At 34.0% G+C, this 1,153,433-nt stretch overlaps 15 protein-coding genes, 6 long non-coding RNA genes, 2 other non-coding genes and 1 pseudogene across 49 annotated transcripts; 16 read left to right on the top strand and 8 right to left on the bottom strand.

Annotated features, from left to right (window-relative positions):
* Window positions 1–61,609: 61,609 nt before the first annotated feature.
* LOC140750392 (pyruvate kinase 2-like) lies at window positions 61,610–65,703 on the top strand. Of its 7 annotated transcripts, none has more exons than XM_073083888.1 (9): window positions 61,659–61,720; window positions 62,130–62,205; window positions 62,942–63,048; window positions 63,348–63,571; window positions 63,664–63,804; window positions 63,880–63,954; window positions 64,031–64,285; window positions 64,628–64,850; window positions 65,208–65,703. In XM_073083888.1, exons 3-9 carry the CDS (start codon window positions 62,982–62,984, stop codon window positions 65,405–65,407), a joined length of 1,185 nt encoding a protein of 394 aa, XP_072939989.1. In that variant the 5' UTR covers window positions 61,659–61,720; window positions 62,130–62,205; window positions 62,942–62,981; the 3' UTR covers window positions 65,408–65,703. The 7 variants fall into 7 exon arrangements, with proteins under 7 accessions (XP_072939986.1, XP_072939983.1, XP_072939989.1 ...); XM_073083883.1 differs by having other exon boundaries at window positions 61,661–61,720; window positions 62,827–63,032; XM_073083886.1 differs by having other exon boundaries at window positions 61,661–61,720; window positions 62,827–63,048.
* A 229,010-nt stretch (window positions 65,704–294,713) lies between these two features.
* Window positions 294,714–303,113, top strand: LOC140750493 (uncharacterized). Its single transcript, XM_073084066.1, has 3 exons — window positions 294,714–296,672; window positions 296,762–297,631; window positions 297,722–303,113. The coding sequence occupies exons 2-3, from the start codon at window positions 297,426–297,428 to the stop codon at window positions 301,401–301,403; spliced, it is 3,888 nt and encodes a 1,295-aa protein (XP_072940167.1). The 5' UTR covers window positions 294,714–296,672; window positions 296,762–297,425; the 3' UTR covers window positions 301,404–303,113.
* Window positions 303,114–332,758: 29,645 nt separating this feature from the next.
* LOC140750345 (uncharacterized) lies at window positions 332,759–510,219 on the bottom strand. Of its 8 annotated transcripts, none has more exons than XM_073083811.1 (13): window positions 509,729–510,219; window positions 372,673–372,924; window positions 370,397–370,557; window positions 353,877–353,923; window positions 351,580–351,722; window positions 344,096–344,254; window positions 342,010–342,066; window positions 340,020–340,086; window positions 337,538–338,061; window positions 337,227–337,419; window positions 336,758–336,930; window positions 336,311–336,680; window positions 332,759–336,215 (listed from the first exon to the last, which is right to left on the bottom strand). In XM_073083811.1, exons 1-13 carry the CDS (start codon window positions 510,176–510,178, stop codon window positions 335,755–335,757), a joined length of 3,057 nt encoding a protein of 1,018 aa, XP_072939912.1. In that variant the 5' UTR covers window positions 510,179–510,219; the 3' UTR covers window positions 332,759–335,754. The 8 variants fall into 8 exon arrangements, with proteins under 8 accessions (XP_072939912.1, XP_072939913.1, XP_072939914.1 ...); XM_073083812.1 differs by having other exon boundaries at window positions 336,758–336,879; XM_073083813.1 differs by having other exon boundaries at window positions 372,751–372,924.
* On the top strand, window positions 389,240–394,027 carry LOC140750268 (uncharacterized). 2 transcript variants are annotated; one of them, XR_012103187.1, is made up of 3 exons: window positions 389,240–389,390; window positions 390,813–391,075; window positions 393,895–394,027. It is a non-coding gene; the product is annotated as an uncharacterized LOC140750268 (long non-coding RNA). The 2 variants fall into 2 exon arrangements; XR_012103188.1 differs by having other exon boundaries at window positions 393,398–394,027.
* On the top strand, window positions 439,474–441,921 carry LOC140750096 (uncharacterized). The gene is made up of 3 exons (XR_012103162.1): window positions 439,474–439,621; window positions 439,737–439,849; window positions 441,178–441,921. It is a non-coding gene; the product is annotated as an uncharacterized LOC140750096 (long non-coding RNA).
* An 18,738-nt stretch (window positions 510,220–528,957) lies between the features above and the next one.
* On the top strand, window positions 528,958–529,581 carry LOC140750309 (uncharacterized). Its single transcript, XM_073083763.1, has one exon. The coding sequence runs from the start codon at window positions 528,958–528,960 to the stop codon at window positions 529,579–529,581; it is 624 nt and encodes a 207-aa protein (XP_072939864.1).
* A 9,542-nt stretch (window positions 529,582–539,123) lies between these two features.
* On the bottom strand, window positions 539,124–545,608 carry LOC140750325 (serine protease 27). Its single transcript, XM_073083783.1, has 7 exons — window positions 545,358–545,608; window positions 544,245–544,427; window positions 542,341–542,572; window positions 541,618–541,730; window positions 541,060–541,221; window positions 540,102–540,264; window positions 539,124–539,896 (listed from the first exon to the last, which is right to left on the bottom strand). The coding sequence occupies exons 1-7, from the start codon at window positions 545,589–545,591 to the stop codon at window positions 539,667–539,669; spliced, it is 1,317 nt and encodes a 438-aa protein (XP_072939884.1). The 5' UTR covers window positions 545,592–545,608; the 3' UTR covers window positions 539,124–539,666.
* A 56,117-nt stretch (window positions 545,609–601,725) lies between these two features.
* On the bottom strand, window positions 601,726–883,233 carry LOC140750246 (uncharacterized). 4 transcript variants are annotated; one of them, XM_073083681.1, is made up of 6 exons: window positions 883,086–883,233; window positions 729,561–729,614; window positions 715,492–715,521; window positions 619,690–619,783; window positions 604,289–604,451; window positions 601,726–603,287 (listed from the first exon to the last, which is right to left on the bottom strand). In XM_073083681.1, exons 1-6 carry the CDS (start codon window positions 883,180–883,182, stop codon window positions 603,123–603,125), a joined length of 603 nt encoding a protein of 200 aa, XP_072939782.1. In that variant the 5' UTR covers window positions 883,183–883,233; the 3' UTR covers window positions 601,726–603,122. The 4 variants fall into 4 exon arrangements, with proteins under 4 accessions (XP_072939782.1, XP_072939783.1, XP_072939784.1 ...); XM_073083682.1 differs by lacking the exon at window positions 883,086–883,233 and adding an exon at window positions 785,477–785,694; XM_073083683.1 differs by lacking the exon at window positions 883,086–883,233 and adding an exon at window positions 754,570–754,588.
* LOC140750240 (uncharacterized) lies at window positions 609,601–953,327 on the top strand. 2 transcript variants are annotated; one of them, XM_073083674.1, is made up of 5 exons: window positions 609,601–609,696; window positions 949,130–949,221; window positions 950,299–950,518; window positions 950,947–951,222; window positions 953,117–953,327. In XM_073083674.1, exons 1-5 carry the CDS (start codon window positions 609,646–609,648, stop codon window positions 953,294–953,296), a joined length of 819 nt encoding a protein of 272 aa, XP_072939775.1. In that variant the 5' UTR covers window positions 609,601–609,645; the 3' UTR covers window positions 953,297–953,327. The 2 variants fall into 2 exon arrangements, with proteins under 2 accessions (XP_072939775.1, XP_072939776.1); XM_073083675.1 differs by lacking the exon at window positions 609,601–609,696 and adding an exon at window positions 947,767–947,827.
* Window positions 632,816–722,049, top strand: LOC140750251 (uncharacterized). The gene is made up of 2 exons (XR_012103186.1): window positions 632,816–632,884; window positions 721,819–722,049. It is a non-coding gene; the product is annotated as an uncharacterized LOC140750251 (long non-coding RNA).
* Window positions 665,887–665,960, top strand: TRNAI-AAU (transfer RNA isoleucine (anticodon AAU)). The gene has a single exon. It is a non-coding gene; the product is annotated as a tRNA-Ile (tRNA).
* Window positions 675,914–678,005, bottom strand: LOC140750152 (uncharacterized). Its single transcript, XM_073083540.1, has 4 exons — window positions 677,871–678,005; window positions 677,629–677,761; window positions 676,829–676,922; window positions 675,914–676,501 (listed from the first exon to the last, which is right to left on the bottom strand). The coding sequence occupies exons 1-4, from the start codon at window positions 677,918–677,920 to the stop codon at window positions 676,047–676,049; spliced, it is 732 nt and encodes a 243-aa protein (XP_072939641.1). The 5' UTR covers window positions 677,921–678,005; the 3' UTR covers window positions 675,914–676,046.
* On the top strand, window positions 718,137–718,255 carry LOC140750501 (5S ribosomal RNA). The gene has a single exon (XR_012103217.1). It is a non-coding gene; the product is annotated as a 5S ribosomal RNA (ribosomal RNA).
* Window positions 883,154–884,262, top strand: LOC140750249 (uncharacterized; annotated as a pseudogene).
* Window positions 890,338–892,290, bottom strand: LOC140750322 (uncharacterized). Its single transcript, XR_012103192.1, has 2 exons — window positions 890,884–892,290; window positions 890,338–890,543 (listed from the first exon to the last, which is right to left on the bottom strand). It is a non-coding gene; the product is annotated as an uncharacterized LOC140750322 (long non-coding RNA).
* Window positions 915,340–916,031, top strand: LOC140750198 (uncharacterized). The gene is made up of 2 exons (XR_012103177.1): window positions 915,340–915,703; window positions 915,797–916,031. It is a non-coding gene; the product is annotated as an uncharacterized LOC140750198 (long non-coding RNA).
* Window positions 953,328–961,666: 8,339 nt separating the features above from the next.
* On the top strand, window positions 961,667–971,094 carry LOC140750239 (uncharacterized). The gene is made up of 8 exons (XM_073083673.1): window positions 961,667–961,821; window positions 966,264–966,465; window positions 966,706–966,824; window positions 968,007–968,206; window positions 968,703–968,839; window positions 969,595–969,769; window positions 969,999–970,274; window positions 970,836–971,094. Exons 1-8 carry the CDS (start codon window positions 961,761–961,763, stop codon window positions 970,971–970,973), a joined length of 1,308 nt encoding a protein of 435 aa, XP_072939774.1. The 5' UTR covers window positions 961,667–961,760; the 3' UTR covers window positions 970,974–971,094.
* A 2,235-nt stretch (window positions 971,095–973,329) lies between these two features.
* Window positions 973,330–976,596, top strand: LOC140750245 (uncharacterized). 4 transcript variants are annotated; one of them, XR_012103184.1, is made up of 5 exons: window positions 973,342–973,424; window positions 973,911–974,104; window positions 975,120–975,294; window positions 975,566–975,841; window positions 976,375–976,596. XR_012103184.1 is itself a non-coding variant. In XM_073083680.1 (4 exons), the coding sequence occupies exons 1-4, from the start codon at window positions 973,396–973,398 to the stop codon at window positions 976,519–976,521; spliced, it is 627 nt and encodes a 208-aa protein (XP_072939781.1). In that variant the 5' UTR covers window positions 973,330–973,395; the 3' UTR covers window positions 976,522–976,591. The 4 variants fall into 4 exon arrangements, 1 of the variants encoding a protein (XP_072939781.1); XM_073083680.1 differs by lacking the exon at window positions 973,911–974,104 and having other exon boundaries at window positions 973,330–973,424; window positions 976,375–976,591; XR_012103183.1 differs by lacking the exons at window positions 973,342–973,424; window positions 973,911–974,104 and adding an exon at window positions 974,172–974,992 and having other exon boundaries at window positions 976,375–976,590.
* A 1,867-nt stretch (window positions 976,597–978,463) lies between these two features.
* LOC140750238 (uncharacterized) lies at window positions 978,464–989,128 on the top strand. 2 transcript variants are annotated; one of them, XM_073083671.1, is made up of 8 exons: window positions 978,464–978,621; window positions 982,410–982,611; window positions 985,583–985,701; window positions 986,162–986,361; window positions 986,907–987,022; window positions 987,617–987,821; window positions 987,914–988,189; window positions 988,868–989,128. In XM_073083671.1, the coding sequence occupies exons 1-8, from the start codon at window positions 978,480–978,482 to the stop codon at window positions 989,030–989,032; spliced, it is 1,425 nt and encodes a 474-aa protein (XP_072939772.1). In that variant the 5' UTR covers window positions 978,464–978,479; the 3' UTR covers window positions 989,033–989,128. The 2 variants fall into 2 exon arrangements, with proteins under 2 accessions (XP_072939772.1, XP_072939773.1); XM_073083672.1 differs by lacking the exons at window positions 978,464–978,621; window positions 982,410–982,611 and adding an exon at window positions 983,319–983,467.
* LOC140750250 (uncharacterized) lies at window positions 980,524–981,691 on the top strand. Its single transcript, XR_012103185.1, has 2 exons — window positions 980,524–980,793; window positions 981,276–981,691. It is a non-coding gene; the product is annotated as an uncharacterized LOC140750250 (long non-coding RNA).
* A 2,641-nt stretch (window positions 989,129–991,769) lies between the features above and the next one.
* LOC140750242 (3-oxoacyl-[acyl-carrier-protein] reductase FabG) lies at window positions 991,770–993,615 on the bottom strand. The gene is made up of 2 exons (XM_073083677.1): window positions 993,432–993,615; window positions 991,770–992,607 (listed from the first exon to the last, which is right to left on the bottom strand). The coding sequence occupies exon 2, from the start codon at window positions 992,600–992,602 to the stop codon at window positions 991,829–991,831; it is 774 nt and encodes a 257-aa protein (XP_072939778.1). The 5' UTR covers window positions 992,603–992,607; window positions 993,432–993,615; the 3' UTR covers window positions 991,770–991,828.
* Window positions 993,616–994,698: 1,083 nt separating this feature from the next.
* On the top strand, window positions 994,699–1,003,954 carry DnaJ-21 (dnaJ homolog member 21). The gene is made up of 6 exons (XM_073083678.1): window positions 994,699–994,983; window positions 996,543–996,734; window positions 997,868–997,996; window positions 998,280–998,387; window positions 999,486–999,620; window positions 1,000,316–1,003,954. The coding sequence occupies exons 1-6, from the start codon at window positions 994,927–994,929 to the stop codon at window positions 1,000,433–1,000,435; spliced, it is 741 nt and encodes a 246-aa protein (XP_072939779.1). The 5' UTR covers window positions 994,699–994,926; the 3' UTR covers window positions 1,000,436–1,003,954.
* A 1,303-nt stretch (window positions 1,003,955–1,005,257) lies between these two features.
* Window positions 1,005,258–1,006,837, bottom strand: LOC140750248 (uncharacterized). The gene is made up of 3 exons (XM_073083685.1): window positions 1,006,624–1,006,837; window positions 1,005,669–1,005,780; window positions 1,005,258–1,005,411 (listed from the first exon to the last, which is right to left on the bottom strand). The coding sequence occupies exons 1-3, from the start codon at window positions 1,006,697–1,006,699 to the stop codon at window positions 1,005,291–1,005,293; spliced, it is 309 nt and encodes a 102-aa protein (XP_072939786.1). The 5' UTR covers window positions 1,006,700–1,006,837; the 3' UTR covers window positions 1,005,258–1,005,290.
* A 759-nt stretch (window positions 1,006,838–1,007,596) lies between these two features.
* Window positions 1,007,597–1,136,043, bottom strand: foxo (forkhead box, sub-group O). Of its 5 annotated transcripts, none has more exons than XM_073083668.1 (9): window positions 1,134,844–1,136,043; window positions 1,122,154–1,122,365; window positions 1,032,765–1,032,947; window positions 1,031,993–1,032,093; window positions 1,030,738–1,030,983; window positions 1,030,138–1,030,349; window positions 1,029,348–1,029,535; window positions 1,028,418–1,028,903; window positions 1,007,597–1,012,612 (listed from the first exon to the last, which is right to left on the bottom strand). In XM_073083668.1, the coding sequence occupies exons 1-8, from the start codon at window positions 1,135,070–1,135,072 to the stop codon at window positions 1,028,736–1,028,738; spliced, it is 1,539 nt and encodes a 512-aa protein (XP_072939769.1). In that variant the 5' UTR covers window positions 1,135,073–1,136,043; the 3' UTR covers window positions 1,007,597–1,012,612; window positions 1,028,418–1,028,735. The 5 variants fall into 5 exon arrangements, with proteins under 5 accessions (XP_072939769.1, XP_072939770.1, XP_072939766.1 ...); XM_073083669.1 differs by having other exon boundaries at window positions 1,028,418–1,028,912; window positions 1,032,777–1,032,947; window positions 1,134,844–1,136,041; XM_073083665.1 differs by having other exon boundaries at window positions 1,028,418–1,028,912; window positions 1,134,844–1,136,039.
* Window positions 1,136,044–1,153,433: the final 17,390 nt, after the last annotated feature.

Raw genomic sequence — 1,153,433 nt, 5'->3', positions numbered from 1 at the left:
GTTAAAAGTCTTTTAGATATGAAGTCAGACGGCCATTATTAAATAAAATTACCTAGATTGCTAAAATTGGTATAAGAGAGACTGGTGGCAATTGCTCTGATAGTAAACAAAGGAAAAGCAGAACAAGTAATATTTTGCATGCTAGATCGTCTCATCTGTCAAGTAAGCACGTGACCAAAATATTCCTCCCAGCTTCCACGTTTGTATAAAAAAGGCTACGAAATCCATTACCGAAATTGCTCGCAAAAATCTGATTCCCGTCCCGTCGAAGGTGATGTAAGCAAGATTCAGAACAACATGTTAAATCGAATAATATGTTATCTAAAGAATATGGGAGAGACGTGAAGATTTCGTCCGTCCCTTGCGGCGACCCAAATAAAATACGAGGGACGTAACTTAGGTGGTAAAGCGGCAAATGACCGCCTATAACTCGGCAAAGTTCCACAATAATATAAGTAGTTATATTCCCCACGTCACACAAAGTGAGAAGTTGCGTAATCCTGGCGAGAAAATTCGTTACGACTTCAGGACAACCATATTTCGTATTTTGCTAATGAAACACCCAATGTATGTGAACAGGGGAAGAAACTTTTGGCTGATTAATTGCAAAGCTGTGTTGGCAAAAAGCTGGTACTGTGACAGAACATTAGGCTCAAGTTTTGAAATTAAACACTGGTTCCATTTCGTGACGCAGATGGTTGCTATGAAGTGCTATATTTTATTACGGTTGTGATAAGTTTATTATTTGTGACAGAATAAAATGCTTGAAAATGTTTTTGTTTAAAGCTTTTTTTTATAATATAGGGATTACCAGACGAACATGCAGTCCACCTCATGGTAAGTGGCTTCTGCCACCCATGGACATCTGTAATCAATACCAGGTAGGATAATATATTCCACTTCACTTTGATATTTCTATTATTCATAATTCCTATTAAAACATTTGTTGGGAAACATAATTTTAAAAACCAGAAACATTTTGGATGATTTGATAATCTCTATTTTTGTATACACGTTTTGATTTTTCGAACTGTCTTTCTATAAAATATCAATAAAGTAAAATCACCGTTGATAAAAGCATATGATAAGTGAGCTCTAGTAAACTTATTTTGTATTTTTTTTTGTAGAAAACATGGTTGATACTATGTGGTATGGAAAAAACAGGTTGATTGTATGTTACGAGCTTCGAAGGCATATTCTGAATCTACTTTGATCATAATATCTCAGTGACTCAAAAATTGTTTGTAGCAAAGAAGAGAGAAGATAATATCAATGACACAACATTGTCGAAATTTGATACAGTAAATGCTTAATCTACTCTCCAATTAGTAAATAAATGGGAGGTCAATAAGCGAACTAAATAGACAGTTAAGAAATTTACTCGCGAACTAACACAATGAAGCGAGGTACTTATAACTAAGTTAGGGCACATAGATAAAATCAATTGGAGGATTACAAAAGTTTCAAGGTAAACTTTACCTTCTTTCCCAGAATGTAAGGAACTCTCACTATCGTCAGTTTTGAGAGGAATTGATATGGATGACTCATTACCGTTAGGTGCTTTTGTTAGCATCAGTTCTCATCTGTTTTTCTGTCTGTATGTCTGTCAATGACGTTTTACTGGCACATGAGTGATAAACGCTGCGGTGTTCCGATTTAAAGGCTGTGCTACGAGATATAAACATATATACTTATCCGAGGCGTTCCAACTTAGTACTCAAGGGTAGCAACACATTCGAGGCTGATCTCGGGTAGAACTCCAATCTTATCTGGAATTCATTTCAAATGGCCATGAGTAGCAGTAACCACTTACCATTAGGTGGACTATATGCTCGTTTATTACCATAAGTATCATCTTAACGAAGAGAAGCATCGTTTAACCAAAGGTGGTGAGACAAGTGAGTAAAGTTCACCTTCTTCCTGAGATTCTAAATCACTGGCAGTTTTACCGAAACTAAATTAAGTTGAATTGTTCGAGGGCCTGATTCTCGGTCCGTTAGCTTTGGGTGAACACACGTGGGTTGAGATTTTGTTAGATTTCTTGTTTTCAATTAAGCGTTGTTTAAGTAAAATATCCATTTGTTTTTTATACGGAAAAAGTGGGAAATGGTTTTAATCGATGATATATGTTTACTTAATAGAAGTGTACATATATGTAGTGTATCTTCTGGCTAGCGGTCAGTGGAAGATTTAAGTCGTTCGAACGTGTAGTCGATCTCAGATGCCATTACCACCAGATACCATTAAAGACTATGTTAGAACGCTTCGTGAAAACGTCATTACATTATCATATCATTAAAACCGAATGGTAGCAGCGCTCCATATCCCTTTTATAACAGAAAAAGTTGCAGAGGTGGTACTTTAGCGGTTGAATCACGACTTTACACGACGTATTTTAAGAAAGTAAGACAGAAATAGGTGAGAACGTTATCCTGTACAAAGAATTTTAAAGCTTTTTACATTTTTTTTATAATATAGGAGTAGCAGACGAGCATGCAGTCCACCTGATGGTAGGTGGCTACTGCCGCCCATGGACATCTGTAATAAACCCCAGATAGGATTAGATATTCCTACCTGAGGTCGGCCACAAATGCTTCGCTACCCCTGAGGACTAAGCTGGAACGCCTCGGAAAAGTCTGTCTCCCTTACCACACCCTTTAAAACGGAACACAGTTATTAGGTAGAAATAGGTGTGGTGGTGGTCCCGCCGGAGTCGAACCACAAAGGGTTCTACCACCTTTAAATCTGTAATGAATAACAAGTGTTCATTAGAAACCACTTCTCTCAGTTTAGTTTAAATTTCTCTATTAATGCGCATATCTGTAGCAGAGTTCAGAACCGGTTTCCTTGTCACAATGCTACGATGCAACAGCATGCCTTAACGGTTATGTTTACTAACTTGCTTTCCGTTCTGCTAATTCGCTGCTTGTTATAATGGTACCTAATTTATCTAATCTGTTTAATACTCATTTACTAAATGCGTATCTAGTAAGTATTAAACATAAGTGTAGCTTAAGATATCTACTTAAGATACCGTATTATTGGCATAGCTCTAACCCGTAATCGCAAGAGACTGCCGCATACTTTAACATGCTACTCTAACGTGGATTGACATAGACTCGTATATATCGGCGCTCCCCTGGGAGTGCCGGGGATTCCCGAGCTCTCATCCATCTTTCACACTTATGCAACTTACTTAAAACTTGATTATATATGGAATTAAAAATAATACAACCGTTCACCAGAATTACGTTTTAATAATGATCCATTACAATCCCTCCTTTTTATTACAATCATCATATCCTCTCAAAAAGGAAGTAGCGTTTTTAACCAAAATATGAATCAAGAGTGCTTTTATTAATTTAAAATACAGTAAGTTCAAATCCCATATGAAAGTAATTATTACAATAAAAATAATTAGCAATATATAAAACATTAAAACGTCATTAACTAATTTGTTTACATTTTTGCATAAATTAAGTTATAGGATTGATCATTTATAAACACTGTGAAAAATATGAACATTGGCGCCATAATATGATTAACAATCTTTTATGAACGTTTTTAAAGAAGAGTAACATATAAAATCAGTAAGCAATTGAATAAGATATAATATTAGCAAAATAAGTTTTTAACATAAAGAGGCTTTTGTAAGTTACTGATATATTAATTTAACTTATAAAAATGGATGCATTATTGATCAGCACCATCTATCAACGATAAACGGGCAAAATCAAAACAGTATTATTTAATATTTATTACAGAATTATTGCTAATGAATTATGTTCAAAATAAGTTATATAAAACCAGCAATACGTTTTAAATGAATTCTAGAATTATAAAACATTCAGAAACAATCCAAATTACATATAATAACATGTTTATTGAGTCTCATATAAATTGCATCCGTAAATTGCAACAAGGATATTTTATAGATGGCAAAGAAATTATAATTATTAAGTTTTAAGTTATAAAACGTTTAACATTGTTTTAAATATAAATAATTATATTATATTAAAATTTACTTTAATATAAACAATTATATTAAGTTATCATAATAATATTTGGAACCAAAATACATAGATTGATAAACTTGCAAACTTACAATTTATAAAACTTGCCACTAGATGGCGCTATTATACTCACGCGCCCATACGGCCAAACTGACTCAAGCGCGCTCTCGGCGCTTATAAAAATAATACATTTCTTTTGTGAACTTAAAAAAAAGAATCAATAACAATAAATCATTTTACATATAAAACAAAAATATAACATTTCTTTGAACATAAACAGAGAGAAAAAAATAAAAACATTTCAAACTAAAAACAAAAACAAAACATTTCTTTGAACATATACAGAAAGAAAACAAAATAATAAAAACACTTGAAACTAAAAATAACAATAAAACATTTCTTTGAACATAAATATTTGTAAACTTAAATTAGAGATAAGATAAACAGTATTGCAATATGGTACCAGTAGCCCCAGGATCCAAATCAAACCAACCATAACAACCATCACCCATATTGGGATCAAGCTGACAATAACCGGCATCACCCATCCCGGGATCTAGCCAAACGTAACAGGCATCACCCATCCTGGGCTCTAGCCAACCATAACAGGCATCACCCATCCTGGGATTTAGCCAACCAAGACCGGGAAAAGGATACACAAGGTGGCCAGCCTCGCGTTTAAGGATAGGATATTTGGATAGGGTAAAGGGGATATTAGTAAGGAACAACAAACAACATCATTATTTTATTTATCAACACAATCGTTGGTGCGGTTCAGTACTCACGGTATTACTCAAAACTACATGCAAATCTCATTGATCATCATTGGCCCATACGGCCGACCCTTCCGAAATATTTTCAAAAGCATCAAATTGAGCATGTAGAGCAGGTCTGAACAAATCATGTCCAGAAATCTTTTCAAAACTACGATGGTCATTAATATGTTTAATTTTGTAACGATAATTTGTTAGAACTTGTAAAACCTCTATAGGTCCTCAAATGTTGTGCCAAAATTAGTTTTATGTCGTCGTGACAGCATAGCAATACAAAGTCAACTACTAATAGTATCAAACTTTAACTTTTCCTTTATCAAAACGCATTTTGTCTTGAAGAGACCGCTCGTCCATCCTTTGTTTTTTTTTTTTGGACAATATGAACATTAAGAATCTAGATCGTCAATCATTGTGTCATCGTCAATTTGTATAAGCTTAATACCTGAAGGAGAACACTGCTTACCAAATAAAATTTCCATAGGACTTTTACCTTTACTTGAAATGGTGTAGAGTAGCGTTATTTTTACACCAAAATAATTATAATAATAAATTCGGCAGATAATATTTTCATGTTAGCTGTAATAAATCAGATTGGCGGATTAAAAATAGACACAAAGTTTCGGAGGCATTTGATTGCTGTCTGTGTAGTGCGATCATTACAATAAATCATATGGACATATTTAATAAAACCCAAACAAACACAAAGACCTATTCTGCTTGGTTATGTTTACCATTAACTCATTCAGTAATATCACTTATGAACAGTATGAAAATTAATAGCATTTTTTTTCTATTGGATGCAATGAAATGAGACAAGCCCCAGAATAACCCTTTACACAAATAAGGAAACCAGTATATTGTCGGCATAATTTCACTATTTTTTTTTAACTAAAATGTTGTAGAGCATTGTGATAATGGTCAATTAAGGTCCATCTAAATATTTGTTATCAATCTGCACTTTTCATTCTAACAATTTTACAGTATATTAAAATAAAATAAGTATTAATGCTATCACCTATCCCCCTTTGGTATTGCCCTTTATTTCTACAATTTTACTTAGTTAAAAATCACGCTTTTGCTCAATCATAAGGCAATCGTGGTCATGTGTAACTGCATTGATATTAATTTTAATGAATAACATGATTAAGCATTGACAGCATTAAGGTTATTACATAACAAAATTAAGTAGTTATTAATAGGGTTGTGGTTGAAATAGCCAGGACTTACAAACCTTTACAATTCAATAATAAAAACAAAATTTTGTAAATAGGCCCACCATCACTATATTCTCGGAGTTAATTCTCGTTTGTGACTAGATACTTTTAATAACTTAAAGCCTGTGACTACTTTAAAATTCCTGACATGTAGGAAGTAACAAAAATGCTTGATAACTTTTACAACTGCAAGTGTCTCTAATTGATACGAATGTTACTTACTTGCTGCTGATGCTTACTTACGCAGACAGTGGTCCGGATGCTAAAGTAGGCAATTACAAATTGATTTTTATTTTGCCTCTGGATAAGAACTGCACTATAACCAATTGCACGGGTAACCTGTATGTAACTTTGGGTCAAATATTGTTAATAAAGGTGAGGATGTTAATCGATCAATAATTTGTTGTCTAGCAACTTCATGACCTTTCGTCCTTTCCTAAGCAACATTAAGATTTAGTTAACTCACATAACGGGGCCAATATAGTAAAGATTAGAACAAGTTTCTAGAAATAACCAGCTAAACAGTTAAACTTCCTGTTAAAATTACTGTTAAAATTAACTTCCTTAGGATTCCTTGAAATTTTAGAATTAGCCAAAGCTTGGATTATTTTTATTTTTGCTAAGTTTGATATCACTATTCTCCAAAATGTTACCTAAACATTAAATAGCAGTTTTATGAAAGGAGCATTTGGCAATATTTAATGAACATCCAGCTTGAGTAAGCCTTTTTAGGACTAATTTGTAAATAATGTAAGTCCTCCTCCAGTTTCTGAAAAACTAAAATATCATCAACACAAACAAGAACAATGAGTTCCCTATAATTACCAAAATCTGTATTAATATTGCATTGTTAAACTGAAGGTGCATAGTAGAGATCAAATGGCATTCATAAATATTCATATTGATGATCGCTGTCACAAACACTAACTTTTCAATTGAGTTAGGAGCTATAGGCATACTGTGGAACCCAGCAGCCATATCTAAACATGTTTTCTTGACATGAGTAATACAACTACTAAAAGGAAAAGAACTGTCACAAATGATACCATTATTTTTTTAAACCTTGTATAATCTCTTTAACCTTATCATGTTCCACTGGTGATAGTCTGTATGTCCTTGTACAATAATATCGCAGTTTTTGTTTTTAATTTAATTGTTAATTGACCGGTAGTAACATCTGAAATGCCAGCTGTTAAATTGCTTTAAATTCATGTAATATTTTACACAATCTGTTAATAGATATATAGGACAATAGATAGGATTAGAAATATCAGAATTACTCATTAATTACACAACATATCAGATTAATTATTCATTCATTAATCATTAAGTAACAGATCACATTTACACAAAATCTTTATTAATAATTACTGTGAGCCCTGATACTGTTAAAATATCAAACTGCAAACTCTGTTTCTCTCATTCACAACATACCATTGTAAATAGATATTTTCTGTTTCCACTAATGATGTAAAACTATAATACTTTTGCTGGAAATTAACCAACTACAGAAAGAATCTATTTTTTTTTTTTTTTTGAGTGACTTTTATGCTTACCATAATTTTATTATTAGTGCCAATAGATAAATGAGTAACTGTGTCCTTATTTTAGGTATCAGTTTCAAAACAGGTTTTTGCATACAATCACAAGAGCCATGCCCAGGTTTGTTACAATTAAAACAAGTTAAATGAATTTTATTAAAATGATCAGTGTTCACGACACGAGGCTTCTTATTATCAAATCAATCGCTAGTTAACGTAATTTTAGATGCCTCTAAATAACATCGAAAGATAAGTTTTTTTTTAATCGTAACAAATTTAGGTAATAGTTTGTTGAATGTCCAAACACAAAAAATCCCGATAAACACCTGTTAAAATAGCGTCGACCGCTTCGGGATTCGAAGCTGGCCTGAGCCTCACATGTTTGAATAGAGCCCAAGCTATTGTAGCATATTCAGCATAACTAGCCACCGGCACCTTGTTTGAATTTGAAGTCAATCCCGCCATCTTTGAACATCGTTCGCCTGGCGAACTTCGCCAAACGAAACTTCCCGCCAAAAGTCGTCTGGATTAACTCATACTTGATTTGCCCCAAAGTTGTTGAATTGAGAGACCACATATCAGTCCAAGTCTTCGGTGTAGCCCTTAGTAGCAAAATAGCCTTCATTCGAGGTTTATGCGTAGGAAATGTAAACTTCAAAATAGTTTCGTCGTCATGATTACACCAATCTCTCATTTCATGTGATCTTTCATTGTAGTTAAAAGATGGTAAATAAAAATCCATTCGACTGTGTGGTTGTTTGGAGATAGGCTCATCAACAAGGCTCACACACAGTTCCATACCAAAAGTAGACTCCATAGGCCGGGGTTCCCGGTCACTGATTTGTGATCCCACCGCTGCTATCGGCGCTCCCCTGGGAGTGCCGGGGATTCCCGAGCTCTCATCCATCTTTCACACTTATGCAACTTACTTAAAACTTGATTATATATGGAATTAAAAATAATACAACCGTTCACCAGAATTACGTTTTAATAATGATCCATTACAATCCCTCCTTTTTATTACAATCATCATATCCTCTCAAAAAGGAAGTAGCGTTTTTAACCAAAATATGAATCAAGAGTGCTTTTATTAATTTAAAATACAGTAAGTTCAAATCCCATATGAAAGTAATTATTACAATAAAAATAATTAGCAATATATAAAACATTAAAACGTCATTAACTAATTTGTTTACATTTTTGCATAAATTAAGTTATAGGATTGATCATTTATAAACACTGTGAAAAATATGAACATTGGCGCCATAATATGATTAACAATCTTTTATGAACGTTTTTAAAGAAGAGTAACATATAAAATCAGTAAGCAATTGAATAAGATATAATATTAGCAAAATAAGTTTTTAACATAAAGAGGCTTTTGTAAGTTACTGATATATTAATTTAACTTATAAAAATGGATGCATTATTGATCAGCACCATCTATCAACGATAAACGGGCAAAATCAAAACAGTATTATTTAATATTTATTACAGAATTATTGCTAATGAATTATGTTCAAAATAAGTTATATAAAACCAGCAATACGTTTTAAATGAATTCTAGAATTATAAAACATTCAGAAACAATCCAAATTACATATAATAACATGTTTATTGAGTCTCATATAAATTGCATCCGTAAATTGCAACAAGGATATTTTATAGATGGCAAAGAAATTATAATTATTAAGTTTTAAGTTATAAAACGTTTAACATTGTTTTAAATATAAATAATTATATTATATTAAAATTTACTTTAATATAAACAATTATATTAAGTTATCATAATAATATTTGGAACCAAAATACATAGATTGATAAACTTGCAAACTTACAATTTATAAAACTTGCCACTAGATGGCGCTATTATACTCACGCGCCCATATATACTTAGGACTTAAAAGCGGTGCGAACCGTTTCTTATAATATCATATATCTTTAAATGAAAAAAACGTTTGTAAAATAATTCTATAAACTCTCACATATTCTATACAAGATTGTTTTCTTATGTTATTGGTATCAAAGCTGTATCAGTAGAACTTATTGAAAAATGCTTAGAAATTCTGGTTTCTTAAATATCGTTCCAAGTATGTTCTTTAGTGTTTAATGCTTTTCATAAAAGATAACTAAATACAGACAAGATCTTACAAGAATTTCTTCAAAGTAGTCCCTCGCAAAGGCCTATTTAGCTTAAAATTGCTCTTTAAGAGATTCATGCTAAGTATTGAAAACACACGGGGTGGGCGAAAATATAAATAAACGTTTCATTGTGTAATTATTTTCATTTTTAAATATAATTTGCTTATATTGTAATCATGTAAATAGGTTTATATGTATTATTATATAAACATGTTGATTATACAACATACTATGAACTTATTTTTAACACGCTTTTATTAGCTTGGGTTGTACGTTTGTATGTATGTATGTAACAGTAACGGAATCTTTGAGCCCGATTTTTATCCACTTTGAACGTTCAGTTTAATTCAAAATTTTAAAGAATTATCAAAAACCGATGACAATACACGATTTTAATAATTTTGTACCATTGTCCTTATCAACATCCTCAGGATTAACGATTTTTGAGGGGAGAGAAAGTGCCTTATGTTATATGGGTGCTTTTCGAAAATTAATAAGTGGAGCACTCCACGCTTTTTTCACAATTATACAATTTACTGTTCCTTAATTGATTCCTAGATTGAAAATTATTTTGTGCTTTTCGAAAATTAATAAGTGGAGCACTCCACGCTTTTTTCACAATTATACAATTTACTGTTCCTTAATTGATTCCTAGATTGAAAATTATTTTCTACTTTTTAGTTGATTTTATCATAAAAGCGTGTTTTTTAGTATTTTGAACTATATTTATTAACAATTATGAACCTTTATTATCCATTCACGAAGATTAAACAGTCTATTATGATCCTATAGTTCTATTTATCCTATAGTTCTATTTATGTAGGAACTGTCAGATCTGATTCATGCTTTTGGATAAATGAATGCTATCTGTTTATTCGAAACGACGTCATGTAAAAATGAAAAATATAAAAAATATTTCTAGCGTAAGTTAACGTAGCACATTTCTATGAAGTGTTGATTTAGATTAATTCAATGAATTTATGGCGTAGTTAAATTTAACATCATGACACAAAAATCGAATATCTCTTTGGTTTCCTATTTAATATTAAGAATATTTCTAAAATACTAAAAATATGTTCGATTATCATTCATTTCTTTAAAATATATCAACGTATATATAATTATTTTATGACAAACTAGCGGTGACGCTCGTTTTACTCTCCCGTGTATTTCAACGTTAATGGACGCATAATTGGGCGCCTCGCTAACTAATGGGCGATTATGCCGGCCTATGTAGGTTATGTAGGCTACGGGAATTAGGATAGGTGCTAACATTGCAGTATCCGCCGGGATATTGTTGTTGATACAACGGATACAACAAGTCCATCTAGGGTACTTTGTATAGGAATGTATCTAATGTGGTATGTAGATACGAGATAGGAGATAGATTGTGTAGATTGTGTAGATAGATACTACGTGAATCTGGTTAATAAGCACTGTTTTCGAAACATACATAGGTATTCTTTTTAAATAAGTGAACATGACCGAAGAATATGTATTTCTTTATTTTTGTTATATTTCACTGAAAAGCGTTTTATTGCATATATAAAAAGAATGTTCGGAAGCAGGCATGCAAATAGCATAAGGAAAGACATATTTTACACAAATAAAAAATATGCATTGCGTAATTTACTTAGTTGTCTATTGTAATATCGTAATTGACTAATAACACGTCTAGTCGGTAACGCCATTGAACTCACTTCACTTATCACAAAACAAGCCAAAACTGCAATTTGCGCAGATAATTTTGGAACTTGTGTAATATGTTGTCCAATTCATATAACGACACTTGGGGACCCGTTTGGATTCGCTGCAAGTGAATTTGAAATTAATTAATTTAGCGATAGTTCGCAACAACTGCTTTCACGCGGATGGCTAATTTGAGAATGGCTGGAAATTCTGCTTCTGGGTACAGTCTAGCTACAGTAATTAAGTATTACGAGTTGAAATAATCATATGTTACAGCTATTTTAAGTGTTATTTTACACAACTTAGGGAAATGTATGTTGAATAAGATATTAATGTAATTAAAAATAATTTGTAAATATGTTACCTAGTTTTAGGGCAATGCGCGCAATGCACATGCAACTGACAAGACCCGATATCGATACCTGCGTATCAATTAATCGACAATTAATCCGCATAGTACTTCTGATTGGACTGCAAAGATACTATTATATGTATACCAGCCTTATAAGTAGTATAAAGCTATGGGACGTTTTATTTTAGTGGAGGTTACAAATTTACCAAGGGCCAGAGTGACACTTAGGTGAGGCATTTTAATTTGTTCTTCGTAGTAGCATCAATCCATAATTACTTATTATAGATGTCTATTATAGCTGAGACCATTTATCATCAGTAGGACTGTATGCGTGTACTTCAATTTCATAAAATAAATCCTTAGATCATGAAGTTGATAGAAATATTTTCTTACAAATTCTGGTCTAACGAACTAATTGCATTTTTCAACTCCTGTATCGTTGATTATATGATATCTTTTAACAAGAGCGTATTGCTCTTGTCAGAGCAATTTCAGTTCCTTTATAATAGGTAGCTCACCAACCAAGAAGTAGACGTCTTTAGATTTAATCAAAACCCAGTCTTTGGGGAAAAGGATTTAATATTCATGCGGAGACGAGATTTCTGTTGAATATTTTTAGCTTAAGTACAAGAACAGTATCTTATTTTGTCGGGAATTTACGAAAAATATTTTTTCCTGTTATGGAGTACCGAAGGTTATTGCAGAGGTCAACTTCGGTCAAGGTTTAACCAAATCGCAATCCGATATTTTGATCGAAGGTCCGGTCTTCAAGATCATAGAGAATTGTAAATACCGAAAGCTTCCTCTGATCATCGTTTAGTCGCACATATGGGGGAAATTTAAAAGTGGTATTCGGCGAAAAAATGATCGGCTAATCTCTTAACCTATAAATACTAAGGAGGGGGCACGAGTTAATCTTTCGCCTTTACTAAAATGAGAGAGTGTTGGTAATTATCTCCTAAGCCTTTTTGTTATATTCGTCCTTGGTCCATCGTCGAAACAAATATATCACATCAGAAAATCCGATCCATACTTAAAATTGAAATCCGATTCTCCAAAGTGTAGACCAAAATCCATACCACTAAGTTAGCGCAAAGTCCAATATTGGGATCAAACGTAGTGCAAATCTCCGATCAACGCTAGGATCGTCAATATTAGCCACCTGCAAGCCCACTCGATGGTCCACAGGACGGACAAGGGCGGAAGAAGTCGAGTGCTGTGTCCACACTCGCCTCACCGATCATTGTCCTGTTTGCTTTTTACCATTTGTTTCTTGTTCCGTTCGTTTTTCCAAATCCTTCCGGTTTTCAGAAAGAATTCCCAAAGACTACAGCATGTTTTGGGCTTTGTTTTCGAACAGGGTGTTGGGTAAAATTGAGAAGTGATGCAATATTGAACTGAATAATTTCAAGGTGATTCTTAAATCTTTGGCTGGCAGTACAGCACTCCTTAAAAAGCAATTCACACGTTCTGATTTAACTTCAAAACTTACGACGATCGTACGAACGCAAAAACGCACGAACTTACTTCAAAACTGTTCGTAGATCAAGCTTCTGGTTACTTGTAATAACTGCAACGCTTCCATCGGCAAACCTGTTATGGGCTACAGTGATTAGTAACAAGATACAGGATTTAATAACTTGGCATAATTATCACATGGGCTATAACACATTCCCATTTCATATATGTACAAATTGTACATACATGTCGATCCATTATTGTCCCACTGCTGGGCACGGTCTCCTTGCAAAATCAGATGGATTTTAGATTGGTTATCAAAACCTATTTTTAAAAAGAACTAATGCATTATTGATTTCTGATACTTACACGTATAATCTGAAAAACCCGAGATTCAAATCTTGGACCTCGATCAAGAGGCCGAGGTTCTAACTGCCATCATTGCTTCCATTGTACATATTTCCGTCATTCCGACATACCGTTGAATATATCCGTCATTGCGGATCGTAAAGTTATAAAATTGTGTTTGGATTTAGTTACTCGATATCGAGGCGAGCGAGCTCTCAGCAAATTCGATTTCGAGCTGAAATGGTATCAAATGTTGTCGATTTATACATATAAGTAGGGGTTCATTTTATTCTTATTTACGTGAGGATATTATAGTTGGCTTAAAAACTACTACTGCGCTATAATCAGGGGTCCCAAGTTGGAAACCCTTACCTCTGATTTGTTTATGAAATTCCTAAATAAAATAATAAAAAGTAATGGTAATAGTAGAAATTAATTATCATTTGAATTAATACAAGCGTGAGAGAGATCTTTCACAAAAAGGTATCAAAGATATGTTGTGAAGTCTATCATTTCACATTTGGCTAGCGCGGAGATCCTATTCATTCTGAAAGGAGATCCGTATCCAGTGGTGGGATAATAATGGATGCATGATGGTATATTATTACTGTATCCTTTTATTGGTCTCAAACTTTGATAAGTAAAATAGTAAATACTTAATCGCCTTGAAATTTAATGAAGCCACAAAAGGATGATTTTATCATTTATTTTTTTAATTCTTGACAAATAATAAACATAATTTACGTTATAAATAACTAATACTACGTAATTTACGTAATAAATAAATAAGTATTTCAAACATTTTAGGGACATATTAGAACAGAGACGTGGCAAAACTTTATTTACGCAACAATTTCAATTCTCAAAACTAGTTACACTTTCTTGTTAGGAGTGACCAATATAGATGAGTAAATTACATAGAGTATTTTACTCATCTAAGGTCTCAAAGGATTCTTAATGCTCGATAATCAACGATGTTACAGATTTTGCTTCAAGGGCATGTTAATTGATTTATGCCTTATGCCTATGCTCTTTTTACGACAACGGACACGCTATTCGTCATATTATTTTCCCTTTTTGAATATAAAGGTCACTTGGGCCTATTTCGGCGTAAATAATCGATGCATAAGTGTATCGGAGCATATTTTTCGAATTTGGAGCAAACATTTGAAAGCGGGTCCATGCAATATTTTTTTAAAGAAAATAGGGCGTTCTCTCAAAAACTTGGAAAATTTTGGGGTTATAAATATAAACGTGAAGATTCTGGATTCTGAAGGTATGGCTAACCCAGGTATATACTAGAAATGACGTTATAGATTTATTTAAACGCATATTACGATTATATGTTTACTTTGATAATGGTTCTGCTTAAATTCCTTCAGAATTTTTTTCTGTATGGAAAATTTAATAATTGTCTTAATCGACACATTCTGGGAGGTTAGTCCCCAATATACTTATTTATGAAATATAACTTAATCTCTACGTTGTAACATGTACTATTGCATGTTCTTTACGTGTTTAGCATTAACTCTATAATGTAAGTTATATTTGAAGTTTATTAATTTTTACTAATAAACATTTTAACATTTAATTGCAGTCATAATTTTAAAGAGTTACGTAATTAATACTTACCAAGTAACATCGTACGCATGTTATCCAAACTGCGTATTGGAATCTTCCGGATATAAATAGCACGTGTTCTGTAATCGAGCAGGTAATAACATTAGGCAGTGATGTCCCGTTATTTTGCACACGTGCTCCAAACTTGCTCAAACGTGCTTATTACACAGCCCAGGAGTTTCTCCAAATGGCTCTTCTCTTGTTGTGATAGCGCACGTGGTTTGAGCGAAATTGGGAACGAATATATCACATCATGCTTCCATTGAATAAAGAGGACGGTTGGACCTTATGTGATGAAACGATTTAATGCATAAAAGTAGATTAGATTTTGTAAAGAGGTTTTTTTAGATACAACGGCGAAATAGAAACAGTGTGGTATAGCAGCGACACTTACATACGTGAGGTTTTACACCTTAGTCAACTTATGGATAGATTCCAATTTTATCTGGTAGATTTCAAGATGAGAAACCAGCTAGGTAACTAAAGATATTCGCGTCCGTCATCTCAATCATCATTTAAAAAGGAAATTATTGCGTCTACCTTTGTTTTTACCACGCAAACAAGCGGTGTTTACAATCGTGTCAGGAATGGTCTCACACTTATTCCAAAATTTACTGACTTATGCTGTATTCGTCTATTGCTGGCGTTCCTCATGCCTAAGGCTACCTCCATACCTTAAAGCGTATTAGAGCATATTTTTTGAATTTGGAGCAACCATTTCAATGGCCGTTCGTAGAATATTTCTGAAAAGAAAATGGGTCCTTTTTTCCAACTCCAGAAAATATCGGCAAAATTAAATACAACCGCCATGCTGCAAGTTATTGTATGTACCTACTGTATTTACAATATTGCTACATTTCTTGAGCCGACGAGTAAATCTTTAAACATTCGAAAAAGTATTTCACGTTAATTAAAGACAAAAGAATTTTCTTGTGAAACAAATAATTCCTATGCGAAGTTTTCAGCGAGAGCGCTTGAAAAATTTGCAGGAACTGCTCGGTTCGTTAGGGTTTTTTATAAATGTAAGTAGCTACTGGATAATGTTAAGAGTATTTTATATTTAGCAAGAATAGTTGAGAGCCGAGCTAAATACCAAACGGAATTTCTTACAAACTTTCTACGGGAGCATAGAATTAGTTGAAGTGGATTTGCAGTGCAGCTTCGTTTGTTGTTTTTGCTTCGCCACGCTGCGAGTGTGCTTCGTGCATTGTTCGCAAATTCTGCCGTAACTTCACAAATCTGGGTTTATTCTTCACTGTAACACGTACCCAATGTTCTCGCATTTTTAGTCCTTGTTTATGGACTAGGTACTTGATGTTCTTAAAAAGTCTCTTTAAGAAATCATAGCGACCTTTAGTATATAGTAAGGGAATTTTACCAAGCAAAATAAATAATAAACAATAAGTTTCAAAATTAAATATTATTGCATAAAATTTATCACTCAAATCGGTAACTCATATTTAGTGTATGTGCCGGTTTTGTTTGTTTCTGTTGTATAAGAAGTCAATTTTTTTTTGGTTTTAGTTATTTAAACATACAAATTGTATTTAAGTTTGTTTGGTGAAGTTAACAATATTAAATAAGAAAATCTTATTTTACAAAACAGGAAAAATAACTTCCTTCACGGAGCCCGATCTTAGACTCGTTACTTCGTCGAAATCAGGGCCCAATTCAGAACAGATAGGACTGAAGCGCTCAACAAATTTCACCGTGACCTAATTTCGCGTCCCAACACATCCCTTCACTTATTTCCCTCTAAAAGCGAAAAATACTTTATGCGTCCCTGTTGGTCGATACGGGATGCTTAGAAAGTGAATTATCCGTCGGGGAGAGAAAGTAAATAAAATCCACCCCCAAATAAATGGAGCTAACAACGTGCACGTAGGCAATCATTTCGTTAAGAAAGTACGAGTAGAGTTATTTCTCTGGGGCGCTGGTTGGAGTTGTAGGAAGTTGCGTCGCAAATCACTTTTACGTCAGAGTGGACGGCACTTGGCTCGGACGAGTACATCGTAGTTTTGTAACTTATCCGTAGCATTATTTACCACGTAGGTAAAAGGAAATAATTTCCAGTATATTCCTAAAAGAGGTATTTAAATGTCAATGTTTTCTGGGGTGTCGGGGAAGTTGATTGGTGAGCTGAAGGACGTTGCGTCGAAAATCACTTTTACGTCAGAGTGGACGGCACTTGGCTCGCACGAGTACATCATAATTTTGTAACTTAGCCGCAGGGTTTTTACCACCTAAATAAAATAAAACAATTTCTAGTATGTTTCTAAACGAATTCTTTACATGTTAATGTTGTCTGGGATGTTGTGGAAGTTTATTGGTGAGCTGAAGGAAGTTGCGTCGAAAATCACTTTTACGTCAGAGTGGACGGCACTTGGCTCGGACGAGTACATCGTAGTTTTGTAACTTAGCTGTCGCATTATTTACCACGTAAATAAAAAGAAATAATTTCTAGTATATTCCTAAAAGAGGTCTTTAAATGTTGATGTTGTCTGGGGTGACGGGGATGCTGATGGTGAGCTGAAAGAATGTGCGTCGAAAATCATTTTTACCTCAGAGTGGACGGCACTAGGCTTGGACGAGTCCATCTTTGCTTTGTTAGTTACCTGTAAGTATTATTTGCCCCCTAAATAAAATAAAATATTATATTTTTCATATTTGTAACATAGGCAAATTTTTATATAAATTTTCAAGCACATTAACGTTACATACTTAGTAGAATATTATGGACGTTAGATTGACGGTTAAAAAAAGTAAAGTCGCCAACGATTTTTACTTAAAAAGGGTTTTAAATAAGTAAATAACCTCAGGAAGTGTTGGAGTGGACAGACAATTTCAGAGGCAATGCCTCACGGGTAACTTTTACCAATCAACATTTTATTCTGTTGAAAACAAATTAGGTAAAATAATATCGAAAAGAGCTTATTTCAAATATAGTATTTAATAATTAATTTAAAAAATCAAAAACCCGACTGCACCAAAAAGGCTGCAGTAGAATTTCCAAAAGCAGTGAAATAGGCATTTCATTATTTTTATCCAGAAAGCCAAATACAAAGTTACATAGTAGGTGTCTGCTTCAAAAACAAAAGATGTTCAAACAATATTATCCTATTTTATCCGTAGTGTTCATTTACGCTATATAAAGAACCTATGTGTAAAATTCCAGCACGCTTAAGTTCAGCGGTTTCCCTTTGCGTTGATCTCTGGCACAGCAACTCTCTCATTTAGTCAGACAGTCATCTCGATGTGTATATACGAGTATATATGTACTAGCTAACCCGGCAAACGTTGTGTTGCCATATAAATAAAAAAAATGTTAAGGATGAACAACCCTTATCACTTAGGTGTAAAAAAATAGATTGTGGCCGATTCTCAGACCTACTGAATATGTATATAAAATTTGGTGAAAATCGGTTTAGCCGTTTCGGAGGAGTACGGTAACTAACACGAGAATTTTATATATAAGATATATTATATAATGTATGTGTAATCTCCTCTTAATTTCCTTTATTTTGACACCTTACTCGATAGGTTTGGTTAACTTTTTTAAAACGTGTTACTATTTCGCGAAAAAATTCACCATTTACGGTCTATAAAATATATAACTTCAGTAAATCAAAGTTTCGGTCATGATTTTACCTCGTTAGAGGTAGCATTTCATTATTTTTATCCAACAAGCCTGATACAAAATGTCATAGTGTTTACTTCAAAATTGACGATTGTTCAAATGAACTTTTAACCCTTATTTTACCCTCTACGGGGTTGATTTTTCAGAGGGTGATAAATAAGTGCGTCCTTGTTCCTATCCAGAAAGCCAAATACAAAATTTTATAGTAGTTGCTTCAAAATTAAAGGATTTCAAAAAATCAGTTTTCCCCTATTTTACCCTCTTAAGGGTAGAATTTCCAAAAAGCCATTCTTAATACTTATTCAAGCTATATAGGGAACCTGTGTGCAAAATTTCAGAACTCTAAGGACCTTGGTTTAGGCTGTACGTTGATTTCTGAAAAATGAAAAAGTCATTTAGTTAGTCAGTCAGTCAGTCACCTTACTGTTTTATATACATACAAATATGTTTTTATAATCTCCGTTTAATTTCCTTTAATTTGATACCCTACTCGATAGGTTCGGTTAACTTTTTTTTTTAAATGTGTTACTATTTCGCGCCAAAAATCCGCCATTTTGATTTTTTTTTACTAACACCTATCTAAGGACACTCGGGTCATTGAGACAAATATATTGACACTTTAACTGTTGAAATTCATCCAGCCGTTTGTTAGATCGGATCAAATAAAGAAAGACAAACATACAAGATACGCGCGAAAAACATAACCCTTCCTTGGCAGTCGGGTAAAAATAAGCCCTTAAATTAATTAGAAAAGCGGAGAGGGCTTGTTTACAAAATAAACCCCTTTCGCCAACCTAATCGCTTTAATTTTATTTAAGTAATTCGTTATTTTTCATTTTATGAATTATTTTGGTGTCATGCTCTTAGTTAGTAATGGATGTTGCTATAATCATGTGTATTTTTTTGCTTTAGTATCATAAAAAGCTATTTTTATCGTGTCTTATATTTATACTGAACAAAAGTGTACCTCTTATTATTTGTTGCTTGCACTTTATATCTTCTCTTTATAAATCCTATAATAAGACCGGGTTTCTTTAAGAAAAGGCTTCAAAATAAGTTTTTCAAAGTGAAGAATGTATTGTATAACCCTCCTTTGAGGCAGCCTGGCTATGAAGAACTCTTTGTAGATAGAAAAACATAATCGCCTTTATCTATTTCTGACTATTTCCATTTCTATTTGCGGTGGCCTTTGAAACCGTGATAGTGTTTTGGAATAATTATTAGCTGTTAAGTGACCGCAATTTTGTGTAGCCCTGAAAGTTAGAAAAGGTCTGGTAATATGATTTTATCAAGGCTAATTTATTTAGGTAGTTAATTACTAATGGAAAATTTAGGCTAAAATCTGCCTCTTTTAGAGTAAAAACAAATAAAATGGGTCGTTCTTAATAGGTTGCTATAATCAAATATTATTCGAAGTTGTACCTATTCATGTGGGCACAAAGTAGTGATAGTTTGATTGAAAGACGACATCTTAATCGGGGGGTCCAAGATACCGAAGCTCAGGCATGATCCTCTGATTTTAAATATTATATAATAAATTAATTATTACTTGCTATAGCGGCGAATGAAAACATCACGAGGACGCCTACACACTTGAAGGTTCTTAAAAACGACGACTTAAAGTATGATGAATTATGATTAGCGTTTTATATCTGATAAAACGAAAATTGTAATAATTAATTTGAGTTTTAATTTTCTATCTGGATGTTTCTAACTCTTAAGAAACATAGAAAGCGTTTAAATGAAATTTAAATCCTGTGTTATAATAGCAAAGTTTGAGATGATGAATTTGAGTATGACAGTTTAAACCGTGTGTAACATTGATAGGCACGATTCCGTAAAATATTATTTGGATCGTGGCAATGAAGAAACTGCGGTGGTAGGCAATACTTTGACAAGCACTACTGGTAAACTAATCTATTTACCTTACATGTAGGTCGTTACTCTTTTTTAGACACAATGTTTTAATAATATTGTTTCAAAAATCCGTCAAGCTCTAGTTTATTTTTAACCGACTTCAAAAAAGGAGGAGGATTCTCAATTCGACCGTATATATACATATATTTAAGATATGTCCAAGGTGATCCCATTATAAGGAAACCAGGGTCTGATGATGGCAAACCGGAGAAATCGACGGAAATTTTCAAAAATTATAGGAGCGGAGTGCGTTTGTAAGTTTTTTCATTAAGTATTTCTATTTATTGTATATTATATTAATATAAATGTCAGTATGTAATCACTAAAAAGGGTGAAAAAAAAATACAACTGACTTCTATGTCACTACAAAGTAAAAAAAAATTAAAGTAAATGTTGGTTTAGTACATATTTCTGAAGTCGGTGCTCATATTGGCCACGTTGTTTCAGTTCAGAAATATGTACTAAACCAACATTTATTTCAATTACTTTTTACTTTGTAGTGACATAGAAGTCAGTTGTATTTTTTTTACACAAAGGTAAAAATAAAACCAAACAAACCAAAACAAAAAAATACAATCGACTTCTATGTAGAAGTCGGTTGTATTTTTTTGTTAAAATTTTTTGATCATAACGTGTCTAGTAGTATGTTAATACAGTTGATATTGTTAATACATCAAGAAGTAAATCATAGGAATTCATGTAATGTACTGCCGCCCGGGATTGTATAAGCCAACCATAACTAATTACTCCCTTGACGCCGCTCCTATAATCACAACTCAAAGAATTATTTCTTATTGGATGCGGTAAATATACCAACATAATTATGAACAAATATTTCAAAAACCATAAATATAAGCCAAGCTTCATTTGACAGCTTTCAATAACAGAGAGGATTATTACCCATGCCTGCATTTTTTTTAAATTGAGGTAAATTAAATTATAAAAAAGTAATATTTTAAATTACTTTTAGTATGTCGCACACAGATATATCTAAAACCAAACTTATAAGGATAAGTAGCCGATGTAGGATCTCGAACTTAGTCCTATTTGTTTTATAAGACTAATCTAATATGCTTTGTATATAGTGCTGGCTTCCTAAGGACGAGGATCTATCAGCCAGTACCAATGAATAATGAATGGGAAAATCTTGCTGTGGTAGTAATAAAGTTATATATTCCTACCACACCGGTAGCTGGTCTAAGAAAGACGTGAGATAGATTAAGCGGGATAATAAGTTAAAACTGTAGGTAATTGTTTTTACACTACAGTTATGATGTTAAGTATTTCAAAACGTACAAATTATAAGTTCAAACTGTTGTTCACCACATCCAAGCATGAACTTCGTCATCGTTCCTTCCTCTCCGGTATCTTAAGTGACACAAATAGAGCGCCATCTCTGGCTGCATACAGGCAATATAAAACGTGCTTCCGACATACCAACTTGTCCTACTGGTAGCAGTTAAGCGACAGAGGAATATTATATATTTTTTTAAATTTTGAAAGTAAGTTTTGTTTTAACACTTCGAATTGGCTTTTGATTATACAGAAACCTATCTTAAATTAGAGGTAATGCTTTATAAAATTAAGTAAGTAATTTATACTTTGTACGTTCACGGTAAAAATGGTAAAGGTAGCCGACATATATAACACTAAATACTTATAGAATTGTGCTATATTATTTACTGTTTTTTATCTTTAAAAATCTAAAACTGCAATATTTTCACTGATAATGAAGATTCATTTTATCTTCTCTGCGTTTATTGCTGCAAAGCCTTCTCAGCATAGCAACAAAATCAATTTGCGTATAAACTTGCTATTTATGAAAGTCATCTGAATAGAATAATCTTATTCACCTGTGTCCTGTTAAACACTATGATGATGTCCACTTCCTCTGTAAAATTTCGCTCGTTAGTCGTTAGTTGGCGAAGATGCAACAAGTACCTTATCGCTGGCCCGATATTGCCGTATGGGAGTGGGTAACTAGGTAAAGGACATTATTTACTGCGGAAGATGCGGTTTGACGCGGGGAGTTGAGATTTTTTATTACAATGCATGTAACGGAACTGATTTATATCACACCAAAGATTTATGATATAATAACATTGCAGATATTTCAAATATTAAATAAAAGTATTTTTGTAACCTGAGGGTATAATACCTATCAGCTACCTATAAGCAGTCGGATTTTTGTTTTTATGATTATAATTTATGATAATAATTGTTCAGTTATTTTAATAAATAGGCTTACCATTGCATCATATTGAAGTTGGACTTCTTTTAGCCAATTTAGTAAAATAGCAGAAGTTGTGGACCTAATTACAACAGCATAACTTCCTATCTACGAGCGTGTAATAACACACGATTTTGTGCGATGTAACATAAATTATTTTAAGGTAAGAAACAACTATAAAATATATTCTCAGCTTTTATGCTCTGATGTATAAATTTAAAATAACTTACTCCATTGTTAAATGTTCATTGCTTAATTTACAGCTGTTGCAGTTCCACTGCGGTGCGCACATTGCTCGTTCCGCGCCAGTGAATACGCTGTGGCTTGTCCGGGCCATTCGCTGTTTGTTCTGTCTTAATCAGAAACTGTATATATTTGTAAATAATTCATTAAATAATTTGTGCTTCTTTCTAACAAATAACTACATAGGTATTTTTATGTAAATGCGGTAAAACACATATACTTCTCTGTGTGCAAATGCAGGTACATGTTTTTCTTTTTCAGCATTCATATTTCTATTGTTTTATAAATATTATAAATACAACTTGGACCTATATTTCTATCGACCTATATTCAGGTTTCATGTCCTAATATTTTCATTTATAATAACTTACTGCTTCATTGCTTAATTTACAGCTGTTGCAGTTCCCCTGCGGTGCGCATTGCTCGTTCCGCGCCAGTGAATACGCTGTGGCTTGTCCGTGCCATTCCCTGTTTGTTCTGCCTTAATCTGAAACTATAAAGATATTTGATAAATATATATTCTCCGAAACAATGTTTTTTTCTTTCTATAATGAACTTTTATCAGATGGACATTTGCTATCTGTAATACATATACCATAGTAATCTTTGCATAACCATTACAGTTACACATGTTAAACACTTGTCCCTACTTATATTTGTAAATAGGTACAATAAATATTCCTTGAAACTTTTGCAATTAAAACATAAAGTGGCTGTTTTAATATATAAAACATCTTATCCATATTGGAAACAAATTGGACACTGCAGCACATAAACGACAAATAGCATCCAATTCTTCACAAATACGTTTATAATCACAATTAAGTTGAAACATCGCCAACGTTCTCGTTTGAAACATGATACGATTTCATGTGAGCTCACCGAAACCGCACAATAGCCGTATCGAATAGCCGCAGTTTCACAAGATGTCTAGCGAGACATCGTGTCCGACGAGTTGGAAGCCACAAATTGCTCTAAGTTACCTCTCCGAAACTTACTTTACTTGTGTTGCATTTTTTGCCTCAAATCCACATAATTTCAAATAAACAGGAATGTTCGGAATTTTTCAAATGAAATGAAATTTCAAGATCATCGACGTAATTATTATAATTACATCCTTGAAAAGCTTTGAATTTTTTTTACTGTTTCGTGTGAGGGACGGAGTTGGAGCATCTCGATTTCATGTGAGCTCACCGAAACCGCACAATAGCCGTATCAAATAGCCGCAGTTTCACAAGATGTCTAGCGAGACAACGTGTCCGACGAGTTGGAAGCCACAAATTGCTCTAAGTTACCTCTCCGAAACTCACTTAGATTGTGCTGTATTTTTCGCATTAAGGCCACATTATATGAAATAAACTTACCTTTGTGCGGACTTTTCAATAGAACTGGAATATAATGATCATCGACGCTAACGATTATAGCTAAGTCCTTGACAAGGTTTGATGGTTTCTTAAAATTTCATGTAAGGGTATAAGTCCACACTGGTTCAAAATATGCTACTAAATACTTCATGGCAGCTATAGATAAGATACAATAGAAACTTAGGTCAATATGTATTCACCTAAGTTACATACGTATTTTTTACACGAGCCTTCTCATCTTAAAAGAGGTAATAGATGATTAACTATAACAAATTTATTTATTTATGTTGGCGTTGGATATTTTGTATTTATCTGCTTATAAAATTGACTCATTGAGTATCTGACAATTCTATTAAATTATCAGATACTCAACGAGTCAATAGGGAAAGAAATACCCTTAAGCGGGCTAGGTAGCAGATGAAAGTGTATATAAATAATTATTATTTATTCATCGCAACCTAAAACATTTCGTTATGTTTGTTAAATACATAATATATACATGTAAATGTAAATAGCCAGTTACGTACAGTTGCCAGCGAAAAGCGCTTCCTGCAAGTTGGAAGCCACAAATTGCTCGAAGTTACCTCACTGCCGTAACTGACACTAACTGGTGTTATATCATTAGAACAAGGTTTAATGAGTTTGTTATACCTCTCTTAATGCATTATGTGCAGTCAGTAATTAATGTAACTTATAATTTGTTTCAAATCATTGTCTAGAAGTATATTCTTGATATAATTTGGTCTAATTTAGCTTAAAAATGATATTAATAAATTTTTGTCATTATATTCCGTAAATATAATAGATTTTTAATTTATTTATAAGACGTGAAAATTCAATAACAAGAGAAATTAATTAAAAAAAATAAAACAAAGAGATAGCTAATAATGTAGAGTTCAATGAAGAAAACAGCTACAAAGAAAAAATAATAATATGATAATATTTAAATGTGGTAATTATTTATAAGTATAAAAACAATAAGATTACTATTATAATGATCATATTTGTCTTGTTGTGTGTTTGTAATGATGTATTTCATATTTGATTATATAATGTCCATATATTCTTATTATTAAAGTATTAACGATTTTTACCAAGCCAGAGAAGAAAATTGCTTGTATTTGTGTTTTTGTCTGTGATATCATAGTTCAAAGTAAAAAATTTGAACGCGATTATTTTTCCGATTCTGTTGGTCTAAATTAATTTTAATTACTTTTTAATTAGAAAAATAATAATGTCTACAAATTCTACCTTAATGATTGCATACTATTTTAATTGAATACTGAAAACAAGTAGGAATACAGTAATGATGTTCTGATGGCCTAAAAGTGTAGTTTAAAAGGAATCCGCTTGGTTTTCGGAACAAACTGAATAGACGCTTTTTAGAGTAATTTTAATTGCTAAGTTAAAAGCGGCGCCTTTCATTAAAATATTTAAAGGATTTAAAATTAAATCCTTTTAATTCCTTTAATGAGAATATGCAATTATAAGTTACCTACTATTTATTATTATTTAGAGTTTAATTTAAATAAAAGTTTTTGAAGTTCATTTAGCATAAGGCAGAAGAATAAAATCGTGTAAAAAAGGAGTTCTAAGAAGATATTACAAGAGCTGTTGTGGCCGCAACAGTAAAATGCAAATGAGTGTTATGTATGTACTTTCTTTCACCGTATTTTTCATTGCAATAATATGAAACGGTGCTCCGCAGAATCGTTTTTCGTAGTCGCAGAATTTGGTTAGAACGTATTTTGTTGTGTTAGAAATCTCATATTATCATACTTTTATAGAAGACTCCGAAAATCTATTTTTCATGTGATAGAAATAACAAACTAGTAAGTGGGAAGGTTATGGTAAGAGATCAGCAATTAAGCAATGGAGTAAAGGTCTTTCTAAGATTAGCTCTTGACGACTTAATTACGATACTTCCTGCAATTTTACCTCCATTATCACACTTCCATCGAAGGGCGTAGGACCCTTTATAGTTTGACTCCGGTGGCAACACCGCCACACTTATTTCTGCCTCATAACAGCAGCTTTGAGCGCTGGTGTGTTCTGGTTTCAAGGGTGTGGTAAGGGAGAAATACTTTTCCGAGGCGTTCCAGCTTAATCCTCAGAGGTTGCGTCGCACCTGTGGCCGAGTCCAGGTAGGAATATCTTATCCTATCTGGGGTTGATTACAGACGTCCATGGGCGGCACTAGCCACTTACCATCAGGTGGACTGCATGTCTATTACTTCCATATTATAAAAAAAAACCTTTTAAACTAGATCACAGCAGCGTTTGTATAGAGGGGCCTTTGAAGGCGAACGTCAAAAAGTTCCTTAAAATAATTTCAGAGACTTAGTACTAAGCGAAGAACATTTAACAAACGCCTTACCTACTTCAGTTTTGGGTATATGGGCGCATTGTCCTATCGTTTTGTTCCTCTGTTCGTTAACAAGCACGTAACTTTGCTCTCATTAGAATAGAAAACAAGTTCGCCCTTTGATTAAACTTCAAAAGGGTTTTCTGGACGTCTGCACATAGTTTGCACAGCTAATCAAATTTCGAGTACGTTTAACAAAGGCTTAATCTTTGCCTTGTTCCTTCATCTTATTTTAGTGAGAATGTTAAAAATTTACAATTTATAAATTTTTATTTACACTCAAAATTTGTATTGTGATATATGTGGCGGTGCGGTCTACATATTGGTTTGACACGTAGTGTGTTACGGGTTACATCCTCGATTGGACAAATATCTAAATGATGAATTTAGATGTCTGGATGGTCGTGTATACGTTAATGTGTGTGAATATTAGTGTCGAGTTATGACTGCAGAAAATGTTAGTATTCTCGTTTGTATATACGAGTATATGCGGGTGGTGTTCGTCAACATTATTGTTGCTCTGGCTGAAATTTACCCGAAAAGTTTTTTTTAATTTACCGTGGAATGTAACATACGACAGGACATAGAAAAGTATCACACTCTTCAATATTTAACACAATGATAATCACTACACGTTATCATCCCAAAATGAGAGCGATAAAGCAACCGTACCACCATGGTAATATTTTAAAGCTACAAAACATCGTTCAAAGTGCAAATATAATGAAGGCTTGCTCTGTAATCAAGGGGAGTAAATATCAAGCAAAGTTGACATGCGGGTAGCGATGTTAATTAATTACGAATATGTATGTTGTAATGTTGTATTTATTCGGATACGAGGAGTACATTAAGTGTAATGTGATTTTTGCCGTGGACTGTATTTCCGTGTATTTAAGTTTATGTTATTTTTCCTTGTTGATATTTAAGTATAGTTTAATTCGAAAAATGTGATGTATGTTTTAATTCTAAAAAAATACAGTACAATCTGAGTTAGGGAAGTTCAGTGGATGGTCTAGGACTCCCTACCTTGTGGGAGAATACTGTTCCCGGTAGTGGGACATTAAATTAAATATATTGGCTGACTCGTAGTTTTAACAATAAGATTGTTTTATTAGCTTACGCTGAAGCTACTATTAAATACACTAAAATAATTGTGTGTGACATTTGTAAATATATAAATTAATTTATTGTTACTGAGTAAATATTAAAGAAAGAAAGAAAATACATATCGTGAGCCACTGTAGCAGACATAAAAAGAAAAGCATAAACATCGATAACAAACATTGTACAATATTGATGACAATTCACAAAACTCGTTGAAAATAGATAGTAAAAAGATAGATAAAGATAGATAGACGCAGCTGCACTATCACGTAGCGATATCGAATACCTACTTACAAGGTTTATCCTGAAGTTTGCGCGTCAATCCCGTCCGCTGTACCAATTTCTGGAGTAATTCCCTCCCTAAGACGATGTTCTTCTTGACAAAGATGTATATCTTAACGGAAGTGAATTCTAACTTTTCTAACATGTCTAGATACAGTTTAAGTCGAACTAGCATATTTGTTGCAGGTAAAATTGTTTTGGGAAACAGTCGAAACCTAGTTTCTTTTACATTTCAGAACAGTGATATCACGTTACTTAAAATGACTACACAATGTAAAACCCCGTGGATATAGTAACATTGAGTAGTAGGTACATACACACATAAATACATCTCCGGCTGCGTTACAAAGGAAATCCCGGAGTCCTCTATGTGACACTGAGGATAGCCACCCTCGGTTCTGGTGGGTAAAAATCCCACACTACCCGATGATACTCCTACGAAAGTAGGTGCTTTTCGGAATTTTCCCCACGTAATTAAAAATGTCCTTAAAAATTGCGATTGTGGAAATTTGGTCACGGTCATGTGTGTGGTGGTAGCGATTTAAAAGTACGATGTCCCTTCCAGCATCCCTATCACAACCATTGTAACCAAGATAGGCTGATTTAATATGCATCCGAGGTGTCCAGGGGTTGAGCGTTTTAAATTGACTTTGGCTGTTGAATACTAAATTCTCTTTAATTACCTCGTCTTGGTGTTCCGGAGTACGGACTGAAAATACTAACGTAGAAATTACAGCTTCGTACCAAGATAAATCTTAGGATTTTATGATAAATTTTAATGGCTTTTTTAGTTAGTAGCTAAGTTGAAGTAGTAAACAAGTATCCAGCTGATGGGGTTCATTGACCCCCATGGATATCTAACAACTCCATATAGAACATAAATTTGAACTGAAGTGCACCACAGATGCGTGACCCCTCATAAAAGTATGTAAGTTGGCATCCACACTTCAAGGAATAAAAAAATCTTTTTATAGCCGTTTTAGTGGTACCCACACCTGAACCATACTCGTATTTGCTCTATAATCGTTTCAAATGTGTCCCACATCATTTGAAATAGTGGTCTGTCTTGAACATTCCGGATTCGAACTAGGGCTACGTTTGGCAAACTAACTTTAAAAATAAGGTTTCTGATACTTTTAAGCGAGATTTGTGATTAATCACCAGATACTCCTGTAAAATTCCTTTATACAGAAATCAACGAGTGATAAAGGTAGTTCCGCCACTCAAGCTATTTCGTATGATCCAACGTATTTCTTCAAGTCCCTCGCGGCTAGTTGCGAATATAAAGTTACCTGGCTTATTTCTCTCTATTTCTTATCTAGGTTGTCTGAAGTAGTTTTACTATTGTACGTACACCTATTGAAACGTATTTAATTATATTACATAATTAAATACGTTACACCTATTGAAACGTATTTAATTATATTACATAATTAAATACGTTTCAATAGGTAGGTTCAATTACACTTAGTGGCATTTATTTTCGCGGCCTATCTAGATAATTTTGCAGATTTTGATATCTGTAATTTTACGAAACATTAATAATTATGCGTACAAGAAAGCTGGAATGTGCAAAATAAAATAGGATTTTACACGATTACTTAAGAATCTCTTGTAATATTTTCCCTGCAACAATCGTAATAAAAAAAGTTATTTCTAAATTAAAAATCCACGGCATCAGCATGCAGTATTGAGAATATAAATAACTTAAGTATTAAAAACTTGAAATCTTTTAAAGTTTCTTAACTTAACCGGGCTATTTAATTCTATAATTAAAATTGAATTCTGAACGCAGCGTCGAAGCCATAAATCTAGGGCGCTCGCTGCTTCAAGTTGGGTAGTTTATTTATGATATTTACCATTTATACTGTTCTTTTGCAACTGTTTTCAAGAAACAGTTTTGTTTAGTCAGCTTTTACAAGACTACTGCTTGCTCCCTTCGGTAACTGTTACGGAAAGTGCATTCAAGTTATAACGCATTGCCAATAGATATTAAATATGAATTTTGAAAAATTTAAGAAGGATTTAAAAACTTGGCTTATTACGAAACCTTTTTACTCAGTGGATGAATTTCTAGGAAAATAGGTGTATGTTGTTTAAGAAAGGGTAAATTGACATTATGATTGCTGTAATAATATGTAATTTGTAAATTTTGACATTCATGATTGTAATAATTTCTATATTTTGTATAATAGATTAAAATTAGCGACTATAACATTGTAATTTTGCATGCCTTAAAGGTTAAATAAGTGGACGTCATATTCTTTAAGTATGCAAATAAAGATTTATTATTATTATTATAACCGAAATAAATGAATAAATTCATAGAAAAATGCTATTACTCGTACTTATATTGATCTTTACAGGAAATGAAGGCCAAAAAAACTCAAAAAGAGCCCAAAAATGAAGAAGGCCAACGCCTCATTGACCTTATAACGACATACTGACTATTGTCAAAAGTTTGCGTTTATTGTAGATGGCATGATATAATTTATGGGCTCAAATAGTTGGAACTGTCACTTGAACTTAATGTAGTCAAGAAAAGTCGTCCTTTAGTCTACAGCTCTCAGCCTTAAAGGACTCTTTTTAATTTTAAACAAAACAAATATTTAAAAACCAGCTCGCACTTTACTAGAACGGTGGACTATGGTCAATGTGCCAAACTACATATTACCGATATGTAGTTTAATCTTTTTAACACCGTTACGTCATCACGTCGTCATCGACCCATTATTGTCCCACTGCTGAGCACCGGTCTCTTCGCAGAATGAGAAGTATTAGGCCGTAGTCCACTGCGCTGGCCAAGTGCGTATTGGTAGACACACAATACCACGTTACGTACAATAATATAAACGAAGTTTGTTAAGTACATAGGTAATGTTATTAATTATAGTGGAAGAATAAACGGGATCTTAAAGTAATAAATCTAAGAGTAAACGTAGCAAGCTCCGCTCAGGTGCCCGGATTGTTTATGTTATTTACCATTTAACACTACTGCTATGCATTTTGTTTTCTACGCAAATGAAAGGTTAAATGTATGAGCTATCTATCTTGTACTGGAGATTTTAGCCTAATAGCTATGGGTATCAAGTTTATTTATTACCACGCTTTTATTAACTTGGGTTGTATCTATGGTATGTAACGGAATCTTTAAACTCGATTTGTACACACTTTGAACGGCCCGATTAATTTAAAATTTTGAACAGTTATCAAGAACCGATGGCAATACACGATTTTAATAATCTTATATTATATAATTTTATATATTTACGAAAATAGATATAATTGATTGAAATTTGTTTGTCTGCATGTTTGTTAGTCAAAATATAGGTAACCTATACACTTATTCTATTTAGATTCATTTCATACAATTTATAAGGATATTCATACAATTTATATTAATTGACAAAATGTTATTAATAAAAAGACTCCCTCCGGTCATCGTAGTGGCAATTTATTTTAAATATTCAGACACCTATAAGCTTGTCTTAAGTTATACAATAAATCACTAATTGCATAAGCGCTGACGAACCTTGACGGATAAGATTTAGCGCTTAGGTACGTATAAGCATCCACAAGAACTTCTATTTATTTAAGAGTTAATTACAAATTTGAATGGATGATACTTAACTTAACTTAACTTAACTACGCCATTTGCTACATCTGTTACAAAGAAATTAAATTATTATTTATTGCACAATAAATTAAGTTGATTATGATTAAAACATAATTTAAGACTATCATTACAACAATATTTTTTTGTTTATTTTTACTATTTATATATTTTGTCTAATTCTTTGGCGGTTCAACGGCTAGTTTGATTTTAACATGTAAGGTTTTATTGGAATCGTCACTATTATGGGAGTGACATAGACTAAATTACTGCTAGCTTCAAAACACTTACCATGAGTTTTCAAAACATTCCACAATTTTACGTTACGTTTACTCAACCCATTATTCTGTTCCGTTTGCTTAGTAGACTAAGTAAACGTAAAAATAAGTAAGTGTTCAAATCTTTTTTTCTACCTCAAATGTTCGCAAAAAAGAGAGACAAAACATAAAGCGCGATTTTGTCAATTTAGACATTAAATGTTACGTTACTGACACTTTGGTTCTGATACAATCCGCTAGGGGCGCTGATTGAAAATTGTATGGGCAAATACGTAAACAAATACCAAAACAGTCATATTTGACAAAATGTAAAAACTCGTGGTAAGAGTACAGTTATTTTTTTAGGCAGCCGGGTTTGTTTTGATTTAAAAAATATATATAGTGTGCACTTAACGATATAAAGACAACCTACTTATCACGACCACCATTTCACTTTGGTTTGCAATGGAAAATTACATTCATGTAGTGAATTCTTAAGGTTTATAAAACATTTAAATGTAACAAATTGCACCATGCTCAAGGTAGTTTGAATGCAGCGTGAGGCGATAAATCCAGCTGTTGTTTTACGTAAGTCGGCTGCTAGCGGTTGGCTGGCCAGCTTATTTACACTGTTTGCTGTTTCACTCTACACGTTATCTGGTTTCACAAACACCACGTACCAATTTTGATTCGTTCACATCCGAATTTGGTTTGTTTGTATAACTATTGGGTCGAATACAACGCGTTAATCATTATGCTAAGTAAAAACCTACCATCAAATAAAAAAGAAGTGATGTATCGTACTTTTAACTATACAAATATTTAATTTTCTACAACTTACAATTAAGTAAGGATAAGTGGCAATTGCTGTCCATGGACATCTAAATCCGTACTACAGTCCTGCCTGCATATCACGGATAAGTAAGTCTTCTTTACCACACCTGTCAAACCAGAACACAGTAGCGCTACACTGCATTTATTAGACAAATGTGGCGTAAGTTTCTTCAGCGTTGAACCACGAAGGGTTCTACGACTTTAAAATACAGCTTGAATTTGACCATTATCATAATAAATTAAATTCGTACTAAAATTAATTTTTCAAAAGATTTTCACGTATAAATAATTCAGTTTCTATTTACAACCCACAGTAAGTACAATTTTATATTCTTACTTAAAGAGAGCGCGTCATTGTAAAGTATTACACAAACAATAATTTATTTTTCTTGGAGAACTTATATAAACCTTTTATATTATTGTTGACCTACTTTCCATTAAAACTTATAAATAAAGGCCATATTTTATCCGCTACTTTGCGTTACGTTTGTTATTAGTGGAGTGCTTTCCTTTTCAAGAGGTTTTATCTCTCATATGTTAAAGGTTAGCCGCGCAAATTAATTATTCTAATGCAACTACTATTTTATTTAAATTCACGCATAAATAAGTAATTGATGCTGTTTGAAGGTTTCAGAAGTGTGGAATCGTATTATACTTAGAAAACCTTGCACATTTTGTGTTGAATTGATTTAAAATTGAGTATTTAAGATTGAGTTTTAAAGGTAGAATAATTTTGTGATTTAGGTTTAAAATTCCAGTGTAACAAGGTTTGTTTTGTTGCAAGCCAGATGAACACACGTTTTAACAGCAACGGGCGTAGTTTACGTCTTCAATGCCATTTGCGAATAATTAGTGATGTCCATGGGTGTATCATTAAGAATGCTCAAATTGAAATTTCTGTTTCCACAGTTAGAGGATTCTTAGAGCCCACTCTACCACAATACTCCAAAGCGAACGAAAGTTAATCAATTTTTAAGTACTATCAATTCAATCTAGGATTCCCTGAGTCATAGGTAAATGGAAATTGAGACATAAAGACAAAATCACAAACCTATACACTCAGTTTAGAAATCTAATATCATTATTGACCATGACTGGCTGGCATAGAATCGAACCCGAAAACTTTTGCCTTAGACTGGCATAGTAATCATTCCCAAACTACGATTATACTTAACTATATGGCAACAGTTAATCCGTATCTACTTTCTCAAACCAGCTGGTTTAGTTCGCCTTGAAATTTATGTTCGCGCGTAGCACTCGAGGCACAACAAGAAACTGCTACGTGACGCTATTATAGAAATAAGTAGAGTTATGTCCAAGAAAATATATGTGACTTAGTTACCTTTTATAGTGTAGCCGTGTATGTGGTCACCAACACGCATGCCAGGCGCGGTGACTATGGCAATAAACCCCCTATGAAAGGTGCAGAAAAGCCACGGCCCCCAGTCCCCGGCGGCCCCGCTATTCCGGGCTATGGTAGCGGCCAAGGTAACGGCGGGGCAGGGGGTGCTAAGAATCCCCGGAAGAGAGTCGGCTACCACACACGACGACTTCTGCACCTGGCAACATACAATACCAGGACACTGAGGACCGACGAGAAGATACAGGAGCTGGAAGAAGAGATAGACAAGTTAAACTGGAGTGTTTTAGGATTATCAGAAGTCCGAAGACAGGGGGAGGACACGGTAATCCTTAAATCCGGTAACTTGTTCTATCACCGGGAGGGCGAACACCTGTCTCAAGGAGGTGTCGGGTTCCTCGTCCACAAATCCCTCGTAAACAACTTGGTAACGGTCGACAGTGTGTCGGCAAGGGTAGCGTACCTTATACTCAGAATATCTAAACGGTATTCGCTGAAGGTCATACAGGTATATGCGCCGACGTCGACACACCCAGACGATGAGGTTGAGGTTATGTATGAGGACATAAGTAGAGCCATACATACCTCAAAAACTCATTATACCGTTGTTATGGGGGATTTTAACGCAAGACTGGGCGTGCGGAATGGTGACGAACTGAAGGTGGGGCCCTTTGGAGTTGGACAACGAAACCATCGAGGCCACTTACTTGCCAACTTCTTGGAGAGGGAAGACTTCTTTATGATGAACTCCTTCTACAAGAAGAAGGCACAGCGAAAGTGGACTTGGATAAGGCCCGATGGTACCGTTAAGAACGAGATAGACTTCATTTTGGCAGACAAACGGCACATATTTAATGATGTCTCTGTGATCAACAGGGTGAAAACCGGAAGTGATCACCGGATGGTAAGAGGCACATTAAATATCAACGTTAAGCTCGAACGGTCACGCCTGATGAAGTCTACGCTCCGCCCAACACCTGTCCAGATCCAGGGCTCCGAAGACTTTCAGATTGAGTTACGAAACCGTTTCGCGTGCCTCGATTCTTGCGTTTCCGTGGACGATATTAACACCCAGGTTGTAGCAACTGTCCACGAGGTAGGGTCTAAGTACTTCAAGGCCCCCTCCGGTGGTAAGTCTCGAGTTCTCTCAGAGCATACTCTCGGTCTTATGCGGGAGAGACGAGAACTATGTGTGCAGTCTCCAACCTCAATGTCGAAATACAGGCTGCTTAATAAACAGATCTCCCAAAGTAGGCGACGCGATTGGCGTTCTTATAACGCTAATCGCGTAAAAGACGCTATTGAGCGAAACCGCGGCTCGAAAGTGTTCGCAGGAGATCTGTGCATTGGGCAGAATCTGTTGACGAGGTTGAAGACCGAGTCGGGCACCATAGTTTCGTCTAAGCCCGAAGTTCTGAGAGAAATCGAGAATTACTACGGACAGCTGTATACTTCCGCACGAGTTCCAGCCCGTAAGATGGTGAACGACAAACGTGCCAAGCTGACCCGACACTACACCGAGGACCTCCCGGAAGTCAGCCTGTACGAGATTAGAGGGGCTCTCAAACAGCTTAAAAACAACAAGGCACCGGGAGATGACGGAATCACAACAGAGCTGCTAAAAGCTGGCGGGAAACCCGTACTAGTGGCGCTCCAAAAGTTGTTTGATTCCGTGATCAATAGCGGAACTACCCCGGAAGCGTGGAGCAGAAGCGTAGTGGTACTGTTCTTCAAAAAGGGCGATAAAACCCTACTGAAGAACTACAGGCCCATTGCGCTTCTGAGCCATGTTTATAAGCTCTTTTCGAGGGTCCTCACTAACCGTATTGCACGCAGGCTTGACGACTTTCAGCCTCCCGAACAAGCCGGATTCCGAAAAGGCTACAGCACCATGGACCACATACACACGCTCCGGCAGATTATACAGAAGACCGAGGAGTATAATCTGCCGCTATGTGTTGCCTATGTGGACTATGAGAAAGCCTTCGATTCTATCGAGACCTGGGCGGTGCTGGAGTCCCTTCAGCGATGCCAGATCGACTATAGGTACATCGAGGTGTTGAAGTGTGTATACAAAGCCGCCACCATGTCAGTCCGAGTACACGACCAGAGGACGAACCCTATCCAATTGCAGCGGGGAGTCAGACAAGGCGACGTCGTATCGCCGAAGCTGTTCACCGCTGCGTTGGAAGATGTGTTCAAGCTGATGGAGTGGAAAGGTCTTGGCGTTAACATCAATGGTGAACACCTCACACACCTTCGATTTGCCGATGATATAGTCATCTTGGCAGACTCGCTGAGGGACCTCAGTAAAATGCTAGGAGACCTCAACAGTGCCTCACAACGGGTGGGTCTTAAGATGAACATGGACAAGACGAAAATCATGTCCAATGTCCATGTCACACCCGTACCGGTAGTTGTTGATGGCACTCCTCTCGAAGTTGTCGACGAGTACAATTACCTGGGACAAACGATCCGGATGGGTAAGTCCAACTTTGAGAGGGAGGTCACTCGAAGAATCCAACTCGGCTGGGCTGCGTTCGGGAAATTACGGAGCATCTTCTCGTCCAAAATTCCTCAGTGCCTGAAGTCGAAACTATTCGAGCAATGTGTGTTGCCAGTGATGACCTACGGCGCCGAAACGTGGTCCTTTACCGTAGGCCTCGTTCGAAAGCTCAGAGTCGCTCAGCGTGCTATGGAGAGAGCTATGCTTGGTATTTCGCTACGAGACATGATTCGTAATGATGAAATCCGTAGACGAACTAAGCTTACCGACATAGCTCTCAAAATTAGCAGGCTGAAGTGGCAATGGGCCGGCCACATCGCTCGGAGGACCGATAACCGATGGGGAAGAAAGGTCCTCGAGTGGCGACCACGCGGAGGCAAAAGGAGTTCAGGCCGCCCCCCGACCAGGTGGACCGACGACCTGAAGAAGACGGCGGGAAACCGCTGGATTCAAAGGGCACGGGACCGGTTGGAGTGGCGCCAATTAGGGGAGGCCTATGTCCAGCAGTGGACCTCAAAAGGCTGATGGATGATAGTGTAGCCAATTTTTTGCCCGAATAATAATAATGATAGAAATACCAATATCAAATAGAACCAATCAGATATGTTGTACCAATCGTCATAGCACACATATTATGTACTTATCTTTAGAGAAACCTTGAACATGTGTGAACATTTTAATGTTGAACAGGGCTTAACCTGGAGTTGTTTACTGATGCGTTGCTATACTCGCTGTCGTTGTCGCGTGTGTTCTAGTTTGAGGGGTGTGTGATACTTTACCTAAGCATTCCAGCATAGTCCTTAGGGATAGCGGCGGATCTTTTATCAGGTAGGAATCTTATCTTATTTGAGGTTGATTACAAATGTCAATGGGTGGCAGTGGCCATTTACCATGAATGGATTGCATGCTCCTCCGCTACTCCTATCATATATAAAAAGATGTAATATATAAAAAGACGAGTATGTATGACACATACTCGTACATATACGTATCTTGACATTAGCAAAAGATTTTTTTCGATGTGCCCGAACAATAGATATTTTAAGAAAACATTAATTTAATAAACCAGTACCTGTTCTTCTCTTTAATTTATAAAAAATCGCCTTTATTTTTGCCGCTTCAGATAGGTATAGGAATAGAGTTCCATAGAGATCGAGGCCTGAGTGCTGTTCTGTGTTTTGCCTATATTGTGTAAGCGTCAAGTCATCCACGGCATTGTCATTTATAGGCTAGGTTGAGAAAACAAATATGTACTATATTTGTGGTCTAAATATCTTGGTGAAAATAACGCAGGGCTTATATGATTTTTTTATTGGTTTTATATTATACAAATAGAGGTTATCCATGTTTTTACAGACTTTTTTGAGATTCAATAACAACTTTTTGAAAAATATGAAGGTGGATATCAACCTAAAAGTTATTTTGGATATTTGTAATCGAAAAAAAATAACACATTGAATAAAACAATAATAAACTTAAAAAAATAACAATTTCTTTAAATAAAGTTATTTGTTTTAATTTATATAGATACAGTAGGATAGAGTTAAGCTTGATTTAATTAAAAAACGAAATTAATTAGGCCAAAAATCGAATCGAACTAATTTGCAAGGAGAAACAACTGTTACAAACTAAATTCAATTGAATAAATAGTTCCATTAGCTCCACAAACAAACTTAAAATGAGATTTTAAACCAAACTTTTTCTTTCGATCTTAACAGAAAAACAGGAAGCGACCTACATTCAGGCGAACTAAAGTAATAATTCAATAGATAAAATAGATGTCCCGTTTTCTAGAAGCTAGGAACAGGAAACAACGTTCTCATTTAAATGGTTCCGCGAATCGCCAGGGCTGCCACTAACCGGTAAATCCATGCACCGAAAATTATTATGAAGACATAATTATAAAGAAACATATATTTTCGGTAATAATAAAAAATGTTAGTTAATTAAAAAAAAAGTACGAGTAGTAACTTCTCTTTCTTTTGGGTATACTATATGCTAGTTGTATTTGCTAGTTGTGTATACTTATTATACACAACTAGCAAATACGATAATCTAAATACTTATAATTCCAAAAATGTAATTTTAATTATTTAATGTAATAAAATTTCTTATCCTAAAATAAATACCAAAAATCATATATTCATATATTAAACAAAAATCCTCAGTATCTTATTATTTATTGTAAGCCTAACAACACACAAAACATGGCATCCTAAAAGCACTCGATACGATTGATTATGCAATAATAGGAAGGATAAATAAAGAACAAACCCTTCCTTCGTAGCCTTTAAAAAGTTTTGATCAGTTAAAATTCTTTAGAAGCTTCAAGTATCCGAAGAAGATCCGAAAAGCAGACAGGTGCCAACCCTGCGGATCACGGATACGAGTCAATAAATCACGCGGCGATCTTGCCAGAGGTCAGACATTTAAAAAGTTAAGCCCGAGGTTTCGCTTCTCCTTTTGTTACAGACAACCAATTGAATAGACTCCTAACAAGACATTCACTTGCTGCTATTGCATCAGTAAAATAGATACAGATAAAAGATGCTAACGTCAGGCAAACATAAAATATTATTTAGACGAATGATGCGGTAAGTCAATCAGTGCGTGATTCCAACTAATCAGCGGCAGTTTTAGCCAATCAGAGTACAGTCTGAGTCAATTAGTTTAAAGTTCTAGCCAATCAATACGTATTCTTAATCTATAAGCGTAGAGTCCTAACAAATTATTCAAACAGAAAAACTTTTTCTGTAAAAAAAAATCTATTACGAGTCTATTTCTTTCCTACGTCTAAGCCCTTTATAAACTCCTGAGTATTATCTGCTTCTATTTGAATATTTTACTTTTAAAAGTATTGGTCTTTTAAATAAAATGTTCGGTACCACAGTACGTTTGGCGCGCGGCCATTTTCAAATTTCGAATGCATTCGCCATCTTTGTTTTTCTTGTGCGGTTGTCCGTATAAGTTGTGTAATCTCATTGGTATTAAGATAAGGAAAGTTCTCGATTAAGTTCGGTTAGAAAAAGTTCCTCTCTCGGCAAGGTAAAGGAAATTTCCAGTCGGTGGATTGTTTAGAAGAAATAACAATCCATGTTCCCTTATCTCTCTAAGTCAGGAATTTAATTTAGTAAACTGTAATAATTTATCTTTGTAGAATAAAGTTGTAAAAATATTGTACATATTTTTAGAATTAAAATAATAATTTATGATTATCAAAATCATGTTTTACTCTTTGAAATTGAAGTGACAACTGGCTGATTAACATAAAATATGAGTTTTTACGTTTTTACAAAAATTACTGTTTTTGTATCTGTTTACGTATTTGCCTATACATTTCCAATCAGCACCCCTAGCGGGCTGTATTAGAACTGTTTGGAAATGTATGGGAAACACGTAAAGAAAAAAGCAGTCATTTTTGTAAAAACGTAAAAATAGATACTAAGGGTACAGGAGTGACTAAACATCTGTTATCAGCTTCACGTAGATCCCCTGTTGTATGTGGAGTTGATTACAGCTGTATATTAAGGGCAGTGACTACTTAGCATCAGATGGACTGCATGGTCGTTGGCAGCTTCAAATTTAATCGAAAAATCAATTCTATGCTACTGCACTCATTAAATGTGCATGCAGTCCACCTGTCGGCAAATTATTTCTGTAGCAAAAAAGTCTGGGAGACATATTAGAAGTGACATAATTATTGCGATGTGTACACTGTACATACATATTTCGAGTCTTAAAAGAGCGATTTTAATAGAACCTTCCCCCATATATTTAGTTACTATAATTTGGAACCGTCAGGTAACTATAATTTATTTAAGACCTCTGAGGTAACTTCAGATACTAAAAGTAAAATATGTAAGAGAAAATTTTAAAAACTCGTAAATGTAGCTGAACAAATCACAATGATACATATATGATGTACGTAAATATTAAAAATCATGTCAAGAATTTCATCCTCTTGGTGTCTGTTAAAAACGTATTAAAAATAACATATTTTTAATTTTATATTCGAGTACTTTTACAATGAGAATTTCAACATTAAAACTTTTGCATTTTGTATAAAGTTACGCCATTTTACGCGTAAAGTTTTTACTGTCGTAACACGTTCCGACTACTAAAACTAAGTCACAAGCGATGTAGTAAAACGAGCTTTTGTCCGCGACTTCGTATGCGTCGACTACATTATTGTTATCTGCTGTAATTCCTGCGACTATGTTGATATTATTTTATATTGTATCTACTTTTATTTTTACCTGACAACGTAGGTGTTATTCAAGAGTATGTGTTTCGTTCTTTGGCACGCCCTGCAGCAAAAACGGCTTAAAACGAATTGTAACATACGAGGAATCCTCGGGAGATATATTCCTAACTTGTGGAAATGACATCGACTAGATGTAGGGAAGAAATTGAGAAGTGATGACTTCTTCGTTCAGTTATTTTTTATATAAAATAGAAGTAGCAGACAAGCATACAGTCCAGTGATGATACGTAGTTATTGCTGCCCATGAACATTTGTAAATGAACCCCAGATAAGATTAGATTCCTAGCTGAGGTCGGCCACAGATGCACCATTACTCCTGAGGATTAAGTTGGAACGCTTCGGAAAAGTATGTCTCCCTTACACTCACACTCTTCAAATCATAACACACCAGTGCTTAACACTGCAACAGCAGTGTTAAGCACTTCTACCTAATAACAATTAGGTAGAAATACTCGTAGGTGTGGTGATGGTACCACCGGGATCGAAACAGGATACTACCGCCTTTAACACCTTTGAACTTAATTATTTTTTATTAGAAGTCAGTTATTTTTTGTTTTTATAAAAAATATTACAAGCATAGAACTTGACAGATTTTGGGCAGGCAGTAGGCAAAAATTGGTTAAGATTGATTTTATTACTGAGAAGTTTGGCATTAACTTGCAGCCTTGTAAAATTCCATGATTCATTAAATTTTCCAATAAATTTGTCTAAAACTGCAAACATTTTTACTTCGCGAGTACCAGGCGAACATAGAATAAGACGTGCAATTGTTCAATATTTCTGCAACTATCTGTTCTTATTAGTTCCCCGATGCAATTAGGGAGCGCATTTCAGACGTTTCCCATTTACCAACAGCCATTCAAGTATCGCTTTTTCTTTATATTATAAAATTTTACTAACGGTGTGTTTGTGCATATATTTTTAGGAATTTGTAGGATAGTATTTTTTCTTAAGGCGAACATCGTAGTAATTTAAAGTAGTATGTATGTGTAGTATCGCGTGGACATTCATGCCTAATTAGAATATTTGGGAGAATCTACTAATCTTTAGCTGAGTATGTTGTGATACCGCAGCTTTGTTTTAACATATTATTATTATATGGAATATTGTAAATTAGACCTTTACCTCTAAAGGTAGAATTACATTTGTAATCAATTCTGTATGAAGGACGCTTTTCCTATTTAAGGATTTACAGCATGTGAAATGCACTTTTTCCTATTTATTTATGATATTAAAAATTATTTCACTTGCAACTACAGCCGCGGGCTTAAGTTAGTCGGACTTAAAACTATTTGCGCAATCGATTCCACACTTCGACTAGCGTTCAACGTTATTGAGTTGTTTTTTTCACGTTCTCTGTAATGGACCCTTTGCTAATAGTATTCTTAGTACCTTCTGTTGTCGATTGTGTTTCTGCACTTATTGATACTGGTCTGATTGCACTTGACGATATCGGTACTGTATAATGCTGTTTGATTGGATGGGTGCAGTTTGAAGAACTTCTTAGCTTTTGTGTTTTTCTAAAGGTATGTACTTAAGTTATTTTTAATATTATGTGTTACGGTGAGAGTAAGGGTAGAGCTCTTAGTGTTTCGACCCTGGAGGTACCACCGCTATACCTATTTCGGTCTTATAGCAATGTTTAGCGCTGCCGTGTTCTGTGTTGAAGGATGTGGCAAGGAAGACATACTTATTTTATCAGACAGGACTGGAACTACTTGTCAGCACAATTGCTTTAAACTTAAAAACGCATTTTAAACTTAAAATTTAAAAAGGTAATTTAACATTACGAAACAATGAATTATAAAGTAACCCTACTAGCATAACTTGGAAAGCATTTCATTTTCTGAACCATAGATGGTTATAGTGTAACTGAGCATCAAGAATGGCTTCTTTCAAACATAAAACGTCGTAACACACAACCCAATGTTCAGGCTAAAATTGTTTTAAACTGAAATCATGGTCATACACATAAGGATCATATTTGCTTGAAAATTCTAACAGAATGGACCCCGTAGGAATCTCAGAGCGCTTACGTTACAAAACTTATGCTTGGTACCGCGGTTATAAACATCGGAGTGTATGGTAGCTATTGAGTGGGCGTCGAACTGAACGAGGTATGTTTTGAGAAAATGGTCCGTACAAATAAGAATTTCTTAGAGTAAAAAGTCAATAAGAAGCTGGATAGCTTCCTATTGACTTTTGAACTCGTTTTCAGTTATTATATATTGTTATACTTTTATTGTTATTACATATTGTTTTGTGATATCTGTCGACCGATTACTAGCACGAATACTATGATCTTTGTATTTGATATTAACTAAAATTTATTAAAATAATATAATATTCAACTAAAATAATATTCAACAAACATATCTGAACCAATCATCATTTTTCTAAAGATTTAGTCTGTGATCTTGACGTGAGGATTAAACATTGTTTATTATTGATACCTTTATCAATTGAAACCAGAAATACTGCAATATGGATTATATTTTATGTATGGTTTAAATATATTATGCGCGGAATTAAATCTTAAAATGTTACTGTTGAAAATTCTGACTATAAAAAACTCAAATGTATACGCGAATGGCGTTAAAATTTAAAGCAAAAATATTTATAAATAAAAAGCGTCCACGCTTAACTAAATTGCATATTAAATTTCATCAAAACTTCGTTGCTTAATCAAATAAAGGATTTGAAAATTGAAAAACAAAAAAAGGAAAATAGATTTTGACGGCAAAATTTGGACGCAAACAAAAAGTTGTTTAATCAATTCGAAATTACGCTCTATAAAAGCGGCCAATCCCATTAAGTCGGTATCAGAAATCTTGTAACTTTTCGCCTTTAAACTCGAAGAAAAACGCACCGCCTTAAAATTTCGCCCGAAAATAAGTTCCGGCGGGCTCGTACCGATTTACATAAAACTTGTTTAAATGGTAATATTCGGAGACGTCACCCACCACGGAGTTCCCCTCAGGACTCTTAGCCAAATCTTTCCTAATAACATAGCTCACTGTACAAAAAACTTCCTCACAATGCCACAACCTACTATGATTTTCGTGTCACTTTCCAATAGAATTTTTTTAGTCTGTGGTCTTCAGTAAGCAATGACGTCAGGAATTATACACCCCGAGATTTTTCTATTTCAAGGTGCCTGGTTACGGGAGATTCGAGTTGGGTTCCTATGAAATTTTATAAATCGTTCTTGTAAACTTGGGAGACTTGTCGAATAGTTTATGACATTTCTTTATGGGTATCTTATTTCCATCTTTTTATTTGTGCTATGGAGCATAGCAATTATTGCTACATGATTAAAGAGCGTTGATTATTGATTGCTTAATATTTACCTTGATAGGTAATTATAATCTATCGATAATGATTCCTCAATGAAGAATTTAGATGTTGAGGTGTTTATGTACTTTTGTCACTGCCACACCTATTTCTACCTAATAACAGTAATGTTAAGCACTGCTGTGTTCTGGTTTGAAGGGCGTGGTAAGGGAGACAAACTTTTCTTAGGCATTCCAGCTTAGTCCTCAAAGATAGCGGCGCATCTGTGGCTGACTTGAGTTAGGAATCTAACGTTATCTGGGGAAGATTACAGATTTCCAAGAGCGGCAGTAGCCACTTATCATCAGGTGGACTGTGTGTTCGTCTGCTACTGTAAAATTATAAAAAAAAACTGGACTGTGTTACACTAATTCAAGTTTAGATAACATTTCATCACACAGGCCCAGTTAGCAAAAGCGTTAAATTGTGCAGAAATTAATTCGAAATGTAATTGAATCTGCTCTTAAATAATTTGATGGTGCAATACTTAATGCGGTTTAGTTATATCACTTTATATTGGTCAAACCTTAATTATGTTCGGCAAACTAAACGGAACATATTTGTTCGGCTACAAATAATTATAGGAATGCGAATCTAAATGAGATCTGTTTTGGGTGCGTTTATAGATGCAGGTACCATGTTGGTTCTCCTATTAAATTGAAGAACTTTTACTAAAACTCTTGTATTCTGTATGTCATTTTTAAAAATGATCTTAGTTTAAAAAATAATAATATAGAAAAGTATTTTTTTTTTAAATAGAAATCTTGTGTTCAAGTAAGTCACCTGTAGTAGTTATTATGTGAGGTTTTGATAAGACTTTATCAAATAATTTAATTACTTTTAATTCGGTAGAGTCGATTTATTTTGATGTTCGATTATTGATCTGTTCTCAATGGTAGATATATTAGTGATCTATTTTAGAGTTTGCATGTGAATTTTCGATATGAGATTTATCTGTTCTACTACTTACTGTGGATATCGTAAAAATATATTACGATATTTATCATAAAAGATCATACTTTTTAGTCGCGAACTTTAGTATGTTGTTGTTGTGTGAATATATAAAGCCAACTCTGTACATTTACTAGATTTTCCCAAACTGACACTTGATACTATTAAAATAAAAAAAGTCGACGAATTTCCGAATATCTATAAAACACCCTTAAAATACGTACAGCTATTAAAATTAGATTGTATTCAAACTACAAACCGTACGAAAATGACACTCGTTTCCATTATTATTCAAATGAGATTATCAAGCTGTTAATATGTCGGATGTATCAAATGAGTTTTGTCAATTCCCAATCAATACTCGTACAGATAATTATTATAATTAAACTGTTTCGGATTTTTAGCTATTGGAATTTGTCAGAATTTATAAGTATTGTATATAGACTGTAATGATAGACTTAGTACTTGATGATTTGAGTGGTCACCATATCGGTCTGACACGCCGAGGGCTCCGGGTTCGACCCCAGCCAGTCAGATATTTAAATGATGAATTTAGATATCTGTTCTGGGACTGGGACTGGGACTGAGTTGGGACCGGGGTTGGGACTGAGTGTAGAAAGCGTCTTTCATCTTGTGAGATCCGGTTTACAGGTGATCTTTTTTAGGGTTCCATACCCAAAGGGTACAAACCCTATGACTAAGACTTCGCTGTCTGTCCGTCTGTCACAGGGCTATATCTCCGGAACCGTAATAGATAGACACATGATTTTTTTACAGAGGATGCATAACGGTGGCCGCTATAACAACAAATAGGAAAAGTTGAATATTAAAGGGGGTCTCCATAAAACAACAATCGGAATTTTTCGGCATTTTTCGATCTAACTGTTAACCGATTTTTTTACAATCCGTTTACTACTATAACTGGTATTATAATAAATACAAATAAGACCCATAAAACATATTATAATATAGTTATTATAATTTTATTATACGTTGTTTATGTATCATTCATTGTCACCCCAACGCCATCTATTTTATGTGACATAACTAAGTATCGTTGAAAATAATAAAATTAATAAAAATAATAATGAACATTTGGTGGTACGGAAGCCTCAATGTGCGAGTTACCACCAGTTAGTCACCACTACAAAAAGGGACACAATAAATCACAAAAAATATGCAGATACCTTTAGCGGTAGCAACTTCATTAGATTACAGTGCATCACACCCAATAGAACAGTAATGAAGCCTATTGAAACTAAAACAGTTGAACAAAGCGTAACGAATAACAAAGGCCTTTTGAAAATGGCTAACAAGACACAAATTCGCACGATCGCTTGTCCAAACAAAACAATTGTTTAGTGACACTATTTCAATTCACACTGACATGTCCTGAACACCTTATAACAAGGATATAAGGACTAAAATCTTTTGGTTCCTGAGTCGTGCTGACATGAGCACGATTTTATCGAGAGCCGTCTTTGGCGTAGCAAGGCGCAAAGAAATTTAATTAGTGCTCATCGAGATAATTCACTCCCACAATAGGCCGCTGTAAAGACAACTTTCTCCAAGTGTTGACTACACACCACCTATGAAAATGACGATCAAAGTAAGTATGATGTAATGGAACAGTCACCTAAGGTGGCCTCAAAGCAAATGTTAAGTACATTTAGGTAAAAGAAGTGAACGTAGACAAACCACATTGATATTTGAGTTGTACCTTCACTTTTATTACTTCAATCTATGTTGGAATGCCTCAGGTTACTTTAAATATATTTCAGTATATATTGCAACTGTAGATGACGACCTAACTAACATAATAACCTTACTAGAACTTGAGACCAATTCTTTCCTTTGTATTTTGACTAAGGGATTAATCAGGAGAAGATAGGAGCTGTATCTTTTAATAAATAAGAATATTCTTTTTTTAATTTTAATGACTTCTCTGTAATTCCATCCATATGTATTTCGTAAAGTAAAATTTCTTCCCCAGAAATGTGGAAACGACTACAATATTGTAACAATTCTTGTGTTACAATATTCTAGAAATGAATCAAGTATGCATGTTTGCGGAACTAAATAGCCGTGTGTCACGATGTCCACGAACAAATCTTGATCCAATTATCGAATTGTTAGAACAGATAAGTAACAAGGCGGGGACGAATCGACGCAATGCCTGCCATTAATTATTCAGAGGATATTTATTTATTTATTCCGCGTTAATTCAAACTGGAGTGACGTCACGTACACGGCTTATTCGATTTCTATGACCTTTTTTTTTCCTGTACATCGGTTATTTGGTTTTAGAACAAAAATTACCGACTTTTCAGTTTAAAAAATAGTTATTATCATTTTAAGTAAACTTATGGATTATAGTTAATTATGATTATAATAACTTTTATATAGAGTATTATGCTGCTTTAATACACTTTAGTGGGTAGGTGTGTATTTTATTAAACTTATTAATCTAAGAAGATAAGAGGCTGGAAATAGGAAATAACAGTATTTCAAATTTATGGACACATTTTCATCTTAACTGAACTACTTTGTATGTTTAAGTTTGGCAAAGTAATAGGTATCGTTTCGATATAAAAATATAATTCCTAATTAATTACTTCTATAATTATTATGACCACCCGCTTGGTTCAGCCTTCATCATGTCATTCTACAACCGGACAGTTCTGGGTTTTCTCGCCGAGGCAGAAATTTAAATGATCGACTTAATCAGGGTCTGGATGCTCATATTTGAGTATCTATATGACTTTTATGACACAAAGATCTCTTCCGGGTCATAAGCCTAAAAAGCATTACTTGCGTAAACTCATTATTCCTGAAAGACTATTTTATATAATAAAAGATTCAATAACAACTCCATTCTAATTTATTTTCTCTGAAAATACATTTTATGACATCAAATCTCTCTAAACATAAGTATCCTTCTTTTTTATATAGTTCCCGCTAGATTGCTACTCACCAGCTATTAAACAGACTCTTATTAACATAAAATAATTAAAAAGTATTGTAATAAAAATATACACTTACACTTGACTAAATAAAGCAAATCAAACATCCAAAACCGCGTGTGAAAGCAAGGTTCATTATAAATTAATAAAAGCCGCACGCAATGGTATGAAATTGTAAGCTTATTATTTATTCACTTCTCAAGTACCAGGCGGGTATAAATCCTAGATGGTCGTTCAGGCGCCGCCAAAAACATCCACTGAATTCTAAGTGGGCGATGTAATTCAAGGCGCTTGTATTATCTGAAGCAAACTGAATTATTATTAATATTACAAACCTTAGATGGGAAATGGATGTTAAGAACTTAGGACTATTAAGTGAAGTAGAATGACAGGTGTATTGTGTATTTAAATTAAATAATCTACAGTAATTTATCATTAAGATAAATTTAACTGGAACTCTCCGTCCATGTTAGGATATACATAGATTAGTAGTTAGTTTATTAAGATATTTATAGTAATTGTGATTTGTAAAAAAAGACATTGTCATCTGATGTTTGCCTATAGGGAACTTGATAGGTAAAAAAATAATGTGATAGAATATTTTAGTTACATATATTTTTACTACGCTTTTATTAAAGTTTAAGTAATTATTTAAATTATATTTCAAAACGAATTATTAACACGGCTTTATTTGAGTCTATTCATTGGGATAGTTAGAGTAGTTTTTGATGTAGAGGTGCTTCGAGGACATAAATGGAAAAGTGCAGATGAGCTTCGCTGTTTAATTTTAAAAGTATTGTTAACAGGTATGGTGACTGTCACTGTATCTTAAACGTTTAAGGATGCAGGTTCAATCCCCGGGCATGCAATTTAATTGAGGCTCTAAATTTCTGATCTGGGTTTGAATGTTCGATTACTCTCTTCGAATGTAAAAAGCGCGATATAAAAATACTTGCAACATTGCAACTTACTCCAGTCGACGCTACGGATAACTTTATGTGGGGTAATGCAAAATGTTCGGTTATTACTGTTTAAGTTTGTTGTAAACAAACAGCGGCGGCGAGCGGTTGTTTCAACGTCTCGTGTACAAACTGCTAGGTGACAGTGCACAGGCTACAGCGGAGTAATTACTGTAGTGCAATACGTCGAATAATTTGAGTTTCGAATGAACTATTTTTTATATAAATAGTAATTATGCATTAAGTAAGTAAACATTATTATATACAAATCAGTGCCTAAGAATATATGTAATTAAAATAACTCGGTAAATAAACTACTTTAAAATGATTGCCATTTGACGCACGACGATTGTTTCCTTAGTAAAAAAAAAGGCAATTCTATGATATACAATATCTCCTCTTTTGAAATCGATAAAAAAATCTTTCTACACTTATGTAATTAATAGCACTAATATTTATGCTGTAGGGTCCCACAATCACACAATGAAAACAAGAAAGATCTAAGGTTTACACTAAGAGTTGTTTAGGGATCAAACCCTGTCATTATCTGCAATGCGGTGCTGTGAAAACGGTCCTACTACACCGATATTTATTTTAATAGAAATGGCTCCATGGTCTACTTTTTATCATTTTGTGATCTCCAAGAAACTACGATTCTACAGGCAGATTCTAAGTATCCTCCAAGGAAAATTTAGTGGACATTAAGGAAAATATCGCAAAGAGGCGGGTCCCAGTTATTTGCCACAGTCGTGTTCGCAGATTTATCGTATTGTTTTCCATCAAGACCAAGTTTCTTGAGGCGGAAGACAAACGCCTACTTATTATCTTTATAGCTGAACTCTGTTTATGTCCCATTGGTGGGCACGATTCTCTTCATACATGTGGGATAGGAAACCCTTTTATGTCCCACTGCTGGGAAATAGTTTCTTCTTAAGCCTGGGGAAAGTCTGAATTCTATTTTCTACCACGTTGCTCCAATGCGTATTGGTAGTGAATGTACATCCAACCTGCGTCTTCAAACCTCTCAAAAGGTTTTTAATGAAGGTTTTACGACTGGTATCCTATGACCTATGATCGCGCGCAACCTTGCTTAGTTTTTTAGATTGGTTGAAATTTCCGCAATTTATTTTTAACAGCATTAATAAATTAATATAAGATACTTAAACAAGTTTTGCGGGTAGAATTATCAAAAGACTACAAAAATATAATACTTAATAAATCCATAAGATGTGGTGCCAAATATTTGATTTTTCAAGTTGATTGCTTCAGGATTTACTCCGGGTGCAGCACGATTATATGTATACGACTATGCATCTGTTGCCGATCTTAGGTAGGATTCCGATTGTCCCTGTAGCTCCGGGACCAGAATAGGGCTACGGTATCCCCTGCCTGTCGTAAGAGGCGACTAATTGGGGGCTCCGGGGTTGCGGGCGGCGAGAGTGGGAGATCGAACCGTCTAGCAAGCGACCCGTGGAAGGACGGCGGTATGTGTGGTCGCATAGCGTCGTAAACCCCAGACGGTGTGGCGAGCTCTGAAGCTCATCCGGGCGGAGCCCGAAGGGGCAATGCGTTCAGAGGACTCCGGTTGCGTTCCGTAGGAGATCCCGGAGTCCTCTTTGTAACGCTGAGGACGGCCACCGGGGGGGTTTTAGTGCGGTAAGAATCCCACATAACCCTGTGCCGCTCCCACGGCACCGGGTACCTTTTGAAGGTTTCCCCCTCGTCAACAAAAAAAAAAAAAAAAAAGGTAGGATTCCGATACTGTTTGGTATTGATTAAAGAGGATCACGCGTGGTAATGACCACTTGTCATCAGGTGAACCTTAATTCTCGTTCCTATTAATGCTACTTCTATTTTACAAAAAATATATATTGATAAAAGGAATCGTTGCAATCCAAAGTGCATATATACTGTACGTTCACCACGTCTGACGAAGGCCTCTTGCCAAACTCGAGGGCCGTCTCGCTTTTGTCAAAGGCAGAACAAAGACCTGATTATGGCGCTGCATACATTCACATATCATAAATACTGAGCTCGTACAAGTTTGGGAACTGAGTGAAAATAAGGAAAAAGTCCTTGTAACACGGGGGCTGATTTTGAAGATGATGTCAATGACTTTTGTGCAGTAGTAATTATAGAGAATGAAGGTTAAGTGATTAAGATTTGTAATCATTTCCTAATGACGTGCTAGAATTTTTGCTTTGATTACTTTATTAGTTTTAAAATTGCGTGTTTTAAAGAACTGTTTAATCTGGTGCTTACGTGATCATTCTTTCTTGCGAAGATTTGTTATCATCTAGTCCATCTGCATTATATATGAAGTTCACTGTTTTATTTCAAATTCATAAATTGAGGTATTGCCGTTATTACCTTGATTTTATAGGAATTGATTTGTCAGCAAATACTGCCAGTCTTCTAGCTTCCCTTATGTATGTAGTTCTAGACTCCCTTAGAGAGAATAATTGTAGTAGTGACACGATTAATTATAGTACAATGGATTGACAGTGAACTATAGAGATTTACGGTTTCTGTTGAAAGTCTTGATACGTATCCAGTTGTAGAGTATAGTGACATGGAAGTAATGAGAATTTTATGCACATATTATTTATTCTTTCATCATTCGAGTTAGTAATAGTTTAATTTAACCCGTAGATCTCTTCAAAAATTTGATTGGATTTAAATTCAGACCGAAATATTTTTATTAAATTTATCAATGGGCACTGCGTCCAATTGTAAAAGAGTACCTGATAAATCGGATATTCCACGTAAAACCTCCATTTGAACGCACTGAGCTTAAAAAGCTATTCACTAGATCATTCCAATAGAATTTTCAAATAGACTTTTTTCGATAGTTTGGTACATCGTTAGTTAGTGAATATATTGGTATGAGAATAACTTATACCGATAAGCGCCATAAGGGTATCTGTTACATAGATTTTGTTTATCAGGAAAAAAAAAGTTATTTACTGCTGCATAAATTTAAAAATCTTATAACATTATTTTTATTATGCATGTGTGTTTGATCAGCTTATGCCTAAGTACCTTGATGGATTTTGAAGTACATGATACAAATTACTCTTTTGTGGAAAATCAATATTGTTCCCTGAATTAGACCATATAGTATTATTTTAGAGTTAGGAAAAGCTTTTATACAATAGTTGTGTCTATAAAAATGACATTGTCTTTGTTCACTAGTACATACGTACTAGTATAAACATTAACTTTATTTTATTATCCTTTCCATCACTCTAGAAACAAACATTATTACAATATACAGTCATCAATGTAATAAAAAAATAACATGTTTATCCAAAAGAGAGCCAATAATACTCCATTAAATTTTATTGTGAATAAGTTAAACAATTTACATAAATTTGAGACCGCGTTTTACCCAAACTTAGTTTAAGACTAAAGGCGCGAGTAACTCTTTAAGTACGGCGTTAATTACCTTCTTCAGTGTTTTAGTTTAGTCTAGTTTGTTGTATGAAACATTAAATGTGTATTAACTTTTGACAAACATTGTCATATTACTTAAGTAAAGAGTTAATTAATAATTGACACGTAAATATATTGTGTCTGTTTTTTTTAATAAATATCTGTCAGTATCTTTTGTAATAAAGGCAGTTTCGCTATAGTTTTCTAGAAATACGATATTCGCTGTAGCTGTTTTAACGTAGTGTTACGAAGTATATTATTATGTCATTAATTTCAGAACTCCTGCCATGTTTGGCACATAAGTCAAAAGTCATAAATCTTTGAGGGGCACATAAGTATAACTTAAACGATTTACTCCATACCTTCTAAGTTTTTCAGGTTTCAGGCATTTCAGGTTGTCAAAATAGAGGTCGTTAGCAGGCGCTTTTCATAAGATTTAGCCGATCTTACGCTTACACTGTAAGCATTAAATACTTGCATACAAACTCCATGCAACGAGATATCTCAGATCCTCATGAATGCTGGATTTTATTCAAAAATCCTTGCACGCTTGTTAAGGGCGATATAAATGTGAGCTAAAAAACGTTGAAGGCATGAAATGGGGAAAAATATCCTGAAGGCCTCTCGAGCTCTGCAAAGAGCCTGTTTTCTACGTTTGCATACGAATACTTCCAGGACGAGTATGTCCGCTTTAAAAATCTTAAGACGCTCGCCGGACGTTGACCTCGAGTTGTCATGTGAAAAAGTCACAATTTTTGTTGCAGCTTTTTTTGTATCCGTATGTGAGTACCACGTGTTAGGCATGACGTGTTTGAGAAAATAGTCTTGTATGATTCGGAAAATGTGTGTGATTATTGATTACACACTGCCTTACATTGGTGATTTTTGATTTATGAGGTGATCAAAATTTTAAGTATCAAATTGTGACCACCTAATATTGTAATGTATTTCAAACCGTTATTTATATTTGTTATTTTTTTCGCCCTTAAAATACTAATTGCATATTGTTACACGTATTCCAAACCTATGGATTATATTTACAAACAGACTTACATATCCACTTTACACTAAGCACTAGTACGTCTCGTACGACATTGCAATATTTATTGTACACATTTTACATACACACACAAATCTGTCGCTAATCTTTGACATAAGCACTTCGTGCGCGTGTATGCATAAGCTCGTCCACGTAGCACAACCTCCCGCCGGAAGCAGCCGAGATACGGCGTACTCGGGCGATATTATAAGAGGTTAAAGTTCTCTTTTTGGTGCGACGCCGCAGATTGTCATCCGAAAAACGTCGACTCAGTCACACGGCCCTCAAAAATTCAGCGCTACCCTGGCCCTATTCTGGGAGTTGACGATAGCCGTAAATATTTCGGAGAGTAAAATACTTACTTACTGACATCACGCGTAGATTTTTAAATAAGTTAAATTTATTTATAAGTAAATTTAAAATAAAATTTTATTTAGAATTGTCGTGTGGAATTGTGTTGTAAATTTTTGTTGAATACAGCGACAACACTGACATATATTTATGGGATAACCAAAGTCTAATTATTAAGTAGACTAAATTCTCACATTCGGTTTTTCAACCTTCATATTGAGATAACAATAATATTACTGGTTTTTATTCGAAAAGTTAAATAACAGGCTATTTTCATATTCAGTCTTGAAATCCTCAAATATAAGTTATCTGTGGTCGTAGGGAAGACTTCTTTTAAACAGTAATCTGTTCAGTAACATTTTATATAAAATGTTTATATAAAACATTTTATATAAAATGTTACACACTCGATGTAATTACTTGTACATGCACCTTAGTTAAGATGTAGTAAGGGAGACATGCTACTCGGACCCGCTCCAAATTAGTCCTCAGGGGTAACAACGAATCTGTGGCCGACCTTATGTAGAAATCTAATCATATCTGGTGTTGATTACAGATGTTCATGGGCGGCAGTGGCCACTTACACTCAGGTGGACTGTACGTCCGTTTGCTACTTCAACATAATAAAAAAACCTTTTCATCTCATAACATTTGCACGCCAAATATGGCAAATGTGAGAAACTTTACAATTCTGTACAACCTACTAACCATATTTATGCAAATAAATAATTATGAATTATGATTTATAAAATCACAATATATCCGTAATTATATAACGAAACGCGTGTCTGTCACAGAATAGCGGTCATGTTTCATGTTTCGGCAGCGTGGCAGTCTCAGACGGCGCCTGATGAATATTTTACTTCATTACAACGTCTGCCGCTTCCTTTGCAGTATTAAACGCTGACGCCACCTCTATGGGCAATGACAGCTTTGTTTTATAGTTTTTATATGTAGCTTTACATTTTGTTGAGATTACGCGTGGTTGGGTGTTAAAACTGTTTTATTAAAGCTTTTTCTTAGGCTATACATTCTTATTATTAGTAGTGTATTGTGTATTCAGCTAGTATACAAAATTTTAATTATCATTTGTTTTGAACTAAAATAAAAAGTATTTTTTGACGTGACAACGTCTTAAATTAGGTTGCGGCTGGGAGTCACTTATGAAAAAGTGTAACGCCCGGTAACGTTACGATGAGTCACCGAACGAGAGAGAGGCCCGCCGAATGCCTTGCGTCTCTCTCCCACTCAACTATGATCGGTCTGCCGCGCGCGCAGCACTAGAGAATTAGGCGCATTGAATCGGCGCATGCTTGTGTCTCTGTCTTTGTCTTTCTCGAACGTTCTTGGCGTTGGAAAAACAAGTAAGCGTCACAATACAAGTTCACACGTGTGGTTAAAGTATCGTCAGCTGTGTCTGTAGTGAAAATATGGAGTGCTAAGATTCGTCATTTATCATTTACAACAACTACAACAATAAAGGTAAATAATTGTACACTGATATTTCATTATCGTAAACTATGATTTTTTCATTCAATTCCTTGTTCCTATTGTGCAATTTAATTATATTCATATCAATAAATATTCTACCGAGAAAAAGACGTTGTCACGTAAAATCTTCGCCCGTAAAACCGACTTTACAGGCAACCATTATTTTTTTATAATAATGGTTACCTTTCACCACTACGTCTTCAGAAGTGTAATTAACATGTTCCAGAATTGCTCTAGTTAAAAGGAGTCTGTGTCCTACACAGGGATACCGAAAAGGATTGCGGCCAACTTATGTGACTGAAATGATTATATGCTAAAATATTTTAAATCAAGTGTTCATCATCAACTCACTACTGTCCCACTGCTGGGAACGGGTCTCCTCTCATAATGAGAAGGATTAGGCCATAGTCCACCGCGCTGGCCAAGTGCGTATTGGTAGACTTCATATAACTTTGAAAACATGTTTTCTCAGGAATGCAGGTTTTCTCACGATTTTACCTTCACCGTTTAAGCAAGTGATAATTAATTTCTGATACGCACATACATTTTAAATCAGAGGCCTGGGATTTGAACCTACGACCCCTCCATCTAGCGGCAGAGTTTCTTAACCACTAGGCTATCACTGCTATTAATCAAGTGTAACTAAATATAAAATTAATAAAAAGCAAACTAACTTTCGTTCTCAATAACGATAAAATATTAATAAAAATAATAATAGGCTAATTAAAAATTTTACAACTACCATCACGCACCCAATTAAAACTTAAACAAGGACGCGCAAAATTTGTCAACGAGCCGCCATTAGCGCGTTCGCATCGCGATGAAACACGTCTGCTTCATTATCTGCGGGCCGATTTCTTTCAGCCTCAGTCGTCGGTCTCCGCACACGTCGAGGCCTCTCAAAATTCATTGCCCGTCTGCTAGCTCTGAATGGGATCTTGTACGAAATATTGTTAGAACTGTAATTTGCTTAATAAATAGTAACATTCAATTAACATTGACTCTGTCATGGTTCGTGTAATGGGAAGAAGCATTTCCACTTGTTTAATACAGAAAAAATATGTAAGCAAAACGAAAGCGACGATTAAAACATATCAATATATAATACGCCTGTATAATTCTCAACCTAACTTTATAGAAGTACCAAAGTGTTAAAGTTTTCGTATTAAAATAATTAAGTTTCATTTTACATGTGAAACTTCCACAAAAACTGAAGCGTCATCCGTATATTTTCAAAAATAAATAACCGTAATAATAGGCTAATTAAAAATTTCGCAAGTACCATTACGCACTCAATTATAATTTAATCAAGGACGCACAAAATTTGTCAACGAGCCGCCATTAGCGCGTTCGCATCGCGATGAAACACGTCTGCTTCATTCTTCTTTCGATTTCTTTCAGCCTCGGTCGCCGGTCTCCGCACACGTCGAGGCCTCTCAAAAATTCATCGCCCGTCTGCTAGCTCTGAATTGGGTCTCGTACGAAATAATGTTAGAACTGTAATTTGCCTAATAAGTAATAAAGTTTATTTAATACCAACGCATTCGTGGTTAGTGTTTACGGGAATAGGTAATTTCACTATTTTAGTGTAGATCAGATATTAATTATAAGTAGTACAAACGCGACAGCTATGGCACATTAATAGATGACGCAGGCGTCTATTTGATAGCCTAATTTATTTACAAAATTCAAATTGCTTTAATTTTTGCATTTAAATAAATTAAGTTTCATATAACACATGACGCTTTCTCAAAATTTTGAAGCATCATAGATTAATTTTCATGAATTAAATTAAATAATAATAGGCTAATTAAAAATTACACGCACCCAAATAAAACTTAAACAAGGATGCGCAAAATTTGTCAACGAGCCCCCATTAGCGCGTTCGCATCGCGATGAAACACGTCTGCTTCATTATCTGCGGGCCGATTTCTTTCAGCCTCAGCCTCCGGTCTCCGCACACGTCGAGGCCTCTCAAAAATTCATCGCCCGTCTGCTAGCTCTGAATGGGGTCTCGTACGTACCGACTTCGGAGCCGTAATCCATTTAATAAGTAATTACATCTCTAACTTCATGTCTATAGCAATGGTTAATTCTACTCATTTCATTGTAAAACAGTGTATGTCTCTTTTATAAAATTCAACTAGCAAAGAAATATGCAGTACATCTGATTATAAGCGACTGCTGTCCATGAACATTTTTAATCAACTCGAAAATAGGATTAAGAGCATACCTGAAAATGACAAAAATGCATTGCTATCTCTGAGGACTAATATCTCTGACGATTCTTTACCACATCCTTCGAATTGAAACTCAACACATCCAGTTGAGCTAGATACCGTCGTTCTAAAGGGAGAGGAAATTTGAGTTAGAATGCGCTTGGTCCCCGATTTGTGCACAAATAAGTAAATCAACAAAATATACCATCTGCAATATTTTTATTATTCAATTTTACTCGAAATTTTAAATTTTAATGTATTAGTCGGTTGTTGGTTTATAATCGTTGGTTATTATTAAGTATTTCAGCAAACATTTCATCTAAGTTACATTTGTTAGAACTTATCCATAGACCCTGAATCTATCTGACATTTCTTAAATATCTTTGTTAGATTTGAATTAAAAATGAAGGATGCCCAAGCTTTACGCATCCTCATAATATATTCGTGGTCCCTCATACGGCGCTCATACTTATTCATATTCAGTTAATTACATCTTACCCGGTAATTAATTTCACATGGCTTTACGGATAAACATAAACACAAATTATAATGAGATGAGTCTCGTTCTGTTTGTGTTTCGTGTGCGTTAATTGGATGTGGGGATTGGATTGCTTCCGATGCTTAGGGTGTAAATAGCTGGGGGTTAATAAGGATATTAATTTGTTTTAATACTTTTTATGGGAGTTTTAAATAAAAATATTTAATTTTGTACGCGGGAGTTAAAGGGTAGCGAAGAAGATCATTCGTGACTTTCAGTAAAAACTTAATCAGGTGAACGTCGTCAATATATTGACATTGGACGATGATAGGTTGATATTATCGCACAGGTATCCAGTCGGAATGAGATGAATTAAGTGTTCTATATGGAGAATATTCTATATGGACTTCATACAGGTACCACTCATCATTACCAGCAGATGTATAGCTTACTTCTGAAGGTGGTAAAACCCTTTGTGGTTCGATTCCGGCCGCAACACCACCACACCTATTTCTGCCTAATAACAGCAGTGTTAGGCGCTGCTGTGTTCTGTTTTGAAGGGTGTGGTAAGGGAGACATACTTTTCGAGGCGTTCCAGCTAAGTCCTTAGGGGTAGCGGCGCATCTGTGGCCGACCTCAGGTAGGAATATTTAATCCTATCTGGGGTTCATTACAGATGGGCAGCAGTAGCCACTTACCATCAGGTAGACTGCATGCTCGTCTGCTACTCCTATATCATGAAAAAAGACTTACCCATAAAGACTTTAGTTAGGTTTAACAACTTAAACAACAATAACAGCTTAGCGTGCCCTCTGAAACATGGCATAATTTTACAAAAATTCTCTTTGGATATTAGAAAAAAAACCTTTGTATTTCATTCGTTTTCTCTTCAGACCTCTTGTATAACCCGTATATATTTGTGTAGCTACTAACCGACCCATTTATGCCGCCAAACACAAGCAAACACGCGTAAAAGGCAATGGAAGTAGAGTAATTAAATACCCGTGGGCTATTTAGTAGTGGGGTTAAATACAGAAAAGAGAATTTAATATGAAAAATCTGAATTGTGTCCATAAATCTAAAATATTCTTTAGTAGCTTTCACAGGTTTATCTTTTGGTCTTAGATTTGAATATAGGACACTTTTTACTCATTCTTTTAAGGGATGAAATCCATTTTATAAACATTTTAGTTAAAAGTATTCAACCATTAAAGGTCGTCCCTAATCAGGATTCTATATTATAATTTTATATTCTTTATATTATTAAACATTTACTGCCATAAAACAGAATTACATAATTGAATATAAGTAGTTAGGGAACAACTACTCTTGTTCCATGTAAGTAGTACTAGATATAAAGGACCGAAGAAACGAATGAAATTTTTAATACTTTTCATTATAAAACGTCATAAAAATGCTCCCCGAACCAAGTCTTTCACGTCACCGAGTGATCGAGTTGAGTGGACAGTCGATGATCCTACAGATCAAACGATTAACCCAAACCCATCTGTCATCGCACTAATAAATATACGCGAGAAAAAAGGAGGCTCTATTGCTGACAAATTACAACGTCAAAGCATGATGGGCTGAAGTGTTTTTATCGACAGAAATGAGGTCCTTTGTTGCTGTTTGTATATATAAAATATGTAATATGAAAAAAAAGTGAGATTTAAAACATTGAATGGATAACCACCAACGAGAGAGAATCGTAAATAAATAGGATTTTATGTTTTATTTCAAAATATACAAAAAAGTTTTCTTATTAAAATTACTGACATTCTGCTGATACTTCATCTTGAACATCAATAATAACCTACTAGTTCTAGTGGTTGCAGATTCATGAGTGTCATGGCATTTGGAGGTCACTGCTTCCTTGCCTTTAGCTTCCTTTCAGGTATATGAATTTTATAAAAAAACTACAAAGACTTGGTAAGTTCCAAGCATTTTTATACTTAAAGTAGATTTTTAAATATCTCATGAATCTATCCATTCTTAAGTGGCTTTTAAGTTAACGTCTTACTGGAAACGGATCTAGCGCTGCGTCTGGAGACAGTATTACCGTTTTTTGGCGAACTAAAGATTATTAATGTAATTGAGCGCAGTCAGCGTCTTGGCCACCCTTTTCTCTTACGTTTCGAGACTAAAAGCCTTCCTTTGTGGTTTAAATGAGACGCGGTAGCGGCGAATTTTTTATAGTGTATGTATGTAAATTAGTGGGTGTATGAATAAAAAAAATATGGCTTGATTTAGTTACTCTGATACTTGATTTAGTTGCTGTGCCATTGTGATCTTGAACTATGTATCTAGGAAAAAAAATACAAATACGTATGGAAATGGTTCTTTATTCAAACCACAAACTAATCTTTATTGTCTTCGAACGTAGAACTTTATGTATTTATTTGTTTGAAGATACCTTCTGAAATATAGTTTTGAGTTGTAGTTACTAAATGACACCGCTGTTAGTGTTGAAATCATGCCTACCTTAATGCTTTCCTTTCTTCATCGGATTAGCCAATATCTATGCGTATATTTATTAAAAAGAGATACACGATCATGAATAGTGTTGTGGGTGTCATGGACGCACACAAAGACATTAATTCATCATTCGGGACTCGGGAGTCCCGGGGTCGACTTCCCGGTCTGACACGGGTGTCAGACCGGGAAGTCGACCCCGCTCCGCTACAAGTCTTCATATTTTATCGTTATAACGCTTAGCGTTTCTTACTTGGACCAAAAACTCAAGGTACGTTCGAAAGGTGGAGGCGTACGTAAATTTCATTTACCGCTGGAAAGTGCCGAGCGGCGGGCTCCAACGCAAACTCCACTTAATTACGCACATAAATTGAAGTGCTCTTCCCTATACGATAGATGTGGCCGTGTTTTAACTCATAAAATGTTGCGGTTTTACCTGACCGAGTTTCGGTGGAAGTATGATGTCAAAATTTGTTGATATTGTAATGATGTAAAATTGTGGAAGTTCTACTTCTTCTTGGGTTGTTCTTTGGTGGGTGGGTGGTGGTACTCACGGGTTCGACATTTATGATTTAGGACCTTAAAATATTATTATACTTATTTTTTTAAAGATAAATGAGAAAAAGCCCGAAATGAAGAAGGGAAGAAACGTGTTCCATATGTTTGCTGTAGATGATGATTAAAAAGATAAGCTTAATTCTTGTCAAAGAAGTTATCTTCGACAAGAATTACAGACTAATTAGGCATAATATATATATTTTAAAATATTTTTAAATTCAATATGGCTATGGATTTCATATTCAAAACATTTCAATAGGGTATTTGAAATACACATTTAGTAACAATCTGTACGATATGGTTTGGTGGATTGATAACTTTGAGTCCAGTTATTGTAGACAGAAGGTGAGTGGTAATTAAATGTAGAATCATTTGTGGTTCGACTCCAAAATCCTCGCCTATATATCTGTGTAATAAAACAGAGTCATGTGTTGTTATTTTTGGAAGAGTCATGCATGAAGCTTTAAAATTTAGCCTTTAGGGATATTAACGTACTCTTGACTTGCCACTAATTGGATCTTCATACTCGTTTGATAATTTTAAAATTAATTTAAAAGGCTAGTAATTTTTGTATTAATAATAGTATTAGAAAGTATAATTAGCCATTCAGTAATGATTGGATAAAAACGGAGAAAATTCAATTTAAATTATTTTTAAGCAAATTTCACAATAAAATAGAAAAACTTGCAACCATCATTCTTATGATATTTAACGACATCCATTATCGATATAATATATTAATCACGTCTTCTAGTTTTGTTACTACGAGGAGTCAATGGATTCTTCAAAAGATAGAATATTTCAGACCACGAGTATTATGTACAATTTAGGTAAGTTCATCCTTACGAGTATATAAAGAGATTAAATTTTTATTAATTTTAGAGCAAATATAAAGCAGATGTTTTTTTAAAAAAACAGTTTTGGAAACGAAATCTTTGTAAGATGCCGTAATAGACAATGTATGCCAAGTAGACTATTAAACGAACGAAGAAGTAAATGTTTATATACATTTTGTATTTATTTATATACTTTTAGAAGTAGCCGTAGCTAGTTGACGTTCAAAAAGTTCTGTATCTATTAATAAGTAAATGTAAAGACACGTCATTTGAAATGATATTCGCCAATATAATATATAGGAAGTCTTAGGAGAGAATGAACTATTTTACGTTTATTTTATAGATTATAGACTAATTAGTTTCAATCTGACCGAAATAAAAATTGGTCAAGTTCCTAAAATGTATACTATTAGTAAGAACGAATCTCAATAATCAACAAACATAAGTAATGATTACAAAATTTTCATAAGAGCCTCAGATTTATTTCCATGGTCAATTTGGATAACAATGCCTTGGCCCAGTAATTTTTCGTTCAGTTTCATAAACAATGCTTTTATAGTAATTGAGTTTGGGTCTAGATGACAACAAAGTTGAAAACATCCAATTATTATCAAGTTTCAGAAATTTATCCCAAGTGAATCTAGCTCATCAATTATTTCTCATGCATTAAATTTCAATTCAAGTGCAGATATAATAGATGAGTTTAATGCCTCAATACATTATTCTCAAGCATGAGGCGTCCCGTTTCTCCCTAACGAAGAATAAAATTAATGACTCTAAGGAATTCCCGTCTGAAGCTTCATTGGATCTGCTTACTACCAGTATTTATAGCCAGTTGTAATTATTTACTTTGGGTTTTTCTTTAATTAAGAAAAGCTTACGTTGTTCATCACGGAACCTTAAATAAATTTAAGTAATACTTATAATTTATTCAGTTGTATTCACAAAAATAACCTGTTTTTAAATATGACTAAAGCAAGCAATGAAAATATTTGTGTGATTTTTGTAGGTCCATTTTCTTATGAATATTTATTCTGGTTAAAAGTTAAGATGTTACATTTTAGGCACAATAGCTAAATATATTAAATTCCTAATATTTTACGTTAAAATTAACTAAATTTAATATTTTACTTCAGACGATGGATGTTATGATGCTCACGATATTAAGATTCTTACAAAATCTGGAGTGAACATATTTAATGTGGATCGAATCATTTATGGAGAGGATGTTTTTCAAAAACACAAAGCAGCGATTATTGCATCAGAAAAATTACACGAAATGTATCCAGAAAGACACCATAGACCTATAGGTTTAGCTGTAATTATGACAATTACAGAACTTATTGATATTGATAATAGAGTAAGTAATATGTAACAAAACCTAAATATTTTAGTTGAACCACATGAGTTTTAAAAGTATATAAAAATAAAAACCTAAACTTGTGTTTTAAGGTTGACCTCATCATTTTAAAGGACGTGGAAAGTTTAGAAGGTTTATTAGAATTTAAAAAGCATTACAGGAATAAGAAAACAGCTCCAATTGTGCCATGGATTAAAACGAAGAATACGATAGAACTAAATCAGATAATCAAGGTAATTCGTCAAAAAATCTCAGTATTCTAATGCCATTACGGATTAAAAAAGAAGTTAGTAATTTCTAAATTACAGTTTTCAGATGGAATTGTAGTAGATGACAGCAACACTGTAGAAGAGAATTGCTGTAAAATTAATTTATGTAAACAGGTAAAGGTAAGAAATAGAGGACAAATCATTATCATTTATTTTTTTTATTGTATCCTAATATTGAGATTTTTTCCAGTATTTTAAACCAGTATTTTATATAATAGAAGGATTAATACAAGGTTATAGAGCATCACCAGCCGACGAAAGGAAGATTTTCGCTGTAGCTAACAAAATAGTTAAAAATGATCTAGATGGAGTGCTACTACTAGATAATTATAAAGAAGTGAGAGAAGATGTACAAACAGGAGTAGTAAAATCACTAGTTTTGGCGATAGATGTTGTAGAAAAGACTAGTAATAAAGATAAACATTCATACAAACTAACTTTACAGGTAAGTATTGACACGAATATTTGTACCACATTCCTTAAGTTGTTTAAATTCTGTTCGATATTTAATTTTAAAATTGAGGTCATTTTTATTTTTGAAGATGCATAAAAATAAATTATCACTTGCTTGTCATAAAGTCAAACATGGATAGGATACCCAAATGTATACGTTTGAGTTCTCAAATTTATTTTAAATAGTGTGGAAGTTGACACAGACAGCAGGGCTTAAACTGACCATATTCTATATAGTACATTTGTTGTAGTGGACTTAGTCAATGTTAGAATTGGAACATCAATAATTTGTGATGATGACGTGTAAAGTTACATTAATAAATTTGATTCGCAGTTAAAAATACCAATGCTACCGCCAAAATCTGTGGCTTTAGCAGCGTGTTTAGCAGCAAAGCAAAGTGGAGCAAGCGCTATTATTGTATTCACTTCAAGTGGCTCATCAGCTCGATTGGTCGCTAGTGGAGCACCTCCATGTCATATCTTAGCTATCACTACTAGGAAAGAAACAGCAAGACGTTTACATTTGTATCGCAAAGTCATACCTCTGTTCTATAACCGTTAGTAACATTCTCATTTTCATGTCATATTTTAATTTGGTAGAAAGCAAAAATGTTGTTGGGCCCTCTGTAATAGCGCTATTGGTCACTACCCTCATTAACGTCACAACTCCATAAAGACCAGGAGTTCTACCAATAATCCATCCAAATGTATTGCTACTTCTGAGGTCTGAGATAAAAGTTTTAAAAAGTCTAAAAAAGTAAATCTTTCTTGCCATATCGTTCGAACCATAATACAACAGCACTATACTACTCTTGAGGTGAGAATAAGTTTGATAGTCGTGCTATTGCAGGTAAGGGTCGAAAAGTCCTTCCGCGTTCTGAGTTAACCAGATTTTAAGATGTTATTATATAAAGTTTCAGAGAGTAATTCCCTGAACTGGCATCAAGAACGTTGGAAACGTATTCAATTCTGCACTACAGTTGCACTTCAGATAGGTATTTGTCACTACGAAGCTAACATTGTGATACTAGCTCCATCTAGCGAAGAAGTTGGATATTGCAATAGTTTACAAATCATCTCTATGCCTTTAAAATGTGAAGAGTTAACATTTTAATTTTTTGTATTATAATTTTGTACAGAGCTATAAAAAAATCGATTTCTGACTATTGTAACTGTTCATAACGAATTTAAAAATTGTTTGATCATTATTATAAAGGCTAGCCTATAATATAAAACATTCGTTGAAAATATATTTACGTGTCATTTACGTAACGTATGGATCGGGAGCATTCATATATGTACATTAAAAAAATCATTTAGCTCACGTAAGATGGATTTGTTTGTTTCAAGATAATAAATATATGTGTTATTCTATGAAGTATTAAAGTCTTAATGAAGTAATTACCTTAAGTACACGAGTTTAATTTCAAATAATAGTAGGTAACGAGTAAAGATCTCAATTAATTTATGATGAGAAAACAATAAGGATAATCAGTTGGAGACTGCTGACAAGAACTAAAGAAATGAATAATAATGCTTGAATATGAATATGTAAGTACGAGTAAATATTCCAATCGCAATCATTGGGTATATTGATTGATTTCAATCAGTAAATCAGTATTTAAATAGAAAACTGATTTGCCATATTATAATGTATTTATGTAGTACCGAATTTCGTATTGGTTCATTAATAGTGTTTTGTGAGAAAAAAAACATCTATTGTAAAGTAAACAAAAAAAGTTGCGACAACCTTATGTTTAAAACTCGACCTCTCAATCGGGGGCTTCGATGTCAAAAGTGTATTAAGTCTACCAATTCGCCCTTACCCAGCGCGATGGATTAGTTAAGATACTGAACTCGGTTGACGAAGACCAGAAACTTTTTTGAAGGGCTGACCCTTATCATCAAATATCGGGTTTTTGGACAGCGAGAACTCATAAAAACTAGTTTACATTTCTATGTATGGACGAATAAACGCAATAATTGTATAAACAGTCGATGTCGGCGTAACGTATAAACGCACCCGCAGCATTTGCCTGTTTGCGCTGAGACATTTGGAATTAAATAGTCTGTTCACGAAAACGCTGATTCGAAGACTTGCGGCGAAACAATAGGACAACAGTCCAAAATTTACATTTCTATTAATTCAAACCAAAACCAAATACCTACCTCCTAACTATTTGAATTGAATGCGAATTAGGTTCTTGTCTGACAGCGAGAATGTTAATTTCGGAATATTTAAGATTCAAGATCCCTGGCAGTTTGACTATGTCGCTTTATTTACATGATTCATATTAGGAACATTCTATGTGCTTTTAGTAAAAGGCTATCGTGGATTTTGTTAATATAAATTCGTTGATTAATTAGCAGCTCATTGAGTATAATAAAAAACTTGAAACCCAGATGTATAGATGGAAATAGCGATTTCCATTTATAAATCGATTACTGCTGCTTACAAAAGCATGTACACATTCTGAGACGAAGAAAAATAATAACCACACCCGACAATACACAAGCCGTTTTATTTTCAGTTAGCCCTAACGATATCCATTTCTTTACCTCTGGCTCACTGAGCAAAAACAAATTAAACGCTTACATTCAGAAGTAGTTGTTACATCCATAGTTCTCAACACGAACCTCGCTATCAGTTAGGTGTCAGACAATAGTACAAAGGGTTTGGTTTGTGTATCCAGCGTTACCTAAGTAACCAGATTAGTGTGTTTACAATATTAATAAACAGTTACTGTTAGTACTGAATCCATTATATGTTAAACTTTTGGACAAACATAAGAATTGACAGACGGTTTTAGTGTGTTGTTCTACTTAAAAGGGTTATTGTCTCTATTGTAATTAACAAATTAAAGGAATTATTATTCAATTTGATGATTAAAATTTTATTATGTTTGTGTTTCTTGTTAGGGGTAAAATTCATGGTTCGAAGGGCACATTAAGCCGTTAGTCTTCGCTGTTATTATTTGTCACTATCTTCGGTTTCAAAACTTTTTTTTTTAAATATAATATAAGAGTAGCAGACGAGCATGCAGCCCACCTGATGAGAAGTGGGTACTGCCGCCCATGGACATCCGTAATGAACTCCAGATAGGATTAGATATTCCTACATGAGGTCGACCACAGATACGCCGGTACCCCTGAAGACTGAGCTGGAATGCCTTGATAAGTATGTCTCCCTTACCACACTGATGGTGCCGCCGGAGTCGTACCACAAAGGGTTCTACCACATCAACATGGGTTAACCACTAATCTATGACTTTGTTCATGTCTCATTAAATTAGTGCGGTGACTTCACTCACTCGTATGGAGAGACTTGTGGCCAGTTGTAGGATATAAACGCATTATGTTTTCCTGTGTTCTCGTTCATAAGGCCGTTAGAACATCCGTATACATTTAAGTACATATGCAAATTTAAAATACACATATTATATTGAAGTTGGCAATACATAAATCAGTTTTAATGGTGTTTCAACAAAACAAATTCTATCAAGGTTGCCTGCAATGTTTTTAGCCAAAAAGAAGATAAACAAAACCAAGTATAAGATATAGAAATTGTAAAAGATAAAAAACCTACACCAAATGTCGTCGACTCTAAACTCATTAAATAAAAATCACAAAAAGTATAAAACAAAAAACGCGCCTCCTATACGAGTATGAAGACCCGAAACGTAGTTACAGGACAAAAGGACCCCCGAAACTAAGAACAAATAGTCTCCAAAGATGTGACGTTTCCAACGAATAAAAAGAATTTTCAGTGAAAACTCGTCATAATTTTCTGCAGTATAAAAAGATAGAGTAAAGCTCGCATTACAATTTCGTGCAGTGAGACTGCATTGTTTGATGGACGTACGTGTGTAAGATGCCGTGTACACTATCCTACATAATAATTAAATTAAGCTATGACATCTACCAATACGCATTGGGCCAGCGCGGTGGACTATGGCCTAATCCTTGTCATTCTGAGGGGAGACCCGTGCCCAGCAGTGGGACAGTAACGATTTGATTATGAATGACATTTACGAAATTATTTATATTATCAGTTTTGTTGTGTTATTATCAGTGTTTATTAATTACCAAATAAACGTATGAAATATGATTAAATAAATCTAATTAAGTTTTTTATTGTTGGTTGAGAGCATCCATTCGATTTACGTGTGTTTACGAAAAACGTAGTAATTGATTATGTTTGGGTAATAAATCAGAAAATAAAAGGCCTTTTATGCCGATTACGATTTTACATGCAAGTAAAAATAATTTTATTATTATTAAAAATTGAATAAAGTGACTAACCGAATTATGAAACTGTAACTGTGATTAAGAAATGTTAGATTAATTTAAGATTCTGTAGAAGGAACATATCATAACAGCCTGTGCTACTCCTTACAGCAGACTTGTTTGTTTGGTTCTTCAGACACTTCGGAGGGTGTGTACAAGTCTTAAGGTTGCAATGTATAATGTATCGCGTTACTAACTGACGACTCCTTACGAATATCGCTGTCATTATTCTGGAGTTTTATTTATGTTACTATTCGTTTTGGTAAAAATTAAAATTTTAACATTCAGTGTTGATACATACTCGTATATACATATATACGATTGCATACTATACACGAGTGCCCAATTAATTTAATCCTCGGGGAGTTAAAATAATTAGAAACGTTACTATACTATTGTAAATAGAAATAATATTTTATAATTTAAAAAAAAAGAAATAATAGTAAATGAAAATAAAAATTGATAATTAAATGGAGGACAAAATGAGACCTATTATTTATTTCTAGTATTTTAAGAAACGGCACTTGGGCAAAATGGGTAAAATGATTAAGTTTTAAAATTCCAAAATATATTATGTAATAAAACGTTTTATGCAAGAAAAAGGAAACCTATAATTTATTTCTAAGTTAATATAATATATCGTTGCTCTTTAAAATTGTTTCATAAGAATCCGACGAAATTTCAGAATAGTCCCTTCAGCTGAAGGGCCCGCTAATGTCACGTGAAATAAGACTAAAACAGGGATATTAAGATGAGAGGTGCCTTTGAATCCCGCCTTAGCCGAAAAGAGTGCACGATGACACTCGAATGTTGCAGACCTAGGGTTGCCAACCCTATTTATAATAATTATATTTATAACATTGTATTGGATTTCGCCTTTAAGTACTATAAATACATCTATGATTCTACTATGTATCTATTGTTATTATAGTATGTAAAAATATTATATTCATAAAATATTGCTCTATTTTTCTAAATTTTATAAATGAACTCCGTTAAACACTCAAACTCGAATTTAAAAAAAAAATGTGTTCTCAAATAACGAAAAGTATTTAAATTATTTTGTAATCGCAGAAAACAAGATTTTGTTAGTTTCTTTTTCGCAAATCCTTCATTAAAGCGATTATAACTATCTAAGAATCTTTATAGCCTTTATTTGCTATCGAGCTAGATTTATTCATTTAATTCTAATAATAACATTCATACAATGGTTTAATTGATGATTATAACATTATTATTGGACTGGTATGGACGGGGCATACGCTTAGACGGAGAATACATCTCGCACTTGCGATTTGCCGATGATATTGTCATTATGGCAGAGTCGCTACAGGAGCTGCAGGAAATGCTGAACAGCCTAAATGGTGCCTCCCGACGGGTGGGGCTGGGAATTAACTGTGACAAAACGAAAGTTATGTTCAATGAGCATGTTGTTCCTAGCCCTGTTACCGTTGAGGGCATGACTCTCGAAGTTGTTCAGGAATATGTTTACCTCGGACAGATCATGCAATTAGGTAAGAACAACTTTAAGAGGGAAGCCGATAGGAGGATCCAGTTGGGCTGGGCAGCATTCGGGAAGCTTCGTCACATCTTCTCGTCGCCTATACCGCAAAGCCTGAAGACCAAGGTTTTTGACCAGTGCGTCCTACCGGTGATGACCTACGGAGCCGAGACGTGGACACTTACAGAAGGGCTAGTCCATAAGTTGGAAGTCGCTCAACGCGCTATGGAGAGAGCTATGCTCGGTGTATCTTTGAGAGACAAGATCCATAACGATGAAATTCGCATGAGGACCAAAGTTACCGACATAGCTCTGAAGGCTTGCAAGTTGAAGTGGCAATGGGCTGGCCACATCTGTCGAAGAGCCGACAACCGCTGGAGTAGACGGCTCTTGGAGTGGAGACCGCGTCTAGGCAAACGTAGTGTGGGACGCCCTCCTGCAAGGTAGCGCGACGATCTGCGCCGGGCGGCGGGAACTACTTGGATGAGAAGAGCCGAAGACAGTGGCGTACCTTGGGAGAGGCCTATGTCCAGCAGTGGACTAACGTGGACTGAAGATGATGATGATGATGATGATAACATTAAAATGTCAATATGAAAAAAGTAAAGTAAAAAATACCTGTCATAAATTATAAAAGTAGTTAATCATATAATCCTTCGAAAAAAAATTGGCAACCCTAGACATCTCTATAGATTTATAGCATACTAAGACACATCACGTAACCTTTATGACATAACATGTGGGTTGAAATTTGATTAAACAACACGTCTTCCTGAGATGAAACAGTTTTACATTATTCTTTACTATATGTACTGTACTGTATTTCATCTCACGAAGACGCGTCGCATGGATCATATTTGTATTATACTAGGGTTCAGAGTTTCATATTGTAATCTGGTGGGTTGTATAAGATATGTATTGTTACTTTCTGTTACCCATCCCTTATATTTGAGTGCACTGGAGGTTGGCTGGTACGTTTTATTTGAATGGTTAAATCTAAATTTTTATTTTGATTTGCAGTCAGGTGGAGTATGTAGATTTTTTGAATCTCCATTTTTTAAGATGTCTGGCTAAGTTTGGGGAGTTGTCTGGGAGAATACATGTACCTACATGCCATTTACGAAAGTCTTTTATTCATTGTGTTTGATTTTGTACTTTAAATTGTTACTTAGAATCACTGCTAGTCTACTATTTATATAAATACATAATTATATAAAAACATCGTTCAAAATCGATTTACCGATTAGCGTGAAATTTATTTAAATGTTTTTAAGATTTTAACAACCAAAAATTAATCGAAATTCGAAACGAAGACGCGCTTACAACCTAGTAGTTGGTAGAAAAACAAAAACCTCTCGAAGTTTGTTTTTTTTGTTTAATACAAACAAAAACGTCTCGAATCAAGTTATAAGATATGTTCAACCCGAAATAAAGATTATCAAACGAACTCAAGGAATAAATAACAAAATAGCATAAATAAAACATTCTCAGTTCGGGATAGAAACAGGTACTTGTAAATTAAACATCAGGCAGACAGGCTAGCGCTACGTGCCGGAATGCAGCGGAGCCGGAAAATTCCCAGATGGGTTCTGTTAGTATTAGGGATGCTTTCGCTTGTTTTCTTGTGGACAATAGTTACACAAAATAGTATGAAATAAAAAGGCTTACCTCTGGGCATTTTCTTGAAATAGTAATGTACTTGTAAATTAAACATTAGGCAGGCAGGATAGCGCTACCTGCGGGACTGCAGCGGAGCCGGAAAATTCCCAGGTGAGTTCTGTTCGCATTAGGGATGCTTTCGCTTGTGTTCTCGTGGACAATGTTTACACAATAGTACTGAATAAAAATGCTCATGTCTAGGCAATTTCTTGAAGTAGCAAGGTACTTGTAAACTAAACATCAGACGGACAGGATAGAGCTACGTGCAGGAATGCAGCGGAGCCGAAAAATTCCCAGATGGGTTCTATTAGCATTAGAGATGCTTTCGCTTGTATTCTAGTGAACAATAGTTACACAAAATAGTACTAAATAAAATTCTCTGCTTAGGTCATTTTCTTGATGTTCCTGTAGTTCCGGGACTAGAATAGGGCTACGGTATCCCCTGCCTGTCGTAGGAGGCGACTAAAAGGGGGCTTCCGGGGTTGCGGGTGGCAAGAGTGGGAGCTCGAAACGTCCAGCAAGCGACCCCGGGAAGGACAGCGGTATGTGTGGTCGCATACCGTCGTAAACACTACATGGTGTGGGAGGAGATTTTCTTGAAGTTGATAACACTATTTGTTTGATGGTAATGGGTCACTGCCACCCATTATATAGACAAAACATACAGAATATAAATCGACCATAGGAATATGTATTGTTTTTATTGATAATTATTTACGTGATCGCTGTTGACTATAGTCACCTGGAACCAATTCGAAAAGTCGAATTACCTTAACTTACTTAAGGACAATCCAAGTTTGATTCTCTTAAGGACTAAGTTGGAAATATTCATAGTACATACTTTATTCATATGAAAACTACAATATAACGGCTTACATCACTGATAAGTTGAACATAGTAGCAGTGGTGCTACCACAGTCTAACTACAAAAAAAACCACCTTCAAATATTTGGATACTAACTTATGCGTCAATAGTATACTGGAATTGCGCGATTGATGCTTCTAGGCTTCCTTACGTGCCATTAACTGTTCGTATCGTATTGTATTTAAATAGAACAACAATATTATTTCGGTTTAGAACATCACTACAAGGCACCTATTGTTTCTTTAAACACTTCAATAAAAATGCAAATGCGTCACTACGCGTGTCCTGAAATTGACTCGGCAACTAGTTCTTTTCAAATAGATTTAAAACCAAATGTTTCTTTACGTTTAGCTTTGCAAATAAATTGTTGTTTACTTTTATAGGTTTGAAGTTGAAGCGAATGGATCTTTAATAAATTGTAAAGGTGGTAAGACCCTTTTGTTTGTAATAGTATAAAGCGTTACTGTACCCTTACCATGAGTTTTTACGTTTTGACAAATATGACTATTTTGGTATTTGTTTACGTATTTGCCCACACAATTTCCAATCAGCGCCCCTAGCCTTGTAGATATCCTAGCCTATATATAGCCTAGATTGTACCAGAACTATAGTGTCAGTAACGTAACATTAAATGTCTAAATTGACAAAATGGCACTTTGTTTTTTCTCTCTTTTTTGCGAACATGCGAGGGAGATAAAAAGACTTGAGGACTTACTTATTGGTACTTTTACTCATTCTACTAAGCAAAAGGAACAGAATAATGGATTGAGTTAACGTAACGTAAAATTGTGGGATGTTTTGAAAACTCATGGTAAGGGTACTGTGTTCTACTCGTAGTCTGATGGTGTAGATTCAGAGACAAATGTGACGTTTGAATAAGTCTCAGGAAAGCGATACATTGATCTCCGAATTTGAATCGGATCCCGATTCTGATAGAAGTATTACTGTTATCCATGGACTACGGTAATCGAAACGGTAAACGGTACTCTACGGTAAACGGTAAAGAAAAATAAATAATAATATTAGCTCCATAAACTCCTTCACTGAATAATAGCAAATATTGTAGTATTAAATCTATCATCATTTGGGAATGTCTACCTTATTTTACTTCAATAAAATATATATGGGAAACTGGGGACACTTGATCCCCCCTTTTGTTTTTTGACCACTATTTGGTAAATATTGATCCGATTTTAGATATATTGGTACTGAAATACGTGGAATTTCTAATAGCTAATAATATCGGTTTATAAATTTTGTAACCAGCTTACGAAAACTTCGTATAGGGAATGATATCATGTGTCCCATATATATGTCTGACTTGATCCCCCCCTCTGGAACACTTGATCCTAAGGGAAATAAGTCTCCTATATTTTCATATGATACCAAAATGAAAAAAAAATGGTTTAAATTGATTTATCATTGATTTATTTGCTTAGTAGGTAAAGTAGAAACAACCACAACAACATATCCACTGTTTTGATAAATCATATGTACGAGTATCTATGTTTTCAGCAAACATTACTTAATGTTCCTATTATCACAGAATCTTATGGTAGAAATTTATTTGTCTTGCACCTTCTATTGTTTTATATACTCTAGGCATATTGAATCCTAAAATTATTAAAAAATAAACATTAGTAGACGCTTGATCCGGTGGGATCATATCTCCCATAAGAAAGTGTACCATGTGTACCCTAGCTATACTGCGGTTATAAAAATATATTGTAAAGAAATCTACTACTATTAACACTATTCTATGAAACAGACGTTAAAAAACATAGATAATGAATAGTTTAAAAGTGATACTTACCCACAATAAGTTTACTAACCAATTATTTAATCAAAATGAAAACTTACGAAAAAGATTTTCTTGCGACATGAAACACAAAATCATCAGCCATCTGCTTGAATATCAAAATGGACAAGAGTACCGACTTTAGAAAGTTATAACGTATCATAAACAACCAATGTTGCCACACTAACCACATATAGTGTTCACAGAAGCTCTGTAAATCCAGTGTACCTAGTCTCCCGTAAGGATCAAGTGTCCCCAGTTTCCCCTATTATTCACAAAACACTGAGTAAATTGAATTCCTAAAAAATAGCCAATTCTGAATTTAAAAAAAAAAACAAATGGATTCCAAACACGATGAGGAGCCACGTGGGAAATTATGGAATACCTATCCGGATGGCTCGCTACCGAATTTGGTGTGACATTTTAGAACATATTGATGAAAATTGCTACATTTTACCGCCCCGCAATGTATTGGATGCCATTCACTGCTACGAACGTTTTTACGCTATTTAAAAATGCTTTCGAATTTACACCTGCACAAACATTTTCCTGCAAATTTTATTACGCTCTAAATTACTAGGTTTAAAAAACAATTGGTAATGGAGTTTGGTGAATCGCGGTGTTATGTTATGAAATACAACGAAATCAGATACAATGTGGCGAAATAAAATGGGATGAATTTAGTCGTATATAGGTATATAACGCAATTATTTGCGAATATAAAATAATTGTATTTTTGTTACAACCCTGTCGATATCGCAATATTTAAAAGTAAATAGGTATCAAGTTAGTATAGATATTTCTACGTCAACCACATTCTTTGAATATCATACACAGTTCCGGGACTTATTTAATAAAAGTTTAAACAGGTATTAACACAAATAATTCTTGAGGCGATAAGAAAGTAGGGTATTTTTATTTAAGCACGCAAGCAAAGCTTTGTTAGTTTATATAATCTTAATACAATAACTTTGAATTTTAAAAAGTTGTGCATTTTTATAACACACAGGCACTTTAATATAATTAATTTACATGGATATACGGGAAACACATCAGTGGAGTATCAAGTGGTCACTCCCACTTCCGCCCGTCTTCAGTTTAATTCGAGCCGGAAGGGGGCGCCCCAACCGCAACATGCTATGAGAGCTTCTTATAAACTCCTTTCAATCCTTCCACGCTTTGACTTTGTGATACGTGAGTATGGCGACGGCTTTTTATATTTATTTGTTTTTATATAGTTTAGTATGTTTTTCTCGGTAGTGCGTTGAGAAAAAAAGAGGATGGCATGCGAGAGCGGTATTTATAATTAAAAACTTGTGTTTAAGAGCTGCAGATTGAGATTGTGATCTTTTAAAACAAGTTCCAAGGGTGTGTTAAGTTTATTCGTAGTTGGCTAATATTATGGCCTAAACTTGTCATGATGTGACAGGAGACCCAGCAGTGGTGTGTGAACAAAGAGGCTAGTAAGAAATTTAGGTAATTTATTTTAGTCGTATGTAAAGCAAAAGTTTTGATGCTATGGTGCTCTGTTTAAAGTCTCGAGAATTGCTCTTGTCGGCTACAATAACAATATGAGGCTTTAAAACATCGAAAACGCGGTGACCATTATTCACTATAGTTTTCTCCACCCATTAGAAGTATGTTCCAAGTCTGTCCTGATTATTGAGAGAGAGACTAGTGCTCAACGCGATATAAAAAGGATTAAGTATACCATCCCAACTTTCCATACTTCATAGCACAGTTAAGACGAGTCGCTTAGCAGCAATCCAACATTAAATAAGATTTCAGTTTTACGTTGAATCAGCTGGTCTCGGAACTATTCCTGTAATCCAGTTACGATATATCGCATTGATAGACTATTCGCTTTTAAACGAATGTCTTTTCACCGGGACGCGGGGATTCTCTGTGATTGAATAGAAATTTTATATTACGTTCCTCGAGTAAATTGATTTCCTCTACTTGCATATTTTTTTAATATTCACATTGTGATGAGGTTTCATTGGGCATGAATTAATTTCTTACTTTATTACTTATTATACGTATAGAATTTATTGAATGAAGGTGTTCGTATATTCATCTTTTTGAAAGACAAAGTTTATTTTATTAAAATGTAACGAAAAAAATTACAGTTTTAATTTCATAAAGTCGTAGTTGTATTTGAAAAATATCACTAACTTTGTTAATATGGCTACATCATCACATAGTAATAATATCATTCCTTTCATTTGCCTACCTTTCATTTACGAGTATTAAGCAACTATAGAATTTTTATTTCCCTATAACAACATTACATCTTAAAAACTAAGACGTAAGTCAAAATACGCCTTCCAATTCAATTATTTAAAGGAAAATTGATGAGGCAAACAGAAAACATTTTGGCAAAGCAACTTTTAATTCGACACAGGCATTCGCTCGGTTAAGTGGGTGTTCTAGTAAAATTAAATATACCCGAAGGAAGCTAGGGTATTCTAATGAATATTAATGGCCAAAACTCTTGGAATCAGCCTTGACATGGGCTGGGGAACTCCGAGCCTTATATAAATCACGCTTAGAACAGCCTACGTACTCTGTTTGGCGCCGACTTTGGTTGAGATAAAAAACGTAAAAGATGCTGTTTTATACACGAGTATATTGTTTAATTTTGTATAACGACATCTGTTGGTGTACTATTAAATTAACGTAATGAGTAGTATGCATTGTGACACATTTTAAGTTGGTTACAAGAACCGGTTCCTATGTTAAAATAAATTTCTTTATAATTAGTTAGCCCAATTAGGGTTATGAAGTAGAGCAAATAAAGCGTCTATAAGGTGTAGTAAACCATTGCAAGTGGGAATATAATTTTATTTTTTTCTACCTAATGAAGTTAAAACGATTTTATAATTCACCAATTTTTAATACTGCGTAACATATATCTCTAATGGATGTATAGACTAGATGGAAGATTTCGGCGAATTACTACTCATCTCGTATTATTTTTCATATAACATATTAGTCAGCTAGAACAACTGGGGTAGACCCGGAAATATCTACCCCAGCGTACGAGTAGTTAAATGTTAGCAAGTTGCTATGTTAACGACCTAAAATTAAAAAAAAATGGTATCAAAATAGATTTTTGTCGAATTTTAAGAGACTTAACGTGACGAAACTTATATATTATATTTAGCATTTTCTATTCACAAAAGTCCTTAAAAATCTTTAACATACAAATTATACATTACAAATTCTCATTACCGCTGCGCTTGCGAAACTAAAACCGTCCGATACATCCACTTTACAACTAGCACATCGGTCCTTGATATATTTCCGTCGTTAGCAGTTAATGAATAATTTAACTAACGAGTGAGCTAAAATTCAAGGCTGTTATTGCCCGAATTATTTCTACCTTTTCTACGTTCAAATGGCATCTCTCGTTAATTGCTGTCTGACTGGAGCTCACTAATTGCTTAAGTTCTAGGATCTTTTGGCTCCACCGTCTAAGTGTCCGACTACTGTTAGGCGCCTCGTAGACGGTCGATAGTAATGCTTTAATTTATTTTATTTTGGTTACAAATGTTACATGACATATTTTTTCTTTATAGTTGATTAGTTAGGCAGCAATTACAATTTTTTTTTATAATATAGGAGTAGCAGACGAGCATGCAGTCGACCTGATGGTAAGTGGCTACTGCCGCCCATGGACATAGGTAATCAACCCCAGATAGGATTAGATATTCCTACCTGAGATCGACCACAGATGCGCCGCTACCCCTGAGAACTAAGCTGGAACGCCTCCGAAAAGTCTGTCTCCCTTACCACACCCTTCAGACCGGAACACAGCAGCGCCTAACACTGCTGTTATTAGGTAGAAATAGGTGTGGCGGTGGTGCCGCCGGAGTCGAACCGCAAAGGGTTCTACCACCTTTAAATTTGATGGCGGTGTGATAGAAAATAAATGAAGATTTGAATTTTGGTATAATTTGTAACTGGGAACTTTGACTGATTGGAAGCTGGACCTGTGGAAGTTTGAATATTTAAAGGACTAATTAATTAAAAGAGGCCTTACCAACAAATATCTGAACAGCAAATATGTAATTGTCACAAACGTTGATTTTTACTGTTTAATTAATATATATAGCTAAAATACAGTCGATCGAAATACACCGAAATACATAAATTATATTAAAAACAAAAATGTAATAATAAAGCATGTACAACATAAACTAAAAATAGTTTATGTTTTAAATAGCACCTGACTTTTCCTTCAAATTTATTGAACTGAACCTTTATATTACCATTCATATAAAGGTTCAGTACCTTTCTTTATATTACCATTCATTCGTGGGTACCGAGAGTATGAACGAATAGTAATAGTACCATGAACATAAAAGTAGCTCGTCTGCTGCGGGGTTTAAGTGAAATTTTCTCGAAACAGTTTCGAACTTCTGCCTCTTTATAATTTTTTCAGATATTGCAGCCCGAGTTTGGCGACGATGAAAAAATTGTGGCAAGTTTCGAGTGGAGATGAGATTTTTTTAATAGATTAAACTGCAACATGTGGAAGTTTCGCTTCCGCATGAAAACACACTTTGCGAACAAAAACAGCTATTTAAGGATAATATCCGTATTTTGTAAAAGTAAATTGCTGTTCTTTGGTTGGTATCGTTCTTTTACTCGTACTCTCAGATTGAAAGTCAGAATAAACAAAGCGCACATATATTGCATCGTAACCTACCTGGCTTTACAAAGTGAAATAACGTCGGCGTGGTCGGAGTTGGATAGGTGACCGTTAGTGGATAAGTTTCTTGCACTCTTGCGTGCTTTGGAGGGCACGTTAAGCCATCGGTTCCGGTCAATAAAATCGGATAGCAGTTACTGTCAGAGGGCTTGTGAGCAGTTTGAAAACATTCGACAAGGGATCCACTGACCTACGTACGTATCGAATTACAAATGGTGCTTCATAATAAGATGCGATCAAGCTGTAGAGACACAAACAATTTACCAAAAATTATGTTTTTACGACTATTTGACGAATATCGTTGTACTACGCCAAGAGTACGTAACATCCAAGAAGGCATTAAACGCAGCGCTTTAATGCGTGTGCAAGGATGTATAAAACACGAAGGGAAAACGCGCAGGAATACGACGTGTCCTAGAAGCGCGGTCCAGATGTTTAACATTTCACGCGCAACCTGGTTTGTTCGCGTTACAGCTCCCTTTATACGAGACGATGTTTAGTAGGTTTCTACGACAGCTGTGTTTAAACGCGACGACTTCAGTACGACTTTTAAATTTAGAAAGGATAATTTGACACGTTGAATTTTAATATATCATGTGTAGCTTCATTTGCTTACGTGACAGCTCTCTTTATGCGTTGTCTTCTGTGTGATTTTTATTTTAAGTGTAGGCATAATACTCATCATAAGAAGGAATGACGTGAAGGATTGAATATGCTGCGTTGAAAAAGGACTAAAAAGTTTTGTTATTATTTACGCATTTGACTTTCGGTTTTACGAGTTTTTTTGTAAGTAAAGGGCCACCTTTTGTCGAACATTTCTTGTCTTTGTGTTCTTGATATTCTTGAAAATCAAATTCGCATTTGTTGTATGCCGTTTCTAAAAACGTTATTAGAAAAGAGTTAAGAACATATTCATAATCGTATCGTCGACTCTGGCTCAGATCCGACTGACACAAATCGTGTCGCACGCTCTAAAAGCACCCGGCACCGACCCAGTGTCGTAAAGCGTTTTCATAAAAATGCAAATCGCCCACAACGTATTGCCGACCGACGCGCGACGTCTCAACTTCGCGGGCTCGCTGTTTCATCGAATTAAAATACTTTTAAGAAGACAACGTCATTTGCCCGAACTTATTACAAGTCTTTGACTTTAGATGGCTGTTGGGATGTTTGGGATTTCTAGAACGGGACGGGTTCTATAGAATTAATTTTGTAATGAAATGTTGTAACTCAGGGTTCCATACTTTTGTTTGTAGTAAACAGAGATAGTTACACTACCTAAATGTATATATGTGTAGTATGTATATTGTATAGTATTTATAGATATCTGCTAGGAAAAAGAAACTCGAAATTAAGTTTGAAGGCGGTGGAACCCTCTGTCGTTCGACTTCGGTGGTAACACTGCCACACCTACTTCTTCCTAATAACAGTAGTGTTAAGCACTATATTTATACGAGGCCTTCTAACTTAGTAGTTAATTAGTAGCAAGTTGTTAAGTAAATAACATTTGTAGTGTAATGTTTATGAGCGCAGTTATAAGACATGATGTATGGGTATATGCAATTAAGGCAACTTACTTACTCTTTCAGATATTAAGATAACTAAAGCAGCACCTAAGGTTGCAGATGCGTTTCTTTAATAACCACAATTCACATTACGTTAAGTGCACTACATCCATAACTACACTGGGTTATTCCGTAAAATATCCAGCGCTTTAATAAAGATAATCTGCTTATATAAAAGTTTTATAACACAATGAAAGCCTTAACGCCCGGGCGCTAACAACGTATAATCCGGTTCATTTCGGAGGTGTTTCGTTTGCAGTTAATTAACTTTATGGGATCGTATTCGCGAATTGGTGCAATAAAATCTAAGGACCGGGAGAATGACACAGCTAAGATATCAATGGAATCCTGAAGCGACTCACTGGTAGGGGTGATCCTTAAGATATTGTGTTTGTGATTGAATTTCTGTAGGTTCACTGGAGTAAATTTTAGTATTACGTTGGTGAGTCGTACTTCAAATTCTAGACACAATTCAGCATATTTGATTGCAAATCGAAAGACAAGTAAATATTATTTATTGGATTTCAAACTGACTATATGCTGTAGTTTATATATTTTGTTATGTAACTGGTACTTACGAGAAGTACATTTGATTTCTTTATTGGTGATATTTGAGCTAGTCACATAGATTGTGGTCCGGGTGAAATTGTGGTGGCAGAGAGTATTTCTTGACAACCACTGCAAAAAATAAATTTACGGCGATAAAGCAATAAAAACATATCAACCTATGTGACATAAAATAATATTTAATGCTAAATTACTAAATAATAATACTTCATGCATTTTTATAAGTTGTCCTTTTTAATATCCATATATTTAGCAAATATATGCATTAAATTGTATTTACTAGGTAAACTAATAAATTTCAAGACGTGCTTTGAATTCCAATTCCATATTGTTTAAGAATAGACAAATAATACGATCGCAACATATTTGCAAGGCGAAATTTAATTTTAATAAAATCCATGACATAGTACTACAAAGTAACCAAGAAAACTGCGATGGAAAGAGCTTACACCGCTGAAATATCCTCTTCCATCCAATATCCTATTTCAGAGGAATTTTCTGGTTAAAGTTACAGCTTAGTTTCGAAAATATACTCAATAAATCATGGACGAGTGATATCGGAAAATTGAGCAAGAATAACCAACGATGGATAAATGAGATTTTTAAAGAAGAGTAGCATAGCATAAGACATAATGATGAGTGGTTAAATATATTAATATAGAACTTCTATCTGAAATTGACCACATATTCCAAATGTTAAAATAGAATATCTTTATTAACTTGTATTATATTACATTGAGTTTTCACTTAAATATTTTTAATACTTTATTTGCACTTTAAATATATTTGTGAGAGAGATTACTTTAAATATTTTATGTGTACGTATAAATTACAGGTGAGCTGGCTTAATTAGTCGAATAACTGATTCGTTTTAATATAATACGGGTATTAACATCAAGCAAAGCAAAAACAATTAAAAACAAATAAGAAAGATAAAACACTTTATTGTTAATATTATTATCTATTTATGGGCGTATAAAACAGTATTGTCGCAATAAAGAAGCAAAGGAATAGTTCACAAATTATTTCGTAATTCCGGCACGCAACGAATAAAGCGTGTGATCGTAAAACTTGCATAACTGAGGCGTCCATGAAAGGAATTGAAAAGGCATATATTATTCACAGTACAATAGCAACCCTTGCGCCAAATTCATTCTCGAAAATAAAGTTCGTAGCAACACACGGCAATTTCGATGTAATATCAAAGCAATTGAGCCTACGGTCGCATACGATGTGTGTAGCACTCGTAGCCAGCCTACGCCGTAGCAGCTACGACAGGAACGTCGCAATTACAGCGATATCAACACTATACGGGCAGAAACGTCGCTTTTGTTCAAAATTCTAGACGCTCGCAATTTTACGTTCATTTTTATTTTTTCATGGAATACGAAATAGGAGAATCCCAGTTGAAAACGCCTGTAGGTACGAAAGCACATGAAATATTCAATTTCGGAATTCAACTGGCATAAAAAATGTGAATTATACCTCTTTTTACATTTCGTATTCATAGACAAATTAAATTATTTACTATTTCAAAACAAACTCCCACAAAATACACGACGAGATGAACTAGCAGATACAAAATAGAATCTTTAGATATACAGATATAAATATTTTGACTACAGCCTTGCTTACAGGAAGCTTTGGTAGTAATAGAACAGAAGCGAGAAACGTCAACCTGACAAGAGGAATATAAAATTGTATTGTATAAATAATAATATTTAATCTGTAAATTACACAGAAGCTTATAAATATATATCTTTGTGTAAGTGTATGTCACTGAACTCCTCCTAAACGACTTGACTGATTTTGATGAAATTTGTTGTGTGTGTTCAAGGGGACTTGAGAATGGTTTAGATTCACAATTTAGTCCGTGGGAAAAGGTTTTTTTAATTAATTTTTAATTCGTAAGTAGTTATAGAATAGGAAATTATGCATTTGATCAAGTGATGATCTTTAGCAAAGTTGTTGTCCAAGAGCCCACGAGGGTTTAGGAGTTGGTAAGACCAATTTTCGACAGATGGCACCACTGTCATTCCAATGCAGGTACAAATGTCATATTATTTCTTTAAAATGCGGGCGAAGCCGCGGGCACTACTAGTACATATATAAATATATTTTTCAAATATTATTATGAATGCGTATCGTCTTACTGGCTATCACGTACTCCTTTTACTATATGAATAGCATCAAAAATATTGTTATTTTTTATTTGTAACGTCTTCAATTGCTTCAATTTTTTACTAACAAGATAAAATGTCTTCTTAACCACGGCACGTCTAAACTAAGAATATCAAGACAATACTTCCTTACCACCTTATTGAAATTTACAATTTACCATCCATTTTTTATTATTAAACAGAATAAGACAATCCCACTTGAATAACGGCCGTACGGCGCGACGTGCTGTTATACCCGACATCGCCTTATTTATGTCCCCAATATTTTACAAACCATAAAACTTTCTTGGAAATAAGAAACGTTTTATCTTAATAGATTCCTTTAAAACCGAAAGCAGTGTGGGATGGGAGAATAATTGGCGCAGTTCCGAGAATTGTACATCTGGTTTTAAGAGCGAAGTTACAATGTTTTTTGTTTCGGTAATTTAGAGCTTGGTTTAGAATGAATGATATCAAAACTATGGACTTTGTGTGTCAAGGAAAGAAATTTCGTAGAAAATAAAAGTGACTTTTATTGTAAATATTTGATGTACGCTTTCCATCTGTTGGCCTTTTGAAGTAATATAAGTACGCGTATCTCATACTTAACAAATTAAAGTGAAAAATATGTTTTTCATTAACTGGAAATAGTTACTGTGCATTTATATCAATTTTACTTGTATCAATCACTCTCATTTTATTTCTAAATGTACTTGTTTGCTATTAAATTTATATTGTATGTCTGTTGCAAAAACTGTAAAAGTTGCGCACGCCTATAATTGGCATGCACACGTGTCTAATACAAATAGTGTAATACTTATAAAAAGAATTGTGTGTACTGCTGTTGTCGTGCAAATAAATAAATAAAAATAAAATAAAAATTTATAAGGTACCCTCTCTGAACTTGCTACTTACCTAGTTTTATTTATATCTTATTTTCATATAAATTGTGTCCACTTACCAAAAAAATTAATGCAGTTGAGAAATAATTACGAAAATATTCTTAAACCCTGCATTTAATTGCAATGACACAATTTCCTTACGAATATTGAAAACATGCTCAAAACCGACACTTTAGCGAAACTTTCAAAATAACGAGTCTTTTCATTTTCCGTTCCGTATAAAACCCGTTGGTTTTGTGAAAAGATACACGGTAATTAGATATCCCGTGAAAGCGGCGGTTCGTTTTCCTAATGAATATACACGAGTGGAAATTTCAGCAGTTATGTGTGAAATTTAAATCGAGCGTTTGAACATTTCTGTTACGTACTTTACTGCGGACGTCATGCTACGGAATACAATAAAAATCTAAGAAGTATTATCACGTAAGCCGAATACATGCAATATATACAAATGTCATGAATACACATTAAAATACACTTATTGTTCTCCACACGTCCCCATGTGACCCATATAATTTTGATATATAAAAAAAATATCAATTACCGTTTTATCCCGTTGCTTATAGAATTCCCCGAAGTAGTTATTTTAAACAAACCTTTTACCAAAATAAATAAAGTTTGACAAAAAAAAAATATAATATAGGAGTAACAGACGAGCATGCAGTCCACCTGATGGTAAGTGATAGGGTCAGATATTCCTACCTGAGGTCGGCCACAGATGCGCTGCTACCCCTGAGGACTAAGATGGAACGCCATGGAAAAGTATGTCTCCCTTACCACACCCTTCAAAACGGAACACAGCAGCGTTTAACACTGCTGTTATTAGGCAGAAATAAAAACATGGTCAATGGTTACTACATCTTTTAACATTTAAATCCAATCCAGAATGAGTATTCAGGGCTCTTCAAACATAGAAAACAAACAGTAGTACATATTGAAACTTCCAAAGTCACGGCTCGCAACTAGTATCAGTTGTTAGTCCGTATGTTTATTGCAAGACAAGTTTAACGTCTAGTTAATACCAATCAGGAAGTTTCCGCTGGCATCCGACCGCGAGTCACATGCAGTCTTGCTGGTCTCTGTAAGAACTTACATCTTGCCCCTAAATCTAAAATCGATACGGAGCGACAAGAAAGATAGGTTTAGTTTTGTGTTCCAAAAAGGGCATGCAGTTTAATCATTACAACACAACATACTTATGGTCTGATTCATAATTAGGTGTCCAAAATGTAAACAAAGGTGTTGACCTATCAAGAAAATACGTTTCAAGTAGTAATTTCTTATTTTTGGCGATATTAAAGTAATACAACAAAAATAAAATAATAATCTAAATAAATTAAGATAAATTCACATTTTCTAATATTTTTATTACCTCAATTTCGTTCCATATAGTAATAATAATAAAAAACAAGGTTCATGGTAGAAAATTAAAATGTGATAATGGTAACACAAACGGAATCCAAAACATTTCTTGTGCCGTCATTTTTAAGTTTCGTAGTTGATGTTATTTTCGTGACTGTGATCGAAGTTGAATGTTTTCTGGTCATCACAGCGCGTTTGTTAAATTGTGTATAGTTGTTAAAATTTTCGTTTTTTGTTGAGTTTCTTAAAGTTTTTGTTTTTTGTTAATTTTGGCAGTGACATTTATTTATTTACATTTTGGACACCTTATTGTGAATCAGGCTATAGCTATTAGACATATACGCCAATTAAGTTTCTTATATAGGATCAAAGTAGTAAACGAACGAGCTTGTTGTCCACCAGATAGTAAGTGGTCGCTGCCGCCCATAGCAGCTGTAACCAGCTCCATATAAAACAGGAGTTCTATCTGCGCCGATCACAAATATTTGCCACTCCTGGGGACTGAGATAATTACATCATAATTATAGAAGTTAGCCGAAATACAAGATCCAATTTATGCTGTACTCATCCGATCCGGACGATAAAACGACTGAAACCTAAACAGTCATAATACTGATATTTTTTTATCATAAGTGATTGGTTGATCATCTCAATTGCTCTAAAATTAAAAAAAAAACTTAAATTCGTTTTTACCTAAATGGGAGCCAAATTTTGGGAAGCAACAGCTGTTGCTTACACAATTCATTTCTATATTTTAGTACAAATACGTTTTACTATACTCAAGTGCCTTGCAAAACAATTTACATCGACACACGTTCATTGAAACTTAACAGCGAGATAGTACGGTTAATATCTGTCACAAAGTTTCGCTAGCGGAGTGTAATGTTACAACTTCCTCGGGAAAGGCTAGCCACTGTGTTGGCAACAGGATGCATGAAGTGCACACTAATACTGTTATTCAGGCTTATCTGTAGATATATGTACAATTTTACACATATATGTGCATTTTATGTACACATTATGTATGTATATACAGACTAGCTTTCAAAGAGCAGCTTTTATTATTGCAATTATTTGAATATTAAGAAGAATTACAACATTTTCAAGAATACTATTATGTGTTAGTGTCTATATACTATTTCTACAAAATGTATACATTTGTAGATAGGTCTATGTAATAGTATGAGTGTATAGTAATGATCATCAAATAAATGTAATCTCACTGCTGGACAATTACGAGGTTTCAACAATTATATTTTCAAATTTTAAGTTTCATAATTTGTAATAAATTATATATTTTTTAATAAAACCAACAAATACAGTCCCAAAGGCCCTAACAAATTATTTTACAGCTCTTAACTATCAAAATCACTCTTATACGTGCAATTGCACCCCTCTTACTACCCTTATATGTATTAATCTAAAGCTCTTACTCTAACCATACAGATACGAGAGCACTAGGCATTGCCCGGCGGCGCGCTACAATCTAGTTCTGTTACCCTAGTACTCGAATATCATCAAAATAGTAGTTATTTTATAAACTTAGTTGTATATGACAAGTGCTTTATTGTAAGTTGGTTTTGGATGTAACATATAACAGGTCATGGTCACCTGCAAAATGTAAAATTGCTAAAAGTGGTTAAAGGATAATAGGTTTAGCCTGTAGATTCAAAACCTTTTTTTTGTTTACGAGGAGGAAACCTTCAAAAGGTACCCGACGACGTGGGAGCGACGCCGGGTTATGTATAATTTTTACCGCACTAAACCCCCCCGGCGGCCGTCCTCAGTGCTTGGTGGAAAACTCCGGGATCTCCGATGGAACACAACCGGAGTACTCAGAGCGCGATGCCCCTATCGGGCTCTGCCCTGGGGAAAGTAGTTTACGCTTTTCCCACACACCTGGTGTTTACAACGGTATGCGGCCTCACACACCGCCGGCCTTTCCGGGGTTACTTACTGGACGGTTCGAGCTCCTACTCTTGTCGCCCGCAACCCCAGAAGCCCCCTTTCAATCGCCTCTTAGGACAGGCAGGGAATACCGTAGCCCTATTCTAGTTCCAAGACTACAGGGATAAGATGCAAAGCCTATAGATCTCTTTTGAGTCGCATAAGTCAAGGAAGGCTCGTGTCCAATAGTAAACTCCCAAAAGCCTCTCGGCAAAACTAAAAGACTCTTATCTTTAGTAACAGATTCGTGATTAATTTCCGGTATAATTTAGTTGGTCACAAATAGCTATTCACCACGAAGGAGTAGTAGAGACATACTCATCCAATTGTTAAAAATAACATAAGAGTTCTGTCTCAGTGTATTACTAGTCTACTACTCTTCACCTGCTCAAAACACATCAGAGAAACGATGACAAATAATCCCCACTTCATTACACAAATGTCGCTTTGTCCACATTAAGTGAAAGGTTGGAAATGGCAAAATGGCAAAACGGTGTGATGCTATTATGTCGAAAAATATAATGCGTGAATAATAGAGACTTCCATTGAATAAGGGTCGCGTCTTTGAGGGCGTGTGCCCGGAAAATAGATATCCACCCTTTAGGCAGATTAAATTATGGACAATATTTTTTCTGTCCCTTATGGGTAGGAAGAGTGCGTATGAATGGAAAACGATTTTAACGTTGAGAAACTATATTTTGCTATTTGACTTTGTTGTCGCTTAAGCTATAACGAGTGTAAATTAATAGAACAAAATAGAGCAGAAGAAATAGCCTGATTGAAACATCACAGATTTACTTTTAAAGAATAAGAGTAGCAATGCAGCATGCATTTCACTTGATGGCTGCTGCTGTTCATGGACATCTGTAATCAACCCCGGTTAAATCGGTCACAGATGCGCCACTTCCGCTAATAAAAAAAAACCCGCTTTCACTTTCGCTAAGAAAAAGGAATGAAAGACTCGGAAAAGTATGTCTCCCTTACCACACCTTTCAAACCGGAACACAGCAGTGCTTAATACTACTGTTTTATGAAATAGGTGCATCACCCCGAGGTTCCGCAAGAGTGGTACTAAATGTTTATGTAGTATGTCAGCGATGGCCTTATAAAAATGCGACTTCTATTATAGACAACCTATGCACGAAATAAGCGACCCTTGCTGTCTTTAACTTCAAATACAAATTTAATGGAAAAATATAAGGGAGAGACACACGTGATTTGTAATACCGCCATAGTTAAGCCACAAAATGAACAATATTGTTCTTACTCAATCTCATAATTCAATATTACAATCCATAAATTATTATCTCCAAAAATAGATGGGTTTACAGCTTTAGTTCTGTTAACACTCGGCTGTCAAGATCCTACCGAACCTTTTTAACAGATAAGAATGTGTCGAAGTGAAATCCGGGATGATTAAGGTGAAATTCTATTTCCTTTCAACAAAGAATGTTGTGGCAGAACATTTTTGTACTAGACGTGTGATAAAAATGTTTATAGCAGTTATAACAGTAACAGAGTAATAGTAACAAAGTTTTTGGGGAGATTTGTTAATTCAAAGAAGTATCATTTAAAAGTAAAAAAAGATATTTTTTACCGTTTTCCTTTTTGGTAAAACCAGAAAATTTAAGTAAGTTTACAATACGCATTCAACTATTATAATTAATAATTATATATTTATAATTATATTATGAATAATTATAATAGTTTATTGTAATAGTATAGCTGCATTTTTTCTCCCGGTCTCGTAATTCATAGATATCTCCCTTAAAAAACAAAGTTCTCAAGGGTGTGTGAAGTCTACCAATACGCAGTTGGCCAGCGCGGTGGACTATGGCCTGATCCTTCTCATTCTGAGAGGAGACCCGTGCCCAGCAGTGGGACAGTAATGGGTTGACGACAACTTATATAAACAAGAAGATGATTACGAGTAAATATACAATCATAATGAGATTCTTAAAAGATGTCCATCTAGATGAGAACAGAATATGAGTATGACATTTTTGCGTTGTAATACATTACTCTGCCCTTAGCAAAGTATACAAACGGATACATAACATAAATTTTATTCAATATCTAACCTTATCTTCAAAGAGATAAGCTCATAAAGTCATATTAGTTACTATAATGAAATGAAGACCTACGAGACTATGCGCTCAAAGAAAGATTAATAAAGAGAACAGATTACATAGAATATTGAAGGCATATTTATACAAGGTAGTATTAAAGTATGATAAGCTATATTATATTGTTATAAATACTTTTTTAATAGTATTGAATAATAAACGAACACGCAGTCCACCTGGTAAGTGGCTACTGCCTCCCAGGGATATCTGTAATCTGTAATCTGTAATCAACTATAGAAAAGATTAAGTCCTACCTGAGGTCAGCTACAATTGTGTTGCTATCACTGAGGACTAATTCCGAACGTCTCGGTTAATTATGCCTCCTTTACATACTTTTCTGTAGTGTGGGTGTCTCAGAAGAATCACAAAAGGTTTCTTCCACATTGGATTATTTAACTACATGCAGATTTACGTTATTAGTACAAGTTCGTTGGTTATATAATTTTCTTTACATAACATCCGCTGTATTTATAATACTTTACTAACAACAATACAAAATAATAGGAAGTAGTAATAACATAAAAATAGGAGGGTAAACAACGAGAGTATCGGAGTTTGAGATTAACATAAGGGAAATAAAAATGGAACTAAAAGTGTTTTCTTATAGCGCGAGTCGTTGCAGGGCGGAGGTACACTGGGCTCATAATGCAGTAATATACTAAATAATATAGCTTTTTAGTGTAATATAACAAAATCACTATGAGAATCGGGGTTCGTCCAGATAACTGAAGGTAAACTTGAAAATAGACTAGATAGATTTTTATTTTAAATTCCAATAAACCATTACTCCGCTAAAGGTAATTATAATGAATCAATATTAATCAAATACGTGTATAAATATACCTAAATGAATAATAATATTAAAAAGTCACGGTCAATATTTCATTTTTGAGAAGAATTTATTGATTATTTATCAATAGGACTTCTCTGAGAATATTCTCAAACATATATATAGTTTATTAAAAAATTAAAAAATGGACTGTCCAGTGAGCAGGAATTATTCGTGTATATGTGTTAAAAAGCATTTAATATACTTTTATAGGTTTCCGTAGTCAAACGGAAGTCAAAAAGCAAGTCCAACCTATACAACATATTTTGGTTTAAAATATTGTGATAGTTTTATTGTTCTCATTGTAACCACAACTTTATTACAGTACGATGTTGCCTCGCAAGCTACTGCGCTTCGTATCGAGAATTGCAACAACTTCTTCTAAATTAAGTATGTAAGAAAACTTTGCAGATTTGCTCTTAAACAGTTTTACTAGTACAGATGGTGCGCGTATAAAATGCTCCCATTATTATTGTTGTTTTAAACACGAAAAGCCTCGTAAGAAGTTTAATAGTTAAGGAGATTAAATTTATCCAGCTACAGAGCGGACGTTCATACAAAAAATCTTGGTTCATACTGATACTATCTCAGATTGTTTGACCAAGTAAATACTTATGACTGACACTTTTCCGTCCACTGTTCGGTCTAATTCTTCTACATACATGTCTTTGAATACAGTCGATTAAAAAGACATCTCAGCTTATGAAGCATGTGAACCATAACATGTCAATTAGTTTGTTATAATATACTTTTAGACTGTCTGTACTCATAGTCTTTTACTAGGATTCCCTGTATTGTAGGTGTCACGTACATAAAGGCGATGACGAAAATACCCAGATCCAAAAATTTTTTTAGAATTCATTCTCTCTGGCTGAGAAATTCATCTCTGGCTGGCCGAGATTGGAACCCTCTGCATCTCTGAACGGTACGGTGCGGTCGTTTTAAACTTTCAGATACAGTTATAGTCCTTAACCCATATAATCCAGACCTTCCGGAAAGTACTTACTATTTCTAGATAAAATGAACAGTTTTCAAAACGAGCTCAAAGCTCCGCCGCTTTAATTATTCAAGGAGACCTTTAACTTGTTTCTGAACTGTGACCTTCGGAACTAAGTGTTCAGCTTTCTATAAACTGTGACCTAGACTTTAAAGCTTTTAAATGAATCTGTAAATATGTTTTTGAAAATGAATTTACTTTGATATTTTAGCTCTGAGCTGGTTTGAAATTAATTACGGTATTCGCTAGTAGTTAGTACGAAATTATAACATTTACCTTACTACGTTTTGATTTTATATAAAAGGAGCTATGCCCCGCGGTTTTACATGCGTTTAAAATATAAATATTCAGATTTTTTGGGATTTGGAGATTTAATGGGTTTTAATTTTTTTGCGTGGAATCCTTTCGTGGACTTTTTCTAAAATAAAAGTACCCTACGTTACTCTTTATAATATCAGCTAACTGCCAGTGAAAGTCCCGTCAAAAGTGGTCCAGCGGTTTCGAAGATAAGCCAGAACAAACAGACAGACAGACAAAAAAAAATAATAATTGTTTTTTGTTATAAGTATCGCGTATATTTTTATAAGTATTTTATTGTTACAAACGGACAATTTAATTTAATTTATTTGTATAGATTATAATATGACGAGGCTTTGCAGATGTCTTTTAATATTAATTACTTTTTATGTTTTAACGATAAAAGTATTTAACTTTCAAAGCGGTTTTAAAATGATACTAACAATTTTTTTTGCGTCATTAAGTTTTAAATTTTATCAAATGACTTTAATGTTACAAAATATTAAATTTCAATTTATAATTTATTTTACATGACTTCATTGCTTTCGCTGTTTATTTACATTATTTATTAAGAATTTACTCCGTGAATACAATTATTATGAGTATAGATCATTAAATTTAAATTATAATAACACAAGTGCACTAATTCACATTTAAAAACGCAATCACCAAAAATACCTACTGAACAGCGAAATTAAAAATAATATCTTTTGATTACTATTTAGTAGTACAGAGTAACAATAAGTACAAAGTCGGTAACTCTTCTTTGCAGAATTGTCGCTACATAGGTAATCCATACTTCTTGGGTCCAAAAATGTAGACACGCAATTTATAAATTTAGATAAATAAGTGAATTTTGTATATACTTATGTACTTATAGAATGACTTTTATTCACTTATAGCTTCTTACTAATTACTGTAATGTGGATGCATACAAAAATAATACACAAACCTGCCACAAAGGATCTGTCTAGCCAAGACGAAGTCCAGAATCTTCTGAAACCAATATTAAGATGGCTTCGCTACATCTTCAATGTATGTATACTATTTATATTGTAATACTTCAAATTATTATCAAAGTTTCCAGCTTTATTCGACCCCAGACTTGAAAGTAATTACATGAGATTTGCACGTACAAATCTGTGTAGAGAGCAGCAGGCAGCACGTGAGGGATTAACATAATTGAATCAGGTGTTAATTTACCAAAATCCCCCTTTGCTCAAGTTACGGACTTTCCGGATACATTTTTCATGCGTTCAGTAATTGGTGTACGGTGTACGGATATGTGGGAGACTGGATATGTGTGCGTTTTGGCGTGGTTGATAGAGATATTTAAAGATGAATACTCTGAAATAATTTTAAAACTATAAATAGTGAAATTCCTTTGAGTATTCTTTTGTTTTGGATGTAATTTCATTAGGGAGATTATATTGATTCTTATGGATTTTTAGATGAATTTAATTACATGTTTCCTTCACTTTCCTTTATTAGCAACAACACATGAACTACTATGACGATGACGAACGACTATGTGCTAATACACAAGCGACAGTTCTCCACGGCGACTGGCTGATAGGCTGTCACTTGTATGTTAGTTGGCTAATGCTAATTTATAAGAATGAACTCAGTAAAGTTTATAATAATATAAATAATCTACATCTTCAATCATCCTCTCGGCAAAGTGCATTGTTAGACAGCTTTCCATCAAAAGGTCCTGGGATATCCAAGATCTCTTAGTTTACACCTATGAATTCTATGAGAAGAGAAGAACTAATATTTTAGGCCTACCACATATGAAATAACTTCTAATACCCACACGTGATTAGATTACGCGAACGAACGCGAAACTTATAAACATAAAACAATATCGTATATAAATTCTATTCTAGATTCCCTAGTACACCTTACACCCTACAATACCCCACTCGGCGAGGCACGTTCCAGTTTCGCAAATCTAATTTTTCTCGGCGGGAATTCCTTTCGAGAACTATCGGACGCCGATCGGCCGCTATTGCCAATTCTGTTGGATGTTCCTATCTGTTACAAGAGGTTTTTTATTTCAAGGCCTCATACTAAAGTTATACGCGTGTATTGCAAAGGTACGGAGTATAACTTGGTTACTAATTTGTAAAAATACGTATGTGTTATCTCTGTATGGTTTGTTGAGAAATGCTTTGGTATGTATGAGATTATTATTTTAGTCTGAATAGCTGATAGCGCGATCCTTAAGGCTTATACGAGTAAATAGCTGATGTACATAGGCCTCCACTAAAGTATTCCTCTAGTAATGTTTCTCGCCATAGTCACCGCGATTGACCGTGCGTATTGACGTGTATGTGATGAATAACTTTGTAGAGGACATTGCTGTGCTTTTCCTGGATTAATTTATAATAAGAATAACCAAATTATACCAACATCGCATGACAAAGAGTAGAAGATAGCGTTTTTTTTTCAATTTTTACAACACAAATGTAATTTGACTAATATAAACGAACTATTTCACCTTATGACGCACATTCTAACATTTCAGCGAAAAGAGTCAAAGCGTTAAGAACTCAATTTCGTCATTTTGTGACAAGGAAAACGTGCAAATCAAGTTAACGCACACTAGGGCGGATACCTCACGCCGAATGGGGATTCATCTCTCTATCTCGCATTTATTACACTTTCGTACAACTGAGGAAATATGGAACCTTTGTATTGGCTCTTTAAATTCAAATTTTCCCGGAATGATCTGGGCGTATAGAGTTTAAGAGGATACTAATAAATATACATGTGTAACGTATATTAATAAAAAGATAGTGAGAAAAATAAAGAGAATTTATGTAGATTCTTATAGTTTTATCGATCCAACTCGCACTTAGCTAATAATTACATTAGGAGGATCAATCAATCAGCTCGTGGATATCTATTACCAACTTAAAATAAGACAAGTCCTCCTAAAGTACCCCAAATATGGGGTGGTTAAATACAAACATTGAATGTGTAGTGTGGGTGACACTATGACAGCATTGTAATCATTTTCAAAATAGATATTTAATTTCTTCGATACATTTTTTAAAACTTAATATTAATTCCATACTTCGCTACTATAATGTCACTATTTAAAGATAAGCAAAATTGGCCACGATTTTCCACAAACAATCCCCGGTGTGTATCCTGCAGACTAGGAATGTTAACAAAGATATTACGTTTAGTTAGGCGAGCTCGGCATCTGAAGCCTAAGGTAAATCCAAAATCATGCAACAAGGTAACGTGAATTTCACTCCCCCGAACAAGTATAATGGAAATTTCAACCAACCACTTGGAAAAGCTTTTGATCTCGAGAATTTTACTAAAGCGCTCAGTGAGAGGATCTTAAGGCATCGGTCGACCGGTTAAAAGTTCGCAAGTGTTACTTAAGTTAGGCGTCTTAGTTTCTTGCTTTATTCAAAGAGAAAATTTGTTCTATAATTTGTAAGGAACGCTATAAGTTCTAATTTGAACGTTTCAGGAGTTAAACTTATAAGAAACTCGCTGAATTGGAATGAATTGTACTAACCACATCGTTTTTATCGCAACTAATATTAAATCAATCTTAAAGAAAGTGTGTACTAGAAAAAAAGAGATATTGTATCACTTAAAAAGTGTATAAAGAAATAAGATGAAAAAAATCGTTACATGGCCCTAAATATGATATTAAAAAACATGGTTCGCAATTTCCTTGACTGGATTTCTCACCAGATTTAATCTTGTTTTGGTACAATACTGTTAATGTTCCAGTGGAATCACTGGACTTTGCAATTCCAGTGTTTATCTGGAGTTGAACTGAATATCAGGAATGTTACTGAGTTAATTAAGTCGGCTATTAACAGAAGATTGACTTAGCATTCTGGAAGACTTCCATGGAGCTACAATTTTCCGCCATTGACCAGTACGTATATACGATACTTGATATATTTCCATATAAAAAGGGTTAAAGGACCAACAGCCTCACCGGCCCAAATTCGTCAGTAAGTACAACATTGTAAAGACACCTCTTGAAACCAGGTAGATTCACGTAACTGAATGAATGTAGCATTCAAAGGCTACACAGCAAAAAAATTACCAGGAGTCTGATTGTCAAAAAAAGTCCAGATTCCTTCAAAGGGAGTTGCATTTGTGAAGTGCAGAATGCGCGCTGCGGTCTGAATTCCAGCTCTGAATGGGTATTCACTAAATGCGAGCTCTTTCTTTACCTTTTATAACTTGGAAAGACGGAGCTCGCCTTCTAAGATTTGCTTTTTTTTCTTTCGCAATCATTAATTTTTTTTCGGCCATACTCTAGCCGTCTGAGATGGTTTTGTGAATACGCGCAGCCTTTTCTTCAGAGACTAAAGAAAGTCCAAGTTTTGTTGGCATTTTAGTTATATAAATAACGGATTGTTGTGCTAAGCTGGCGACAAAAGAAACAATGTGGAAAGTGGCGCTACTTTTGTTCATTAGAGAATTGCTTTGAATGATAAGAACTTATACTTATCTATAGTCGTTTATAATATAATTGAGGAATTATATAGTTACGTAAATTATGGCATGCTAAGTAGATCAACTTAATCTTTCAAGTATTTTTTTACAACGTCTTCTTTTATCACATCCAAGCAGTAAAAAATAAAAGTTAATCTAATGTTGGTAAAAATCATAGAAATGGTTTAAATTTACTCTACAGTATTATTAAACAGGAATTTGATAAACACATTTTAGAATACTTCATCTTAGAAACTGGGACTACTTTTAATTCGTTACATGTAACTTTAGTTAAAGCTTAAGTCTAACGTGTTATAAAATACAAAATTTTCACGCGTCATCCATAAATTATAAATTAAATAGACATATAAATCAAATTGTGCTTATACGTATGCCCACCGGTTTTTCCCACTAAAAATTTCAAGGCCAATTTAAAAAGTTACGGGCCGTCCGAGTCTGAGTAACAAAAAAGACATTGTTCTCATAACACCGTTAAATATGCCTTCACCCGTTGACAGAATACCGAAACATCAAATTTTTAGACACCTAACGTCAGCTGCAGATTTGCGAAAAAATTATCAGCCGACGCCAATCTAGAAGCAACGTTGGTTCAGAACTTTAAGGTGGAGTCTCGATTGCCGGAGTCGATTCAAACTTAGCTCCGGGTGTATTCAGCGTATACTCACGGCAGAAACTTTTCAGAGACTCACGACTCGCAATAATAATTTATATCGCCACCCCCAGCCAGCCTTTATGATGAGAGCGACAAATGGAAACGGAGCTGGGAAGGAGAGATAAAGAAATTATACCGTTGTGTATGTAGACATGTTTTATTGCCGCTCGTTACGACAGAAATGAGCTGATTACGACGTTTGTCATAATTATCGGTATCGGAATAGCGGGAAGCGCCTTGGAATCATTTATTTGAACTAAATCCTTTGACAAAGGACTGAAATTCAAGGAATGGGGTCGTAGTGTGCGTAAAGACATGGTTTATTACATGATTATTAATATTATACGATTTTCTATTAAGAAACCTTTTACTCGAATAGGAATTTTGTTTTAAAAAATGTGTCTGATTGGGGTTGATCCATACTGTGACGAAGCATTACCATTTTTTTGTGTTGCTAAAGGCCAATATAAGATTTAGGAGCCATCGTCCTGCAGACTGAAAGTAGCCCACCTCGACTAAGGATCCTCCGCGAAATTCAAGGTGGCAAAAATTTCCATTCTGGAAGATTTCTTCGGTTGACTTATTTTCTAGGCCGCAACTCGCATCCGGGCCGGCACGTGATAAGAGTCAGACAGAAACCTTTTTTCACAATCGAATTATCGAAATCGACGGTACTTCGTTAACTTTCCTAAGTTGGACCACAATTTTCAAAAAGTACGATACGATTTTCGTTTTATAGGCACTATTTCTATAACTAAAGTAGTGCATAGAATATTTTTATTACGTCGTAATTTTTAGCGAAGAACTTACGAATTTTAGTGTTCTTTTTAATTTAAGTAGCGAGAATTACAGCGTCGCGAAATAAAAAGTATACTAATTTGAAGGCACATTTTCGACATGAAATGGTACTTTCGTTGAATGCTGGAGTCGAATAAAAGTGAATGCAAGTATGAAATTCTCCAACATTATTGTCTAAGCGTAAGTTGGCTGGCAGTTCTGCTTAGCTAACTTAATTAGAATTTCTGAGCTGCACTCCGGCGGAATGTTCTTGCCTAAACTATTATGGTGGCTGAGAGCATTCGAAATAGTTAGACGACATAAAAATATTACTCTCGTAGTCACGGACTCCGAATAAAAGAGAAAGATTTAAATATTCATATGGAGTAAGGTAAGTACGATGCTTTTTATTTTACATTTATTTTTAATAAGAGGATTCTCCATTCTTAGATGCCCTGAACGTACAAAAGACTAGAAAAACATCCACACCATAAACACAACCTAAATTTATCTCTGATTTTTAAGAATTGAATATTGATATTAAAAATATGACATGCTTAAAAGGGCGAAGAAAAACATCGTGCGGAAATACGCCCCTTTCAGTTATTTAAAAATGTTCTAAAGAGTGTGTAAAGCTATCTAATTCGTACTTGGCCAGCACGGTAGAAATCTCTGAGAGAAAATCCTTGTCCTGCACTGGTACAATAAGGGATTGGCTAGAAATATTAATAAGAATGCATTATCGGTTTTTACTTCGATAACACAAGTTAATAAAGTTAGTACTTAAGTCCATTAACTTAAATTCCCTAATATTAAGCCGCATTAGTTTGTAAGACGACATGACAAAATAGTTATGGAGAAAACGCCGAAGATTAAAAATTCTTTGTACCATACCATGTAGGTGACAGGAGATGAATTTACAATAGATTTTCTCTTCGGCTACATCGACTACAAGGAATGTCTCGAGGAATACAGACACAATACCAAGATTAGTGACTATAAGAAGGAAATTTGTGTAAATATAAAGGCAAATAAAATACTGGAAACAAAGTAAAGGGTAAACGAAAAATACACTTGTTTGAAGTCGGCAAATCCAAAAAAGACCATATTGTAATTACATGGAAATCAATAGTGTTTTATGATTTTCACAATATTTTTAAACACTATAGTCATCATTGATGCGCTATTAATTAAGAAGCAAAACCTATTTTACTTCACTATTCACCTGCAATATTAAAGAAATACTAGAAGGAAGATTTTTGAACTCTCTATGGTTCGACTTCGAAGGCATCACCGCTACACCTATTTCTGCATAATAACAGCAATGTCAAGCCCTGCAGTGCTTCTCTTTATAATGAAGACATACTTATTCGTTCCAAATTTGCCCTTAGAGGCAGCAACGCATCTGCTGCTAACCTCAAATAGGAATCTAATCTTATTGGGGGTTGATACTAATACCTACGGGCGGCAGTATCCACTCACCATCAGGTGGACTGCTCGTTTGCTATAACAATATTATAAAAAAAATTCAAGATGTTCTTAATCGAATTAAGTTTAAATTACATTTAATAACATCTCAACGGGCAGTCAGAAACGATTCGTCCGGGCGGCACGATCGCACATTCCAATCGTACGCGTTATTTCCCCGTTCCGTTTTCGTCCCGTTTCCGTCCCGCGTCGACGCCTCTACGTCATTTCGGACCCTCTTCAATCCTCACCTCGCAAATTGAATTTGATCCGTTACAGCGTCGCACGCTCGTTTGTTTCTGCATTGATGAGTCCCTTTTGTTTTATTTTCGGCGACGAAAATGCGTGTATCGCCCCAAAAAAGTGACAAAACTTTGACTTGGCACCCGGTTGAAGAGTATTTGCGCGTAGCATGTTTTACGAGTGTTGTACGTGCGATTGATTCAAATAACGTATGTAGATACTTTTTGGTTGTTTCTCTGTTGCGAAACAAATTGTTGATTAGATGTGGAGATTGTGTCAGTCGTTATTGATTTATAGTTGTATTCAATAGCATACTCACAGGCCTCCTGATGGAATTATGGGCCTGTTTATGGGTGGATTTTATTATTTACCTAACCACTTAACACAAAAATTAATTATTATATTAATTGTTATATAACCTATTTGAAAAAGGAGAAGGTGGTTTATTACGTATATATCCTAGCATACATGTGTCTGTCTGTGTTTTCGGCTATTAGGTTACCAGGGACTCTGCGTTCTATGTCCGGGGTTACCGGTAAAAATAATAGCAATATAGCAACATGTCAAAAAATAATTGCACCCAAATAGATTTTGTTTTGTATTGGATCTAAGGTAAAGTCACCTATTTCCGCGGTATTTTCACCAAAACTAGAAAGAGCGTCAGATATTAAGCATTTGCTACGGCTTAATAAGGAATTAGATAATTTTATCAGAAGCTTTATTATCTGTACTCTTGAAATAGACTCGACATTTTACGATTAAATGTTGATTTAAATGTGTATTTTAAATAAATATGAACCAAGTCAGAAAACCCTAATTCCGATGTAAAAATCCTTATTCCGATGTATTTGGTTCCTAATTCCGAGTATACAAAATAAGGGAGTGAAAGAGATAGAACGACTGCTACATAGTGTATAAAAATAAATGTTATTTATTGAATTTAGTTTCAATTTCGATTTAATTTTTGTTTATTACTTAAAGAGTAGCTTTATCAAAAGTGTTCTTAGCTATGATTAAAGGGAAGCTGCCGTAATAAAACTTTTTTATAGTATAATTTATTGATTGGTTAATTTTACTAATGTATATCATGTATTTTTTTTAAAACTACAGTCATTTAGTGTATCTGCAATACAATTTTGGATATTCTTCTTCGTGTACTTTACTAAGGTTTATTATCGTACACCATAAATAATAAAAGTTTGGAAAATCCAAAAGTGCACGACTCATAATGCTCATTTAATTATGAAATATAAAAAAAAACCTAAGTCGTTCAAAATTAATTGCCGAAAAAACACCTGTACCCTTACCAGGAGTTTTTACGTTTCGACAAATATGACTGGTTTGGTATTTGTTTACGTATTTGCCCATACAAATTCCAATCAGCGCCCCTAGCGGATTGTGTCAGAACTTGGAATTTATATGGGCAAATACGTAAACAAATACCAAAACAGTCACATTTGTCGAAAGGTAAAAACTCCTGGTAAGGGTACTGTAGTAGGAAGAAGGTACTGCACAAGCGCCCCTGGTGGAATAAATGTACATAATATCTATAGAATACGGTCTTATTCATAAAAAGTTATAGCACACTTATAACGTTGCTATAGTACGATTGTCAAATAGTACATTACAATACGAGGACGAAAATTTTTTTTCTGACAAGTGTGAGTTTGCAGGCCGAGCCGCAGGCGAGGACTGCAATCACACGAGTCAGAAAAACATTTTTCGTCCGCGTGTTGTATAAAATTTTATATTACGGGGTCGGAAATGGGGGTTTTGCGCACGCGAAGCGTGCGTAAAACGTCCATTTACGCACGCCGTGATATAAAAGTGTTATTCATACACGCATTTTAGGCACTAAACCGTTCTATAAACCTTCTATAACTTATAGAGGCCAGAACCCTACTATAACAGTGCTATAAGGCAAAGATGGCCGACTCTCAACAGCTGATTCGTGATTACTAACCTAATTTGACAATACGTTTTTAATAAATTATGTCAATGTCCATTTTGTATACAAACTTGAAATAATTTATTTTAATATCCGATAAATAACATTATTATATCACTATTTTAAATTACAATGCATATTTTACAAAGCTTACATTATTAAAAATGTAGAAAACCGTCCACTTCGAAGAACATTGCACCAAAGAGTGATCTGTTTTCATTAGACTATAGGAAGCGTTATCGCTTTAATAAATCGACAGTAAATTTTATAATTGATCTCGTACGTAATGATCGTAAATTAGATCGCAGAGGTCCTGGTATTTTAACAAATGTTTAACAAATAAAATATTTTTAAATTCGCGGTATTTACAAATACAATGACACTGACATGTGATTTGGTTTTATCGACAGCCCATTGACAAGAATGTCAAGACAGAATATTTTTTAGTACGAAATAATGTCATTTAATGATGTTTATCTATGGATATTCGTCAATTTGTTCGCCGAACTTCACTATAATGGCAACATTTTTATTTATAGTTGACTTTAGCGACACATTAGTTATAGAAGGTTTATGGAACGTTTATGAATAAGCAATTTTATAGAACGTTTTATAAGCTTATTGAACACTTTAACTAATGAGTGCTTAAAACCTTCTATAAGCATTTTTTATGAATAAGACCGATACAGTCTTGTAGTTTTCGTTTTTTATTAATTGCAATTAAACGACACTGAATTAATTAATCATTCGCATTCAGTGACCTACAATTGTCGATTAGATTTTTTTAAAAAAAATTTTAACTCAAATGATGGATTTTTTCACAAGTTACAGTGTTTTCAGGTTTCACACATGACGGACAGGATTTTTTTTGACCTATTTTGGTGTTTTTTTCCAATTCTATTGCAGTAAATCAATTTTTAAAAAGTTTGGAATTAATCTCCATTAAATTATCTCGACAATAGTATGCAAAATATCTTGATTCCGTGAACTATCAAGGCTATAATAATAAAAATAGCCGCCAAAATGAAGCGAAAAAAATTTTTCGATCGTAAAGCACTCTCTGATGCTTCGCATCATGAGTCGTGCAATATTATGGAATACCGTCATGAGGTTTATGGAATTATTTCATTTTGAATAATTTAATCAAATGAAAACGTCGTAACATGTTCTAGTTCTTATTTGATATCGTATTATCATATCATATTATCATATCATATTATCATATCCATAAAAATCGTATAACAATGTTAATTCTTCATTAATTAGGTTTAGCGAATTACTGATGCAAACAATAGAAATGTTCATAAAAACCGATGAGAACTTTAAACACCCTGTATAGTATTTTGCGGTTATGCCGCGGATTAATGTGCCCATATAACCTAATTCCGACGTATATACATCGGAATAGCGTATCATAACTAAAAATCACGTTTCCAAATTCCGATTATTAAATAATAAAAGACTTTTACACAATTAAGAGGCAGAAAGATGCTTTATTAAAATATGTACATAATAATATACAATACTTGTTCAATATAACATCCATATCTGGATGAACTTCATTTTCTCTCCTTAATTGTCCCATAGAAGAGATTAGGAAAGTTCATAGATAGGTCATCTTTGATACTATATAATTAGGTAATGCAGTACAATGTAGTACCACGGAAAATGATTTCTATATTATTTGAGTATTAAACTTGTCAAAATCGAAGCAAGATGTGCTTATTCATAAAAACAACTACCAAAATTGAAATTAAAAACAAGTCTATGAAATTGCTATTCCGTGGTATACCTCGGTTTAAGGGACAGCCCAAAATATTTGGCACCTAATACCGCTGTATTTTTAAACTTATTTCTACTCTTGTCTGTTAAGAAATAAGCACTATATTTGAATGTTATCGATTCCATATATAATTAACATAATGTTTTCATCGAAACACTATCACACACATGCAAATTTATTGAAAAAATCACTATTGGAGAAATCGTGACATTCACGTGCAAAAGGCCCAAAATGTACGAGTATGAAGCATACGTTTGATGAAGGCACTAATGCAAAACTATGCGATTATTTAAAAAAACCATACACATAATACTATTACGATAGCCATATGATAAAAGAGTGATCAATTATCTATGAAATAACATACCTTTTATTTTGAAGGTGGTAGAACCCTTTGTGGTTCAACTCCGGCAGCACCACCGCCACACCTATTTCTACCTAATAACAGCAGTGTTAGTCGCTGCTTTATTCCGGTTTGAAGGGTGTGGTAAGGGAGACAGACTTTTCCGAGGCGTTCCAGCTTAGTCCTCAGGGGTAGCGGCGCATCTGTGGCCGACCTCGGGTAGGAATATCTAATCCTATCTGAGGTTGATTACGGATGTCCATGGGCGGCAGTAGCCACTTACCATCAGGTGGACTGCATGCTCGTCTGCTACTCTTATATTATAAATAAATAAATAAATACCTTTTATTAAAAATGAGTTGGTAAATAGTTTATAAAAGCCGTTTTTGTAAATACCGCGGAATATAGTGCCAATTTCAGAACCCCTCGTCATTAGGTGACTTTTACCTTAAATGTTTGTATCTGTATATGTATTCTGGTATATTTTTACGTAATATAATTTTTATCTTGTTATCCAAGCACTTGTCTAGGACAGTCAAAAGGGTGGACAGTACGCCCATAATAAGCCCTCCTAGCCGTCTATACCAGTATAGACCTTTATTTACACTATCATAGCCCCAAGCCTAACTATTCGTCCGGCAAACTATTAAAAACCTTTATGATTTTTATTTCACTGGCCTTTCACCCTTACCTCAATGCATCCCTCAGATGGGATCTAAATTACTGTGTAACAATAAACTTTTGAGATTAAAGGGTGTCTGGGGGCCCGAAGCATGCGAGAATGTGAACAAAAGTAGGCGATGTGATGAAAAACACGTTCGTGGTGTTACGGAAAAATTAAATTTTTTTCCTACTTTTATTATTATTTGCTTTTTTACCCGACTGCCAAGGAAGGGTTATGTTTTTCGCGCGTATCTTGTATGTTTGTCTTTCTTTATTTGATCCGATCTAACAAACGGCTGGATGAATTTCAACAGTTAAAGTGTCATTATATTTGTCTCAATGACCCGAGTGTCCTTAGATAGGTGTTAGTAAAAAAAAATCAAAATGGCGGATTTTTGGCGCGAAATAGTAACACATTTAAAAAAAAAAGTTAACCGAACCTATCGAGTAGGGTATCAAATGGAAGAAAATTAAACGGAGATTATAAAAACATATTTGTATATATATAAAACAGTAAGGTGACTGACTGACAGACTAACTAAATGACTTTTTCATTTTTTAGAAATCAACGTACAGCCTAGACCAAGGACCTTATAGTTCTGAAATTTTGCACACAGGTTCGCTATATAGCTTGAATAAGTACTAAGAAAGGCCTTTTGGAAATTCTACCCTTAAGAGGGTAAAATAGGGGAAAACAGTTTTTTTGAAATCCTTTAATTTTGAAGCAACTACTATAAAATTTTGTATTTGGCTTTCTGGATAGGAACAAGGACGCTCTTATTTATCCCCCTCCGAAAAATCAACCCCGTAGAGGGTAAAATAAGGGTTAAAAGTTCATTTGAACATTCGTCAATTTTGAAGCAAACACTATGACATTTTGTATCAGGCTTGTTGGATAAAAATAATGAAATGCTACCTCTAACGAGGTGAAATAATGACCGAAACTTTGATTTACTGAAGTTATATATTTTATAGACCGTAAATGGTGAATTTTTTCGCGAAATAGTAACACGTTTTAAAAAAAGTTAATCTATCGAGTAGGGTGTCAAAATAAAGGAAATTAAGAGGAGATTACACATACATTATATAATATATCTTATATATAAAATTTTCGTGTTAGTTACCGTACTCCTCCGAAACGGCTTCACCGATTTTCACCCAATTTTATATACATATTCAGTAGGTCTGAGAATCGGCCACTATCTATTTTTTTTACACCTAAGTGATAAGGGTTTTTCATCCTTCACTTTTTTTTGTTTATATGGCAACACAACGTTTGCCGGGTCAGCTAGTACATATATACTCGTATATACACATCGAGATGACTGTCTGACTAAATGAGTGAGTTGCTGTGCTAGAGATCAACGCAAAGGGAAACCGCTGAACTTAAGCGTGCTGGAATTTTACACATAGGTTCTTTATATAGCGTAAATTAACACTACGAGGATAAAATAGGATAGTATTGTTTGAACATGTTTTGTTTCTGAAGCAGACACCTACTATGAAACTTTATATTTGGCTTTCTGGATAAAAATAATGAAATGCCTATTTCACTGCTTTTGGAAATTCTACTTCAGCCTTTCCGGTGCAGTCGGGTTTTTGATTTTTTAAATTAATTACTTGTTACTTGAATGAGTTTTGACGTAAGGTTGTAATTTTGTTATGTATTTTAAATTAAGTCTTAACTTTATTTGATATTTAAAAGAAATGGTGTGGTTTTTTATTTAGATAATGCACATTTTTTTAAAAATATGGGCAGCACCCGAGTAGTTACTATAAAATGAAAATTATATGTTACATTGATATTTACAATAGGCTATGATTCTGTCATTATAATACGCTGAAGAAAAACTTTTTTACTCGCGGTAACTATAACAATTACAAGTACAATACATTAAAGGAATTTAACTTATATCGCGAGTAAAAATTACACTTTTCGTGTAGTGAATTACAAGCACTCTTACAAAACAGACAGCTTACTATAAAACTTCTTCACGATATAGATAAAGAAAAGTACTTACTTACATAGTTCTTTACGTTTCAGAAGTGTTTCAGATCGCTAGTGCGAAAGGGTGCAAGTCGGTAAGTTCCTTAGCAATTACGGAGTGCAACATACGGTCCAGTAAGTTTCTTTAAACTTCACTCACTTGTTCTTTATTACTTGCACGAGCTTCGAAGTATCTGCGTATATTGTAAAACTTGGTTTAATAGGGATTTTTCGGATTCAATCTAAGTTTGTGGAATTTCATTTAGCTTGAGACAATGGTTAGATTTTAGAAGGAGGTTTTAGATGTAGGCAGTCCACCTAAACTCTCTATATAAAGAGCATAATGTCCCCCTGTCACCTATAGGTATTTGTAATATTTAGAATGGAGGCATGTCTGAAGTCGACAATAGATGTATTGCTTCCTCTGAGATCTTAACTAAGATGTGTCAGTTTGTGGCTTCTGTACCATTTTCGTCGAATAAGAACACATTAACCTTGCTATTATAGTTCCTAAAAAACAAAAAACGCTTTCTAAATACATAGGCCCTACAAGATTTTTTCAGTGTCGTTGCTGTCATGGGCACATAAAGTTGTGTACACAAACGTCCAAACCCAGTATATAAACCTGAATTCACCATTAGATCTGTCTGGTCGGGAATCAGTGTCAAAACCCACTGGGTGTAAGATCGTCATGGTGATGTTGCCGTTGTCAAACCGTGGAGTTAATCAATGTAGGTATATATACATTTCTGATTTGGACCTATTAAATAATCGACGTGAGATCAAAAAACGTCGAAAAACGAAAAAAAACGCGACAAGCGCATTAAGCTCCATAACAGTAGTTTTAGATCACGTTCAAAATAAACAGAACACTTTTGGTTATAAACACGAAGTTTATACAATATTACAGACGTACTCAAGTGTGTTTGAATTTTATCCACGAAGTTGCTTTGAGAGATCGCAGTCAGAGTTGAAGGAGTTTGTAGCGCAACTTCGAGTATTGCTGTCACAAGTTTGGGGACTCTGCGGGGTTTAGACCAAATGGTAGTCAAAGCACGTTGTACACGATTTGACTTTATAATAACGGTTCATATCTACATATCTAGGTGTCAAATTAAAATCTGTCAGGAATAAAGATTTTTTACCTTTAATATGAAATTATTTTTCCAATGTTGCGATTGTAGTTGATACACAAAGACGAGTACAAAACACCCAGAGTCAGTATATAAATCTTAATTCACCATTAGATGGTTCTAGTAGATATCTCTCTGGCCGGGAATCGAAGTCGGAACCCACTGCTTGTAAGACAGATATAGTGATGTTTCCGTAGTCAGACCGTAAAATTACACCAATATTTATTAAATAATCGACATGTAATCGGACCTCGTAAACGTCGAAAAACGAAAAAAACGCGACAAATGCATTAAGCTCCGTAACAGTAGTGATAGAACACGTTTAAAATAGATATAAAAAACACTTTTGGTTATAAACAAGAAGTTTATACAATATTACAGACACACTTGAGTGGTATACTCAACTGTGTTTGAATTTTATTCACGAAGTTACTTTGAGAGATCGCAGTCAGAGTTGAAGGAGTTTGTAGCGCAACTTCGAGTATTGCTGTCACAAGTTTGGGGACTCTGCGGGGGTTAGACCAAATGGTAGTCAAAGCACGTTGTACACGATTTGACTTTATAATAACGGTTCATGTCTATATGTATAATATATAGATATTATCTAGGTGTCAAATTAAGATCTGTCAGGAATAAAGTTCTTCTTAAATACAATTTAAAATAATTTTCTAAAAGTGAATATCGACGACGAATTGGCAATAACTCCTAACTCAAAAAACGCTACATTACATAAGGAGAAACGCTACTTTAAAAAGACATACAACGTATTGCCACACTTTAATATTTTGCTCAATTTTTAACCTAAGAACCTGTGTTAAGGACGACCTGTGATACGTCATTTTAAGTCCAAATATGGAAAATCGCTTTTTCGTAAAAAAATGAGATACGATACGACTTCGTCGTCGATATGTTTTATCACGCTTTTATTTTAAGTAAAGACCTTTTATGTAAGACGATAACCCGTAAACTGCAAACATTTTCCTCAAATCGATTTTATGTAATTTCCTATAGCCAGATTTTATATTATCTTATTTCTGTATATCTATCTCTAATGTGTAGTTCTCAAAACAAAAAAACAAAATATTTCTTTGTTTGCAGACTGTCAGAATAATTCAAAATATAAAAACATTGACGTCCACAATCGGGAGAAATAGACCCAAGAGCGAAACTTAGAGTAAGGTAAAACAAAAATTTAAATGTATTTTAAGTAAACTTTTCGCAAAAAAAACATAGCGGAAATACATTCATTATTTCTAAAAATTCCTTCTACGATGAATTTATACTAAAATATGTGTATAGTATATATTTTAACACACACACATATTATAATCCAAATAAGCAGAGTTAGGAGCACAAGCGTCTATGATATCGTATCTAAATTCAACAGCAACTACACAAGTACGCAAGTCTCAAACTTGTATGTTTGACACCAATAACTTGGCCAACTTCGTGTCCCGTGGCACTTAAGGCAATCACAACTGCAACAAATAGAATTAAATCCAGAGTAGCTTGGCAACCAAACGTTGCAACGCCATTTTGTGAAATAGACAATAAAATGAAATCGTGTTAATTATGATTTACAATTAATTGTATTTAAGGTAAATGTTTAAAGATATGTATTGTAATGCATGCGATGTGTTGTTAATCCTATTACGTAGAATTATGTTTTCCGAGCGTATGTACTGGTATGTCTATGTTTAATTTGACACGTCCTACAACCCAAACGGTTTGACGGATTTTAACATATGAGGTGTTGAATTCGTCTAAATTATGAAACTTACACAAACTACCTTACCTCCCTTTTCAGTTAATTGTTTTTAAGCAGTCAGTTTTTTGTGATTTGATTGTGCTTGTAATTATTTAATTCCATACAGTCCACTTAACGACGCATAGTCACTTCGCCCAGAAATAAACAGCACAATCTGCGGCAAATCTGGTAATCCTACTTAAAATTAGCTACAGGTAATTGGCTCCATGGCTAAGTTGAAACGAGGTTTTTCGACGTGTCATATAATTTCCTTTTCAGAACACAGCACCAAATAATGCTGTATTAGAAATTAATTGTGATGTTAGTGCCGCTACAGGCAAATCATAAAAGGCTTTTGACACAATAACTAAAACCACATCGCAGACGCTAAATTACATAGACTTATTCCAAGAATCAAATAATTACGATCATAATTATTATTACATTAAATACACTGAAATAAATACTTAGAAAGGCAAACATCCAATATCCATTTTCGTTCATGTCATCAGCAGTTGTTCTCAAATCAAATAATAGTAAAGAAGATTGAATATAAAATAAATCGCCTGGGGCAAATTAGTTTCTATTAAGATCATTTTATAGTACGAGATTCTACATGATTGAAACGTCCATTTACTTTTAATAAACTTAACTTTTAAAATAACTAGATTATGCCCGAGACTTCCAAAATCGGACCCCTTAGTAAGTATCATTAATCAACCTTTGAAGATGGGAGAACCCTTTGTGGTTTGACTCCGGCAGCACCACTTTCACACTTATTTCTGCCTAATAACAGCAATGTTAAGTGCTGATGTGTTCTGGTTTGAAGGGTGTGGTAAGGCACACATACATTTCCGAGGGGTTCCAACTTAGTTCTTAGGTAACAGCGCATCTTTGACCGACCACATGTAAGACTCTTATCTTATCAGCGGTTGATTACAGATGTCCATCGATCGCAGTAGCGACTTATCATTAGATGGATTCCATGCTCGTTTTCTTCTTCTATATAATAAAAAAAAATATAAAAATTAATCACATTTATTTTGTTACATATTTCTGTTATAAACTCCGGATACTGATTTAAATGGCCGTATTAATATCAGAACGTTCAAAGATCAAACGTAGCTGTTCATAGGCGTATAAAGTTTCGTTTATCTTTAAAACGTTCGCTTACCCGCGCCTCCCGCAGGGTAGTTCATGTTATATTCATAAAGATCTATAGGTAGAGGTACTCTTACTTCCATTTCCTGGTAACTGAAACTAAGAGTCTAAACTCTTGAGTAAATACTAAAGAGACTTGAACTGTAAATAAGTTTTTTATGTATGTGGCTTGCAGACCAGGAGACCTGAACTGATCGCAGGAGCCGGTGGAGCTGCCAATGAACGTATGTTATCAATATCAAATAGGGTTGGAGTCTTACCTGATATCAGCTAAAAATCTATAGATTTACAAGTTACAACTTGTAGCGTCCTTTAAGCGTCCTATATATCCTACCACATCCTTCAAACCAGAACATCATTCACAGTAACGATGCCTAAAACTTACGCTGTACCACTAGAACTGATGTTCGATTTGGGGACCCCATTGTTACCCAATTACAGTGTTGGGCCGCGACAAACACTCCCCAAACCAATACGTACGGACAGTGTAAACGTGTCAAAACCCCTTCCGGCCCCGGAGCGCCGTACTCCACAAATATCCGTGTTATGTTTCCTTTGCATGTCAAAAAGCGACGATCAATTCATATAAATCGATCCTGTCACAAAATGATACAAAGCGCAAAGGCTGTATTGAATCCGCGATTGTTGCCCGTCTTTTGTTAGAAGGTTTTGTCGAAAACAAACATTTGAATTCCATGTTTACTTGCATTTTTATACGGACGTCGTGTGCTTTCAAAACGCTAAAGGCAAACATGGGGTGAAATTTTAAAGGGGCACATAGATACGTGATTCTGTTATAAAGGGTGGATTTTAACAATATTTATGTTGTTGATTCGGTCTATCAAAAGGGTATTTGTAGAGAAAATAAATGGGAATTTTTATAATTAAATTGTTTATTGATTGTTATAATAAAAAGTATCATTAAAACTTAAATAGATTATTACTTTATCGTTAAAAACCAGTGTTAAGTAGATATTCTGTATATTTTGAACATTTTAAGGCACCGAATAAAATTCGTCTAAATAAAATTATACAGATTGTATTTTTAGATTATATGTATTTTTTACGTTTATGTGGGTTACTTTGTACAGTTACTTTATATTGTATTTAAATTGTTAATTTATTTATGAATTATTTTAATTTTTAATAGTATAAGAAGTACTTAAAACAAATATATTAACTGCTGTAAGAATTCTACAATTTTAGTCATAAAACTCCAGTGTCTAAATTGAAAATGAAACACTTCTTCGAAATGCTCTACCTATCATTAATCATAGCACAAAACAAATATGTCTTACAATTTATCAAAAGTACTAACTAAGCAACTTGCTCTTTTGTTATTTTTTACGTAATTAGCAAACTTTCATGCAGTTTAACTGTTTTATATCATATAGCTCTTTTATACCTATGCGAAGGCACCGACGCGATATTTATTTATACTTCACAAAATACATGTAAAGCTGTGGTGTACTTTAAAGGGTGCGCTGTCGATTTTATTTTCGAACCCCGAGATCAAAAATAAAAATCCAAATTTTTATTAACTAGATGTCTGCCTAATAATGTTTCATTATTACCCACGTGGCGTAGTGATCACCGTACCGATGTGACACGCAGAGGGTCAGGTTCAATCCCCGGTCAAACACATATCTAAATGATGAATTTAGATTTCTATTCTGGGTCTGAGTCTTGGTGTATTCGTCTATGTTTGAGTACATGGCTGTGTGCCATAACATAAACATAGACAAATACACAAAACGAATACATTGACAAGGGGAATCTTACTGTGGCACTGTGAGTAGAAAGTATTTCTGGTCATTTAAAGAAAAGTCTTTACAATACCACCATGTGAACGAGGCATAACCCGATTAAAAGCTTAGATATAAAGTCTTAGACCAAGCTATTAGTTGGTAGTTAGGACATAACAACGTTAGCGCAGCTTTAAAACATTTTTATGCACGTAAACTATACGGAATAAAGTGCCAACTTTGTGGCGATATTGTCCTCTTAATGCGTAGTTACGGTAGAAATTTTACTTCATAACACACTGCAATGCGGTTTATTTCGCCATATAATTTAACTGTATGAAGCAGGTTAAGGCATTTGTAAGTGTAAATACCGATAGAGGCAAAACTTTTCTTTAGTGCAACTTTGGTGTATTTTTGGAAAAAAAAATAGCAAACGAGTATGCAGTTTACGTGTCTTACCTGATTTCAGTCATTGACAATGTTTGCTTCTCTTTGACTAATATGCCTTGGTTTTTGAAAGTAATTATGAGTTTAGGTAAAATTTTATATAGGCTGGCGCAAAATTAATCACCCTTTGTTTTTGAATAACTTTTGTTCTGAATAAAAAAGTGATTTTGAGTACTAGAGTACTTTACCAGGACCTCTAACTTTTTTTTGCCTGTTTGACAATATGATATATGTCAAGTGTCTTCCACCAGCGTTGATAAAAATTTGCGTAAAGTAAAGTAAAATTTTGTATAAAGATTTATAATTATAATATTAAAAAAATCTTTAAATAATACAAAAATCATATACTCTGTTACTTACTACTCTGTAGATATTTACTTTATGCTCTTGCCGCGGTCAAAAATATTTCTGAACCTATTCCAGATTGTGGTGACGAACAATGTTGTGTATTTAAGAACTTGTAAAGCATTTTTGTGCCAAAATTTCAAGTTGTCAAGCTGTTGTTGAGGTTTTAATTATTTGCACAGTTTTTCTAATAACTTAATATCACTTTATAATACAGAGTTTTCAGTTGTAGTGCTTCAATATTAGCTTTATAGGTATATTAATATTCAGATTTGATTTCGTTGTAGTGGGACTAACATAATATTGTTATTATATTTGCTTAGCCGTGAATCGAACCTAGTAAACTCTGTGAATCAGATTGATTTTGAAATAACTTAAATTACTCGAAAGGCGATTACATTATTAATAATCCATTATTAATAATCAATGTTTTTATAACTTAAGCATAGATTAGTAAAGTTTACTCACTCCTAACAAGAAAATATAACCAGTTTTGAGAATTGAAATTGTCACTATTATCTATTTTCGTGTTTGAAAAATATTAATAAAATGTTGTTTTTAGAGCATTTACGAATGAAACGATATTTTCCGCACTTTTTCTTCGTTTTGTGTTGCATTGTAACGCGTAAATTACACCATGACGCCATTTAATGGCTTAAATGGCTGACAGAATTGTCAGCCGTTTAAGCCATTTAATGGCTTCCTTCAATTACAAGGCGGTGAGATATCTATACTTATCTATAAACTAAAGATGGACATTTAACAGTTTTTAGTGTACAGAAATTGACAAATTTAGATATGTGGACAGATTAGTATTAATAATGGACAAGTTATATGTGAAGTGCAATGTGTTTACATAATTATGTCTACGGATAATACAAAAATAATAAACTTCTTCTTAAAATAAAAATGTTACGTAGACGAGTTTTATTTGCATTTAAGTTGAAATAAACTTTTTCCTTTTTGATACTAAACGTACCAAGCAATTTATTTTGACAGCCAAATAAAGAAAGAGATCGTGAAACCCGGCCGAGCGAAACGTAGGCTTAGCCGGACTTTAGTGGTCGATTTACGTGACCACCTTAATTAGCCGGCTAGCCCTTCTTGCACCTGTGTAAGACGGGTATTTATTACTGAAACCACAGAACTGATTTTTGTAGATATGATAATGTATTATTTAAATTGTTTTTAGTTATTTTTATATACAAATCGTTTATTTATTTGTAATAGACAAAGTAGTTATTTTTCGTTCATTATTATTTGTAAAATCTAAGGCACTTATTTCGAAATATTAGCAAATATGATTGGAATAAGTAAGAACTTCTCTTTTGAAGGAACCTCTCCTTTAGGTACATAGGTTGAGTACCACAGGCTTATGCCGCTATTGTAAGATAGCAGTGGGTGTGGAAGTATTGCCACCTTAGTTATTTATTTATCTATTTATTAGATACTATATTAACCTTACGTTATACTTTATGTTTCATTCTAAATTAGTTTAAAGATAGAACTTCTGCACCATTTGGTGCCTGGTGCTATGTTCATTGTTAGTAGATACTATATAAGAGCTACCATATGTCGTCACAAAATACAGTAATGTAAATTGTTTTTATGTTCTTAAGAGAGGTGCCATTTCTCATCGTTATGTATTCTGTGGCCAAGACCGACTGAAACCTAAGGTTATTTGAGAGCCTTCTGAAATTTGGGTTGAGGCCTTCAGGGATAGACGCGGTAAGTTGTAAGGTTAATTGCTAGGATTTTCTTTGAATACTACTGCAGACTTATTAGGTACCCGAGTGAACTACTTATTTAAATGTTACCTTAAATATATCCCCTGCAATATATTTATAATTAAATATATGGACGTTATTAATACAAAGTAAAAACCTACACTCCGATTTTTTTAATCCGTGTAATTATGAGTTTTAAAGTTAGTTTAAAACAAATCTTAAGTTCTCAATTATCACGAGTAATTAGTAGTAAGTTACATTCATTGGCTGGCTGCAGCCCTTATATTTTCCACTGCTGGGAACGGGACTCTTTTATAACCAAAAGAGTAGTGACTTCTTCACTATCCAATGCGGATTGATAGAAAAATCCCCTTCCTAATATTTCATCTTTCATTAGCAGCCAAGCTATGTCGAATGTTTTGAAACTATCATAATGTTTTAAACGTAAAAAGACCTCATCTATTGAGAAGCAATGTGTTAGAATTATAATCTACTTCATAACCCAGAAAACAAATTGTAGAGTGAAACGCAACGCGAATAAAGAAATACATTGCGAGTTGTAGTGGCCGCGACCGTCGCACAATGAGGGATTCATCAGGACGCTAGCCTGCAAATTGCTGGTGACGCGGCACTAAAATGTGGATTTAAAATAGATTAATCCACTTACAGGTCAAAAGTATAATTTCGTTTCTTGTTAAAGCAAGGTACTACTTACCTTAGAAGTGCTTTTTTAAATGGCGTCACAAGAGTCACTCGCAGCTTTTGATAGATAATGTCTGAGCGCACATTTGTATTTTCAAATATTTGTATGTGCTTATAAAACATACAAAAGACAAAAAATATTTTAAATGTTTGATAAAAAAATTAGATGTTAATGAGCAAAATGAAAATTCAGCGTGTTACTAATAGGTATTTAAGTGAAATAAATTACTATTATTAAAAAATAATCATTCCACAAACATAAACATGTCTGTATGCTTGGAGTTTTGCGAGTTGTCAGTATGTTAGATCTGTCTAGTTAGTGTAAGTGGCCTCGGCCGTTCTAATTAGATCAATAAAATAAATAAATAAATAAATAAAATCAGTGTCTTAAAAATATAACCTATGTGACTCTCACAATTGATTGATGATTGATGAATGCAAAGACGCCGCATATTTTAAATTCCGTCAAGCCGTTTAGAGTGCCGGATGTGCCAAAGAAGGAGACAGCGAATTATATACACAAATACTATCGAAAAGTATTATCCGCCGCATTCGGGTAAGTCAAAGTAACCATCTAGTACAGGTGAACACAAGTCTTCTCCTTATTGAACCGAGTGCAGTTGCACTTCAAGGCGATATCGCTGTTATGAGAGCAGCGCCGCCTAATGAGAATGAATTGCGCTTCCGCTCGCGGCCAACGTACTTTGGAATTAGCGAATTTTTCACTTGAGCTCTCAAGCGATTCATCTTAGTTTTAAAGCAGATTTATAGCGACTTAAACTGGACCTATTATTCTTCTAGCAGTTCACTTTGATTATTCTTTTTATGATTTGTCCATCATGAAAACATAACTTCTTTGAATAATTGCAGTAGGTTTGAGAAATTTATCTGAATATGGACATTGTTGCCCAAACAGGCCTGCGGCATGTCCCACGCCTGTAAAATGTGTGGTGCTGTCATTCGACGACCGACGTGGCGGAGCGGTTATCATACCGGTCTGATTCGCAAAGGTTCCCGGGTTCGATCCCCGGCTAGACGGACACGTGAATGATGAATTTGGATATATGTCCTGGGTCTGGGTGTTTGTGTATTCTTTATCTGTGTCCCTGGTACGCACGATAGAGGAAATCCTAGTGCAGGCCTATGAGTGCTCAAAGCGTCTTTAAAAATACTGACCCAACGCTGGGCACGCGTCTTCTCTCAGAGTCCGAGGAATTTAGAACATATTCTAACGTGCTGACTCAATGCGAGTTGGTTAATTTCACATTTCGAAAACTCAGCAATGCGTACTCGGGATTCAAACCTTGAACTCCTTAATTTAGATGCTGAGTTTCGAACCACTGCCGCAAACTAACTATGAATTATTTTATAATTCTTTTCATAGACTGACACGCTATGCAGATATCATAATTATATTAATAAAAACAATTATATTAATTAAGATTTAACTCCTATTATTCAACAGTATGCAGATTTTCGCAACATCTGCCAAGATAACCGTGTAACCCTAGAGTTTGGTAGCGCGAACATACTCGTAAGCGCAATCCTTATCATTATCATAAGCTATTCATTTGAGAATGCGTAGCGCAAGGCAAAAACATACGGCGCGGTTGCGAACTTTAGACAAAATACGGGGTTTTATTGCAGTATAAAACGTGTCTTTCATGACTACATGGCGAATTAATGCCTTTAATTTTAAGTTTTATATCATATTCTTATTAAAACAACACGTTACAAAAGATAGAACAGTTGTTTGAAAATAATCCAGTCCTCTTATAAAAATATATCCTTATCTGAGCTGTCAATACTTCATTTCAAATTTACTCATAAAGGATGGAAAAAATATTGTACGCACATAAATACGGTTATTACCATTTAATGTACGAACACTTGTCTGAGCAATATTTTTTTTGAAAAGAGTTAAAGAAAGATTTTTTATGAATTTTGATATAACTACATACGAGTATCATTAAATGCACAAAAGTATGCTTTATTAATTGAACTATTCGATGTTATCTTTAACATGACTATTTTGCAGCTACATAATAGAATAAACCCAAAGTGGATGAGACCCATGCCTAGCAACAGTCAGACTAAAAGCTTTGCAGCGAAGTATAAACGCTGATGTATTAACGCTGCGGCCCAGTACCAAATACTCACCCGTATTTTCCGTGCAACTGTTCCTCGCACATGTTTATCCAATTTGGCATAGTCTGGAAAGTTCCTAGCGCACAACACGTGTGACGTACAAATTAGAGATTCATATTAATTTAGGGCTGCAAGGATAGAACTTCGTAGTGTTAAAGATTTTACAAGTCTTTTAGTGGAAAATTGACAGACTTGTTAGTTCAGGTTGGTCGGAATTTTCTATTATTTTTAAAGTATCCATTCTAAGCCAAATCCAATCAAAAATTCCATTTGCGCAAATGGACTTACGTATAATTTGATTAAAAGTTGTAATATTTTGAAGAACCATAAATAATGGCCGTAAATTTAATAATGCCTTAAAATTATTACGCTTTCTGACGCTTTCTGGGTAGAAAGTAATGTTCATAGCCTCAGAAAATTAAGATTATTTGTATGGTGGTAGCCATGGATACAGACACAGATGAGTGCACAAACCCCTAGACCCAGAAAAGAAATTTAATTTCATTATTTGGATGTCTGCTTGCCCGGGAATTGAATATGGAACCCTCTGCGTGTACGACCGGTATGGCAACCAATGCGCCATATGGGTCTTTAATGTCATGAACTGTTATATTTAATGCATTCATCATAAGATACATTATCCGTATTTTAAGCTCACATTACAAATGGGATTTTCACTGTCAATATCCTTGGAATTTTAAAACTCATATTATAATAAAATGTCACCATTTAACTTTTAAATCATAAAACAAACACGAGTGAAATTGAAAGATTCGTGCCGTTCCAACTTTAGATATCGGAGAGAGGAATTATGCATCGCTAAAATCAGGGTGTGAATAAGAATTTTCTGTGCACTCAAGAAGCAAGAATACTTCAGTGACCTCAATTGAGCAGCGTGGTGGGGTTTGCTTTAGGCGTCTTTCAGTCACAGGAAAAGAAGAAGTGATGTCGCAGGAAAGGAAGACTTTTGTTTTTTTTTGTAATTTTGTAATATAAGTGGCTACTGCCGCCCATGGACATCTGTAATCAACCCCAACTAGGATTAGATATTTCTTCGTGAGATCGGCCACAGATGCGCCGCTACCCCTGAGGACTAAGCTGGAACGCCTCGGAAAAGTCTGTCTACCTTACCACACCCTTCAAAACGGAACACAGCAGCGCCTAACACTGCTGTTATTAGGTAGAAATACGTGTAGCGGTGGTGCCGCCGGAGTCGAACCACAAAGGGTTCTACCACCTTAAAAACACTGAAGACTGAAAGACTTAAGTAGCAAACCAATATTCCACCTGGTATGTGGTCACTGCAGCCTGTGGATTTCTGTAACCAACGCCATATGGAACGGCGGTTCTACCTGACGGCAATTATTGATAATATATTGTCTCCTGTACCCTTACCATGAGTTTATACGTTTTGACAAATATGACTGTTTTGGTATTTGTTTACGTATTTGCCCATACAATTTCCAATCAGCGCTCCTAGCGGATTGTATCAGAACTATAGTGTCAGTAACGTAAAATTAAATGTCTAAATTGACAAAATGGCGCTTTATGTTTCGTCTCCCTTTTTTGCGAACATGTGAGGCAAACAGAAAGACTTGAGCTTACTTATTGTTACGTTTACTCCGTCTACTGAAGCAAACGGAACAGAATATTGGATTGAGTAAAGGTAACGTAAAATTGTGGGATGTTTTGAAAACTCACGGTAAGGGTACTGTTGACTAAGACTGGTTAGTGGTCACGATATTTAAGTAAGTTGGCATTGACACCCTTCCACCAAATCGCAAGAACTGCTTCACGCTAGAAACGAATGTGGTGGAAAATTCCCGGTTTAACTGGTTCGACCTTTCGGAATTTGAATTTGTCTTGACATGCCTTAAGTAGCAATTATTACTTACTCTAGTTTTATTAATGTTTTCATTTTATAAATATCATTATTCATATTTCATATTTATAATATCTCTTTAAAATCTGACCTTTTCGCTTAAACTCATTTTCCTCGGTGTTAGTAACAAGATACTTTTATTTGTGTGACCTTTAAAGCCAAGTTTTACAATAAGTAAATAGCGCATAATTTATCGTTACATTTACCTATATAATGGCTAAAAATCAGACAGAGAATTTGGGAGTCAAGAAAAGTAAAAAAATCACTAAAAAATACTACTCTTCGGAGTATTCATATGCCATACTTCAAAACTTCAATAACGTGATTCAGAACTCGTGTAGCGCCATCTTTATTGATGAAAATAAATTAATCTAATAAAAGTAAATAAAATTTGTAGAATAATATAAAATACCTACAGATATAAGTATGAATTAAAATATATATTTTTTAAGTGAACAGGAAGAAACTTCTGCGATTGTAAAACCCAGGAATATTTCATCCTCAAGTTACATTTCTAACTTCTCCGGCGGGACTGATTATCTCTCTCATATACTCGTAATGCAGCACACAAAATGCTCTTTTGAAAACAGTAGAGCTATAAAAGTATAATTTTAGCCACAAGACGCCATTTGCGGCAACGACGATGTGAATTTTTTTAATGTCTTTCTTTCTTGTATTTTTTTCCGCTTACGAATGTTCTATATAATGTATGTCCCAATACATAAAAGTGAGTTTAAAAATAAAATGTAGTAAATGTGCATGTAGCACTCATCCCTACATAGGATAGGAGAAGGGAATCAATCTCATTATAATAGGATTTCCTGTAGAACCCTTTGTGGTTACACTCCGGCATCACCACCGCCACAGTAATTTCTGCTTCATAACAGCAGTGTTAAGCACTGCTGTGTTCCGTTTTAAAGGGTGTGGTAAGGGAGACATACTTTTTCGAGGCGTTCCTGCTTAGTCCTCAGGGGTAGCGGCGCATCTGTGGCCGACCTCAGGTAGGAATATCTAATCCTATCTGGGGTTGATTACAGATGTCCATGCGCGGCAGTAGCCACTTACCATCTGGTGGACTGCAAGGTCGTCTGCTACGATGTTATAAAAAATGTGTCGGCGCGATGGACACACATAAAGACGAGGATATAAGTAAACAACCCAACAAAAATTATATGCGTTGCTTGCATATCTACCGAGCCATCGATTAAACCTTCTTCTTAAACGTTCTGTGTTCATATCTAACGAAGCGGTATAAATCTTTAACTATCTACCAACATTTACAGTCTCCATACAGTTCTAATAAAATTGGTAGAGGTTTATTTGAATATTAGAATTTAATATTTAAACAAACTATGATGCTAAAACTTCAAGTCAGTATCATATGCTTTTAGTTACTGCGTTGAAAAACTATCTTTAATCTCAACGAATTAAAGGATTTGTTTTGCATAAACCAACCTTTTGTAAATGTGTTGTGTGATGTGTTCATTAATATAAAAACGAAATGAATAATATTGCGAAGCTTAGAAAAATAATTATGTCTGACATCCTTAATTACATCGAGCATAGAAGTATTTTATTTCAATTGAACTTTATGAAATTATTATACAATGTTAGTAACAGATTATATTAAAAGGTATGACACGCAGAATAATATTCAGAAAATAATACTAGTTTCTTTTTCATAATATTGAAGTAGAAAACAAAGAAGCAGTACTCATGATGCTGCCGCCCATTTATATTTATAATCACATGTTTGCCTTATCACACCTTCAAAGCGGAACTCAGCAGCACTTAATACTACTGTTATTAGGCAGCAACACGTAAGACGGTGTTGCATCCGGAATCGAACCACAGAGGTTTCTACCATCTTTAGCGTTTGCATAGCGGAATCGTCACATTACAGAGGCAGATAATTCGGAATTTAATTCCTGAATAGGTAAATACATTAATTATTAATTGAAATTTCTTAATCTAAAGTTCTGGGCGTGAGTGTTTGTTTGCATGTCTTTGCCTGTGCTCGCGTTCCACTAAAATACTTTTTTTTATAATATAGGAGTCGCAGACGAGCTTGCAGTCCACCTGATGGTAAGTGGCTACTGCCGCCCATGGACATCTGTAATCAACCCCCGATAGGATTAGATATTCCTACCAGAGGTCGGCCACAGATGCACCGCTATCCCTGGACTAAGCTGGACTAAGCTAGAATGCCTCGGAAAAGTATGTCTCCCTTACCACACCCTTCAAACCAGAACAGAGCAGTGCTTAACGTTGCTGTTATGAAGCAGAAATAGGTGTGGCGGTGGTGCCGCCGGAGTCGAACCACAAAGGGTTCTTCTAGTTAATATGTAGTACTATATAAACAAAAAGCCCCATTTCATTCCAAAAATATTTATCCGAAACTACTGAATAACATGAAAATGTAACCAAGCTATAAAATAAGTTTTCATACGGTGAAAACGGGACAGTATTTATCGATAGCATTGGAGCGATACCTGCTGAAATATTGATGACAATCTATCCGTATCGGAAGATAAACGCTGCGTTTTATCGCTATACGTTCTTCCTATTAAATAAAAATAAATCAGAAACATTGTCATTTTTAAGCTTATATTTTTAAGCTTAGGTATTAAGTAAGAAAATTGATATTTTTTGAAGCAAATAATGTTAATGCAAATTTCAACCTTTAAGGAAATAAACATTCAAGTGCTCTCATGATTTATCAATACATTAAAAGTAAAAAATTTTTAACAAAAAATAAAACCGACTTCTATGTCACTACAAAGTAAAAAATAATTGAAATATATGTTGGTTTAGTACATATTTCTGAAGTTGGCGCTCAATATATGTCGTTTGATAACGGCGTAAACAGCGTGTCCAATATGAGCGCCGACTTCAGAAATATGTACTAAACCAACATATATTTCAATTATTTTTTACTTTGTAGTGACATAGAAGTCGGTTTTATTTTTTGTTAAAAATTTTTTTTCACCCTTTTTAGTGATGGTATGCTAACGTTTGTATTAATATTATGTAAAATTGTATAAAGGTGATCATGAATAAAGGTAAGGTCTGAATTCATACGGATTGGACCCACCCGCTCGCGAGTGAGTCGGTCCAATTTACCTTAATTCAATAGTTAAGAAAAAGTAAAACATATTCTATGGTTTAGCTTGGAAGCACACCAGCATTATCAGAGTGAAAGAGTTTAAGGTCATTTTTTTACATTACATTACATTTATCTGCGTGATAGTTATATGTGTGAAAGCACTAAATGGCTTATTCATGTGGTTTAGGCTGGAGGTACCTCTGCATCATCAGATCTAAGGAGTTGAAGGTCAAATTTTTCATCATATATCTCTGTCTAGCTACTTCATTACAACAAATGTCTAATCTATATACTTTACATGGGAGGCACCTGTGCATCATCAGGATTGAAGAATTGAAGGTCATATCTTCCATCATATGTCTCTACTCAAAGACCTTATCATATATTCGTAAGCTCCAAATGCCTAAGTTGTATGGTTGATGCAGGAGGCACTTCTGCATTATCAGAGTTGAAGAGTAGAAGGTCAAATTTTCCATCACATATCTCTACCTATCAACCTTATTGAATATTCATAAGCATCAAATGCCTAACTTGTATGGTTGAGGCAGGAGGCACCTCTGCATTATCAGAGTTGAAGAGTAGAAGGTCAAATTTTCCATCATATATCTCAACTTATCGACTTTATTAAATATCCATAAGTTCCAAATGCGTAACTTGTATGGTTGAGGCAGGAGGCACTTCTGCATTACCAGGGTTGAAGAGTTGAAGGTCAAATTTTCCATCATATCATGATAACCTAGACACTTAATGTTCATTTTAAGTTTCATGAGAATTGAGTGGGCAGAAGGTAAGTTGTCATAAAATATGTAAAAAGCAGGGGTAGTGATGATGAGTTCCACCCCATAACTTAAATTGTAATCATCAGAGCGTACTAATGTTAAGGTAGGAAAGTACCGCAACGAAACTCTCTTTCATATGAAAAAAACAAAATTGAAATTGGTTAAGAAATACTCGACTTATTCAAGTTTATATGAAATCGGGTTTTTCCAATTTTCCGGGAAAACTGGCGGAAATTTTCAAATTTCCTCGAAATGGGACCCCCTGTGAAACTAGCCGCATACAATGGTATATGAATCATGTCGATCGGTCGCGGCATCGCGAAAAAATCGCCGAACAAACATAAAAAAAAAAAAAAAAAAAAAATATATATACGGTCGAATTGAGTAACCTCCTCCTTTTTCGAAGTCGGTTAAAAAAGAATTTAATGAAGGTTAAAGTTCACCATTTTCCAATTTCGAAATGATAGACTTATGAATATTTTTTTACAGATATGTTTTTCTTTGCTGTCAATGCAAAATAATGATAAATAGTTTCTAATTAATATTTAACTTACTTGAATGAATGACAATTTTACGTAATGAGATCATAATTATACATGAAATGGAATTTGAAGCTTTTTTTTTTTTTTTTTTTTTTATAATATAAGAGTAGCAGACGAGCATGCAGTCCACCTGATGGTAAGTGGCTACTGCCGCCCATGGACATCTGTAATGAACCCAGATAGGATTAGATATTCCTACCTGAGGTCGGCCACAGATGCGCCGCTACCCCTGAGGACTAAGCTGGAACGCCTCGGAAAAGTCTGTCTCCCTTACCACACCCTTCAAACCGGAACACAGCAGTGCCTAACACTGCTGTTATTAGGTAGAAATAGGTGTGGCGGTGGTGCCGCCGGAGTCGAACCACAAAGGGTTCTACCACCTTCAAACCACCACCACCTTCACCACCTTCAGCTCCATTGTGAGTGGCCGAAATTTGAAACCACATATTTACTCCTTAATGTCGTGTATTTCACTTTGAAGGTGGTAGAACCCTTTGTGATTTGACTCCGGCGCCACCACCGCCACACCTATTTCTGCCTAATAACAGCAGTGTTACACTCTGCAGTGTTCCATTTTGAAGGGTGTGTTAAGGGAGACATAGTTTTCCGAGGCGTTCCAGCTTAGTCCTCAGGAGTAGCGGTGCATCTGCCGACCTCAGGTAGAAATATCTAATCCTATCTGGGATTCCTTACAGATATCCATGGGCGGCAGAAGCCACTTACCATCAGGTGGACGAGTATGCTCGTCTGATACTCCTATATTATATAAAAAAAAAACCTTAAGTAGTAAATAAAAGTACGAGACGTATTCATTATATATACATCGTTTGTGTCTTCCCAAAGACACGTAGGTACTCATTAATTTCAGAAAGCAAAATAAAGCAGGCGAGATCGGGGGTCACTGTGTCCTGCGAGTCATTGCACTCCCATAAAGCGCTTTAAGCGAAACTTAGAGCACTTCCAACCCCTTTCGCTTCAAAGGTGTCGCTCGAAATGTATCAGCGTTTCCAAGTCTGAATACTCGTTAAGTGCTCTATACGACATATTTTTTCAGTTTTTTGAAACGCAAGGTACCTCAATGTTTTATTTTAATTATTTATTATCGTTCAATAAAAAAGCATAAAAAGTTACCAATCCACTTTAAATATGTAAAATATAATTGTTATAAAAACAAAAAACCTGACTGATTAAAAATATACTTTATGTCTTACTATCTAGATTAATCCAATGACACCGCGCATGTTAAAATCCAAATCGTTTGGACTGTAACCTTATAATAGTTGCACTGTACCACATTTTCTTGGCTTGAGGGTTTAATAAGACAAATTCACATTTTCGAAGTGTTTCTTAATTTACATGACCATCAAATCTGTGACCACACGATTAGTTCGTTAACTACCATGATTTCTTTGTATAACTGATCATAAGTATAGGCCTTAACTATGTATTTACAAATTCAATATAAAATATATATTTTTACTTCCAACTTATAACCAACTAGCTTTTGTCCGTGGCTTCGCCCGCGTTTAAAAGAAAATAATTTAACATACTAACATACATAAAACTGAAAATTCGTACCTTCAACTTTGCTAAAGATCATCACTTTGATCAAGTGCAAGTGCAAGTGATGCATAGTTTACGATTCAATCCTTACTAATATAGATTAAAATAATCGATGTTTTGGGTCCAAAAGATCGATTCTCCGATTAATCGATCTTAGATCGCCATCCCTAGTTCCCGTGGGATTTTCGGGATAAAAACTATCCTATTTCCTTTCTCGGGTCGCAGACTATTTTTGTACAAAATTTCATTAAAATCGGTTCAGTGGTGTGGGCGTGAAGAAGAGACAACCAGACAGACACAGACAGAAAGACAGACAGACAGAGTTACTTTCGGATTTATAATATTAAAGTAAGGATTTCACTTTGTAAAAAAGTATACAGGTACATTTCAATGAATTTTTAAAATCACGTTTTAAAATAAACAATGAAATGAACAATTGTTGTTATAACTGTTCTGCAACCGAAAGTTAAATAGCAAATGTACTGACCGTAATAAAATGTGAATACAAACTACGAATAAAAATATATTACTCTCATTTCTTCTGCTTCATAATATGCATCAGTATTTAAGATTTAAAATCATTCCTCGAGGCTTCCCCTTGCCTGCGGTGGCTTTAAAGGAATAAGGAAATTATTTATGTTATCCTCCCGTCGTGTTTAGATTGGGGAAATGATGTTGTATTACATTTCGTTTGTGTAATACGAAACATAAATTTGTAAAATATTCGACGTAGAATGCGCTTCGAGGGGTAGTTGAGGTTTGATTAAAAATAAACTTTCCTCGCGTACACTTGCACTAGGTTCCTTGTATTGAGGGGCACACAACGGGGGACGATGCACACAAAATCAAATTTACAAACGCTCAGGTTTAGAATCAAGAAGTAGTCCCTAAGATATCTATCTGGTGAAATGAATACGGTAAGTAAGTACCTATAAAATTGTATTCATAGTGTATAAGTAGTTTTTAATATATCTACGTCGTAGCAAAACACGTAACGAAAGTTTTCTACATATTGTGCTTATAACTATTCTAACTTTTAACATCAACTTAGTATATTTCCTACTCAAAATGAAACTGACGAATGCTTCTTTTTTATATATATTTTATACTACACAGACAGTGCACTGGAAACAAAACCTCAACTCGAAAGGACCAATTAGGCACGTGTAAAGTTTTTGTGCGTCCTCTGAGATATTTTAAGTAGAGCTTAATTAATAGCACGCCCTCCGTCGAGCACGGGGCAGAATTTTATTAAATGTAGCATGCGTTCTGTAGGCTGACAAAAATCGCGAGTCGCGTTTGGACACAGATGTAGAAAGATATGAAGAGCACATTTAAAATAGTTGGTTTATTCTATATCTGTCTAGAAAATTAATAAAATCACTATGAACTTTTAAGGCAATTAATAACATACTACAGGTAAAATCAATAAATTATTAGTAGTATATTAATGTTTTTTTTGGCTATTTGTGTTTCCTTATTTTAGCATAAAAATTTAAGAAGAACATATACGAATGTACATAGGTAATGTACATTCGTATATATCCACCAATACATTTGCCAATTTTGAAAAATGGGAATTGTACACATTAAGTGCCATATCCAGTCTCCCCATGGTGCCGATAGCACGGGAGAGTCTCAAGGGCCGTCTGCTGTAAAGTATCGCTTAATGACGTGTAACTGCGGCGCGTGGGGCCGACGATGCGATGCGGACGAACTGAAAGGACTGTATCGCTGTTGGGATCGCGCTTCGGGCAAGTTGCTCCTTTTTAATAATAGTGTATATGAAATGTATAAAAATTGGCTATTTTTAATGCTAAGGCAATGCGAAGGTAATAATTGGTTAAAAACTTATATAAGAATTTTACACAATTATTTATTTGTCTATGCGTGTTTCCTAATTTTAACATGAATTTAAGAAGGAACATTACTTATTTACACTGGTAAGATATACACCGATACATTTGAAAATGTTGAAAAATGAGAATTGTACACATTAAGTGCCATATCCAGTCTCCCCACGGTGCCGATAGCACGGGAGAGTCTCAAGGGCCGTCTGCTGTAAAGTATCGCTTAATGACGTGTAACTGCGGCGCGTGGGGCCGACGATGCGATGCGGACGAACTGAAAGGACTGTATCGCTGTCGGGATATCGCGCTTCGGGTATGTTGCTCCTTTTATTTCCTTTAAAAGTAGCTATTACAACTACCAAACGTATTGTTTTCGATATTAAAGTCATTTTTTTAATACGAGTCAAATACTCATACCGTCTACTTATCACATTGTTTTTATATAAAAAGCAAAAGAGTTTTTTTGAACATTTTGTGAAGAAATCGTATCAAGGGTATTTTTAATGTATTTTCACTGCGATAGGCTCACCAACAAGTAGTCACAAAAGAGGACTAAAAATCTATTCACGTGTCTGTATTTTTCGTAAAAGTATAAACCGTATTCTTCTATGCATAGAAACGACTTCATCTGCACTTCAAATATATCGCTCTGATCTCAAATACAGTACATCGCGTGTAAAAGTGGAAAGCGAATTTTATTCGGCTGAGAACTTCATGTTAAGTCTAATTTCGCGTATAGCCCATTAGCTTTCCATGTGTCCTCACCGATTGACTATTTGGACTCTTTAATTTAAATCTATCATAAATAATTAAACGAAATCTGGAGTAATTAATTAAGTTCTAATGATATTTGATTTTTGTTTTATTTATATTAGTCCTGACGATCCTGAGGAGAATGTGACGAAATTATTAAAATCGTGTATTGTCACTGATTCTTGATAAGTGTTCAAAATTTTAAATTATTCGGACGTTTTAAAGTGGGTAACAATCGTGTTCTAAGGTTCCGTTTCATACATACATACAGGTCAAACTAATAGTAAAAATAACAATTCTTTTGCGGTTGGAGAACTTTGGTCCATTTTATCGCACTAATTTAGGAAATTTTTCACCTTAATTTTATTAATTAGTAGATCAATGTCCAGCTTTACAATCCCCCTCCCCTAATATGCCACAAAACCTCAAATTTCCACCAAACGACTCAACTTCCTCGGAATATTTTTCCATCGCAATGATTTAATCACGGGTGTACGTGCTTCGCACAATCTCATTATCTCGTCCCGCTACAGAGACTTTTTCGTCAATTTGCATACGTAATTAATTAAACTTTTTTTAGCCACCGCTCCCAACGCTACCTGGTACTCTGTCGTGTCATTGACGGTGGTACGAGTACTTAGCTTTTTAAATTTTTGTCCCCTACTGTCAATATTTTGTTTAGTTTGTTAGTAAGAAAAAAGGAAATAAATGAAATGCAATATAGACACTACACATAAGGAAAGATTCTAAAACAAGGACGAAAACAGGAATAAATTACAGAAACTATATAAAATTACATAAGATAAAAATCTCGTTGGTAGGACCTGAACAGCGCAAAAAATCTGGTTACATTTGTCAATGTAATATCTTTATTTAATTTATTGGTGAGTTAGTCGTGTTTACGCAGCCTAAATATGAAGAATGCAACCATCTTTAAAATATTCAATTGGTTAGGTGTAGCACCAACACCACGTTAAAAATTAAGTAAAGCAAAATAATACTAAAACTCCTTCATTTACATTCCATAAGATTTCAGCGACAATAACGTATTACTTGATTAAATATTTACGCTCTATGGTCGGATGCTCTCAAACATTAAGGTTCTTAACGTATCAGAGTCTTACTCTGGGGGCGTTAATATTTAACAAATAGGTTCTGGAGGCATCTGACCACACACCCTTTCAGCGGAGGTTCTTGGTACTACAGCGCCGTACAAGTCGGGATCCTTCGGGACAAAGTCTTAGGGAGTTGTTGCGGTAATGTATATTGATTGGATACTTGGATTATTTATTGGTTGTGACACTTTTCATGTTCTTATCCTGGAAACACGTTTTTTCTACAAATAGTAGAAGTAAGAGTATACTAGTATTAGTAGTAGTAGTATGATATTATCAATGCGAAGTTACGCAAGTCAGGCGACCAGATGTCAAATGTTTTAAGTTTACTTATAAAGGGCTTTTACAAGGTGTAAGCATTGCTATCCAGTGTCAACAACAAAGACTGATTGGTCAACGTCTCTTACAATGCATGGAAGCACCCATAAAATTTGCCGGATTTGACTGGAGAATATTTCACCACCGATCCGATTTAGTGTAAATACCTAAAATAAGTAAATCTTTTTTATTTTGTCTACCGATTTAAACCGATTTTAATAAAAGTAAAGTAAAATTAAAGTTTAAATTATGTTTAACTTTACGTTTACTTTAATTTTACTTTACTCACATTAACGATATAACGTGAGTAGTTACTAAAAGAAAAATCGTGTATAAAATACTCTTACAGGATAATAACATTAGTAGTAGCGAATACGTTATCCTTTACGGCACTAACATCCGGGCATATAAGGCTACACTCAGCTGCGGTTTCTCCGCAAAATTACATCAAATCAACTGAATTATTAAAAACTTTAACCAGAGGGTCTAGAGTAACTTGCAGTTAGGAACTTCGAGTAAAAATATCGATATTGCTACCATTATCGGAGTACTAGGTTATGTCTTAGTGGCGAATAATTTATTTAACTTTCCCAAGTTTAGCTGTATGACTGTTTATAACGATATAAGGTTTGTTATTTTTCATTAAAATTTATAATGTTTTAACATCAGCTCTAAATTTCTCAATGCATGCGACAAAGTTTATTTTTAATATACAATAAAAAAGCGAATCAGTAACAAGTGTGTTACATGCCTAGCGACAAGGAGGATCGCTGACGTTGCCGTGTTCATCGATTCACGTGTAACCCAGATGCAGATTGATTCATCGTTCGTGTCAGCATTTCATCATCTCTTTAATTTATTAGATTCAATCTAGATTAGTTAATTTCAAGACATTATTATTTGACACACAGCATCGGTCAGACGATAATTAGGTTTAAGTTATATTGTAATTTTTTAATTAATTAAAGTTAGTTTAAATAGTCTTTGGTTTTTTTAAGTTCTCCGGTTGTCGCTAACGTAATTAGTGGATAAATAGCGCACTTATAAATATTTAGTTACTGTAGAGGGATGGCCCAGGCACAGGTCATATACTACAGGTAGACGTATAAAAATAAGGAAGAAATTTAACAAATATGCTTTGTAGTTTAAGCACCAAATTCCAGTATCGGTCAACACCGATACCAACTCAATAGTTGATCAATTCGATACCGATATAAATACATATTCATACAGTACGACTCAAAATTACCCACCAAGCGAAGGCTAAGTTGAAATTCCTGTTGTTAGTGCCACCACATCCTTCAAATCAGAACAACAATTTCCACTGCCCTTCCCGGAGTCGCATGCTGAACAGTTTGAGCTCCCACTCTTGCCGTCCGCAACTTCGAAGCCCCTTTACGAGCCTTTACGACAGGCAGGGGATACCGTAGTCCTGTTCTGGTCCCGGGACTACAGAGACAGAACCACAAAGGGTTCACCACAAATCCTACCATCAACTATTTACAACATAAAATGTAAGACCTAAACAGAACCTAAACCTACTTAGTTAATCTTGTTACCTACCTCGCTAAAGACAACGTGCATAAACAAACGTAAGAGGCCATAACTCTACGGTCACCTATCCAAGAGGCCATAAAATTCTTTCCTCCGCCACGAAGGCATCATAAATATGTATAGTGGAAATCAAGCATGCGTCTCGTATAAAACGCCGCCGAAAATGCGATCTCGTGGGAGACAGAGTCAGTTGCGACTGGAATAGAAGGTCTAGATACGGCTTTGCTGGGAGCTAATTATATCTTGGTTAATATTTTGTATTGTTTCTTTGTTTGGATGTATAGTAAATAAAGAATATTTTATAATTTTATTCTATGTGTAAATAAAAAAGAAAATTAACAAAAAAGTATGTCATGACAAAGTAAAAAATAATTCAAATTAATGTTGGTTTGGTACATACTATTTCTAAAGCTGGCGCCCAATTTATAACGGCGTAAACAGCGTGTACAATATGAGCGGCATATTTTTATCTAAATATTTATTAAAAGCACAACATGATTAAAGTGCTTTGTTGCTATTTTGTTATTGTCATTTGTAGTGAATCATTAAAAGGTATTCGATATTTTATATCAGGTATAACGAGTATACAGTTAATTCATCGCTTCGTCCTGCAACGTAAGCTTCACGTTCAAAGTAGGATTACAAATAATAACTTTTTGAACGAAATACTTTTCAAACTTTGCCATAGTTGTCGTTAAAAAGGAGTTACGGATGTTTTTTTTTATAATATAAGAGTAGCAACGAGCATGCAGTCCACCTGATGGTAAGTGGCTACTGCCGCCCATGGACATCTGTAATCAACCCCAGATAGTATTAGATATTCCTATCTGAGGTCGGCCACAGATGCGCCGCTACCCCTGAGGACTAAGCTGGAACGCCTCGGAAAAGTCTGTCTCCCTTACCATAGCCTTCAAACCGGAACACAGCAGCGCCTAATCCTGCTGTTATTAGGTAGAAATAGGTGTGGCGGTGGTGCCGCCAGAGTCGAACCACAACGGATTCTACCACCTTCAAAATTATATATTTAGTTTGTGTCATTTCTATATTTCGTTTAAAAAACATAGCATACGGTTTTATTAACCTAGCTCTTGCCACTTCTATATTTTGTATATCCTTAAACCGTCGTCTCGTACCCAGTTTATTTGCTCATATTTGCATAGAAACGTTTTTTGCCGGCGTCCTTGTTTGTATAGTGGATAGGTGGGGAAAGCTTTTGTGGATCTCGCTCGAAGTGTATCTTCCGACAGATTTGTTTCAATTGGATGTATTTTGTATTATACACAGATTTCCTTTATCGACTTTGGTTTTGTTTAGTTTAATGGGACTTATTCCCAATTCAGAAAGCAATGTTAATATATACTTTGTGGTTTGAGTCTTGGGTCTCCACCGCCACACCTATTTCTGCCTAATAACAGTAGTTTTAAGCTTTGCTGGATCGGGGGTACGTGTGGTAAAGGATCCTTATCCGTGGCATTCCAATTTAGTCCTCAAGAGTAGCATCACATTCTGACCTCAGATAGGACTTAAATCTTATCTGCAGCTGATTACACATGTACTGGGGCAATAGTAGTTATTTATTATCAGGTAAACTGCATGCTCGGTTGCGACTTAAATATGAAGAAAAGGTACCTCTTCGGGGCAGTCGGAATTATGGTGGGAAACTATGTATGTCGAATTGTTAAAAAATGTTTATTTTCTACATTATCCGTTTAGTTATAATAAATCGTATACCTGCAATACAAATTCTAGTTATATTCTTAAATATTAACCTTTACAAAAGTAAGAAATATTTCACCTGCCGTGTGCATTTAAATAAATAAAAAGAAACCCGGAAATACCTTAAGCATCGAATTGTATTATTTACACAGTTTAATTCAAGACCGTTGGGCGGCCCTTTCTTCATCCCCCGTGTTTGTACTGTAATCCCCTGAAAATTAATTACAGCTACGCCTTAGGTACGTATTACGTAAATTACTCGACCTTGCGAAGGCTTAAGACACAACTCCAGTATTGAAATTCAGTTTCGTAAGCATTCAACAAGCTTCACTAAGCTTTTACCACTTACCACTTGTACTAAGGACGTAAGCGTTTACCACTTTGTACCAAGAACTGTTTTCATAAATAAAGTATAGGAATTGTAAAATATTTCTTAATTATGCGAGTATAATTTCAATTTTTGGTTTAACACGCTTTTATTTATAAAAAAAATTGTGTCTGATATAAAAACGCATTTAGTACATCGGGTTTAAATTATTTTTAACTATTAAGTTATTTTTATTAATAAGTAATAAAAGCTTGTTTTTAAAGTCTCTTTTTTTCTTTTGATTAATTCTATTAGACTAACAAAATTAATATAACAAATCAAAGTAATTTAAATACAAGCTACGAAAACAAAAATGCACAAAACAAACTTGTCTTATTCGCTTACAATCAAATGTGAAACTTGGTATAGATTGTACAAACTTTAGATTATTCATCTTGCAGCCGTCTTACGAACGAGCGAATGTTTGATTTGCTTATTTGAATATCGAATGTAATCGATGTTACTTCGCATGCATTATACAATTATTCGGATTGGAAACGAAACTTGCGAAGTTTGTATGATCTTCGGAGATACTTGTGATTGAAGTTTGTATTAAGATTTTGTAAGAAAATGTTCTTTGCTAGTAAGTAAAGTAAACTTTGTGGAAGGTGGTAGAACCCTTTGTGGTTCGACTCCGGCGGCACCACCGCCACACCTATTTCTGTCTGATAACAGCAGTGTTAGGCGCTGCTGTGTTCAGTTTTGAAGGGTGTGGTAAGGGAGACATACTTTTCCGAGGCGTTCCAGCTTAGTCCTCATGGGTAGCGGCGCATCTGTGGCCGACCCCAGGTAGGAATATCTAATCCTATTTGGGGTTGATTACAGATGTCCATGGGCGGCAGTAGCCACTTGCCATCAGGTTGACTGCATGCTCGTCTGCTACTGCTTATATAAAAAAGTAGTAAAAATATTTGTATGAATAAATATATTTGCAGCGCGCTAGTAATAAGGGTCTGTCTGCTATTGCCGTGCAGGAAAGAAATAACTGATATTTGGAAAACATATTCCAAAATGCCTTACAATATTTAACTTTTTAAGAAAAGCTGGAAATACAACCAAAAATATTAATATTCTTTTATTTTAATTCAGGCAAAAATTGTCTTTCTTGGCAACATTTTGTAAGTTACTACGATTTCTCTAAGATTAGCAAGAACAGTATTCTGACCTATTAAAGCCCAATTAGACTACCCTCCAAGATATTCTAGATGGCATATTGAGGGACAGGCTTTGAACTAAGTTTAGAACTACTTAAAGCGTAACTTTGTACAAAAGTTCAAAGGTTATTTTGGAAGGAAAACTTGGTTAATGAGTACGTTATTGAAGTTTAAAATTATACTTTGAGTAACTAAATTAAACTATCTGCTCTATTATCTCGGAGTTATATAATAAAACATTGTTCTATTAATTTTATAAGGATATTTTTATAATCATTAATTCATAAAATAAAGTAACTTATAAAGTAAAGTATATACATTATTTTAGTTTGAGGAACGAAGTAAGACTTATTTATATGTAGCCTTCAAACGTATTGCTTTACAATTTACAATTATTTACGGGGTTACAATCAATAGGTACATTGTTTTTCGTTCAAAGATGGTAATTTGGTTCAACTTAACTGCAGGTACCACCAGTTCGCTACTACTAACAAGAATCACAACGGCAGGCGCTTCGCTTAGTCCATTTACATTCCTTTAAGCAAAGTAAGATCGTGGGAACGTGCGTATTGGAACAACAGACATTTGTCCAGTTAAGTGGAATGCCTGCATTCCCGTGTTTTTGCTTTGTCTGCAAGCGAATTACCGAAGCGTGTTTACGTTGCAATGGCCAAAAGTACGAATGTTTTGCTAGATTTTGTGGTTGAATGATGTATGGTATACAAGTAAGCAGAAGGATCTTACAACACATTTTATCTGTGAAAAATATAAACTGTACTTCATGAAATAAAATCCTACATTAAAAAACGCTTTTTTATAAGATCGTAGATCTTTTGATGGTTTGATGGATTTATTCTTTAAGGTTTGGACGAAGCAAGACCATCGCAACAATTATTTCTGTCTTATAACAGTGTTATATGACAGAAATACGCTATGCTACTGTGTTCCGATCAATTAATTACATTATTATGAGGTATCTAATTCAGTAATGGAATACTTTTAAAAATAATAATAAAATAATATAAAATACACTAGCTGACCCGGCAAACGTTATGTTGCCATATAAATAAAAAAAAATGGTAAGGGTGAACAACCCTTATCACTTAGAGATATGAACATAGATAGTAGCCGATTCTCAGACCTACTGAATATGCATACAAAATTTAATGAAAATCGGTAAAGCCGTTTCGGAGGAGTACGATAACTTACATTGTGACACGAGAATTTTATATATAAGATAATATTAACGGAACTCATAACCATTTAAAATAATGATGGTATATTATCTAAATGTCCGTAAAATTTCATCCACATGCGCTGCACTCCGTCTAATTTAAAGCAGTTCTCATGCCATTTCCCAGCAAATAAAAAATAGAAAAGGGCGCAATTTTACCGCCAAAATTTTAGCGAACCACCTTGAGGCCAAAGACACCCCGCACATTTATCCCTTGATTTCCCTCGCGATCTCATTTTCATCAGCATTTTGCGAGTCAAATTCATGTGCTGAATGTGTTAACATTTACGTATGCTTAAATCAGGATTGATTATGCTGAGTGGTTATTTCGTTTTGTGATACCTTTATCACAACTGTTTTTCAATTTTCAATTGACAAAACTTAATATCACTGTTAGCAGTACTTAAAGTTGCTGTAAAGTAAGCTGTTTTTTTTTGTATTTTCCATGTAAATATTATTTAAGCAGACATAAACGTACAGTATATTAATAATACGAGTATATTAATTTCTCAAAAATATTTTCTCTATTGAAATTCGAACCTCGGACCGCAGTATCTGCGATGCCTCTGTGCGCGAAATGCTCAAAAACTACGGAGTGCGTTACCAAATTTCGGCAATGCTCGCATACTGTATACACGATAAGTTTTAGCGTGATTATCCCTATATTACAACTTCGTTATAATGATTATATTAACGAAAGCCATAATCAATAACTTTCCTGTTCGATCCTATAGTACTTCAATGTAGATCTCTTTAGTGTGTTATTACACTTTTTAAGAAGTTTCTAATAATTCAATCTCTTGTCTTAGAAATGATAAACGCATACAATTTATTATGAACAGTAATATTGTCAAAGTATAGAATAACGTGGCATACAATATACCGGTCATAGTGTTCGTTTCGAACAGTTACGAAAGCAATCTATCGGTAAATTACCTGGGGGCACTCGGGGCCATCAATCTAGCGCCCCTGGGGCTAGTTTTCTTCAAGATTCAGTCTTAACACCAGAGTTTATTACACAGCTGTGCTGATATTCTGTTGTACCATTTAATAAAGCTGTAACTGATGGAAGCGCAGCTTAATCCGATGGACATAATAGTATAATTTTGCACGAGAGTAATTTAAATTATAACGTAGAAGAGGGCACTTAGTATATAAGAATTAAAAAACATTTTTTAATATATTTTAGGAGCTTTCGAGAAAAACGATGTCAGAAATTCCAACATATGCCATATGTGTCACACGAAACGACAGGTCGCGTGACCCTTTAAATATTCTTAAATGTTTAAGCCACCTAGAATAATTAACTTAAAAGTCTTGATTGTATTATAATTAAGACCTATAAATTAAATTTTAAGATAGTATCATAATGATATAAGGATTTATAAGGGACTGATATTTTTTTCAACACAGGAGTAGCAAATGAGCTTGCAATCCACTTCATGTAAATTATTGTCACTTTCTCCCATGGTCATCTGTAAACAACTCCATATACATAGAACAAACCCACTACCTGAAGTTGATCGCAGATGCATTACCTCATTATAATAATATTATTATTAGATTATATATTACAATTTAGCCGGTATCCACACCCTTTCACCGAAATTACTTCACACTAGAAATGGGTGGCATCTGTCTGTTCAAATATACTTCTAAAATCTTTCAATAACTTTATGACACTTGGCATTTTACCATATACATTTGAAATAACCCATATTTATATCGCTAAAAGTCTTGATTACATTTGGTAAGAGCCAAAGAGGTCTTTAAGTAAGAGGTTAGCCAATCAGATTACGTATCAAAGGTTATATGAAGCTCATTAGTACTGCGCCAAGAGTTTCTCCTTAAGTAGAAATGTAATTATTGTGTATAATATAACTATATAAGATTTTGGGTTAAATAATAATGTATAAAAACATTTTTATTTTGACTCTGGTGAACGTTATACTACATTAGTGTCTAGAGTTATGTTCATATTGACTATTCAGGGAAGTAAAAGATTATAAAATTGTAAGGAATCCTGCACGCCTAATCGCGCTTCATCATGTTTTAAATGTAGGTATATCTAGCCTTTATTGGAACCCTGGACTCCACACATGAGAGATCAAATTTCATACCCTAGTACTGGGTTGATAAAACCCCTAATAAATGTAGGTAAATAATATGAAATAACAAACAACTCCCGAACTATTGTTTCACCTAAAATTTTAATCCGAAAAGTAGTTTTCATTAAAAACAATTATGTTTCTCTGAAAATTGTCGGTTCACTTGAGCGTAAAAATCCCTGAAACTGATTTGAAAGTCACTGGAAGTTACCGAACAATCCTCTGATGAAAATATAAAAGTTAATAAATTAATTTTGGGCGAAACGATCTCTGACCTTTCGTTTGAGTGTCTATATTTATGAAATTCTGGAGATTATACGAAATATAAAAGTTGAATGTAAGATGGATTTACTTGTAACGTTTATTAATATACTAAGTGAAGACCGCGATTTCACTGGCCTAGTAATTTTAATAGACATTTGGTATTACAACTTTTGGACTTTAAATTAGTAATTTAAAAATTACTTGGAAGCGTTTTCCAGTGTCGTGAACCACTATATACTGAATCAAAAAGTCTGTCTTTTATAATTAAATAGCGTGTTCTAAAATTAATATCACTTATATTTGAAACTGAAATAATGTGGTCTCCCTTACACACATTTATTATTAATTATTTACCACAACATAGCAGCGTTTAACACTGCCATTATTAGGCAGAAATAAGTGTAGCGGTGGTGCCGCCGGAGTCGAACCACTGAGAGTTTCACTACCTTAAATTAATATACACACAAAAATCTCAACTGCTTAAAACTAATTCGCTATAACAGTAGAAATGTTGCTTATTACACTCCCACAATTCAGACCAAATCATCGACACCTCATATGTTAAAGTAATTCAAGCAATTTGGGTAAAGGGCGTATAAGTGTGACAAGACTAAGATATACAAACACACGCTCGAAAAACATTACCCACCGTAGTCAGTACCCTTACCATGAGTTTTTACGTTTTGACAAATATGACTGTTTTGGTATTTGTTTACGTATTGGCCCATACAATTTCCAAGTTCTGATATAATCCGCTAGGGGCGCTGTTTGGAAATTGTATGGGCAAATACGTAAACAAATACCAAAACAGTAATATTTGTCAAAACATAAAAACTCATGGTATGGGTACAGGTAAAACACAAAACAGAATGTTTATCACCGATTGCATACCGCTCGCACGTGTAAACGTATTTTTCTATGCGTAAACTTCCATTCGTTAAACATTGGTAACGAAACATTCGGCTTAGGACCAACTGTTTGATACCGAAACAGAATTTAAAATGGGTCGAATGTAGAAATACATTCAAAAATAACAGTCCACAGCGTTGTCAGGCGCAGTGACTAGTGCTGGCAATTTGATACGAAACGATACGAAAATAAATATTTGCGACTTCCCATTTTCATGTTTTACATTCTACTTTAACGCGTTGCGAGTGACGTGCCTGCGAAAAAATAATGGTTGGGTAGCATCGGACATCAGTGTCAACGCCACCCGCTGCGTTGTGGTCGTATTGACAGCGATTATGTTACTGGTTTATATTGTTCTATTGATGTTTAGTCGCTTATAAATCGTATTCATTTTGTTAATGAGTTAAAAATAGGGAACGAAAAATAGTGAAGACCTCAGAGATATCAGGTAGTAGATTAAGTATGCCGATATTTAGTGCATAAATGCTAATAATTGTTTTTCTTTATTACTTAAGCAATTAAAAAATATTCATATAATATGTAATTAGAATTTATAAAAAAAACATATCTTTAGATATTTTTTTTATAAATCTCTCAGGTATGTAGGTTTCCTCACGATGTTTTCCTTCACCGTTTAAGCAAGTGATAATTAATTTGTAATATGCACATAACTTTGAAAAATCAGAGGTGCGTGCCTGGGATTTGAACCTCGGACCCATCGATCGAGAGGTCGAGTTTCTTAACCATTAGGCTATCACTGCTAATATTTACTAACTAACACTAATAATATGTATTTATGTTAGGATAATATTTCGGTTCTATACTCCATTATCCTCTACAATTAGGTTAATTAGAGTTAACCACAAAATTAACATTACGCCTATTCCATAATACTAAGACAGGCTCAATTAAAACTGATTAGCCCGAATCAGTAATGTAGTTTCTAAAGAACTACGAAATACTTATATTCGAAAAATATTTTTGAATGGTGAATAATAAATAATTAAAACTGCATAATAGGTATATGTGTGTTGCAAAAAAAAGCTCATTATTACTATCTTGTTATCAACATTCAAAATAACCAAAATCAGAGATCCAAAGATATTTAAAACCCGTATGTAAAATAATATGGAGGTGTTGCTACGAGCGGAAAACTAGTGCACTACACACACTATGCCCATTGTTGCACCATACGTCACGAAATAACGACTGCCACTTGTTCTAAAGGACCCATCCCGAAAAATCTCCATTCGGCTACATTTTTGTCAGCTACAGTTCACTCAGGGCCTCGCGCACGCTAATTTGAAATGGTGCAATTTCATTTAAACGACATGCCATTGTAATTTGCATGAGCAAATAATTTGTTTTATTTGCACTTTTAGTTAAACAAACTGTATTTTTATTTGGATCGAAATGGACTAAACTTTTAAATCGTTTACTAAAGTTAATTGCAACTATAATTAACAAAGAATTTGAACAGAGTCAAAACGAGCATGCTGTCAACTTGATGGTCAGTGGGTAGTAAGTACTAAATTACCACCCGTAAACATCTGCATTAACTATCACTTGCTAAACAGTGAAGGAAAACATTGTGAGGAAACCTGCATACCTGAGAGATTTATAAAAAAAAATCTCAACGGTATGTGAAGTCTACCAATATGCACTTGGCCAGCGCGGTGGACTATGGCCTAATCCTTCTCATTCTGAGAGGAGACCCGTGCAGTGGGACAGTAATGGGTTGATGATGAAACATCTGTAACCAAATTAATCCTGCCTGGAGTTCATGAAAGGTCCGTTGCTACCCCTGAAGACCTACAACATGCACTGTATAAGTACTTTGCCTTCATAGTACTTCATCACATCATAGTAATAATTGACTTTTAATATTTTACTGCTTATAAAATAGTATTCAATGATATATCCTTGCAAATTAAACTATTAATAAAGTTTCATCTGTAATTTCAACGACACTTAGATTTTAATTGAAGGCGCCGTTTTCATTTGTAACAATTTAGACGTCTGTAAAAGCAATTACCGTCCCTGAAATCAGTGGAACAATAAATGGTAAATTAAACAATAATAATGATAATATGAACTGAGATCTGAGTTTAATTACAATTATTAGATCTGTTCTAAATTACAGAATCGTACCTAAGTGTTAACAAGGTTAATGTTTAGGGCTTTATTAAAAAGGGTAAGGGTTTAAACTTATTTAGTTTAGTATGTAATTAGTGAGAGGTACGTATATTACCCTTTCACGTAGGTTCAGGGTTCAAAAGTTACGCTTGAAAATCGGAATATTTTTCAAGTATGGACAATATTACAATTTTATTTATTTACAATTAATTATCACGTTATCACGAAGTCTACAACTTTAAATACTAAGAAAAGGTATTTTAAGTCAATCAATTCTTACTTGTCCAGTCCCGTATTATTATATGTATAGTGGACTAGAGCTTTTGAGAAGAGATCCGTGTTGGACAGTGGAACAATAATAAGTACATGTTATATGTGATGAAAAGGGATTATGTTTAAAAATCAGGAACTAAATCCATAATACATTGCAAACAATATTCATTATTTTACTGCTTTCAGGATACGTATATGACAACGAAATCTGGAACAATAAAGCGAGACATTTTAGCATAGTAACAGCTACAGTGAGAACAATAAAACGACCCTCGATGCACGTCGGAGCTCACATAAATCAACTGCGATCCTTCAAAGCAATATATAAACAATAGAGCGGAATAAATAAAAATTCCATCCCGACTTACCGACCTAAAACAATAAATGTTATAGCGTAACTCCGTTTACTATCCTATAGAGGTCCTGTACAATCTCTTCATACAATATTTATGCGGAGTTCGCCAAGGCACACTGTCCGGGCCAGGTTATTCTCTTTTTACCTACAGCTATTAAATTATTTATGGATTTTCAAAGGACAAAGTGGGATGAAACTTTAAAATGTCTTTACAGTTTAGTGGAACAGTTACAGTTTATTTGATAGTGCATATTGTATCGGAATTGTGTTGTCGTATTGCCGCATGATTGATTGCTTCTGATGTTGATTGCGCTGTGTTGCTTTGTTTGTTTCACGAAATCTAGTTTTTTGCTATTTCTGTTTTTACTAATATTAAACCTATATTCTAGTCATTTTCCAAACTATTTAAGCGTGGTCCCACTAATGGAGAAGATTAGTGGTACAACTTGAAATTGAAATACATAACACATGTTGTAAAACAATCAAAAACAATGTGCTCAAATAATATTTTGCTAACATTAAATTTCATGTTCACTGAAAAGTACATTATAGGAAAATGACTTTAGCTGAAGTATCGTTTACCGTGTATTGGCATTGTATTGTTATTGCTGGCTTTAAAATAAACTTTCTATAACCCATTTTCTGGTATCAGACGCTTTACCGTTTTCTTAACCGATCTACAAATAAACGAGCAAATATTTTCCGTCTTAATTGAGAATACTTCGAGAAAGCGTCCGTGTTGCGATTTATTTGTTTTATCTAACTGACTTGTCAGATTATTAACAGCTTTACGACTGACTACAAACGATTACATCGCTTAAAAACGAATAAATTTAAATTTTAGAAGTGATTCGTTTTATAGCATCCCTTCATCTTTAATTGCATTTTTTCTATATCTTTAAAGTTTAGCAACCTGTATGTATATTTTTTTACTTTACGTGCTACTCGTTTTCACATATAAATACTTGTATCTTTGTAACTAAATTATTAGGATACATACCTTGTTACTCTACACTGGTATAATACATGGTACGTCGGGAAATGTCTATATATAGCATCGGATCATTTTCAATAGATAACCTTTGGTAATATTTAAATGGTGAAAACGGACACGTTTGAGAATTCTGTTGTAAATTATATAAAATCACATATGACACGTTACTTCTTATTCAATACTTATTTACCTTTTTGGCATATATTTTTTTAAATTTTCGTTTTTTCTTTTATCCGTTACTTTCTTGTTTCGTTACTCGTTTCTTGTAGAACAATGCCCTAAAGCCCTTTGTTGTTTAACTGCAAATGACGATGAGGAAGTTACGATTTAACCAAATGGACTATAACCATTTTAGAATGGTTACTGCCATTAAATTTTCGAAGAAGGTAAAAAGGAACTCTTTATTCGGGCTACGTCTTAGGACTAAATGGTTGCAATTATTATTTTTCGCATTGTTTTAAATAATGGTCTACAGAATGAAGTGTCTGTAAAATGAGACACTTAGACGTAATTAAATCTAAAATATGAAGGACTTGTATTATTTGTATATTAACAAAAAACAAATATTGTCTTTTATTTTTTTTCAAATAATCATAGCATTAAGTCACATTTTGTTTAATGCTAATGAATATGCTCTACTAATGCCGTACCATCTTTATTTGTATAGTAACGTATTATATAGTAAATCAAAAATATACTTTAATTTATCTTAATTTAGAAGGAAGACATTTCTACTTATTAATAAAAGATACATTTTTAGGCAAAATATAGGTACTATGTAATGTTTTTATGCATATAGAAGACAGACACTTCAGTTTACGGTAAAAACGTATATAGAAACTGATGTCACTACTGTGGGCCATTAAGTGTGATTGTTTTGGGCTTAGACCAATGAAACCATTGACAAAAATAAGTGGAACTTTCCATCCAACTTGTTCCAGACAATTCCCAGAACAGCACATCAAATAGAATGAAGTTTCGCTTCACCACTTTCGAGAGGACGAAAGCTCATGCATGAAATAGTTATAGGAGGTTAACCCTTTATAAGAATGCAAATTATATCGCTCTGAATCGACAGTAATGCCCCAGAGTGCAGTTTGTGCCGTCAGGTAACGTTTCATAGTAAAACTATGATGAAAAGATAGAAGGCGAATAACTTTTGCCATCTTTTCATGCAGAAATAATTTGGTTTAACCCTTTTTATAACATTAAAGTTGCAAATGACTATCCCTCTGAAGGTAATTGATCCAATGTACATTTGTAAGTAACCAAGCCCAGATAAGGGTCCTAACTGAGATCAGCCACACATGTATTGGTACCCCTGAGGACTTAGTTGGATCACCTTGGATGAATAAGGATGGTTCTAAAAGTAAGGGGGGCATTATGCTTACCATTCCTATTATAAGACTATGTTAGTATAACGATCGCAATATTTGCCTCGTATTGACAACTTTCCACAAAAACTGTTAATGATTATCTGAAGTTCTTTCCAAACACTCTCAGTGCAAATCCGCCATTACGTCAGAAGAACATATGATAATATATCATACAAAGGCGACGACCGTTGCTAAAACTAATCTCTTAATGAACAGACTAAACTAAGTTATTTATAACAGTGTATCCCAGTACCGAATGTGTGAGTGCGATACATTAAGGCTGATCGCACATTGGGTACGCTTGAGCGGTAGTTGCTATAATAACAATGCTAGAACAACAATCTTGTCACCTTAGATACTGAACAATTACTCAACCTTCGCCGCCGGACGTCCAATTTTGTGGTAGAGCGGTGAGTTTTTTTTTTGGCTTACAGAGGGGAAGCCTTCAAAAGGTATCCGACGACATGGGAACGATGCCGGGTTATGTGGCATTTGTACCGCACTAAAATCGTGGTGACTGTCTTCAACGCTTGTTGCAGAACTCAGGGATCTCCGACGGAACACAACCGGAGTCCTCCAAGTGCGATACCCTGATCGGGCTCTGCCCTGGGGTAAATACCGCCACTGTAAATACCGCCGTCCTTCCCGGGGTCGCTTACTAGACGGTTCGAACTCCCACTCTTGCCGCCCGCAATCCCGGAAGCCCCCTTTTAGTCGCTTCTTACGACAGGCAGGGGATATCGTAGCCCTATTGCCCGGAACTACAAGGACAATCCAACGTTTTACCTAACAAAGATCCAAATTTCACACTTTCTGCGTCATAAAAAATGATTTGTAATAAATAACAGGCAGACGACAACAACGATAGCCAATGAGCGATCAGCCTTATTTATACCAGTGTATCAAAGTACCGAATGTGTAGGTGCGATACATTACAGGTCACGACGGAGCGTATTATAAAGGACATGTTTGCTTAGGCTCCGCTCCCGGTTAAATTATTCACACAGTGTTATACCAACATATTTATGGCTCGTCTCAGACCGTGGTTGTTCTGCGATGAAAGATTTATACTGTCGACTTAGGAAAGTAGGTTTCTTGATGTACCTTGACTATTCAAAATAAAGTTTTTTTTTTTATAATATAAGAGTAGCAGACGAGCATGCAGTCCACCTGATGGTAAGTGGCTACTGCCGCCCATGGACATCTGTAATTAACCCCAAATAGGATTAGATATTCCTACCTGAGGTCGGCCACAGATGCGCCGCTACCCCTGAGGACTAAGCTGGAACGCTGGAACGCCAAGCCAAACCGGAAAACAGCTGCGCCTAACACTATAGACTAGTATATAAACATGTGGTCTGCCACCCATAGACATCTGTAAACAAATATATAGAACAAATATTCTACCTATAGCCGATCACGGATGTCATGCCACTCCTGAGAACTAATATACTTATTTTATAAATAGATTAGCCAGTATCTAACAGTCCAACTAATTGCATGGCCTATGACCAATTGAGGTCCCATGGAAATTGTTAATCGCCACAAAAGGGTATTTTGAAAAAAGCTTAAACTAGCCATAAATACATTGCTACTCTTGAGAATTAAGCGAAGAACAATGCCTCGTATAAGTTTCCGTTAATGCCCTTATTCAAAAAACATCAGTGTTTAACTGTTATAACAAATAAGTGCCTTCATTTAAATATAAATTTAGTGTATCTTCAATTTCAAAATAAACACACAAACCTGTACTCCAAAACTGCTTGTGCTAGCGAATAAACAGGGGATATACGAAGCGGAAACTAGGAGCAATTGTTTAAAACAAAGCTGAGTTCACTCTACTGAATCTATTTTTATCTTCTTGGCTATGTGCAGTTTATTTGTACAAGTGTGCGAGTCGCGAAACGCTTTAATTTAACTATTCGTGAGCAAAATGTGGTAATTGTACGTTTGCAGAACGAAGTCAAAACTAAATGGCAAATGGGGTGATTAGGATCTTTGTAATGTTTAAATTCAACTAATTTCGTTTTTAATTTGGAAGTAAAACCATTAAAGGTTTGTTGGTGTCAGATTCTTTATTTGGTTTAAAAAGGGAAATAAGAAGTATAATTTTTTGTGGGCCTTCACGTTTCACTCATTTGAAGGTGGTAGGTGCAACTCACGAAACGCTTTAATTTAACTATTCGTGAGCAAAATGTGGTAATTATACGTTTGCAGAACGAAGTCAAAACTAAATGGCAAATGGGGTGATTAGGATCTTCGTAATGTTTAAATTCAACTAATTTCTTTCTTAATTTGGAAGCGGTATAATTATTTTCCTTATTTCTGACTTCTAGCAGTGGTGTCCGTTTCATTCTATTTTTGGTTTGAAAAGTGAAATATGGAAGATTTAAATATGAGGCTGTAATCTTTTATTTTATGCCTTATTCTTTCGCTCTGTTGAAAGTTAGAACCCTTTGTGGTTCGACTACGGAGGCACCACCGCCACACCGATGTATATCTACCTAACAACGGCAGTGTTAAGCGCTTTTGCGATCGGGTTTGAAAGGCGTGGTAAGGGAGGCATACATTTCCGAATCCTACTTACTTAGAGCTCAGGGACAGCGATGCACCTGTGGCCGATCTTAGGTAGGAATCTTATTTGGGGTGGATTACAGATGTCGATGAGCGGCAGTAGCCATTTACCATCAGATGGACTGCATGTTTATTTACTACATTGAAGATGTGTAACAAAAAAAATTGAGTGATCCGTAAATCAAAAAATATTACCAACTTGGCTCCCGAAATTTTCAGTGTGATATAGCGGGAATATCAATAAAAATTTAAAGAAGTATGAAGTAACTAAATAATGTGAACATTTAACATATAAAGTAGAAGTAGTTTTGAAATATCTATGCAATATTTTTCAATTCAAGTCTGTTAAGTTAATTAAAGAGTAAATTATAAATGTAGTATGACTCTAGCGCAAATTAAACTTATTAAGTTAAGAAACTTGACCATTTGCAAAGTGGCGTTTTCACGCTTAGTCACGGTCAAAGTTAAACGTGAGTTAGCAATGACGAGAAAGTTCTAGTTATTTTATAACTTTTGTGGCAATGAACTGACTAGACTACGTTTAAATTAAGTCAAATGAAAATACAGTTTACTGTTAAGTATTATGCGATGATATAAAGGTAAATGAACTTTGCAGCAAAGAAATTATCTATTTTTACCATTATATAAAAATATATATTTTTAATATAATTATCTAAGAGTATTCTGTATAGAATGTTTTAGTTAAGTGATTGTTGAACCCAATGTAGCAACATAGATGGTAATATGAGTTGTTCTCCCCAACTACACTAAAATTAGAAAAATATATATTTGTACAACTTTCCAAATTAATTCAGTTACTTTTACATTAAAGCAGATTTCAGATCAATATTCATTTTTTTAATTAAAAAGTTGTTACTGTCATGGGACGCGTTTTATATTAGTGTTGTTTATTTTAATCTAAATTGTTTACTTAATAACGCGTGTAAACTAATAGAGGAGATAAACAACAATTGCGGTATTTGTTGACAAATATTTAATTTATATGTTTTGATAGTAGGGATTGAATGACGATTATTTATGAAATTGTGATTTAAATTGTATGACAACTTCCAAGTAAGGATAATAATGCAGTTTCAAAATTTTCAAAAGACAACTTTTTACTAAATTATTTGCAAGTCTCTTTAAGAAGGTACTGTAAAAATGATTACAAAATTCCACACCAACAATACCAAAAGGCGGTTCAAAAAAATATTGGAAATTTTGGTAATAATTATCGATATGTCTCTATTACCAACCATTCAAAAATCAAGTATGAAATATTCAACTAAAATCAGTTCGTAAAGATTTCCATCAAGCACAACCTTATATAAAATTCCTATAGGGACCAATCTCCAACTAATTGCGTAGGGCGACGTAACCCTAAACTAAACTAGTTATTTACCTATAGTTGCGGATATGATTTATTAACCGTCCCGAAAGGCCTAAGTAGTGAATTAAGCGGCTAACTGAAGTACTTGTCAACCCTCGATGGCCCAGGAGGGCATGACAAAGCGTATAAACTCCACATATGCCGACATAATAAGAATATATGATTATGTTTCTTTTAACGACTTGTTGTAGAGGAAGCTAGAAAAGATAGGCGATATTGTATCTCATCTTCTCCTATTAATGTTCTCGTGCTAACCACGACTCTTTTCAAAATGAAACGTTTGAGTAATGTAGAGTTATAGACAAACATAAGTAGAGTTTTGACACGTGTCTTTGAAATACATCTTTGTAAGTGATAATTATTATTTAAGGCTTGAAGGGCTGTAGAACACTTACATGGGAAGTTAGTGACTGGAGTACAGGTATTATTGGGTGGCGATCGGAGATTAAAATCATTGAAATGTATGTTTTAATACTTAAATTTTATGTAATAAAACGTAGGTTCCCATAATTTTTTACAGCTTTACTGCCTTAATTATGTCACAGTTAATTAGGCCAAATTGATTATACTAGCGTACTCGATAAGGACAAGCTGTTATCCCGTATTAATTCCCGTATCGATATTGCTTATTTACGTAATTTATGTATATTATGAAGAAAATGTTAAACCTAGAGGAACAGTTTAAATGTGTTGTATGTCAGTTCGAGTCGCGTTCGTAGCCTTTTTTTTTATAAACGAGAGGGAAATCTTAGAAAGGTACCCGGTGCCGTGCGAGCTACACGAGGTTATATGGGATTCTTACCGCACTAAAAAGACCCCCGGAAACCGTCCTCGACACTGCGTAGAGGGCTCCGGGATCTCCAAAGGAACGCAACCGGAGTCCTCTAAGCTTGTCCCGTCGGGCTGTTCGTTCGTAGCCTGGTCACAGTGCAACAAGTCCCACATCAAGAGTGGCGTGCATTGAAGTAAATATGGGAGCTCGTTAAATTTGTTAAAATACCGTGAAATATCTCGCAACGTCGGACACCCTTGGGACGGATCCTAACGATGAGCTTTATCAGTCTCTTATATTTTTCTAATACTTTCCCAAAGGATTTTGCATCTTGGATGCCTCGGAACGGTTCAGCGGGTTTCTTGATGGAATATTAAACGGGTAAAGCCTTCAGATTATAACGAGGTTTCGTAAAGACCGCTGGGCACATTCGTTGTAATCTAATCGGTTTTATGTAACGTATGTTAATGAAATTCCTGGCGTGGTTAATTTTAATAAATTATGTTTTCTTTGTCATAAATATGAGGGTAATTAAAATATTTTAAGGATAAAAAATAATATTTCCTGTATTTTTTTTTGTATAAATCTCGTTAAGTTGAGCTATTTCCATAAACCGTACAAACGAACAGAAAAAAATAAATCTGTTTTATATCTAATCTTACACAGTACATATAAGTTTTACTTAAGCTTAACTTGATAGCTATCTTTTTCGTAGTTTTGATTTTTCATGATTCTTTAAGGAACGTTTTTATAAATATATATTTATATTATATAAGTACTTTATAAGTACTTAACACATTTACGTTATGTTCGAATACTTGCACAAAACTTGATACTTATTTTCACTTGCAAAGCCTTCAAATACGAAAAAATAAAAACATATTTTATATACATTAAGTACAGCCAGAAAACTTTCATAAAAGCGATACGTTTCAGTGCATTTGAGATGAACGTGTCCTTAGAAAATATTTTAAGGGATTCTCAAAAGTGAAAACTTCTTACAAGTTTCGCATATAATTTACATACGTTCATATGTGTCAGGCCCTTCGTTTGTACCTTAAAATAAGTTCCCTCAATACATCCCCGACGCTCCACTGGTTCTGAATGTAAACAGCGTAATAAAACAAACTCGAAGGTACAGAAGGTGATTTTAATCCGCGCCCAAAGGGACTTGTTCCACTGTTAACGTGTAAATAAAGCGATTTCCAGTTAAAATAAACGCCACACAAACCGAGTACACAAATTGATTTGCGTACTTTGCGTATTTTTCTAAAGCTTTCTGTATTCAGACGAAATGACGCAAATGTATTTATTATTTATTTTAACAAAACAATGACGTGAACAATGACGTGATGTAAAAGCTAGTTACGTATGTAAAGCGAAGGTAGTAGAACCCTTAGTGGCTTACACACTTATTTCTATCGAATAACAGCAGTGTTAGGCGCTGCTGTGTTCCGGTTTGAAGGGTGTGGTAAGGGAGACAGACTTTTCCTAGGCGTTCCAAGTTAGTCCTCAGGGGTAGCGGCGCATCTGTGGCCGACCTCAGGTAGGAATATCTAATCCTATCTGGGGTTGATTACAGATGTCCATGGGCGGCAGTAGCCACTTATCATCAGGTGGACTGCATGCTCGTCTGCTACTCATATATTATAAAAAAAATCGTACTTAATATTTACTTCTTTAATAATGATATCTATTGTAATGATATTAATCTGTTTGTTTACAAGGTGCTTTTATGATGAAGCTAGCTTTTATCCGCGACTTCGCTCCCGGTTAGAGGTCGGTGACGACTTGCGTGGCGACCATACCGGTCAGACACGCAATGGGTACCGGGTTCGAAGAATGGTAAGTCAGATTACGAAACAGGAAAAATCCAAGAGTGGGGCATTATAGACGGCTTGAACAATACGACATGCGTTGGAACTAATCAGTTTCCTTTATTCACCAAACCGTTGCGGGTGCGTGGTAAAGTACGTCACAAGCCTCCCATGGTTGTGGTTGTGATGCAGCCAATGCTATTATCGCTTAACTAAACTCGTTACTCGTCATTACTGGTTCAACTCCTTAAGAGCATGTCAGAAAAGTCCTTCAGTTGGATGAAAGAACCAAACAGAGTACCCACGTGTGCAGAATTCGCGTTAGCACGTTTTACAATTTGTTACATCGCTTAAATTGTAATAAAGCTGCAGAGTAACACATACTTTTGACAGTAATTTACAAGTAACCACCAATAGGAATTCACACAAAAATATTCCTTTACACAACTGCTTAAACACCAAATTCGACTGCATTTGTTCTGCAGTTACAACCCTTTTCGGTTTTTAAATTTCGAGTTTGGTTTATAGAAAAGGTGTACTGTGAATCCCAGATGGATACAGTACGTATTCTATTTACTTTAACAGATGACGTCATTATTCGGTAAGTACTCTATACGACAGTTCAGTGAACGAAACGAAATTGGCAAATGGTGGAAGCAACCAGACTGGGATATATCGGCCACTGATACTCGGATAGTTCCGTGTTGTGATTGACTTATAAATCTGTGGACTTTAAATCAGTTTTATTGAATTGTTTTTAGACGGTTGTCACTGATTTTGATAGGTAAATGTACTAGATGAATTGTTATCGAAACAAAAAACGTGACTGCTTAATAATATAGCCGATGGCACTTCCACATTTAAGACACTTTTGGACGAATCAAATGACATCTCATTTTTATGTTTAATCCGTTAAGCCATACGAGCTGTAAGGCGCGCCGAAAAATGAGGTATACATGCAAACAAAATTACACTAAAAATATTACCCTCAGAGTCTAGTAAAAAACTGTATAATTGACAATTGTATAATATGTACTAGCTGACCCGGCAAACGTTGTGTTGCCATATAAATAAAAAAAATGTTAAGGGTGAACAACCCTTTTCACTTAGGGGTATGAAAAATAGGTACTAGCCGATTCTCAGACCTGAATATGCATATAAAATTTGGTGAAAATTGGTAACTAACATTGTGACACGAGAATTTTATATATAAGATTTTATAAAGGTTATTAGGTCCTTAACAACAATACATATACATTATTAAACAACATACATACAACTACAATATTAGTAGGTATATGTTATCGGTTATATTAAACTTTAATTACAATATTTCATTTTAATTGCAAAACATTTCCTTAACTTGCAGAAATAGATAATCTTTTGTTAACTATAAAATATTATTTTAAGACACAACTTAAATATAATACAAATCCTGAAGAATCTATTAAGATCCTTACAAAATTAATGGCTATTTTATTACGTTGCACAGTGTCCATTAGCCAACAATGTTATTTCAAATACAATGATATCTCATCACTACTATTAAAATATTATAGTGTGGTCTGTCTGTATGTTGAAGACATTTTTGTAAAAAAACTAAACTGTGGTAATTATTTTTAAGAAAAACTATTTTGGATATCTCTATCACTTGTTGAACGAAATATTGATTTTCTTGAAATAATTATTTTTAAACAGAAGAATCAGGCAATCTATACAATTTTAGTAGTAGGAGAGTTGAATTGATTTATTTTCTTATATTTTATCTTCAATACTTCAAAGGGTATCTTACAAGTAGTAAGTAAGGTATTCCCTACCGCAGGTATGCAATATAACCAAAATGTATTAATTAAAAACACGATTCTAAAATTATCAAAAATAATGTCATATAATAAATAAATCCCGGAAGAATTCTTCAATAGATAGATTTACGCGTAGAACGAGACGTTTAGGCGGATAGATCCGCGTGCGGCAGCCAGTACACAAGCGATTCAGGCTAAACAATTAATTAAAGTGCTCAGGATCCGTAGGAAATAAACGTTTGCCGTAATGGCGTCTGTGCTTTATAGTCCGAGACCGGGCTGCGTCTAATTACTCGTATATCATTATAAACGCATGTTCGTCAACAACAGAAGAACTGCTGAGGCTTTTGTGTTATGATGTACGGCACAGTTGTATGAAGGAAAACAGCTAGACAATTAAAGAAGATTTGATTATAGATAATAGTAAATAAATAACGCTTAACGCTTTCTTCACTCACAGCCCCACAATAGGATTCCCTGTATCGTGGGTGCTATGGACACACACACACAAATATACAAACACCCAGACCCAGAAACAAAGACCTAAATTCATCAATTAGATATCTGTTTGGCCGGGGATCGAACCTGGGACCCTCTGCGCGTCAGGCCGGTATGGTGACCGCTCCGCCACGCGGGTGTTATAGTTCAAATAATGGAGTGAATAATAAGGATTGTATGAAACGTTTATATAATGACATCTATAATATTTTTATTGTATGTGCGATTACATAAGATATACGAGTAGTTGTCGTAGCAATATAATCGTACATAGTATTATAGGCATTTCACATTAAAATGTCTTAACTGAGTGATTTTGTACTTAACATGTTTGCCTCTTAGATCATCGTTATCGTAAGCTCTCCATTTATTTTCTTGTATAAAAATGACTTCTCAGAACATTCTCAGACAACGTTTTTAGCTAGATAATGAAATTTAAGCTGTTAAAATTTACTTATATTAATATTAGTACTTTTGTTACTGTCTATTTACAACAAAATTCTGCGACGCCTCTGAAACATTTTTATAAACCAAGCATAAAACCTTTTCCAATTGCTACTTCCAACAAACCCAAAAGTAAGTCATTAGTAAGAAAAAGCAATTCCAAAAGACAACATTACGAAAGTCTTATTTATCAAATTTGTCTCGAAAACCGACGGGACGGTATAACCCGGCCAAATAAACTAAGCGTAGCAATTTATCAGAATAACGAGCTTTTTCGAATCTCCTCTAGGTGACACCCGGTTCATTTATTCTTTTTTTCTTATCCATTTCAACTCGATCACATGTAGGGCATTACTCACGTCAGTCCTTTAAACCGTTATCGTTACTTGTCGGGAAAAGAACTATTTTTCAAATGGGGACCGAATATGCATTTCAAAACCGCCAGTCGGCGACGCTTTATGGGGAGATTTATTTGATTTTGGATGTAACTTCTCACTTCGTAGAAAAAAGTATGTTTTAGTGTAGGTTTGTTATGCTTATGTTAAATTTGATGTCTCAACGTTTGGTTATATTACAATGATAATATTTTGTATTTTCTATTTAAAGTAATTTTGAATGTAGTTCTTGTTGCATGATTTCTCGAATCAATAACATCATCACTACTTACAGTTACTACTATGTTACTTTTAAAATTCATCAACCGTGTTAGATGCTTCTTTAAAAAAAGAAACGGGTTCATTTAGGTGACAGACCTTCACGGTACCTAAATTCAGACACTGTATTTAAACAATTTATTTCAGGATATTATCGTTTAATTCCAGACTATTGTGTTAGTTCATCTATTATTTCGAAAAAGTGTAGATGCTATTGGCCCTAGGGATTTTACAAGTTCTATGAAGTCTGGGTAAATGATATCCGGACAAAAGGTTATGACGTGGAGAAAAAGGATGCTTTTGGTCGCTGGATTTACCGAGTTTCTAGATCATCAGACTTTTCTAGTAATAATAGTTAATGTAATCTAGGTTTTTTTGTATTTTTTAAACGAGGAATAGGGCTGATTAATAAGCACCTCCAAGTTAAGTAACTTTAAAATCTCACATGATTTTGAAGTTAGTAGCTATGAATCAGAAAACCAGCCGCACGGAAACTTGAAATTCATACCACGATGCCGTCATTATTATCATAATATTGTTAAAATTATTCAGTCGCTAAAAGCATAAATAAGAAGTTATTTGGCATTAAGCTATTTTGTTTTCAAACAGAATGGAAACCGCGACAAGAGACGAAGTTGCGAATAAAGTAAGAAGCGTTAAACCCAAATCGGACTTACCGAAAGATATTAACTAACTTCAGATCGTGCTTAAATATTTATTCGTGCAAGTCGTGAAACCGTAACTTTGGCTGAAAGGATTCGGACGAAATTATAATAATCTCTCAAAAGAAGCCGCGGATTGAAAGTATGGATCAGACGGCATTAGCATTTACATTCAGATTTCGAGGTAAAAGTTACTTATCATTGCTTACTTAGCATTCGCAGCGCTATTTCTTAACGATAAATAATTTGCGCCGATCTTATAAAAATTTAAAGACAATATTTGTTTGTAGTTAAGTTGTTTGATAGATACAGTTTACTTGGCGGCCATGACGTACTAATGGTGGTATAATTGACAATATTACAATTAACCTTGCTTTGGTTTTTAATAAGATTGATAGCTATGTGCACTGAACTTAATATTTTGAATTAGAACTATTATGTTGGCTAGCAGCCGAAATTCAACGCTTTGTACACCATTACTTTCTACACTAATGGTCCCACACTAGGATTCTCCCTATCGTAGTTGCATGCACGCAAACCTGAGTATATTATTAACATTCAAACGCAAAACTGAAATTTAAACTCCTCATTTATGCGCGTTTTGCATATCAGATGTATATTGTTGCCGCAGAGATACGCAGGTCATTGGAGTATATCACTAATCATATATATAAAATTCTCGTGTCACAATGTTAGTTAGCGTACTCCTCCGAAACGGCTTTACCGTTTTCCAGCAAATTTTATATGCATATTCATTAATCTGAGAATCGGCTACTATCTATTTTTCATACACCTAAGTGATAAGGGTTGTTCACCCTTAACATTTTTTTATTTGTATGGCAACACAACGTTTGCCGGGTCAGCTAGTATACATATATATTTAGTGAGAATATATCAAAATAGTGAGTAAATAGTAGTACAAAATCTACCTCTGAAGTTTTAAGCTGCTTTATAGTTTAAAGTAAACCTCACTTAAATGAAGCTTAATAATTAAGGTATAAAATGAATCTCTTAAGTTAATCTCTGTAAACTGAGATAAATTAAACAAAAACGAATCCTTGATGAAATATTACAAATTTTAAATAAACATCTCAACGCTTGTATTGCAAAATGGATTTCGTATCTTTAATAATAAAATATTATGTAATTAAAAATTAATTTGCTTAGGTCCGCCAACCTCGATAAAAATAATTAATTCAACCCTTTAAGAATGTTATGTTTGTTGGAGTTCTGTGTGATATGTATCTATGCTAATACTATTAAAAGCAGTAATCTGGGTCCATTATAATTAGAATTCTCATACTACTCGGTTAATTAAAGATCGCTATTTCTAGCGTGTCAACAATGCCTAAATAAAGTATATTATAATTTAACACATTAGGTGGTAGAACCCTTTGTGGTTCGACTCCGGAGGCTTCACACTGCATCACCTATGTCTGCCTTAATAATGTGTTAAGTGCTAACGTGTCCTGATTTGAAAAGAGTGATAAGGAAGATATATACATATGAGGCATTTCAACTTGGGCTAAGTTCAAGGATAGCTACGCAACTGCGGTCAGGTAAGAATCTAATCTTATCTCGGGTTGATTACAAGAATTATTAAAAATAAATAAAAAAACTGCTATCGATTCATTTCATTCATTTTATAAATTATTTTTCGTACTTACATCTCAGAGGGCCCGTCTCCACCAATTTCTGCGACAATTAAACGTAAGCATTAATTAAATTGACCCGCCCCCTTCGCTCCTTCTGCCTTATTTCCCTTTTGCTTATTCAGCGGGGTGATTTCAGTGATATATCGTGTACTAGAAGCGATAGTTTGAACTGGCTTCCCAAAGACAACCAAAGGAGGTTATTATAGTATACTTTAATATTTTATACGTAATGTACCTGAAAATACTTTGTTAATCTGACCTTTATTTAGATAACTACATCTCGGGAACTATGTACCTACATATAAAGGTAGCCGTTTGAAATTTTCACGATGTTTCAATATGTTGTAATGGCGTAGAACTTAATAAACAACAAAAAATACAAGGAATGTGTTTGCGTGTGCTTGAAACGTTTGTTTGGTGGAAGTAGTCACAGTTGCGTACGGACATTTGCAACACCAGAAAAGGCGCTAATGTATCGTGCGCTTTGAAGGAAGGCTCTTTTTGCACCTATTTAGAAGGCCCGTGTCATAGAGTACGTAAGTCTTAAATACGAGTCCGAATCGAGCATACCCCCGTTTTTCATGTACTTGTAATTGTTTTAGTATGAACTTAGATAATATGTCTTGCAACAGACAATGTTTGTTTAGGGGTCTTAGCGTAGAAACCGTTTATAGTTACCTCATCTAGTTTCTTTAGAAAAGGGAGATGTAGCGATTTTATTGTAGGCAATTTACGGTGCGATATACGGTCCCTTTAACGCCGACCCTCGTATAATTTGGATTGTGGGACTACTAAGAAAGAAACAATCCTAATGAAATAATACCTACTTTATTAATAAACTCTCGAACCAATGTTTATATTGTCAGTTCGATTTTATAGGTGTTACTTGTTTTTATGTCTAATGTGAAAATCTTAATATTTCATGTTTTACATTATTCAGTCTACAGGAAAATATATGCTAAAAACTTAGATAAATTCAAACGTGTTTTAACTATTCTTAAAATGTTTTACTGAACAGAATCTATTTTATCAATTCCAAGGAATGCAAAAATATTTTTCGTCCCAAAATCATTATCATAACTTGACACCAAATTTAAATCTAAATTTATAATTTAGATATTTGTCTGGCCGGGGAACGAAACTAGTATCCCCTGTGAGTCGTACCTTTACATTGACTACTCCGACACCTGAATCATCTTAGTTTACCTTGAAATAGTTAATACTAGTAATGAATAAACATCCCAAATGCCCATTCTATGTATAAATCTCACGGTGCCTCTAAATCAAGTTTCAGGGGCAGCTAATTCTAATTGTGTTATTATTTATAGCCCTTAAGGCTTAAGTCGTATTTACGGACCTTACCTAACTATACTTCGGGGAGCTTTTGACTGAGGAAAATAATCTACTCTATAAATAGTTTTTGATTTTTGTTGTTTTTTCGCAATCATCTATATTATATGGGCTTATAGTGTTCCTAAATAGTAACAGTCTAGTCTATCATGTTTTTTATCCTCAAAATCTGAAGGTCTGAGTCCTTATTTGTGAGCCCTTAGGGTCTGAGTGTCATGCACCTTTGATTTAAGAAGTTAGAAACTTATTTGAATATTACTATTACTCATTTTACGGTCGAAGAAGAGAGTTGGAGAATTGGAATGAGTAAGGAAAAGACATGCCTGAAATCTAATATATGTATAAATATGAGAAATCATCTTTGTATGCATTAATAAACAATACTGACTGAAAATAATGATTTATTCTTCTCCACAATACCGTTGGAATGTAATCAAAAAGTTAATAACCAAAATATTTCTTAGATACTCCCAAAGTTTCCGAAATAATGGTTTTCGGATTCCATCGGAATAAAATTGAACAACAAATTGAGTATTTAACCCTAATTGATTAGTCCTTGGGAGGGCGCGGCTGGGGCCTCATCAAGCGTGTTATTAATATTAAATTTAATAATGTAAGTATGAGCGAAATGCATACCCATCGTCTTTATTTAAACCGTTACTCCCGCGGTAATCTCCGAGAAATAAGCTGCCTTAAATAAGCAGCTTATTTCATGAAGTATTTTATGTAATCACTAGATTTTGATAGCGGTGGAGCTCAAAGTGTTGTGACGACAGATTTTGGCTTCCCACGCAAGAGCGACTGAAGTTCGTGTGAAAACGAACATATTTTTACAGACGAGAGTAGGAGATGTTAAAGGATCTCTGTCTTCTTTGGACATGTAACTAATTGCATATAGAAAATGAGTCCTCGCAGTCAGTACATACGCTCCTGCTTTAAGTACACTGTCGCCTCCTACTACATTTACGGTGAGAGAGGCAGTAGAACTACACGACACCTACATTTGCTTTTTTTATTATATAGGAGTAGCAGACGAGCATACAGTCCACCTGATGGTAAGTGGCTACTGCCGCCCATGGACATCTGTAATCAACCCCAGATAGGATTAGATATTCCTACCTGAGGATATTTATTTACTTCAGTTTAATGACTTGATAAACCTGAACTTTTTAATTCATACAGTGCGATTAGGTACGTTTTTAAAATTACTTGCAACAACATCAAACTATCAAAGTACCTCTCCATATTGGGGAACATTGTGATAGATCGACTTGTGTAACTCAATTGTAACTCCGGGAACTGTTGTAACTATTTTCTTGTGTGGCGGCGAACTTGCTCTATGCAAAAGTTCCTGCAATTCGTCGTGTGTTTTTTTGGTTTTCGCCTTGTCTTCTCAGCTGTTAGGCGGCACGGTAGGTATTTTACTTGCAGAACAGTGAATATTCAAATTTACGTAGTTTTTCTTTCACGCGCTTTACTTTATTTGCTTTTTAATTTAAGGTTGAAAATCGCTGGTAAAATTGTTTGAATTATTGTATGCTTTCTTAATTGCAATGTCTTTCGAACAGCAGTCTGGTATTTGTTTTTTACGATAATTACTAGTTCAAAACTTACTATTTAGTATTTCTGTTTTGTGACGCTGTAATTTTGAAATTTTACGTTTATTATGATAGTGCATTTTATTAAGTACTTGCCTATCTATATATATAAAAGAAAGTCGTGTTAGTTACTCCACTTATAACTCAAGAACGGCTGAACCGATTTGGCTGAAAATTGGTGGAGAGGTAGCTTAGAACCAGGAGACGGACATAGGATACTTTTTATCCCGTTCGACCGCGTTTCCTTGAAGTCATTTTATAACTCAAGAACGGTTGAACCGATTTAGCTGAAAATTGGTAAAGAGGTAGATTAGAACCAGGAAACGGACATAGGATACTTTTTATCCCGTTCGACCGCGTTTCCGTGAAGTCATTTTATAACTCAAGAACGGCTGAACCAATTTGACTGAAAATTAATCGAGAGGTAGCTTAGAAGCAGAAAAAGGACATAGGATACTTTTTATCCCGTTCAACCGCGTTTTCGTGAAGCATTTTATAACTCAACAACGGCTGAACCAATTTGACTGAAAATTGGTGGAGAGGTAGCTTAGAACCAGGAGACGGACATAGGATACTTTTTATCCTGTTCGACCGCGTTTCCGTGAATAAATAAGAGTTGAAAGTTTGTATTAAAGTCCCCCAGTTTTGATGCAAATCTATATGAAAATTGGTATTTGATAGGATTTCGATAGAAAGTAATTAAATATCTATTTTACGATATTTGCAAAATCAACCCTTAAGTTGGTTAAGTAGGGGTTGGAATTTTATATTAAAATCCGTTAATTTGGAAGCAAAAACTGTTAAAATTTGCATTTGGCTTTAGAAGACACTTCGTTTAGAAATCGGCAGATTTTGAAGCAAAGTCTATGAAAATTGGAATTTAGCTTTTTGATTTAACACATTTTTCACCGTTTTTGGAAAATCAACCTTTAGGGTCGTTTAATCGGGTATGGAACTTTAATTTAATATCCGTTAATTTGGAGCACTAAGAAAATTATCATAAGACATAATGAAGCATCTGAGTCACTGTTTGTTTTTTTAGATCAACCCTTAAGACTGTTATAAATCACCTTTCTATTTACACACCTGTTTCAGCATTTTTAGCTATTCAACAACCCGATTAGAGTACTATAAGTAAATAAACTTTCTTTAAAAAAAACCGTTATTGAAGTTATAGGTACTTCTTTTCGCGTGTTTGTAAAAAAAAATAACAAAAAATACAACCGACTTCTATGTCACTACAAAGTAAAAAATAATTCGAACGAAATATATTGAGCGCCGACTTCAGAAATATGTACTAAACCAACATTTATTTGAATTATTTTTTACTATGTAGTGACATAGAAGTCGGTTGTATTTTTTGTTAAATTTTTTTTTACCCTTTTTAGTGATGACATAATAACATTTATATTAATACAATATAAAATTGTATAAACGTGATCATGAATTAAGGTACGGTCAGAATTTACATTGATTGGAACCGCCCGCTCGCAGGGCGCTGCCGCGCCCTGCCCGCTTAGTTTTATATTGTCTTATGTGTTCCAACCTAACCTAACTAAATAGTCAATGATTTGCAATTTCATTAGAACCTCCTACACCAAATATCTTCAAACACGACTCAATTATTCCCATCGGTTGAGGAGTTACATATTTTGTCTCCGAGCCACATTATCAGACCCTTAAATAGTCAATGATGAACTGACTTTGCAATTTCGTTAGAACTTACACCAAATATCTTCAAACACAACTCAAATATCCCCATCGGTTGAGGAGTTACATATTTTGTCTCCGAGCCACATTATCAGACCCTTAAATAGTCAATGATGAACTGACTTTGTAATTTCATTAGAACCTACAATAAAAAATAACACAATAAAAAAATAATTATTAAAATCGGTTCACTAACGGCGGAGTAATTCGTGTACATACATAAAAAAAAGATACCGGCCGAATTGATAACCACCTCCTTTTTGAAGTCGGTAAAAAAATAACAGAGTGCAGAGAGGTAGAGTGAATTTTATTTAATTGTATTTTTTATTTTCCTGTTCTCCTGTGGCCATTTCCTAATATTTACCAGTAGTTTATGGACATAATACATAAATTACACGAGTGAAACCACGAGGTACAGATAGTCACTCATAATTAGGTGGTACGAAGTTCACCGGGTCATCTAGTATATATATATTTATTGAAGTTTATTAATATATTAATGTTAAATATTACAAAATCCTGTGAGCAAACTGCGTTTTTACCATACATTTCTAATGCAGCATTTAGTTAATGTAAAATTCGTGTCAATCCGTGTTCGGAAATCACAATGCAATACCACAAGCTTTTTGAGCCGATAATATTCAACGTTTTTATATGTTTCGAATATAGAATGCTGGCTTACTATGAACTGAGCATTGACGTAACCTTATATATTGCGCAATGTACATGGTAACTTTATTATTGTACGACAAATAGAGTATGTAGTTGGTTTCGTAGTACAGGCCTGGACTGGTAGTGGTTTAGATAAGGCTACTTTGTTCGACACGCTCCCCGGCACTCTTACACGAGTTTAACACGTTTGTATAATATTCCGACTCCTGTAATAGAACAGGAGATCTCTCGCATCGATAATTGAATGAGATAATAACGTTATCTGATGCGTTTGAAACGTGTTTTAGAAATTCTTCTTTAGGTATCTACAATAGTAAGTTGGCGGTATAATGCAATTATTGTTAGGTAATTGTGTTTTTATTTCAAATGTATGACATGGAATGAAATAAGTTCCCTTTAAATTACCGTTAAGCTAGTGATAGTGGTTAAGAAACTCGGCCTCTCGACCGAGGGGTCCGAGATTCAAATCCCAGGCACGCATCTCTGATTTTTTAAAGTTATGGGCGTATTCGAAATCACCTAATTATCACTGGTTAAGCGGTGACGGAAAACATGGTGAAGAAACCTGAGAGATTGAAAAAAAAAATCTCAAAGGTATGTGAAGTCTTGGTCTTGGTCAATACGCACTTGGCCAGCGCGGTGGTCTATGGCCTAATCCTTCTCATTATGAAAGGAGACCCGTGCCCAGCAGTGGGACGTTAATGGGTTGATGATAAAGTTACCGTTAAATCTAAGTTTTTAAAATATTTTGATGAGTATACGCATACTTGCTTAGTTTGTACTTGACTGCGGAGAGTAATGTTATTCGAGCGTACGTGTGTAGGCTTGTCAAATTTTTGAGCAAAGCCCATACTTCTAGCCAGATTGTAACATATTATGAGGTTTGGTTTGATTCGTCTAAATTGTGCAAGGGACATAGACTACTTTACTTTCATATGCAGTTAATTAGTTTTAATTTTATTTATTATATTTGGGGCTCGCTTAATATTAATACAATTACATACATTGTACATTAATTTTATTTAATAAAAGTACGTAATGCGAAATGCACGGATTAGTGAAAAATCAAATAGAAAGACGTTTTCGCTAAGGGGGTAGTTCCATTAACGGTAATTTAAGTGTTTTTACTATAACCTTATCCTTCCTAAGTATTAATTCTAAGTTAATTATAAAGTAGCAAAAACGTATAAAAACTAAAATGTTGCTCTTTCCTACATTTTGATGTTTACCTAAGCCGAGGCAAACAAGTTTTAACGGCAGCGCTGGCAACATTTTTAGAAATTTTTCGCGTAATCTTGAACAACGAAACCCAGACTGCTGAAACAAAAACACGCGTTACATACCTGTAAATATGTGTTACGGTACTTTTTTGTTCCCTAAGTACACTCCAGCTAATACTGAGGCCACGAAAAGTATACCTTACGGTGTAGTGTCAAAGTGTGTTTCGAAATGTAGCTTTGGTTTTTAAAATCTCTAAGGCCGGCCATGTTTCGTCGCAAATGCGTGCTTTCCTCAAGCCATGTAATAAATTTTCTCCCAGTCTGCTCCAAGTTGCTTGCACTATCCGATGCATCCTAGCTTATCTTATCATCATTCTACAATATCAAGAAGAAAATCGCGTTTATTTCGTTGTTATTTTGCAACAAAAAATATTATCGTAAATGTTAAAGGTACCTATTCAATTCGCTATTTTAAGAATAAGTGAGACTTCTTTATCAAAGATTTATCTTATAAATTATGATTTATATCCTCAGACACTCTTTGACCAATCTTTTGACCGTTGGTCGGTGTGTTTTCTGGGCAAAGGTTTTATTCCATCAACGTTTTTGTAACTCGGTCCTAGATGGTGCTAAAACATATCAAATTACCTTTACCAGATTTCAAGTTTAACTTTGAACGGATCGTTATAAATAAGAAGTTGCTATTGATTTTTTAGTAACGTACAGATAGTTATATACTCGTATATTTATATCTGTACGTATTTTAGAACTCAGTAGCTTTATATAAATGATAATTTATTATATAAATGTAAGAAACAACATCTGCCGGCTTCTAACAGTTAATTAAAAGCCTACATTTATACATAATATACCTACTGAGAATGTATTTCCGTGTGTCTTAATGTGTACATAGAATATATTGCATAAGTAAGTGATAAGAACTGAGAATATGTTAAGATACCAATTTCTATACTTTGTAGGAGCTTCTAAATATGTTGAAAGAATACTACTAAATTGAATTCAATGGATTTAACAAAAAATTCTTAGTCGATCTCTTGACATAATATTTCTTTTATATTTCATTCAACCGATCTACTCTATCAAAAGTTATTATAATTAAAAGACAGACATTTTTTCTAATATTGCATGACGTGTATGCAAAGCGGAATATTTTAGTTTACCAGGTGCTCTGCGAGCTTGACAGATGGCGTTGTATAATTAACGTTATTTTCTGAATCCATGAGATCGTTCGCAAATCTTAGAACATAAGTGTCAAGTACTCAATTCCGTCCATGTATGGTCAAGTGATTACAAAAACACAATTAAGTGCCCTTAATCTGCCAACTCCGAAACAGTTTATAGGCATGTATAGCCTGACGGGTTAGCTTACTACCTCACAATACCTTACTTGCTAGTTCTTGGCTGCCACTAAAAACGAACTCCAAACTAGGAGACCTTAAACTGTTTTTGTCTTTTAAGTTTCATTTACTTTCTCAGCACGATGTCTTAAAACTCCTTATAATACCTACACCCACATCTTTGTCACAGTCTCGGACAAATTCTCGGACTTCGTAGTCGCGGGCATAGCTTGCACATAGAAAATAATATATTATTACGAGCTTTTGCCCGCGGCTTCGCTCGCGTTACGAAGTAATATTTTCATCCCCTATTTTATCCCCTTGGGGGTAGAATTGATCAAAATCCTTTTTTAGCGGATGCCTACGTCATAACATCTAACTGCCTGCCAAATTTCAGCCCGATCCGTCCAGTGGTTTGGGCTGTACGTTGATAGATCACTATGTCAGTCAGTCACCTTTGAGTTATATATATTTAACATTATGGATTTCGTATTTATCCTTAGTAATACACCTTGTTAAATATTGTTAAACATTATTGTTGTGTGGGAATGTTCTAGTTATGCTCAGAGTTTGAAGCGCTATCAAAGTATAGTGAGGTAATCCGCCCAAAAGTTTATCTTAGCTTGGGTTATGCTATGAAAATCATAAATTATATACAGTTTCAACTGAATTTTAAATTCAGTAAAGATTTTTGTTGAAATTTGTTTTACAGAGAAAGAGAAGTCAGTTCTAACTTAATTTTAAATTAAGATCTTTTAAGAAAAGTCTTTACATAAACACAAGTATGAACAACACATTTTACGTATTTTAAATTCAGCTAATACTTTTTACAAGAAAAGTGCTTTCAAAGATTAAATATTAGTATAAATGTGGTTCTTGGGTAGATGTACTTTCGGGGGAGTTTAAAAACCTTTAAAACTAAAGTAACCTGTGCAATGATTAACTCTCTCATATTTTGTATAAACCGCAAAAATAATCATAATACTTAAATGCCATTAAAAATATATTTACTACAATATATTTTAAAGGACGTAAGTTTTATATTCTTACTTAATTATATCAAACGAAATCCGTGCCCAGCAGTGGGACAGAAGTGGACTTATATATATTCATATTGTACTATTCATTCTATACTCTAAGGTGGTAGAACCCTTTGTGGTTTGACACCGACGGCACCACCGCCACACCTATTTCTACCTAATAACAGCAGTGTTAGGCGCCGCTGGGTTCCGTTTTGAAGGGTGTGGTAAGGGAGACAGACTTTTCCGAGGCGTTCCAGCTTAGTCCTCAGGGGTAGCGGCGCATTTGTGGCCGACCTCAGGTAGGAATATCGAATCCTATTTGGGATTGATTACAGATGTCCACGGGTGGCAGTAGCCACTTACCATCAGGTGGACTGCATGCTCATCTGCTATTCCTATATTATAAAAAAATATATATATACAAACCCAAGTCATTAACGTTTTATTAATAGTCGGCTAACATATAAAACCTTTACGTGTTACGTGACTTCATCAAACTCAAGTATATTACCGTGAGCCCGGAGTCGTGAATTTTTCTTCGCGCGGAAGATTTTACGTTCAAACTTAAATTACGTATTCTAGGGGTGACAGTTTAGATAAAAATTTAAAATGACTTCTTTTCCGTTACTTTCCGCGGAATTGCGCTTCCTGTTCCGTAAATTCCCCAACCCTAATGATAAAGGGTGAATTTTGGAATTGTACTACTAATTTTGGGGCGTATTTATGCTGATTTTTATTGCGGTCCCGTGTACAAGTTTTATTGGGTTTTGTGACTTTATTTTTGCACTGCGTAGAAGTGGTGAAAATAAGGTTTCTTTATATTTCCGTTCCGTTTATAGTTCCGTCCGTCAGCCATAGTTATAATTAACAAGCTGATGAATATCTCATACTTCCCTTTTATTTATTATGAATTTACGCGTAATTAATAGATATTATGGCGCCTTCTACTTTGATAGTATAAAAACCGTAGTGGTGGTCACTAAATGAGTTCTTAACAATGCTTACTCTAAGTAAATTACAGGTCATACAAGAAACAGTTAATTATTTGTATTATTATTATTGCCTTTATTATTTTGAAGGTGGTAGTCGTTTCAGCTTAGTCCTCAGGGGTAGCGGCGCCTGTGACCGACCTCAGGAAATCTAATCCGGCAAAACGGGCGGCAGTAGGCACTTACCATCAGGTGGACTGCATGCTCGTCTGCTACTCCTATACTATAAAGAAAAAAATCATGATCAATGTAAGGAAATACATTCAAGCGCATTTCATTAATACATCGCTGCAGATATTTTGATATTTTAAACAGATATAAGTAAGATATTAGCATTTAGAATTATAATTTTATATTACAAAATACGTTTATTTAATTAAATTAACAATCAATAATGGAATCATTACCCTAATTCAATGCCTGAGCACTAATGCGCGTGGAGCCCATTCATCTTCAATTAACGCTTCAAATAGCGCTCGTTGAACGAAATTGGACATAATTAGACAGTGTAGCTACTTGCATTAGCGATCCATGTACACTGTACAGTGTGTACAATGCGTTGCATAGATTTTAATTAATTTGTATTGGAATATAAACTGAGTATAGTACTATGTATATAAGGATAATGAAGGTTCTTTTAGTATTTTATTAATAGTAATAACAGCTCTATCGTGGAAACCCGCTCCGCATATTGTCTCTAGAGAATATTTTTTTAAACAAAAAAATAGACTTCTTAAAAATATACCCGAACGAGCTTATGCCCGCGGTTTCAAATATGTGCTGTGCGTTGATAGATCACTATGTCAGTCAGTCAGTCACCTTTGAGTTATATATATTTAGATTACTCATAAGACGAATTCAACAATACTCATAAGGTAAAATCAGTCAAGCCGTTTGGTCTGTAGGGCGTGCCAAATAATTAGAGATAACATACATACATAAATACACACGACAATATACGGTTTATCAAAAGGTAACCGATAACTTAATTCTGTATTTTAGGATTTAACCATCCCTATGTGTAATACAGTAAATTGCACATGACTATAATTAAACCTTGATTGATGAGTTGGAGCGTGAAGTGCGTTGGTGGTTTGGAAGCGGTCACCGGGTAATGTGAGAGATGATATCCGGCGACGTTCACATCATTATGCAAGAGATCATTAAATGGACCTAATCGACGTTGCAATAATATAGAGCAATAACAAGCAAGCCCAAGGAAGGTTAAACAGATAAATAATAACCAAAGCATCAAAGATTGAGACGGACGTAGACCGTAGTCCACTACGATGGCCAACTGAGAATTGGTAGACTTCATACACCTTAGAAATCTTGTTTTAAAAAACCCTCTAGCGTGTTGATTTCCTCGATGTTTACTATTACCGTTAAAGGAAATGATTATTTTTTAATATGCAAATAACTTCCGAAAAATCACGGGTATATTCATATATTACTCTAAGAGTTACAAGCTATGTTAAAGAAAAACAACAACATAAAATTAATTCTCAGAACAATATTTGTTGACCTAACCCTACACAGTCTGATTAGGCGGGGCGTGAAGTGCGGCGGCGATGGATTACAAGCGGTCATCGGGTAATTTGAGAGACGATATCCGCCGGCGCCGATCGGATCATTATGCGGATATCCGGATCTACTTGTGTCGAGGACTTCGCAGACAATATGGAATATTGTACAACCGATATCTATGTATACATAAATAAGTGTTTGGGATATGATGTTATTATAACAAAAGATCAGATCTTTTGTTAAAATAACAAGGTTTTGGGCATTTACGTCTTAAAATAGAATGCTGTCGAAACGCAGGTTGATAGATTTGATATGAAAGTCGCATGTTCTTTAAAAAATTCCAATTAAAAAAAAATTATAATTACTATTTTCTTTCACCGTTAAGGCGAGTTATAAGTAAGATTAACAAAGGCAGCAATAAGTAAAAGCATTCCGATTAGTATTTTATAGTGATGTCCTACGAGTATACCAAAGTGTAGAGAAAAATATTGATTAATAAAAAATTACTTTGAGCTTCCGCCAAATAATTTTGTATTTAGGAATATAAATATGTTGTGTGGTAGTACTGTAGTAAGAAACAGGAGTGCAACGACGAAACACCAAAAATTGTAACTTTCAGTTTCAAGAATAAATAGAACTAATTGTAGTTAAAAAAATAATTAACTAAAATGTGAAGGATTTTTATTGGTTTGACTTTACATATTTCGTAATACGTAACAACTGAAATAATAATATTATAATCGTCTTAAATTAATAATTCATGACGCGTGACATCAATTGATTAATGGATTAACCAATTACGTAATGTATCCACTTAAGGATTAATCACAGGGCTAATACTATTACAGTGCTTTTACAATGGAAATCTGTAGTACCCAATTACATAAACTACCCATACCCATTAGGACTAAGCTGGAACGCCTCGGAAGAGTATGTCTCCCATACCATACCCTTCAAACTAGAACACAGCAGTTAACACTGCTGTTATTAAGTAATAATAGGTGTTGCGGTGGTGCCGCCGGAGTTGAACCACAAAAATTTCTACCACCAAACAAACAGATATGCAGTATGAGGTCATACTCTTCAAATTCTTGCTTCATGGAGCATGACGTGCACTGACAAACTTAACCATCAACCTGCTAATGTATCCACCAAAGGACCACCCGATTAATGTATCCTTAGTGCTGCGCTCTAAGTGTCCATGAATAATGGAATCGAGGCGATTACTATGATGCTTCCGGAGGTTAAGCTACAGTAGGTATATACGAATTCTTAATAGCATAATGCAAGACAGACTTAAGTCCAGTGTACATTTAAGCCTTTCCTGGGTAGATTTTACAGGCACCATCACTGGTAGTGTTAAATGTTACTGCTACTGATCTGATAAGTTGAGGGTCCAACCTATTTGTAGCCTAGATGTGGTGGTATGAATTTCTTGTCGATTTCAGGTAGGAGTTGAATCCTGATTATAGTTGATTTCAGTACCCTTACCATGAGTTTTTACGTTTTAACAAATATGACTGTTTTGGTATTTGTTTACGTATTTGCCTATACAAATTCCAATCAACGCCCCTAGCGGATTGTATCAGAATTATAATGTCAGTAACGTAACATTAAATGTCTAAATTGACAAAATGGCGCTTTATGTTTTGTCTCTCTTTTTTGAATACATATGAGGCAGACAAAAAGACTTGAGCACTTACTTATTGTAACGTTTACTCAGTCTAAGCAAACGGAACAGAATAATAGATTGAGTAAACGTAACGTAAAAATGTGGGATGTTGTGAAAATTCATGGTAAGGATACAGATGGCTATAGGCATCAATAATTTTATGAGATAGGTATACTTGTTTGTTACTTCATAAAAGAAACATCACAAACGTTAGAAGCTTCAAAAGATCAAAGTCACAGAATGTGATGAGTTAACGTATAAATTCTCCCTTCACAGACTCGAGATTTTCATAATTCCCTTAATTTAATTCCGCGTTCACACCGAGCTTGTAAGATTACAGGATATTCTATTTATAACGTGTATGAGCAGCTGAGTTATTAATTATTAATTTTGTAAGCGTTGAAGGTGTTATACGAATATCTGTGGATACTAGAGGAGACGCTTAGCCTTTATTAGTGACGTTAAATTTTCATTAGGATTAAAATTTAATTTTCGTTTCATTTCGTCGGAAAATTGCTCTTGAGGGAATTTCTCGGCCAGCACCTATTTGTAAACAGCGTCTTGGATTATTACAAGAGCTTGTTTTAACTTTCTTTCATTTGTTTTTAACAATTTAACCATAAATATAGTGTTATCTTTAAGTGTTCATTTATTTTGCCGTATTATTTTTATGCATTATCTTTATTGTGCTTAGCGACTATCTTAATTGGTTTTATGATTTTATGCAACAAACATTTCTGAAAATAGTTTAAAGTTACTTTTCGCTTGTGAATAAACTGTGAATTTAAAATTTATTTATGTTAGGTAAGATTCACTCTCAATTTTATTGACCTCCGTAGCACCTAAAATTTCATTTTACAGATTTTTTTTTATAATATAGGTGTAACAGACGAGTATGCACTCTACCAGATAGCGAGTGGCTACTGCCGCCCATAGACATCTGTAATCAATCCCAGATAGGATTAGATATTCCTACCTGAGGTCCGCCACAGATGTGCCGCTACCCCTGAGGACTAAGCTGGACCGCCTCGGAAAATTCTGTCTCCCTTACCACACCCTTCAAAACGGAACACAGTAGCGTCTAACACTGCTGTTATTAGGCAGAAATAGGTGTGGCGGTGGTGCCGCCGGAGTCGAACCAAAAGGGGTTCTACCACCTTCAAAAAATAAACTTGTATTTGTCCTCTCTTAATAAACTTTTAATTTCGGAATATTTTTCTCGCAATAAGCGGTACCTACATGGTACATGACGTCTTCTTTCAACAAGTATTATGTATTCTAAACAATAGAGAGATATATTTTTTCTCTTATATTTAGAACTATTTGTTATACCTATTGCAGGCTGAAACATCTAGTTTCGTTAAGTACATTTAACGTTGAACTTAAATCCGGTTAACGCGTTAACATTTATCCGGCAGGTGTTAACGTTAGTTTTTTTAAACCCAACTTGCTTAAGGATACACAGTTAGTTTTTACAATTTTATATAAAATGTCCTATTGTCATTGTTCTAAAATCAATATTACGCGTACTTACACGCACAACCCCACACTAGGTTTCCCTGTATCGTAGATGCCATGGACACACACAGAGACAAATACACAAACACCCAGACCCAGAAACAGAAATCTAAATTCATCATTTAAATTTCTGTCTGGCCTAGGGATCGAACCCCTCTGCGCGTCAGACCGGTATGGTGACCGCTCCGCCACGCGGGTCGTCGATAATATCGTCAAGAATATGAATGTCCTATTGTCATTGTTCTAATATTAATATGAATACGAGACGTAATTTAGCCTTGAAAGTCCAACGTCCAAGCGAAATCACAGTCCACATCGCAGACTGAGAAGTAGATTCGTTAACCAGCGAACCCGGTCCAACTTAAATCCGGTTAACGCGTTTGCAATTAGCCCGGCAGTACGGACGTGTGGTTCCACTCAGGATAACGTGATCTAGTCCATACAATCAGTTTTATAACTTACTAATTTTGTGTCTGGCTCTGTTTCATAATTATTAAGGTATTGGTTGTTTGTGAGTGGTCTAACAAAATTTTCCTCCGCTTGTCCTAATAGTGAATTCATTAAGCGTTGCCGAGACCAATTTTAATCCGGATAACGTGCTCAAAATCAAACGAACAAACTTTTTAGAACAACGTTATTGAGTTCACTCTAACAATTTTGTTAGATATAATCTACTTATTGAGTAATTGTTACAAATTGGTAGTAGATTTTAAGTTTGTTTTATACAACGTAGTCTCTGACAGTATTAAGTTGGTATTATATTCAAAGAAATGTTTGCCATTGACCTACAAAGAGCTGGATTCGTTTCGTATACATATGTATTAGGCCATATTAATTGACAAATCAGCATGTCTACATTTTCACCTTTATATAGTATTTCGAACAAGTCTCTGTGGGTTTTTAACTGTATTCTTTGAAAACCTTGCTCTAGCTAAAGGAGCTACTTTGTATGACAGGGATAGATAGTTAAATGAACCACATATACGGTGCGTCTTCTAAAGAAGCCTAGACTTAGCTTTTAATCTTAATATAGTTAAATTAAATTTTAACCCTGAGCAATGTCCCCATACACGTAGCAGACTAACTAACCAGGTCCAAACTTTAATCCGGTTAACGCTCTCGCAATTAGCTCAGGTGTGGACGTGTGGCAAGCGAACCTTAATTGTAAGAAGGCTTATCTTTTCATACATTGCATTGTTACCTCATATATTCTAAACAGCTTATAGATTTTTGCATATCAGAAGTTATCATCCATTTGTAATTAACTCTTATTAATACAAGACTTATAAGATAAGACCGCCTTTTGTATTGTTTGTTAAATTAGTTATTTAGCTTTACATGTATTTTCTTTTATTGGGTACAATAAAGAGTATTGATATTGACTTCTATGTGTAACTTGTACAACTTTACTTCGCAGTATTCTATGTGGCATTATTCAAGATCGTTCTCTAATACGTATTGGTGGACTAATTTAAAATAATGGGGTGCAGTTTTTTAGTAAGGAGACAGCAAAATAAGTCTTTTCCTGTTGTTTTAAGATGCAATCCGCGTATAAATCGTAATAGGCTCAGAAATATTTTAAGTACTTCTAAATTGACTTATGTACATTATTATGCATTGTCGACAAAACTAAAGTTTAATTAAAACTTGGTATCATACTAATTCATTAAGCTGACCTGGATAAGATAATCTGGAGTAAGGAAATAACGAAACATTATAGTTTGTAGAATTGTATGCTGCCTTTGTTATTTAAATTTGAGTCAAAATTAATACAATCTAAATTAGTGTAGGCATTAAGCTTCTGTAGGCATTAAGCTAGTATAATCATAGCTATCAAATAGTTACTGAAGCATGTTGACATCAGTCATTAACCCCAAATACCCCTGACGACTTATGTACTATCTACCTACCTTACTACATATATGTAAATGCTTAAAACAAAATAGCTGGTGCAATATTTACCCAAGGGTAAAAGACCGAGGTACGGAGGTCTAAGCTTTGAATCTCAGACTGTTTTTTTTCAAAGTCATGCGAAAATTGGATAATTATCAATGTTTTAACGATGGGAAAACATCGTGAGAAAACTATACATATCGGTCTGTTTTAAAAAGGTGTTCTCATCGTATGTGAAGTCTTTCAAATCCGCATTTGCTATCAGCCTAAAGCTTCTTGAAAGAAAACTGGCGCTCAACAATGGACCAGTAACGGGTTGACAACAAATCACAAGGAGTAACAATGGCACTATATTAGAACCATGAAAATTTACATCACATTATGTATTAACGCGAGCGCAAAGACAAAAGTGACTAAATAAATAACTGAAGAACTAAACAAAAAGATAAAGATGATCCTTTAGAAACAACAGTTTACTAGTTTACATAAGAAAGGTTTAACTAAACTCCGGTTAACACGGTTGCAATTAACCCGAGTCAGGTGGAACCTAACGAGATAAGGTTGCGTTGTAGTCTCTTGTTATTGTAGTTTATCTGACTTTGCAGCTTGTGCGCTTTATTTGCAGCTCCCGAAGCTTATTTTCGTGCATGTTTACTGAAATCTTTAATGCGGGCTCAGGAACAGCCTTGTTTTACGTATCTACTTAAAACTATGAATTTCAGTTTTTCTTAATACATAGTATAGTCCACTTGTGCATTGAAACAGGGTTCATTACCGGTATGGAAGCTTATAAACAACCCTAGATAGGTTTGAAGTGCTAACTGAGGTCGGCCACAACCGCAAAAATAATGTAATTTAAGTATATCAAAAAATACGTCTACGTTTGTCCAATGTTCGAGGGGAGGAGCCGAGCAGTAAGCATATCTCACCGCATTAAGCATATCTCTTTTCATACTGCTTTCAACTCTCTCGAGCTAAATGCACTTGGGTTCAAGTTATTTTATGACACTTGGTTTTATAATTAGAAAACACATAATAATTCTAGTCATAGATATCTATATATGTTGTTCTGTGAAATGGCTTTGACGCTCTGATATTTTTCTCTTTTTCTAATAGTTTTCTTTATAGGTTAAATAAGGAGAGAAAACTTTGTATGTATAATTATCTACTTATCTACATACACAAATTATCTACATAAAAAAATCATATTATAATGCAGAATATATTAATTTTCCTTACTTTTTATCTAGAATTACCACAAATGTCCCACAGCGTAAACACAACAGTATGCACTTAAAACGGACATTAACCCCGCTTTGAGTCTAGAATACCTGGGCCAACTGGAAAGTGGAAATTCTCTCCAAACAGGCCGACATTTATTTTCACGTATATGCGAAGTTTTCCCAAACTGCAGGGTAAATATTTACACGCCGCACTGCATAGTAGAATGGACTTTATGTGGATGATCCTTGTACTGAGCCCTTACTTGCATAATGCTATTTGCTGAGGCAGTATTTTGTCTTATAAGTTCTAAAGATATAAAGTTTTATCCTGTAAGCCTTATGTTTTAAAATAAACGTTTTAAAAAGAGTGAGGTTAGGTTAAGTTAGGTTTTTATGGGTATGCTATTTTTCCGAACTCTCAGACTTTGGAGTCATTATGTATTTTTTGTTTGAAATTGTATTTTAGTGAGAGTCACAAAAATATAGCCAAATGATTAAGTTAAGCTACATACTAGCGTACCCGTAGTCCCGTCAAAGGGCGTACAGAGGCCACTGTGGGGTTTTAGCCGGTAGGAGTCCGGCATATCTTCTCCGCCGCCCTCGCGGCTTAGAGGAACCCATGAAGAGTTTCCCCAAGAAAAAAAAAGAGCCAATAAATTGAACTTGAGAGAAATAATTCCTAACGAAATTCACTGCAAGCAGTGCGCTTATCTTATTGCAGCTTTTTTATGTAAAAAGCTTTAAAATATTAATTGTTAAAATTCCAATTGGAATTATATGTTATCTACTTGTAAAATACTTCAAATAATAAAATCTGCCTCATAACTTTCGAAATAGAACACAAAAGCACAAGACTGCTGTTATCAGAAAGACATATGTGAAGCAATGATGTAGCTTACCTTCTGTAATTAATTAGTATTCATCAATTGCTGCTTTATTTTGTTTTATGACACATGATGTATGAGCGTCCCAGCAAACTAATAAGATGGGAGAATCGAAAGAGTGCCATAAAGAATTAACATTTAATGAAGGAACCGAGCCGTTACGTTGCAGTTAATTTGCATTTTTATGAAAATTGCTACGACAACGTCCAGGCGTTTAAACAGAAAGTAAAATTTGCTACGTCGTATAAAAACAGCTGCATGATCTCTTACGACTAAACAGTACATGTTTTATTATAAAATGTTTAAAGTAGGTATTTATAAAATGTCATAGCTGAACACTTTATTAATTTCAGCTTTGATTTGATATTAAATCCCACCAGGGACTTCTTTTTCGATTTTTTATGTAAATCAAGTGAGCAAAAACAACATCAGAAAACAGTACCAGAGATCTTGGTAAAAATATTAATGGTGTAAAATTGTAAACAAAACCATTCACGTAATATCCGATTTTACTGTTTTTAATGTATTTAAAGAGTATTTTAACGCACCCAAAAAGTACAAAGCGTGAATTGTTGAGCGATTCTTGAACAAATAGGAAAGATAAAACAAACAATTGTGGCGTAACGATGCTGCCCTGAGGGATCCCAAACGGGATCGTGTCAATACGTCAGCTGGCTTTGATATTGGTACCTAATACCTGGAAATCCTGGAATATAGGTTTAAAGCATTTATTTCTCATAAGCGCATATTACTATATTCTTTAAAATTCTCAGTAAATAAAATAAACTAACCGTCATTAACGAAAATTTCCTCATATAAAGCATTTATTTTATGGTAATTTTATAATCATTAGTAATGCCTTCAATTTGCTTGAGTATTTGTGGTACTTTCATTTATACCTTTAGGCATTTTTCATTGTATAATTGTGTGTCTTCAAACTTTTCGATTGATTGTAAAAAGTCCTTTATAAAATAAATACAAAAGTAGTAAGGGACACTTGTTTGGAATAAATCATTGGTATGGGTATCGATTACCTAAATAAAATAAAAGGACTTCAAGTCTGCACTTCTATGACTTCGTATGTGACTAACCGAGGTACAAAAAAGGAAGTCACAGTCCTATAATTAGTTTCTTTTATTGTTCTGTGATGAAACCGTAGGAATGATAACAGTAAGCTTTGTCCATATGCCATTTAATGTCAGCTTAAGGTTTTGTTGTCAGCATTTTATATTCAAATTCTTGGAAAGTGACTGTACCTAATGGCGTCGACAAAGGAAATGGAATGTTTTTTAAGGAAATATACCAATTATTTATTATCAATCCAGTACCGGCCTACTAATAGACGTAACCTTTATTCCTAAGGGTATACGCAATACTGACCAGGAGAATACCGATCGAATAGACAGACATACTGATAAACCGAACGACTGATAGACTGATTGTTTGTCTTTGTCCGTATATCCACCTGTCATTGTACGACAGACTTAAAAAAACATTTTTGTAAAAAAATGTGACGGCAAACTTAATACAAAAACTGAAACACTGTTGGGCCGTGTTTTATCCCCGCAACAAAACGTCCGTCATTAAAATATTACAAGGCACAGATGTAATAAATTCCGTCGGGAGACTGTAATCTAACAAACTAAGAGAAAGTGCACGTAAAATGGGGGCATTTAAAATTTATGGTCGGAAAATATTACCACTTTCGACCAAGCCCGCTAACTCGCCGAACTAATGTTGCGGGACTTGGCTCTTTGTAAAAAGAAACGAGACCTCGTAATATTCTTGCGGGAGATATAATTTTGTCTGCGAATGTAATTATGTTTTTATTCTCCGCACCGCTTCATAATTTTAGGCCTTTGGCTCGTTGCGAGTCAGCTGCGGCTGGATTAGCATAAACGGTGAAGTGTTGAAAACTAAATAAATTCCGAAGTCGGAAGTATGTTTTTAAATTTGAATACGTATGTTACTACTACTGTGCCGTAAAGGAAGAATTAAAGAAGGAAGGCATATGTAGAATTGGATTTTGTCTGTAAATTCAAATGAAGTGCTAATTACTAAGCTAACAGGCTATTAGGGAGATACAAAAATATTAGCAACTTTCAAAAATACTTAAAATAAAGTATCAAGAAACTGTATAGACCGTCTGCTGGTAAATGGTCAGAGCCGTCCATGAACATATTATGTAAACAAATCTGTAACAAACCAAATACGACTTAAAACCTACATGTGTTCGGACTTCGGCCACAAATGTAAAGCTAACTCTAATTTGAGTTGGTGTCAATCCTACCAAGTCCATTAAATCTAAGCACTCAACACTCATATTTATTTGCCGTTTCGCTGTTATCCTAAGCGTCAGAAATAGAAATATTCATTTTTCACATTTCTAGTGTTCTGACAAGTAGTATCCCAGCGTCACGTTCTGTACGCACACTTGAGATTCGACTTCGTCACTAGAGCTAGATAACTGGATTAATGAGAGCATGTCATACGTGAGAGGAGTTCTTATTTTTAGTTACTTATCTCTTACTATCCCAGTATTGTCCCACAGCTGGGCAAATCTTCTTTTAGAGTGAGAGGGGTTTAGGCGTCAGTCAACCGCGTTGGCTAAGTACGAATTGGTAGACCTCATACAACTTTGGGATTTGTTTTAAACCATAGGTATGTTTCTTTCACTGTTTTAATAGCAAGCAAGCCTTATAGTATTTTTTATGCAAATATTTTTTTAAAAATCAACTGTGCCTCTGGGATCCTTGGATCTTCGACGAAGAGGAAGAGATCAAATCACTAGGCTATCAAGTATAGTCCCTGTAGTTCCGGGACTAGAATAGGACTACGGTACCCCCTGCCTGTCGTAGGAGGCGACTAAAAAGGGGCTTCCGGGGTTGCGGGCGGCAAGAGTGTGAGCTCGAACCGTCCAGCAAGCGACCCCGGGAAGGACGGCGGTATGTGTCGGTCGCATACCGTCGTAAACACTACATGGTGTGGGAGGAGCGAAAACTGCTCCTCCAGGGTAGAGCCCGATCGGGACATAGCGCTTGGAGGGCTCCGGTTGTGTTCCGTCGGAGATCCCGGAGTTCTCCAACAAGCGTTGAGGACGGCCACCGGGGGGGTTTTAGTGCGGTAAAAATCCCACATAACCCGGCGTCGCTCCCACGTCGTCGGGTACCTTTTCAAGGTATCCCCCACGAGAAGAAGTAAAAAAAAGGCTATCAAGTATAAATAGGTACTTACAGTTTAAAACAATTCATGAACATGACTTCGTTAACTTGGCTGTGCATTATGGTAATCGTGGTAGATAAACATAGAAGACGCTATCTAACTTGAATTAATCATTAAGGAGGTAGTTCTAAAATGATAATATACTACAACTGTTGGCGTTTTTAATAGATAACCTATTTCGTAAAATCCAATAGTTCAATTTAGGTGGCAGCACTTTTGTCAAAAACTCGCTACAGGTTAAATAGAAAAAGAAAAAAATAATATTACGAAAACTGTTTGACCAAGAATCGACCCTGGATCTGAACCCAGGGACGTAGTCATTGATTATCACTCCACAATTCGTTTATTTATCTCATAAGGTCTTCAATATGAATTTAATATTGTATTTCAATAGCTGTATGTCCAGGGGTCGAACCTGGAACACTGCGTCACGCGAATCTTCAATTTATTCCATAAGAAGGTTTTGCTCCGCTGTCACGTACTCCAGTCGGCACTCAAGCTTCAACTTTCCCGCCAGAGCCAGATAACTGAATTGGAGAGTACGTACATACTCGTACGTGAAATGTAATGTTTGCCCGCTAGGGACAAACGTTGGAGCAAAAATGATATTTTACTTCTAACGAATTAACCTTGGGTATGTCCTTGTATTAGGTATGACGATATATTATGAAGGTGGTAGAACCCTTTGTGGTTCGACTCCGGCGGCACCACCGCCACACCTATTTTTGTCTCATAACAGCAGTGTGAGGCGCTGCTGTGTTCCGTTTTGAAGGGTGTAGTAAGGGAGACAGACTTTTTCGAGGCATTCCAGCTTAATCCTCAGGTGTAGTGGCGCACCTGTGGCCGATCTCAGGTAGGAATATCTATTCCTATCTGGGGTTGATTACAGACGTCTATGGGCGGCAGTAGCCACTTACCATCAGGTGGACTGGATGTTCGTCTGCTACTCCTATATTATAAAAAAGGTATGTTTTATATTACTGTTTTGTTACTCAAACATGTTACGATAATATTTATGCTTGTTAACTCATAGAATTTCAGATATCTAAACCAAGAAGCAGAGACATCTAAACGCAGGAAGTGTACGGTTCGTTCTGACGCTAACTTAATTCGTGAAGTCAGTGCAAAATGTCACGTAGCACGACTCACTTCCACGTGACGCGGACTGTTTGCCCACTGGCGATTTCACCTTAACTTTTCAACAATATACCGTCTTATTTTCAAAAATACTTGGTATAAAGGTGTGTCCAAATTGAGTCACTTAGAGGTTCTGCATTATAGGATTTATAGAATGTGTAAAATATGAAAAAAAATGACTATGGCTTAATCCTTCTTCCGAGAGGAGATTCGTGCTCAGCAGTGGGGCAGTAATGGGTTGACGACATGTGATCATTTTTACTTGACTGTCAAGTAAGAGATATGTTTTTCGCGCGTATCTTGTATGTTTGTAAATTTCTTTATTAATTCGAATCTTTCAAACGGCTGGATGGATATCGACAGCTAAGGTTTCGTAATTCGTCTTAAATACCCATATGTCCTTAGATAGGTATTTGAAAAATAATCAAAGTGGCGGATATTTGGCGTGAAATAGTAATACGTATCAAAATAGAAATAACCAAATGTACCAAGTAGGGTATGAAAATAAAAAAATTAAAGGGAATTTGGTCTTAGTTATTATTAAGTACTTTTGCTGGGGTAATTACTTAACAAACAATATTACTCGTAACCTCTACAAGAAAACGAGCGTAGAATAATGAAGTTTGTAAGGTATCGGTAAGAGCAGCTACAACTTAGCTTGAATTGGACGCTGAAATTTATAACTCCGCTGCCTCCTTAGTAAGAGCACGTAGCCACTACACGGTAAATTTGTTACCGCGTAAAATATTTTGCTCTGACTAAATTGTCAGCAGTAAAATTGGCCTGTGCGATGTTTATATGGTACTAGTTGTCTTAATGTTATTCTATATAAGGTCTATTAAGACTGTATCAATCGCTCATGAGCGCCCAAGATCGGGTAGACTACATAACTATGATTTATTTATTTTTATTTTACGATGTAGAGAAAGCCAACGAGTGTACAATCCACCTAATAATAAGTGGCTACATGGATAACTGTAATCAACCCAATATAATATGAGATACCTACCTGACGTGGGCATTGTGGCCGCATCTGCGTTCTGCCCCTAAGAATGAAGATGGAACGCCTCGAATAAGTATGTATTTCATTCTCCACATTTCTGAGCACAGCAGCGATGAATACTGCAATTATTACGTATACAAAGATGTGACATCCAGAGTCGAACCGCCAAGAGTTCCACTTTCTTGGCACTCGATTTTCATAGAAGATATATACGTTTTTTTTTATAATATAAGAGTAGCAGACGAGCATGCAGTCCACCTGATGGTAAGTGGCTACTGCCGCCCATGGACATCTGTAATCTGTAATCAATAGATATTCCTACCTGAGGTCGGCCACAGTAGCGCCGCTACTCCTGAGGACTAAGCTGGAACGCCTCTGAAAAGTTTATCTCCCTTACCACACCCTTCAAACCGGAACACAGCAGCGCTTAACACTGCTGTTATTCGGTAGAAATAGGTGTGGCGGTGGTGCCGCCGGAGTCCTTCGTGACACAGCCTTTAAACCAGAACACAGAAATGATACACACTCGTAATTGAGAACATTTGTAAACACTCCTGTATTCGCATTCATAAGGGAATAAGAAGAGTTTTTAACGATGTAGGTATTATAGACTTGTCTAACATCGCAAGCTCAGATTCTACGTGTCTTTTATTACCGAGTTGATTCAAGTTCTAATTCACGAGTTCAAATGTCTTCAGCGAGGTAATGAACAAAGTTTCATGGGTTTATGTAGTTTGCTTAAGTCGCAGACTCTGTTAAATTCCATCATTGTGTTAGACGCTGCGGTTTCATTATGATCTCGTCGGGGATAAGAGGTATCATAACATACGCTTAGTTACTTGACATTTAGATACGGGTTCTCATATTATATTCGAATGACGATGTTTAACCGCAGGAATACTGTTTTAATGAATGTTAGTGAGAATTAATATTTTAATTTTAAAACGGGGTTTGTGTCTTTATTTATAATACTTTATATGAATTGAATATTCAACTTAGGCATTTTATGCTTATGACAGCGGGATCGTAGATGTTGCATAGTGGTGATAAACGGTGATCTTATAAAGCATAAAAGATCTGAAACGTGTTAGACTAATCCATAACACTCTCTTTAAATCAGTATTAAAGCTGTGTGGTGGATTATGTTGGCTGACTTGACTGAGGAAGGCGGTTTCTCAGTCCAGAAGACAATTCATACACAAAAGTCATATTAAAGTATAATAAGATTTTATAGTTCATTTTTTACTTAAGTTTATTTATTGAGTACTTATATTATATGTCTAAATTGAAAAATATAAGACAAATACAACTTATGAATACTCGAACGTGAGAGCATATAAATATATCCACGATTCCCAAAAGCACGTAGAATACAGCTCGAAAAGCAATGCCACAAAAACAATACAGACTAACTCCGAATGAAATCCCGAAAGAATTTCGAAGCAGGCGAATATTAAAGGTCGACATAAAATTGATTTGGTACGAAATAAAATCGGAATTTAAAATTTTATACCCACCTCCAACTTTACCGTTTACCTAACGACGAATCGTTTTCCGAAACCCGTTTACCGGCAATCCGAAATCGATTTAATCACGGGAATCATGCAAAGTTCTCTAAAGTTTGTTTTAACTTTGGAATTGGAACAAATTGGAGCAACGTGGCCCACGGCTAGATATTAATGACGGAATCATGACGCCAAATCTAAGTTATTATTTTTGGCAATAGTGATGCTGGAACTGATTCTTTGCTTTGGAACTGGTTCTTTGCCGTTTTATTTCGAAATCTTTTTTGTCAGAATTACAATGATAAGGGAAAATGTAAATTGTAAACCAAGAGAAGATTAGGATTTTAATTAATAAACTTTTTCATTGTCAAGTAATTTACTTATCTATTTCAATATGATTTCAAAAATGAAATAAATATGTGAAACAATATAGGTGATAATCATCATTTATCTTATATAAACTTACAAATTATAACGGTCTTTTCAAGTTACTTTTCATATTAGGCAGATTCAAGTGGGATTTTATAATCGATTACGATTAGATACTTATAAAACTATGCTTTCTATCACACTCAACTTTTAACTCAATTTAACTTTGGAGACACATTCATAAAGTTAATTGTATAACAATTTGGTGGTACTCGTATAATAATCGTAAGAAAACGCTTCAACGTTTAGTTTCACGAGGCATGTTTAAGTAGTGAGCAACTCGCATTTCCAGTACTGCTCTAAGTCTGCAGGTAATCCTTGGAGTTACGGTATTATCAACGCAGACACGGTGGCTGTTATAAGGATATTCGTAACACAAAGATATTATTGATAGAGATTGATAAAATTCTTATTTGCACTATTTTTTGTGAATGGAATAACCAATCATAATGTAAGTTTAATATAAGCGACAGTGCAAATCTGTTAATTGGTTCCTTATTTAATTATAAGCAGTGATTGTAGTTAAGTCAAAACGTTAAAGTTAAGATTCTCAAACATAGATATGTAAAATTTATCATTCTGGTATGGTACGGTCTAAACCCCTCAGTCTGAGTGGAGACCCATGCCCGGCAGTAAGTCCTGGTTGATGACGACGAAGACGTAGTTACTAAAAGCGAAAATAAAAGCGAACTAATGACGAAGATTATAAGGATTGGGATGAATTTGATAATAATACTGCACACATATTATGAGGTTGATAAGAGAAACTGACGAGTAATTCGGAATTTTAATAGATACATGGATGTATTTATAAGTATATTTGTAAAAAATAAGAAATGTAACCAGATATATAAATCTAACAACGTCAATTTCAAGAATACAAGATATATTCGCGGAATCAGAACAAGTTGATTATAATGCAGGAAACGTACGCGATACTACGTCGATAAGGAGTACGAGTGGAGCCTGTAAGTAAGATCCACTGGTTTGTTTGATCTAGCTATAAGATAGTCATTGAAAAAGTACACCAAGATAATATAATAGAGATATTTATTTTATAATCGACGTTTCTTCAAAATCTCTACATATATTTTTAAGAGCAGAAAGAATATCAGATTTTTAATATCTTATGTGTTTATTTGAATGGTATCAAAACATGATAAAAATGATTAACAAAGCTATTAAATATATCGAAACCCACTCGAAATTACATTAGTAGTTTTTGAGAGAATCGCAGCATACAAAATATACATTTATCCATAGCGGTCGAATGTACAACCTTCTTTTTCTAAGTCGGTTAAAACAATTGTGTTTTTTTACTAATTTGAGGTAAAGTGATTCTTATTTCATGAATTATTAATCAGCATTCACACACAAATAATCAAAAATACATAAAACTTAAACATTAACATTTCCCTGAAAACGCGTACTCGGAATCATAAAAATGCAAATAAACGCGTCACAAACGGATAACGTATAATGGCCATAATCGCATGAACCGTTCGTATTAACTCAGTAAACATGGTTTACTGGATTTGCTGTTGGTATTTATTTAAACATCGCCCTTAAAGCCTGACATACGTTTACGACTGCGAGGCGCGGTGACCGTAAATATTTGTTAAAACGTGAATGAACAAACAAGCCTGTTTTTTAAAGGATCAGAGTAGTCGTTGAAGCATCATTATTTTCATTTATGGGTTAATATGAATTGTGGAAACACCATCAGCGTAGTGGCATAAATTTCAGCTTCTGAAGGCGCTAGAACCCTCTGTGGTTCGATTCTGGCGGCACCTTCAGCCATACCTATTTCAGCTTAATAACAACAATGTGAAGCGCTGGCGAGTTCTGGTTTAGACATACATTTTTGAGGCATTCCACCTTAGTCCTTAGGGGTAACGGCGCATCTGTGGTCGAGCTCAGGTAGGATCTTATCTGTGGTTGATTTTAAGGTTTCTGTGAGCGGTTGTAGCAACTTACCATCGAATGGACTGCGTGGTCGTCTTCCTATATTATAAATTAATATCAGACGTTGAACGTCCAGACTTACTATTTAGGTTTACTGTGCGTATTAGGCATTAATTATCAAACGTTTAAACGGTGTGTGTCTGTAAAAAGTTTTTAAAGTTGTACCAAATCTATCAAAGCCTACATGACTAGCGTGTGACCTAAACTCATATCATTCTGACAAATCACTCGCTTCCAGTAGTGGAAATTTGTTTGATGACGAACTTTTTTAACTAAATGCCTAGTTTATACCGTAACAATCTGCACTTGGATCTAACGTGCGCACTCGCAAACGACGCATTTTTAAGTAGTGGGTAAAAGAAGGACATAGAACGTAACTTGCATTTTCTTTTGACATGCTTAATTACAATTCAGAACTAAGTTCCACTAATTTCTTTTATGAATATACATATATTAATACAAAATACAGTGTTGACGACACGCGAGGTGCTATAGTCTGATACGCGAATTGCCGGTTCGATTCCCGAACAGCCAAGCATTGAAATAATAAATTTAGATATTTGGTTTAAGTCTGGGTATTTGTATCTCTGACTACGACACATCTTTGTGTAGGGCTGTAAATGTAGAAGGCGTCTATTAAGCAGCTTAAGAGCTATGAATTTACATATCCTTGAATGAAAGTTCGTATTATTAAATACGAATATAATACAAAATAATATTCTATGTCAAATATAGAAAGCAATAATCTTGTATTAAACGGGAGATTATGAATATTACTCCAACTCCCTTCAATATTAATGTCGTCACGGATTCCGCGACATCATTTTCATGCGTTTTCGGAAAAGTCGTATCATGTGGGACAAAATCCTACGTAAACAAATGAAATAGTACCATCAGCATGTTAAATAAGAGTTGCAAAAACTAATTTGTAAAATGATAAGTATCTAAGAAAATTTAAATTTATCATGTAAAGAAAATCTGACGATTATTTTTTAATTTTTGAAACAATGAAGTAAAAATACTAAGTATTGAAATAAATAAATAATATCTATATCTTTAAGGAATGGTATAATTTTAAATTAAATGGATTCCGTTGATCGGTACTATGTTGAAAATTGCCAGCTGTTAAATAAAGAAAATCTTTCATTCCTTTTAAAAGGATTTTATTTTAGAAGGATTTGACTAAAACGAATCAAAGGGATACAATGAAAATATTTTGGAGAACAATTGTGTAAATCAAATATTAATTAAGTGTTTGTAAATAACTAACCGCGAATGATAATTTCATTGACTTGTGGACATATGAAAGCTATATATAAAATCAGTAAAATTATTCTTACTTTCATATGTATATTTAAGAATATATTTGTTGTATTGTATATGTCATGATTATATACATATAAAATACTACTTACATTTTTAGAGTTACTTAGAAGATAGGTTTTTGAGTTGACGGTACACGCTAATAAGACTCGGGCCTCAATTTATAATAAATCGAACGGGCTCTGTTATCTCACACAATGAAAAGGCGACTTATCTTTCGGGTGGGAGCTTCCGCCCATAACGCTGACTGATGACCACCGATTTGTTGGGGCTCCGGCCTGGGTCGTTACGGCCTTTTCAGTTTTTATTCCCCTTATGATGTTTCATTTTATGATTGTCGGCAATATTACGTTCGTACGTGACGCAATGAAATATGTTTTTGGTATTTTTCCCGCGATCCCAGCCGCTTCATTTCGCTTTGTTGGCTGACCACGTTTGTGTTTTTTTCTGCTTTGTTATGGGATTTATATGTGGAGAAAGGTAGGGCTTTGTGCTATCTTGCCGGTGTAAATGGAGTGACGTAAATAGAATAAATTTAACTTGTTTGCTGTCCATACGCCTAGGTATATGTCTATCTTAACATTGTTATTTTTGTGTAAAAGGATGTCAAATATCATGTTAACGATCTGAACGTAGTGAAAGTAGTCACTGTAACCAAAAAGTTTAATTACGTCTGCCTTAAGGTGTTAATTCCATTAGAAGTTAAACCCAGATGAATTGGTATACTCTAAATCTAAGCAAGAACGCTCCATATAAAATAGGAACCAGCCTCTTAAAACTAGTAGCTAATTGATGATATTTTTATCTTTATAAAGCCGACAAAAAAATGATGTTTGAAAAAATAACTTAATATATAGGCAACTTTCAAACTAAATCCTAAAAGATTTTTAAAAAACATTTTTTATACAAATAGGCACTCTTCAAACTACAGATACCTATTAGATATTCAATAGCTAGATCCGAAAGTACGTCGCGGATCCGAAAACGACGTCCCTTGTTTCATATCCGTTTTCCATTTGGTCCGTCTCGACCGGTTATCTCATAATAACGAAAGACCTAAATGTCCTGCCCTGAGATCTTGTTTCGTATATGAAATAACGAGATATGGACGGACATTCCCTAACTCATTCGAACATTTGATTCTCATTTTAGAAGATTTTAAACTCTTTTCAACTACTTTTGACAAAAGTTTTCGTGAAGAAAGTAGAAATATAACTCTTGGGAGATCATTTCATTTTCATTAAGATGAGTCTATTAAATATGTAGCTAATACGATAATAAGACGGTCATTGCTGCCCATAAACATCTGTAATCAATCGCAAATGAAATCGATGTCCTACAAACGTCTTCCGTAGACACTTTGCTTAAGACGAACACAGCTGTGTTGTGGGAGACCATTTCACCTTGAATCAGGCATCGCAATGGTGCTTTCGGAGCCGAACTACGAAGAGTTTTATTATCTTAAGTAATTATAGTTTAAAAACTAAAAACCACGCTAAAATCGCACAAGAAAAATCGTTAATCCTGATTCCTGACGATCCTGACAAGGAGAATGGGATAAAATGATTTAAATCGTGTATTATTATCGTTTCTTGATAATTGTTCAAAATTTTATATTAATACCGTTCAAAGTGGGTCAAAATCGAGTTCAAAGATTCCATTATATACATACCTACATACGCACATACATAGATACAACCCAAGCTAATAAAAGCGTGGTAAAAATCCAACCCCTTTAATAATTAAAATTGTCTTAAAATCTACAGGCCCTGTTAGCCCTTTCACCCTTCTAGTTAGTTTTAGAAAGGTGTCATTATTCAAAATCTTAACTGACAAAGCAGAATAATTTTTGATCACCTAAAAGGTAGGCAACCTAAAACATTTGTATGAATTACAGAATACTTAGAAACATAGTGTATTAATTTTTTTAAAGCTTAGCCTGTACCTTTCAACAATTTAATGTAGAGCCTATATTCTTAGACAACCTGAAATAAATTGATCACGCTTGCCTGAGCATAATTAGGTAAATCTTCACGAGTATTTTGCATAGTTAAGTTTATTCAGAGCTTAATAAAATATATAGTATTCATCCACTTTGTCTTAACATCTGTATATTCGTACGTTTGAAGTACGCAGGTCAACCCTAGGTACCGTCAAAGAGTATTATAACAATAGTTAAATCCAGGTAATATTTTCTATTATATTAAACTAAACGACCCACGACCACGATCACGACGATGACGTTTACTATCCACGACTGCTTCACTGTACTATGCTCACAATTTTTGCATGCCAAATTTCGATCGATTAGGAATATTGAAAGCTTGTTTTTAATAATATGCGTTGTTCATCTCGTATTAGATGAGTATACACTCATAAGGCCTTCGACACGATGTAACTGCTATTTAAAGATAGCAACTGCGATCTACCACCGACGGTCACCCATCCAGACTACCATTCATCAACTACCAACATTCGTTGCTTAACTTTGTAGATCAGTTACGATACCGACGCCGCGGGGCTATATTCCCGATCCATCTATACAATAGTTACCATCATCCATCTTCCCTAAGCAACAGATCGATGTACTCGACACACATTCAGCGGACTGCTTTGTCTGTTGCAGAATTGAGATAAATGACCAGCACACTCGATAAAATTTGCGTGGTTCAAATTGATTCGGAAAACTCGTGGAATTTCGAACAATTGATTGTCGGTTACGTGTTTTAATGGTACACTTGAATAATTTGCAAAATGGACTGTTTGTGTACGAGTCACTTAAAAATGATAAATTCTGGAGCTTTTTTATCACGTTACATCAGTGCAGCCTCGTAAAAATATAGGATACAGGTAAATTCATCCATCCGATATTTTTAAGACAAGCAAAGTAGTAAATGATCTTAAATTGCCTGTTTTTATGTCGCTTGAAAACAATGTTAAGCTAATTTTGATAAGCATTTAAAAATAAAAGTAACATATATGATAATTTTTAAATTAAAGAAATGTGCAATATAAATAGATAACAGAACTAATCATTAAATTTATATCTCGTAGAGGGTTACGAAATTGGCTACGAATGTGACTTAAGCAAAATAGACAAGGCTACAGCAATAACGTCGTACATTTTGCGAATCGATTGCGAAATTTATTATTATTTATAGTGCGTTAATACACATACATACATTGGACATACGTTCTACGTACCAATACATAAAAGCGTGTAGATGTCAAATAGTAAAATAAATTGTAGAAAGTTTACTCACTAGGAGCATTCAAAATAATACAGTCTATTTGTTAAGTCCCAAACTATTGCAGACGAATAGAGCCGGGGTTTTTATGTCCCCATAAAATATATTCAAGAAACGGTGACAGCTGTAAACATAACAAAGTTAAAGTTTCGAATGTATTCAATGCGTTTTGTTAAGGGTCCATTTGTCATTTTCGTGCGGGTCGTATGCAAACATTTCTATTCTCCCTACAGAAATGGACGGATAAAGTCCGCTCATATTATGTAGCAAGCCATGAGATTTATTTATTTAAGTTTTTCGGAAACTTTCCTTAAGATGCCTGTACCTCATCGCTTTTTTACAATATATAAGTAGCAAAGTGGCATGATGGTGAGGCATTGTCGCTCATGGTCATCTGTAATCAACCCCAAATTAAATAAGAGTCCTCAAGCATAAATAAATTCGTAACTCATTTTATTATTCTTACCCAGAATTTTTGTAGTAGGTAAGTAGAAACTACAAAAGAGTATTTACTTTTACTTTCAATAAGGCCTGAACACTTTTTTACAACAGTCAATTTTTAGTCACAAACTTCTTAAAACCAATTCCTTCTCCCATGTTATTATAGAAGATTTTCCTGTACTAAGCTATAAAAGTTTGCAATAACCGTGTACGTATGTGCGCAGGGAGACATTTCATAAAAAATACATGCTCTCAAGAGTACATTCAAATTGAATTTCCAGGGCCCCTGTTGACTCGCGTGCATTGTAATTTTTAGATCTGTCCATAAAATTTTGGGACCGGAATGTAATTTCCTTTGAGTATTCTAAAATAATACGCTTTATTAATATTATGTTATAAATATTCGGTTAACCACATCGAAGGTTTCTACCATTTACAGGTAGTAAGCCGCCCTTACGCTTAGTTTGAAGTGTGTGGTAAGGATACGGCAGACGTGCCAACTTAGTCCTTAGATAAGTAGGAACACATTTGTTTCCACTATAGGTAGGATACAAATTCTTATTTGGGATTGCTTACAGATATCAATACGCGATAGTAACCACTTTTTATATTAGATAAGCGAGCATGGTAAAATGGAAGTGTCTATTGGTGCCCATGGACATCTGTAATAAACCGCAGATAAGATTATATTCCTACATGAGGTCGGACACAGATGCCACGCTACCCCAGAGGACTAATCTGAAATGCCTCGGAAACGTCTCTTTACTACTCCCTTAAAACCAGAACACAGCGCTTAACACTGCTGTTATTAGGTAGAAATAGGTGTGGCCCTGATACGACAGAGGGTTCTACCACCTTCAAAAGTTCATTAGGTAAATACGTATTTATTATTTTAAATTCATTTAAAAACTGACTGTAGAAAAAATCTTTCGATTTTATATGCAGCAGCTAATTTTAGCTGTTACATATAAAATCGTAAATGGTATTTATCAATACAGATACAATATCACTTATACTACGCACTAGCAATAAGCACCTGTACTTCAATAAAAGCGTCGGTGACTGTAGATACGAGTACTAGTGCGAGAACAAAAATACAATTCAAGAGAAGTTATTAAAGGACTCAACTTGATAAACGGTGTCTCACGGTTGTAACAAGATGATTTATACTGCACAATTTCTTCTCGCGAAAAGGATTTGCGAGACCGTGAGAAATTTGAACACAACGTTGCTACGGAATTCATAACCTCACCTTTGGTACACGCTAAACACTATTTCTTGTGTATATGCACGTAAATGTGAACTTTAAATACATGCATACTTTTTATGTATACACATACATATACAGGGTTCATATATACATGTTTTTGTATTTGCGCTCTAATATTGTAATTTTAACATATTTATACACACATTTTGAAGATAGTATGCCTGATATAGTGTTTGCGACACAACGTCGGTATAGTAGTATCACTTAAACCCCATTTGGCTAGGCTGGCTGTGATATATAACACCTGCTTATTAAGTATTATCCTATTTTTTATTTTGTTTTCTATTAGAATTTGGTATTGTACCACGCTACTTAACAAGAAACTGGCTGTCGTTCTAGACAATAGCTGTAGCCCATATTTTCTTAGCTATAAACCACATTATTATATTTCCACAATGTTTAACTCCATTTACCCACTAAGATGAATATTTAAATATAGTTTCTTAATACTCAACAGGTACAAACGTTTCATTAAAAAACATTTAAATTATTTTATCCTTTTCGCCGCTAAGCCGTTTACGCTGTCCATCTTTCTTTTTTATTCTTTACCCAGTACATATAGGGATATTTTTGTTTTCAGTACCTAAATTGCCCTGGGGCCTACAATTCATTGTGTACACCTCCTAAGTTACCAAGTGTAAATAGAGAAGTGTTGGCGCACCAAACTATGTGTAATTAATAAAATTTGCACAATAATTTCTCAGCGCAGACAAAGTTGTCTGCACGTAGCTGAACAGTCTGATATGTGAATTCCATTTTGCATAACATCGGTTTTTGTGGTTAAAGTAAGTTTGAATAACACTACGTAATGTGGCTTTTTAAAAGGTTTGGTAAGACTTTTACAAATGATGCAGATGCTGTATGATGTCTTAGTGATTTCTCTGGTGTTAAAGTATAGTGGAAGGCAACTGTACCAATAAGAAAGTATTACAATGTAAATTATTATTTAAATATTAAAAATGCATGCTATTTGTTACCGCCAAAATTGAACCTTATATCAGTGGTAGTATCCTTTGTAGTTCGTTTCCGAGACATCAACGCCACACCTGTCGTTGCTTAGTAAAAGCAGTATTAAGCGCTGTTGTGTATGAAGGGTATGCTAAGGGATTTGTTTTATCCGAGGTGTCCCGACTTAGTTGTCAGGGGTAACAACAAATCTGTGACTAAATGCAGGTAGGAATCTAATCTTATCTGGTATTTATTATAGATAGCCGGCACGAACCTTACATTATTAGGTAAACTTGCATACTTATTAGCTACTTCAGTAAAACATAAATAAAAAACTTTATTTTTATGTCAAGGGTTAAATATCCTGATAAAAAATCGTATCATCTATCTCAGTTAACATAAACTGTAATTACCTCGTACCAACGTCCCGAAGAAGCGTTCTTACCAACAAAAAACGCAGAGGAAAGCTAAATAGATATTTTATCACTTTTATGGCCACTTACTCTGAGCTCCGTTTGAGTTATCTATTGTAGTGTCCTTTTAGATTCGTATATCTGTTTAGTTACTTTTGCTCGGTTGTTTTTCTACTCGATTAGGATTTCCAGCCAATTAGTTTCCCGATTCGCGACTGTTTGTGACTTTCGATAAAGTTTGTTTACTTTTTGTGGATGAATAGAAATAGTTACGGAATGAGATGCGTTTGAGGTTTTAGCTCTAAACCTTATTTATATTTTATCAGCTAAAAGATTTAAAGTTTCTGCATGAAAATTTAAACATTTTATCCTTTAAGAAATACGTAAACTACAGTCATTTAATAAACTAAAACTAAATCAAAAAGTGCCAAAGAAAGCAGTAAATTCTTAATATTTCGATTGTGGCACCAACGCCGTTTCCCCGTCAATTTCTTTTTAAAATAGTGGTTTAAGATTTTGAATTTAGGATAAAGACAGTGGTATCATCTTTGGCAAAGGGAGATCTCCCGCCGGGCTAGGTGATCGTGCCCGGGGAGCGGCCGTGCTCCGACAGTCTTAGTTTGGAGCTTGTATATATGCAAGATTCTTAGAAAACTTCGATAGCGTGATTCAGAATACTCGTGGCGCCATCTCTTGTCGAGTAGCGGGAGGTCGCCACATCACCCCCTGCTCAGACCGGAGGTCGATACATGTTGATTTCGATGTTCCGTACTTGTGAAATCTTCGCCTAAGCTTACAAGCACCCCGGAACGCCCTCTGCCTGCGGTGAGTCGAGATGTGAGGGAGAACCAAGGCCTTGAGGTTGGAGCGAAGTGAGGAGGGCGAGTAATGGCTACTCGAGCCGTCCGTGAAGTACCGGAGAGTAGCTGGATCAGGATCAGGAAGCGTGTCTTCGTGCGCTGCGATGAACCTGATGGACAGCTGGTGATTCAGAATACTCGTGGCGCCATCTCTTGTCGAGTAGCGGGAGGTCGCCACACATCTATTAAGGAACGATGGCGTATTTTTCGTTGGTGACGCTAAAGTAAATAAATTACTCAAGTTACAACGCATTTGTTATGATCTCAGGTAGGATTCTATCACTATTTGATGTCAATTACAGGTACCATTGAGTGACGTATATCAGGTACTTTCATTACAAAAAAGTGACTTTTGATTCTAACACTAAAAACGAAAAAGACCGGCAAGGTGTCGGATTTTCTTTTTGTACCCTTTCTTTGTCCTTACTTTGTATACGAAAACACGACAGGCTCTCAAAAATGGGAAACAAAACACGTACCTCAGCCTCATAAAGACGCTAGTCTCGCCAAAAAATGCCCAAGTGCGAGTTGAACTCGCATACGGAGGATTCCGTACTAGCGGATTGAGTTTTGTTTTTAATTTCTTATCATAACAGCCTTTGAAATATCTAATCGTATATTGTAAAAAATGAACTGTCTATCCGTTACGGTACAATATACAAAGCGAAAAACATTGAAATATAGCTGTTTCATGTATTGTAACCCCCATTTCTTTATTTTTAGTTTTATTATTATAGCAGCTACCGTTATACAGAATAAACAAGTGTCTGTCTATTATGGTTCAAGAGATAGAGCCCTGACAGACGGACGTACAGACACCGGACGCTTAGGGTTCCGTTTTCAGCATTCAGGTTCGGAACCCTAAAAAGGAGGTGAAACACTCCAGGTGTCTGCATATAAAATTGATATGCCCAAGTACTTTTGAGGAAAAAATCACACCCATCCCACACGGTAATTATGCGGGAACACGAATTCGTTGTACACGGCGCTGGTGATTCTTTGATGAGCACTTCAGGACATGCAAGGGTTGATTGACGTTACAACGTGCTTCCATTATTGTCCCACTGCTGCTGGGCACGGGTCTCCTCTCAAAATGAGAAGGATTATTCCATAGTCCACCGCGCTGGCCAAGTGCGTATTGGTAGACTCCACATACCTTTGAGATTATATTTTTAATACTCTCAGGTATGCAGGTTTCTTCACGACGTTTTCCTTCACCGTTTTAGCAAGTGATAATTAATTTATAATACGCACATAATTTCGAAAAATCAGAGGTGCGTGCCTGGGATTTGAACCTCGGACCCCTCGATCGAGAGGCCGAGTTTCTTAACCACTAGGCTATCACTGCTTTACAACGTGCTTAAAAATAAATATAGGACATAAATAGAATAATAAATAAATGGAAACAAAGGTAGATGATTAGGTATAGTCATTGTAACTCTCAATTTCCGAATATTTTGTCGAGAAATATACAGTTCACTCACTTTAACTTGTAAAGTTCTATTTAAATAAAATAATTAAATATAATAAATTCGTATTAGTAAGTTGTCAAATATGTTTTATGCTTAAATTATTTATTTTAATTTCAGAAACAATAAATTGTAAAATTCACTCAAACACTCATGTAGTCGTAATGATTTCATTCAAACGAAATTACGGCGCGGTGTAATGTGAATCTTCCCTTATAAGTTTTCAATTAAACAGCAGACTGAAGGGTCCTTGACTTTCCATTAAAATTGCTCTTTCATGAACACCTATGAAGCATATAATAATGTATTAGTGCGTTTACAAATAACGCAAACTGCGAGAATTATCTGACGACAGAAAATAATACGAAGAAGTAGATATCTTTTGGAAAGAAAAAATAAAAGAAGTGCTTTTATATTTTGGTGTATATAATGTAAATATTAGTAGTTCAAAATTATAATTCAATTTTCTTTACATCAAGGTCAGGACATCCATGCATATTTCTAGTGTGAAGGAGTTATTGCGTTTTGGTAAAAGTTTCGCTTTATGTATAGGTGCCGGCTATGTGGAGCTTATTCCTCAACGTATCTGTGATCAGCTTCAGCTAGATACCCTGTTCTATATAAGGCCAATATAAGTTTCGAAGGTGGTGAAACCCTTTGTGATTCGACTCCGGCGGCACCAACGCCACACCTATTTCTGCATAATAATAGGAGTGTTAGGCGCTGCTGTGTTCCGTTTTGAAGGGTGTTGTAAGGGCGACATAATTATCCCAGGCGTTCCAACTTAGTCCTCAGGGGTAGCGGCGCATTGGTGGTCGACCTCAGGTAGGAATATCTAATCCTATCTGGGGTTGATTACAGATGTCCATGGGTGGCAGTAACCACTTACCATCAGGTGGACTGCATGCTCGTCTGCTACAGCTATATTATAAAAGAAAGTTACTTTGGATGTATTAGTTACATCTATGAAAAGCAACGACCACTTCATCATCAAGTGAGTCGCAAGCTTAGCTACCTCGATCTTATAAAAAATACTTATAAAATATAGATTTTGTTAGCTGCTATTCCCAAACCACATAAAATCACACTATGTAGTTAATAAAATATTACGACTTCAATACCAACAATTCATTCCTCCGATCTTTCAATAACACTACCGTTATTGGGCATGGAACACGAAATGAAAGCATAAAACCCTCTCGTATTAGGTCAAAGGGAACGGCAGATCGTAACGTTGGGATATAATTTTTCAGAACATTGTTATGACCAGCTTTAGGAACCGAAGCTTTTACACAATGTTCCCGGAGAAAGCTCTGTTACAGTAATTGCTATTTGCGGACTATGAATAAAACATTGCGAGCTTCGCACTGTTCGATTGTAATAACGTTTTTCTTGTTTTAGTAAGGAAACTATGATATCAATTCATGACTACATATTATACTTATTTTTTCCTCTTGGTTAGATTATACTTATAATATGGAAGTAGCAATCAAGCACGCAGTTCACCTGATATCACCCAGATAGGATTAGATTCCTAACTGAGATCGACTACAGATGCGCTGCTGCCCCTGAGGACTAAGCTCGAACGCCTCGGATAAGTATGTCTCCCTAACCACATCCTTCCAACCAGAGTACAGCAGCGCTTAGCACTGTTACGACTAGGTAGAAATAGGTGTGGCTGTGGTGCCACCGGAGTCGAACCACAGATGATTCTTTACAACGTTAGGTGAACTACACACTAGACTGATTGAAACACATTCAAAAAAATTTTACGTTCTTTATCTTAATACTCTAACAAAGTATTAAAGTAAAATAAAGCCGAAATATAAATAATATTTTCATAAAGGGCACCTAAACAGGAATAACTTAAACATGTTACCTAGAACATTTTGCCAAATGATATATTTTTGGGGCCAAAGAGAATATTATTTGAATTTCGTGACAAATTTGAGCTCCATAATTTTGCGCGGATGTAGAGACAGCTGTCGGAACGGTGCGGATGCGAGTTTATTTTAAATATAATCAAATATGTAGACCTGGCTGGTGCTGTGTTTAAAATTAGAACATTATTAAAAAATAAAAACGAGTTTATTTTGTATGTTGGCAAATAACTCAGGTATGCCTGACTGGCGGACATGTGGTTGAAAGTAGAACGTTTATCAAAAATAAATATTTGAGTTTTTAAATTAACTTATGTGGTACTGGATGGTCCATGCTATTAAGATTAAAATTAGAACATAATTTAAAATAAACAAGCTTAAAGCTTAGAGCTGACTTGTAGCGCTCTACAATGATGTACAAATTAAGTAATTTCCATTTATTAATGAGATACCTGCATTTATTGTAGTATGAATAATAAATTAAAATAAGTAAATTGTTTTTCCTAATTAATCGTGTTGAATAATCCGCTCACATCTCTATCATTATTAATCGAGGCTACGCCCACACTGTACAACTCATCGTAGTTTTTCATTCAATGCAATTTTGAATACTATGAGACAATATTGTGTGTACTTGTATTTTCATATGTCATTACATTCACACCTCTATAATGAGTTACGAGCTAAGTTATTCCCCGGTCGTCGCACACGCGTTATGTTCAGTGCTACAGCGATACGCACTTCGCATTCATTACGACTCTTTTATGGTGGCGGTAATGAGTCTCTTGTACCGGTTCAGTTAGCACCTGATATTTTCATGATCAGTCAATTATGTGCTGTGATGTTATTCTGAGATGAATTATATGGATTTAACTCAATTATATGTCAAGTAAGTCGACATATTATTTTTAATTATATTTGAGCCTAAATACTTAACGGTAGCCAGCATCTCGACCAGGAGAGTACTACCGCCACTTTTATTTCTAGTTTGGAGCATTTCTGCGTTTGTATAGAATAATATGAATGCTGGCGGATTTAGATATGAGATGACCGCACATACCATACAAGGTAGAAGCTACACCAGTCTTATAATTATTAAAAATATTTGAGTACCTGACGAGCATGCAATCACCTGATGGTAAGTGGCTACTGCCGCCCATAAACATCTAGAATCAACCCCAGATAAGATTAGATTCCTACCCGAGTTCCACTACAGACGTTACCACCGGCTAAGCTGGAATACCTCGAAAAAGTATGTCTCTCTTACCACACTGTTCAAACCATAACACAGCAGCGTTTAACACTATTATTATTAGGCAGAAATAGATGCAGCGGTAGTGCCGCCGGAGTCGATCCACTGAGACTTCTACCACCTTTTAATATCATAGAGAATAAAGTTATTCCCTGAGTTATGTCACGGCGTCACACCCGTTCATTATTACGCTCTTTGTGACGCCGGTAATGAGCGTCCTGTTTCTGATTAGTGTTGTTTGATTTTCTGACACTTAGCTTTGCTATGTAGTACTATGTACTCTGTCATTAGCTCAGAAGTGTTAATTGGTGTATAAAGCTCCTTTATGTAGAGCTAATGAATACCATTTTTACATATATTGATAATCATTGTATGATTTATGTAATCAAACAACTATAAAAGTTAATTTTCGAAACTGCTTAACAGATTTCCATAAAACTATGTGTATGTATGGTTTGGTGTTTGCGGTTTCAGCTTGAAAGATTTGATTTTTCAATCTATACTAATATTATAAAGAGGAAAACTTTGTTTGTTTGTTTGATTGTAATGAATAGGCTCAAAAAGTACTGGACCGATTTTAATTTTTTTTTACCATTCGAAAGCTACATTATCCACGAGTAACATAGGCTATATTTTATATGGAATATATTTGATAAATAGATTTTGAGGCGGTACAATGTTTGCCGGGTCAGCTAGTCCAATATAATTCTATTCGATTTTATTCTAAAGGGCAGAAAATGTTCGGGCCTACAATGTTTAAAACGCATACCTTCCTTAGGAAAGGCGAGAGTTATATGTGGCGAGAGTTATATGTTGGTTAAAACCATAAATTAGCAGCATAGCAGCATAGCACCATAAATAAACAGCATAAGAACATTATAGGCGCTGAACACTCGGCAAGACTTATGTACCTACCTACTGAGTTTGAGGAATATTGCAAAATTTCCAAATAGTTCAATTTCTCATTAAAAGAGCAGTAGCAGTAATCTAAATATATATAACTGATCTAAATATATAACTCAAAGGTGACTAACTGACATAGTGATCTATCAACGCACAGCCCAAACCACTGGACGGATCGGGCTGAAATTTTGCATGCAGGTAGATGTTATGACGTAGGCATCCGCTAATAAAGGATTTTGATCAATTCTACCCCCAAGGGGATAAAATAGGGGATGAAAATATTACTTCATAGCGCGAGCCGAAGCCGCGGGCAAAAGCTCGTCAACTCATAAAATTAATTTAAACTCCAATTTCCAACTAAACGGGGAAAAAACCTAAACCTATAAATGTTCCACAAAAGCCGACATGTGGTTACAAAATTCATTACATCCTGAACAGACTTTTAACTTTCATATCAGTTAAGTTATTCAGCAATATCTTTAATAAATTCCCTCTGAACAACACGTCTCCGACATATTAGATTTAAATCTCCATCCTGTTGGAATCCTCGATGGAATGCCCAATAACAGTGCACTGCAGAAACTTATTCAATTTGACTGAGGAGACAACTGTTCTTGGCTTTGAAAGGCATTGTGTTTTTCCTCTTTCCGTGTTCGTTATTTTTTACGTACATTTCGTTGGCAAAAGTATTCGCCCGCACTTTTCAATTTTAAAATGTTTTGACAGTAAAATTCATAATAAAACAGGTCAGGTAAGAATTTTAATCCGGATTCATATTTAAAATTCAAATTTTATGTCATGTCTTTCACGTTACGGTGGCTATGTATAAGTACAAAATCTATTCTGCAATGCTTTCACTGAAAATTTTCTGACAATAATTAATAATAATTACATGCTTAGGTTTTGATATTATTTGAAAAATGCAGCTACAATTACACTCGAACAGTACAGGCAATAGAATTTTGCCTTGAGTATTTACTATGTAGAGTTGAACGCCTAGTCAACAGTCAAATAACAATTCACTATTATAATTATACTCAAAAATATAATGGACATGGTTTTAAGACGAAATAAATTTGTCATAAACAACAATGGTTAGATAACACTGCTATTATTGTAATGATTCTAAAAACATTATATTGGTGATAAACGATGTAATTTAACCTCGTTATCGGATCTTTATGTCAAATCTATAATAAGCATCAGTGGTTCGAACATAGAAAACCTTTGTCGTCCTATTCGCCTGGTCTTGTTGGAGCCTACTTTTTTCATTCTTTTTCAACAATACTTTCATTCAATCCTTCGAGATACGGGATGCAAGGCACGTTTTGTCGCGACTACTCCGAGACCAAGTTTTGTATTGGTTATACGAAATAGGCGGTAGCGGGTAGGATAGGATAAATTGAAAAATCAATATAAACATGTTTTGCTCCTGTGCTGTCTTTGACGTGGAAGTGCGAAGCATATCTCGGTAGTCTGAGTTGATTAACTAAGGACTATGCTTGTAATAATTAAACGAAGTCGGTTTATGTTTCTACGGATTGGTATTTACAATTTTAGCAAAGTACTGATAATTGACCCATTATAAGACAAATGCGTGTGGTGGTGACGTTACAACAAATTTATTGAACTAATAAGCTCTATCGCCTTTAAAAAATTTGAACTACTTTTATATACCTCTGTATAGTATTCGGTGTATTGTATAACATTTATGAGTGTATTCGTTTATGAGGTGTCCTATGTTCAATTTAGGACTTTGATAGTTGTCCACGGGCGGTAGTGAACAAAACAAAAGATAACGATTATGATCTTCTTATCTGACGGATTGCATGTGTGTTTGCAATTTCAATCATATATAAAGTACCTCATTATATATAAAAATACTGAAATTCCCTGTGACAAGGATACACAGAGATAATCCACTAGCATCCAGACCCGGAACAGAAACAATCAAATCATTTACTAACTGCTATGACCACTACGCTACTCACTACCCACGCGCTAGTCCCAAGCATTGCACCTCACCCCATCATTCCGCATGTGAGCAACGTGCAATTCTATGAGTACGTGCAAATGAACTCAAACCTCGTGTTTGTCTTCATACTTTGTCGCTTGAAACTCATACATTATTGATGGCCGACACCCGAAGCGCCGCCTACATCGTTTGATTATTTCATAGCGGCCAAGTTCCTCGAATTTAACGGACGTATGAATAGAACATCTTTATCTTGGGTTTGGAGTTATTAATAAAGTATTACGATCATATTTTATGAGGTGTAAGTAGCAAACGCAGTGCACTTAATGCAGTGGTATGTAATCACTGCCGATCATAAACATTTGCAATCAACTTTATATAGAAAAGTTCTACCGATGATACAGTTGCTACTCCTAAGGATGGTCACCTCACATGGAGGTCATCCACCATCCACACCCTTCCACAAGAATTGTTACGAATACGAAAGAAAAAGGTGTGGAGGTGAAATTTCTGCGGTTGAGGTGTATAGGTTCCAACATCTTTCATCTGACATATATAAAGGCAGAAAGAACTCTATGTGGCTAACATTTTTATTTGTCTTTATCACTGAAATTGAACATTTAATACGAGAAAAGCATAATTGGGCTTATTTCAAACTACTTAATTTTAACTATAATGTTTAATTAAAGGACACTAAAACATTCGACCTTGCTTTTAAACAAACTAGGTAAAGAAAGTTAACCCTTGATATCCGCAGCAAACCGTCTCCGAAAAATTCCATTATCAATGAATTTCAGTAAAATTAAACGAGAAAAATTCCAATATTAAATATCCATTAGCAAATTCCAACCGCGTCGTGGCCACAGATCAATTAATCAGTGTAGTGCAGTTAATTCTATTAACATTACGGTCGGTCATTTATCACTAGCGACCTCTAGTGGTGTAGTGGTCTTTCGTAAATGGTCATTTGCCAATTGGCAGGGTATACTAACAAAATTTGTACATTTATTCGATTGTTTATTAATGTCAAGTAGTAAGTAAGTATTTTTAAATTGTGCACGGTGATCTGATTACAAGATAATTTTATTTTTACTCGGCTACTGAGGATAATGTTTTTCGAGCATTCTTTGGTAATCCCTGTAGCCCGTATGGTCTAACGGATTTTAACATAATAATGAGGTGTCGTTGGATTCGTCCGAATTGTTGAAGAGACAAGCAATTTCTTTAAGTAGTCAGGTTTTTGTTTTAATAATTCTCTAGTTAATAGAATTTTTACGTTTATCTCCTCAAAACTAAAAGATGCTTCAATTTGTTCTTGAACAAATTTGTCAAGATCTATAAGATATTTACGTTTAACGTAATAACATGATACCACAACGGTCTCCTTAATGACGTTGCATTGTTACTGTCAAAGTAAGTAATTAAATTAACATAACTCTAATTATTATGTCACTACTGTGTAGATCTACTTCATTATTAGGTAGGTTCATAGATACATAGATTTACAAATGGAGTATGAGGAAACAAATTAATTAATATTTCTATTATATGACATTATTCCTATAATATGACATTATTTAAAACTGAATTATTCATAGTGGTAGAAGTAGTAGTGGAGGTAATACTAATATAATTTTTGGATGTCATTCTGTCGGTGGTAAAATTAGTTCGTCTGCGGTGCCAAGGGGAAAAGCTTCGTTTACATCTACAAACATAGAGCGTCCCAGATGCGTCCAGTGGCAGATAAATATAATACTCCTATACAATGCATATATTTATTATCTACCATATATCTACCATAGCATAGCCATACAGACACGGGCTAAATATTATTTAGAAACGATATTATTATGTACGCCGAAGTCCATGTCTGATTTGTTCCATGTCTGTATCTACAGATTCATACCTATAAACAGAGCCTAAGTACAGATTAATAAATAGTTTCTACGCGAGTAACATACAAACATATTTTCAAGTAAGTCCTCAAAAAGAGCAGTATTGTCGATTTCAGACCTCGATCGCTATGGAGTCTGGTCCATTCTCGGTGGTGACTGCTACATCAGGTAGATTGCAAGATCATTTCCCACTTCCATTGTATTAAATTATACTTAAATTAATTAGTTCCTGAGTGCTTGAGTGCTTTTATTTTATTCAGTAGCGAATTATCGCCTAGGACTTATCCGTGTTCCTTATTCCATTTATACTTAAGTAGACTTCAAGATCCTTTGTTTTAGATAATATCATTAATTATTTATTATTTCAGACATTACTACAGAAATCGTCTTTAAAGTCTGTAGAACATAATTGATAATGGAAATATCTGTTGTAAGAAGTATCTAATCTTGTTTTGAGCTCGTTACACCAAATCGTAGCCACAGAGCAAAATACATTAAATTTATTTTAGCCTAACGTTGTAAATCAATTTCTATGATCATCATCATCAACCCATTAATGGGCAACGGATTACCATGGTAAAATTTAACAAAATTAGTAACAACATGTATCTTATTTGAACTTTATGCTGTAGACTTCTAACATAAATGAGAACTAACGTTGCAGACGCATTCCACGCATGCATACACAAGAAACTGTCTAAAGTGAACTTTCCAAAGCATTTCCGAAATGAATGAAAAACTTCAAAACGCTTCCAACTCCATAAATTCGGGCATCCCTGCAGTATCAGTGTTTCGAAAACAAATAAGCGAATGGCTTTACGAATTGCAGCTGCGATTCCGGATTTCTTTCGCCATTTCGTCGTGAACGCGTCACAACACGATGATATATAAACGAGCCACGTGGCTTCCTGCCAGACCTGTCGACTTATGCTTGAGACACACGGACCTTACCTTCAGCGAACTGTCATACTTTTGGACAATGTATCTTCAACAATAATCAATCAAAATCGAAATTTGTTAAATAATAACATAAAATTAATCAATGATGAAATGAATCTGAAATGATCTATTGATAATTTTCAAATATGTTTTTTTTTTATTTTAAAGGTTCAGTGTTAGGTACATTTAGTTTGACAACTATGCCATCTATCCATATCCATCCATCAGGTCGTACGGGCTACAGAGCATGCCAAAGTATAAGACATACGTAGTCTCTCTGCAGTCGGGTAAAAACCTCAGCTTCACAACCTACATTCACCGGAATAAGATAGAAAAGTCGATAGTTATATATCAATAAACGCACATGTTTATTTTTAATCAGAATACTAGCTGACCCGGCAACTGTTGTGTTGCCATATAAATAAAAAAATATTAAGGGCGAACAACCCTTATCACTTAGGTGTATGAAAAATAAATAGTAGCCGATTCTCAGACCTACTGAATATCCATATAAAATTTGGTGAAAATCGGTAGAGCCGTTTCGGAGGAGTACGGTAACTAACATTATGACACGAGAATTTTATGTATAAGATTATGCATAAATTTATAATCCAACCATTTATTTGCTCTTCAACGTTCCTAACAGTAAGTTCAAAGTTATACATCCAAGCGTAAATCCGTTTGCCAAACGAGAGTAGTGTTGAACCGTAAATGGATACAGTTCAACACATCGCTTGTAAGTCAACGTGAAATATTGCCTATGATGGATAGGAGAAGATAAAATAGACAAATATACGCTTACGCATCACGAGAAAATGCTGGATACAGCTACTCGACGGATGTGATAGGATTTGACAGTGTTATCAATCATTCTTTAGTACATAATGTAGAAGTAGTAAACGAACATGCAGTCCACCGAAATAAGTGGCAACTCCCGCCCATGGCAATCTATACCCTTACCATGAGTTTTCAAAACATTCCACAATTTTACATTACGTTTACTCAATTCATTATTCTGTTCCGTTTGCTTAGTAGACTGAGTAAACGTAACAATAAGTAAGTGCTCAAGTCTTTTTGTCTACCTCACATGTTCGCAAAAAAGAGAGACAAAACATAAAGCGCCATTTTGTCAATTTAGACTTTTAATGTTACGTTACTGACACTATAGTTCTGATACAATCTGCTAGGGGCGCACGTAAACAAATACCAAAAAAGTAATATTTGTCGAAAAGTATAAACTCATGGTAAGGATACAGAGGTCGCCCACAAAAACGTTGCTACCCTGAGAATTAAGTTCGAACGCCTCGGATATATACGTCTCTCTTACTACATCCTTCAAACCATAACACAACAGCGCTTCTCCCTGCTGTCATAAGGTAGAAATAAGCGTAAAGGTGGTGTATCTGGTGTCGTACCACAAATGGCTCTACTGTCTTTATACCACGTCTACCATATATATTTAAGTATAGGATAAATTTAAGAATATTTCCTATTTTGGCAAATGAAAATTATGGCGGAAATTTAGCTAAGTAGGCGATGGAAGGAGAGGTGGTAAGATTAGTAGTTAGAATTTTTATAGGACACGCAAAAGGAATTGAAAGAAAAGTTATTTCAATAGCGGTCAAAGAGCCTGGAGTATTACATTTAAGTCAACAATTCGGTTGGAAGACAGGACCAGACGCGGCAGGGAATGTAATATACTGACATGCTCTGTTGTAATGTTACACCATTTGGCCATCTAATGCCATGCTATTTTGTCACGTACAGACTCAGAACAGTATATTGCCGAGGCAAAAGTACCGGGGCAAATCGTGTGGCACATATATATACTTAGTATTTTTTTCCGCATAACAAGACTATGCAAAAGAAACATTAAAATATTTTTTCTTAGTAGATTTTGATTATACATAATTTGAACATCACATGCTGATTTTGTATGTCATTTTAATATCTATTTATAAATCTCAGTATTCTCAAGGCAGTTTTTAACGGATTTATAACTAACGAGTTAGTACAATCTTAAACAACCCTGACTACAAAAGGTCAAAATTTTTAATTTCCCAATTCAAAATTATTAACATGATATGTTAAATGTGTAAGTTACATAGTAGACTTTTTCATCACAGATTATAATTATGAAAAACTTCATAAGCTTTAAGCGAATGAACCCTTAACCAATAAGCCGATCAAAAGTAACAAATCCTAAGTAATAAACTTTATACCATATCCAATAACACGTTCAGAAACTTTCCATCTGGTATTTAACGATATCATCTATTGACACGGTCGTCGTTAGGTCGTGACTGCGGAGCGGAGTAAAAGGCTTTAGTTCTACAGAGCTGTGTAAACATCGACTGGAATCAGCCGGATTCAACTTTTCATTTCTTCATCAGTTAAATGAATAAGGGATTGCTGACACTTGTCCAAAAAAAGCAGTGCTAGCCTGGTGGTTGAGACACTCAGCCTCTTTATTGAGGGGTTCGAGATTGAAGACCAGTCACGCATTTCTGATTTTTGAAAGTTATGTGCTTGTTCGAAATTAATTATCACTTGCTTTAACAGTGAAGGAAAACATGGTGAGGTAACCTAAAAAAAATTAAAAAAAGTTTTCAAAGGTTTGTGAACACTACCAATTTGCACATGGCCAGGGCGGTGGACTAAGGACTAATCCTTTTCATTATTGAGAGTATATCCTTGCACAGCAGTGGGCCAATAATGCGTCGATTATAATACTTATAGTAGATTGGCTAATGTGTTCTAGATTGAAGGTTATGGACAATCATAATGTCATTTTTTCCTATTTAATTAGTCTGCTTGCTCAGTTGCTCACTCACATTAGTATGTACTATAAATGGACTGTAAATAATCTAGTTTGAATAAATAATTTCAATTTTGACAACTTTTTCATAAGTTAGACTTATGACAAAGTCGTTTTTACATTGATAAAGATAGTGCCTCCCTCAAAGTCAACGTTAGGTTTGCGACTCCTTGAAATACCTCCGGCAATTTAAACTTTCAGCCGCTGAGTCACCGCTGCGGGGCGCTAACTTAAATCGATTCGTTTATCAATGGTTCACGAACGATTAACCTTGTATTGCCGTTTTATTGGGTCATTTAGGCCCCAGGTTATTCATTCACTTGTTACACTTCAAAACAATTCCAATTTTGATCCACACATATGAGAGCAGTTTTAGCATGCGTTCAAACTATTTTAATATCCCAGTGTCGGGCACGTGTTCTCCTCTTGAATCATATGTAGTTTACTACATAGATTCAAAAGAACTGGTGGATTGGTGGGGTTCATTGTCAGTACTATTATACATTACCGGTATCCTAGAAAATTAATATCTTTCACAGAGTATACTATCATTGATAGTGTTGCAGGATGTCAAACTTTCATTGGTATAATAGTTTCATAGGGGATACGGAAATTACTCTTTGTCTAAACTATTTTATTAACATGTTTTTTTTTCAATAAAACAAAACAGTGGCAACGACACTTTGTACATTAAAATCGGTCTTGGGCTGCAGGGCTTGCCAATGAGATACATACAAAAAACTTTACCCTTAGCTGACAGGTAAAAAACGTAAAATGTGAAAGTGTGTTCCACATTCACTTACACTCCAAAACTATTCAAATTTCGCTCCACACGTCAGTACGTGACTTACATTTCGGTACTGTTGGGGAAATTCAAACTGTTTTCAAGCGTGCGTAATGTTCGCGTAATTGTTTCCGTAATGCTTTGGGAATTTCAAAATTTTCACATAAATTACTTTGATGCTAATGGTAAAGTTTATTTAAGTAGTTAGTCTCTAGAGATAGGTACATATAATTTTTCGTAGGAATACTTTGATATTATTGTCAAGTTACTTTACTATTACTATTACTTTGATATTTTCCTTAGGATCTTAGGAATTTTAAGTTACCTACTTACTTGATTCGATATTTAAATTTTATCTGCTATTTTTTAATTAGTAACATCATCATAAATGGATTTTACACGCCTTATCCATCGAGTGCAACTTGTGTTTGAGAGCATCCTTTCTATTAAATATATGTTAAACGCCTCAGCAAGAAATTGCTAGATCGATGTTTCAGTAGTTTTACATTGAAATTTAATTTTTGTAGTTTAATTTACATTGTGGGTTTTAACTTATAAGTTTAGAAATATCGTTTTTGTTTACGTTTAAGTATTAAAAGTTGTTCTTACACTTCGTTCGTTCGTGTAATGACGTAAGTTTATTTCTTGAGTAAAGTTAATTGCTCAATTATATTTTTTTCTTTCAGAGTTTGGCTATTAGTTTAAATCAGCAAGGTGAACAGTTATAAATCTAAGCCAATAGTTGTTAAATTTTTCGAATTCTTTAACCCGACTAAGCTTTACACGGTGTTGTGCATTTGCTAGAATATATTCATCAGGCGTTATTTTTTGCGCAGAGGCATTTGTGGAATTAATCCATGAAGTCAAATCGACGTGTAAATTGAAACAAATAAATCAAAAATAATTTATTTATTTTATTGATGGCGTCGAAAACATGAAAATACTTTTGGAATACATCCATAATAGGATGAGGAGGAGATTTACGATAATTGTTGAGCGATTAGGTATATAAAACACAAAAATATTTAGGTCAGCCTTTGGAGGACAAAGCATCCTCAAATTAACACAAAAAAGATTTCTGTACTTTCTATATCTTATTAAGCGCTGTCTTGTCAGGAATTCTCTCCACCAACTTACAAGACTAAATACACAATACCAATGATAATAAACATTCATAGACTCTTTGTAGAACCTAATTCCTCGAACAAAGTCAACAACTGCATTTTCACTTAAAGGAGAAATTCCGAAGAGGCGCATTCGTCCGCATCTCATATTCCCGCTGAGGAATTTGTATGTGCATAATAATGGTGCGATTTCCGTAGAGCAGTAGGTGCTTGTGTAGGAAATATCGATGAGGTTCTGCAATCGCACTTTTTGTTGGATGAACCTATTTTATGTAAGACGATTGGGGTTTTCTTTTGTTTCGTGACGACGTGTGTTTGTAATTTTTCTAAATGTGTCGTTAGAAAAACTTAATGTCAATTAGCGTACATGCTTTCTAGTGTTTGTATTACTTATAATAACGGACATACAGACGTTCAGATCGTTGCATTGACCGATAAATATACAGGCAAACAAGTAGGACAGGATTTTATGAATTTAGAATAATTATCTTATGATATGCACGTTAAATAATAAAATATTATTATATTATAATTAGGTTTGAGTAGCAAAAGACTATGCCGTCTACCTTATGGTTAGTGGATAATGCCGTCCGGAAACTTCTATAAACCATTTCGTGTAGAACAGTGGCTTTACCTGAAGTCGATCACATATGGTTTGCTACTCTTACGTAATATAGTTGCCTTATATAGGTACAATTAAGCCGTCATCTAGATATAGAAAACAAGAACTGCTTCACGATGCAAATAAATGTGACGGTGGTACCACTCCGGTCGTACTTTCTACTTGTACCACCCCACAAATATTGAAATTATCAGAAATATATTAGAAATCTTAATATCCTGGTAGAATCTAAGGTATTTACGACGATGATGAGTTACAACAGTAAACGGAAAACATATCCCCAAAAGAAACCGGTCAATTCACTTTACAAAATTAATGAGATGGTTTTCAATTGCTTTTCCCATTTCGCAGACTAAGACAGATCGCCGTTTTCCTTGCAATGTTTTTCTCCGGCTTGTTTAGATTGTTAAATTGATAAACTAAGAAAAAGGCCGTCCAATTTACGTCTTTCAATTACAGAAGCACGACAAATGAACTCTTCTGTTTTCATTTTACTGTTAAATGCGAACTTGACATGTTGAATTTGACAGTTTTAATTAAATATTCGATTGTGTTTATGATGTTTGAATCTATAAACACTTGTAACATCATATACTTATTGTATAATTATTCGACTGGACCACATCGGCTGTATTCTATAGGTTTCTATATTTTCCTACCTATAAGTGCGTCATAATTCGAAGATTCGTCCGAAATTTCGGGTTTTTAACTACGTGTTTGATAGTTACTTAGTCACTTTATTAAATTGTTAAGTACGAGTATGGTCATTTAGTTGTAGTTTCATTATCTCTTATACTGTGTGATTCAAATGTATTTTAATCGTAAAACCACTTTTATCAACCTTTTTATAATTATGGTGTAATAGACGGATAGACAACATTTAATAATATGGTTCCATTTTTATCTTATGGTTATGGAACCCTAAGAAATATTATTCCCGAATGGCTATTCCGCTCTTTGAGGTCCAAAATATCTTTATGTTGTCTATGCCTTCTGTGCTAATAACAGCAATTTCCTTGTTAATAGCCAGGCAAGCTATTTCGTCTACAAACAAAGTACACCAGCCACACATGGTGCCAACGCCTCGGTCCCATCCCACCGGATGCAATATTCACCATGTTTCGCCAAGCTGTTTGTTGACGCAACGTTTACGTTCAGTGTTGCTAGCTTCCTCCGTAATTCAAGCTTCTTGCACTGACAGCAGCGGTGTATTTGTAACGGGCAGTTGGTTCAATTTGGTTCTAAGGAAATGGTTTTAGAATCTTACTGAACTTTTTACACTCTATTTTAAAACCATTATTATTCATGCAAAGTTTATTTAATTTTATATCTAAAACTTTAAATCTGACACTTTTCTACAGGATCAGAATTATTTAGTCTATTAACACACTTCTAACACATTTTTATAATAAAAGTGTAGCAAACGAACGTGCAGTCTACCTGATGGTAAAGAGCTACTGCCGCCTATGGACATTTATTATCAACCCCAGATAATACTAGACTCTTATTATATGTTGGAACGCACCGAATTAGTATGCTTTGCTTTGCGACATCTTTCAAAGTGTAACGCAACAGCACTTAACTATGATATTATTAGGCATAAATAGAATGTGACGGTGTTGTCTCCGGAATCGAGCCACAAAGGGTTCTATCACCTCCAAACCTACTTAATAGATCACTGGTCATTATGACCTGGTGGGTTTGACCCATACTCCCTATTATTAAATAACAACCCTCTATTGATCGTATTCAGATCGAGCAAACTAATAAGGGACTATAATTTACAATTTGTCGCCAAAATCTCATATCTTTACGAGTCCAGTGACGCAGCTGTTGATCGGACGTTAGGAAGTTAATTTCCTCATTTATCCAAAATGGTTCGGTAATTTATCTCTCTATGATTGTAACTTCATCAGAGTTGGAATCGAAAAATTATGTTCGGGTGAGGGAAAAAGTAATTGTATTTGATACATTGCTGTTTTCTTACTGTTACTTAATTTGCCTGCAAATCCTGCAGTACTAAGAAGTAGATGTAAGTAGTTTGTTGCCATCTGTTTATTTAATTTTTACTCGACTGCGGAGCGTAATGTTTTTAAAGATTTGTATTTATGAGTGTCTCATTAATTGGCACGCTCTGCAGCTCATATAGGTTAACAGATTTTAACATACATACGAGGTGTAGTCGTATTTCTCTAATTTGTAGAAATTACATAGGCTATGTTTCTAAGCAGTCGGTTTTTTTAATTCTCAAGTTTACAGTGAAATACTTTACAGTACGTTCTGTGTAATAGATTTTCCTTCAATTATTATATATTGCTATTTTTAGAGATTGAACAAGATTTAAAACTATTACTAAAAATCTGAAGTAAAGAGAGCAATGTATAACGCGCAACTTAGAAAATATGCAGGCAATTTGTATTTTTGATGGTTCTCAAATTATAAGCGTGCATCCCCACGCCCTAGTGGCTAGTGGCACGCGCGCTCAAAGATTATACAATTGTAGACCCGTCGTTCGTAACTAAAGGTGACCTTTTTGTAATTCGACGGCAACGGCAAACGCACCACAGCCCCACTTATTTCTGCTTGAAGAGTTCCTTTTGGTATACAAAGTGTAGTAATACCTCAGATATTTATTCGAGATATTCTAGATAATTTATTTCTCAAGGACCATAAAGCATATCTGACATAACAGAACAATGTGTAATTGCAGTGATCTCAGTTTAAAAAAAATAAACGTAATACTCTGTGATTTTTAATAAAAAAAAGAAATATATCTCAAATATTTCATTGCGTGATATGGAATCCGATACGATATTCTCTCGTTTTTATTAAATATCCATGAGCTTTATGAGGTCCTGAGTTCGTAGGCATAATTAATTGACACATGGCTTCAATGATATATGACGTCACGTTGATTTATTTGGTCACTCAGCATCGCACGCGCATTGTCAAATATTTTGTTCTCACCCGATCACCCTCCAATATCCATTCAATCGAAATTTATTGACCAACAATACTATTTAGGGCGTTTTCTCATAAGCCGACTTTTGCTTATGTGAAAAAGAATGATTGTGATTTTTTATATCCATTAGTATCCAAGGCATCCTTATCCAATTATGGGTATTTAACAAACCAATACATTAGTACCGTTATATCACTTCGCAACTTAAAGATTATGCAGACCATACTACAATGTAATATACCCTTGAACATACAATAGGTATTTATTAATTAAAACTAAAAGTTTTTTTTTACATAGGGCGTTCACACTTATATAGGGCGGACGTGCGAATGGGACATACGCGTTGACCATGACTATGGCCAACAGCTAATCTAACTAATCTATGTGATTAGTACATACATACAGTTTAAGTTAAAACATTATAACTACTAGTAAATTTATACCATCCAAAAGTGTCCGAAAGGTTACTGTAACTCACGCTTCACCTTTACAAAGTTATGTGATACATATCACCTTTAAAGTCACTCTATTATCCGTACGGTTTAGGTGGTGAACTCGTGGTAGAGTATTTATGGGCAGCATAATGGCGTGTCAACGCTGGACGGTTAATCCCCATTTATGGTCCGCCTCGACATAGTGGTGTGATCGCCTTTTGTGATTTTAGGTTTTGACAAATTACGAATTTTCATAGCGTTTTTACCGTTTGCGATAAAACATAACGTAGGTTTGAGCTTGAAAATATATGTAACGTTTTATAAGCTTGGTTTGATCAAAGATTTTTATCGGGCCGTTGTGTTGATGTCAAGAACACAATTTGTCTATATTCTGTATACGAATTACGCTATTTTTTCAGTGTGTCTTGCAGATCTTTTACTCAAAGCTACAATTACAAAACTATATATTTGTTTATTTAGCTAATTCTGGACTATAAAACACTAAAACATATTTTGCCATTTAAATGACGTCATCAAAATACTATCGAATTTATAAACGAAAGGTTCTTATTATAGAGAAAAGCGTCGTAAGAATTTCATAAACAATACGTAATTACTGTCAACAACATTAATATTTTAAGAATTTCTTGTCAATAAAAATATCCAGGTCCTTGACAAGTAACTTTCGGAGAATTAAATACTATTCTAAGCAATCTCATCTTGATGTAATTTTCGGCAATATAGTCGCCTAAAGTCATTTCACTTAATAAGAATAGACCACTGTAATTTTAACCTGTATCATTTATACCTTCAGTCATTAACTAGGATTAAGCGGAATATACTGGAATATTTATGTGTTACATGTGTTTCCTTGTGTGTTTGTTTTGTGTGATTAATGTTCTACGGTCGAGTAGATATTCTATTTATAGACGGAGTTGAGGTTGATAGAAATAGGTATTGCTGTGTTTCTCTATTATATAAATGTCTTATGATAACAGAAATAAATCTTTATTATTATAGAAATGAAAGTTAACCCTACGCAGTTCGAATGCCGTGGTATTATTGAAGAAACCAATTTCTTGTAAATTTGTATTCTTATTTTGAAATCATGCTTCATGCACGCATTTTTGCTGAAATTATAAACTGAATATGGTAGAGTCTTTTGTGGTTCGATTCTGAGGGCGCTATTGCAACGGTAGTGTTAAGTGGCGTTGTATGGGCGTTGTGCTTTGAATGGTGTGGGAAGGAAGACAAACTTACACGAGGAGTTTCAACATAGTCTTCAGGAGTGGCAAAGAAACCTCACATGGAAATTTAGTTTTACCTAGGTTTGACTACAGGTGCCGATGCACAGCAGTAGACACTTACCATCAGGTAGACTGCATGCTCGTACCCCATTTCAATATTATAAAGAAAATAAATAAATATTAGAAAAGGTAGATTGAAACTATCAATAATCTTCTCTGACTTCTTTTGATATACCTTTACAACTTTGAAATAGTTGAATTAGAAAGTAATATAAAAGGGAAGACGAACGATTGAAATTGAACACAGGGCTTAATTTCGCAGATCCCATTAAATCCTGTCAAAGCGGGGAGTCTGGAAATAATTATGCTGATACAATATTAATAACTGGATGAGGAAGGAATTCTGTCTCTTGCCAGACAAATGTTGTATTAATGAGTGAGTCGCGTCGGAGGATCGGATGTGCAGGGTAATGATCCGGCAGAGGGTGTTTAATGCAATCTTTTTAATTTAAAAAATGTTAGCTTACTTATTTATTTAGTACTGTTTTTTAAACTTAGGATTAGGTTGATATTATATGTTATACTAGCTGACCCGGCAAACGTTGTGTTGCCATATAAATAAAAAAATGTTAAGGGTGAACAGCCCTTATCACTCAGGGGTATGATTTCTATGATTCTTTTGTATGGAATAGTTAATACTGTTAAATTTTTAATTAGGGATGATTGAGAGTGTTACAAACGTTGGAGTAGACAAATATAATCAGAAAGCTTTGAACTGCTAAGCTATCGGGAGTTACACGTGTTATTGTGAGTCAACCATAAAAGATAGACATATGCTGCTGTGGGATAAGTTTTATATAATTTTAAGGAGAACATTTCCGTCATACATGATTTCCGTGTAGCTTTAACTATTTAGGTTGCACACTCGCCGGAAGCTTAAAAAATGGAGTAACTTCTCCCCTTTTCCCAACATTTCCCTTCACTGCTCTGCTCCTACTGATGGTAGCGTGGTTAAAAGTATACTATAACCAGCTCAGGAGTATGAAAAATAATTGTACCAAGTTTCGTTAAAATCGTCACCCCCTGATAGTTATTTTGGAAATATATTTCATGTACAGAATTGACCTCTCTACAGATTTATTATAAGTATAGATTATAGACTGTGACGTTATTTCAAGTGTCATGAAAATTTAAATCAACTTTAAGTAACATTTCATATTTAGGCTGTGCTGAAAAATATGTGAAACTTAGGAACAATGTATTGTTTCTTGTCGTGTTTCTCTATATCAAAACATTAAGTAACCAAACATGATAAAAAAGTAAAAATTGTGACATTTACAAAAAGTTTAAGAGAATTAAATTAATTTATTTGCCTCAATGTAATTCACAAAAAAATAAACAGATTCTTGTGTGCATAAAACTAGTATTTATATGGATATAGCAGAAAACATTTTCATGTTATTATAATATCTGAGACGCAGAAGAAGATATTGTGTTATGTTCTATAATGCACGGTTCTGCCAACATAATGTATATTTCCGTTACGTGATCCCGAATATTTAAGCATATTTTCAGTGTTTACTTTTATTCCTGGGTATGGATTTGATTTTAAAATATGATATTGGATCATACATATTGTAATCACTGTAGTTAAATATGAACAATTGATCATCTGCTTGTGATTTTGCGTGATTTTCTCTGTCCAAGTTCACAATTTAATAAAAAATCTAGAAACAGTAAAACGGGCATATTTATTTACGTCAATGACATTTGCAACTCTTTCTGAAATCTTTGTGAAAAAGTTCCGTTAAAATAAAGTTCAGTTCCAATATTGGCGTGTATGCAGATGAACATTTGGTATCGTACAAATAAAATTATGGAAAGTCTGAAAATTGCAGTCATTTTTAAACTTTTTTGTATAACAGGAAATTCATCGCTCTCAGATGTCACGGTTTAATAGAAGTTGTCTGTACTTTAGCAGTTTAATTTTAGGAAAGCTACCATCTAAAGATAGCGATAGTTTGGTATCTCTAATTGCTACGACGATAATTTAAGTTACTAATAAATGTAAGACAAATTTTACACAAATCGGTTTGCTATTGTTATAAGATAATATAATTGTCGTCTCTGTTGTTTAATTACTCTGTACATGCAGCGTCCAGCATGCACGCGTGTGACGTTTAATTTTGTTTGGTAATGATTGATGAGCCGCGGTTCATTTTCATACTTTTGTGTGATTCTCATTGTGGGCCTCGACCAGCCTGTCACACGCTTTTCACTCCGAGGCTTCATTAGGTAGATTGACCTCCTTAGTGTCTGTGGTGGTATGGTAAGTATATCGAAATGAGTGAAGCTACTATTTAAAGAATTGATTCGAGAAAAATTGAAGAATTTTTTTTACCAGTGAATTCTGATATGGTTTCTTATTTTTGTGTTGATTTGTATGTTTTTTATATCGACTGCGGAGGGTAATGTTTTTGAGCGTATGTATGTTTCATTTTTGGTTCGCACTGCAACCTAAATGGCTGATGGATCATGAGGTAGAGATGGATTCATTTAAATTAATAGTGTAATCGGCAATTTTTTAACAAGTGTTTTGGTTTTTATATTAACTCCTTAGTTTGTATATATTCATTAATGTGCTAAGATAATATCAAGTGTAGGCACATACTCTTATCCAAAGAAACATGTCATTTGAATGACTAATGAGACCGCAGCGCTAATACGCTTATCCAGCATATAATTATGTACCTGGCATGTATTACCATGTATATCCAATAATCCGGTAATACTATGTCAAACATTTCAAGCATACAGAGTACACACGTAACCTCAATTGGACTTACACTGAGGTGTTAATAGCGGCTTCATTACTGCGTGAGTGTGAACAAGATACTACGAGTATTGACCGCCGTGGGAATGCAAACATGGATTTAGAATAAATTGTTTCGTACACTGGCAATAACCAAGGGAATAAGTTTCTCGAACTGTGGACACCTGGCAACATTTCTCAGTAGTTTGAATTAGTGACCGACGGAACCGAAACCTAAAATGAACGTTCGGTTTCATGCCTAGTTTTGGCCGAAAATAAAACCCAAATCGTAACGTTTTAAACTTATGCAAGTTGCAATTACTTGGAATTTAGATATTTATACGTTCGTAGAAGCATTTCGACAAGTTATGGCCAATAATTTTTATTTTTTGATCCAATAGGGGCACATAAAAAAACTAACTAGTCAGATGCAGCTTGTAGGCGTCAAACGCCCGAGTACAGCTAAACGCAGCCTAAAGTTCACGAACTTGTTTGCGACTTGCAGTTGAACCGAAAGGTTCGGCCAGAGATTGGTCAAAAACTAAAACCGAAAATTCGGTCGGTCACTAGTATGAATTGGAATTCTTCTTGGAATTGTAAGAAATGAAGTCACTAGTAGTCAGCTACCGTACCCAATATTGCTTGACTTTGTGGATCGCGTTCCAACCCCACCCATGTAACTGAGACAAAGCAGCGCTACTACTGCATATAAAATATAAATAGTCATTTACCTTATTTAAATCGTTTACAAATGCCGCAAAAGAAACTCTTTCTGTTTCTGAAATGAAATTTCGTTAACTTACCCATCAACATTCTGTCACCCAATGTGTAATATATGTTATGATCGATCTGACATTTAGTAAATAAGATGCGGGCGACTAAACTATCTACAATCAATTGTAATGGACAACAGAATCAATACTGTTATAACAAGGGCAGATAAAGATACGGGTGTGTCTGTCGTGTGTCTTATTAAATGTGTCAAAAGGTCTCAACTGTTCTTGAAGTTGAAAATAAAATTGAAGCTAGAGTATTTCTCAGGATAGTTTCACACGGTGATATGCTAATGTTTGAACGTAAGGTAATTTAAAATATTCAAGTGAGTTAATTTGACTCTAATGGTCATGCGTTTAATGACTATATTTCCAAAAAAAAACGACTGCCATAATTTTTGATAAAAGTCTGGATATGGTTAAGAAACTCGACCTGTCGATCGAGGGGTCCGAGGTTCAAATCCCAGGCACGCACCTCTGATTTTTCAAAATTATGTGCGTATTAGAAATTAATTATCACTTGCTAAACGGTCTAAACACTCAGATCTCAAGAAAATAAATGCTGGCGTACCACAAGGCAGTGTATTGGGGCCGGTCCTGTACCTCTTATACACCTGTGACATTCCAGAAACAGAAAATAACATCTTCGCAACTTTTTCTGATGATACGGCAATCATAGCTGTAGGGAATGATCACGCTAAAGTAGCGGAGAAATGCCAAGCAGCTATCAACAAAGTAATCAATTGGACGAAGAAGTGGCGAATGAAACTCAATGAAAGCAAATCAGTGCACATTGATTTTACAAATAGGCATCCTAATTATCAACCTATATATATTAACAATACACCCATACCATACGCAAACACAGCCAAATATCTTGGCATGACCCTTGATGCGAAGCTGCGCTGGACAGCTCACGTCAAGAAAAAACGTGACGAGTTGGAGCTCAAATACAGAGCTATGCATTGGCTGCTTGGGCAACATACCTCGCTGTCTATATACAATAAAATATTATTATATAAACAAGTCCTAATGCCTGTATGGACATATGGTATTCAACTCTGGGTTGTACCAAAAAGAGTAATTTAGATATCATACAAACGTTCCAAAATAAAGTACTTAGGGGTATTGCAAATGCACCTTGGTATGTAAGAAACGAAGATCTACATCGGGACCTTCAAGTAGACCTTGTTAAAAAAGTGATTAGCTCTTATGCTGAAGGTCATCAAAAAAGACTTCACCATCACGTCAATATCGAGGCGATCCAGCTCCTCGATACGACGGACCTAGTGAGAAGACTCAAAAGGATTAAACCATTTGAGTTAGTGACATGACACAGTGTAGTGTTAGTGAAATAGTGATAAGTGAACATTATAGAACACAAGAACAATGTGTCTACTCCTTTATGTGATAAGACAAAGAAGTGCAGTGTCAGAGGACGCCGCCTTCATTATATGATTATTTAGCAGTTTAAGTTAGCGTAAAATTACTCATTAGTCTTATAGTAGGCTAGATTGTAATTAATATAAAGTACCTTATTACTCATTCGGTACTTTATACATGCAAAAAAAAAACTTGCTAAACGGTGAAGGAAAACATCGTGAGGAAACCTGGATACCTAAGAGATTTATAAAAAAAAAAAATGTGAGCCGTCACGGGACGCCTGGCAGATGTGAAACATCGACATTATTGTGTGAAAGTAATATGCAGAAAAGAACATATTGTGATAGGAACTAAATATGTCATAATGATAAAATAAAATATTACGATTTTTTTCCAGATAACGATGACTATTTATTGAATTCGATTGCGCATGGCGAGGCGTCGCCACACCGTACACACTACTGCATATAGACTGTATATATATACCATCGTATATACGCTATACGATGCGTCGCCACGGCATGCGTCGCCACGCCAGAAATCGGTTTTACGTGCAGCTATAGATGTTTCACATCAAAATCTATAGGGTATGTGAAGTCTACCAATACGCACTTGGCCAGCGCGGTGGACTATGGCCTAATCCTTTTTATTTTGAGAGGAGACCCGTGCCCAGCAGTGGGACAGTAATGGGTCGATGATGACATAAATAAGATGTAGGGGTTGAATGTGAAAGTACTTGTAAATCCCCCTAACCGTAAATATAATACGATAAACAAAGAAAACATAAAATAATTAAAATTAATAAAAAACATGAACATAATAATTTAATCTTCAATGCTTCTTGGAATGTCAACATCAAAGTAACGCGAGGCAAAGTTCATTTCGCAGAAACGTTCACAATCTAGAAGCCGAAAACAGATGCGCTTAACCTTTTCGCTTTATTGACAAATAAAAGCGTTTTAGTAGAAGAAACAAATGTGTCAGCGCTTCGAGTATTAAAAAAGGAACGAAAAGCATTCGGAACATTAAATGAAAATCTGTAGCAGTAAATTTGTCGCCGTTTAAACAGATTAAAAGAGAATGTAGCGTGAGATTGAATGGCAAATTCATTTGAGCCATCCCCGCCCGGGGTAATTTATTGCGACTTTGACGTTCTTACTCCGTGTGAGGGATTCCTGGAAGAAAAAGGGGGCCGAGATTACAAGATATTGAGCCATAATTTGATAAGTTACATAAAACAGGAATAAAAACTTTATACGGAAACGTTTAATGAAACTTTTGAATAAGAGAATGTTTGCCGACTTTGTTGTCGTCGTAACTTGTAAATGGCTGACGAATTATATTCATTTGGTTATGAAGTTAAATTTATTAAAAACTGAGTTTCTTAACCGACTTGGCTTCACTGTCTTTCTAAGTACACAATGGTCTATCGATGAGGTTCTTTAGCTATGCTTAAAAGATTCGCTATATTCTTCAGTCGTTAATATATACCTACCGGCAGATAAATTATATAAGAAAAAAAAATTACATGTTGTCAAACATTATAGCTAAGCTAGTTAAAATATTTATGAAATGTTACTCAATATAAATTGTGATCCTCTCCTATTAACATTTTCTTTAAACGGATCAGCCATCGTAGAAAATGATACATCTCAATGTCCTCTTGTACGGAAGTTCATTAAATTTTATAATCGGCTGTATAGCGAACGGGGAAAGGCGAACAGTTTACGTACAAATAATTTAACTCTGAAGTGAAAACATAAAATGCAATAAAATGTCAAATAAATTTAAGTATTAAAACGTATTTATTGCTTTTGTTCAGTTACATTATTGCCACCGGAATCGTTTTTGACTTTGTTCGATGCAAACTAAATTTATGCCCGTGCAATATTTGTCGCCACAAACTGCTTCCGAAAGATCGTAAACATTCCACAATCGGATGGACTACTGTTATCTTTGTGCAACATACTGTATTCAACTTTCGGTGTGGTCCAATTAACGGGATACAAGCGTGTAATTATTTTTTGGTAAAGCAGAAATCAGAATTACGGGTGATGTTCGTAAAACTTAAACTCGACAGTCTTATTCATTTACCTATCTTAACGTTTATGTACATAAATACTCATATAGGAAACTGATTATATTGTTAGTAATGATGGTAAGAGTAAGAAAATTTAATTTTCAAATGCGGGTATTAACTAAAAGTGGGCGTATAAAAGAGCACTACAGGTCGTGTATTGGGTAGGTATTTTCCGATTATTGTAAAGAACGTTACTCTGCCACTTTTCTTGTCGAATCTGTAAATTGTATGCTTGCTTGTTAACTTAGTAAAGTAAAATGTTCTCGGTTTATAAATGTTGTTTTTAAATAATTCCCTAACGATATTTCTAACAATATAATATATTTAAAGTACTTTTTTAATATAAATTACTATAGTAGGTGTTTCACACTTAACACTGATTATTTGTAGCCACGGATTTGGTAGTGTGCATTATAGTTGTTTTGGACATCCCTTTACCCGGAAGTAGTAACGTATAAAGTGAAAACGCTTTAGTACCTTTTTTAGTGTATTGACTGTATTAATTAGTTCTTCGCCAATCCGGAATGTCTTTTAACTTGTTTCTCGTTCCCACAGCTTTCGTTTTGGCAAGTGAAACAACTTTACGAGTTTGACACCTATGCACTAAAGTTTATTATTTCGTATTATAAATTGTCATGAATGAAATTGTTACTTGTTTTAAAGGATATGAACATTATGAGGACTTATTTATTAAAGTTGTTAAGACTTGAATTATGTACCTACCTATAAAATGTATAAATTAAGGAGAGATAATAAATACGTTTCGTATGCTTTACTTAGGTTTATGGAAATTATATTACGACTTTAACATTATTAGTGAATATTTTTACTTCTTTTCAAGGAATATAATGGACATTAAATTTTTTAAACCAATAAATAGTTTAAATTTACTTTTATTATTTTTGTTATATTACATCTATGATAATAAACATTGACTGGTAAGTGCATGTATGGACATTTTGTATTTGATATTAAACTCATAGACCAAATACTTGGAATCCAATTTTTTTTTATTACTGTTGTAATACCTAATTTAAGTATTTTTAAAGAATTACTTATATCCGTTCGATAGATTTTGATATCGTCAAACCAAAAAAATATTTCGCTTTCTTTTAAAAACTTATCACTAACATATTACTTAACTAACTTTATCTCTATTCTCCACCTCCACCTCCACCAATGAACTCAGTTCATTCATCACTACTTAGGCCGTGAAGAAACTATAAAACACCTCGTAAATCTTAATTGAAAACATTCAAATTAATTAAAATTCCTTCCTCTTCTTATTGGAGTTTAAACACCGCTGATTAATGGAAGGCACATAGTTCGATGGGAAGTTTCAATGCAATCTCTTTTTCGTCTCGACATCTTAAACTTTGTGAGCAAACTATTTGACTTGGGAGGAAACGGTAAAGCGAAGCAATTTTATAGGCACTTATAGTTTGTTGTTCATAAATACTTAGGTATACTTATAGATAATTTATATATTTTGGGTGTTGTAAGGCATTGATTACGTAAACAGAATGACGGCTACATACAAAATAATTAATCTACATGAATGTTTAATATGGTTATGATATTTTATTAGTATATAGATAAAAGGCAAAGTGTATACAATTTTCAGTAGACGATTACTTGTAATTAAGCCAGTTAATTATCACTTAAATGTGTTAAATAATACATAAATAGTCCAAAATAAACGATTGCATGCGACCTATTTGATGTCCAACGTGGGCACGGAGTCCCATTAGCGGGGAGGACTGGAGCATACTCCAGCATGCGGTACCAATGTTTTAATATAGATTCGTATAGATTAGTAACACATACGTGATGAATAATGTATATATCTGTTGAATAATAGTAATTGATATTAAAATAATAAACAATATAAAATCCCTTACACAAGATTATTTTTAAGACCCATCCATTAAGTACCGCCCTAAATCAATCGCACCCCAAAAGAATACATGCCCTGGCGTCAAGCGAACAACGTGACAACCGAACCGTGCGCTGTATCGAATTTGCCGTTAATGCCATCAATTTGCCGGCAGCCATTACACCAGCAGATGTCAACCGTAACCGTATTAACGCAATCACGGCATGATACATTGTGCACGTGATGCAACAATGCAACTTTTAACCATTCAAAAACTTCTATAGAGCATATGTTTAGTAGAAATGTCTCGTGCGTAATCAAAAGCAAATGCGGCAAAAGACTGAATTACTACTTGCATAATATGATGAGACGGGATACGCGTGGCTGAACCGGTTTGACGTTCAGTGAGTTCCATGTTCGATCCCCGGCCAGACAGATATCTAAATTATGAATTTAGATAATTTTTTTAGGTTTGGGTGTTTGTGCGGGTCTATGGCAACCACGACAGAAAAATAATAATTTAACATAAAATGCATCATTTTATAAATAATGCAGAAGACACATAAGGAGATATATTTTAACACATTAAAACTATCAATGAAATATTATTTATATCACGGCGTGCGTAAATTGACGTTTTACGCACGCTTCGCGTGCGCAAAACCCCCATTTCCGACCCCGTAATATAAAATTTTATACAACACGCGGACGAAAAATGTTTTTCTGACTCGTGTGATTGCAGTCCTCGCCTGCGGCTCGGCCTGCAAACTCACACTTGTCAGAAAAAAATTTTTCGTCCTCGTATTGTAATGTACTATTAGTATACGATGGAAATAAAAAAAAACCTTTTTATTAACACGATATTATTTTATTATGCTGTACTGAACGTAAACTACACGCGCACGTGTCACGTTTTGCCATTTCTAGCACACATATGTTCTATGCTCCGAACAATAGCAAGAAAGTTGGATTCGAACGCGTTAACTAAAGTATCCTAATACCGGGCGCCAGATGAGAAACACGTTCGGCCAACAGTGTACGTCGTACTTAATAGAAATTACAGAGGATGTAATTCTGCGCATTGTTGAAAGTGTGCGCGCGGGTTTATTGTTTGAGGTCTAATCTTTTGGTATACAAAAGGTTTGTTGGTTAAAATACCAACAAACCTTTGCATTTGCATGCGCATTCTATAAACAAAATATGTTGTTGGAACAATGCACCTATAATATATAATTTGTATGCATAAACGTTGTCTCTGTTAGTATCTTTGGCTAGTGCTGGCCATTAACATTGGTGATCAAGCTCGGGTTGGAGTTGTGCCTGAGGTCAACCGCAGATGTGCTACCCTTGAGGACTAAGCTGGAACACCTCGGAAAGGTATGTCTCTCTTACCACATTCAGCCAGAATACTGCAGCGCTTACCACTGCTATTATTAGGCAGAAATAGAAGTAGTGTTGGTGCCGCCAAAAGTCGAGCAACGAAGGGTCATACCACCTTCTAAGCATGATACATATTTGTCTTGGTATATCTTGGCATATTCTAAGGGACTCCTCGTGTATGGATACCATTGATTAAATAATATTAAATTAGCTCATAATATGGTCCAATTGAAACATGGCCATAGAAATCTTAAGCATATGGAATTATTGTTTTAACACACATAAACAAAGATTTATGATAATCAGTGGTTTCCAAACAAACGGTATTTTATGTCTAACGTAAATATCGTAAAAAGGGTTTACGATTCTATTTTTATAGAATCGTAAACGATTTTTCGTTGCATAAAATATTCTAATAGATAGTATTTATTTAAGACACTAATTTGAAGTCAACAATTAAGCTTTTTTAATGAAGTCAATTAACATTTTGTTAAGTTTTAAAACTGACACGGCGACTATAAAGGTACCTATTATATTCACGGTGGTCTTGTCTTGATTGATGGGAATATACAATCTAAAAGGTATAAATAAATATAAATATAACTAATTAACCCAAACTCACAAAGATGAGAACGTTAACACTCACATCCAGAATATATCTTCAGGTACACATTCAGATTTAATTATTACTAAAAATAGATACGGTCTTAAAATTTAATGGGAGTTTAGATAATATATTAGCCTGATAAATTAAGAGTATTTTTATTTGTCTTATTTGCTACAATTTCTCACTTTAAAAAATATTTTACGAAGCTGTTTTAATCTCTAAAATATGATAGAATAGTATCATCAACTTAAGTATATACTTAAATTTGTAAAATCATAAAAAAATACTTTCCTAACTTTTGATACCTTGTTCAGGAGTTACTGCGAGAAGCGAATATTTAATAGCTTTAAATAATTGGTTTTAGGATCGCAAAGAATTCATTAGAAATCGTTTTCCCCAACAAACCTTGAATCAATAAACAATACTTATTCAATTCAAAGATATTTCTCCAACCATTGACCGGCATTCTTCAAGTAATTGCTTCAAAGAATTCCTTACAATTTACGACCAGAAGTTAATAGAACCAATAATTTAATCGCTTTTATCAGGTTATTGTACTTGGCTGACTATTTACATGGAAACCAGCTAAACATATCAACAATTGTATGCAAACCTGACTTATAAAGTTGATTACATTGAGATAACAGTGTATCTATACCGGAATGTTCATTCTTAAGTAATGGGTCAATTATAACACAAATTATCTAACTAAACTTATCAATAGTCAATATAAGGCAAGTTGCAAACAAGTTGGAACTTTATGATCATTGGAACTCGGTCGCGGAATCAAATCGAGCGTAAAGAATGCCTGACCGGAGTACATTATCTCTTTAGTTTAGTCTCGTTCGACGCAAACTTTATAACTCGGCCCAAGATTTATTGTAATGAAATCGTATAGGATAGCATTTTGCTGTGCGTGAGTAATAGTTGCGGTACGAATCGTAAATAGTTCGGTTTGGCTTAATAAATACCTCGGTTTGGGCTGTAAACTCGGCGTACCTTGATGGCATGGTGGGCCGCAGGGTATTAATGTATTCTGTCAAATTTGCGCACGCAATTTCGGTCTTTCAGTGAGAGCAGTTGGTGGTGTATTGGCGTGAAGGTATTTCGTAATTGGACCAGTCGATACGGCGGAATTACGACCGAATTTTGAGTTCCCGTTATTTCTCTTAATGATCCTTTGCATGTTACAGTTTGGTGCATAATGATACATTGAGCTGTCGATTTCTTGTAGCTCGAACAACTTTGATCACGGATTTAATTTTTTTAACCTTAAATATGAGAAGTGTCGATGACCTTTAATTTCTGCATTTTTTATATAATAAAAGCGGCCGTCTACCTTTCAGACCACCACGATTGTAAGTGGTATCTACTCAAAGTTATCTGCAATTAACAACACAAATTGAAGCCCTACCTGAGTTATACGATAGATACATTGCAAGTTTCTCTTTATCTTATATATAAAATTCTCGTGTCACAATGTTAGTAACCGTACTTCTCCGAAACGGCTTTACTGATTTTCACCTAATTTTATATGCATATTCTGTAGGTCTGAGAATCGGCTACTATCTATTTTTCATACCCCTAAGAGATAAGGGTCGTTCACCCTTAACATTTTTTTATTTATATGGCAACACGACATTTGCCGGGTCAGCTAGTACTACGTATTTTCACTATGTATGTATTTTTTTCACTTTTACGTACAAGCAGTAAAAATTATGATCACTTTTTCTTTTTAACTACAGATACTCTCTGTATAAATATAGGTTACACAAATATTTACGACCTAAAAAGATTATAAAAATGATTATTTTAATAGAAATAGATAGTGTCCGTATAAGGTTATAACCGGCTAAATTACACTCGAATTTTCAATATTTAGCGAGTCCCTTGTATACTATAATACAATATTATAGATAAAGGGTCCATTTCCTGTCGATAATTGCTCGCAGTGTGAAAGGCTAACTTTCGTTATTAGAAATTAATTACGTTAATTAATTTTATCGAGTCGTGACTGTCTGCGCTTCGGAAACGGAGTCGTAACGAGATTACAAAGTTGTGTTTATCGATGTCAGGTATACCTTATTAATTTATATTATTTTGGTTGATTGTGGTTAACGAGACATTTTTGCGAGGCATTCCGACTTAGTCCTCAGAGCTATTTATAGATATGTGGTCTCCCTCTGGCAAGTGTTACGCTAAATAAAATTGTATATCTACCATGGATCTCATCAGCTAATATTAGTAGACTTGCTTCCCACTTAATATTATAAAGTGATCATGCAGACAATGTATGCAAGTATTGTACAAGTCGCCGATTATTGTCTCATTGCTGAGCACGGGTTTTCTCGCAAGGGGCCAAGTTCAAATTGGTGGATACTCATAGTAGGATATTATTAGATTGTGTATATTCACAGGTTCGAAAACACCACTAAGCTGTTATTTAGGAATACATAGCCAACAACATAGTGTTCTAGTAGTTCCATTGGCACCAAGACCTAGTTCTCTAACAAACTATCACCGAAACAAGATCGAATAGGCACAATCAATCAATGTTGTTCTGTTTAGAATACAATTATGAACTTAGGACGTGTCACTTGCGTGCACTAGCTAGCTATGCACTAGCTTCTAGTCTAGTGTGAGTGTATCACGCTTTTTAAATTAATAAGTACTTTTTAGGGTTCCGTACTAGACAGACTAGACTAGTAATAGACTAGACTTCGCTGTCTGTCCGTCTGTCCTTCTGTCACAGGGCTCTATCTCTGGTACCGTGATAGATAGACACTTGAAATTCTTACAGAGGATGCATAAAGGTGGCCGCTATAACAACAAATACTAAAAATTAAAAAAAGTTGAATATAAAAAGGGGTCTTCATACAACAAACTGTTATTCGATATTTTTCCAATTAACTTTTGAACCGTTATAGGTAGTTAGTTCAAATTTTTACAATGTGTGTAATTCAATGGCTGCTATAATAATAAAAAAAATTAAAATTGTGGTTGTAACGAACCCTCTGGGTGCGGGTTTGACTTGCACTTGGCCAATTTTTACCCGACTGCCAAGGAAGGGTTATGTTTTTCGCGCGTATCTTGTATGTTTGTCTTTCTTTATTTGATCCGATCTTACAAACGGCTGGATAAATTTCGACAGTTAATGTGTCATTACATTCGTCTCAATGACCCGAGTGTCCTTAGATAGGTGTTAGAAAAAAAAAATCAAAAGGGGTGAATTTTTGGCGCGAAATAGTAACAAATTAAAAAAAAAAGTTAACCGAACCTATCGAGTGGGATATGAAATGAAAGTAAATTAAATGTAGATTATAAAAATCTATTTGTATATATATAAAACTGCAAGATGGCTGACTGACTGACTAATTAAATGACTTTTTCATTTTTCAGAAATCAACGTACAGCCAAAATCGCTCAACTTAAAGTTCTGAAATTTTGCACATGAGTTTGCTATATAGCGTAAATAAATACTAAGAAAAGCTTTTTGGAAATTCCGTCCCTAAGAGGGTAAAATAGGGAAAAACAGTTTTTTTGAAATCCTTTAATTTTGAAGCAACTACTATAAAATTTAGTATTTGGCTCTCTGGATAGGAACAAGAACACACCTCCCCATCCCCTCCCGAAAAATCAACCCCGTAGAAGGTAAAATAAGGGTTAAAAGTTCATTTGAACAACCGTCAATTTTGAAGCAAACACTATAAAATGTTGTATCAGGCTTGTTCGATAAAAATAATGAAATTCTACCCCAACGAGGTAATATAACCACCGGATAGATCTTTTATAGATCGTAAATGGTGGATATTTTTTTGCGAAATAGTAACACGTTTTAAAAAAAAATCCAAACCTATCGAGTAGGGTATCAAAATAAAGGAACTTAAAAGATATTATACATACATTATATAATATATACATATATAAAACATATTGAGATGACTGTCTGACTAAATGAGTAGTGCTGCTGTGATAAAGATAAACGCAAAGGAAAACCGCTGTACTTTAGAGTGCTCGAAATTTACTCATAGGGTATTTATATAGCGTAAATGAGCTCTACGAGGATAAAATAGGATAATATTGTTTGAAGATCTTTTGATTTTTAAGCAGATACCTTCTATAAAACTATGTATTTGGCTTTCTGGATAAAAATAATAAAACGCCTATTTCAGTTTTTGGAAATTCGACTTTAGCTTTATAGTGCAGTCGGGTTTTTTGATTTTTTAATTAATTACTTTTAGATTATGTAAGAGGTGAGTTCTGAAGTTAACATAACTAATTTAGTGGAATGGAAACCAGCAATGCTTTTAGAATTTGTCTTGCGAGAGGCTTGTATTATTATAATTACTAAATCTGTTTTTTGGAATACTTCGATAAACTGACGATGAGGTGTTTTACCGCTTTTATTTTTTTACAAATTATTTTACAAAATTTATTCATAAAACAGTTTTAATTCGTCTTGTATCTAAAATGAATATCTTATTTTTTATGTTTTATTTCAAAAATATCAATTAAAATATAATGAAAGGACATTAGAATTAAATCTATTAACTGTATTGCGACAATGACTCAATAGTAATGTCCAAGATAGTGTTGCAGAGTAAAAGGAAAGCAGGTATTCACCTGAACAGAGGACTACAGCACTGAACATGATTAATAGATCAAATGTTATATGCAAAACACGGTTGCTTTTATAGTATTGCATAGTGTGAATGTACACTAGGAGCTCTAGCGGCGCAGGGCAATCAATCAAGCGCTTTCCCGGTCGGAATACAATTATGAACTTAGGGCTTGTCCGTGTACACTGTCAACTTCGTTAGGTATTTTAGAATATACAAAAATAATTTGTGTTTTAAGTACCTTTTTATATTTTGAAGGTGGTAGAACTCTATGTGTTTCGACTCCGGCGGCACTACTTCGATATTTCTAACAGCAGTATTAAGCGCTGCTGTGTTTTGGTTTGAAGGACGTGGTGAGGGAGACATACTTTTCTGAGGCGTTCCATCTTAGTCCTCAGGGGTAGCGGCTTATTTGTGGCCAACCTCAGGTAAGAAACAGGCAACGTCAGGTAACCCTATCTGGGGTTGATTACCGATGTCCATGGGCAGTAGCAAATTACCATTAGGTGGACTGCATGCTTGTTTGCTACTGCTATTTATAAAAAAAAACTTTTTAGATAACATTATGGTAGTAGAACAGTAGTATAGTCTGCGTAAAATTGCTAGTCCGCTCTGAATATAGAAATAAATCACGTCGCCATAGATAATTGTAAGACAACACCTGCTCGCAACTACAGAGCGGACTAGCAGTTTGGCTCGGACTATACCAATATAGTTCGTCGGTGGAATTATCACCGCTACATCTATTACTAACGTAGAGCAGTTTCGGTCCAATCTGACGGCTGTCTTATATATTAGGCATTAGGAGTCATAATACATCTGTTATTGGTTTCAGGTAGGACCCCTGTTTTAAAAAGAAGAAGCCTATTTTAGCTTATGACTCTTAATATGTCTGCCGTAACATAAGTAACATAAAAATAATATGAAATTAAGTTTAATGTACTTAAATCTGTTAAGTTTAAACTTTATTACAACTTTTAGCTGGGCTTGAATCATGAATTACTGATGATAAATTATTCAAAAAATTGAAATAATGACTGGTATTTATTTCTGATGTTCATTTATATTTTTAGTGGCTTTATAGTAACCGTTAAGAAGCTTGTTTACGAAAATATAGTTGCTTAATTACGCTGATTTTTTTTTTAAATTACCTCATAGATAACGATTAACTTTTCGAAAAAACTATTGTAATCGGAGTTATAATATTTTTCTCGCAAAGTCTAATTAATTTTTCTATTCTGATTTTAGAGAGAGAAAATAATCTATTAGTATAAAAACATTAAAATTATCCGAACACAATAAACAAAGCAACAGTTCACAAACTGTTGATCCGAGCTATTCCAACTCCGTGACATCGCCCGGACGGGGCGTTATTAAACGCCAGGAGAAAAACAACAACAACAGTCTCGTTAGTTGCTTTGTTGAACTCGATGATTGCAACAATAGCACTTGTCATTGAGCCGCGTAATGAGGACATTTGAGTAATGTTCTGCTGCTTGCTTATTCCAATTCACTTTTCAATATAATTTGTTGATTAACTTTGCTTAATGTGCACTGGAGTGTGCATTAAAATTATATCACGATATAACACGTCTAATGGCTGTAATTTGACCAAAATGTGGGTCATTTTTATTTAGCAATGACATATACATACCATTAATACTTAGAGATCTGTTGATTCGAGCTATTCCAACTCCGTGACATCACTCGGACGAAGCATTATTAAACGCCAGGAGAAAAACAACAACAAGAGTCTCGTTAGCTACTTTGTTGAATTCAGTGATTGTAACAAAACACTGTAATCTGAGTTATACATCGCTACTTGCTGAATGAATGCTGATATGTATCTTGTTTTCATCTAAACAATTTGTTGATTAATTTTCTTAGAGTTTATTAAAGTGTGAATTGAAAATTATATCAGGGGGTTTATTTTGATACGATTGATGTGTAGGAAATGTTTGATTTGAAAAGTTATAAACTACATTTGTTGTTTATTCTGAAAGTATGTATTTAGGTTCCCCTGGAATCGTCAAGTTTTTCGTCAAGATCTTTAAAAGTTAATCTTTAAAAGTTATATTTATTTATTTGTTACCATTTATATAAATGTATACCACAAGTTCAGTGAACAGGTGACTGATAGTGAGATGCTTTGGAGAATGTTATTCATTACTTCCCGTTGTCATAACAAGAAATTGGGCTTTGTCTAAAGCGAAGTTCACTATCTTCCAGCAATCAGTACCAACTCTCCAATTATTTATTCAAGTTTGGGCGTGTATGAAGCTTCAACTTGAGAAACTACGTCTAACGGAAACTAGCAAAATAAAAATTAACGAAACAATTAATAGTTGAATTATAACTGTATTTAAAGCATTTCTAGGTGAAACTAATAAAACAGAGAACTGGAGAACAATTAGTTCTTCTCAGTTGGACAGGTTTAATAAAACGCGACTGCATAACTAATTTGAGTAACAGGAGAGCGGGCACAAACAGCGCTTTGAGCCGTGACCCGTTCAGCTCAAACAGTGCTGCAGGTGAAACCAAACAAGAGAACAGCTTTAATGAACACACCGTGAATTAAGGAATTACTCGTATGAATTGAAACTTCATATGAATTGAGTTTTAGTTAAATATGAAGAAATATATGATAAATTGAAAATATAGGACAATTGGAATTGTTAAATAATACAACAGTTGAGCACTGTAGAGCGTATTGGAAAGAATTTTTTTATTATTTATAAATTCTGCTATAAATCAAACTAGGTTAGAAAATAATATAAACAAATAATAATAATAAATCAATACATAAGACAGACGTTTTTAGAATAAAAGATAGAGCACGTAAAAACTGTTCGACGAAAACGTTTTTCTATTTTAATATTTTTTCGTTCTTAATTTGGAATGATTCTTAATAGTACATTACAATACGAGGACGAAAAATTTTTTTCTGACAAGTGTGAGTTTGCAGGCCGAGCCGCAGGCGAGGACTGCAATCACACGAGTCAGAAAAACATTTTTCGTCCGCGTGTTGTATAAAATTTTATATTACGGGGTCGGAAATGGGGGTTTTTCGCACGCGAAGCGTGCGTAAAACGTCCATTTACGCACGCCGTGATATAAATATTATTTTAGAAGGTTATGTTTATTACCTTAATATTTTACTATTATTGCCGAAGTTCCAATGACGAAGGAAGGTTTTTTAAACGTCCCATCGCACAAAAATAATTTCATTGGCTTCTTTTCCGTATCCATCATCAAGGCTATAGCCGAATACAAAAATACTTATATAGGTATATTTTTTACAAAATTTATTCGTTCCATTTTTCCTTGATTTTCCTATAAGCATTATTATGTACACCATGTCAACAATATATACAAAAGTTGCACACAACGTGCCACATAGTACTTAAGAATACGTCAATAAGTCCCCAAACCGCAACGTTATACGGCATTCTGCGCGCGTGCCACTTTAGTCTAATGCTGGCTGCTTAATTCAATGAGGGCGGGTTTAGTGAGCTGTAGACAGGCGGATTTACTGGCGTGCTGTGTCAATACTGTGAATAATTTTCTTCCTTCAATGTGCTGACGTAGTACTCTATGTATTAAAATTTATAGATGTAGGATTATTTGTCTTCTTTATCTAAAAATGTTGTTTGCGTTACTATTTTTAGGTTGAAAAGTACGTACAACGGAATTTTTGATATTAAATTAGTGGTAAGCGAACACGAATCATCTTACGGTATATGACCACCGTCGTCCATGGACACTTGTAATACACCTGAGATAGGTTTAGAATAATATCTGATATCAACGAATAGATTATTATCTCTGAGGATTAAGTGTGAAAGCCTCGTATAAACATATCTTTCTTACCAAATCCGACAAAAGAACACTGCTGTTATAAGCTCTTAAGTCGAACAACGATGGGTTCAACCTTGCATTTTATATCAACTATAAAAATCTATTACGAATTTATATTCTATAGCATTCCTTTTATACTATAGCACACACCTAGTCACCTACACATACACACGGGAATGACACTTTTTATGTCACCACGAATCCCATTAATTTAATTTTATATTCGTATTTCTGTTTAAAATAAGGAATATGCTTCGTTCCAAATTCAATTTACAAATGATCGCATCGTTATAAAATTCCGTAATGCAAAATGTGATCGTTAAAACTCGTCTCGCGCATGTAAATCCCGACGATAAAACTTTTAGTTTTGACGATAAATTCAATTGGTCCGGCGATAAATTTTCGACGCGTATGTGCCCAGGTCATTCTTTCGTGTGACGTCGTAAAGTTTTTATTGTCGATTTTTTGTCGGAACACCAAAATATTTTGTCGATTTTACTTTTTATTTGTTTTACTAATTAGTACTCAGTAATGAGTAACTTTCAATTTCAACATTTTTTTTAATTGCAGTACATAGGTATAGTATTTTTTTAATAATTATAACGTAACGCTTCACATAGTTGCAGTTGTACTAGTTTCACACAAAATATTGTGAAACATCCCCATACAGGCAGTTATTCTAAACGATAATCTAAGATTTCTTGGCGTTTATATACATTTACTCACATATTCATGACACCTACACGTTTTTACTATTATTTCGTAGTTAATGGCAGCTACGAGCCTGAGAACTTTCATTACGCTGCATTCTATAATGTCGCAACCTGCTCTGAGAAATAAAATAACTAGAAGCCACCTTAACAGTCCCATACTCATCTCACACGTGATCCAATTAGACTGCGGGTTATATTCTCAGTCATAATTTGTCATCACTGACTCGTTGATTACCTACTGACGTCAGGCTCGACATATTACAACACAACTGTCACAGTCTAAAAAATAATACGGCAACACCATGAACGTACTGCGGTTACATTTTGGATAACATACGGGTTGGGCGTAGTCTGTGGTTACGTTCAAGTGACAGCGAATGAAGCGACACTTTTGTTTTTTCTTCGTTCAACATGTCACGAAACATGAGAAATGATGGCGGAACGTGACGACGAGATCGTCACACATTGCGTTGTTACTTGAAATATGACGCCTTATCTCTTCGATTTCGAAGAAATATGATACGAATCAATCGGCGAGCGCGTCGTTTTAGAATTTACGTGACGTTTATTACTTTTAGAGACTATTTCGAAAATTAACGGTTATTGAAACGAAGTTTCGGATTGCTTGTTAGGAAACAATATACTTAACTATTATTTTATGGTAGTGTGAATAAGTTATTTTTGGACGTAAATATATATTATAATTAGGACAATTTTTGTATACCATAAACGGTAAAACATTAATAAAAATCATGAAATAAATAATTACTTTGGAAGTTTTAATGTATTTTTATAGAGATAAATATTTTCCCTCATCCGTTCATCACTTCGAATGAAAAAGTCATGCAAAACTAGGCTGCTAAGTATATACTTTAGTAGGTTGATTGTAATGAAATAATCCTGTAAAGCGCACAGGAATAGCTAAAATTGGGGGATAATCAGAGCATATTAAGCCACGGTTTGGTGCAGATAGAGATAATAATGAATTCTCTCGCCCTAGTTGCAGAAGCGCTGAAGCGCGTAGCTTTGTGGTGGTGCGAATTGAAAGCGATTCGTTGACATAAGCAATACCAAACGCGACCAACGCGCGCTTGCTTGCTTTAATTGACCATTTTTCTTTTACTTAGACGAAGATTCCCATATTCGATAAACCGTATTTTTTACTAATAATTAAATAGTGCAGCGAAATTTGTTAGTGCCCTTTAATTTTACATACAGAAGACCTATCCTTAACTGAACCATTCAGGCTGCAACCATAAGGTACGACCCACTTACCCACAACTGACTTTATAAGTTCCATTGCTGGACGTTGGCCTACCTTTAGTGGTTAGGAAATAATCCTGTACGATCTACTTTTGACCACATATTACATTTGACAACATGTTACTTTCTTCTTCATCGCAAGTTAAAATTAAGTTCAATACGCAGATAACTCAACAAAATATAAACTACATAGCTAATCCCCAGGTGGGAATTAAATCCAGTTCTCCGGAGTAAAATGCTTTCGTACCTTAGTGCTACCACTGTTTCAAATATCTTAAGTGAAAAGTGCGTCACTCCACTCTCAGTCTACTGCAGTTCAGTACATCATAGACAAACACCCATAAATCATTTCTATCAACTAACCTGTCATTCATACACCGGCGACATGCCATAAGTTCATAATTGTATTTCGAGCGGACGGTGCTTGATTGATTAACCGGTGCGTTATGGTTTGTACCCTACGATTGATATGCGAATATATTACGAGATATGCAAATTCAACTGGTATTTTCATATTAAAAAGAAGATAGCGGTGGAAACTCTTGATTGGAATGACCAAGATCCAAATATCAGACACACTTTAATGGTGATATTTTATGAAGTCTACGCGCCTGAGAGTTTTAATCCTCAAGGTTTACTATGCATTAGTGGTAAATGCAAAGAAGTCTTGTGTCTTATTTAGAGTTAATTACAGTTATGTAACCTGTAACCGAACAGGATCACTTTCCAATGGGTGGACTACATGCTTATTTGGATTACCTTAACAATATCGTAGAAAGTCGCTTCTGAATATAATTCTACAACTGCATCTATTATATCTCTGAGAAGAAGCGATTGTCAGACCACCATAGAAATCACTATATCCACCCACAAACTTACAACTAAAACTGTACGGTAGTTGTAGATTATGGGTTTTCAAATAAAACTCCAACTTGAATCTTCAGTTCTTTTCTTCTTGTTTTTATTCCGAGGCGTACACTTTTCCATACAAAAAGGCGAGCTTAAGTACTTATTTTGGGTACCGCAACAGGCGCAGGCTCAGTCAGCAACCGCGTCCTATTGCCGTCCCTTTCTAACATAGCCTGTCTTACTCTTACAATTCTATGCTTACACTCTATTGCTATCCTACTCTTACATATCTATTCTTATTACGTAGGACTTATATCTATTGCAATAAAATGTCTTATTTACATAGTCTTAATTACATACACAAGTTACATTAATCAACATTTACATTTAAATTCTTAGGCCGTTGTCGTCCGTAATATTCTCCCCCCGGCGTAGATTCTTCGAAGCCTCCTCCATCTGAAGGACGGCAAGCTTCGTCGCTGGCCTCTGGAACACACCTCCCTTTGTGCGGACGTCTGCAGACCGGACGATGCCATCAGGTCCCGGGTGAACTCGCTCGACGACTCCTCTCGGCCAGGTATTGCGGGGTAAGGCGTAGTCGACCACAATTACGAGATCGCCTTCCCGCAGTTGTGACGCCTGTGCGTTGGACGGCCCCCGCGGAATGAGCGTAGGCAGGTACTCTCGCAGCCATCGCTGCCAGAACTGGTCCGCCAGTGCCTGCGCCCTTCTCCACGTGCTGCGGTCCGCCTCGGTGCATGGCCCCGTCCGCGGTAGCCCCGTCGATGAGCCGATGAGGAAGTGATTCGGCGTTAGTGCTTCCTCGTCCTCGGGGTCCACGGAGACGTGCGTGAGCGGTCGCGCGTTCACGCTGTACTCGGCCTCGGTGATTAACGTCTGCAGTACCTCTTCTTTTGGCGACTTTTCTTTGAGCGTGGTGCTTAGTGCGGTTTTTACTGAACGCACTAAGCGCTCCCAGGCTCCTCCCATGTGTGGCGCCCCCGGCGGTATGAAACGCCAGTCGGTGTTGTACTGCAGACCGTAGTCCCGTAGTGCTGCGATCCATGCTCCGTATGTATTTCTCAGTTCGACGTCGGCCCCTCTAAAGTTAGTGGCGTTGTCGGAGTATATGACGCGCGGCCAACCCCTTCTGGCGGCCATCCTTCGCAGCGCCATAACAGCTGAGTCCGTAGAGAGCGACTGGACGATCTCTAAATGAATGGCCCTTGTGGTGAGACAGGTAAATAGTGCACACCACCTCTTTTCGTGTCTTCGTCCGATAGTCACCGTTAGGGGCCCGAAATAGTCCACGCCACAATAGGTGAAGGCGCGGTGCCCCGAGTCCAACCTCACTTTAGGTAGGTCTCCTTTCGGTGGTGTCGTCGGAGTCGCCTTGTACACGCGACAGTATTGACACGCTCGTGCTACTTTCTTGACTGTAGGCCTCAAGCGCAGTATGATGAATCGTTGACGGAGCTCGTTGACGACTCGTTCGTTATTCGCGTGTCCCGCCCGGCGATGATAATGCTCGACAAGCAGGTGAGTAAAGGGATGCTGCCCGTCGAGTATTACCGGCTCATTAGAGTGCGTTGTAGAATAGAGCGCACCTATACGGCCTCTTGCGGTTATTAGCCCGTCGTTCAATACTGCGTCGAGCCTTTTAAATTTGCTGTGTCGTTGTAGCGGCTGGTTGTGACTTAACCGCGCTAAGTCTTCGCTGAAGGAGTCCCGCTGCGCGCGTTGAAACCACCGTCGTTCGGCCGCTTCTAAGTGTGACACTTCTAAGTGTAGAGTCTTGTCTCTAGATCGAAGCTTCTCGACGAATAGCTGAGTAAGTGCCGTCGCCCTTATAAGCTTCAGGTAACTGGAGAACCTTCTAATGTCGGGTAATGAGTCGTTGCGGTCCGAGTCCTCTTCTGAGACGGTGTAACACGTCTCCCCGGTCTCTTCACCTTCCCCGTTCTCCGTAGGCCAGTGCTCTTCTGTGGCTCGTAGGAATTGCGGTCCCGTGAACCACCGGTCCCGGCTGTCGATCCCGTCGGTTTGAAGCCTGGTCGCATCGTCGGCTACGTTGAGTGTTGTAGGCACCCATCGCCAATCCTCTGTATGTGTGAGCTCGGCGATCTCAGCTAGGCGATGTGAGACGAACGGCGTGTATTTTTTCGTCTCGTTTCTTATCCACTGAAGGACGGTGCGGGAGTCACTCCAGTATATGACTCGTTTGGGTTTCCAACAGCTGTGCTCCCTGACTATAGTGTTAGCCATTCGTGCCCCGATTAACGCAGCTTGGAGCTCCAGTCTCGGAATGGTTAGTAACTTCAGTGGAGCCACCTTCGCCTTGGCCATTACTTGTATTGTTTCTATGTGATCGCCGTGTGCGATCCTCCAGTAGGCCACCGTAGCGTAGGCTTGCTCGCTTGCGTCGACAAACACGTGTAACTCGATGTGAGTTTCCGGCGTTACGTTGTAGCTATAGCACCGCGGTATTGCTAGTGCTGAGACATCTGGGAGTCGCCTTATCCACTCGTCGAATAGGTTAGCGTCTTCAGATGGCAATTCCTGGTCCCAATCAACCTTCTTGAGCCACAAGCGTTGTAATATCAACTTGCCGACGATCGTATATTGACTGATAAGCCCCAGTGGGTCGTACACCGACATAACCGCGCTTAGGGTTTCGCGTTTAGTCGGTGCTCTCAACCGCAGTCTGACCTCATCGGGAACCCTCTTGATGTCAGTGTTGAAGGTGAGGGTGTCGGAGCTCGGGTCCCAGCGCAGCCCCAATGTCTTTTCCTTCTGGTGTGCTGCTAACTTTACATTCGCGCTTTCAGACTTCTTATCTTCGGGTATGCTAGCTAAAACTCTCTTGCTATTTGAGTTCCATCTTCTTAAGTTGAAGTCCGCTTGTTGATGGATGTAGGTAACTTCGTTCACCATTTTAATAGCCTCCTCTTCAGATGGGAAACTGTCTAGGTAATCGTCCATGTAGTGTCGCTCCTTGACCGCCGTGGCCGCCTCTGGGTATTTACTTTCATAGTCGACGGCGTTGCGGTTTCTTACGCTGTGAGCGAGGTATGGCGAACTGCTGGCTCCGAATATCATGGAGACCATTTTAAATCTTCTCGGAGGGTCCGTAGGCTTGTCCCTCCATAAAAACATCTGTGCCGGTTGGTCCTCGGGTCTGATTTTAACCCTAAGGAACATTTCTTCGATGTCCGCTGTGACGGCGATTCTCTTTTCTCTGAACCCGAACAATATTCTTGTGAGTGAAGCTAGTAGGTCGGGTCCTTCTAGTAGGAAGTCATTGAGACAGACTCCCTTCACCTTAGCCGCCGCGTCGAAGACCATTCTAACTTTTCCCGGCTTGTTGTGATTGGTGACGGCGAAGTGCGGCAGGAACCATTTTACGTTGCTATCCCTTTCGCTGCCGTCGCATTGCACCGCGTAACCCTTTTGTATAAGGTTAGCGATCTGAGCCGCGTATTCCTTTTTAAACGCCGGCTCCTTAGTCATCCTCTTCTCGAGCGTGTGTAGTCTCTTAAGGGCAGACTCGTAGCTATCTGGGAACGTGGGGTTATCTATCTTCCAGGGCAGACCCACTTCGAAGTGGCCGTCCTTTCTTGTGGCGGTCGCTTCGAAAATGTCGTTGGCTCTCTTCTCATGCTTATTAATTTTTTCTTTAGTCGATACGCCAAGCGAGTCCACGTCGAAATGTGACTCGACGAGCTTCTGTAGTTGGACGTCGCTCGCGCAGATGTGAAGTACGGCCGCCTGGTCTTGATAAATCGATTTCCTGGGTACCGACCCGTGCAGTACCCATCCCAACTTCGTTCTCGACGCGGCGGGTTCATTTCTCTTGCCGGCGCGCAGCTGTCGCGATATTATTAGATGCCAGTTGTCGGCACCTATCAATATGCGAGGTCGAGCTTCTCCCTTACTGATGCTATCTTGTACAACTCGCAGGTGCTTGTACCGTTCTAAGTTGTGCGGTACGCGTTGGTGATGTAGCTGTAGTCCTTTTACTGTGCGGGCTGTCACTAAGTAGGCTTCTTGTTCGTGTACCCCTTTGACACGAACCTTGACCGCTTCGCTGTCGATCCTTCTCTGATCGTTAATACCCCTTATGTTCAGAGGTCGATTCGGTCCGCCGTTAGTGAGTTGCTTCGCTAATTCTTCGTCTATTAGCGTCACAGTAGACCCTTCGTCTAGGAGGGCGTACGTATTTACCTCCCCCCGTGGACCGCTGAGTTTCACCTCGCAGGTTTTGAGCAGTACTGATGTAATAGGCGACCTCCTTGTCGTGACGCTCATTACTAGCGCGGCTGCTTCGTCTTCCCTGCCGTCGTCCGGAGTGCTCACTGTAGTCGTAGACTCCGTTACTTTTTCTTTATGTAGTAGCGCGTGATGTTGGTAGGTACATCCGTGGACTCCGCAGGCCTTGGCTTTGCATGTGAACCTGCTGTGCTTCCTTTTCATGCATTTGAAGCACATCTTGTTGTCCTTTGCCCACTTCCATCGCTCGTTGACGTCGAGTGCTTTGAGTTTATCGCACTCAGTAGTGTAGTGTCCCCCAGTTGGACACATGAAGCATTTTCTTTCTTCCGGTTGACTTTCCCCCGCAGTGTATACGCCCTTGGTAGCAACCCGCTTTGGTGCTACTTCTCTTCTGACGGGTACCGGAACGCTTCGCTTCGTTGTGTGGGTGTACCTTATCATAAGGTCCGCTTCGGCCATTAAAAACTCGGAGAGTACTATCATTTCATTATCTTCCATGATGCGTGCTTCGTCATTGGCTGCGTACTCCGCCCATTTGCTTATGAGATGAGGACTCAGTTTGTCCATTACGTCTCGAACGAGTAGCGGGTTTCGTAGGTAGCCTCTTCTATCTATACTTTTTATCGTATAGACAATATTTTGAATCTTCACCGCGAACTCATACAGATCGGTGCTCGCGCTCCCTAATTTCGGGATCTTTTTGAGCTCTTCCATGGCCCGATCTATTATGAATTCCGGTCTTCCATATTTCATCTCTAATGTGCGCATGATGATATCTGGGTTAGATGCGGTGAATAGCTGTGACAGCACGGTTTCTCTCGCTTCCCCTCGCAGGCTGTTTCGCAGTCGAAGGAGATTTTCCGTTGGAGAGAACTTAAAGAGTCTTGTAGAATCTTCCATGGCGGCCTTATACGGTAGCCACTCGGCGACGGCTCCCGTGAATATAGGTAGTTCCGCTGTTTGGCGAGGCAACGGTCTTGAGGCGACTAGTTTTTCTAAGGTGTCGGCTAGCCGTTGAATGCCTTGGAATTTCGCGTTCTCCCCCCGTTGCTTACTAACGGGAGGGCGAACCTCTTCCGGTTCTTCCCTGTATTTCGTCGCCGTTGGTTGTTCCATGCTTCTATCCACCCAGTCTTGTACCCTTTCGTTGCATGAGCTCGCCGCATATTCAGATTCGGCTTCGATTGCAGTCATTTCGGCGGCTAATCTCGATTTGATTAGCTTTTCTTTCATAAGTAGCCGCTTCTCTTCTATAGCCGCGAGTTCTTTCTCCGCTTCGTATTGTGCCATCTTCATACGTGCGTCGATGCTTCGCTTTGAAGTGTTACTGCGAGCGGTGTGTGCCGGCGACGTAGGTCTCCGCACCGGCGATGTAGGTCTCCGCCCCGGCGATGAAGTTTCACGCCTTGGTGGCGTGCTAGCTGGTCGTGCAGGTGGCCCCATGACGGACGTCCGCGTTGACGTCGCTGGTGCTGTCTCTCTCGCCCCTTCTGGCGGAGAGTGCTCCATCCTTTTTTCTTGGGAATTTCCTGCGACCGTCGACGGCGACTGCGGAGAATCTTCATAAATTCGGTGTAGCGATGGCCCTGGCGCACCCTTAGCGCCCGGGGCTGCTTCTGACTCGCTGTACCCCGATTCGGAGCGAACACGACCCCTTGTGTTCATTGCGATCGGCGTATTCATCTTGAGTCTTCTTTAAATCCGGCTCGAAGGACCAATGTAGATTATGGGTTTTCAAATAAAACTCCAACTTGAATCTTCAGTTCTTTTCTTCTTGTTTTTATTCCGAGGCGTACACTTTTCCATACAAAAAGGCGAGCTTAAGTACTTATTTTGGGTACCGCAACAGGCGCAGGCTCAGTCAGCAACCGCGTCCTATTGCCGTCCCTTTCTAACATAGCCTGTCTTACTCTTACAATTCTATGCTTACACTCTATTGCTATCCTACTCTTACATATCTATTCTTATTACGTAGGACTTATATCTATTGCAATAAAATGTCTTATTTACATAGTCTTAATTACATACACAAGTTACATTAATCAACATTTACATTTAAATTCTTAGGCCGTTGTCGTCCGTAATAGTAGTAACAATTAATCACTTGTATCATCTCTGTTGGTCATATACCGGTGACAGGCCTTAGTTAATAATGTTTCGAGCGGACGTCCCTTGATTGATTAACCAGTGCGTTGTTCCGGTTGGTATTGCCGTAGTTGATTTGTGAATTGGGTCGCTACCTGTGGGTTCTAGGTGCTTGCAAGTGATTTGACGGTTCAGTGCACATAGTAATGTTGAAATGATAATTTGCGTAATAGTCACTGCACCTTTCTTTACTTCTCCGAATCATTTTAGAATTTACGTAACATTTAATACTTTTCAAGACTATTTTGAAAAAGAAAAATTGTTTGAACGAAGTTTTAGATTGTTAGAAAATAATATACCGGTGACAGTCTTTCGTTAATAATGTTTCGAGTGGACTTCCCTTGATTGATTAACCGGTGCGTTGCTCCTGTTAGTATTGCTGTAGTTGGTTTGTGAATTGGGTCGCTCGTTGTGGGTTCCACGTACTTGCAAGTGAGTTGACGTTTAGTGTTCATTGTTATGTTCAAATGAATTTTGCTTTATAGTCACTGAAACTTAATTTCAACTATTTACTGCTCACTGAAATCGAAGTAACGAACTACCTTGTAGGCCGCCTGCCACAGAAGTACATTTGTAAATAACCCGCGAAGTCGATGATTATTAAATGGGATGTAAAAACCATTCCAGCAAAAATAATCCATGCTCATTATCTTATTATAGAGATAACTCATAATCTGTATGATAGATACGTTATAATGAGATCAGTTATTATCGAAGAAATGTATATCAAAAATCAGCTATTTTTAATAAACTGTAGTTAGGTAAACTTGTTAAACCTAAATACACTATGATAGGCTCCGGGGCTAACAACGCCAGTAGATGTTTAGTCAAATATAACTAATAATATAATATCAAGAAATTGCTTACTATTGCAGTTATCAATAAATTAATTAGGAGCCGCAACTTCGTAGAAGCCGAAAACATTCGATGCTATCTCAATATATAGAGATTGCTAGCAAATGCTGGTTTAGCAGCACTAACTTGATATTGGCTGGTCCAATATACAGGGCGTCGGATTATACCTATTCTCTGTGAAAATTCAGGATGCAACACGGAATTAGGGCGTATAGAATTGCCATGTAAAGATGTTGTACGTTTTGTTACAATTTTGTGGGTGTTGCAACTAATTTTTGACTGATTCCATTTAACTGATTAATTTAAAATTGAAATACTTTTATAGCCACAATTACAAGACAATAACAAGATGTTTTTAAGTTGATGATAGTAAGCGCAGATGCTAGCCATAGCAACGCCTCAAAAAATCAAGATAATAATACGTTAGTTATATTTACTCGTACGTTTGATTTGTCTCGACAATTTGTATTCCTTTAACACATTTTTTCTTATTGTTCCTTTTTTAAACTTAAATAACGTACCTAATCCAATTTCGTTTATTACAAATATTGAGAAATACACTCCGTCGTCAGAAGTCGTCAGTCTCCTGCGTCACTTGCGAAGGGTGCGGTGCACCTGCTCAGTAGGTCATATTATCTCAATCTGGTACTTCTAGTCGGAACTAAATCATGTCGCGTTACGAGGGTTTGCTGACTCGCCTGTATCGTGCTCGCCAGAAACAATATTTTAGCGGTTAAAAGTGTAAAGAGGAACGCCAACCGCGCACTGTTTGTGTAAAAGGAGCTTACTGTGGATTCTACTGTATTTATTCTTACAGACGTATCAAAAATATATAATACTTTGTGAAATCGAATTTTAGTTGTTATTCGAGATTGGTTTTAGATTATCTCTATTATGAAGTTGACTGATGGTTTAATTTAAATATACTTTTATACAACAATTTTGACTATGTTCTAACTTAGAATATGATCTTACCAGATATTTACTAACTTGTAAATTTGGAGCGTTTATTAAAATTATCAGAATTTTTATATACAATACTAACTTATCACAAAGGTACAAAAACTTTAATTATTTTTTTAAATATTAGGATAACCGAAAAATAATCAGAATTAGTTATTTATTACAGTTCTTAAATGGAAAACAAAATAATTCCCATCATATTCTAACATTGGCAAAGAGATTTATTTATTAAATAAATGTATTTGGCATTTAGGTTTTTGTAATATATATTTACGTACGTTCATATTTCCTTTACTTTACTTGGCTAATCCGTGGCGTATATTTTTATCTCCACCGTTTTCATACACCGTGCTTAGAGGGATTTTAATAAATGTTTATAACAAGTCGAGCTGCCCGTAAAAAGGAACAGCGGGGTGAATTAAATTGAAATTTCTAACATGGCCGCTCCCTTAGATGCTTTGAAATAGGGATGTTGATTCGGAGAAACGACTTTATTTCTAGAAATTGCTAAGATATTGTAATCTTACCTGTAAGTAATATCGAGGTATGCGTGGAATTAAATTCTGTGAATAAAATGTTAAATCTTACTTTATTGCAAGGTTTACAGGTAGTCTACCATATTTGGTATACTATGAAGCTTTTTTTTAAATATAGAAATGAATAATAAGTATAATTACAGGTTACCCACTGGTAAGTGACCTCAGCTCATTAACGTCTGCAATCAATCTCAGATAACATTACAGCCCTAGCTGAATTCGGTCATACATACGTTGCTGCCCCTTAGCAATAAGTTCGAAAGATTCGGATGTGTCTCCCTTGAATGTCTCTCTCTACAAAAACAAACTTCTGTTATTAGGCAGAATTTGGTGTGGCGATGGTGCCTCCGGAGTCGAAGCATGAATCACGTATCAAATTTGTAATTTGGAATTAACGTACATGATTTTGACATTTTAGGAAACTATTACTAATTATAATTAATAGTAATAATCCGATTATGATTGCCACACGAATAACATTCGCATTGAAAACTCTTAATATAAATTGTATACAATCAATACATAAGTAGTTAATATCCAATTAAGGCTTTCACCGCAGCCGTTCGACTGTCAACAGTGCTATTAAATTAATTCCGACTACAGATTAAATATACAAATAAATCAGTTTTAACTGTCCTTTACGTCAAAGGATATAGGTTTGACTATGTTTTATTGCTTACGAAACCACGGTAGCTTGTAGAGTATCGATAAATACTTATTTTGTAATTTGTAGGGATTTTAACGAAATTTGATTTGCAATCTGGATTCCTATTTATATATTTCGAGATTAAAAGGACTTGCAGTACGCATTGTGAAAATGTGTACTGGGTATATATTATAATGTACCACTAGGTACATTATAATCTTGTCCCTGTAGTCCGGGGGCTACAATAGGGTCTACGGTATCCCCTGCCTGTCGTAACAGGCGACTAAAAGGGGGCTTCCAGGGTTGCGGACGGCAACAAGTAACCCCGGAAAGGACGGCGGTGTGTGTGGCCGCATACCGTCGTGAACACCAGGTGTGCGGGAGGAGCGTAAACTGCTCTCCCCAGGGCAGAGCCCGATAGGGGCATCGCGCTCAGAGGACTCCGGTTGTGTTCCATCGGAGATCCCGGAGTTCTCCACCAAGCTCGATCCCAGTCAAGTAAAAATGTCAATGAAATTAGATTTCTGCGTGTTTGTCTATGTGTATGCGAAAGACACTTAACACAAAAAATATTTAAATCATTGTGACCATCCAAAGTTATTTATTCACTTGTTTATTTAAAGGTAATCTCATAAACTATTCAAAGTGATAAGTGGACCACCAAAATCACCTTTACACTCAAACGTTTAAACAAATATAAAGCAGATGGGCGTTGAAAATTGGAAAGCTCATTAAAAGGGCGCAACCGATAAATAAAGGCCCACGCGCCAGTTTATTTATTCTCTGAGCTAATTTAACGGTCGTGTTGACAGCCGCATCACGCTGCTGAGAGTTTTGTAACAGATAGCGCTATTATTACTGTTTTTTTTTTTATAATACAGGAGTAGCAGACGAGCATGCAGTCCGCCTGATGGTAAGTGGCTACTGCCGCCCATTGACATCTGTAATTAACACCAGATAGGATTAGATATTCCTACCTTCCTATATTCCTTCCTAAATAGATGTGGTTTCGGAACAGGTAGCGCTATTATTACGAAAATAGTACCAATTTTATGTTGCTCTCCTGGTTTGCCTCTTAATAAAAACAGGCGGTGGTTCGAAGGTGGTAGAAACCTCTGTGATTCAACTCCGTTGGCACCACCACACCTATGTGTCCATAATAATAGTCATAATCATGTATTTTTGTGATAATAGTAGTGTTAAACGCTGCTGTGTTCTGGTTTGAAGGGTGTTAAAGGGTATCGGCGCGGTAGGAATTTAATATTATATGAGGTTGCTTACAGATGTCCATGAGCAGCAGTTGCCACTTACATTCAGGTGGAGTGCATGCTCGTCTCCTACTCCTATATTGTAAAAAATCTTTAGTGTGTAACTAAGTATTATAAATTGACAATCAAACAACTTATATAAAACACGTTTAAACTTTATTTCAATCCCATACCTTCCATACTTTATTATTTCTATTAACGATACTTCAAAGCGTAGGTCAGTGAATGCTCAAGAGCATTAACATTTCTAATTACATTTAAAACCTCAAAGCTCTTTCTAATGAACCTCACCGCGCGGGAATGTTAAATGTTAACTACCCATTTTGTTAAGGGCTATCATAAGGTTAAAATAATCCGTAAAGCGTAACTATAAGTGCGTATAACTGATTTAATTCACAAACTTATGGGTAAAATTGGAGGTATATTTATTATTATTTATTTCAATATTTTGTGAAGTATTCACGGGTTTTGTTTCAATTATACTATATGCATATCATATTTATTAACAAACTTATATTATGATGTTGGTTTTTTAAATTATTAAAACTGATAGGAATAGTTATTATAGCTTAATTAATATACTGTTATTGAACTCAGGTAGGACTTCAGACCCTGGGACAGGCTATAAATAAATATCTATGGGTAGAAGTGACCACTAACGTCAATTAATGAGCTGTAGGTTTATTTTCTGCTTACATAAAAAATAATAAAATCAAAGAAGCATAAATAGGCTTTTTAGAGATATTAATTTTTATTACCTTGAAACATTACTATGGGGTGTCAAAATGACCCCACGTGCCCTAACTATGTTTTATAGGAGTCCATAATATTAATACATATAACTCAGTAATACAGCAGGAAGGTGTAGTGGTCAAATTGCCCTTATCTCATGGGACGGGGGTTCGAATATTGGCGAAATATCTCTCGGTGCCCTTCTGGTGTATAAACACTATTTACGACGTTGCAATTTTATTATTTCTGCCCTTCGGTACCTTTATGTCAAGATTACTGTGTGATAAATAAAAGTTGGGAGACAATAATTCTAAGAAAAACATTTTAGGTTGGCATACTGTAAGGCAAGGCTACTGTAAGGCAAGGCTAACACTTGATTAAAACATTATAGTGTGAAATGTGCAGAAAACAGTTAAGTAACATGTAGAGAACAGTAGGTACATTATTAATCCACTTCTAAAAGTAAAGAAAAGGTGTGATTGTATTATTGTACATTTTGAGGATCACTTAAATGCGAAGAGTTTTGCTATCCAATTCATATCACTTCCGATAGTTAATCAATTTGTCAGAATGGGGCCATGAATATAGTAAAACAGCGTTTAATAGTTTTGATTTTATTATTTCATGTCCATGTATTGAAGGTAGAATATACCAGCATAATAAAATGCCTTATAGAAGTCATTTTCTAGATAAAGCTTCTAATAGATAACTTCTACTTATTAATAACAATCAAAAAGCAAATGAGTACGTCGTCTACGTCGATTACTTTGAACATTTGTAATCATTTGTATAAAAAAAAACTTAATATGAACCTGATGCTAAGAACCTTGTTACTTAACTTTTGAGGACTGAGACGGACTGCCTCAAAAATTGAATTTACTATATAATTTATTCCCCAAACCGCAATATATATTGTGATTTTCATCATTCGCAGTTTTTAGGCAAGCCTTTTCCAAAAATGTGAAAAAATAATATTTAAATTATTATGTTTGTTTAATTTCCTTATGTTTTTTCTTATACTATTTCGATTTTATGAAAAAAAGATTTGGAACCATGAAACGTGTTTTCTGTTTCAACAAGATAATCGCAATCTCTTGGGCCCCATTATACCTCATAATCTTATTATGTTACTTTTAGTGTTGGTAATTTCTTTGAAATAGCTTTAGAAATAATAAGTTTTATATAAACAAAAAAAAAATACTATTGTTAAGCAATTGCTTAGAAATGGTCTTCCTCGAAATAGTTCTTTAAGAAATAGTGACGAAGAGTTATGCCAGCATCCACATCACTGGCAAAGAACAGAGGGATAGAATTCTTACAATTTTAAGAATGATTCTACAGAGATGTCAGGCATCGAGGCTTTCTCAAAAAATTTGCTATCACCGGTAATGCAAGTGGCAATTAATTTGTAATGCGCACATAACTTCGAAAAATCATAGTAACGAACCCAGGATTTGAACTCTTGAGAGATTCAAACTGACGAGACGCAGAGGGTCCCGGGTTCGATCCCCGGCCAGACAGATATCTGAATGATGAATTTAGATTTCTTTTTCTGTGCCTGTGTGTTTGTGTATTTATATCCGTGTGAGTCCATAGCACCCACGATACAGAAAATAGTGTGGGGATATGACTGTAGAAAGAGTGTAGAAAGCGTTTAAATCACTAAGCTATTACTGTTTAAATGCTTATATTATTTGAGCAACACAAATCGCTCTTTCTATGGCCCCACAGCAAAACCAACTCTGGGTTGAGGGACGTTATCACGTTTCGCTGTCCCAGAGGGGACGCCCGGTCGGAGGGCGACGCTCCAACTAATGATGCTAGGTTACAGCTATTTTTCTATTTGCCACCGTCACGGAATTCAGTGATGGTATTATTACTCATCGTTGTTCCGTTCTCTCGTGCTTTTTATGTCCAATTGAAAGTTTTCACAACACTTTTATGTTTTAACACTACACTATTTTTTTACTTGTGTGAACTAGTTAAGTAAATGTTAATTTTCTTTAATTTCAATACGACCACCAAGATAATGAGCCAATGAAGTTGTTATGAAAATAGTAGCATTTAAACTCTTTATGTTTATGTATAAAGTGTGATCAAGACACAATATAAAAAAGTCACTACGTTTTCAATAACATTTTTCATTAAATCGTAATGCCTAAAATTTGTTTTGGTAATTTATTGATTCCCCTTAATTAACAAATACATCATTTTGCCGTAATTGATTCCAAGTCATTAATTGATAAAAGCTTTGTTTTAAGTGACTTACTAAATGTACTGTAAACACAATTTCGAGATAAAACGTTGCAGGAAGAAACGGCAAATTTTGGTAACGAAGTAAACAAATCGAAGGCACTCGTTAAACCATTTATGTCCTTAGTAAAAATGACAAAAGGAAACTTGATTAGGAAGACGGCTGGAATTATTTTTATTCAGAGGGCGGAATACGTAATGAACTTGTTAATTAAAACTGAGTGATGAACGTCGAATATAAAAGCTGCTATAAAGATGCAAGTTATCAAGATCTGGAGCGAAATGCGATAAGGCTGGAAACAATTCTGGAGTAAAATTTAACTGATTTAGAGATATAAAATGAAGTTTTATGGTAGGCGACTTGAAGTTGCAACTTGCTGCTTTGGTTATAGCATCTGTAGCGGTTTTTACGTAAATAATAGTTATTTTAGAACGACTTTTAAAATATATATTTAAGAAGATATAGCATAGAACAATCATAAATTAACCAAACTCTTTGTTGACCCTACTTTGGCCATCGTTTTAGCTGAAGTGGCTTTCCAATTTTTCTGTTGGTGGTAGCAACACATCTATATTGAAACAACTTACATCATCTACTTTTTATACTGCATGTCAATTTTGTCTATTAACCGCATAGTATATAAACCAACTAATATATAATATACCCAATCAAATATAGCATCACGCAGAGAATTGTCAAACTACTGAAATATTATTTGGGATGGTTAAAATAATTGTCTTAATCTAATTAGATTCCTTCATGTAAAAAAAAGGTCCTCAATTCTATTGCTGTCCGTTACCCACAATTTATCGCAAGCCGCATCACTGAGAAAGCCCTAAGGCATGACCTACTGTCCATTACAACCCATAAAATAGAAATTATGAATTTTAGCACAAATTGTGAGTTTATTTTCTTCCCCTCTGGCGTCACTACCGATCTACTTGACACACTGCTTGAAAGCTTTGATCTTGCTGGTAATATTTTTTTGTATAATATAGACTCAGACTCCGCTTCTAATATACCCTCTAAATCCTGAAGGATAATGTTCAACATAATGAAGATTATAAGACGTATACATTGACTGCGACGAAGTTGACATTGTTTTTCATGAAATTTTACTTTTGCTCAGGATATCTATGTATAAAACATTTCACGGTACTCCTGTGTTAGATACTCCTTCAATCTTCAATTCTTATCCAATGGGAGAAACAACTAGTATTCTACAAGTAGCACTACTAGCAAACTTATACAAAAATACACCTACTCAAAAAACAATATTAGCATTAAACAGCAAGGATACCAAACACAGTACCAACTGACCAAGCGACCAAAGCACACGATACATTGTTAAACAAAGTTCAACATAACAGCAGTGAGTACTGAGGTACATAACTGTACTGCAATCAAAGCGATTGAATCTAAGTCAATGTTTGCCCGGAGATAACAAACGGTTGAAAATTTCACAGTTTACTGTTGACTGGTTAAACGCAGCCTCACTTTAAAATAACTAGCTTTGGAACCGCAAATAACTAATGTAATTTATATTTGTGCTGATTTTGTATCACATTTATGGAGATTGTCTGAAAAAGGAGTGTTGGTAGAACCATGGCTAGAATAGATGGTCGCATGGTAGACAGTTGTTTTGCAGCACGTATGGCATACGCCATAAATATGTATACGTATTCACTTAAATAACATGCTAAGTCATTCTTTTTTTGTGGAAGTCCTGATGATATAGTGTCAAATACCTTCAATTGCTACGTAGCATCAGATGAACTGTACGACTTGCAACCTTCATCACATATAAAATATAAGTCTCTCACCTGTGTAACGTTTAGAAGCATAGTTCAATGTGGTACTCCAGTGCCACCAATTTCAACTGCAGAAGCGGCGGTTTAGTAACATTGGATCTACGAACTTTTACCATCTACTCGTAATAGTTATATAGCTAGTGTATGTCTTTACAATAAAAGGTAAATACGAACAACATTTGAATATTTGAGGAGGATAACTATACGACTATTTCATTTAAATCCCAGAAAACATCTACATATTGCTAGTGATATCAAGATTCGACTTATCGGTTATATCGAAAGCTGTAATGAGGGGATAGATATCTCTGAAAGCGATACAAGTGATAAGCTTCATCCCTTCGTTCTATTAACATAATACTAACGGGTAAATCTCTATTCTGCTATTGAAATACATGGGTATTTTGTAATGTTGATTTATTTTTATATTCAATTTTCGAATTATATTCTACACATTAAATAAGGTACCTCTGGGCGAAATTACATAGATATGTATTTTGAATAAATCAAGTAAAATTATTTTTTATGTTTTGAATGAAATGAATAATGTAATATAAATAAATAACGTGATAATATTAATCCATAACATTATTAAGTAATTTTATCATGTCAGTCAAATTATTCAATAAAATAATTTCTAATAATAATATACCATTCGATAATATTTTCATCTCTACAAGTAAGTTCTCGGAAAACAATTGTATGTTTTGAGAGCATCCCATTTTATTAATAAACTCACCAGACCAAACCCAAGGTAATATATCACGAAAACAGAATAAACAAGTCAATTCGTCAGATTTCTCAGAATCTGGCAACTCCCAAGATTTACTATTTCTTGCGACAAACATTTTCGTGGATTTCGTATTGATCCTTGCAGACAGGTTAGCCAGTAATGACTTTTTCCGAATATCTCGGTTTGTCAGCCCATATCAAAGCCCGGGTAAGTAGGGTTCTCGAAAGAAAGACCTTCGTCAAGTAGGACCTCTCTCGACGTGCCTTTTCAATTTGATCTGCAGACGATGATCAGACCGATATTAAGTCTCTAGTGGCCGCTGATTTGCATGAAACTTATTAAAAATGTGGTTTTATGGGAACGGCCTCGGATGACGTAGTCGACCTCGATATGAAAATTGCATAAATTACTGAAATGCCGCACTGTGGACAGAAAACTATGTGTAGATTAAAGGTAACGTGAAGAATGTATCTCTTTCATTCGACTGCGGCGAAACCAGTACCCTTACTAGGAGTTTTTACGTTTCGACAAATATAACTGTTTTGGTATTTGTTTACGTATGGGCCAATACGATTTCCTAGTTCTGACACAATCCGCTAGGGGCGCTGATTGGAATTCGTATGGGCAAATGGTAAGGGTAAGGGTACAGTAGTGAAGCAGCAACAGGTTTGATAGAATCCTCTGTCTACCGCCACATCTTTATCTAGCTAATAGTAGCAGTGTTAGAGAGGGAGTTATAAAACTGAATATTATTATTAGAAGTAGCAACGAACCTACAGTGCACCTAATGCTCTTGCCGCCCATGAACATTTATAAGAAACCCCATATAATACAAAGCAAGAATCCTACCTGAGGTTAACTACAGACGCGTTGCTACCCCGGAGGATTAAGTAGGAACGTCTCGAATGAATATGTCTCTCTTACCCCACCCTTCAAACCGGGACACTGCAGCGCTGAACACTGCTGTTATAAGAATAGAAATAGGCGAAGAAGTGGTGTCGCCGGAGTTAAACAAACTACGAGTATTTTGCGACAATTAACACGTGCTAAACAAAACTCGTTACTCGCTCATAGTACAACAAGTACCACGCTGGAGTGGAAATATTAAAAACGGTTTAACAGACGCTACTCTTAATCCTTATCGCGGGCTATTAATCATGCAAAACTATTATGCTGCTGAATATAATGTAATTATGTGGTTGAATTTAATAATTTTGTCAACGAGCATTGAAAAAGCAATGACTTATTTATGAACGTGGATACAGATTTTCGGTAATTCGTAAATGACTGATTCTGTTTTTCACTACTTTTTGCCGCTGATTTTGTCCAACGTGGACAAATACTGCGGGATCTAGCTGAATGCGGAAAGCCGAAGATTGAACTCGGTGGTGTACTGACTAACAGTGGACTGATGCGGGCTGATGATTATGATATAAATACTAAAAGAATACAGAAACAATTAACAAGTGATGGAAATACTCGTATATGTAGTAATATACCTACGATATAGCCAAAAGTAGTAGTTAAATGTTATCTTTAGTTGAATGGTTCTACACTTAGAATACTTAAAATAAATACAAAAACTTTGGGTATGATGTCAATTTGGATTTCTTAAATAATCGATCTCTACTATAGTCACATTTATTTATATTGCGAGTGCAAATATATCTAAACTAACGATTATTTATTCGTCACTACAACCACATTTATTTAAAGGAACATTCAAACATGTTTAACTTAGTAAATATATTTAAACATAGCCACTTACTTTGACTCTGTCATTTTGGACTTTATACTTAGACATAATAATAACGTACAAGAGTTTAAGCATTGTAAGCCGTAAAACACCAGCTCATCATGGTGTTTGACATAGAGCTTCAAGAACTAGATACGTCTTTATGTTAGCTCATTATTATTTTAAAAGTATAACGATTTCATTTTAAGAAAAATATTACATTTTAAGAAATGATAACATTTTAAGAGATGATTTACATCGGTAATTATGTATAAGGGCATTTCAATTATTGCTAATTTAATGTCAAATAATGAATGGACTTTTTAAAGTATTGTGTACAATTATATAATGATTTACTAATACGTAATTTGTCTAGTTTTCTAGACATTGTCAAACTGCAAACTCTGACAGGCAAGAATCGATCGGGTTTGCTTATTGTTAAGGGGCGTTAATCTACTTCTGGATCGATGGACCTATCTCTACTTCATACGATTCTTTAAAAAATACAATAAATTAAAAATAAATAAAAACTACTTTGTTTTTACCAATGATAAACGATGAAAATAGATTTTGATGATATAATAATATGCAAAATTTCGTATTACCGAATCGTGGGTGAGCCGCATCCAGTTTTAAACGCTCGGGGTCGCACCGTAAATTTAAAAGCCTTCGTTACCCCAAGCCACCCCTCCATTATCATAAAATTACGTGGTTTCAGTTTCTTTTGATGTGTCGTAAAAAATGAAAATACATGCACACACTCGCTGGGATCGGGTCGTATGTATGTAAATAATTAAATTTTTATTCTGCACGTGACCCTTTTGCATATTGATTTGAGGTTGGTTTTGGTGGATTCATTAATGTTTTTGTAATGGATTGTGAATACGCTTTATATTACTGTCGGTATTTTTAAATACGAAAATAAAAAATATTGATAACCTAATAAACTTAATGTTAGGTAGTATGTTACAGCCTTTTTGGCCCTTTTGCGAACTTTAAACACATTTGACAGAATTATGAAGGACCCTCATATATGTAAGTTTCCTCATGTTTTCCTTCACAATTAAAGCAGGTGATAAATTATTTCTGAGAACCCTAATTTCGAGAGGACGAAATTCACAACACTATAGTGGTTTTGCGGTAAACTAAAGTCGGTAAAAACAGAATGAACCCTGTCCACTTTTAGTTTAGAAAACTTTTCTAAATATATTACAGACTTAGGTTCTCTTTATAGATCTGATAGCTGAGAACTTAATGAAACCTCGTGGTACGATTTAGACCTCTTCCTACCTTTTAAAACCACGATACAGCAAGCTTTATAGTACTTAACAAGAGTAAACCACGAGTAAAAAACGTAAGATATAGTGACGCTATTGCCGTCACCATTGAATACCACCACAAAAGAAATAAACCTTTAAACATAAAACGTTTTCAACAAAAACGGCACAATAGTTGTTATAAGTATAGGTTCAGTCCTAGCGGCTTATCAGCCTGTTTTCTCGGAATTAGAACACCTAATATTCGTATTTAATCTGTTATGTATGTATTTTGTTTGCTTTCCTTTTTTCCTTTTTAGACCGAAATATTTTCTTGTAATGTTTGGTATAAGCGACCGGAATGAAAATTATTTTGACGTGCTTGGAATTCCAGAAAATGTAACTTGTCATTTGACTTTTCCACAACGATATGTTTATGATATGTGGCTGTCAAAACCCTGAGATGGTTTCAACGATGGAGTTAATACAGTTTTTGTGATGATCGAATCTGTAACGCTTGGATGGACATCAGCAATTCAGTCAGCGACCGTCAACCACCGTCGACGGCGTTCAATATGAACTGCCGCTCGTACATATTAGCTCACTGTCGACCATGTGTTATCGCCTAACACAACTTACTTCATAAATAGTCTTCTTCTATAATATAGAAGCAGAAGACGAGCATGTAGTCCCCCTGGGGGTCAGTGGATACTGTCGCCAATGGACATATATAGAACCTAGATGGTCAAACCTAGATTAGATTCTAGAAAAATATGTCCCCTTACCCATTCTTCAAACCAAAATACAGAGAGCTGTTATTAGATAGAAATAGGTGTGGTGATGGTACCGCCATCGTCGAATCACATAGGCTTTTACCGAAAAGTCTGCTTAGATTTTTAGCAATATGTTATAGATATAACTGCGGGTCAATGTTAGTTGACTTATTATTACATTCATCACACATTTCAACGAAATGCACCACCTAAATTGCTACCCGGGAAACTTCACAGCTTGTTTGCCCCAAACTCGAACCGACAGTTCCGATGTTTACCTCGTAAATAATAAACCTGATTTTGTATACATTGGTCCACATTTCTGTAATTCTTTTTTGACAGAAAGTTCATTTACAGCAACGTTGAGCTAAAGTGACGAAAACAAATTTTATTCTGACTTGTTGTTTAAGATTCTTAATAAGTCATAGAGATTTCAATCTATAGTCAGATAATACGATGATAGATTAGAACCATTAACACATGAGTTGTCGTTGTAATCATCTAACTATTCAAACTCCTAACAGAATAGACTTTATTTTCGTGCATATTTCTCAGCTGCTGCAGAAAGCTGAATTTTTAAATACTAAAATCCGTTTTTACTTTATTTCTGTTAAATTTCAGTGTACAGAAACAAAACATTAAATTATTTAATTTAAAAAAGTTTTGAGTGCCGACATTTTTTTAATTAATCGTCGAGTATTTCGTGACCAAAAGTAAACATTCTCTACATTGCATAGTACCTAAAAGGGCTGACAAACGCGTCTGATATAGTGTGATAACACTCGGAGGGGAGCGTTTGACTTTATCGATTTATTCATTGCATTGACACAGTTTGGTTTGAGTAAATCGGCTTCGCGTCAGTCAGACAGAATATTTAAGTAAGCATGGTTATATTAAAAGGAAGATTCTGTCAGAAATATCCTTCTCCAGGTTTCTTTTTAAGTACAAATCTGCATATGATATTAGTGTATCTAATTGCAATTACTTAAATTAGATGTTTTAAGATTGTTTGTGGTCGAATTGTATTGGTCGAAAAAAAAATTAAGGCCGTTTTTAAAAATAAGCATAATTCATACAAAGAAACTGAGTATACAAAAAATCTAACCCTCAATAATAAGACTGCTGATGAATGATCTCATTTTATATTCACTTTTCTTCAAGATATCGAAAATTTTAAGAACGTTTAAGCCGATACTCGTTAAATATACAATAGAGTTCTTATTAGTGATCGAAGAATAGAGTACAATAAATAAATAGATAAATAAATAGAGTATGTGTGGTCGCATACCGTCATATGCACCAGACGGTGCGGTGAGAGACAAGCTCACCTGGGCGGAGCCCGACGGGGCAATGCGTTAAGAGGACTCCGGTTGCGTTCCTTTGGAGATCCCGGAGTCCTCTACACAGCGCTGAGGACGGCCACCGGGGGGGTTTTAGTGCGGTAAGAGTCCCACATAACCCTGTGTCGCTCCCAAGGCATCGGGTACTTTTTGAAGGTTTCCCCCTCGTCAACAAAAAAAAAAGAGTAAAATGTAAGAGAAAATAATTGAAGGCATAAGCATGAAGCTCAGAATTATCCACGGGAATACCAAAACTGTTTTAGTAGAAATTACTTTTGGGCCAAGAAAATATTTTCCTTAAATGTCTTTCCCACCGGTAAAAACGAACAAGACTGAATGAATCCTTTTCTCCGCTTCAATGAAAATATTAGAAGCTTACTCAGTGTCAACAGACTGGCAAACTGTGTTAAGAAATCATTAAGTCTGAAGGTGAACCGAGTACTGAGCAAAGAAAGAAGTAATCAGTTATTTTTTGAAGCACCGTTTATTAAATCACTTAATTTATTGTTGTTTCGTTTATTTCATAATTAAATTTTGCCTTTGAAAAAGGGTCTCAGTCTAAAAAGACTTGTATCTAAATATTTACACTGTGATAAGCAGGATAAATATTAAAGTGCAACAACCTGAGCAAATCTACATACCTAAATGTTTTTAAAATTGTGTAGAGCCACAACAAATTCACATTGGACGCCGTTTCGGATGATGAAATGTTGATTGACTTTTCCAAAATCTATGTCTAATAGTAATGGGTTAATAATTCCATTATAACATTAGACTATGAAAGAGTCCAGCTAGATACAGCTTGTCACAGTATAATGTAGTCTGTATAGGAAGCAAGATCCCTATCAAGCTACTAGTGTATTCATATTAAACTTATCGTGTGAACTGATCCGAGGAAGCTTTCTAAAGTGCTTAACAAGATCACATAAATACTGCGATTCGGATCAAATCTTTCCCAGGCCTCTCCGGCCGCAACACAGCCTTCGTCCTACGTGCCCTCGATAGCGATTAATAACAGATTACAACACCCACTGTGATACCCAGATACCAACATTAATTTACTAACAAATATACAATATGCGGTAAATTTTATCCAAACAATTATCATGAGGACCAATCTAACCATTATCAAAATGGATCGCGCAGAGTTAATAAGCTCATATCAGGCACCGACACTAGCAACATTAGTACGACACAGTCTCAAGTTAGTGGCCCGAACACACAATTAGAACCATTCCACATTCATATCCCAATTAGTGCAGTTAGTTAGATAAGGTTCCAATGTAACAGTGGACAAGGGTCAGTTAAACCGTTTGCGCAGTAAGTTTCAGTGATAGCTCATCGACACGCCTTGAAATAACTGCCCTCTGTTTGAAGATAGTTTGTTATCGAACAGATTGTTTTGTTTGATTAACGCATTCGTTACGTGACAATGGGATGGGTTACTTTGTGTATTAAAATCGAGGTTTTAAGCTTATAGAGATATTTATTTGAGTGTTTAAACTCCGGCGATAACATTTGTTTCTATTTGACAGATTAGTGACGTAAAATCAAATTGAAACTTATATATAATTATTTAGGCCATCCATCACACTGGTCTTATCTTGATTAAAAGATTTCACACAACTGGTATAATTTTGAGAACTATTTGTTTCGACAACTCTTAGGCTCCTCTAACTCTTAGGTTTCCTCACAAGATTTCACGCCATTTTAGTATGTGATAGTAATTCGAAAAACCAAAGGTATCTAGGATTGGAACACCGGACTATCACGTCAGAGAGTTTAGCGGTTATTGAGAAACAATTGAGCGTAGATGGGACCGCACTAACTATCTAAGGCTTTAGGACAAATTGGAGCGTGTTAATTGCCGCTTAACCGGTTACCGTAAACATTTGGAGTAATTATCCGTAAACCGAGGTGTGCTTCTTGATGGTTTTAACATACCTCGTAGCATATGATCTGTGCGTAAAGTGTGAACCCTAAAATCACGTAGGAAATGCTAGTGTTATTATATTATTAGTAGTAGAACAGTATAAGTATCTATACTTGTATTGTGGTAGTAGTGCATAAGTAATAACATGTGAGAAATTGACTTCTAAAAGAGGATAATTGTTTATAAAGTAGGTAATTCTAATCTAAATTTTTACCTTAATCGTTGAGTTTGGTTGGTTTGGTTTTGTTTGGTTTAGAGATTTAAATAGAATATAAGTAAAAAAAGATGTTTTATAATTAAATTTAGTACAATAAAGCATTGGAAATATTATCTTGAAATCAAAGACAATCAGGAAAATCACTCAACGGATTATAATGTTATTTATTTATAATGGTAGGTACTTTTATTTATTTGATATTTACTTTGAAAATATCATAACATTTAGGATTCTTATTATATGTCAGGATCAAGTATCTATCAACATACTTGAGAATAGCAATAAATTGTCACTACATGTAATTTAGACTGCATATTAGTTTATTTAACGTAATGAACGATTCCCCATCCCTAATACAGTAGCACCCCCACATAACATAGAGTAATATGAACCTCGAAGACGTAGGACTAAAATCAATCATAAAGAGTAGATACAAGAGTAGAAATTTATATTTATAGGGTTGCAATAATGTGTGTCATAGTTGAAGTATCTTCATCGGGGAACGTAATAAACCCTGACATTCGTAAAAGGGAAAGTGTCGCCGATCGTCCAATCGGCAGTAATGCACATTTCGAGCAGTGCAACGAAATAGGGTAACATTGTCAATGTTGCTAATATTGTAAGATTTTTCTGAAAGGTCAAAATTTAAGAAATCTTATAAAAAGGGTAATATTCCTCGAATTAGTATTTCCAAAAAAGTGTCTGAAGGTGATATTTGTCTTCCAAAAAGAGTTTTTAAAAGCATTGCAATTACCTTGCTTATCAATTTTACATTTACTTAAATTTTCACTGCGCAGTTACACAGATTATACAGTTACAAACATTTTACATTTGTATATTTTTATTATCTTTAACCTCTTCCAACGTTTTCATTTTCGTTCTTTATGAGGCTTAGGCTAATATCAGTAAGCCATAAGAAAGAGAGACATTTTAAGAGCCATCTCTGGGACCCTTCGCCGGGACCCTTTCGGAATATTAACCATAACTCCACAACTTTATAGACGAGGTTAAGGTGAATATCAAAACAACTTGCGCTAATTAAACTACCTAAATAAAGTTTATAGATAGGGATTTTATAATTACGAAATTTGCAAATAAGAAAATTAGACATCAGAAATCAGGAATTTCGTAATTCCTGATTTTTTACATTATAAGAACAGCAGGCGAGTATGCAGTCTACCTGATGTGTAAGTGGATGCTGCCGCTCATGGACATCTGTAATTAACCCCAGATAAGATAAGATTCCTACCTGAAGTCGCCCACAAATGCGCTGCTACCTCTGAGGGCTAAGCTGGAATATCTCGGAGAAGTACGTTTCCCTTACCACACCCTTCATACCAGGACACAGCAGCGTTTAATACTGCTATATTTAAGGGTATTTACCACACCCTTCAAACCAAGACACAGCAGAGTTTAACACTGCTATTGTTAGGTGGAAATAATTGTGGTGGTAATGCCGCCGGAACCGAACAACAGAGGGCTCTACCACCTTCTGTTTTTTTATGATCATTTACCACAGGGTGCGAAAATTCATATCCATGCAATGATTTTTCGTATCCATACGGGTGTTAAATATTAATTGTTATTATTTTAACTTAAGTAAAATATCATGAATCCAAACCAACCAACTAAATGACTATATATTTTTCAAGGTGAGTGAAGTCCACTTTTCCGTACATAATCAGAGTAGGGAAAATGTATTTTAATCTTTAGTTTACTCTATTTATGCCCTGAGTTGGGACAATAATAGATATATAGGTAATCTATTAGCAGCATTTCAAACTAATACACACACAATATAAGACGGAAATACTGTTACATTTTGATTTTGTTCATTTTGTTTTTATCTATTTCAAAGTATAATTGAGTCTGTGTTTATACACGACGTTTTACTACAATACAATTCGTTTAAAACAAATGTTAAATGTACTAAATTGAGCTGGAGCTATATTTTAAACTATTCTTTACAAAACTTCACCGGTTATAGAACAAAAAGCTGCCCTGTATTTATTCCTGTAGCGAATTTTGTTCAAAGTTTATAACAAGAGTTCTGTTCTAACTTCATGATTCGCTATGCAGTTCTATTTGTTATTTAAACTCCGCTGTTGAATATTATGAAAATGTTCTTCATAATTTTACCTTTAACAAATTGTCTCTTATTTTCTGGGTAATTTTATCGCCATTTATATTTTACTTTGTCTTGTTAAATATTTTTGGTATTAAGGAGAATTTAATCATTTTCATTCTACTGGATAAAAATATATAATTTAAAAAAATTTAGAGGTTATTTTTGTTGAGGGATTTTTAACATTTACTCTCCTATAATCTTTATTACTACCTAAATATTCGAAGTTGAAAATTTGATATCTCAATAATATTTTCAAGTGTGATATATTTTAGACCAAAACTTAGATAATAATGTTATCTTTTTTGTTTTTTCAATATTCTGGTAAATTTATTCAGATTTGTAAACACAATCTGTGGCAACCACGCTATCAGACGGCTAAAATAATTAAATGTGTAAACCAATTTATTAGATATACTGTAGAGCTTGACATTTTTAATAAATTATGGAGCGCCACGCTAGACTTAATTAAATATTTTTCTAAAATAAATATATACTAATCGTGTCTGACGTGTGCATATTCGGAGGAATATTTTATTAAAAATATTTTGAAGTGGATGTCAGGTTAGTAACCCGTTGGTAACCCGTACATCAGATAAACATTTTAAAATCTGAGTGTGCTAATGATTATGATAGTGAACACGATAAATTTTTAAAAATATTTAAGTAATTTCTGCATGAATAATGAAGAGTTACATGAATATCGCAATTTTAGCAATGTAGCATGCAATATTGTCAATACAGGCAATATTAATGACAATAAGAACAATATTTTTCATTGTTCTAGCTCTACTTTACAACTTAAGCGCAAGCACTTACAACAAAAAATAAATGGGGCTACAACTCAACAAACAAACCAATTTACAAATCGAAAATAAAAATATACGCGACTCGCTTTTAGGTAACTTTATCCCATATCCAACGAAACACGGGTCACTTCGGCCTTTTGCAAAATTAAAAACGGATTTTCGAAAGCGGATTTAAATTCGAGGGCGCGGATTTCGGCCGCAGATCAGCGTAAGCCGCTCCATAAATAACCGTTAGTGAAGTCGTCAAAGGGCGCAGGGTTGTGTCATGTGAACCTGCCATCAATCTTGGAGACCAAACACGCATAACGTTAGGGTTTGGCTTAGGTATGAGCGGATTAGTGACTTCACGAATAATATTTATATTTACATGTGGTTTTACAGTAGCTGTTTTTAACTGTTGTTTTTGGCACAAAAAACGTTGACGTATCTGTAATCGCTTTTTGCTTGCTTTCTTAATATTAACATTAACTGATAATTTCTGAAAGGTCCTAACAACAGTAATTACAACTTGTTTCAATAAGTAATGTCCCTAATAATTTCTCGTTTATTCCCTATAATGTTTGAAGCAGAACCATGAACCAAATGCGCCATTTTGTCTATGCTTCTCTCTAAAATATAACAGAAAATACGCAAGAAAAGAAAATAAATAGGTATAGTTTAATGTGTGAGCTGGTTGTGATTTCTAAAACTGTTTTGTCTTTAAAAAAAAAAATAACAAATGCCAAGCATTTATCAATAAGTAATGTTTAAGGTTACGTCGTAAAGACTACTGTGTGTGTTTGAATTATTTTTATTGTATTCCTAAATTCCGCTCCGCTTTATATCCCTGAACACACATAAGGGCTGGGAGCTTTGTCTCGCGTCTAGACTCGCAATCCATTATTACAGCCGTTTCAACCAGGAAGTGGGGAAGTTCATACCCCGACACTTAGCATATTTACGCTACTGATAAATGTGGGCCCTTTTTCTTCGTTATCGCCACGACGGGAATGAAACAGTTGCATTTTTCTTCAAGGAGATAGCAAACGACAAAAGGCGTGAAATTTAATAATGCCACCCTTTTAACTGCAAGGGTGCAAGCGCTTCCGCTGTTAAAAGCTTGCGTGTGTTTTTATTGGCTCGCGTGAGTTTACACAACTAATTGTGTGATGTACCAGGGATTTTAGTTTTAATTAATAAATTATTTTTAATAACACGTGTCTTTGTAGCGTCTTCTAAATTTTGGGCCCCATTAAGGCCTGTAGAGCGTTAGGGTATGTTTTACATATATATAAAAGTTACGATCTAAAAAAATGTTTTCCTTTAAATTCAGAGAAAAGGCTTTATCGTCGATGCGATGATGACACCTTGGATGTAATTTTACAATTATAAGTATTAATTACAACGAATATAGTCTTAACGATCTTAATGGTTTGGAATTTGTCGAAGAATTTAATTATTTATCGACGATGATTTACACAAACAAAAAAAAGAAAACATTACCATTAGTTTCTTGATGTCAACGTAGGGGGTCTTACGTATGAAAATTCTTACAACCTATGCTCCCTTGTGGAATAATAAGTGGGTCCAAATGTTCCCCAATTCCATAGAAAGTATTATGTACGTTTGTAGTGGGTGAACATAAACGTAGGGTAAGTTCTGACTAACGACTTTTGACGACTTATTGTTATATGGAACTCTTTTCAGTAACATTTTAAACTTGAGAGCCAGCCGATTTCCATAAATATCATTTTATGGGATTTTTTTTTATATTTTTTGCATTTTAGTGACAATTGTATTGTCCTTTTTCACATATTTCTGCATCCTTAAATCATATTTTTAATTTCTTTTTCCTAAGTCATCTATTATCTCATGGTAACAAATATGCCTATTTCGACTGTCGTGCGTCTGTAATCAGCCTTAAGTCTATATTAGCTAAGTACGTGAGTATCATCCATATTGTGAACATTAGTAAGACGTGTTACAAGTCATGACAAGTGAAAATAAATGGCCCCTGTTACATATCTTGCCAAGAAAAGTATCTTGCTGGTTACGTATTGTGCATTTGTAGTACCTAAATAGAACTAGATAACGTTTTTGTATTCATAACGTCTCTCCCGAAGCGAGTGTGTTTTTGATAAAAATTGCTTTATTACAAGTACTTATTGTATAAATTCTTCACATAAAATCATATTTTTTTTCAAAATTAATTAATAAAATATAAAAAAAATCTCTTAAGCATCGCCATTAAGAGCTTATGTAACTGTTATAAAATAGTACCATAACCACAGCTTGTATGGTAATATGTAAAGGTGGTAGAATTCTTTATGGTTGGACTCCGGAAGCACCATTGGATCATAACATCAGTGTTAAGCGCTGCTGCATTTCCCTTTGAAGTTTGTGGTAAAGGATATGACTTATCAGCGGCGTTCCAATTTTGTCCTCATGTGATGTATATTGGTGTGTAGCACCGCATCTGTAACCGAACTCTATAACCTGAAGTTTATTACAGATGACCACTTACGATCAGGTGAACTGCGTGCTCATTTACTACAGCTTTAATATAAAAAAATGGTCCTGCAACGTGTTATTCCGTTAAAAATCACAAAATTACCTAAACATTTTTATACGACAGTAATATATGAACTAAAGAGAGTTGTCCGTGAACAATATCCATTAGGGAAATTTATCAGCAAGCGCAATAAATTAGAACACCCCAAGTTGCCGGAAAGGCGTGTTTAAACAAACTACATTACACCGTAATGACTAGAGATGTGCCGAGTCAGGTCGACTCGAGTCAGTACTCGAGTACTTACATAAACTCGCATACTCGAGTACCAATAGTGATACTCGAGTACCAGTAATACTCGAATACTGACGATACTCGTACACAACAACTACTACTCGTACAAGTAAAAACTTGTTTAATTTTGTGTAGTGAGTGGCGTTTTTTTTTTTTTTTTTGCTCTTCCGTGCTATTGGACTGTATGTTGTGCAAAGTACTCGAGTACTTTGTGAATACTTTGGACTCGAGTACTGACTCGATTCTTTTTTATATGAGTACTAAAGTACTCGAATACCAAAAATGGCCGACTCGGCACATCATTAGTAATGACCAATTCAGTTCACAATAATACCAGTTATGTATGATAATTTGATCAGGTGCTGGCAACGTAGAGCGAACAATGAAATAGAGGAGACATGTTATTGTAGGAGAGTGACTAGTAGAACTTATCAAGTCGTCATGATTAAAAATTCTGATCAGAGTATTATATTTGTAGTCGACGGATTAATACAATACTTATTTGTTTGACAAAAATTGTAATACAAGAATAGTAGAAATGTAATATGGTTTAATATCATATTACATATATGCTTTAATAGGGTTTAATATTACATTGAGCATGCAGTCCACCCGATCGTAAATGATCGCAGCCATATTTTTAATTAACCTTGATTATAAAAGAAGTCCAAGCCGAAATCAATCACAAATGTGTTGCTGTCGCTGCAAAATAAGTCTTTACTACCCTTCAAACGAAAGTACGGTACCATTGTTAAAAAACAGGAGAAAAGTAAGTTAACATTTTATTAAAATCATACAGAGAAAATATATTTTAGGTGTAATTTTGATAGGAAAATCTTCTAAATCTAGATTTTTTTTTTTAATTTGTAAGTATTTTCTGTTATGATAAGTCAGTTCTATCCAAACTTTAAGCCTATGGTTGTTGCTCCCTCATCTAACGCCCCCTACTGGTTATTAGTCGAACTAATGGTGGCTTAAGCAAAACAACTCCCTGTATTATTGCCTCATAAAAAACCCCATCGAGAGCACCCCATACGTCCACCCCTTCGATCATTTTAAGTTTTCCATTGTAATTTTCATTACATGTCGAAAACAAAGCGAAATTGTATTGGATCCTTATCAATTGTTATGGGGAAGAAACTCTTTTGGGAACATAATGGATTCTTTGAAGAGGCAATAACCAAAAATGTAGGTAATGTTTGAAGATGAGCTATTCATTTTCTTTTTAATGGCATATAACTTGTAATTTCCAGTGTAATTTCAAAGCGCAACCCTCTTTATTGTCCATTGGGAGAACCCATTTTTTTAAACCTTACCTGTTATAAAATATTCTATTTTCAATATAGTAAGGATGAAAAATAAAGAACTTTGACTTTTCTTCAACTTGAAATGTGGCATTATTTTAAAGTGGTATGATTTAAAGGGTGTGAGGACCAAGGCTGGCCATATAGCCCTTAGCCCACAGGGCAGCAACCCTAGATAAGAGTTTTGTCCAGTTCGGTCAACTAAATAATGTTAATGGACAGTTGATTTGTTTTCTGCTCGAGAAGTAGTGATCTATGATACGACTAAGGACGACCTGCTTAGCATATAAAACTGTAAATTAGTAATCGTATCAGCGTGCTTTATGAATTAAAACAATTCTACTGAATAAGGATATTTAATTACTTGTTTATTGCATGTTCCTATAGTCGTTAACCCATTAGTAACTCATCGCTGGGCTTGGATCTCCTCTCAGAGTGAGAAGGATTTGGTCAACGCTGGTCAAGCTGGGCTTAGTAGGTTTTTTTAATGAAACTTAGGCGTGCGTTCCTCAAGGTGTTTTTCTTCATCCTTGTAGCAGGAAATAATTAATTTATGATAACTTGATAGCTATAAAAATCAAAGGTGCCCGCGTTTTAAACATCGAATTCCTGATAGGCTGAGTTTCAATCAGACTAGAATATTCTGCGTATTACTATGGTACACTCTACTACAGCAAATCTTAAAATTATGTTACTGGTTTAGAAAACGTTTTATTTTATAAACTAATTGTAAACCGTGTTTATTACATTCTGCCACGCAGTGTTTCAGGTTCAATTCCCGTCTTAATGTCTCTTTGTTTACTTGTCTTCGTGTAAATTCTTGATCATATCGGCCGTATTCTGACTTATCTGATATATGCGTCTTGGTTTGACTAACTCAGATACAAGTTGACTAATCCCGCACCCGAGTTAATCTAGGAAAATCGCTCTTACCGACTAGTTTAGTCCTAACACTGTAATCCTCGAAAGTTTCACCAAGTATCGCTAAGTAACTTGTTTACGTTGGTTTACTCAAACGTAGTCAAGTACTTAATAATAAAATTATTAACCGACTTAAAGGTGATTCTCAGATGATGCTCAGTCTTGTCACAACCTTCAAGCTTTACCAAATTAAAGTTAGAACAAAAATACTATGAGACAGAAGCATCAGATCAGATGTTGTTATAGGTGAGGTAAGGTGGCAGTGGTATAGCCCCAGTCAATTCCCGAAGAGTTCCCCCACATTCTAAACCAAATCTGGTAGAATCTATAGTTTTAAGTCCCACTGAGTTGTGTCCCTACAGAAGCCTAAAGCGTACTCTACCACACTGGTTTAAAATATATTACTGGATGGAGGTTACAAGTTGGTTACAAATATCCATGAGAGGCAGTGGACCATCAGGTGGACTTCATTTTCGTTTGACTTCAATCCTAGAAATGTTAAAGTTCAACAATGCATGGACCTTATATAACTACCCTACGGATCCCTATAGTACTCCTCGGATTTCAAAAGGGCGTAAAAAATTTACCACTAGCGGTCACTCATTCAACATTCGGCCAAACGAAGTTTTAAAGGTGGTAGAACCCTTTGTGGTTAGACTCCGGCACCACCACCGCCACACCTATTTCTGCCTAATAACAGCAGTGTTAGGCGCTGCTGTGTTCCGTCTTGAGGGGTGTGGTAAGGGAGACATTCTTTTCCAAGGCGTTCCAGCTTAGTCCTCAGGGGTAGCGGCGCAACTGTGGCTGACCTCAGGTAGGAAAATATAATCCTATCTGGGGTTGATTACGTATGGGCGGCAGTAGCCACTTACCATCAGGTGGACTGCATGCTCGTCTGCTACTCCAATATTATAAAAAAAAAGTTGCCTAACTCTGTAGATTTTACTATGTACACTTAATTTGGCCACATGGGTTCAAAAGTCATTTCTGCTTCTGATGTTTGTTTCATATAATCTAATTCTAAATTCTATGACGTGTAGCAATGAATTATGATGTTTTCTCAGTGGGCGGTAACCTGAATACATCATAAATTCGAAATTAACTATTCTTTACACGCATTACGCATAATGTACTTACGCTACGCTTATAAATATTTTCCATGATGTAAATATCATTGTTGTACAAGTTTAGTTAGATCATAAAAAATAATGTGCATTGAAGACGCGCGTAGCACCAAAGCGGTCTGAGATCTAGAGGATACCGAGTTTGGCCCCGTCGACACTAATATCTTTGTTACGAATCTAGATTTTTTTCTAAAAGTGTAGGAAAACTTTCAATGATTATTATAATGAAATATAAATTAAAACAATGGACTAAATGAACTAAATATAAATGAAAAACAATGGAGGCTCGGTAATTGCGGTCAGTTTCATTTGCAGGAATCGGATTCGAGTCGGTCAATCAGATATGATGACTTTAGATAGATACTTCTTTTGACTCTAACTCTACTGGTGTGTACTCGTATTAGTGTGTGTCTTTAATAACCTAAATCTAAAATTTGTACTGTAGTACTTTTAGTTTTTGTTTTGTCTTAGTTCCTGCTATATTAAGGCAGACGTATATAATATATTGCTAGCCTATATACAGCAACTTCACAAGAGTCCTTCAGCGCTCTTAGTAGTTAACTCTATAAAAATACACACATACACCTACATATTTCATAAGAAATTCCTTTCAAACCATTACCCATTATATGTGAACACTCACGAAGCGTTAATGAAGTACGCACGTCGGCTAAGAAATCCTCGAGTCTGAGCACGTCTCAGGTGAGGCTCCGTAATCCCTAAAAGGACGCTCAAGGTTACCAACATACATGGCAATAGTGTGGAGGCTTCAGATGTGGTATGTGAGAAACGCAAAATGATTGGTTTTAAGATGTGAAAACCAGAAAGCAACGCGAATAAAGGCAAAACACAAATATAATACAATAAATGTTATGGATATAAGTATAACGTCAACGGTCAAAAACGCAACATATTCGCCGAATAACAGATAGCAAATGACAGACCCCTTTTTTTTCTTAACGAGGGGGAAACCTTCAAAAGGTACCCGACGATGTGGGAGCGACGCCGGGTTATGTGGGATTCTTACCGCACCAAAACCCCCCCGGTGGCCGTCCTCAACGCTTGTTGGAGAACTCCGGGATCTCCGACGGAACACAACCGGAATCCTTCAAGCGCGATGCCCCGATCGGGCTCTGCCCTGGAGGAGCAGTTTTCGCTCCTCCCGCACCATTTGGTGTACACGACGCTATGCAACCACACATACCGTCGTTCTTCCCGGGATCGCTTACTGGACGGCTAGAGCTCCCACTCTTGCCGCCCGCAACCCCGGAAGCCCCCTTTTAGTCGCCTCTTACGACAGGCAGGAGTTACCGTAGCCCTATTCTAGTCCCGGAACTACAGGGACAAAAATGACAGACCCCTAGAATGCCATATTCATAATTCCGCTCACAGACATACGCTCGCCAAACCATTACAAAATTCAAGCGTGTGGATCAAGTATTTGGTTTGGTTTGTGTAACATGAGTTTTGAATAATTATAAGATTTGTGCAATAACAGATTTTGTAATGTATGCCATAAAAGTCACTCGCCTTTTAACTCCAAGAAACATTTTATTTCTGTACGACATAGTACAGATATCTCATCGCCTTGTAATTGAAGGAAGCCACTAATGGCAGACACATACGTAAAATGGCTGACTGTTTTCCTATTACGTTTCTGACTGTCATGGTGTAATTTACGCGGAACAATGCCGAAATGTACAGCTAAGCAGTGCAAAAACCACACGAAATAGAAGAAAAAAGTGCGGAGAAATATCGTTTCTTTCGTAAATGCTCTAAAAACTACATTGTTTTAATATTTTTCAGACACGAAAATAGATGACAGTGACAATTTCAATTGTCAAAACTAGTTACATTTTTTTGTTAGGAGTGAGTAATCTTTACGTAATTATTCACTCCTACAATATGAAAATCCTACATTAAATGCAAGCTGTTAATTTAAACATAAAAACTTAATACAAGAAAATCAACTTGAGTATTAACGCATTTATTTACGATCCCGTTCGATTTATAATTTCCTACTAAAATTTCATACAAAAAACTTTATTCATCAAAGCGTAGCAGCATTTTAATTAAATTCAAAGTTGTCTTATTTTACCTTAAGTGTATACACGTAAGCACCTTTCGTTTATCTGTTGCGAAGAACATTTTAGGCACCTGCGACCCTCGCAATTAACCATAAGCAATAACTGTTCCCGAATGCTCTGCGTCTTATTGCGTGCGCTAAACACTTTTCTCTTTGAACTAAAACAATGGAAATCAAGCAGAGAAACAAAACTGATTTTGAAGTTATTCTTTTGGGTGTTTATTTTTTTTCAGAATTAAATTTTGATAATAAGTTATGTTAATTAAATTATAGAAAACTTGTTAGAAACCAAGAGCGTTAACTAATTTATTTTAATAATAAAGTTAAACTTGAAATGATACAGGTACGTATTTTAAATTGCAATACTTTAAAAAAATCTAAATTTTATAATATAATAAACAGTTATCTCGTATTAAATTAGGAAATTAATGATCAATATTATTACATATTTACGATCGATTTCTGGTATATATGGACGACAGTAACCGCTTACCATCGCCTTTCTTGCATGTTCTCTAAGTACAACTGTAGCGCTCTGTAGACTATAAAACCTGATTAACTCCACGTTTAATTATTCAAAACTTAATCTTAGGCATGAACTAGACTATACGGAATCAACTCCAAGGTGAGACAGATTTACGGATTCAACAATTGTAATAATGAACCTCGCATACCCAACAGTAACCATCACATGATATTTATTTGTTCCGCAGAACATTTTAGGCACCTGCCACCCTCATGTACTGGCCGTAATAAGGTTCCCCCGTCATTGTCTTATTGGACGGGGATTGCACTTTTGAGGGTTATTTTCTTTTTCGATTACGGCAATAGTTTACAACAATAATTTCTTTTGTTGACGAGTTTTTACTACGACATTTTCGTTAAAAAGCATTGATTACAAAACTTTAAATAATGTTAACATTTCTTTAAAAAGACATTTAAGTCCTCTAATTTAATTAAGTACACTATTTACTTACGTCTTTGCAAGTAAGTAAATAAATATTAATTTTAAATGCGTCGAATACTTATTACGGATAGCATTATGTGGAACTTCTTACGTAACGGAAGAAACAAACACGCGTATATTTAATCTTATATTAAGTTATATTTTTTTCAATTCATTGATTCAAATCTAATATATTTGTATAATAGACTTTTATTTTATTTCATCTCGTCTCATTTCGACTCGTACCGTATCGTCTCATATCGTCTCTTCACATTAAATTTCATAATATCCAAAAAACAGTAAGAGCTTTGATATTATGCCGCGAGTTCTTAGAACTATACTCAAGAAGAAGTTAGAGTGAAATTCAAATGGTTTTTATTTCAGTACGATCGTAAAGTCGATTCGTTCATTCGCAAGTCGACTGTGCGCTGCGTCGGACGTGTACGTGAGATGAATGCGTCCAGTTTGTTAGAATTGGCGTGTTATGGACCGAACAGATTTCAGATTGCTCACGTAGACAAGACAACGTGTTTCTAGAAGATATCGGAAATGGATTATATTGTCGAATAATTGGGTGGATATAGTAGAGCATATAGTTTTTTTTATTATAATTCTTTTATTATGAGAGTTTTAATCTACACAAATTTCAAATTCAATATTGGTCATAAAATATTTAGTATACCGTTTTTAGATTACTTAGTATCTAGATACTAAGTAGGTAGTTATTAAATAAGTAAGTTATTAACAATAGTCATTAAATAAGTACCTACGGTGTGTATTCTGTTTAAAATTGCAAATATTTTAATGTAATAATTTTTATTAATATTTAAAATGTCAACAATTTACTGAAGTGGACGAATTAGGGCGCAAACAAACACCATTAAGTTCAATACCATAAATGCGTACGTAGAATTACCACATCGGTACCACATCACATAAATTCGTACGTACCGCTAAATTTGCAAACCGCACGCGAATTCAGCACCTATTACCATTTACGCAAACACCACAATGGTTTGGTGTTGATTGCGAGCGGCGTAATTTTTAGTTGGAATCGCGCCACCCTCAAAAAACCTCCTATTCATTACCAAACAGGAATAAACACGGCAAGAGTAATAACTCGGAACGCACTACTGAGTTCCATTCGCTAGTTTAAATTTAATTACGAGGTTTAAGCAAAAAAGTCTGGCGCGGCTCCTCATACTAAATTGTAATCACCTCAAATTATGTATAGATTCCGTCTACCTATGTTTTCTTATGTTACTGGTAATATATAATTTATGTACGTTTATTCGACATTTTTTGTACAAAACACTTTTTATGAATACTGGTAAGTGCCCCTACTAGTCATTTTATCGAGAAGAGTATTTGATTTTTTTTGGCGACTTTTTGAATGGACCCCGATCCATTAAAAATAACAAGTTTTCAGTATTGCTGATCTAAATGGGTAAAAGTTAATTTAGTTGTTTTTATAACCACTTTGGTTTTTACGAGAGAATATAGTGAAAGGTCTGCTGATTAATGTTTGGTATAAGTAGTAATAAGTTATTCGTAAAGGTACGAGGCGAAGTGATTCTCTAAAAATATCTTAGGGCATCCAGCGTTCAAAATATATAAATATTTCAGTAGCGAGCGTCAATATTAGGGTTTGACCAATATTTACGGCTTGAGATTGCACTAGATTAATAAATTATCCTTTAGCAACGCTTCAGATATTATTATTAAATTGGATACAAAAAGATGTAACGGAAAAGTCAGAAGTTTTACCACATCATTGGTATATTTTATACGTCTTCAGGAAAACACATAAGAATCTAAAGTACATGTATAATAGTCAAAGACATTCGAAATCAAATGTATGATCATAAAAATCAAACAGCCCATTTTGTCTACATTATTCCTTTTTATCCCAAAAATACGAAGGTTACGGTAAAAGCCTTTGCAAAAACAATAAAGTGATTTCAGACGTATTGGGGTTTCATAGCCGAGAATTTATGTGACTATCAAGATATATTTTCAGGTCTCGTCCGTGAGATACGGAACTTATAGCGTCTTAGCTATGTGTTCTATAACATGAGGGTATAGTTGCCGTGTCCTGATTTCATGAATAGGCCAATATGAAGCATTCCAACTTCGTCCTCAAGGACAGCAATGCTTCCAAGGTAGATCTCAGGGGTGACTCCTGGGGACTGGGGATCATTACAGTTATAAAAACAGTGATATTCTAGTCCGAGACACGCATTGATTTTTCAAGGTTAAGTGAGTAGGTATTATAGATAAATTATTGCTTGCTATAACGGCGGGAACGGAAAAGGAAAACTTCGTGAAGAATCCTACACGCATAGGAGCTCTTAAAGATCTCAAAGGCGAACCAATTTACACATGACTATGGCCTGAGCCTGTTACTTTGAAAAGTCTCCTCTGTGACCATCAGAAACTGTTATCCATTAATATCTATGCCTAGCAGTAGAACAGCAATGGGTTAATGCGACGACGGTGATTTCATTATACATCAGAAAATTTATAATTATCTAAAGGTACTAAACAAAATATAAATCAATTGGCTTTTATTACTACACATAAAATAAACATAGTGATTGAGTGTAAACCGTTCATTCATATTTCTCTAGAAACACTAATTCCAGCTAACAAATTTACAACTAAACAGTAACAATTTATCGAATCAAGCCCATACTTGAATTTGGTACGCCAGCGGAATCAAATGGCGTAATTAAGTGGAAATGGTCAAAAACATAAACGTTTGCGCATTTATTGGGTACCTTGAAATACCTGTTTTATGTCTGCTGTATAAATGTCTTATTGGGTACCAAAAAGATCCTTTAAAGGTGGATCTTTTTTGGTGGAAATCTTCCAAAAGTATTCGGTGCTGTGGAAGCTACTCCGGTTTATGTGAGACTTTTACCTAATGAAACCCATACGGCGACCCTTTCATGTTGAGGTCTCCAGGATCTCTGATGGAACTCCACCGGAATCCTCTGAGCGCAGCGCCTCTACTGGGCTCTCCTCGGAGAGAGCTTGCGCTCATTCTGCGTCTTCTGGTGTTCACGACGGCATGCGACTATAAAAACAGTCCTCCCGCTGGATTTTCTGACTGGGTCGGTCGAGTCCTCTTACGGTTTCCAACCCGGGATGACTCGTTTTAGTCCCCTTTTACGACAGGCAGGAGATGTCGTAACTCTGATTTACTCCCGAGACTACAGGGACAAGATATATGGACCGAATCAAAACTTTGTAAGTAGCACCGAATTACATCGTATTATATGTTACAGTATCGAGAGCATATTCAATAAAGATCTAAGAGGTACAACTACAGATACCGGTCTAGTGCCAAAGTGCTAATAAATAAAGCGAAATAGGCTCGGAGATTCATTATAAAATAAATTCCAGAAACGGTTAAACTTGAAGCTCCATAAAACCTGTACATTATGAGTTATAGTAACGGCTGTATTTATCTGTAACTATAGGAGAATCATTATACTAATCAATACGAAATTGGTTTGAGCTTAATACCTAAAGCTCCTAATTCTCTGTATTAGCGATACTAACGTAATACTGTTCCGGATTCAATTCCCGGTCACAGAGAGTAAGTGATGCATTTAGGGTTTTGTCTCAGATTACTTTAATTGTGCAGTAATTATAATGTGTAGTTATGACACATGGAATCCTATAACCTGGACTAATCTCGCAGGAGTAATTAATATTTAATATTAAAAATTAAATATTAACAAATATAACAAAAAGTTGAAGTTTAGGAAATAAATAATTACTTTGTTTGACTTTTAGCCGAGTCTTAGGAGTAAATTTAAGTTTTGAAGACAAATTAATCAAACAAATTCCCGTAATACAGTGCAAATGACAGCACGAAGCAAGATGGGTGCATCCAAATGAATTTATTTCGCATTCGTGAGACTCGAAACCGACTTCGCGTTTCTACACAATTAAATTTAATTAATTCGAATAGTTCGCGCGTCGTGCGGGCTAATGGGTTGAACCTGTCTGCTTCCACAAAGGGTTGTAAATATAGGTGGGCGTAATGTACCCTAGCCAGCGATGTTATTAGTTGTAATCAAAACACACGGATTTTATTGCGGTGTTTCCAAAGTTATTTGCGACGCTTCTTGTTATTAAGCCTACAGATTTCGTTCGTTCGTATAAAATCTTGTAGTTAATGTATGTATGTTGTAACTATCTACTAAATAATTAACTTCGGGCGTAGTCAGGAGTTGTTTGGATGACCTTACTGGCTAAATATCATTTGCTGATCTACAGCAGATATTGTGAAGATACGCAAAATCGTCAATCCTGGTTATTAATCTTATCTTATTGGACTATTTGACACATTCTTTTACTTGTCATAGACCAAGTATCAGGTAAAGTATTAAAGTGGGTATATAGGTATTACAAGTAGTCATTAATTCAAAAGTTTGCGGATCACTACTAGTGCCGCTACGAATCATCAGTGGTCTTCGGATTACTGGCTCCGCAACACTGGATAGCCATCTTTATAATCTTGTCGCAAGGCTTAAGGACGGTTTCAAAATATCCAAAAAAAGCACTATAATTCCCCATCAATCCTAATTGAAGTAACGTAGAAAAGTTTACACCAAATCTCCCGCAGATGTAGAAAAATATTCAAGGTTAGCAGTGGGAATTCAAAATTATTGCAGCCGTAAAGATATTACAAATATACATATATAATTCGTTATTTACAACGAGTAACCAAAGAAGATTTACTCAAATAAACGAATACTTACAAAAGAGTATTTACCAAGAAAGCCATTTCATCTGTTTAACTGAAACTTTCCGAGACCTAGATTGCTTTTAATAAATTCCTTTAGCTTCGCCGAGAGCGGTTTGAAAATTAATATTTTTAATCGACGTCTAAATGGTTTTTTATCCCTTCATCTAAGGATATCATAATCAATTTATTTCTGACCGCCTGCTGAAATTCTGCTGAGCAATTTTTCTAAGTCTGAGATAGGCCTCCACTAAAAGAAAAATATAGCGATAAGCATTTTTTAATACTCATGAACTCTGATTACTTGTTTCCTTTTAAAATGAGAAGGATTTCGACCGTAGCTCACTATGATAGCCATTACGCAGATTTAGGATCAGTCATTTCAATCATGTATAATGATGATGACATCTTTCTTCACCGTTAAAACAAAGACTAACGATTTGTAATATAGACACTATGCGCTATGACATGGGGCTCTTCAAAAAAGGTGCAAAAAGAGCTCTCCTTCAAAGCCGGCGATGCATTGGCGACTCCTCTGGTGTTGCAAATGTCCATAGGCGACGTTGACTACTTTCCATCAGGTAGCACGCCTGCTTTATCGTCAGGTTCAAATATAAAAAAAAAAAAAAAAATATACATTCGAAAACAAGAGATTCGTGTCTGAAATTCAAATCACGAGCCCTTAAAGTAACATGTTGAATATTGTGGTCTTTTAAAACTTTTTCGCAAACTTAAAACATACCAGTTGTGAAGAAAAAAACATCTAATATGACTTTAAGATCGCGTTCGAAAATTAGCATTTTGTAGGCGTTTAAGAAAACATTTTACGCATATTCAGTGGATGGTGCTCGGTTCTAATGACGTTAGTGCATAATGTATCTCACGTAGATCTCACGTGGAGACGCTAAACGGTCGTAAAGCGACGCATGTTTTGCGACACTCCATCTCGACTTAATGAAGGCCACAAGGCTCAGTGGCGTTTGTGGGTGGAATGATATCGCTTCAGATTTACTGATAGATTGTGAGTGTTTATTGAAAATGGATAGAGTGCCTAGTATAAGATGAAGGAGATAGGAGAGTAATTAGGAATATATGTAAGTATGTAGTCGTAATTTAGATGTAGTATTTTAAAAGTAAGTTACTATGATGGAAACACATGTAAAATTATTGTGGAAGTATCATAACTCATCACCCATTTCTACAGTATAAAATGTATATATGCGTAGGTGGAGACACTTTTATGAGAATTTCATTACTAATCCTTAGTAATACATCTGACCTCAGGTAAAACATTAGTCCCATTTGTATTTTCAGGTACATCATTGCATATGATGACTGAAACCCATTCACATTTAAGGCCCTTCTGAAATGAACTTCACAAAAAGTACATTAAAAGCCCAGAATTGTGGATAAGGTACATTAAAAACCACAGCTGAAACTAAGTTAACCCACAAAAGCAGATTACACGTGAAACTGACACAGTGATGTACATTGCGTTAGTTACGTGAAGCCGCTAAACTGTCGTAAAGTGAAGTGTTTTGCGACACTTCGTCTTGACTTAATGAAGAGTGACTTAGCGGTTTAGAGCTTCCTACACTAAAGCGTATGGAGGCTAAAGTATTACAAGTACTAGATACATGTTGGTCGTGTTGTTGCTATTAAAGGTAACTTTATGGTTCAAGAGCAGTGACACTTCTATTATATATTGCTGCTTTATAGTACTGCTTTGATGCATGTAGGGAGCGGAGTTAAGAATATAAGGTATTTCAATTAGGCCAGCCCATTAGCGATTCACTTCAGCATACCTATCCTATTGGAGGTCTGAACGGTGCAAAACGTTGGAAGGCTGATAACAATTGAGGAGGAACTTTCACTATTGATAATCAAGCGAAAAATTATGCAATATCAACACAAGTTATTTCCCGACCAGGAAAAAAGAAGATAACGGAAATTTATTAGATTCAAACGATATAGTGCAAGTGGAACTGGCAATAAGAAGTACGCTAACAATATGAAGTCCTGGTTTTCATTGATGGAATGGGCATTGCATACCAGAAAATGAATATCAATTAACAAAGTGTTGTTCAAGATTACTGTTGTAGAATTCCAAGAAGCTTGCGTCGAAAATAAAGGAGCATTTACTGAAAATTTCATACGATATCCATTTCGTTCGACCGCCACACACGTTGCCAGTAAAGGTGTATTTTTAATCTACTTCCCGTTCGTACCTGCCTTATATTTTCTTTACAGCTAAAAGATATTAAGTCTAAAATAAAAGTAACCTGCTGGTGTGCGTTTATTTTTATATTGCTTTCAAGTCTGGAGGATTTAAAGCGAAATATAGATATCTCCATACTTTTCTGTTTAGACTTTTAAAGAGCTCAGACTTCTTAAGTTTCACTGGATCTTAGATTGAGATACTTTGTTGAAAATCAGACAAAATCACTAAAACTATTCAATGTGACAGATATTTTAAGTTTTTATTAGATATTTTAAGTAAGTTTTTATTTTTATGATTACAATTATTTTATGAAATTGTCGCTTACGATTATGTAAACTATCTAATGCTAAGCGATACATAATACTCGAGAACTTCATAAGAAATACCTAAAAACTAAGTTGAAACACCTCACACACTTTTAAATATTTGCCTTAAAAACCCTCTGAACCAAACCACGGTAGTTCTTAACACTGAAGAATAGAATACAATACTATCTATTTGCACTACTGACAAACCACCAGATGTCCTATCTACCGTACCGTACCGTATCATAATGCCATACCGTAAATATAATGGTAAAGGTAAATTAGTCTGTAAAATAAACTGATGTTCAGTGATGTTACAATTCCAACCGGTCTGGATGCAGTCGGAAGATATTATCAGGGCAGTGGAAAGCGCCGGAAAATTGAACTGTGCATTATGTTTTATTCATGTTATCACAGAAAACCGAGCTCACGTGATGTAACGGACACCATACTTTTAATACGAGGTTAATAAAAGCAGTATTTTGACTTGCCGTACTCTAGTTTGAAGGTTTTGAAGGTGGTAGAACCCTTTGTGGTTCGACTCCGGCGGCACCACCGCCACACCTATTTTTACCTAATAACAGCAGTGTTAGGCGCTCCTGTGTTCCGGTTTGAAGGGTGTGGTAAGGGAAACAGACTTTTCCGAGGCGTTCCAGCTTAGTCCTCAGGGGTACCGGCGCATCTGTGGCCAACCTCAGGTAGGAATATCTAATCCTATCTGGTGTTGATTACAGATGTCCATGGGCGGCAGTAGCCACTTACCATCAGGTGGACTGCATGCTCGTCTGCTACTCTTATATTATAAAAAAAAGTTTGAAGGATATAGAAAGGAAGACATTTATCCGAGGCCTTCCGACTTAGTTCTCAAGGGTAGCGATGTATCTGTGGCCGACTTTACGGAGTACGTCACGGTTGAGGAAGATTCCAACGTCATCACTGCCATATCTTTTTCTATAGTGTATCATATAATGCAATGACATGAAACGGAATGAAATAGAAAGGATCAGAGTGGAAATAAATGGAACGAAATAAATAATACTTAAAACTCGTCCAAAGACTTAAAACAACAATTTCAATTCAAGATAACCGAATTAAGGTCTCACTGTTAAAATAATAATCTCTTCCAGATAAACTCTGCTTAGGTAAGAGGAAAATCAGGAGTGACACCACATGTTTTATAACACAGAGTTTCAAAAACCCACGACGCAGTCAGAAGACATCAACGGGGCAGAGCAACGCAGCGGAAAATTGAACTGCGTTTTCATATTTTATTCATGACATGCAGTGTTAGTGTTTTATCGAAATTTTGTTGACAACTTTTAAATTAATATATGATACTTAATAAGAATAAACACATAAAGATAGCTCAATTATCTATTATTAGTCACGCTCTAGAGGTTTGGGATCCCTTATCAGGTATACATTTCTACATTTCTAATATTAAAGGTAATGCAACCTTTATATGTACCCTTTTCGGTGGTACCAATGAGTGGTATTATTATTAATTATATTTATTATATAGCGTTGAAACAAATCAAACAGCAAAAACTGTGTGAATGGTTTCGTAAGAGAGATAGGTATATTTATCCGATTCATTCCAACATGATCATCAGGGGTAGCAAGGCATTTGCGGTTGACTTCAGCAGATACTCCAATACTATTTTTGATTGATCACAATAGTTTACTAATCATGCGGACTGCAAACTTTTGTAGTAGGTACTTCAATTTCATAAAAAATCAACTACATATTTGATTAACGAAAAATATTTCCCAAAATTGGTCACAATGCACGAACATAATGTTGTCAAAAGACATTAGTATGCGTTATGCTTTATTCATGACGTCACAGTGGAGTATTGCAATGTTACCAGTATTTTGTGTACCAATTGTAATTCCAACGAGAATAGATGTTTTGCATTCGCTATGAACTCGGTTTGAGGTTTTCGACTGTTTTAATTTAGTGCATATTCACTTGTTGCACTACGATCCGGAGAACTACTAATTCATACAACTAAAATTCTTCAAGTTATTACTACTATCTATCAATAGATTTTCAAAGACTAGTTAACTTTAACAGCTAATAATGAATGATTAATCCTTTAAAATAAAAATATTTGTGGACATAACATCCCTATATAAAATTAGGTACGTAGCATAATTTCTTTAAATTACATTGAGCGATATTTAAAAAACATACATATAATATAAGATTTCTTATTTAATATTGCACTCGCACATGGAGGCTTCCGTACCACCAAATGTTCATTATTTTTTACTAATTTTTATTCATTTTATTATTTTCAACAATAGTTAGTTATATGACACAAAAATAGATGGCGTTGGAGTGATGATGAATGATACGTTAACAACGTTTAATAAAATTAAAATAACTATATTAAAATATGTTTTATGGTTCTTATTTGTATTTATTATACCAGTTATAGTAAACGGCTTGTAAAAATTTCGACCGTCTCCTAGTACGGTTTAACAGTTACATCGTAAAATGAAAATACCGGATTGTTGTATAAGGACCCCTTTTAATATTCAACTTTATTTTATTTTTAGTATTTGTTGTTATAGCGGCCACCGTTATGCATCCTCTGTAAAAGAATCATGTGTCTATCTATTACGGTTCCGGAGATATAGACCTGTGACCGACGAACAGACAGCGAAGTCTTAGTAATAGGGTTCCGTTTTTACCCTTTGGGTGCGGAACCCTAAAAAAGAAAATAAATAAAAGAAAAGTTCACCCTATCACAAAATCAGTTCAGTCTTCTACATAAAGAGTTAATTTCTTTTAGTAGGACAAAAAGTAAGACTTCACCAATAAAGATACGTCTTAACTTATACAAGAACATATTTGTAATAAATATATCATACCTAGTTTAGTAAAAACCTCTCACTAGGCTAGGTTGTTATGCCCGGGGAGCGACCATGCTATGACAATCGGAGCTTGTATTCAACAAGATGTTGAGAAAACTTCTATAGCGTTATTCAGAAGAGCTATCTCTTCGTGAGTTGAGTGCTATCACTTCGTGAGAGTGAGAAGTGTCTGTAGTCTACGCTCTACGCTTGTATTTTATTCCGTGTCAGTAAAACCGCTACCTTAAACAAATGGTTGATATTGAGGTGCGAAATTTCAGCACTCCTCATTGGATTCACAAATGGTGTAAATTTGTATCAGCCAATGCATTATTGAACTATTTGCCTTGAATATGTTCGTGGGAAATTAAGGCATCGCAAACATTTCGGATTGTTCCAGTAATATGACTGCATGGATTTGATTATGTTTGGACGATCACAAATTTTGTATAAATTTGGCCATACTACAGCAATCACCATACTGACCTGTCACGTAAAGTAGCGGGCCCGATCGAAATGTTTTTTTCTGATTTTGGTTTGGGTGTTTGTGATTTCATTGATTGTTTGTGTTTCTTATTTCAAGACAGTAATATATTTAGAAAATTCATTTGAATTTTCTAAATATATGAAAATTCATTTAATTTATATTTATAAATGATAGCTTAAATAAAAGTGGCATGTTGTTATGTAATGACAGCTCATCAATACTGCCTTTACAATAACGACCTTATCTATCAAATAATTTATCCAATTTTTCGAAATCTATCAAAAAACGAAAAATATAATTATGAAGAAATTGTTAAATATCTGTCTTTAGTACGCAAAACATTAGACATATTGACTATTTATTAATAAAGGGCATATGTAAATATCAAAAAAAATGTAAACCATACGAGCACCTACGAAGCTTCTTGCATCCCGTCTTCTTTGTACACATAAACCTACCCACTCACATCACATCATGTCATTCAAATAGAACTTCGAAGTTTAAATAGTCATAAGTAGCCGATAAGTTGAAGTCGCCTTGTATTTTTATTGGCAGTTGTTGAATGTAACTGACTTTGAATGACCAATTGAGTATGTTAAAAATCAATAGAGTCGGAAGCAGTAGTAAATGTCAAATAAATGGAGGGTTTTTCATGTACAGTGGTTTAAGTAAAATCTTTTACGGAATATGCGTGATCATAAGCCACTAAAATATTTTTGTTACTTTAATAAAACTAGTCAAACTATGTATAGTATATACAATTCATAACGTTTATCGTAGTCAGAAGTAGTGTGAAGAAAACTAGAAATTAATGCTTGAATAGCCACAGATAATGTCACTTTGGTATATTTCACGTACGCTTAATTAATGGTTTTAGTCAGTAAACGGAGAAGATTAACAAATTAGCCGTATATTCTGTGTCCGTTCTTAATTGTTGTAGCACTAATAGAAGAATCAACTTTAGAGGCCTTTGAAAATTTACAAACGTCTAAATAATAAGATAATGATACGATTTAATGTAAATACAGCAATATTAATATTATACGTAAAGGTATCAAACGTTTCTAGAACTATAAATATAGAAACCTAAAATGTTACTTCAAAAATGTCAACGCGCGGCACCGGCTCTCATATATCACGTGGATTTATACCCACCTCTGCTCCTTCCTCGATTTCCACGTAACACCTTAATTTAATATTAAATTTTGCTCTTTCCCTCCCAAGAGCAGATGTCTTTACACTTTTGTTATTCATATTTCACTTCCACGCATTAACGCTCAGCGAGTGAACTTCCATACTCTTGGTTTGTGTCGAAATATTTACATTTGAGAGGAACAAATATAAACAGGTATCTGGAACTAAATGCTTGGATTTCATTCACTTTGACAAATATTTTACGTGTTCTCAAAGGGTGTCATATATTAAGTATCTATTTTATTCGTGTGCTGTTGTGTAAAGTTAATCGTCTGTTTCGCTAATTACTTCTTGTGTTTCATTAAAAACATAAATGGAAAATAATTATTTCCTATAATTTAGTTTGAATTTACCAATTCATTGAATTTAACTAATTTATGTTAACTAAACTACAATTAGGGTCAAGCGAACCACTTCATAAACGCTGCCATCGGCACTAAATTTGTGAATTCACTGGAATCAATTACCTAGTTTCTACTGCATTGAATCGCCTTGTTAAATTGAGCGTTCAATTTAATTGTTTAGAACAACTCCCTGTCTTATAATTTAGGTCATCCGGTCGTTACCGATACCATTGTTAAGTTTTATTGGTTTTGAAAATAAACATTTCACGGTCTGTAGCACTACCATGAGTTTACAAAAGTATTACTCGCTAGCGACTGCGTAAAATAAATGTATGAAAAATTGTACAGCGCCTCTGGTGGTTACTCGTAGAACTTAATTCCGTAGTGTGAGCCACTCGTAACGTAAAAAACCTATCGAAATCAAATCGCTAGCGAATGTCATTATGATCTATTGCCATACAAATTCGGTCCCATGAGTCATTAATTTGACAGACGTTGTCAAGAAATACCGTAACGATAGTAGTTATGTTATTCACTAGCAAAATGACAATAGTTTTCTATTTACAATTTCTATAGTGGCGTTTCTATGTCAACTCATGGTAGTGCTACTGGCGAGCTTTTGATACTTCAGCACGTCAAAGTCTATCGTTTTACCGACGTGTCTGTCGTAGAATTCGGTGATTTATCTAGTGTTATCGATTTTAAGGCAGAACTAGTCAAGCTTTTTTGAAAGCATTAAAGTTCCTTGCCTCATAGATATATTACCACTTGCGTCGAAATCAAATTTTATGCGTCTCACCAAAATTATGATAAAATAATTAAATAATTGGTACATAACAATATGTTTCCTTTACATAGCAGAATATGTTTTGATTTGCGCGTAGATAAAATTATAAATGGTAACTAAACGTGAAAGCAGAGTTGAAAGCAAAGCCTTGGATCACGATTGGTATCACATGATATTCTAATTTAGGATACTATTCAAATTAACTGTACATTTCAAAGATATCATGATGACGCTGCTGCGAATTATTCATTGCACAATTTATAGTCGCTTGGATCTATTTGATAAACATCAAATCATCTTGATGGCTCTGAATTATTCTGTCAAGGAAGACCGTTTTGTACGTCTCTAGAATTTAAGCTCTGGCGAATAATACATTTGTTAGTGTCTTTATTGAGGTTAAAGTTTTATATACGTATCGAATACATCGAGTTTTGAAGATGTTTAGTGTTACACAAATGTATTCCTTTTGCAGTTTTTTTATATTATAGGTGCATCAGAGTACTATGATGTCCATCTGATGGTAAATGGTTACTACTGCTGTAACTAAGTCCAAATAAGACTAGATTCCTACATAACGTCAGCCACAGATGTGCCGCCTATGATGACCAGTTTGAGGAGACTCGGAAAAATTAAGTCCCTTACCACACCTTTCAAACCGGAACACAACAGCGCTTAACACTGCTGTTATAAGGCAAAAATATATAGGCTGTTATAACTCTACCACCTTTATGCCATAGTCGGATAAACAGACTATTTGATAATAGTAAAGGTATTAAAGCACACACTTCGAGATGTAATTCCAGTAATAAATAAAGCGGAGAAATCGTAAACTTGTACACTAAATTCATTGTTATCACCGTTTAACCCATTCCATGGTGAAGTTACGGACCGGAGACGTAAAGTACTTTGAGTGATTTGGGTTAGGGTTACCTGTGGGACTCGCATACAGATTAAATATAATAATATATTTTGGCCGCCTAATGAGATTTGAACTTAACTTTAGTGACATAAGGGACAAAAGTACCATGTGGTACGGATTTCGATATATACGTTTTTGGTCCAGAGTTCAAGTCTACGATACAGTTTTCATACCTATGTTTTTTCGAATTTGTGTTGATATATAATCAACATAAATTCGTAATTAAAAAAGTTAATATAAAACATACAAGTATCTTTAAGTAGCATGTACTAAAATAGTTACTCATATCGCGTGAAAATATCATGACCACGTAAAATGAATATACGAATAAAATAATGGATTGAAATAGGTAGATACTTTAATTCTGTATTTAGGATCACAACTTAACATAACGTAATGTACTCTTTACTTTCATTTCACACAGATCATTCTATTGAAGTTCTAAATGCAGAAAACATAATTATTTTTAGTAGCTTTATTTCATCATACAACAATCTATCATTTGAAGGTGGTAGAACCCTTTGTGGTTCGACTCTGGCGGCACCACTGCCACACCTTTTTCTGCCTTATAACAGCAGCGTTAAGGGCTGCTGTGTTCTGGTTTGAAGGGTGTGGTAAGGGAGGCATACTTTTACGAGGCGTTCCAGCTTAGTCATCAGGGGTAGCAGCGCATCTGTGGCCGACCTCAAGTAGGAATATCTAATCCTATCTGGGGTTGATTACAGATGCCCGTGGGCGGCAGTAAACACTTACCATCAGGTGGACTGCATGCTCGTCTGCTACTCCTACTACTACTATATATTATTATTATTTATCAATCCTTCATTACAATAGAGAGCATAAGACACTTATTACTTAATCCTTTTTGCAATCATTTTTCAAAAATACAATAAATTTGCAAATTTTAATAGTATATATATTAACTATACAAATAACTCACAATATCCACATACAATTTCGACATTTATTAACGTAAAGCAAACACTTATAGCCGTATTTACGCAACTTAAGATTAATCTGTTCTCAACGTTCACAAATACCTTATTTATGGAGCGAGACTTAATGTACTGACTCCGTCGATTTGTATGAAAGAATCCATTTATTTACAGCATTAAAGGATTTTAAAACAGACTCAGCGTAAAATTCAATATTGAAAAAGGCAAGCGAGTTGCATTTTAATCAAAACGGCATTAGTATAATCGCATAGGAATGTGCGTGACGCAGCACTGACACACTGATTCTTTGTTTGACGAGCTTTAGAACTGTTATACCAGAAAAAATACCATCACAAGTTATTCCGTTTGTTACGCTTTCATGGCGAAGCTAATTAATGAATATTGATACAATTTTACAAGGTCATAGCTTAAGTCGTGATGAAGCGCATAGCCTACATCTTGACGGAATGAAAATGGTTGGAATATAGATGAAATTTAGTCAGTCAGTCAATGTCAGAGGTATAACTACTACATATGCTAATAATAATTTTGTTCAATGTGTTTTACCACATTTTAATATAATGTCGAAAAAATCCAAACAAGTCATTCATGTATAAAGAGTGAACACGAAAAAATATTAATATATTTTGCCTAATGCTTCAGTTGTCTGATACACTTAATAAGACACTACAAAATTATGATATGGCTAGTTTTTAATATTACGAATACAAAAATAAATATTTCATAAAACATTAAAGCTGTTCACAGGCAATTCCCGTGTGTATCAAAAGGATAGGGAGGCGCATTGTTGATTATAACTTCTATCGCCCTAAATAGGGGAACTGTACATTCCGAAATTGAAAACTATGTTTGTACGTGTGTAATACTCATCTTTCATTAATGCGCCAGTCTGTTCCTAAAATACGCCTCACAAAGCTACCAAAACACGCGTTTTTCCATTGACGGAGATTTCCAAAATGACTGATGATTGAAGTGTTTCAATCCGTACCTGCGTATTGCAGTCTGAATAGATCCATTACATACGTAGTACAATACCTATACCAGTTATAAAGTCATGATTGAATTTTGGAATATGATTGAATATTTTGGTTATATTTTATATGATAGGTTAGTGCTGGTGCACATTCTAAATATCTTATATTTAACTTTAAATTGTAATGTATGACGTCACTACACTAGTATCTCACACATTTTGGAGTTCCATGTTCGAAATCAAGACATGTGTTAATCCCCTCGTTCGCCTGCGGATACCACGTCGCCATACCTTTTCGCTCTCACAACATACTTTTGTATCATAACAATATTACTTTACTACACCCTTCAAACCAGAACTCAGCAACATTATATAGATGCTAAGGGAAAAACTAGTATAGCGCCTATATAGTAGAAGTTAGGCCTTTAAAATCGAAATCAAAATACGCCGTACGTAAAAGATATCTCGTCCCACTCATTTAATTTAAAAATACAACCTCCATAACTTTCGACGCTTGTTCGTTTTGTTTCGCTTAAATCAAATTCAAAAATCGTTATTAACTGATACGCCATTTTCATGCAAATTAATCCGAAAAGCGTCAACGTATTGGACGTACGTATGTTTATTAAAAATCCAACGCGCTTTTCACAAATCGCCATATCAAAGGGGGTTTAATCAGAGTTACAAATTCAATTTACGAAGCTGGTACGATTGGGGGACGGTATCGGAATAATTTGCATAGTTATTATAAACATGGGTCAGTCCTGCATAAACTGTGGCCGATGACAGCTCCCGTCTCCCAAATGCAAATAGTACATTCAACTAAAGAAAATAGAAAGGGCTTGGACGGACTTGTTTTCGTTGAGTGTGATTCTTGGGAATTGCGATAGAAAAGATTGGGTTTGAGAGTTTAAGTAGATTTTTGTTACTGATGAGGATTTTAAATTAATACTTAAAAGTAAATTACAGTACCATAAATTGTGATTTTGTTATAGCCTTATACCTTTCCAATGTGGTTACATTTTGCTTTGTATTTTATATGGTAATTAAATATCCAACAGAGAAAATCAAATGTTTAAACCTTGTATTTTGTTCGGCTACTAAACGTAAATGAAATTAATAAATAGGTACTTAAAGTTAAGTACTTAATAAAAAAAATCTATCAGCTGTATAAAATAAAAATGTTAGCGCCACCAAAGACTTAAAACATAAGCATGTTCGATGAACTATATATTTAGTCAGTTTAAATAAATCGTACATACAAACAGCTAAGCAAATATTATTTCCTAAGCTAAATATCCTTTCCAGTCGCTTTAACTCCACGCGCGAAATATGGTTTACAAGCATTTCAGGTAAACAAGACCAATTCAAGCAGAGCCGCGATTATCCTTTCAATCACCCCTTTATCTATTATTATCTGATATATACGAGGGGGGAGGGAGGTCTAATACTGGTTATCAAAGCGAGTACAGTCTGAGAGCCCGGCTTTGTGCCGTATAATCGGATGCGGAAGACGGTGGTGATTGACATTCTATTTCACACGACAAATGTTTATTTTAAGCTTAAATAACTGGAAATATTTTCCATGCATTTCCCGTGCTATTGAATTCGAAACTCTGATATTGTCATGTAAATGTATGTATGTAAAGGAATTTCAATGTTAATACAACTGTTATTACTTGATTCGCTTTGTTAATAAGTTATTATTGCAATTATATAATTGGTTGCAGTTGAAAAACATATATTTGACGAATATTTGATTCGCAGAAAATGTCAGATCATAAGATAAAGTTTTATCTTCCAATATTTCGAATTCACATATTTATATAATAAAACTCTCTTTAACCGATACATAACGTACACATTAATCCAGTAGGTCTAGAAAAAGTTTTCCTTATATAACGTTTACTAAGAAAGTTATCCCTTACGAGCACTATATAGGGATCGAAATGTCGAAACGATAAATTAATTAAAAATGATAGCGCATGGCATAAATACGTGAAATCGATAAGGATTAGTCGAATGCGCCATGGAATTCATATAGGTGGCGATTGACAAATGACCCCTCGTGCATCTCTAAATCTGTGACGTACAGGAGAAAACTGTAGTTAATTATCCTAACGAGTACTATATATGCGAATGTGAATTCGTTTGTTTAGCCATGACCCGATGTCATAGCATATATCTAAGTTGTATATATTATGAATATATGTATATATATATTATGTATATATAGAAGTTATGTTCAAGTTCCCTTGTAATTAGAGCACTGTCCAAATTAAAATTTTCCGTTGACTAACATCACTGACAAGCTAACAAGGATGCTAATAAGCAAACATGCCTATATGCAACAATTATTAAGCATATTTTTTCAATTGATAAATAATTACTCAACTCAATTAAAGAGGAACAATATTTAAGTACAATAGCCATTTTAATTCGCATACTTCTCAATTTGGTGGTGCAATAAAACAGAGTAATTTACATGGAGAGAGTACACGAGTAAAATATTGACGATCCCCATCCATCTCCCACTGATTTATTGCACATGCAAATCCACAATTTACACTACAACGTGCAATCAATGTCTTTCATCCCAATTGTACCGTATTGTTAATACACTGTTGCAAATATTATAAAGTATAAATATATCTATATCGTACACTGTTGATTGTAATGAAAAATGTAATAGCTCATACGTGAATAATAATAACTAACTAGAACTAAGACTAAGTAAAATTGATTTCTTATCAATTTATGTTGTTATTATTAGCTACTTAGCCCAATACAAACCCGTTATTAATTTAGCTCTAAGATTTTTTTTCTTTTTTAAACCGTATCTGTATAGTGAGTGGGTATTTGCAAAAGATGCAAATACGAGTGCACATCTATAAATCTATACTACATTTTAGGATAGAAAACTGAAATCATAATTTATATCATCATTCTTGGCCGGAAATCGAAACCGGACACTGCGTGTCAGACCAGTACAAGTGATCGCTGCGCCACGCTGGTAATCAATTAATTCTCAGTTAATTCATTTAAATATATAAATATTTAAGTTAATCATATTAATTAATCCGAAATGTATACAGGAACGAAATCAAATTCACAACATTAATTTATTTAAATTATACAATTAATTATTTTGTTAATAATAAATGTTATGCAACAGACAGTGGGCAACTACTGCGCAGTGAACGCAATACCAAAATTAAACTATGGGAGAATATACCATGGGAGGGAAAGTAAATGTGACAATGACAGAGATCGCCCTCAGGAAACGTATAGCTGGATTACGAATCCCTCATTGATTTACGGCTCGTGCGAATCCACAGTTTACACGTGCGGGGTGGGATGAGATCTAATCGGTTATTAGGATGTCCCTTTGTATTTCATACGAATATTACCTAAGATCTTAAAAAAGTTTTAAAGGTCCGCAAAAAAAAAATATGTCACTGTATAGGATTTCAGGATTCAAATGAGATGATGCTATTTTCTTAATGACAAATTACTTTGTTAATTCAGCGAGGTACTGCTGCTTAACCGACTGTTAATAAATTTTAGTGTATAAATGGACGTATACATTTAGTATTTGCTAGTATTGTATTTAAACATGTATTTTTATGTCACTCAATAAAAAGTGCTGCTTTATATTTGTCAGGATATTTTTTCATATGATTTTATGTCTTAATTCTAGAAAACCGACCAACCACAATAATGTATAGCATATACCACAATTATGGATACCTTACTAAAATATTACAGAATTCCTTATATAAACAATTCAGTTTGCCTACAAACGATTTCTCAAATCTTGTTTATATTTCTTTCGAAACAAATACGTATTATAGAGAGATTAGAAGCACGTGACATCAGAAACCCACTTTTCGGAAACCAGGAGGCGTGACAGAAGTCGCCCGAGGCGGTAACGTATTGCCTCGCTCGACCCGACGCTAATTTATTGCGATAACGTGGACTGATTGTCACGGGAGTTATACCATGTTATGGACCAGTGACGTCACAATCACGGTGTTTTAGTGTCACTGTGTCAGTACATCGTTATTTATTCCAAGGTTAACAACAAAAAACAACACTTATAAGTTGCATATCACTAATATCCATTTTTGTACTATAGAGAAATAGTAAACAAGCATGCAGTCCATCTAATGGTTAAGTTAAGTTGAGCGATTAGGTTGGAATGTGGAGCTCATCGAAACCAAAGTATGTCTATTGTCTAATTTGAGGACCATTACTCATTATATTATCGTTATTAAATTGACGAGTGATGAATGCATTCGAATGATTTATATATGTAACTGAATGTCCAACTGTCTGCAATTAACAGTAGCTGCTGATAATTGTAAGAACTACACACACATATAATTAATTTAAAAACCTTAAGGCAATATTCACTGTTAAATTAAAGAAATATATTAATCAATAAATCAAACAATGAATTATATTTTATCATTAACTAAATATTCTATACAACCAAAAATATTAGCATACAACAAAACAGAACATGTGCAAATTGACAGTTACTCTCCCCTCCTGATATACGATGAGTGCAAATCCACAATTTGGATAATGCGAGATCTTATCATCATTATCGATGATAAGCAAAGGGTCTGTGAACGGAGAATTGAGGAAGGATAAATTAAGCATAATTAGTAAGCAGAGATAAGCTTCCTCACACCGCTACAAGCTTTACCTACTTACATTTATTGCTGATAGTGTTCTTGATAACCAGTTTGTCGAATTGGCCATACAAAGTATGATCTCTGGCCAGGCTAGATGATCAAGCCTTAGCTTATTATACGTAATTGTATATAATGTAAAATACCCCTACGATTTGTACAGATAAAATAAAAATAAATAATATGACAACAAAATTCAGTAAAAACCTGGTACAAAGTTAAAATAGTGTTCGATAGTTACTAAATATCATACCCATTTTTTATGTTTCGACAAGTTTATAGGCTATGAATGCTATGATGATGACAACATTGGACAGCAATCGCTTAACCTTAGTGGAGAACTTGTAAATAAGTTTCAAACATAGAAAATGGATTTTTAGGAGGAAACGCATGATTGGCATTAACCACTTCGTCCTAAAAAGCGAGGAAACAGTACTTATTGTAGTATAAACCAGAAATAAGTTTAAGATGACACCTGCGCAAACGAAATACCGGAAGGTTTAATACTTTTAAGTTCAGAATGGTAGAAACCTCAATATTATTTAAGTCAGTGAGATGCACTAATAAGTTATCATTAACAAATAAAATACTACTAGAATAATACTATAAATAAACCAAATCATATTTATATAAACAACGTGACCTTCCTCACCGCATTGTTTATTTAGCCTTAATCCTGCGGCTAAGCCGTATCGACCTGTCTTTGTAGCGGATAGAGGACGGACTATAAATAACTGTAAATTCTAATATAAGTGTTGTATTTAATTTCGTTTCTCGGTGTATCTTTCTTAATTTCTATCTATGTACAATGTACATTGTACATGTTGTATAAATATTTTTGTAGCGTTAAAATTATACAAGTAAACGTTAAAAATATCATTCATATTACTATTACATACATATGATCACATGTGAATCATTTATTTAAATCTAAATAGTAAATACCATAGACCGGGGGCAAGAAACTGTCATATGTGATCGCTGGCATAATGTAGTAGGAACAAGAAATTGCACTCCGACGCTCATTAGAGTTTGAAAGCTTGTTGTTTGCCTGTTTATACAATAAGGTATCGGTTTCACTGTAAAGAGGACGCTATTCACTATATTTATCAATTAATAGCTCTAATTTAGAACGTATTTAAGTTATTTTAGGTAAAAATAAATATTTGTAATATTTTTCGTATAAAAAGTAATAATTTCAAATCTTGCCATACTAAAAGAAACTGACACTATTTCACCGCACCTACACTGTAAAGTGATATTGAATATCAAATACAGTTATTATACAATTACCAATTTTGTTATCGATTCGGATACTAATGGCAGCTACCTATCTATGTATGCTACCTACTATACATACGTACTGAGCAAATCTGCAAACATATTTGTCCTAAATATTCCTAATAGTTGCAACCAGTACGAGAATAAAATAATTATGAATATATTGTTAATATTAAAAAAATATATATAAATAAGATAAATAAAATGATTGCAAAAAATAAGAAGCATTTTTCTAAATACAATAATATAGTCCGCGTAAAACGGCTAGTCCGCTCTGAATATTGAAATGAATCCCGTCGCCATAGCAAATTGTGTAACTACACCTGCTTGCAACAACTTCAGAGGGGACTAGCAGTTTGGCGCGGACTATATTACTCCAATAGTAAAGCTTAAAATAGCATGAAATCAAACCCCAGCCTTTCCAAGTTTCCTCCGTAAATTAAACTTGCACTAAAGAAATAATGCATTAAAATTCTTTTAACTTGCCCGCCTGCAACATATTTTTCTAACAAGTCAAACTTTCGAGACTTGTTTTTGCTCACAATAATGTTTATAAGTCTTGCGAAATAATGCTAAATTAAAATACTTTGCTTTGGTAAGACCTAAAGTTATTTAATTAAATAACAAATTTTGGATGTTGACTTCGTTGATATTTATCGTTGAATATTCGTTTCATTTGGTTGTGTTATTGATATTTTCGAGCTTTCTTACGCATTCGAGATCTTCAAAGATCGCTAGGTTAATAGATATTAAGAGTTATAAATTACACATATTATTGATAATAAGTAGCTGTCAAATTAATAGTAGCGATAATCAGCTTATGCAATACGATATTATTTCGACACTTAATGTGTTATACTGCCGAGGCATCATACTTCATAACGACGTGCACTACGAGACTACATACCCAACTTACAACAAGTAGAAAATAGAATAATGAAAAGTCAAAGTTACAAAAATATAAATTGTCAAAATTAATCAGCAACATACCCTAGGACTGTCTGGAATAACAAACTTTGCTGTAAAAGAATAATACAAATATTTTTAGTAATTCGCCAGACTCCCAACTTTGACGTACAAATCCTTTGCAACTTCTATTACAAAACTGTAATGTGCCTTTTTGTTTGAGCATCACGCAAACACATTTTGTTTAAAAACTTATGATTGCACAATAAAAACGGGTGTAAACCTATATTTTTATCTTTTTTATATATCCGTTATACCACCTTTTATGGTTCTTATATGTGAGGAAAATATTATAATATTAAAAACATCGCGAGACTATCTGAATGATATTAAAGGCAGTACGAAAATGGTCTGTATATCTTAACAATCAAAAGCATTGTATACCGTTAAAAATGACCCAATAAAATATTAGTATGATAATTAAATCTTACCAATAATATTGTTACACATAAACAAATACTCAATAAACGAATATATCTAGTCATTTCCATTTGAAAGCTAATGTAGTCCCGGAATTTAAATGAGTTACAACAAACTAAATAAAAAACGTGTTCCCCGCTCTAAATTCAATATTTTCGATATGGAAGTCTCGTTGATCGGCTATAAATAATGCATCCGACGCATTTAATGGTAATTACCTCATAATGAGCGGAATAATAATTATTTCGTGTGCGGTGTGCATCGCCCGCTCGTGTTGTGCGTGAGCCGTGACTATATTTTAAAACTGTGACACACTGCTACGCAAGTTGTCGAATAGAAATGGTGGTTTACAAAGTTACGTAAAACACTAGCCAGGGCACCCCATAGATATTTGAAAACGACTCTAAATAAGTTCTGTTCTATGTGGAGTTGCAGACTACACTTCTTGCAAACTAAATAGGAACGTCTTATATAAGCAAGCAATGCAAGCATGCTTTAGTATAGGCAAAGCTATCCTTCGTTAGAGTTCTAATTTGGATTAGATTAAGAACTACAGGCCACTACCCTTTTAATGTCTTATTGTTGGAGATTCTGTCTTAAAATTTGGGGAGATCTAAATGGTAAAAGTAGATAGAGATTAGGGGTCAGACCTTCTCGGAGGTTCTTGAATGACCCATGAGGCCCACAATAAGATTAAAATTCTATTACCCCGCTGGATATTGGTTTATTAGTTAATACCGGGAAAGGTGAATGAAATTGTTCCTTCTACGGGACAAAAGCTGACAATCTTTTTTATGTTTTTTAAAGAAACTGACAGTGTGTCCCCGATATTGAGAGTGACGTAAACTTGCGTGACGGATATCTTTCTGTGGAGTGCGTAGTCTTGATAAGTAGTAGGGATTCACCGGTTCTGGGGCACCGATTTTCCCCCTCCCCTCTCTATTCACCGGTTGTGGGGCACCGACTTTCCCCCCTCGCTTCCCCGTCCCCCCGCTGCCCTGTTTGCCACGATCGAGGGGCGAGCCCGGCTAAAAAAAAAAAAAAAAAAAAAAAAGTTTGGTGTCAAAATGGGGGTTTCCGACCACGCCCGATCGATTGCACGCATTTATTTTACGCTATCTCCTTTGCTTACGAAGTTAGCTTTTATGAATAACGACCTCTAATTCATTATCTAATCACCTCCTTATCTCATTAAGCTCGCTATGTCCATATAACAATACGGACCTTACTTATCTAATCACCACTCGCTGTCCTCACAACATAATAGGGTCATTATCACTGTGTCGTTAATGATGGGGGTATGCGCATGGTAATGCAATAAAAAAAACTTCGTATTGACATTGTTTATTATTTCCAAAACAACCTTTTGAACAATTGCGATACTACAATATCGTTTATCAATTTATCCTCACAAAACAGGCTTAAAAAATCTCTGAGTGTATTTCCATAATACATGTAATGCAAGTATGTAAGACTATATTCTCCACAAACTGAAGACCAATCAAGTTGTATTCTATATCTATTAAAATCCCAATGCTTTGCGTTCCTTCTGAAAAAGGCTTTGTGATGGCCTGTTGGTGGTCGGCCATATGAATCAAAATACCCACCGATGCCATTTCTGTCTATGTACATGCCTACCCAGTGAGAGCCTGGTTCACTGTCAGGGTCCAAATTACTTATCAAGTACATTGGAGTCTTAACGTATAGCGGTAATCGGTTTGCTGCATAGACATTGTTTTTCAAGCTACAATGAATTTTACTTAAATGCTTCTGAATCTCGATTGTATCCATTGTGCATGCCTACTTATCGATACCTCTGATAGGTACAATACACTATTTACAAATGCAGAGCAAAATTATCCAAACCTTATATTTAAAGGGACGCAATATGGTTTAACTCGAATGAAAGACTTCAAATAGGTATAATATATTACATTTATTAGGCTTTTACTTACATCTAAGTATATAAATTTATCTTAACTACTGTAGTCGACGGTTACATTTCGGTTCTTATCAATTTCAATAACGTTATCAAACTCTGCATACACTATACAATTAATAGTTTCGGTTAGAGTTGATTCAAACCGAACTTCTACCCTTACACTGCCATGCTTTATAAGATTCCAATGAGTCATGGAATTTGATGACAAATCAGGAGTTAGGTCAAACGCTAATAGGCAGTAACCTTTTGCATATTGCTCCCTAGATATTCCATTACCTTCATTTAGAAAATGTATACCAGTCCCCGAAAATAAAGTGTGATAGGCTGCAGTAAAAATATCATTCTCGAATGATGGTTGCAATGCTTTTGAAGGTATTTGTTGGCCATCAATATATAAACAAAATGTGTTCATAGCATAGTTTTCAAAATTGAATGGATTTTTAGTAAGACTTCCATTGAATGCTGTGTTGTTTACAAATCCAACTATACATCTTTTAGGTACTTGCCCCAGAAAAATGTTGTCAAGAGTCTTTCCCTGAACCCCTGATGGTATAGTTAAAACTTTGACTTCAGCTCGAGTAATAGGATATTTTGCTGTAGTAGAGGCTAAGACTTTTTGATGTGCGAGGAGTACAGTTGGATTTATTCGTGCTCTACGAACAATAAGAGTTGCATCCGTAATGCATACTTTACATTTTATATCACTTCGTAAGTTGGATTTATTCGTGCTCTACGAACAATAAGAGTTGCATCCGTAATGCATAATTCACATTTTAAATAACTCCGGGCACTGATAAGGTACTTATCATAATGAAAGGAAACTTGTTCGTACTTGTTTGTTGGCCCATTAGGATATGGTGAATCAATAGCATTGGAACTTTGACCGATGATAAGGTAATAGGATGTAGTTATCTCGGGTGGTTACAATAACCAAATATATTTAGACGCTGATAAGTGAGTGCTTATAAGCAGGAAGGGAGGAGTATGCTCTCATAGTTCGTTTGGTGAAGTAACAGTGAACAGTTTGGTTTGTGAAGTGTAGTGCATCCAAGTGTCAACAATGGAGGTAAGTAAGTCTTGATAATATTGAATTGATTTGTGTCACTTTCCAATATCATTTCATTTGACACTAACTTTGCCTTTGTGTTGTTTTAGAATATATATGAAGCAAATACATTTAAACAATATTATTGCACGCTATCTGACGAGGAAGACATATCTCAAGAAACAAAGAAATCAAAAATTTTAAAAAGAAATAATTCGAATGATAACTTGGACTCAATATTCGAATTGCCAAAGACAAAAATTAGAAAACTTTCATCAACCGTATCTAGAGCTCAACGAGATGGTGGAACAGTGTATATAACTACTAACAGAGATGATGAAGCACATTCGTCACATTTAATAAAAATAGATATTTATGATTTAAATAAATTATCCAACGTGCCACAGTCTCAACATTGGAAACATGCATCCCTAAGAATCAAATATTACACAGACGAAAACAGTTCAACATATAAAGAAATGAATAATGTTATATACAAAATGTGCACAGATATTTCGAAAACAGAGAGTAGTAAGAAATACTCATTTAACAATAAATAATTAGTTAATGACCTAATCATACTTTTAAAATATTTATTTATGGTATAATAACTATTAAGTGAGGGTTGATTGTCATGCTAATTATTTTGTTTTGATGTATAATTACTTGCTAAGTATATAAGAAGAAAGTGCCATTTTCATATCATTACCAGTTGGTTTACAACTTCATACACGTATAAACGACCTCCTCTGTAACCCTGTTCTACACATCATAATGGATAGTTTCCAAAAAATTTATACAACTGTTTTCGTCGATGAAAGTCAAATTGAAGAAGAACTTGCAAAAGTTTGTGAAGAAATAGAAATTAACAATGAACTCATCGATATATGCAGACAAGTCGAAAGTGCAATCATAAATCAAAGTAGTCAACACGATAAAGAATCGCTTCAGACTTCCTGCTTGCTTGAAAATCCTACTAAGTATGTATATTTTTTTTTTTCTACATGCATTTCTTTCTATATTACATTATTTAAATCTTGAAATATAAATACATTTTTTTTTTTTCATAGTCAACACCAACAAGTCGGAGGTGCAATGAAGAGAAGCAGCTATGACATCGACAGTCCGAAGGCCAAGAGGATAAAAGTTAATGAAGGTGCTTCAACGTCATCTGATATCAACCTCACAGACAATGGAAAGGTTATGTGTGATGTTTGTCAACGACTTGTAAGTAAAAGATATTTTGCCAACCACATAAAAAGTAACATTCACAAAAATAATATTTTTAAATCTCATAGTACTCAAGCTAATGTTTCAGTAATCGAATCAGCTTTCGGTCAGCGAATAATTTCATACAGAATCAAAAGTAAATTAAATGAATCAGTAGATACACTTAAAACGCCCGAATTATTTTTTAATTCAATAAAAGATAATATTTGTTCATTGATCGAAGAGTCCATTAAAATGCACATTTTGTTTAAGATCAATTTTATACTACATGCAAATTTTACACAGCAAACCAAAGATCTTACAAACACATTCGATTTTCAAACATGTAATTATACTGTTTCTCAAGGTGATGACTTAAATATTTTTTTTTCATCATTAATTGAGACGTTATCAAATAAAATCAGTTCATTCGAGAAAAAAGATAGCGGTTGGAGTTTAACGCAAATCAAACATTTAGAAATGAATATAAATAAATTCAACCCACTACGTGGCACTTCGTATATAGACCTACCTCATGACATTAAAGTAAGAAAAGCCGTTATTAATGTGCAAAACGCTGACAATATGTGTTTTAAATGGGCATTGCTTTCCGCCTTATATCCTACTACTAGTAAAAGTAATAGAGTTTCATCGTACAGCATGCATTCAAACAAACTAAACTTCAATGGCATCTCCTTTCCAGTAAAGCTTTCGGATGTACCAAAAATTGAAAAATTGAATAATATAAGTATTAACATATTTGGATTAGAATATAATCGGGAGAAAAAAATTCATGATGTAATTGGACCATTAATAATGACTAAATTTCGTAAAAGTGTACATATTAATTTGTTATACCTTAAGAAAGGTTTAAACGCTCATTTTTGTTATATCAAAAATATGTCGCGATTGGTGAGTAAACAAATTTCTAACCAAGAGCATGCAATTTTCTTATGTGATGGATGTTTATTACATTTTCCAACTCAACAGCGATTAGATGATCATCAGGAAAATGATTGCGCTCATATTAAAACCAATATACCAGATGGTACTAAAACATTGAAAGACTGGTTCGGAAAACCAGCGGCAAATAATAAAATAAAATTTGAGAATTTTAACAACAAACTAAAATTACCCTTTGTTATATATGCTGACTTTGAAGCATTTTTAAAACCAATAAATGTATGTTCTAATGATCCGTCTAGGTCTTACACAGAAAATATTCAAAAGCATGATGTGTATAGTTTCGGTTATTATATAAAATGTTCGTATGATGATACTTTATCAAAATTCGAAACATATAGTGGGCCAGATTGCGCAACAGAGTTTATGAAACGTTTATATGAAGATTTAAAATTAATATGTACAAAAAATATTTTTCAAATGAGGCCTAAGCCTTTATCTAGTGATGATGAAAATAATTTATTATCGGAATCTAAAATTTGTCATGTATGTGAAACGAATTTGAACGAAGATAAACATTTCGATTTTGACTTTCATACTGGCACTATTAGAGGTGTAGTTCATGAAATCTGTTTAAAAAAATTTAAGACTCCGCGTTATATTCCAGTATTCCTACATAATCTGAGTCATTATGATGCACATTTTATTGTTCATGCCCTAAATTTTGTCGATGGAGAAGTAAAAATAATTCCGCAAAATAAAGAGAGGTACATTTCTTTTTCAAAAACATTAACAGTAAATAATAATCAGATAAGTCTAAGATTTGTAGATTCATATAAATTTTTATCTTGCAGTCTAGATCAATTAGCTAAAAATCTTAGTGATGAACAATTTCATGATTTAAAAAGAAACTTCCCTTGCAATGACGACTTTACCAAATTAAGGAGAAAAGGAATTTATCCCTACGAATTCATGACTTCTTATGATTCATTAAAACTCAAGTCACTTCCAACTCAAAGTGAGTTCTATAGCTCGTTAACAGATTCAAATGTCTCCGATGATGATTATAATCGTGCAAATGAAATTTGGAAACATTTTCGTTGTCAAAATATGTTAGATTACTCAAACTTATATCTTAAAACTGATGTATTGCTCTTGACTGACGTTTTTGAAAACTTCAGAGAGCTTTGTATTAAGACTTATGGGTTAGATCCCGCTCACTACTACACTGCTCCAGGGTTAAGTTGGGATGCAATGTTGAAGTATACAAAAATTGAATTAGATCTATTGATGGATTACGAACAAATAGCATTTTTTAAGGCCGGTATCAGAGGTGGTGTATCTCAATGCAGCAATCGTTATGCAAAAGCAAACAATCAATTCATGGAAGATTACGATAAAAATGAACCTCAATCATATTTAATATACTTGGATGCTAATAATTTGTATGGTTGGGCTATGTCTCAATATCTACCCACTGGAGACTTTGAATGGGTAAACCCTGAAACAAACTTTAATGTATCCGATACATCAAATATTGGTTACGTTTTGGAAGTTGATTTAAAATATCCTGATGATCTCCACGACTTGCATTCTGACTTACCACTATGTCCTGAAAATATATGCATTGGTAATTCAAAAGATATAAAATTAATTTCAAATCTAAACGATAAAATTAAATATAAAATACATTACAAAAACCTTAAACAATGTCTTAGTATGGGAATGAAGGTAACTAAAATACACAGGATACTAAAGTTTAAACAAAGTCCTTGGTTAGAGAAATATATAGATTTAAACACAAACATGCGAACATTAGCAAAGTCTGTTTTTGAAAAAGATTTCTATAAATTAATGAATAATTCAGTATTTGGAAAAACTATGGAGAATATAGAAAAAAGAGTAAATGTTAAGTTGTTAACACATTGGGAAAATAGAGGTAAAATTTTAGGTGTCAACGACTACATTGCAAGGCCAGATTTTAAAAATTTAAGTATATTCACATCAGACCTAGTGGCAGTACAAATGCTAAAGTGTAAACTTAATTATAATAAACCAATATATTTAGGATTTTGTATTTTAGATATTTCAAAGACCCTTATGTATGAATTCCATTACAACTACATGATTCCTAAGTTTCAAAACAAAAATAAATTATTGTATACGGATACAGACAGTTTAATTTACCAAATATTTACAAACAACTTTTATGAAGATATAAAACCTGACCTTAAGATGCATTTCGATTCTTCTGATTATCCATCTGACAATATTTATGGGTATCCACAAGTTAACAAAAAGAAAATAGGTTTTTTCAAAGACGAAAATAATGGAAAAATATTTAGAGAATTTGTGGGTCTAAGATCTAAAATGTATGCAATAGATGTTGAAAACAAATTTGTTGCAAAGGCTAAAGGCGTTAATAAAAGTGTTACAAAAAATATGCAAATGCATAACTATAAGGCATGTCTTTTCGAGAAAAATATTCAATTCGGAGCAATGTTAAGATTTAAATCAATCAAACATAAAATTTATACACAAAAAATAAATAAAAAATGTTTATCATACAGCGACACTAAGAGGCATATTTTGCCTAATGGTATTGACACATTAGCTTGGGGTCATTACAAACTTAGATAACAACGGTGAAATATTGGTTTACTTGCAAATATGTTTAATGTAATTCTTTGAACTATATATTATCTTAATTGTGTTTATAAATGTGTATGTCTAGTTTATAATTGTTAGTTTGGTAATGTATTTCAATGTTTGTTCCTGTAAACCATTTCATGTATGTGTTCTAGTTTTAAGACAAATTATACTTGATTATTATAAATGTATATTGTTCATTAAATTATCTTCATTGTTAAATAAAACGTTGTGCAGTCAACTTGTTTTAAAAATGTTTCATTTCATTCATCCCTTTACTGCAATAGTTGCTGGTCCAAGTGGATGTGGAAAGTCACAATTCGTTACAAACTTCTTGAAATATGTAAAAGATATTTGTAGTACAAGTTTCGATCAAGTTACATGGTGTTTTGATGAAATGCAACCTTTATACAACTTGAAACTTGTTAATTACCATCAAGGTATGCCAGATCTTAGTATGTTTGATGGGAAAGGTCCCCAGCTTGTTATCATCGATGATCTTATGAGAGAATCGGATGGCCGCATCGTTGACATTTTTACAAAAGGAAGTCATCATAGAAATTTGAGTGTGTTTTATATAACTCAAAATTTGTTTCATCAAGGTAGAGGTCAGAGGGACATTTCCTTAAACTCGAGTTATATAATATATTTTAAAAATCCACGTGATAAAACACAGATTCGACACTTAGCGAGACAAGTATCACCTGAAAATACTAAATTCATGGAAGATTCTTATAAAGATGCAACGACAGAACCTCATGGATATTTAATGATAGATTTAAAACAAAATACTAGTGATATATGTAGATTAAAAACAAAAATATTCCCTTCTGACTGTTACTGTACTGTATACTTACCTACAAAGGGGTTTAAATATGCAAAGCAACAAGAAATTTCCGTCATTTATTAATAATGTCTCGAACCTTGAAGACACATAAAAAGTTTTTAGAAGCTCTTCATATTCTTAAACCAAAATACCAAAAAGCACTCTTAAAATCCTGCAACGAACAAGAGATAAATTGTATTTGTGAATGTATCTATAACGTTTTACAAGGTAAAGTACAACTCCCAGAAAATGAGAAGAATAAATTAAAGAAATACAAACACTTACTTCGACAACTGGTGCGTAAAACTACAAACAAAGTCCGTAAAAATATTATAATTCAAAAAGGGGGATCATTTTTACCAATAATATTAGGTTCAGTTCTGAGTGCACTAGTAAATACCCTAACATGAACATGGAACACGCTAAGAAAATGTTACTTATAGATCCAGGTATAATAGAAAAAATTAATCAACAAACAATGTTAGACAGTCCCATGTCTAGACTGGATGCCGAAATGCAAAATATATTAAAAAGTAATATTGAAGATAGAGAAAAGTGTATTCTCTATTTACAAATTTTACAAAGGTACCTACACCATACTCAAGAAGACCGAAAACCTTATGAGTTACCTATTGTTACTAATTTTTCTGATGTTAATACTGGTGATACAGATAATATCAAAATGAAAATTGATAATAATAAACTGGAATTAGATACGAATAATAAATTTAATTTAAAGAAAGATTTTAGTGATATAAAACTACAGGAAGAAGCTAAGACTAATATAGTTGCTGAACAGACTCCAAAGCGAACAACAGTTGATATAAATGAACACGAAAAGGTTAACTCACCAATGTATACACCGAAACAAATATTGAGAGTGATACCTAAAACATATTTAAAGAAAGGTGAGCTGTTGCTAGGTTTCTTGTCTGATCACAAGGATAAAATTAATTGGGATGGCGAGGGTACTGTATTCATAGACAAAGTTAAAATTCCTGGAAGTAACATCATAGACTTGGTGAGTGATTTTATTAGACCAAGTAGAAAAATTGATCCAGTAGGATGGCAACAATTTGCAACTTTATTGAAAGATATTAATACACCAGTTACCTACCTCGGTAATACTAAAAGAACTGGCTTTATAACTCAGCTATTATTAGATGAGCATAAGAACTTTACACCACAAAAAGATCCGAATTCAACACCAACTAGTACTGAAAGAGAAAAAGTAAAACCCAAGAAAAAATTAGTCTGGGAGAAATGGAGCCCTTATTAGAAATAAATAGTATTTATTATAACCCTTCTCATCCTGCTGCATTCGGTAGTATTAATAAATTAGCAAAAGCTATGAAAGGTAAAATGAAAAGAGAAGATGTAAAAGATTGGCTACGCTCACAAGAAACATACACATTACATAAACCTGTGACAAGAAGGTTTTCCCGCAACAAATACATACTGTCAAATTTCAATATTCTTTGGCAAGCGGATTTAAGTGATTTGAGAACATATTCTAAGTACAATGATGGATTTAACTTTATTCTTTGTGTAATTGATGTATTTAGCAAATATGCATTTGTAAGAGCTATGAAAAATAAAAATTCATTTAATATTAAAGAATGTTTTGAAAGTATTTTCATTGAAGCTAATGCAACACCCATACATATTCAGTCTGATAAGGGTACAGAATTTATTTCCAAAGATGTGCAAAGTTATTTAAAAAGTAAAAATATAAATTACTATACTACTAATAATCCCGATATTAAAGCAAGTATTGTTGAAAGATTTCAAAGAACCCTGAAAATGAAGATGTGGCGTTATTTTACACACAATAATACTTATAAATATATTGATGTTTTACAAGACTTGGTATATGCATATAATCATAGTTATCATTCAAGTATTAAAATGTGCCCCTGTGATGTTAACTCACGTAATATTATGACTGTATGGAATAATTTATATGATAGAGATAAGAAACAAACAGAAGCAACAACACAATTACCTAACTTCCACATCGGTGACTATGTAAGAATAACCAAGTATAAGCATATATTTCAAAAAGGATATGAATCTAATTGGAGTGATGAAATATTTATTATATCCTCAATTATAGATCGGTCTCCATGGGTTGTATACACTTTGAAAGACTTACAAAATGAAACAATAAGTGGGACTTTCTATGAAAAGGAGTTACAAAAGGTATCTTATAATCCTACCTCAAGTTATAAAATAGATAAAATAATCAGTACGCGATATTCTGGTGTCAGAAAGCAAGTGTTGGTGAAGTGGAAAGGTTATCCAGATAAATTTAATAGTTGGGTGTTGGCCTCTGAATTAGAAAAAATATGATGAAAGAAAGTTTCTATTTAACATTGCTAAGTAACAGTTCTATGGAGTACTTTCCTGATAACAAAACAACGAAGTTTTCAACAAAATTACCAAAATCCTTAACGCTAGATGGGGAATGGTCAGTTGGAGTTGCCGAATTTCAATATCCATGTACCATGTTTACTGTACAAGAACATGAAAATATTATATATATTACAAAATCCATGACCATGCCAGGCGATCAAATACCATCCTTAGTATATTACAAGACTCATATTCCAGCGACGAATTATGACAACATAGATCATATTTTGGTAGCTTTAAATAATACAAAGGAAAATATAAAATTTCGTTATGATGAAGTATCAAAATTAGTTTGTGTTTCTGTTACCGATAAATCAATAAGATCAGTGAAGCTATCTCCTAAGCTGTCGTTTCAACTTGGGTTTGAACCTGACAGGAATCTCATTGAAAGAAACACAGGAAAGTGTCCTGCAAATTTACATTTAGGTCTACCATCACAATTATTTGTATATTGCGATATAGTTGAACCACAGATAGTAGGTGACGTCATGACTCCTTTACTAAGAATTATACCATTAGATCCAATGAAATATATTTATGGGGCGAATAAAATGCATGTTTTTTCACCTCCTCACTATTTACCAATCATGCGACGAGAATTTGACACTATTGAAATAGATATAAGGTCAACCACTGGTCAAAAGATACCATTTCAATTTGGAACTGTGTGTATCAAACTTCACTTTAAAAAACACAACAATGTTTTCTCATAATAATAATAATAATAATATGACTTGCCCCTACGAACATTATTATTCCCATCAAGCTGGTTCTGGTATTGGAGTAATATATAAAGGAGCCGCGTTTCAACGTGGTCATGGCATTGGCAGTTTTTTAGGAGGCTTGTTTAGATCAGTTTTACCTTTGCTTTCAAGGGGTGCTAGAGTTATAGGAAAAGAAGCACTAGGCGCTGGAGTTGGTATTTTGTCGGACTTAGTGAATGCACGACCCATGGAGGATTCAATAAAATCTCGCCTCAAGGACGCTAGTTCCAATTTAAAACGAAAAGTTGATGAAAAAATTGATAGAATAAACATGTCTGGATCGGGGTATATAACGAAGAGAAAGCGTCTTTCCTCACTCAGTGCACGCTCAGCTGCTAAAGTGAAAGCTATTAAAAAATTGGCAGTTTCTCGTGCCAACATAAAAGATATTTTTTCATAACTAATAAATTTAAGGAATTATGTCTTTCTTACATAGTCATTCTTGTGAATGTATAAAGTCTGAACTAGATTTATTTGCATTGCCATCAACACAAACAAGTATTGAAAATGGTATTTGGATTCATTACAAACCAATTTCGTCTCTTGCTGATGATGGACCAATAGAATTTCAAGTACCAGGATCTGGTGACGATTACCTAGATTTATCGCATACGTTAATACATATTAAAGCAAAGATAGTTAACCTAGATTCATCAAAAGTGAGCACACCCACAGTAATAGCACCAATAAATAACTGGTTACACTCACTATTCAGCCAGTTAGATGTATATTTAAATCAAAAACTTGTGTCACCACCTAATAATACATATGCTTACCGTGCTTATTTGGAAACTCTGCTGAACTACTCTCCTGCCGCAAAGAAATCTCATTTGACTTGTGGTCTTTGGTATGAAGATGCAGCTGGACAAATGAACTCAACAGACAACACAAATCCTGGATTTCTGAAACGACAAAAACTAGCATCTGAAAGTAAAGAAATAGAAATGATTGGACATCTACATGGTGATATATTTAACCAAGAAAAGTTTTTAATTAATGGGGTTCAAATGAGTGTCAAATTAATTCGCTCAAGAGAATCGTTTAATCTGATGGGTTCTTCTACTGATATAAAATGTAAAGTATGCATTACGGATGCAACTCTTATTGTTCGTAGAGCACGAATAAATCCAACTGTACTCCTCGCACATCAAAAAGTCTTAGCCTCTACTACAGCAAAATATCCTATTACTCGAGCTGAAGTCAAAGTTTTAACTATACCATCAGGGGTTCAGGGAAAGACTCTTGACAACATTTTTCTGGGGCAAGTACCTAAAAGATGTATAGTTGGATTTGTAAACAACACAGCATTCAATGGAAGTCTTACTAAAAATCCATTCAATTTTGAAAACTATGCTATGAACACATTTTGTTTATATATTGATGGCCAACAAATACCTTCAAAAGCATTGCAACCATCATTCGAGAATGATATTTTTACTGCAGCCTATCACACTTTATTTTCGGGGACTGGTATACATTTTCTAAATGAAGGTAATGGAATATCTAGGGAGCAATATGCAAAAGGTTACTGCCTATTAGCGTTTGACCTAACTCCTGATTTGTCATCAAATTCCATGACTCATTGGAATCTTATAAAGCATGGCAGTGTAAGGGTAGAAGTTCGGTTTGAATCAACTCTAACCGAAACTATTAATTGTATAGTGTATGCAGAGTTTGATAACGTTATTGAAATTGATAAGAACCGAAATGTAACCGTCGACTACAGTAGTTAAGATAAATTTATATACTTAGATGTAAGTAAAAGCCTAATAAATGTAATATATTATACCTATTTGAAGTCTTTCATTCGAGTTAAACCATATTGCGTCCCTTTAAATATAAGGTTTGGATAATTTTGCTCTGCATTTGTAAATAGTGTATTGTACCTATCAGAGGTATCGATAAGTAGGCATGCACAATGGATACAATCGAGATTCAGAAGCATTTAAGTAAAATTCATTGTAGCTTGAAAAACAATGTCTATGCAGCAAACCGATTACCGCTATACGTTAAGACTCCAATGTACTTGATAAGTAATTTGGACCCTGACAGTGAACCAGGCTCTCACTGGGTAGGCATGTACATAGACAGAAATGGCATCGGTGGGTATTTTGATTCATATGGCCGACCACCAACAGGCCATCACAAAGCCTTTTTCAGAAGGAACGCAAAGCATTGGGATTTTAATAGATATAGAATACAACTTGATTGGTCTTCAGTTTGTGGAGAATATAGTCTTACATACTTGCATTACATGTATTATGGAAATACACTCAGAGATTTTTTAAGCCTGTTTTGTGAGGATAAATTGATAAACGATATTGTAGTATCGCAATTGTTCAAAAGGTTGTTTTGGAAATAATAAACAATGTCAATACGAAGTTTTTTTTATTGCATTACCATGCGCATACCCCCATCATTAACGACACAGTGATAATGACCCTATTATGTTGTGAGGACAGCGAGTGGTGATTAGATAAGTAAGGTCCGTATTGTTATATGGACATAGCGAGCTTAATGAGATAAGGAGGTGATTAGATAATGAATTAGAGGTCGTTATTCATAAAAGCTAACTTCGTAAGCAAAGGAGATAGCGTAAAATAAATGCGTGCAATCGATCGGGCGTGGTCGGAAACCCCCATTTTGACACCAAACTTTTTTTTTTTTTTTTTTTTTTTTTTTAGCCGGGCTCGCCCCTCGATCGTGGCAAACAGGGCAGCGGGGGGACGGGGAAGCGAGGGGGGAAAGTCGGTGCCCCACAACCGGTGAATAGAGAGGGGAGGGGGAAAATCGGTGCCCCAGAACCGGTGAATCCCTACTACTTTGATACGAGCTCAAATGTGAACCCCTTTCGCCTCCAAATTTATTACACTGTCAATCTTCTGTTTTATTATTTTTACAGACAGTCTTTTATGTCGATAAAGCAGGTATAAACAGGTAGGTATTCAAAGAATCGGTTAAACGAAAGCTCATTATTAATGATTACAAAGTTTTTGGTGATTTTAACCATTGACTAATAGAAAATGCTAATCTGCCGTATACTGCTGGTCATGATTGTCGGTCACCAATGCTGGTGTCATGAACCACCACTACCTCCCCTGTCTACCACCCCTTGTATTAAAATATTTTAAAGAACTCGTAAATACTAGTATGTCGGTCTCCTTACAATGCTTTCATAATCACAATCCCAAAATTTATATTATCATTCTTTTCGAGATCGCCCCACCCTAATCCTTACTACATTATTTGTACTTATCCATATCGAGCTAATCTTCCCATAAAGTGTCTCCCTTTCGTTCCTATCCAGCTGTAGTTTTAATTATTGCTGCTAAGCTTAAAATAATAAAATCAAGATAACGTTCCCACTTCGTTACACTACCTGCGATTGACTTCAATCTATTCCAGGAGCACCTAATTTTCACGGGTAATTAGCCACGGAGCCACGGATAGCTAATTAAACTAATCAAAATGTGAATCCTAAAATAAATGGTGATGTAGAGATTTGACCGGGAATTGCGCATCAAAATAATAGCCGTTACGACAGCCTACAAGAGGATTTGTTAAATGTAAGGGTTGGACTGGAATAATGTTGGCTATAAAGTTATACTTATAATTTAACAAATGTTCAAATAAACCTAAATATATTATAAGAGGAAGGCGAAATTTACAAAATTGTTACAAAATTATCAAATAACTCAAAATTATCAACAAACAAATACTGATATTTGTTCGAAAATTAATTGGCAACATAAATTCTGATTACAACACAAATCATATGACGGATAACGATGGAATGTAAGGTCGATGCACCCAATTTGTAGTGAAAAGTACAAACAAAGAAATCAATATCCTTGGAAGGAAAAATTGCTTACCACTGATATACGATTGCTAATCGACGATTGAATTTTGTCTCTTTCAGACGCCATAGAATATGAAAAGGATGTATAATTATGAAATGAGGGAAGCTTTCTGGATAAACGTTTTGTAATGTTTTAGAAGTAGTAAAGTATAAATTACATACTCTACGTATAAATTTACATTTTGCATACATTTTGAATGCATTAAATGTTCGTTATGACCGTTAAAATAGGCAAGAATCATAAAAACATACTTAAAATACAGCGTAAATAACTATGGCCTAGATTCTTCTTATTTAAAAATAAAATGATCTATAAGGGCCCAGGGGTATCCATAAAGGCTTGAAAATTACTTAAACAATTGGTGTAGTGACAGTTTTTTTTTGGTTTACTTATAAATTTAAATTAGGCAAAGCCTTCGTTGACCTCCTGAGGATCTGATGTCACGTTCACTGGTTATTCAGTATTTTATATAAAACATCCCCTCGATTTGTCATTCTCACAACCAAATCCTTAAATTCCAGGACCGAGATATTGATCAATAAAATAAAAACAAGTTCAAAACTGCGACCAACACGCTACTTGATTACGGTTACAGCATTTTATGAGGTTATACAATTATAAAGATACGACTGATTGGCAATGGCGCCACGGCCGCCGCTTCTCAGAATTCCAAAATAATAATTTAAATCTTTATGCAAATGAGCAGTTCAATTTACGTTCGTGTTTATTCTTGCAACATGTTGGAGATTAAGATCATAAGGTGTACGAATCTTGACCGATTTTCCTTACTAAAGTTTTAAGGCTTGCTTTTATACTATATGTATATACTTTATCATCAAGTCTTCAGTTAATGGGAATGACACATTGATGAAAAGAAAGGAGCAAGGAGTCATCTAGTACATCTATTTGGTAACTGGTTACTGCTACCTGATCATTTATAATCAATCTCAAAATAATTGAAATCCTAGCTAAGATCGGTAACGGATGCCTTGTTATATTTTAGAATTAAATTAGACTTCCTCGTCTGTCATCTCTTATGTCACTCACCCCATTCTTTAAATTTGATGTGATGAATAACATATAAGAGGAGGTCTAACTCTTTAAATCGATTCGTGAGAGAAAGACACACACTAACATAGTACTCTTCAAACCAAAACACAGATACGTTCAATTTCAAAAAATAATTCCTTTATTACTTTAGATACAAATGATGATAGCTATTTATTTAATTCCAGCCATTGTGACCATTCGCAACAATTACAATTATGACCATTCCCTAATTAATATCGTGGAAGTGCGTTTGATGACAAAGTTACTTTTAAAGCAAATTAATGTTCAGAACTGCCACACAATTTATTAAATACATCCATAGAGACTGGGAAAGTTAATTCCATTTCAGTTAAACAGAAAGTAAGCGGCGAAGTGAATTCGGCAGTCAATTTGTTAACTGAAAATCTTGAGTACAATTATGAAGCTTTTACTTGTAAAATATCGCATGAAGCTTAATACATTGGTAACTTACTACTTACAGAGTTTTTAAAATGTCAGCTTTTAAACATATTAAAAAAACATTATAATTTAAATTAATCTTTACGACTAATTACACGTGACTGTCTAAATGAATATTCTTTATTTGGAGTCAGAAAGTGTTAGATATCAATTAGGATTTCCTTTACTATGAATATAATATATAGCGAGGAAGTATATAAGGAAGTATGGCAGAGAATTTTCCTTTTTTGATGTGAAGTCTGTCAAATCTTTCTTGATAGCGTGGTGGACAGTATTATAAACTTTTATAGGATAGACAGTAACGGATTAACTATTATCCAAATACTAGGTTAAGTGACATCATCTCAACTCATGTAGAGAAAGTTATAATATGGAAAATTACATTACCAAGTTTAACTGTATTAATTAACGTCGGTACGTATGCTACAGTTGTATCAAAACTTTATCTGTGTGTACAGAAGTGTACAGAAGTGCGAAGTGTATATGTGTGTGTGTGTGTGTGTTATTTTTTATTCGAGTTTTTGTATCGTTGGTAAAATTTACACACACATAAAGACATGCACACAAACCCCTATTAAAACATAAGTGTTTTATCTGGTAGAGTAGAACCGAACTTAGTATTGCTTGATGAACATTGTGTCTTGGCTTCAACACTTATTATTTCCCACAGCTGTACCCTTACCATGAGTTTTTACGTTTTGACAAATATGTCTGTTTTGGTTCTTGTTTACGTATTGGCCCATACTATTTCCAAGTTCTGACACAATCCGCTAGGGGCGCTGATTGGTAATTGTATGGGCAAATACGCAAACAAATACCAAAACAGTAATATTTGTCAAAACGTAAAAACTCCTGGTAAGGGTACTGAGCACGGATCTTTCCCTCAACTTGGGGCGACCTGTACTCTTCCGCGCTGCTCTAATGCATAATGGTGAAGTGGGTACGAGTTAGTGGATTTTAGTGTTTTTCTACTAATCGTAAGGTCTCTGTCGAGTTCAAATAAAATATGTTAAGAATTATAACTTTCGATCTAAGTACAATATACTTTACAAATTATCAAAACAACAAGTTAAAACTGTTATTTAATCCTAATTTGCGTTGAGTAGCAGTACATTATTAGTTTACTTGGCTCATAACCAGTTTTGTTCCAGAATATCCCAACGCTTCGCAGATGAAGTTATCAATTCGGCTATGAAGTGCAAGTGAAACTCGGTTATCCAATTCCGTCTAATTCGCTTAGTGCAAGTGCACTTTGTGACTTGTTACGTGTTAAATGAGTTATGTTTCGGATTTATGTAACCTAGTGGCATGAGTCGTGTTTAAGGGTAAGTGTTACTTATTAATGCAGATTGTACGTTATTGGTTTATTTACCCTACTTTCTTATATTATTAAACTAGCAAAAGAGCATGCTGTCTATCTTACATTAAGCAGTTACTGCCTCCCATGGACATCTGTAATCAACCCAGATAAAATTAGAGTCCTACCTGAGAAGTCGGCTGCTTATGCGTTGCTACCACTGAGGATGGAATGCCAGGGATAAGTATATCTCCCTTACCACACTCTTCAAACCAGTGCCTAGAAGCGAGTAACACTGCTGTAGTTTGCAAAAATAGGTGTGGCGGTGATGCTTCCATGGTCATACCACGGAGAGTAACATTTTCATACCCCTACAGGGTAAATTTGAGGCTTTGTTTTGATATCTGATGAAAAATGTATTTTTTGCCACTAATAATACTTTTTGCGCTTTATAATGTCGAAAACAGTTGGCGATATCGGTCATTGCCATAGTAACAGTAGTATGTTACATGTAAAATACGGACGGTGCGTTATTTGCTCGATTACCCTACTGGGTGATTTATAGACATCTGTTTTGTTAACACTAATGAATTAAACGACATATTTCCAGTAAGATAAATTCCCACATGTGATTTAATATTAACTTCGATAAGGGATACGTGTGTATAATGCAACAAATACAGGAACACTTCCTGTTTTAGCTCCATGTCATTGGATACCTGTTTTATTTTTTTAGTGGATGGAATTACCTGTTGCTACTAACACTGATGTATTTTTCGCTTGAACTTAATATTGTCAAAGGTTGGAAATGTTTATAATTATAAACATGTAAATTTGCCCACCAGATTAATTTTACAGCATGTATTGTTACTACTCATATTGCCTTAGTTCCTGACTTGATGTGGACAACAAATATTAATATCGATAAGCTCAGAACACTTCCTTACAAATGATCAACTATGTTTAAATAGTTATAACAGTAAACCGCCTGACCGATGCACGTGTACTTACCCTACAGAATGTTACAACATGTTTTGTTTTCGCTACAATTGCCAATCACTCGTGACTTAATACCGACAATGAATTTTAATACCAATAATTTCGGAACACTTCCTTGCATATTATAAATTATAATCTACTACTTATAACAGTTAAAACAGTTCAATACACGTACGCTTACCCTACAGAATGTTATAGCATGTTTAGTTTTTAATATTGTCAATCACCCGTGGCTTAATACCGACATCGAATGTTAATACCCATAATTTCGGAACACTTCCTTACACATGGTCAATTATGCACTACTAGTTGTAATGATAGATAGTCTAATATACGTCCAATATACGCTTACCATACATAATGTTACAGCATGTTTTGTTTTCGCTAAAATTGCCCATCGCTCGTGACTGCAGCCTCGCATCGATTAGCAGGATCGGTGATCTCAGTGCTATTGCGCAACGCATGGACCACCCACTGGGATGCATAATGAGGATCCAACTGTTTGTAGCACCATGTGTTTGTATGCAAGATAATCGTGTTCTTATTTGTGTCTAAGTATAGGTCATTCCAGTCGGTGTCATTTTGTTAGATGTGAGTGAACTTTGTGTTTATTACAAAACATTACAATTACACAAGTGACAAACTCGTGTTTATAAAAGGGCTTCATATAAAAATAACTTTAGTAAAAGAACTAAATATCCCAAATGGAAACGTGTTCAATTTTCATTTTAAGAAAGGTTTTTCTAGGTTCGTGTTAAACGAAGTCGAATATCATTGCGACGTTTTTTGTTTTTTTTTTTATAATATAGGAGTAGTAGACGAGTATGCAGTCCGCTTAATGGTAAGTGGCCGCTGTGGCCTACTGCCGCCCATGGACATCTGTAATCAACCCAGTTAGGATTAGATATTCCTACCTGATTTCGGCCACAGATGCGCCGCTACCCCTAAGGAGTAAGCTGGAAAGCCTCGGAAAAGTATGTCTCCCTTACCACACTCTTCAAAACAGAACACAGCAGCGCTTAACACTGCTGTTATTAGACAGAATTAGAGGTGTCGGTGGTGCCGCCAGAGTCGAACCACAAAGGGTTCTACCACCTTGAATTACGCACGAACCTTAAATCCTTTAGTGTTAATAATAAAGAAACTATTTCTTTTCACGATTAACCTCATCACATCTTAATAACGATTTCTTAATATTATTGTTTCGTAAAGATAAGTATAAAAAAACAAGATTTGAAAAAAAACCAATACATTTTATTTTTCATACGTTTATATTTTGGTTCTATCCACCGATTTTCATAACTCCATCCTCCGTAGTGACCCATACAAAAGTTCAGCGAGAATCGGTCGGGAAGCCCTTTTCCATTTAATTTTATAGGTGGGGCGGCGCGAAATGTGTCTCGTATCCTATACTCTTTTATTGTTTGTATTTTTTCTTATTTCCACAACTTGGCGTTGAGCTGGTAGAAATAAAGGAGTTTTCATTGTTAGCCCGCACGCCGTGCTTCCCATCTAGTTAACCGAACATTCTGAACGGAACGACTGAAATTTTCTGTCGTTCCACCTTTCAGTTTTTAACGGTTTGCATTCTAGTGATCTTTTGTTTTTTATTCGACTTTACGCGTGAGTGATTTGGGGGCTAGCCATGTTACAAACTTTGCATTCTATTCGTTTACTATACTATTCGTTAGCTAATGTCATTCTACATATATGATAAGTCTATGGTTAGCTATCACATTTACATCAATTAGGCGTCAAATACAATATCGTCTGGTTTCTACACCAGCCAAAATAGCTACATGATAATGATTAATTATTTAATAGTAATATTACAATATATCATCATAATATAATTAAAAAAATATACCATATTTTATAGCACATGTATTTTATTATTTAAAATTATTTGCAAAAACTAAACTTAATAATGTGTTTATGGACGGTAACTATGGTGATTAGTGATTGTTTACAAAGAGTATACAAATTGTTCATAGCGATATTACTAATGACAGTAACAGCGATTGCATGTATTTTGTATAAAATTACCTACTTCAACTTAGGATACGTATAACCAAAAGAAAATATCTGGACGTCCAACTTGTTAAGATTTACTGGCTCATGGCACGAAAGTCTCTCAGCAACAAACTTGTCCACTACAAATCCATATTAAAACCGATATGGTCATATGGATCCGAACTTCAGGGAACCGCATCCAACTCAAACTTGGACATCATACAGCGCTTCCAATCGAAAATGCTTCGCATGATAGCTGATGCCACAGAGACAACAGTGAGAGAGAAAGTGACAAATAAACTAAAATCATATACTCGTACATATAAAGACACTTCAATGAACTTGCTAGTAAACTTATGAAATCCACCCGCACTTTAAAGCTCATCAAAAGGTGAGCTACTCAGGATCTTCTTCCATCGTAGGAGCGGATTCCAAGGACGCAATTATTATAAATGAAAATGCCACTGGGTGTATACCATACATGCCATGCCAACAAATGAAACCTCATAATCACCAGATTTATGCCTAGACAGGGAGATTGCTGGGAAACAGGAGGTAATAATGAAAAAAAGGATACAGATATTAATATTATATTTTCTTTTAAGGTGTAAATAAATGGTTTACTTACAAGTAAAGCTAATATGAGAAACATTAATAATGATGCAATAAAACAGTTAAAACTGATACAATATTTTTATTTAAACACTGGAATAACTCTAAGTTCTATCGTATCTATCTATTATATTTCTTATATGCTCCTATTAATTTAAAATAGAAAAACGACTGTGTAATTATTTATTAATTTCTATAATATTTTAGGGTACCCTAGTTATAGAGAGCCATATTCAAATTTCAACACATTTAAAGTGTACATTTTCAAATGATCAAAAGTAATTAAAGTCTATAATGCAGTGATAGCGCGTAGTGAAGTGACGAACAGTTGATACCATAGACTTAGAATTTTTTCACTACGCTAAAGACCAACAAAGCATGAGACAGACATATGACAACTCATATAGACAATCTACTAGAGAGAAAGAGATGCCAATAAAAGTGACAGTGTGTCAATTTCTCTTCGAATAAGCGGCCTTAAGCTCCCCGGCTACGAGACGTTTTAATGTTTTAGTGAAAATCAAACTACTATTTATGTATTTCTGATTTTTGGTTACAATGGTGTCTTGCTGTATTGTTAAGTGTATTGTTACAAGGAAAAATAATCCACAAAAGTATACGTTTCACAGGTAAATACGATTTTTCCATCCCAGGGTTTTAAGCAATATTTCGTCAAATTTCATATTACTTGGTTTTATGCATAGTTTATACAATTTCATATTAATTTATCTTGCTATAAATACATATATTTCATAGCTAGAAGTAAAGTTACCAAAATATATACGAGAACTAAATTATAAATCCACGCTAGGGATTGACAATATGGTGACGTCATATTGTATCGATAATGTGTCGATAATATATTGTAAAAATAAATATCATTCCTTTATATCCTTTATATCGTTTGTTTCCTATATAAACAGAACATAAACTTGGTTGACGGATAGTATTGAAATTTACATATTCTGATTTTTCATGTCAAATACCCTGTTATTATAACTCGAATAATTTTTGTATCACCTATATCTTTTTAAGGATACCGAGTCGATCAAGCGAGGTTCGTGACAAATGGATAAAAATAATAAATCGGCCAGACTGGACTCCAAATAAATCGTCAGTTATATGTAGCAAATATTTCGAAGAAGACATTTCTATGAGTTATGTATCGTTTAATTTAATTTTTTATATTTCGTAATACTTGTTTTATGTTTGATAATATTGATAAATAATCATCTATAAAAATATAGTAGGTATTTCATTATTTTTTGTAATAATTTGAACACAAAAGCTACTTTGCCAACTTAATACTGGATGTTAATCGATAATAAATATGAAGGTAACAACACTATTACGCACACATACACATATAAGTTTTGGTAACGCGTTTAATCTGACATTGTGTATCTTTGACATCCTATATCTATGGTTGATACAGAATCCGCCATTTTATTAGCGTTTACGTTTTCTACAGGGTCGGCGCGATCGCTCACTATGACATTTATCTTAGAATACGCTTCGCTACCAAATTTGACAAAAAATTCAAAAGGTTGTCAAAAGGTTGTCAAAGGTTGTCATTTGTATGGAAAAAAGCAATGACATGAGCATTGTAGAATCGCTAGCATTCTATTCTATCGTGTAACTTGGCTACGACTTTTCTACTTCGCTATTTTGATCACGTGATCATTGATAATTTCATACATTTTAGCGTTTCTATAGCGTTTCTACAGCGCAAGCGACTGTAGAATGTCAACTTGGCTAGCCCCCAAGATAATGTTTTGTTTTCATCAAAGACCGATTATGTAGTACTAATTTATTAAGTTAAAAGTTTTCAAGGATTTACAAATAGATACTAGGCCAGCGGAATTGACTGTGGCCTAAACAGTTTTCATTCGGAACCCATACGAAAAATGGGTCGATGATGATACAACAATGTTTATGTAAAGATGTAAAAATATGAGACCCAGAGATAATGCCATATTTTTTTATGTCGGCTAGTGTTAGAAACAAAGAGCAAAGAGCACTCGACAAAGGATTCAATCAGGTGTGTGGCAGCTAGCCAGCCGGCGCCACGCGGCGAGTTAGTCGCGTCGTCGAGCGGAAACTTGCACAGAAATCCCTCGCTACGTCAATTCGTTCATTCATTCAGCGCATTCTTGTAGGGTTATCGAATTTATCTTTTACCTGAGTTATCTGTTTGTATAATGAGGTTTAAGAGAATTCATCAAAAGATTTAGTCAAGTGTGGGGTAGCAGGCTGGTCAGTTCGGCACTACGTGTTGTTCTCAACTACACTTGAGCGGAAATTGCACTGAAGTTCCTCGCTATGTCAGTTAGGTCAGTCATTCATTCAGCTCATTCTTACAAGGTTCTCAGTACTATCTAATATTCAAACTATTTTTGAATATTAAAATCTTTTTTATTTAAAGACTAGTTTTTGCCCGCGGCTTCGCCCGCGTTTAAAAGAAAATAATATGACATACTAACATACATAAAACTGAAAATTCGTACCTTCATTGGAATGACAGTGGCGCCATCTGGCGAAAATTGGTCGTACCAACTCTGAAACCTTCGTGGGCTCATAGACAACAACTTTGCTAAAGATCACCACTTGATCAAATGCATAGTTTACGATTCAATCCTTACTAATATCGATTAAAATATCGAAATATCGAATTTTTTGGTCCAAAAGATCGATTCTCTGATTAATCGATCTTAGAACGCCATCCCTAGTTTGGGGGATTTCCAGGATAAAAACTATCTATCCTATGTCCTTTCTCGAGTCTCAGACTATCTTTGTACAAAATTTCATTAAAATCGGTTCAGTGGTTTAGGCGTGAAGAAGAGACAACCAGACAGACAGAGTTACTTTCGGATTTATAATATTAGTAAGGAAGTAAGTATTAAGAAGCTTTAGATAAAATATTCAATCAAGTATGAAATATTTTACTCCACACGGTAAGTTACTTGCGTCTGCGAGCTGATTCTTTGTAGATTTCCTTCTGCATTACTTTGTTCAATCATTCTTTGAGAAAATGCTCGTACGAGTAAGATTACTGATAATATTTAGAACAAAAATAATTTTACTTAGTTTCGAAGTTGAAAATAGGCATATTAATTTTTGAACAAAATAAATTCAATTTGGGGTCCACTAAGCACTGAAGGAATTGTAAAATCTATTAAAAAAAAATGCGTCACTTAAATTATAAATACCTATTATGTTACTTAATATCACATATTTTTTACCTTCTTCAAATATTCCTAACCCAAATTGTAAGATACAGTCAGTGCTAACCCTAATAATGAGTAGCGGGATTCCCGCAGTGCAAACGTAATGATCACAGCAGATTCTAATTAAGTCAGGTACGCATTGTGTCAAGTCTTTATTGCATTATCTCGTACCTCGTAGGTTCTGAGCACTCCTTATTATGCGGTCCCGGTATGTGGTCCATGTGTGTCCATTACAGAGCATCTAATGCAATTGTGCTAACAGTTGGCAATGTTAGAAATTAATGTTTGAAGATCAGTAGTTTTTAGCTAACTTCACAAAGTACTTCACAAATCCTTCACAAATCCTAAATTACGCAAAGTTGCTGAAGATTTTCTAAAGATTTTAGACCTAATCATCGCATAGACCGCATCAGGTAATTCGAAAAAGATCTTTGGAAGATTATTATGAACTGTAAAAGAAAAATAAAGTACAGTACACAATAAACAGAATAAGATCTGACATTAATATAATAATACACGAGAAAATTTCGTGTCAGACATTAATATAAATAAAAAGGTCCTCCCAAACGATGCCCACTTTCCTGGGTCACTACAGAAGATGAAGTTAAGAAAAATTTTTCAAGTTAAATCCAAGATAACTCGTTACTTATTACCTTTTTTGCAACTTGTAGGTAAAATCTTACTCAGTTGGAATTAATGCCGTAAGATTTCAACTTGAGTAATTTCAAAAGTTGTTCTTCATAAATCTGAGGTCCACAGAATTGCTGGTTAAAATTCAGGACAGTTTTTTAGATTTTATTAGGAACAATAATGTACATTGTGATATTTTTACAAAAGTTCTCAAAATTGGTGAACGGGCACTTCATTTTTTGAACTTACGTGATGTATAAAAATGCAGTTTTGTGCTATAAAGACACATAAAATATGTTAAATAGCTGAAAATAGTTTAATCCGAAATTAAAAGTTAAAATTACTTTTATGTAACACTCGATTTTTTACATCAGTAAATTCCAGTTATTGCATGGAATTTCTACTTACAAAATTTACAATTTTAAATAGAGAATCATTTACAGCCTAGAGGATAAAATTATAATAGGACCTTTGTAACGAGTTAATTGCTTTCAACGTAGCATTTGTTCAAATAAAATATTTATTAAGCGTATTTTGATTGTGAACACTACAACTGATTATAAAACATCTTAAACAATATCAGCGTGAATCCTATCAAATTGATACAAAAAATATTTTACCACAAATTTCATATTGCGGAGCAGTAACTTTGTTTTAATTAAGCTATTGCCAGAGCGTCATATGAACGGTATCATATCAACGCAGAAATCAATTTGCACTACAAGTCACGGATGACTCAGTCAGGATCATTGTGACAGCAGCGATATTGACCACTCGACGGCTAATTGTTCCCGGCTCGATTATTGACGTGACAAACCAGCTGATGCTGTCATGTCTGAAACGAACGACTACTTGATTTTAGCAGGTATAGTGACTATCGGTTTAAATTTATATTAGTACGAGTATGCAGGTATATGTTGTAATTTATATATGTCAATAAAGGAGATTCTGTATTCGACCGCTATGTATGTATTTATGTCCGTGATTTTCTCAATAACTACTCATCGAAAATGGATTGGGTTTGGTACTTATACGATTCGGTAAAAAAATTGACATATTTAGATTTTTTGTAAGCAAAACTTTGGTTAGATTGGTAATTAATAAAAGAGCTTAGTAATAATCCGATTCAGAGACAAAACATAAATTCGTATCGAAACATTTGATAGATAGATATGGCAAAAGTTATTCAATATTTTTGAAATTTTGTGTAATCTAATTTGGCTACAGCTGTCATTTGATGAGCTGTACCCACAAGCTGTATGAGCAGCTGACACAAACTATTTATTTTTAATTTCAATTCATGTCATTACTAAATTGGGTTTATTATAAAAGGTCTATTAGTAGAAGGTGATTATAAATGTCTTCACTTTTCTAAATCTGAATAACATGAATTCTTAACTCAAATTGATTTATATCTTTAATTCTAGTCGTATTCCGATCGAAGAAACGAAATTGTGTTTCAATTTCAATTGCGTTATTGTTATAGATATGGATTTCAGAAATAAATTCGCACTCAACACTCAATCGAGCACTGAAGATCGATCGCACAGGGTGACAGTGATATTGACCACTAGATAGTTCTCGGTTGGTAATCGGAAAGCTGTCAATTCAGGTAATTGGAATGGTTTCATGTCGGATTTTTGTAAATCCAATTAATTTGTGTGTGACAAGTTCTTTGTTAATTGAGTTATCACAAGTATGGTTACTCAATCTTAATTTCAGAGAACTTAGTATGTCTTTTACAATTTTATTATGAGTTTAAGAAATTAATTTTACTTTTTGAAATGTTTGGCGGTTAAATTTCCCAAGAATATAATGTCATGAAATTGTATTTGAAAATTATTGTACCTAATTTGTCTTTATTCCATACATAGTTCTAAAGTTAATTATGCGAGACTTTACTCAGACTTTGGAAAACAAGCTCTCAGGCATTTTTTAACAATGACATCGTTAATGACAGTAACGTTTTTAATATATGAAGGGTACAAACGACACGTGGTTTTATTTCGTTATTGTCCATATTTCGATCCAGTTGCATGGATCGTGGTCACGGTGAAACTGCCGTGGCGGCGAGACTCCGTTGATCAGTATCAGCGGTAGATTAATCTAGTATCTACCCTATTTCTAGTTATTTCTCTTTATATTCCAGATCATTATACACTACACCTGTATGTCTACGCACCGAACTTTGTCCTATTTGTAATTTGTATAAACTAACCACAAGATTCCAATTTTGATCTAACTTAAGACCATCTTCTCTGTTGAAGCTATTAAGGTGTTTTTGTCTCTATTAAATAGAAAGTAATAACAGTGACTTTCTGATATATTATAGCACGATTTTATATAAAATGGCTTAAACTCTGAAAATAGATTGATTCGATGGAAATGGCTTAGCGCCGATTCGATTAACAATCCAGTTGAACTATTGTTGCATCCGCCCTTTGTGCAACTACGTTTTGTGACAGTCAAATTGATTCTTTCCATCTGAAATTTTATTCAATTACAACAGTTTTTGTGCGCAAAAATATGCCAATAAAATAATATCTGTTAAATATATTTAGTCAGTCTGAAAAAAGTCGATACAAAGATTTCGAAAAAGGAGGTACCCACATTTTTTGTGATGTTCACCGATTACTCGCGTTGCCTCTTTGGTACAATAATACTGGCTTTCAAAGTATCGAAAATTATAGATTTTAACAAAAAAATTTAAGCCTATAAAGTACCTATATTTTATAGCAAAAATAGCATTCATAAAGACAGTAACAATGAAAAAAAAACGTAAATTCAAAGCTTTTCGTAACCAAGAGTATGAACTAAGTTGGAATGCAACCATATCTGTCTAACCTCGTTATTTATACCAGCCGCACCACCACCACTGATCCAGAAATAGGTGTGAAACAAAATAAAAAGCATCAACATTAATTTAATTCAAATCCAACTGAACGTTCTTACATTGTAGTGCCTATTTGTGATAGGCAGAACTATAATCTTAGCAGTCAGGTCACGCCAGACATCGATCAGTCGGGAACTGCTCAGCCAAGTAATCGCCGGGACTCCTGATAGCCTTTGTGCCTATCGGTATTAAATCTAGAACTGTAATTGATTTAACAACAGAACTTTGCAACAATGTAATATTGAGAACGAATGGGAAAAAAAATTAAATTGAAAATATGTATACCTACCATGTTCAAACTATTACAAGTTACTAGAAAATTATATTGGCACCAACAGTATAATTTTCAATAAAAAAAAATATTATTTGTATAATTGATTTACGGAATGAGAAGAAGTACTGCAAAGTTATGCATATTTTTAGACAAACCTTGATTAATAGGAAAATGTCCAGAAAAGTATAAGATTCACGAAGATAAAATCTTAAATAACAAAATAATATTAATGTTGTTTCTATGCAACTTTACTTAAAATAGTCATGACATCCTCTAATTGCTAAACATATTTCACAACTCATCTTAAAATTCACACAAATGAGTTATTCACCAATCCTCGTTTCCTTGCAGCTTTGATGAATTGGCCTCTTAATCTTCCTCAGAAAATTATAATAATTTCGTGATTTATGCTTCAATATTAGTTACCTTCTCGACATTGACTTGCTTCTTATAGCGTCTGACGTCTTCTTCTAAATCGATTTCTTAAGTAAAGGTCTGTACCCTATAGGTAAACTTAAGTGGGGCACAACTCTCAGATAGAAAACTCAGGTCGAAGCCAATATATATTCCCAATATGTCTTGTGGGATTTTGTTTAGTATAAATATTCCATTTTTAAAACAAGCCAAAAAGTAGTCTGATGTTATAGCATTAGATATAGTATAGTGCGTTAACAATGGGTTTGAAGCGTAAATAAATTAATCCTGATTCATTGCAACGCATATATGATGATCCTCAAGTAGATCCTCTTGAAAATTTGGTGAAAGATTGATTGGATGCAACACTTGGATAAACATTATATCCACAACATGAACGTTTAAAACTCAAAAAGGACCACCATAACAAAGTTCCCGTTTTATCCACCAAAAAGTGCAGCTCGAGCAGAAATTATAGCATTTGCAGATCCACATTCCACGAGACCACCTGCGAAGGAACGGTTGGAATACGCAATTACCCTGTTCGCTAAGGACTTGAGAATCTGACTCACGAACGCCAAGAATGATGAGTATCTTCATACGCTTATTGAAGAATGGTGTAATTATGAGTACTTTTCTTTAAACCTTTATAATTTTATGATATTATTTCGGATGCCAAGAATACTTTCATGTCGAAATGAGTTGACTATAACTCTTTTAATCTGATCTTCAAATTTGTGTGTTGTTAATACATTTGGTTATATAAAAAAGATTAACTATATTAAGCAACTTTGCTTAATATAGTTAATCTTTTTTATATAACTGTATTTACTAGTAAAGTCTAAAATTTATTGAAAAAGTTTTAGAAGCTGGTGTTAGAACAATTTACTAAGTTTTATCCTACGGGTTGTGTATTGTTATTCAGGTGATATCAGTATCACATGAATAACAATACACAATAAAGTACACTGCGTTATCGCTCGTAAAGGTAATCTGCCTGACAATTATTTTAAGAAAAAATATTTAAATTAAATATTGATATATTGGCCTGTTTTTTATTTCTGAAAATCCTTATATGAAATAACTGTCGGCCTCCAACCGCTCCCATGCCCTCACATATACTCGTACATACACAGTAATTAACTTAATGAAATATTTCTTGCCGATGTCAATTTTTCTTATCAGCAACATCGAATACCATACAATTATTGTAGCTAGTTGATGATACTTCTTAGCGGTATGTCTCACTAATATATTTATAGATGAATGATTTACCATGTACCTTATTTTTAACGGCGATCGCGATTATACTCATTATGCAGATGGAAGAATCTAGCTGACATCGTCATAAATTTATTGAGACTAATAATACAGTAGTCAGCGTAAGAATCTTGTTCAGAGTGGCTGATAAAGTAACGTGACAAAAATATTTAGAATTGCATGCTTAGTCAAATTGATTTCGTAGTAGACTTTTTTCTCTCTAGATGAAGTATTCTCGTGTCGTGTATTAATAGAAGTATTGTTGTGAAAAGTATTATTAAGAATATATATTTTGGGGCTCTTTAACCAAATTCTTTATGTGCGTATTAGTGAAATGTTATTCATACGAGTATGAGGTGTCAGGGGGTTGCAGGGCCATGCAGAGTCTGTTTATAATTTTGGTACACTCATCATCAGTTTACGACGTCCTTTATAAGGCTATTCAAAATTGTATCATTATATTTTATTAATTTTCATTTAAAGTCCAACTATTATAAAATTCTACTTTTCATCCATCTTTGTTTTAATGTTAATAAAAACTGCTTTAAACCGTTTTACCATTCTAGAACCAAACGCTCCATTATCTACAGCTCATAAAACGTGTAACCTCTAGCCATTTCCAGCGGACACTTAGTGGAACGATTATGTCGTCTTTAAAACTGCACTCAACGTTAAAGACTCTTCCAGTTGAACGAAGATATAAAATAAGAAATTTACACTTCCTGATTTCAGAATTCTATCCATAATTTAGATAACGCTTAAACGCTTCGGTAGTTCTATTCAGACACTGCATTAGATGGCATAACTGTGTATTTTTTGTTTAAACCAGTTTTCTGAAGATTTTTTCTGTTTTTAAGGTGGTAGAACCCTCTGTGGTTCGACTGTAGCGACCCCAGCGCCACACCTATTTCTGTCTAATAACAGCAGTCTGAAGCTCTGCTGTATTCTGGTTTGAAGGCCGTCATACGTAAGTAACGTAATGCAAGGGAGACATACTTTTCAGAGTCATTCCAGCTTAGGAGTAGTGCATCTGTGGCCGACCTTAAGTAGCACTTTAATCTTACTTATGATTGGTTTCAAGTTTCCATGGGCAGAACTTTTGATTTACCATCAGATGTACTGCATGCAAGTTTGTTACTATTTATATAAAAATCTAATATATTAAATTCTCCTGTCACAATGTTAGTTACCGTACTCCTCCGAAACGGCTTTACCGATTTTCACAAAATTTTATATGCAAATTCAGTAGGTCTGAGAATCGGCTACTATCTATTTTTCATACCCTTAAGTGAAAAGGGTTGTTCACCCTTAACATTTTTTTATTTATGTGGCAATACAACGTTTGCCGGGTCAGCTAGTATATATATAAAAAATCAACATGTCCGTACCTACGCATACGAGTATGTTAAAAGGCAACTTTAATATGTAAACCGCTATTTATTGACGGCGAAACCTGGCAGTTAATTAAGTTGATATATTCGGTTCGGTAAAATCGAAGTGTATATTGTTATATCGGTCTGTTTGTAGTTTAAAGGACTTACGGTCGAGCGCTCAGATGTAATTAAGGCTGTAAATTTGTTGCTATGTTTTAAAATACTGTATCTCGCGATTAAAACTGTATTGAAATATAATGTTATGTATATGTATTGTTACTCTGTACGCTATCCATTTTTGGCCCACTGCTAGGCGCATGTCGCCCTCTCGGAGTGACATGTTGGGGATATAGTCCACCTCGATGTTCAAGTGCAGATACACTACATGGGGAATCCTGCGTACAGGTTTTCTCCCTTTATTTCTTTTCACTGTTAAAATAAGTAATATTTATTTTAATTACTTATACTCAAATGATTTTAAAATCAGTTGGATTCAAACCCAGGGCCTGCTGGTATACCGAATTTAGTTTTTAGGATAGTAGGACAGTTGAGTTGTTGAGTCTTTGAGAGAGAATTCTGATGAATTTATTAATCAATCATCAATTGGATTGGAACATAGATGCTACTTTGCCTCCAAGATTGGAGAAGAAGAATTGGATTGCTACCAAGGGAAGTCTTATGATATTTAGTTATTACCTTTCATATACATTTTTACATTCACAATAAGCTTGACTTCAACAAAACAATTCTACCGTGGATTACTAAAAATATAGACCAAGCATAGTATCCCCGGTGCGAAGCGCTCGCGTCCGGTATGGAAATAAAAACTTAATTACTACGACCAGGTAAACAGTCGGGACACCCACGCTCACAGTGAGGTGCGTGTTGAAACATTTAATTAGTAGTAAAATGTATGATCGGATTGAGTGAATCCGATCACCGATGGTTTTTTATTTTGAACAAGTAGCAAAGGATGTAGTTTACTGATGGTAAGTGGTAACTGACATGGATATCTATTATCAATTTCAGAAGGATTTAATAGACTTTAGGATTCTGAAGTTGCAATCGATAGAACAGGAAGGAGCATTAAGTTGGAATTCCTTTGAAACCAGAATACAACAACAGTGTAGCACAAGATAATAAGAAACCATACGGAACTGTTAAGTCAATCAAAAAATTAACCCCGCAAATTCGATACGCGAGTAGATGATAATGAATGGTAATTAACACTTTATCATCATCATGAAAAATTGCATTGATCTTTGACATAGTTGCAACCATTTATATATTCTTAGTATTCCTGGTTACTGGTTAATTAATTTAGTCATAATCAGACCACTAAAATAATTAAACTCGATCAGATTAAAATAAAATCGTGGCGCTCATCAGTCACTATTCGTTTTGGAGGAAATGATATATAAAAATGTTAGTTTAAAGTATTCCTTGTATCAAATATGTTTGTATACTAAGGATAAATATTTATAAATATTATTTTGGATATTTTACTAAAGTCACTGCTCAAGACTAACCAATTCCTCAATATTAAAAAATATATGATAAATTTAAATGTTTAATTTGATATGATCATATCAAATTAAACTTTACATAGATGAATTCACGTAGACAATTTACTACGTTTATGATATAATAAGATTCTAATCTCAAAGGCACCAAGCAATGAACAAGTTATATGTAAGTGAATTGAAAAATGAAGTGAATACAGCGCATCACTAAGCTACTCTCTCATAAGTGTGTTTTCGCTATAGTAACCCTTTTTCCTTGAGGCAGAATGTTCATTGTGGCGTGAAATTGTAATCACGACGTTGTCTTTTGTTCTCGACCTAAGAGCAACGTAAGGAGATATAATTCATAGACTGGTACAATTATGAACTCATACGTTATGGAGATTACCAAGGGCTTTAAAATGTTTTTACATAAGAAGATTCATAAGAAAATCATAGGTTTGTCTAGAAATTTTATTCACAAAGAACAATTTATGTTAATTTTTTTTATTAACTTGGTACAAATATTATAGTTTAAGTTGAAATGAGTCTGTTATTTTCTTCACAATATGTATATTGTATATGTAAAGTTTATTTTAAAAGCTGACGTAAGCAATCTAACAACTTACTTTTTTAGTGTCGCAGAACTTCAATATTTACGCTGATTTTCAATATGTAAAATTCTACGAATTAATTTATTTAAAAAAATAATATTTCAGGCGTGAAATATCTAATTTAAAATTAAGAATTTAAAAAATCTTTATTGTTAAAACGTTCTTAGTAATATACTGTAACATTTTCCACATATTATCTGAGACTCTATAGAATGACCTCAATATTTTATATTTTCATATATCACTGTAAATATGCACATTTTTCATATTTTAGCTACAAACAAAACTAGCTTTTTAACTAAGGTTTACATAAGTACCAGTATCTATAACTTGCATAATTAAGGTTCAAATGTAACCCCACCTGTAAGCCCCACATTAAGCTCCATTGCATCTTGGGGGATCGCAACTGGCCTCCCGCCAGAACATCCAGTGAGCTCATTACGCTCATTGCAGAAGTAATTAGCATTAAACGAATATTACACTTCTGCGACACCTTGTAACGTTAATGTTTTTGAAAAGTTGGGAACGTTTTAATCGGTTTATACGTTTTATATTTTCTAAAACTGGCACAAAAAATGGGTAACATCTTCGTAGTTACGCTACGGTATCATCGCCACACCAATTTAAGGATAATATCACAGGTACTAGGTGTAACGCAGCGCCGAGGACGGTCACTGGGGGGTTTTAGTGCGGTAAACGTCCCACATAACCCGTCGTCGCTCCCACGGAATCGGGTACCTTTTAAAGGTTTCCCCCTCGTCAAAAAAAGGTGTAATGACGTAATTTTTCAGATTCAGAAAATCAAAACGTATCTGTAATACTTAACTTAGGTGGAATTTATTTTATATCCAAGATTTTTTCAAACCGTTAGGCATATATTTCCATTATTACATTCTATAGAAATTTAAAATCTCATGGACTGCTCGTAAATTGAACTCGTAATTAGGTATTACGAGTTCAATTACATAAAAGAAACTGATTCTTAGAAACAATTTACGTCCTTCTTTTTTGAAATGAACTTCATTATTCGTCCAAATATAAGCGCATGCGCAATAAGCTTGTCAAAGCCAATTTCGCAGTACGTTCAGAAATAACAATAACCTACACATTAACGTCTGCGGAGCTGTATCTTCCAGTGGCAGTATTTAAGTCATTCATTATTGTCCAACGAATTAAACGGGCCGTGGCATCGGACGATCTCGTCGTTTATCTCGCTGAACATAGAGCGCATAGTGTGTAGAAAGTCCTTTAACTATTATCTGTTATTTCAAAATAAAGAGCTTTTAATGTTTTTTTGTAAAGACGTGGTTAGAATCTCCTGTAAAAACTTAAATATATAAAATTATTTGTTATTTAACCGACACGCTCATTATATTTTTAATTTTATAGATTAGAGTAGATAGCTTAGTAGACTTTGATCTATTTAAAATAGATTAATTTCATGTAATAAGACAATAAATGATCGAATTCAATGTCAAAATATGTTGTTGGATGTCCTCACTTAACTATAGATTATTATCTATCGTTTACTCACCTAAGGTTATTATTTTTTTTCTATTAAATTCAATGTTGATGTCTTGTTACATTAAGTGTTTATAACAAACTTGTATAATATATGCGTTATTACGTGTCATTCTTATGAACATTGTCGTGTGACTGTTTCTAGGGTTCGGCTCGATAGCCAGACAAAATTGTACGTTTGCGGGCACGGCCACGCGTTCCTAACAAGATATAGTGGAATGTAAGGTATATGATTGTAAGAGGTATGACCCAATCCTCGTCCCAGCAGATGAGTAAATAAAACCAAAAACCTTGACTTCCAAGTCGATCTGCGGGCTCGAATCGTGTCAAGAGTGATGAGCACGGCACTGCCACGGGGCTCAAGGAAGCAAGCACCGCCTGATCTTCCAGAGGAATAGTCTTTTCGCGCTTCACAATGCATACGCAGTAGCACGACTTGTCCGCGTGGAAAACAGGCGCGAGAGGGCACGTACAGAACAACATTATGTTCTCGCCGAGCGCAAGACGACGACTGGTCTCACGAAGTAACATTGACAAAACAACTCTGGTGGAATATTTACATCTACCCACCTAAAGTTGACAAGGATCGAACACTGTTACATTGTTTTCGGATGTGACATTTCTACATGTTACTTATTCTATGGATCTAAACATAGAACGTCGCACCAACCATCAGGACGGTGGGTCCCGTTTATTTCTGATATTGTATCTTTGTTTAATAGCAGTGTGTAAATCACAAACGGTTAATGTTATGGAACCGTCTACCGATTTGCGACTTGGCGTCTATTTTATTAGTTCCTACTTTAGCAAATGCAGTGGTATGAATTTTAAAATATGTAATGCATTTCTTGGAAAAACATTAAACCCTACTCGCCTGATAGTTTTTCATAAAATTCTGATTTTATTGATTCAGATTCTGGGGGGCTAGCCAAGTTGACATTCTGCAATCGCTTGCGCTGTAGAAACGCTATAGAAACGCTAAAATGTATGAACATATCGATGACCATGTGGTCAAAATAGCGAAGCAGAATTTTGTGAATTTTGTAAACATCAACCTGAGACCCTCGTCTTTTTAGTTTATATTTCCGTAAGGTTGTTTCATGATATCATTTATCTACCTATTACTCTAATATTTTTTGAAACAATAAATTTATTCTTTAATTAAGCAGTTCTTTAAATATCCAACATTATACTAACTAAGGATACTGACTGAACACAAACCTACAATCATTTTCATAACGAAAGTTAAAGTAGTCATAAAAATTCTCATAATTACGCATTTATTTTAGTGCCAATTATTGCTGACTACTAATTTTAACTTGTATGCCCAGATATGCAAGTAGGCACTCATTATTTTAATAACTGCAAAAAATACGAGTTAAAGTTGGAATAACCAACTACCTTTAAAAGTAATAACTATCCTACGTTTAATGAGTTTTCAAAATGGTTGTACTTAATAGTTTTGTTTAAAAGCACTTCCAGTTCTATTCCACATCCTATTTGTAATGGTTCCTATAATGGTTTATGTTCTTATACATAATTATCAGCATGATCATCGCAAAATGTCTCAGAATGCGAGAGATTTATACCATATTTCAGCAAATCATATCAATAAATATCAATGTTATTAGCATCAACCTAATATCGTCCCGTTTCAGGATGAAAACATCAAGTTTGAATTGATAAATTTCTCGCAGGTTTGGGAGAGAGGTATTGGAGTCTGATTCTGAAGTATCTTCGAAAATTGGTTGTGTCTGATTTGACGAATGTGGTACAGAAGAAACATAGTGTGTAGTAAAATTTGTGGCCTTATATTCCTAAGACTCTAATCCTACCTAGGGTTGTAGGCTACTTACCATTAGGTAGACTGCAGCTCGTTTACAAAATTTCTATTTGAAAAAAATCTTGGTTAGTATCTTGGTATCTTGGCGTAGTAAGAAATGGACCTATCTGCCTGGCTCTGCCTGTAAAATAGAGCAGTATACTTGCAAACATCAAACTTCTTCCATTCTGGAAACCGCGTTTGCAGATACCAGTAATGCAGAAAGCCAATGCATCCGAATTCAATAGCACCTAATGCCTGTCTTACCGGGATGAGCATAAATCCATCAAACTCCAGATTATCTACGTAATCCACACATTAACTGGATAATCACGTTAAACATGTAATGGTATTTTGCGCTTACCATTAAAATCTTTTGCAGCAATTGCATGAAAGGCCTATCAGGTATAAAATACTTACATTACCGCTCTTTATTCAAACATAAAATTAAATCAATTCTTACATCATTATTTTTGTTACCGTGATCTCTATAATTATATTATTATCATAATACGTCTGGTACATGGCGATTTTAATGAGGGTGAGATTACGGAAGAAATAATTATCAATAGTCCGCGAGGTCTAAGATGAACTTTGCATTAGTATGAGTGAACACAAAAGTAGAGTCAGATAAAAAACTTTCAAAAATAAATTCAACATATTTTTTGATATTTTAAACTATTCGCTACATTCCGTTTATTTATATTGGATGCCATTTTACTAAAAAATCGAACACAAAAACATTTTTTTTTTATGATATAGGAGTAGCAGACGAGCATGTAGTCCACCTGATGGTAAGTAGCTACTGCCGCCCATGGACATTTGTAATCAACCCCAGATAAGATTAGATATTCCTACCTGAGGTCGGCCACAGATGCGCCGCTACCCCTGAGGACTAAGCTGGAACGCCTCAGAAAAGTCTGTCTCCCTTACCACACCCTTCAAACCGGAACACAGCAGGGCCTAACACTGCTGTTATTAGGTAGAAATATTAAAAACTAAACAATTCGCTATCAGTACAAGATGTGAGGAAGTTGCACGATTGCCAAAAAGCAGTATAAACCGGTTAAAATCAATTAAAATACGTAATCTGACTTCACACCTACACTATCCACGTGCGTTCACACAAATCCAAAGCTGAGCTTAGACCTCGCGAGCTATACCTACGGGTAATATAAATAGAGTAACCCAATTAAATTACCTATAATCAAATGAATTGGTAAAAGTTAATACTTGATACATTACAGTGGGCTTTTGTGTTGTGATAAGTTGATTTAATTATAGACTGTAGCAATGTTCTCACAAAAGTGACAACAATTGGATATCTTGAAATTAATTTTCTTAACCAAAACTTTATAGAACAATGTACATATTGTGAAAAAAAGATAACAAGAATCCACCTTTAAAGTTTACATAATTTAATTACCCACAAACCAAATGTAGGTGACGTTTATTTATTTTTCTTCCACACTATAACCGTTAAATACTAAACCGAGACTGAAATAAAACCACGCCCACACATTAATTTTTGGATTTATTTATTTAGAATTCATGTTTGTAGAGTTGTAAACTTATATATAACGTCCGTTTTAAAAAAATATAAATATGGCTACAAAACAGTACAGTACTGCAGAGGGACTAACGCAAGACAAATTAAAAGTACTAATTAAGTATCGTAATCACATCTTACATAACGTTATCCAAATAATAAAAGACCTACCTGAGCGTTTGAAACATAATTAAATTTCCTCATAAATAATTAATTGCTTTAACATTAATTTTCAATAAAGATTAATTATTGAATATACAATAAACGTCAAAAGAAATATCTTCTATCTACAATATAATATACAAGTAACAAATATTATCTATATACATTTAGATTCGGACTAGTTCTCGATCGTAGTCAAAAAGTGTGTTACTGAATCGTTTTTTACAAAATTTACAAAAGTGAACACCGGATGCAAGTGTTCATAATTTTAACAAACCTGAGACAGATATAATTCAACCTTTGTAAGGATGCGTACACATTATATAGGTGTTAACGAAAATCTCTAAAATATTGAATATGACATAACGAATGTGCTATTTAAATTGTTAATCATCGAATCTCTGACTCGGACTGGACTCAAATTTAGAGAAGTTTAGCCTTCACTCTAACACCATGGTCAAGTTAGAATGAAAACTTTGTGAAAAAGTCTAGGGCACGCAATATTCTTTAATTTTCATATAACGTTAAAAAAATAATCCAACATTATATAATTTATCTTTAAAAAATGCAATAAAAGTAGCAACAATGACATGTTAAATAATGAAGGTATAATAATATCTGTAATTAATATTTGGTTGAAAAGTTTTCTTTTCAAATGTGTACACACCCTTAGTATTGCTAAGAAATTATTGCTATTGTAAAGTATATTTACCAACTATTTATTGGCAGTTTCTGTTAATATTTGGCAGTTTTGTAAACAAGACAATAATAATAGGTCTATCGTCAAAATAGTTGTTTGCTAAAATTATATCGATTTTGCTATTTAAATTTTGTAAATGCGAAAACAGTCTTATTTCTTTTTGAATAAATACTAATAAACTATGCGTGGTGCATTAGGTATTTTCAATTTCAATAGCATTTATTGACAATGGATTTCATGTATTAACTTCTGTACTACTATTTTTTTTTATTTCTTGATCAATCACAAGCATTAAAAGTCTAAAGATCGTTTTGTTTTAGACTTAAATTTTCGACTTATAAATTTTAGTTTTTTTTTCACAAATATGATAATATACATTTTCCGATATTTTTTTTATTTTATTAACGTTAATGACGTCGAATAAATATTGAAATTGAATGTCAAATTTTATACGACAGGGAAGAAAGTTGTGAAATTTTAAATTTCACCCCCATTGCTGCCTACACTATCCATATATACATGCGGAATTACCGCATAAAGCTCTCTTAAAAAATTACAAAAAGTCTCAACGCATAATAATTAACCTATCTATGTAGTTATTTACAATTATTGCTATCGAAAGTTGCGCTTTAAACGCCCCAGTTATCAGAAACTAACTGGCTTATTGCCTTCACTACAAATTAAATACGCTGCTAAAATGCTATTATATTCTCTGTTTAATAACACAGCAAGTAAAAACCTTCATAGATTGAGAAACAGAAAAATAAAGATTGTAAAAAATAACGCTCTATATCTGTTATAGCGCGCTATTCATATTGCTAACGCAAACGGTATATTTTCGCAATAAAACTAATATATTCACTAAACGGGTGGCATTAATATACTAATTAATAATTAGATTGAAATAAACAGATTTATTTTCAATAATAAATAATAATCAACTGCGTATTTAGCACTCGCCATTTAAAAATTAAACAGAGAATAAATATGTCAAAGCAACTAAAACTATATTAATTGGCGCCAAACATGATATGCCTTAATAATTTATAACGGAATGTTACTACAAAGCTATTTCAAATTTACACCAATATGAAAATGTAACAAGCAACATAATTTATTAACCTAAATTTAGAGTCACAGCAAGTCGTTTCCAGTAATAATTTTATTTATATAACAGAGTGTCGGTATATTTTATTTAATCTAATAACATTCAAATTTGTTTAGCTACATGTTGATAAATACTTCAAATTTCTTAAATGTCACAGATGTTGAAAACTTTATAACACTGACCACCAATATTACATTTCTATATTTCTGTATACACTAATACGCTAAGTTACTTCTAGAATGATCTTGTGATAGATCTCAAAAGGCGTATCTGACACATATTATTATCAGAGAAAAAGTTGCTCTATACTTGTACATCTTATCGACAACATTGAAAGAACCAGAACGCAAATTTAATTCACGTTATAATAATCCATGAACGCACCCACACCGAAACTCAACTTAAGCCCCCTCGTAGGCCTGATTTTCAGTATTTTGCTAAAAAATACTTAAAGCTGATCAGACGTAATCCTCAGTCTTATTTCTAATCTACAAACGCGCTTATTACCATTTGAGTTACACAACTGTCTTTAAAACTGCACTTTGTTACACTGTTATAAAAAAACACTGATAAATAGGTACGTGTAAAACCGGATAAATTAAAAACAATAGGAATAATATCTTCTTGTATAAAAGAAGAGTGGAACAATTGATTTGTACGTGGTAAATTATCACTTAGGAATTGTTTTATGTGAAAAGATATATGTTATTTTGTCTAGATATATGCACTAATTTTCTGTATCTGTATGTGCGTTCGTCGTTTGGCACTGAGTATACCAATACACCGGATTTTCAACTGTAATATGTTTTTCTTCATTCGATGTCCATCTAGACGTAAATAACATCTTTGATATCGTGGAAACACAATGGAAAGTAGCCCGTAACAGTTTATTCTGGCAGCGCAGGGGGTCCGGTGTCGGTGAGGGGTGCGGGCGTCAGCGCGGCCTGCGCTCGCGCCCGCGCCAGCGCCTAGGCCAGCGCGGGCGCGGCAGGCCTCGCTCAGGGACGATGAGGGTGCGCTGAACTCAAAGACGAACTGCTCACTCCTGAATCACTGCTCTTCTCCGATGCGCAGGGCTCACCGCCCGCAACGAATTTCACCACATTCAACTTATGATCTGACTCACAGGTATCATCCCTGGCGCCCCCAGGGAGACCCACGCTCCGGGGGACCGTTCTCTCTCCAACTGTACCAGGATAACGCTCGATCCTGTCGCATTCAGCGTCATCAGGCTGCCGTCGGCGCACTGAACGTTTGGCCTGAGGCGCCGGTTCTGGAGGCCTGTGTGAAGGTTCATCTGTTCTGTGAACCAAGGGCGAAGTGCGTACTCGAACTCCTCCTACACCAACGCCTCCTTCGTAGCAACCAGAATCACGGGGAAACTGACGCCGACCAAATGGGGAATCTCCGCCCTCTGAACTGGAACCACCTCCTTCGCCCTCGCCATCACCTTCGCCACCTGGTCCACCAAACAATAATAAGATAAATAGGAATAAGTAACAAGTAAGCAATCCATTCCAGTCAGAAATTTTACAAAAGCTTATTTTAACTTACATTCAAGCTGGTGCAGCAGTTGTACAGCAGCAAGAATACGAGTGCGATGCTCGGGTGTCATGATACCCAAGTAATCTAAATCAGAGGGTTCAATTTCTTTGAATAATTCGATGTCCTCGTATCCATTCCTTGCAAATGCGACTGCGTATTCAGGCAAATCTATCCTTCTCAACAATTCTTCGACTGTTCGAGGCCGAGTTTCCCAAAGTCGTTCACGGCTTTTGCACCATTTAGATGTCCTCGATCTTGTAGTGTCTCTTTCAGATAGCACTTCGACGTTTGCAAACTTGAAATTGCCCACTTTATTGTTAAGAACACCCCTCCAAATCCCGGAAGCATTCATGTTGATCACTTCGATGATATCTCCCTTCTGTTGACAAAATACATGGAATTAGTACTTTCTAGCTTACCTGATTACAAGTACCGTGTAGAATTAAGATATCTTACCTTATATCTCAAGGCATCTTTCTCGTAAATATTGGGGACGTAATCGACGAGTGCTCGAGCCCGACACAGCATTTGCGGAACGAGTAAACTCCGCCCGGCCGGACTTAATTCTATGTTTTCTTCTGCCGAGAGAGAGGAGTGATTACTACCGGCGCGAACCAATGCTTGTGTGCCTGTACATAAATATTTGTAAACTTAGAGGTCTAGATTATACGCTAAGCCTATTCTTGTCACAAAAAAAAAAATACCTGTGTATCTTTGTATGATTCTTGGACTGATGTTATTTCAAAGTACCGTCTCAAATAGATATTAGTAGGGATGGGCTAATGAAGTGGAATTGATAGTATGTACAAGAACGATCCTAACTGTAAGTGGTGTGTTGGGCGTTATGGTGCAGAGAAAGGAAAGACATTATTATTTACAAACATTTATAATATTATAACACAGACAAATCAATAAATCCACTCACTACTGCCTGATCCGCTGGGAAGACTTTCAAAAGAACTATTAGAACATGGGAACGCTTGATCGCCACTCGTTCTCCTATCTGAGCCCTCGGGGCCTCTCTCTTGTCTTAGCCTTGAGATCTTTCTTTGAACATCTTGCCTTAGACCGCGCACTTTGCCGGCTAAATTGGATACCCCTTCGCATTCTTCAGCTGACTGAAACGAAGGATAAAAGACGTTAATCGGGATGAGAAAAATCAAAAGCAATATTTACTGGCAGCAAGGTTTATTTCCACTTCTAGTTAAAAAAATCATGTTACCGCAATAATTTTACCTTATGCACAGTGGCTATGTGTTGTGAATCCGTTTCGCTCTCTTGATCTTCGTAATCCGAAGAAGCGGGCGATAAGGGATCTATTCCTATCCGATAGCCTGACATTTGCCTGTAACCTCTCCGTGAATCCCGTTCCGAGCGACTGGATTCCAGCGAAATGCCAGACAACCTCGAACCTATAGATTGGATGTCAGATGCGGCGTAATCCCCGCTCTCCCGATCTCTCGACGTTCGCAAGGGGATCACAGTGGTTGGGTAGGGGCCGCTCTGTGGAATTATTAATCCTCTTCGCGGGGCTCTCGCTAAGCTTATATCTCCAGCGCTTCGCAACGATATCACGCCTTCACCCCTAGGTTCGTTTCGAAGGTTTAGGGTGAAACAAACTCGACCATTTTGAAACGACGCTGCCGGTGCGCCTCCGCCCATGAGAAAGTCCTCAGGATCACTCTCGTACGGCGGCTCGTCATACCAGTGGCCTCTTCCGGATAGGCCTCTCGCTTCATCGTCGTACATATACGTGTCGTCTGTAAACGAGTCTCCGATTAGCCTTTTGTTGCATAGCATTGAATAGTGCAAATAAAAATGTACGTGCCAACAAAATGCAAAAAAATTTACCGTAACGACCTCCCACATAGTGGCGGTTTCACTGACAACACTGCAGCAAGCTGTGTACGAACATCGGAAAGCCGTGCGTGGTTGATGCAAAACATTGTATATAACATGCATTCAGCACTTTGTCGCAAATTAAACATCTTGATGAATGGAGATGGGTTCACTGTATTATTTTGTTATTGAATCTTTGCTTTTAATTAAAACTTCATTTCGTATTATTGATTTATTATTTGTTATTGGTAATCTCATGCCGTGATCTCGCATGATCGTGGGTCTTACTTTCGTAAGACATTCAAACCCCATTTGCATAAAGAAATTATAAAATGATTGATGAAAGATGCACATCGAAAGCAAACCGTACACGGATAATATGATACCGAACGATAAATCAATGGCATTATCAAAAATAAGCATTCCGCAAAGTTGACCAATAAATTAGGTGTCAAAACATCGTGCAAGCAACATGCTCAAAATTTATGGTCCAATGTAAATCATATTTTAACTCTAGACGCTTAGATATTTTGACTTTGACGAATAACTTCACAACATTTATCTCAAATACAAAAGCGCAGTAGAAATATAACTAGATGATAACTAATTATGTTTTGTATTTAATAAAAGTAATGCTTGCGAGTGTCTTTAGACTAATGCAGCTTTCTTATCTATTCAGCTGTCCACGATTAACGGTGAAAACGGGCGTAAGTAACGTTGACATTCAGAAAAAGACACGTTCTGTCGATAGTCGAACAATACTTACGCATGAATTTCATCGTGCATCATGCTTGCATGAACAATATTGAGAATTCATGGCCAGAGCTTAAACTATTTCCTAACAGATAAAGCAAAAATAACACTAACAATTTTGAAGCGAAATAATAGTCAAAATACCATAAGCAACTAGACATTGAACAGCCAATATATTTCAAACAATGATCAGGACTTTTTTATTATATTATTAAATTTAATAACTTATTGGTCTTCCTTTTTGATTCTTTGAAGAATTTATAGTAAGTTATTGGTCTTAAAATCATTAATCATTGTTTCAACGTAATCAATAACACTGACACATAAATAAGCAGATATCGAGACACTGATCCGTTATTATTACTTATATTTATTTTCACATAGAAACGTCTCAACAAAATTGATACTGCCCTAAGTAAAATAATACTTCTAAGGCCGGCTAACGGTATCTTCCCCAGCCCATAACCAACGGAAGCCTTTCAATAGGCTATGATCGCTATCAACAACAAAGTATAAGTTGTTAACTACCGTTTTTTACTATAATATTTTTAACGGGAATACAGTTTTACTAATTTACGAACCTAAAAAATCATAATTCGGTGTCAAGATCTATGATGTATCAGTTAAGTGCAAATAAAACATTAATAATAATTACTATGACGTAAATATTGGTCAGTAATAATAAGTCGCTAATATTTGTAGGTGTTTTGTTTTAAATATGCAATATACGAGTAGATTGTGCTTGGCTAGCCTACACATATGCTATGAGACTTTCCTATTCAGAGAAGGCAATCTTTATGTGCAAAAACTTATGCCTTAATAAGAACATCAGAAAGGTATGTCCTGTGCATAAATACGTACTTGATAATCAATGCTTCCTATATAATAGGAATTCATACAGTAAAGACTATAATTGCTAATAGTTGGATATTAAACTTATGATTTTATTTGAAGAGTAGCGCAGAACTTACTCAAACGCCTACTTATTTACAGTGATAAGCCTAATAACACAAGTAACTTATATTTCGTTAAAAAGGGACATATCAATTTAGTTGAGACATCATCCAACAATTATAATACGACAGTTGCAACATCGAGATACACCATTAAGAATTAAAAGACATACCTCCAAACGGTCCCCGGACTCCATCTCGTCCCATATTCATGAGGCCGTGTCTGATATCTCTCAATATCTGTAACAAAAGTAATAATCTTGAACAAGACGACTAAAAATATAACGATAAAAATAATATTCGTGAAGAACCTTCGCTGAGAAAAGTAAATGATGTTAAAAAGATAAGTTATTTTTCTGTGCCAAATTGTTATTCTTGTGACACATAAAAAGAAATCAAGTGTTATAGTGAGAAAAAACGAGTTTACAGCCACCATGATCATTGCGTGGGCACAATCCTATTTACGATCCCCTTAAGTGATAAACAGCCGAAGAGAACTTTGCGTATTTTTTATAAAGCTTACTTTTTAGAATTCGCAAGCAAGACAATAAATATCCGGGGGTGCAATAAAACGACCACTTCCACGTAAGTAGAAAAGTATTGAACATTAACTTAATTTATGCACGTTTTGTTTCCAGGCGACGCGCGATGTGCCGAGTACATGGGTAGGGTCGCCAAGAAAAAAATAAAAAGTCGTAACTAAAAATAAATACTGAGATAATACCAACAGTGGAAGAATTGAAAGGCATGTTCTACGTAAATAAATTATGAAGTAAGTAAGTTTTATTACCTGTTTGTGAATTACAAAAATGAAAAGATTTTAATAAACTAAAAAACAAAATAATTATTGTCATCATTTCCACATTTTCTTTTATTTCATTATTCGATATAAAAATATAAGTAGATTTAGACTAATAAAATTAATGTTTGTCCTTGTATTTATTTACTACCAATATCTTCTTCAGTACCGGTTTATTTAAAACTTTCTAAGCGGTTGAAACAATTGTCGCAAATAAATCATCTGTTCAAGTGAGGTTTATGAGACTAAGAAAATTAAATTTCATGTTGTTGAACACTGAGAACTGAATAGCTTCTTGGCAGTGACGGTCAATAGCCTATAGAGAAACTTTTGAATAGTTGTTGGATCGTTAGGCTGTAAACGAATAGACTAAGTCGTAAAAGTATTCGAAAGCAAGTTTTAACTGTTATGTTATTTTATGCTAATTGCTACACGCCAGAGAAAATTATTTTATAAGTCGCAGGTTGATAGTAAAATATTTTGATAATTTATAATGTATGATTATTTTATTATAGCTATGATATTAGATGAAATTTTACATCTTTACAATATACTCGTGTAAAAATTCATTAATTTTCATAGTCATAACTTTCGCAGTGAAGTTTAACCATAATTTGAGGTCACCGTAATTTGTATACCTTAAATCTTTACAACCGCTGTAAAATTTCAATGTTCGAAAGTAAGGTTCGACGTTGAAGCTAATGAACAAAGTCGTAACTACTGTGTCTTGTTATAAAGGAACGAATCTAGAAACGTTGGAAATAAGTTTATTTTAAATCGAAGCGCCTTGTTTTACAACTTTTGGTGCGGAGTTGGCATAGTTCGAGTAAACGAAATGCGCGGTGAAGGGCTTCCAAAGTTTTGCAGGGAAGCGATACAACTGCCTAATAGGCTTAGCTTGAGATTAGGGTGCGATTAGCCAGAGGCTCGCTTCGCAACGCGGGTCGCAAGATTATAGCTTCTGTGACTCGCATCAGATTAGTTTTTAACGTGTATATGTATGTTGCCATGTAAGTGTGTGTGTAGCCGAAACAGGGGGACCCTTTGTGTAGGACTAAGCAACTTTTGCGACAGATCCATTAGTTCTCTATTCCATGGGACTACACATGTGTAATGAAATGTTATAAGAACTTATAATATTTTTGTGAGTTTTAGTAGCATTAAGTTTCGTTTGATAACATCTTTAATCCAAAACATTTCAGTTATGAACATATGTTATTTTTAGAAAATAATCAATGTAAAATATTTTTCGTACAATAACTTGCGGTAGATGGTAAATTCACCTAGAGGTTTTTCAATCTTTACTGTTGAATATTCAAAGAATTTGACAGTTCACAAGTTACATTATTTGAAAAAAAAATTACCTCTTCTTGTTCTCTGGCTAATTTGTCTTTCTTCTTCATAGCTTCCTGAACTTTTAACTGTAACAAAAATAATTGTTAGTCCAATTTTATGTGAACATTTTAGTTGAAAAGTATAATAACGTTTTAAAATATTTTTGTTTAATAAAAAATAAGCGAAAATCTAACATTGATAACACACGAACACAAACTAAATGAACGATGGATGAAATATTGAAACAAAAACTACAAGCTCATTTTTTATTTTAAATTTAAAACTACTAGATTATGACTCGGTAAAGTATTTATTAAGAATGTCGTATATACTTTAATACTAAATGATACTTTTCTTAATAGTAATAAATATTTGACCGTACAATAATTGAAAACGTAATCGTTAATAAATATACCTGTACAAATCTTCTTGGCCGCCTTGAAATTGAATGAAGCCACAAAAGACTGATTTGTCAGCTATTTTTTTTAATTCTTGACAAATAAAAAACATTTTTAAAGAAAATTTAGGAATAAATAGCTAATACTGCGTAATTTAAATAATAAATAAATAAGTATTTCAAATATTTTAGGGTCGTTTTAGCACGGAGACGTGGCAAAACTTTTTTACGCAACTATTTCAATTCTCAAAACTGGTTACATTTTCTTGTTAGGTATGAATAATCTTTACTAATCTATGGTACAAATATATTGATTTATTCAGTCAATATATTATATTTGAAGCATTATCTATTTTTTAATTTAAATATGTTTGGTCTACTTTCTTAACCAATATCGCATAGTATCATTAGGAAACAAATGTAAGCGCAATAAATGTAAATTAACTGTTTCCTACTTCAACAACTACGAAATACCTGAAGTCAAACACGCCAATGAAAGCTCTAAATGAGCCTTAAATTGGCTCGTTACTTTCTAAAACTTCCTTTCGAAAACAAAGGAAATTTGATAAAAGGTAAGCAGCATTCGGCGTTGATTTTTATGGAATGTGGGGAAACATAAGTAGAGCCATACATATTTCCTTTATTTTAAATATAGTTAATGATTGAATTAAACTGAAATATGTTTTAAACATAAAAAAAACTGTAAGCAGTACAATTCTTGCGCTAAATAAACACACAGTAAACATAAGTAAATAAAACAATGAATTTAAAAAAATACAATTAAAAAAACAATCAAAATTAATATTTCGACGTAAACAGTGGGAACAACATGCGAACATGCATTATTATACATATTTATATGACCAATTTATTATTTGCTCGTGCAATACGTGCAGAAAACTACTGACTTGTGCAAAATACAGCGTGCTATTAAAACAGCATTCTAACAAACATATACATGAAAATGAGTGATTCAAAAAAGATTTTTCCGAATAAAATGTATTCAGCCAAAAATGAAAGATCCACCTCCTATTCTTTGAACATTCCAAAAGTGTACCAAAAATATGGCGAAAAATTTAGAATTTTGATTTTTCCTGTTACGGCTCTGTTGGCAAATTGAAGAAATTATATTTTTGCATAACAAAATAAATAATCCGAAATGAATTCAAAATTTAATTTATAATTTGATTATTCTCAAAGTAAAGCACCTTTAAAGGCAACGTTAAGAAACTGTAAGACAGAGACATTACAAAAAGCTTATAGCATTAATATAGTATAGTCATTTGTATACATAAATGACAATATAACCCTTACTAAATTTATAAGCTTTGCCATCCAGAGCATAACAGAAAGTTTTCCTGCTGATAATTTGAATAGTTGTATGTTTGTGTTGCAGAATTTAAATTTAATTTTGATAACTTTTTGTTACGAATTTAAGTGTTAAGGTTATAATAATAAAATTACATCACAGAACTTAAAAATAAATTTGATTTTTTTTATGATCAAAACAAAAAGATTAGGTATTTTTCAATCCTTTTCAAAAACTGGTATTAACTACGTTAAAAATTAAGATTAAAGGTTAAAGATTAAATTTTGTTAAAAGATTAAATATTGTATAATGTATGTTTTATATATCGTATTTATTTTTGAAACTGCTATATTGTTTAGATACAACACAAACATTTGACCAATTAACAGCAGGAAAACGAGCAGCTCACCCTATGTATCGTCTCTTCGAAGGTGTTTGGTTGGGCGGCACTCATTTGAAAGAAGCGGAGGCGATCATAGTCTCTGGGGTCAACCATAGACCTCAAGGCCGTATCTGGGCCGGGGCCTAGACCAAGGCCACTTTGAAGCACGCTGTCCGGAGTGTCGACCTGAGAAAAGTTAATATTAGCTACTATAGGTCGCGCAAATGAAGAAAGGCTATCGAAATGACGGCCGATCACAAATACCTCATGGCCCGAAAACTTTCCATATAAAATGCGGTCGATTTCAAATATGAGCTAACTTATAAGTTTCAAATATGAGCTAACTTATAAGTCCCACGCAGGAATATGAGGCTAATATTAATATCAAAGCAATACGTGTACGCTTGTTTTTTTTTTTTTTTTTTAATCTAAGGAATGTGACATCCTTGCTGATGTATTTAATCTAGGATCGGTAGCCATTTTGATGATCATTCTTGATTAGCACGAGATACATCTATTTACATTATCGACGATGCGGTGCAACTTTTCGTACATGCATATTTAGCACAGTTTTAGTATGCTGATTGTTCCGATTTTCTCTTCAATAGGTTACATCAGCTTTACCTTGTACATTAACTTTACCAATACAATTGTAGTATTCTTGCACAATAATCCAATTTGAAGGATACAACGTACAAAGATTAGAAATGCACATACCCGTAGGTACATATTATAACAATTTTATGAGTAAATGTATCGTTAGCGTAATGAAATAGCGTTAAATTTCTGCATACTTATATTCGTTTAACATAACTTAAATCTAAGGTAACACGGATCTACAAACAAGATAAAGTAAAAAGTTATGTTATAAAAATCATCAAACTTGCACCAAGTTGGACAAAAATTTTGGTCATTTATCAAGCGTCGACTAGTCATTTTTCTTATAAATATAAACCGCAAATAGAGTGCTAACTTTCTTGATACTCCTCAAACTTTCTCACAAATCACGTTTGCAAGTTGTCTGATAAATTAACAGTGATGTAAGCAAAACTTGACTCAAACCATCTTTTTTAACTTAAAATTGCAAAAATCATTGATTTATCAAATAATTTGTAACTGAATCAATCATTGTAATAGAAATAAAAAAAATAGAACAGACAATTTTAAATGAAAGTAATAATTAAACGGAACTTATAACGTTGGATCCATAAAATAAACTTAAAAAAACATAAAATGAGCATTTTAAAACTTGCTAAAATGAAATTTAGTCATAATTTAATCTAAATCATTTTACAATACGAAAAGGACAAAGGAAATGAAAAGTCACTAAAGGGGAATACGGAAACACGTCGATGTGACAATGTATGTGAGTTTGATATCGGGACTATAAATTTAAGAGACACTTTCAGTTCCGGGTTTTGTCGCATTATAGAAACGCCTATTGTCGGCTATTCGCATTATGCCCTTATCAAGTCCGAAGTTAATGGGCGAGCTTTGTACCTCCTATGATTAATTGATTCGTTCCTACATCGCCTTCATTGTGATGCAAATATCCTCGGCGTTTTTCGCTAAGTGATGATGATAAATGAAAACGGTTTGTATGCGATTCGCTTCTGTATGTCAGTAGTGCTTTGTGTCCTGTTTGTTATTGATAATTTGTTTGCAGTGCGAATGTTACGGACAAATTTAGAACAAATTAAAAAGAAAAGTATAGTAAAGTACAAAGATGTCTAATAAAGACATGTAAGGCATTAATCAAAGATTTTTCATTTAGTACCTATAATAACAAGAAATAAATCAAACGGGTTAATTATGTTAATAGATTGTGGACACCAACAGTTTATAAATGCAAATACTTTAATTTATCACTATCAATTTAAATATCAAGACAGCAGCGATCTCAATTTCGTATTCATTGAGGTCGTTTCTGAAACAATATTATTACCGTAATTAAGTCTGTCTGTGTTGTCATCAATTAAGGGTAATCACAACTTTCGATAATTATTGCTCTCAAATTATTTATCCAAATTGCCTTTAAATACAGAAAATCATTGTAATTAAATGGATCATTGGTTTTTAATGAATAAATTATTTAAAAAAATATGCACAAAGAAGCCAAAATTAATGCTGAAAATCTAAAAAAGGTCCCTCCTTTTTTGTTTAATTGTTACGTTAAAATAAAAATTGTTTTAGAATATAATGATTTTTAAAATTGACTTTTCTTCACTAATATTTAACAATTCGTGTTTTAAACATTAACATTTTGATTTTTTAATGATTTTGAACTACATTATTAATTTATAACTACGTAATACTAGACGGTCTCTCAGAGCTATTTGTAATTACAGGTGCCAATAACAGCTCTTGATAATTGCCGTTCTGAAATGTTTGTCAGTATCAAATTATATCTGTCTACGACAGGAGCCTTTCTCATTACACTGAATATTGTTACGGTATTTTATTAGATGCCAAATAATTGACAGAAATTATAGCTACTAATATTTTTGAATTAATAATAGTTTTGGTTACAGTTGATTTCGACTTCCAAGTATCGCAATTAGTATTCAATAACACTGCATTTGATATTTTGTTGCTAGAAAAAGATATGTTTATTTCATTTAGAAAAATATATATGAAGTATGAGAACTATTCTGAGACAAATCTAAAATTTTCTGTTGACTAGCTATAGCTACATATATCGATAATATTTTCAAAATATTGACCCTTACTAGGTTTTTTAATTGTAAGTGAAGGCACAATCGGAGTGAATAATATTTTAATACAAGAAGTATCTAAGTATTATATTTAAATGACATCTTTAATGTTTATTAAAATGCATATTTTTATATATTATGTCTAACGTTTCTTCCTAAAACTACAAGGTATATGTATAGATATAGCACATACGTGACCCATACAACTTCCACCCCAACTTGCATAATACTGGTTATTTTAATACAAATGCAAAACACGGCTGAACTAAATAAACTCTCACGTCGCGAATACACAAAGAAAGTAATCTCTGTCAAAAGCACAGCTCTGAAAATATTACCACTGTAAACATGATAAATGTACCAGAACAACTTTAGTTGCAAACTTTAATATGAAATAGGGATGGGCGCCTACAAATCGATTTTTTGCAATGATAACCCGTTTTCCCCTTACCGTCGCTAAGACTGTGATAAATGCAAAATTTAATGTCCGCTGGTTTTAAAATCTGATCTCAAGCGACACTAGCATGGTATTGACTTGAAGTTCAAATGAGATTGATTTGAGAGGATGTCGTGTTAATATTTCTGGAGACTACATTGCGACCTCAATTGTGACCTATCTACCACATTCTTCACAAAATAATAGGTATAGCAGCGTTATAGCAGTCGCGAATTCTGAAATTTCTTCATTTTTTTTTTCTTGAGCAAATGACATAATATTATTTATGTTAGCTATACATTTTCTTTGTTTAATAAAAATATATGTAGAGTAAGCGATATAATAGAAGAAAACGAAAAAATCCTCGTAATATTTTAGTTCAGTGTCAATTTCTCATATCGATAATATCCATCCCTAATGTCAAATTCGTTGGACTAGATCCGCTCTTCCTTTTTCTGTTAAAACTTTTACTTGTATTGAAACATTTGTTAAAAAGCTTACAGATCTTAACGGTTCATCGAACTATACATTTCATTCGTTCTTGGATACAAATGTATTGTAGTAACAGGAATAGTATTATGTCCATGCATCATCTTTTATTTAACCGGAAAATGATCATCAATCCACTATATGTTTAGTGGTCACTGACTGACTGATTAATTTGGTATGCCTCTAATGAATAGGCAAGTTCGCCATTATGTTACTTAATTTAATACACTAAGTTCACAGTTTCTACCACTATTCACGAAAGATAATGTTTTTATATCTACTGTTTTATACCTACTACGACAGCCTTAGCAATTTTGACGTGGCCTTGTAAAAAGACCCAACACTATTTTACATAGCTACATGAACATTGTCGTAATAATAATATCAACTACCACTACTGCTCTAATCATTACGGTCTATACACACTGTAATAACTACCTATAAAATCGTAACCAAAATTTATTATTATACTATACATACTTTATACTTTATAGTATATTTTAAATCCAATCAGCGTATCCAGAACATCAATTTCCTATGCATCACGTTTCATATCCCATCGAGCACTAGTCCATCTACGTATGAGTCGGAACCTTTGTGATATTATCGATCCAGTAATCGGACTTTTCACCCCGAGGCCACAATCCTCTTAAGGCTTAACTCACAACACGGTACTAAACTCATTGTGGCGAACGGTAAAGTCCTGTATTTCGTGTTAAAAAGTTTTCGTTGCTCGAATTTAAAAGGCAAAGACTGTGTATATTCTGTTGAAACACGTCGTGTTATTTTACCAGTTAAACAACAGTAAATAAATGCGATTAAAAAGTTTTAAGGAAATGTTTATATTCGAACATTAATAAATGTTCACGATATGTTTCCCATATTAAAATTATCTATAGTGTGAGTAAAACAAATATGTAATTTATCATTTATTTTAAGATGACATGAAACGTATTAGTATGCGTTACTGTTATATTTAAACACATAACTACAAAACCAAGCTACGTATGAAGACGTTCAACGTAAATTTCGAATATCCTATTAAAGAAAAAATATAGGACAATGTTATCCTAATAAAACAAAATATGCTCCCATAAGAAAGCGCAGTTCAATCCTGTCGAAACAAGACGTTACGTATTTACGGTCTTCAGAATGTTAGCGAGGGCACCGCTGTGTACCAATATAAAGTTTTATTACCGATATCGGGGATCTACAAAGCCATAATGCCTGAATAGTAGCAACAATATCCCGCAAGAAGACGTTAATGCTGGTAGGGCAAGGTGCCAATGCGGAGTTTTAGGAAATATACGCGACTGCTACTGTTTCACGATCAAACTTTAGATCATAACCTCATAATGTTTATAGTCTTGCGTGAGTAATTGCGTCCTATATTTGACACAAAATTATTCCCACAAAAGTAGGTCGGTGCTCCAAATACACGGTTTTATGCTTTACACAAGGTAAATATCTAAAAGGTTTAGAAATAAAGTAATACAAAATTATAGCCACCCCCGGTACTCTTACATAAAACATTCTCTTAATCCGCTAATCACAACCGGACACGGCTCGGGCAACAGTCGAAAAAAGCAACTTCTGACAGGGCTAATCCTAAGTGCAAGTTGCCCGATAAGGATTATACCGCGCCCTAATGGTCTTTATCCGTTCTCCACACAAACGGTCATAACTCAAGCGCCCGAGCGCCGTCGCCTTGGCTCAACCGACTTAACTTTGGCAGCCGTCATTTCTCAAAAGGCATGCGGTGACGTACCCCCCTTCCCACTCTGAAGATTAATAAATATAGGTGGACGTGGAAAAATGTAGCACTTAATTCCGCCGAGATGAGTTGCGTATCTAACGAGAGCGGGCTTCGGAATTGTTCTTCTTGATATTAATAGACCTCCTTCCATTATATGCGTATGTAATCACTCCGCTCCTTATGATACAAAGAATATTTATGAGCTCTCTCGAGCTACTTTTGTTCTGATCTAGGTCGAAGTGAGAGCTACTTGAAATACCGAGGATGTATTATTCGTTCTTTCTGATGAACGAATAGAATTGTTCGTAATTAAAACTTAATATAACGTACTCAATAAGTCATATTTAGCGAGCATAAAAGCTGCTTTACTTGTAACGCGATCACAGTTAATTCAAAAATTTAAACCGCAGACATAATCATTAAATTTCAAAACGACCCCATAGCGATGTAACCCACCGTATAAAATTGGCATATTTACAAAAGCGACACGGTATGCATCATTACGAAAATAGAGATCATCAACATGATGAGAATTTCGAATGAGTTGTCGGTTGGTGCGGACCAACAGCCACTAATAATGGTTTCACAGCAATATTCGGCAAAATATACGAGACAGAGGTTGGCAGGGTAGTTAGTAGTCTAGAGCCGGGGTGTGCATTAACAACTGTATGAAGCGACAATGGCCGCTGTAATTTTCATTATACGCATATGCAAGCACGCATAACGGTATGCATAAACTCGCACGGGTTGCGAGACGCGTCATACTAATTGCTCCGAGTACATGTCAAAGAAGGACCGGCGTCGCGCCGGATCTACATAATGGCGGATGGGGGTAAAGGGAATGTATGAAAAAAAGGAATGCAGACGCCCCGAGCGGGCGCCTACGTACTAGTACTTGCACTAAGATTCGGTTACACACCGTTGTTGTGTGTAGCGAGAAATCGCGTTTCGTCTGTAGCTACATCCCTTTCCGTCGCATTCACGTCTATCTCCTCCCCGAGAACGCTTTCTACAGACTCACTTGATTTCACGATGAAACCACTTCTCTTCCCCGCTCTTATATTTGTATTTTATGCGAATGTATCTTTTCCGCTATTGCAGTAAACTATTCGATGTGTGTAGATGTGGGATGTTTAACCATATGTTTTTCTTTATGTTCTTTTTCTTTATTGGATTATTTATTTTCTACTATAGATCTAATATTATCCATCTTATTGCTAGTTTATACAAGTCAATACTAACTATAAAATGTTATTTTATTACTTAGGAAATTGACAGCACTAGATTTGAAACATCTTAGTATTCATTACTCTCTGTGTTAGTATGGCATGGGTATGGGGGCTACTTTTGTTTCTATAAGATTAGTAACTTATATTATTCTAAAACAAACATTAGAAGGCAACACACTCATTAAAAAAAAATAACGTTGATTTTAAACACACACGCTAAGTCAACTTCTATTGCTAGAATCCTAGAACTTACATTTGCATCAATAAAGTTATCTTACTAAGTGATAACTCTACTGTCGTGTAACATGCATCAATCGGGTGCAAACATTTTGTCACTCTGTTCGACCTTATGTTATTCTAACATAATTAATTCTACCAATGATTTATCGTTTATTCTACCTAAACCGTTATCTAAAAATAACTCTTTATTACTATCTTTAAAATGTATGACATTAACTTCATACCTTAAACTGGACATTAGATCGAAATACTTGGTCATGATTAAAATTACATTAAAATTTTGCTACTATGTCATAATATGTACGTACTCGTACCTTAATTATATTTATTTCATACTGAAGAAGCCACTAAGAATAGAGACATAGATTACAAAAAATATCTAGCAAAAATTAAACAAACTGATGTATTAACGCAATAGTCTTTTTAAAATAGTTTATTAGCTACCAGTAACTTACTCCTAGTAATAGTTCTGTTCATTATCTTCCTATTAATGATCTTCAACCAAATGTGACAGAAAATACAAAGTAAACAATGATTCTGAATCTCAACTTTCAAGATGTATGACAATAAACAGATCAAATGATGATCGCAACGATACAGTAACATCGATATAACTTATCGTGTGTCAAGTAAAATGTGTAACTTACTCGTTGAGGCGGCACTACTTGTCGAGGACTATGCGAATGTTTCGGAGAACAGGAGCCGTGTTTCTCTTTCCTGTGGGACTTCAGTCCGCGCAGCAGTCTTGAGAACGTCGTCACCTTCTTCTTGGCAGTTCCGAGGCAGTTATCTGTAAGATAGTGACATTTAGTGACTAGTTGTGTTAAAGTAGAAATCATATTGATCTCATCGCTTGTCTTTATGTGGATCATTATTTTCATTAGGGCGTGTACATAATATACATAGAACTTTACTTCCTACTTAGTTTATTTTGAAGGGAAGACCCTGTACTGTAACATTTATTCCGCATTTTCATAGGGTTATTATAATGACATCTTTACAACAATATACAACGATAATGATTAATGAAATTGTTTTACTATTTCGGTTTAAAAGATTTTACATCAATCATTTCTTAAATTTATAATTAATTTAAATTTGAATTTACCGTAAAATTCCACGAATTATATTAATTAATTTTGCGCCGTGCTTGAGTATAAACCTAGTATTCATACAAAGATAATTTGGTTAGGGTAGGGCGGGGCTAGTTGAGCAGAGAGGCAAGTTGGGCAATTAAAATATCTCGCAAACTATTCACCGTACGCATAGACATCTAATGGCGAAAAGAAGGAGTAGTAGGAGAGGTAATCATCACGCGATCGCTAGAGCCGGCTGGACGAGCCAGTAAAGCTCACGTGCGTTTTGTTTATTTTGTGACCAAAAAGTAAAAACATCATTTATCGCAAGTTTTCGTCTGTATTAGTCAATAGATATTTGTTTTCAATAAGCTAAGTGTTAATCTTTCAGAGAATTATTGTATTTTTGATATGTGACGTTGATCTGGGTATATTTATTATGATTTTTTTATAACCTCACTTTTGTTTTAATATTCCGGGTTGGGGTTAGTTGAGCAATAGTTGCTCAACTTACCCCACGACTCAAACAACTAAAGTAATTGATGTTTTACTATTAATTATTATTATAAAGTAATTAATGCTTTACTAAAACTAATAGAAGAAAGAGGAAAGCTGCAATATTAACAGACACTCCCGAAAAAAACGCTTTAGAAGAACAGCAAAATAAAACCACAAAAAAGTTAAGAAGCCAAAGAAGAAAATGGATAAGAAAAAGAAGAAGGGTGTCTGTAAAAAATACTCCAGTCAAGTGAGGAACGTGATGATGATGATTATTTCTGTCTGATTTGTTGCGAAAGCTATGCTGAAAGTTTACCAGGAGACAATTGGATCCAATGTCAAGCTTGCAGGGAATGGGCACATAAAAAATGTGTGGCAGGTGCTGGTCTTACGTTCGTTTGTGTCAATTGCAACAGTGACATCGACGATTAAGTTAAGAACTTATTAATATATATTTTTTAAGATATTCAAGTCTGATTTGAAACAAATAGACTAATTTTAATCCTGAGTTTCTCTTAAGATACGTTAATGTTTTGTTGATTCTAATTTTAGTTAATTGTTCTAAGAAAATAACTTTAAGTGTTGTTGTTCTGTAACTAAAAGAGGATAAATAAAGAGCTGATTGTTAAACACATATTTTAGTTGATCCCTAGTCAACATTGAACATGATATTCTTAACGTAATTCGTGCTCAACTTGCCCCATACCCTTGCTCAACTTACCCCACCAATGGGGTACATTGAGCATAATTGCCTTCCTGCATGTAAATAGCTGCAGCACTTAAATTCGCCTTCTTACGAAAAAATACTATGGACACTTTTGCTGAGGGATAAATTACGAATCCATCAAGCCGCTTAACAACTCATTGAGACTTATCATTGAGGAGCTATATCCGTTCAAGTAAAAAATTGCTCAACTAGCCCCGCCCTACCCTACGTTAATGACCGCTATCGGTCACAGGTAATTAAGAATAAACTGGATCTCTCTGGATATGTATCACAGTCGACAACCGAGACAACCAGCTCGCCCAATTAACCTGCTTGCAAGGGTTCATTTGCCAAATTTAATTTTGGTTCGTATTCTCTTACGATTACTGATAATTGCACTTACATCTTCGCTTTATTATTATACCGAGAAAAATAAAAATTATTATTTAATAGATACCTACTATTTTTTTTAGTTTTTTTATGTAAGCACTGATACTTTTACAAATAATTTAATATATTGATTAAAACCCAGTTACGAAAACAGAAAACGTATTTTTTTCCAAAAATGAATATATGAAAATGTAGTACGGCTGTTATTTTTAGGTAAGAAAACACTAAATAATATTTATTAGATATAATAAAAATAATAGCGCCATAAACTCACCACTAGGAGGAAATTCGTAGAAATAGGCCGAGCGAGGACTGAGGCAACTGTAACAAACAAACAAAATTCAGTGAAAATTAGTATAGAACCAATGGTATAAACTTGTTTGATTATAATATAGTGTTATCATTTAATAATATCACTAAACAAAGTATTTCTGATAGTTCTGAAATAGGCCAAAAGTGCCTTTGTAAAACATAATTTCACATACAGTGCAATGTTCGTAAAATTATCTTCATATTTATATTACTAAGACTTTAAAACCTATAAGTAACCTATAAGTAAATAAAACATGGATATGGATCCAAGGAATCAGATTGATTTAACATTGGTAAAAACTTATAATTGAATGATAAACTTATTACAACTGTTTTGTAATTTTGCCTTTCAATTGCCTGAATGCCTTTAGGTATATAGTCTAGTCTGAGCTACAATTTCCGTAAGATTAGGGTCCTACGGGAACCTAAAGCCGATTATCTAGATGCAATTAAAATCGATCCGACAAGCGAAGCATAATATACTAATAGAGCCTTTACAGGTTTGCCAAAGTTAAAGACATTCATAATCTCGAGATTATGAAATGTTCTGTGTATTAGATACAGATTTAAAAAAGTCGATATCTATTTGTAAGAAACTGAACTGTTTAAATATTATTGATTATATTTTTATAAAATTCTTGAAATTTAATTAAGTGTAGCCAACGATCAAACTAATAAACCTGAAGATATAAATATAACACATAAATATAAATTGTAATCAATAAAGATAACAATAATTAATATGTGAACATAGGAATGAATAACACTATGAAAACATACGCTTAAAATATTATTCACAAAGCAATTAACATGGACATTATTGAACAAATATAGATTTGGAATCGCTCATAAATATTTCAGTTCGCGATCAACGCATAATGAGATAAGATAAAATCTTCGAACACACGGAATTTATTTGGCAATGGGAAATTAATAGCCATCGACTTCAACAATACCTTCACTAATGATCATTGCGGGAATGAGTAATTTAATGATAATTATCATTTTGGAGCGATGGGCGCCATTTAATGATATTGTTAATTTGTTAAGGGTTGAATTGGCATTAATTGACATTGAACACGAATTAAATTGTTATTTTTGATTTAAATTGCAAAAGATTAAAGCTACTATACACTTTGCTGACTTCGTTCAAATAGTTCATTTTAATGATAAGCAAATTATTCGAATAAACAGTTGAGTGGATTTTAACAGGGAGTATATAAAAAAATTAGAAAAAACACTTCTTAATCACAATTACCAATAACTTACTATAAATATATGAATCATCACTTCACGCTCTAAACTTTGAAGGGTAATAAATTGTTTACTAACGTAATATAGTCAAACAGAAAACCTTTATTTAACGTAGATGTTATACTTCAGAGTAATAAAATATTAATGCTTATCATATATTAAGTATACTCGTCAGTAAAAACAGAATGAAAGCGTACGAAGACATAAAATAATAGACGAATCCTACAAACATTGGTTCCGTAATGAGAAATTAATAGCCATTGGCGTAACAATACCTCCGTTAATGATCGTTGTTGAGGAGTGCTATTTAATGAGAACGTAAATTCGTAAATGGCTCTTTAATATTTCAGAGATCGTCAGTTAAGGTACTTGTTCCATCGCCGTCGTGTACCGATAAACTATATTACAAGAGGATGTGTTTATCTAGCTACATTCGTTTATTTGTATAACGATGATGAATATTATGCTTGTTTTAAACATTTTGGGAGGAAATTAGTAAAATTCACTGTTATTTTAAATTTAAGGTTTAAGTCTCTATGAGAAAGTAATAAAAGCTATATAAATTTGGACGACAGATCTCTGAAAACCTGAAAACGCCCATATACATATTATAACCTTAGTAACATTTGCTCGAAAACGTTCAATGTTTACGAATTCGCTCATGCAGCGCTCCCGTGGACAACATCGGAACTAAAATTTCGCATTTTGAGTTTTCAAAAACTGAATAGTCAATTGTAACGACACTGAATTTTACAAATATAAGTAGAATGCATTTGTTTTACATTTTAAATTTAGTTTTGATAGCGTTATAGTTCCATTTTATTATGAGTCTGTCACCCTTAACGCGAATGGGCACTGCGGCTAAAATATTATCGAAAAATAAATGAAAAATTGCTTTAGACGAAAGTGCATATGACGGGATATACAAGAGTAAATACAAACTCTAAAGAGCCAACAATAAAAATATGCCTTTCGTTTACCCTTTCGCAATAGGACAAGTAATTTACCGAATTGATATTTCAGCGATCGTCGCTTAATAAAGAGGCGTAATTTTCGCTTTCAACGCTGATTTAACTGAAAACGTTTACATTTGTGGAATTCAATGGCTTGTTATTGGTTTCGAAATGTTGAATTGATTGAAACATTCACTTAGAGGTAACAAGTTACACAATTAACCGCTTTGAAGTGTAATAATGATTAGTTTGTATCTGATGAAGTTTGTCTTATGTTTTATCTCTTAAATGCTTATAACTACGAAATGTATTTTATGAGTGTAATATTACTTTAGTTGGAGATTCTTGTGATGTCTTGTGTAATCATGAAGGTTAATGTAATATTATTGTATCTTTATTGTAAGATGTGGGTTATTTTTATACGATATGAATGTCAAAGATAGAAAAAATACTCTCAAAGGTCAACTTAGAAAGGATTTTTTCGGGACTTAGAGAATGCCTGTTATATATTATGTACTATAATAAGTTAATATGAGTTGTATATTAATATTTAATAAACAATTATAATCAGTACCATAATTCCGATGAATAATCAGATTTTGAAGTTGCGTGCACTTGAAAAAAATGTTATAATTACGTTCATCTGTAAGGCACGAATTCGCCTCTTAATTGTCTAACATTTTGAAAATATATGAAGATAAATAAACTGATCGTGCCCTTAAATTACGAAACACTATAAAATGTACATAGCCATTACCATTTAAGCAATTAACTCATAATAACAATAATTTACACAATTAACACACGTAGAATGTTAATTGCGATGTTATTTCAGAGTTAAAGCTTAAAAAGCATATTTTATTAAACAATTTTGTTGTACAATTTTAACAATTTGTCTGAATTGGCCTTAATATAATATAATAACTCTACATTAATTAAATTAGTACTGTACTAAATACAAAATATGTAGTGGCATTTAATTTATATGTTTCGAGTAGTACATGTAAGGCTGCGTCACACGGTACGTTTGTACGGTGTGTTTCTTACGTTTATGTCGTATTTGATTTAAAACACACCATGACAGCAACCGAATCATTGACACAGCGACGTTAAAAACAGCATAGTTTCAAAAATATAAAATTAAAATTCAGTTGTCATTTTATATTGATATTGAAGATTACTATTTGATAAAAAATCGGATAAAAGTACGGTGAACAAACGGTACGGTGTACCAAAAATGGTCCTGCAGAAAAACTTAGTGTAATATTATTTCAGGTTTGATCCCAGATATACACATAATTTTGATTTTCGTTTAGGGCCTGGGTGTTTATGTATACCCATTTTGAGTACGTCAATGGTCACAATATAAATTATGATAGTTACAATTATATCGTAATTTAATACCTTGTCAGTATAGCTATAGAGCGCCTTAGTACTTATCCTTATTAGAAACGGGGAAAGTAACTCCATATCATACCTATAGATATCTTATATCGGAATATTAACCACATTCAGTTTTCAGTGTCGATATATTCTCAAAGGGCGATAAATCAAACAGACCGGTATCATATCGGTCATGCAACGGTGCACGCAATGAATATTGATTTTAGGACCAATTTAGTTCGATATGAACGAAATTGGATAATGGATTGAAAAAGGATGATGTTTTTACATGAAAAAGCATACTGATATTAAAAGAAAGTATTTAATCTAAAGATGCTCAATACCAACTAAACCCAATTTAGTTTGATCGAATGTTTAAAAATAAATCGACTGCTACCTTTAATAACTATAAATTTATTGAATTTTAAAAGTAGCGTTAAATCTTAGATAATAAGAGTAAGGAGATAATCTTTTGCCACCCGAGATTATTCGCGGGTGGCAAAAGATTACCTTTAATCCAATTTCGGATTGATTTCAAATAAATGTCTTAAAAATAAAAACCTGATTAGTACAAATACAAAGAAAATATACGAAACCAAATTAAACCGTTACGAAGAAATTGATAATATCAATACATGGCAATATTCATGTGAGAATTAAACTTTGTATTAAAGATAAGTGATATTAATTCACCACAACGTGACAAATTACACATGGACGGTATCATATCGGCAATGCATCGGTGTGGACGCAATAAATATTGATTTTCAGAGCAATTTGGTTCGACCGATATTATGTAAATGGAAACATGTGACACTTATGTTTGATATTACTTCATCAAAGTTAAAATTCAGCCGTTAAAATATTGTGCACAAGTATTTGAAATTCTAACTGTATTGAGTTTCTCAAAATATGTAGGTACAGTAAATAAATATTGATATTGATCCAACTGGCTTTAAATTACTTTTTAAGGTATGCGGTGACTTTGAAGATTTTAGTCTCAAATGAATTGAGGTTTATAAAGAGGGCCTAGTGCAGTATTTCAAGTGATACTTTTAAAGAGAAATGCTTGAATTTAAAAGTGAAATTTCCGAACGAAGACCAAAAAAACAGCGACTCAAAAACTTCACGTGAATGCCGAAATCGCTTGCATTGCACCAACGAATTTTCGGCTTTTCTCAACTCGATACATCCATAGATATGTTGCTATAAAACTTGGTATTTATATTAATTATTATAAGTATCGTTCCAAGATTGGACAAAGTCATTAGTAACACAAAGTAATTCCTAAGTTTATCCGATATAAGTGTTCTAAAACAGTTGATACAGTCTATTACCGAGGGACAACGCTATCTAGTACAGTGACATACATTAAATCGGCATGTCTTGGAGTCAATTACTGCGCCACGACGGAGCGTGAAATACTGAAATGTTGATCAAATAAACCTTAATTGATCAATAGAACAACTTGGAGGAGTCAATGATTATTCCGAAACAGATAGAGATAATGCTTGCAATTGGAATAGAAAATACAATTAAAAAGAAATGGAACACGGAAAAAAGTTAGGTATACAGTATTAAGTATACAGTAGTAAAAGTTGAGGTAAACGCCATGCTTATAGAGGAAGACAAAAATATACGTCTTATAAGTAATATTTCTTCATATAGATAAGTCTGCGAGCTTGCCAGGAGGTAGAAACAGAAAATTGCAAGTTGATTGGCTCAAAAGTCACAGGATCTACGGTTATTGGCTAACAAAGGCCTGTAAGTGGTGATACATCCACTTAACTTATGTATCAGAGAAGATCTTACATTAGTACTATTTATTTCTTTGTCCACAATACGGAAAGACGGTCTAATAACATTGTGAAGTTGCGTTCTAGAGTGATGTAGTTTATCAGGAAGGAATATCGCAAGTTATTCAATTAACACTGGTGCGACAGTCGGCTAACAAGCTGGCAACGACGCGGCGAGATACGGGACCGGGATGCGCTCGCGAAAATGGTAATGCCGCGATTGCTGCAAGCAAGATTAACGGTGCAAGTTTGTTTACAGCTTATGTAAGGTGAATGAAATTTAAACTGTATGTTACACATATTTAACACACAGGTTACTCTTAACTTAACTCACAGAAGACTCTTAGAAGTTAACCTCTGATTGTAAATTGAAAATATTTTTGTTTTTCATTCGTGAAAGGTCATTATGTAAACGGCTGAACTAATTATTTTGCGACTTTTACGAAAACGGTATATAGATTTTGATAGAAAACATAGAGTGCTTTCGCAGCGAACAAATTATTGCTTCCTACGCTCGAAATAGCAAATAAAAGCCCACGATAAACTAGTATGGCTATTCTATTTTTTTTCAAGTTTTGCCTTTGTATGATACTAAATATTCCTTTAGAATTTGGTTAGTCTGTCTATGTATTGCCGTGATTGTCCCGTTAGCTCGAATAAATCTAAAGTCCAGATTGTCCCAAATACATTAAAGTTTTTGTTTAAAGAAATATGACAAATTCTGGGTGAACTTGTGGACGGACCACAAGTGCAGCCCACAAGCAAAGGGTCTCGCATAAATCGTGATCAAATTATCCCAGAAAAGTCAAAGCAAAGATGTTACATCGCAATGGCGAACCATATTCATTTGTCTTGCAGACTTGTATGTGGAATCACATGTCAAATGGGCCATTCGGGCGGCCATTGCTATAGTATGGACGCGCCACAACTCTCCGGGATTTATCTAAGTGCCTGCATAAATGCGCAGTACTTCGTTATGTTGGTGCTATCTTGTTCTGCTTAGTGGTTCGGTTTAAATTGGTACCGGTTTAAAACAACCGTGGTATTGGTATAGCTTGTTTTCAAAGCAATTACCCCACAGCGGCATTGGTACACAATGATAGTGTGGTGATTTGAAATTCGGCCTCTCACTCTTAAGGTCTTGGGTCGAATTATAGGCACCCTAGGCACATTGAACTTATAAGTGTCTTAGAAAACTTGTTGACTTGTTTTAATAATGAAGATTTTTGAGAATTATATAAAAAAGTGTGTGTGTGTCAGCTACGACGCACGATTGGAGTTTACTCCTTACGAACGATAATTATGATATATATCGAATAGAAAAAACCAATTAACCGCATCCATGTGTTTTTTGGATTCTTCTTCATTATCATCTTAATCAATTTCTTGTATATTTTCAAATATTTTTTCAACTTTAATCACTTGATGATATGTTTAATAGTACATAAAAATACACGTATCAATGCATAGAAGTACAAGAAAACTTTAAAATCAAAACATGAAAACTTGATGGCTAGGTTGCTGTTTATGTACGTTGTATATAGATGTATATATGGGCGCATGGGTATAATAGCGCCATCTAGTGGCAAGTTTTATAAATTGTAAGTTTGCAAGTTTATCAATCTATGTATTTTGGTTCCAAATATTATAATGGTAACTTAATATAATTGTTTATATTAAAGTAAATTTTAATATAATATAATTATTTATATTTAAAACAATGTTAAACGTTTTATAACTTAAAACTTAATAATTAAAATTTCTTTGCCATCTATAAAATATCCTTGTTGCAATTTACGGATGCAATTTATATGAGACTCAATAAACATGTTTTTATATGTAATTTGGATTGTTTCTGAATGTTTTATAATTCTAGAATTCATTTTAAACGTATTGCTAATTTTATATAACTTATTTTGAACATAATTCATTAGCAATAATTCTGTAATAAATATTAAATAATACTGTTTTGATTTTGCCCGTTTATCGTTGATAGATGGTGCTGATCAATAATGCATCCATTTTTATAAGTTAAATTAATATATCAGTAACTTACAAAAGCCTCTTTATGTTAAAAACTTATTTTGCTAATATTATATCTTATTCAATTGCTTACTGATTTTATATGTTACTCTTCTTTAAAAACGTTCTTAAAAGATTGTTAATCATATTATGGCGCCAATGTTCATATTTTGCACAGTGTTTATAAATGATCAAACCTATAACTTAATTTATGCAAAAATGTAAACAAATTAGTTAATGACGTTTTAATGTTTTATATATTGCTAATTATTTTTATTGTAATAATTACTTTCATATGGGATTTGAACTTACTGTATTTTAAATTAATAAAAGCACTCTTGATTCATATTTTGATTAAAAACGCTACTTCCTTTTTGAGAGGATATGATGATTTTAATAAAAAGGAGGGATTGTAATGGATCATTATTATATTCGTATTTGGCTTATTTTAAATTATCTATGTTTTATTTGTGGCTAAAAATACTTTTAATATGTAGTCTGTGAACCTATTTTACCGATACAACGCATTCCTTCACGTCACTAGTACAAAAAAATAAAATTATAACATTTCTATTCAGTGACTTCACTGGTGTTGCGCGTAAAGTGTGTGTTCCATATTCAAATTTGTGTTCAATATTCAAATAATTTGTATATGATAGTTCCGTAATATTAAACTAGATGGCGCTGCTAAAACAGCCGTTGAATCACGCTGTTGAGAACCTTTCGTAGATACTATAAGAGGCCCCTTGTAAATTTATTAATATATATTCAGTGGAACATATAAGTGTGTTTTTTATTCAAGTGTGGTTAGTAACAACCCCTCAGCCCCCTCACCTCTCTCCGAATTCGAACAGTGTGGATATATATGTTTGTCTCTTTCTACGTTACGCCTCAACTTTTCGTGTTACACTTGATTTTACTCCTCATAAAATTTCCGTACCGGGCCTTATAACTCAAATCGTTTCTTAAGGAGTAAACTCCAAAAAGTATGAATCTGCAAATGCAGATTACGCCAAATGGGTAACGTTGTGAACTAAAACCTAAGTAATTTAAATCCTTCTCACTTTGTAAAGGGATCTGTGTCCAGCACTGAAACAGAATTGCATTGACAGTGATGGCATTGTTAATAAATTTGGCTTATTCTCAGTAGTTCATAAAAGAAATTACGAAAATATTTTTGAACGTGATATAACCGACTACTTTGTAGCCGGTCACGATTGTTGCAGCTTATGATGATTAAAAAGTAATTTATCGTGCCCATAACGACCCAAATTTATTGTTCATTTACTTCGTAAGCCCACGCACGATTCGTTTTTGTTTTTGAGCGTACTTTTGTACCCTTGTTAATATTAAGGTCATATTTACAGCTTACATGTGATATAACTGATAATTGAAAGATTTATAAGACTGCATCGTAAACTATCTTAGGGTTTTATTATAAGATGGAACTAGCAAACGAGCATTCAGTACACTTGATAATCAGTGATAACTACCACCCAAGGACATCTGTATCCAACTCCATATAAAATAGGGGTTCTACCTCCAGCTGATCGCAGAAGCGTTCCAACTGCTGGGGACTATGAAGGTGGTAGAACCCTTTCGACTGGTTCGACTCCGGCGGCACCACCACCACACCTATTTCTGCCTAATAACAGCAGTGTTAAACATTGTTGTGTTCCGTTTTGAAGGGTGTGGTAAGGGGGACATACTTTTCCGAGGCATTCCAGCTTAGTCCTCAAGGGTAGCAGCGTATCTGACGCCGACCTCAGGTAGGAATATCTAATTCTATCTGGGGTTGATTACAGATGTCCATGGGCGGCAGTAGTCACTTACTATCAAGTGGGCTGCATGCTCGTGTGTTAATTACTCCTTTTACATAAAAAAAAAACTAAACTAAACCTCATCTTTAAATCAACCTGCACCAAAACTGCTACCATAACGCACATTTCACGTTTGAAATGGTTCTGGCAGTGGTTCTACTGTGGTTGGATCTACCAGAGATCTAATAGATGATGTAAAGAGATTTTCTATTGGCGAAGAACTTCTAAGCATCGGCGAATCCTTTGTGCGTCCGACTTGCCCATTTGTTTTTGTTTATCGCTAAGTATCATTATTTAAAAAATGCGTCCATAGTTTCATCTAACTCTATATAGATACTTGTGTATCCAGTTAGTAATCATGTGAAAGCAACCAAGTATATCTGATATGTCTGACATCTAAACACTAACTACTAGAGCACGTGTTAACCAAGATTCGATCTATACATTCGTCATACGTCAATACTGTCCTATTAAGTCAATGAAATACAATTTGTGAAAATTCTATTTGAATTTACATATGTGTAGGTTCGTTAGAGGTACAATTTTGACTTATCAAATATTCCGCCGTAGAAGAGGGTCTTATTTTGACTTAGTGTGATGAACTCCTTAAATTCTTTCATATTCTTGCTGGCTTTATGAAATTCTGAAAATTCTTAAGTCTTAGCACGTAATGTGTAATAATGTTTGCATATGAAGTTTATAACGCTTGAATTTAATAAAAAGGTAATATGAAAGCCGAAAAGGATTACTTACTACATTTTTCTTTTCTTTCCATTTAATATAAATTTCACTTCGTTGCGTTTATTTTAAAGATAAGAGAAAATATTTTTAGGCAAAAAATGTGAGATGTTAATGCAAGAATTTTGATTTAGTGTTTCACATTTTTTATGGTAATACGTAGCATAAAATATCGTTCTAATATCTAGCAATTTTTTAACGTATTTTTATACAACTACATTCAAGATGATATTAGACTCAGTCAAAGAAGGAATGTATGACCAATTTCAGTTTTATCTCTTTTATAAATTTCAATTTTAAGTAGCTAATAAGTTTGCGATCCACATGATGGAAAGTGAACTCCTACCTGAAGTCAGACACATGCGTCGCTTTACCTAAGGACTAAGTTATGTAGAGAGCCAATTTCTCCTCCTTACCACAAGCTTCAAACCAGAGCACATCAGAGCTATTATTAGGCAGAAACCAAATAAGAACCACAAACAATTTTTTTATCGTTTTAATTCATTTATTAAATAAAAACATTATTAACAATATAACAATATACATATTCTAATCAAAGCTTATCACACAAACAAATCTACAGGTGGCATCTCGCGAATAAATCGACAACCACGTGCATTCGTGGGCAGCAACCAGTCGAATGGTACAAGAGACTGCGACATGCGATCGGGTGGGTTTTTACGAGGTAATTCATTAGGCTAACCAGCTTGTACGAAGATCTAATTAGCATCCGACGACACGGGAGCGTAGGCGACTTCGCTGTTAACGCTGCCGATTTTATGAATGAAGCTGGTGTTTGTGATTTATCAGATTGTCAATGGTTTGTTGCGATCGAGATTGCGAGCATTAAAGTTGATGTACTTGATGTCTTAGTATAGTATTGTTATTCGATTTCAGAAGGTAATGTTTTGTATGTTTGTATGTCTCATTCTCTGGCTCACATTGCGGCTCAAACAACATGAAGGATTTTAAGATATGAAGTGTCGTTGGATTCGTCTAAATTGCTGAAGTAACATATGCAGTATTACTTTTTCAGTTATTTATAAGCAGTCGAGTATTTTTTTCTTTTATATTATAGGTGATAGAACTTTTTATGCATGTTTATAGAGTTGCTTATTCTACTATGTTCTACTAGAAGGATGTGGTAAGGTAGACATTTAATGTTACGTTACTAACACTATAGTTTTGATACAATCCGCTAGGGTCGCTGGCTGTAAATCGTATGGGCAAATACGTAAACAAATACTAAAACAGTCATATTTGTCGAAATGTAAAAACTCATGGTAAGGGTACTGGCAGCAAAAAATAGAAATTGAATTTCTGTTTTCCAACGAATGCTGCCCGCTCTATTTCTTTCTAATCCCATGTTGAAAGATAATTTTGATTTATGTGCCGCGATGACCACATTCATTTGATTGTATACCCACCTGCCAGTTTTTTAATGCGGCATGAAGTTTAGAGGTCATTATTAAAATGAAGTTGGTATAACCATCTGCCTTAAACGTTTTTAAAGGCAACTTATTTTATTTCATACAAACTACTTATTTTACTATGAGCAGGTAATTCATAGATTCATAGAACATAACATTATTCTAAAATATTTTTATATGCACGCTTATTCATACGCCTTAATAGAACGATTTACAAACAAAAGAGTTAATACTGAAGTATAGTAAAACATAAATGTAAAGTTACAATCACATCATCTTTAAATTGAGTACCCGCATTTCTTCAAATGTCTGAATAGTATTGAGAAGATTCGTTGATAAATGCGACTGCAGCCAAATTACTTTAAAGTTAAAAAGGATGTTAAAAGCGATTCAATGGTTTGTCTTTACGAACATTTGTTATTGTAGGATTTTTCAAAAATAACAACCTAATTAATATTTAAATTTATGCACAAAAGGTAAAATGAATTAATCCATGATTTGCTTTCAGAACTATGAAATTATCTGCTTGTAAATAAAATCAGTGCTATTTTATAAAATATATAGCGTGATATTCTCTTATACCTTAATTATACAAAAATACACTATTATCTCTAAATCTATATCTAACTCAAAGGTGACTGACTGACATAGTGATCTATCAACGCACAGCCCAAACCACTGGACGGATCGGGCTGAAATTTGGCATGCAGGTAGACGTTATGACGTAGGCATCCGCTAAGAAAGGATTTTAATCAATTCTACCTCCAAGGGGATAAAATATGGGATGAAAATATTACTTCGTAACGCGAGCGACGCCGCGGGCAAAAGCTCGTACTCCATATTCTCCTCCATATTCTCCTTCATCTCAAAACAAAACCAACGGCACTAGATCCATATACTGATCACATTAACTTGTCGCAAATTCTCACAGCTTAAATAAAATCATTAGCTACGATCGCCGACTGATTCAATCGCGTTTCCTTTCTCGATACGCGAACTGGATATCTTAACTGATTTATTTGATGCTTTACGATAAGCCGGGGATAGTATATTTCAACTGATAGTAACAATGCCTCACCAATAGCTATGTTTATCGACACTGACTACGCTAATTAAAATTTATTTATCCGTCTTCTAATGTATTGGTTTTACTTGTAAATATTGAGCAGTTCGTGACTCGTATTTATCGAATAGCAGTGATAGCCTAGTGGTTAAGAAACTCTGCGGGGTCCGAGGTTCAAATCCCAGGCCTCTGATTTTTCAAAGTTATGTGCGCATTAGAAATAAATCATCACTTGCTTAAACAGTGAAGGAAAACATCGTGAGGAATAGATTTATAAATAAAAAGTCTCAATGGTATATGAAGTCTTGGCCAGCGCGGTGGACTATGGCCTAATCCTTCTCATTCTGAGAGGAGACCCGTGCCCAGCAGTGGGACAGTAATGGATTGATGATTCATCGAAACCTACGCGACCGATTTTGATGTGTTTTTGACCAAATAGAAATGCAATCTACTTGATGGTAACTGACAACTAACATAATATTTAACTAAACAACTGAGTAAATGCGAAAACAAAAGGTATTTCTCCCAAATTTTGAACTCAGAACTTCCAGCTTGAATACTAAAACTTTACACCACCATGCTAACGTTTTATTTATACCAGTATCACATACAAGTTTATAATGATAAACCATATTGTCTTAAACGTAATTTACAGCTTAGTGTACAATTGACTATTCAACGAATGATCTACTTTGGTTCGTTTGTAACCGCAGTCATAACACGGTTTTAAATCTGTCAAGAAGATTTATCTCTATGAATATGAATGTACTACATAAATGTTGCAAGGTTCTAAATTTGCTAGCATACCAACCTGACATGAATATGATGTATTATTTTATGGGATTGAAGCAGTAAATGTAATGCAGCCAACTTTATGTTAAATGATCACTGCCCATGGACATCTGTAACCAAATCCTTATAGAACTGGTCTGTTTGTAGTCGAGCACAGTTGCATTTAGCACTCCTTATGATTAAGTTGGAATGTTGTGTGGCAATGGCTTTGAAACACATGTAGCCGCTAAGACCCTGACAACCCATTATCATCCCACTGCTGGGCAAGGGTGTCCTCGCAGGGCAAAAAGGGGTTTAGGCCAAAGTTCACCGCAATGGTCCATACGACGCACACCCTTTCTTAGAACTTGTTTTAAAGAACTCTCTAGCATATAGGCTTACTCACGATATTTTTCTTCGCCAGTAAAGTGAGTGAAAAATTGTAATACCAATGTAGCTTTGTGTTAAATTGTAGGTGCGTGCCTCTAAGAGAGCAAGGAAGTTAGGGCTTGCTTGTTGTTGTGTGTTGGCTTGTTGTTGTTGTTGGCTACTTATTAAAACATTGCTGCGTGAATTATTCTTTACTACAAGTTAACACATCTACTATATGTGTAACGGTTCAACTACGAAGTTCTACCTTTCATATGAGACTTAAGGGACTTCTTTTACACCACACCAATCAATCAGGTCATCAAGCGAACTCAAGTTTTACGGAAGTGCGGTAAAAGGCGTTTTCCTACCATACGCAACCTGTCGCCCATCGAATGTCCGATTTCAATTTAGATTAGCCCTAAAACGTGCTGCGTAAACCTTATCTCGAGTACACCTGTAGACGAAATAATTTACGACCGCACCCACCTTGTAATCACGAATAATTCGATGTCGAGGTAGAACAGAGTAGGGCGGTTTTGTTTTAAATGTGTGTTTTATACGCTACTTTCTACATAGCTAAATTACATACATACATTACTTACTATTACTTACTACATTGCTAAAGTAGCGTACGAGACTGCAAATACATATTTTTTTGTATTTAGATTACTCAGTTATATAAGAATCCCATATTTTTTGTTAAAGGGGTAGCAAACGAGCATGCAGTCCATGTTTTCTTTTATAATATAGAAGTAGCAGACGGCTACTGCCGCCCATGGACATCTGTAATCAACCCCAGATAGGAATAGAAATTCCTACCTGAGGTCGGCCACAAATGCGCTGCTACCCCTGAGGACTAAGCTGGAACGCCTCGAAAAAGTATGTCTCCCTTACCACACCCTTCAAAACGGAACACAGCAGCGCCTAACACTGCTATTATTAGGCAGAAATAGGTGTGGCGGTGGTGCCATGTGGTGGTAAGGCCGTCCATGACCATATGTATATATCCCCAGATAGAATAATACTCCTACTTGAGGTCGGCTACAGGTGCGTTGCTACTCCTGAAGAGTTAGTTTGAATGCCACGTGATACCTTGAAATTGGTAAAAATGTTTAGTTCGAAGTGAATATATTAGTGGAATATAGGATTCATAAACATAAGGTTTCCTTAAGCACAGAGGCGAACTGCACAGAGATGACTAGTGCTCGTGTGACAGCTACTTATGCCTAAATAAAGAAAATAATAATCTTCCCGTCTCGCAAAATACGGACGTAGTTACACTTACAACTAGTTAATTCGTTATAGTTACCCTCAGTTATGACGTTGACTTAGCTACTGTATACTCAACATTGTGAAACGTTAACGATACCCAAACAAGACTTATAACCGTTCAGCTTCAATATGTGTACAATTAATATGCGTAGGAGTAAACACATTACTTTGATTTGTGGTTATTATAGAGAGGAACCGACGTTCTCGCCTCCGATAGATTCCGTCTTCCGATACGAAACTCCTTACGAAGTATCGTCAATATGTTTATGTGGCATAACGCCTACTGCTCGTTTACACAATTGAAATTTATCTGTCTTAGGATGACGTGTAAGGGCGTGTGCACATAACATCTATTGGTGAAACTGCAATAGCAGTGACATCTATGTTTGCCTTGTAAGAGTAGGGTTACAAGCTACATATATGGCTAGGCTATATTCTGATTCGAACGGTGTTATGGAATTTCTTTCTCCGCTTCTTCTCCTAAACACCTTGCGAAATTTGGTAAACTAATGACGTTAAAAATAATTTAAGATCTAGTTTGAAAAAAATATTTGATTGAATTTTGATTTTATTTGACAAGAGATACTTATAAATGATCTCAGTCTTCACGGACAGCAACCCATTTCGCTGACTTTGAATAAGTTTCCAGTGCTATTTGGAGTATAAATTTTTATTTGTACAAAGAGCAAGTTATATACATGAAATTTAAAGTAAGAAACGTAATAAATTTAACTATAAACTATATTTTATTTGGAGTTAATTTATTAATGAATATGGGCTGCAATAATATCATACATATCATCATGAAACTTAATCATTATTATAAAGCTTCATGAAAACCGAATACACGAAAAAATAAAGAAAGCATAACTTAAGAAATATAATAAATCAGAAATTACATAACACTTATTCACGCATAATCGACGAAAATAAGTACACCCGTTAAAATCGGGTGTTTGCGTGGTAGGACATTCTTAATGTGTTGTGTACACGCCTTTATATAATAGATGTCACTGCGATATTTTATTCGTATCTGATTTGCTTTATGCGAAATCAATAAAGTGTGGATGAAATATGTTTATTTAGATAACGACAGATATAAATAAAATCGAAGCCTGTTTGTGATTTTATAAGGTTGTTTTATTTACTTGACTAAGTACTCGTACTTCTTTGGCTATACGAGTATACCGTACGTATACGAGTACTCTCTACGTAGTAGAAGTAAACGACTGAATAGTTTTTGATAAAACTTTCGTGAAATGGTAGACTTAGCAGAATAACGGCGATCTTTTATCTCAAAACTTTTTTAGATTACTACACAAATTTCTCAATAGTTACAATTAAAAGTTTGTATAGTAATTATTCTACTGGTTCAGTTCACACCAGTACTCGTATCTATGTTTAGTGTCTAATTATGAGGGTACTTACTAATACACTACAATCATAGCATACATAGAGAAAATGGCTAAAAGAAATGGAGTCTCATACGTAATATTCTATCTTTCGTGGATAAACCATGTGTTTCACAAAGCTAAACACAAAAAATATATTTCTTAGACAAAATGTGTGTTTCGAAGTGTTTTCACAAAGTGCTTTAAGAGTACTGACCTTTGATAGTTGTGCTGCTGGTTGTGCATCAATGGCTGCGTCGGCTGTGCGAGCAACAACTGCTTCTGCTGCTGTTGCCGCTGCAGCATCTGCTTGCCGAAGACACCGTACCCGAAGCCGTAGATCTCGTCCTCTTCCTTGTCGGTTAGGCAGCTTGATGGCTGTGGAAATACAAATATTATTAAACTTATGATATCTTCAATGGATTTAACGGTCATGCAATTTACTTGGTAAGGTCTGAGGCCCATGTGCATTTGACATCAACTCTAAATAAGATTTAATAACCAGAAATTGACCACAGATGTGTTGCTAAATAGGAATAAGTTCGAACGTTTTATGTAAATTTTTCGCCCTAACCACACTTCAAACCAGAACACATCATCACCATACTGAAGGTAGAGAGCGGAAATAGATTTGCTACTACTCTGTTTTACGAAATTTTAATGATAATAAATTCAGTGCAAACTTGTATTACTAGTGTACATGCATTATCCCGAAGACAAGTGGCCACTGCTGACCATCCTACTGACCATCATATTTGGAAGATCCCCTGATATGATAGAAATTAACAATCAAGTCAATAAAGGCACCACTCTAACATATGTATTTGGCTCGCTATCTTGATCAATAACTACCTATTCTGTATGAATATACCAATGATTAATAACTTTATCTCAATTATTAATTACAAATGTCGATTATGCATATTAAATACGTCGATAATTTGAATTAACACTTAATTTGCATTAATGTATAAAATTATTGCCAATCATGATTTCAAAACGTTTGACGTGAACATAAGTCATTATCCTGTATACATTTATTTCTACAAAAACTACTTAGATACTTAGTTTCGTAGTTAAATGTACTACTGTGTAATATAGTTACTGAGAATTTTAATACGAATTGCAATTGCGATTGTGAATTGCAAGAGACATTCCAACACTTGAGATCGGCACTGTTGCTATTTAATTAACTACTTGGTACAGTCGAATAATGGCAACATTCTATTCCAGAACCAAAGGAATTGACTCATTATAATCACTTTGACCGATAAATGGTTTAGAATATTCCGCAATCAATAGCCTTAATCTAACATTTTCTGAGAAATTCAATTCTGAGACAATGTTCTCAAGGGTAAAATGACACTTTGTACTCTTAGCTTCTAACCAGGATTATATTAGGGGTCCTTTAGATATCCGTAAAGATAAACAAACAAACATCTAAACACAGGACAGAGATCTCAATTCATATTGTACCTAGTAGTATGGTGACCTGTATACCAAAGAGAAGGTCACCATCAAATATATTTTTGAACCGTCTGTAGTCGTGGTCTAGTCTATAACGCTAGTCCAACAAGGTTTGGTGATTTCCGAAATTTAAAAATATAAATCGAAATTATGAACGTTTCCTCACAACTACCAGTAGTATTAATATTGTCTACTGATCAATCACTATGTGTTATGACTGTCTTTAAAGAAGTTATATTTAGCAAAATATTTATATTCTCTGCACTGCGAATTCCTTAAGATCTTATTCTTATTTCAATATATATTGCTTTCATCTGCCCGAGGGTAATGAGGGATATCAAATGGTAGGCTTTGTTTTATGAAGATCGATCCACGGTTCTCAAATTACAAAGATAAAACAAATGCGATGCGGGTAAAGACATACTTAGGACATGCGATTATCCAAAATTTTGGATTTTCGCTTTAGGGCTATCAAATTTGCATACATTTTTGTTGCGCCCAAGGTCGATATGATGGATTTGTAATAAAAGTTGTTGTCTTTTTTCTTTACAGAAATACCATATTTTACTTTTAATAATTTAACCATCCCGATAATTACTATTTCAGACTCAAAATGTGTGGGAAACGTTGTTATAAGACGGTATAATGTGAAACGAAGGATGACCAAGTAATCAATTAATGATAAAATATACTTTATCATAGATAACAATAATATTTAACATTGTCATGAGACAAACATCGTAAATATTATTTCTGTATTAAATTATAGGACCCAATGTATCATGAATGATGCGTTCCGATTTGATGAGCATAACAATATAATCATGGGGAATATCAATCTTCAATCTTAATTCTATAAAGCGGTACACAACCTCTGTTCGACGGGGAACTATCGCCCCAGTATCTGCGATAAAACAACCGCTTCAGCTGCTGTTTTCCAATTTACATAGTTGTTAGTTGGAAATTCTTGTTCAACATAGGTTACGCTAGTTTGGGATGATACTGGGGTACCTATAAACCACTTACCGAATACTTTCCAGGCACGTAGATCGGCTGAGAATGCGATGTGGTCAAATTGTTCAGAGCTAAGGAACCAGGACTTGCCGATGGAGGTGTCTGGGGTGTTCCGGGGCCGCCAAGGACCCTCATTCTTGGTGACATTTCATCCCACTCGTGCCTCCTCAACTCCTCGAGGTGGTCGAGGACATCGCCGTAGTGGGTGGAGAAGAGGTCCGCGTAACGTGATGCGAGACCTTCCAGGTAACCTCGGTCGCCATCCTGTTGAAAGAAATTTTGGATTTAGTCACAGTTTCTTGTTAACGGATAGGTAATAAAGGAAATGGAACTTCCGTACAGGAGTATCCAAGTATTTCTATATGAATGTATTGTTTTTCAGTTATTGACGAATTTATTGTATTAAAATATTTAATTCCTACGTTACTAGACGGCAGAGGTTCTTGAACACCGTATTTGAATTGTAGATTAATACATTTTGTTGGTAAGATTAGTTTAATAAAATCATTTTCTTGTAAGTTAAAAACACAAAAATAGTAGGAAGCAGGGAATTCATAAAGTAAATAAAAAAAAGCGAACTAAAAAAGAAGAGATAAACAACCCCTGCAGCGGAACAGTCAGTCTGAGCAAGACAATTCATGCAACCACCATAATAATGTAACAAGTGAGAATTAAATCAGTAATTGTTTGGTACGTGCAAACCCATTCCCTCAAGCTCCCTTCCTTCCACGCAATTTCCGTTGAAAACGTGAAGGAAAAAATGGAAAAGGAGGTAATTAAAATCACCAGGCCTGGATCAGTACCGTGCTATATTGGTAGAGAATAAACGATAACGATATAAAAGAAAATTTGCCTTCAAACAGAAATGTTCAATAAAACCCGATAGATGAAAAATAAGCGAATAAGGTGAATGGTAAATTTCATTTGGGCTGTTAAAAATAATCGTTTACTAACCAAATATGGTGTACTTCCATTATATCTTTCTTCTTTATTTTTAATTGGATACGTAGAACAGATAACATGGAATACTAATTAGTCTATAAACAGATTTTATTTTATTTTCTAGCGATTTGGCTCATTTATTTTATTTATAAATAATATTGTGTTAATCTTATTAGTTTTAGTTTAAATATTGTTTCTTTTTTAAAAATGTATTTTAACGTTTTTAATCTTTAAGTTAAGGTTATTTAATAAAAATAATGTCTGTAAACAAAAAAATAAATAAAAAATGTCCGCTATAGAATGGAAACGGCTAGAATCACAGGTATCTATACCTATGACTTGATGTTAAAACCTTAGTATCTACTCTTGTCTCTTCCTTTGTATATTGAATGAATATCATATTTTTTCACTCGCTTCTATTTTTTCGAAAGTATGGAAACAAATTCCTTAAACTAGGGAAAAATTCGGGGTTGTTTGACTATGCGCAATTAAAGTGTTGCAGGATTTTTCTAATTGGGCAATTTCGGGGCAGTTAAGGCTTAATGTCTCATCATTAATTGTTACGTCAAAAGTCTTCCTTATTTTAAAACAACTTTTAAAAAATTATGCACGTAGTAAAATATTACTACCGAAGTTATTTAGACAATTTCAATAATGTAATCATGTATTCTTAAGTAATATTTTCAATTGTTCTTATAAGAAAGTAACCGGAATACATTGATAATGCTTACTTTAAAAAAATCTTTTAAATAATCCATAATAAAAACACGACGCACTTTATTGTATACTGGTTGTGTATAACGGTTATAGTTACACTTAACCGTGTCGCCGCGCATTGTACACTCCCCTAGACACCAATTTGCAAACTACAGTGGAAAACCATTGTATATGTAGGCAGTACCTAGCTACAGGTTTACACTACTTCATATGCCACATAATTGTAGGGTAAACAAAACAAAGGGACTTGAACAGAAGATTATTTTTTGTTAATTGGCAAGGTGCGCTAAAATATTGTGTATGTAAATGACAAGATTGGGTGGTACATATCTTTCTAATATCAACGTCACAACGGCGTTGTCATAACGGCGAATGTTCTAAATATAAAATATTAACATTTGGCTAAATCGTTATGACATTTTTTCAGGTAAGGTTTCCACGAATTTAGAATACGAACAGGTAAATCCAAAATTCTGGACGAAACTTTACAAGTTTAGTCCAACAAACATAACGAATTAAAAAGTAAATTACAATACAACACGGCACTTACACTTTAAACAAGTCCCAGGGACACTGTGAAAGCGCTTAAGTAAAATGTTTGCGATGGTGCACAGAAAATCAAAGTTAATAACACCGAGGGAGCAAGTTAAGTCGACCGCCACGGAAAGCCAGAGAGTAACAAAATAAACAAAAGTGAAATAATCTCGGCCGTAAACGAACTCTTTCATTAAGACTTGGAAACCAAAGACATGGTCCGCGGGCGAATAATTCCCTGTTTCCCCTAGATAAACACGGTATCACCGCAAAACCATTTCGGCACGAGTTCAGACCTATCCCGCTTCAAATTACCACTTGTAAATAACGTTTCATTTGGTTTTTATTGAAACAAATATTTTTATAATTGCTCAACGTTTGATGGATGAAGAGGAATTTTAGTATCACAGTTATCGTGCATGTACAGTGATTTGATATTTTAATCTCTGAAATTGTTTTTAGAGTATACAAACTGATATTTGTTTAAAGTACATTTTCAATAAAAAATGATTTATGAAAGTGTAACGAAACATCACATAAAAAATAATTTCACTACAAAAATATTTAAACTTCCATAGTTTAGTTTGAATTAAGAATGTCTAGGACAGGACGAAAGAGTTGAACATTCTTAAGCTTTTAAAGCAACTTAATGAAGTTACACTGTCCATGGAGCTAAGAAGACTTAGCGAAGATACTGTTCTTTCGTACGGACAGGATACGGTCCGTCAAATTGAAAAGAATCGGCAACTAGCCAGTGGAGAAGCGCACTTAGAATTCACACAGCGGTCTCGCGTCGAGTCAAAGATGGCCGGGGGTTTATTTCCATTTTTAAATGAGAGCGGCTGAGAGCTTTGTCGGCTCCGAGTTTGTGCTCTGCGTTTTAAGTGGATTAAATCGCTCTACGCTCGTAAAACCGACAAGTGCTTCAGCTAAGAATTCAAGTAACCGTTCGACTTTTGCATGAGAAAGTGCTCGCGGTACCTCTCTTCGCACTCACTCCGCGCAATTTGATGCGGCTGTGGTTTGTTTATTTTTTCCGTTGAAATCGTGGCCGATTCACATCTAAGCGGGATGCCGTGGCCTTTGTGAATACTCAATGAAAGAAATTCATTAACGTTATCTCTCAAAGAGGAGCTTTTAGAGATTACCTTATTGTCCGCTGTAAAGGATTTGATTTCTATATCGATATCCAAAGATACATCTAATATAACTTTCGTTTATGTGAAGTTTATAAAGACTTCTGATTAATTTTGTATTTAGAGTAAAGTAAAGTTAAGTTTCGGGATCAAAAGGAATTTCAATATTGATCAGCCAATTAATGTCATTTGTTTGACAAGACACATCCCTGTCGTTACTCTAAACCACTACCATCAGTTTTATAAGTAATCATGTTAAGGAACTGAATTTAAAAGCTCAATAACATCTAAGTCTCATTATAATATGCCACAACATGCCGTTTAAAAAGTGGACGTATTTCCAATTTGTTTTAATTTGTGCTTCCAACGATGCAGTATACAAAATAAAGCTGTCATCCGGACAATTTAAAGTATGTGGCAAGAAACAGTCAAGGAATCGCCATAAAGGAGAACAATAAATAGGCTATGACGGTCGGAAAAAGAGATGGTAACTGCTGTTGAATTTAAATGGTATATTTAGGACAGAGATACTCGTTTGGAGCATAGAAACGAGTCCATTGCATGGCTTGCCAACGACAGATGCTGCGTTTAAGAAAAACAAAACAATACAAAGTTGGGTAATCAACATAAAATTTCAGGGAGAGTATATCTTTTGCAATACTTTTGTTAGACAGTAACATAAATTCTTTATTTATGCGTGGAATATCTATGTATGACAGTAAATATTGATGACTGAGATTTAATAAATGTTTGGGTTTTTGTTATATTATACGTTATCTGAGTACATTTTAGATACATGTAGTCTATTATTTTATACAAAAATAACTATGTTAATGATTAAAATAAATTAAATAAGACTTATACTGCCATAAATCTTTTATAAATCACGAAACTTACGAATTATTTGCGTTTCCACCCCATTTATTCGCTTATTTTCGTTTCAGAACCAGTTAATTGAATGCTGTGGTCTAATTTCAACAGTACTAATTAAATTACTGGAATACGATTTATTTCATATAAACATTTCTCATTCTAATCTTAAAAGTCTTCAACCCCAGATAGGATTAAATATTCCTACCTGAGGTCGGCCACAGAGGCGCCGCTACCCCTGAAGACTAAGCAAGAACGCCTAGGAAAAGTCTGTCTCCCTTACCACACCCTTCAAAATGGACACAGCAGCGCCTAACACTGCTGTTATTAGGTAGAAATGAGTGTGGCGGTGGTGCCGCCGGAGTCGAACCACAAAAGGGTTCTACCACCTTCAGGTATATAAACTTTATCGTGAATCATTGGGTATTATATTCTTTATATCAAATATACGTACATGAACGTTAAATGAAAGGTGTATTTGGCGTTGCATGCTAAGAATATGAAATAACATTAATTTGAATAATTTGAAGATAGACTAATTCAAAGTTATTATTACCAAAAACAAATGAACGAATGACAAATTGAATTTCAATAATAAGCTCATACATAAAGTAAAAGTTACGAGTTGTAACAAGTTTAATTGAAGACCACGTCCGGTACATAAATTTAAACTTTTGGCATGCATTTTAATCTGCTTACAGTAGTTGCTTCAGTAATGGGTAGTAAATGAGTTTCCTAGTTCGACTAAACGGTTAAGTCGTTAATGCACTGCGGGGCGCTTGTATCTATATTTTACTATGCACTCCATTTAATGTCTAACTAATTTTATAAATGCAACAGTTTCTGTCTAAAATTTGTTCTTGAGTGTGAAATGGCAAATGAATAAAAAATATTTACTCAAAAATACGCTTTTTTTCTTTTTATCTCATTCATAAAATGTTTCTTTGGCTTAGTTGCTTTTGTAAGAACCAATATTGTTTGACCGGGGTGGTACCCCGCGGTGGTAGTGGTACAACACATTTATTTCTAACGTGATAACATGAAGAAAAAATATGAAAATCCATCGCAGTTGTCTTATTAGAAATCGGATCTAGAACCTTCTAACCTACATCTAGAATCTAGAACCTTCTGTAAAAATACCAAATTTGTGATGATTGTGCCAAACGGGTAATTCTTCAAAAGAAATAAATACATATACGAAATGAGGAGCATATAAAAGCCCATGTAAGAAAAGTACCAACCTTTTATAGAAAATGGCCAAAATACAAGAATTTAACAAGCTTCCGAGATAGTTGACAGGATTAAATTTATAGTTCGAATACCAATATTTCAAAATCGGGACAAAATTTAATTTTACTGATTTACGAGCGAGCGGGGCATATTCGCTCATGCCCACTAGGCTGCCTTTAAGGCAACGACAGTTACCAAACCACATGAGCCACTGTTGGAAATATCTGTAATGTTTAAAAATATTCAATCAGATTCAATTCATATGGTCTTTTTATATATCTTGATTTTATTGCTACTCTCAATAGACGTATTGTGGAGGTGAATAAGAAAATGGAATAAGAAGTGGAAGCAAATTGCTCTTAACAGCACAATATATAATTCAACCGTAAAAATACTTTTTTTTACACAACATATTTTTAACATAAACACTTCATGGGAGTACATTCAGTATACGTATGCGGTGGGAGTAGATAATAAAATTCCGCTACCTACAACATTAGCACATACCAAGAATTTACACCTGAACACAGCTTATATCGCAACAATCTAAATGTAAATGTGTCCTTGGGCACGAGAATGCGTACAAAAAGCAATAAGGGTGAAATTAAATGTCGTATTCCTACTATGATTAAGGTAGAGAATGAATATCATAAGCAATAAAGCTTTATCGGTAATTTATGATCATCAATGATACGACGTTAATGGTAAGTGCCATAAAACTTAGGAGCACTGATATAGCCTATAGGTTTGAAGATTGAAATTCAGTCTCTCTAGCTAGGATGGTGTTCGAATCCCATAGAAGCGCGTCAGATTTTTAAATCTGTGTATTGGAAATTAATAATCACTTGGTTTGACGGTGAAGGAATAATTCGTAAGAAAACCTACATGTCTAAAAGCACTGTCAAAAACTCAAAAATGTTTGAAGTCCACAAATCCACCCTTGGCCACTGTGAGAACTATGGCCTCAACCTTCACTTTAAAAGAGAATTATTACCAGCAGTGAGCAGCAAATAAGTTTAAAATGACTATAAAACATGTCTCGTACTCAACGCGACTAGATGGCGTTCTCATGTTAAGATACTTTGCATTAATCTGATTCGAGAATAAATGCGCGGTGATAGCTTTGGTACGTACAATTTATGCGCGTTCTATGAAAGCACTATTTACCGAACAGTAGGGTGATAATTGCGTGCACACGACGCTTGGCGTTTCTAAAGCCATGATTGGAGAGGAGCGTAGCGATTTATTTCGTTTAATTCTTGGTAAATAACATATTCAAATATTTTATGCCGAAGAATCAATTACGATCTGTATCGCGCTACTAATTCATTATGTATTCTCAAATAACACATTATTAAAGTGATTGTACCTATGTACAATAAGTAGGTATATGTTATGTCATTGTAAATAAATAATATAGAAATAACTTGTAGTCCTTTCTAAAGAAAATATTGTATGTATTTCGAGCGCTTTCTGTCACCGTGTCTACATCATTATGATATTGTTTAAAGTGTTCTGAAAATAATGCAATCTTATGGGATAGTATTCAACTTAAAAGTCAATGAGCTATGCGCTTTATGTAGTCTAAGTTTTTGCAGTTAAATAATTAATTATATTAAATAATAGTAATAATAATATTAATAATTAAATTAATAGTTGTCCCAAGATAGTACAGTAGTAAAAAGTAACTTACTTGTGAAAGTATTTTACTATGTATTTCAAAGAAAAACAATTTACCTAATAAAGCAACGCCATGCTTCTAACGCTCCGCGCTTCTATAAACAAAGTCTAACTATGAGTCATGGCAAACCTATTCTTGAAGTATAGTCCAGAGTAACTGAACCTTAATTTACTTTTCAACCTGTTCTAGTTTTCCCTCTGTATCTATATGGCAGTAAGGTTCATAATTCGCGAAGACTGGCGTACTCACTGGAAGCAAATACCAAACACACGAACTGGTCAATTAATAAATTCTTACTGTTAGTTTTACAGGCACTTGAATGGAACGATTATTCAGACGTGTATGTGCGTGACTCGTTTCCTTAGTATTTTTAGAAAGCTATTTAATTATAAAATATTAACCTTATCTTATTTCTTGTAAAGTATGTTATGATATTCTTAAATCAAAATTTATATTTTGTAAATTTTTATTATTTATTAATCGTTGTTACGCAATTCCAATTAATAACATAAGAAATGTATTAATTGCAAAAAACTATTTATATCCATTCATTGAATCTTTAAAGCATGTCTCTTTTCAACTACATACCACAAGGTAGCTTGAAGTATGGCGAGTTGACAGGCCAGTCCTTGACGATCCCCATTCTTCCCATTGTATTCAGACGAGTTCAACGTTCCCGAGGTATTTATGGGCGTAGTAATTCAATCAACAGCAAAAAGCTAGGTACATTGTCACATCAATGAATAGTGGAAACAAGAAAGCAAGTCTTGGCAGATAAATTGAATCCGCTAATATTAATGCGCTCCATAAAGAGAACATTCTAATATCAGTTAAATACGGCGTTGAAATAGTCGTCTGCTTTAGTTTAGTGTTTGCTACCTTAAGTCAAGAAGATATAAATGTTAATTAAATTATTGAAATATTAGTGTAATTTTGTCTACTAATTTGTACTTGCGCAGCACGATGGACTATGGCACAAAACCGCTCTCTGAGAGAAGATCCGTACCCAGCTGAACGTCAATATTGGGTTGACAACGACTAATTTCCTAATTACAGTGGATTACTTAAAATAAATATCAATAAAAGTATGGAACGATAATATACTAACACACTTCTAATAAATATCAAATTAATTGTTCAAAAATATCGTATAATAAGAAAGTTCTATTAGAACGAGTAGAAAAGGATAAATGAAACGAACAATGTTTTAACTGTCGTCCTTTCCAAACAAAGATTTGTGAGGCAAGTTTATTCAGTAGCTAGTATCGGAATTGCGAGTACTATTAAGAGATCACGAATCTAAAATAGCAATGCACGCTGCGAGGCATGAACAAAACAGGAACGCTAAGGATACAATGGATAATACCGCGTTATTTAACTTTCATTGGATTCTAAGATCGAGTTAACTCGAATCCGAATAAAATATTCGACTTCTAATTTTTTTTTAATGAAAATACCTTCCTGATTTTAATATCATACCCGACCGTTCCAATGTACGGAGGTTGTTTATTTTCTGTGTTCCATTCACATGAAATTGCTTGTTAAAACGAAACAAAGTAACTTTGTTCGCAAATATATTATTTGCTTACTCATTTTCATTTTAGTTCGGAACTATTGTAATTTATTTCGCAAAACAACAAGGTACATTGTTGTTCAAATATTTCAGAATTTTCGGATACAAATAATGGAATAACATTTATAGATGAAGTGGTTATGGGTACAGACAACGCAAATGTTGAATTAGAGGTTGATATACTTCGGTCTGAAAGTGAACATTGAACATTGGTTGAAATAGTTTTATAGGTAGATAGAAGATCTAAAATAACGCAGCCAGCCATTAGGAACAAAACAAATGCTACCACAATAAGACGAGGTTCCGCGTGCCACGCCGCAGAGACGATGCGACAGTCCAAAGAGGATTTATGTACGACAGTATCACCTGCCCCCCTTATTTTGCTAAATCCGTTACAGTGCCGTTCATTCATGCATTTATCTATCCTTAGTTGCGTATACCCTTTCACACATTGCATTATTTTTAATGAGCTTTACTTGGCCATATTTTATTATTAATTGACATTCCAGTATTAGGACCAACTGTCTAATATGATATTAATTTATGTTTATTCATGAAAAGTTATTTAAAATATTATTAAAATAAGACTTAATTAATATATGTATTGATGATGATAGGATTAACATACCGAAATGTTAATTGAGAGTCAGAGTAATATTTTATATATTTTGAATCATTGCATAGAAAATTCTTCGACGATTAAATAATGTACTTAGTACTAACTGTTCGTCAATATACTAAGTATCAACTACAAATTCCATACGAAATTTTAAATGAACACCAAATACCCCAGTCGTGTCTGAAAGGACCACTAAGCGGGTTGTATCATCCATCTTCCTCAATAACTCCGGCACTTTCGGCCACTGGGACAATTTAGTGCGCTTCTGTACAAATAGAATTTATGGGCGACAGAGTCTCCCGGAAGGACGATTCTTCATTCTGCGAGACGGTCATGCCATATGTGGCAAATTGGTGTGGTAACTTCTTTTAATACTTTTAAAAATATTGCAACCGTAACCTTACTTAAACTATCCATCAAAATTGTTGTGACCATATACGTGCCCATTATAGCCATAACAGTAAATATTTGAAGTATCTTTGTACAAAAAAGATGGCAGTTATCAATATAAAGGCAACGAGAGAATACGAGATATTTTATTGCTTATTTCAGTCTATTCTAAAGAGATTTGAGTAATAATGAAACTAAAATAATCATAAAATTATATGAATATATGGGAAAATACAACTATAACCCTGTTGATGAGGTAATAAATTCTATGTTATTGTTATTTGCTATGCAATAAATATCATAAGAACTTAAAAGCATACAGACTTCCAATTATTTAAGTTTAAGTGCGAATTCCAAGACGTATTTCTCTTTAATCTATATCAAATCACGCACGTTAAGGTATTAACTTGAATTTATGTGGCTATTACAGGCTTTACTAGTGGTAAGCAACTAACCGATAAACCATAAATAATTATATTTCTGAAAGCCTCCCTGATATCTGTAGCTATTAGTGACATAATAAAATTTATTTCCTAGTCTCAAAATAGGCGATAAACCACACGATATCCCAGGTTCTCTTCGTTCTTTCTAGAAAATCATTACTTTTGTCTTAATTAAGTATAAAGTTGCAGGCGACATTAATTTTACATACTATTTCTGTCACTTTTAATAATATTTCGATTATAATTCTATCTGAAATGGTTAATTACTTTAACTCTAGGTTCTTGTCAAACAAGACTATTGCCAACGGATGACTCAAACAAAAAAAAATACTAGACTGCCACGCAGTCGTAAACTTTAAAGCCACGACAAATTTAATATTGGAAAGTCGCTTTAAGTGGTATATTTCAAAATATTATCCCGAACAAATAGCTTGGCGCAGCACTTAATGCTGGAAGAAATGTGAAATCTATAACAAATGTATCGGACGGATATTGAGTTTTGATGTCATAGATGATGCGTGTCTGCAGTCTCACGATAATAAAATGTTCCGTCCCATCTCGTAAATGTTCCGTATAATATGCGAACAACAATAGATAATTTTCTTAGATGTATTTTGGAATAGGTTAACGTATTATCTTAAGATTACATGTCATACGGCGAATCGTTTATATTCTTTTATTGTCCAGCTATGGGTGGTAATAGTTCCAAATGTTCTAAACATTTTCTGAGTATTTCAACTCTTCACTCGATTTAATCTTTTAAGTCTTTAAGACCATTGTCGACTAGTTCCGTAATCGTAAACGTATCTAAGCTTCTTAAAAAGTAGGCTGAATTTTCTTGCCATCAATTGCCTTAACTTTTTCAAATTCAAGTGTCAATCATCTATTTAATTGAGCAAGCGAACGGATTGACAATGACGAATTACGTTCTCAAAGTCGCTCGGTAGGAGAACCATATATTATACGTTTTAATATAAACCGGGGCCCTTGATATAATCGTCTGGGTAGATGTTATAATGCTTATGGAAAAAGCGGCGTACCATGAGTCATACTCGTAGTTCAGACATTGATAGACGATAGTGTTTTCAACCCAAGGATTTATATTAGCAGCAAAATGTTGCATATCAATAATCTTACGTAGCGTGACAATTCAGTATATGCTTAATATACTTTGATTTTTATTCATATTTCTTTGAATTTCTATCTTCGTTTCTATCTCATTAATTTTCGAATTGTTATTGAAGTCTACTACTTTTCGAGCTTTGCTAACAAACAGAAGCTGATTTTTTTACGAAAGAAACTTTACATTACCATTGATAGCAACTTTATGTTAGTGTTGACGATTGTGATCCAGCCAGCCTTTCTCTTCATCGATGTATACATCGAAGTGTTCGGCAATCGCATTGTCCCGCAACGCCGAATCATTTGTTTGTCCATGTTTATGATAACCGTCACTATTAGATTTGTTATCTACATTGTAAGAGAACGAGTTATTGTATTGCTATGCACTTCTTGCTACACTGCCTCGGGCATTCTCTGTTCACCATAAACCACGGGTCGCCCGGACAAAAGCATTTGAATATCGCGCGTGGGCGACGACTGACAACTCGCGTGGAGATGGATATTTATGTGTTACGACACGACAAATGAACGCGATAACAAACTCAACGATCGAAAACGAAACGGACGCGCTAAAATGGGTTCTGTTAAAAATCAGCACTTTGGGCTTGACTCGAGTTTCACGTTTCGTTTTGACTCCGCAGGTTTTCGTTTTGACGATTAAGATGGTATTGCCTAAATAATCGTAAATCTGAAAAGCTTAAACTCATAAATGTAAGAAATTCTTTCGGATTATACATTTTTTTAGTCTGGAGATTCACATAACATATTGCTATCACCATTAGCACCACTGGTTTAAATTAAGTTTGCTATTACTTCACATTTTACAGGTCACGTTACTTATAAACGAAAAATAAATAAATTAATCTTATTAACCACATTCGTTATAGATCAAATTACCCTGAAGAAGCATGCACTTTGTTTGCCACAAGATTTTGCCAATAATGTCGGGTCGTGCTTTGTAAAATTGTATCGTAACGCGTGCTACACATTCGAGCGGGACCACGAACATGATCGTAAATATTCCGATCTATATCTCGGAGCCAGGCTCTGTCATTGGTGAACTGCGCTCGAAAAATTGGATTTTTATTCGATTTCCGAATATTGTCAGTCGGTTATTGGTTTTTTTTTCGATTGTTCATCACTTTTCGGTTAGCGGCTAACGCGTTACTTGTTTTGTGACTGTTTTTGAGTGTTTACGGTTTGATGGATAGCCACAAATAAAAAATATAAAACACTTGTACATTAATACAAACGGATCATTATTTTTATATCACTTGTTAAAACTACATTCAATCGTATTGTAATATTGATTTGGTTTCAACATTTAAGTACATATTCACTTTCTTCTGTTTATACTCATTTAAAACATTAATTTCCATTATAGAGTTCCGTATGTAAAAATGCAAAAATGAACTCTCGTACGCAGCCAATTTACTCCAAATCTACTACATTAATCTGTGACACAAACACAGACGTGAAACGTAAATAGATTATTTTTTTTTTGAATTGAAAGATGGCTTTCACGTTTTCCCTTGAACATCTGTAACAAACTCTATAGTGAAAGTACAAGAAGTACGTAGGTATTTGCTTTATAAGTTTTCTTTACGCACGAAACCCTTCATTTGCGAGTTAAACTCGAGCTTAACCGGTCTTTCCTATATATCTTCGTAAAGCCTATTTATTATTCTTTCAAACTTGTTAAAAAGTTGACCTCATTAGATCCACAAAATTAACACGCGGCCGTAATTAAAAAAGATCGTTTCAACTTGCCTCATTTGTACACTCATGAATAAAACTTGAGAATGAGTTCGACAGTCGATATTTCATTCCGAAATCCAAATAAAACACGGCTCTAAATTTAAAACGTCCAATCTGTCAACGGTCGAGCGCGTGTGTTGTGCGACGAAGGATGGTTGCAAACGATACCTACATCTGTTGTCTATTTCGAGATTTGTCACCGTTGAGACTGTCTGCGCCGGAACTCGAAGGGAACTCGAACCCTTTTTTCATTCGCATTCCTTTGACGAAAACCAATATCAAAATTGACACACAAAGCCCGAATATGGAACACGGGAACGAGGTTTGATGTCTGGAATCCTTCATTGGTATGTTACTTTTGCTCCATTGAAAAGGAAATAAAATGAATGGAATTTATGAAGTTGCAATCTATTTAGTGATGTGATACATACTAAAATAACAGCACGGCATGCATCCGTTTAAAACGACAGTATTGAAATACCAGCAACAAATGATAATTCCTATGTTCTTATATACTCTTACGTAAGACCTGAAAAATCCTACCGTTCTACGATATATTTTATGAAACGGCGTACCATCTATTATTTACTTCGAAATAATTGTCATATTTTAATTCTGTCTTTCAAATTATTTGAAGTTAAAGTAACATATGTTAGTCCGTGTATAACCGTCTTACTCTGTAAAAATAATCGTTCTAAATAGGATTAGCAGTTTTCTAGCTAAGGTGTCTTAGGAGATAACTACTTTTTTATTGTGCAATATAATACAAAACTGTGCAAAATGCCATGCTACTAACTAATCGGTTTAAGTTGTGCATGCTGATATTCGGAGTTTAATTAAGTAGCATAATTTGTTCATATTCACGTAGCACAAAATCCCAGATAGGTGTTTGCATCGAAGATCACGTAATTCAGTTAGCATTGTTAATTACTTAATCAAGGTACGAAGGCTTCGCACCTCAGCTAAGCTCTGTTTGCTATCACAATGTTGAGTAAATTTATTCGCGTTACATACGTGACACTGTATGATTTTCGTTGCTTTGTCAAGTAAACAGAACATGATCTAGATTCTAATGAGATTAGGCACAAATTTAGCGAGTTTGGTATGGTTTGATTTGAGAAGTTAGGAATAAACTTAAATGAAGCGGCTTGTGTAGAGTTTGAGATTATAAAGTTAAGCAAGATCAAGCGTTTGTTAGTTGGATAGGTGACCGACATTGGCTAAATATCATAGTCTCAGAGAAAATTTAAGTCTGTTTTTCTGGTTTTTATCATTGAATAGGAATCGTTATAAAATACGGAGATCTTATGGTTGGTTTCAAAATAGCGGACTTGCAATGTTCACTATCTGAAGATACCTTCCTCCGATCATCTATATAGGGACCACGAGGTGGAGCGTACTCTAGGCCACTTCCAGTTTACTCGAGAGTCCTAAGCAGTTGGACACAAAAATATATTCACAATAATAATAATACGCATTAGCGTCGTATCACAATTAAACTTAAAGGGCATTAAAAGTTTAGGTTAACTGACGGAAGCTCAGACCTTGAACTTTGAAGCGTTAAAACTTCTAAACGGAAGGTTCGGAATTTGATTGCACTCCAAAGCGAACGAGCTTTCCGAAGCTTATCGGGTCGCTTTGTCCTGAACGCATTAAGCTAATTTGAATAGAGGCCTCAAAAGCTCTTGTTCGGTTTCGTCCCTTTTCCGAGCTTTCGCCGCCCGATTGTGGGAGCCGACTGTATGCATTCTTCTCGTCCAAAGACAGATGCATTCGTTTTTTTACCGTAAATTATTGTCGTATAAATCAACCTCTTTATTAGCCACTTCCCACAAACATTTCGCCGATAACCGGACGAATGTGTTACGAAATATTTATTCGTAATTGCGATTTTATCAACAACTTGTCGCTCGCGTAATTAAAACGTTACTAAAATATAATTTAAGGGCCGTCTCGAAATACAAATCGGCGACAGATTATAAGACGTGATAAAGTTAGTTTTAGACGGACTTAAAAATAAGCCTCTCCGGAATATGAAATCAGATAAGCCGCCGATCTCGACTGTCATCACATTAACTAATGGATTCTATTTACTGCATTTGACATCTTGAGGCGTTGGTATTTAGAACCATATTGCAGCCTGGCTCATCTCACGGTGTGACGAATGTCCAAGATGTGGCGCCGTGGGCGAAACGGTGACAAACGACAGTCTGTCACAGCAGTGATAAATAACTGATTATGTTACAGCATTTTGCCTTCATAATTAATTGACAACGGTTATCTACTCGGCATTACAGCCCCCACTGACTTATTATTAACCGACCCATTAAGTCCATGCTGGCCGGTCCATCCAATATAAAGTATCCAGACAATTATCTTCGCTAACGAATGAAACGGAAATTGTAATCCGAAGCTTTCCACGCTGCGAGCATGCACCCTGCGGACTCGGGTTTTATTTTTTATTGCTTTATTATTTTATTGGGATTGCAAGCGCAAAGTGCCTCAGGTTTTTACAGTTTACTTTCCGACCGGTTTCAGGGTTATAAATTCCGCGAGGTTTAAACGAGCGCCGAGCCAACCGGCTACCACATTTATATAGGTACTGATCATTTGTTATCACGGAATTGAATGTTTCTTAAGTTTTAATGAGAAACAGTGAGTTATGGTTCACGCTGTACCTAAGACCTTTAAACAAATTTCTTTTGATGTCGACTGGCGTTGTAATAATTCGGGATTATTTGTCGTTGTTGGGTCCACGACAAAAAGTCGTAAACAACCGAAAATAACGAGCGAAATGATCGTTCACCGAAATAGTGCCGGTATTCCGGTGATCCCGCTCTACAGTTAATTGCCGCATTTTTTCCGCGCTCGCCTGCCACGGATTCCGTAATTTGTCTTCTCAGAAATGAGTCGCGTCGTCGAATGCAAGCGACATGTAGATGCGGCCGTTTTTTGTGAGACACCCCTCGGTTTTCGTGCGGCGTAAATTACGTTTTAGTGAAATACCCCGGGGAAACGTTAGACGGGTAATTACTGTTTTAACTGTTGGGACAGAAATGTCAAACGCAACCTATTTTTGTGTTGGATTTCCGTTTGTATTCTGTGTCGTGTTGAAGGCGAAACGGCCGGGAATTCGGACGCTCCGATTGATTAAAAATACATTTCATCAGTATTGGCTGAATAATTGAAATCGGATTCGGAGCGCCTCTGCGGTCACATTTCGGTCAGTATAATGCAATCAATACTTTGACGTATAACGCGGCGGTACTTTACGACTGGCGGGAAGATTTACGCTTACCTCGTACACTATTTACGCAGCTTGTGATATTTTACGATTATGCCCTAGTTGTCTCGTCCTCGATGATCATAGAATACTGACTGTTAGTTAGCTCCCTAGCACTTACTAACGCCACATAAGTTTAAATAATCTTTCTGAAAATAAAAATTCTGCATAATCTGTACCTCGTTGTCTGTCACGCGCTGTCATTACGTCGAGCTGTCATTCGTTTTCTATGTCGCTTAACGACGCCACATGTTTGTCACCGCAATAATATATAAAATATGTTATTTTATGTATAATGTGTATAGTGTTATGTTAAAAAATGACGATTGGAGACCAAACAAGAAGAATTTTCAATGGATATACGGACGGAGCGGATATACGGGCAATGTTTGTGCGAGTTCGACAACGACAAGTTCGTTCCGGAATGTATTGGTAAGTTTATTTTCTTTATTATGTTCCCGCCAATTCTGTGTTTTGTTATGGACACTCAGGCCCATCTGCGGGATGAGGCGGTGTTGAAACATCTCAAAACTCAAAGACGGTCCTTCAAAATCATCAGATGGACGTTAAGGCAACGTCAAAAGATTTCATAAAAAGGGTTTGAAACATATCTGATGGATACTTAGGCTCACCTTCATTGTGTGACCGTGTGACCGTGTCGGTACATCTCGGAGCTCAGAGACGTACCAAGTCCCAGATAATGGACACTTATGCCCAGCAGATGGGTAAGGCGGCATTGAAATATTTCAAAACAAATGAATGGGCTTAATATACCATTTGATAGACACTCAGGCCCACCTGTGGGGTGAGGCGGTGTCAAAACATTTGAAAACTCAAAAGCCGACCTATCTGATCTTTGTTTTTTCTCTGATCATTTCTTAAGCTGCCATATATTCAGAAGGAATATCATGGTCAAACTTGCTTAAGCTGCCATGGATATTCGCAAGGAATATCATGGTCATACATTTATTGCAACTATTGTGATATTGTTTAGTTCTAAAGAGCAATGTAATAAATGACAGTTAATAACTGTTCATTGTAAACAGTGGTTAATATTCCATATAGGACCACTATGTGTCTTTCCAAGATCCAGCTGGTATGAGCACTTGAAGCATGTTTCTATAAGAATTGCAGGGGAGATTAATCTTACCAACAATAAATGAAGAACGGTTACTGATTAGGCTAATGAAAAGCCCTGATAACTTACTTATAACATTAATTTCAAGTGAACAATTTATAATGATAAAGTATTAACATTATCATAACAAATATTTATTTATACCTGAAATACTTGGAAACGACATGAAATTTATAGCCCGTCTAAAATTAAACTTATTCATGAAGCAATTTAATTATTGACAAAAATATTGCTAACCAGATTGTGAATAAGGCACATAGGATTTATTTTATCATGGACTATGCAAGAACCCTCTCAGTCTGAGGAGAGACCTGTACCCAGTAGTGGGATAGAAATTGGGATAGAAGATTTGTGAAGAAGAATTGTGACCGAATGTTTGGTGAATAACTTAGAGTATTTGGGGAAACACTCCCATTTGAAAAAAAAAAAAAAAAAAAAAAAAAAGAAAATAGATATAGTTTCCAAAGCTCAATTCTGTGATGATGGTGGGTTATTGAATCCATAATGAAATGAGACTTATTCATTATTGATTAACAAACAAGTGGGTATTAACCCGGGGTGTAATCCATTGCAGTTGTTCACAACGGTAACAAAATCTTACATTATATCATCACAGATATAATGTTGCTGCAAAGTACTTATACTGTGTCTGTGTGGGTAACCATGACCACAAATAAAATATGGTTTCATATATCTCTAAAAAATTTATGTTTCAGAGGTGTTTTTCTCCTATTAGAGAAGCAGACGACTTTTTAATATTATGATGACTTACATCAAACATGAAGACTTAATAATTGTACAGCAAATACCAAAAACTAAAATTAACCCAGTTCTTTAAACTAGTGGGGACCTCTCTATACAAGTGTCCAGACGATGGCAAGAAAGAGATTGAACCAACCTGCAACTCAACACAGGAAGGAAGACAGGCATCCATTCCGGAGTTACTCAATGCTTAACCGTACTCAACTGTACAAGACTGGTATGTATAAATATCAAATTTGATTCATACCATTGATGGCATGATTACCATCTTAATTATGCTGACCTATGAATGAATATATTTTCCCTCTAAAATGAGAAATGGAAATAATAGATAACATTCATTCGGTAACAATGTACAAGTAACAATATTTAAGGAAAAAACACAAGTCAACCATTCTATTCCTTTACAATTTGTTTCCTTAGCTTAACAGCAACATGGTAATACAATGCATACGCATATTAAATTTAAGAAAGAAACTAATTTTATTTCAATATTTGAACATAACAAATTTTAACATAGGCCACCTGCTCAATAAATAATTTTAATTAGCATAGACTTACATAATATTGTACTATGTGATAATATATTTTGTATACAAAACTGTTACCTAAGGCTATTTTTGCCAAGTAATAAACCTAGCTATGTGTTATTGAAGGAGTGACATGTTGCCTAGTAAGTAAGTAATAAGAACATCATTTGATATAAATTTTGTTTGTTGATATAAAAATTTGTTCAGTTTTTTATAAGAGTTTATTGCTTATTTATTATTATTGGCTGACTTATAGCATATATACACTTGTTATGTACCTTTATGAATATAAATATCATAGCCTGGTATTTCATACTTGACAATTATGTGTCAACAAAAATAAATAAAATTATTCATTTAAAGGAAACGTAAGTTCCTTGAAATTCAGTCCATATAATTGCTATCTTTAAATATATATTGTATTATATATATATCAATAAATTAAATAAATTTACTTTCTTTTTGAAATCCTTTGTTAAGATGACTTTAATAATATGCCACAGCAATTAGTGGATAAAATGCTTTATTAGTATACAGCACCTACACTTGCATAATCTTAAGGATTATATTAAGTAAATTTGGTGAAAAAAGCAAGGCATTTTTGAATTATATAAATTCATTCATAAATTTTATATCAAGGAACTACTTAGGTCATACAGAATGGGAATGAAATAAAATATTTAGTTTCAAAAGTATACACAATAATATTTACAACATTGAAATATTATCTTCTATGTCTCCATATTTTTATAGGACAAAATCAAAAGAATAAAGAAACTGGAATTCAGGGTAACCTATCAGATATCCAACCTTTGTTTACCTTGATTAAAATATTATTGGAGTCTTAACCAATTATATCCCTCAAAATAATTACATATTTATTCATACAGCTGAGCATAAGATGAGTTCACAGTGATTTTTTCGTGATATATATTATTATGTATATCACTTAATTAATATATACAATGTTTATATTAATTTGACAGTTACAAATTATATTTAATTATAATTACAATTTATGCAAATATATGTACATAAATATATACATACATATTATATATATAGAGGTAGTACATAATAAATAAATATATAAATTTATATTTGTAAAACGCCATGGGTAATTGTGCTGAATCCCACAGTGTCAAATCGCTAAAGGATCCAGCGCACCGATATCCCGCGTGCGTTCAAATAACTCCGTCTTGAGAACAAATGAGAAATTCACATACGTGTGATACAAGTATATATATGTGGAACATTACATTAATATAAAAAAAAAAAAAAAAAAAGAAAAATGGTATCAGGGAGCATTCCTGATAGACGTTTTTGTATTCAAAATTGGGAACAAATGTTAACAAGTGATACTTTACAGTATTATTATTATTATTTTAATAGTACCTATATGTAGATAGCCTTCTTACTGCAGCAATAAACATTTGAAATGCAGAGAAAATATAAATGATTACTATATTTATTTTAGTTCGAGACAAAATATTACATACTTTAGCTTCCACTATTACCAATCAAGTTAATATAAATGATAACTATACATAAAATTATGAAACTTGAGAAGTTTGGACTCTGTAAAAAAAAAAAAAAAAAAAACAAATTCATATAATAATATTTTAAATATTTTATTTATGTTTCATTAGGAACCACATTTGGTCCATTTGAACCGTTTTGGTGGTATCATTTAGTACACTGTGCTATAGATTGCCTCATCTATGCAATCAAAAGTTATGCAATAAGTGTTGTTACATATTATCATTTATTATATATACTTATGTAATAGATAAGACTTCTGGGGCCACGGCAGTGCCACCGCCAAGTCGAAAAATATATTTATTTTATAAGTACTGTGCTTTTTTTTGTATTGAATGTATAAGATGCTGAATTATGCTACATTCTCTTATTATAATTGGTTCTTTTTTAAGTAAAGAAGTCATAAACACACACAGGGAAGAATTAATGGAAGCGCGGAGTTGAAACAGAATTTATTATTTGATTTTCAGGATGTTTCCTAATTGAACACTGCGTTTCCGACCGGTACAGCGACCGTTCCACCACACAGGTCAGCACCTGCGTGGCGTATTTATTTCATAGCTGTGTGATGTTTGTCCGTATTGATTCTACAACAGGTCTTTGAACATCTAACAGTCAGTATTCTATGATCATCGAGGACGAGACAACTAGGGCATAATTGTACAATCAAACAAACTTACCAAGTGTAGTTCGATTGAAATTATGCTCCTAGTTGTCTCGTCCGAAGATGATCAGTCCCACCCTCCCCTGCAGGTATTACACCTGCTCCCGAAAGTTGTAGAATCAATTAAGTGTAGTAACAGATGTCCATGGGCGGCAGTAGCCACTTGACATCCGGTGGACGGCATACTTGTATGCTACTCCTATACTAAAATATATTTACAACTTTAAACTGAATGACAGCTCGACGTAATGACAGCGCGTGACAGACAACGAGGTACAGATTATGCAGAATTTTTATTTTCAGAAAGATTATTTAAACTTATGTGGCGTTAGTAAGTGCTAGGGAGCTAACTAACAGTCAGTATTCTATGATCATCTTCGGACGAGACAACTAGGAGCATAATTTCAATCGAACTACACTTGGTAAGTTTGTTTGATTGTACAATTACGCTCACGCACGTTACCGACGTTCCACTGCGAGCGAGTTAGCGATAAGTATACACGAAACATTACATTGTAAAGTTCCATTTGCGCTATCTGATTACTCCATGTTTCATTTTGCAAAAAAGGTCCAGATACATTTTAAAAATAGATTGATAACCATTCACCTGAGGATAATACTTGCCATATTCTCGTGTGTGACTAATTCAGAGCAACTAGAAAACAAAATTTCGGGCAAATTTAGCAAATTAAACTTTACCAGTTATGAGTTTAATTGGATATTAAATAGTTAGAACTGCCCAAATACTTATATTCAGTTTATCCTTAATTACAATTTAAAAGGAAACCTGCGTTATCACACTCTTAACTCCACGTGTATTGTAGTGTATACAGCGCAACATACTCAATATTTCTTTAGTATCTACTCGTTGCTCATTTATAGTGAAACTTGTACCTAATATCCACTTATTACGTTAGCCGTGACATGGCGACATTGCGAGAATTACCTATAACTTCTGAATAGAGCTTTTAAAATCCAATCTATACAGATAGGTAAAATGCTTATCAAAATTATGTTTAAGTAATACTAAAATGTACGAAAACGTTGAGCAATAATATTTATAATTACATTTTATATGAAGTCGAACTTTTGCGCGTAAAACTCAATATTATTTATTGCTGTAAATATCTTTATCTTTGCCTAAAGCCCCATAAAAACATTTCAATAAAAATAACAAAATATTTTTATACATTTTGGTATCATAAAATCATATAAGCGTGGCTTTGAAAATGATGATTTATTATACAATTACTTCCATCAATTTTAACGGTATTAAAGATTTTGTTAGTTATATTATTTTAAACACAGGTATATTTTTTACATAGTACCTCTGACTCTTAAGTTAAAATGCCTAGGAAACTGTCGTCTCTCCCTTACAGCTTTAATAATATTCAAATCTGAATATAGCTGTAGTAAATAACACTGCTGTAAAAGGCAGACATAGGTGATGGTTCTAGTAGGAGTCTTACCACCAAGAATTCTACTCGAAGAAAGGGATGATCTGATATTATCGACAACTGCAGCTTTTCAAAACGATTGCATTAATTATTATGTAAGCTTGCAATTAAAACATTTATGTATGTTTGGTGTATGGAGATGATGGATTGTTAGTTCAAGTGTTCTGTTTGGATTTTCTTATCTCGAGGCCCATTTAGTTCGAATAAAAAGCTATTAGCTTCTAAAGATGGCACGCTCGAGCTGAAGTGGCTCGTTTTTTCTATTGCCTCAGCTCATCTATTAATATATTCTAAGATCTCGTTCCATCATCTAAAAAGTTTGACTCGTTTTCTTTATTTGTTTGTTTAAATTAATAAAATATTATTTATCCTCCTTCCCATCCTTTATGAAGAAAAATACATACGCCCATTTACATAATATAGTATAAGTGAAATACATGAAAATTTTCAAATCATTGAATTTTTATTCTAAGATATCTAAAAAAACAATAAAGAAAGCAAGATGTACAAGTTTGCCATCTTTATCACGGTTTCGGTTTCGGGTTCGATCCCTAAGGATGACAGAAGTTTGAATAATAAGTTTTTGAGTGTACGTTTTCCTGTACATATATGTCATTTTACCCACGACACCGAACTCTCTTATTAGAGCTAGACGTAAAGCGTCATACTTCAGTAGACATTAACCGTAAATCAATATCCGTACTGACATTCGAAAACCAATACTTTTAGCTTAATAAACCTGGCTATTCCTAACGAGACACAATTCAACAAACTGTCAGTAAAACACGTCTATTACATTAACAAAGGCTGTAGTAGGCTTGAAACTACGCAACAACGGTGTAATACTGTCAGGAGCACAAATTACAGTGTTCATGACCGATAGTTGTACGGTTTGTATCGCTACTCGTAATAATCCGGCACTGTGACAGGTTCGAACTGTTTCATATTACCTTGATGACAGGTAATAGCTAGCTAGTGATGACAGATAGCTGTGGAATAGTAAGTAGTAAAATAAAATGATAAACAATAAGTGCTCATACGCCTGTTATAAATTATCAATGTATCCAATTTTTGCCTACAAAAGTTAAAAAAATGTATGTACTCGTATATTTTTAGATGTCAATTTTTGGTAGATAAACACTGGACAGATCAAATGGTAAATAGACATATGGTCGGGACGAGGTGTGACGGTCCCACGGAGGAATAAATTACCACCCAAATTTCGATATTTATTTAGACTTTTGAATATTATAAAAAGGAACATTCGAAATTTTGCCGAAATGTTACCGTAGTCACCGCGGTTAGTGATGCGCGTTGATGAACGAGATGAATAACTTAGTTGGACGTTGCTGCTACTGTATGCATTACAATATACATATAGGTAATATTTTTAGTAAATTATACATACATACTCGGATATACATACTCAGACGGGTAACGGCTAGTACCTAGCAAATTTTCATAAATGTTCCTACTTTAGGCTGTTTCAATATTTCTTAGTGGATACAATTTAAACAGATATGAAAATAGCGATTAAACTGACTAGCGGATGTTTTATCTTCCCGGCAGCCTCCAATAAAAAACCATAGAATCTAAACGATCTCCTTTATTGCAAAACTCGGCAAACTGAATAAAGCAAAACATTTGAAGTGGCACAAATAGTGCAGTGCCTGTAAACGTCTCTATTTGTCAATCCCGTATTTAATATGATTCCGTTTTAAGCCGACAACCATTAACCGAGCAACGTTACTGCAAATAATTTGACATCAAATATATTAAATTAAGATGGACATAATTTGTACGGCGTCTAATACTAATTTATGGTGTACTCCAAGCTATATTTATTTCGCTTTTAATCGACATTGTCATATCGAATGTAGTTAAACTCGTTATTAATTAGAGCAACGAATGATTAATTGACCAGATCGCAGGCTATATTTAACCGCCCCTGTATTTGCTAGACTGATAGCAATAAATTTACTATTTATTACTTGTTACTAATAAAGGTTCCGTTTTATGTTACATTTTTCATTAATGACTTGAATGCGTACCACCTGCTGTAACTTGTTCGGTGTAAATGTAATAAAGTTTTAGTAAATGTAATGCGCGGGCGCAAGTGGTAAAGCTCTTTTTCTATTTGTTTTGCGTGTTACATATAATGATGTTTACGAGTTACTTACATTTCTGTATTTATTCATTGTAGGCACTAAAGGAACCAAGCATCAATTTGTCCGTTCTGTTACCGAGTAAACATCAAGTTTTCTATGATTTTGCGGGAATCGATTGACTACTTTTCGAGATTTGCGGGAACAAATATACAGATTTGATTTTATATAAAACTAGCTGACCCGGCAAACGCTGTATTGCCATATACATAAACAAAATGTTAAGGGTGAACAACCCTTATCACTTAGGGGTATTAAAAATAGATAGTAGCCGATTCTCAGACCTACTGAATATGCATATAAATTTGGTGAAAATCGGTAAAGCCGTTTCGGAGGAGTACGGTAACTAACATTGTGACACGAGAATTTTATTATATAAAATTACTTCATAAATATTGAAACTACACGAGCTACAAAAATATCCCTATATTTATTTTTACATACCATCTAACACAAATAACATTTAAATATTTTACTGGTTCGTTTAGTACTTTCGCGTTTTATTTTTAAAACAATCAACAAGTTATACCAATAACGTCGGCGTCGATAGAATTCGTTCGGAAAATAAATATATGCTTTTTCGTACAAATACCAATTTGAATGAGACGCAAAATACTAAGCAATAACAGTAGTTTTAAAACGTTGCATATTTGGCATTTTGGGTATAACAATTTAAAGATCAATAATATAAACTGTTATTGGAATTGGCGTTTCCGGAAATATAAAGTGAACGGAATATTGAATATTAAATATTAAATGATTACTAGAATTTCAAACACAACAGCAGTTGTTTTGCAGGGTTTGTACACATTATAACGTCCCTTTGCTACTTCGACCGTGCAAGCGATGCGCATATCACATGTCCGTCGGATGTGGTGTTACCCGAATTCATGGAACTATGTATACCAAATTCCTCAATAGGTTAAATTGCGAACATTCTAAACTATGTACAGTATCATGAACTTTAACTGTGCATTATTATTTAATAGATTTATATAAAGCTTTTTATACATATTAACATAAATATATAACCAGTAAAATTGTCTAACACTGCGAGAAAGTCTTTAGAAATAGGTGAAGCTATTTCCAAGATTAGCTCGTATAGATAGGCATTTTAAATATTCTAAGGTTCAATAACGACAGCAAACATCAAAATATACCTATATCAATCATCAAAATAATATTATCTTGTATGCACCTTTATATTCTGCATTTCAGTGACACTAAATAAAATTTGTCTCCATTTAGTTACTCAGAAATATGTATAGTACTTTATATTTCGGGACGGTACAGTATAAAGCAAAGTATCTAACAATTCACATAACCGAGAACTTACAGTACAATATCCAGGTTAAAGTTCTCGTTTTATCCGCTCCCAGAGCAGACTTAACCGAAATAGTTTACGAATGCCTGGCTCCGAACTCACTCAAGAATGCGCTTACGAGTATGCTAAGCACTTCACACGAGCATAAGCATGGGACAATACATCAAAGTCAGCGTGCACCGTAATGGTGGTGTGCTTATATTGCAACACTGCCTTACCTAGCCTATAAATAGCTGTTGCAAAGCATTAGTGGGTACGAAGCTATATTGAAACAATGTAAAATTTGGTAGGTAGGAACTCGCCTGGCTCGACTATGGTAGTACCACTGTCTACTGGAACGCCAATTGTTTCGGGAGGTAGAAGCTTGTCGGGCTCAATTTACGCCCTATAAATACAGTGTGACGCGAATACCTATGTTCTGATTTGAAAGACTACGGTACTTTTTTATAATATAGGAGTAGCAGACGAGCATACAATCCATCTGATGGTAAGTGGCTACTGCCACCCATCTGTAATCAACCCCAGATAGGATTAGATATTCCTACCTGAGGTCGGTCACAGATGCGCCGCTACCCCTGAGGACTAAGCTGGAACGCCTCGAAAAAGTCTGTCTCCCTTACCACACCATTCAAACCGGAACACAGCAGCGATTAACGCTGCTGTTATTAGGTAGAAATAGGTGTGGCGGTGGTACCGCCGGAGTCGAACCACAAAGGGTTCTACCACCTTCAAGGTTTACCTTTTACTTACGGAAGATACACTTATAAAAAACATTTTAACTTTGTCTTGAAAGAAGCAGTGTCTGTTAGCGACTGAAATGGTCTCGTGTGCTTTCAGTACTTCAACTTTCCTTAAGTATAAACATCCTGTAAGTAGTTGTTTGATACTATTTAATAGTGTTTCAAATAGTATAGACGACTTACGACTAGTCACTATAAGATTTTAGACTAAAAAAAATAATCACTAAAAAAAATAGTCACTATAAGTCTGATATACAAAGGGTAAACAAAGGAGTTTGATCTCCCGCCAGGCAGACATCTAAATGATGAATGTAGATTTCTTTCTGCGTCCAAGTCTCTTATCTTTGTATGTCCATTGTATTCAGGACATAGGTTATTACACTGTGAGATTATGTACAAGACCTAGATACTAGAAATATAGGAATGGTAATAAGATATACATCTTTGATTGACACGGTAGCAATAACCAGTTAATATCAGATTGGCTGCATGCTTACTTGCAATTTACGTTTAGAAGCTTAAATAAATTTAATATAAATAGGCAAAATTTGTATTGTTTCCTAAATTTTATATATTTTGCTATTTTTAACCGACCTCAAAAAAGGAGGAGGTTTCTCAATTCGACCGTATTTAATATTGATAAACAAAGTATACATGGTTTCCTAAATCTTATATCTTTTGCTATTTTTAGCCGACTTCAAAAAATGAGGAGGTTTCTCAATTCGACCGTATTTAACTACAAATTTGTTAAGCAAAAGTTAGGTCAGTTCTATTTGATATGGTATTTAATATTTAATAAGCAATCGTAAGTGAAGATACATTATATACTCGTACAAGGAAGCAGCGACAATCCAATAGTTCGAAATAGACTTAATATGAATCCATAGACTTCACTTAAAAGCCAAGCTAAGCCCATTATTATGAAAGTTCTATCCAGTCTTGACTACAATTACTCGAAACTTTGTAATAGTTGGCAACCCAAATCTAAACTAAGTTAAAACATTTGGCACGAGCTGATGTAGGTACCCTAATTCGGAACAGATATTTATGAATTTTATTTTTAAATGTGTGCATAATTTTATAGGGTTAATGTAGAAAATGAGCATAGAGTGCACCAGTTTCCCAGTAAGTGGTCTCTGCCGACCATTGTGATCTGTAACCAAATTCAAATATAACAGGGGTTCTACCAGAAAACCAGATCCTACGAATAGGGCATCGACATTGTTTCCCCGAAGCGCAAAAAATATTTTGCGCTGGAAATGACTATGGCGATGGCAGTGATCGAATCATGCTGATACTGTCACGTTTAAGTCTAAGTGTAGTTAAAACGCATGCCCTCAGTGAAACGACGAAGAACTTTGCCCTCTAAAAACGTCAAAAAAGTCTTTAAAATTATAAAAATGAAAACGAAGGAAAATGACTCTTTGTACACTAATCGCTTTACATTAGAAACTTGTCCTTGGATTTTGGACATACATAAAAAGAAAAACATAGAAACACCCAGACCCAGAACAAAAAATTACGTGATTAAATGGATTTTTGCTGAAGGAAGGTAGAGTCGAACCAAAAACCCTCTATAAAATTTACGTAAATTATATTCATGTCAATTATACAAGTAACATAGACCGGATATACTCTCAACCTCAACATTTGTTACAACTATTAGTAGTCTATAATTTGTATAGCAATGATTGGCACAACCATTCATTATTCAATTACCTACAAGTCTAGTTTACCGCTTTACGTCTTTATTTAACAAATGCGGTGTAATTATGGTCTATAAAACATCAATCTCGGGCAACTGAGAGCTAGAATTAAATGCCCGTTACTTGTACTAAACTAGGCTTAGAACTTATGCCCACGTGTCTATAAACGAGTATACGAGTATTACGTACATAATTGTTATTTAGTCCCTATTCACCAGTGTTCTCGTAACTACCGATTTTTCGGTATTTGCACCGATTTTTGCACCTACCGAAATACCGAAATGCATTGATTTTCCCACGAGCATTGATTTTCCCACGATTTTTGAGGATGCAAATTATATCGATTTTTTACCGATTTTTGATACAAAGTGGCGAGTGGAGATTGTATTATTGTTGTGTCATATACCGATTTTGGGTACGAATATACCGATTTTAGTGGGCAACTCTACCGATTTCCTTTATTTTCGTTCGAGAACACTGCTATGCACGTGAACTTTATCAAACGGCAGTGACAAAATGTCAGCAAGCAGTGGTTACGTTGTAGTTGTGTTGTGGTTGCGTTGTCGACGCATTAAAGTTGTGTTACGTTTCTGTTGTATATTATTCTGAAAATTACTTTAATGTGTACTCCTCTTGTTTCCTTAGGCAACTTAATGATCTTCTTCCTTATACTTAACTTCAAAGGTACATACGATTAAAATTTCATCGTATGGTACTACCGTTGTGAATTGTCTGTTAGTAAATCATTGTTAGCGTTTTATGAAGAAAATAATATAAGTATATATATGTTTACGTCATAATATCATATAATTAAATAAGGTTGGATTCTTTATTAATCAAAATATAATTAATTTGCGCATCAAACCTAAAGTTTCTGATCTTTTGGTTGGTTGGTTTGGTTCTATTTCAGTAGTATTTATACGTATTACTATATACTTATTCTCAAACCATACGACATTCGAACCGAGTGACTAAATTCGTGTCAATACACTTAGAAAGCAACTTAAAGACTTGGCAACGCCCGCGCTGAGGTCGGTTTGGCCTAAGTAGAGTGCATTGAGGCTGCCAAGTATTTGGGCATTACGAACTCCTATATAATTAAGCTTTACTGTACTGTCTTGTTTCTGTTCAATTATCTTATTCGATACAAGTTTCAAAGCAATGGCCTGATTTCTGTAATTGTGTACTAAACGGTGAAAATCGGTCAATTCCCGTATTTGTGATTTTTTTCGTATAAATCTATGCCATTTAAAAAAAACGTATTACATATACAGTTCCAATATTTTTAATTATTTGCTAACATAGATGAAATCGTATCTATAATTTAATATATTAACGGGGGCATGCAATCGTACGTATACACTTTTTCGCGTTCATCCGATTAATTTCATATATACTTACCAGAAATACTTCAAATTACATTTGTATATTATACTCTAACGGTATGTGTTATAATATACTAGGCATACCATTACTACATAGGCATAGGAAGAAATAAATATTTTACTCGAATGTTACACGTATTGAATTTACTCACTGGCGGTCATTGTTTACACAACTATTAAATCTATCTCCTAGCTAACCCATGTTATGGTTATAGTAATTATATCTGAATCATTTAACGCAAATATTCCTGTTGGAGCAATATTTTCACGAGAACAGCCGTCTTATTGCCGCAACGGAACAGCGCTTCTTGCCAAATTGCCAACGCGCTCCACGCCTCATTTAGCCTAGGTAGCTACGGGTTTAGATTTATTATTGTAAGTGAAAGAAAAATATTTATTTTAATACGTGATTTCAACGTTAAAGTCACTTTGATAGGTATTAATGTTATATCAAACCAGTTTATAACCGCAACTTCGTCTGCGTCGGAAATAATGTATCATTTTTACGTAATTCTTATTATCAACGTCTGTTGTTATGATATTATTATTAGTATATTCATTATCCTTTATTTACCCGCGGCTTCGCTCGCTTTTTGTTCAATCATAATAAAATATAGGCTATAGCGCTCCTGAATGGTGTAACTTTCTGATTGTGTAAGAATATGAAGATTAGCCCTTACAAGCAAACAAAGTTACAAACAACAACAAAGTGTAGAAGTAATGATAAGTCAAGTAAATCAAAATAACTCACTAATACATACGAAACGTGTAATAAGGTTTGTTTTAATAAGGCTTATTTGATTGTAGTGAAATAAGTTGTGTAAATAGTCTTGAATTGTTCATAAAATTTCGAATACAATAAAGAAACAATAAATATAGGTACACAGAAAACATAAAAATTAAATAAATAAATTCAAATAACACTTGTTCTTAAAGTCCATATACACCAATTTGCACGTCAATAAACACATAAAACCTAACTATTATACGTTCATTTCCGATACATTAAATGAAAATTTATAATTTTAAAATATTACACAATATAAAATTCGAAGAAACAGCAAATAATACATAACGGTTTCCGTCATTGGTAAATAGCAACTTCGTAAATAAGCAGGATTTTGTTGAATTTATTTTATTAAAGTCCCGATCGCCACAACGATTGTGGTCTGGATACGGCTGAAAATGAACGGATTAAATAAAATACGTACAGAAATTTACCTGTTTAAATAGTTTTATGTGGGTATCTTTATTATTTACTCGTATTTATTTACTCATATCGGCATAAGAGTATTTATACTGTCATGCAAAATTTACATGTAAATATTGACAAGTGCCTATAATGTTATTAACAATTTGTGATAATTCTTCCTATTGAATTTCAGTATTTTACTGAGTGTATTATGAACCTATACTGGTCCATTTCAGTTCAATATAACTTCATATTATATCTTAGTAATTATTTTTTATGGCTATGTAAAAAATAAAAAATAAATGATAAAGATCATTCATACACATAACAAATTCTGACATTTATAATTTTAATTAGGTATATTATGTACATAGTAAAGTTAACATCTTTTACAAACTAAACTGCATAATTTCCATGGGATTATTTCCTTTGGCCTCATTAACACACCTGCATCCGACAATACACTAAGAACATCTTAATACGTTTCAATAAAAATGTCTACTTGTATATGTTTTCACACGAGTCTTATCTACTTAATTACGCAGAAACAAAGACGGGACTAATTGTTTTTAGTGTCACGTAATTGGTAGGAACGTCTCAGGACTTTACCATAGGCGGCGGATGTACGCACCATCGCCGTTTCCTTTGAAATTTTTACCTTTCTAATTACCTCTCACTTATCACCCGTAAAACAGAGCGGGACAAATATATCCCTTTGTCTACGAACAGGTGGTTAATTAAATTTAAAGGTTTGACACGAATTGGAATAAAGCGAATCGATTTACAGCGGACGAGAGATTCGATTGTATTTTTTCTTGCACTGAATTCAATTAAAAATCGAGTTGGTACTATAAGTGAACGAGTTGTAATAAACGTACTTGATGCGACTCAGTATATTGAGGAATAAAACGAATTCAAATTAATAGTTAAAATGATGTTCGCCTTTATAGTTCATTGCGTGTGAGGACTAATTTTTGATAGGCTACAAAATAATGAAGGCTGAAGATGTAAGGTGGTAAAGCCTATGTGGTTCGACTCCTGAGGCACCACCGCCACCATTTTTGTGCCTAATGACAATAGTTTTAAGCGTCACTTTGTTCCGTTAAGAAGGATGTGGTAAGGAAGACTTACTAATCGGAGGCATACCAATGCAGTCCTCAGGGGTAGCATCGAATTTATGGCCGACCTCAGGTAGAACTTATTTGAGGTTGATTACAGATGTCCATAGAGGGTAGTAGCCACTTATCAGCAGGAGTTCAGCTGAAAAAAGTTCAGAATAAAAAAGAGCTACTAAAACTAACGTTTTCGTAGAAGACGCATATACATACAGAAAACAAAGATGTAAGTATATATCTATAGTAGGTATTATAAAGTTACACTAAACGTGCCAATTTGTGCCACAATGTGGCAATGAGGGCACGTCCGGACCCTCCACGGAGACCTCAGATCAACACTTGTCAAAGCTTCCTGCGACACTTGCTCGTCATGTAACTGTCAATCTATATTAACATGTGTGCGATGCGCATGAAGACTAAAAAGTATTTAATTTTAAGTGACATGACTACGAGGTTGTAAAATTATGATGGACATTAAAATACACAAGTTCTTAAATGTGTGACTGATAAATAAATTAATAACACTTTCTAGACTCCTAGTTCGTTGGTAATCTCTTTACATAGTAAATATGTAGGGGAAACCTAAAACTAAAATCTAAAATCAGATTAGCACTAGTAAGCTGGTTCGTGGCTCTCATGGTGACAGAGAACAAGGCAGATCCAAAATAAAAATGTTATCATCGTTTAGATGTCTGTAAATCGAATTTCGACTTGTTGTCGATATTTTATCATTTATAAAATAACTGACAAAATAAATACATTTCTACCACAAATCCTTTTATAAGTCTCGTATGAAAGATGGCTCTATGTATTGAACATAGTGTTTTAATGAAGCTATCCTAAAAGCGACAAGCAATTGGGAAAGTCCAAACATCGGACAGGTCATTAGGGGGTCCAAATCGCGCGGTCAACAAAAGATGCAGGAAACGATGACACTAACAAGTGTCTGTCTACGACCCTCTGCGAGGGTTCCCAAATACTGAATTGGCGTGTTCGCGAATTGTTGAGATATCAGGGGTGCGTTTGCTATCGTAATATTGGTCTCCAAGATTGGAAATACGTAGTACAATCAATGTTAGCATCTGTTTTTATGAATTGTTACAGCTGTGTATACTTCAGTTTTTTTTTTACTTTTGTGTATGTAATAGAAGAAGCGAATAAGCAATTTTATCACCTCGCTTATCACACATATCCAAACCCAACATTATATCTTATACCGTTACTAAGAGACAGAAATAAAAATGATCCTATGTTACATGAGTCTTAAAAATTCAGACATGTTTAAAATTAGTCCTAATAGTTATTTTTTGTAATTATCCCCATAAGCATGTATCAGTATTAATCTTACGCTTAGTAAACAACCTGCCAATAATTGACCTGATACTTACGAAAGTATCCAAGTTGAAGAACTTTGCGATACTTTGAAACAGCGACTTTGTACCAATATCACAAACGAGAAAGTTATGAGAGCAACTAAACAACAGGAAGAGCCTCGTATTTTATAGGACAGCTTGCGCTGTTGAAGTTCCATTGAAGTTTACGTACAACGCTAGTCAGCTTAGTTCCCAGGAGATGATAACATTTGGTATTTATATTAATGATATTACTTATATTAGAAATATAAAACTAAAATTAATATTCATTTCTATTTCATTACGAACATGACATACTATAACCTTTACCTACATCATATAATTGGTATATTTATATTTCGCTACGTCCACGAGAACTGGACATATGTAATACAAAAAAAGTTTATAATGAATTTAATGTGGTGATACACGCGATAAGAGCAGAAACAAATAAACATTATTATTTAAAGCTTTAGAATACGAAGAATAGAACTTCAAATTTAAAATATTTTTTGTAGTTAAGTTAAAAGGAATTAATTTAACATTTGTACGCAAAGTGTCAGATATTGATCACGCAGTATGTGGTAAGCATAAACCGATTACTAAAAAGCGCAAAAAACAAAATCGAATAAACAGTGCGGATTACACATCCACTGGATTATTACCGCTCATTGAACTAATACATTAAGCTAATTAATAGTCAGCAAGTTCTGATTTGTGTTCATGCTTGACGTGTGTGTAAGCATCGCAATTACTTGTCTCAAACTCATCTACCAAAATAATGTGCTTTGATCTTGTACGACGCAACAAAAGGGATTGATCTACGTGCTCATAAGTATGGGTGTCGATTACGGCGCAAGTTGGAAGCGGATGCGTTATCGATGCTTTTAAGTCATTAAGCTACTCTTTTAAAACCTGAAGTAGTCTCAAATATACATTTATTTTAATGTTTCGAAACATAGAAAAATCCCCTCCACAGCTTCGAAGCTGAATCCTTTAAATTTCATGAGACAAATAATTTTATTTGTACTCGGTATTGATATTCCCTTATTATTTTATTTCAATTGATAAAGTGATAACTTGGTAGTTTAGACACTTACCTTAATAAGTAACGTGCTAACAATAATTATAATATTCATTTTGGATTTAGGCTTAAGTTCATACAAGATATAGAAATTACTTCAAAAACGCTCATTTAGTTTGCAATATTTTTTACGGTTTATCCGCATAAAAATACATGATATGTCGCTACTCGCTATCGTTTTCCACTTGGACCGCTCGTGTAATGTTCTCGTACGTGCCCGTACCGGGATCAATGGAGCATCAAAGTAAATGACAATGAATAGCCGGCAGGGCACGTCCATACGCAGTTAGTTTTGCCGTCACATAACGATGTTCTTACTGAAGTTACATGGTGACATCTGTATGGTATAAAGACTAACTGCACACGCGTAATGTACACTATTGACACGCCAGGGCCCAGGTTCAATCCTAGGACAGATTTACAACGTTGAATTAAGGTTTTTTGTTTCGGGACAGTTTGTGTCACTTTTAGCGTAGATGGCGTCAATAATTAATGTAGATGATTTTTATGTTTACTTCTAATCTAATCAAATTAATTATTCTTTATAGCCAAATATTTATAAATAATAAAAATTATTAACAAAAAGTAGTTAATAATTTATTTATCCAATAAAAGTCAAATAACAATATTATCTACTTGTTTACTTACTTAAATTTTCATTTCCGTCATTGTTTACAAAGCTCATGAAAATTGAATTGATAGGTCACATAAAAATATCGTTCAGAGCAATATGCAGAACTTATAGTAGTATTCCGAACTTATTCTTCGTTTTTCTTTACAATTTAATCCAAAACCAACGTTGAACAAAGAAAAATTATTAACGAACACACAAAGATAATGATAAAATATATAGATAAAGATAAAATATTGAAGTGTTATCTTTAACAAAACTTCCAACTCACGAATTTTATTTCAATTAATTTAACTGCCTCATTATGATACGATCTGATTTCATTAAATCATTAAACGATTTCCGAGCAAGACACTTTCGGGGAACAAAGGTGTCCGATATTAAAAGCTCATTAGTCAAATAACACAAAATTACCATCAATTGGACTGCTCCTAAAGTCCGAATTTTTGAAAATTACTCACATCCGGATGGATTGGTCATTAGCGATGAACAATAAACGTAATGACAAAGATCGTGTGTCTAGATAGAATATCTACAGAAGATTATTTTTTGACACGCGTGGCGAAACGGTGATCATAACGGTCTATACGTAGGGTTGCAGGTTCGATCCCCGGGCAGAAAAATATCTAAATTATGATTTCAGATGGGTTCCTGGTGTTTGTTTTATTCGGCGTTGTATAGGTTTATTGCAACCACGACACGGGTGGGGCTTTGAGTGTAGGAAGCGAAAGGGTCTTATTGCTGTGTATTCACTAAGATTAATTCATTATTGTGCCACTGTTGGACACGAATCGCCATGGACCAAATCCGACTTAATAGATTTTACACACCTTTAAAAACTTTTTATGAACATGTGACTCAAATTATTAATGTTAAAGTTTTATGAACGAAATATACTTTTTTTGCCTTGATATCGCATGCGGTTTTAAAAGTTACATTTTAAATGTAATGCATTATCTTACTTTACGTAAACTAACAATAATACAAGACCTCCATTTATTAAAAAAACTGAAAACGAATCTGAACTAAGAGGTATTTTGAATGGGAATTCAGAAATTCTTTAACGTAGAGTGCGGATTTCTTCGCAAAGAATTTATATTAAAATTGAAGTTTTCGCTGTAAACACGCTCTGTTGATCCGAATATCGTATTGTGAATGCAAACTATTATTATAAATGCGATGTTTGAAAGTATAGATGCACGTATTGTATGTATATAAAATATACATGCAGTATATCATTTTATAAAATTGAAATTAAAGTATGTATGCAGTCAACCTGATATCAGTACCAGTATGAGCTTCTACGTTTTTACAAAAAAAAAATTACAAAAGTTTTGGTATTTGTTAACATATTTGCCCATAGATTTCTAATTAGCGCCCCTGCGGATTGTATCAGAACTAATCGGTTAAATGGGTAAAACGTATAAAAAATAAACAGACAAATAACATAAAAAAAATCCTATGCCTGGCTCGAGGATTGAACCTGGAAACTTCTGCGGATCTGACCAGTTTATTTTTTAATATGAGGTGGTCAAGTTACATTTTAAATAGGCACACCAATACCATTAATTGGCCCTTAAGCCATAAAATATATCAAAACTATATAATCAATCTTGGAACAATACCCATGTGATCATATTTCTTAAACAATAGAGCTTTCCATTTAAGCTTCTCTTTTATACTTCTTTTAAATTCGAGCGCAATTGCAATAGTTATTTTATATTTTGCAACGAAATATGCCAGCGATTTTATACACAGACCATAATATTATGTAGCTCTTTGTTCAAAGTTGTATTTAACCGTGTATTTTGTACCTAGCACGTATATATACATTTCTGTATTGGAAAGGCATAATATTTACCTCACTACTCATATCATTAAACTTCAAAGATTTCGTTCAAATATCATGCCACTTGACCTAAGCTTATTTCATTGTACTGATGGCAATTCTTTTCTAATACAAGGCGTCCTAACTAACCGATCTGCTAAACGATGTACATGTAATGATTTCATATACAACTCTAATTCTATTCAGAGTTAAATACAGTTTATGTGCTGCAGTTGCCACTTTGTATTAGATGGCAAGATCCTTTGCTTCGTAGATTGTATTAAAAAAACCTATATCGCGATTTAACGCCCTATTCTGGTATTATAATGTTATATGCAACTTTTTAAGTCATAAAACTCTCTGTGGCACCTATTTCTGCCTAATAATAGCAGTATTCAGCGCTGCTGTTCGAGGCATTCCAGCTCAGTCCTCAAGGGTAGCGGCGCATCTGAGGTCAACCTCAGGTAGGAATCTATATTTATCTGGGGTACATTACAAATGTCCGTGGGCAGCAGTAGCCACTTACCATTAGATGTACTGCAGTTCTAAAATATACTACAAAGTGCAAAAACCCAGAAAATTCAAAAGCACTACAAAGATGTTTGTAGCCACGTACAAGGGCAACATAATAGGGTCTTTACTATTATGGTATATTAGATAAGCGCAAACGGGCCGAAACTTATCTTATCGAATGTTGTGCCACTAATGACCTGACCCGCCATTACTACTGACAGGCCGACAACTACATTTTGGAGATGTTTTTTTGTTGTTTCTAGTCTAGTAATATATTGTTGAAACTGGTTATAACACCGATACAAGTTTACAATTTATAATTATCTTATATTATTTTGAATGGATTTTGCACAGTTAAAGAAACAATAATTTTTGTTCTTTTGATTATTTCAATTCAAATTTTAGTTCTTTTAGTTTCTAGTGATAATACACGGTAAACAAATATTTATTGCACGTGACTATGTATATAACTTGTAATTTAACAGTCGATGTAAAAGTTTTTTTCTGAACTTAAGAGAATTTCAGCACTCTGTTATCATTACAAAATTTAAACATTTATCATGTCGGCTTACATCAATAATTCATTTTTTAACCAACGAAAATTGGCTGGTTTAATTTTTTATTGTAATATCGCTCAACAATCAAATAATTATAATATCACTGATAATAATCTAGTAATGGGTTTAGAGATTTATTATATTCATGCTAAAAGCCCATTTAAATTCTCGAAAAACGAAAACTACATTTCACACAGCACCCTAACTGAAAACATTTCACACTTGAGACACAAAATTGAGTTGTCAAAAAGGGTTAAATTCTAATTGGTCCTATTTCTACCCAAATAATCCTTCGACCAATTTACGATAGTGTTGAGGAGCAGGAATGAAACCACAGAGCCCATAACCCTTAACTAATTAAAGCGACGCGATGATTCTAAAAACGTACGCGGATCAGCCTGACGTAGGGATTAGCGCAGCTATAAATGGATTTCTTTAGGGTTACGTTTGGTTTAAGTCATAAGCGATTAATTAATTCTATAAATTAAACAAGCTTTGACTTTTTTTTTTAAATTGGGGTAGCACACTAGTTTCAGAACACCTAACAGTAAGTTGCTACTGCCGCCCATGGACATTTGATAAGATTGGACTCCTCCCTGAGGCCGACCACAGAGCCCCCAGGGAAGGCTTTAAATGGCCTTGATAAATAAATAGTGGTAATAATAGTTCACAATCATAGAGGCACAGTTCTATGTTTTAATATGGTTTTTACTAACTTGCTTCTGTGGCATACTTGTTTTAAAGGCGTAAAAAAATAATCGATGATCCTGTACAGTGTAGATTCTGATAATACGAAGATGCTAAAGATGTAATAATCTCCGTATTTTGCACAGGGAAATATGACTAGACATATTATATGTTATATTATAAAAATAATTTCAATGATATAAAGTTATAACCTAACATATTTAAGCTTTTAACTTAGACCATGCGTGGCCGACGTAAAGTAAGCTTGTGAAAACCTATGAGATTTAAGGACGGCATTAATTTAGATAGGATCGGTTTTAATTATAATAAATAAATAATCATCATAAAAGCAACTCATAATGGTTTAGTGCATACTTCGAATTACAAATATGTCTTAACAATGGTTATCTTTCATCATGTTTTGATATGAATTTATCAAGCTTTTGATGAATTCAATGATATACGAAATGAATAAATCTCTTAAGATGAGTTAATCTTTAAAGCAAAAAGATTTAGGGGACCTCGGACCTTAAAACCAATTTTATTGATCATGAAGTCTTAAAGCAGAAGTACTTTAAATACGTTACTTTTTTGACTCCTTATTTTATTGGCGAAGCTTAAAAGGTGAAATTTATATTCGTCTTCAACGTCCGCACAAATTTTCTCTGAGAGCGACGGTGAAGGGTTTTTCTTCGCTTAAATATTATAATATTTTTTGAAGAATTCTTAAGCGTGTAATTTACGATACAGCGATATTTTCAATATTAAAGTAATAAACTAATTTGATTTGAGTTTTAATTGAGTTGTTTTCCAATACCAACATAATCCGTATACCACATATCCCGATACGTATCTGAATTTGAACGTGGAATCCTATGGGGTTTATTATGAGGCCGAATTTTAAACCAAAATCATATCGTGAAGTAATACTACTCATTACTTTGAAAATACACATAAATTGTAGATCTAAACGACTTCAATATATGAGGCGTAATTTTATACCACGAACCTCTTACTGCCCTAATGATAAATGTAAACACCATCATCAATTCAAATTCATCAATTTTGTACACGAAAAAACATCATAAATTCATAGTTAGAACAAACATCGCGTGAAAAACCACAGGTCAAATGTCTTACAAAATTAATGACTTTATCATTACCGGCTAGTTTCACCGTGTATAGGTACGCGATATAATGACAAAAGATAACCGCTTGGAATCGAGTTACGGTTTTCCATCGAGGAATCTCTATATCTATAAATTATGAATTTATTTTTTTGTTGTGTGAATGTGTGCACATACTTTTTATAATATAGGATTAGCAGACGAGCCTGCAGTCCACCTGATGGTAAGTGGCTACTGCCGCGCATGGACATCGGTAATCAACCCCAGATAGGATTAGCTATTCTAGCCTACCTAAGGTCGGCTACAGATGCGCCGCTACCCCTGAGGACTAAGTTGGAACGCCTCGGAAAAGTCTGTCTCCCTTGTGTTTATTAGTCCACAATATAGGGAATTCTACTATGCAGCTATAATTTTAAAAGCGTTTTAATTAAACATTACCAACATTCTTTACAAGGTTTTTATAAATATCTTTTCATATTACATTATTTTTAATGAAAATATTTTCAATGATTTTTATGTAATATTCAACTCATTACTCATTGAAAAAAGTACAAGTACCTACATCAACAAGGTCTTAAATTATGTTGTAAATTATTAGCATAATTGTGCAATAAATTTCACGTCAAGTCATTTTACACGCTACTAGTAACTCGTTCACAGTGAAACAAATACGTTATTAGAATTAAACCGTGCCATGATGTGCGTGTTTAAGCTAAAATCGGTCCAATTCGGTATCAAAATGCGGTATGACAGCGAGACCACTGCCTTCTGTGAAAACGTATCTGAGAGAATTTGTCCATTAAAACAAATGATTTTGTAATCACGTGGTAACCATTAAGGTTGATTTTATTTGGTGGAAAAAAAAAACTAGAAATCATTGAAAAACAAAAATCTGATGGCCTAGAAATATAGCCAATGATCACCCCTACAATTTAAACTACGAGTAATTTAACGATATCACATATTATGTTAAAATCTGTTCGGGTTGGGTGGTATATCAAAGAAGAACCTACATACGTTCGAAAATCAGAACCTCGCCAATCGGGTAAAAAAAATTCGAGTATATTAAATCAATACTTTTATCCATGAACGAAGTCTTAGCCAAAATTCTTGATCGGCTTTCATTATGGATAAGTCTAGATTTATTGGCTCATGTTGCCTGCGGAGTGGCCTTGGATAAATGTTGTATGTAATGAAGAACAATATTATTTAACGAAGACATAGTTTCAAATACTTATCTTCTATTCTGAAAGATTCTTTTTTAGTAAAGTGTAGATATTGTATTGATAATTTTTACTTTAAGTGGTATTAAATCACGAAAACTATAATTTTCAAAAGGAAATTATAATTAACAAGTTTAAAATTTTTGTCCTTAAAAGTTACAACCAAGGTTTCTTTGAAATAACAATAGTTTCACTATTTACATTAAAAATTATTTGTAACTTAAGTATTTTCAAGTAGGTACCTACGTAATAGAAATGTATGTGAAAAATATTTAGGAAATTAGAACCACTTCAACAATACCAAACCATTTACAAAACTAAAACTAACGAAATAAATAACTATTGAACTTTCAAGTGCCAAGTGTCGCTCAATACGACAATATACATTGGCGCTCAAAATTTCTCATGGGACTCGGGACCCGAGTGATGAATAAATCGATACTCGAGAGTCTTATTGTAAACTCGAGTGGCTTTTATCGGTTTCTCGATCTCATTCCGTTTTAACAATGTTTACGATGTTTTATTGCCTTCCACATATTTAAGCATCATTAAGCCTGAGACGGCTTTCAGGGAGCTCACCATTTTTCCTTTTTGTTGGCTAATTCCTTTACCGAACGTTCATGTGGATTTAAGTAGTTGTTTTCGGCAAAATTCGGTTCCTGAAATTGGTTGATCGAACTCTATTTTACATGCAATTTACTACCCATATCGGTTCCATAGGTAATGAATTTTAACGAACTAATCCAAGTAGGAAACTCCAAGTAGGTACCTCTTAAAAAATCCCATCCTATTTTCATTATGAAATTGTATGGATTTTGTTTTATTAAAGCTTATATTTTTAAGTAAGCCAATTTTATGATACAGAAAAACAATAATTATTAATAAAATATCCTCTCCTCCTTTTTTTTTTTGTTTACGAGGGGGAAACCTTCAAAAGGTACCCGACGACGTGGGAGCGACGCCGGGATATGTGGGATTTTCACCGCACTAAAACCCCCCCGGTGGCCGTCCTCGGCGCTTGGGGGAGAACTCCGAGATCTCCGATGGAACACAACCGGAGTCCTCCGAGCGCGATGCCCCAATCGGGCTCTTCCCTGGGGGAGCAGTTTACGCTCCTCCCACACACCTAGTGTTTACAACGGTATGCGGCCACACACACCGTCGTCCTTCCCGGGGTTATTTGCTGGACGGTTCGAGCTCCCACTCTTGCCGCCCGCAACCTTAGAAGCCCCCTTTTAGTCGCCTCATATGACAGGCAGGGGATACCGTAGCCCTATTCTAATCCCGAGACTACAGGGACAATCCTCTCCTCCTAGTAATGTTTACAAAATAACAAATTGTTTAAGCTCTTCAGTTTATTTGAGCAATAGCATTTCTGTGTTTGTTACTTCAAAATGGTTACCTTTCACTTAATTATAGCACCGATATAATCGAATATTCGATATAATCGAAAACGATTCAGTCGACTAAGATAAGACTTTTTAGCAAAGTAGAAATTAACTAGGTAAATCTTACTAAAAGAACTTAATGATGTCTGTTAACTACGTTAAATATTTTAGACACAATTCGAAAATGAACTTTAAAACCACAATTCCACGTGAGAACAAGCTCAAATCATCTCAGAAGCCAACAATAGCGGGTTACATTACAATTTCGTCGCTCGAACAATCGACGAAGGATTTGATTTACGTAGGCAAGGCTTATCTCAGATGAAATCCCGACTGCTCAAAGATAAAAGGAATAAATCACACGTCAGAGGACTGTCTTACGCCGCACGAATCGTGAATCCGTTCAGGAAAATAAGCTCACAGTTATATATTACCTGCGCTTTGTTCGATTTATATGATTTATGCATCTAATTGAGTAATTTCAAGCGTTTTCGGCGGCTTGAAGTAATCCACAAAGTTAAGTAATGGCAAGCACTACTGGGAAATGGATGGGTAACCGTTGGTGGCAAAATCCTATGCGCACTTTTGTGATTTGGAAAGAGAATTAAAGCGGTGGTTCTGTTTGTTATTAAAAAACGATCGTGAAAAATCTTTGTCCTCTCATGCCATTCAGACTAGAACATGCAGTTCTTAACACTGCTGTATGTATTAAGTTAAATAGGTGTACTCTTCTCGAACAAACTATAAACAATTGCACCATAATACAACATACATACCTACACCTATATACGAATATAGAAAGTAAAATAAACCCATAAAAGACTTACACTAATTAAATTAATTAATCAAATCTTCCAATTTAATTCTTATAAATCTTTAATAACTGTATCGAAAGCAACAATACTGAACGTAGGGAAGTAATAAACCGGCAATCAAGTGTTAAGAACACCAATAAATCTCTTAATCTCTCCGTTATCACAAACGCGCCGAAAAACTTTACTAACGAATTAATTTATAGTCAATTAAGACATTCTTCACACGGATCGATTATGTTCAGTGTTTTCGGTTCCTTTCATCGATTTTCGTTTACTACGATTAGAATGTTGCATAATGTTTTGTATATAAATGTGACGTTTTAAGGAAAATACAGGTGATTATTTAAATGGAATACAAAGTATTTACAAATTGAATTTGTACTTACGTAAGGGATTAATGTTCTAAAATATGACTTTATCATCCTTTGCAATTGTAGTGCAATAAGTCAGCTTATATCTAATATTCATTTACATAAAAATATTCATTTTGTGTTAATTTAAAGAAAACTCATTTTAAATTTAACGATTTGAATGGATCTTGCTATCAGTATGAATTTTTGACTTATAATACCATTCTTTCCACTATGAAGACTAAGTTGGGAAGGTATAATGTATGTTGGTTTGTCGTTTTTCAAATCAGGACAGTAGTTAGAACACTGCTGCTATAAAGCAGAGATATTTTAAGGCATTCTACCATCTTTCGTATATTAAGCCGGTGACAGCAAAACATAATCCATAACTTGATCCATCGTTCTAAAACGAGCTCCAATAAATATCTCGACATTATTAATTGCGTAATACGATAAACAAAATTAATTAGGAACGGTCTATCGCACCCCTCGCTATGAGACACATTTGTCAAGCGGCAAACGAAAACAAAAACGTCATCATAACGCCCGGGTTCTGCTACATTCAAATTTATTTATTTGGAAAATTAGGTAAATGTCGCATTGATAGTTGAAAGCGATAACGACCTCTGATATCGGTACTGACACAGCTAACCCAATTGAAGCTACTTTATTCAGATGCCTATATTTGCTGTCAAAATTTATAAATTCGCAAAGAAATAAGGTTTTTTTTTAATAATATAGGAGTAGCTGACGAGCATGCAGTCCACCTGATGGTAAGTGGCTACTGCCGCCCATGGACATCTGTAATGAACCCCAGATAGGATTAGATATTCCTACCTGAAATCGGCCACAGATGCGCCACTACTCCTGAGGACTAAGCTGGAACTTCTCAGAAAAGTATGTCTCGCTTACCACACCCTTCAAACCAGGACACAGCAGCATTTAATAATGCTGTTATGAAGCAGAAATAGGTGTAGCTGTGGTGCCGTCGGAGTCGAACCATAAAGGGTTCTACCACCTTCATAACTTATGTTATAAGTAATTTTTATGGAAGAACTTATCGTGGTTTATTTACTAAAACTACTTTGCATGGCCGTATATAAAGTAGGTTCCTATTAGTCATCCCAAATATACCAAATGCTTTATAACGTCATTAGTACACAAAAAATGCTACCCGTGGAACGCGATCATCGCGATATACCACAGATATAATATAAACTGATAAGGAAAACACGTATTACAAAATCACACGCTCACAATACGACACATGCCTAAAGCAACTAATTCACGACTGCATTAAAACCAAACGGTACGTTGACAACTATATACGCATCAGTTTTTACGAGTTCTACGTACGTTATTTATTACATTTGTCACTGCTAAAGAAGGAAGCAGTAAAGATTGACGTGTTTTACTACACAGATATTCAGTAAGGCGCTAACGATCATTTACTCACTGAATATGTTGAAACAAAACGTTTACGTAAGTTATAGGTATTGTGTTAAAGAAAATAAAGTTTAATAATGTCGACATTTACCCGATACGATACTGCTAGTATTGAATGATATATATCTACTTAGACTGAAGCAATGTACATAATATGAGTGTGGATGTTAGAGGGAAAGGGCATTTATTCTCTTGTTTAATATAAGGGTACATTTAAGTGTATTTTTTTAGTAAAACCAATAATAGAATAATCTAATTACAGACGCCATCTAAAATAATTACGCAAATATTCGTCTTACTCGTGATTTAAAACTCTTACTTGGTCTGTTAATGTGTAAGATATGCTTAAATGCGTCGAAATTACGCCGTACGTAATATCTTTATAGGTTTATATACCTTTAAAAATAAAACACAGCAAGAATCCTATTCATTTATGTCTTAGGACCAACAATGTAACACGTCATACGTTAGTGAACCAACAATATCAGGTCAAACAATACCTGCCGCATGCAACAAGCCTGGATACTGGGCAGTAATGCCCGGATTACACGAAGCCTTGCTAGGTTCCGTAGCATAACTTGATATAATTCTAGTAGTTGCTTTACAAGCGCTAGCCTTGCACAATCATACTGTGATGGTTTACAATACTGAGTTTATATGATCAAGATATAGTAGATATTGCTCAGAGTATAAAAGAAAAGAATTAAAAGTTACATTATTTATATACAACATTAGACACTAACCTAAGCTAACCTAAACCTCTCTTCAGTTTCACTTTTAAACTATCGATGTACAGTCATGTTCCAATTCATTACAACAATCAACATTGTACGGCACTTGACAATCACATCAATAAATCAAATCCGACCAAACATCTCAAGATATTTCGTATTCATAAATAAATAATGCCTTTGTCAGCGCACGCCAAAAGATGAAAAAAGAATTTGTCAATACAAATACTTTGAGGAAAGGTCTGGTAAGTGATATCGTGTTGACTCGAATCGGATCGCCCCGCAACCTGTTTGCTCTCGCCACAATCTGAGATTGGTAATAAGATGCGACACATGTATTATCCCGATTAAATCCCCTCGGAAAAGGGGCTTAAATATAGTGATGTCTTTATGTGACGAGTCTCCCGAGGGTCGACATTGACTGCGAGTCGATCGAAACAAAATATGTTTCATAAAATTGAATGGGAATGCATTTGTTTTTTGTGTGTTTATTTTAAACCCGTAAACGATGTTGGGGTATTTCAGTTGACAGATATTGGAATTGTATCCCCATTCGCATTTTAGTGTTGAATAGAAATGTCTAAAAATTGTAAAAAACGTTTCCTTAATTTAAAATACTTCACATTTATATTTACGTTACTCATTGAAAGATTAATTTATTTATTTTAGAAACAATGATCTATTTACATACCTGCTTTTAAAATACAGTCTACCAGATCTTTGAAACAAAAAAAAACGAATAACACTTAGCTAAATAATTTATAAATATATTGTTTGACAGTTTGACACATATTATAATGAGACAAATTGGCAGTCGACAATATGCTCGTATCTTTTAAAATGATCGATCACCTCGCTTACAAAGTGAATAATAATTACCAAGAAGAAAATGTAATAAAACTCGTTTAGAGGTACCTATTATAAAATTGTATGGCATGGTGATGTGAAAATGAAACCTTTTTATTATCAGTTGCTTTAATAATCTCTTATATAACTAGTAATAAAAAACCCCGAATACTAAAACAAATTAAACTGAAAAGGTTAAGTTATGAAATCTTTAAAAAGGAACATAAACATTAGGCCTGCATATTATATTTCCTAGGTAATAGAATTTAAAGGGTCATTGTAATTTATAAAACAAAATAATAAATAGTTAAAGAAATAATTTTTTTGTCCCAAGATTTTATCTACAAAGATGGATAAACGTTAAAATTTGTATGAAGAACAGAACACCCAAGGGTATAGCCATAGTGAAAAGCCAGCAGATAAATAAACGAGAACAATAAATATGCTGATCGCGCCTCTACGAGATGATTGATTGTCTAGCTTATAACTATAAGCTGCTAAGCTATTCACAATGCTTATCAGGTAACAAAAACCTGTCAATAGACAATGTTTAAACATGCGAAGGATCGAAGCTAGTATTAACATTTTTTTTAGTCCACCTGATGGTAAGTGCCTACTGCCGCCCATGGGCATCTGTAATCAACCCCAGATAGGATTAGATACTCATACCTGAGGTCAGGCACAGATGCGCCGCTACCCCTGAGGACTAAGCTGGAACGCCTCAGAAAAGTCTGTCTCCCTTACCACACCCTTCAAAACGGAACAGCTGCGCCTAACACTGCTGTTATTAGGTAGAAATAGGTGTGGCGGTGGTGCCGCCGGAGTCGACCACAAAGGGTTCTACCACCTTCAAACATGAAATGTTCAAAGCACTTTTTATCCAACTGTGGAGGGTAATGTTTTATCTCACTCTTAAGCCTGCAATCCAAACGGATTAAGGATTTAACGTCTAAGGTATCGTTGGATACGCGTAAATTTTGGAAGTGACATAGGTTATATTTTAAACAATCGATATTTTTGGTTTGTCTTTAAAACTTATAAAAGATTATTTTGATATTTAAACATAATATAAAAAGGGAGGAGAGCTACTTTTATATAATTAGTTCTCTATTTTTTTACTGCGCAAGCTATAAAATGCAATTTTTCACTTTTATTGAAAAAACCCAAAATGATATTTTTTCTTAAAAATATACACACAGCAAATAAGTGTTTATGTTTCGGTCTTCTCTCTGAAAGTATGTAAAATGATACACTGATTGATCACTCACTTAAAGAGCTTGTCGCGAGAAAGCATAACATTGTTACTTGTTTGGCTTGTAATCGAGGCTGAGTGAAATCATCTTACCGGAACTTTCGATGGTACATAAAGGAGATTATAATGTTAAAAAAGTTCATTTTGCACCTTTTGACTGTAATTTTATTTAGTTATCGTGTTTGTGATAGATCTATTGCTGCAACCTGGAGGCTTAGAGCAGTATCCACCACGATCCTTCGATAAGCTGGACGAACATAGGTATATTATGTTTCAATGGCCATCCTTTTGAATCGCTAACATGAATCGTTGAATCGAATATTTAATTAGATTTAGTTTATTAATCGATACTTAATATCTATGTGTATATTATGCATATGTATTGGTATTTTTTGGATTTTATTCTAAATATTTTATTTACAGTCCCTTTAGATTTCGTTCTGATCTGAATTTGGTGCCACATAGGTACACGCTCCAGTACAATCAATTAAATTCAAGTTCTAAACCTCAGTGTAACTACGAAACAAACTTAACACCGTATGCATTAGCATAGCGAAAAATATTAAACGCCCGGTGTTACACCAATAAAAATAATTGATCTCCTCGTCTCGAGAGCTTGTCACGAGAAAGAATAACATTGTTATGGCTCTTGTAATCGCGGCTGAGCGGAATCCTCTTACCGGCGCTTACGATTGCTGCTCGGTACGGAAATAGCGTCGAAATCGCGTAAAAGTTTAAACGAGCGTCTCCAGTGAGCGATAGGGATTGAAGGGAAATTGAAAACCTATCAGTAGGTTTATTATGATAACGTCGTTTGAATATTTCCATGATATTGAATGAACTGATAAGCTTATATCTACATATATATACACTATTTTAACCCTTTGTGTTTCCACTCAGGAGGCACCACCGCCATAACTATTTCTTTGAAGGTGATAAGGGAGACATACTTATCAGAGATATATTGTCTATGGTTGATTATAAATTTCCATGGGTAGTACTCATTTACTCCCATATGGATTGCATACTTGTTTTCCAAAATTTTACCCATAGAGCAATGTAGGATCCTAATACAAATGCATTTTTTCACAATTGCGAGTGAAAAAAATGAAAAATGAAAAGATAAAACTCCTACGCAAGCAAGCGTTGGTAGCTACAATCTCAAAACATTGTCAAATCTCAATTGACGCCAATTAGCTGTGTCGAGTATATGAAATAACACATCCTACATATACTAAAGCACAACAATGCTCCGTCAAATTGAATAAAACCTTTGTTTTTTAAGTTAAAGCGGTTCAAGGGGTGCAGTGGAAACATAAAACTAGGTGAACTTATTCGGTTAGCGGGAAATTTTATTTCATAACTCCATTCTCGAAACTGGCTTCTATATGTTGTACTGAGGAATCTAAGGATCCTGTGTATATTTATAGCTTTAATAGAGTGAAATTTGATTTTCAATAGGTTACACCCACAGAAACATATACCTTACTTACAAATAATTACTAAAAGTAGTCTTGTCTGTAATTTTGATTCAGCCGTAATTATATATTTACTTTTCAGATTCTTGTATATTTTAAAATAATATAATATAAAATGTTATCGCAATTTTAGTATAAAGTAATTTCAACATTTCGACATCATTTTCAAAATAAATAATTTATAAAATAATAATAAATAAATATTTTTTAACGAAACATAAAAGGCGACTACTTAAAATAATTAACTTATATAGCACTCTTTAAAATGTATAAGAATCCAACGACATCTCATACTTCAAAACTCGACAAGCCTTTTAAGCCCTAGGGCGTGCCAAAGAATAAAACATACCTACATATTATGTACACTCGAAAAACAAACCTGCACGTCGGGTAAAAATACCATTAAAATGCTCCGCAATACTTGTCTTCACTCTAAAACGTATTCACAAATCAGCTTATTAGCGTAATGTCAACTCAATAGAACACCAGCGGAAGTCACATGCTCTGTAAAATAAAACCAACTTAGACCACCGGGCAAGGCGGCGGACATCAAAGGTGAGTTTACCCTACACGCGTTTATACTGCCTATAGCCGCCTATAGCCCACTTGTTACGAGTAAACAGCCTGTCAGAGGATGACTCAAACTTTAATGAGCATTCCGATGCAGATTTTGCGGTACTTTAGACTGCGAACGAGTTTGACAATCGGAATGTGGATGTGGTCGATTAATCGTAAACTATAAATTACCGATGTTTAAAGTATTACGCGATAGATTAAATGTTTAAAAAAATATTACTAGCCAGTTAATTGCCTATGTTTTTGGTTAAACGGTCTTAGTTTATTCATCCATTTCTACGTGTTTGGATCATACCGGATAGTATTGGAATAGTCGTCGGCTATGCTTAGATTTCACTACTTATAGATTTTTACGAACAGTACAATAGTCTTAAAATATTTTTGGGTACAATAGAAGGAAAACAAAAGGAATTGTTGCTTATAAACTTATATTATACATTTTTACATAAATATCGTGTCTAGATGAAGTTATCCATTTATAAGGTAGTTCCTATTTTGCGAACACGTTTGAGCATTGGGAATGTTGAATCGCAATTACCCGCATAATCGTATTCGCCTAATCGTAACCAAAATTATCAAATGATATTTTTACTTTTAAAGAAAATCCATAACAGATAAAAGTAGCTCAAATAGACTCGACAAATAATTAGTTGTTTCCAAAATATTCCGTGCAGAAAAACAGTGATATAAAAACAAAACAATATTTTTAAAGTGTTTTCTGCCGCCATGTAGAGCAATGCAATCACTGTAAGTGTAAACAAGGAAGAAAAACTAGAAGGGTTAACATTAGGGTGGCGAAACCATTACTCAAAGGCATATCATACTTTCGTTGCCCTTTGAATAAGGAGAAGGCGCGCGCCAATCGATTTACATATAATTAAATTGCCTCTTAAAAATATATCGCTAATTTGGTAAAAGTCAAAGTTGATTTAGCTTTATGGACTAAATATATTTTACTTAAGTAATTACTAAAATATTTTAGTAACTATTTGTCTTTTCTTTAAACTATTTTAGGAACGTTTTACATAATTATAATTAATTTACAGTACCAGTATAATGTCTACATTTAAGTAATTAACTTCAATTTAAATGAAATGAGATAATAAAAGTTTTACTAATAGACGCAAAATAGACTACGTTACATTTTTTAGGGGTACATACATCCGATCCGAAACGAACCTTTATGCAATTGCCCTTCTATCAGTCTATCTGTCTGTCTCTGTTGGTGACAAATTCGTTATTTCGAATCTAAATAAATATAATATAGATGTTAAAGAGAAACAAGATAAAGCTTCTGCTCAATAGTTTAAAAATAAATATCTGAAATGTTATATAAATAACTATTTACTCATTGATCATAAAAAGATAGTTTAGATAAACTATATTTTAATAGAAACGAAATATGTAGTACAAAAACCTGTCCAAGTGAGACAGATTCCCACATAACGTTATTTCATAATAATAAAAACATTGCGCTCGCTAAGCCAAGTAGCATGGGAAAATATGAACATTTATAAGTAGCACATATAAATTGTCATAAAACCATAACCATAATAAAGAAATTAAAGTTTCCACTACTTTAAGTTCATTCTCCTTACTTTACCACCCCTCATAACATCATACCCGTTTTAAGACCATTCAGTTTTACGATCGCTCCAGTAAATGCACATGCGATGATCATGCAATTGATGCAACGTGGCATTTCCGACTCCATTGCATTTATTACTAAACGGTACTTTTCGTCTCAAAACTTAATGATGCCTTCAAAGCGCGTCCTTTTGTGGGATCATGACATTTACCTAGGAAGAGCTCTGTCCCCGCTTTGACGAACCGCTTCTTACCTGAAAAGAGGAAATTTTAAATTACTTTAAGCTCTTAGCAATGACAGTTTTAAATAATTATATCGTCCACGTTTAAATTTTTACGTTTAATTCTACATTTCAAACATTTGTACTTCTGCGCAAAGGCTTGCCTAGTTCCGAGAGAATCTACTGCTCTACAATTACAGCGTGCAAAATTAAAATTTTAGTTCTACATTCTCGTTTTTACAGCGTCCTCTCTCCATTGTCTTTGCGAACAAAGACAAAAGCTCCTACAAGGAAGTCACTTGACTACGCTCGTGTCCTTAGTATACATAGAACATACGGATTTTCAAGATTATGACGGCAGAGACGTCGTGAAAGATGATCTGGTTGCATGGGCGTATTTTGACACGGTTCAAAATGTGGAACATTATAAAGCAGAATCAGATTTCGTCAATAAATACGATGCCACACGCAATAACGTTGAACTATCTGGAGATACAGTATCATCTGACGATAAAACGTATTGAGTAGTAACGATCGAGCTTGGGCGTTTTATGTTGTCTGAAGCGAGTGACAAACGTGGCGCAGTGAACGAAATGTCCATAACGCTTCAACTATCTCAACTACTAAACCATAAAACCCACTCATAGGTAGCTCCTAAACTTGAAACGACTGGACAATTTCCAACTTTATAATCCACGTCCAATATTGGATTCGATTACATTCCATTCGAGCCGCGACTCCCCACAAAGATTTTTATGTGCTGTGTCGTTCATACTGTCAGGTAATATTTGTAATGGGGCTTATCTCAGAACGCGGTATTGAATTGTCAGTGCGGTATCAAGATGTTGCCAGGTATGGCCACGAATCGCTTCTAAGCTAGATTTCAAACGAGTCCGCCGCCGCAACCTTTTAAAGCGGCAATATTCGAATCTCCCGAGATATTATTAAAATTTGTTTTAGTAGAAAGGTGCTTCTATTTAAATATCGTTATCTGAAATGGCTTTTATCTCTATTGTTTCACTCAGTAAAGCTGTTTCTGGCTACGTATTACAAATATTAGGGGTCACAGCTTAGTAATGTATTTCAATGCATTTTAATGAGTCAACAGCGAGTGTCGCGTTGTGGACTATCTCTGTTTACTATTTTATTTTCTTCTGCTTCTGTATTTTCAGTATGTGTCGTGAAGTACTTATTTATACATATACCATACCTTGTTCACGAATATTAAGTTACATTTAGTTGTGTATTTGTATTTTGTGAATGTCTATTTTTTAAATAATATTTACGTAACAAATTTATTAACGGTGTACTACGGGTGTTTTATATTATTAATACCGTTCAAGTAATGAAAACTAATTGAAACAAGAATATAACATTATCCCCAAATTTATTTTTACGAAATATTCCGAACGAGCGGTTTGGAGCCAAGCTTCAGTGGATTCATGCCTAAAACATTAAATAATGAAATAAAAATTTTACAGCACCTTATTTGGAATAATTCGGGTCGACGGAGGTAGTTACAGGTTCGTGTCGTGCATGCAAATTACCAGCCCGTTCAATGCCTTCTCCAACCTTAATTTTGTTATTGGACCTTTCGAATACCGTTACGTTAGATTTTGGATCGATGCGGCTTGCGGCTGCGGCCTGCTTTGCAAGAAACAAGTTTAGATGCTCTATTATTTATCTATAAGGCGAATGAAATTGATTATAAATAGGTATTATGGTTATTTCATTTATTTATTTATGCTTATTTTACAAAAGTAAGTACATTAAAAGTACTCTTTAAGTATCGTCTATGTGTACTTTTTGTATATCATTACATAATGTTTTCACGAAAATGTCATTTACAGGTGGTATAAAACTTAAATTGCTAAGATAAAATCCATTATACCTATTTTTTTAAAAGAACCCGTTTTCTGCTGCATCAAAAGAAAAGCAATTAACTTAATCAGCATTAATAATCTAGAAAAAATCGCTTGTTTTAAAATATTTCATGAATTTAATTAATATGCGTCGTGGTGCTGACATATTCTGCAAAATTATCGACTTCCCCTTGTAGAGTAATGGAAAGGCTTTATTCTGACAAGTTAATTAAACATGTCGATCCTAGCATTATTTTCAGTTATTCCACTACCATATTATTTTGACATTTCACTTAATTTAAGCTCATGCCAAGCACTAGAATATCTCTGAAATGGATATTGAAGGCACGTTTAAGTACACGTCATTTCCAAAGATAGTCATCTTAATATCATTTATACTGGCATTTGATCTTAATCTCGACTGAAAAAAGCGAATGATTTTACCATAGTCGTATTAAATTATTGTTTTACCAACGATTAAAAACATAATTGGAGATCGTCTTAAGAAGTGGATTGATTTAAATATATGTCTCATAGATACTAATGCCTGTTAAAGCGATTTTAAAGGAAACACAAATTACAAAAGGGTTTGTTTTAGATAATAGTTCTTAACCCATACTTCTGAGGCTTGGTTGTATACCGTTCATTAAACCCACTGTTCAAGCGAACCTCAGCCGTTTCTATTCTATTGTTATAAAAGTTATTGTTCTATTATGCTCTAATACTTTCAAACATAAACGACTTGTATTTAAAAGTAAGTACTGTTAGCGTAGCAGTTTTTATTTCACAACAAGCTTTCAGTTGTTGTGCGTTATTACTTTTCCTGCGGCATATTGATGGTAAGTGAGCTTTAGAATAATTGCAGAAGCGGGCATAGCTCCGTGGTTTGTGTAGGTCACAGCCGCTCTACAAAGTAAAGCAATGTTTAGCGCGATCAAAATTCGAATAGGTCTGTTTTTATCAAAATTTCTACTTGACTTATTGACTTCCCATTGCTATCATCGTCGTCATACCTCGTCAAAGGTCTTATAGCGTTTTGAAAACATTCGCAACGGATCTGCCACTAACACGTTCAAGTAAGCTCCAGATCTTCCCCAGTTATGGGAGAGCAATGAGACATCAAAATGGATAGCAGGAATTCTATTAAGCTCAGTAAATAATTGTTTAAATGAACTTAAACTATAAACAATAATGCAAGTAACAAGAGGCGATAATCCGAAGAGTTGCATTCAAAGTAGCGGGAGCGACAAACTAAATAAAACAGTCGCAGAATCTATTATAGAACCTGATATTCCTCGCCTTTCACTGCAGCTACGTTTGGGAATTAAATAAGAAAAGGATTTACTCCCTCTTTTCCAAATCTGTTGTTTGATTATAACATTATTTGTAGTTTCGTAAATGTAATAGAAAAATCTGACGAGTTAATCATGTTTTCTTTCATCTATTGTAAGATTTGTAAGTATCTAACAGCTGAAATGTTTTAAAGGGTTATTAAAGAAATCTTTCTGACACGGTTCTTTCAAAAAATATCCAACTAAACAAAACAAGCAAAACTTGATTTGTTATTCTTAATCAAACTAACTTGCGGTAGTACACTCACTAATTATATATATTCCTAATGATTATTATCGGTAGAAGTGATTATATGCATGAAAGTCCGCTAGTTAGCAAAAATAGTTATATATTCCGAGATTGACTGTCACTCACTCACTGAACGTAATCTATTGAAGCGTCTATTGAACTAAATATCCGCGAAGATCAAAGCCTTCAATTCACTACCGCATCCGCTGACTGATTCAATTCCACACCGTGTGAAATAACACGTCACTCAAACACAAGCTATAATAAATTCAATTTTCCTCCCCCGCCGTCGAAATGACGACTGGACAGGATTAAACGTTCTATTCGCTTGTTCACAATTCCTACCTTTTTAGGGTTCCGTGTTCGAAAAACGAAACCCTATTACGAAGCCTCTGTCTGTCTGTTTCTCACAGAGATCTATCTTGAACCGTAATAGATATACTCTTGAAATTTTTAGAGTGTGTATAACAGTGGCCGCTATAACAACAAATACTATAAACAAAAAATCTTGAAAATACAAGTCGCCATGCAAGACACCGCTATTTTTCAGAATCCCTATCACTTTACCGGTGGTGGTGGCTTTATCCCTTGAACTATAACAGGTATACAGCTTAAATTTTCACAATGGATTTACTTCTGTAGCTGTTATGATAACATATACAACAAATCAAAACAATATTTTTTTGTATGTGGAACCCTTAATGTGCGAGTTAGACTCGCACTTAGGCATTTTTTGTATTTTTTGTTAGCTCGTCGGCTATCAGTAAATACTGGATGTAAAATAAGCTTTCAAATGAAAGAAACGGAACGTTTTTGGCTGAATCATTTCAGGTTAAATGTATGCTTTTTAGCTCAAACGTTCCACTCGGAATAGTTCCGATGCAAAGTAACAAAGAGGTACATTCGCTATTACTCATTCATATTTCAGTTCTAGTACACTACTGAGAAGCGGACATCGGAATTTGGTCTGACATTTACAAATAAAGAAATGGACAAATAAAGGAAGTAGACGTTATTTGCTGATATTGCAAAAAATTACATATTGGTAATATTAACATTGTTCGAAAAAATTGAGTGAAGTGATTTACGAAATAATTTGTTCTACTTACTTTGGATTACTACATAAATAAGGCTTACGTTAGGAATACATCACACATTAACATTACAATGTTATAAATAAATTTTATAGTTAAAAAAAAATGTGTTAAAAGAAATATACTCAAGCCTTTCTGTCCCTTACACGTTATCCCGAGTTTTTCACCAAAATATTGCAAAACACAGAAATACTCCATACATAGTACCACACGAAGAATGTATATAATCAATGTGTAGACAATAAAGATAAAGTTTTTTCGATAAAATTAACACCGAATAACTTAGTAATGTATTCCTAACGATACCGCATATTAGTAATGTATTCCTACCGATACTCGTGGCTACTGCGCTTGTAAAAAGCAAAAAAGAGTAGCGAGAGCAAACACCTATGCAAAATCTCATGAATATAAAGGCAGGTCCACACTACGTGCGTTATCTAGTAAGTCTATGTGCTCAATGCTGTCGTCTCAATGAATACGCGGTGTGGACCTCTATCGTATCTTCTATATTTCGGAACAATTACTAAAGGTAGTGTCATGGAAATGATGGTACGTGATGTGGACATGTGTATGTCTGTAAATGTACCGAGTTTGATAGATGTGTTACTTAATAATATGTTACGTGTCTATTGATATTGATTTATTTTGAAAATTAAAGTTCTATAGCGGGTATTTCGATCGGGGTTAAATTATGTTCGTAAATACATTTCGCCTTTTATTATTATGTCCGTATTATTTCATTTTTCGTTAGTACAAAATTGTAAAATTTATTTTATTTTTGTAATTAAAACACAACGAAAATCCAGTTCGCGCTGAACGTTAATTGTAGAGTTCGTACAAATTTTACAGTGCCACTCAACTTTCTCTTATTTTTGACGTTACAATTCCGAATATCAACTATTAATAGCATTTAAAAATAATAAAATCGGAAATAAATGTGAAATTTTACGGAAAACATTTTACGGATTAATCAATTCACCGATATTCGCGAACAGGTAAGCGAGGATACGATTTAAATGTCGAAAAAATTTGCGAGCAAAAAAATTGTATACAACGAAATACGAAATATGATTTCGAGTTTCCATATTTAAAACGGCATGAATAAAAATCATTACCACGGAAAACTGGACGCAATCATTTCCCGCGAATTAACGAATACATTTTGAAATTCGAATCCGAAGCGAAGCGTTCTGGTTTTTCACTAAAGCAGCATACGAGTCCACGGTCCACGGCGATGTTAGGTTAGTGACGGCTTGTTACGTATTGACTTTTGAAAAAACTTTTTATATTAGACTCAAACAAAACAACGTTCCAATAATTGTGTAGTGTTAGTATTAGGAATACTGTGTTCACGCGCTAGGGTCCGGGATACGAAATCGAGGTCTCTTAAGTATTAAGGTTGCAAGCTAATCAGAAATTATTTATTAATCACTTTGATAACAATGGCAAAGAAAAAAATACTTAAGAAAACTACATTTCTACATAATGTATTGAAGGCTGAATTTCATCTATCTATACCTTAGTTATCCTGATGGACTATGGCATAAACCTTTTAACTCAGTTTTCTTAGTCTTTCACATTATTTCCGATCAATTAAGTCAAACGCTTCTCATATTCCTCCCATTAAATACACATTAGTATTACCAAATAAATAAAGGTTTTTACATAATTATGTAATATCGATAAGAGGGGGTGCAACTCTATTCCGTAAAAACAATGGATTGTTCTCAATAACTTCAAAAGTGGGACATATATATAGGCGGGGTTAGTACAAAAGGGTTGAGCTTACAAGTTAATTGGCTGGATGTAAAGCTTTGGTTTAACAATACCACGACGGTTGAAAGACGCCATTTTGTTTAGTTACGAGGGAAGCCTGTTTAGCGTAGACAGAAGGGCAGACGAAGCTGATTCAAAATGCCTACATGTATATATGCATGCATATGCAAGTGTATAGTGCATATGCAGTGTATCTTTTAAATGTTGGGGTAATTTACATGTCACAGAAGTCGAAGGACGTACAATGCACCGATGCTTAAGTAGTCATATCGAAATCTGAAGTAGTCAGATAAGATTGTAGTCCTACTTGGAACTAGTCTGAGAAATAAGTTAAAAGAAAGAAAGAAATATTTATTTATAATATCCTATCTGCCACGCAGAGAACCAAATATCAATATTGGCAATATGTTGAATGCCTCGAATGTACCTAAATTAGCCAACAAATAAAATAGCAAAAGTTATAACCTCGGTACTCAATCGGGGGGACTCGAGGTTCGATTCCCAGGCGCGCACCTCTGACTTTTCAAATTAACTTGCATTAGAATTTAATTGTCACTTGCTTGGTAGTACCAACATAGTCTCTACAAATTTATTTACTACACCTTTAACTTTTTAAATAAAATCATTACCATTTTCATTAAAGTCCTAAACTAATTCTAATATATAATATAATTACTAAACATAATTAGAAAAACTCACAAAACACAAAAACTTATGAATAAAATCCGATTTTTGAAATTCGCTTGCATTTTAAAAGTCCCATCTACAAGACTTAGTTTCGAGGATTTACATAAAACTAGTCTAAATGTTAATTCGGATTATGACGTCTCAGAGGGGTGGTGACCTTTCAATCTTGATGGAGTACGTTTTTCATCTCATGAGCAGTTCATGAGATAACGTAAGGTTTTCTGATGAGATTGGTTACATCGCATGATACGAGACATATCGAATGAAATATTCATAGTTTAATTAACTATATATCTAGTCTATCTGAAAAAACATGCCGACGACTGGTTAAAAGTTATGTGTAATTAGCGCATAAGAAATGAAAGGCCATCTCGAGTTTTTCGTGGGTATTATGAGGACTAATAAGAATTTGTCCATGGAATGGTAATACGGCTATATTCTGTGAATTTTCTGATGAGAGAGATGATGAGATTAATAGAGCAATTTAAGTAACGCATTTGTTGTACCATAAATACTTACAAATATGAAGACATAAACCAGAACCCAGACAGAAATCTAGTTATCATTACATTTATCAACGGTTCAAAACTGGAACCTGCCTGATCAGTATTGTCTTCGCCACGGGGTCGTCAAGATGTGTGGAGTTCACAAACCTTCAAGCTGCATACATAGATACATGTATGCTTAAGTGGAGTTTAATAATTCACGTCCCTACATGATGCTAGGGTGTCTCGCACCCCGACAGGGGCTTCTAATCCTCGAAGCCCGATTGATTTCAAGTGCTTAAGTCCGAAATTCCGAGTTGAATGTTTTGATAAAGTTAGGCAATTTCGATTTAACCGGCTCGAGATACCGAAGTAAATAATAGATAGGCGGTTTTGCAACTGATATTAAACTTCTGGATTTTAAAATAAAATTCCTAAAGCAATGTAATTGTTTTCAAGTAATTCAACGGTGTTTTGTGTAAAGTCATTGGGTATTCAGTTCCTTCAATATGAAGTGTTATTAGTATTTTACGTAACAAACGCCAAACAAAACAGGTGCTCCTTCTGGAGTCTTTTATGGGTATAATATGTCTCTCTGCAAAATTGCGTCTACAGTAGATATCAATTTGGACACAAAACGAATCCAAAATATCCTTTTCTAAGAGTATCTTAAGAGTTAAGAGTTTTGAAGGTGGTAGAACTCTTTGTGGTTCGACTCCGGCGGCACCACCGCCACACCTATCTCTACCTAATAACCGCAGTGTTAGGCGCTGCTGTGTTCCGGTTTAAAGGGTGCGGTAAGGGAAACAGACTTTTCCGAGGCGTTCCAACTTAGTCCGGCTTAGGGGTAGTGACGCATCTGTGGCCGACCTCAGGTAGGAATATCTAAACCTATCTGGGGTTAATTACAGATGTCCATGGGCGGCAGTAGCCACTTACCATCAGGTGGACTGCATGCTCGTCTGCTACTCCTATATTATAAAAAAACAAAGTTAATAAACCTCCATAAGTTGATAGATACATGGGTCTTAGGGGACGTTTAGCTCCGAACTATTAATAGACAAACTCAAATATTTAATACGAAAGGAAGAAGCTGTCTTCACTGATGGGTCAAATGACATGTGAATGTCAAGAATATAATTGCTAAGGAAATAAAAAAGGCGTGGGAAATAAGCTGAATTATTCACAATTGACGCAGATGTCAATTGTACTTCTGTCGACGAAAAACTATAAATATGTCATCGCCTCATAAAGCCACAGACAGACGTACCACATGCATTAATTGTTATATTAATATTAATACGGGAGCGCTCCAAAGAACACAGTAATTATTCATTTACGTTTTACTCGGGATAATAAAGGATGGATTTAAAAGAGTTTGGAATTGTTCTTTCATTCTTATGGTAGGTTGTAGGTACTACATACTTTTTTAAAATGTCGTTTGATGCTTCCAGCAATCGAACTTTTACATCATTGACATTGGCAGATAAAACATAAAATATATCATGTTAGTATATAGCTAAAGCTAGAACAATACTAGCATAAAGGTACTTCTAAATGTATTCGAATGTATGTGAATGAAACAAAATGAAAACAAACAAAGAAATATCTTACGGATCTTTTTTAACGCACAGAAATGTATTTGAAATACATTATCATCATGTTCTTCTAAAAATTTATAATTTAATATTAGAATTAGGAAGGTTGTGTTGGTTAGGAAATTAATACTAGAATTAGGAACGTTCAAATCTTTGTTTCGATTGCGGCACCACCGTCTTATTTTTCTTCTCAACAGCAATATTTATTTTAAGCTACTGCATAAAGGTTTGAATAGAAAGCCTTATACGCGACATTTGAACTTTCTCAGTTTGCTTTTTCTACATCAAATAATATTTCCAGAACAATAAAACATGTTCATTGCATAAGCATAATATAGAAAATCGTAAGTATTCATTCAGACATGAGTAAATCATGTACAAATGTAGTGTAGTCGTTAGTGTGGGCGACATATTAAAGATTATTATAGCAGTGAAAGAATATTTTATATTTCAATGAAAAATAAAGGTTTAAAGACTTTTTATTGTGCCTGTAATTCTTCAATAACCGAACAATAATTCAACAATTTCGGCTTCCACGGAAGCGAAGCCAGTGACCTCAAGATCTATATTATTACGAATACGAAATTACAATGATCTCAGACAAATTACAGGAGAACACCGCGTTGCCATGTAATTGGGCATGGACGCTTTTGTGCTGGTTCAAGACATAAGAAAAAAGCCTAATAAGAAAAGGATGGTTTTGTTAAGTAAGGATCGAGGAATGTAACATATATTGAAATATACCTTTTTCTTGTGGCTTTGCTCGCGGTTAAAGGTCCATGAACATAGTTGATTTATCTATACCTTGGGATAGTACATTTTTTAGAATAAAATATACCCTATGCCCTTTTCTGCACCCTTGAAGACGTGTATACAAATGAAATCGTAACAAACAAACTCAAAAAAAAATAAAAAAAAAAACAAATTTAACATAAACCAAATTATATGTTGTATGTAGTAAGGCAGACTACTGTCATAAGGGGCAACAACGCATCTACAATTAACACACTGACAAACGTTGGATGCCTAATTTGGACTTTGGACAATCATGACGAGTTACAACAGGTGGGTCTGTAAAGCTGTAATTAAAAACTAAAGCTAATATCATATGTGTAAAGATTTTCATTGTATCAGAAACTACATCAAAATATGTGTTTAAAAACGATCCATAAAAAGTTAAACGCTAATCTCTCCTCTCACTACTTACAATCTCCTTCATCACGAAGATATGAACACGCTTATTTCATACCATACGTACACAGCGACTAACAAATAAGTAATGGCTCTGGATGTGGCTGATTATATTCGCGTGATGGATGACCTGATGGCACCCTCTTCCTGTCGTTTGATGACGTCATGGGACCGTCGGCAAATAAACCGAGCCTATACATTAATGATTCATCTTGAAGTAATAGTGTTAGGTACAATCAGGAATAACGTTGACATTTAAGTAGTCCAAATTAAAATACCACTTCTTAGTTGAATAACATCTTAACTATGCATTATTGTCACGATGGATAAGGCTCATCTTCTATTTTGGACAAACCCTAACTACGATTAAACTTGTCATGTTTAACTCGAGAGCAACAAAGAATAGGATAAATTACCTGTTACGCGTAAAGAACTTACAAGTGCGTTCATATGATCCTTAGTTAGATCTATAAATGTACTGGGTACAGCCTAATTGTTTAGATGAAATTATTTCTGTTAATTTTAGAAAGACGTTTTCCGCGGAACAAACTATGTTCTCTTAAGGACCAAAGCGAAACACAAAACGTTACGTTTGCTTCCTTACGATTTTGCCGCTATTATCAAGAATTAGAAATAAATCTGAATCTGGATACAAGTGATTACGGGATGAATGTTCCATTTACCTTCTTCCTGTAATTAGAAGATGCAAAAACAAAAGCAAATAATGACGAAGCCAACACGATAAAAGGGGAAGCAGTGCAGGAAACAAAAGCCATTATTGTAAGCCAAGAAATGTTTCATTTGTACGCAAGGAACTTTCATAGAGAATTGATTTATATTGCAGAGGTAGCGTGATAGACTATTGACTAAGCTCTAAATAATGGTATCTTCTAAGAGGGAAGTCCAGTATGCAGAAAAAGTAAATAAAAAGGTTGATGAGGAATTAGAAGTTATGTCTGATCAAAATATGACTGGTGTAAAAGTTCTTCAATATTTTGAAAATTATAAAAATACAAGCGACCAAAATAAGAGATTTAAATTACGTAATTTTCATTTATTTACAAATTTTTCTTTACTTTTATTTCTAGCTTTTTCATCCTTCTAAAAAATACCAAATGCAATTTATATTATTGTAATGCATAGTTTAATGTTACTGCCAGTAAAAACCACAGTTTTAGAAAGGCTGCAAGAAAAAATAAAGGACTCAGACCTCCGCATCCCTGGGAACCGTTACAATGAAAGGAAAAAGGGAAGAAGTTACTCAACAACAAACATTAATATTAAAGTAGATGGCACAGAATAAATAATACATACTTCGATAGTAGAGGGCCCTTTTCAAACAACATTCGTTCATGTATGTTTTAATATTCAATATCAAATACATTCTTTATTGATTCAGTCGATAACTCAAACGGAATGTAGAGGTGCTTGCAAGAGAAAGAACAATTTGAAACTTTCCATTCAAACTTGACCTGATGACCTCAGGTAACCATCGACGGAGGTGGGCGACTTTATTCATATATAAATAATGACTATAGGCCGTATAGAAGTACTTTAAATCTTTAATATAATCCCACTATTGCCCATTTCAAAAATTCAGTTTACTGACAAAAATAAGTCACTGTTATCAGCAAAAAATATATACATATACATAATAAATGATCGATAAACGAAATTTGGTATATCAACTGCTGAGTCAAATTTTACAAATTTTAAACAAATAATAAACAATAGGACTTATCTCCGTAGCTATAAACGCTTCGAAACTTTTGTTCGCTCCAATACAAAGGGATTCACTTAATGTTTATGTTTTAAACAGTTACAAAGCAGCAATAATTAGGGCTTTCGCTGAAACGCTTATTACTTCAAAGGTTAAATGCCGACGGAACAGTAGACAAAGGATACACTTAGCAACTAACAATACGCGACTGGCGATGTTTCAAAAACTTGTGACAAATTGTGACACTTTGTGTGAAATAGAAGTAACAATTGGGCACAGAGACTGCGGTTAGGAAGCTGTGGATGAAGATTTACATATTATGTACAAGCGTGAATAGGGCAAGAGTTTTAGTTAATGGAAAAATATCAGCTTGCAGTAATTTGACTGATTTCGAAAGCAGACTTCTGTCTTTAAGCTTTCTTATATTATTTAAACCAATACAAACGAGAAAAAAATAAACTAAACATAAATTTTCTAGTTTTCAATAGTCTTTGGGAGGTCCATCTGGTATAATACTTCCATTTTCGAAATTGTCTGTAATGAAGAAAATAACGAGGAGTTTATTATGTTTAACCGTCTAAATCCATCTCTGCCCTTTCGTGTATTAAATTCTACACAATTGTTAACAGAAATTTATTAGTCCCCACAGACTAATCATAACACTCCAACAAGTCAGAACATCCGACGGGGACGGAATATCTAATAACACTTCATAAGATAGTTACCTTCTGACCACAAACGATAAATTGGATTGGAAAGCAGAAAGCATCAGTAAATCAATCAACTCAACGTGAAATATGATAGCTAGTATATCAATATTATGTTTCGAATCGGTTTGTTGATTAGTATAGATGGCTCGAACAACAGCGTGAAGCCAAGAGCTGGCGCGGCGCAATACCGGTCGATGCAGTGAATTTTCGGTTCGATCCCTGCTCAGACAGATTTCGAACAAAATTGGATTTATGTTCTGGATTCTGGGTATGAGTGTATTATTTGTATGTCCAAAACCCGAGATACACGAATACCTAGTATAAAGCTCTGAATGTACGAATCCTTTCTTTATTTGACGACCTTCAGGTGTATGAAGCTAAATTAGGTAAAGCAATATCGGCATTTTCCTATTAGTTTCATTATATTCTGATCGTGAAATTTATAGTTCAGTTCATTGAAATATGCCATTTACATTCAATTACGATTCCAATTTCCATAAATTTATTTTAATCCCAGGTAAAGGCTCATAGAGACCAATAAAATTTTATTGGATACAAATTGTATCGACTCTGAATTATTACATTTCACATGTTTTGGTAGAAAAATGGTAATATTCATATTTTTATCTTAATTATGTTTCAATTGCGGTATCAATATTTTGGCGATAAAATACGAAGCAGCGTAATAAAGGTGGTATATTAAAATGTATATTAGTTCAAGGTATGTGATGGACATGGACGGCACGTTTGTTGTATACTTTCGAAATAACGGAAAAATGCTTTATGGTTAGTGTGTGTTGTGATTTTATCGTAAGACATAATTATATAACCATTGATACTCTTCAGTAAACAATTTGTTTCCTATCATTCACAAATTTAATTTGGAATTTTATGACCAAATCATTAAGTGACAATTAGATATTAGTAATTTAGAAACGACTAAACAGTATTTTTTTAGTTTGATGTAAAAATAAAAAAAAAACAATACAATTCGCGACATGCGTGGACAAAGATATTACAAAACGTTAAAGAGTCCGGCGTAAAATCACACAATCCACTGAGAAGTTTAACAGAACCTTTAGTATAAACCTTTTACCACAAAACCGTAACAGTTACGTATTAATAACCCTACCGTGGTCATTTGTCAGAGCAAAGTTATTTCGTCCTTATAATGAACACCTTACCTTATCTGGCAGTAGTTCTGACGCCGGAGTTATGATTTATTTACTTTGTATTCTGAGTTGGGTTAGGTAAGGTACGCGCATTGCGGTAACGTAAAGGGTAGTTTGTACTACTGTAGGAAAATGTAGCGAACATAAGAATAAATTTTCGCAGGTACCTCGCAATATTGTGTTACCTTTATACACAATTGCTCTTTATATCTATATATGGTTCTTTATATCATGGCAAAGTTTAAAAGTGACTCGATTTTTAAAATCATATCTATTGGCTCAATACCGATTCAGTAAATAGCCCCATTTACTGAATCAATAAAGATTCAGTAAATGGGGCTAAAATAAACAAATGAACAAATTTCATATTCATGGATCATAGTAGGTATAATTATGCTTGTTTAGTGCAATAAAAGAAAATTATAAAATTCAAACGTAATACGCAATGCGTCGTCGTCTAATTGGTCGTCGACTAATTTATTAAATCCAACAAGAAGAAATCAGCTACTATTTTTAACAAAAAATTGTACCTTCCCTAAAATACCGACTATATTGACGTCCAATAAAAAGATACCTAATAAAGTAGCTCCGTTTATAATCTTCATAATCCAGTTAACACAAATATACCAACGTAATATATTTAGCACATTAAAATTTCCATTCACAACAAGTTCGTGACTTTGTTAAGGTAGGTACTGACCACGAGTATTCGAGTGTAATATATCAGTTCCGAAACGAGCGTTGCTTCACTAACCACACGAACGTATTACCACGACGCGTCAAGTTCATATAATATGCCTAAAACCGTTCGTTACAAAAACGAATGTTCCTGCAGTCAGTACCTTGACCTATCGTCTGGCGTAATAAGATACACGTACTCGTAATTCAATTCCGGATTATTGTATTACATAAAAATGCCCCCGGTCTGTACTCTTCTTAAGAGACACTTTAGATTGGGTACACCGACACCAATTTGTACTATTGACATGTGAGATTGACAATTATTTGAACAAATAATATTAGATGACATAAGGGTCTTCAACCTCTAGGGACGAACGACAAACATTGGGTCCAACTCGCAAGTCACATGAAAAACGTAAAGCTTCCGAACTTTTCCACAGTACAATTAGTTACAGAAAGTTTTGGCAACGAGGGAGCCAACCCTAGAGCCACAAAAACGATACCCCGTTACCATGACGACGCAGAAATCAAGATGGCTGACCACACACGTTGTACAAGTAGCCGTTATTCAAATATTATGGACTACTAAAAATAAACGTTTATCGTATAATAAAAGCAATCAGGCTTTGCGGGTTAAAGAACTCCAATTATGGCCTGATAATTATATTTACTACGGTCCCTGCTAATGAAGAAACGGGTGCGTAAATACATATCGCTTCGTTATATATTAATGCTGTTAATTTTATGGTCTGTTATTAAATTTTACTACCGAAGATATTATACAGAAATAATAAAATAAATGCACCTTTTAGGTCACGGCACAGATAAAAATAACAGTTGAAAGCGCTGAATACTCTAGATATTATTTTTCTGCAAAAACGGATGCGATTTCTGAGAGAGCCATAGTGCATCTTGGAATGCTGCTGTAAGGAATCGAATGCAATTATTTATACAGGGTGAATCTCCATAAAGTGCACATATTGAAACAGGTAAAATTAAACCGCATTTTGTCGACAAAAAAAAATATAAAAAAAATTAAAAACATTTTTTTTTGGGTTTTACGACCTTTTGAATTTTTTTTTGGGAATTGTGCACCTGAAGTAAATAAATCGCTATAACTTTTAAACTAAGAGGGTTATCAGGTTCAAACAAAAATAACAATGATTGCCAATGATAGGCCGTACTGATCCATGAAAAAAAAAACCAAAAAAAAATCATCTTCCCAGGAAAAAAATGTCAGAGTAGTGCAAAAAAGCACTTTTTTTAGGTAAAATTTTCAGTAATCATCAATTTCCTCAAAATAATCTAGGCATTTTATTTCTTTATTATTATTTAATGCAATTCTACGTCGTATTAGCTTTCAAAGACTAAAAAAACCACGCCTCTAACTCAAGTATAAAGTTTGCTAGGAACGTTTCAAAAAAGACGCGACGCACGTGCGCCCTAATAAAACTGGTATAGTCCGACCCATAATTAGATGTCCAAAATATAAACAAAGGAAACTATCAAAAATATGTTTCAATGGTAAATTCATGGTAGTTTCTTATTTTTGACGATATTAAAGTGATAAAACAGTAATAAAATAAATCTTTAATAATTAAAAAAAAAACACTAGTTTGTATTAAAAATGTTATTTATTACCAACACCCTTAAGAACTGCCTTTGTTTAAGCGCTCGTAGGATACTTTATACTTAAGTTAGAGGTATGCTTTTTTTAGTGTTTGAAAGCTAATACGACGTAGAATTACATTAAATAATAAAAATAAAATAAAAAGCCTAGATTATTTTGAGGAAATTCACGATTACTGAAATTTAACCTAAAAAAATTGCTTTCTTCACACTAATCTGACTATTTTTTTCTGGGAAGATAAACTTTTTTGTTTTTTTTTTTCATGGATCAGTGCGGCCTATAATTGGCATTAATTGTAATTTTTGTTTGAACATGATAACTCTTTTAGTTCAAAAGTTATAGCGATTTATTTACTTTAGGTGCACAATTCCAAAAAAAAAACTTCAAAAGATTGTAAAACTTTTTTTTATTATTTTTTTATTATTTTTTTTATTTTTTTTTGTCGACAAAATGCGGTTTAATTTTACCTGTTTCAATATGTGCACTTTATGGAGATTCACCCTGTATTATATCGCGTTATTTATACTATTAGAATTGTGCTAACACATAAACTGACAAACATAGAGATAGGCAATCTAATAGTTTGCAAAACCGAGATTGTTTTTATTATTTATCGCTTACAGAAACAACTTTATCAAGGGATGCTGTGGATTTTTTCTTAGAATGGAAATAATTAAACCATAGACAGTAACACTAGTTAAATCCTGGCTGGTAACTCTAAATTTATTTTTTAAGTTTGCAACGGTTTGTCACGTCTACCCTTTTCCTGATTATAGACAATGGCCATAGAAAAAAGGACACGTAGCACTAAATTCAGGATAATGTAATTGTGGAATAAAAACATTAACTTTCGCAAAATCATAAAATAACATTTGCTTTCCTTAAAATGTAATCAAAGTACAATCATTGTTTCCGCTAGAGTACATCTACGATCAACGAACAATAAAATTGTAATCACAAAAGCAGAAAAAACATTTGTAACAACGACAAACAATCTATTCTGGAGAAAAACATCCGAAACACGAAACAAAAGGTGGTTGTCGAAACGACGCAATCGGACCACAGCTTTTCCTTAATCCTACTATTTTCCGGAAAAAATCGGACTCCGTACAATGACAGATTAAAATACTATGAAAGTTAAAATCGCGGCGGAAAAGAAAAGTTTGAATGAAATAAAAATCCAACAATTGAAAGGGGTTTTACTTAATGAAGTTTTGTCGATATTAAAGTGTGTTTTTCCGTTCGTTCTATTTATATTTCCATTCCGTTAAAATGGAGTGGATTTGACGGTATTACATATTTTGCACTACAAGCTTTCTGTTTTTAAACCTTTATATAATAGGGTCTTGTACTCAAGTTCCATAACAGTCTAAGTTCTTGTACTTCATTAAAAATTGTATCCCATTATATTTAGTTTTATATCTGGTGTAGTCTTGAATGTATGTTGCATATGTATAGGTATTATTATACATTATCGTTTGTAAACATCTACTAAAATATTATTTTATTTAACTTTAATATAAAATTTGTAAACCAAATATAGTTAATAGTTATACTTAAGTATATATTGTATTTTTATGGGCACAGTTAAACACACGCTTTGTTAAAACTGTAAAGATTATTTTTTTGGTAAAATAAATACCTAAATAAGACAGAAGTTTCGTAGTGTTTCCAGTCGACATACCGGTAACTACAAGCTAGTCTGTTCTACAAGCCATGCATGTATCAAACCAATTCCGTACATACGTTTGAATTCAAGAGGACATTTAAATCAATCGGGCCACTTGGAATGCGACTAGACAGGTTCAGGTATTATTGCTAACGACGATCAAACACGAAGACTATTCGATTTACCAAATACGGTGAGTTGAACGTCGCGGCTAACCGAACCCCTATACACCCTTGAACACCAATTGTATTACCAGTAGGGAATAGAGTTGAGTTTCGCAGCACAGTACGTGCCTCGCAAATCAAGTGTATTGAAGAGCGGATGGAAACGCGACGTCTATGAAAAATCGAGGGTGACGGGAAGAGGAAGATGGGGGTAGTGTACCAGTGCTTTAATCGGAAATACGTGTCGTGACGTGTCGTGTTTGTAATGAGGTAAACGCTTATCAGTTTTTTTATAATATAGATGTACCAAAGGAGCATACAGTACATCTGATAGTAAGTAGCTACTGTCTGCCTACTGATAAAGTTGGAACGCCTATTATTCTCTATAGCGATACATTTTCATGCCCGCTTATTCAAGAACCACTGAGAGATATATTTCTAAGTGTATACTACAATATCAATGTAGGAAACACAGAACAATAGCGTTACTGAGTTAAATTTTTCATGCCTTTAATATTATATTTGCAAGATATAGGAATCAGCGAACAAAATACACTTTAGTTTTTGAGCAACAACGAAAACTCTTCTTTCTTACTCATTCTTATAAGCGTGAGTGGGAGAGAAAATCGCATTTAGCGCACCGATACATTCTTCATTGGCTAACGAGCATTATTTACTACTGAAGTGACTGGTAATGCTCCAGCCAAGCACCTCAGCATTTTAAACTCGATTAAAAATCGTCATTACATACAGAACCACGATAATGTGCTCGGGATATTTTTCTTTCGAAAATACAAATACAATTTATGATACCCGTGATTCTTTAATGCTAATTATGAACTTTAGCTAATATCTTTGTTGCATGATACCAAAATGTATTTGTACGTTACATTTTTTTGAGATTGACTGGTAAGTGATCAATGTCATACCTATATACATATAACTTCCAAACAGGAATCTACTTGATTTCGGTCACAGATCCACCGTTACCCCTGAGGATACTTGGAAACTTGCAATTCCTCGTGTGTTTTCATTGCATCCCTTAAAGTGAATATATGAGTAGCATATAGTAGCGTAGTACATGTGTAGCCCTCACAACTGTTATTAGATGGTTTTATTAACATGTGACGATGGTGCCCTGGTATTTAAACTAGGACTAACTTAAGCTTTAAATTCTGCATTGAATTGTCCAGGTAATCTTGGTGCAAATTTTCTATTGAAAATGTACACTACAATTTTAGGAGTTTACGTAATATTTCGAGCAATAAACGTTCCTCTCTTAACTGCTAACTGCGAAGAGGACAGGAAATTGCATTTAGCGCACCAATACATTAAAGTCTTCATTGGCTAACGAGCGCCATTAACTACCCAGTGACTGGTTAATGCGCCGTCCGGGTGCATCTTGGATAGTACATTTTTAGCACAAATGAAAATCTAGTTGAGCCATCCCTAAGTTTACCTAAAATAAAGTGCAGTCCATCTGATGGTAAGTAGCCCACGTTCATGGATATTTGTGATCACCAGATAAAATTCCTACCTGAGGTAGGTACTAATGCTGCTAGCTCTGAAGACTAAGTTTGAATATCGTGGATAGGTATGTCACCTTTCATAACTTTCAAACCAGAACGTTTTAGCGAATAGCACTGCAGAAGTCATTAGGCATGTGATTCGACTTCGGTGGCACCACTGCCACACCTATTTCTGCCTTATAACAGCAATGTTAAGCGCTGTTGTGTTCTGGGTTGAAGGGTGTGGTAAGGGACATTCTTTTCTGAGGCGTTCCAGCTTAGTCCTTTTGGGTAGCGGCGTATCTGTGGCAAATATGAATATCTAATACTATCTGGGGTTGATTACAGATGTCCATGGGCGGCAGTAGCCACTTACCATCAGGTGGACTGCATGCTCATCTGCTACTCCCATATTATAAAAAAAAACAGAATTCTACCATTACTATAAATAGTTGTAGCGTTTTATTTCTTAACGTTTACATCATACCTGTTTAGGTAACCTAAATTCAATTTAATTACAACTAGCTGACCCGGAAAACTTTGTACCGCCTCAAAATCTATTTATCAAATATATTTCATATAAAATATAGCCTATGTTACTCATGGATAATGTAGCTTTCGAATGGTGAAAGATTTTTAAAATAGGTCCAGTAGTTTTTGAGCCTATTCATTACAATCAAACAAACAAAGAAAGTTTTCCTCTTTATAATATTAGTATAGATAATCAAAAATCAAAGCTTACAAGCTCATGGATATAAACCCATCCAATTAGAACTGAACATAAGTCATGTTAATCAAGAAGATTCACAAATCATATATGAATAAAAGATGTTTATTATAACTCCTACAAATTCGGATGTAATCCAAGCAGCCCACAGACCTCCTACACGAACACCCACAAGACCACACAACTAACTTCCTTTGGATATTCGCCCTAAGGAAAGGAAGCTGTTTTATTTTAATCAAGTAAGTTTTGTATTTACTACTCGTACCATGTCCCGATCCAGTAAAATAAAATGAAAGACTATTTTACTACGTAATTAAAAATGAATGCCAATTAACTACGTTTTAAGTGATTATTTTTTATTCTTTATTTTTTTTACACAATATTTAATGTTACCAAATGAAATTATTTTATTTTCTGAATCACATTTATCGTTTTTTATTTCATTTTATTCAATTTATTTTTATGGACACTTATATACGATAACGTTGACTTTACTAAGTTAAATAAATTAAATAGCACTAACTAATTAATGCTTAGAATACTTAAGTGAAGTAATATCTTAAAAGGCGCTTTCCAATTTTGCTTTTTGAATAGCAAAATTTGAAACACGTTTCTGAATGATACTTGTATGTTTTGCATAATGCACTTTGCTTCTTGATTTCGAATATAAATCTTATAACCTTAGTATTAGAGTTCAACATATGGTAACAACTGTACCTACTTAAAGGAGGTGTTACCCCACTGTATTGGCTAATGAATTAGCCTGTCAATAAAATCAAAGCGGACGCCAGCTGTCAATTTCAAAGTGATTCGGATTTAAAGGTCCCCCTTGAATTCGATATAAAAGTTTATATCAAAACACACCCTACTTTAGTAAGCCACGGTACAATTCTGAATGGCAAATTTGCTCAAATTACATGTCACGACGCATTTTTGATTGATTGCGACTTTTAATGTGTCAATTGCGTGCGTACAATGACAAATGATTGCAATTTCGTTAGAAAATAATGTAATGAGATGGAATTTTGGTGTAATTTCCGTGCTTTCGGATAGCGGTGGAAATTAACACCTTTCTACCATCAAACAACTAGGTTCCGGTGAGAAACTTGAAACAAAGCTCGTGAATAGCGTGATAGAAACTATGCACTACCATAATACATCGTACCACATTGTTTGATAAATTGAAATTTCATAGCGGTGTACACTTTGTAATTAAAATTTATTATAAGCTTAGAAACGTTAAGAAAATAATACAAAAAGACCATTTTACATGCTTTATTAACAACTATATCAGATTTTATCACAAAATTATAGTATGAATTATGAAACACTATAAGTCGACAATTTTAGTCTTCTTTAGCGGTAATAGAAACAAAATTATAATGAATATGAATAATTTATTTAGACCATAAGTAACTTATAATATACCAATTAATTCATTTGCAATCATTAGAATTAATTTCAACCATTCACAAGTCCAGATGGATTCTGTTATTAAGTGAAAGGAAAATCTACGCTTCTTAGTAATCGTTTACAGCAATTCAGATGTAAATCAAAATAAATACAGATATACCCCACGTGTTGCTACACATGAAAACAATGTTAGTTGCAATTAATTACCTTACTAGATGATACCTTAATGACATTGCTATTGTTGTAATGCCTTCAATGGCAATAAACAAACTGTACTTCAAAATAATAGTGTTAAACTATTCGTATGTAAATTCAAAATGTATACATACAGATATTCCCCCGAGTATACCAGTTTGCCCCACGTGTCGCGGGTCCGTATCATTTGCATGTCAAAGCGATGCTACTTGTAATCACGATGGATGCCTCCTTAATGGCATTGGGCAATAATGCGTTCAAATCGCAATAAATACGCTATATTTCTTAGCAACAGTTTGTAGCAATTCACATGTAAATTCTTAATGAATACGGATATTCTCCTATAAACCGGTATTCCCCACGTGTTACTAGCTAGAGTTTTTTGCATGTGAAAGCAATGTTAGTTACAATTACGTAGATAGATAACACCTCTATACATTTAAATGCCTTTAAATGACAATAAAGGATCTGTATTTCTTAATAACAGTTTGTAGCGATTCACATGTAAATTCAACATGTATACGGATATTCCCCTGTATACTGATATACCCCACGTGTTGCTGGCTAGTGTTATTTGCATGTCAAAGCTATGTTGGTTGCAATTAGTGCGGTGGATGACACCTTAGTACAGCTTTGCGCAAGCTTGGAGTATATTCTAATCATTCAGGGTAGGTCTCTTCCTGGTCAAATTTGACATATTCTCTACAATATATTTAAAAGATTATATTATAATAAAAAAGAACAAGTAAAAATACGTAGAAAATGATTATTTTGTTAGTAAAAGAAATATTCAAAGTTTCGACTTTACATTCAAGTATATCTTATCTAAGTTGAATATGAATAAAATATGAAACATCGTAGAATTATGGTTCGGAACGCTTTGGTTGATACTTAGACAAGAACAAGCTCATTATAAAATAACATACTATGTATTCCTCTGCCGTCTTGAGAATAAACAGATATAGAATCCAGTAATATGGGATTTTGTTGTATATGAACATATAATAGCGTCTAATATTTTCGTTGTCAATGTAGCCCACGGCATTACACAATTCCTATTACTGTGAACACACTATTTGAGGTCTTTGGCATTGCTTTTTGACTATTTCATAATATGTAGCATGATTATTAAGAAACTTTATATTACAAGCTCTCGGGGCGATATTATGTTATGATCAGTTCAGTGTGTGACAATATTCTATTATACTTTCTTATTCATACAGATATATGTATGTTAGCATCCTTTCTTATATAGTGTTAAAGCTACGTCATAAATGTAATATATTCATTTGAATACGCAGCACTAGAATCGCTTAGTTGGCAAAGTGCCGATTGAATTATCCGATATGTTGCGGCAAAACGCTAAATGAACTGCTTAACATAAGTAAAATAAGACTACGTAGCGTTCATGCTAAATCCTTGCTAGTAAAGATCACGTAATTTCATATTGTGGACTGAAACTACCACTTATGGTAATACAAATCAACATAATATCTTGTACACAACCATCTGAGGCGGTGATGTTTCCGCTTGTAGATAAATTATGTACTGTTCGTAAAATATTATCTGATATGTTGGAGCGACGTGCAAATAAGCCATTGAATAGTAGGTATAGTTACTAAGTAAATATCGATGAGTGTATGAATTTGAAATTTCATTTATAATGATGTTGTAATTTTATATTTTAGTAATTGGGATAAGGCTATGTCGTAAGACTATGAATTATAATTGCTAAGACGCAAGAACCACTCAGTTGGCAATGTGCCAGCGTAATTATCCGATATGTTGGAGCGCTCAATGAGCCATTGCGTAGCAGTTACGAGTACATAAATCTAAAAGGTAAAGTAAAAAATATTATTGCAATGTATACATGTAATAAATTAATAGGTAATGTAAACATTGATCGAATAAAGTTATTGAAGCTTAATTTAAAATTGTATGGTCACATTGGATAAACATTGGTAAACAATACCCAATATAATACAGATTTTAAATCAGACCTAAGAGTACATGAATCACTTATCTAATCAGACTTAAGAGAACATGGCTAAAATTATCTTATAATATGTTGAAGCAGGACAGTCAATGAGCCACAATATAATCGTTATACCTTTATATATTTTTGTATGTACTTACACAGGATGATAAATCAATTATGCACAATTTGAAAACGTGCAGCAGATAAAGTGAAAAGTATTCAGTTACATCCGGTAAGAAAAACCGTATATAAATATATATAAATTAAAAAAAATACCGGTATATGAATCGTCCCTGTAGCACCAGGACCAGAATAGGGCTACGGTATCCTCTGCCTGTCGTAAGAGGCGACTAAAGGGGGCTTCCGGGGTTGCGGGCGGCAAGAGTGGGAGCTCAAACCGTCTAGCAAGCGACCCCGGGAAGGACAGCGGTTTGTGTGGTAGCATATCGCTGTAATCACCAGGGGATGTGAAAGGAGTGTAAATTGCTCCCCCCAGGGCAGAGCCCGATAGAAGGGCATCGCATTAGGAGGACTCCGGTTGTGTGCCGCTGGAGATCCCGGAGTTCTCCACCAAACGCTGAGGACGGCCACCGAGGGGGTTTTAGTGCGGTAAAAATCCCACATAACCCGGCGTCACTCCCATGGCGTCGGGTACCTTTTGAAGGTTTCCCCCTCGTCAACAAAAAAAAAGTTAAATGAACCAAACGATTATTGGATATCGGCGACCGTCGCGATCTATATGCCACAAATGCCACAACACAACATAGTAGCCTATAACTTCTTATCACTTCCAACGCTACTAATTGACCAGGGACATACGCGAAACTTTGGAATGTTTGGAAACAGAACAAAGTTTGTTACATTACGTAGACAATAAATCAGAACTGCAAGGACGCGAACTGCTTAGTTGGCAATGTGCCGGTCGAATTATCTAATATGTTGTTGCGATCAACTAAATGAGCCGCTGCTTAACAGATATAGTAGTTTGGTATGTAATTGGCTAGAATTATAGAGCAGTGATTATAAAGTAAAAGCCTAGTGGTATCAATCGATCTCACCGTCTATGTTTTATTTTTATTACTTACAAATTATTTAATGAATATCACTTGCTTCAACGGAAATAAATCGTTATGAAAAATACCTGTATGAGAGTTTTCTGAAAAGTTTTTCAATTATATGATCTTCCATACCGGGTTTAGGCAGCGTGCAGGACTACTTTAATCATTCTTATTCAGAAAGGAATCCCAAACGCAACCGCGGAACATAATAATATGTAAATGGCTTAATGACAATAATTATGATGATAATGATAGTGATTATAAAACATAAAAGGGTTAAAAGTATTTAAGCTTTAGATCACTTATCAAACTAAGTATAAATATTGTACAAATTACCTAAATGGAATAGAAGTTCTCATAGTTCGAAATAGAAGCTAATAGAGGGAAGCTTATTAAGCACAATTGTACCAATAGATTCGTCACATCGCGAAGTTAAACTTCTGCCAAGTAATTTGAAAGGCAAACGTGTTAATGACGTGCTTAATGTTGAAATTACACCGCAAATTTACATTGAATCGCTGTACAAAGACTCGTAAATATTCCCCAATGGCTAGATAACTTTACTGATTAGGTTGAGGGGAAATAAAAACGAGGAAGCAATCTTATGTTGTGTTTGTTGGACTAAATCGTACGTTTGTGTTGTTTACACGAGTATTATTTGTGTTATCAACCTCGTAGAAATAAACACAAAGTAGCATAGGCATTTTTACAATTTTACCTAATTACAGCTGTGTTAATAGCTGTTGTGTTATAGTTTGAAGGGTGTAAGGGAGGAAATATTTTCCGAGGCATTCCTGCCTTAGTCCTCAGGAATCCCAACGCACCCCAATCCGACTTGAGGTAAAAATCTCAACTTATCTGAGGTTTATTATGAGTAAGAGAGACAATAATCACTTAACATGCAATCCACCATGCTCGTTTGCTACTGCTGTGTTATAAAAAATAGAAATGAAATCCTATCTATCGACGGCTAAGATACGTAACAGAAGAACTAAGAAGTAAGATGTGGAATGAGATTTCTCCTGAGGCATTCCCGGAGCGCTATGACATGGGACCCTTAAAAAAGGTGCAAAAAGAGCTCTTATACAAAGCTGGCGATGCACTGGCGATTCCTCTGGTGTGGCCAATGTCCATAGGCGAAGTTGACTACTTTCCACCAGGTAACACGTTTGCCTAATCGTTAGGTTAAACAATAATAAAAAAAACTAAGTTAAAATAAGTATAACATCAAACCAGAGAAGCACTTGACTCTGATTTTAAGCAGAAATATTTGCAGCATTGCAGTTAAACCACGGTGGCTACTGTAGTTATCCAGAAATCAGGTAGAATCTACGCTTCCCACTCACATAAGAAACTCATCGCTACTTTGTATATAAAAAGCAGTCTATTCCAATATCCCATTAAAGGTACATTAAGAAGCTCACTCGTACATACATACACAGTTTTTATTTCTATTATTATTCGCGTTGTTACAAAAACGAGTTTCGCGTGGGAAGGCGAGCTACTGGCTTATAATTAGGGTTGCCAACATTTCTCCAGAATCATCTACAAAATATAAAGTATATTGCAAAATTTACTATTTTACGGGAGCACGCAAAATAATTACTTCTATGAAAAGTATTTTTTGCAGTTCTTGCATCATAAAACATATTTTCTGCGTTTTGCTTTATTAAAATCGAATTGAAAAAATATAAAAAAAAAATTGCGTCGTGAACTAAAATGTAGTACTTTAGCCTACTCTTAGTGTACTTGTTTTAACAGTATCTAAGTAGCGCATCAATCTGAAATATAATACAATACTAGATATCATATGGTGGGCAACCCTACGTATAATGGACTGGCAATGATGGATCAGCTTCACTGGATTATAAATATCCTGTACCTGATCTTGGAATGTCAGGTAAAAAGCAGTTATTCTTGTACCTTTTAATAAGTTGTCAATTTTTAAGTGATATAGCGATCCTCTTTGTACGTCTGTGTCAATTAGCGGGCCTAATGAATTCATTTTGACGAACGACAATGGTAAAAAATTAAGAATAACAGTGATAGTGTAATGGTTTCAAGTTCTACGTTCCACACGAGTCCAAGGTACCAATCTGAGTACACAACTTTTTCTAATTAAGGGCTCTTTTAGCTCTACAGACATAGAGCGTATCAGGCTCGTGTCATGACAGACAAAGGTAGTCTAATAAAATATGTAATAACGTATTTATATTTACCGTAACACAGCCGCGCTGAACATAGCTGGTCGTCAAAATATTTTATATACTTTGTCAACACGGTCCGTGTCTGATACGCTCAATGTCTGTAGATAAAAACCAGGTGTGTATTAGAAATAACTGATCACATGATTTTACGGTGAGGGAGAATATTAGAATATAGGAAGAAAATTACTTCCATATAAAAAATCCTCAAAGGTGTGTGAAGTCTATCAATCTGAATTAGGCACTATAGCGTATAGCTTATGACTTGTACGAGAGGAGATCTGCGCACAGCAGTGAGACAAAAATAGGTTTATAACTATGAAGAGTAATCTGCAAAAGTGTAACAAACTTTAAAACAATATTTTAATCACTTCTTAATCAGATTACTTTGTTGTTTTGTTTCTTTAGTAATGCTTAGAACTGTTTACTGTTGAGTCTTAGCTCAAGTTTCAGTAGAAACTTTGCAAACTTTGGTTTGTTGTTATTTTGCATCGTTCAAATCTTTTATATGAGACTTTAGGCGTATTGAGACGTGTAAATATTGTGTAACCAACTTCAAATCTAAAGGACTAGACTAAGACCATACTTACCGTCTTTATTTGACTCTTTCATAACACACCTTTCAGATTAGAGCAAGTTGGTTTTACATAGAGATGGCTCGGCTGGAATAAGTGCGAGTTATTTTTAGTCTAAAACCTTGCTCTTAATTTAAAACTGTCCCATGATTAGATACGGTTCTCTCCTCAAAGTGAGAGTCTTATAGGCAAAATAGTCTATCGCGCATTAATTGTAATGTAAGCGCACATAACCTTAGAACATCAGAGGTGTACTATACCTTAGTTTAGACTTAGGCTATCATTGCTTATATATCTTGTGATTTAAATAATATCATTGAAACTTTTAATATATAATAGCTTTAATTAAATATAAAACATTTTAAAGTTATTACAGAGCGCCAGCTTGCCATCATTTGTCGCGATCGCCGAACCCTTCATACGTCCCGTTACCGAACTTTCGCGTGCAAAAACGGTATAATGTAACAAAAACCAGTTGAAAGGAAACCCTAGCAGTTCGACTGGCGAAAGTAATTAATCGCGAGTCGACTGTCGCCGTGTCGGAGCGTATCAAGCCTTCGTGACGCGCTCTGGCGGAAAATTGAGCGCCTCGACCGAGAAATACGCTGGGCCCATTCACTCATACGACAACCTATACAGCTATTATGAATGTGCATTCAGTCCACACTTCGGTATTCTGTAATATTAATACTATTAAGGATGCGGTCCGTTAAGATGCTTTAACTGAGAAATTAACTTAATTTGACGTACAAAAATTGTGCGCCTCGACCCAGAAACGTGCTGGGCCCCTTCTATCATACCACAACCTATACAGTTATCTTTACATGCATTTATTCCACACGTCAGTATTCTACCATATTAATCCTAATTGAAACTCTATTAATAAGAGGAAATTTCAATAAATCGAGACTGGATCCTGGACTGGATGGAAAATCCCTTAACTGAGTAGTTCATTGTTAATATGACAGACGTAAATTGAGCGCCTCGATCGAGAAACACGGTAAGCCCATTTATTCACATGAAGACCTGTAGTCATTGTTGATGTGTACTGACTCCTTCATATATCGGTATCCTGTGCAGTTAATCCTATAAAAGCTCTCCTCTAAATAATAGCTAACGGTGTCATTCAATACTTTCAAGTGGATTATATTATCAAAGAACGTTTCTATTTATAAAGATCTATAAGGCTTTTCTAGATTATAAAACACCTCAACCAAAAAAAAATCATTATAAATCCTTTGATTATATCATTCATTTTTAAAATTCATTTTTTAATTTCTAAAGGCTGTGCTCAAGCAAAAAATAAATGATACGGTTGCAAAGTATCGTTATTCATTAATTATACTCGAGATATTGTATCAGTTATTAAATAAATACAAAGTAGAACTTATTTATTTTAATTATTCACGAATTATTTTTCGCTATGTTGGATCGTATCAAGACGTAGCGATGCGCTCTCGTGGAAAATTGAGTGCCTCGTCCGAATTATGGTGAGCGCATTCACTCATTCGACTAACTATGTTATTAATTTCATTTTCTCTTGCAATTTTTGCAGTTCATAATATATATGGGGAGAATATATGTACATCGATATTTCTGAAACATCATACGAGCGTGTAGTCTGCTTGATGCTAAGTAGGCACTGCTGCCCATACATATGTGTAATCAATAGGATAAGACAAGATTGCAGTCGACCACGACCACGGAAGATGTCACCCCTATGGACTCAATAGAAATGCTTCGCGTGTAAACCTTCTGTCTTACAACACTCTTCAAACCATTACACAGCATCTGCTGTTATAAAACGACTGTTGCGCCATACCAGGTATCGAACTATGAAAGGGTCTACTACGTTCAAATATAATTTATTTTCTATAAATTCTTATTACAATGAAGGCTGCAAGTATTAAAATACTGCCGCAAAAACAATTTCTGATAAATAAAGTTATAATAAAAATAATTTCAGGTCAAGTATTGTTTGTCCTTACAATAAAATATAATGTAGCCGATAAAAATACGCTATTATGATAACAATGGACCGACTTCTCAGTTATTTTTATATAGGTCGATTAAGTATAAAAATAGCTGTGAGTACGAAACGTAATCGCCTGGAAGATATTAAAGAAGCTCATTATTTCCGTACGGAGATATAATCGGAGGTCAGAAACGGTAAAACGAAAAGATTATTTAGTAAACCTTATTTAGTGAATTGGAATTTGCGGTTCAATATTCCATCGGTCCTTAGATCACCCTTTCTTGTTCATCTGTGGTGGGATCCTCACATTTATATTTTGAACTTTAACAGTGAAGCGCTTCTGTGTGGAGATATGAAGGGTGCGCTAAGGCGTGGACTCATACAAGGCGTTTCAATATAATCCTCATAGATACATTTGTCTCACGACCAATTATTACAAGCTTTTTTATCACATGGATCTTCGATGGACCAGTATTGCCTATATACTTTTATAATACCGATTGGTACATATTGTAGGTAAGTAGAGTAATAACTGATGACAGAGAAACGCCCACCGTTCGATGGTATTTATTTAATCAGGATATGAATTGAGGAAAAATAACTTTAAGAGGCTGAGTTCATATTTCGGAAAAATATCTGTACAATCAGATACAGGAGATCTCTTCCATGAGCACGAAAGTTTCGTCAATTACTTTCGGACGGACGCGAAACTTCGGTGACGAATATTGAATAGGCCTCCCGAATAAACGCTCTAGACATCGTAATATAAATAGCCCGGATAATTTATATACCATTGTTGGTCACGACACAAGTAATAAGAATTAAATAAGAATATATCTCTGTCGTTTTGTTATTCATATAACATTACCGTATCTTCCCTTTCCAGTCGTTTAGCGTTGATTATTCAGCAGTATCGTTTCGTACCATCTGCTTGAGTTATTTATGGGATTACGGCTATTGTGCTCGTAAGAATAAGGTAGGGTTTCATCTGACCGCAAAAGCACTGATTTAGGGCTGCTAACTGTGTCTATTGGAGGACTTCCTGTATTTAAATCAAGATAACATAAACTTACTAAATAAAAATATTAAAATTTTAATGAGATCAAAAACGATTAAATGAAAAAAATAGGCATTAAGAATTAGTACAAGTCCTATAATCTTTTTGGGTATGGAACCTAAAAAAATTATAAAATGATCTTTACTTGTAATTTTAAAACAATTTTATTGATAAACGAACAGCATGTAATATTTTATTTACCTTTGTTAAAATAAACCTCCTCGATCACTTGTAGGTATACCGTTCTGAATGTAGAACCATAAGAAATAGTTTCGTTCAAAATGATAAATATTTTTGTAGTCTTTATTCACTAGTTGCCAACCCTATCTATAGACATTATTTTGTCACAATGGTAAGCACCGCCCACAGAGGCAGAAGCGAAAACTGGTGATGCACTGCTTTGGGAACGAATAAATTTAAGGCCACACCACATTGCATACAATCTCTGTATCTTAGACTATACTATAGCTTTATTTAACACACCCAGAGGAATAATGTACGTCCAGACGAGAAAATAGCTGATATTGTGTGCAAAATGTGGCTTGCGAGAGTAAGCGTAATAGCGCTATAACCATTTTGGGGCACATTATGTCTTTGGTTTGTTAGGTAGCGGAGATAAACTATTTATTAAACCTTTTTGTTAAGGAATATAAAGCAACTTGTGCATACATCACGTCGGCTTCATGACTTCTAAGTATTTTATAGGCAATTTACAGGGATTATTTGTAAGACAATATTTCAAAAGTTGGGTCATGCGTTTATTTATTTTTTATAAATTAATTTTTGACGATTTTAACGTTAATCTTGTCCCACGATACACTCAATGCAATATAGTATTGTTTCTGATTTTTACGATTTCCATCACACTTAATATACACGTCAGGTTTACTCGGGTATTTCATGTTCAAAAAAGATAATTGTAATTGTTCAGGTGGTTAATAAAAATTAAATAATAAATTAATGAACTACACAAGGGTTGTTTCTTAATTTGAAAGCTTTGAAACATTTAAAGAACTGAATTTACGTTGCTTTTTCCCAATAATAAGATTTTCAAGAAATACAAGAAACAAAAGCTATTTAATGAGTTACGAGCTTAAAAAACTAACTTTCCAATAATAAGATATATAGTTGTACAAACTTCGTAGGTAAGGTGCATTAAGAAACTACTTTAATAATAACAACACGTTCGCAAAAAGAGTGCAAAAGAAAACATACAAACGATCGAGTAACAGTACGCGGAATTAGGATTAGACGTGGAACTAGAAACGGCACGTACCGTGAGAAGGCGGCGACCACAACTCGTGGCGTCTCCGCAAACCGCAAACTCTGTGTAATCTTATACGAAAAGCTCATCGACACTGGCTTTCATGGTCGCCAATATCGTATTACAATAACACTACCACATGTCACTTGGAAAACTAAAACCCATACAATTTTGACACTTTAAGCCATAGTGTTAAGAACGGTGGCGGTGTCTGTCCACTGATTTTGTGGTTGGGGACCGATTCATAGATTACTTTTTTGTTCAAGCTTGGTCGAATAAATGAGAAATAAAAAGCATGTTCGTTCAACGTAGGTGGCTATCGTGTATCGGGTACTATACGAGTAATGCTGTGAACTTCGCGAGAACCGAGTTTATTCTTGCCTTCGAGCTAATCTGATCGGGCAGGTAGATTCGGTTTCAATAAGTGAATTAATTCTTGAAAGTCTAGATCATTTCTTTTGTCGCGTTAAACAAATTGAATTTGTGTTTTATTATCTATCGATATCGATGCTGTAGCAATTTCAGGGAATATTGTTTTTTACAAAGAGAATTATAATGGCAACTTTGCCCAATAATAATAGTAATATAATCGAAGGAAAAAACTTTTTTCGAAGTCCCTCTGTCTCGTGAAAATATGTTTATATTTTTTTGTGAATATTTTGGGTTACTGCGTGATAAATGAAAGAACATGCACAATAGGCTCGTTTAAAAAAATATAACATATTGGAATCTACATTAGTAATAGGTACTAAGAGAAAATTACCTAGCTCCCAGGTTCCACATAGACATAGCTTCCCCAAAGTAGACAGTCTTAAACTAACCAAGTTGCAACTATTGATCACAGGTGCAAGTAGAAAGTTCGACGTGTTCCTCAAATTAATGGCCACTAGACTTCGCCTTTCCCAATCTTCTAGAATCTAGATACCTTACATTATAATGAATCAGTAAACTTTGAAATTGTATACATAGATAACGATAATAAAATAACTCTCGACGGTACAGCGAATAAAAATATTCATTCTTTGTATATTTAATGTAATAGGTACATATGTCACTACCATAGTCTTCTAATCTCAATGGGAACAGTTTGATAGAAAATATTATGAATCGAATATACTTTAGATCCCCATGATGAAAAAAGTTGTGATCCAATTTTAAAAACTCTATATATATCACAAAATTTGTAGGTATAAATGGTCCTTCGAGCCGGATACAAGAACCAAATAATTTTACGTACTAATTCAGGATATATGTGGGTATCATTGAACAGGTGGAAAGTTCGACGTGGCACTCCGATGAATGCTCTCGTCTTTTCGAATTCTCGTAAATTCGTAAGAAGCACGTTCTAGCGCGCATCGTCCTCTATCTGACACGTCGGTCTTTCGAGGAGCGGTGAAGCTGCTATTGATGATACAAGTGGGATAATTAGTACCTTTAATTGAATTTGGAGACAGTACTTTAAATTTTGTGTGGTAAATATGACGTCGATATTTGTATATTTACATTATATAATGGGATAAAGAATACATTTAAGATAATTACATAGAATATGCGGGAGGTAATATTTTATGACTGTATGTTTGTGTTAGGTGGAGATTATCTTAAAATCTTGTTTTAAAAATGATTTATAATAATACTTGTCATATTGTCTAATCACCTTAGGAACGGCTTTTTAAATAGCCACTACAGCCCATTATCACCCGCATACCATCAAACTCTACACCTCTATTTCATACTACGTTAACCTCTTAACATCACACAAGCGTAACAAAACAATACACTCGGCAAAGTCAATTTAATAATAGAACATATCAAATATTAGCCACAATTCCTAAAGGCATTGCGAAGCATACGACCGCCTTAGCATTTCCAACGTAGGCATTCCGCAACTACATAACGCCATTTACATAATTAAGTTCTCCCCAGGAGTGGCTTCAGATGTTCTGTTAATAACTCCTCGTTACATGCATGAATATTCGATTACCACTTGATTTATCAGTTATCGGTTTTATTCCAATAGCGTGTTGCAAATTAAATAGCATGATGGGATATTTTTAACGGGACTATTTAAATGTTATAAGCTGGACGTTTTCAGAAGTTTATCATTGCTACTGGATTTTTTAAAATATAGGAGTAGCAGACGAGCATGCTGTCCACATTATGGTAAGTGGCTACTGCCGCCCATGGATATCTGTAATAAACCCCAGATAGGATTAGATATTCCTGAGGTCGGCCACAGATGCGCCGCTACCCCTGAGGAGTAAGCTGGAACGCCTCGGAAAAGTCTGTCTCCCTTACCACACCCTTCAAAACAGAACACAGCAGCGCCTAACACTGCTTGTTATTAGGTAGATAATTATAGGTGTGGCGATGGTGCCACCGGAGTCGAAACCACAAAGGTCGAAACCACCTACCACCTTCAAATTAATTGTAATGCTATTTTTACCCGATTGTGGAGGGATTGTGGAGGGTTTTCGGGCGTATGCACATTGCACATATGTCTCAGTTGACATACCCCAAACGGCTTGATTAATTTTATTTTTTACATATGATGTGTCATTCTGCTAGTGTAAATTATGCGAGTTAACATAGGATATTATTTATTCAGTCGGGTTTTAGTTTTAATAATAACTGCTAATAACATGTTTCTTTACTTTTTTAAGCGTTAACTCATAATCTGTGAAATAAATATATACAATAATAACGATGTTGTAAACGAGCGATTGTAAAGTGCACTGGTGCACAGAGAAAGCTATCACAAAGGGTATTTTACCCCTACTTGGTGAGAAAACTAGTTTTGTATAATAAGTTTTAATAAAAATCATGATAATAGCGTGTTATGTAACTAGTATTTTTGTAGTAAAATTAACATTGATATTTGACTCCAGGTGACATGCCCAAGTTAAGTATTCATTAATAACACTTCAATTTAAAATGCTTAAATTAGTATTAAAATATTTAAAAGCAAAAACGAACACAACACCAAAATGCAAAACGCTGCGAAAAATTGGGTACTTTAGTACACTTTTATAAGAAGCACCGCTACAATAAAACGCAAGAGGCAAAAAAATTAGGCAACATTCTTCAACCCTCGAACTGCTTACGGAGGAAAACTTGAACCGTATAAGGAGGGGGTAAGAACGTCCCGTTTAATATGCACCTCACAATGGCGACCCAAGTTTGAAGTAAGCCCTTGTAAGGGCACTTTATCTCCCCACAGCTCCTTTATCGGAAGACAATACGATTAGACGTCTTAATCTTTGAGTGGTCACCTGGGTTTTTGTATTCTTAACCCGTTTCAAATATTGTAGAACTAATTTTAATCTATAGAAATAATATCTGTTCAACAATTGACATTTGTCTATCTGGAAATTTCTTTAAAAAATGTTAAAGCAATGTTCTTGGTCCTTGGGCGGCAGTGACCACTTATCATGAGGTGGACGGCATGTCCGATTGCTTCTTCAAACTTAAGATTGAAGGTGGTAGAACCATTTGTGGTTCAACTCCGGCGGCACCACAGTCACGTCTATTTCTGCCTAATAACAGTATTGTTAAGCGGTGCTGTGTTCTAGTTTGAAAGGTGTGGTAACGGAGACACACTGTTCCGAGGCGTTCCAGCTTAGTCCTCATGGGTAGCGGGCATGTGAGGCCTGGGGATGAGGAATTTTATTTGGGGTTGATTACAAATGTCCATTAGCGGCAGTACCTACCTACCATCAGGTGGACTGCATGCTCGTCTGGTGCTTCAAACTAAAAACCATAAAGAAAATGTGATTCAAAATATTACTACACTCGATACCTACACGAATTGACGCTTAATGTAAATCGGTTACTAATTGAAAGCTCTGAATTATAAGCTCTGTTTCGATCCTTCCAAACGGTACTAAGCCCTGTGATTAAATCGTAATTACAATACTTAGGTAAGAAAATCGTAGTACCTGCTAAAACTCGAACCTTTAAAGTAAAAGTCGAGTAAGAAGATAAAAGATAACTAGAATCAAATATAAACAACTTATTGAAAATTTTCTACGATAAGAGAAATATTACATTAAATGGGTCAAAATATAAAGCGGCTTACAGAAATCGTAGACAAATCATAGTGAAAATAATACAGATATTTTAATTTAATATAAGTATGTACGGAAGGAATTATTAAAATATATTTTTAAATTAACGAACCCATTTCAAAATATTTAACTACGAAAACTCAGGAATAAAGCAACAAAATTTGTAGATCATTTACGGTAAATGAACATACTCGTAAATAACTTCGAAATACGACAAACAGTAAAAGTAGGATCCGGTGATGTAGACGTCAGAATAAAATACCTCACCCATCCAAACAAATTTGGGGTCTGGACACGAGAACAATATAAGATCAAAGGGATGTTTTCACAACTTGCCAGCACCGAGGGTGGTTTGTACAGGGTTAGGCGTATTACACACTAGCAACTTAGTTTTTAAATATTATTAAAATATAGTATCCACGTGCATTTCGCATTACATTGTCAAATGTGTACAAAATAAATTAATTTCGTATTTGGACTAAAATATTTGGTAAATAATATGTTCCACATTACCAATTCTTTTCATCGAAAATCAGGTTTGTAAATTAAATCTCTCATTGACAAATTTATGTATTTCGTATGTCCTATTGATAATATTTTTAATCGTCTCAATCCGTTATTATTTTCGAATTATATCTTTACACACATATACAAATTATTTATTTACAAACATGTCCTTTCAAAAATTAGCTTAATAAGAAATAGTCATCGCCATTAAATAACAATACTACAAACCCCTTAAGGTAGTTTCCTCTCAAAATAAGGTATAGTATAGGTTTATAGTGTTGACTAAATTTTAGCTAAAAAGCTATTTAAATAAACGCAAGACTAATCCGCAAGTGTAAATTGTCCCTACATGGTAATGCGACGTGATGTTAGCAGGTAAGCTTTTAAATTATACACGGCCGTGTTAGCCCACCGTATTCTAATGTTCGGAGTGGGTCCCTCATTTAACTAATTTAACGCTAGATATATTCCCTGGTTATTTACTAGATGTGTCTAACGTGGAGGGCTAAAAGAGCATGATAAATGATATCTAGACAAGATGAGTTCATTTTTTTATAAGATTAGAGTAGAAAACAAGGATGAGTTCCACCTAGTGACAAGTTGTCACTGCGTCAAATTAACATATGTAACTACAATATACTCATATGTAGTTTTTTTTATATTTATACCTAAATGATAAGGCAGACGGGCCACCTGATGGAAAGCAGTCACCGTCGCCTATGGAAATTTGCAACACCAGAGGAGTCGCCAGTACGTCGCCGACTTTGGAGGAGAGCTCTTTCTCGAAGAGCCCCATGTCATAGCGCTTGCGGAATACCTCAGAAGGAAGTTCATTCCACATGTTGCATCTCAGTTCTACCTGAGAACCAATATAGCTAAACTGGCGAAATACCTCCACGCTTAATCCTAGCATGAAGCACTTCAGCGTCTCGATGCCGGCTCACTTTCATGATAATGTTGCGATTTTTGGTGCCCCAAAGGAGTGGCAAAGAACTAGTAATTGGCTTCAGATAGAATCCCTGTATATATAGAGTTGGTTATAAATGACTGCCGTACTACGTGCTCGTTTTCTACTTCAATCTTATAAAAATATCTCCTCATCCTTACTTACTTAATGTCAATCAGTAAACGTAACAAATAATTGCGCAGAATAAACAACTGAAGCCTTAATTTTCGAATTCGAACCAATATTTCTAACACCTTGAAAATGTAGGATTTATCGTGAACTTTAAGTGATATATATACCTGCTTCAATATTCACGACTGAGAAAATTAAGTTCCAGCATCTATCATAAAATTTTAATCCCGTTTTACCCATTAGTCTTTCAGGCAAACCCAGTCTCAAATATTTAATTACAAGTAAATCTCAAACTGACACGGAAGTCTACTATCTGAGTTATTTACTGGCATCTAAGTCGGGAACCGATTTTAATGAAGCTTGTTTCGCAAGTCTCCGCTATTGTTCTGACAACAATAAATAGCCCTATCAACCGAGCCTGGAATTAGGGTTGTCAAAAATAATCTCAAATAAACCTAAAATATTTTGAGGAATTTCACTTTATAAAAGTTCCAGATGCAACTTAAGCATATTTATAAGACTTAAGTACAGGACAAATAATAATAAAAGTTTCTAATAACTCACACCTATTTCTAACAGTTCTTGCCATTCAGTGCAAGGGTGTCGACCTTAGGTAAAAATGAGGCGACTATAATATTAGACCTAAAGAGTGGCAGCGTTTCTACGATTGGCTTCAGGTAGAACCCCTTTTCTGTATAGAATTATCTGTCCATAGGCGGCAGTGCCTACTTACCCTCAGGTGGCCAGCTACTCGTTTGTAAATGAATTATTAACCCTATACTTGACTGTGTGCACTGAAATGCACATTCAAATCAGATTTTTTTTTTTCGAAAATGCAACATATAATCTTATTAATAATAACTCAAAGCGACTTAGCAAACGTTTCTTTACGTCAGAAAATGAAATCTATATCTGTCTCGTTCACACATTGTCAGTGGTAAACACAATAGTGAGCCGTCGGTCAGCGCCTGCACAACGCCTTCCAAGTATCTTATGTTATCTGAATGAAATTAAGTTATATGTACGAAATTTATATAATCTTACTTTCTGCAAGCTTTATGCAATGTTTTGGTGATATTTTTTTGAGATATAATGTTTTGAATATATAGTAATTCATGACTTTTGTTATCTGTGCATTAAAATGCACACTGCCAACGACATACAATATTACTGTTTGTCAATATTGTGTCTTTAAATGCACACTGCCAACTTTGCTAATATATGCTAAGGTTCTGCACACAAGGTAGGGGTAGGGTGAACAAAGTTCAGACAGAGTTTTTTTTTTTATAATTCATGACTGAAATTAATATTTCCCCGTTTCCACTAAATTCACAGTCCTTAGCTTGCAATATTTTTTTCAGATAACTGGAGGCCGAAAAATTCTAGCTTTGGTGTCTAAATTGCGTAATTAAATCTGATGTAGAATCCAGCAAATCTTAGAAAGATGAATTCCAGATGTCTAGGTCTCATCAAGACGTCCCTGAACTCAAGTCCTGTCCAATCAATAGCGTCTTCTGTCAAAAATGTAAACATGTCCAATAATGATGATTCCAGAACATCTGCAATATCAATTCCAGATAAGACCAAATTCCCACTTGAGGTCGGCCATAGATGCGCCACTAGCCCTGAAGACTAAGCTGGAATGCCTCAGAAAAGTATATCTTCTCACCACATCCTTCAAACAAGTGGAATAAAGTCTAATCATATGCTCAAATTTAATACAATATTCTAACGGAAACATGGATGAAGGTCTAAACAGACAAGTCGCTTTATAGAGTACAACTGTGATAGACCATCGTTAGTATTGTCTTCACAGATCCTGGACATCTTCGTTTGCAATTCCTGGTTGCTGTTTCGTCATGGGAATAGCGGTAAACAAAAAATATTGCCACTCAAAAAGTTTCGAGTCGCTTTATGTGGGAACTGCCTTTTTTTGGGAGGAGGTCTTCTAATCTCTCAACTCAACTGAAATATCTCATAACTTGTTGACATGTCATAACTTCCGAGACTTTTATCTTTAGTATTTTCAAAATGTATGATATTTTTTATATTTTTTAATTATTTCTTAGTTTAGTGAGTACTTGGCGGTGTGCATTTAAAGACACATATTTTTTTCTTGTGAACCTGGCAGTGTGCACTTAAAGACACATCCTATATTCTGAAAACTGAAATTCAGAGATTTTTTATTTTATTTTTCCTAATATCCTTGTAACCCAATTAACGCAGGGAAGTAGCAAAAATAAATTTTTTTTAGGATAAAATTCTCTGCCAACTATAGGGTTAAAAAAAATACTTGTATGCCAGTAATAATGTCACGAAAATAAATAAAAGTATAAAGGAAAAAAGTTGTTGAAATACTCAAATATTCACACGTATTACGTACGTACAATGTATTTTAACCAAAGTTTATAGAAGGCCTGAGGCATCTGAACAGTATTCCGACGACACTTAAGAGTACTTAACTAAATTTCTGGTAACTGTCATTAGACATATTTAGATGTTCTTCATTTAAGTAACTTCCAAACAACTTCCAATTGAAATTAATTCAAAATAATATTAAATTTTAGCGATATAGAAAACACAGTCAAATTCATTTTTTATTTTTCAATAGATACCTCTGTAACAACCCTAGGTTAGCCTACAATAATGATAGTAAAACCAATTTTGAGTTGCATTAACCTGCTCCGTACAACTATCGCAAATCTAAGATCGTTGTGTCTGGGAAAGACGGATTTGGAGCGAATTCCTAATCAGATCTTGCAAGCCACTTCCGAACTTAAATGATTAAGAATGCACAGAATACCAAACGACTCGAAGGTTTTACCGGTGGATAAGTTTAATTGATGAAACTAAAACGATCTTTGATAATTATTTGTATAATAATAATAATCATTTATTGCAGACAATATAAACAAATATATCAAAGTATAATTGAATAAAGAGGTCCATATCATATATAAGAGTACCTTACAGACTAACATACATACATACATACATATATGTTCTTATAACTAATGTCGGTAAAATAAATAGTAGGAGAAATATAGTGTACAGTGTATGAAACGATACAAACTTAAGTAAAATACAAACTCAGAAGATAGATCTGAGTTCATAATTTCTATGTCTGGCCAGTCATGAATCAAATATGATTTCCACGAAAACCATGACACGAGTGACAAGATTGCGTTATTTCAAAATTTACAACGAAAGCGTCGAAAAATGTAGAAATTGGCAAAATTAAACCGCATCCATCCGACACTTCAACGAAAAAGCGGAAACTCAATTATAATATTTACAATAAGCCGTGTTCGTCCCGTTCGAGCGCAATATTGAAATGGCCCAATTTGCATAGTTATTATAAACATGAGTGGTTCAGGGGTAAGAGGGAGCGAAACGGTAGACATCGATAATAGAAACGACAGAGATGGAAGATTAGACGATCATTTGCAACATGTTTAACCGATGAACTCAGACCAGTTTACATGACAAAAAGATTTAGACCACAAAATTCAAGAGATAATAATCAAATATACCGACACCGCCTTTCTTCACTTTGAGCCTTCGAGCGTGAACGATTTTGGAGATAATTATATTAATTGGCGATTAATTATAGTCTGAGGTCATTGGAAATCATAATTTGAATTTCAAATTAGATTAATATTACGTTACATTAAATTGATCACGCGTGGGATTAATTGTGTGGCCAATGCTTTGATAATGTTATGAATAATTGTGATTAAAGAGATATAACATCAATCAATTTTAATTCATTTTACTACTTAATGCACTAATTGGAAGGTATATCTGCTAATGATGTGAAATTTTCTATTGAGCGTCTTCTTCTATATCGGGTCTCCACTGAACAAATACAAATTATTTTAAACAAAAGCAAAATTATTTCAGAATGTATTAATTGTAGAGAAAAGAATATTTAAAACTCATTAGTGGCGGTGATTACTTTACATAAGGTAAATACGTGTTACATAAAAATATTTGAAACTATATTAACATAACCAAGCTTCTTCGAATAATATTTTGCTACACACAAAAGAAATCATCATACGTACGCTCGCGGTCTACAATTGCATTAACGATTTATTCTGCTCGAATTTTTATTCTGCAATATATTTACGATTTCTAAAATCGATCGCTTAGAGAACGAATAAAAGTACTCTTATGCAAAGTCGAAGTCGCCCGAATTCAAAGGCATTTCATTTCGCCTCATTTCATTCGCGCGATCCGATCAAATGCTTGATATAAGTCGAGAAGTATTTATTGCTTCCACTCTTTCGCTTTTACAGATTTTCGCTGAAATAACATTAAAGAAATGACTTAGCAACGATTTTATACATTTACATTTGAGTAACCTTTGAGCATTGTTATATTTTATATTGTTATGAATGTGTATCTGATTACAACTTATTTATAGTCGTTTCTTTTTGTATGAAAGTCTGGTAATTTTACGGATTAGGCTAAAAATGGTATTTTTTTATTCTTGACTACTATGATCGATTCGCATATTGGAATTCGTCTTTTCGGTGTCGTTGTCTGAATTTTAGCGTTTAATTTACTAAATTTATAAATGTATGAAGAGACTGTTTTTAAAAGTGGTAGAATCCTTCGTGATCCAGAAGCAGATGTGATGGTTGAACAAAGCTATTTTAGTATGTTACTGGTGTCGTAAAGCAAATGCGGCTGATCTAAGGTATCTATATATTGTGGGCTTATTATATATAATGAACAGCGGAGGCCTCTACCCATCAGGTAGACTGGATTAAACTACTAGCATTATCAATAAGTACGTAGTCCACGCGCGGACAACCGCGTGTACAGCTAGACTATTAAACAAGTAATTAATTTAAAAAATCAAAAACCCGACTGCATCAAAAAGGTTGAAGTAGAATTCCCAAAAGCAGTGAAATAGGCATTTCATTATTTTTATCCAGAGAACCAAATACAAAGTTTCATAGTAGGTGTCTGCTTCAAAAACAAAAGATGTTCAAAAAATATTATCCTATTTTATCCTCGTAGTGCTCATTTACGCTACATAAAGAACCTATGTGTAAAATTCCAGCACGCTTAAGTTCAGCGGTTTTTCTTTGCGTTGATCTCTGGCACAGGAACTCACTCATTTAGTTAGACAGTCATCTCGATGTGTATATACGAGTATATATGTACTAGCTGACCCGGCAAACGTTGTGTTGCCATAAAAATAAAACAATGTTAAGGGTGAACAACCCTTATCACTTAGGGGTAAAAAAAAATAGATAGTGGCCGATTCTCAGACCTACTGAATATGTATATAAAATTAGGTGAAAATCGGTGAAGTCGTTTCGGAGGAGTACGGTAACCAACACGAGAATTTTATATATAACATATATAATGTATGTGTAATCTCCTCTTAATTTCCGTTATTTTGACACCCTACTCGATAGGTTTGATTAACTTTTTTTAAAACGTGTTACTATTTCGCGAAAAAATCCATTTACGGTCTATAAAATACGAGTATATAACTTCATTAAATCAAAGTTTCCGTCATTGTTTGACCTCGTTAGAGGTAGAATTTCATTATTTTTATCTAACAAGCCTGATACATAATTTCAGTGTTTGCTTCAAAATTGACGATTGTTCAAATGAACTTTTAAGCCTTATTTTACCCTCTACGGGGTTGATTTTTCGGAGAGGGATAAATTAGTGCGTCCTTGTTCCTATATAGAAAGCCAAATATAAAATTTTATAGTAGTTGCTTCAAAATTAAAGAATTTCAAAAAAACTGTTTTACCCTATTTTACCCTCTTAAGGGTAGAATTTCCAAAAGGCCTTTCTTATTACTTATTCACGCTGTATAGAGAACCTATGTGCAAAATTTCAGAACTGTAAGATCCTTGGTTTAGGCTGTACGTTGATTTCTGAAAAATGAAAAAGTCATTTAGTTAGTCAGTCAGTCAGTCACCTTGCTGTTTTATATATATACAAATATGTTTTTATAATCTCCGTTATTTTTTCTCCGTTATTTCCTTTCATTTGATACCCTACTCGATAGGTTCGGTTAACTTTTTTTTTTAAATGTGTTCCTATTTCGCGCCTAAAATCCGCCATTTTGATTTTTTTTTACTAACACCTATCTAAGGACACTCGGGTCATTGAAACAAATATAATGACACCTTAACTGTTGAAATTCATCCACCCGTTTGTTAGATCGGATCAAATAAAGAAAGACAAACATACAAGATACGCGCGAAAAACATAACCCTTCCTTGGCAGTCGGGTAATAAAAATAAACCGGAATACATAGAACGGCAGAGAACCGACTGAATAAACAATGTGACCAGTCCGCTTCACCCTTTTAACGAATCCCTCTGCGCTGTATAGGTACATGTATAACTCAGTTCAATAAAAATTGCTATCCAAAATAGTATGTTTTATATGTCGCAAATACACGTTAGAGAAAGAGTGAAAGGTAGTTAGAAATTATATTTTTGGGGTTAGAATTTAAATCTAGAAAAGTTATACTTGACAATTCGACGATTAAACAATTTGGCCCAGTGAAAATAAATGATAACTGTTTACAAATAAATTTAAATTTATATCTGCCTGCAGTTTGAATATAATATAATGTACCAACTTGTATTTATGAATTACTTGGACTAGTCTTCCTGGAGTATATTTTATTTTGTTGTGTTGTATATTTATTCTGGATATAGTAATAATTATCAAAATATTTTGTAGTAAAGAACCATATAAAAACAGTCGGGTAATAATATACTATGTGACAATGTTACTTACACGATATCATGTCGTGTGAAGCGTGTTCGGTTGTAATAAAGGGGTATGCACAGTGAGTCTGCAGTCGTAGAGTGACGTTTGACGAGTGACAGCAGAAAAGTCCGATGTTTTCCGTATTACGCAGAAACATAACAAAATAGACACCTAACAATAACATACAATTTTTATAATACAGATGTAGCAAACGAGCATGCAGTCCTCGTCCATCTAATGGTAAGTGCCCACTACCGTACATATCTGTAATCAGTCTCAGATAAGTTTATAGTCCTACCCGAAGTCGACCGAAGTTGAGGATTAAGTTGGAGCGCGTCAGCTAAGTATGGTATGGTATGTCTCCTTTACCACATCCTTCAAACCCAAAACACAGCAAAGCTTAACACTGACTACTAACTTGTCATTAGGCAGAAATAGGTGGTGGTGCCTCCGGAGTGGAATCACATAAAGTTACGCAGTGGAATCACAATGAGTACAAGTATAGAACACTTTAAAGTACCATATCAGTTAATCCGATCTTGTATAGAACCACGCGTATAAAACTCACTGTACTCACTTTTTAAGTGTTTAGTGTGTCCCAAATAGTATGGGAAGAATTGGGACTCTATTCAAATCATTCCTCTATGGTTTCACCGGTTTTTACCTTTGCTCCCTTTCGTTGTATGACATGAGCATGTTATGCTTGAATAGATACTATAGAACACTAGGGTAAAAACCGGGTTAAAATGTGACGAGTTATTACTAGGTGTTAACTGCAGGTCTTTGTTAGGAATGTATCTATTAGAACGACATTAATGATCTTTTTGAAATATAGGTAGAAGTATTTTATAAAAAATGCTTCTTAATATTACCATAGTGACTAGTAAGTATCGTTAAGAAAATAGACAAGGATATAGATTTGAATAAACGGTTGTAAATAATTAATATCATTAATTTAATAATCTTCGGATTTCATACGTTCCAAATTTCCACCACATCTTTGTAAAATGATAGAATGTATAACACTTTCTTTTAAGTAATCTCAGCAATTAACCCACACTTTATTAAAATGTTTATGTCAATTTAACATAGAGTATAAGACGTAGAAAAAATATAAATCTATTTATATATCACATCGAGATGATTCCATTATTTATTGAAATTATCATTTGAAATCTACCAATTACTATCACACAATAATTAAAAGAAATATTCATATATTACTAACAAAAAACGGAACTTGTACACATGTTTTCTTTCTTTATTCCAATATGGATCATCCCTAACACGCAAAGAAAAAAGGTAAATAAAGAAATAAAATACCGAAGCTCGTTATAAAGACTGAGACGTTTCATCGTGTGAATTCACCTTAGGGCATATAGTATTGTTTATTTCCTTTACTGTTTGTACACTTGAGGGCAGTGAAAAGGGTCTTTTGATATTGTAAGAATTATTTACTACCAAAATATGGTTGAATACACAAACTGAAATCGCAAGTTCATGTTACAAGAATTACATACAATTGTTATAAATTAAGAATATTAAATTACGTAAAAAAATTTACCCTGTTTTTGGAAAAAATATTCTTTATTACGAAAGATCGAACTTACTATGGTTTGTATGGAGAAATTGAGAAATGTCGATCCACGGTAAGTAAAACATCAGATAGATTGATTGATAATAATGGGCGTTAATATGGGCATTCGAGAAACTAAAAATTAAGTAAACAGATATTAAGATCGGTAACATGACAGATTAGGTCTAGTCAGGTAATTAATATTAATGTAGGCATTTAAAAATTTATTTTCAGTGGTTTTCAAAAACATCGAATAAGAGTGCTAGTTACAAAGAGCAGTGATTTCTTAGAACACGATATAAAATTATATTACTTATCTATATCTACATTTAAATAAAACTGGAGTGTCTGTTTTTAATATTGAAATAACCGCTTTTTACTACATGCATATGAATATACATATATTTGGCGTATGTACCGTATATGTATATATACGGTACATACGCCAAAATAAGATTTTTAAAATTTTTGCCTGTCTGTCTATTTGTTCTAGCTAATCTCTGAAATGGCTGGACCGATTTTGACGGGAATTTCATTAGCAGGTAACTGCTAGGCTACTAATATTTTAGAACTAACTTTTTTGTTTATGATATTGTTAGATTTCTTTTGAACGCGGGTGAAACCGCTCTGCTCTGCCTATAAAAATCTCGCTGAACTGTCCCTTTTGTTTGCACTCAAGTGTAATCATTTCCCTCCTATCCGTATTTGTTCTGCGTATTTATTCCCATCGGGATTTTCTCTACATTGTTAACAGGAGCAGTTGCTTTGATTTAATTTGTTCTTGCCCGTTACGGGTGTGGTGATAAGTCTTCTAAAACACCCTTAGTCAGGTAAGGGCTGGATTTAGGGTACGTGGTGAATATTCATGTAATTGGTTTGGATATACATAAACATGTTTTTAACGCAGATAACAGAAATAACGGATTTTAAATGATGATGTTTTGTAAATAACTAAAGTATTTAAGTTAAAAGGTTTAATCTTACAATAATAACTGGGCTCTTAAAGCACATGTGTTTTAACCATGCCGAGAAGTTGACCAAATCGAAATGATTCATACCTATATAATTTAATACTTTTCAAAAATATTACCAGAATTCGTGCCATGTGATGTAAAATGTTACCGGTGCTTACCTGAAATTAAAAAGAAATATAGATTAATATAGGTACATTGTATGGCAATCATATTGTCCGAATATAATTAATATTATCAGAATATGGACAGAAAATCCAAGTACAAAACATTATTCATAGGAAAACGAAATCAATAGTAGCAACGAATATATAATCCACTTATTATCAAAGAATCGGAAACCATATAAACGCACCCAGGTCATTACGTCGTTGCCGAAAAGGCAATCTTCGTCTTTCGAGTGACTCAATATCAGAATCCCTTCCCATACAACAGCCCAAAGATGTAGGAATAGGAGCATTAACTTCATCTTTTGAACCGATCATCTCGCACGGGTGTACATTATCGTCGACTGTGGATATATAATGATAATTTGCTACTAGAAACGCCTTACTTTTTCACGGTAATTTGAATTTAGATTAATTTTATATAAAGCCGGAATTAACTGGATTTAATCATTAAATCGACACAGAATTCTTTTTAAACGCTTATAAATACATTGCATTTTTTTTTCAAAACATTAATAGAAAATGCGAATGTAGGTACCTACCTGTACTCGGTATTATTTTAATGGATTTGATGAAATTGAAGAAAATTAAGTGACCACAAAGCATATTAAGTAATTATATTGTTGTCTTTATTATGTATTAATCCATCTCACACTTGACCATTTTTTTTAAGTCTTACATATTAAAAATAAATACCTTGTTTAATAAAAAGCTGCCAAATTACTCGAAAGCAATATTTTCATTTGAATACAGAAACTAAACATTAGCATAACTCGACATTTCTCGCTGTAAATCGACGCGTCGCTTTTTACAGCGTTTATAGCGCTTCTTGCTACATTTTGCAATTCAAAGGTCGGGTAAGCTCTCCTGAATAGTTTGTCAAGAATACTAATGCGGTTTGTTATGTATGTTATCGCGCAGTTTGCTTGTAATCTCAATGGAAGCGCTGAATAAACATGAGTGCTTATTCAATCGTCTAAAATTATAAAAGAGGCAGGAATGTATTTAAATTAAGAACAATAATTCATTTGAATACACAATCAAAATGTTAATCAGTAAATAGTAATATTTACTCGCTGTATATTAATAAACGATTCATCTCTTTTACAGCGTAGGTACATTTTGTATTTTAAAAATCTGGCAGGCTCGCCTGAATAGTTCTGTAAGATTAGTCGGCAAATTAAATTTTAATTTGGTTTTAAGTATTTCTACGTGTGTAATTAAAGTTTTTGTGTAGTTCTAACGCAACCGGTGAATTAAAAATAGAAACGTTACATAAGTGGCTTCAATAAACATTATTTAATTAAATTATGTAAATAAAGAAGAAACATCATATCTGTTACTCTATTGCTTTAATTAGAAATAATTACACATAGTTTTAATAGTTTAATGTTTTCTCCGAATCAAAGGAAATATTAGCTTTCAAATACATTTCTTTTCAATGTGAGATGTTTACGTGTTGATTAATTAATTTTAGAAAATAACATGGTATTCCATATTGAACATAATCAGTGAAAACTTTTAGGTAATACAAAATGAACACTAAACCTAAGGCTAGATTAATATTATTTCCCATTTGTCACGTGTTTAAAATAGTGGTTTATTCAGCAAGATATGAAAGGCATACAATTTAATGGATTAGGTTTATAACGCGGTGTCAGAATGGCACCAACGGTCGGCTCAATAGAATTAAACGGAATTCAATCTCTATACTGTTACCAAAACATTTTTTTGCAACAGCCCTTTTGAATATCCCTGTTAATTAAAAATTCAATTGTATTTTATATCTAAACGTAGGTTTTAGTGTTTATCAAAGGGTTTTACGTTCTAGTAAACTAGGATCAAATGAAATTTATGAACAAACATTTTGAAGGTGAGAAGGAAAGTTGTTTCGAAATAGCAGACAGAAACTGATAAAAATGAAATGTATGTGCTAAAAAATGATAATAAACTTTTCACACAACAATAACAAGTCCAAAGACCTTTGATCGCGAATATTACATATCACTCATTATTTTAATATTAACCTTAAGGTCTCATCTTAACTTCGTATGTTTTAATTATAATTTATTTTAAACATAAATATACGCACTAACTTTTATACGTCACATCATAGATAAGTATAGATATCTCACCGCCTTGTAATTGAAGGTGGCCATTAAATGGCTTAAACGGCTGACAAATGTGTCAGCCATTTAATGGCTGTCATGGTGTAATTTACGCGGTACAATCACGACATGCGCAATTAAGTGGTGCAAAAACACGAAATGGATGGAAAAGTGCGGAGAAATATAGTTTCATTCGTAAAAGCTCTAAAAACCATTTTTTTATATTTTTCATACACGACAATAGATGACAGTGACAATGTCAAATCTGGTTACATTTTCTTGTTAGGAGTGAGTAATCTTTACTAATCTATGCGTTACACATAGATCTATAATTTTGATAGATTACGATATTCATTAAGTTCCCTTTTCCGACATTTCGTACAAAACTTTACCCTGTAAATACAAGGTTATACCAAAACAAGTCCTTCCAATCTGCGTTGAAAGTCAATCGCGGGCATGCATATTCCAGTTGGCATCGATTCTCGATAAAATAATCAAAGTAGGGTGGCTGTGGGTCAGTCCATCGTTTCAATTACTTAATGGAACCCTTTTTTCGTTGTTTTAACCTTTGCATTTTTATCGGACCCATACTGCATCGATCAGCATAAAATGATTGGCTAAGTTTTCTTCAGGGATTTTGTTGAAGTTTGTAAGGTTGAAATGTTAGTAACAATATTTTCTTTTGTAAACAAGTTACTTAATACGATTTAGATGATGTCCAAGCACTACTACCTACCATATCATATTTAGTTCCTTTTGCAATATATTTAATTATTGTACCTAGTATGTATTTGTATTTCAGTTAATTATTATTAAGAAAGCAATCAGGCAATTTGTTTGTAAAATAATTTGTTTAAATATAAGAACCCACACATCACTTCTATAAAAGACTTTGTGAATTTTGCATTGCCAAATTCAAGAAAGGTTGTCCAAAAAGGCGTTCAAAAGTATTAGGTGTAGCCATATGGTAGACTTCACATACTTTTGGGATATTTTTTTAAAAATGTCTCAGGTATGCTGATTTCCTCACAATGTTTTCCTTCACCGTTTAAGCCAGTGATAATTAATTTCAAATACCCACATAATTTTGGAAAATCAAAGGTGCGTGCCAGGGATATGAACCTCGTACCCATCGATCGAAAGGCCGAGTTTCTTAACCACTAGGCTATCACTCCTTGTAACAATACAATATGCATGTTTATAATACAAGTATAACAAACACGATATTTTATCGTTAGCATACTTTAAACCGTAATAGTCGCAAGTTCAGGGCTGCGTCCAAAGTTTGACCGTAAACACAATATACGCGTGCGTCTATTAAGAAATATGGAGTTCTGAGACTCCTACATTTGGGGGCTGTTTATATTCGTATCGCGTGAGCCCTGTAGGAAGTATCCTACGTATCGTGATGAAAATACGAAAATAAATGTACGCATTCTTATAAATGTGGGCTCAAAACGTAAGAATAACTCAAAAAGTTTATAAGAATTTGGCCTTGTTACAAAATTTGTAGTAAGAGCAAATATAGTAACTATTAAGGCTATGAAATATTGACTGATACTTTTTTCTAATAGAATAAAGTAATACATACTTTTTTTAAATAGTTAAACCTTACGATAAGGCAGGCTGGCTACTTAATGGAAAGCAGTAGCTTTGAATAAGACCTCTTTTTGCAGCTATTTTGGAATTGCGCTCTGGGATAGCGCTTTGGGAACATTTCCCAGGAAGTTTATTCCAAATCTTGCACGTTCGGTGCAGAAATGGACAGGTATATGTACAAAGTAGACATATATGAATAATAGTATTTCAGATTTTACATTCACTTATACTATGAAATTATTCTGAAGTTTCTAAAACAATATGACTGTAAATAACGCGGGCTTATTCGTGAAATATTAAATTGTATTTGTAGTTAAATATTTAGAAGGTGGACTCTGGCAGCACCACCGCCACACCTATTTCTACGTAATAGCGGCAGTGTTGGACGCTGCTGTGTTCCGTTTTGATGTGTGTGGTAAGGGAGGCGGTTCTTTCCGAGGCGTTCCAGCTTAGTCCTCAGGGGTAGCGGCGCATCTGTGGCCGAGCTCAGTTAGGAATATCTAATCCTATCTGGGATTGACTACAGATGTCCATGGGCGGCAGTAGCCACTTATCAGGTGGACTGCATGCTCGTCTGCTACTCATATATTATTAATAAAAAAATGTGTAGACAATCTTATATTTACGCATAGGAAAAAGTTTACGTATCATGTTTTTGGCCTTCATAATTTCGACTTATTCCACCCGCTCTTCAAAGGAGTCATGATATAAAATATATTAGGTACAACACAACTTTTCTTTATTCTATTTTAGGGCAAAAAATCCTAAAACTAATTCAAACAATGCGTAGGTGCTTTAATTGACGTTGGATTGACATACTACTATTGATACAGACTGGGATTCGCAGCTGGGACGTTTTGAAGCCCACTAATCTAATATTTGTTCGCACTGTCAAGTTGTCAGTCTATTTTGAAACGCGTTTGTGGTCACGTGATCGTAGAATTTATTGAAATGCTTATTCCGACATACATTATCATCATCAAACCATTTCTTTCCCACTGCTGGGCACGGGTTGAGACCCTCATCTCAGTATGAGAAAGATTAGGCCATAGTCCACCACGCTGGCCAAGGGTGTATTGGTAGACTTCACATATTTTCGAGATTTTTTTTAAATCTCTCAGGTATGCAGGTTTCATCACGATATTTTCCTTCACCGTTTAGCAAGTGATAATTAATTTCTAATACGCACATAATTTTAAAAAATCAGAGGTGCGTGACAAATGACTACGGATTTTTACCTATGACATAATGACACCTTCGTTGAATTCATCTAAATTGTGATGGTTACAAATATCAGCTATATATCAAGCAGCCAGGGTATTTTTTCTTATGGTTTTACATACCTACATACTAATGTAATAGTTTGTATTAAGGTTTAAGCTTATGTATTAAAAACAAATACGTAATTATATTTTAGTTTACTAATCAGACATCAAATAAGATCAAATTTTGTACCTACTGATTAGCAGCAGTCACCTCTTCATTTATTGCACTAAACGCAAAAATAAAACTACAAACGTCTAAATCTACACTCGTTCAACGAACTTAATATCCATTAAAACGTTTGACTTTTAATAAAACTACAACTTTTATTCAGCAAATGAATGTATGAGAAATGTATAAAAACTATTAAACAGGGGCCAACTGCCAATCAATCGTAACCTACTTTGAGCGTGACTTTAGCTTTATACTCACGAAGCTGAGTAACATCGAGACAAAAGGTTTATTTCTAAGTTTCATGTTATAAATTATATAATATAATTACGTTTTTATAATATGGAGGAAGAAAAGGAGCATGCAGCCCACCGGATGATAAGTGGCTACTCCACGGACACTGTAATCAACTCTAGATAAGACACAACCTCTCTGAGAGAGGAGAGAGAGAGAGAGAACCTCTAAGAGATTATCAAAAATAATTCGTAGAAGACCTGTATTTTGCACCAATAAAAACAACCTATATATTTTAAAATAACCTAACTGCGAATATTGGTTAAACTTGTTTAAGTGATATGTCGGGAAATATATTATAAAGAACAATTCGCGCAAGAAATATATTTCACACCAAAACTTGGTTAAAACAAACCAATTGTGAATGTCGAGAACACGGCCCGCGGTTATACGCGCCAAGCGATTAAAAACGGCCCCAATCCGTGACTGACAATTGAAAAACAAAATCCGCTACCAGCAAAGTCTCACCTACTAAACTAAATTTGATTGCTAAAATATTACCAAGCTTCATTTAAATATAGGAGTAAGAGATGAGAGTGCGGTCCATATTATAATAAGTGGCTACTACCGCCCATGGACATCTCAAATCAGCCCCAGACAAGATTAGATTCTTACCTAAGATCCGCCAAATATGCGCCGTTACCCCCTGAGGACTAAGCTGCAATGCGTCGGATAATTATGTCGCCTAACCACATCTTTCAAACCCAGAATACAGCAATACTTAACACTGCTGTTATAAGCCAAAAATAGGTGTGGCGATGAGCCTCAGCAGTCGATCCATAAAGAGTGCTACCACTTTCAAAGTTAGTTGTTGAGGAGTTCCTTACCTCTGCAAGGAGATTTAGAAAATCAATTCATAGTTTGGCGCAAAAAAACTTGGTAAAAACAAATCAATTGTGAATATCGAGAACACGGCCCGCGGTTATACGCGCCAAGCGATTATAAACGGCCTCAATCCGTGACTGACAATTGAAAACAAAATCCGCTACTAGCAAACTCTCGCCTATAATACTATGATTGCTAAAATATAACAAAGCGTTAAATTTTTGTTTCAAGTAAAATTAGAAAAAATCTTATTTTATAAAAGTAAATTTTCGCTGGTAATTTAAGCTCCTAATCAAGCTTTTTCAATTTAAAAATTAATAACACTATTATTAGATTTCCACCCTCCTCAATTGTGGCTAAAAATATACAATGATTATATTTTTTTTGACGAAGAAAAATTTGATATCGAAACATTTTTAATATCAGTTTCAGTATTTGCAAATTGTAATTATACCATTTACATTAAGGTTTGTTCATAAAGTAACTATAAAATATTACTTGCAGTATTCAACCACAAACGCAACATGTGTAGAAGTGTAACATCCTTTAAGTTGCAGTAGTACAAATCATTACCATACTTCAAAAACGCGTCCAATAACTTATATTAGCCAGATATCATATACTCGTAATTTTAAAACCTCTCAATCTAAAGTCTAGAGCCATTATATAAAACAATTGCAAATCGCATTCGCGAATCAGAAACAAACTAATTGCGAATGTCGAGAACAGCCCGCGGTTACGTGCGGAAACGATTAAAAACTGCCGCAATCCGTGATGGACAATTGAAAAACAAAACTTCGGAACGAACCGAAAAAGTTGCATTGCAAAGTTGCGTGGCAAGGCAGTATTTTTGAATATGGAATATTTATTTCTGTTGCAACAGTGCGGATTTTTGCCTAAATTGTGTGACAGTTCAGATTTTTGCATTCACTTACACGGAACGTTTAAACGTTCTCAGTGTTTGCAAGGCATTTGTGATCTTAGGTAAGAGTTTAATTATATTTAGGGATTATTAAAGATATCAATAAGTTGCAGAAACTCCATTATGAACTAGAAGCATCTAGCACTTAGATATCACCCATACACCTCCCGACCCCGAAATTGCTTAACTTTTTACATCGGTTATAAATTATGATATTATGTGAAAAACCTGAGTTCATGTCCACGTACTATTACATAGTGGCGAACATTGCACTTATATAGAATTGTACGAGTAAACAAAACTGTATCAGTGCTTAAGCGATAACGGCTCATAACATTTCATACGTAATTGGGATTATCCAGCTTTCACGTCGCAAACAAACATTACATTTGTTTTTATTGCGATTAAAAGTAAAATAACGATCCATTAATATTAATTTATACGCTGCGGAGTCAGTAAACTTATTTTAAAATGACCACATACATTTTCTGTTAATGAGGGCACTTAATGATATTTTTTCGCGTTTTATAGTCTGGAATGATACATTTTATAGCAAATGAAAAGTTATTGAGATTGATTTCATTACGTTAGCAACTCATTATTGTCCCACTGCTGGGTACGGGTCTCCTCACAAAATGAGAAGGATTAGGCCATAGTCCACCGCGCTGGCCAAGCGCGTATTGGTAGACTTCACATACCTTTAAGATTTTTTTATATAAAACTCTTAGGTATGCAGGTTTCCTCACGGTGTTTCCCTTCATTGTTTTAAGCAAGTGATAATTAATTTCTAATACGCACATAACCTTGAAAAATCAGAGGTGGCATGCCTAGCATTTGAACCTCGGACACCTCGTTCGAGAGGCCGAGTTTCTAAACCATTAGGTTTGCATTTGGTTATCACTGATTTCATTACGCGTCATGTAAACTCTGTAAAGCATTTAATAATTGTTTTTAAGTATAATCACTCCGTACGTAAGCCCTTGTTGTTAATAGACAGTCAAGTGAATATTTAAAAAGAATAAAATCTTGAACAATTTACTAAACTTACATTATTTCGAAATTTTAGCCGGTCGCTTTTAGTGCTAAAGTTTTGCTCAACTCAATTTAAATTTTAGAGCAGTTTTACTTCAGTTTAAAAATATTCTCCTAATGACTATGCTTTTAAATGTTTTAAATGATTACTAGAGCATTAAGGAAAAAATATTTTTACTGCAGAGTATCATTTTGTAAAAGTAGGCATCTTGCAAGTTTAAAATTCTAAATCTTTTTTTCTATTGTAAAAGTTTTCATCAATTTTGAAATCGCCCTACAAATCATTATAAAAGACGCATACATTGTGGATAGAATTACTAGACGAATTGGTTGTACCACAGACAGGTTGTACCACATTCATAAATACCTACTTTCGATCAAAAAACATTGCTCTCCGCAGTCGGGTAAAATATTAGCAAATGAATAAAATATACGACACTTTGTGGATTCACGTCGCATTGGCCTCAAATGTTGCGAGGTGTCAATCGGGCGTAAATACGATTTATAACGCCTTCGAATGAGCGTGACTGATTTACTATCAACTGTTCGATATATTTAGAGATAGAAATGTGTAAACGATAATAGATATATATTTTCCATGTTAGAGTATAGGTTTATTCTGTCGCAGTCGTTTATAGGAGTAGCAGACGAGCATGGAGTCCACCTGATGGTAAATGGCTACTGCCAACATGGACATCTGTAATCAACCCCAGATAGGATTAGATATTTCTACCTATCTGCCACAGATGTGCCGCTACCCTTAAGGACAAGCTGGAGCTTTAGAAAAGTATGTCTTCCTTACCACACGCTTCAAACCAGAATACAGCAGCGCTTAACACTGCTGCTGTGGCGGTAGTCCCGCCGAAGTCGAATATAAAAGTGACATTTTCAAAATGGGGTTTGATTTTGTATTATTTATGTGTTGTCTACTAACAATCGACAATTGATAATTTGTTCTAAGACATTGTCAAGAAATTTCGTTAAATGGGATAGTCAAATAAAAAACAGGCGTTACTATATCAAATATCTATCCTTGGTAAACAAACATTGGATCGACTATTTATAAACAACGGGCTTTAGTCAGTAAGAACAATTTATAATCCATATCGATCGATATTTATATCGATTCGTCTGTCACTAAGCTTCACAATACACAATTCATATGACAGTTACATCCTAGAAGTGACTAAGCGTCTGGTCTCGCAATCGACTGTTGCGTTGACAATCGAGACGTAATACGATTTATAACACCTTCCAACGAGCGTGACTGGAGTTGTGTCAGTAACAAGAAGTATTTGTGGTCTTTAAGATTAGATTTGTTGATGGATATATTTCCTGACGAAAAGCGAAAATATAATCAAGTTCCGTACGAGTTTGCAATACACTTAAAGATGTAAATTTAAAAAAATCTGCTAATATCTGAATAAGAATAGTAAATGACTCGTCTTCACACATGTAGGAAAACTTCATGAACTTAACGATATAGGGTTGACGATGTTTTCGATTTCGATGACGACGATATTATTAGAAAAATCAAAACATGACTGGGATTTGACGACCCGCGTGGCGGAGCGGTCACCATGCTGACGCGCAAAGGGTCCCGGGTTCGATCCCCGGCCAGACAGATATCTAAATGATGAATTTAGATTTCTGTTTCTGGGTCTGGGTGTTTGTGTATTTGTCTATGTGTGTGTTCATGGCACCCACGACACAGGGAATCCTAGTGTGGGGCTGTGAGTGTAGAAAGCGTTTATTTATTTATTTCAACCCCAAATTTCACGACTAAATGGGCGCAAAATGAACCTCCGCTCTACAATTTATTAATGGACTATGACTTTTAATAACACAAATCATAGTAATAACATAATTCACTCAACGTAACCAATGTAACTCAACGAATCCGCAACGCGTTATAATTACAATTATAAATACGCATTATCGCGTTCTATTACAATCACAAATATAAATACGTATTACTCACGCGTATTACCTGTAATACGTAGTACTAGTACGAGTACGAGTGAGGTCAACGCTCGCGGCCAAGTTCAAAGCATCGCTAAAAGATATTCAGCTATTCCATTCGTGTTTTTTAATCTGTGCACAGGGGCTGCCAAAACTGTGAACTATTTCTGGGTACGTTGAAATACCTACCGGTTTTGGGGTGAAATGTAACCTACGTTCGTTGGTAAAAAGTGAAAAATCTACATCAATGCAGTGGTAGCTTTTTGTGATTCTGCAAGGCACCTCTGTATCTCTTTGCCTTACGGCACTTGAATTTGATGGACGTGGACGCCACTGAAAATGGTAGTCATACTTGTATTTGCATTGACTATGACGACATTTATCATTATGTAATAAATTAATTGCTTTGTCAATTATATTAATTAAAAACAAAATATCAAAATACATTTTCTAAATGTGTGTCTGTCATAAATAATGGAGGTTTAAGAAATATATCATGAGACCTTCTAGCATCAGTTTCCAATATAAAAATAAATTCTCACTCATAAAAAATAACATTCTGTCATTTGTGGTAGAACCCTTTGCGGTTCGACTCCGTCGGCGCCACCGCCACACCTATTTCTACCTAATAACAGCAGTGTTAGGCGCTGCTGTGTTCCGGTTTGAAGGGTGTGGTAAGGGAGACAGACTTTTCGGAGGCGTTCCAGCTTAGTCCTCAGGGGTAGCGGCGCATCTGTGGCCGACCCCAGGTAGGAATATCTAATCCTATCTGGGGTTAATTACAAATGTCCATCATCAAAAAATCTGATAAAGTAATGTAGGTATATCAGTATGCACAGGCCAGTCATGAAAACTACAATACCCATTTAAAACGCAACAACAACAACGCTACGTACAGGGCTCTGGGATCTAAAAAGGAACGCAACCGGAGCCCTCTTAGCGCGTAGCCCGTCGGGCTCCGCCCAGGTAAGCTTGGCGCTCGCCACACCGTCTGGTGTTACATCTACAAACAATCTTACGAGACCGATTAAACCTATCTCGAACCTTTCCAATTATGCGATCTCAAACTGGAAGAGCCATTACAAATCGAACTTGAAACGTCTAATCATTGATTGGTCATTACAACTTCGTCAAAGAACCCGATGTCGCGAACCTAAGATAAGAAAACATTCCTCTCTGAGCACCCGAATTATCTCACTGTTGACACAGTTGTGTGGCGCGTGGTGTGAGGCACGAGCGACTAGCGGAGTGTCATTTACGTAACATTTAATATTACCTTCGCATGATTCTTGTTCTTATACCTTATCTTATCTTATAAGTATTATCTATACTAATATTATAAAGAGGAAAACTTTTTTTGTTTGTTTGATTGTAATGAATAGGCTCAAAAACTACTGGACCGATTTTAACCTTTCACCATTCGAAAGCTACATTATCCACGAGTAACATAGGCTATATTTATATGAAATATATTTGATAAATAGATTTTGAGGCGGTACAAAGTTTGCCGGGTCAGCTAGTTATTTATAAGATGGATTGATAATTTAAGATAACTCACATCAAAATATGGATTATAAAAGATAGATGACATTATAAGTAAATTATTATCATTACAAATATTAAAGTATTATAAGTAAAAATGAGAATCGAACATTATGTTTCAACAATTATTTAAATAATAATGATATGAAAATGAGTTATTAACTCAATGACAATTTTAATGAAAGGTAAATAAAAGAAAACTTATATTAAAACGACACAAATATATTAAATTTCAGTAACTTATTAAATCTAATAAAGATTAATTTTACTTAAACTAGTAACTAATACATTAGAAGCTTATATCATAAAAATGGCTTAGACTGTAAAATGCAACTGAAGTATTATTTCGCTGATTTCTACCCAAAAAGCTTTGAACAGGGGTGGGTGCCGATAACCTTCGACCGTAACGTCATTTGTTTCTTAACTAATTACTATAACAACACTGATATGCGAAGGCGGTCGATAACCTTTACACACTTTATAAATTCTCTTTCTACAAATAATATTTGCTTACTTTATATTTTAGGATACAAGTAAATACAACATATGAGTTTTGCATATGAGTACAATGTATCTCAAATTGTTTTTTTAATTCTAGGTACTTCAGATTATACGCAATATTATTAAAGGTAAAAATTATTCTAAAAAAGGAAGCTACAAATAACTCATCACTTCTTCACGACCTAAAATAATTTTAATTTTCAGTTACAACAAAATTTAAACCCAAAAAAATATTGAGATGAACGCTGAATGAGCGTTATCAGTTTAGCAGAAGAGCGCACGCAAATCGTGTTATTACAAGAGATGGAATCCCAAAAAACAATAACAGAAATCCTGAACGGTACCGTTATCTACCCTCGCTCGTTTTCCTATGAAAACAATTCGTCAAGACTAAAGGCCCCACTTTTGCAAAGGAAAAATGGCGGCCAAACAAGCGAACAACGAGTTAGGCCGTAACAAAAATCCAACAAAGGGATGATTAACGATTTTCCACCCCCGAACTCATTCAAGCCGCGTCGATATTGAATCCGGACGGCGTAAAAATGAAAGTTTTCTTTTTCTTACAACTGACACACGGGTGTTTGGTTTGCCATCAAGAAAAAACTATTTTGCTACCATCCTAATTAATTTTATTAAGATTATATTATATCACTGTGGATTTGATGTTACTGAAAGATTTTAATAAAATATAAATTTCCTTACTCTCATTCCTGTCTCCCGGTGTATTAAAGCTGTATTGAATGACATGAAAACTTGAACTTAAACCTAAACATTTTAGATATACATACTTATGTGGAAAGAAAGTTTACAACAAGGTCTTTTACATACAATGAATAAGGTTTTTATATGTAACTGTTAAGATAATTATTATTAACGTATTTCGATCACTGTAAATCAATTTTAAATGTACGAATTCTTTTACGTTCATGAATTATGTTAAGCGTATCATAAGTAGTGGTAACTTAGTAAATATAAATTGCATATCAAACAAGTCTACGCAATAGATATTTTTTAAGCACGAGTTCTTTAGAACCGTGTGTATCACACCGAAAGTTTAACTTGGAATCGTGACGTAGCTAGTAGCACTTTCCTCAGTTAATCTTAGACTTGTCAAAAATAAATGACTGCCATTTGAACGGAGTGACAAAAGACGTCTAGTTAATGTTGTTAGATTTTTTATTTGCGAAAAAGAAAACTTCGAACGATACACTTTGAGGAAGTTTTACGAAACAAAAATAATGGGCACGAAAGGGATATGCTCTGAATGAACGAAAGTGAAAGAATGAAGGTGAATTTGTATGATTATCAATTCGTGATCGATCGTTTGCTAGGTTTAGCGACAAAGAGTTTTTTTCACATTCTACCCTTTAACTCAATAGACCGTGGGCCGATTGGCTCATCTGTCGTCCGCGGTCTCGGGTTGCAAAATTTTAATAAAAAAGAATTCAGAATTAGCCTTGTATTAAGTTTCGCGACGTGAAGCAGGTGTTTCTTCACCTGGACAGCATATGTTCGGAACAAGTTGCGTTAATTATTTTTATAAATAGCTGGCGATGCAAAAGTTCATGATCACAAGAATGTTGTTTATGTTCGTGGCTGCAAAATTGACTTCTTCAAATTAACGACTGTTACCTGTACCCTTAATATGAGTTTGTACGTTTTTGCAAAAATATCGGTTTTTGTTTTTGTTTATGTATTTCCCATACTATTCCAATCAGTTCTGATACAATTCTAGGGGCGCTGATTGGTAATGTATGGGCAATACGTAAACAAATACCAAAACAGTCATTTTTGTAAAAACCTAAAAACTCATACGAAGGGTACTGATAAGAATCACTTATAGCCGTCTGAGAAGTATGGAAATATTGTTTCTGAACTTTACGATATAAATTATCTAGAAGTGGTTACTAACGAACTGACCGCGCTCGGTAGTTAGGTTCCGTCAGCGTAATGAGCCTTCTTTAATATGTACTTCATATTTTCTTCTTAAATTAAAATTATTAATAACCTAAGCTTAACTAACAAACCTAACCTTACCCTGCAAAAACCATTTCTGGTAAATAATAAAAATTATGTATTGTATTTATGGACTAAAAATCATAGGAACAACACCACACACTGTTTTTAAAGCACAAGCACAAAATTAAGTATTTTATTCATCTTTACTATATTCAGTACCTATAGCAGCTGATCGTGTTGTACGCATATAATTTTGAGTTTTATCATACGCCTAGATAACGGAATTGTCTCAGTTTCTCTAATTAATTTATTCAGTTGGTTTGTTGGTTAGGTGCCAGTAAATACTTCGAGGAGTCACAGTGACAACGGAATCTGGCAAAGATTCCTCGCCGTAACGAATGTAGGCATGTGTTCCAACTTCGAAATCCGGAATACCTCGCGTTTCGAGACAACATACGATATAGTTACTGTCTGTATTACATAATGTTCTACAAGAAATACGAAACCTAGATAGCGAAATCTATGGGTACTTTACTTATATCGAGCGATAGACGCTCAAGACAGACGCTAATAGCCAACACTACTCGTTTTATTCTATTGAAGTAGAGGGCTAACAGTACTGCGGGCTTATTCATAATTACATAGGTATAAACACACCTTCATTATTTTCCAAGATTATCAATTTCATACTTTTCTATTTTATAGTCCGCGTAAAAGTGTTAGTCCGCTTTGAATACAGAAATGAATCGCGTCGCCATAGCAAATTGTATAACTACACCTGCTGGTAACAACTTCAGAGCGGCCTAGCAATTTGGCGTGGACTATACCACTTTGTAACTGCTAAATCTGATAGCAATAGTTCATATATGAGGCATTTTATAGAGCAAAAGGTGTATGTAGACAGAGACTACAATTTTGAAATGTGTTCAGGTTTTGAAAACTACACTATTCAGAAATACCATAAGCTTTATTCAACAAGTATCATATAAATAAACTAAATCATTACATCAAGAAATGTCATTTAATAAAGAGTTCAACATTATTCATTCTGTAAGATTGATCGCAATAAATCGGTACAAAAGATTAGTCGATTTAAGCCGATTACAAGTTATAAGAGATGTCGTGAGGTGATCAACCGATAATTTATTCAGTATTTAAATCATTTAATCGGTTGTTTATCAAGCATTTAAAGCAGTTACGAAAATATTTATATTACTTTCCGATTGAGTTGAAGGATTAAAATATTCCCCGACCAATAAAATCTTTCCTATTAAATTTGCTGCTGTTCCGAATATAAAATTGGTTGAAATCATTTCGCATCCTATCGACTTTTTATTCGATTATCTCGGTTTAACTGAATTGATTGATTTTTTAAGTCGATTCCAATCAGACGAAACTCGTTTTCATCGCTTTCACCGTTCTTTTAATATTCCAAGTTATTTTATGGTTATTCGCTTTACTTCGTAAAAGCTACATAGTAATTTGAGGGTTAATAACAGTATCGACGCATATTGAAGAGATGGGTTTTTTAATTTGTACAATTTGACTTCTTTACACAACGATATATTGGTAGATATAAATAAGTGTGATATAAATAACATACAAAACGTTTTGTTACGTGGCTTTAGACAAGGTGTTCATTATCATACAAAATTAGCTCATTAACATTTAAATTATAAAGACTACAGTGAAAACGGGTTATTCAAAGCGTACCATATCTCAAAGCGTATACGTATACAACACAAAATCCTTCTACGAATATAAGTAGCTCATTTATTCTGAACATAAGTTCTCCCTAAACATCGTTGCCGGCACAAACATATTAAGTTGTTGAAACGCGTCATTTTCCCCACCTCACGGCACATATTACATAAGTTTCTTCGGGCATAAGCCTCAGAACCCTATAAATTATGGCGAAGCGTGCCCTTAAAGCGATAAAACTAGTTAATCAGTTTGTTGCACGCGCGGGCCAGTTTAATGACATAATTAAAAATCCCCAAGCCAAGGAAACTTTCAAGGTATTGCGGCCTGCTGAATCCTGTAGGAAGATAACACACTAACACACATTTTGGTAATAAACTAAGAATATTTATACAAAACTTTATAATATATCAGTTTCCGCTCGCTACTTCGTTCATGTAGACTTTACGGTATTAGTTAAATTAGTGACCGAAATATGCCCATTTAAAATTAAAGGGGTTGCTTAAAAAACATTTACATTTACTTCTCTATGACAAAACATTTACATTTACTTAACATACTTTTTATATGTGCATTGGAAAAGAATGTTAACGGGCTTATAATAATGAGTGGGGTGCGTTATTATATTTTACCGACACTGAAGGGGAGATTTCAAATCGTAATTTAATTGTATTCTTTGGCGGCATTTATGTGGCGTTCTTTGAAATATAGTTCAGTAAGCAACTGAGTACCTAATTCCTAATAGGAGTATTACTTACACTCCGAAAGAAGTTTAATATATTTTTAATGAATGAACCATATTCAATATGATTTTATTCAATTTATATATACAAAAATCATTAGCCAAGGGCTGTTTGTTTTTTGTGAAATTGAAATAATAAAAGAACACGCAGTCTCATTGATGGTAAATATCTCATATATGTCTGTTAGCAGATGCATCGACATCCCTGTGTAACACCTATGTTTGATTTCCTGAATTCCTCATGCATCTGTCTTAATGGCAATTACCGGGTAAGAAATTCACATTCTTCAGGGAAAAATACCTGCTTAAAACGTAATTTCTCGTTTTTTATCGACTACGTTTGTAGTCTAACCTAACCTAACATCATTATCATCAGTTCTTTTTTCATAGCAGACGATGTCAATAAGCAACACTGATGACCACCCGCGTGGCGGAGCGGCCATCATTCCGATCTGACACGCAAAGGGTCCCGGGTTCGATCCCCGGCCAGACAGATATCTAAATGATACATTTAGATTTCTGTTTCTGAGTCTGAGTGTTTATGTATTTGTCTATGTGTGTGTCCATGGCACCCACGACACAGGGAATCCTAGTGTGGAGCTGTGAGTGTAGAAAGCGTTTATTTTACTGATTATCTAACATCAGGCTACCTCTACTGTAGTTTGCTATTTCTTTCGTATCAAAAACCAGTAGTCACACAAAAAGCGTGTACACCGCCTTATCGCAAGCTCGCTAATCTCCTAAGCCAAGCTTGGTTGGTGCAAGTAATAAACTCAAGGATGAATGAGATAACACCGTTCCGCAGTAAAACTTCTTTAAGACTGGAGCAACGTCACTTTTATTTAGTTCGGTATTTTAGTTCGAATTAGATAAGGTTTTGGCAAAATGCACACATACACACACATATATTAGGAGATAGAAGAAATTTCTACATAACAAAAACCGATCTTAAAAGTCAGAAGTAAGTCAAAGTATTGTTTTTCTTAGAAATAAAAGCGAGTTTTGTCGTTATGATTATATGACAGTTATTCGACTTTACATATTTATAACGGGAATTAATTTTTTTACATTGGTAAAACTTCATTAAAATTAAATTTCATTGTAAAGTACATTTCTAAAGTAAACGGTTAATCAATAACACAAATTAAATCATATCTGGAACCCGCTTATATAGAATACACAGAGTCAACTTTATGAATGATCATAATCTTGTCATTTAAAACAAGAATACGGGCAATAACTTACTTGACACTACAACATTTAAGCCTCGAAAAACCACAAGTTATGATACTCAAGTATTAAATATCATGTATAATGGAAATTAAACTTAATATGTATTTCCTTTTCATTTTTGAATGTTGTATCATGTTTCATAATTACAAAGATGTCAAACTGTCGCAATTAAAATTATGAGAAGGAAAAGGGTTGTCAGATTTATTTCACTGAATTTAGTTATATTTATTTTTATTGTATCGTAAATTGAATTTAAATGCAAAAATGTGTTACTAAAGTTAAAAAGAATGGTTATGAAAAAACCAAAGTGTAGATGCATGTATGTTTATAGATTTTGTATAAGTGCATATAAACTAAACTAATGAAATAAAAGGGCGCAAATAATAATGTGAGTGCGTGTTACCTAAACACTATTAAATGCATATTTAACTTAGGAACTATTAAAGGACTTGTTCTGTAACACCTCGTCTGTGATTTAGAAATATCACGCATGCAGAAGTGAAGTCAAAAGAACTACACAATGTAGGCAGTTGGTCTTTCAATACTATGTTGCTAAGAAATATCATTGGGTAGATAAGCGTTGAAATCTGGTGGTAAATCTGGTGGTGGTCTGGCGTTAAAGCGTAAAAATCAAAGAAGTCAGTTTCTTTGATTTTTAAAGACAGCTTCTTTCAAAGCCATTTGTACCCTTATAATTTCTGTCTGATTTACATATTTTTTATTTGAGTTAGTATGGGTGTGTAGTATCTAGTCAGGTTTATTTTTGATTACAATAGGTAAGAATAAAAAGCTTACTTCACATGGAAATAAGAATCGCAGCGAGCTGCAGATGTGCGTCGAGGTGGTAATGTTCATGACTTTTTGGATGCCAGCTAGATGAGACAAAAAAAGAGAAGTAAATTTTCGAAAAAATATGAATGAATCTATGCGAATAGAGCCACATTACAGCGAGTACTCAATACGAGACCTAATACAAGAGATCGACACGAATGATGTACCGTTGTAATCCCGATAAAATCGTGTCGGCAAACAATTAGGTGGCTCAGGACAGATTGGCCGGTCCCCAGGCGATCGTACTGAGAGCGGAATATTAATAGAACCTTTTGAGGGTCGTAAGGGTTTGTAAGGGTTTCGGGTAAAAGAAAACGATGACATCCAGTCAGAAATTAAATTTATTCACGAGTACAGACAAAGGGAACGACACGAATGCTTGGTAACATAAGTTGATTCCAGACATTATTTGTTTAAACCATTTGAAGTTATTAAGTTATTAATGCATCAACACTTTAAGACGTACAAGAAATTAAAACTAAATTTAGTTCTTCTTTGGTTGGAACGTATCATCATTAGTATCTTAAATTGTAATTTTTTTAAGCCAGATTAATTCAGAACAGAATATGTGACCCTTAATTATACTATGGAAATACTGTACCACATTAGAACGACAACAAATTTAGGCATGTTAAAATATCTACTAACATTACAAAAATCGGACTTACATTACCTGGATTTTTACGTAAATTTATTCAAATCTTACATAACATACAGTTTGCTTTATCATCCTTTCCACCCTAATTCTTTTTACAAGTTGCTTCGGGGCGTAAAGCAAATAAATCATTATAAAAATTCCCAGTCGTTTTCACGCGACGATAATGTAATCCTACAATGCGATTAATACGAGTAACATGCAATAGTTACCGTTGAACCGCATTTGTCAGTGTTTGTGGTTTAAACATCTAAATATTGTATAATAATGGTTATGGCCTTATAACCATATAATTGAAACGAATAATGAGCCTGCAACCACCTATGACCACCAAATGGTCAATATCATCGATATATGTTACAAATGTTCTTTCAGTTTAGGAGTGTCGCCTGAAGCCAAGCACAAATTGAAATAATTTTTCCGATAAAGTGTATATCTGCCTTACTCTTCAACCTTTAGCAACGCAGCATCACACTGCTTAAAAAGCTCTAATACCTTTTTTGCTATGGCAAAAAGACATGCGCTGATCAATGTTATAGTACTTGGTCACAATGGTGTCCCTACTTCCGTACGCTGTTTAAATGTATTATTTTCAAAGTAACACATCCTCTAAACCAGAACATTACAACATTACTACTTTGAGGCAGAAATAATCGGAGGCGTTTCTCCGAAACACTATTAGTTTACCATCTTCAAAGAAACTAAGTAAGTGAACGTACAGTTCCACTAATCTAAAGTACATTAAAGTGTGTTTAAAATAACAGTAGCGAGAATTTAATACTCGTACATAACTTGTTTGCAAATGGTACATTACCCAGAGAGATCAAATATAATCTTTTAGATAACAGGTATGAACTATATTGTTTCTTACTCAGACGAAAGTCTAAAGAGTGTTCCAGATAGCAAATAGCAAAGGTTAACCCGAATCGCCATTATAATTAAACGGTATACACAGAATTCAGTGAAATGTACAGACAAAAGAAAATGGATACAATCCACATGCCGGGAACGTGGGACCAAATACGAAAAGAATACAAATACTTCCGAATAAAGTGCTCGGTAAGTTGAAAATGCAATTCTTAAACAACTCACGGCAACTTTTTGCTTTTAAAAATCGAAAATAAGTCCCGTTTAAAATCGCAAAATGCCCACTCCGAAAACAAACGCGCGGGGATAAAAGCGCAAGAGTAAAACAAAAATCAGCTTCCCTGTTTAATTTAGCGGGTTGTCGACAAAAAAGCTCTGTTGAGGCTTTTTGTTGACCAAACGTAACAGCGGAATGCATTGTTCCCAGGGTAGCGGTAAAAAGACAATATTTCCACGCTCCTGACTCACTCAGTTTATAGCTGGACGCGTCACTTAGGGACTGAATTTAGTGGTGATTCACGAGATAAGGTTCTATTGAATAGTTGAAAGTCTTAGAGCAGACTTTTATAACTGTTTCCGAGAAAATAGCAGAGGTGCTTCTTCTTCGTCTTACGCTTTTGAACCGCTATCGCATTTCATATCCTTTTAAAAGCTAATTTAATCTCATAAGGTATCGTCATTTACCTAGGCTAACAGATATCCAGTAGCATATTTTAATAACAATGACATTGCTGCAGACAAACAACTTAACTGGTTATTTTTTTTTATTTGACTCTCCTTTCAAGTAAAACTCAGCAAAACAAACACCAATCAATTAGAAGGATCAGGATGTATTCTCTATTTAAGAACGTTCCTAAAATGAGACTAAGAAAATTTTCCAACAACTGAATTCCAAAAGATTTCGTAAATTTTCTTCAATTTAATGGTCTATTAAAATTCAATTTGAAGCGCTTATTAATTAAATCATATCGTTATATCATATACGAAGTTCAAGAAAGAAATATTCACAAACATAAACATTACGCGTATTAAAAACATTTACAAAAAAATAATGTGAATGTGAAGATTTCCCATCTTCCTTTCCCATTAATAATAACGAGGTCGATTAATTATATCTAATGATTAATTATTTATTGATGTCAGAGTAAATTAAAGAAGTATTCACTAATTTAATCGAAATAATTAAAGGGTTCAATTTTAGCAGCGAGCTAAGTATGAACGAATAAATGCTTGGAAATAGAATTGCAATACGATTGGGTAAGGCTTATCTTTAGATTTCATTTCTATTCCTTTTGAATTCACATTTGGTATACCGTGATAGTAGAAGTAGTTTTAGTAACAGTCTTATTCCCATTGCTACCATTTATTATGAAACACCCTTTAGTTCTCGACTTTTATTTAAGTACTTATGTAAGTAGGTATAGAACACACTCAACCAAATCACTTGTCTAGAGGAGGTCTAGTAAGAGACTTCTAGGTTTGTGTACTTATTTTTGTATGTATGTTTATTAGTGTATAAAATTTTATTGTCTTGTATTATTAATTTATTACTTCGGGAGAACACGGTCACTACGCCAAGATGAAAAAATCCGAGGATTTTACATGTACATTCATAAAGGGTCCTGATTAAATAATTCTACAGCCGGCTGCCCCAAATATGAACGGAAATCCTACTTCGTCTCGCCTTAATCAATTTCAGATGAAGAAAAGTTTCAATTTTGACGTCATTACAAATTCTGTGATCGGTCTCGCAATTTAGCTATTTTTTGAGCATTTATTTTCGGGATATCGCGAAGAAATGGTTCCTTTCAATGAATGGTGCTCGGATATTTACGAGTATACGGATTATAAATGTATTGATCAGGAATATACAAAATGTAAACTTTTGTATCATCACTTTTAACTGATTTTTTTTTTAATTTTGATACTAATGAAGCCTTGACATATTAGAATTATATTTAGGATACGTTTTAAATAAGTAACGATAGCATTTGCATTATAAATGGTTAGTTTAAAATATCCAACTTTTGTTACACCAACAAATTTCACACGTCCAAATCTATTGGTTATTTTAAAGCTTTTATAACAAAATTGGCAAACTAGGAACTCTCATACATCCATCGTTACGGTTTGGTGCCGTTATAACAGGTGTCATTCCTATAAAAATATAGAGCTTTGTGCAACTTTCCACTGAAACTGCGATAAAATGGATGGTTTCACCACAGATGCGAGTTGTGAAATGTTTATTTAGAATTGCGAATCTGCAATCCCTTTTAGTGGATGTGTTACTATTTTTTTCATTCGGATATCGTAGCGCCGCTTTGCCGTACAACGTATATATGTGAGAGTGGATATACCGGGTGTGAATATGATAAATTGTATGAAAGTAACTGACTATCTAGGTACATATCACGACGCGATAATTTGATTGTAATCCGTCCTAAGTATTTGTATTATTAGTATTGTATTTATATCGAATAAAAAGTCATTATTACCAATAAAACTTTTTTTTTGTAAGGTTAAAAAAAATAAGAGTCTCCTTGCAGACGACCCTTAACAGACGAGCTACTTTTAGTACCTACTTGAGTAAACCTACGAAGCATTTTAGCACATTCGTTTTTAAAGATGTGTCAAGTTGTTAAGATTAAATTTCATACCCGATTAATCAAGAAGCAAAATGTTATATTATGTAAATTACCGAAACGGCTTCTCCTATTCTTTATCCATTTTGATTTTATTCTCGATTATTACGTTTCGTTTTCTAATCTGACCGTTTGTATCTAGGAAGATAAATCTATTTGCGCGATCGCTGTCTTTGTCACTCGTATCAGATTCAGAGGTATGAGAAAGGGATAAAATTAGAGAAAAATAAGTTCATCGCGCATCGGGTAATATAATACTATCTGAACTCCGGTACCTTCAAAGGTTAAACTGTTCAAGTCTCGTGTTACTGGTATGAATGGGACGATAAAGCCTCAAAGTTAATAGGTGGCGTGGGCAGGCTACGCACGTACAGACAGGTTTTTTATGTTTATATCCGTCAAACAAGGCGCCTCTGGCCGATGCGTCGCAGCGGGTACCAGGGCCGCATAGGTCCACGGTTCATTTAATTTATTACGTACCTGTAAATTGTCTCCCTCCTTTTTTGCTCTGTTACTTTCCAATTTGTTTGTCGAGGCTTGAATTGATAACGCTGTGTCCAATTAAGTTGGTGGTTCTTTCTCTATACGGCAACCGTTTAACTCTGACGTTTTTATGTTAACAGTGATGCCATAAACAGCATTATAGGCTTACAAATGATCTACTTTACTACACTTAAAATCGTGTTTAGGAAATAATACGATTATGCGGTGACAACGATGTTAATAAACGAACTATTTTGAATAGTACGTACAAAAGTTTCAGTTCAAACAGCCCTTTCAAGGTAGGACAGATGGAAGGAAGTGTCACCATAGTACAAAAATTACTTTCTGTACTTTGTTTCAAAAGTGTCAATATATATTTTAAAAGACAAGGTGCACATAAATTTTAATATTCGCAAAATAGTTATACTTTTTGCATTACAAAGTAGGATGCGGCGCTAAATAATAACAATACTACGAATAAAGATCCATAATATGAACCCGCAAAGACAATAGGCATTTTGTTCGCACGAGTGTGCATAAATGTAAATAGGCAGCTTATGTAACTAAGTACTAGGAATTAGTAACACCTTTAATTTGATATCGAAAGAATTACAAACAAAATATAACATTGTATTACGCTTCAGTCATAACCACGCTATAAGGTTTCTTTGTAATAGAGGTATGTCGTGTATATGTTATATCGAATAGCATGTTATTTTGATGTAAATTTAACACCTGCTACGGACTTTGAACATTTACCCAGAATTATCGGTAGAAAATGCCACAACGTATTGTTTCATTCTTTTATCACGCTTTACTATATTATTTTTTACCTTTACTTTACAGTTATTTTATTTTCATATACTTACCATCTCAATATAGATAAGAATAAAATGAGAAAGACTACCAGGCCCCGTTTAAATAATGCATTTTTTTAAATTCTGTGAATTAAGCTTGAGACTTTTGCTAGGACGTTCATGAGATTCTTGTTATCTATAGTACATAAAATTACTATTTTAATACAATACATTTATTTCCTTCGTTTGTATATATTATTTCTTGCTGAAGTAACATCGAATAAAAATCCTTACTAAGTATCGCGTTCTTTCCGTAAATTGGGACGGCCTGAAGCACACTTCAACCTGGTACCCAATTACGAAATCATAAATCATAAATATTTATATTTTACTTAATTATTTGTCTTGTCATATAAAATTGAGTCTTAATTAATATCCAGGTAAAAATAATACAAGTATTTTCATTTTTTATAATAGAAGAGCAAACGTGCATTCAGCCCACCCGACGGTAAGTGGATACTGCTGCCCAGGGTCATCATATCAACCTCAGATAAGATTGAACTCCTATCTGAGTTCAACCATAAATGCATTGCTAACTCCGAGGACTAAGTTAGAATATCTCGCTTGTATAGCTCTTACATATAAAAGAACACTGCTGTTATAAGAGAAAAATGAGTGAATATAGGTAGGTGTTGTAGCGGTGACACCGGAGTTAAACAACGAAGCGTTCTACCACATTATAAAATATTTCACGTTATAAAAATAAATAATGAACGGAGATAAAAGTTTTAAGCTAAAGACAAAATCTTTTCACTTTTTACTGTCCACATGATGGTCAATGTTTGTCTGGCACTAAAATGGAAGCTAGCGCATAGTGTGAAACGGTGTGCAAATGAAAAATTTTCACCCGTTTATTAATTTCGCTATTGTTGCCAATTTGTGCCGCTCCCCTGGACACGGAGCCAGTTATTCACTTTTGTGCAAAGGTTTTTCGTGTTATGAATAGGATTTTAGTAGATATCTAATGTTAAAGAAATTCGTGTTGAATAAATATATTAAGTTGCTTCAATGAACAAAGATGACTTTTTGGTTCGACCCGAGTGGCAATATTGTCACACATCTCTGCCAAATAGTAGCAGTATCTACTCTTGGGTCGTAGTGATCAGTTAGATTAGGTGGACTGCTTGCTCAAAACTATACACAAAATAATTATTATTCCATACAGAATGACGTATAATTTGTGAAATAAGTACTATGCCATCTAACATTGATCGTGGTTCCATACAAATCTCTCAAATATGTCACCCCATTAACCTATTTAATACTAAATAACTGCCCAACACTATAATTTCACCACAAAACACAACCAATAATACAATCCAAGATACAACAAAGCTTAACAAAATTAACTATCTAACATTGACTTGGAGTTTATATTGTTTGTATTGTACAAACCAACAAGCCAACGTAAATACATCGAAAGCCACCTAAGAAGCCAAAACAAAAACCCTACAGTTTATTTTGAAGCGGGTTCTCAGAAGGTCCCGACTCGTGTTTGATTGAGAATTCTTATAAATAAATCTTCGATACGCTAGACTCGGCGTAAATCTTTGAACATAAGTTCTTTGAATGATTGAGGTCGAGTGGCGAATGGTTTCCTATTATATTTATAAGTCAGCAAAAACTATAAAAGATTATCTTAAACTGTTTTAAGTAGGTCGCACTTTTAAGCACCTATTGCACATTTCAAATTCATCAATTGTCATAAAGTAAAATTCGCGATTTAAAAAAATATGCATTATACCAAAAAGTACTGTTCCTATTTACGTTTTTTTGGGTTTCATCAAAATGAAACAACAGTCAGACAAAAAACTGTTTCTTAGGAAAACTTTCCCGTGGATTCTTCAAAATTAAATAAGAAATTTAATGTACTGGTTTTAATGTCTGTCAGATTTTTATTCACTCATACAAAAGCAAAGAACCATAAGGACACTGAAAAACTTGTAGAACAAAATAAATGTCAAAAAGAACTCAATTTTAAGCCCAAAATTAGTCCATTTGACATGAAGCTAAACCAGGAATTTAAGAAAAACGGCAGCTGTGTAATGGGCAATAAAAATGAAAGTTGAAATCACTAAAGTTGGAAAGATGAAACTCGGGTTTACATTTACACCACTTTGACTAAATAAATTACCTCAAGAAAATAAAAATGAATTGAAGTTATGTTACGTCATTGCATTGAGGGACCAATTTAATAGTTTTGAAGTATTTTTTTGTGAAGGTTTGTCATCGAAAAAAATTGAATTGAATATATTGAACTGCCAGTGACTAAAATCATACGTAAGGAGGTGTTATTATTCAGCAGTAGTTAAACTTTGTCACAGGCTTTATAGGTAGCTTGAGAGCATCCGACACTCGTACAAACACCCATTTGGAGCGACGTAGCAGCGTATGCTCCATTTCAGTTTTTGAAAAAAGGTTGCATCCATATACAAAATACTAGTGATGTTTCATCGGCACATGAGCGCCGTTCCTCTGGTTTTGGCGTAGCAAAAAACTATCTAGATATCGGACAACTATCCAGATTAAAATTCTCCAGTTAACCGCGCTGGTGTAGTATATTTCGTATTTGAAATTACTCGTAACTCCAATGAGATGAAAAACATGTTTAGAGAAACGATCATAACAGGAGCGAAAAAATGAAACAACTACAATTAGTCTTTCGTTGTGTAGTATACGGCTTATTGCAAATAAAACTCTAACTCTAGTAATGTTCTCATACCCATTATTGTCTTTCTCAATAGCACTTGAGTGTTATGCTTACCCTAGAAGGAATTAAGTAGTGAACTTCGAATCTAACCTCCTGAGAATCTATTTTCTAAAGCAAATGCATGGATAACTCACTTTACCTCAATAAGTTGTTCGAGCAGTAATAGTATGTTTAGTTCAACTAGTTAGTAGAATAAATATACCTATATAAAAATATCAAGAAGATTTAAATCGATATTATTGTTCATCGTATCGATAATAATAATGACGTCATAGTAATCAAATTCAGATAAAATAAATCTTTGAAGAAATAAAAATGTCGGAACTTGTTTAGTGAATATTATAAACAAAACAGAAGTAACGTTGTATTCAAACATAGGTAACGTTATGGTTGAAGAGCCTCCGTTCCGCGGTATCGAAAGCTAATCAAACAAATGGACATCTGACAAGGGACAGTCTTGACTACCTACGCTATCGCTTCGACTAATAAAAATAAAGACAAACCAAGCACTTGAGGCTTTGCCACTTATATAACCAATGGCAATTTAAGTACCTATTTAAATTCTCACTGGACGGCACGATTACATTCCCAGAAAGAAAATAAAAGTCTCTTAGGCGGGTCATTTACAATCAGACTGGTTGGCCAGGTTATTTTTTTCAAGACCTTGCTAGTTACGTTAAGTTTAGCTGATTTAAAAGGCAATTAACAGTAATTTCAAAACACTTTTCGAAATTTTAATTTCAAAATCCTAATATGTATTTGTAAACTTTATCCGTTATAAATGGCATTTGTTCATTACGTCATCTTAAAAACTCATTAAAAAATCATAAAGGCTTTAAACACGATAAAAATATGTATGGTTTTATTGTATCGAACATTTTGTTTACTTCCATAAAAATCTACATTTCCTTCCATGTGACCATGAGAGCAGCTATTTAAATTCTTTTTTACTCGCAGAATACCTTATAACCTTCCCACCGAACGTAATGGGAAATAGAAAACATAAGTAACAAGATTACTTGTACTCGTATACAGGTACAAAAAATAACTTAGGATCGTGACTACCTACGTGTAAGTTAGTGTGCGTTGCAAAGCTTACGGATTAGCGCAATTTGATGAGACGTGTTTGAAGCCGTTCCTTCGTTGAAATAGTTTATTCGTACTTAACTTGAACAACTTTATATATTGCTTCCCTTAGACAGAACGGAAGAATCAGGTAATTATAGCGTCTAGCTCATAAGCAATAAAAAAACTTACAAAGAGCATTATTCTATGAAACAAATCCTACTGTTTAAATAGCCTATGTCAATCCCATAATCAAGACGAGTCCAATGACACCGCATATGATAAAATTTGGGCTGTCGGGCGTATCAAGGAAAGATATACAAACATACTTACGCTCGAAAAACATTAACCTGCGCTATTGAATAAAAATTAGGCAACCAGATGTTAGGGACAATACCAGGAATAGTTTTAACTGACTACATTATTTATCATTGGAGGGAACTAAATAAACCAATACCGTTTTCCAGTCATTACTTAAGGTACATTTGAAAATCTAAAGTACACTCGTAATAAGCATAACTGATGCCTTTCCAATTAAATTGCTCGAAGCCCCAATCCTCTTTGACCTTCTACCACCGATGTTAATCTTCCCAAGGGGCTTGAGTGCGAATCCACTCGAGTTTGCTGACTTTAGGTTGGCGGTGTGTGCTTCGGACAAACATTCGAACACAACGGCAAACTTCGTGCACCTGGCGAACTTTGATCCGCGCTAACCAATATTGTACGAGGAAATTCTGGTCCCGATTCCAATAATATAAAAGATATGCATGGGTGCATTCACTGGCAGGTGAGGTATTTCAACTTAATATTCGGGACGATAATACTCTGTGACAGATTTCAAATATGATTTGAAATCAATTCGATTTTTATAGTTATCTATGGATTGCTAAAGAACATTGTTTAATTTTTTCCCTACATTGACCATCCTCCCAATAATATAAAGGTTAAAAATGACCGCAACGATGTATAATTCGGTACCTCATCTGTACAACTTCTCTCATTATTATCATATAACATCAGTATGTACAATTGTACATTTCGTTTAATTTTATTAAAGCATTTATTTAACTAATTGACTTTGTTGCAAAATCTTGATAACATTTCCAAAGACCTATTTCCTTTCTTAAACCTGTTAAATGTTAAGATCTTTTAACTTATCAACAACGACAATCTTAGATACATTGATGTCGGTAAGTTTATATAATGATAAAACTTTGTCGAGTTTAGTAATCTTATCAAGATAATTATTATGGCAACTACTCTGGGAAGAAATTTGCTTAATAAGATCATTACCCTTCGCAATCTAATCTATAAAAAATCGATAAGAGAGACCGCCGTCCGGTGGTAATATATATAGACATTGATGAATTAGATACTGGACTAGACATTTATGGGATATTCACAAGCGTGTATTTGTCGGAACTAGCTGATAACAATCTCTCATAGTTTTGAGATCAATATTTGCTTCATCGTCAACCTGTTTCTGTCTCTTATACTACATATGGTTTCCGACAATAACTATATTACCAATAACTATATTAACAATAACTATATAGGTCCATTCCATAACTTCATACCTCTATGACATAATGCTAGTCGGATTCCTTGCAATATCTTATTTAAGTAAAAAAGAAAATATGTCCTAATATATTTCGTTTACTACCAATCCAGACCTTAATAGTGGAATGTCAAATTGATCCGAGCTAATTTCGTGTATATAAAGGTGTTAAATAAATAAATAAATACATATCTTACATCTAAGACCATAAACGCCGCAGTCGCTTATTTAAATGTAGTTAAAGTTACATGACAGCTCATTAGTGAGACGGAGTGTAAAATTTGAGGTACACTCAGGAGTTAGGTGAGAAATTTTATGGATGTCGTAAAATTTTCAAGTGTCATCTTATAGCTTCGTAATATCTGTATTTGTAGATCTTCATCATTATTTCAATTCTAGTTTAAGTAACTTTAGTTTTCATAGGCAATCAGTAAAATAAATACATCTGCGTTGTATATGTACAAGTCATGTATAAGTACATATCGGAGAAGAGGTACTAGAGAATCATAAAATGCAAGACATCGAACGAATGCCAAGGAGCGCGACCGCTATGCGTGACTTCGCACACATTCACTGTAACAGGCGACGAAACAGGTAGAAAAGCCCGACCGAGCTAATATTAGACCCTGCAGGTAAACACGAGTTTGAGCACAATTTTAATTAAAGCAAATATTGGTTATATTATTATGTACCGTATTGTACAAATACAAATGTATTTGGAAGCACACGTTCCACCGAATACAAATTAGACAGCGTTTCGAAAGAGTCATGATAAATGACGGGACTGTGAGATGTTGAAACAGAAAGATGTTTTGTCGAACTTGTAAACGACGAACAAAAAATAAATCGTAGGCACGTAGAAACATAATAAAGGTAATAAATTGTTTGTAGGTTTATGTTTTTTTTTTTTTGCCTACTAGATTATATTTTATAAGTTTGTTTTAAAAGTCAGTTAAAATAAGCCGACTCATTTGAACGAGGTCTACTGAACAGTTATTAACTTTTAAACACTTCGTTTCGAAACAATTATTATCGAATTAAGTTCGCGTGGAAAGTTCAACAGTATAAATGCAAATAAAATGTCGAGCGAGAATTTTAAAATCGTAGAACGTCCAATCTACAGTCCAACTAACTTTTTGTTCAGTAAAGTGTTGTATGCACGGTCCTTCTGGATCGTAAATCGTATATGGACAGAAAACGGCAAGACTGGTATACTTACATCTTAACACCAACCGATCTTTAATTTCTTTATCGTATTTGCATATCTGTGACACGTTTTGGGATAAATTTCTACTTAAGTGGTCAAGTTGCTTTATTAAGCCCTGATTCCGGCTTACTTTTATTTCGAATAACTCAGTCATACTCATAATTAATTCTACCGACACCTTGTTAAGCGTGTCGTTTATGACATAATTATATGTCTGCTTCGTTTCTTTCGTCGATTTTTTTAGTCGTTGTTTTCCAAAAAATACACTTACTGCCAAAGATATTTTAATCATTTATATCCAGTTCTGATATGAAATTGGAGAATCGTTTGGGTTTTTGGACTTTTCAAAAATAAAGGAAAGGTGTAACATATTTCACTCCTTGGCGAATCGGCAATAGTGATGCAACGATGATCACAACGGAAGAATGGCTTTGTAGATATTTAAAATTATTTGGCGTTTCCCGAAAAATACACGTCGTTTCATGTTTGAAAGTAATTACTTAAAGATGGTAACAAAATTTTCATGATAAAATTAAAGTAATCCATGTAATATTCTAAGAAATATTGGGAAGAACGGATAGTAGAACGATTGGTAAATTGGGACAGATTGAAACGGAGCCAGATCCATTAGGAGCGTTAATGTGGATATAATCCGCTACATCCGCGACCCTTCTGTTGCGGAATTAGACGGAAGCGATGGATCATAATGGAATGCGATCCACTCCGGAAACAGAATCTAGGACAAATTAGTGATTGATAATATTAGATGTTTCAGTATTGTTGGTCAATCTTCGTGAAATGGAAAAGAGTCGGAGTCGTGGGCAAACATCTTCATGACTTAATTCAGTTTCTGATTTTGGTCAACATATTTGTATAAGTATATGAACCATAGAATCCGCGATACAAGAAATTCTAGAATATTTGAGGGTTATGAATGTGGAAAAAAACTAAAAAATTGAAATCAATGGATTAATTCATTAATTATAAAGTAATATATAGTATATTATAGTTAATATAAACTTCATTCATTAAGTTTAGTTTTACTTTCATAAAAGGTATGATTTTCTTTTAAATATAAAAATATAGAACACATGGAAACTAAATAAAACGTGTAAAATGTAAAGTATGTACATTGAATTGCAAATTCTAAGAGGCACTATTTGCGACTATTTCAGAGTTCCATTGTATAAATAAAATTTCCAATGAATGTTAAACCAATTGGGAGAATTCACAAATAAATTTATTGGTTGGTCGCAATTAATTGAATATGCTATTTGTACGTATGTCGGAGTAATTACTAGCAAATGAGATTTGTTCGTTAATGTTAGTAAAACAGAAAATGAGTCTGAGCAATCAAGATATTCCAATCTTAATAATGCCATTGATCAATATGTACGAGAAATTATTAAAATAATAACCTCAAAGGCTAATTAAACAAATAAAGAATATCACGTAGCGTGCAATATCATTAAGACGTGGTGGAACTCTCTGGTTCTACTAGACCAACATCATCCGCACATTTATTCCTGACTATTTTTTGATGTTCGGTATGGATAAAAGGGAGTTGGTATAAAATGGGTAAGAGTTCCATAATGGGAAAAATCACATCATTTATTTTCCATTAATCTTCAGTCTTATTAAAAGAAACAAGACCTTCAAATGTTAACAACTTTGGAAAGAAGATATCTCAATACGTACTAAATTTGCGATCTAAAGTCCATACATATATAACTCTCTCAAGATGGCTTAGTAAATAGTAAAGCTATCCAGTGCTTTCGTAAGCGTCTACACGAAAGCAGTGAAAGTCCGTATTTTCTTAATGTAAGGTCGGCTCCCTAGGGCCGGACTGCCAATTTCGTATTCTGAACCACGCTAGTAGCAACCTTACAAGCAGGAGTGTACATTTTTCCAAAAACTACTATTGCTAGCAAAATTCGAGGTGACTGTATTTATTTACTGCTCATTTTTAAAGTAACGAAAGAATATACAAGATAATAAATATCAATAATGTCATCAGTAAGAAATTGTGAACTATGAAGATAATTACTGGATGTGAAATTAGAATGAAGGTTCTTCAAACAGTGGTAATAAAGTATATGTAGCTTGTATTAAATTAATGATTAACCTTCAACTTTATAAGTATAAATGTTTCTTACATTGGAGAAACGTTTACAATTTCCAGTGTCTCAGATCTACGATCGCTTCGGGGATGATGTAGCCGAATTAAATGTTAAAAACTTTATTTGAAGGTTATTTAATAAATTTTGCTCCTAAGCTATAACGATTGTTTTAATTTATAATTATGCGTATATAATAGAAGATACTAAGTTACCACAACACAGGTACTTTATTACTTGTACATGTCAATAATTCAATTTAGTAGCGAATCTAAAAACTTATGCATTAGCGAATTCGATCACACCTATTAATTGTAGCGTAAATAACGGATACATCCCTAACAATAATAAATTATTTAACAGCGGATGTAACACAATAGACGTTAACATGTCATAAATACCGGCTAATAGTCGGAAATTGATACTGATACCGCGACGAAATTTGTAACCAGTTCCGGTAATGTTAAATCCACGATCCACGATACAAAAAAAATATTTCACTATGACTTAGTCATTGATCTTTGTTAGAAAGGCGTAAAGTTGATAGTTGTGTGAATTCTGCGTTTTCGTGAGATAATTGTGGCAAAAAATGTAGCTAACGGCATTATTGGGATGAAAGGGAAGTCCAGGTAGCTATGGGGTAGGACACTGATCATGCTTTGATCCATTGTTGGTATAGAATAATGTTTAGTGAATAGTGATACGAGCTTTCGCATGGAGGTGTGAATGAGTGTAACGTTAATTGCGAATGTGAAACCATATTAGAGAGATGATGAATGAAGATAAAACTTTCACTCTCAGCGGTATCGGTTACGAAAAGTTAATTTAGAATGTTTGTATAAATATACAGTCAAGAACAATAATATAAGTCTAGCTTATTTTAATAATTGCTACAACCACTATTTTTTACAATTTGTTGTCAATTAAAACATTTTTGTTTAGTATTATAATGTCGCTCGGCGCGAGTATTCTTTTACACTGAGAGAGGAGTTTAGACCATAATCCACCACGCTGGTGGTGATTGGTAATCTTCACACATTTTTGTTTTTTTTTTTAAGAATTACCCAGACCTATAGCTTTCTTGAATATGCTTTTCTTTACTGATAGATCAAGTACCGTTTGAACCGCAGATCCCTGTCACGGTCACTGTTGTAGCTAGAATTACAAAGCTATTATTAGATTTAATTTCAAACATTCATAAAGCATTGATAAATCTTGGCCATATCGAAATCAACATTTATAGCAACATATTATATTTAGACATTTGACAGAAAAACGATAAGCTCCAAGATTACGATAACGTCACTTCATGTCATAGAAATAAAAGTACCTACGTTTATTGGAGTGAAATAGAAAAAGTAGTGATGGATAGTAAATATTTAGGTTAGGCGTGTTATTCAAGGATGCTCGAGTTGCAACGAGTTTGTGAAGGCAGCGGTCTTGGACGTTTTTTTACCGCCGATCCGCGTCTGTTGAATGTGGCCTTAAGCCGATTATAGACGGAGCTGTTTTAGAGGGAAAGGCTTTGGGAAAATAAAGTCAATTTCAGTGGCTTTAAAAGCACTTTTACTTAGGTACAATTTCCTTTAAATACTAAAAATATTTAAAAAAATATGGGGATTTTTTATTATGTTGTAGCGATGGACAATGGTGATGATAAAGTCATAATTATATAGTTACCTAATTTTAATTTATTTACAAAGAGTTTGAAAAAGTATTCAATATGTAATTATAAACCTTTTAAATTGTGTAGGACATTTTCATTTCAAGATAGCAAATCGTACCAGGTGTGGTAAGCCTAACCATATTTAGTTCAAACAGGTTCCGACAAGAAGCTCGAAACCGGTAAAAATCATCAGGTAATTACTGTAGGCTCATCGCCTCTCAATTCGATTTGGATGGAGGATGTTCATAATTGAAATCAAATTCATTCATAAAGGCACATCCTGTCGGTCGATGGGTGTATTGTTAAAGGCACTGCCGATGTTGCTTAGTACTTGATCGAATTATAACTAGAGAATTATTATAAAAACAAATACCCGACTGCGTAAAAATATGACAATCGTGTCATTTTCACAATTTGGACGAATCCAACGACACCTCATAATGTGTTAAAATCCTTACAGTTATTTGGGCTTGGCATTAATTAAAGAATAATATATACATACATCGTCAAAATTTACCCTTGGCAGTCAGGTAAAAAATGGTAATAGCAAAAGACAACGATCAATTATAACAAAGAAAATCCAAGTTTCACTCGCTTCTTTATTCATTAGTTGTAAAAAGAGAATTGATTGATTGAGAGATTGATCGTTTCTGTTATTTACTTGACGTCGCTAAGTCAATCAGTCTAGTTATTTTCTTTGAACGGTATGCCTTGAGCCTTAATGAGCGACAAAGGTCATTGGAACCATAACGCAAGAAAGCATTTCTTCTAACTCAGTAACATTTCCATTTCCGTGCGCACGCTAATGTCCATACCGCATATTCCTTACAAAACCATATAAGTTACGAACGCTTTAAAATTCCGAAGTTGTCATTAATGATTCATGTTTAAAATTGAAATGCCTGTAACTATGCAAAATAGTTCAGAGTTACCTTTAAGTTATTAACCTTCACGTTTCACCGGTCCCTTAGGTGCGACAAAACATGCATGAAACACAAATTTATTACATAAAATATATGTAAAATCAAAACCGGTGTTGAAATATTTACATGGATTTAAATCTTATAGGCTCTAGACTCGTTGATCTTGTGGACTGCTTGTACTTAGTTCTTTATTTGCTCGCTTACTCGCAACTTCGCGTTTTTTACGGTAAACTCAGAGGGCTTAGACTTTAGAAGAAAGGTCTCTAAAACCGCAAAGTAAGGAAACTTTACTGATGCAGGAAACATTCCACCTAAGTCAGTAATCGTTTTCCATTCCTGCCCGGACGTAAGCCTTTCCACAAGTTTGTTTCAAAACAATTCACCTATGCCGTAAAACGAGTATACGTATGAGTTCTAGTTCGAAGTACTCACTAAACAAATTATACAAAACGACTCATTGTTAAAAAATAAATAATTTTATGAAATAAGCAAAAATCACAAAACTACCGAACCGTATTTTAAGAACATGTCCACATTTTTCAATATCATGCGACAGATAGATAATTATAATATGTAGAAAGATCAGATAGATATAAATAATTTTAAAAAGTTACTTGCAAAAGACAAACAGTTCTATGAAGCTACAGAATGTCTCATGAATTACAATTCTGAGTAGGCATGAAAGCTTATAATGCCCTTAGCTTAACGCGAAAGGTCACGGAAACTACGATGCATGAAAATATTTCGTCCTAACATTTTCCGTTTCCTTCACGGTCACAGTCCACCATAAATATTATACCTTTGAATTCATTCTTTATCTATCTAAAATATAAATTATTTTATCGTTCGAAGATTAATTTAATTACAATTTTATCAATTCTAAGTTTCAAAATTCTTAGCAACTACTGAAAAAGCTTTATTACATACAAATTATTAATTTATTTTCTTCTAAAAAAATATTATGGGTATATGTGAACAGTATTGCTTATAAAATAACTGATGTATAAAATATATTTTCTTCAGTAATTAACGTTACTTTTAAAATTTAAAAACGACAAATCAAAAGTTGTCTCAACTTCTGAAGTATTTTTTTTTATTTCTACATCAATGTGTAGAGTAGACCTAGACTACTCGGTTCGAAGACCTCGTTTCAAGCGAAATTACTAGAAACAACGCATTGTTCCTTATTCCTGTGGAAACAAAGAAGTTTCGCTAGTAAAAAGTAAGGAGTAGAATCTGGTTGAACGTGCATTCAGCAAGTTGTAATGACCACAGGATAACTATACGTTGCCCGGAACGGCTTTGTTGGCTTACCTGAAAATATTTTCGGTTTATGGAGCTGTCCTAATTGGTTCGGTAGCCCAGTCATTACTGTGTATACTAAGGGCGTTATTATTGTACTGTTATGGGAAATTAAAACTTATTTTTGTAAGACTACGATGTTCATAAAATTAGATTGTATTACAATGAATACCTAGATAGAACCTAAGATGCACGATTTTTGTTCTGTTTTGTGCAGGGTTAGCAATTTTTCTCAAATTCAAAAACTTTTATGTTTTGTACGCAATACCAAGATACCGTCTAAAAATGTGAGTAATTCGTCATATAATTTAATAACGAGGTACTAGTAATCAAATTACAGAAGAGATCATTCTTCAGTAAAATAAAACTATAAAAATTAAGAAATGAACATAATTTGTAAAAAGTGTACTTTTAAACAAAGTTTCACCATAAACCGGTGTTCTAACCAAAACTTTGGCTGCTATAAATCAAACAGCATAATTCATTATTTCAGATCCGACCGCTATCAATACGTCGGTAAAGGATCGTGAAGCGATAAGTTCGCGGCAAGGCATTTCAAAACAGACAAATTTTGGGCTGAACTCAAAGGGTGTGCCTTACAAGCAATATTCCGCCCTCTTAATCACTACCCGGTGAATAATTAATAACACCTCAATTAAAACATCAGCTAAGCATTGCCGCCCATTTGATGAAGACGTCTTAAACCGCACTGATTATTTTCTTGTTTTGTGAATGTAAATTCGAATGATAAAAACTTGTTCTACTTCAGCTGTAATGTTTCAGTTATAGATAAAGTTAAGAATTCGTGAGCACAACAAAAATATTTTTACAGAAAAGAAAGTGTTTCTGTGGTGATATCATAAAATGACGTTAAATAAATAAAGCACCTTCCTTGTGATAAGCATCAATTTCTTCGAAATCTATGAGCAACGTCAGTTATGTATTGATAACGCTTTGCCGACTCATTTCAAATTCTTATATCTACTCTGTTTAGGCATTTCAACATATTACTGTGATTTAAATAATTTTATGCCGTACTGTTTTATTACCTATTAACCCTCTTTTTAATTGCAAAACAACATTATTTTCCTCCAGATTGAGATATTTGTTTCGTGTCTGAACAAGTAGTATTACTAATTAACGCCTCAGGGAGCTAAAACAGGCTGTGCGATTTATCGTAAAACCCAATTTAGAGCCGGGAGGCACGCGATTACAATCTTCTCACGACAGGGAAGGCGCGCAAACTCCTCATCTCGAGGGAAATCACGCACGCAACAAACTTTATAGCAACACGTCCGAGAGCCGATCCGCCCGAAGCGGCCGAGACCGCCGCCACACACAGACTCGCTCTAAAGAAATAACAAGACGCGGGCAGTGCCTCTACGGATGCCTCGCGTGATATTCAAAACTTTTTGTATCACGTCGCACTTACACAGGTATCGGACATCGAATCATTTTTCAATGCTTGTCACTTTCACAAACTAGCACCCGTGAGAAGCAATGCCCGCACCTCAATGACACTGACCGTGGTAGAATATGGCTGCAGAGCCAACCGGATCCCGTCTTGAGCCAGGCGCTCGCGCAACAGCCGCTTGAGTTGAATTCGCGGGATCTTCACCAACTCCGCTTTTCCCTCTTCGTACTCGTCGGCATATTTCGCAGGCTCCACTGCGACGGTCGTCTGCTCCTTCCGAGCTTCTTCCTCACATCGGCACGGATCACGAGCGGCAGCTGCCTCCTCCAACGTGAAGTAAACAGCCGCTGCACCTTCCTCTCTCAAACTTCTTACAGAGTGCAGCAACCGCTGCCGATGGGCAGGGTTGAGGACGCCGATCGCGTCCAGATCGGGTTCTCCGACTTGTTTGCATATTTCTAAGTCGTCGTAACCGTTGTCGATAAAACTCTCCGCGTATTGGCCCAAGTGGAGCGATCGCAACCACTCGACGACGATGTTGCCGCTCGCAGACGAGGCCATCGCGTCAAAGCGCGGGGTGCATCACAAGGCGTGCTCGCGGCGCGGCGGTCGGCGAGAAACTGTCGGCTTCGCTCCCCTTCGCCCCCCTCGTCCCCCACAAGCCGCGGTCGCCGCCCCTAGACCTACGTGCTTTTGCTTTTTGACATTTTGTAGCATAATCGTTTCATTTCATAGAGGTGCGCGCCACAACACGTGATAGGTGCTTTGAGTGGTGTTTACATTATTTCCGCGCCCGGACACAATAGGATTTGTTATTGATTCCATTCGATAGATTTGGGCTTTATTCAAATATCGAGAGGCGATATTTGATTTTTATTATGCAGTAAGTTGGTGTGACAAAAAAGTAACAAATACCAACTAACAAAGTGAAATATACGCATACCAGCGGGTGGTGGACAGCGTCGATGATTTGTGGAGTATTTTTTACCTTGATCAAATCTTGTAGCGCCTTCTAACTCATTTGTCCGTATTGTTAAGTAGGTTTTTATATAAAAATCAGCTATTTATAACATTTTTATTTTATTGTTAATATTTTGGTGTTTACGCGTTTGCTTTAGTATTCTATAGATAAGTATTGTAAGTGGGGAAACTGCTTATGAGACAACTTTGGGAATTTCCTCCCCAGTACTATATGACATGTCCATGTAGGCATCACACTATATAGGTTTCTCATAACTATAGCTAATTTCTGCTTTGAGTACTATAAAAAACTTTATAGAAAACCCTAACATATACTTATATTAGTTAGTTCTTATTCATAACTACTGGCCCTTATTATTATCGTACCAATACGCACCTAGTTACTATTTTTTTAGTAAGTACCTAATTGAAATTTTGTTACAGTCTTGATTCTTGATGTATTATATTTCTATCTATCATTCTATCCGATCACATCTAAGGTTTATTCGTTGCTACTTCTCCCTTGCATCATCACTAATATACTGATTTCCATAGTATAACATTGTCACCTGACAAGACCATAGCAATAATATTATTGTGATCTAAGCATTTCTCTATCTAAGAAAACACCTGTGCTCAATAAATATTAGCTCTTTCTACACTTAGCTTAGATTCCATATGAGTGTTAATACAAAAATATAACTCCAACAACACTCGAGACAAAAACATAAATGTTAATAAACTTTTGAAGTACTTATCCGAGAATCAAACCCAGAACCCTCTGCATCTCTCCAATACGATGACCGCAACATCAAGGGAGTTATCACCAAACAATGACATTATTGATAATGCAAGGTATATAAAAATAAGCAAAAAATATTTATCAACTATAATAATTAATCAAAATCTTTTTTTTAATTGAATAAAAATAAATATGACAAAGAAATTCTGATCACATACACGTCACGTCTTTCGATCCTCATGTTAGGTAATTGTAAGTGATACTCCAGCACAAAATTGTTATACTAATGGAAATTACTAAGTTTTAAAGGTTTATATAAGCACGAGACCTATTCGTTCGAAATTCTCACGTCTCCATCGAATACGAAGTAGCAAGTACCGTAGTTAACGAAACTGGAATTGCAATTAAAATAATATTAAACTTTATGGTATAATTCGATACGATTCCATAATGATATCGCTAACCATCATGACACTAATGATGATTTTAATAACGGAATGTCCAAGTCCTCCATATAGGTACGTGCACAAAAACATATCCTACCGTTGATTCTATACGGTGCTCGTAATGTTTTGATTGAGCGATAGTGTATTCCGATTGAAAGGTGTGATAGCCTTTATCTTAAATGTGATTTCACTGTATTCAAGATCGCTTAACGATCTGTTTGATTTAAAACATAGATATAATGATGAGTATTGCAACAATAGCATACTTTATTCACTATTTATATTCTCTTTTACAGATTGGGTTATGATGATCTGATTGGAATATCGGTAAAATACAGGTCTGTGGTCAAACATCAAATAGCGACAATTCGATAGAACCCTTATGATGTCTATAGGATTGTAAAAATAGTAAATTAATTTAATTAATAATAAAAGGTGCTAGTAAACGCTAAACGCTTTCTACACTCACAGCCCCACACTAGGATTCTGTATCGTGGGTGCTATGGACACACACAGAGACAAATACACAAACACCCAGACCCAGAAACAGAAATCTAAATTCATCATTTAGAAATCTGTCTGGCCGGGGATCGAATACGGGACCCTCTGCGCGTCAGACCGGCATGGTGACCGCTCCGCCACGCGGGTCGTCAAATAAATTCCTGTCATGTAATTTTGTTTATATATTTTTAAATTTTATTTTTTTGTGATAATTTGGTATTTTACATGCAAATTGCTTCATATACTTCATTCCATAATTACTTCAATTCATGGAACCCTACAGTCGTACAACTACGAAGCATACGGAATAATTAAAACGCCTGGTTGTATTAGTCGTAGGTACTGTAAGAAGTCCCTGTAGTTCCTGGACCAGAATAGGGCTACGGTATCCTCTGCCTATCGTAAGAGGCGACTAAATGGGGCTTCCGTGGTTGCGGGCGGCAAGATTGGGAGCTCGTCAGTCATCACGCCATTGTTAAACTATTAACAATTTATCGTCTTTAATATATATCGTTGTACGTTCTACACATAGATATCTCACCACCTTGTAATTGAAGGAAGCCAATAAATGGCTTAAATGGCTGACAATTCCGTCAGCCATTTAATGGCTGTCAAGGTGTAATTTACGATGAACAATGCCGACATGCGCAGTGGTGCAAAAACACGAAATCCAAGATAAACTACGGAGAAATACCATTTTATTTGTAAATGATCTAAAAACTACATTTTTTAATATTTTTCAAACACGAAAATAGATGACAATAGCAATTTCAATTGTTATAACTGGTTACATTTTCTTGTTAGGAGTGAGTTATCTTTACTATTCTATGGTTCTACATTAAACTTTTGTTAAAAGGTAAAATATATAGTTTAAAGTTATTCAGAGCTAAGTTGGCAATATTAAGCCAATAGACTACATTATTCCGGCCTAGTTTCCGCTCGGCAAGCGTACAAGGAAATAGAACTAATTGAAGTGGCAAATCGGAAACCCCACCGCGCTATCTTTTTAATATTGCTTGATATAAAGGGAAATGATAAAAGAATAATAAAGTTAACACTTTGTTTATTACAGCCCACACGTCTACCACAGTATATGATAGATATTTGTACTGTGCTTCTACTTAGGTCGAAGGTACCATGGACTTACAACTCATGAGTGCATTTAAGATAAGCGACTGGATTGCGAAGAGGACTAAATTCACAATTTAGATGATGTTCTCGTCAAGTAGGAAACCCAGAACCCTTTTTGTGTTTGATCAAAAATCTAAATCGATCACTCAGAAGTAATAACTGTAGCAAACGAACATACAATTATAATACTAAGTAATCCAATTTTGTCGACCAATTATTATTAACCTGACGGAAAGCGGACGGACTCGGTACATAGTTTTTTTTAATAAGGGACAGTTTATTTTAAATAAAAGTTCTACTTTTATTTACGTTTATTGTAAAAAGGAAAAAAATATGCAATGACCCTTACCATAGATCTCCATTGTAGCGAAATATTAAAAATGGTACTGTTACAACCATTTTTATTTGACCTAGATTCATATTAAAAATAGTCACATCTTTTCAAAATTCTATTAAGTGTTCAGTGCACGAGATCAGAATTCCTTTTAGTCAAATTGAATGACATCGCCTATAGCGGTTATCGTCTTTCGCTATCTCAAATCTGATAGAAATATGCTGGCCTAGTTTCCGTAACATGGTAAGACTTAACTAGAGAGGTTGTAACGATATATATGATAGCTATTTCTGAGTTAAGATCTTGTAATAAAACTAGTTCGTAGAATTTATTAATAACGTTATACATCTCGAATAATTGAGATTGATAGTAGCAGAAATTATTACTTGTGATATTCCTTTGTATAACATTAAATAAGCAAACGAATATAAAATCTATCAGATCTACGGTAAGTGGTCATTGAAGCCTATGGTCATTGGTCATATGTTAAAAACTCCAGAAAACAAAACGCGCCACCACTTTTTAGAACTAAGTTGATCGCCTCCGTAAGTTTCGAATTCCAAAATTACTTAATATATTTTGTCTATTAATAAATTCATAGCTTAGTCATTAAAAAAAATATAACGATCAAATTTTTAACAGCGGCGGAAAACATAGCTAAGCCTTTTTGTTAACGAGGAGGAAACCTTCAAAAAGTACACGACGACGTGGGTGCGACGTCGAGTTATGTGGGATTTTACCGCACTAAAACCCCCCGGTGGCCGTCCTCATAGCTTGTTGGAGAACTCCGGGATCTCCGACGGAACACAACCGGAGTCCTCCAAGCGCGATGCCCCGATCGGGCTCTGCCCTGGGAGATCAGTTTTCGCTCCTCCGAAACCATCTGGTGTTCACGACGGTTTGCGGGGTCGCTTACTGGACGGTTCGAGCTCCCACTCTTGCCGTCCGCAACCCCGGAAGCCCCCTTTTAGTCGCCTCTTACGACAGGCAGGGGATACCGTAGCCCTATTCTAGTCCCGGAACTACAGGAAAAGGCATAGCAAAGCCTGCCTGATCGATTTACTTAGCATTTTAAGATTACTCGTATTTAAGTGTTACCATAGGTGCGGCGGTTGAGCCCTAGGAATCGAATACCAAAGAGTTTTACACCTGCAAAAAGATTAATTTAGATTTGTAAAATAATATAAAACCAAGGCCATCAGGCACTTCTAGGTATATTTAACAAGTTATTATTCAACATTCCACTAATGCGAAGTGGCCCGTGAAATTATGTTAGAATCTGCCCACTACAGCGCGGCTTCATAAAATGTAGTTTCATTGCATCTGTTGGAATTTATTGAATTGATTTCAGGAATCGAGCGATGCAAAACATTATTAACTGAACAATCACCTGAATTTTCGGTTTTCCGCCTGATTTGTTCACTGCAATATCCAGATTTATTTATTACGAGCTGTGCCCCTCGGTGTTACCCGTGTTTAAAAGAGATGTAACTCGGGAGTTGAGGTTTTGTTTTTTGTAATACTCGGGAGATTTCTTGGTTTTATTTTTTGCACGGAACCCTAATTCTATTTCTGGTATAAAAGTAGCCTATGTTACTTCTTATAACATCACCTAACCGTCAGTTAACGTTCTGTTAAAATCGGCGAAGTCCTTGCAGAAATTAGCCGAAACAAACAGACACACAGACAGACGGACAAACATACATTTTGTCATGTGTTATAAGAACCTAATAAACATACATTTTGTCATGTGTTATAAGAACCTAATAAACATACATTTTGTCATTTGTTATAAGAATATACTTCATTTGTTATAAGAAGATACTTCAATTTATTTATTTGTATGTAGATTTCATGTAATATTTTAAAATGCATTAACCGAGTTAATTCCCCCATTCACCTATAATGAACTATTTCGGTCTATCATAATTGCACCGCAGCGCGGTTTTACTTCACATTACAGTTTGTTCACTTTAATATCATGAGAGAATGAGTTTTAAATACGTAATTACGTTTATGTTAATGTTTGACGCATATTTTTCGGGGATGCAGTACGTAAAACACAACAACAATCGTGTGCCAATTGCCAATTTTTGATAAAAAAATAAAAAAGACACATTATTGTACCTACAAAAGATGAATAAGAAAACAATAATTAGTGATAGCAGTGTTAAACGCTGCTGTGTTCTGGTCTGAAGAGTGTGGTGTGTGTAAGAGAGGCGAGAGTTCGAGGCATTTCAGTTTAGTCCTTAGAGATAGCGGCGCATCGGTGACCGGCCTGAGGTAGGAATCAAATCTTTTTGGGGATTGATTACAGATCCATAGGTATCAGGTATCGGCTGTAACCTTTTACCATTAGATGGACTGCGTGCTGGTCTGCTACTCCTTTATTATACATATATGAAAAGGCGTCCTTATCGCTAAACAGCGATTTCTTCCAGACAATCTTACGATGCGCACTTGCAGAGTTTAAGTAGTAACAATTTTGTAAACGAGATTTTTAAAACAATGGACGTACTTCATGTTGTATTTAAAAGTTCTATCTTATTTGTCAAACTACAAACAAGATTCTTAGAAGTTGTAAGTTTTTAATTGGCAATATAAAGTATTCTGAACTGTCACAAACCTTTATTTTTATAAAGGTAAGGTTTAAAAAATCCAATACAGCTACAGATTAAACAGATTAGAAACTTCATGAACCAAATTAGAAATTGTATGATGATAAATGAAAAACAACTATAGTAACAAGATTGTATCATGATGTTACTCAAATAAGATCAACTTGTACCTACGTATATATTCAGATATGGAAATCTCTCTATATTTAGTAATTTTACTAAGTTCCTTACCTAAGTAATTTTAGAACTTTCTTAGCGCATTCAGTTGATAAAAGTATACGATATTTCCTCATCTAAAACCGTTCATATGGCATTATTCCTTCAAGACAGAGCCCACTAATACACTTTCGAGGCCCTTCGCCGCTTTCTTATCGGAAAACCTCTTTGTTATCTCTCCGCCCGTTTAAGAAAATAGATGATTCTTCCTCGTTTGAAAACATTGAGAGCGTGAAATGTCTTTTTGTGTTTGAGTTTCATTTTGGGAACCCGGCCTATGGTAAAATAACTTCGGCTTTATGAGACCTTATGAAAGGTATGGAAAGAATACCGATTTTTCTTTCAAGTTAATTTCTAATTCAATTTTCAGTTATCGCTACATTTGAATATAATTGGCCAGTTTTACCCTTTTTATTTCCAACTTTTTTTAAGAATATAAATTATTAAAATGTTTAAAAGAATAAAACAGAAAGACAAGGATTTTTGTTTCATTTTTCTTCTACGCCTAATCCAGTAATAAGTTCATAAATAATTTGTATTTACATAAACGGGTTGGAAAACAGATTTAATACTGTTTCTATTATTATTATTATATCTCGAGATTTTCTAATGTTCACAGGAATTTACTGACAAAAGCAGGTAGTTCGCGTGAAACATTAATAGTCATTTCAATAAAATCCTGGAATGGAAACTTCTCAGAGTACATTTGAGTACAGGCAGTACAAGTGCATTTATTTAAATACATACATAAATATCGCTTTCTACAATTTTAGCCTCTCTGTGATGTTTTTGCTGTAGATGCACTGAACACACACAAAGACAAATACACAAATAAACATAGAACAGAAATAATTATTCATCATTTAGATTTCAGGGTAGCCATGAATTTTGAAGTTTGGTCTTTGGTTTGGCTCCAGCGGCACCACCGCCACACATATTTCTGCCCAATAACATCAGTAACGCTGCTGTGTTCAGGTTTGCTACGTGTGGTAAGGGAGATATACTTTTTCAAGGCATTCTAGCTTAGTCCTCAAGGGTAGCGGCGCATCTTTGTCCGACTTTATTTAGAAATCTAATCTTACTAGGGCTTGATTACAGATGTCCATGGGCAGCAGCCAATTACCATCACGTTGACTGCATGCTCGTCTGCTACACTTATATTATATAGAATAAAAATAATTGAACCTGAAACTCTATGTATCAATTCAGTACGATGACCGGTGTGCCACGTGGGTATATAACAAATACTGAATACATTCTTAGTAGAAATTATTGACAAAATATAAATATTCTAAAAGCCATGACCACTTCCGAGAAGGAACTGTTTGCTTTGGAACAATATTTCGGTTCGTTCAATTTCCATATGCGATGACCGTGGAGGGATAATGGAGCATAAGATTGAAAGGGCCGGAAGATTTTTAAAGTTTCGATTCGCCCGTCCTTTATCTAGGCTAAATTCTTTTCCGGTGAATGAAAATTCTTTATTCGAAGTGATTTCAAGATAAGATTTTTTGTGTGAATGGTAAGAATAATGCAGTTTCACAAAAATTGAATAGTTTATTTTTTCATTTCAATTTCGATCCACCATTTCGAAATATACTAAGGTTAAATTTATTTCAGCAGTTACATTATCAGAATAAATCACTTACAGTGTAAACAAGTAATTATTATGAAAACAAAAAACTCGCCTTCTTAAAAATAATTAAGTTGAAAAAGTAGCCTATGTCTCTCCTTCAATTTTGACGAATCCGACAACGCCTCATATGTTAAAGTCCGGCAAGAAGTCCGGGCGTGCCAAAGAATAACACGTAGATACATACATACGTACATAGCTTGAAAGACATTACCCTCCGCAGTTATTTGAAGGTGGTAGAACCCTTTGTGGTTCGATTCCGGCGGCACCACCGCCACACCTATTCCTGCCTCATAACAGCAGTGTTAGGCGCCGCTCTGTTCCGTTTTGAAGGGTGTTGTAAAGGAGACATACTTTTCCGATGTGTTCCAGCTTAGTCCTCAAGGGTAGCAGCGCATCTGTGGCCGACCTCAGGTAGGAATATCTAATTCTATGTGGGTTTGATTACAGATGTCCAGGGGCGGTCTGCTACTCCTATATTGTAACAAAAAGTCAGATACAAATAAAGGATATTTTCATTGGTAAAAAAATACCGGGTATAAAAATTACAACTGGCATTTTTAATCAGGCGGGCTAAATCTTTGTAAGTTACGTCAGATGATACGATAAAATTAACGAAACCAGTACATTTGAATACATAAAATATAACATAATACGTTTAAACGCTTATAAGGAAGCCAAGAAAGAGAAACTGTTCTAGAGCACAATAATTCTCTTCAGGCCCAATTTCCATACGCGCTGAGCGTAAAGGGATAATGGTGCACAAAATTGTATGGGCTCGGCTAGGTTTAAAAATTTAATAAAATACGTTATGTAGTTATATTCTTACTGTGATATTATTTGTGACGAGCTGCTTCCTATGGTTTTGGCTCACGTTTAAAAGTATAAATACTGTGGAGATATAATGGTTTTTTTTTAAGTCCGGCGGAACTCAAAGTCGGTCCAGCCCCTTGATCTATCTGTTTCTTTGTTGCTACTAACCAACAATCAGATACGGACAATTTATTTTAACCTTTTTAATCAAAAGATTAGCTATCGCTGGCTTCAATGGTTAAACAGACACTTTAAGTGGAATACTCTGAATGTAGTAGTAAGTATGTTGTAAAGGTAAAAATAAACTTTCTTTTTCATTATCATAAACAACTTCCTTCTTAACCTTCATAAGTCCTTAAAGAACAAAAAATAACCAAAGCAATTAAAAACGCTAAAAAGTAAATTTAAATTAAATGATCACAGGTGCAACTCAATCGGCGAGATGAACACATCCAAACTTTCCCATCGACCCTCCCCATCCCACTATTACTCGGACACGATGCGGAAACTTATCACGCCACCAACTCCGGCTAAAATAATCCGTCTCCGTTGATTCCTCGAAAAAGCCCATTCCCATTCTAATATATTCCTCCCGAAATCAGTGGTGCCCTAAGGATGTAGATAAATGCCCGTCGTCTCCCATCGTGACACTTTTGCCGGGTTACACGGCGAATAATGACCTCATACGGGCCTTTCAACTATTTGTGTGTCCATTTGGGTCGATTGGACCTAGAGGGCTTTGTGCAAGCGCCTAACATACGCGTGAAAGCGTTTTTGTCGGTTCTAAGCGTCTTATTGTTTTGTAAACAAGAAACGCTATAAACGCAGTAACATTTCTCGGTGATATCTTATGTTGTTTACATTACTAATTAAATATCACGTTAAATAACTCGTAGGTAATCTATCAATGATATTATTTAATTCGATGTGCCTGTGCATTGGGAGTTGCATCAATCAAACCCACCTCTGTCGGTTGCATTTGGGAGTTATAGGGGCATTAGTTTGAGGTATATGGGTCAAGCTATTTCAATTTTTAATATCATTCGTGTCAACAATTCGCCTTTTGTTTGTTGACCCTAAATATAGGTTAAACTGGTTTAACACTATTTGGGAGATATTAAATTTCCACGTTATCTATATAAATAAAAATGAATTTCCGTTCGTTAGTCTCGCTAAAACTCGAGAACGGCTGAACCGATTTGACAAATTTTAGTCTTGAAATATTTGTGGAAGTCCTGGGAAGGTATAAACGATGAGAAAATATAACAAAATTGCAAGGAAAATACTAAAAACGACAATTTGATTTTCCCATACAAACTGTTCTTACCTGTCAAACAGTTCAGTTGACGATCAATTTTATATAAATATAAATGATCGTGTAAGGTTAATATACGATCAATTTTATTGCGCAATATCACGTATTGTACAATATAAATGATCGTGTAAGGTTAATATTGAAGATTGCGAAAGGATTCAAGAAAAGTTTGAATGAGAAACTCATAATAATATAAATATTATTATGAGTTTTTATATTGCATCGTGTAGGGGTCAGTATTACGCAATATTTTTCAATCTGTGGTTCGTATTGACTGAACGTGAAAAATAAGGGTTGTAAGTTTGTACGAAAGTCCCCCAGTTTAGATGTTATCTCTATGAAAATCGATATTTGGCTTTTGAGTAGAAAATAATTAAACACCTATTTCATTGTTTTTGGAAAATCATCCCTTAAGGTCGTTAAATGGGGATTGGAATTTTATTTCAAACTCCGTTAATATGGAAGCAATGGCTGTAAAAACTTGCATTTAGCTTTCTGGTTCGAAATAATAGAACTTTTTTATCAACATTTATGGAAAATCTTCCCTTAAGAAGGTAAAGTAGGGGTTGAAAGTTTGTTTGGAAGTTCGCCGATTTTGAAGCAGTCTATGAAAAATAGTATTTAGCTTTTTGATTGAAAATAATAGAACACATGTTACACCGTTTTTTGAAAATCAACCCTTAAGGTCGTTTAATTGGGGATGGAACTTTATTTTAAAATCCGTTCAATTCGGAGCAAGGACTGTAAAAATTTGCATTTAGCTTTCTGGTTCGAAATAGTAGAGCTACTTTTACACCATTTATGGAAAATCTATCTCTATGTGGTTAATATAGGGGTTGAAAGTTTGTTTAGAAGGAAGCCGATTATGAAGCAAAGTCTATGAAAATTAATGTTTGACTTTCTGGTTGTAAACAATATCATACTTATTTCCCCGTTTTTGCAAAATTAACCCTTAAGGTCATTAAATAAGGGTAGGAACTTTGTTTATAATCCGTTAATTTGGAAGGAAGCACTATGAATATTTTAATTAGATATAATGAAGCATCTGAGTCACTGTTTTTTTTAGATATACCCTTCAGACGGCTATAAAAGGTATGCAGTATGCCTTTCTGAGGTTCTGGTGTCTGAAGTTCAAATCCCAGGCACGCACCTCTGATTTTCAAATTTATGTGCGTATTAGAAATTAATTATCACTTGCTTAAACGGTGAAGGAAAACATCGTGAGGAAACCTGCATACCTGAGAGATTTAATAAAAAAAAAATATCTTAAAGGTATGTGAAGTCTTCCAATACGCACTTGGCCAGCGCGGTGGACTATGGCCTAATCTTTCTTATTCCGAGAGGAGACCCGTGCCCAGTGGGACAGTAATGGGTTGATGATGATGATGATGATGCCTTTCTGTTTAGACACCTGTTTCAGCATTTTTAGCTTTTTTTTGTTTACGAGGGGGAACCTGCAAAAGGTACCCGGTACCGTCAAAGAGACACAGGGTTATGTGGGATTCTTGCCGCACTAAAACCCCCCCGGTGGCCGTCCTCGGCGCTGCGTAGAGGACTCCGGGATCTCCAACGGAACGCAACCGGAGTCCTCTTAGCACGGTGCCCCGTCGGGCTTCGCCCAGGTGAGCTTGACGCTCGCCACACCGTTTGGTGTGCACAACGGTATGCGACCACACATACCGCCGTCCATCCCGGGGTCGCTGGCCGGGCGGTTCGAGCTCCCACTCTTGCCGTCCGCAACCCCGGAAACCCACTTTTAGTCGCCTCTTACGACAGGCAGGGGATACCGTAGCCCTATTCTGCTGCCGGAACTACCGGGACATCTGCATTTTAGCTACTCAACATTCAACCCCATTAGGATACTATAACGAATGTTTTTTTAAAAACCGTTGTAGGGTTGCCGACCGCTGGCATTGAACATTAGCTTTTAGAAAATTTCTGATGAAATATTTATTGATACATATGTACAAAGGAATGTTTTTGAAATTCCACTGAAAAGGTAAATTAAGTGTTATAAGTATTATACGGGAATCTTTTAGGTTCAAAGATAGAAATGTCAAATTTCAGATAGCGGCTATTCACACGTAAGCAACAACTACATTACAACGTCGACGGGTGCAAGTTTCATATACGATATACGATAATGCGTAATTTTATTCACATGGACCACATTCACTACATCGCAACCACCTTGGATGCACTGCTTGCCGACATTTTGTCTTTGCCGTGGGGTACAGCTGTGTTTTTTTTTTTTATAATATTGGAGTAGCAGACGAGCATGCAGTCCACCTGATGGTATGTGGCTACTGCCGCTCATGGACATCTGTAATCAACCCCAGATAGAATTAGATATTCCTACCTGAGGTCGGCTACAGATGCGTCGCTACCCCTGAGGACTAAGCTGAAACGCCTCGCAAAAGTTTGTCTCCCTTACCACACCCTTCAAACCAGAACACAGCAGCGCCTAACACTGCTGTTATTAGGTAGAAATAGGTGTGGCGGTGGTGCCACCGGAGGCGAACCACAAAGGGTTCTACCACCTTCAAATGGTTATACGTGGATGGTCATGTGGTAGACACATATCCCTTGGATAAAAATTTTGGGCTAGAACAGGGCTACAGTATCCCCTGCCTGACGTAAGAGACTAAAGGGGGACTTCTGGGGTTGCGAGCGGGAAGAATGGGAGCTCTAACCGCCCAGTTAGCGATCCTGGAAAGAACCACTGTATGTGAGGCCGCATACCTTAAGCTAAACACCAAAAGTTGTGAGAGGGGGTTTTAGTGCGTTAATAATTTGGTTCACATATACGTTTGTGTTTTATTTTTCACATACCATGGGACTGTTATGATTTTTACATAGTGATTAGGTATTTTATAGGTAAGAGGATAACATGGACGGTTCCTATGGAATAGTGTAAATAATAATCATTGTATTTTACATGAACTTATATTTTAAAGAAGTTTCATTACAGTCCACTAATTAGAGTTTAGTGTGTTTCTGAAGAAAGCTTGACCAAATTTTCGTTGAAAGTATTAAAGGTACAAATTTACAATTACAGTTATTTTTATCTCATATCATATTTTTACGCGGGCGAAGTCGCGGGTTCTGAAAATCGGCTACTATGTATTTTTCATACCCCTACGTGATAAGGGTTGTTCACTCTTAACATTTTTTCATTTATATGGCAACACAACGTTTGCCGGGTCAGCTAGTCTTATATAAAATACATTTTATGAATTATTTTTAATACATTTTAATCCAGTTGTACGCTGTCGGTGTGGTTATCATATATCAGTCTGTAGTCAAAAAAAGTTTGGGTAGATAACCAAAGTACTTTTTTTTATAAATCTAAAATATATTCCACGACCATTAAGTATAATATACAAAGGTCATAGAACATTTATTATATTTTAATCCAGTATGATCCTGATAGTTTGACTCGTACCATATAAGTCCGAGGTCAAAAAAACGTGCGTACCCCTGTTCTAGATAAACAAAATCCTTTTTGGTAAATAGAAACAGACTGTGGTAAGTCCGGAGGTGGCGCGGGATCAGCTGGGATCCCGGTTATAACGGGAGGCTCAAAGCTGTACATTTAATTTAATGGGCGTTTATGAGGAAAATCTCAAGAAAATCCTTTCGTAAAAGAAACCCGCTTATAAAAAAATTGACGTTCAAGTTAGTGTTCTAAGAAAATGTTTAGAAGAGAATAAATGTGATACCTAAAATTTAAATATTACCTACCTAATATTGAGTATTAATGTCCTTTATATTTCCAAAATCGGCTTTAGGTATGTATCTTAAAAAATACTTTTTAGGCTATTTAAACGAGCAAAACACTATCCAACCAAAACATTAAGCCGAATGTTTCTACTACAGGAAAACGTAACAAAAATGGCAAAAGAATTGTTACGTAAACATAAAAACGAAACCTCACTTATTACTAATCCACGTTCTTTTGCTCAACGCACTTATGTCAAATTAGGCCATTGTACAGATGTGGCACTTTTTCTAGATTCCAGAAGTTTTTACTCAATGACCCTCGGTTACTAAGCGCTAGCGATTTAGAAACATGTGACGTTGGCCTTTCCTACCTAGTTTTTATCCAAAAAATAAAAAGAGATGACGTAGATTTTAAAGGTAGGTGTAGAAATTACCAGCCAGAGTATTCTATAAGATCGTTTTGATTTATCAAAAATTGAATCTGTGGCTAGTTGTCAAATTAAAGGTTAAGTTTGTAAGTCCCGGTAGCACCACACGTTGGAATGTTAAGATTAGATGAACAATAGTTCACATAAGTTCAAACATTAGTGTAGTGTGCGTAATCTGTTATTTTATGTAGTGTTGTCATGATCTCGAATGTTGTTTGATTATTTATAATCCAAATCCACGTGTATCAGTTACACAGAACAAGCGAGATGTGTTAACTGGTTGCAATCAGTAGCCTTACCATGAGTTTTTACGTTTTGACAAATATTAGTCATATTTGTTTCCGTATTGCCCATACACTTAGCGCCCCTAGTGGATTGTATCAGAACTATAGTGTCCGTAACGTAACATTAAATGTCTAAATTGGCAAAATGACGCTTTATGTTTTGTCTCTCATTTTTGCAAACATGTGAGGCAGACAAAAATACTTGAGCACTTTCTTATTGTTACGTTTACTCAGTCTACTAAAGCAAACGGAACAGAATGATGAATTGAGTAAACGTAACGTGAAATTGTGGGATGTTTTGAAAATTCATGGTAAGGGTACAGACCAATTATTTCAGAACAGTAAAGTTTAAACCTCTTAGTGATGTTGACAATATTGCAATACCAAAATAGATACATATAAGATAAGCCCGGAAGCCTCCGACAAAGTTTGACGATCGTTATGTCATATTACAACAATTGGGACGGACTACTTAACACACCCTTCGAAGTACGGAAACGCTAACGAAAATTATTGGTAAGCGGTCACCCATCCAAGAACCAATTACTGTACTAGCTGGTCCTAAACTTGTCTGATTACTTGGCGAATTTCAAATTCACTAGTCAAAATACAAAATACTAATAAATTTGCATTGAGCGTTCAAATTATTCAAAGTTATCCACCTAACACATTCTATATCATCCTTTGGACTCTCAATATGGGTTAGTAAAATTTAATTAATGATTGTATGCTACTTTAGAAGATCTTTAGATTAACCAAATGTTCATAAGCATGAGGGCATCTGATCGGTTGCTTCATGATCCGAATATCCGCGCTCTGGGGCACGGAACCAGATAAATTAGTGATGTTGTGTATGTTTTATATGATATATCGATAAAATTGTCTAGCAATTATTTATTTCACGTGTATGTAAATAGTATTAAAACTTTCATTAAACAAATACTAGATTTTTTTATATTAAATTGTCTTTGTGATACGTTAACTTTATTAGTGAAATTTCTTTAGCACATTGATGATGATTAAACTTCTCCAAATATGTTTATGTAACCGTATACATGATTTTAAAAATAACAATTCTTATCGGCCATGATCACCCGATGCATTCATCATGGGTATCTTAACAACAATTCCGTGCTTAATTAGAAAAGAAACTTCAACCTAAATCGAATAATCGATTTTGCGAGGCTAAAAATTTATATAAAAATCGATATGTACGTAGAATGTACATCACTAGCGTACGGCAATGCGGACAATCCGGACGTGGACAAATGCGTCCGGCGAGTAACTCTGACGCGTTCATTGAGCTTTCATTTGGGCAATTTTCGACTAACTCCCAGGCAATCGGACGCATCTAACTGCTTCCATTCGCCAGAATAAATACTTGACTTTGAGCCGACTAGAATGGCTTCGAGTGCAAATGTCGTTTGATGAGCTCCGTAACGGTTAATTATATTGCTGGTCGAAAGAGATGGTCCGTGATTATATTATATCGATTTTGCTTTGTTAAGTATATCGATAGTACAGTAATTACGTATTATAATTCATTTAATTAATATATCAATATGTTTATTATTTATCAAAGATATAAATCAAAACGTATTTTGTACAAAAAGTAAATAATTATGCAATATAGCAACATCCTTGTCTACTGCAAATAAAGAAACATATTAATAAATAGTGAACTCGCTACTTGTACTGATTTTAACTTATCCTTTAATACTAATTTGAACCAATTCAAAACATCGTACACTCCGCATATTACCATTACTCAAGTAAAGAAAAACTCGTAATATACTTTATATGTCAAAAAAAGTAATTTTAATTAACCAATTAACCTGGCAATGCCGTAATCGCATGTACTGGGGTCGTTTTGTACCCAACGCCTGTAAAAATAGCCGTTGAAGTGTTACCCCTACGTAAAGCTTTTTATAAATACAAAGCTTGTCATGGTTCTTATTAACAAGGTCGTAAGTTCCAGAATCCATAAGTCAAAATGGATGAGGGTGGAATATTTAGATCGGTCAAACATTTATGTTTCCTCTTTCCTGTTCAGTTGGGTACTCACTTGTTTTAGTTTATTTTTTTATGAAATTCAAGTAGCAATGTGTGATGTTAAGTGCCCACAAGATAATGGTCCCTAAATAGGATTGGTTTAAGTGTTAGTTGGTTGGCCTCGTATAAGTGTATCTTAAAACTTTAAGACACATCTTTTAAATTATAACGTAGTAGCTCTTAATTTTATTATTTTCATTACTTTTCATTTTATATACGCATTTAAAGCAGGAAAACACCACAATATACTAATAGATAAAAAATCTATATATTTTTATAATAAAAATAACAGTACGACTACTAAGTGAGTGTTATAAAACACACACAGCTAAACGTAAAACAGATTAACGATCTAAATACATAACATTCAGACACATTCCGTAAATCTATCTCTATTCAGGGCAATTTTAGTGTTCGATCTTAAGTTACCCTGTCAAGTCGAACACAAGGCGAACATTCAATTACATGTTCGAACAGCTCACAAGTCTGTCCTTGCTCTAAACAGACATCAACCATGTTTTCCATGTAAAAGCATTCCACACCTGGGATCTTTCGTGATACTACGCAATAAAGGATTCTAGTTGCAACAATCTGACTTGTTCCCTCAACCCTTGTTAAGGGGGTATAGAGTTGGAGTTCGTACGATGCAGGTAAAAGAAACAAATAAGGTCAGTAGAGCAAGAGGCTGAATATGGATGTGGAAATAAAATTTGGTCGCACGCAAATGCGTGTCACCGGAAAATAGTGCGACCGCCGGCTTTATGCTGGAAAATCCTTTCGGTACGTCAATTTTTATTTATAAATCGCGTTTTGCTTTTTTATGGTACAGGCTTAGTGGTATGCATGCATGTGATACAAAACGAGGATTTTAAAAATTCGAGTGCGCTTCCAATTGACTTTTATTCTTCGTTTTTATTTACGGCTGAATTCTAAATAAAAACAATTTTGTGACGCCGTTTATTGGTGATACAATCACAAAGCTTAGATTCCTGTAAATCTGTAAATAAAAAAATACCAAAAATAAAATTTAAACATGTTCAGGCCAGAATGTTTTTTTTTACCTGACGGCGGAGAGTAATGTTTTTCGAGCGTACGTATGTCGCATTCTTAGGCACGCTGTATAACCCAAACGGCTTTACGAATTTTAACATAATTATGAAGTATCGTCAGAGACATCTAAATTGCTGGAATAACCATGGGATTGATTTTCAAGCAGTTCTATTTTCTTTTTTTATAATAATTCCTTATTTATAAATAATTATAGAATAAGCTTTCTACCCTATTTACCTCCTTGGGAGATAAATTTTAAAAGGGTATTTTTATTTTATACTCTCATATTTTTGTTGTAATGATATGCATTGTATGTTAGTCAGTAATGTTAGTTATTACTATAAGGTGGATGACATGATCGCTTGCGACTTCTATTTCATATAAAATACAAGATAATGCAAATTAGTCTCTCGTACAAAGAAGTCATTCACTTGTTATCGATAACGAAAGCATTTTTACATCAATATCAAAGTCGTCTCTTTGATGTACCCAATTCTCATGAGTTCATATTCGTGGCACGTATCGTTATAATCTTGTTCTTATCCAGCGCTCGCTAAACCGTAACTCATATAAAATATTATACTTTTTAGTCAAAGAAATAACTAACATTTTTATGGAATTGGTTACAGATGTCCATGGGTGGTAGTGACTACTTAAAAAGACTGGTTGCGCGACAGATAATTCAATTTGAAAAAAAAAACATATAAAATAACGGTTTTTAAAGCTTAAAAGTATAAAAATGTTTTTATATGGAAGGTAAGAATTAGGTATTATAATACATTCCAAGAATAAAGAACCTGTGAAGTAGAATGAAGCATGTGTCTAAAGTTTATGAAGTTTAGTATGTAGACTTTATAAAGAACTTCTAAATAGTATTAACGTGGTTGGCAACCCAGTTGCAGAAAGTTTCAATTTTGGCGCACAAAATGGTGCTTATATTACCATTTAATCTTTCTTGACTAGTATATTGTGCTAACATACTATGCTAACTCATCTATGTACCATAGGTAGTACTTAACCATTTAATCAATTTGTAGCATCTAAACGCCAACTGGTCTTAAACAAAAGAATTTAAATAATTAGTTGTAAGTAAAATGCTGTCGGTCTGTGAGAAGTACGCGGTGACACATGGACTAAGGTATAACACTAAGAAGAGTGAGGTGCTTATCTTCAAAGCAGGTAGCAAAACCTATTCCTCGGTACCACCGTTATATCTTGGTGGTACCCTATTAAATAGAGTAACTAAATTTAAATACCTTGTTCACTGGGTCACCGAGAATGGCTTGGACGACACGGACATAGAGAGGGAACGCAGGGCGTTGGCTGTCAGATGCAATATGCTGGCCCGAAGGTTTGCGCGATGCGATAAAAGTGTTAAAGTCACACTTTTTCAAGCCTACTGCCAATCGTTTTACACCTGCAACCTCTGGACCAAATATTCGCGTAAGGCATACAACGCTCTGCGTGTTCAGTACAATGACGCTTTTAGGGTGCTGATGGGGCTGCCACGTTACTGCAGTGCATCAGGAATGTTTACTGAAGCGCGTGTAGATGATTTCTATGCGATCATACGCAAGCGGACCGCATCCCTGATGCGACGTGTGACTGGCCTCATCAACAGCCTCGTAAGCGTCATTAGTAATAAGATCAACAGCCCAATAATGAGCCACTGGAATATGGTGCACGTGATCTCCGCGGGAATGTCGCATAGAAAATAATTTTAGTTGTATATTTGTTATTTATTATTATTACTTATTGTTTCTTATTTTTAATTATAATAAATTTTACTAACATAGGTTTTTAAGTACAATGAAAATACTAACAAAATATGGACTATGTCTGAATTAAATGGAAATAAATAATAAATAAAATAAAAATCCAACTTTTTTATTTATTATTGTAGAAGGCAGCTGGGGTGGAGTGAAGCGTATGGAACTAATAGCAATGGTATTATACCCTTACCTTGATTTTACAAATACACATTACGCAATACTATTTAATACCAACTTTAAAGGTGGTAAAGACTTTTGTGCTTTGACTCCGGTGGAACCATTATCACATCTACTCCTGCCTAATCATAACAGTGTTAAGCGCTGTTGAGTTTATTTTTTATAGTACAGAAGTAGCAGTCGAGCATGCAGTCCACCTGATGGTAAGTGGCTACTGCCGCCCATAGACATCTGTAATCAACCCCAGATAGGATTATATATTCCTACCCGAGGCCGGCCACAGATGTGCCGCTACCCCTGAGGACTAAGCTGGAACGCCTTGGAAAAGTCTGTCTCCCTTACCACACCCTTCAAACCGAAACACAGCAGCGCCTAACGTTGCTGTTATTAGGTAGAAATAGGTGTGGTGGTAGTGCCGCCGGAGTCGAACCGCAAAGGATTCTACCACATTCAAAGTTCTGGTTTGAAGAGTGTCTTAAGGGGTAGCAACGCATCATTATCGCCATCTTAACTACCGATGGCAATGGGCAGCAGTATACCATCAGGTGGACTCTAAGCTCGTCTCTTCAACTTCTATATTATAAAAAAACTTTTGCTTTAATTTAACAAATACATTCCGTAAACCATGATTTAATATCAACTTCACTGAGTCGAGTTGTTGAGTCGATGTCGATGTGTAATCGTTAAAATGTACTATGACCTATAATTTGCCAGTTTTATATTGATTCCCCGTACTATCGGGCTTAGCAATGATAAATTACTTAGGGAATTATCTAGCATGTCATCGGCATTTTGCCCCGTCGAAAGCTTCCGGAGCGGTCATAGACTATAACAATAATGTAGTAGTGACAGTCGATACATCAACCGCTAATAGCCCTTATTAATAGCTGTGACGGCTAACGGGCCTAAATATGACTGTAATAGATGACACGTTTGAAACAAGCTTAATTATGGTCAAAGAAAAAATATGTAGGTTTTACGTGCCACGATTATGATAGATACAGTCTGTTAAAGTTGTGAGTGCAGAGCGTGAGTGTCGTGATGTAGTCTGAATAATGTATTGGATGTAGAACTTATTCAATTTTTTTTTGTTTTACTTCAATTATTTTTATTATGTATATTTGATAATTCATTTGTAATATTACGAAGAAACATCAACTATACAATTTAATATTTTTCGCATTTACCGTTTAAATGCATTTAGAAAAAAATGGAATAATGTAAATGTGAACAATTTAAGTTAATGCAAAACCTAACCTTACCATATATCATGACATTTCTTATAATTTGTAAGCAATTATTTCAATTTAATATTTATGATAAAACAACAATAAAATAAAAATGTTACTAAAAATAAGAACGTCTCATCTTATATTGGCAGAAATAAAATGTTTACACGTAACATCCACTACATTCAGATACTAAATATTAATGGAATCGCTTGAAATCGTTAAATTCACATTCCATCGTGCCGATTGCGAGGCAAAGATGCAATTTAACTCCCAGTAAAGTCTGGAAACCACACTTGAATCAAGCTAATAAAATACATGCATAAGTTAGTATCCCAATATATCTGACGTGGTACCCATGCTAACAAGTGTCAAAAATTTTCGAACCCACATAAAATTATACAATGTATCTTAATGAACTTGTGTTTTAAAATCAATTATGTTTAAGCGGTATCAAACTTGTATTACTAATAACTACTCTTTTTAGTTTTTAGCTTTTCCAGAGCGTTTTATTTTCCGAGTGTATGTGACCATATGAATTCTTTGGTGTTGTTGGATTCTTTTAACTTGTAGGATTGACATAGGATACATAACTTAACTTAAATACGCCCATTTAATTAAGTAGGCTGCTTTTTGTTTTTTTATTAACTACTATTTAGACCCCCAATATTTACTAAAAATACGAAAATTATTTAGTTGTTACTACCCATGTGTAACCCATTTTATTTAGATCGGATTGGAACATTTTTTATTTAATGGATTTCAGTTTAATTAAAAAATAAAGGAGTAATAATTTCAAACTGAAATTTACGACTGATTAACTATTTATTTTGCACTTCTGCATAATTCCTAGAAACTCTATGACCGGCAGGTGTTAGGTATTCAAGCATGAAGTCACGTTAACATTTTAAAATGTCACGGCGTCTGTTTTACTGCCTTTTTATAATCACTGGAGCGGAGGAAAGCTTCTGTGTAGCCGTAAAGCTCGCAGTAAATAAATAAACAATTAGTTGTTTAGTATTCCGTTGGTCAGAATACTAAAACAGTTCGGTCGTAAAAGTTTAGAGGTACTCTACCACTCTATCTATTTTAGTCATATAGTAGCAGTGTTAAGTTACTATGCTGTGATTTGGGTGTTGTACGGTAGAGACACAAGCGTTCCTTTAGCGATAAGTATAGATATCTCACCGCCTTGTAATTGGATGAAGCCATTAAATGACTTAAACAGCTGACAATTCTGTCAGTCTTTTAATGGCTGTTATGATGTAATTTACGCGGAATAATTCCGACGATCGAATACCGTTTCATTCGTAAATGATCTAAAAACTAAATTTTTAAATATTTTTCAAACACGAAAATAATTGTCAGTGACAATTGTCAATAGGTTACATGTTCTTGTTAGAGCCGAGTAATCTTTACTAATCTATGTTAAGGGTAATAACGCATTTGTAGCTTCAATTAGGCTTCTATCTTATCTAGGATTAACTAGGTGTAGGTTATTTGACGTAAGTTATTCTTTCTTATAAACTTTATTTTTTAAATTATCATGATACTAAACTTAATAGCTACTTGTCTACAAATAATCAGGCAGAATGTAAACCAAATAAAAAAAACTGAGCTGAAATATATTTTTCTAAATTTACATTGATCACTTAAGCACTAAAGCTCATAAACAGCTAAAGCACATAAAAAAGAAAAAAACATTTATAAATAAAATACTGTTTGTTTGAGCATTGTTTTGTCTTTGTATAAAAAACATGAATTGCTTTTTTCCAATTTATTCCTTGTATCCAATTAAAATAAGACAACTTTTTTGTTTTAGATAGTTCAACATGATGTTAACGATTGCAGAAAAAAATCCATATTATTGCGTATTCACTAGTGTTACTATAAACTCGTGTTTAACTAACTAACGACTAATTTAATGCGAGGCCACGCGCCGATGAATGAACCACAGAACTTCGTTAGTTCAAACCGTACGAATCGTAATATGAGGCTTTGTGGATATTGCTCTATGTGTTTTCGAGAATTTGAACAATGATTGTGTTTTTCCTTATTTGTTTATTTTTTTACTTCGTTTTTGTTCAAATTTGCGATAAATGAACACATTGTTCATTTATATTGACATTAGAATATAGGTACATGATGTATATTGAATTTATAAATATTTATACCAAAAATATTAATGGCATGTAAAATTAATAATAGACTTTTACAAAAATCGGTAGATATATGATTTGATCCATCCATCCATCATATTTGAGCAAAGGGTCCGTTAAAACCTGTTTCGCTTTTTCTAAAACCAAGTTGCTAATTATAACTAACAACAAAAGGTTTCATTTCGTATAAATAGTAGTGAAGAAAATATATTGCATAGCGCACTTGTGAAAGACATTGTCATATATTTAATTAATTCTGAAACATAAGTTTAAATAGGTATACTCTTTACTGTACCATTACAGTTTAACAGCGTAATTTACTAACAATAACCAAATACAGCAAGAAACGTTCTTTAACCTCATTTCTACAACTTTGTATTAACAGTCATAGCGTCTTAAAATAACATGTTGCTTACAATTTGAAAATTATTTGCTATAAACATATTCCAAGAACAACGTACATAACTAATTTTACGAACAGGTACCCGTCAGTTGGAATATAAATGACTTTGTCGCAAAATTCTTTTACGATCGCTGTAAAGCGGTTTTGCTGTGATCGCACTAAACGTAAATATAAAATTAGTATATGCAAGATGAAATTTGAAGTAATAACCCATGTTACATACGTCGCGCGCTTGTAATCAATAATTTGATCAGGGTAGTGCTCGGGAGCATTACATTATTAGTGCATGAACCCGTAGGAATATTCGCCGTTGTAACTAAGCTTCGATCATCTTATATGCGCTTTTATGATATATAAATTTAAGCATCGGGCGCGGTCGAAAGTTGTATGGGTGACTCCTAGTAGTTATATTTCATGCTCTTTCTGTGCTTCGAAAGTTACCTTAAGCCGTCAGTCTGGTTATTGTCATTGGATTTTCTTATTATTATAAGAAAATATCTTCTATATTTAGAAGTAGTTAATGAGCAAGGAATGCACCTGGTAATAGTATGATGGTAAGTTACTGTCGCCAATGGGAATCTGTAATCAACCGCAGATAGGACTACAGTTCGTTAGATAGATACGTTGCTGCCCCTAAAAATAAGTTGGAACGCCGAATAAGTATGTCTCCGTAAGAAATCGCTTCAAACCGGAATACATCAACGCTAAACATTGCTGTTATTACACAGAAACGGGGATAGAGTTGCGAGGTCCCTCAAAAATTGAACCGCAAAGGGTTTTTCTATCCTCAAATGAAGAATTGCAGGCAACTTCTATACATAAATATTGTGTATGTTTATTTATTCGGGGGTATTATTATTGTTCAGTATTTAAGACCGGCTGAAATACTGATTAATAAAAAGTAAGTTCAAAATTTGAAAGGTTGACGTTTCTGTCATAACACACATTGTACGGACAGTCGGCATTCGGAATTCGTCACGGGACGTATATTATATTATATATTTATAGCGGGGGTCCTTAGGACCTATTCGGGAGTCGCGAGTGTGTGTGCATCAAGGACGATCGGTCGCCGAAGGGAGCAGCGCACAACTCACCGGTATTTATATTGTTTTCACTTACACTTATCGTCAGTAGCGCACAAGGATCTAATATTTCGGATCAAACCAGCGACCTAAAACTGATACAATTGTTATTATAGTTGTTTTAATTAAACTTAACTTAACTTGGATTTACTTAACAACGAGCATATGTACATTTACATACAGAGACAGACCGCGGTATTTCAAAATTCTGCAGTCTTTTAAATTAAAGAGAGAATATTAAAAATAAGTTGAGTGTTTGGATAGTTGGAATATTTTACCTTGCGTTGGAGAATGCGGGTATATCGCGTATTTTCAGTGAACGAGTGCGGTGAACTTTAGTAACATCCATTTAATTAGAAAAGCAACCTTACTGTCTGCGTCTTGTGTTTATATGAAGAAAATTGTGGTTTCTGATGTTTCATAGAAATAGTGGTTTTGTAAATAGAATATTTGTTGACATGTCTGTGCTGATTTTTGAAGGAATTTTATTTTGTCTGCTGAAGTATGCAGAATTGTATTCGTTATAAAAGTAATTGATATTCCACTTTATTTTTTTAGTAGTACAGTAATAATCATTGCGGTTTAAGACACAAAGGCTCCAGGTTCCGAATCCGAATATACAGAAGAAATATAAATTTATGAAAAACAGAAAATCTACAGTTTAGAGCGTTGTAATGATTTGTTTTTTAAACGTCACAATTAACACTTTTTGCAAATCACTTCGAGTAGATGCCTCCTTAAAAGTTTTAATCAGAAAAATTTTTGGTTTGGACTTTAAGGCGGAAAGGGATGAAAACAACCGTCTCATTAAACAAGAACTTTTAATTAAAAGTAGGCCCAACTCAATAATCTTCAGAGAAATGGACACAAAAGTTATTATTGTTTTTAGTTTCGTTTCGGTCACTTTTAGTTTGTCTATAAAGCTTTTGTATAGAATACACATATTTAATTTTTATTTTTAAATGCAACCCTTATATCCCAATCTAAAGGAGTGGCATCAACCTTTTACTGGGTCTTTGCTGTGCACAGATCTTCACTTAAAGTGTGAGGTCGTACCTACACAAGTGGGCTCGATTTGTACTTAATAATAATTATTAGAGACATGTAGTGAGATATAAGAGACGAAGGGATTAATCTAGGATATGGCTACCATCATCTTGTAAAGTCATTAGGAAAATATCAGTTTTTAGCAATGCTATGCAAAAATGGTAGTATCCAAGAATACACACTTTATATGAAACAGTTTCAGACTAAAAATCTTCAAATAATAGTTTAGTTCAGTTGAAACGAAGTCTCTTAACCGGGCATCCAAAGATCAAGCCCCAGACACGTACCTGTAATAGGTAGGTACGTATTTGTCCCTGTAGTACCGGGACTAGAATAGGGCTACGGTATCTCCTGCCTGTCGTAAGAGGCGACTAAAAGGGGGCTTCCGGGGTTGGGGGACCTTGACCGTCCGGCAAGGACGACGGCATGTGTGGTCCCCCGAGGGCAGAGCCCGACCGGAGCATCGCGCTTGGAGGACTCCGGTTGTGTTCCATCGGAGATTCCGGAGTTCTCCACCAAGTGCTGAGGACGGCCACCGGGGGGGTTTTAGTGCGGTAAAAATCCCACATAACCCGGCGTCGCTCCCACGTCGTCCGGTACCTTTTGAAGGTATCCCCCTCGAAAACAAAAATAAAAGGCAGGTACGTATTAGAAATTAATTATCACTTGCTAAAACAGTTCCAACAGTATATCGGTAATTGTTTGGCGACGAGCTTAGTTTTCTATGACATTCACGGGACTAAATGGAATAGGTCAGATCGTAGCACTAAACATACAACACTGGGTCCAAAATTCGCTAGCGTGGAACGTTACAGAAAATTGTTCCCGCTCTAGTGAACAAGCATTGCATGCAGCAAGATTGTGAGGAAATGATGCGAATAATATGTCAAATCGCACAATATAAATATGCAGAATGTTTTGCAAGTGCCATATTATACGATTAAAGTTACCGAATCCTAGCATTAAATTGCACGGTAGTAAATTTTTAAAGTTGCAAACGTATGCAGTTCGTTCGACGATAAGTGACCACTGCTAATGATATCTATTATAAACCTTCCATATACGAACTCTGAACAAAATTGAATCCTTTTTTTTAACGAGGAGAATAACCTTTATAAGTTACCCGGTGTAGGTGGGCGCAACACCAGGTTATGTGTGATTTTTATAGGTACCCTTGATGACTATTGGATCCTAGCCAAAGTCCGCTCAAGTCATACACTATCTCTAAAGACTAAAATCGACCGCCTAGTACAATTATATATCGAAAGCATCGCTGTTTTATCTAAAGTATTGTTAACATAAAGTTAAATTTTATTATATTCTACTCTTAATTAAGTGGCCATTAAATCTTGTATTACAAACATTGTACTAAACTAATTTTATTTCAGCAATGAACAATTTGTTTTAAAATTCAATCGTAGTTGTATTTCAGTGCAGACAGCGACGCGTTGCGCTTCGGAAACTCAATTACACGCTTCTTGTGCGAGTGGTTCTTGGTTGTAGCGAGTTAGAATTACTCGCAGCACAATGGCAGCTGTGAGAGGCTATATGATCAAGCGATCGAAACTTGATGATACGTAATAAGAAATTTAGACAATTGTGACAAAAAATGTTGTTACAAAAACCTTACATGTAAAAATTGCAGACATTTGTCGTTACTGAAAATACTTCCAAAAATCTTACAATAAATTATTTATATATTTATTGTAACACTAACACACAGTTAAAGTAAAGAAAGAAGTAAAGCTAGACTTAATGCCTGATGGCATTCTTAATTCTAAATAATCTCCTTTATATTTTTTGTAAATAAGTATATTGTTTTTATTGGCGCCATTTACATGGCGTTCATTTCAAAGAAGAGTACCGATTTCATAGAAATGGAATAAAAACAAATAACGTATTATATTTCCAAAATTTAAGTTCGAGTCATATTACAATTTGTTTTATTTTCTGCGTTTAAAACTGGTTCTGAATAAATTACTTTTAAAACCTTTTAAATTTTGCGATTTGTTTGTAAAGCCAAAAGTAATTTTAAGTATTTATTAAAAATAGTTCCTATAACACGTAATAAATGAAAGGCATCTAAAGACTACACGAACACATTCTCAGCTAAAATAAGTTTCATTGATTCATTGATGTGATACAATGTGAACTAAAGTGTCGTGCTGTAAGAGCAATTTTATATAAAAGCCAGTATTAAGCCACGCTGCGCTTCGGAAATTCAATTACACGCCTCTAGCCTGCGAGTAGGTCCTATAATAGCATCTTGTACTCTTTTCAGAACATATTTTGAAGCGTTCCTAAGATTTATACATCAATAGATACTTTTTTGATTTTATCATTTTTTACGCATTCTTACTATCTGAGGTCGGTTACAAATGCGTTGCTACGACGCTCTGCTACGAGGACCAAGTTGGTACGCCTCGGAAAAGTATGTGTACCTTACCACACCATTCACACCTGTGCACAGCAGAGCTTTACACTCCTATTGTCAGGTAGAAATAGGAAGAATAAAACCTATTTTTATGTCACAAAACAAGAACTTCTATATGACAGCTTACCAGATATTAAGTGACAGCTATAACTGCGAGTAATATTACCATTTTTAATCAACCCAAAAAAGGGGTCGAAGTCCTACCTAAGATTGGTTACAAATGAGTGTTTTTGTGTGTGACCCTCGAAGATGCAGCTGAACTAAACTGTAATTATAAGGCAGTAGTCTAATAATAATCACACAACACCAAGCCAAATGAAACAACTACGAATTCTACCACCAAAGTTAAAAGTTTACGCGTATATTTCTTTCACGCATTTAACATATACAAATCGAGTCAAATACGCAATATCCACCCATATTTGATTGTAACCCTGTGTGTATTATTAAAAAGTATACTGTCTCCAAGCGTGGCTGAATATTTAATAAGCGGGAGCATAATAATATTTCTTCAGAATACAAAAGAGAAAAAATAGCACGTTATCTCGAAAATGCTACGTCACTCCGAAGACAGTGCTCCGCATAATTTATTAAAATCTTATTAAAAGTGTCACCGAAGATAAAGCCTTTGTATTAAAAAGTCTCTATTACGTCCTCCACTTTTTATTAACTTTTTAATCTTTGTACTAATAAGGAACTAAGTTAGAACAGATGTCGCTTGTTTATTAAAATGGATGATCTGATACATACTTTATTAATATTTTTGGCGGGGTGAAGTTTTCTTCAATAAAACGAAAGTGATCGTATTATATTTTTAATAAGATGTCTTACAAATAATAAATACAGTCTTGAAAATGTTTGTTACAACTTATGATAATCTATTTCTTAAAGAAGATTGGATAGTATAAAATTGATTCTTAAATAACTTGTAAGATAAATATTGAGTTTATTATCTTATGGTACTAATTACGAAAATGATTACTCATCTACGTTGCTATTTTATAAGCTGTTATATAATAGCCTTTTTCTTTTATTAAATTGTCTATTTACATTTTATATGTACCTACACTACTATTGCTAACCTAAATTTGTCTAAAATAAATCGCTGCTTAAAAATAAGTCCACTTCTTTGTACATAATTCTTGTTTCAATGAATTGATTATTATATACTTTTGCAGACTGTAAAGAGTATTATTGTAATTATTTTCGTTTTCGGCAAGTACTAAACCTAAATATCGTATCTTTTATTGAGCGTCACATTAATATATTTTCTATAGTTTCCTATTAAATTGTATATACATAATATTAGGACCTTAAATATGTTTTAAGCCAGTTCAATTTTTTTTTCAAAATCTAAAAAATTATTTGTACGTTCAAATCGAAAGACAAGAATTGTAAATGTGTTTTTAACGCCAGTTTGTAACGTTAGTGGCAGTAACTTTGAAATGTCATAACTATTTTATTTATCTCTTTTTCTCATTATATCTTTCTCTTTCCTTCCTAAGACACAATATTACTTCTATAAAACAGCCCAGAGTTGTGGTAAATCCAGCTGTAATGTGGTCCGACGTCTGTATACACCACATAGTAGTTTGGGTCGCATGGAGTGTTGGGTCGGTTCACACCGCACTTGGAGAGCACGCCGCGTAGGAACCAGCTGATCTTGAAATCGGTTTGCATTGTCGGTACCACTAAGCCGCCGCCGCTGTCGCCGTTGCGAGGGTTGATGCCTATAACATTTCGGTGATAGAGCAGAAGCACACGAGAAAATAGTGCACATGCAGTGCACATAAATAATTTTGTCTTCTTACCTATAGTAACATATTATGTCGCAGAATAAATAGTAAGGGCTCAGGGTTTTTTTTTCAACCTTGAAGACAAACCACCTAAATATATCATTGTCTTCTTTAATATATAACCTTATTTTTAACTCACCTGCATTTGGGCCGTATCCAGCACAGAAAGTAAATTCATTTAACAAAGGTTTATAAAGGTGCTGTGCAAATGCAAGACAAGTTGCGTCGTTTTGCACCATGATATTCGTAGTTCTTAGAGTATCAGAGAGCCTATCCTGCTCTGTGGTTCCGAATCCAACAACCTAGAAAAAGAACAAATTATAGTATTAATTCTTAGAGAAAGGACCCGCGTGGCTGAGCGGTCACCATGTCGGACTGACATGCAAAAGGTTCCGGGTACGATCCCCGGCCAGACAGGCATCTGAATGATGGATTTAGATACCTGTTCTGGGTCTGGGTGTTTGTGTATCCGTCTTTGTGTGTGTCCATCGTCCCCACGACACAGGGAATTCTAGCGTGGAAAGCGTCTATTAAATTCATAGATTAGTAAAGATTACTCACTCCTAATAAGAAAATGTACCCAGTTTTGTTAATTGAAATAGTTGCGTAAAAAAGTTTTGCCACGTCTCCGTGCTAAAATGTTCCTAAAATATTTGAAATAATTATTTATTTATTAGGTAAATTACGTAAATATTACGTAAATTAGTTATTTATTCGTACATTTTCTCTAAAAATGTTTTTATTTGTCAAGGATTCAAAAAAAGAACTTACTAAAATAAACCGTTTGTGGCTTCATTCAATTTCAAGGCGGCGAATTATCTTTACTAATCTATGATTAAATTCTATTAATTCAATGAAAAAATAAAATAAACATAAAATAAAATTGCATTAAAACACGAATTACGTTTGTGTCAGTGACTGGGCGGTTTAGTAGTGTGAATGTTGCCAATCTGATTTTATTTGTGAATAAGAATTACCGGGCGTTAGTAAAGATCAAAATTAAAGAGTGTCTACTGTCTAAACATGGATAGATTAAATATTAATAATGGACGAAAGTCTATAATTAAAGTCGAAGTATTTTTAGGATAAATTCTTACCACCGCTTCTTTTCCAAATAATGCCGTTTTGTCGTAAACAGGACCCCATATGCATATAGGTTGTACGTATTCGGTAAAGGTGATTTGATTAACTATAATAATAGCGAGGTCTGAAGTAGCCGCCGAATGGTTGTAAGCAGGATGTAAGATGGTTTTCTTAGGCTGTAAAATATAAAACACAAGAGTTTAAATATAAACAGCTGTAGCGGATATTTCTTGCATTCATTTAAGCCATTAATAATAATTATTAATTATTTTCGTTTTAATGTCTGTTTATGTAAGTGATATATTACTCGATAATGGGAGAAGACGCTGGTTCCTGAAACACAGTTACGACTAACTCAGGAACCAGAGGCTACAAACTTCTGAAATGTACTTACAATTTTTGTGTCAATAAAGTTATTATTATTATTATTATTAATAATGAAAGTATCCGATGTTTTGCCTACCGAAGCTTCAAATTTGACAATTGTTGCATAATAGATTTTGTCAAATATCCAATCTTTGGCAGGTAAACATTGATTAATAATATTTAAGATATTGATAATGAATGCTCACGGTAAAAGTCTGCCTTCCAGCTTGAGTAAGGTCCTTAAGGTATGTAACACCAGCGTGGACTGTTATCTTATTAGCCGGTATCGCGATACCATTTGAGAAGAGGCAGTGTCCAGCTGAAAATAATTAAATAGTCTTTTGTATATTTGTGTATATTTCATTGTATTGTGTAATGTTTGAATGTAATAATCATCATCATCAACCCTTTGCTGTCCCACTGCTGGGCACGGGTCTCCTCTCAGAGTCAGAAGGATTAGACCATAGTCAACCGCGCTGGCCAAATGCGTATTGGTAGACTTCACATATGTACCTTTGAAAACATTTTTTTAAGATTTCTCAGATACGCAGGTTCACCGTTTAAGCAAGTGATAATTAATTTCTAATATGCACATGACTTTGATAAATCAGAGATGCGTACCTGGGATTTGAACCTAGGACCCTTCGATCATGAGGCTGAGTCTCTCAACCACTAGGCTATCACTGCCTCTAAATTAAATGTAATACATAAATAAATATGCTTCTAATTCTTTAAATAATATATTTTTTCAATAAAAAGTATGACCTGCCCTTCAAAGGATGACGGCATGCATGAAATTTTAACTCCTTCCCTAAGATAAATGAATTTTAGTTATCTAACTTCTGACCGTGCTTGATGACACTTTATTGCGTACGAATTACACATTACAATACATCACATTACATACTTGAGTTGTATAAAAATCCAACCTGTTAAAATAGCCGTCTTGGATATAATGTTCCCTCCGCACTGGTATCGTATGTTTTTGGTTACGGGATCCTCGATCATAATGGCCACATGCCACGGCCAGTCTCCAGTCTTGGAATCAGTCCTTAGAGAAGTGAGCTCGGCGTGGTCTAGAGAACGCCGTCCACAAATATGGCTGTACGTTTTGCTTTCATTCTCTTTGGTTACGTTCAAAGAAGCTATGGTTTGTGACAACTGAAATAAAAAATATTAATTTCAATATTAATAACAGCACATGCATAGAAGTACTGGACTACTGATGTGCCTTTATTCCTCTTAAATTACTTTCAACTTTTCTCTGAATTATATCACGCTTAACGTTATCTTGTTTCTTTTATTCTGTGAAAGTCCAGGATTTAAACCAGATTAAAGCGTTCGTTACATTCAGAATTCACATCTTGAGAATTTCCTATCGCTCTAATTCCAAAGGTGTGATATTTTCAATTAAATTTGAAATAATGTGAGCAGAATATTTATGTATGGTGCGGGAATTTTGCGAAAACTCAGTGCAAAGTCGGTTCATAAATTGCAAGCGTGGGGTTGTTATACACCCTCAAAGAGATATTCTCGCGATAATCAAAGGGATTCCTCTTGTCAATGTCTACTCGTTATGTGGATGCAAGGAAATTGGACTTATAAACTTTAAAGCAACGGTTTAGAAACAAGCGAAGTATATTGCGTAAAATGCTTTGTACATTTTGAAATATTTTGAAGAAAGAATTCTCTTAACCCATACCTACATATTGACGAAGTCAAAGTGGGCAAAAACGGTTTTTGATTTGATATCAATGATATACTTATATTTAAGTATGTGTAATCAAAGATGTTCAAGTATATAGTAGAAATAGACCGGACATGGGAAGAAAAATTCACCACTTGGTAACAATTAGTTATGAAATGTATTTCAAACGTCAAGGAATCCGAGATGGTGTCGGTGTAAACCGTTACGGAGATTTTTAAACGAAGATCTTAACAATGTCTGATCCTAGCATACACAGTAAAAGATAGGCGAGAAAATGATTGTCAAAGTCACACGATGTAGGGATAGCACTAGTCTACTCCGATGTCAAAGGAAGAAACTAATGTAAGGGATTAAATCTAGTTAATGAACAACAGTTTCGTACGAAGTCAGTCATCTCATGAGGTTTCCAACACGCATTAGAGGATTATGACAACAGTTCAAGAAGTGATAGATAGTTGAATGGATAGACAAATGCATTAATGAATACACGGATTGACGAACGGATGGATGGACGAATTGAGAGATGGATGAATGGATGATATAAACATGAAGGGATCTTTTTTTTTTATAATATAGGAGTAGCAGACGAGCATGCAGTCCACCTGATGGTAAGTGGCTACTGCCGCCCATGGACATCTGTAATCAACCCCAGATAGGATTAGATATTCCTACCTGAGGTCGGCCACAGATGCGCCGCTACCCCTGAGGACTAAGCTGGAACGCCTCGGAAAAGTATGTCTCCCTTACCACACCCTTCAAACCGGAACACAGCAGCGCCTAACACTGCTGTTATTAGGTAGAAATAGGTGTGGCGGTGGTGCCGCCGGAGTCGAACCACTAAGGGTTCTACCACCTTCAAAATCTGTCTGTGATCTGTGTGTAGAATGACAGTTAGATAGGAGATCAGTACACTTAGTACGAGTTTTACAAAATGTCTGTTTTTGTATTTGTTTACGTATTTGGCCATACATTTCCAATCAGCGTCCCTAGCGGACTCTTTCAGAACTAATCGGAAATGTATGGGAAATACGTAAACAAATACAAAAACAGTCACTTTTGTAAAAATGTAAAAACTCATACCATGGGTACAGACGTATGTACAGATTCTTTATATCAAAACTTTACCTTTATGGTCTCGTCACATAATGTAACATTATTTAACTTGAGTTTTGTGACAGTTGGTATATTTTCCGGGTTATTTTCATTAATGAGAATATAAAAATTGTATATTTTTGGCAACTCTCCCTTGGGCTTAATAGTAAAATCATGCCATTGGTTTTGCGCGGAGATTGTACTGTTGACAGACGCCTGAAAAGAAAAGAGAAAATGTTTTATGGAAACAATACAATTAATTAATTTTCTTTAAAATTTAATACAACGGTTACATAAATGTTGCTTGGTTAGGACTACTAAGAAATATAATATTGCTGTGTAGTGTCTACGTACTATAATGTCTTAATTATATTAAATTAGTTATATTATATTAAATTAAATTATTAACATATTAAATTAGTGTACCTCTGAAATTTTACTTTTTGTATTTCTCCTTCTTGTATATTACAAAAAGAACTGTTCTTTATATTAAAATTAGGACAGACCTAATTGGATAAAAATAATTAAGTTACTAGATAAATTATATTAAAATGTATGTAGAAGTGTTTCATGGCCAAGGTCTTAAGTTTAAACGCAGATGATAACCTTTTATTTTATTCATCAAACTACACGTAATTTTGCAAGATAAATAACGTGTATTTACTACACTAAGTTTTATATTATTTATTTATTAATAATAAATGTCCCAAGGAAAAGCTGTGTACATCTGATGTATATAGGTATTTTTTTATGTTTGTGTGCTTGTGTACGTAATTCTAACACTAGGCCGATATTATTTTTTTTTATAGTTACAAGATAGATATATAGATAGACGATAGCTAAGAAACTGGACGGCTTTAGCTACAAATCGCAACCAAAAATTAAACCGAGAATAAGATAAAGAATATGGTCTTCGAGCAGACGATTGTGTTATTATGTAATAGTAAAATAGGTGTAGGTACGATGACCCGCATGGTTTGGCGGTCCTCATACTCGTGTTATACGTAGAGTACCGGGTCGACTCCCGGCCAGGTAGGTATAAAATTAATTACTTTTTAAAATTAAAATATCAATGAATCGAAATTTAAATGTAGGGTATAGGGCCCTACGTGTAAAAAACTTTATAATTATGTATATTTTACTTACGCCATAAATAATCGTCTGCCGTTTGAAAGCTACTTCAATTTCGACATGTTGCACGTTGTGGTACATACCAATGTTCACGACACCTTGCCAAACTTTGTCCGTTATTTTATCAAAATACAACACTCCGATAGCACACGGATCGTATCTAGTCAAAACGGGCCCTTTTATAGACATAGAATTTGACCTAAGACTTAAAACTAGTAGAAAAAATATTGTGAAGCTAAATTTGATCATCTTGTAAAATATTTTTTATTCTAAGAATATTTCTTAGTTTACTGTGACGACCACTGTAGTAACGACAAGTAAATCACTGGAAAAATACTAAACTGTTATATAAAAATAAAAAATAAATGTCTATAAGTCTTTATCTAAAATTATTGTATACAGGATGTTGCGTCGATAACGCGCTTCGCACAAATTAATTTTGGTCACTTGCCACTTTCCTTATAAGTGAAAGTGCGGAATGAGTTATTGTTTGCTTATTAACTGTAAATTATGGTTGTAATATTAATCGGGTTATTATCCAATTAGTCATTTGTGTAACAAAGAAATTAATCACAATGGAAAAGAAAGGATCTGTGTTACCAGTTGTGACAGTAAACCTACTGCCCCAGAATATTGGTGCATATTTGTAAACTAGACTACTGAGCCATAGATTAGTAAAGATACTTCGCCGCCTTGAAATTGAATGAAGCCACAAACGGCTTATTAGTAAGTTCTTTTTTTTAATTCTTGACAAATAAAAAACATTTTTAGAGAAAATTTACGAATAAATAACTAATACTGCGTAATTAACACAATAAATAAATAATTATTTCAAATATTTTAGGGACATTTTAGTACGGAGACGTGGCAAAACTTTTTTACGCAACTATTTCAATTCTCAAAACTGGGTACATTTTCTTGTTAGGAGTGAGTAATCGTCGGCGGGTAAAGTTTTTCGTGCGTATGTCTCATTCTTTGGCGCGTTACTCGACCCTCTTGACGGATTTAACATATTTTCAAGGTGGTAGAACCCTTTGTGGTTCTACTCCGGTGGCACCACCACCACACTTATTTCTGCCTAATAACAGCAGTGTTAGGTGCTGCTGTGTTCCGTTTTGGTGCGAGGTGGGTGTGGTAAAGGAGACACACTTTTCCGAGGCGTTCCTGCTTAGTCCTCAGGGGTAGCGTCGCATCTGTGGCCGAGCTCAGGTAGGAATATCTAATTCTATCTCGGGTTGATTACAGCGGCAGTAGCCACTCACCATCAGGTGGACTGCATGCTCTTCTGCGTCGTTGCATCGTCTAAATTGTGGGCTCTTATTTTAAGCAGTCGGTATATTTTATCATATTAATAACCAGTAAGTTCCCATTTGAAAAATAAACGAGGGTATGGAAAATGTAATTAAGTGATGATCTTAGTTTGAAATTATGTTACACACTAAGGAGGTTCAAGTTCCATTTTCAATAGTTCAAATAGTATTATTTACAGGTCACAATTTTGATACCACTTGATTGAACAATGATGAATCAAAAATTCCAAAAAGAAACACTCTGTATTGTTAGTTTAATCATTGTTACCAATAATCACCAATGTTAGGTCGTGCCCCTGTGTTCTCTGAATATACCTTATCTACAACGGCACTAAACGTAAATATACCTATTAGTTTATTTATTAAATTAGCTCGTCAAGATGTTTCGAAACTTTTTTTCATAATATATGAATAGCAGACGAGCATGCAGTCCATAATGGTGAGTGGCTACTGCCGCCCGTAGACATCTGTAATCAATCCCAAATTGGATTAGATATTCTTATCAAAAGTCAGCCAAAGATGCGCCGCTAATCCTGAGGACTAAGCTGGAACGCTTCCGGAAAGTATGTCTCCTTTAAAATACCCTTCAAACCAGAACACAGCAGCTGACGCTACTGTTATGAGGCAGAGATAGGTGTGGCTGTGGTGCCGCCGGAGTCGAACCTCAAACATACCTATACATACGATTCTAAAATAATGATTAACGAATGCTTCGTACATATGCTCTGTCACACATTCCGCTAAAGTTGGCCCTCAAACTATTCCAAAGTCCTTCGGTTTTAATAATGAATCGAATATTCGAGCGTGGTATTAAAAATGTACGAGTGTACAAAGGTCTCAAAGCATACCGCGCGGGCCAGCTGAGGGCGAAATTAACGCAACATTTACAGGGATTGCAAATATGCTCAACTTTCACTTTCATGCTCATACTGATGCTCATGTCAACTTTTGTTTAAATAGGGTATAAATAAAATTGTTATCTTATGAAGCGATGGTTTCCCTTATAATTTTTTAAAATTTCACACTCAGGCACATATAGCATATTTATGAGTTTGATATATTTATAATGTGTTTCGAAATGATGCATATAAATGTAATTTTATATTTATACCCAATGGTCACAATAGTAGAAATTACTGGACCAGATCTAATACCTAATACTGTTATTATCATTGAAACGAATTTATTAACTAAATTATTTAAATATTTCATATCGCATACAGGTATGTACGAATTGCGTATGTTCGACCGATATATGGATTTTAAGGCTTCCAGTTCTCACAACTAAGTAGTCAAATATGTATTTTTATATATATTGACGCACCCGTATCCATTTGGCTCATTTAAACTCTTTGAAGCAAAACAAGGTAAAGTTTTCAGCTCCGCCGCCTGAAAAATATCGCCCAACTTAAGTTTAATGTCTTCAATGAAAAGAAAACATTTGTAAGTAGCAACTTCTTAAACAACTTTTGAAATAAGCCGGGTTATGGGAGCTTAATACAATGTCGTTATAACTTTAATGAAATAGGTATTTGTTCTTTTTAATTTTTCTTTGAATTATTTTATACTAAACATTTTGTAAGGATGCTGTTAAATTTTTATTTTATTCCCTGTATCGCAGGTGCCGTGGACACACACAAAGACGAATACACAAACATCCAGACCCTTTTTTTTAGTAGCCCTATTCTGGTCCCGGAACTACAGGGACACCCTAGTCCATACCTATCCATCCTATGGTAACATCCAGTCCCAGAACAGATATCTAAACTCGTCATTCAGCTGATATTTGGCTGTCCGAGGATCGAACCCGAAACCCTTTGCGCGTCAGACTTGTATGGTGACCGCTCCGCCACGGGGGTCGTCAAGAAAAGGTGATTGGATAAACAATCCCTAAAGAAATGGTTGTGGCCCCTTTACTTAGGTCACGTGTTGATTTATAATATTGAAATTATATATCTACATATTTTTCTTTCTCCGCCTCTTTCATTTAGACCTGAATACATACAAAGTGAAACTTTAATAAAATATTGTTAATTTTATGATTCCAACATGCAAAGTTACAACTAGACAAGTATTTGTGACTTAAAGAATATTTTAAACCCAATTTTTTTTTCCCATTAGCCCGTGAAGAAAAAATAAAGTATTTTATCAAGAAAGGAAAATATAAAGTCACTAGCTGACCCGGAAAACGTGTGTTGCCATATAAATAAAAAAATGTTAAGGGGTTCCCTTATCACTTAGGGATATAGATAGTAACCGATTCTCAAACCTACTGAATATGCATATAAAATTTGGTTAAAATCGATAAAGCCGTTTCTGAGGAGTACGGTTACTAACATTGTGACACGAGAATTTTATATATAAGAATAATCGTAACGAAATACTATACAGATAATGTTTTACTACGGTTATGTGAACATATAAATTGGTAATATCAGCTCGAGTTTGTCCGAACAAATAATTATGAATCCTACGGAAGTATTCGAAATATGAACGAAAACTGGATGACTTTACACCAAAACGAATAATGTGACACTTATGTCGAATTATTAATGAACTTTTATATAATTCTGCAAGCTACTTCATTGAAAGGATTAAACAAATTAAAAGGGTGATTGATAAGTTCAAGAATTCTTAAGCTTGATTTTTAAATGGTTATTACATGAAATATAAATATTTCATTGAACAACGTAGATTACAACCATTATTTTTTTTCTGTTAGGCCTGCATAAAAATGAATAAATCTCTATTCTAGCTTTATTTTACCATACCATACCCTGCTGTTATTAAGCAGAGATAGGTGTGCCGGTGGTGCCACCGATTTCGAACCACTTTCTACCCCCAATTCGTTCTATCACCTTCAAAAAAGCTCGTATTAACATTGTTGCTACAGATCAGTGTAAAAGCGTTCCGTTTTTAATAAGTTTATTACCGGACCGCCACTAACGAACGGTCGCAGGGACGCAAATTGACAATAAATAACAAATGGCCGACGGAGGCTACCCCTTTGTCTATAAATCTGTTTGGTGTGCTTATTATAATTATACAGCTTGTGATTTATCACGACGGAGTCCGCTTGTGGACGGGAGTTTTACTTTAAAGCTGATTTAAGGGACTTTAAAACAGACACTTTATATTATATACGAGTCTATGTAGTAAATGGGTGAGGTCAATGTACAAGAGAAGACTAAATAAGGGTTAGATAGTGAGTAAAAAAAGGTAGGCTTCATTAGTTCAGGCAAGGACTCTAAATTTGAAGTAGAAAATATATTCTATCTTTGTGTGAAAGTTTTATCCACGTCACTTCAGCAATTTTCTAAATATGACTTTTATCCTACACAGAAGACTCTCGTAGAGAGTGACAGTGATATATTTTTTTAAACTATTTATTTTTAAACTGTCTTCCTATATATCGAAAATAGATAAATTTTAACCCGTGTCTAAATTATCTAACAGAAGTGCGTGATTTTCTGTTAGATTTGACTTAATCTTAAAGTCACTTAAAATCGAAAAATAGAAATTTAATCAACGTCTAATTCGTGACCTTATTAATGAATCGTATAATTAAAAATATTTGTAAACCATATTTTACTAACAACGACAATAATAAGAATAAACGACATAATCGAATCATGCGCCACTGAGCACACACAGCTGAATAAATGACAAGATTTTGTGCCACAGTGGAAACAAAACACTTGTGCTGCAAACAATACGCTGGGACATAATTGTGAATAAGTATACAGTTTCAGCGTAAAGAGTCGTTTATAAAGAAGCTTAGTTGTTGGTGAAATTAACCACAATAACTGAAATCTGTTTCACAATAAGTCTCACTTTTCATCGAATGATGGATTTATTATAATTGACAAGAATAATGCTAGTCTAATTCTTCTAAGTTTATTAAGATGAAGTAATAAGACCTTTAAATAAAAATATATTTTTACTTTTGTTTTGGGGAACTAGCGCTACGAAAGCTACGCTATATTGTAGCGGGAAGATTTGATTTCACATTGTTTAACGATTTTATCGAATGATGAAACGGGATAGATAGCTTAACATCCTTTCCAAATGACTGAAATGCACTTCATGTGACGTAACTTTCAGCTACTAATGGTCACCCATCCAATTCCTAACCACGTCTGTCGCCCCTTCACTTTGTTGACTACTACGATGTTTACAAGCCGCGTCAAATATTTCGACTAAAAGTACCCCCCATAAAAACCAGTAAGCACTATAAACGCACCCAACGCGTGACATACAAACAGTTCGTGTTATCAACAACACCAATTAAGAGCTATTAAACGAATAGCGCTTGTTTGTCGGCTGTTGTCCAGTATTAGAACACATAAAGCATCTATTAAGGACATCCTCAGCCTCAAGTTAATTGAACTCTGCTCAGAGATATAGGCAGGCTAGATGGGGCAAAGGATACAAAAATAATATTGGAAACTTTGCTTTGTGTGAAATTTTGCTTTTAACGATTTACGTGGCGAAGTCCTAGATTCATTTCTTGGCCGTCCGACATGTAAATGATGAATTTAACTGTTCTGAATCTAGGTGGTTGTGATATACTCCACTTTCGTTCCTTTGGAGATCCCGGAGCGCAGCGTTGAGGACCGCCACCGGGTGGGTTTTAGTGCGGTAAAAATCCCACATAACCCCGTGTCGCTCCCACGGCACCGGGTACCTTTTGCAGGATTCCCCCTCGAGAAAAAAAAAAAAAAGGTGTTTGTGATATGATGAAACCCATGACAAAGACACCCTGGTGGCTATAAGTACTATATGGATACTAGCATTAAGTACATAGTTATTACCTACCCGTCTAATATTATGTGAACTATGGGTTCTAATATTACATGAATAGATGTGACGTTAAAATAAAGTTTAATAAGTTCTGATTTATTGCCACAGAATTGCCAAGTCCTTGTTCTACATTATTATGCTTGCCACATAACATTAGCAGCTATATTGACTTTTACGTAATGCTTAAAGTTTTCGCTTTGTAAACTTCAGCTTAGTCGATTTGATAAATATAAAGAGACCACACAATACATATTATGATAATAGTTAAGTTGATTGAACGCACCTAGTCTTTGTTATTTTTCCCGAAATATTTGCCACGTCCAGTATTACTATAGAAGTGTCCTGACGGTTGTATTTATTGAGACTTATGTCGCCTTGCAAAGGGTTCCCTACGATCGATTAGCGGATTATTATTTTATTGCACTGAACTACTCTAATTTGTTGCTCACTTACTGTTGATTGGAGTGGAATGAGTTAGAGACGTCCATTATTGTTAGTGGACATATTAAGGACTACTATTATGCATAGTTATGTATATTTAATAAGAGTAGAGTGGTAGTTTGAAAAGTGGTGTGGAGTATCACCATATCAATTCCAAGTGTGAAGCATATCTACGTTTCTTCTGTAGTCTTCAGGAATGGCAACCCATCAATGATCAGTTTTAAGTAAAACCTCTTCTACTCGTTTATCATGGAATTGTTTGAAGGGCTGTTTTTAAATTGGAATGTGTGAATGGGACTCTAAGCTTTACTTTCTGCTACAATATAATAAAGTAGCAATGCCCGCGGCTTCGCCTACGTTGAAAAAAATAACATGACATATACGAGTATATGATTGAAAATCTGTACCTTCGTTGGAATGACAGTGTCGCCATCTGTCGAAAATTAGTCGTACCAACTCAAAAAACTTCGTGGGCTCATGCACAACATCTTTGCTAAAAAATCACATGATCAAATGAATAGTTTACGATTCTACTAGTATAAAGGACATACAGATAAACATTCATTTTTATACATATAGAAGAGCCATAAAAATAAAACAGTAGTCCTTATCTTTAGTCTATTGGTTTCCTTATAAAACAGTAAACAGTGTTGAATAATTCTTTAACACAATCTCTCAAAGCGAGCACACTGGACCATGAAATCTTCTTTGCGAAGAAACGCCGTTTGACTGTTTGTGAATACTTTTTATTTTGATTTTCGCACTTAATTATTTTGTAACTATTTTATATCCTTTAGAAGCTTTGATGAGAAATGCGCCCGCATAATTAACTTTATTTATTTATATTACTAGTGTGTATTTAGAATTGAGGTTCGAATCCCTGGCATGATCTAAGGACTTCTAATGTTCAAAAAGTCTGCCCATCTAGTCTTACTATTTCATTTATAACCAAACCCGAAGAGTAAGATAAAAAAAAAATACGGAAATGCAAATTTCTATAACAAATTTCAACGGGAAATACGAGTAAAATAATAACAATATGTCCTTAACCAGACTCACCAGGGCAATTTTTCAAAATGGACATAATTTGCTTGTTTTTACCAAAAAGTGAAAAACAAAAATACCAAAACAGAGAAAGGTCAAAAGTGTTAATAAATCAGCTGAACCACAGCAATATATTTGGAGGGCCTAAATCGAACACGACAAAGTACCGCGGGTATTACAATCCGAAGTACTAATTGGGATAAAGTAAATATATGTAGGTCCTAAAAACACTTTATCGGTTTAGGAAAATGTAAGGACACATCTCTTAGAGAGAAAAGTATTAGTTATTAAAAAAGCCGATTATTTTATATAAGGAATATTTTTTGAATGTGATGGTAAATTGCGAATAACATTTGTCCAACACACTGCCGTGCGTATATAATACTAGCTGACCCGGCAAACTTTGTGTTGCCATATAAATAAAAAGAATGTTTAGGGTGAACAACCTTCATCAATTAGGGGTACGAAAAGGGGGGGTGAAGATCGGTAAAGCCGTTTCGGAGGAATACGGTAACTAACATTGTGACACGAGAATTTTATATATAAGATATGATTTTCTTTTTTCGGATTTTTGAAAATTACCTGTGTATTAGACATTAATCATAACTTAATGTAACGATGTAGGAAATCATCGTGAGGAAAATCTAGACCATTCTTTAAAAAGTTTTTATGATATTTTGTGCGTTAAAGACCATAATATTACCTACAAACCACTTGCCAGGGATACGCCTGCGTTCAAAATAAATACTGGTACCGTACTAATTAATACCAAAGTACTCAAACTTAATCGTTAAATTTATGAATACGAAAGCATTCCAGATCCATTACGAGTTAATCCGCTTTCCAGTTCCTGCTTTGATATTCGCACAAATATTTATTGCGAGACGCAAAGACGACTTAGCCCTCAGAAGACAAACGATCCTGTTCCTTCACTTTCTTACATGACAAAGACAAAACTTTCCGAGGCGGCATCTTGGAAATATTTCTCTTGTGTAACTTTAATCTCAAGACAGCTTCCGACTCGGTACGTTCTAATCTGCGTTCTGATTACGCTTTGTTTCTAATATTATTAGCGATAATGTAAGTTAAATTCTTGTACACTTACGCCCGTTATTAATAATCAATCTGTCACACGTTTTCTCTGCTAAAGATCGACACGTGTCAATTTTTATTCTTTATAATATACCTAATAGTAGCAGACGAGCATGCAGTCCACCTGATGGTAAGTAGTTACTGCCGCCCATGGACATTCGTGATCAACTCCGCCGCAAACATCCGCAAAGATGCGCAGCTACCCCTGAGGACTAAGCTGGAACACCTCGGATAAGTATGTCTCCCCTTACCACACCCTTAAAATCAGAACACAGTAGCGCTTAATACTGCTGTTATGAAGTAGAAATAGGTATGGCGGACGTGCCGCTGGAGTCAACCCACAAAGGGTTATACCACCTTCAATTTTTTCATACTTAACAGAAGATTCGATAATTAGTCAATAGTAGTTTGATTATTAATAACATATACAAGGAGCAAAAGTTAAGTCCCTGCCGCTCATGGACAGGTGTAATTGGACCCGAAACAGTCAAAGTTCTACATTTATACGGCCACCGATGTTTGAGAACTAAGTTAGAACGCTTGTTTAAGTGCACCGCATTATACAACACTGCTTTATAGTGATTTTATAATGATATATAATATAAGTGTAATAGTGTAAGTGATGGCTTTAGCGTCGGTAGTTTCATTAAAATAGGAAGGTGGTAGAACCCTTTGTGGTTCGAATCCAGCGGCACCACCGCCACACTTATTTCTGCCTAATAACAACATTGTTAGGCACTGCTGTGTTCCGTTTTGAAGGGTGTGGTAAGGGAGACATACTTTTCTGAGGCGTTCCAGCTTAGTCCTCAAGGGTCGCGGCGCATCGGTTGCCGACCTCTGGTAGGAATATCTAATCCTATCTGGGGTTGATTACAGATGTCCATGGGCGGCAGTAGCCACCTACCACCATGGACTGCATGCTCATCTGCTACTTCTATATTATAAAAAATATTGTATAGTTATATCAAAGGCGTTAAAGCTTCAGCTACAAACAATTATGAAGCATATTATGACTAAACTGAAGGATATGTTAATATTTCTTTCTTTTTATCCGGTTACGGAGGGTAATGTTGTCAGACAAATTGTATGTATGTCTCATTTTTTGACATTCCCTCCAGCGTAAAAGGATTGACGGGTTACACCAAGTGGTGTTGTCGGATTAGTCTAAATTGTGGGGGTGACACACAATCCCTTGTAGTTTTTTATTTTTATAATATCTTTAGTAGTTAGTAATAAAACACGATTAATATATTTACGATAGTACCAACAATGCACTACATACAATGCCAAGCACTATTACTTCAAGTGGATCATTCGTAGCACTCAAAACCTCTTCAAACTAGGATAATTATCAGCTAATACATTCAAGTTATGGCTAAATACATTGATATGCATGGTGATCGTGAGGTGATCAATGCATAAATAATTTTGGATTTGAAAATTATGTGCGCCTTAAAAATATTTCCTAATATATTATGTACAAAGAAAAACTTGCCTTAGAACTCTCCATAATATTCTCGAAATTTCGTTAGGGAAGATATTAAAATTTCCAAAACATAATCATCAATACAGATCATTTATAAATTCATGAATATGATTGATTGTTAATCATCATCAACTCAATCCTCAGCATAGTCTTAATCAATCATCTCTATCCAAAATCCCTATGCAAGAATAACGGGAAATACAGAACACATCTCCGATGTCAATTAAGAGTTAGTGCCAGTCAGTTACACTCGAAGTATCATAATTTGCAAGCTCACATTTTGCACTGACTCCGTCTGTTCGCCTGTCCATCTCTTCATATCCATCGAGAAACTATGGAACGGTTGGGCTTAAGGTGCACTTTCGTGTTACGCGATTGAAGCTTGCGACATTACCTGAATCTATAAAATAGTATGAGATTCGACAGCTTAGTTTCTATGTCTATCTTATATTATTAAACAACATTTTTTGTATAACTTATTATGTCGGGGCCGGAGTTAGGCCATTCAATTGCAATGTATGTGTGGTACGATCACATATATTTATTTTTGATAACAGAAGTACATGGATACCACTAACAACATGTATGCATCACACAGACTGCATTTGTGTTTGCTATATTAATTTTGAAATGAATACAGATTGCTAGTAATAAAACGTAGTCGACTTTTTATTTCTTATAGTACTGAACCTGAGCCATCTGAGTTATAACTAGTCGTAAATAATAACCACTGTCCAACTTAATCCCATACACCCAATTACTGCAATGGTTCGCTAAACTGACATTCTGTTCTTCAAACGGACATTTTCAGTTTCCATCAAGATGAGATATGGCTATGTGGGTGCATCAATACTAAGTATTACGTAATTAAATAATGTTTCCAATCCTCAATAATTGTTTTTTTTTATAATTTTGTTGCTTAGAACATGAGTTCTAAGCATGTGCTTAGAATCGAAATCTAAATTTATTATTTAAACATCTTCTGACATAAGTCGACATAACTGTTACATTAAAAATAAGCAACATAAAAGTATTTTTTTAAGTAACTTAGACAATACGAACATTTACAACTAATAACAACTAATTAATAATATTCTTTTCTAACATAAACGTTTTCCTATGTAATACATAAAACATGTATATTTTACTTATAGAATACACGTCGGAATAATTCCTTCAAAGTCAAGAAAGAGAATAGTAGCAATTAATCAAGGGTATTGTACATAAAAAAGTCGACCAAGTTAAGGGCATCGTAATCTTAATCGCTAGTAGCACTCCTAATTACTTTCAGAGGCATCCCTAATTGAAGGAACTCATGCAAAGACGAGACGGCGACAACTTAAAAATACATTTGCTTTAAAAGTTAGTCACGGCTCGGTGCCTCAAGACATTGCAAGTATTTTTTCCTTCCCTACATTTTGTTTCATTACATTAGCGTTCGCTTGCGGTGACTCGCAGAAAACTACATTGCAATATAAATAATAATGCTTTAGAAGCAAGAATATTCGATAATAAGCAATTTTTAAAATACAAAGGTAAATGCTGTGCTGAAGAACTTTTAGGCTTTTGTTCAAGGGGTAAATTGAAGAATATATAATTTTTATAATATAAGAATATATTATAAAAATGCTTTACCCCTGTTTTATTCAATGAGCTACAAATTTGATCTACCTAAGAAAACTACTAAGTTGAAATAGCGTAGTATTGGCCTTTGATTTTGACAGACCATCAATTCTAAAGCTCGATCTAAGAATACAATTCTGATTGTAATTACTGTGCCTATTAAAAAAAACTTTTAATTTTCCATAATATTTCAGAACGGTGTGTGAAGTCTACTAACTTTGTGTAGCGCCTACTACTACTACTACTACTACTACTATGGCCTGTTTCTTTGTAATTCTAAAGAGATTATTTAAACGAATATAAAAAGATGAGGTACCAATAAATGCGTCATAAGCGATAGAGTAGTTGCCATAAGCATTCAATTTTTCTTCGCTAAGTAAAGGAGACTCAGAAAATTAATTAGTCTCATAGCAGTTCGCCGTGACTCATTTTATTGTGACTTTGCGGAGCTACGGCTTACTGTTGCAGAACTATTGTAAGGTATAAGAGCATTAATACAAGTATGGTTTCTGGATCGTGAGCATTATATTGTCATTTGCTGTGAATTTAGGCGGTTTACGGTGGGAGGCCGAGGTTTTAGTCTGATTTTCCAGAGTTATATGAGTATAAAAAATTCGTTATCATTTGCTTTGATGGCAAATATAAAACATAAAGAGGAAAACCTACATATCTGTGAGTTCTATAGACAAAGCTTCAAGGGTGCACGAAGTCCATCGACTTGGCTAGCGTAGTGGACTACGACCTTTATGTTATCAACGCATTACTGTCCAAGTGTTCACTGGGCACGGTTCTTACAGTGGTATGCGAATTGGTAAACTGTACCTTTTTTGAAAACTTCTCTTCTCTTTGAAAATTCAAGAACTCTCAGTCGTGGATGATCCTAAACGTTTAAGCCAGTGATAATTAATTGCACACAAAACTTTTTGAAAAATAAGAGCTGCGTGTCTGGGTTTAAAGTTTGCACCTCCCAATTGAGAGATGAAGCTGCTAACCATTGGGTTATTACTTGAGCATATGTTTACATCTAACTATAATGTGTAGCAGGGTTAATGTTTAGACCGTACTGTAGTATATGGTATGTACGCTTAGTACCTAGAACCACCGAGGCGTGTAAAACGGAAACTTGTAGGGTCGTGTTTACCTCCACCCGTTATTAGGCAAGGAAATCAGATGACAAACAATTGTACCATATACTATGCGAGGATGTTAATTAAGTTGGAAGCAAATACAGACAGGCAATAAGCAAACAGATTTAATTAATAGAGCAAGACCGTGTCTTGGAATTAACGGATCTTGTCAACGGCAAATAGAGATATTAGTCTTGTATTGTGGTGAGTCGCGTGTAGTGCATTCTTGTGAATTCTAGTCTTACTACTGAAAATTAAATTTCTTGAAGAATGTCCTCTATAAGTATTGAAGCTTTCATTCCCTTCGGATTAATTTAAAAAAATATTTTCTGTACTCGTTTAAATGAAATGATTAATTTTTATGAGAATTTTAGAAATCAGAATTTATTGTCAGATTCGCAATAATTGTAGTGTAGAAATATACTTTAAAAGCATATTATTATAAAACTAAATTAACCAGTAATTTTATCTTCTTCAATTTGTACGACGAAATAAATTGTCGAACGAAATATACAAAATTAATACATAATTAATATATCTCGTTTTAAAGTAAAAAGTTGAGCTTTTACATCATTATTCCGCCGAGGTGGGATTTATATGTATGGAGAGAATCCATAGATTCCAGGTAGCCAGTAGGCAGGTATCACGTCACGTTGCCGGCAGCGCGCCAACAAATCACGCGGCTGCGGCGTGCGGTACGTGGCGCCATTGATTCATGGCCAGCTTCGACCAGCGAAGAGATTTTAAGAGGAAATTCAACCAAAACAGCAACTTTTTATGTCGTTGTACTAGAAAATAAGGTTTTGGACGCCACTGGAACAGGTCGTCGATCTTTGTCGAGTCAGGATATAACTAAACAACACTATACCCTTTCAATGTTCAAAACACAGAAATAACACTAGAATCAGTAATTACAGACAAGGAGTAAGTAATGTAAGTTACAGATTTATTTTTAATATTTAATTCAGAAATAGGGGAGGCGGTGCTGCCTCCGAGTCGAGCCAAAATACATTACATCATTAATTCGTCGTCGTAATTATCAAAACTAACTAGTATTTTAAATTATTTAGGCACCACAAAATTAAGAGGACCCTTAATACCTACTCGGATATCAAAATGTTTCCACCCCCATTTTATTTTGAAAATTTTCACCCCAACATGCACTTCACATTATAGAATTCGGGCGGCGATGCGAAGCGTCTGAAGAGCAAACAGTCAAACACGTTAATTTGCTGGGACTCGAACAATGTACGATAGTTGCTCAATTTTGAAAAGGATCAGTATATGTATATTCAATACTATTTTAAACTATACCCTTAGTATGAGTTTTTACGTTTTGACAAAAATGACTGTTTTGGTATTTGTCTACGTATTTACCCATACATTTCCAATCAGCGCCCCTAGCAGACTGTATCAGAACTGATTGGAAATGTATAGGAAATACGTAAACAAATCCAAGAACAATATTTTTTGTTAAAACGTAAAAACTCATATTAAGTTAAAAATAGTATTGAATATACATATACCTCCGTCATTAATATTCAATCTATCCAAGTTTTGCCTACCTTCGATTGAAATTTGGCAATTTCTAGTATGAAGTAAGTGTCAAATTACGATGTTTTGGTAGAAAATTTGGTAGGATATTCAATGGATTGATTATCAATAACAGGCTTCAAGTTTACATGATTAGCAAGAAGAAATTTGACATCTGAATTGCTTAAGTTTGTTAAGCAATTTATGGGCAAATTTTAAGTAAATTTTTAGGCTTATGCGTCATTCCCAGTTTGGGATACGATAAAGCTCGGTAAAATGCCTACTATAAAACTACCGACTACATTAGTATAAGCAACTATTGCTCTCTAGCTTCCCCCAAGCTCAGTTTTTAGTAATAAATCCTCCCTGACAAAAAACACCCCGCTCAGGAAATATTGAAATGGGCGGAAATCGTGCGTCTGCGATGTCCACTGCCCATTTTCGGGTCCGTTTGTCATACAATTGTTATTGTTTTGGAACTTTTATGTCGAAAAATATCTATTGTGTTTTTAGTCAAATACTGACAATATTCCAGCGTTTACAGCGACTGGCTTGAATGTAAACACTATGAAGTTTTTTTTTGGATTCAGACTCTTATTTTTGAAACGTTTTGTTGATGTAACTTGTTTAAAAAATAATGACAAAAGCGGTGTTTCTGTTTACTTTACGTTTAAATGTAAATACCTCAGTAAAAGAGTACACGTACATTGAATTCTTTTTTTGAATTAGATGATTTATTTTGTACATTATAATTGACAATTCGACTTCATCGCATAAATGATAATTTAAAAAATATTCAAATTAATTTCAATACAATGAAGCACAGTTTTATTCATTTTTTTTGTGGAGAACTAGAATGGAACTAGATTCTAATGAAGTACATAACTGTCATTATTCAGATTCCCATAATAATCTAAAGCTAGTATTTTTAGTGAAATAAATAGAATATTTCAATTTCATAAGAACACATGACGTCAGCACACAAATTATCCCCCGGTGATTACATTATGCGGTAACGGGAATGAACATTGTGGGGGAGAAAAATTAAACTTAGCTCGAACAACATTTTCGCGCAGTTCACAACTCCCTTGTTTAAGTTTGTACTAAGTTCCCGTCTATGTGCAAAATGAGTTATCTTCAACGCAGGCAAACGTTGAAATATGTGTGGTAATATATTAAGTAATATCAGCCCGCTGAATTACTTTTATACTTCACCAAACAAAACTTTTAAGCGCTACATGTATCGTGAGTTATTTTTAGGGAATATACTTTTAGTATAAATCATTTTCATATTTGGACATAGCATGGCGTTTTCTTTAAATAAATATACCAACTATGGACTTGGACTATGAAGAATTAAGTCAAAAAGCTGATTAAATCGGTCTATTTTGTAAGAAGCTTTTATCCATGACTTAGCTGTTTTGAGACATAAATATTTGTTTTTTTTACTTTTTTAAAATATAATAAAATTATACACCCTGATAACAATGATGTAACATAAAAAATATAGAAAACCTTACAGTGATCCAAAACCATCTTGTAAAAAACTGTAAATGAATTGTAAATTCTATACAAAATCATAAGATGATATCAGCGAGGCGCTAAAAAGTATTGCAATCTAACGATATACTAGCAGTCGGGAACAATACGTGTAAATTCAAGTCGTGAAAATAACACCTATCGAAATTACATTGTTCGAGCTCACAATGCGTTATGATACCGGATCGAACCGGAAAATATTCGAATCGCAATAAAAACGTTCTATATGCAGCGAGGGTGCAGCGATGCGAAAAATATTGGAATCCATCCAATAAGTCGGAGTAATGAAAACAAGTTTACAGTAGAAGCACCTAAGACGCTTTCCGGGCGGAATTTCCGCACGTCGCGAGACAATGGATGTTTGTTGGCAACTGGCAGAAGCGATCCGGACAACTCATTTTACGCTTCACATCGTCAACCCGATCCGGCCAGTGTTCGGAATCAATGGAGGCGAAACTAAACTCGATACATCCGAGATGCTCACACGAATTTATGAGGTACTTTGTAACTGAGTAGCAACGTTTATAACTGAAATCATTTCGTTTTTCTAATTAAAGTTTCGCTTACATTGACGTATTTTTAATAATCAATCCAAAAAAAAAGGTTTTAATTACACTAAAAATACATGTCTTTTTAAGACATATTTTTGTGATTAATTTATTATTATGATTACTAAAATACATAATTGAAAAAAAAATATATATTTTTTTTTAACAGATAATGAAGTAGCCATATTGAACAAGAAAAGCTAAATGACATTAAATTAGTCTAATTAAGAAAAGCGATAGAAGCACCTAAGGAACTATCCGGGCGAAATCTCCGCACGTCCCGAGATACTGGATGTTTGTTGGCAACTGGCAGAAGCGATCCGGACAACTCATTTTACGCTTCACATCGCCATTCCGATCGAGTTTCATTCGGAATCAATGGACTCGAAACTTACTCGATGTATCCGGTGTGAGATGTTACTGTGTTATAAGTTGCGAATTTATTAGCACAATGTTCACACATCGATTTTTGATTCAACTCCGGAAGAACTGTTGTAAATAAGTAAATATTATAATCTTTATATCCAAAAAGTATTGTTATAGGTTACTAAACTCTTTGGTAATGTTTTCTGAGTTATTCCTTCTTGTCAAATATTTAGAAAAAAAAAGATGTGTCTGAAATGAAAATGAAAATAAGATTTTATTATTTAAAGTATTAACGATCCTATATTTTAACATGGTAGCAGAGCGTGGTTAATAAAAATAATTAGAATTTCTAGAAAAACGCAGTGTGATAAAAGTAAATTTATTTAAATGCTTGGAAAACATTACTGTCATAAAAATGGCTAAAAAAGCGAAGATTGAAGATATTGTGATACCTATTTTTGATGGCGCAAACTATTCAAGCTGGAAATTTAGATTATTAACTTTGTTAGAGTATAAAGAATGCAACGAGGCCGCCATTGTGGAAATGGAAAAAGCCGGCGCAGAATGGAAAAAGAAGGATCTTAAAGCAAGAACGATAATTATGAGTACAATCTCAGACAAGCAATTGGAATACATCACCGATTGCAAAACAGCGTATGAAATGCTAAGTAAGTTCGATAAAATATACCTTACTCAGTCTACAGCCATGCAAATTATTTGCAGAGCGAAAATAGAAGAGATTAAACTAAACAATTATGATACTATGGAAGAATTTTTGTGGAGTTCGAGAAAACAATAAATGAGTTTAAAACGGCTGGAGGAAAAATAAATGAACCTGAGAAGTTAAGATACCTCTTAAGAGCGCTTCCGCCAAGCTATAGTTATATTGGAGACTTTCTCGATGTAATTCCCAAAGAACAAAGAACAGTTGATTATGTTTGCTCTAAAATAAAAGAGAAAAATATGTCTACTAGTGACTCAGATAAGAAAAGTAATATGAGTACATTTGCAACCAAAACTATAGCTCAATGCTTTGTATGTGGAAAGACTGGTCATCTCAAGAAGGACTGTTGGTATGCGCAGAGATATAATCAAGGACAACAAACTGTTACAGGTCAGCGAGGATCACAGAGAGGTTACAACAGCGGTGGATATTATAGAGGTCATATCCGAGGCAAAGGTCAAAAACATTTTAAGGGTCAAGGTCAGTCCAGTGGTAAATCTTCAAACAACTTTGCAGGGGAGTCATGGACAGCTCAAGTATGTAATTCGGAGATAAATCAGGTAACACAAGAATATGATAATGATGGTGAAATTAATTGGCTTTTAGATAGCGGGTGTACCGACCATATAATAAAAAATGATACATATTTTTATGATTTTATAGATCTGAAAAGTCCTGTTTATGTAAAACTGCCAGATGGTAATATGTTAAAAGCCTCTAAAGTAGGCACTGTCAAAATTTATTTTAAAAACTATTACAATCTAAAGTATATAGATTTAAAAAATGTTTATTTTGTTGAAGGCATTAAACAAAATTTGTTAAGCTTTTCAAAAATAACTAAAAGTTGCACTATAGTAGCAAAAAATGAAAATGCAAAAATTTATAATGGTCTTAGAGAGTTATTAGCTGTCGCTAATAAAGTAAACAATTTGTATTGTATAAAAAGTTTTTTATGCAAAAGAGAAATGTATGCACATTCAATAACTTTAACTCAGAAAGAAAAATGGCATAGGGCACTTGGTCATGTCAATTTTCAGTATTTGAATAAATTGATAAATAATAAATTATTAGATGGTTTGCCTGATAGAATTGAAAGCACAGAAATGAAATGTTCAAATTGTATACAAAGTAAAATGAGTAATGTGCCTTTTGAAAATAATAGAACAAAGACAACTAAAATTTTAGAATTAATTCATACTGATTTAAATGGTCCACATAATACAACTGGTTATGGTGGGGAGAAATATTTTCTTACATTTATCGATGATTATAGTAAATGCACAAGGATATTTTGTATTAAAAGTAAAGCTGAAGTTGCGAGTTGTTTCATAGAATTTGTTAATTTATTAGAAAATAAATTCAACCAAAGAATTAAGAAAATTCAGTGTGACAATGGTAGAGAATATCTAAATAAAGAAATTTACAATTTTATAAGGTATAAGGGTATAGAGTTATTACCATGTCCACCCTACGTTCATGAATTAAATGGAGTAGCGGAAAGATATAACAGATCTGCTATGGACATAGCTAAGTGTTTAATGAGAGAAGCTAAAATTCACAGAAGGTATTGGCCTGAATTTATAAAAACAGCAGCATATTTAAAAAATCGTACAATTGCAAATACGGTAGAAAATAAAACACCTTATGAGATATTTTTTAAAATAAAACCAAATGTCGAACATTTAAAAATATATGGAAGTAGAGTGTATGTTAGGGTTCCAGAAGTTTTAAGAAAAAGTAAATGGGATGATAAAGCACAAAAAGGTATTTTAGTAGGTTATAATGAAAATAGTTATCGAGTTCTATTAAATAACAAAATAATTAATGCTAGGCATGTACAGGTAATCGAAGAAAATACTGAACTAATTTGCTTAGAAAAACTAGATGATCCAAAAGATAAAGATTTAGAATTAGACCAAACTTTAAAAGAAATAGTAAATGAGGAAAGTGATGAAAAATATGAAGATGCGGAGGAGACTAGTTCTAATAATACCTTGAAGGATGTAGTTGATGATAGTTTAAATGATAATGGAGATAAGAATTTAGTAGAAAAGAGAAAGAGAACTCCAGTTTCTAGATATGGTAATCCAGTTTCACATTTTATATATGTTAACTATATTGATGCCAATGTACCTAATACTTTTGAGGAGGCGATGGACTCCAATGATTATAAACAATGGAAAATAGCAATGGACTCAGAAATAAATAGCATAAATAAAAATAATACTTGGCAAATTGTTGAAAAACCAAAAGATAAAAAGGTTATAGATGTTAAGTGGGTTTTCAGAAAGAAAAGCAATAATATTTATAAAGCTAGATTAGTTGTGAGAGGATTTCAGCAAAATGATTACATTGATAATGCTTACTCACCGGTAGGAAAAATGCAAACTTTGAAAATTTTATTGTCATACAGTTGTAAGAATAATTTATTTATTGAACAGATGGATGTAGAAACAGCTTTTTTAAATGCTTATGTAAAATCAGAAGTTTATGTAAATCAACCGAAAGGTTATGAAATTGGCGACAATAAAGTTTACAAATTGAAAAAAGCACTCTATGGTCTTAAAGAAAGCCCTAAAGTATGGTACGAATGTTTTGATACATTTATTAAAACGTTGACTTTTGTTAGAAGTAACTATGATAACTGTTTATATGTTAATAGAGCAAGCAAAGATCCAATATATATATTAATATATGTTGATGATTTTTTAATTTGTTGTAAAAATAAAACTAAAATAGACGAGGTAAAAACTAGTTTAATGAAAAGATTTGTTATGAAAGACTTGGGTAAAGTTAAAAGCTATGTTGGAATAGATATTGATTATAGTAAAGATAAAGGTATAATGACTCTAAACCAAACAAAATATATTGAATCTTTGGCTGCAAAATATGATCTGAAAAATACTAAGTTATATGATACTCCAATGGAAACAAATTTAAAACTAGAACAAGCTAGAGAAATAGATGAAACTATTAAGTACAGAAATATAATAGGTGAATTGTTATATATTAGTACAGGCACAAGGCCAGATGTAGCGTACAGTGTTAATTATTTGAGTAGATACCAAAGTTGCTCTAACGAAACACACTACAAATATGCAATGAGAATATTAAAATATCTTTATAATACTAAGGATCTAAGTTTAACTTATAATGATAATGTGGATACTGAAATATTAGATTGTATGGTAGATTCTGATTTTGCTGGAGATAATGTTGATAGAAAATCTACAACTGGTTTTATTATTAGATTGTATGGAAACTTAATTTATTGGAAATCACGTAAACAAAATACAGTAACTAAATGTTCAACTTTTGCAGAATATACTGCTATGTCAGAGGCAGTAACAGAAATACTTTTTATTAGAAATTTACTAAGTGAGTCATTTGATTTAAAATTTTGTGATCCAATAAAACTGTATGTAGATAACTCAGGTGCAGTTGCAATAGCTAAATACGGCAACTTTACAAAGAATTCGAAGCACATCGAAGTGCAGTATCATTATGTAAATGAGAACTATGAAAAGAAAATAATTGATATTGTAAAAATTAATACTAAATTTAATTTGGCAGACATATTAACTAAAAGTTTAAATAAGGCAAGATTTTTGAAGAACAGGTTAAAGTTAAGATTGATTTAGATATGTTACTAGTATGTAATAGTTATGTTATGAGATTATAAATTTAAGGAGGCGTGTTGTAAATAAGTAAATATTATAATCTTTATATCCAAAAAGTATTGTTATAGGTTACTAAACTCTTTGGTAATGTTTTCTGAGTTATTCCTTCTTGTCAAATATTTAGAAAAAAAAAGATGTGTCTGAAATGAAAATGAAAATAAGATTTTATTATTTAAAGTATTAACGATCCTATATTTTAACAAGAACCACTGATGCAGCTGTTTCTACCTAACGATAGCGGTGATAAGTGCTGCTCTATACTGCCTTAAAGAGCGTTGTAAAGAAGACAAACTAGAGATATCAGAGGTGTTCCAACTTAGTCCTGATAGGTACCAACTCATCGGCGGCCGAAATCACGTGGGTCTCTGATCTTATCTGAGGTCGATTACAGATGTCCATGCTCGCCAGTAACCATTTATCATGATTTACCAGGTGGACTGGTTTTTTGTTTATTTTATATTTGATTTTATTTATTTATTTTATATTTGAAGGTGGTAGAACCCTCTGTGGTTCGACTCCGGCAGCCCCACCGCCACACCTATTTCTACCTAATAACAGCAGTGTTAGGCGCTGCTGTGTTCCGTTTTGAAGGGTGTGGGAAGGGAGGCAGACTTTTCCGAGGCGTTCCAGTTTAGTCCTCAGGGGTACCGGCGCATCTGTAGCCAACCTCAGGTAGGAATATCTAATTGTATCTGGGGTTGATTACAAATGTCCATGGGTGGCAGTAGCCACTTACCATCAGGTGGACTGCATGCTCGTCTGCTGCTCCTATATTATATAAAAAAATATATAAAAAATATATCTACAGGATTATTCATAATTTGTATTCACTTGTATGTTACAATTCCAAAATACCACATAAGCACACCTATAACTCCATACTTACGTCTATTTCACAAAAACACTGACAGTTTGCGGCAGTGATTTCTGAATATGAACCCGGTCCTATTCGTTCTTCCCTTATCCTTATTAAGGCTTGCTTTTGTGCTCGGTCCCTTCATTTTTTGTCATCCCACACCATCTTTTTCAGAGCCACTATATACGACCTCTTAAATCTCTCTATTAGATGAATCAAGAGATATAAGGTAGGAGATTACATTGTTATATGACTTTTGTACAATGTATTGTGGCAGAATGTATTTTTAATCTGTGGTGCGGTGAGGCGCGGTGCGGCGTGGCGGGAGAAATTGAGTTTTTAGCGGGAAGCTAATTGTCATAATCGTCATTATTATAAAATATTTATGAAAATATATCATTTCCTCCAAATGTTTCTTTTATAGTGATACACTCAAGAAATATAGCTTTATAGTATATTATGTGTCGAGCGTTATACATTTTATATTTGAAAGGAATTTGTAACGTGAAAGTGTAATAATAAAATGTTTATTTCTTTATATGAGGTACAAATACATCTAGCTTTATGTATGTAGATTTATATTGCGTTCATTACTAGTTTGATCGTTTTAGATTCATGTTTTAGTCCATATTATGTAGTAATTTGTTACTTTTTTACTACTGCTACGGAAACTGGTTGAGGCTTAGAACCTTCACCACCTTCACCACCACCAGTAATCTAGATTAGTTAAATTTAATAGCAAACCTGTGTTGAGAAACCGTTAATGAAGGCATCGAAAATGTTAAACGACTGTAATCCATGAATATCAGTTGAAACTAAGGTTTAAATACGTAATCATATCAAAGGACCCAAAGCACGCATTTAGCTACTAGTGGTCACCTATCCAACTCCTGACCCCGCCAGAACTTGCTGAACGTTACAGACTGGTTATAATGTACTCAAAGCGACGAGCTAGGCTTGTATCAATTTATTATTGTAATAACACAAATAATTCCCCAGAGACATCAACGACATTCAAGAAATACAATTGTACTTCACTGCATAGTCTCTTCAATGATAATGTTGACATGTAGTACACCGCCAGTCGTCAGCCTTGTGTCACGTATATTCAGAGCTAAAAACCTCGAATTCAAATAATTTAAAACAATATCCAACCTACTTATAGCGCCCCCTACCGGTAAATGTCATTATCGTTTTTCGTGCAGCCTGTGTACATTTATGTTTTTTCAGAATAAGAAATAAAATAAGTAATTTATAGTAAAAATTGTTAATTTATAACAAATATTTCAATTAATAATTTATAAAAGACGTAGGTGTGATATATTGTGCAGAAAAGTTACAATGGAAAATAAAGAATTTTGACGAATTTATTCTGAAGACTTGTACTAGGCGGCCATTACGAATGCCGTCGCAAATTGAAAATGTATTATTTTCATTTATTAAAGATAAGATGATAATCTTATATATTAATGAGGAATGACAAGGTAAATTTTTACATATATATTTTTCCAAGCAAGGGATTTTTAGATTACCATATTGTTCTGTAGCAAGGAATTTGACGTCTTACGGTCTTATGTTCATTAACTAAGCTTGTCACCTATTTAGGTGATCTCGCTTATTTAAATCCTTATATAAATCTCGCTTATATAAAGCTATGAACATAGAAATAGGGTGCTATTTAGCCCCGTGCATGGGTACTAACCCGTTTATACTGAGTATTTACTCACATAAAAGAATCTACTATTGAGTAGAATATACCTAATGGGTATTCACCCGTTCAAATAAGGTTATGACCCTTACATATTGGATATTTACCTACATTACAAGAAATAGGGTGCTATTTAGCCCCGTTCATGGGTACTAACCTGTTTATATTGAGTATTTACTCACATAAAATAGTCTACTATTGAGTAGAATATACCTAATGGATATTCATCCGTTCAAATAAGGGACCCTTACATATTGGATATTTACCTATATAACAGCTATAACAAGATACTACTATTAAGTAGACGGATACAACGGATATTCACCCATTCTAATAGGGTATTATGTCCTTCACATTGGGTAAATAACCTATATAACAAAATACTAATAATCAGTAAATAGACACAACTATTACCATCGAGTAGGTGTAATGATTTCAATGAATGAACATTTTATTGAAGAATCATTCAGATTAATAATGTACATGATACAGGATATAGAGATGACAATTTATATCCTTTTGTAATACTCTAGAAGAACCTAAATTTGGTTTAACCATTCATAAGAATTTGGTATCTAGGTAGATCAGCATATTAAAGAGTAATTTACTAAAGGAACTATCTATCTATCTAGATGGTGATAGATAAACTAAAGGAAAAAATAGTTTAAAGGAAGAACACTAGCCTCTAGGAAACTGTGGGACGGATAACACATGATTAGACTTTAAAAGTTGCACAAGTCGCAGTTACTATTGTAGCTGTAAAGAGTCAAAAGCCATGCCACATCAGGCGAATGCTTACTGCTCTCGAGCATTTGCCATGATTGTTTCTTAATAATTTTAAAATTATTTGCCTTTATAAAGATAATTTGCTATCAATTATCTTATTACTGGTGCTGGTCATTTATTATGTATAATAAATAATAAGAAGAAATTTCATAGTACAAGTACTGGAACAAATGATCGGCAAAATGGTTTAAGAAACAATGATTGTTCAATTCATATATATATAGTACAATATTTTATAATAACAAATATAACGAAGATATTTACACTTCATCCTATGATAAACTTCATCCAAAAGTTTGAGATACTCTTACCAAATAGGGTCATTATCTGACTTACAACAAGCCTCATGCACAAATACCTGTGTCACAGAAAGGCTTGATCGAAGTTTCCTTTGGAATAAATCTTCAATCACAACAGATTTTTAGGTGAGTGGTTAATAATGTGGTCGATTATAATTATAATTTTAAAGACCAGTTGTAACAAATAACTATTGAACCAAGCTTTGCAAGTGGTTAGCTTTAAAGTCTAATTGTATAAACACTTAAACTCATTATTCTCAAGGAATGAAGATTTTTTCAAAATATACTCGGTATGTGTGTAGAAAGACTTCTCACATCAGTGGTAACATATTGTTTACTCTTAACCAATTTTTTACAATATTTTTACTTTACCAACACCTGATGATGGTGATGTTGGTTTATATTGAATATCTTGGTCTTAATCTTGAGCTTTAAATAAAGCCTGGCATTCCACTCACTACTTACTATTGTTTTCAAGAATGCATATTTGGATACTAATTCATGATTACCTTAAACAGTGTTTACATGTCTATGGTTAAATGGAAATTCTATGCATTTCAATTTCTTTCCTTTGGTTTGAGCAGAACACTATATTTATGTTTTTACTAACCTTTTAAAAGATACAAGACCATACATAACTGATTAAGATCTAGGGACATTGTGTCAGTTATATATTTATATAACATAGTTCCTATTTGAAATGTCATAATAATGGACAAGGAACAATAACGACACTTAGTAATTTAGGATCATAGACATAATAAGCTATATCATTCTTTAGGATTTATTGGTTACTTAAAAGATAGTCTGATAATTGGAAATAATACAACTGTTAAGGTTGTTCATTGTATTATACAAGGAATAAATAAATAAAAAATCAAATTGCTTTACCATTAGATAAAAGATTAGAAATCAACACAAGGGTGAAATAAAAAGAAAAAAATATATATATAATAATAATATTAAAAAATAAAAATTATAATAAATGCAAAGATATGTATATATATATAACAATTTTAATAATGTTTATCAAAATACTATCCCTCTTACAGATAGATATAATTACAGGTGGTAGTTGTCATATTATTTTTATTATCGGGACACAATCAGTTATGTAACATATGGTCATTATTCTCGGTATTTTTGTTATTTGATTTAAATAACAAATCCGATCAACTATTTAAAGTTAAATGCAGCGTTACTTGTGCTTAAAGATATTTTTTCAATAATCATCTTCAACACGGTGAAACCCTAATACGTGTAGGCAACTCCACAGTTATTTCATATAGAAACAGCATGGTGTTTAATACCCACATTTAACCGTAATATCAAGGCACATATTGGATTTATTGAATACCCAAAAAATGTTTTTATTTCCCTAATACATTCAATAATTTCAGAATGAATTTGCTATCACTAAATCAAGATTATACATTGCGAATTAACACTTTGAAGGTTTTTAAATAGATTTATTTACTAGGAAACCTACAAGAAGTATGACTTACATGTCATGACTAAGGTTATACTATTTAAATGGAAATATTCATTTTATTTCTAATAAAATAATTGTTGTTAAAGATTATCTCTGAACGGTTGGGGAGTTTGTGGTAGTATCAGACTGGTCCAGACAGTCCTAAAAAATAGTATTAAAAAAAAAAAAAAAAAAAAAAAAAAATTAATAAATAAATAAACCTTTCATTTTGGAAGGGTTGCATTTTGGGTCTCATATGAATTTAAAAAAAAAAAAAAAAAAGATCTAAATTCATTTGTTTTTCGTCAACGCTTTACCCTGTATGTTACTCGCTTCCTCGAGGAGCGTTTCGTTTCTATACACGAATCTCAAGATTTTGTTGCTCTACAAGCAATGTTACACGCAATAATGAAAACGTGATGCTGGTGCTTATAATATTTTGGCCTAAACAGTGTAAATAACTAGATCTATCTGTAGACTGGTTACAATATTCTTTTCATTTTGATATATATATATCTAGAATTATTTTTGTTCTTAAAATGCATATTTAGGCTTTCTATCCTCCATATCCCAAGTATGCTATTACTTGGGATAGTTACATCTGATGTATAAATATTTTTAGCGAGTTAAGTATAAAATATTTTATATTATTTAATGGAGATGAAGAAAAAATACTATTTACTTTTTTTGGTTACTGTAATTACTCATATAGTAAAAAGAAAAAAAAAAACAATAATAATATATAAGTAATATATATATATAAGTAATATATAAAAACAATAGATATCGTATATTTTATGACGTTCACTTGGTGTAAGCCCGTGAATGCCATTATTACTACCGATTCGCCTACATCTGAGTCGAGACTTCTAAAAAGTATACATAAACATAATAATAACATTATTGTATATTAACCAAATTGCTTGGCGGAAGATATTGTATATTAAATTGCCACATGAATTTAAACCTTACTATAACCAGTGTTCAAACAATCTAGTATTACCATTATTTCATAGTAATCATAGTATTTGTCCACCACATCCTTAATAAAATTACCTAGATAGGCCTAGTAACACTTGAGAGTTACAAGAATAAGTTTATTTCTTTTATGTAATCTTATAATACAGTGACCTCCCAGACGACAGTTTCTAGATTTTATCAACCACGGAGGATGATGGCATTGATATATCATTTTTTACAATACATACCATTAGAGAGCACGCATTACCACGCTGCTACGCTGACGTCTAAACATATGAGTGTCAGTTAAGACCCTCTTAGAAGGATAGCTAAATGGATCAGATCTAAGTTCAATTTTGTAGTAGAGACGTTACATCAAACGTATACTTGATAACTGTAATTAATCTTTAAATAGATATATTAAATTAGGAATTTTAAAAATAATAGGATTTAAATGTTTTTGTATTTTGTTTAATAGGCTCGTTATTTTACAAATCTCTAAACATCTACATGTCAACATTATCATTGAAGAGACTATGCAGTGAAGTACAATTAGAAATTAAACGAACTTACCTAAGTGAAGTTCCAATTTCAATTGTACGAACTGCATAGTCTCGAAATGATATTATAACCCACCCACCCATACTTATATACGATAAGTATTACCCATAATATCATCTATGTTGTAAAATAATCGAGCTAATGAACTTACATCTTGACCCCAGGATCTCTAAACTTAATGACATTTACCGGTAGGGGGCGCTATAAGTAGGTTGGATATTGTTTTAAATTATTTGAATTCGAGGTTTTTAGCTCTGAATATACGTGACACAAGGCTGACGACTGGCGGTGTACTACATGTCAACATTATCATTTCGAGACTATGCAGTTCGTACAATTGAAATTGGAACTTCACTTAGGTAAGTTCGTTTAATTTCTAAGTATGACACAAACAAAAAGAAGAAATAAATAAAATGCTTTTGCGTGAAACAAAGTTGTAAATAAAGACACTTCTAGAATCTGAGTGGTACTCTACGGGGAATCCCGAAGTTTTCATATTGTTTTCACTGCGCTGGCGTTTTTATATTTATTGGGACGTAAAATAAGACAGACAGCGGAATTTTTTGACATTGAACTAATTTTATAACCAGTTGGCTTAAACTTATTATAAATACACATTAAAAGTGTTACAAAAGCAACAGGTTTATTATTATTAATAATCGGTACTGTTTTATAAAAATATACGATAAGAAATATATTTTTGAATAAACCTACGAAAGATATTTAGAAAAAAAGGAATAGTTATTTACTATACATTTTTCAAAATACCTCCTCCTCCTTTTTTCCATACGAAAAGTTGACAACCCTATCTTTGCTTGAAATCGATTACAGAAGATTGTCAACCCTGCACAAGAATTCAGACCACTTACAATAGATAAGCCTGATTTACAGTATCCTTCAAAGCAGAATACAATAGCACATATGCAACAGAAACAGAAATAGACGTAAGAAATAAAAACAGCCGTGATTACAATTTTAAAAAATATAGACGAAGAAATTATCGTATTCGAATGAAACAAAATGGTAAATTCAAATACTAGGAACAAAAAAAAGAAATGGATGATGATTTGTTAGAAATACAAATAGACGGAAAAACAAATTTCAAGTTTAGAATGGAACAAAACGGAAAATTCCTTGCAATATTACAAGAAGGAAATTGCGTTGCCGTGTCGCTCTAAAAATGAATTGTTGCTGCTATAAAATGAATTACTGGCTGTCGGAATAATGCATAACAGGTGCATTCAACGTTATCTATGCAAATACACTTTGTTGAGCCGCTGAACATTCTTGAATCACTCCTGATTCTAACAACAAAACAACTTTTAGTATTAGTTTCTTTATAATAAATATCTTTAGATAAGAAAGCAGCATTTATATTTAAATTTTATTAGTGCTCATGTTATTACTTTAAGATTACTATTTCTTTTGTAAAGTATTTATCTTATATATAAAATTCTCGTGTCACAATGTTAGTTACCGTACTCCTCCGAAACGGCTTCACCGATTTTCACCAAATTTTATATACATATTCAGTAGGTCTGCGAAACGGCTACTATTTATTTTTCATACCCCTGAATGATAAGGGTTGTTCACCCTTAACATATTTTTTATTTATATGGCAACACAACGTTCCGGATCAGCTAGTAAACATATATTTTGATTAACCGCGAATAGATCGAGATATTTTCCTGAGGTCGATGACAAATGCATATGGGAGTGACCATTAACCATACATATCGACATTGACGGCTTGAGCAAATTACGTATCACCACACTTATCGTATAAAATCGATCGGCCATCGACACCGCCACTCTTTCATTTGTATCGCATACTAAGAAATTGTCATTAAATACCACATTAAAACGCTTTATGTAAGTGTATAAGTTAAAACTAGAACACAATAACGTTATATATACTCTTATAAGGAAGGTAATGGTTTGCCGTAAGTGTTACCGTTGAACGAACCACAGTTCGACCGCCTTTGATTCAATAAAAATAATTATATTGATATAATTTATTTGTGCACTCACAACCAAGTTTACATTATAACTTACAGAATAAACTAACACTTTATAGTTTCATTTTACATTCCAAAGAAAAATTTATATAATATTGAACAAAAGCCACTTATTATTTATTTATTATTCATTTAAAAACAAAAAAAATATGTGTTCATACATTTAAAGCGGTGCTATTTTACTCATATTTAAAACACACCCCATTTCACTTCATAATCTACTCGACATGCAGATAAGATTTGAAATTAAGCTCTGAGCCAACACATTAAAATCCTCAAGTTATCCTCAAGCAATGAATACTTAATAATCAAGATGAAGATGAAAGTACCCTACCGTTTACATTTACGAAACATCAAAAGACAGTGATAACAACACGTATTTTCATATATGCAGGCTTGAAACTTTAGTATGAACAAAGGCGCTTTCGCAAGAAGCTTTAGAAGACGGATACGTCTATAGAAAGCCTAGAGATGCCGGCAAAATCTGATACGATTCATTAATGTAACGACCTTTTAATTTTTGATGTGGCCTTTGATTGGGAGTGGTGGAGGTGTCGTACACCCTGAGGGGTTCGTCTTTAGAGGTGACAGGTACATCGTTTCAACACCTTTCTAGTTAGAATTTTTCGAAGAAACGAGGTGTTTCGACAGCTTTTGGTTGCAATGTTTCTTCAGAATTTCGACGTTTAGCTTTTATTGGAGTGAAGATTGAAATACAGGTTCTTAATGACACTTTTTAAGCATTTTTTTTAAGTTTTATGTGTACCATAGTGGCTACTCTAAATACTTTTGCGCATTTTCAACACTTGTCTTTACTGTTAAGGTGATGTACGTGATAAATAATGTCAAATACGCAAACAACTTTGATAAATCAGTGCAACTGGGATTTTACCCTAGATCTCTGATTCATACTAGAGATCGCCATATATACCAGAAGTAGTTTGAGTTTTAGTTTTTGAAGAAGTAAAGAAGCATGCAGCGCAACTAGTGGTAAGTGGCAACTGTCGTCATCATCATCATGGGCATCATCCCAGATAAGATTAGAATCATACCTGATATAGACCACATATGCGTTGATACACATGACTAGCTGGAATATTTATAAATGTATGTCACTTATCTCACCGTTTCAACTACGACACCGCAGCGCTAACACTTGTTATAAGAAAAAGGTGTGGCGATTGAGCCTCCGATGTTAAATCACAAGTATTCTTTCAATTTACAAGTATAAATTAAGTGTCACTTATAACGAGTTCACAATTTTATAAAGCTGGTTAACATTTTCCAATTACCTCATAACGTAGCTCAAGAAATACCGAGTGAAATCACGCCACCGTTCACAGAAATTAAGTAAACAAAATTATACGGTGCATAATAGTTGCAATATGCCACTTTGTAGACTGCTTACTTTGACTTAATAGGTTTCCTTAAGGTCGATATACTATTGTAGTATAGTGAATATAACTTAATCCAATGAAGTTTGTAATCTAAAATGGCGGCATTTCTATTTGAGTCTTGCTTGTTATCTATTATGCGTGAGCGGGACAAATATACAAAAACCATTTCGCGTTACATTCTTAAGTGAATCAAGTTATCAATTTAATGACATTTTTACACCCGACCACATAATTATGTACAACGTAAGTAAGTGAAACAGTTTAATAAATTCTAAACAACCAGGAAAAAAATATATAATGCAATTTATCTAGGTTACGTAATTGTAATAATGTTTCATAGGTTAAAAATGGATCGCCAAACCCAATTCGAAGTAGGAAAAGATCAGAAACGTAATAAAAAATATTTCAACAAATAAATTCTACAGAGATATTTTCAAAACTAAAATAACGCCCTTACCGTACTTACATTTAATTATTCAACAACAGCAATAAAACATAAGTTTAAAAATAAAAGTTAGGATTAGGTATTACGTAGAGATTAATAAAAACATTGGTAACATAAAAAATAATTTCATATCCACCCCCTCGTTGGAGTTGAAAGGGTTCAAACCTCAAGGGAGGTGTCGAATCATTCAAACGAACTTACTAACACTCTCCCCAGAGTTTTATGCACTCTATGGTGTGGTCCAAGTGAGGGTTACGTTACTAAATGATTCAGAGTTTATATTTTGTGGTATGTTTTAAATATAGAAATAGATTTATATGAGGTATCAAATAAAACAATTTCGTAATTAAAGTAATTAATCCCATTCACGAAAAATAATTTATTTAATCAGGTGTTTATTCCTTCAATCAGTGCAGGCATGGGCAAAAATGGAAAAAAAATATCCTACTGTGTATGCGACAATCTTTGAGTCATACTGAAAAATCATACCGGAATTGTAAATCTTAGGATTAATTGAATAACAAACTAGCGATAAATATGAAATATGATTATATCATTTATATTAATTAAATAATAAACTGGCACCTAATTCTTTCGATTTGAAGGGAAACATACTTATTCGACGTAGTCCAATTTAGTCCTCAAGAGTTGCTAAACTTTCCCATAGGCGGCACTCCCATAGGTAGACTGCGTGCTCGTTTGCTACTTCAATATAATAAAAAATATATATAACAAATATATAAAATATAAACATAAAATACTGATGATCATAAAGGGAAATAAGATAAAAGGTTTATATTTTAATTTATAAAATATTTTAATTTGTCACAATAATCGCTATCACCTCATAACTTAGAACTACTACATTAATCCCGGTGCGCTCGTGAATATTACAAAACTGCAATTTCCGTATCAACGGCTTATAAATACATAATGAAACGCCGCATTCTGTATTCACACGTCATACGGATGCCATTCATTGTTAGATACTTCTGCATATTTTAAACTGGCTAATAGTACCACTGTGTAATGTTTTGGGTGTACACTCTACACAAATTATCATGAAAACTAATAGTTGTCGGGTATTTGCCCTAACAAGTCTAAAAATAAAGTATATTTGTGTGACGACATTATTAAAAAAATACACAAAATTAAAGAATGACACCTATAATTTTAACATATTATACTGTTCCAAATTAAGTTTATTTTAATGGAGTTTAAATATTTTTTTATTTGATATGAGATATTTTTATCGTATTATAATGTCAATTACTAATAAATTGTGAATTTTTACATGCGATTTTTGGTTTGCATCTATTGCATAAAAATATTGTAAAAACGATATGAATAATAAAACATTTAAAATCTCAAAAATGCGGACATGATCGAACGCATATCAATTTTTCTATTTTAACGTCGTACGTATCCCCTCTGTATGTAAAACGCGAAAATCGCATAGACACTGCTAGATAATAGAGAATTTTCAATAAAAGCTCAGCTAAAATACATAATTTAGGATCTAGTCAGCTTTAACGCATAGCGTTTTCCTATTCAAATGGTGTACGGGCATAGTATCGGTGGAAGCATAATTTCCTGTAGTGAAATATTTATACTAGCTTCGTAGCAGTGCTACGGAGCTACGCCGTAGTGAAATCTATGATGTTAAGACTAGCTACGTGAGTTATGGAAATGGCGTTGGCAAACAGTGAACGTCGATTGTATGATATTTCAGCGCCATTAATAGCTACTGCTTAATAAGATAACAATGCAATTTATGCGCTTTTGAGAATAATTTAGCAATTGCCTTAGTACACAAATCGCACGTTTAGAATGAAAATGCCGTATATTCAAAATTTTGAGTTAGTTTAGTTACATTGTAAATGCGAAAAATTACAAATATCTTTGAATTTGTATTTTATTCCCAATATATACTTTCCTATGAAATTTACATTAAATTACATTTAACAAGTTTTACCTGATTATAATGCGTTTGAAGATGCACTTTCAAGGTTTGGGTTTCTCATGTAATACATGTAAAAATCAGAAGTATACAACTTTACTAAATTTTATACAAAGCGGATAATATGCTAATGAATGAAGGTAATGAAATATTTAATAATAGAACCCGATCCGCTAATAGAACCCCGACTGGGTTCTATTAGCGGACTGGCCGATATCAAAATAATAAATTTATATGTTTAAATCGAAAAACAAAAGCTATGTGTGAAGACCTATATTATCTCTAGTAAAATATATGTCCATTGCTGTACATAGTAATATCTGTTCACTTCTCAGCATAACCGCTAAAATATGTTTAAAAGCCTTTATCATTCAATTTCCAAAGTTCCGTACGACGTACCACGTATCATCGCCGAAAACCGTCAGTCACTTTCAACTCAACCTGAAACTCCGCAGAAATCAATACCATACGAAATTCGGTATTTGCATAAAACCGTCAATATTACTGCCTTATAAAACACAGCTTGTCAATGTTTTACCGCGTTTTTATATAATGAAGCATGTCATAACATTTTTATAGCAAACATAAGCTATAAAACGGTTTTAGAGCGACATCGGTGCAAAGCCTTCCTTTGCGAATGTATCGAAAATGTGTTACAGTTATCGCTTTTATCGTGAAGTGGTAAGGGTCGTATTTGTGTAACACATAGTCCATGTCCGGAGAATTTGTTTAAGTCGCTATCTTAATGCCTTTTGCTAGTATTTGTTGGCCTGGAAACGCATTCGCTTGGTTATGGATTTGAGAACAATATAGTTCTGTATGTTACGAAGTCTGCTAGGGATAATAAAATCTATGTCTAATAGCGGCGTATTGCTGTGTTCTAGTATGAGAAGTGTGTAGGCATATTCCAAGTATTCACATTTTCGAGGCGTTTTATTTTAGTCTACCATGGATAAAAGTTTTGTAAATTATATGTAAATTCTGCTTAGGATATTAAAGTATTACGCATTCAAGTATTGTCATGTTTTGCTTTAAAGGGTGTGGGAAGAGAGATTAGTTTTCTCGAGGCACCTCATCTTAGCCGTCCTAGCACAGCCTTTGATCACGACCTTAGTACGACTATGTTAGTAATTGAAATTATTATTTACAAAAATAATTTTCTTAAAAGAAAATATCCACATAATGACTTCTACTTCTTGAAATTCTTCATTTAATTGCGTTTTATGAAGAACCTAATAATAATCATATTAGCCACAGTCATTCAGTATTAATTTATTCAATGAATCGACCATGGCGTCGCCGACAACTCCGACAGGAAATCGACGTTGACTGCATTTCCAGCTATTCACCATAATTCATTTCGATTGAAGAAAAGAAACGTCATTTTATTTATAACTAGACGGAGTTTTCGCTATTGCGAAAATGTGTTTGTTTGTACCTTGTTGGCTCTTGGGGTAAAATATGACGGACACCAAAAATTAGATAGAGTATGATTAGCACAAAAAATATTATGAAGATATCTTTTGACGAAGTTGATATTACAACGTTTTAAATTGGCACTAGTACGATAAATTACGTTTGATTCAATTGTAGTCGATGTGTGCTTATGTATACGCTGAAAAACTATCACGGCTTGACGACTTATTTGAAGCTATTTATTCGACGATTCGCAACATCACGATGTCAAATATTTGTAGTTTAGATCGCATTTTCTACTAAATCATATTCATTCAAGTGTCTGACGACTTATTTGAAACTATTTATTCCATCAGCGATTCGCAACATCGCGATGTCTCGCTGTACATCGCAATTAGAGGTCAATATTTATATAGAAAATCACATTTAAGATCCATATATAAAACAAAAACTTGTTAAACTTATTGTTCCATAGCCATAGGAGACTAGATTAAGTGGTCACATTTTAATGCTCTAATAAATATTTATAGCTTAGATCGCACTTCCATCTAAACAATATGGTTACTTTGATAATTAAAATACTAAGATACTTCACCACCTTGAAATTGAATGAAGCCAAAAAAGGATGATTCTATCATTTATTTTTTGAATTATTAATAAAAAACATTTTTAGAGAAAATTTACGTATAAATAACTAATACTACGTAATAAATAATTCAACGTAAAGTAAAGTAATCATAAACAAAATAAAGTATTCAAACATTTTAGGGACATTTCATAACGGAGACGTGGCAAAGCTTTATTTACGCAACCATTTCAATTCTCAAACCTATTTACATTTTCTTGTCAATCTATGTATTTTAGCAATCTCAGTATAGGTGTAACAGTCATCCGCGCAACTTCAAGTATCTGATAACTTATTTGATGCTATTTATTCATTCAGCGATTCGCTACATCGCGATGTCTCGCTGTGCATCGCAATTAACGCCGGCAGCTAAGTGTTGAGCGCCGGGTAATTGGCGCCTGTTCTGAATCGGTGGCAATTCATTACAATATTGCAAATAAAGGAAACGTTTGCCCAATTATTTTCCGAGTTGAAGTTGATCGTTCATGCTGAATGCAAATTTTGAGTCGATTTGTATATATTTGTAAAGCTAGCTCGAGACTTGGTTACGAAAGCCTGAAACAAATTTGAATTGGGTGATTCTTACGTAAATAAAACGCAAGTCTGTCTTCATTCCAATATTAACGGGAAAAATGATACCTTAACGTGAGAAATTGTAAATAAGTGTTATATATAACAAAATAACCTATACTCCTATGACTCACTCTTCTATGTCCGTTGGTTTGCAAGTATTATGTATTATCAGTCGAGTCAAGGTCAATAGAATTAATTGTAAAGCACTTCCAACGTTTTGTAAACGTGCTTTCAGAGGGTTAAAAATGTACCAATCTGTGGTTTAACTCATAGGCGTCCAATTCTATCATCATTTGTTAGTTATTCATGAGCGGCAGTGTCCACGTAACATGGTGCAAATTTAATATTAAAAAAATATATACTATTTAAAATGAAAATAAACGGAATTAAATTTATTTTCACGGACAAATCGTTCCGCCGACATTTCGTTACTCCCCTAAAAATACCTTCAGAAACACAATGCCCTTATTATTGCTGGCAATTGTCGAAGTGTTGCCTCAAGTATTCGGTTAAGAAAATAGGAAAATCAGTGCCCCTTTGAAGGCATCCTTGAATGCACGCCCTGCGATAATTCTCCCTTTGATCCGGTCCATTCAATCGAGAAGTCGAGCCCTTGGTTAAACATCACGAATGAAAAGCCATGGGGAATGTTTTAAGTAATTGAAGAATCGAAAGTCTTCAACAAAGGGCCGGCAAGTGGTATTACAGTTTCATTTCAAAATTCGAATTAACTGACAAGCGATATTTTGACTTTAATTGTGGTATCGTTTCGGATTCAAAGTAATTTATTGGGTCAAGATGATAAATCAGTTAACAAATTTAAATTAGTATGAAGTCGATATCAATTTCACTTGAAACCAAAATGTTTAGCGTTTCTGTTATTTAAAGTAATAACTTAGTCCATAACTATTAACACATTGTTTTTACTGTACCACTGACTTAATTTAATCATAGACGACCCGCAATTGCATACCAACTGTTATCTCGGTTTCGATTTCAAGCTAAGGTCTAAACAAAAAAATAAACCATCCGTCTTGGTTTTGGTAGTTTATAAATTTGCGCTTTATATGTATATGTATATGTATCAAGAGCACTATGGTACGACAAGGATAAGACAACGAATCTAGAACGCGTTTTTATATTATTTTTTACTTACCAAAATTAGTATGGTATAATACATCTACATTAGAATATAATCATATGTAGACACTCCCTATATGTACGCATTTCGCAGCATTCGCTAAATCAAAAAAGAAATCCCGTAGGAGGAAACCAATCGGACCAAAATCACTTTCCTAGTATATATTATATAGATACCCTTCACATACATCATTTTTTCACATTGTTATATAATGTACAATAATCTACATTCGCATTAAATTTTGAGTGCATTTCAAGCGCCCCTCGTACCGTTAATGTGTTCTTTGATATTGCCTAGTCAATCGGAATGATATCCTTTTGTTAAACATCGGAGATTAGGGCCTTTGTGTACCGGATGCGATTAGCTAAAAACGGTAAACGAGAAATTGTTATACGTAAGTACTTTTATATATACGTTATAATTATGGTTTCCTCTAAGTTTAACCGTACCTCAAAATTCAGTACCCATTTACAATGTTGATTATGAATGCCTTTACCTATATTATTGAATCATTTTGTCTATATTATTAGTTAAATACTTGAATTGAGAAAAAAAATAATTATCTTTCTAAAATGTTATAATGAACTTTACTTAAATTCGTAAAACTATAAAAATACTAAAATACTATAGGCGTGTTTAAAAGTATATGTGCCTGTTACGACGTACGAAAGTTCCCTTATTATTTTTACTAGCAACAACATCTTTCATCGCTACTAGCTGTCCGTGAGACAAGTGAATTCCTGTGATAGAATATTATTTTTCGCGCTTCGTTTGCTAAGAAGATTGCGGGCACATCTGTGTACACTGTTTTTGTAAATATACCCTTAAATAATGTTGAAAATATCTAGGGGATAATATAGGTATCAATACTTTACGGTGCAGAATATGATGGGATAGTTACTAGCGAAACTATTTAAAAAAAGTAAGAGATTTCTCGATTATTTCATGGCTGCATGAGGATTTCGTTAAATTTTGCAAAAAAAAGCATAAAAAAATAAACAGTAACTTTCGGTAATGTTCCTAATATATGTATAATTACGCATTATAAATCATGCAAAGTTGACTAGCAAGCAATTGGTATCCTTCTAGTACTTCTTCATATTATTATTTCTTACTCGAGGCTTTCCGAATTAATTTTATGTAGCAAAACATCTGTAGAATTTTTATAAAAAATAAAACTTTACACACAAATTTTAATGTAAGAACAATATTATTGCTTCTTAATTAAAGTGCAGGATTGTATATAAGTACCTAAATGAACTGATAAATCATTGGAAATTACTCCCAAGATCGGAAAAGATTTCTTAGAATTTGAAATGGGAAACAACTCCATCATTTTAAGCTTCTTCCAAGTACAATTTTCTATAGATACAAAAGATTTTCAATTAGTCGTAAAAACGTAAGAATGATTGTTAGAAATGGAAGCGGGACTCGGGCGTACTCCTTTATAATATCGAATACCTGGTACAGATTACTGAAGCCAATTTCCGGAGAACATTCGCATACTTCAAGCCATTGTATACTTACGTAGCTATATAAAGCGACAGTAAAACGTTATGACGAGATACGTAGAGAATTTGTACTGACAAAATATTCGGCATTCAGCCGCGTAGTCGGCCCCACGAAAGTCAACCTTATTGTGATGCTATCAAAAAGTTTTGCAACCAAATTTAACTAGATCAAAACGCACATTTAAGTTGGTTTCAACACACACATGTTACATTCGAGGGGCTAAACTTTTTACAGCCTGAACACTGTAAGAAAGTCGATAAGACCCCTATAATCGCATTGAGATTGTGAGTTTCCGAAGTAATCTAGATTCCCAAGTTTTCATATGTACGATGTCACGGATACTTGCGAAACTTTCTTTGTAACATTATCGTAACGTGTGGATTTTTATAAAAAGGTATTCATACGTTGTAGTAGGGATATATCATAGATGTCATTACATATGACATCGTTATTTACTATTTGGTATGAGTTACCCACATTCACAATATCAAAGACCTTTTTTTTTTTTTTTTTTTGGTTACGAGGGGGAAACCTTCAAAAGGTACCCTATGCCGTGGGAGCGGCACGGGGTTATGTGGGATTCTTACCGCACTAAAACCCCCCCGGTGGCCGTCCTCGGCGCTGCGTAGAGAACTCCGGGATCTCCAAAGGAACGCAACCGGAGTCCTCTTAGCGCGTTGCCCCATCGGGCTCTGCTCAGGTGAGCTTGACGCTCGCCACACCGTCTGGTGGGCACGACGGTATGCGACCACACATACCGCCGTCCTTCCCGGGGTCACTAGCCGGGCAGTTCGAGCTCCCACTCTTGCCGCCCGCAACCCCGGAAGCCCCTTTTAGTCGCCTCTTACGACAGGCAGGGGATACCGTAGCCCTATTCTGGTCCCGGAACTACAGGGACAAATATCAAAGACCTAGGTTACACTATTATACTGGCTACTGAATGGAATCTTAGAAAAAATAGAATAAAATTAAAGAAAATAGGATTACAATATAGGAAAATAGGTTAACAATGATATTTTCCTTCACCTTTAGAGATTTTTCGTATACCTACCTCGCACTTATCTACGTAAAGTAAATTTCAGAAACGAGTACGACATTATTTTGTATGCGAAGCACATTAAAGTTTCATAAATTATATTTATTACGATAATTTATCCTTCAGACGTCTTCTGTTGCTAAATACATAACGGAGAAAAGTTGAAAAGAGAGAAACTTTCTTAACATAGCTATCATTAATATTTTACTTAATAAAAAATAATACATGACACATTTATTTTTAATAACATTGAAAACCTTCTTCTTAATTAATTTTATTATAGAAAATTTTAATTATTGAACAAGGGATGGATTCTAAATAATGTTACCTACTGTTCCTCAAGTGGTCGAAATTCCATCAAAACGAACATAAAATTAACTGTAATAAGCATTGTTTTGAAGGGTTATATTAACCACAATCACTATCAGTAAAATCATGGGTGTCAGAGAATAATGAATAACAAACAACTTGATAACCACTCGCAAACAACATAACATGCCATTTCATAGACACATTAACTTTTATCTACGCCGATAACAGAGCTGAGAAAGAAAACAATACGAAACAGAAGGAGCGTTTCGGCAGTAAACTTTACTGCTATACTGGATATCCCTGAGGGACGCCATCGAACCATGTAGCACAAATAAAATGTATATTTTCAGTACGAATAAAATTGGCACATTAATACGTGGGATATCTTGTTGTGTTTTAAGTCAATGTGATATTTGACGAAGAGACATAGTCAATTTTAGAATACTGTAATATCTATAGAAATGACATGCTAATTAAATTAAAGGAAACGGAATCGCAAAGAATGGAATGGAACGGAACGGAACATAACGGAACAAAATGAAACGTATTCAAATGAAATTAGGTGTAATTTTTAGATTTGTAATAGTGCTTGATTGTATTGATAATAAGATAAAGGCATAACGAAAAAGATGTAAAGGTTTATTTTAGGCAGGAATTGGTATTGGCAGTGCTAAATATCGTTTATGTAATGCATGTTCAGGCGCCCAATTTGATTAGCTTCAAAACAAGTCTACCTACAAATACAACTAGATGTGAGGATTGGGCCGTAAAGTTTAGTGCGGATGTCTCTGGAGGGATAATAAACGAACAACCGGAGTACAGGTTGTATTGGACGCTTTGAATAAAAACTAGTTTTTATCCCTCAGAATAAATTATTTTTAGGGTTCCGTACCCAAAGGATAAAAACGGTATTACTAAGACTTCGCTGTCTGTCCGTCTGTCCGTCTGTAACAGTGCTCTATCTCTGGAACCGTAATAGATAAATACTTAAAATTTTGACATAGGATGTATAACGGTGGCCGTTATAACAACATATACAAAAATGTTGAAAATAAATAGGGGTCGCCATACAGAAACCGCTACTTCTCGACCTTTTTGCTTTATCTATTGAACTGTAATAGGTAGACAGTTCTAATTTTCACAATGTATTTATTCCAGTGGCTGTTATAATAACAAATACTAAAAAAATGAAAATGCTGGTGGTACGAAACCCTCCGTATGTGAGTTCGACTTGCACTTGGCCAATTATTATTTCTACTGTAATGAGACGTGTAAATGGTATTTTTTTGATTTCTCAATCTAAAGTCTAGAGCAAAGGTTCTTTGCAGTATTTTTATTTCCATGTTGTACAAATTAGAGCTGAGTACGACTCTGTTTCTTTCTTTCATTCTGTTAACTCTGTGGTTATTTTTACCAACGTCGTTCTCGAAGAAGTGAAGTTTACATTATTTTTAACCCGTTTGTTTCTTTATAAAAATCTTACCGCTACTGTCATTCCATGTACCTAGTGGTGCACACCCATGTGACGATGTGAATGTATAAAGTAACGTTAGAGACCCCAAACAAACAGTCGACCCATCACCATACACCCATCCAATTAGGAGTATCCAATACGAGTACTTGTAATTACAGCTTTAGAAAACGTATTAAGAAAAAATCCAATCATTTACCACTTTTTCTACGAGTTTTACTTTCAATTGATGCAAAATTTTCCCTCGAAGCAAGCATTTTCAAAATGTCAGTATCGTTACAAAATTTTCAAGCTAATGTCAACATTTTATTTGAAAACACAGCCGGCAATCATCCATAAAATTTCGCGCTACAGACGACTTCCCTAGGGAGTAGTGTGGTGTTGAACAAAGCTGCCGCTTACTGGGAACACTTCGATATTGAAATATAAATACGGATATAAATATAAAAACACCATGAAAAGTTGTAGTAATGATTGCCCACAGTGAGAGGATTACTATATTTCCCAAAGGTATGCATTTTGGCAACTAACATTTACTATCATTGTTTGTTGCGTCATATTTCTTTAAAGCTTATTCTTAATACTTAGTATCAGAATTGACATTGCCTCGCAGATAGCACCGATAGATAGACCGATTTCCAAAATTAAGATACCTCTGGTGTGGTTGTAGTTGGATGGGTAGCCATGGTATGGCCATTAAATTTCAGGTACAGCATGTTGATGGCGCTAAGCCTTCGGTCTCGATTAACGTAATTTAAAAATTGTCATAAAATATTTTTGGGATTTTACGCGCGGTTTAAAAACATTTGGTAAAAGTTGATCGCTAGATAGCGATGTAGATACACATGCCCAATAGTAGTACAATAATAGGGAAAATAATTTCTCAAAAAAAATTTTGATTTTGGATTTTTTTTATTTTTTATTTTTTTACCACTAAACATTTTAGATTTTTTATCCATCCTTCGAGTAATATATAAAATAAAAACATGTGCAAGCTTCTAATATTTAAAAATATAAAGGAAGTAAAGCACAAAACAACAGCAAATGGTCCATAAAATTTAGTACTGCACTGCGTCCCTCAGGGATAGGAAGTGTAGTGAACGGAAGTGTTCAACAAAGCCTCCGACATAATGGATGTCTGTCGATAGTACGACCAGTTCTCATTTTAGATTTCAGTAAAATTGCCTTGAACGTATCCTCAGAGAAGAGAAACAATTAAGAGGTTTTCAAATTTAGAAATCAATATATATATACCTTTTTTATCAATATTTTTTAAACAAAATACCTTATTGTTATCTCTAAGATTATTACTAGTGTAGTTTTTGGTTTTCACGTATATGTCGACGATATCCCAATACCGCACTTTATTAATAAACTGAACGAAACGACTTTAATATGAGAATCACTTTTATTCACTTTTATTTACAATTCGAGCAGAATAACGGCTTACACGACTGATTAAATGCGAATGTACCACGCTCTACCAGCGCGTGGACTTAAATACTACTCGAGTGACAAACAGCATAAGAACTACCTCACATCACTTGTTTTGTTATAACAAGTGACGTGATTCACAATAAATTTAACTGTTAATAAAATAACATTATATTGAAAATATTGTTTTAAAAAATACGAGAATAAGTATTTTAATATTATTATAATTTACATAATTTATTTGGTATGACTAACAAAGTGTTTTGAAGTACTACCGGAAATCGTCCATATTTTAATCTAAATATTAATTCCACATTGACAATCAAAATTGACATAATAAAAATTAATAATGAATTTTATGTTACTCCAAATAATTTATCTTACACAAATTATATTTGTTTTAATAAACAAGCGCGTTACAACACGCAAACATTCCTTACAAGTTTTCATAAATCGCCAAAAGAGGGCGCTACTAGTAGGAAGCAAATTAAACTAAGTTTTGTTTATAAAACAATAAAATTGGAGTCATAATAATCTAATTGATGTTTACTTTGAAGGTTTGCAACAATATGAATTATTAAAAATAAATTACAAAATCAATGTTTTAAAATCAGTCGAAAGAGTCAGTGCAATGTCTAAGAGACATTGAGGTTAGATCAATAACAGTATTGTAATTACGAATAATTATTTTAAACATTAAATATTATAATATAAACGTAAGATACAGATTTACACCCATAAATAATTATTTTAAACATTAAATGTTATAATATAAACATAAGATACTGATTTGCGCCCATATATACTTATTACGAATTATTATAAATTTAATTAAGCCTTCAAAAGCAACATAGACTAACATTCACTAATAAATATAAAAATAAACAGTGTAATAGAATTTTGTAGAATATAAATTATATTCAGAGTGGGAATGTTTAGCTAATTAAAATAATTAATATAAATCTAATTAAAAAGTCTTCAAACACAAGACTATTTAATTATGAGCCTAATTATAACATAAGTTTATGAATTTTTAGCTTTATCAGACATTGTTTGTACAAAATGTACATTTTGTACCGAAGCGTTTCGTTTTTATAACACTAACGCCACTGAGCTACGCGCGTCAAAACGTCCATAACTCAGTTTACGTCTAGTCGTGTTCCGTTCGCTGTTATAACAAAATCCCAGATCATATTACTGATTTTACCAGGAATTTCTAGCGATTTTCCTTCACACTTTTCTTTTCTCGAATCTTCTCGGAATAGTTTCAGACAATATTTTATGACAGGATTGCTGAAAGCTATCTTGTGTGGTTTTAAATTTTACAAGCTCTCATAGAACAAACTGAAACATTGCGGACATGTTTCAGCGAAAATAACTATGAATAGTGTTGAATTTTATTGAACACGTGTCTAGTAAATACACACGTAAATGGGGTGCAAGCATATCAAAACCTAATTACCATAAAATTCCAAGTTAAAGAAGCAATAAACTGCAATGGTAGTAATTACTGTTATTGCTTCATTCTTAGAGGATCTGCGGTTTGACTTAAAATGATCTGAAACAAATAACGATCTCCTTAAAGTAGATTACAGTTACGTTATTATGGTGACTAAGTTGAAACAATTCAAAACTACAGTGTGCACTTTTAGAGACAAATGAGAGGGATGATTACTGTCAACAATTGCAGCAAAACATCTGTACCCTTACCATGAGTTTTTACGTTTTTGACAAATATGAGTGTTATCGTATTTATTTACGTATTTGCATCTGGTATTTATTAATCAACCAATCTTAGCGGATTGTATCAGAACTATAGTGTCAGTAACGTAACATTAAATGTCTAATTGACAAAATGGCGCTTTATGTTTTGTCTCTCTGTTTTGCGAATATGTGAGGTAAACAAAAATACTTGAGCACTTAATTATTGTTACGTTTACTCAGTCTACTAAGCAAACGGAATAGAATAATGGATTTAGTAAACGTAACGTAAAATTATGGGATGTTTTGAAAAGGCATGGTAAGGGTACTGTTAGCTGATAACTTACGTCTAAACATGTAAAATATCTACGGGGAATCGACCACCAATGACCCTCTAACGCTAAGTTATAACACACATACTTGAGTCATCTTCTCGCAATGGTTCCGAATATTTGATAATAATATGTAACACTAGTATTTTTCCTCCAAATCTAATATGATATCACACTTCACTTAACTACGATACGAGAGATACGGACCTATACATTGGGTAAGAATAAAGAATTCCTCCGTACAATATTCAAGAAGTAAGAGGGTTTCCTCGAAACTGGAGTGGTCTCAGTCACGTACATTCGCAGCGTCCTTACTAAACCTATTTAATTTGAACTAAAGAGCCCGCTGAAGCCCCCTTGTTCATTTAAACGGCGATTGTTGGCCACGCATACTTCTACGTAGATACAATATTACTAGAAGTGGTTTAGTATTGATTTAAATTACTATATTTACGGAAAAGACATGAGAAAAATAAAATGTTACAGGTAATTATCACATGCTACCTTTCATACAATTATTAATTTTTAAAGTAAATAAACCAAATATCAAGCAATATATTTTTTTATAGTATGTTATATTAATAAATAAAGAATTCAACAAAAAATAAGTTAAAAGACTTGCTTACTACATCAATTATTATTGAATGGCAATATTTTAAACTTCACACCCCGATAGTGCCAACCTCAGGACACAGTAATTATTGTACCACTTTATCTTGGAATCGTTTAATGGGCTACAGATATTTTTGTCTTATAACAGTACTTACGCTTTAAGCATTACTGCTTTGTAGTTTGAGATAGTATGGTACTAGGGTGTTATCCGAGGCAATCCGACTTAATCCTTAAGTAGACTGACCACAGGTAGAACTCCAATCCTACTTAAATATGATTACAGATGTTCATGACTTATTATCCAGTAAATCTCATAGTCATTTGCTTAAGAATAATTATATGTCTCTTCCAGAATCCTACTGATGTTATATACTACTATAGTGTAGACGTCGGCTGTAAACCTGCCTTTATTTTAGCCTAGAGAATTGCCCCAATTACAATCATGTAGATAATAACAATTCTCAATTCTAAAGGGACACTGCCCCCACTAAGTTAAGCAATTGTTCCTTACAATTGTGGTAAATGACCGAAGGAATTTGTAAAGGCGACCCCACGGTGCGGTAAAATGAGCAATGTTATTACAAACTTATATTTGTTAAATTATATCTGATTATAGTAACTATTTATGATGACACTTAATGTAACCGACTATCAACTTAGTATTGTTAAACGTTACTGTAAATACGTATGAGAAAAGAAATATTTATGTTTGATATTATTTCTAGGTAACAGAAAATGTATCACATTTAAGAGCAACATAATTATACCTATAGTATAACTATAGGCATGATCCTTTTTTTTGTTTACGAAGGGGAAACCTTCAAAAGGTGGCCGTCCTCGGCGCTGCGTAGAGGACTCCGGGATCTCCAAAGGAACGTAACCGGAGTCCTCTTAACACCTTCCCCCGTCGAGTTCCGCCCAGATGAGCTTGACGCTTGCCACTCCGCCTGGTGTGCACGACGTTATGCGACCAAATAAAGAATTTGAATTTGAATTTGACCAATATGCCGCCGTCCCTCCCGGGGTCGCTGGCTGGGCGGTTCGAGCTTCCACTCTTGTCACTCGCAACCCCGGAAGTCCCTTTTAGTCTCCTCTTACGACAGGCAGGGGATACCGTAGACCTATTCTGGTCCCGGAGACCAGAATAAGGCTACCGTATCCCCTGGAACAGGGGCAATCTATAGGCATTACCTATCACCTTATTTTTAAAGTAAATTATAACTTTATAGTAATATTTGAACAAATTAAACACACTAAGATAAACAGATCAATACATAGACAGATATTAAAATTACATCAATTTTAATTTCCATTTAGTTACGAAAGTCTATAAAATGTAGAATAGTAGAAAATGTAGATCTAAATCAGCAATAATCATAAAACAATTAAAAAATAAATTGTATCCTATTTTATTCGGAGTCGTTTGTCTACTGAGCTATACTCGTAACATCAATGGTTCTGAATTGAAATTATAAAATATATATTTTTTTTTCGAATGCTCTATGCTATTTAATACCGCATTTTTTCGCAAATACGATCACTTCCAGTAATTAAACTTTGTTCATTGTTCATGTTAACCCTTTCCCGTTCTGTGGTTAAGAGTACCCAAGTAATGGGTTAGTGACCCGAGCTGTCCATGAATTAGAAATAAGTACCGTAATTATACGCTGCACTTAACGCTAATGCAGATTTATGCATTTAATTTCGACACCTGTATTGCTATTTTACTGACCTGTCTCATCGCTAACGATGTTTAGCGTCGAACGACTGAAAAGAAAAAGTATTAAATGAAAGATTTTCAAAGATTTTTTTAAAGGGTTTTTTTTTATTTCTATGTGTGTTTCTAGTTACGTATTCTATTTCTACGTATATTAAGTTTAATTTGCGTTTGAATTGATTTTAATTGTAACATGATATTAATGCAAATCGAAAAATACATCAAACTTTTGCAAACTCCTTTCATTACGCAGAACAGTAATTTTGGCAGCAACTTTGAGCATACACAACATAATAAAACATTTTATTAGCTACATAAACTTTTCCATAAAAAAAACATTAATTGGACTGAAAATTACCCTTCAATATTAAAAATAATAAAAGTATCATTTATTTCATAAATAACATTCACCTTTAATTTCTTAGCTTCTGTTGACAGGTGCTTTTCAAAGAATTGAAGCCTTAAGCAGGTACGCAGGTGCTGCTAATTTGATATTAAAACATTGAACTCGAAGAAACCGCCAACATAACATTACAGCTACATTTATATTGCACATATATTGTCTTGTTAGTCATACATTATGTCGGGTACATATATAATTATAATTATGTTTTCTAAGCTGTGAAGTAAAGGAGAAGTTAACCACTTCATTAAAAATACCAATATGTATATGCATTTTTGAATAATTTTTAACAACGTCTAAAGAGTACTTTTTTCTAAAAAATAAAGATAAAATAATAAGAATATTACCTATTCATATAATATTTTTATCTCTCGAGAAAATGTATTCGTACACATTATGAGCATTTGTTTTTTTTTATCGCTGTTTAGCTTAATCTTTAATCCTCAGTAATATAACAAGTCATTTACACGAAATGCAAAACACAATTCAGATTACACGCATATTGCGTCCATACCAAAATGAAATTAACATTTAATGGGCTGAACTATAAATGGGATGCACTGTTTTCCTGGCTAGTTTATATTCATATTTCGTTTTCAACTGTTATAATTCATATTATTTTGCTATTAATAAAATTTTGTTTTCATTACCGAAACATTACTGTCGTTTTGTAGCGCGTATAGCTTCGTGACTCATGTGGACCAAAAGTGATCTACAAAGTTTAGCGTCGAGCACGGTTGGATGAGGAATGGGTGAATGCTAGTAGTTCATGTGCACTCCCATGTTTAAGAGGGCATGTGGAATTGTCGGTCCTAGAAGTTATCATTCTATAGCTGTCATCAAAGATGTCGAAGGTTCTATCGTTAACCAATTACTGGCCCACTACAGGGCGCGGGTCTCCTCCCAAAGTCGGAGTTAAGGCACAGACCTGTATTTATTTTTTAGATACAGGTCTATGGGTTTAGGCCATAGTCCGCCATACTGGCCAAGTGTGATATGGTATGGTATGATATGGGCCTTCGAGATTTTTTACAGAACACTAGAACTATAGGCTTCCTTACGATGTTTTCCTTTATCATTACATCAAGTGACAATTAATTTATAATAAGCACATAACTTAGGAAAATCACACGTGCGTGTTTGAGTTTTGAACCTTAGACTCCCGATCGATTCAACCTCTAGCCTACTACCTAGAGCTATTTCTGCATTATGTGTTAATAGCTCAAAGGTACACCTAATTGTTGGGAGCTTATGCCCAGCAGTACAAAATTAAAGAATTACTAGTACAGCCACTAAATGTCGACGCTGCTTGTACCTCAAATTATACTCAACTACTTCAATTATGTCAATAGGCAAAAGTGTAGGGATCATTAATAGATGATAGTCAATAGGCATCAGTATAAAGAAAATAGCTATTACTTGAAACACTTAGTCTGTTATGTAAATAGGTACGCGTGTATTTCGCAGAATTGCCTATCATTGCCAAATAGACGTAAATTGAACACGAACAAACACTACAGCAAAGGAGAGTCAATACTCTTGTTTACACAAATGCCATGAAAATGACAAGCCGAGGAGTAAATCTTAGGCTGAAGGTATAGTACTATTGCCAACTTATGTCATAAAGGCCCTAGAACTGTGCCTTACTGTAGTCTTTATATTTGTGTGAAATGATATAAAATATATATTTATTTTTGTATAGACCTACGGAGGCACTTACAAATTGTGAGTAATTATATTTTTTTCATATACTACTATTGGATCGGAACGTGACCTCAACTGGGAAAATCTTTTCGTATAATAGCCGTTATGTCGGAAATATAAAATACCGCCATTTTAATTTTTAAGAACAACGATCAACATTTCGTCTTATTTTGTCTTAAATGGAATCCCCGGGGCAAAACAAATATTCTGATCGACAAACGATGTAAAAAAATCAAGAAATAATTTTAATATTACTTTCATTTTGACGCAGGAAAAATATCAGTACCAAAAATGCATTCTCCTTTAGTAACCCGTACCTTATTATATTAAATATCAGTATACATGGACAGGAAAAGTGTCATCCACTTATAGGAATTATTTATTACCAGTATAATAAGTTGTTTTCACTTCAATCAATCTGAGGTCAGGTGTCAGAGTACAGCGGGGTGGAAAGAATTTCTAGACCACTTTAGTGACACTCTACTAGGCAAGACGTCATAATAGTAATAAAAACGTAGAATAAACTTTCACTATCCTATGGATAAGAGGCAACGATATCGTATTTTAATTCAGGCAAAGTTCTAAATCTATGGCGGTGTTGAAACTTTCCATTCAGGGCAAGTTTGCCAAAATACTTCAGCACAAACCATCTTAATAAATATAGCAGCATCGAAGTAAATTTGATCGAACAATGATATTAACTTATCACGAGCATAATAGCAAGTCTTAAAACTTTAGTACTAACGAAACCATCCAATTTGCTCGCTCGAGGAACGGTCGGAAGCCTGCTAAGTGCAACTGTTACTACATATAAACATCGTAAAGGGGTGAGTAAATGTACACCTACCATTATTTTTGTAAGAAAATTCAGGATGACTTAAGAAAACTTGTTTGAATCTCGAAGCTTTATTAAGGCTAACTTTGTATATATTTTTGAAGTTATTATAATATTAATACTTTAATTTGCAGGTAGAGGTTTGTGTGGTTTGACTCCGGCGACACCACCGGCATACCGATTTCTGCCTAATAACAGCAGTGTTAAGCGATGCTTTTGGTTTAATTTGAATGTAGTAAGGAAAACATTCTTAGTCGAGGCGATCACACTTAGTTCTCAAGGATACCGGCACATCTATGGTCAAACTCAGGTCGGAATTTAATATTAACTAGAGTTTATTAGACAGAAACCCCTTGAGCGACAGTAGCCACTTCCTATCAGAAGGACTGCATGTTCGTTAGCAAATTCTATATTAAAAAAAAAATTGTTACTTATTCTCAGCTCTCCTACTATTTTGCAAATATATTCTATTAGCATATCCACACATCACAAGATTTGTGGAGTCCCCACAAACAAGGTAGTTGGCACAAGGGCGCTGTTCCCTCCTGTCTAGCGGCGCCCTCGTGTAGTGTCTGTCGCAAGGGTTTGGCGTGACGGACAGAAACTAAGGGATCATATGTTGATAGAATGCTCAAGTTTAGATGTTTGTATTGAAGAATCCTTAAGTAAAGTAAAAATTAAATTAATATATTCAATTTTATTCACCTTAATTTACTTTTCGTACGGGCTTGACAAACATGTTTCTGACAATCTTTTTCTTTTCGATCGTTTGTTTGACAAACATGTTTGTGACGAACACTATATTCGTGACAAACTAGGTGCGGGGTGAACATATTTGTGACGAACATCGTATTCGACAAAAATCTTTGTGATGCACTGCATGTATGGTGAACTATGTTTGTGACGAACATATTTGTCACGAACATCGTATTCGATAATTTTTTTTGTGATGCACTGCATGTATGGTGAACTATGTTCGTGACGAACTGCATATTTGACAAATATATTTAACGACCTACGTGTTTGACAACATGCTTGTGCCACAAAACGTGTTTAACAAACATGTTTATGACTTTCATCATGTTTGGCAAAGTTTGTTGGTAAGTAAGTATATGTTTGATCATGTTTGGCAAAGTTTCTTTGTAAGTAAGTAAATGTTTGACATATATGTGTGTGACTAATTGAGTCTTTGACAACATGTTTGTGACAAAAATCGTATTGGATACACACGTTTCTCATGTTCTGCATATTTGGCAAACTATGTGTGTGACAAACTGCGTGTATAACAAGCATATTTGTGTTGAACTAGGCAGATAAAAAGATCATTCAGATATTGTGAATGATGTAAGTCTAGGTCATTGAACCGTCTGAACTTTTGAACGAGTCAGCAATAGTATAAACAATCCAACATGTCGTATTTTCTAAGGCTGTATTTAGAGCTGGCGCAGATGAGGGCAAACCACACAATAGCTTCCGCTAACGAGGACCGTGTTGTTCCTGGGAATGCAAGACGATATCAGGATTTAGGCCAGGATTTAGGCATTGTAATTGACTCCTTTAAGTTATAACAAACCTCCTGAAGGTAATTTTACGAAAGCCTTGTCTTGTAGTAATGAAAAAGTTATTAAGTTGTACATAACTTATAAAATTAAAAACAGGTTAGAATTAGATTGTTATCCTGATTTAAGGTTATCTATAGATACATAGCTATATCTGAAGACTTAGTTGGAATGCCTCGACTGTCTCCTTCTTACCACAGCCTAACAATCAGTACTTAGACACTCCTGTTTAAAATAGCGTGGCGACGGAGTTATTTTGATCGAACTCCATCATACTTTAAATTACTCTACTGTAATTAATTAAAATTCCCTTATTCAAATTTAAGATTGTAGTACCATTTGTTCCAAATTTTCATGGCTTCCTACACACGTGTGTATCAGTAAAATATAGGACTTGTCCTAAATTCCTCCACAAATTGATGTAATCCATTTACAAGACCAACAAATTAGGACAATGGGTGACGACAATCAGGGAATGTAAAAAAACATCAACGAAATAACACGCCGCCTGTCGTTAAAATGATTACTTTGTGGCAATTTACAAGGACGATATAATTTGGTTACCATTTACCTAACGGTGTGGTCAAATTGAATTGACCTGTTATGACTTATCTTCAATTTTTATCGTCATTCCTTTCACAAATTACTTATTTAGTTACAGATAGATATGAACCACTTACTATCTAATTCTCATCAATTGAACCATATATATTGAAATCAATACATATAGAGCTACTGGCTGACCCGGCAAACGTTGTTGTCATATAAATAAAAAAAATGTTAAGGGTAAACAACCCGTATCACTTAGGGGTATGAAAAAAAGATAGTAGCCGATTCTCAGACCTACTGAATATGCATATAAAATTTGGTGAAAATCGGTAAAGCCGTTACGGAGGAGTACGGTAACTAACATTATGACACGAGAATTTTATATATAAGATTAAAGCTGCCATTGTTAAGTTTTTTTTATGTAAAAACTCTCATTCCGCGTCCTCGATTGATTGGTAATCCAATGTTTGCTTATTAAAAATTGAAATTTGGCCATGTCTAATATCGCCGGTTAATTTATCCAATAGTGTGTATAGCAAAACATCGACATTTGACAATTTATTTATCCTAAACATAGTAAAATTTTGATCTTTGGTAGGTAAAAATTGAATAGATTGATTATTAATTACCGGCGAAAAGTTATAAAATTACCCAGAACGTACCTACTTTGCTGTTGCAAGCTTATGAGTGCAAAAACATTTGAAGCATAAATAAAACGTTGGTTAAAATATGGAGTTAAATCCACGAATTACTTTTCGAATTTAGCACACACAAAAATTTGGAAGCACAATGTTTATATACAAAAGCTGTGCTACTCGTTATTATGCAGGTCTTCAAGGGGCGGTCTCGAAGGGTTGCGGTTGTGGTGTCGCGACATGCGGGCTGAACTAGCAGGATAATGGCCGCTTTGTGTTATTCACTTGTCTAATGAGTTGTTCGTCAACCGTCTTAATTAAATACCCGCATTCTTCTACAGATTGCATTGGTGGTTTTCACCTGATGTAAATGTCAAAGCAGTCAAAGTCGATCAATAACCCAATTTTCGGCAATGCACGCATTACTGTATAATGTATATTACACGAAAAGTTTCAGCGTGCTTTTCCTCCTATCATAACTTCATTATTGTTGCACTTAATGGGAGGGTAAGGAAACCTTTAACCGCCCTCCGCTTCCACCTTCCTACATTCCAAAATACATAAACGCAGGCAATTGCCACCAGTGAAGTGCATAGTAGCTAAATTCAAATTGGAATTGGTAGTCTGGTAGTATTGTTTTTTTATTTATTTTCTCTCATAAGGTACATTCATACATATATTATTAATCTGCCAAACTGTGTAACAGTTTGTCAGCAGTGTTCCCGTGGATAGGGATAGTTGTACACCTTAAAAGACACACAACATACAAATATATATATACCACAAACCACTACTTGTTAACGCATTAAAAATGATACAATACATGAAATATGCATGAAATATTGATAGTGATAGTAGAATTTGCAGCCCTTTACTCACGGTAGAATTTCCTAAAGTATCATCCGACTATCGCTTCCGACTATTTGTGTAGTAAGAGGGAGACAGACTTTTCCGAGGCGTTCCAGCATAGTCCTCAGGGGTAGCGGCGCATCTGTGGCCGACCTCAGGTAGGAATATCTAATCTAATAAAAATGTATTCTTCGAAATTCATACGACCATTACACAAGTAATAGGTAGAAAGTAGCAAACCACGATATCCTTAATGGATTCTTATTTTCCGCAAAATAAACAGTAGCAAATGCCCGGAAAATAACGCTCCACGGACCTTAGTCTCGTGATTGACAAGTGTACATAAAGAGGCTGTAATGAGACCCGGACCCAATGAGACGGAGATATTAAACGCGAATACAACAAAATACTTGAGTAAGCGAGTAATCCTTAATGTGGTACACCTTAGTGTGGTAGAAGCCTCTGTGAACTCCGGCGGCATTGCCGCCACACCTTTTGCCTAGTGCTAAGCGCTGATGTATTTTGGTTAAAAAGGTGTGGTAAGGGAGACATCATTTTCCGAGGCATTCCAGCTTAGTCCTCAGGTGTAGTATCATCTGTAGCCGATCTTCAGTACGAATCTAATTTTATCTGGAGTTGATTGTAGATGTCCATTGGTGGCAGTATCTACTGATTCTCGTCTACTAATTCTGATACATAATTATATAAAAAAAATAGCAGCCGCATTTAGTAGCTTTTTACTAGCTACCGGTGTTTTTACTTCTAAACAGTGTTAAGGACTAATATGTTCTGTTTGTAAGATGTGGCGAAACATACGGGTGCTGCTAGGTGTTCCAATAGTCCTCAAAGGTATATCAGTGGCCCATAGATCAGTGACCAGACAAGTTGGATTTCAATCCTATGCGGGTTTGATATGCATAGACGGCAGTGGCCATTGTCCATCGCCCATCGAATGGATTGTATGTTCGGTACTACGACTTGATAAAACAAAATTTTGTTAATGTTTCAAGAATGAGAAATTCCTTTTGTTAGAGGAAATATTGTTTCGTAACCGGCCACGGTCACTTGTATCATGTAATGAATCTGCGCCACCTTGCTTCTCTAAATTTTATTCTAAAATACATTTAGTTATAATTTATTAATTGAAAACGTACACATAAGCACATAAGCAGTGTGCGAAAGTTTCAGCAATGTATCTCATTTGTGAAATAAAATATTTACAAAAGTATTACAATTAGGAGGCTTAAATAAAACACAAATATGAACAATATAATTTATAATTTTGTGCATACAATTCTTTCACGTAGATACTAACACGCAGATACTAAAGTAGATAATAACAATTAAATATCTATAACAAAAATTTTAAGTAAAAGCAAAATAATGTAAAATACTGACATCTTGTAACCTAACTAATAACTACGTTCATTTATACTTTTAGTATACGCTTACACAAATTAGTTCAAAAATGTTTTGGTAGATGGCACTCAACACATATTAATATGTACGCTACTCACTAGATGGCTCTGTTATGACTCCTTAGTAACTGGATTATTTAATTTTAGTTACATAAAGTAGATGGCACTACATGTTTGTTTATAGTAATCAACATAGATGGCGTTGTATCCATCACTTATTATAAATATAATTTCGAGTCGCGAAACAGATGGCGTTAAATTAGATTAGGTCGCAAACCAATACAGATTTTCAACGATAGTAGTAATCATTTTAGATACAGTATCAGAACTAGCGTAATTGTTACATAATTTTATGTCAATATTATTTAATTATTTTAACTCCAAAACAAAACAAAAAGTTCAATGACCTCTGTTATTCCGCCACTTACAGCTCTTCATGTTACAAGTTTTTGTATGGATGCGTATAGGTATTTCTTCATATTTCATCGAAGAAAGCCAATTTACTACTGCTATCGATATTTTGTTGTGATTGTGTATTTTAACTTACATATTTCATAACTTATGCGAGAGTAATCGGCAATTTACTTCATTTCTTTAGGTTTTAAGATAGGTGGATCGGTGTTTTCTAGGCAGTGTTTTAGAAAATAATTATGTATTTTACTTCAATTTTGTATTTTTAACTTGATTTATTCTAGATTTTGTATAAATCAGATTTATCTAATCATGTTGAAGTGATAGGGTTGATTACAATAAAAATAAGAAAACAAATGAATAACATTATCACGATGGAATTTATTTTTCAATGTCAATGACAGATTACAGTTTTAAATAAAAAAGTAACTTTGCACGCTGTTAAAAATATCGTCATAACATAGTATGGTAGTCGTGTATACAGTAAGACTTCACGAAAAAATATAATAATGGCTGAGTTTATTGTACCTATTAGCTACAAACTTAAATCATCAAAATATCAAGCTCAATATGAGCTATCGAAATTCTCGACCGTCGGTCTTCCCTGAGTAATTGACCAGGATGTATACAAAAACAGCATATCATTGAAAACTTTTTATTCCATTCTCTTATATTTTCATAAATATCACAGCAGGTAAAGACCGGGCGAAAATCTGAAAATTACACTACTATAGCATGCAATGCAATTAACGCAACGTCTATTATATTCTCTATAATACATTTTGACTTGACTGTGAAACGCACTTGACATTTGAAAAATACGGATACAATTAAAACGTCCATTTTGCTGTCCGTCATTTGTCTAAATTTGAAAGTGCTACATCTATCGATATGGACATCGAACGAAATGCAAAATCGTGTGCTTACGGACAACAAATGGACGGTAAATCTAAGATGAGTCTAATTTTACCCGAAATGGCGGTGACCTAAACATTTAAAACGCCAGAAATCCGATATAGTTTGGAAATTGAATCATGTTAAACAATATCAGAAAATATTTAAATTTGGTAGTATGTATACGTTACGTTAAAATTGTACCATATTTCAGTCTCACTCACAACACAAAACGAATGATATAAAATACTGCATCAAACAAAGGTGTTCTTTAATATCCACACAGTACACGTGTATAATATAGGCTCACGAAACTATTTGATCGAAGTTCGTCTAAGAATACGATCATGTCTAGAATAAGTTAATGAACTACAAATGCCCTATAGTCAATATTACAGTTATCAAGGCATCATCGTTTCTCTATCATTATTATTGGATTTTCGTCACTAGTATGCGCGACCGCATCTTCCTAAGTTCATTCATAACTTTAAATTAAAATTAAACTAAATTCATTTGACTATCACTCATGCTTACAACATTCAGATATCGGCAACGAAACAACACTCAAACATCAGTGTTCTAATACTTAATAATACATATCTAGGCTTTACATCACAATGAAGTGCTGAATGAATGAAGATTTACATAAGAATATTGGTCATAAGATTACTTAATTGGTCGAAACGATATGTCAAGAAAGAGGGCGAGATGCCCGTGAAGACATTTTAACTTTTAAAAATTTTGATATTCGAGTAAAGATATGATTATGATTACAACCATGGAGTTGTTGGTTGAGGTCTATGCCTGATCAGCGCTGAAGTGTCCTGCTTCTTAGCTGCTTGAATACGTATGTTGTAAAGGCGGCTAATACACGTAAATTTGCTTAAGCTGCGGCTTGAGCTCGGGCGGGATCGTGTACACCTCCTGTTCAGGCTTCTTCTTCACCAGTCGTTTCCAACGACCACCAATGTTCTTGCGTAGACTGCGAAAACTCGCACGCTCGTTACCGATCGGCTGCATCAAGTTGTCCTAGAAATAAAAGAAAAGAGACGTTATGACCGGTTCTTTGATCCAAAACGTCTGGAATAGGTTTGTTGACCCCGATGATTCGTGCCCGATTTAGTGGTTCCGTTACCGTCCCCGATGGATGCATTAGGTGCATTTGCGCCGATGTAGAAACGATTTCCAGTTACACAATACTCCCCACATGCTATATTTAGACGCGGTTGCCAGCCAAACAAACGTTGAAAGAAGGTCGTCTCGTCGAACGTTTAATGTTATTACTTTGACGCGAGAACTTTTTGTAAACGTTCCTCGTATTGTGAATCTTAGTTATGATTGAGACTGGTTTAAGCAGTTTTTTTTTCATTTGTGCTATCTAGGAAACGCGAAATAAACGTTGAGGCCGTGCGCGTATGAAGCAAGCCTTGAATACACTATTCAAAGGCACATTAGCATTCTCTACTTCCTGGTACAGACCCGATATGGCTATTCGTGTATTGCAAACATAAACATGAACGATGCAACGGTAAGTAGGCCTCGGGAAGTGGTAACCGGACCGTGTTAATGAGGGTAAATTATTTTGAGAGGCTGCACTTTTCAGTACAGTTTGTTTGCATTTACGGTCTTTTGTTCCAAGCTAGACTGCCACAAAGAAAGAAGGTCGAACGGTTACAACATGCTCGCCTTGTGCAGCTTTCTACTCCGCAAGCGTGTCCCGACATTTAAATTATTATTTCGCACTTAGATATCGTGGCCGAGCCGTTTAACCAACTCTCTCTCGCGTGGCGGGGACGTGGGTCGCACCAATCACGATTTCTTTTGAATCTTAATGTTAACGTTCCTAACTTTCCATATTGTTTGGCTCGAATTGCAGGAGGTACAAAACTTAACTAGAAAATGTTCACATCTGGCGTGTGGCATTAATAGCATTTGGGTCAAGTATAAATGCTGCAACTGGTTCCATTCTCGAAATAGGATGTTAATGAGTGTTGATGTCGTAATGTGATCGTAATATTTTGATAACTAACCTGATCGTGAGGATAGACGTAAGGCGGAGGCAGCGGCGGTGGGAACTGCCACAAGGGCTGCTGACGGAAGGCAACAGGCTCAGGCGGTGGTTGCGGCGCAGCCTGGAGCACAGCTTCGGCCGGGTGCACCGAAGCCGAGTGCTCCTCGCGCTTGCGCAGCTTACTGTGGACGATGCGAATCGCCATCATAGTACCGTTGTTTCCGACCATCGTGGCGAAGGATCCTTCAACGCAAGAATAACTGAACACACTGGGCTGGATCACAGGTAACAAGTTCCAGTCGGGCAGTCACAACATTTCAATTTCACAATTTTCACTCACAGCCGTATCACGGTCTAAACGACGCGCGTAACTAATAACTAATTTAAATAAATTATCACAATTATTTATATTTTGTAAGTAGAGCTATTGCACATATCACTGCTCGTAGGAACGCGCGGTAGACCGCGTTACGCGAGCTTCAGCTGCGCGGTGACTAGAATGTTATCGTAAAGTGGCCGGCAGGTGCCTAGCAAAGCGCTCGCTCGTGCCAAACGACCTCTACGGAGTACTCCATGCGTCTGAGTTGGAGTGGAGGGGCGCGCATGGCTTTTATATGCTCGCGTCTGACGCGGCGCCAGCGCGGGTGGAAGGGAGAGGGGGGAGAGGATTTGACGATGTGGCCGTTTTCCGCGAAAAACTACGACTGGTGGCGATTTCTTCGGTCGCTCTCATATCGTAATGGTAACGATAATGACGCATCCGACCGTTGGTTAGTCCCGCTTGCCCAAGCCATAAAATTAATTCACACACGTTTAACTTTTTATAACGTGGTCTAATCGATTCGGGTTTTACTATGACGGCTGTGAGTGCAAATCTGACATTTAAAACCAGCTGTGTCGTGAATTCTTGCGTTAAAGATGATCCGTCGTATACATAATAGAAGACTTAATCATACATACAGATAAAGCTATCAGTACACATCAATCAAATGCAACAAGTAGATAAGGGGTTGCCGGAATCGCTAAGTTTATATCAGTTGCCGGCGTTAATCATGAGACCGTAAGTAAACAGAGACCACGCTTCCATTTCGGCAGTTAAACTTATCTAGAACGTCGAGATAGTAAGAAAAATTAATGAGCCCATATTGATTTTGTGGATGATAACAAATGCGAGGGAGACGTCCTGCATTTCACCATTAACCGAGTTCAAAGTCCAGAGAATATAAATGTATAGCAAACTATAGCGAGTTTACGCACATCTGTGTCTATGGACGGAACGGGCGAAACGTTGGGTGACATTGCATCTCTTTCGGTCAAACACATGCACGCGTATATCGTGAAGGAGGTGCGTATTCAGCGCTTTCGACTCGTAAAGGCAAAGTAGGGCTGCAGGGCAAGGGAGAGCGGGAAGGTGCAACGCCCTTAGTTCGCTCTAACTTAGCCGAGCCTTCGGGCCTTTGACTCGAATGTGGGATAAAAAACACAGGTAGTGAACCATTATAAGTTGTTACCCTTGAGAACCGTCTGGAGGATATCGATGATAAACGAGATTTCTACCGAACAATACAAACGCCAACGAATTCTAACGAAAACCTAAAAATAAAATTCTAGTTATTTTTAGCTGAGCAAAATAACAAAACGTAAGTCACGTAGTAACATTACCCTGATCGAACGAATATTATCTTACGTCAATAAACATACAATTTTAAGATCATTCCGTGTACGTACATTATTATCTTTATCTACAAAGTCACGCTCAAATGTCTTTATCTTTAACATTAAAAACGTATAGCACAAGTCAATTAATTTATATGCGTGCCAGTCTCAACACAGCTATTGGCTGATAAAGAAACCTTGGCGGAATATCGAGTTCATCTAAAATATCAACAATCAACCGTGTGATCGTTACCAAGGAGACTATTATACATACTCGTAGCATCTGTATGTATCTATGGCGTATACTATTTGTGTATTCACGAATATTTTCCTGTGACTTTATTTGCCTATCGTTTTATTAATTTATCTCTTAACTGAGACTGGTCTAACGTAATGCTAGATTAACTACGGAAAAAAAGTTACTAAGTAGTTCAAGCGCAAAAAAAAATATTATAGTACTAAAATGACTTAACCTACTGATTTAAACATAAACTTTTTAAAAATAGGTTTCAATGTATCGCGTGATGTTTTTAGTGTGCACAACAAGATAATTTTTGGAGTATGGTGCTAGCAACAGACTGTTTTGACCTCATGCTTGCGTCAATAGAGTTTATCAGGTTGACTTCGATCATTGTAAAAAAATCCGAACAAATAAAGTCTGTTTACCAGTGGATATAGTATTGTTGATAATGATAGTGTCAATGATGTTATTAACGTCATTATTCCAGATGAACGATCTAGAAGGCCGTATAAGAAATTCAATAAGCAGTCTATAAAAGAGTGCAATTGATGAAATGATTATTAGTGGCGCCGAAGTTCGATTGTAACATTGACGTCATTATTGATGAGAGCCAATACATTTTTAATATGGACATCGCTGTATATATAAAATAGATATATGATCATCCTAGAAAACTTAATTGCAACACATGTCTTTTAGTAGTTCTAATTAACTCGACAGACTCATACTATAGTACCTAACCTTTTTGGATTAAGAATATGTGTGATTTTCATATTCTTTACTTTCAACTTATTGGTTCATAACTTTATTTTCGAATGTGAATTATAAATATTAAATAATTCTTTTTGTAGGGAATTTAGGGGCGATCGTTATTACAATTTGATTATTATTGTAGACAATTATAAAATGCAGGATAAGACAATACAAACATAATATCGTGGCATAGACTCATAATTAATGTTACATCGGTTCGATTATTTTATTACAAATAAACCATAAAAGCAGCGACGGCGAACATAATTAGACTTATTTTCCTTTTATCACAATTGCAAATATAAATTTAGTAGATTATTAAACAAAACGGGATTTTAATTAGCCATCAATGTATCATAACGAGCAATGGGGTAAATACAACTATTATATGCATTAGGCGAAATAAACCTTATTTAAAAAGTAAAAAGTTTGTCTCGGAATTACCTAAAATTTAAAATTGCAAATAATATAAGTGTTATTAATATAATATGTCTTCAATTCAGCCATCATAATTGTATTGACATTAAACTAAATAAGATATTGAATTACGATACATTTTTGAAGTTATTTCGTACATTCGTTTTCAAAGAACAATCTGCTTATAAACACAATAGACATACTTATTTCCTTTGTCATACAGGATTTATTTGCTTGGACGAGAACAATTCATACCTTGATGCATTCTCTCGGGTTCTCAGACGACCTGAGATCAATAGGGTTTCGTTTGTAATCTCTTATGTTTACGAAAACATCGTCTGGGGCTGTTATATAAACGTTGAAAAGTGGTCACACAAACAATGCTTACGTTCATTACGTTTAATGTACCTATGTATTCGTACCTTTGATTTACAATTGAGAAAGTATTATGTCATCGTCATCTTCATGATGATTGACCTATCACTATCTCATCAAATACACAACATTTATAAGTTTATTATATTTGCAATCAGAAGATAAGATAAATTATTGAAATAAAAGTTCAATAAGGTTCATTGACTCCTTGTATTTTGTTTAACCCCCACAGTTAATACTTTCTCAACGTAAATCTTGAGGTATAATAAAATACATTCGAGCAATATCACGTTAAGTGTGATTTTCCGTATTTTTTGCTTATTAATTTTATTGCGACAATAATGAGGCAAATGTGGAGGTCATGCCAATAAACGTTGCTATCAACCACGCGAACATTTAGATTCATATATTCCTACATAAAATTATTTTTATATTTCAAGTATTATAGCAATTTTACATATTTCAAAGCATACCTACTCGATTTCTAAGGATAGACTTAGAAATCGAAATATGTAACATCCGCATTACATAAATACCATGTCACAATTATCGAATACCGTTTTGGCGTCTTCGGTTCTAAGATTATTCTTATTGAATCATACATTATTATGTCTTCTCAGCAACAGGTTTAAGCCGTTTAACAGCCACGAGATTCATACAAGAGAAGGGTTCAGGTACCTTCTACACATTTTATATATTACAATCACCTGTCTTATAAACGATCAGATTAATTAGGCATTACTTCATAACTAATCTATAAGTGGAGCGTAAATAATAACAATAATATTTTATATTTGGTATTAACTACATAACCTTCATAACAAACAATTCAAAGATCAGATACGAGACCTCAATTACATGACTGTCCAAGTGTCCATACTTGAATAAAACAAGCATTAAATTGTCCAGTCCTTATTAGTTTGGAAGCCATTGTACGACCGACCGCGACCTTGCCAGTTACGGTCGACGATCAGTTCCTGCTATATTCCTCCAGCTACACGTTTTTGCCCGTCTCTTCGATTATCTGACTCACTCTATAGAATTGTCAGGTTTTAAATAGAACCGCATGTCGGATAAAGTAACCAATCACTAACGACTAAAGCCACATCGCGCGAAATTAAACGTCAAGTACTTCCATTACTTTAAGCTTTAAAACATCGAATGCAATCGAGCAGACACATCGAGAGTGGTATATGGGCAATCACAAGGAATTTTCCTTGACCAGACAGAAGATAACCTTGTTGCACGACCGAATGATAGCAAACGAGTTTCTCGGTGCATTTCACGCGACATAATTAAGACAAAAATAAAATGCTACGCCCAATTTATTACCGTAACTGTAATCTATGTATTTCTGCCCACGGGTACAATGTTATGATCCAGAAATACGTCACCATTCGTGCCGCTATCATAGACAGTTGTCATAGGGCTACCAAAATTCATGTGTGATATAGTGCCGTTTCACAAGATGGTACCTAAGGAGTAAGCAGTAACCGACTAGTCGACTAGCGGGCCAATAGGTTAAGTTACCCGCGCTCGAAGGGGTTGTTCTTGTCTCGTCCGCAGAGGCAGACGATGGTCTTGTTGACAGACAGCACGATCAGGGAGTTGTGTTCCAGCACCACGCCAACTTCGCAATTTTCCTCTTTACACTTCATCGCCTCGACGGCGATCGGAGCGAAGAGCATCGAAAGGCGTGCACAGACACTTGACACAGAGAGTTTGGTGTGAGCGAGGGCGGCGAGGCGCCAACGTGGGGCGCTCGGCGCGTTTTGGCGCAGACTGCCGGTCAACCGCCGTGAGTTTTCATACCGCCGACACCGCGGTGACTATTTGACTGGCTCGTGGCATCGACACCACGCCTCGCGCAACGCGCCGGTGGGTGGCGACTGAACAGTGAACACGCACCTCTCCCGTTACCTTATTGCTATGTTATGGGGACTCGACCTCGCACCGAAAGCCCTCTGCAATCGACATGCGTTACGGTATTTTAAGCACGTTCATTATAACCCTTCTTTGCCTATCCGCCGACCTGATCACGCAACATGGCACCGGCAATTTTTCACAAAAATCACACAAAAGTACGTACATAAATTTAATTTGGCACGATCACATTAAATACCGTCACTAATTAGTCTCTTGTCTTGGCAGATGTAAAGTTATTCAATTTCAATATGCTTGGAGCTGCTCGGCTTTGTTATTCGCTCTTTGTGGTTCGACTGAAAACAGTTGCACGTCAACGGATGTCGGTCCCAGTGTGCTGTATTCATACATAACAAGTGCTGCGGCACTAAGCCGGGAGACAATTCAGCTAATTATTTATGTATCACGACAGAATATTTAAGACTATTCGTACTGTTATTGGTCGTGTTGTACATGAATGCTCATATGGAGCTCGAGAGTTGGAGAAATCCTTCTTAATGAGGTCTTCTTCAGCGAGAAAGTTTGTTGCAAAACATAAACAAAGACCGCTTAGTAAGTTCCCGACCGAAAGATAGCCAAGCTGGTAGTACTAGGTATTATGGCGTTTGTTAACAATGAAGTGATAGAACATATTAGCGATTATGGATTCCATTAAGAGATGACGTCAAAACTTTCATGGATATAAGCAAATGTATTGAGCCCTATCGTTATCGGGTGATAAGATACATCGAGTGGGCATCAAGGGGCGTTTGCTAAATCCGTTTGTACATTTTCATAAAGCTACTTTTAAGCTGACATGTGGAATGGTTCCAGCAAAGTTCCAGCAAAGCGATAACAGTTTTATGGCGGCAGAACTTTCGTTAGTTCGAATCTTGTGATTATAAATAAGTATTTTTACTAATGTTCTCATAAAAAGTTCGTGGTAAGGTAAATTAACTTACATAAGACACTGTAACATCGTCTTAAAAGGCACTACATTTTATCTGTTTAAATAAAACTTTATAAATTTTAATACCCTCCGTAATGAAATTCTAATTTTTAACATTTCGTAAAGAATGTAATTGAGTAAAAACAACAGACTTTATCTTCCATACTGTTGCCGAATAAATGACATTTGATGTGTGCAAGTATTGCAACACTTTCAACGAAGATCATTCATCTTCTTCAAGTAACGGATATGCGCTTCATTCACGAGAAAAATATATAAATAATTATGCTGTAAGACAAATTGGAGTGGTCTTAAATTTATCATGATTTAACGCCAGCTGTCAGGTGAAACTGGACCACACAAAGACTTGATGACTTCCTGCCATTAAAGATCCGATTGACGAAAACACCTGAATACGACATCTGGCAAACTAGTAATTTTTTTGAAAATTAAATTCACAACTTGATATTGTTATTTGGGAACAAATGTTCAACTGCTGATGTATTTTCGTTTACACATTCGCACATGAATGTGTATCACGTGGATTGGAACAGTATTTATAAATACGCTAGCAGTTCATGTGATCAATTTCGTTGAACTAACTCTAACTGACAATGATATTTAGTAACAGATTTTAAAGTATAGGTTAAACTTGGGCGTAAATGATAAAAAATGAATAGCAGCTCTCTAATCCTGAAATAATAAGCCTTACGTGGTCTTGATACAATTGACAGTCGATGATTATTTAATAGTCCATTCTATGAACCACATTTACCTTCCTATATTGTTAGGTCTGTCTCCAAAAGTATAGGGAACGATTGGTTCATTTCAAATTTCACAAGTGCAGATTGATAGATATAATTAAAGCAAGCTTATACAAACAGTTAATGGATATGTGATCGTTGCTATCAACAAGTTTCTGACGGGACATCCATAAACGGAATGCGTCAACTTCAATTGAATTGTGTTGTTGAATCCGAATTAAAATGGTTGCCACAAAATTGTAAGGTCAATTCCATTCAATGGGATGTAACTAAATTCATATTACGTCAGCATGGACGTCCTTTGCTGTTTATTGCAATTGTGTAAATTTATCTCAAACATGACCATGCAAAATTTCTCGAAAATGTAACAAAATGTTCAACTATTGAGGATAATATTTATGTTAGAATTATCCACTCGCAATCCACTATCAATCCTCGCTAAAAACTGTGCTTATAAGATCAAAACTAATCATCTATGAGTTCGATCCTTTGATAATAGTATATAAAAAACCTATGCGTATTAAACTTTTCAGTAAAGGTAAATTTATCATTCTTCCAGAGAAAACGTTTTTTGGACAGTTCCAGTGCATGGAATTTTTAACCTAGATTCGTGTCCAAAATTAAATTTTACCAAAAAAAATCAATTTTGAAAAGTAAGCCTAGCTTCGTTTACATTCCAATTATGTTCTATGGCTTGTTTGGTTTAAATCTGAAAATCGGTCACGTCTGAAACACACCGAACCGAAATGAACAAATAGAACAATAGTGGAACATTGTTTAATCTGATTACAAAACCAAAATCTATGTTGTTTGCGGCTGTCAAATTCGTACATTTCACGTGTAACGTTTCTGTAATATTTCCTTAGATTTGATTCGATTGATTCACATAGTTTTGTGTTGATTTGTTATTTAGTATCATTTTGAAGTTACATTGTATAAAAATAGGACTTGACTCAACCGTATAAAAGTATTTAATATATTTCATATCTATGTCGAAAACAATAATAATAATTCAAGGCAATTATGTACAAGTTACAACGCTAAACATTATACTTAGTACTATTTTTATTGTAACTTATAAATTTTCAAAAACAGTAAGCAACTTTAACTTCTGTAGGATGTTAAAAATTTACGATGCACATTTCAACGCAGAAAATACGGGTAGCTTTCACTTTTACAAGGATGCATAGAACAATGGCGCCGGAGAACATTAGAAATTTAAGTAGGTTAATGTTTCGTTTCAGAGAATACGAATACGACGACAACTGTTAAAATATATGTCTAAATATATAACATACTAGCTGACCCGGCAAACTTTGTACCGCCGCAAAATCTATTTATCAAATATATTCATATAAAATATAGCCTATATTACTCGTGGATAATGTAGCTTTCGAATGGTGAAAGAATTTTTTAAATCGGTCCAGTAGTTTTTGAGCCTATTCATTACAGATAAACAAACAAAGTTTTCCTCTTTATGATATTAGTATAAACTACCAAATAAGAAATGGAATATGTAACATTTTGACTAAAGGTCAACAAAGACACATTATGTGAAAGGGAGATAACTTTTTACATTTTGTTCTCGTGGATGAACCGCATAAAATCTGTTTAAATCAACTCCGACTCAAATATCCACGGTAAAACACACACCTAATCGTCATTTAAATTTCTGAATACTTGGAATCCGACTTTTTGTATATTAAGTCAGAAGGTTGATTGTTATGGCAAATGTGTGGTTATTATTACCTAATGACAAATGAAGGCAAACATTTAACTCGAAGCAAATAAGTGTTTCTATTTCGAAAATTAACTTACCATCAATGATTAATTGGTCTCGATGTTAACGCCAATCCGTTCTTATCACAAACGCTATGAGTCATGTGCCTATCATGGCGCCTATGGGTTATGAACACTTAATATGTTTAGTTTCGTGGATATTGTTAGGAACGGCAAAACTTTTACGTACTTTTACTGAACAGATGTTGACGTTACAATTGGCATGGATCCAGCATCAGCGGACCTTGGTTGATTTGTATATCCGTATTAATTATGTGTCAGTGTTTAACTAGACATTAGCTAAAACTCTTTAACAGCTAAATAATAATGAAACTTTCTACATCTAGAACAAATTCACGATTTATAATAATTTTAAAAAGAGAAACTATTCTTTAGTCTTCATTAACTTAGTTCTAAGCGTTATCAGTAGGTATTGACTGAACTGACATTAAAATATTTTGTTCAAAACAATAAGACATACAGCAAGTGCAGTATTTCTTACCACGCCAATACAACAAAGCTTCTGGACGTCACTGTTAGCAGACTTAAAAGCACATACTTCCGAGCAGCCATGCTCCATCGCATGCCAAAACGTATAACTTCATCCGTTGCGTGAGATGCATTACCTAGCTATTCGTGTAATGATACTTAAAAGTGGGAGCCATTTATGTTAATAAAGCGATGACTAAATGCGAACACCAGCTGTTGCTATTTTGGTAACAATTACGATAAATGGGAATTTCAAGCAAAAATTTTTTGCCAACGATCACACTATAGAAGACATTTAAATAATTTGTATTTCAATTGTGAAAATCAATTCTTGAATGTATGTTGATCTTATTAGCTTAAACTGTGCCTAATTCGTTCGAGTGATATAATAGGTAGCGAATTTATTTTTCATCATGAGATAGTTTTAAATATTTATTTGTCTAATGTAATACCAGGAAGTGAATATTTTGCAGCAGGATTCTTTTGGTTAAAATTTACTAAGCCTGAAGCGAATAATTCTAAACATTAAAAAAAAACATAACATTTGAATAAAAGGTAAGCATCTGAGTCCATGATCCCATGTTAATAGGGTTGCTGACATTTGAAATTCAATTTTGTGACGTGACTTCAGAAATAAACTTCCTTGGTTCAACCAACTTAGCTGCGGAAAAAATCGTAAACCAGTGATCATCAAACACAAGGATAAGATGTCAAAGAGACTAAATATATGCAGAACGCTATTGTTACAGAAATTCAATTTTCTGATGCAGAAGAGCTGGCGTCCGTCCAAACATGATGCGGACCTTGGTGGTTCATTGTTGTGGACTGGTTGCTTTAATTAACCATCTATTAGCTCCTTCTATGAGAACTTTTACTCTTTAACCCACAAACTCAACAACGTGTGAAGTATCATCTCTTACCGAATAGTTGACTTGTATGAGTTCCTACCAAAAATATCTGCGATTTTATCAATCATTAGACTTTTACTGTTGGGTATTTAGGGGCAAGCGCTCGGCTAAGCGCGATGATGATCACAGTTATTTAAGTTTTCAGAAATAAACTGTTGCTCATTTCCTGAATTCAACTTTCTGCTATTAACATTATGATAGCATAGCATTCAAAGTGGTGATTTAAGTCAGCTAATCGACAGCGTAGTAACTCAAGAATTGAAATAGTTACAAATTACTTTTAGACAGACAAAAATTTAGAAACGCACTACAGTGTTGTCAATGTCATATGAACAAAAATAATCGAGTCACATAGATAACTATTCGTACAGAGGTTGTGAATGGTCTGAGGTCGAAGCAATAACATTGATTTTCGATCTTTTTTCGTTCGTTCGAGTTTATTTTTGTATTACATGGGTTCTTTTTTAATCCGTCCCGTTTTTGGATTCACGTGACACGTCGATCTACCGCATTGAAGTCTGGATGACATTGATACGATTTAGTATTTCTATCTCGGGTTACTATTTGACAAATTGCTATTTTATGCGTGTGTCTACAATATACACAGATAAATATAGTAAGTATTTTAAATTGTCATAAAAACAGATATTTCATTATTAAAAAACTTTAGTTTATTTTGATCTGGTTTTTATTTAAAATATTAAAAATCCATTGGTACTTCTAAGATATTTTAAAGTAAATGAACACAACCAAAAGGATTTTTGAAAATTCCTATCTTCTAATTAACACTGTAGGCGTTTAAAAAAACTAGACTTGTTTGCGTTACTAAACTGAAAGTAAGTAGTAAATAAAATAATGGTTATATCCTACAGTGGAAGTACTCAATTACTGAGAGGACGTAGTAATTATGTTAAAAATGGATTGTACTGGCTAAAACAAGACCATCTAGTTACCATTATGCCAATTGGTGTTATCTTGAAAATACATTTTACACACAACTAAACTTCATACACATTTGAAGATATAATGGAAGACACTAAGGAATAAGTGTATTTAGGTTTTTTTACGATTTTTTAGTTTTCTTGATCTAATTTACAACTGTTATTATTCCCGCATTAAATAAAAGTCTCGCGCCAAGCGCGTTCTTTTTCTTTTTTTATGCTAATGCACACAATCGTATGACCCATACAGCCAGTAACTATATAAATGAGCACTTATTATTTTAAAAATAACACATCATGAAAATAATACTATACGTAATTAAATAATTTGAATATATTGCTAACACTATAGAATAACGAAAGTTTATGTATTTATAAATTCAAACCCCAGACCCACATCGTAAAGGAACGAAATCCTAAATCTGTGTCATATATTATCACGGATATAAATATGATCTTGCAGGGAGTCGAATACAGGACCTTCTGAGCGGAAAAGCGACAATCATGGTGACTAAATTCAGCGTATCATAATAAATGGTAACGAGGTCTAGATAATTATATTTCATGCACAATATAACATTGACATTGCATTTCATAAATTGCTTACCAATCTAATACATATATTATTTCCTCGAACAAAAAGTCTAGTCTAGAATCTAATAATTGGTTTTCATCAGATACGGCTATAACTACTCAACTTTATTTACTGTCAAGGCATAAAAACATTATATTGATTAATTTCCATTTCAGTTTTTAAGCAATAATAAATACTTTGAACTGTTAATAACATGGACATGAACTTATATATATACTTAATATGTTGTGTCCGCCTTAGAAATTGAATGTATGGGGGATGGGGTCTCCGTGTATGGGGGATGCACATTAGCTTGCGTTACATAAGGAACAAACTTTACGTTTGCACAAAGTATTATCCTGTCAAAATAATCAAATATTTACTTACATTTTCCTCAAAACTTTTCTAAAAGATCGTTTAATGATCCCGAAAATCAACATCATAGTCGAAATATTTCACCACACACGACAGACAGCGGTAAACGTTTATATTAATGTAACTACGTTTTCTGGTAAACAGCTTCGGCTAAATCTATCAGTATCACTGTAAAATTTTATAGCATCTGCGTCGATTACGAATGTAAATTCGGGAAATCTGACTGTTTAAACACACGATATTTTAAATAGCAAACTGCAAAGACAGCGCTTGATTTCCGAACTGTCATTATTATGGGTGTCTACCCTCATATTCAAAACATTGCCATATTATCAGGATCTTGTACCTATGTTGTGTATATTGGAGTTAATTACAAAATCTAGGTTCACCACGTCGGCTTACATTTACCAAGTTTTATTTTTTTAATTTTCCAAAAAAATATTCACAAAGTGATACATTACCTACAGTGAATGAGAATATAATCATAGTTATTTTAAGATAATGATTTCATTTGCTTCTGAATCAGTTCAAGTTTTTATGCAAAAATAAACGGAAGAAAAAACCAACGCATGTCCGTCATACCCTATTTGTTTCCCTTTAAGAAATAATACTTTTTCTTATACAACCATATCTAAGTAATGTTAAAATTTTCATTCCATTGACACGTACAATTATAACCTTATATCAAACATTTTAAAAGTGATATTACCTTGAAACGCCGTAGTTTAAAACGATAATTATGGGAAACTTTGAAGTACCACAGCTAATAAGATATATCAATATAAATCACCTTGTTCGAATTTACTTATTTTACTACTTTACCGGACTTACCCAAAATAGGGAAATATAGTTGTTACAGATACAATTTGCCGGCTATTAGCATGTCCAAAAAACCGCCTACCAAATTTACTTCATATTTCAATTAGCGATAATAACCCACATGAATTCCACAGTCATCCACAGAATCCGGGTTCATTTTACATCTTGGATAAATATGTAAAACGGTAAAATAATATAAATCATACTAACATACGAGTAATAACCAATTGTTGTTTTAAAACTATAATCAAAGTCGCGTTTACAACTAACATTAAAATGTAAATACAAATATAGGTAACAGAATGAACGTAAGCGTTGAAACAAATCCTTGGAGTTGCCGGCACTTAGGTGACTCGCCCGTTCTATTGCCTTGAGCTAATGATCAGTCTCCAATTGTATGATACGAAGCAGTTTCGTCTACACCAATTACATCATCGGACAGATGTTGTAAGTCTATATTACAATGAAAGAAGTTACTATCAATCAAATTATATTTTGGTTTTATGTCTATAGCATAACTTTCAGATTGAATATATATTTTATATGCACTATGATATATAAATATTATTCGCCACAGTTGTAGTTTTGTGGGTGCTCCACCTTTATTCGTTTGTACACATCTAGTTCTTATATCGAATCAGATTGTAAATTCATTATTTATATATTATCTCCTTTATTTAGGGCTTCCTTCATGGCGAGCAAGTATGCTTACCTTAAACCTAGTATCAACACAATAAATATATCATCCAGGAAAGATATGCAATACAAGTAAATGTCTTTAACCTTTTTGAAAGAACTGGTAATTAGGTATGTATTGATAAATAAAGTTCAATGAAATGTGAATGGTTTGGTAGGATTGTACTTATACATTTAAGAAAATACAACATTTTGCAAGAACCAGATTATCCTGTTAAAACAAATCTTAATTGACAAGACGATATTGGTGGTATGGAATAGTAAGGATTGGTAGGTAGGAACAGCGGAGCATGAATGGATATGTATGTACGCTTATTGAAAATAAACATGTTAGGTAGACGGGAGGAAATGACAATATCGACTGGGAATGCAAGGAATTGTAAAGAACTTTGTCAAATTGCCAAAAGTAAATTCGAATGCAAACTATAAGCAAATATGTATGTAAGCATCTATGACAAAATGGTGGTGCCAATGATTACAAAAGTGTTAATAAGCTTAATGATTTTTTTAAATTAGTAAAGATGTATAAAGTATGAAGTTATTATGTTATATAAACATTATATTTTTATGAAGTGAAAACAATGTGGGCATAAGTAAGTACAAGTCACCGAGAATCCATGTAAGCAGGATATAAACAGTAGCTAATTGAATGAATTAATCATTATACCAAATTTATTTCCTTCAGGTGGGTATTTTATGTTAAATGTAAGAATAATAATATTTAATGTTATAATAACAGGAAGTATATAATCTTATATCAACCATTCTTTGAAACACAAATCCAATGTCTGTTCATGAATGCGAATATATGAATGAAGGTGAATAAATGAAAAGCGAATAAAACTTACATGTAACTGATGTGAAATATGGGAAATATACAAACAATTTATTCTCTGGCTTTAGTTGTGTTACATAGAATGTGATTGTTTATAAAACAAGCAAGTGGAAAAATATCTCATTAACATTGATTACGAAACGTGTACATTTTTCTTTATAACGCATACTCGTAGATATTAATTGACACGTTATAGATTGTTTCCAATCATACGGTGTTTTAATTGTTATTGCCATCAATTTTTATTGTACTCGTATTTGTATATTATAGTTGTATGTTGTAGAGAAAAGTGTATATAAGGTTTATACACAATTTTGTCCTCGGGTCTTATATACAATTCTAAAAGATTCATTAAAAAATCTATTATTCTGTGTATAAAATTGAAATCTATTTAATTAAAGTCTAATTCTACCACAACTATTATGATTTAGATTTGCCCTACAGTCTAGTTTATCTACCGAACTATCGGGAAATATTAAAGACGTAATTTGGCACAGTATCAATCTCTTCCCTTGATTTATCCCGTCAATTCATCACTCCAGTCTCATTCGATCAAAATATAATTATTTTCAAAACGATCTCTGTTTGCTTTACGTTACCCATTTGATTATTCGGGAAGTCATAAACTTCAAGTGCTTATACACGTACGATTTTTATTATTTCTTTACGACGACTTTGGCTCTCATCATAAGTACTATCTTCGAGTTACGATCGTTTTACAAATACCTATCGAGATCGCTTACTGTATTTTATTATTTGTTTATTCACAATTTATATAACAATACAGAAAAATATAAGAATGTCTTATAGTGGGAACTGTACAATATAAAAATCTGTTATTCACCGATCTCGCAATAGATATTCGTATACAATAACATTTGAGTAAGGCTAGTCACATAATTACAGTAAGGAGGTTTGATTATATCTAGGCTTTTGTTTTTACTTACTTGATTGTGAGAGCCAGCAGCACTATAATAAGGCCAACTAGGGCCATGGCAATCACGACTCCACCAATCATGTAATTCGCATCATTCGGGGCATCTGAAACAAAGGATAATAAAATTACTTCTACATACATTTGCAACTCACACTGCATACTAATACAAAGATCAATTATGATTAGACACGGAAATTATATAGTCGACGTCGTGCAAAAATCGAAGACGCAATACGTTGTTGATACGTTACGTATGGAAGAAAACTAGTTTTATTGAGTAACAACAGTGTAGTGACATGTGGTACACCCGGCAATGATCATGCGACGATTTGCTATTAAACACACACTACTATAGATCGTATTCAACCAACAGATGGACTAGATTTGCGTAAACCCGTACAGTTTGAACGAAAAAACTTCGAAGACCACGACCATAAGGAGAGGCCGCAATATTTTTAGGACAAGGTTGTTGCATATCAAACTGCGTATATTACACGAAAGGGTCAAATTCATGGACGCATAAAGTTCAAATTTCTACGTAAATTTTATTTCATTATTATTTTTAACAATTATTAGGTAGTCGACCATCAAATTACGATTTGAGAAGGGACGAGCTAAAGGTTCTTAAAATAACCGTAAAACCAAGGTAGAACAAGATATTATAAGATGTGCTTCTTATAGAAAAACAGTGGTTTACTTGCCAAAACTAAAACTGGTCAACTCGGGATTGCTTCAAATAAACTAGTGAGGTTGTCCGAGGATAAATTATGAGAAATAAATGCAATTCATTAATGACGATCTTATGACGGTTTCAATGACTAGTATTTCAAACAATAGTAGGCAATTCCAGTTTTCTTCCCTTTTTAATCTACTCATTAGTCAATCGGATATTTAAATGATGACTTCGAATATTTTTTTTCGTTGGTGGTTGCTTAAATGCCCTATAGTATCTATGGTAAACAAAACGTAGGTCGTCTAATTTTTGCATATGTCATACAATACTAAATTTCATGATGATGTAAAAATACTGTAGATAATTTACTTTCTTCGGGCGTTTTAAGGCGACTAACATTGTTAATATAGTTTGTAAGAAATAATAAAGTATAGTTTAATACGTAAACCAGAGTAGAATATTCCCAAAACTTCGACCGAGATTATGGATTACGTGGATATAGAGTAGATCTCTTGTGACTTTTAAATTTGACAGTAAGTTTTAATATTTAAATTAAAAGTTATAAGACTTAAAATGAAGTGAATTATAAGACGATCTTTCATTATTTTCATTCCAGAATCCATTGGTTTTAATGAGTTATTATAATACCGTCATCATATAACTTTCAAGAAAGTGAGTATTAATCAGAAAACGCAAGTGTTACTTATGTAACATAAGAAAATTATTTCATGTAATACTAACATCTGTGTAATTTTATATTCCACTTGTAGGTTTATCGTGTGGCAAATACTGGTTTGAACCAATTTTTTTACATAACGTGTCTAGTTATTAACAGATAACCACAAAGCTATTTAATCTTCGGTTGGAAAATACTTTATTCAGCTTCACGTATCTGCTATGACATAAGTAATTTTTATTAAATAAAATTAATATAATAAACTAAGATAATTAAAAAAAATGAGTTTTATGTCCAATACTTGACACACACTCAAATAATACACTTCACTATAAAATAAAGATTAATAACAAAATAGTAAGGCTAGATAGGATTTTCAAGAAAGTTCGATAAAAAGTAATAAATTCTCTTAGAAACAATCGGTTTTCGTGTGCCAATCATCTCGATTTTATTTATGTAACCGTCAACCGTCATTAATTAAACCCCCCAAATACCCTATAAAGATTTAAATATTTAAACAAAATTATTTGTTTTAAGAAAATTTAGTTATGGCAGAGTAATTTTATTTATCTGAGATACGACCTTGACAATTTAAGTTATCTATATTATTGTAGTTATTAATCAAACAGTTAACATAACCATAAAACCACAAAATGATATGAACAAGAGGAAAATGTTTGGTCTTAATACTCTTACGAATACCTACTTCATAAATCCGACAAACCGTCCTAAATCGAATAATATTTCTTACATCGAAGAGAATATAATATAAAAAATAAATGTTTTGTTTTCCTTCCTTAAAGTGTATTTTTTCAATTTATAATTTGTCAAAAAAACCACTTTCAAATTTAATCTGTGTTCGTTAAATTTTATATAACAACCATGATAATGCACAAAACATGGTAGCTGGTTTTTACGTGTTGCATATATTATGTGCATATTATTATATACCTAATAAGGTAAATGCAAAATAATTTATTATGAATTACTTCATTATTTTGCAGACAAAATATAATAATGTCACGTAAGTAGGTAACTACGATCAATATTGGCCAAGGCGTTACTTTTGACGCCACATCCAACACCAAGGTACTCGTAAGTCGTATGCTATGCTTTCGTATGCTCGTATATACTCGTATGCTTTGGAGGATCAAAAGTTCGACTTCTATCACCCGCATTTTACTTGTGTGCCTGTTAGTAACAATATTCGTGTTGTTATGTTTTGAAAAAGGACGACAATCGTCAGTTGTATCCGTGACAGTAATTAATATGAGAAGAGGACTATGATGATGATAATATGCGACTGGACTAAGTGCTCATTTCTAACATAATTACGTTTGCCAAAAGTGATATTTGGTCATAAATATGTATATGATACATACAACATCATTCTATTTTATTACGGCTGCTTTATTTTAAGAACGAGCATTTAACACTATTTTAGATTGTAAAAGAATATACCTTCTCTGCAAAATGTTCTAGCGTTAAATTTCGTGCATTTAGTGATATTGTGAGTAAGGACGCCAGATGAAGTATTTCATACTTAGGTAAAATAATCATTTAAATCTGAGCTGAAACGAATTACGAACCACGTTCTATAATTATAAACACACAAGTAACAGTGTGGCATTGTAGTCATAAAATGCTGGGGAGAAGTTCGATAAGTTTGATAATCGTAAAGGTAAAAACACAATGAAACGTCAATTCCTTCAAATCGTAGTTTAGGGCCATCGATCGCTCGTTTAAGCCCTAGAAAACAACATATCGATCGCGTATTTCCCCGTAGTATACAGTAAAGTATTGATTGTCGCAAATAACGTTATGGTTGAGAGCGCAGTATTGTTGCAAAGTAGCGCCACATTTAGTTCGCTAAGCGTGAAGTGGTTTCGCTTCACGAAGTCATTGGGTACAAGCGGTTTTGAGCCTTATATTTCAGACATGTAGACTGCACTCCGCGCCATTATGACATGATAGCTTTACGACTTGTGCAGGATATACTTGTACTGTAATGGGTCTCTGCACTACATTCAAACAATGGTGACTTTCTTTAACAGTGCTACATGTTATGTATGAGTGTAGTAGTATTTTGTTTGAATTAATTGTTCTGTAAGAGGGGAACACAAATATAATTACTACCAATGTAATATGATACATACCTTTGTGGAATATGAACATCTGTGCAAAGCATTTGAATTAAACTTCAGTTATGGATCCTATTCAATTTTAAATTGCACTTGTAAGAGCAAGAAAAGTCAAACAACCGCAGGTAAAAGTCTGTGGAACAATCTACCTAAAGGTGAGCTAAAAACCATATTCGAAAAATTGTAGAGATTAGAAACAGTTAAAATGTTAGGAGAAATAAAATGTTTCTTTCGAAATACTAACATGCAAAATTCAGTTTAGTCTATTCGTTCGGCCTAATCTTTAAAATAACTAAAATGATTTTAAGGCAACTAATAATAGGGACCTAATAGTAAAGCAGCATGAGTTTCTTACTCCTAAAAGTCTTGAAGGGAATTTTGTGGCAGTTAAATTCAAAAACCATGCATCCTGGCGGTAGCTTTTTGAACAAATTCCTAATCCAATTCACATAAACGATAGTATCGATAGGCGATTCAGTTGGACGCATTGCGCGAGGGAGATAGCATCAAATAATAATGGGGTCATGTTCCGAATAGGGAGCCGTTTTGTGCATGTATCAAAACCCAACGGTCGTGGGAAACCGAGTTTTTGTAACGAGGTCGTGTGTCAGTAATGCTAAACGCTTACTAATATTACGAACAAATAATTTAGATGGCAAAATATTAACGGAATACTCCAAGTATTTAAGATTTTACTGTGAGTGCAAAAATAGAAAATTTGGCAGTTCAGAAGTCTTCTCTGTACTGAAATCCGTAGTTTGGGGTGAAGGTTCAAGCATCTGCTACTATTGAACTACTACTACTAGCTTCTCCTAGACTGAACGGTTATTAATAATCCCATTGCTCCAGAATTGAAATTTGACATTTGTTGCAAACTAATTCATCCAAAAAATTGTGTACATTGTACAAACTAAACTCTTGATTCACATACTAGACGTGTTCAAATTTTCAAATAATTTGCACATCAGAATCACAGTACATGATTATCATTCACGTTTACCGGGAAAAATATCGTGACATTCAAAAAAAATTTCGTAACATTCTCAAATGGGTCCTTATTTATTCTTATTTAATAAATAAAAAAATAAGATTATTTTATTGACAGTTGCAAGGTTACGTTTCACATGATGCACAGGGAAGGAAAAATTATTGCCAACTCATATACAGTCAGTTTAAACGTTTATTTTATTGCTCATCCACTAATATTTGTACCACTAATATGTGTTTCTATACAAACACATGCATATTACATAAACCTTATAGCACCACTAGTAGTACTTGCAAACGCATCTAAAGGTGCGTTTAAGCTCAGATCACAATTAATCTTGCGGTTTCGAAAATTGATCGAGTGATATTAGGATATGGTTTCAATGTAACCATATTTTAAATTTAATATTTTGCTTAGCTCACCACAAGGTGAACTTACAATAAAAATAATAAGTAGTATACATCACGACGTAAATAATCATTGAATGTAGGCACCTGTCACTAACCCAGGCACGATATACCAGTCTCACACACCCTGAAATGAGAATGATGCGTATATAATTATCATTATTTCATTGATTTACCTGAGTGTCCTTCAAAAGCCATTAGTTCTTGGGATTTACTCTATTTTATGAAAAAGAAGTGGGAAATGAGCATGAAGTCCATCTGCACCAGATGATGCATGGCTACTGCCGCGCATTGGGTTTTGTAATCATCCCTAGGTGGAATTAGAGTCCTTATTAGGTTGGCGTTATACCACCCGAGCTCTAAGCAGACTACTTCATTTATGAGTGTCCCTCTTATGTTCCCTGATATTAGGCAAAAATAGGTGTGGCTGTGATGCCACCGACGTTATTTCAGGATGGGTTCTTCTAAATTTAGTCTCAATGCCCTTAGCCCTTTCACCCGCTTCATTTTATTAGCATTAGGTACTGTATATTTTATTTTATATCTGACACACGTCCAGTAAATCGAAAAGGTTGTCAACGTTAACTATACTCATTAGTAAGCCCTTCCAGTGACTGTTCGACCTGGTCTGATAAGACCGAAGGTTGACCTACTACGGCTAAAACCAGATTCTTAACATGGTTAGGTGGTGACCAAAGCTGACCCGGATTTACTCTAATACAATAACCTATATTCAAGTTGTTTGTTGCAATTTTGACAGGCGTGACAAATTGATAGTTTATTCTCGTCTTACTTTATCATACCATAAAGAGTGGCAGAAGTAGGTAATAGAATTCATAATTCCATTACACCAGTCAAGCCATATATTGTTGTATGAGCTAATACTACTTGACGATCTGTATGGCGGAGCTATCCTCATACCGGTTTGAAACGGGTTTCAGGTTCAATTCCCGGTCAGCCAGACATCAAAATGATGGTTTTAGATTTTTGTTTTAGGTCTTTGTATTTGGCATGGGTCTTTGTGTCGGGAGTGTATTAAACACATATTTTAATACACTCACGACCTAAGCGATCCATGTGTGGACCAGTGAGTTTAATAAACGTCTATGGAGCCTCAAACTCTTAATATTAAATTGGAAATAAAATTACTTTTCATTTTTGAGAAAATTATATACAGTGATAATATAGGTAAGAATCTTTAGTTTATTACAATGATAAATAAATGCAGTAATTACAAATTTATAATTAAATATCATAAATTAACAACAACACAAGAGCTAATATTACATGATTTCCAAAATTACCAGCGGAAAATAAACCACGTGGCCAAAAAAAACGTTCAAGTTATTACTTACGTAATTAATTACAAATTAGAACTTATCGCGTGTCCCCATTATTTGTATGAGGAAATAATATGTTTAGTATATTGTGTAGTTTCCAAACAGTAACTTAAGCCAATGCACGTACGAGTAGAAGGAACGTAGTAAACGGAGATATTGACTTCCGGTGAATACGCACGAATGGGGTTTGCCTTTTCTGTCATTACTTAGTAAGAACATAATATTATTAAGTATATTTTAATGGGAAAATCCTAAGGAAGCAAGCAGTTTCCTGAGGAACTACCGCCACACCTGTTTTTGATGATAATATTTCTGCTAGAGCCTAATAATAGCAGGGTGATATGGGGCTCGCCTACTTTATCATTAGGCTCAAATATATAAAAAGTGTTTATAGCTTTGTGTTCCAGATAAAATGTGGTGGTAAGGGAGACACAACTACTCGTACTATTTCAAACCGTCCATAAGTCTGTAAGACTTTAAAAATGGTACTACTTAGATATATTACTATACATATATATGTTACTTTTTTTTATAATATAAGAGTAGCAGACGAGCATGCAGTCCACCTGATGGTAAGTGGCTACTGCCGCCCATGGACATCTGTAATAAACCCCAGATAGGATTAGATATTCCTACCTGAGGTCGGCCACAGATGCGCCGCTACCCCTGAGGACTAAGCTGGAATGCCTCGGAAAAGTCTTTCTCCCTTACCACACCCTTCAAACCGGAACACAGCAGCACCTAACACTGCAGTTATTAGGTAGAAATACCTACACCATTACATTGTATTACATTACAAACTTATTAAAGTGTAAACATTGTACTAATAGACAATACACCTTACAATCTCACAAGTTTTATTAAGCAACTGTTTTCGTACAACATGAAAAGCCCTATCTGCACCTTTTCCGTCTAAGCACACCATAATTAATGTACATCCGACACCAAGGTACAAGATCCAGTTACATGTTGATGACTTCCCAACTATCAAGTCAGGTGTACCAAGTGCATCGGCCTTATCCACTCGCCTCACTGTCTACTAGAAAACAAGCATACAAAGATCTGATCCTTACATTAGTATGTATTTACTGAGAACTATACTTGAAAAGTACAAAGAAAGAATGAGTAGGTAGGTAGCTTGTGTATTAGCAAACTGTGTCATGATTGTCAAACAATCAAATAAATGCATGGCATGCAAATATTACCTAAATGAAAAGTTTTATTTAAATCAAATCATTTTTATTTACACTCGTGTCAAGAGATGAGGGGACTTAGCTGAACGACAACGTTTTTATTTTAGTCCTTTTCAAATTATTGTACATCTTAGAAATTGAGTAGTTAGGTCCCAATATATTATAGTGTGTCTAATTTGTTCAGATTTATAAATTACAATTAGCGGATTATCAAACAATTTTCGAACCCTCTATAACCTCCCTCAGGGGTGGAATATAAAAAAATCGTCCTATAATGGGTGCCTACGTCATGAAAGAAACGTATTGTCCAAATATCACATTTTTGTAATAGTTTAGGCTCTGCGATGATGAATCACTCAGTTAAGACTAGCTTTTCATAAGTATAGAAGATTTTAGTTATCTCGCTTAACACGTTTTTCGTCGACGATAAGACACTTCCTTGAGATGCCGGTTATTGATCCTCGGGACACATCGCTCTGAGGGCGATGTTACGGTAGAAATGCTATATTTTTTGTTTATCACTTTAAGCATATTTTTGGCTTAATATTTTGCATGAAAGTTATTTAAAGAATGTCGTTATATCGTGCAATTACCCTTTTCTCTTTCAATTTAATCGGATGTAGAAATTGTTTACTACATAAGTATTGCTTTTTGGCTGAACTAGATTAATTCAAATATGACTAATAAAAATGTATACACACGTTATGACACTTGGTGATGTAAGATCAATGAATAGTTGCATCAAAGGCTAACGACAATAAAATTGCTTATTCGTAATAAAATACTATAGTAATCGAATATAATATAACCAATCTTATGAATATACAATCTGTATGTTTCAAATTGAATTAAGTAACTTTCTATGATTTCAAAATCAGTTATATGCGATACTGAAATACATTTTTGTTATAGTTAATTCGCTTTCAAATTTTGTGTTTGTTGATTTGTCCGAAGTAATAATGTAATAGGTTTAAGTAATTATGATAATTTCGGGTAAAGATAGACAATCTAAATACAAATGAGATCGAATATTGGCCACTGTAAAAATATTGTTCAAAAGATTATTTAAAAAATGTTTGGATGCGAAAGAAGGCATGAGTGGTGATTTGTAATATTACAATACATTACCTCATTGCAAGCAATATACTGACACCTGTATCGATTACGATTACGTCGTAATCGATAATTTATCTCGTAATCACTTCTCAAATTCGTGTCTGCTAAAACAGTTTTAATACAGTTGCAAAATATTTCAATTTGCTAAACATATTTTTATGTATGTAGGTAGCAACGACATTTTAAATATAAAACAAAGCAAAGACTCTTACAGGTCGTTAAGTTAGCATGATCTCGAAGGACAGGTAGACAAAATCAAAGAAAAAGTTTAATTGGAAATAATAGTGTATCTACTTTGTGAACTTTAGATTCCATTGAGCGAGTGGGAACAGATTTTTTCAAATGGCATTTTAAATAAACTAAAAGAAAATATTTAATAGCTTTAAAATCTGGATGACCTTATTAGAGGTAATCATAGGAGACATTGTTAGCCCAGGCCATTATTTAGCGCATAAATTTTCATGAGCATATTGAATCAAGTCTGCCATTGTGAAACCGTGAGTGATTATTTCCTGTTATTATTAGTAACAGGCGAATATGTCATCCATCCGATGGTAAATGTTGGCATGGAACTTGATATCAAACACAAAAAGGATAGGAGCCCTAGTTGAAGTCAGCCAGATATGTGTTGCTGACCATAGAACGAATTTATAACGCTCTGTGCTAAGTATCAGCATTTCACTATGTCCTGTAAACCAAAAAACTGGTGCTGTTATATTTGCTGAGGAGGTGCCTGCCATCACACCTATTCAGAGCGTGAGTCAATTATTGCGTTTCGATAGGTTGTGTGACCAGCTGACTTATATATGAGGCGACCGCTGTAGTCCTCAGAAGTGGTGACGCATGTGTCATGGACCTTAGGTAGCACTCTAGTTCTATATGGAGTTGGCTTCAGATGTTATGGGTGATACTTCAATCGTACAATAAAAAACGTTTAATACGATTGAAATAGTGCAATTCAAGCAATCCTAACAAAGCCAATCTAGCTTAGCAACAACATTAGCGCCACCGCCATAATGCAGCGTCAACACCGTCTCCACGTGTAACCTTCTTCCAATAAGGCTCTATTCACGCATGCTAAGAATACTGACTCTACGATTTTAGTATTGAAGGGTTACCAATAACTTATAATGTAAAATTGGGACACAAAAAGTAATTGTAAGTTCTGGACCTTCAGTGCTATTCTGTGCATTACACCAATTGTAATCTCAACACATTACTCTTGACTGCTCTAAAACAACTGAAGTTAAGGCAAGTTACAAGTTTCGAAAATAAAACTCGTCATTTGGAACGCTGGTATTATAAACTACATAATGTCGTGCATAGAATCATTTTGATATTTCAATGTGGATTCTGCTTTCTATTCTGATTACAAAAATATCCTATAGAAAGTTGTATTGTGTAAGAAAAGATTTTCTTGCTTAAATATTTAATTTATTATAAGTACCATTATGTTACTGATACATGTATACACTGCTCTTTATAAACGATGTACTTATTTCCGATGTAGTTATGTTCCACAATACAAACTGAATATGCAATTATTGATGATGGTTGATAAACAGATATTCTTTATAAGTATCTACTTATGACTATCGCTCACTTATCAGTTTTACTAACATATTCCTCTTATTAAACATACTTTATAATTATGTATAATAGGAAAAGTATCATACAGTTAATCTCTTTAAAGTCCGGCAACAATCCAAGTACCTTATATAACTCAAAAGTATCATAATTACGTGATCAGTGAGCGAGTACTTCCATTGTAAGACAAATATATCAAAATTACTTCTCCAGTTTTTGTATTTTAGGAATATGCCGCAGCGAAAAAAATGGTTGTAACATTAAAGAGGGGAGTATAATTTTTAAAATAATTGGTCGAAAATTATACAGTTGTAGTATGGAAATGTACCATTCATAAAAAACAAAAAAAAATCAAATTCCTTAAAAAAAATTCATCAGAACTATTTTTATAAAATTTAAAACGGAATATCCATTCGATCTTTGGTCGCATGGTGAGCCTACGAACACACCGCTGTCTCGTGTTACACATTAATCAATACAACCTGTTCTAGGCCCTGTATTGCAGTTTGCTTATAAAACTAAAACATCCGCATTTTTATATCGTTTTTTATCTCTCGCGTGCTTGCAAACACAATAAATATATAATTGGATTTGCTCAGTTCAACAATGATTCCACACGTAGACATTTTTACATCATTCGAAATAATAAACAAACTATCGTATTTAGCTGATTGTGACTCTTATAATTACAATATTATACTTGTACATAAAGTGTCACATTTTTAGAACATAATATTCCATAAAAGTGGTGTATTATTTAATCCAAAAATTAGTTTTTAAATGTAATTGAGTCACAAAAGAGGATGCAAAGCTTTTTTAAGTGTCTCTATCTTACTATACTTTTCCAGCGCTTACTATCCCTGAACTGTACGAAATAGCAAACACGAAATTGATATAAAGAAATAAATAGTTCTACACAATAATATAATAGATAGATATACAACATAAATGTATAGCTTTAGTTGTGCTTACCGCAGTCAAGCCACGAAGAATTCTGTTATCATTATTGATAATATTTATCTAAAATTCGATCCATAGTTTGAAACACTACCTATGACATAGAGCATGATACGATACGATCATAGAAATATGCGCAAATATCAAATTATGTAATAACATAGGTCGAAAGAAAGGCATGAAATTGAATCATACAATTTTTAAACCCATTTATATTTTGTTTCTCAAATAGGGTGGTTATTTGCAAGTAGGTACTTCAGTCACGAGGGTGGTAACCAACCATCAACGTAGAGTTCAATCACCCTAGTTCTCCCTTACAAATGGGGTTAGAATTTTTTGCAATCGAGGGAATTCATTAAACGAAATTACTTCTGTCTGCCTATTTTTTAATTCTTTTGCAGAACGATTCACGTAACGGGTATTCAAAATGTACTTTGTTGTTGTCGTTGCTATACTAACAGTGCCTACACGATTACATATACTTACAAGAAGTTAAACATCACAAGCTTTCATGAAGTCATAAGTCATTTATTACTCTTTTATCTTTACCAGTTATTTACATGTAAAAATTTAAATATTGTATTTGTTATTATCATTATTCAATACTTGAGATATTATCAAAGAATCAAAGAAAAGCCTTGTTAACTTATCTGTATTGCAGGCAGTATAATTTCTAGAATTCTTTAGTTAAGTAATTCGTATTAACCGGTTCTAGTGATTACCCCTATCACCGCTAGGCCATATCTCACCAAGACAGCTTTGAGCGAGGCGACAAGCTTAAACAAAGAACAATATAAATGTATAAAGCATATTGCGCGGTCGAGCGACAGGTCACAGTGATGCGCGTTCCGCAACAAATAAACGACGGCCAAAAATCGCGTCACTTGACGCGTTGCTTGTCGCTTAGCTCAAGTCTCGGGCCGAACGCTGACGCTTGTCGCGGCGAGACCGAAGCGCTTGGAGTGCTTAATCAAGCTTAATGCTTATACACGAGCAACAGTCTACACACCGGCGATCGTCGCGTACTATCGCGCCCAACGCCAGCGAGTCTCGCCGGCGATCGTTGTAATCTCTTGCCGATGTCGCTTGTATGCGTTATGTTTTATTATATTATAACTAGAAGATGCAAAGTGACAATTTTCAGTCACTATCACAACAAAATCTCTATTAGCTAGATTAATCTTCAAAGTCATCTAATAAGCAGAAATCGTTTTACAATTCCAGACAATAATGTATTTTACATCAATTTGCCTTATTGCCTTAAATAACTCTATTAAAGCAGTTAACTCATGCAACTGCAATTTCATATAACGATGATTTCTAACAGTTTGGTAAATATTTACGTAAGTGAAATGTAACTTTCGTATACAATCCTCATTTGTCACACGATAATTTCTCAGTAGATAGAGATTAAACGACAAATACAATAATTAAAGTCACGCACGATTATTATGAACTGGTTACTAAGACATTACAAAATGATAGCACTAGAAAGGCACTTAATGCACGTGACTCGACAAATAATGATAAATGCCTATCACGTGTGCCCAATCACTGAAACTGTTCATTTTAAACACGTGATGTTTCTTAATATGTTTGCGAATCACACTTAATATCGTATATAAAAGCACGTAGACATAAGACAATAATAAAACCGAGTTAATGAACAAATTGCTTAATGAATTTTTACATTGATGATAATACATGATGATATCCGTCCAATTAGATATAATGTGTAAACTGTAGCAAACTTCCTCAATATATTAACAGCTATGAAAAGAAATAGTTAATAGACAGTCTCAGTGAGGTAAATTATGTTTGCCTTTGATGTGGGCTCAAAAGTTCACCATAGTTTCATCAGTTTCCTATCACCTATTGTCATAAATGCTCTTAAAATATAAAACTCTCAGCCCCTGTTGCCACCTGCTTTTTGAGGTCATTAGTCTAATGGGCTGAAGGGCACCCCGAACTACACTTACCAATCCGGTTTCAACTAAAGAACACGCCACACAAGAAATTGATTCTACGAAGAGTGTAATAATTTGCGGTTAGTTCAGACAGTGGGTATATAAAAGGTTAGACAGGTTAAACTGAAGCAGACAGATCTCAGCACTGAGCAAATGTTAGGTTAGAATAGATAGAAATAGATTTATCGATATTATTATAGCTAAGTACAGTTTTAATTAATCGGAACGATATTCCTTATTAATTGAAAGAGATCATTTAATAGACGGGTGTGCAAAAGCATGTATTACATCATGTAATTTACATGTTATATTTAAATTTAATTATAGTACTATCACAATATTGATAGCATAGAACACAATCATAATATTAATTGCTTTCGATTATTTCATCACTTTTAATGAATGCTTTAAAAGTCCAAAGACATTGGGATTTTAAGTTGATTAGTTCATCGGCAGGAAAAATTCTACAGCTCAATAACATACAGTTACTATTAAAGATGTTTTTCACGGTGATGAAAGGTTTACAACTAGTAATTTCTATAGTTTATTGAGATAATAAGACATTTTATTAAACTAATATAGAGTTTGCTGTCAACATTGTTTTCATATGCCGTCATCACTATCAGTCTTCGCCATAACCGCTTAATTACCTAATATAATATTAATAAGCATAATTGAGGTAAATATTGTAAATTTCGGAGTTTTCAACGTAGCAGTGAATGCGTAGTACGAAAATTGTTATTTACAAGCTTTTTTACTAACTGACGCAGATGTTACGTCTGGAGGATCGTTACATAAAATAAATTGAGAACGTCACATTGATTATCTTAACTGATTATGTTATTGGTTCTACCCAAGATACGACGTTATATACTTCGATGGTTGTTACGTAAATGTTTAGGTATTAGCTTTAACCTTATTGTTGACGCAAGATTCATTTAACTTAGGCCTCGAATATCTCTTGGTCTTCTTGGAAAAATCTAATGAAAGCGGGTAAAATTAAAAGTATTGTCAAAATTATATGATTATAGGTACTTAAATTAACACTTAATTGGTTCCATGTTTAGACGTTATTATCTATCCGACAGAATTGTCTTTCATTGATGACAGATTTCCTATTATTTCTCATGTACCTACTAGCATGATGTATAGATTTGATATAAAAGTATGATTAAATACACTTTAACCCAGCGCTTTTAATACAAGTCATTAATCTTAAATATTAACTGTAAGAGGATAGATAACATCTCATATACCAACTGTTATCTTGCAGTCGGAGAAGGTTACGTTACCAAAGGCACAGTAAGTGTCATAGTGACATGAATTATAATATTCATATATTATTCCTGGCCAGCATAACTAGGACTCCGTATAAGTGAAAGTGACTTCCTTTCGACCTTTCAAATGATAAATTGATGTCATTCGAACGGGACGTCGATCTTTATTGTCATAGGGTTGTCAAGTCATTGTTTTTGGATTTGCAAGTATTCTAGATTCCAAAATCCTCAAGTTTAAACAGCTTGTACGATTTTCGATTTAATTTTTCTTAATTCTTCAATATCAATTGTATTTCATTTGGTAGTGGAAGAATTATCAGCTGTATATTGACCCTACTTATATTTAATTCATGTTTCGTAAGTACGAGTATTGTAAACATACATTACAACACTAAATTTCATAAATTCTTTCCAACCATCTCTATATAAGGGTCCCTTATATAGAATCCCTTAATTCTCTATATAAGGGTCCTAATTTCAGTCAATTGTGATTCATTAGTCTCTCTACGATGCATTACTTTGTAACAAATAATAATTACACAAGACAGCCCTCATCGAATAAATCATATCACATCACACATATCAACGTACTTAACATTGACAGTATGAATTAAGCACAGTTAACTGTGATAACGTTTCGTCCGGTTTTGTAATGATTGGGCAACGTTCTTGAAATTTACTTTCACTGAAACTTTACGTTTGGTTACGACTTGAGGATGTAACTTGGACGTGATCGGAAGTGACAGTATTTTATTAATGTATTATTACACTTACATTTCTTTCTACATCTTAATTTATGGTACGGGTGTCAATTCCTATTCCTGCCTTGCAGCAATAAGTGCTGTCGCTGGTCTGGTTTCTTGTAAGTCAGTTGAGACATCTACGTCATATGGACTGCAAACCATATCTATTACATAAATAACTAAGCTTCTTTATAAATAAATCACTTTCTTCATTGTCTTCTGAATCAAGCGATAATACTATTATTGTTCTTGTTTCTATATAAATTTATGTATGTACAATGTACTTAGTACTCTATCCCTATGTAAGTATTTTATGATCAATATTTATTGTATGTTTATGTTAATTTGCCTTCTAATAATATTGTCGTGCAATAATTTGTTCTATTACTCATTAAGCATTTTAAATTCATAGTGTAAGAATGGGATGCTCAGTATTCAACGTGACCCTAAAAATAAAATCATCATTTACATGTCTGCCAGGTCAAACATAAAACCCGGAATTAACCCATTATGACTTACTAAGTTATAAAAATATAGGTATTGATTTAACCAAAAGCTTAACTTAGTTTTTGTATTGATGGTATTATCCCTGGATATTATAGGATCCCTTTATACCAAACATAAAGGATTTTAATTACTAAGTGAAAATGTACAGTAAGCTAATACAACAAGAGATTTCAACTTTATCAAAGCGTGTACGTTAAAGAGGGCTGATATCGTTCAACAAAGTAGTGTTTGCCGAAAGAAACAGTTTCATTACAATTTAACCTTTATTTCTAGGCGTTGTAAGAAGTAAAATTGCTTGATGCGTGTATTAAATTTATATTCGCGTGATACCTACGTTTCGTTAGTTTTTTGTAACTTTTTACATCGGCAAAGGGGATTGGCCCCATAATAGAATTTTGATCCCAAAACTGAACGGGGCACTGAAGGGCAGACGATTCGGTTTTAATTTCTTTAGTAAAACCGGTTTTGTTGTAGAACAAATAAAATGACGAAAATAACATGGGTGGTTTTCTATGGAATATTTTGTTAGGAATACTACAGTCAAGTTTATTTAGGTCTACTTTAGTACTTTTATTATTGTGATAATGACGGATGGAGATGTATGTACGTTAATGGATGCTTTCTACACTTAGCTGCCGTGTGGTGGATGCCACGTACCTAAATACAAAATGGTTGCCTGTAAAGTCGGTTTTACGGGCGAAGATTTTACGTGACAACGTCTTTTTCTCGGTAGAATATTTATTGATATGAATATAATTAAATTGCACAATAGGAACAAGGAATTGAATGAAAATAAGAATTGCACAAATTTTAACTATAGAAATATATTTTGTTTAGTCTCTAGTGCTGCGCGCGCGGCAGACCGATCATAGTTGAGTGGGAGAGAGACGCAAGGCATTCGGCGGGCCTCTCTCTCGTTCGGTGACTCATCGTAACGTTACCGGGCGTTACACTTTTTCATAAGTGACTCCCAGCCGCAACCTAATTTAAGACGTTGTCACGTCAAAAAGTGAAATTCCTGTTAAAATGAAATCATGTTTTCTGCAATAAACTAAGGATACCAGGTTCCCTACTACTATTGGTACCGCTGCTGTTATTGCTGCCACTACCGCTACCGCTACCGCTACTACTACTGTTACTGCTACCGCTACTGCTTCGGCTATTGTTACTGCTAATTCTGCAACTGCTTTACTAGTTAGGTATAGACTAGTGATTAATGGAGGCAATATTTTAGTATACCTAAACTTGCCTTAGAATAATTCTTCAAACTTTGTAGGTAAAAACGAAGAGCAAATAAACATTAATCATATTGCTCAATTTCATTCAGCATTATTCATCTTGTTTGCGTATTATACATGCCTTCATAAATCAATTAGTCCATAATTTAACTACGGTATTAAACAATTTATAGGTGTTGAAAGTGAAGCATGGTTCGCCATTACTTTACTATGATAGAAGTTATGATGCAGGGGTAGATATTAGAAGCTTTTTTCCAACTGCGGAGGGATTTTTTTGCCTTGTATTGCATGTATGAATGTAGGTATGTGCGTATGTGTCTCATTATTTGGCACGCCTTGTAGACCAAACGGTTTAACAAATTTTAATATTGTTATGATGTGTCATTGGATACTTCTCAATTGTGGGAGACAGACATGTGTATAAGCAGGCGTGTTTTTTTATTTTTATAATAATTGTCTAGTTTCTAAATCAAATCAACAATTTGTTATTAGACGCTGGTTAAGATTATAAGAGGTAATACGCATAATAATATTAAGCAACCATTATACTCAGCCAATAGATGTCATAGTCATACAAATATTTATACGTATAAGGGCTTCATACAATAAATTCTTAACACGCAATCACGTAATGTCAATCGTTAAATTGATCATTATTACTATGAATTATTTATTATTAAACAACCCGCGTGGTAGAGTGGTCACTACACTGGTCTAACATGCAAAGGCTTCCGGGTTCGCTCCCCGGTCGAGCAAGCATATAAATAATAAATGTAGATTTCTTTTGAGGATCTGCGTCTCAGAGTACACGTCCTTGTACCTATGTTATTTGTAATAATCAAAAACTGTGTAAATCAATTATGTTAATTTGATTTCTTGATCAAAATTCACTCTTGGACCAAATACCTACCGATTGTAAGTAAATACCTCGAATAAATTAGTTTCTTACATAACAACTACCAAACATAATGGAATATATTTATTCTGAATAAATTCTACAGGCAGTTGTTGCTAGTAGGTAGGTTACCCAATTTAAACCGGTCTCTGAGTAATCATTCGCAAATTGATAAATATTCAAACATTAACATCGGTTACCGTATCAGAACGAATACATTGGTTATACTATACAATATAGGTAATAAAGTTTACCGCGCGGTTCTGCCCGTATGACCCTAATGTGTGGTAATGAATAATCTGACTACTTTTTCAAATCAATTCATTTTTTTTTTAATCTTGTACTTAAAATTTTCATTAAAAATACTGCTCATGTATCCTTCCTAATATTGAAGGTGGGGCAACCTTAGTAAAATTATATAGCCTCAGTAACATCGTTAAAAAAATTTAGTTGTATGTCCTGCGTAGGGGAGCAGTGTTCGTGGTTTTGAAGAATTTCAGATTCGATTTCTGAACGAGTGGATATCTTAACGATGAGATTAGTTTATTATTGTACTGGGTGTATATATACTTACTACGGTCTTTTTGTCTGTGTGTCCATGACATTAATGTCACAGAAAATCCAACTGTGTGAGTATGAATAGTATGAAACTTAGTAATATGAAAACATTTAAGCTCATAAGGTAGAAGCTTTATAAAACTGAAACATGAAACTCCAATGATAAAACAATTAGTAACTTGTACAAAAAGCAAAGCAAACCTGACTCACCCTACCCTGGTGAAGCTAAAGAAAGATCAGAATAAAAGCAAGTAGGGAGCGACCGAGCGTCGGGGAATGTGAACCCCTGATCGAAATAGACCAGCCTGCGACTTAGCAACTGCAGGGATATCTAAATCTTGAACAAACACGCTATGTTAAAGGCAATATCACTAAATCAGTGAAAGTTTAGTGGTTTGTAATTCGGCTTTTGTGATGGTTGGTCCTGAGTTTGAAACTTAGGACTTTACCATTATGAAAGATGTTTAGGTCTGCATCTCTGAACTTTTCATCTTTCTTTCTCTCATGCATGAGAGCTCTGCGTAAAACATTTAATATTACTATTTTTACACGATTCATTAAATACAAAGCATTAGATTCTATATTAAGAAAATACAAAGTTAAAATAATTTACTGAACTATTTCAATATTTAGCTATGTGTAAGTAAAACTAGCAAAGCAAAAACTCGGTAGGTATGATAAGGAAAACAAGCCAACCATTATAAATATGTTTCCCGGTAAAATTAATGGAAAAACTAATGCATATTAACATTTTAATTAATTGCTGTGAAAGACGTCACTGTTGAAAACCCCAAAATTCCGGTTAAATCTTTGTGTTTATATTTTTGTTTATGGTACAAACGTGTATTAAGATCGATCCTGAAGTAATTCGTGAATATAAGCATGGTTTGCTGTATTATACAAATCTTGAGAATATCAAATTTCATTTTGTTTTCAAACTACTCGTACTGTATTAATGTTCGTTATTAACTTTTAATTTACTTTATGCAAAGCAAATTAACTTATTCACATTTTATAAATATGACTATGCCATAAAAAAGAGCAAAATTGCCTTTTTTCTATATATCAAAATCTGTGCACATGTTTTTTTTCAGTTTAACTTTTGCGTTTATACTCTGCACATTGACATCGAGTAGGTGTAGCCTACAAAATAACGGCGATATAAGATATCAAAGAGATATATATTTACTCTGAGTAGGTACAAGTAGGTACTTGTTACTGTCATCTGAAGGAGGAATTGGTTATATCAAGTCATTAACCACAAAAGAGATACGTTTGTATAAGTATAATTCGCGTATTTATATTCTACGCCCTCTATACGAGGTTAATGATATAATTATGGTAATTAGAGAGTATTATTAAAACGAAAACGTAAATACATAAACATACGTGAAGATAAGATCTATATTCTATATATATATAGAAAGCGTTCAACTGAAAAATATCAGTTTGGAATATATACCACTCTTTAGTCACATTTAGGGATGTGAAGAGAACAATACCGACTAACAAGAATTAACTGGTAAATTAATTGTGTCTAGGATTGTTACCCGTAAATTCGTACAACTATTTAATACTATCAATTACAACAACAGGTTTTTATTATATAACACATGAGTTTGATGGGTATGTTTTATCGTTACAAGGACACAGATCAGAATCCCGGACAAGGAGAAGGATTTAGGGAACTATGAAAACTGGCAAGAGGTGGTAGTTATGTTACTACCCATTACAGACTCATAGATTGAGATACAGTTACAAACGTGTCCCTTTTGGAAATATCACTTAATATTTATCCGTAAATTCTTAGAACCAAAGAATTGGGCATAGATCTTCATAATAAGACGGCTTATAGATTTTATACGCTGTACGCAATATTGATTGCAGTAGATGAATTCAATAGAAAACGTTACTACTCATCCTCTAATAAATCCCATAGTCGCTTCCTATGACGAAACGAGGGAGTGGTGGTATTCACGACGTAGACTATATAGCAAAGTACATTACATCAGATTATAAATGTGTGTCTGCAACACATATTGAGAATTCATGTACGAGTATTGATTCATCCAATGGTATAGTGCACTTGTGTTAGTCATCCGAACCAATTTTAGTCAGGCAATCGATTTCCCATACATTACGGTACCATTTACAACTTACAGTACTTGGAAGTTGTGACGTTACAAATATGACGTCCTTCGTTTTCATCCATCAATTACATCTATTGCTGGACGTAATTCAATAAATCGTGAAAGCGAAATAACTATTTCTACCTCACTGCCATATTTATCGAATTGCTGTGCTTTCGTTATCACAAGACTTAAATTGATAAGCAGGAAGGCATTGTTGCCTATGTATTATGGATTTTCTTCCACTTCGCTCAACTGCTATGGCTCTTAATACTCCGATCGCTTCCTAAGACATCCAATAGAAGAAAGATACAATACAATCCAATACAAAACTCTTTATTGTACACCAAATTAAAAGTAAAAAATACAAAATTTTAAAAATAAACTAATTTACAATTCGCGGCCTTTTCACTAAAATAGCGTTCTCTTCCAGGCAACCAAAAGATAGGAAAGATATTAGTAATGATCTGAGCTTAAGGCATTTTGTAATATTTTTACGCGCCTAAACATTTTATTTTGGATTCATCGATGAATTGAATATTGTGCGCCTGTCCACGATCTTCGTGACTAACACACACATTTCTGTGTACTGATACAAATTGGTAGTCAAACTAGGTACTTTATAAGTACCTATATTGTACCATTTCAGTTAACGCTCTATTGCATAATAGTACAGCAAGACTTCTGTTATGTTTTATTATGACGATAAATGTACTGGAGTGAGTCACCTTTACCAGACTGTCTACCTTTTAACATGGTTTGTTTGTACAACAAAATTGGTTACTAGTAAAATATAATTTATGAAGTGCAAAATTAATACCTTATTGTTTTAGTAGCTGTTGATACCATACCCATAAAAAATATAGAAGTTTTTGTTAGATACTGCTGATAAAAAATATATTTGCCATGTTCAGAAAGTCGAAAGATAAGACGCGATGAGATTTTGTATTAGCTACTATTACTAAACATTTATCGTGGTAAAACTGACACTTGTACCAAGCCTTATTTTAGAATTAAAAATACAATTGGTCACGTAAAAATGGTATTAAAATTTCACTTTGCAATAAATTTTCATGAGTGAAGAAAATCTGGCAACTAGGATAAGTATGTTAAAGATTCTGTACAACGTCGTTTTAGACCAAATCATAAAACATTATAAAACTAAGATTAATCATCTTTGTAGATAATGAGCAACCGTGGGCTAATTAGCTAACATAGTCATGATGAGGTTAATCACTTTAAATTTTGAAGTGCACGTGAATACTTGGTTACAGTCACCTCAGTTTACAGTTACATAAAATAAATCCACACTACGTACGAACTACGTTTTACTCATGGTTAACATAATCGCTATAGCATCCTGATTCACCGTTTCGGGATACAACAAGGTTAGTCACTAGGTCCGCTAGATATAAGCAGTTAGTAACAGTTTCTTTGCCTGAATAAGCGTGTATCAGCGATCTATTTTTTCCAAGTAGGTTTTTATTATTCATGTCTTGTTCTTTAGACGGATGTAACTGTAACATTTGACATTTTCAGTTAAATTAATGTAGCGATATAATAAGAAGCTATAGTTCGTACACCTATTTCTTTCCAATAGTACTAGTAATCTGCTGCCGTAATCTAGTTTTGTAAGGAGGTTAACTTTGGTCCTTAGAAGCAGTATATGATCAATGTATTCGTAATAACCCTAAATCAGTTGGTTGCATGCTTATCTTCTACTATAAAAAGTAATGGTTGACTAGTTATGACCTTAATGATAGATTAAATCTGTGTAGATACTATACCAAATACACGAATTTACATTCATTAGTAAGATAACCCATCAATTACAGCTATGATTGTTATTTAATGATAGTCTTTGATTCTGTGGTTTACTGATTTTTTGTTTTGAAGGGACTTTTGCAACTAATAACACAATGGCGTGTACAAATCGATTAGTGTGGGTCGGGGATTATTGCGTCATGACGAAAGACAGCTGATTGTCTATGACAAATAAAGTTCAAGGTTATTAATTAGGAGTGTGACACCTTCCCCTGCTTTATTGTTTTTGCTTGAACTTATAGAAACGGTAACGTCGCGACAATGTGTAACTTATGTCTCGTCTCGTCTTTTTAATGAAATAAATACTAGTTTGTATTAACTATGTAAAATCGTAACGACAATTTTGCAAACACTACAGAGCAAAATATTGGTTAGCAACAAAATCCCAGTCAATAAAAAGGAACGTAGGTATGAAAGTTAGGGTCCATATTTTTAAAAAAACTTGTTGCGAACTTACGTTAAAAATCTGGTTTCGTTTTTTAAGATGTTCTACATTTAAAACGTATGGACGGTTACCTGCGTACTTTGAATGATGCGACCGTTTCTGGTTATGACAAAGCAATTGTAACCTGTCCTTGTAAAACTCCTGCCCGTTCTCAGGGACGATAAAGAATGCATCTTAACAATTTATTTAACGAGCAAAGGAGCTCAATCACTTTGTTCTTATAAAATATCATAATATTCTTATTTTGCACCCACATTGAAAACAAAAGTGAAACTTGTTGATGAACCCACCAGCAAGTTTACATGTTTTAAATGAATAAATGAGCCATCGTTTGAAAGGTCTTGACTCAGTTTTGCTTTCGGGGTCACTACTTCCGTTTCGAAAGTTGAAACGTTATATACGACATACAACGAAGGTAATGCAAATGCATTACTTAGAATATCACGTTAAACCGAAATAACTTTAAACTTGCATTAAAAGGTATATAGCGCCATCTATTGCTTCAATAAAGAAACACGTTTTTGAAAACTCATTTGTTCTTCAACCTTTTTCAGTACTGTTTCATCCCAGAATACAATAAGATAGACAATTAATTGATTACTTTACAATAAATCGATGGACAAGAAGTTGTTTTAATAATACAAGTGAAAGGACACGTATACCAAGTGGATTACACGGTAATCAAAAATAAATTGACATTTTAAACTTATAAAGTATTATTTTACTTTCATGATGTCATGATTAATACGGCTTAACAAAGTTTTTGTTGTTCAAATCCGGTTGCAAAATATCTCAAAAAACTTCGTTATATTTTGCGTGTAATGGCTATTTTTAATTGTTTTAATGTTACACATAATACGAAGTTTCTTGTCTTGATTTTACTTTTAATTAAAGTAATAGTAACCCTTGAAGTGGATACAAAGTAGTTGCATGTAAGTTATTAAGATCGAATAGATTAATAGTATTAAAGTTTTTGAGCTGGTGCCTATATCATTTCCAACTTGTGTATAGCAGAAATTCTTAACTTTGTCGTCTTCATTTTACTTGTGGTGAAATATGTTGAATGAGCTTCTGAGGCTCTTTTACCGAAACGCATAAAGTTTGGTTTCTGCTTTTGATGTTCTTCATGGTAACAAATGAAATAAAGTACTGACATTGAAGATTTTTGATATGTGAGATCTTTTACCAAAGATTAGGGTGGGAATTTTGCGAGAAAACCTATAGTCAACCTTGGGAAAACCAGAAATGACAAAGAAGCCAAGACGCGTCGGCGATGACGTACAAACTTCACTATCGAAGGACTTGGGTTAATAAGAAGCAATCATAAATAACATACGACAGGTATTATGTTCTCGGCTCTTACTTTCTTGTAGATAAGTGCATGATTCATGATTGTATTCTCTCGTAAGTAATCTCGTACCTACACTTCAAGTGAAGGATTTTGGTTCGAGTCGTAAAGGATTGACGCACGTTCTTGTTATTATGTAAAGCTGATGGAGTATTTTTCCCATATTTTTTTGTCATTCACAATTATTTTAATTGGCATGAGTAAGCTGGCAATGATTTTGAGTTCAATGACAAAAACTGCAATATGATTGTTATTATATTTTGTGTGAATATTTATTAAAGATTTTTGATTATTTTAAATAAATACTGCCCGCTTCTGTCGCATTTGAATTCAAAATCAATTCTTGATGCGCACTCACAACTATCATAAATATACCAACTATTATTCTTCCCGAATTAGATTGTATGACGTTAGAATTCAACAGCAGACGGATGTAAAATATAGTTTCCACATATATATGTTACATACATTCATTGGCAACATATTTCGCCAAATAAACCAGTCAATTCTGCTGTCTAAAATGGAGTTAGGTGATTCATTTTGTCGACGAGCCAAAGTTTCGACAACGTAAAACAGATACAACTATAATAGAGATAAATACCGTATGCGAGTGTTTTACTGAAGTTATCTTTATGTTGGCTTCGTAAACATTTAAGTTATGTACAAGCTGTTGACTCAATGATATTATTATATAATTCACCAAACTTACGAGTATCTATGACTTAATACGTTACTACAATCATCTCATTCTTAACCGACTACCCAAAGGAAAGTTATCTATAAAATGCATATTTTTTTTCAAAAATATTGTTCAATATTTTATATTTCAATACAATATCAAACATTTTTATAGTCAATAGGGATATTCAGGAGGGAAGAAAACAATGAGATGCTTACGAATAGGTCAAGTTATAGTGTACGATCGTGTTAAGGACGATAAATTATTATTACATAGGGTATGGCAGTAACGGTTCATTAAAACGATGTGATTAATATATATTGAAGTAAAATCATATTTAAAAACGAACTACGACTCCTTTACGGTAAATTAATAAAATTTAAGTTCTTTTTTTTTCATGTTTCTTTTTTCTTCTACCTGTATATATTTTTTCATGTTTCTTTTTTCTTCTACCTGTATATATTTTTTCATGTTTCTTTTTTCTTCTATTTATTACAGCTCCAAAGATTTATACCCATATGCATTATAGACACAGTCATGTAAAGGTTATTTCGTTCCACAGCTAAAACAGTGTTCATCCACGCGTAGGTACTTGCAATAATCGATTGCAGACATCTGGCGGAAGGAATACTACTCGTTTGTGTCGTCTTTCCGTTCCCAATACGCTTTGGTGATTGTTATTAATAATGTCGTCTACATGTGTTTAACTTTAGTAACTTCCAGTTTGTACCTGTACATTAGGGGCATTATGAAAAATTGGATGAATATTAGCTATAGCTATATAACCTTAAATACTTTTTATACGATACGATACAATTTGATACGAATAGTAGACAAATATGCACAACACGTTTTAAAATTGAAGGTTGAAATTGAAGGTGGTAGAACCCTCTGTGGTTCGACTCCGGCGGCACCACCGCCACACCTATTTCTACCTAATAACAGCAGTGTTAGGCGCTGCTGTGTTCCGGTTTGAAGGGTGTGGTAAGGGAGAAAGACTTTTCCGAGGCGTTCCAGCTTAGTCCTCAGGGGTAGCGGCGCATCTGTGGCCGACCTCAGGTAGGAATATCTAATCCTATCTGGGGTTTATTACAGATGTCCATGGGCGGCAGTAGCCACTTATCATCAGGTGGACTGCATGCTCGTCTGCTACTCTAATATTATAAATAAAAAAAAAAAAAAAAAAAAAAAAAAAAAAAAAAAAAAAAAAAAAAAAAAAAAAAAAAAAAAAATATTACAAACTATATAACTTGTATTATTATTTTAGTGTATTCTACATATGTATCTATATTTAGGAGAAAAATAATAATCTGTCTACTATTATCTGTTCGGTTACAATGATTAGGGAGTACATGAAACAATTCTTTATTATATACCTAATTGTAATTAGTGTTAGGGAAGGCACATACTAGGGTTATTAAGTTAATACAAGAACCGAAAGTGAGTATATATAAAGTGTGCTAAAAGTTCATAATGTAGGTAATGTAATTATTATAAATTGATTAATATTTAATCCGGAAAATAAACATGTTCACTCATTATAATAAACCGATTTAACGTACTTTGTGGTTTAACGAATAGTATTCGTTTCCTTATAAATATACAATGTTATGAAATATATATACACATATTCGTTTTTATTATGTTTATATATATATGGGAAGAATTATATCCAAGAAGCTTAAAATTTTAAAAATACAGATATTTTAAACCTTTAAAATTAGTGATATCATTTTAAAGGTTAAAAACGGACATCGAGACATCAATTTTATATTTTCCTTATCGTTTATAAGAATTGACAGTCGTTAAATTAAAATGCTACGACGAATTTGAAAAACAATTTCGATAAAATGGATAATATACAACAGCTTACGTAAATTTATTTTAAAAATTAAAGTAAACAATGATTCAAATGTCAAGCTACTAAAAAATCGATAGAAGTTAGAAAATAATAAGCTTTCTACATCTTTTTAAAATGGTTTTTATTTGTCTTTGGAAATCTTATTCAATGCTTCGTAATTGAGTGAAAATATATTTTTATTTTTCTTTTATAATCAATAAATTTTATGTTATGTTATGGTAGATATTAATAATGTGTGAACATGTTCTTGCATTATTTGCTTAGAAATTCATTTTAATAGATTTAGCCAGTCTGTTGAACTTTAAAGTCTGATCTATTAAAGGGAACCGAACCAATTTAAGAATGATTCACCAATGTACCTAATAGCAAACTTGTTGAAAATCGCTCATAATGGTCATGTTCTATATTATAAATAAAACGGCACGTTTTTTCAACGAATTGAAGCGAACTAATTTATTTGAATTTAAATAGAACATAAATCACGTCAGTTGACATAGATGGCGTTACTAGTCTACATACATAGTGAAACTATAATATTTGATAATACTAACACCCCCACTATCACAATATTATACTGTTTCAATACCTAACATATACATAAATTTGTTATGTTTAGCAGAATTTAAACTTTTTGTCAGCATATCAGCTGGCATTTCAGCTGTAGGCAAATACTGAATTTTTACAATGTTATTTGAAATTACTTCCCGACAGTAATGATACCTAACATCAACATGTTTTGTACGATTATGAAATACAGGGTTGACAGACAGCTTTTGTGCACTTTGATTATCATTACTTATATTGATAGTATACATTCTTTCCGTAATCTCATATTGCAAATTGCTAAGATATACAGCCTCTTTACAAGCTTCTGAAATTGCAATATATTCTGCTTCAGTACTAGACAATGCTATAGATTTTTGTTTTTTACATCCCCAAGATATAACTGACCCTGATAACACAAAACAATAGCCTGTATATGATTTCCTATCATGATCATTTGCCCAGTCTGCATCAACATAACCTTTAATATCAAGATTTCCAGAATTACTAAATTTCAAACCTACATTTTTTGTCTTTTTTAAGTATTTTAATATTCTTTTAGCATATGACCAATGTATATTACTATGACAATTATTGAACTGACTAAGATATCCCACTGCATAAGCTATATCTGGCCTAGTGAGAATCGCTAGATACATTAAACTGCCTATGAGCTGTTGGTATGGATTTTTAGACATTTCTTGACATTTCTCAACATTTAACTTAATCTCCATTGGAGTATCAACAATTTTACATTCAGCCATATTAAATTTAGACAATAACTTCTCTATATAATTCTCTTGAGACAAAGTAACAACCTTTTTCTCATTATCAATATTAACAGACATTCCAAGACATTGTTTTATTTTACCTAAATCTTTAATTTTGAACTGATTACTTAGAATATCTTTTAACTGTTTCATTTCAACTTTATCATTTGAAAATATGAAAAAATCATCGACATACAAAGTAACAATTGTCTTAAGACCATTAACAATTTTTGTATATAAACAAGGCTCTAATTTTGACTTCTTATAACCATTATTTAACAAGCAAGTATCAACTTTCTTATGCCAAGCTCTAGAGGACTGTTTGAGACCATATATAGCCTTTTTCAGTTTGAGAACTTTATTCTTATCATTTTCAGAGCAAACAAAACAATCTGGCTTTTGCATATATATGTTCTCTTCCAGTTCTCCATTTAAAAAAGCTGTTTTGACATCCAAATGTGCTGTGTCAAAATTAAGTTGGTAATTAATGCAAATAATAATCTTAATGTAGTATGCCTCACCACTGGAGAAAACGTCTCGCTGTAGTCAATACCACATTTTTGATTATAACCTTTTGCCACTAGTCTCGCACGATACCTAATTTTTCCATCACTGTCATACTTCTTTTTCAATACCCACTTGGACTTAACAATTGTTCCACCATTTGGAGCATCGACGAGCTCCCAAGCCTTGTTGTCTTCAAAGCATTGTAATTCATCCTTTACAGCTTGTAACCAATGCTCTCTTTCAGAACCATTCAATGCTTCCTCCAATGACATATCGTTTATATTCATGCTGTTACTCTCCAAACACATATTTGAATAACCATATCTTTCTGGTTTTCTTCTTTGTCTAGACAGCGTACGTGTACATACTACACTTTCAACACTTCCAGAATCATCTGTGTTTTCATTTTCATTTGGACTATATGTGCTGTCATTTGGATCTAAATATGTTGCAGAAGTGTATGAGTCTTCCGATAGACACTCTTCCCCCACTGAATCCGAGCATATGACTTCACTGTCTTCAGTTGTTTGCTCAGTCTCTGTAACAATTATCACATCACATGGTTTACATTCTTTTTCTATGATAATAACATCTCGACTGACAAAGATTGTCTGCGTCTTGGGATTGAACAACCGATATCCTTTTGTTACATCAGAATAACCCATTAAAATACACTTCTCTGATTTCTTATCCCACTTCAGTCTCTTCTCTTTTGGCACATGGACCATTACAGTACTTCCAAAAATTCTAAGATGACTAATATCAGGCTTGGTATTGGTCCACAATTCATATGGGGTTTTGTCAGACAGTCCAGGTGTTACAGTTCTATTCTGTAAATAAACAGCAGTATTAGCCGCCTCCGCCCAGAACTTCTTATCTAAACCGGCTTCAAATAAGAGACATCTAGCTTTTTCAACAATAGTTCTATTCATACGTTCGGATACACCATTCTGTTCTGGTGTGTAAGAATTAGTTTTCTGGTGAATAATACCAATATCCTTAAGATAATTGTCAAATTCATTATTACAAAATTCTCGACCATTATCGCTACGCAGAATTTTTATTTTTCTATCAAGCAAGTTCTCTACTTTCGCTTTAAAACCTTTGAAACATTGAAAAGCTTCACTCTTATTTTTCATGAAGTAAATATGAGTCATTCTACTGCAATCATCTATAAAAATTATGAAATACCTTGAACCACCGAGCGAGGTATTTTCCATTGGTCCACACACATCTGTATGTATTACTTGCAATAGCTCAGAACTTTTGGTACCAGCACTGGGGAACGGCAATCGACACTGCTTTCCCTCGCAGCAAGTAGTACAGGAACTCTTACTTATTTCTGCCTTTTTATCAAGTGAAAACCCTTCCACGGCGTCTGCCATTTTATTCAAGTAGTTACTGTTCACATGTCCTAGTCTTCGATGCCAAGTCTCACTAGTCACTGCTGCAGCTGCTGTAAATGGAACTTGTTGCGTGTTTAATTTGTATACTCCATTTACCAATAGCGCTGTAGCCACCAAGTGACCTGCTCTGTTGTATATGTCACAACCATCATTTCTAAAGGACACTGAATTACCCTTGCTAATCAATTGACTCACTGACAAAAGATTCGTCGAAAGACTCGGTACACACAATACTCCTTCGACTGTGACGTCAAAATTGGAATCTTTCGTGCACGTAACTATTTGCACATCACCGCAGCATATAACAGGCACCATGTTGTCATTTGCAACAATTATCTCCTTCGGAAAAAATTCATGCGATCGATTTGAGATCCAACTTTCGTTCGTTGTCAAATGCACGCTCGCTCCCGAGTCAATATACCAGTCAGTTTTGCAGTAGCTACCATTTAAAAATACAGCACTAAATGCATTTGTTTCTTTTGATGTATTTTCGTTGGGTTTTATTTTGTTTTTAATGTTATTCGGACACTGGTTTCGATAATGCCCAAACTGTTTACAACCATAACATTTAACTTGTTTACCACCATTACTGACATTTGACTTTGACGTTTGCCATTTCCTGCCATCTTGATTATTCTCTCTAGCCATAAACTTATTAATATTTTTCTTATTTGGTTGACATCTCTGGAATGCTGCAAATGCGCCCTCTACATCTTCCGTTTCCGGTTCCATGTCTAACAATTTTGTTTTAATGGCGTCTGTTGTGATTGACATACCAGAATGTTCGATGGCCATAATCATTGGTGAAAATTTCTCAGTCAATCCAGCAAGCAACAATGAGCCTATCCACTCATCACTAATTTGAAACCCAGTTCCTGCCAATTTTTGACCAGTTTCTACGATTTGCGTGACATACGTACTCATTGTAGCGCAATTTTCGAGTCTAATAGAAATTAAATGTCTCAACAATTTAATTTTTCTTGTAAAGCCTGAATCGTCGTACAATGACCTTAGTTTATCCCATAGCTCTTTTGTAGTTGCTACATTCTTGATATGTACGTAAATACACGGATCTATCATTAATATTAACTTCGCTTTGGTTCTTGCATCATCCGTAGCTCCTAATTTTTCTTCAGACTCCGACTTAATACACTTAAGCATGCCTTCTAGAATTAGGAAATTCTCTACAGCAAAGCACCATTCTGCATAATTTTCACGTCCTTTCAGTTTAGGAACATTAGCCATAAAATTTGAGTTCGCCGCCATTTTACCGTCCAACACGCACAATTTAAAACCAGCACGCACAACTTATGTCCTCAATCTGCAATCGTTGCTAACTATTTAACTATCCACAGTTTTACGGGAAAACGGATTACAACACAATTAGCACTTATCGCGAGGAGATATATGGGTCTGGGCCCATAACCTATAAATAAAACGGCACGTTTTTTCAACGAATTGAAGCGAACTAATTTATTTGAATTTAAATAGAACATAAATCACGTCAGTTGACATAGATGGCGTTACTAGTCTACATACATAGTGAAACTATAATATTTGATAATACTAACATATATTCGGCTAAAGAAGAAAATTTAAAATGATGGTGGTTTACAAAGAAGGCTAAAAATATTTTTACTATGGTCTCCACCGATAGGAAATCTTCAATAGGATTTCCGGTAATCTGGAATTCTAAATTTTAAACCATATGATCATATTTTTTTGTATATCTCTAGTCCATGCTAGGGATACAGTAGGACTTTATTTTTTAACGTATTTATTTAAGTACAAGTATTGCTGCATTATGAAATATTATATACTGTATAGTAGTCATTTGGAATTTTGTATGTGTACCACATTCTAAAGAATCATACGAACACAATATAAGTGTTAGATACAAACCCCCTACATTTGTTTCTCAATAATATTTATCCTCGCATCTCGTTTATCTCCAGAACTAGAACAGATTAACAGCAACGACCTCGATAATAATGTAAACCCGTAACTCCTTTAAGAAAAAGATCGTCTATAAATACACGATTTATTACGCCAGACATCTTAATCCGATGTACAGAGTAGAAATGTATTTCCCCTCGAGATTAAATTAGTTTATCGGTGTAAAAATCTTTATTGATAACTATTTTATTAAAATGCAACCTGTCGGTTCGTTATCATTTGGTTTGTGATTACGGCTGTAAATATTATTTTCTGAACTAAGTGTTACCCACGGTTTTGGACTGTTTAATCAATTGTAAAATAATATATGGCTGCACCTCTTTTATGCCTACTAGTAGTCCTAATAGTCCTACAGCCGGGAGAGGGCTGGAATTTACTCCACTACGTTGCCGGCATGCGGTTTGATGCTTGCGTCGGATTTAGGGGTCCACCAATGTCGAATATTTTCAAACCACCAGATCATAGCAACCAGGACCTATAGATTAATATAATGAAAGAAGTTAATGCGCATGCAATCACCTATAATCACTAGCGCTTACACATCCGACTAGCGGCTGGGCGCGATTTTACTTAACTTTTGGGAGATGATTTGGAATCTATGCGCGCTGTCATTCCCTATTTTTACTATTTGCTTGTTTTATATTATCACTTAACATGTTGAATAATATTATTATAAATAAAATTCATAAAGTTTATGGTAATGCAAATGGGATTATGAATGATAGGTAAATAACTATCAGTCGGGATTTCCCTAGTAATGGTAATGGTATATAAATAGCTACATGAAGAAGTAAGACGTAGGTACCACAAGTCAGTGGGTAATTAAAGTATTCGTATAAATATACCTGGGATTTTTATTTTTATTATGGTTGCTGTTTTTAATAGGTACTATTAAGTAGTATATTTATACATATTATGTTTTATTCTTAGGCATGTACTACAGCTTAGGTACTACACCTTATATATTATGTTTAAATCAGTCTAAAATGAGATATGCCATAGGCTATATTACATCCCTTTTCAGTAAATTTAGACAGTCGGGTGTTTGTACGTTAATGCAACTTGCAACTCAGTGGGTATTGCAGCCCATTGACAACTGTCACCAAATACGAATCCTACTGAGGTTCTACTGAAGGTTTATGGCAGATATTTGTCAGTTAGAATATTATTACACGCCTTCAATGACATCTTTAACAAGGGAACAGCAGTGCTACTGCAGACAGATCTAAGCGAGGTAATGATTCTCCGAGAGTGTAAAACTAATTACATTATATTACCTAAAGAGTGAATCATATTTTCCAACGTAACGCATGAGTAAGCACCTCAATCTAAACATTTTTACACCATGACTTAAATAATGTAAACTGCCAAAGAGTCCTCGCGATCTGTATTAACCAGAAAAAATGTTTGGAATTCCATAAAATAAATATTTAGATATTATTTTCGTTTCTACAATAGTGAGTAATATTGGTCTGGTTCTAAAAATATCGTCCTCCAAATAACCATTAGGCTATTTATAAGTTATTATGTTTATGGTTTAATCCTTTATGGTCCGATTAGACTGGCAAATCGATTTTACGACCAACTGAATGCGATGTAGTGTAAAATAACGCATACCGAATAATACTCATTGAAACAATTGTAGTATTTGTTCGGAAAGGTGTTCATTTTATAATATGGGAGTAGCAGACGAGCATGCAGTCCACCTGATGGTAAGTGGCTACTGCCGCCCATGGACATCTGTAATCAACCCCAGATAGGATTAGATATTCCTACCTGAGGTCGGCCACAGATGTTTCGCTACCCCTGAGGACTAAGCTGGAACGCCTCGGAAAAGTATGTTTCCCTTACCACACCCTTCAAAACGGAACACAGCAGCGCCTAACGCTGCTGTTATTAGGCAGAAATAGGTGTGGCGGTGGTGCCGCCGGAGTCGAACCACAAAGTGTTCTACCACCTTAAAAAAAATACAATAAGGTTCGACATCGAAAATGTACAGTGGAAAGTTTACAGTTTTTCCTTGTACAGTGGAAAGTTGTCGATGCCGGTATACGCCGATACATACAAGGCGATAATTTTAGTTCTCAGAAATGGAAAATGAATCAGCTGTTGGTATTTTGAGTTTTTGGATACCTATATTCAAGCTGGAGAAACCCGTTTGCAGATTTACTGACGATATAAGAAGGTAATTTATTTTATCACTACAATTGTTCACTGTCATCTTAACACATGAATATTTTATTGAAAATGACACTGAACAATTAAGAGTGCTTACGAGACTAAAGACTAATGACCGTAACGTCTTTCCGACGACCTACGTTGCCAATAACTATGTATAAATCGGACTCAATCCTCTGAGACTAGCCACTTAGAATTACAATGCATATTGTTCTAAATGTCGTCGTTTCCAAAGAATCAGTGCATGACTTATCCTTCTAAACTAAGATGACCATACATTCTGTTTTCCACAGACTTTCCTAAGTGATCATTTCTACTTCGATATAATAACTGGTTACTGAAACACTGGATTAAAGGGTGTTCCAAAATCACAAGAGGAATTGCAGCTTAGATTTCAGTAGAATGCATTTGTAATCAATCTAATTTGGTTTCTAGGGTTAATTACACATTTCCAGGAGGTAGTAACCAATAACCACCAGATCGATCGTTTAATTATATTTAGAAAAGCGGTTATCGGCTTAATCTTGGAGACCGAAAGTAAGTCTTCTCCTCGTCGTCGTCGTCTTCAACTCACTATTGTCCAACTGCTAACCATGAGACTCTAAGGTTAAGTGGGAGTTTAGGCCATAGTTTACCGTGCTGGCCAATTGCGAATTAACTGACTTCACACAATTGGTTTCTAATACGAACATGTATGTACCTTGGAGCCCCGATTGAGAGGTTGAGTTTCAGTCTACTACTGCCTATATTTGCCGCTATTTATTCCCATTTTCATGCCAAACTAATGGTCACCTTCCTGAACAAGAATAATGCAACGTTGCGCTATCGCCGCTTGCGACAGTTCACGTCTCGGTTTCGTAACACCGTTGTTCAGAAAACGCACGGACGAGGAAACTTCTTATATAAGCACGTAGAAATTCTCTCAGAATCACAACTTTCTATAGTCATAGTACTTTGTTCTCTATGCATATTGCTGGCTTTGTCACGAGCTTGCTGAGATAATCGTGACAAATCCCTCCCATTGAAAATGTATTACTACATGGCTATGTTATTGTTCAAGTGTTAGGCGATATGATCTATATGCAAGACTACATCCTTTTTGTTTCACTGCTGCACACAGAACTCTTTCCACCACACTGATTCAATGCGGATTATTAGTAGGATACCTCGTGGTAAAAGCATGGAAGCCCTATCACCATACCTATTGAGGTTTTTAACAGTATTAATGTAGCTTAATGATGCGATAGTGCCGGTGCTTATAAATGTTTATGGCACCGGAACATAACTAAATATTTTAATAGAGCCTAAATGGATCATTACAGACATCCAGATTAAATCTCTGCATCTTATAAACCTCCTTACCAATTTTTCAATCACAACAAAGCAGTGCATACATTTTTTCGGAAACCTCTGAGCGCGTGCCTCGTCAGGCTCCGCATCGGAAAGTATGAAGCTCGCCACTATATGTGGAGTGTAAGGTGGCCCATATGCCGACGCTTTTCCCGGGTTGCCGAGTTCCCGTTCCTGGGGTCTCTAGCCCGGCAACTGGGGCTTCCACTCTTTGACCCCCAACCTCAATAGCACTGTTTTAGTCCCCTCTTACGACAAGGTTACCGTAGCCCTATTCTAGTCCCGGATCACTGACCAAGCAGTTCGTACCTACGAGTACATAGCTGATCGTACCATATAGCCTTTAATTTAAGAGTTCACCATCTCCGTAGGTTCATATTAAATCGATTAAATACAATAAAAAACAATTGATATTGAGCTGTAAAATACCAGCTAATTTGAAATTCAATAACATAGTCATTAGAGATCAATTAATTAAGATACCGTTCTGAATTTCTGATGACATAATTCGATGCAACACACTAACCTATTAACATACTGCCTTAGTTTCGAACACTGCAATGTTATAAGAGAACCTTTCGAATGACCTGATTCAGGTAATCTGCATTTGAACGTGTGCGAGCGTTTTAAGATAAGGGTACACAATAACAAAGGATATCGTGCCTTATGGAAATTTTCTCGTGTTGCACAACACTTTCGTTTATAAGGATTTCCTTAAAAGATTGTAATGGATGACGTTCTTAGCCGATTTCCACGGAACGAAATTGAATTATAAGGTATAATTTACCCTTTATCTGTCATAAAATGTTAATGATAATTCAGGATAATAAATAAATATAAGTAATTACATAAGCACCCAGACCCAAAACAGAAGTGTGAAGAAGTTTAAAATAACTTCGAATATGCAAATGTAGGTTTTGAAATTGTATTGCAAACTTTTGGCCGCCACACAGATTACTTCTTGCGTACAATATACCTACACTGTATGCTATAATACAATATTAATAATATTTTTTAACATTACAATACATAACATAGTTAATACCCCTTACAAGCTGCAATAAAATGTATTTATAACGATTACTCTTCCAGTCATTATATTCACAACATTTTAATACAAGAGAGTACATACTGCGTAGTAAGGTAACCGCAACCATTATCGGCATGAACATGAAATAAAGTATTCAATTTAGATACAGGGCTGTTTTACCTCACTCGCACTTCTATAGCCTGGTTAATTTCTCACAGTAATCTTCGGTTTGTCTCTATTCACATTGTACTTGACTGAAAAATATATTAAAGTTGATTATGATTGAAACCACAGCCCTCTAGGGTTCATAGGAGTTACTTTTGGAATTCAAGATTGGTAATAATAAAAATTAATAATATCATCGCCATACTTGAACATTACTATATCACATTTAATATTAATGGCACTCTAAATTTGTTTTATTCATTACAAATACTCTTCCAATCATCATATTCACAGGAAGACAGTGCAGCATACTGCGTAGTAAGGTAACCGCAACCATTATCGACATGAACGTGAAATAACGAATCCAATTTAGATACAGGGCTGGTTTAGCTCACTCGCACTTCGACGGCCCGTTTAATTTATCACAGTAATCGTCGGTTTGTTTCTATTTAGCTTGTTAGTGAAATTGAAGGTCAAACTAGAATTACTTCCGTGCACGAAATATAATAATGGTCGTCATGGATACTCCCACTTTATGAAGTGGGTGGGTACTCATGTTTTGTTGTACATACGTTCTGCGGTTCATTTTACTAACTTCATATATATTGTGTATGTCAGCGGCTACAGTTTATAACAGCTACTTGGAGATTTGTTTATGTCCTTCTAGACAGCTCAGGTGCGTACTTCTGTTGGAAGACCTGCAGCATATTCCATTATGTTGCTAAAATATTGCGAATTTATTGTTACAATTCTAAATTAAGTTATATATCCAAAATAGATTACTTGTGTTGCTAACTTATCATCCCTGATTACACTGATACGCCCCTTCCCTCTACCCTTTATTACACATCCTTCAAACCTTACAACACAAGAACGTTATTAGATGTGGCTTCAGGATGAAAAACTTCTAACAACTATCCATGTTTTCGTCGTAATATGATAATGAACTAGCTTTTTCCTATGGCTCTATCCGCGTGGGGCTCGTTCGCCGCGGAAAAGATTATTCTATAACGGTGAAATCAGGTCTTACAATATTATCTGTGTGCTAAATATCTAAATACCAATTGAAAACGGGAAAAAAAAAATATTTTAACTAAAAATAAGCAATTAAAAATAATAAATAATTATTAAACACGATATGCCGCCATAAACGAAAGACATTTTATGATTCCTTATCTAAAATATCAATATAATTTAATAAGTATATCTTTTATAGTGTCTCATATTTATAGGCACTTTCTTGCCCACTAATTGTATTAAAATAAAATATAATGCATTTCAAGATAAGATTGTATTTTAAAGCGAATATCTGCCAGACCGACTACTAAACTTGTATATAAAGAGTCATGTGCTACTGCCCTACGTACATCTTGTATAACCTATTTGAATATAATGGACAGTGAGTCATAGATCTTCTTACCCTACGATGGACCTTATATCGTCATTTAATATGTATCAAAGACCGTCCTTTGTTCTTTGTGATTGATTTGTATACATAATAAGTAGAGACGTCGCTTTAATAAACTAAATTAATTTCAATTATTTGAGCTCATATAGGACAAAATACTCGTTTAGAATTTGTTGTCTTTACCCATATAATATTAATAATAAAAACAGTTGGATTATTTATGAAAAAATATGCGCGGCTACGTGCATAATTTTACATCTTTTATGGAAATGGATTTCTTTACGTTTTCCGTATATACTTTTAATTGTACAGGAAAATACGCAGACTAAAATAGATCAGGAAAATATATTATATTTTAATGAAGAGGTACATCTGTTAGGAGGTTTTTCCAACAACATGAAATCTCACGGGGGTCATAGAAAAGTTCGATAAATTTTAAACCTTTAATATTTACCATATTATTATGTACCTATAAAAACTATTGTTTTTATAGGTACATAATAATATGTTTCATTTCATTCATGTTATAAAAACGAATGTGACTATTTTGGGTCAAGATCTCCCCTTCAACATTGTTATTGACCAGTAAATGTGCGCATATCTCTGCAATGTATATTAGATTTTTTTAGGCCATACAGAAATCAAATCGGGACAGTCTATTAGACCGGAAAAAGTCGGCTCTATGCCATAAGTTTGGTCTTTTCTGTGATACATTTAGTTTACACATTGAAATCATAATTTTTACTCATCACACATGTTTTTTAAAAATATAGGAGTAGCAGTCGAGCATGCAGTCCACCCGATGACAAGTGGCTACTGCCATCCACGGACATCTGTAATATACCCAGATCCATAGAGATTAGATATTCCTACTGAGGTCGGCCACAGACGCCGCTACCCCTGAGGACTAAGCTGGAACGCCTCGGAAAAGTATGTCTCCCCTACCCTTAAAACCAGAACACAGCAGCGCTTAACACTGCTGTTATGAGGCAGAAATAGGTGTGGCGGTGGTACAGCCGGAGTCGAGTCACAAGGGTTCTACGACCTTCAAAATGTCCTTCCAAGTCCTTCCTGCTAGCACACAGGTGCTTCGATCAATATCATTGCTATTGTTCCTGCATTACATATTCCAACGCCATCACGGCCCTGTTATAATGATCGGCTGGAAGCAACAGATGTGAAATTGCCTACGAACTGTGCCAAGGCGACTGCGTCACTCAGCTACTTGCTACCAAACATTTAAATTAATATAGATGACCATTGCTGTACTGTGCTGAATAGGTCTATTAGCACCATTTACTATTCTCAGGTGACTGTTAGTTGCTCTAGTAACGCAAAGTAATTCGTTTTAACTCCAGCAAATTCTCGATTTCTGGACGTTAACGCTGTCAACTCACCTAGACAATAATATCTAGAACAATTCTTAACGTCTGTATTTAGTTACTAGCTGACCCGGCAAACTTTGTACCGCCCTGAAAATCTATTTATCAAATGTATTTCATCCTTACTAATATTATAAATCCGAAAGTAACTCTGTCTGTCTGTCTGTCTGTCTGTCTGGTTGTCTTTTCTTCACGCTTAAACCACTGAACCAATTGTAATGAAATTTTGTACAAAGATAGTCTGAGACCCGAGAACGGACATAGGATAGTTTTTATCCCGGAAATCCCACGGGAACTAGAGATGGCGATCTAAGATCGATTAATCGGAGAATCGATCTTTTGGACCAAAAAGTCGATTATTTTAATCGATATCCTTACTTAATATTATAAATGCGAAAGTAAGTCTGTCTGTCTGTATGTCTCTTCTTCACGCCTAAACCACTGAATCGATTTTAATGAAATTCTGTACAAAGATAGCCTGAGACCCTAGAATGGACATAGGATAGTTTTTATCCCAGATAGCGATCTTAGATCTATTAATCAGAGAATCGATCTTTTTGACGAAAAAAACTCTATTTTTTAATCGGTCTCCAGTAATGGATCCTACCTACGTTTGTGGGTCTTTTGGCATACTCTAAATAACCATGAGTTTAAAAATATCAATTCTTGCAATCGGAGACGGTTGCAACTTTATTTGTTTATATAGATTTATTGGGATTATATTAGGGGTGGCGATTCTTTCCGAAAAAGATCGTTTTTTGAATCGATTTGACAACAAAAAAATCGCAGTCCTAAGAATCGATTCTATCTTCGATCTTTTTTCGAGGATAGCGAAAAAAAAAGGTTATCAGGATCAAACAAATTATGTATCCGTCAGCAAATCCTTACTTCCTTACTAATCCTTACTAATATTATAAATGTGGAAGTATCTCTGTCTGTCTGTCTCTTCTTCACGGCTAAACCACTGAACACTGAACCGATTTGAATGGAATTTTGTACAAAGATAGTCTGAGACCCAAGAAAGAACATAGGATAGTTTTTATCCCGGAAATCCCACGGGAACTACAGATGGGATGGCGATCTGAGATCGATTAATCGGAGAATCGATCTTTTGAACCAAAAAATCGATTATTTTAATCGATCTCCAGTGATGGATCGATTCAGTGAGTCGATCTTTCAACCCAGAAGATCGAAATTCGATTTTTTCATAATTTACCTACAGTTACTTTACTTATCCATGTTAGTCGATCATCTATCTATTTATATAAAAATGAATATTTGTCTATATACAATTAATAAAATCGGAAACTATGCATTTGATCAAGTGATGATCTTTTGCAAAGTTGTTGTCCAAGAGCCCACGAAGGTTTGGGAGTTGGTAAGGCCGACAGATGGCACCACTGTCATTCCAATGAAGGTACGAATTTTCTGTTTTATGTATGTCATATTATATCTTTAAAATGCGGGCGAAGCCGCGGGCACCACTAGTATAAAATATAGCCTATGTTACTCGTGGATAATGTAGCTTTCGAATGGTGAAAAAGTTTTAAAAATCGTTCCAGTAGTTTTTGAGCGTATTCATAACAATCAAACAAACAAGCAAAGTTTTCCTCTTTATAATATTAGTATAGATTAGCTAACGACTAATAACTAATATCGTCTTTTATTTAAACATTAATACTATATTATTAATGCTAATACTATATTATTAAATAGTGCTATTTTCAAATAGGCAATCACCCAATACAGAAAAGGGTGGTCATAATGTCTAATAACGTCTACGCAGTTACATACATGATTTTAATACACACACTACGTTGAAAAAGTCATGTGTACACGTGAAGACGGTGGAACTTTGGGTTCTTAATGACAAAATAAGTGCACATGCAAAAATGAACCTAAATACAATTACTCAATAATCTGTTTCCAACGTAATAAATATCTGCTCTCCTCTCCAAGCGGGTCTGTGTGAACAGACCCTTATACTACATTAGTTATTACTCGAATTAAAACTCAAAACATTTAATTATTTACGGAAAATTGGATTCACGCGCGTCATTCTACGAACGTTACGATTATTTCCTGTCAATCCTCTTATAAATAATTAATAATGAAATAACTATTTGTGGAACGCTTGTGTATACGTTTCATGGAATTAATTACAAGTACTTAAGGCTTAATTAATATAAACCAGAGGCAAATTCCATGTGTTGCTCTTATTTTAAAGTTATCTTTTTAGTAATAAGCCTACCAAAATGTATTTTCTGACCTTTTATGTATATTTAAACCAGATGCATGTATGAATAAAGAAAAGTGCTTGCCAGTGATTCAAAACAGGAACTCCCTGAGAGACCATTTACAACCATTAATCTACCACTGTTTTTTTCGGACACCGTCTGGCATCGACACGTAAAAGTAACATGATTATTTTAATTAGCTACTAAAAATTAGTATTACCTATATTACAGTCCGATCAGTCGATTATTTACACAACCAGAAGTCAAACGACGATACTCCGACTTTACTACAATAGGGTTATTGCAGTATGTTTAAATAACAAAGCTAATTATAATGTATGTTCGTTTGACGTACACATTTCTCGACCATAAACTCCTTTATTACCATACCACGTATGTAAGAGTTACCTATTACTGTTGGTCATCAAAATGCTATAAAGTTTGTAAATGTTCCCTACAAAGTTGGAGCTAAAAATGCAGTGACATAAACTTCGAGTACACTTATGTGGTTTTAGTATAATGACATTTTGTTTTATAGTCTTCTGTTTAAAAAATAGAAATGAAAAATGCGTCAGTCTGCTTTTGAAATTATTGTGAGGTTCATGACCCGTGAGATGCAGTAGTTAGTTTTTTCTTTGTTCCCAAGGGCTTCAGTATCGATTCCTGGCTAGCCAGATATTTAAACGATTACTTTAGATTTGTATTCTAGGTGTAATCAAAATTTGTCTTTTAGAGTGTTAATACATTAGAGTCTTCATCGGATTCAACTAGAAAATAAATAAAGGAGAATAAGCATTCACTAGAGAATTACTATCAACATAAAACTGCTTAAAAATATGCCACCCCTGCCAAAATACACCAAAATACACCCCTGTATTTGTGTATAAGTCCTATTTTTAATACTATGAACGCAAAAATGTATACCGCATCTGAGCCGGTACAAAACATTCCCCAGGGCCACAGCAGCATATTACCATTACACTAATCTTAACTCCGACTGCCCTAATTATACAACTGTACTCTACTATTAACGTCCAAACCAGCTTTAGGTGCAGCAATTAAAGTTTTATGGTAACACGTGTATTTTCTACGAAGTTAATTAATCAGTTTGACGTTGACAACTTGCTCGAAATAAACACAGCAATGCAACAAAAGTAACAACGATTAATAATAATCATTGAGTATCTACACATTACGAGTTAAAGTATTAGGAAGTATGTAGATTGTTGAGGCATCGTCTACAAAATTAAATTAGTTTTATGATCAAATAATATCCATTACATTGGATTATATAAAAATATGTAGGAAAAAAGGTTCTTCTGTAGCAAAATAAATTTGATCAAAGATATAAGGGTTTACATATGTATATAACTTTCTCATTAACAAACCCTAGATAATGAACTATTATTTTAAATTATTCAGTTACTATCATTAGCATACGGTGTTGAACAATTTCATTACAAGACTGTGATGAAGAATATGAAGGAAAATCCTTCACTACTTTATAATACTTACTTTATATCACTAATCTGAACAATCTGCGCGGATGTTATTATACAATTATCTCTCAAGGTAGCGTGGTACCAGTTACTTAATTTGCACAAAAATCTCAGTCAAAGGGCTACATGAAACCTACTAGATGGGTGTCAAGTTCAGTCTTATTACGTTTCTACTTACGCACAAGACTGTGTACACATTGCGCTCTAATTTGACATAGTTTTAACGCAACGTTTTAATGCGATTTTCATGCGAATAGTGATGGACTCAGTACCCTTACCATGTGTTTTTACGTTTTGACAAATATGACTGTTTTGGTATTTGTTTACGTATTGGCCCATACAATTTACAAGTTCTGATACAATCCGCTAGGGGCGCTAATTGGATATTGTATGGGCAAATACGTAAACAAATACCAAAACAGTCACATTTGTCAAAACGTAAAAACTCATGGTAAGGGTACAGATAAAGCAATTCACAAATAAGTTAATACTGAATACTGTCGATCCTTGATTGAGTAACCGTCAATGTAATGATATTCTCATTTGTTGCTTGTTTTGCTGGTTTGCTGTTTGTTTGTTTGTTTGTTTGCTTGGTTTGCTGAAGTCATACCCAATTACAACATCGTGTAACAGTTGTTTGACTTTGTCATAGACCTTGTCATTAACATTTCTGTTCAATGTATACACTGATTCATAACTACTATATTGTATTACAATATACGTGCATCAAATTGAGCAAAGTGACTTAAATGAAGGTGGTAGAACCCTTTGTGGTTCGACTCTGGCGGCACCACCGCCACACGTATTTCTACCTAATAACAGCAGTGTTAGGCCCTGCTGTGTTCCGGTTTGAAGGGTGTGGTAAGGGAGACAGACTTTTTTCGAGGCGTTCCAGCTTAGTCCTCAGGGGTAGCGACGCATCTGTGGCCGACATCAGGTAGGAATATCTAATTCTATCTGGGGTTGATTACAGATGTCCATGGGCGGCAGTAACAACTTACCATCAGGTGGACTGCATGCTCGTCTACTACTCTTATATTATAAAAAAAAATCGCAAAGATAAAGTCGCATAAACGCGAGTTATTTTATAACTATGAACGCAGTCTTACAATTGCGGCAACCACGCAAATTAGTCATGAGTTCACGACGTGACTGGTGGTTTTGAAAGGCCCCGATGTACTTGACTCGTGATGAATGTATGGATTTCTACAGAGTAGAAGTATGCGACCAAATGATGTAAAGAAAAATACTTCATGTAATGGGTGGAAGCATAAATAACAGCACTTCTAAGTTACGTTAAGTGCTAAGACGGTAGGTGTCGGTTTAAAAGGAAAATTAAATGCAATTTAGTTACGGACGAGGTAATGAAAATTGTAGGTATCCTAATGAAAAGGTGTTACTTTGCAACTTTGTCACTTACTACTTATTAGTAAACCATTTGAGTGGCAAAAACTCGAAAGTGGCTTTAAAATAATTACCTATTTAAATCTTTAAAATTATATGAGACAAACAGATTACGTTTATTACATTTTTAAATTACAATACCTTTCTTTTTTGAAACTAAATTTCTCTTAAATCACAGATTTTGTTCGATTGAGAAAAATGTGCCAGGAAAGTATTTTTCTTATTTTTGTAAAGGTACCAATGTTATGACTAGACTATATACTATTTTTTTTTAGTCTTAAAAGCCAAAGGCGACAGTGTAACAGGTAAAAGTGGACAAAATCTAGGGAAATTGCCTAAAAAATAATTATCAAAATATTTCATTTTCTGTAAGTCTGTATGTATCCTACATATTACTTATGTAGGTACATTGCGCGATGATCACTTAACAATCAGTTTATTAATATTCCTAATCTCCAAAAATCCTTTTTATGTATTATTAAAGATAACATTCCCCGACGATTAGGAAAGCAATTGCGCATATTATATGATATTAAAAACTTTTGCGTCGTACATATTTTATTAGACTACTATAAGTACATTATACCTATATGTATACCATGTACCTATATCATAACGCAGATTAAGAAATAATATAAAATAATAATAAAAGATTGATGTCATGTGGTTACCGCAACTAAATGGTATAACATGAAATTAATTAGTTAATTTATAGCAATTAGCCCTAAAATTTATTTTATTTACTGAAACATTTCGCTTTATTGTACTTATATACCTTTTATGATTTTTATTCCTGTCTAATAACAGCTGTGTTTTACTTTAGTCGTCCCTTGTGTATTAGCTGCCTAACAAGTTATATCTGCAACCTGTGTCTATAATTTTCGAAAACCAGTAACATAATACTATCTCCTCTACTTAGCTAACGTAGCTTTCTACCACAGCAATTAATAAACCGGTTTGATAAACAATGAAATTTCTACGAATTATCTCAAGCTGATTCTAAACACAAATGAAAGTCTTATCTAGTAAAGAATAATGTCGTCCGGTTGTGATAAGCTGACATCTTGATATAGTCGGAATCATTTTCTAAGCACGTGCATGTTCAATACAATATTTTATTACATAGGAATAGCAGACGAGCATGCAGTCCACCTGATGGAAAGTGGCTACTGCCGCCCTTGGACATCTGTAATCAACATAGATAGGATTAGATATTCCCACCTGAGGTCGGCCACAGATCCACCGCCACCCTTGAGGACTAAGCTGGAACGCCTCGGAAAAGTATGTCTCCCTTACCATACTCTTCAAATCAGAACACAGCAGCATTGCCGTTATGAGGTAGAAATAGATGTGGCGGACGTTCCACCGAAGTCGAGCTACAAAGGTTTTTATCACCTTCATAAATTACAAAATTTCGACTTAACCCGTATTGAGTTGTAAACATAAGACATTAACAATAAAGTTGAGATTAAGTTATGGTTAAAGTCGTAAGTTAACTTCATTGATTTAGTTTGAAAGGTCTGGTAAGACAGATATAATAACCGTAGAGATTCGTAACCGACCTCAGGACGAGAATTAAAATAATTGTTAAAAATCTTGATACTGGTTTTTGTATGCAATCAGCATACAAATATTTGTATAATGCAATGCTTTAATTTATATTAGAAAGCAAAAAAAAAACAAAAAAAAAATATTGTTAACGCGTCTTTATCATCTCGGAAAAATATATCCCTTATTCCGCCATTACATATACATAACATACATTGTATAACAATATGCCTATCTTGCAAAATGAGACACTTTATTTCGTCCGTAGGACCATCGGCCCATTAGCTCAGTTGGTTAGAGCGTCGTGCTAATAACGCGAAGGTCGCGGGTTCGATCCCCTCATAGGCCATATGAAATCGTTCCGACCATATTTTTTTATAAATTTTTATTTTATTTAACTAAAATCATTCATAAACGTAAGTAAATTTGTTATAATTTATTCACACACCCATACATAGTGGATGGCACATCTAAATCACATATGAAAAATAATGATACAAAAATCCTCAGAAAGGCTTTCAATCTCATTTACTGATGTTTGATGACCTCTACTAAGATTTTTTTTATCATTATGTATATAGAGCATTATCTAATGCTTATCCATTTTTAAACAGTAAGCTATTGTTGTTACTCCAATAAAACAGATCACGCATGCCGTATGTGATTTGGTCTTTTTTTTTTTGTTGACGAGGGGAAACAGCTACTAGCTTTATAGCTAGTAGCTGTTTCCCCGCATAGGACTACCTTATGGTAGTCCTATGCCGCGGCGTGACTTAGCCGCGGGGCGCAGGGATTCCGGGCCTCGAGGAATCCCTCCTTACCCGGGCAATCTCCTCAGTGTTATAGACTGCCATGAGGCAGCGATGCAGTATTCGGTCCTCTAAGTGACCTGTGATTTGGTCGTGAACTAATCTTTTCACGCCTAGACACTGAAAGAGCATCGCTGACGTAAGCCGACATTTCACGTTTTCTCGTGGAGAAACACAGAACCATTTGGGTTTTTCTTATTAGAGTTATAGAAACATTTACCTGTTACTTAGATTAGCATAAGTTATGGTTTGTTACGTTATCTTGTGAGATAGAAGTTTCTTATTTTAATGTACGTGTTAAGGTTTTTACGCTTGATAGAGTTGATTGAATTTCTCTTAATATTTATTGGTTCAACGGTTTACCTACCGGTTTATCCACCGTTAGTAACTGGGTATTTTAATATTAAATGACTAGCTATTACACGCGACCTTGCTAACTTATACGCATACTTATATTAAAAATACAAAGAAAATAAATAAATTGAATTTTTGGATTATCCGATTCTACGTAATAATTCATAGCATAGATTTAAGGTCCAATTTGTTGATCACAACGTTAACCACCACTACAAACTTGCCTTTTTTTTTGTTTACGAGGGAGGAATCTTCAAAAGGTACCCGATGCCGTGGAGCGACACAGGGTTATGTGGGACTCTTACCGCACTAAAACCCCACGGTGGCCGTCCTCAGCGCTGCGTAGGGGACTCCGGGATCTCCAAAGGAACGCAACCGGAGTCCTATTAGTCTTACAAACTTGCCTAGAACAGTAATACCTAGCTGTTTTAATACTATGAATTTAATATTATCTCCATTTAAGGGTGCTTAAACATTAATCGATTAATGTCAATCGTCAGTGGTTGGATTGGTGAGTGGACAGCCTAACAGGTTGATTTCCTCCATTAGCTACTATTATTACATAAAAACTGATCTCCTTCCTTATTGAAGCCAGGTTCCTACCGATTGGAATCAGAAAGTAATTAAAACTGGTTGCATGACCGGTAATTTCCTATTGTTTGAGATTTCTGTACCTCTGTTCCATAAGTGAATTATATAAGAAATTCTCGACCAGTTCCGCGCATTGTTAGGGAAAGAGACATTTTTATTGAATAATAACAGACAGAATGGTTCTTTTGCTTCTGATATAATTATGACGAGCAAAATGAAAGTTAACAGGCCTTGCACTTTGAGCTGAGGGATAAAATATATGGAAATACCTGTTATTATTACTTTATTGTAGGATTCTTCGAGCTGTTATTTTTGTAGTTCGATAAGACTTACAACGAGGCGTTCCAGCTTAGTATTCAAATATAGCTAAGTATCTATATGTAGTTATTATAGAGACTTGGTGATTCCTGTAGTGATTTTATCATAATTTTATTAATTTTATTATTAGCTGATTTTAACATAATTTAACTACTGTTTTGCTAGCCTATTACAGAATATGGTGTAGTAGTCTAAGGCTTCAAATACAGGTATCCTCGGCATCTTTGTGTGAAGTTATTTACGATTAAAGTCGCCAATACTCACAACTATAATGTGATTATAACAAATTATCTTTTATAGAAGGGTCTTAGACTTGACTTCTAAGATATTTTGAATAGAACATAGTTGGACCTATTCTCAAAATATGTATCACAAAATAAACGATTCCATCATAACAATATAAGGTTTTCAAGAAACAATGTCTGTACTTCTCAGGAACTTTTAATAGGACTTAGGTACTCGAGAAATTCTAGGAACAATTATCATCATTAGCTAGTCTATTTATAAACCGCAACAAACTATTATTAATCTTAAGTACGGTTTATCTGCTAGATACATGCAGTATTTAAGTTTCAATTGAAGATATGAAGATACGAACAATTATTGTTTGTTTTCTTGTAATAAGATACGAATTTGTGGAATGTTATTAGTGTCATTTGTTTATATACTATATAATATTTTTTCTCATATTTTTCCATGACTTATTAACAGCTAACCAATTCATCGAATTGCGGAAATACCGACGATTAACATATTTTCCTATTTTTATAACTAATTAACACAACAACAAAACAAAATAAAATTTGTAAATCTGTAACATAATATTGCGCAAAAAATGGAAAACACCATGTTACATAAGCACATGACCATAATTTAGTCAAAATGTTATTAATAAATTTATTAATTTATTTATTACATATCCTTTAACAGGTATATTACCTATTATAATCTAAAAACTGATGACCTAACTTTGTCAAGAACTACCCAAAGTCATAAAACATATTTATTAACATAGAAATAGGTAAAACCATAATAAAACTAATGAATTCACATACCTATACACGTAATTGGAATCACGCCATGTTACAAGAAGGTTTTTACAATATGCTAACCTACTCAAAGTTGTCGGTAATAAAAACTTTTTAGAAGTCAAAATAGGACAGGAAAATGCACAGTTTAAAAATCAAAGTAACGCTGACGAAGCAAAACGATGTCACAGGAAGTGCTTCCAATATAATGGTTGTTCCTATTACATACTGCTTGGTAATGGCCTGCGTCATACATGCTGGTACATCGGGAGACTGTATTCAGATTGAATATATATAAGATAATATCTGACTGTATGACTCACATATTGTTAAAAAGAGTCGTTTGCGTAGTTTTGGTTATATTAAATTTAGCTATATGTTGTTGGAGACTTTATAAATAGATATTTGTTACCAAACTAATCCCACAAATATGACTTGCTGCGTCTCTTTCTTATACCCGAATGCTGGGTATAGAAGCATAAAAAACTTCACAACAGGAAAGGGGCTTGGATTTAAAAATTGATTGAAGAAATACACAAACGGAGTGACCCACTAGACATTTACAAACCACCCGTAAGGTGTCCTTCACGGTTTAACAACGTAACTTCCCCTTCGAAGCAAGGAACCGCGCATGATATTTAATAATTAGCGGTCCATCCCCCTAGGAGTTGAATGGGTGGGTCCTTCCCAACTCCTGACGAACCGACATTACTTAATTGTGCAGACTGTTAACGATTGAGCTATAAAAAACAATATTCGCGTTTACACATATCTTACATTTCAAGTTTCTCCTGATGATATTTTCTAGACTACGTATAAACAGCTTAGCAATGTTATTCTTCGTGTGTTCGCAAACTTTGTTGTTCCACCACTTTCTGATGTAAGTCAATGAATAGTGTGAACACTGAATGAATGTTATCGTGACCAGACTATGTTAGTGGGTGAGTAACGGGTAAGTTCAGCAAAAACTCCAACACTGCATAATGCAGTGTCATCGTAAGAAACTACTTAGGAACGCGTGAAGAGAATTTACATTGTTAGTTCTGGAAATGAGTATTCATTCAGCTTCTATAGTAGGTTCACTTAAAATAATGATTGAATTACAATGGATCGAAAAAAAGTGGATAAAATTTAACAATAAGTAATGAAAGCAGTGTCTTTCTGATTTTGTAAATTGGAATCTCTCACTGAAAGATCTAGGGTTATTAAGAGCCTTAGTAAGCAAGTTTCATTTATTAAACCAAAAAATACTTGTAAAAGTCAATAATAAGTAGCTTAAGTCAAATGATCGATCGAATTTGTTCATTGATGTTTAAGCCAGCATAAATCTTTCTAATTTTCCCTTATCAGACATCAATACATTAATACATTGACAATAATTAATAGACACCAAACCTATCAATTATACTTAAAATATAAAGGTATTATTGAAATTATTTATCTCATTACGTCAATGAGTTCAAACAAAACACCTGAGAGATAACTTACGTAGCAATTGCTCAATTGTAACTCAGAAACGTGCAAAGGCAATACCCAAGGAGGGTTGACGTCAGACCCATCGTAAATACAATATGAATATGAATCGTATGGTAGCAATCACAAATAAATTTAAACCAGGACGGGAAAATGATGAGATTCAAACGCATCTGTAGTTGTAAATCAGGGATCTTCAAAGGCACTTCTCAATTTTACGTCATAATATACTGATCGTCAATATATAACTTTAGTATTCCGGCACAAGTTTCTATGCAAGATATGCAGATTGGTTGATGACATACGTTCCCTTCTTAAGAGAAGGGAACTATGTTCGACTTTATCACAAGAGATAATTTCTGATATAATAGATTATGAAATAATTTAAACCCCATGTTCCTACAATTGATATCATTGGATTATTTCTGTCACATTAAAATACAACCAACACATATTATGCTAATTTCAACAAATATAAATCAAGATAGGAAAAAATCTGACCCGATATGCCTTTATCGAAACAATGTTTAACGAATTTTCCATCCTTAACATAGAGTTAGAATATTTAAAAATAGATTTCCATACTTAGTAATTTGAGCCACGATTTCATTATTCAACTAGTACCAGTTTTGGTCGTTCTTTATTTAAAAAGCAGTATTTAAAAAGTCAAAATTTAGTTGTTACTATGCGATTATACTAAGGGGCTTAAGTCTAACGGTTGTTCTCGCACGCGCTTCTTGTGTGATCGTGACACGTGATACCGTCACAGATTATGTAATGTCGCAATGGGTATCTTGTGTATATTATAAAATTTTAGATAAATCCGGCCACCCACCGCGGTTGAATACTTTCATGGTAAATCTTAGGTATGCGATATTTCCTTTCCCGTTGTCATAGAAAATTCAGGATAAAAGTATATAGTGTTTAGTAGAGTGTAATTTCCAAATCATGGAAGCTACGTTTATGTGTAATGATTTGTATCTCACATAGTAATAGACGATATTATTATGGTAAAGAAAAATAACGTGATATTAATTTAAATGTAAACTTAAATATAAAACGACAAACTTGCATATTCTTTCAAGTTCGTTTTAATTAAAAATTAATTAAACCAATTATAATAAACAAACAATTATATAAATTACGTACGTACGTAAAACTTGCTTCATTAAAAATTGTAATCGCAAATGGAGGCATTTCCATACATCTCTCCTTTGCCTTTTATAGAGTGTAAGCGAAAAACATAAAAGCTATTTACGATACACGGTTTTAAATTGCATAAAATATTAGAAAGATATAATTATAAAAAAGTTTATTACAACCCTACAACATTATACTATTTGTTGCTATGTTACGATGGAGGGTCCGAGGTTCAAATCCCAGGCACGCACCTCTGATTTTTCAAAATTATGTGCGTATTAGAAATTAATTATCACTTGCTTAAACGGTGAAGGAAAACATCGTGAGGAAACCTGCATACCTGAGAGATTTATAAAAAAAATCTCAAAGGTATGCGAAGTCTACCAATACGCACTTGGCCAGCGCGGTGGACTATGGCCTAATCCTTCTCATTCTGAGAGGAGACCCGTGCCCAGCAGTGGGACGTTAATGGGTTGATGATGATTACGATGGTTATTCAAGATTACGGGTAAAATCCATAAAACAATTATTACGTATTTGCACGGTACTTTGCTTACTTCATTTTCCACCACATGACTTGAACAATAATTTCTATAAAAGCCCATTGGCATGGATGAAGAGGAGTCATTTACATCACAAATGATAGTTGACGTAAAACGAGCGTATGTAATAACAATTATATTGTTTAAGTATATAGTTGAAGTATATAAAGTTATTGTATAATTGTTCAAACATATTATATTATTTTTTCAATTTCAAAAAGAAAGGTCTTTCATAAAATATTACATACAGTTACCATGAGTTTTTACGTTTTGGTATTTGTTTACGTATTTGCCCATACAATTTCCAATCAGCGCCCCTAGCAGATTGTGTCAGAACTAGGAAATTGTAACAGATACAGGTAGGTCAATCGACTCATTCATTTTGAATATTTTAATTCAAAATTTACGTTCGCTATTTCGAGTAGTCTATCTTGACATGGTTAATCTATGGTAACATACGTTGGTGGTCACTCACACATAATACCGTTCTCTATAAGGTTATTGCACATGTGTGGTAGTCTCGTGTACATTTCAACTGAAACTAAAGCCTTTCCGCATTCGTCAAGCCGTCACGGAGATCTCATTAGATTCGGTTGTCTGCTTAATATCTACATGATTTAATTATTTATCTTTCGTTGTTCCTTTTATCGCAATAATATAATGTATTCTATGTCTGAATAATTTGAGTGCTTAATAAATTCTACTTGTATTGTTTTAAGAGAAAAAATATAAGATTCATTTTGATTTTATGTGGTTGTCGTCGTCTTCAATTCATTATTTTCCCACTGCTGGGCACGAGTCTTCTCTCTGAGTGAGAGAGGTGTAGTCGTAGTCCATCACGCTGGGCAAGTTCAAATTGCTATACTTCAGACACTGGAGAATTTTTTGAAAAAATCGGAGGTGCGTGCTTGGGGTTTGAACTTCGGACTTCCTGATTGAGAGGCTGAAAATCAATGGTTGATTGGTTCAAGCAGTAAGCACCACATTATCCCTACTGTAAATGTATGTGAAACTATGTGAATATATTGGTGGATGTATGACCCCAGATAAGAGTTTCAAAGTAAAAGGAATGTTACAAAGAAATTTAAAAAGTCTATAAATAAACGGTTTTAGTGCAATGATAGATATGTCTTATATCAATGACATGTAAGCCGGATAATAGTCGATCATTTATTTCCTATCACACAAATCTTTGGCATATGCCAGTAAGAACATAATGAAGTGCGAATCACAGTGGAATTCGCATATCTACGGTATTTTAGATTATGTCAAAGACCTGATAAAAAATTCCATGATATATTTGGAAGGTTTATATTATTTGTTGGGTTTTTCCACTTGAACACAGCGCAGTGATTACAATAAGATCTACATGTATTGTGCAATTTTATGTCACCATAACAACAGTTAAGTGCCTTGCACTGAACTATGTAGAACTCATGTCTTCGGATTTATTTATTTACTGTGGTCATAGCAACGAATAACATTGCATAGAAGGGGCTTATTTCGGGTGGGATGGTGTTTTATCCCGGTCTGATGAATGTATCAATTAGTGTTTGTAGGTTTATAAAGTCATACAACTTTAGATTTGTACCCTACAAATCTAAAGTTGACTTTATAAACCTTTTTTAAGGATTTATATCCTTCCATAGTTATTGAGAAAGAGGTATGTTCAAACGAGTTTTAAAAAACAAGGAATATTACGATACTGTCTCGATATCTGATATATTTAGAACCAGTTGAACTCCATAACAAGTTTAGAAGACGGAAGATCTAAAAGGAAGTAAAACGTAACGGAGAAATTAGAGTAACCAGTGGGCCGAGTGTGAGTTTTATCAGGCATTTACTTTACTATCGCGTTTACGTCTAAAAACTCAAATTGTATGAAATCTTAGTCAGCGCCTCTAGCGGAAAGTTACGAAAACAATAAGTGCGAGTGCGAGTTTTATTTTGCATTTCGGTTAACGCAACTAATTTCGTCGTGACGTGATTTAACTATTGATGTTAAGTATTTTGACGTTTGAGCAGTCATGCGCGAGTGTGAGTTGTGTTTTGACAGTTTGTGTACGTAAACTCAACTATTTGTGTTAAGTATTTCATTCACTTGCATTTCATATAGTGAAACCAAGAGTTACGTATTTTAAGTTAAATTTGTTTTTTGTTTATTTGTTTAAAATGAGTTTTTTCGTGTCGGATTTGTTGTTAAGGGGTAGAGCAAGCCGTAGTTTTTTAGCCTGGAGGATGATATCGGTTGCTCAAGCGCAAGATCAACGAAATTATATGCGTAGGCAAAGAGCGTCTTTGCGAGCGTCTGTTAACGTCCTAGAAGATCTTAGTGATATAGAATTTAGAAATAGATATAGGTTGACGAAGGAAGCTTTCTTATCTTTATGCGAAGACCTACAAAATTTGACAAACTTGAAGTCTACACAACGTGTCAGTGTAGAGACAAAGGTAAATGTTTTTTTGCAGTAGATATATTTAAAAAACAATGGTTTCAAATACTACTAGATTTCTCACTTATAATATATAATATGACTTATTATTACAGGTTCTTGTTGCGTTATTTTTTTTTGCCACTGGCTCTTATCAGAGACCGGTAGGGGTGGCCAAGGGTTTGTCGCAGAAAATGTGCAGTGTGTACATACACCAAGTGACTCAAGCACTCATACACCCAGCAATGTTACGGAAACATATAAATTTCCCTACCACCCCAGCTGCAAGACGAGTAGTTATTGATAAGTAAGTAGAAGTAAATATTTCCTACAAAAAAATCTTCATAATTTCTACTATTTTTGTTTTTAGGTTGATTATATTATTTGTTTCAGATTCTATGCCAAGTTTGGTTTACCTGGCATTGTTGGTTGTATTGATGGCAGTCACTTTAGAATATTTTCACCACCAACAGAAGAAGAGCAACTTTATTATTGCAGGAAACATTATCATTCGATCAATGTACAAATGGTAGGTATATGTATTTCTGGTAATAAAATTATATTAAACTTATTATCCCACAGGGTCAGTGAATCATATAAAACTCATTTATTTTCCAGATTTGTGATAGTGATTGCCGTATTACAAATGTTAACGCGAAGTTTGGAGGTGCCAACCATGACTCATTTGTATGGGAAAATAGCAGTTTAAATAAATACATGCAATCGCTGCATCAAGGTGGTGAAATATGTTGGCTTTTAGGTAATTATTTTCATTTTTTTTTATTGTACATTACTCTCTTATTTGCTTTAAACTGTTAGTGAATTGGATGCATTTCAATTAAAAAAACTATGGTAAAATGTTAAGCCAATAATGTATTGACATAATGCAATTTTTAAATATTACAGGAGATTCTGGCTATCCACTTCGCCCATGGCTGATGACCCCATTTTTAAATGTACAGCCTAATACACCCCAGGCACTCTATAATCAAAAACATGGCACAGCCCGAGTGTGTATTGAAAATACATTTGGAAGGCTAAAAAATCTTTGGAGGTGCTTGTGCAAAGACAGAGTTTTGCACTATAAGCCTAAAAAATGTGCCCAAATCATTGAAGCGTGCTGTGTGCTCCATAATATGGCAATCGATTTTAATGTACCTGAACCGGATAATATTGGTAAATTTATTTATATTATAATAAACCCCTATTTTCTTATTATCCTTAGAATTGAAAAGATTTTGAAATTTATTCCCGAATGTGTAAATTACATGTAAAAAGTAGTAAGTAATACAATTCTGACATTACTTTATAAATATTTTATTTTATAGATAACACTGCCGAAGATGAACCAGTTGAAGTTATAGAAGATACAGGTGGAAGGTATGCAACGGATTTATTAAGAGGAAGAGCCTACAGAGATCGATTAGTATTAAGTTTTATACAGCATAGTGATTAAAAATATATTTTTTAAAATAACCTCCATATTTTAATTTTATTCCTTCATAAATATACTTTAAATAAACTAAGAACACATATCAAATAATCAAATCTTCTACTAAATTAACATAACAAAATAGAAATAATTAATAAAAATAATGATAACTGAAACTTATCTCAAATAAACTGTGAATTTTATGTTTATACAATTGAATCAAAATATGACTGTAATTAAGGATTCAGTTGACTGAATAAGAATTGCATACATAACAAAAATGTTATGAGCCAGGATCGATTTACATAAATAAGTATCAGTCTTTGCAGAGTTTTGAATTACTTATTTTATGTAAAACATCCACAGCACTTGAGGCAATCTCTTGCCATTTTTGCTGTGTCTGCAACTCCAATTCCCGAATTCTTAATCGTTCCTTTTCTAATTTAATCTCCTCTGCATGTTTATGGATAAGCAACTCTCTCCATTCATCATCAGTATGGAGAAAGTTTTGTGCTACCCTATCCATAAGAGTTTGGGTCCTCCGGTGCCGTGGAGAACCAATGACCCTTCGGGATGTCTTTCTTCTCCGACCACGTGGGGTCTGACCCTGCTGTGCTGGGACTCTTGATGGTCCTGGTGGTGGGGTGTCACATACTGCCTCCACTACACGTGCTGCATCCATTACATTTTCCTCTTCCACTTGTGTGGGGGGCACTGAGGCAACTGTCATCTCTTGGGATGGTCCCGGCACATTCCAAGGCTCAAATGGATCTGTAAAAATAATGTTACATTATTGTACTGCTAAATAGCTAAGTATGAACTAAAGAGTGTGAATGTAACTGTACTTAATTGGAGCCTCTACTCTACTATTAGTACTATGAGTATTGATAGAAATATATGTTAGTTGCCAACCTGCTGCCAAATGTTTTCAAATCGCCTATAATTCCTGATGATAATAGTAAATGCAAACAAGATCACCGAAGAGACAGCTGTTGATTGTGGTCAATAATATATTTATTCAATCCTATCGTATAGGTAGGTAATAGTTTTATTGACAAAGCTTTTTTTTGTTAAATATCCAACATTAAAGAACTTTACCTATGTTAATAATTGGGCTTTCCTCAGCTGGCTCAACAGCAGTATGTGGAGTTGGTGTTAACGTCAGAGTGCGGTCTGGGTCTTCATCTTGTGCCTGTTGTTATAAAAATATTATTTATTACATAATTGCAATAATATCATTATTTTTAGCTGATAAAAATATTAACTACCATTCCCTTTTATTGTACATATTTTTACACACAGAAGCAAAATAAACATAAACAAAATGGTGTAAACAAAGACTTCCTGAGATGACCATTTATTAAGTAATATATATAAGTCAGAGAACCACACCTGTACATATAAGCCAGCTTCAACCACATCTGTAAACCCAGTAGCTGCTTGGACACCAATTATTTGCAAAACCCGGAGCTCCAGGTTGCTTAGCTTTGCCTGTAGCGCAGGCCCACCACCAGTACCAGAAGCTGCTCTATTTATCTTAGCAGACTTCTTTTTGGTGTTATTTTTTAAATCACTCCATACCTTAAACCCATGCATAAATCAATAAATTATAAATGTACTTTTATTTTTTTATAATATAGGAGTACCAAGCAAGCATGCAGTCCACCCAATGGCATGTGGCTACTACTGCCTATGAACAGCAGTAATCAACCCTAGATAGGCTTAGATATTACTACTTGAGGTCGGCCACAGACGCGCTGCCACCCCTGAGGACTAAGCTGGACCGCCTCGAAAAAATATGTACCTAATCCCAGAATGCATAATATTAAGTATGAATTAAAAAAATAAAGTAGAAGTCAAGCCAATCATGTGTAATCAAATTAATAAATTATGCTCACCTTTTTCCACTTCTCAGTCCCTTTACTTCCTCCTGTGGGATCACCGTTTAAAAGATGGGTGAGCTCTTCCCATTTTCTTATATTTGTTATCCTTCCTTGTGGGGTTTTTTGTGGTTTGTTTAAATCACCGTGTCTTAAACAAAATATAGTTTAAATTAATTGCTTGTGCATACGATGACGCTCCGCATGAATATTATTATGGATTCGAAAACAATGCAAATAAAGAATTACTTCATACTCACTCTGCCATATAGTTCACCAACATTTCGAATTGAGTCGCACTTGTTTTCATTGTTATATATATTACAATCAAAACTTCAAAAGAATGCAACAGGTTGTTCCTATGCACGCCAAATCACTTGCAAAAAACAAGCTTGTTGGTGACGCACGACGCTGCTTTGTTTATGTTTTATTCCCGTTTCTTTTACTCGTAGGGTTAAAAGTGAAATAGTGCTATTCTGACGTTGAACATAAAGCATACAATTTTAAGTGACGCTTATCTTCCTCGTAGAACATGTGTTAAGATTGACTTTTTGGTTTGGTTACTTATTCCGAAAATAATACGAACAAATGAAGAAATACATGAGTTACATGCTTTTCAAATGTAACGGAAGAACTATTTAATTTGTTTGGGTTACTGTCGGCGAAAAAACTGGCGCTTCGCCGACACTCAAGTTTGACAACATAACAAAAAGATGCGTACTAATTTCGAAGTGAGCATACCAAATTTTTTTTCGACAACATTTTGATAACTCGCACTCGCTATTGACATGCTTACTGTCAACGTTAAGTTGACTCATTAACGTGATGGTGAAGTTAATTGATTTTATTTGTCAAACTCACACTCGGCCTACAGTTCCCATAACAACCGGTATGAAATTTATTGCTTTAATCGATTTGTTCACAAGGCACAAACAGGTATCAATAGAAATACGGGTGGTAATGCTCCCAATTTCTCTACGACCAGACCTCTTAGTTGGGGAGCCGAAGGGGGGATTTCGAAAGTATCTCGAGCGCGTCAGACTGAGATATGGGAGATAGCTTACACCCTGTAGATTATCCTTAACCATAAATGAACTTTATATGCGCGAGAATATATAGGAAATAATGCTAGAAAACGGGAAACATCATAATCTGCCGATTAACACACGTCGAAGTAGTGAAAAAATAGTCATTATGAAAAAAAAACACCCTGTATTATTATGCTATCTAATAGTGTCACTTATTAGCATGAATCCCTGGGAAATAATGATGTATTACGAACTAAATGAAAAGGCTAATTTTTAGGAAAATACATTATTCTTCATACATTCTCATACAATTTTTTTTTCAAATCGTCAGAATAAGAAAACACCCCGCTAAATCGAAAAATATCATATAACCTTTTCTTCATTCTAATGTCTAATCTACACAATCGTATAGGTGCCAATGACGCTCGAGTTACTACATATTTAGCATCATGGGCTCCCCTACCATCTGTTACGCGTAAAATCATGGATGTCATGTCATGGATATCATAGGTGCATAAAGACGAGATACACTTACATATATTACGCACAGACAAAAATATTTTTTTTATAAATTTGTATCGTATTTCAATCTCACGCTCAAATTATTGTCTTCGGATTAAGTGATATTATTAAAACAATCGTGGGTATTTCCCTTAATTTAATCTAGATAAATGAACTAGTAACAAAATAATTTAATCAGTAAAATCAAAGTAATCATAGGAGATTATAGACATATCGATAAAGATAAGTTATTAACATAAGAATGGAAATTTACGTTAGTAAATAGATATAGGTAGAGAAGACTTAGTACCTACTTTCTATACAGAAATAGTGACTGTTGTATACCCCATATACGACCAATGTTTGACAGGTAATTTCATCATCATCATCAATCGTAGCCATCATTAGAACTGGAGATTTTTCCATAATTTGCCATAGCAGACGAGTAATTTGGCGAATTTTACTTTTTAGACGTATTCCTTTAGTCACTTCCAAAAAAATCACAGGAATCGTTTGCCTATGTTATTGAATCTGTAGTTCAAACCCACAAGTTAATCTATGGGAAGAGAAAGTAAATTCCACAGATATAAAACACCACACGACAAAGAAGACTATATGCATACGTTTATTCACTTTAATACATTGATAAAGCTAAGAGCGGTTGACTACGGAATAAAACCAGCGCACTTCAGAACAAAGGCACCGACTGTGATTTTCCTTCACGCCGCATCCGATTGTCGGCACTTTCTTCTTATCGCCTCAATCTGTGTGAAGCCCCTTCCTGTCGAGTTTTTATCGGAATCACCCGGAAAAATACCCGATTACATTTATTTTATCACGAGGATCACTGTATGTGGACTGAGTGGAATTAATTTAAATATTTCTTGAAGAAGTAGACTTAGAAGGTACCCTTTATGGTTTGACTCCGGGGGAACGACCAACACACCTACCAATTTCTGACCAATAGTGTTAATGACTCTTGTTTGAAGGTTGTGGCAAGAAATACATGCATATTTAGAACGCTTGTACATCATCTTTAGTATAGCTACGCATAAAATTGTTACTACAATTTTTACTTCATTATACACAATTCTGCATAATAATATTCTTTAGAAACTTATTCTATAGCAGTCACATTATGCGCAAAGTAATAAAGCAGAAGTATTTGCGGTGAAACCAGCACAGTGAAACAGCAAGTTCTATGACCTTTAGTACTATCGAAGTTTATGTATATGTTAATTTCACTTTATGTCATATTTCTAGACCATATTTTTCTATTTTTGTAATTTTCAATGGCAATGAAAAGTCGTGACACCTGAATGTCAAGTCGTGAAACAGACATAAAGAAACGAAGTAATATTGCAAACTAGAACTATTCGTTAATAACAAAGACAAGGCGAGCTTATATCTAAAATCCTTAATAATGATATGAAACCTTGTGGTGTGAATTTCGAAGAAAATGGTTTAATCACGTTTAGTATATCACATACTATTATTATAAACATTACACAAAAACGAGTGACCAATTGGTAAGTACATACTGTATAGAAATTTTCACACTTGTGTATATTGAAATTGTATTGACGTGTTAATATTTTCAGTCATGTATGTTACTGCCTTGGCAACGTTTGTTACACGTGGAATATTTACTTTGACTTGGTCTGAAATACAATATAAGTTAAACAGAAGCTTCCGCTTGCTTTGTTTGATTACCATACTTGAACTAGAGATTAATAATATAAAGAACTTAAATTTAATAATATAAAGATGACAAAAACCGGCTTAAAAATTTATACTCTCATTCACACAATTTAAACGAATCCAACGACACGTCACATATGAAATCCGTCATGTTTTGGGCTGCAAGGCCTCCTGAAGAATGAGACTGAATAAATTTTGAAGGTGGTAGAACCCTTTGTGGTTCGACTCCGGCGGCACCAGCGCCACACATATTTCTACCTAATAACAGCAGTGTTAGGCGCTGCTGTATTCCGGTTTGAAGGGTGTGGTAAGAGAGACAGACTTTTCCGAGGAGTTCCAGCTTAGTCCTCAGGTGTAGCGGCGCATCTGTGCCGTCCTCAGGTAGGAATATCTGATCCTATCTGGGGCTGATTACAGATGACCATGGGCGGCAGTAGCCACTTACCATCAGGTGGACTGGAAAAGAGACACGTGCGGAAAACTTTACCCTCCACAGTAAAAGGGCGAGGCAACACCAACAAAAAGTGTTTCAAGATGGTTTAGTAATATATTAATGACTGACCTCTAACTTTGAATCCTTTAAATCCTTTTTTGGGTTGATTGAAAAACAAATTTCCACCTGCGCCAGTAACAGCAGTTTTATAGAAAATATATTTGAAATCTATAAATTTAATAAAGTGCTGTTCTGTCTATCCAAATAAATCAATCTTAAAATTATTATATTAATAATATACAGGAATTTCACGTAAAAAAATACGATAGTTAATAAGTTAGTATAATCTACCTTGAACATAAAAATACAGCCTAAGTATTTAAAAAATCCTAGATAAATAACTTTTAATGCAGAGTGATTAAGATCGTTTGGGTAGCATTAATACTAATGATACTAAGATTACAGAGATGGAAAATTACGCAGTCGTTTACTATTAAAAATTACCATCCATGGTGATTAATGTTTATAATATGTTTACTTATGTCATTAATGTGGAAGATTTTTGTAATATTTCTTTACTATCATGATTATAATTATAATTATGGTAATTTTCTAGGTCCTTTTTTACAGTTGTTGTAGAGTTTTAGGTCGCTGGTTTCTAATCCGAAATATAATTTGGAACCCTTGTGCGCTAGAAACAATAATGTAGGTGAATATATGTATAAATACCGGAGTGGTGCGGTGCTCCCTTCGGCGACCGATCGACCGTGATGCACACACACTCGCGACTCTCAAATAGGTCCCCAGGACCCCCGTAATAAATATAAATTATATTATACGTCCCGTGACGAAATCCGAATACCGACTGTCTGTATAATGTGTGTTATGACAGAAACGTCAACCTTTTAAATTTTGAATTTACTCCTTTTATTTATCATCAGTATTTCGACCAGTTCTTAATACTGAACAGTTGTAAATAGTACTAATTTGTTGATGTTATTCAATTTAATTTTAACCACATGTTATATTAACAGACAAGAACCTTTATAAGGTGTTAATTAAATTTAATATCTGGTTCATCTGTTTAGCATTCACTGACTAGCAGGCTTCGTCTAAGAAGACTGGTGTACGTATTTTCATCCTATACCTACTAGAACTGCTAACGGTAACGTTCGAAAAATACTTATATTAAGAGCATAAATCTTTGATCCTCAAAGTATTTGCTACATTGTAATTGTGCATACATAGCACAATGTGTCTCCTTCAACTATTACGATTAGATCGCTATTGAGAATTCACGTGAACTGGATTATGATTTTTGAAAATAAAGGAATGAAAGCTTATGATAAAAGCTACCTTGAAATGTAGTAGTTCACTCAGCCAGCGCGTTGATATCATAGCCTAAACTCTCTCACTATCAAAGAACCCGTACCCAGCAGGGAGACAATAATGGGTTAACGACAGAGTAAAAAATTTACATCTATTATTTATAAATGTCGGTCAATAATTACAAGTTCCAAATATTTCAAACATTTTAAATTGGCAATTAACATGTCATGGTGCATGGTACATAATCTGTGTCGAACTTTGCATTTCTATTTTTTGTGACTTATCGATAGGATTATAATAACATTTATTTATTTAATTTGTTGTTTATAAATGTACATAACTAAATAATTAATGGTTGTATTCGTGTCATGGCGTAACAACTTGTCCAATACTTGTCTCTTTATTGGACTTTGCCTTATCTAAGATATCCGGTTTATTATGTTATTATGCACTTCCAGTTTATTATTATTCCTATACAATTAGGTTTATAGGATTATAGGTTTGTAGTTCATTGTCCATATGTTTCTATTCTACATATGGCTCTAGTGTTCGTGACGCTCTGTTCCGGTGAGGAAAATAAATACATTCGTCGTTATAAGCTAATTCTCTCGATCAAAATCGGGAAGCATTTGAAGGTGGTAAAAGCCTTTGTTGTTCGACTCCGGCGGTACCACCATCACACCTATTTCTACCTAATAATAGCAGTGTTCCGCGCTGCTGTGTTCCGGTTTGAAGGGTGTGGTAAGGGAGACAGACTTTTCCGAGGCATTCCAGCTTAGTCCTCAGCTGTAGCGGCGCATCTGTGGCCGACCTCAGGTAGAAATATCTAATCCAATCGGGGGTTGATTACAGATGTCCATGGGCGGCAGTAGCCACTTAGCATCAGGTGGACTGCATGCTCGTCTGCTATTCCTATATTATAAAAAAAACATAAGTATGTTTTTTGAGGTTTTTCTATAACATTGAAATAGGAAATAAGCAAACAGTCTACCAACTTCTACCCACCTCACTAGTTAATAGTACTAGTTCCACTCATGATCCATCCATGTATACTTCCATGGACCTTTAAAAGTCCACTGTTGGACGTAGGCCTCCCCTTATCTACACCACTCCGACCGGTCTTGAGCTGTCTGAATCCAGTGGTTTCTCGCCGTTCTTTTCCGGTCATCAGTCTAGCTGGTCGGTCGGTCCTCTACTCCTTTTACCCAGACATGGTAAATCTTCCTATCCCATCGGTTATCTGTATGAAGTATACGTCATATACAATCTTACATAACATACACATATCATGAAGTGGTCGTGATAAGTACACGGCAAGATCACTATTCTGACACTATTCAAAGCTACCCAGTAAGTGCAAACCGCACAAATCGCCCGTAGGAATTTAATACTGAGACCGCATCCGGTCGCTAGACCGTTGGTTTTATAAAAACTTCAAGGGCAAGAGTCGGGGACCCACAGACTCTTGACCTCTTTGACGATAGCGTTTTTACAATAGCCTTTTATATCTTATCTTTTTGAATCTCATTACACGTTGGTTAGGGTATTAACTTATCCATATTAAACGTGACTCGTTTTTTATAAGCGAAGTGGCAGACGACCTGCCATGTGATGGTAGTTCCCATCGTTTACGTATTGTGTATAGATATTTTCGTAACATCGTAAAGAAACCTATACACCTGAGAGTTCTTAAAAAAAGAATAAAGTTCTAAATTGTGTACGATGGCTTCCGATATACACTAATAGCCACCATTGTGGAGTAGGGCCTAAAACTTGTTTGAGAGGAGATTACAATCCAGCAGTGGGACAGTACTGGGTTGACAAGAATAAATACTTTCAAATTTCAGCAAAGTCAGATTTGGTCGGGAGTTGGGTCAGTGACCGCTAGTGGCTAAACATGCGAGCTTACGTGTTTTGAAGGGCGCTTTATCAATTTACAGAAACCGTTAAGCTTTGTCTCTGAGCGGTTAGAAAACGTTCGACACGAGTTGGGTATTACCCATACTTTCGTCCACTAATCCGCTTTTTACCGGTGAGAAATAAGGCTCCGGGCTTTCCTCAGTAGTTGAGAGAAACGCCTTGCAATAAGGTATAACAAGATTTTCTTACGATGAAGCTTTAGAGAAGAATACATGAAGATCGAAAACCTATATAGAATGATCTCACTTTCCTCATAAACTCTATATATATATATATATTTTTCGCTTTAACATTTACTCTGTTTCACCTGATTACTTGACATTTGACAGTTAAATAGTGATTAGTAAAAATTATTTGATTATTTAACCTATTCTTCTCTCTCATATAAATAAAACATATTATGACTATGTACATACTATGACTTGAATTGATAAAAAATGTGCAAGGAAACAAAAGCAAATTAAACTGTTAATGATACTTGTAGGTACTATAATAGCAACGACCGTTGCAAAGATAAAAATAGCTGAACTGAGAGCAGTAAGATCATTATCCTCTGCATAATTGATCGTTGCACTCGTGGATTTTTTCTAAAACTTATCTTTTAATCTCGAAAAAATCTTTCTAATCAACAATATAGTGAAAAGGAAACCCTGTTAAAAGCTTTTACTAGATAATAAGTCGTGTTATTCCATGTGCAGATATAATTTAATATGTTATTTAAGATATACGTTTGCTTCTTCTATATATTGTCAAAAAAATATTCAATGTAAATTAGTATAACATGTAAATGACGAACACATAATTTAAGTGAAAATAGTTGACAGTATTTGAATACTATAGCACATAGAATACATAAGTTTTATGTTGCCATATAAGACAACGCAAGTGGACAGTATGACGAAACTTAAACAACTTTATTTTCGACATAGTTTATGTAAACAAAATATTTTAAAATACTAAAATTTCAGTCTGAAATGACATTAACCAAAACACAAATATTTCAAGCATATTTAAAACGTAATTTGCGGCAAACATAAACAATTTAAACAAATTTCATTATTCATAATGTTTACGAATGTCCGAGACAAAATCATGTTTACTATTTGGCTCCGATATTAGGGGATACGATTGAACCGACGCCAAATGCATATTTTGCAAAACGGTGTAATAATAACCCAGACATTGCTATATGTATACTTTTGAATACATATATCGCATGTCTGGGAATGAAATGAAGCAATACGACAAATGGAACGACCTTATTAGTACTGGATACAGGTGGAAGTCTCTTAGCAAAGTATTTTGGGAACAGTCCGCTGCCCATAGCGAAAATTCTGGAGATAGATATTAAGCTATTGATATGAACAAATATGGGCGCCGGTCAAATAAAACATGACCTCATACCCAAATTTTGCATAATATATTAATGAAAATTAAACTTTCAAGTTTAGCGTATGATTGTAATCACAGTTTTGCAATGGGATAGATGAGTTAATTTGTAAAATGACGATCCCCCTGGCGGAGAGGTCACCATACCAGTCTGAAGCGCAGTGGGTTCCGGCTGCAACCCCTGGCCAAACAGATAATTGAATGATGGATTTAGATTTGTGTTCTAGGTCTAGGTGTTTGTGTATTCGTCTTTGTGTGTCCATGGCGCTCACGACACGGAATTATGTGGGGCTGTGAGTGTAGAATGCGTTTCACATTTCTAACATCTTTATCACATTCAACATTTCAATTATTATCGCTCTAGAGGCATCAAATGCTACATCGATCACTCCCTCAATCGAAACACATTCATCTCTCGCAGCTCGTAGCGGTTATTATTTTTATTGCGCAATATTACCACCGTTATAGGCCAATGTAACAGCGGTATCTTGATACCGCATTGACGTCATAGCGTTAGGAAACCTCAAAAGAAATGGGTCAGCTTTCCACTTTCGTTCAACTTGCGTCAAACGTTATAGAATAATCTCACCACCAATGGATAAACGACCCACCATCAATTTAAAAAGAAACTATATCAATAATTTTGAAGGTGGCAGAACACTTTGTGTTTCAACTCCAGAGACATGACTGATACACTTGTTTCTGTCTAATAACTGCTGAGTTCAGCGCTGCTATGTTCCGATTTGAAGGGGATATGCTAATCCTAGGCGTTCTAAACTAGTCCTCAGGGGGTAGCAACGCATCTGTCCGACCTCAAGTAGCACTCTAACCTGATTTGGGGTTGATTATACTTGCCTTCAGATGGAACGTATGTTTGTTTGCTATTTCAATGCTATAAAAACTTATAGATTCTTGACTATAGAATTAGAAAAATGTGCATTTTTCTGAACATAACAAAGAAAAAACGAGGAAATAATTTTAATTCTCTGCTAACAATGTATTCAAAGTATTTACTCGGTTCACTCTTTACTTGGTAGGAGTAAAGCAAGTCCTTTAATTTCTAATATTATCTAACCATTTTTTCTTTGCGGTTCTCCTAATGATATTTGAATGATCATTCAGTCTTATTTACTCGAATCGCTCTCCAATTCCTCTTCTATTTAGTGTTTGACTGATCGTTTTTGTGTCTTGAAATGTTTTGCAAAATCAAAATTGGGCGGAATTAATGAGACCGTTCCAAAAACCGAGTTTGCGAATGCATAACGAATGCTTTGTAGGTCGGCCCGTCTGTTACAGGGTTATTATTAAAGGTAACTGGATACGGCGGACGTGTTCTGGATTTGCGGTTCTTAGAAAATGCGAATTTTATTTTATTTTCATGTTGCCTTTATCATTTTGTCGGTGGTCGAGATTTTGTCGATTTCTGCGAATTATTATTGTGTTTCATAAAAGTGGGCTGCTATTTGTAAATTACAAATTTACTGAAGCTTGTGAAGATATTTTTAAGTGTTTGAGTATATTATTTTTAACAACAACGTTACCTTTGCAAATGTAAATATATTCAATCTACTTTGATTAAGGAACTGCGATAAAGCTTGTCACTCATATTTAGCGATAAAATATGACCCAAAAACGTCTTATCACGATCGCCTAAATATAAACGGTATAAAAATAACTTTTTGTTTTGAGCTGCATACTTCCTTCAGTATTTTTGAATTAATGACATATTTTTCTTAGATATTAATGACTTCCATCTTTACCCTCAATCAGTTTCAGAAATGTTTCTTTAAATCCACACGTGATCTTATTTTCTTTTACACGTTGACCTTTTTATTCACATTATCTCTTTCGTGCTTATTTATTTTAATTATCTTATTGCTATGTATATCCTGTATCTCTTTATTTATAATTAATTGGATTCATTACGTAAATGAAGATAAATATATACTATTTTTAGAGTCTTTATCGTCATTATTTTTAAACGCGTCAATAATGACAAATTTTACACTACGTTTCGCATATGCTGTTTTCAGCCCTAAACCTTATAAATCCCTTAATAAAAGGTGTTTTACCTACACTACCAATACGAATTGTGCTTAATATATTTTGGAACTAGAGGTAACTTCCTATTTAACTACCTTATGGTACATTTTCATTTTTGTTTATCATCATCCGCTTCATCAACTCATTGATTATTACTGCTTTGCTTATAGGTACATATTTTGTTGCTGGAATGGTGGATTAAGTAATATTATTTTTATAATCGAATATATTTAAATCGTTACTAAAAAAATATTCGGCATTCAAACTGGTCGTGGTCTTTTATTAGAATTTTTCCTTCACATATTTATAAAAGCTAAATTCCTTTGAAATACCTACCAATGTAGATTGTAGATTACATTTGTTGCTTTTTATTTTGTGTACATTTGTTAGTTTGTGGTTTAAAAACGAGCATGAATCTCCTTGACAACAATGTGTAGTTTCGTTAATTATTTTTGTCTGTTAAATTGATTGGACAGATGTTTTAAAATGACTGGAAGGCCACGCGTAATGTCTTGTATAATGGACGTAATTGTATATTTAGCACCCACAAAAATGCAATTACATCATTCGTATTTGTAATGTAATGTAGATATGACAATAGCGGAAATTTAGTTTCAATATACACACAGGTAGTCATAAAAATAATGAAAATTGTAAAAATTAAAAGCATAATTGTAATTGTAACAACTTTTTTCACGTAGTATTGGATAAAAATCCCTGTGTAATGCGTATTGCGAACATGTCTTGTGACAAGGTAAAAGATTGGATAAGAAACCTCCTAAATGAGCTAAGTGAAAGAATATGAAGTAATGAATATAGAAAGTGTATCTTTTTAATTCCAGATTGTACATTGAAACAATTTTATTTTTAATGCTCATAAAAAACTTTATGTGCTAATCACGATACAACCTTGTTATACTTTCACGAGGATTATTAAAACACCATAAACTGTCAATAATTACTGAATCGACACGTGGCGAATTGTTCGTGTAATGTATTATTATGTAGAAAACGAAATGAAATTAAGGTGCATACACATTGAAGTCGGTTCGTGAAAAGTCGTCTGACCGAAATTTCTAAAGAAGTTTCAGAAAAATATTGTTTTTTTACAGTTTCAGTCTCGCGGCAAAGTACGAATACGGGCATGGATTACCTAATCTTCGATCAAAATTAATTTTAAAATGGAACACGTCACACAAATCTTAAGCAAATATTAATTGATTATATAGACAGAAGTATATTAAATATAGAAAAACATGAGTAAGAACCACGTATGAACTATACTGCGGATCCAGACCGCGGGCCGTTGGATGTCGAACCCTTGTCTAGTATATCCTTACCTTTACACAATAGCAAGTAGTTAGAATGCAGTTATAGTCGGTGGAAATACAAGTGGTAATAATTGACCAATTAACATGAGAGTGAAGAATAATTAAGTTCTACACGGTATGTCAATTATGTACACGTGTAAAGAAATTATCGGATTGGTGAGAATGAAAGAATTAAATAAGTATTGAAAGTAATTTCGTTTTTAAGGAGTATGTGAGATCAATCATCAATCAATCTAATATTATATAAATAATTGTTTGTCTGTATGTCCTTTATGGAATCGTAAACTATGCATGTGACGAAAGCCCACGAAGGTAAAGCCCACGAAGGTTTCTGAGTTGGTACGACTAATTGTCGACAAATGGCGCCACTGTAATTCCAATGAACGTATAAATATTTAATTATGTTATATGTCATGTTATTTTTTTTAAAACACTGACGAAGCCGCGGTCACTACTAGTTTAACTATATTTTTTATACTTTTAATTAATACCATTTAAATTATATATAATTTCGATTAATTAAAACTATTATTCCCTTGTTTCTAATTTTAATTTTTCCTTGACAAGTCATGAGAGTAAGTTAGTCATTATTTTTTTACAGACTGGCGCCAGATCTGCAACGGTACTCTTACTTTCTCGTGCTGGAATGAGATTTGCTTTCTAGGAAATAATTATGATCATAAGGAAAATAGTTCTAATTAAAACTTTCCATGAAATAAAAAAACTTATCTATGAATATCTGCGAAATAAAAGTTTTTTAATTAATTTGTTAACAAGTGTTACAATATTAACCAAATAAGTACAGCGACAAATTCAAACTTGCATATCGACAAGTAGAGACCACTTTAGTATTTCGTTTTTCTTTAAATTCTGACATTGTTAATCCAATTGTTCTACTGAAATATCAAATTTACAAAAAAAAAACATATTATCCTATTAATATAAGGTATATATAATGTTGAAAGTTTATACGTGTTGACGTTTGTAATGTGATCGTACAAAAATGCTGAACGGATTAAGACGTAGGATTATTTAGATAGTTAATTGTGATATGACTGATGAAATTTTTATCCCATCATTTTTGAGTGACCCGCCTAATTCCTAATGCCTAGGCAGAGGAAATTACGGGAATTTTGTAGTAAAATGTAAAAATGTAAAGTACAAATGAAAGGGGCACGCAAATGATAATTATCTACGAAAGCAATCCATCAACAATTGAATAGTACAGTTGTAAGCCATATTCCTGCGCACTCCGTCGTTATGAAGTACTCTTCAAATGAAAACTGTAATAATACTCGTCTCAGCCATTAATATCTTAGATAAAATGTATTATTTTAATAACTTTGTAACGGTCAGTCAACGTTACTCCCACATATCAGAACAAAATAAGACGACATACGTAACATCGAACGTTCTAGAATATCGTTTTATTTTGAATCAAAGATGAGACTAATCCCGTCTCCATTTATTATTTACAAATGAAAGAGACAGAAGGACGTATAATATAGCTGTTTATTTAACCGAATCATGTGAAAATTGATCGATGGTTGTGACGTCAATCCACGAATACTTTATTTTATTCAACAGACTGTCTGGCGGACGATTCTTGTGAGGTCCTTTACGTTAAGGCATAAAAATGCTTGTCAAATAAAATATAATGCAGTAAAAATAATCTGAATTACTTGTATAAGTGTTACACCTACAAATATGTGTTGATACTATTTAGGTTTATATGCGTATGTATTTACAGTCTATATTCCTATGCACTGTTCTGTAAACACTGATTTTCCCCGCTTTTCTAAGAAGCGCCTCCGTTAAAATGACATACTCGAACATAAAAATGTATGTCACTTCACTTCTTTCTTTCATCTCACACATGTACCAATACGTTTATTCCTGAAGTAATAATTTATCTGCGCAACTGCTTCTGGTATTAAAAATAGATTATTTGTATAACACTTGCGTGTACCAACTCCTTTGTTCTACACTTAAATTAAATTGTCTGCAAAATAAACTTATCAAAGGGACTAAATACATATCCAAGGCAATAGCAATAGCAACACAACCATAGCAATCTCAATAACATTGCTTACGTCAACGAACTTTATTATTTATACATTAAGTTCTCAATCAGAATATAATAACAATGACTATTTAAGTTGGCTTAGCAATAAACAAGTGTTATGTACGATTATCTTTTCTAAATATAATCTCTTTATATGTTTACGGAAGCTTTCGATAAGGAAGACGAAGCGTATGCGTACTGCGGTTTATTGAATTAACGTCTATCAATACCATGCACTTAGCTATTAGCCATAGTTTATGTTTATGGTTTTATTTCCCAAATTAAATTTATGTTTTATTTATCTATGTTCCACGAACGTTCATTTAAGAAACCATATGTAACTTTCTTGATAAAATAGTTTTTATTTTATTATAGAGTATGGTACTGGGGTGACCATCGGTCTGTGACGTAAAGAGTCCTGGATTCGAAACCTACGTAGACATAAGAATAATTAATTTATATTCTTACACTATGTCTGAGTGTTTATTTACCTATCTGTATGTGTCCATAGCTCCTACGATAGAGGGAATCCTAAGATATAAGCATAATTAGGTATTAGCTGCGAACTTTATAAAAATCAAAAAACCGTTAATTTTACCTTTAAATTGAGTGAGTCACCTCATCAATCCCACTTCTTTAAGAGAATAAGCATAAATTAGCAAAAAAATAAACAATTGCAAACTTACATAGGTATCTATTCGTATTCAAGCGTTCAAAGGTAAGGATTCTGTCTATCGTTCGAAGCTTTTCTAATTCTAAACATTGATTGATGTGAAATTGAAATCTTGCATGCCTTGCAAGATCTTGGGTAACTGGCCATGATTTCTGCTAAGACAGACGTAGTGCTAACATATTGTAAATATTGTAAAACACCAAGTTTTCCACTTAAGCGGCAAAATGTATCGTGATAAGAGGTGACATATTTACTTTAAACCTTAACATTGGAGTAATTAATATAACCTTTAAGATATATATTTTGTTTGTAAACGTTTACTGGCTCTTGTTTTATGTATCCTGGTTGGAAATTAATTAAAGAAATGGATATACATATAGTGTACAAGAGTAAATTCAAATATTTAAATTTTAAACTTTTGTCCAAAGTTTTACTGAAATACATCCAATGTAGAAGAATACAGATGTGACAATAACCAGGTAAGAAAACCCAAAAACAATATATTGGCATCATACAAATGAATAATTGAATGAAGTTCGTTAAATTACAACTATTTTATTACCTTCACACTATTTCGCATAAGCTCAATGGATTATTCAAGGAAGCCGGTCTAAACTATGTCTTTTGTTCTCCTTTCTATCATAAAAAAACAGTGTGTACGTACTAATAAATAGAAATTAGTTTTCTTTACACGACTTGAACGTTAAGTCCTTTTGAATCTAAGCCCACAATAAAATAAATGTCCACGGTCTACCAGTACCTACTGATTCTGAACAAGGAAACAAGCTTTTCTTGGAATATGATAAGCTTCTGTTTGCAACTTTGTCCATCTCTACAAATGTATTTCCAGAATTTGAAATATCATTTTGAGATATAAGGCAATTAATTTTTATTTATATTTCTTTTGAGTGTTTTATTTTTAGTTTTTATTTATTTTAGTTTTAATTATTTACTTATGTTTTTTTAATTATATTTTGTTACTTTTAATAGGTAATTTACTAGATCGTTAACTATAATTTGTTATTGTACAATATTTACACATTTTATTATTATTTATCACTAAATATTGCAAATAGATACAATACATTTTTTTATTGTATCTACTACTACTATACGGTATTTTTCAATAAACATTCAAAGATAAGTTTAAATTTGTAACAAACCCGTACTGTTTATACTGTAATTACAGACGGACACTAAAATTTTATTTACATAGGCAGATCAGAGAGGTTACATTTATAAAACTCTTCAGACTGCGCGTCTGCACCGAGTTTATTTACATCATACATGTTTACACCGAACATTTGATTTATTACTTTATAGCTACACTTCAGAACTTCAGGATTTGGGTGACCGATAGTACTAATTCATCATGAACATGTCAATACGACAACATGTCATTTCCGGCGGTCGTTAACATTTGCTACTACTACAAGTAATTACGCCTTGTCAAACAGTTTAAATCATAGATTATTAAAGATTACTCACTCCTAACTAGAAAATGTGCCCAGTTTTGAGAATTGAAATAGTTGCGTAAAAAAGTTTTGCCACGTCTCCGTGCTAAAATGTCCCTAAAATATTTGAAATAATTATTTATTTATTATGTTAATTACGCAGTATTAGTTATTTATTCGTAAATTTACTCTAAAAATGTTTTTATTTGTCAAGAATTCAAAAAAAGAACTTACTAAAATAAGTCGTTTGTGGCTTCATTCAATTTCAAGGCGGCGAAGTATCTTTACTAATCTATGGTTTAAATGACAAACATTTCTTATAATTTCTTGTGGTTTATCATTCAATTGAATCGTTGGAATCTGGCTCAATTTCTGGGCTTCGCTTAAGCACACTTTTAAAAAAATGTTTCCAAAAGAAAAAGGCCTGGTTAATGTTATTCCACCGTTTCGGCTATTGAAATCATATTGTTGACTTATTTGGTGTGTTCATTTTCGAAAAGGGCCAGCTGTATTTCGACTTATTGTAAAATTTAAAGGCTGTAACTCTGTGCATGTATTGCATGATAACTAAAGATATAAACCAGAAATATAAACATTGTATCAAAGATTTACTACAGTATATAATAAAAGACGTGTTTCGCCAATCGAAGTCCAGTCGGAAGCAAATCGTTACATGTGATATATCGTTTAAAATTATAAGGATGGTACAAAAAAAAACGTGTCTCCCTTTGTTTGCAAACGCCTCATGAATATTTAGTTATGTTAGCGGTTATCTTTATTTACATTTGTCATCCTCAAGTACATAAACAAAAGGTTGTTACACGTGATTGGTATATTCACCGACGGGTTATGCAGTTTCGATCTTAAAGGTTTTCAACTCATACTTACTTTAATTTGGTTCAGTAAACATAAATATTTGGTTCAAAGCTTCAAAGAAATTAATTTCTCTTTTAATTGATTGACTGCACATTTATGTCATATTTACTGCTTAAGAAGCTTATACTTTTCAATTAACAGTAGATTAAAAGTAAGTATCAATGTATTTTAAATTATAATTACATATATTATATTTGAAAATAAGATCAATTTTGCTTTAATGTCGGAAATTAAACATAAGCCTACAAATTTATGAACGAGAATGAAGTAGTGATCAAAACGCATTTGCAGCTAGCTAAGTGCATGAGTCGATCATTTTGCACGAGGATCATTTTGCATGTTCCATCACACTTCAGTTATTAGTAAACAAGTGGATTGAATCAATCGTTCCCAATCCTGCCGATTCGGTTTCAAAAGCTTTCGGGTTTGTTCACCTGAATGGATACGTGTTTGTATGTTTCCTGTGTGTTTGTGCTCGTGCAACCGGTCGTTGAACCACAATAAAACCGTTCTCGTTAATTCTGTCCAGCACTGACACATTCAGAGCAATCTCGTTTTAGTCTTACACTGATGCGTCTTCAAGTTTTGTTTCGTTAGTTTAATTGTGGCTGAATAAATTGTGCGATGTTTATACGAAAGTCACTGTGTATCTGCATTTTGCCAAATACCTAAACTTTCTCACAATATTAGTTTAGCTTTGGATACGTTCCTGAAACATCAAGGTCTGCGTTTAAATGGAAACCTTAACACGTAAATACTTAAGAAATGCAATGTAGCGTTAAAATGTTTGTAATTCATACCACAACATTGCATAACAGCCAAGAGAAACTTCCATTATTCATTACGATGGGTAATTTTTCTTCCCGTAACGTTTATATCATAAATCCGTAAAGCCACTGCTTTACGGATTGCGTGGCATCATATAATAATTAGTTCTAGTAATAACTCACGCAGACCATTAGGCTAGAAACGATTGCCACACCGCCCAAGGCCCAAATGTCAGTATTGACGTCATAAGGGGCGGCGGTGCTAAATATAATATCCACTGTGAAATGCTAAGGGCATACAATGCGGTTGTACCATACGATGTGACCTTTCATTGATTGTTGACTTTTCTAAATTACACGTACAATGCCAACATTAGTAAATAGAGACGGGAAATGTCTTTTCGTTTCATAATAAACATTTGTGGGTTGAACGCCAAGTGGTATGCGCTAGTAGATTCATGACGTAGATGCGCATTGCAGAACTATTAAAATAGTTGGGTTAATCCTATAAAGTCTAAACGTTTCTCCGTAATCGCAAGCACCAACTGCGTTCCCATTTATTATTATTTTCGTTTGATTACAGTCCATGTGTGTTCTACTTCTGATAGTATAATGCTGTGCCAACATTCTATATCTTCAAGGTATTATCATTATCTAATGCGTAGCGTTTAACACTATTAAAATCCGTAATCATTGTGTAACAGTTACGCATTGATGAAACCGTAAAAATATTTCTGACGGTATTCTCACAAGTATATGATATATTTATGTCGTAACACGCATCAAAATTAGACTGCATCGTGATGCGTTCTATAAAAATCGTTCTAAATTAATCATTGGCATTAGTTTGTAGGGCGCCGTTGACGTCATAGGCAACCCAGTCTTGAAATGCACCAGCCCTTTACCACGTGTGACCTACTTGACTTTATTATCCAACACCGCAGACTGATTGAAGCCAGTATTTACTTCACATGGTTTGTATTGAACACATAAGTATTGTTCAACAGATGGGGGCTGTCGCTATTATGAAGAAAAATGCTATTGTAAAGATATCAACATCATATTATGAAATTTACTGCTACAATTTACACATAAGTAAAACATTACACATGACATTGGGTCTAATTGATATACTAATCTATTCTAAATCTGATTTGTTTATATCTTGATTTCTAAATTTTTACGATAATACTTTACCTTGTATTAACTGTTGTGTATTTTATCGATAAGTATTAACATATTATGTCTTACTCCTCTTTCCTTTCTTTCTAATGAGGATTGATATTTCCTTCGTGAACATTAAACTTTTACATTTTTAAATAACGTCCTCTTCCTATTCATATGGTTCCGTCTTTACATTGTTTTACCTACTTTGCCAGTACTAAAATTAGGACTACTCAATTCTTAAATTCCTGGGCGAAAAGACATCCGTGTCTATTCTTATCATCTTTATATTTAATTCGTTGGCACGTGGGAGTAGGCGTTTATGGAAAGCAATAAGCTTGGCATCAAAGGTGCTACCATTATTTAGAGATATATTTTTTAAATTTACGCAATACATCCATCATTTTATTGGTAGCGAAATGTTCACGTTCACATGGTTCGTGGGTGTGCTAGCTAAAGTTTCAGTGTGATGTACGCAAGACCGTTGTATTTTAAGTAGGCCTAAATGCGGTTTTTGTTTGTTTACGCCATTAAAATTTATGTGAATGCCCATGGGGAGGTTAGCTCACGTAGCTCACACACGCAAGAAGAGATATTTTCGGAAGATAAATAGATAGTACTCGTATTATAATTATGCTAAATTTGAAATGAAGAATAACGAAAAATTTAATTACAACAATATTTAATTTTTAACTTGACTTCCTACATAAAAGTCCGTTATTAGACTAATAATTATGGATTTTTCTTATATTTCTTAAACTCTCATTATTCTCAAATAATTGTTATATGTATAAACTGTCACTAAAATTGGGACTAAAATATGTAAAAGTGAAGCAAATAGTTACTTATGTGAATACATTATTTCGTTCCATTTATAATGAGAAATTACCTTCATATACACATTGAATTAATAAAGAACATTAGATTCCTCAGACAATAGACAACCCAGATGTATCATAAAACTTTTTTATATTATAGCTCGCGTATTTTGGATGCTGCGTAGCGTACGCTACTCACTGTTTACATCTAAGAAATCGAGTTCCCACCAATTTACACTCTGTTTCCCTACATTCTGTTTCAAATTTGCTTACATGTCCGATAGTGGTTGTTTTTAACGGTATTTGAGAATAATTTCGTACCTGAGATCACAAATCAGACATAGTTTCGTAGAATCGCCCATGTCTGGTTATTGTCTGTGCCGAAACACAGCAATAACTATGGCAAAACTTATTGGTTTTGCGAAACACACTGATTTTAATTATTCAAGTGTAACACATCGCTACGTAGCGTAATAACTAAAAATACTTTTTTCAAGTATCCGAAGCGAAATATTAGCATGCAGCCCGGGACTTGAAGTGGTCGTGTTGCCCATAGACTGTTGTGTGATCCTTAAAAGAACATAATTCCTAGCTGATGTCTATCATAGCTAATAATCTGTCATAGACATTTTGCTGCTTCTAAAAGTAATTAAGTTCAAACGTCAAATGTTATTGTGTGTTTCAAAGCAGCACCTTTGGTTCTCCTTTAATGGAACATCTTTCTGATCGGCATCGGCTTGGTCTTGGAAATCATTTGAAACTTTTATATAACATTCGGTTACAGTTTCGGATTTACGAGGACTTTTATTTCGGATATCCGATAATTTCGGTTATGTTTACAAAGCTCCATAAAATACTTGATTGAACTTATCACGTTTGTCAGGCCATATTACGTATAACATATCAGTGGAAAAGCGAACACCCTTCATCGTATTCGTTGTTTTGCTATGTAACTGCGCATTTTGGTTTCCCAATTTCCTGCTATCGATAAAAAACTTTGTCTGATACGCGGTACGTCCATAAAATTACCGTTAAACACCTAATTACAAAAACACTGATTGGAATTTTTTATAGTTGTAATAACAAACATGTTTTTGTAGGTGCATTGTTTTTCATTTATCGTACAATTTGATTATCTTTCCTGATAATGGAAAGACCCGTTGTTTTGAATATGATGTGTAAACCTTTAATGAATCAAAGTGACATTTGTTTTCTGTGAGTGTAAACAACAAATACACCAATAAATCATGTGAAATAGGTAAGATCCGATCATAAATAATTTATATTTGATGAATCAATAGTTATAGAATACCATGCTTGGATCTAATTCCAGAAACTATTACAATATGGATAAAGGTAGAAAAACGACGACGACTACCCGATGTTATCTTTGCGCATGAAAATACATAGTTTCTTTCATTCCTTTGGTAATACTTTACATTTTATTAATTATTCTACCAACATAAAATTGACATGCTCCCTTCATACATGTTATTAAAATTGAAAAATGACGAGTACCTTCAAATTCCGAAATCCATGCATCAGCCTTTACCAAACACGGCTTTACAAAATAACATCTTACATGACAATGTGACCATGAATGACGTCACTGGACATCTGTTGCCGGTTCGAGCAAGATAGAATATTATTAACCTGTCAATCTTCATTGCCCTAGATTTTGGTTATAGTGTGAGACAAGACGAATAATTATTTTTGGCACGAAAAACATATCGTTGATGATATCTTCGTAAATTCTTTTAGTCGACTTGATTCATGATTACAATACGATTTATTGATTTATCCAGGTGAAGGTAAGATAATGATAAGCTCTTACGCAACTGTGATGCGTAATAATTATGATGTTATGTGAATAGAAACACAAGTATTTTTGACGCAACCTCTGTAAATATGAGTATTATGTTTAATTGTTTTCTATATTAATGTATTCCGAGATTTTGCTTCTTTTTTTTCCATTATTAATTGAAGTGTCTTGGAATTTTTATTTAATTCGAATATGATACAATTATTATGAAATATACTTAAACTAAATTTAAAACAAATAGAAATAAAAATATTTACAGTAATCAAAAAAATAAAAAAATAATTTTGCTTCTAAGTTTGAGCTTCTTTCCGAAAATGATAGAGATATAAGGCGTAGTCCACCAGGAATTACTAAACCAAAGTTAAATGCATATTATAAACTGGTATTTTCTCAGACATCAACTTCATTTTGTGCCAAATTAAAACGCTTAACACTGTAGGTACGTAGGAATTGTTTTTCTACTTATTATATTTGTCCTTTTTTTGTTACGATATTTTAACTACGACTTGCTTTAAAACACTTGAAGTAATTTTACCATTTATTTAGTATTACATAACTGTGTTAAATAATCCTTATTCAACCAGTAAGTAAAAGTTTAAGAATCCAGAAATCCAGAAGTTCTAGAATCTGCATTATGACATTCAATATACTGTTAAACATTAGCATTTAGTGGTACAGATACAATAATCGCAATATTAGTTTTCTCAAAGCCTGTTACATTGTATTTATAGCTTATAAAATCTTTAATGTTTATTGTGTGCTTACTCTATTTTCCCAATTTCCTGTTTCGCTCGTTTAACACGATTAACACATGAAACAGTTTCAACAACAACATGTCTAAACGTATTTATTTCACCATTAATTTGATTAAATTGGGTTTACATTGCAGTAATTTAAGTGGGTTTTATTTTTAAATCGTCTTACTTACCTAAAGTTTTAATGTTTCAAAAGACCAATCTGAAACGTGACTATTAAGAAACGAGAATGTGAATTTAACTACGAATAACTAAAATATTGATACCAATAACGACATGAATAATGATTACACCACTTATACTTACTTTTCCTTAGCCATACCATGGTCAAAGCAAGGTTCTCACCTTGAAACGAATGTCAATACTGTCCATGAACTTACCAAGGCCAATACGAATATTAAGTTAAGCGAAGCCTATTTACTCTACTATACTACAAACAGCCTCAAACTAGAATGAATTATCGGTTATATTGACGGCATAATAAATTGGCTTAAAGACCACCTTGTACCGTAAATACGCTGCAGATGCTCGTAAATGAACAAACACTGTCGTACTAACATCGTAAGTCTCGTAACCAGGCTGGGAAGTGTCAAGGTTGCCAAGACTGCCTTTGGTGACGTAAAACCACGTCACAGTCATCGATCGTCTAGAAAACGTCTGATGTTATGGCGATATGAATTTATTATGACGCAGGCGACCTCTCGTTTCGACCTTTAAGCTCAATGCTTTACAACTAGGAACTGCCAGGTGTTCCGGGATTTAATGGACCTTATCTTTAAAAAAAGAGAAACTGCTGTACGTCTTCTTGTGTCATTTGTAACTTAACAAGTAATTTGTAATGACCAACAGAAAACCAACAGAGATTTAACTGTTGTTTAAGTAAAATCATCTCAATATTTATAAATAAATGTTTTCAGTGTTACACCGACACAAAAAATATATATTAAAAACATTTCAACATTCCTTCAACGAGAATTTAGAAAAAATATATGATGCAACGAGTGGCCCCGACGAATTTACGTCCAACAAAACTGAAGCCACGAAATCAGACAAACAACGTCACGATCCCTGTTTGTCTCTTTGAATTATGCCACATTCCGTTTCGGCATGACGATGCGAATTGCGCAGCGGAATTGCGCCAAGTACTGCAAACCGCTATTCTACTCAATGAGATTAGAAGCCACTTTGGCGTAGTGATAAGAGGAAGGCGCGTCTAAATGCAACACGTGACACTGTGACATTGTTGGGACAGCCGCCCACGCCAGCGTCGCCGGCGGCCGATACGTCACAAAATTTAAAACTTTTATATCGGCAACAGCTATTTTGATACCATTTAACTGTTTCAAAAATGTTATTTGATCGTATGATTTTATTTTTGCCATGCATACCTATAGTTTTTAGAATATTGATAGATATTCTTTCAACGTTTTTGACTTAAAATTGTACCTTTCAAGCTACTAAAATTGCGGATATTCTTTCTTAAATTTACAGATAAAATGTTTTGTAAAATCTACCCTAATAAAATTTAAATTATCTGGGAACTATAAAAATATACTGATGAACATTCATGAAATTGTTATAATTAGCTTGTGTTTACTTAAAATGTTAAAAAGTTCCATCAAGCGCGTGATCTAGTTACATGACCGTCAAATATTGCTATCAAGGAAAAGGCCTTGACCTGATCTTCCAAACTTAAGAAAACCTCGCAAAATATCAGCTGCAAGAACATTTTTTGATGATATTGATTGACATTATAAATCTTTACATCCGACGACATTGACCTATATATTTTAAATTAAACTTGGATAATTATAGTAGTTGTGACGTCAATGAAATAATCGGACAATTTACGTACTTACTCGTAATATGATATAAATCAAAATATTATGACGATTTCTTACATTGACTAACAACTTTTCCAGAAAGAATAAGAGCTTCACAATTAACAATTTGGAATTTCTATTTAATAATTTAGAAACACTGTAAGAACGAAATAAACATTTAGATATATAATACACATTGCATCTACGTCACAATAATTGGCCAGCGTCGCTAAAAGCAGTCGTATATCACTAGTTCATGGGCAGCTATTTATTTTAAGACTTATTTCGTCTCATGCAATTAAAACATTGTTTTGGTTACATATAACATGTGTACAGTGCGTTTTACTCGCAAACAAATAATATCAAGTTATTCGTGATAATTTAAACTTAAATTGGCTTAATAATTATGATTTTTTTTCAACTTTCCTTGATTTATTCATTGAATAATTACGTATACGGTTACTTTCATTTATGGGCATAAAGTTATATCTAATATACAGCATACGCGTAATAAATATGGGTTATAACTTAACTATTATTTTTTCATTATTCAAGGCGTATCTGACGTATTATTACGTGTAGGAGCGTTGTCATATACGACTAGAACATTGGCATTAAAATTGCGTTGTTCTTATCGCACATGCAAATACGCAATAAATCTAGTCTTAACATTTAAAATTCAAGAAATAGAAAGACTCTCAATCATAATTGTGCTTCGTCTTTTCGTTACGAATTATTACGACAGGCGCGTTATTTTTAACTGCCATATCAGCTGCCAAGATATTTGCTAGCCTAGCAGTATCTAACAATTTAACTGTATCATTTTTTTTTAGATTATTGACAAATTTTACCAGTAATGGATTCTTAGTAAATGCGATTTTTAATAAGGACGTAGATCAATAATTATTTGGGGCTTTGATAAAATTGATAGGATTTAATCGAATTTCTGAGAACCGAACGCAATGCTATTGTGCAATTATATTCTATGTAAGCACTATCTAGTTTAAGATTGTTACAATAACAAAAAAATATAAGCGCACTTTACTTCATCTTCAAATTATAATTTGATAAAATTGATATTTATTTCAATAAATGAAACCTTTTATTTTGACACGCTTTAATAATTAAACAATTTCGACATAACTATTGTGACGCAGTACAACTAAGTCAGTCTGCAGTGTAAGGTTTAATTAGGATTAAGTTACCAAACTAACTTTTAGAGTATTAATTAAATCTACTGTCGTCTAAATGCGTCTACTGTACATCATATACTAAATAGATTTACGATAATAGTAAATATAAGGAAATTCTAGAAATGAGTAATATTTCAATTTCTAAGCCATAACAAATCACAAATTATAGGTAAACAATGGTTCAAATTTCAGACTAAAGCATTAGGTAGTAAGCAATTGACGTCAAAATAGAAAAATTAGAGTTCTTTGATGTGCCATTAGCAATGGTCTTGACCGTCCGCATTTAACTACTTTACATAAATTACTCGTACAAATGCAATCGGTTCCAGCATACTAAAGATTTATGTCGCCAGTTCTTTGGCAGTGGATAATCGTTTTCCATGCATGATAAAATCTGTTATAAATCGATTTCCTGAGTGGACACCATCAATTATGTTTATTAGCAATTGAAACAAAGAACATAAATGTTGTTAGAGGAATAACACTGCCTTGGAAACAGGCAACGTCTAGGTTTGTTTTTAAGACAATGTTCTATTACAATTTTTATGTTTTAATTAATTTAAAAAATGTTATTTTAAGGGTGGAAAAGAGTAATTGCACTCCTAAAAAGCAATTGTGTAATTATTGGTTGATGGCGGCGAATTATATTTCATAAATATACCCCTATGTCTTTCTTAATTAGTTTATTTTCAGTAACAGTGCATATTTATTAATTCGATTTGAATAAATTAAATTTAAAACAACTGACTTGACGACTCATTCGCGGTAACCAATTTGCATAAGAATAAATGTAAATAATTGTTTTTAAAGCTCGAAGATAAACTGCTCTACGAGTTTGATCTTAATCTTCCTAAGATATATAATGTAGTTTCTAATGTAGCGTCGTGTTCCGTTGTAGTCTATTTTCGTTCAGTAAATTGACAGCAGTTTCTATTATTAGATGGCCAATGAATAAAAATTATTACTAATTTAGCACATTGAAAGTTTTTATTAGTTTAATGAACATCACCTTGTAACTGACAAATCGTCCTTCATATCATCACTCATTGTAATGGTAATATTCGCCACCATATTTTATATAATGTTTAAAATGGAAATAAACAATTCAACATCTTATACAGATGTTGAATCAGTTGAAATAATAATCATCAACCCATTATTGTCCCACTGCTGGGCACGGGTCTCCTCTCAGAATGAGAAGGATTAGGCCATAGTCCACCGCGCTGGCCAAGTGCGTATTGGTAGACTTCACATACCTTTAAGATTTTTTATAAATCTCTCAGGTATGCAGGTTTCCTCACGATGTTTTCCTTCACCGTTTAAGCAAGTGATAATTAATTTCTAATACGCACATAAATTTGAAAATCAGAGGTGCGTGCCTGGGATTTGAACCTCGGACCCCTCGATCGAGAGGCTGCGTTTCTTAACCACTAGGCTATCACTGCTAATAATATGTTATAAGTTGAAATAATATGTCAGTAAAAATAAACATCATCCTTTCTCAGAATATGTTTAACTATTCGAGGCACTCTATTGCCACAGTACACTTGTGTACGTATAAAACTTTCGCTACTGTTCGTGCTATTTCATTCAAACTTTCTGCTATACAATATGCTTTGTTCATAATGATATTCATATTGATCAATAAACATCTTCATTTGAGAAAGCGACACCATAATAGTGATACTTTAAATTTACTTTTGGACGTATGCCTCAAGAGAAATGTTATTAAGTTCACTTTCACTGTGATACTTTACTCTACCAGTTTACTTTCGCTTTCAAGAGATGTCAATCTAATAATATCTTTACGATTTTATACATCCTTATTAAGACGAGTTTTTTCAGTTTTATTTTTGAAGAGACAGTAAAGTATTTTTTAAATATTTTTCCACAATATTTTGCCTTACTTGTTTTTGTCTGATATTATTAGCAGGCTAAAATCGTATGCACCTTTCTCCTCAAAGGTAACAACGATCCTATGATTTATTTTATAGCTCTACTAGTTTTTGCCCGCGGCTTCGCCCGCGTTTAAAAGAAAAGAATATGACATACTAACATACATAAAACTGAACTTTCGTACCTTCATTGGAATGATAGTGGCGCCATCTGGCGAAAATTGGTCGTACCAACTCTGAAACCTTCGTGGGCTCATGGACAAAAACTTTGCTAAAGATCATCACATGATCAAATGCATAGTTTACGATTTAATCCTTACTAATATCGATTGAAATAATCGACTTTTTGGTCCAAAAGATCGATTCTCCGATTAATCCCTAGTTCCCGTGATGAATAGATCGCCATCCCTAGTTCCCGTGGGATTTCCGGGATAAAAACTATCCTATGTCCTCGGGTTTCAGGCTATCTTTGTACAAAATTTTATTAAAATCGGTTCAGTGGTTTAGGCGTGAAGAAGAGACAACCAGACAGACAGACAGACTGAGTTACTTTCGGATTTATGATATTATAGTAAGGATTTACATAGGAATTAACGTAGATGTAAACGTAGGTGTAAATGTCATTGGGTAGTATAGGGACTACCAATAGCAATATTGTTCATAATATGTATATTTACTTAATCTACAATACTCATATATCATTGCTTAGCTTTTTTACATCCATCAATAAATTTCTCATTTCCATATGTGCCTAAATACATATTGCTTTTATCAAAACATTTAGCATACGCCTCTAAGAGGATTATATTCCACAAGGCTGGTAACAACTGCACTGGTATTACGCAATACTATGACCTAAGTCATTGAATTTATTTTATAACAAATACTGTAAAGTCTATTACGTTTACGGCATAATACATTTTTTGCGTCGACGCGTAATATTGCGTCATAAGTTTTTATTGCGCAAAATACTGCATCTGCGCAAAAAGTTTTGCAGAGACATCTAAAAATATGTCGCTCGTCGGTTTTTCTTCCTGGCCAGCTGATTGCTTGGCCTTGTTTGATACAAGAATATTGAAGAATTTTTCAATTGAATAGCAGATTTGAGCCTTGATTGAAGGAGAAATTGAAAGAGTGTTTTATCTAAAATACCTCATTTTAAGCTTAGTATTTTCATTGCCTTTATGATGAAGGCCATTGCTTTTTCTTATATTATTATTGTATTTTGATAATTTTCGTAATGCATTATAACTGAACAGAAAGGAAACGTAACGATGTTATGCAGAATACCTTTCGGCTCAAGATTTTGTGTTTGTGTGTTAATGAATGTTTCTCAGCTTTTATACGCGCAGATGCAAAGCGGATAAAGTTTTTAGATTGTATCTACAACGGAAGTCTAAAACCGATTGCGCAAAAAGCTTTCACTGTTCTAAACTGTTATACAAGTAATTTATTACCATCAACAGATATTTGAAAATTGCTTCAACAATTTGTTAAAATTAAGAAATTTATTTCGAGAAGGAACTGGTCGAATCACCCCTATATGTTTGTGCATCTGGCATAAGTACTGTTAACAGGAAAAGTATCTTTAGCAGAATGGGAGGTGAAAGTATGTCAATATTACCTAACTGTAAAAATATACCCGCACGTTCAATATGCTTTGTAATTCTCTGCTAACACGAAACATTATATCCAGGTTTCAGATATAAGAATATCTTCGGAACATAACTGCGAAGCCAATTGCTACCTTATAAGTTCAAGAGGATTCTAGTTTAAATAAAATACGTCAGTCAATCGTACAAGTAGCGTTCTTTGTTGGTATCGATGGAAGTAATACACCTATCAATGTTTTCGGACCTACTTGGAATCAGATGACCTAAAACATCAATTGGACCTCGTAGTGTATGCTTCTTTCATTATGAAATGAAGCAAGTCAGCATGTCAGTCATATGATCGTAAATAGTCGTCGTCATAAAAGGTTCCTTGCAATAAGTTCCGAAAGGGATTTGAGTCCAGGTTATGACACCGGCTTATTAAAATACCTCTTTTTGCATTTTCAAGTCAGAGCAAGGTATTATACAGAAATATATATGTGTATCGCCTTTAAAGTCATTCTGACTTGTCCTTCTATTACCTACAGTAAGTTACTCGATCAAATATGTATTAAGACTATAATTATAGCAGAATTGAGACATTTTACACAGTAAAATGTCTCAATTCTGCTATAATTATAGTCTTAATACTCTTTCATCAACTGTTCGTATCATCTGTATGCGGATGATTTACAACTGTATGCTCAAGCCGATATTGACAATCTCCACAGTGCAATAGGTAAAATAAACACTAATTTGAGTGCTCTCCGAAGTTGGTCTATGCGCTATGGGGTATCAGTCAACCCTGCCAAATGTCAAGCTATCATCATAGGAAGCTCTAGACTGTTGGCTAGGGTTGACCGGAATTCTTTACCAGCAATAATTTATGACGGCACGCAAATTCCAATTTCGGAGTCGGTGAAGAATCTTGGACTCTACATTGACAGCTCTTTAGGATGGAGTACTCAAATTACAGAAGTGTCTCGTAAGGTCAATGTTACCTTGCGATCGTTATATCGCCTAAAGCACTTCCTTCCCGTGAAGACCAAAGTAATGCTTGTGAACACCCTTATTTTGCCTATCATCGATTATGCAGATGTGTGCTACCCAGATCTGACCGAAGCCCTTCTCAATAAACTAGAACGCCTTCTCAACAATTCTATCAGGTTCATATTTGGCCTTCGTAAATATGACCACATTTCGGAGTTTCGCAGCCAACTCAAGTGGCTTTCTATTCGTCAGAGGCGTAATTCTAGGATTCTCTTTATGTTTTACTCTATCTTGAATGATACAAATACTCCTCCTTATCTGAAGGATCACTTCCAGTATAGGTTTTTAACGCATGATAAAACGCTTCGGTCGTCTAATAATTTAAGAGCCGATGTTCCTCTGCATTCTAGCGGTTTTTTTCATTTCTCATTTTCTGTTCAGGCAGTACTGCTTTGGAACGCCTTGCCCGTGCATATCCGTAAAGCCCCCAGTAAAGCTGTGTTCAAAAAGCTTGTCCGAGAGCACTATTTAAATTCCTCTTCGAACTCGTAATCTCCTGTCGTTACTATTTATGTGTATTTATTTAATTATATATATAATAAATTTGGTTTATATAATTTAGTTTATTTATATGTATTTATATATAGATATATATACATATATATATTTTATAATATATACTTATTAAATCATTTTAATATGTATTTTTTCTTACTTCTAATACATATTTATAATATCTGCTGTTTTCACTATTGTTTGTCGTTTTTTTTTTTATTTTTTTCTTGCTTTGTAACACCTGCTGCAAATTCTCTACATCCACCCAGGGTTGACTGGTAGAGAATGCCATCAGGCATTATGTTGGCCCTTTTGCACATTTTTTAGAGGTGATGCAATAAATTTTAAATAAATAAATAAATAAAATACTCGATCATAGTTTAACGGGTCACTTGTAAGCGCCGGATTATTTAACGGTGCTAACGAATTTATGAAGTATCTACTTACACGATTTAGGTTAGTGGGGCGAATGCGAGGACGACATGATGCACGCATAGACAATTAAATTGCCCTCAAATTTTTTATTGCCATTGTTTTCTACATAATATAGGGATAATTGCAACTGAATATACAAAAAAGAAATTTTCCTTGATTTTTTGATCTGTCTGTGTGTACCAATTTTGGAAACGGCTGTATCTACTAGAGTAATGTTACTCTTAGTGTATAATAAGTAATTAGCAAGGCCTTCCAAGAATATTCGTTATAAGTAACGTGAAAAAACGTATTTTCAGAGAATTTTCCTATTTAGGCTCAGGTTTGCTTTTCGACATTTAATATAAATTATCAGGGTCATTAGCGCTTCTGTGATTGACTTAAAAACTGGACTACTGCCCTATTTTGGATCGATGGCAGTTCTCTTAACGACAATGATCATTTTAGGTCAGCTGGCTATAGCGTCGGTTGCAATCGATTGGCGCCACCATTTAATATCAGATTGGGTGTACTCTCGTTTCCTGTTTCCATTACCTAAATAGAAATATGGGTATATTTATCGTTTAATAACCTAAACAAACTTTGAGTAGTTTATTTTTACAAATAATCATAAGACTTACTCACGTTTGGCCCCCATTTTACCGCGACCCAGTTTACATTGCGCAATCAATAATGTTTCAGATATCACGAACATTCACGTAATTACCCATTAAAGCTAAGATTTCAGGAACGATTTATACTTTATTAAATGATAAAATCACTTTATTACTTTTGCGATATGAATAATTAATAACCGCAAAATATATATATGACGTAAACTATACCTAAACCTACTAAAATGGGTCGTGAGTCTTGTGAAGAAAAGATTCACCACGTTTCGTTTTTTTCTTAATTTATGAAGGATATAACCACCGTGTCAATACACTTTGCTCTAACAGTGAGGTCCATTCCCTCAGTTCTCCGAACTTACTAATAGATCAAAGTTTATATAACGCCAGACATTTGTCAGACATTATTATTCACAATTGCTCGCATTTCTAAGATTGTCATTCTCAAATAATCCCAAATAGAGCCGGAAAATGTGTCGTTAGGCAGTATTATGTGATCAGGCAATCGCAACCTTCAAACCTGAAATGGAAATCTCCATACACAAATCTAATCTTAGCCCTGATGTATAAATAACTTCACAAAATGTGGTTCCTACAGATTAGATGGCCATGAAGTCTAAAAAGGTATCTAAACACATAGTACCGGTTTTGATAGAAAATGTAAACGAACTTGTCCTTTAGATAAAAACAGAGTGATACCGCTTGACGTGCAAGGTTTACAAATTTTAAAACGATAGAATTTTTCTAATCCTTTGTTGAATCTATTAGTTACTTCCTTGTCTTTGAAGTGTACAACTATATTACTTCTATATTTATACATATTTCTAGAGGCACGTTCCTACATTTTTTGTATGTTAGGTACACACATATTTCTTTGAAAGCACCTGTTGGTAATCGCTGTCACCCATTTGTGTTTGTCATCAAGTCATCAGCCAACGATATTCCACACCTATTTCTGCAATATAACAGCAGTGTTAAGCGCTGCTGTGTTCTGGTTTGAAGGGTGTGGTAAGGGAGACATCTGTGGCCGACCTTAGATAGGAATATCTAATCCTATCTGGGGTTGATTGCAGATGTCCATGGGCGGCAGTAGCCACTTACAGTCAGGTGGACTGTAGACTCGTCTGCTACTCCTATATTATAAAAAAAAAACAAAATGTATATTCTATCATCAATCTAAAAACATATCGAACTACCAAATACCGAATATCGATGCATTGAGCTCTAAGATGATAAAGTTGTAGTAAATCAAAAAGTTCTATCACGTGTCTACCTTCCAGCTATTTCCTCAAAGGGTATTACCCGATACTGTTTGGTTTGTTTATTATGATTTCAGAGACCTTCGTGTTATCAATGTTATTGATTTTATCATACTGATGCGCTAAATTCTACAAAAGCATTACGCCAAATTTATTTATTTTGTTCCAGCTATTCTCTTATCAGGCAGACAAAATCATTTATCGTTATCGTTGATGGAAGCCCCGAAATAACAAATCGCATAATATAAATGTATTCTTCACTGACTCTACATTTTGGAAATACAGAATAGATTCTGATTTACTTGCCACTATAAAGGAAAAATATTTCTTGAACTATCAAGAATTCATTGCCATATTTTCTATGTGACACACTAAGAAATATTCAAAAACTCCGAAAACCTTTCCTAAATTGTTAAAATTTTTCGACAAGCTGGTGATCTAACTAAACACATTCTGCAGGGCAGTATAAAATTTTGTCCATTTTCACAATAGAAACTCATCTTTACAATAATGATGAATATACCGATAAACTTGAATGAAACTTGGGACGTGCTTCATAACAAACAAACATGGTCATTTCCTAGAGGCATATAAAGACGACTTGGCACTCAAACAACTAGTGACTAATTTATATCACAAAATATCTTTGTATTGTTGAAAAATATTTTTCCCAAATCACGTACGCCTCACGAACGGTACCTACTGCGCACATCTCGTCAGTTCTTTTTTCGTCTTGCACAAACAATCAAGCGAATTTAATTGTTCGCAGTTACAGTGTTGTTGAAAACAGTACGACGAAATATATCGGGAAAACAAATACAAGTATTGTGTTTCAAATTTACGAGATGTTTTTTGTTGTTTGTTGACAAAGTATAGAGTACAACGCAGTTAATGAATTAACAGAATTACATAAAAAGTCGTATATTAAAAATGAGATTTTTTTTATGATTTAACATGTAGGTACCTACCGCTACTTAAAAATACAATTCATCAATAACTGTGTGATTTTTTTTTTTGTTTTTGTTAAATTACTCGTGCCAATATTGTATCAAATTTTATTTTCTAAATCCTTCATCTACCCGTTAATATTTTAAAATGTACTTTATTATATTAGGTAAATATACATAAATATTGCTAGTTAATTTAGAAAATATCTTCTAGATATATTTCGACTATATATAAGATAACCGACGAAAATGTAGATTAAAGAAAAAATAATAATGGGCTATTAAAGTCTAGACCAATATTAATGTCAAAATCAATCAACTGTTTTTTCGTAAATGGGTAAAAAACAGTTAAACTTTCCGAAGATAAAGTATTTAATTTGTTTCTCTGATGCCTATATGGGTAATGTTTCTTCAAAGTACAACATAGGGCTGATAAAACAACGGCTGACCGCATTAAATAGTGCCGGAAGCTATTATGGATCGTGCGACCTTCTTTTTAAATTTAGTTTAGACGCCCCCGAATTTACCTGCGAGCGAAAATGTTTCGACATTCATTTAAGATTGTTTAAAAGTGTGTTGGTCTACGGGTAATCAATTAGCTACACGGCACAGTACCCTTACCAGGAGTTTTTATGTTTTGACAAATATGACTGTTTTGGTATTTGTTTACGTATTTGCCCATACAATTTCCAATCAGCGCCCCTAGCGGATTGTGTTAGAACTTGGAAATAGCTTGCCTTATCACAACTTTAAAATGGCGATAGAACTGAAGCAGACATTTTTTTTCTATTGGGAATGTAACATAAAGTTTAAAATAAATAAATACTACTTATTAAAAATACTATGTTTCGATTAAAATATATAACCAAAGATTCAATTTATTATGTCCTTCCAGATAAGGTACTCGTACTACTAGCCACCTTAATAAAAGTTTTCGACAACAAACGATCCATCAATTACTTTTATATAGTAAATATAAATATAAAGACAACGAGCGAAAACATTTGTAATCTTAAGATACATAATAATGTACATAATAAATTGCTTCAGTTTTCCTATTTTATATTTCCTCACTTTACATTTCCCGATGAGAAGAATGTATTATTATTATTACACAAATGAATAAATTACGCAAGTTATGTGAATAAATACAATGGAAATTTCATAGACTATCATTAACTTCTATGACAAATTAAAAGTAATAATTTACATCCCTATCAATGTTGTCATAAATTATATTGCCGTTGTTTGTCACTATTACACAAATTCTATTACGTAGCAAAGAACACATGTTCCGCATTGGAGATACAGAAAAATCAACAAAAACTAATTTCAAAAATTACAAATAGGTACCGTACCAACCTACCTATCATTGATGTTTTTCGGTTGCAATATAGAAGAAGTGGTATGCACTTTAACCTTTAAAATTACCACAAGAAAATCCACAAAAGTCTATGATTATTTAAACATTAATCATAATTACACTTTGCTATCTACAAAGTGTAAAAACAAACAAGTTACATAAGTGATCATGTGACCAATTAATTTCGCTAATTGCAATGAATTACGGAAGCGCCATTGCGAAACTACACACTATTTTCTATTTTTGTTCAACACATACGAGTATGACTAATGAAATGTAGATAGACATAGGAACGCATAAATATCTAGATATGACCATTGTTAAAACTATTTAAAATACGTGATAATTGTAATATGTAACAAACGTTGATGTAAATAATATTTAAACAATATTGTTTACAATTTAAAACAATTTAAATTTAAATTAAATTAATAATTTAAAATAATGATATGCATGATTTGTTTTAATGTTTTGTATTATATAATTTTGTATAGAGAAATTATTCGATATTTTGAGTAAATTTAAACTTAAATGGAATTATTCTAGATATTTGTACATTAATCTATATCTATATTAATCTTTATATAATTTGTATTGTGTAATCTTTTGACGTCTATTTATAACGTATGCCGTGCTCACCTATAATTGTAGGGACACGACCTTTTATTTTCTACTTGATCTTTGTGAATTGTTATTGTGTTTTCTGCGTTGGTGAGCCTTAAATAAATAAATAAATTATAGCTTCGTAAAACTACTACTAATACTACTTGTAGCTAATATTAAGAAAAATATAATAAATTTCAATTTAATAACAGAGGAGATAGAAAATAATAGGTAATAATACCTAACAATCGAAGTATACTAGGAAAAACTTAGTAACATAGTCTTATTACAATGTTTATCTATTGAGTAACATAAAACTGTAATACATAATTAAGAGGAAGATATTTATTGAATGTAAAGCATTTGTGATTTAAGGGAATCTTTACTATGAGACAAAGACACTTTACATATATGTATATGGAATATTATTTACCTACTTTTAGTTAAAGAAAACAAAAAACAAATAAATATTAAGTTACATAAAAAATATTAAGTCTTATTATCTGGGATACTTGCAATGTTAAAACTTATGCTCTTTTAATGCCCTTTAGTATTAATCATTTTTAACCAAGATTCGAAATTCGTAGACAAAAAATGGGCATCCAGTATCCTAATAACATAAAACATGAAGTACTATCCAGTCCCATACTTATTATACTTACATACTACCTAATGTATCCTTCTCAAGTAAGTATAAATGTAGACTTGCTAATTTAATTCGAAATACAATTGGCCATCGAAAGACCTTAGCCCTGAACTTCTTCGTTCGATGCACCCAACGAACTGAAGTTATTCTTAAAACATATGTTGCTTTTCACCATATTGTGTTGTTTATTTTGGTTTGTCTTTGTTGTTCAGCACGCAATCACAATTACGCACCTAATTGTTTTCTTTGTTAAGCTTATGGATAAGGAGTATCACGTTATGTTGGGAAGCTGCCAAGTGAATTAACCTTTTAAGTTTCCAGCCGTTTATCGGACTGTCCATCATCGTTTGAAGGGCACAGCTGGAGTTACTTAAACCCTATTTGGTGCGACTGTTGCCAAACCTACGTTTGTATTATTATTATTTTTAAGTACTCAGAAAAATCTTAGAGTATACGTAAAAATACTTTAAAGCATCCTAACCGTAATAAGAATAAAAGGAAATTTTAAATTCTTTACTTTAATTTTATACTTTTTTCATAACATCAATGTAATATGAACGAATACATGATGACGAATACATCGATGTAATATTTAACGAATTTAAGTCCTCTGGCTAACCTAACCTAACCTCACCTTAATAAAATTCAAATAAATTTACTTCCCTCTATTATTTATATCCTCGCTTTATTATAAATTGGCCTCGCAATGAAACGTTATTTTTTCAGTCATTGGTAGAACTGTCACATTGCCGGTTACCACACCAATTACCCTTATGGACCTTAATTGAAACGCATGCTCGTTGTAATAAGGCCGGTGTAACATAACAATTTATATGTTTTAGTCGAATGATCAATGGTTCGAACATCTGCGGTGCAATTGATATGATATTTTGAGATGTTACATTACACTGACGATAATTGTGAGTACATAGTGTACATAGTGTATTTTGTGCATATTAAATAATATATTAACAGTCTTAGAAATATTACGTAATATATCGTGCCGTGTATTTAAAAATTACACACTCAGATAAATAAAATTATCATGGATGCTATGAATACACATAGGTAACAACAATTTCATAAATATTCAGATAAAAAAATACTTAAATTTAAATTCCCATAAACGTGACTAAACTCTGTACCTACCTGGTAACGTACATTATAATAGAGTAACGACGCAATAAGAGTACAGACACAATAAACGTTTTTGTACTAGGAAGTCAAGTCTAAACATAGCGAAAATGATTGACGAGAATCAAGAGAGGTCAGAGAAGACGCGCATCAAGCACTCGGTGGAAATGTTTGTCTATCTGTCAATACTTCGAATTGTTTAAACGCATATAAAAATCTAACATTGAATTTTAGTGCTCATTCTCTTTTTGTTTGAGGTCGCTCTATTTTTATTTCATTTCTGGTTTTTTCGCGATTGTGCACTGAAACTATTGGCGTTTAGACATTTTTAATCTTTCTAATGTACAAAATTGTTGCTGTATCATTATTATTCTGATAACACGCATTTCTACTTTTTCTAATCAATATCCGAGAAAGATAATATTATTTTATCTATGTAATATAATTCCGTAATGATATACAAGTATATTATCAAAACAACAAAACAAATGGTCATGAAATCATCATTGCAAAGATGACTTCATCGCAGATTTCACCATTTCGCGTAAAACATTTTAGATAAAAACACACTAAATATCGGATATCATATCATGGCTACTTGCTCACTGATCATTGATATGTGTTTGTATGATTCATACTTGTGAATAATAAGATTTATTAAATATTTAAGAGCGGAACAATACACCATAAAATATATTCAACCAATCACCTGTGGAAAAAGCAAACAAACAAAATATGCAAAATATGAATGCAAACAAAAATGGTAACTTACCGACGTGCGATAAGCCGGTGAGATCTGATTCTGAAATAAAAAGAAACACGCATGAAAATGTGGAACATAATAAAAAGCACAAAATAACACAATTAAAAGCACATTATATGACCGACACCATGAATGAAGTAAAAAATACAAATAAGGTAAAAACAATAAATATTAATAGCTATGCTTTAAAAACATACATAAAAATTTCATAAACATTAAAAAACCAACGCTATAAATATAACTCAAAAAATAACCACTTTTGAAAATAAAAATGTCATTTTACATTGTAGTTTACATTTAAATCAATTTTATATCTAGTAAAGCAAATCTTATGATGACGATCGAATGATAATTATGTATGTTGTTAATTATAATTATTATATTACTAATTGTGTGTAGAACGTTCCAGATATTGAGGGTCAACTAATTACACAATACAATAAGTGTCCGAAGTGATTGTTTCAAACTCTTATTGCTATTAATAATTTTATATGAACGGAAGTCAATTCTCTCAATTTTAAAATCGTGGACGGAAATCGCAATAAAATAATAACAAAGGTAATAAGGAAATACAAGATGTAGACAGGAAGCCAAAAAAGATTTACCAAAAAATATTCCACGTGTCTTGTTCTCGCTTCCTAATTCGTGATTTAGATCATGTTGCTGATTTAGGTGATTTTGATAATTCAAGTTTTTATTGCCTAATGGACATGGGTGGCTTTAATTACGAGTTTCCATTCTTTTTTAAGACAAAATTAAGGCCGTTCGTATTTTTATATTACTCGCTTAAAATATTGTATCACCATTGCGAAAGAAAACATGATATTATATATTCTATTAATTTATCGATATTTGATTCGCTAAAATATGATTTTAGAACAAGAGCATATATAGATATAAACAATAAAATACATTTTGAAATACTTAATAGGTATGTCATACAACTTTTAAAAATTTTCATCAGACATATTTATTAAACTCGAAGTGATAAAGATAAAATTGATTGTTTTGTAACTTGTATTTGTTGCAGAAAGGCCAGTAATGACGTACGAGATGTTTAAATAACAAAACATATAGACAACATGGGTCGAACAAATCATTCAACTTATCGTAAAAAATGTCGTACGATGTCCATTTGAACAAAACAAGTTGCTGTTCTTGTATCAACTCATTGATTAGAGCTCAATTCAATTAATTTTTATACGTTAACGGAAAACGCATTCGTATTTACAATTTTGCTTTGAAATTCTAAATAATTCTAAGTTCGTCGGCAGCCCGAGACGGATATATGGAATAATAAGGTAATAAGGCCCGGGATGTAAAATTAAATGGGGGCCCAGAGTCTAATAATGGAGAACCCTGTAATACATCCCATTAGTCCTCTAGTGATTTGAATTTACACAGTGCATATTGAAGGAGTACTATAAATTAGTTTGCTTTTACAATCTGTAGTAGCTCAGAGGTCAAATACTTCAACTTTAGTCCTCAGTAACAGCTATGTGAATTGGTCTCTGATGTCCTTGAGGGCCAATGAACTATTAACATGAGTGGAATACTTGCCTCATTGTTGCCAGGTACTATTATAAAGAAATAAAAAACATATGTGACCCCTTAATCTAGAGCCAGTGATAAAAATAACTTAAAGACGGTCAAGTGCGCTCGGGGCGAACACAATAAAGGGTTTAAAAGAAGAGATGAAATACCTACATACATCGTATCAGCAGCAAAAAAGTTTTGATTAAATTATAACCACACAGGTAAGGCATTTTGTGGCGATTTTAATTATAGTCCAAACAAATTGAATTATTGAAAATGTTTTTGAAATTAATCGTCCCATTCTTTATTATAGTTAATGAAAGAAGGACCATTTTGCGACTTATTTAATAACATTTATCCTATTTATGTCAATCGTTGATGATAAGCTAATAATAATCAACGATATTAATAAAAAAAAAAGAATTGAAAGCACTACATTATATTTGTAGATCTACTCACGCTACATCGTACGTTCATGTGGATTTCTTTTTTTTACAATTTCTCAAATGTACATTTTTATGAAGGTATTGTATGCTAATAAGTGCAACGTAAAATGGCTATAAGATGTGGGCAAAATGCCGATAGACAACCATCGGTAGAGCAAAATTCTAACGGTCCCATTTCTCGTCATTTATCCACAGAACCCTAATAAAACATTATTGCGATCCACAGGGGTCCTGATAAGCTAATAATAACCACGACCTCGGCTGATCCCTCACTATCGCGACAGTGGAATTCTTCCGAGAGTTATCTTAACTCGAAAACATCTCATGTGAATCTGTGGGAGGATTGCGTTATGCTGTTTATGGTGATAAGACTTATCAATACGAAATAAAATTTCCTTTACTTTTGTGTACATTTATTTACGTAATACAAATTTGATTCTAACATTGACAGATAACGCTAAAACTGGTGTCTTTAGTACCCATGGATGCCGTAAAGTAAACCCTGACTAAAACCTGACAAAACAAACTTTTTAGTGGTTCCTCTGTGGTTCGCAACATTGCCACACGGTGTTATAGTTTTAAGAGTGTGGTAAGAAAGACCTACGTTCTCTTCTAGTTGGAGTCGGTTTAAAAGATTAGCATATAGTTATCGTAATTTTCGTATCTGCTTTCGTCAACGTCCATACCACGCTGAATACACCGGTTCTCGTCCGATCACCGAAGTTAAGCAACGTCGGGCGCGGTCAGTACTTGAATGGGTGACCGCCTGGGAACACCGCGTGACGTTGACTTTTTGTTAATGTTAATACAGACCTGTATTTCATGTAAAAAAATCTTCATATTATGGTTGCTTTTCAAACTAACTTGGGTTTATACTTTTGAATTAAATAAATTAGTTCATATTTGAAAATATTTCATGGTACTCGTACCCAAGTATTACTAGTATTGAAGAGTAGGGGTAGAGTGACCTACCGTCTTACTCAGATACTCACCGGACATGGCTGTTTCGGTGAGTATCTGAATAGGATACAAAGAGAGGAGACGGCCCATTGCCATCACTGCGGACACGACGAGGACTCCGCACAGCACACGCTGCAGTACTGCCCAGCGTGGGAGTCGCAGCGGCGGATCCTCGTCGAAAAAGTGGGACCGGATCTGTCTCCGTCGGCCATCGTCGGAGCGATGGTTCAGCGCAGCGAGGCCTGGAACGGCATGATCACCTTCTGCGACGTGGTCATGTCTGCGAAGGAAGACGCCGAACGAGCCAGGGAGCGCGCTGAACCCGCTCGGAGGAGGAGCCGCCGCGGCCGTAGGTAAGGGCCCCCGGTGCGGTGTCCCTGTAGTTCCGGGACTAGAATAGGGCTACGGTATCTCCTGCCTGTCGTAAGAGGCGACTAAAAGGGGGCTTCCGGGGTTGCGGGCGGCAAGAGTGGGAGCTCGAACCGCCCGGCCAGCGGCCCCGGGAAGGACGACGGTATGTGTGGTCGCATACCGTCGTATACACCAGATGGTGTGGCGAGCGGCAAGCTCACCTGGGCGGAGCCCGACGGGGCAACGCGCTTAGAGGACTCCGGTTGCGTTCCTTTGGAGATCCCGAAGCCCTCAACGCAGCGCAGAGGACGGCCACCGGGGGGGTTTTAGTGCGGTAAAAATCCCACATAACTCGGCGTCGCTCCCACGTTGTCGGGTACCTTTTGAAGGTTTCCCCCTCGACAAAAAAAAAAAAAAAAAAAAAGTATTACTAGTATTACCTACGCGGTGATTTTCTAATATTTTAAAAAGATTGAGGAATTCTAGTTTATAATAGGAAGTAGATAACATTTCGAGAATACGAAATATGGCTACATAACTTCCTTGATTTTACACATGTCCGAATATTTCTAGAAATAACGGATAAACAATTTAATTCACCACGTTGAACCCATTCAAGTTATTTATAGATTCGTCAATTGTGTCCATTTCCTGGTCTTTATGTGGACAGAATAGGTTTTAGACACGTATGAAGTTCGTGTCTTGTGGATTTTTTAGCACTTATGTTTTTGTTTGTCCTACGAAGTTTATAGTTAGTACGAGTTGTTCGTAGTTGTTATAGTTACATGTTACATGTACTAGTCGTACTAAAAGTGCTACAAGAAAGGCTGTTATTTTGTAACAAGTTTTTTGAACTGTTATTTTATTGTAACAGGAACAGGTGTAACAGGTATTACATTTTACCTAGTAAAGCTCACCCCTACTTAGTACTGGTATTGGTATAGTAGTGGATATTATTCTACGAAGATATCAGAGGCTAACAGAGGGACAACAATGGTTTAGCTCATGATTACGTACAAAAAATATTGATCTTTAATATAAACTATAGGTACAAATGTAGTATGTTGTTTACTTTAGTAGTATAAAATCATCATTATATTTGCAAAAAGGTGTATTTCTAGAGAGACGGGTATTATTAACAATAGGCATTTGAAAAATATTTTTATTCATAATCACTTCATAAAGCAAAAAATGTATGAAGAAAATATTTATTAAACTTGGTTGAATTAGGTTTTTTCTATTTAGGCGAAAGAGTATTTTCCTCCTCATAGAAAGTGTATCGTAAATTTCATTTGGCTTATTACAGTAATTGGTTATTTTAATGATGTGAGTGGGTGTGACTCTGACCCTCGATAAAAGATGATAACATTAAAGTTTTCCTTAAGTTTATTTCTATAGGTTTTCACTTATATGTACCTACCTACTCACGTTTTATGTATCGTGAACAATTATAATTATTTCCCTGTCATCTTTGACAAGAACATTAGTGTAACGTCAGTGTTTCATTCATATTTCGCTATTAACTTTAAGAATACTAAATATTTATGATGTTAGTTATTCCTTAACAGTTCAATTATGATACCGATCTTAGGTTTTTACTTATTCATCATTAAGCAATTATTTTCCCAAGGATGAATGGCCTCTTAGAAGGAGAAGGATTTAGATGACGGTCCATCACACCGTCTCAATACTATTACTAATTTTATCTTAGGATTCTTTATATAAAAAGTTTTTAGTATCGTATAAATTAGCCCTAACACTATATTCAAATAATTTTACTTCTTGAAAAATCAAAACAAAATTCTTGCATGATGCGGTTTGGTCATTACTGGCACCTTCTACATCATTTGTGTGTTCTAAGGTTAAATGTGAAGTAAGACAGTAATGAATATGAAGTAATCGTAGACAGTAATGTCAATGGCTGCCTGGCGCCGTTATACGATTACCGGTCGACCACAAACGGTGTCGGTGGCGGAACCGGAGCGTGCCACCGGGTACAACACTACGCGGTACAACACTAGATAATATGCCACCCGGTTATTCAATCTGGACAAAATGGAAATAACCGAAGGAAATTCATTTACCAAATGGATGATAGTAAGATGGATCAAACATTCAGTATTTCGATTACTATAATCTACCTTAAGCATAGATACGTATAGTTTTTAGACTTGAATATCTTAATATGTATTTTCGAGTGACGTTTCATTGGATTTACTAGTATTTTGCTTTTCAGCTCTTCAAAACTTATGAATTCGACTCTTATTTCCATTGAAGAAAACCCAAGTAAAATAAAACCTAAATACTGAATAATATCTGATTAAACCGCCACCCATATTTAATTTTTGAATGCATGTGCTTTATTAAATTCTTAAGGGTTGATGGTTATTTGGGTAAAGTTTGTATTCATGCTTAATCAAGTACAAAAAATTGGATAATACTGAAATGTTTTTAAAATAACCTTGTACAATAATTTCCAACGTAGTTTTCCACGTCTCAATCAATCACCTTAGTCACCTTGTCACTTGAATTGCCATTTCATTGCATGTAATTGATTGGACCAAAACTATGTATATACGTTATATAAACAATCAGTAAATATATTGATATACAACGTATGTATTTACAGTTTAACCCGGGCGATAGTTATTTGCTTTCTGCTTTGAAGGTCGTGGTAGAGAACGACACAATGTATTCTCACTCAGTCCTCAAGGGTAGCAATTCGTATATCTGTGACCGACCTGAGATAAGATTTCAATTTTACTTGCGAGTGATCACAGATGCCTATGATGTGCAGTGACTACACACCATCTACATATACTACTTCAACATTATTTGCTATATCTTTTAGTTAGGATTCAATATTACAATCCACTTCTCCTACTTGGAAATAGTTGGGAGGCTCCAAAAGGTTACTCTTCAACCAGACACATTATTAGACATTAGTAGACAGCATAATCTTTAGCTACCTTACTAATACTACCCGTTCAATCTACAACTTCGTGACGTGAAATATTACATCATCTTTGTTTCCACTTTCCAGATTTTTCACGGCTTCGTCACCCCTCGTCACCTCAATTGGCCTGATATTACGTCGTAATGGCAGTCCATTGGTCTCGTTATGCAACTGACGGGGAAGACGTCAGTAATATAGTCACTGCAGTGGTCGTTTGACACCTACACTTATGAAACCTGGAGTATTTTTCCTTTCGTCAAGATTGTTTTCATTTCGTTCTTATTTCTCATTAGTTAAAAATACAATCTACTTAGTAGACTTAAGCAGTGCTATTAAGTTATGTTAACTTTGTATTTTAGTACCCTGATTAACTCAAATATGGTAAATATTGTAACTTTAATTAAAATTTAACGAATTCATGATTGAAGTCTTTTCATCCGATTTTTTTATTTTTTATATGCTTGGCTTTAAAATTCTTCAGGTAGACAAAAATAAATTCAATTGCTTCAAAATGTTATATGTTTTCTTTGAAAATTAAGTAAATACTATTTTTTATTTTATTTTTATTTTTATAAAAATTACTGAAGTATAGAAAATAATTATTCATTAAGAAATGTAGAAGTCTTAAAGAACGTAAATGGTAAAGGTACCTGAAAAGATGATTCAATAAAGGAAGTGTCTAATATAAGACACGTAGCAAGTCGTTTATCAAGCAATATGAAATATCTAGCAAGAGATATTGAACGTCTGAGGTTATCTTTATCAGAACAGTTCAGATAGTGTCTTCTTCATAATATCATAGTTATAATATATGCTATATCGTTGAAAGTCAATCAACTCAAGACAGACATCTATCCAGCTGATAGGCCGGGGACTTTGATTAAATCATTAATCGCAGTTACGATATCTTATGATACCTTGACCTCTAAACTTTAATCCAAGTACTTTGGCATTCATTAGCTTTACTTTGGTGCATATTGTTATGACTGTGCTCTTCATTAATTTCTTCGTATATTACTTTAATATAATGAACGTAATGTATATTGTCTCTGAAACCATATGTCACATATAAAATTTACTTAGTGTTTTTTTTTATTTTTTGAATATCGCTACAATGTGTCTTTTTTATAATACGGAAGTAGTAGACGAGCATGCAGTCCACCTGATGGTGAGTGGCTACTGCCGCCCATGGACATGTGTGAACAACCCAGATAGGATCAAATATTCCTACCTGGAGCCTGCCACAGGTGCGCCGCCACCCCTGAGGACTAAGATGGAATGCCTCGGAAAAGTATGTCTCCTTTACCACACCCTTCAAATCAGAATACAGCAGTGCTCAACACTGCTATTAAGGCAGAAATAGGTGTGGCGGTGGTGTTGCCGGAGTCGAACCACAAAGGGTTCTACCGTCTTCTTTAAAACATACCCAATGTGTTTTTATTATTTTTTCTGTTCCGAGAAAATATTGATTACAAGATCTATTTATTTTTAACCTTATTTTATTATATTATTCTACTCATTATAAATGCTTAATCATTTTGTGGTTAAAACATTTCATTCTGCAATAAAAGTGTCTTATTTCGATTCCTCATCAAATAGCATCATAGATTATTTTGCCTTACCGTTAGATGTTAGAGTAACAATAATAATGGGAAACTGGTAACTGTTTCTAAAACATCACCCCACGTTACACGTGTTTCATGGCAATACAAAACAACGTACCTACTCGAAATGCCCGCACGAGTTACGATAAGCGAACCGTGGTAGTATAGTGAGTCTTGACTATTATTGTTTATTGTGTATGCACGGCATTATGCAATAGTTACAGAATACTAGAAAAATATTTGACTTATTACTATGGGCTTCTTTCCTCTTATTCTGATGAGAACACGAGAGTATTTTAAGCCTATGCGACATGAATCCGCTGCAACCCTTAAGGACTAAATTGGATCATGGAAGTATCCACCTAATTTTATATTATTGTGCAAATAAGTACAGAGGAGCGAGCGTTGCTCAACAAAAACTTAAGAAATCTTTATGCCACAGTATAAGGATAAATATCGTAGAGTCGCCTTAGCCGAAGAAATGTTGTTGAGATCACGTATTAGGTACCAATTTACATAGCAATGTTTTTGCAAAGCACCATAGAGTATTATTTGATACTATTGAGATTAATACTGAATACGCAAAATATTTTCTTAACACGTTTTTGTTCTTTCATGGCGTATACATATTTTGGCTTCCACGGTTAATTTCGCTTTGTTGCTAACCTAGTAGATACTAGGTTACAATCTACTACGCCATTACCCCTGAGACTGGAATCTTTGCACGTATGCTTTCTACCTTCCTCCATATCACTTCAATAAGAATACAATGATTAGTTCTATTGCAGGTAAAAAGTTATGTAAATAAGTATTTTATTCATAAAGCGTAACAGTGCTAACAAAAAGTAAGTATCGATTTCTTATGTAACGTAATGGCAAATTTCAGTTTCTGAGTACCTACTCTATTGATAACGATATTACAAAGCAAATTTGCAATCTACTCAAATCCCCGCTATCGCCCGATAAAGAAATCGCAAATAAAATATACAGAAATCAGTTGTCGGAAACACAATAATGCGATAATCCTGTCAATAGTGATAAGATCTGTTATCTAGCTGTGATGTAAGAATTCGTAAATTTCCATTTGTACAAAACTACATAAATGGTTGGTTGTCGCGTTAAGCATGATTTGAAAAATATTTTTATTGAAAACTAAATCGATTTTAAAGACAGAAACTCGGAAATAACTTGATCTGGAACAACTTAAGTATTTGTCTAAACTGAAGCTGATTTATGCCTTAGATGCTGATAAAACCTAAATAATAACATGTTGCATAATAATAAATAATAACATGTTAATATTTACAGAATATAAGAGCAACAATATGTATCTATGTAATAGATAAATACTACGTGATTTTTCGTACCTACTCGTAGTGTAGCAAAAAAAATGTCAGTCTAAGATTTATTGTGACAGAACCATTTATGGGCCCATATTCCTTTTGTTATGACCTAGGCAGTGACTCCCCTGCAAACCATTTGCACTAGTCACGGGACCCAAATAGAGACAGACTTATCTAAATTCCATCACAATGCAACTTGCAAACCCCATACTTATTATACAAATACTAGCTGACCCGGCAAACGTTGTGTTGCCATATAAATAAAAAAAATACTAAGGATGAACAACCCTTATCACTTAGGGCTCGAACACAAAACTGCGATGCGACGCGATGCGAATTCGCAACGCAGAAAATTGCGATGCGAATTGCTGCGATGCGATATCGTGCGGCGTAGCGTCTCTCAGGGTGACCAACAACAACAACCACTGTGCGATGCGAATCAATTCGCAAGTTCTTGCGATGCGTCGAGGGAGCTCGCAGATTTTTGCGATGCGACGTCGCATCGTAGTTTTGTGTACGAACCCTTAGGGGTATGAAAAATAGATAGTAGCCGGTTCTCAAACCTACTGAATAAACATATAAAATTTGGTGAAAATTGGTAAATCTGTTTCGGAGGAGTACGGTAACTAACATTGTGACACGAGAATTTTATATATAAGGTAGAAGTAAACTATGAAGGCTTTTTCTTTAGGAGTCGCTAGTTTCAAATATCTCAGGTTAATTATCATATGTATCTAATTTTATTTCGTGTTAACCTTAAACTAAGGGTTACAAGGCAAACTTAATACCTAATGGCAAAGTATACCAGTCAGCCCTGATGATGGTACAAGGTAGTTCTTAGGAATAAGGTAAATATAGGCAAAATATGTACATAATGTAAATATCGTAAATTATTTATTATTTACATTTGGTTTACCTATACCTAGTGATAAATCAAGTAACTAACCACGAACTTGTTTTATTTTCTCGTATAAAAGTTAAAACCGAGAACTTAAAAAAGTAACAATTAATGTTATAATTATAGTTCCTATCTTTAATCTGTTGAATCTCACAGAAGAAAACTTTAAACGTTTCGTTAAACAAATGCTATGTAAAAAAGCGTACTATACATTAAATGATTATTTAAGTGATAAAACGGTGTGGTCTAAAGTAGCTCCAGCTCCAGCTCCACATGTACCATTAGGTTAAGTTTGCCATTGCAAAAAACATTTTTTTTTAAATGTGTTATGGAGTACTTTAGCCGCTTCTTCTCCATAACGAAACACCTTGTGAAACTGATTTGATTTGATTTACAAAATAATAAAAGTTTCAAAATTTAATTAAAGTTGTAGTTCTTCATATTTTTAAATACGAAGAACTACAATTTAATAGGTTTAAAGTTTACGTCCTCGAGAAAAATAACAGACACGATTTATTCTGTTGCCAGTCACATCTAATAAGAACCCGCTAAGGAAATAAGGAAGGTACAATTGTGGAAAATGTCTTACATATTGATGAGATTGCCACGACTCCGACCATGTGATGTTTATGTTTATGAATAATCACTTATACTGTCGACTTGCTAGAAACATTTGCATAGGTTTATCGCGTTAATATCCTAGAAATACGTATTACGTATCCGTTTTCTATTATCACCAGTTTACATTAGGTAGGCCCGACAGTTTTATGTTCGCCGACTGACAAATGTTTTCCAAATGACGAGCATGCAGTCCATCTAATAGTAAGTAGCTATTGCTAACTATGGAAATTTGTAATCAATCCCAAATAAGATGAGATTCCTACCAGAGGTCGACAACAGATGCGCCCTGAGGACTATGCTGGAATCATAGATCTATCACCGAGTTTTCTCTCAAGTTAGTGGGCGTGTAACCTGTCTATAGTATAAAATGTCATTGGCTGGAATGCCTAAGGTTGGTAGCTGTATCATTATTACTACTTTATAGCATCCTAATCTAGAACACAACAGTACCTCACACTTCTCATACCTACCTCTAAGGCAAATGTATCGTTAAAGAATACGGCTTTTTTGCATGCAAGACTTATACTGAGTCATTGGAAAATATCAGGGAAAAATGTGTTAAGATATACGCTATATTGTAGTAAGTACCTACCTATTGTTTAGTTTTCAATGGTTGACAGGTACTTATCGCGTAAAAATACTATTTGACGGTAACTAATTGAGTTACTCACTTCTAGAGTCAAATAGTTTGTATTGTTATTGATCACACACCTACATACATAATATAATACTACTTTTGAAACGCTTGGATGGAAATTTTCATGGAAATGTTGAATTTTAAGTGACGTGGATATGACTAAGGTTCCATCGAATGCTGAAGTTAAACTTAAAACGTCATCGGTTCACTTTAAGCTAGATGAGTAATATGGGCCATATGTAAATTATAAATAGGTCAAGTGCGTGTAGGGCTAATTTATGAAGGTTCTGTACATAAAATAAAAAATAAAACAGAATAAGCCCTAAGATTTTCGTAGGGATTTTCTAAATGTAAATTTTTCTTTCAGAAATTCTTACACAACTCTTTTTAATATATTTTAGAATTTGCACGAACTATGCTCTGTTTTGAAAATTGAATGTCGTATATTTTACGAGAAAATTGTGGTATATTAAATGAACAGGCATATTTATTCTTATTTATATTAGACTTACAGAAGTTTAACTCTAATTACAAACCAGATGGTGGTAACGATATTTCTAGAAACTTATAAGACAAAAATTAATTTTCCAGAATTACCCATCAGTCTTAATGTTCTTTACTATCAAATAGATACTTTCAGTACTGAGAAAACTTGTCAAAAAAACCTGACGTGTACTCAATGATATCATCCGTTTACGTTACAACGTAATTAACTTGCTACGTTCCATATACGTATGAATGGGTGTTTAAACAAACGTAATACGTATTAAGTGTCGATCAATATACGGTATTGTTCGTACTGCGTCTGTTTTGATGTAATAGTCATATTTCGTCACAAGATAGTTAAATATTAAATCGTAAGACCGTAGCTCAACATTCATAATCAATAACAAGCGTAGTTATAGGGGTAGTTTAGTCTAATTATAAATGAAGCCGCAGTTGTACTGTAGCGCCCTCTGTTGGTAATTAATGGACTGACGAGAAGGATAAGCTTTAAATTTTAAACGTGGCGTCCAAAACCACCTTCGTCAAAAGAACGGATAGCCCAGAGGTTCCGGATAGTATGAGAATCGGAGATATCTTCCAGACCTCATGCTCTTTTGTTTGTTAATGATGGGGAAACCTTCAAATGGTACCCGGTGCCGTGGTAGCGACACAGAGTTATGTGGGACTCTTACCGCACTAAAACCCCCCGGTGGCCGTCCTCGGCGCTGCGAATCGACGATAGGCGAATACACATACCGCCGTCCATCCCGGGGTTGCTGTCCGGGCAGTTCGTGCTCCCACTTCCACCGTCTGCAACCCCGGAAGCCCCTTTTTAGTCGCCTCTTACGACAGGCAGGGGATACCGTAACCCTATTCTGGTCGCGAAGCTACAGAGACAGACCTCTTGCCCTAGCTGAAGGCTATCCAGAGTCATCAAACTGCTACAAAGGAAAATACACAAACCCCCAGACCCAGAACAGATATTCAAATTCAATACGGATGTCTGTCTGGTCGAAATCGAACCCGGAACCCTTTACATGTCAGACCGGTATGGTGACTGCTCCGCCACGCCAGTTGTCAACACGTTTACTTCTATTTCATGAAAAATATCAAAAAGTAAATTATAGTCGCTTCAGCTTTCTAATACCCTAGATATGGCATTATTAGTAACTTTTAATAATATACTTATTGTATATATTTAAATATTTTCCAGAGCAATAAGATCAAGTCATGGTTTAATGTTATGCGGTAATCTGATTAGGATTCAATTACATATTGACGTCACGTGACACCAGGAGTCCGCACTGTTATGTAATTATTACACACGATGTTTTATAGGTTTCTTCACTCTATTCAGAAATATACTGCAACACGTCATAAATCTTAAAAAAAATTTCAAAGGTATGTGAAGTCTACCCATACGCACTTGGCCAGCGCGTGGACAATAGCCTAATCCTCATTCTGGGAGGAGGCCCGTGCCCAGCAGTGGGACAGTAATGGGTTGATGATATTGATGATGATGACTCTATTCATCCAGCATCAAAATATAAACGTTATTCTTAAATGTTTATAATTTTGTCGTTTTAAATCAGTAGGCAAATTTCATATCAAATATAAAATTAATTGGCTTGGTATATTAACAAAATTAAACAGGTAAATATAATATTACATTATTATGTGTATTTTTCCGCACGGACAAAAACGTTTCAAATTAAGTCCAATGTTTTTCGAATACGATTATATTCCATAATTATGGATATTATAAATAAGAATTCACCATTGTTAAATAATTCCCAATACCAATTTTTTATATATTTTCAAGAACTTATGGTTAATTGTTATTTATATGTAAACAACTTATTGTTTCGTAAAAAGGACATACAAGCGCCATCTGTTGAAAGTTTTGTCCAAATGTAGTTACTAGCGACATCTGTTGCAACGTACAGAAAGTTTTAAGAACGTTACCTCGATATAAGTCGAACCTATCGCCATCTATCGGCACATGTAAAAGATAATACCGTAGAGCGCCATCTATTAACACCATTGAGAACTACATCAAGTGTTAGTACTCTAACACGTTCACGGGTAATAAATTCTCACAATACAAAATAGATGGCGCTGTATACGTTTTTATTATTAACAGGATAGAAAGAAATGTTTTTTTTGTTAAAAGTAATGTTTAGTATAGAGATAATAATTATAAAAACTAGAATAAAGTATAGAAAGGTGATTAAACTTACCAGTATCGTTGAGCAACCCATGTATATCTGTCGTCGACCCATCGGCCGACATCGCTGAAACAAAATAAAATTAATACATCAGAATGTTTTACTTAAAATATCGATAATTTGTAGAACATAGTTGTACAAACTATTCAAACGGCAAAATTTTTGTGTATTTATATTTTGTTGCAGAAAGTTGAATCAAACCAAAATATTACAGACATTTTTCTTTTTGAATTTTCTCTCTTTTGGCTGGACTTTTCTGCTAACAAATTTCGATATTTTCAATGTTAGGATTATACCAGATGTATACTCCGCGCCAAACTGCTTGTCCACTCTGAAGTTGTTGCAAGCAGGTGTACCTAGTCATATAATTTGCTATAGTGACGCGATTCATTTCTATATTCAGAGCGGACTAGCAGTTTTACGCGGACAATACCTTATGTTTTCGTAAAAAACTTCATGTTAACTTAAAAAATAGTATAATTTAAAAATATCTGAATATACTTACTACGAGTTCTTATATTTATTATATATAAAACTTATATTTATTATCAGAAGACATATTAACCCCATGGCCAAGTTATAGCAATTCATTGCTAGTAACGTTGATAACATGAAAATATGACTGCTTACTATCAACTACGCCATAAAACATGTCTGCTGACCAATTGGTATAGCAGTTGGTCACGGTCAATAACTGCGGCTAATGCCGTTTTTATCGTATCTTTAAACGTGAAGATTAATACCTATCTACAATATAATACTATAATACCTTACTATAATACCTATCTTTATAGATATTGTATTTAAGATTTATTATTTCACAAAAATGTATGTCATATCCGTGATGTTTATTTATTTTGTTACTAGCTGACCCAGCAAACGTTTTTATTTATATGGCAACACAATTGCCATATAAATAAAAATATGTTAAGGGTAAACCCTTATCACTTAGTGGTACGAAAAATAGATAGTAGCCGATTCTCAGACCTACTGAATCTGGATATAAGCGTTTGGTGAAAATTGGTTCAGCCGTTTCGGAAGAGTACGGTAACTAACATTATGACACGAGAATTTTATATATAAGATAATATTGAAATAATAAACAAGAAATACACCTGATAGACTGCCACCCATGTATGTACATACCTATGTATCAACCTCAGATAGGACTGGATTCTTACCTGAAAGATTGACCACAGAAACGTGGGATAGCATCCCTGCGCACTACATTGGAACAACTCGGATAAGTCCCCATTATCCCTAAACACAGCGGTTATTAGTCAAAGAAGGTATGACGGCAGTGCCTGCAATCGAACCACAAAGGATTCTACCACCCTCATGCATGTTGGTATGAATCTAAATATAGGGACTAACCCCGAAAGATAAACTCTTTTAAGTATTAAATCTGTATTGCGAAAGATGATTACTACAAAAAAGTTATTTTAACTTTTTATTCTGTTTACATAGGTGTTTGTATTGTGTAGATGTTATATAAAACTGTAATTGTGGTGATAATAGAGTGACAACTTTATTTATGCTTCAGGAAATTATTTAACAACAGCGGATCTACGTCTTAGCTCTGTCTCATTAGCAGATCAGTGTGAGATTGTAGGGTCATTTTTTGCGCCGCTAACCATTAGGTTTCTGTTAATAGCTAGATATTGCAATAGGGTTGTCACATACAAGTATTAAACAAGACATTATATTAAGTAATCACTTTAAAATTGAACTTCACCTTGTACGCCTATTATACAACTAAATGCAGTTCGCGAAAATGTATAATTAAAAAAAATCACTTTCTGATAATGATTTCATCATCCTCTATGCTGCTCCAATTTACGGCGGAATACATATTTGTTTTGGGAAGTGGTAGAGCCAAAGAACTAATTAGTTGGTATGTTTAACTTAAAATTGAATCAACCCCACCTATTAAGTCGAATTGTTTAGCAATTTACCCCTGAAATATTATTTTTTTCTCATTTTGCTCAGTTTTAGAGTGGAACACGTATTTATGTATTGGGGAGGGGTAGAGAAGTATTTCTACTATAATAGTATTTTTTTTATTTCAAAATTATATGTGTCGTTACCCATTACCATATTTCAGGACACGGGTGTCCTCCCAGTGGGAGAGGCCAAGCGTTTAGGAAAGTCCACCACGCTCGTCAAGTGAGAATTTGTAAACTCGAAGTTTCGAACTGTAAGTTCGAAGGTGGTAGAACCCTTTGTGGTTCGACTCCGGCGGCACCACCGCCACACCTATTTTTACCTAATAACAGCAGTGTTAGGCGCTGCTGTGTTCCGGTTTGAAGGGTGTGGTGAGGGAGACAGACTTTTTCGAGGCGTTCCAGCTTAGTCCTCAGGGGTAGCGGCGCATCTGTGGCCGATGTGGCCTCAGGTAGGAATATCTAATCCTATTTGGAGTTGATTACAGATGTCCATGGGCGGCAGTAGCCACTTACCATTAGGTGGACTGCATGCTAGTCTGCTACTCCTATATTAAGTACATAAAAAAAAAAACTAAAAGTCATAACTACCATACAATATTGGTCACGGCTTATCACAAACAAGTTATATCTTAACTATTCATATTTCGTTGTTATATCTACACGCTACCAGCGACCAGCATCACGCTTAACTGGGCACGGCCTTCTGCATTCGTTGACGTCGGAATCCACTACTAACCGGACCATAAACAAACCACGCTTTAACTATAACGACATAATTATAATGCGTATATTAGTGAGATACTTCTCTTATTCATAGCGCGTAGTGAGTACGACTAGTTTTATTGAAGGTTTTGAAGGTGGTAGAACCCTTTGTAATTTGACGGCAGCACCACCGTCCCATCTATTTCTGCCTCATAACAGCAGCGTTAAACGCAGCTGTGTTCTGGTTTGAAGCGTAAGACGTCTCGAAGCTGGAACGCCTCGTAAAAGGGAAGACAAAAGTAAGGTTAAGGGCTGCTCTGTTGTAGCCTCTAAGATAGAGCTCACAGACCTGTACCTCCTGTGTAATTTCCAATCAGCGCCCCTAGCGGATTGTGTCAGAACTTAAAACTTATGGTAAGGGTACTGACAGGTCTGATAGAGTCCCTTACACAAAACAAATCAAAATTAGTACACATCTCATTCATTCTCAGGTCTGAAACCCTAATTTTGAATGATAACGTAAATTAATCGCTACAATGCGTAAACGCATATGTCTTCTTATTACCACACTGAACTAAAATGGCAGCACTTAACACTGCTGTTATAATGAAAAGGTGCCACAGTGTTCACGAAGGATTCTACCGCTTTTAAACTTTATGCACAGGCCTAGCAATATACTCTTTGACGGCATAGTGTGCAATCTCTAAAGCCATAAACATAAAGCTTTATGAACAACTTTCAAGGGAAAATCTCGGCGTGATCTTTCACCGCTTCGATAGAAAGGTGAGATGGGACCGCTGACAATAAAACGCTGTGTTTTATCTATTTTCTATAGCAATTATCTATTCTCTAATATTAAAATTAATGTTTTTGTTTTACCAGCAATAGGTAATATTTTTTGCAGATATATGAGGAAATCCTATTTGCTAGAAACTGTATGCTTAAATAGTTTTTCAGAATATAAAAAAACCGTTGGAACTTTTAAAAAAGGAACCATCATATTTTTGAAGGGCATAATAATAATTTATACAAGTACCTATATGAAATTGACTTGTAAGTCATTTGATTATTCCTAATTTAAAAATGTTTTCATTTACCTAAAGAGTTCTCACGTAACTATCAATTACCTAACCATTAAATTACTCAAAAAAATGTTTAAGACAGATAAAAAAGTGCTTTCAATTTTACACAAGCCTAAAATTAGAGGTAAAAACAGTGAAAACAATATTTATTTACCTTGATTAATATACTTTCTTTTATTATACACAAGATAAATTATTCCACATGTCGTTTTAAACGTGAAAATTACATAAATGTATGATTGTGGTTAATTTGTGGTTTCTTAACAGACCATGAATAGATATTGTTGGTTTTATTGAAACATTAGTGTGTTTAATAGGTGTCACATTTACATAAAATTAATAGTTTTAGTAAAGTATTTTATATTAATGAGTTGTATTTGGTTGGCGACCCACTGAAATTTGAATATTTTTCATCTTTATAATGGTCCTTCATTTGTGGAGAACCCGAGGTAGTACCCCTCTTGCCCTCCCCCAAATCCAGCTCAAACTACATCTATGGATTCCATTTCACTATGCCAACACTTCTTTACCCTATCTGCTATTAATTCGGCAGCATATGCATCACACCCAGTGACATCCACTAATATTATCAACAGGATTAGTTTGTTATCAGATCTCCATATTGGGATTCTCAGGTTATTTTTACTTTTTCCAATAAAAGTAATCTCTGTTCATCATCGTTCATATCATAATGCGGCTTAGTTATGCAATTCTGGCTTTACAGGTACTCCCATATCAGGGTGTATGCACAGATGCAAAATAAATTTCGTCATTGAATATATTTCGGAATATTTTAATACTATCGTAGTTTGCAAAAGATTTGTACTACTCACTTGAGCCGTAATATACAATCAGTTATTACCAATAATAAGGGGAAAAACCAACGGTGCATCGGCCTTAAGTATTGCGTAACTATCAGCATAAATTATCGTTAGGTTTTTTTATAATATTGAAGTTGCAAATGAGCATGCAGACGTATATGGACATTTGTAACGAACCCCAGATTAGATTAGAGTCGTTCCTACCGTCGGCCACAGATGCATTTCGACCCCTAAGGACTAACAACTAATTTGGTATGTTTTGTGTCTCTCTCTTACACGACGCTTAAAATCAGAACACAGCAATACTCAACGCTGTCGTTCTAAATCATAGTCTTCTTGTCCCAGTTGAGCCTTAGGCTCGCCTCCAAAACCCGGTGAAGCTGTTCAGGTCGCTAGGATCAACAGTAACTACATCGAAAAAAAAAGAGATGTCTCCGAATTCTATTTACTTGCCCTTTTACTTGAAAATGCTCTTTCATGTTTTAAATTTCTATTACACAATCATATTGCGCTCGATTCCTGAGTCAATACATTTGCATGATAACCACGTTAAATAAACAAAGATTCTCATCTTTGTACCTATCAATCACCGTTAATAAGAATCCATCATGAGTAACCTACGCATTACGTGGACCTTGAACCTCAGATCGTAAAAACTAGCCGCCCACATTTCTATGTGACTACATTATTTGCAAACAATGTTTATAGGTGTCATCTATATAAATATAAAATTGAAGTGTTTGTCTGTCATGTCAATATTATTGCCGTTGAGTAAAATTATATCCATATGATTCTGTATATACCTACGACAAATGGGTGCAACTCACATTTGTCGTAGGTATATACAGAATCGGTATAAACAATGCTTATAAGTGTCATCTATACAAATATAAAATTGAAGTGTTTGTCTGTCATTTCAATATTATTGCCGTTGAGTAAAATTATATCCATATGATTCTGTATGAGGTTGCTCCAATGCAAGTAGGTATATCTGCGATATTTGAGGTCCCTCTTTTGTGTATTCTGTTGGTCATGGACCCTACTCAACCAAACTACTTCAATGTAAATTGGTATAAGAAGATATGGGTTACTAAAAGATGTAACTACGCGATAGCTAATCGTAGACATGCAAATCAGAATGATAATATAGTCGGCCTTATTCTATTGTTCTTTACTTTTACTCCTCATATAAATATGGAGTATCCATGGAGTAGACAGGCAAACACCTAGTAGAAAAGCAAAAGAGAGTTATTCTGTTGATATAATACTATGCAATACGATATTGCAGAAATGGAATATTTATAGCAATACTGGTCAATTATACAATATGATTGAAATGAATGGATTGAAAGAGACACGTAAAACTCGATTATATTGAACTCTAATCATAAATCATTCATCATCAAAATAAGAGGGGAAAGAACAGATGCTGAATCATAATCCGATCGGAAGTAGGATCCTCGATGCAAAGGTCAATAATATCGATTTGTATTCGACTCACTACGTGAACGATGAGTTGCCAAATATAGAGTGTTAGTGACAATGATACGAATAATGCCTCTGAGGTCAGGTGCCATTGTTGGGTAGCTAAACATGATTTAGTATCATATTATAGATAAGTCATAGAACTCATTGATTTGAGTGCGACGCAATGATTCTACTGCGATGTTTTAGATAAGGCATAAAAGATGTGTAATACGGTTTTCTTTCGCTGCTTTTTTCTTTTAAGCGAAACGCATTGCGAAATGGTGAAGTTATTTGAAAAAGATTTTTAAAGTATCTACTTTGAATAGATATTTTGATGAGCGCACAGAACTGTACGATTTGCTTCTATCGACGAGGTATTATAAAGATTAAATGCTCTAGATTAATGTTTAATAATTAGTTTATCAAAGACTTTTGATCAACAGTTAGAGTAACGTATGTTTAACAATTATTTTGTAAAATATTTTATTTTGAAGTTTGAAATTTATAAGCTTTGTTTTTTAACACTAATGGCATTATTATTTTCTGCTAATCAACCCTTTTTTGTCAAAAGTAAATTTGACATTTTGATGCACGTAAGCTCTACCTTATACGTTATATATAGTATACTTTTCATCATAATTTATCAATACGAAATCAAAGTTCTGTTTGATCACTAAAATACATGTGTAAAGAATATAATTCAAAGATATGTGCAGAAATCTTTCTAGATATCGGCGGAATGAGGAACGAGGCGATCGGCAGCTAATGCCGTTACACTAATAGCACTCTCGTAACCATCGGATAATGTGCCCATGCGTAACTAGTAGAGTAATTAAGTATAAGATCTCCTCTACTTGCAATCACTGATATACGAGATGGGTATTATGTGGTAAGGCGGTAATCAGGTATCTAGTGTAAATAGTAGTAAGTGTAATTCTTATGAGTTATAGACTGATACTATTTAACCGATCACCGTGAAAGGTTTTTCATGAAGAGGTTTTATATGATATCTTCTTCATTGTTTCTAATATACGAAGTGTGTTGACATGCATGATGATTTATAAAGTTCGTTACCGTTTGACCAATCACCATGATAGCATGTACAGTACGAGGCATATTTGTCTTTTTATACATTTTTTAAAGGATTGAAATAGCAAATGAGCATGCGTTCCTTGCATGCCCAATGGTCAGTTGTCCATAACTGCAGTTTTTACCGATCTCATGCGCCTCATGGATAAGGCTTTTATTTTATTTACTTCGTCTAATACGGCAGAATACTTCTAAACCGTTTAACGAATCATCACTAATATTGGCTTAGATAAGCTTTTGATTAAGGAGGATCCAGAATTTGATCCGCTGCCAGACTGTCATCTAAAGCATATTGTGTATTGTTTACTGATCGACTTAGTTTTCCTCAGTATATAAAGAACAAATTACATAATTTCCCCTTATTTGACTTCAGCAACACAATTACAATAAACGACTCTACGCAGTTCTCATCGCAATGACAGCCGTAATAAAACTGTCACACATCGACTACAATAAAAACTGAATACGTACCACGCCCAAAATTATAGTTATTCGTACGAAGGATGATGAGAAAAATACTGACTTACGTCATTTTTGCAACGATCGTGTAGACCTATCAATGTAAATAATATTACTCTTTATTCGTGCCCCAAATTATTTTAACAGCTTTTGATTTCTCAGAATTTAATCAGGTAGTCTCAAAGTCAAAAGGATGGGTATTATGATGTCATCATGATATTATATAATAATAAACAGTTCATTAAAAGTTATATGTAAATGAATCATTATGTTTCTATAAATTATGCTATACTAAACAAGTTTGGAAGAAGAGTATACTAGAATTTTGCCTTCTAGTCGCTTACGAGTAGTTGCTTAAAAATATTGCAATTATTATAGTAAGTGATGTTCAAAATATTCGGATGATGGAACCATATTAATAGTGCTGAGGATGGTTGTAATCCTACTTTGATGATTTGATGATAAATATGTTAGTTTAGTCTCATTTTATTTTAGTTTCAATACAATATTGTAAGTAAATACATATTTTTATGAATAAAATTATACTAGGTTTACACTTCATGATAGAAGCATTCCTTACCCCTTAAGCTTATAAAATAGTACATTACAATACGAGGACGAAAAATTTTTTTCTGACAAGTGTGAGTTTGCAGGCCGAGCCGCAGGCGAGGACTGCAATCACACGAGTCAGAAAAACATTTTTCGTCCGCGTGTTGTATAAAATTTTATATTACGGGGTCGGAAATGGGGGTTTTGCGCACGCGAAGCGTGCGTAAAACGTGAATTTACGCACGCCGTGATATAAAAATAGTTTTACGCATATTGAGACGAATTTTTTGTGTCGAAATATAAGTAAAATAATTATTTTACTACCTACATGCGTCGACTCTTACTCAGATATTACTATTATAAAAGTGTAAAATTTAAACCATAAATAATAGGAAGTTAAATGGCAATATGTATTACACCTAGCCTATATAATTTTATTATTATATGTCTCTACATTCAATTTAATGATGTAATTTTACGTAAAGTAGAACGGCCCATAAAGTGATTTACAGACAGAAATGAATGATTACAGAACATAGCTAAGCTAAAATAAGGTAGGTATCTAAGATTTTGCGGTTATTGAACATACCTACTTATAGACTGGTTTGAGTTTAAATGCAATTCCTAGAAGTAATTAGATAAACTCGGTGCCGCAAGGATTGACGTATCAATAACGTTGCGTAAGTAATAAGTATCAAGATTACTGTTGATTAAATAAACTGTACTCAAGTTTCAAAGGAAACTGTATTTTCATAAACATTGTACTAGAATTGGAAAATGTGTTGTATCGATGGGCGTTGTTAGAGCTATATTGAGAGGAGGAAGATGGGTTCAAAAGTAACGAAATAGTAGAGATGCTGTAAAAAAATGGTTCTGAAAAAAATCCCGCCTTAGTGCCGTAGCGCCCTTACCATTAGTTTTCAAAACATCGAACAATTTTACGTTACGTTTTCTCAATCCATTATTCTGTTCCGTTTGCTTCAGTAGACTGAGTAAACGTAACAATAAGTAAGTGCTCAAGTCTTTTTGTCTGCCTCACATGTTCGCAAAAAAGAGAGACAAAACATAAAGCGCCATTTTGTCAATTAAGACATTGAATGTTACGTTACTGACACTATAGTTCTAATACAATCCGCTAGGGGCGCTGATTGGATTTTGTATGGGCAAATACGTAAACAAATACCAAAACAGTCATATTTGTCGAAACGTAAAAACTCATGGTAAGGTTACTGAGGTTTCATACCCCTAAGTGATAAGGGTGGTTCACCCTTAACATTTTTTATTTATATGGCGACACAACGCTTGCCAGGTCAGCTAGAATATTATAAAAGACATATGCATCAAAATAATAACTTCCTTATTTTAAAATCGCTTGTAATGTAATCGTCTAAATGTTGCATAATAAGGAAATCGGTACAACCAAGAACTAGTACAACCAGCTATCTAATCTAATGTGGAAAACCTCATGACACACTTTCTTCGTATCGAAAACCAATGCAATTCTGATCGATGGAAATTGTCACTTATGTTTATCAATTGTGTCCATTGACCAGTTATCGTAGTCTTTGCTGTGATAACTCTTTTCTTTTGTGTTTTACCGTTCAAAAGACTTTGATGATAACAACTGGATTTGTTTGTTGAAGTGCCCTTGAAAAGACTTTGTGAGACTTTGTCGTTAGCGGTTACTATTTATAGGTGCATCATATTTTCCGACTTCCGGGAGATAGACTTTTCCGAGGCGTTCCAGTTTAGTCCTCAGGGGTAGCGGCGCTTCTGTGGCCGACCTCAGGTAGGAATACCTAATCCTATCTGGGGTTGATTTCAGTAGTCCATGGGCGGCAGTAGCCATTTACCATCAGGTGGACTGCATGCTCGTCTGCTACTCTTATATTATAAAAAAAAATATATTTTCAGTTGAGCTCGTGTTATGATCCGTTAGTATAGAAAATATATATAATTGACACTTTGCAAGTGCCTCCGTGAGTTGATACAAATTAAATACTTTTGACTTCATTTCATAGATCATACGGAAGCGACGTGAGGCACGGACGGGTAGATGCGTTTCATCGCATTTATCGAAGCCCGATTTCTTTTACGCTATGTACGAATTTGTGATGCGCGCTGAGAAATTGGACCTTCTTAAGTGTCCCTGTAGTTCGCCAGGACCAAAATAGTGCTACAGAATCTCCTGTTTGTCGTAATAGGAAACTAAAAAGGGGCTTCCGGGGTTGCGGGTGGCAAGAGTAAAAGCTCAAAGCGGGGCCCGCGACCCGGGCGAAGTCGGGTCCTTCGGGCGTTCCTATGATCTTTTTTTCGAAGGATTGATGCTTACCAGAGACGCTGACAACTTGTGATCAAATAGCTTATAACCCTCCTAATAAGGTGTAATTCTGAAAGACATGTTGAATACATAAAAGTACTTCCATTTTAAACAACCAATACATTAAATTGATCGCATTAAAAGGTATATGTAAGATTCAAAACACTATTTTTCCCGCTGATTTGACACGAATGACGCCATCGCGACGCCATGACCCACGATAATAATCACGGCGTGATCTTAGTCATATACTCTTTAAAATATTCTTAAGTGTTCCAACCACAATTAGTTTATGTGTTGCATAATGCAATAAGATGTTTAGTAAAACTGAATATGGCAAAACACTACCACAAGTGATATTACTAAAGAAATATTATAAAAGAAACAAATCGACTGTTTAAAAATATAGCCCATGTTATGCTATCACAATTTAAGACGAATCCAACGACACCTCGTATACGCTAAAATCCATCAAGCACCATTTCGTAGTTGTGTAAAAATCCTACTAACATTTGATCACCAATTATTGTCTCTAAAGCCTACGTTAGTATGTACGAGACAGTAGGGCAATCGCCGTAGCACTATGAAACAAAGGTTCTAGTTTCAATCCCCAGGTTAAATTACCAACGACATCTAGACGTTTTACTTTCTATTTATTAATGGGATCCCGAAACGGAATCCTAGCTAGAGGTTATGAGCGTAAAAAATGTCATCTGAGTATGACTTGCTTTGCTCTTTAAATAATAACACATTAGCGTTTCATTCCTTATAATAAACAAAAAGATTTGATGACGGGTTTCCAGACCATACAGTCTACAAATTCATATGCATGATACGGGTACAACGTGATTTCATTTTCCTCTTTCCTTAGTCTAAAGCTTAGTATTGACTAATACATTAAATCTACAGTATTTATGAGGTTCTACGAACGACATCATACGTCACTACAACAAAGTTTAAGTCATGCGTTACTTGCAGGAAGTAAATGTGTTATCAGGGAAAACCGCAGATTTTAAGATATTTAAACATTAAAACGTTCAATAAATATTCAGATGTTTAATATTCATGTTGAACGTTTAACGCGTGCCTCGATTCCAAAATAATGTGGGGATTATTACTGTTTACATTGATTTATTTGTATGACGTATATCCATTTGAGGTAGAGACTTCAGGTCTTCCCCAGTTTTAAAAAAACCGCTCAGTTTTCGTTTTCAGTTGTCGTAATAGTTGGTTATTGGAGATACCGCTGGTTTGAGCTTTTAACAAAATTTTTAATGCCATAAGACTAATCCCCTACGTTCTAACGGTTAAACAGAAAGTTAAAAAAATAAAAACCCAACCACCTAGAAAGTCAACAAAAATGTAATTTGGTGACTGAACAACATTTTAATTTAAAAGTGTTAAACGTAAATATTTGCTTGTCGTGTACGCGAATATATTGGCTTTTCGGGCAGGCCCGCTGTTCCTTTAGGATGAAGTAGAAACAGACGATTATCTTTTATGAGAAAGGGGACAGATGGGTTAACGTAACGTAATGAGCCTTCCGAACCGCGGAAACACGCATGATTTAGCCTCTAGCGGTCACCCAATAAACTCTTGACCGCACTTGACGCTTTACTATACCCCTTTCAACCTTCCTTTACACGTTACTTAATATACTCTACAATGGATTTAAATAGTAAAATCCAAATAATCCAAACACAGTGCAAAAGACTACCAAATTGACTTCCAACTTCATTATCTTTCTTACTTTAATTTACGTAATAATTTAGTAATAATAGTTTTTAAAACATATCTCAGAGAACCTATAATTTTCACAAGCATAAAATTAATTGTTTAAAAAATACTTATTATAGGTATTACTTGTAATTATAATTGACATTGAGTATCTCGAAATAATTAAAAAAAATCAAGAAACGTTGTTGCTTGTAACAGAAATTATTGACGATCTGAATTTCCCAAGCTCAATAGTAAAATTATTTCCTTTTATTGAACTCAATTGATATGCTAACCTTGTCCGCAAAGGCCCAGTTGTTTATAAATATCTTATCATCCTTAAAGAAACAATAATACTGCAATTAATACCTTGTCTCACTACCAATGTGTCAACGCATGCGATAAACCACAGACCTGTATTTTCTGTGCGATAAACGATAAACGCTAAAGATGTATATACTATACTATACCAGATTTCTTTGCAGGTTTATGCCCATATTATAAATTGATTCATCATTAGGTATAGGCATTAATGGTGAAGGACATCCAGATGATATCTATGATATTGTACCTACGAGAGGGACATTGATGGTATGTGTATCAATGTTATGGCAGACATTTCATAATACCGACTAAAAATAAATATTTTCCTATCCTAACGAATATACCAAGATTTATTTTGTTATTTTTTTAGAAACAGCGATATTTTCTTATTCTACGAGAATGGTAACACTAAGCAAAGGTAATCGTGAGTTTTACGTCTTAATACGTCTTTACAATGCATTTATGTATATCGCTTCACGTTATCTACCGTTAGTGAAACTTGTCCTTAATTGTTGTTAAGGAAAACCGTACTTTGTAATTTTACTCCGTGCCTATACCAATTTGACGATTGTACTACGGCGCCAAAGACAAAAAAGTATTTATAAAAATAAACCTAAAAAACCTAAAAATGTTTCCTGTTAAGTTATTAAAAACACATTATTCAAACCAGTAATTTGCGAGAAACCGCAAGTAAAATTTTGTTTTTGTTATTTAATAAACGATTTACTTTTATATATTAGTCCTTAAGAGTTGTTGTGAGTTGTGACTGATGGAAAGCAGTCAACGCGCCTGTGGACATTTGCAACACCAGAGGAGTTACCAATGCATCGCCGGCTTTGGCCGCGATTTTTTTGCACCTTTTTTGAGAGCCCCATGTCATATGGAATTAGTTCTAGATTTTAATAAGAACCAGTAACCACTAACTATCCGGTAGACTGTATGCACATGTGATACATCAATGTCATAATGTATGTAAATATAAAATGCTAAATTTATGCTGAGTGATAAATAAAATAATAAGTATTTAACGTAAATAAGCATGAGCTTTGTACTGCGGTAGAAATTTGATTTTAAAAGTAAAATCTTAGACTAATATAAAATATGAATTCGATAAACATAAACTTCAGTTAAGAATATTATATTTATTTTATCTTTCAGAAATATATTCATTTCTGTGAGATAAAATAAAATAGAAATAAAAATAATGAGTAATTTTAAATAAATAAACATTTTCCATGGAAAATACACCAACGTGATATAATACAGGGTAACAGCTTCAAAGTCCTACGTTTCCCCTTTCATAGTGACTGGGACAAAGGAAGCCTCATTAAAATCTTCAGAATGGCAAATTTTCTGTAATTTTGCTTTTTAACTTTTGTGGGAATGCCATAATGAATAGCAAGATAATATATATAAGGCTATACAATTATACATGCATAAAGGTTTTTTTTTACAAATACTTAATGTCTTTGAAGGTGGTAGAACCCTTTGTGGTTCGACTCCGGCGGCACCACCGCCACACCTATTTCTACCTAATAACAGCAGTGTTAGGCGCTGCTGTGTTCCGGTTTGAAGGGTGTGGTAAGGGAGACATACTTTTCCGAAGCGTTCCAGCTTAGTCCTCAGAGGTAGCGGCACATCTATGCCCTACCTCAGGTAGGAATATCTAATCCTATCTGGGGTTGATTGCAGATGTCCATCGGCGGCACTTACCATCAGGTAGACTGCATGGTCGTCTGCTACTCCTATATTATAAAAAAAAAACAAATGGTTTATTTTTTGCAATCTATTGAATGCTGGTGGCTCATTGTCAATATTTCGAAATTACCTACAGCTAATGGATTCTAAGAAAACTTTCACCATAACACTTATATTGAAAGACAAATACATTACTATACGTAATTCGAAAAGATTAAATAAATTACAACGTTAAGCATTTTTGTAATGAAGTTTGAATGTTCGCCATCAGAATCAAATCGCAAAAAATAACATAATGTTATTATTTTGAAGATTTATTGTACAATCTTGCTTTAGGTATGTGCTACCAAAATACTTTATGAACTCACAAAAACCTTTTTAAAAATTATGATGGTGAAGTTGCAGTAACAAATTTAACTAATATTTTGCGAAATCATTTGAGGTAGCAAAGAAATGCAACGAAAATAAGTAACGAAATAATTATGAAAGCGTCTGGAAAGGGTAGAAATAAAATTTTCAATAGTAACGTAATTAAAATTTAACATAATTATATTACCTTATCTTAAACAGTTATAAAGAAAAATAAAAATATACTGTTTTGAACTCGAGTTTATGAATGTTTAATTAATTGTTTTATCTACTACTTATTGCTAATATTTAAAAATATACAATGAAATAGGTAAACAGTGTCTGTTGGTAATGTTAAAATATCAGCTTTTTACTAAATCCATATGAAAGTCTCGTATATACGTACTTATAACAAAATGACAGTCATTGAAAATTGTCTGCCTATCTTTTTGTTTTGGTTAATTACGGAAACGGCTATCGATTTTGACGGGATTTTAACGCATATCGATTTGTATCAGAATATCGGCAACCAATACAATAAATATTTGAGTAATGGCGTGGTAAGACGCCTGTGAAGTGCGATATTGCATTTCATGTTAAGCCGTGGTATTAAGGGGCATAATCCTAGCACTTATTTTAAACAAATAAGGTATTAAGCTGAGATAGCTGTCGTCTTATCAATGATACATGTTCGAGGTATAAGTATTTACTGCGTATGATGTTTAAACTGTAAATATTGTCTTAGTGTTTTAATACGATAGAAATAAATCATTTATTTCTATTAAATGCGATAAGATTGTGGTTAACCACACCCAACGTTAAATGCTTTCTGTCAATATTTAAACATAAAATATAAGAAGTTTTATTAAAAAATAGCGAAAATTCTCGCTACTATTTGCGAGAAACATGAAATTTTATATTTGTTTAGAACATTGTATATTTCCGTAACTACATTTCAAGATTATCTGCAGGACTTGGCATCCATTTAGATCTTAATTCTTTTGTTAATGAATTCGACAACCACACATAATCACACAATTTAACTTGGCTTCTTTTTAAATTTTACTTTTTAATGGGAGAGAATTGAATTACAATTAAATTTATCAGTAAACTTTATTATTGTGTGTGTCTAGGCATCAATAGTATCATACAGAGTCATGCCTCCCCTTTCATGAAAAACCCATGATATGCTTAGTCATTATGAGTAAGCGGCAAAAGCTGTTCTAGCTTTTATTGAAATAATCTTCAATATATATTGAATGACGTTATTTTAATAGTTAATTGAGTATGAGAATAATTAAATCTTAACGTTAATCTTATTAACAATGTTTAAAAATAAGTAGTTGCATAACCTCTAAAAAAGCCGGAAGATTTATTTTAGCTGTGTTAATTATTCAAAGCTTGCATTAATGAAGACAATAGCTTAAAGCGAAACTGATTAAACTGCAGATGAATGCAACGTTCGAGCTTTTAGGGATTATTTTCAAGCTTTTGTAATCCTCGAGACTGAAAGAATTATTAGTTAATTTATGTTACGATATTTTTCTGTCAGTCGATATAAAACGATAATAAGTACAATGAGTCTTCTGACTATAACCTATTATTTTTTCTTTTTCTACCCGACTGTGAAGAATAATGTTTTTTTTTTTAGTATAATGTTATTATTATAATATAGGAGAAGCAGAGGAGCATGCAGTTCACCTGAAGTGGCTACTGCCGCCCAAGAACTTCTGTAATCGATCACAGATAAGATCAGATTCTTACCTATGGTCGACCGCAGATGCACCGTTACCCCTATGACTAAGCTGAAACGCTTCGGTAAAATATCCTTAGCAAACGCTTTAAACCAGAACAGCAGCGCCTAACACTGCTGTTATTAGGCAGACAACACTACTATACTATACATACTATACATTCTAGAATATTCTTGAAAGTTAAGATAGCGATTTTCTATATTAACAATGTTTTTATCAGCGTTTATTTTTAATCCTGTGTCCTTAAGTGCAATTAAACTCATAGCACTTAGGCTAGCTTAAGATAATATAGGAATACTGATTTAATCTGGATTGTTTATTACGCATGAAAGCGAATAATCAGAGATAAACAAGTTAATAATAGTAGTAATAGATAGTAATCTTGCTGTATTATTGGATACTTTGTAACCTTTACGTTCAAAACAAGTTTTAGTTTTACTTTGAAACGAATATAAGCGTATACATAATATTAAATGTGGTAAACTGGTTAACGTGATTTTTCCAAAGGAAAGAAGTTATCTATTCTAACCGGTCATAGCACATAGCGCATAGTGTACAGATATATCTAAACCGATCCACAAAGTTAACTAAACTCAGGTGCGATGAGGAGTAAAATGGGTGACCGCTAGTGACTTTCACTCGGGCTTACATACTCATTAAGCTGTCGATCCGTTGTCATCATTGGGGTATAAAGGGTTACAGCTAGCCTATAAACCAGCAAAACACTATCCCGAACTAAGATAAAGTGTTATAAATTGCTGCAATAAATATTGTAACACAAATTATCAGAATTTCTCTTTACCTCTCACTCTTTAGCCATAACTTGCGATCGGGTAATAAAAAGGTGGTGGAATCCTTTATGGTTCGACTCCGGCAGAACTACCGCCACATCTATTTCTGCCTAATAATAGCAGTGTTAAGGGCTGTTGTATTCTGATTAGAAGGGTGTAGAAAGGGACACATACTTTTCTGAGCTATTCCAGCTTAGTTTTCAGAGGGCAGCGGTGCATTTGTGGCCTATCTCAAGTAGGATTCTAACCTTATCTGGGGTAGATCACAGATGTCCATGGGCGGCAGTACCCACTTACCATTACGTGGACTGCACGCTCGTCTGTAATTTATATTATGAATAAATACAAATGTTGCCATTTAAGATTACAGTATTTATTTAAACGAGTCATTATTCTATACTCGCGTATGTTATAGTTGACCTTAACCATAAACTTAAGTTCAATCACACAATAAAAATGAGATTTTGTATTTTGTTACAAAATAAATCACGATAACACGAAAGCTATTAATCATGCAACGATTAGTATAACCATAAAATATATACTGTAGCATTAAATTTCACGATACTGTATTTCAGTTGTTGACCGGTCAAAGACACAAGCTTATGCGGATTTTCTACAAGGTCAGTTGGTTTTTACCTTAATGCGACAGGAGGGTTGTTTTTCACGGAGCTTAATAGATTTAGAAATATTAGGTGACACTTTAGGGTTCCGTGATTATTTTCTTTGTCTATTAAACCGTAATAGGTAGACAGTTCAAATTTTCGCGTTGCGTTTACTTCTAAGGCTGTTGAACATTGAATAGTACGAAACTCTCAGTATGTTAGGTTGACATACACTTGGCCTATTTTTTTCACTTGGTAAAACTAGTCGAATAAAACTGCGTGTCTCTCAAAGTTCTAAAAATCAAAATGGCGACTTTAATTTGTGTCATTTCTTCTTGTATTTTTAAAATGATTTTTTTTGACAAATTCCTTAGTACTTTACTTTTAAAAAAAGAAGATTTATTCCCGTTTCATAGCTAACATTAATTATCACGAGTCTTCTAAATTACAATATAAATTTTCTAAATTATCTATAACAATATTTTATACTTAAACCATAATCTTAAACGTAAAAATTTACTTTTTGTGACTAATCCATTACATTGGCACAAATTGGAAATCTCAGGGTTAACCTCTCAACAAGTGACATTTCTCAAGTACCAACCGGCTTAAGAATGGGATCAGCATTCAACTTGATAAAGCAATTATATCTTAATGATGGCAAAGTAATGTAACTGTAAAAAATCAACAAAGGCTCAAGTAAACAGTCAGTTTAATTGTATGCGAGTTGTATTAAAGAAAATAAGTTTTTAATATTAAAGTCAGCCGCTATATTTGCGACTCACGGTGTCGCCTCGTATGCTTTTATTTCGAAGAACTTAAAAGTCAAAATTGCGTGTATAAAAGTTATCCATTACAGGAAATGTATACCTATTGTTATAGCAGGTTCACAAAGGATTACATGTAATTTACATATACGTGTTGATAATAAAACGCGACAAAAACATATGTAATTAAGACGATGTACGTTGTAATATTATTGCTTATTTTAAACAGAGTTCAAGTAGAGGAAGTTATTTTGAGTCAATGTGCAGGCAATGTGCATCTTTAAATTAATGTTAACAAAGTTAAAATTGTGAAAAAATAAATAAAATAATAAATTTAATTTACTAATTTATTATTTTATTAAATTTTAACAATGTTGATTTAATACTTCAATCGCGATAGTAATAATTAAATTTGACAATTTATTATTTTATTAAATTTTAACAAAGTTGATTTAATACCTTCAAGCGCGATAGGGAAATATGTTTTGCTACCAAGAATTAATTTTAATAGCGCAGGCACCCATATAAAAATCTATACCATGTTATAGTTTTCTATATCGTTAACCCTTTTAGGATCTTGTATATATTTTTAAAGACATAATTAAGGGCACGTACGCAACACTACAAAAGTATACGTACCTAATTTGTTTCCAATAGAAAACAGAAAAGAAGCATCAATTTAACACGAATACACAAATCAAGTGTTTTATGCAAAATGTCGTATTCAATACGATATTAAATTACCATAGTAACTTGACCGCTTGAATAAATCTTAGATCAGCCGACAGGCAATAACGGCTAAAACACACAAAAAACTAACCATGTACGAAACATTTCGTCTTTTTGTTACGAATTAAATTACAGCCGTTCTAATTCAGTCTGGCCACGTACGGGTGCAAAAAGCTAGCGCCGATAGATCAGTGGTTCTCAACCTGAGAGATAAACTAAGGTTTGAAAATATTAGTCCATATAAATCATCTATCTAAGATCCTATTTAAATTACTACTATATACAGACCTCTCCCCGGTAGGGAGATTTGTCTATTTCAATCATTATTAATTTGAATTAAAAAATAAGGCATTTTTAATAAAAATAAGTTCTTTATAAATACAACAGTACAAAAAATAAAAAATATCTTAAATCCAGGTTAAGATAGAAAATTTCGTATCACTAACTTTAATTACTATATTAAAGCTAAAGCTATGATACAATACTTAAGATGCAAATATACGAACATAATTAAAAGTTAACAGTTTGAGAACCTCTTTACATACGACAATTTAAACACAGCACCAGACTCCATGCTGCGTCGGATTTTAACAATTCTCGCAATGCCCTTTCAAATATATTTCTGTCGTTTAAAATTCTGACAGTCATATTTTTTACTTGACAACTTAAGAACTAATGATAGAATACTAATCATTATGAAGATTACCTACAATGCACCTTTTCTGTACCCTTTACCTATACATTTCCATTCATTGCCCCTAACGGACTGTATCAAAACTGATTGGAAAGGTATGGGAAATGCGTAAACAAATACAAAAACAGTCATTTTTGTAAAAACGTAAAAACTCATACTAAGAGTACTGGCTCGTAGCCGTAAAAAGTATCAGAGAAATGCAGTGTTAAAGAGAGCTGAATGACAGTTTCCAGGACCAATCATCGTTTGCCCATTATTGCCTATTGGACCCGAATATTTTTTCAGCATGATCGTGGCATAGGTCACAGTATGAAAGACTAGACTCTACAGTCTTTACATGCCTATGACAACTTTTGTTTTTGTTGGTTGAAGTGAGCTTTCATAAGTATGTATTAAGTGACAGTGTACCTACTTCTAAGTATGTCTTATGGGAAAAAAAATATCTTAAGAGCCATACTTTCCTTCACCTTTAGTGCAAATGAAAAGTCATCTGTACTATACACATGATATTATATATATGTTTTTAATATTAGCAAATATTTATCACTAGAAATAACAGTAAAAATAACAAAAAATACAGCTAGAAAACCTATTTATCTAAGAGTTCCTTAACAAAGTTTTTAATGGTATAGGATGTCTACTAAATTTCACTTGGCCAACGCGGTGGTCAACGGCGTTAACCCCTTAGGGGACAGTGGTCCAGTAATCGCCTGAGACCACTACAGATATAATTTTGCAATATAAGATGTTTCTTGCATCGACCTACAGCTTATCTTAGCTAATAAATTAGCAAGAATTAACTTTTATAAAACAGTACCTGTTATGATATGCACTAAACAAGGATGCAGTAAACCTTGCAAGCTGATATACGAGTATGTATCCACAACAAGTCTCAAGCCTTTTACGAGATTAAAGGCGCGGCGTTTAGGAATTCATGGAAAAATCTGTTTACTGGTAGGGAGCGAGGAAATATTAGTTTTACTTAGTAATCACTTGCTCCAACCTTGTGATAGTATATTTTCTTAGTAGTATGATATATTTGCTACATTTTTGCAACTATGTTGTGTTGCGTTTGTTAGCACAACGGTCACACTGAGTGTTGGGTTCAATCCAGGTTTAAACAAACATCTAATTAATTTATTTTGATCTGTTTCTGGACTGGTCTATAGCACGATACAGAGAATCCCTAAAGTGCCTACAGATACTAGAAGCCTACAAATTTAGAAATCATAATTATAATATGTTTACAACTGTCTACCGTTACAATTGCTAATAAGTGATTTGTCTTGCTTTTATTTTGATAAATTACTTTCATACTTACAACATTATTCGAGAAATAAATTATGCAATAGTGAAAGTTTAATCAAGATCTGTTCAATAGCGTAATTAGTTCTTTCAGACAGACAGGCAGATAAATATTCTAGTACTCTGTCACACGAATATGACGTATCGGCGATATGCCTATTTAAGTCATAGATAAATATCTAACTGTCATACTAATGCTGTGCTCAGTAAATAGATAGTATAAATTGTCATTGGCTCAGTATGACAGTTTAAACATTATATAGGTGCACTAGCCTTTGAATAGAATGCTGCAATTGGATAGGAATAAAAGGGTCTATACCTACTCATCTCCCTCCTGCATTGTTTGAGATGCATTGTAATCACATTGTGATTTACTAAGGTATTGCAAGTATGCTGAGCGATACTAGATCTCTTTGAACTTCGATCGACACGGTGTCACTACCTGAGCATGGTGGTTGCTGCCACTCATAGATATCAGTCACCATTTCCGTTTAGAACTAGGGTTTTGCTTGAAACCGCTACGTTTGAGTAAGATCTTCGCCTAAACCGGTATCCCCGTATCCATCCACCACCTTCAACCAAAACTACTTTACGTTAGAATTATGTGTGACTGTGGTACCTCCCCGGTCGATCCAATTAGCTACCTTCTTTTTTCTTCTTCCAAACTTGTCAGTTTAACAATATTTATTGATCCTTTACTGTATATAAGTAGGATTTTTTTTCATTCTTCATTTTGTTGACACCTTCAGTGTCATCAACCCAGCGGTCGCTCCCTATGGAGCACCGCTAGCACCTCTCGTTTCCAGGATGAGAGGCCGCTATCCGATGTCGGCTGTACGGTCCCCTAGGACGAAAGCTTGAAGGAGGAGTTTAGTGGGTTGGGTTGTCCTTTCAGGAGCCCCAAACTCCCCAGGTACCGTCTTCGCAGCCTGGGCGTGCTAGGATGCATTCTCCCACCTCCCTCCGCAAAGGGTAGCCCATTTTTCCACCTATTCATCTGGGCGCCAAAAAAATCATTATTCATCAGACTTAACTTACTAGACACCGAACTTAACAAAACAAATTCTCTTAAAAAGATATACGTGTACCTATTCGTTTATTTTTATCTTTAATAAAATACTAAGTAGTATCACTTAAGTGCTTCGTGGTCCCCATGTCATGAACTTTGACCTTACAGAGCTTTCAGGGTATTAGCCATTTGTTTGCCAAATGGTGACCACGCCTATGGTGGGCCGTGAAATATGGAACTATTTTTATTTTGATGGAGGCTTTTATTACCTCTTAGCGTAAGTGGGTTGGTATTTCAAAGTTAAGGATCATTATTCACAATTAACTCGTACATAAATATAAAATAATACGTAGACCACTATTTCACCACCAAAAAAAAATACTTTGGTAAAATTGTATAGTCATCGCCAAACTGTTAGTCCGCTCTGAAGTCGTTGCAAGCAGGTGTAGTCATATAATTTGCTATGGCGACGCGACTCATTTCTATGTTCAGAGCGGACTATACTATACTGATTAATATGTATTACAACTTAAGAAACTAAAACATCGATTTAAGTATATACCTTATACCTATACTACTTGTAATTTTGATTATTTCTTGTTCTTAAAGCAGTTACCTATTACATAAAAAATATGAATGAAATAAACCCTGTAATTACTAACTTACCCACATGGCACTGCGATATCGGTATGACACAACGAGGATTGAGAACGGATGATTCAGATTTTCGTTTAAGATGTGATCGTGGATATTTACTTATCATCTCGGTATATTCCTATGAATTGGGTTGTACCCACACCACAAGGAATCCTAGTGTGAAACTATGAGTGTAGAAAGCATTATGTATTGATAATTGATACGAAACTTCTACCGTATTAAAATATACGGTATATGTGTATGATAAAGATTGCGTGTAAACGGCTAAACTAAAAGCGACGTGGGTAAAGATCATTGATAGTGCGTGAGGTGTGTACTGTCAGGAAATGTCAGACAAGCTAACAGGCGCAGAACATAGGGACTATGATACGTGGTAATTAAAGGTATATATAGATGCTATTTATACCAGACTGACGAGGATAATATGGAAGTAGCAGTCGAGCAGTTCTCCTGATGGTAAGTGGCTACTTTCGCCCGTGGATATCTGTAATCAACTCCAGATAGGATTAGATATTCCTATCTTAGGTCCGCCACAGATGCGCCACTACCCCTGAGTATAAGCTGGAATGCCTCGGAAAAGTATGTCTCCCTTATCACACACGTCATACCAGAACACAGCAGCGTTTAACACTGTTGTTATGTGACAGAAATAGGTGTGGCGGAGATGCCGCTGGAGTTGAACTACAAAGGGTTCTACCACCATCAATGTATCTAGGTCTCGTTCTTTAGCACGCCCTACAGCTTAATTGGCTTGACAAAAGTTAACATAATATTATGAGATGTTAGGCTACGTTGCTAGGCAGTGATAGCCTAGTGATTAAGAAACTCGGCCTCTCGATCGAGGGGTCCGGGGTTCAAATCCCAGGCATGCACCTCTAATCTTTCAAAGTTATGTGCGTATTAGAAATTAATTATCACTTGCCTAAACGGCCAAGGAAAACATCGTGCCTGCATACCTAAGAAATCTTACAAAAATTGGTTTCATGGGTATGTGAAGTCTACCAATTCGCACTTTGCCAGCGCGGTGGACTATGGCCTAATCCTTCTCATTCTGAGAAACCCGTGCCCAGCAGTACGACAATGATGGGCTGATGATGAGGCTACATAATTTCCCTTCTCAGTTAATTATTTTACTAGTGTAATATTGTACCTATGTAGTAGATAGGGAACAATGTATTTTCTGTTTTATAAATAAGTTTAAAATAAGGTATTCGTTCATATAATTCTTTAGTATCATAATTTTGTATAAGTTATATCAACATAGTGCGTAGGTAATTTATCGATTGATATTATAAACAAATTAGAAAACAAATTAAACGGCTAATTGCCTTCAAATGATTAAATTCTCAAACGATTCCAACAAAAACAGGTTTACTAGTACATTTTCTAGAGGATATGCAAATATCCGCAATTGCACTTCTATTACAAAGACAGCAGCCATTTACTATTCAGTTTACTTACACTGCAACCTTAGTGGTTGCCCAATAGTGGGATTTTAATATTACTAGATTAATATGTTCTAATATCAAGAAATCGGGTCCTTTTTGTACAATGGGCATAAAGTAGTTAAAAATTTAAAAAATATGGGATTAAATTCTAGAAATCATGTATAACTTGTTTCAGTAATGATCGTAATCCAAAATGTCAGGATTTTAATTCGCCTTTCGTTCCGTCTCTACAATGTTTGGTGCAATGAAAATGCCGTCATTCTAGATTACATTATCTATTGAGACAAGTAATATTTATTTAATAAGTTATTTTTATTTGCAACATCAGTATATAACATTTAATATGAACTTAAATATAGGTCGTTAAGTAAACTATACGCATTTTGAAAAAAAAAGTCAATGAAACTTGCAAATTTTCTATTTTCAAATTTCAATACAATACACAACCACAAAGTAGGTACTAATAATAAATATGCGATGGACGATAAACATAATATTATATAACACGATACCACAATTTTCCTTCATACTCCGCTATTTATAAGACAGATTCCTATTTATCTTACGTATATCTCACTTATCGAGAATAGTCAACGCACGATAATATTGTTCTGATAAAATATTATTCCGACTACTCACTCATAAAACATTCTGTCAGTGGTGTATACAAATGATATTAGCTTAGCAATACCATTTCCTATTAGTTATTTACATATTTAAACACTTCACTATTTAACTCACGTGGGGAGGCGGCATGTCAATTGGCTTGTTTTGCTTACCTGAAAGAAGATTGGAGGAAAATTAATTATTTATTCATCATAAAAGATATTATAAAGATTTTCACATCACGCTCCTGTGTTAAATGAGTTATAACTGAACATTTTTATATATTTATTTATTGTTTACCTGGGTATAGAATATAGATATTGTCATTACATCCTAGCTTTAAAGGTGGTAAAACCCTTTGTGGTTCAACTCCGAAGGCACCACCAACACAACTATTTTTGCCTCATAACCGCAGTGTTAAACGCTGCCGTGTTCTGGTTTGAAGGGTGTGGTAAGGGAGACATATTTTTCCGAGGCGTTCCAGCTTAGTCCTCAGGAATAGCGGTGCATCTTTGTCCGACCTTAGGAATACCTCATCCTATCTGGGGTTGATTACACATGGCCATGTTAGCAGTAGCCACTTACCATCAGGTGGACTGCATGCTCGTCTGCTACTCCTATATTTATATATAAAACGAAAATAAATCATAAGCAAAATGTTTGAAACTTGTGTTAAGCGCATCATACTAGTAGTAAATATTTATTAGATCGACAGATGTAGACAAATAATATGCATAATTATGTACCTATAGCACAATAGAAATAATACAGTCTGATACAAATATAAGTAGTTAACGGCACGTTAAACTCTACTTATCGACGCGCTAGTATTAGTAGTAGTAATTTTCTTGCGAAAGTAGTTTTAACAATTCTTTTAAAACATAATTGTCACTTTTTATCAGTCCTATAACTAGTGAGTCATCGTAAGCGAAATTGTCACGCAATATACCTATATTACGACTGCAAAACACCCATTTCAAAGTCATCAAAAGACTTTGGTCCGTAATCACAGGGAACATGCGATGTCTTCGTGAGATAGATGGAACAATAGTTCAATATAATTTTATATTGAGTACCTACAGAAACGAATTAGGTTAATTTATGGCTGTGGTGAGGGTGTCGTTAACTTAAATTCATATTTGACGAAAAAAAAGATGCAAGGATCTCTCTTGTAGTAATAGTAGTAATATTGTTTCGGTTATTGTGTTACTAGTACATGAAAGTAATTGAAAGCTTATTGTAGTATTTATATCAACACATTTTTTGCTATAACTTCAGGGGCAGGAGGTGAGGTCTGTTCAGGTTTGAGGGGTACAATGTACACTTATTTTATAGAGACATCCCACCTATGTAGGTCTTAAAAAGTCATCCAATCCATTTTAGGTAAATCACCTTTATGATAATTTAATATGTTCAGGCATAGATTAGTAAAGATTACTCACTCCTAACATGAAAATGTAACCAGTTTTGACAAATGAAATTGTCACCGTAAAATAATGTACCTAGTTTACGAATCAAACGATTCATCTTTCTTCGATTTCATGTTGTTTTTGCACCACTTTACTGCAAATGTCGGCATTGTTACGCATAAATTACACCATGACAGTCGGCGACGTAATGGGAAAATGGCTGACTGTTTGTCAGCCATTTTGCCATTTGTGGCTTCCTTCAATTACAAGGCGGTGATATATCTATACTAATCTATGTGTTCAGGTTATACATGTCCAAAGGTAGCAGTCACTACATTAAGTTACATTTTAGGCTGCATTTCATTACTTACAGATCGTTATACATTTTCATGGATAACATTGACCACATACCATACGATATTCCTATAATCCTTACTAATCCTTACTAATATTATAAATCCGAAAGTAACTCTGTCTGTCTGTCTGTCTGTCTGGTTGTCTCTTCTTCACGCCTAAACCACTGAACAGATTTTAATGAAATTTCGTACAAAGATAGTCTGAGACCCGAGAAAGGACATAGGATAGTTTTTATCCCGGAAATCCCACGGGAACTAGGGATGGCGATCTAAAATCGATTAATCGGAGAATCGGTCTTTTGGACTCAAAACATCGATTATTTTAATCGATATTAGTAAGGATTGAATCGTAAACTATGCATTTGATCGAGTGATGATCTTTAGCAAAGTTGAAGGTACGAATTTTCAGTTCTATGTATGTTAGTATGTTATATTATTTTCTTTTAAACGCAGGCGAAGCCGCGGGCAAAAACTAGTATTGACATAAAACATGTTTGTCCAGTCAACCAAAGATACATGTGATGTATGTCACTAGCATGTTACATAAGAAATTTTCGGCACAGTACCAACTTGCGACACGGGTCTAAAATGTTAACATAACATTTAAATATAACATTTATGTTAATGTGAACTTCGTGAATCACATTTAAGGAATCAACTTGAGTTATATTTTTTAAAGATTTACATATATGTAACCTGTCAACATTTAAAAATTAATAACATTGCCTCGGGCTTATTTTATTATCATCGAACGTAAATAAATAATGTAATATTGCGACCTGGATGCGTTAGTTGAGTATGAAAACTTTTTTTAATGAAAATTATTAAACTTGGAATATCCAGACGTTGTTCAAATACATAATTTTATTCAAATTACATTAAATTTTATTAAAACGTTTAGATTTGATTTCAAATTGTCTTGACATAATTATAAATCAAGTATGTATATAATACAAGTATTTATCTATATATCACATGTACACGAGAGACGCGAGAACCCCCGCCATTTTTGACTAAGGTCTTTATTAAACTATTTTATAAATATTAAAAAAAATATTAATCACATTTCTAAGATACTCGTATGTCCAATATTATTCAATGACGATAGCACACACACATACTTACATAACATAGCACGTCGCGTACTACGTAGCATGTGGATAATGTACAGAAAATTGTTTTCTATCAAAATACGAGTACAATGAAATGAACGACGTACACGCCGTAGCACTATCCTATCATTGCGACGTAGTACGTAGCTTACGTAGTACGCTTCGTACTTCGTAGCATACGTAGATTATATGGATAAGTATTTTTTCTATAATTTATATCGTGTAATGAGATACGTACATTTCTAAGATTGCGATGTAATCTGCTTGCATAATACGGTTCATGCGGTATGTAAAATACGTATAAAAATGTTTGCTATATGATCCTCATTACATGTCCTCAATGTAGGTTTTAAATATTATTTAGGTTTAAGCAATAGGAAAAATATAAGTAATATTTCGTGTTGCTAACTTATGGTAGTACTAAGTCGAAGCGCCTTCTAACATAGTACTTGCTAATTAAGCTATTAATTATACATCTCAGAATGTTATGTACATACGGGTTTTTGAACTGAGCATGGATGACAAATTCCGAAGAACATTAGGTTTCAATAAAATAAAAGAGCACAGTTTGAAAAAAACACATCCTGTATTATTACGACATCGCTTAGTTCCATTTAACAAGATCCAAACATTGAAAAATCATCCTGTAAGTAAAGATAATATGATGGCACAAATTTTGCAGTTGCTATATTTATACTCGTACCTACGTAGCATTTTTGCCATAGTGAAAACCTTCACCATTTTCTTTGAAAGTTCACATGTAAAATGAAGTATTTAAATTAAATTTGTAACTCAACAGTAGCAGTTTCCGTGAAAACTGTCTTGAGTTCAATGTCCGTTGCTGCATGACCGGTTTAACATGATTTTCGTAAACTACATCCACATTATTTTGAAATGATTGGTCGTTTCCTGCGATTTGTTGTTTTGTACCTACAATAGCCATTAGTAATTTTACAGATTATACATAGGTGTGTACACTGTACAGTGTACAGTACAGATAAGTAAAATGCTACAATTTTTAACAGAGTTTAAAAGAGGAGCTTCTGTATTCGACCACTATGTATGTAAGTATGTATGTACGTACCTATGTATATTTGTATGTCCCCGATTTCCTCAAAAACTACTCATTCAATTTGATATTATATTAACCTTGCAATCCGTACACACCCGTTGTAAAACATTTTATTATTAAATACCGCTTTTGGTAAGAAAAGAGGCTTTCTACACTCATAGCCTTATTCCAGGATTTTGTGACTCGTAGCTCCAGGAACACATACACAGACGAAATACACAAAAATCCAATCAACCATAAACATAAATCTAAATTCATCATTGAGATACCTGTCTGGCCGGGGATCGAATCCGGAATCTTCTACGCGTCAGACCCGTATGACCATACCGCTCCGCCACACAGGTCTTCGAATCAAAGATTTTATCGAATTCCCAAATATAGTCTATCTATTTATCTACCACTATAAAACTCCCGCTTCTAAAGTATTAATGCAAATATTTAACTTACTAATGAATTTTATCGCTTTAATCAAACTAATAAAAAATTAATAATAGAACAATCTTATACGATTGATGGAGTTGTAAGGTCACCTAAGGTTCGGTCACTAAAGGTCAATGTTAACGGCTTTGCGTATAAGTTTGCGTAACAATTATTATACAGGTGAGCTTGGCTAAATTTTAAACGGTGATAAGCCTACCCATAAATATACATACGTTTCTGCCATTTATATACTGAGTGCGTACTTTCTTTATAATTTACAATAAAAATATTTGATTTTATAGATATTTTAAGTTATAATGGAATTGTAATATGTACTGAGTGTGTGTGTGTTTTATGTGATTTTTTAATGAAATTATTACATTTCTAGGCCACGTTAGTAGTAGTTGAAACTTGGTCCCTCAATCGGAAAGTACAAGGTTCTAATCCCAAGCAATCGCCTTTGATTTTTCAAAGTTATGTGCTTATTACAAATTAATTACCAAAGGTAAAGGAAACCTTCAAGAGGACCTACGAGAAGAGAACCTACATAAATGAGAATACTTTAAAAAATCTCCATGGTGAGTGAAGTCTACCAATTCGCACTTGGCCAGCGTGGCAAGCTATGGCCTAAACCCTCGCCATCTAAGAAGAGACTCATTTCCACTTGTCCAGCGGTGGGACAGTAATGATTTGACGACATCCGGTGTGACTGTTTGCCAAACCAATAAAAAAGATACGTAAGTAACTTATCATAATAACTATGAATGTTTTTGGCAAATAAAGATTTAGATTACAAATGAGTAAGGCTTCGTCTAATGACTATTTCATCTTAAGCGCATTATGGCCTATGAGAGTACAAAAAATAAAGTGTCGTCAGTTCCGTTATAAAAATTATTTTCACAAACAACAGTGACTCAAAAGTACCGGCTTATCTAATCAGGAAAGGCATTATGATCTTCCTTCTGAAGTTTTTCTAGAGCGATGCGACGTGGGTCTTGAAAATTAAAAAAAAAAAACACGAGTAATCAACTTAAATAATGTCAGTCGCGGTCGCAATGGCCGTTATTACATAATTTTAGGTAGCCTTTATACTTTGGAGGATATTTCGAACTATCTCGGAGGTATTTGGTTTTTGTTACTGTATAGCAGTTGTTAAACCTTTCTGTGGGCTTATGAAAAAATATGATTAACAGGTTTATTACTGGAATCATCAACTCTAGGGTTCTCAAAGATATGAGGAAAATCCATTCCCAGAAGGACCAAAAGACTTATGCATATACTTAGGCATATATACTTAGGCAATATGCATCTTACATGGTAGTACCTGCCAAAGACTGATTTATTTTGAAAATTCGTTTCCAGAAGAATAAAGTCACTTACATGGTGGTATCTTAAAAAGTATTATCGCAGCATCCGCCGTTGAAAGTACCACGTTAGAAGGATGTTGATGCCAGTTGGCATAATGAGACAACTATACAAAACATAGTGCAATTTTGTTAATTTAGACATTTAATGATACCTTACTAACACTATAGTTCTGATACAATCCGCTAGGGGCGCTGATTGAAATTTGTATGGGCAAATACGTAAAAAAATGCCAAAACAGTCATATTTGTAAAAACGTAAAAACTCATGCTAAGGATACTGGTAAAACTCCTGTCATATTATACATGTGATTACAGATTTCCTTGGGCAGCAATGACCAACTTACCAGAACTGCATGCCCGTTTGCTCCTTCGAAATTATAATAAAATGTCCTTCAACAAAGTAGACAATTAAACCGCTTCCTAGAATAACACCTGACATTTGAGTAGCTATAAAGTTCATTTTTATGAAGATTAAAGGGACTATAAAAGAACATCAAGTGGCTACGCCCTCATCAAGTACAATTCGTTTTACGGCTTGGTATAACGATGTGCGAAATTATCACAAAGTACCCGAGATGCTGGGGGTAATTGGCTAGAGCCTGATATAGGTGTCTTCAATACAAAATTGTGTATTAATTGAAAATGGAATCCAATATTCAAAGTCCCCCAATTCTTATGTACTACAACGATCGTAAATATGTTTTTATAACCAAAGAAGTTCATAGTTATCTTGCTTTCTCTTTGTAATTAATACACTTCAAACGCATTTTGTAAAGAAGAGTTGAATCTTCAAAAACCTCCTTTAAATGGGTAATTTCTTATTTTTGACTTTATGAAATAAGTCAAAAAGTGTGAATTGTTAACATTTCTCGCATTTTGCCTTCCGTTATGTTTCGAAGCTTGTAAGTAAAAACGTATCAGCGATAAAAACGTTTAAAATTATCACTTGGTAACTAAACAAAAATTTCTTAATCCTTTTACTTAACATTTTAATAACTTTCACTGCGAATTTTATTTATGCTGTGGTAAAACTCAACCACATCTCGACTCGAGTTTCGTAAGCTTGCGAGCCGTCAAGTCGCCAACAAGCTTTATCAAAAAAGCTCTACGAGTAAGTTCCGATCGATACGGCCGTCTCGGGTTGCAATAAGCGCAATGTAAGAAAACTGCACAGAGTCTATAAACAAACACCATATATGTAGGTGTTTTAATTTTTTCTATGATATTTTTATTACCATTTTTTATAAGCAGTTAAAAATAAGTGTAATTAATATCATCCATTATAAAACCTATGATCTTATTTATACAAAATGCCCCCTCTCACGTTTATTTGCTTAAGTTCTCTTAGAAAAATATCGTTGTATAGTTATACTTTTTACTATTTTTAAGATAAATCATAAGTGTTAGCGAGAATATGCAGGAAAAGTAGCGAGAGTTTATTTTATTTTTGTCTTCAATCAAAAGTAAAGCTAGTAGATAGATTGGTCTATCTAGATTGTCTGTAAAATTGTGAGGCCGATATCGACAATCTATCAGTTTTAAGAGTTACTATTTCGGAGAGCTCTGGTTTTGTGCTTATTGCAAAGTCAAATGACACGTAATCAATATAATCAATTAATAATTTACTCAAAAACCGGACTTCTATACATATGGTGGCAATATATAAAGTATCTACAATCTACATACAGAATATCGAAGGGAGCATACATGTAAATGCGAGATAATCGCACATTAACTTGAAAAGTTATATTACAAGCGAAAATATCAAGCGTCATTTTTATGATAGCGATACAAGAATGTAGTTAACTTAAGCTCGCGAAGTTAATTAAAATGCATACAAATTTCGCCATTTAGTAAAATATAGGGATATTAAACCTATAACTTAATAGCATAGATGATAGCATATAATTTGCTAAGACTCTTTTACATACATACATAAGTTATATGATTTTGTCATTTTTCATTTATGGCATTTATGTTACTAAGGTCAAAATCTAGAAAATAAATCAAAAGTAGTTATTTCATTACATTTCAATAAACCATACCTATGTATAAAATTCAAATCGAAGTAGGTATGTCGTATCAACATCAATATCATAATGTTCCTATACATCTTAACATGGAAGAAAACGTTTATTTTCGTTACTATAATTCTGGTAAGAAATATCTAAATCTCGTAGACAATAAATATAGAGTCATGATTACTATTAATAAACATGTAATTTAACTATGATCAAAGTCCACTAATAACAGAAATATAAAGTCATTCTTAAATAGCATATAAAATTATATTAATTTACCTACGATCAAAGTACGTCAAGAATAGAAATACAGAATCATTCTTCAATTTAATATAGATATACGAGTACGTATCTCACTAAGATCAAAGTACGCAGATGGCGGGTATTGTTAACCAATCGGCTACCGTGTCAACATTAGCATGTATTGTGTTTTTGTCGCAAGGAAGATGTCCGTGGTCGAATGTTGAGTTTTTTGCTCGCAAAAATGCGGTTTGGCGACGACCCAGCCGGTTCTGATAGTCGGTACGAATTAAACGATTCTCAACACGAGACCTTTGAGTATGGGCGCTCATTAGTTTGGCAATTATACCAAATTATGTAATAGTTTAAGTGAGGTGAATGAACCTTATATCTAGACTATTTTCAATTTTGTAGACACATAATTCCTGGTATTTAGTAAAAACAAAGTTTTTTTATTATAAGTATTTTACAGACTTGGTCATACTGATCATTACTTATATCTTTTTTGTATCATTGCCATAAAACTATTTTGTATTTTTATAATGTATTTCAAAATATTATTATTATTCAAATGGGTATTTCTATTATTCTGAGGTTAAAAGGCATTAATAATTATGAAAGCATACGAAATAGGTAGATTATACTGAGAACCAAGTGTAGTAATAAAACTCTATTTTGTTGAAACAAAATGAAACAGATAAATTTAATGAACGTTAAAGTCATATACCAAAGGTAGTTAAGTGAAAGCGATGAAAAGATGAACGGCATGCTGTATTAAGATGTTTATCTGACACACTTGAAATTTGCGAAAGATAATAAATCGGCATGTCGGCATTTTAATTATCATCGCCTATACAATAATTTACAGTTAATTTTTCGATAAGAGAAAGTTATTAAGGCGTTTAGTGTTATTTTTTAACAATCAAATTTTTAATACTTTTTACAACACATATCTATGTCTGATAGTCTGATTCATAATTAGGTGTCCAAAATGTAAACAAAGAAATGTCACTGTCAAAATTAGCAAGAAACACAAACTTTAACAAACTCAACAAAAAACGAAAATTTAACAAATATACACAATTTAACAAACGCATTATGTAAACGAGAAAACATTAGAGTTTGATCACAATCATGAAAATAAATAATATCAGTTACGAAACTTAAAAATGACAGCACAAGAAATGTCTTGGATTCCGATTGTGTTACCATTATCACATTTTAATTTTCTACCATAAACTTTGTTTTTTATAGTTACTACTGTATGGAATGAAATTGAGGTGATATAAATATTAAAAAATGTGAATTAACCTTAATTTATTTAGATTATTATTTTATTATTGTTGTATTACTTAAATATCGACAAAAATAAAAACTACCATTTCTAACGTATTTTCTTGATAGGTCAACACCTTTGTTTACATTTTGGACACCTAATTATGAATCAGAGTATAAAGTACCATACCATGTACTAAAAGTATAAAATACATTTTTACAAATTTTCAAAGCATGATTTTTAAAGAAGCAATTTCGATTATTCTTATTCTTCTGATTATAATTAGAATTGTTTTAGTCTTTCTATTATATTTATTAACACGCCTTTATTAGCTTAGGTTGTAGTATGTATGTACGTAACGGAATCTTTGAGCATAATTTTCACCAATTTCCACAACTTTGATTAATTTTTAACTTTGCACACGTATCAAGGACCGATGACAATGCATTAATTTGATAACCAGTTCCCATTATCCTTATTAGATTAATTAATTCCCCAATTAAAGAGTTTGTCACAGACCAAAAAAATTAAATAAATAATTGTTTTAAAATAAAAATAAATAATATTTTTAATGACAAAGAGTTTTTGTACTTAATTTGACAAATAAGATAAAAAAATCGTATCAGCATACGATTTTTATATTAAATTAAATTACAGCTAATTTAGGCTTGATCTCAGTCTTAAGTTTGAGGAATTAAATTAGTTAATTTTATTTTACATTTATATTACGAAATTACTAAGTTGTTCATATAATGTTAATAGAAATATAACAATTACGTACACACAATTTCACACACACAGTATTGCAAAAAAATTGCCAAGTTTTGTTATTTTAAATTATATATTTATTCTATAAATTTATTTTAATGAATATACATATTCATTAAATACTGGCTACAGAGGTGTGATAGTATCTTAACAAAGTCAATAATCATTATTCATGAGTGTTTTATTACGCCTAAATTAACTTTATTACTTAAGGATCATATTAATAAACTAAAACAGGATTATAAATAGTAACGGCTTCTAAAACTAAAATACGTTCTATTAGCAGAATAATAAATAAATAATCATAGTAGAATCTTTTTTTTATTTTAACACAAATGTTCAATTCTCGCGTTTTACCGATTTAGATGTTACAAAAAATAAAAATGTATTGTTGACGGAAGAACCTTCGTGACCCGAAATTGAATTTCAAAAGTAAGGTTACGCTTCCAAAGGTAAATAAAGTTACTTGAGATGTCACATTCAATGGAAGTTATGTTATGCGCATGCGCATTTCACAGTCTTATAAGCTAGCACTTATTTTTAAGGCCCTAAGGTATAATACCTGTTTCAGAGATGAAACAATAACTACAAATGTAATTATGTATTTTTCGAAATAACTTCAGCCTTAACCCTGTCTTGCTTCTATATTACGTGATTGTAGAAAATAAATGAGCTTTTTAAATATTTAGATATTAAAAACGTAAAATTTATAAACAACTGTATATATTCGATAGCGTGACGTCATATACAACACGTGTATAAGTGGAAGAATGGCCTTAACGTCAGAACGTGTAATGTGTATATGTCTTTTCTAATTGGCGTCATTTTTCTCCTCATAAAACTCATCCAACTTCATTCAACTATCCTCACGATGCTAAGTGAAGTGTGTAGTTAGAGGGAATCACGTGTTCTTTTGTCTTTTTATTTTCTAACTGTATAGCTTACCATTACCATCGTCGCCCGTCAACTAATAGATAAATATTTATGATATCAGTTATCCTTTTTCTACCTTATAAGATCAGTATAATGCTGTTCTACTTAGTTTGAAAGATCTAGCAAGCAAAAGAAACTTACACGAGGTACTCCAATTTTGGTCTCAGGGATTCATCTCTGACCGATCTCGGGTAGGACTTTAATGTTATTTGTGAAGACGCAAGTAAAACAACATAAATAACAGCTGTTCAAGGGCGGCAGTTACTTACCATCAGATTATACTTGAATTTTATTTAATTAAAAATTGTACTATGCAAATTTGAAGAGGAATTTTACATATACAGATAAACGTAAACTCCACAGATTAATATCTCCAGATGGAGCGATTCGCTAAAAAATATTATGTAAAAAAGGCCAATACGCGGGTGGATTTGGCCTTCCTTAGTCTTACTAGTACATTCTAAATCTAGAAATAAACTGGAGAAATGTACTTAACTACATACAGATCTTATCTCTGCGGTGACAACGCGCAACTTTTGATTGATTACGACAGATTACAACTGATATAATATTTACGTACTCAAGGTACATAAATGTCTAATAATAATACGGTTGTTATAGATTGGCCTATTATATAACTAATTTATAATATTTGTAGTGCATTGAATGATTTGTGGTTTAAACGCAAAATACCCTCATGGTATTGGTAATCAGCGCCAGATAGGATTGAAGAATTTTCTGAATTAAGTCGCAGTTGCATTGTTAACTCTGAGGACTAAGTAGAAACACTCTCATAAAAAATGTATACCTTAGGTATAAAGTTTAAACAAAAAATTACACACAGTAGCTTTTATTAGTCCCCGATAAGACAGAGAGGGTGGCATTTGTGCTTCGAAGTCGAACCATGGAGGGTTTTACCACCTACAGACATTACATACAAATGTAGATAGTTATTATGTTATTATTAGATGGTGGTAATTTTCTTCTACATTCTACATCGAAGGGCATCGTACAATCGAACCCCCTTCATATGTATATTCATATCAACGGCAACAGTTAAGAAATTTATGAAACTAATCTAAAGACAAGATAAGACGAAAGTGGTACTGTTAATGCAAATAGTTATTTTCTATACAGTATACACGTGCCCGTATTAAAATACATAACTAATTGTGACTTAAGTATTCACGTCTTAGCAACGCGTAATATCGATACTAAAGGCACGTTAGTTACAAGGACAGAATGTAAATCTTTGGGACTTTCCTGGTAAAACAATGTGATATAAAATGTTTTACCTATTGTGGTATTTTATAGCAGAATTACATGTTTGACGAATGATGACTGAAAAATTCTTCATGCGATTATGACATAGAAAATATATCGACCAAAAAATAAGGTTAAGGTTAAGGTAAGTTATTATATTTATTATTCGCTAATTTTGTGAAATTTCATCATTAAAATTGAGGATACCCTTTTTCCAAAACATATGTAGCGAACGAAGTTACAATCCACATCATCAAGTAAGTGATTATTGCCACCCTTATAACTACCTAAGACGATCACAGATGCATTGCTTCTCCTGGAGACTAAGGTTGTTTTCACAAAGAAGTCAGCAGGCACTGAATCTTCGAACGAAATGCAAGAAGCGCTTCGCGATAAAAAATGGTCGGTGAAACTGCTGCGTAGAAAACGTGGATCCCATTAAATTAAATAAATTTGTGCTAAGGACCGGTTTAAGTAATCACTTATACGACGAAATATAAATATAGTTTAGGATTCAATGGTGGAAACGGCCATCAATACTGTAACACATACAAGATTTAACACAAACGTGGTTGGAATAATGGTGAATACCATACCAGTGAGAACACTCATTAAAATAGTAAAACGTAAGGTCAATGGCTTGGCTAATTAGCTAAGTCTCCAACTGCTTTGTGTGCAGTTATTTTACGAACAAAAAATCAAGTGTTCACACATTTTGAAAACAAGACAAAAATTGGACTGATTTAAAGAGTGATGTGTTTTAAATGTGAAAACTAAAACCATATTTAATTATTAGTAAAAATTACTATGTAATTAAGGAAAAAAGGGGTAGAAAAAAACCTCAATTTAAATCCTTTCTCGAGATTAGTCGGACAACATTGTTTGAAATCAATTATTTTTAATCATTGAATATGTTTATTTTTGGCATGTTTATGCATTACATAAAACATATATATATGTACTCGTATTAGTATAATGTATCATACTGATCTCGTTATTATTCATAATATAAATATTATTCACGTTTAAATCTATATTCATATATCTTTTAAGCCTTTGTTTATACTGTCGTGCCAGGACAGACAAATCAACAAGCATTCTAAATACTATTTTTTCATTGATTAATAATAAAAAAATATAAATTACAAACGATAAATAAACTTGCGTTTGTGATAAGTTACTGTGACATGATAAACCTAATTTTGCAAATGTTTATTTGAATCAACGACCTCCATTAAGAACGATATGTTTCAAACCGGTCCTTATCGAACTTGGCACCGAAACATATTTTGGTTTTTGACAATAAAATTCCGTTTTTATTATATGTTCATTATATTAATTGGTCATTGGTTCATGGGTTTGTAACCTTAGTATGAGTTTTCAATCGATGACTCGGTCAATCAAATCGAGAGCTCGAGAGTTCGATTGTTCAAACATCTACATACAACGACTCTGGTGAATCGTTTCGCTGTGTCCAGCTCTTCCATTAATTCCATTCCATTGATTGAATCCTCGATTGAAAACTTATACAAAGAGTACCTACTGTAACCAATACTCGGCAATTGAAAGGCCCATCGAAAATGCGATGATGTAAAGCTGTTTAAACAGCTTCGTATACTGAAGGCATCGAAGCTTATTTGACAGAAAATGACTTATTTGACAACTGTATGTACAAAAAAGCAAATTATATACTGGAAGCTGGAAGAAATGGCAGAAAGCAGAAGTTGGACAGACAAAAATATTAAAATCCTGTAGGTATTGTCATCGGTTCGTAATAATTGCTCAAAATTTTGAATTAAACTAACCGTTCAAATTACATACATACCTACATACATACAGGTCAAGTTAATAAACGTGTAGTAAAAAATCGAAGGCACACTTGATACTCTGTCTAGACTTTATCAGCAAAAATGTCAAAGATAATAAGCGATGCCTGTAGTTTTCGTAAATGTCGCGAATATTAAAGTAGATGCGGCAGTGATATAGCAAAATATCATAATTATTTTGTATATAAATTTAGATATAGGCTCGCTTATATTAATCAATCTAATTTTTTTACTACCAAAGACGGAAATTTAACAACGTTTAGTCTATAGAACCTGTTAAATGTCGATCTTTGTCAAAACATTCGATAGATTGATTATTAGTAACGGTCCATAATAAAATCACAGTTTCTATCTAAGATTTGAATTTTTTGCTATGTTCAAAAATAAAGCATATTGTGATGCATATTTAAAGAAAGTTGTTGCGAAAAATAAATATTTTATAGGAATATTCGAAGCAAAATTTATTAATATTATTAAAAGTAAACATATTACTTTGTTCGGAGTAAAAATCATAAAAATTGAATTCTCGTGTCATATGAAAGTATACTGATACTGACACTTGGTACTTAATATTATTATTAGAATCAAAAAATAAAGCGCCAGCATAACTTTGACGTTAAAATATAACATAAAGGAACATTATCCCAAAAAATATGAACTTAGCTAATTAAAAACCTGATAATTACAAAAATATAAACAATATCTTATATTTTAATAGCAGTATTGTAAAATGTTACGTTTTAAAACCGCACATAAAAATGTAAGGTAATATGTTATTTTAAAATGTCAATAAAACACGAAATTGTGTTAATAAACAATGCTTTTACGTCACAACTCCCTACGTACATTAAGAAATAATCATGCTAATTGCACCATACAAGAAGTTATTTTAACGGCTAACGCAAATACGAATTAGTATGCAATTTGCGGGTATAGCTGCAATAAATATTGTTTTTGTCGCTTGTATAATGTGGTTTATTTGGCGCAAATCTACAACGAATCTTCGCTGTCATGCCGTGTCATGTTAAGTGTTTGCGTATATCTACATTATTATTAGTAAATTATATTCCATAAAGTAAATTTGAAGATATAATTAAATTGAAAATATTATTCCGTCATACTTCATTATTACGTAATACATGATTATACTCATAAAATATTTTGTTTCGTATGGAATAGTTATTATGACAAATTCAGTAAACTACCAGTATACTTTCCACTAACATAAAAGCGATTTTCGTAATATTACGTTACAGTGATAAACCACAAAAATAATATATTGTTTTAAACCTTTATAAACACATTATTACAAGCTAAGAAAGAAACAGAACTCTATCTTTCATGGCCTCAAAGTACACCGAGCCTTTCACATTTCTTTAATAAAGGATGAGTAGGAAATACACATATTATTTATTAAAACTTCAGTAAAATATTACGAGAATCACATGTCAATTTATTATGAAAAGAAAAGGAGAGTCTTCACTTACGATAAATTGATCATGTGCAGAGCCGCTTCCTTGCTCTACCAGGAAGTAGAGTCAAAAACATTTTCAATTTTACAGCGATAAGAACTCATTGTAAGTTATAACAATATTTTTCAGATTTATGGCCTTTGTTCACTAAAGCTTTAAGAAACAATGAGGAAACTATTTTAAAAAACAACTTCTTTTTGAGAATATTTTAGTGATTTAAAAATTCAGTTATTTATACTAAAACTGACAATATAATATTACTTGTATGAGACAATATATTATTATGAGTACCTGTTAATTTTTGAGAGTAGTTTCCTGAGATTGCAACCCCAAACGCTCAGTTCTGATTTTTCGAAGTTTATTCTTATATATAAAAAAAGTGTGTGTGTGTCAGCTACGACGCACGATTGGAGTTTACTCCTTACGAACGATAATTATGATATATATCGAATAGAAAATACCAATTAACCGCATCCATGTGTTTTTTGGATTCTTCTTCATTATCATCTAAATCAATTTCTTGCATATTTTCAAATATTTTTTCAACTTTAATCACTTGATGATTTGTTTAATAGTACATAAAAATACACGTATCAATGCATAGAAGTACAAGAAAACTTTAAAATCAAAACACTAAAACTTGATGGTTAGGTTGCTGTTTATGTACGTTGTATATAGATGTATATATGGGCACATGGGTATAATAGCGCCATCTAGTGGCAAGTTTTATAAATTGTAAGTTTGCAAGTTTATCAATCTATATATTTTGGTTCCAAATATTATAATGGTAACTTAATATAATTGTTTATATAAAAGTAAATTTTAATATATTATAATTATTTATATTTAAAACAATGTTAAACGTTTTATAACTTAAAACTTAATAATTATAATTTCTTTGCCATCTATAAAATATCCTTGTTGCAATTTACGGATGCAATTTATATGAGACTCAATAAACATGTTATTATATGTAATTTGGATTGTTTCTGAATGTTTTATAATTCTAGAATTCATTTAAAACGTATTGCTAATTTTATATAACTTATTTTGAACATAATTATTTTTATTGTAATAATTACTTTCATATGGGATTTGAACTTACTGTATTTTAAATTAATAAAAGCACTCTTGATTCATATTTTGGTTAAAAACGCTACTTCCTTTTTGAGAGGATATGATGATTGTAATAAAAAGGAGGGATTGTAATGGATCATTAATATATTCGTATTTGGCTTATTTTAAATTATCTATGTTTTATTTGTGGCTAAAAATACTTTTAATATGTAGTCTGTGAACCTATTTTACCGATACAACGCATTCCTTCACGTCACTAGTACAAAAAAATAAAATTATGACATTTCTATTCAGTGACTTCACTGGTGTTGCGCTCGTTGTTGTGTTCGTTGGTGTGTTCAATATTCAAATAATTTGTATATGATATTTCCGTAATATTAAACTAGATGGCGCTGCTAAAGCAGCCGTTGAATCACGCTGTTGAGAACCTTTCGTAGATACTATAAGAGGCCCCTTGTAAATTTATTAATATATATTCAGTGGAACATATAAGTGTGTTTTTTATTCAAGTGTGGTTAGTAACAACCCCTCAGCTCCCTCACCTCTCTCCGAATTAGAACAGTGTGGATATATATGTTTGTCTCTTTCTACGTTACGCCTCAACTTTTCGTGTTACACTTGATTTTACTCCTCATAAAATTTCCGTACCGGGCCTTATAACTCAAATCGTTTCTTAAGGAGTAAACTCCAAAATTCTCGTTTCACAATGTTAGTTACCGTACTCCTTCGAAACGGCTTTACCGATTTTCACCAAATTTTATATGCATATTCAGTAGGTCTGAGAATCAGCTACTATTTTTTTTCATAGCCCTAAGTTATAAGGGTTGTTCACCCTTAACATTTTTTTATTTATGTGGTAACAACGTTTGCCGGTTCAGCGAGTACGCTATAAGATTCTTTATTTTATGGAATTGAACCTTAAAATTAGGCACACTTGGCAAAAATGGCAGACTACAACCTGAATTTTTATTCTGATCCTCCGGTAGTAACATTGAAACGGTAATATGTTAGTTACATTTACAGACCTAATGATTAGGTATAGATAGGTGTTTAAAATTCAAGTCTCATTTACTTTATATTTTATAATAATTCACGCTCCTAAACCATTTATCTTTTGAAGCCTTTTAAAATTTTAAGACAGAATACTAGATGGGTTAGAGTACGTTACGCGAATAATAAATAGATTTTAATAAATAATTCCAAAAGTCCTGTTTAATCGCCAGCGAGAAGCGAGAAACGATGGTAAGTAATTAATTTTAAGGCTTTTATTGTAAATGTGGTTATTTGTGTAATTGTGTAATAGTTATAACGTAGTCCTTGTAAATATATGATTCATAATTATATGATAATTAAGTGATATGCTTATTAATAGCCATTATGCAATAAACTTATTAAAATAAATACATAGACAATTTGTAGACTTTTATTTTTCTTTGCAAATAAATGTTTAATTACATAATTAAACAAACTATTTATGTATGTCTTCCATTTTGATTATTTATTAGTACAAATAATAAATGTCAATTCGTATATTATTTTTAGTCGTTTATCTTTAAACGCTTGGGATGAGGTCAATGCGTAAATGTTCAATATTATAATTTAAGGAGTTCTATTGACTATTATGTTAAGCAAAGATTTATTATGTATTTATATTGTATGTATGTATTTTAATTTATTAAGATTCTTTAATGTTAATCGTCATTTCCTTAATTAATAACATGTCTAACTAATTATTTCGCTCAAAATATTCATTTTAATTGTAACATACTTAGTATATTCATATATAAATTAAAATTTAGAGATTTTATTTTGATAAATATATAAAATTTAAAACAATTAAATTTTGAGTGGTACAAAATTTTAATTGCATATGGATTCCATTACAGTATTTTTTTATTATTTTAAGTAACACAGCAAAAAACAGGAATGTTAAAAAGGCTCAAAGTTAAAAAAAATAACTGTGGCTAAAAAGTGCGTATAGAACCAGTAAACTACAACCAGAAAATTGTAATAATAATACCCACACACAAATTAATAATAGATTTAACACTTCTAAATTTATAACTTAGGTGTGTATCTGTTAGAGTTTCATTATTAAACCTTTAACATTAAATTAATTTGTGAAGCGATAAAAATCTGCATGTTCACGCTTTCTGCGCTCATCCTACAATATAATTGAGATGTATCGTGAATTTAACACGACACAATTAGCTACGCAATTTTATACTTATTTTTGTATGTGCTTTTGAATATGGACACACAAATATGTATAATTGTATACGCAAATAGACCAGATTGGGCATTATTTAAATATTTACCTAACTAGGGAGTAAACCTGGGACCTTTGGCGTTATATAAGCATGGCTACGCCACGCAAATCTAAACTCATTTACCTAAACTTATGAATATACTAATAGTGTCATAAAAATATGCCACCTAATTCATAATAATTCAGTACTGATATGTGAATTGTTTCGAAACAGTCACGAGACATCGTTAATAATCCTGTAACTTGATATAACCACATTAAATTTTGACCTCTGACAGTGTCCACGGTTTCAGCAGATGAAGGACATGTTCAATAGGACTCTTCCTGTTTGTCCTTACGTGGAAAACGGGACAAAATCACTAACCATGCGATACAAAATACACTCAAACAACATTGTTATGACCACTGACATAGCGTTCAAAATAGTATTATGAACAAACTTGACATCATTATATGGGACCTTGTCATACGCTTCTCATTCGAGTCACGTATCGAATTATAGCAATCATAACGAATTATTCGCTTCCATACGTATTAAATAATGGATTAACACGCTTCCTCCAATAATAATAATGATTTCATCCTTTCATTATGACTTTGATCGTTTCAAACCAGAATCGCGAGCCGCTACATATCAAATGGACTTTGTGATACAAAGAGTTAATCACCAAGTTAATCGTAATATAAATCTTGTGTTACCATGCTCGTACACTTACTCCGAAACTGGTGAACCGATTTCGATGTTTCGTGTAATATAAATATTTCGTTACAACTTGAAAGATTTCCCAAAGGAAATAAATTATCTATTCGTCGCATACGTAATTATATTTTTATTGTTTTTTATGTATGTTCAGCGATTATTTCACGATGCTACGACCGATCAGCATGATTCAAACCATTGTATGCGGCTCGTTTCACAGGGGTCCCACATTTTTAATGTTCGTAGGTATATAAAGTAAAACAAATTAAAGTAATTAATTATAAAGAAAAAACATTAATTTACTGTACTACATAATTTATTTTGTGAACTAAGATAAAAAAGATTAGTCCAGTTGGTAGTTCATATTATAATAATTACAAATATAAATAATATGGCTGCAAACGTTATTGTTAGTTATCATAAAAAATAAATTAGCATTTAAATGGTTACACTGCAAAATACTAAATAGTTATTTAAGTTGTTATTATATTAATTATAACTTAGTTCGTCTATAAATTTTGAATAACAAGATTCCTTATAATATGTTATTCACTATAGGGCCCCATTATGAAGATTTAATATGCTATTATTATATTCATATTCATACTCGTAACATCCCTAATATAGGTTAATTTCTAGTGTTTTGACGGATTAATAAGCTTTTTGTCTTCATTATAGCAGCAATGTAGCACTTCTGATTTTAGTCGAAAGGATGCAGTAGAAGAAAATTATTCGAATGAGTTGTTACATCACCTAGGGTATAATACAAAATATAGATAAATACTTTGTAATCACACAATTGTAATTAGTGTGACAGTGATGGGTTTTGCTTGATCTTTATCTCCAAAAGAAAATAACATGCGGAAAATATGAACCACCATAGAAAATACATCTGTCGTACGATTGATTATTCCGTGGAAATATCATATAATGTGTTCAGTTTTTATACGTACTCGTAAACAATTTTCCTCTTGCAATATGCGAACATACGTGTATTTTATCCGTAGGGAGCCGTGAAACGCATTGAGATGATTGTACTAATGGATTATATGAACGTACGTCACGTTGCCGATTATTACATATATCATACATGTAAATTGTGAACGTAAATATTTAATCTGTACCTACAATGTTTTTAAATTAGTTAAAATATATATTTATTATTTTAGGTGTTGCATAGAGGTTACTTATAGTACGAATTAGTTTGTATATACTAGTTCACGTAACTGTAATATATTATTTTCTTGTTTCCGCGGGACTTACATTTTCGGGGATAAAAGTTTACTATATTATTTTTCTTGATCTTAATTAGCTTTATACTTTTCCTTTGAAACCAGTCAGTCTTTTTAACGTTATTGAATGACACATGAGCACTTTTATACACACTTTAACTTGTGTAATAATATTATGCTATTAAAATCACATAGACGAACTACGCTTTGTGTGAGTGAGTATTTTATGGATATCGTAAAAACAGAAGATTATGTTTCGTATCATTTTTGTAAGATAATTTTACACAAATTTCGTCCTTTTACGGCAAAATATGAGACTCTTTCGAACAAATTTCAAGGCCTCAAAAATATTGAATTTCATACAATTCAATCGGTGGTGACGCAGGTCGTATTCAGAAGTCAACCATTCCACCACTGAGTGACTAATCACTCCGTGCCTCTTTTGAGCATGTTTATTTTTAAAACAACAGATAATGGACACTGAAGCGCTCTGTAAATTTCCTACTCACCTGTCATAGGAAGAGTACAAACATCACAAAATAATCCATCATGCATGGTTGACTGCGCAAATTTTGGCTCTATTTTGTTCGTAAACATAGATTGTCCAAAATGCTCTCTTCGTGGAATTTGCCTTACGTAGTACATAAATTTATAATTATAGTAGGTACCTTAGTAAGAAACGTTAAATAAAGATAATGTATGTTAAAGGGCAGATTTTAATGGATTGCATTTAAATAGATACCTACTACATGTTTAGTGTTTTTTATAAGATTGAAGCAGTAAACGAGCATGCACTCTGCCTGATGGTAAGTGGTCACTACCGCCCATGGATATCTGCAACCAACTCCATGTGGTCGGCTTCAAGTAGTGCAGGGGAACCTGAAGCCAGCCACGGATGCGTTGCCACTTCTGAGTGCTAAGATAATCGCTATCAACATCCTTATAATTTTGAAAATTAGAAATTCGTATCTGGGATTTGAATCGAATATCAAAAAAGTGGCCCGTATTTCATTTGTTTTATATTTAAAATAAGTAGTGTTGTCTATCTTAAATAATTTTATACAAAAAGGTTGCATATAAATAAGACTAACTGCGTTCCTAAATCGTCCGCATTGTTTATGAGAACATAATCATTTTTATGACATGAAACTGAATGGATAAGTGAGATTTGAATCGTCGTTTCAACCTGTCGTGTTTACAATAACGGAAACAGACCATTGTTAGCTAACCTTGATGTTTTTGCGTTATTTACATAAGCGTAGATTAATATTATGCAGATTCATTACTTATACTGAATATAAGTTTTTGTGTATATGCGTAAATCGACAATATGGTAAAGTGGTTCGGTTCGCAATACCGGTTTGGCTTGTAAAGAGTTCCGGGTTCGATTCGGGTTCATTTTTATGTACAGTCAATGGCATCTATAAATAGTATAGGTAGCATTTTTTATTGATAAAATAACTTTTTGTCAACAATCAACATTTGAATAAATTCATTTTCAGTATTGCAAAAAATATGCAAATTTTATTTAAAATATGCATTTCACAGTTTTTCGCTAAGCAAAGTAAGTGATTAGAATTGACAACAATATTCAATTTATTTCTAGTTTTAATTGAATGCCACCCATAATTTACAATCACATCAAAATTCTGAGTATAACCCAAATTCCGAAATTATTCAACCTACCTTGAAAGCAGATTGACGTCCCAAATAAACACCCTAAAATTAAGCTTTTAACAACCCCACCTAGATACAACCGACCTTGATTCGTCACGCCAGTGTTCTGTTATAGAATACAAAAACGTATAGAATCTGCTCTATTATATAATGACTTGTAGCCAGCACCCTTAGTATGAGTTTTTACGTTTTGACAGAAATGTCTGTTTTTTTTTTGTTTACGTATTTGCCTATACATTTCCAATTAGGGCCCCTAGCGGATTGTATCAGAACTGATTGGAATAGTCTGGGAAATACGTAAACAAAAACAGTTATTTTTGTCAGAACGTAAAAACTCATACTAAGGGTACTCTTATACATAGAATACAAAAACGTATAGAATCCGCCCTATTATATTAATATAATAACATGTAGCCAGTTTTGCACTTGACTACGATTGACTCTAACTACACGACTAGTAAATAGTTTACAGGAAAATGTAGCTGTTTTTTTTCGGTATTTGCGACTTCCATGGAACGAGCGAGTGATAGTAAGAAAGATAGTAGTAATTTTTTTGGAGGTGCCAAATATTTATATTTAATATAAACGTGGTACAAAATAAAATCTTAATTATAAGCTATTGCCCGTCAAAAAATTTGATTGTGGTCTGCTAATTAGATACACGTGACGAAACACATTGAATGTGGGTACCTACGTTATTATAAGCAGTGATAGCCTAGTGGTTAAGATACTTGGCGTCTCATTCGGGGGGTTCGAGCTTCAAATCCAATGCACGCACTTCTCAGTTTTCAAAGTTATATGATTATTAGAAATTAATTATAACTTGCTTAAACAGGGAAGGAAAAACTCGCAAGGAAACGTGCATGCCTGAGAGTTAGGGAAAAAAGAAAATTATCAAGAATGTGTGAAGTCTACCAGTGCGGTGGATGTACTAAAATCCTCATTCTGAGAGGAGACCCATACATAGTGGGACAGTAATTACAGTTGACGACGACCTAAAGTTAAGATTTAATTCAGAAATAAGTACCTATAATTTTCTTAGCAACAGAAATAATACCTTTCAACGTTGCATGTCGTAACTGTTTAATGAAATCAGCATGCATAAAGAATTTCTTGAGGAGCCAAGCAATTCCATTTATGTAAGGATCGCGGGTCAATTATTACAAATTGCATCAAGATTTACTTCCATGTTACTTGAATGATTTCCTACATTCTGTATGTAAATAAACTTGATGTATCTACATTAAGAGATGTTACTTTATAATGTACCATGTTGACGTTTGTGAATTTTGAAAATTAAAAAAAAAAATCGGAATATTTTAAGAATAATGAGCCAACTTTCCTATTTATCCAGAACAAAATATTCTATATCCCTGTCGAGACCCTCAACATAAAAAAAAAAGAATTTAGTCTCCGAAAATGGCTTTAAAATCGGGGAAAAACACCAACATTATTTATTACTTTAACTAAATGTTTATAAACTTTTTAATACTACTATTTAATACATGTTACAATTTTTACTTATGAAGTTATATCTCAGTTAAGTTATAACTTAACTATGACTTACTTATGGCCGTTAAATTTGAATGCATTGAAAGCGTAAAATCAAGTTTCTTGATTTTACGCATTCTTACATTTATATACCATGCATCCATTTATACCTCCATTACATATAGATAAAATAAATGGTAGTTCGTTAAAATGACAGCCCGTGTGTAGCTAAAGGCCACGTGGCTTAGATCCAGTAACATTTAAGTTGTAAATGAAACAGCCGGATGGAGGTCGCCCTCTTTCTCGCTCATTTAAATAACATCCAATGATTCGTGAATGAACTCTTGGCTGTATAATCGTCAGCGAAATTACTTATATATGTCTACAAAGTATGCCTACAATTGACTTATAGTGACTTATAATAACGTATTAATTTTACAATATACATATACAAACTTTAATAACAAAAATACTTTAATAACGTTTTCCACTTCTAAGTTATCCCTCAGGGGAAAGTGAGAAAAGCTTATCTCTACCTATGTTAACTTCATAAAAACTGTTCAGTGATTTATCCATAGATGTGTAAGAGTTTTTTCGCATTTCCAATATTATCGTAATATAATTAGTATTGTAATGAACCGTTGATTAAAATTATTACTTAATTGCATAGGAAAGTTCAGGTCGAAAGGCATTTTTATTTCACGCAAACATTTTCAATCTTACAATCTGTAAAGGTCTTTATAAACCAAACCCGTACATCCATTTATAACGGATATAAATGTCAAATAAAATATTTCTTATCCAACAGGTGTACCATAAATTGACACGAATATTGCGTACTGCATAAGACATACATTCTCGTTAAAGTTAAAGTTAAGCGTTCGAATAAATCACGCAGAGGAAAACATAGTTATTACGCCTCGGAAGCGGATGCTGTAAGTGATCAGATGATCCGCAATTAATACGGTAAGTGATAAATTATTTTATTATATCATTATGTCTTATGTATGAAATTATTTCTGAATGAAAAATGCTTTGTCATGTCTTATTGTAGGTTTGTATGCCAGAAATTATCTCACTGTTAGAAAGCTATATTATTTTTAATATGCTAAGTAATATTAGCGGCTATTAGGAGTCGGATGTTAAAAGCTACTCATAAGGTGTAACAAGATTTAACGGCTGCTATGCATCGATGATAACTGGAACTTGATAAAAGAGTGTTTAGTCGCCAAGTGGCAAGAAGCGCTTTCTAATAATGCGAAGAACAATTATTTTGCAATAAATCATGAAAATACAATTTACGTGAAGTGTAAACGTCGACCAAAGGGCGCTGAAAGAAATTCTCGGTCTTCCTTGATCCAGGGCTAGGGCCAACCCGGATATTCTTTGTGGCATTTTAGTATGATTTATTTAATATACGTGTTACGATAAATAATATCTATTTTATATAGTAACAAACTAGACTAAGATTAATCTGTTCGTTTGATTTGTATGACAGTATAACAGCACCTTTCGCCAAAACGCTTAACTACTTCACACTAGAAATATCTGTAGCAATAGTACCTTTGCCGTCTAGCCATAGGTATAGACTCTACCTCGACCTACAATCTATATGTTAATATTGCATTTGAGTAATACAACATATTATATTTTACAATACTTTCGGTAGGTCTGAGTAAGTAATTACTAGTTAAATTTATGTTCATTTCGTAGCCAAACATGTATTTTGTCTATAGTAGTTAAGCTTTATAAACTCATGCAATAAAGTAGTCTTAAAAATAGGCCCAAATTGTTCAAATTAACTCGTTCTCATAGCCGACTTTTCAGTACAAGGTGTATGTACTGACATTTAACCTTGTTTTAGACACCCTAATCGTAAGTCTAATTTAGGCTATCTATAAATCTGAAATATACGAATTATTAACAATAATATGTAAAGAACTTTCTAAATTAAAGTAGAGAGAACTGGATTGGGATTTTTGTATGAGCTTGATCATGTAGTATAATTAACATTGAATCCACTTTTACATATACACGTTTATACTTGCCTAATAAATAAAATATGTTTATCAGTTCCAATCAACGCAAACATCAAACTTAATAATATTATTTTATCATAAACTTCATAATGTTTATGGAGAATTTATGCGCAGAAATTGATGGTTTTATTAGTTTTGCAATTAATGGGATATGCTAAGTCGTAACATTGTGGTATAGAATCAACTAAAGTTACTTTATTCTTTTCTTACTTTCGCTTAGTTATTGGCTTATTATTATTTGTATCGAATTTATCTTTGTTTTGTTATTAGTTATATATCCTGTACTCCATTTTTTGTTTCCCAATATTCCTTATATCTTTAAGACGTACGTACCTTGACAGGAGGAAATCATGATATGATAGTTTGTAAAATAAAAGGAAAGTGCACAAACAGGTAGTGCGAACTATAAGACTTTTAAAATAAATGAAAAATACCTTTAGCTGGTTATAATAAACGATCATAAGTTACTCTCATGTTCAGAAAAATGTAAGTAATATTATATTATTGGTATAATCTATGTTTATCATTAAAACTTTCTTATTAACTTAACATTTGTCACAGTGTCATATGTCAGTCATAAAGAAATAAAATAATTATTTTAATCCGTAAAATCGTACACCATCTAGATGTGTATTTCGTCACATAAAATTGTCATAGAGGAGCGGATGTATATAATAAAACAGGCATACAGGTGTCGCGCGCGTCATTGATAGCGCAAGGTCAGGCGTAGGTCCAGTTCCATCTCATTGCGACCCATAGCTTTTTTATTTTTTATATGTGATGTAGCAAAAAGTCAGTGATAGCCTAGTGGTTGAAACTCGGCTTCTCGATCTAGGGGTCCAAGGTTCAAATCCCAGGCACCAGAGACTTTTCAAAGTTATGTTAGTTAGTAGATTAGAAATTAATTATAATTCGCTTTAACGGTGAAAGAAAACATCGTGAGGAAACATACACATTGCACAACTGAAAGATTAAAAAAAAACATCTCGAAGGTACCAATATGAAGTCCTTCTCATTCTGAGAGGGAGACCCGTGCCCAGCAGCGGGACAATAGTCGGTTGACGACGACGACGAAGTATCTCAATAATTACTTAAATTACTAAAAAACTAACAGTTTATTTTTAGTGGCAATCAATCTGATAAGGATTATTCGCAAATACGACAGGAGATTAACCTACGGTTGATCATTGGATACGTTGCTATCCTTAAGACTATCACAATGCCTAAAACCTCTTTAAACTAGAAATATGAAGTTTAAATTTCCATTCAGGTAGAAGTTGTAAATAGTATCAGCAAAAGGCATTGTAAATACTTGTACATTACATACAAGGTTAAAGAAACTGAAGTTGTATAGATATCTATATTCCCTTAGGTATAAAAACCTTATTATCGAGAAGTCATAAATAAAGTTAATACATAATTTGCACAGTATTGGTTAAATTATGCATTAAAATTGTTTAATGTTGTTAGGTATGTTCGCAGCTTTATTATACACATCTAATCTTTACCTTTGCAATATCCTATCAAAACAATAATTGGGAAAGTGTGAATCGTATTCCGTACTCGGAGGGTTCCGTACCACCAAGATTTAATTTATTTTTATGTTTATAGTCATGGAAGCAAATTTATTGTTAATATTTAGGTTGTCTATTACGGTTCAATAAATAAACTGATAATGCTCTCTGCATTGTCGGTTTATAATAGCAGTTTTTTGTATTTCGACTTGTACTTGTTCTTGTATTTTCTACATTTTATATGTTAAGTATTTGTTGTTAGAGCGACCACAGTAATACATATTAAGGTTCAGAGCCCTATTAGGTACAATTAGACAGACAGCGAAGTCTTAGTAATGGGTTTCCGTTTACCCTTTAGTTACGGAACCCTAAAAAGGGTCATGTCATGCAATCTTTTCATAAACACCTTTAGTTATTGGGCATCAAAATACAGATGTAATCGGAGACTGCGATAAAGGCTGCTATGCGGAATGATAACGTCCCCTCCTCATATAATTTCATCCGGCTTTATCACACCCGACAAGGCCACGTCGCTCGATTGCACTCGTAAACATTTCGCGAGGTTACCCGTTATGTGTATTGCTTGTCACCGATCTAGATTTGCAGATCTCTAGCTTGAAAATTGTATATACTTCCCAATATAAAGGGTGATTTTTTGATAAACTATCTGCGTATACGAATTTTAGTGCTTAAAGAAAAATAATATATTTTTAACCGGTACTCTACGTGATATTTAAAATTGACAACATTCAGTATAATATAAATTATATAAAAGGGCCTCTCCAGACAATCTCAGATAAATAAAATCGCCACAAAGTACAAAAAATATATAATTTTTTGAAATTTTCTTGTACCTTATTCCAAAATATTATATTAATTATTTTAATAGGTATATAACTAGGTTTTCTAGATGTCCGCGAGAAAATCAGTAAGCAGTAGAATAATTAGTCGTAGTTTTAGTTTTACCCGATTGTCATATACAACCTAATCATATACAACCATATACAACCTAATTTTATTTAATTGAATAATTTTTGTCTGGTTTTAAATTCATCAATTTAATTATGTATTTTTTTTAATTAATGAATTATATTTTTAATATTATTGAATTATGACATGCAATTGTAATTAATTATAATATATTTTACTTACGCTGTTTGGCAAGATGTCGTCACTCATAATTGTACTGTCACTTAGCATTTATAAATTATTCAATATTTTATGTAATGTATGAAAAAGTGAACAGTATGTTAGTGACAATATTTTTTAAAATAAAAATAAATAATCTCACGCTTAACCATTGTTCATTATCATATTATTTCTAATTACTCGTAACACCGAAATAATTAAAGTACTTTAACAAGCATGATGATTACATAATCGACAAGTAAAACCAAAACAATTGTAGCGAATGATTAAATAATTAAAAACAGTAAAGATATCAAGCTGCATTGCGTGTGACTAATTATAAATCACGTTACTAAATACTAGTCATAAATGGCTCAGAATTGCTTATTCGTGTATTATTAAACGTCTGTTTTGTTCGAGAGTTTCCAAGTAGACTCATACTTAATCAGTGTATCATAGAATATGTAAAAAATAGAATCCAATTACAAAAATAACACTTCCTAGTGATTTAAATGTATTTAAACGTGTAAAATATATTTTAATTCGAATTCATAATTATATTATCTTTGATTATTGTTATAACGTTAACAGTATTTCCTGTTATCCTTTAATCCGTACATAAAATTTTAAAGTAGGATAATAATAAAACTCCAAATTAATTTAATCTTCTAATTCAAACAACTCAATTGGCAAATAGGCCAATAAAACCTGACACTATACTGGTACATTATAATTACAAGCCATCCAAATATTACTATAAGTAGTCAATGCTTATATAATTCACGCATTCCAGTAATGATTACTAATAATATGATAATCCTTGTAATTTCTGTTTATCTCAATGAAGCTAATAAGTACATGAATTAATTTTATAACTTAGATTTTATGGCTATCCATAATTTATAACATCAAAATTATGTCATGAGCCATAAAAAACATAAAACTAATTTTATAAGGTTTACCTTCGTAATTAGTCACTAATTATAGAGTTATTTAACTACCAAAGATCACATAAACTTAATCTAGGTTAGTATAATCTCAAAATAATTGCCCGTTTTAAAATTATCAACACGAGAATCTTAAATAATTCCATAGAACCATTCAATTATGTTATAAACATGGTATTATTCGTCTCTTCTTAATAATATTGCGTAATAAAGAAGTAATAAGAATTTTATTAAATTCATATTATTATATCATTATTTCATACTACGCAGATAGTTATGCCATATAATATAATGTGTTCCCGTACATGAGTCTCGATTGAACTACGTACTAATTTTAATTTTTAAAATTTTTACCTATTTATTATTATTTATAATATAGGAGAAGCAAAGATACAGTCTACCTTTTTATAGGTGATTACTGTCACCCATAGACATCTGTAATCAACCTCAAATAAGATTAGGGTCCTAATCCGGATATGCAACGTTACCGAAAATGTTAACGAAAACTTAGCTAATAAGTAATATATAGCTAGTAGCTAATAAAGCTAGCTAGTACCTGATATACTTGCGTATTAAACGAATAATATTGTAGGATCAAGTAGAAAGGACTACTAGGTTTAAAATTGTATACTTTTAAACAGGCAGACAGAGAAAAAAACAGTTTTATTGTGCCTATTTTTAAGGTGCGGTTGAACTTTAAACATCATGGCGAGGCATTAGGTACAAAGTCCTCGTTTTGTTTTTATTCACTATAACGTCAAGTGACAATGTTTATTCTATATGAGTACGATTTCCAGGAATTAAGGACTTAGGCCTTGAATTCGAACTCTGAACTGCTAAGATCGGAACAACGTTAGGTGACATAATATAATGTATGTTGCTTAACATATTAACTTAACTTAACTAACCTAACCTTAAGGACTAAGGCCTACTTGCGGTGAAACCTTTGCCTTTATACTCCTTAACAATGTGACCACATAATTATGCAGTCACTTTCAATGTTTTCCTACGTTCGTCCTTCAGGATTTCCTTTCAGTGCAGCTCTGAGAGGAAAATTTATACTTCCGCGATTTACGTACAAGGGACACGTCCTACCACTAACGAGTAACGAGTGTATGTACTAAGCGTTTGAACTCTTATTTGCCTACGCTATTCCCCTAATTTCGATAAATATGTAATAAATAACTCAATACTAATCGAACTATTCTGTATAATATACAAACCATAAAAATTTATTGAACGAGCGTGCATATGTTTTAATCTTACTAAATTATAATTTTATCTTAAAATAAATTACGTATGTGTTTAAAGAAATGACAATTATATTGTTTAAGTAACTTACGAAATACTTCGAAAATATTAGAAGAAGATTTAGGCGAGAATCGCTTACAACTTACCACCGCTCGGTGGGAGAAGGTATTAACTTGACTCACCAACTTCAATCGGGATGACATCTGTTGTCAGCTGGACGACAACTGACACGTCATACGTGTCGACCTCCAGTTTTCCTTCCGAAGTGAATCGTCAAACACTTTTCATCACTCGCGTCACTTCATCACTTCACTGCACTTATCACTCGAAGTGGTCACTTTGCACTGCAAATTTTTCCTTAAATTCCTTCCACGTGTTTGAATTACTTATATTCTACTATCAGTAAATTTAAAAATATTTCTGACGGAAATTCTGTGATTGATTATATTATTCGACCTTAAGTTTGCTTGACATCTCAAATATTTTCCAATATCACGTGTAGCTTACAACAGCGAGGTTAAAAAAGTCAGATAGATATTTTATTTTAGGATGATGCTTTTTTATACTTAAATTAATTTTATTATTAATTTAAATTCATATCTTACATGTCTTGGAAAATATAAATATATTAATTTTTTTACGAAAATGTAAATTACTGACAAATCACTCTATGTAGAAAAACAAAAACAAACTGAATAATTAAATAGAATAATAAAACCACAGGAATGATATTGTCACTAAAAAAAATAATTATCTTTCTAGTAGATAATAACACTTGATCTTTGTTATTACACTGATAAGTATTTAAAGGAAAATCTACTCTTTTATCATAGCAATTCATCACAGTGTAGTCATAACAAGATACGTAAACATACAGTTAAAAAGATTTAACTGCCTTGAAACTATTATCCTGGAAATCTTTTATTTTTACCGTAAAATACATGAATAAAGCACTTTGTAAACATTATAACAATGTCATTAGGCTGTTTAATTGTACGTAATATTTGAAGGACATTGCCGCAATGTAACAAACAACATAAAAAGAATACTCTTTATCTTTTTAATTGTAAAAAGAAGTAAAAAGTTAAAAGTTGAGAATAATGTTCAATGAATTAATTGTACGACAAAAAGTTGTATGAATCTTTATTTACTTACCGAACTATGAGAGAAAAGGGATTTGAGTGAAAACTAAACGACAACTATTGAAACGTGAAATGAGGATGCAGTTTGACTGATGTCACAGTTTTAACTAAATTCTAATAGAACAAGAATCCTACCTGAATTAGAGGAGCCGTGTTGTATTTTCTGAGGACTAATACGTAATCCTTACCACACAATTCAGACCAGAACACTGTTAATACTGTTATTATAAGGCAGAAATGTGTGGCTCTACCGCCATCGCAGTGGAACTACACTTATTGAATACCTTAAAATCATGACATGCAAAGCATCCGCGTGACTCGTCACATGATGAGTTAAACTTCAGGCGAGATGATTTAAACTCTATCATTATTTTAAAAAAATAATGAAAATATCTAAGATAACTTTCCTTAATGAGTTATTTAAGGCAGTGCCTTAAATAATGAGATGAATGAGTATTTTCTTGCAATATGTAAAAGGAGAAAAACTACAAATAATATCACGCGTTAGTCAGTAATTCATAATTTTTTGTTCCAATATCATTGATTGACAACTTTGTAACTAGTAAATTGAACGGTTATTTTATCTGTACACGTATTTAACCACAGTGACCTCTCACAACTAGCTACGATGAGAAATAAATAAAAAAAAACGTTAATGAACTTGAAGCAGTCACGTCAAATTGTTCTCTTGAAAAACGTGTCGCAAAAACACATATATTTAATCTTATCTATTGTAAATGTGGAGCGAGCAATAATAACGTTGTTTTATTAAGCGCATTCCCCGTAAATTACTGAATTGTTCGCTTTTGTTTTTCTTTTATTTTATGGCGTATTATGTTCAAGTTCGTATGATCAATAACTAATGCATCGAGCCGTGGAGTCATCGGGCACGTGACGTGGAAAATACGACGAATCTCCTTGAAAGCAGATGAAAAAACATCGAACCTATGAACTGGAACAATACAACTGTCTTACGACTACACTTTGATGGAAGTGAAGCAGCGAATGAATTTGATTCAGTCAAATCATGGAAATACGGAACTAGTTCTAGGGCAGTGTGTGGTTTTCTTCGTCGTATGATAATGACTTTTACATACTTCATTAGATGGATCTTATAGATCTGCTTCTCAATGCGATATAAATATCAATCAACGACTTCGACTTAATTATCAGTTGCTTACACAAGTGCTTCGACGTTAGCAAGTCAACTCTTAACGGTTATGATCCTGCTTTATATCCTTAGATGCACTAACACTGCAATCCTACACTGTAATGAACATCACACTCAATATTAACATAATTAAAAACCCTGTATGTATTTACGTTAACGCACACCCGCATTACATTAGTTCCACATTCCTGCCAAGAAAAATACGTTACACGACAGGCTAATTGAAATGTTATTTCCGCTAATCTGTACTCGTTTTGTGTTGTTTGCGCTAAAATGCTTCACATCTCCAATCACCATAACAATGATCCCAGAACAATAACTGCAGATAACGCGTTAAATACAAAGGTATGAATATTCATGTTAAAGCATAACGAATGGTCGGAGCCGCTACTGAAATCTAAGTTAAATCGGACGTCAAGCAAACTCACAGGTTGATTCGCGCGCGATTTGCACGTCGCAATGTCAAGATCACGATTGATAAGGGTGTGCGGTTAGCACCCTTCGAAACGTCGTCGGTCTCTTTCTGGTCGAGGAAAGGGAAAAAAGACAAAAGTTTAGAACACACGATAAGGCACAAAACGTATACAATCGGCGATTAGTACCTGCGAGGTACGCGCGTGCGGTTCGCCCGGAGTGCGTCGCTCGAATGCCGTCGTCTCGTCCATTGTTTACAACGATAATTACATTTTCGTTTCGATCGAGTTTGCGGGTCGAAGGCTTCGTCGCGGAAAATCTGGCCGGTGTCCACTCGTCACGAACGTCACTGAGCTGATAGCGAAGCGTGCAACAACTGCAGTTATCTTGCATTTAAGCGTACAGATGCAATTTTGATCATTTGGCTCGTTCAGTGCAAAGTTACACTTGTTTTAAGTTGCAATAAAATCTAACTAGCTAATAACTACTTTTTAAGCATTTTAGTATCATACTTAAATGTTTCCTTCGTAATGACTACCTACATTTTGAAAGTTGGAATTAAAATTCAATATGAAAGACAAAAAATGTTTGATTAATAGCCTCTAAAAACATAAAGTGTTCATTATTGAAATGAGGGTGAATGTACCGCTTTTGTAAAGATACTATTTTTACAAAAATATATTTTTCCCGACGAACAGAATTAATTTTGTGTTTTAAGGTTTAAACAGGTTTAAGTGTTTCGTTTGCAGAAGGAAACTCGCAAAAAAAAATTATAACCCACGCGTTCGTCAGAAAAATGTGTAATTTGCAAATTAATCACTTAAATTAATGGAGTAAACGGATTTGTTTCATATTGTGGTAATAATAGAAGTTGTTGGATTTAATTTATTGAAGTTACACTTCTTTTAACATATTAAGTAGGAAAAACTAATTGGAGAGGATATTCAGCAAATAACGGAAATGTTACCAATTACCGAAGTTTCAGGATGGAGAGTATTGTAATTAGATTTTAATGAAAACACAAATATAAAAACAAAAATTAAAATCTCAGTAGGTTCCTACATTTTACTGAAGACGTATGTCAACTAAGAGCCACGTAAAAATATGCCAAAATAAATTGAGCTAATATCCGCGCCATAAAATTGCCACATGCTTATAATAAGCATAAAATTTGTTACTTAAACTATTGTGTGTATAACCTAAGGTACATACGTCCGTACATACAACTTTTGTATATCCATGTATCATGCGAAGTGCAAACACGGTTTAGAGACTGATAAGCATAAGGACATCCGTTTGTGCTTTGGTAACAATGAGTTCGTTCCGCGATGCGCGCATATAATTGACCCGTGAATTAACAGGTGTCAATTGGCGATTTTCCAGCTCTTTGTATAGAATGGCGTAGTTCTGTTTAGGCTCACCACGTTCAAATGTTTGCCCAAACCGGTATGTGGTATTGTATAAAGGAGAATGAACGGTCAAGTGGTGCAGGTATACAGCTAGTGGGCTTTGAATTCAAGTCCCAGGAAATTCGATTCCCAGATAAATACACATGGTAGACTAAATTTGTCTATCATTTGGAATGATAGGAATATACCTATTAACAAGATGAAAAAAGATGATAGAGACTAAGTTTACACACAAAAAGTTATTTACAAAGCTTTAGACTAAAAAAAAGTGTTTATTGTTACTCAAATACTTAAAGATGGGTACATTGATCTCGTATATTTTTCTAAGGCTTCAATTATAAAATCGTTGGTGGAACTTAAGTGCATATTATTTTAATAAGTCGTTTCATACATTGTGACTCATATAAAAATCATAAGCATATAAAAATGTCGTAAGCACTTGTCTGGAGTCAATTAAGCAAGAAAGAGTTTTATCATCTTTGAACAAACTTAAAGTAAGAAAGGTAAATTAAAGTAAATGTTTAAAATGAGGGACATTATAGGGTCAGTGACTTAGTATAAAAATAAATTATACAGTTAAACAAAGCTTTGAAAAACGTATGTAATGTTCAGACTAATAACATTTGTATACAGCACGCTACCCCAAATGACTGTGACAGTCCGATAAATATTCAGTATTCACTAATATATTTCTATCACACGGAATGCTCGAAATATCAGATAGAATAATTGTCATTAACATTAATTAATGACAAATTTAAACCGAATAAAAAATAAGAGAGGGACATAAAAAATAGGTAGTTTTAATACCAAAGTGAAAATGTATGTGCCATCATGAAATTCATTCATTTTCATGAAAATGACAAGGTCAAAGGTCATAAGCTCTCGACGATCTCTTATTATTAGTTTAAGATTTGGGATTAATATTTTGTGGACACATTTTTATTTGTAAAAATTAATCAAATTTAAAATAGTAAATAGTCAACATTTTAACAACGTGCATGGCAAAATCGTCGCGGTACAAATTACATTAATTTTATATTCACAACATTTGAGGAGGTAGTTCATGTCTTTCTTTTTACTTCTTTCCTTTTATACAGTTTAAATTATATAAATAGTTTCATGGTCCTAATCGTAAACAGCCTATACAATATCTACACTAATATTATAAAGAGGAAAACTTTGTTTGTTTGTTTGATTGTAATGAATAGGCTCAAAAACTACTGGACCGATTTTAAAAATTCTTTCACTATTCGAAAGCTACTTTATCCACGAGTAACATAGCCTATATTTTATATGAAATATATTTGATAAATAGATTTTGAGGCGGTACAAAGTTTGCCGGGTCAGAGAAGAAAGCACTTCAGATACACTTGGGTAAAAACCGAAGCTAAGCTAAGCACTGCACTCACAATAGGCACAAAGTTGCATGATGAAATTTAATTCTCAGTTCAAGCACTTGCGTAAGGTATACGAGGATAATAGACTAAGTGAAGATGCAACACCACCAATACAATTATGTATCCTTATGAAAGAAGTGTGGTAAGGTGTATCTTGTCTTAAATATTATGTATGTACACTGTTCAGAACAGGTACTCATTGACTTACACTTAGTCCTTAGGATTAGCGGTAGACAAGTGCAACCCAACTTTTTTATGATATTCGATGTAGTAAACGAGTATGAGGTCTAAGACCTAATTGGTCTAATGATGTCGTTTATGGACATATATAATACTTAATCTTTATCTAGAAGAAATTGGTCACAAATGCGTTATTACTCCTGAGGACTAAGTACCCTACCTTCTCAAAGTCTCATATCGTTAACTCCATCCCAAAGGTTTTCTGGAAGAAATGGCTTCTTAGCCACAATACTGTCTTTTGTATGCTGTCTCTTATGTCATTTTATGTGTTTCTTATGTTTGGTGGACAAATAAAGAGTTCTTGTTGTTGTTGTAGTTCTGCTTTGTTTTCGTGAATTATAATCAAGTATGCTCACGCTGCAGAATTCCTGATATCTAAACTACATGCATTTTTATCATGCACAGAATATGCTCTAAAAATAACGATAACACAATGAAATCCGATGCACAGTTGAACTGTACATATGGGCACGGTTCATAAGCGACATTCGTCTAAGAACTTGTCTTGGGAGATGCAAATAACAGATAAATATTCAAACACCTGAATTCTAACCTTCGTGAAACAAAGATCAAGTGGCATTCACGCCCTGTGGCTTTGATAACGAAGGTGAGGGCAATTGAATCCTGCTTGTAAGTCGAGATGCCTACAATAGAGACTAGTATAAGCATGCGGGGATGCGCGAACTTTCTGACCTTTCTTCAAATTTCGCCTATTTGGCTTATAAGGATTAGCTTAATTTCCTTGTGTTATTTTATTGTTTTTTCATGTTTTTTTTAAAATAAATAAGACTTTTTAAACTTATGACGTTCGTTAAGATTGCTTGCATTGTAAATATCGTGACACGCGTGCACTTTGAGACAAGTAAACAAATAACTAAAAACAGAGAATAAATTGAAATTAGTTATTGATTACTATTTCGACGTAAAGGAACCTAGAACCATTTGCTTTTCAGTCCGGTATGGTAACTGCACCAAAGGTACGAGTTATTTAATCCAATAAGGGAAAATAATTTTCAGTCAAATCTAGCTTCCTTTTAGCTTAAATTAATTTTAGCAATCCTTGAAGGCGTATCTGGAAGTGTATATAATTTTTGTATCTATTTTATACATTCGCAGAATTTGAGTAGAAACCCAAAGATTAATGTTTTTACTAGTCGCTTATATTCTTTCCAAAGAGACATATTTATAACTATGAACATTTACAGTCCCAAAAGCTTAATTGAGTTTAGCTACTGCAGAAAAAACAAAGAAATGAAATGATCCTAAAATAAGGGATTGCTCACATCGTATGAATCACAATGGTAATAAATGAGTCGTCACGTTTGTTTCAGCTAGGTACAATTAAGTTAATGTAATTTTATTATTGCAGTAGGTACATTGTAGTACTATCTACTATCTACTATCCATATTCAGATTTTTTTTTAAATATTTCAAAAGTGCAATAACCTAAATTAAATTTTAATTTAGTTACGCAAAGGTATGTGAGGAAAGAAAAATACAGATCTGTATGGATGTATGGAGCGTTTTTATGTAGTCCTAAGGGTCCACAACGTATCTGTGATGGACCTCATCTAGGACTCTTGTTCAATTTGCCCCTAACCAACAATAACCCCTTTAAACCAGATGAAATACTGAGCTGCTGTTGTAGAGAGCTGTTGCCATTGCATACATTAATTTTTGAAGGTGGTAGAACCCTTTGTGATTCGACTCCAGCGGCACCACCACCACACTTATTTCTGCCTCACAACAGCAGTGCTAAGCGCCACTGTGTTCTGGTTTGAACGTTGTGGTAAAAGAGACATACATTTTCTAGGCGTTCCAGCTTAGTCCTCAGTTTTAGCTACGCATCTGTGGCCGATCTCAGGTAGGAATATCTAATCGTATCTGGGGTTGATTACAGATGTCCATGGGCGGCAGTAGCCTCTTACAATCACGTGGACTGCATGCTCGTCTGCTACAATAATGCTAAACAGCATAAAAATAGTCAAAATAAGTATAACAAACGGACAAATCATCTAAAAATACATGATATTTCATACTACGTAGAAGTTGTAGTGATTTTATCTACGTGTGGATAACCTCAGAAGTCAATAGGACTCGTGACGAAGGAATGAGTTGAGCAAACTAAGCCGTTTTATCATTTTAACACCTCTTTATCATCTAAGCCTGTAAATACGTATTAGTACATGTATATTAAATGATCGGTATGTGAGCCCTTGGTGACATTAGAAGAGATCAATGTTTATTTTATTCTCCAATCGTAGTATTTTTTGTTATTATAATTAAAAATAATTATATAAATAAAAAAATGTATGTTTAAATATTTCCCATGTCACTCTCATAATTTAAAATAATCCAGAGACACCTCATTTTATGTTATTTTTTTTCCTTTGGTATGGTCTACAGAACAAACGGGTCTTCATACATACGAGTACACAATGAAATACGTACATACGCTACAAAAACAGAATTCTCTGGGAATAAAAGGGAGTCAATATACTCTTTTAATATATAACTCAAGAGAAGCTCAAAGCTCTACATAGATGTTTTTCAGTTCTCAGCAACTCTGGTTATGTCCACAAATTGGTGGTACCTTGAATGAGTTGGTTAATTTACCTTATTTAGTTACATAGAAACCTCTCTAGCTATTCCTTATATCTGTTGTAAAATTTGAATACTGATTTGATTAACATTAAAAAAGGATTTCTGAAAATTATTCGCCTATGAGCGCAGTCTTGATTCATGATTACTGAATCAAAATTCTAAGTCATTCGCCTGACTAACAATTAAGTGATCTCATAATTCGTCTAAATAATAAAAAAAAAACATACTGGAAATACCATTGTTTAAACACGTTTGTAGGTGTGTACATACACATACTTAATCGTCATGTTAGTTTAGTTTTATTAACAACGTAAGTTTGCGGTAGCGGTAAGGGTGATACACACAAAGGGTGATAAACACACGAGAGACAGTTCGTGTCGGTGACTCTTGCCGACGTGGGCGGTTATTGGCGACAGGTGACGGCAGTTTCTGGCAACGGGCCTGTCGAAGACCGTAGGCGACGATCGTCAACTGTCAAACGGCGACTTATCGGTGGTCTTTCGTAGGCAGTCGGCGACGGTTATCTAATTACCTCCCTTAGCTCACTCTGGTAGCAATGCATCTTTCACCGACCTGTTATAGAACTTCGAACTTATTCGCTATAATAAGTATCTATGAATGACAGCGACTACCCTAAAGTGATCTGCATTTTCGTTTCCTGCTATAATACCATAAATAAAACTATTTGCATAAACATAAGGAGCTATGAGTCAATCCCGTGACAGATTACAGTAATACCCACTGACTCAAGATACATCGGTTAAAACGAGCGGCACCGTCAGGATAAAAGGAAGATTTGTGCAAAAAGAAGTATTAATGCATTAGGGATGTGGTTAGATGGAAATACCGTGAATGAAAAAGTTGTAAGTCAATAGGGTTGTGTTTTCATCAGTAGGCATTAGACTGTTCTTAAAAAATGAGAATTGAGGACCTAATTTTTATTCCTTAATTAGCAACTTAGAAAAAGAAGGTACTATGTTCGGTTGTGTATTTTTCATGATAGAGACCAATATAAAAAAAAGTATAATGTTTTTTTTTAAAATGTTTAAAATTACTTAGACTTTATTGGAAAATTACTTAATTATCGTAAGTACATGTTTGTGACACAATTAAATATATGTAATTAAAAAGTAATTAAATAACACATGCCAGCCCTAGGTTGTCTATATTTACATTAAGTTTGCATCACACATTAGACTGAGTCAGATGAACTGAAACATTGCGGAGAAACAAAATTATCTTGCTCATCGTGACTGCACAATATGTTCTTGTTCACTTTATTTCTTCGGTCAAATAGAAGCGACGTCAGACGCGGTTTTCAGTGCAAATTTAAATTAGGATCGATATTATACAACGAAAACGCGTTTGTTTCATACATTACATTGAAATGATTATGAACATTTACAACGAAATACGTAAAGTAGACCTCCATTACAAACACACATATCTTGTAATATAATTTATATTTAAATTAAAAATACTCACTAATAATAGTAAATATAAAATAACGCGTTCTCAATCATAGCCTCACACTAGGTTTTTTCTATGTCGTGGAGGATATGTGCACATGCAAAGATGAATACACAAGCACCCACATGCAAAACTAATATCTAAATTCATCATTCAGTACCCTTACCACGAGTTTTCAAAACATCCCACAATTTTACGTTACGTTTACTCAATCCATTTTTCTGTTCCGTTTGCGTAGTAGACTGAGTAACAATAAGTAAGTGCTCAAGTCTTTTTGTCTGCCTTATATGTTCGCAAAAAAAGACAAACACAATGCGCCATTTGTCAATTTAGACATTTAATGTTACGTTACTGTCACTATAGTTTGCTGATATAATCCGCTAGGCACGCTGATTGGAAATTGTATGGACAAATACGTAAACAAATACCAAAACAGTCATATTTTTCAAAACGTAAAAACTCATGGTAAGGGTACAGATATATTTCCGGCCGGGATTCGAACCCAGAACCCACTGCATGTCAGACCGATTTGATGACTTCGCCACACGAGTCGTCATTTACCTATCATTGTGAAGGTGGTAATGATAATATACCGTAATTAATATTAATTGCTTAGTAATTATATAATGCTTTTCTTTTTCTTTCATAAACCGCCGGTGATAAGAATTAACTTGCATAACTTTATTTCTTAAGAAACAATTATGTTTGTGACTGTGACGTGACTTGCAGACATTTAATGAATAAAGTGTATATAATAATATAAATAACTACGAATATAACTTATTGTAAGTAAGATTGAAAGATGGTAGAGCTATTATGTTTATAGGTGAAGTACCTCCACATCATTCATTTGTATTGTGAAGAAAGAAAGAAACGTTTATTCCAAAATAACTACCATAATAATATAACTAGTAAATATGAAAACTATAGTAGTGTAGTATTTCTGAGTTTCGATGGAAAAATATGGATTTTTTATAATATAGGAGTAGCAGACGAGCATGCAGTCCACCTGATGGTAAGTGGCTACTGCTGCCCATGGATATTTGTAGTCAACCCCAGATAGGATTAGATATATAGATCTGAGGTCGGCCATAGATGCACCGCTACCCTTGAGGACTAAGCTGGAACGCCTCGGAAAAGTATGACTCCCTTACCATACCCTTCAAAACGGAACACAGCAGCGCCTAACACTGCTGTTATAAGGCAGATATGGGTGTGGCGGTGGTGCCGCCGGAGTCGAACCACAAAGGGTTCTACCACCTTCAAAACCGTCAGACTTGCAACTGAAGCTACCATCTTAATCATCAAGTGTGGCTACTGTGATTGACCTCAGGTAGATTGTGATGTAAATGAAGTTGGTCAGAGAAGGCCACCTATAGGTGGCAGTGACTAAACATTACAGACAGCAAGTTCATCGCTACTCCAATTTAATAGATATAAATAGTTAATCCTCCCGATAGTAAATTATAACCTAAAAATATTTTTGCTTACCACCGATATCTAAGCAGAAACTGTAGGGATATAGGAACTGGGCCTTAGTCAATTTGTTTCGAAACTTCGTTTATTATGCCTAAACATCGTTCAACAAACAGATGACTCATTAGCCGAACTCATTTACCAAATTAAACAATAGTTTTCCGCGTATGCACAATACAAAGCAGAAGTATCAATGGATGACATGGTAATACAATGTTCATAGAATTCAAGGATTTCAATTTGAAATAAAGTTGTTTTGTAAAAATGGTTTTCCTTATGTAAAAGAGATTCTTTTAATACTGTACCACATTGCGCAGTAGTTATTGTAAGTGCAAAGAGTTTCAGGTTCAATTTCCATTGCAAATTACTTAGTGTTTTGTTTTTGGATTTGCTTTTATGTGATCTATCTTACCTCTACCAATTCGCACTTGGCCAGTGCGGTGGACCATGGCCTAATTGGCCCTTCTTATTAAGAGAGTAGACTCGTGCCCAGCAGTGGGTCAGTAACGGGTTGATGATGATGAGGATCTATCTTAAAATGTATCAATTATAAGTTACTTTATATTTGAATTCCAAGAACTGGAATTTCTTTGAAATAGTGTTAGTCCTTCAAACTCTATAATTGTAGCGCTCGATGTTTATAGCGACAGTTACTCGATAATATATTACAATATAAGATGTAGTTAAATGGCTATAAATAGGTACTCTATAATTTCTGACGGTTTTTATAAACGGAATATTCTTTTTGTAATATTTTCTACTCAATTAGTATGTAATACGTAATTGCAGTATGCAATTATTTGTAAAATCTTTTCAATATTGGTCAATAATTATTTTTATTACCTAAATAAATAGCTAATAACAATAGTGTTAAGCGCTGCTGTTTTCAGCGTTGAAGGATGTGGTAAGATCCGAGGCGTTTCAACTCAGGAAGGCTATGTTGCAACGCCTGGTAGTAACAATGCATCTGTAGCCAACCCCAATTAGTACTCTAACTTAATCTCTCTGACTACTAAACTAAACTAAACTAAACTAAACTCTGTCTAGGGACATAATAGTAGCCATTTACGGGACTGCATGGTCATTTGCATACTTATAAAAAAGTTGAAAAAAGTGTGACGGTGGTGCCTCCGCACTGGAATATTCTACAACTATTTAACATAGCAAATTATTGTCAAAGGCAATATAAACTCATTCTATAGGACTGACGCTAGCAAATCATAATAGCAAATCAAATTAACTTGACGTTGTACGTCATAGATAATAACATTGTTAGAACCATTGTTTTGCTTACAATAAGATAAATCCACAATAGGCGTAGCTATCACTCATAGTGATTTGACACGTGTGTTTATGTATGAATTGACATTAAGTTACTGGCTGCTCATTAAATACATGTCTGAAAAAGAAATTAAGTCTTCGGGTCTCTTCGTGTGTCTTCGTGGGTAATTATGTTCCCTTTAATTTTGAATAAATACCCTAAGACAAAATTCACTCACTCATAAACCATTAAATTTAGACCATGACGTAGGTACCCACTCAGGGAAGGCTTTTGAATATTCCACCCTTAAGGGGTTGAGAAATTGTATGAAAACCTGCTGGTTTTGCGTCAAGCATCACTTCAATGATTGTTTCAGTATTTGGTTATGTGGTAGGCGTAATAATGTATGTTTTAATATTATTGAAAATTCAACCCTTAAGGGGCTAAAGTGAAAAATGTATAGCGTACGGCGCGTACAAAGTTGCGTGTAAAAGTTGGTAATAAATAAAAATACCGCTAACTATCCATATCGGTTAGTAATATCTAATAACTTTTATAAATTGCTTCTTATTCATGTTTTTAATAACAAAGATCTTAATCAAAATTGCATCCGGTTTTGAAATAATAAGCATAGAATTATCTAAATAATATTCCAATATTTACGTAATTGGACGTTAATTTTTATTTTTTCTATTAAGTTACAATTGGTATTACGCAATTTATTATAATGTTATTTATGTTTAATAATATGGTACAGATGCGTATAATTGCATAACAATACCTTTATAATGGTTTTATTAGAAAAGAACGAGACCGATTTTTTATTTCACTCAATCCGAGCTCTCAGAATGAGAGAATCCCAGGCCACGTCGTCATCAAACTATGACTGTCCCATTGCTGGGCACGGGTTTTCTCTCAGAATGAGAAGGATTATTCGTTTTATTTAGGTACATACGTATTATAGATCATATATTATTTCATATCACAGTGAAGGAAACCATCGTGAGAAAACCGGAAAGTTAATTTAAAGGAGTGTGAAGTCTACCAAAACAAATTTGAGTATCATTGCGGACTATGACTGAACTATTCTAACACTGACAGGAGATTCGTGAACAGCAGTGGGGTCTTAATTGTTTGACGAAATTAGGTACTTAAGCCTTATTTTAAAATATGATACAATTTTCCACAATATATATGTAATAATATTCTCACGATTTCAAACACTAAGTGATGCTAAATTTTGTTTAACGATGTTTACACTTGAGATTGAAATGGTTTAAGTGATTTGTTAATTGGTTGTGTATATGTTGGTAGCACGTAACGTAACTTTGTATGCAAATAACTTCTTAGGATATATCTCAGTCGTATTCTCGTCTAAATATAAATAGTTCAATTATTTTTCATAACAAAGATAGGTTTAAACTAGTATCTGACCGAATGGGAAATGACATTTAATCATTCTTTTTCACGTTTCAAAGGACAATTTTGATTCTTGTTGATATAGTATTTTAGAATAAACCAGATTACCTTTACCAAGTAGATACGTTTGAGATTGCTTTTATGTAGAATGGATATGATCGGTCCATGTATGCATGCATGTTGATCGATGAAAAGATATCAGCGTATTGATCATCATAATGATCAAATATCAGAAGGATGAGGATATATAAATGCATATCAGTTGAATTTATCATTTACTAGGATCCGGCCGAGCTTCGACGGGTAACTGTGTGTACTTGCGTTTCGATGAGCTGTTTCGATGAGATGAGATGTTTAAATTTACTTAAACATTTTTTGTGTTGTACTGATATTTAATATATGTTACGCAGACTTTTTTATTTATTACCAATCAGCGTCATACTTCTGGCAATTTACACAAAACTAATACAGCTAATCGTTACCCATAAGCCTGCCAGCGCGGTAAACTAAAAAAAATACTGACCGGATTATGCGGTTTACCTTATCTGTAAATGGTATGGTGTGTGATTTATCGCGTTCCAATAGACATATGCGGCAAAAAACATTATTTTATAATTTATAATTTATGACATTATTTTAGCCCTATCCATGCTAAAACACTAGTCTATTATTTGCCCCATGAAATGATTCCTGCTACATATGAGACCTGTTACTGATGCATTACGCAGATCGTGGAAAATTAAAAATATAAGTTAAAACTAGCAGAACCCGCGGCTTCGCCCGCGTAAAACAATATTATATGACATACAAATAATCGTAAATTTGTACCTAACAATTTTAACGATAAAGAAGCATTAATATTTAATTAATGTAAGCTTTTTTTTCGTCACTGTGAACCTAAATTGGTCAAGCTTTCTTCAGAAACATACACAAAAACTCTAATTAGTGGACTGTAATGAAACCTTTTTTAAATATAAGTTTCATGTAGGATACAATAATTATTATTTACACTATTAAATAGGAACCGTCCATGTTATATGGGGCCTTACATACAGCGGTTCTTTCCAGGGTCTCTGGCTGGGCGGTTAGAGCTCCTATTCTTGCCGCCCGCAACTCCAGAAGTCCCCCTTTAGTCTCGTACGACAGGCACGGTATACTGTAGCCCTGTTCTAACCCAAAATTTTAATCCAAGGTCTATGTATCTACCACATCACCATCACTAATCCACGCATACCCACCACAACCATGCCCCACGGTAGGACAAAATGTTGGCACGCAGTGTGTCCAAAGTAGTTGCGATGTACCTAATCAGTATACCAAAATGTAGGCTAAATTGAATAAACATACGCATTATCATATATGAAATTTGCACCCCTTCAACGTTGTCGTGTATTTGTCTGAATAGACGTTATCTGAAATTTCACTTTTCTAACTTCGAACCTAAAAGATTCCCGTATACATACATATAACACTTCTTTTACCTCCTTAGTAGAGTTTCAAAAACATTCCTATATACATATGCATCAATAGATATTTTATCAGCAAATTTCTGAAAGATAATATTCAACACCAACGGTCGGCAACCCAACACCCACGGGTGGTGTATGGCCCGCGACTTTCCCTTGTGGCCCGCGGGTCTGCACATTACTAATAATTGGCCAAGTGCAAGTCAAACCCGCACCTGGAGCCCCCGTACAACCAAAATTTTATTTTTTTTTAAATTCTAGTATTTAATATTGCAGCAGCCATTAAAGTACACACATTGTGAAAATTTGAACTGTCTACCTTTAACAAAGGTTCAAAAGTTAGTTGGAAAAATATCGAATAACAGTTTGTGTTGTATGGGGACCTCTTTTTGTTTTCAACTTTTTTTTTATTATTATTTGTTGTTATAGCGGCCACAGTTATGCATCCTCTGTAAGAATTTCAAATCTATCTATTACAGTTCCAGAGATAGAGCGCTGTGACACACGGACAGACGGACAGACAGCGAAGTCTTAGTAATAGGGTTCCGTTTTTATCCTTTAGGTACGGAACCTTAAAAAACCGCTGTTCTGCACTTCAGCACGCGCAATACATTCCCATGTTAAAAAAATATGTTACGTCGGCCCGTGGAATTTCGCCCTACACTAAACTTCTCTGCTTTTTTCTTCTATGTTATTTTTCAGACACGCCAAAGGAAGTAACTTCAATAACGGTTTTTAAAGAAACTTTCTTTACTAATAGTACCCTAATGGGGTTGATTGTTGAGTTGCTAAAAATGCTGAAACAGATGTGTAAACAGAAAGGCATAATGCATACACCCTTTTATAGCCGTTTTAAGGGTTGCTCTAAAAAAACAGTGACTCAGATGCTTTATTGAGTCTAATGATAATTTTTCATAGTGGTTGCTTCCGAATTAACGGATTATAAAATAAAGTTCCAACCCCTATTAACCAACCTTAAGGGTTGATTTTCAAAAAATGGACAAATAAGTGATATATTATTTACAACCAGAAAGCAAAATACCAAATTTTAACGACTTCGCTTCAAAATCTGCGGACTTCTAAACGAAGTTTCTACCCTCTTAAGGGTAGATTTTCCATAAATGGTGTTAATAAAGTTTTATCATTCCCAACCAGAAAGCCAATTACCATTTTTTACAGTCCTTGCTTCCAAATTAACGGTTTTTAAAATAAAGTTCCATCCCCTATTAAATGTCCTTAAGGGTTAATTTTTCAAAAACGGTGTAATAGGTGTTCTATTATTTTCAATCAGAAAGCAGAATACTAATTTACATAGAATTTGCTCTAAAATCTGCGAAATCCTAAACGGAGTTTCTACCCCTATTTTATCCTCTTAAGGGTAGATTTTCCATAAACGTTGTTAAAGAAGATCTATTATTCCGTACCAGAAAGCTAAATCCTATTTTTACAGTCCTTGTTTCCAAATAAACTGATTTTAAAATAAATTTTCATCCCCTTTTAAACAACCTTAAGTGTTGATTTTCCAAAAACTGTGAAATACGTGTCCTAGTATTTTGAATCATAAAGCCAAATAACAATTTTCATAGACTTTGCTTAAAAAGCCGCGGACTTCTAAACGAAGTTTCCACCCCTATTTTACCTTCTTAAGGGTAGATTTTCCATAAACGGTGTTGAAGAAGCTCTATTATTTTGAACCACAAAGCTAAATGCTATTTTTAAAATCCTTGTTTCCAAATTAACGGATTTTAAAATAAATGTATATTCCCTATTAATCGAACTTAAGGGTTGTTTTTCCAAAAATGGTGAAATATGTATTTAATAATTTTCTATCGAAAACCCAAATACCGATTTTCATACAGTTTACATCAAAACTGGGGGACTTTCATACAAACTAACAACCCTTATTTAACCCATATAAGGGTTGATTTTCCAAAATCGGTAGAATTAAAGTTCCATTATATCTAATCAGTAAGGCAATGACTAACTTTCGTAGTGCTGGCTTTCAAATTGGCAAATTCTAAAATAAGCTGTCAACCCCTATTTATCAACTTAAGGGTTGATTTTCCAAAAACGATTAAATATATGTTTAATTATTTTCTACCAAAATGCTAAATACAGATTTTCATAGAGATTAGATCAAAACTGGGGGATTTTCATACAAAATTACAACCCTTCTTTAACCCACATAAGGGTTGATTTTCCATAAACAGTAGAATTAAAGTTCCGCTATATCTAACCAGTAAAGCAATGGCTAACTTTCATAGTGCTGGCTTTCAAAATGGCAAATTTTAAAATAAGCTGTCAACCCTTATTTTACCAACTTAAGGGTTGATTTTCCAAAATTGGTGAAATAGGTATTTAATTATTTTTAATCGAAACCCCAAATACCGATTTTCATAGAGTTTACATTAAAACTGGGGGAATTCCATACAAACTTACAACCCTTATTTGACCCACATAGGGGTTGATTTTCCAAAAACGGTAGAACTAAAGTTCTATTATATCTAACCAGTAAAGCAATGGCTAACTTTCATAGTGCTGGCTTTCAAAATCGCAAAATTTAAAATAAGCTATCAACCCCTATTTAACCACCTTTAGGGTTGATTTTGAAAAAACCCTTAGATTAGATTTTTATTACTTTAAATTAGAAAGCTAAATACCAATTTTCATCCAGTTTGCTTTAAAACTGACGGACTTTCATACTAACTTTCAACCCCCATTTAACCCCCTTAATGGTGGAATATCAAAAAATCCGTTCTTAGTGCGCATCTTCTACATTATAAAATGAAGCTATATTCCAAATTTCATGATTGTAGCTTCAGTAGTTTAGTCAAAACCTTGATTAATACGTTTTGAACGTGAGTATCTTTTCGCTTTTATATATATAGATTATAATAACTTAGTTTCTAAATTACTTACGATGCCCATCGTATATTTAAGTACAACTCCGTAGCATGTACCTGTAACACACATTTTTTGTTATCATTATTTGGCATATGTATTCAATTGCACATGAACACATAGGTATAGGTGAAGTGACTTTAGTAACAACTTAAAATTTTTGTAGTGGGTCAAACTAAAGTCACTTTGTAAGTCACATTCAATATAGTACGATACACACTCGAATATTAAATAAAAAATCTTAAAGTTCTGTACATCATAACACTACTTTAGCTTAAAATAACGTCTGTGAATCTGCAATTCGATTTAGTCCTCTATTTTTTTCATACATAAGAATCACATTAATTTAGACCAGAGTCAGTGATTCATTTGAAAAAGGATCTGTATTTAATAAATACAGAACAAATACAATTTATATTTGATTATCGCTTACGCATAAAGCTAGATCCTTATCCTTATGTTAATGTATGTCGTTTATCCTAGACCGAGGATAAATTAAACATGTTACATATAAAATAGATACAGATCGAATAATAATTATAATTCGATATTAATTATCAGAAGACAATGGTCGTAAGCTAATACGCGGTTCTCTAATTGCCGAAATCTTGTCTATCTCTAAAAGTATCATAAATATGACAATTGAAAACAGCACTTTATTATACTGCCGTGTTACCGAAAAAAGGCACAACTTACATTTTTTGGTAAATTTAGTTATATATATATATTCGGAAATAGGAAAAAAAGGTCTATCTGCCTGTTTTTTTGTGGATTTTTTATCTAAATTTTTAACAGAGATAGCATAAGTTTAAAGGGGACATCTGCACCATTTTTTAAGTTTTCTATACTAATATTATAAAGAGGAAAACTTTGTTTGTTTGTTTGATTGTAATGAATAGGCTCAAAAACTACTGGACCGATTTTAAAAATTCTTTCACCATTCGAAAGCTACATTATCCACGAGTAACATAGGCTATATTTTGTATGAAATATATTTGATAAATAGATTTTGAGGCTGTACAAAGTTTGCCGGGTCAGCTAGTATTACAGTAAAAGGGCATATTGTGAGATATTACTGTTATTTCACCTTTTCATTTTTATTATATTTCATAGAACAGGCATAACTGACGTACGTTAAATATAAAAGGCTTATGTGGCAATTATGCTTATTTTTTAGTAAAAGTGCCTTTTCATGGTAACATTTTAAATGTTTACCCAATTTTTTACAATTAATAGGCATATTTGGTTATATGTGCCTTTTATACGTAATATTGGTATTTTAATGTTAATTTTTATTTTAAGTTAAAAATAAATATGCTCATTAAGTATATCCATTAAAATTAAAAATATTATATAACTTTCGTAGTATGCATACTTAATAAATGCAACTTTTAACTTTTACACAATTCAGAAAAAAACACTTTAAACGTGTTATATTAACAAAATTAAAAAAATATGTTAATCTCGATTTTCTCAACATTTGCAAAATGTTAGTTGTGCCTTTTGTAATTGCGACGGTAGTATTTATTTATTTATTTATAAAATAAATACACAGTTTAACAAGATACACAAAAATACAGTTCAAGTAGGTATACAGTCTTACTAAAATTATTCACAATCATATTATGCCAGAGGAAATGATAGTATGGTATACGTATATATGTATCTCAGCAGGTTATCAGATATAATTCTGTTTTTTTACCTACGTAACTTTATCGCTAAGTGTTAAAAAAATGGAATTTATTTTTAAACAATAGTGAGAATATATACTACAACAATGATTTCGCAAACAAATGTACGTTTCGGTCAGCAATACAACAATATTTGTCATAGCTTATTGACATATATATAGGTTATTTCATATGTAGAATAACAAAAATCACACACCTCAAAACACTTACATGATAAAATCACTAGAACTATTTAAAGAGCAAACAATTTTAAACGCACAAAACTCAGTTACACAGTGTAAATAATGTGTTGATATGTACCTATTTCTATTGATAATTCCTGCTGCAATAATTAAATGATACAATCACGGTACTATAGGTAAGTAAGAATAATTGAGAAAAATCCTCAAGCAAATTAATTCCATCGCAGAAAATAATTGTGAATGAAGGTAGTTCTAAAATTTCTGTGCGACCTGTACTTGCTACTACTTAAACTATAGACTTAAACCATCAACCAACATTATTTATTTTGTACATAGAAATAATTTGTTAATATTTTTTTTTTTTTTTTATTTCTAAAATGATAGTATTCCTTATTATCTAAACTAGGCCGTGCCTGTATCTTAGACAATAAATCCTTCCATACATTTCGAACAATAAATTTTAATATTATGCTGACTGGGATCTTTATTTGCGTTTGCCACGTTAAACAAATGGTCTCATATGTAAACTGCGTATGACGGGAATATCTCTCTTAAGGAGATCTCCAAAAGAGTCCTACATGGCGTACTTTAATATTTATTGTACGCTCCACAATAATTATTTTATAGGAGAAAAAACTTTATATTTAAATGAGTTTGATATACACAATGACATACCCTTATCAAAGACTTAAAAATAAATTAATAATAATAGTTTAAGGCATTTAATGTATAATGTACGTACATTAAATGGCTGTATAGCGTAGAAGTTAGAATGAGTATAACATTAACACGATATATGCTGTACTACCGATGCGAAAAGGCGGGCGGGCTCCAGTTATCTATAAATACTTGTATTATCCTTCTTATATTTTTGTAATTAGTATATTTGCATTTCTTATTTTACGATGTCAAATAATTTTTCGATTTTATCATAACTCTGATTGTGAAGCCAATTACATAATTTTATTTTGCAGTTGATGTGGTTAAGGCTATAAATAGATAGTATTTTATTCAGTTTATTATATAAAAAAGGCCCAATAAAATGCTGAAATCTTTTTGCAAATGCAGAGTTAACTATTTGTAGCTCACATACTTTATTAATTCTACGTAATGAAATTGCATTAGCTGGGTCATATGGAATCTTACTATGTTGGTTTAATACAATATGTTTCACGAAAAGTTTCCTGATTGATAAGACACCGCAAGTCTCGTATAAAGTGTTAGTGGCAAAGGTAAAGGGTTTATTAATCATGACCTTGAGTAAGGCTCTCTGTGCTCTCTCTAGTTTTAATAAATACATCTTACCGGCGCCACCCCATATATACCCCATAGTATATAAAGCAACTATAGACCAAATAGTCTCCACTAGCTTATACGTAAATTGCAAAAAGCGTCATCAAATTCATTATAACTAGTAACATAATAGATATTCCCTGCTTGTCGAATTATAGTATCCGGTAGTATAAAAACTATGGTAGCACTTTGAATATCACCTGTAAATTATTAGCGAATAAATTTCGTGAGGAGCTACAAATATGGCAATCAGGATTCAGTTTCATATTGGTCAAAATATTTGTTCAACAAATTGGCGTGAACGTGAATTGTGAATCACGGACATCTTTTATACTTAAGTGCTAAGATATAAATCAATGGATGTGCCTGTTCACAGATATGATAACTGGGAACTGTGTCATTGAATAAGCGAGATCACTTAATACAAAACTTAGAAGAAAAATAAATTTATGTTGTGAATGATAAAAACAAATTATTTAATTAAAATAAAGTTACTTAATCGAAGATTTCGGTTTTTAAATATATTGCGTATTGCACATAGAAGCGACATGTGTAGGCGACGTGTGAATGCGGCGTCCGTTTAATATTTTCGTTCAAATTTAATTAGAGCGGCGCGCCTGCGTCACGTCGCCTCATTTATGATACATATACATATATATATATACATATACATATATATACATATATATATATATATATATGTATAAAGATAAATTAAATTTCAAATTTGGATTTAGAATAGTATAGTTTAAAGACAATGTAACGTTTTACGTATTATAATGGTAATGAAAAATCTTGTGCACTCCTTCGAGAGGGTTAGACATAATTAACATAAGGCGCGAGCGGAATGAAAATGCATCTCTTTTCATTAATTTTCATCAACATCATCATCATTTCTAAATATGTATATATATATATATATATGTATATATATGTATATGTATATATATATATATATATATATGTATATATATATGTATATATATATATATATATATATATATATATATATATATATATATATGTATAAAGATAAATTAAATTTCAAATTTGGATTTAGAATAGTATAGTTTAAAGACAATGTAACGTTTTACGTATTATAATGGTAATGAAAAATCTTGTGCACTCCTTCGAGAGGGTTACACATAATTAACATAAGGCGCGAGCGGAATGAAAATGCATCTCTTTTCATTAATTTTCATCAACATCATCATCATTTCTAAATATGATATCATAAATGAGGCGACGTGACGCAGGCGCGCCGCTCTAATTAAATTTGAACGAAAATATTAAACGGACGCCGCATTCACACGTCGCCTACACATGTCGCTTCTATGTGCAATACGCAATATATTTAAAAACCGAAATCTTCGATTAAGTAACTTTATTTTAATTAAATAATTTGTTTTTATCATTCACAACATAAATTTATTTTTCTTCTAAGTTTTGTATTAAGTGATCTCGCTTATTCAATGACACAGTTCCCAGTTATCATATCTGTGAACAGGCACATCCATTGATTTATATCTTAGCACTTAAGTATAAAAGATGTCCGTGATTCACAATTCACGTTCACGCCAATTTGTTGAACAAATATTTTGACCAATATGAAACTGAATCCTGATTGCCATATTTGTAGCTCCTCACGAAATTTATTCGCTAATAATTTACAGGTGATATTCAAAGTGCTACCATAGTTTTTATACTACCGGATACTATAATTCGACAAGCAGGGAATATCTATTATGTTACTAGTTATAATGAATGTGATGACGCTTTTTGCAATTTACGTATAAGCTAGTGGGGACTATTTGGTCTGTAGTTGCTTTATATACTGCCGTCGCAATTACAAAAGGCACAACTAACATTTTGCAAATGTTGAGAAAATCGAGATTAACATATTTTTTTAATTTTGTTAAAAAAACACGTTTAAAGTGTTTTTTCTGAATTGTGTAAAAGTTAAAAGTTGCGTTTATTAAGTATGCATACTACGAAAGTTATATAATATTTTTAATTTTAATGGATATACTTAATGAGCATATTTATTTTTAACTTAAAATAAAAATTAACATTAAAATACCAATATTACGTATAAAAGGCACATATAACCAAATATGCCTATATATTGTAAAAATTTGGGTAAACATTTAAAATGTTACGATGAAAAGGCACTTTTACTAAAAAATAAGCATAATTGCCACATAAGCCTTTTATATTTAACGTACGTCAGTTATGCCTGTTCTATGAAATATAATAAAAATGAAAAGGTGAAATAACAGTAATATCTCACAATATGCCTTTTTACTGTAATACTAGCTGACCCGGCAAACTTTGTACAGCCTCAAAATCTATTTATCAAATATATTTCATACAAAATATAGCCTATGTTACTCGTGGATAATGTAGCTTTCGAATGGTGAAAGAATTTTAAAATCGGTCCAGTAGTTTTTGAGCCTATTCATTACAATCAAACAAACAAACAAAGTTTTCCTCTTTATAATATTAGTATAGAAAACTTAAAAAATGGTGCAGTTGTCCCCTTTAAACTTATGCTATCTCTGTTAATTTTGTAGCTAAAAATCCACAAAAAAATCAGGCAGATAGACCTTTTTTTCCTGATTCCGAATATATATATATATAACTAAATTTACCAAAAAATGTAAGTTGTGCCTTTTTTCGGTAACACGGCAGTATAATAAAGTGCTGTTTTCAATTGTCATATTTATGATACTTTTAGAGATAGACAAGATTTCGGCAATTAGAGAACCGCGTATTAGCTTACGACCATTGTCTTCTGATAATTAATATCGAATTATAATTATTATTCGATCTGTATCTATTTTATATGTAACATTTTTAATTTATCCTCGGTCTAGGATAAACGATATTCATTAACATAAGGATAAGGATCTAGCTTTATGCGTAAGCGATAATCAAATATAAATTGTATTTGTTCTGTATTTATTAAATACAGATCCTTTTTCAAATGAATCACTGACTCTGGTCTAAATTAATGTGATTCTTATGTATGAAGAAAAATAGAGGACTAAATCGAATTGCAGATTCACAGACGTTATTTTATGCTAAAGTAGTGTTATGATGTACAGAACTTTAAGATTATTTATTTAATATTCGAGTGTGTATCGTACTATATTGAATGTGACTTACAAAGTAACTTTAGTTTGACCCACTACAAAATTTTTAAGTTGTTACTAAAGTCACTTCACCTATACCTATGTGTTCATGTGCAATAGAATACATATGCCAAATAATGATAACAAAAAATGTGTGTTACAGGTACATGCTACGGAGTTGTACTTAAATATACGATGGGCATCGTAAGTAATTTAGAAACTAAGTTATTATAATTTTAACTTATATTTTTAATTTTCCACGATCTGCGTAATGCATCAGTAACAGGTCTCATATGTAGCAGGAATCATTTCATGGGGCAAATAATAGACTAGTGTTTTAGCATGGATAGGGCTAAAATAAGTCATAAATGATAAATTATAAAATAATGTTTTTTGCCGCATATGTCTATTGGAACGCGATAAATCACACACCATACCATTTACAGATTAGGTAAACCGCATAATCCGATCAGTATTTTTTTTAGTTTACCGCGCTGGCAGGCTTATGGGTAACGATTAGCTGTATTCTTCATTAAAGTTTTGTGTAAATTGCCAGAAGTATGACGCTGATTGGTAATAAATAAAAAAGTCTGCGTAACATATATTAAATATCAGTACAACACAAAAAATGTTTAAGTAAATTTAAACATCTCATCTCATCGAAACAGCTCATCAAACCGCAAGTACACACAGTTACCCGTCGAAGCTCGGCCGGATCCTAGTAAATGATAAATTCAACTGATATGCATTTATATATCCTCATCCTTCTGATATTTGATCATTATGATGATCAATACGCTGATATCTTTTCATCGATCAACATGCATGCATACATCGACCGATCATATCCATTCTACATTATAAAAGCAATCTCAAACGTATCTACTTGGTAAAGGTAATCTGGTTTATTCTAAAATACTATATCAACAAGAATCAAAATTGTCCTTTGAAACGTGAAAAAGAATGATTAAATGTCATTTCCCATTCGGTCAGATACTAGTATAAACCTATCTTTGTTATGAAGAATAATTGAACTATTTATATTTAGACGAGAATACGACTGAGATATATTCTAAGAAGTTATTTTCATACAAAGTTACGTTACGTGCTACCAACATATACACAACCAATTAACAAATCACTTAAACCATTTCAATCTCAAGTGTAAACATCGTTAAACAAAATTTAGCATCACTTAGTGTTTGAAATCGTGAGAATATTATTACATATATATTGTGGAAAATTGTATCATATTTTAAAATAAGGCTTAAGTACCTAATTTCGTCAAACCATTAAGACCCCACTGCTGTTCACGAATCTCCTGTCAGTGTTAGAATAGTTCAGTCATAGTCTGCAATTATACTCAAATTTGTTTTGGTAGACTTCACACTCCTTTAGAGACCTTTAAATTAACTTTCCAGTTTAACTAGAGACGACTTTCCAATTTAATTAGAGCGGCGCGCCTGCGTCACGTCGCCTCATTTATGATATCATATTTAGAAATGATGATGATGTTGATGAAAATTAATGAAAAGAGATGCATTTTCATTCCGCTCGCGCCTTATGTTAATTATGTCTAACCCTCTCGAAGGAGTGCACAAGATTTTTCATTACCATTATAATACGTAAAACGTTACATTGTCTTTAAACTATACTATTCTAAATCCAAATTTGAAATTTAATTTATCTTTATACATATATATATATATATATATATATATATATATATATATATATTTATTTCTTATGTGCGTGTGTATATCACTGAACTCCTCCAAAACGACTGGACTGATTTTGATGAAATTTGTTGTGTGTGTTCAAGGGGACTTAAGAATGGTTTAGATTCACAATTTAGTCCGTGGGAAAAGGTTTTTTTAATTAATTTTTAATTCGTAAGTAGTTGTAGAATCGGAAACTATGCATTTGATCAAGTGATGTTCTTTAGCAAATGTGTTGTCTAAGAGCCCACGAGGGTTTGGGAGTTGGTAAGACCAATTTTCGACAGATGGCACCACTGTCATTCCAATGCAGGTACAAATTTTCCGTTTTATGTATGTCATATTATTTCTCTAAAATGCGGGCGAAGCCGCGGGTAGCACTAGTAATAATATAAAAATATAGAATGGTCTTAGTATGGTAACGCATAATATCTGAAGCTCTGAGATTGATTATTACAAAGGCTTTAGTATTACATAAAATATTATACTATGTAGCACTTTAAAACTATAACATCAACAATATTTACTCCAATTTTTTACTAGCAACTATCAAACCGGCTTTTATCATACGGTCACGTGTTTAACATTTTGATGAACAAAAAAGAGTTCAAACGCAGGATCTAAAACCACCGTTAAGCGAGAATCATTACCATAGGAGGATCATGACCACTCGCATATGAGTAAGAATTATTATTATCATTGAAAACAAGTTTAGTCTGAGCATGTCTTATTGTGAATAAAACGTGTTAAATTTCTCGGATATCAGGCGCTGAGGATGTAAGAGTGGGACGCGACATGTGCGGACAAAAAAGGAATAAGAATAAGTAAGGAACTGTAAAGTAAAGTAAATGTAAGTACCTATATATTGTTGCAGGACAAACTGGAAGTTGGAATTGCAGATAACATGCCCATGGGTATTTAACTTTCTTTCTAAATGAATAAATAAAATTCTCACAATTTTATTCCTTATACAGGAGCATGCATATCCGAAAACAAGAGCACATTAGTCATTATACGAACGCAGACACATCCTTTTAGAGAGATTTAACCGTTATATAGGATCCCAGCGATCACTTTGGGACGGCCTGGTGGAATATACTCCAGTTTCCCCCAGGCGTGAGGAACCACCCAAGTGTAATAGTGGGACATAAAATTTTTTTTAACAAAAAATACAACCGAATTCTATGTCACTACAAAGTAAAAAATAATTGAAATAAATGTTGGTATAATACATATTTCTGAAGTCGGCGCTCTATATATTTCGTTGGATAACGATGTAAACACCGTGTCTAATATGAGCGCCGACTTCAGAAATATGTACTAAACCAACATTGATTGGAACCGCCCTGCTCGCTTAGTTTTATATTGTCTTATATGTCCCAACCTAACCTAACTAAATAGTCAATGATGAACTGGCTTGGCAATTTCATATGAACCGACACCAAATATCTTCAAACACAACTCAATTATTCCTATTGGTTGAGGAGTTACATATTTTGACTCCGAGCCATATTATCAGACCCTTAAATAGTCAATGATAAACTGGTTTTGCAATTTCATTAGAACCTACACTAAATATCTTCAAACAAAACTCAATTATACCCATCGGTTGAGGAGTTACATATTTTGTCTCCAGAACCCACTCTGATCCTCATCATATTTAAATGGGACCAACTTGTAGCAATTGTCCACACACGAAAGTAAAGGCGTTAAAATAGGTTCATAAACGGCGAAGTTATGGCTGTTATATTTACATGGTTGGAGGAGTTCTCCTTATTTTCTCCAGAACCCATCGATAGATCCTAACAATATTTAAATGAGACCAACTTCCAGCTCGTCTCTACACAATAAAAAAAGAATTATTAGAATCGGTCCACTAACGGCGGAGTAATTCGTGTACATACATAAAAAAAAGATACCGGCCGAATTGAAAACCACCTTTTTGAAGTCGGTTAAAAAGAATCGCATTAAGAAAAGCAAGGTATTAACTAAGGTGAAATGGTTCATATTAGTATCTCTGCTTCAATAAACTTTAAAACTTGAACACGACTATTATTAGCAATAACACGTTTTGTGGTGGATCCGTCTAAGTGGAATATACTATTCGTGATGTCTATTAAAATTATTTCAAACATTTACTCGAATTCATTTACTCTAAATCACGTGGACTTCTAATTAATAATGAAAAAACTCGCGGATGGTAAAAACGCCATAAAAAATATGGAAACAGCTAATTTACATAAAGTGGAAGGTAACTTGATCCGTTGAATCCCACTGCCATTTATAATCATGACCCGTATCACGGATAACCTTACAAATACATGATATAAATAAAAAATAACAGTGCATTAAGTTTATTCGCGAAAAATGTACAGCGAGTTACATGTGTGCGATTACCCTAATTTTATTGCGTCGATTTTATTCCTAACACTGATCTTAAGAGAATATTACTGTGAACCCTTTAAGACCAATGTACAGAGTTTAAAGTAAACATAGAGGTCTAAAGAGAGATACTCTCATCTAATACTACATCCTGTATCGTCTAATAATAACTTTACAAACATTTAACTGTTTTCAATATTTAAATATTTCTTTGATTTCATAGTCTTCCCTAAATATTTATAAGTACTTATAAATCATCTACTTATACCGAAACATCAATGAAAGCAGCATGTTAATAACTCGTTGTTATAAATACATATCTGATATCACTCATCATTTACATAAAAATCGCAACATTTGATAATTTACTGAATTAAATCCAAACCAACAACTTCAAAATCAAATAATTATCGTCTATCTTTTTACCCTGTATTCTAGTCGATAACATCAAAGTGTGGCCACGAAGTCAAAATAAACAAAACGCTATAACATTTTCACATGCGATAACAATAATACATAAATGTTTCACCATTTCACCTTAAGATAAACATTTATTCCAATCGTATTTATTGGAAAGGGCTATACTCGTACTAATAAATCAAACTAATGTTGATCTGCGTACAACCGTAACTACTCGGTCAAACCAAACCACCTTGTATGCGACCGCATGTCCAATACTTATGACACGGCACGGTTTCCGGTAGAAATGGTCTACCTTTAGAATAATATATTTAAATGCGACTGAACACATGGTTATTAATCACGACTTATCAAATTGTTTGTAATTAAATGATAAAGACTCAGCATGTTACGGAAAACCGCCTTGAATCGTGGACTCGAAACACGACTGCGTCCGGTATAAATTCTCTAGTATTAATAATACATACGAGATTACTCTTGCAGCAGTTTAAATTTTTTGACTCTTATATTCTCTAATATTAAGTTGAAATTTTGTACAATTATATGAAAAAAAAAAATTCGGAGTGAAAGTAAAGGAAATTAAGCTTCTAGTATATTAATTTAGTTCACATCAGACTTTTAGAGCATAGATTGTTCGAATAATAATCGATGTGAGTAATTCCCAATGTATATTTTTCAATATGATTTTTTTTCTATTTCTGCCCAATTCCCAATTCTTTTTGTTTACTATCTCCACTTTCATGGCCACGCACTTTTACCTGGGATTCAACATTTCCGGTAGAAATTCTCCTCTATTAATTACGGCGGTGGTATTCTGTAGACATACAGACAGCATAGCGGATATTCATTAGTGTTGATGGTTACAGTGATAGCATGCTAAAGGTTCGTGCAATTGCGAGCGATAAGCATTTCTGAATAAAGTATACAGTACTGTATAAGAAGTGATTCGCATTATATATTGCACTTTTGTAATTTATTGGCTTTTTTATGTTTATTTATTTGAATATAAATTATATTATAAATGTTTGTTTATGCACTATTAACATAACAAATATTTTAACAGATGGTGTAATTATTTGCTCTAAAACAAATTAGCTTTGAAATGATAACTTCAAATTCTATGTCAAATTTATTTAGCTATAATTTATAAAATAGGAGGAAAAAGTAAAAGGAGAGTCATAATGAGTTTATTACCTAATAGGTAATAGTAATACTGAATATTTATCAAGGTTCTTTTATTGAATATAATGTAAAACATTATTCAAAGTTTCAGGGTCTTCAGAGAAAGATTCTTATGAATAGGAAAACGTCAGTAAAAATAAATATTTTTTTCCATCTCATAATTAATTCATGAAGGCAGTTTTTCTAGCATTTGAATAAATAGGTAAATACTTCAGCGTGAAGTAGTTTCTGCCCTATTTATTAGTTATTTTATCGTTTTATTCAATCAGATGTCAGTAATTAACTAGTAAATTATATTTATTAACAATATAATTTTATTGCAAGTCTTAGTAGTTATATTTTATGTTAATGTTATAATAATATATTTATTTATATTGTAATAACTGTCAATAGGCTAAGCGCACATATCCTTGCGTGCATCGATCTCAAACAACATATCATGTTAAGTAACGTCGAGTAAAATCAGAAGTTGAATGGGTAGCCAGTTGTCACGGTGACATATGGTTCCGATTTTTGTCACTGGAATATAATGGAAAAACTTTGTCGCAGATTTTGTAAACTGAAAAAATACGATTTCAGTACCCTTAGTATGAGATTTACGTTTTTACAAAAATACCTGTTTTGTATTTGTTTACGTATTTGCCCATACATTTCCAATCAGCGCCCCTAGCGGACTGTATCAGAACTGATTAAAAATGTATGGGAAATACGTAAACAAATACAAAAACAGTTATTTTTGTAAAAACGTAAAAACTTATACTAAGGGTACAGTTGACGACTTTACCGTTTTATCCTCCAACAATTTACATTCAAATATCATGTGATCTGCTTCAGGCATCCCAGGTGAAGATTTAGACCCATAAGCAGCAGTATGACATAACGTTGGTTGCAGCCAAAGAAATTAAAGAACACAGAGATATAAGAGTGGATACTGTTAAGATTTTGATACTATACTCATACTCCCCGCTTCACACTGACACCATTTATTATTTTTTTATTAAACTTCTTACTTAAAAAGCAATACAAAGGGTTAAATGCATTTTCTATCTTAGATCTCGTAATATTTGACGTTTGATATATATTTCAGAATAACTTATTACCAGTTAGTAATGAATAGTGGATGACATTTCTACCCTGTCTCATCTATGACTACTAAATATATGTAAAATAGCTACCCGCTTCTCATCCTCAATCGCTATTACTTAGACATACGTGCAAATAAAGGCGGCTTATGCAACATGTTATTAAAAGTTGAATAACACACGTGTAAATATTGTAGTAATAACACATACCTAATGTAGTCGTGACTTACCCGTCCATTTTTAATGATGGCTGCAAGAAATGATCGTAATATCAGTGTCATGGATGTTCAAGGAAATTATGATAATAAACATTATAATTGTGTATATAAGTTAGTCACTTTGTATCTTAAGTATAAGTATTAAGATTGTTGCTTATGTAAATCTAATTGCTGTTTAAATAGTCTCACATAATCCTTATTGATCTGATTTTAATATTATTACGATATTTTCTAATTGACAGCCGGAGCTGGATAATATCCGTAAACTGCAGGATGTAAGGTCAAACTAACAAACGCCGTTTATTAATCGCGTATCTGTGGCCGACTTCAGGTAGTTGAAGGTGTTAGAACCCTTTGTGGTTCGATTCCGGCGCCACTCCTTTTTCTGCCTCATAACAGCAGTGTTGAACGCTGTTGAACGGTGTGATAAGGGAGACATACTTTTTCGAGGCGTTCCAGCTTAGTCCTCAGAAGTAGCGGCACATCTGTGGCCGACCTCAGGTAGGAATGTCTAATCCTATCTGGGGTTGAATACCGGGCAGCAGTAGCCACATACTATCAGGTGGACTGCATGCTTGACTGCTACTCCTATACGATCAAAAAACTCAATCTCAGGGAACTGTTGAGAGGAAGCATTGAGAACAGTAACATCTTCTCTGTAAGATGTATCTATAAATATTAATAAACATAAATGAGTCTTAATTAATATATAGTAAATAAATTATTAGCAATATGTTATGGTTATAAGTACTAAAGACGTGCTGACTTAATATTTAAATAGCTTTAATACATTAACGCAGTATATTAAACTGACCGCAATGAGTTATAATATATTAAGATACATTTCCTGATCGGAGTATATCTTACAGACTAAATATAATAAGCGTGGAGTAACCTCATGGTTGCGGTCAAGGAACGAAACAGCTGTAATGTTGTTTGTTTGTCTTGCTCTATCACATACGTGTAGGAAGAAAGCAAGGAAGTATGTTGTGCAATCGGGAAATACAATAACATGCATTCATCCGATATTAAGTAGTCTCTGACGATCGTGGAAATAATAACCGACCCCAAATTCGAAAGGATTCTTATCCGACTTCAATAATTTAGTAGACGCCTTGCAGTAAATTTGAATGCACTTAATTTTTATGAATTAGAAGTAAATTAATACGCAATCAATCTAGTGGTACGTAGCCACTTTTGCCTGTAGTTCCGGGATTAGAACAGGGCTACGGTATCCCCAGCCTGTCGTAAGATGCAAGTTGAACGGGGCTTCCAGGTTTGCAGGCGGCAAGAGTGGGAGCTCAAGCAAGCGACCCCGGGGAGGACGGCGGTATATGTGGTCAAGGCATACCGTAGTAAACACCTGATGCTACGGGAGGAGCGAAAGATGCTTCCTCTAGGGCAGAGCCTGATCGGGGCATCGCGATTGTAGAACTTCAGTTGTGTTCCATCGGAGATCCCGGAGTTTTCCACCAAGCGTTGAGGACGGCCACCTTCGGGGTTTAGTGCGGTAAGCAAAAAAGGTAGCTACTATCGACATAGGTATATGTAATCAACCCCAGATAAGATTGGAGGCCTTGCTAAAATCGGTAACATGCCTGCTAATAACATTGTGCGCCCATAACTAACGTATCCCAAGTAGGACACAAACCCTTTAAATTAAGGACACAACCGCTTTACACTACTGGTATGTGACAGTACTTAAGTTCCCTTGAAGCAAGTTAATATTATAGCGCATATATTCTTATCAAGTTTATTCATCTACAATATTAAAAAACATGCCGCTGACTATGACTTGCAAATATAATAATAGATTTATGATCTGAAGCCAACGTTTAACAAGATTTATATATTATCTATTAGTTTACAGATTTAACCTCAGTAATTAACGATATTATGACTAACTTCTCGCAATACAATAGTTCCGTGTTATGTGTAATAGTAATTTTATTAAATAGGTCTATAAGTCCCCGTACGTAAGTGCGAATTACTCGTAGTGTGAGTTATGCAATCTCAATACTTCGGAATACAATGCGCATATCTTGTAGTAAATAATTTGTAATGTTTTTCGCAGTTTGTACCAGCATTCTGTGTTTTACAAATTGTTATACTTAGAATTTGTCATCGTCGTAGATAAATGGTATTGTTATTGATGAATGAAAATAACTTTTGCTTCGTTCAACGTAATAGGATTACTGCTTTAGGCCATAATTAGTTTGATAGCGATCGTAACGTAGTAAATTGCATAGATTATGGGTAATAATATACTGCACAGTGTTCAGCATCATCGTCATCATCATCATCATCAACCCATTACTGTCTCACTGCTGGACACGGGTCTCCTCTCACAATGAGAAGGATTAGGACATAATCCACCGCGCTGGACAAGTGCGAATTGGTAGACTTCACATACCTTTGAAGTGCTTTTTTTAAGAATCCCAGGTATGCAGGTTGCCCCACGATGTTATCCTTCACTGTTTAAGCATTTTATAATTAATTTCTAATACGCAAATAACTTTGAAAAATCAGAGGTGCTCGGGCCCCTCGATCAAGAGGCCGAATTTCTGGTTCAGTGTTCAGTATATTCGTACTTATTCAATTTACTACATAATAATTAGTGAACCTAATAACATTATTCTTAAAATATATTCACTGATAAATTTACTCTCTTATTGCGTTTAAACGCAGTGCAAAGATAGCATAACATCACGTAAATTGTTACGTATGAAAACAAAAAAGTTACTATTACTTTATTGTTATAGATACGTCTATTATGATTACTTAATTGATGTAAGATGTTACGTATGTCTTTAATGGCTTTTTTGCTTACTTCATAATAGATATGATGAGAAATTACACGCATGGAATAACCTTTGTTAATTTGCAGTAAATCAAAGAAAGAGAAGCCTGTAATATTGATTTTAGGTGATTTTATTTCCTATCAGGAGGTTTAAGAAATATTACAATTAAGCCACAAAAAATACGTTTTTCTTGGTCTGATGGCTATGAAGGTTGGGTACCTGTCGAAAACCTCAAATATGGATGAATATGGACTCCATCCCGAGGTTGGCTACATATATACGTTGCCACATGAATATTAAGTTAAAACCGCATTGATAGCATCTATCTTACCACGCCCTTTAAACTAGTTAACACTACGGTTTTAAGTTAAAGAAAGGTGTAGCGATGGTGTCACGCCCTTCGGTACCCTGAAATTGACACACATGAATATAAGTAATATCAGTTTTTAACTAAAAAATAACGACAATTACATATCATTCATCTTATAATATTACCTCCAACCGAAAAAAATATATTTTCAAGGATTTCACATACTTGTATCCACATAATTTATTTTTAAATTCTCTACCTAAGTCGTGAATCATGCATATATTTTCGAGACTGGCAAATAATACAATTTATCTCGAAAGATATGTATGCTAATTAGATTTTCACGCCTGCTAAATGTTACTTACGTCTGTATTTGTTTGTATTTATTTTTAAAATACATATGCAAGTACTTTATACGTGAAAAGAACGATTAGCATAGTCGTCATGTCACTGACTCTCAAACTGTTGAACTTACTGGTTTTTTGAAACAAGTAATTCTGTTTTGGATTGTGTTTAAAGAAAGTACAAACATATTTTATGTATTACATTTAGAGTAGAATCTCTTGAATATATTTACAAAAAAAGTTTGTATGTACTTATGTACGCGCGTAAGTAGTTTTAATTCTTTGGCATACTAACTGACAACAAATAATATTTTGCAAACGACCAATAGAGATACTACATAATATAATATTATGATAAAGTTATGTGTTACATCGGCGCACGCAACTTCATCCCACACTAAAAGATCACTCATATATTTTAGCAAACGCACCAAAAGAAGTATAAGTAATTCTAAATTTTTATTTTATGTAAATAAAACGCTACTATAAATACTTAAAACACATTACATACAACAACATTAATAAAGACAGGAGATAGTGATACAATAATACGACCTTAACCAGTCAAAAGCTAGATCTGAACCAGTACTAACGCTACACTTTTCCGTGTTTAAAGCAACACGCTCTTAACGAGATTGACCTAGGATAGCTGTTAGGAAGTGGACGATTGTGTCATTTTCCTCTTGACTCGTAGAAGGTGCAAACCAAGGAAATAGAACAACTGGATGTGGCAATCCGAAGTGCGCACGGTACGCCGCGCGACCGAGCGTACTTCAGCTTTGTCACGTCAAATAAATCGGTTAATGTTGTATTATCAAACGCCATCATTATATATTTTAAATAAAACCGAGTGTGTTCTATGTCAGAGTACATTATCATAAACTTTCAATACAAATAACTGAAATCGAATTATAATTTCATATTTCAAATTAGATTACTTAACTTTAAATCCAATTAGAAATTTGCTCAACTTTTACTTAATTTCATTATTTAAATAGTTTATTTTAAAACTTTACCACGGGCGTGTCTTGTGTAAGTAAACCATTATTGCAATGAACAAATTATAATTACACTGCACCTAAACTCATTAAGCTCCATAAGTACTTACCCTAAATATATTTCGATAACATTATCATTCTCAAGGTAATGACCTTAAATGTTACATTAACCCAGAAAAAACAAGGTCAGTTTAATAGTAAATAGGTTCTGTAAATAGTTATTGCTAATAGAAATCCGTAAATTATGAATACATACAAGTTTCTCGATTATACGTTGTACTTTATATTTAATCTCTAGAAGATCCAAAAGGTATTTTTAGATGCACAAAAAGTTTGCATGTTATGACAGTTTTAAATTCTTTATAGCTAATTAATTTCTACAAGTTTACAACATTTTCAACGAAACACATAAAGATATTTTCGTTTTGTTTGCTTTTTCTAACATTTCCATTTCAATGCCAAAAGTTTGATTAAGCTGTAGCTATATAAAAAGCAGTATTGGCATTGAATACAGTTACCAGCGTATATAAATTAACATTACATAATTACTATCAATTTACATGAATTGTCATTTTAAATATTATAGTTGATGGGTCTTTTGTTATTGATTATGGAAAGTATCAGTTTTATATAGCATTTTTTTACTGTCGGTGCAACAATTATGTCCATAATATCATCGTATCATTATATTAATAGACGTCACTTTATTTTATGTAGAGTTAATTGCGATGCTTAGTTTATTTTACAATCATTTTTTTTGTAAAACATTATTTTACTTATTTTATGTATCGGATAGCAGGCATTAGCGAACTTATACTGTAATGGAAGAGTACAAAAACCTTTTTATTCAATTCGTAACCTCCATGTAAGTTGTAAGTGAGCAATTATTTTCTTAGACTGATTTATTCACACTGTTAGCATTCGTTCTTAAATAGTAAATAATTAATATTGTTTATAATTCCAATAGCCGACTAAGCATTCTGTCCACTAACCTGGTACATTGACTGACTGGCATTGACACTTGACACTTCTAACATCTTTATATCCTTGACCCTCTCGAATGTTCGGTCGTTATCGGCCGCGCCCAAGGCGAGTTGGGGACCGCTAACGAATATGAATGGTATCGTTTGTTTGTGGTGAAATTTGTTAAGGGCTTAAGACTGTGGCCCTTTATCGTTCAAAGGATTTTAAGTGTTTATGTGTATTTTGTACGAAGTTTCTTTTTCTTATGTAACGGAAGTGCCAAAGTATGCAAATGCACATAATGTGCGATTATTACAGTTTAATAAAAATATGAACAACAATTTAACATTAATGGCAATACTAAGGTATAGAGTATGTTCCATAAATAATTTTCTGTTAAAATAATTTCAAAGAACGTGTTCTTAAAATGTTATAATTTATAGATAATTAATGAAGTGAGAAATGTGGTTTTTACCTATATATTTTAAATTCGTAACTTTTATACCGATATTTTTATATCTATACTAGTTGGTCCGGACCAGCGTTCTTCTACCACAAAAGAATATATTTTGAAAGCGCCATCTACCGAATCTAAAAGAAACTTTTCTTTTAAACTGGATACAAACATCACTGAAACCGATTTAATGATTTCTGATATTATTATCATATCGTATATGGACATATGATTTATACGTATATTTTAAGATATTCACTTACTCGTATTTCCAATACAATTTAAGATAATTATAATTGCTATCATTTAAACGAGTAAATAGTAGTTATTATAATTTTGTAGTTAATGAGTATTATGCATGCTAATAGACGTAACCTCAATTAATATTTCAATTTGCGTTTGCTGGATTTGTCCAAGGAAATACATTTAACTTTAGGTTCTTGGCTGGAATCTTTGTCTCACTATCCAAGTCATGCTGGGAGGGAATGCTAGAGGCCTGGAGTATACTCTACTATGCTATGCTAATGTGAAATACAGCATCATAGTAGTATACAATGGGTATAATTCTTAAACTTTAATATAAAGTGTGTGTGAAATTAAGTAATGTACTTAGAGACATAAGCAAGTACCTAATATGTATACCGTATAAACAAAAAGTCGGTAAACAAAGATATAAATCTATGCACATATGAACTAGGTAATAGGTATATAATTTCGAAATAAATGCCATTTTGTAAGCTCGTATCCTTATACTCAATACCAAAATACAGGTAACTTGTTACTTCTGTCTGTCTGTGTCTGCTAATTTGAAAAACTAATTAAGCTATTTGGACTTTTACACAACGAAATAACGCGTTGTAAGGAGTTACGAAAAGCAATTTTATCTTCAAATAGCTAAGGTTGCTGTTTAATATATAATAATACTTTTAAGTGCATACGAGCGGAACCACGCGAAGAAATAATCTAGACCCATAATTGGCTAGTTAGACGAATTTAAATTCAATCGATAACATGCGACAGTTTTTGAGGCAATTAAATACTTGTTCCACTAGTATAGTAAGCAAGTTATCGGCATAAATTTTCATTCGTGAAGTTTTGCAACATGGCAACATTTCAAGTTTTGCCCATAAAAGAAGCAATCAAAACAGTATCACAGAAACTCACCGTTAATCCGCTTGCGATTCGAGTTATGCGCCTGCGCACAACATAGTGCCTACCATGTTGACACCAAAACCCGGGCAATAAACGCTACTAATGTACTTAGGTACAGTCGAAAGAAAGTCGATCTAAAATTTGCCGCATATTTTTTATTTTATCGCATTTATTAAAATAAAAAAATATATTTCTACTAATAATTATTACGTATTACTATACTATTAGAATGTTAATATATCCGATGATATCTTAGTTTTATGTACATATCAAAATAACTAATATTTATTGGACTACGCCTGTAGATGGAACTCCTAGCTATCATTCCTATTTTGCATTCGAAATAGAATAGCTGCATATACTGCGAAGTGCTTACACGTCCGCATCGTGTGGATACTGCCAGCGCTGTCATTTATACAACGGTTTCTAGAAACCGTAGTAGGGGACAGTACCATCATTCAGCCTTATATTAGCAATGGAAATGAGAGAGCGTGCGTAGTATGCGTTGAGCAATGGGGTAGGTCAGACATGAGCGTTGATTTAATGCTATTAAATTCTTTCGCTAAGCAACGAACACTTAGAATTCACCTAGCGTTTCTACTATCCCTATCCCGTATAAATTATTCAGGAATTGCGTGATGTGTGGCTAAAATACATGTGTTATGGTCATAGATTTGCGCTTATGTATAGCTAAAGCTAACTGTAAAAACGGGAGTAGATTTTTATTAGTATTATTTAATCGCCAACCCATAAAACAATTACTGCCCCACTGCTCAGCTAAGGTCTTCCATCAGAATGGTCTTCATAATCTGCGCCAAGCTAATTAGATATTATTACACTTCACTAGTTTGAAAATATTATGGACAATTTTGAGACTTTTGCACTGCTTCTCTATTATAATGATAAGCCAATATACATACATACTTATAACTAAGAAAGTTACAAAACCAGAGAAAAGCCAACAATCACTAATTAATTAAAATGGAAGCAGCTAATTTTATTAATTTAAACGTGAAACAAGTGTTAATGGTATTTAACTCAACACGTTATTTAAATTTAGTTACAGCACTCGACGTAGTTTGACTGCGATAGCCGACCGCCTACTCCTTCATTATAGCAGCACTGCACTGTAGCTTTGCTGCATTTACATGTGATAAATCATACTGATATGAGACATTCCAAGTTAGACCTTAACAGGTAGAGACCCTTAGGTAGGGACATATTTTATGACTTTTGGTAGGATTTATCCTGATTGGTAGTACGGCAGTATCACTTAACACGTCCAATCGTTTGAACCTACTAATCATGTTTATTATTTTTGTTACTTTATCTATACTTTATTTCTATTTAGGTCATAGTTCTATAATAGCTAAGTAAACTTTGCATATTGATTTTTTTTTAATTATTTTAATTCTAAGGCCTAAGACAGACAGGAAACCTTAATAATTAATCCCTTACTCTGTTGCCTACTAAATTAAGATAACCTAAGTATTTTAATTTTTTTCTATTTAAATTACTGAATAAATACACGAATTATAGAATACTCCAAGTATAAGTCTAAGAAGTAGGTACAACGTGAATAATCTACTCGAAGTAGGTTTATTAAGGAGATATCGGCTATAAAGCCTGTTGTCTTAGCTTGGAGAGGCCTTTGACCCGCTATAAATGACTCGACCGTTAGATAGCTCTCGAAATATCTCAATACGTATAATGAGTATCAATGCATCCATCAGATAATGATGATTAATGCGAATATTTGAATTTATAATACAAGCTAACTCTTAGTTTTTGTATCATAATTGCCTACAGTACATACATTTGGGCTAAAATGCCTAGAGACTACTACAAAGAGAGGAGTTTTGCTAGTATACTAACCGAGAGATAAAACCGTGTTTAGTAGAAAGAATCGGTAGTCAAAACCTAAGGATTATTTTCAAATAAAGTTTATTGATCTCCCAAAAATAATCTCCATTATGGATGTTGATAGCTGGTCCATCCATGTTAGAGGCTACACTCTAGACTTAATTTATGGTTAGGATTTTTAAATTTTCGAAAAAAGAAAATAGTATTACAATATTGAGATAAAATAGTCATATCGTCCTTTATTATTAAACGTTTTGGAGCGAAACACGTGTTGGTGGTGGTATGTATGGTGGTGTATATTTTTAATATTTTGCATCTGCACGTATCATTTGAGGGAGGGAGGGTGGTACATACTGCATGGTTTAAAATGTATACCATCATACATATTTATAGCGGATTGTTGCGAAGTATTTTTAATCTTAACTTAATGTTGAACATTGCTTAAAGGTTTTTTGACAAAAAAAAACATTTAGGGGGACAGGTAATACTGCTAGAATCCGTGGTCAATATCATCCCAAATGCAGCCAATTATTCAGTTCCTCCATAAATTGATGGTTACGTAATTAGTTCCTATCCACATATTAGTTTGACGTACTAAAGCTATCATTATAATTATTATATAGTAGTACATATATCAGTCTGATTATAATATCTAGAATTTGTTCTTCAAACTTAACTACGAGTACAACTACTTTTTCTTAACTTCAACCGGATAATATGAATGTTATTTTGCTATTAACGGTTTAGTGCACATTTAATATTAGAATTTATAATTATAAAGCTCTGCATATGTTATTATGATTTTATTCCATTCTATGATACTTACGAATGTCATAACAGCTACCACTAATTACCGTTATTGCAGTTACTTCTAAATAAATATGTATATGCAATGTGCATATAATAAAATAACGTAATAAACTTATTTTAAGTTGCATATTTATGTAATGTTATTATATAACATCGAATTTTAATACAAAACATAATGGTGGCTCAATTCCAACGACTGTTCGGAATATATTTGAGAAAATGAACTTAACTTTGAAAACTAAATAACGATTCGAAACACGACCTAGAAAATGGCGTTCTTCCAATGAAGTTTTCCGTCAGTGCATACGTATATACGAGTATTTGCATAAATATTTATTGTCACCTTATCAACTAAGCGCTATATTGACATACATTTTTAACATAGTAGATACATCACTTCAATGATAACAACGCGCGAAGTTTAATAACTATACACCCATCCAACTCTGCATCATGCCCGTTACTATTTTTTTTTGTAATATAGGTGTAGCATGCAGTCCACCTGATGGTAAGTGGCTACTACCGCCCATGGACATCGGTAATCAACCCCAGATAGGATTAGATATTCCTACTGAGGTCGGCCACAGATGCGCCGCTACCCCTGAGGACTAAGTTGGAATGCATGGGACAAGTATGTCTCCGTTACCACACCCTTCAAAACAGAACACAGCAACGCTTAACACTGCTGTTATAAGACATAAGTAGGTGTGGCGGTCGTGCCGCCGGAGTCGAACCGCAAAGGGTTCCACCACCTTAGTACTTACTTTATAGATAACTTTGTAGATCGATTTCAAATAACACAAACAACGACAAAAGGAACAATTCGCTTCGCATAAACCTGCCCTACCACAATGCTTCTACGTTTAATTCCGTTAAACAATTATGGTCCTGTTGTTATGTATTCGAAATTAATACTTACAAAAACAATCAGTGGACTAATTTGCCGAAATCTCGATAGGAATAACCGTTAGCAAATAGTTTTTAGTGCAAGTCATTGTATAAACTAGATCAAGTTCTTATATTAGCAATTAGTCTTCAATATAATAAAAGTAAGTCAGTCATCCAACCTTGTTTGTGCTAGAAATTGTATTTTTTTTTTTTTTTTTATAATATAAGAGTAGCAGACGAGCATGCAGTCCACCTGATGGTAAGTGGCTACTGCCGCCCATAGACATCTGTAATCAACCCAAGATAGGATTAGATATTCCTACCTGAGGTCGGCCACAGATGCGCCGTTACCCCTGAGGACTAAGCTGGAACGCCTCGGAAAAGTCTGTCTCCCTTACCACACCCTTCAAACCGGAACACAGTAGCGCCTAACACTGCTATTATTAGGCAGACTAGGTGTGGCGGTGGTGCCGCCGGAGTCGAACCACAAAGGGTTCTACCACCTTCACAATACTGTATGTATATTTACATACCTATTATAAGTCATACATATACTTACTATAAGTCAGTGTTTAAGTTTCTTTGCATATTATAATGATTGGTACTATTACTAGACTAATAAAATGTGATAGAAGATTAATTACTGCAGTCAAAATGTTGTCCATTTATACATATACATATACTAGCTGACCCGGCAAACGTTGTGTTTCTATATAAATAAAAAAAAGCTAAGGGTGAACAACCATTATCACTTGGGGGTATGAAATATAGATAGTAGCCGATTCTCAGCTGAATATGCATATAAAATTTGGTGAAAGTCGGTAAAGCCGTTTCGGAGGAGTACGGTAACTAACACTGTGACACGAGAATTTTATATATACACATAATACAGTGGGATACAGTGGATGATTTTTTTAAGAAAAGAGACATGTTAAAATTCGTAAGACGTGGTCATAAATTATTTTATAATACAGCAAAGTACAGTTGCTTACTGTATCTGAAGTAAAATACGCGGACATCAGTTTTATTGTGATAAATTAACAAAATTTTATCGCCGAGTAAAAACCACTTGTGAACTTGAAGAGTATAAAATTAAGGGGTCGATTACATTGTGCAAGTCGACGATCGATCAGTATTTCCGAATTCTTTTCGAGTGATTCGATAATTACCCTCCGGCTATGTAATTTGTCATTCATGTTTTTGCCTGTCTGTCGTAAAGGAAAATAACAGTGATGTGTGAACATTTTGTTTCGTTTTGGTTCTGTAGTAATTTGCCACTTATATGAAAGCATTTTATTTACTTCCATTAACTACATATTACCCCATTATTTTCTGTTGGTACATTGAAGTATCTAATTGTTTCTAATATGTTTATTTCTTCGTCAGCGTACCGTAACTGGTCAAGTGCGAGTTGAATATACTCTTTAAAGGTTCCGTACCGTCACATAATGTTGGGTACATTTATCTTTCGATATATTTACACAAAATACATGTGTTATTTCTTAATAAACTTTCTTAGCAAACTCATAAATTTGTCCATTTTTAATATTGTTATTTTCGAATTTTTGCTATATATTCAGTTATTCACAAAGCTTCAAAATAAATCGAGCTTTATTTGATAAACCCATGCATCCACAATCAAGTCACTGACCAATAAAGAGGAATCAAAACTCAGGCCTTTATTCAGAATCTGCAGTACCCTGAAATTGCCGTTACATAAGATATTAACATAAGACTACATAACAGCGGATAGGCGACTGTCCCAAATGTAAGATTTATTATTTGTAATGCTACTCATAAATATATATGTATATTACGTAGCGAAGCATCCGTATCATAATTATAATGACGTAATAATAAACGCTTATTAAATGGCAAAATGTCCTATATTGAATATAAACAATTTATTTAAATACTTTATAGATACTAGCATATTAATAGTTAATACATAAATATAACGTATGACTTTAACCTATAGATCGTAATGCGTTGCATCTGAGCTTGTAATCACCGCAAACAAACACACACAAATAGCACTAGATAAATTCTTATAATACCATACATCAATATTTTAAAATATCTATACCTATTACCGAACATGAACAATAATTAAAAGCAATATTTACAAATGAAAATATGGTGTGTATTTAAAAAAAAAAGATAAAAATACTTCAAAAACTATAAAGAATCAACATACATAGATTGTACATCAATTAAATTCCTTAATTTATCAGTGCTAAAATATTTTGTATAAAACTTTCACCCTTATTTTAAATTTTTTACAAGTCTTGCAAGATACTATCACGGCTCTTTAAACGTAATGTGTTAAGAAATTATTTTATCACCGTTAAATTCATAAAATTTTATTGCGAATTTGCTATCGTGCAATCAGTAGGAACATTTAATTGACTCAAACGACCTAAACCTAAGGACTTAATGCTAATTTTACACCTTAAATTAAATGCTAATGGAACCATCTTACACAGAAAAGGCATTAAATGATACGTTATTTGCTTAAAGTTCGGTAAAGAACAAATTAAGACCAATTTAGGTAAAATACCTTACGGTTGAAATCAACTCGATAAAAGTGTACAGCGTAGCAGGTATATATAGTTTGTTATTATTTTATATATTTTCCTTTCATTATTTAACTTTCACTTCATAGAATCTTACTTACCTACACATTTAAAATCGATTTTACTTGCTGGTGTAATTTAACTTATGATTATAGGTATTCGATTTTATTTCTTGTTAATTTTTCTTACTTGAAGCATATATTGTTGACTCTGTCTTGCCATATTCAACCAATAGGACAGATTATTTAGCAATAGTGTCGCAGAAAAAAATCACAATATATTTTTATATTTTCAGAATTTGTATTCGTTCCCGTAGGCACAAAATTCATTTCATTTTATTCTATTACACGACGCTTTATTTCATTTCGTTTCAATTACGTAAATCTTCAATTCAGAATTCAATTCCATTCAACATATATTTACAAACAGTCCGTTGTTTTCAAGATATCGAGTATCTAGTACAGTTATCTCCGATGTGGTCTAGACCTCATGCGGTTTCATAGATTTACTCGGAGAACAGCTACTAGTCTTACGCGTTTCACTACCAGTAGATGTACTGTTTTATGTATTAGAAGTAAACAAATAGAAATACATCTTCTTATAAATAAATAAATTAAAGTTATTGTAGAATGCAGACTACGGACTTTTGTAATCGAAGTTAAATACGATAAGAGTTCTACTAGTAGTAAATAACTTATGCGAATACATTGCTATGTTAAATGACTAATTTGGATAATCTCATATTAGGATCTATCTTCCTCCATATAAATTCACCGCTGAACTCTACGCTATTCGGCGATAAAACAAGTCCATTATAATGCGGGTCTGCCCGGCTGGTTGTGTGAATCGATCAGGCTTCTTTTTCAATTATTTATGCTCGGAATTAACTCTTAAAGTGTTGACATCCTTGTAGCATCACTACGCTGCTTTATTAATTTATTGCATCTCTATAAAAACAATAGGGCAAACTTTATGCCTGATGGCATTCTCTGCCAGTCAACCCTGGGTGGATAGAGAAAATGACGGCAGGTGTTAATTATACATACATAATATTAATTATGTTATTTATTATAAATACATATATAAGTACGCATATATACATATATACCTCAGTCATATATCAAAATATATACACAAATACATACATATTATATAAAATAAACAATATAGATGATTAAGATATTGAAGAGGTGTTAAGAAAATGCTCTCGGACAAGTTTTTTTAAACTGTTTTACTGGTTACTTTCCAGATATGAACGGGCAGAGCGTTCCAAAGCAGTACTGGCTGAACAGTAAATGAAAAATAAAAAAGCGCTCGTATGCAGTGGTATATCTGCCCTTAAGATATAAGACGACCGAAGCATTTTGTCATAGTTTAAGAATCAGCACTGGAAGTAATTCTTAAGTAAAGAAGAGTATTAGTATCATTAAAGATAGAGTAAAACTGAAAAAGGACCCTAGAGTTACTTTAGCCTTTGACGAATTGTAAGGCATTTGAGTTGGCTACGAAACTGATGTATTGTATTGTTATGTAAATAATGTTACTTAACTAAAATTTTAATTATATGTATATTAGCATACTAGATCTCTACCTATAGCTGCATAATAATTAGAATTACATATAATAACAAATATAAACTATTACAAAAAACTAATAAACGTCTTTGTGTTGCGTACTTTTGAAATGCATCAGTAATAAGATACTTAAAATGGCAATAACAATCTTGTTTTATCTAAATGAAGGCATTTCTGCATCTAAGGACATAATTAAATACATTAAAATTCCTGACAAGATTAAATTAACCGAGCTTTGTATTATTTCTTATTCATACTTGAGATAAATTGAACAATTTTAGTTTATTTAGGCACTCACGCAAAATAAACAAGTCACAAAAAGGTTTATGCAAACAATTCGTTATTTTCATCCATAACAATTATTCTTAGTTCAAAACGCACTAAAAGTTAAGATCTAAATAAACATTAAATTACTTAATTTTATCTCATTACAGAAGAAATAGATAAAATAAAATATAAAATGTGTAAAAGATAACGGTAAGCAGTGAAAATACTACATGCTTGAGATTTCTCTAAATATGATCTTCACAAGTGCGTGAATTCTATTAATTCACACATGGCGTCTAAATGTGAGTAGATCAGTAAGCAATAAGTAGGATGATGTCTTTTCCATAAGATTGAAGTAGAAAACGAGTATGAAGTCTACCTGATGGTAAGTGATTATCGCTGTCTCCTGTTACCAGCTCTACATAGAACAGGGATTCTGACTGAACCCGATCACAGATACGTTGTATCTTCTGAGGTAACATGGTCGCATCACACCTAAGTCAGCCGATATTATGATGACTTATTAAAATACAGCAACGCAGCCGCAGATGAACCATACATAAATCACAACAACGGTCACAGCACGCATCTGTATGTACCGCAACCTCGTCCCACCATATAAGATCCGTCTCCAGCCAAAGAAAATCTCGCTACCGTGACCGACATCCAAAGCTCTAATTTAAACAAGTTTGTGAGAATGCAATTATGAATTCGCGATGCTGTCGTAGTGAAAGTATTGACGTAACGTATCTAGTAATTTGTTAGATGGTTAAAATAAAAAATCACGTCACGTTTGAAGTGTCCTAAACGGAGGCCTTAGTAGGGCTGCCAAATTGTATAAATAGATACTAAAATCGTATGTTGTTAGTAGGGCTGCCAAATTGTATAAATAGATACTAAAATCGTATGTTGTTATTTGTATCCTTCCTGTTTAATGGACCTTGTGCAATTGTTTACAAACAATAGTTTTTAAAAACTTGGCAAAATGCAAATGTGTTAGCCGGGTTCTTTGCAATGATGACATCACATAAAATCCTCACGTTTACTACTAACATTTAAATATAAAAATATTGATCAATATTAATTACGATAATATGCAATACGATTGGAACTAGATTTCCGCTAGATGTCGCCTGGTAATAAATTATTTTAAGAACAATAAAATTTATTTTCTTTCGTTAATAATCCCGTAAAAATTCAATTTTGCGGATATTTACAGGTGTCCATGGTCTCCAGGTCCATTTAAAAACAATACACAGGTGGACTACTTCCGTCATCATTAAAATTTCATCAAACAATCATTATATATGACGGACACAAAATCTACAATGGCAAGAATTCATCCATAAGTTTTCTTTCTACTGACAGCCCTAGGTCTCAGCAGCCTTCGTGGGAAATAATAACAGGGAAATGAGTGCGTCAGACAATAATGTCTGTATTCATAAGATTACCCTCATTATGCAAAGGCCAAGTGACATATTATGTGTGGCAGGATAAGTGTGGCTTATTACATGTATGAAGTACGCAGGATAAACACGTATTATCCTTCGACCCTTTTAGGAAGTGTCTTACGAAATGTGACACTATTATTAATAATCAAAATGCACGGCAATGCGTCCGACAAAAATTCGTTTATATTTACCGAAATGCATGGCAATGCGTCCAGCAAATTTCGGTTATATTTCGTTTATACCGGATGTAAAATTAAATGCACGAAGCGCCTGGCTAATTCGAAACGCGTCGTATTTGTATATTGCCTTATCGTATCACTTAAGTCTAAACGATTCAAAGTTTTTCTTGATTAACTTTTATTCACTAGTAATAATTTTGCTATAAATTTTCTTTACATACTTTTACAAGCAAGCCCTGTCTTACCTACTTTTTCTCTTTACATCATTATAGTAACGCATCTGTAATTAACTTTAAATAGAACGCCTGTTATCTATCGTGTTTGATGTCCATAGGCAGAAGGACCTTTCGATAATAGGTAGGACAATCTTTAATCTTACAAAAAAATAAGCGAACCAAGCATTAAAAAAAAATAACAAATGTTGAAATAAAGATGTTATCAATTCTAAGCCTAGGTGAACGCAGGGTTATATAAGAAGAGTGGGAAGCGCACTAAAATGCAGAGGGCTCTGCAACCGACCTACTCGTATAATACAAAGGTACCTACTAACAGTACTAACACCTAAAAGTAAAAGTAAAGCAAAGTCTTGTCTCTAATAAATAGTAATTTGCAGCCTTGTATCACTAAAAGCTGTTATAAGTCAGGCTTTTTATATTACAAATTGGTCGGATTCCGAACGAAAAATAATACCTACCATACTATACCAGTATCATATGAAGGTGGTAGAACCCTTTGTGGTCCGACTCCGGTGGCACCACCGCCACACCTATTTCTACCTACTTATTTCTACCTACTAACAGCAATGTTAAGCGCTGCTGTGTTCCGGTTTGAAGGGTTTGGTAAGGGAGACAGACTTTTTCGAGGCGTTCCAGCTTAGACCTCAGGTAGGAATATCTAATCCTATCTGGGGTTCATTACAGATGTCCATGGGCGGCAGTAGCCACTTACCACCAGGTGGACTGCTTGCTCGTCTGCTACTCCTATACTATGGAAAAAAAAAATCATTTTTGTCCTACTGCTGGGGATGGGTGTTTTTTCAACATAAGATTTGAGCTATAGTTCATCACGCTGGCTAAGTACGATTTGATAGAGTTCGTCACATCTATGAGACCCTTTTTGAACTTTGTATATTCCCATACTATATCTGGGTATGTGTATATCCAGATATAGTTAGTGTAGATAATCCTAGATTATCTTCCCTTTAAGTTATTAAAGGCTCTCCTCAAGCGTCACAGGGCATATTTCAAACTATTAGGCTATCATCGCTAGTACATGAATAAGCAATATATCCTAATTGAATAATCTAATCACGTCTACCTTTTCAAAGCCATTTCCTATGAGCTATGACACAATCGTGCGGACATGTTCTCATATCTAGTTTTATCAACTACAAGAAATACGTAAGAAATCAACACCACTCTATCAAGATTGGGCAACGCCTACTTTGCATATCTTTAACCTGTAACTTGTACTGATAAGATGGTAAATTTCACATCTGTGCAAGGTTTAGACGTGTTACACATGAGAAATTATAAATAAATATATTTACACTTTTCGTTGCACTTTATGTCGGTATTTTTTTATTCATACTCCCTTTTTGAGGCGGTGTACACATGCATAATAATTGTTGAGAAGTTTTCAATCAATCAATCAATTATTTCTAAAACTTTTTTGTTTAGATTATCATATACATTACATACAGTACACTTCCTATCACAAAAAATATTAATAGATAATTATTTAGCTATTCATTTTACGAGTTATAAAAAAAATCTTAAGTCCGAAAAGTTGTAAAGTAAAAATTATGTAATTTTTAAACAATAATCTTTATTATGCACAACTAATATAACAATATGTTCCTATGTATATTAGAATTTTAAGTACATAAATATATTAATTAGTAATTAAGCGTTAATTATCGTATGACATTGGCAGGCTAACTACAGGAACATTTTTGAAAAAAATATTTTGTGCTCACGAGGTCAACTCGCTGCTATTGCCAAATTCTAATTACCTTTAATGTGGTTTGGCTTAGCGAAAACAAACTAGTATTTTACGTAAATGACTCTCAAATAATCTATATTACAGTTTTTTTACCCGACTGCCAAGGAAGGGTTATTTGTTGTGTTGTTGTGCTTTGACTCCGAAGGTAGTACCACCGCTACACTTATTTCTGCCTAATAACAACAGTATTAAACGCTGCTGTGTTCTAGTTTGAAGGGTGAGGTAAGGGAGACATACTTATCTAAGCCGTTACAACTTGGTCCTCAGAAGTATAACGCATCTGTGACCGATCTTAGGTAGGACTCTCTTGGATTGATTATAGATGTTCATGGGCAACAGTAGCCACACTTACCATCAGGTGGAATGCATGCTCTTTTCTATGTTACAAGATATAAACCAAGGTACCCGTAAGACTAATTTGAACCCTTTGTACTCAACGCTTCTTTGATATTGACGAGTAGCGGGAGGTCGCCACAATATATTTCCAGTGAAACTGTTTAATTGTTGGTGATTCCAGATGCCCATGCCATGGGGGCAATGGCCACACAAGATCAGGTCTGCCTCAAGGTCATTTGTTACAATTAGGTACCAAAGCAGTCCATCATCAGCCCATAAACTAACCGCTGCATAACAAATTACTCACGTCGTATTGTCAATATTATAAATAACCCAAATCAGCTTCACTTATCCAAACAATAAAACCACATTTTTCTTAGTATTATGATTTATAAACACGCGACGGGATTATACTTAGAATATAAGAATAACAAAATATGCATGGCAAAGTATTATTACATGTTAAGTTTCGATTTTAATATTTTCAATGTAAATTATTTATGTCTGTTATTTAATAGATTAATAGAATCGTCGGCACTTTAACGATTCGCGTTCAAATGATGTTTTAAGATAACTGTTCTGAGTCTGGGTGTTTGTGTATTTACGTTGCCAAGTATGGGGATGTTACTGTATTACGCGTCTTCTATTTCCTTATAAAGCGTCATGCACGAAATTCCTATCGTATTTCATACAAAAATGTACAAGACGCCTACGAATGAGGCGTCTTCTACATTTTTGCATATTCTAAGGGACAATATTAGATGGTCCAAAATCTAAATATTTAAACACGTCGTAAAACACTTTGTCAAACAATGGCGGGGATGTACCTATTCAGAGTTTAAATTTAAAAATATTTTGAAGACGATAGCACTCTACAAAGTAGTTAGCGCGGCGGTTAACTACCAAACTTATTTCTGCTTTATAGAAGTAGCAATAACGTGTTTCTTTCTTATTTTAAAGGAGCAAACGATCATTTAGGTTATTTTATCATCATCATCATCATCAACCCATCACTGCCCCACTGCTGGGCACGGGTCTTCCCTCAGAACGAGAAGGATTAGGCCATAGTCCACCGCGCTTGCCAAGTGCTTATTGGTAGACTTCACATACCTTTGAGATTTTTTTTATAAATCTCTCAGGTATGCAGGTTTCCTCACGATGTTTTCATTCACCGTTTAAGCAAGTGATAATTAATATCTAATACGCACATAAAATTGAAAATCAGAGGTGCGTGCCTGGGATTTGAACCTCGGACCCCTCGATCGAGAGGCCGCGTTTCTTAACCACTAGGCTTACGAACGTCTGTAACCTATCACAAACAGGATTGGAGTCCCAAATCCAAAATATTTGTATATTCATAACCTGGGTGTACTTCTGAGGTCCGTGGGGATTCAAAATGAAACTTAGATTTATCATTCACATGTCTGTCCGGACGCCAAACCTGGAACCGTTTGCGTAGCAGATTGCGCCAAGTGTACATAATATAATTATGTCGACTCGAAATTCCTGTCATAAGGGCTTTATTAATTAACACATAAATATGTTTTTTCAAATGCAAAAGTATTTAATAAACTTATTATACGAGTAAGATGAGGTCTATATTATGCGACGGTTTTAATAGTCATTCATGTAAATGTACCTACCTACTGTTTGTACCTAGTTAGAATCGCCATTCAACTGTGCAATGATGTAATCATAATAGCCAGTAATTATTTACGGAACAATTGTAAAAAGCAATTATTTTCTTTGTTCTGGCATACTGGTCGTATTAACCAATTGCATATAGTTAAACATTCGTGATTTTAAGCCTGAATAATTTTACACGTTATTAGTAAATAATTAGCTCGTAATATGATGTAAGTAATTTTATTTATCCAATCTAACACGCTTATTTCTTTAGCAATTTACGCTGTAGCGACTTAGCAACAGCGTCATTAAAATGCAATATTATGTATTTATATAACCTTAGGTTACATTACAATACTATTTTAAGAAAAAAATAATAATTTGATATAGATTTAGATTTATCTTTGTAATGCACTTCGTAACTTACTAGTGGAGACTTGATGACTTAATATAATAAGATATGTAATACAATTTTAATTTAATGTTATTTTGTTTGTGTCCGAAATAATCTTATCCACGGCAAGTGCGAGACAAATTCCAGTAAATTATACACTAAAATGTAAAAATACGCTTTTTACAATCATATTATTATTTTAATACATAATATAAGTACGTGGGTGGCAATGGTCACTTACCATCAAGTGGATGTTCGTTTGCTATTTCTATTTAAAGAAACGTACAAGTTAAACGTCTAAGTTACCTAATAAAAGAAAAGAATATTGACACCAACTTTAATTACAAAATAATGCACGAAACGGACAAACCACAAAGCTTTTTAGTTACGCAAAAAAATTCGTGAACGAGATGCAAAAATTGCGTAAAACCGCCATCTTCTAACAACCGGACATCACTAATGGCGGGACTCGATTTGACCTAATGACATTTCATTATGTCATCACAGTGATTAGTGAAATCACTATTTTTTATCGGACACTGAGTTGTCCAATTAAGTATCGAATACGATAATCGACATTTGTCAACGTGTAAATGGTGTGTTTGAGCGAATTTTATTAGTAAATACGATAGAGTAACAGACAATTATAGATACACTCTTAGCTATTTTCTAAATAAAATGTTAAATATGTTTCATATATCAAATACTACTGGGTTTATTCGCTCGATACATACTTACATGGACTTTTTATTTAAATATTATCACATTTAATTTTATACATTTTGTATTTCCGATATGCCTAATTCGGTATCGATTAATACTTAAAAATAAAATTAACTAAATATTAATAAAGTTATTTTGTATCCCCTTAAATATCTTATAAATAAGATTAACATCATGTCAAGAAGTCACTGCAGCTCTACCTTTTATAATTACCTCTCAAATAAATAATTAAAGCGTTTGATAAAAAAAATCTGTACATGAAAATTATATTACAGACGGATACAAATAACAATGGACTTCGCAGTTGATTAGATATAAGAAACAAATAGGATTTCCCAAAATTTCAGTCTCAAGGAAGGAATAACACGATTAATCATGAACAATAAAGTAATTATTTCGAAGGTGTGGTAACATAGGTTACAATAGGCGCTATTACGTGTACATACAAAAACACTACTTTTTGTAATATTGTTGTAGTCTAACAAGCGGCTTCGTTTGCGTGTGAAGTTAATTAGACTTTCAAATCTCTTTACAACTGATAAAGATTTACCTTTAAATGGCCTATGTCTTCGAGCCTCATGCTAAGACAATTTTTGACACTATTAATTGCAATAAAAATAAAAACAAACTATTGAACTTTTGCAACAATTGCATCTTTAGGGTGCCGTTGTAACATTCAAATACTCGTATGACTTTACATTGAAGTATTATAATACTATGTCTACTAGTATTATAATGAAGATAAACTTGTACACTTGTTTTTATTTAAATATATATAAAAAAACTAGCAGAACCCGCGGCTTCGCCCGCGTAAAAAAATATGATATGACATAGAAATAACTGTAATCGTAAGTAGCATTAATGTTTAATTAATAAAAGCTTTTTTTTCGTCACTGTGTACCTAAATTGGTCAAGCTTTCTTAAGAAATATACACTAAAACTCTAATTAGTGGACTGTAATGAAACTTTCTTTAAAATATAAGTTTCATGTAGGATACAATAATTATTATTTACACTATTCCATAGGAACCGTCCATGTTATATGCGGCCTTACATACAGTGGTTCTTTACAGGGTCGCTAGCTGGGCGGTTAGAGCTCCCATTCTTGCCGCCCGCAACTCCAGAAGTCCCACTTTAGTCTCGTACGACAGGCAGGGGATACTGTAGCCCAGTTCTAGCCCAAAATCTTAATCCAAGGTTTATGTGTCTACCACATAACCATCACTAATCCACGCATAACCACAACCATACCCCACGGCCGGACAAAATGTTGGCACGCAGTGTGTCCAAAGTAGTTGCAATGTACCTAATCAGTATACCAAAATGTAGGCCAATTTGAATAAAATTACGCATTATCATATATGAAATTTGCACTCGTCCACGTTGTCGTGTATTTGTCTGAATAGACGTTATCTGAAATTTCGAACCTAAAAGATTCCCGTATACATACATATAACACTTCTTTTACTTCCTTAGTATAATTACAAAAACATTCCTATGTACATATGCATCAATAAATACTTTATCAGCAAATTTCTGAAAGCTAATATTCAACACCAGCGGTCGGCAACCCGACACCGACGGGTGGTGTGTGGCCCGTGACTTTACCTTCTAGCCCGCGGGTCTGCGCGTTACTAATAATTGGCTAAGTGCAAGTCAAACCCGCACCTGGAGGGTTCCGTACAACCAAAATTTTCATTTTTTTTAATTTCTAGTATTTAATATTGCAGCAGCTATTAAAGTACACACATTGTGAAAATTTGAACAGTCTACTTCTAACGGTTCAAAAGTTAGTTGGAAAAATATCGAATAGCAGTTTGTTGTATGGGGACCCCTTTTTGTTTTCAACTTTTTTTATTTTTAGTATTTTATGTTATAGCGGCCACCGTTATGCATCCTCTGTAAGAATTTCAAATGTCTATCTATTACGGTTAAAGAGATAGAGCCCTGTGACACACGGACAGACGGACAGACAGAGAAGTCTTAGTAATAGGGTTCCGTTTTTATCCTTTAGGTACGGAACCCTAAAAAACCGCTGTTCTGAACTTCAGCACGCGCGATATATTCCCATGTTAAAAATATATGTTACGATAGCCCGTGGAATTTCGCCCTACACTAAACCTCTCTGCACTCTGTTCTTTTTCCAGACACGCCAAAGGAAGTAACTTCAATAACGGTTTTTAAAGAAAGTTCCTTTACTTATAGTACCCTAATGGAGTTGATTGTTGAGTTGCTAAAATTGCTGAAACAGATGTGTAGACAGAAAGATATGATGCATACACCCTTTTATAGCCGTCTTAAAGGTATATCTAGAAAAAACAGTGACTCAGATGCTTTATTGAGTCTAATGATAAGTTTTCATAGTGGTTGCTTCCAAATTAACGGATTATAAAGTAAAGTTCCAACCCCTATTTAACGACCTTAAGGGTAGATTTTCAAGAAAAGGAAAAATAAGTGATATATTATTTACAACCAGAAAGCAAAATACCAATTTTCATAGACTTTGCTTCATAATCGGCTTACTTCTAAACAAACTTTCAACCCCTATATTACCCACTTAGGGGTAGATTTTCCATAAATGGTGTTAAAAAAGTTCTATCTTTCCCAACCAGAAAGCCAATTGACAATTTTTACAGTCCTTGCTTCCAAATTAACGGTTTTTAAAATAAAGTTCCATCCCCTATTAAACGTCCTTAAGGGTTCATTTAAAAAAACGGTGCAGTAGGTGTTCTATTATTTTCAATCAGAAAGCAGTATACTAAATTACGTAGACTTTTTTATCCTCCAAAGGGTAGATTTTCCATAAACGTTGTTAAAGAAGATCTATTATTTCGTACCAGAAAGCTAAATCCTATTTTTACAGCCCTTGTTTCCAAATAAACGAATTTTAAAATAAAATTCCATCAATTATTAAAAAACCTTAAGGGTTGATTTTCCAAAAACTGTGAAATAGGTGTCCTATTATTTTCAATCAGAAAGCCAAATAACAATTTTCATAGACTTTGCTTAAAAAGCTGCAGACTTCTAAACGAAGTTTCCACCCCTATTTTACCTTCTTAAGGGTAGTTTTTCATAAACGGTGTCAAAGAAGCTCTACTATTTTGAACCAGAAAGCTAAATGCTATTTTTACAATCCTTTTTTCCAAATGAACGGATTTTAATATAAAGTTCTATCCCCTATAAATCGAACTTAAGGGTTGATTTTCCAAAAACGGTAAAATAGGTGTTCTATTATTTTCAATCAGAAAGCTGAATATCAATTTTCATAGACTTTGTTTCAAAATCGGCGGTTTTCCCAACAAACTTTCAACCCCTATTTTACCCTGTTAAGGATAGATTTTCCATAAGTGGTTTAAAAAAAGTTCTATTATTTCCAACAGGAAAGCCAAATGCAAGTTTTTATAGTCCTTGCTTTCGAATTAACGGAGTTTGAAATAAAATTCCAACCCCCAGTTAAAAACCTTAAGGGATGATTTTCCAAAAACAATTAAATAGGTGTTTAATTATTTTCTATCGAAAACCCAAATAACGATTTTCGTACAGTTTACATTAAAACTGGGGGACTTTCATACAAACTTAGAACCCTTATTTATCCCTCATAAGGGTTGCTTTTCCAAAAACAGTAGAATTGAAGTTCCACTATATCTAACCAGTAAAGCAATGGCTAACTTTCATAGTGCTGGCTTTCAAATTGGCAAATTTTAAAATAAGCTGTCAACTCCTATTTTACCAACTTAAGGGTTGATTTTTTAAAAATGGTGAAATAGGTGTTTAATTATTTTCTATCGAAAACCCAAATACCGATTTTCATTCAGTTTACAACAAAACTGGAGGACTTTCATACAAACTTACAACCCTTATTTAACCCACATAAGGGTTGATTTTCCAAAAACGGTAGAATTAAAGTTCCACTATATCTAATCAGTAAGGCAATGACTAACTTTCGTAGTGCTGGCTTTCAAATTGGCAAATTTTAAATTAAGCTGTCAACCCTTATTTTACCAACTTAAGGGTTGATTTTCCAAAAATGATGAAATAGGTGTTTAATTATTTCCTATCGAAAACCCAAATACTGATTTCATACAGTTTACATCAAAACTGGGGGACTTTCATACATACTTACAACCCTTATTTAACTCATATAAGGGTTGATTTTCCAAAAACGGTAGAATTAAAGTTCCACTATATCTAATCAGTAAGGCAATGACTAACTTTCGTAGTGCTGGCTTTCAAATTGGCAAATAAAAAAAAAAGCTACAACCCTTATTTTACCAACTTAAGGGTTGATTTTCCAAAAACGGTAGAATTAAAGTTCCACTATATCAAATCAGTAAGGCAATGACTAACTTTCGTAGTGCTGGCTTTCAAATTGGCAAATTTTAAAATAAGCTGTCATCCCTTATTTTACCAACTTAAGGGTTGATTTTCCAAAAATGATGAAATAGGTGTTTAATTATTTTCTATCGAAAACCCAAATACCGATTTTCATATAGTTTACATCAAAACTGGGGGACTTTCATACAAACTTTCAACCCTTATTTAACCTACATAGGGGTTGATTTTCCAAAAACGGTAGAACTAAAGTTCTATTATATCTAACCAGTAAAGCAATGGCTAACTTTCATAGTGCTGGCTTTCAAAATGGCAAAATTTAAAATAAGCTATCAACCCCTATTTAACCACCTTTAGGGTTGATTTTGAAAAAACCCTTAGATTAGATTTTTATTACTTTAAATTAGTAAGCTAAATAGCAATTTTCATCCAGTTTGCTTTAAAAATGACGGACTTTCATATTAACTTTCAACCCCCATTTAACCCCCTTAATGGTGGAATATGAAAAAATCCGTTCTTAGTGCGCATCTACATTATAAAATGAAGCTATATTCCAAATTTCATGATTGTAGCTTCAGTAGTTTCGGCAAAACCTTGATTAATACGTTTCGAACGTGAGTATCTTTTCGCTTTTATATATATAGATAAACGTGGCAAAAAGTGTTGAGAATTAATTAATCAATCAGATGAAACAACATTAATTTTGAAACACTTAGCGGTAGACAGCGAAGTAATCCTGATTTTAAATTTAATGAAACGGAACTAATGGATTTCCTTAAATATTTCATTAATGTTTTACGCACCCTGTTGTTCCGGTTGCATTTCTGGCACCGGACTAAATGATTATATTGCGAGAAGATGAAATAATTTACAAATTGAAAATTGGGAAAAACATATAAGTTTAGATTGTACTAAGTGTTATAGTTAATTAAAAGACAATTTCTTTGGTATTTTCAAAGTAACTGAAGGTAGTTATTATTATTTTTTGGATTTCTACTCGTAATGCTAATATAATCCGAATAAAAGTGCATACGGATTTATGAACAAATAAGTAAAAAAAAAAATAAGCAGTGATAGCCTAGTGGTTAAGAAACGCGGCCTCTCGATCGAGGGGTCCGAGGTTCGAATCCCAGGCACGCACCTCTTATTTTCTAATTTATGTGCGTATTAGAAATTAATTATCACTTGCTTAAACGGTGAAGGAAAACATCGTGAGGAAACCTGCATACCTGAGAGATTTATAAAAAAAAAACTTAAAGGTATGTGAAGTCTACCAATACGCACTTGGCCAGCGCGGTGGACTATGGCCTAATCCTTCTCATTCTGAGAGGAGACCCGTGCCCAGCAGTGGGACAGTAATGGGTTGATGATGAAGTAAAAAATGCTAATTACTTATATACTTATATATGTATATATTTTGTTACATTTCCTTTTGGAACCTTACAAATAATCGTAGAAGATTTAACACATAAACAGGGTTAATAAAGTTTGCCGATTAATCAAATTTATTACTAAACAGTGTTATAATTTGTTAAGACAAAACAATCATATAACACACGACTAAAAACTATAATTAACAAAGCATATGGAATTAAAATGTGATCTTAATGTACGATTTATGTAGCTTCACTACGTCAGTCAGTGCCAACGATTATTTTATAAAGATTCATATGACCACAAGTTAACATTTAAGTCAAATGTTAAATCTGTCCCCACTGTTTCTATGGGTACGATTTCAGCGTGACATTTTGACAGTTAAATGAGATTGACTGGTTGTATTACTTTTAATTATTTCCATTTATTAAGTCGAGATTAACATGCTCCTATGAAAGTTGATCTTGCGGTTATGTTAACTTTCTCATGTCTCAATGTTAATCCCTTGTCTCTAATGAACTTAGATATGGATGTTACATTTAAACATTCATATTTTAACGATATCACTGTATTAGAAATGAAAGTTGTATGAACATTTCCGTGTGTCAGTGTTATCAATACGTAAGACAAGAAGCCTTTTAAATGAAAAGTTAACTGATCAAATTGTTTTTATTTAGTAGAGGTAAGAATCCACCCAATTTGACAATAAATGGTTATTTCCGCTTCCACATACAGCAGAAGACCTACCCAAAAGATATGCAAATTGTATGGCAATACAGGAATAATATAAGAGTAGCAGAGGAGCATGTAGTCCACCAGAAGGTAAATGGCTACTGATGCCCATGGACATATGTAATCAAACAGACAAGATTAGATTCCTACCTGAAGTCACGCACAGACACGCCGCTATCCCTGAGGACTAAGATGGAACGCCTCTAAAAAATGACTTGTCAGAAACTTTAAAAAAGTTACAACATGGTTACAACGATACTTCCCGGTAACTAAAAGGCAAATGTAGGTGGAACAAATCCTATAATAAAAATGTAAACGAAAGCAATAATAGAGTCTAGCAGTGAGAATTTACGAAGCTGCTACAGTTAAAATTAAACGAATAATAAACTTTGTTCACTGTTCTGATTTTATTTTCACACGATTTTCTACATTCTATTAGGTACATTCTTTGTGAATTACATAATCTTTGGCGCCTGTGTTACACGCAAGTTATTTCTCATGTCTTTCAAATCCACAAAATATATATCTCACTATAACTACAAAAAATAATGCTTTTCCTGGGTCGGTGATAAATAACGAACTACTAAACCCCGACGCCTATTTTTTTAATAAATGTTTACATACATTCTTCATAGAGGAAAATAAGCATAATCCTCAAATTAACTAAAGTATTCGTTTGTAGAATAGCGACAATTAATTATAATATAGGTCATTTAAGGGCCATTTTCTTATCACGGGGATTTCTGCCGTCCGCATGACACACTTCTTATCATTGCATACTCACACGGGTCGCGAAGACACAGCAGTAAGTTCATTAATGGACGCGGTCAGGACGCACGTTTAGCCGTAAACACGCGCGTGCGTAAACAGGAACAACGCGCCAATAATTTTAACACACACAAGAAAACTACATGCCCGAGATTTTTTTTAAAAGTGCTTGACTGTGTGAATTCTACCAGTCTACAATTTTTCATCATAGTTTACGGTGGCCTTCCTTCCTAATATGTGAGCAGATTGAATCCCAGTAGAGAAATACTTACTTGAGTCATAATATAGACTTACTATTTTTAGTAACGCTATAAATCCATAAGATCAAACAAAATAGATTAACAATATACAAACAAGGTGTTAATATTATGAATTCTCAAATGACTCGGTTACCTTATATCGGAGCAAATACCACCAAAACAAGTCTAATATAAATATTGACCTGTTTTTAGTCACACGCCAATATATCACTAAATGGTAAGGACGAAATGACTAAAATGGCATATCAGACGTGTGAATAAAAATATATCGATTGGAAGTGAGTGCAGTAAAATCTGTAAACCGGTTTCGACACCAATCCGATTTCCGACTTAACAAAACAAAATTAGTTGTTCCTTTACAAAATTCAAAGGAAATTACATGATATTATGTTTCTTTGGAAGTGGGCTGTCTTATATCTCATACTGTTACTTAAGAATAAATAACAGTACGAGATCTGCCCGCGTGATTGCTACGTCCGTCTGTTATTAATAATAATATTATTTCATGAAGAGTATGATTATGCTGGGTCTTAGTTACCGTACTCCTCCGAAACGGCTTTACTGATTTTCACCAAATTTTATATGCATATTCAGTAGGTCTGAGAATCGGCAACTATCTATTTTTCATACCCCTAAGTGATAAGGCTTGTTCACCCTTAACATTTTTTTTATTTATATGGCAACACAACGTTTGCCGTATCAGCTAGTTTTATTAATATTAATATGTGAAATTAGGAACTAAGCCCTTTTTTATCGTCAGAACAATATACCTAGATACGTAGCAGGCCAGATATCCGTATCTAGATTGATATCATGTTCATTGGTTATTTAATTGCGTAGAAATAATTCAGTATAATTAAGACAAATAAAAACTACAGATAATGCTATAATATAGCAGAAAATAATCCTGAAGCATAATTAACCTATTCACAAGATTAGGTTATGACTGCAAGATGTAATTAAATAACTCAACTCTGACCTCAGATGTGTCTACGCACTCACCCACTCACTTCGTTGCATTTACAAAGTAATTGAAAATTAAATCATGTTTCATTTTGCATCCCAGAATATTTATTTTTAGCTGATTACATTGTAGAAAGCTAATCAAATTTCAATACCAGTATATTGATACGATAATGGTGGTATCTTTATAATTATAGAGTGGCAAAAATATTTTAAAATAATCAGTAAATAAACTTGCCTACTAACAATATAAACCTATGGTAAAGGGTAATAAGATGTTTAACTTAATGAAACCTATAAACAACTTCATAAAGGTCCATTACAACATTTACGTTCAGTTACAGATGTTCGTAAGCGGTGGTCATAACTAAATATCAAGTGAACTGCAAACCCATTTTCATAACTTAAATAAATATATAAAAAGCAGTTTTAAAATTTAAATACATAATAACTCAACTTTGACCTTACACTCGTCTACACTTACACCGCTCACTTCAATGCACTGACAAAAGCATTGAGAATTTCTTAAATAATAATGTTTAACTTTTGTCTCTGACAAAAACATTTTACACTAAGTAATACAGGACAACGTATAATAAACATGGTACCCAATGACATTTTTCGTCTTTATTAGTAGTATATCGATGATGGTACCTCTTTTTATTGTATTTATACAAAAATGAAATAACGGTTTTTGAAATAACCTTGTTACATTTGTGAACTACAAGAAGCGCTTTTTCCTGTCGCGCGGGTTCGCACCCGCACGTGCGTTTTATCTACACTAGAAATAGGGCTAGTATTCTATGCACATAGCGTACTTGTGCGTGTGCTTTTGTATTTTCACAAATACATGGGTCACGAGCATAAACTTAGAATTTTTCGCTACGCTAGTCACGAGGAACTTATATACCCATGCCGGACGCGCGTGCGAGCGGAAACACGCGCGACAGGAAATATGCCCTAATTAGGAATATTTAAACATGTATACTATTTACAACTAACGATTTGTTATAAGATGCTATTTAAGTACAAAACATAGTCTTATAGGTATATTTTTAACATAAAAATATATTATTAGTAAAAGTTGCTCTTTACGTTGTGTACTTCTGGATAAGGATAAATTCTTTGATAAATCCTATACAGCTAACTTCCCTTCCAAGACCTGCGTAGTAATGCGACAGTGCATCATAAGCGTGTTTATAATGTTGATATAACGGAAGAAACGTATGCCCACACAAAAACTGTAATTTGCGAAACGAGCCGTCTACCGCGTAGAAACCGGTTGGGTTTCACTGGCCAAGGTACTTATTCACAGGTGTTTTAATTATTGTGTATAACATTACATTATATAAAAATATAAAGTGTAAAGTGCGTGTAAACCTATGATATTGCTTTTAATTATTTTTATTAATAAATGTAAGATATAAAATATATTTGCCATGCTATTAAACTTAACGAAACTAAATATACATATTTTGATGCCATGAAATCCGAAATAATGAATACACCAAATTATAGCACTTGACAGAAGTAATTTAAAAATATAATTACGAAATTAATTTAAAATTCACCAATGACCTGATACTGTTATAAGTCAATCATGTTGACGTTCCTACAAACCTAGATACCGAACACGGCTAGCTAGGCGGTGCTAGAAATGTGAAAACTTGTATGACTAGTTCTAATAAAGAATCTAATGCAAATAGTCGTTTTATACGTCTCTCACTCACATATAATAAAGAAAGAATGTGAAGTAAATAGAGATGACGTCGTTTTGGATTACAATGTTTATTGAAACAAGTTATACGTACATCATTTACCATAATTATTTCTGAATACACAAACGAGTATGTTGCGGTGGTTTAGTTGTTAATATAGGTTACTAAATTAAACAGTTATAAAATAATAAACATGAAAGATTCAACCGAGAAATTACCGCCACACCTTTTTCTTACGTGAAGCAATTCTTGCGTTCCGTTGACAGTATATGGATAACGGCTGAATAACATATTAGGCGACCATTTAAGTCCTCATGACTGATAACGCATAAAGTATGATACACTTTAGGTAAGACCCAAGTTCTGTATAGAATTTGAGATCTTGACGTAAGTTCTGATGGAGGTAGCACCCTTGTGGTTCGACTCCAGCTGCACCACTTATTTCTACCTAATTATTGCTGTTATTAGTTAGAAATAAGTGGTGCAGCCTGCGTAAAGCGCTGCTATGTTCTGATTTGAAGAGTGTAATAAGGGAGACATAGACGTATATAGGGGAGATTTATCTGTGGCTGTCCTCAAGTAGGAATATATTTCTATCTGGTGTTGATTACAGTTGTTAATGGGCGACAGCAGCCACCATCAAGTGGATTGCATGCTCCTATATTATAAAAAATGTTCACTTTTATATCTACTCATGATACTTAAGGTATGGGTTTCTCGACTATGCTGTCTCGTCATCACTTATGTTTAAAACACATCGTAAACATAAAACTGTAACTCACAGCCCATTTGTAAAATAGACACACATTTTTGTCACGAAACGCATAAGGAGAAAGGGATAAAAGGCAAGGACAACAACCGATCAAGTTTTTAAGCTCGGGCAATAAATCTGAACCAAGACAAACAATAAGTGTTGCAATTTCAACTGAGATCGAATATCATACGGAGCTGTAACTACCCTTCACATTTAGGCTGTTCACGCACTCGGCGGTTTAATAACCGCTTCACTGGTTATAATTTCCAGATTAAATGTTTTTTTATCATATTTAAATAGCATAGGTATGCAGCCCAATTGATAGTTACTTACTTTTGCCAATAGACATCTGTAATCAACCTCAAATAGGATTAAACTCCTATCTAAGATCGGCCACAGATGCGTTGCCTACTGAGGTTGCATGACTACTCCACAAAAAAGTGAATCAATTTGCACTTAAACAGAGAAACTATTATGTAACTAGTAAAAGTGCAGCTAATAACGTTATTAACCAATTGCCGTGAGAAATTAACCGTTCGAGCGAGCATAACCAATTGATTGAAGCGTCTTTAGCAATTAACCCCACCAAAAACAACAGTTTGTACAGAGCCTTAATTTAGTAGAATTTAGAAACAGTTCGCATCATATTATGATATTATATATTGACTAGGCAGAGAATTAAAATATTACTTTATATTTTGTTCTGGGTCTGGGTATTTATATACTTGTTTCTGTATTTAGCCACGGCAAACTCAAAATCTTAGTATGGGAGTATAAATGATAAATGATAAAAAAATATATAATAATTTCCTGGCATTGGCAATGCAATGCGGCAAATGCAATCTCAGTATAATAAACGTTATTATTATGATATTCATTAACAGTTATAATAAAAGTAACTAACCACTAGACTAAATAACTATGTAGGTATTAGTACGTACCATGCGTAATGATCCGTAACATAATTTCCACGTGTAGTAGAAAGTCGTTAAATACATGACAAACAAATGCTATAAAAGTAAGAATGCTTTTAAAATTTATCAGTGACAAAAATATTTTGAAAAGGTACAATGGTTTGGTTGTTATGAATACTTCGCATTAGTCATAACTCGTACTTCGTGTTTCGTGTGTAAAGAACTTAAATAATATCTCTGTTAATCCTTTAAAAAATACGATACGTGATTTTAAAAGTGGGATCATCGGTAGCAACTCACCTGCGCCCGACCTCAGGTAGGATTCTAATTCTATCTGGGTTGATTACAGATATCCATGAGCGGCAGTGGCCATTAACCAACACGTGGACTATGTGCTCGTTTTCTTCCCACGCATCTCCACAATCGCACACAAGGACTCTGGAAATTGATAGAACCCTTTGTGATTCGACTCCGGCGGCACCACCGGCACACGTTTTTCTGCCTAACAACAGCAATGTTAAGCGCTCCTGTGTTATGGTTTAAAGGGTTTGGTAAGGGAGACATACTTTTCCGAGGCATTCCAGGTCCTCAGGGGTAGCGGCGCATCTGTAGCCGACCTCAGGTATGAATATCTAATCCTATCTAGGGTTGATTACAGATGTCCATGGACGGCACTAGCCACTTATAATCAGGTGGACTGCATGCTCGTCTGCTACTCCTATGTTATAAAAAAAAAAACAATGACAAGGTTAGACAAATATCAGTTGATGAGGTTTACATAACCTTAAGAATATTGTGCAAAATATTCAAGATGACCCTCGTAACGTTTCAATCTCCCACTCTTAGTGGTGTTATAAGTTCGACAACTATATTTGGGGGATCGTAGCTCCACAACAGGTGGACCAATATAAATGTTTTTTAAGCAAGTATAAATACTTCATATCATTTTTAAATATTGTTCTTTGGTAAATAATAAGTAATCTTATATATTATAAATTAAATTGGTAATATTTCCTACTAAGGCCTCTCATACGATGAATTCTATTTATAATTACAACGAATAATTACCGTTTTCATGGATATTCTAGGCAATAAAAATAACGTTAATAAAAAAGATTTTTATTTCGTTATTATCCTTCACTATAACAACAACTTGTAATAGACACATCAATCTATACCACTGGGTTATCTGTTGGCCTTTTATATAATTATACGGAATTTCAATAGTCGGCCATGCTACAGTGATTTCGCAGATAATTGAGATATTCGCGTCTGCATAACAAATCTCATAAAAATTATTATGTCAGACTCTCACTTGACCATTTTCAATGGACCGGTAATATTTGACGTAACGTGTCAAGTAAATAGTCAAGCACAATGCAACGGCTGGTTATTTAGTTGTTTACAATCATTTTGGTCTCATTATAGCGGTCTGTGTAAAATTCGCTTCACTCAAAAATGTATTATTTATTTATTTATTTATTTAATTATTACAAAATCCACAGCTCTTAAAATCATACAAATACATTTCTTATATAGTATTTCTTACAGCCAATTACGGATTTACAATTTTTTAAACATAACAGCACGAATAAGGGTTTTATAAATAGGTATTAATATATATAAATACAGGTATAAATAATATAAATATATAATTAATTTTAAAGATAAACACACACATATGAATAATAATCTATATACTAAAGATGTTAATTATAATTTATATACCTACTAATAATATTTAAATTGTACGTTTACTTAGTCGTTAATATGCAGATTATTAAGGACTTTATTTACCTCTTTTTTAAAACTATTTTTACTTGTATTGAAAATGTCTATTGTCTTAAATCTTTTATTATAATTTTTTTGTAATCTAATGACGAGTGAATTTTGTGCATAATTACTTCTGGTCTGAGCGACAGCGAATAAAGATTTTCCCGCGTGCCTTGTACGAATAGCAGTAGAATAGCAGTCCTATGAATTTTTAACTTCACTTCTCCGAAAAAGGTGTACCCCGCAGTGGGCAAAAAAATGAGGATGATAATTAAAAATGTAACTATCGAATACAACAGTTCTTCGCTGATTTAAATTTTTATCATATTTCTATGTGTTAGAAATGTATGTATAATCTTTCACGGTTCGATTTTACCATCAGCCTACCAAAATCTAGTTGACCAAATTAGCATCAGTAATATTTTGTATCTCAATCCATTAAGTTTTGAGAAAAAATAAATCTACTGCTTAAACTGAACCTTGTGGTTGAACTCAAATTGCTACATTGTTTTTTCTCCTTTTCTCATTTTCAGGTTTTTTTACTCGTGTTAAAATATTATTTTTTGTACCTCAATCAAGTCAAAGAATCACTCCATCATAACATAGAAAATATCTTAAACGTACTACATAATTTATAGACTATTAAATCCTGCTTATTCTTCGCCACGTTCGTCAAAGCGATCAGAAACAATCGGTTCATTACAATATACCGTCACGCATTGTCTCGGACATGTTTATAGAGTGCTTTCGAGAACGAGATTGTGCCTTGACCTAACCACTAGATGATTAGTACCAAACAATCTGTTATAATGGTAGATAATAATATCTTTGTTACTCCGCTTCTGTTACGGCTGTTTGCTTCACTATTTGCGAATTTTGAACGTGATACTCATAAAGCATCGCGGATCAACTCCGGTGGCACCACCATCAAACCTGGCTTATAACAGTAGTGTTAGGCGCTGCTGTGTTCTGATTTGAAGCGTATGGTATGGGGGGCATTGGCGTGGCGTTCATTTGTTTAAAGTAACAGTTTTATTATTGTTGTATGTTTGTGTAGAAACATGTTGCAGACGCAGTTTAATAACAAACATGTCGATTTACTGTTACTGTTATAGCATATTTTTTTTTATTCTATAGTTTAATTATAATTATATACTATTGTCATAATTATATATTACAACAAACGATATTGTACGTAGTATAAAGTGTACTATAAAAAAATATTTAACTTAATAACGGCGCACAAATTCAAGCAAAGAGTACTCAGCTGCAATTACAAACAGCAAATAAATTAATTTATTATATTGTTCAGGGACGAATTTTCAGCTACCCTTTCATAAAATTCATCTGCACTGTATCGAAGAGGTAAGCCATTGCATGGTGTTTCAGATCAATCAGTTAAATCAAGACATCGTTAATTACTTAGTGAACATTCAAAAACTTCAATAGAATAATGAAATAACAGTACAGAATACTCAAAATAAACAATCCTTGTATATATTTCGTTTTCTAAAATTAATTCAAGTATATCGTACATATAAAATCACATATTTACATCTTACATCTGACTACATTTATAATTATTGTATCGATTCAAATAACGACGGGGTATGATGTCTGAAAATAAATTAAAATTTAGCGGAAGCAATAAGTTTTTGCTTAGATTTTTTAAGTATCTAGAACCAATACAATACGAAATAAATGAAGAGTTTCTGTCAAGGACACATGCCACACGAATCTATTGTTATCCAACCTTTAAATAAGACCAGGTGTTCATTAAATAGTGCATAAATAACTTATGATAATGATTCATCGGTTAATTATTTAATAAGATCTGTCTGAACATAATATCGGCTTCAAGTCAATTTACAATAAATTTAGTTTATATTTATAAGTCCGTGCAGATCGAAATTTTAATCTATGAATTTAAATTATAATATATTGTATTAGAAATAATATACATTAGGAAATTCGGTTAAAAATGTATCAAGTACACCATTATTATATTTCGTACTCAATAATTTGAGGTGAATACTCGTACATCAATAAAGTACCTAAATTAAGGAGTTGGGCATACTTTTATATTTCGGAAAAGTATATTTATTTATTAATTTTATGTCAACTTATTAGCTTCAGAAGATTGCGAGCAAATTGCCGTGATAAAAAGCCAGATAGATAAGCGAGTGATATGGAATCTGCCTTCTGATGTGATATATTGAATCCTAAAATCTAAATAAATAAATAGTAACGTACATTCACAATTAGTTACACTTTATCGTTTCATCGTACCGGACAAAACAAAAAGTCGCTAAACTAGCCCAGCACGTGGTTCGACAATCGATTAGGATCGTTACGCAAGGCGCTGTCGACCGGCACGACGCGGACGTCGACAGTCACGACACGACGCGACGCACAGACTAACTTACAAGTTGACGGAGGTTTTTAATTATAGAATAATTAGTTTAAGTTATACTAATAGATTATCAAACCTACCTCTACGAATTCTCACTTGGCTAGCGCGATGGCCATGGCCTATTCCATCTCATTCTGAGACTACATCCGTGCCCAGCAATGATACAGTACTGACTACTGAGTTACTGATGATGATGAGAAATCGATTAACCAATTTGACTATTTATGAAGACAAAAATTGTTAATTTAAAACTTTTACAGGCAAAAATTATATACACTGTATTTACGAGTATTTCTAATAGGAATTAGTCGCCTAAGTTTTTCTAATTTGCAAAATGCCTGTTGAAAAGCTTGTACAAATTGAATATTTAACATAACTTAAAAAGTCGTTCAATTTATTTTTGCTCTACTAAAAAATATGGAACTGGAATGTCTTAAAATTCTTACACTGAGTATCATATTGTGGGCATGAATCTATTTTTAAAATTATTTATTTACTTTTACAATTTATTTATTTACTCATAAACGAACTCACCCACTATGATAATCTGGCCTGGTACATCATCATTTAGAAACAGAAATAATCACAACTTAGCCTACCATTTGGAGGCAGAAATAAGCCTATCGTTCCTCGATCACAAACTACATGGAGTCTTAGTATATAATTAAACCGAACGTTTTAATTTGATATAGCATCTAAACCATTGTTTAACCTATGTCGATTTTTTGTTACAAACAATTATGATGTTGTAATGTATTCCATATAAAAAATAACTTGACTAAGTTTTTATTGATGGCGGTGATTTCGATCTAATGATAAAAAATATTCAGTAAAGCAATTCAATGTAAACAATAATAATTAAATTACATAAGTTGGGCACACAGATTCGTTAGCAATATGAATTGAAAAATATTGGGGTAAGTATTATAAATGACACTCACCCTAAAATCATTTATTTTTGATTGAATGACCCATGTAATAAATTTAAAGAAATAAAAATAATATAAATCGGTTCTAATAGGCAGACCGTAAAAACAGAGAAAATATATTTGAAACAGTTATTATAAAAATAACTTCTCTTTTTTAGTTTATATGCCATCAATATCAATCCATTACTATCCAATATATAGGCACTGGTGTCGTCTTTTTGCAGCTTTTTACTGGTCTCTTATACATGTATAATTCCTACATATGTTTTCCTTCGCCGTTAATGTATAAATAACAAATTCTTATTAAGCTCATCACTTTAAAAAAATAGAACCTAAGTGGACACAGTTCATACTCTTAGATTTTTACTGGTATTTACAAACGACTTAACAAATTACTTTATAAGTACTGACAAACACTTCAATTTAATTTATTTATAGACTTCACTACAACGTACTAGGTTCTGACCTTGGCATTTTAGGAGTAAAAAATATACATTTAAGGAGACATTGATAGATGATTAAAATCGATTTAACGGAAAATGTGATTGTCACGGATATACTGTAACTTAAGTTGTATAATATAATTAATGTGAGTAGATACTTATATTAATAACAATTTTTATTTAGGTTTATTAATGTCTCCCTTACTGTCTTCCTTTGCGTATTCTTCAAAAAAGAACTGAGTAGCGCTGGAAGCTAGCGTTATAGAGCATATATATAACATAGCAGTACAGACAATGTCGCCTATATTTGCCAAGTACAGATTAGTAGACTTCATACTTCGCACATCAGACCAAAAAATTAGAATTGCACAAAGTCTTATCCCCTTGCCCCTAGTAGGTATGAGAGGCGGATTCAAATAGAGACTATCGCTGCTTTTCGAAGAATTCTATTAACTTTTACTTTCTTTACTACAACAGAACGTAATTTAAAACACCATTGACCTTCAAACAAATTCCATAAGCGCTCCAATTACCTACAAAGCTGTAATTGTTATGTAAATCCCGGTCTGATATAACTTGTACGTGAGTCTGACCCGACTTGCACTTTCTAATATACTTTCACAGCTATTGTGATTGCGTAAGACCCGAACGCCGCCTACCGCCTTTCATGGATCATCTGCTTTTTCATTACGATACCCAAACCACAAAAAGATAGACTTTAGTTCTGTAGATTTAAACAAATTGTGATATTATAAATTTTGTCGATTCCCTAAAATTAATTGACCGAACAAAAATTTGGTAGACCAAGAATTCACAAGAAATAAGTACAAGATTTTCTATGTGAGAAATCAAAAAGTAAGTATTTTAAAAAGAAACGGAAATTTTAAAAAAATCCTTATCCCTAAAAGGTCATAGGGATACTAGTCAAAATCTCTTTAAAATCACCGCAATTACCTGGTACTATCAGGGAGAAGAACTTACTTAGTAACTATTTATTAATCTGTGGAAGAACTAACGTGTGCACTATAACAAAATTTACGTAGTTGTAATATATACATATATATCCGATTTTTAATCGACTCCAAAAAATTAGGGTACTGTATTCGACCTTATTATGTATGTTTGTATGAATTACACGAATTACTTTTAGAAAAGTACAATTTATTAACTCATTTTAGTAATTTTAGTGTGCATTGGTACACCAAATTCCTACTGAAAACCGTTCAAAGATCGCTTAAGGAGCTCTAAGGCTGAAATTAAAGGTCGTGTGAGTGTTTTGATAAATGTCGGTAATCTGCCTTACCGTACTTCATTAGAGTTATTAAGCTTAATTAAGCGAATTCATCCTTTAACGAGGTATCGTGTATCCGAAATCCAACCATAGACATTCTGTCATTGACCCCAATTAGAACACCGGAACTCTTAATTGCATTGTTAATGGGATTACGCACGTCACACTTAATCAGTATAACTATTCTTTGCAAATCTCAATACATTATTCATCAATCATCTCTTTGCCCACTACAAATATATTATACAAAAACATTTTTACATTTTAATTTCATTATTTCATTTATATTATTGCAAAGTCCGCGAAAATATTTCTTTCCTTATCATTTTTCCTTAAGACTCTGTATGGCTTAATCTTTGACACAACTGTGCTAGTTTGAACGAAACTTTTTTGTACTTAGTAAGCTAAGAAAATCTAAGAGAAATGTTGATCATATATAATATTTGTAAATAATAAAATTAATCTGAGATACTAAATCAAGCAGGCTCCGACTCGGACACATAGAAAGAATAGGAGAAGATGGTGCTCCGAAGCTCGAAGTTTCTAACCAGCAAAGACATATCGGACGGCCTAAATACCACTGGAGAAATAAAGCAGTCCTAGAGATGAGGAAGCTAGGACAGCATAACTGGTAAGCAAATTGCAAAGGACCGGAAGAGATGGCGACTTGGTGAATCTTGGCCTTCGATACGAAAAGTCGCCATAGCGGTTCAATGAGCTAACGAAGTAAGTAATTTTAGAAACATCCACTTGTCGCTCTCTATTGTCCTAATACTTACGTAACTTACAAAGTTTTAACTTTGCAACTTAGTAAAAGTCTAAAAGGGAAGTCATATGACGCAAAAACGAACCTCATTAATGGTTTACACTTTACAAATTTGCAACAAGTAAGTTTGAACACGTAACCTGTTGGCACCAGTGACATCAGTACAATTGCGATGGCTATTTTTAGAACCTCCTTTTACCTGCCACTTTGAATGACTAACGCCACAAAAGATTCTAGAATCATGTACCTTTGATGGCAAGAACTTTATTTTATAATAATCCTTTTCTGCTACTCTAGATAAGGGTTGCACTTAAGTATGAAGTGGGTAAAGACTACAGTGCTGACAGCTTGCGAATGTGAATTGCTAGAACCACAAAGGGTTCAACTTCAAACCTTTCATGACCTTTAATGATTAGAGCAACTTATATATTTTTTAATAGATACGTAGATCCAATTTGTATAAAAGTTAAAGGAATAACGAGTATTTAGATCTGGTGGTAACTGGTGACTGATTCCCGTAAACATCTTCAACCAAATAGAATCGAAGCCCTGCCTGCGGTGCAGCGATATATTGTTATCCAAGATGTCTATTTTAGTATGCCTTGTAAATATCTCTGCCACACTCTTCAAGCTGAATAGCTAACACCGTAACAATGCTGCCATAAAGCAGAAATGGGTAATACGGAACCATAAAATTGTACCCATAAAATCAAAGATGTAATCTCATCGAATCGAGTTTACGTCGCTATGAATACAGGTGTAAGTACTATCTGAGGATTTCCCACGCTCGAACGTAAACAATGGGAAGTATTACATACAACAATTAGCGTTCAACCAGGGCGGTTTTAATTATGGTCTCCGTCGTATAATCACGACGTTAGATGTTAGGTTTACTGTGTAAAGTATTATTATTTAGGTGTTGTTTTACGATAGCTACTGTTGTTATTTTAAATGAAAGTGTGAAAGTGCATTGCGAGAAATGCAAAAATTATGCATCACTACCTCTCTTCATATCTATACAGAATTCACCTACCTATTTTGGATTTATGAATATCTGCTATTGAAAGTGATATAAAAATAAATTCATATTCATTCATTCATAAACCAATTACCACATTTTGGGTACAGGAACACGCAATTATTTTCATCTGAACCGATGATTGCAGAAGACCAGATAGAGTAGGCAACAATAAGGCAAGACTCCTCTCAGCAGTGGACCTTATCTGGTTTTTAGATGGATGGATAGTTGTTTGGTATTTGGTATAAGCTTGCTCAAGGTAAAGGATTTAAAATAGATTGTTGATTCATGGATAAATTAATAAACGAGCTATCTCAAATCGTTTAAGTACATTGGCGTTCAAAATTAATTCTATACGAATCAATTTAAATAAATGCCATTTGATCTGAAACAGGCAATATTTAGTCAAGTTTAACTTTAAATTAATAAACGTAATGTTTAATGTTTACTAGTAAACAGATAAACCGATTTCAAGAATTATAATTATACATTGTAAATTTCCGAGGCATTATTTGTGCAATGACTCAAGTACGTTTATTTCCACAGATAAGAATATAAAAACGCGTAAAACGGTCATCAATCCGATTGCTATTATTTATTGCAATAGTAAACAATTGTACAATATTTTAACAACCTATATAAACGCTTTAAACGATTTCTACACTTAAACACACACACACACACGCACACACATAGACAAATACACACACCCAGACCCAGAAACAGAAAGCTAAATTCATCAATTAGATATCTGTCTGACCGGGGATCGAACCCGGGACCCTTTTGCGCTTCAGACCGGTATGGTGACCGCTCCGCCATACGGGTCGTCAAATATATTGTCTGATTTTGATAAAAAGGCCCTAAAATATGTTTTTGTTTTATTATATTATTTAGTAGTATGCTGTAATAAAAATAACGTAAGTCAGCATTATAAACAAAAGAAAAAAATTCACGTCTTCCGAATAAACGAGTTCAGGGCACAGTAATTACACCAAATTATGATTGGTAAAATTTCAAACTGTAAATGTAACTATAATACGAATCTCAGGCAATTAGCCGTAAATAAAGATAAAGCAATGTACGAGTATAATTACCGAAAAGTCAATTCAGTAGTATGCAAAAAAAAAAAAAAAAATGCAGGATCGCTGCGTAAAAGTTGATAAACCGCGCAGGGTGCACGAGTCTTTTTGTGGGCTAAGTAGAACACAATTACTTGCTTTGAGTAGAAATCTAGGACGTACAAGTAACACACGATGGTATGAAATATTTATAACCTAGGACACGTTTAAAGAAAAATAAACCTGGGTTTATAAGTCGGACACCACACTGTTTGTCAAGTGAAACATGTTTTTGCTTTTTGCACTGCTTTGTTATTTGTTAAACCTCTTTCACACCATCCTTATACTATTATTAAGACGTATACGTTAAAATGTAACTAATTAATGTATAATATCGTATCGTAAACTTTATGCTTAGTAAATTGCAATTTTTAATTTAAAAAATATTAAAAAATCAAAAAGACACCTTACAATTATGCTAAAGCCGTTTGGGTTGCAGGGCATACATCGTTACATACATACACCTGAAAACCATTAGTTTCCGTAATTGGGTAAAAATGTATTTTATCCTCAGTTTTAAACAATAGATTCATGCTTAAAGTTAAAAGATTTGTGCACACTATGTTTGCCTATCATATAAATTTTCCGACCATAGGGGCTGCTGGTAGTCCTCTGTAATTTATTTCTTTGTAATGCTCTTTTTTATTCAGTGTCTGTATACACAAAATTTATAAATAAATAAAATAAATAAGATAGAGTCGTAGTACATTATCCAAATGTTATGCTTCTGACTATGTCTTTGAGATCATTAGCAAGTAAATTTAATTTTGAACAATTTACTTCTTATGGCATATAGAGAAAAAAAAATGTGAGCCGTTACGGGACGCCTGGCAGATGTGAAACATCGACATTATTTTGTAAAAGTAATATGCAGAAAAGAACATATTGTGATAGGAACTAAATATGTCATAATGATAAAATAAAATATTACGATTTTTGCGCATGGCGACGCGTCGCCACACCGTACACACTACTGCATATAGACTGTATATATATACCATCGTATAGCGTGGCGACACGCGGCATGCGTCGCCACGCCAGAAATCGGTTTTACGTGCGGCTATAGATGTTTCACATCAAAATAAGCGCGGTGGAATTACTTACGTAGTTAAAGTATGCAATACAGTTAAAATGTCATCATGACTGATGAAAAAATGATTTGAAACCAATGTACAAAAAATTATATGACGTATAGTGTAACAATGGATTTATTTATAATCTGTGTCAAAGGAGTCGAGTGAAACTTGTTATGTCACTGCATTATATTAAAATCTACATATGACTAGTGACATAGAACACCAAACGTGCATAATAAAGTTAAATTTATATGTAAAGCGTAGAACAATGTACCTATTACATAAGATGTATAAAATTCTCGTGTCACAATATTAGTTACCGTACTCCTCTGAAACGGTTTTACCGATTTTCACCAAATTTTATATGCTTATACAGTAGGTCTGAGAATCGGCTACTATCTATTTTTCATACCCCTAAGTGATAAGGGTTGTTCACCCTTAACATTTTTTATTTATATAGCAACACAACGTTTGCCGGGTCAGCTAGTATGGTCAGCTATATAATTCAGATAGCATCAAACATCAACAAGATGATGCAAACTAGCAAGAATACCAAAATTGGTAAGTGGCAACTGCTGCCCGTGGAGTATTTGGGGTTGATAATTGATGTTTACTTGTGTTATCAAGCATATACTAATTAAAGGCCTACCTTAAGTAACCGCAAATACGAGGAGGAATTCGGACTAAGTTGGAACGCGAACACAGAGCAGCGCTTAACACTTATTAGGCAGAATTAAGTGTAGCGGCGGTGCCTCCAAAGGGTTCTTTAAACGTTTTATTAGACAAATTAATTTAACGGTGGTGCATTCGGACTCGAACTACGAAGAGGACTGCAACCTTTAAATTACATGTAAGACGATATTCGGATGTATATTGCAAATATTTTACCTGTTATAATGGTCGTAAAAAACTAGTTTGAGGTGTTTTTGCTAAGATTTACTTCCTGAATCTAACGCTATTTCAAACAAGTATTTATAAATATTGATGATGATGAAATGACTAGTCTATTTTGTACTTGAAACTTGAAATTAATGCCCTTATGTAAATTCACTTAATATAGATTACATACGAGTATGTAGAAACATGTGTAAATTTATAAATAGATCCCTTTCAAACATGTATAATTCGAACGTTTTTTCTTTGGTATTAATAACATGTGTAAAAAACGTACCTTTAACTTTAGATGGTTCTGATTGGCTGTTTACCTATATATATGAACATTACATATGGAAGAACTCTTCATTATTCATAAAGTTTAATGAGCGAATTTTAAACATCACACACTGCTTAGCTGCTATCCTTTGAAAATATCTGCCAGATTAGCATTAGAGTAGCATGGTCTAGTGCGGTCTCATCCTTCTCCAGTTGTAGAGAGCCGTAGCCAGTAATGCATAATGAACGTAGAAGCCAGCAGTATAGTGCTGATATTATGTCCTTGTGCAAAGAGTGCAAGGCAAAGATCGCGACATAAAGAATCTCCAATCCTCAAGAGAAGTGACGCATCTTTAATCGAAGAAATTCACGGACAGCAGTCACCACCTGACGTAGAGTTACTTTTCATTATGTAAAAAATAAATACCTATAGTTCTTAATGCAATCGCATTATCCTTACTTCTTACTTCATAAACAAGCGCGCTTAATGGATGCATAATAAGCGAGAAGGCATATTTTTTGCACTTAAAATCAATTTGCAGTGTCAACAAGCCTTTTTTATCAGATAACTAGTTAATGGCTGAGTATAGGTGAATTATACGCTTGTTTTTTTTGTTAAGATGTCGATTAGATTGACATGCCTAAAAAATATTAACACAAACCTTAAAATGTTAGGTATTTTTGAAAGCTCCAACTGGCAAAGTTAAAGTAACAAATTATGTATTTAATACACTTGACAGCCTCATAAAGGTTAGTCGAGTTAGGGTTTTCAGTGTGAACTAAACGTATCAGATTTTTTTGTTGTGTCTATTCAGCATTTTTATAACATTTAAATAGCACGTAATGTTGATCGTCGTTCACCACTTCGAAATAAATTATTTTATTAATGATATGTAATAATTTTTTATCCTATTAAGACGCCTACGGCTTTAAAATTATATCAGGCCTTAAAATAGACATTTTTAAGTTGACAATGTCCGCTTTAATATTACTTAGTGTGGTATATCTTTGCGTTTGTCTGGCAACCCTAATCATGGCATTTGGCAATAATTTAGATAAAACAAATAGCAGACAGCACGCATGCATGCCAGTTCGATAGCAACAAGTGCAAAACTACAATCTGAACAAGTTTTTAATGGATAAAATGAAAAAATAAGACACTTCAAAGTAAGTTATCTGGTGTAACTGAACCAGACCGCCGCTTACTTTTATCGCGTCGATAGATCAAGTCAAGGTTCCGTAGATCGGCATTAATTGCAAGAGACATTATTTGAGACATTTAAAAATGTGTATCGTATGCCGTAGCATGTTGTCTTTGTGTTGGTAATTATTTGTGATCTCGCAAGCGAAACATTATAAAGTTTAGGTTTTTACCAAGCAAAGTACCTTTTAAATCCAATCATGATTGTATTAATAGAAAACGTATTTTTTTAAAAACGTTTTTTTTGTTGAACCCATACTTAATATACCTACACAATATTTTGAATATTAAAACTTAATTCCAAAAATAGACTAGTATAAGAACCTGCATGCTATATCAATCATTTTAATCTTGAAACAAGTTTAGCACGAGAAATGCCATACATTACGCTTAATAAAAATTTAATCATAAATATACTTAGTTTTAATTAAAAGACAAATTCATTAGAAAACCAGAATCTGAAGGTTGAATGGATTATTGAGAAACTAACGTTTGCTAATGAAATATGAGTATATTATGCAAATTATTAAGATTACGCGTTACAAATACTTACAGAATTAAACTTGAAATGCAATACGAGACTATGTTGGAAATAAATTTAAAAATATTTAAGATGTAGCCAAAATAATTATAATTTATTCTACTTTTTATACCTTTAGAGACTTTACAAACTTAAAATCGTGAAGAAAGAGTCCATAGACACTTATAACATAACTACATTTTTAATTTAATAGATTTCTTAAAGAAATTAAAAAATATCTACGGTACCTTTTTTATTTGTACCTACAGGTTGCGGGGAAATTTGTTTTTAGATGACAATTAAAAATAATTTTAATTTAAAATAATACTTCTTATTCTTACTATCAAAATCTTATTTACAAGATAATAATAATACAAGCTCTATAATGGCATTGGCGAATTATTTCTGCAATGTATCATTAAACTTTGTTTACACTATAATCAAGCAAGACAAACACATCATTAAATCTGACAATGACTTTTAGGAAGGAATTACCGATTATTTTTAAATAAAAATTGTAAACGGGTGTTATCGACCGTTTTGATTCCTTTCGGTCGATCTCATAGGTACAATCGAACTCATGTTTAATAGGTAGTGTAGCCCTAGGACTATAAATTTACTTTGATATAACAAACAGATCTATATAAAATCGATCGCTTGAAGATGTATTAAAAAAAACACCTCATTTAAGGAAGGGGATAATCTTGAAATCTGGACAATACCTGCCTACCCACTTATCTATGTACAAATTCGTGATTGGAAACTACCTTATATAAATACCTTAACATGTAAATAACACGCCATCGAAATTAAAACAAGAGATTAATTCCGCTGCTATGAAAACTCATTTAAATATTTCAATCATCAACTAAATGAACATAAATAAAACATCTGGTTTTTTCACTTACGCAACAACAATCGCAAATATTTGGCAAACAAACTGTTTTGGGAAATTTCGTAAACAACTGCTTATGGTACAAATGTCACACGAATTATAAGGTTAACTGTGTCAAAACTTGTTTCCGTAATTGTATTGTATTTATCAATTTAATGGCCTATAATATTTTAAGGTCTAATTTGGCAATAGATGCGTATTTGGATAATTTGGATTGAGTCAAACATCTCTTGTAAGGAGATAACAAACCTAATTTAAACATTAAATGGATTTTTTTTATATAATTAGCAAATAAGCATCTATAATTACCTTAAATATTTTTAAATTTATTTCTAATGGCAAATGGCAGTGACATTTATAATCAATCCCAGATAGGTTTCACTATCTGAAGTCGACCACAAATATTTTGCTACTCATAAGGATTAGGTTGAAACTACTTTTAGCATATCTTCCTTATCATGCCCTTTCGACCAAAACGCAGCAGCATTGAAAACAGTTGTTCTTAGATATAAATACGAGTAAGTGTAGTGGCGGTGCCTTTGGAGTCGAACCACGAAAGATACTACCACTTAAAAAATATTATCGGTTGATTTTAGATCTCTTTGTGGCCGTTAAAAAATACCGTTTGATGTTACAACTATTTGTAGTTTCGAGTAAATCCTTCGACTTCAAACAGGTATATGATACGACTGTTAATCGACGGCATAAGCCAACTATATCGATGGTACCATGAAAACTTCTCTCACACAAGATATCATAAGTAATTTCAAGATATCATAAGTAATCTTTTGTCGAACAAAGAACTTAAAAATTGACATCACGTGATAAACTGTAAATGTCATTGGCCTTTACAAATTAAAGGGTAATTAAAGTCACCTCATTATGGAGTCAATGGATCACGTGTGATCGACTCCCATGACCTACATACTAACGTTGAACAAACAATCTATTAGTGACCTTCAGTTTTGATGACCACAAGTTACTAGTCACAAGCAAACACAGTTTAGTTAATAGTTAATCTGTGAAGGTTCTGTATAGGTATCCGAATTATGGAACCCAAAACGAAATTACGGGTTTTTTTCATACCGTATTTACTATAAATCTCCTAAAAAAATACAAATTCTGAAGGGACCTTCATAAAAAACCTAACTACATCTTGTGACATATCAAACGAAAATATAAATTAAATAATCCGAATGATTAAAAATAATCAATTGGAAAGGAGAGTAATCTATGCCACTCCCACAATATAGAAGAATCAGTATCGAAGACTTATGAGGTAGTGTTACCTCATACGTTAAAATTCAAACCGTTTGGGCTCGCTCAAAAAGCTTATCCACGCTCTCAAGAAAATTATATCGTGCAAGTCTATTGAAAGACTTTTTAGTCACTTTCAATCATCAACCTTCTAGCATACTTCAACCGTCATTATTGTTACGGTTTCATTAACAGAAGGACAAATAGAACTGTATAATTGAACCAACAACGGTAACTACTGACTACTCACACCTACCTTTTGGGCTCACTAAAAAATATTTGTTAGCTAATAGTTTGAATTTTCGCAAACATTTTAAGAAGCTGGAAAGGTCACTGACTCCTTAGTGCATACTCAAAACACGAACTCTAGAACCGTAATGCTAATACATAAGTTAACGATACTAATTATAATAACAGTTCGAATGACGTACATAACTGGTCTTTGTTGGCATGCGACATGCGATTTTTAGCGCGACACGACAACTTTAGTAAAAACAATTTTGAAGTATAAATTCATCTATTAGGGGACTGAATGACAACAGAATGCGAATTTCTTAATTTGTCTAATCTACTGTATTCTTAGTTTACCTACTACTACTTAATAGTTACTACTAAGGTACCTTACGTAGTAACTATTAACGAGCATACAGTCCACCTGATAGTATAACTACTACCGCCCATGGACATCTATAATCAACGCAATATAGGATAAGATTCCTACCTGGTTGGTGACAGATGCGCCGCTACCCCTGTGGACGAAAATAATGCGGTAAAAGTAATAATAACGCGCTGCGCCATTGCTTTGTATTACTATTAAGTATTAATTCTAAAATTGTCCACGAAAACTTGAATAAACGATAAATTGTGTCGTGTCGTGCCTTGTGCTGGTGCCCAAAGCAAAGCAAAGGTGTCGTAGCCGTAGACATCTGCTAATACATTAACGGCATTATGAACCTATTCGTCTAAGTTTGTGTACTTGGCACATTTGCACCCTCCAATGACTGTTGAACTTGCATTTACATGGCCATATAGCTGGCAAATATAAATCAATAATATTTTGCGGTTATTTCACAAGAATCAAAGGACTTCCTCAGTCCTAGCTAAGTAAAACAAATAAGTTAAGGTTACTTAAGAATGTTTTTTTTACTTCAAAGTAAAGCACCTTACTTTAAGGTTTAATTTATTTTTGTTACCCTCTATTAATAATATTTTCTGTATAATATATTTTACGTCCAGTGGAACGTTTTTTATAACCTTAGAGTAGTGGACGAGCAGCAGTCCACCTCGTATTAAGTGGCTTCTGCCGCCCATGGACTTCGCTCGCAGAAATAAGTGTGGCGGTGGTGCCGCCGGATTCTACCACTGAAAGTTCTACCACCTTTAAAACGGAAACTCGTGTCACAGAATCAATTTGCAGGTGCCCTAAGATCTGCACAAGCTACGGAGCTATACGCGCATATTTCCCTACTAATCAACGAAGTAACTTAACTAGTTGGGTAACTTACTAATTACTAATTTACCAGCTGTAGCGAGATAAGACGCTTAATTAAAGTTATTTATCTTTCATCATAGATCTAAATGTTTGTTGGTATAGCAAGGTAGGTATATGTCAAGTTGTCAGGATCTCGTTTTTATACGTGTAAACTATACAAAATTAAATATATGGAATGGAAGCGTCTGTCTGTAATTTAAAAATTTGTAATACTGTTATTGTTATTAAGTTGTTGATACTGTTTATGTAAATACCAAAATATAAAAACCGTGGGCAAATTCTGTTCGTGTTTGTGCGAATCTTATAAAAAGCTAAACCGATTACGATGAGACTTTCAACTCAAAGATAAAAACCAAATAATGATACCAATAATAGTTTTTATGCCGAAAACGTTATACAAATATCTATGACGCTTTCTACACTCTATTCACAGCATTCATTCCTTTGTAATAGAATAATATATCAAATCTAAATTTTATTATCAGATGCCCAGTCGGGGATCGAACATGGAAACCTCTGTGACTCAAACAGGTGTGATAAACGATCCGCCAAGCATGACTTCCTACTACATTTAGTACGAATACTATAAAAATAATACTACTATTATAAAATAGAGTAAAAAACGCGACAGAGTCGCGATCGGCATTTAGTTTTAATATAGTTTACGAAACGAGTTCGCGGAATTGATTCCGCTTATATCCTGATTTTTTCTACTTTCAATCCAATAATATATAAGAGTCAATCTTGTGCAAACTGCATGTAACACGGAAGGTGTATCAACTTCAAAGCGGTTTCAATTAAAAGGATACAGGTACTACGGGAGATAGCTGAGCGTAATTGAGATGAAATAAACCCTTTTAATGTTATACATAGAGTAGGTACCTATATATATATATTTATAAGTGTGTTTATAAGTGACAGCTTAGTGGTTAAGAAACTTCGCCACTCATTAACGTTTCACAGTTACGTGCGTATTGGAAATTAATTATCACTTGCTTAAACAGTGAAGAAAACATCGTGATGTAACCTGCTTGCCTGAGAATTAAAAAAATCGCAAATATGTGTAAAGTAGACCAATTTGAACTTGACCAATGGGGTGGGCTATGACCTATACCTCACTCTGAGCGGAGACCCGTGCCCAGCAGTGAGACAGGTGATTGAAGGATTCATGTGTTTTTACTTAGATAATAAATTATTTATGTATGTTAATACTAAATTATGTATGTTGGGGTCTAAAAAATGGTAGTCAAATTTTAATCACGAAGTATAGAAGATTCTCATTTAATATTATAACCATAAATGATATATCTTTTTAGAATACGATTTGAATATAAGCTGTGTTGCGACTTTACTCGCGTGGGTTCAGGTTCAGACTATAACGTCAATCATACAACACCATCTGTCAAGCTCTTGAAGCGCTGGTAAACTGAATTTCTTCGCTCCGCATACACGATATGTAATATTAAAGAATAAGAGTTCGAAATTTAAACCACTAGACTACGACTGGAAAAATACTGATAAGGGTTTATCCCAGGTTGTTTACCACAGTAAACAGCCTGCATTACCACAAATTATTCGCTATTATAAAACATTCCACATTTTTATCCAGCAAAAGGTTTGCAAATAAAACTGTAAATGTCATGCGCCACTCTACAAGCAGAATCTCGCTCTATCAACATAGAGTGCTCATACATTTCCAATCAGCGCCCCTAGCGGACTGTATCAGAACTGAATAAAAATATATGGGAAATACGTAAACAAAAACAAAAACAGTCATTTTTTGTAAAAACATGAGAACTTATACTACGGGTAGTGGTAAGCTGAAATTCTCCGCTCTGCATACACAATATGTAATATTAAAGAATATAAGAGTTCAAAATTTAATCCACTAGACTACGACTGGAAAAATACTGACAAGGGTTTATCCCAGGTTGTTTACCACAGTAAACAGCCTGGGATAAACCCAGTTGGTTGGTTACCATAGTAAGGCAAATTATTCGTTATTATAAAACATTCCACATTTTTATCCAGCAAAAGGTTTGCAAATAAAACTGTAAATGTCAAGCACCACTCTACAAGCACAATCTGGCTCTATCAACATAGAGTTTAATATATTCACTGATTTAGTGGCGAACCTGTTCCGAGAGCGACGTTGGGCAACATTTTAGGGTATCGTAACCTAATGGCAAGAAACGGAACCCTAATTACGTGTTCTTAACGTCTACCTGTTTGTACGTTATACGGAATATATTGGCAAATTGAAATTTGTAGTGGAATTAGAATATAATAGACATGTATATATAATAATAATAATGTAGTGAAATTCCAAAAACAGCACTGAGGGCGTTACATATTAGATATATTTTCCTATAGGATGAGGGATTAAACTAACTTTTAAAAGTAAGTTTTAAGTATATAAATAAAAGTAGAATAATGCTGAGATAAGTAAAGGTATTCTTAAGTTTATTTAACTAATTTGCAACAAAAAATGGTTTCAATAATCCGTGTAATTTTATAGAAATTTGGTAAAATATATTTTTTTCAACTGCATTGTTAATCATTAATATCTATGAGAACAATGTTATTTTTGATACATATAAAATAAAGGTTCAACCCAACTACGGGACCCCAGACTACGTAGTCCAATACTTACTGCTTTTTTATTCTTGTCTTATACAACCTACCGAGCCCGTTTAAAATAACTAGTGTCTACGTAATTGATTATTTTCTCATATATTCAACCCTCCATTTATTCAATTAATGAAGTAAATGTATCAATTTGAACGCGTAAACAGATTAAAATGTGAAAGTTTGAGTATCAATATTTTTATATGTACCGAGTATGAGGTTTTAATTTCATTATTACCGATATTTTAAAACCTTAAGTCTAAAATTAAGTAGGTATATTTCGATTACAATACTTGTCATTGCGTCAATTTAAGACATTTGTTACATTCATTATTTTTCTAATTCAGAATAATCCAGTCTTAATCTCTAAGAATTCAATCTATATATTACACATACAAATATATAAAGGTGGTAGAACCCTTAGTGGTTCAACTCCGCCGACACCACCGCCACCTAATAACAGCAGTGTTAAGCGCTGCTGGATTTAAAGGGTGTGGTAAGGGAGAAACACTTTTCCGAGGTACCCAGCTTAGTCCTCGCGTGTAGCGGCGCATCTGTGGCCGACCTCATATAGGAATCTAATCTTAATGAAGAGGGGCTGATTACAGATAGGATTAGATTACAGTAGATGAGCGGCAGAAGGACCATCAGGTGGACTGCATGCTCGTCTGCTACTCCTATATTTTAAACAAATATAACACAAGGAGTCTATTCGTCTACTTCGTGTTTGTGCTGAATTACGTCCAATGAAGGCACAAACGACTATCATTTGATAATACCTCGGCTCCACCTACGTTCGTCTGACTACGACTTAGGCAGGGTCAAGTGCGCGTGAACTGTAATGTAATTTGAAGGCAATCACTCTTAATGGGTCCAGGAACCAACGCTGGGTCGCTCTTAAACGGCTTCAATCTGGATTTGTCCGGATTACAGAAGCAGATTTCGTTATACTCTGAACTATTTTTGTTTCTACTGTGGCTTTACTGCAATGACAGCAGTATACAGTGCTGAGTTGTAACCGTTCCAATTCATTCTTGAAAGCAAACATCCCTAGCTGAGGATGGCCACAGTCGCATGTGGCCATCCTAAGCTAGGGATGTTTGCTTTTCGGCCTGTTAAAGAAACGTCGATTGCATTTGTATGAAAACCTCAAAGCAATATTGTCGTTTAACGATTTCAATATGTATGTGCACATCTCTATACTATACTATCTTATATACATCTTTTTTCTTTTATGTGCATTCATTTATGTAAATAGGAATTTAATATCAAACTATTTTACTCATTAATGTCACAAATAAAACCTATAACATTAGAGGTATGATAAAAGTAAGAAACCATCTTAGTTTTTACATAGACATTGCAATCTGCATTTGCATTTCGCAAATGCAATTGACGATGTAATTTGCAAATCTCCTGTCTAGGATACATACATTACATACCAATCAGGAACGTGTTTTGCTAATCTGTGCTTATGAATAAAGGGTTATTCCCTATGGTACGATTTACAAGTAACATAGCATAGCTTAAAGTTTGTCGTTTATTTGATTTCAAAAATATATATTTACTTATGAATGGTGTCACTGAAATAATGAGTTGTAAAGAATGTTGCGTTGATTTATTTTACTTTAAAAGACGTAAGTAATATTAAACTTTTCAAAATATTAATATAACGCTTGGGAAAACCATGTCCTGCTACAAATAGATCTCGAATACAGCGCCGTCTATCGTATCCAAAAAGCATTTTTAGTTTTATATTAGATTCTACCATAAACACTCACAAAAAATGGATCCGTTAACTAAACTAGTAGTGTAGGCACCATTTTTTTTTCGTCGTGCTATTGGACTTTATGTTACAAAATACTCGAGTACTTCGTAACAAACTCGAGTACATTGTGAATACTCTGGACTCGAGTACTGACTCGATTCTTTTTTATATGAGCACTAAAGTACTCGAATACCAAAAAGGCCGACTCGACACATCATTACTATAAACACGTGATACCTACATAGAAAGATACCTCACACACTGCAAATACACATAAACATTTCAAGATTAATTCAATTAAACACTAATCTGCAAATTGCATAAAACAGTAGAAAGTATTACCTGCAATTTGTACATCCAACAAGCCGTTAATTAAGCACCAACAAATGGCCGTATCAAAACATTAACGTATTCCAGTTAAGTGTTTTTATAATTACAGTAAAAGTTGACTCCACGCTATGAAAATATTAATACTATTACTTATATTACTGAAATAGAAAGGCATAGGATAAACACACGAGGCATGCTATAAGGCATTTATCGAATCGATAGATCTTTGACAATTTTTTATCATCATCATCATCAACCCATTACTGTTCCACTGCTGGGCACGGGTCTCCTCTCATAATGGATTGACCATAGTTCACCGCGCTGGCCAAGTGCGTATTGGTAGACTTCACATACCTTTAGGATTTTGTTTTATAAATCTCTCAGGTATGTAGGTTTCCTCACGATGTTTTCCTTCACCGTTTAGCAAGTGATAATTAATTTCTAATACGCTCATACCTTTGAAAAATCAGCCTAGGATTTGAATCTCGGACCCCTCGATCGAGAGGCCGAGTTTCTTGCCCACTAGGCTATCACTGCCTTTTCTTAACCACTAGGCTTTCATTGCCTATACTGACAATTTTTGCTTTCTTAGAATTATCAAATCGATCTCTGGTGGGCAAAAATCGCTTAATTCGCTTAATCGAATAATTATTGATAACCGGTGTTAGTTGGTAGGCGTAGCAACGTATCTGTAGATAACTTCAATATTTTTTGAGTTTAATTACAGACGTGTATTGACTGCAGTGACCACTTACCATCAGATAGGTAGCTGGTAGCAGACTTACTACTTCATGTCATAAAAACTGAATTCACTACATATTACTATTTTCAAACCAAGTAGATAATACAATAGTTAGTTAATATTTTCACTTTCTACGGTCAGTCGATTTATTTGTCATTGTCCTATACCATGTAAGCAAGTCCACGAGAACCCACTGTATGTAATATGACGTTGACAATAGCATTTCGCACGCCAACAGCTGTGCGATAAGGTACGGGAAGTTACGCAGACGAGCAAAGTTCAAAACAATAAATAATACTTTTTAACAACGCTTTTTATTGCACCGAAGTAGGAAAGGAGCACGTAGTCAACCTGATGATAAGTGGCCACTGCTGTCAAAAGAAATCAGTAATCAAACCCAGATAAGATTAGAGCCCTACCTGATGTCGGCCACAGATGCATTGCTACCCTTGAGAGCTAGGTTGATACTGCCGTCCTTGGAAATCTGTAGTCAACCCCAGATAACATCAGATCTCCACCTGATGCCGGCCACAGAGGCGTTGGTTCCCCTTTTAGTTCTAGGTTGGAACGCCTCGGATAAGAATTTCTGCCTTATATCCTTAAAACTGAACACAGCAACGCTTAACACTGTTGTCATAGAAATAGATGCAAATATGGTACAGCATAACAACATTAAGAACGCGAAATGTTTACATTTATGAAATAATGTATCCTTTACTAATTCTTTGAAAATTAAATTAGGACATCCGCAAATTCATAAGCTCTATTAACAGAAATACTTCCTCTAATTTGCGTTTAGTTCCCCTTCGTAAATTAACATCGTAAATGTAGAAGCGATGGCTTCCACGCGTTTATGCAAACATGGATAGTCTCAGTTAGATCATTTCAATATTTATTTAAATACGTGGAAGCTAATTATATTATTAGAGATGCAATTTAAATTTATTCAGGTAAATTAATATCCATCTTAGTCAGTAACTTATTATTTATTAAGTATGCTTAGGTTGTTTTTTATTTAAGTTATCGACCGCCCATGGCTTGTGGTATTTCTTCGTGTTTCCTTATTACTTATACTTATGAAATAGCTTTATATGTGATATTTGTATTGTACATTAATAAAGAAGATGTCTATATTTGTTTAACGCATTGCTATAATAAATTTACTAAATATAACTACACCAAAACGAAGCCGGTTATCCCATTGTGGCAACTTGCTAGACATAGGCAAGAGATGGGGTTACACGATACTGGATCACGCTATCGAAATTTTCTAAAAACATATCTCATAGAAATAGTCAGCAAAAAAAATAACAAATACTTAACTTTTTAAATCTCTTTTAAGACAAATCTTCATTTGGGAATAGTCCATCGTAGCGCAATAGGCATGGTAAGCATACCATTACAGCCAATCACGGTGTATACAAGGTACAATGCTTATGTAAGCTATACATTTCCTCTTACGCATCAAACCTATAAATCTAGATAACCCATCGTTTGTTATGTAGTTAAGCACTTTCTGAGTAGTAATTCTGTAGTCTCTGTAGCATCGTACATCGTAACCAATTTACCAAGTTAAGCGGCGTCAGGTGAGGTATAAAGTTGGTTAGTGGTGCTATTGGCTAAACTTCAAACGTGCTTCCATACATCGGAAGGCATATAGAGTAAGGACTTTATATGCCTTCCGATGTATGCATGTATGTATGTATAATAACAGCCAGAACTAAGGAGTTCTGGCTGTTATTATAGAATACCAATCATTACATGATGTGGGAGGTAGAGAGGCCTTATGGACCATTCGAAAACATCCGACAAAATTGGCACAAATCCTGGAGGGTTACTACCATCTCTTAAAACAATATTATTTTAATCATACTCTTACGTTTTTGTTGGTAATTTAATTTTTTAAGCAAAATATGACAATTTCAGTTGGTTTTGTGAAATGGATAAGCGAAAAATCAATAAGGATTTAAGTTTGTTCAACTGTTTATGACGGAATATTTGACTGTTTTAAGGATTAAATAAAACTTTACTGAACTATGATGGTTTTTAAAAGATGGTGGTACGCCCCCTGACCCTCGTTCACCACTTATCCACTTAGAAATTTATCTTCTAACAGCGATAAAACCTACCTAAATAACCTACCTATATCTATTACTGCATGTAAGTCTATAAAAATATGTACGCATTTTAAAATTACATTGATCTTAAGTAAGGCCCACTTAATATGAACTTAATATTTTTAATTCAGACCAAGACATGTTGAAGGCTCAATTACGAAGCCTGATTTAATTTTTAAAGTGCCACACATTCCTTGGGAATTAGCGTAATGGATAATTAAATTAACTAATCTAATATACATGGAAATAATCTAATTAACCAACTAAAATCCAATTAACCAACAAGTAAGATTGAAGAATTTCAATTTCCAATTAAACAACCATTTTATTTAAACGACTCCGGTAAAGTGCCCTTTCGTACTTTCTTTAACTCCTAATTTCATTATAACGAAATCGATCAGTTTTGAGCTCTATCTCGTTAATCATAAAGACTATATGACGTGCCTTGATGATATGCAACGACTGTAGAGAAACCAATAATATATAGAGTCGAAGTAAAGACGACTCTACGTAAAAATTGTAGAGTCTACATTCGTTAACGGATACTTTAATTCGTTAAACTGTGTTAAATCTGCTCGTTCTACATCTGAGGCATATTTACAGCCCGTAATCGAACTCCAAACATACCGAGTGATTGTAAACGATTTCCTTAGTTATACAAATGTGTCCGACTGGTGACCCGCGTGCCGGGGTCGAATGAACGGTCACCAGGGTCAGACTCTCTTGGAGTTCCGGATTCAATCCCCGGCCAGGCCTGGGTTTCTGTTTCCAGAAAGCATATATATTTAAGTTGATCAGAACGCTTAGATAATTAAAATATAAAACAATTATAATTGAGTCAGTGGTATGAGTTTCAACCTTGCTGGAGGCCAATAATATAATACACCAACGAAATTAGTGTTTGGGATTTTGGAATATTTGGAATATTTACTTATTTTCCCTAATATATTTCTACCTAATAATTACCTGTAACTGTCAAATTCAGATCTTCTATATTATATGTGTATTTACCCATATTATATCATGATCCATTTTTATGTTATGATTTCAAATTAGAACCAATCATGTCAAGTATCGAACTACAATTTTCATGTGCGACTATAACTTATCATCAGATGGACTTTAGTTTGTTCTTTCAATTTTATAAACACATCTACCCTTCTCATTGTAGCGGAGATCCGTCCAACCGAGGGGCACTAATGAGTTGATGATGTTCTATTTTTAAGCGCAATTGCAAACGCGGTCCTACGACGGAACTGACAAGACAGTGACTAATGATAAATTGCGGAGGACTACCGACTCCTGTTGGTACTGAATTACTATGGAACCAATCTATGTCTTCTTACAATGGGGCTAGCTCTCAAACTCGTGAAAACTATTGTCCCACTGGGCACGGATCGCCGCTCGGAGTGAAAGGCTTAGACCATAATCCAAGATGTCCAAGTGTTAATTTGTCGACTTCATGGCCTGAAATATATTTTTTTTTAATTAGGATAAATAACTTAACTAGTTGGAAGAAATGATTTGATAAAAATCTGTTAAAATCGTTTTAGAGATATTTGAGATAAACTCATTAACATAGAGCCAAAAAAAAAGAAAAAAATAAAAATATGTTTTTGTTTACAAATAAGTAATAAAATTTGCTATTAATTTTGAATACAAGGCACAATATAAAATTAAATATTTTTAACTATAATAATAAAAACATTTAATTATTAACTTCTTCATTCTAAAAGTGTTTAACTGTAATTTTGCACATCTACGGCATCTTATCAATCTCTTTGGTCACGTTTAGATAAGATAATTTGACACTATTTGTTTTGTAATATTTGTATATGTAAGTAAGATAGCTCACATAGCATTCATAAGAGGAATTTAGATAAAAATGTGTGCACATAAAATAAAGATTCCGCTCCTATATAAGTATAATGAAATACTTAAAATAATTACAGGTTGCCTGACAATCGAACCCAGACCTCCCGCGTAAGAGGTCAAATTTAACAGCACTTTTTACTACGATTGCTTAAATTGTTTCATCTTAAACTAAGACACATAAAAGTAATCCTCCGAAATTTACGTAAAAATTACACTTTTGCGTCCCTTGTGAAATATCGTTACAATATCGGTGGAAAACGTTTAAAATAACTGAGCAATTTAGATCATTTGCAATTTCAATGCAATATGTTTTGAAGTGGTTTATGGTAAAGACTGAGCAATCGACCTGAGAGTAACTGACTGTATATAAATGAATGTTTTATTATGAAACAGACAGACAGACAATGGCACTGTAATATACATTACAGGCTAAGCTTGTCACCTTGCTGACGTAAGCAGTTTCAAAATATCTCGGGTTAAAATATTGAGCACAAATGAAACCTTACATAATTTGCCTTCTATGGTTTTTTCATGTTTATGTTAATGTTTACGTGGGGGGTTTTCGTGCGTTAAAGTATAAATTATGAGGTACTCCGAATAATATACGTGCCTATTGTTAGTTTCAAGTAGTATTGCTTATTTAAAGATGGTAGAATCCTTCACAGCTTGAATTAGGTCGTATGTCCACCATACCCATTTGTGCTTCATAACAGTGTCGTAAAAACAGATATGAAACATTCTTACGACGTGCCTATCTAGTTTGTACCTTCGAGCTTAACTCATCTGTCTTTATATACGTAGCAATAGGACAAACAGGCTACCTAAGAAAGTAGTCAGTGTCCCTTATGAACATTTACAACATCAGAGGAGTCACCAATGCATTGCTGACTCACAAAGAGAGTTCCTTGTTTACCTTTTATGATGACCGCACTATTGCTACTTTCCTATGAAAGATAGACAGGAATAATAATATATCTGTGATTGATTTATGAACGCTTGGTTATGAAGGTTCATTTTTGGAAATTACGACTTATAATCAGGAATAATCCGTTGAACTGTAATATTACGTAAAAACCACTTAATAACAACTGTAATATAATTTTCTTTACAGGATAAACCAAAGAGAAACTTGAACACTTACAATTTGTAACTAGAGTCAAAAGTAATTACTTGGCGTCACACGCATTTCCTAGTCAGAACCAGTTTGTGCAGGACGCAAAGATTCGCAGATTGTTGGACGCGGAAAAAATTCATGTACCTATGTATTATGTTAAGGTAAGTTTTACGAAAGGTTGAGGTTTTTCGAAAATACAAGGATAACTGAATTGTCGTATCATCATCATCATCAATCTATTACTGTCTCACAGCTGGGCACAGTTCCCTTAGTATGAGTTTTTACGTTTTGATAAAAAAAATACTGTTTTTTTATTGTTTACGTTGTTTACTGGTATCCTCTCAGAATACAGGGTTCCTCACGATATTTTCTTTCACTGTTTAAGCTAGTGATAAGTAATGTAGGTTTTTCTAAATTAGATTTTTTACTATATGCTGTCGCTATTAATGTATTAAAATAAAGTTGCTAATGAAACTTATTATTATAAATTAAATATATTTTTTTTCCAAACGGAGACAAACAGGAATTTCTATTTTAATGTAGAGCATTAATTTCATTATTTGCTAGTCCCTTTACTTTTATCACTACTTGCTAGTCCATTTTCAGTTAAATATTGTAAGGCATTAAGGTTTTTTGCTTTATATATTTTTTCGTGATTATATTATTTTATTGGACAATGTCTCTTTCCATATCTGCTCCATCACGCTACCTAAATGCAGATTAGTGATTAATGCCGGTTTCTGGTCAATACATGTTCACACCTCCCATGAGGCCTCCAACCAGTTTTAATGGCTGTCCACAGATTAGCAGGAACTACAACTAAACATTCCCTCCAAAGCATTCTGTGCTTCGTGCATGTGTAGAACTTAACCACCAGAGGTCACCCATCCAACTACCGACCACGCCCTGCGTGGCTTAACTTTGCAGCTCAATTACGATCTATTCAAGTCGCGGGCTAAGCGCGCGCTTCTTACAATAGTGACTATACACAAAATATTCTATTTGTTCTGATAAACTTGTTCTGTACTAAGACACTGTTATCAGCTGACATGTGATAGGTGTAAATCTGTGAGTCATAAATAAAACAAATATAGTATCAACTATGACAAAATAAACAAACCCATTTACTAGTATGATTGCTTTTGTTAATATGAAATTACCTACTAACATAAAAAAATCAATTGAGTAAAAAAATACGAACTTCATTAAATTTTATTCATGTTGATTTACAAAGAGTGTGATTATATGTAAATTGTACAATAATTAGATACTATTACTATCTTTTTAATCACATAAATATTTCACAAAGTATAATTAGCTACTTCTCTCATTAAAGTTTTTATGTCATTATCTCAACGTATATTTAAATGACTCTATATTCGTACCGTATCCGTCGTTAGCAAACAATGTACGTAACAGAAACAACAAAGTGAGTTGATTTTGCGTACATATACGTAATAATAAGTTGCTACACACAAAATATTTTTTTAAAGACATCATATAGCTATTTGGTTAATTTATTCCAAAAAATCTGATCAAAACTGATCAATAAGCATTTGCTTAATATTTCATACACAACAATAGGTAAATACGTCGTTTTTTACTGGCTTTGAAAAAAGTAGAGTTAATAGGTGTATTCGGCTGCAAGTATACTTTATTTAAAAAAAAAAAATACACGAGTATTTAACAAACGTTGATTAATTCACATGGAGTAATCGCAATATGCAATTCGCTTTAGAAATACTGTAAATGTGTTGATACTAAATTATATATCGACGCTTGAAAAGCAATCCTTAAACGACATTGAGTAGTGACATCGGGGAGTGACATAAATTGAAAAAAAAAAAACAAAAATCACCTATTTGTTGGTTGGTTGGTTCATTATAAGACGTAAATATTCCAACTTTAAATAATTCTCCTTTAAAGTTATTATATATAATACTTAATATATAATACTTTAGCATGAAATGTTTTATAGTTTACCTCGAAGTAGAAGTGTCAACATCAATTAAACAAAGCGTCAGTATAATCTGTGAGATAATCGTGAGCTTTATTGTCGTTATTTTTAACATCAGGGATATAATTTACAACAGATTATGATCAAAAACCTAATTATGATATAAGAGAAGCGATATGAGCAATTATAATGTGATTTGTCATTTACTTATTGACTGTTATTTATTTTTAAAACCGCTCCAATATTGGGCTCAAACGTTAGACAACCTACTTCGCGGATAATATAGGAGTAGCAAACGAGCATGCAATCATCCTGATGGTAAGTGGCTTCTGGATATCTGTAATCAACCCCAGATAGCATTAGAAATTCCTACCTGAAGTCTGCCACAGATGCTCCACCACCCCTGAGGACTTAGCTGGAACGCCTCGAAAAAGTATGTCTACTTTACCACACTCTTCAAACCAGAAAATAGCAGATTTTAACACTGCTGTTATTAGACAGAAATAGGTGTGGCGGTGGTGCTGCCGGAATCGAACGATAAAGTGTTCTACCACCTTCACCTACGTCTGTTATTAATGATTAACTTATTCAATATTTTGATAATTTCCAGCCACAACTTGTGTTGTATCAATCTTGTAGCGCTTTTTATACGTTTTTATATTATTGACATGTTGTCCGCCTGATGGTAAGTAGCAACGTGCCGTACCCAGGCTTGCACTTGAAATACCTCAGATTAATACGCCTCCCTTAACACATGACACCACACTTCTTAGCATTCTGTTTCTTTTAATTTTTTCCTTAACGAGTTCTCCTTTTAGAGCCTTTTAAATTTTCTTTAAAAATATAGGACTTTCAATATCGCTATAACTTGCATTTAGGTACATCCTACATCTTATAATCATTAATTTATTTAGGAATCTACCAATATCCCTGGGTAACCAATAGTAACTTTTTCATAGTCTTGGTAAGACTTACAATTTACCAACTTAGTCCCTAAGGAGCCAGAATATCATACGGGATCTATGTCTACTTAATAATTCATATAAATAATAACAATCAAATCTATACGGAGTTTTATACTGCGTTTGTTTAATTTGCGCATACTTGAAACAATGCTAACCTGCATTGATCATTGTTCCATTCCATCGGCTATAATAAGTGATTCAGTTAAAAACATCGCCCGAGACGAACACGATTGTCAATTATAAAATTATCGAATACATTCGGAGAAAACGAAATGAGATCTAATGAAAATGCGTAAACAAACAGTAAAATGAATTTATTGGTGATAAGTATATTTATAAGTTATGTCGTAGTCAAACAATACTCCTTACCACAATGAGTGTTAAAAGTAAATATAAAAAAGTTACATATACATAATATTGTGTAAACTCCATAAGAAATAGGAATAAAATCAAAGTGCGTTTAAACTTTTGATAATTTATGTCAACAAATAGATGAGTCCTACTTGAGATTTGGTCTCAGATACTTTGCTATCCCATAACTTATTTGGTATACCTCATAAAAAAGAATATAACAGAACTATGCTGATGTTGTAAAACTTAAAGAAAATACCGTCAAGATAGTTTTTCTATCGCAGGAAAACCATATAGAGTTCTATAATGTAAAACATATTTTTTGATAAACAATTTAATAACAGGACAGTTTAAAACCGGTTTAATTCTAACAAGTGCTTAATATTATTATCCAGTCTACTAAAATTTTGCAATTATATATCTAATGGATCATTTGAGAAATTATACACGATTATTATTTTATTAAATGAAGTAATTAAATCGATGATAATAAAATGATTATTTACTCATAACTCATAAGTCATAACACATCTTTTGTACTTATGATCTTATTAAAAGTAAGAACATTGAAATTGAAATTACTTGACTTTAAAAATGAGATATTCGGATCATACAATTACGCGTATTTAGAAATGTCTACTCGCCAAAACTAAATACGATATATTAAGACATAATAATAAGGTACGATGTTTTCGAAAGTGACGCGTCCAAACGTTTGCACAGGTGCAAATAAGTCATTGTAGTATATTAATGCTTCATTAAAATTTACGTTAAAAATTACAAATTGTAATTCCTTTGTATAAACACCTAAATTTTAATAAAAAATATTGATCGCCATTATATTAAACTGTAAAATTCAATTAGAAAAGCAAATTTTAGAATCGTAATTCATGAGCGAAAAGTCGAATTCCTTAATGGCCAACACAAGCAAAAGAGAAAACAAGCAGTATTAAAATTCGCTTGAACAAATATTACATCCAATATGTATCGTCAAGCCAGTCGGTCGGACGCCGGAGATTCGAGAGAAAACGCCGCTGCAAGCCGCGCGCATTGCGTGATATCTGCGCCTAACACCTGTTCGCGAACGTCGAATTTGAGACCATTAGTGTTTGTAACACAACACAAATCTGCGTTTTCATTGTTCATAAAGGTCAAGGCTATCGTAAACGTTAAGTATTCATCGTAAGAAATAACTCTCTTCATTCGTCACTGCTTCAAGTCTAATGTTTATTCTAGCCGAATCAAGTACCGTGTATTTGAACTGTTATCATTAACACTCTTTATTTGATGTTTGATATATAGTTTCATTGAAGCTACATTTGTTTTCGAATTGTTCTATCATCAATTGTTACTAGTCCTTGTTTACGTTTATACAATAACTGTTAGTAGTATCTTACCTGATTCCTGCGCCTTTTGCAGGTGGTGAATGTGGTGTAGGTGCGCATAGTAGTGGTGGTGGTGCAGAATGCATTCCAGATCTGTGCAGTTCAACATTGTGACGGTGCGCCGGCCGCGCCGGCTGCCGTCTACTCACTCACGCTCGCTGCACACTTTCACAAAACTATTCCACTTGCACTCCGATACGTATCGTTGTCACATCACGTTATCTTGGACACTACGGAACTCACATGGATGAGGTCCATCGGCGGCGCCACTCGGTCTACGATCACTATTGCCGTCACTCACTAACTATGGACGCATCACGTGCACTTGTTTATACTTTCCAATCGAACAAACATTCACGTGTTTGCGCGAGACGTATCATCACCGTTCGGAATTCCGCGCGGTGATCGGGCGCAAGGTGTATCGATAAGGCGATCAATTCGATAGGTGCGCAACGGCTCGGCTGCAGCGAGCGGTGCGTGCGCGCAACACTTGAGGCGCGCGATTGTACACTGAGTGTGGCATGCGAGCGGCTGCCACCTCTCCCGAGCTCCCGGCCTCGACCGCACTCGCCGGAGCCCTGGCTATCATATCGCGCCACCTATTGCCCTCCGGAGGATAATGCAGCGTTCAATGCCCGCCACTCATTATCATCTCCACATGGAAATGTATCGCTGACGTTCACGTCTTAATCAGGATGACCTAGAATCCTATAACAGCGATCGATTGTCCAAACCTTAAATGAATGACACAAGGCGTTATCACTCGTGGTAGAGGAGGTCATTATCTAGCGGTGATAAAGAATAATGCATAAACGGTTGAGGACGTAGAAACATAAGCATAAACAGACATAAAGGGCATTGTTATTTATGTTTTCAAAACAAGATCCGCTCAGAGTTAAATAGTAAATTGTCGGTTTGCGGAAAAAGGGTAAAAAATGAACAAATGAAATATCCGCAGTACAGGTTCCAAGGTCGAGAGACCTGCTCGCCGTGAGTGCTGCCTGTGGACGAACTTTCGAGCGCGGCGCGTGTGTGAACAGTTATATTGGATTATTTATGTACTCAGTAGATGCGTAAGCAAGCGCATTGTCATGCAAGTCGACTTCGTATTTGTAACTCGCAATGGGACCCGCTTGCGTTCAAAATGAAGTAAATATTTATGGGACGATCCTCTTCATTTTGGTTGTAAAACAACGAACAATGTTTACTAAATTACCTTTTTCGATGTTAAATAAATTTTATTCATCATGTTATTGGATTTTAATCTTTAATCTTTAACATTCTTCTTTCTTCTCGATATAGATAAATACAAGAAACTTGTAGTATCAACTGCTGCAAATTTTCTGCATTCGCCAGTTCAAAAGTTTGCCCTTTTGTACACTAACTTTATGTTAGAGGTGATACAATAAACCAGATCCAGATATACACCTATTACCGGTAAATATATATAATATAAGTCAATAATTACTCAAAAGACATTTCTTCCTCATATCACCAATTTAAGAAACCAGTGCTTAACTCTTTAAAAGCCAAATTGGGATTTACAATATTTATTTTAACGGTTTATGTCATTTGTTTACTCTTCAATGACTCTAGGCTTTGGAATTTTGTACTTTTTGTCCCCTTTTGCTAATTGTCATTTGTTTGCTCAGACAAAAGGACCAAACTCTGTCCATTATTTCTAACAAACAACTATAATACTACAGGAAACCTAATGAACGTTTCGAAACCCTGCCTTCCCACCTAAAATAAACCTTTGAATAAACTACTCATATTTGGAAGAAAATCAACAGAAAATTAACTACTTAATCAAATAAATACTCAAAGAGTTTCATCATTTCCTACTTCATACACTGAAATCAGGATGCTATAAACCGTTATAATAAATCATTAATTTCCTAACTACAGCCACTTACGCAAGTATTCTTGTATAATCATTATTAATACACCTTAATGCAATTTATCTACACAATCGACAACTTGTAATACCTATTAATCTACTTCAGAAATTGTACAGGTTTTATAAAAAATACAATATAATGCGATTCCATACTTGAAAGTGATTTAAATATATTAGTATTCTTGAAAAAGCTCGAACTTTTATAGAATTTGGTGAACGCACAGCCTCGCGTCTAGATTCCTAGTGTTTTTTTAATATTATTACTAGGGTTTAATTAATATTATTTACAGGTAAAAAATTACGTAAACAAGATGGAGTTCCGCAAGGGATCGTTCTAGCACCACAGTTTTATATAATTATTCATGGTCAATAAGTTGCATAGTAGGCGGTGATCGTTATTCTGCTTAACCATTACATAGTTTCATTGGAGATCATTATAACAATATTTATAGCTTAGTGATATCACAGAATTTATGTACTCTTAACAGTATACGATTATACTTTTAACTTATATTATACTTATGTAACATGTACAAATGAACAACCAAATAATTAAGTTTTTTTTTTATTTTTTATTTAAATAGCCCTTTTAATTTAAATTTATTTTAATATTAATTAATAGGACCTGAGGTCGGTCACAGTTGCGTGATTAAGATAGTGTCATTGTAGTAAGTTTAAGAGTCTCTATTTTATCGCACCCTTTAAACTACTAGAAAATTTTGAAAAAACCCGATTGTATAAAAATGGTGTATTTTTATACAATCGGGTTTTTTCAAAATTTTCTAAAACTTTAAAGGGTGCAAAAATTTTCTATTGTGACAATTTCAACGAAATACAATACATACGTGCATGACATGCATACATATGTAAGTACGTAAATACATACATCTCGATAAATATTACTCTCCACATTCGGGTAAAACCCCAGCAGCACTACACTGCCGTTTTCAGACACAAATAGATATGGCGGTAGTGCGACACAGTTGAACCACGAAGGGTTTACCACCTTTAGAATGCTACGAACAAAGATAATAAGCGGTTCGCAACACTTTTTATAAATGTTAAAGCGAACCGCTTCCTTGTGCAATATAGGAAGACTGCATATGGCTGTGATTGCCTACTGATTGATTATTATTAAAGCTGCCTTTTCAGACCAAAACCGGATACGCGATATACGATACAACTGACGTTGAAAACAAACCAATGCTATTTGATGTAAAAGTTCATGTTTATTACTTTCAAATGCGTCACTTTATAAACATATTCCGCGACACAAATTTTACACGTTTTGAAAATTAAAATGTGTTGAAAGATTTTTTGCGAAATAAAATCGTGTCTTCATATGCATGTTAATATTTTAAATACATTTCGATAGTTTTGATAACATTAGTAGAGCGAACAAACTTTTTATTTTATTTTATTACTTATATTTTATTCGCTTTATTTACATTAAAATTGACATTAAATATAATGTGCGTGAAATATCTCAGCTCGCTTGCAGAATCTCGTTAACAGTTGATTGCATACCTAATATTCAGAGAAATAACGCTATGCAGTTTATCATAGAGTTGATAGTCCATTGAAATATTAATTGGTGTCGATAACGATAATTATTCATAATAAAAAGCTATTCTAAGAGTTTATAACTTATGTTTGATCAATAACCTATATAAAAACGAGTTCATTATGTTTACATAGAAATATGTGTATACTTAAAGATACATTTCTGTACCAAATTAAACTATAGAACAATTTGTTTATAAAAACCATAGATTAGTAAAGATTACTCACTCCTAACAAAATGTAACCAGTTTCGACAATTGAAATTGTAACTGTCATCTATTTTCGTGTTTGAAAAATATTTAAAAAATGTAGTTTTAGATCATTTACGAATGAATCGATATTTCTCCGCTGTTTTCCTTCGATTCCGTGTCTTAACTGCGCATGTTGGCACTGTTCCTCGTAAATTGCACCATGATAGCCATTAAATGTCTGACAAAATTGTTAGCCGTTTAATCCTTTTAATGACCTCCTTTAATTACAAGGCGGTGAGATATCAATACTTATTTAAGATAAAAACTTTAATAATTAAAGTAAATTGTTGAGTATGGTTTATGTATGATTTGAATAATAAAAAAACAACGAGTCCTGATTCGATAATAACTGAGAAGTGGTAACAATAATATGTAAATTTTCATTATTTTACACTTCAACATAAATTGTGAAATGGTTTGGTAAATCTTACGTTATCCGATTATACCTACCTACTCGCCTTTGATGTTTGTGACAATAGAAACCTATATAGATCTATATGGATGGGTATAGTAATAGCTACAAATTTATAGAAATAATATAGATAGAGAGAGTGTTGTTTGCACCTTAATGAAAAACTCATATATCTTAGCACTCCGAGAGTGTTTCAGAATATATTGCCAGTGTCTTGCATAGGAGTCTGTTTATTGACTTGGTCTATGTTTATCGCGTGCAGTTTATGAGCAAAACTTCATTTGTGCGCATGCGTACTTAATATACGACATGTCCCTTAATAAATGAACCACAGCTTCGATGAAAAGTTAGGACAATTAAAATGTATAAATGCTTTCAAAAGTTTGGTCTATATTTACTTTTGACAAATTTAGTTTCTTTTTATTTTCATTAACTTACTTCACTGAATAATATCGGTTTTATATCTGATTTATCATAAATTAATGTAATTTATAATAATGTTAAATCGCAATTTATAATTTTACAAAATTAAGTGTCCTTGCAAGTTTTTAATGGGATTTGTTGTATGAAAAATATCTGTCTATATTTGGTAGGTACGATATTTTTGACGTTTCACTATCTCAACGTAAAGATAAAAAATGAAAGTTACTTAAAATAAGTAATATGAATCCACTTTTCACGTTGACGTTATGGTTATTGTTAATATTTGTAATTGGTAATACAAAGCTATCTTTCTTATTATTGGTTCTAGGATTGGTATAGGATAGACATTGATCAAATGAAATGATAAGGAAATTAAGAGTATGTTTGTATATATTCATTGATTTCACTTCTATTGTACGCTGGTTACTGTTTTCTTTTAAAAGTCTAACACATGTTTTCGCCATCACCCGGTAAAGCGGAGAATGCCATCACGCGCCACACTAAGTGTGTTTATGGTGTTTGAAGAAAATTAAATAAATAAATAAAACGACTTGTAATCAAGACTGTCCAAAGAAAACACAAAATAATGGCTTCCAGTATATATATCGAGGTAAATGTTGCTTTTTGCGGCGCACAAAACGATCCATGTTACAAAATGTATGCGTTGGCATCGTAAACAAGAATTGCTCACTCGACTCTACACCAGTATGAGATATAGCGCAACTGCATCGTTTTTTAACCGTAACATAATTCATACTCTACATGTGGTAGAGCTGGTAGAGTTTGACGATGATTCACGTAGTAGTCAATGTAGAGAAACTTGTGGATGTCATTATAGTTTCCAAAGCCATCTTAAGGCAGTATTTTGGTATGATTTTTTTAATTAATATTTTTTAAGACTTAAGATAATCTTCAGCAGTTGGGTAAAAACTATACAGGTGCAACGGCACTACTTTCAGAGCTATTGTCTTATTACAAACGTTTTAAACGCTGTTTTTGAAGGGAGAACGTCCTAAATTTTTTATGCGATTTTTTATGGCGTTGTACTATAGAAAACAAGCACAAATTCGATCTAATTGTAGGTAATAATTGCCATCCATGGTGATCATGTTCATTACAATCAGGATTGTAGTTCTAGCTGAATTCGCCAAAAGCTTTACACTGTTATTCCTGAGTACTACACCAGAACGCGTATAACTTTGTTTTAAACCCATCAAATCAATTACAATATTATTAGGTACTTTAGTAATGTAGGTAATGAGTATCGAAGATATGAGCCGATTGACACAAAAGTTAAATGTTAATACTACAAGCAAATATAAATCTACACATTTAATGCCATCCTTGGATACTTAGCATTGTAATTCCCTTTTATGAAATAGACATGTAATTATTTTCTTAAGAATCAATAAATAAACACTATAACCTAAGCCAAATTGGAAGAAGAATGTTTACCAACAATCGTTGCTTAGCAACCGATAAGGGGCATATAACAAAAACCTTTTTTCGTCAGTGCAATTTATTTAGAAATAATATTGTAAAATTTAAATTGTTTTCTATCAATATTGCTTGTTCTATTCGGCACAAAATGTCTGCTTTGAATTCAATGTTGTGAATAATTCATACTTCTTGTACTTATAATGAATTGTAAAATTCTATTTTTATAATATTATTGAATATCTCACCTTACAACGAACTGTGAATTGGTAGATACTCATATCCATCCAACAAAGCACTCTGCTGCGTTGTGGATTGGTGAAAATTATAATAAATTGATTGAAATTGTATTTAAAAACATCAAATCAAAATGAAACCAAATGTTCTTACAACCTGGCATTTCTATGACATGGGCTATTTCTAGGGTTATCACTAATTAACTTATCTGGATATTTTATTTTGCTTTGTCTAAACGCAATAATATTAAAGTTGTGAAAGTGCATCGCATGTAATGAGATATAGAAATGCCATCAAAAACAATGCTTGTAAAAAAATCCAAGTCTCGCCATTCAATTCTTCTACCGTAAAAAGTCTTGAGATCTATGTAATACCAAGCCGGTAATGTATGCAGTCCCTACTTAAGAGACCTTCTGTCTTAAGGTATTATCTCACTATCTAACCTAACAACATCTCATGGGACCATACCAATTTTAAAAATATTTTATGTTCTAAATAAATTAACGTGGCAATCGTACTGCAAGTCACATTGTGTTTTCATCTTATCATATCGCATCACACAAGTACGATTGCCACGTCAATTTATTTAGAACATAAAATATTTTTAAAATTGGTATGGTCCCATAAGATGTTGTTAGGTTAGATAGTGAGATAATACCTTAAGACAGAAGGTCTCTTAAGTAGGGACTGCATACATTACCGGCTTGGTATTACATAGATCTCAAGACTTTTTACGGTAGAAGAATTGAATGGCGAGACTTGGATTTTTTTACAAGCATTGTTTTTGATGGCATCTCATTCCTTTTTGTAGATATTTCTACTCTTTTCCTTTCCGGTACCTTCCACTAGTTGAATCTCAACAACAGATTTTTTAAAGGCAATTAAATTGTTTAGGTAGTCTTTGTAGTTATGTAAATAATCTTGCCATTCATCATCACTTTCATTCGAACATGACAATAAATTAAATCTAAAAAAGTTACTATTTTGACAACTGAAATTATGCCCGTTATCCTCAGGAAAAACATTCTAAAACATCTCTACTGATTGTGATTTATTTATTTATTTATTTATTGGGATTTAACGTGTCTTCGTATTAAATAATCGACATCCCTTACTTTCTTCTGAATATCCGACAAAAATCATTGGTAATCTTTCACTGACTTCGTCGGACTCCGGTTTTTGATATAAACCACAGTATTTACTGCTCTTGCTCAAATTAGTTTCAATTTATAATAGACTTCTGACTTCTGAAATGAAATGAAATATTTATTTAATAATGATAACATCAGTTTTAGACTTGTCGCATATACAATAATAGTTCTGTTAGCTGTTTCAACCACAACAATTTGTTTAGGGGTATACAGTATCGCCTTCTAATGTAGAATTCCATTTGTTGATAAGAAAATATTGAAAGCTCTATTACAAAATGTCGTCCCACCATCTGATCTCATACATTTGTTCGACTTGCTAGTTCCTTTTTCAACACTTTATATTTTTTAAATTTCTTAAAGACTCACTCTTATGTTTTAGAAAATAAACATTCATCGTGTCATTCGAGAATAATAGTCGATAAATAATAACATGTACCTTGAACCGTTGAGTGAACTAGCTTCCATGGGACTACATAAATCTGTATGTACGATCTCCAGTATATCGTTCGTTCGCGTTCAGAGGTTTGGAAATGGTTTCTTACTAGTCGTCATATCCGTCGGTAATGTTCACATTATCAAGACCAGTCATAATATTCTTTAAAATTCGCATATATTCCGGATTAATATGGGCTAGTCTTCTATGCCAATATTTATTTGACATTGTCAAATTACATATCGGTGATTTGACAAATTGTTTAAATTTATATATACCATTTACGTTGTGGCCAGTTGCGATGATAATATCCATAGAGTTACTAATAGTGCAACCGTTTTTCAAAATTAACAGTAAATCCTTTTTCAGTAAGTTTACTCACCGCTAACAAATTCATACTTAAAATTATTTATATTAAAAAGGTTTCTTATAATAATTTCCACGTATTTTCCGGGTAGGTACTAACACAAAATAAAAACTAACAGAAGTAAATCTTCATACAAAGTGGGCTGAAGTAACGCACACGTAGACACCACTTACCGACTCGTTATCTCGGGGGGACTCGAGCGCATACGTGCGCGACTGTCAGTTCATTTCTGACACGCGTTTGTAACTGTTTTGTACAAGCAATGGAGCAAAATAAAATACCCTAATTGTGCAATGGACGGTTGTTTAAATTCAACGTTAAACTGTGGATTTTCGTTTTTTTATAGCTATCAATTATCAAGCCACTAGGAGCTGATATTTTTGGTGATCATGGCAAGAATATGTTATAAAGTGGATATCTAAGCTCGATTTATATAACAGTTTCCTATTTCGAATCATTTGAAACGAACTTAACTAAATTTTTGTAATATTGCGTTGAAATGTTACGTACCTAATATTACGTAAGTTGAAAACATGATTTTTTGTTCGTATATATATTGGTTTGTCTTTAATGCCATTTGGTAGGTTTATGTCTAAAACGGATAGGGCAAAAGGAATTGTGTAATTAGGGTAATCCGTTTAGAAGTTATTAGGGATTTTCTATTGTGAACATTATAATTTTTTATGTGCTTACATATAAAAAATATTTTCATAGACATTTATTTATGCTCAATAAGGCCGAAAGGAGATGTTTCAAAATGTATGGGCTCCCGGCCACCTTTTGTAGACTATATTAAAAATTAAGAAAACTTGCAAAGAAGGGGGTTAATTTTCTTCAAATCATGTTCGTTTAATTGTTAAAAAACAATGATTTACACTTAAACTTGCAACACAACAGTGGAAAAACATCATGGCGGTAGTGATTACCGTAATAATGTCATCTGTCATTCTATTTTAACTTACTATATACATTATATACTTTTTAATATATTTTTTTACGCGAATGGGCGTAGATATATAAACATTGTATTGTGTGAATTGAGAAACAAGGCATATATTTGATAAACATTAATTATATTTACTTTCATAAATCTTGACTTAAAACAAACATACCAAAATATGTACTTCTATACCAATTTATTTTAGTTAAAACATTTAAGTGTGTAAAAAAACAACTTTAAGTACACATTTGATCATATTTTACTTACTCTTCACTTAAATACATTATTTATTCATTTTAAATATCTTCCCTTATCAATATTTTCATCCTGTGACGAGCTCAGCCCAAACATCAAACAATGGGCATAATGTGAGCGCAACTACCTACGAGTACGGTTCGTTGCCCAGCGATGCAGTTGCAATAATAACTGATTATTTTGTCATCCCAAGAATGTCCATGTCTTGCTAATGTAATTATCTAAAAAAGAGAAATGTAAAAAGATTAGCTTCTGTAGTTTAAAATTATTTACGATTATTTCACGATTAATACAACAACTGATGTATATTTTACCTGATGATATTGAATCCTTGTCAACACAATCCACAGCGATCGCACGAAAATCACAAGAGTCCATAAAACATAAGCTGGGTAAACAAGTAAGGTAGAATCACAATAATCGTAAGCAGCACAGAGCAGAAACATATTCAGGATTAAAATGGAATCTTCTCATCAGTACCTACATATTTATTCAACGTTTACATTGGAGTCCACTATTATAATATGTATATATCCACTTTTACGCATATCAAATTGACAACTTCTTCTTTTTTAATTTGACATGTCACTTACATCTATAAAACCAGATACTATTTAAAAGGTGGTTTTGTTATTATTATTATAAATAATTAATTAAGTTCAGAAATAATGAGGGGATACCCAAAACAAAAGCCAGGTTGTAAAGTACTAAGGTAACAATAACTTTACGACAAAAACAGCGAAATACAGAATTACCGACATCCAAAGAGTATAGTAACCTATGTGTGGGGTACACATAGGTTCCCGACATCGACAGTTTTGAAAACTTGACATTGACAGTATTCCGCCATATTTAATATTTCAATGAGGATTGCTTATTTTAAATATTTTTAAACACGAATACTTTAGGTTATCAAAATATATGTGTATTTTTCTTCAATTATGCAAATTATTCGTGTTTTTTAGTTATAATGTACATAAGATGGCCGAAAATGAAACATCTCCTTTGCCTAAACACTTGTTTCCTTGGAAACAAACTTATTATTATTTTATAATGCGGTGACAGTTGCTAAACCTCACGACAGTTATTGTATATTGTGTATGTTACCGTTAGATTGTAGAATACGTTAGCATACACATTAACTAGACTTAAGATTAGCTAGAAAATATGCAGATTAACTATGTAGTTAAAATTCGAAACATCTTTTCAGACTTGTTCTTAGGGCTAAAACACATGCCTTTTTACGACACGACGACGTATCGTGACACATAGCGACATCGTGCCGCAAAGCGATATTGTTTCGTGAAAATATACAATGTTTGTCGTAAATTCATGACACGACGACGCATCATGGCATGCACGGGTCGACGTCAAGGGGTGAAAATTGATACAATCTCGTTTTGTACTTTAGGTAATGGACAAGCTAATCTGCGTTTTAACTGATTTAGGCACATTAGCCGTAACATCTAGTTTTTTTCTCATGACATTTGTCAGAAATTCGGAATGTTTTTGATATTATATAACTTTTTAGGGTTCCATACCTAAAGTTTAAAACGGAACCCTATTTCTAAGCTGTCCGTTCGTTTGTCTGACATAGAGCTCTATTTCTGGAACCTTAATACATAGAAATTTATTTTTTTTACGGAATATGTATAATGGTGGCCGCTTTAACAATATGTACTAAAAGTAAAAAGAAAAACTTTCAAATAAAGGAGAGTTGCCATACAAGGACCTTCTTTTTCTTTATAAGGAGGAAATCTTGAAAAGGTACTCGACGACGTGGGAGTGACGCCGGGTTATGTGGGACTTTAGCCGCACTAAAATCCTCCGGTGGCCGTCCTCAACGTTTGTTGGAGAACTCCGGGATCTCCGACTGAACGTAACAGAAGTCCTTTAAGCGCGATGCCTCGATCGAGCTCTGCCCTGGGAGAACAGTTTTCGCTCCTCCTAAACTATCCGGTGTTCACGACGGTATGCGACTACACATACCGCCGTCCTTCCCGGGGACACTTATTGGACGGTTCGAGCTCCCTGTTGCCACTCCCAACTTCGGAAGCCCCCTTGTAGTCGCTTCTTACGACAGGCACGGGATATCGTAACCCTTTTTTAGTCCAGGAACTACAGAGACAAACATATAAGGACCTGCTATTTTTTAGCGTTTTTCATTTGAAATGTTCACAATGCATTATATGGCTGCTATAACATCAATTAGTAAAAATAAAAATAAAATAAACAAATATTTTTGTGGTACGGAACCCTCAGTGTACGTACGAGTTCGATTCGCACTTCACCCATTATTTGAATTGAATTTAAATTGAAGTTGGAATTGAAAACGTCTTTTATCTCGAGAATAAAAACAATTGACGTCGCCTATAATAGTAGGGGAGCCCAAGACGGGATTTCGAGAGTGACTCGAACGCGGCAGATTAAGATATGGGAGATACCTTACATCCTATAGAGTATCTTAAACTATCCATTTGGGGGGTTCAACCAGGGAAGTCCATCAGACTATTAATAAAAAATCGTATTATCTATAGTAGCTTAATTACATGCTGAAAACAATAAATTTATAATCTGATGGTTTGAGGGCGGCGTTAGGGAGTAATAAGGTTGCAAAAAATCTATACCTGGACATACTCGAGTGCGGTATTTTTTTTAATACAAAGGAAATAATGCTAGAAAATATGCACTATCTGATAGCGCCATTTATTAGCATGGATCCCTGGAAAGTAATGGTGTACAACAAACTAAAGGAAAAGGCAAATTTTATGGAAAATACATTATTCTTTATATATTCTCATTCTGTTTTTTTTTTTCAAATCGTCAATATAAAAAACCCCTCCACTAAATCGTCAGCTGCAACATAAAACATCAGCTGGAATTTCCTGTATAATAATCTTACGCCCTCGAGTGTGTCAAGATAACGTTTTTTTTTGCATTTTCGAAGAGTCACTGACAGTCTTTCGAATCGAATCGTCAGTCTTTCGAATGGGGGACTCATCTGGGGTAACTTCATATCCCCTTTGAAAATCTAATGTGCTGGTTACTTTTTTTCCATTTTTACCTCTCGTATGGCTGTCCCCCTATGCAAACCAGCAGATAAACATATTTCCGGCATCAGAGATATATACTCTATCACTAACCTTCCGCGCCTTGAGTATGTCTGACTCTGCTTTTTACATTTTTCGAATCATCTAGAAGCTATTTCCACGGTGAATCGAAAAATATCACACAACCTTCTCTTCACTCTAACGTGTAATCTACACAATCGTATACGTCCTATTGACGCTCGAGTTTCTACCCATTTAACATCATGGGCTCCCCTACTACTCGTACATTTCGCGGACAGAAACACAGATTCATTAACTGCAAATGTAACTTTGTAATCCTATATAACTTATATAGGATACAAAGTTATTTAATGTAGTTGGTGTATCTAGATAACTGGACAGAAATTGCAAAATATTTTAGTTTTTCCATGAGTTATATACTAAACACTAATTGTACCCTCAATTTCAACGTTCTATGTCTGCTGGAAGTGCCTTAAACTTTTGATGATCGGTCAGTCAGTCAGTGAGTGAGTGACAAAATTACGAACTTTAACTACTTGTAATTCTTAAACTACTGGTTCAAATTGCATGAAATTTGAAATGTACCGTGTCTATACAATGCTTGCTTGGCTCCTGAAAATTCAGGCTTCTAGCTTCATATGCAACGAAGTTACAGGGGGTCAAAAATGGGCCGAATTGCTTCGGGAAAAGTATGGTACGGCCGTGCCGCTTCTTTTGGCTCGACTTGGCGGAGGCACTGCCGTGCCTCCAGATAATGGATATAATTTAATTGTGAGGTTATCTGTAGAATTAAACACGAAAACACGGAAATTTGTAATTTTTAAAGTGCCAGATTTTTGATGACCCTAAAATCGGTTTGTTTACATGAATTCTCTTCGCATCGTGGCGGAGATATAGTAGATTTTTTTAAAATATAATCCAACTGATGGCATGTGGCATGGCTACTGCCGCCCATGGGCATATGCAATCAACCCCAGGTAGGATTAGATATTACTACTACCCCTGAGAATTAGGCTGGAACGCCTCGAAAAAGTATATCTCCCTTACCACGCCCTTCAAACCACACAGCTGTTATTAGGCAAAAATACGTGTGGCGGTGGCGCCGGAGTCGAACCACAAATAGTTCAATATAAAATGGAACTTACTTAACAACCGGTTAAATATTAGTCGTTAATGAACAAAGGTATAATTTCCAATTATTATCCAAACCAATACGTATACCGTGAGAAGATTAAAGGAATTCTAATATTCCTTCGTATAATACTCATTATAACATAAATATCTAATACTATACCGTCTCACCCACTCATCTTAAATACAAACATTGACATTTCAAACACCTCTTTCAAGTAATGTGTGGGAAAATAAGGCACTGTTATTTTATACAACGATTAGGTAATCTGCACATCTGGGTTTAGAATAATTGTTAGCAATACTTGTATATAGAAATACGCGCGTCTAAGAAGGTCACGTTTAATTCAAAAACTAAAATCGCAACGTGAAGTACAAAGTATGCGATGATTCATCCACTTATAGGGATAAAATCATATCTTCGAAACGATGTAGGTAAATGATATTGCCAATTTTGCACGAGCAAAAAGGTTTTTAAAGGCGGTAGAACCCTTTCTGTTCGACTCCGGCGGCACCACTGCCAAACCTATTTCTGACTTATAACAGCTTTGTTAAACGCTGCTGTGTTCTGGTTTGAAGTAAGGGTGACATACTTTGCCGAGGCGTTCCAGCTTAGTCCTTAAGGGTAGCGGAGCATCTGTGGCCGACCTCGGGTATAATCTAATCTTATCTGGAGTTGATAACAGATGTCCATGGGTGTCAGTAGCCACTCACCAACATGTGGACTACATGCTCGTTTGCTAAAAGTAATGCAAGAAAAGAATTCAAGGTTTATACAGTACACACTGTTTTTTTTACAGTAACAACAAAGCTTACAGTTAGGTTCGCTAATGAGCGCGCGACTTAATAAATTCAAAATCAATCCATGAAAATCAATAAAATATAGTTTCAATAAATTTTATAAGTAACTTAAATTTTAAAATTATATAACTCTCACATTGTCTATAATATTATGTCAGCAAAAAACAAAAAAGTCGTCATTTTGCTTTCCACTTTTTAGTGGAACCAATTATACAATTCCAAACTTGACATGACACAATTGACAAACACTATGACCGTACGAGATGTGGACGCTGATGTAACGCGTAATGACGTCATGCATATGCTTTTGATGCGTTATGCGTTATGTTGGACTTTACTCGTGTTTCCAACTATGGCTTACGCGTGAGAATGTTTGTATGAGAAAAGCGTGTGAAAGTCTAGGAAGAATATTGTGGATAAATAAAATCTATGTGATCTGCGGTTAAAATCGACAGACTTCCGGGTTCCATCCCAGACGAAGATATTTATATAATTCATGATGGATATAGATCGCTGTTAAGTATCCGTATTTGGTTTTTTTTTTCGTATATTTATGAGATATTTTGTATATTATTCTGTCGATGCTAGTGCACTATGCACGTAGAATAATCTAAAATCATATTCTATGTTTAATTAGAAAGTAAATTCTGAAAATCAAAACTACCTAACTGAGACTCAAAACCATCGACACTTTGAGAAAAAAGGAATACCACGGATGCATGTTTATGTTCCTGAAAGTAAAAAGCCTACAATACATATTATCACTAGACTAGGCAATCACTGCTTCCTATAACCTGATTTAAAAAAAAACCTTCAATAGTGAGGCAATAAAATAAGCTTTCTCAAAAAAGCTTGATCAGTGACTTGATGCAATAAAATAAGGTATGGCAAGATGCAATTTACAAATGGTCGTAAATTCGACATCAAAGTTTCGAACGCCTTGTAACTATTCTCTTTCACCGATATTACTACAAGATTAATGTCATCGAATTACGCAGTACTGGAAATGCGTACGCGCATCCCACTCTCTTTTGCCTTTTGTGAATATGTATCTGTACAGAAGTCCTATAACATCTACGTTGACGTAAGTACCTTCATCTTCAAGACCGTACATTGAATTAACTATGGAGGAAACATTATCACGTCAGAAATGTTTATTGTTATATGAAGCAGTTACAATACGATTTCGCCTGGGATACAATACCATTTGGCATTTTAGAAAATATTTTTATGAAGATGCAATATTTTCATACATAACTAATTGAAACTAGTCACTTTTTCATTTTCTTAAAGCTCTGTATACTTAAAAATAAACGGATACGATAAGGATAACTTTAAGGATAAGATAAACGTAAGCTTAAGGATACGTAAATGCAGAATTTTAAATGACGTTCATTTATTGTTCCATAAATAACTTACTTTATATTGTGTCTTTGCAAATTTAAAGGTGTGATTGGTTTATTGTTTATTTATCTATCTATTCGGATGTATTAGTATTCACATAGATAGATAATATTTATCGACTAAAAACATTTCTCCAAATTGCATTGGAACTGCATGGTGATTCCCTACCAAGGCATTACTTACTTTACATTACGTACTTTCTTTTAGTAAGCATCCCTTACCACGTAAAATATGTGCGTTGTTATTGCATCTTTCGGACTGAATCCCTAAGCTACCTTCTATTACATCCATAAATTGTTGCTATTCTTGTCACAAGAGTCGCTAACGATGCATAATTCTATAGTTTCTATGACGGCTCTGTAGATCGCGTGCTCTTAGCTCAACGCAGGTGCAGGCCCGTTTATGGCGTTTCAATTAAATCGCTTTTGACCGACGTAGCCGGTCGTTAAACCCTAACATGGCCGTACGCCAACCTAGAAGAGACCGCAAATGTCAGTGTGGGCCAATTAATGGCATTATCGTGAGTTTCCTTCGTTCTTTCACTAGCTTGTGTAATGACAGAATATTAATGTAAATAGGTCAATTTATTGCAATGCTTTTATTTCTAATCAACGTTCATATTTATCGCATATTTATGCGTCTATCAATTATTTTGAAACTTTGTTTATATTTGTAAAGTAGATTGTGTTTTAATTGGTACTGTGAAATTCTAAAATATTATCGCTCAATCTTGTACACAATTATTCAAATTTTGAATAGACATGTCATACTTTTAGATCGAAATAAACTTAGGTAACCTTCGAAAAGGAGGGATTTTTCACAGGAAGGTAGAGGCATTGCACTGCGAAGAGACATAGACTGGTTTGGTATGCGAATATGGCAATACACGTAGGTAGATTATTTAAAAAGGTAGGAAATTATATGACATAACGTTAACAACGCCGGTTTTCTGTAAACCCAAACAAATATTTAAGGTAATTTTATTGCGTTCCTCTCACTTGATTAATGTTACAACCCAAACTATGTCATAAAATAACGACTTCAGGACTTTAGTCTTTAATCCATATGTTTAGTGAAACACAGTTTAAATTTTAAATAGCAAGCAATAATTTGTGTTACGCATTTGTACCGTATGTGACGTCAGTAAGTATCTTACGGTATCCTAAATAAAGCTTAATATTTAACGTTAATATTGACGTCAGCCGTTCCTGACGTTTCAATAAAATCTACTTCAAACAGCGATGACGCGTGTTGGTCGAAATTATGAAGCTTGATCGACGTTAAGATTTAGGGTTTGGTCATAATAATTAAGGCCATTCCACAGTGTGTAATAGTTTTTTCGATTTTTTAAGTTAAAATGTGTCATTTCTAAGTCACTACGGGGCGATTTCAAAAGTAATGTCGGTAGATAGGTATCCCAAAGTAGAAACTCCCAAAAGAAGAATGAAGAAGATTAAACAGGAGACGACGGAGAAATTGTCGAAAAACAAAAAATATATTATCAATTCCTAGATCAGTAAATTAATTTTAGAGTCAATAAATAATAATATTCACTTACCGATAATATTCCAATCTGCTTCCACTGCAATATCTAAAAAAGAAAGGTATTCACATCTGCGTTTCATGTGTATATTATGCCATATTTTTAAAATTAACTTACGTTAATAAATTAAGTTGCTTCGGATCTATCAATCTAAAATCTGTAGTGTAGCTTTTAAATTTATGAATATACGGGGCTTGTTATGCAAATGTTTCTTTATAAGTAACACAAATACAGCCATTTTGAAGGTAGTAGGTTATAATCGATTCCGGCGGCACCACCGCCACACTTGTTTCTGGCTAATAACAGCCGTGTTAAACGCTACGGTGCTCTGGTTAGAAGGGTAAGGGAAACGTAATTTTTCGAGGCATTCCAGCTTAATCCTCAGGGGCAACGACGCGTCAGTGGCCGACCTCAGGGAGGAATGTAATCTTATCTATGTGTACATGAGCAGCATTAACCATTTACCATGAGGTGAACTGCATCCTTAACTGGTACTCCAATACTATTAAAATACGTTGCATTGTGTATTGAAATTACTCTACATATTAATACCTTTTACTAGTATGTCATTAATAGTACTTGTTCTACAGGCTCTCTACTAGATGTGTGGATGGCACAAGTCTTATTAGAGCGTGACCGAAGCGTGAACGGACGGGATTGGGTGTCAGTGTGAACTGACCCTTACAAAGTTAAGTTGTGGTTAGTTGCCAATCATCACGTTAGCGATATTGTATCAAGATACCGCCAAATATAGGGTTACCGTAAAGGGTGAGCTGGGTAATTTTGCATAATTTATGGCTCATCAATTTACGAGTAATTTAAGAAAAAGTTTTGAATACGTAAGTTGATACGATTTTCAACTTTAATGTCTCGGACAGTTTAATTTTAAGTTCGATTTATTAAAAAAAAAACAGTTCAGAGACTATAATTTTATAAGCTTCCGTAGTATGTATTGTTAATTGATATAACATTCATACATTTCAGGTTAAATTTTAGTATATGAAAATATATGCGATACGAATAAGTACGTTGTAATAAACGATAAAAAATGTTGTTTAGAATAAATGAAATACGGCATCATATCATTCGTAGATTAATGATAACTCTACACATATTTCACTAGCTATATGTCAAGGGATTAAAAAACAATATTTTATAATAACTGTAAACTTAACTTAATTTCTTGTGCTTCAAAAACTTCATATACCTATAAACGATAAAATGTTCCTTTAAAGTATTCGGTAAAATTTTTCAAAAAGCAAAACAAATATCCTATATCTCCAATCCATTAAAATACTCTATTATTATTTTAAGATAAACCCAGCGAAAATAATCTTATTTCCTAAGTTTGCAAATTACGTAACTATTTATAATTCTGACATAATCATTTCTATACATATGAATTTAAAACACACAATATTATTTAGACATTAATGTAAAAAATATGCAAAATGCGTCTTGAATAATAGATTTAAAGTGGCACTTTATTCTAATTTTGAGAGCTATGTCGGTTAAAAATAATGGTTATAATTAATAATGATTGCATTAGTAATGGTCATTTAATTTAAGTGTCAAAGTACAGTTACGAAGGTGGTAGAACCCCTTGTGGTTTGACTCCGGCGGCACCACCGCCACACCTATTTCTGCTTTATAACAGCAGTGTTAGGTGCTGCTGTGTTCCGTTTTGAAGGGTGTGGTAAGGAAGACATAGTTTTCCGAAGCGTTCCAGCTTAGTCCTCAGGGGTAGCGGCGCATCTGTGGCCGACCTCAGGTAGAAGTATCTAATCGTATCTGGGGTTGATTACTGATGTCCATGGGCGGCAGTAGCCACTTACCATCAGGTGGACTGCATGCTCGTCTGCTACTCCTATATTATAAAAAAAGAAACAAAAGTAAAGTATTTCTTTAATGCGATAAAGAATATATTTAAACGTGCAATATGTTGCACTAATTACTTGTAATTCCACGTTTGTAAATACCCTTAATAGGTGCTATAAGTATAGAATTATAAGCAACATTAAACACATCACTCCTACTGCAGAAACAAGTCACCTAAGACACATATGAACTTTCAAGTTTTTCCTCTCAGGCCCTTTGTAGGAGCCGCCTTAACTACTCCTGTCAGCGAGTAACTATTAAGCGATGACTTACAAAATGTGAATAAAATAAATATTAAAGATCAAATTAGCGATTTTAATTTTTGTTTTGTCATTTCATAGACATTTTTTTAATATCAAAATACATATTATTTTCTTGAAATGTAGGTGTAATATTGTACTCACGTTTTTTAAGTCTTCTGTAGTCTCGGCAACTTCGAGATTAAATTCAAAAGACTGGAAGCAACGTCTTTCAGCAAACTCATCTACTATCTTTACTGCAGTTGCCATCACCATATCCACAGCCAGATGCGATATCTTAAACAAAACCATTTTTAAAGCAATTATGAAAAAGTGCATGTCGCACATTTTAAATGTAGATGGAATTCAACACTAGTATCATGGCTACTTCTGCCTCACAACATCAGCTGATGTTACGCCTTTCTATATAGTAGCAAGGGGTAGAGTCGTAGGACATACATAATGAATAGTATATTTCTGTTTCATATAAGATACTATATTTACTCGCAAACAGTACGCCAAGAACCTATTCAAGCCAATCTCAAAATTTCTCGACTAACGATCGCCGCCATAATGTTTAGAGCCCGTTGGAAGAACCATTCAAAGAATTGTAGTTTTTACGATTATTATGAGATTCCTGAGGATAATTATTTTCGATTTAATGCGTGGAAACACAAAGTCAGCTCATGGTATTAAACCATTTTATTTTAATTAAACGATTAACTGGTATAATCGGATTGCTTTATACAGCGTTCTAAATATCTTAGGGACAGAGCGCACTGCGTTTAAAATAGGCCTTTTTTAATAAACTCACTATCACAGCATCACACAGACAATACTATCAGTGTCTTTTTAGACGATGAAAATTATTATTTCAAATATTTTTAAAATTTTAATCATTACTTAATAAAAATAAACTACTACTTATATTTTCATTTTTAACACTAGCTGAAAAATAATACTGGCACTCGTAAAGAGAAAATAGAACAACAGTAAAAAGTCTAAGATCTGATGTTCTTTGTTTTGTCGAAACTTTTACTACGTAATAGTCAGTGTTTTATTATAAAACATCATGACATTGGTGAATATTTTTACAAACTTTATTGACTAGTTTTTATCACGCGATTGTATTACCTCAGCATGTAAGTAGTATGAGACATCGTTACGCTAAAAAAGAACTAAGAAAAGTTTTCTAATCTTTCAATTTAAAACTTCACAGACCTTGGCGAAGCTTTTATTTAAAACTTCCAGACTTGGAGCTTTTACCATGATGTCTTTCTGCACCATTTAAGCAAGTTATAATTAATTCCTTTAAAAAGTCTGAAATATTCCTTTCATTAATCGGACGCTTGTTCCTGGGACTGGCACCTCAGATCCACGAGTTTATACCTGCTAGGCATAGATGTAGTATAAAATGTCATTGTTGCTAGGCTTATTTTTTTTTGCATATTTTGCACTAAAGCACTGTCACTTAATATTACTAACGTCTATCAATGCAACGAGATGCGGCTTCTGAAGAGAAAGGTTTTATCTAATCTTTATAAACAATGTCTGAAGTTGATTTTATGTTAAGGAAAAAACATTCTTATATCAATATTATAAGAGCTGGTTTATTCCATGTTCCATTTACATACAATTCTAGTCTAGACGGGAAATTGCTGAAAATGTAGCCGTGTAAATAATTAATATTTACAACCACAGAGAACGACTAAATAAAAATCAATTTCTTACTTTTATACAGTTTTAAAAGCATAACACTGTTCGGGGCAATTTAAAACGTAAATGTTTAACACTAAGTTATAAAATGATTAGAAAGTGTAAAAATACTTGTTGTTTCTTAAGGATTTGATAAATCAAGTACGTTTGAACCGTAGTCCAAAGAGATAACGCAGTTTCTTTAACCATAAGACTACGTTATTAGTCTTACCAAGTTATTACAAACATTTTTTTATATTGTAGGAATAAACGGGTATATTGGCTATTATTACTACTTTGTTATCAATTTGTTCAAACTTAAACGTTTGTCGTTATCGTGTCGTGATGAACGAAAGCGCACTAAATCTTGCGATGATTTCTCGTTTGCGGTTTCTCTAAAATCGCGCTAAATAGTGACATGTGTAGAGGCAACGGAAGCAAATAGAAAGCGAATTTAGATGTGCAAATATTTAACGAAAGCCAATACGAAAAATATTGTCGAGTACTTATAAAAAACAACAAATTTGACGCTAAATTAGATGCAAATTTATACGGAGATCATTAATCGTCGCTTAACTTTTACTTATTTGTGTGCCATAAAATATATTATGGCGTTTATGCAAATGTGTAAATCTGAATAACGATTTTAATCCTTGTTGTTTTATTTTGTTTCAATGATAATGAATAAAGTTGAGTGTTAAAAGGAGGAAACTATTAACGTAAATAGTATTATGCCATCAAAAACAATGCTTGTAAAAAGATCCAAGTCTCGCCATTCAATTCTTCTACCGTAAAAAGTCTTGAGATCTATGTAATACCAAGCCGGTAATGTATGCAGTCCCTACTTAAGGGACCTTCTGTCTTAAGGTATTATCTCACTATCTAACCTAACAACATCTCATGGGACCATACCAATTTTAAAAATCTTTTATGTTCTAAATAAATTAACGTGGCAATCGTACTGCAAGTCACATTGTGCTTTCATCTTATCATATCGCATCACACAAGTACGATTGCCACGTCAATTTATTTAGAACATAAAATATTTTTAAAATTGGTATGGTCCCATGAGATGTTGTTAGGTTAGATAGTGAGATAATACCTTAAGACAGAAGGTCCCTTAAGTAGGGACTGCATACATTACCGGCTTGGTATTACATAGATCTCAAGACTTTTTACGGTAGAAGAATTGAATGGCGAGACTTGGATCTTTTTACAAGCATTGTTTTTGATGGCATCTCATTCCTTTTTGTAGATATTTCTACTCTTTTCCTTTCCGGTACCTTCCACTAGTTGAATCTCAACAACAGATTCTTTAAAGGCAATTAAATTGTTTAGGTAGTCTTTGTAGTTATGTAAATAATCTTGCCATTCATCATCACTTTCATTCGAACATGACAATAAATTAAATCTAAAAAAGTTACTATTTTGAGAACTGAAATTATGCCCGTTATCCTCAGGAAAAACATCTTCTAAAAACATCTCTACTGATTGTGATTTATTTATTTATTTATTGGGATTTAACGTGTCTTCGTATTAAATAATCGACATCCCTTACTTTCTTCTGAATATCCGACAAAAATCATTGGTAATCTTTCACTGACTTCGTCGGACTCCGGTTTTTGATATAAACCACAGTATTTACTGCTCTTGCTCAAATTCGTTTCAATTTATAATAGACTTCTGACTTCTGAAATGAAATGAAATATTTATTTAATAATGATAACATTCGTTTTAGACTTCTCGCATATACAATAATAGTTCTGTTAGCTGTTTCAACCACAACAATTTGTTTAGGGGTATACAGTATCGCCTTCTAATGTAGAATTCCATTTGTTGATAAGAAAATATTGAAAGCTCTATTACAAAATATCGTCCCACCATCTGATCTCATACATTTGTTCGACTTGCTAGTTCCTTTTTCAACACTTTATATTTTGGAAATTTCTTAAAGACTCACTCTTATGTTTTAGAAAATAAACATTCATCGTGTCATTCGAGAATAATAGTCGATAAATAATAACATGTACCTTGAACCGTTGAGTGAACTAGCTTCCATGGGACTACATAAATCTGTATGTACGATCTCCAGTATATCGTTCGTTCGCGTTCAGAGGTTTGGAAATGGTTTCTTACTAGTCGTCATATCCGTCGGTAATGTTCACATTATCAAGACCAGTCATAATATTCTTTAAAATTCGCATATATTCCGGATTAATATGGGCTAGTCTTCTATGCCAATATTTATTTGACATTGTCAAATTACATATCGGTGATTTGACAAATTGTATATATACCATTTACGTTGTGGCCAGTTGCGATAATAATATCCATAGAGTTACTAATAGTGCAACCGTTTTTCAAGAAATTAACAGTAAATCCTTTTTCAGTAAGTTTACTCACCGCTAACAAATTCATACTTAAAATTATTTATATTAGAAAGGTTTCTTATAATAATTTCCACGTTTTTTCCGGGTAGGTACTAACACAAAATAAAAACTAACAGAAGTTAATCTTCATACAAAGTGGGCTGGAGTAACGCACACGTAGACACCACTTACCGACTCGTTATCTCGGGGGGACTCGAGCGCATACGTGCGCGACTGTCAGTTCATTTCTGACACGCGTTTGTAACTGTTTTGTACAAGCAATGGAGCAAAAAAAAAATACCCTAATTGTGCAATGGACGGTTGTTTAAATTCAACGTTAAACTGTGGATTTTCGTTTTTTTATAGCTATCAATTATCAAGCCACTAGGAGCTGATATTTTTGGTGATAATGGCAAGAATATGTTATAAAGTGGATATCTAAGCTCGATTTATATAACAGTTTCCTATTTCGAATCATTTGAAACGAACTTAACTAAATTTTTGTAATATTGCGTTGAAATGTTACGTACCTAATATTACGTAAGTTGAAAACATGATTTTCTGTTCGTATATATATTGGTTTGTCTTTAATGCCATTTGGTAGGTTTATGTCTAAAACGGATAGGGCAAAAGGAATTGTGTAAATTAGGGTAATCCGTTTAGAACTTATTAGGGATTTACTATTGTGAACATTGTAATTTTTTATGTGCTTACATATAAAAAATATTTTCATAGACATTTATTTATGCTCAATAAGGCCGAAAGGAGATGTTTCAAAATGTATGGGCTCCCGGCCACCTTTTGTACACTATATTAAAAATTAAGAAAACTTGCAAAGAAGGGGGTTAATTTTCTTCAAATCATGTTCGTTTAATTGTTAAAAAACAATAATTTACACGTAAACTTGCAACACAACAGTGGAAAAACATCATGGCGGTAGTGATTACCGTAATAATGTCATCTGTCATTCTATTTTAACTTACTATATACATTATATACTTTTTAATATATTTTTTACGCGAATGGGCGTAGATATATAAACATTATATTGTGTGTATTGAGAAACAAGGCCTATATTTGATAAACATTAATTATATTTACTTTCATAAATCTTGACTTAAAACAAACATACCAAAATATGTACTTTTATACCAATTTATTTTAGTTAAAACATTTAAGTGTGTAAATAAAACAACTTTAAGTACACATTTGATCATATTTTACTTACTCTTCACTTAGATACATTATTTATTCATTTTAAATATCTTCCCTTATCAATATTTTCATCCTGTGACGAGCTCAGCCCAAACATCAAACAATGGGCATAATGTGAGCGCAACTACCTACGAGTACGGTTCGTTGCCCAGCGATGCAGTTGCAATAATAACTGATTATTTTGTCATCCCAAGAATGTCCTTGTCTTGCTAATGTAATTATCTAATAAAGAGAAATTTAAAAAGATTAGCTTCTCTAGTTTAAAATTATTTACGATTATTTCACGATTAATACAACAACTGATGTATATTTTACCTGATGATATTGAATCCTTGTCAACACAATCCACAGCGATCGCACGAAAATCACAAGAATCCATAAAACATAATCTGGGTAAACAAGTAAGGTAGAATCACTCCATAATCGTAAGCAGCACAGAGCAGAAACATATTCAGGATTAAAATGGAATCTTCTCATCAGTACCTACATATTTATTCAACGTTTACATTGGAGTCCACTATTATAATATGTATATATCCACTTTTACGCATATCAAATTGACAACTTCTTCTTTTTTAATTTGACATGTCATTTACATCTATAAAACCAGATACTATTTAAAAGGTGGTTTTGTTATTATTATTATAAATAATTAATTAAATTTAGAAATAATGATGGGATACCCAAAACAAAAGCCAGGTTGTAAAGTACTAAGGTAACAATAACTTTACGACAAAAACAGCGAAATACAGAATTACCGACATCCAAAGAGTATAGTAACCTATGTGTGGGGTACACATAGGTTCCCGACATCGACAGTTTTGAAAACTTTACATTGACAGTATTCCGCCATATTTAATATTTCAATGAGGATTGCTTATTTTAAATATTTTTAAACACGAATACTTTAGGTTATCAAAATATATGTGTATTTTTCTTCAATTATACAAATTATTCGTGTTTTTTAGTTATAATGTACATGAGATGGCCGAAAATGAAACATCTCCTTTGCCTAAACACTTGTTTCCTTGGAAACAAACTTATTATTATTTTATAATGCGGTGACAGTTGCTAAACCTCACGACACTTATTGTATTTTGTGTATGTTACCGTTAGATTGTAGAATACGTTAGCATACACATTAACTAGGCTTAAGATTAGCTAGAAAATATGCAGATTAACTATGTAGTTAAAATTCGAAACATCTTTTCAGACTTGTTCTTAAAACACATGCCTTTTTACGACACGACGACGTATCGTGACACATAGCGACATCGTGCCGCAAAGCGATATTGTTTCGTGAAAATATACAATGTTTGTCGTAAATTCATGACACGACGATGCATCATGGCATGCACGGGTCGACGTCAAGGGGTGAAAATTGATACAATCTTCGTTTTGTACTTTAGGTAGTGGGCAAGCTATCTGCTTTTTAACTGATTTAGGCACATTAGCCGTAACATCTAGTTTTTTTCTCATGACATTTGTCAGAAATTCGGAATGTTTTTGATATTATATAACTTTTTAGGGTTCCATACCCAAAGGGTAAAAACGGAACCCTATTTCTAAGCTGTCCGTTTGTCTGTCTGACATAGAGCTCTATTTCTGGAACCTTAATAGATAGAAATTTAAATTTTTTACGGATTATGTATAATGGTGGCCGCTTTAACAATAAGTACTAAAAGTAAAAAGAAAAACTTTCAAAAAAGTGTGTGTGTGTCAGCTACGACGCACGATTGGAGTTTACTCCTTACGAACGATAATTATGATTATCGAATAGAAAAAAGGGTAAATGAACGCATCTGCTAAAATGATAAGAGAAACAAACATATATCTGTAATTATTCGGATTATTTATATTACTTCAATAATGCGTATTACATAAAGTATGTTACAAAATAATATAAATAATAATAATATATAGATGTCTACAATAGATGCTACTATATGCATTTATTATACAGCATGCATACCCTGTACTCGGCAGCAGTATACAAGTTGTGGCAGAACTTCGTAATACGCAGGCGCGCAACACACACGTACAAACATACGCACACATTCAACTCTCAGACTGGAGGTAGTGAACTATACAGTGAGACTACGAAGTATCGCGCAAAGAGGAGACCCCGAGAATGAGATACGCCGTGTAATGTATTCCATCTCATTCTTTTACACGTTCAATCCTACAGGTATACATATATGTTTGTCTCTTTCTACGTAACGCCTCAACTTTTCGTGTTACACTTGATTTTACTCCTCATAAAATTTCCGTACCGGGCCTTATAACTCAAATCGTTTCTTAAGGAGTAAACTCCAAAAAACTTTCAAATAAAGGAGAGTTGCCATACAAGGAGGAAATCTTTAAAAGGTACTCGACGACGTGAGAGTGACGCCGGGTTATGTGGGACTTTAGCCGCACTAAAATCCTCCGGTGGCCGTCCTCAACGTTTGTTGGAGAACTCCGGGATCTCCGACTGAACGTAACAGAAGTCCTTTAAGCGCGATGCCCCGATCGAGCTCTGCCCTGGGAGAACAGTTTTCGCTCCTCCTAAACTATCCGGTGTTCACGACGGTATGCGACTACACATACCGCCGTCCTTCCCGGGGACACTTATTGGACGTTTCCAGCTCTCTCTTGCCACTCCCAACTCCGGAAGCCCCCTTGTAGTCGCTTCTTACGACAGGCACGGGATATCGTATCTAACCCTTTTTTAGTCCAGGAACTACAGAGACAAACATATAAGGACCTGCTATTTTTTAGCGTTTTTCATTTGAAATGTTCACAATGCATTATATGGCTGCTATAACATCAATTAGTAAAAATAAAAATAAAATAAACAAATATTTTTGTGGTACGGAACCCTCAGTGTACGAGTTCGATTCGCACTTCACCCATTATTTGAATTGAATTTAAATTGAAGTTGGAATTGAAAACGTCTTTTGTCTCGAGAATAAAAACAATTGACGTCGCCTGTAATAGTAGGGGAGCCCAAGACGGGATTTCGAGAGTGACTCGAACGCGGCAGATTAAAATATGGGAGATACCTTACATCCTATAGAGTATCTTAAACTATCCATTTGGGGGATTCAACCAGGGAAGTCCATCAGACTATTAATAAAAAATCTGGAGGCACGGCAGTGCCTCCGCCAAGTCGAGCCAAAAGAAGCGGCACGGCCGTACCATACTTTTCCCGAAGCAATTCGGCCCATTTTTGACCCCCTGTAACTTCGTTGCATATGAAGCTAGAAGCCTGAATTTTCAGGAGCCAAGCAAGCATTGTATAGACACGGTACATTTCAAATTTCATTCAATTTGAACCAGTAGTTTAAGAATTACAAGTAGTTAAAGTTCGTAATTTTGTCACTCACTCACTGACTGACTGACCGATCATCAAAAGTTTAAGGCACTTCCAGCAGACATAGAAGGTTGAAATTGAGAATACAATTAGTGTTTAGTATATAACTCATGGAAAAACTAAAATATTTTGCAATTTCTGTCCAGTTATCTAGATACACCAACTACATTAAATAACTTTGTATCCTATATAAGTTATATAGGATTACAAAGTTACATTTGCAGTTAATGAATCTGTGTTTCTGTCCGCGAAATGTACGAGTAGTAGGGGAGCCCATGATGTTAAATGGGTAGAAACTCGAGTGTCAATAGGACGTATATATGGGCGCAAATCAGTATCTTATGTTTATATTATAACATTTAATGTTTAAAATAATTATTTATGGGTGTAAATCTGTATCTTACGTTTATATTATAATATTTAATGTTTAAAATAATTATTCGTAATTACAATACTGTTATTGATCTAACCTCAATGTTTATTGTTTTATAAACAAAACTTAGTTTAATTTGCATCCTACTAGTAGCGCCCTCTTTTGGCGATTTATGAAAACTTGTAATGAATGTTTGCGTGTTGTAACGCGCTTGTTTATTAAAACAAATATAATTTGTGTAAGATAAATTATTTGGAGTAACATAAAATTCATTATAATATTAATTTTTATTATGTCAATTTTGATTGTCAATGTGGAATTAATATTTAGATTAAAATATGGACAATTTCCGGTAGTACTTCAAAACACTTTGTTAGTCATACCAAATAAATTATGTAAATTATAATAATATTAAAATACTTATTCTCGTATTTTTAAAACAATATTTTCAATATAATGTTATTTTATTAACAGTTAAATTTATTGTGAATCACGTCACTTGTTATAACAAAACAAGTGATGTGAGGTAGTTCTTATGCTGTTTGTCACTCGAGTAGTATTTAAGTCCACGCGCTGGTAGAGCGTGGTACATTCGCATTTAATCAGTCTTGTAAGCCGTTACTCTGCTCGAATTGTAAATAAAAGTGAATAAAAGTGATTCTTATATTAAAGTCGTTTCGTTCAGTTTATTAATAAAGTGCGGTATTTGGGTTATCGCCGATATATACGATTGTGTAGATTACACAGTGAAGAAAAGGTTGTGTGATATTTTTCGATTCACCGTGGGAATAGTTTCTAGATGATTCGAAAAATGTAAAAAGCAGAGTCAGACATACTCAAGGCGCGGCAGGTTAGTGATAGAGTATATATCTCTGATGCCGGAAATATGTTTATCTGCTGGTTTGCATAGGGGGACAGCCATACGAGAGGTAAAAATGGAAAAAAAAGTAACCAGCACATTAGATTTGATCTTGACACACTCGAGGGCGTAAGATTATTATACAGGAAATTCCAGCTGATGTTTTACTTATCATAACCCTTCATCTGACGATTTAGTGGAGGGGTTTTTTATACTGACGATTTGAAAAAAAAAATAGAATGAGAATATATAAAGAATAATGTATTTTCCATAAAATTTGCCTTTTCCTTTAGTTTGTTGTACACCATTACTTTCCAGGGATCCATGCTAATAAATGGCGCTATCAGTAAGTGCATATTTTCTAGCATAATATCCTTTGTATTAAAAAAATTACCGCGTATCTCCAGTATGTCCAGGTACAGATTTTTTGCAACCTTATTACTCCCTAACGCCGCCCTCAAACCATCAGATTATAAATTTATTGTTTTCAGCATGTAATTAAGCTAATATAGATAATACGATTTTTTATTAATAGTCTGATGGACTTCCCTGGTTGAATCCCCCAAATGGATAGTTTAAGATACTCTATAGGATGTAAGGTATCTCCCATATTTTAATCTGCCGCGTTCGAGTCACTCTCGAAATCCCGTCTTGGGCTCCCCTACTATTACAGGCGACGTCAATTGTTTTTATTCTCGAGACAAAAGACGTTTTCAATTCCAACTTCAATTTAAATTCAATTCAAATAATGGGTGAAGTGCGAATCGAACTCGTACACTGAGGGTTCCGTACCACAAAAATATTTGTTTATTTTATTTTTATTTTTACTAATTGATGTTATAGCAGCCATATAATGCATTGTGAACATTTCAAATGAAAAACGCTAAAAAATAGCAGGTCCTTATATGTTTGTCTCTGTAGTTCCTGGACTAAAAAAGGGTTAGATACGATATCCCGTGCCTGTCGTAAGAAGCGACTACAAGGGGGCTTCCGGAGTTGGGAGTGGCAAGAGAGAGCTGGAAACGTCCAATAAGTGTCCCCGGGAAGGACGGCGGTATGTGTAGTCGCATACCGTCGTGAACACCGGATAGTTTAGGAGGAGCGAAAACTGTTCTCCCAGGGCAGAGCTCGATCGGGGCATCGCGCTTAAAGGACTTCTGTTACGTTCAGTCGGAGATCCCGGAGTTCTCCAACAAACGTTGAGGACGGCCACCGGAGGATTTTAGTGCGGCTAAAGTCCCACATAACCCGGCGTCACTCTCACGTCGTCGAGTACCTTTTAAAGATTTCCTCCTTGTATGGCAACTCTCCTTTATTTGAAAGTTTTTTGGAGTTTACTCCTTAAGAAACGATTTGAGTTATAAGGCCCGGTACGGAAATTTTATGAGGAGTAAAATCAAGTGTAACACGAAAAGTTGAGGCGTTACGTAGAAAGAGACAAACATATATGTATACCTGTAGGATTGAACGTGTAAAAGAATGAGATGGAATACATTACACGGCGTATCTCATTCTCGGGGTCTCCTCTTTGCGCGATACTTCGTAGTCTCACTGTATAGTTCACTACCTCCAGTCTGAGAGTTGAATGTGTGCGTATGTTTGTACGTGTGTGTTGCGCGCCTGCGTATTACGAAGTTCTGCCACAACTTGTATACTGCTGCCGAGTACAGGGTATGCATGCTGTATAATAAATGCATATAGTAGCATCTATTGTAGACATCTAGTTATTATTATTATTTATATTATTTTGTAACATACTTTATGTAATACGCATTATTGAAGTAATATAAATAATCCGAATAATTACAGATATATGTTTGTTTCTCTTATCATTTTAGCAGATGCGTTCATTTACCCTTTTTTCTATTCGATAATCATAATTATCGTTCGTAAGGAGTAAACTCCAATCGTGCGTCGTAGCTGACACACACACACTTTTTTGAAAGTTTTTCTTTTTACTTTTAGTACTTATTGTTAAAGCGGCCACCATTATACATAATCCGTAAAAAATTTAAATTTCTATCTATTAAGGTTCCAGAAATAGAGCTCTATGTCAGACAGACAAACGGACAGCTTAGAAATAGGGTTCCGTTTTTACCCTTTGGGTATGGAACCCTAAAAAGTTATATAATATCAAAAACATTCCGAATTTCTGACAAATGTCATGAGAAAAAAACTAGATGTTACGGCTAATGTGCCTAAATCAGTTAAAAAGCAGATAGCTTGCCCACTACCTAAAGTACAAAACGAAGATTGTATCAATTTTCACCCCTTGACGTCGACCCGTGCATGCCATGATGCATCGTCGTGTCATGAATTTACGACAAACATTGTATATTTTCACGAAACAATATCGCTTTGCGGCACGATGTCGCTATGTGTCACGATACGTCGTCGTGTCGTAAAAAGGCATGTGTTTTAAGAACAAGTCTGAAAAGATGTTTCGAATTTTAACTACATAGTTAATCTGCATATTTTCTAGCTAATCTTAAGCCTAGTTAATGTGTATGCTAACGTATTCTACAATCTAACGGTAACATACACAAAATACAATAAGTGTCGTGAGGTTTAGCAACTGTCACCGCATTATAAAATAATAATAAGTTTGTTTCCAAGGAAACAAGTGTTTAGGCAAAGGAGATGTTTCATTTTCGGCCATCTCATGTACATTATAACTAAAAAACACGAATAATTTGTATAATTGAAGAAAAATACACATATATTTTGATAACCTAAAGTATTCGTGTTTAAAAATATTTAAAATAAGCAATCCTCATTGAAATATTAAATATGGCGGAATACTGTCAATGTAAAGTTTTCAAAACTGTCGATGTCGGGAACCTATGTGTACCCCACACATAGGTTACTATACTCTTTGGATGTCGGTAATTCTGTATTTCGCTGTTTTTGTCGTAAAGTTATTGTTACCTTAGTACTTTACAACCTGGCTTTTGTTTTGGGTATCCCATCATTATTTCTAAATTTAATTAATTATTTATAATAATAATAACAAAACCACCTTTTAAATAGTATCTGGTTTTATAGATGTAAATGACATGTCAAATTAAAAAAGAAGAAGTTGTCAATTTGATATGCGTAAAAGTGGATATATACATATTATAATAGTGGACTCCAATGTAAACGTTGAATAAATATGTAGGTACTGATGAGAAGATTCCATTTTAATCCTGAATATGTTTCTGCTCTGTGCTGCTTACGATTATGGAGTGATTCTACCTTACTTGTTTACCCAGATTATGTTTTATGGATTCTTGTGATTTTCGTGCGATCGCTGTGGATTGTGTTGACAAGGATTCAATATCATCAGGTAAAATATACATCAGTTGTTGTATTAATCGTGAAATAATCGTAAATAATTTTAAACTAGAGAAGCTAATCTTTTTAAATTTCTCTTTATTAGATAATTACATTAGCAAGACAAGGACATTCTTGGGATGACAAAATAATCAGTTATTATTGCAACTGCATCGCTGGGCAACGAACCGTACTCGTAGGTAGTTGCGCTCACATTATGCCCATTGTTTGATGTTTGGGCTGAGCTCGTCACAGGATGAAAATATTGATAAGGGAAGATATTTAAAATGAATAAATAATGTATCTAAGTGAAGAGTAAGTAAAATATGATCAAATGTGTACTTAAAGTTGTTTTATTTACACACTTAAATGTTTTAACTAAAATAAATTGGTATAAAAGTACATATTTTGGTATGTTTGTTTTAAGTCAAGATTTATGAAAGTAAATATAATTAATGTTTATCAAATATAGGCCTTGTTTCTCAATACACACAATATAATGTTTATATATCTACGCCCATTCGCGTAAAAAATATATTAAAAAGTATATAATGTATATAGTAAGTTAAAATAGAATGACAGATGACATTATTACGGTAATCACTACCGCCATGATGTTTTTCCACTGTTGTGTTGCAAGTTTACGTGTAAATTATTGTTTTTTAACAATTAAACGAACATGATTTGAAGAAAATTAACCCCCTTCTTTGCAAGTTTTCTTAATTTTTAATATAGTGTACAAAAGGTGGCCGGGAGCCCATACATTTTGAAACATCTCCTTTCGGCCTTATTGAGCATAAATAAATGTCTATGAAAATATTTTTTATATGTAAGCACATAAAAAATTACAATGTTCACAATAGAAAATCCCTAATAAGTTCTAAACGGATTACCCTAATTTACACAATTCCTTTTGCCCTATCCGTTTTAGACATAAACCTACCAAATGGCATTAAAGACAAACCAATATATATACGAACAGAAAATCATGTTTTCAACTTACGTAATATTAGGTACGTAACATTTCAACGCAATATTACAAAAATTTAGTTAAGTTCGTTTCAAATGATTCGAAATAGGAAACTGTTATATAAATCGAGCTTAGATATCCACTTTATAACATATTCTTGCCATTATCACCAAAAATATCAGCTCCTAGTGGCTTGATAATTGATAGCTATAAAAAAACGAAAATCCACAGTTTAACGTTGAATTTAAACAACCGTCCATTGCACAATTAGGGTATTTTTTTTTTGCTCCATTGCTTGTACAAAACAGTTACAAACGCGTGTCAGAAATGAACTGACAGTCGCGCACGTATGCGCTCGAGTCCCCCCGAGATAACGAGTCGGTAAGTGGTGTCTACGTGTGCGTTACTCCAGCCCACTTTGTATGAAGATTAACTTCTGTTAGTTTTTATTTTGTGTTAGTACCTACCCGGAAAAAACGTGGAAATTATTATAAGAAACCTTTCTAATATAAATAATTTTAAGTATGAATTTGTTAGCGGTGAGTAAACTTACTGAAAAAGGATTTACTGTTAATTTCTTGAAAAACGGTTGCACTATTAGTAACTCTATGGATATTATTATCGCAACTGGCCACAACGTAAATGGTATATATACAATTTGTCAAATCACCGATATGTAATTTGACAATGTCAAATAAATATTGGCATAGAAGACTAGCCCATATTAATCCGGAATATATGCGAATTTTAAAGAATATTATGACTGGTCTTGATAATGTGAACATTACCGACGGATATGACGACTAGTAAGAAACCATTTCCAAACCTCTGAACGCGAACGAACGATATACTGGAGATCGTACATACAGATTTATGTAGTCCCATGGAAGCTAGTTCACTCAACGGTTCAAGGTACATGTTATTATTTATCGACTATTATTCTCGAATGACACGATGAATGTTTATTTTCTAAAACATAAGAGTGAGTCTTTAAGAAATTTCCAAAATATAAAGTGTTGAAAAAGGAACTAGCAAGTCGAACAAATGTATGAGATCAGATGGTGGGACGATATTTTGTAATAGAGCTTTCAATATTTTCTTATCAACAAATGGAATTCTACATTAGAAGGCGATACTGTATACCCCTAAACAAATTGTTGTGGTTGAAACAGCTAACAGAACTATTATTGTATATGCGAGAAGTCTAAAACGAATGTTATCATTATTAAATAAATATTTCATTTCATTTCAGAAGTCAGAAGTCTATTATAAATTGAAACGAATTTGAGCAAGAGCAGTAAATACTGTGGTTTATATCAAAAACCGGAGTCCGACGAAGTCAGTGAAAGATTACCAATGATTTTTGTCGGATATTCAGAAGAAAGTAAGGGATGTCGATTATTTAATACGAAGACACGTTAAATCCCAATAAATAAATAAATAAATCACAATCAGTAGAGATGTTTTTAGAAGATGTTTTTCCTGAGGATAACGGGCATAATTTCAGTTCTCAAAATAGTAACTTTTTTAGATTTAATTTATTGTCATGTTCGAATGAAAGTGATGATGAATGGCAAGATTATTTACATAACTACAAAGACTACCTAAACAATTTAATTGCCTTTAAAGAATCTGTTGTTGAGATTCAACTAGTGGAAGGTACCGGAAAGGAAAAGAGTAGAAATATCTACAAAAAGGAATGAGATGCCATCAAAAACAATGCTTGTAAAAAGATCCAAGTCTCGCCATTCAATTCTTCTACCGTAAAAAGTCTTGAGATCTATGTAATACCAAGCCGGTAATGTATGCAGTCCCTACTTAAGGGACCTTCTGTCTTAAGGTATTATCTCACTATCTAACCTAACAACATCTCATGGGACCATACCAATTTTAAAAATATTTTATGTTCTAAATAAATTGACGTGGCAATCGTACTTGTGTGATGCGATATGATAAGATGAAAGCACAATGTGACTTGCAGTACGATTGCCACGTTAATTTATTTAGAACATAAAAGATTTTTAAAATTGGTATGGTCCCATGAGATGTTGTTAGGTTAGATAGTGAGATAATACCTTAAGACAGAAGGTCCCTTAAGTAGGGACTGCATACATTACCGGCTTGGTATTACATAGATCTCAAGACTTTTTACGGTAGAAGAATTGAATGGCGAGACTTGGATCTTTTTACAAGCATTGTTTTTGATGGCATCGTATTATCTATATTAGCTTAATTACATGCTGAAAACAATAAATTTATAATCTGATGGTTTGAGGGCGGCGTTAGGGAGTAATAAGGTTGCAAAAAATCTGTACCTGGACATACTGGAGATACGCGGTAATTTTTTTAATACAAAGGATATTATGCTAGAAAATATGCACTTACTGATAGCGCCATTTATTAGCATGGATCCCTGGAAAGTAATGGTGTACAACAAACTAAAGGAAAAGGCAAATTTTATGGAAAATACATTATTCTTTATATATTCTCATTCTATTTTTTTTTTCAAATCGTCAGTATAAAAAACCCCTCCACTAAATCGTCAGATGAAGGGTTATGATAAGTAAAACATCAGCTGGAATTTCCTGTATAATAATCTTACGCCCTCGAGTGTGTCAAGATCAAATCTAATGTGCTGGTTACTTTTTTTTCCATTTTTACCTCTCGTATGGCTGTCCCCCTATGCAAACCAGCAGATAAACATATTTCCGGCATCAGAGATATATACTCTATCACTAACCTGCCGCGCCTTGAGTATGTCTGACTCTGCTTTTTACATTTTTCGAATCATCTAGAAACTATTCCCACGGTGAATCGAAAAATATCACACAACCTTTTCTTCACTGTGTAATCTACACAATCGTATATATCGGCGATAACCCAAATACCGCACTTTATTAATAAACTGAACGAAACGACTTTAATATAAGAATCACTTTTATTCACTTTTATTTACAATTCGAGCAGAGTAACGGCTTACAAGACTGATTAAATGCGAATGTACCACGCTCTACCAGCGCGTGGACTTAAATACTACTCGAGTGACAAACAGCATAAGAACTACCTCACATCACTTGTTTTGTTATAACAAGTGACGTGATTCACAATAAATTTAACTGTTAATAAAATAACATTATATTGAAAATATTGTTTTAAAAATACGAGAATAAGTATTTTAATATTATTATAATTTACATAATTTATTTGGTATGACTAACAAAGTGTTTTGAAGTACTACCGGAAATTGTCCATATTTTAATCTAAATATTAATTCCACATTGACAATCAAAATTGACATAATAAAAATTAATATTATAATGAATTTTATGTTACTCCAAATAATTTATCTTACACAAATTATATTTGTTTTAATAAACAAGCGCGTTACAACACGCAAACATTCATTACAAGTTTTCATAAATCGCCAAAAGAGGGCGCTACTAGTAGGATGCAAATTAAACTAAGTTTTGTTTATAAAACAATAAACATTGAGGTTAGATCAATAACAGTATTGTAATTACGAATAATTATTTTAAACATTAAATATTATAATATAAACGTAAGATACAGATTTACACCCATAAATAATTATTTTAAACATTAAATGTTATAATATAAACATAAGATACTGATTTGCGCCCATATATACGTCCTATTGACACTCGAGTTTCTACCCATTTAACATCATGGGCTCCCCTACTACTCGTACATTTCGCGGACAGAAACACAGATTCATTAACTGCAAATGTAACTTTGTAATCCTATATAACTTATATAGGATACAAAGTTATTTAATGTAGTTGGTGTATCTAGATAACTGGACAGAAATTGCAAAATATTTTAGTTTTTCCATGAGTTATATACTAAACACTAATTGTATTCTCAATTTCAACCTTCTATGTCTGCTGGAAGTGCCTTAAACTTTTGATGATCGGTCAGTCAGTCAGTGAGTGAGTGACAAAATTACGAACTTTAACTACTTGTAATTCTTAAACTACTGGTTCAAATTGAATGAAATTTGAAATGTACCGTGTCTATACAATGCTTGCTTGGCTCCTGAAAATTCAGGCTTCTAGCTTCATATGCAACGAAGTTACAGGGGGTCAAAAATGGGCCGAATTGCTTCGGGAAAAGTATGGTACGGCCGTGCCGCTTCTTTTGGCTCGACTTGGCGGAGGCACTGCCGTGCCTCCAGATTTAAACGGGTCTCTACTATTTAACTGAGAACTCTTTATTATTTGTCTCTGGCGACGCCACGGATATTATTCATTCAGGCTTATTTATATCATGTCGCCAGGTGAATTCACTTGCTGAAGAATTTTGCCAATTCCGTATGCACCATGCCTACGTATTTGGCAGACAGTTCGGGAAACTGCCCGGTATAAATGTGTCCTGAGATTACAATCCGGATCCACAAAAGAATATTATAATTTTCGTAACAATACCTTATGGATCGTAACTGATCTACAAAGCAGCAGTCGAGAATAGAATGCAGCGTGATCGCGACTAGTGGTAATGATTGTTTCTGTCTTACCAGACTCTCCAAACCCAACCAAGCAGTCTTAGCGCTGGTGTTATAAGGCAGAAGTAGGTGTGTTGGCGATACCACCGCAATCTAACAAAGAGTTTTAGCTTTCATATTGCGTGTAGAAGTGAAGCAATGTCTAATTGCTTAACGAGTTTAGTTTTATGATCCTCGCTCAAAATATATGTCTATGAGTTATGACTTGTGTGGGACGTCTTGTCGTGGTGTCAATGTGTTATTAACAATCTCAGTTTTAAAATGTAACTGTTTATTTATTGTAGCAAATAAGTTTTATTAACTATTTTGACATTAATTTATTAGCAAACATTTTTAATTTCCATGGCTTTTTAAAGTAAATAATAATTTTCTTAATGGTTTTGTTTTAATTTTATGCACAAATGAAATATTTATTGCCTACGTAATCCATATAATGACGTGTAAACTATTAGAATTGTAATTAATTATTTTAGAAGTATTAATTTTATTAAACAAATTATTTATTTTAATTAATATCTTATAATCTTTATAAGTTATAATGCCTAAATTAAAAATAATAGTTAAAAAATGTATATAAAATGTTACTACAAAATGATTGGTAAAACTACATCGTTTCTATTAGAGCCGCTAATTGGTTTCGGAACGGCACTAATTAAAATAACAATTACTGTGTCTCACTGTCCGGACGGCTCGTCGAAAGTCGACTGTGGCGAGTGACCACACCGCCATCCTACCACTTGCTTAACTAGTAGCTATCACGCAAAATGTCTAGAACAGTTCTCCCATATTGTGCCGTATAAAGTTTTTTTTTATAATATAGGAGTAACAGACGAGCATGCAGTTCACCTCATGGTAAGTGGCTACTGCCGCCCATGGACACCTGTAATCAATCCCAGATAGGATTAGGTATTTCTACCTGAGGTCGGCCACAGATGCGCCGCTACCCCTGAGGACTAAGCTGGAACGCCTCGGAAAAGTCTGTCTTCCTTATCACCCTTTAAACCGGAACACTGCAGCGCCTAACACTGCTGTTATTAGGTAGAAATATGTGTGGCGGTGGTGCCACCGGGATCGAACCGCAAAGGGTTCTACCACCTTCAAATAAATGCAAGTAGGTACATAACACCCTTTTTTTTGTTCACGAGACCTTCAAAAGGTAAACGATCCGAGATCTCCGACGGAACACAACCGGAGTCCTCCAAGCACGTTGCCCTATCGAGCTCCACCCTAGGAGGAGCAATTTACGCTCCTTCTGCACACCTGGTGTTAACGACGAAATGCAACCACACATATCGTCGTCTTTCCCATGGCCGCTTGCTGGACGGTTCGCTGCTACTAGGATACTGTAGCCAACAAAACGAAACTGTAATCTGAAATAATTGGCAACGAAAGGGTTTACGACTCTTCTCAATCCCTAACCCCATCATTTAGAATCATAGACGTAAATGCATTCGTAACTTAATGAGGTGGCAAAAATTCAGAAGACTGAGTCGAGGTCCCCCTTAATAGAAATCTTGAACCCGTTTATCATAGCACGCTTTGCTACTCCTCAGATCTAAGTCGGAATAAGTTATTTTTTTTTATCTGTCTTATCGTCGCTATTTTACATGTAGCCTACAAGAGCAGACATTAAATATCGCCAAAAACGAGAAAAAGCTAAGTAAACAATAAATTTGAAGTAGGTACTTACAACGTATAAAAGAATTTATAGCAAAGTAGGCCCATTTAAAGTTTAATATGCCTCGTGACTTGAACACTCATATGGGGAGAACAAAGTTAGTTTTATCTTTGAAAAAAATATTCTCAAAGGATTTTAGCTCTTAACTCTTCAAGGCAGGTATGTGTATTGAATTTTCGAGTGTCAAAAAAACATGGTTATAGTTTTCTATGTAAGTTTATTAACCTTGTTCTACATACAGACTTATTAGCAATCATAGTTCAACATAGTTATTTAAGCTCGCTCACCGCATTAAGCTTCGAATGTCCTTGACACAATGATATTGGACATAAGTCAACATAAAATTTTAATTATGCATAAAATTCGTATAATGTGCATAATTTCTTGTTTATATTGAGCCCATTCCCTATTTTTTATTTTATGGATATAACATACTTCATTTTTTGGAGTTCGTTAAAATTCTTAACCTTAATGAGGTATGCGACGATAAAGCGGACATACCTACGTAAAAAATATAGAACCATTTTTTTAAATAACACAGAAGTAGCAGGTAGGCGTTCAGTCCACCTAATGGCAAGTGGCTTCTGCCGACCAGATACGATTAGATTCCTACCTGACGTCCTGAACGTTTAGCTCTGCCGGCATTAGACAGAAAGAGGTGATGCGGTGGTACCGCCGGAGATTAACCGCACAGAGTTCTTCTTCCTTCACCACCACCTTCTATACATACATGATCACCACCTTCTATACATACATGATTAGTGCGATTATCATTTGTTAGGATACCCACTCCAAATACTCATAATATATTGCCGTCCACTTATCTATATTCAATCTTTACTTATACTTAGCCAGCTTATCCAAAAAGTCTAAAATGAAATATGACATTTTTGTATTATAGAAATACGTTGGGTTATCAAATCTTTTTTGTTTTATTTACAATTTATTCTGCAAATTTTATTTATTATAATGAACGACATTATAACGATAACGTAATTAAATTTTAAGGTTTCAAAATTCTTTTCAAGATAAAATAAGTAATAATCATTTTTCCGTTCTATTTCCATCTGTGTCCAAATAAGTTTTATTTCTATTTTCTTAAGTATATAAAATTGTTAAAAAAACTTTAATACGCAATCCAGATTGATGACTGTATTCGTTTTAATAGTTATCTATAAAAATAATCTGTTTAAAAACAAACGAAGAAATCAATCAGTCTAATTTCATACTATAAGTATACATACTATAATGGTCGTCGTATTAATAATACTTGCAAAATTGGGTCTCTCATAGAGAAATCGCGAAGGACAGGCCATTACTTATGAATAACATATTAAGTCGCAGTTGGCAGAATGAAAACTGTGTCGCAGGTCAGAGAGAAATCTCCCTTTATCGGTAGAATTCTATTAGACCTATACAGGTACAGATGCAAATAAATTCTGCCGGAGATAAAGTCACGGTCTGAGCGTAATTTAATATCTTTTGTATAGTGTTCCGTGTAACACAATCTGAACTCGAGCACCCAAAACGGACTTTCTACTCGAAACGAAAGTGCAAGTCTCCGAGGTATGAACAAAACAATGCAGTTTCTTTTCACTGCCACTTATTCCATTGACAGTTTTTATTACTAAACTGGCTACTGTTGTGGTGAAAACGAGAATTGGATGCCTAACAATGTAGTGAATTGTAAATGAGATGCATGACGGGATTTAAAGAATTTATATTGCAAGTAAATGCGTATTTTCCACAGAGTAAGTAAAATAAAATTGTCTGTGTATTTTTATGACAATGTTGTACGTATGAATCTTGTATATTAAGAAATAGAAAGTGAAGTGGCATAAAGAAATGCGAAATATAGTTTCCTCTTTATTAGAAATTAGTTATCTACTGATATTAGGTACTCATATCAACTAGTGGAGGTGACGGAGCAGCCTAATGAAATACGCTCCAAACCATGCCAGAGACACGCTCCTGTGATTAGGAAATCAAAAGGGTTGCAGCTAATATTATAAACATCTCAGGGGATAAGAAAAAATAGCATAAACTTATCTTGTAGAGTGTTCAGTCGAGTGTACCTAATTAAGCCGTGTCTATTCGATATAATATTCTATGGCATTTTCATTACCTTACGCTGCGCCGTGTAAAATCGCGGTTTATTATGTGAATAACGTGCATATAATTATTATGATCTGTTGAAAAAACTTATTAAAGTTTGTATAAGCACGGAACTCATTCCGAATTGCGAATGATTGATTGTGATTTGTTTGACGAATGGTCGATGACCGTAGAGTACTCAGATTAATAATTCGGCAGTTTTTATTTGCAGCGAATAAAGAGTGATTGAATGTATATAATAAATTATTTTCATTTTGTAGTTTTGAGTTTTAAAAATAATAATGATACGTAATGACGTAATAAATATTATATGAACGTCGTAGGTGAAGATGGTAGAATCTCATGTGACTCGACTTCGACACCGCCGCACATAGAATTGGCATGATGACAGTATTAAAAAATCAAAGAATAAATGATTTAATAAAACACAATATATTGAAAGGATTCTCAAAAATGACTTTAAAAAACTTTAAGATGTATTATATTTTCAATTAAATAAAAGTATAAAATACTGCAGTCGGCCATCTTGTCTGAAACGCTAATCGGGCGCGAATGACGTCATTTTTGGGTATGTCACTGAATTGCTTGAAATTTTGTATGGGATTTTCTAACGTGACGTCATCAACGGACGCCATGACACACGCGAGCGTTTTCGCGCTTAATTCAAAAGTCCTACAAGCAAATGCTATTATTTTCGTTAACACTGAATTGATTACTGAAATAATACGATTTTTGGAATCGGTAGACATGTACCTACGTTATAGAAGGGATTTTCAAAATTTCATCATGCCTATTAAGCCTAATATTAGTAAGCCTTCTGTCTAGTATTAGGTAGACATAGGTGTAGTGATGGCGCCACCTGTTGTTAATTGAAGATTGTATTAAACGCAGAATAAAAATAAGGAAGACATACTTTTCGCTATACATTCCAGCTTAGTCCTCAGGGGCAGCGGCGCATCTGTGGCCGACCTCAGGTAGGCATCTAATCTTATCTGATGATAATCACATATGTCCGTGGGCGAACGTAGCCACTTACCATCAGGTGGACCGCATGCTTGTCTGCTACTTCTATATTATAAAACATACCTTCATGTTTACACATATTCCTACACACTCACCTTAATAAAAATTATAAGATTTTGTATAATATGCCTACAACCTTCTAACCAACAATAAAACTCAATAACGATCAGCAGTTGTATGAAAAGAATTTAAATTTTTTCCTCAATCAGATAGACAAATGTACTTGATATTCACTTGCTCACGTGTTTCAAAACTACTAGTAAGAAGAGTAACGTAAAAAGTTCTTACGCAAGCAGGTCGGTAACCTTTCCTATTGTAAATAATACTTGCGTTGGTCGGATTAGAATTCGGTGTGTGGTCCTTACAAAAACATCATAATGCTTATAGCCTTTAGTATCAGTATGTCGAAAACTGATTATAGATATATACGTTTTTCCTTCATATATGAGGCCATAAAGTGCCAAAAGGCCTCCCCTAAAAAATCTTTTTGCCGCAGTCAACGTCCAAAACGACTTTTTTATTACACTGCAAGGAAGGGTTATATTCTTTGCACGTATCTTATAAGTACGCAATATTACTACGCTATTGTTAGCTTGATTTGCCTGTATGTTTTTATGTATGTTTGTACGTAACGAAATCTTTGAACTCCATTTTTACACACTTTGAACTGTCAGTTTAATTTGAAAATTTTGAACAATTATCAAGAACTAATGACAATATACGATTTTAATAATTTAGTCCCATTATCCTTAACTGGTTCAGCACGATTAAAGAATTTCAATTTCGAGCACCTTAGAGAAAGTTCATTGCAAAGTTACTAGTACATCACAAAAATAATTACTTTTTAGTTTATTAGCTATAATAGCGTGGTTTTTATTATTTTTTAAATCATAATATAATTTTAATTGCCTAGAAATACTCAAGTAACTGAATAAGAAATCCTATATCCAGTTACTTTTTAAGTAAACATAATGTAAAAAAGCATTGTAGCGATTACAATTCAATTCATTTACGCTAAGTGAAGTGAAACCACAGAAGTTCCCACTAATCCAGTGAGAATAAAGACAAAATAACGAACAAGCAAGTAATTCGCAACCCACACATGGGCACAAAGCATTGACATTAACATTTCCGCATTATTGCATGAACACGGACTTTTTGTTCACGGGAATTACTCACTTGTTGTACTACACGCGAATAAACGAGATACGATGCGGTAGTTTTGTTATAGTAAACGTTAATATAATTTCGGCTACAACGAAATAGTTATTGAAAATGAAATTTTTAACAAAAAAATACAACCGACTTCTATGTCACTACAAAGTAAAGAATAATTCAAATAAATGTTGGTTTAGTACATATTTCTGAAGTCATGTTATACGGCTGTTATATTTACATGGGTGGAGGAGTTCCCCTCATTTTCTTCAGAACCCGTCGATGGATCCTAACCATATTTAAATGGGACCAACTTCCAGCTTGTCTTTACACAATAAAAAAAGAATTATTAAAATCGGCTAACTAACGGCGGAGTAATTCGTGTACATACATAAAAAAAAAGATACCGGCCGAATTGATAACCACCTCCTTTTTGAAGTCGGTTAATAATCAGTTAATAAGTTTAGTAGCCCAAAATTATAAGAGAATTGTAAATGACTTCTATACTTTTTAATTATTTTTCTTTCAAAAATATATTCGATTGCCTATTTATCCCAAATTCTATAATATTATGTAATCTAACAATAAGCAATATGAAATTAATGACCATATAAATAATTTTATATACCAGGATTTTTAAAGACATTCGATAATCTAATTAACTTATAATATGAACAAAAGTAACATCTGTCATTCTGTTAACTACATGAAAATAAAATGACGTTGAATTACACGGGGCCTTTGTGAATATATGGTACCTCCTACAAATTAATCAAAAACCGCACTTCAGTACCCTTACCCTACATTTCCAATCTGATACAATCCGCTACGGGCGCTGATTGGAAATGTATGGGCAAATACGTAAAGAAATACAGACATTTTTGTATATACGTAAAAACTTATACTAAGGGTACATGCTACTTATACTCCAACCACTAAAAGTCCTCTCACTGACAGCCATTCAAAAGCAATCGCTCAAGTCTCCCTGTGGCTGTAGAACACATCTCTTAATGCCAGAAAAAGCTTTAATGTGATAACAATTGCACAATTCTGAGTTTTTAGCTGCGATCACACGACCTGCCTAGGTCAGGACTGGATTACCTCGAACACTAAGCAATAAGCATATACATATGTGATCTGACACACTCTAGTTATTCCGAGCTAGGCTTATGGCTTGTTTAAGAGCAATTTTCTTATGAAATCCTCTGGACCGTACAATGTTACATCATCGACGGATTCTGTTATTGGATATGCGGTTCGTTTGAGATGTCATTAAATTAATCAAAGGTGGTAATGAGAATTAAACCATGTTTAATAGCGATTACGTAACTTGTACTACATGGACGTACAATAGACCCGACATTTATACACTGAGATTTCTTTAAAAAGCAATTAATTTATATGGAATGTATCAATCCACACTTGTCCAGCGTGGTGGACTGTAGCCTAAAATACCTCTCACTCACTCTCACTCTTAGAGGAAACCCATACCCTCAGAACGTTGACGTCATCAACACATTACCATTCCAGTGCTGGGCACGGATCTCCTCTCAAAGTTTCGGCTATAGTCAACGGCAATGATCAAGTACGAATTGACAGACTTCGTATATTTCATTGCTATCAACCACCTGTGATTTTTCAAAGTTTCTAATTTATCACTTTCTTTTACGGTGAAGGAAAACATCAACATGGCAACTGCATACCTGAGGGATCTTTGATAAAGTTTTCGCAGCTACGTAAAATCTACCGATATTTACTTGACCAGCGCAATGGACTGTGGCCTAATCCTTCTCATTCTAAGACCCGTAATATAATGAATAAAATATTTATCTGAGACCCGTACCCAGCAGAGGGACAGTATAGGATCAACGACGATGTACCTTTGGTAACTTTTTAATAGTGTCAGGCGTGAGAGTTTCCTTGCGATGTTTTCCTTCAACGTTGTAGCTAGTGAAAATTCAAAGGGTCTAGGGGAGTCCCCTGATTAAAAGGCTGTGTTTCAACTATTAGTCTATCAGCTATTTATTTAATAACACTCTCTATACTTATAAGCCACACAATAGCAATCAAGTCGTGGGTACACTAATACACAAACAGGCCCAGGAAGGAAATCGAAATTAATTACTCAAATATTACTAGACCTAGGAATGAACCCGGAAAATTACACAGAGTATGATTACAATTGCACCACAGGGATTGTCATTATACTGCTGAAATACATTATAATAACGCATATATTATGAACCTAGTTATTACTTCCGCAGCTAAACCCGAATTGCACTTAACTTTTAAAACATTACCAATTTATTCATTATGTTTTATCTTATCTTAGATATGCTTTAGTTCGTGTGATCAGAATGAACTCAACACTACGGTGATTCAACTTTCACTATTATTATGTCAATCCGCCTTTGTTAGTAAGTAGTTAGATTTATAGGTACCTACTTGATAAGCGTCAAAGAGATTTAATATTTGGAATACTGAATATCTTCATAAGCTAATTGTTTTTAAGAAAAAAAATTAAATATATTGGATCTCTTTGTCCTTCAGATATTGTTCATAAATAATTTAGCAAATGTCAAAGTATTATGACTTATACTTCTTCAATATTTCTTCCTACTTCGTTTAAATTTTAAAAGGTTATCAATCATCACGGCGGTATGTTGATACAAGAGCTAACAAAAAACAAAACGAAATTAAAAACTTACCATGATGCTGTTCATCATCTTCAACAAGTTTTCTAATTTAAAATCCAAGTCAAAGATAAATTCACATTATTTTTATTACTACCCTCATCTATTGTACAATTGTCTGTGAGAAGCACTAACAATATAATGTATTTGCATGCCGTCGCCATCTTGTGAATAACAGACAATTTATTATCTGTGATTCACAGTTTGGTTTTCACCGTCAGATGGCAGAAGTTAAAACTAAATTGAAATGACAAAGCAAGATAAGTAGTTCATATGTTTTCATCGTAAGGTCGTCGATCCGAATACATAATTTGCCCTTCAATTCAGTATATAATTCCGGTATTTTTTTTTAATCAAGGAGTAGCAGACGAGCAATCAGTTCCTCTGATGGAAAAATATGTCATCCTTACAAAACCCTTCCAATCAGAACACAGCAATGCTTGAGCGTTAGTAAAGGCGCCGTTTAATAATGAGACTAGGCTATTAGGAGAATGTCTAAGTAAGTTACTTGGCTGCAACACACACAATCATTAACTTTAAGGCCTCCGAATCTTTCGTCCTTAAAAGTTATTTAATGATTTCTTAAAACAAGTACTTTACAAACAAGGTGAGTCCCCTAAGATTGGTTTGATAAGGAAAACTCACTGTCACTGAGTTATTATAAAGTAAATAGACATGGCGTAAGGGATTTTACTGAACACTTTGAATGTACGTCACTGTACTTATTATAATGTACTTATTATTATATTATAATACTTAAGTAGAAATTGTTTAGGTCAATAGCCTCAAGGTTTTTACCTAAGTAATAATACGAAATATTTCTACTACATCTGATTTTGAAATAGATTAGTCGAAACATTTTTCTGTGTGTTCTTCTAATTTGAAAGTCACATATTATTTATTGAAATTTCCAAAACCGTTATAAAAATAACATAATTCTATATAAAGAAGATTTTCCAAAGGTGGTTAAATCGTTCTTGTTTTAGAGGGGAGGCATCATCGTTCATTTATGTCTGCCTTATAAGTGTTTCATGTTCTACTTAGAATGATATAGTTTGGAAAAACTCTTCCATAATGGTTCCGACCAGGTGCGGTCCCAGGGGGATCACAGGAGTCATGCCCGCTATAAAATCGTCGAGTCCGACTCGCACTTGGTTTGGTGGCTTTTTTTGCAAAACCCTGCATGAATATTCCGGACTTTACATACGTGTAAAACGCGTTAGAAACAAGTGGTCTAATTTAAACAAATTGCCCTATGACAGCCTCCCATCCCCCCCAATCTTATACTGCGATCGCGCCTGGTTCCAACCTGGTTTTCCTTATTTTTTGAAGTAGGTTAAAAACATAGATGAGGCGTCACTTGGTATTCTCAACAATAGACTCAAACGATGACATTTCAAATAAAAAAGTGCTTGAGCATTTAGTTCTAGATCCAGCATCGATTTGTAGGTCAATATAATTATGTATTCCGATAATTGGCTTATCATCCTTCCTACCTGTACAATCGCCTTGTATGTGCTCATATAGTCTTTATCTTACACAAAATATCTGATATGGTCATCTAGATTGTCATCTTGTAATTATAACTGTTTCTGAAGTACGGGCACTGATGTATCGACTACATATGATTGATTATGCCCTTCACTCGCGATAATTTTATATTTATACAGGATTTGTATCGAGATTGCATTTTGTTGATAAGGAAATTATGACACGGTCATGGAATTACTGACCTCGTTAATAGGTCTTTTCAAACTCATTAAAATACTGATCTGTGTATCCTATATCTATGTGTTTAACAATTTCTTGTTTGAGTGTGTGTCAAAGTAATAGGCACTTACAGAAGCGGAAAATACAAGTGAAGTTAGCCATTTTGCACTATGATGTTCAGCTACTTTTTAGTGTTTATCTAATTTTGACACTTTACGGGGTTAATCTAATTATGTTGCTAGGTATGTTTCACTCTGTCCCTGTAGTTCCGGGACTAGAATAGGGCTACGGTATCCCCTGCTTGTCGTAAGAGGCGACTAAAAGGGGGCTTCCGGGGTTGCGGGCGGCAAGAGTGGGAGCTCGAACCGTCCGGCCAGCGGCCCCGGGAAGGACGACGGTATGTGTGGTCGCATACCGTCGTACACACCAGATGGTGTGGCGAGCGTCAAGCTCACCTGGGCGGAGCCCCACGGGGCAACGCGCTAAGAGGACTCCGGTTGCGTTCCTTTGGAGATCCCGGAGCCCTCTACGCAGTGCAGAGGATGGCCACCGGGGGGGTTTTAGTGCGGTAAAAATCCCACATAACCCGGCGTCGCTCCCACGTTGTCGGGTACCTTTTGAAGGTTTCCCCCTCGATAACAAAAAAAAAAAAAAAGGTATGTTTCACTTGTCCCTGTAGTTCCGGGACCAGAATAGGGCTACGGAATCCCCTGCCTTTTTACGGACTTCGGTTGCATTCCCTGGGGATCCTGAAGTCCTCAAGTGTGGTATGAATCCCACATAACCCCGCGTCGCTCCCAACGCATAGGGATACGCATTAAGAAGGTTTCCCCTTCGTAAACAAACAAAAAGGGGTGTTTAGCTCCTTATGAACGTTTAGGTGATTACGTGTTTTTGGAATTGGATTCTCTCATCTACCAATGAAACTGAAGTATATGCCCACTTATAAAAATAGTAACTTAACTTATTACTTAAGGAGCAATTTTGCCAGGCAGTCGATTACAAGCGTAGGATAAATTTAACTAATTGTACCGAACTCAGAATTGTATAAAGATAACAGATATCGCAGATCGAGGTCAAGACACATCAATGTACTTAGGTCTTCCCCATCTCTAAACAGATAAAACGGGAAAGTTTTAAGCACTTGTATGATATGAAGTCAAATTATTTTGGTCCCTATTGAACAAGGCAATTAATATCCTTAGTAAATTGAATACCCGTAGAACGACTTCAATACATTTTTGTCATTACAACATGTGACATGAAATGAAAATTAGCCAGTAATTTTTAACCTTTATTCAGTAAATAGGTGATTTAACCTTAAGGGAGCCCCCTTAGACGAACTGCGAGAAACTATTAGTGTAGATAGCGTCTTTATCGGATATTTTATAACACTTAGATCAAAGAAGAGTTAATAAACCCAAATTCGCAATCGAGAGGTAAAAAAAATATAATAAGATACCAAACACGGATTCATTAAGACGAGATATTTAAACATTTGCGAATTTGCATATAGTCGTCGCCTATTATTATCTTGGCACTTAGATTTATACTTGAAGTTCTTTGATATATAATATTAGTACTCTAGCCGTAGCGTACTGTATCATGACGACTCAAAAAATAAACAAAATAACAAACAAATAAGGTCTCAATAACAATCGTGAAATATCAGAACACTCTGAAGAGCCGCTGCGAACGGCAGAGCTAATAACTTAAAGATTCGCAATTGGATGATTTCTCAGCGGTGCAATTTAGCAATAAGCGTTCATCCTGACGCCGCGATAAAAGGGGTTGGGACAATCAGCGGTCACGCGGAGTTCTGGTCACATGACTATCATCAATTGGTAACAACTCGGAGTGTTGGTGTTTTTGCATAAATTTATCATCACATGGAATAAATAAACTAGTGGCTCTCAATTTGGTCTCATTTGGCTCAAATTCTCAAGTACCTTCAAATTTCAAATTCACATTCAATTTTTTTTTATTCAAAACAGGTTCTTCACAGAGCACTTTTTGAATGTCATTACATCTACCACCACTTCACAAGGTGTTTCGTTATTGAGAATAAGGGGCGAAAGAAACTCCATAACATATATCTTTTTGGCTATTTCAGACCACAAATAATCACTCAGCCTATAGTACGTTTTTTTACATAGCGTTTGTTTAACGACAACTTTAAACTTTTTTCTGTGAGATTCAAGATGCGGTCGGGTATTTTATTGTAAACCTTTATTTTTAATGATGTTAATGAATTTGATTATTTACTACCAAGCTTATCAGTGATATTATATAGACGAAAATTCTGCATGCAGGAATCTGTTAAATGTAGTGTTCCAATATGTGTTAAGTCTTCTAATTCGAACTTGGCTAGCGTGATGCTAATACTAATACTAGATAATACTAATACTAGATCCATGTCATTTTAAATATACATCCCATAAATCTTTTAAAACTTCATGGAAAATACTACATTTATGTCCAACGATAATACATTTCTGATATTCATATGATGGAACTTGAGAAAATAATTTGTTTTTCGTAGTCACGAAACGTGAAATTTATTTCTAGATCTGCGGAATAGGACGCAGAATTTTATATTACTATCTACGTTTAGCCAACTAAAGTAATTGTAAACAAATTACCTAGCAAGGCCCACCCAATGTAAGTCTTGGACAATCCTATGAGGCAACGGTAACGTACTCACATAACATTCTAGTCACGCGTACAGCTTTACAAAATAAGTGTATTGGGAAAGATTGGGTTTCATAAAAACGCAAATTTTACTCACTAAGGTATTGTGTCAATTTCATAGTCGTTATGTAAGTCAAGTGGCATATTTTAACTTAATACAGTGATTTTTGTGATGTATTGAAGTTGTTAGTGGCTGCTATTCATAGATAAGTAATGATCGTCAAACAGAATTGGGTGTCATACCTAATAACGTTTAACTCTTTCTACGTAGAGGCCAACAGTAAGACGTTTCCTGTATTTTAGATACACAAAAAGCACACATACAAAGATAGATTAGCATAAACACCCACACCCAGAACACAATATAAATTCAGAAGGTATCTAAATTCATTATTTAGATACCTGACTGGCCGGGGATCGAACCCGGAACCGGCCGGTATAGTGCCCTCTACGTCACTCAGGCACAGTAGAAGTCCATATTTGTACTCGGGTCTACAAATATCGCTACCCTTGAGAACAAAAGTTTTCTATATCACATCGGTACAGTGCGTGTGTGCTTCAAAGGAACAATTGTTCAATAAAGTATTGTGTTAATGAAAATGGTTATGGTTCTTTTCATCTCCAAGCGTTAAACTGTTTAAGCGTAAAGTATTTAACTTAAACACTTCGATTTAAATATCAAAGGAGTTGAAAATGGTTCGTACGAAATGTTAAATTGTGAAACAAAAATAATGTGTTTTTTCACGAATCTTCGATGACACTCTACCTTAAAAGACAACTGTTGCCAATGTTTAAAATGGTGTACTTAAATAAACATGTAGGTAGGAAATTCCCGATTTTATTGTGGGTTTTCTCTACACTTGTTTGTGCATTTGCAGTACAAAGATAACTTGCACAGAAGATACCTATTTCAAGAAATTTCCTAGATTTAATCTCTAGTACCTACGCCAGCTGCTAAAAGAAAGGAAATGACGCGCACTTTAGCGCGGTAAAAGTCCTCAATCACTCCGAGATTTCTTCCTTTAAAAAATAGCTAATACAAAAACTATACTATTTGCATTTCTTTATTATCTCGATGACAATTCTTTGTAGTGTTGTGTTGGTCACAAGCAATGATATCGATCAATGATATATTTATTGTATGTATTTTGAACAAAGACAAATACAACAAAGATTACGCCGTAAGAAAAATCAGACAATTTACTGACTAAAACCTACTTATTTTACAAAAGTTTCGAGAATTTTAAAGAAGTAGGAATTATAAATAAAAAATGTATGGTGTAAAATCTTGTAACTGAAATATAATATTATAAGTATATGTAATATAATATTATAGTTAATAATTTTGTACAAAAGTATCCGACAGTAGTTTAGTTTCTTACATTTTGTAAAAAAAAAACGGGTCTGTTATCGTGTTACGTTTATCGTTATAGCTCCTATAGTAACCATTATGTGTACATCACTACCTGTTCATGAAGTACAGTATTATCTGTGTGACATTTTAACGTAAACAACACAAAATTACATGGGCGTCGATCAGTCACCGAGAAAATAAAGAAATGGAAATAGTATAATAGAAAGATGCCCGAATATAGACACGGAGTCTTCAATAACAAAATATAATTTAAATGAAATACGACGCATTTTAATAACATTGTAGTGGCAATGTATCGAAATTAAACAAGTGTTCAATGAGACCAGCCTTATCGGATACCCGACGAGTAATACAATTGTTTTTTCGTTACAAAGGAAGCTATAACTGTCAAAGTTCAATCATATTTGGTTTTTACCTCTTTACCTTGCAGCGTAGTCAATGCCGTGACAAATCTCATTGATGAATTGATGTTTGTTTATAACCATTATTATTGACTATTCCAATACTAAAGTTTCTTAAGTAATTCTTGAATTACTTTGAATGTTAATAAAATCAATGTAAGTTAGGGTTGCATTCTTTTTATTGAACGGAAGCAGAAAGTGACCATGGTCACTGTTCCATGGAATCGGTGAAGGTTCCATGGAACCTACCTCATTTAAATTGATCTCTACTTTTTTAGAGAAAGACTATGTCTACCAGGTCAATGGCAGACATAGCCCTAATCTAATCTGCGACGCTACGCCTGAGCCGTCTAAATGCAGCAGTTACCGTCTTCTTCGAATCCATCTATTTAAATTCCATTCACAAAAATGTAGACATAAAAAGCACTAATAGCCTAATTAGAAACTCACTCTCTCAATCAGAAGGTTCAAGGTTCAAATCGCGCGATTGTTTTTTGGAAACTATGTGCGTTTTAGGAATAAATTATGACTTGCTTGCAAACTGAACGAAAAATGTGAGGATACTTGCACGCGTGTGAGTTCTTTAAAAAAGTATCCAGGGTGTGTGAACCAGCGCGGTGGACTATGGCCCCCTTACTCTGAGTATAAACCCATGCCCAGCAATGGGATAGTAACCGATTGTCGACAAAATGATGAAGACATAATATACGCAATGCACCGTAAAAGTAAAATGACCCACCGTAATATTTGCGACGCGTTACGTATTAAGGAAACCAATGTATCGGCTCTATCGGGCTCGATATCGTGAAGGGTGACCATGAGTTTGGACGAAAATGGGAAACAATATTATAACACGTTCCATTATAGTTCACTATCTTTGCTGGATAATTTTTGATGGTCTCCTTTGGTGTGAATGTTGTCTCGTAACTTCAATTTGTGTTTTATTTTTGTAATACACAATCCACCTGAAGGTAAGTGGCTATTGCCGCCCCTAGACATCTGCAATCAACTCCAGACAACACTAGATGGGTACGCGAGGTCGATCACAGATGCGCTGCTACCTATGAGGACTAAACTGGCAAATACAGCAGCGTTTAACATTGTTGTTATTAGGCAGAAAGAGTTGTGGCGGTGGTGCATCTGGAGTTGTACAATTTGTACCTTCAACCAGTAAAAGACTTCCCGACAGACATTATGCTTAAGTTCATATCTGTCCTAAACTATAACAAATACCTTGTAGTTTAGTTAATTACCTTTGGGTTTTAAAATGCGTTACTATTGTCATTTGCATTATCTTTAGGATGCTCATAAGTACCTAGCACGCTTAAACTTGAAAGCGTATTTGTCCGCAAATCACACTAACGTATAGTAACCCTTTTGGTCGGTGTAACACATACTTACATGCTGGTAATTAGCTAACTAAGTTACGTCTGCGAACGTAACTGCTCATTTAAATAGTGTCAATAATTACAGGGACCAAAAATGGTGCGATGTTTGAATAAATGAATAAAATGATGAAATTCAAATAGAGAACAAGCTTGTACTGATGTTGGCAGGTACTATCACCCAAGCAATGTATTAAGCAAAATAAAAGCTTCCTATAAAGAAAACTATCAGTTTAGATGGTTAGTAAAAAATAGTCGTCCTATTTTTGAATAAAACAAGTTCTAAAAGGTAAAGTCCATGATTTTAGATTATGAGAGGTTTGAGTGCCTTAGCCCCCTTTATAGACGGTTAAAACCGAATTGTATTCCAATCAGAGTTTACACACATTATTTCTAAAGATAAAGAAGTTAGAATAGCTCTAGTACGCGTTACAAAAACTATCATAGCAACCTTCGATACATCTAAAGTTGAACTATGGATCATGTCATCCATCGACACATAAAAGTTCTCTTGTGCAAAAAGGCTTGCTCTAGATAAGAGATTCTTAATTCCAAGTTTGGCGGTGCAGCAGCATAATCCAAAATTATCCATATATTTGTAGGGGCAAAAAAAATTTTGGCAAAATGGACTTTGACTTATTTCGTAGACTGTGTATTTCAGTTCTTCCAGCAAGAAAGCAAAACATATTTTTTATCGCAAACCTATTTCTATTGAAGCAACAATCCAAACGAAACAATTATCCTGGATCCACCACTAATAATATTCCACGCCACGCCTATATATTGTCTATAGCAAACTTTATTTATTGTGACTTCATTGTTGGTAAATTGTAAGGCACTTTTCCGCAATTAATATACTTAGTAACCACAGACCTGTAGCACTACCATGAGTTCACAAAAGTATTACTCGCTAGCGACTGCGTAAAATAAATGTATGAAAAATTGTACAGCGCCTCTGGTGGTTACTCGTAGAACTATAATTCCGTAGTGTGAGCCACTCGTAACGTAAAAATCCTATCGAAATCAAATCGCTAGCGAATGTCATTATGATCTATTGCCATACAAATTCGGTCCCATGAGTCATTAATTTGACAGACGTTGTCAAGAAATACCGTAACGATAGTAGTTATGTTATTCACTAGCAAAATGACAATAGTTTTCTATTTACAATTTCTATAGTGGCGTTTCTATGCCAACTCATGGTAGTGCTACTGTACTGTGATAGTAACATTCATCATGAAGTTAAATAAAAAAAAAATATATTAAATAAATAACATTATAATGTATTTACAAACTTTAATATATAAATGTATCTATCTACACACCTGGAGCTACATTTCGTGTATTATAGTGTGTTGTGTTAATATTTTTTTTGCAATTGCAACCAATACTAATAAGTAAATAAATACCTTACTGAACTAAAATTGCCAACACACAATTATTTCTAGTACACCTATGTATAATTAACTACATAATAATTGATGATTTGGATAATATTGAATAATGAGTCTGCGGAACAATTTAACCTGGAACTATCATGATAGCAAATAAACACTTTGTCGTTTAAATTTGTTTGTACATTATGATGCTACATTCTTTTGTGTAGGCGCTAAACATAGACCCAACCAAAATGAATAGTTCAATAAATCGATAATACTGCATTACTTTAAACATGATTTATTTTATATAGATATGAATAAACAAACAGTAATACGAATGAGTAAGAACGCGTGTCACAATATACATAATTTATATATCGGTCATAATTTAGTAGCATATTTTAATAATTGAAAGCTTGCTATTTTTCTATTACAGGTAAATAACAGCACATCACAAGATCACATCTAGTGCGTGGAAGATGCTTGGGTTCTTAAAAAGAGTACGTAAGAATATAAATAACCCAATAATGGCTATATCTCACACTTTATAAATCTCTTATTCGCAGCGGCCTTGAATACGGATCTTCTGATATGAAACTCCTCGTATAAAGTCCGTAGCGAAAGAGTAGAACGCGTCCAACGGGATTTTGCTAGGTATTTAGCATACAAAGATTGAAATAGTGCCTATTGCGCCGATTATAATACAAAACTTTCTTATTTTAAATTAGAATCCCTTAAAAAGAGACGAAAAATTAATGATCTCAAAACACTTCATAAACTGATTCATGGTCTACTAATATCTCCAGATTTACTAAGCCTCAGTATAAGCCTCAATAATATAAAAGTGCCCTGGTCCATACCTTTTTTTTCTCGTGGGGGAAACTTTCAAAAGGTACCCGGTGCCCTGGGAGCGACACGGGGTTATGTGGAACTTTTACCGCTCTAAAACCCCCCCGATGGCCGTCCTCGACGCTGCGTAGAGGACTCCGGGATCTCCAAAGGAACGCGACCAGAGTCCTCTCAGCGCACTGCCCCGTCGGGCTCCGCCCAGGTGAGTTTATATCACCACACCATCTGGTGTATACGACGGAATGCGACCACACATACCGCCGTCCTTCCCGGGGTCGCTAGCCGGGCGGTTCGAGCTCCCACTCTTGCAACCCCGAAAGCCCCTTTTAGTCGCCTCTTACGACAGGCAGGGGATACCGTAGCCCTATTCTGGTCCCGAAACTACAGGGACACCCTGGTCCATACCTAGGTACCCACTCAACAATGTTTTTTCCTTAAGCGACTGTAGAACGACTTTAGGGTCGCATGCCCCTTTAAACAGATTAACGCAATCTTACAATAACATCAGTTTCAATAGCGATGTTGACATTTTTCACACTGATAACATAGATAAATTTATAAATTATTTTTGCATGCATTTACAATAAGTTCTTTTGTTTTTTAACTCCAACTTTGATGTGAAATTACTAATTTGATATTCTATTTTTTATTTTTTTTATTCTATGTTATATTCACCTACACATCGTTGTAAAGTTATAATACGGTGAGTGTTGTATATACGTGTAATGGCGAATCACACTGAACCAAACAAATTGTAATATTAATATTAAGGAATGTCTATTGATAAATCGATGTTGTATCTAAATAAATAGAAAAAATATATAAGCATTTATAATTTCTCATAATGTATGGCATGAAATCAGGGGCGTAGCTACCACTGAGTCAGCCGTATCAATGATACGGGACCCGCAAGCGACAGGGGCCCTATGTGTAGGTATTAATATGTTAAATTCTTATCCACAAATTTCACAACAAGTATAGTTCACTTAAAAATAAGACAAAAATATTATCATTTCTTGGAGGCCCCCAGGAATTGTTGTTACAGGGCCCATTTCAGGTACGCCACGTCACTGCATCCAGTAGTACTTAATTATAAATTGAATTTCTTTCCTTAGAAATAGAGTTATGATTACACTTTCTAGGTAGGTATGTTTCACCAAAATGTCACTACATTTGTGGTGAAACATAGTACATATACATAAATAGTCTAAGGACTCTAGCAAATGAGAATAGGGGCCTCGTATATGTTTGTTTAATAAGATAGAGACAGCAAACGAGCATGCAGATCATCTATATATCTATATATTTCTACCTAATAACAGCAGTGTTAGGCGTTGCTGTGTTCCGGTTTGAAGGGTATGGTAAGGGAGACAGACTTTTCCGAGGCGTTCCAGCTTAGTCCTCAGGGGTAGCGGCGCATCTGTGGCCGACCTCAGGTAGGAATATCTAATCCTATCTGGGGTTGATTACAGATGTCCATGGGCGGCAGTAGCCACTTACCATAAGGTGGACTGCATGCTCGTCTGCTACTCTTATATTATAAAAAAAAATCTGATGGTACAATTCCATATAGAACAGCCTACCTAAAGTCAACACTCTTCCATCGAAAAGAACTCCTTCACGATAGAGGTGGACGGTGGTACCGCACCGTTCGAACTATACCTACTAATTCTACAAGCTCTCAATTATAAAACAAATAACACAGTTTAAATTTAAGTTAGAAGTTGTGCACTTAACACAGCCTTGAAATACATGTTTCAGGAATACTTTACCATGTGGGTATTTGGCGTAGTATTAAAAACAACAGTTAATTAAAATTCAGGGGTGATAGTTGCGTACCATTTGAATCCTAGTCCTCTGACGTGAACTGTCAAATATAATATCACTAGACTATCACTGCTATACATAATAGTCATATCAATTAAGCGGATTAGCAGGAAAATATTGTGAATTCATTGAATCGCTACAAACATCGCTTGTAGTATAATCCGATTAGGTACCATCGATTTCTATAGAAGATGAATAAGCTACGTTAGTATTATGCGGATTAATTATTCTACATGATTACGCAAATATAACCAGCATCTGGCGTGGCCTCGTCTGCTTTTAATTAATCGTAGTTGTGGTGGTATATTGTTGCATTACGTCACATATATTTTCATATAATGAGACCAACAAAAGAACAATATGAACATACAGCTCGTAGAATACTACCTATCGCAGTAATCGAAATACGTTTCGTTATTAAACCTAAAAGGAGAAGATCGAACAATCAATCATAATGAATCGCCTCAGAATAAAATTATAATAAAATTTAAGTTATTAATAGAACAATCGATGGTGAGGTGCATTTTACTGTGGTTCATAACTATCCTCTTATAGACAGTTGCCAATAGAATGATTGTAATATTTAAAATATCAAGCACCCCATCTATATTTTTGATGAGGTTTATTTCTGCCTCATAACAGCAGCGTCAAGCGTTGCTGTGTTCTGGTTTGAAGGGTGTGGTAAGGCAGAAATACTTTTCCGAGGTGTTCCAGCTTAGTTCTCATTGGTAGCGGCGCATCTGTGACCGACCTCAGATTGGAATATCTAATCGTATCTGGGGTTGATTACAGATGTCCATGGGCGGCAGTAGCCACTTACCATCAGGTGAACTGCATGCTCGTCTGCTACTCCTATATTATATAAAAAAGGTACATAGCTGGAAAAAATATTTCAACGTTGTGTTCTGATTTGAAGAATGAGGTAAAGGGGTTCCAATGTTGTCCTGAGGTATAATTCCGCCGACCTTGAGAGACGAACTTAGGTAGGACTTTTTTCCCGTGTCTAATTCTATCCGGGGTTGATTAGGTACTAATGAATGCCAATAAAATAATATAAAACAATAATAATTACATCATTTTACAGATAGGCTGATGATAACTATTAAGTATTTCCCGACTGCAACACTTTGTTATGTATTTCTTGTCGAGCTTTGTGTGTTTACGATTATTATCCAAATTGTACATTCATTGGTTTGTTTAGTTGACGTCCGAAACTGAAGAGGTTATCTGTTATTTACGAAGGTAGGTATATAAAGTAACTTGTGCATATATACAGATGTTAGTTTCACCACTATAGCTTATATCCAATTTATAGTTATAGCAAAAACCAAACCTCAGATAGGAATCTCATCTTATCGGGATTGATTACAGATGTCCGTGGCTGGCAGTGACTTACCAATGGTAGGCTTCATTCTCGCTTGGTACTTCAGTCCTCTACGTACAAGAAAAACGCATTTGCAATCCAATGTTAGTGAAAACATTCATAATATTGATTACAGGTATCCACTTAGGTATGCATATAATTATGTAGGTAATAAATATTCATAAAGTAGCACGACAAAGAAGAAGACAGGTTCTATTAAAGTTGTTTTAATTATAGTCTTTTTTAAATAGATTGAAAATTCACACTGCATTACGTCACCATCGAAATTTGAACTAGGTAAGCTTATTCTATACAAGTACTTACAAGGAGTGATAGCCTAGTGGTTAAAACTCGGCCTTTCATCGGGAACCGAGTGTCGAAACCCAGTCATGCACCGCTGATTTTCAAACATATGTGCGTATTATAAATTAATTAATAGCTTAATGTGAAAGAGAACGTCTCGAGGAAACCTACATGCACTTGACGGTGGACTATGGCCTAAGTTCTCATCTTATATATAAAATTCTCGTGTCACAATGTTAGTTATCGTACTCCTCCGAAACGGCTTAACCGATTTTCACCAAATTTTATATGAATATTCATTAGGTCTGAGAATCGGCTATCTATTTTTCTTACCCCTAGGTGATAAGGGTTGTTCACCCTTAACATTTTTTTATTCATATGGCAACACAACGTTTGCCGGGTCAGCTAGTTATATATAAGAATAAACATATGCCAGAAGTAGGACAATAACGGCTTGACGACGAATACGTACATACTATGGTGACTGCAAGCTCGTTTACTATATCAATAAAAATATAAATCAGAGCTCACAGATGCGTTGCCACTGATGATTATGATGGTTACCTCTTATCTGGTATATATCGGCATCTACATCGCTTTATAGAAACGCCAAACTAATTAAATAAAAAGTAAACAATGTAAAAAAATTAAAAAGGCGTAATGCCCTGTTTGTTGTCCGCGTAAAACTGCTAGTCCGATTTGAATATAGAAATGAATCGCGCCATAGCAAATTGTATGACTACACCTGCTCTCAACTTCACAGCGGACTAGCAGTTTGACGTTGACTATACCACATAAGACTAATAGTAATAAAACCCATTGTGCTTCGACTCCGAAGGCACCACCACAATCCCATATAACCTTTATGCAAGCGCTAATGGCACTGCACTTGTAGACGATTTCAGGTAAGAATTTAACCCTATTTGAGTTTGATTATAAATGACCATGGGTGGCACTTCATGTGGCTATCAGGGATTGCATGTTTATTTGTTACAGGTTGCATGTTGTTGTTCTATAATAAAAAAGAAGGTGTACCTTATCATTCAAACTTTGTGTACATACATTGATAATAGTACCTTGATATGTAAACCTACTTCATTATACTTATTTTCTTAGATGGCAACATTTAAATAAACAAGGAAAGTTATTCACCAAAAATGCAGACGATGTACTAAAAAATGCATTCATTGACATTTCAAAATGTTATAACAATATGTTACGTCACACCAGACTCATATACAAGCCACATAATTTCCTTGTTATGAATAATTTATGTAACTTATTAAATATTTTTCCTATTTTTATATCTTTGGAATATTCAGTCTTGCTTTATTTATGAATTGTCAACTAATTTTTGCAGTCTTTTATAATGGAGATGTAATAAATTTAGTGGATAAATATGTATTATTGGAAATGGTGATGATTATGGAAGAATATACCTTATATTGTATATCTGAAATCCCTTCTGATATCCCCCTTTTCATAAACAAAATTAAAATTTTCGTTGTGTAATTATTATTTTTTCATCATCGATAACTTTGGTTATTTAATTTTGACTTGATTTTTTATCTGAATCACCTTCTAAAATACGTACAACAGCTTTCCAAAAAATAAATATCCTTAAATGTTAATGAGTATTGAACCAAAATATATAGATTAAAATATATATGATAAATGTTAATCGAAATTCAACCAACAATTTGATGCAATTTTTATGTACCGCACCTGTATAATTTTTTGATAAATGTGTATTAATTAACATAATTTACCTAAAATGAATTCTACTATAAAATAGGTAAGGAATAATCTCAAATAGCCAATATGAACTATGAGCAATGGTAGCCTAGTGGTTAAAACTCGGCCTTTCAATCGGGGAGTCCGAGATTTAAACCTTTGATAAGGAAAATAGAAAGATACTTCACCACCTTAAAGTAGAATGAAGCCACAGAAGGATGATTTTATCTGTTTTTATCTTTTCTCAAAAATGAGTACACTTTTTGTTAGCAGTAATCAATCTATGTATTTTACTCATCTAAGTCAGGCACGTACCTCTTATTGACAGATCTTAAAAAAATATTCTCAAAAGTGTGTGAAGTCTGCCAATTCGCCACGGCTAAGAGGAGATCCGTGCCCAGCAGTGGGACATTAATGGGTTTGGACTTATAAGTTAACATACCTAGTTACCTACATCTTTGAAAACAATTTTGTGTGCTCATTATATTCGTCTAAATTGTGGGAATGACGTAGTTATATTTCTAAGCACTCAGGTTTTTGATCTAGTTAAAAGTATGAAGTCTACCAAAACGCAATTCTGACAGGAGACCTCTAACTAACAGGTTTCAGGCTAAGATGTCCATGGGCGGCAGTAGCCACTTACCACCAAGTGGACGGCGTGCTCGTCTTCCACTCCTATATTATAAAAAAGACAGAAGGTAGATAAGATTGAAAGTAATAGGCATGGTTGCGTTGGTTGTTACTATCTTAAAATATAATTATTGGATTTTCCTGTTGTCACGTATAATCAACGCTTTAAGACTTAATGTATTCAATTAATTAAATATACGAAAATATAAGTATTTCTTTTAATTTTCCTTGTTAAATACTATAGAAATTACATGGAATTCGAATTTGCCTTTCCTAAGAAAATTGCTTGAATCTATAATTTAATAAAAGAGGTTTTCAATTTACCTTGGACAACCTGTGGTATTCTTAGTAAAAGTTATATTTATTTTGATGTAACTTCCAATAGCGTAGGTAGGTACAGGTTGTTGTAGGTAGGAAAATCAAGCTGTTTATAGCACTTAAAAATTTTAACTGCCAACTGGTCATAATTATAAACGATCATACAAATAAATATTCGTTAACGTAAGATATATCGTCTTATATATAAAGTATAATACAGAAAGTCGAATAAATTTCGTGAAAAAATTAGGCTTGTCAAAAAAGTTTGTAAACTGTTTTTTTACGTCATTTTATTTTTCATATTCTTCTCAGAAATCCTTATCATTTGATGCTCATAACGTGGGAGGGCACAAAGGGGATAAGAGGGAATGACGTCATTCATCTAATCATAAATAAATATCCAAATGTGCACAAAATTTCAGCTCAATCGGTGGAGATTAACTGGTTAAAAATTTAGTTGCGATATAGATCCATACATATGTACCTACGTACATGTATGGATTAAGACAAAATAATAAAAGTTTGTAATCTAAATATATATAACTCAACTGACATAGTGATCTATCAACACACAGCCCAAACCACTGGACGGATCGGGCTGAAAGGACAATGCCCATGAAAGTATGGACCGCCGTCCAGAATTGCATCAAATTGAAACTTGTTGTGGACGATGTAATAATTAACCAAATACCAATAATTATTTTTTAGATCAGCACCCGGGTTCTGAAGTTACTTACCGAAATGTTACATAACCTCAAATTGGAAAATATCCAACGATAGATTGATGGTCGGCTTTAACTGATAGTAGGTACCTATAATGTAGTTTGTACTGGTTCGGTTAGTACAAATATAATGCAAATCGATCCACTACCGTCCTACCCGCACGGCGTCCACACTAAGAGTGACGTACTAGATCAACTGACAGTTACTCGATGTCGCCAGATGCGTACCAATACCGCACGCCATACCAGTACTCGTACTAGTACTCGTATCTATGTTTAGTGTCTAATTATGAGCGTACTTACTAATACACTACATAGTTCTATTAACATATTCCATTTACTTTTAAAGGTAGTAGGTAAGAAAACCTAAAATAATCCTAAAAACCTAAAATAATGAACTCCGAGAATAAAATACCGCCATTTTAATTTTTAAGAACAACAATCAACATTTTGTCTTATTTTATCTTAAATGGAATCCCCTGTCCAAAGAAACTATTCTGATCGACAAATTATGTAAAAATATCAAAAAATAATTTTAATATTACTTTCATTTTGACGCATGAGAAAAATCAGTACCAAGAATGGGCATTCTCCTTTGGCATGCAGGTAGATGTTATGACGTACGCATCCGCTAAGAAAGGATTTTGATCAATTCTACCCCCAAGGGGATAAAATAGGGGATGAAAATATAACTTTGTAACGCGAGCGAAGCCGCGGGCAAAAGCTCGTCTTATATATAAAATTCTCGTGTCTACTCTCAATGTTAGTTACCGTACTTCTCCGAAACGGCTTTACCGATTTTTACCAAATTTTATATGCATATTTAGTAGGTCTGTGAATCGACTACTATCTATTTTTCATACCCCTAAGTGATAAGGGTTGTTCACCCTTAACATTTTTTTATTTATATAGCAACACAACGTTTGCCGTGTCAGCTAGTAAAATATAAATTAAACTGTTCTAGAACATAAAATCCGTTCTAGATTCTAAAACTCTTTTCTTTACACTGAAAGCAATAAAAAAGATAATTATTAACGCAATTAGTTAATTATTGCGCAAATTGAACGACGCAATCCCAAGCTAAGACTATGGTGTTTGTCCCAACATTGTTTACCCAGAATCCTATGCATGTGATAAGATAAATCTGTTTGTTCTGAATGATTGCATTTTGTAACAATGTACTATAAAAACCATAGATTCTACCCAAATATCATAGTCTTCACACTGTGCATTACCGTTTTTTGTGAAAAAAATCTTAAAAATGAAGTTCGTTGCTTTACTGTTATTGGGTCTGGTAAGTCGAATATTTTTTAAATACACATTTAAATCTTATATATAAAATTCTCGTGTCACAATGTTAGTAACCGTATTCCTCTGAAACGGCTTTACCGATTTTCACCAAATTTTATATGCATGTTCAGTAGGTTTGAGAATCGGCTACTATCTCTTTTTCATACCCCAAAGTGATAAGGATTGTTCACCCTTAACATTTAAAAACGGGTCAGCTAGTATCTTCATAAAAGTGGCATTAAACTGGAGCTTTTTTTTAAACAATATCATTGACATTAAAATCGGTATAAATAAAAAAAATGTTTTATAATTAATTTTCAAACCGAGAGGAATTTTGACAAAAACTCCAACGTTATGTCAATGTTTATATTATCGTGTATATCGTTCATTATACATATTATTTTACCGTTTTTACACGCGTTTCATCTGATGGTAAATGGTAGCTGCCATCCATATGGTAGACGTCTATAATACCTGAACGCACATAGGGAATCCTAATTGAGGCTACGACGGCATATGCTTTGCTACTCCAAAGGACTAAGTAGAGACGCTGCATATACGGTCTGGACTCTGAGTTCTAACACCTTTATTTTTTAAGAGGAATTATGGAACGATCGAATAAAAACAAAACAGCGTCTGATAATGACATACTCTTTTAATAATTTGAGCACTATGAATGAGTAAGCGAAAAATTAACTAAACTAACGACGAATATTGATCAATAATAAAATCCAGAACGAGCTTACAAAAAGTGGAATTAATCCATTTCAGATATTAAAATTCTATCCGTGTGACTACATTACTAAGTGAGCGACTGGAAATACAGAGAGTTAGAGCAACTTAAATATTAAGATAGATTCGATTTTTCCAATTGAATTGGTTAGGTTAGGACAATATAAAACCACAAAACAAAGCGAGCAGGGTGCGCTAGCGCCCTGCGAGCGGGTGGGTACACTCCGTAGGAATTCAGACCTAACCTTTATTCATGATCACGTTTATACAATTTTATATTATATTAATATAAATGTTACTATGTTTTATTATATAATTTTTAAAGTGGTTTTTGTATTCGAAACACTTCATTTAAAATAAAATGCACTTAAACAAATATTAGGTCGCTCAAATATTGTCCCTGTAGTTCCGAGACCAGAATAGGGCTACGATATCCCCTGTCTGTCGTAAGAGGCGACTAAAAGGGGTTTTCGTTAATTAATTATTTTTGTCATTTAAAACTTTTATTTGCAGTCTCTCGTTTTAATATTACCTTTTTTATACCTTTATTTTTACCACTTTATTTTTTTTCTAGGTATGCATCTCTTTGGGAAGCCCTTCCAACCTGGACCAGCATGCTGTGGCATTGCGTCAGAAACGCGAAGTTGATATCTTGGGAAATACCAGGTTGGACAATGTTGCTATTTTTAAACTGCATCGTATAGTTTATTACACAAAAACCTTGCGGAACTGCTATAAATAATAAGTTTTACAATAACAATTTCAATCTTCGTTAATGGCTTATTTATGTTAAATATTAGTAATTGTTTCTCAGTTTTTAAAAGATTAAAATGGTTAGGTACCTATAAATAGGTATGGAAAAAACCCAAATGTACCAGGAAAAAATACTAATTTAGATCCGAACTTTTCTGGGATGATATGATAAATATTTCAATAACATGGACGTATTATGATATGCCGTTACAAGTCAAAAGTCATCTGATACACTTTAAACAAGCTAAACGGCACATGGAAAACCACAACTCATATTATTGTTTTGTGGTTACGTTTCAACTTGGTCCAGATAGTAACAATGCTGCAAATATTTGAATTTATGATAAATCCTTGAACGAATCTTAATAAATCTATTAATAATTGTGAAGTAATCTTTTAAATAGAAGTAGTTTTATTATCAGCTAAACGCGAAACATGCGTTGAATACCTCTTTCTGAATCTGATGTTGGTATTCTGATTGTTTTTTAGTCTGTTTGTTGCAAGGTTGTTTTTTTTTTTCATATAAACATCTTCCAAAACGATGATATGTTGAGATTGAATCATAAATGTCCATAAATACTTTTAAGGACATTTATGAATATTTTTGGTTTCACCTCATATTTATAAGTTGCCTCATTATATTCCTTAAATATACCAAAATAATGCGAAAGGGACCTATTCTGAAGGGACCACCACATCTTTTTACTGCCTAATATACTAACAGGGGTATTTTGCGCTGCTGTATTCTGGTTCGAAACAACATTCAAACCAGATAGAGATAACTGATACGCGTATTATGTATATACGCGTTTCCACTTAGTCCTCATGAGGAGCAATGCATCTGTGGTCCAGCTCAAGTTGGACTAAGTGCTATTAAGGATTAATTACTGATGCCCATACGCGACGACTTATCATCAGGTGCATTGCAAGCTTGTCTCCCGTTTTATATTATAAATAGGAAATCAGTGTAAAACCGTAATTTCCTTGCAGAAGACTCGTAGAAGAGTTACTTCAGAACCTCCAAGCGTCCGCGCAGCAGGCAATGACCGCTATCAGCACATTTACTGATGGTCTCCAGAACCAAGCCAAACTGTATGCGGAGAAAATCGCAAAAGACATGCAGAGCCTGAGAGACCGTGTCACCGATGCAGTTACCAAAGTCACCGATAAGTTTACCGGTGCAGGAGCAGCGGTCAGAGTATGCATTGATGTATGTGATCGTATTGTAAATTATTTGAGCTATGCTAAATTTTTTGCCATCTCAACGAAACTAGTCTGTGGCGACATGTGAGGAAAACAACGATTTTGCTATCTTATATGTTTTTAAATAAAAAATAGTTGTACAAAAGTAGATTTTGCTATGTTATTGGCTTCTAACAACAAAAATAGTATAATAGTAATAAGTAAGCAGGAGCAAAATCGCGTTTTAAAAAGGAATCATTGTAATCTTCGATACTAGTTAAATTTGTCGTCTGTGAAACGTGCATTAAACATATATTCAAAAAAGTATTAACTGCTACTAGGACGTTGATTACTATTACAAGTACATGCCTCAAAAAAATCTAAAAATCAACAACAAATTAAGTAGTTGGCACACGAGCTTTTCATTTCTAAAAGAAAATTTCATTTATATTTTAGTCACGCAGAAAAGAAGCCGACGCTCTTTTCAGTGATGCCTCCGCGAAAGCTAAGACCTGTGCTGACCAGCGCATCAAAGATGTACGTGACATGGTAGAAAACCTTCGGGTACTTTCCAATGAGGCGATGAGCTTTTCCAACGGCGCTATGGATGAAATGAAGAAGTGTACTGAAGTGAACAACGGAAACATCCTTGCAGCCGGCACCTGCCTTGGAACAGTGGCTATACAAAGTGAAATGAAGGGAGCGGTCTTCTTATCACAAAGTGGACTGTCGGTAAGTAAACGTATCTTACACTACCTTTGTCATATGCCTTTCTTATTATTTAATTTAATTTTATTGAATCTATTCTCTGATCCATACTAACGTGTGAATAATTAGACTCAGATGTAGAAGAAGAAGAAAAGGGGTTAACGGTCATCATTTAATCTATATTATATCTTAATTTAGTCGTCCTGTAATTTTGAAACTCCCAACAATACTAGGAGTTGCACAAAAAGAAATTTCACTGTTGTTTTTTGTCAATATTTTATTATATCACTAGTTTTTGCCCTAGGCTTCGCCCGCGTTAATAAATATAACATACTAACATACATAAAACTGAAAATTCGTACCTTCAACTTTGCATCATCATCATCATCACTTGATCAAGTGCATAGTTTACGATTCAATCCTTACTAATATCGATTAAAATAATCGATGTTTTGGGTCCAAAAGATCGATTCTCCGATTAATCGATCTTAGATCGCCATCCCTAGTTCCCGTGGGATTTCCGGGAGAAAATCAATCCTATGTCCTTTTTCGGGTCTCAGAATATCTTTCTACAAAATTTCATTAAAATCGGTTCAGTGGTTTAGGCGTGAAGAAGAGACAACCAGACAGACAGACAGACAGAGTTACTTTCGGATTTATAATATTAGTAAGCATATCGATTAAAATAATCGATGTTTTGGGTCCAAAAGATCGATTCTCCGATTAATCGATCTTAGATCGCCATCCCTATTTCCCGTGGGATTTCCGGAATAAAAACTATCCTATGTCCTTTCTCGGGTCTCAGACTATCTTTCTACAAAATTTCATTGAAATCGGTTCAGTGGTTTATGCGTAAAGAAGAGACAACCAGACAGACAGACATACAGACAGACAGACAGATAGAGTTACTTTCGAATTTATAATATTAGTAAGGATAAGGATATACCTATATACTATCTTCATGCTGGCAGCGAATAGGACTATTAATCGTACATTCTATTTATAAATTTTAATCTTAGTAGGTAATATACTTCAAATCAGGACACACCAGCGTGAATTATAATAATAATCATTTATTTCAGACAATATAAACAAAGATACAAATGTATAATTGAATACAGAGGTCCATATCATATATACCTTACAGACTAACATAAATATTAATACATACTTATAACTAAATCACGTATTTGCGGCGACATGAGACGCGGGTCTGGTGACTGCCGGGGGTCCTCTCCGTCCACGGAATTTCCGGAACACAACTCCCTTCGGCCACAGCTCCTCCTTCAGGAAGGTCGACAATTTTTCGGTTGGGACGCGTACAACAAATGAACTAAAGTTCACTGCGTTACGCGCCTCCAACTTCTCGACCACCAGTCGGGTATTGGTGTTGATCGCCAAGTACTCCACTACGTCAGACGGCTTCGTGTTGTAGTGAAGCCGCGAGACATACACGAGCGTTACGAGAACAGCAGGACGCAGTACATGATCCGCTCCTGTCGGTGCTGTGCCACATTGGTTACGACAAGGAGGCTTTTCTTCTTCCCCTCCACTTTAATAAAGCCATCCTTGTCCGCCACACGGTTGGACACCACACTGCGAGGGGGTTCGATGCGGGGGTTCCCGCTTTCCCTCTCTGGCCTCGTTGTCTTCCGCTTCCCGGGCAGCTGGCGGGAGGCAGCTGCAGCGTAGTTGAGGCGTGGACATGACGACGCACGGCGACACCTCAGCGGGGAACGTTTTTGCCATAATGCATTATGGCAAAAACGTTCTACGAGAAAACGAAATATTTTCCTCAATAGATAATATACTACGTATGCCTGAGCATACTGCATTAATCATCGCCATATCTTTCCCTATTTAAAGTAATTTACGACAATGTTTCGACAATATATAATTGCGTATTTTCCTCCATCAGATTGCGCGAATCAATCTGGCTATCGCTACGCTCCCGGCGGCGCTGGATGTATGCGCCGGCACGCAGCTGGTCAGCGCCGGTGTTGGCACCGCCAGAATCGTTATGGAGATCGGCAGCTGCTCAGCTTCTTCCATCTTCTCTTCATTCACTTCATTCACTGGAAATTCCGTGGAAGCTTAAGTTGATTTGATTTACTTGGTACACCAATAAAGTTACGATACACTAAAGTATTTATCTTTTTTTTTTATATAACACCTTTCACCATACTTTTGAAAAGTAGGTAACTATTTTGTCTCTTATAATAACAATCTAATAACAAGGGCAGTGATAGCCTAGTGGCTAAATAACTCGGCCTCTCGATCGAGGGGTCCGATGTTCAAATCCCAGGCACGCACGCTCTGATTTTTCAAAGTTATGTGCGTATTATAAATTAATTATCACTTGCTGAACGGTGAAGGAAAACATCGTGAGGGAACATGTATACCTGAGAGATTTATAAAAAAAAACCAAAGGTATGTGAAGTCTACCAGTACGCACTTGGCCAGCGTGGTGGACTATGGCCTAATCCTTCTCATTATGAGAGGAGACCCGTGCCCAGCAGTGGGACAGCAATGGGTTGCTGATGATGATGATGATGATGATGAATAACATAATATATACATTTACAAAAGTACATAACAACTTTAAGTGCTATGTAATTAATATTATTGCAATTTTATTGGTCTCATCTCGGACAATATAAACAAGATAAATTACTTACGTATCTGTAATATTTGAAATATTTTATAAATAGTCTGTTCGATTTAATTATCGTTACTATTGTTTATATTTAAGTAACTCAATGAAATGCCGTTTATTTTATAGGTTTAATGAGACCAATAAAATGCATTAGGGAAGTAAGTGATATCATTTATATTAGCATATATGACGTAATTTATTTAATGATAGCTTTTAATTATTAAGATAATAGCTGAAGTTAATTCGTATAAATTCTCGTTCTACGTGTCAGGATACGTGACCAATACTCTCTGCACCTCTCCATTGAAATGATAAAAGATTTACGTCATGATGCATATTGATAGACCTCGCTTTATGTGCGTAAAACTCTCAGACAAGTATGTTTACCTAACGATTTATTATTTATTGGTAACCTAAGCAATAATATTATTTTAATACAAACAATAATCATTGATAAGTAACTTCTTGGGAGGAAGGTTGGTACAAAATGACAAGTAGACATTTGGAAATAACAATCTAGAACCACAATTTCAAAGGCCATCAAACTACACCGCTAGTTCAAGTCTTTTTAGTATGATAACATAGAAATTACAAATTAACAAATAGACCTCTTAATAGTAAGTAGCCACTGTCACACTCGGACATTTGTTATCAACCAGATAGGATTGAAGTCCTACCTTAGGTCGGTCACCGAACTCACAGATGCGTCCTATTCCTAAGCACGTCTGACTTAGTTGGAATCTCTCGTTATGTCTCTGACTTTTTTAGGGTTCCGTACCCAAAGGGTAAAACGGAACCTTATTACTAAGACTCCCCTGTCTGTTCGTCTGACCGTCTGTCCGTCTGTCCGTATGTCCGTATGTCCGTATGTCCGTCCGTCCGTCCGTCCGTCTGTCCGTCTGTTACAGGACTCTATTTCTGGAACCGCAATAGATAGACACTTCAAATTTACGCAATGTATGTATTTCAATGCCTGCTATAATAACAAATACTAGAAAATAAAAAAAAAAGTTTTTTTTTGTGGTACGGATCCCTCGGGGTTGGCCAATTATTAAATTAGTAGAAGGTTCTACAGTCTTCAAAAAATTAACTTAAGTTACGAACCCCGCACACTACAATAATTCTTTGAATATTATTTTCCTGATGTCGCCGCACTATAATATCGTATACAATACAATGGCATGACAAGACGGGACAAACATCTTCAGTTAATCGGAGTTATTAATTTAAACATTGTTAAGGACACAGCAATGTGAATAAATATTAATTACCTTTATAATACTTGGAACAAACCGGTCCAACCTGAAATCTGCAACATAATAAATTACATGTGCAATTTAACAAAAATCTTAATATATCGTTTATAAACATGTATGCAAACCATTCATCGTTGTAACGTCGCTATCATATACTGCATGATTGTTTTAAATTTAAAATAATAAAATGTGTAACTCGCCTTCTAGAGAAGCGATTATTATACCACTGCTGGGCAATTAGTCTCCGCTGACCAAGTGTGGCTTGGTATTTTAACACACTTGAGAATTGTTTAAATCCTCTCATTCACGACATTTTTCTTCACTGATTAAGCAAATGATAATTTTTCAATACGCTCGTAATGTTGAAAAATCGCAGAGGCTTCGAACCTCAAGCCCCGATTCAGAGAATAAGTTCTAACCACTACGCTTTTACTGCTTGTTATATAAGTAATAATAAAAGTCACGATGACACCCTAGGTCCGTACATAAATGAATATGCTATGATTGCCTACTTGTAATTATATCCTAGGATTTTAGTGCATTTTAACTATGAAGCACTTGACAACACACTGAACCTGCGATAAGTAAATATTGACATATAATCAAAATCACTTGATTAACACTTAATACTTTATAGAAAGGCACACAAAGATAGTAAGCTAGCAAAGTTATTTATTTATGATATTTCAAGTGGATCTGATTAGTTTAAGTATTTAACACAGAATCGATAAAATGATTCGCATCATAAATGAAACCGAAATAAACGTGGTAGGTCGCTTTTTACAAAAACACTTTGTTTTATGAAGGCAAGATGCGTGCGATATATCTTGTCATATTTCTAATTTGGTCTCAGGTAAAGTAATTTTCCCTTACACACTATTACAGCATATAAAATATGTTGTCCATGATCACATAAAAAGTAAACTTTTTTTAAGGAACATCAAGCTAAAGAAATATCTGATATATCGAGTGCACTAAGATATGAACTGGCAAGTATTAAATACGATCATCAAAGGCTTAGCCTTGGTGATATCTGGAACAATATTAAGAACACGGCTAACCATGCGTGGGAATCCATTAAAAATGTAGCAAGTAATACCAAAAAGAAACTAGCAGTTTGGGTGCAAAAAGTCAAGACTAAAGCCCAAGAAGTTGAAACAGCTTTCGAGGAACGTATGAACAAAATAAAAGATCGTGTGAATGAAATAATAAAAGACGTGATGGTAACCGGCGAGATAGTGAAAAAATGTCTGCAGGTAAGCTTTTAAACTCTTTGTGTGTGCTTGTTATTTATTTACATGCGAATAAAACTTACAAACAGATAATTTCGGCGTGCAATTTCTTACTTTATACACGGGAAACTGGTACAGTAATAATACCACCGGTTGCAAAAAAAAAAAGCTGACGAGCTTATATGGATTAAGAAGCAACCGGAATTTTATTAATTAAACAGATGTTCTTACTAACTGTAATTATCATAATTTGCTTAAGTTAAATTTAAGTAAATATGCCCAGTTTACAAGTGATTAACGAATATATTATTATATCGAATGCTTAAAATGATGTTTAAAATCTTGTTAAACCCGTTTGGTGTATTAACGCGAGTCTAACATAATATGAAATTAATTAAGAATCTAAAGTCTAAGACTACAATAAAATAATATTGCTGTCCCGTTTTAAATAACTTGAAATACTTCGCCTTATAACTGCAGTGTATTTTGGTTTGCTGTGACAAGTCAAAGACCACGAGGCATTTCAACTTAGTATTAAGATATAGCGACCTGATTGACTTCATAAAGGACTGTCATTATATTTGAAGTTCATTAAAGATGTCCATGGGCGAGGATGGCCGTGACCATTTACCATAAGAGGGACAGCATTATTGGGTTGCTACTTATAATTTTGTAAAAAAAACATAAACGTCGCTCAATGAAGCACTTAATTTAATCACAAAAATATTTTAGGAACGAAAACAGGAAATAGACGAGATAATTAAGAATATTCTATTAGATGTCACTAATTGTATATCCAACAACTTAAATTCTTTGAGCAGTTTAGAGGCTCAAGAATACGAACCTGTTCCGAATAAAACTGATTTTTTGAAGAAAATACAAGATAAACTAAATCATTGTTTGGAAAAAGACAATACTAATGACGATGTCGAAGAATGTGTCTACAATGTCAGAAAAAATATTTTTGAGGAAATGGATACAACAGAAGAAGGTATTCTGCAAAACGTAAGTTTGTTTGACTTCTCAATTCATTAGAATTAATCTTGGGTAATGGCGTATGTTTGGAACAACAATGATCTAATGTTATGAGATTTGAATCTGAAAATATGATTAAGTATATATATCTCCATTATTTTTCCCAAAACTTTGCAATTCTATCAACCGAAACTTGGTGCTAGAAAATAACTAACGATCTTCAACTAACTGGACACATTTTTTTTACAACGAATAAAATTGAAGGGTGCCTCTCTAGTGCCATGAAAATTACAGCTACAGTACTACACCTACATTAGAGTTGGAGCTGCAGCCGAAAGGCTTTGTATTTCTTATTATAAAAGAGTACCTGGATGACCAGCCTAGCTGGATCGATTTATCGTCCCCGAAACCCCCAGCATGCTAAATTTCATCAAAATCGTTTTTAAGATTCAGATTACATACGTACCTATATAAGAATTGCTCGTTTAAAGGTATTCGATTGCGAATTTGTAACACTTACAACTGCGATACTGAATCCTTGGTCGGCTAATATGAAACTTAAACTTGATGACATGTACCACAGGCTTATTTTTGCATATACTGACCAGAGGGCTGTCAGCTATTCCGCCAAAAAACGCTGTACGGCGCCAGCGTTCTGGACAATATGCTACAAGGATTTTAATTTTCTATTCTGTTGTATTTTAGAGTGCTTAGTATTGAAGTAAATTGTATATTATTTAAAACGCCACATAAAAAAATAAAAACAAGAAAATAACGCAGAAATTGGTACCCACTCCTACAGACGTTAAGCTTATAATACCCCTCTTTTTCAGCACCAGTAAAAAATGTAAAAAGTCGACGGCTTTTAATTTTAAGTATTTTTAATTGCACTGTATACAATTTTTAATTGGATTTAAAAAATATATTTTTTTGTAGCACATGGAATTAAGAAGCTCATCAAATGATCTGCTCAGTACAATCATAGCCTGCGCAACTGATGGTGTAATAAAAGGATCGTCTACCATCACTAATGAAACTGTTCATATTATTCAATGCGTCTCACAAGGATAACAAAATTAATAATTAAACAAGTACTATAAATATCTACCTATATATTTTAGTAACATGAAAATATATTTAATCTATATTTGTGTGACCTTCGTTTCTCTATGCATATTAAGTATATTAGATGTTATATATTTATTATGTACTACTCAGATGGTTCCAGCTTGAATAGGTAATTCATTGTTACCACAGTATAAGTATCTATAAAGAATCTATAAGAAAGTCAGCCGTAATTAAAAAACTGTAGACGCGCAGCCCTAGCGCGAATTCTCGCCCAGCGCCCCTGTAGGTATATAATTCAAGGACAGGTCCGAGTTTAAATACTGTGTTGTTACTATCATAACTACTATTATAATGCGAATGTGACTTTGCTTATTTGTTTTCTACATATTCTTTTCTTAACTACATAACCAATTGTCACGAAATTTTGGACACACGTTGTCAAGGATTCAGAAAGGGACGTAGGATTCTTTTTATCCCGAAAAAAAGTACAGTTTCGGGGGATAGATAGAAACTCCTGAACGTGTATGAACGCGTAATAGCTAGTATCTTATAAATAAAATTCACGTGTCACAATGTTAGTTACCGTACTCCTCCGAAACCGCTTTACCGATTTTCACCAAATTTTATATGCATATTCAGTAAGTCTGACAATCGGCTACTATCTATTTTTCATACCCCTAAGTGATAAGGGTAACATATTTTTATTTATATGGCAACACAACGTTTGCCACGTCAGCTAGTAATATGCAGGTTTAACTGCATGTAGGTACGACGTAAGTATTTATAGATGGATTCTTTTAATGTAATTTTGAGCAATATAAAACGTGATCTCAGTACTTAGCCAGGAATCTATTTCCTACTTAATGAAACTGTGTAGAAGCTAGTTATAAGCCTCTCTAGTTTGGACTCATCCAATTCGTTTTGACGACTTCAATAGCTTGGCTTGGAAGCAACGGTCTGACGATTGAGTCAAGAGATAAAAAATGGAACTCTCGGTGGCTTCTACTAAATATACTTTTCGAATAAAGCAATGCACTCTATGTTTATTAACGCATAAATATTTTTTGAATGGTTTTGTATCACTATTCTGCATTTGAACATATTTAAAGTCAATGACTTTTTAGTGAAATTAATTTTATTAAAGCGTAATTTCATAGTTTTCTACACAAAACTTTTCTTATAGCAGGACTAGGTCTGCTTGGACCATAATATTTTACCCGACTGCCAAGGAAGGGTTATGTTTTTCTCGCGTATCTTGTATGTTTGACTTTCTTTATTCCACCTGATCTAACAAACGGCTGGATGAATTTCGACAGTTAAGGTGTTAAGTTAAGGTTAAGGTTAAGGTAATATTTGTCTCAATGACCCGAGTGTCCTTAAATAGGTGTTAGAAAAAAAATCAAAATGGCACATTTAAAAAAAATAGTCAACTGAACCTATCGAGTAGGATATCAAATGAAAGGAAATTAAACACACCTATTTATCCCCTTCCAAAAAACCAACTCCGTAAAGCGTAAAATAGGGGTTGAAAGTTATTTTGAACAACCGTCAATTTTGAAGCAAACATTATGAAATTCCGTATCTCGCTTGCTGGATAAAAATAATTAAATTTTACACCTAACGAGGTAAGATAATGGCTGAAACTTGGAATTGATGAACTTATATATTTTATAGAGCAGAAATGGAGGATATTTTTTTCGCTACATAGTAACACATTTAAAGAAAATAACCAATCCTATCGAGTAGGGTATCAAAATAAAGGAAATCAAAAGGAGCTTACAACACAACATTATATGTATATACATATACATATTATATGATTCATCGAGATGACTGTCTGACTAAATGAGTAGTGTTGCTGTGCCAGAGATCAAGGCAAAGAGACACCGCTTATCTTAAGAGTGCTGGAATTTTACTCATAGGTTCTTTTTATAGCCTTAATGAGCACTACGAGGATAAAATATAATAATAATATTTTTTGAACATCTTTTGATTTTGAAGCAGATACCTACTATGAAACTTTGTATTTGGCTCTCTGGATAAAAATAATGAAATGCCTATTTCACCGTTTTTGGAAATTCTACTTCAGCTTTTTAAGTGCAGTCGGGATTCTGATTTTTAATTAAACTGTACATACTAGGCAGGTACATACTGGTAGGTCAAGTGGTTATTGTAGTCAATTAATCTTTGAGTCTGAAAATGACCCCAAATTAATTATTCTTTAACAACTTATGGCGAAATATCCCAAATTCGGATGTGGCAAGTTGAGTCATAAACCATCAATGTCGTCAGACTAAGTTTGGAAGCTTTCAACGTTTTAAACTACTTGTGATGGAAAAGTAACGTAAAAGGATACACAAATATTCTAGTCAATAATTTCTTACTTCATTTCGAGAAAAAACTAAAAAAATGGAGATTTTTTGGTCCTTATGATCATTAATAAGAATCTTGAATCGGTCAATTTGAAGGTGGTGGACCCCTTTGGTTTGACTCTGGCGGCACCTCCACCACACCTATTTCTGGCTCATAACAGCAGCGTTAAACGCTGCTGTGTTCTGGTTTGAAGGGTGTTGTAAAGGAGACATACTTTTCCGAGGAGTTGCAGCTTAGTCCTCAAGGGTAGCGGCGCAGCTGTGTAGGAATAACTAATCCTATCTGGGGTTAATTACCGTTGGCCATGAGCAGCAGTAGCCACTTACCATCAGGTGGACTGCATGCTCGCTGCTACTCCTTTATTATAAATATAAGAGAAAAAAGCGGGTTAATCCTGTTTTGCTGTTTTCTTACAACGTTGATGTAGCAAAAGAGCATGCAGTCCACCTGATGGTAAGTGACTACTGCCGACCATAGACATCTGTAATCAACCCCAGACCAGATAAGATTTCTACTTGAGGTAGATCACAGATCCATTGTTTCTCCTAAGGACTAAGTTGGAATGTTTTGAAAGTATGTCTCCCTTCAAACTAGAGCACAGCAACGCTTAACTCTACTGTTATTACTTATGTGTCCTTTAAATTTTATTACGGTGTCGAACCACAAAGGATTCTTCCACCTTCGTCATATTCTAACCTTTGAAATTTGGTGTATGCCATCACAGAATTCAGTTCGTCTATATATTAAGACTACTTACTTAATTTTTTTATAAAAATGACGTTCCTAAGTGTTGAATATAAAAATATTACTCATTGTGTTAACATAAACAATTTTGATAACGCACTTCGATAACAAAACGTTACGATTATTAAGTACTAGTTAGTCTTTGAAAACTTTGAAATATGGGACTGATAACAATAGCACATAATGTCGGTATATAAGCTCATTGTTACGTTTGCATCGTATTCTTGGATGAATCTTTCCGGAGTATAGTTGGAAAATATGTCTTTATTAATATACCTTATTTTGACACTGTGTTCAATCCAAAGTTATGTGACAGCCGGTAAGTAAATTAGATTTTATAACTACCTAGCGTTTAAGCGTTTAGCGTTTAATTATTCAAATCTCTTCTTGCTTGTCTTTAGTTTTCTTTGATTTTAGTGTTATTGGTTTTAAAAAAAAACAGTGATAGCCTAGTAGTTAAGAAACTCGGCCTCCTGATCGAGGGGTCCACGCTTAAAAACTCAGGCAAGCATCTCTGATTCTTCAAAGTTATGTTAGAAATTAGCAATTAATTGACTTACTTAAACGGTGAAGGAAAACATAGTGTGGAAACTTGTATGACCGAGAAATCTTAAAAAAAAACCTTTTCAAAGGTATGTGAAGTCTACCAATTGTCACTTGGACAATGGCCTAATCCTTCTCATCCTGAGAGGAGACCCGTGCCCAGAAGTGGGACTGTAATAATAATAATAATAAACGTTTATTGCCATAATAACACAGTTTACACAAAGAATAAATGTATAGTTTTACAGTAATATTAATATGACAAAAGGAATTCGGCTCAGCATTGCTGTCTCAGAATCAGGGATTCGAGTAGCGTTGTTTTTCAGCCGCTCCTATAATCCCTGTGGTGTTAGGTGGGATAAGAAGACAGTCAGCCGTGGGGCATCTCCATCTCCTGGGTTTTAAAATCCAAGCGTGTATGTGAGTGTGTGTGTGTGTGTGTATGTGTGTGTGTGTGTGAGTGTGTATGTACGTATTTGGAGGTTAATTAATGTGTTTAATTAGCATTAAAGAATTCCTTTATTGGTAGATATTGCATGCAGGCAGGTTTCAAATTTTCACCAGCAAGTTGTCTTTTTAACAAAGCAGATTTATATTTGTGTTTGAAGCATTCCGTTCTCATTTTTCTCCTCAAAGGGGGAAGTAAGTCATTCCAAATTTTTGCTGCTTCAAATTTGAAGCAACGCCTGTATCTGGCCGATTTATGAGCTGGAATTTTTAGGAGACCTTGAGAATTTGAGCGAAGGCTCCGGTGGGTATAGTCGTCGACCCAGTGCAGTTTCTCAAATAGGTATTCAGGCTTCTTATTCCAAATCACTCGATGCACTGTACAAGCATAGTGTAGGCTCCTCCTCGCACTCATATTAAGTATGCCTTTGCTATTTAAGTATGGTGTTATAAATTTTCGCCTAGGGACATCAAAACAAAAGCGAATACAGGCATTTTGTACTCTTTGTATAGCATTTTCTAACTTAACATTTAACCTAGGTCCTGTAATGGGTTGATGATGAGTGTTACTGATCGGTACCTACCTAATTCATATATTGTGTTTAAATTTTTATTACAAGTAAGATATTCGAACATGCATGTACCCTGCTACATTCACATTAGCTTATATTTATCTTAACTTAGAATCGTCATTGTTTATATAAAATGGAAAATACATTATTATTACATTTTAATAAGTTCATATCAACATAATGTCAATATTTATACAAAGTCAAATTAATCAATTATATAAAATTAATATTAATGTATGTAAATTGTATTTAATTAAGTACAGGAATGTCAACATTATCATTATTTAGGTTAAAGGTGAGATTTTAATTGATGTAGATTGTAGGTATAGTCATTCAAAAAATTCTTGTAGTGAATAGTAGCATTTACTTATTAATAGTTTCCTTAGTTTGTTTTTAAATGTAATCGAGTCTTCATCTTGGATTTCTTTCGGAATTTTATTATATATTTTGACGCACATAGAATAGGGTCCGGAGCCATACATTGCTAGTCTAGATTGTGGTATTGCGAGTTTGTTCGGATTTCGTGAACTATATTTTTTTGTTTCATTGGAGCAGACAAATAGATTATTATGTTTTTTTACAAAGTTGCATATTTCTATAATGTACATGGACGTTAAAGTTAATATATTGAGATCTGTGAAATATTTTCTACAGCTTTCCGATTGTTTAATGTTGGCTAATATCCGTACGCATTTCTTTTGTAAGGTGAATAATTTGTTAGTGTCTGTGCTATTTCCCCAGAGTATTATGGTACAGGATCCCTAGTATAGTTTTCATCATTTATTAATAACAAGCTGATTTTTCGTGAGTAGCTTCGTTTCGACAAGACGCCCAACATTTTTCCTTACAGCAATGTTGGTAAATGGTAGCTTGATGGGGCAGCAAGGATAAAATATGTTGACCGGACGAATTCTAAAAATTTATTACTAACTAAATTTTTCTTTGTTAATTATCAAGATAATTATTTAAATAACGTGAAAAAATATTTGTCCTACAAAATATAAGGTTTTTATTAAGGCGTCCCCCCTCTCCAACATGTATCATAAACAAGGTCATGAAAAATAATTACTAACCAGCTGATTTTTTTTTTATTGGCTGTCTACCATTTACATAGTCTACCATGCACATTGTCCTACAAATTGCATGGTATGTCATCTCGGACCTACGCTGAAAAGATGTTAATTCCGCAGGATTATTTTTTTTATTAGTAACTGTAGGACAAAGGTATCACGTGATAGGATAATATAATTTTTATCTAAATAAAACAATGTCCTACAAAAAAAAAGGGTAACTTTTATTAATCCTACAAGATTTGTAATTTAACTATAATATAATATAAATAAACTATAAAACTGGCGGACTGGAATAACGTACTTCGCAATTTGTAGGACAATGTGGGTAGTAAGCTGTGTAAATGTTAGACAGCTAATAAAAAAAAAATCAGCTGGTTAGTAATTATTTTTCATGACCTTGTTTATGATACATGTTGGAGAGGGTGGACGCCTTAAAAAAAACCTTATATTTTGTAGGACAAATATTTTTTCACGTTATTTAGATAATTGTCTCGATAATTAATAAAAAAAAATTCGGTTAGTAATTTTTTTTTTTGATTCGTCAAATCAACATATTTCATCCCTATTATTTTAGTTATAAACCACAATCGAGAACTTTCGTACGAGAATTTGTTGGGCGTCTCATTGAAACGAAGCTGTTCTGGAACACTCAGCTTGATACTAATTATTTTTACATTAAGTATTAGTACTACAACTTTTAAGTGTAGGTCCGAGATGACATACCATGCAATTTGTAGGACAATGTGCATGGTAGACTATGTAAATGGTAGACAGCCAATAAAAAAAAAATCAGCTGGTTAGTAATTATTTTTCATGGCCTTGTTTATGATACATGTTGGAGAAGGGGGACGCCTTAATAAAAACCTTATATTTTGTAGGACAAATATTTTTTCACGTTATTTAAATAATTATCTTGATAATTAACAAAGAAAAATTTGGTTAGTAATAAATTTTTAGAATTCGTCCGGTCAACATATTTTATCCTTGCTGCCCCATCAAGCTACCATTTACCAACATTGCTGTAAGGAAAAATGTTGGGCGTCTTGTCGAAACGAAGCTACTCACGAAAAATCAGCTTGTTATTAATAAATGATGAAAACTATACTAGGGATCCTGTACTATTATGCCGTATTGGAGCCACGCGTGCGCATATCCGTAATAAGCGGACTTAGCTGTTTTTAAGTCCGTAACCTTTTTTAACTCATACAAAGCGTATATAAATCTTGATAATTTTGTTGATATGTATTGGATATGATTTTTCCAGTTGATATGTGTGTCGATGTGTAGGCCTAATAATTTAACGCTATCTACACATTCTATATGTGTGTTATGAATTTGATAATTAACATTCAAGGGGCATTTCTGGTGAGGTCTAAACTGTAATATTTTTGTTTTGTTTATATTTATTTTTAAATTATGGTCGCTTAGCCAGGAATTCACGTTATCCAACAGGGTGTTTAACTTTTGATTCAGTAGCGAATCATCAGAGCAAGGGAATACTAATGAAATATCGTCAGCAAATAGAATACTTGTGGTGTTAACGCATTTGGGCAAATCGTTGATATATATTAGGAATAATATACATCCCAGCACGGATCCCTGTGGTATTAATTTTTTAAGTTCTATAAATTTTGATTTTTCTTTTGTTATGATACCAGTTTGCATGTCGTAATGTTCTATTTCGGTGTATTGGGTACGGTTATTTAAATATGAAGAAAACCAATTGCATGCTGTTCCTCGTATGCCTATTCCGTGCAATTTCTTTAGGAGGATATCATAATTAACCCGGTCGTATGCTTTACTCATATCTAATAAAATACCTACGGCGTACTTTTTTTGGTTTAATAATTGCAAAATTTGTTGTATACCTATATTTAAATACTGCCAGTGTAGTCGAGCGATTTTTCCGGAGGCCGTTTTGACTCTCATCTAGTATATTATATTTTTCACAGAAGGAATAAAGCCGGGTAGTCATTACTGTTTCAAAAATTTTTGAGAAGCTTGACAAGAGAGCTATAGGACGAAAGTTGTTGCAGTCAGTTTGATCGCCTTTTTTATGGATCGGTGTGATTTTCGACTTACTTACTTACTAGACTTAAATAAACTTCATTTCTATTTCTTTTCAGAATGTCCAGAAATCATAAGTAGGAAAGGGTGGGATGGTCTCCCACCACAACATGTGCAATACCTGAACGTACCTCTTGATCTGGTGGTCGTGCAACACACCGTTACTCAGAGTTGCTCGAACGACCAAAGCTGCGCAGAAATTGTTAGGGACATTCAGAAAATTCACATGGAGCAAGCCTTCTTATGGGATATTGGACCCTCGTAAGATTTGAAACTATATTTTATTCGCCATGTGCCACCTGAAAGTGAGTCACTGCCGCTAATGGAAACCTATAACCATACATCCATATATCTGTTATAAACCAAAATAATTGGCAAAGTGTCTACAAAATAGAATCGAGAAACTTTGCGCCGTTTTTATGTTCCAATTCAATTTAATTAAAATATCCAATGAAGTCATCAAATACTGAAGTCTGTATTGAAATAATTTGGTATTTTCAGATTTTTAATAGGAAGCAATGGAAAAATATATCAAGGTAGAGGGTGGAATCAAGTTCCCATCCATACATTCGGTTACAACAACCAATCTTTTGGCATCGCATTTATCGGCAACTTTATTGGCGAGTATATAATTTAAGTCATACAATCTAAGAATAAACGATTTATAACTATCGTTCTCTTCATAGGGAGAGTAAAATGAAGACCCGCGTGGCGAAGCGGTCACCATGCCCGTCTGACTCGGAAAGGAATGGTTAAGATACGGCCTGGCCGTTCAGATATCTGAATGATGAATTCGGATATCTTTTCTGGGTCTGGGTGTTTGCGTATTCGTCTTTGTGTGGTTCCATTGCATCTGCGATATAGGGAATCCTCGTTTGGAGCTTTAAGAGTAGATACAAAGGAAGAAATAATATAATTAAAATAAAATAATGATAGATTTTCACAAAAACTAAGAAATAGCAAAACTACCATCTTTTACATAATTTAAACAAAACATAAACATTTCTAATGTGTTGCAAATAAAAAGAAGTTCTATCCTCTAGAGTCCAGCTGTTTTGATAAGGGATTAAATTGGAATCAGATAAACGAGTCTGCGAGATTAAATCCTTCAAATTAGAAAAGCAGTTTAAGCAAGGCTGCTACAAAGAATAGTTATGAAAGAACTTCTGTGGCTATCTGATAGATCAAATGTTAATAATAATGTTTCGGGTGATTATTTATTAGTATTATACTTCATTTTTATCTAAGGACAAAAGTCTTTAGATAAAAATGAAGTATAATATATAGATATTATATTACTTCAAATTTCGTTTATAATCTTATATCCAAATAACAATGTATTAATAGTTATGATATCAGTCAAGATGCGTAAGGAACAGTTACGTAGGTATGTTAGGTTACTACTTATTTAAGTAAGTTTTCATCGGTCATTTTTTCTCGAAATTAACACAACACAATATAAAAAGCAGTATTATTTGGTGGCTAGAAACTCGGTGGGGTCCGAGGATCAAATTCAAAACCTCTAATTATTCAAAAATTATTAAAATTATTATTATAGCGTATTAAAATAAATCATTTGCTTAAACAGCGAAGGAAAACATCGGCAGGAAACTTGCACCCGTGAGAGTTCTGAAAAAAGAGTTCGAAAGGGTGCATGAAGTATACTGATTCGCCTTTGGCCTAAATCCCTCTCGTGCTAGACCCGTGCCTAGGAGTGGAAGAGCAATGGGTAGATGAGGACGGATCCTACACACGTAGACGGTAAAACTTCGCATACAATAACGCAATCATTGAAATTTCAGACCAAGAGCCATCTGCACAAGCTCTTCAATCTGCCCAAGCATTGATTCAATGTGGAGTAGAAAAAGAAAAATTGTCAGCGAATCATAATGTAGTGGTTCAGAGCCAACTCGTCCGCACGGAAAGTCCTGGGAAGAAACTGTTTAACAAAATAAGAACTTGGCCCGACTGGATATACGATGTTTCTAACATCCTGACTAGAGTATGTAACTTTATCTTTGTTTTTTATTTATCAATTCATCAAATTTTGATAAGCGTTAGAAGCACCTTAGTTCCATCGAAAAGGTACCACCACGACAAACATATTTTGCGTCGAGTTGGTTACAGATGTTCACAGACGGCATGCTCTATTCCTACGCCAATCTTATAAAAAAGCATGTCTGTACGCATGTAAGATGTTATACTTCATTGGCGTAATTAATAAAATATAAAAATATATATTTGTTGATAACCTCGAACGGCGTCTTATGCAGAACATTGTAGTTGCGTCTGCCCGCGTTCAGCTTACCGGACATTTAGGGCCTTAATGTGATGAACTTGTTAACTTAACATAGTTTTAAAATACTAAATTTTATTATGCACAATTTAACCTAAGTCTGGTTACAACTAAAGTTTAATGAGCATGAAATATATATATCCGATATTCTCGTAAAATGCTTTCCTTAAAAAGTAACATATAACCAATATTCGTTTTTCAGGTAGAGCATCTAAATATTGTAAATGAATTTAAAGATGAAACGAGTGGACTGGAAACGACTGGACTATCTAACAAATTTAATCCACAAGCCCAAATATTAACAAGTCCAAAGAAAATTGATTTACTCACTAACTTAAGGTAAATTAACTTACTGCTACGTGTTTATTACTAATAGTACGTAAACGTGCTGAAATAAAAAAACATGACATTTTAGTACAATATTTGTATATAAATAATATGAATATTTTATGATTGCTATGCTTGATTTTTTATATACTACCTGATAATAAGTGGCCAATGCCACCCATGAACATCCGCGATCACTCCAAAGAAGTTTAAGAGTCTCATTTGAAATCGGTCACAAAACCTAAAAACAGTTATCCTAAAATACTGTTATTACGTAGAAATAAGTGTAATTGTGCAATCATGTATTATTCGGATATGAAAATGGATTCATACCATCCGCTACTTTTAACCGAAGATAAAAACACAGATACCTTTTTGCTTCAAAGTTCATTGAGAACTTTGAAGCAAAAAGGTATCTGTGTTTTTTTCATGCTCACTTTAGTCATTTAAGCTACATCTAATAGGACAGTGTTCGATCGATGATTATGATTTTCGATCAAATCATTAAAATATATTTATAATATACGTACAAATACAACATTAAATTAATCATTAATTGAGCTAAAATAAATTAAGCTATATACTAATAAAAACTTATTTACAAATTGTATATATACACAAAAATGAAGAACAAATATATAAAAACGACCATAAAAAATATCACTATCGCTGTAATAAAATCATGAAACTTTACCTAAACTTAAACTTTCAATATATCGCATATTACTAGGTATAAAATACAAATTGTTTACTATTATTGTTTTAAGGGATGTCATCGCGGAATTGCTTAATAATATTCGTGATTTAGCGCTCCAGATATTAAAGACGATAAAATCATTATTGGAAGGACTTAAGACACAGTCTACCTTGCTAATTGATGGCTTAATGCATGGGGTAAATGAAGGCACAAGGGTCATTACTAGTGGAGTGAGTAAATTACTGGTATGTATACCTATTTTTGCAACAACACACAAAAAAAATTTAAACTTAGTAACTAAAAAATAAAATTTTTGTTTGGGCAAATTAAGAGAATCTTAAGAAATATATTATTTTCCAAAAAAAATAACATGCAGTTTTCAACGAAACCAGAGCAACAACCATAACTAGTTAAACTTATAGCCTATCTCAGTAACCGTGTAAACGTAATCATAACTTAACATTGAAATTGCAGCCCTTCGTGGGAGAAGCAAACGCTGCCAGACAAAAATCAGGAGATGAGGCACGTGCTTGTGCTGATCGGATAGTCAAGGAAATTGAAAACAAGATAAATAATCTCGGCACGGTGGCCTCCGATGCCATCAAGTTTACCCACAATACAGCTGTTGATACAAAGAATTGCACTGAACTGAACTTTGGAATTCAAGAGAACACCGAAGCATGTCTCCACTCTGTGACCAGAGATATCCGAAGAGCTCTTAATATGTATGAGACGCAAAGGAATAATGCTGTAAGTAGTGTTTTCCTTCTCTATAATTAATATATTAAAATAGCAAACGAACGCCTACGAACTGATTGTAAGTGGCTACAGCCACCATTGGACGTATTTGATCCACCCCAGATAATATTAGTACTATCTAAGGTCGGGCTCATGTACGTTGTTACCCCTGAGGACTAAGTTGAATCGCCTCGGATAAGTATGTCCCATCAAATCGGAACAGAACAGTGCTTAACATTGCTGTTATTAGGCCGAAAGAGGTGTGACGGAGATGCCTCTAGAGTAGAACCACATAGAGTTCAATCTCCTGCCGCAATTTATCAGCAATTAAGTAATAGTTCAATTAGAAACATCATCATCTTTTTTACTTCTAAACTTGGGTCTCTTCTCTTAGCGTCAAGAGTTCAGTCCGTAGCCGTCTACGCTGCTTACAAATAAATAACTTAGAAGAATGAGACATACTTTTGTACATTCACCCGAATTCCAAATTCTTAGGCTGTCACTGCTTATGTAAAGATAAAAAACTTAGTACATAAGAAACTCAAACACTATAATTTTTCTTTGTTTCCACAGCTTGCGATTATCCAAGCATCACTCACCAACTTGGGATCGTCACTTGCACAGTGTCCAGAAAAACACAATGGAAATATTCCTCCAGTAACAGTGTTCCCAAGGGCCCCCAAAATGTGCATAGGCTTTTTTGGATGTTAAGTTGCAATTGGATCAAATTAAGTTGTACGAGTATAAAGGTGTAATTTTCCTGTTGTCATATATTTATAATAAAATACTCATTAACATCTTACATTTATATAAATAAAATAATACTCATTAACCGTGATTTTTATTACACCTTAATCGTTATTAGGGGTCATCCATCTATTAGGTCACACGCTAAGAGCGGGGAGGGGGTCGACGAAGTGTGACATTGTGTAACAAGGTGTGGCGAGGATTCAACAATTTCGTCACGTCACATTTCAACATATAATGAAAAAAGGATTTCCAGTAAGGAACTTTATATTTACGGATTTCTAAATGAACTTTCAACTCCTATGTAACCCATTCCTATTTAGGGGTTCATTTTCCAAAAACTGTTTTATAATTTTATAACCAAATACATTTTTTTATGGAGATTACTACAAAATTACTTATAAAAGAATATAAATACTTACTTTTTTTTATAATATAAGAGTAGCAGACGAGCATGCAGTCCACCTGATGGTAAGTGGCTACTGCCGCCCATGGACATCTGTAATCAACCCCAGATAGGATTAGATATTCCTACCTGAGGTCGGCCACAGATGCGCCGCTACCCCTGAGGACTAAGCTGGAACGCCTCGGAAAAGTCTGTCTCCCTTACCACACCCTTCAAACCGGAACACAACAGCGCCTAACACTGTTGTTATTAGGTAGAAATAGGTGTGGCGGTGGTGCCGCCGGAGTCGAACCACAAGGGGTTCTACCACCTTCTAGACTACTTATAGGCAATTTCAACACTATTAAAACTACTGATACTCTTTTAAGAAATTCTAAATGGAAAATTACCCAAAATTTGACATTCTACAATTATCACATATTATGTGACTACTACGTCAAGGGCAGTGATAGCCTAGTGGTTAAGAAACTCGGCCTCTTGATCGAGGGGTTCGAGGTTCAAATCCCAGGCATGCACCTCTGATTTTTCAAAGTTGTGTTGGACATTAATTATCACTTGCTAAACGGTGAAGGAAAACATCGTGAGGAAACCTACATACCTGCGAGATTTATAAATAAATAAAAATCTCAAAGGTATGTGAAGTCTACCAATACGCACGGTGGACTATGACCAAATCCTTCTCATTATGAGAGGAGACCCGTGCCCAGCAGTGGGACAGTGATGGGTTGATGATGTTGATGATGTGACTACTATGACAAGGAAGAAACGGGTGAAGATATTGTGAAATTCGTGATAGACCGTATAGCGTTATTTATAGATGGCCCCTTATTGGTATTTACAAAAAATAAAAAAATATCCACACCCATATCCATTTATGTAACAATACATGTTTGGCGCCGTCCATCTTATACGGTTATCTGTTCTTTTTTTAATTATTACCCGACTGCGCCAGACGGCTGGCAATGTTTTTTTGTTCTGGAAATACCGGCTTATAACTATCTAGAATGTTGTTGTTGATACCTCAAGCAACCTATAAATAACAAAGAAATACTCAAGGTCCGAGAACGTTACCCTGTGAGAAGCCCGTCGGGATGTATGAAATCTATTTATAATTTAAGGATAACGTTAACACTATCTTGCTATATTAAGTACAACATTCGGTTACTGTGAATAATGTACCTAAGTAAATAGACTGGGGCTCATGTTCGAATCTTCTCCCAAAATAAGAAGTTTTACCAGTTCATCAAAATGGCCAATTTGGTCAAACTACTAATTTTAATAAGTAGGAAAACTAAATATTTATACATTATACTTTTAAAATCCGAAGAAAAGCAGATTTAAAAATAGTTTTCCTTATTTCTTAAAAATGTATACATTTTTGTATACATACACATTGTAAGTGGTACACATTAAAATGACAGAATAATAATCTGCCTAAGGCTATAAGACGCCTAAAGGCTACCGGCCTGGACCAGGCTAGTAGACAGCCTAAGAGCTGCCCCTTGCTTGACAATAAAATTAAAAAGCTTTGGATCTGTCTTACTTCGTAAGTAAAAATAGCAATATTAATACCCCGTATGCACTTCGGAGTAATATACCAATGATAATTTCGAAAAATACCATAGGTATGTATAATTACCTACTAACGGCCAGACACTGACTGAAGCTCATCACAAACATATGAAATGTAGAGACACGAAATTTGGACAATTGGTTCCTTTTATGATCTAGGCGCCCTCTATTCTTATTCTTATTCGCGTCATTTTGTAATATTGTGTCCTGTTTTCAATAAAATATATTCTCACTTCACATATATCATACGCTGATACCAATAAATCCTGGATAATTAGTACTCGTCGGTACTCAGTATATAAACTCACTGTTTTCCGTTGGGATCGATATTCTTGGTTATTCTTGGTTGAAACTCTCCAGAGGAAAGTTGGTAAAGATGTATATATTATTATAAAGTATTCTGGCACTATGTTCAATCCAAAGTTATATGACAGCCGGTAAGTAAACAACATTTTCTAACTTGTTTAATTCATTTATTAATAACGTCTTCCCACTAGTCTTTATAGTCTAGTAAACAAATTCAAAAATTAGAAAAATAGAGATAAAGCAAGTAAAAATGAAGCAAGATTTTTACAGCACAAAACAAATGTTTTTGTATAAACATAATAAGATGTGATAAAAATAACTTCAATTCTTAAATAAATCGAAAACTATTACGGGTTGAGTAATGTAATAAGTAGGCTCTGAAAGAAGAGGAAATCTGTAATAAAAAAATCCCAATTCCCGGAACTCTACCGCTATTATTTATAAATTAAAAACGCCGAACGTAGGTCTCTTCGCGCCCGTTACGACCAACCGTTACGCCCGTCGCAACCATAAGCAGTATAACGTAATAAATAGTTCATTATTAGTATTAAAAACGAATTTAAACATTTCAAAAGATATCTTACTATCTGAACACTGAACGATAATTGAAATTTCAGACCAAGAGCCATCTGATGAAGCTCTTCAGTCTGCCCAAGCATTGATTCAATGTGGAATAGAAAAAGAAAAATTGTCAGTGAATCACAATGTAGCGGCTCAGAGCCAACTCGTAATTTCGAATATCTAACGAATTAAATCCACAAACCGAAATATTGACAAGTCCAAAGAATATTGACTTACTCACTAACTTAAGGTAAATTAATTTACTACTTTGTGTCTATTTCTAATAGTACATAAATGTACTAAATAAAATGCAATAAAAGAAAGATTTCAATACAATATTTTATGCATGTCGGAGTGGTCACCTGTGACGTCATCAAATGGGTACTTCAGAACATTAGCTACATCTAAAGCACTTGGTGGAGCTTCGACAGAGTCTCGGTGCGGCGGTTGTAAGAGGCGAACGCATACCGAGCGACTTGTGAACTGACAAGTGGAGCTTACTCGCGCGCGCCGAAAAACTGTCTCCGTTTTGATAGTGTCCAATTAGTTGTAGTTCGATTAATTAGAGTATTCTCAGTATAGTGATTTAGGGACTATGTAAAGTATTACCAGTGATTGAGTTAAGAGACATAAGCTAGTGATAGGAATATCTGTGTCTGTATTCCTACCTGTACCTATATCATAATTATCCTGACAAACAGGAATTAACAAAGATGTCGGTTCAGGATTACATACAAAATCAACTAATTCGGCCATTCTGTTCCGACATTTATATAAACAATATCTACTATTAAAAATATTATTTTATTGTTGCTATGCTTGGTTTTCTTTATATAAAATAGAAGTAGCAAACAAGATAGTACGTGGCCTACGCCGCCCATGGACATCTGGAGATCATAATCAACCCGACCAACCCAGAAAAACCAAGTTGAAACGTCTCGGATAAGTACCTATGTCTTTCTTACGACACCCTTCAAACGTTATTATTACGAAGTAATGGAAATAATTGCTGCTGCATTCAAGCAAGTATGAAAATTTATTTATCATTTTCACTATTTTACCAGCGAATAAAAATATCACAAATTTTTCTTTCAAAGTTCTTTATTTTCTCGGTCGTTTAAGCTCCATCCATTTAATTGTAAGTATTGTCATCGGCGTTGGATCGATGATTATGATTTATAATCAAGTATTTTTTTTTACTTTTAACATATTTCATATTACTAGGTATAATAAGATGATAATTTTATTATTATGATTGTTTTAAGGGATGTTATCGCGGAATTGCTAAATGCTGTGCGTGAGTTAGCGCTTCACACATTAAGGATGATAAAATCATTATTGGAACGACTTAACTCAGAAGCTAAATTGCTAATTGATAAATTAATTCATGGACTAAATGAATATACAAGGCAAGTTACTGGTGAAGTGAGTAAATTACTGGTACGTATGCTTATTGTTATAACAATACATATAACAAAAAATAAAACTAAGTAACCAACAAATATTTTTTGAACCCAGAAAATGTAATAGAGATTCCTATGGAACAAAATATTGCCCTCATTTTTACACATGGTCCTAAAAATTATACTAAGAAAAAATAATGAAAAAAAAAAACAGAGCAATAACCGAAGCTAGTTCAAGATAAAACCTATCCTTATAACCGTAAAATATTAATTCTGAATATAAGCATAACTTAACTTTGAAATTTTAGCCATTCGTCGGAAAAACAAACACTGCCAGGGAAAATTCAAAAGCTGAGGTACTTGCTTGCGATGATCAGACAGTCAAGGAAATCGAAAACAATATAAATAACGTCGGCACGGTGGCCTCCAATTCCATCAAATTTTCCCAAAATACAGTTGATGAAACAAAAACTTGCACTGAACTGAACTATGGAATTCAAAGAAACACCGAAGATTGTCTCCAATCTGTGACTAGACGAACCCGGACGACTCTTGATATGTATGAGTCGCAAAAAAACAATGCTGTAAGTACCGTTTTCCTTCTCTATAACTTGTATATAATGAAATAACAAATTAGCGCAGTCCACTTTATTGCAAGCCACCTACAGCCACCCATGGACCTCTGTAATACACCCTAGATAAGAACTGGATATAGCGGTGTCTCCGGCGTCGAACCTCATAGCGTTCTACCACCTTCGGCGATTTATCAATAATTATTTAATAGTCTAATGAGAAAAATCATAAAATCTTCTTTTCCACTGCAAGGCACCAGTCTCCTCTTTTAGCAAAGTGTTCAGGCCGTAGCACACCATGCTGACATAGTGCATTTTGGTAGACATCATAAATATTTTAAATGCTGAATAATATTTTCCTTTATCGTTAAAGCAAGTGATCCCTTCTAATGCACACATAATAACTAAGTAATTATGTTAGATCCAAACAGCTGACTGTATAAAAATAACTAACTTAGAAGAATGGGAATGTTAAAATTCGTAAAGCCGTTCGGGTTGTAGGGCGTGCCACGGCACTTACACTATACATTTAGTTGTTGCCACAGCTTAATATCATCGAAACGTCTATCAACAACTTGGGAAGATTATTTGAAGAGTGTACATTAAAACACAATGGAATTGCTTCTCCAGTGCCGGTCCTCCCCACTCCTCCTATTGCTCCCAAATTGTGCATAGGCTTTTTTGGATGTTAAGTTGCAATTGCAGTACATAAAATTGAATAAAGGTGTAGTTTTCCTGTTTTCATATATAATTTAAATAGAAAAGTCATTAACCACTTACTTATTAATGAATAAAAAAATACTCATTAACCGTGATTTTATTACATCATAATCGGTATCATCATCCATATATTATGTCACACGCTAAGAGGGGGTCGAATAAATATGACATTATGTGACAAAAGGTGAGGAGTCGTCAATTTCGTCATGTCATATTTCAACGTATAATATATTCGAAGTATTATAATATGAAATAAAACCACACTCACTAACCTTTATAATAAAATATTGCAATAGATATTTCATTATTTCTAACCAAAACGCCAAATTTTAATACTAATTTAAATTGGCGGATTTCTAGACAAACTTTTAACTTATATTTAACCCTTAAGGGCTTGATTTTCTTAAAACGATGAAAAATGTTTTATAACTTTAACTAAATAGTTAAGTATAGTTTAAATAGGGGTTGAAAGTTTGTTTTAAAATTTGCTAATTTTAAAGTCAGCTTTATAAAAATTAGTATTTTGTTTTCTGTATAGAAATAATTAAATATTATTATATTATATATATTCTATTGTTTTTCACAAATCACACAATCACAAATTGTAACTTTGTATTACATTACTTACGAAGCCGGTGGCAAAAGGTTGTCATTGGCGTGGCTTATATGCCACAGTCGATATCTATAAAGTTAAGACAAAGTATAATTACTATTATATTTTTTGTATCTACATATATATTTCTATGTTACGTTACTTCCCAGTAAAATTATTTTTATAATATAAGTACAAGTAGAAAACGCAATCACTAGACCACTATAGTTCTTAGTATCCTTAGACATCTGTAGTCAACTGCAGGTAGGCTTGGATCCCATACAAATAAGTTTCTATTTTTATTATTTTAGAACAACGAGTACGCGTTTCTTGCTACGCCATATTACACACTTTAAAAACTAAAAAAATAGGTCAGTAATATTGGAATACCATTTTAGCGAATACATTGACGTTTTGGCGATGCAAACATGAAGGATTGCAAACCAGTTTCGTCCCTGAGAATATGAAAATATTACGATAGACCGTCCGCGTTTTATAAGTACCTACCTACCTTACGAGTTGCAATCTTTTAGCCCAACGTTGAATCTCGCGACAGAATAATTTAAATAAATGATATAATACTTGAATAAGGAATAAAATTAATCGTATAATACATAATTTAAGTATTTACAGCTTGAAAATATAATTTACGAGTACTTCCTTAAAAGTGGATATGTGATATATTTATAACATCAAATGGCGTAAAAGCGATCTAGCAGCCCTCCAATATATACCATCCAAACCTCTGAACTCTGGAAAGAAAGTAACGTGATAAATTAGGAGACCTAATATTTTTCGTCAAACTTTCGTCACAATGAAATAGTATAAAGTCCTAAGTACGTATGATTTTTTGATTATCATCTCTTAACCATTTAATCGCGAATGATTTTTGCAAGACTGGACAAAATTTCATTATCACAAGCACCTACTGATTCAGTAGAACTGAATATAGATTTTTTAACAAAAAACTAGTTAAAAAATCACGTACCTACGATCCAAGCCAGCGTACCACACTAGGCGGTTATCAATTGTGATTGAATGAAAGATGTTTTTTTGCATGCATTTCTATGGTCAAAATAGTCTCGAAATTTTAATTTATACCGTAACTATTCTATCGCAAGATTTACTCGTCGCTGTTATAAAATTGAAGTGTTTTATTTTCCAAAATTATATATTTCGTAGTCTTTACTAATTCATTGAGTCATGTATCGGCAACTTATTCTAAGAAATCCGCGGAAAACGTGACGCCAAGACGTTTGATGATTTTTTTTTATTCTGTGTTGTCTCCATACGTAGAATCTTCATTATTTAAATGACAGATAAAAGCAAGAAACTCATATGCTCTTATATAAAGGTCGAGTGTCCAGTTTCTTCAGTCGACTAGTGAGTTCGATTGAGACCCGACTGGTGTTAAGCAATATGTTTTTGATATTTTATTGTGTTTTTATTGTGTGGTCTTCGCAAAATTACGTTGGAGCCGGTTGGTACATTTTAATCGCTTTATTATTTATTTATTAGTCGTTAATAGGACGAGGAACATAAGTTTTATACGAAAAGAAGATAAGTTTTGACAAATGTAGGCAAAGATGTCTTGCTATATATTAATAATATTTAATTTGAACAGGACAATAAAATGTGTTGTAAAATATTTTTGATAAAATTTAAATATTTTTTTGTTATTAAAATCAGTAAAGCCTTGAATAAATTTAAGAAGTAAAAGTTCTTCTAATTTATTATCTTAGTTTTTAGCAATTATATTGCTAAAAACTTGCAAGTAGAAAAGAAGTTTAACATACGTACCTACGTACCTACCTACCTGTTCCGTGGACGGAATAGAATAATTTTTGATTTAAGTATATTTTGTTGTCATTTCAGGCCATTTTGTAAATCCTACGTAATATTGAGTCAGTAATGACACAAAATATATAACGCTTTCAAGTTTCCGATTTTTAAAACTTTCAATTTATCTTAAGTCAAAGTTTATACAGTATACAATATCCAGTGTAATTTGTCACTTCATTGACCTACATACCTACACTGCCTCAAGTTACAACAACTATGTGAAGCAACTTCCACTTAAAAACGTACCCATTTATTTGAAATAATCTCTGAAGAAATTGTTGTATATGTTTAATTTTGACAAATTGGGTAGGCAAAAATATCAATAAGACGATTATTACCTACTAATAAGCGTAAATAATAATAAAACTGATCTTCACATACACACCAATTATTTATTTAGTAAAAACCTTCGTTCAGAATGTTCGCTATTCTTATATATAAGAGTAAAATAATAGAAAAAAGTTTACCTAGTGATCTAGCGACAAGTAAGTGACATTGAGGACCTAAAAGTAGTTTTAGCGCAGAGTTCAAAATACCGTAAAGTCTTATTTTCCACCGAAATAAAGCACGATAAAGGCAGTTTTATTTTTATTATGAAGTTTTTTCTTGGAAATGAGATGGATGTGGAAAATAACTTCATCTTTGATATTTTTGGGTATTTGGTTAAAGCTAATAGAGGTAATTCGGTGAGAATAAATCGCGGTGTAAGAGTCAGATAAACGTATGTACAAAAAATCAAAAATGGTTTCTTTTTCACAAAACGGTCCACAATGTAGTCTTTTATGAAATGACAAAACGACGTAACGCTATATTCAATATTTTTATTTCAACTACTGTATATTATCTCTATTAATAATCTGGTAAAGTTTGAGGTGGCGAATTTTCACACTATTTTTGCTCTCCTTTAAAATTGACAAAATGTAGATACGTTCATCTGACTCTTACACCGCGAAATGTCAATACGAAGTGTACCTAGAAATAGATACACTAAACGCTATTAGCACCTTCTAGATACTTAGACAAGCAAATACTGTTATTTAGCCTGTCCATACGATCATTAAATTATCACTTACTTAAAATGTCATCTTTTACTCAATTAACATACTTAATATATTTTGCCTAAAGCCTTAAACTTTAAAATTGTGTGGACGAGACGTCCACATTATAATGTTTTAGTATTCTTTATAATTTGATAATTTCAATAATTTTATGTATCTTTGAATTAAAAATAACTCACGTAATTTTTATGACAACTTTTTTCCATAGGTAAGTACTCTTAAAATTTTAAGACATGTTCCTTTTTGGTTTGTTTTCAAAAAGATTACCTACTTATTATTGAATTTATCCGCTCGCTTTATTTCTATTTTAATTTTCCTAGCTTATGTGTTAATGTCGGTCTGGAACACAGATCACAGGGCGCCGAGTCAAATATTAGCTTTATACTCATAAAATTAATAAGGACTTGAGTCTAAATATTTAACCAAGTACGGGTCTAAAGTCGCCGATACATGTACGTAACATGAATGTAGAAACATAGTACCGTGAAACACGCCAACTTTGCCATCAAGCAGTACTTTGCCCGAAATACAATTTCTAAAGAAATTTGTTAATTTCGAAAAAAGTAGAAAGCTTACGGCAACACTGATAACATTAGTAGAAAATAAAATATACATGCGGCAACACTGAGTAGCGCGGACGCTCCATACTTCATTCAGTTATCTGTCAGCACCTGTCGAGTTTACAGTGTATTTTTGCGGGCCAAATTCATACGTAAATTGAAAGTGAATTGTGCATCATGGGGAAGCCGCAGGTAAGTTTTATCGATTATATGTTGTGTTTAACAATCCATTAAGTATTTTAATGATAATTTCGTTTCTATAACTTGTATATAACAAAAGTTATGAGGAGTGGCAAAGTTACACAGTAATGTTCAGCCGTGTGGTTGTCAACATTGCCCGCCATTAAAAAACGTTTAGGGTTGACACTTTCTTTTAATTCAACTACCTAAAAATAGTGCAACATATTAAAGGTTTACTTATACGTTTTTTGGTATTTTTGATACCCTAATCATTCTAAGTTTACACTGGTAATGTTGTTTCAACAGAGTATTTTTGTGAGATTATTCATTATTTTAATTTTGACTTACTTATAAGTACCTACGTAAAATTAAAAATATTTTTCTCTGAAGGGAATTGTGAAATTATTTAATATGCAGAATTAATTAATAGACAAAAATTGGCTGAGAGTAAAACTGGTTCGTTTACTTATTTTAATATCTATTTTGTATTTCAGAGCAACAAACATAAATTCGACCAAGAAGATCAAGACGGGAACTTGGATCCAGAATGTAAAAAAAATATTCAGAAGAATGCTTTAATTTAATGCTAGCATGTGAAGCTGTTCAATCAGGTCAGATTTCATCAAGAGATGCTGAAAGGCAGTTCGGAATTTCAAGGAGAACAATAGTTCACAAAATTAAACAAGCACACACGAAGTCTGTTGGACATCCCACAGCGCTTTTAACCAAGGAGGAGGACAAAATTGTGAAGGTCTTACAAGCGTCTAGCAGTTTTGGGTGTCAAATAATTGTCAGATTGTAAAATATGATAAATAACTGATCTGATTAATAAATAAAATTAAATATAAACAATAAACTAGAATTAAAACGTAACTAGAATACGACAATTAAAGAACTTTGCAATTTAGAATTGTGTTATTTACCTCTTGTAGTGTTTGTATGTGTATATATTACTCTATCGTATCTACTCAATTGTGACAACCCTAGCACTTTTATGTAAGCACGTTGGGTTTGTATGGAGAGGAGCGAAGATGTCAGGATAACATTGCCCATTCGCTTTAATAGGCCAGTATTTACGATATTGACTTGATTTTCAGAGCGATGGCCTTTATTGCCAAAAATCTTTTATTGGTTCTTATATCATTCGTATAAAGGCTATAATTCCACCAAAAACCAAGGTGGGCAATGTTGGCTAGAAGTCCAGATAATTTTGCCCGCCATGAAAATTGGGTATTTGATGGGGAAAATGTTGGTAAATACTGGATTTTGATCACTTAAAGTATGTACATGATCTTAATATTCCTATAGATACAAAAATATGTATGGGGATTCATACAAAAATTTTGAAATAAATAGTTTTATCCTCAAAATGTGGGCAATCTTGGCGTGTTTCACGGTATGTTTCTACAATATGTATTACATAATACATAATTCGCCTAAAATAGTGTCAGTATAACTTTGTCGAAGTAATGTACATATTGTCTTATTTAAGATTTCTATTGGAAGGTTTAGTGCTCCTTTCAAACAAAATATGCTCCCAGTGAGACATAATTCCATCAAATTATCCGTGTCCTAAGTCAATTAGTATAGTTATCAATCACTTAACCTTTCATTTATCTCTTTTTCAGAGTGTCCACCGATCATACGCAAGGCGGAATGGGACGGTAAAAAGCCTGAACATGCTGTAGTTCTCTACCCACCAAAAGACTTAGTTGTCATCCTGCACACAGTTACACAGTCATGTTCGGATGACAAAACCTGCGCCGAAGTGGTGAGGGGTCTCCAGAAAACCCACATAGAAGTATCGGCATTATGGGACATTGGGCCGTCGTAAGTGTTTTCATAGTATGCTTGTAGCAAAAACATTTAAATATGATTGTAGTGTACCTCGCGATTTTTTACGCTAGATTAGGTCAGATTATTGTAGCCAATTTATAACTTAAACAAAGTAGAGCGCGACCAAAACTTGGTTGAGTAGCTAGCTGGTATTAATCTCAGACACGCTTCGGTTCGTAAGAGAACAAATATGACGACTTGCGAGATAAATAAATAAATTTGAAATGCTACTTCGTTCAATGGCGCAGTGTGGGTTCGCGCCTGTCGTCCTATTTAAAATTTTGCTGCGCCCGAAACATGCCGCCCGGGCGGCCTGCGGGCGAGAGGGATCACTTAACAGTGAACTTTTCTTCTCAGATATTAAGGCGAAAGGATAGGCCAAACTACGACATAAACCTCTCTTTAAAGGCCTACTACTACTAGACGGATTGATCAAATTAAAAAATAAAATATACCTAATATGCATAATATAATAAACTTTAAATTTTAAGTTTATTTTTATCATTATTTTTGGTGGTTTTTAAGAAAAAAAATCTATTATATCGTCTATATATTTGCAGGAATTTGCTTACTGCTTCCAAAGGACTGAAGCGATTTAAATGTTTTTTTCACATTATTATAGACAATTTATTGCTTTATTAAATTTAAGTTCAAAGTTTTGCAAAATGACTACTTAAGTGCTATTAAGTCAATAACACCATATTATTCTTTCGCGGATGGCGCCGCGACTGTCTCAGACGCGTGGGCCAGTCTTATCCAAGCGTTCGCACGGGGAGGTTGTGTCACATGTCAGCGCGCTCCGCTCTCTACACTTTGCGTCAAAGAGTAAACAGTTCAGACAGTGCATTTGGTACAAAGCTTGGACGTTTTTAATATAAATATTTTTATTAGCGTGCAAATAACTTTGTAAATATTTAGATTTTATTGTTTTAGTAAGTAGACACCTGAATATACATATTTTTATTAGTATACAAACTCTTCGTAAATAGTTAATTATAATTAAATATTGTTGTAATTGCGAGTGGACTCTGAATATTTTTGAATATAAGATGCCACTCTAGATCAGCTAGCGAGACAACTGAATGTCCAAATTGCACCCTGTGGGCTTTTTGTAGACGAAGTAATTCAATTTCTTGGAGCCACACCCGATGGCTTGATTGGGGCCGATACTAGTGTCGAAATTAAATGCCCTAGAACAGCATACAATAAAAATGTCAGAGAAGCTGTAGAGAAAAAGAAAATACCGTTCTATAAAATTAATAAAGGAGAGATGGTTATAAACAAAACGCACGCTTGGTATTTTCAAATACAGGGACAATTGCATATAACCAAAAGATCAAAAGGTTTGCTTGTCATTTGGACGGGAGAGGATCGGCCTTTACAGACAGAATTGATTCCCAAAGACGATAATTTCTGGGCGAATGAAATGGAGGAAAAATTGTGCACATTTTATACAGAATGTCTACTTCCAGAACTGGTCGATCCCAGGTTCCCACGAAATATGAAAATAAGAGATCCCCAATACATTCAAAGCGCGATCGAAGAAAAAAAATATAAAGATAAGCGAAAACATACGACTACAGAAAATAACGATAAATCTGGCAAGCCAAAGAAAAAAACAAAAACTTGCAGGAAAAGAAAGTGAAGAAGATATACGGAAGTCAAGCTCCAGTAAAAAAAACACAGAAGGAAAAAAAAGTACCTGTAAATTAAACTATTATCATAATGTTGAAGAAAAAAAGATATATGGAAGTCAAACTCTAACCAAAGCAATACAGATGAATCTATGTATTTAGAATCTACGTTGGTTAGAGATTTAAAATTTATCGAGTTTTGATTGATTTAACGAAACTGCAGTGTTTCCGCAAAAAGTGAACTATCGTATTCATAGTGATTTGATGTGATTTTTATGCACAGCCGTGAAATCGGGTCATTTTCACGTTGTTTTTGATACTTATAATGAAGACAAGAACGTTTAGTGACTTTCTGTTCGTTTAGTGAATTTAAGATTTTTATTTTAGCTTCGTGATGTTTCGTCGAATAGCTAGAACCCTTGTCATCATCCCTATAAAATGGAGAAAATGCCATTTTAACGTTAAAAATGTTAAAATAAACGATGGCTATAGAATGGTACTTCAAGACTGTTTTTAAACGGTCTAAACGAAACGTTCAATAAAGATGTTATTTCCACATTTCAGGTTTTTATTAGAATAAGCACAATAAAAAAGTGTACCTTTTAAAAAACGTATATGGCACATCTGTGAAACCGGTTCCTTTCACTCACTGTGCAACCGGCTCCCGGTCACGTCACAGACAAGCGGTATAATTTTTTTGACAAAATAAATTAAAATTTTCCTAATTTTAGTATTTATTTAAAGAAGTAGTTGGTTAGTAATGAAAATTTTAAAAAATCTCCAATTTCACTTTTACAACAATAACTGTACTTACTAAACAATATTCTATTCAGGAAATAAGCACTGCAAATATTTGAAGTCTGCTTACATTCAATCGTTTTATGATGATAGAAGTCCATAGGTGACAAAAATGCTTCGAACGCATCTATTTCAAATACTCTTTGACTTTCGGGGGAGTGCGCGTGCGCGTGAGGCAGTAATCGCTGGCCGCTTACTGCCTACCGCGTCGTGTTCGATTCTCAAGGACGTTGGGCTATCATTTCGCCTTAAAACTGATACTGAATGCACACTTTAAAACCGAATCATTTGTCATTTTACTATAATACGCGCAATATCCATCACTTTGTCCCTCGACACGACAATGCTAAAATGAAAATATTTATTACCCTATATATTTTATTATTATGTTCAGTAAATATATTATGTGTTTATGTGTGTGTATGGTTCACATACCCTTGAAAACTTTTATTTTAACAAAATCTTAGTTCTGTAGGGTTTCAAGATGTTTCTCTTCATTTTTAAGCGAGTGATAATTAATTTGATGTTCACAGGTTCTTAATAGGAGGCACAGGCAAAGTGTATGAAGGTAGAGGTTGGTCAACTGTGGGTATCCATACATACGGTTACAACAACCAATCTATTGGAATCGCGTTTATCGGCAACTTTAACAGTAAGTTATAAATTATACATTCGAAGTAAGTCTTGAAGGTACCAAGGCATATTATGTAACCACACTTTATAGAGCTCGAGTTTTAAATATTGAGGTACAGTAAGCGATTGTCTTTCGTGGTTTAGGTGTTGAGGGAGAAACCGCTTTGCATTTATATATTTCTGCTTGAAATATGTAATAGACCAATTTACTTGCGGCGTCCTCAATAGTAACATAAAGTAACATTGCATCTAAAGTAAAGAAAAAAGGACATCACAATATCTTATTTTAATGCGAACTTAAAATTCCTCTGTTAGACATAGACCTCCCCTAAACAGGAGGATGTAGGAAGTGCAACTGCCCAACAGCTGATCACTTTAGTTGCCATCTACAACAATTCGATGTTAGGGACATCTCATTAAATAATGAACAAACCAACAGACAAAGAAACACAGATAACAAAACAAATTGCAATTTTCAGACCAAGAGCCGACACAAAAGGCTCTCGACGCTTGCCGAGCCCTAATTCAATGCGGAGTAGATAAGGAAAGGTTGTCAGCTGAACATAAAGTAGTGTACAGCAGTCAACTCATCCGCACTGAGAGTCCCGGGAAAAAGCTAGCTAGTAAAGTAAAGTCGTGGCCAGATTTTCTAGAAGATGTCACTGAAATTAAGAAACTGGTATATTTTGCTCTTTTATAGATCATCATTATTGACCATTAGGCGCTTCACACAGTACTCCGTAAACCGCTCCGGGGTGCAGTTCTGCATCAGACGTAGAGGTCATTTCATATTTGATTGCCATGGTGAAGTTAAATTGCTCAATACGGTAGATGAACTTTAATTTAAAGGTGGAAAAACAATTTCAAATATGGCAAATCTTAATTTCTATTTTTAACACTAGTGTAAGGCTACTACTGGTTTTAAGGGCATGGTAAACCTAAAACACTTAGAGAACGCTTTGCAGTTTCTCGGGAGTAGTATGTCACCAACATCTAGTAGGCTAATCCGAACTTCTGTTGTTCTATAATGGTTCTACGTTACTGCATTTAATAACAGCTGAAGGTTGCTCTGTTACTTTGTATGAGAAAATAAATATGTACTTTGTTATTTATTACTATCAATCGGTAATTTCTAAATTGCAATAAAAGAAAGTCGTTAAAAATTAGCCTTAGATCGTAACTGAACATTTAAACGCCACTGCTTATCAAATTATATATTTTCAGTCTGATTACAAAGAACTAGTTAAAGAACCAGAAGGCAAGCAGGAGATAATACCGAAATCTAACACAGACTTGGCATTAACCAAGCCGAGTCAAATCGACTTACTCTCCAACATAAGGTACGAGTATTAGTTGTTTAATACTTTCTTTATGTAGGTTATATAAGTGAGTTCAAACTTTTTAATATCCATGTTCTGTTTAAAAATATTTTCAATAACATAGGGAGTTATGATGCAGCCTTCCGTTTAGCTCTTCCTTAAATAACATCAAATATATAATAACAACGTAATAAAAAATCATTAAGGAAATCATGATCATGATCATATTTTATATGTAGCTAACTAAGTAAAGACAAATTTAGGAATTACATACAATCAAAAGAATTAGTTAATTTTTGGCTCAAAAACCTATTGTTAAATTGAAATCCTAAATACATGAAGATAATTATATGTCAGGTGTTTTCAAACAAATTAGGCGCAATAGAGGAATACGATAATGACACGAAATAATCTTAGGGGGTTACTAACATCCCTTAAAACAATATTATCTTAATCATACATTAAAAATAATGTTTGATGGACGTCGTGGTACGAAACAAAATAATGTTTATGCAATACTGGAATAAAACTTTCCTGTACTATGATGATTTTTAGAAGATGGTGGTAGGCCCCCAGATATTATATACTTATAATAACTCTACCGATTACTTCCAGGGATGGAATAAAGGAAATAATCGATAATTTACACAAATTAGCCATTCAGACACTAGATACAACCGAGTCTTTCGCAAGACTACTTACTGATGTGGCTAGCAAGTTCTTTGACACATTCACATCTTCTCTAAAACAGACCAAGGATCTATTCGCTTCAAATATCAGCAAACTCACTGGAACACCGGGCATTGGCAAATGTATTGACGTATGTAAAAAATGTCATTTTCATATCATCAACTTTTTATGTGAAAATTACATGGATGTAGGTAAAGATAATTTTAAACGCTTGAATTTCAGAAACTACAAGGAAAAGCTAATGTTCTGTATGATAAAACAGATGCAAATACGCGTGCTTGTGCTGATCGGAGGATCAAAGAAATTGATGATATGATAAAAAATCTCGGCAAATTATCCAACGATGCCATTGATTTCTCAAACACCGCGGTCGAAAACACAAAGAACTGCACAGAACTTAACTATGGAATTGAAGTAAACACCAAATATTGTCTCAATTCTGTCACCAGACAAACCCAGAGTGCCACTAACACCTATCAGTCACAAAGGACTGTTATGGTAAGTATATACATTTATAATTATAAAACAACACGCTTAGCTTCTTTAAGGGTAGGTATACCTATAACTTGCAAAAAAACACCTATTTTAGCTTTTTTAAGTTAATAATATCTAATGTATGAAGTATATAAACTTAATGGCGTCTCGCACTGGCATAAATCTTAGGTAAGCAATTAAGCATCTCATTTTTAATTTGCGCATATTCAAAATGTACTTTCCCATGCTTTTGTGTTGCAACATAGCAAAGTTCCTAAGTTACTATCTTGCCTAGCATAAAAGATTGACAATATACAAAGGGGTATTCAGTAGGCATTCTCAAGATTTTCATACAAAATCTTTCACCCCGCTGTGCATTTACATCATCTCGAAAGGATTTTATATGACACTGCGACTTACTAGACTACCAATTGATACTATCGCGTGGATGATACTTGTCCTCCCCATGTCCGTTAACTTCAATCTACTGCTCTATAAGTAATACGAGTATATAGTTGATCTGTTTGGTTAAGGACGATAATGATAAACAGTCAATTGAAAACTTACGTTAAGTACCTATTCGTATTTTAGATTTATTAATTTATTATCATTTAATTTTATGTCGGTATTCTTTACAAAAAAGCATTCTTAATTATCCTTGCATTTGATCTATGATGGATTAAAACACATTTCTTTTTACAGCTAAATTCCATCAAGACGTCTCTCGATTCTTTACCTGACGCCCTCAACTTGTGCTCTAAGAAACCGCTATCGGATGCTTCTACTGAAACTACTAAATTAATATCGAGTATTCCAAGTTGCACTACTTCGAGCGTATTAGGAGGTTTTGGAAATGTATTTGGATAAATGTCAAGTAAAACTTCGACTTCAACCTCAATTTCCTTACAAAAGTAATTGTTTTGTAAAAAATATGTAATAAACAAAATAAAAATATTAAGCAAATGGAATTTTAATTCTTATACCTACATCCGTGAAGTGCGTGCATATAAATTACTAGTTTTTGCCCGCGGCTTCACCCGCGTTTAAAATAAAATAATATGACATACTAACATACATAAAACTGAAAATTCGTACCTTTATTGGAATGACAGTGGTGTCATCTGGCGAAAATTGGTGGTACCAACTCTGACCTTGGTGGTACCAACCTTCGTGGGCACATGGACAACAACTTTGCTAAAGATCATTATTTGATCAAATGCATAGTTTACGATTCAATCCTTACTTAATCGATCGATCGATCTTTACTTAATCGATTAAACTTTAAACTAATCGTTTTTTTCTGGTCCAACTGAACTAGCGATGGCGATCTAAGATCGATTCTTCGATTAATCGATCTTAGAATGCCATCCCTAGTTCCCGTGGGATTTCCGGAATAAAAACTATCCTATGTCCTTTCTCGGGTCTCAGACTATCTTTGTACAAAATTTCATTAAAATCGGTTCAGTGATTTAGGCGTGAAGAAGAGACAACCAGGCAGGCAGACAGACAGAGTTACTTTCGGATTTATAATATTAGTAAGGATTTTACATTAAAATTTACATTTCAATAATACTCAGATATCCTTGCAAATCCTTACTTGAAAATCAATTGAGAATTAAAAAAAATGTGTGTGTCAGCTCCGACGCACCACTGCAGTTTACTCCTTAAGTACGATTGTCAAAACAGATGCAAAAAAAGTTTATTTAACTGAAATGAACTGAAATAAACAAGCTCAATAACATATAGATATAGTCGCTTTGCAGCATACTCTATACACGTCTTAATACACTCACAACCAGTGCAGCCAGATCGTGTGTAGAGCGTACCCCCACTATAAAATGTTTTGCCATCAGTAAGAGTGGGAGAAAGCATTATAAAGTGTAGGCAAAGGGTACGTTACACACTACCCACCATAGATATAGGATGTCAAAGATACACAATGTCAGTTTAACGCATTACCAAAATTGATATGTGTAATGTGTATGTGTGCGTAATAGTGTTGTTACCTTCATACTTTTTATCGATTGACATCCAGTATTAATTTGTTGAGCCTGCCGTGACAACGTAGCTTTCGTATCCAAATTATTACACAAATTAATAAAATACCATATTTTCATAAATGATTATTTATTAATATTATAAAACAAGTATTATGATATACAAATTAATACGACGACTTCCTTGGTATAACCTATTTTTCGTTTGTGTGTGTGTAAAAATGTTTGTTACATATTACCGATGATTTAATAGGAGTCTATTCTGGCCGAAGACACCCTTGTAACAAAACCTCAGCAATATATTAATACTAGTATTAATTTTGGTAAAATAATAAATCGCGCCGTAGTCGGGAAGCTTAAGGCCGCTTATTCAAAGAAAAATTGACACGCCGTCACTTTTCTTGGCATCTCTTTCTCTCTAGTAGATTGTCTATATGAGTTGACATATGTCTTTCTCATGCTTTGTTGGTCTTTAGCATAGCGAAAAAATTCTAAGTCTATGCTACCCACGATCTAGCTGCACTGCTCACACCAAATTAAAAAGTTGCGCACGATAGGTTACGCACCAAAAACGTAACGAGGTCATTCGTTCAGCAGATTTTTCTCCTCACATTTTTCTCATACCGGGCGCCTAATATCAAAAACCGATTCTTAAGGAGTAAACTCCATATGCATAAGAATTGAAATGCCCACCACAGAGCACGAGTATTATATAGAATTTAAGGTGAGAAAAAAAAAAGATACCGGCCGAATTGATAACCACCTCCTTTTTGAAGTCGGTTAAAAAATAGGAATAATGACAATCAATTCAAAAAAAAAAAGTACGTACTTATCTTACGAAGCGATTTTGGTTCACTACTTTTAAAATTTAAAAAATTATGACCTACCTACCATTAGGAATTAAAATATCGATTAAAAAATTTCAGGATCGGCTTTTCTTTTAATTTATAAAATGTTATTGTACACTAAGGAGAAAAACAAACATTTTTGAAGGTTTTGCAAATTTTGAAACACCTTAAGCACCTCTTAATACATGATTTATTAAAATATTTTATGTGGAGACATGAAATAAAATAAAAAAAAATGTCTTTATTGGGCTGCTCTACCTATAGACGGTAGGAAGACGGTAGGTGATAGAACCCTTTGTAGTTCGACTCTGGCGGCATCACCGCCACACCTATTTCTGTAATATAATAACAACAATAACAACAATGTTAAACGCCGCTGTGTTGTGATTTAAAAGGTGTGGCAAGAGACATACTTTTCCGAGGCATTTCTGCTTGGTCTTCAAAACTAACGCCGCATATATGGCCGACCTTATGTAGAAATCTAATTTTATCTGGGATTGATTTCAGATGTTTATGGGCGGATATTATTTAGTAGCCACTTACCATCAAGTGGGCTGCATGCTCATCTACTACTTCTACATTATATATTTTTTTATTGAAACTTACTTCACACGCATCATTCTTTAGCACCCAAGCACGGATTAACGGATTAACGGATTTTAACACGTAAAAACGTCATAAAAATTAGAGTATGTAAAAATAAAAAGGATAGGTATAGTTACATCTTTTTATAATGACATACCAATTAAAAAAAACTGCTTTAGACGGTAAATCTTTAATATATTCATCATTTCATCTTTCTTTTCATTTTATTAATTTCATCGGGGGCACATTGCATGACGTCCTCCATCAACTGGTAAGGTAGCACCAGTAATATTACTTGCACCTTCACTAGCCAAAAATACAATGACAGAAGAAACTTCCTTAGCATCACCCGGTCTACCTATGGCATGAGTATCAGCGCATTTCTTCAGGAACTCTTCGTACTGCTCATCATTCATACTTGTTTTCTTATGTATACCTGTAGTTATAACTCCTGGATTCACAGCGTTCACACGAACACCTTTTAATGCTAATTCTAATGCTACACATCTTGTAAATTGGTCCAATGCAGATTTAGACATACAATATGCTAGCACGTTCGGAAAAGATCTCATACCGGTTACGCTAGAGACATTTACGATATTACCTTTTGTTTTGATCAAATGTGGTGTGGCCAGCATTGTTAAATGATAAGGTGAACGAACATTCGTATTCATCACTCTATCGTATTGTTCGAGAGAAGTCGTTTCTATTGAGCCTGATTCCAAAATCCCCGCGTTATTGACAAGAACATCTAATTTTTTATACTGGTCTATAGTAGTCTTCATAATATTTTCGACGTCACTTTCCTTGGTCATGTCAGCTATAATGATCAAAGGTTTCAACTTCTTTGGAGAGTTCTCTTCGCATTCTTTCGCTACATTTTCTAAGTTCCCCTTATTCCTTCCTGTTAGCACTAAGTTCGCCCCGAGCTTGGAGAAGTCATAGGCTGTTTCCGCCCCGATGCCTGAACTAGCGCCAGTGATGAGTACAACTTTTTCCGTGAACATGTTTCCTGTTTGAATAAAATTTTAAAATTTACATTATATATGGAATACATTTTTCAAGTTACTCAGTTGAATTTTTCGTATCGGAATTAGGTTTGGATAACTTCAGATAGACTTTAAACTTATACGCATAAATATTCAATAGAATCTCCAATTTGCCGATCAGATAATATGAGAGAGAAGCGAAATAGGGTGAAATAGGGTACTTGACTAATAATCAAATAATATAAGCACCACAGTATTTATTTCATGAAGCATTTCTTAGTCTTAATAATCTAATATTCTCGAAATTTCCTCCAAATATCCAAATATTTATTCATAAAAAAGTCAAGGATGATTGTAGACATTCATTTTCAATTGTTCTTTTTATTACTAGTGCCCAAAAGGCCCCTCTTAAGCCCGCTCCACATTCTCGCGAGAAAGCGAGAAAAACCCGATTTGTATAGGCTCCACATTCTCGTTTCTCGTGCTTTTCTCGCGTTTTCGCGAGAATGTGGAGCGGGCTTCATACAATTCAAAAACATTATAACATCATTGTCACACTTTAAGGAATTTAACTTGATATGAAGGGGGAAATAAACTTTGGCAATATTTACTAATCTATGACTCATAGATTAAAAACGTTAAAAAATAAAGACTAATTTATTAAATCCTAGGTAAACCGGCTACACTTCGTTATGCCTTGGTTATGCCTGTGTGATTCAATATGATACTCGTAATTAGATACCTATGCGGTTTCACCCGCGTTAAATACGTTCATTATGCAGTGGTCTAATATAGGATCAAGAATCAAGAACAAAGAAATAAAACGATGTATAAATAAAATAGGTACCTTATTTACGATGAAAACCAACACTAAACTATATATGGATAATAATCACAGAACACCTATACTCCTAACGGAGATAATAATCTTCTCCGCTTCGCTCAACTCAGCACAGATTATAATGGGTCAAAGTAGAACAGATTATCAATATCAGATTTATACCACAGTTTTATACTCTCTCTATACCTACTAAGTTATTGTTATGTAATATTTACTCTGTGACTGAAAAGTTTTCTCAAGGACTTAGTGTTGCTAGATGATAAAGACTTATGTTCCATATTTATGACACAAAAACCCTTATAATACCCATGCAACCATTTATATTTTTTTGATATATTCTTGTAATGTATATACACATATTCTTTAAGGTTAATTAACTTTAATCGGAGATTCATTAGGCGCCAAAAGTCAATATGGCAGGACAGAAAGTTACGATCACTCACGGACTAACATTAATTTTGAGACATAGATAAGTATCACCTCACCGCCTTGTAATTGAAGGAAGCCATTAAATGACTTAAACGGCTGACATTTCTGTCAGCAGTTTAATAGCTGTCATGGTGTAATTTACGCTGAACAATATCGTTTCATGCGTAAATGATCTAAAAACTACATTTATTAAATATTTTTCAAACACGAAAATAGATGACAGTGACAATTCTCAAAAGGTTACATTTTCTTGTTAGGAGCGAGTAATCCTTAGTAATTTATGTTTTGAAAAGATAAAATCATTGTACGATGTTGAAAACCATTTATATCTAAAGGATATTACATTACAATCTATAATTATCAACATATTTTTGTGTATTAATTGCTTAAATAAGCTACGAAAAATTTAAATTGCACTGTACTTATTAATTTGTAAAAAAAATAAACTATAATATTATTATAATTAAAACATAGTGAGATTAATTTGAAAGTCTAAACAAATTAGGAATAATTTATGTATGTAGCAACAATGTATGATAAGCTCCTATGCGAGTTTTTTAACTATGAGTTTCGCAGGGATTTAAAATCTGCACTCTTACTTTTTAACCTTTGGCGGTAAACGTATATAAAACCAATTTTAAACACCGCTAGTTAGTTACTTGTAATTATTAGTTTTAATAATCAGACTACGGTACTAGTCTTTATTTCGATACATATTACGTTCGTGTTTAAAATCACAGTTGTGTGTAACTGATTCAATGTAATAAATAAATTAATGAATTAATATAATTATTTAATAATAGCAATGTTCATTGATTGTATGGATGGAGTATAGCCAAATGTACAAATTGTTTATGGATGGCTGTACGCGCACGCCAAATAAATTTCTGTCAAATGGTAAACGCCATAAGCTGTCCGTCATCTATCAACCAGTGCTTTTTATTGACAGAATTTATATATATATTGAAAAATAATAATTGTCTGAAATAATAACTGAGTGGCCATTAGGGCATAAATATTTATGTGAATATTAAGCTGTGTAGTTATTAGGTCAAACTGAACCGTTTTCAAGATGACTTCTGCACCATCTACAGGGAAAGTGGAATCTTTTGACGAATTCTATTGTGAGGTAAAGTAACCTAGTTTTCATTTGTCTTTACTAACGTTTCGTTAAACTTGAACTTTGTTGCATAAACCAGGTAAGGACCATCCCTTACTAAAGGAATGAATATATAAGCTTGGGTACCTCTTAACTGACTGATTGCGGTTGTCATTTATATCGAAAACTCCATAATAGGGCTTACACTGCTATGCTACAGATTGTAAGTACGGCACGATTACGATTCTTACGGCGCCAAAATTTGAATGCGGATCCTTATAGATCTCGACGAGACAAGACGAAAAGTAAGAATAAAATTTTTTGATATCTCGCTTAGTTTTCGAGATATCGATATTTAAAAATCGAAAAATAAAAAAAAAATATATTATTTTAATGATGTATTTCGATAGATTTTTGGAAAAGAAAACGAAAACAAAGAATAATTTTTTTCGATATCTTGCTTAGTTTTCAAGATATTAATAAATACATTATTAAAAATGTTGGAATTTTATTGAAAAAATTTTTTGAAGATATATTTTATCCTTTATTATGATTATCACTATTATTATGATAATAATAATAATAATAAAAAAAAAAACCTAACCTAACCTAACCTAGTAAGTAAAATAAGGTTTTCTGTACAACTATTTTCACTAAAAGTAAGAATATGACAAAATAAACTTAACATAAAAAAAGGCACGGACGATCAGTCTGTGGAGTGCAGTTTTATTATAAAAAAAAACCTAACCTAACCTAAACCTAACCTAACCTAACCTAACCAATACCAACTCAAATTTCAATCACCTCTAACTTCGTTGTCCCTTGCCCGATTTCTAATTATTTTATACCATCGTACTCGTCTCAACGATACCTTTTCGCACATACTACTTCCGTTTCTCTCCGTTTTCTAAATTTTTAAATATAATTTTCTCCGTTTTTCAAAAATCAATTTTTGGTTTTTCTCATTTTCCTCCGCCGTTTCTTAACGAATTCCCTTCATTTTTCTTCTACCGTATTCTGCACGTCCTCCCCTATCCGGAGATACCAGTCGCACCCGTTTCCGCCGCGCCGTTCCTCGGCAATTTCACTTTTAAAACGCAAAAAATCGAAATTTTCGAATAATTTTTGAGTATCGATATCTCGAAAACTAAGCGAGATATCAAAAAAATGTATTCTTACTTTTCGTCTTGTCTCATCGAAATCTATACGGATCCGCATTCAAATCTTGGCGCCGTAAGAACCGTAATCCCCCCGTAAGTACTAATCTAAAAAAATAATTGCCAACATACAAGTCGAACTCGTACATGGAGATATTTTAATTTTTTAATTACATTTTTATAACCGCAGTATTAAGACCCTGTCGAAATCGACGGCGCCTTTTTAAGTATTCTGTTGTGCCAATCAGCACAAAAGCTTTAGTTATATTTAATTCGGAGAGTAACACATCAATTTTATTATAAATCTTTATTGCTGAGTATTTATACTATCCATCATCATAACCATCCATTTATATGTATATGATAATATACATATACATATAAATGGATGGTTAAAATATAAACTTGTAATATGAAATAATTTGCTTCCAGGTAAAAGAAATAGAGAAGAGGGATTCTGTATTGACACCGAAACAGCAAATAGAACGGCTTCTACGACCGGGATCCACTTACTTCAACCTTAATCCATTCGAGGTGCTGCAGGTGGAGCCTGAATCCACCTTAGATGAAATAAAAAAGAAATATAGACGCTTATCCATACTTGTGCATCCGGATAAAAATATTGTAAGTACTGTAATTATGTATATATTTTGTGTCTATAAAGATTTCTAATTAGGTTTTTAAAAATATATTTGGGGACATAACATAACCTGATATAATATTATTAAGATCTTATTCAAGTTTTCATGTATTTTATACAAAAGAAACCTTCGTTTATTATGATCATTTCATAAACTGCCATTTAATTTACCTATTAATGCATTGCCCATTATGAATCAGAATGATACCCAGTTAACATTATTACAATGTTTTTGCAACATTGTAAATGTGAACAGAAATGCAGTTGTATTAAATAATGAACAGATCATTATTGATATAAAAACATTACCAGTTAATAAAAAAGTAAAGTACATAAGAATAGACATGGAAGGGATATGAAAGTATGAAATTAACCATTTATTCATTTGATCTAAAATCAGGCAGATTTTTAAACACCCTATGTTGTATAAAATTAGATTATTTTCTTATGAACAACTGACCACCTATATTATTTATGAAGATGCATATGAGTATCTATTGAGTTATAATTGGGTAATTTACTATTGTAGTTGATACTTAATCATAATGTAGGTTAAAAAATCAACTATTGATTAAAAAAGTTTTGAGAGAGCCTAAAATAGCCTAAATAAGCCTTTATATTAAGTAATTGATGTTGTGTGGTCACATATGGCTAGTAAAAATTTATCTACATGAAAAATTCATATACTTAGGTGGTTGGTAACAGATGCTTTGCTAAAACACAAAATCAAAAGTTCTATGACCCCGTTTTTCCTCTGGCTTTCACCAAAAGCGGATTGACATAACCTTAACCCACTATTGCCCCAAAGAGTCCCCTAGCCCTACAATTGAGACGGTTATATCCGTCAAAATTTTCGTTTTTATCCACAGATGGGAAAGCATACCGTGAGTCATCCCGTCGCAGCCAGAACTTAGGTAAGGGACGGTTATTGTGGAGACTTGTCTGAAAGAAAGAGCAGTTGACTGGATATCACTAGACACAACCAAGTAGCATTACAACTAAACAATAGTCAGTTACACGTAAATAACAAAAAAACATCTTTCTGAGACACATTCAACAAGCAATTGAGTGCGTTTTCGGCGTCTTTTTAATAAGAGTTGTATGTTTTGCATTACAGGATGATTCTGAGCGTGCTCAACAAGCTTTTGAGATTATAAACAGGGCGTGGAAAACCTTAGAAAATGATGATACAAGGAAAAAGTGCTTGGACATTCACGAGGAGGCCAAGGAACGTACAGATCACATGGTAAGCTTTAGTGAAGGGACTGAGTGACCAGATTCAAATATATGCAATATATTTTATTATGAAAACAATTATAATTATGTTAATGTGATGAATAACTAAATAAAAATACAAATTGTTATTTCAAATTTATACTGTTTTTTGAATAATAAAATTTGTTCAACATTTAAGCACTTTTCTCCTTTAGTTGCTGTTCCAGTTCATATATTTTTGAATGAAGATTCTATGACCATTAGTAGTTGAATAAGAAAACATTATTAGAATGTTGTAAATATTTATGTTCCAGATTGAGCAGAAACGCAAGAAACAGAAGAAAGATGGCCGCTTAGCAGAGGGCATTCCGGAAGATGATCCTGTGAAGTACAAACATGCTGTTTACGTTATGACTATGAAGGTAAACTATAAATGACACCTTTTAACTAATAAAGGCCATAATAGCAATCAAAAGCTTTCTAGTAAAGATCTATTTTCGTAAAAGAAACAAATACAAAAAATATGTCTTCTTACATTTAGGATATTTAAGTTTCAATTGATGTTTCTTCAATACCTACTACTTGTTGTAGAGCACAAACATTATCGACCTGAATGTTTGTTTGAGTATCCAGGACCATAGAATATAATACATTGCAGAGAAAAAACTTAATATGATAACTGAGTCATAAATTGATTGACTGAACAAGTGAATTTGTTCACAAAGGATTGAACTATAGACCCCGCCAAACTGCTAGCCCACTCTGAAGTAGTTACGAGCAAGTGTAGTCATACAATTTGCTATGGCGACGCGATTCATTTCTGTATTCAGAGCGGACTAGCAGTTTGGCGCGAACTATACTTGTTAAAAGTATCCTAAGTTTACCAACTTATGTGATACATGTTGACGACCCACGTGAACGAGTGGCCACCATACCGGTCTGACGCGCAAAGGGTGCCAAGTTCGATCCCAGGACAGACAGTCTGGGTGTTTGTGTAATCTCAAGCTTATATGCTTACATCCAACCATATATGGTTTTGTGTATCCATAGCACCCACAATACAGGGAATCCCAGTGTGGGGCTGTGAGTGTATTTATTTATTTATTTATTTATTCGGGACTACCAACATAAGATACAGCAGTGACTATCATATACAGTACAATTATATTATCTTATTGAGTAACTGTTCTTACTATTACAGGTAATCACAAAAAAAAGCGGTTATATATGAGGCTGCTAGAACCAGAGTGGCCTAACTACATTTTAATGATTTTTGACCTATATGTATTTTCGTAATTTAAAAATGTTGTATAGTCCGCGTAAAACTGCTAGTCCGCTCTGAATGTAGAAGTGAATTGTGTCGCCATTAAGCCAGTAAATTGTATGAATACACCTCGCAACAACTTCAGAGCGGACTATACACTTTTACTTTTCTCCATATTGTAAATCATGTTATTATAGTTAGGCCACTCTGGTTCTAACAGCCTCATATAGCGTTTATTTATTTATTTATATTCCAGTTGTTTGCGGACATGGAGAGGAAACGTCAGCATCTGGAGACCCGAGATATGGAGGAAAGGAAACGAAAACGCGAAGCAGAAATAGAACATGAGGAGCAAATGTCCATGGAGAAGGAATGGGCGAAGAACTTTGAAGTATGTTGTTACATTGCTTAGTTTGCAGCATTTTAAGCAGTTATAGCTTGGTGGTTGAAAATTGGCATCTCAATAGTGAAGGAAAACATCGTGAGAAAATCTACACACATGAGAGATTTATAAAAAAGTTCTTAAGGGTGTGTAAAGTCTAAGAATATCTACTTGGTCAGCGCGGTAGAATAGGATTGTCCTCATTCTGAGAGGAGACCTGCGCCCAGCAGTGGTAATGGGTTAACGACTATGCTCATTTTGATGTAACTTTGTGTGAACTGCAATCATAGGCCACTGTATGGGAGCAATAGAACAGATATGAGAATGATACATGTGATCTTCAAGTTATTACCAACATGGTAATCTACAAGTTAGAGGTTGATAGTTTTAGATCAAACTTGTGGTATTGTTGTTGGATGTAGAAATTGTTTTTACGGGCAGAATATCTGATCTTTAAAATAAATTTCTCAAAAAGTTAGCAAAATATATTACTTATAGCATATTTTCTTATAAGTCACATTAATAGCAGACTGATCGAAGTAGTTAGTAACTTTTTCGAAGTAGTTTTTATCTACAGTACTTTACTTTTTTGTAAAAAGTTAAGATTAACTTCATTGAATAGATTTCCCTCAAGAAAAACCTGATACTATTGAATATCTTCTAGTTTTATATAAAAAAATAAATAATCTATTTTCAATTTCAAGGAATCTCGACAAAACCGTGTGGACAGTTGGAAGACCTTCCAGTCCGGGAGTGGAAAAGAGAAAAAAAAGAAGAAGATCCAAGGGTTCAAGCCACCTAAACCGAAGCCAGAGAGCAGATAACTAGCTTTACCCGTTTCATGTCACGAACGCGCGAGTGTTTGGGAAGTCATCCGTAAATTACGAAAAAACACGTAGGAGCTTTCAGAGGTTCTAATATTATGATGTCATAAGAAATTAAAACTATTTGATTCTATTGGAATTAAGTACTAAATACGAACCATCTCATAACAAGTATGTATAGTAAAACAAACATAGATAGATACATATTATGAACTAATTTTCACGTTTCAATGGAATTTGTGATAGATTTTCATAAAATGACATTTCCAAGTAGCGTTTTATTGTTACTCAATTTCGATTATAGGTTTTTTGACTAGAACACATTCTTAGTCCATTTTTAGGACAACATATGAATTTCAAATTTGTAAACATGTGACGTCACGCGAAATTGTAAAGCGTGTGAAGGAATGGGAATATTCTTGAAACCATAATATATGTGTATTTTAATTTACGGATGACTATATGTGTGTGCACATAAGGTTGAGAATCGATTAACTTACGCGCAATCGGGAATGAAATTCTAATGTTAGTTTTAATTTATAGCGTTTCGAGTCTATGCCAATTTTCTAATACGGGCAATGGGAAGGGGAAGCTTTGGATTCTCTGCGTGGATAGTGACTAAAGTCCTTAACAAAAAATATTGTTGAATGTCGATGAAGGAAACAAACCAGTCCACCTGATGTTGAGTGTAATTGTAATCAATTCGAGATAGGCTTGGAGGCTCACTGGAGTTAAGACACACATGTAGGACCAATATGGAATTTCTAGAAGTGTCTGTCTTCAAATCAGAAATAGCAGTGCTTATAATCAGACTGCTATTATAAGGCAATCGTCAGATTGTGTGAGAGTTATCGCTCAATAGTTTTTGATGTCTATGAGATATATTCCCAAGTCTCCTAAAAATATTGCAGCCATAACTAACATTATTTAAGTAAATATATAATATTCAAAGATTCATTTAAAAACGGTCATGTTTATTATACTCTTGTGGTATAAAGATCTCCGGGATAGATTCCCGGCCAGGCGTATACTATAAATGTCAAAATGGAGATGCAGATCACCCTTCCCATAATAACTTGATTATAGTCTAGACTCTAGAGAATCAGATTAATTAAATAATTAGGATAAATAATGTGTGGTTTGATGATGAGTGATGACTAATTAATTAAATTTTTAAAGATCATACTGCCTTTTAGCTGTCTTCAAAATTACAATACCAAAGTTCTTAATATTTTCATGTTTTTATTATATTGCATGTTGTAAGAAAAACGTATGTTCATAGATATATTTCTATCGATACTTGTCTTTAATTCAGACCAATATATAGTTAGTATGAATAAAGTATTATAATTTGATTTGTGACGATTGTATTTACCACTCTTTGTTTCTCTACAATGTGCGAGAAAAGTATATAATAGAATAAAAAAAGTTGTCATTTTGGGTTAAATTCTTTATTGAAACATTTTATTCGTATTCTCCAATTAAACGCGTCTCTTATTTTACAATAAGGCAAATAAAAAGAAAAACGTACTTTGTTCGAAAGCAAAACCGCTGCAGACATTACTTAATTATATTATTATGTATATTAGTATAGACTTGAAATGTTTTAAGTATTTCTCATTAACTTGTGATGTATAAATAGGAGTTCTAAGAAATTTGTGTTTGTTTTATTTTATGTATTGGTACGCTGGAGATTGTATGAAATTGATAACTCTGTATAAAGTCGTATACTTCAAATTGTGAACGATTGTTAATAAAATTAATTGCTAGAAACGTTACTTCGGGTAATATTTGAATCATTCTTTGATCGAAGACAACAATCAAATATTCGTAATGATCCCATCTTTGTACACTATGACAACTGTTAAAGAGGGCAGGTGTTATGACCTCGAATCGGATTTCTATCCTATTTGAGGTCGGTGACATAGACTGTGGACAGCAGTGACCACTTAACGTAGCTATTAATGTGCAAATCGCACATTAGGACTCTTATCTCATCGGAACGTCATTACTATGTCGCTGGTGACCGCATTCGACCAAACGTATGATGATGACAGTTTGGTAACGTCGCTAAATTGAGAGCTGAAATTTTTTTTTTACATTTCTTGCTTGGAACGTCACTGGCGATGTGGCCTTGACGTCCTGAAAAGACAGATGCCTAATTATTTATCAATGAGAGCACTGCTGTAAGTACCAACGATTACTATGTACCTACTTTAAGAATATTTGTTTTTTGTCGCTTTTACAATACACTTTTTAAATGCACTTTGAATGCACACGATCACGCTGAGGTTAACGCCGGAAATCATAGCAGCAATCATGAAAATAATATCTCTATAAAAGACATTGATAATAAGGGTTTTAATAAATTGAACCCGTTTCGACATTTTTTAATTACATCTTCGAAAATCTTAGTAAATATCTTTCACGCTGTTTTACTTTTATGAGAATAAGTGGTAATACTGCAATTTAATTTAAATTGACACGCAGCCTACGTCTCGATCGAGTGAGACAAGTGTTAGATTTAAGATTTTTTTCATACACGAGTAACGTGTAATCACTTGTTGTACAAAATATTTATCAATTTTTTTGACCCCTAGTATGTAATTTATATGGTTACAAAATGTTAAGATATTCTATATTTTTGAAACCAACAGAATCTTCTAAAACTAAACCGTTATTACAATTTCTTACATAAACAATTATATTCAGATGTATGAAATATTATCGATTATTTTTTTTAAATAGTGTATCAGGTACCTCTAGCTAATTCTGTTGTCTGTGAGATAAGCCGGATTTTGTTTTCATTGCTGTTATAATGATTTGTCAATAAAGCAAGAAAAGCTGGGATCGTAAAGAAGTTTACAGATAAATATCTATGTATAAATACACTATATAAATCTATTGTTATGCTATAAGTACCCGTTGAAATAAGATTGGAATTGTCAATATTGAGTGAATGAAACATAATATCAAACCGTTAAGTTGTCTGTTTGTCTTTCATTTGGTATCTTGCATTAGTGTTACGTGTGTGTTAACACAAAATGAAGCAAAATAACGAATGCATTCATAAATGATCCAATGTAACAACTCAAGTCTCTACTCAAGACACAACGAAAATTATTATTCAATTAATTGAAATTACAGAGTAGGTATATGAATATTCTCTCAACATAAACATTTATTACAAGTGACGGGCCTTTTATTTGTACCTCGTTTTATATTGTTATTTGTTTCATTTTAAATTACAAGTAGGTACGTTACATACTGAAGTAAAAATTCTTCTTGATGTGAATGTTTTTTCAGGAATTTGTAACGTAATCTTAATTAGCGAGGTCGAAATATATGTATTGTCAATTCCAATTGTTTATTTATTATTAAACTTCCAATGTAGTAGTTGTAAGTTTTATGTATGTATATTCGCAGTTTATTTGTTTCTACCATTCACTATGAATGCGACCTGATTGCAAATATTCATCACTTACATGAAGAATAATAAAATGTAAGATATTGAATAAATTGTTTTTATTCGTCACTTTTACAATATAAGTCTAGGTGATCTGATGGAGTTTTGCCACGATGCAAACGACGTGACGGTTGTACAGTGGGTCCGTCACAATTTTAACATCCTAAAGAAAAAAATAATAAGCGTGATTCATACCTACATTATGACATTACACATCTCGAGTGTATCAGAATAAAAGAAACAGAGGAAGAGATAGTTTTATTAATCTTTTAACTAATGTTTTACTCCAATATTCAAACAAAAAGTAGTCAATCATCTCTCCTCGCCTCTCCTCACCTCTCCCCGCCCATCTGTCACCGCACCTCACCAGTTACCACACCAATTTAAATTGTTTTCTATCAATATTGCTTGTTCTATTCGGCACATTATGTCTGCTTTGAATTCAATGTTGTGAATAAATATTTGACCTTGACTTTACTTTTACTTTTCGAGATTAATCTCGTATATTTTATTATTTTTTAATTCGTATTCAAATGTGTATTAAGTAAATTCATACTTCTTGTACTTATAATAAATTGTGAAATTCTATTTTGATGATATAAATACATATCTCATATTACAACGAATTGTGAATTGGTAGATACTCATATCCAACCAATAAACCACTCCGCTTCATTATGGATTGGTGAAAAGTATAATAAATTAATTGAAATTATTTAAAACAGTATTTAAAACACCAAATCAAAATGAGACCAAATGTTCTTACAACCTGGCATTCGATGACATGGGTTATTTCTAGGGTTATCACTCATTAACTTATATGGATATTTTATTTTTCTTTGTCTAAACACAATAATATTAAAGTTGTGAAAGTGCATCGCATGTAATGAGATATAGAAATAATGGATATAATTTAATTGTGAGGTTATTTGTAGAAGTAATTTTTACAGTGCCAGATTTTTGATGACCAATTTTATCCACATTTAATATATTATGTGGTCGGTGTTAAAACTATGAATATATTTAATAGAAACTACTTGCTTTGCTACTATTATTAGAAAACAATGCGCAGAAAAAGTTATAAAATAATTTAGGCATGGCGGACATAGAGTAAAAATCCTTACTTTATATCTTGAATTTGTCATTTTTATGTAACTTAAAATTTTAATCTATAGTTTCTTAGAATAATCGCTAATATTGGTGTGTGCACGGGGAAGTGTTTGCTCCATACGGCCTGGAACGCGCGTCGAGCGAATACTATGTTTCAATATAGAGATGCGAGCGTGCACCCGCGCCACTTTTAGCGGACGTCCTAAAACGTGGCAATAATGATTGAATCGTCAATAAAGAAAGGAATCAAATCTCAAAAGTATTTTATTATTAGCCAGTTTAAGTATCGGTATCATCGCACTCTTCCACCATGTCGCTGGGTGCGCTCGGTTGAGCTGGCGGGCCCCAGTTCAAGTAGATGCTGTCCGTATATATCGCCATGATGGCGGAAAATAAACACCTGCGAAAAAAGATTATAATGTACACACTACCATCGTTTTCTATTAGTTATTATTACTATTTTATAATAATATTTAAATTACAGCAAAAGGAACATGCAGTGCCACCTGTCCTCCGTCCTGTCCGTAATCGAGAGCAAGGCTTTTTCAGAAGTTGTCAGAATGTGATTAGAAAATATCTAAGAAAAGTGAAATTGTATAAATTTTCAATGCTCTGCTTTTTTGGCAAAATGTTGAATAGAAATTAAATTTACGTTACCATATTAAACCCAACGCAAAGTGTTTGTTGTAGAAGCTCTGTTTATCGCTGTACCACGGCTCCCACGGCTTGCACGGTACTGGGAGCTCGTTCATATGAGCATCGCAGTGGCCTGGCAGTGGAAAAATTGTTATAAGCTTACATTTACAAAGTGAATAGAAAAAGGAAAGATCTTTAGGTACCTATTACATAAGCTAAAGGGAAAAGATTAACATGTTCACGTTATATCGTAAGTCGTAATGTTTTTAATTCGTACACTACAGAACTATATAAACGTGGAAAACTCCCTACCTACGCAATAAACCGAGCGAACAGGATGTCATCGATGCACCCCGGCAGGCATTTTTAGTTTTGACTAGGTATATAATATTCTTCTTGTCGACGTATTACCTTTTACAGGGTATAACAAATTGATTAATCGCCCTGGGCGACTATATTTTAAAGTCTATCAAAAATCCTAATTGTCGGAAAGCCTTTTTCGAGGGGTAAACCTTCAAAAGGTACCCGACGACGTGTGAGTGACGCCAGTTTATGTGGGGTTTTTACCGCACTAAAACCCCCGCGGTGGCCGGCTTCAACGCTTGTTAGAGAACTCCGGGATCTCCGACGAAACATAATCGGAGTCCTCCAAGCGCGATGCCCCGATCTGGCTCTGCCCTGGGTGAGCAGTTTTCACTCCTCCCACACCATGTAGTGTTTACGACGGTATGCGACCACACATACCGCCGTCCTTCCCGGAGACAGTTACTGGACAGTTCGAACTCCCACTCTTGCCGCCCGCAACCCTGGAAGCCCCCTTTTTGGCACCTCTTACGACAGTCAGGGGATACAGTAGCCCTATGCTAGTCCCGGAACTACAGGGACAATTGTCAGAGAGCCTAGCAACGGGTATCGATAAGAATTGCAGGGATATATATGGATAGAAGAAAAGTTTATACGAAATCAAAATACTCACCAGGCCTTGATACAAAATGTCTGCCCTGGTAGAAACCTACAACAGCTTTCCGCAACGTTAATATTTTCGACCGCATTTTCAGTTAACAATCAAATGAATGCGCTTTTCACACTGTCAAATAGACCGATAGAAAAATATCTTTAAGGCATATGAAACATGCCAGTTACAGCTATATTATATTATTTGTTTAAAACCTCAAACATGCCTACATGCCTACATGCCTGTGCCTACGTTAAAGTCCGATAAAGTCGTCGGTAGACGCAAAATGCTTAATAAAAAAATAGACTTACCTTCTTATACCACACCCAACATAAAATACTACCTATACCTACTAAGATATTTGTACTCGTATTCATTTTATATACGTACCTATTTTCATTTAATTGTGGCTCTCTAACTGCCCCTTATTTAATCCAAACTTGAAGACATGAAAGTCGTATAAAAATCTTCATAAATAGTTCCCGGTGTAATAAAACTTTATTTCGTCTTCCCAGCAATAAAAAATCTTTGGGACAAAAGTAAATGTTCCAAAAGTTTGGTAATAAAAATACTTCGGAAATGGAATAATCTAATAGTATTGATTGCCCTGCGAATTCTATAAAAATATAGATACCTACTTAATACCGCATATAAAAACTACATATCTATTTTGTATATCTACAGTAACAAAAGGCTTTGAAGTTTATTCAATAAGTACCTTTTGGTGGTGGTATATACCTCGGTATCACATCTTTTGTGTCGCAGCGTAATTCATTAAATTTAAATTTGGAACATAATTAAAGGGCAAATCTTAGGTAGGATAAATTTTACACTCAAAGCTGTTAGATTTATAGATGAGTTGTAGAGCTACAATAATTAGACTATTTATCTAAATTAGATTCAAAATTAAAGTCATCATAAAACGGGATAATTTGTTATTTTTTGGAAAAGGAACGGTTTTCTTACAATTGAAAGGAGAAAATAATACAACCAATGAAATTTTGAAAACAATATCAAATTTAATACATAAATAAGATTTATGTACTTCTACATACATGTTTTCATCTATATATTTACATTTAGACACATGATTTCCTAACTTAACTAAGTTCTTTCACATTTTGTCGTAAATTTATAATAATAATAAGCAACCAAAAAAATAAAAAAAAAACAACAAAAATAATAATCTAAACATATAATGCGTTAAACGTAATAATGCAAACATAGAAAATTTGAAACATTGTACAAAATAATTTAATTACAGGTTTTTGCCCTATCGCATGGTTGCATGCGAGATAACCAAGGTTTATTATAAAATATATTATTATCTATTACGTGCTAAGACATACCATAAGCGCGACAAACGGGTCACATTCTACTTTTTGCGCACACAGCTCTGCATAGAAACTACATCCTTCATACATTTTAACCTATTATTTTTACTAGTAAATGTGCTCACATTACTCATCTTTCAGCAATTGTTGTTTAATTTTGATAATTGCTAAAAGATGTAATAGTATATTCAACGATTTTAAACCGAAAATGAGTATGTAAAGAAACTTCTATGGTTAAAAGCCCACATTGAGAAACTAATCTTCTAGTTGTATGGTTAAACGAGCATACGTTTAAATTTTAAGTGAATATATGCCGCATTGAAAAATATACAAATTATGAGAATATTTAATTCTTCCCATTCTTCTACACTAAATTTCAACAGTAAAGAAATTTTAAATAGCTCCTTTATATTAAAGGCAGCTCTGGTTGTGAAAATTAAACACGTTGCACATATTTGGTCAACTATAATAATGCATTTTGTTATAACTGCGCGACTCCAAACAGTAACATTTCCAACAGATATTTTGGTATTGGTAAAATGTACTTGTCACTACTCATAAGAACCAGAGTCCTACCAAAATGGTATATTAAAGCTGAATCTCCAGTTTCCCATTAAATAATAATTTTCGTTCCAAACATTTATAGGAGTACAGCATACTTAGTACTTAGTATGCCCCATTGTATGCTCTAACGCTTCCAATAGGAAGCGGTCGTAGCTAACGTCTACAAATAATATTATGTCCAACAAATTTTACATCTCTAAATATTTTAAAGTTACAATAAAACATCTCTCACGATACATTTCACAGACCTTTTCATTGAAACCTGGCTTACAATGTGCGGTAAGCTTTAATAAACATAAAACTTAGCGCATATTGCGCCGGGCCGCCCAGCGATACATAGCGTTGCAAAAACATTTTGAAACCGTTTCATACATTATTTTTTCAATGGGTCCGGTACAGTGTCATATGTTTCTCGATACATTAATGTACATGAACCTTTAAACCAGTGTAGGGCATTTTAACCTTCATATATTGAACCCGGCATATGGACAAAGATACTAAATATACCTAGATGTTTCGTTGTCTGCCATTAATATTACGGCGATACTGATAGTATCTTTTTTCGCTCATCTAGACATGATACAAAAATTGTGAATATGACTCAACGTTGATTCTATATTTAAATCTCGTTGCATTCCTTTATCACCAATGCTTTTAATTTAGTTCTAGTGTCCGATTTTAACATAATCCTTGCTGTAAGCACATACCCAACCCGTTCTACCCCTAGGTCTTCAGTGTAGCCAACTGTGTTTTCCCCCTAAAATAAATTAAAAAACTCCTCAAACCAAGAGAAAAATCCGGAAGATTGGTGCTGGGTCGAACCTAATTTTAGGCTATTTGCTAGATAAATAACGATTTGCGGGTAATTTTTAAATACAGCCAGCAGTTTAGAATACGTTCAAGTAAGATTTGCTGGCACCTGCTCCCAGTAAAGATATTTTATAACCTTTTTATTCGCTTCAAAATTTAGGGAGAAAATATGTTTGTGGCAACACTGCTGCTGTAAAATTCGGTCCTTAATTGACCAAATGTATAAATACGTCCTTTTACATTGTATATGTCGTTATTTAATTACATTATCAACAACCAGGAGATATATTAACTAACACTTAACTATGAGATACCACCAACGAGGCTAGTCATCTACAACACTCTTAGTATTATGTATACGTCCGAAATCAAGATACAATAGTTTCGTAATGAAAGTTACCGTTTGCGCTCACTATGTGGAGCTGTTTGCAACTAAGATTACTTAGTAAGATATTTTGATATATTTAATAATGATTCCATAAACATGGCAAATTTAACACGTAATGTAGGTTCTGAAACACAAAATCTTTATTTTGTGTGTCAGTGTCATATATAAAACCTGTTTTTAAATTAAATTGTACAAATTATTCTTCTAATTTGTCGATATTTCGTCGACATCTATGAGATGCTAGTTTATCTTAGTTGCAAGTAGCGCTACCTAGCGAACAAATCTTGGTATCCTTCATTTCTTGTTACATAGTATATTTGGCAATGGTTACTACACATTACAAATCCTTAGGTACAGTGTAGATGTTGAACATCCACAAACCGTTCACAGTAACTGACTTTAAGTCAACGAATAATAAAACTAATAATTAACTATCTACATTATACATAGAAATAAGATTGTGTGATCATCACTCACGGCTTTTGCCTCAATCAATGTATCAGATACTAAAATAAAATTGTTCCAACCAAAGCGATTCAAATCCCTCCTCTCACTCTTCCTCGCTGAGAATGAGCAAGGCAGAGATAGATTATAACTCCACGTTGATTTGAACAATCAAAACAAATTCACGTTTCCATTCGGATGTGTCGTAATTCAATTTTAATATAATTTTGTACGTCAATTTCATTTACACTTGTATAAATATGAATTTAATTATAAAAAAAAACATTCGTTCCAAAATGCACTATTAAAATAGTAGATATTTATAGCACCAACATCAGCTGCAATTATAATATTATAAGAGGCCTATTTATACTATACGTTTTAGTGGTTTCAATAAAAAGCGCGTTTAAGTACTCATCATCGATAATTATAGAAAACTGAATCAGATTGTCATGACACGTATATATTTTTCATATGTTAAAAGTTACAAATAAGTTATATACTTTAATCAAACACGAATCCTTTGAACGTCTATTGTGTATCTCTGTATGTCACACTTTAATGTTTCTAAAGCTAAGCTGGATGTTCCAGCGCAAATAATTTAGCATTATTTAAATGTATCCGCCATTTAATTAAAATATATAACTGTTATGTAAATTAAAACTAAAATCTTTCATCTAGTCTTCATATACCGATGGAACGTATGAGAGGTGTTTGGTGAAACACGTGACCTAAGTACTTATACAATGACAGAAAAGTAGTGCCTTCATATAAAATTATATTGACAATATTACAAACAATATAGGTACAGCGTGATTCTTATAGATCCTTATTAATCACTTGCTTTTCCGCAGGTTAGACAATTGATACCTTCGAATAATAACTTGTTATTACTTTCATTGGTGTCTTCGCTAAGCATATCTATGGTTGATTTTACAATAACACGATGACAGTCAATATACGAAACACAAGCTAAATAAAGCAATATTCGCGAAATTAACACAATTAGACCCTACATCGTTAGTTTAAGTAGGCCTCAAGTAAAGCAACGTTTGCTCTCTCACCCGCGATAACCATTTGATAAAGTAAGAAGAAAACCAAACTGCGCTCTTACAAATTATACATTGCATATGGACGCCAAATATTACAAGAATTGACTTACGGTAAAAGTACTATATTTGAACACTTATTGGCTAAATCTATCACAAACAGTCCACTGAGGTAATTTACAGAACGAACTCTTTTTGTTACAGAGTTTTAGGGCTAGCCCTCAACATTATGAGTAAGTTTGCACTTAGTTGACGAAATCTTATTCGAAAATTAATGGGACTAGAGATTTGACTATGTTGGATTTTTTTTGTGCGTCAACTTTCGCGACTGAAGCGAGTCCACGTTTATTATAAAATCTTCGAATAATGAGAATACTCACAACTCTCATGTAACCTACCTAGAAACAGGCACGATATTAGAGCAATATTTTCGTAGTAACTTGTGCACATGCTTATCAAAATCTAAGTTCGTCCGATTATAGTTCAAAATTGTTCCGAGTTTGGCGTCAGAATGTTGAGCAATAAATCTATTTTTGGCAAAAAAATGGCTTATGGGTGAACTGGATAAATGGACACCTAAAATTCTATTTAAAATTATTTTAAAACCTCTAGGCTATTCCCTATTTGTTCTGCAAGACTAAATTTTCGTTCGTCACTCTTGACATGTGAGATTAACTTTATCTACGCTCTACAACGATGGTGCCAATTTAAAATATACACATTTAAAATTATGATCATATAAAATAACTTCCGTATCCAATACTAACTACAATTTTCATGTCACATGGGAAATTTCACTAATTTAAAATGTAGCGAGTCAACACTAAGTTAACACAGTCACGATTAACATTCAACACTCACGATGTATTATCTAAATATTTATATAAATAACATTGGCCCACACTTAATCGCCTGATGCAAATGAAATGTACTAGATGCATAACTATACAAAATTAAGATGGCAATGATCGATTGGCCTACGGCCTTACTTATTCTTAATATATATTTCCGACGTTCGCACTCGCCGAAGACGCGTTGAAATCAGTCTGAGTTTAAGTCCACGCACGTTACTCAGATGAACTAAAGTTCGATTAACGTTAACAAGAAGACAGCGAGAAAATTCGGACTATTTCTACGGAATTCATCATTGGCCGCGGACTCGAACGTCGAATATACGCGAGGTCACATTTTTCTAACAATAATTTTAACGTCCAAAACATCAATTTCGAAAACACTACACACTTTTATAGTCAACGTCTGCCAATATATCATCAGAACACTAATTCAGTCTCCAAAATATTTACTGGTCTTCACGATTTTGGTTCACTTTTGTGATGCTCGTTGTTATCAATTTAGAATACGGTCACTCTTCGTTTCAAAGACGGCAGATCGGCCCTCCGCCAATACTTTCCACTAGTGACCTGAAATGAGAAAAAGACATGTCAGTAGGCAAATAGATTTATAATAATATCTATACAATAAAAGTAACATTGATTGACACACAACAATCTACCTTTTTACTATGAGTCTAGAACCTCTACAACTCTGCATTAATTTTTGTACAGAGTTCTTTTATTTTTAATTTATTTATTTTATTAAGTTGGCGTAAAGTTGTAACATTATATTAGCTCTTAATTAAAGTAAATTATAATAGTTAAAGATAAACATGTATGGAATTATCATAAAATATTATAAGTTTTTGTTTTATTAATCAATTTAAAAGTATTAATTTCAATATTTTAGTTAAGATTTTGATCTGTTTAACTTATATTTTAAATATTATTGATTGGCTATAAGATGTCTATGGATATCTTGGATAACCTACATATACCTGTAAGTTAGGCAATCTGTTGGTAATCTTAAGTAGGTACCTACATCTACATACTAAAGATAAATCACCAACATTCGAATAACTACCATTAAAATTGCGAAAATTTCCTTAATAGTTAACGGATATGTATAAATACTTAATAAAAAATAAAAATAAAACGAATTTAATTAATTTACTGCTTGATTCAGGGTCATTGGCATATGGACCTGTTACCTTCCTACCAATAATTCTTTAAATTTACGACATCCAATTTCAGTTATCAGAGCAATAATGGTTACACATATTAACATACTAATTAATGGCATAACCGTTCAAAGTGATACCGTAGTAATCTCGATCTAATTCTCACGCAGTATGGATGTGGATTATCAGCGTTTCTCGTTCGGGCAGAGTTTCTGCTGAGTTGGTGGAGTGTAAATCGTAACCTGCCCGACATTGCGACGCCAAGTCTGCGCGCCCCGCACCCCTCGCCTCCCAGGTGACGACCCCTAGTGCTGCCCTACAGCTATCGATTGAATATTCTAATCCGGATTCCGAATACCGTGATTTGGAATAAATTGCTATGCGGGATATGAGATAACCTGTAAGCTATTTTAATGCGTCTTTCTTTTGAATTTTGGTACATGATTAATTCTTAAATTTTTCGGTGTTTAGGTCATAGCTAAACACCAAAACTCTTATTGTTATTATATTCTATAGTATACTAATTGAATGAAAAATGTGAAAGCGTTTACTTTTCGTTTTGTTCTCTTATCATTTTACAACATAATAATATACAATGCCTCTATATTTAAAAGGAATATTAAAAATGCAGGGACTAATCGCCCTTATCAATAACCTCTCCTTCAATACCAGTTACGCGTTACTAGCTAGTAACTTGCCTTACATCATATTACATTCACACTAGTTAACCAAGTTAAAAATATCTTAATTCCGAATTCAACGAATTTCCAAAGAAAATCAAAAATTACATTGCATATTCCATGTTTAAAATTCGCACTATCGAAATATCGATATAAAGCGCTCCCATCTCTACATCACCACGATAAATCTGTCGTATATTCAGCAATGTAACGGCTTTCTCTGGGACTCATTGCTCAGAATAAAGCGACGCTCTTAATATGTGATGTGGATAATTGGCATGCTTTTCCCGAAATAAGGAGTATAAACCACGACTCGGCACCGTAAGCTTATAATGTACGATTTATATACGATATTACGGTCTGCAGTCTCGAATATACAAGGTGGATATAGTAGTGAATACAATATTTTATATCTATCCGCCGATTTACGTTACGATGAGTTACCTTATCGTATGAATAACTAGTACCTACTATTTCGTTGGCGTAATTGGATTGTATGAGTTTACTCATAGGTACCTTGAAAGAGTTAATTCATTGCTTACGTTTGAGATAAAAGTGTTAGATAATTTCTATGAAAACGTTAGATAATTAATATAATTATAGTGATATTACTGCCACTGTTCTGGTTTGAGGGGTTTGTCATATAAAATTTCAATTTGGTCCGAAGTACAAATTATATTACATTTAGGATTAGTTACCTTAGTCAGGTAGGCGTCATACTTCACCTAAATAAAATGGACTGACATATTACATATTTTGGTAATTAAAATAATGTAGAATAAAGGTACGTTCCTTTGTTATTTCAAATTTATACAAAAAAAAAATTTTTTTACTAAGTTGTGTTCATAAGAAAATATTTAACTTATTCAGAAGAAGGAATGGGAAAGTGTCCATTGTTTTCCCCTATAGCATATTTCGTTTACTGCGTTTTTCTCTCCTGTCAGCGAAAGGAAAATTGTGAACTATGAAATTCCCATTTAATAACAGTATCAGTATGGTGTTCCTTTAATATTCCTTCTTTCTGAAACTAGAATTAAATAAGGGGATATAATAGGAAATACAATATAATATTATAGTATCTTATTATAGATAAATTGTACTCAATCCTTATAATAGTATTTATGAGCGTTATTTTTGTAGTTTATCTACCATAGCATTTTTTGCTTTGTAGGGTTAGAAGAGTTTAATGTTTATTTTTTTTATAATAAAGCAGTCCACCAGACACTAAGTGGCTACTGCCGCCACCCATGGATAACTCCAGATAAGAGTCCTAACCGGACCTGAGGTCGTCCACAGATGCGTTGTACCCCTGAAGACTATATTAAAGCGTCTTGGAAAACTATGTCTTGACTTCTATTTTAATGCTCATTGACAATAAATATTAAAATAAAAATCATACTATATGTTTGTGCAACTTCCTGCCCTATTGTGTATGCAGAAAGATATCCATGTGCGTAGTCTCTATTTTTTTAGCTATTTCTTTAATAAAAGTACCCATTTTAGTTACATCCCGCAAAAAAGACCCATTGTTCGATTGATATTTATCTTTATAAATTCGCGTAAAAAACTTTCTCAATTTCTCGGGCCATGTCGTCCGTTGACAATAAATCCAGTTTCGGATGGTACGGGCTATAAAGCATAGGCGCCGCTGGTTATAGAGTGGTTCCGGTAGCGGGGGTGGTGGCGGGTCACCACGTCGCTATTAAAAGAATCGGGATTATACGCCTACTTTTTGTTGCTACAACTTAAGATGTACTGTAGAATGGAATAGATTTTCATACAATACGTTGTATAACAAAGAAATTTAATCAATAAAATAAACTAAAATTAAATTTTGATTCAATCTTTGAGGTTAAAATTTTAAGAATACTTTTTGTCTCATTTTCTATTTATATGTAAATTGTCTGCAATTTATCATACTTGTAGATGTACCCAGTACCATGACTAATATAAAACACAGCCTTGTCTTCTTTTCCCATTTAATAACAGAGGTTAATCTATTTATGCACAGCTCATTGTCTCTAAATAATCAAAGGACGAATTTAAAATATTTTGATTATAAAATATTTATATTTTAGGAAACAAAGTATCAATTGTGTGTCTTAATCGATTTTCTCGTGTTTCAATAGTATTTTAGTGAATTGAATATCAGGACGTCCTAGCTAGTTGTGTGTTGTTGGTGTTTCTAGCCAGGGCGTAAATTTATTCATACAGGGCCTAGCCTCTTAACTCTGGTGTTATTTAGAGCACACTTCCTTTATAGCCACGACTATTGCTAAAGGATTTGGATACCGACTTTAAGTAATGTTTTCTTTTAGTTTGAACCTTGAATATTATGGTTATACTTAACATCGAAAATATATAAGAGAAAAAAATCTTAAATAGTGTAGAGTTGATCGGTAAATAGTTACATGACATACTTCTGTTTTTACACAAACAAGTTATTAAGTTTTAAAGTAGAAAAAATATTTAATTAATATTTAGGATTGTGTTTCTTTAAGGATTCCATAAATGGCATTTTATGCATTCGTGATTATTAGGTAGGTACTCGTTTTTACCTTAAGAGAGTGCTTGTAACTGAGCACCAAAAAATTTCACTTCACAATTAGATACCTTCAATAGATTTTATTGCGTTATCTAATCTAATATCAGTTTTACTATAAACGTTAGTATAAATGTCGAATTTTCTTCACAACGCGATTATTTTATATCTTTTTATAACAATGTTTATTTATAAAATTGTCTGCAGTAAAGCACCGAGACCCTGACCAATACATTAAAGTTAGGTACAACTTATTTAAAAGAAGTTTCGAAAAGAAATTTAATAGGAAAAATATTGTATTGGGAATACTGGTAAAAATCACTAAATTTTGTCCTGTATTACTTAATTTTTAAAGGCATTTTATAATAAACTATAATTAAAGTAGTTCTGCGCTTTGCATAAGTAGTAGGTAGGTATATAATTGCCACGTTTAGGCATAACTTTAAACTTGGGTTTAGGACTCTATACGAATGAAGTTTTAGATCAGTCTTAAAGAAAATTTGACGCAACTCTCTGTTGTAATACCAAACACTCAAATAAAATTATTACAGAAAATTGTTCAGCCAGCTCAATAAAATCACCACCAAGCTCTCAATCCGTAAGGGAACCAAAGCGGGAAATTTGTGATTTTTCGTACGAAACGGTCTGCTGTTTGTTTTTATTTACATTAGTCATGTGATCTGTTACATGAGTAATGTGAAAACAGGAGGTATTCTTATGGGGCACACTAGCCCAAGAGCTGCAGTGTGTTATCTTAGTGTGTGCAGTGTGTAGTAGTGTTAGGCGCTGCTGTATTCCTTTTGAAAGGTGTGGTAAGGGAGACATATTTTTCCGAGGCGTTCCACATTAGTCCTCAGGGGTAACGGCGCATCTGTGACCGACGTCAGGTAGGAATATGTAATCCTATCTGAGGTTGATTACAGATGTCCATGGGCGGTGTAGCCACTCACCATCAAATGGACTGTATGCTCGTCTGCTACTCCTATATCATGAAAAAAGGTAAGTTTTCTCTACGGAACATGCATAGCTAACTCCACATACACTTGAGGTTCTACCTGATAGCGATCATGGGTGCGCTACGTTGCCACTCTTGAGATCTAAGATGGTCGCTACATATAAGCCAGTCGACATCCACACTTTTTCACCGAAACGCAAGAACTGTTTCAAACTAGAAACAGTCACAGTATCTACCGTTGGTCTCTCCTTGGAATAAATATGGTTTGATTCTACCACCTTTAATGTTCCCAATACACATAAGAGTATTTTAGTGTAATGCATTGATGTTTCAATACTTTAATAACGATCAACAATGCACATCGCAGCTAAGAAAACAAACTACATTTGTTTGTTTACTTACCAACTGATAAGAGGAAGCTATGAAGAATCAGGCCTACTGCATATAGGTTAGGGTCCATACTGACGTTACAGGGTAACTGGGCGGGGAGTGGGGACCTGTTGCACGGGGCGGGGCGGCGACGCCCAACGCCCAACACGTGTTACAGCTACGAGCCGTAGCATTGTTACGAATTACGTCGTCAATGAAATGACGTTACGGAATGAAACGGAATGTAATGCGTTCAAATGAAATGTAATGCAACGAAATGAAACGTAATTCAATGCATTGAAATGGAATGAAATGATTTTTTACGTGAATTGCGATTTCATGCAAACAATTTTAAGTGCATTTTAAGAATATTTTTATTTTATTATTATTGTTAACGACTTTTTTATATTTTAAAATCAGTTTTCATATATTTGGGTCCGCATAAATAGAAGAGGAAGAAATAGGTATGGCGGTGGTGCCTTGAAATCAAACCATGATGGGTTCTACCACTTTGTCCGAAGCCTATAACAGCCTGTATGAGGTGCCTTATAGTTAAAACAACGAAGGGTTGTAACCAACATTAGATAAGTATTAGTTCTAGCTACCTCAGATATGAGAAGGTAAACATGAAAACGTCTAAAGTGATTTGAAGGTAGAACCCCTTGTGGGTCGATTCTGACGGCACCACAATTACACCTATTTCTGCCTAATAACAGTAATATTGAGCGCTGCTGTCTTCTGTTTTGAAGGAGCAGCGCAGCTGTGGCCGACCTTAGATAGAATTTAGGAATATCTAATCTGATCTGGGGTTGATTACAGATGCCCATGGGCGGCAGTAGCCACTTACCACTAGGTGGACTGCATGGTAGTCTGATATTCCTATAATAAAAAAATCCACATAGTCAACGGACTGGAACATAATATAAATGTATCGTAGTGCGACAATATAGTTGATGAAGTTGACCGAATACAAAATGACATTACCATCTTTGGTATACCTACCGTAGTAGGTAATAGTTTATGACTCTTTTAGAAGAGAGCTAAGGGGAAGTCATAAAACCATTAAACGGGCTTCGGAGAAATTTCATGAAGACAGTAGAGACAAAGAAAGTTGTTTGGTAAATCAACCAGTTTTATATATAGGCCGAGCCAAGGCGAAATTAGGTCACTGGAGTCATCATTCAAAATTAATATTTAAACTTCAAAATTTTGATCATAGCTGATTAATGGATGGATATTCCATTAGTCAACATTGCAATACAGACCATCATGTAGACAATCATATTAGGTATATAATTTTAGTTAAAAAATATGGTAATTGCTCCAAGTATATTAATCCAACTTAGTCTCAAAAAGTAAATATAACCAAATGAGAAATAATTAACTAAATTGGTACCTATCTAACAGCTCTTTACAGAGGAACCATTAATTAACTAAATAACTCGAATTCTGGAACATCTAGTACAAATTAAGCACGACCAAATTTGGTTGCTCGCTGCGACATCTAAGAATTGGGTCATTGTCAAGCTCTGAAAGTATTTAAGACGAAGTCTCAAAAGTTTCGAGAAAATTTAAGCTTGTCCAATTCGCGGCGTATTATCTCGGAAAATGTAAGCCCGTCTGAATTATCCCTCATAACTGGTACATTTGGGGGCGGCCAATAAAATCATAAAATCTTTGGCAGTGCGCGTGACGACACTCAACACGTAATCCAATTTGCTGACGATCGACGTCGACGAAGAATGCTAAGCGGCTTCAACAAAATTACGCTTTCCCCTTCGGAGGTTTTCCACTGCCGACAGATGTCCGACTTTAAACATTAGTTACTACACTTCAGCCCATTACTATGCTTTAGTTGGCTCTAGAAATGAAAATCTCAAGCAAGCCTAATCAAAGTCGGGTTTGAAAATATATTTGGCAATTAGGTAAATGAGTGTTAAATGCTATGTAAATAAATAATTTCTCTACACATTACAAAAATAATATGTAACTGTAGATAATGTGATAATGATTACCAACAAGTTATGTTGTAAATTGTAACAGACTTAAATTGTAATTACTATAATAAAATCATTAATTATTTTATGAGATTCATTCAGACCATTAGAGGCCACAGATGCATTCCTACCTCTAAGGAATAAGTTATATACCTTGTATAAGTGGCTCTACCTTACCATACCATATAGTTACAGAGAATGGTACGTACTGCTGCTTTGTCACAGTGCTTCCTTCAGTCCATCAAATATTATGTATTGAGCACGAGACTTTCAGTTTAGAGTATTGATCGATAGTTACTAATAGATTGATATTAAAAGATTAATTTTGACGAAATAATGGTTTTCATCATCATCATCAACAACCTATTCTTGTCCCATTACTGGGCACAGGTTTAAACACGATGTTTTCCGTTACCGTTTAAGCAAGTGATAATTAATAACTAGTGCGCACGTAACTGAGAAATCAGAGGTTCATACCTGGGTTTTGAACCTCGGACCCTTCGATCGAGTGGCCAAGTTTCTTAACCACTAGGCTATCACTGCTTTTGATTGTGGTTTTGCGTTGCCTAAATTCTGTAAAATTAGTAACCTAATTTATCTTGCCCTGAGACTGTTTTCTACAGTCAACCTAGAAAATTATTTCACTTCTGTCGCAGATGCCTTATGCTTAGTACTTTTCGTTGTATTTAATAAACAGGTCTCAATTTTGATAATTACTTTGCTCCAGTCTGCCCCAGTTATAGGTATATTAGAAAATGTTATTTTGGTACTTAAACGTAAGTTCACTGCATTTTTTTTAAATAAAGAGATTACCTATTACTATAGAGTAATAGGAGAAATTTGAACCACTTGAAAGTAGCCTTATAAATAGTTATAAGGCTACTTTCAAGTGGTTCAAATTTCTTCTAGATTCTAAGTTAATATGCTTTGTAAGGTCAATATGGTCTATGTCAAAATGTACAAACGTTAGCCCCAAAAGTTATAATATATCGCAAATAAGCACTCATATTAAAAAAAAACTTCCAAAAGAAATCCAAAAAATGGAACTCACAGTGTGAATTACCTACTGATTTTTTCACCATAACTATGTTTCCTCTCATTTAAATAACCGATCAGACTTCAGTCAGCTGTCGTCAGCAACGAGGCAGTAAGGGTATGCCGTTACTCGCGCTGAATTATAAATTTGTGAAATAACGTTTTTTATAAAAATCTCGTGAATTTTTATGTAGTAAAATCGTAACCAAAAATCAGTTGCTGCACCTAATTACTACGTTTATTTAGGATGAAAAAGTACTATGATAGCGTATGCTTATAATTATATGTTTTATAATAATATGTTTTATGACAGCAGGCTCTTAATGTAAACGTAACTTCTTTTCTGAAATTCCTGATTAAAGAATATTAGCGCCAGAATAATACGTTATTAAAACTAGATTATAAGTCGTAATATATTTTAATTTGTCTTGGCTTTGCTAATTACACAAAAATAACTGTGAGGATTAGTTTGAAGTATAAATAAGATTTACTACCTAAATCTATAAAACAAAATAGATTTAAGAGGTTGCTGAACACCTTTTATCAGATATGACAGAGTATAATGAGAAAAAACGGGAACTTATATAATAATACTAGTTTAACGTAGGAAACAATAACGTCATAGGCAACAGGCGCGCGGGGCAAAATCTCATGAAAGCGTTATAAAATTTTAGACAAATGTATAATTCATCACTCATTTGCGAGGCCATGCGGCAAATATTTAAAATACTTACGGACTAGGGGACACCGAGCGAAGACGAAATAAAAAAAGAGAGCAAAGCACCGTTTTATTAAGTAGAGGGTGGTGGGGAGAATATAATGAATAAATTCCGTATAAGGGCCCCTCGTAACGCAATTGAAAACTTTTAACAAGTGCCGAGAAATCGTGTGCAAAGGTGGGCCCTACCTAATTACGAAGCTAGCCGACCGGAATACGGGATGAGTTCGGAAATTTAAACGACTCTTTATGAAAATCAGCTTGTTAATAAAAATGTTGAGTGTTGACCGATGACGCGACAGACGGCCGCGACGCTCGAATTTGTTCAAACTTCCAAAAGAATATTAACGTAATAAAAAGTTGAGAAATATATGCATGAGTCTATCTTGGATTATTCGTAGATAAAAAGAACTTTGAATTTCTCATTTCTATTGCATTACGAAGGGGCAGGTGGGTGCTTACTTTTTACGCACAACATTAACAATACTAAACAAATAATTGGTATCGTTCTCATAGATCGCGTTGCAACGCGTTAGAGTCGCGATGATCAAAGGTTCCCAAACAAATAATTGGTATCGTTCTCATAGATCGCGTTGACACGCGTTAGAGTCGCGATGATCAAAGGTTCCCAAACAAATAATTGGTATCGTTCTCATAGATCGCGTTGACACGCGTTAGAGACGCGATGATCAAAGGTTCCCAGGTTATTATTAAGATTTGTCCCTGTAGTTCCGGGACTAGAATAGGGCTACGGTATCCCCTGCCTGTCGTAGGAGGCGACTAAAAGGGGGCTTCCGGGGTTGCGGACGGCAAGAGTGGGAGCTCGAACCGTCCAGCAAGCGACCCCGGGAAGGACGGCGGTATGTGTGGTCGCATACCGTCGTAAACACTACGTGGTGTGGGAGGAGCGAAAACTGCTCCCCCAGGGTAGAGCCCGTTGGGCATCGCGCTTGGAGGGCTCCGGTTGTGTTCCGTTGGAGATCCCGGAGTTCCCCAACAAGCGTTGAGGACGGCCACCGGGGGGGTTTTAGTGCTGTAAAAATCCCACATAACCCGGCGTCGCTCCCACGTCGTCGGGTACTTTTTGAAGGTTTCCCCCTCGAGAAGAAAAAAAAAAAAGTTTATTATTAAGACCGTGGGAATGTTAATAAGGAAACATTGTGACTATCGTCAACGAATAACCCTCTCGACAAACATACACAGACGCATAGCTTAAACACAAGAATCTCAAGAACCACACTAAATATCAATGTGTATTGTTTAACTAGCAAACTAGTATGTAGTAAATAAATAGTAATTACAGCTGTGGGACATCTGTAATTAACTTCAAATACGATTGGATTAGAAATGTCGACTAGCACTAATTGGTGAAAGACACTTATATTAGGTTTTTGTAATACACATTCATATATTTTAGACTATTTACCATCTGATGTACCTAGTTTGCGCATAGATGCATTAAAATTTGTTCTTTTAAGTAAATACTCAGGATAGGGACAGCCTATCGTTTACTCCTGAGTACCTACTCCCAAAAATGGGTGATGAAAAGTGTTCACTATGCTGACTCCAATGTTAAATGGAATGTCATAATAAGTAAAGAAAATCCTGTAAAAAGAAACCTCTATGTCATACAAACCGAGAGTTAAAAACTGCATAGTCACTCCAACTAAGAACCATTCGAGAAAGAACATTAAATTTTAATTTCGCTCAAATTCTTATCCCCCATTAACTAACGTCGGAAGATTAAAAAAATTAACAAAAAGCTCAACCAACGTCTGGTTAAGACGCATTCATTCTTTGCAACCCTAAAAAACAAGTCATTACCGCAGCGGGGTTAAATCTAGCGTCGTTCTGGTTTTTTCGTGATTTTCCATTATTTGGAAGCGATCACTCGACTCGACTCGGCACCGTTCACGCTAAAAATGATATGATTAATTACCGACTCCGGTCGCCCTCATTAGCGGCCAAATAGGACCATTCACTGGTAAAATTGAATCATGGCTGCCAACTCCGCGATCAATCGCAATCTAATTATAATTATTATTCATACCAATGAACAAATGAACGTTTCTATATAATTCGCTTGGATGTTTGTTCGTCCAATGTGAATTTGGAATTCGTGTTAAGAACCTAGGTGATGTCTTTTCTATTTGCTCATTAATTAAAAACTCATTTGGGATTCGTCGCGGTGAATAATTAGGACCTAATTATAATCTTTAATTTTATTTCAAGTTTTAGGCAATACATCTATTTTTTTTTATTAGAAACTCAATTCTAAAATTATAACCTGCAATGAAAACCGGACAAATGCGTGATACGACGTATTCCTAGAACCTTAAGTCTCAGCTATTATTATAATCATTTAGAATAATTTGAAACTTTGGTTGAAATAAAAACTGCAGTGATTAACAAAAAGTTTGAACCATCAATTTGTGCTAATAACACAAAAAGTAGTAAGTAGCTGTTTAATGCCGTGACGTGGAGAAAATCTGGAGTTTTAAATGTAATTGGCCAAATTGGTAAAAAAATTATCACAAAAGCTATTGCGGTGTGATACGATATACCTAAAGGTAATATGTATAGATGTATACCCGAGCTTATATTAGGGGCTTTTAATTTAAAACATTTTTATTTTTCCATACAACACTGTATTTGACAGTACAGTGTATGGCTATTAGTAGCAATTAATTAAAAACTTCCCGGACCGCTTCTAGTACCGCCACGGACCATCAATAGTCCGCGGACCAATTGGCTTACAGCCCATTGCCTGTATAAACATTTAAAAAAACCCGCATATTCTATGATTCTATTTTAAATGGAATATGCATGTTTTTTTTAATATTCGACATTTCTAAGTAACTATACTTCAAAAACGTGCAATTAGAGCCATTTATAGTCTTCGCTCCCGTGAGTCCTTACGAGAACTGTTTAAATCTATAAATATTTTGACAGTGCCTAGTCAATATATTTATGAAAATATCTTATATGCTCGCAAAAAATATTCTTCTTTGGAAAAAAAATATAATAGGCACAGTCATAATACTAGAAATAAAGATACCTTATTTGGCCATACCTCAATTTAGATTAAGCAAGGTGTGTAATTCTTTTATGGAGAACTGTATTCGTTTCTACAATAAAATACCAAAAGACATTATCAATCTATCCGAGAAAAGGTTTAAATCTACTATAAAATTAACTTTATGTAAAAAGGCATATTATAATATAAATCAGTACTTAAATGATAAATCCGTATGGTATGACAACTCCAGCTCCAACATCAAAAATTAATTATATGTACCACTATGTAAAATTGTATATTATTTACCCTTTAAAAGATGCAAATATGCACACGTATGGAGTTTCTTGCGCCGCTTCTTCTCCATAGCGAAATACCTTCCGAAGCGGTGGTAGTTTGTTGACTTTCAAAAAGTATTCTATATGAATCAATTTTGAATAAATGAGATTTGAATTTGAATTTGAATATATTTGTAAGGTCCTAACTATCTATCCTAACTTAAACTAAATACCTAATATTGAAGGTTTTTTGAAATTAAAAAAATATATGTACATATATTCTAGCGCCATATTTTATCCGTACAGTTATAGGCAATTCAAAATTATGTCGAACGCATATTAACTCAATTAAACTTTTTATACGGCCATAAGCGATAAAGTGGAATATTTATGTTGTCAGTCAACGTAAAATTCGAAATCTAGCCTAACGTGTTCAGTGTACTATTTATTTATTCATAAGCCAATGTAATTTGCAAACAAATGTTAGGCCGTGTGCTGTCTACATGGGCATTGGCGGAATATAGCCTGTACCTAATACCTCGTCTACACGATAGCATTTCTACAGAGATGAGGTCGCCAGATTATTTTGATTAAATCCTGTCTGAATCTGAATGAGTCTAGATAAGATGTTGTTTTAAAACAACTTTTAGAATTGACTTTCCATTGACATAGTTTTTCTTTCCTTTTTTAGTAGGATTGCCAAATAATTATATTAAGGTCTTTAAACAGACATATTTTAAATAAATATAGTTTAAAAAACTAAAAAACACGCTTTTATGTTAAAATCAATTGTGGAAAAAGTGTGGGGTGCTTTTCGAACCTGGTAAATAAAGCACCCCAAACTTTTTCCATATCTATACTATTTACTGTTCCTTAATTGATTCCTAGATTATTTTTAGCTTTTTAGTTGATTTTAACATAAAAGCGTGTTTTTCAGTTTTTTAAACTATATTTATTTTATTAATTTTTAGTATTTGTTGTTATAGCGACCACCATCATGCATCGTTTGTAAAAAAATCAAGTGTCTATCTATTACGGTTTAAGAGATAAAGCCCTGTGACTCACGAACAGACAGCGGAGGGTTTCGATTTATCCTTTGAGTACGGAATCCTAAAAATCATTCTACAAGATGGCATTATAGATATGTTTCAGTTCATTTGAGTTATACGGAAATAACATTATTATTTTCCAAAGCTAAAAATCAATCTATAGTCTGATTCATAATTACGTGTCCAAAATGTAAACAAAGGTGTTGACCTATTAAGAAAATACGTTTCAAATGGTAGTTTCTTATTTTTGACAATATTAAATTAATACAACAATAATAAAATAATAATCTAAAAAAATTAAGATCAATTCACATTTTCTAATATTTATATTACCTCAATTTCGTTCCATATACTAATAAAAATAAAAAAACAAGGTTTATGGTAGAAAATTAAAATGTGACAATGGTAACACAATCGGAACCTAGAACATTTCTTGTGCCGTCATTTTTAAGTTTCGTAGCTGATGTTATTTTTTTTCATGATTGAATTGAACTCGAATGTATTATTGTTTTCATAGCGCGTTTGTTAAATTGTGAATAATTGTAAAGTTTTCGTTTTTTGGTGAGTTTGTTAAAGTTTTTGTTTCTTGTTAATTTTGACAGTGACATTTGTTTGTTTACATTTTCGACACCTAATTATGAATCAGACTATAGTAACTTTGTCTGAACGCTCCATAAGGCGCTTTCTCTCGCCTCGAAAATCATTAATCCTGAGGATATTGATAAGGACAATGGTACAAAATTATTAAAACCGTGTATGGTCATCGGTTTTTGATCATTCTTCAAAATTTTGAATTAAACTGAACGTTCAAAGTGGATAGAAATCGGGCTCAAAGATTCCGTTACTGTTACGTACATACATACATACAAACGTACAACCCAAGCTAATAAAAGCGTGTTAAAATAAGTAAGTTATTCATTTGGTTTGTTTATAGATACATCTACTATATACATATACTATACTATCTGATATAACACAAAAGTCATGGTAGTTAGGGTAGCGAAAAAAATCTATTCTAAGTCTATGGCTATGACAAGTATTATAACGCGAATGGAAATTTCATTTCCTTATTTCAAAAATACCACCACACCGACTTCATTTATATTTGTGACGTCATGTTTTGTTAAGGAGGGTTTGCGTACCGTGTGTGATACATTACATAGACTTTGTGTGTAGGGTGTAGTAAATCAAATATAATTATTATTTGACACGCTCTCACTTATTCCTTAGTAGCATGGCAACATTATCAACTTATATATCTTTCAGTAAAAGGAGTGAAAGAATGAAATCTACAAGATTAACGATATTTTTAGTTAATCATCGTCTGTATTTATTAACACGCATATCCACATAAAATACATCATCTTTAGGAAGTGTTATATTTATTAGACTTTTGGAGGGCTGATGGCTGAAAGGGCTGCACCGATCACTAAGCATTATATGAACCGCATAGCCCTCTTCCATTTTTATTATAAAAAACGGAAAATCCGTGTAACCCCACCCTAACAATGGCCGGCTCATCACTCCGTTCAACAATGCCGCCGTTCCCTTACAATCTTCCATAAATAAGACAGCATCACGTGTCATAATCCACGTACAAAGAATATAAACATGAGTGACGCAGTTATTTCTTGTGATATCCTGTCGTAAACTCCAATGACACAAATTCACGATCGCGCCTAGAAGAATTTTGTAGAAAAATTTTGCGCCTCTGCACTTATAAGCACTTGTCTTGTTCGGCTAATTTTCTTTCGTACGAACAATGTTAAAAATTTCAGCGCGTTGTTGCTATTTATCAAATTAACTTTTCAAAAAGTTTCAAATAGTGATACAAATTTTGACCTAACATTGGAGAGAGATGCAAAAATTTTAGAATTACATAAATGCGTTAGAAATTTCTATTAGGTGACAAATTGACAAAGAAGGAAAATAATGCAAGGAAACACAAGAGTTCTCCACAAATAGCTACTTTGAAAATAGACATCGATGTCTGTTACCTATTAAATTGAATATGTGTTAACATACTAAGAAACTCGTAATATGTATGAGGTCGTATTGATTAGACATCGAGACGATTAAAAAAAAAATTGACCAAAACGCACGACAATACCAAATTCGCACAACAGTGCAAACTGGAAACTTTTTGCGCTAATACTTCCCAGAATCTTCCAATCACGTATAGTGCAACGGGACTCAAAAATACTAAAGAAAGGATCTCGACGGCGAAATATTACCGACCATTTAACAATACGGACGCAATAAATCTAGGAGTATCAGCGATAATCTACCGAAACTTTCGACTCGAGTGTCCAAGAAGTTGGTCTCAGTATCGTCGGGTTCTTATAAACTATAACTCTATTGTTTCGTGAAAACACAATCTGACCTCATTCGCGTATTTAAGGCCGATACGGCAGCCAGGAAAGTTTTCGCGTATTTCGTTTGCACTTTTTCCGATATAGTTCCTTCAGTCGTGATAATGTCCTGGTTATTCTAATTATGATATCTTAAACCGATATTATGATAATAACAATAATACCAAAAATATATAAAATTATAAAAAAAAATATTCTCACCTTTCTCCACGACTGGACAGTGTGATCCATTACAACCGCCACCCCCTCCCGATCCAAGCATTAGCCTGAGTAATATACTATCTATATCACAAGCTCCCCTAGCTTAACACTAAAGCCCTAACGCACTAATTGACACTTCAACAACGATCGGTAACGTCCACTTAGTATTAACACTAAATAAAACTCTAACATTAGTTAACATGATAAAAGAACATAAAATCTTGACTTCGAATGCGAAAGTAACACTTAAAACGAATAGTTCGTTTATTTACATTAGGAAGAATCGATGATGGAAGGTTCATCATTAGGCCGTTTGTTTCAGTGGACCCAGGAGGGTGCTACGGAGTAAGGGGTGCGGGGTGCTCCTCCCCCGGAGAGGGTGGTCGGTACGGGGGGCGCGGGCGCAGTGAAGTGGCTCTCCGCCTCGGCTGCCGTGTGCTGCTGCGGAAAGTTGAAGTCCAAAGTTCCGTCCATGCTTAGCTCGTGCTTTATCACCTGGGAAAAAGTTAGTCTTAGGTCAAAATATAAGCATTCGAGTTATTATATAAGAAGCGAGACCGTTAGTGCAAACCGTGGTTCATGTGAAAGCCTCACCACCAGAGTAATTTAGTTTTTACTGTATTGATGAATAAAAGGATGTGGTACCGTAACCTTAGGTAGACTTCAAACCTATTTGGGGTTGATTACATATATCTATGGGTAACAGTAACCATTTATATTCAGATGGACTGCACTTTATGTGAAAAGTAAGGCAAGTTCATGCATTAATCCAGTGTTCAGAACGCCTATGATCTACCGTGTAGGAATACCATCAACAGATAAACTCTTCACATTATCCTCCTTCCATTCATCAGCCTGACTTATGATTCTGCCACGCAGATCTTTATACCTTATCGAGTAAATTTCGGAAACTCCGGAACCAAATTTTACCTCGTCAACGTTGCAATCGAAGCTGTGCTCTAATGTCTCGATGTTCAAATCTTCCGCGAGTCCAGTGTTCAGAGCGCCCATGATCTGTCCCATGACGGTGGTCGGAGCCATCACTCCCGTCTGCATCATCATTCCGCCGTTCATGAGCCCCGCGTCAGAGGTCGTCACCATTTGGGTTTGGCTGTTTTCTGTAGGTCAAAAGAATTGCAAAGAATGACGTTAATATACTCAAGAAAAAAAAACATTTTAACTTTTTAATAGCGGCAAGATATTATTTGCTGATAATCCGTTTACTTTAGTAAATTAAGGTAGGTAGGTAATTGTCAATAATTTCCACCTTTCAACAGTCCACAAAAATTAAGGCTGATGGTAAGTGGCTACTGCCGTCCATGGACATCTGTAATGAACCCCAGATACGATTAGATATTCCTACATGAGGTAGGCCATAGATACATGAGGTCGCTACTCCTGAGGACTAAGCTGGAACGCCTCGGAAACGTATGTCTCCCTTACCACACCCTTCAAACCAGAACACAGCAGTGCTTAACACTGCTGTTATGTGGCAGAAATAGGAGTGGCGGTGGTGCCGCCGGAGACGAACCACAAAGGGTTCTACCACCTTCAGCTAATGCCACCATCAGCGAAGATGTGTATTCAAGAGAAAATACTCAAAAAACTTAAGCAGCGCATGCAATAAAAAATTTGACAATCAATACAATAAATGGTTATTATTATTATTATATTATAATACTCTATCAGAAATAACCTAACTACATAGTAAATCACTTACCCGTCTGCATGATATCAGCCGGGTCGGCAGGTGGCGGTGGTCTGACGAAGTGGTCGAGCGCGTGCTGGTGGGGCTGGATGGGGTGCGCGGGGTGCGCGGGCGGGGAGAACAGCGCCGCGCACGTGCAGCCCCCGTGCGGGTGCCGCGGACAGCCCCCGTACTGGTAGCGATAGCTCCCACCCGAGGATGAAGAAGACGTCGTTGGCACGTACCTGGTTTTAACGCTCAGTTGAGATTGACGATTTACAACTTACGTTTCGATTTCAGCAAATTTTAAAACATACATGTTAAGGGTATATACGTAATTTCAAAGTATCAATTTAGTTATTGTACACGATCAAGTTTAAGTATAAACTGTGAAACGATTAAAGTGTTTGGTCTAATGTGATTAAGGTAACTAAATGAGGTTTGTTGTGAATCTAAATTACTACAGGTATCTAAAACAAGCTTTCTAAGGCAAGCCATTACGACTTAACGCCATTATTTAGAGTCAATAGCTTAATAAAAAGTGTTAAATAAAAATAAGGGAGAAGTGTTCAATACTTTACCACTTTAGCAAAAAAGTGTCCTTGCATTATTCAAACTGAACTAATATCTTACGTATTTAGGAATGGATCAGCTCCTTGAAGTTTCATAGAGTCGGCGAGGGTTCCAGCAAGCTGTTCTTCCTGAGCGTAGTCCACTTGCGAGAAATCTGTAGATGGTGGAAAGTCCCCAGCTGGATTGTACTCTGTCGCCCAATCCGGCTCCGTGGGGATCAGGCACGGGATCGGCGACAGGCGTCCACACGACGACGCATTTGATGAAGCCCTCTGACGGAATTCCGGTGACAACTGAAAACTGCTGCTACGCCAAAGCGAACAAGCGTCAAAAAAACAAAATTAAATACTACATGTCTAGAAGAATGTGACCAAAGACCAAACATATATAACTCTAAACGGGCCCCATAATTCATCGACGTCTAAGTGGCAAATAATGAAAATCCTGAGCAGAAATAAAACAGCTAAGTCATCTAGTAAAATGTCTTTGAATAGTCCTAAACATGAAGTGTAATGGGAAGCATGCAAATCTAATGCCCCTATGAAGGCTCGCTAACATATAAAGTCTGAATGTCAAATGAAGCGATCATCATAACGGGTTAAATGGTCAGCGTAGAAATATTTTTATGACCGCAACGCTATGACAAAAAATAATTTTATTTGACTTGTGGTATGGGATACTCCTTCATACAATGGGGACGCAAACTGTCCAAAATAAATGTCAATTATGTCCGTAATCCGGACAGATATGCGGCAATAAAAATGTTAAATATCCGCGAAATGACGAGATTCAGCATCCGCATAACTCATCATCTAATGGTTGTGAATGATTTAAACCTTTTATCTCAAAGTAACAGTGTTCCCATAACTCAATTTTATTAGCCTGGTCAACGATGCTTTATGCCGATAGTTTTATTATAAAGTGGATGTTTCATGCGTGCCGCACTTTCTGTCTACTAGTCGTAAAATTTCAATACTTTGAAGGAACTAACATTATTCCAATGAGATATTGTGGGATATTTGTGGTTTTGGCACAACTCGCAATTGCATTACCCGTATAGGTAAATTATTATGCCTTTAAAGTCGAATTAGTATCGCGGCCCACGACATTCATGTCCGTTAACATTATTGGCTTGGTGCCACATTTTTGCAAAGTTTTATACATCTGTGGCTTTAAATATTCCTTTATCATTCGAAGCAACTAGTCGAGCGTCTAATAATAATCTAAAGTTTCGCTATTGCAAGCTAATGGTAACGTTTTGGCTACTTCCTATTTAGTTGATAAGTATGATGATATAGTTGTGAGAATAATTTACCTGTGCAGTGGTGACTCTGGAAAGTTGTCGAAGCTCTCGGAAACTGAACTGCTAGGGCTGGGTGTTGCGTCGGCTGTCACACCGTTTTTTAATTGTTCTGCCTGTAGACCCAAATTTATTTACCGTTTGTAATGTGCCTGGGAAGACTGAATACAGAGTAAGATAAAAATAAATCACTCTTGATTCCTTCAAACTTACTTCACCTTTATAAATTACAAAATCAAAGAATTCAGGTAAGATTTTGAAAAAATAAACGAGAGAACTAAAATAAATATCAGAACAATATGGGGGCTTTATTTTGTCAACGTTTTAATTAAAATACTGTAATAATTAAAGTAAGTAGCGCGTCATTTATGTAAATATGTTCTGCGATATGGCAAATTAAAACGATTCCAGATAGAAACTGAACGGATCTGAAATTCCCATACTTGAACATAGCCTTCAGCAATTCATCTTATATATTTGTGTTTAACATCCACGCGCAGTTTTTCAAGTGATATTCCATAAAGACTAGTATTTCTGCCTGGTTGGCTCTCTTAAATAGATAAAGTAACCATGGACTTATAAATAGGTAGTTTGAAATTATGATGCGATACTCAATAGTTGCGGTCAATATTATTCTTAAAAATGGTTTTTCATATTAAATTGTCTCCAGTAATATCAAATCATAAATAATATTGGTCTCGTGTAATCTCTATTCAGTTACTTTGTCTATCATCGTACCTATATTAAACCTAAAAACAAGATACTAGTACCGATTACATACTAGTACCTTTTTCTTTACCCTTCCTCTTCGTTTCTCACACTTCGACGTCTCCATCGAGAGGGCGCGCCTCCGCACCGACTTGCCCGGCTTCGCATCCGGGTTGATCATCCACCAGGACGACTTCCCCGTACCCTCGTTTTGGACCCGCATGAACCGGTTGTGCAGAGACAGGTTGTGCCGGATTGAGTTCTGTAAGAGAAATGCTCGTTAATTATCCGTTTGGTCAATGTCGGCGCAATTGGTAAAGCTGTTAAGCTTATTTATTGTAATTTGGGCTCGAGTTGTGGCGATCGTTTATCAGTTTTATGTTTATTAAATTTTATTGACTTTTTCTCTTCGTATTCGTATCGTACAGCCTCACGCTTTTTTTTCTTGTGTAATACCGGTTATGAGTACCGGATCACGAATCAAACACCAAATTAATTGGATATTTTACAATCGTACTGAAAAGTAGTAAGACCATTGCACGGTAAAAAATATACACATATCCATTATAACATGATTTAAATAGCATTTGATTAAATATATATATTTCCTGTTTGAAATATCGACAAGGTTAATGAACCTTGCTGTATCTTTGCAGCAATGTCAATAAAAAATATTTCGCGCAATCATTTAAGTGGTTGACTGGATGACATTGTACGCGTAGTAGTTTACTACGCAGCAATATTAAGGTGGAACGAACGAAGCGGTTTGAATTGAGCTAAAAATAACCAGCAATAAAGTGTAGGAACGCCTCACGATCATATCTGAGCGAGGACAGATGACCACAAAAAATCTCTTTTAATTCCGACCACCACTGAAAGTTTGTGCAATAACGTATCCTATCTCACACCGGCAATAAAATCTCGCAACTTTTTCCCGTAGAAGGAATAAAAGCAACCACAGCAACGAATGAAGTTTAGCAATAAAAGAGTCCATAAATAATATCTGTGTGCCCAGCGAGAACTGCCACTTACTTGGAAAGCTCTCTGTCCATGTAAATATGTGAATTTTTCCACTAAATCATAAAAACCATGGAAAAACTCGTTTGTGAGATATCGAATGTTTCAGTGCTTTTCACGGATAATTTAACAGGAATGTTATCTATCCGAAGCTCTCTGTTGGGAATTCGGATGCATAAATTATGGATCCTCTGCAGCTTTCGTAAATCACAGGAATTTCACATAGGTGTCGAGTGAACGTTCTGACTTGCCACACTAAAAACACATGAACGACATGCGATAAAAGATATTCCGCACAGATATGTAGGTACTATAAAACACGATAACAACAAAATGTACCTGTACAGAGTCCGAAACCTGTTTTATAAAAATAAACAGCCTTCCTGTCAATCATCTAGTTATAACGTTAATAATCCGGCTTATCAACAATTTATACCTGAAATAATAGCCGTAAAAAGTCAGCCGCCAAGAATGCTCCAGCAACATAATATTTAACGCCGATTATCCAACTATGAAATTCAATTCGATTCTCTGTTACGGCAACTGCTTTTATATCGATCGATTAGTGTTTTCCTTAAAATGCAGTAATACCTTTAAAGTAAACTTACAAACCTAAACTGGATGAAGAACCTACTAAATGTCTTGTAAACAATTTGTTTTGCCTGCAATATAGGCAATTTGTTTGACTTCTAATTAATGCATCTCATTTCATTTAAATTTGTTTACACCTCGTTCATTAGTTGAGATTCGAAGGCATATTATCTTATACTTGATCTTTTCTCTCTTAATTTCCTTTATTTATCCGTCAGTTTTGAGTCGCTTCTAGTTACTTGGCCAAAGTGAAACACGTCCCATTCCCGTGCACCGATCGTTTTACGCGTGGAAATGTCGATGACGTATCACGAATTTGAACTCAAAATGTATGCAATAAATTCAACTACATAAAAACCTTCAACACTGCACCAAACTGCGCATAACTGAATGCAAGGACTTACTATAAGAACAATAAATATAGTAAGAACCCAACATGTATTTCTTACATTTTCGAGATAATTAAGACGGCTTAATTCGCTGCAAGTTGTATAGTTTAATTATATTTTGCTATATTTTATTAATTATTTAATTCTCATTTAATTAAAATTTGTAATTGTATTTTTATCTGTACATTTATTTATAACTTATTCTTAACTAATTAAGTTAGATATCCCTCTTCACTTCATTCAATATTTTTACTACTTATAGATAATTGATAATATTTGTATATTAGTCTTAGTTTAAAGTGCTTCGTAGTGCAATTTTTGATTCATTTAATAATTATTATCAATTTCTACACGTAAGTCTAAAAAAAATAGGAATCGAGTAGGTAATCAACTTTAAATCTACTCGTAGAAGCCATGAAATGGCGTTGTAGTAATACCTTTTTATGCCAAGAAAAGTAAACCACCTAAAAACAAGTCAAAACAAAACATTTCGAAAATAGGTAAGTAATTCAATAAAATTGGATCAAACAGCACAAAACGATCCACGAGTAAGATGCGTGGATCTATCCATATTAGTCTTACTGTCGTCCACTTATCATCGTCATATTACTTATGCAGTGCCCTCTTTTACGATGGAAAATTTTAGATCCATCGACCGATCCGACTTTCAAACTAAGTCGCATGAATTTCATGGTGTCGCAGCTTTTCGAATTTTTAACGTCCATCTATTACGTCTTGTATTTTCTACGCATCTACGGGGATAAGGATTGACCTTTTATTATAAATAAATATGAGTTGTAGCGCAGGATCACTTTGCATTTTTAGGTATACTTACTACGCTTTTAATGTTTATGATAGTTTTTACAAATACAGGAATACTGTGGTGCAATACCGTGGTTTTTAGCGTGCGTTTATTCTAGTTTGAAATAGTGGTGTGTCGGAAAGGATGTAGCGTAAGCAGTTTGTGTTATGACTTCTTTAAGATTGTTGTTGATTGTTGTATACGTATCCTAGAGGATACGACCACGAAAATTTAATCGGCTTACCTATCCATTACTAAAAATATGCAAGATACATTAAGAACAAAAATTCAACTATAACAGTGCGTAATTATTTATTTACTACATTTGTAAACTTAAAAATTAAGCCATCGCAAAATCCGTTTACCGGAAAAGGCAGAACTTGTGCTGGATTAGCTATTTTAATTGTAACTTATTTTGAAAATCCACACACAGAAGTACGTCAAATTAATAGCCCGAGAAAGCTCTTTGTTTCTGCAATATTACGAAGGAATTAGACGTTGGTAATGTAACAATTGGGTTAGGTTGGTAGTGTTGGTACATAAATCCAGTAAATGTGGCCAAGTCGCGCGATTTGTCAAGCGTGAACACGCGCAACAAATGGCCTGTCGACGCCTTGATGGATCTGTCGCCAGGAGCCCTCACTGCGAATTGCTCGAGTCTATTAACTGTAGTGTAGCTCTTGCTCGAACGACACCATTTTTGTTGGATAAATCTCTCTATTTATGTACGTTATTTACGTCTGTCTGTCTGTTCGCGGGTAAATTACTTAATTAAAGTTCTTGAGCCAATAATGTACTACAATTTATTGATGTGCGTGTTATGTTATACCTATTCTTGAGATTTCTGAAGGTTTTGCACCATTTGTAATAATATTACGGCAAGAGTCTTGATACAGAAAAATCATGCTAAAATTAATCCATCAAACAAAATGTAAGTAATTGTTGAGGTTATGATAGCCGCTATTCTGACTGAATTAACACATTCAAAATATCGGGCAACAAACTAATAAAATGAATTCTACTGTCTCAAAATCGGAAGAATTAATATTACATTGTTTGATATAAAATCCGCACACGCGATTCGAAACGATACATTTATCTGAAAATATGAGGCGCAACACTCGTATAGTATCAGCTACAAAATATAAAGACCCCAGTCATTTTGCCGCCCACACGCAATCTAAGTAATTGGCTGAATTTATCGAATAGTTATTTCTCTTTTAACGTAATCCCGGATTAATTTATAGGCTGGAACGTGTACCTGATTTATTCCCAGTGATATAATTTATGGATGTATGAATATAGGTTGGCGACAAGTCACCGAGTTGTTTCACCAAAGTGGTCGTAACTGCAAACGGTTAGTTTGCAACGGTAAGTTTTTTTTATTTTTATACTTTAAACATCGTTACATCTATTTATATGGCTGTTCTTATTACTTTTATCCCGAAGTACAAAAGAACACGAAATTCCAAGGCATAATCCTTGATCTTGCCTGGTTTAATTCACTGACACAAATCCAGTTATAATCCCGATTTAACTTAGATATTATGACTGTAGTGCAGTGTGAAATAATAACATTTCGCATTTTAATTCTGATTTGATTAAATTATATCAATGACAAGTACCTACCAAACTCAATAGCAGAACGTGTAATTGGAGAAAATGGAAATCATAAAAAAATATAAATGAATTTGTCATTAATTCAATTTCTATGTTTATTATTTTAGAATTAAACTTTCCTCGTGCGCAGTATGACGCGTACGAAAAAGCTAATCGAATTTTCTGCCACTGTGACATCACGTGCGTAATACGTAGGTTTCTATGTAATTTACCTGTTTTTTTTTGGGCCGCATATATTATGGTTCATACGGCCGTATTTCTCTACGCTCCAGTGAAGATTGAACGGGTACTGAATGCGCTACTTTATAAAAGAAAGACAAGGGATAATATTTTCTGGATGTGACAACGAAACTCATAATAGTTGTTGGGTTGGGAGCTAGGCCGCAATGTGAGAACAAAAATATACGTAGACAAGTATAAAAGGAAGAATATTATTTCCACAAAAAAAAATTAACGTGAGAAATAAGTCTGATTAAAAACGATTGTGACATTTTAGAAAAGTGGAAGAGACAAAAATTAAATTTAAAAAATAACGTCAATAGCATAAGTAATAAATAACTGCATAGGTACAACCTTTTTTAAAAAAAATAAGTCTCGAAGTATATACCATTGAGTATCATTTAATTTCTCGCAAATCACATCCAGTATGCTTTTATAAAGAAGTCACGAGGGAAGAGAATGCGAGACATCGTACTTAGAATTTTGTCTACGGTAGGATCGGTGGCGCCAGGGCGACCCTTATGGGGTGAATTAACCGTCTACGCCCCTTGTATTCAACGTGCGGCCCGCATTGTAAGGTCCCGTACAAATTAAAGTTTGAAATTAAGAGTAGTTAGTTCCTGTTCGAAAACTGTTATTATCTTAAAAATATTTTCTTTAAAGATAAAGGAAAAGCATTAAGTACCTAATATCAATAAAAATACTTGTTATTTTGAAAATCGATTTATCTCTTTACAAAATCGATACAAAAATACTTGTTAATTATTTTATTTTTTTCCTTTAGTAACATTATGATACTTGTAACATTTGAAACTATCTCTGTTTCACACGATTCAAAATAATGATTGTGGAAATACAATTAACATTTTAAATTTTAGTTAAAGAAAAGCTGCTTATACCGATATAAATATTTTCAGGCAAATTGATATACGCTGCAACATATAAACATGTTGACTATGTCACTGAATCAAAGCGGGCCTTAAAAGAAGAAGGTTGGGTGTCACTGTTCTATGCCATCCCCTTTAATGCTCCACCGACTTAAATTTTGTCGAATTTCCACCGCTATAATATCGTGTTACGCAATCTTCGAACCGAATGGCTTATGATTTCCGCAGTTTATGGTCTTAGTGAAACAATTCCTGAATGGCTTGATTGAGGGTTCATTCCGATCGTGGATAGATGATTCTGAACGTTTAATGTTTAAATATAGGTTAAAGTTTAAGAATATGACCTACTCTGTTGCTTTGAATATTATATATTAAGTTTATTGAATTAGGTTTATTTAAAATATGTTTAAATGTATTTCCGTATTTAAATGAAGTATATAATAGTACATTTTTTTTAATCCAACTTTGATTTTGCTATACACGATTGTTTTATAACAAATAAAAAGTTATCTTATTATTAATCTGTTTATTTGAATTATTGAAAATTGCGACAAAATAAGTTGCTGACCATCAAAACTGTATACATTAATAAAATAATTAAATTATGTATACTCTAAATGGTATACAAAAATCTATCACTAACCTTCAAACCGGAATCTTTTAAAAAATAAACCTGGAGCACTTGAATATTTCAGTTCCCTTTGAATAATTCAGTAAGACAGTGTGCGACACACTAAACGCTAGTGTTGCCATCTTTAAGATTTAAAATAGGACAGGTTGGCGGAAATTTCAAGTACAAAATAGGACACAAACAGAGATAAAAATAGATGATGTGACTTGTTAAGTGCGCAATATAAATTAGAATATGATTTGAAATTACGCATATCCGTTAGATATTGCTTATCGTCACGCGTCTTACCTTTTAAGAATACCAACTTTTGTTTTGTTTTCCTATAATTCATCAATTAAACGCATTAAAAATATAAATTAGTCCTAATGTAGAGAAAAGTCACTTATTTTTATATCAAGTCTCTACCTATATCATTATGTTTTGGTACTACGTAAAACCTTGTATAAATGAAATATTATTAAATTATCCTAACGAAAGCAGTCCTTACGGTAATACTACAGGCGCGTGCATGTCGGACCTTCAGAATGCATTAATGCTGCAGTTATACTGTCAACAAACGGAACAATATTAACACGGCTTTCTCTTCACTTTGATTATTTATCCTCTGTTGTTTACACTCTGTGTGAAGCTACGAAAACTATTTATTAACCGACGTTTTGAATGTAAAAATATTATAACTGACACTTGAAAATGGCAAAACAATTTCCAAGTTCCGCTAATGACACGGTTGATTTTTCATAAAATTAAATGAAACACACTTATAGAAGGTTGATTACTGGCAGTGACAATTAAACATCAGATGGATTGCATGCTAAAAATAACCTTAGGTACCTATAGGTGAAATTGAAATACATTAGTAAAGAGTAAGCTTTCCATATCAGAAACGTAGTTTCGTTTGTATAGAAAAACGATTTTAAGTGGATAGAAAAAAGGTTTATAAATATTTAATGGAAACAAGTGTGCAACAGGCCACATCCTGTAGTTTATGTATTGTATATCTTCAGAAAATGCGTCAAACTTGAATGAATGCGCATACAAAAATTTAGTGCTGTTATAGCTGAATTGAATTACGAACAGTTACGAAATGGCGTCTCAATTTATAACGATATTATAATATCCTTTTTAAAATTTACATTTAACATTTTCCTATAGGTACTAGTAGGTACCTGTATTCAATTCGTCATGAACAATTCAAATTACGACGGTTTCGAGTCGAGTTGACTTCGTTAATTTCATTATTCATCCCGAGTTAGTCTAAAACCGAATCCATTCAGATAATCCCGAAGTGTGAAATCAAACAATAAATAATTCAAATCAGAGAATCACGATTACACAATAGGAGGGTGATGGGGAGAGCCATAGACGTGACGGCACTGAAAATTTGGAAGAAAATCCGCTGTCGTGTCAACCGCCAGTGACAAATTTAATTATTCAACTTACCGAAACGTTAGCAAGATGACTTTTCCAGGAGCCGATAACTAAGTATAAATAAATTCACTTAGAGCCGCCGCAGCAAAGTTTAACTTAATAAAACGTTGAAATTTTCGTAATTCAATTGAACTGGGGTCGGATTCCAGTGAGCCTGATTTGAATACGTCATTACGAATCATTTCCCGCCCATCTTTCAATGTGGTTAATACAATATGATTAGGAGATAAACATTTCGCCTACGCATCGTGAGATATTCCAAGGAAATTTATTAATAGTCATTTAATTTGTAATCATAAGACCGGATTGAAATCAAATTACACAAGCGTGAACGGAAAACGTGAAAAAGACGTAAGAACGTAAATATAAAAACAATAATATGAATTCTGTGTGCAATATTCTTTTCGCACATTAAAAATAATTACCAAATTACTAAATGCAACATATCCAATATAAAACGAATACAAAACAAAATAAAATAAGCTCCCATATGAAGAAGCGGAAAGAGGAATTCATTCAATGTTAAGTAGCAGAAAAATTCGGCAGGCGTGCTCGAAACTCGAACCCACAGATTCTTGGATTTATATCTGGGGTCCGTATAAATCACGTTAATGTTCCGACTAATGTCCCGTGCTGAGGTGTAAGATGTAGGCAAAATAGACGCCCACCAGAACATGCCAACAAAAAATATAACGAACATTGTAAACGTTGCGGGACTATTTTTAGGATCTGACTTTCGAGTTGACTCTATCACATTTATTCCTCGAAAAATTTAGAAAATATAAAGTAAATCACATTTTGCATACATTAAATTCTTAAAATGATGTGTTAAATTATCAAAATTTCTATGAACGATAAATAAAATGGAGCAGAAGTATGTACGAGTAAAAGATATTTTTTTATCTTGTAATAAACAGTTGATCATACGTTTTATAGCTGCTGTTTTGATTAAATCGTGTATTATTTCTAAATGACGGCAATAGATATCTATCTATAAGTAAGTTTGATCGGAATGAAGTTAAGTTTGATCAGTGTTTAATTTTAGATTGAAACAGCAATTATAATTTAGCAAATTTAAACCAATTAAATTTAATTAGCCTTATCATAAACGGCGATAACCTGCATAAGATCAGGGGTATACATTAGAAATGTTATTAAAACATTAATTTATTGTCATGATCTTCAAGGGGATCTGTTGATTAAATTGTCGTCAAGCGATTTGATAACGAGGATGTGTTTTGTAAGTATCCTTTTATACTAGGTACACAGAAATATTTCTCAAGGTTGTGTAACTGATTATATATATACAGGGTGAATTTTTGAAACGGGCCTTCAGGGCCAAATTCGAAACTATAAGGATTAGCGAAAAATGCTGAAAGGAGTTACGAGGCCGATTTGTATAAAAACTAAAACTGCATCATTCGTTTTTTAAAATATCATTTTCCTTAACCGGGAATCGAACGAGTTCATTTTGAAAAAAAATACACCCTCTATATTATTCCACCATCTGATAGTGTCGCTTATAAGGATCAAATTCTGGGAAGTAATGTTATGTAACAAAATAAAGGAAAAGACAAATTTTGAAGAAAATACATATTTTTCCATACATTGCCATACTAATCCTTAAGGATTATACATAACAAATGATTTATGTATAATTCTTTAGAAACATGTATAAGTCATACCATTAAAGAATTTGTCGGTTAATCAACTAATTATTCGATGTTATAACCGTGACTTGCGGCTTAGTATGAGAAAGTAATAGTTTGTCAAATAAATTACCGCCGTTTTCAGGGTTTATTTTTTAATAAAAATAGATAAGTGATTAAATAATATTTTTTTATTGTTTAAACAGTTAATATGATTTTCTATATCTCTTTGTTCAGTTATCACTCGGATTTGACTCGAAAAAGACATTCTCGCAAATTGTCAATTTTACATCTGTATTAAACGAAACTCCGCCCATAGCAAGTTAAATCTATTATAATGGTCCTAAAAGTAACCTTAACTAAGTCGGTCATAAAAATATGAGTTCTTAAAGAACAAAACCACCATTTCGAATGATTTGAAGCATTGAGCCAGAAAAATTGTTAATACGCGAAATGTTTAAATTGATGAATGGCGGGAACTTAACTGCCAAATTAATATGAAAAAATATGTATTTTCTTAAAATTGAGGCTTTTTCTTTAGTTTGTCATTTATCATTACTTCCCAGATTTTGATCCTTATAAGCAACACTATCAGATAGTGGAATAATATAGAGGGTGTATTTTTTTTCAAAATGAACTCGTTCGATTCCCGGCTAGGAAAAATGTTATTTTAAAAAAGTAATGATGCAGTTTTAGTTTTTATCAAAATCGGCCTCGTAACTCCTTTCAGCATTTTTCGCTAATCCTTATAGTTTCGGATTTGGCCCTGAAGGCCCGTTTGAAAAATTCACCCTGTATATGATTGGTTATATTTTGAGGAAAATATAAATATCATCGCTTATAATGTAAAATTGTATGTCGGCCAACGCGCAATGAAGCTATGTGATGAAATATACTTCCGGGAAGAAATCATTTCCAATAGTGGAAAACATATGAAATAAATAGAAATATCTATTAATGTATTTCTCGTTCATTACACAGTAAAACAAATCCTTATTTTATCCTTTTATCGAAGTCTTTGGAACTTTCCTACAGTAACTCAGGTAATTAACAGTAACATATATCTAGCGATAGCCAGTGATTTGTTCGCAGTGCAGTTCCTGATAACTACATACGTATTTAAGCTATTTCTTAATTAAAAAAAGATTTAAACTGTGCTTGACCGATAAAAATAAAAAGAATCATAATTATTACTTTCTATGTTTTATCTAGTTGTCACACAAACTTTGACTTTGCTGGATCTTTTAATTGGGCTGGATTGTTTCATTTTATTTTTGAACTTACTAAAATAAATATTGCTACTTCGCCAAGCTTTTTATTGCCTCGTAAATGCTTGGACATTCTCGTTAGTTTTATAAAGTTAAAAGATTACATATGTTACGACAAGAAGTGTGTCAAAGTGGATAATTTGAACGTAAAAATGACGGCAGTTTTTATATACTTCACGCATACGTATTTTATTTGTTTTTCTTACATGATTTACTTTAAAGATAAATTAAAACAGTTTTGTAAAAATCATGTAATAGTGTCTTATATTCATAATTGTGTCGGCTTTTTATTTATTGTAGTCTCGTACTTAAAAGTGTACGAACCTTGGAATCTATCTTGAAACCTACTAAAATCACTCATTATCCCATTTCCTACTCTGTATGGCTACAAGGTATAGCTAAATAAATAACTTAGTGTTCTAAGGCATTCATATAAATTATTATAAATTTCCAGTAACTGCAGCGTTTACTAATGAACAATTATGATGCTAAACGGATTTCACACAATGGTTATTTCTAGCGCTTCCTAAGTCTGAGCTCATTACCTACAATATTTTCATATTGTTTTAACCCTTGGCAAACACTTATAATATTATAGTCTATTGATATTTAAACCGTGAACGTAAAATGAATTTGCAAGTGCGGTTTCAGTGATTTTTTGTTTAATTTAAATTATATAAGTGGTTTTAGAAAGATGTTTCAATCCTCCTTGTGTTATTAATTTTACCCATTACACGCATATCTACACTGTGATATATTTTGATAATATTTTTTTAATTATTTCTTTAAGGAAATAAAAGAGTAACTACTTAAAAAAATCAGTAATTATAGTAAGTTATGAAATAAAGAAATAAGTAAACGAGTAAAACCTGCACTTCATATATGATGTCATTAGTCAGTCGCATAAAAATACTTCTCAAATCGCTCCTTGTAAATGAAGACTAATTAACTTGAGCGATGGTAAGTACATTTAATTTGTGTGAACCGGCACGGAGATGGAATGGCTCGAAGTTGGCGTGTGCCCAGATCTAAATCCGACAATCCGCTCTTGACCCCACCTAAGACGCTCCACGGTGTGCCAATATTGGCTTTTTATGATGAAAATGAGATATGATAAGGACTCGCTTTCCGTCCTCCCGTCCAGAATTCCGATAATTTAAATGCTAATGGGAAACTTTATATATACACACCGTTATCGAAAATCTTCCGACTGCGCCTACGCGTTTGTCCGTATTTACCTATTATTATATTTTAGATTCCAAAGTCTATATATATTATATACTGATTAAAAAAATACTTATTCACACAAAAGCTTAAATGCCCATAAGAATATGCATAATTCAACGTCTTATCCCGGTTTGGAAATCCTTATCTTCGTAATATTAGGCGTTTATAAATTAGCAAACTTGTAAAAACTCGCATCGAAATGTTAGGGTGAAACCGCTATGGAAACTTTTCATTTGAATGAACAAGGAATGACTGTATGAAATACGCTTTAGTAAGATCCATTGTAACTGAATGACGATGGAAAATTAAAACATTTCATTCTCGCCGTAATAACTATCGAAGCCTAAGTGATGTGATGACGAAAAATGTTTTAAAATCGAGGGGTGATCTATTTTTCCCGCGGAACGCAAACACCTTTTCAATCCTTCAATGGCGAACGATGAGATGGTGGGAAGAGCGGGCAACTAGCGGTGGCAGTTTCTTAATGGTATTGTATAAGACAGAAAAAATACCGGGAACGCAGTACAATGGTGCTGGGAGTGGTGTTTGCACGGAGCAAGATTAATCGTCGGACGGAAAGACGCATTCGCGGCCGGCACCTTGATGCTTCACAAAAATTAATCATTTTAACGCGGCTTTGTCGCGCCGCCTCCCACGCGTGAAAACTGCTCCCTAATTAAATTACAATTAGGCGACCGTTTGACAGATTACGATCCAATTTTTCACTTGAACATTTTGGACAGACAAATTTTACAAGTGCCATAAAATTTCATCTCGATTTATCACTCGCATTAGTCGGACAATCGGGAAATCTCTGATACCTATCTGGGATGACAGCGCGTGGAGAATTACGTAAAGCTTTCAGAAAGTGCGATGTAATCTCGACCGTCGTTTCCATAAATTTAATGGCGAAGTATCACAAAACTTACATATCGCTGTTATAACAACCCAACTTGGCATATTTGTTACTCCCTCAGTCAGCATATTCGCGTCGAATGACCGCCAATTTATGTGAAAACTTCCACACCGGTTACGGCGTGACCTATCTATAAGTTTCACTCGTCAAATAGCTCGCGCTATCTGTTTCGCTGGGAATATCTTTAGGTAAATACGACAGGTTAAAGTTTTCGCGTGAAAGTTTACGGTTTCAAAAGAGCAATGTGTCAATTCAGGGATTGAAATATAGCGACAGAGTTGCGTGGAGTGGGTGGCGGGCGACGCCACCACTTCCGCGATCGACGGTGATGCATTGCGTACGATTGCATTCTAATTCAATATTCGTATTTCGAACGCCGAATTTCGATGCTTCGAAACATTGAGTAAACTTTATCTAAACCAAAATCGGACACCTTGACAGATATCGCGTTCGATCGCGATAGCGGGTCAGTTACCTCGATGCGTCAAGTCTACGTATGTCATTGAGTACATACGAGTTGTTCGATCTCTCATCGATAAGCGGGTGAGTTGTGAAAATAATGAATGCGAGTGATGTATCTCCCAATATATAAGTTAGAAGGTGGCCGTGCCGCGCGGAACGCCAGAAGGATAAGTAAAATATTCCACTTAGTGAATTGCGGCACGTGAATTGCCACAATTATCATACGACGCTACTATTCTAAGTGAAAATGCTTTTCTGAATTGAAAAGTTTTTATTGTAATGCAACAAAGTACCGTATAGGTACTGTATACAAGTTAAGAGAAATGTAAAATAATACACAGCATACTCGTATGTCATCACTAATAATTATGTTTGCTGGAATTATCATTAATCTGAAAAGTTAAATGATTTATTTATGAAAATTAAGCGGCATTAATTTGTCGGCATGCGGTCCGTCATATACACCTTACCAAATCACACTAGAACAAGAACACAAATTAGAACAGCAGTGGGATTTTGGGAAGGGGAATTTAACATAAAACATATACAATTTGACTTTGTTAACAGAATATAACAGCTACGTTTCACTTAACCACGCTTGGACTCGTAAAACTCGTCCTACTCATACGGTAATAAAGTCGAATGTAGCGTCCAAAAGGCTTTACATATGACCAATAAAGAGGCGGAAGCCTTAGATGATATTATTTCCGGCAGGAAACACGCCGTTGAGCGAACGTCGGACAAAGCTTCCGAAAATTGCTACGAGTAAGGAAGGATTTGTACTGCCGTGTGATATGGTTACGAGTATTTGGTTGCAACTGGTAGGCTGCATTGCAAGGCTGATTTTAAAAAGCCTGGTTTACGGGCTTAGTATTTTTTTACCACAAAGAGCACAATTTTTGCCTATAATACTTTTTATGTCACCCTAAAGCACGGTTTTTTTCCGAAAATAATGTTCTACTGCTGCGCATTCGTCACCCACCAAACTTAATGTAGTACCTGGAATTTGAACCTCGGACTCTCGATGTATCAGGTCAAAATCTTGTTTGTGAAAGAAGAAAACTACGTCTTGAACCAATACAAATTACTACTTTTTGTTATTCCCTCTCAAAATAGAACTCGAACGTCAAGACCGTTTTTTATACAATCGTACCAGCCAGTGACTATAAAAATAAGAACTATTATTACAACACTAGCACATCATGAAAATACACAAAATAATTAATTAAAACAATACTAATAATAAAATAATTTGAATAGATTTCTAACGTTTGTTCTACATAGGAACACATGACTGCGAGTTCTGAGTACTTCTGTTCTAAGAATTTAAGGAAGTTGTATGAAGTATACAAACCCTCTATTGGTCGACGTGATGACCTTAACCTCTCATTCTGAGACGGACCGTGAAGCCCTTTAAACAAATAGTTTTACAATACTGAGATGTAAAAAACAGACTCCAAATTCTTAAATTTTTGTGATAATTTACTTTACTGTCATTCAATTACGATATGTATTTCAATATTTTTGATTCCTATTTCTATTATTGAATTTCCCTTCAACACCATCCCTATACGTATGTAAATGAAATGTTTAAAATCGTATTACACCGCGAAAATATTACGACCCCCTTGTTTAAAGGAAATGTTCCTTTGTCAAACGTTGGGGTAAATGGGGTGTGTGAAACCGTCAATGTTCAATCGATTACTGGCACTTGATAACTTTATGTCACACAAGACTTTACACACGACTTTGTATGTGTATGAAATGAACACTGTGTTCGGCACAATATTTATACATGAGACTAAGCACTAGTTTAAACTATGTAATCTCGTTTTTCCAATTTTTACATAACTTATCTTTCTAGTTTTTAACACAAAAAATAAAAAAAAATTATAGAATATTAATAATTTAACGCTAGTTTTAAGCTTTTTTATAAATTGGTACGTAATAGGCTCCATTACTAATATTCTATACAAAAAATGTCTTGTATTCAGATAAAACAAATTCTATATACTGTTATAATTAACAATTGCGACTTAAATGTCACCTATTATTCGAGTTAACAAATATCAGTACCATTAACCCAAATCACAACGAAACTAAATCAAAACACACCAACAGACAGTTCTATAGCATTAGACAGATTGACGCTACATTCGCACATGTTTCAAATGTACGATCCGTGTCGTTATAGGCGTCCGCGCGTCGCGTCGGCAGGTATCGGCGGCGCCACGTGGGCTTCGCCAGATTAATGGATCATTGCCCCCCTCCACGTACGAAACTACTGTACGGATATACCTCGCGATATGTTGGGTGACGGTAACTTAGTAAGACGTTTTCGTGGTGCATTCATAACCAAATGGGAATGGATCATGGTGTTATTACGATAAATTAGTGCCTGTAAGTTAAAATTGTTTTCTTTGTATTTTTTGCGATTTGGGCTAAAATAGATTTACGATAAACAAAGATTTAATTAGTCTTATTGAGGTGCTCATTAAGCTTTCACTGAAAATAAACCGGAAATTGAATTTACTTAATTATACGCTTATTTTTAAACTGATCAATATTAGAACACTATCAGATATCGACTAACCTTAATCTCCATAAACCCGGACCAGATTATATTATATTTATATTTTAGATCGCTGATGAACATCACTAAACTGACCCAGTAAGTACTTAACCGATCATAACGACCCGACCTTCAATCTCAACAAGTAGCGAACTTACATTTATGCTCGATAAAACACTTCGGAACGCTCTCGTAAATCACGAAGACATCGAAAGTTAGCCGCCGAGCACTTAAAGTTTAACGGACAATAATAACAGCGATGAAAAAAGGAGATACGGCCTCGGGGATAAAAAGTAATGTGGGATTCGAAGGGCTAAGTTGGTGAGTGGGTTTGAGGGATGTAATGAGCGACAATCGATAAATTTGAATGTTCTCCGGCGCCGGGAACCGACTTGCAACTTTTTTCGCAGCGGGGGAAGCGCGCGCCACCGCGACGCCAGTGCGGGCTTGTGAACCACTGGGATTTAAAAGCTATGTAAGGTACAGCGATGTGATTTCTATCGCAAATTTTGTCAGCATCCGATTAATAACGGCTTGTGTGCCAATAGCATTTGAGAACTATTTCAGGTTTATAGCGTTGCGATTATTGTTCCGTATTTTGTGAATTAATAAACAAATAGAGGACGTTTCACTATATCTTAATGCAACTCAGCACTGCACTTCAGCAAGTACTACGATAATCAAAAAGAAACTCAATAACATTTCTCCGCTTTTACGGTGCGCTTACAAGAATACAAGATTGTTTTATGCAACCAATCTGAGGTATAATGAATAAAACACGTAATACCCATATAGACATTTAAAAAGAATCCTCGTATAGGTATTTTATTTCTGAAATACCACTGGACGCAAGCTTAAAATAGGGTTGTAGCAGTAGCAGTTTCAATAACATGACATCTATTAAAGTATTATTAAATCTCAATGAAAACATGACTGCACCTTTTTATGTCCACTACTGTGTACTGATATTTCACTACCACTGAATGGGCCTGAAGTATGCTCTATGATGCTGCTTTCATTTGAAATGAAGACAAAATTTTATCCTCTTAAAATTTGAGTTAGGTGTTTTTCTATTACCACTTGCAAAGGACTTCCACGAAATAGTTTTACAATTTGTACAATGCAAAAAAACAATCCTATTTGATTCACCAATATTATATAGAAAAAGAAAGATCTTTAAAAAAGTCTTATATTAATTTTATAAAAATATTAAATTTAATTGAATTAAAATAAAAAGGGCCATTTCGAGGGATTGGCAACCCTAGCTTTAAGGTAAGGCAGTCAGTAGGCGAAGGCGGAAGTGATAATCTTAAAAGTTAGATTGACATAGTTTTGTCGTATAAAACCAGAACGTAGTTACAATGTCAAATCTTACTCTAGTTCCTTAGTTATAATTTACAGACCAATAGTGTTATATCACTAAGACCTTCAGATATTGCTAAAGTTAAAGTTCTTATTCTGACATCAGACTCCATTTCAACATAATCTTGTCATTGGTTAGAATTACACACAGCTTTTCACGCTGTTTCACTTGTAAAGAAATTTTAAAATAATTTCTCCATATCCCGGTTCTTTAAAATAAGGAGGATTTTGGCCTTACGTACCTACTTAGAAGGCATAAACTTCACGCCTTTGGAATAATATGGATAAAATTCTACTTTTCTCACGATATCCTTCGCGACTTAAGGAAGTGGTAATTACGTTTTAATATGCAATGGATTCGCTTAATTAGAACCACAGAGGTACCTTGCTTTGGTTTGAATTTCAACCTCAGCCTTGGATATCGAATTTTGTATAAGTGGGCTTAACTTAGTGAAGGATTAAACAAAAATGCTTTAGATGTACGTAGTACCTATATTCAAGTTTGAAGACATTTCTCAAACGGAAAGATTTTCTACTTTTTATAGAGGCTTTACTACTTTTGATATACTTTAATACAGAACAAGCAGACTTATACGGTGTCTTTATAACTTTTGGTAAATCGTATAAAAGTAAAGTATGACATAAAGAAATTCTTCATGTCTACAGTCCCGTCATAACATACCGATTACTCTTACGAATTTTCTTGAAGAAATTGAGTTAGAACAGTATGAGTTATGGATATAATTTTGATTAAGATGATCATAGTTCTGGCTATCTATGACTTTTTGAAAGATTTATTAAAGTTAAAGAATAAATGGATTAAAGATATTATTATAAAACATAAAGTTCCGGCTGGTTCAAAGTATATGACCGAAACAAAACAAGAAAAAATAACAAATATTACAATAACATTAAATATGATAAAATTTAAATATTATATGATCCTGCTAGCAGTTCCAAACGCAAGTTTTGTATTTTTCTTTTTGTGTGAGTGTGTTAATTGTATTTGTCCCTTTTAGTACTTAATTTGTACTTTAATATTTGTTATTTAGGCATTTTCTGTAAGCATGACATTGACAAATTGGTGACTAAAATTAATTAATTTTATATCACGGCGTGCGTAAATTGACGTTTTACGCACGCTTCGCGTGCGCAAAACCCCCATTTCCGACCCCGTAATATAAAATTTTATACAACACGCGGACGAAAAATGTTTTTCTGACTCGTGTGATTGCAGTCCTCGCCTGCGGCTCGGCCTGCAAACTCACACTTGTCAGAAAAAAATTTTTCGTCCTCGTATTGTAATGTACTATAAATTAATTAAATTTGATTAATAGCGGGCGTACGTCTATTAGGTATGTAATTTATAAGGCAATAGCTAATGATAGAGAAATAAAACGAAGGTGAGAACATTTCAGCGTTACGTTGAAGGTCCTACCAGCAACGCTTTCTGATTACTAAACTGTACTTGTAGCTTCGATTAAAATGTAAAGCCCTTTGTCCGTCCGTTCCGGCTCGGTGGTTCTGTGAAATCTCCGCCTTTCTCTCGCTACGTGTCGCCAGAGATTAGCGACGCTGCTTTTAAAATCCATTAGCACTTAACCGTCAAATGTTCGGACAAACTTAGATACATGAGATTCTAACTTTTTATGAAATAGAAGTTCCTCCACGGTTCGGTTTGCAAGGACGTTCTTGCCACGAACGTGTAAGATGTTTAATGAGCTTCTGAGGTATTCCCGGAACAAAAAGGTGCGAAAAGAGCTCTCATACAAAACCGGCGATGCATTGGGGACTCCTCTGGTGTTGTAAAAGTCCATAGCTGGCGTTTACTACTTTCCATCAGGTAGAACGTCTGCCTAATCGTTAGGTTAAACAATGAAAAAAATAGTTGCGAACACCTGATAGTAAGTTAAACAAGCTTGCGTAGGTACTCTTGATGGTAACTTACTGCTGTCTACTAGTGAGTCATTGTGATCAACCTCAAATAGAATTGGCGTCTTACTTACGATTCTTCATGTCATGTGTTGCTGTTCTTGAATGTATACTATTAACCCCAGATGAAAATATATTGAAATGTGTCACTCGTTTCTGACTTATACTTTAGTTCAGGACATGGCAGGCAAATAACCAGCTATTGTAAGACAGAAATAGGTAGCAGTGGTGCCTCCTGTACCGAATTTCGAAGGGCTCTAACAGGAACAAGAATATATCTTCTGACAACCAGTAATGATATTCGTCAGCCTAAATAATTTTCGTAAACAGTTCGGAATGCACTTAGGGATTCCTATGGTGAAACATTTTTTGTGATCCCAAGCCAATCAGTGAAGGCATCATCTTATTTTTGTTTTTATTGTTACAAGAATTTTCTTTTTAACAAGACAGGCGGAACCATTTCATTTTACTGCTTTTTTTAAAGTTACGCACAAAAATAGATTAGATAAAATAAAAGTTTAGAAAAGATTTCCGTCGTTATCGTTTAATTGTGAAACATTTGATTACTGGTAAAAGGTAAAAGACAACTTTACTCAGTATGTATTTTCAGAATCTTTTTTCAAGATTAAATTAATGTATTTTTTTTTCAAAACAAAACAGATATGATGAAAACTGTGACATATCAGAAATGCCCTTTCTAGGTATTTCTTTATAACAGAAGCCTTAGGCGGTATCGTATTCTAATAAGAAAGGTATCGTAGAGACACGCGAGGCGTTGCAAATTAGTCCTCAAGAAATAACTCGCTTAATGACACATGATCATATGTGGTTGCTGCAGCCCGTGGGATGGTAAACCATAAGATGGAAGGCGTTTTGGTTTTCTACTTGAAATTTTCAATAAGTTTTCCTAGAGTTTAGGTATTCAAAGAAACTTAACAGACATCGTATCGTAATATAACGGTAACATAATAGCGAGTTACAAGTTGTCACACGCCCATAGTATCAACAATATTGAATCGTAAAGATCACATTATATCGCTAACTTCTCAGCTGGGATAAAAGCTTTTTCTGTCCCAATTAGGTATTTACAGAAAATAACTACAGAAATAACATTAGTCAGTAAGTAAGCACTGATATGATGACACGAGTTGATAATTTATTTAATTTAGGGGCTATATGTAATTTATTACTGTATGTATAAACAAAAGTAAATTAGGGTTTATGTACTTATGTACTTCCATTTTATACAATCGTACATATTTGAATCTTAGCTGTTTGTACTTCTGTTACAATATATCTTATACAATAATCTTAGTTCCTGTAGAGTTACGAGTATAATTCAATAAATAATCGTGATTTCATATTTCTACTCTAATTGAAACGAAGGCATAAACCAGACAAAATTCTATGAAAAAAATATTATTCTGAAATATGTTTACGAATTCGTAACGAATTTGTCATAAATACATAATTGAAATACAAAAACATATAAAATCTTTAAGATAATAATTGTAGAAAAAGTGTAGTTGAATCACTTAGTATTGAACAATATAAGATTATATCAATATTTTATAATCTAAAATTTCAGTTCAAATACATAATTTTCTTCAAACTATGAATTCACGTTGCAAACGCAATCCACAACTTCGTTAGACAATCGAATTCATTTCACCTAAAACGATTACATCAGCGTAGGTGAAACAAGAATAAACTTCTATACATCTAGAATAGTCGGGGCAAACTTAGCACTCACAATAAATTAGAAGTTCCCTTAGGAGAATGGATTAAAAGTAGTTCGTGAAGTGCGGCCCTGGGAGCGAAGAAACTTTCAATTTTTATGACAAATTCAATTAGGAAAAGATTTATTCGTCTCTGTCGCACTTTAATCTGTTTCTCATGGAGGAAAGGGAGCGGCGATGGTCTCCAGCTAAGCCTTTGATGGCGAAGTTTCGGCCGTAATTTACGAATGCATTTGTCCACCAACTAAAGTCACATTAACTCCGGGTACAATCGCATAATTCATAATGGATTAGTAAATTATGCTACTAGTTCTGCTCTAATATTCTGTAATGGGAAACTGTAATTTAAAATCATTTTAGTAACTTTACAAATTACGAACTTCGCTATTACAGTTCCCAGAATCCAGTACTTCATTCTTATTTAACATTGAATTTACTTAATGGTTATAATATGAGATTATAACAAAGAAATTCTCTGTGTTATTGTTTTGTAAATAAAATAACGTACACTTATCTTTTGTTACACGGTAACTTAATGAAATGGGTCGTTAGCTCGGTTTATTTGTAAGCATACATAGTTACCAACTTGTCTAACATTTCAGTCTGTCAGCCGTGTCCGATACTGGCTCACCAAATCTCATTATCGATAGGGATCTCGCGACATCGGTGGACAATAAAACGGTACCATCATATCTAAAACTTTACCCCATAATGAAGCGTATGGGGCGAATGGTTTACGACAGACGCCGTTGGATCTTTATTGGTAGCGTACCAATTTAGATAAAAGGAAAGAGCTTTTGCTCTGAAACATCAGAGATAGCAGACTTAACTATCGCCAAGTTAGCGGTAGTTAATCCGGTCGGCTCGCAGATAAATCAACAGTGGAAAGCGATAAATTTGGCCGGCTCACGGTAATAGGTGAAAACTATTAGGTCTGAAGGTAATTTAGGTGCTGCGCCGAAAAAATATGAAGGTCGAGTGGAGGTGCGAATCGAGTTAGTTAGCGGTGTAATTCGGAGGGAAACTTGTGCATTGGTAGGGAAACGTGATGTACGAGTATGCTTTCCGCCTATATTTGGGTATAAATGGCGGGTATACATATTCGTTAGAACTAATTTATCGGTTGGTTGGGTATTGGTAAACAATAACCTGGTGGAGTGAAATTATCTAAGAGCTGGTTAACGTCGTACTGTACGTAACCGTAATGTAGCATGTACCGTAACGAAATGTTTAAGGATTTGGAAGTCGATATGATTGTAATTATAGGATTAATTACGATTAAAAGTTTACGAAATGTTTACGAATTACAGTAGTATTACACGTCGCCAAATAGTATAGGTACCATACTATTTGAAGTATAACGAAATAGTATCTATAGTGGGTAAAATTTGATTAACTGATAAATAAACAAACAACATATAAATTATCTATAAACAATTCAGATTAGAGAAAATGAGGATACAATTTTTGTTTTTATTGCTTTTAAATAGTGAAGAAAATAAAATAAATCCCTCGGTGGATTCAATAGCCCGAAATTGAAATACGGGGAAATCATGAAAATTAAATTGACAAAGGCGAAGCTAGGGAGAGGGGCGAGAAACTATGTTGGGGAAAAATTTTACTTCCGAATAAAATTTATCACTTCCGACGCAGAACAATATTTTACAACATTTATACAATATAGCAATTGTTCTGTTCCGATATAATTATTGCTTGCTGAGGCTAGGATTATTATTATTACCACGCAAACATGGAAAAGTAAAGAATAATTGCACTAACATTAATGACAATAAAAGCCCTCATGATTCGTTGTATAAGTAAAATAAACTGATGAAGTTCCCACGAGAAGAGTCATTAATACTTATAATTGATATTCTCGCCCAAATATAATGCTATGCTTAATAGAAGGACCTTTTTTTCGCGAACTTTCGAACTTTCACTTGGGTCAAGCCCCCAAAAGAAAACCCTAGTTCCTCCATTGCTACTTATTATCTGGATTTTTTATATGGACATATCCTTAAATTGTCATTGCAATTCGGAACACGATTAAAACTCTAAATAAATATACTCATTGCTTTTACGCGGTACAAAGTCAGGCTTATTCAAGTTATTAACTCGTCAGTCGCCGTTAGTAGCGGCACGAGTATTAGGTTAAATACTCGAGCCGTATCGAGGATGTTTAACGAAACTTCTAGAATTTTTCCTTAGTAAGAACGTCGGATCGATTGAAATGTGGATTTTTTGTTAAGCCTCTGTTTAATGCGGCTAATTGATTTACGAAGGTTAATTTGTTTTTTGCCTTCCATAATACCTTTGGTTATGTAAAGGTAGAAGCAAAAATATCAAACTTTATGTTATAAGATAAAACTCCGTATTACAAAAATACTTTCTTAAATAATAGATACAAACTGACATCCCAAAACATCGTATCATATCTGATCCGAAACTACGCAATTCCCAAAACGAAATTCCGTAGCGTAAGCAACATAATCCTGTGAAATCTTAAAGTGGACTTAGCCAAATCGACGTCTCCTTTCTCAGCTTGTTATCTCATATCCTAAAAGTTTAAAACGCAGGAGCCATCGAAACGCGAACTTATTAACTCGATGTGATCGCCCCGTAGAAACGCTCACGTTAAAATGTTACAGGAAGCAAAACTTTCACAAACTGCAAAAAGCTGAGTAAAGTTTAAAAAGAACGCTAAATGCGGACCGTACTTAGCGAGTTAAGGTGCGATCACACCGGCTTTTGGCTCTCGTAAATAAATACTGGTTTTTATTAAGTCAATTTTTCTATGTTAACAATTATTATGAACACGCTATTTAATAATTAACGAGACGAATGAAATCTATTTTATAAAACGAGTACCGACTAAATGAAACAATCAATATACACTACTGGGTTCAGAGGCACGATTTATTTTACACAACAGTTTGTTATATGATGTAAAGTAGCAAGATACAATTTTTGAAAACTTATATGTACAGGGGATAAATTTTTGGCAAATAAATAATACTACTTTATTTTTCATGGGATTGCAATTTGAATGTACAATTGAATGTAATATTTAGCATAGGTACATTTAATAACTCACATTCCAAATATTTAATTGACAAATACAACCTAACAAATAGGCACATGGATTTGTATCAAAATTGTTTTTAAATGTTTGCAATTCATATGCGACTACAATTCCTCGAACTCATCTCTCGTTTATTTTAATGCGCGATTCAAATAATAAACGAATGCTAGTGTAATTTTTTACGTAACAAAAATAAATCCCGGTCACGCGCTTACTGAATTCTGTTTCAAGTCTCGATGCTGAATTCCAATCTATCAAATAAATCGAAATCGATAGAATTAATCGATTTTATACTAAATCGTACTTTTACTGTACATCACCATCTTTTTACGCATTGAGAATACAAAACAGGTGCAGGACAGAAAAAAATAGTTGTAATAATAATGTATAGCGCCGCAAAACATGATAATAAATAGTTATGAACGTGTTTATTGCAATTTTTAAAAGAAAGTATGCAAACAGCCGCAACTACTTATATTCATCGCGCGGAGTAGATGACACCACTGTATAAAATGTGGGCACATTCGTTATTATAGCTAATTGCTGTTATTATTCGTTAAAATGACCTTTTATCACTTGACATTTTAGCACCTTGTGACAGTAAATTATTTTTATTAAAATGAAATGTTATTCGATTCAGGTTCAAATATGTTTATCGAATTATCACATAGCATTTTAGTAATTACTATTTTTGTAGCTTAATTATTAACTGATATAACGAGCAAAACCGTGAATAACAGCTAGTCTTATATTTCCGAACTTTCCAAACCGAAGCTGGTACAGACGCGCGATTTTAAAACTTTACACAATCGCCACAGTTTCATATATCTCCTTCTACCTGATCATAACAAGTTGGAACTTGGCAAAATATTACATCTCGTTTTATTGTACTCAACCAGGTACAAACGGGAACAATTTTACTCCCGCCCCTTATAAATTTTTGATATCTGTTCCTGATTTTATTCCTCTGTAATTCCACCGTATAAAAGTTGGGAGCTAGATTGCACGTCAAACGACATGTCTACATTAACTTTGTCGATAAAACCTATCTAAGCAGAGTCGGATGAAACTGATTTTGTGACTAGTCAATTTTGGACTTTCCTGCTTTGTGTAAGTCAACCTTGCTTTTTACCCGAATGCTAAGGAACGGTCATTGTATTATTGGTTTTAAAACATCGTTGGTTTTAAAAATAGGCCTGTGGCAATAAATCTGTAGTTTCGTACAAAGTTTTCGACATGAACGGTAATAGTTATTCACAACCCTGAACAATACACAATACTGAATAGAAGGCTCTAAAGCCATACATGTGTACAGGATGGGTAAGGTACGAAAAATTTAATTTGTCAGATGTTTCATCTAATCGGAACGTCTTACACGACGCAGATAAAATGTTGTAGTGTTGTCGCATGATTAACTAAATTTAATTCTCATTTACTCAAACTCATCTAAGACACTAAAATTTACATGAGAAACAAAACAGATCGCTCTACTTATTGTAAAGGATAGATCACCATTTCCAGAGTAAGCTAGGTATAATTTTTTTAATGTTATATTATTTATCTTAAACTACTTTATTTATCATTATTAATGATACGGAATAAATCCTATCTTTTCCTTGCTCATTTGCATATAAGTAGGTAGTAAGCGCACTGCCTAAATTTTTTTCATACTATAAAGTACAAATGTAAGTTAATTAATCATATTTTTTTAAACAACCGGATCAATTTTGTAACAAGAGAGGCTGTCCAACTAATTATGATAAATCGATTTAGCGCTTAATTTAAAGTATGAAACAACATCCTTCACTTTACGTTTCATATTTTCCTATCTATATTTTTGGATATGCATTTTTAAGTTAAATTTATGGTAGTGCTATAATCGTATTAGCTGCTTTATATTCATGGAAAAGTAGATGCATGCAGATTGCAGATAAATAAACAGTTTTCGTAGCTCAGCAGTGGTAGAACCATTTGCGGTTCGGTTCTGGAGGCACGACCGCCACGCTTACTTCTGCTCACAGCATTATTTTGCACTGCTGTCTCCCGTTTTAAAGAGTGTGGTAAGAGAGACATACTTATTCGTGGCGTTCCAAATTAGTCCTCAAGGGTAGAGCAACGCATTTGAAGCCGACCGCAGGTAGGACACTAATCTTATCGGTGTTAATTATGCTGGACTGCATGCTCGTTTGCTACTCTCATATTTAAAAAAAATACCAGAGGTTTCAGGTTACGAGGCAAACATTATATTAAACGAAGCCCTTATTACATAGACCCATTGGATCTATTTAGTACTCTACTACGAACAGCATTTGTCCGTGATTTTCTTGAAGTTAATCTTTATATATATATGTATTTCTGATGTACGTGTGTATGTCACTGAACTCCTCCTAAACGACTGGACTGATTTTGATGAAATTTGTTGTGTGTGTTCAAGGGGAGTTGAGAATGGTTTAGATTCACAATTTTGTCCGTGGGAAAAGGTTTTTTTAATTAATTTTTAATTCGTAAGTAGTTGTTGATTTTGGAATGTGTCACATTGGTTTCGACAGACTTCGCTACCATCGCAGTTTCAAATATTAAATATGTAATAAATCTATATTAATGATAGTTTTTCCCAACAGTAGGCGCTGCGATCGAATTAAAAAAGAAATTGTTATCATTGAGTTATATTCGAACACGTGCTGAATCAAATATTAAATCAAGAGGTTTTGAGTGTTAAAAGTTTTGAAGTGTGCTTAAAAAACCTACTATCCATTTTTCATACCCCTAAGTGATAAAGGTTGTTCACACTTAACATTTTTTATTTATATGGCAACACAACGTTTGCTGGGTCAGCTAGTATACCTATAAACTTTTAAAAGTTAAATGTCATTTTGTCTACAAGGTCTGTTAGTAATAGCCGATAGTTAAAGATTACAGCGGTAACAGACTATTTGCATGCATTACGATCACCAGTCTGATAGCCGATTCCTGTATGGGAAGTATAAATGGAACCGACTTTGGATATGTCATTACGGGAATATGGCAAATTCTCACGTTGTTTAATTAAATCATAGGTTATAGCCTCTGTTTTTACCTATTTAAATATTTTAATTGTAATTGTCTTGTGGTTTAATGTCAATTTTGGTCGACGAAAATTGCTAAATAACTTGTAAATAAAGTGTTAGAGTTAAAAAGCTAACTGTTAACATAATTTTGTTGTTTGTAACCAAAGTTTTTCAATTAGAATAAGACTAAGTTCCTGGTGATTTCCATGGATCCTGTCATGCAACGCTAATAGCACCCTGCATCTTGCATGAGTGCAGTTGCCATCGTGAGCCGTTTAGTGCTAATTGTGTATCTACATTAAGATAAAGCTTGGAGCTTACCTACATAGTCAAGTTGAAGTTCACACATACATTAACAATTAATTATTTATTTCCTCTTCAAGCTCAATGAGACTGTTAAGTTAACACTTAAATAATTTACACAAAATAACACAACTTAGTTCGGTAATTTCGAAAAAGCCGATCAGGTTCTAACTTATGTTTCAAAGCTTACGTTATATTCTAAGATACCGCATCCATTCACAAGCTCTCTGCATACTAATGGGACTGCATGTTAATAGCACACTGCATGTTGCATGAGAGCATTCGTGGCCGTCTTCATGCTAATTGTGCAAATTATCCGTATTCGTCGGGCATTTTCAAAAGCGTTTTCCGGTTTGTACAACATGAATTATTGAACGATAGCTGGGTAGCGATATGCGTGTAACCAACAGTAGATTAGTGGCTCATAGGCCTTACGTGACATAGTAATTATGTGCGTGAATAGAAGATATATTTATTGAATCAAAAAGAAATAGGGGTAATCGTTAGATATTCAATAAGAATATATTCATTCTGACAAGCTTTTTTAGAAAATACTCATTAAATATTTTGATTTTGGTTTGATATCGATTGTGAAGATGTCAAATTAATAACTTCAGCTCAATGTAGGTCTTAAGAGCGTTTGGCTATAATGAGAGCAATCGGACTGATGAGTAAAATTCTTTAGGACACTCGTCAATTATTATTAACCACAGTTTGTGTAAATGACACAAACTGTGGTTCTACGCGATTACCGGAAACGAAATGCAAAACAACTTAATAATTTCGTAACATATTCCACTATTAATATTGTCGTTTAAAGTCTAGTCTAATGCTAGAGCCACACAATCGGCGTGAAATGTAACGTGAAGTGGGTGAAGAAATAATGAGTGAGGCTCGCTTTGCTGTTTAGCTGTAGAGGAATGCGTAGAGCGACGAGTAGCTGGAAGAACAGTGCGAGGAGCATAGTGTGGCTGTACTGTAACGTGTAGCTGATAATTCTATAGCACAACGAAATTGGAATGCGTCTAAGCGTTTTTTCTGCTCATCGGCATACCTATACACCGGCAAGTCAAGGCCGTTCATCCCAAATCTTTATCCGGCTACGTCGGTCACGGTTCCTATGGTTTTTCAATCGGTTCAAGCAATGAATGTATGATTTTACTACTATAATATACATAGAATTAGATTTTTTTTGCTACGCACTATACAGGGTGAATTTTCAAAACGGGCCTTCAGGGCCAAATCCGAAACTATAAGGATTAGCGAAAAATGCTTGAAGAATTTACGAGGCCGATTCTGATAAAAACTAAAACTGCATCATTACTTTTTTAAAATAACTTTTTCCCTAGCCAGGAATCGAACCAGTTCATTTTGAAAAAAATGCACCCTCTATATTATTCCACTATCTGATAGTGTTGCTTATAAGGATCAAAATCTGGAAAGTAATGTTATGTGACAAATTAAAGGAAAAGGAAAATTTTGAAGAAAATACGTATTTTTCCATACATTGGCATACTAATCCTTAAGGATTATACATAACAAATGATTTATGTATAATGATTTATGTACAATTGCTAAGGCATTCTTTCCATTAGTCATCGGTCACTACCGTTTATATTATGTGAACTACACGTACATTTCCTACATTATCAATTATATAAAAAGGTAGTTACGCACACAAAAGCTAAATTTAATTTAACACCACTTACGAGCACAATCTAGGAAACATCGCAGACCAAATTTCTAATTGTCCAATTATTTTTTGGTAGCTCCATATAGAAAGGTAGTATTTCATATAGAAAAAAAGGTAATTCGTGACTATCTACTTTCTAGTACGATTTTATACAAAAAGTAAGTGCGTCGTCATTCAACATTTTATTGCCACCTTGTATTTAAACGCCCAACTGAGATTACTTAACTATTTGATAAAATGTTGGTTCAGTTCTTGTGTAGATAACTGCGTTAAAAATTTAAAGCAATAGATTCACATTCATCATCATTATCAATCTTAATCTCTAATATTATCTATAACGATCGACTACTTATTTATATGGAGTTCAAATGTAGGTACATAGACGGCAGTGACAACTTAATATGAGGGTGGGTACATGCTCCCTCTTACTAGTGTAGTCATTTATAAAACAAAAACAAGTTTGTAAATGAAAATTATTTTACAAAAATGTAGCATGCTCGTTATATAGTGAACTATACCAAAATAACACTAAACGGTCACTTTAGGACAATAAATAAACATAGATTTAGATACATACCGAAATAACAGTTATTACTAAATTTAATGAGTATGTAAACATAACAAATCAACCGCAAATACCACTGTCATTCAATATATTAAATTTGCCAACAAAAATAGTAGTGAATACCATTGTTTAATTGTGTAATAAGGCCTATAATACTGTGACACTATCAAGCCATTTGAACGAATGCACGAACTAAAATCAAATGAAACTGCACTCGACTATAGTTTTATTCGTTTTGAGTTGAACATTTCCACCGAGTTGGTCAACAACCTTAAGATTGAGCCAAGGTTGCTGAGGTGACATTGCTATAACATAATAGATTGCGCAGGCGACTACAATGGCTTACGTCGGCGGTATATGTGTGGAATCTATAAAATCATGTCTCTATATTTGAAATATTTGTAATACCTAATGTTATGTACGAGTATAAATTCGGGTCGTCAACGTCGACTTATCCCACTACTGAACACAAATCTTCGAGAATTGTTCTTGTAATCTCACAGGGGTGTAAGTTTCATCACGATATTTACCCTCAATTTTAAAGTAGGTAAGTGATATTTAACTTCTGACATGCACATCGAAAAATCAGAAGTGGTAGAAGCTAAGGTGGTAGAACCCTTTGTGGTTCGACTCCGACGGCACCACCGCCACATCTATTTCTGCCTAATAATAGCAGTGTTCGGCGCTGCTGTGTTCCGTTTTGAAGGGTGTGGTAAGGGAGACATACTTTTCCGAGGCGTTCCAGCCTAGTTCTCAGGAGTAACGGCGCATCTGTGGCCGATCTCAGGTAGGAATATCTGATCCTTTCTGGGGTTCATTACATATGTCCATGGGCGGCAGTAGCCACTTACCATCAGGCGGACTGGGGCCTCACGTTGAGAAACTGAAATTCAAACCGAAGCTATCCACTGCTTGGCCCACTACACTTAAAACGCTGAAGGAAACTATTGTTAGATTTTCTACATACTAAGAATATCACCTATCCACGTAGAAACAGTATGATAGAGTTCTAGAGTTTTCTCGTCTGTGAAAAGACTAGACCCCAGAACTATTCAAATGTAGTGTAACAGTTTGGTAAGTGTAATAAAAGGCGTGTGACGCTTACTACCAAAGGACAATTGACAGATGTGGTTTGCCATAGATCTAAATAATCCTTATACTCATTGAAAATACCCAGTAGTCAAACAGTAATGGGTTAATGATAATAAAGCTTCGACCAGAGCAACATTCTACTATTCCATAAGTCTTACAATGTTGCCTGTTCATATACAAATGGTGCTTCTTATCGTTTATCATTATTTACCAACCTTCGAGTGTTGACTGCGATCATTATTATATTTAACAGGCGAAGGAAAACTATGTTACGGGATTTCCTACTTTGTATAAATAAATATTTAAGTTGCAAAGCCAGAGTCGGGCTTCATTTATGATATCTAAAAGACGAAGTTTCATGTGAATTTCATTTAAAATGTTAGGTTATTTAAGTGCAGAGAAAAAATAGCAACACCGTTATAATAAAAAATAATTACTTCTTCAATTTTATAGGTATATACCTATGTCATTTTAGTATAATATTAACAGTCAGCGTTTAGTTTGAATTATACATTTACGAATAATATCTTACAGGACAAATGAAACAAAATCTCATAAAACATATTTTAACGGCTTACACAAACAATTTCTCACTTAATTTTATAGCTTACGGTCGTTACATTTTTTATATATCAATTCAGGGGATATGTAACAAACAAATGGTCCAGAAACATTTATTCGGAAACTCTCATACGGACCGATTCCAGGTAACCGTTTAGAATTGATGCAATCTGGTAAAGCAAGTACTATTTTTAAAATGTACTCGTACTAATATTGCTACTTTTCCTTGAGATTAATATAATAAAATATTTTTTTACATGAGTGATTTTTATCAATCACTTAATACTTAATAATTATTATTTTATTATTTAATATTAGTAATATTAAAAGTAAAGCTTTTTTATTCTTTCTTTCTATATTGTATTCTTACTCTGAAGTAAGTAGATTACTTGCTTGTCTAGTGGAAATATAAGAATTTGATTATATGTTTAAATGTTTCTATATTGCACAATTTTATTGAAAAAATACATACGGCCGAACATAGTAGCTTCACCTTTTTAAAATCGGGAAAAGAGACACGTTATTCCTGTCCATACCGGATTCAAGTGTAGAACGTTTGCGGCCGACCTAAATCAAAGCGAGTATAATGTGTCATAAACGCGTTGAAGTGATAAACAGGCGTTAAACGGCGTCCCGGTTAGATCACGGCGGGAAGAAATCCTCGGGACATCGAAGGATCGGTTTTATAGCTCCGCCTGCATAATGTAACTTAATGTTCGTGGATTTCGTACGTGGATCTGATTTCTGATTTATGGGTGCAATTGAAATCTTGAAAGGGTGATAATAGTATGACGATTCTGAATAATCAGTGGTATAGCATTGTCTCAAACTTAACTGGAAAAGTAATCCTAACGCTAAGTATTTGAATGTTACAAGTAGTGTAATAACAACGGTCTGATCATAATCTACTAGGGGCACAAATCAAGATACACTTATAGGCCTCATAAGAATACAGGCACCTTAAGGTAATTATAGTGTCTAAAATAATTTAGAAAATTAAGTATCATACCACATATAAAGCCAACTAATATCCAGCTGTAGACTTCTAAAAGGCGAAAATGACTGGATAAATGGAAGTAGGTATCTACCGTAAAGTGTAAAAGACACAAAAGCCAAAGTTGCTATGGACGTTCATGATCTCTACTATGACACTAACTCGTTACAAGGTTTTCGTTATAGAATTAGCAAAAGGATAAGTAATCTTGAGCGTCGTAAGCTCGCTCCTTTAAATATTTATGTAATTCTACGCAAGTATAAACGATTGACTTGACTAACATTGCAGGTGGTCAAATTTCTCTTATATCTAAACACTCAATTTACTAAATCCTCAGGCCCAAGGTAATACAGATAACATTGCAAGTAGCCATACAAAAGGAGTAGGCACTCAATATAAGGGTAATAATACAGTGGACACATGATGATAACGCTATCAGCAACCGATGATTTAACCGCGACCTCTATAATCTATGTATGTAAATACGAACGTAATATACATTATGTAAATAAATACGAGCACATAGCTATTCAAATTCAAAGTCACAGCGAAGATTATGAAAGGTACTACATATTTTATAGGAGTTTTTAGTAATAAGGAAGCTAACGAGCATGCAGCAAATCTGCTAATAGTTTACAGTGAGGTCTATAAGATTTCCAAAATAATTAATAAATATAGTTTAAAAAAACTAAAGTACACGCTTTTATAGAAATCAAACTAAAAAATATAAAATAAACTTAGAAAAAAATAATGAAAAATTGTATTAACAACAAAAAAGATATATTTAATTGTAAAAAAATACTATTTGAGTTACGATTGCAGATGTTTACGGATGTTTCATCTTTACTTTCCTACCCGTTCTCAGCCATTAAATATGGTAAAAATAAGTGTAGGGGTTGGTGCTACAATAGTTGAACCACGGAAGAGTTAGACCACCTTTCAATATAAAGTGTGTATTGTAGCTAAAAATTATGAGATTTGTGAATACTTCAAGTATACACAAAGTTCACTACTTTATGGACCTCACGGAAGTAACATTTTGGTAACGAAGAATCAAAAAATATTATATTTTAGGTATTACGATTTAGGTACATCATGCATGAGAAGTAGTGGCCTGTGTAATTATTATCTTCGTTATATATGTGTACCTTTTAGCAAGTATTTCTAACTGATATCTCCAAGGTTCCAAGTAGTCTAACCTTAAGTACGATAACTTGAAGCAGCAAACTGCCGCCTTTCGGGACCTACCTCAAACACCCTATTTTCACTACAAAATCAATTAAGCTATCTACAAAATAAAACAGATGGATTCAGCTATTTCTAAAATTATACAGATAATCATTAAAAAACCTTGTATTATTTGATGTTTAACACAATCACTAGAAACACGGTGGAAACTTTAATCTTCCTCATTCCAAACATTGCCCGTAATTTTGCATTTATTAGATAATTTTAGCATAAATCTCAACCCAATACCGGTTTTAAAGGCCCTTTGTAATAGTTAAGTAGACAACCTTCAAAGGTTTTTGTCCGACTCAAAATGTTTTCCGCTTATGCCATAATCTGAAAAAGTTTGAAGGTGATTCCGCATATATCAATTAATTTTATTTCGGTCGAATGAATTCTCGGGTAAATTTCCAAGTGACATCTGCAATTAAATACAATCATCGTAGGTACTTGAGTAATTTAATAACATATAGGTACGGTAACTAAGGGGCTCTTAGTTTAAAGACGTTGTGAGATTCTTTCTTAATTTAGATGTCGTTTTTACGGGTTTTTTACGATATACAACAAGCTAAGTAACTGATTATATTTCCATCGCAAGTGATTAGAGAATTCCTATAGAATCATAATCGGATTTCAAGCATCGCCTGTGCACCTATTACTCCAACGGTTCCCGGAAAATGGATATAATTTTTTGCCAACGGGATTTTTTCCACTTTTTTTTCTCCACTGCACAACGTTGAAGCAAATTGAATTTTTTGGTATGCTTCAGTGGACTAATTCGACTAATGCATTTAGTGCGATGCATGCCCCGCTCGGAGAGATAAGCCGATTCACATTTTCTGCCAACAAAACTCCGTAATCTTAATTTGCGAGTACTTTCGCGTACCTATTTGCATATTTTCGACCGCTGCAAATGAGAAATCTTTAATTTTAAATGTAGTTACCGTGTTACGTTTTATATCTTACATTCAGCACATACGTACCGCAATTAAATTGTAGATTTTATTTCACGTTCACGCCGTCCTATAAAATAACTGAAAATTATTATGCATAAAATACGTAATTAGGAACATCAACGAAGGTTTCTAATTAATACGAGTACAAATAGGTCGTTTACACTGTACATTTTCAAAAAATTAACAGAACACGCTGCTGTGTTTCGGGTGGAATGTTGTGTACGAGAAAAATACCAATTTCAACATTCTACGAGTAATTTGGTTTTCAAATGTAGTAATGCATGTTCAGCAAACCTAATTTGCGATTTCAATCCTATTTGCGATTGATAAAAAGTAGGCGGCACAGTAGTACCATACCTTATCATTAATTTTTTTATATTAAGTGGTCAGTGCCGCACATGGACATCTGTATCCAACTTCATATACTCGTATAACCAGAGTTCTACTTGAAGACGATTACAAATGCTAGATGGTATTCCCGAAAAGTAATTGTTCCGGTGGTTCACAAAAAAAAGTTACAATTCACATCTTATATTTGACACAAATATGCATATTTGTACTCTCTTTATACAACTCCTTATTTACGCGAACTTTTCCATATACATAGAGCTTAATTTGCGATAACTTTTTTCCTGTAATATAAAAGCACGTGTCAAGTTAATAATATACGTACATTTATCTCATGTTTTTATAACTCTTATGTCATGTTAATCATACTACCTTACATAACTCTATCTTTACATGGACTAAACAGATAAAAGATAAGATAATAGACAACAAAACCCAAATGAGTCTATAAATATCGCCATCAATGCAATACAGTTCCGTTGTTGGGAAGGGTAACTTTACAAAGGTTTGAGACTGATTTAGGAAATAATCCACTAGCACCTGTTATTATTAATTAATCTATTCAATATTTTGCCTACCAGAGATCGAAATTAGGCGATTCTAGTAACAATTTTAAATCTTTGGTAGACAAAACATTGGATTGATAGATTTAATAATAGGCGTATGTCTGTCATAGTAGCAAACGCTTCTAAAGGTACGATATACCTTTCGTCAAAAATTCCACTTGGTCGCATTCGTATGGCCGTTTTCGTATGACAAGGTCATTTTATTGGTGAATAGAAAGTTATGAACAGTGCCCACCAATATAATTTTCGTTACGCTAAACACGTCACATTTTGTTCGATCATACAATACATAATCATTCTAGTTGTTCAATTTCAAGTACAGACTCACTTTATATGGTAAAGTGATGTATAGCTCATACAGAAAGTCAAAGCGGGCCGGGACTTTACACACTTCTGAGAGGTCGATGATGATATACATAATAGTTAGTGCTACAAAATATGTTCGAACTCTGTAGTAGTAAAATTATACTACGGAATTATAGTATGGAAAAATTCCATATAAGTTTATAAAATATAAATGTTGATAAAAACAACCACAAAAATGGTCATTTCTTATCGCTTGAGTGATAATGTTATTTTCAGTTTGCGTGCACTCAAAACTCGATTCTTCTGATGCATTTGACCCGTGCATAGTTTTTTCACTTAAAAAGGTGACTCAGGTAGTCAGTTTTATAAGAAACGACAGGTAAAAGGAAGCATTTTCTATTAAACATAAAACATAAACTTACAACAACAAACTAACGCATAACTGTAAAGGATTAGAAACTTACAAATCAGAATCAGTCTTTAATCCGGTATCGACCTACTATAGGGCTGAGGCTTTCTGACCCACTACCGGTGGAAATCTGCAGAATTCTCAGAATTAGGCTACTCTGTTTTACTGCGGATTGGAAAAGAAACAAAAAGTTGCACGAAAACAAAAACTGCCTGTTTCTACTCCATCGAGGCTTTAAGGAGGGAAGAACTAAATAGTGACCAACCGGAGTAGAAAGTGTGCATACAGCCTATACCTCCCACAAGATTTAACGATTGCTAGACAGTTATAACGAGGCACATCGACGGCTTAACGTGCCCTACGAAACACGGAAGCGCGCATAAAGTTTAGTTATTGGCGGTCACCCATTGTTGCTTTACTTTGTAGATCTGGTACGATGTATGTACAAGTACATACCTACATAAGGATATGCGCGCTTCTCAGGTTTATTCGTATTCTACCTATGTTTGTAACTACAGGTTTGTACATTAATCTATAAAATGGACGTCAATGGACATCAATGGACGATCTATAGATCACATATACAATAAAGTTCAAGACAATGATAAGCTTCGATATTTCTAAATACAAACTGAAATCCAAACTAAAAATTTACGACGGACACAAATTTGCAGACTTAACAAAATCATCGGGAGTCCGCAGAATTGTTTAAAACAATAGAGGCACTAATCAATGTTAATAATGAATACAGTAATAACAAGCCTATCTCTGATATCTCCACTCCATTATAACGGAGGGACAGCTGGTGTTTCGCACGCTTGCACTCGACCGAGCGTTCGACATTATTTTGAGTCTTATAAACGGTTTTTAGCGTTCCGTACCCAAAGGGTAAAACGGAACCCATTTACTAGGACTCCGCTGTCTGTCCGTCTGTTATAGGGCTCTATCTCCGGAACCATAATAAATAGACAGTAGCCGCGGTAGCCGCTATAACAACAAATACTAAAAATAAAATAAAGTTGAATATTAAAGAGGGTCTCTGTACAACAAACCGGTATGTTTCAGCATTTTTCAATCTAACTTTTAAACCGTACTAGGAAGTCGGTTGAAATTTATATAATCCGTTTACTGCTATATTTTAATGTAGTTATTTTAAATTTATTATAATTTGTTTACGTATTACGGTACGTTTGTATTCATCATCACCCCAATACCATCTATTGTTGTTTCATATAACTAAGTATTATTCGAAATAATAAAATGATTAAAAATAAATTGAAAATAATTAATATTTGGTGGTACGGAAGCCTCCATGTGCGAGTTCGACTCTTACTTGGCGAATTATTCCATTTTTGTAAAGGAGAACTTACCAGGCTTGGTAAGCCTGAGGAGCGAGTATGTTACACTGGTAACGAATCTTAGTTCGAAATGTGTATTCGATAGCGTTCAGAAATCTAAATTAACGATTTTTGTAAGATATAATCGATCCTGATATTCTGTAGGCTAAACAGGTAAAGCTAAGTAACTAACTTATCATGACGATAAAAACTAAGGTATATTTTATCTTGTCCCTGTAGTCCCGGGACTAGAATAGGGCTACGGTATCCCCTGCCTGTCGTAAGAGGCGACTAAAAGGGGGCTTCCGGGGTTGTGGGTGGCAAGATTGGGAGGTCGAGCCGTCCAGCATGCAACTCCGGGAAGGACGGCAGTATGTGTGGTCGCATACCGTCTTAAACACCAGACGGTGTGGTGAGTCCTGAAGCTCACCTAGGAGGAACCCGAAGGGGCAATGCGTTCAGAGGACTCCGGTTGCGTTTCGTAGGAGATCCCGGAGTCCTCTTGGCATCGCTGAGGACGACCACCGCGGGGGTTTTAGTGCGGTAAGAATCCCACATAACCCAGTGTCGCTCCCACGACACTGGGTATCTTTTGAAGGTTTCCCCCTCGTTAACAAAAAAAAAAGTATATTTTATCTATCAATCCCATTTTCTGATAAATTGTGATACTTTATAAAAGTGTAACGCGCGTATTATAGGTATTATACAAAATTTTACCTTGAATTTTGTTTTCTTAAATATCTACGATGGTGAAGTATTTACCTGAAAATGAAAATAAAGAATAATTAACTTAATTCGGCTGAAATTACACAGTAAAATATAAATTTTGAAACAAAGGAATACTTGATCAGTGTGTTTATTTATCACCTACACGTTAAAATATATTAAAAAAATATATTATGACAAAGATTACATTTTATTAACCAAAGACAATTTCTTTTTGAATTTTTTGTTTTGTTATAAGTTTTTATATAGGTAACAAATCAATTTCATCTTACTGCCACAAATTAATACAAGAAGTGGATAATCTCAAAAAGAGTGGGAATCTCTAAAAGTGGAAATCAAGTTTTTATCCCGCCATTAGTTTTCTGGCTTTCAATCAGGTCCATCGGTTGGAGCTCAGCCAAACGACCGCAGACGCGCTTTCCACAAGTTTTGCATAAAGCTTGCTCCGAACGCATTTGATGAAAACGAGATTGTGGGGCGCGAAACTCCTTTTTTATCTCCAACTGAAAATTTATCGGTGCAATGTGTATTTATAGCGGAGGACAGTTGAAGCAACGCCAACGTCTGCTAACTTGGTAACAATTTGTAATGCATTTAACTTTCCATTTGAGTGTACGGTGCAAGTAGTTTAATACTGGCCGAACCGACATTCACCCACCGATTTATTACATATTTTAATATACTCGTATCTTGCTGTATCATACGAATTGTCGTCTTGTAGCGGCCCAGTATGTATAATAGAGCTCTACCTCTTTATATCCACATAATAAATTAGACGCAATATCAAATAGACCAACTATCAAATTATTTAAGTGTGGTTTATGTCTTTCCTTCTTGACATATTGCACACTTATATAAATGCCGTGACACCTAATATGAAAGAAATTACTTTCAGCTATGACGATTCTAGCGTTTCCAGAGTTTTATCGGTCATTGAAAGTAGGTACCCATTATATTAAAGTATTTCGCCCACATCCATTCAATCATATCTTAAATGATAAAGTAAAAATCGTATGATATGCCTTATCTCTACCGAATGCTTGGGAAGGCCTGCGTTTTAAAGAGACATTTTGATGATTTGATTGTTTTATGTACAAGTTTTAATGTTATTGTCCTTATTTAAATACAATGAAGTTTTTTGTGCTCTGGTTTTCGGAGTTAAAGTTGTATTGTTTTTATTTTTAAATAGGTATACATAACTTAATATAAACCGACTATTTTAACGTTATGCACATAAACTGAATAAAAAATATTTACATTCTTAAATTTCATGCAGTTCTTATTCACCAGTTTCTTATTAGTATATATGCTGTTATTCCAAGCTTTTGTTTAACTTGCCTTGTTAGTACGTACCTTTGTAAGGGTCAAATAGAGCAAGTGAATTTTAAACCAGATAACTACAATATTGAGCTGAAATTTTGCATACTCTTTTGGTCTAGATGACAATACATGATTAGCCTAGTGATGTCATTGTATATCCAATATGGCGAACGCCCTATAATAGCGAACCAATTATTTTTTATAGACCGCATTATATGGGTATCGAATGGAAGGGATTTCTGATAAGAATATGAAAAAGCTTGTTTTTAGAAACTTGTACAGAAGAAAACATAAGACCGTATGGTAATATTGTATATTTATTGTTTACTACTAAAAAATACTATTATCTATACCAAAATAACTGATTATAAGCACGTCTTCATGGTACTTAATCTACCATATATACATTTTCCGATAATATAATCAGTGCGTTTTATATGTATATTGGATTCGACGCGGAAGTCATTAGGGCGACCTTCGTGGACCAAAGAGCCCTGCCGTCCAACCGATGATGTAATGAGTCGTCTGAACGTTCCGATTATTGGATGAGCACGTATTTTGAGTTGACAATGTTAGTTAAGTTACACTTAGACGTTATAGAGATAATAAAGTTCTACTGACTTAAAATATTTTAATTTTATAATATTTTTAAAAGCAAATTAAAAAAAATAGATATTGTGTTCGTTTCTACTGATTAATGTTACTTATTAAATTGAACGTCAACCTAGGTACCCATATAACCAACACAAAAGCAATAAACACTAATTAAGACCCAATTGTGTAGGTAGCGACTGTAACATTATTATAATATACCTAAATGCACTATGCTAATATTGTTAGTTGCCTAATTAAATAATGTTGATATGCATTTTGCATTTACAAGTTAAATATATAGGTAGGTAAGTAGGTAAGCAACGTGATTTTAACCGAAAATGGTAGAGTTTTTGTCGACTTAACAAAATTAATTTGATTGAATACCGAGGTCAATGACATTTTATACTAGACATGTTATACACCCACTAACTTGAGAGAAAACTTGAGCGAAACTGCTTTGATAGCACACATGCACGTTTTTTATTTTACTTACCTTTAACTACATAGACAAATGTTCTATAAGGGACAGAGCTATTAGAACAATGTGATAAAAAAAGACAACTAGTGTTTGACCTTGCGTTTCAAGTGTACGCAAACGTAAATATTGTCCATGGAATATAGTGACCAATGATTACTTCAGTCAAAACGGGACATCGATTTTTTTTATGTCAAATACTTTTTACTTGAAAAAATATAGTTAAAAATAATAAAAAACACGCTTTTATGATAAAATTAACTAAAAAGTAGAAAATAATTTTCAATATAGGTATCATTTAAGAAACAGTAAATAGTATAATTGTGCAAAAAATGTGGGGCGCTTTATGAAAACTGATAAATGGAGCACCCCATGTTTTTTTTCACAATTACACTATTTACTGTTACTTAATTGACAATGGTAACGGTTCATTTCGGAGACAACGGCACGAAGCATCGAAAAAAGGGACTGTCCCGTTAAAAACGGGACGTATGGTGGCTTTCCCATTGATCCGCATGCTTGTCAAAGACAAAGAAATAATGGAACAGAAGGTAAAAAATGTCCAAAACTGTCGATAATAGTTTTAGTATGTCGTTTACGTAGAAATGTTATAGTACAGTTTAACTAAATAAATTATTATTATATAAAAATATAATTTTAAAGAATGTATCTATACAGATGTATCGACTGGTTTAAAATATACGATTTAAAAATTGTTTATATTTATTATCATAGATTAGTAAATATTACTCACTCCTAACAAGAAAATGTACCCAGTTTTGAGAATTGAAATAGTTGCGTAAAAAAGTTTAGCCACGTCTCCGTGCTAAAATGTCTCTAAAATATTTGAAATAATTATTTATTTATTACGTAAATTACGCAGTATTAGTTATTATTTAGTATTAGTTCGTAAATTTTCTCTAAAAATGTTTTTATTTGTCAAGAATTAAAAAAAAGAACTTACTAATAAGCCGTTTGTGGCTTATTTCAATTTCAAGGCGGCGAAGTATCTTTACTAATCTATGTTTATTATTATCAGTTTTATTTTACACACAACCATTAATTGCAAAGTTGTGTAAATTTTATAAATGTACTAGCTGTCCCAGCAAACATTGTGTTGCCATATAAATAAAAAAAATGTTAAGGGTGAACAACCCTTATCACTTAAGAGATATGAAAAATAGATAGTAGCCAATTCTCAGACTTACTGAATATGCATATAAATTTTGGTGAAAATCAGTAAAGCCGTTTCGCAGGAGTACAATAACTAACATTGTGACATGAGAATTTTATATATAAGATTCTAATTTTACCGTGGTCTTTTTGAGGATTAATTTCTGGCTATACAAAGATTGTTTATTCAATTATGTTTTATGGTAATATTTTTTATTATTTACCACAGGTATCCGATTAGGATACAGAATTTCCCATATATCGATTTTATTTTATTAAAATAAACTATAAAAAGTTATATTTTGATTAAAAACACACTAATATAAAAATTAGCAGTGGGATTTTAAACTATAACATACGACATATGAACATCGTCAGATTCAATAAAATGTCACTTCTGTTCTGTTGATCTATGACCATGCATTTTGCGTCTTTATCACTTTCATTCACAAAAACATACTTTGTCTCTTTCTGGTTACTCACGTAATCATGGCGGATCGAACACGAAAAATAAACAAAATTTAATAATTTCTCTTCATTTACGTGTTCCATGAAGTTTGTTTCTTTTTCGAGCATAATTTTTGCATTTACGCATTGCACAAGAAGGCATTTTGAGGCTTAAAATTCAAAATAATGACGTTTAACGTGTTCAGTGACATTCGTGTGTATTACTACGCCGCGCGAGAGCGACTGGAGTCGTTTCAACTCGTTTTACCAGTGTTGCCAACTCTCAAAAATATTTATCCCTAAACTGAAGTCGAAACCCCCTATAATTACATTAATTATTTGAAACTTCCCCTAAAAATATATTACACTTTTTTTTGGGATGCCGTGCCACCTTATGACCCGTTTCCCGTTTTTTTTTTTTTTTTTTAGCCCCGCCGTGCCGGCTCAGAACACGTTTGTTTTGGACGCCGTGCAAGCTTATGACACGTTTCCCGTTTTTTTTTTTTTTTTTTGCTCGCCGCGCCTATACAAAACCCCTAAAAATACCCCTAGACAAATAAAACCCCTAGAAAAATCCCATACCACTCATTTACCCCCTAAATCTGGGGGGAAAACCCCTAAGTTGGCAACCGTGCGTTTTACACCACTTGACGTATTTTGTATGTTTCAAGTTTTGCCCGCTTGTGGCGTATCTTCAGGTTATAGATCAATGACCGAGGTACTTACTTACAAAGGCCACCATATCGAAAAATACACCAATCTTGCGTCATTACAGGCTGAAAAGCACTTAGGAGCTATGTATTAGTACTGAAATGAAAGGTAATTATTTGAATCATATATTTTAAATAATCCTTCTCGAAACTAAAAAATCATTACGATTAATTCCCCGTACGAGGAAAATAGAAATGGGGCACTCAAACGTTCAAATGTTGTGATTGTGACTGAGTTACGTAAGATGAGTTCGTTGATTAGACTAAAAAAAGGCGCGAAGTTCCTACCAGCAGTGGCAAGGCCGCGGCTCGACGCACGTGGCGGCGCCTGTTGCTACCTCCCCCCCTCCGACGACGCGACGTTGCCGCTCTTACTACTACGCGGTACGCCTGTGTCCTGAGCGTGAATTCGACATTTGAAATTGCGTCTATTAATTCCTACTGCGAATCTCATTCGATCGCGTTCGATTTGAATTGCATATATTTAATTCCAAACGGAATGCGAATCTTCTGTTTGGGTTAATGACTTTTGTTTTTCGTCTGTTACGCATAATATTAATTTTAAGATAAATAAATTGCTACCAAAAAGGCAAGAAAATATATATATATTTTTAATTAAAATTTAATCAAATTCTTACATAATATTTTATGTATACCTACTACTTACTTAAGTGTAAAAGGAATAAACTTGTTTAACTCTAGATAGAGTTTGGGGAATTAAAGAAAGGAATTGGACATGGATATTTCATCCAACTGACTAGAACCAGTAACTAATATACAAACAGCAAATTGCTTGATATAAACATGGAAATGCAATGAAAATTGCTTAATCCAAGTGAAAATTCTGCAATACTTTATGCAAGTGAAAATTGTGATACAGGTATTTTTTATTTATTTCTTTCCATAACATTATGTGTTAGGTATCTGTTATCATGCACAAACTCATTAAAGTGTACCTACACGGCACCGGCACGCAATTGTCACACATACTTGAAATAAACAAAACTCATACTCATACAATTTTTGTCATGATTTTTTATTTAACAAAAATATGATTTACAAAACACTTATTTGCACCCTGTAATGCAATGAACGGTCAGAAATTAAGTTTGTAATTTTAGAAGTTCTAACAAGTGCTTTAATTGCTTTATCAAGCAGATTTGTAAAATTAGAAACTATAAAACAATAAATATAGGTATTGTGATACTGAATGATACTTGACTTATTGCTCTTATACACGACGATACGTAATAAGGATAAGTACACCTGAATTAGCAATGATATAATTGATAACGTAGATAATCTTTGCATCTTATATGGATACAAATTATAAAAAAAGGTTAAACTATAAGATGTTAAAATTTGTAATCATTATGTATTTTCAAACCAAGAATCTCGAATTATATTAGAATCATTAATTAACAGATCTTTTAACAAGAATCCATTTCATATTCAGTTAAGTTTTCATTCCATAGATGGCACTAGTAAAACAAAACAGATTGAACAAGTAGTTTAGATTTAGACTCTAGTCACCAATCGGCATCGCATAGAATTCTAAATATCATAAGCCATTATCACCTACCAATGTCGTTGGCAGCTTAAATGTGTCAGATATAAATGTGTGACATAAATCTTTTATGGACACATTTCAAAAGAGTGGCAGAACTACTTAAGCATTAGGCATGAGTGCACCTTTCATTTAAGTGCTGAATTTATTTGACAAATACGAGTATTAAAGATTCTTACATTTATAAATAGTGTTGTGCGTAGTAGAGATTACAGCAATAATTAAATAGGATGATTGGTGCGACATGCACTGACATACGTAGTGAAGTGTTTAATATTTACACATGTGGTTATCACTTGTAGCAGAACCTTTTACAGTTTTATTGGTCGTTTCAACTAGAAACATTTGTTTAGTGCGATCCTTTGTAGACGTAAAGTGAATATTTAAGGAGTTAACACAGGAGCTAATTTTTGATACCTGCTGATGAACAAAAGACCGTGAACTGAAGGGATATAGATCTCAAAGATATTTAATCACGTGATGTGTAGAGTTAAGTTTATGCTAAAATTCAATGCAAAAGCTATCATTTATGTACCTAATATATATTTCACATGTGTACGATAAAGGCACATTTTGTTCTTTTGAAAAATACAACAACTTTTCAATACAGAGAATGATTAAATTGCAATGAATTGCAAATTAATTACGTAAATTAATGAATAATTATACAGTCTATATTTTTTTGTAAATGAATTTGGATTTTTAATAAGTGTTTACAATGTTAAAATATGCTACCATAAAATTAAAAAAAATAAATAAAGACATCACACATAGTATTACAACATGAAATTTTCGTTGAACAAGTAGTACCTAGCCTAATTCGTCTGTGATCATTGAACCTCAAGTGACCTGTAATCAATATATACCAACTTATCCAACTATTACTACTCCGTTATTACCTAGCATGGCGTCTAACGCGATTTGACAGGTGTCAACGGTCTCTCGGAGGCTTAGCTTGAGGCGGTGTAAAATACTGTTTATATAAACGGTCCGACACACTGGAACGTCAATGTGCCCCAAACTGGTTCTCGAACTGACATTGCCAATGTACTGACTTCAACAAGTGTACTTGCCAAATGTGTTATAGTTACTCCAGAAAGTCAAGTTATGCCAAAAAAGTAATTGGCAAACCAAGTGTGTTATAATTATATGAATTGTCTATTATAATATTATAAATATATTTTTATCTATTATAAATATATATCTATGACATAAACAACTATGCTTTATCCCACGCAAAGAAAGTAGCCAATACAAAAAACAAAAGTAATGTATGCGAAGGACGTTCTTATCACATTTGATATTTTGAAAGAAGAATAAAATATGAGAGGGTTAGTTAAATAGATTCAGTATTTACAAAAAAAAAAAAAAAGATTATATAATGTGCTTTGATTTAAGGTATAAGAGTAACCTTCAAAACAATTGTACAAATATTAAAAACTGGATTAAATAAGTCCATTTCCTCAATTTAGAGATAATGAGGGCAGTAGTAACTTCGACGTGAATATTAAACGAAAGACATTCCAATTAATTAATATTTATTCAAATCGGACAAAGACCTAAAGAATCGTTAAAATAATGCTTATACACCTCGATGAAGTGGTTCTATAAGAATCTAGAAACATTCAAATGGTTAACTGAATACTAGACACAATCACGAAGCCGGCATAACACGACCGTGATTTTTCGCCGAATGGTGTGCCAAATGTTTGTAAACAACCGATAATGATGAGTAAAAATAGAAGCACGAGATACTCGAGACGATTATGTATCAATACTCGTAATAATACTACTACGTAATAGAACGTAGCGGCTATTGAAACATTGTAGGATATTATTACCCAATCACCTAAAGATCCGGAGAAAGTTATTATTTGATTTTTTTTTCTGAATCGTAGAAAGGAATTAATTGATTTGGCCGAGATAGTTCAAATATAGTTCTGAATAGGATTTCATATTTAAAGATACGATACTAATTGTTGTAGGTGGGACCTACTATGGGCACATTTTTGAAATCTTTAAGAGTGAATTTGCTTTCCTATTAAGTATTTTATTTTATGTTTTATTAAATAATTATTTTTCTATAAATTATTTATTTTCAGACTTTGTTTTTACTTTGTCTGAGAATATTAACAAACGTCTAATCTAACTAAAGTAGTAGTCCATAATGTGATAATCTGTATTTAGTTGAAGTCGAAATACCAACTACAATTTGAAAAAGTACCTAGTGATGTTGAAATCGCGTGATAACCGACGATCATGAACAAATTATCGATAGCATTCTATTACTATGACCTTGATTGGGCGCTAATGATGTAGAGAAATTAAACTGTCATAAAGCGATTATGGGAAATTCCATAGAAATCGCAGCGCGTCCTCGGTGTTTGGATGTCTCAAAATGATGGTATAAGTAATGTAGATAGACAATATTATATTTATATATTTTATTTTATATATTTTTATTTTAATACTAGACATACTCAGAAGACGAACAGTAATATAGTCGTACAATAGTCTAATTTATTAAAGGACCCTAGTTGAAAATTAAACTTGTCTATAACGTAAATACGTAGCTATATCTCTTTTTGTCGCACTAAGGACGCCACGTGATTCCGTTGTCATGACATCGCTTGAGCCCGACGCGACGCCTACCTCGAGGGTGATCATTGAAATCTACTACGCAATTTCGGAAACTTCACCTATTTATAGGTTACACAACGTTCTAGAACGATTCGAATTTTACGCTTGTGTGGATAGTAAATAAATTCACCATTATGACAGTAACTGGATGTAAATAACGTATGACGTATCCATTTCAATACCCTTACCATGAGTTTTTACGTTTGGACAAATATGACTGTTTTGGTATTTGTTTACGTATTTGCCCATACAATTTCCAATCAGCGCCCCTAACGGATTGAATCAGAACTATAGTGTCAGTAATATGAAAAGTCATGTCAAGGGCACAGATGTAATGTTAAAAGAAAATATCTTAAATAGTTTTAAAATTTTCCATGTTTCTTTTTGTGGATAGTGTTCCAATCAAAGTGTAAATCGTTTCGAATCGAGAAACAATTAACGCTCGTAACCTCTTCGGCAGTAAACCGCTAATGTGTTGGTTTAAGTAAAGCGTTAAACAGCTTAATTACATATAGTCATTAAAGGTAATTGTACGCGAGTGCCTTTACGAACGTTCGTAATTGAAATAACTTATAAAAGAAAATATTATTGGGCAGTATGTTCCGTTTTTTTTCTTTTAATTTTGCGTGTGAAGGAAGATAATGGACTTTTAGGTAATGTTAGTTGTCATTGTTAAAAAATGTCTTAGGCTTATTGCATCTAGTGCATATTTTCTCTATCACTTTCGTATAATAAATGTTGATATAGCGTGAATGAGCTGTTTGTTTATTTTCAAGTTTTTTTTTTGTAAACATGAACAGTTAGTAGGTACGCATGGTCAATTAGAATGATTAGAATAAATAGGCATATTAATAAAAATAACCGAATTAAGTAATTTCTCATAATCTATGTTTGAGTAACTAGATTATTAGTCATTGGATGTACCCAGACTTTCCTGACCACTATTTGTTACATTACATGAAATACAGGTCACTTGGGATTTCCTGAGGGAATACAGCTAATAAAAATTGATTTGTAAATAAATAGTCGACCGCAAGACTGCTATACGTAAGCATAGATAAATTACTTGAGAAGTAACATAACTTGAGAATAACTCATATAATAAAACGTATAATGGATGGTAAATGTATAATGATTTAATTATCGTCCATAGTCCATATAGTTTTATACTAGTAGAGCAAAATAAGTTTCTACTCATACACTGCAAGCATGTTACTGAACCGAGTTCAAGAATAATTTACGCCAATTTCCTAACAGTGGTTATCAGTCGCATTTTCCATTTACGTCAATGTCAAAGTTGCTTAAAATTCTGTAAAAAAGTAGGACACGATCTGATGTAAGGTGAGTAATTGTTACATAATGCCGTCCAAGGTCGTCAAGTCAAGAGCGAGCATTGTTTGAAAATAATATATTTGTGTTTTGATTTGTTCGCGCTCAACATTTTGTTATATTTTTCGTTATTACATCGTTTAGTTCACAACAGATAGCGTATAAAGCACGTTACTCATTAAGCCGTGTATGTGAGTGTGACACGTGTTTATGTTATGATTTTATTTCGCATAATATTAGTGTTTAATTTATTGTGCGATGTAAAATTATTAAATGAAGGTGGTAGAAGAACCCTTTGTGGTTTAACTCCGGCGGCACCACCGCCATACCTATTTCTACTTAATAACAGCACTGTTAGGCGCTGCTGTGTTCCGTTTTGAAGGGTATGGTAAGGGAGACATACTTTTCCCAGGCGTTCCAGCTTAGTCCTCAGGGGTAGCGGCGCATCTGTGGCCGACCTCAGGTAGGAATATCTAATCCTGGGGTTGATTATAGATGTCCATGGGCGGCTGTAGCCACTCACCATCAGGTGGATAGCATGCTCGTCTGCTACTCCTATATTATAAAAAAAACCATAATGTCGCCCAAGTATGAAAGTATTGTTTAAAAAAAATGTTGGTCAACAATATCTATTTTGTTTCGTTGTTCATTTATTAAACCCACTGGTATTGCCCCCTGTGTTTATCAGTTTTCACACAAAAATAATATGAGATATTTTGTTTATATTATTTGACAATTGTTAATTGTGAAATTTGTTTTTTCAGATACTAAGAAGTTTGTTTTTTCAGATGTTGTCTTTTATTCAAGTTTTGTTGTCGTATTACATATTTTACGTGAGTTAAATGTTAACTTTGGAAGTAGTTATCAATAAGTAAAAGTTTTGAAACATCTTTAACGTCTTATTCTTTATTGAAATAAGAAAGATATTAGAAAACATGGAGCAAATCTTGCTACTTACGGTTTTTTCCAAGAGCCTATATCGGAAATCAATAGCAGGACGAATGTAAATAGAATTGGATTTTTAGTTTCAAAGATGAGAAGAAATAATTTTCGCACTGTTATTTTCGTCCTACGTTCATTCTTATTATTCTTAAAGATTATTAGAAAAACAATGTTCATTTGAAATAAAAACACTGGTAAAGAGATGTATAAGTTTAACCTGTTTACGTTTTGTACGATTGCCTTGTTGTATTAGTAAATCGTTAAAAGCTTAACCTGTAACTTAATCATGTACTAAAACGACATCCATTCCTGATGAATTATCGAACAGCCAAACATTTCGTGTCCCGTCAAGAACCTGTCGTACGGAGCCGTCATTGTATGCGATCCATCGCGATATTCGCGATAGTATTTTATAGACGTTTGACCTACAAGTGGGTTTGGAGTGGAAAAGTACGGTGTGATCGTCGTTTTGCGCATGCGTGGCCGAGCCCACTTGTTGAGTCCACGTGGTGCGGGTCACAAATTGGGAGCTGAGTGAGGCTGAGACGGTCACCTGGGGGTCTAGACATGTGGCAAACGTTTCTAAGCAAAAACACTTTGCTTACGTTTAGCAATTGTCGCTTGCTCGCATTTGTATTTGCTACATAGGGACATTTTGATTGATCGAATAGAAAGTTATGAACATTGGCTACTAACCCATTCGATTACAGTCCATTTACCATAGAAGTTCCATTTTTAGAATGATTATTTAAGAGAACTATTTTATGAAGTAGTTAAGTAAGTAATATTTTTTTAAATGATAAACAGGATTTATTTTCGTTCATGCAGCTTATTTAATGTTAAGTGACGTCTACTGTCTACCACCTATGGACATATAATTATAACTTATAGAGACTTCCTTCTAACTCCAATTAGGATTAAGTAAGAACAGCTTATCTCTATACATAATAGCGTAAATTAAACCAGAACATGACATTTTTATATTGTTTCTATGAGAAACAAGTGTGACGCTGGACCCTCCGCGGTCGAGCTTTTACCTCCTACAACCTCTCATATTTTGACCTATAAATTGCAAACTGCACCTAAAACCTCAATGCAAATCTCCCATAAAATAGCTCAAAATATATACATAATATACCTACTTACTTTTGTTTGTTTATTAATATATAATAATTCTTGTTATAAATGACGCGCTTGTCTGCGGTTTTGGAATTTCAGTTAATAAGCTAACTAACTACTCCACTACACACATATGATTACAAAACTTAAACGTTATTGTTGTGGACATAGTTAATACTACGCAATGCAAGCAAGTTACATAGAATATTTATTTTTTCAAACTTTTAATTTTGAAACACAATACACTGTTAAATTCAGCATGTCTCCATGTGGAGAGGTTCCGAGTTCGATGTTCGTTCAGGATTCATTGTCTAAATGATAGTTATGATATCGTGTTCCGCTTTCGAAACATTTTCTCATACTTACCTATTTTTGTTTACCAGTTCGAAACCGTTTCAAATATTTAAATTTTACGTTACTACTTCTGCGAATTTACTACGTATACAATTAATCAATTTAAGTGTATAAACGTGTATAATAAGGAACATGTGAAACGGTAGCCAAGAATTTATTTTTAAAGAGCCTATCAATTACAGTTAGCCACACGCGAACAGTAACCGGTTTTGTAACAAAGGCAGTTCAACTTTTCTTTAATTTTATTTCACTGTAAGAGATATACTGTTGACAGTAAAATACTAATTAAAGGGTGGTACATAAAAGCTATAATAGTAAAGAAGTAATGATAGCCTACTGGTTTGAAGTTCGGCCCCGTGCGCGAGTGTCCGTGGATTGTATCCCTGGCACGCTGATTTTTTTGAAATTATTTATTAAGTATCACTTGCTATACCGGTGAGACAAAACAAAGTGAGGAAACTTAGAATGACTTACGTACTTGAGAGTTCTTTACGAAAAAGTCTACCAGTCCGCACTAGGTCAGCTAATAAATGCTTACTCTAAGAGGAGATCCGTGACCAATGAAGTGACAAAATGAATAAATCATCACGAAAATGATGATGAATGACAACTTCAAGATATTATACATATTTGTACTTCTATATATTTCGAGTGGTAGGTACGTAAAACATACGGAATAGATAATATACTATCTGAAAAGGCAGCGGATAACCGTTGGATAAATTCACAAAAACAGACTTTCTCACACCAGGATTGATAGTAAAAGAAACAAATCCAAAGTCTCGTAGCTACTGTCCACGTTGCAATGAACGTATGCAGCTTGGGTTGGCGATGTACAAATGAACAAGACTAAACTTCCGTTCACGTGTTGACGACTACGGAACATAATAGCAGCGTGAAGCAGTGCCCTGGAAAGATGTGGTAAAAGACACACGAGGCGTTCGAATTTAGTTCTCAGAGGCAGCGACTTATCTGTAGCGATGCGCGATTGTTACTAAAAACAATCGAATTATTCGATTGTTATTGTGTTCGATTGTATTCGAATAACTATCGAACAATCGAAATTATTCGATTGTTGGTCGATTGTTCGATTGTTCGTCGATTGTTCGATAGTTCGAAGTGTTCGATTGTTCCGTTGACACGGCTCTCGTTTTTTTTTTGCTCGTCACCCCCGGTCGTCACACGGCTCCCGGTTTCGTGCGTCATTCGTACGTCGATTGTTATTCGATTGTTTTTTGTTACTACGAATAAATCGACAATCGATTGTTGATTCCGTCGATTGTCGATTTATTCGATTGTTTTTTTTAGAACAATCGCCCATCGCTACTTATCTGTGTCAATCTTGTGTTGAATTATTATATAGTAGGCAGTAGTGACCATCAAGCGGAATGCACGTACGTCAGTAAATGCAATTTTATAAAAGCGTATGTGTGTTTATGTACGCGCGTAAGAAGTTATACTTCTTTGGCTTATTTATTGCTTATGTGTAATTTATTTTTATTTGAAAAAACATTCTCATATTTTTCTAAACGCCAAAAATAACATAACATCAAAAGTTCCTTATTTGCGTGTAAGTATACCGTTTTTCCGCTTTAGAATTAAAGCTGATAATTCGTTCCATAGAATCCTTAAAACTGACGCAGATAAATTAAAATTCTACACATCGATGATATATTGTGGGCAAGGAGTTTTGGCATATATGTATGTATTTAGTATACCATACGATAGATTATATATTATCTAAACACGAATTCAGTTGTCTTAATTTCAGTCATCTCAGAGCAATTGAGATTGTAATGTATCGAAATTCGAATCGTGTTCGAATTTACAGAAACGTTACGCACTGTGCAATGAGCACTTTGATATGTGGCAAATTTTTTCTGCGTTTATAAATCAAGCCGAATGTAATTTTAATTTTATTAACGCAGTGTCTGAATTTCACGTGTTGTTTACAAGTTTTTTTTAAAGCCCAACGTCCCGAAGCTCACCTTCTGGATGCCTTTGGCCATTTTTGGTCCGTAATATATTACTACAATGGGTAATGGTAAACATTTGTAGTGCGAAGAATGTGTATATTTATAAGTATTAATAAAGTGTCTTAATCATATTAATGTGCACCAATTAAAACATTTATAAAAGCCTTAGTAAATTATTTTCCATAATATAGGTACGTTGTTGTTAGAATATATATTTGTTAATTAATATAAGTTGTACCACGATGTTTATTTTGATTTGTTTTGAGTCTTATATACAAATAATAATGGCAGCATCGTCGGGCATATGTAATTTTATTTAAAAAGGATATATTTTATATTTAGATTGTCTTAAGCCAGGATTTTTTAAATAAAGTATTATCCTCAATACTGGATATCAATACTAGTATAGTTTTTCGTGCCAACCCTACATCGAACACGGTTCATTGACCCGGCAAGTGCGTCAGCTAGCTTTATAAAGTGCAAAGCGAGAAAATAAACGCGATAACCACATCTGTGCATCGGGCGTGTAACGGTGAACGAACCACGCTAAATAGATCGTAAACCGGTCATACGAACGCAAGGGTAACTGCAGGGTTAAATTATGTCTGTACATATCGAAACGCAAAAGTCCGAAGAGTAAAAGCCGAACTTAAAACGCCACTCTGACGCATCTTTAGTGTTACATGCAATACGATTTCTAATTGCTATACTCGAAAACTGTAGAGGGTTATAGAGTACCACCAGATTCCACATCGATACCTTAATTCGCAAATCAGCCAACTCCACTTTTTAACCGACTTCAAAAAGGAGGTGGTTATCATCAGGCGCTCATATTAGACACGCTGTTAACATCGTTATCCAAAGAAATATATAGAGCGCCGACTTCAGAAATATGTACTAAACCAACATTTATTTCAATTATTTTTTACTTTTAGTCACATAGAAGTCGGTTGTATTTTTTTGTTAAATTTTTTTTGTCAAAATGTTTTTTATTTATTTTGATAGTAAATGGCGTTGAACGAAATCTTAATGTGTGGGTATACAACTAATACATTCGTACACGTACACGGTTAATAGTAATCAATGGAATAATCATTCGTGATTTATTCAATTAATAATCGATTAAATTACGCCTGTAATGTAATAATCACGTTATATCAATCTTGAAAACGTACCTAATCCGTTTCATATAAACTCACGAACATTCGTTTGATAGTTCGTGAGCCAAAAGGCCCCGAACTAAGTTTAAATTTATAAACTATCATTTCCAGTACTAGCGTAGATTGTAAGATTTTTAATATAACAAAACCAAACCTCGTTAACATTACTTTTAACTACGTTTACAAATAAAAATATCTATATCTATCAACAACCAAGATGCACTTCGTAGTAAACATTGAATATATTCGTTCTCCTTTCTAAGAGTCTTCGTTCAAACTAAAATGCCCCTACCTGTCACTTACCAAATTGATTGTTTTTATATCTTGACGTTGTTCTTGGAATTGTGAATGGAAGCTATAACGGTGAACGAACCATGCCAAATAGATCGAAAACCGGTCACAAGTACGCAAGGGTAACGTAGCAGGGTTAAGTTGAGGTCACGTTAATCAATCATCGTTCGCTAAATGGTGTTCTGAATGACAAACCAAATTTACACATTGTAGAGTTAATCGGTTAATAATAAAGGCTGCAATTAATTTTATTTCTATACTATACAAGTAGCAAATGAGAATGCAGTTCACCTGATGTTAAGTCACTGTCATTCATGTAGGTACATCCGTTATAAACCCCTAATTGATTTGAGTCTTACCCAAAGTCGGCGTAATCGTAATCGTAGCTAGATAACTACTCGTAGAGCTACTTAACGAGTAACTTAGAATGCCTCGTATAAGTATATCCTTTAACGTGCCTTTTCAATCAGAATCATAAAAACAATGTTAATCGCTACTGTAGCGATAATCGTTGTTATTAGGCAGAAATAATTAATTGCTTAAGTGTTTTTCCGGCATCAAAAACATTTATTAACTTCTAGTAACATACACACGTCCGTAAGAAATCTAAATAGTGTCGGTACGGAAACCTATATACAAGTAAATGCTTATTAGGTGGTAGTGATAAAACTTTGAATTTATTGAGCAGTTAGCCCTGCTGAAGGCGAGCACCAAGGTCCGCGTCACAAATGTCAGTCGTGCAATAGAGGTACATTGTCAGTAAAATGTCATAGTTTACGATGGAATGCGCCTACTCGGAGTTCACGGACGTATGATGAGCGTGGGCTAAGTATAGCTACGAAGTCCGTCGCGTGCGATTGTCAACGTTATTTCAAGAGTACGAAGACGACGTAATGTAGCATGTAGTCGTATTATAAACGTGATGTAGAACTGCGAATACTTGGACGGTAATAGCAGATCGCATCTAGTGCAGTAAATATGTAACAATTATCCGAATGTGAATGTTACCGTCCAATATAATTTGAACAGATAAAACGTAAAGATGTAGGATTATGCATACATACGAATTGCAGTGGGTTGGCAAATGCGTTCTAGGATTCTTGATGCAATTAAAACTATGCGCATAAAATAAACCTGTAATACTTAACCTTTCGTATGTGTGAGTTTAGAAAAAAAATGGCGGATAGAGGAATAGCATTTTTTTTATTTACTTCATTTACAAAATTACGTTTAAATTTCATCGCAATATAAATATTGATACAATATAATTATGTGATGAAAATCCGATCTCATGCGAATCGAAAGCTAGTTCCTAAACGAAAACACGTTTCGATTTGCGAAGTGCTGTGGTATTTCGACTTTGAAGCTTTAACTGTAGCAAATTCTGAAACTATCTGGTCTGGTCGCCTTTCTGTTGTCAAGGTTACCGTTGCCAATTTACGCTTGCACGTGCAAAGGCTAACGAGATCTGGTAGAAATGTTTAAGTTTTCGCACCGAACTTTTCTGTTGTTTATGTTTGTTCAATGACGTCTGCGTTTATTTCCCGCTCTGCCGCGTTTCACCGCTGTGAGGAGTGGCTAACCGAAGAAATAGTGTTTAAATAATCATATATGTATATTGTATATGTATATAGTATGTTAGTTCACATTCGTAGATGCATGAGCTTGATCTCTATTATGGACTTAATAACGGCTGCATTAATATAGACAACATTTTCACTCAAAGAAATACATTTCAAATAGTGACAAAAAATAATTTACATTTTACTAATTTAAATAAAAACTGAAAAATTAAAAATTAGTAATTGAAAGAGTAAAAAAATACACGGTTGTATTTGTTGTAGGCTTTAAATATTTTTAACGATTGAAACTATAATGTATTCGTTACATAAAGTAATTTTAATATATTTTACTATCAAGCGGGTATTAAGGGACACTTATACATTGACTGTCATAATACGAGTATGAGAAAAAGAAACATAGTAGTATTTTGTTAAATTAAACATGTGTCTACGAGCGTACAGTAAGCTAATAAGCGTATTTAAACACATATTCACTTATTTGTTTTGTGCAGCTTGAAACGTACGAGACATGTGGTAATTTAACCCTAACGTACAACCACTGACTGCTATTTACTGTAACTATAAATAAATAACTTGGAGTTGAACTCATTTACAGTTCGCACGGAACGTCACGTTATCGCATATTTTTTAAAAATGTTTTTTTTACATCGCTAATCTTTGCTAGTGAAACTACTGGAATGCGTCTTGTTCTATCATTGTGATGGAACGTAGGTAGAGTGCAAACCTTAATTCATGTTTACTGAAAGGAGGTATATTCCCCTTGTTTTACTACGGGATACCAATTTATTAATTGAACAAGAATTGAATGGTCCTCTCGATACAACCGGATGTATTCTCGTACTATTGAGCCGATAAATATAGTTTTGTTGAGAGATATTATCCTCCTTTTTATCTGAAGTATTGTTTCTTATGATGTAGGTAAGTAGTGTTATTTTTATTCTTTGAAATTATAACTTTAAGCGTGCTATGAAAGGGAATAGTATTGATGTAACGATTTTTATAACGGAACGGTTATAATGATAATAAATAACAAAGTCTCAATTTAACATTAAATAAACCTGACCAGGGATTGAACCCTGTACCTTCTACGTTTGACCAATGCGGCTACGTCATACAGATGGCTAAAATTTCGTTAAATACGATATCTCTACATTTTTGAAGGTGTTAATCATTCGCTTTGCTACTTTGAAATCTAATAATTCTTACATAAAAGTTTAGTGAAAGTAGACGCTATACCATGAATGCTCCTTTCCATGTTACCTAATGTTAATGCGATGAGCTGACTTCATGGTCGTTGGATTGGTTTTAATTAAATTTTGGAGCTAAAACTTTCCGTGGTCATATATATTTCGCCTTAGCAGTAGGCTAGTAATGGTAGATAAGTATATACAAAGTGGTAAGTAGGTCTAGGAAGAGATAGTCAGTAAAGGTATAGAGAGTAGTGGATTGATATATGCAAAAAAGGGCATAAAAATAGGTAGGCAGGTTGGTATAGGAATCGATTGTCAAGGGCCTCGTATTAGAAGTGTAGCGTTGCTGATATGATTGCTAAAATAGTATTTTATTGATAGCATGATAGTATTCGACTGTTACCAGAAGCTCGGTATAATTTGATATGTTTCAATATTTTTCGAAACCATACGCAAAAAATTGCCTATTAATTACTATGTAATTACTGAGCGAATATTGCTATTGTTTCTGCATATACTATAATCAACTACATACCTATCTATCTTAAATTAATTTAAATATGTATACTCGTATATTATTGTACCCCTAATAAAATACATTTTGTAAATTAATTACAATTTTGATTAAAATAGCCAATTAAAGATATATTTGGATCCAACGCAATTAATGTGTTGAACACTATTTGTCAAATTTTACAATTTTACAGGGACAGTAAGTTAGTAACACATCTGAGGCCAATCTTAGATCAGGACTCCTATCCTACCTGGAGTTGATTCAGATCTGCATGCGGTAGAATGATTGTAAGTCAGTCATGATGGTAAGTCCATCAACTGACTTACATTCATTACTTACTATCAGATGCATTACATGCTCATTTGTTTCTACCATTTTTTATAAAAATTGGTTTTATTCTTCTTTGATACGGTACTGATTGTGGTATGGTCGCCTAGAAAACGATGGTAAAATAAAATATAAGACAGCGGAAGTGTGGACCAGACCACAGTTGCAGTTGCGATGGGCGCGATACCGTTAGCAACAGTAAATGAGACACGAACTACAGGCCTTGGTTTATAAACTAAGTATCAATTACAAACTAGTTAGAAAAAATTAAGTCATTGAATTGGAAATCTAGATCCGCGGGGCATTTTAGAGTGTAATGATGACATTAACTATTATGTGTCAGGAATTCTGATATGAGTTACAGACAGGTAGCTACGGGTATCATAACCACATATGCGACACCATATTGGTCTCTCAGGACTGTACTATAGCTATAGTGTATTGTAACTTTGCATTCCATAGTTTTTGAAGGAAAATTTTACTTATTTTCATTCCAATCATCTCAGAGAAATCGGGATTGCTAGAAATCTTGCTGAACTCAACTCAGCAATTTGGATGTTGATCGTGGTGGCAAAACTACCGTGATATACAGTGCAAAGCGACGACTACCCTACAATTAGTCCTTTTACGAACCCTGAATTAGACGACCAACATCATCACGGGCTTAATTGTAATAAAAGTAGGCTCGTTAGCTAGTCCTAAAAAAGTAACCCATTATCTTTTACTTTAGTTGCAACCAGTTAATTGTAGATGCTGACCTTCCAATTAGCGATATCGTTTTACTAATCGGCTCCATTTAACCCGCGGAGCGCCCTTTCACTGTTCAAATTTAATTAGTCAGTGATACTGTCAGATTGCTATCTCAACTTTCCACAGATAACATCGATATAACTCAATTGGAGTTCGAATCTACTCACTATGTTGATTTGGTATCGAATTGATCCAATTTGGCATAGTCGTAATAAGGGCATGGGCTTAGTATGACAATTTTGAATTAACCTTAAGGCTGTTATTGTGTGAGCGATAGGTTTTTTTTATAATAACATAGGAGTAGCAGACGGTCATGCAGTCCACCTGGTGTTAATTGGCTACTGCCGCCCATGAACATCTATAATCAACTCCAGATAGGGTAGATATTCCTGCCTGAGGTCAGTCACAGATGCACCGCTACTCTGAGGACTAAGATAGAACGCCTCGGCGAAGTATGTCTCCCTAACCATACCCTTCAAACCAGAACACAGCAGCACTGCTGTTGTGAGAAATAAGTGTGGCGGTGGTGCCGCCGCAGACGAACCACAAAGGTTTCCACCACCACACTTCCACCACCAACCACCTTCAAAAACTGCTACGTAGTCGCTTAATCCGCTGCGGCTAAATGTTGAATTTGAGCAATCGACGAACAATTCGCGTTAGATCAAGAAGCATTGAGTGCGTTACCAAATTCTGGAAACAAATGCATTACCTATTGTATACTACATAAGGTTTCAGCGCGTTTTCCCCTACCTTCAATAAATCTATCAACAGGCGATTATTTGCTCGTATACCTATAAATCGTCCCCATACATGCATTAGGTACTAAAGTAACATATGTGTTAATTGCAACTTAAAGCTGAAACTACAAGAACTACTCAAGCCCTAGTAGTTAATGGCTAAATCATCCTAAATCGTCATTTTCTAGTTAAAGACACATTAAAAAAGATATCTAAAGAGCTATTAGATATTAGGGCACATTATTTACATATACCGTGAATTTTATAGCCAAGTATATGATATTATTTTCTGGTATGTCTGACATAATATAGCAATGTATAAATCAAGGAAATAATAGGCACACAAAGGGGCCACTCTTTCAAATGGGTTTGAAATTAAAGGAAAATAACTGAATTATCCTTTAACAATTAACCACATACTAGAGAGTATTACAAACAATTACAACACCATAATTCCTCTACCTACCATGTTTTTTTAAGTTGTATAGAAATGTAGTAAATGTTTTGGATTTATTAAAGAAATGCCGATATCACTTCATTTTATATTTTATACAATACAATTACAACACAGGAAATTATGTTAGTGTGCCATGAATGATTATACACAGTCACTGCCCCAGTCAGACACATCCATAAAAATAATTCTTGCTGAAACCGATTAAAGTTGAGTTTCTACTCCTAAGGATTTACTTATGGTGCAGCCCCATATGAATATCAAAGTGTTTCACCATTTTATTTCACTTATAAATTCATTATATTTACATAATTATCTAAGAATCGACCCCGGAACTCTACATGACAGATGGATTAAATTTCCAAGACCTTTCCATAGATTCAAACCTATTAATATAGATTGGTTCGAATTAGACCGCGTAGAAAGATAACACGTGTTTTATATAACAAACTAGCAACTCATTACACTCTCATTAATACAATAGTACAATTTATGTCGGTTGTCGTATACTTGTAACTATATACAGAGTGCGGCGCCTTCCAAGGCCGATCGCCTTTCGACTCGCGGCAAAATCAACATAATATACAAACTGTTATACATATGTACGATGTATATATTATACATGTGTATGAGATTATACATATCGCAACGTTTCAAAGGGACTCAGTGCGATGATTGAGACCTCTTTCATTTAAGCATTCATATGATTGAGAATTACAGCAATATTTTTCTACTGCTAATTAAAACTTCTCAACTTGAATGTGTTAAAACAAACAAATTGCATTATCAACCTTACATGGATTCCGAATTACGAGGTGTCGTAATTCGGAATCCATGTAAGGTTGATAAAAAATATTCAGTCATAAAAATATAAGACATGTTATAAAGTTTTCACATTCCGTTAATTTTCATCTCGGTAATAATTTTTATATTTCTGAATTATACCTTAATTAGGTATAATTCAGATCTTAATTAGGTACCTTGTTTTATTTGAATCAAATGTTAAATTAATTACTTTAAATTTGGTTCAATAAGATTGAAAATATGCAATTAATTAAAAATACAATGGATTCGCTATTCAAATTAAACACTGCGCGGAATTAAAACTGATGTTCCGAAAAAAATCCATCATAAATTAAACAATGCATCGCTACGGCTAATGTATTTTTATTGAACAATTAAACATTTAAATTAGCGTGCAGTGACTGCACGCAGAGGTCACCCGAACTGACCATACGTTACCTGACCTTGCACGAGATGGCGTGACCGGGCGCATCTACCCGAATTGGAACCATACCGGATGACTGTGTAAACGCTGGCTATTTATATCCCAGCTGACTTGCGAACTTTCTCGCTTTTGTAACTTGGGTGTAAGAAAAATTTACATAAATATAAGTATTTGAATACATTTTTCTTTTGATTATTTATATGCCAGTAGTGTTGATGCGGCTTTTAAACACGTTTTTTTTATTATTTATTCGTACAGACTTGAACTTACTGCACTTTTCACTTTTTTCCTTCGATCACTAATAAGAACTAGATACACAATCCCATACAAAAATGAACTTAAAAAGTAGCGTCAAACGTGTTTATAAAATTCTAAGCGACAGAATCTAAAATTAATGCAAAATCAACCTTATCACTATTATTTAAAGGTGTTTTTCAAAAACTGCTTACCAAAAGCAATAAATTTTTACGACATAAGCTAGCTGTCATAGTGTCATAGTTCCTTTATAGTGCACCAACTGCTTTCGGTTCCAACAAAGAAGCACACAAGAAAATAATAAATTCGGAGCCGATGGATTTACAAGTCGACACGCCATCAACGTCAATTGTCAACCGCCTCTCAAAAACGAAACAATAATCATAGTTCTTATAACAAAAAGGCGACACTTGTAACCCCATCCGGAGTTACCCGCTCCAAAAATATAGTCTACTAAAATAATTGTTAATGAAGTAATTTTAATGGAAATCATAAAATAAGATTAAATAGCTTCAACTCAAAATTAACTAAAATTAATTGAAAATAATAGCTCGCGCCGTTATATATAACACATTGAGGTGACTGTCTGACTAAATGCGTAAGTTGCTGCGCCAGACACCAACGTAAAGGGAAACCGCTGAACTTTAGCGTGCTGGAATTTAACACATAGGTTCTTTATATAGCGTAAATGAGCATAGGATACGAGGATAAAATAGGATAATATTGTTTGAACATTTGTTTTTGGAGCAGATACCTATTATGAAACTTTTATTTGGCTTTCTTGATAAAAATAATGAAACGCCTATTTCACTTTTTGAAAATTCTACTTCAGCCTTAGTAGTAGTAGTAGTTTTAGCCAGTCGGGTTTTTGATTTTTTAATTAAATTACTTGCTTACTTTGTAGTGACAGAAATCCGTTGTATATTTTTTCTTAAATTTAGATTTTTTTCCAACACCTATCTAAGGACATTTGGATATATGAGACGAATTTAATGACACCTTAACTGTCGAAATTCACCCAGCCGTATGTTAGATCCGAGGGAATAAAATGCAGTGCAGCTAAAGTCCGCTTATAAAGATACATACAAGATACGTGCAAAAAACATAACCCTTCCTTGGCAGTCGAGTAAAAATAAAAATACGGTATCAACAGGATGCCATTAATTCCCTTGAATAAAGTGAGTTTATTGGAAAACAGTCTTCGATGGATTTTTATTTTTTTTCCGTATCTTTTTTGGCTATGTTAAGCAATCTTATTTTAGTGTATCGTTCGACAATAGACTTTATTATAATAATTCTATGACTATTGTTGCGGCAGGTGGATGAAAAGACATCATAAAATATATTAAATAATAATTTACTTAATAATATAATTTCACTCATTTACTATTTACTCCTTGCCTAACCTTTTAGGTAATACGGGTATATGTTTAATTATTATAAAAAACAAATATTTGTATATAACAAAAAAAGAAAAAAACATAATTAAATTAAAGAAAAAAATATAAAACAATAGCGTCTCTATTCAAGTTAGAACAGAGTCACCATGTTACCCGAACAAATCAAGTGGGCTTGCAATAGTAAGAATTGTACGTTTAGTAACAGACTTTACAATTTAAATGGTTTATACATTCTGTTGATTTTTGTTGATAATTTTTAAAACTTAAAAATAAATTATTTACGCACGAAATAGCAGTATTTATAATTGAGTGATAGCAATTACCTACTTATAATAATAATACTTACCGAAAATACGATATTCCATCATTTTTTAGCGTACTAGACGTGTGATTTTTGCAGTTTTTAAACGAGTACTGAGGCGTGTTTATTCTCCGAACGTTCAAACACTACTAACCTAAAAGCGCACCCAAATGTCTATTTGGGCGCTCTTTTCGTCGCGCCATTTTTTTGTCGCTGATTTTGTATCTAGTTCTTATTAGTGATCGAAGCTTTTTTCTTGAAATGTTTATGTGAAGTGTCATGGCATACTTTTTTCTGTATATCGAGTTGTAACAATAGAAAAATCTGTAGCTATAACTAAAATGCAATGCCCTAAATTATATTATTGGCATAAATATTTAGCTTACTTCAGCAGGTATTCGACCTGGTAGGTAGGTAGGTACGGAACCTGGTAGGTATTAGAAGTGTCACTAGCATTACGCCTACGCCACTTTTGGCTAAGTTGACAATTGATTTACATAGGTAGACTAAGTACTAAAATAATTTCATTAAATATTCGGCATTAGAATTACAACAGGATTTTAATTGCACATTTTATTGTGCAACAAAAGACAATGCAGTTAATCTATGTGTGACCATGTATGATCATTGACCTTACTAAGACCATCCTACACGAACCTATAACAGGACTGGTTAGTCCCTGATGTGATTTATTTCGACCGGTATATTAAGTGATATACCTCGACTTAGATCCTATTATTTTCCGGCTAAATTTTCACTTTACTACTTCATACCATAACAGATAAACATAGAACTGTAATGACCTCTATAGGTATGGATTTCAAGGATGTTTATACGCCTTTTTAAATCGATATTCTCGCGACACAAACAATCAAAATGCAACTGCGTTTTATTTTTGCGTTTCAAGAGAATAATGTTTACAAACAACCATAGTAAAGTAACATGAAGGGAATACTAACGGAGTGACAATCGTTTTTAATATCATTATAAATATTTATAACATAATAATTGCTATAATGAATCTACGTTATTTGTGGTTTGACGTGATACTTACGCAATAACATAATATGCATATAATATGCATGCAACCTAATTGCAATGTGTATGTACTAACATACAATGTTAGTAGAACGTGTTTTTATAAGTGTCCAGACGGAACTAAACACGTAAGATAATAACAAGTAATGCCTTCATAATCACTAGTACTAACATAAATAATAAACACATAAAATCACTTTGGATTATCCGCATTATATGAGTTTTAGATTTTAAAGAGGTGGGACGATTATTTTTTTTTTTTGTAGATCTCATCATTGCTATTATATCAGTCGCAGCATCTGATGGCTATTATTAGGGTACAATTGCCAAAGGGCAAAACGGAACTCTATTACTAAGTCTATCCGCTTGTCACGAAGCTCTATCTCGTCAACCATAATAGACAGATATGTATCTTAATAATTATTAAACATTTAACATAACAAAAATTACCCACACCTATGTATATATTGCTTTAAAATTACAAGAACTACCTTTTTATAGTGAAAAGGTTAGCTTTGTACGACCACAAAGTTTGTCATTGATCGTACTTGAAGTGAGAAGTGCATTATAGGTGCATCCTAACAGGTGCTTATGTTAGCTTTGAGTCAGCTTTTATTGAACAAACTACATACCTAATGCATGGGCCAATATTAAGGTACATTTAGATCTGTAGGTCACCTTCATAACAGTTAGAACGACCGTCCTTTTTAAAAAAGTAAGCAAAATGTGACAAGTGATGCAAGCATCTTGGATATATTTTATTATTTTGCCAGATCGACACGAAAGACAAATTCATAAGGACTGATTTACACATGTCGGTATACATTTTATATTCTATATTGGTATAACATCACACTAATATAATTGAAACAAAACGACATAAATTAATGTTTTTGCTATTATTGTATAAGTTCATTGTTGTTTAAGTAAAGTTAATAAGTGTTGGTTTACAAACAGACTACGAAGAGTCTAGGCTAATCAGCTTGAAGCTTGAAGTTAAATACTCAGAAGCGATTTACTCCTCCAAACACTTTTTATGAACACGCAATTCCAAGATTTTCGTTGTTGATAAATAAATTCTGGCAAATTTAATTTGAACATTTTACATATTATGATTTTCGAAGCGCGCAAAGCTCGAAACACAAAACTTGCATTCTCATGAAGTTATAGGGAGGGACCACTGAGAGACTTAACCCAGACTCATAACGACAATTGATAAATAAAGGTTTTTTATTTTGATTTGATTTGAAGGCGGTCATATACGGTTTCCCCGGTCTTAACTTCTTGTGAGCAGTCAGTAAATAAAAGGAAACGGAGTTTTTGAGAAAATTTCATAATCCAGCAATAAAAAGAGAGTACCTCAGTAAGTATTAACTAAATAAGATATACAAGTGTTTATCTTATCTTTATCATTTACTTCCTATGAAAGGAAAATGGCAATAAAAGAGAATGAGTTAACAATCCTTTACTTTGTTTAACGAAATTCATAATATCACGCTGTTAATAAAAGTTATTATATTAAATACTTTACATAAGAAACAATTATAGAGTAAAAAAGTGCTAACGCATAATTATTATCTGTACGTGTATCACACTTCTCATGTGAATAAAATAGGTACGTATTATATTACATAATAGAATTCATTCTCTATAGCGTTATTATTTGTGTACATAATACTTTATCATAAGATGTCACTTAATATTATAGTCAAAACTTAAATAAGAGCAATCACTCTTATTTAAGTTTTGACTATAATATAAATAAAAAGACAACAAAAAATAATGAACGCAATGGACCGCTTTAAAAAGAAAAATAATTAATATCACCCATATTATATAGTTAACAAACGTGTTCTAAAATAACATTGATATCATGGCATGTTTTGATTTGATTTACTCGAATTTTTAATCTATTTTGAAACTTCAACTGTCACGTAATTGACAACTGGTTTACCGTCAGTTTTAAAAAAAATGTCATGGAAGTGTTGCAAAAAATTTGTGACGTAGACGTGGCAGAAACTTTAAAATTGCCGCTGAAAATTGACAAATGATGTGGACGGACTATTCCGTGTCAACTAAATTGGAACTTACGCTCGTTGATCGTCATGCGAAAACTACAGGACCCTAGCGCTGTTCGGTCGTAATATGTGGCTTCGTTTATTTGTAATCCAATTTTTAGGACTATTTAATTTTTTCAAACAAATAAAAATCTACGAACATATTATAACCAAAGAAAAATAAGTTTAATAATCGAAGTATATTTCAAGGCGTTATTAGTTCCACTTGGCCATATTGAATTGTAAATATTGACAGACCAAAGACGGGAATAGATCCAATTAATTTGATCAGTTGGAATGTGAAACGAATATGCTTAATTAAAATTTAAATACACTTGAAGAACCAACAACGGACCTATATATTAACAATTTAAGGTGATTAGTGAGTCAATAAAAGCGTTTTACAAACGCGAATATTTCTTTAAAGACGTAAAATATGTCTTCGAAATAATTAGTATTTTCTTAAGCTATTATAAAAACTGCTTTTTACCTTGTCTGTCTATAGACATACAATCAAAAAGAAGTGGTTATTTTTATTTACCCCCAACAAAATACGTACAGCTAGATATATGAAATAGCAGGCATATTCAGTTATGCACGTCTCGATTCTACATTATAAATATTAGAATATAAGAAACAAAACTATAAGCGATTTCTGTTTTTGGCCATACACATCATGTGTACATGCGGCGATATTGACCCACGCATACTATCGTATAAATAGAACAATTCTAAGTGGAGTAACTAACTGCGTATTACAAAAATACGCGCGAACGATAAACGCCGCACTAGAACCGAACGAGGCGAGCTTACGTAATCGGCCGATACGATGACAGCGAATCTGATAGAATACAAACAACAGAAGACGGAAAACACAATTATAAAGTGCAGTAAGACGCAGTTGGATAGGATTGGGCGGCGCAGGGCAGGCGTGCCGTGACGCGGAATGACGCGGCGTGACGCTGCGTCGTGTCAGAGTAAACAATTTACTGTTTGTAAACACACGCCGTACCCCGCGAACGTAAACATGGCCATGCTGCTTAGATGTCAATGGCGAATGTTACGCGGAACCGTCGCCGTTCTAGATACAAAAAACCCGCCAACAGCGACCCGCGCTCGTTTAACGATAATGCAATAGATTATAAAATTGCTGTAAATTGGATGACACGAGCATATTATTTTAAAAAGTACAAAACTTTCCGCATTCGATGCCAAATATAAAGTCAATAGAATGAAAGGTTTAATATGATGGTGTTTTAATGAGGCTAATGAATTCTACTATTACTACGGCTACTAGAGCAGTCACCTACTCCATTTGAAAGTTTGGCAACAGATTAAAAAGTAATTTATAAAAGCGACTCCTATAAATAGATATTGCACATTTACACAAAACAAATGATCATTTTGTTTATTTTAAAAGAAAATATCAGTTTAGTGGAACGTCCAGTCCATAGCTTAAACCTCTAAAATAGTTAAAGAATCATAGCTTGAAACTGTACCAGACCACAAAATACTCACGGAAGTAACAAACCAGTAATTATTGTTATTAGTGCGATATATCAAACGCCATAGATTAAAATAGACTCGTAGTGATGTGCCAAAAGCCATTTGGCAGAGTGAGAGAGCATTCCTATTTATTTATTTAGTATTTTCTTTGTAATACAGTAGGTGGCATAATAGATATTGAAATTGCATAGAATAAAATGTAATTCAAAGATTTAATGATGGTGACTTGGTATAATTACGTGGCTCAATGAAGGCAGTAAAATCACTATATCTATCAGTATCTGCGGTTATATGCTCCTTCTACCTTCTGATTTGAATTATATGAGTGGCTTATACCTAGGTAGGAATCCTTTTTTAATTGAATCATAATAACCGATTAAATAACAATGATTGCTTAAAATAACAATTGCACGTGCAATTAAAAATAAAATAAGTGAAAATATACCTATAATGTTTAACAAAAAATACCTCATGTGTCTTGACGGTGTAAAACATTTTTGCCTCGTAGAGTTTATTTATAGAAAATAGTGACAGTTGAAATTCTCACGCATTATGCAACGCACGTAACTATTTCATCATACTCGTAAATATTTCAGTTCCACATATTGATTTTTACTTAGTGAAAGTTTGATAGTTGAGTTCCTTGAAGCAAAATTGTTGAAAATAACCTCGGAAATAACACTGTAGTGTTAAAATGGCGACAAATCTGCATGTATATGTAGAGTCGTGACAGTACAACATCCGCTTTCAAATTTACTCTTAATTATTTGTGTACCTAGTTTAATATTAGAAAGGGTTACTTCTATCACATTTTACTGCATGGTTATATAAATTGTATTATCTAATTGTCTTATGCTATGCTACATAATAATATTTAAATTGCTTAAAGCCCGATCCACACGAGTTAATAAAAGGCCGGATCGGTTTATGAACTGGTTCCAATCTTTATGAATCTGGTTTCCACTCTCTATATCAAGATTTAAGCAATATAATAAAAATGATAAATTTTGGTTTAGTTAAGTTTAAAAAAATAGTTAAGTTCTGATTCTTACGAGATGTTTAGTCCCTTCAATCCTGCGGCCCTAAAATTTTAGCCCTTCAATCTTGTACATCTAGATATCGCAACTGTCCTCAAGTTATCATAAATTAGACATTTTACTTAATGATATGGTCTGCGAGCAGAGAAGTAATTAACATAATAGTTGCTTGGAACCGGTTATGCTAATAGTACAATCGTATTGTGTAGTACAGTCACGCAGAAGATTTATTACTTGTTAGTTTATATTATAGCCGGATAAAAGCAAAACATAATTTATATATACCATAATATATTTTGACTCATTACAAATATATTTTAGTGTAAGATCTTTCCGGTGATAAAGATAAGGATTTCTTTCTTAAGGGTATCAACTAATATTATTAAAACAAATAGGGGTTCAAAAGAATGTTATAAAGAATCATTCCAATAGTTATCCAAGCAAGATCTAAATGTTCACGACAGTAAAAACAAGAATAAAATACTTCATTAAAGTACTGAATACTATTATTTTCCCTCTTAAACAAGTTGATCTTCAATTCCAACGTAATTAACATTCTTATGGTAAATCGTTAAATCACCAAATAAATAATTAAATACGGAAACAAAAAAACATATCACGTATATTAACTTGAACGATTTTACACGCATACCTACAACATAATTAAACCGATTTCACACCACGACATGAGGTTGGATGTAATAATTAAAGACGGATTAATTCGCTGAGCGACTTTTGTTGACGGTTGTACCCAAAGGTCGGTCCGTGGAGCCGCGAAGCTCGGAAATCGACGATCTTATACGTAATTTCATGATTAACGCAATTATAAGGCCCACTAATTGAGGTCGTGGCCCTACAATTATAACATATTGCTACGGCCCCTTGCTAGATCAAAGTGATCATCTGTTGACTGATTTTGCATATCATCTAATGTATTCCTTACATCTGTCATAAATGTCGCATTTTCGCAATCAATACAAAACTCCTTCCACCTGCAAATAACATTATTTGTATACCTATTTTAATGTTAGGTACATTTAAGGGAAATAGGTATACAACATAATAGGTAATATTTTCCTTAATTATTATACCTTCGTATATACCAGATAACGTGCAAATGGCCTCAACAAGGAAGTTATTTAACCATATATCAATATACCTACTGTATAAATATAAATTTACCGTATTATTTTACATAACCATCCATTTCATAGGCTAGCCATCTATATGTAAATTAAATGTGTAACTTTAAATTATATATGTGAATTGATATTTAACGACACTTTAAACGTAATACTAGTAAGATACAATAGATGCTTTTGCAGAAAAAATATTTTCGTGAAACACGCACACAACAATATTTTTTCCTAAAAAAGAATGAAAGAACTTGTGTAATGTATATTTCACGGATTAATAAATGGATAAGTGGATAAGTTGCAAATTAATATGATAAGCACGCGGTTTTCAAACTCAATGTTCATTTTAAATTATTTAAGTAAAAATTCTAATTTAATTGTAATCGTGAATATATTTTTATAGGTAAGACGAGGAAGGTACATTATGAAATGTAGTTTCTTACGCCATTTAATAAGCAACTCTTTACGACGCGGTTTTATTTTATTGATGTGAAATTTCTTAAAACGCAATAAGGCGTTTGCTACACATTAGGCACGTTAAACGCTACGCTTTTAAGCGAGTAGCATGCTATAAAATGCCTATAGTAGAGACCGGCGCTATAGAAGAAAACCATGTTAATTTAAAATCGGAACCGGTTTTACTAGTTGAGATGCGTTGAAGTGGAATTTTTTACCAAGACGCCTTCAAGGTTTTTCAACTTGTATACGAGTACGGTATGACAGGCTGTCTTTAAACGAAAGTTGAGATCGATTAGAAGATAGACGTATGGGTTTTATGTAATAAGAGATTAAAGTAATGGTGTGTAAAATTGACATTTAACTTTTATTTTCTAAAAAGCTGCCTTGTACCAGACGAGCATGGAGTTCATCTGATTATATGTAGTCAATGCTGTCAATGGACACCTCTATCAGCCTCTTGTCTCTGCCTTACCACACCGCCCTACAGAGCCCACTACAACGCACTTGACATTGCTGATATTAGGCAAAAATACCTACTCACCAAAACTTGCAATTCTAAGAATATTAGTGGTCACGCTAATACCGCGTGGAAATTTTTGTGTTTAGTATTTCTTATTCACTGCATGCAAAACAGTCATGATTTTTAATGTAGAAACTAACTCACATTATTAAATCTTTATATGAATGTGACGTGCACATCAATTTAGTCATTTTTAGGGTTCCATACCCAAAGGGTCAAAGGGTAAAAACGGAACGCTACTACTACTATCACTAAGTCACAGCCCTATCTCTTGACCCCTATTAGATAGACACCTAATTTTTATATCGTGTATTAATGACGGTTGCCGCTATAACAACATATACTACAGCTAAAAAAAACTTAACAATAAATGGGGTTCGCCAGACAAGAAACTGCGTTTTTAGCTTTATCTATTAAACAGTAATAGGTAGTTCAAATTTTCACAATGCTATGGCTGCTGTGATAATCAATACTAAAGATAAAAAATAAATGAAAAATTGGTGGTACGGAACTCTCCCTTTGCGAGTTGGACTCGCTCTTGTGCCATTATTTTATTTTTCTGAGAAATCGCGTTCTTATTGTAAGAACGAGAACAAGAAGAACTCTAAACCACATTTTAAACATTCGATTTCCTGTAAGGCTTCCTAGTAAGCGTGTACGTTTCAGAAAGGAATCTTTTAACTACCAATTAATACAACGACTAACTAATAGCTTATGGAATAGGAGAATAAACAATGAAGCTATTTAAAAAAATATTACTATAAAGAAGCACCTACATTTTCACTTAAAACCCTGACTGATCAACAAAATTAAGCAAAGTCAAGTGCGGTCTGAAAGTGGAGAGCGAAAGGTCATAGAAAATAATTAAAGTTAGGTACATGCCTGTTTCTGGAGGACACATTAAGTCATCAGTCCCAGTCGACTAGCCGTTAAGCTTGTCGGCAGTTATAACGGTGGATTAAAAACTACAGGGGGTGGCTTTTCAAGCGCTTCCGTCCTCCACAGTTGTAGGAAACAACAAGAGTCGCGCATCATATTCTTTATTTCTTCGCATGTTACGTGCAACAAAATGTAATATTTCGTCCGATTTTACGCATTGCTTAAAAGGCGACGAGAAGTGGTATTGATAGCGCTAACGTATACCGGCGATGGTTTTACGACGCTTGGAAATGAGTCCTAAATGCACGAAATACGGTAATACTCTAAATCAGTGATACCCAACATTTTCATATTTCCGTCGCCACACTCCGACTCGATTGCGCGAGTCATTCCACTAAATCCAATACATTTTTTATTCATGAAACGATTGACGTTTGTATGTTAATTCAGCGTAGGTCCCGGCCCAATGGATGAAATATTGAATTATTGCCGAAACTCGGGGATATATCGAGGAGGTCCGCCCGATATTAATCCGTTGGCTACGAGGCAGCCTGGCAGGAATTCAAATAAATCGGGCTCGTGACAAACAAGACGTACGTATAAATCAATCAGGGCAAGGTGGCGTGCCTTGCAGCCTCTATTGCATTCGCCCCCTCGAATTCTCCCAGCGTATATCAAAAGTGGAACAAATTTGTATCGGCAAATTTATGGCCAAGGTTAAACTAAACTCGTTACGAGTTCAGGTGGAGCGAAATTTTATTTACAAGTTTGTTTGATTTATACTTTTTTCGGGGACTTCACGTTGAACGAGTAAGGTAAGATTTTACATTGCTTTTGAATTGCAGGAAAATTTTCGACTACTTTTCGAAATCTTACGTGCGTTAGTGTTTGACAAACAAAGGAGTTATGTACGCATAAGGATAATAATATCGAGCGGTCGTACGTAAATATGGTTATGATACATACCTAATAAGGCTGATAAAGTTTGCATGTATTACTAATGTGGCTGAGATGAGCTGACAGCACATCGGCGGGTTATCTCGCGTGACGTAACTGGCCGCAAAACAAGAGCAATTAAAATTAACCACGAGACGTCAATTACTCCAGATAAACCTCAATTCGATAAACTATATCCTCAAATATGCAACTTATGACGCGAATAATAACAATATTCACAATTAAACATTCACTTAAACAACAATATTGAGTAATATTATAAATAACATATTATTTTCCATGTTTGCAAGCTACTCTTATTTCATGTGGCTATAGTTTCATATTTTTTTATCTGGTCCAGACCCAAAATAAAAAATCTTTTGGGACATCAATGCAATATACGAGTACATATGTTCATCTTCTTGTAAATTCATCTTTAAGCGAAATTTCGGTCAAACCATTTCAGCTGTTTTCATGATTATGTAGAAGTATGATATCCTTTTATATTTGCAAATAGAAATTAATTATGAAATCAATTTATGTATTTTATTTCAAAAGAATACCACTATGAGAAAACAAATAATTATTACTAAATTTTTATAATCAATTCAACAAGCTCATTGCGCCTTCTAAACATAATTTATGTACTTTATCAGTTTATATAAATGTTCTAGGAATGTTAGTGTATATACATGAATGTACTTATATGTAAATACAAATTGTATTCAGTATATTTTTTTGAAAGAGGATAATTCCTTAAACTGTGCATACGATAGCGAATTAACTAAGTAATTTTATTGTAAGGTAGTAATTTATAAGTACCTCGTCATATTTCACTTTAGATAAGTAAACGATAATTTATATCAATGACAGTTAACTTTAATTTCAATTAGTGTTCATAATGATTATAATGAGTACGTATTATATAGGTACACGTAGCTTCGCGTAGCATTTATAACCGATTTCCCCAATTCGTAGCGATATTTTTTTGTTTACAGGAAAGAATCAATCATAATGTCGAAATCGAAATAATCGAGCAAAATATAACATGTTATTTCCTGTAATTTTCTTTACCTTTACGAGAATCTCCCATCAAAATCTGCTTACTATTTTGAAAATTAAATCGAATGAGTAACCGAATAAGCATTTTATGATTTGGTATTCTGTGAATGAACACTTATGAAATCGCAAAACACTTATTTTATATTTCTTGCTATTAAAGACCTGTCTGAAAATCATCCTTAGGTATTTAATGCACGTAATTCTAAGTGTCTGTTAAAGTAATGGTTTTTACGATAATTATTTAGCAAAGCTGAAGTTAGTTTCAGTAGGTAGAATGTTAATACACAAAGTCAGATACCGACTAACCGGAAAATTAAAATGAAATACTACTACAGATGTATTTTCGGTACACCGTTCCGTACACCTCTAGGGACGCTACAAGTGACCGTACGCGAAATAAAATAGCCAAAACTTTCCTGTGCCCGATGTCAATTGGGTCGATACCGTTTACAAACGTTATCAAGGCCGGTCCACAGCGGTCACACCTCCTACTATTATCACGCATGTTTACCCGCTCGTAAATCATTTGGCCCGTACAGCGTACATTGCGGGATTATTTAACGGTAATGATATCACGCTGTTTCCACCCTGGAATGTATAGATTAGTAATTGAGGAAGCGATAGAGATCATTAGCAGCGACGCCTTGCACGAACGTCAACCGTTGCTAAGACTGTGATAAGATATGAGTCTAAATGCAGACCTTTTGATTTGACTGACTTTGTACTTATTTATATGTATAAATAAGTACAAAGTCCTATATACACAATAATGTTATTGTGTATATAGGCCACTGTCATTGTAGAGTAGAAGTAGAAATAGTGTGAGTTTCATTAAGTATTCGTGTTAACTTTACAAAAGTTGAAGAACAAATGCCACACAACGCATATATTTGACGCCTGGTAGCAGTTGACTGGCATCTTTAACGTGAAATAATTGGCAAAGCGCGAGTCCAACTCGCACACTGAGGGCCCCATACCAGAAGAGAATGCATTGTGAAAATTTTAACTATCTATTATGGTTTAATAGATAAAACGAGAATGCCGGACAATAGCGCTTTCTTGTATGGCGACTCCCATTTATTTTTAATATATTTTTATTTGTTTATATAGTGGGCATCATCATAGACACTCTGTAAAAATATCAAGTGTCTACAAGTAGCAATTTGCCAGAATGTGATGCAGCATCAATACAATTGCGGAATCGAATCGAATTACCGATGCTGAAAGTAGCTCGTATCAGCAGTAAAGCAACCCAAGACCAGTAGCAAGAAAAGAATGGGCTGATAATAGCGTGATAGTCATAAGTAGGTATTAAAACTTGAACACCACACTCCCAATTACCTACTTTATCTATGCTCTTTATCTATTCATATTCTGAATCGTAATTATATCGCGATACCATATCAGGTGGGGAAACGTAATTTCTAATTACATAATTTGTATTGTAAATACTAAAACAGTATTTTATTAATTAAGTATTAGTGTTTCTGAATTTTGATATTTCTGGAGATGAACTCTCATCTCTACATTATCGAATAATTATGTTTTAAAGTCAGCGGGTTCATGTATTACATTCTATGTGGCACCCACATAATTTAATCCTTATATGCGACATTATCCGATGGTATATCATAGATATATTATACATAATGTAAGTTTTTATTTTAAATGAACTCGTTTGAATCTAGGGAAATAGATTAAAAAATCGAATTATACAGTTTTAGTATTTATCAAAATCGGATCCGTGATTCCTTTCAGCATTTTTCTCTATTTCTTATAGTTCCGGATTTTGCCATGAAGATCCACTTGAAAACTTTCATACATACGTTCGATAAACATGGGTAACAGTCGCTCGCAGTCGGGTAAAGAAAGAAGGAAAGAATAATTCATTAATTGAAGCAAAAAACAGTTTAACTAGGAATGTAACAAATTGTCTACTGTATAAGAATGATCATTCTATAACAAGATATCAAACTATCTTCAAGTTTACAGAAAACTTAAATCCATGACAAGTTTTAATAAGGAAGGAGTTTTACGCGACATGTTTGATAAAATGTTAAGCCCTACAAAAAGATATTTTATCCAAACTTGGAAATACGACGGCGACTCCTTCACAATCTTGAAAGTTTACTTAAGCATGGTTATTACATATGAACATGAAATTTTGGCAATGCGTATCGAATTTTGCACGCGAAAACGACAGGATGGCGTTAAACAAAACCACGGAATAAGAAAAACTAAAATTAATTTTTATTTTTTTATATACCTTTTCGAATTTTACTTTTTCTATTCAAATTTTATACAACTTTTTACATATATAATGACCGTTACTTTTTTAGACAATCCTCGAAATTTAATTTTAACAAGTATATGTATAGTAGGTGTAACTTTTAATGAGCACTAACTCTTTTCTGTTTTAATTACTTGGTAAAAATGTATTTTATTCCCAGGAACAAAAAATACAAAACTTTATACATTATAATTGCTAATTAAATGATTAATTTTAAGTATAAATGAAAGGGAATTTACATATTTTTTATTTTGGAGTCCATTCTATATATGCGGTTGTATAAATAATCACGCTTTGGTATTTTCCATGATGATACATGGCAAAAAATGTGTCAATGTCTCTCTTATCATATCAATACCGTTCCGATATGCTTTATGTGTGCCCCTTGGCTTTAGATTTAATAACAATGATCGCTTCTGTAAGTAGATAGCCCGGTTCGGCCTTCGCTGGAGGTCCGTTTTCGAATCCAAGGCACATCTCGTTTACATACATACAATTTGTAATTAACGGGGATAACTAAATTCATTAAGATCATTCATTCATAAGATTAAGAATTCAGAAAAACAAACACAAGGTTTTTTTCCTCTTTACAAAAGGTCCTTACAAAAACCAAGGTTATATGCTAGTAAGAAGATATTATGTAACTGTAAAGCGACAAAAATCTCAACTTATATTAAACTGAATTAGCTAGAAATTTTCCATTGCTTCCATGTTGCAATTAATATGACGTAACATAAATTTAACTAAGAATTCGTTGAAAATGCACTGTAACGGCCTCTTTGTTTTTCACTATGTTTATTTGTTTTAAACGTAAGCTTTGGAATTCCCAATACAATTCCCGGCGATAGAAAATGTGGGAATACCGTAAGAATAATTACTCTCATCAACCACCATACAACTTTAATCATGTTTTTCTCTACGTAAATGGAACTTTATATTATTTAATTTACCTCTACGTCAGCTATTGTATTACACAGTTAGTGGATAGTGTTATTCAGCCTTTACGTAATGCGAATACTAATACGTTTAAACACACAAACTTCGAATTAAGATCAGACAACGTTAAAATGTGGGTTACATAATAGGAATTTATTAAATAAATGCAATAATTTGATAACACTGTCCTTAAGCTCATCAGGATAAAAGATAACTTTGTTCTTATTTATCTCTCTGGAACGGTACTTTTTTTGGACATAAAAAACCCTAGAATCTTTTCTGAATCCTTGACGACGTGTGTAAAAAATTTCATGACAATCGGTTATGAAGTTAAAGCGTGTAGCAAACAAATTGACATTAATCAACAACCCATTACTGTCCCACTGCTGGGCTCGGGTCTCCTCTCAGAATGAGAAGGATTAGGCCATAGTCCACCGCGCTGGCTAAGTGCGTATTGGTAGACTTTACATACCTTTGAGATTTTTTTTATAAATCTCTCAGGTATGCAAGTTCACTGACGATGTTTTCCTTCACCGTTTAGCAAGTGATAATTAATTTCTAATACGCACATAAATTTCAAAATTCAGAGGTGCGTGCCTGGGATTTGAAGCTCGACCCATCGATCGAGAGGCCGAATTTCTTAACCACTAGGCTATCACTGGTTCACTAGGCTATCACGGCAATTGACATTCGCATGTATAATACTAGTTAAGTTGGGACAACTCATTCATGCCGAGACAAAAAATATACTTCTATAATTTATAAAAAATACTTTTTTTACTAACTTAATTCAGAAACAAATAAAGATTATATGTAAGTCATGTAGTCAAATAAAAAACTCGAAGATGTAACGCTGTACGAAAAATTATTGCTACTAATATTTAATTATCGTAGGTATAGATGCAGTATTATAACTATAATAAATAATGGATCAAAAGCACTTAAGACTTTATCTAAATGCTATCTTAAGATTTATAAGATAATATCTATAAGCTGAATTAAGCACTACTTGGAATAATGATGTTCAATCAAATACGTATATAAAAATATATTGTTATATTTTTATTCTCTAGTTTATATTTCGACGAAACCCAAGAGAACATGCACAAGATACCTTTACATGTTTATTTTACAAATGTAAAGTAATGTTATGAAATCTAATTGTTTAGATTTTTAAATGTAAATATACCTATAACTAGATTAAGATATTATAAACAACATGTTTTAATTTATTCGGACATCGTCGCAAAATTAAGTATATTTATTTAAGCACCTACTTAAGCCGGCCGTGACATTAGGTAAACAATAAATAAAAATATAGATGCAGTATTAGTATTAAAATTTTGTGCATTTTTTAACTTGCTAATACTGTTAAAAATTTGACATTTAATGACATAAATGACATTTCGCTGTGCGAGTATCTGGTTGTTTCTATTTTAGTCATCCTATTGACGAAATAAATATCTCGATCATTTTTTCAGCATGTGCTTATAGAGAAGGATTAAGCTGTCATTAATTAATTACTATTATTTTCAATTACTCGTGAAACTTCCGAAAACGACAATCCGTAAGGAATTCGGAATAGAACAAGCCCGAAATTTTGAATGCTGTAGTTTCACAGATATTGTAAATAGTTTGTAGAGTTATTGACTATGGGAGTCAGTATAACCAAAAGCATGATGGCTGTTGGTGGAAGTATTTGGAATTTACCACAAAAGATCAAGGGCGGCAGTACCAGTTAACTTCGGGTAACAGGTTAACTACCAGTTAACTCTGAGGTTACCCACATAACGCCAGGTGTAGTCTATTTGTGGTTTCCGTTACATGAAGACTCGTGAGTACTCTTAAGAAACAGGATTCTTGTCTCAAGATAGAATATACACATACAAAAAAAAAAACGTTTAAAAAGACATACGTCGTACGTATCATCATTCATTGCCCTTGCGGCCTATCTAGTTTTAAATAACTTAGCCGGAATAGCCTTTAAGTTCTAAAAGATCGCCGCTTTTGGGTTATTCACGACTTCTCGAAGACATGGTTTCGTACCCTTACGTAGATCTTTATCCAAACATCTATTCTTATAGATTTTTTTTGCTATTCCAATCGCACAAATTCGTAATCCCCCCAGAGAAATAAGAAATAAAGTGTAAAGTATGATTTTTTATTAAAAAAATCACGTGATTGTCGCTTTATAAGAGGTCTGAATGCGACGTAAATTTATTTTTTATATCAAAATATCAAGTTACACTATTTTAATAAGCCAAATAATCGTCATAGAACATAATTCAGATGTATATTATACAATTATAATTAATTAAATATAGCTGAAGTCTTAATTAACTTATAGCTTGATCCGTAACGATACAGGAAGTGTCGCTAACTAGTTAATTCAAGGCAATGAAATCTATTAGTTAGTGCAATAAATAATAAAGTTAATATACATATATTATTATATATTTCGCTGTTTTTTTATATAGCTGGACTTTTTAATTAGTTCGACTGATATGGTTCGACTGACAGACTGAGCGCAATTTTGTCAATATATAAATTTAATGTTACGTTACTGACACTATAGTTCTGATACAATCCGCTAGAGGCGCTGATTGGAATTTGTATGGGCCAATACGTAAACAAATACCAAAACAGTCATATTTGTCAAAACGTAAAAACTCATGGTAAGGGTACAGGTCAATGCCGCAATGGACATAATGTGAATTCGACACAATATTAGTGGAGTCAGAGGTCGGAGGACTCGGGCGCGTTACTACTCCTAAGGATTAAGTTGGAAAGCATCATGTAACTTTAACTTAATCTACATTACAAAGACGCTTAATACTCTTGTTTTAAGGGAGAGGAGGCAGAGGGGCCGGCGGCGGAATAAAAATCCTTAATTATTTTACAAAGACGTCTATCATTAAGAAGATATTTAACGTTAAAAATTACATAAAACAGAACTCAAAGAGAGTAACATCTATGAGATATCTGAGCATATAAAACCTAGTATTGTTAAATTAGTGATAGAGATAATTCCAGAACTCAGTATAGAGCCTATCTGCTCTCCAAATGAAAATATGAATGGGCCTTCACATAGCAGCACTCTGTTATCAAACACACAATACGCCTCAGCAAATACAACGTTATCAGTACAAGATGGCGTCGGGTAAATCAATGTAACCTCAATTACTTATTAAGAAAGGTCTCGGTTGGAATTTTCCAACGATTAGATTCTGTCTTCATGACGTTATTATATTATTATGCTCGTGGAAATTACAGATTGATACGATAAGTTATGCAGTCTATTTGAACTGGTTCTAATGTTGCAACTCCCTTTGTATCTAAGCGAACGATTGACAATAAGTAATTCGAAGTTTTGATGTCCGCAAAAGATAATTTCGACTTGATAACAGAAGACATCATTCGATCATCATCATATCGTTTATGTAGTTTCAATCTCATGTCTGAACACGGGTTTCTTATAATATAAGAAAATCGTATTAAATACTACATTAAGTTTTTTCTCCCACGAATATGCAAAAATTAAAATAATCAGCGTGTAAAATCAATTGTAACGAAAATAAACTTTTCTCCGTAGCAAATTATATAATAATGGCTAGTATAAACGTGGTTCAAAATATTAGGCAATTAAAGTTTTGCAAAATAATCGGCTTACTCTAAATAAGAGCTATATGGCAGCAAGATTTTTCAAATGAAATCTGATAAAATCAAGAAAATAGCAACTCATGAAACGATTTCTAAATAATTCTGAGCTATTTAAGAGAGCATTGTTAATAACAATAGGAACAGTCATGCCTGCTAAGAACTATCAGTCTGGCCATATTCAGGCATAAGCTGAGGTGTAACTGCTTTGACCAACGCGTAGGCGGCTATCGAAAATAACACCGCAATGGGAGCGAACTTGCATTTATTGAACCGTATTTTTATCACAATTGACGCATTCAAGTAGTTGGAATTAAACGTAGTTTTTTAAGAATATTTAAAAATGTAACATCAAGTTACTCATAATTTTGATGCACTTATTTATGAGCAATCATAATTATGTTCTCTATTCCTATTGTTACATTAGCTTTTAAACTTCGACAAAGGTCACGTTTAGCTTCAAGTAACAACATCGAGCAAATATGGAAATGTGGAATTTAGAAATACATTCGAAGTTCATATCTTAGTCCCTTCCACAACAATCTTAATAATCCTAGTGGCGATACGAGTGCAGGAAAAGTGTAAAATCGCATTGAAATGAAATGAAACAATTAAGATCATACATGCAATGAACACGACGTTAATGATGACGTTGATTTGGACAGAAAAGAAGATAACTGAAAGGTAGCTACAGCTTTTAAACCTGTCAACGCGTAAGGATACGAGATCGCGGAGGCGTGCTAACGGTTCTGAGTAACGGTAGCGTTCATTTGCTATTCACCTGGACCCCCGCGACATCGATACGACGAATACGAATTTTTGCACCCAACATCACCTCTATTTCCATATCCGGTAGCAATGTTGTCTATAGGATGATTTTGATCTAGAAATAATCAAATTTCGAATTTGAAAACTTCATGTTGATCTACTATAATGACACTATCTGTTTTATGGCATCTATAGGGTCATGAGAAAATTTAAAGATAGTTTATTATTTAGACGAACGTTGACAGACACAGTAAATTTTATTCATATACGCAAGAACGCCTGAATGCAAATGCACTGACAACAAATCATGCAACTTCTACGTTTGACGTATCTACTCGTATACCATTTACATTGGCAGCAATTCATCTGATATCTTGATGTGAGTGTGCTGAAGTATTTTCTTAAATAAAGTAAAAATACTCAAGGAACTACACAAAACGTATGAAGATAATAACATGCAAATAAAATATAGCACGCTAAGATGAAAGTAAAAAGATAGATATGAAAGGCAAATAATTTTTTAATTTTTGAAGTGAAAACTTCTTTAAAGGCGTTGTGCACTTTTTTGAAGGGTAACAAATATTAAACTCGCGTCAGAATCCCGTGTCCTGATTGAAAATTCGTAAGATTGTCATGTTTGTGTACCATAGCGCAATAAATGAATATTGTATTTTACCACATAAATGATAATATTTATATACTGCAAACACTGAGACCCGTGCAAAGCAGTGGGACAGTAATAACGTTCAACGATGGTATCATTAAGGTATCAACGGTATCATTACATTTATAGGTTTAAATAGTTCATATACCATGCATCTAAAAATCGTTTTCCCAATCGGCCCTATTTCATTATCAAGGCGTGTCGAATTAACACAAAATACTAATCACGATAAAGTACAAATTCTTATCCCTAACTCTATTTATAGAACCAGGAGCTGCTTCGTTATCAGTACAGATACGTCTATCTTGACTGATTTATGATTAGGATTTAGATTTAGGTTTAGATATAAGGAACCGATTCTTAAAATTTTAAATTGGGTAAGTGCGTAAGTAAGGCTTCGAGGTATTATGCATATTACGGATAGATTTAGAATTTTATAGCTATATGACAAAGCTAATGTTGAAATCAAGAGAGCCAATTTCACCTACTACCAATCTACCCTCCCTATAATTAAATTTAAGTCATTTCAAATTATTTTCCATTTTTGGCCGTTGTTGCTTTTTTACATTAAATTACAAAATAAATAGGTAAAGGTGGTGGTGGTTAAAGGTGGTAGAACCCTTTGTGGTTCAACTCCGGCGGCACCACCGCCACACCTATTTCTACCTAATAACAGCAGTGTTAGGCGCTGCTGTGTTCCGGTTTGAAGGGTGTGGTAAGGGAGACAGACTTTTCCGAGGCGTTCCAGCTTAGTCCTCAGGGGTAGCGGCGCATCTGTGGCCGACCTCAGGTAGGAATATCTAATGCTATCTGGGGTTGATTACAGATGTGCATGGGCGGCAGTAGCCACATCAGGTGGACTGCATGCTCGTCTGCTATTCTTATATTATAAAAAAAAAGGTAAATGCAGGTGCATTTTGTTAATTTTTCGCTAGCCGTTATTTTTCGAAAATGCTACAATTTTGATAAACCCCACTTGAAAAGTTAATTTGTTTTCTAGTTCTGCATTTTTTCTGCATCTTTTGTGATGTTTTGACTTCCTGAGTCAATAAAGATTTATGATATGAACATAAAATTTTATGTTCATATACAGGGTGAATTTTTAAAACGGGCCTTCATGGCCAAATCCGAAACTATAAGGATTAGCAAAAAATACTGAAAGGAGTTACGAGGCCGATTTTGATAAAAACTAAAACTGCATCATTACTTTTTTAAAATAACTTATTCCCTAGCCGGGAATCGAACGAGTTCATTTTGAAAAAAAATACACCCTCTATATTATTCCACTATCTGATAGTGTTGCTTATAAGGATCAAAATCTGGGAAGTAATGATAAATGACAAACTAAAGGAAAAGCCTTAATTTTAAGAAAATACATATTTTTTTATATTAATTTGGCAGTTAAGTTCCCGCCATTCATCAATTTAAACATTTCGCGTATTAACAATTTTTTGGCTCAATGTTTCAAATCATTCGAAATGGACGTTTTGTTCTTCAAGAATTTATATTTTTATGTCCGACTTAGTTAAGGTTACTTTTAGGACCATTATTATAGATTTAACTTTCTATGGGCGGAGTTTCGTTTAATACAGATGTAAAATTGAAAATTTGCGAGAATGTCTTTTTCGAGTCAAATCCGAATGATAACTAAACAAAAAGATATAGAAAATTATATTTACTGTTGAAACGTAGTTATAAACAACAAACAATAACAATTTACTATTTAATCACTTATCTATTTTTATTAAAAAATAAATCCTAAAAACGGCGGTAATTTACTTGCCAAACTATTACTTTCTCATACTAAGCCGTATGTCACGGTTATAACATCGAATAATTAGTTGATTAACCAACAAATTCTTCAATGGTATGACTTACGTATGTTTCTAAAGAATTACACATAAATCATTTGTTATGTATAATCCTTAAGGATTAGTATGGCAGTGTATGGAAAAATATGTATTTTTTAAAAAAAAATCCTTTTCCTTTAATTTGTCACATAACATTACTTCCCAGAATTTAATCCTTATAAGCGACACTATCAGATGGTGGAATAATATAGAGGGTGTATTTTTTTTTTAAATGAACTCGTTCGATTCCCGGCTAGGGAAAAAGATATTTTAAAAAACTAATGATGCAGTTTTAGTTTTTATCAAAATCGGCCTCGTAACTCCTTTCAGCATTTTTCGCTAATCCTTATAGTTTCGGATTTGGCCCTGAAGGCCCGTTTTAAAAATTCACCCTGTATAATTATGTAACATTAAATATTGTAATAAGTAATTAGAAAGTTTTATATGTGAGTACAAAAACTCGAGATCTATAAAATGCGTATAAAATGTTGACAATATTTCCGAGAAATAATAAGTCTATTTTGCATCTGGAAAACAAAAACGTATTATTGGCTGAAGTAAGTGAGCACATGTTCAGTAATTTACAATTCATTCACCTTACGAGATGGAACATCGGCCGTCCCTCTCGGACGTCATTCAAATCGTTCTGTGTGAAAACGTGATGCACGATTCAACACATTGCTAATTAGCTAAGCACACGATGACACGATTTACGTGCGTGGAATTTTAAACTGTATGCAAAAGTGATAAGTTTTAAAACTTATAGTTGCATTCGCGGCGCTTGACTGGGTATTGTATGCGTAAATATTAATCAATGCCACGGGTAAGCTTCCGAAGGTCACCAAGTTCGAAGCGTTAAGATAATCATCAGCGAGTTGTATAAACGTTCACTTGTATCTAATGCTGGTTATTGAAATGAAATATTTAAAGCAGTTCGCTGTATTTCTTATTCAATTCGCTTAAGCGAGGGCGTGTCAACGACGTGTGGCCGAGAATTGATAATCCTTGTATTACGCGTTCCATCGCCGCTTTTATCATTTTTGCGTTTCAAGTTTTGCTCGGATAAATGTAATGGACGTTGCGTTCAGAGAATGTGTGGCTAGAAGCGTTCGGGATTGGAGTGTAGTGTTTTTATTATCATTTATATCGGTCGTGTCGCGGTTCGGATTGAGATAACGAGCGCCACTGCGCAATTCGACCAAAATGCGTAGCGCTTCTAAGAAATAAAACTACAAGTCTTTCCCCTATACAGTCGGTACTCAGTTTTTGTATAACGAGCCTGACGGTGATGTAATGACATCACCTAATTCATACGCAAACGAATATCGAACGATTGTTTGACAATATCGCATAGTAAACTGCTAATTCGCATATTACGACGCAGTAGACAAGCACATTTTCAAACTTGAAATTATTATTCGGAACACGATTTAAGAAAGGTGCAGAATATTATTAGGTTATTTTAAAGAACGGAATGTACATTGAAATTTTAACTTTTGTATATATGTATTTCCTAAATAAAACAAGTTTATTTTAAAGATTTTTACCGGACAATTTGTATTAAAATAATTTATAGTATGGATACATACACGAAGCTTGTAATTTATCTATTTTTATCAAAATTATGTTATACTGATGTTATAATTAAATAACGTTTTATAGTTCAGCAAGACACGCAACAGTCTTGAAAAACGACACCGAAGTAAAAGAAAAGAAAGAAAAATACGACATTCGATATCCGTAAGACCGGTAATTTATTTTTAAAAGAGAAATAAAGGTCTCTTATTCGTATTTTTGTCTATCGCAAATCGATTCGAAATTTACATTTATTTCTCGTAATTCGTTTTAAAATTATTTTAAAAAATAATCGTGCCCACCAACGCCTTAATTGAGTTCAATATTAAGTTTAGTGGTATTTCAGTAATGATTACTATATTAATTATGATGCTAAAATACTCATAGATACCAATACAAGAAAATGACCGTTATTGTGAAATACAAACATTGAAATATTATTTCTATAATAATTTCTATAATACACTAGCTGACCCGGCAAACGTTGTGTTGCCATATAAATAAAAAAAATGTTAAGGGTGAACAACAACCCTTATCACTTACAGGTTTGAAAAATAGATAGAATATTTGAAACTGCGATGGTAGCGAAGTCTGTCGAATCCAATGTGAAACATTCCAAAATCAACAACTACTTACGAATTAAAAATTAATTAAAAAAACCTTTTCCCATGGACAAAATTGTGAGTCTAAACCATTCTCAAGTCCCCTTGAACACACACAACAAATTTCATCAAAATCAGTCCAGTCGTTTAGGAGGAGTTCAGTGACATACACACGCACATAAGAAATATATATATAAACATAATTCTTAATTGCATTATTTTATATGGATAAATGGCTTTATTAGACGCTTATTTATATACCGTTGCGAAATGTTATCGAGTTTAAGTTTTGAATACATAGCTAAACCGCAAAACCACACAAATGATTGTAACGACGAATATAGTACATGTTATGACCGCATGCTACGACCTAAAAGTGAATATATAATTAGTAATTCTTGATAACCAGGGTTGCTAGTGCGCTGTATATTGTAAATTCCAGTAACATGGTTTTTTTTTTATTTTTAAATACCAACATTTTGCACATAAGTAAATGTAAGTCGTTTTATTTTCAATAATTCTAATAGTATAGTGTTTGTTTATAGTTAAGTTATACGTCACTTCTAACAGGTTTTGTTACGTTAATGTACATGTTTTATACGTGTGTTTGGATGAAGTAACTCGTTCTATGTTATCCAATAGATAAGTAACGCGATTATACCTTTTTATTATACTAAATGGCGGATTTACTATTTCATTTACAAAATTAATTCATTAAAAAAATCCTGCACTTAAAATATTTAAATTTTGTATTAGTTATTTAAAGCTCACTACCGGAAATGACCTGTTGTATCGTGGAGGAAGCTCGTTATCAATATGAATTTGACTACCCTGGGCGAAGTTCTACTTAAATTATTTTTTATGAATTCAATTATAGTATACAGATATATTTATTTCATACAAGAAATCAAATCTTATTATTATTATTTTTTTAATTTTAGTTTTATTATTTTTCTGTGTTTTCCAAAATCAAAGTGTGCAGCCCTAACGTATTTAATTGCCAGCGAGTACAGAACGCGGAAATCGCCCGTGGCGTGAGTTCAAACTGTTTAGCGACGAACGCATTTAATTACGTTTATCTCGATATCAATACGTTATAGCTCATGCTATTTATATTATTATACATACATATTATATAGGTGCGTTTTAGGATGGTCTTAGGAATATTTCGTCTACTATTAGATTATTAATACTAAATTAAAGTCGTCATGTCGTCATATCCATTAGTTCATCTGCCTTTAAAAACATTTTTGGACATAAACTCCCTGTAGAGATGGAGTCGCTGCTAATGATAAAAGTAGATGAAAATCTTTGAGAAACTCACTCTCACCCTCAGAATACAAGTCACAACTAGGATTTAAAATCTTATTTATTATCATAGATTAGTAAACATACTTCGCCGCCTTGAAATTGAATGAAGCCGCAAATGGCTTATTATAGTAAGTTCTTTTTTTTAATTCTTGACAAATAAAAACATTTTTAGAGAAATTTACGAATAAATTACTAATACTGCGTAATTTTCATGATAATTTAATAATTTATAATAATAATTTCAAATATTTTAAGGACACTTTAGCACGGAGACGTGGCAAACTTTTTTACGCAACTGTTTCAATTCTAAAAAAACTAGGTACATTTTCTTGTCTGTCCCTGTAGTTCCGGGACTAGAATAGGGCTACGGTAACTCCTGCCTGTCGTAAGAGGCGACTAAAAGGGGGCTTCCGGGGTTGCGGGCGGCAAGAGTGCGAGCTCTAGCCGTCCAGTAAGCGATCCCGGGAAGGACGGCGGTATGTGTGGTCGCATAGCGTCGTGTACACCAAATGGAGGAGCGAAAACTGCTCCCCCAGGGCAAAACCCGATCGGGGCATCGCGCTTGGAGGACTCCGGTTGCGTTCCGTCGGAGATCCCGGAGTTCTCCAACAAGCGTTGAGGACGGCCACCGGGGGGGTTTTAGTGCGGTAAGAATCCCACATAACCCGGCGTCGCTCCCACGTCGTCGGGTACCTTTTGAAGGTTTCCCCCTCGTTAAGAAAAATAAAAAAAAGGTACATTTTCTTGTTAGGAGTGAGTAATCTTTACTAATCTATGTTTATTATATAACTTGACTGTGACTTATAGTTTTAGACATGCATACAATGAAGTAAATAAATTTACTGCTCTGTAAAATTACGTAAAAAAAATAGCCAGTAATGGCAGTGTTAAATACTCTGATATAAATATAGGTTTCCAATATATATCATAACAGCTTTGACTAAAAGAAACATAAAATAACTGTTACTATATATTTTTTATCAACAACGTTATGCTCCTCTCCTTACAAGATACAATTTTATAGTAGAGATTTATTTATCAGACTCGCAAATATTGTCGTAAAGTTTAATCTGTTATTTTAAACTGTTACTATTATGAAAGTGGAAAACTTACTAGAATTATCATTAATCATACAAGTATTGACTAAGTTACCCCTTTATATTTTAATTATATTGATGTATTAACAAGGCTTTTAGATTTTAATTGAGAGGAATACGCACATGATTTTTGCAAAGTATCCGGCATAATATTGCACGCCAAGTGGACTAAATTGTAACGTTTTAAAGACGTTTAAAGAACAGATGAAAGTGTTTTTTTTTTCAAGTCGGCTGTTTAACGTATTACAGTGCTTCAGATTGAGTTTATAATAGCATAACTAAAATAAAAATTTTCATTGATATAAATTTAATTACTACATCCTAAATTAAAAACTACATGACGTTACTAAGCTCTTTGATGTTGAGGTTACTATAATGTTTTTAATGTTCATTCATGGTTTCCTTGCAAAAAAAAAAACAAGAATTAGTACTAGACTCTATTTTGTTACTAGGTCAATGTTCAGCTCACGATCCCGATAGTCAATGTTGGATCTGTGGCGAGATGCCACGCTGATCGTAATGGACACCCGCCAAGTGATTCATGACAAGAATTCCCTTAAAAATGTATCCGCCGAAAATTGCTTGCGGGCATCCAAATCTCGCGGCCATTTGAATATTTGTACTGCGGACTTCAAGCTTACATTCCTCATTAAATTTTGTTTTAGAAAATGTTTCTTTCAGTAACTCAGGGTTATAACTACGATGAATATATAGGATTATCGTACAATGTTAAGCATTTCTTGTAGATATACCGTTCCTCGCTCTATCTAGAAAACGTTTCTAACGATTTGAGCGAACTTCAGCGTTACCTTGTCATAGAATTTGTCATTTTACTAGATTTCCATTCGAAAAAAATATATAAATTACTTAAGGTGAACCTATGCCATTTGAGCATAGGCATGGCCATATTAGTCTAGATTTAGATATAAAACCACAGCAGAATTATACCGATGAACTCATTATAGAATGCATACATAACAAAATATTTCCGTGAAATAAAGCAATTAAGTTATTAATGAATTATTTTTGCGTCAAAAGTGTTAGGTTTTAATTGGGAAATAATATTACCTAGTAAATAAATAAATAAATATGTACCGATATGAAATTATTTATGGAGAAATAATGTATTATCGTTAATTATAATAAAGCATCAAGTTGCTTTCCGTAAAAGGTTTCTATTCGACTACGCCTGGTACACTAACGTGGCCCCTAATTTTGAGAAATATTTTAGTATTAACATTTCGTGAAATTTTAAATTAATTCGTCATACTAGAATACCGAACTGAAGGTGAGCTGTTTTTCGTCAGAATTCAAATCAGCACTGACCTTCCATCCAGCCGAGGAGTTGCTGTCTCCCTTATCCTTGAAGTATGGCACATTTTGAACCATCCACTCGTATATCTGCGAGAGTGTGAGTCTGTTGTCCTGCGCTGAGGTGATGGCTTGGGTTATGAGATCTGCGTACGAGAGGTTCCCCCACGCGTTCCTTCTGGATGAGTTCTTCTTCGTAAGGGTTGAGGACGGCAGCGGAGGTGCACCTTGTAGAAAAAGAGTGTGTTAGAAATTGTTTTTGGATTACAGTGATTCTCATAAAACATGCATCTTTATATAATTGAAAGAATACATTGTTTTTTTAGTTTGGTGGACAAAGAAGACACTAATACTTTCCAATGTAGTTCTGGAATATGTATTACAGAATTACAGATTTAGATGTAAATCTGTAAAACTATTTTGATAAACTGAAATTGTTGAACATTGAATTGTTTAAATAAATATATTTATATAGCAAACAAACTCACTGCATTCTGTTATATGCATATCAGATATTTTATTATAATTTAACAAAATAATAATTGTTTTAAATCACAATGCCGATCACTGAATGTTTGAATACTCTATTTTCACCTCAATACGTGCCTTTAAATCTCCTAGAACGTATTCTATGCCCTAATAATGTAATTACCTAATTGTCACATTTCAAAACGGTTCTATGTAACTTTATTTCTCCGTATTACTGTGATGTAAGGTTACTGTTATTTCTATGTAATATTTAATGTAGCAGAAGCAGTAGGTACCCTATAAGAATTTGTATAAATCAAATTCAATACGACTTGAATCAAAATAAACTATCACTACAGATTTTGACTGAAAAAAATCCTTAATTATTTATGACCTTAGCTGAACCTTCCTTTTATTAATGCAAGAAAAAACCTTTCCAGTAATTTTTATATTATACATAACTGGACCCACATATTCAAACACAATAATATTTTTTTAATATTAATGAATATTTATTATAAATGAAAGTAGGTAAATTATGCATCAGTTGCAAAAGGATATAGGTATTTGTGTAAAACGTAGTAAAAGTTCACTTACTTTTTAAAATTAACTATGGCGAACGGACAGGAAAGGAATAACTTCTGTTAAGGTATGTATTACCTTTTATAACCTTTATTTCCGTAACTTTCAAAATCGCATTTATTTCTAAAATATAAACAGACCGTTTAATTTTTCTTTCATTCATGATAAACAAATTTAAATAGATATATTAAAATAACTAAATATGATTTTGCAGCAGATCTGTCTGTCCTTAGCTTCACAGTATCTTATCGAATGTCCCAGCTTGGTACCGATAACCTATAGATTTATGATAAAAATATCTTCGGCCAGATATCGTATTTATACACATTCAAGGTTTTGTGTTACGTTCATTATAATGGAGACAATATAGGACAAATCTACTGTGATTATCACACTAACGGATAAAAGTATATTGTCAGTTAAAAGAACTTACACAAAAAAGACATTTTTAAAACCATTAATACTTAATACTTTTTTGCGTGTTTGTCTGTCTGTCTTTGTAGCGTCTACTTATCTAGCGTACCCAAATGGCTCTAGGAAAAGCTTAAGTTCTGTTTTGCCAAGAAAACATGTACTATTGTAAGCATTTAAAACTATATTAATTTTTAATATATACATAAATGGAGGCATTTTGATCGCACTATTACTACGACTATCACTACTAATACGACCCTACTGAAGCGATCACAATTCAAATCCTTTGAAGTCTTATTTATTTGTAAAAAGTAGTAGTAGTTATTTGTAAAGTTATATTTATATATAATTTACATGATTAAATGTAACTATTAACAGATTAACAAAATTATTTAAAAATATACCGATTTGTAATGTACCTACACATTGTTGTTGTACAAACGTTACTTTCTGTAATGTATGTTTTTGTTAATGAGTTATTAGCTCGCTTGTGACGTATTCTACTTATAAATATCCCAGATATCCACAGATACTCAGTAACTAGTTCTTGGTATTGTTAGGTAATACTTTTGGTAATGTAAATAGGTTAAGTTGGACGGTAATGCTAAAACCATCAATAAAGTTCTTACTAATTTTCAACCCTTCGTATGTCGACTACACCACTACCACTACACTTCTGCTCGATAACACTTATTTCAAGTTTAATAAATGGTATGATAAGAGACTTATACTACACGAGGCGTTCGGACTTAATCCCTCTGTTAGGTACTTAAAACTTCTTAAAAGCAAAATCTATCATTATTAAGCTTCTGCTTCACTGTAACATAAGTTTAGTTCATTATTTCTAGAAGAAAAGAAAAATTATCTAACACAGTGATAATCAATTCTCATCCCAATAAAAGCGTCTCATATTACATTAACAATTTAAATTAAAATGATTATGTATAAAAATGGTATAAGTGGTACTAATATTACGTCATGAAACTCAAAATAAAATCAAATTATAAGATTTTGATAGTAGTACAAAGAAATTTGAGCTTTTTTCTACATTCTAGGTATATCATGGTAGATGACAATTTAAAATACCGACAAATTTGTCTTTCGTCGTAATCAGTTAGCATTAGTACGTGTGAATATTAAAGTTAATAAACACGATAGTGAGTAACTAACCCTAGAACTTATAATATTGGTTCTTGTTTTATAATGATGATAATAAGACCACATTTACATGGAACAAAAACTAGTTTGAATGATACAATTGACGCCAATGTCGTTCGAAATGACGCAAATTAAGATCTAAGCCATGTTATAATATGTTTTCTATACAGAAAGTAGATATTATATATTTCTTCGCTCATGACGTCATTGTTCCAACTAGAAGTTACGACCGTATACACGTTATTTAAGAGTTTAGTTGTTTTTAAATATTATGTCTTAATGTTGATAATTATTGACACGAAAATGGTTTTAACACCTTTACTCCTTTAGTTCACAATATTTGATCAATTCGTTGCGTAGGTACTTTACAGAATATTTGAATGTGGGAACAATTCAAGCTTTGCTAAGTCCAGTGACGGTACTATTAGTGGAGTCATCCATAGACGTCTACGTTAGACGGATTTATCAAATAAGAAGTCTACTCTGTATAACCGTCAATGAAGTTTTCGGTCTGTGCGAAAGTAAAAGGGCCTAATCCAAAGAAAGAACACCCAAATTTATTTTGCCTGCAGCCGTAAAGTGACAAGTTTAACTGCCTAATTTATTAATATCGTTTTTTCTTTTACGAAATTATCTAAATATTGATGAAATATATAGTGCTACAGGTTTTAAAGAAAATGGTCTGTGCCTGAAACATACACCTGTAAGTAATTTTATCCGTTAATTCGGCCGAAATTTCGTACAGAATAGACCTCTAGATACGGAACTAAAGATAACGGGACAAGAACAATACTCGTAAAGTGTCCGCCCACGCATCACATAATCGCCTTTAATATATTAAAATTGTAAATAACATGACTCTTCTAGCGAGCCAGTTAAGATTATCTTTACACAGTGAATGAAATTGGAGTGTTTGTTTCAAAGTACCACATAACAGCTTTTTAATGCTTATGGGAAATCATGACAGAAAAAACATTATGAAATGTGTAAAATGTGTAACATGTACCTAATAATGCATGATGTGATTACTCGTAATAGTAATAACAGTTGTAAGTAATGTATTTGAGCTTGTTTAAAATTTATTTATGTAAACACTGTTTCTTATGTTGGTAACCTATTTAATAAATAAATAAAACTTTGGTCTGTCTGTCTATCTGGTTGTTCTTGCTAATCTTCGAACCGATTTTGACGGACTTTCGCTGGGAAGTACCTAATTATGAGGAGAAATATCGGCTTTTATTTTAGAAAAATAAATGGGGTTCAGCGCAAAAAGATGAAATCTGATGAGAAGTATCAACAGTATTTACAGTTAAACTATGATAAAATCGCAAAAAACGACATATATATTCTTAGTTTATTTGTAGATTCATCATCATCATCATCAACCCATTACTGTCCCACTGCTGGGCACGGGTCTCCTCTCATAATGAGAAGAATTAGGCTTTAGTCCACCGCGCTGGCCAAGTGCGTATTGGTAGACTTCACAAACGTTTCAGATTTTTTTTTATAAATCTCTCAGGTATGCAGGTTTCCTCACGATGTTTTCCTTCACCGTTTAGCAAGTGATAATTAATTTCTAATACGCACATAACTTTGAAAAATCAGAGGTGCGTGCCTGGGATTCGGACTCCTCGATTGAGAGGCCGAGTTTCTTAACCACTAGGGCCTGTCTATTTGTATATTATATCCTAACTATTATGAACAATTTTAGCTTCGTGCCTTTCTAGTAATTAATAATTATTTATCTTTTACGTTAGAAGTCAGGGTTCAAATGCCTCTGATATTTCCGAAGTAATCCGAAGAATAAGAAAGCGTTCTCTAAAAAATTAAGTTTTGAAAAGTGTGTGACGTCTTTGCACTTTCCTTGCGTGTGGACAACCCCATGCTTCACGTTCTGAGACCATGTGCAGCACTGGGATAGTCATGGGTGCATGCCCATTACTATCAACAATACACAAAAGATCTTTACTTCCTCTCAAACCAACACAGCAGTTGCATCTATAAAACAGAAGTACCTAGGTGTGTCTTTTATTGAAATTCTTTTATTATAGGAATTTACGTAGTAAATGTCTGTCTATTAATCGCTTATGCATTTTACATCACTGTAGGTAATTCAGACATAGGAAAGGTTAATAGTGTTTTGCCAATGCAAATTGCTTATTACGCACAACTCGTACGTAATATTATACGTCTACGTCTGTAAGTTTTTAATACGGGTGCAATGTATTCTATCTCCACCACACACATTGGTATTGACAATCCAACATTTGAACCAACATTGGATTGGAGATGGCGTTTTTTTGATACCAATTCTAAAGCTTCATTATTCTTTTGTACCCGAGAATAAAACCATGTGACGTTGCTCCATTTTTTGATAATTTGATTCGCTCGTGGACTCGTGGTCCACGTCTCGTCTATTGTTATTTAATAGCCTTATAGTTATTGTCGAGTGAAAGGGTTGAACATTGAGTGGGTATATCAAATATCTTTGAAGGTGTCAAACGCGATATTGTTCGTTTTAAACCTAGTCTTCAGGAATAGCAATGTACTCATGCATCGGAAAATAACTGCAACAGAACTTTTTCCTTATAAGGGATTCATTATTGTTATTAAGGAGCTGCATTTATTGATGTGAAACATCTATAGCCGCACGTAAAAAAGATTTCTGGCGTGGCGACGATTACCTTTAACTACATAGACAAATGTTCTATAAGGGACAGAGCTATTAGAACAATGTGATAAAAAAAGACAACTAGTGTTTGACCTTGCGTTTTAAGTGTACGCAAACGTAAATATTGACCATGGAATATAGTGACCAATGATTACTTCAGTCAAAACGGGACATCGATTTTTTTATGTCAAATACTTTTTACTTGAAAAAATATAGTTAGAAATAATAAAAAACACGCTTTTATGATAAAATTAACTAAAAAGTAGAAAATAATTTTCAATCTAGGAATCATTTAAGGAAAAGTAAATAGTATAATTGTGCAAAAATGTGGGGCGCTTTATGAAAACTGATAAATGGAGCACCCCATGTTTTTTTCACAATTATAATATTTACTGTTACTTAATTGACAATGGCAACGGTTCATTTCGGAGACAACGGCACGAAGCATCGAAAAAAGGGACTGTCCCGTTAAAAACGGGACGTATGGACGTATATTTCTCATTGATACTCATGCTTGTCAAAGACAATGAAATAATGGAACAGAAGGTAAAAAATGTCCAGAACTGTCGATAATAGTTTTAGTACATCGTTTACGTAGAAATGTTATAGTACAGTTTAACTAAATAAATTATTATTATATAAATATATAATTTGATGAAAGAATGTATCTATACAGATGTATCGACTGGTTTAAAATATACGATTTAAAAATTGTTTATATTTATTATCGTATATTAGTAAAGATTACTCACTCCTAACAAGAAAATGTACCCAGTTTTGAGAATTGAAATAGTTGCGTAAAAAAGTTTTGCCACGTCTCCGTGCTAAAATGTCCCTAAAATATTTGAAATAATTATTTATCTATTATGTAAATTACGCAGTATTAGTTATTTATTTGTAAATTTTCTCTAAAAATGTTTTTATTTGTCAAGAATTCAAAAAAAACTTACTAATAAGCCGTTTGTGGCTTCATTCAATTTCAAGGCGGCGAAGTATCTTTACTAATTTATGTTTATTATTTTCAGTTTTATTTTACACACGACCATTAATTGCAAAGTTGTGTACATTTTATAAATGTACTAGCTGACCCAGCAAACATTGTGTTGCCATATAAATAAAAAAATGTTAAGGGTGAACAACCCTTATCACTTAAGAGATATGAAAAATAGATAGATAGTAGCCAATTCTCAGACTTACTGAATATGCATATAAATTTTGATGAAAATCAGTAAGAGCGTTTCGCAGGAGTACAGTAACTAACATCGTGACATGCGAATTTTATATAATCTTACCGTGGTCTTTTTGAGGATTAATTTCTGGCTATACAAAGATTGTTTATTAAATTATGTTTAGGTTAATTTATTCAATTAAAGAAATTTTAAAATACCGTATACTATCCTATATAAATTTTATGGTAATATTTTTTATTATTTACCACAGATATCGAAGAAAATTTAGAGATTAGGATACAGAATTTCCCATATATCGATTTTATTTTATTAAAATAAACTATAAAAAGTTATATTTTGACTAAAACACACTAATATAAAAATTAAGCAGTGGGATCTTAAACTATAACATACACGTATGAACATCGTGAGCTTCAATAAAATGTCACTTCTGTTCTGTTGATCTATGGTCATAGATCAATGAAAATTTTTTCATTGATCTATGACAGTTCAATTCAATCAATGAAAGTTTTTGTCAATGAAAGTGATAAAGACGCAAAATGCATGGTCATGCATTTTGCGTCTTTATCACTTTCATTGATAAAAACATACTTTGTCTCTTTCTGGTTACTCATGTAATCATGGCGGATCGAACACGAAAAATAAACAAAATTTAATAATTTCTCTTCATTTACGTGTGATAGGTGATTCCATGAATCTTGTTTCTTTTTCGAGCATAAATTTTGCATTTATGCATTACACAAGAAGGCATTTTGAGGCTTAAAATTCAAAATAATGACGTTTAACGTGTTCAGTGACATTCGTGTGTATTACTACGCCGCGCGAGAGCGACTGGAGTCGTTTTAACTCGTTTTACACCACTTGACGTATTTTGTATGTTTTAAGTATTGCCCGCTTATTTTTCTGATAATAAAATGTCTGACCGTGATAATTTAGAGAGTGAAAGTGATCAGCCTTCGGCAAAGAAAGCAAAATCACACTATGACACACCGTCAAGTCATCAGTAAGTTAATTATTTTTTTATAATTAAAGTATGCATTTATCTGTGCATTAAGCACGCGTATATTTGGTGTGTTTTGAGCGCCAGCAAATGTAAAATCTACTATCTTGGTAGATTAAAATTCACATAAAAATCATTGCATACAATGTTTTTAAATTATTAATTAATTTTAATGTCATTCTTCTCAGAGAATAAATTTATTAAGACTGACAGAATTGTATTTCAAAATCAGCTGATGGCGTGCAGCGCACGAAAGTTTTTTCTTATTTGTTATAAATATGAACATTAAAAAATTAATTAATTTTTCTAATCATAGTGGCATTTATTGTGAAACATTCATTATTGATACTTATAATTTACGATTTTAGTAATATATTGAAATAACTAGCTAAGATTCTTGAGTTTACTAATATATTGGAGCCAATTTATTTTTTTCTGTATATTTTAATAACATATTTTTGATGTGAAACATCTATAGCCGCACGTAAAACCGATTTCTGGCGTGGCGACGCTATACGATGGTATATATATATATACAGTCTATATGCAGTAGTGTGTACGGTGTGGCGACGCGACGCCATGCGCAATCGAATTCAATAGTCATCGTTATCTGGAAAAAAATCGTAATATTTTATTTTATCATTATGACATATTTAGTTCCTATCACAATATGTTCTTTTCTGCATATTACTTTTACAAAATAATGTCGATGTTTCACATCTGCCAGGCGTCCCGTGACGGCTCACATTTTTTTATTTAACAGGTGGACATGCCCATTGATTTAATGACGTAAAAAGTACGAGACTCTGTTGGTTTATTTGGAGCGCTTAGCTTACAGTAAATTGTATTTTAGTAGGTTGGCCATTGCTGGCTCCAATGTGTGAAGTCGGTTATTAAAATTTGTTGTGTCAGACATACAAACGTAGAATGATTACTTATTATAACATTCCTGTAACATGATCTCTGGTTATGACCTATTTGCGTAGTAGTAGTGACAATGATATGAATAAAATTAAAATTATATAAAACTTTTCTCGGTTACATTTACGTAGTAAATTTAATTGATTGTAATGTGATTGATTGTAATGCGCCTATATTATAGAATATCAATCCTATTATAATTGTTTTGTATTTCATCATGTATATATTTCATATATATCAAATTATGACAAACAATTTATACATTTTTAACCGACTTCAAAAAGGAGGTGGTTATCAATTCGGCCGGTATCTTTTTTTTTTTTTTTTATGTATGTACACGAATTACTCCCCCGTTAGTGGACCGATTTTAATTCTTTTTTTAATGTGTAGGGACGAGCTGGAAATTGGTCCCATTTAAATATGGTTAGAATCCATCGATGGGTTCTGGAGAAAATGAGGGGAACTCCTCCACCCATGTAAATAACAGCCATAACTTCGCCGTTTATGAACCTATTTTAATGCCTTTAATTTCATGTATGGACAATTGCTACAAGTTGGTCCCATTTAAATATGATGAGGATCAGAGTGGGTTCTGGAGACAAAATATGTAACTCCTCAACCGATGGGTATAATTGAGTTTTGTTTGACGATATTTGGTGTAGGTTCTAATGAAATTGCAAAACCAGTTTATCATTGACTATTTAAGGGTCTGATAATGTGGCTCGGAGTCAAAATATGTAACTCCTCAACCGATGGGAATAATTGAGTTGTGTTTAAAGATATTTGGTGTAGGTTCTAATGAAATTGCAAAGCCAGTTCATCATTGACTATTTAAGGGTCTGATAATGTGGCTCGGAATCAAAATATGTAACTCCTCAACCGATGGGAATAATTGAGTTGTGTTTAAAGATATTTGGTGTAGGTTCTAATGAAATTGCAAAGCCAGTTCATCATTGACTATTTAAGGGTCTGATAATGTGGCTCGGAGACAAAATATGTAACTCCTCAACCGATGGGAATAATTGAGTTGTGTTTGAAGATATTTGGTGTAGGTTCGAACGGAATTGCAAAGTCAGTTCATCATTGACTATTTAGTTAGGTTAGGTTGGAACATATAAGATAATATAAAACTAAGCGAGCAGGGCGCGGTAGCGCCCTGCGAGCGGGCGGTTTCAATCAAAGTAAATTCAGACCTTACCTTCATTCATGATCACGTTTTTGCAATTTTATATTGTATTAATATAAATGTACTCATACATCACAAATATGTACTAAACCAACATTTATTTCAATTATTTTTTACTTTGTAGTGACATAGCAGTCGGTTGTATTTTTTGTTAAATTTTTTTTTTTCAAATATATTGAAAAATAACTTTTGATGTGAATTTGTGATTGACACGTTACATAATAGAATATTAATTTAGGTCAACGTCTATAGAGAAAAAGGTTAATTTAATGAATTGTTAAAAAGCATTGTTAAAATTTAGGGTACAAGGCAAGTACTTAATATTTAATTTGCTTGAGCAAACATGGACAATAATCGTGGCGACTGCCCTTCTAAGAATTGTCTAGGAGTGTCCATTTTAGCGTATCTTACCCTGGCATGTTCTACTTGGAAGTACAAAAGGGATTTCAATAATTATTATGATCAATTATTTTAACGAATATAGATGTTGTCAAATATCACATATTGATGTGTTTAACTATATAGGTATTTTATAAGTGATGGTGATGTGATGTGATGGTAAAATCTTGAAATAGAATTTTAAAGTGGTTAACCCCAACCGATTGGGTTGAAATTTTGCATACACGTTTGGTTTCGATGATAATCCATTAGTTGATGTGATTAGCGTAGTGACGTCATTCTACATCCAATATTCCCTACAATGGCAGACTAATTACTTATAAGCACCCATAACATGTGTATCAAATAAAGGTTTTCTGATAATCATAAGAAACAATATTGTTTTTGTTTATATGATAGGACGAAGAAAATAATATTGTACAGAATCTCATTTTTTAATCCATAGGTTGACTATGTACAACCGTCATTTTTTCAAAAGTTCTACGCTATTTCACCGTCGTCAAATTTTGCAATACGATTTCATGTAACATTCGTCAAATTCGTTTTTTTCGGACTACATTAAACCACCAACGGAATCGTTTAGGTTTCATCAAGCCAAGTGGAAACTAAGGAAGGTATTAGTTAGTTTATTGGCATCAAAGACACTACACGTCTTTGATGACAATAATGATATGTTTACCTCATCGTTAAAGCAACTGGCATTTGAACCTAAAGCATCATCAAAATTAATATCATTAGTCAATCGCAATTTTTGCAAATATGATTTTAGTGTGAAGAGAAAAATAGCTTTTGAACGTGTAAATATGCATTATTTCGCAAAAAGTTACACTGACTAATGTTATTTATAACCGGAATGGTTAGTATATGATTAACGAGTGCTGGGTCCTCTAGTTATTAATATCTATAATGTGATTTAAACAATACCCTCTAGGCAAGTTGACTTTGATATAGAAAATGACTATACCTACAGAAAAATGTTAATGGACTGAATCCATTCGTGCATTTTGTCACTACAATTTTATTGAAACGGCAATTTTAATAAAACGTACACTATATTTTGCTTAAACAATATTTTAACATTTATATCATATCGTATCTTATTTAAATTAATATTGCTGATGTCTTTATGCATATTTCGAATAAATGATATTGGCTTTTAAATTCAAGGTGATTTAAATTTAAATCAATCCATACTTGCCTCTTAATTAAAAATATGGTACTTAAATCGAAATGTATGACACAAAACGAGTATGCATACTATAATCCCATTAAATAAAATATATTATACTAAAGTTTTACAATGCAAGACTGTTTCCGATAATGCAAATGTTTTGTTGGTACCTACTTACTTATGATTATATTTCTAGTATGTAGATATTTGTATAAGTTCCTTCTTACTTCTTACTTTGCTACTAAAATATTTTCAAGTACCTATTGAGTGTTTAAATAGTTATATCTTGTGTGTTATTGATGGTCATCCAAATTATTAGAACATGCGAAATTTATTTAAAGTATAATTAAGCGAATTAATATATACACTTAACTATTCATATATTCGATTCTACACCATTGAAACGCTAACAATGGTATGAGTTGTCGATTATTCAAGTTGAATGACAGATTTGTAATTTTACTAACACATAGGTAAATATTTTATAACTAAAATATAAAGTTGAAAGGTTTTTGTTGAACCCTTTGTGGTTCGACTCCGGCGGCACAACCGCCACACCTATTTCTGCCTTATAACAGCAGTGTTAAGCGCTGCTGTGTTCCGTTTTGAAGGGTGTGGTAAGGGAGACATACTTTTCCGAGGAGTTCCAGCTTGGTCCTCAGGGGTAGAGGCGCATCTGTGGCCGACCTCAGGTAGGAATATCTGATCCTTTCTATCCTATCTTGGTTGATCACAGATGTCCATGGGCGGCAGTAGCCACTTACCATCAGGTGGACTGCATGCTCGTCTGCTACTCCTATATTATAAAAAAAATAATAATAAAGGTAACGGTTATGGTAAAGTGTTATTGTCAATTTGAAATGACATCTTATATCTACGAGTAAAAACTCGTAGATAATAAAGTTTAAATCGATGCATGCTTAAAAAGCATGCATCGGATTTAAACTTTATTTAAAGTGCGTAGCTAACCTGTCTATGATAAAAATGATTGGTTAGAATTTCCTTGACAGTGGACACATTTATATTTCAGATTTCCGTAGAAACGATTTGAACAATCGATTTAGTAATAGGACTCCTTACTTATGCGAATGCATAATATATGTACCCTACTCATACTACTTAATCATTACTCATATCTTTTCCTGCGACTTCCACCAGTAGTAACCGTTTTAAAAAAAATATTTCTGTTTGTTTATATTTATATGTCGCCTGTTGTTTATATTGTATCTGTAAATCAGCACGGCAATGATTTCATCGTTTTTTGAAGAATCAATTGTCAATATTATTTTTTGGGTGATAGTAGTGATAAACATTGTTTTGCGACCTTATAATCTGTCGTACACTGTTATCTTTCGATGTAAACATTGGCAGCGAAACCGTTACTTAACATAACTCAATTTTGTTATTCAAATATTGTAAGTACGCAGAGCACAATATTGATCCATATTTAATTTTAAAGCATTGTAAATACGTGGGCCGGCATAAATTGTTGCGCATATCGTGAGTGCGACCTCATGAATGTTTTAGAGGACAGGAGATATTTACCGGCCAGATTTTGATTGGAGTTCTTCTTGCTACCGTCGTCACTAGGGTCCACATAGTTTTCGGGCCTCGGCAGCGGCCACGTGTTGGAACGCGCGCGCGTTTGTGGCTCAAAGCCGACTTCGGTGAGTTCTCCTAGAGGTTCAAGCTCCCCCATCGCTCCCTCGAGCTCGGAGAGCGCCGTTTGCGAGGACCACGGGCTCTGGTAACTGTTGCCACCCTGTAAAGACATCTTGCACCGTCGATTTCGCAAGCAGTGGAATTTTTTGGTGGGTGTGTCGATTCGAGCGCTCACCGGCGCGAACCCACTTCGGCTGTTACCATCACACCGCGCTCAAAAATATTTCTCGACCGACTTCTTTCTATTTCCAGAACGTCGTCGGACCCGGACCGCGATCCGGAGAGGTTATCTAACTCCTCCTTATCGGCTCCGTTATACGAAGCCAATAACATGTGGCGTCTCGCTAACGTTCATAAACAGAGATGTGCGCCGAGAGCGTCTGCCGTCGGGCCGCTCCCGAGAGGCGATTTTCGCTAAATATAAGCGCGGAGCGAGGCGGGGGCGGGGCGCACACCACGTGAGCGACTACGCGCCGATTTTCCAATTCATCACTGGCGGGCTAGAGGCGCGATAACCTTGTAACGTGGCTCGCAACACCGCGTCGTGTCGCCTACAGTGGTCACCGTGACGGTACCGAAGATCACTGCACAGATCGGTCCTTCTTTCGAGTTCGACAAGCACTTTGACAACTTTTTCGCACTGATAACAGTTATCACTGGGTGTCGAAAGTTCGCAACCGTCGGATTGAGTATTTTTCCGTTTCGAGAGTGATCGCCTCACGATTGCGTACGACGGAGATTCGGTGGCGAGAAGTCCACGCGGTATGCAGAGTTCGCTACTGCGTAATAAGTGAGTCGCGCGTGGCGCGACGATTCGTCCTCGAGCGCGAACGGTCGCACGTACACTGAACCGACTGAACCGACCGCGTCGCGAGACGCGAGGCGCGGCTGCCGTGCGAATTCCGCTCGGCGCCGCGCTGGCCGCGGGCGGCGGAGGGACGGAGGAGGGCGCTGATAGAGAAGTGGCGTCGTGTGACTCGGTGTGACCGCACCGCTCCAGGTCGCCATCTCGACCGCACTCGCCGCAAGCTCGACCATTTGACGGCTGAACGGATCGTCTTCACTTACAGACCTCACATGCTCCTAAATTCTTTAAAAGTTTATCGTCGTTTAGTAGGTGCGCCGCATCGCGTGACCTTGCTCTTACAGATTGACGTCGAAGTGCATGCCTTGTTATTTACATCGCAACCACAACAGAAGTTTTATTTATACCTACCTATTCTTCACGATTTCTGTAATTTAATGCCAATTTGAGATGATAGTAGAATGTAATTGTTTATTGACGACATTCTTTAGATCTGTATGATGTCGTAGACACTCTGTGTCCGATCTGATACGCAGGTCCCGGATTCGATCTCTGTCTAAGCAAATAATATATTATACCTACCCACGTAAATGATGAATTACCTACACGTGCCTCGTATCCGGATATTAAATATTTTCATTTAATTTTTGTATTTCAGCCGAATTATGGTAGTTTTCAATCGTACTAATAGATATACTTACATTACATATCTATATAGTGTCTAGTTCTGACACTACTATAAGTATTTTTTTAAACAGACTTGTTAATATGCAGCGTTTTATATATTTACCAAGAGTCATTAATATTAAATTCAGCATCATTTTCTAAAAAGCAGCAATAGCGTAGTAGTTTTAAAATAGGACCCCTTAAACTGAGGGTCCGATGTAAAGATCCCGGACATGCACCACACATGCTCACGCACGATTTTTCAAAGCTGTGTATTAAAAAATAATGCTGACTTGCTTTAATAATAAAAGAAAACATTGTGTGGAAACATAAACGGTTAAAAGTTCTTCAAAAAGTTCTCAAAGCAGTTGGCCAACGTGGTGGATTATGACTTTAAGCTGTCTGGGTCAGAGAGAATATCCGCACCCAGCAGTGGTATTACTAGTAGGTAGGTTGTCCCTGTAGTCCCGGGACTAGAATAGGGCTACGGTATCCCCTGCCTGTCGTAAGAGGCGACTAAAAGGAGGCTTCCGGGGTTGCGGGCGGCAAGATTGGGAGGTCGAGCCGTCCAGCAAGCAACTCCGGGAAGGACGGCGGTATGTGTGGTCACATACCCTCGTAAACACCAGACGGTGGGGTGAGTTCTGAAGCTCACCTAGGAGGAGCCCGAAGGGGCGACGCGTTCAGGGGACTCCGGTTGCATTCCGTTGAAGATCCCGGAGTCCTCATGGCAACGCTGAGGACGGCCACCTTTTTTAGTGCGGTAAGAATCCCACATAACCCCGTGTTGCTCCCACGACACTGGGTACCTTTTGAAGGTTTCCCCCTCTTAAACTGGTAGTGGTAAAACCATAGGATAGTTATCCTGGTGCCGACGATTAAATTTTTTTTACTTACCTAGTGTAAAAATAGTTTTATTGAATTGAAAGAATTGCAACCACTTTGTTTTTTTACCTCTTTATTATACCTTAATTTTCGGCATTGTGCATGTATTAAGTCCCTATAATTATAATTCTGGGTCTTTTTTTTGTTATAAAATCCTTCAAAAGGTACCCGGTCCCGTGGGAGCGACACAGAGTTATGTGGGATTCTTACCACACTAAAACCCCCCCAGTGGCCGTCCTCGACTCTGCGTATCTCCAAAGGAAGACAACCGGAATCCTCTTAGCTCGTTGCTCGTTGCCCAGGTAAGTTGGCGTTCGCCACACCGCCTGGTGCGTACGACGGTACGCGACCACACATACCGCCGTCCATCCCGAGACCGCTGGCCGGGCGGTTCGAGCGCCCACTCTTGCCGCCCGCAACCCTGGAAGCCCCCTTTTAGTCGCCTCTTACGACAGTCAGGGAATACCGTAGCCCCATTCTGGTCCCGGAACTACAGGGACAATAATTCTGGGTCTACAGTCTGATTCATAATTAGGTATCCAAAATGTAAACAAAGAAATATCATTGTCAAAATACGTTTACAGGTATTGCAAACCCTAACAAATTAACAAGAAACGAAAAATTTCACAAACTTAACAAAAAACAAAAACTTAGTAACTGCACACAATTTAAAAAACGCGCTATGAAAACTAGAAAACATTCGAGTTTGACCACAATCACGAAAATGAATAATATCAACTACGAAACTTAAAAATGGCGGCATAAAAAATGTTTTGGATCCCGATTGTGTTACCATTATCACAATTAAATTTTCTACCATAAATCTTGTTTTTTATTATTATTACTGTATGAAATGAAATTGAATTAATATAAATATTTGAAAATGTAAATTGATTTTAATTTATTTAGATTATTATTTTACTATCGTTATATTAACTTAATATTGTCAAAAATAAGAAACTACCATTTGAAATATATTTTCTTAATAGGTCAACACCTTTGTTTACATTTTGGACACCTAATTATGAATCGGACTATAGGTATGTAGATATATCCGTCTAGGTTTCTGACGATACGATACATATAACTCAAATATGAAGAAATGGCTATTAAACTTAAACGTACTTTTTGTAAAACAAAGTTCACACAAAATGTTATAAAAAGCGTTATAAAAGCGAAATTAATTAGGTATATGAAAAGTCTAATAACTTAATTTAGATACCTTTTCTGGGTCTTGGTGTTTGCCTGCATAGGTATACCTATGTCCGATCTTAACGTAGACAGTGAAAATAAATAAAAATAACAATCATAAAATAATTGCTGTCAAAAATTAGTTACCTTTCACGTTTCGTGACTAGTAACATAGCACTAATATTAATTCTGTGGAATAAGTGCGTGTATCAGTTTAATTACTTAATTACACAGTCGGGTGCCCGCATTAGACTCGCCTCGCTGTGCGTCCACCTTTACGTTCAACATAGGATGATAACCTCATTATTTAAATCATATTACAATCTTATTCAACAATTAGCGTTAGAAATATTAAGGATGTAAAATATTTATTTACAATATAAAATGTATAAAATATGATACGTCATCTTATTGTAAACGACCTAATAAGCACTTACATACCTACTTTAGTACATTATACCTTATTATTTCAATGTAAAACGTAATTTTAATAAAACGTCACTAAAGTGCATTTAACCAAAAACTATATCCTAGGAAGGTGTTTGAACCTTGGTAGAACCTTTCGTAATTCTAATCTATGTGTAATCTAAAAATATTCAATGTTCTGGTTAAGAATATCTGAAGTCTGCACCTACATTGTTCAATATATTCCTAAAGAAGTTAAAATTATATTAATAATAAAATTGTACCTATCAGTTAAAATTAAACAGTGAGCGGATACTATTTTTCGTTTATTTACTGTATCGCCATACTCTACGCGTAGGTAGAGCGTCGCTCGTAGGCTTACTCTACTCATTGATTATTCTACTTAATTTACTACTTAAATCATTCATCAATACATTTTTCTGAATATTCAACGAACATTCAACATATGGACATACCTACATTTTATTTATTTTTAGCCTTATACTTATTTAGAATCTTGTCATTCAATTATCATAAGTACATACAAAATTTTCAGTTGATGCAATATTATCGCCAAATATGTGTTTATTTTTGTTTAGGCATTTCTAGTTTGGTCTAGTTTGAATATCTACAAATATAATGATTAAATATTCCCAGCTACGTGACGTAACGTTGTCCGGGTAGCGCCTACGCACGTAGCACTGGCGTAGCAAAGGACTTGTGTAGAACAGGATTCAAAAGTTTTGTACCATAGAAAATAGTCATTTACTTTGTTCGGTTAAGAGTTCAAATTTAATAACACAGTTATTGTATGAATTTACTAATTATAGTTTTAAAGTAAACTTAAAATTTAAGTAATATTTAATAACTCTATTTTATGAACACTACTCTTATATTATATAACATGTTACTTTTCTTCATCATTACAACAACAACTTGCAACCTCATACTTTATTTTTTTTATAAAAATATAATTGAAAACGAATTTAGAAACAACTGTATTAGCTATCTATTGTACAAGCACTTACTAAGCTATACTACTTAAGAAAATAACATTGCCAGTCATGTATAACATATAGTTTTTTTGGTAGCTTTTAATAAATAAATAAATCAGTGTAAGTCAAAGAATACTTACGTTGCAGTGATGGCTTAGTGGTTGAAACACGGCCTCTCCATCAATTAGTCTGAGGTTCGGATCCCAGGCACGCACCTCATATTTTTCAAAGTTATCTGTGTATTAGAAATGAATTATCTAACGGATAAAGAAAAGACAGTGAGGAAACCTGCATACCTGATATCTTTAAAAAAGTTCTCAAAATTATTTTAGATCTACCAATGGATGCTTGTCCAGTGCGATGCACTATGGCGTAATCCTTCTCATTATCTGAGGAGCAGTCCAGCAGTGAGATGTTAATACGTGTGATGATAAGTCGTCGAATATTAATTAAATTCAATGATATAGATAAAAGCCGACAATATTTACATAGCAGTCACACAAATATATTAATATCACAGGAAAAATATAAATAAATTACATCACTTATAAATAACAATTAATTATACTGTGCTCTGGTGATAATATAATAAAAATATCTCAGTAATCAGCTTTTGTTTTAACATTTTAGTCTATAAGTACAATTAATTTTTTTTTAACAACATTTTTTAATAAATTAAAATCTTATTTTAGTTCCATAATTAAAGAACAAGGTTTCTACCTACAGCCCTTCGCAAATGAAGACGGAAGGTTGCTTCATATGTAAGTCAGTCGACAATCCTTCTAAAAAAACGAAAGGAATGCTAGAAATTCGCTAAGCGAATACGCTAGAAATTCGTACGGCGATGATATTTCCCCGGTTGAACAATATTGGTCCTATTACCAATCGAACTCCTAGTAGCATGTTTACATATTCCCTCCATAAGGACTTCTAAGGGCATATCCTACATTAAGGATAGCTAAGGGATGCAGCAAGCAACGCTTACAGATCTACCAGTAAATCTCCATAAAAGTGGTAATTAAACACCGTAAATGGACATTAGGAAAGATTAACTGGACACAGATGTTTAAGTTCCCTGCGGATTCGCACCTACATACTAGACATGGGTGGCCAAGCGTGATAGGATATTTTGTACTTTACCGTGTGTAATAAATAATTTCCTGTGTAGTAGATGCTAGGGTTAAGCGTCCGAGTTGTATTTTGAAGGGATTAGTTAGTGAGACACACTTACTCGATAACGCAACGGCGGCCGACCTGAGGTAGTAACACACAGTTTTTTCTGGGTTTGATTAGATGTCTATGGGCGAGTGAGACCTATCATCATCAGATGGACAGCATGCTCGTTTGTTAATTCTGTAACATAAAAATGCGGAATGACTTAAACAGCTAGGTACAAGACAGAAACCAAAATTCGCCGTTTAAACCTCCGCGTGGTCGGGGATTGAGGATGGAACCCGATATGTTCAGCACATCAGGCCAATATGACCGGTGCAAAAGGTCATGGGGTTGACCTAAAAGAAATTATAATAAGTGTCTGTCACAAATATGTAAACAACTCCAAATAGTGTAAATCATTATCACAATATTTTTTTTATTTTCGACTGCTACGAGTTTTGCTTTATAAGTGGGGGAGGCGTGTAACATAATCCATTCCGCTGCACCAACGGAGAAGAAAAGTTAGTAGACGACTTAGATAGGGCGTTTTAAATTACTTGCTAGATTGTTCTATAATATTTGCGGCTGATATCAAATAATGTATAACTCTTATAGTCATATAGTCTTTTAAGTCATAGTCGTATAACAACTTAAACAGCTTATGATGACAGCTTGATGAAAAATAAACGTCTGAAATTCAGCATCTCATTTTAGGAGTCCAATGTTCAATTCCCAGGAACCGCTGATACGTAAGACAGTTGCTTATTATAATTATTAAATATCCTAACTCCCTCCCTTTGAGAGGAGAGTTGTGCCCAGCAAACAGACAATGTTGGATTGATTTGCCAATTGCAGTTATGGGATAGATATTTACCTACGCGTTATTCAAAATATATGCTGTTAATACTCAAACTTTGAACTTAGGTCATAATGAATTCTCTTTTATCGTAAATATGTAAGAATATATAGGTAGGTAGGTACGTATTCAACCACTTCGTGAGATTTTTTGTGTATGGAGAATAAACGCGGCAAAAAGTCTTGGCGAAAACATTGTAAGTCGATGGTTATACATCAATTACGTTTCTTTCTTACATTGGGTCACGACTAGAGTCTAAAAATCGATTATCGAAAAATCGTCACTTAAATACTTCCACGAAATATAGTCCATCGTTTTGTATTTGTCATGATTTTTATATTTAAGATTATCCTGTTATGAATTTAAAATGAATATCATAAATTGTATGATTACGTTAATTTCTATTATTCTTACCTGTACTTTTGGTTAAATTATTCACCTACTAAACTCTTTTGATCCAGCTAAACTCGTCGAATTTAACAACTGCGTTGTAAAACTGTACTAACCTAACGTAAACCACCTGAACGACGTAAAAGGTAAAAGTTGTAGGCTTGATTGATGCCTCAAAATGTTGATATCGTTGTTAATACTGAAAAAGCGAAACGTTTTAGTGTACCTAATAAAAAAATAAAACTGTTTCATGATCCAGTTTACAATTTTATCATTCCCGCGCAAAATAAAAGTCAAGATCAAGGCCGTTCTTTTTCTTTTTTATGCGAACTCCATGCTTCTCATACAATCGTACCTGCCAGTGATTATATATACATATAAGAATTTAATATTATAAAAATAACACATAATGAAAATAACACAAAATAATTAATTAATATAATACTAATAATAAAATAATTTGAAAATATTACTAACACTATGTAGGTAACTTAAATAAGCAAAAAAATGACTGCAGTAATTCATTATGAATAACGGAGTATACTTATTGAACCATAGAAACTTAATAAATTATCTTAAATTTACTTTATGTTTAATTCATAATACAAAAAAATATTTTTCATACCATTTTTTCACAATCTAAAATTATAATAATAGGTTATTAATAACGTAATAAATATAAAATCATATAAATAACCGCATTCTTCTTCATAAAAGTTACATTATTCAGTGCTTTCATGTCGTGTGCTTTTTCATTTCTTTACAGTGGAAGTCCAAATAATAGTAAAATAATATTAATATACTTGTAAAATAATATTAATATATTATATTAATATACTATATATTAAAATAATATTAATATATAGTACTGTTTCAGTTCTACGGCCATTTACACGATGAGTTTAAAAAAAAAATAACGATAATATTAATCTGAAAACAGATAAAAAACACAAATAAATAGGTTTTACTTTGATATACATCACATTTCTTCCTTAGTGACAGGTTGACATATATAGCTTCATTTTGTTTAAAGATTAGGATACAAACTAGAAGCATACCACGAGGGGGGGTTTTGGGAGGGAGACCATATTAATCGCTTCGAATTGAGCAGCTCGCATAATTATGATAGAACTTCACATACAGGTAAGTTCGTTTTATCAATAATTATACTTCGCTGCTCAATTCTCGCGATTAATATTAACATATGTAGATGTTTAGAGACAATTGAGGTTTAGTTTGTATCCATCGTAAGTAACTTTTCAATAATAATATAAATAAACAGTTTAGGTTTAGGATCCCAAACTATCCAATGAAGTACAAAATAATTAAAGGTTAGATTAGGTTACTCTTAAATTAATCAAGGCATCACACTAGAATTTAATATATTATAATGATAACTTTATTTAAATGTAACTTAATTCATTTTATTTAAGAACGCCAACGTTTGATTTATTTAACAATTAAGTTATACTATTACATATCATAATAAGCCAAATACTTTATTGCGAATTGAGTGAGCAAATAATAAATGTTGTTAAGGTACTCATAACCTTCTATTATTTAATTTCGAAAATATTAACGAAGTCGAGCTCCATCAAGCCGTCTTTCGAATAACGTGAAAAGTTAGACCGATATTTAGGATTTGAAATAGACGCGTGGCGTATGCTATGAGACACAAGACCATAATTTATAAAAAATCATTAATTTTATTTATCAGAGTTGTTGAAACACACGGATATAAAATTATGTGCAATTAATTTCCTAAAAAACATTAAGTTGACGATGCTAGCAGTTTTAGAGTTAAGCATATTGAAATAATGCCCTTTACCCAAATTTTACCGAGAGTAAAGACTACCGAGTTTTCAAAACTAATAAAATAGTGATCACGCTATAATTTGCGAACTGCATTAGTTGTTAATTAAATTCTGATATTTTAGTAATTACCTACGCAATAATCTGGACATACTATTGAAAAAACTGATTTTTATAAATCTTTGCGTTCTATGACTGGTAACAAGCGCTAGCAAATTAATTTCTTTAATAGCGGTTGTAAACTTGACTCTACGTTCGGAATCAGGTAGACTAACATAAAAAAATATTGTTACATGTCACTTGAGATACAAATTGCTCTAAGTGAAAGTGTATTTTTGGGTACGGCGGACGTGATCTATAATGATACCTCTTTCATAAATCTTACGATTTTTACAGCCGTTAAGGCTACCATGTTTGCATCCTGGGGGCCTACCACCATCTTTTAAAAACATTATACTCGTAGTTGAGTACTGTTGACAACTGAAAATGCCATATTATGCTTAAAATGTTAACTTTCTTTAACGAGGTCGTGGTACGAAATTTCAATGTATGATTAAAATAATATTGTTTTAAGAGATGGTAGTAACCTCCGTGAAATATAAAGTTTTGTAAAAAACTAGTACTTATAATGTTTCAAACTTATGCATGAAATTAAACTATATTTTGCGTTACACAGTGAAATAACAGCAGCTATATAGTTGTAACAGTTGCATTATTCCCGAGTATTCGGGACAAAAGTATTAATACGGTGTGGTCTGAAGTAGCTCCAGCTACACGTGTATCATTAGGTTAAGTTTATACTAGTAAATAACATTTATGTGTTATGAGTTATGGAATTTATTTCGCCGCTTGCACCTTGCGAAGTGGCGGTAGATGTATTGTCATCGAAGGAGCTCTATAAAGAACCAATGTTGAATAAAAAAAAATATTTGATTTGAAAAAACATTATATCAATTGTAGAGGGTGCAACAATTCTTTTTACTAATTATTCCCGGATAATATGCATGCCACCAGGATAAGATTCTTGAGGGAGCTGTTTGAAATAGGTTAATGAAATTAATAAATCATTAATCCGAATAAATGCTACGATTTAGGAGCGACAATAAGGGACCATGGTCGAGTAGGCCAATTTGGTACCTCCAGTTACAATATATTATCCTTTACTAGATCGGTTATAATTTTGTTCAACATATTGTAAAATAATATCGAATATGAAAATGCATAGAAATAATAAAATTTGATCCAATTGCTATGAAGGCATCAATGTAATACGCGTATGGATCAATCAGGTCTCCATGACCTATATTTATCACACTTAGCGTCTACTACGTCTAAGTAATTGCAAACAATTCTATTTCTGAAACTACAAAAATTGTAATTAAACGTAAGTCGCTTACTCCCATTCCGAATCGATTTTGTGTTTTCGGAATTCAAAATCTGCAATAAAATTATCATTAGATTATATATAGTAAGCAAAGACATACTTGACTTTTATGGCAACAGAAAATGGGGAAATTGTAAATTACCCATGTGATTAATGTATGAGATAGCTGTTAAGTTATTGATTAATTATCAATAAAAAAGACAATTAGGAATGTTTTATCCAAAATATTAAAGGTAAATAATGTTATTAATAACTCTAAAACATTTATGTAATAGCAACACTCTTCATTGTTCCAAAGAAACCATAACCTCTTTTACCATTACCTATAGGTCATTATCCTATCCAGTTTTGGAAGCATCTGAAAATATCAATATTGCATACATTTAAAGGTATTCTTCATTTTGTTTAAAGATTAGGATACAAACTAGAAGCATACCACGAGGGGGGGTTTTGGGAGGGAGACCATATTAATCGCTTCGAATTGAGCAGCTCGCATAATTATGATAGAACTTCACATACAGGTAAGTTCGTTTTATCAATAATTATACTTCGCTGCTCAATTCTCGCGATTAATATTAACATATGTAGATGTTTAGAGACAATTGAGGTTTAGTTTGTATCCATCGTAAGTAACTTTTCAATAATAATATAAATAAACAGTTTAGGTTTAGGATCCCAAACTATCCAATGAAGTACAAAATAATTAAAGGTTAGATTAGGTTACTCTTAAATTAATCAAGGCATCACACTAGAATTTAATATATTATAATGATAACTTTATTTAAATGTAACTTAATTCATTTTATTTAAGAACGCCAACGTTTGATTTATTTAACAATTAAGTTATACTATTACATATCATAATAAGCCAAATACTTTATTGCGAATTGAGTGAGCAAATAATAAATGTTGTTAAGGTACTCATAACCTTCTATTATTTAATTTCGAAAATATTAACGAAGTCGAGCTCCATCAAGCCGTCTTTCGAATAACGTGAAAAGTTAGACCGATATTTAGGATTTGAAATAGACGCGTGGCGTATGCTATGAGACACAAGACCATAATTTATAAAAAATCATTAATTTTATTTATCAGAGTTGTTGAAACACACGGATATAAAATTATGTGCAATTAATTTCCTAAAAAACATTAAGTTGACGATGCTAGCAGTTTTAGAGTTAAGCATATTGAAATAATGCCCTTTACCCAAATTTTACCGAGAGTAAAGACTACCGAGTTTTCAAAACTAATAAAATAGTGATCACGCTATAATTTGCGAACTGCATTAGTTGTTAATTAAATTCTGATATTTTAGTAATTACCTACGCAATAATCTGGACATACTATTGAAAAAACTGATTTTTATAAATCTTTGCGTTCTATGACTGGTAACAAGCGCTAGCAAATTAATTTCTTTAATAGCGGTTGTAAACTTGACTCTACGTTCGGAATCAGGTAGACTAACATAAAAAAATATTGTTACATGTCACTTGAGATACAAATTGCTCTAAGTGAAAGTGTATTTTTGGGTACGGCGGACGTGATCTATAATGATACCTCTTTCATAAATCTTACGATTTTTACAGCCGTTAAGGCTACCATGTTTGCATCCTGGGGGCCTACCACCATCTTTTAAAAACATTATACTCGTAGTTGAGTACTGTTGACAACTGAAAATGCCATATTATGCTTAAAATGTTAACTTTCTTTAACGAGGTCGTGGTACGAAATTTCAATGTATGATTAAAATAATATTGTTTTAAGAGATGGTAGTAACCTCCGTGAAATATAAAGTTTTGTAAAAAACTAGTACTTATAATGTTTCAAACTTATGCATGAAATTAAACTATATTTTGCGTTACACAGTGAAATAACAGCAGCTATATAGTTGTAACAGTTGCATTATTCCCGAGTATTCGGGACAAAAGTATTAATACGGTGTGGTCTGAAGTAGCTCCAGCTACACGTGTATCATTAGGTTAAGTTTATACTAGTAAATAACATTTATGTGTTATGAGTTATGGAATTTATTTCGCCGCTTGCACCTTGCGAAGTGGCGGTAGATGTATTGTCATCGAAGGAGCTCTATAAAGAACCAATGTTGAATAAAAAAAAATATTTGATTTGAAAAAACATTATATCAATTGTAGAGGGTGCAACAATTCTTTTTACTAATTATTCCCGGATAATATGCATGCCACCAGGATAAGATTCTTGAGGGAGCTGTTTGAAATAGGTTAATGAAATTAATAAATCATTAATCCGAATAAATGCTACGATTTAGGAGCGACAATAAGGGACCATGGTCGAGTAGGCCAATTTGGTACCTCCAGTTACAATATATTATCCTTTACTAGATCGGTTATAATTTTGTTCAACATATTGTAAAATAATATCGAATATGAAAATGCATAGAAATAATAAAATTTGATCCAATTGCTATGAAGGCATCAATGTAATACGCGTATGGATCAATCAGGTCTCCATGACCTATATTTATCACACTTAGCGTCTACTACGTCTAAGTAATTGCAAACAATTCTATTTCTGAAACTACAAAAATTGTAATTAAACGTAAGTCGCTTACTCCCATTCCGAATCGATTTTGTGTTTTCGGAATTCAAAATCTGCAATAAAATTATCATTAGATTATATATAGTAAGCAAAGACATACTTGACTTTTATGGCAACAGAAAATGGGGAAATTGTAAATTACCCATGTGATTAATGTATGAGATAGCTGTTAAGTTATTGATTAATTATCAATAAAAAAGACAATTAGGAATGTTTTATCCAAAATATTAAAGGTAAATAATGTTATTAATAACTCTAAAACATTTATGTAATAGCAACACTCTTCATTGTTCCAAAGAAACCATAACCTCTTTTACCATTACCTATAGGTCATTATCCTATCCAGTTTTGGAAGCATCTGAAAATATCAATATTGCATACATTGTATTGCGAACGCAACTAACAGAAGAATATATTATGCAGATTATATTATGTATATTTATTATACCACCCATATCATACTCAAGTTTTTCGTTACATAATTTAAAAAATTCTGTTTTCGTGTCGCGGCCTCAACACGCAAAAAAGTAATAGTGCTTTAAACGTGGGGAAGAAACACGGAAGATACCTAGATACTGATGGATATGCATTGAGAAAGATTCGCAAGCTGACAAAAAATAGTAATTATAACTGATACACACTTGGTAAGTGTTCAAGAGTTTTGAGGAATGGAAGGAATGTTGAAGTCTTATCTTTCAAAATGATGCGAACAATACATTGGGATTGTTACCTTCACGAAATACGAATTCTTACTTTTTCTGTATCGACTATTTATGGTGCGAGCAGTACATATGGGGACTGCTACCTCCATGGTAAAACCTTAATGGTTTATTGGTCGTATACAGTAATGTGATGCGAATGATATAATAGGATCATTGCCTTCACAAATCCGTACTAGGATTACTGAAATCGAATAAAATTTCAAAAAAATCGGAAAACATGCTGCATCCTGCACCTGTCCGGTACCTGGTACTAATGACAGTCAATGTTCAACTGTAGAGGAATCTCCTCTTGATTTTGGCACATTGCCCTTATTAAACAAGTCACCTACTGAACATTGGAACCTGTAATTGGAAAAGGGCTTCATAGTGTCATACCTAACAAACTCATAAAGCGTACTTTATGCTATGCAGTTTTTTTGATGTCAGATAAATCTGACACTAGTTAACATTAAGGAAGCACATATAACGCCTCTAGGCTAATATGTGATTCCCATTATATCGATTAAAAAATGCGGGGCGTTATTTCTTACTTCCACTTTAAATAATAAATTTAAAGGACTTTAAACGAGACCAAAAGGCATTCTTTCCTATTTGGTGAAGCCTTATCCTGTCTTAGAAGTAACTAAGGTAGAAAAATAGCACCGGAGGTTCATCTGGCGGCGGAGACGACATCATCACCGCATCGACAGGACTTTCACGCAAAGAGACTGCAATAGGTTTCAATCTCAGCTATGTCCCTTACGGGACGCAAAAAAGGATTTTTTGCCTTAGCCCCGCACTAGGTGCAGGGGAACCATGCCATGAACAGGCTGAACAAATGTACAAATACCTAGATCCAAAACGTCAATTTGGGTTCATCCTTTGGATATGTGCTTGGCCAGGAATCGAACCTGGGACCTTCTGCGCATCAGACCGGTAACCATTTTGCCAATCGGGTCGTTATCCATCTTAGATAAAATCACAATAAATAATTTATTAGATAAAGACGCGATGTCTCCATGTCACTGAGTAGATGGTGACTTTGTTGTTTCGATTACATTTTTAATTAATCATAAACCTAATGACGACCTTAGGTTTATTTTAAGTTTGAAAACACTCAACTAATTTATTTAATGCATTACATTTCAAAAGATAAACATACCTGTGAACATATTAAAACCTAACAATAAGTCTTAATTGTTATAAATACGAATAATAATCCATACTTATTATTTTAATAATATTCTGTAGAATGTAAAAGACGCATTTCCATTTATTCGGAAAAATATTTGAAGTTTGATACTCGAGATGTATGTAATGAATTTTAATTTACATTTGGCTAAAATGTAGAGCCACTGGTATTTACTAAACTGATCTAATCTGTTATTGAATATAAAACAAACGTAATAAATACTATTCAATACAAAGGAATTTCGGTTTAATTATCACTTAAATAGCAAAAGTTATTTGAATCCGCATATGAACATTATATACTATATTATATTTTACGTAAGTCTACTTACAGGAGAACATAATTGAAGTTAAGACGCATATTGGAAAAAAGTTGGTCTCTGTTAGATTTATAATAATTTCAATATTGGTTTGTTATGCTGTAGTATATGGATGGATGCATACGGAAGATTTTAAAATGTTGGTTACCGGAATTATAAGGATATTTTTTTAAATTATGTAACGAAAAACTTGAGTATGATATGGGTGGTATAATAAATATACATAATATAATCTGCATAATATATTCTTCTGTTAGTTGCGTTCGCAATACAATGTATGCAATATTGATATTTTCAGATGCTTCCAAAACTGGATAGGATAATGACCTATAGGTAATGGTAAAAGAGGTTATGGTTTCTTTGGAACAATGAAGAGTGTTGCTATTACATAAATGTTTTAGAGTTATTAATAACATTATTTACCTTTAATATTTTGGATAAAACATTCCTAATTGTCTTTTTTATTGATAATTAATCAATAACTTAACAGCTATCTCATACATTAATCACATGGGTAATTTACAATTTCCCCATTTTCTGTTGCCATAAAAGTCAAGTATGTCTTTGCTTACTATATATAATCTAATGATAATTTTATTGCAGATTTTGAATTCCGAAAACACAAAATCGATTCGGAATGGGAGTAAGCGACTTACGTTTAATTACAATTTTTGTAGTTTCAGAAATAGAATTGTTTGCAATTACTTAGACGTAGTAGACGCTAAGTGTGATAAATATAGGTCATGGAGACCTGATTGATCCATACGCGTATTACATTGATGCCTTCATAGCAATTGGATCAAATTTTATTATTTCTATGCATTTTCATATTCGATATTATTTTACAATATGTTGAACAAAATTATAACCGATCTAGTAAAGGATAATATATTGTAACTGGAGGTACCAAATTGGCCTACTCGACCATGGTCCCTTATTGTCGCTCCTAAATCGTAGCATTTATTCGGATTAATGATTTATTAATTTCATTAACCTATTTCAAACAGCTCCCTCAAGAATCTTATCCTGGTGGCATGCATATTATCCGGGAATAATTAGTAAAAAGAATTGTTGCACCCTCTACAATTGATATAATGTTTTTTCAAATCAAATATTTTTTTTTATTCAACATTGGTTCTTTATAGAGCTCCTTCGATGACAATACATCTACCGCCACTTCGCAAGGTGCAAGCGGCGAAATAAATTCCATAACTCATAACACATAAATGTTATTTACTAGTATAAACTTAACCTAATGATACACGTGTAGCTGGAGCTACTTCAGACCACACCGTATTAATACTTTTGTCCCGAATACTCGGGAATAATGCAACTGTTACAACTATATAGCTGCTGTTATTTCACTGTGTAACGCAAAATATAGTTTAATTTCATGCATAAGTTTGAAACATTATAAGTACTAGTTTTTTACAAAACTTTATATTTCACGGAGGTTACTACCATCTCTTAAAACAATATTATTTTAATCATACATTGAAATTTCGTACCACGACCTCGTTAAAGAAAGTTAACATTTTAAGCATAATATGGCATTTTCAGTTGTCAACAGTACTCAACTACGAGTATAATGTTTTTAAAAGATGGTGGTAGGCCCCCAGGATGCAAACATGGTAGCCTTAACGGCTGTAAAAATCGTAAGATTTATGAAAGAGGTATCATTATAGATCACGTCCGCCGTACCCAAAAATACACTTTCACTTAGAGCAATTTGTATCTCAAGTGACATGTAACAATATTTTTTTATGTTAGTCTACCTGATTCCGAACGTAGAGTCAAGTTTACAACCGCTATTAAAGAAATTAATTTGCTAGCGCTTGTTACCAGTCATAGAACGCAAAGATTTATAAAAATCAGTTTTTTCAATAGTATGTCCAGATTATTGCGTAGGTAATTACTAAAATATCAGAATTTAATTAACAACTAATGCAGTTCGCAAATTATAGCGTGATCACTATTTTATTAGTTTTGAAAACTCGGTAGTCTTTACTCTCGGTAAAATTTGGGTAAAGGGCATTATTTCAATATGCTTAACTCTAAAACTGCTAGCATCGTCAACTTAATGTTTTTTAGGAAATTAATTGCACATAATTTTATATCCGTGTGTTTCAACAACTCTGATAAATAAAATTAATGATTTTTTATAAATTATGGTCTTGTGTCTCATAGCATACGCCACGCGTCTATTTCAAATCCTAAATATCGGTCTAACTTTTCACGTTATTCGAAAGACGGCTTGATGGAGCTCGACTTCGTTAATATTTTCGAAATTAAATAATAGAAGGTTATGAGTACCTTAACAACATTTATTATTTGCTCACTCAATTCGCAATAAAGTATTTGGCTTATTATGATATGTAATAGTATAACTTAATTGTTAAATAAATCAAACGTTGGCGTTCTTAAATAAAATGAATTAAGTTACATTTAAATAAAGTTATCATTATAATATATTAAATTCTAGTGTGATGCCTTGATTAATTTAAGAGTAACCTAATCTAACCTTTAATTATTTTGTACTTCATTGGATAGTTTGGGATCCTAAACCTAAACTGTTTATTTATATTATTATTGAAAAGTTACTTACGATGGATACAAACTAAACCTCAATTGTCTCTAAACATCTACATATGTTAATATTAATCGCGAGAATTGAGCAGCGAAGTATAATTATTGATAAAACGAACTTACCTGTATGTGAAGTTCTATCATAATTATGCGAGCTGCTCAATTCGAAGCGATTAATATGGTCTCCCTCCCAAAACCCCCCCTCGTGGTATGCTTCTAGTTTGTATCCTAATCTTTAAACAAAATGAAGCTATATATGTCAACCTGTCACTAAGGAAGAAATGTGATGTATATCAAAGTAAAACCTATTTATTTGTGTTTTTTATCTGTTTTCAGATTAATATTATCGTTATTTTTTTTTAAACTCATCGTGTAAATGGCCGTAGAACTGAAACAGTACTACATATGTTAATATTAATCGCTTCGAATTGAGCAGCTCGCATAATTATGATAGAACTTCACATACAGGTAAGTTCGTTTTATCAATAATTATTCAGTGCTTTCATGTCGTGTGCTTTTTCATTTCTTTACAGTGGAAGTCCAAATAATAGTAAAAT

The sequence above is a fragment of the Epargyreus clarus genome, unplaced genomic scaffold (assembly GCF_041222505.1).
Source record: "Epargyreus clarus isolate Ecla_fem2 unplaced genomic scaffold, WU_Ecla_fem_2.2 ptg000019l, whole genome shotgun sequence".
Classification (NCBI taxonomy): Eukaryota; Metazoa; Arthropoda; class Insecta; order Lepidoptera; family Hesperiidae; genus Epargyreus; species Epargyreus clarus.
This window is presented reverse-complemented; position numbering and strand designations above follow the sequence as displayed.

Bases quoted from the DNA above. Each gene is read 5' to 3' on its own strand.
- LOC140750392 (XM_073083882.1), top strand. From the start codon at position 61,673: ATGGTTTGGTGGATTGATAACTTTGAGTCCAGTTATTGTAGACAGAAG. The intron at 63,572-63,663 runs GTAAGTAATATG...TTGTGTTTTAAG, and splicing joins TTATTGATATTGATAATAGA to GTTGACCTCATCATTTTAAA. The intron at 64,851-65,207 runs GTTAGTAACATT...TATTATATAAAG, and splicing joins CATACCTCTGTTCTATAACC to TTTCAGAGAGTAATTCCCTG.
- LOC140750493 (XM_073084066.1), top strand. From the start codon at position 297,426: ATGGATAGTTTCCAAAAAATTTATACAACTGTTTTCGTCGATGAAAGT. The intron at 297,632-297,721 runs GTATGTATATTT...TTTTTTTCATAG, and splicing joins TTGCTTGAAAATCCTACTAA to TCAACACCAACAAGTCGGAG.
- LOC140750345 (XM_073083811.1), bottom strand. From the start codon at position 510,178: ATGGCCTCGTCTGCGAGCGGCAACATCGTCGTCGAGTGGTTGCGATCG. The intron at 353,924-370,396 runs GTCAGTACTCTT...TGTTTGTTACAG, and splicing joins CAGCAGCACAACTATCAAAG to TTGCCTCAGTCCTCGCTCGG. The intron at 351,723-353,876 runs GTGAGTTTATGG...ACTATCTTACAG, and splicing joins CTACGAATTTCCTCCTAGTG to ATAACTGCCTCGGAACTGCC.
- LOC140750309 (XM_073083763.1), top strand. From the start codon at position 528,958: ATGCTGTCGGTCTGTGAGAAGTACGCGGTGACACATGGACTAAGGTAT.
- LOC140750325 (XM_073083783.1), bottom strand. From the start codon at position 545,591: ATGATCAAATTTAGCTTCACAATATTTTTTCTACTAGTTTTAAGTCTT. The intron at 544,428-545,357 runs GTAAGTAAAATA...TTTTCTTTTCAG, and splicing joins GGCAGACGATTATTTATGGC to GCGTCTGTCAACAGTACAAT. The intron at 539,897-540,101 runs GTGAGTTAAAAA...GAAATGTTATAG, and splicing joins TGGATACGGCCCAAATGCAG to GCATCAACCCTCGCAACGGC.
- LOC140750240 (XM_073083674.1), top strand. From the start codon at position 609,646: ATGGGGACTCGACCTCGCACCGAAAGCCCTCTGCAATCGACATGCGTT. The intron at 609,697-949,129 runs GTATTTTAAGCA...TTTTTTTTCTAG, and splicing joins TGCAATCGACATGCGTTACG to GTATGCATCTCTTTGGGAAG. The intron at 949,222-950,298 runs GTTGGACAATGT...ATTTCCTTGCAG, and splicing joins GATATCTTGGGAAATACCAG to AAGACTCGTAGAAGAGTTAC.
- LOC140750152 (XM_073083540.1), bottom strand. From the start codon at position 677,920: ATGAAAACAAGTGCGACTCAATTCGAAATGTTGGTGAACTATATGGCA. The intron at 676,923-677,628 runs GTGAGCATAATT...TTATAACAACAG, and splicing joins GGACTGAGAAGTGGAAAAAG to GCACAAGATGAAGACCCAGA. The intron at 676,502-676,828 runs GTAAAGTTCTTT...TTATTTTTACAG, and splicing joins AAGCCCAATTATTAACATAG to ATCCATTTGAGCCTTGGAAT.
- LOC140750246 (XM_073083681.1), bottom strand. From the start codon at position 883,182: ATGTTGAACTGCACAGATCTGGAATGCATTCTGCACCACCACCACTAC. The intron at 604,452-619,689 runs GTAAGTAAAAAC...CATCGTCCACAG, and splicing joins CTGCTGGCTCTCACAATCAA to TAAGCTGCGCAAGCGCGAGG. The intron at 603,288-604,288 runs GTTAGTTATCAA...TTTTATTTCTAG, and splicing joins ACGTCTATCCTCACGATCAG to GACAACTTGATGCAGCCGAT.
- LOC140750239 (XM_073083673.1), top strand. From the start codon at position 961,761: ATGTCTTTATTAATATACCTTATTTTGACACTGTGTTCAATCCAAAGT. The intron at 968,207-968,702 runs GTATGTAACTTT...TTCGTTTTTCAG, and splicing joins TTTCTAACATCCTGACTAGA to GTAGAGCATCTAAATATTGT. The intron at 970,275-970,835 runs GTAAGTAGTGTT...TTGTTTCCACAG, and splicing joins AGACGCAAAGGAATAATGCT to CTTGCGATTATCCAAGCATC.
- LOC140750245 (XM_073083680.1), top strand. From the start codon at position 973,396: ATGTTCAATCCAAAGTTATATGACAGCCG. The intron at 975,295-975,565 runs GTACGTATGCTT...TTGAAATTTTAG, and splicing joins GTGAAGTGAGTAAATTACTG to CCATTCGTCGGAAAAACAAA. The intron at 975,842-976,374 runs GTAAGTACCGTT...TTGTTGCCACAG, and splicing joins AGTCGCAAAAAAACAATGCT to CTTAATATCATCGAAACGTC.
- LOC140750238 (XM_073083671.1), top strand. From the start codon at position 978,480: ATGCTCTTATATAAAGGTCGAGTGTCCAGTTTCTTCAGTCGACTAGTG. The intron at 986,362-986,906 runs GTATATTTTGCT...ATATATTTTCAG, and splicing joins TCACTGAAATTAAGAAACTG to TCTGATTACAAAGAACTAGT. The intron at 988,190-988,867 runs GTAAGTATATAC...TTCTTTTTACAG, and splicing joins AGTCACAAAGGACTGTTATG to CTAAATTCCATCAAGACGTC.
- LOC140750242 (XM_073083677.1), bottom strand. From the start codon at position 992,602: ATGTTCACGGAAAAAGTTGTACTCATCACTGGCGCTAGTTCAGGCATC.
- DnaJ-21 (XM_073083678.1), top strand. From the start codon at position 994,927: ATGACTTCTGCACCATCTACAGGGAAAGTGGAATCTTTTGACGAATTC. The intron at 996,735-997,867 runs GTAAGTACTGTA...TTTGCATTACAG, and splicing joins TGCATCCGGATAAAAATATT to GATGATTCTGAGCGTGCTCA. The intron at 998,388-999,485 runs GTAAACTATAAA...TTTATATTCCAG, and splicing joins TTTACGTTATGACTATGAAG to TTGTTTGCGGACATGGAGAG.
- LOC140750248 (XM_073083685.1), bottom strand. From the start codon at position 1,006,699: ATGCGGTCGAAAATATTAACGTTGCGGAAAGCTGTTGTAGGTTTCTAC. The intron at 1,005,781-1,006,623 runs GTGAGTATTTTG...TTCCACTGCCAG, and splicing joins ACATTTTGTATCAAGGCCTG to GCCACTGCGATGCTCATATG. The intron at 1,005,412-1,005,668 runs GTAACGTAAATT...CTTTTTTCGCAG, and splicing joins TTTGCGTTGGGTTTAATATG to GTGTTTATTTTCCGCCATCA.
- foxo (XM_073083665.1), bottom strand. From the start codon at position 1,135,072: ATGTCTTTACAGGGTGGCAACAGTTACCAGAGCCCGTGGTCCTCGCAA. The intron at 1,029,536-1,030,137 runs GTAAGTGATTTA...TTTGACCTACAG, and splicing joins GGCTGATATCATGCAGACGG to AAAACAGCCAAACCCAAATG. The intron at 1,028,913-1,029,347 runs GTAAAATTTGGT...ACTTTTTCCCAG, and splicing joins TCGATTGCAACGTTGACGAG to GTGATAAAGCACGAGCTAAG.